At 41.5% G+C, this 822,040-nt stretch overlaps 2 protein-coding genes, 1 non-coding gene and 5 pseudogenes across 5 annotated transcripts; 2 read left to right on the top strand and 6 right to left on the bottom strand.

The window, feature by feature from the left end:
• Positions 1-20,602: 20,602 nt before the first annotated feature.
• GREM2 (gremlin 2, DAN family BMP antagonist) lies at positions 20,603-128,474 on the bottom strand. The gene is made up of 2 exons (XM_045983657.1): positions 128,008-128,474; positions 20,603-21,261 (listed from the first exon to the last, which is right to left on the bottom strand). The coding sequence occupies exons 1-2, from the start codon at positions 128,136-128,138 to the stop codon at positions 20,754-20,756; spliced, it is 639 nt and encodes a 212-aa protein (XP_045839613.1). The 5' UTR covers positions 128,139-128,474; the 3' UTR covers positions 20,603-20,753.
• A 134,735-nt stretch (positions 128,475-263,209) lies between these two features.
• On the top strand, positions 263,210-263,309 carry LOC123928569 (annotated as a pseudogene).
• A 3,506-nt stretch (positions 263,310-266,815) lies between these two features.
• On the bottom strand, positions 266,816-267,785 carry LOC123927635 (annotated as a pseudogene).
• Positions 267,786-277,187: 9,402 nt separating this feature from the next.
• On the bottom strand, positions 277,188-787,127 carry RGS7 (regulator of G protein signaling 7). 3 transcript variants are annotated; one of them, XM_045983123.1, is made up of 19 exons: positions 786,879-787,127; positions 785,762-785,890; positions 558,427-558,570; positions 553,970-554,066; positions 447,885-447,935; positions 396,400-396,506; positions 390,824-390,875; positions 361,017-361,081; positions 360,102-360,178; positions 359,914-359,995; positions 313,740-313,814; positions 306,115-306,213; positions 304,882-304,943; positions 303,779-303,889; positions 302,405-302,530; positions 297,582-297,768; positions 294,629-294,718; positions 292,281-292,361; positions 277,188-277,883 (listed from the first exon to the last, which is right to left on the bottom strand). In XM_045983123.1, the coding sequence occupies exons 2-18, from the start codon at positions 785,837-785,839 to the stop codon at positions 292,287-292,289; spliced, it is 1,578 nt and encodes a 525-aa protein (XP_045839079.1). In that variant the 5' UTR covers positions 785,840-785,890; positions 786,879-787,127; the 3' UTR covers positions 277,188-277,883; positions 292,281-292,286. The 3 variants fall into 3 exon arrangements, with proteins under 3 accessions (XP_045839079.1, XP_045839080.1, XP_045839081.1); XM_045983124.1 differs by lacking the exon at positions 292,281-292,361; XM_045983125.1 differs by lacking the exon at positions 558,427-558,570 and having other exon boundaries at positions 786,879-787,123.
• On the bottom strand, positions 285,293-285,457 carry LOC123928567. Its single transcript, XR_006815775.1, has one exon. It is a non-coding gene; the product is annotated as a U1 spliceosomal RNA (small nuclear RNA).
• LOC123928205 lies at positions 429,171-429,568 on the bottom strand (annotated as a pseudogene).
• LOC123928573 lies at positions 460,098-460,224 on the bottom strand (annotated as a pseudogene).
• LOC123928204 lies at positions 777,776-778,410 on the top strand (annotated as a pseudogene).
• Positions 787,128-822,040: the final 34,913 nt, after the last annotated feature.

Here is an 822,040-nt window from a genome sequence, read left to right as displayed (position 1 = left end):
GGTAGTGGTTAGGAACGTTTTTATGTGTGCCGGGTTTTTAAACACACTTCTTTCCTTCAGGATTGGAGGTGGGGTTGGGACTTGAGCCAACAGCGCTTCATCAGGGAGGAGTTGGACCGCTCAAATGTAGAGACAAATCTATATCAAATCTCCAAAAGCATCGGGCTCTCTGCTCAGCAGGGAGCCTGCTTCCTCCTCTCTCTCTGCCTGCTTCTCTACCTACTTGTGATCTCTGTCTGTCAAATAAATAAAATCTTTAAAAAAAAGTTTACATTTATGAAATCTTAAAAAAAAATAATAATAAATGTTTGGTATAATTTGCCTGTGAAGCTCTCTGGTCCTACACTTGTGTTTGCTGGGGATTCAGTTTCCTTGCTGGTAACTGGTCTGTTCAAATTTTCTATTCCTTTTTGTTTCAGTTTTGGTAGACTATATGTTCCTAGGAATTTATCCATTTCCTCTCAGTTGCCTAATTTGTTGGCAAGTAGTTTTCCATAATATTCTTTTACAATTGTTTGTGTTTCTATGTTGTTGGTTGTTATTCCTCTTCTTTTATTTGTAATTTTGTTTGAGTCCTTTCTCCCTTTCTCTCTCTCTCTCTTCCCTTTTGAAGATGATTCTGGCTAGAGATTTATCAATTTTGTTGATCTTTTCAAAGAACCAGCTCCTAGTTTCATTGATCTATTTTATTGTTGTTTTTTTATGTTTGTTTTGTTTTAGTTTGTACACCATTTATTTCTGCTTTGTTTTATTATTTCCTTCCTTCTGATCTGGAATTTTTTGTTGTTGTTGTTCTTTTTCTATCTCCTTTAGGTATAAGGTTAGATTGTTTGAGATTTTTCTAGTTTTTTGAGGTAGGTCTGTATTGCTATAAACTTCCCTCTTAAAACTATTTTGCTGCTTCCCAAAGGATTTGAGCCATTGTGTCTTCATTTTTATTTGTTTCCATGTACTCTTTTATTTTTCTCTTTGATTTCTTGGTTGACCTGTTCATCATTCAGTAGCATGTTATTTAATCTCTATGTATTTGTGGTCTTTCCAGATTTTTTTCTTGTGGTTGACCTCTAGTTTCATAGCATTGAGGTTAGAAAAAAATGCATGGTATTACTTCAATATTTTTTTACTCATTTGAGAGAGAGAGAGAAAGCACACAAAGTGAGAGAGAGAAGCATACTCCCCATTGAGTGGAGAGCCTGACATGGGGCTCTATGCTAGGAGCCTAAGATCATGACCTGAGCTGAAGGCAGACAATTAACCGACTGAGCCACCCAGGTGCCCTTGACTTTGATATTTTTTAGTTTGTTGGGGCTTGTTTTGTGTTTAATATGTGATCTATTCTGGAGAATGTTCATGTGCACTTGAAAAGGATATCTATTCTGCTGTTTTAGGATGGAGTGTTCTGATTACATCTGTTAAATCCATCTGCCCGGTGTGTCATTCAAAGCCACTATTTCCTTGTTGATTTTCTGTTTGGATGATGTATCCATCAATGTAAGTGGGGCGTTAAAGTCCCCTACTGATATTGTATTACTACTGATTAGTTCCTTTATGTTTGTTACTGTTTTATGTGTTTGGGTGTTTCCATGTTGGGAGCATATATATTTATAATTGTTATATCTTCTTGTTGGTTTTTCCCCTTTATGATTATGTAATGCCCTTATCTCTTTTTACAGACTTTGTTTTAAAGTCTATTTTGTCTGATGTAAGTATTGTTATTCTGGCTTTCTTTTGACTTCCATTTGCATGATATGTTTCTCTAGCCCCTCATTTTCAATCTGCAGTTGTCTTTAGGCCTAAAAAGAGTTTCTTGTAAGTAGCATATAGGTGGTCTTATTTTTTTGTTTTTTGGTTTTTTTCATCCACTCTGTTACAGCTTATAGCCTTACAGAGTCTCCTTTATATATAAGTATCTGTGTCTTCTTTTCTCTGGCAACCTTTAAAATTCTTTCCTTGTTACTATTTTTTTTCCCCAATTTTAATTTCTATGTGTCCTGGGGTGGACCTCCTTCGATTGTATTTGTTGGGGGCTCTCTGTGCCTCCTGAATCTGGATTCTGCTCCCCTCCCCAGATTTGGGGATTTTTCAGCTATTATTTCTTCAAATACCTTTTCTTTCCCCCTTTCTCTCTCTTCTCATTCTCAGATCCCTATAATTCAAATGCTAATTATGCTTGATTGAGTCACTGAGCTCTCTATTTTCATTATTTAGTATTTGTTTCTCGCCCATTCAGCTTAACCATTACTCCCCTCCAGGTCACTGATACATTCTTATAATCTACTATTTATTCCATCTATCATATTTTAAATTTCATTTATTGAGTTCTTCACCTCTGATATGTTACTTTTTTATCTCTTTATCAAGGGTTTCACTGATGTCCTCCAGCCTCTTCTGAAGTCCAGTGTGTATCTTTATAATCATTACTTTATATTCTCTATCAGGCATATTACTTATTTCTGTTTACTTAGATCTCCTATTGTGATTTTTGTCTTGTTCTTTCATTTGGGACATGTTTCTTTGTCTCCTTATTGTGTCTACCTTATTTTGTGTACCTCTGTTTCTGTGTGTTAGGAAAGTCAGCTGTGTCTTCTTTTTTTAAAAATAGTGGGTTGGCCAAAAGCTGGAGGAGGGGCAAGAAGGTAGAGGAGTAGGAGACCCTGTTTCAACCAGTCTCCTAAATTGAGCTAAATATCTACCAGAGCACTCTGAACACCCAAGAAATCAGATGTAAGATTATACACTTCTGGATCTCTACAAGGGCAGAGGATCATCCGTGGAGAGGTAAAGCAGAGTGGGGGTGCACAGACTGACATCAGAGGATAAACAGAATGGGGAGGGAGCTACCAGAAGTGACACATTGGAAAGGAATAACCCAATATGAAATGTCCTGTGCTTGGGGACCAGCGTTAACTTGGAGACAGGTTAAGAGCACTCAAAAAGAACAAAGGGACTTAAGGGGCAATTGTTGGGATCGAGCGGCCACAAGCATGGGCATAAGCCCACAGTCCTAGGACGGCCACAGTTGGCACCCACCCATGCCTGAGAGAGCCCTGCTGCAGTCAGCAGTCCCTGGGTCCACAGCCATGATAGCTGCCTCTACTGCCCGCACCACTGCCTGGGCTGAGCGCACCCCGTCTGTGCCTGAGAGAATCCTGCACAGGCTCCATTTGGTGGTCCCTGGATCTGCGACCATCTGCTGCCTCCACCGCTGCCAGGGCTGAGTGCACCTGGTGTGGGTGTGGACTCCACACAGTGGTCTTGGGAATGGCAGCCACCAGAATCAGGCTTGCCTGGACCAGTATCACTCGTGGTTTCAGTGGCATGGGGGTACAGAGACAAGCAGGGCCTCAGGCGGCCACTGAGACGGTGGTTGGGGGTGCTCACAGCCTGTGGGAGGTTGTGCTGTTCGACAGAGTTAGCAGAGGGGGAGTCTGTGTGTTCTGGACCATCCAGAGGAGAGCAGACTGAGGCTTTCCTCTGAGGTGGAGGTCTGGGTGTGGACAGTTTACTTTGCACTAACCCACCTAGAAAAGGCACAAAAAGCCATCAAAGAACAAAAAAACCTCCAGAGAACAAAAGCCTGAAAAGCGGTTTCCACAGAGCCCAGCCCCTTGATGGGGGCAGGGAGACTCAACCCAGGCAAGACTTGACTGAAAAACAATATGGCAGGCCTCTTCCCCAGAAGACAAGCCAAAAGAACAAGAGGACAACAACCACAGGGTTCCCAAACCTGTAAAACCCCCACATCAAAGGAAAACCATATATTAAACTCCTGGTATTGCCCCCAACCCTGTATATTTCATAGATACAACTTCTCTCTCTCTCTCTCTCTCTTTAAATTAGTTCTCATGATTCTTGTTCATTTTTTTTTTACCTACTTACCATTTCAACTGGATGTTTAATACAACATATTCCATAATAACTTTTTAACTTGAACTTTTCATACATATGCCTTTATTAAAATGTATATATAGGTATAAGCCTCAAGGTAGTCCTTCTTCCCTATTCAGTACTACACACACACACACACACACACACCAGTTTTAATTTCCCTATATCTCTGGAAAGTTGAGTCCTTTAACAAAGATAACAAGATACACCCAGGAAGAACTGAAATCACCTTCCTCACCAACATCAAGGGTTTGTAACCATCTTCCCGTCTTATTCTTTTGTCAGTGTTTCTGTGTGTTTGTTTTTGTATTTTATAAATCTTATTCTTGGGGTTCATTTTGACTGGGTTTTTCTTTTTCTTTTTCAGTCTTTTTGTTTGTTCATTTTTGTTTTTGTACTTTATAAATCTTACTTTGAGGGCCTTCTGGTTGTTGTTTTTTTTTCCTATTTTTTCTTTTTCTTTCTTTTTGGTGGTGACTTCCGATTGCTCTGAAATTTTCTAGGGTCCACCTTGCCTGGATCGTGGTTGATATATTCAGCGCTATATTCCCTCAACCACCTCTCACCAAAATGACTATAAGGAGGAACACCCAACAGAGGAAAAATTTAGAAACTGTGACCTCTGCCACAGAACTATTGGATATGGACATAAACATATGTCAGAAATGGAATTCAGGGTAACAATTATCCAGGCAATGGCTAGGATGGAGAAGAGAATTAGTGGCAACGTAGAATCTCTAAGGGTTGAAGTGAGAGCTGATGTGGCAGAAGTGAAAAATGCTATATCAATGAGATCCATTCTAATCTAAATACTCTAACAGCTAGGGTAAATGAGGCAGAAGACTGAATTAGTGACCTAGAAGACAAACGGATAGAAAAGAAGGATCAGGAGTTGGCCTCGAACAAACAGCTTAGAATCCATGAAAACAGAATTAGGGAAATAAATGACACCATGAAACATTCCAATGTCAGAATTATTGGGATCCCTGGGTGGGTAGAGAGAAAGAGAGGACTAGAAGATATAGTTGAACAAATCCTAGATGAGAATTTCCCTAATCTGGGAAATGGAACAAGTGTTCATGTCCTAGAGGCAAAGAGAACACACCCCAAGATCAAGGGTAGAAAGACCCCAAGACATGTAAATTCATGAATTGTAAATTCAGAAAAGATATCTTAAGGGCAGCTGGAGGAAGAGATTCCTTAGGTACAGAGAGAGGACCATCAGAATAAGCCAGACCTGTGCACAGAAACCTGGCAAGCCAGAAACGGCTGACAAGACATATTCAGGGCCCTAAATGAGAAGAATATGCAGCCAATAATGCTTTATCTGGCAAGGCTGACATTCAGAATGGATGGAGAGATAAAGAGCTTCCAAGACCGGGAAAGTCTAAAAGATTATGTGATCATGAAGCTGGTACTACAAGAAATATTAAGGGGGGGAGGGTTCTATAAAGGAAAAAAGACCCCAAGAGTGATACAGAACATAAATTTACGAGACAATCTATAGAAACAAGGACTTCACAGGCAACATGATGATAATAAAAACTTATCATTCAATAATCACTCCATCATGAACAGCCTAAATGCTCCCATAAAACGGCGCAGGGCTGCAGACTGGATAAAATGACAGGACCCATCCATATGCTGGCTACAAGAGACACAAATGGAACCTAAAGATACATCCAGACTGAAAGTGAGGGATGAAGAACCATCTTTTATGCCAATGGGCTGCAAAAGAAAACTGGGGTAGCAATTCTCAGATCAATTCTCAGATCAATTTTTAAGCTAAAAACTGTAGTCAAAGAAGGATACTACATCACTCTTAAAGGGTCTATCCACCAAGAAGATCTATTAATTTTAAATATTTATGCCCCCAGCATGGGAACAGCCAACTACACAAGCCAAATGTTAATTTAAAAAAAGAGTCATATTGATAAGAATACATTAACTGTAGGGGATCTTAACACGACACTCTCAGCAATATACAGATCATCTAAGCAGAAAATCAACAAAGAAACAAGAGTTTTGAATGACATATTGGACCAGATGGCCCTCATAGATATACACAGAACATTCCACCCTAAAACAACAGAATACTCATTCTTGTTGAGTGCATGTGGAACTTTCTCCACAATAGACCACATACTGGGTCACAAATCAGGGCTTAACTGATACCAAAAGACTGAGATTGTTTCCTGCATATTCTCAGACCACAGTGCTTTGAAACTAGAACTCAATCACAGGAAAAAAAACTGGAAGGAATTCAAACACTTGGAAGCTAAAGACCTTCCTGTTCAAGAATGTTTGGCTCGGGGCACCTGGGTGGCTCAGTGGGTTAAAGCCTCTGCCTTCGGCTCAGGTCATGATCCCAGAGTCCTGGGATCGAGCCCTGCATCAGGCTTTCTGCTCAGCAGGGATCCTGCTTCCTTCTCTCTCTCTTTCTCTCTCTCTCTGCCTGCCTCTTTGCCTACTTGTGATCTCTGCCTGCCAAATAAATAAATAAAATCCTTTAAAAAAAAAAAAAAAAGAATGTTTGGCTCAACCAGGAAATCAAAGAAGAGCTTAAACAATTCATGGAAACCAATGAGAATGAAGACACATCAGTCCAAAAACTATGGGATATGGCAAAAGCAGTCCCAAGGGAGAAATACATAGCTATCCAATCCTCACTCAAAAAAATTGAAAAATCCAGAATACACAAAACCTCTTTACACCTTAAAGAACAGGAGAATCAACAACAAGTTAAGCCAAACCCATGCACAAGAAGGGAAATAATTAAAATTAGAGAAGAGATCAATGAGTTAGAAACTAGAGATACAGTAGAACACATTAACAAAACTAGAAGTTCATTCTTTGAAAAGAGTTGATAAGATCAATAAACCACTGGTCAAACTAATCCAAAAGAAAAGAGAAAGGACCGAAATTAATAAAATGGTGAATGAAATTGAAAAGATCATGAAATACCAAGGAAATAGAAACAACCATCAGAAATTATTATCAACAGCTATATGCCAATAAGTTAAGCAACCTAGAAGAAATGGATGCATTCCTGGAAACCTATAAACTTCCAAGACTGAAACAGGAAGAAATGGACAACTGAACAGACCAATATCTAGTAACAAGTTTGAACCAGTGATCAAAAACCTCCCAAAACACAAGAGTCCAGGACCTGAAGGATTCCCTAGGGAATTTTACCAAACATTCAAAGAAGAAATATTACCTATTCTTCTGAAGGTGTTTCAAAAAAAAAAAAAAGAAGAAGAAACAGAAGGAAAACTTCCAGACTCTTTCTATGAAACTAGCATTACCTTGATCCCCAAACCAGGCAAAGACCCCATTAGAAAGAAGAATTTCAGACCAATATTCCTGATGAATATGGATGCCAACATTCTCAACAAGATCCTAGCTAATAGGATCCAACAGCATCTTAAAAAGATTACCGACCATGACCAGGTGGGATTTATCTCTGGGATGCAAAGGTGGTTCAACATTCACAAATCAATCAATGTGATAGAATATATTAATAAGAGAAGAGAGGAGAACCACATGGTCCTCTCAACTGATGCAGAAAAGACATTTGATGAGATACAGCATCCGCTAAATTAAAACTCTTTCAAGTATAGGGATAAAGGGAAATTCCTCAACTTCACAAAATTCATCTATGAAAAACCCATGGTAAATATCATCTTCAATGAGGAAAAGCTGCAGCCTTCTCTTTGAGATCAGGAACACGACTAGGATGCCCACTCTCGCCACTGCTGTTCAACATAGTATTAGAAGTCCTAGCAACCGCAATCAGACAACAAAAAGAAATTAAAAGTATTCAAATTGGCAAAGAAGAAGTCAAACTCTCTCTTTGCAGATGACATAATACTTTATGTGGAAAACCAAAAAGAATCCGCCCCCAAATTTCTAAAACTCATACAGTCATTCAACAACGTGGCAGGATACAAAATCAATGCACAGAATCAGTTGCTTTTCTATACACTAAAAATGTAACTTAGAAAGAGCAATTAGAGAATCAATTCCATTTGCAATAGCAGGAAAAACCACAAGATACAAGATAGGAATTAACCTAACCAAAGAGGTAAAGCGTCTATAGTCGAGGAACTACACAACACTCATGAAAGAAATTGAAGAAGACACAAAAAGATGGAAAAGCATTCCATGTTTATGGATCAGATGAATAAACATTGTGAAAATGTCTATGCTGCCCAGAGCAATCTGTAATTTCATTGTCATCCTGATCAAAATACCAGCGTCATTTTTTAAACTGCTGGAGCAAACAATCCTAAAATTTGTATGGAACCAGAAAAGACCCCAAATCGCTAAGAAATGTTGAGAAAGAAAAACAAAGCTGGGGGCATCACATTGCCTGATTTCAAGCTTTATTACAAAGCTGTGATCACCAAGACAGCATGGTACTGGCACAAAAAGAGACAAAAACATAGACCAATAGCACAGAGTAGAGAGCTCAGATATGGACCCTCAACTCCATTGTCAATTAATCTTTGACAAACGCAGGAAAAAATATCCAGTGGAAAAAAGATAGTCTCTTCAATAAATGGTGTTGGGAAAATTGGACAGCTATGTATAAAAGAATGAAACTTGACCATTCTCTTACACCATACACAAAGATAAACTCTAAATGGATGAAAGACCTCAATGTGAGACAGGAATCCATCAAAATCCTAGGGAAGAACATAGGCAGTAAGCTCTTTGACATTGACCACAGCAACTTCTTTTAAGACACATCTCCAAAGGCAAAGGAAACAAAAGTAAAAATGAACTTTTGGGACTTCATCAAGATAAAAGCTTCTGCACAGCAAAGGGAACAGTCAACAAAACAAAGAGGCAACCCAGGGAATGGGAGAAGATACTCACAAATGACACTACAGACAAAGGGCTGATATCCAAGATCTATAAAGAACTCCTCAAACTCAACACCCAAAAATCAGATAATCATGTCAATAAGTGGGCAGAAGACATGAACAGACACTTCTCCAAATAAGACATACAAATGGCTAGCAGACACATGAAAAAATGTTCATCATCACTAGCCATCAGGGAGATTCAAATCAAAACCACATTGAGATTACCACCTTACACCAGTTAGAAGGGTTAGAATAAGACAGGAAACAATAAATGTTGGAGAACTTGTGGAGAAAGGGGAACCCTCTTACACTGTTGGTGGGAATGCAAGTTGGTGCAGCCACTTTGGAAAACAGTGTGGAGATTGCTCAAAAAATTAAAAATAGAGCTACCCTATGCTCCTGTAATTGCACTACTGGGTATTTACCCCAAAGATACAGATGTAGTGAAATGAAGGGCCATCTGTACCCCAATGTTCACAGCAGCAATGGCCACAGTCACCAAACTGTGGAAGGAGCAGAGATGCCCTTCAGCAGACGAATGGATAAAGAAGATGTGGTACATATGTACTATGGAGTATTACTCAGCCATCAGAAAGGATGAATACCCAACTTTTGTATCAACATGGACGGGACTGGAGGAGATTATGCTGAGTGAAATAAGTCAAGGAAAAAAAATCAATTATCATTTGTTTTCATTTACTTGTGGAACTTAAGGAATAATATGGAGGATATTAGGAGAAGGAAAGAAAAAGTGAATTGGGGGGAATCAGAGGCGGAGACGAACCATGAGAGAATGTAGACACTGAGAAACAAATTGAGGGTTTTGGAGGGGAGGGGGGGCAGGGATGGGTGAGCCTGGTGGTGGGGATTAAGGAGGGCAGGGATTGCACGGAGCACTGGGTGTGGTGCATAAAGAATGAATCTTGGAACACTGCATCAAAAACTAATGATGTACTGTATGGTGACTAGCAGAACACAATAATAGACAGATAGATAGATAGATAAAATAAAATGAAAGTAGTGGCTTTACGAAGAAGAGGTCCTATAATGCCTGAAGTGTAGTGTTCCCAGTTCACCAGAACGTGGCCCTTCAGGGGACTCTCCTATGTGTGTTGCTTGCACCCTGCCATTGTGTCCAGGTAGCTTTTCCTTTCAGTCCAGAGGTCTGCACTGACTCTGCCTGCTGTGGGCTGTGCTTGCTCTCTGTGATGTTAATGAGACCCAGGCCGACTGGCTTGATCACTGCGGTGATTGCAGAAAGGCTTGGGGGTGGGACCGCATTATTAGAAAAAAATTTTAAAGTTTTTACTTAAATTCCAGTTAGTTAATATTAGTTTCAGGTGTCCCCAAGAGTGGTTCAACCCTTCCATACCACACCTGGTGCTCATCGCAAGTACACTCCTTAATCCCCATCACCTGCTTCGCCCTTTGCCCCACCAACCTCCCCCGCTGGAATCCATCAAATATTAGAAAATCTGCACGAAGCTGCTAGTCCTAGGCCAGATCCTCCGCAGCCGGGTGGGCGTGAATGGTAGTGGAAGCAGCTGGGGGCGCGCAGTGTCTGTGGGCGGGGCAGCTGGGCAGCACGTGTGCGTGGCATTAGCAAAAGTGCCCTGAGCCGTTAGTCCTTGGCTGGATCTCCTAAAGCACGGTGTCTGCGAGGGCATGGTGTGTGGAGGAGCCTGAGCAGGGGGCATGTGCAGCATTAAGAAAATCTGTGCTGAACCCAGGGCTGAGGCCAGCAGGCTTGGAGCCGGCAAGCCCTCAGGAAAATTCGTGGGCAGGGTACCCTGTTAGCTCTTAGGTAGCAAGTGCTGGGCGGCACCACCTCCTGCAGACCAGAGGGCTCCGTGTTTATGCCGGGGCGGGGGTGGGGTGGGGGCGCAGGGGAAGGATAATGGAAACTGCCAGCTCCTTTTTCCCTGGAGAAGTCCCCCACCACTCGCCAGAATCTGTATATCTCCCTCCCATGGTGCACACTGTCACTTCTGCGTTGCCTCTCCAAGGGCTATTGCCTCTTTATGGGCAGGGACTAGGCTGTCACTAGCCCTCCAGGCTCATCCCGGGCTGCTGAGTCAGCTGACTTCTAAAACTTCGGGCTCCAAGTCCTGCTGGTTATAGAAACTCTGGAATTTAGCCCCTCTGGATTTCAAGGCCAGACATTGTAGGGATTTGTTTTTCCTGTGTGGTCTCCCTGGTGCTTTCCCCTCTCTGCACCCACAGTGCCCTCCTCCTGCGGGCAGCTCCGGACCACCCTCTCTGCCCTTCCTAACCTCTCAGATGCGGCTTTTGTCTCCACATTTGGTTGTGCAGGGTGTTCTGCCAGTCTTTGGACAGCTCTCCAGTTTATTTAGTTGGAAGTGAGTATTATCTTGTTGTAAACATGGAATGAGGGGATCTTGGGGTCCCGTACTCTGCCGTCTGCCCAAGGGAGTCAACACGTATTTTTAACGTTATATGTATTATATACTGTTATATGTATTATATACTGTTTTCTTACAATAAAGCTAGAGAAAAGAAAATGTTATTAAGTAAATCATGAGAAAGAGAAAATACACCTCGCAGTACTGTCCTGTATTTATTAAGAAGTTCTCGGGGCACCTGGGTGGCTCAGTCAGTTAAGTGTCTGTCTTCCACTCAGGTCATGATCTCAGGGTCCTGGAATTGAGCCCCATGCTTGGCTCCCTGCTCAGCTTCTCCCTCTGCCTGCCACTCCCCCCTGCTTGTCTCTCTCTCCCTTTCTCTGACAAATAAATTAAAAAAAAAAAAAAAGTCCATGTCTAAGTGGGCCTGCACAGTTCAAACCTGTGTTGCTTTCAAGGGTCATCTGTATTTCCAAAGGTGACTTTGTCTTCTGTTCCCTTATTCTCTGTCTCTGTCTTTTGGAAGTCTCAACTGTTTTCATGAATTTACTCAAGGCTTTTTGCTTCTATCTTGTCACTCAATTCCAGTCCTATTTCTTCAAATGGGACAGTTTTATTAAGATTACTCCACTATCACTACAGACCTAACATCTCTGAAAACCCGTATCATCGCCGCACTTGCTTTGGGTTCTCCATCTGTAACACTAACACACTCCTCCTTAGTAACCAGTTCTGAAATATGTCATGTGTTTGTTTCTTCCTTTCAGATTCAATTCCGAATCTGGCTCTGTCTGCCCCTAATCCTCCATCTAAGTTCTTATAAGAGCCTCTCAGTTGTCCTGTCTGAATATAGATTCGGGTCCCTCCAGTCATCTTGCATCTTGATCCTTAATCAAATTTGTCAACATTTTCTATCTCCTATAAAATCAAATAGAACTTTCTTCATTCTCTTTCAAGGTTATCCACATTCTTTTCTGTGTTTCTCCCTCTTCCCGCTACCAACTCCCCACCCGCCCCCGACCCCGACCCCTGCCAACACACATCCGAAGGATCCACTCAGATACCCGTTAGGGCTGATGTACCCATTCCGTCTCACCCCACCTTTTGACCCCAGTGAAGTAATCATCTGCTATTGGCTCAAAACTCATCCCTTACTAAAAGTTATCCTTAGTGAAAGACAATGCATACTCTCTCCATGGGATGTCCTGAAGCCAGAGACTGGATGATGGGGGATCCAAACCCTTGTCCTCCAGGCTGCCCTTTGGGACAACTCCAAACCCAGCACCACAACTTGGCATTGAGGCCGATGAGGCCTGAACCGCAAGCAGATCGGTTTTTCTGCTGCCCAATCCTATTTCCTCACTTTCTTATAGGTCTGCGTTCTGAAATTACTCCCCAATAAGCCTTCTGCACAAAACAAGTTGTCTCAGAGCTTGGGAAACCAATCTAAGATAAGCTGTTCCAGGAGTGGCCCAGAAATTGTACCCTACAGCGCGATCTGGAGATGGGTCCCTTGCCCAATTGCCAAAGATGGCCCCCGGCCTGCTGTAGCACACACTGTCAGTGTTTTCCCCAGGAATAAACTGAGAAGGGATGTTGGTGAGGGGACTCCCGCCTGCTGCAATACTTTCAGTGCTTAAGAATTACAAAATACGGGGCGCCTGGGTGGCTCAGTGGGTTAAAGCCTCTGCCTTCGGCTCGGGTCATGGTCCCGGGGTCCTGGGATCGAGCCCCTGCGGGCTCTCTGCTTGGCAGGGAGCCTGCTTCCTCCTCTCTCTCTATGCCTGCCTCTCTCCCTACTTGTGATCTCTATCTGTCAAATAAATAAATAAAATCTTTAAAAAAAAAAAAAAGAATTACAAAATACACGGAGCAGCAAGATGGCGGAGCCGTTGGGGACGCAAATTTCCTGGGGTCCCAGGAGTTCAGTTAGGTAGTTATCAAACCATTCTGAACACCTACAAACGCAACAGGAGATCGAAGAGAAGAATAGCAGCAATTCTAGGACAGAAAACCGACCACTTTCTGGACGGTAGGACGTGCGGAGAGACGTGACTCCAAGGCAATATATGGGGAGATAGACCGTGGGGGGAGGGGCCGGCTCGCGGCAAGCGGTAGAGCAACAGGGCACAAAACTGCAACTTTTAGAAGTCTGCTCCACTGAGGGACGTCGCTCCAGGGGCTAAGCGGGGGTTGGAGCCCTCACTGAGAGAGTCTCAGGACCCGCGGGAGTCACAGAAATACCGGGGGTGTCTGAGCGCGGCAGAGCTCACAGGTATCCGGCGGGAAAGCCGGCTGCAGAGACCAAGCGAGGAGGGGCTCTCAGCTCAGGTTATCTTAAACCATGATCCATGGCACAGTCGGGCCATTACTCCTCGAGCAGGGACCCCTACGCGTGGCAGATCCGGGGAGACTTACCTTCCACATCCGGAAGAGCAGCACAGGAGCCCATGGCAGCAATCTGCTGGGTTTGGAGACTCCACACAGGCCGCGCACCAGAGATAGAAACGCTCGGTCACAGGCCAGGGGAGCTCGGAGCACGGCCAGAGACCAGGGAGAGGGGAGGGATTGATGGCTTTTCTCCGAGGTTGCACTGAGGGGTGGGTCTCCAGGTTCTCAGCTCCTCCAGCCGGAGACTGGGCGGCCGCCATTTTATTCCCGTCCTCCAAAGCGGTACGGAAAGCGCTCAGGGAACAAAAGCTCCGAGCGCGAACCGAGCGGATTGCTTAGCCCGGCCCGGGCAAAGGCAGTGCGGTTCCACCTCGGGCAAACACAATTGACTCCACCTCGGGCAAACACAATTGACGATCATGGCAACAGGCCCCTCCTGCAGAAGATCAGCAAGAACGTCCAGGCAAGACCAATTTTACTGATCAATGAGAACTGCAAAACTTCAGAGCTAAGGGAACACAGCACATGGAATTCATGGCTTTTCCCCCATGATTCTTTAGTCTTTCAAAGTTAAAATTTTTTAATTTTAATTTTTTCTTTCTCTATTTTTAAAATTTTTCCTCTTTCCTATTTGAACCTTTTTTAAACTATTTTATCTTTTCAATACCTTTTTAAAAATCTTTTTCAACTTTCATTGTTATGTCATATTCTATCCCTTCATTGTATTCAAACTTATTTCTTGTACACATACAAGTTTTTCCTTCTTCAAAATTTTGGGATACAGTTTCCTTCTAACAGACGAAAAAATACCCTAAATCTAGCATATGGCTTTGATCTAGTCTCCAGCCTAATCACATTCTCTCTCTCTTCTTTTTTTTTTGTTTTTCTCCTTTTTTCAACCAACTTCTTATCAATCCATTAAATTTTCATCTTTACAGTCATATTCCATCCCTCTATTGCGTTTACTCTTATTTGTGTGTGTGTGTGTGTGTGTGTGTGTGTGTGTGATTATTTTCTTTCTTTAAAATTTTGGGAGGCAGTTTTTTCTAACAGATGGAAATACATCCAAAATCAAGTGTGTGGCTCTGTTCTATTCATCAGTCTAATCATTCATATATATAGATATATTTTCCCCCTTTCTTCTACCCTTGGTTTTGGGTCTCTTCTGATTTGGTTACTGTATATTTTTCTAGGGTTATTCCTACCTTTTTAGTATTTTGCTCTCTCATTCATCTATTCTTCTCCGGATAAAATGACAAGGTGAAAAAACTCACCTCAAGGAAAAAAAAAAAAAAAAGAACAAGCGGCAGTACCGACTGCTGGGGACCTAACCAATAAGGACATTAGTGAGATGTCAGAACTAGAGTTCAGAATGACCACTATCAAGATGCTAGCTGGGCTCGAAACAAGAATAGAAGATACTACAGAACCCCTTTCTGGAAAAATAAGAGAACTAAAATCTAACCAAGTTGAAATCAAAAAAGCTATCAATGAGGTGCAATAAAACATGGAGGCTCTTACTGCTGGGATAAAGGAGGCAGGTCACTAATTCAGTCTTCTGCCTCTTGTTCCTTTTTTTTTTTTTTGAGGTGAGTTTTTCCCCCACTCGGGTTGTGCTGGGTTAGCTAAAGGATAAGATTAAAGCCACTGCAGGAGCCAGGTAAGTAAGTACGGTATTGTGTCCTGAAGGTGCTGGATCAAGGAGGGGGAGCAGGGTGTAGGTGTCACCATGGGAGCACTCCCCCATGATTCAGGATTTAACACTGTGGCAAATACCCCAGGGACGGTGATAAGGTACTGGCATGATTCTTAGAGTACCACACACACTGATCCACGTTTAATGAAAGCAAAATGTAAGAGCTTCTACGATAGATGGTGGAGGAAAGGATCCTCAGGCTCAGAGAAAAGGGCAGGCTAAAATGCATCCGCTGCGTAAAGCTAAAAAACTCACCAGCCAATGACAGTCCCAGGAGAGCCTATGTTCACCAAAGCAATGTTGCCTGTGCTTGTTTTGGGAGCAGCAACAGTACGAGCTCAGCTGTCTGGAGCCGAAGGCTAACAGTAGGAAGAGATTCTGTTAAAAAACTAGGCTCCCGGAGGAACCTGAGAATAGCAAGATCTCAAAATAATATTAGCCAGGGACCAGTGCTTAAATTTCAGGAGTATTGTGGGCACAATTGTTGCAAAGAGTTATGGGATTGGAGTGGCATCCACAGAGTCCCGACTGGGAGTCGATTCATAGAACATGGTGCTCCTGGATATGAGAGATGGGCTGCTAACAAGGATATTACTTAATTTATATAGTCAAAAGAAACCAATGACGGATTATCAGAGACAGAGGGCAATATCTCAGTAAGAATCACAATTCCTTGCTCAGTTTCCAGATCAGATTGGAACCCACTGACTAAAGGAGGGCCTGATTCTTTAGAAGTCAGGACCCTTTAATACCAGGGCCAATATATTCATTTGTTATTCTCTTGGTACTTTACCAGGGGAGTTAAGACTAGTTACTCAGGTAAATGTGCTATGTGGGAAAAGAGGAATCCTCAGAACTTTTGAAGATTGTTGAACATTGATTCTGAATTTACACAAATCCCTGGAGACGCAATAAACCAACACGGCTCCCTGTTAAAGGGAGAGGGTATAAGGGCCATCAGAATCCTCGCCAAAGTCTGGTTCTCAGAGGGCCCAGTAGTCTATTGGCTAATCCGCTTGTCTTACCCCTAATCTCCAAATGCATAATTGAAAGGGACACCCTTGGGAGTTTGAAGAACCCTCACAATGATTCCTTGGTTTCTTGAGTAAGAGCTATTGTAGTGAGGAGGTGCAAGTCGAAGTTTCTGAAACTTCCCACCCCAGAGAAAAGAGTGAATTTCCAAAGAGGATGGAGTAAACTAATGAAACTTTCAGAGAGTTGAATATTGTGATAGCTCCTACCATACCCCACGTATTTCATCAGGTCGGCTCCTGCAAAAATCAACTAGAACATGGCGGTGGCAAGAAGGAGCCCCAGCAGCAGCTGCTGTGCTCAGGGTATTTTTCGCTTATTTGGTTTTGGTTTCGTTTTGCTAGAACAGGTTACAATAGGCCCCAGCGCTTGATCTAGCAAATGTGTTTCTAGCCACACCTATGAGGAAGGAGAGGTGGATGCTATTGGCATTCCCATGGGATAAACAATGGTTCGTGATCTTGCCCTCAAGTCTACGCAAGTTTCTTACACCCTTTATCAAGATGTAATCTAAAGTAACCTGGATTTTATGGGCATTCTGTAAAATGTCATATTGATTGACCATATGATCAACAACATGTAATAGGACCAGATGAGAGATATGGGGCAAGTATTTGGAGGTCTTGGTTTATACATAATATAAACACCAAACTCTAAGCTTTATACATTATAAACCTTAGAGAATAAGGTTTATATGTTATAAACCTTAGAGAATACGTAGTAAATCTTACAAAGTTTCATAAGACTTTTGATTACAGCCTACTCCTCCCACTAAAGAGTTTATCAAACATAATAAGGCCCTAAAAGTTGAGGGGGGCAAGGGAGATCAGGTAGAAACCTCGAGATCCAAGGAATGACATTACAGCTATTTCCATGGCTTCCCCCACCCCAACTCCCCTTATGTATCCCAGACTGAGTAGTAGAGAAATCAGCAACCCAGAAATGCCAATGGATATAACCATCATCACCACAACAAAAACTAATTGGTTTCCCATTTTTCTCTTTTGGTAAATGGCTGGCAGTGTTTGAGAAGTAGTGGCAGTGAGATTGGGGGAAGAGGGTGGGAAGGGTGGTGGAGGTTAACAAGAATTCAAATTTTAACCTGACGATCAATAAGTTTTAGCTGTACTTGATGATTTGGTTATCTCCTGTGTAGAGCTAATCATCAGTGGTGATAGGTGATAGGTCAATCATCAAATGAGCTTTCCAGGAATCCATACATTATAAATTGTTCACTCAATAGCAAAAATTCATTTTCATTGACTTTATAACTTAAAAATCTATTGGCTGGGGAGCCTGTGTGGCCCCGGATCAGGCTCTCTCCTCAGCAGGGAGCCTGTTTCTTCTCTCTCTCTCTGCTTGTCTCTCTGCCTGCTTGTGATTTCTGTCTGTCCAATAAATAAATAAAATCTGAAAAAAAAATCTATTGGCCTACTTCAGAAACAAGTGAATTGAAATATCTTAACCTCATTTAAGTGGAATGTTCTGTCCCACTTAATAAACTAAGATAAATTATTTATTATTAAGTTAAATTTAATTCCTTTGAAGTCCATACAGTAAATCAACCATATACAATTTTATTATAGTGTTTATTGTTTTATTGGCAATTGAATTACTTGAATGGGCTATAAGTCAATTCATTGAAAAATAGAGACACTGTGAAACTGAAAAGCATTTAAATTAAGAAATGTTGAAGCACGTGAAAAGTGAATGTGAAAATGGGCCAAACTCAAGGCAAGTTCTGGCTTGTTGATGAGACAAGGGTGGTGCCCTGGCCCTTCCAAGGAAGATGAACTTGTATTTGCAGCAGTTTCTCAACCCTTCCTCATTCATTTTTTCTTATTCAAAGAACACAATGCGAAGAGCTCAAGATTTCTGTCTTCAGCTGCTGCGTACTCTCTAAGAGGCTTAGAAATGGCCCAAGACCAGGGTTGAGAACCATCCCCGTCACCTCTGCTCCTTGAATGCCTGATTCTGATTCTCTTTGAAGACGCCAGGCCCCAGAGAAGGCTGCATGTCGTAGGCTAAGCGTTGAACTCACCGTGATGGGACACAAGCCCTCTGAACACACAGTGCTCCCTTCACGGCCCACGGAAACAAATGCTGAATTCCATTTTTATCGCACATCACACCAGGATCACAAAGAATCCTAGAGTATCTTTATTTGTTCTATAATTTAATAGTACACCTATAAAATAATTACATTATACTTAGAGCTTTTCTTCATTTATAAACAAACCAAAAAAAAAAAAAAACCAATTAAATACAATTTGAGCCATTATAAGGTAAACTTTGTACATAGAAGAACCCCCAGAAGGAGCTTAACCTGCAGCATATCATATTGTTTCCATTGCTACACCCACAACTGGGTTCAAAGAGAGTGTACTCATGTGTGTATTCTGTGAGTTCATAGCTTAATCCTTCCTCTATCTGCGTGGGTAATGTGTTAATAAAATGACAGGGTTGGCTTTGCAGTCAGCCAGGGAAACCCATCCACTCCCAACCTCCTCTCCTCCACTGGCCTCCGTTTCAGTCGTGTGGACCTCCTTCCTTCACAGCTTTTCTGCCGCGTGTTCTGCACTGCATCTAACTTGAGGTTTTCCATTTCAGGCAAAAATAAATTCTCCACTTGGACATACTCTCTGCTCTTTCTTCCCATCCCAAAGTTCCAGCCGTCAAGGATTTCTGTTGAGTTCTGCCTCCTGATTGAGGGCTGTCTATCCCCCATTTCTAAAACCAATACCCCCTTTTACAACAGCATATTGTGCTTGGGTCTCATGGAGTTACGGGGTAGACAGAAATGAAACCTGCAGTTCAGGGGCAGGAAAGGGATTCAGGGACATGTTCCACCTCGCTCTCCAGGTGAATACCCCTAGACCCCCATCAGGAAGCCTCAGTTCCCCAAGCAGTTTGTAGAGGGTCTCACAAACCCAGAGGTGGGCCTTTCTGAGTGCCCTTGGCAGCAGCACGTGAGACTCGGTGCTCAGAAATGACCAATGAAAGGTTTTCAAAGTTTGCTGCTTCCCACCAATGGCATCTCATTCACATTCATCAGATTCCTCAAACCCTACTCACAGGGAAGACTCTGGGGCAGTTTAGCAAAGGGACTCAAGGTAAGTATAATTTTGCAAGAAAATAAATTATGTTAGCTTTCTTACACCAAGAGACCTCAACATATAATCCTCAACGATTCATTATAAACATGAAACGTAAGCTGTTTGATCGTCCTTAAAAAAAAAAAGTCCATTCTTTGAAAACGAAACTTCTGTAGGATCGCTTAACTAGATTTCTATATATTTTATCTTTTACTTCCTCCTACAGCACAAAGTGACCTGATTCCTTATATGTTTAAATAGTTCTCTCTTTTAGCAGGGAATATTTTTTGTTTCGTGTCAGGGCAGTAAAGTGTGCTTCTCATGGCACATACGACGATTAAACATCACAGGGCTTTTAAGCTCCCTGTGAAGACTCCCCAGTGAGTCCCCTCCCTACACCCATCCGTCCCAACCCACTTCCCACTTTGTGCTGCGATGACTGATTTAGTACCTTCAGTGAAACAGTTTTCACTGTAAGATCACAATGTGGGATCACCTGCCATCTCCCTGCCCAATGTCAGGCTAGGTCCTGGGCAGTGAACTGCTGACCGGGCATTATTCCTGAGCTCAGCCCCTGCCGAGCCTTACTCAGAACCGGGCTGCAAAGCCGGAGTCCGAACTCGTGAGACGATGCATGGATAGGTCTATGGCGCTTCTGCACAGCCCTTTACATTACAGGTCAGTTACGCAACCAGCGTTAATACGGAGACGGTGTGTGTCATAACATTCTAACTGCAGCGGTAACAGCGCGCACACCGGAGTTCATCCGAGTCCACGGGGGCGGGGGTGAGGAAGAAGAGGTGGCGTTGGCGCGTGGGGCAGAGGGCGGCCTGCTGTGAGCCAGGCCCCCGGGGAAGCCCATTTCGTGATCCCAGTGGCTCAAGTCGTCTTCTCGGGTAGCGGGCAGCGGGTTCGTCAGCAGAACCTCCCCTCCGCGCGCGGGGACCGGTCCGGGCCCGCATGGCAGCCGCGCGAGGGCAGCCCTCCCTTCACCGGGTGGACGGCTCCCCCGACCCCGCGGGACAGGCCCGAGCGCCGCATCCTTCCCTTCCGCGCGACGGCAGCTGGAGTGTGGGGGAGGCCGGGGTCAGCCAGGCTTTTCCACATGGTGGAAACATCAACGCAGACCGGCCGCGCGGCCCCCGAAAGGTCCTCTCCGGCCGCCGGCTGGCGCGCAGCGGGTTTGCAGCCGCGTCCCTCGGGCCCGGAGCGCAGCGCGTTGGGGCGCGCAGGGGGGCGCGCGGGGGTCCCGCGAGCGGCCGGACGCGGCGGCGACGCTCCACTTGGGAGCCGCGCGGGCAGCGCTGGGGCCACCGGGCAGCGCCACGCGGGCTCCGAGGACCGGGACGAAGGCGGCGGCGGCGCGGGGAGCGCGCGGGGAGGCGCGGGGAGCGCGCGGGGAGCCGCGGGGGCTTCACTGCTTGTCCGAGTCGCTCAGGTTCACGGACATGCAGCGGCACTGCTTCACCTTCTGGATCTTCTTGAGTCGGAAGGGAGGGTCCATGCCCGGGCACTCGAGCTCCACGAGGACGGAGGTGACGCGCTGCGGCTTGCAGAAGGCGCACGACTGGAAGGACTCCTCCTCCTTGCGGACGTGGCGCGGGATGTAGAAGGAGTTGCACTGGCCGTAGCAGAAGCGGTTGAGGACCGTGCGGCTGCGGCAGCCGTCCTCGCTCACCGTCTGCCGCAGCGGCTGCGTCTTGCACCAGTCACTCTTGAGGTACTTGCGCTCGGTGACCACCAGGGCCTCCTGGCTGGAGGCCAGCACCTCCTTCATCTGGTGCTGCCATCTCTCCGAGTGGTTGCTGCTGCCGTCCTTGTAGGGCGACGGGATGGCGCCCGCCGGCCGGTTCTTCCGCGCCTCGGCCGCCTTCACCAGCACGGCCACCAGGCACAAGGACAGGGAGAGCTTCCAGAACATCCTGCGAACGAGAGAAGAGTGAGAGGGGTTGGCTGGGCGGCGCTGGTTTCGTTAGAGGAGCTGCCGTCGGGCGCGGCGGCTGCAGGGGAGAGGGCCCGGACCCGCTCCGGACGGCGAAGGGGCGAGCAGAAAAGAACACGGAGCACTCACCCGGGCGGACTACTGAAGAATGACAAGGCAAAGGTCGCCAAGAAGAGCCCACGCCCGCTGGCCGCAGGGCCAGCCATAGTGACTGCGTTTCCCTGCATTTCCATTCAGTGGGTGACAAGTCCTGTCCCACACACATCACGTGTATTCCTCATGGGATCCTCAAAACACGTCTAAGTTGGCGGCTATTATACCTACATTGCAGGGAAACTGAGGCACGCAGACGTTAGGAACTGGCCCACAGCCGCACAACCGCTAGGGAACGTCCAGGAGTCACGCACCTGTCTCCGGAGCCACCAAAAGGAGACACGGATCCCATCAGGAGTATCGCAAAAAGAAAAGGCAAGCGGGGTGGGGTGTGGGTCACAAGTTTCTTTAAAATGAGTATTAACCTACGAATGGACACAGACTGGGGAAAGTAATATTTACACCTCGGGTCACTGTTAGGAATCGAAAAGTACATTGAACCTCTGCACAAAGATATTCAAGTTAATTCAAGAGAGTCATGACGTAGTGTCTTGTTGTGGAAACCACTTGCCAGCCGTGAATTAAGAACTCTCCAAGGCTCTTATTAAAACGGCCTTAGAGATCGCAATGGAAACCGCATGAATAGATTCTGCCTTCTGTGTATTAGGGCCTCATGACCCAAGTGTGCAGGATGGCAGCTCGAGGGGAGCTTCCTTAGAATCAGGTCTTGTAGGAAGCAAGCCAAGTCTGCCTGAAAGATGGACTTCTTTGAAGCTTAATGCAGTTTCCATTGCTATAGTTCCAGTAATCCCCTCCAGGGACAGCAATGCCCTCCTGCACCCCCCCCCCCCCCCAGCAAAGATGACCTCTATCTGCTGAGGACGGCAGCTCCTTTGTTATCTTTGTCCTCCTCGCCACCATATTCACGTTTATTCATCGCCTCCCTGGATATCTTACCACCTAGAGAACTGCGCGAGACTCTCATTCCTTTAACATGCACACACCAAAATGGCATGGAGAAATCATATATATACACACTATTATATAGTTCTATAATGCATACTACACATTTATATTTAGTTTTTATTTAATATTAAATGCATTTCTATTTCTATAATTTATATAAATATATAATTTATAATAATATAATTTATGTAAATAAATTTAATATTAAATATATTAACCCCCTTGAACTATTATCAATGTCTTACATGTTTCTGCTGATAATAATAGTTAGTATTTATCGGTGTTCAAAACCCATCCCTCTTACAGTTTCTTTTCATGTATAAACATATCAGTTCTATGAAATAGGTATTCATATTTCTCTCAGTTTATAGATTAGGAAACTGAGGCATGGAGAGGCTTCACAACTTACCAAGATCATATGTCCAGGATGTGAAATATTTGAATCCTGGCTCCAGGTGAGTGCAGCTGTACTATAGCTAAAAATGTTTGTGTTAAGGGGCACCTGGGTGGCTCAGTTGGTTAAATATCTGCCTTTGGCTCAGATCATGATTCCAGGGTCCTGGGATCGAGCCGTATGTCTGGGCTCCCTGCTCAGTGGGGAGCCTGCTTCTCCCTCACTCTGCCCCTGTTTGTGATCTCTCTCTCACACTCACTCACTCTCTCTCAAAATCTTAAAAAAAAAAAAGTTTTGTGTTAAAATATCTATGCTAAAATATTCCTATATGTCATTGTTGTTAATCTAAGTGTAAACCACAAGAAGCTTTTGGAAACCACACAGCAGAGAATTCCTTCATTTATCAAGTTTCGCTGAGTATTTATTCTGGAACAAACTCTGATAAGCCTTGAGAATTCCAAACCTCCCTCAGAGACAAAGAGAAAGTTCTTCCAGTGTCGGACGAGCCCTGACAAGATCTGCTCTCCCTGTTCTCATCCCATGGACCTCCTCAGCGACACTCTCCTACTTGCCCTGCTCCGGCAACCCTGCTCACCTTTCTGTTTCCAGAATGTATGTGGCACTTTTCTGCTCTAGGGCCTTACATTTGCCTTTCCCCTGATATTGCCATGGCCTTCTACCACCGTCTTCAAGTCTTTGCTCAGTTATCGCCACCTTGGTGAGGCCTTCATGGGTGACTTCATCACAGCCCTGCCATTCTCTGTCTCCTTCATCCCTGCTTTGTTTTCCTCCATGGCACTTAGCATCGGGTAAGAGAGTCCTGAAAGATCTTATGGATATTTGCATTGTCTGACTTCCCCAACTGGAATGTGAGGTCCAAGAAAGAAGGACCACCTGTTTAACCATACTGTACGTCCTGCACTCAGAACAGTGCCTGGTACAAAGTAGGTACTCAATAAATATGTGTGGAAGGACACACGAATACCATGCCTTTCGGCATGCAGATAATGGAGGCACAATGGGATAGGTTTGCCGGGCCAAGAACATCTGAACCACTGGGATGCTTTAGAATGTAGATTCCTCAGCGCCACCCCCAAAACAGCCCCAAATCAGCAGAGTCGAGGTGGAGTCTGAGATCTGTGTTTCAAAGAACTGCTTCCGGTGGCTTCCATGGGCCAGTGCCGCAGGGGATAGTGGGGACACAGGGAAAGAGCATCAGTTCCTCCTGGACAGGGAACAGGAGAGGCCCAGGAAGTAACAGCTAACTACTGTCTTAAACTCCAAATAGGATTCTTCTAGGCAGTGACACTGCCAAGAGGGCAGAGTTAGGTAAGTGTAAAGACAAGAGGCAAGAGAAGTAAAAATAAATAAATAAATAAATAAAATAAAAAATTTAAAAAATTTAAAATTAAAAAATTTTTTAAAAGTAAAAATTGAGAACAGAGGAGGGAAAAAGGGAAAGATTTTCTTTTGTAAAAGCAGTTTTGGGCAATACAATTACTGAAAATTTGAGGCCGAACTGTTAAAGAACCTTCCTCATGCCTCCTTAGTCCCACACACGAATTGTCACATGAAAATGGCCACGCTCCCAGCAGATTCATGGCAAGCACTGAGTATTGGACTCATTCAACTTACACAGCTTATTATACTTGCAGAATGATTTGTGATCTCAATAGTCTCTTAAAAAGAAAGTATGTTGGTTCCATTTTAATAATTTCTAAAATTATTAACATTCTGAAAAAACACAACCAAAAGTTTGCAAGTCCCAGCCAGGAAAGATTTACAGAGTCAGCCTGGTCCTCAACCCCCCTAGTTCCGGGAACAGCTTCACAGGCATCTTTGATAGGCTCAACGACGCATGCTTTCATTCAACAGGTCCTAGCTGTTGTCGGGGAGAACAGAATTAAAGCATGTTCTGATCAGTTTGGGGCAAAAACTCTCAGATTCACAGTATTAGATGTGATGATTAACAACATGCATTCTTTGAACGCTTTGAAACATTTTCACAACATCTGGCAATCACCCGGAGAAGTTATGCTTCCCAAGAACCTAGGAGTAAAGCAAACCTCCCATTTGTAAGAGCAGGAAAAGAGGCTGATGATATGGCTCGGTGACTGGGGCCAACTGGGGGTTTCCTTCCCTCCATCTCGTTTCTTTACTCCTTCACACAGAGCAACAGGAACGTTGCCAAGGATCTGGAATCTTGGTGTCAGGACAGGCAAGGAGGCAAGAGGTATTTTGCTGGAGTGACCATCATGCTTTTCACTCCAATCAAGGGCACCAAAGCAACTGAGTTTTTGCTCACAGCGCATCTCCTCTAGCCTGCATGTATGCGGGGGTCCTCAGGGGAGGAACAAGCATGCCTCTTTCTTCAGCTGGCTAACACGCTCTCGCGCACACTCATGTCAGGGGCCGCGCCACGCCCTGAATTTAGCCCCCAGAGTCTTGCTTTGCCTTGAATCACTTTGCTACTCTGAGAAATGGTTCGCACACAATTAACCTCTTAGGAGCGTTGCCATAATCGTTAGTACCACAGCACAAACATTGTTCATTTTATCCTCACATCTTGTGTTTGGCTTGTCTCAGAAGAAACTCGTAAATAATTCCTTTTGGTTTTATTAACTCTCCGTGGGGCCTGACAATGTTGTCAGTTTGCAAGGAGGGCCAGGACTGTAAATGCTGATCCCCGAGGCAGTGCGGGTTGGTCAAAGTGGGTTGGGTAGAGAGAGAGGAAGCAAAAGCACTTTCCTCTTAAGAAATGCCCTGGGGGGTGCCTGGGTGGCTCAGTGGTTTGGGCCGCTGCCTTCGGCTCCGGTGGTGGTCTCGGGGGTCCTGGGATCAAGTCCCGCATCGGGCTCTCTGCTTGGCAGGGAGCCTGCTTCCCTCTCACTCTCTCTGCCTGCCTCTCTGTCTACTTGTGATCTCTCTCTGTCAAATGAATAAATAAAATCTTTAAAAAAAAAAAATGCCCTGGGGCCTGGGCTTTCTTGGTGTCAGAACAAGGGCTGCACAGGCCGGGATAGTACAGAGGCTGCTAAAGGATCACTGGCCCTTTTCTAGAATATCAGCCTTTTCTAGATCGACAGGTTCTTGAGTCGTGATGCCTCCTCAGTTCTAGGAAAGGCTGCGGCAGCGCTGGATTCTCCCTGCCAAAAGGTCTAAGTGACAGAAGGCCAAGGGTTCAGCTAAGCTGATTCACTCACTCCCACTGCGACCCTGTGGGGTTTTAGAGGTCAGGTCCAGGCAGTGCCGGGCTGTGCGAGTGGCGAATGCGATGAGGCGCAAACATTTTCCGTGACCTAAGTAAGAATTCTGCACATCCTTGGCAGGTTGGAGGGAAGCGCCCAAGGCTGCACACGGGCAGGCACATCTGGGATAAACTTGCTCCCACGGCCCAAGGGAAAACAGAATCCGAGTCCAATAGCGAACTCCAAACAAAAGCCCCTTAACAGTGTTCGAATGCAATGATTATTTTTATGAATTTTACTACTAGAACCTCAACAGCCAAAGGTACTTCATCCGTGACATGGAGCCTTTGTTTGGGAGGCTGCGGCTGAGCTCTCCAGCGAGAGGTGCACGTTCCTTGGCTCGGGGAACACCTGCTTACTTTCAGCGACTGTCATCTGCGGCACACGATGGCCCGATGGGCTGATCCCAGCCCGCACCCTATTTCCGCAAATAAGGTTATACTGAACGCAGCCGCGCCTGTTTAGCTCCATTTTCTTCATGGCTGCTTTTGGGTTACAAAGTCAGAGTGAGTAGTGGGGACAGAGACACACCCCACGAAGTCAAAAATATTTACTGTGTGGCCTTTCACAGAAAAAGTTTGCCGAATCCTATTCCTAACTTTTCCTCTCCCATTCACTCATTGCTCTCCCTTTCCTTTCGTGCACTCGGGCTAGAAAAGTAGCTCTGCATTTTAAAATGTCTAACTATGAAGCATTTCAAACATAGAGCAAGCTAGAACACATAATGAACCTTAGCTGCCCACGACCAAGATTAAAACAATATTAATAGTTCCAATCTTTATTTTGCCATCTCCTTCAATTTTGAGAGAAATGAAACAATATAGGTAAAGTCAAAGTTTTGTTCTCCTATTCTGCTGTTGCTGAGATGACCAGTGTCCTGAAGTTGATTATATCATTCCTGCTAGTGCTTTTCCGTGTTTCCTGGTATGTGTTGTGTATGAGGGCACGTCTGTGTGCGTGCACGTGACCTTCACGTGTATACAGGACTACACTCATGTTGCACAACTTTTGTTTTATCGATTTTATTTTATTTTACTATATTGTGTTTTATTTATTTTATTTTTGGAGCACCTTTTAAAATCAACAACTGGTGTTTGAGATTTTATACATGTGGATGTTCTGAGAAGGATCTATTCACCTCCACTGCTGAATCTCAAAGCACAGTTTGTGCATTCGCCTCACTGGGGGACCGTGAGGTTGCTTCTACTCTGTCCCTCTTATCAACAGTGCCGTCCTGGACAGTTTTGTGTGTGTTTATGTATGTCTACCTGTTAGAGGTTTACTAGAGGAGACACGGGGAAGTGGAAATGCTGCGTTGCGGGTTATTACAACTAGAGCTTGACAAAGTTCTGTCGTTACCTTCCAAGTGCTTGCACCAGTATTCTGCCCCCAGAGTAATCTGTGAGTCCCTGCTGCTGCACACACTTGCTAACCCTTGGTGTTACCAGATTTATGATGTTTCGCCCATCTGGAAAGTCTGAAATGGCATCCTATTATTATTATTTTAATTTGCATCCTTCTGATTCCAAGTTAGTTTTTCACCAAGCTCAAATACTGTAGTTGTACACTGTAAGGGAGTGATTGCAACTTACTATAAGTGGAGAAATGAAAACATTAGGAAAGGATGGGGCGCCTGGATGGCTTGGTCATTAAGTGTCTACCTTCAGCTCAGCTCGTGGTCCCAGGGTCCTGGGATCGAGCCCCGCATTGGGCTCCCTGCTCGGCAGGGAGTCTCCTTCTCCCTCTCCCACTCCCCCTGCTTGTGTTCTCTGTCAAATAAATAAGTGAAATCTTTTAAAAAAAAAAAGAAAGAAAAAGAAAACATTAGGAAAGGAAAAACAAGTACTACCTATAAATCTTCTGAACGTCCTATGAGAAAATAGGCAGTGGCTTGCAGTTTCAAAGCAGAACGATCAGGGCATCCCACATGACTCAGAAGTTTGGAATCCAAATGGATTCGTTTACTTTTCCAAGTGACATTGTCTGAGTGGAACACTGACGATCATTTTGTTCCAGGAGAAGTTTAGTTTCCTCTGGAAAAATTATGTTTTTGAAAAAGGTTTTCAACCAAAGAAGAAATGATACCATCATTACTTACTTCGACTTCTGGATAGCAAGTGTATCATTTAGGAATTCGTAATCAGAGTTCTTAGTCTTTGAAACGATCGGGATAAACTCAGTCTGGGAAATGTCGCGTTGAGGTAAGATGGCAGCAAAGCGGTAAGTTGAGTAAGAAAACGGATGGAAAAGCTCTTTGAATGCTGTGAGCCTCTACACAAATGGTTGCTTTTCTCAAGACTGGAACCACTTGGGAACGAGTGAGAACATGGTTTCTGGGCCTGGAGCTGCCCATCTCGTGACCCTGTGTGACTCACTCCTAAGCTTCCCTGGTCCCCGTCCATAAAATGGTGTTAATAGTACTTGCCACTCCCATTCCATGTTGCTGCTATGAAGAATGTGGCACTGAGATCCAGTCATGGTCCAAGTACTCTCAGAGCGAAAAGAACCATGTGTTTTATTTGAAAGGAAGGAAGAAATTATGAGCGATCCGTTAAGGATTTTATAGCCAGTGGCATTGTTCTCTGCAGCCACGAGGCAGAACCTTTATTATGATGACGATGATGATTTTCAGATGAAGATTTTAGGCTGCGGCTCAAGGGACTAGTCATACTTCAGTGACTCTGCGCTTCTCTACCTTGTTCCTCAAGTCTTCTTCAGACAGTCTTGTGTGCTCAGGGTGAGCTTCTAAAACAAAAGGCTTCCCCTTCTCTGACAGCGGGGGTTGGATTGTCTGTCTGTGTATCCATAAAAATCAGAGGGGCCTGTCTAAAATGTGCGAGCAAAATCAAAAACATCTCGACCACACGTCCCATCAACAACCTCTACTTCAGGGGTGCCTGGGTGGCTCAGTGGGTTAAAGCCTCTGCCTTCGGCTCAGGTCATGATCTCAGGGTCCTGAGATCGAGCCCCGCAACAGGCTCTCTGCTCCGCGGGGAGCCTGCTTCCTCCTCTCTCTCTGCCTGCCTCTCTGCCTAGTTGTGATTTCTCTCTGTCAAATAAATAAAATATTAAAAAAAATTTAAAAAAAACAACCTCTACTTCAAACTACTTCATTTCACTTGTATGACAGTGGGAAGCAGTGGGACCTTACACGTAGGAAACCCCGACAAAACGGTGTACCCCCTTGCACTTCCTCTGGAATTGATGACACAAGTATTTTTATTCCTTTTCTTTAGTCTTTTGATGTCTTTCATGGATTTTTCTCTCTCTGGTTTCCTCTTAGAGGTTAATAAACCTATTTTCTCCTTCCTCACCTTCCCACTAAGAATTTCATCCATGCCAAGATCTTAGCCACCGGTTGCTATCTACTCATGACTCCCAAACTCTATACCCAGCTGCCTACCGAACATTCCCTGGATGCCTTATAGGCACCCCAAGTTTTCTAGGTCCCAAATCTTATCCTGTTTTTTCACTCAGCGCCTATTCTGAAAGGTACTGTCTCAGTGACGCAACGTTTATCCTTCTCCCCAGGCCAGAGAGCTGAGAGCGCAGGTCCTGGCCGATTTGCTACCTGAGAGCCAACGTCTTCATGCTTCTTGCTAACAGAAGCACAATGTCCAGGAACTGGAGTCCAGGTTCTTCATGGGCACTTCTACATACTGCGGAGTACGGAGTTGATAGGTCCTAGTCAGTGACTAACAAGATGTAAGAAATAACCTCCTGGGAGAGACTTTTACTCCCTGATTTAAAAAAAAAAAAAAAAAAAAAGACATGTCAGAAGAAGTTACTGTTCTGGTCTGGGTTGTGTTTGTGCAAGGATCTGGAGACTGAGGCTAGAGCAGCCCCCAGGAGGGTACAGAATGGGATGCGAGTCAAACCTTTGCAGCATAAAGCACAAAAGGGAAAGCCACCAGAATCTTGATCACACGGGGAAGCCACTGAACTGACCATCCCTACCGCTGCTCATCTCTGGACCTTGATGTTGTCCATTAAAAACTCATCAGTATTTGGGGCGCCTGGGTGGCTCAGTGGATTAAGCCGCTGCCTTCGGCTCAGGTCATGATCTCAGGGTCCTGGGATCTAGCCCCGCGTCGGGCTCTCTGCTCCACGGGGAGCCTGCTTCCTCCTCTCTCTCTGCCTGCCTCTCTGCCTACTTGTGACCTCTCTCTGTGTCAAATAAATAAATAAAATATTTAAAAAAAAAAAAAAAAAAAAAAAAAAAAAAAAAAAAAAAACCAGAAAGAAGAACTTGAAACTGGGTTAACTTGTCAGTAGCAATAATGCTTTTATGAAAGCCTTTCATCATCATGATTTAGTACATACCAAGCTATCAAAATCAGAAGTCAACATAACTACTAAAAGTGGAATGATTATTATTTTTTTTACAATCGAATAGATGCCTATGATTCAGTAGTAATACTTTTGCAGGTCATCATTCTCGTATTATTTCAAACTGTGTCCGCCTGTCTTTGCTCTTGCTGACATTTACCTGAAGATCATGTCTTCTGTCCATTTTTTCTTTTATCTTTTTTTAAAGATTTTATTTATTTATTTGACACAGAGAGAGAGATTACAAGCTGGCAGAGAGGCAGGCAAAGAGAAAGGGAAGCAGGCTTCTCTCAGAGTGGAGAGCCCCATGCAGGGCTTCATCCCAGGACCCTGAGACCATGACCTGAGCTGAAGGCAGAGGCTTAACCCACTGAGCCACCTGGGTGCCCATGTTTTTCTTTTAAAAGATTATCTATTTATCTATCGATCTATCTTAGAGAGAGAGCGCATGCGTGCATGAGCACAAACGGGGGAAGATGGGGGATGGGCAGAGGGGGAGGAGGAAGGAGAGGGTGAAAATCTCAAGCAGACTCCAGGCTGAGCTGGGAACCCAAGGTGGGCCTCCATCTCCCAGCCCTGAGATCACGACCTGAGCTGAAACCAAGAGTCGGGCCAACTGACTGAGCCACTCAGGCTCCCCTCCCCCTCTTGATCTTAACTTGACAGGTTTTGGGTTTGAAAGTCTTTTTTCTTTTTAAATACTTTTTAAATTTATTTTAGAATGAGAGAGAGTGCCTGCGAGTGCCCATGTCGGTGGAGGGGCAGAGGGGGAGGGGGGAGGGGAGGAAGTGAATCTCAAAAAATTTAAACTGACAAGATTTTCAAAACTTTAAGAGTTTGAGAAAGGACAGGGCGCTTGAGTGATGTAGTCCTTAAGGGTCCCTCTCGGTTTTGGCTCAGGTCATGGTATCAGAGTTGTCAGATTAAGCCCCTCCTTGGGCTCTGAGCTCAGCCTGGAGTCAGCGTGAGATTCTCTCCCTTTGTGTCCCCCTCCCCGTCTGCCCCTCCCCTTCCTCCCCGCTCAAGGCATGCGTGTCTGTGCCCACACTCTCTCTCTCTCAAATAAATAAATAAAATCCTTAAAAAAAAAAAAGCCTTTCAAACCCCAAAACCTGTTATAATGAGATAAATTCTATGGGAGAGAACTAGAGAGAGATACGAATTCAAGGAAAAGAATGATGTCACATTTCCTTTCAGTGTTTCTACATATTTTTTAAAAATGTCTAATAGTGGGCATAAAATATAGCTATGGTATTTGGCTATTATGGTATTTAGATTCTTCTGGAGACACGTGTTCTATGCACCTTCCTGGGGATGGGATACAAAGATGAGTAAGACATCGATTTCACGCCAGGAAAAAGATAAATGAACCTAAAGTGACATTAGCCTTGGAAGTAGGAGACTAGTCTGCTGTTGGAGTAATCCGTGAAAGAAACAATGGGGGGGGTATAACCAAGGGGCAATGGTAACAGAAGAGAAGGAAACATTTAAGTCCTTGAACTTGAACGTGTTGAAGGGGCTGAATGGACAGGTGGATGGGGGGGGGGGACTGGGAAACCTGTGTATCCGCCCTAGGCAACAGGAAGCTGGAGACCAGGCTGGCTTTCCCAGGATGGAGAACAGGAGAAGAAGAGCTGGCGGGAGGAGACAGGGCAGTCTCCACACACAGAAAATCTGTCTGGTACAAGGAGGGCCTCACAGGCTCCATCTGAAGGGATGTCGTTCTGTGGGGTGAGGAGATCAAGAGAAGACGTGGGCAGCAGCTGGAACTCAGGTACATAAGCTCTTCCAGGGATCGAGGAAAAGGAAACCTACAAGGGAGGCGGAGAGAGGGCTGAGATAGCCAGGCTGTGAGAGGTCGGATGGGGGAAGACACGCGTGTTCCGTGGATCGAGGGTCCCCCAGTCTTGGGGCAAGGAGTGTCAGAGACATAGCGGGGTGCAGGCAAGACTGCAGAGGGGGGAAAGTGAAGATAATACGTAATGGATTCTGACGTTCAGACCTTAGAATGTTGGTAAGCCGTCGTTATCTTGCCTTCCAAACAGTCAACAATCTACTCTGAGTGAAGTCAAAGGACCAACTGGAAAGGACAGGAAGTACTTTCTGAACCGCAACATCGGTGACCCAAGCGATTTCACCCCGAAAAGTGAGCAAAATGAAGCGAGGACCGAGCTGATGCCGGCTTGAAGTTCCTGATACTCCTTCCGAGATTTCTGTTGATTTTCACATTTAATCTTCTCCCCGGAACACGTAAGCTTCTAGTCCTCTTCAATGGAAAACTCCATCAGAGTAGAGATCAGTCTGTTTTAACGACTACCATGTTCCTGGAACTCAGCCCAGGTCCCAGCGTATAGAAAATGACCAACAAATATTTATTGAGTAAATGAACAAACGTCTACTATTTTAGAGAAATTACAGATGTCATAACTGCTGGTATTCGAACAGCCTGGATACAACTGATATTTGAGAAAAAGGAAAGCCTGAGAGATTAGGAACCAGTCCTTTGCCTTTTACTTGGGAAATAAAGTGACTGTAAGTGTACCATTCACGCAGGAAGTATTTACTGAATGCACATGTGCTCGTGATATGTTTGGTGTCCATCTGCTTTTATAACTCTCTGTTTAGATCTTTCCTTGGATCAGCCTAATTATAAATAACGTAAATAAAAAGGATCCTTACTGAACTTTCGAAGTCAGTCTGGGGCATGTTTCTCATTAACATCAAATAGACCCCGTCATACCTTCAGCCAACCTGATCAAATATTTTCTAGGATATAGTTTCCAAACACAAAGATGGGCACATTTTCCTATGGAGCAAGTTCTATTAACAATATCCACTATTTGTATTCAATACGAATTCACTATAGGACGACTTTTCTTTAATTAGTGGTCCTCAAACCTCATTACGAACGAGGCACACATGGGAACTTGTTAAAGTGTAGATCCCAGGACTACATACTGCAGGAGTTGTGATTCCCAAGATTTGGGCTGGAACCCGAGAAATGGCATGTATGAGAAGCATCCCATATTCTGAAAAACACAGCCGAAACTCTTTGTCTAAAATGAAATTATCTGCGCTCTGGTCCACGGCCCAGGGCCAACTTCATTAATTATATCCTCATTAATAAGGACCAGAGACTAATCCAGGAATACGCAGCAATCAGTGTTAAAGTTAATTGAAATTCAGAGCTAACATCTCTTCTTTCTGTGAGCAATTTCCCCGTGTTTAGCAGGGGACTTCTTTCATGGTTTGTGACAGGAAGATGTGAGGGAGATGATTTGCAAGTAATTGTGATGTATGTTTCCACTTAGAATGCCTTTCTTCTCAAGCCTGTGTGCCACGGCTTTGGCAAGCTCCGTGGACCTCAGTGCAGAGGGATCCCTGCACGGAGACGCCAGGGGAGAGGGTCTGCACCGGGGACTGGCCACTGCGACGCAGGTGCACTGGAGGTTGGCAGTCACGTAACACACGGAGGCCTGCAGCCCAGGGACCAACTCGTCTGATTCTCATGGCCTGCCGCCCCTTCCCTCCTTCCACTTCTCCATGAAGTCTGGGGCTCTCTCAGGCAACACACACGGACTGGGAGCTTCAAGGGCTGGAGAGAAGCCATAGCAGGTATCAGTTATGGAGAAAGGGGCCCTGCGGAGAAATCTGCATATTTAATACGAAGACAAGCCCAGGCGCTGGCCATGGCAGTGTGGGCGGCGAGGGAGAGGGATGCGCCCCTCAGAGCTGCCGTCAGTGCCCGAGGGGCGGCCGCGTGGCCGACACAAGCCTCGCCTGCCTGTTTCAGAGCAGGTGACGGTCCACGGGCAGCTGCGCCAAGGCCAAGTGTTCTTACCAAATATGTACATTTTTATTATTTGAGAGAGCCAGCCAGACAGAGAGAGAGCACAAGCAGGGGGAGCAACAGAGACAGAGGGAGAAGCTCCTCTGAGCAGGTCTCACCTCTCACCCCTGAGCAGGAACCCCGATGCGGGGCTCGATCCGAGGACCCTGAGACCATGACCTGAGCTGAAGGCAGATGCTTAACCCACTGAGCCACCCAGGCGCCCCCAAATGTGTACATTTTTAAAAAGATAACAACTAAAGCTTTTTAAAAAGTGACTGGTGTCAGGGCACCTGGGTGGCTCAAATGGTTAAGCATCTGCCTTCAGCTCAGGTCGTGATCCTGGGGTCCTGGGATGGAGTCCCGCATCGGGCCCCCAGGTCATGGGGGAGCCTGCTTCTTCCTCTCCCTCTCCCTCTGCCTCTTCCCCGCTTGTGCTCTCTCTCTCTCAAATGAATAAATATCTTTAAAAAATAAAAATAAATTTTTTATTTTTTAAAATTTTTTATTTTTTAAAAAGATTTTATTTATTTATTTGACAGGCAGAGAGTACAAGTAGGCAGAGAGGCAGGCAGAGAGAGAGAGAGGTGGAAGCAGGCTCCCTGCTGAGCAGAGAGCCTGATGCGGGGCTCGATCCCAGGACCCTGAGACCATGACCCAAGCCAAAGGCAGAGGCGTTAAGCCACTGAGCCACCCAGGCACCCCACTGTTTTTTTCTTTAACATGACTGGTTTCAAGAATACATAAATGCATAGAGACAGAGCACAGACTGGTGGTTTCCAGAGGCTGGAGTGGAGTGGGAAGGGGGAACTATTAATGAATGGGCACAAGATTTCCTTCGGGGGTAATGAAAATGTTTTGAAACTAGACTGAGCTTGTGTTTGCACAACTTTGTGAATGTACTGTCATTGAATTTTATACTTTGAAATGGTTAATTTTATGGTATGTGAATTTTCTCTTAAAAACAGCAGAGAAATTAACATAAAACTATTTTTTGAAAAAAATTCTGTTTATGGTTAAAATTGAAATCAGTAAGAATCAACCATTGTTCTCAAAAACAAATACAAAGAAGTATGTGGCTTGATTCATAGCACATTAAATGCTTTACCTCTCAGGACATATGCAATGAAAGTTCTGTGGTTGTTGTTCAAGGACATTATTGTGTAAACAGTGGCCATATGTATAACCCAAGTTAGCTGCTTTTCTTTTTAAGAACTTGATCTTTTTGTCTTTAAAATCTTAATTTCATTGGATCGCAAAAATTCTGTTTGCTATTTGTAGAAAATTTGGAGAATTCAGAAAACATTAAAGAGAAATATAAATAAGTTTCAACGACTATATAATCTTCTGACACATGTGGGTGTTCAATGAACTTAATTATTCTTCCATTTAGCCGCTGCCCCATTTCCAACTTTACAAGTAATACTGCTCTAAACGCCTCTGTTTGTGATGTTTGGAGCATCACACTGACTTAGCTTTCTAGAAGTGCCATTACTTTCCCCCAAAGAGACCTCTGGATTCCAAGATTTAATGGGTCTGAATATTTCCTTAGGGAATCAAGTGCCTTTGGTCCAGGGACAGATGGAAGAGATCGCTGCCGCAGGCCCTAATAAGGATGAGCCTGGAAACTGACAGTTCAGAACTCCCGACAAGCCAAAGAACCCGGAAGAGATAGGGGCAGAGCAGAAGCAGAATAATGACCTTTCGTTATTTGTCTGTCTTCTCATGTCAAGTGATTCTAAATAAAATAGAAAATTTTGGAGTTCCCATACACGGGAATAGTGAGAGACAAGCTTTATGTAGGCAGGCTGTCTTTAAATAAATACAGGAGAAGAATTTGCTGGTGAAGAATAAAGGAAACATGTGAGTAGAGCATCATATGAAACATCCACATGCGTGATCAATAAATATCAGGTAATAAAAGGAGGCTTGACATCAAACGGACAATATCCTTCTATATTAAAATAAATACAAAATATTTAAAAAATGATTTCTCTGAATAGCTCAACAGTAGGTTAGTAGAATAATTCCAGAAGTTATGGATAAAATTTCCTCCTATTTTCTTCCAGTTAGGGCACTTTTCCTCTTTTCACCATTAATGATGGATAAATTTTGATCTTAAAGTGTGGTTCCCTGATTAGTAACATCTGTGTCACCTGGGAGTGTTTTAGAACTTGCCCCTCACTTCCATCCCCAGACCTACTGAATCGGAAACTCTGGAGAGGAGATGGGATGTTTTGGGGTCCAACAGTCTGCATTTTAACAAGCCTTGGTGATGATTCTGGTTTTTTCTACATGGGCTTTCTGTTACAAAACTTACAGGTAGAGGGCATTCATGGTAAGGGTTTTTAATAATTGATGCAATTACTTCGCTCCTTGCTAATTACCGTACATTTCTTACTTCCCTGACACACTGATTTAAAAAGCAATGTTAGTTCTGTATATAAAAGGTGTCTTAATCATTCTTTATAAAGTTTTCATCTAAAATACTTAGTGAAAATAGTAAGATATTTCATCGAAAACTCACTGTTCATTTGTTGTTTCACAGTCCCACTTTTTCTGGAAGTTACATTTTAGTGAGTTACATTAGTGAGGAAGTTACATTTATTGAGGGTTACAGTTCATGAACCAGTAACTGTTACAAACCAGGATATTTCTGGATAGCAGGAGGTGTTATGGAGAAGAGAAGTCCAGGATGGTGGGAGATACAAAGGTTTGGCTGGGGTGTCATGAGTTGAGTGGGATTGGGCTGGGGTGACAAGAGTTGAGTGGTTAGTTAGGGAAGGCTCGTTAGATGGTTGTTTAGAAGGGAAGTTTGTTCTGAGGAGGACGTACAACCTGACACCTGTACCAAGAAGGAGTGACACTCTTCTTTCTGGAAAGAGGCAAGAGCTAGCATAGGAACAGCCAGGGCTGAGGACAACTTGTCATGTTCTTGCAAGAGAAAGGCCAGGGTGGTTACTGATTAGTGATCTGGAGGACGGTATCAAGACATCACGAAGAGGCAGGTGGGGACCAGATCGTATATGGTCTCGTGGGCTAAAATGAATATTTGGGCTTTACTGTATGTTCAGTGAGAAGCCAGCACAGGTTTTAAAGTAGCAAAGTGGTATGACCTAATTTCACGTCTTAAAAATCTAAGCTCTCTACTGCTCTGTGAAGAAAGGAGAGTATGTTGGTGAGAAAGCAAGCTGAAGACCATACAGGAGGCTATTGGGATAATCTAGATAAGAAACAACAATGGTGGAGAAGACAAGGAAATGGCTTTAAGACATGTTTCAAGGGGGGTGCCTGGGTGGTTCAGTGGGTTAAGCCTCTGCCTTTGGCTCAGGTCATGATCTTGGGGTCCTGGGATCGAGCCCCACATCGGGCTCTCTGCTCAGCAGGGAGCCTGTCTCTCTCCCCTCTATCTGCCTGTCTCTCTGCCTACTTGTGACCTCTGTCTGTCAAATAAATAAATAAAATCTTAAAAAAAAACATGTTTCAAGGATAAAAAACAACGTAACATACATTTGGTTAGATTTGAGCGTGAAGCTAAGTTTTCGAAATAAGAAAGACCAAGGGAAGAGAAGTTTTAGGACAGAAATCAAGGATTTGGTTTTGGCCATGTGAAGTGAGATGTCTATTAGATATCTAAGTGGAAAGGATCCGCTAAATTGTTAATATGAGTCTAAAGGTGACCGTGAGAGGTGACAGTGGGTGAAAGATGGTGTTTAAAGCGAGGGACACAGAAAAGTGTATTTAGGCAGGCGCCAGAGAAGACTGAGTGCCCAGCACAGCTCTGGGGCCCTCCTGCCTCACAAAGTTATGCAGAGAAGGAGGAACCAGCGAAGAAGAGAGATCTGGAGCAGCCAGAGGTGAATAAAGTAACTGAGGAGGAAACATCACACAAGCCAAGAGAAGATGTTTCAAGAAGGAGTGGTTAAGTCTTTGGAATGCTGCTAAGCTCAAGTAGGTGGAATTTCAGGAAAAAACCTCGTCCGTGGATTTGGTCCTAAGGAGGCCACCATCAACCGAATAAGAGCAATTTCAGTGGAGATGCTTTAAAAGGAAGCCACATTCAGCAGGAATGGGGTGAGAATGAGAGGTAAAGAAATAAAACAGTGACTAGAGGAATTTTGCTGTGCAGGAGCACATAGGAAGGAGATGGTGGCTGGAATGGGTGAGGGGGCAGATTGGGAGGTTCCAGAAATGTTAGGGATTATTTCAGGGTCTGCGATGTGCAGGGGTGCCACGAAACTTGTTCTTCATGGAAATAACGGACGACTCCAACAAATCTGATAAATCCTCAATATACATCATACTCTTGTAAGTCCAATCAGTTGGGTTTCAACTTTTTCTCCACTCACAGTTGTGTTCATTAAATGCTTTTTTATTAAAGGGACCTATCAGTCCAGTGTCTTTTTGCCTCACTTTCCCTCTCCATAATTTAAAATTAATTTCTGTTACTTCCACCCCTGTGATGAGGTCAAAAGGCAAGAGAATAAGATAATATCTCAGAAGTACTTTAAGTCTCTTGGAGGTACTCTATATCAGTAAGGCTTTTATTATTTTTCCTCATTTACTCATTTCCTTTCTCTCTCTGGGAGGGCACTTTCGAGATTATACGAGGTTGGGATTTACGAGTTAAACAACAGAAATACTTCACGACACAAGTACTAGCACTTAAAGAAAAAGGGATAGGGGTCATTGCATAATATTGTAAATTTTGGGACTAACAATTTTGTTTTGTGGGTTTTCTTCCTGAGGCTGTGTTCCAGAGAGGGCAATAAAGGGTAAAACTCATTAGTGCATCATTATCTTTTGTCTGAAGGAAACAATGTGTGGTTTCTGGGCAGCCCACTTGGTGTTTGCATTGGTCCTGGATGTATTTCAAACCAACTATATTGTTTGAACAATTCCCCCTCTTAAACATGAAAAAGACCACCACTAAACCACAGAGTTGATGCTAAATTACTAGGTGATGACTCTTCTGGCTCCCAAAGGTTTCTAGATCTCAGTCACTGAAATCATGGATCTTTCTTCTAATGAGAAAGATCTAAGCCTTTATGGTAGACCTCCCATGCAGTCTTCCCACTCCTGCCCCCAGTGAGCTCCATGGACTTCTGAGAAGTTTGGTTTAGAAGCAAGGTCATTGAGTTCTCTCCAACCCCAGTCTCTTAATAGCAATTCCTTGGAAACTGTGAAGTATTTCCAGGTCAAATCTGCAAATTAACTTTTATCAGCAATTGTATAATCAATCAATATGTTTGATAATGGAAATCCAATCTGCTTTCTCTTTATCAAAATGAGGCATGAAGCAGAGAGTGGTGATTTTATTTTACTCTGTTGTTTGCTAACTTCACTTATCTTCCTTGGGGATTTCATTAGACTTTATTTTTTATTTCTGTATTTTTAAATGGTGATATCAGAAGAGCATTTATGAAGAAACTGAAAAAATACATTTGGGGTCATCTGGGAAGAAATGTTTTTCATGGGAATTTCCATTAAATATAGCACCATATACTGTATCTCCAAAAGATTGTTGACTTGTTTGATTTATTATCAGTTGATTTGTTTTGCTTATTATTTGATTTGTCTCTTGTATTCTCATGTCTAGATTTAAACAATAATACTAAAAACAATTGCTTCGCTTCTGGCTTATATTGCTTTCCAATTATGCAAAAGTTTCAAGGGTTTTAATGTCAGAGAGCTAGAAAACCATAGGAACGGAAGAGTCATTGTATAGTGACTGAGCCTCAAATCCGTGCTTTAATTGTGGGTTTTTGTTCTTGCAATGATTAGTGTCCTGTATGATCCAGTGATGCGTACACAGGAAGGTGATGGCTAAGCAGTGATTGGCGTTGTCCTTGAACGAGACTGCCTGGGTTGCAACCCCGTGTCCAACAGTTTCCACTGGCAAAAACTGCAGCAAGTTTTGAACTCTCCTAGTACTGTGGTTTCCTCATTGATAACCAGATAAGAAAACTGAAACTCCATCATTATTAAGAGCCAGGATTCAAACTTATGCCTGACAAAAAAGTTCCTTGCTTTTCCCATATATATCCCAATTATTCAAAAATTAAAACTCCCTTACCTTTTTATAATTTAATAATGTGCCTTTCTCATTATCAGTTAAATATCCAAGAAAACAATAAGCTGATATTTAAAAATGGAAACAATCTATAGCGCCATTTTGAATTTCTTAGTAAATTTTGTACAAGGAGCCCCATATTTGTTATTTTCTCTAGGCGTTCACACACAGAGGCCCAGAATTCAGGGACTGTCTGCTCCAGGCCTCTCCTGGCCATCCTGGGTTTCTGAGGGGATAAGGCACATTTATCATCTGCTGGTGCCTATTCTTGTGCCCTCGGTTAACACTGGATAAAACTATTCTTTGTTCTTTGATTTCTCTTCAATTATGAATTTGTTGAAAAAGTTTTTAAAAATTGGAAATACCACATTATATCTAAGGAAATCCACTGTGCTCAAAGATAGGAGTCCTGTGACATAGGCCCACTATGGAAATCCTTACTTTTCAAAAACCCAAATCCTACCCAGCATCGCTCAAAGACATTTTAGAGATGCCAAGATAGGGAAGGTGGTACCTTATGAGGCAGCAAATTTTGTTATTTCTGTTCACTGTCATCAGTATATTTCTGTTCACTGTCACAGTCTTTTCTTTCAAATATTTTTAAAAGATTTTATTTATTTGAGAGAGAGAAAAAGAGAGAGAGGAAAGACACTGATCACAGAGGGAGAGGGAGAAGCAGCCTCCCCGCTGAGCAGAGAACCCAATGCTGTGCTCGATCCCAGGGCCCTGAGATCGTGACCTGAGCTGAAGGCAGACGCTTAGTGGACTGAGCCACCCAGGCGCCCCAACTTTCACAGTCTTAAGAACAAAATATCATCACTTCTGCAAACCATGCCTGTTAAATTCCTTTCGTGTAAGCCAAAGAGTTGGTCTTCCTGTATCTAAAGATAGCAGTTTTTCCCAATTAATTCAAGTTTTAAATGACCTGTTTGTGCTTTTCAAAGGAATATATATTCCTGGAAGGCAAAGGAGCAGTGAGATTCTGGTGCCGAAGTGAAAACTGCAGTTCTGAAATGTGATGTATGCAATTCTGCCATCAGTTAGAGGGACAGGACTAATTAACTCATGGTAAAAAAAATCAATAATTTCCTTGCTAAATGTACTTGCTTTTTCTCGAAAGGACGGAAAACAATTCTGAACAGAAAATATGTCCTTGTTAGTCTATATGATGTGGAGAGGAAGGTGTCCTTGCCTTTTTTCACCTTTTAACCCTTAATTCTTCTCACGTCTGAAGGTCAAAGTGGACTATTGAAGCCTAGGAGTTTCTGCATTTGCTGCTACATGAATTCATAAGAAAAGCCAACTCCATTTGAAAATTACGTTTTGATCAAAGAAGTATATCTCATTCAGAAACATCCACCTCCCCAAAAGAAATATCGTTGGAATGGCAATAAGTTTCACTCTGTTCCCACCCCCACATTTGTGCTTTCAGACCAAAGAGACTTTAGAGGGGAAAAAAACAAAACAAAACAAAACTACACGGATGGCTTGGCATGACTGGGCTCTAATTGGAAAACAAAACCTCTCAAAGTACATATTGTCTTTACACAAGGGCAGCACATTTTTATTTCTTGATTAATTTATTTCTTGAAAGAATGTCACTTATTCTAAAGACCAGTCAGTGTTCTTGTGGGTTTTCAGAATGCATTAGATTGCTGTTGTTGATGGTGTTTTGCTTTTTCAAGTTTTCTGAGTTTGGGGAGGAAGAAAGCTGACAGTTCGCTTCAAAGGGGAATAGTCTTGGTGGAAACTGAATTTAAGAAATTTACTCATTTTAAATGTATTAGGCTAAAAGCTTGTAATTATGTGAAAGATTGTTGCAATGTATTCTTTTAAAAAGGATATATTTTTTGGAAATTGAAGGATCACGCCTTAAGTCTTCCAAATGTACATTTCACATATTAGTTTACGGGAAAAACAGAGGTTAATGATGTGTATAACGTCATTTGCTCACACACTCACTGCCCTTAGACTGGCAATATAATTGTAATTGGTATTTTTTTCTCTCCTTGCCCATAACAATAGCTTTTTGCTAGTGTTGCTGTTTGGACTGATTCTTCTCTCATGACTCTCTTCTAGCCTTTTCATTTTTTTTCTTTTCCTCTCTTTTCTTAGTTATCATCTTTATTTTTTCACTTGCTTCTTTTTCCTGGTAACATGGTTTTTATGACCACCATTTCCAAAAATAAATAAATTGCTTAATTCTCATCGGTAAACCAGCCGATCATACTAAATTTCTATATTTATTTTTAGGCTCTAGTTTAAGACAAGCTGAGCATTAGCATATGTGGTATTCACATAAAACTTATTTTTAAAAAATCTGAAGCCATATTCATATTGACAGAGATGAAGTGTTCTTTCTTTCTTTACATTTTTATTTCTCTTGATCTCCTAAAGTTAATCCTTAGCGTTTGTCTAGTATGTTTTGGGAACAGAAGGACACCCTTCTTGTTCTCAATAATAGAACCAATATATGGAAATAAATTTAAGGCAAAAATGAAAAAGATTTAAAAATGCTATGAAAAGATCATCAGCGGGTACTCAGAAGGTAGTCTAGGGGTCCACAGGGACTCAGAAGTTGCCCTCTCACCTATAAAAGTCAGCTCAAACCCACCTACTTCAGAAAACATTTTTTGGTGTATATCCCAAGTTCATGGTTCTCCCTCTCTCCTTTTTTGGGGGAGGGTAGAGGAGCAACGTATCACTATTTCTGCATTTTCCCTTATGCTCCATTTTTCTACATTGTTCTTAAAGTCTTTGACTGTAGGCATCATGTCTGAAAATTGGAATGGGCCCGAGTGGTCTGTTGTCCATTCTTCAAACACAGGAACCCAAGCTCTTGACTCTGTTTTCACAAACAGTGACTGGGGGGAGATTCTGAGTGGAACGTAGACTCTGCTTCCAGAGAGACTGCTTCAAGGGACAGCTCGGAAACACATGTTTCATAGAGTGGTTTTTTTCCCATCTAGATTATAAATCATTGACAGCAGGAATTTTTTTTTCACATATATTTGTCTTTTTAAAGGTTTGGGTTTTTTTTTTTTGTATAATATTTTGTATTAGTGGGCAAAAAAAGTCTTTTTTTTTTTTTTTTGGCCAATTTGAACCAACAATCTGGTTCAGCATCCTGTCTTTCATATTCTTTAGAAAGCAGAAAAAGTAGACTAAAGTACCAAAATAAACTCCTAATATAACTATAGTTTGGGTAAACTATTTTTTTTATGATCCCATTAAATTCTACCCTTGAGTCCCTTACTCTCTTCTGGTTTCTCTCCTCTGAGTTACAAAGGCTTCATATTTTCCTGATTTTGTCTTGTGAGTTATGTTGGCAGCTTATAAACATCATTAGTATGCTCTTGCTTATCGTTTCTTATTTTTATAAATTTTAAATATGAAACAGGAAAAGATAGTAAGGATCCCAAAGGAAGTCCAAATGGCAGGATATTAACGAGATCCGTTAGGATATTATCTATTCACAGTGGAGAGCTTTCTTCAGTTCTCTCAGACTGTCCTTAAAATGGTCAACTCTTTCTACCCTTTATATATATATATATATATATATATATATATATATATATATTCCAATTTGTTATTAGAATATATATTATAGTATTATAATATATTATCTAATATAATATTAGAAAATATATAAATATACATTTATATATATATGTATGTGTGTGTGTATAAGTGAACATCTTTGCCAAGAAAAGCCATGAATATACTCTGGGCACTGTCCTACCTTGATCACAATGAATTTGGGTTCTGACATATTCAAGTCCTCGGTTGAAAGCTTTACCTTGATAAAGCAGCATTGGGAACAGTGGTAATTCAGTGGGAGGGTAGAGCTTTGATGGTTAACACAATCTTACCACCTTTCTGTCAACATCGAGTAGCGACATGGAGCAGGAATGACTAATAATGAAAATTTACAGTAGCTTTATGAAATGATCCCAGAGAAATTTTTAGAGGTCCTTTGACCTCTAAAGGCACTGTTGTCAGGAGTTCTAATCCAAAGGCACCTCAGCCCTATCGGTTCCCTTGTGTGGGTGTGTTTGTCCTGCCCTTGAGAAAACATTGACTTACACATTTGTAACTTCTAGTAATTTAGGTTACATTTCTTCTGGTGTTTGCTAAGACCAAAGCCTGTTTGGTCAGGTACAATACACTGTAACTTCATTCTCCTATTTTACTCTATTGTTTGAAGTCCCTTTCCAGGAAAGAACACTCCATCTAGGTGGAAACAATCAATATATATGTCCTTGAACTTTTCAAAAGGATAAGAGGCCGCAGGGAAAAACACCAAATGAGTCAAATCAAAGATTTTTCTTCACAAGCCCTACAGATTTTTTTTTTTAAGATTCAACAATGACTTTAAAAAAAAAAGCAGTACTATTTATATATTTTTGAATAAGGTACCTGATTCAACAATTATAAAACAGAATGCAATTAAAGAATGGAATACGTTCTATTCATCCCTGTCCTTAGCCTAATAGTCTTGTAATATAATCAGTTTCTGATCATTATTCTAGAACAGGGTTTCTCTTTCTTGGCACTACCAACATTTTATACTGGATCATTCTATGCTGGCGGAGGCTATCCTCTATACTGTAAGAGATCTAGCAGCACCCCTGGCTTCTACCCACGGGATATCATCAGCAGTTCTTCTCTGCCTCTCGGACATGACACCAAAAATGTCCCCCCAGTAGTCCCAAATGTTCTTTGGGGAGACTTCTAACAATACATCTAGGAAAAAAAAAAATCTCCATAACGGTAAATCTCCATAAAGAGAGTCCTTATAATTTGGGGAAGCCACACCAAAATTCATTAAATACATTATAAGAACTTATTTAACTAGTAATTTTTGATAATCCTTTAGATTTTTTTTTTCTGTATTATTTGCAGTTCAGTGCAGGGTGGCTATGAAAAAAAATCTCACACGTGGTTTTTTTCAATATATGTACTTTCACCTTTAATATAAATTCTTAGAAGTAAATTGCCGGGTCAAAGATTATGTGTGTTTGTAATTTTGATTGGTATTTTTAAAAAGCTCCTTTTAGAGGCCATATCGATTTCTATTCTTGGTAACACGATATTTTTGCCAACATAGCGTGTTATTAACATTTAGATTGTTGCCAGTCTCGTAGTTAAAAATGGTGTTTCGCTGTTCTTTTAGTCGTCATTCCCACATTGAGAGATTTTAAGTAGCTTTTCATTTATTTAAGATCTATTTCTATATCCCTTTTCTGAAGTATCTGTTCATATCCTTTCCTCATTTTCATTGATTTTTAGAAGTTCTTTATATCACATGGATATTTAGAAAGTGACTATGCGGGTATTTTGAACAAGCGAGGAATTATAGGTCGCACCATAAGTAGTGCTGGGACACCTGAAAAGTCCTCTGGGCAATACAGAGTCTAGCCAATGGCTCACATCATACCAGCGCAAGTTCCCATGGAGCAGAGATTTAACTAAAAGGTTACAGTATCAGAAGAAGCCATAGAAGCATGTTTTAATAATCTAGGTATAGAGAAGGTGTTCCCAAATATCACAAAACAAAAGAAAAAAAAAGCATGCTAGGTGAATTATGTTTCCTTTTTGATGACCTTTCGTCTGTACCCTTTTTTCCCACCATAATTTTCTGAACTCGTTCATATCAGCATATCACCGGGGCCTCGGCCCCTTGGGCACAAGCAGCAAGTGACCTCCTGATAACGTGCTGAAGCCGCACCGGCAGCGGCTCTGAGTCGCGCAGAGCCGGTGGGTTTTTGGACCAGGCGCACCTGGCTTTCACCTTGTGTTTCAGCTACGGGGACTCCGTACAACCTTGGGCAGTTCACACAGACGCTCTGAGTCTGTTTTCTTCGCTTTCGCATAACCTCAGCTGAAGCGAACGTGGTGAAGGCATGTGAAGCCGAGAGGGCGCAGGGGCCCAGTGACGGGGGCTCACTCCCCTCCTCTCCCTTCCCCCGTAACATCCAGTTCTGCACAAGCTTCCTCCCGTCTCCCACGTCCCCCCCAGCTGCACACAGTGGGCAGGAAATGTCATGATTTCTTAGCGCAAGACTTCTTAGCTGTACTCTGGGGCCGAGTCTCCGTTTTGAGACGAACTTACAGGTAGGACAGGTTTCCTCACCTTCTCTCTCGAGCCCCTCCTGGGAAGCCGTGGGCAGCGAGCCCCAAGTGTGTTTCTTAAGGCTCTCCTGGCTCTCAGCCTGGGGCTAAGAGGGACCTTTTGAGAGTGAAGGGCCAGGATACGACCCTATCTCTGAAGGCTATAATTTTCCTGTATTCATTTTCTCTTGCTCTTCAGCAAACTAGCACACATCGAGTGGCTTAAATCAACACAGATTTAGGACCCTACACTTTGGTAGAAGTCTGACACGGGCCTCAGCGGACTGAAATAAAGGTGAGTACAGGGCTGTGTTCCTTTCTGGAGGCTCTAGGAGGATTCTTGCCCTTTCGGGGTTCCAGAGGCTGCCCATATCCATCGACTCATGGTCTCCTTTCTCCATCTTAAAAGGCAACAAGGGTGCATCTCTTTGACCATTGTTGGTGCTCACATCTCCTCCGTCTCTCCACAACCAGGGAAGGTTCTGCTGTAACGACCCTTGTGTTTCCATTAGGTCCACCTAGATTATGCAGCATAATCTCCCCGTCTCGAGATCATGAACTCAACTGCCACTGCAAAGCCCCTTTTTCCATGGGAGGTAACCTATTCTCAGGTTCTGGAGATTAGGATGTAGACATCCTTAGGAGGACATCACTTGGTCTACTACGCCTGTATAACACGATTCCAGGATCTGGGTAGTGGGCAAATCATCCCCCGAGACAATTAAGGGTCCGATTTTTATAACTATGTCATCATGATCAATACACTGGCTGGGGGGGGGGGGTTGGGGGGATCCTTTTATCAGCATTAAGGCCCTTTGCACAACCAGTATGTGAGTTTCACATGCTGGTTTCTGTAGAAATCAAAGCAACGCAATCTCCTCTTTGCCTTCATCACTAATCCAGCAAGCATTTCAACCGTGTTCTCCCTGGCTCACTTGGCCATCCAGACGAGCAGTCCAAGAGGGCCCTGGGTGCAGCTGCTCCGCCCAGCATCCAGCCAAGGCCTGGATCAGGTTACTCTGGCCTTCTTCTCAAGCTTGGCTTTCTCCCAAGGAGTACTTTGATTTAAATATTCTATTACTGATCTACCAGGCACTCCCTGACCCCTGTCCATCTTTAAGGCAACTCCAAATCTCCATGCTTATGTGAACGTGTCTTTAAGAGCATCTACTGGACAGTCACACACTGTTCTTCCCTGGCTTCCCCTCCCCCCCCCCAAAAATCTGGGCTCTGATGCAAGTCTCCGAATATTGACACACAGCAGAAAAAGTGAATGTTGCCAGGTTGAAAACTGCATGTCTAAACTGCTTTTCTGGGCATAGGGAGGGATGGCCCAAGTGCACTGGCTGGAGAGAAACTTGAGCCCCGAGGATAGGGTCAGTTATCTTGTTACCTTTTAACCCTGTTAGCCGATGTTCCACTAGCTAAGCAGTCCTCGTGAAGAGCGATCGTCAAAGCCCAGGCAGTGAGATGGTGAGACGGTTTGAGAATTCCAGGGAGAGAAACAAGAAAGGGCACCGGTGAACAGGAAACAGGAATTAAGTCTACGTGGGGAGAGGGAACCTCTTCAATGTCACTCATCTGTATCCATGGCCTGTTGATTAATTTCGTTCTACTTCTGTTGTCATTTTCTTCTACTTGTCTCAGGAGCCCAAATAGGAAATGACATTAACTTCTACTAAAGAAACGGAAAGTTAATCTTGACAGGTTTAATAAGATGCATGTTTTTTTATCTTCATGTACCGTTCACTGTTTGTTACTTGAAATCACTTATAGTTCTGAGAGTCTTTTTTTAAAGATTTTTAATTAATTTATTTATTTGACAGAGAGAGAAAGAGATCACAAGCAGGCAGAGAGGCGGACAGAGGGGGAGGGGGAAGCAGGCTCCCCGCTGAGCAGAGAGTCCAAATGCAGGGCTCTATCCCAGGACCCTGAGACCGTTACCTGAGCTGAAGGCAGAGGCTTAACCCACTGAGCCACCCAGGTGCTCCAGAGAGTCTTTTTATAAGAGGCCTACCTAAAGGTGATCACAGCAGGTTTATATCATGAAAGAAGATTAGAATTAATTTTATTGTCTTTGCTTTTGGGCCAACTTCTTAAGGTATACTCAGATTTTGCAGAAAATACTTGTTTAGGTCAACCCACTAGAACTAGAGAGAAAAGAGATTTTATAAGGCCATTTCTGCTGTTGACAGTAGAAAGTGTTTTGGGTATGTGTGTTGGTAGGTTTGCATGAGCTGTTCAGAAGGGAGGAGAAATGAGAGGAAGGTGTCTCTAAACTGTCATTTATCTAGTGCTTACCGTAAATGGGAATAAATGTTTATAATCTCCCATCCGCACCACAGGCACCCACATGTGACACTGTTTTCCAGACTCACAAATTAAGGCTTTAATTACTTATCCAAGATGACACGGCCACATCTTAGTGGAGACAAACGTCAGATCGCAAAGTGTCTGAGCTCTAAGTCTCTGCTTATTCTACCATGCAATATGTAAAATTACTGAAATCACCCACGTTCTGCTTTCTTAGCAGAGGAATATGAAATTATAGAAAGAAAAATGCGTTAATGTGGAAATGTTCCAAAGTAATTTTCAGACAGATACAGACAACTTAGTTATACAAAAATGCACTTATTATAGATAATCTTTGATGTTGTGTGCCAAGGACTGAACATATATTTCATTTAGTCCTTACAGGGACCTTTAGAAGTACAGTAAGGTCACTCCTTACCCCTCTGTTATATTTGAGGAAACAGAGGCTCCTAGAAGTATGACTGTATTTAAATATTTATTTGAATATCAAATTTTGCTCAGAGGGATACAATTGCCTTTTAAATAATGAGATTTCCTATGGGATTTTGAAATTTCTGGGATTAGACCTACCATGTGACTCTAGAGAGGAAGGTACTCAATAACACTTGTTACGTTATCCATTCTTTTTTTTTTTTTTTTAAGATTTTATTTACTTGACAGAAGTAAACAGACAGAAGTGAGAGAGGGAACACAAGTAGGGGGAGTGGGAGAGGGAGAAGCAAAGAGCCCGAAGTGAGGCTTGATCCCACGACTCTGGGATCCTGACCTGAGCCGAAGGCAGACACTTAAGAACTGAGCCACCCAGGTGCCCCGTCATTAGTACATTCTAAGCCCCAAACGATCATGGTTCCCACTGGTCACTCACTTCTCCTTTATTTACCTGTCTCCAATCCCTAAAATTTCAGAAACATCACTAGCCATAAGGAGAAAGTTGCACCTGGACCGAAAGGGGAGTATGTTAGGAATGGTAAGAACAGCCTTCTTTGAATAAGCCTATGAGCCACAAAATAACTACATCAAGCTAATTAATTAATTAATACCAAGCCTATTCTCAGTATGCTCCGTGAACTTCCTTAGAGAAGTCTGACTTGAAAACACATCTCCCGGGCTCCCTCTGTGCACGTCCAAATGTTCTGTCTCCTCAGTTCCAACACTATCCAGGGCCTTGCCAGGGAAATGATAAACAGCCTGCCTGCTGGGATTTTATGACTTTCTAGCCTTAGAACAGCCCTTTATATCCAAGAAGAGCTTTACATTTAGCGTTGAGTTTTGCCAAAGCCACATCAAGGAGAATCATTTAACTTGAATTGTTTTCCATCTCTGACGCCTACATCCCAGTGAAAGGGCTCTTGGGACTTTCCTAAAGGGAGCATTTGAGGAATCCCTATATCAGCAGCCAAAGTTGCCCTAAGGTGTTTGAATTCAGTTTCCTTTATTATCTGACCACTGATGATGGCATGAAACTTTTGGCCTTAATTCCATAGGTATGGGAGGATGTTGGGGAATTTTTTTTCCCCCTGCTGGACTTTCTGGTGAGGGGAGGGGAGTCAAATGGAGGGTTCTTACAAAGTTGCGTCCCTGACACAGTACTTTATATTGTGCCATTTGATAGACTTCTCTATTTAAAAATTGCCCGTGACTATGGTTTTTTCTTACAAAGTTTAAGCTGGTGATTGTGTATTTACACCAAAGAATTTGGGAAATGACAAACAAGGCACAGACAATCAGAACCGGAATGAACATAGAAAAATCGACAACTCATCTAGCAAAACAGCAGATCTTCCCTTATTGCTGATCTCGCGGCCCAGCGTTAAAGAACTCTTTCATCTTGAAACGACTTCCCAGCCGACGAACCCAGACGGGCTTCAACCCTACAGCAAGCTAGTGTAAATATCTACCGGACATATCGATTACCTAAAATGATTAGTAATGAATATATCCGATGAATAGAAAACAAAATAAAACAAAAAGCCAGAAACAACTTAAATTTGCTCACAAATCGTATTCACTAAATTCCAGGATTATCAAAAAGTCCTACAAGTATTTTTAATGACTTAGAAAAGTGGTCGTTGAGCACACTAGTTGTATAAATTTCCCTCATCTCCTGGAGGGTAGATGCTGTGAGATCTACCTCCTAAGGGATGGTAGTGTACTATTCATTTCCCTTGGGTTGGGCTTTCCTCGTTCATTCGCACAGCCTGTAGGACGCTGATGATACTGTTGCTGCTTAGATAAAAACAATGTATTTAATAAGCAAAGAGCCCTGACATTTCCTACCCAAGGACATTCACAAGGTAATCTTAGGACACAGGTTATCCCTACCGGCTAGTTAATGTTTCAATTCCAAGATTCTGGTTTTAGATACTAGCTGACCACTTGAAAACCGTGCTGGCCCCCAGATTTCTCAAGAAAAGGTAGTAGCTCAATGTTTCCTAAAACACGAATCTCAGAACACTAGTTCCACGGAATAAGAGAGTTCTGTGACCAAATAAATTACGGTGACGAGGGTTAACATGGCTATAGAGCCTCCTTTTCTGAAAGACTTAAATGTGACTAACATGATATGTGAGTCTCTAAAAGAGAGTTATAGCGGCGGGATTTCCTGACTTGTCAGACAATGGAAACCGGAGAAGTAGCTCACTGGACTAGTGTTACAAGCCAGGGACATACTTGGGGACGTAAAGACAAGATGATTTCTAAGAGTTCTTCCCGCTCTAAATTCTCTGATAATCTTGGGTTCACACGAAAAACCAAGCTATTCTCCAGATATGTCTTATACACCTAGCTCTCTGCATTCCTTTCTAAAATATATGACTCCTTTACGATGGTAAGGATCAAAAGGATCATATGTGGCTTCCATGAGAAGAATGGTATTTTGAAATTGTAGTGCATAAAAAACATGCAGTTCAAGGGGAACTTTACACAGAGTTTGAAATAATGTTATCACTAACCGTTCTAACATGGAACAATCCCAAATGAAATCACCCTTTTAAAAAATGGGAAGATGAGTGGACACCAGGCAATGCAATGGTAAGTGCCACGGAGAGCAGCTGGTACCAAAAAGCCCAGAGGTCTTTCTGCAGTGGACAAGCATAAAGAACTCCAAGTTGAACGCTGTTCTTTCTGTCCTATTTTTTCCTTGAATATAAATTACAAAAACTGGGCCTCACACTTTGAAAGAATCATTCATTTTGTCTAGCAACCCAATGCTTGTGAACAATAGTACAAAGTGAACCAATAAACAGAATGGAAAAATACAATTCTTTCTAGAGTTAACTTCTGCTATTTTCCAGAAATTTCAGAGCAAAAATAGGCAATCCTACAAGCTTTGAAATGCAGACAGGTATCTAGAAGCCTGTGCTACTAAGGGCTTTATTTTATTCTATTGAGTTTTCGATCAGATTTGCTGACAAATAATTGGGATGACTGAATTTATCACCAAGAAGTTCATGGGATTAGGAAACTCCCTTAACCAGAAAGACGACTCATTTAGAAGCCCCCGTTTAGATTTCTGCAGGAGGAAGAAATGTTCCCAGCTACTCTTTCTGGCACAAAATGATATTTTTCTTGCATGTTCTCTCAATCTCCATTTATAGAAATTCTGTTTCTTTACCCTACCCTTCTGGTGTGCCTCAAACGAATGGACGATATAATTAAAAATTTGATGTTTCTGGGAGATAGCGTCACAGGGGAAGGCAACCTCGTTAAAGCCAGACAGAAGCGGTGAGATTAAACCTGTCAGATCTGCGTGCCAGCCCTGGGGAATGAGTCTGTCTCAACAGTCACTGGACTTTTAATCAGATTTGTATGTAACAGTATTTCATAATTTCCACAGAGCTCTTTCTTCTTTCTTTGAAGAAAAACCTCCCAAACAAAAGGAAGAAAGTAACAGGATAGTGTAGTTGGTTTGTAGCTATGTGGCAAGGGAGGTCAGTTCTCTGCTCATTTGGCACCTTCCTCCTTCCTGATGCGGACTCCGGAGTCTGCCAGGTGCTCTCACTGTTCCTTAAATCGAACAGTCATAGGATTTCATCAATCCCAGCAACTGGGCATAATAAGCATTGACATATGCTTTGGTTCTAGTCCTGGATCTTCACTCACTAGCCCCTAATAAGCTATAAGATCTATTAGATCTTACTCTTCTGAGCCCCTATTTCCTGTTATAGAAAGCGAGGGTTTTGAACCATTGGTCTTTATCGTCCCTTCCATTCCAAACATCTAAGTCTTGAACTTAATGGCGGTTCTCCAAAGTTAACCAAAGTTATACAGTTTATTTTCATGCTTACAACAAATTTTAATTAAAAGTCTAATAAATTTAGAAAGTAGAATTTAAGGCAACCTGTCGGACACAAGGTAGTAAAAATGGTAAGTGAGAGTTCCTAAGGGCCAGTCTACGTCAGGTAGTGTAATAACCATATCCTGCGTCAGGTAGTGTAATAACCATATCCTGAAAGTTATATGAACTGATCCTTGCCAGAACGCCATCATTACCATTTCACAGAGAAGGACTAACTCTTTGAGAGGTTAGGCGCCTCTCTAAATATGGCTAGCAAGCGACTATTCAAGGTGGAATTCAAACCTGTTTCTTTATCCTCCAAAGTCATGCTTAGAACCAATGTAATTTGCTGCCCCTGGCATTCTGCTTTGACGTGTACCCTGGTTCCCTCGTGCTTTTCAAGTTGTTGAACTTCTCTGAACTTCATCTGTATTGGCCCCTTCATTCCTTCAGCCAGCAGCCGTCAAGTGTTTATGTACCATAGGTCCGATGAGTGATATTATGATACAGAGGCGACTATGACATTAAACCTACCTCGGAAGAACTTGCAGGTTAATCACAGAGTCAGGCAAGAGAAGTGACACTTACAATATAATGTCACAGGTGCCATGAGGGATAGGAGACACGTGTGCATGGCACATGGAGAAAGGAGATCTGGGAGTAGAGACTGGGGAAATAACCAGTTCCTCGGAGAATAAGAAGTGGAAGGCACTTCAAGAACCAGTAGAAATGTGCTAGCTGAAAGGCATTCCAGCAAAGAGAATGGGTGAGTTCAGAAGCTTGTGAGGGCATCACATTTCCAGAGAACTGAGCGTAGGTCTCCATCAGTGGGGTAAAATGTGTATGATAAGTGCTGGGAGATGAATCTGAAAACTATGATTGAGAAGACCTTGGTGTCTCATGCTAACTATCCTGAAGACATTAGGGAGTCCCTCTAGAATCTCAAACATGATATATTAAGGTAATAGGGAAGTCCCTTTGGGAGCAGTGAAAAGTCACGAGTAAATTGGAGGGTGTTGGTGGCCCTGTGTAGGGGCGCGAAGAACGGACTGGAATCTCCTGCAGGATGTGCAGCCCCCTCCCTAAAACCGAAGGAATCAACTACTGGAATACAGAGAAGCAGCTGAATTTGGGTGATGTTTGGAGGTGGGGGAGCAGGATAGAAGGGATTTTGGTGGAGGAACAGGTATTGGAGGTTGAAGTGTGGCTATGTCTCCAAAGTTTCTGGTCGGTCTAACAAAATGGACAGTAGCTAGCTCTGTTTTGGGGAAAACTAGTCCACAGAAAGAGGAAAGACTTGAAGAGACAAAAATTCAGCCTACAGCATGACATTCTTGAGTTGCCTGCAAAGTTTCATTCAGGTAGATAAATGTTCCTATCCCAAGTCAAAAAAAACCCCCCAAAACCACGGTTCTACTCTTGGGTAATATATTTAAGAGAAGGACAGATTTGTAAACAAATCACACTGTCAAGTGTGTACTGGGCATAGGTATTAGTTAAACATAATTATAATATAATAAAACATAAATATAATAATAAAATTATAAAAGTATAATTTAAATTACTACGTGCAGGAATCGAGTAACGTATACTTTATGTTAATGCAAACATTACCCTCGTGACAATAGGAATATAAACATCTGGAACTGAATCCTTTTTATAGAGATGATAAATTATAACGAGATTGTGTAATTTGTCCAGCATTATGTTGTTGGTGAAAGTAGTGTAAGAGCTGATACTCAGATCAGGTTAGAGTTCATTTATCTGTTTATCTGTTTGTTTGTTTGTTTCTTAGCCACAATGCTTCTTTGAGTTCACAAAGAGGGAAGATTATAAAAAGGAGAGAGCATAAAAAGAACAAAGGGCAAAGAATGACGATTCTAAAGAACAGATGTGGGAAAGACCCACTGGTACTGGAGATTTTGGGTGAAAAGATAGAAGGCAAAGCTCAGTCAAGGCTTTGATGTAAACTAAGAGAAAGACGGTATCAGCGAGCAGGGAGTGATCTACCACGTTAGCTGTGGCCACGAGGAGTAAGATAAGGACCCAAGAGAGTCCTCTGAGTTGGGAACAGGTAGGATGTGAGTGACCTTTGTCAGAACAATTTTACGAGGGCAGGTGTCACAGAGACCAAACTGCACAAGGCTGGAGACTGACAAGGATATGAGAAATTGGCATCACAGTACAGACTAGTCTCTCTTATTTTTAGCTAAAACTGTTCTATAACATCATGTAAGTTTCAAGTGTACATCACTATGATCCAATATTTGCATGCACGGCAAAGTGATCACCGTGAAAGTCTAGTGACATCCATCACCATAAAACTGACCCCTTCATCCAGTGTCTGTCTTCCTCCATCTGACTTACCTCACCCAGCATAATACTTTCAAAGTACATCCATGTTGCAAATGACAAGATTTCATACTTTTTTTAGCTAAGTGGTAGTCCATTGTGTGCGTACTGGAAATAATACTGCAATAAACATAGGAATGCATATATCTTTTTGAATGAGCATTTCTGTATTCTTTGGATATATACCCAGAAGTGAAATGGCTAGATCACATGAGAGTTTTATTTTTGATTTTTTGAGGAATTTTCACATTGTTTTCCATAGTGCATTAACCAATGTATGTTCTCACCAACAGTGTGCAGGTTTTCCTTCTCTCCACACCCTCTTCAACACTTGTTATTTCTTGTCTTTTGATAATAGCAATTCTAACGGGTGTGGGGTGGTATCTTATCGTAGGCTTGATTTCATTTCCATAATTGGTGGTGTTGAGCATCTTTTCATGAGCCTGCTGGGCATCTGTATGTCTTTGGGAAAATGTCTATCCAGATCTTCTGCCCATTTTTAATTGCTTTGTTGTTGTTGTTGTTGTAGAGCGGTGTGAATTGTTCATAAATTTTGGATATTAATCCTTTGTCAGATATATGAGTCACAAAACACTTTTTCCATTCAATAGGTCACCCTTTTGTTTTAGTGATGGTTTTCTGCCACTGTGCAGAAGCTTTTTAGTTTGATGTAATCCTCGTTTACTTTTGTTGTTGTTACCCTTGTCTTTGCAGTCAGATCTATAAAAGTATGGTCAAGACCAAAGTCAAGGAGCTTACTACCTACGTTTTCTTCTAGAGTTTTATGGTTTCAGGTTTTACATTCAAGTCTTTAATCCTCTTTGAGTTAATTTTTGCGCATAGTGGAAGACACTGGTCTAGTTTCCTTCCTTTGCACGTGGCTGTCCACTTCCGCCACCACCTTTTATTGCGAGACTGTCCTTGGTATGTTCTCGGTTCCTTTGTCACAAAATAATTGTCCATATGCGTGTGGGTTTAACTCTGCTCTGTCATTTTTATTCCATTCATACGTGTCTATCTTTATGCCAATGTCATACTCTTTGGATTCCTATAGCTTTGCAGTATAGTTTGTGATCGAGGAGCATGATACTTCTGGCTCTGTTATTCTTTCTCGAGATTGCTTGGGTGAGTCAGGATCTTCTGTGGCTCCACACACATTTTAGAATTATTTGCTTTCGTTCTATGAAAAGTATCATTCCAATTTTGATAGGGATTTCATTAAATCTGTACACTTCTTTGGGTAGCATGGATATTTTAATGAGTTCTTCCAATCCCTGAGCATGGACTATCTTTCCATTTATTTGTGTCTTCTCCAATTGCCTTCATCAGTGTCATGGTTTTTGGTGTACAGACCTTTCCCTCCTTGATTAAATGTATTCCTAGGTATTTTATTCTTTGGATGTACTTTTTTTTTTTTTTAAAGATTTTTATTTATTTATTTGTCAGAGAGAGAGAGCAAGAGTGAGCACAGGCAGACAGAGTGGCAGACAGAGACAGAGAGAGAAGCAGGCTCCCTGCCGAGCACGGAGCCCGATGTGGGACTCGATCCCAGGACGCTGGGATCATGACCTGAGCCGAAGGCAGCCGCCTAACCAACTGAGCCACCCAGGCGTCCCCTCTTTGGATGTACTTTTAAATGAGACTGTTTCCTTAATTTCTCTTTCTGATAACTCATTCGTGTACAGAAATGCCACAGATTTCTGTATGTTAATTTTGCATGTGGCTACTTTGCTGAATTCATTAATTAGTTCTAACAGTTTTTTGGTGAAGTCTTTTGGGTTTTCTATATATTGAATCAAGTCGTCTGCAAATAGTGATGTTTCACTTCTTCCTTTCTGATGGGGATGTACTTTACTTCTTTTTCTTGCATAATGCTTTGGCTAGGATTTCCAACACTATGTTGAATAAAAGTGGTGAAAGTGGACATGTTTATCTTGTTCCTGATCTTAGAGAGAAAACGTTTACCTTTTTACCATTGAGTAGGATATTATTCATAGGTGTGTTACATATGGCTTTTCTTATTTACTAGCCATTGTTTTTGGATGGAATGTTTTATATACATCCTATGAAGTCCATCTGGGGTACTATGTCATTTAATGCTGATGTTTCTTTATTAATTTTCTGGCTGAGTGATTTACCCATCGATATAAATAGGCTGTTCAAGTACCTTACTATTATTGCATTGCTGTCACTTTCTCCCGTTACGTCCAATAAAGTTTGCTTTATATGTTTTGGTGCTCCTGTTGTTGGAAAATGTTATAACTTGTTGGGCTAACTCCTTTATCATTATATGACACCCTTCTTTGACTTTTACTAGTCTATTATATTTATAGTTTTTTTATTAGTCTTTGTTTTAAGGTCTATTTTGTCTGAGTGTATCTTCCCTAACTTTATATCTCATTTCCGTTTGCATGGGATTGTCTTTCACTTTCACTTTGAGTCTGTGTCCTTACTTCTGAAGTGAGTCTCCTATAGGCAGTATATAGAGGGGTCTTGTTTTTTTGTTTCTGTTGTTTTGTTTTTAATCCATTCAGCCACAGGCTAGGCTTTCATCACGGCAAGTTTACTGCAGTGGTGACAGGGAGACCTGGAATGGTTCCTCGCTAGGCTCATGAGTAAAGAGTGGATGTAACAAGACTTTTCAATATCAGAAACCAGTAAGGAGTAATATATTTTAGATCGTTCGCCAAAATAGCAAATAATATACTTCCTATAATTTGACATGTAGGGCTCTAAAGTAAATTGCTTGAAGACATTGGACCTTAAAGATTACAGATGGAGAATTTTTGAAGTGTATCTATACATAAGTAGAGATCAAGGAAGCCAATGACAACTGGGGATTGAATAGGAGTTCTTTTTAAAAGGGCTCTCTGGAAGATTATGACTTAGACCGTTAAGGAACTGAGGTGATTGTCAGTAGAAGGAATCACATGTGAAACTCCTCAAATGAAAATGTATTGACTTTAAAACAAAAACAAAGAGAAGAGAAGGAAAAGACCAGATCTCAGTTAGAGCGGTTAGACGAAAGGCAGCTCCGGACAGGTAATTTTTTATTTACTCATTTACTTATTTGGCTGGATTACAAGTGCATATATTTTTAAAGTTGAAAGGTAAAAAAGCCAGAAGCATGAGATTTAAGTCCTAATAGTCACAGCCAAATCTTCTAGTCAGAGACGATAATGAATCCTAGAGCAAGGTCTGTAATGCCATGAGAAGGAAGGGGCATTCAGCTACGTGCAGAGGTAGACGTGCGGACCTTGAATTGACCGAGAGGTAATTTGCCTTTGACGCCAGGAAAAATAAGTAATAATGGAAGCGTAAATTGGTGCATTGATACGAGGAAGGGTGAGAAGTTGATGCTTGTGCCTGACAATTAAATTTTCTCGGTCCAGGAGGGGGTAGTGATTTTTCCTAGTATGAAATTGAAAATACAGGTTTCAAGTATAAGAGAAAATTCCCGCTGGGTTTGTAGATCTGGAAGCCATCTGTACTTACGTGCCTGAGGATAAGATCCTTCAGGAGTGATGTGAGGTTTGAAAAGAGATAAATACTGAAGCTTGGAGAAAAAATTTGGATGAGCAGACGGTAACATTCCTTCAAGGAGGTGATAGAGAAGTTTGGAAGGAGGAGTCCACAGAATCCAAGGCAAGAGTACCAAAGGGCTGAGTACTGAGCAAAGTGTACTGGCATAGCATGTTAGAGTAGATACGATGAGAAGGTAAATTCCTAACAAAGCGGATAGTTTAGTTAAAACAATCTTAGTTATGCTGTGAGAGAGACTATAAGACAGATTTTTTTTTCTAGAAACTAGAACAGACCTTAGAAATTATAGCCTTCCTCTCCCCTTCCTTTCCTTGTCCTTCTTTCCTTCCTTTTCCCTTTTCTTCTTTATTCTTTTTTAGAGTTAAATTTTAAATGAAAGCTCTCTGAATATATTTTAAGTTGAGAACCCAAAAATGGGGTGGGGAAATGGAGGAAAGAAAGAGAATACTGGAAAATATGAGATGCGTTCTCTACGATGGAAGTAAGGAGAAAAGAATGGTGCCTTGTAGAGGGAGGTTAGGTTCTCAAGATGAGGAGATGTGTGTCTGGCGGCCTCTCCATTTTCTGAAGCTGTCTGCTACATGAACATGGCTGTGGACATGGGCTGAAAGCTTCAGCAGCATGGTAAATCCAGGAACCAGCACTGCAGGATGGGAAGAAGGGAGCTAATGTCCAAGGCAACAACAGAAAGCATTCAGTAACTTCTACAAAAAGTGAGGGTGTGTTACTCTATTATAAAAATGGAAAAGTATCAATGATATAAATTCTGCAAAATACCCATGATTTATGCAATAAATTCCATAATGTTCAATGGACCTTCGCATCAGACATTAAGCCCTGAAGTCACTGGCAGTCTGCACCTTCTCTCATAAGAAGGCTGAGAACTGCTTTATTAAAACTGAAGAAACATTAAACCTCAATAGATTTCATTTATTAAACAAAGAACTTAAAACTAATAAAAGTCAATAAATAGAGGAAAAAGTCGAAGTACGATTGTCTAGAAAGTAAAATGTCTTGGCTACACTGACCTTAAATTGAGTTACTCTTACTATCTATAAACTTATGCACAATGTTCGGGGGTTCAGGCTCCATGTGTCCCCCGATGGCAGGGTCTGCAGCTGTGTCTTGACTCTCTTGATAAAAAGAGACTTTTGTATCCTCTTGAGAATGCTTTTTTTTTTTTAGCTCTTTGATTTATTATTCCCCTAACAACATCAACCCATTAAATTGGAACATAATGTAACTTCTCTAGCTTCAGTAACCAGGGGAAAAGTTTACAAAAGTATGGAATCGTTGGATTATCCTTTCATCCACATCTGTATGAAGGATACATAAGGCCTTTTTAGAACAGAGTTTGGTAGTTACCATAACTCAATTAATATTACCTATTTATAAAATATTAAATGCAGTGAAATACGATGTGTCTGTGTCTCTCCCCAAAATGAATCTGAAGCTTGGCACACTGGTGAAAAATGCTTTGAAACGTCTCTCAAATGAACAATTTTTAGATATTACATTTTAGAAATGAAATAACAGTATTAGATAATTGGCAGCAAAGTCATTTTCCCAAGTACGGATGCCAAGCACATGGCAGACATCCATTATGGGTTGATATAGATCAAAAGGGGCTGAGACACCATCTCATGCTTATAGAATTTCAGAATTAGAGACATTTGGAAGGGAAAAGTTAGCATCATTTGCCATGTCAAAGCCAAGCCATGTGCACTGAGCTGCTTTTCCTCACCAGCCAGGCCCCAGTCATTTCCATCCTTATTTACCACCCCCTCTGGATTTCTTATAATAGCCGATGCATGCAGAACTTGTCAAAACCAAATGCCTCACTCCAGTTACAACAAAGGCTGACTTAGAAACTTCCTGTTGGTGACAAGTCTCTGTATTTGCCTGGCAAGCCGGACTTTTTTTTCCCTCTCTCCAGATGAGCGTGTATGAGTGAACCATCTAAAAGTACTTAGAAAAAAAATTTTTTTTGTCTACTGCTTCTAGAGAAGGAAGGAGCCAAACATCTCTCTCCTTTCCTGGACCCCCACCCAAAGCCCTGATTTTCTCCCGTGAGATCTTCCCACTTCCTCCGGTGACTTAGAACACCAGGCTCTTGAACAGAATGCATTTATGAATTAATACCTGGCTTCAAAACACTCTTGAGCCCTTCTGGGGCTTTGAAGGACCTTTTTGAAATAATGTATTCGTTCTCCCTGGAACACATGATTCCATATACACATGGTGAAGAAATGACCTGGAGCTCGCAGTCGGCTTTAGAAGGCGGCAGGAGGAAAAAGGCAATTGACTCGTCATGTGAAACTCCGTGTAACACAGATGGAGGGGAGATCTTAATGGCAGCGTCACTGTAAATTTTCCAGTAATCTGGATTTCTGAATTGCAAATACTGGAAACCGGTCCTGCCTTCCTGCTTCACACCGACAGCGACACTTTGCCTGCCCACATCAGAGATCCTGTGGCTTTGGATTCATTCTGTTGTTGATGCCTCCTCTTTTGTTTTCTCAAAATGTAAATATTTGTTCTGTCTGCATCCTAATTGCTAGTCTTGGGGTCTTATTGTGTGTGAGGCCTGCGGTGACTCAGGAGCCCTTGCTAAGGGCTGGGATTTCGTGTCTTCTGACATTAGCTCGGCACAGCTGTCTGTCCCCTCTTCCCTCCCCGCACTAAACGGCAGTTATGGCTCTCATTGAAAGCCAACATTATTTTATTCCTTTCTACAGAGAGGAAACCCAGAACCATTATTCTGTACACATACCAAACCACAGGAGCCTGGGTGAGGGTCTGTAATGACAGGGCCTCCTACACAGCACATTTGCAAGCTTTCTACTAATTACCTTCATTTTCTTTGTCTAGACGAACTTATTGCATTGAAGAGCTCCTTTTCTAAAGGGGTGGGGGCCGGGGTAAAAGGGACATCGTTAGTCCTTCAAGTCCTGCCAAGGAAAGAGGAGAGAAAAATAGGAATAGAACCAAGCAGGCCAATAAAGCAGAATGAGGAGATCAGCCCTTGAGTGGGCTGTTTTCGGGAGCACATGCTGGTTTGAAACTGATCCGGGAGGCTGTGATCTAGTGAGACCAGAATCTCTACCTTTAACAGCAGAAAACATAGCAAGCAATGCAGAAACCCCAAGAAGAAAGATGTTTCATAAGATGCTCACTAAGCAGGGAAAGGACACTTGTCCGTGTAGTCCCTACATCACCAACAATAATGAAAACTCTTCTGTTTTGTTCTGCTTTGGGGACATCTTCCTAACTTGTCTTTTCAGATCAGAAAAAAAAAGGGAGGGGGTTTGTGTGGAATAACAGGGCTTCTCTGGCTCATGCTTGCACTGAACACTAAGACAAGGGGAGTATCTCAGCTACAAGCCATTTTGAAAACTTTTTCCTTGGACAAAGGTGTTGGATCAACTCACATAAGAGCAGGCTGCATTTTCACTGTTCTTAAAAGCAAGAGATGAAAACAAAGGCTGATATTTACAGACTGTCAGGATCTAAGGCTAGGGAGAGGAGCACCAAAAGTCTCAGAGATTGCCACCGTGGACTCAAAGACCAGAGGGCAAGGCTGGCCTTTCCTGGGCTGCAGCTGCCCCTTTGGTTGCCAACAGGCCAAGGCTATGGGAACACTGGTCCTGGCTGGGAGCCCTAGGAGCTCCTTTCCTGTGGGACATTCTCTTTGGCCAAATTCTCAAGCCCCTGCTGGTTGACTCACTTCCTACCTCTCTTCTGTTGGGCACATTACATTTACTTCCATTTTCCATATTCGAAGACATACTGGTTTCCTGGGATATGATGATCGGTTTCATTTTACTGCCATCTTGGGTCTCAATTATGTTTCTCTTGATGGATCTACTTTTGAGTTCGGGTAAATTAACCTCAGTGGGCCAAAAATTCAGGATTTATTTTTTCTGTCTCTTCATAAATTGTGCATAATAAAGAAATTTTCCCAGATTAAATATTGGGGTTCTGTTTCTAAATCTGAGGGAACCATGGAGGCAAGGACTGTGGAGGTCCCAAAATGTTGTCTTGCGTCCCTGGCCCCAGGATGGGTAGAAGTAATCTGGACTGGGCAGGTCCACACTTGGACGTGACAGTGCTATGGCTATATCGTCATTACTCATTTATCTGTGTCGTTACTCTGAGCCCCATTTCTGGGAGAGAGAATTCTCTATTGATTAGATCAGTGTTTTGTTTTTTTGTTTTTTTGTTTTTTTGTTTTTTGTTTGTTTTTTTTTTTTTTAAAGATTTTATTTATTTATTTGACAGACAGAGATCACAAGTAGGCAGAAAGGCAGGCAGAGAGATAGAGGAAGGGAAGCAGGCTTTCCACTGAGCAGAGAGCCCGATGCGGGGCTCGATCCCAGGACGCTGGGATCATGACCTGAGCTGAAGGCAGAGGCTTTAACCCACTGAGCCACCCAGGGCCCCTAGATCAGTGTTTTTCAGCCAGGGCCTATCTGTCAATGTCTGGAGTCATTTTTGGTTGTCACTATGAGGGAGTGGAGTGTTACAGGAATCTAGGGGGTAGAGGTCAGGGATAAGACCAAACGTCCTGAAGTACTCAGGACAGTCTTCTGCAAGAAAGAATGATCTTGTCCCAGACGTCAACGGCATCAAGACTGTGAAATCATAAATTAGCTTGACAGTCTGCTACTCTATCACATCTCTACAGATGTGACGGCATTCAGAGCTATCTCTATTCCCTCGATGGCAACTGGTTCAGCATTTTACCTTCTTAGGAGCGGATACAACTCTTTGGATTTTTTTCACTCAGTCTGAAAAGAGCGGGAGTCATAGGAAGCTGCGGCAGAAGATTAAAGCCAAGCAAACCTGACAACAAGTCTTTGCTTGTGCTTTTTTTTTTTTTTTTTGTATTTTAATTTTTTTTTTCCCTTTTTATTTTTTTTTTTTCAGCGTAACAGTATTCATTCTTTTTGCACAACACCCAGTGCTCCATGCAAAACGTGCCCTCCCTATTACCCACCACCTGTTCCCCCAACCTCCCACCCCGACCCTTCAAAACCCTCAGGTTGTTTTTCAGAGTCCATAGTCTCTTATGGTTCGCCTCCCCTCCCCAATGTCCATAGCCCCCTCCCCCTCTCCCAATCCCACCTCCCCCCAGCAACCCCCAGTTTGTTTTGTGAGATTAAGAGTCATTTATGGTTTGTCTCCCTCCCAATCCCATCTTGTTTCATTTATTCTTCTCCTATCCCCCTACCCCCCCATGTTGCTTCTCCATGTCCTCATATCAGGGAGATCATATGATGTCCATCAACAGATGAATGGATCAAGAAGATGTGGTATATATACACAATGGAATACTATGCAGCCATCAAAAGAAATGAAATCTTGCCATTTGCGACGACGTGGATGGAACTAGAGCGTATTTGCTTGTGCTTCTGATATGAGACAAAGATGTCATTGTTTTTGTGCTTTGTGGATTTGTACATTGATTTTTTTTTCTAGTAAACTGAAGTTCTTGCAAAATTATTCACCATCTCTGAGGAAGAAAAAGCTCCTTCCATTTATACAAATATAATGGAGCTCCACCCCAAATTTGCCTTCTTTTTGAAGCCTTCCACTTTCTACACATTCTTGAGAGCTCATTAAAACATTAATTCCTCTATGAAGCATCCCTAGATGTCCTAGGCTGAATTTTTAAAATCGCTATATTTTGATTATTTGTCTGCAATTTTATCTCTGCCCAAGGTGGGGGCCAGGCTTGCTTCACGTAGATGACTCTACAACCCAGCAGAGTAAACAGAGAAAGTGCTCTATAAAATGTGTTAGATAACAGGTCCAGAAATTATCACTATTCCAAATACACCTTTAAAAAATATTTGGCATAAACACAAAAATGTCATCAAAGGTAACTTGCTCTAACTCTAAACCCACCTTGACATTGATCTTTCATAGAAATAACTAAGTAATTACGTTTCAAAAGGGGTTGATACATAGGTCCAGCACTATTTCTGAAATCTGATACATTAAGGGAAATACCATATAAAAGATGAGACTACTATAATTTATTTTTAAAAATTGTTTCCTGTTTTATTTCCATTGTAAACAGTGCTGTTATGCACATTGTTTGTACTGTATATGGCTTCTTCTTTTTTAAATTTTATTTTTTCAGTGTTCCAAGATTCTTTGTTTATGCACCACACCCCGTGCTCCATGCAATCCGTGCCCTCCTTAATCCCCACCGCCGGGCTCACCTATCCACCCTCCCCACGCCTCTAAAACCCACAGTTTGTTTCTCAGAGTCCACGACACTATTATAATTTAAAAAGCATATTATATGCTTTCTTATGGAAACAAGAGGAGAACTATGGTTTCTCATATATGCAAAATTCTCCAACTGTGACTCAAAGAACTCTTTGTATCAATTATGGCTATGTGTTTTCTATTATTACAAAACAAATGATTCCACTCCTATATTTAAAAGCATTTTCAAGTTCTTCTATACCCCTTCAAACACCTCTTTTACTTCATTTTATGATCTTTGTAATTTGCAATATGTGTTTTTGGTATCCTGAATGCTATACTCTCTTCCCTTTTCCTCTCTCAGCGGCCAGGGGTGTTTTATCTGTGATCTGTGTACGTGTTGTAAGGGACTGAACTATCAGATCTCCCTGGATCCTCTCACTCCTCCAGCCCCTGAAAGTTATACAACCCTCAAAGTTCAGAACTTAATATCACCCACGCCAACTCATTTCATGTAGAGTAGACTGGATATTACATGTCGCTAAAATATAAAACATCCAGAACATGAATGTTTTGCATAAAACTAAACCTAACACCTTTCATAGTTATTTAATTAGCCAAGTAATTTATTAATTAGTTACCATTTAAGACCAAATGAATGTTTAAAACAAAACTAACTCACAGCTCCCGACATCTACCCAATTTCTTCACCCTGGTCTCCAGTTTCTCCGGGAAGAATTTTTCACGTCGTCATTTGCCCACGTTATGTATGTCTCACGAGATCACTCACTGCCAGGTCTACAAGGCAGGGACATGTGCTCGCGCGATTACAAGATTGTAGCTCCTTAAGGGGAAGGTTATCACGTTTATCTTGCCTTCCCAGGTGCCTACCACGGGTTTTGCACATAACTCCCTAAATTCAGTGGCTGTCTGCGCTACAGAGAAGCTTAAAAACAATATTTCTACTTCTTGTGCTTCAAAGGTATGCTCCCTTTTCCAAGATTTGTAAAATGTACTGCAATGCGTTGACCCTGTCCATGGTATCTTTTGGGAAGGAGAGAGAGAAAAATGACATTTTCATATCATCGACAAAAGGAGTTGTCAACTCCTAAGTACTAATCCCCTGTCTTGTCTGCTTGATGTTTTTCAGGACCATTTTAGATGTCAGGAACACAAAAAAGTAACTTGTCTTCTGTGGACTTATAGTATAGTTTTGAAGGCAGACTGCGTACATACCTGTTAAAAAAATACATAGTGATATAGGATATCATGGAAAAATTGCTGCTGGAAGGAAAGAGAGCGTGCCACCAGGGCTCCGATGAGAAAGGAGACACTGAAGACGGAGGTGCCCATTGATGGCCTAATGGTGGAGGTGCAAATTGGTCCGACCTTAAGAAGAGAGGGATTTAAAGGGGAGGGGATGATGAAGGGTGTTCTTGGCAAGAAGTGTGAAGCTGGAATGTGTATGGCACGCTTACAACAGAGAGATGGGAGAGGAGTATTTTGATGTGCAAGAAGGTTAGGCACGTTGCTGGAGGCAAGGGAAACAAAAGCAAGAATGAACTATTGGGACTTCATCAAGATAAAAAGCTTCTGCCCCGTGAGGGAAACAGTCCATGAAACTAAAGGCAGCCTACAGAATGGGAGAAGAGGGGAACCTGGGTGGCTCAGCCATTAAGTGTCTGCCTTTGGCTTGGGTCATGATCTAGGGGTCCTGGGATTGAGCCCTGCATCAGGCTCCCTGCTCAGCGGGAAGCCTGCTTCTCCCTCTCCCACACCCGCCCCCCACTTGTGTTCCCTCTCGCTGTGTCTCTCTCTGTCAAATAAATAAATGAAATCTTAAAAAAAAAAAAAGAATGGGAGAAGATATTTGCAAATGACATATCAGATAAAGGGCTGGTATCCAAAATCCATAAAGAACTTATCAAACTCAACACCCAAAAAATAAATAATCCAGTTAAGAAATGGGCAGAAAACACGAACAAACACTTCTCCAAAGAAGACATCCAGATGGCTGGCAGACACATAAAAAGATGTTCCATGTCACTCATCATCAGGGAAATACAACTCAAAACCACAATGAGATACCACCTCACACCAGTCAGAATGGCTAAAATTAACAACACAGGAAAGGACAGATGTTGGCGAGGAAGCAGAGAAAGGGGAGCCCTCCTACACTGTTGGTGGGAATGCTAACTGGTGCAGCCACTCTGGAAAACAGTACGGAGTTTCCTCAAAAAGTTAAATAAAGAACTACTCCACAATCCAGCAATTGCACTGCTAGGTGTTAACCCCAAGGGATAAAAAAATACATGTTCAACGGGTATAGGCACCCCAATGTTTACAGCAGCATTATCAACAATAGCCAAAAATTATGGAAAGAGCCCAAACATCCATCGAGTGATGAATGGATAAAGATGATGTGGTACACACACACACACACACACACACACACACACACACACACACACACACAAACGGAACATTACTCAGCCATCAAAAAGAATGAAATCTTGCCACCTGCAACAACATGGATGGAACTAGAGGGTATTATGCTAAGCGAAATAAGTCAGTCAGAGAAAGACAATTATCATATGATCTCTCTGATATGAGGAATTTAGGAAACAAAACAGATGGTAAGGGGCAAAAAGAGAAGCAAACCGTAAGATTCTTAATGACAGAGAACAAACTGGGGCTTGACGGAGAGAGGTGGCGGGGGGGCTACGTGGGTGACAGGTGTTAAGGCCCTTGTTACGATGAGCACTGGAACCAATATTACACTGTATGTTAACCTAACTAGAATTTAAATAAAAATTTAGAAGAGGAAAAAAAAAGGTTAGGAAGGGGCCTCTGGACAGAACGGAGCATTCAGATTGAGAATGTCACAGGTGGGGGCACCTGGATGGCTCAGTTGGTTAAGCGTCTGCCTTTGGCTCAGGTTATGGTCCTGGGGTCCTGGGATCGAGCCCCACATCGGGCTCCCTGATCAGCGGGGAGCCTGCTTCTCCCTCCCCCTCGGCCTGCTGCTCTGCCTACTTGTGCTCTCCCTCTCTCTGTGTCAAATAAACAAATTTTTTAAAAATCTTGAAAAAAAAAAAAAGGACGTCGGACGTGAAACAAAGGAAGTTAGACTGGTCTTGATAACTGAAAAGCCCTTTAACTGAGTAGTGAGTGCATGAAGAGGTGTTTTCAGAGGATTAATACGGCACTTCAAGGAAAATTCTGGAAACAGAAGTCTTTGGGAGAAAATTATAATCATCTACTTATTATATTAAAAAACCACCAAGAAGAAGTCAAGCTCCAGCACAGTAAATGCTGACTGGCCAGTTACTGAATAAATGAGTTTACAGATGTAAGAATCACAAATATGTTATCTCATAAAGGGGAATGTTAAATCGTTGTAAAGGGAGAGAATAGGGTTTAGCGATAAATACTCGCTTTTTTAGAAAGGGAAGAGGATTATATATGGATTTTTGTTTATGTTTCTGTAAGAAACAGAAATAGGATTTAGGCTCTTCAATCTTATAAAGTACTCAAGATTTTCTTCTGAAACTTCCAAATCTTCCCCAATTGCTAGATTTAATTTCTCAGTCATAGTCTTTAGAACTTTGCATGGAGTTTTCTCAAAGCTCTTATACTCTGGTCTATATTGTATTAGTTTTCATATAAGATTCAAACGCTTTGTGAGGTGCCTGGCTCAGTTGGCTAAGCGTCTACTTTAGGCTCAGGTCATGATCTTAGGGTCTCGGTATCAAGCTCCATGTCAGGTTCCCTGCTCAGTGGGGGGTCTGCTTCTCCCTTTCCCTCTGCTGTTCCCCCTGCTTGACCATGTGAGCATGCAGGTGCTCTAACAAACAAATAAAATCTTCTAAAAAAATTCTTCAAAAGCTTTGGTCTTAGGTTGATAAGAAAATAATGTTTCCAATAACATATATATGAAGCATAAACTGGCTTTGCCAAAAAAATATAGAGAGATCTAGCTTAAGATATTGAGAGTCTAAAGTAATTGCAGACTTTTAGTAAGGGGCATCGGACTGATAGACAAAGGTAAAGAGTGAATTGAAGACTGACGATGTGGCAGAGGTGTCCTTTTAAATCATGAGAATGGATGAGATTCCAGAGAGAAAAGCAAAAAGGTTGTACAAAATGAATGTCCATGTTCAAGGAGGGAATGAAGAGAAGTAGGGAAGCCACTGACTTTCATTTGAAAGAAAACTTTCAAGGCAAAATAAAAACTAGGTACATGGGGGATCACAGAAACTAAGTGAGGAAAGTAATTTTAGAAGAAGGTGAGAGTAATCTAGGAGAGTGAGGACTGCAAGAAACACCTTTGGATTTGGTGCTTAAAAGGTCACTGGTAGCCACTGAGAAAAAGATCCAGGGGCACCTGGGTGGCTCAGTCTGTTAAGCGTCCAAGCACTCTGGGTTTGGGCTCAGGTCTTGATCTCCTGGGCTGTGGGAAGCAGCAATGCGTCCGGCTCCTCACTCAGCAGGGAGTCTGCTTGAACGATTCTCTCCCTCTGCCCCTCTTCTCTCTCTCTCTAGCTTTCAAAATAAATAAGTAAATCTTAAAAAAAGATCCAGTCAAGGTAGCAACCAAAGTTGGATCAGACTCGAGACGTAAAGAGAGCATGGAGGTAACATGTTAATTGCTGAGTCAAACTTGAGATAGACTACAATAGGGTTAAAAAAGAGGGGTGTGTACGCTTGCCTGTGTGCGTTAGGAGATCTGAGCAGATTTACAAGGTCCAGACTCAGTAGGGGGTAAAAGATGAAAGACGCAACAGGAAATGATGTACATGAGAGCATCAGAAAGCTCGGGAGGATATGGGGATTTATAGGACAGAGATGACTAAAATGGGGACTAGCCTTGTGAAAGAGGAGGTACAGCCTTTCTCGGAGAGAAGACGGAAGAGCAAGAGGTCCAGGAAGCTGTGAACATGTGCTTTGAGCCTGTGCGAAACATGCGGCTCAGAGTCATGCCGAAGTAGCAAGGAATAAAAAAGAAGGTACAGTTCCATTGACGGAAAGAAATGAGGCCATCAGAAGGGCAGAATTCTGAGAACAGCCTGTGGAAGCAAGATAAAACATGATTACGGGGCAAACTTAAATCACGAGGACCCCGTGAGCTTACAAATTAAAGTTATCAACTCATGGCACGATTCCCTGCTTTCTCCAGCAATGCTCCGAAGACTGAGTAAATGTGGGTGTAACTCAGGATGGGGGGCAGCAAAACCATGCGCCACAATGAGATGCAGTGTGGGAGGCTGGGGAGCACAAGGAAATGGAGTAAGGCCAAGTACAGCATTAACTCAAAAGCTAGAAAGGATCGCGTTCCGTTAAAAACGAAAGACGGAAAAGAACTTTATTAAATAATGTCAACACCCCAGTTTCTAATCTTTAATTTTCTTCCTTTATAATGGCATTTCCTTTTCCATATTTACATTGTAGATGGATCTGTTGGGTCACTCTGAAAAGGGTTTAATGATACTTTTGTTACATGGTAATGGTAATGGTTTTCATTGCATATTGCAGTATTTTGAATGATCGAAGGCAAATATTGTCCTGTCATATGCAATGAATGGTTTTCAAACATTCCCAGACTATGCTCTTTAAATTAAGTCTTTCATATATTTGGACATATTGCAATTACTATGGCAAGACCATGAAGGTCAATTAGAATGGAAACTTAGAATTTAAAAAGGAATACTGATTTTGGAAAAAAAAATTCTTCCAGGGTCAAAAGAACCTATTAAAAGTGTTCTATCATGGGCTAAATATTACAGAATGTCCCTTAATTTGATTTATTCTGTTGTATTCTGAAATCAGTCTGGTTTCTCATCTTCCCCATGCTTCCAGTGGAGCTGATCCAAGCACAGAGTCTTCTTTATCATTGGAAGAGATTTTGCCTTTGGAGCTCATCCACAAGGATGAAACACTGGTTCTTGGGAATGAAATGACTGTGGATCTGAACTGCCTGACAACTGAAAAAAATCTGGTTGATTTCCGTTGAGATCCGAGTTCAGTGAAGAATACGTATTTTGAGTTACTGGGGTTTGATTGTCATTAAACATTTTTTAAAAGATTTTATTTATTTGACAGAGAGAGAGAGAGATCACAGGTAGTCAGAGAGGTAGGCAGAGAGAGAGGAGGAAGCAGGCTCCCTGCTGAGCAGAGAGCCCAATGTGGGGCTCGATCCCAGGATCCTGAGACCATGACCTGAGCTGAAGGCAGAGGCTTAACCCACTGAGCCACCCAGGCGCCCCTAAACATTTTTTTTTAAGATTTTATTTATTTATTTGACAGACAGAGATCACAGGTAGGCAGAGAGGCAGGCAGAGAGAGAGGAAGGGAAGCAGGCTCCCTGCTGAGCAGAGAGCCCGATACGGGGCTCGATTCTAGGACCCTGGGATCATGACCTGAGCTGAAGGCAGAGGCTTTAACTCACTGAGCCACCCAGGCGCCCCTAAACATTTTTTAAAAATGATCAGTTGAATGAGGTGCAAAGTAGAAGCACAAATACGAATGAAAAAAACCCACACACAGAAATAAATATGCTTCTTTTCTTCCCTTTTCCCTCCTTGAATGCTGAGTTTGGGTTCGTTGAGGCTACTGAAGGCAAATATTTGTTGAGTTAATAGAAACAGGAGGAGGAATCCTAGGTTCTTAGAGCCAGAAGGGGTCCTACAGATTATGCCACCATTTCTTATGAATTTTGTAGTTCAGGAAAACCGGGACTACAAAAATAACATGACGGGTGTAGGTTTGCACACCTATCTAGTAAAGAAACCAGGACTACACGGCAGAACTTTTGGTTTGGTTCGTACTTTCCAGTACATCACGTTGCCTCTTCCAAGTTTCTCTTAACCCAACTAATTCAGTAACTGGACAAACTTCCATAGAAAGCACAGATTTTCCTTGTAGCGATAGCATTAGGATTCTAGGGTATTCGTACTATGGGACATCTAATTTTGTTTTCTGCCTTCAGCAATCAGCTGCATTTAAAGTACTCGACTAAAGGAATTTCTAGTAGTTATGTTTGAAATTGGTTTCAGTTTTTAGTAGCCTTCATTTTAAAAAAAGAAGACTAGTTTTCTAGAATATTAGGGTTACAAAAAAAATCGAGAGGAAGGTAGAGAGATTCCCTACACAAGCATGCCTTTCCCATTATCAACATCACTCATCAGAATGGCACATTTTTTTAAACCAAGGATGAACCAGATCAACACATCATAATTGCCCCAATTCCATAGTTTACCATAAGGTTCACTCTTGGCTTATAAATCATCTGGGTTTGGATAAATGTATAGTGGTCTGTCTCTATCATTATAATATCATAGAGAGCATTTTCTGTGCCCTAAAAATCCTCTGTGCTATGCCTATTTATGCCCCCCCATGGGCACCCACTGAGCTCTTCACTGTATTGTTTTGTGTTTGTCAGAATGTCGTATAGATGGAATCATATAGTATGTAGCCTTTTGGTTTCTTTCACTTCATAATGTGAATTAAGGTTCCTCCATGCCTTTTAATGGCCTGATAGCTCATTCCTTGTCCGTGCTGAGTAACACATAATACATCTGTATTATTATCTGTAGATATACCACGGTTTATCCACTCAACTATTGAAGGACATCTTGATTGCTTCCAAGTCTTGGCAATTATGAATCAAGCTCGTGTAAACATACTTGGGCAGGTTTTTGTGTGGATACAACTTTTCAGACCCTTTGGATAAATACCAAGGAGTGTGACTGCTGGATCATAAGGTATGTTATGTTTGGTAAGAACTGCTAAGCGGTGCCCCTTTGCATTCCGCCGGCCGTAAATGAGAGCTCCTTCTGCTCCGTAGCCTTGCTAGCCCTTGGTATCACCCGTGTTCTGGATGTGGGCCATTCTGATAGTTGTGTGCTCTCATTACTGTTTTCATTTGCATTTCCTTGATGGCATATGGTGTGGAGCATCTTTTCGTATGCTTATTTGCCATTTGTATATCTTCTTGGCAATAGTCTTTATTTAAAAAAAAATGTATTTCTCTATGTGGAAAGGCAGTTTCGGTGCAGCCTAAAGAGCCCCAGGACAGGCATCGGTAGATTTGGTCTCATCATGCACCTGCTGCGTACAAGCTGTGTGATGCAACACCCAGTCTTCCTAAACATCGTTTCATGGCTGTGAATGCAGAATGAGAAAGTTCTTCTATCCTACTTTGATGTAGGGATGAATCTTACATAAGATGCTGTATTTGAAAGTTCTTGAAAAATGCATATGTAAACTGATATAATATTAACTAAACATCCTTTCCTAATCATTAAGCTCTTCTCTTACGTAGTGTCCCATGAATATTGAGTCGTTGGTGACCACATTCTATATCCTGGGATTCTTAAGCTCATTTTTAAGCATTTCTCCTCTAACATTTGCATTTCACTACCTAAGTACCTGGAAAATATAAGAAAGAAATTCAGTGGTATTTCTGCAAGAGACTCTGAATGGGGACTTGTATATGGCAACCCAATTTCAGCATTCTGAGATGTCAAAGAATAGTAGAAGTCTATGGGAAATCACAGAGGCTTTGAAGTGTCTGTGTCGTGACCACCGAGCCAAGGAGACCCCTAATCAAAATCTTGTCATTGCGTTGGTGGGATAGTGGTGAGCATAGCTGCCTTCCAAAATCTTGTCATTTGTAACAATGTGCAGGGACTTTCAGGGAGTTATGCTAAGTGATAGGAAGGGGATGAGGGGTATGGAGTTGGAGGAATTTGGTAAGGTGGGCAAAAGGCACAGATTTCTAGTTATAAGATAATTAAGTTCTGGGGAGAAAATGTGCAACATGATGACTATAATTAATAATGTATATTTGAAAGTTTCTAAGAAAGTAGCTCTTAAAAGTTCTCATCACAAGGGGGCGCCTGGGTGGCTCAGCCGGTTACGCAGCTGCCTTAGGTTCAGGTCATGATCCCAGGGTCCCAGGGAGCTTGCTTCTCCCTCTCCCCTTCCCCACCCCGCTCACGCTCAAAAGAAAATTAAATAAAATAGTTTGAAAAAAAAAAGCTCATCACAAGGGAAAAAATTGTAACGAGTTGAGGTGATGAATGTTAACTAAACTTACTGTGGCAATGATTTTACAATATATGTATATAATAAATCATTACATTGCGCAACTTAAGGTTATACAATGTAAAAGTCAAGGTACTTTCCATCTTGACCATGATATGGCTTGAAAGGAGAATCCAGCCAGAGAGTGGAAGGCTAAACTATTTTTCAATTCTCTTGCAGTTGAGATGTATGCAGCTTTCAGGACTATAGGACAAATGACACATCCAATTTTTATTTGTCATTTCCTTATTCTCTAGAAGTTAGATTATACAATTTTCTTTTGATGTCTTCTCTAGGACTCTTGACATACCTTTGAACCTGTCAGACGTGCAAAAATCTCCTAAATTCAAGATGAAATATGGACATTGACACAATCTGGCAGGACTCCATTTTTAATTAGGCACAAGTTCCCAATTAGCAATCATAAACGAGCTCACACATTTTAAGCAGTTAACACTTCGTGTTTAATGTGGTGTGGGATCTCAGGATTGCCACCATTTATTTACACAATGAATTCTTTTGAGACCAACTGAAATGAAATGTATATGGAGAAGTGTAAAAAAAAAATGCCGTGCACGTGTCTGTAAATAATATGAAGCAGAATGCCTATTCCTCAATGGGTCACATCTGCATGCTTAATCTTTACAGAGTTTGATTTTCTTAATTCCCTTCCTAAATTTCCACGGAAAACACTCCACAGATTTATAGAGAATATGAATGTGCTTTAGAATACACTGACCTAGAAGAAAAAAAAGTGAAGAGAAAATCAAATTTCAGGTACAGGTGGATGAACTCTTATCTACAAGTGAATAATCAGCCCTGGCTGAAGGGCTTGCCAGTGTCCCATGAGTCTAGAAAGTCCCCAGTCTCTAGAGTTGCTTGAATCATCAACTCCAGACTTGGATGCTAAATGCATTCATGTCTTGTCTTCTTTTTTGCATCATTTCTTTCTTCTTGATCCTTGAAGGAAGCAGTGACCTACGATCTATCACTTTTCAGGTGTTTGGACCAGACTCTGGAGTCAGCACTTCTTCCTCAACTACCACTTATGACCCCAGAAGTAGATATTCTTTGCAGAAGCTAGGAATAGCTTCTAGAACAGAGGACTATCACTGCCTTGCATAAATGGGACTGCGATCCTCATGCCACTCTGCCTACAAATTCAGGAAAGCCACATAATACAATAAAATGGAGTTGTGAGTTGGAGATTTAAAAATTCATTTATTCCAATTCAAATTAAAAGGAGAAAAAGAGGGGCGCCTGGGTGGCTCAGTGGGTTAAAGCCTCCACCTTCAGCTCAGGTCATGATCCCAGGGTCCTGGGATGGAGCCCCGCATCGGGGTCTCTGCTCCGTGGGGAGCCTGCTTTCTCCTCTCTCTCTGCCTGCTTGTGATTTCTGTCTGTCAAATAAATAAATAAAATCTTTAAAAAAGGAGAAAAAGAAATGTGTTCACTTGAGTCTTACTTTGCAAATGAAGAAGGTAGAGAATTAAAAAAAAAAATTCCTCTAAAATGAAATCTTGCCATTTGCAATGACGTGGATGGAACTAGAGGGTATCATGCTTAGCGAAATAAGTCAATCAGAGAAAGACAACTATCATGTGATCTCCCTGATATGAGGAAGTTGAGAGGCAACATGGGGAGTTTGGGGGGTAGGAAAAGAATAAATGAACCAAGATGGGCTCGGGAGGGAGACAAACCATAAGGGACTCTTAATGTCACAAAACAAACTGAGGGTTGCCAGGGGGAGGGGTGTAGGGAGAGGGTGGTGGGGTTATGGGCATTCGGGAGGGTCTGTGCTAGAATGAGTGCTGTGAAGTGTGTAAACCTGGTGATTCCCAGACCTGTACCCCTGGGGCTAATAATACATTATATGTTTATAAAAAAGTTAAAAAATTTTAAAAATTTCCTCTAACCTGAGGCTTCAAAGACACTTGATACATGAGTTACAGAGTTAGAAGTAAATGCATAAATATGGGAACAATATACAGAAACATTATACATTAGGGAAGCTGTCTTTTAGGTGTTTTACTGTTTATCTCTTTGAAGTCACTATCTGAAATCCTCCTTTCTAAAAAGTAGAACTTATTGGACATCTAGAGTTGTACTCTGCAGAAATCCTTCTTGGGTCTTAAACTTATGATAAACAAACAAAAACCAAATCAACTCATGCATCCCTGTCTGATTCTGTTATCATCTTCCCTTCCCTTTTCCAAATAAAATGAGCCTGCCCATGTCCCTTTGGGTTAGATCATTTCCTTCCGCTAAGGGTATCTGTCTTGGTAACACGCTTAGTTAGACTTTTAAAAATAATTCTTTGGCAATTTAAAAAAAAAAAAACAAATAGAAAACAAACATGAGAATTTACTGAGTCTGGAAGAGCAGCAGGGATGATACAAAAGATTGAATGAATGTATAAAATAATGAATGAACATATTCAAAACATATTTATTGATCATCTATGTTCTAGGCATTGGAACTACTAAAAACAGCAAAGCATATATGGTTCATGGATTCACGGCACGCAGACAGTAGAGGACCAAATGCCAGGATAGGCAAAATGCTTCTCTACCCTGATTAGCCCATGGGCATTAAAGATAACTGCCTCTTTCTCCATCACGTAAACAATTCTCTTGCACTGTGCCTCTTATCTGAAGTAGATCATCTCTTGCCTCTTGTTATAATGATTTATAAACATGTTTTAGCCCTTCTCCACTTGATTTTTCTTTCACTTGATTTTAGGTCCTTTTTATAGCAGAAACTGGATCTTATTTGTCTTTGTATGTCTTACAATAATTATCAAAATGTATTACAAATAACCCCACAGGATATTCTTAAAAACGTAATGGGTTTTTTTCTGGGTCAGAAGAATGATCAAGAACAAGTAGAAGGCAGCATTCTTTCTTACCTTCTTTATTTTTTTCTTTTTCTTTTTTAAAAATGAAAATACTTAAGTTCTACTCTCTCAGCAAAGGTCAATTACGCAATACAGGGCTAGCAACTATAATCACCCCGGTATGTATTCAATCCTCAGACCTTATTCATCTAATCACAAAACCTTGCACCTTTTTACCAACCTCTTTCCATCCCCCCCCACCCCAGCTCCTGGCAACCACCATTCTACTCTTTCTATGGGCTCAACATTATTTTTAATATTATGTATTATTTGTCTTGGCCTCGCTTATTTCACCTAGCATAATGCCCTCCAGGTTCATCCAGATAGTTGCAAATAGCAGCATTTCCTTCTTTTTAAAGGTTGAATAATATTCCGCTCCATATACATACACCATATTTTCTTTGTCCACTCATCTGTTGACCAACATTTAGGCTGAGGTGATGATCTGATTTTTATCCTTCATTTGTTAATGTGGTGTATCACATATATGATTCATGATGGTGAACTACCCTTGCTTCCCAGGAGTAAAACCCACTTGCTCACGGTGTATGATCCTTTCAATGTACGGTTACATTTGGTTTGCTAAAGTTTTCTTGAGGATTCTTACATCTATGTGCATCAGGGATATTATCCTATGAATTTCTAGAAAAAGTATATATTTTTTTAAAGATTTTATTTATTTATTTATTTGACAGACAGAGATCACAGGTAGGCAGAGAGGCAGCCAGAGAGAGAGGAAGGGAAGCAGGCTCCCCACTGAGCAGAGAGCCAGATGCGGGGCTCGATCCCAGGACCCTGGGATCATGACCTGAGCCGAAAGCAGAGGCTTTAACCCACTGAGCCACCCAGGTGCCCCGAAAAAGTATATTTTTAATTTGGAAGTTTAAGCAGCTAAACTTAAAGTTCACACTTTATAAATCCCTAGTTAATTTGAAAAGAAAAGTAAGGGCTGTAGATAATCATTGAATAAGCTAAAGTTTTCATGCTCTATAATTTTCAGATACTACATAATTCTTGAGTCATACTTATTTAAATCTGACGGTCTTTTTGGTATAATCCTAAGAATTTTCAGACTTCAGCTTATGAAGACAGAAAAAAACTGGTAAATCCAAAAATGTTGCATTAGAGTCCTGAAATCTATTCCAGAATGGAACCCCCGGGGACACTGGCTACAGTGTGACAGGTTTTTTTTTCCATAGAGCCCACGTTATTTGGTTGCAGCAGTGAGAGCTCTTAACCACAGCCGAACTATCCAAGTAAGCACTAATTCCCATGAGTGAATGTGGACAAGGACAGACACATTTGCATGGGCAGAGCACCAGGGATTATTCAATTGTTAGAAAAATTGCCATTTTACATTGTCTACAGAAAACAGAACTGGTATTTAAGCTTCACAGCTGGCACACTGGAATTCCTGTATCATTCACACTTTTTTCTCATTCCCATCATTATAGCACATTTTCCATTTTGGAATTTGAGTTGGCATATCTTCTCCCCTTCCTCTCCCTTCTCACCATGAGTTACGCTAATGTTAAGAATCAATCACAGTGTAAGAATGATGACCACATAATCAGGAGGCCATATTTTATCATTTTGAATAACACAGACTTTGGGGCATATGGAATTGTATTCCAGTCCTGGATTTACTGCTTTGGTTCTACAACTATAATAATGGGTTGTGATAAGGACTGAGTACAGTTCATATGTGAAAGCATACCACACAGGACCTGCCACACAGTGCAAGCATTAGAAATACCTATTACTGGGGCACCTGGGTGGCTCAGTTGTTAAGGGTCTGCCTTCGGCTCAGGTCATGATCCCGGGGTCCTGGGATGGAGCCCCGCATCAGGCTCCCTGCTCCCTCTCCCACTCCCCTTGCTTGTGTTCACTCTCTTGCAGTCTCTCTCTCTCTCTGTCAAATAAATAAATAAAATCTTAAAAAAAAGAAATAGCTATAATTATTGGCAATGTGCAAATGAGTACAAGTTGGCTTCTAAAGTGTCATAAGTAATTTAATATTTTTTAAAAATAAAAATGATTAGGGTCAAGACAAATCAGAAACGAATGATATAAGACGAAACGGTAACAGTGTTTGATAGGACCTCCTTGTGTCTCCCAGGGTGGAAAAGAAAGCTGTACATACAACAGAATTGAGTGTGCACACCAGGGAGTGTTGACGTCACCCGTATTTTGGATGCAGATGATGTATTTAGGAGAAACTTATCAGCAGATCAAGAGATAAGTGTAAAATGGGCCTTCAATGATTTGAGTTTAAGATACTTGCACTGGGAAGATATTCCAAGTATGTTCTTCATTAAGCATTCACTCCACTATCCTTGGAGAATAGTATGATTTGAAACAGATGCAAAAACTGCAGTTAATTCATAATTCCCACAGAGCAGATAGATTTTAATTGCCAGGATATTTTAGTCAACTTTGATTTAATAGTCCTTGGTTTTTCCTGTCAAATTTATTTTTCTAAGATAGGACAAACATTAGCTTTATGACACTTCCTTGAAGTTTATAAGGGTTTCTAGCAGAATAGATCCTACAAGTGTTTTTTCAACAAATACTTGTTGCAAATGATGAGGGACTGACTTTACCTTTTTAAAGATTTTTATTTACTTGAGAGAGAGAGAGAGCATGAGCTGGGTGGGTGCAGAAGGAGAAGCAGGGTCCCCGCTGAGCAGGAAGCCCTATGCGGGGCTCCATCCCAGGACTCTAGGATCATGACCTGAGCCAAAGGCGGACGCTTAACCCACTGAGCCACCCAGGCACCCAAGGGATTGGCTGTAGTCATCGTTTGCTAACAAGCTCCATTTTTCTCTGTCATTGGAGTCTAATATATAAGAGGTTTTATGTAATATATTCATATAAGTCATGTTTGATGTTTGAAAATTGAATAAATCTTCAGTTGTTATAAATCAGATCAAAATTTTAAAAAATCTTTAAAATGTTTCTTTGCAAATGCTGGAATATGAAATCTCTTGACAATTTCTGGAAATTTTGCCAAACAATAAGCAATAAAAATCAAAGTGGGTCTTTATTTATTTAAAGACAGCAAGTTGAACATATACAAAAACGGCCCCCGCCTCCCAAAACAGCCACTTAAATGACAGGATATTAAGAAAGGGAGGAAGGTAGTAAATTAAAAAAGGAGACAGAAATCCAAATGGATGTAAATCCAAGTAGGAGAGCAGACAATAGCAACAAAGTTTCAGAGGCTGCAAGGGTAGGGTCTCTAAAGACCCCACGCCAGGGGCGCCTGGGTGGCTCAGTGGGTTAAAGCTCCTGCCTTCGGCTCAGGTCATGATCCCAGGATCCAGGGATCGAGCCCCACATCGGGCTCTCTGCTCAGCAAGGAGCCTGCTTCCTCTTCTCTCTCTGCCTGCCTCTCTGCCTACTTGTGATCTCTGTCTGTCAGATAAATAAATAAAATCTTAAAACAAAACAAAACAAAAAAGACCCTACGCCAGCAGGGAGGCGGTCAAAGAATCATTGAGTGCGCAAGAAGTCTCACAAGTAGGGCTGAGCTGGGGGCTCAAACCAGGTAAGTGGGTTAACAGTCTGGTTAGGAGAGAATCAGACTTCGGCCACGTTACTGTTCTTTGTAGGAGAGTGTCTTACTCCAGGGCGTGATTTACATTTATTTTCTGAACACACATGTGCACACGTACATTCACTCTTTGGAGATAGTCAAAGCAGAAGGTCTCTAGACTCTAGGATACCACTTGAAAATGAGGACGCTTGCTAAAAAGAGGGTGACTGAGTGAATGTTGGAATAGGGAGTCCTGAGACATCGTCCCAACTCAGCACCCAGAACTCTGGCCGTCAGGTTTATACCTCCCAGCCAGGATAGAAAAGCCTTCCCTGGGACATCTGTTAACCCAATGCAGGATTAAAAAAAAAAAAAAAAAAAGAAGAAGAAGACGACTTGATGATACTGCCTTTGGTATCGCCCCAAATAAAGAACTAAAGTAGATCCCTTGCGGTACATTTTACTATTAGCAAGTCTATTCAGCGTCCTGTACTGCTGATCAGTTTTTTAGTTCTTTAATTTTAAATTTGTACTACAAACTGCCAGGATGTCTGTCAACATCAGAGGAAAGACTCTAGTATTACAGAAAGCCCCAAATAAGCCAACCAATGAGCAAAAGCAATCAGAGGAAAGAAAGAACAATGTGGAGAGAAGAAATCTCAAAATCCTCAAGGCAACTATTGCACCTTTGGAAAAAAAAAGAAGACACCACCAAAAAAGGACTCCAGAGAATAAAAGAGAGCTCTTGGAAGCTAAGGAATTCCGAAGCAAAATAATTAATAATAATAAATAAACTGTAGCAAAAATGAAAAAAAAACCAATAAAAATGGGGACATGAAGTTCAGGAAATCTTTACAAATGACAAACAAAACAACAAAGGATGGAAAAGAAGAGAGAGATGTTAAAAAAAAAAATTAAAGAACCAGTCCAAGAAGACTTACCTGACTCAAAGGAACTTTAGAAAGAGTAAAAGGAGAAAATTATCAAGAAAATACTTGAAGAAAATGTTCAAGTGCAGAGGAATCCAGCAGTATCTACAACGAATGAAACCTACCTTCCCAAAGCACATTAAGAATTTTCAGATTCTTACTGAACAAGAAGGGACAAGGTAAAAATCCCCAGTTCTCCCAGAAAGGAAAACAAACAAACAAAAAACAAGAATAGTTTTTATATAAATAACCAAGGATGAAAATTGGACTGGACTTCTCAACAGCTATACTAAAAGCAGAGGATAATGGAACAGGGTTTTAAAATTCTGAGGGAAGACAATTATCATAGGATCTCTCTGATACGAAGAATTTGAGAGACAGAGTGGGGGGTGTGGGGGAAGGGAGGGAAAAAATGAAACAAGATGGAACCAGGGGAGAGAAAAACCCTAAGAGACTCTTAATCTCGGGAGACAAACTGAGGGCTGCTGGAGGGGAGGGGAGGGATGGGGTGGTTGGGTGACGGACACTGGGGAGGTCTGTGCTATGGTGAGTGCTGTGAATGGTGTAAGCCTGATGATTCACAGACCTGTACCCCTGAAGCAAATAATACATTTATGTTAATAAGAAAATAAAAAATAAAAAAATTAAATTCTGAAACAAAATGATTTTTCAAGCTGTAGTTCTCTTTCAAATTGATAAATCTATTTTTATTTACTCATTATCAGTTTACTAATACATGTAATTTCAGACACGCACATCCTGGGAAATTTGATCTTCCATGTCCTTTTTTTGGTGAAGTTACCAGAGGGTGCTTCACCAAATTAAGGAGAAAAGTAAAAAAGAGAAAGACATGGCATCGGAAACAGAGGCATTATTTGGCGAGCTGAGATGGTGAGAAAGATCCAGAGAGGGCCGCTGCACAGCCGGCCCCCACACAGCCCCCGGACTGGGGCAGGTCAGAAGGCGGACTCAGACACTACCTCAGGAAGAAGCTAACGCGATGAAAGTATCAACAGGAGATTATGCAACTACAGAGAGTGTGTGGCTGGAGAAGCGGTAAACAGAGAGACTATGAAAATAAAAACAATTATTAATGAAGGGAAAGTAAAAAAATATGCAGGAAAGGGAAATTAGTAAGAGTGTACTACACAGCTCCCCTGTGAATCGTGCGTCCTTGTTTATGATGGCATAAGGAGTTAAAATTTTTTTAAGTTTTTTTTTTAAAGATTTTATTTATTTATTTGACAGACAGAGATTACAAGTAGACAGAGAGGCAGGCAGAGAGAGAGAAAGGAAAGCAGGCTCCTTGCTGAGCAGAGAGACCGATGTCGGGCTCGATCCCAGGACCCTGAGACCATGACCTGAGCGGAAGGCAGAGGCTTTAACCCACTGAGCCACTCAGGTGCCCTAAGAAGTTAAAATTTTATCTAATCAGAACTGTAGTATTAGGAGGATGGGACTTGAGGAGTGTGTGTTTGTGTGTGTGTGCTCGCGTGTGTGTTTGGGAGGTGGTAGTGATGGGTTTGGTGGCATAAGGTGACAGAGGGTTCAAACCTCATCTTCCACAGTGGGGAGTCAGTACATACTGCTAACAGCTAAAAAATTTAGATCTCAAAATATAAGCATGTTTATATAGAGAAAGAGAAATAAATACCAAGAGGATTAGCCAGAAACATTGAAAATAATTTTCTTTTGGAAGCTGAAAATTTGCGGCTAGGTTAGCAGCTGAGGGGTTTCTGATTTCCTTATTAAGCTTTGTAGAAAAATATGCCTCCAAACTATGAAAATGTGACGTTGATGAAATAAAAAATAAACTCAAAAAGAAAAGAGCCTGAAAAGCATTTATAACATTCAAATTAAATAAATAAAACACTGACTATGGAAAGGAAATGCATAACATATAAAAAGAGACAGAAGTCCAGAAGTCTGATAGAGAACTATATTGATTTCTTTCTTCTACACTGATCTCTATTAATTGAACGAGTCTTCCCTGGACACTCCATGATGGGCTAGACAGCAATTCTTGAACTTGGTCTCTGAGCCTTTTTTACTCTTAAAAATATTATTGACGCTCATGAAGAGGTTTTGTTTCTGTGGGTTATACCTATCATATTAATCATATTAGAAATTAAAACAGAAAATTTAATTATTAATTTATTAACTCATTTATAAATACTGATCATAAATTCCCTATATGTTTTATGAAAAGGAACTATATTTTTTAAATAGAAGGAAGAATGGCATTCTTTTATATCTTTTGCAAATCTCTTTAACATCTGGCTTAACAGAAATCAGCTGGATTTTCCTATCTTCTTCTGCATTCAAGCTATTGTGTTGTTTTAGTTGAAGTGTGTGAAGAAAATCTGGCCTTACAAAGACATGTAATTAGGTAGCTTTTTAGATAATTATTGTGAAGGTTCTTTGGTAGTACACCAATACCTGACATGAAATTGTATCTTAAGGGTTAGTTGAAATGTGGAATTTAAGATGATATGAATGAGGGGCGCCTGGGTGTCTCAGTGGGTTAAAGCCTCTGCCTTTGGCTCAGGTCCTGGTCTCAGGGTCCTGGGATCGAGCCCCATATCGGGCTCTCTGCTGAGCAGGGAGCCTGCTTCCCCCTCTCTCTTCTCTCTGCCTCTCTGCCGACTTGTGATTTCTGTCTGTAAATAAATAAATAAAATCTTTAAAAAAAAAGATGATATGAATGAAATTCTTGAACTCTGTTACACTGAAACTCATTGGTCTACCATTCCCTTCAAATGGATCTTGTATTCAAGCATGATTTTATCAACATCACACACTGGCTTACTGAAATGCAAAGATCCTGAAAATGTTGACACGCTTATTATACAATATGAAAGAAACCAGCCATTTTATTACCACCCATCTCATCAAAAGTCTTTGACAAGCTGTCAAGCTACTGGCGGCAGATAAAATTTTTCAAAACTCAGGGCACCTGGGTGGCTCAGTCGGTTAAGCCTCTGCCTTTGGCTCTGGTCATGATCCCAGGGTCCAGGGATCGAGTCCGTCATCAGGCTCAGCAGGGAGCCTGCTTCTCCCTCTCTTCCCAGCTCCTTCTCTCTCTCTCTTTCTGCTATAAATAAATAAAATCTTAAAATTTTTTCTCCAAAATTCAAATATTTGCTTGAAGGCTCAGATTTTTTCACTGGCATTGAAACTGTCAGTTGCTTTCTTTGAAGTGACACCCTCGTTTTGTTCAGTTTTCCTACCCACACGTGTTGGAGTAATCTTGGTTTTCCCGATGTTGGGGTTTGATGGTACTCCATGGCGTTCAACTCCAACAGTCACACGAGTGCTCTGCCTTGAAACAGTCCTGGTATTTCACATGCAGCAGGCATATTTTTCGTGTGTGCTTCCCATTTGCCTCATACGGTATTAAAAAGACATCTCATCAAGGGTTGAGATTTAATAAGATTAGGAATTTTTACCACTGTGTTGAGAATGTCCTTAGGTGAAACTGGCCATCTTTCCTCCCCGTGATTGCACGGTCAAATACAACTACAGTACGGTCTGGAGACACAGCCCCGACTGGTGCCGAGACAGTAGAATTTTTAGCCACCACTGCTTTTTATGCCAAAATAATGTCATAATGGCCAGTGCCAATGTCAACACAGTTAAAAAGACCAATGATGTCTCAGTGTTATCGTGACCTTCTGGACTGCCAGAAACTGTCTTAGGGACTCCTTCTGGGCTAAATCATAAACTCCTGGAAAGTGGTGATTAATTCTTACTTATTCTTCTTTGTTTCTATAATAGGTGGCCAAAAAGTATGTTGATTGAATGAAGATAGTTAAACGAAACATTCATGTACAAAAACGGTGGGTAAATTAATGGGAGAACATGCCAAGAGATGGACCCTTACAAAACAAATGAAAACTTCTGAATGATATCACTGTATTTATTATTCTCCTTAAAACTTGGCCTCCACTCATCTCCCATCCCCCTACTGCTTCTCAGCGGGCACTATATTGGCCTAGAGAACACGCCACTCTACCGCCAAGCCTTGTATCCAAGACTTCCCCATCCAGCTAAAATCAATATATTTGTCTATAGTCCCTTATCTCTGATCCCTAATTAATCACTTAGCCTCTTTCAAATACGTGATAGTCCAGTTCCTCTGCAGGTAATATCCTTTCACTGTCTTCTAACTTCTCTCTGTTTTCCCTTGTCTTTCCTTTCTGGTTAAAATCCAAACATATTTATGATATATGTCCTGGTGACCTGACCCTAGTGATATATGTCATCCCTGGCCAATGATGTAGGTTATGTTTAGGTCACATGACTTAATTTTATAAGCAGACAGTCCATTGTTTGCTAGTTGACTCATATGTATGACTTATATCTCCCCAGGTCTCAAGCTCCTGGAGTATGGAAATCATCTCTTTCAAGATGAGACCAGGAAGGAAGGAGACAAGTTCCATGAGTGGCTTGTGAACCAATAATTACTCTATAATCTGTCATCATTTATTTCTCTTGCAGACTCCATAGTGTTTAATATGGTACAGGCTTACTGTAGGTCTTCAGTAAACACTTGTAGATTAACTGAATGCAGAAAGTAAGGGCTGCTATTTGGAAGAAAGATTACCCCCAAGGGAGTTAAAAGACTTGAAGGATTATATGTGGTAAAGCCAAGTGAAGATTGCAGATTCCAGTTTTCCAGTTGATTTCATTGCATTCTATTTGTCTACCATACCAGGCCCAGGCAAGAGTGGACATGGAAAATGCAGTTAAAAAGAGTAAGGCCTTTTGGTTCCATAAATAAATACCTTCACATTAAAGAGCTCTTGCAATAAAAATAATAAAATGAAATTTTCTCAGAATCAATCATTCTTATCCTAGCAATCCTATCCCATACTTGGATTTTACAAGGTTTTTACCGAATAAAGTAACAAGGTTTTTACTGAAAAAATTCCTTGAGACGCTTGCTGAAAACTGAGACCATTGTCATCAGTCACACAAAGTAGTGCTGCACTTAAAAAAAAAAAACACCTGCCATAGGAACTGTGAGCTGGAAATACTCACTGTATACTATTAATTGTCACATACTTGGATATCATTTACTGAGTCCTCCCACCAGGTCTTCAAAATAGCGATTATCAACCTCACTTAGAGAAAAGGTCCCTAATGCTTAGAAAGCATAAGAAACTTGACCAAAGTCACAGAATGTCAGGGTTGGGAACTGTCGTCTGAACCCAAAAGTCATGTTCTTTCTCTTCCATCCTATAAAAAGATCTGATTTTAATAAGGTGTCACCTGGCCTCACGAAACATTGATGAGGGAAATGGATTACGAGCTACTCTGTGAATATCAAATGCAATCCTACGCTGCTTCTTGCTAATTGAAAGATTCCCTACAGAAAGGGGAAAAACAACAACAACAACAACACATAAACTTGTTTGGATTCATGTGCGTTTGGGGTGCCCGCGGTTGTGTAGAGGGAGGTGATGCAATCATCTCTCTGCTCGTTGCTGACTCAGAGGAGGAGAGCGATGGTAAACATAAACAGATGGTCCCGGGGCCCCATTCCTTTTGTGAACTGCATGACCCCAGCTCACCAAATCCACAGCGGTGCCACGGACGCCTTCCTACGACAGTCATTTCACCTTGTCAGTCGAAGGAAATGACTGAAACTGAAAAATGACAGAGCTGCCGTAACCTTTAGAAGCAGCCCTGCCCCCGAGCCCCAGCCATCTTGTGCTCCCAGGGATTACGGGTCCGATGCTGACAGGTGGTGTCAGAAAGCAGGACTTAATCCTCCAGGGGGCTGCCTGGTGTCCGGTTTCGCCCTTCACTCTAGGTGTAATCCATGCCTTTAGTTTAATATTACTCTGTGGGAAAGACACCAAGAGACAGGGTCCTGGAGAAGGTCCCGGGATTTCCAATATCTCTAGGGGAAATTATTTATATCTGGTGCAGGGCTTTCCCTGCAGATTTTCCCGTGCAAACCTTTGTAGGACCCCAGAGTCCGTGGTGTGCATTTGTGTGCCCGTGCAGACACATACTTGTTTTGAACTTAACATCTCTTTACACACCCACCGCATATGCCCAAAAGTATGAAGTCTTGGGAGTGGAGAACACAATGCTCCCCGGGTTAGGTTCAGGGAGGACAGGCTCCTGCCTGCTTGGGGCTACACGGTCAAGGGGAAGAAACAAGGGAGCAAAAATGGCTGTAGGAATACGTTCTGCAATATAACGGCAGAACAAATTGATTTAGACAAGAACAAAATAGCGGAGGATGGAAAAAAATGTTCTGTGCCCAGCTATTAATCCAAGTATGGGATAGGATTGCTACCTTTTGTCTGAGTTTCCCAGGACGTTAGTCAAGGGGACGCATGTGAAACTGAGGCCGTTTCCATAGCGACTGCTAGCAGGACCAGGTGAACCTGGAATCCCACATCATTTTGCAAATGCCTGTGTTGGCCGGACCACATATCTACATGGCCTCACCTTCCCATCCCTTACATGCTTGTTTTCTTTAAGTTTCCTTCCGCTTCATGTGCCTGGTTAAAGTACAGGCACAGGCTAACTTGTTCCCAGTGGCCTTTGAACTTGCAGTGTTTAGGGATATAGTCAAGGCAAGGTCTGTATGAGTCCCCACTGTTGAGTTTTCTAAAATTACTCTGGAGGAAGGCAGAGGTGGGACAACTTTAAGCCCTATTACCGGTCTGTACTTCCTCCGTATCCTTCACCCTTCCCTCTGAGTTAGATCTGGGATAAGGCTAATGGAAGTGTAACCTCAGGATCCCGCAGAGACTAGCCATATTTTCACACGGTCATAAGGTTTTGTAACATTTGCAGAGGTAAGCTGTATTAGCTGTGGTTGTTAAATACCGAACCCCTCTCCACTTCAACCCGCCCTCTTCCGTACCTTGCTTTGTGTCAGGTAACACTCACATGGCCAGGGGCATATTTTGCATGTTTCATCTCTGGGAGAATCAGAGTTGAACACACATTCATTTGGGGTTTGGTAGGATATAGTTACGTGGTTCACAGTCACTCCTGCATGTGGGTGAATGAACTTCCAGTAATGGAAGACTTTTAGAACTAGTGCATGGATTTCCTTTTTGTCAGTTATATATTTATAATTTTGGATTTTTGTTCCATGAAGAAGTTTCTCAAATTAAGCTTTAAGCCCCACCAAACTTGGGTCTTCCCCTGACTTGATTTTATATGTCTCTTGGTGTTTGCCTTATGTTAACATTTTGTTCTACATGGATAGAGGATTCCCTGTTGTTCATTGTACGACTGAGGGATCCCAATTATACTTTTTAAAATTTAGTTCAGGACAAAAGTCTACTCAGAAGTTATGCACAGCCTCTATATCTCCTAATGCCAGACTATATTTACTTATGAAATGACAGTGTCAAATTACAATATAAATCACTAAAATTGAATGCACCTCCTATTACCCAAATTGACTACACTCTTCTTTCATTGTATTTTATAAATTTACGTGAGAAAGCTTGAGATATGAATAACATTTTACAGACGGTTCTGTGGGCTATATTTCTACCAATTACAATGAGTATCATCAATTAAAGTAATGTTTTAGGGAGGACATACCTTTTACATACCTCTTACATGTTGGGGTCAGTCATTTCAAATAAGTATACTAAGAAAGTTATTCCTATTTATTGTTTCCTCTGTAAACTTGATGTCACTAAATTATATTACATTTTAAGGAATAGTCATCCTTAACTCTGAACACTCAAGAAAGACTTTTTATAGGCAGTAGTTTACATCAAAGCCACAGATGGACACTAAATCATTTAATCTTTGAGATTTTGTGTTTTTCTTTGAAACCAGGGAACAATTTTTTCCTTTGATATTTCAGCATCAAACTTTAAATTATTAGTTAGAGATTCTGAGAAATATAAATACACATCGTCTAAAAGAAAATGCAGATTAGTTTTATAACAGGTTACAAATTAAATTGAGGACCTCTATTGCTGGCCAAGTTAGAAAAGAGGGGATTGAATTTATGCTCCTGCCTGAACCAACCAAACCCCAAAACCAAAACCAAACCAAAACAAAACAGACAAAATACTTGAAACTGTGATTTTCAAGACAACGAACCAAGAAAACAAAAGGCACTGATCCTTGAGAGATGGAAAACAAGCAAAGTGGGCCTTATGATTGTCTCAGCTTATTGCTTTGAGAGAGCTTCTGGGTGTTGCTGCAGGGAGAGGGACACAGGTGGAGCCCAGTGGATTTCCCGAGTTGAAGAAATAAAGCTAAAAGTCTGGGGAGGTCAAGGCAGCTAAAGTTCTCATAACTGAAACTATGAGAGCAGAGAGTGGCGCATGGAGAGAACTTCAGGTGTCTTCAGTGGGTCCTCTTCTAGAGTTCCGCTGAATACTGATCAGAGAATTCATGTAAAGCAACGACCCAGGGCCAGGAAAAGAATTATCCAAATGTATTACAGATCCAAAAGGATCAACCTGTTTCCATGTAACTTAACTGTTCTCCAGAACAAAACCCAAGGATATTTAAAGCACTATAGAATTATCCAGTCCCCAACAGGTAAAATTCACAGTGTATCGTATCCAGTCCAAGATTACTAGGAATGCTAAGAATTAGAACAATATAAACCACAATGAAGAGAAAAAGCAATCAATTGAAACCAACTAAGAATGGGCACAAATGATAAGATTAGCGGAGAAGTACATTAAAGAGCTATTATAGCTATATCTCATTATGTTCAGAAAGTTGAGACATGAAAAATACAAAAAAGACCTAAATCTACTTCTAGAAATGGAAACTACAATATCTGAGATTAAAAATACACTGAAAAAAATATACTGGATAAGGATTTTAATGAAAGATTATATATGGCAAAAGAAAAGATTAATGAACTCGAGGACATAGCAATAGAAACTATAGTTGACATTTGATTGACACAGGTGCTGACCCCCTCAACCTCACTTTTACATGCTAGGAGCAAACATTTGGAAATTGAAATTAAAAAATGATATCACAATAAGAAATATATGAAATATTTAGGAATAAAAATAACAAAAATTACACAAACATGTACCCTGAAAACTACAGAACCTTACTGACATAAATTAAAGAAGACTTGAGTAAATGGACATCTTATTTATGGGTTGAAATACTCAGTATTGTTAAGATGAGAACTATCCTTAAGTGGATCTACTGATTTAATTCAATTTCAATAAAATCCCAAGCAGGTCTTTTTTTTTTTTTTTTTGTAGATATTATAAAGTGGAGTCTAAAGTTCATGTGGAAATGAAAAGAACTTAAATAACCAAAACAATTCTAAAAAAAGAACAATGTTGGTATGTGAACACTTTCTGATTTCAAAACTTCTTATGAGATAGTGTGTTATTAGCATCAAGATAGACAAATTAATGAAAGAAAAAGAATAGATTGTCCAGAAATAGATTCACACATGATTTTTGACAAACATGTATAGGCAATTCAATAGAGAAAGGATAGATTATTTAGCAAGTGGAGTTGGGACAACTGAATATCGATATATGAAAAAATGAACTTTGACCTGTACTTTGCACTGTATGCAAAAAGTTACCTGAGGTAGATATAAATGTAAAACTTAAAATACAGACTTCTTTAAGAAAATATGGAAGGAAATCCTTGTGACTTTAGGTCAGGCAAAGACTTCTTAGATATGATACCCAAAGTACAATGTATTTTAAAAAAATGATAAATTGAATTTTGTCATCAAAATTTACAATGTCAGCTCTTTAAAATAAACTGTGAAAGAGGTTATTTAAAGAATGAAAAGAAAGCCACAGACTGGGAAACTATCTATCAGATAAGGGACTTATATCCAGACTGACTATATCCTGAAGTCTCAAAATTCATTAGTAAGAAAATAACCCAAAACATGAGCAAAGGGTTGAATCATCACTTCATCAGAGCACACGTAAAGATGCTTCACATCAGCGGTCATCAGGGAAATGCAAATTAAGGTCACATGACACTACTGTATACCTATTAAAATGCTAGAAAGGGTGACCATTTCAAATGTTAGGAACTGTAACTATTTCACTGTTGGTGCAAATGTAAAATGGTACCACCACTTTAGAAAACAATTTGGTAGTTAAAATAAAAAAGTTGGACCCGTACCTAGCATTTGATATAGTCACTCCATTGCTAGGCTTAAACCAAGGGAAAGGAAAGTATTCCTTTATCTAGACTTCCACAAACATGTCTGTAGTAGCTGTATTTGTAACAACTCAAACGTCCACGAACAAGCGAATGGATGAACTAATTGCGGGAAAGCCATACAATGGAATACTACACAGGAAAAAAAAAGGACCGAACTATTGATACACACAACACCATGGGTAAATATCAAAATATCATGAGTTAAAGAAGCTAGACATACTGACTGTATTTACAGAAAACTCTAGAAAATGTACTGGGTGGTAGAGGGATTCTGAAGGAGCTCAAGGAAACGTCTGAGTGTGTTGGATATGCTCACTGTCTTGATATAGGTCAAATCGTATGTTTTAACTAAGCATAGTTTATTGTATGACAATCATACCTTTCTAAGGCTTTTTTTAAAAGATTTTATTTATTTGAGAGAGAAAGATACAGCAGAGTGAGAAATAGCAGGAGTTGGCGGGGTGGCACAGGGAGAGGGAGAAGCCGACTCTCACTGAGCAGGAAGCCCGATGCGGGACTCCATCCCAGGACCCTGGGATCACGACCTGAGCTAAAGGCAGACACTTTGTGACTGAGCCACTCAGGCACCCCCTTACTAAAGCTTTTTATAAAAATGCAATTAAAAATGTGTGTTGGGCACCTGAGTAGCTCAGTCGGTTGAGCGTCTGCCTTTGGCTCAGATCATGATCTCAGGGTCCTGGGATGGAGTCCCATATCAGGCTTCCTGCTCAGCAGGAAGTCCACTTTGCCCTCTGACCTTCCCTCCTCTCATGTTATCTGTCTCTCTCTCTCTGTAATAAATAAACAAAATCTTAAAAAAAAATGTGTTTCAATATTGTATTGGCTGTCCTTTGCCTCCCACTGGCTTTCCGGTGGTCACGTGGACTTCCCATCCATTATGTTCTAACAATTTGGTTAGAAATCCTGTTTTCTTCCAGTACTTTCAGTTGTAGATGTACAGATGGAGGTGGTTATTTGATTTTCATAGGTGTTGAAATGCTTTCACTGGGAAGCTTGGTGTTGTTAGGTCTCTGATACTATCTTTTTAAAACTAAATTAATTAGGGTGGGAAGGTTTTGTGAACACCTTTCAGAAAGTTGAGGAAACTCCAGTAAAGGACAAATATGCTTCAGAAGGTCTGAGACACTTAATGTCTGCAAACGGCAATGCTCTACAGTCGGAATTGTGCTCTACCCTGGGGTCTGCTAAGTGTCATTGTGGAGAAGTTAATACAGTCCTGACAGTTCTGTTTTGTAGTTTCCCTTTTTCATTTACTAACACCAACGAAATCATTCCAAAAATGACAGTGCCAGGTAACCTAAGGAATCATGCTTTTGTAGGTCATGTCCCACATTTTTTTCTACATTCTTTTTGAGTACATTATTAAAATGTATGTAGATGTAATCATCTGCATGCAATACAATATTAAATTCCTTGTTTTCTTTTGATATTAGTCATCCCTGTTCTGAGCTTAGTGCTCCATACCCTGTGGGCATGCGATGAATGAAGCCTGACTCATGATTTAGGCAGGAAACAGTGGATGCAGGAAAGACCTGGGCTATCCAGGTTAAATATCTGCATATTACCAATTTTGATCATATAATATTTCAACATTTGGAACACTAAAATTGTTATTGATTTTGATATAGAACCAGTATGTCCATAAGAAACATTCATGTGTATGTATTTTTCTACTATTTTCCTGACTCTATTCTAACTGATGAAATTCTAACGATATTCAGCTTAACAAATGGCATTCCTTATGAGTGAGCAGAATTAACTAGTGGAAGGAACACAAGAAAAGGAATTCCATAAATCTGGCTTCTAGTCTAAAAGGTGTGTGGCCTTGAAGACGTTTCGTCACCTGTAGAATGAGAGCTGTTTGCATCCATGGATTTCCAAGAAGCCACCCACTGTTAAATACCTGATTAGGACAGATCTTTAGAGAAGAATTCAGGTCAGTTTCTTATCTGGAAAGATGGTAGTCCCTGCCCTGCAATGAACTTTTCAGGGGTGACACATGGGCCCTCAAGTTCCACTACCAATTCCTTCTCAGTTTTCAAACTGAGGAATTTGAACTATTGATTTTGTTTGAGGAGATACTGAAGCCAAATGCAAGTGTGGGTTCATCATCAACTCCCTCGTCCCCGAGACATTCTGACTGCCAGGACCAGGCACCCAGGTCAGTGTCGCCACTCAGAACTGGCTGATTCCTGGAGGGAGTCTAATTACACCCACAAGGCCCCATGAGAATTTTGGCACCTTTTGATCCAAGATGTAACTGATGCTGGACTAAATAAGCTTATTCTTCCCATTCTCTTGTCTTCCCTACTTTTCATTATGGCTGGAATATTCCAACAGATTTATTAGGAATTTTTAAAATTTTCCATTAAAAGAAGGTGTATTGCATTCTGGTGTACTCGGAAAAATCTTTTACATTGCACATACTTTGTGGAAGAATTTCAAACAGTAGCTAATGAGGAAATCGAGTTTGTTTCACTAGTGTGTTCCCCCGTCACTTTGGCTCTCTATAAAGTGAATATTAAGCACTCGAACACTAACGGAAGGCGCTGGCATTACCTGACAGATAAGACTTATCCCGACTTTTCTAAGCTTTATTTTTCTGCATTCTATATAATTAGACACACCACTGGAAACTCAAATTATTTTAAAGAGTAAAGTCTTCTCCAGTAGCTGACCATTGAGGTCCCTATGTCAACAAGGGAGAGACACTGCCAACATCAAGTCTATTTTATCCCCTGCTGGACTTTACCTTTGACTAATGGTTATGGAGAGTTAAAAGTCAGTTTTCTTACACTTGTGAGGTAGTCTCCCATAATTCTTATTTCATCTTTCTTGGTGGATTGGTGGTATGGGAAATCATCAGGTCAAAAATGTTGACTGAATAACCTAAATACTTCAGGCAAGCAAGTCAAGTCAGGTGACTTGTTGGATAATCACTGAATCGAGCATTTGGTTTACCCAGGTGTCTAGACTGGTAGCACACAGTGAGGCATACGGAGGGAAACGCTCTGAAAAAGGACTTCGGTTGTAATAACATGACTGACACTAATTGCCAACGTCCCTTACGGGCAAAATAAAATGATGTTTCTATTATTTGAGTCAGTCTTTAATCTTACATTAAAATTAGTCCCTAGTATTTGGAAGCAAACCTATCAAAATAGTGCTAATGTGTGGGCAGAGCAGGGATCAGCGTAAGGAAGTAAGGCACTTCCCTGAAATAAAAACTGAAGTAGGACCCAAAACCTCAGTAATTAAGAGAAATAACACTTTAAGAAAATGCTTAAGAAACAAAACCAAACACCAAATCCATAAAAAAAAATCCAAGATGAATAAAAACATCAAAATTTTAATAAAGATAGGATCAATGCTCGTTGGATTTTCCCCTTTTGGTTGGAGCTTAGTACATATGACTAAGAGGATCACTGCTGACACCATCTATGTTTAAAATGCTGATATTTTGTTCATCATGGATTTTGCACTAATTTTTATTTTTTAAGATACTGCATGAAAATATGATTTATCTCGACTACTTGGGTTTTTGGCACCCTCTTGCATGTTGTACCAGAGGTGTTCTCGTCTTGCTCTTGTCCCAGGCCCAGCTTTCTACTTTGATGCCCAAGATGAGAGACTGAAATTCCAAAGTCACATAGTCAGTAAGTGGTGAAGTCTGGATTCAGCATCAGGCCTCATCAGGCCTTCTGTTGAGAACTGTGCTTGAATACTTTTCAAAGCTGTCGTGTAGTCTAAGAGCTCCAGAGGAGCTAGAGCTCTGTTTCCGGGGTGGTAAATTCAGAGCTAAGGATCTCAGAGATGAGATTATAGTTTGATAGGGATCCAGGAATGAGTTAAGGGCTACTTATCTCAAATGGGAGGAATGTTTAACATTTTTGTTATTGTTGTTGGACAGGATTCAGTCCTCAAAAGTCAAAAAAGAGAACTGGTAAGGCAAAAAGGTATCATCTAAGGAGTAAGTTCTCAGAGAAGAACCTAGCACTGTATAGCCTAATGATGAAACAATAAACTCTCTCACATAGCACTAGGGCTTTTTCTACATTTCTTCACCCATGTACTTATGTGATGCATTCAAGAGCTCTGGGACACTGAGGTAAGCCCTTGGAGTAGGAAGGGGTGCTTTTCCTCCGAGAAGGTGTCAATGGATAAAAATAAGGGAAAATATTTACTTGCAGAAGACAAGAAGAATATCAGGTATTTGAAGGTAGAACTAGTAAAGTTAGAGTTGGTCCTGACAGCCAGCTTGGAAGTCTGTGAAGTAGGATACTGGAACTACTGGTGGGCAAGTGGGGGCAGGAAGAATGTGGAAGGCGAGGGCAAAGACAAGTGGACAGTTTTGGAGTACTCTTTGTGGTAAGTGTGGTAAGTGTTATTCTAATTTTTTTTTACAAAAAATAAGACCACAAGATTATACTCCAGTGGGAACAAAACTGAGATTACATGGTGGAAAAGAATATGAACCTAAGATTTACTTAATTGAAACTTGGTTTTCAATAACTTTTATTGGATATTTCCTAAAGGGTAACCCTTCTCTTACATTTGGTATGTTATAACATTTATATTATTAATATGTTGTTCATTCCAAATACCATCATAGAAAGACTATTTTTTAAAAAAAGCTTACACAGAAGGAGAATGTAAAACAACACCAGAATTTGGGTGATACATGCTATGTTGGGAAAAAAAGAGGAAAGAACAAAGTCACTCTTGTAAAATCATAGAGCATTTGTCAATGGCAAACCCTAAGATAGAGAGGCTGTCTGCCCAAAGAAAGAAGAAAAATTAATTGAATTCCTATGCATCCTATGGAAGTAATTTTTAAAAACATTTCTTCCAACTTCTCAAGGCAAACAGCCACACACCTTATAGAAATGAATTCTCTGGAGAAAACAGACAAGAAAGAAAGAAAGAAAACCTATGAGCTCAGTGATGTACACCAGTAATTCACCAAGGCAGCATGAAAGCTTAACTAGAAATTTGAATTCATAGATAACCCACTTTGATATACTGGGGCCCACAACAGAATTGACTATGTTCTTTCTGCACCTTGGGTTAGTTCCTCCAACCCCTTCCTCCCAAATGTAGTCTTTTATGAACCTTGTAAATGGATCTGCCTTCCCTTTCCCTTTATTTTATTTTATCTTATTTATTTACTTGACAGACAAAGAGAGAGAGATCACAAGTAGGCAGAGAGGCAGGGGGAAGCAGGCTCCCTGCTAAGCAGAGAGTCTGATGCAGAACTTGATCCCAGGACTCTGGGATCATGACCTGAGCCAAGGGCAGAGGCTTAACCCACCAAGCCAGCCAGACGCCCCTGCCTTCCCTTTCTTGACTGAGTTTCCTGCATTCATCTAGGGAACGTAATGCAGCCTTTGTGACAGCTGGTCACGTTACTAGCATTACCCCTCCATATTTCCTGTTCAGATTTTAAGGAAACCACAAAATCTGGAGAATCATAGCTTTGGTTTGGTTTGGTTTTGTTACAAAACTTCTCCTCCTTCTTCTTCTTCTTTTTTTTTTTTAAGAAACTGTGAAACCACACAACGAGTCCATAGTCCCAAAGGCTGCCAAGTATCCCTGGTTGACCTAGTTAGTACTGTAGTGGAAACGGGGGAGGGGTAAAAGTTAAAGAACACAACTCCAATTAAAATATTCAGAAGACTTTCAAACATTTTAAACTGAACTCTTTGGAGTAAAAACAACTAAATATTTGGATGTAATAGAGAATATATCAGAAATTACAACAATTTTTTCTTTAAATTTCAGATATCCCAATTGGAATTAAATTAAACTCAATGAATTGAGATTTATTAAGCTCTGCTAGTTCTTTTTATATTTGTTTGTAGTATTTAAAAAAACATGTAATCAATATTTCAGGAAACAATACATAAGAATTACTTGGTAGATTTTTTATTCTGTTTCTGATGTATATTTCTTAGTAACATGCTACATGTTTTTCCTCACTCAGTTTCAGTACTTATCTAATAAACAAATCAATAGATTCATATTTGAAAGATTTACACATAATTTCCAAATGAATTATTCTGTCTCTATTTAACGTAGGCGCCAAAGTGAGTCTTTGGTTTATAGTGGATCTTTCTTATTTTCCCTTCAGAGTCATGCAAAGCTGGATCTCTTCTTTAACTGAGCTTTAAAAACATTCCTGGCACTGTCAATATCAAAGTAAATAGAAGTTCCATTCCTCAGAACTAACATGGAATTGAGTGGGCCACAAAAGTGATGTTGTCGCAACTTATTTCAACAAAGAGAAGTTCTAAAATTAAAAACATGTTTCTTCTCTCATGTGTCATACAAGAAAAAAATGGAAATAAGGGAAATCTTAGTGTGTTCCTAATTTAGATTCCTCTTCTTTACTATAAACATAACTTTCTCCAACAATGACACACAAATATGTTGTCTTACTCTTGAGTATTGAAGGAATTTCTTTTTTCAATCTTGGTTCCCACCATTTGGACACTGCGTTAAAAAATAAAGTTTATGTATACGAGTGATGATGAGAGGTGGGTCTACTATTTACATGGATATTTCTTGAATATGGTTTTGGTCCTAAAACTAGAGCATCACGAAACATAGTTCTTTGAGAAATTAGAGTTTGGGATGTTAGCCTTAATACCAACTTTGTAGATATTTTGATCAATTCACAAACTATTAAATTACCTACTTAATAATATCTGCAATTTCTAAATAATAATCTTATGGCTACCTATGTGTATATTCTGCATAAAATATTTTGTAATTTTAGCTATTAGATTTATGGAAATTCACAATGAAAATGAATCAGGCACAGACTAAATCAATGTGAGCAAATCTACATTTTTAGAATAACTGAGCCAAGTAAACAACTTATTTTCTAAAGACCAAATAGCCAAGAATTCAAGGTCATCATTTCTTGAGAGCAAGTCAGGAATCTTTATATACATGTGCCATTAAATTCAAAGAGCAGGAAGCTGAAGGTGTGTGGTCTGAAGACTGTAGGTTGTTGGCTTATTTTTTTCTTTATGGCTTCTTTACTCTATGACCTTTGGCGAGGCAATTCTTTCTCTCCTAGTTTGCTCATCTAAACAATGGGTATAAAAGAACTTGCTTCTCTACTGCTTAGCCTTATAGAGGCTTTCCGAAAAACGCTCTGATTAGTACGTCTTATTTTGCAGTCAATTCTTTTCTCTTTATTTGTTTTCAACCTACCTCTGCCCAGGTTCTGAGACCTCAATTTCACTGATGGTAAAATAAATGAAATTGGAACTCTTAACAGATGTTACACCATAAATTCTTATGGGCTTCAGCCAAATGCATGGCAAACTTTTTGGCTGCTTATGAGGGTTAATAAGATTAACGTCTATGAAAGGATCTTGGGAAGAGATAGCAGGTTAAAACGATCCCACAAGTAATCCACATGCCAGAATCACAAGAGGCACACTGTATCTCATTGTTTCCCAAACTGTGATCTACTAAACACTTTTATTAGAATTACCTGTGAGTTTACTTAAAGGGCAGATAATAAGACTTTCTGGTAGATACTAATAAATCAGAAGTCCTAGGGCAGAGATTGGGAATCTGCATTCTTAAACAATCTCAAGACTGTGGGGGGAGGTGAATCTTATTTGAGAATTTTATATCTCAGACTTTCTTTATATGAAAGGGCATGGAGAACAAGCTTGAGCCATATGTCATAGCTGAAATCAGGATGGCTGCTGTCATTCACCATTACTGTTCTCAGCTTCTCCCTTCCCCTAGTGAGACAATTGGTTTATAATTCTCATTGAGATACCCAACTAAAGTCATTTGTAAGGGATGTAGGCAATTGATTATTCGGGTGATACAAAGCAGAATATAACAAAAAAACATATAGTGAGTCCCATAAAAAGGATTGGGATTGAAAAGGAAAAATCTTCACACTCAGGTAGGAATTCATCTGGTATTTGGCACTTTGGAAACTAGAAGATTCTTCTCCCTCCTGTTCAGATACTCATTGTCAGGTATTCCTCGAAAACCTCTGGGAAGGGAGATGAGTTTTCTAGGCCACAGCTGCCAGATTCCACGGGGCAGTAACACCCATACCCAATTCTCTCTGCCACTACTATCTGTGGAGAAACGTGGAGATCTGCAGAGAAGTCTGAAGGTTGTGGGAAAGCAATCAAGACCTTAAATCAACTTTGCGGTAGGATCCCGACTACCCCAGAATTGATTAATTTATTTTTAAATTTGTCGATTCTTTCAGCACGTATTTGAGGACAGAATGCACGGGAGAAGCACAGACGCAGAGTGAGAAGGCTCGGAGTGATACTAAGCAAAGCACTTCCCAAGTCTTACTCTGATCCTTCATGGGTCACAAGAGAACCATGACGATGTCTACTTTACAGACGTGAGGACAGAATGATAGCGGGGCGGGGGCGGGGGGAGGCACTTTGAAAACTCTAATGCCCGAGCAAGCATTCTTATTTCCATGTGCAAGATGCTGTGATAGAGGTTACAAGAAGGCAAGGATGTTGAAGACACGGTTTTTCAGAGTAAGCGCACTGTCAAAGGGTGTTAACAGCTACTTGAGCAGCCAGAGCGTGAGTGTCACGTGAGTGGAGGGCAGGGGAGTGAAGTGGGGAGAGACTTCGCCTGGGATCCCCCGGAGGGTTTCGTTGCAGTCATGACAGTGTATCGTGTGGGCTTCAAAGTGTGGATAGGATCTCAAATGACAAATAGAGGAGGGGGGCATTTCTGGAGAAGGGAAGGACATGGGGAATAATGTAGACCTTAGAGAGTACAAGATGTGCTTGGGAAATGGTACACTTTGCCCCCCCAAGTCCATCTCTACCTTGGGACCACACCCTTCCACGTGGCAGTAAGGGGAGCGGTTATAAAAGTGGAGTACTAGAGTCAACCAGACAGGCTTGCCGCCCTTCGTGAGACGCACAGGAATCTGAAGCCCCTGTGCCTCTAAAAACAGAGATTTCTCCCCCAGATGCTGAAATCAGGGCAACTTGAGAACAAGATAAAAAAGTTCACGTCATTGTTAATCTATTTCACAGTAATATGTGTACAGGGAAGGAGCATGAATAGATACATTAGACTTCTGTTAAATTTCTCCTCTTAGCCTATTAAAATAAAAAATGGTTTGAATTTTCACAAGCTTTCTCTTCATACCAATGATCAACTAATATTTTCACTTGTTGGCATGCTTAGCCAAGATACAAGCTCTTGTCTAAGTAAGTGATAACTCTCCTCGACAACAGGTTTATGGAGACACTTAACTTGTTAATTACTACTACATACATCATCTTCTACGCAAAATTTTATTGTAATATATTCAAGATATTGTTTACATTATATAAATTTTTGCATTTAAAAACCTGAAATGACCTGCTAGCTAAGAACATGAACTCTGGAGTCAGACAGACTGGGCTGGGAAACCAGTTCCGAGATTCAGTAGCTTTCTTCTTCTTTATTCTTTTTAAGATCTTATTTATTTATTCGACAGAGATCACAAGTAGGCAGAGAGGCAGTCAGAGAGAGAGAGGGGGGAAGCAGGCTCCCTGCTCAGCAGACAGCCCGAGGCAGGGCTCCATCCCAGGACCCTGAGACCATGACCCGAGCCAAACGCACAGGCTTAACCCACTGAGCCACCCAGGCGCCCCCCTGAGATTCAGGAGACTTTCTGATCTCAAGCCAGTTATCAACTTCTCTGTGTCAGTCACCATATGCAGAGTATAGCTACTAGTACCCGTTTTACACAGCTGCTGTAAAGACTAGCAAAGCCTGACAGGTAGTAAATTCTGAATTGCGGCTAATACTATTAAGTCCAAATATTTTAAGTCAAATTGACTCTTATCCAAAGGTTTAAAGAGGGTTTTATAGTCTCATAACAATGTTAATAAAAATATATTACATCAAATAACTTTTTAAATCCAGTTATAGAAATTGATAATTTATTTAATTTATATTTTTATTATTTACAAAATAAAAGCAATGTTTTATAATAAATAACACAGCACATATATAATATATATAACTATTATGCAATATAGACAGTATGAAAAGAGTGATATTATATATAATATAACAAAAATAAATGATATGAATATATGCCATATTACATTAGTTATATAATTACATTAACGGTATTATAAAAATAATATTCTTATAATAAATAATAATGCATAATTTATTTAAAAATAAATTTATTTTTCTCAATTGTATTCTTTAGAATTCAGGAAGCATTTTTTGGCATGAAATATTCTTTAGATAAAGAATTAAAGTTGGACTTGAACTTTCTTCTGCATATCAATTTACATATATAAATAGCTGCTTACTGAGTGTTTCGACTTCAAATTTTCAACACAAAGATTTCTGCTTTTAAGTTTTAAAGAGAGAGTAATTACAGAATATACGGGCCCAGCACGCTTCCGCTGCGCGACTCTGCTCCTTAGTAATTACAAAATATATGAACATATAATTCATTTTGATGGTTCTCCAAAATAAAGCATTTATATTAGTAATTTATATAAACTCTTCAGTAGATATCTCTCCGGAACCTGCAAGGAGATTCTGTAACACAGAGGTCCTCAAACTTCAGAATCACCAAAAGGCTCCTTAAAGGCCAGATTGCTGGGTTTCATCCCCAGTTCTCTGATTCAGGAGGAAAGGGGACAGGGTGAGAATTTGCCTTTCTAACACGTTTTCAGGTGATACTGATGATGCAGGTCAAAGAACCACATTTGGAAGACCACTGCTATAATTCATAAGACTTTAAAATGTTCGATTCTAATTGTCTAATATGAATAAAACTTTATTAAGAAATCTGTTACATAGGGGCACCTGGTTGGCTCAGTCCTTAAGCATCTGCCTTTGGCTCAGGTCATGACCCCAGGGTCCTGGGATGGAGCCCCCTATTGGGCTCCCTGCCAGGGAAGGGGTGGGGGAAGCCTGCTTCTCCCTCTCCCACTCCCCCTACTTGTCGTCCCTCTCTCACTGGGTCACTCTCTGTCAAATAAATAAGTAAAATCTTTTTAAAAAAGAGAAAGAAATCTTATGTATTTCTCTCTTCTTTGAACCAAGGATCAAATATTTGTGTGAGTTTTTTTTCTTTTGTCTTTTTTTTCTTTTTAGATTTTTTTTCTCTGAATATAGTTGACACACAATGTTACGTTAGTTTTACCTGCACAACATAGTGATTCAACTTCTCTATATATTATGACCTTGAATTCCAAAGGGTAAATAAACTCTAGGAAAATGTGTTTCTCAGAAAACTATTTCTGGATCCCATGACTGACTTTTTTCTCCCCCACTTTGGATATGCTCTACTAAGACCTCTAGCATTTTATTTCTCCTCCTCACCCACCATACTTTAATGATGACAATCTTCCTTTATGGAATTTTAGGATTTTGTTTTGTCTGGGTAAGTCCTAAAAAAAAATATTTCCTTGTATCTACCTGCACATTCCCTTGTCATCTATAATTACATTGAATCACCATTTAAAAACAATTTCTGGAATGTGACACTTCGGAAATAATCCTTAATGGCAGAAAATGTTGCATATCCAGCATAGTATGCATTAGTCTCGTGGAGGAAAAAGGGACAGACGAGAACGAGAGTACGTGCAGTCTGCGTAAACATCAGAAGTATCCAACAACAACAAAATAATGCAGACAATATTTAGGAAAAATAAACAGATGTGGCAAATAGTTAATGAGAAATTGCCAGTTTTGCTGTTTCGGCAAACACGGGTACCAGGAGATTTCCCTGCTTAGGCTGACACTGAATGTACCTGAGGCCAGTCGCCTTTTCTCGGGGCAAGTGCTTCCTTCAAACAGCGGGGTCTGAATTGCCTGCCATGATTTTGCTCGGATGGACAAATAACGCTGTACATCATTTCCAGTTTCTAAATCACCTTCTTCCATCCCCCTCTTCCTGCTTTCTTCCTTCATCCTGGTCCTGTGCCCTTGATTCTGCATCACATCTAGTTTTGAAGCTGACATCTCCAGAGACACAACTACTCCCTTTCCCTCCTGGTGCCTGAACAAGAGCGAGCCAGGAGTCCTGCGCGGTCTCTCCTTACTGCCTTCGTGTCTCTCCATCCCTCCTATTTTTGCAGTTTCATTTCCATTTGGGAAAAAGAACACGGTTTTGTGCAGAGAGCATGGCATTAAAATGAAGCTTTAGGCTCTAGTCCATCTACTACCTGCAAGACCTTCATCCACAAATTAGGCTCCTTATCGATGTGGGGGTCACTGCATTTGCTTGGTTTCATAAGATGGCCGTGAGGATCAAATTAGACTATCTAGGTAAAGGCCCTTTAAGCATAACCGACATGTCAGGGCCAGGACGAGGGTGAAGCCAGTGAGGTGCCCAGGTGCAAAGTTTAAGGAGGCGCTCACTCTTCGGGTCGTGCCAACGCAGGGTGTGAAGGTTGCCCTCAATCTCCAGCCTTAACTGCAACTCGGCTGTGACCAAAGGGTTAAAATCAGAGTGAATGAGTGACATTAAACAGATTTAATACTATTCTTTCTCCCAGGGGAGATGTACTTCACAGTTTGGGGATTACGGAAAAAGAAATAAAGTTCCTAGATGGTGAAACACCTCCTCAAAATTTTGCGATAGTTTTATGGCGACCTACTCTACCCAGGAATGAGGCTGGTCCTGGGTTTCAAGGACACTGACGTAAGACTACCAGTAGGGAGGAAGCCTGTACATTTAAAAAAAGAATTTGCATCGACTGAGCTCCTTCTCTGAACAATCTTTCCACTTGGGTCCTCAAAGAAAAGAATTTAGAAGAATTTTACTATATTTAATTCAGAACCCACATTAAAAACAAACAAGCAAAGTCCACACGTAATTAGAGCAGGAAGCTCTCTTTCAGCCTTATCCTCAAAACTGTAATGCTAGGGCACCTGGGTGGCTCAGTGGGTTAAGCCGCTGCCTTCGGCTCGGGTCATGATCTCAGGGTCCTGGGATCCAGTCCCGCATCGGGCTCTCTGCTCAGCAGGGAGCCTGCTTCCCTCTCTCTCTACCTGCCTCTCTGCCAACTTGTGATCTCTCTCTGCCAAATAAATAAATAAAATCTTTAAAAAAAAAACTGTAATGCTACACAAGCAGATTGAAGGAAAATTTCTCCCTGCCTCAACGGAACACTAAGACAAAGATTACTACATAGTGACAAAGCGAAATCATCTCAGGAGGATAGAGTTCCTTGCTCACTAATGATTATCATCTGCCAAGAACTAGCATGCTATTAATACTTGCAAAGTTCTCTGGACTAGAAATCCATTACTAGCAAAAGTACAAGTCCATTTTTATTCTAGGTAATTAATCTAATTTGACTTTCTCCTGATTGCTGCTTAGCAGAAAAGGATGCTGACTCCCTTCTCTGCAAAGAACAAGCAGATCTTTAGAACAAGCCGATCTTGAAGCATCATTCTCTCCCTTTATCATACCCTCTCTGTGTCCACTGAGTTCTCCAACTGCAGAAACTTGTCTAGGACGATGATTTTTTAGCAGAAAAGATACCCAGTGCCCGATGCCTGCTATGTAAGGAAAGAGGTGGGCCTGGGGAAAAGGGCTGAGGGGAAACCCATGAACCAGGCTCCCAGCCCCAAAGGAAAACAAAAAGTAAGCCCCACGCATTCATGTTGATTTTCCCAGAGAATACAGAATTGGGACCCATCAGCCTTCAACTTTCCTATGTTGCTTCCTTCAAAGAGAGAAGAAAAACCATTTATCTCGTGATAAATAAGATGGCTCTCAAAGAAGGAAGTTCTAAAGTACTGACTTCAGTGCTTTACCCGGTCTCTAAAGGTGTCTCAGGCGAAGAAGCTACATGTTTGAAAATGCCTTCCAGGTTCCAGTCGGCCCACTCTTCCCCTGAGAGTGAATTTAAACTGGAAAAATCAGAGACTGCAGGAAACTGCAGGAAGGGCTTAATACGACACATCAGTTACCACAGCAATCAGTGGAGAATTCTGGAAATATATGCGACGTATATTATAGATATTTCTGAATTACATGGATTTTACTCTCTGGTCTGATTATGCGATCTGACTTTTGGGTCTGATTTTTTTTTTTTTTTGTATTTTGAAATTAAGTTGCTCTAAACAATACATGTCAATTAAAGAAAAATAAGAGGGTAGAGATAAGTAGAATATAAAGTCACTGAGAAACCTCCCACCCAAACATAACCTCTGCTAAAATGAACACTTAATATGTATATATACATATATATGCATATATATGTTTATTTTTCTTCTAGACTTCTATGCATGTTTATAGCATATATATTATATATCTTTAAACTTGTGTTTTCATTTTTTGAGCATCTTTCCATGTAAATAAATAAGCTTTAATACACTATTCTTATTCACTGCATTATGTTACACTGTGCATCAATGAATGATTGACGGGTGCAGGGGTATTAATATCTCAGCTCTTTCACTTCAAGGTGAAGATGACTCTGAGGTTGTATTTTGCACTGTTTTCTGCGTGTTGTCCCACTGGATTTAGAACCATGTGCTCTCTGTGGTTGCTGGTTTAAAATGCATGCTTTATTGACTGCCTTGCCTTTCCTATCACTTCTTGTCACTCTCCTGTGTCCCTGCACTTTCCCATACACTACTCGCACTTGAATCCTTGGCTCAGGGTCTGCTTCTGGTATTACCCAAACTAAGACACCTGTTCCAGTCTCTTCACCAGCAGGAATACCGAAAGCACGGCCTCCGTGTTGCTGCAGAGGTAGGGTAGGAATTCATCCAGTCACGCAACGGGAACTCTCTTCCTACTTCACATCCGTATAACATTTGGTGCATTTACAGGAAAGCAGGGCGCTTAACACCATGTGTATTTTTCATATGGAAAAACTGTAGACTCTGAGGTTAAGCAAATATTGGACAAGGTCATGCAGCTAGTTAGAAGAGCCAATACCAGACCGGCTTGTTTTTTGTTCCTTTTAACTAGGAAATTGTATCTTTGCTAAGTAGCACGTATGTGTCAAAAGAGAGGCTGACTTGGGAAAAATATGAATTGCTTTTAGGGAGCCTAAACCTTGAGATATGGTCTATTCAGAGGATTTTTAAAGCAGAGTTATTTGCTCAATAACTCTTGTTTCATTCTTGATTCGAATCCCTACCTCCCATCCTCTTTACAACACTTCCTGTCACCCAAGCGGAACTGTCTCCACCAGGCACTCTACGGGATCACAAACTCACAAGGGCCATTTGGTCGAACCTTAGTAGGTTGGACTCATGGGGGAGAGCGACGTACATAAGTAGTTACAGTTCAAGGCCGTGAGGTAAGCACTAAGGGAGGTGGAAAGTCCTCTGGGAGGACAGAGGAAGGAAAGATACGTTCTGGCAGAGGGGAGCAGGGAAGGCTTGGTGGAACAGGTGGCCTTTAAGCTGGACCTGGAAGGATGGGCAGGATTTCAACAGGCGGATGTCAGGGTAGGGAGGGGTGAGGAGGAAGGAGCAGCATGAGCAAAGAAAAATGCAATATGGGTTCAGGGAATGTCGAGCGGATTGGGGTTACAGGCTCACAGAGCACATCGTCAGGGATGGAAGAGACGCGTTCAACGTTATATGGCGAAGATCTCTCCCCTCGATGCCCGGGAGTTACTGTCTTATCTGGTGAGCAGCAGCTCTGTTAGCAGGGAAGCGTCGTAATTCAATCTACAGTTCAAGAATATTTGTCTGAAGACACGGTTTATTGGACGCTATTAATTGTGTTGTACTCAGTCTTTTACTATAGAATAAAATTCACATAGAACAGTATCAGAGTCCTTTACTGTGACTCTGACACCATATAGTATCTGACCTTTGCCTGCTTTTCCACCTCAAATTGTGCCACTGACATTTGCACGCCAAGCTCAGAGCACATTGGCTTCTAGAAGTTCCTGGAAAACACCTGCTTCTGTTCGTCCCTGGCCCAGGGATTCTGCACGGCTGCTTTTCCCAGCTTCCGCATGACTGGTTTCCTCCCTCGCCCCCGCCCCGACTTTCACTGAGATGTAACTGACATAAGCCTTGTATGAACGTGAGGCATACAGAAGGGTCTGACTTAAATATGTTGTGAAACCGTTACCCCAGTAACATTAGTGAGCATCCATCATCTCATGTAGATACAACAGGAGGAAAAAAAGGAAAGAAAAATTTATATCCTTGTGATAACTCTTGGGATTTCTTGCTCTCTTCACAATTTTCCCACATATCATACAGCAGTGTTAGAAGTAGCCACCATTTTCTATGCCATATCCCCAGCACTTACTTGTCCCGCATCTGGAAGTTTGTACCTTCTGACCCCCTTCCTCCAATCCCCCACTGGCTTTTTTTTTTTTTTTTAAGATTTTATTTACTTATTTGACAGAGACAGAGATCGCAAGTACGCATAGAGGCAGGCAGAGAGAGACAGGGAGGTAGGCTCCCTGCTGAGCAGAGAATCCGATGTGGGACTCGATCCCAGGACCCTGAGATCATACCCTGAGATCATGACCTGAGCCGAAAGCAGAAGCTTTAACCCACTGAGCCACCCAGGTGCCCCCCACTGGCTTCTTCTTAACTGACGTTTTCTCCAAGAAATTCCCCTTGTCCACTCAATCTAAAACAACATTCATGCTATTTTCTACAGAGAAGCTGGCAAAATTATTTATGATTTATTTGTTTAATTTTTCACCCTCTGCCACTGTAATGGGCTCATGAAGGTATGGACCATGCAGTCATGGTCTTCAGGATATCGCCAGAGCATGGCAGAGTGACCAACATATACAAGAAGCGAAGGAAAGTTTGTTGAATGAATAAACTGAGTGAAGTAGGATTCCCGTTGTTAGAAAACTGGAAAGACATTCCATTGCTTAGAGACAGACCTAAATCAGGAGCTCAGCCTCTGATTATGGAGGTCTGTACCGAGGGCTACAGAACATGCTGGTTCAAGTGTGCAGAATATCTTACAACTTTGGCCGTCCTTACTCATGTTCGCCAAAGCATCGTTTCTAGGTGGAATTTCCTTCCAGTACATTTGTTCCTTCTTCCCCTCATTCCCCACCTCCAGCATTTTCTGGCCGTTGTCTCAACTAAGTGCTAGGCTTGGTAATTTTCCTAATGATCTGGAAATGGATTGCTTTTTGCAGATGGCCATGGATTGAGTTGCCCAAGACCCGGTCATAAGTCATGACTTGCTGAAAAGAAAGGGAGTTTTTTGAAGTGGAAGGGGCCTTTGGAGGTCATCCAGCAGCTTTTGAAACCACTCCAGCAGCCAAACTAGTAGGCCCAGTACCTTCCCTGGCAATCTAGTTTCCTGATTTACTACGAGGTATGGAGCTGTTTATGATACTTTTGATCGAAAATAAATGACTCTTAATTCTACCGTACGATGAAGTTCATATTTGAAATGTCTGAATAGGTTTTTCAGACCGTGGTTCTACAATTGGCTATAAAATTTTACAGTCTTGTTTCAAGGATATAAAAATCTGTGATTGGAGCCTCTACTCCAGGCTACAACTGGAAGAATTATAAACGCCGAGGCTACAGCTGTGAGACACTCCTTCCTGGCTTCGGAAGACAAAATGCATCAAACTAAAAAAATCAACGGATAAAGGTTGATAGGACTGATTTGAGACTACTTCTAAAATTAAATTTCACCTGGAAGGTGAGTAAAAGAATACTAATCAACACATCCTATGATTTCTCAGGTGAAATGCAATCAGAACTGTAAGACACTGTTCCTAAACCGAGTTCACGTGGAAAGAGATTATTAGTTTTCTAAGTATTTTAACTGTGCTAACGGACACCATGAGAGACCACGATACGGTGGCCTTGTGGGTATTTGGAAGGAAGCTCTATCCTTGTTCATCACGTGGAACGTCTTCCTCTCCAAACATACGAGTTCTTGCCATAGTTCCATGAACATAATACAACTCATTCTCACAACTTCGATGTCACAAGAGCCCAAAGAACACACTTATATGAACCGTCCAAGGTTGTGGTGAAGTCAGCATCCATGGTTCTAAATGGAAGTGACAAGCTTGTATTGCCTAGAGCTGTACTATTAAAATGGCTCCTCATTCCCTAAACACATCCAACACCTCTGAACACGGCCAAGGCCTGGAAACCCAGTCAGAATGACCTCTGGGTAACAAAAACGGGGGGTACAAAAGTCATGCACAAAATCGCCACCAGTTTTTAACAGGCCGTCCTCTACCTGTACCGTCTTCCCCACGAGCTTGGGTACTTCCATTTCATACTTAACCATCCTAAGTTCTGTTGTGTGGTTTGCTGTTGCTAATAAAGCAAATTCACCACGGTGAAGCGTAAGGAGTAAGAAACCATAGCATCGGGGTGTCTGTGTGGTTCAGTCGGTGAAGTGTTTGACGCTTGGTCTCAGCTCAGGTCATGATCTCGGGGTCCTAGGATCGAGCCCCATGCAGGGTTACGTGCTCAGTGGGGAGTCTGCTTCTCCTCTCCCGCTCCCTTTGCCCCTCCCCCACTCTATAGCTGCTTACTAAATATAAATAAATGCGGATCTTAATACAAAATGAGGGCCTAGAGGACAACAGACGTTCTCTGGGATGACAGCGGTTTTACAAAGGAGAGTTTCATCACCCGTCGTATGTCACATTGAATAGTGCAGGAAAATAAACGCCACTTTTTGGAAATATTTCCATCAGGAAAAAAATATTTAAACTCAAAAAAATGGCCATTAAACTGGTACATCTTAATTATTTTCAAAACTCACATAGATGGCTCTCCAACATTGGATGTCACCTGACAAATAGGGTTTCTTGAAGTCTTTCTATTCTTGATTTATTCCTTGATTTAATGCATAACAGGGAGTATATCAGAATTCTGAAATGTGACGGAAACTAATTTCTAGCAACAGCATTAGATTTGGAGTCAAGACAGTCGTTAAGCATCTGTCTTCAGCTCAGGTCATGATCCCCGGGTCCTGGGATCCAGCCCCGCATGGGGCTCCGTGCTCAGAGGGAAGCCTGCTTCTCCCTCTCCCACTCTCCCTGCATGTGTTCCCTCTCTCGCTGTGTCTCTCTCTGCCAAATAAATAAGTAAAATCTTAAAAAAAAAAAAAAAAGTTCTGGAGTCAATTGTCAAGTGAAAGGAAGAGCTTAGAGCAGAACGGGCACCCAGGTTGTGTACCCAGCTCTGGCCCTAACAGGGATCTTGATCCCAAAGCTTGTGCGCCTTCGAACTCCCGTCACCCTTAGGCCCTCTCCTCTTCTCCACTGCAGAGACAAGCACTTTGAAGACCCAGGTTCTGTCCCTGCCCTTTATACCTGGTGCTTTGGGGAGAAATTGACTCTCCCGGACCTTTGCCTGGAGGGTCTCCATCCCACTCCTTCGCATCCTGATGGGATTCTCCGTTTTCGTCAAGGCCCATCTCCAATGCTACCTCCTCCGTGACATTCTCCTCCTCGAATGGCCCCCATGCCTCACAGGAAGTGGTGGGAGCCTTCTTTGTGCCCCCGTGTCACCCGGCTCCTGTCTCCACTGTGACATGTCTCAGCGTCCTCCACAGGGAAGAAGCAAAGCTTGGTGGCCGGGAGCCCAGGCCTGACCCCTGCTTCCCCCAGCTGTGTGCGACAGACCTTGGACATGCCCTCCCCGCGGAGTCTCAGCGTCCCAACTGGAAAGCCCAGCATAAATACCACTCAGTTCATGGCACAGAGTGGGGATTATGTGAGATAACGAACAAAAAGTCCACCGCAGGTCATGTGGACAGTTCTCTGTGCACGTTGGTTAGCGCCGCTGCTGTTACCAACTCAAGTCGTGTACGAGTCTTTTTTCACTAGACTGTGAGGCTCGTCAGTGAATCCTTAATAGCGGCAAGCCCTGCCTTAGAACACGGAGGGTTCTTCGTGCTCGTCGATGAATGCATGTGATTGCTTTCAGCGTCTTATATGATTTCCCAGGACCGCGCTCTCCTGAAGGGGTTATGTCATGCGAGGAGCCAGACCACTGCTCTTCATGCCCTCATTTGCCCGGCGGTGGCCTGCCCTCTGCCTACTGTCCAGCAGGATTATTAATAGCACCCTCTGGGGAGTGTCTGGTTTAGACAATAAATTTTATGGCCACCCTAGTTTTGAGAGGTGTCTCATCAGTTTTATGGCCAGAAATTAAGCTCCTTGCTGTGCAAAACACAGCTACTTTCTTTTAAAGATTTTATTTATTTATTTGAGAGAGTGAGCGAGAGAGCACACGAGCAGGGGCAGAGGGAGAGGAAGAGGGAGAAGCAGACTCCCCTGCTGAGCAGGGATCCTGACATGGGGCTCAGTCTCGGGACCCCGGGATCATGACCTGAGCTGAAGGCAGACGCTGAACCGGCTGAGCCACCCAGAAGCCCCCACATGCGACTCTTGACATGGGGAGCAGTCGGTCAGTTGCTGTCTGGGGTTGAAGTCCTTCATACAGAGAAAATGTTCAGTAAAGAGCTGATAAAAGAATAAATGGATAAAAATTGGGACATTATTTTCCTTTTGGGGGGGGAATAAAATAGGGTAGAACTTTGGATATGAGTCTAGGAAGACAGCAATACTAGACTGAGAAATTTTTTCTGCCATTTAGGATTAGAGTTGGGATAACCCTACGTGAGTTGAACTTTAGAGAATTTAATAATAAACCGAAAACAAGATCTAAGAGCAAGATCCGGGAAAAACCCAAGTTAAGGGTGTGTGTGTTCTTTGGCCTCATATCTACTTGTGAATAGTATTTTCAGGGAATGCTACAGTGAAGTTAAAAAAGGAAAACCTAGTTCAGAGTTTTCTATTTGTTTGTTTGTTTGTTTAATACTAAGCAGTGCGGTTCCCTGACCTAGCCCTCAGAAAAACAGTGAAGTAGTTCCTTTCCTCATGAATCCTCAGGCTCCTTTTCTTAATTTATTTTGTCCTCTCAGTGTCGTGCCCTCAGACCCTCCCCGCGTACCCCTTTTCCTTCATCCCCCTCCCCCCGTGCACCTGTATACTGGCCTTGGCAACCCAGAGCTCTTTGGTCAATCTTCAAATACCCCAGCAGTGTTCTTCTTTCCAAGTCAGCTTCCCAACTGTGGAATGAAAGGTGTTATTTCCTATTAAGGGAATTTCAGGCACCAGAAAACGGGGGAAGGAAGGCAACCCGCGGGTGAGGAGCGCGTCCGGGAACACATCTGTAGGCAGCATACTCCTGACTTGACGGAAAGCAAGGGCCTTGGAGGCAGGCCGAGCTGGGTCTGAATTCTGGCTCTTTGCTATTGGCACTGGGGCTCTGGGTCTTCACGTGTATGAAAGGAATAATAACAAGACTTGACTGTAAGGTTGCCTTGAATATTGATAGGATTGTCTTTGTAAAATACCTAATAATATGTGAAGGTCAAAATCTTGCATGAGGGTTAGGAGTTAGAGCTTTGGAGGTAGATAGACCGGGGGCCTAACTTTCGCTCAAGGGGAAATAAACGTGACTCTCTGAGTTCTGGAGAACAGAGATAACAATGCTTTTCTCAGGACTGTTATTCGGGCTTAAATGCATGTAAAAAGACTGACTCCAGTTCTTGGAATATGGTAAGTCCTAAATGAGGTGTGGCCTTCTCTAGTAACAGTTATAATTAGATTATTCTACTATGGATGGGCTCACCGAATGGCAGAAATTATTTTTCTTGTCATTATTAGTGAATCATTGGCATTTCTGAATTCCTTTGGGACATGGATATCTTCCTTGTTTAAACATGAGGTGGAATCCTGAATCGAATGAATCATTTTATACAATATCTCTTATGTAACGGAAACCTAGTCAATGTTTGAAATCCATTATATTTTTCCAGGGGCAGCTAAGGAAATGCAAAACTACAGAGAAATGCCTTGACTTTTTTTGTCCCCCATTACTACTTACCACGGTCATTTGTGTGCACCCCCACCCCCGATAAAACAAGGTGACTGAATTCATGTTTAATGTCATCTGGGCTGTGGACAGCCATCTAGATCACTCCACGTAGGCGCCTGTTATGAAACAGGATTCTCGTTCAGCTGCCTCCAGTCACGTAGACGTACCCAAACTTATGCTCTGACTGAAAAACAAACATTTGGTTATCTCTTTGTGCGTACTTCGGGAGAGAGGGGGGAGAAAAAAGAAAAACGAAAAGGATCTGACCTTCTGATATTCACTTCTCCATCCTGCATCTGGCCTGCACACAAGTCAATAAAGGCTGGAAACGACAAGCCCGCTGTGCCATTCTTTGTCATGAGCTAAAACCCAGCCAACGCCAGATCGGAAAACAGAAACGAGGAGTGTTACTGCTCTACTGAGGCACACTGCCTTCTTCAGATCATATTTTTCCAAAGAGCTACACCTGAATGTGACTTGCTGGGATTCCAGTAATCCTTTTTTATGATCGTGGCTACGATCCTTTTGGAAAAAGCCAGGAATGAGACCACTGTCTCTGGTGTGCAGCAAAACCCAGAAGCCAGAGAGTTCCAAGTGCCCGGACGGAGGAGCCTCCTAAGCCACAGGCAGGCGAGCCAACAGGACCTTGTAGATGCCGCAGACGGTTTGCATTTTACTAGTCGTCCAAGGGGCCAGAAGAAGGTTGCACAGCACGTCTATTGTCCTATCACAAGGACGAAAACGAAAACAAAAAACCACAAAACCAAAACCAAGAAATGAAACCATGGAAGAGATGATGTGTGCGGGGCTGTGAACCACTTTGCGTAATGGGGTCACGGTCACGGTCCCCTGCAGTGTGATGTGTGCTTTACAGTCTCTACAAAGCAAAACTAGTGAGCCACGTTGCCACTGTTGCCGTTATTTGTTACCTGACTAGTGCTTGTCTCCCCTGCTGGACGGGGAGCTGCTGGAGGGCAGGACTGAATCTTTGTCCTTTATACTCCGAGAGCCTGCCACACTGTAAACACTCAGGAATGTGTGATTGTATATAAATCAGAACCTTGACAAAACAGGGCTAACCTGCTAAACGGATGGTCAATTTGTTAACATGATCTGTGACTTCTTTTTTATATTTAAACAGCTACAGGTCCTTACTTTCGAATCCACACGCTCTAAGTTACTCGTTTTTTTCACGCATTCCAAAGACATTTCCAACGCACCTACACCACAGGCCAGCTACCGAGGGGGTTTACACAGATGGGAAAAAAATCTTTTCCCCTCCTTTAATGAGATTATTGAGTCTGTGTCATGAGTCACAGCCTATATATTCAGAAGCTGCCCTAATAAATAGTTTTGGGTTTATTTGATAGTCTTGGCTGTCGCTTGAAACAGAAAATCAGTTCAACACCGCAGCAGTTAATATTGACCGAACGGCCCCAAACCTCAGTTGGCCAATGTTTTAATCATATGGAGACAATCTGAGTTTTACTGCCATCGAGAAACAACAGGAATATCGAATGCAGGAATTAGGAATGCATATCAGTTTTCACAGTGCAGTTTGGCAATTGTGAGAGCACACTTTCTTGTTGTCAGTCAAGGGGCTTTCTGGTAGCCAAACTATTGTTTTGGTGGGTGGTGAGTCTAACGACTTCACTGGCCTCTCTGCCTTTGATCTGTGGAGTTTCTGAAGTTGTGGGATTTTGCATGCTACACTGATAATCTGGGAAAACGTACCATCACTATAAAAGGAAATTTTCCTATTAGTCCAAGAATATTGTTTATAGCAAAACCACCTGACAGAAACATGTGGGTGCCTATCACCCTTAGGAAGACAGATATTTTTACAACTGAGGATTACTTGCTTCCCTTTGCACAAATCCACATGGTGCCTATTCAGACACAAGCCTTCAGCGATGTTGTCTCATTCAACCCCAAGAACAGAGTTCACGAGTTTTGCTCCAAATTTGGATAAAAAGAAGTTTCATAAAGACTTAGTTGTTTCATCTTCCCCAGCCCAATTACTTGAGGTCAATGGCACGTAAACTCAGCTGGAGTAGGGCAGCAGTCATGAATGAAGTAACCAGGGAGGACGCAGCTTTCCAGCCTCAGATATACCCTGCTTGGTCCGTGCCCGTCTTCCTGCTGCTTTCTCTCCAGGAGGAAAACACCTTCCTGGCTGCGTAAGGGACAGTACTTCTCCCACAGAGAGAAAAATCGATCTCTTGCTGACCCTCAGAGTCATTTGGGGCACCACGGGTAGGAACAGCCACACAGGAGGGAGGTGTCCATTATTTACTGGGCGACCTGTCCCAGGGGGCTGTCTGGTTCTGCGCATGTCTGTTTCCGAAATAAAAGGAGCGAGGAGGGACAAGGAGCACTGAGCCAAATGACCTGGCCGAGGAAGAGAAGAAAGTTTTCCCTCCAGAGAGCGCCCTTCCTCTGACAAACAGGAGGGGGAAAATTCTGGATGACTGTGACACCAGCTCTTTTCTTTTCCCAAATCCTGTCCAGGGGCTGCATTTGTTAGTTAAAGTCATTCTAAGTATGACCAAGTAAACCTGTCTCACTAGAGAAAACACTGGTTGCTGAGGATGTGGAAAAACCTGACTGCATAGATCACAAAAGAAGATCCATCCTTGGTCCAGACAGAGGGCAGGGAAAGTCATTGTTATTATTTTAATAAGCCGAAAAGCACTATGACACTTGGCGACCCGGGAAGGAGAACGCCAAGTGACTTTCCTCCTCTTACCACTTCATTCCGTTTTCCATTGGTTCATGATGTGATTTGAAGGCTCAGCGGGACTTCTTACAAATGACTGGGACTATTTCAACGGGCCTCAGCCCTGGGGAGTGCAAGCTCTAGGATTATCTGGTATTGCAGAGAGCAGGAGAAAAGTTCATCCAAATTAAACAACAGACTACACGGCATTTATACAAAATCCTTCTACTGTCCCCAAAGCAAAATGGTCTCTGCCCCTCTCGGGCACACATCCCGCAGCCTGCACCTTGGACCTTTGTGAAACCTCCTGCAGCACTTTGTGTACTGTTGATTTAGGCTTAGCGTCCTGGTGGAGGCCCACTGCGGGGCATGGTGTGGTAGGAAGAGGAATAGATTGGGAGACAGGGAACCTGGTTCCACTTCTAGTTCTACAAAATAACCAGTCAGCCGTCTTACAAGGCACACAGCTTTCTGAGCTATTAGTTCCTTCTGTGGAAAATGAGAAGATTAAATAAATTGCTAATTTGTATCTCTAAAACTCAACGAGTCAGAAGACAGGGATACAGAACACAGGTCATGGGCTGGAGAAACCAGACAGGAAATAACTCAAAGTGGCACGTGGCATGATTTGTCCAGGCCTTACTGGAAGCATCAAAAATCCTTCAATGGAAATAACTTCTCACTCCTCCAATGCCTTTGTCCTCTCGTTTGTCTGCCTCTTTACCAATTTTGTCCAGTTTTAATCTGGTGTCCTCATTATTGACACATATGTTTTATCTTCCCCGTTGGCTATAAGCTCCTTGAAAATACGATCCATCTTTTGATATTCTGCCATTTCCAGCTCTGGACCCGTAAATATTTGTCAAAAGAATCAATGGTTCCAGGGAGAGTGTTTAATGAACTCTTCTAAATAATTATTACATTTAAAAGATAAACTTCAGACTCAAATGTTTTACTTGTCTCAGTTCAAAAAATTGGATCCGAACTCCCAGTTCCAAGGCATTCCCATCAATGCACTGTACTTTTACTAAATATTCACAGATATCCACTCTGAAGACCTTTGCTTTTTTGCCCCTTACCCAGTAATATCAAAAAGCTGCCAAGAAAATATACAGACAGTAACAAGAACTGCTTTTTGTGCCTGGGATGAAACCGTTATTTCATATAATTCTTAAAACCATACTATGAGATTTTAGATGAGGATTACTGCTTCTAAGAAACAGTGCCCTCAGATAGGAACAGAGCCAGGTTTATCCGACTCCAAAGTTCACGCTTTAAACTAGAAGGGCACACTCCCTTTGTTGTAGTGACAAGGCACGGACTTGTATTTGGAGTTCTTGAGCTCTCAGAATGATGCTCACCGAGCCACTGAGCGGCTGTGTGAAGTTAGGAGATTTACTGAAGCTCAATAAACTTCAGTTCTTTGTCGGTAAAATGTGGACAGCAGTACTTACTGCAAAAAGTTTTTATAAAAACTCAGTGACGTACTGTATGCTCAAATACCTAAAATGCATAGTAGTTGCGTGGTGAGTCCTTACTGTCCCCTCCCAACTCTGCCTTCCAGCATAAGCCCGACCTTCCCAAAGTCTGTGACACCCCAGAAGAATGAGCTCCACGTGCAGGAAATACCTCGGCATCCCTGTGAAGGAGAACTTCTCTCCTCCTCGGTTTAACCAAGTCCCAACTAAAAAGCTTTATCCCCCCAAAAGATATCAGAGACCACCAAGGCCCCAGCCACCCCGAAAGGTCTTTGCTATCAGCATTTCCACTGAGTTGAATAGAAGAGAATTTGCTCATTTCGCCATGAACAGAATTCTTCTCTGAGGTTTTCACTTGGCTACTCAGTGGTCCAGAACTATGCTCTCCGTGAGCCCATCCCAAGATGATACTTATATCGAGTAAAATCAGAAGTATTCTTTCTCATACTTTCTTCCTTAATTTATTTTTTAAAAATGGGACCACTGGTTCTGCAACAACAGTGACCTCTATAGGGGCACCCACCAGTTCGTTCGCCAAACACGAAGTCTCTTGGATTGGAGACACCAAGATGCCAATGCATGGCCCCTGCGATATCTCACAGCGCAGGAGGGAAAGCCAGAAATGGAAAGACAGTTACAATCCAGCCTGGAGTTTTGTACCTAGGAACCCCAAGCGGTGAGTCTCTGACTTTTTCGGGCACTAGGCAGACCTGATCGGTAATGGTGGCCCTCAGCCACCCCATTCACAAGTACTTACTGATGTTTGAGACTAACCTAGAAACAAACACCAAGATATGAAGGACTCTTGTCTCTTTCTCCTTATAGAAGCCGGCTGGCTCAGACCCTTGCAAACCGAAATTGAGGAAAGCAATGGACTTTTGTCTCTTGGTCTCGACCACGTAGCCTCAGTGTTGGGTACGTTTTTTCCCCCATGGACTTCCTTTGGGTCTAGTGAAGCTCCTTTTCAGGATAATGTTTCTAAGGTCAGAAGTGTATACTCTCTTTTTTTAGAGAGAGAGAAAGAGAGAGAGTGAGCAGGGAGGGGCAGAGAGAAGGAGAAAGAGAATCGTAAGCAGGCTCCAAGCTCAGCTCACAGTCTGATGCAGGGCTGGCTCTCATGACCCTGAGATCGTCGCCTGAGTTGAAATTAAGTGTCAGACCCTCAACCAACTGAGCCACCCAGGCTCCCTCAGAAATGTATACTCTTAATAGGGCACTATGTATGTATACACACACACGTCTGTGTGTATATATATAAACATAAACATACACATATGTATATATAGTAACATATTTTTAAAAAGTGTGATATAGATTTATGTGGTCTTCCGTACATGTTAATAGTAAGATCTCGAAGTAGGTATCATAAGCACCATAATTTTGAAGTAGTGGTATGCGTAAGTGATATTTTGAAACATTTGTATCTACTGTGGTGTAGTATGAAAATACCTCTGATTCTACTGGTGACATGGCGATGGTTCTGCTAATGCCCCCGGGGAATGCTGCTCACGTTCAGAACCAAAGGGGATGGGAAATTTCGGTTTCAGGGCAGTAGAGACAAAGATGCCATTTTTTACCACCCAAATTCATAGACTCCCCTGAATTGTCATAGATTACCCCAGAATTGTCACAGACTAACCCCACAGAGAACTCACAGAGATTTTTAAAAATCTGCTTTTTGCAACCACACAGAGCAAATTGGTCCTCCTGAACTCTCCTGCTTCTCCTAAATTAAGCCTTCCAATTCAAACCCGACACTGTTTCCAGATACTTTGGTAACCTTATCACTTTCTCTGCATGAGCTAGAGTTTGTTAATTTCCAAATGAAAGCACAGCCGCCGGAAAGTTAGCAAGCATTCCAGTGTGTTATGACCAGCCCACACAACCCCAGAGGAAGGAAGGATAAACTTGGAGGGACACCTTGGCACCCTCTAATGATGAAGTGATCTCTCACTTGGGGAAGAAAAATGTGTCAAAATGGTTGATTAAGTATTTTAAAGTCAAAGCAGTAAGTTGTTTAAAAAGAGGATTAACTGACTTTTAATGACGGTTTGATTTTCCTACTGAAATGACCATTTTTTTTCCCATTTTATTTATTTTTTCAGCGTAACAGTATTCATTGTTTTTGCACAACACCCAGTGCTCCATGCAATACGTGCCCTCCCCATTACCCACCACCTGTTCCCCCAACCTCCCACCCCTGACCCTTCAAAACCCTCAGGTTGTTTCTGAAATGACCATTTTAAACACTAATGTGTTACACAAGGGATCAGTAACACAAAGGAAAAAGGAATAAAAGAAAGGTTTTTTTCTCCCAGATGAATGACTGAGTTTATCATTTGTTTAGCCTACACCGAATGTATGTATTTAAAGCCTTTAAAAAAAAAAGATGTTATTTATTTACTTGACAGAGATCACAAGTAGGCAGAGAGGCAGACAGAGAGAGAGGGAAGCAGGCCCCCTGCTGAGCAGAGAGCCGGATGCGGGGCTCGATCCCAGGACCCTGAGATCATGACCTGAGCTGAAGGCAGAGGCTTTAACCCACTGAGCCACCCAAAGCTTTTGAAGACTGCACCTTTTGGCAGATAAACAGGAGTCTCTGCTGCGAGCCATAAATTAGACATAGTGGGAGATCAGCAGAGGTAAAATTCATTAAGCATCAATTCTGTGCTGGGGAACCAAAAGATGAATAAGAAATGGCTTCTTTCCTCAAGGGAAATTTAAAATTTAGTGAAAGATGTAAACATATGACAAAAATAATTATACAAGGAAGACTAACGCCAGGCTATCTTGGAGGGGGAGAACCATCCAAAATGATACAAAGAAAAGAGTTGAGCTCTTACAATCAGTAGACTTAAACTGTCAAATGGTTTTGTTAACAAGACAAAATAATACCACAGATTTGCAAAGCCTCCTGTATTACCACACTCAGCAAACACCCTTATAGTTGCTAGAATATTCTTTGTCTTTCCTACTTATTTGAGCTCTTCATGATCATCCCCTGTAAGCCTGCACAACACCTTGCACACAGAATCCGCTCCACATACTATAAATAAGTGAATGAAGGTGCAACATACAATGGGAAAGGCCGGGGAGGAGGTGTGAATCCCAGTTCGCAGTTGGCTTGTCTGTGTTAATTGCTGAAAGCTCTTAATCCCCCTAAGCCTTAGTTATCTTACCTGTAAGGTGGGGATAATAACAAGAACACTAGGCTTTTGATAAAGCTTAGATGATACCTATAAAAGACTTGAAAAATAGTCATCCTTCAAGGAATGTCAGCTATCGTCACAGAGGGAAGCATGTAGAACTGATGTTTAGGGCTGGAAAGAAACACGATGATCCACTTCCATTTCTCTTTTTAAAGAGTGAGTATCATATGGTCTCACTTATTTGTGGAGCATAACAAAGAACACGGTGGACATGGGGAGATGGAGAGGAGAGGGAGTTGAGGGAAACTTGAAGGGGAGATGAACCCTGAGAGACTATGGACTCTGAAAAACAACCAGAGGGTTTTGAAGGGGCGGTGGGGTGGGAGGTTGAGGAACCAGGTGGTGGGTAATAGGGAGGGCATGTACTGCATGGAGCACTGGGTGTGGTGCCAAAACAATGAACACTGTCACGCTGAAAATAAAGAAATAAAAAAAAAAAAAAGAGTGAGCTCAAGAGATCGTAGGCTCGCCTTAAGGCCACACTTCCGATGTGAAAAACAGGAACAGGTGCAAACCTGGTCCTCTGATTTTCTAGCTTAGTAAGTTTTAATAATAACCAGATAACCCTCTTCTTGGTCAAAGGGGTCTTAACATCATTTGGCCTTCTGAAACACTGTGATGCCATTGTCTGTTTTCTCCAAAGTTTACATTCTCTGAATTCACAGAAGTGAGATATCTTAAGTACTTTTTCCATATTATTTGTCAAGTTGAAGTCTAGGAGACAGCTCTATATATCTGAAGCTACACATTTCTGTATTACTGCAAATATTTAATGAGGAACAATGAGGGGTGCTCTCTGCGGGCCAGAGGATGTGGCCCTGAGACATGAACATGTCCTCAGCAAAGGGGTTAAAAGAAACACAATCTATTTTTTCTCTCCAGTAGTGGGCTTGACGGTGACTATTTTTCATCTGTTTACCAAATAAGACATTCCTATGACCATAGACTTCAATCAACAGTCAGTCAAGATTATTTCTACATACATAGTTTCAATCATGTAGTGACGAGTTGGTGTTATAGAAAGATGTTTGCTTGCTGTTTACACATGTGTGAGGAACTGGCTGATCCAGGAATTAAGTGCAACAATGTATGTGGAAACAAAATGCAAAGGATCATCTAGCGATAATAACCAGATGATTTTGTTACTGTTGCTCCTGTTAACTGCTGTTCAAAGAAGCTCAAGAGCTACCTATTGAATGAATGCTTGCATAAATGGTTATGTTTTTAGCTTTCTAATGTCCTGGTTATAATCAATGCCTTAATAAAACTTGCAGAATAGGGCGCCTGGGTGGCTCAGTGGGTTAAAGCCTCTGCTTTCGGCTCAGGTCATGATCTCAGGGTCCTGGGATCGAGTCCCACATCGGGTTCTCTGCTCAGCAGGGAGCCTGCTTCCCTCTCTCTCTCTCTCTCTGCCTGCCTCTCTGTCTACTTGTGATCTCTCTCTGTCAAATAAATAAAATAATAAAAAAAATCTTTAAAAAAAATAAAAAAATAAAACTTGCAGAAGATAAATCCTCCGAGTTCATGTGATGATTAAATTATATATTATGCAGGAACGTATCTAGTATAATCTGGCATGTGTTCAGGACTCAACAAGTGTTAGATGAATCTTAATTTGTAAAATGATCAGTAAGGGAAAATTAAAGATAGGCTTGAAAACTGGATGAAATTTAGATTCCTAGAAAAAGCAGGTGGCAATGAAATCTCATTATAGACCTGCTGGGTTTTCATTAACTGTAAGTACAATATCACACATCTATCGACTTGCCTGAAACACTGCTACTATAATTAGAAAATATAATGCATTATACAGGGTGTGTGTTGTAATTGCATAAAAGCAGAGCGAGGTGGCGAGTTTCCCATCGGTGATAAGATTAGCCTCCTTCAGCTTTTAGAGTCCCACCTGCAGAACCAGGTGGAATAATTGTGAACGCAGACGGTATTTGTTCTAGGCAAAGTCAACTCAGCTTAGCATTTCACATGAGCTAGTCAAGTGTTCCCCTGCTCAGTGTGTTCTCTTTTTCTTCCCTCTCTCGATGTTTAAATAAATTACAGGAGTGGAGAATTTTAGCTCGGAACTGCTACTAATCCATACCACGAAAGTCATGTTTGTGAATATTTGTGCTCTTGGTGTCCTAGCCTTCAAAAACCCTCTTTTGGGAGAATTTTTTCATTAAGTCATGTATTTCCTTTGTCTCACATTCCCTTGCCCTCGTAATCCGGAAATGTTTTCTTACTGGAACAAACCCTCAGGTGTGTCTTCTCCTGAGGGTTACTGTATCCGCCCGCAGCCCATGATCTTACTTCCCCTGCTTTGCCTCTCAAACAGCTAAGTGCCTTTAAAGAGATTTCCCCTTCAGCCATGGGATTCCTTTATTGCAAAGTAATCTAGAAAAAAGAGATAGAATCCAGAGTTTCTCTGACTGAAGGAGCTGGGAAGGGCTATATCAAAAACTGAGAAACGGCAATGCAGCTTCTCAGCCTCCAGGATTTGCCTCTCCCTCCCTTGTTGCTGACGCCCCACTATTACCGCACTGTGCTGGGTTCTACGATGACCCTGGACAAATGTTCCCCCCTTTCCCCCAAGCTCCCACAGCAGCACTAGGGCACTGCGTCATTCCAGACAGTGCAAGGGAGTCCTGCAGAGGCTAATCTGGCTGAGAACAGGGGAGACACGCAGTGACCTCCCTTTCTTCCCAGACACCGAGACATCTCTACTTCGTCCTTGAAAAAACCTCCTGCTTTGATTCAAGGACACCACGCCTCCTAGCAGAGTACAGTGGCCCCAGAGAGAAGTGCTTTCAAGGCTGAGCCCTGCTGGGCAGAGCCTGAGGGTCCCAGGATTTGCTTTCCAGAAGCTTCAGCACTACCCTTTCTTGACACAGAGGTCATGGCTTCCCTTACTCTCGTGTGCCCATCCCCAGCCCAGGGTCCCTTCTGCCTCCTCTTCTCTCAGGAGAAACCTCAGCTTTTCACCAAGAATGCTTTTTTTTCTGGGCCTCCCTGACTTTGTTTTAAAGCCCCCCTCTGAGCTGCGTTCTAAACAGCCTTCATATTTAGCAGCAAGCTGTGTGTGGCATTTGACGGCACAAATCACGGCAAAAAGACAAGGGTGTTCCTGAAGCTAAAATCCCCAACCTAGCTAAATTAGGATGAAGCATGCAGGAATTCTCTCTGCCAGCTCCAGGTTGCCCACTTGAAGAGTGATTATTTCTCTCTTCTGTGCACATTTATAGTTTGTCCCTAGAATATGGCTGATCTGTGAAAGTAAGAACAGTGCGAGGCTTATTAGCCTTGGGTTTTTCAAAGGCTGGACCAGGTGTAGTAGGGATTAGGTCTGACCATCTTGGAGATTCTAAGATTCTAAGCAGTAGACGTAGAATTCTTATTTTTTTAGCACAAGTCTTAGACTCTGGAAAACACTAAAAAAAAAAAAAAAAGCTATTCTAGCTCTTCTGTTTTGAAACCAAATTCACTAAGATTCTAGAGACACTACTGACTGTCAATTTACAAAATGTATTCTTGTGGCCCTGAACCTGCCTTTGAGACATGCTTGAAACAATGACAAGGTGTACGGAGAAAGCAGCTCAGAAAAACTTCCCCTCGAGAACCAACTCAAAAAAACCCTATTCTCTCTCTTTTTTTCCCCTCTGTATTCTACTTCCCTTTCTCCCACCCATCTCCTGGCAGAGTAAAGATAAAGACCACTTGGACTGCTTCAAAGAATGAAGCCAATTCAAAGACAGAGAAGTCGAGTTCTCTCTTAAATAGGCGGCTTTCCTGATCTTGCTGGGCGGCTCCAACTCTGGAGGCAAAAGTAGAAACAAATCTTTCTTTCTTTTTTTTTTTTTAAAGATTTTATTTATTTATTTGACAGATAGAGATCACAAGTAGGGAGAGAGGCAGGCAGAGAGAGAGAGGAGGAGGAAGCAGGCTCCCTGCCAAGCAGAGAGCCTGATGCGGGGCTCCATCCCAGGACCCTGGGATCATGACCTGAGCGAAAGGCAGAGGCTTTAACCCACTGAGCCACCCAGGCGCCCCAGAAACAAATCTTTCTGAACGGTGTATCCCGTATTAAGTAAGGCTCTCGACTCTGCTTTTCAAAGGGAAGACGTGCCTACTGTTAGGGAGACAGGTTTAGCTATTTTGGAGATTCGAGAACCCCTGGTCAAGAGGAAATGTCACGTTTTCCAGTTTGCACACTGCCCTCTCCTGGTGAGTGTTAACAGCACATTTCATGTATTTATTTTCATCCCATACCTGGGTGCAAGGTCCGTGTGTACACATGAGAGTTTGTTTAAAATATTCAGGAAATCACACTGAAAGTTTATACTGGAAGCTAATTTGAGGAAATACACTCATTATGCCTTCGACTCTTGGGTTCCTATTTAAGGATGACAATCTTTATACATCTCCCCTCACACTCTCGGTGCTTTGACCCTCTCCCTGCTCATCACCCTCTTAAGGCCACGTGGCTCTGGGACTCTGCTCTGCACATCAGCGGTCCATGTGAGCTGGGTCCTACGGACGAGCTGGCCAGTCAAAGACATATCCCCACCCAGAAGTGGTGGCCGTGGGAAACACCTGTATTTAGACTAGGGGCATGAGGACCATACTTTAGCCTGACTTGGGCTCAAAATTCGTTCTACACATGATAAGGTCAGTGTGTCCAATTTAGAGAAAAGAGAACTCTGGGGTAGGAAGAGAAACAGCTAAGCAAACACAGGAGTAAATGGCACCAGAGGCTAAGTTTATAACTGTCTATTTCCCCTTCGAAACGATTTGTCTTATTTGCTGGCTCCCTGTGTGACTCGTTTTAAGCCCAATACCTGGCCCAGCCAGTTGCTCTAATTCACCACTTTCTCCTAAATACATAGTGGACCCTGATAGTGAGAAAGTGCTTGCAACCGGGCAGGACGTGGCTGGTATGATCTCTTGTGTGCCGGTGCCTCTGCAGCCTCTCGGTGTTTGTCCTTGACCTAGGCGGGCCAGTCCTCTCCATATCAATAAGAACTCTGCCCTGGACTGGGAGCCTAATTCCATTCCTTTGCTTTAGAAGAAGAGGACTAAGGAGGAGTTGTTTACTTTAAAGAGATTTCAAGGCAAGTACCTTGTTTAAACTTTCCCAAACTTGTAACTTGAGGGTATCTAAAGCTCTAGCTAGCTTTCCGAAAACACAGAGGGAATGAACTTTCGATTACTTCTCCCAGTGAAGAATGATAGCACGAAACAATGAGTAATCAAAGCACGGTTTACATTTACCTCTGAAAGCTCTTAGTGCAGACAAAGTGTGTGTGTAAGTATACATATTCAGCCTCCCATTTACACTGTCACTGCTGACAGGTCCAAAACTGCTCTCGAGCTTGGATGGCAAGAGGGAAACGGGCCTCCGTGTATTTCAGATATTATACTTATTGATTGAAAAATGTGTATAGTGATGCAAAACTACACCTTTAACTGCAAATAGAATTGAGTGAGGTCAATTAATTAGTGTTTACTGAAATAGGTAAATTCCTGACAATGTTTCCTTTGTGATGTAAAAAGAGAAGAATACTCATATAAAATCAAAATTCTCTCTGCAAAATAAAATACTCACTTGCCATGTCTCTTCTTTGACATGATTTCAATACCCCATTATGCCATTCGAACTTGGCATTGGGCAAAATTATGAACACTTTTCAAGACTCTGTGGTCGAGCTAAGCATGCATTTTCCTTAATGACAATTTGATTTAAAAAAAAAAAACAGGTCAGTGTAAATTCTCCATTGTGATATGTAAAACAAATACCTTTCTTATATCTTCCTTATCTACCTCAGGCAGGCACATGGCTTGGATCAGGGGCGCCCTACAATCCAGGCATGACAGAATGGGGAACTGTGAATTACCAGTGGAGGGTTTGAATATGTTCCACCAAGAATCCACTGAGAAGAGTAAGAGAACATACTGAAGTTCTCTTGCCCTGCACCTGCTGTAGGGCCATTCTCTCGTGGAACCAGAGTCCTTCACTGCAGGAAAAGCTCTTATTCGGGGATTCAGGGCGGCTCTATGCCAGCTGTTTCAGGATCGCCCAAAGCAAGACTAATCTTTTAACTCAGCCTTCATTCAACCCCCACTGGCTTTTCTGAGGCAAAGACTGAACTCATTAAGCAATGCTAATTTAATCACAAGTAATCCACAGGAAAAAAGAAAGTTATATAACCATCTTCAAAATCTGAAATCAAACACGGTTATATATATATATATATATTTTTTTTTTAATAAATTCATGTCTCAAAATAAAATGAATAAAGACAGGCCAGGACATGGCCAGGCATCTACGGATTTCAGCATCCAATACACTCAAGTCCCAGATGGGCATTTCCTCCCAAGATCCCAGCTACGACACGGTTCCCGTTCATGACTTTGAGTGTAGTGATCCGCGAGGTCTCGGAATCCTTCCCCCCGGAGTGTGCACAACACAGATGCACTTTCAACTCAGAAGACAATGCCCAAATAAATCAGTCCACAACCGGAGTCGCTGACCATGACACCGAGAAGCCCCGTCCTCCCCTCCCTCTCTCCCGCCACAGCGACGCGACCCCGCGCTGTTCCCACTCCCGAGCGCGGCCCACGCCCGCCGCGCTTTTAGGCTCAGAACCGTGCTCAGTCCGCGCGGGCTCCTGCTCCTCAGAGGAGGGTCCGACCTGCTGCGGCGGTGGGGACGGCTCGGAGCCCGCTTTCCAACAACCAGCCGGGGTCCGCCTCGCCGTGGTCTCAGCTACGACGGGGTCACCAGGAGCTGCCGGGGCAGCGTGACAGCGCCAGAGCCCGGCGCCGCTTTAGAGACGGGGACGCCCAGCAAGTTGGACGGCCCCTTCGCGGCCGCGGATAACCGAGTGGGTGGCCGGACCCCGCGCCCTCCGAACGCGCGTCAACCGCTGCACCCTCCGGGGGGACCCGGGACGCGCCCTCGCCGCTCTCGGCTGCGACCCGCCGAGGAAGCGGCGGCGCCAATGACTTTCGAGTGCCCCGCGGGGGCAGAAACGGGGAGCCGCGTCCGCGCCCCGGGGTCGCGACGTACCTGCAATGACGTGATGGAAGCCTCGTCCTCGGGGCCCTGTCGGGCGAGCCACTGAGCGCCCCGCGGGCTGCGCGCCTGCTCTGCGTCTGCCGCCTTCGGGGGCCGGCGGCCGGGCTCCCGCGGACGCGCATGCGGAGGCGCGCGGGGGCGCGCGCGGGCGGGGGCGGCGCGGGGCGCGCGGGGCTGCGGCGAGCGCCTGTGCACCGGCCGCGGCTCGGCTCTGCCTCGGCGCGGCGCTGCGCCCGGGTCTGAGCGCGGCCCGGGATTTCTATTGGCTCCGCGCGCCGCGCCCCCGCCCCCGCCGGGCTGCGCTCGGACCCGCAAACGTCGCGGCCGCACGCTCTGCCCTCGCTCGCGGGGTTTGTCCTCCGCTCGTTCCCGGCTGGGCGTGCAGCCCTGCGGTCGGCGGGAGCGTTGTTGCGAGCGGACTTCCAGCCCGAGCCGCCCTGCCTACGTGGGGGAACCCCCCATCCCCGGACCCGCAAAGCCCGCTCGCCCCGCTCAGGTCTGCCTCCTCCCTCTGTGGACGGGTTTGAATGTGAGGAATGTGCAAAGCCTGAGTGTGTGCGGACACACACGCGCGCGCACACACGCACGCACACATCAGGCTCCTTTTGTTTTGAATAACTGAGGCCAATGAAATTAAAGGCAAGCTGAGCCCAATACCCGAAGTGAGAGCTCCACTAATAAAATCTTGAATGAATTCAGTGGAAAACGCTCGCTGCTTGAGTTTGTTTTCTGCTCCAAATAGCGCTTTGGTCATTATCCCTGTTTTTGTTTATTGAATACAGAGGTTTCTAATGCAGATCAGACTTTGCTGCATCCAGTGAACACGGGCCGATGACGCCAGACCACTTCTTGGGCTGCGCGGGCTCCGTGTGTTTTATCGGAAGGCTCCGGGGACGCCTGCATGCTCCTGCATTTTGTTGTTGCTATTAAATTTTGGGGTCTTGTCTCCACTGATGGTCTGAAGACACTCACTTAGTGGGATTCACTGGCCAAAGAAAGCTGGTGAGACTCTGCTGAAAAAGTTACCGGGATTAAAAATTTCAGTCTGTGTAGGTCAAGAGTGATAAACGCTCACCTGAGAATGAGCCCCCCCCCCCATTTCTTTTCTGAGATCTGACAAGCTTGACTGGGGGAAGTTAAGCATAAAATAAAACTTCACTGTGTTTTCTAAAACAGACTCTCCCTTAGCGTCCATCACCCCTAAATCATTTTCACTTGTGCCTATTTAAATTTTAATGACGGTTCTTCTTGACGAGAAACATTGCTTCTGAAATCACTGAGCTGTATTTTGATTTTAGATTGGAAAATTCCCCCCCCCCCCCCCCCAATGTTATGCCTTCTGTCTACTCGTTTCGTATTTGATGTCCTGGTTTCAGCCCCGCTCGTAACACATTTTGTTGCAACCTCACAGGAAACAAAAATTAGTTTTTGGAATTCACTGTCACCAAACAAACTACCTCCTTGCTTTTCCTACTTGGACATGTTCCAAGAAGCCTTATTTTTTGGAATGGGCCAGCCTGAAACCAGCTGAAATTGACAAAAATACAAAACAAAAACAAAACCACATTTGGCCACATTGGTTTCTGCCAACAACAATCCAACTTCCAAATGGCGTCTCCTTATTACTTTTACAACTCGAATCCATTCCCTTTCTTCAAGTAAGCAGTTAAAAAATGACACTGGGGGGCACCTGGGTGGCTCAGTGGATTAAAGCCTCTGCCTTCGGCTCAGGTCATGATCCTAGGATCCTGGGATAGAGCCCTGCATCAGGCTCTCTGCTCAGCATGGAGCCTGCTTCCTCCTCTCTCTCTGCCTGCCTCTCTGCCTACTTGTGATCTCTGTCTGTCAAAAAATAAATAAAATATTTTTAAAAATGACACTGACATAAATCTTTGAATGTGTGAAGCTTATGTCTTCTAAAGGTCTCAATAGGCATAGAAAGAAAGGAGTCATAGGTAAGATTTTCCAGATTTTCCAGGTGGAGAAACAAAGTCAGAGAAGGATAAAGTTGCCTGTGTTATGAAGGTAGACAGCAGGCAGAGCTGGGAGATTGGATAACTGCTTTCCTTCTTACCTTTTTGAGATTACTATTCTATACAGAATATTCAATCCGAAGGGAAGTGCAGTGTTAATATAGCAGATTTGGATTCCCATGTGTCTTTGCATAGACAAGCTAACAGTTCTCGAAATCATCTGACCAACTTGGTAAATAGTTATTTTACACAGTATCCCAGGACAGATGATGGCATGTTCTAATAAGCTGCCAATAATTTGTACTTTCTTAGAGTTGCTTTTCCAAAACAAGAGAAGCGACTGATAAAATCAAGCAGGTTGTTATGTTTTCTGCTTGTTATTTGGGGAGATCACTGTTGCACGTTATATTCCTGAAAAGACCTTACAAATAAAATCATGGATCACTTAAAGTCACAGATAAATCTTATACTTTATTTTAGGTGATAATTCAAGCCTTCTTTCCTTCATTCATGGAAGCATATACCTCTTATACCCAATTAGTCATGCGACTTAGAGAAAATAAATTATTAGTATTTGTTTTTCTATGTTTTATTCTTTTGATCATTTTGCTACTTTTAAAAAGATTTTTTTCAAAGACATTTCTCAAATGCTGCAATTAAATTAGCTCTGATAAATAACATAGGTGGTGGTAATAAGAAAAACTCTGCATCTCAAGACACCACAGTAAAACTGCCCAGCATAGTAATGGCAGAACAATCCTATTTCGTTTTCCACTCATTCAGCCACATCAGGGTCACCTGTTTAGCTCGTATGGCGCCTTTTATGGGAGACATTCACAAGCTGGCATGTATCCAGAAGAGTCCCTAAGATAGCGGTTTTGAATATTGTCATTTATAGGAGATGATGAAGAGAATTGGGCAGTTTGTCTTGCAGAAGGGACTTGGGGTAAACATGGTAACAATTTGCAAATAATATATATGAAAGAGGGGGTATGTTTATCATTCATATATACTTTAAGTGTATTGTCATTTTCACAAGTATTTTCTGACTTGAATCTTTTAACAACCCAATGAGGAATATGAGGCCAAGAGTATTAGCCTGATTTTATAGATAAAGTCTGTATAGGAAAGTAGAGTAAAGTAACCTGATTTAGTTACGGCTATGCCACTAAAGGATAGGAAGACTTGAAATGCATGCCAAGCCCAGTGCTCTGGGGAGAAGTTAAAGGAGGTGAACAAAATTCAGAGTAGGGTAGGACTTTTCATAATTAGAGCATGCAAGCAAATGCAAGGATTTCCTGGCAAATCGATGATTTCCTAGTGACCAAAGTGGTCAAGAAAGGGCTCACAGTCATCTAAAGAGATTAGATGATCCCGGGTTTCTTCCAGTTTGACAGCATCTTTGGTTTTATTATGGAACTTCAAAATATTGTAAGAGAACTTATAATTTCACTAAATGATTCTCATGACATGTTATTAAGTTTAAAAAGTTATGATTATGATATAAATATATTTCTGGACTAAAGATGATTAGAGATGACCTTTTAACCTTTTATCCATATGATGACTATGCATCATTTGCAATAACAAAAAACTTTAAAAAACCATGCAGAAGAAGAATAAAAGAGTTTGCAATTTTTCTCTACTACTCAAAGATATGAGATTTCCACATAGCTAGTATGCTGAAGACTGATTGACTTTCTAATAAGATAAGCATCATACTCTCGATGTTTTCTATACCTATTTATCATTTTCTTTCCAACTTGTATTAGATGCCTTTTTAATGCTGATTTTTTTCTTGGTTATCTCATACTCATCTTAGTAGCTTTTTTCTAAACTATCAATTTATTGATAAATCTATAAGTGCTTGTTTAGTCCTTTCATAGTTACAGTCATTTTCCTTAGGTTATCACGACAGTTTAAATTTAACATTAAAGTGAATTTGATATATGAAATTTTTAATTCTTTGACTTAAATATATATTCTTCCCTCAGATTAAAATCTTCATTTTACAGAAAGGCCCAGACTCTACTGATTAATGTTGTATACATATATTGAAATCTCCAAATGGATTAATATTTAGGATTCACTGATATATAGGCATCTAAAACTTACCACCCACACATTGCTGCTGCTTACGTGTATGGAACAGCATTTCTCTCTCTTGTGTTACAGTATTCCCGCTCCAATGCACAAGAGTGATTTATAAGATTTATAAGAGTTTTTGTAGGAAAAAATATAGTCCCTCCTGGGTTGCAGAATAAACTCCTTGGGCATGAGAGTGCCATCTGTCATGTTTGTATCACCCCAGTGGAGCAGAGAGTACAACCCACAGAGGAGCTTGGGAAATTAACAAGAAAGGGAACCACCACATATTCAGCTCAAGGCCTCTATTTTCCCTTAAGACCCAGGGAGCAGGTGGCTGTGAGTTTTTTTGATTCATTAGTTCATGCTGATTAGATGTCAGCAAGGCCTCTGCGCTGTACTCTTAGTTCTGAGATATGGATGGAAAGAGGCAAAGAGGGCAGAATCAGGGTGAAGGGAAGATACACTAGCCTTTGACCTCAATGTGCTCATGACACAGCGAACAGAGGACATGGCTAAAATAAGATTTAGTAAAGACAAATGTAGTTGAGATAATGGCCAGGACAGCCTCCATCATGGTGCCTGCCGCCCCACAGCCCTTTCCCCAACCTCACAACCCGGGGCTAAGGAAGCCCTCCTAGATAGCTCCGTACACGAGTACAGAAGGGTCATACTCATGTTGCTCTGACTACAGGTATCAGACGAGACTAGGCTCAGAGGCAAACAGTCTGCCAGCCGTGCAGAGATAATGGTGGCTAGTTGCCAATCAGATTTCCTCTTTTGAAGGTCTTAAACTAAGGCTATATCTGGGTATCGATCTGTCTGATTATCTATCATCCATCTATAGCTATCCATCTATAGTTCGCAGTTGAGAGCAACGATATTATCTTCAAGAGTCTGAAAATCAGAGAAAGGAGAATATACTATGTATGATTATGCTGAAAATAATCGTTTGTGAAGTTTTGACTAAGAATGCAAGACAAGGGGGTGTCCCGTTCCTCTCTCTTTCTTAGCTTCCATGGGCTGTACCTCTATTTCCCTTGTTTCTGTGTGTGTTCTTATACGAAATCTCCCAATGCTCGAGGTAAATTTTGTGAATTTCTCCTCCTGGGAAAGGAGACTACAAGAAGAAAAAAACCCAGTGAAATATAGGGGCATCTCCCATAATCTGAAAAGTTAGATTAACCTCAGGCTAGTTTTTTTTTGTTTTGTTTTGTTTTTTTAAATTTTTTTTTATTTGACAGACAGAGATCACAAGTAGGCAGAGAGGCAGGCAGAGAGAGAGAGGAGGAAGCAGGCTCCCTGCCGAGCAGAGAGCCCGATGCGGGGCTCAATCCCAGGACCCTGAGATCATGACCTGAGCTGAAGGCAGAGGCTTTAACCCACTGAGCCACCCAGGCACCCCAACCTCAGGCTAGTTTTAAATGACAGACATTCTTGCACGATTGTTTGGCGTGTGGACTTCGATGTCAACAAAGGCTTTGAATGCTGAATCACTTACTGTTTGGGATTTCTGCTTTTCTTCTTGGGTTTTGGTTTTTGCATATATAAAATAAGGTTAAAATACCTATAATGTAGAGTTCTAGGACTATTAAAGTAGATTTGGCTTCAGAGAGATTATACAGTGCCTGGTCCAGAGAAAATACTTTTTTTTTTTTTCCAGAGAAAATACTTAATAAGATAAGGAATTCAGGCTGAATGGGGCAGACATTTCATATTCTGTGGATAGCAGGAGTTGTTGAAATTCACTAATCAATGTTTGGATGTGGAAGGGAGAATCTGTGCTATTCCACATGAATTGGGGGGAGGGTGTCCTCTCTAGGATTGGCTTTAACCCACACAGCATAGTCTACTGATCTGATTTTTAGAAATAATCCCAAGTCGTTCTGAGCTGTGCCTTATGAGAAGAGAATAAGCTGCCTATATCCATTTTAGCACAGAGTAAGGCAGTGTAATTATATGATGAGTTTCTCTATACTCCTTAAGCAGGGACTATGTCTCATTTAATTTGCTATATCCAGCACCCCACCACTGTGTCTGGTACATAGCTGGCCCTCAGTCAAAGTTAGTTGAATGACTTATTTTCTAACTACTCTTATGAGAAAGTTAACTGATGGATGGGTTAGCTTGTTAATGGAAAGATAACTTCTTTATATGGATTATGAACTGCCTTGGAATGTAATTCTAAAGAAGGGGTTCCAATCTGTTTTGTTCAATAGAAATACCATCTGAATTAAGTGGTTGACAGTGGTTGGTTGTATTATTGTTCAAAGTATTCCTTTCCCCACCCTACAGGACTTATCTTTAAGAGAGGATTATATATGCCCTCTCCTCCTGACTGAGGCTTGGCCATTTGGCTTACTCTGCACGCAAGTTACACGTGTACTTCCCAAACAAAGCAACAGTCACCATGCACGGCTCCCATCCCCCACTTGCTCTTGTTTCCTTCCAGGAGACCAGCAAGGTCCTTGGGCCTCTGAATCAGGATGGCATGAACATAAACAGTTTGAGACAGATATGAGGTTGAGAGATAAACCTTAGTTGTCATAAGCCACTGTAATTCTGTAGTCATTTCGTGACTGTCACACAACATAGCCTCGGCTGACTGATACTCTACAGTTTATTTATACATATACGATACAATTCAAGTCATTTTTCAGAGACCAGAATCCTTTTGCATAGATAAGATTCAGTATGCTTGTTAACAGATGTTTCCTCTTGTCTTACTTAAACTAGATATTATACTAATGTGAATGCTACGTTATGAAATTCCCATAAAGAAAAAACAACAAAAAAAAGTATCCGATGTTACACCTAGATCTCCTTTTAGTGTTCATTCTTTCTTCCTCCCAGTGCCATACACTTTCTGAATACAAGACTCATGTGAATCACTTGGTGGCTGTTGCTGAAGTTCAGTTCCTGACATGTGGCCACAGAAGACACGCTGGGTTGACAACTGTGGTCCTGGAATGAACATCGAGACCGACTGGCCCTCTGAATGTGTCTGGGCCACTCCCTTCCTTCTTCAGGGCCCCCTCCTAGGAAGGACAATAGCAAACGTGGGGCTGTAACCAGCCTTAATGACTTTCCACATTTTATAGGACTCAGTTTCCACATCTGTAAGATGGGAATGCTAAGACTTATCTCCCAACATTGTGTAAAAATGATCCACTATCTAAACAAGGTGTTGAATAATGGCACACACTTAACTGTGCACTTTCTTTCTTCTGAAGTAGTTTTCCACCTTGAGAATGCATGCCATTCCTTCTAGACTCAGCCTGATGCCAACCTTGTCCTTCACCTTCCTCTGTAGTGCATCAGGCATTCCTTTCCTTCTAAAATTCCCATCATAGAAAGTCTCTCTTTTTCTTGTTATTCTTAGCAAACATATTCAAGAGAAAGAATTCTGGACTCAGACATCCCAGGTTCAAGCCCTAGCTCCATCAGCGTCTCTCAATCTCTCTCTGACTCAGTTTCCTCATCTTGAAAGAGGGACATCCATAACCCTTCTTCATGGATGTATCCGACAGAGTTCTTGGTAGCGGACATACAAATAACATTTGTCAAATGAACAAAAGGTTGCTTATTCCATTGTGGTAAGAAACACTGCTTCTCCCCATCTTCTAGTATATTTTATCTAATAGATGTGTTGTCCAACTACTGCATAACAGCCATTGACCAATCATCTCAGAGCAATTTCTGGAGGAACAGGCAGAATTTAAATACTCTGAAGAGATTTTCTCTAGTTGTGCTTGTAATAGTAGAAAGTATTAATTTTTAATTAGTTTCTGTTAAGAATGGCAATATACAATACTATTATTTCTTAACCTCTGCTCTGGGTTATTTACAGAGTCGATTGATCATGCTCCCCTCTCCAGTCCAGAGCCCAAATTAATATAAAACAACCCCCAATGCTTCTTCTGTTCTCCCACATACACATTCCTGCTGTCTGAAAGGACCCAAAGCAAAAGTTCCTGATATATTTGGAAGGGAACAAAAGTTAGTACGGAAGAGCATTTGACCTCTGTCTTGTATTGATGTGAATCTTGGGCTCCCCTGCATGAACTTCCGAAAGTGACATATGTCCCTGTGGGATCAGTGACGGGGACAGCTGGCCGGCCTCAGAATGAGCTTGGCCCCATAAGGACTGCAGGTCTGTCCTGTTAGAAAAGCAAGGGCGAGAGGCTTCTCCCCAGCTGGTGCCTTTGGAGGGACTTTCTCATCAAGGGTGGTTATAGAGGCAGGGTCGAGAAGTCACAGATCTATGGGGATTTGGTTATAATAGGAGTGTGTTCTATTAGTCTTGAGAATTCAGAAATTCATGAATATTGAATAAATGCATGTGGCCACCATAGGAAAATATTGATTCAACTTCTGCACCCAAGTGTCATCCTATTAAGAGTTAATAAAGTGAACCAAATTGATTGGTAACATTGATCTCTAACTCGGGCAGCAGAATTAGACCTTGGGTAGGTAAAGAAATCAGGACCAGTAGACACACCCCATGTCCTGGCAAATAGGTCTGAAGTCAGAGTCTGTTCTTTGGTTTCATATTATCAAGAAGATTCTTTAATATTTATGTATGTGTGTATGTATGTATGTTTATACACATATGTATGCCTGTGTGTATTGGCAGTCCCCTATAGACAGGATGCAAGACAGGGTTGAACTTAGTGGGAGACACCAAAGCATTTATATGTATCACACTACAAACCTGAGCACCTTGGTCCTCTCCTCTCTTCTTTTTTTTTTTTTAAAGATTTTATTTATTTATTTGACAGAGAGAGAGATCACAAGTAGGCAGAGAGGCAGGCAGAGAGAGAGGCAGAGAGAGAGGAGGAAGCAGGCTCCCTGCGGAGCAGAGAGCCCGATGCGGGGCTCAATCCCAGGACCCTGAGATTATGACCTGAGCCGAAGGCAGCGGCTTAATCCACTGAGCCACCCAGGCGCTCTGCTCTCCTCTCTTCTTGAATGGCTGGTTACACTACTGAATAACTCCTTACCATGTCTTCTCTGGAATTGGGATAAATTAAGAGAAAGAACTAACATTTCTTAAGCGTCTGTTGAGACTTATGCACTTTCAATGGGTTAACTAATTTTTTTTTAAGATTTTATTTATTTATTTGACAGACAGAGATCACAAGCAGGCAGAGAGGCAGGCAGAGAGAGAGGAAGGGAAGCAGGCTCCCTGGCGAGCAGAGAGCCTGATGTGGGGCTCGATCCCAGGACCCTGGGATCATGACCTGAGCCGAAGGCAGAGGCTTTAACCCACTGAGCCACCCAGCGCCCTGGGTTAACTAATTTTTTTAAGATTTTTTTATTTATGGTAGAGAGAGAGAGAGAGAGAGAGCAGGGGGAGGGGCAGAGGGAAAGGGAGAGAGAGAGAGAGACTCTCAAGCAGACTCCTGGAGGAGTGCAGCGTTGGATGTGGGGCTCGATCCCACAACCTTGAGATCATGACTGAGCCAAAACCAAGAGTTGGGCACTTAACCTATTGAGCCACCCAGGGGCCCCGGGTTAACTCATTTAAACTTAACTATAATACTTTAAATTAGATATCATTTTTCTGATTTTTAAAGGTAAAGAAACAAGCGGTTTCCCTAGTCAGAAAACCGAAGATCTAGAGTATTATCTAGATCATACTGGGTGGCTCAGTTGGTTAAGTGCCTGCCTTTGGCTCTGGTCACGGTCCCAGGGTCCTGGGATCGAACCCCACATCCAGCTCCCTGCTCAGCTGGGAGCCTGCTTCTCCCTCTGCCTCTGTCTGATTCTCTGCCTACTTGTGCTTTCTCTCTTTCTGTCAAATAAATAAATAAAATCTGTTTTAAAAAGTAACTCATTCTTACTATAAAGCTCTTTATAGAAATGCACAGTGAAAGGAAAGCAAATCAGTCATAATTCGACCACTAACTTTTTAGTATTCTGTTTTCGGACTGCTCATTTTGTGCTCAGTTGAGATCATACTCTATATTCAACTTCCATATGGCTTTTCTTTTTAATATTATAACGGAGCATTTCAAATCTGAAACAAGATTATTTATAAATAATTTTGTGGTTACATGATATTCTGGATCACGGATGCATAATGGATATGTATGGATACATAATGAATATATAGAGATCCACATGGATACAAAAACCAACACTTCTTATCAGACATTTAAATTATTTCCAGAGATAAGCTATTATAAATAAACTATAAAAAGATTTTGTTATGTAGTGGTACCTGGGTGACTCAGTTGGTTAAGCGGCTGCCTTTGGCTCAGGTCATGATCCTGGTGTCCTGAGATCGAGCTCCATGTAGGGCTCCCTGTTCAGTGGGGAGTCTGCTTTTCACTTTCCCTCTGTTTCTCCTCCTGCTTATGCTTTCTTTCTTTCTCTCGCTCTCTCAAATAAATAAAATCTTTTAAAAATGTATTATGTGAAAGTATCTGTACATTCTAGGCATACATTTTGTACATTCAGCTTGTAAGTGACACTAATTTCCTCATGGTGACATCCTTAGTCACCCATTGACATGCTAAATTTGGAATTCCACGCATCAGCTAACGAATATTTCAAGCTCTTCATTTCTGGCAATATCTTCTTTAATGTAATATTTATTTGTTTGTGCACTTAGGTTTTGGTGATTAACATATCTCAGAGAGGATTCCAGACAGAGCCAAGCTTAACGTGAACCTCAAGGAATTCATATAAATCACATTCTAAGTCTGACTACCTCGGTCCTCTATAATCCTGAATGGTTCACCACTCTTCCTCTTCTCTGCCCGGAAAAGAAATGCCAGATATTTTCCAGGTTCCAGTGCATTTCTCTGTGAGCTTTCATTTGTCTCTATGACACCAAGTGTTTGTCAATCATTTTCATATTTTATATATTTATCCCGTTTATTTTATAAAAATTAATGAAATTATGGAAGGTAGAAAATGAAAGTTATTATGTATAGCCAAATTGACAAATTTTTATCCTCATTTGACCCTTACCATCCTTCAGTCCTTTAACAGTTAAGAAACATATGAAATATTGGAAATCCCTATAAAAGATAGTGCCTAAAAAGGGAAGTGAACTTTGGGATATTAGGATGATTTTTAGCAGTTTGATTATTGAAATTTCCCCTTAGAACTATTTATTAGTGTGTGGCCTGTGGATAGTCTGCGTCAGAATAACCTGAGGTACATTTCAAGAATGTAAATTCCTCTGCTCCCACCCGGAGTAAGGGTAGAAATGGAATTTCAATAAAGTCCTCAGGAGAATCTCAGCCACATTAAAATTGGAAAACAACTGCCTTCAAAACTTACTTTTCCACTGGTCAGCTTTCCCATGTTTGGCATTTGAGTAGGTTTTCAGAAACATGATAAATTCAAGGAATGTCTATAGTACATAATGCTGTTCAAGGCTACTCCTACACGTATCTAAAATTGTTTGAAAATTGCTTTCCACATCTGCTTTTCCATAATATGTGAAATTTCTAGTTCTTAATAACGGTAATTCATTTCTCCTCATTTGTCCAAGTTGAGATGTGTTGTTTATGGTTTCCTGTTTTTAATGATAGGACAATTAGATGTTTGTGTGTGTGTTTTAAATTTTCAATGCGTGTTTACCAGTTTATTCGCTTACAGTTGCCTCTTGCTTTTCACTCTTGCCATCCAGGAGATGCTGGAGCATGGGGGCCGAGTGTGAGCCTGGCTTCAGATGCACTGGCAGACACTCACCGAGGGGAGGACCGGGGGCAAGCCAGCCCAAGTTAGCTGTTATTTTCATCTGTACTGTAGGAGCCGGTGTTTATGATAACCATGTGCATTTGCTATTCTGTACACTGTTTATTTGCATGTGTTCTATTCCTTCAACTTTCCAGATCATAGTATATAGTTTTCTGAAGCTATGCAACAGCTCTTCAGGTAGTGATGGTATTACCCCTGCGTCATGCTTATCAGAAATGCTTCCACAATATATGGTTTCCCAATACACCTACCCGTGCTACTGCAGAAATACAGCCTACAAGTTCCAAAGTGTGTGTTGTTAATATAGCAATATATTTCTTTGTTATTTCTTTCATTATTTTGCAATATTTGAAACCTATTTCTCATCCAAGGATGAAGTCGAATTTGCCTGTATTTTCTTTTTCTTTTTAAGATTTTATTTATTTATTTGAAGAGAGAGAGATCACAAGTAGACAGAGAGGCAGGCAGAGAGTGGGGGGAGGGGAAGCAGGCCCCCTGCTGAGCAGAGAGTCTGATGTGGGGCTTGATCCCTGGACCCTGGGATCATGACCTGAGCTGAAGGCAGAGGCTTTAACCCACTGAGCCACCCAGGCGCCCAGGACATTTATTTATTTATTTATTTACATAATTTAAATTTTATTTTAAAGATTTTTATCTATTTATTTGACACAGAGAGAGAGATCACAAGTAGGCAGAGAGACAGGCAGAGAGAGAGGGTAAGCAGGCTCCCCGCCAAGCAGAGAGCCCGATGTGGGACTCAATCCCAGGATCCCAGGATCATGACCTGAGCCAAAGGCAGAGGCTTAATCCACTGAGCCACCCAGGTGCCCTGACTGTATTTTTTTTTTAATTTATGTTTGAATTGTAAAACTTAGCAGCTTAATAAGAGGAATTTATTAATATTGGTTAATTTTAAGTAATATTAAGTAAATTCAGTCTAATTTAGATGAAATGTATTTTATTACATAGTGTGAGATGACATTGTTGGGGAATTACTAATGCTTCTAATTTATATTAGACTAGATTTTTGTATATATGTTAGATTGTATACATGTGTTTATATATAGTTTATATTTTAAATAAATGATTTCCTCACTTCCCTGCTTTAATCACCCCTTCACGAACAAAATAATGGTTCTGATCCTATTGGCTATGGGGATTTTCACAGTAACGTAGATGCTAATCAACATATTTGGTTTTTTTCCTCCCGAGTGAAAGTTCTACTGTTTCCCCATTAAGTAAAGTGGGTGATTGGTACATGTAGATCTTTCTTATAGATATTATATTTGTTATTATATGTATATATACATGTTATTATATGTTATTTTATCTTGTTAATTACGGTAGGGAAACATTCTTTGGCAGGAAGGAAATATTTTGAAAATGTAGTTAGTGGTCACTCCTCTTTATGTTCATCCATGCTTTGGGGTAAGTTTGAGGAGAGAAAGAATTTATTCAATGCTCAGCTTTTGAATGTCAAAACAGACTTTCTGTCTTCAAAACGAGGACACTTTTGATTGTGAAAGGAAGCCCCATTCATTATACTGGGAAAAGAGGGTAGCTCTGGATTGTCCCCAGGCGCACGGAGAGACTCATAGTCACTCCAACCACGGATAATAGAGTTAGAATAATGTACACAAATGTAAGAGGAGGAAAAAAGTCCCCAGAGCTGGTGAAAGACAGAACAGTCTGAGGAAATGCAATGGACTTAGGAATTGTTCAGTGTCTCTTGGAAGGGATTCTGAGGAGATATCCCAACTCCCCCCTGGGGCTAAGTCTCATGAAGGCAGAGGGAACCTGTGAGGTCCTAGTTGTTATTCTCACGCAGTGCAAAGCTGACACGGCTTAGGTGGCTCAAGCAGGTTCATAGGACGGTGACCACACAGAGTGGCATGGGGAGCAGCCGAAGGAGAGAAGCACATGCACGGAGAGCCAGGGAACCTGGCAAACCCTCAGGGACACCAGCAGGATGAAGGAGCAGATGTTGGTGTGGACAGACACCTGGAGCGAGCAGGGAATCACTAGTTTCCAGAAAAGACAAGGGAAGGATGAATGACAGTTGAGGACCACGGAGCAAGGATGTGTGTGACAAGATCACAGTCTATATTTGGAAGATAATTCTGAGTTGTAGAGGGATGTGTAAGGGAGCGAGGCAGATGGCATCTCCCAGCATCCAGTTACTAATGCTGGAAATCCTCCAGCCGTCTTTGTTTTCCTCTCTGCCTCAGCCGAGCTTTCTGTACAGCTGATGACCAAGTCCTATTATGATCTTGAATCTCCTTGCTGGGTTCAGATCCTCTTTATATCTTTCATACACTTTTGAAAGGACATTTTTTTCCCTTGCCACTCCTCTCCCCCTTTTCGCTAGTTCTTAATTTTCTGGCAAGCCATGGATCCCTTTGAGAGTCTATTAAACTGTATAGAGCTGCACTGTCCAAGATGGCAGCCACATGAGACTGTGGAGCATTTGAACTGTGGCTTGTCCAAACTGAGATGTGCTGTAAGTGTAAGATACATACCTGGTTTCAGAGACTCTATATCAAAAAAAAGCATGTAAAATATATTTATTGATTATATGTTAAAACAATGATATTTTGGATAGATTGGTTTAGCAAATTAAACTTCTTAAAATTAATTTTACCTGCTCCTTTATTTTTTATGTGACTGCTAGAAAATTAAAATTACATGTGTAGCTCACATTACATTTTATTGGGCAGTCTCAATATAGACGCTTTCTTTAGAAAAATGCATATAATCACATACACAATTTAAATTCATATTTGGTTGTTGGCATCCATAACCTTATTGCAGCTTGGTAGAATCCAGGTAGAAAACCATGGATCCAGTCTAGTCTCTAGAACTCTCTCCGATGAAGCTTTCAAAAAAAGAAATATAAAAATGCCATGGCTATGGTTTAAAATTTTGAATGGATCTCTCATTGCCTACAAGCTGAGGTATGAATTTCTGTAATTTTATACACAGGTCTTCTTAATATTACCTAATTTACTTTCCAGTCCCCTTCTCTGACATATCCTGACCACACACACATCCTATCCTTCAGCTTTTCCAAACAAGTTGACCTTCTCCCAAACAGGTATGCATACAGTTTTGGCCCTTTTCTCAGCCTCTTCCCCTCAGCCTAAGTATTCTCTCCTTCCTAGTTTTCCCACCTAAATCCTCCTCATTCAACAAGGCCCCATTCAAGTATCGCTTCCTCTGTTAATCCTTTCCTGTCATCAAAGTTTGAGTTAGTTACTTCTGCAGAGTTAGTCTATCCCATTGCAGTGTCCTCACACCACTGTGATATCAGTTTACTTCATGTTGCTGTTACAGATACACATAAATGAGTGTATTACACAGAGATGTGTGTATCTGCCTTCTATACTGCAACATGAACTCTTTCAATCAATGTCCTCATATAGTCATTAATAGTGACAATACCTAACCACATAGTTTGGCTAAACACAAATGAAGAAGAAAGACACCAAGTGAAAGAGGAGGTTGACCACAAGATGAATATGAATTGGCCTCTTTCCAGTGCTTTGCCTATGGTGGGTACACCATGAAAGTTTGCAATGAAAGAAAAAGAAGAAAATGAATGAAAAAGAGAAAAGATAACACATTAGATTCCTGGATAAGTTAAGAAGGGCCCACACTATGTAAATGGAATTGTGGAAATAGAAAGAGGAGAAATAAAAGACATCTGTCTCATAAAATAGAAGAAATAAGAATAGAATAGAAGAAATAAAAGAAACAAGGGTCCAAAGAGCACCTTGAGCCCACATGACGGAAATGAACGATGATGGCATTACTGGAAAGGGCCAGAAGCTGGGAAGAGCAGGACTGACAGAGGGTTGAGGTAGAGCAGACAAATACATAGGTACTGAGTTCAGCTGGGTCTCAAGTGACAGCAGGGTATATTATGAAGAGGTTCCAGCAATTACAAAACACTTGACTCTAGAGTTTGGGTGACACTTGAAAATTATTGTCTTAAAAGTTGTACCCAAAGCCATGGGAAAAGATGTGATCAAGGGAGAGTATGTGTGGACAAAAAGAAGAGAATCAAGGCCAGAGTCCTGGGTGATAACACTGAAGGGTTGGAAGAAAGAAGTGATCTTCATGGAAATCCAGTGGTCAGCCAAGTTCTGCTCCTGTTCCTGCTGTTGTCACCACATCCCGCCCTCCGTGGAGCTGGCCCTAGAACTGCTTGCACAACCCTTGTCCCCATCAGCAGGAAGAGGGCATCTGCTCTACCTCAGCCTTCTGAGTCTCACAGGGATGCCTCTCAATCCTGAACAGAATTGTACCTGGAACTCTAGCTATGCTGGAGTCTAGAAACCATAGTTTTATCCTTTCATCCCTTTTGATGCTGAGTGGGGGAACGTAGATGAAGGAAATGGGTACCAAATGCCAATTAACCTTATCCAACATTTTGGGTTGAAGCAGCTACCTTTGATCCTTGGAAGAAGAGTTTTAGTAAAGAAGTAAGATCTTTCAGATCTTAGCAGATTGAACAGGTAAACAATGGAGTAAGAAGGAAGAGTGGCAGTAGAAGCAGATTGTCCTTTTGGAATGGTTACATTCTTTTCTTGCAGGTTCTAAAAAACCTCTCATTGGTTAGGAGCCTAGTGTCTGGACTTAAGTCCCAGCTCTATTGCTTACTCGTTTCAAAATTCTCAGCAAGTGCCCCAATCTTTAATTACCCATTTTCTCATTTGTACAATAAGGTAGTAGGAATACCCGCAGGATTCACTGTGAGGGTAAAATTATTTAATCCCTGCTGAGTGTTCACACCAGCACTGGGCACACGGCAACATACAGAGGCTCTGCTACTCTTAGTGGGCTCCACATCCTTTTGAGAAGGACCCCATGGCCACTGTAATACCAACTTCCTAATCTGTACAAAGTGTTACTTTAAGCTGTCAAGGCTACTATGATGAAGTAAACAGAATGGGTAGCTTAACCAACAGACCTTCATTTTATCACTGTTCTGGAGGCTGCAAATCCAAGAAGAAAGTGCCAGCAGGGCTGGTTTCTCCCAGAATGCCTCTCTCCTTGACTTACAAATGGCTGTCTTCTCCCTGTGTCTTCAAATGGGTTTTCCTCTGTGTGTCTCTGAGTCCTCATCTTCTCTTATAAAGAGGCCAGTAAGACTGGACTAGGGTCCACCCTAATGACTTCATTTTAGCTTTAAGTCTTAAAAGATCTTAAAATTAAATAGAGTTATATCCTGAGGTACTTGGGGTGTGGACTTCAACATATGAATTTTGGAGAGACAGTTCAGCCCAGAATAGGTACATCCGGCTGAAGAAAATATATTTTATCCTTCAGGGAGGAACATTTGGAAGCATGTTGAAGGATTAAATTAGACAAAATTTTTCATCAGAGAAAGAACTCAAAAACTCAGTTAGGAATTGATTTGCTTGAATTCACAGAGCTGTTAAGTGGCAATGAATTCTGTCAAGTTCTAACGCAGCGTTCTTCTGTATCTGACCCTCCTCTGTTCCTTAGCACCCTTCTTTATGGCCGAATGCTGCTTCACGCAGCAGAACAATTCCTATATGTTCTGGTATTTGGATATTGGGTTGAATGGTGCTCTTGTTTCATTAGGGTGGAAAGGCAGAGAATTAGGTGGTTTTACAATAGAGATAGAATAAAAGACAATATTCCTTTGGCTATTCGAGGTCTTTTCTGGTTCCATATAAATTTTAGGATTATTTGTTCCATTTCTTTGAAAAAAATGGATGGTATTTTGATAGGGATTGCATTAAATGTGTAGATTGCTTTAGGTAGCATAGACATTTTCACAATATTTATTCTTCCAATCCAGGAGCATGGAACATTTTTCCATTTTTTTGTGTCTTCCTCAATTTCTTTCATGAGTACTTTATAATTTTCTGTGTATAGATTCTTAGTCTCTTTGGTTAGGTTTATTCCTAGGTATCTTATAGTTTTGGGTACAATTGTGAATGGGATTGACTCCTTAATTTCTCTTTCTTCAGTCTTGTTGTTGGTGTACAGAAATGCAACTGATTTCTGTGCATTGATTTTATATCCTGACACTTTACTGAATTCCTGTACAAGTTCTAGCAGTTTTGGAGTGGAGTCTTTTGGGTTTTCCACATATAGTATCATATCATCTGCGAAGAGTGATAGTTTGACTTCTTCTTTACCAATTTGGATGCCTTTAACTTCTTTTTGTTGTCTGATTGCTGAGGCTAGGACTTCTAGTACTATGTTGAATAGCAGTGGTGATAATGGACATCCCTGCCGTGTTCCTGACCTTAATGGAAAAGCTTTCAGTTTTTCTCCATTGAGAATGATATTTGCGGTGGGTTTTTCATAGATGGCTTTGATAATATTGAGGTATGTGCCCTCTATCCCTACACTTTGAAGAGTTTTGATCAGGAAGGGATGCTGTACTTTGTCAAATGCTTTTTCAGCATCTATTGAGAGTATCATATGGTTCTTGTTCTTTCTTTTATTAATGTGTTCTATCACATTGATTGATTTGCGGATGTTGAACCAACCCTGCAGCCCTGGAATAAATCCCACTTGATCGTGGTGAATAATCCTTTTAATGTACTGTTGAATCCTATTGGCAAAGGAATATTGAAGAACAAAGCCAAAGTTGGTGGCATCACAATTCCGGACTTCAAGCTCTATTACAAAGCTGTCATCATCAAGACAGCATGGTACTGGCACAAAAACAGACACATAGATCAGTGGAACAGAATAGAGAGCCCAGAAATCGACCCTCAACTCTATGGTCAACTAATCTTCGACAAAGCAGGAAAGAATGTCCAATGGAAAAAAGACAGCCTCTTCAATAAATGGTGCTGGGAAAATTGGACAGCCACATGCAGAAAAATGAAATTGGACCACTTCCTTACACCACACATGAAAATAGACTCCAAATGGATGAAGGACCTCAATGTGAGAAAGGAATCCATCAAAATCCTTGAGGAGAATGCAGGCAGCAACCTCTTCGACCTCAGCCGCAGCAACATCTTCCTAGGAACAACGGCAAAGGCAAGGGAAGCAAGGGCAAAAATGAACTATTGGGATTTCATCAAGATCAAAAGCTTTTGCACAGCAAAGGAAACAGTTAACAAAACCAAAAGACAGCTGACAGAATGGGAGAAGATATTTGCAAACGACATATCAGATAAAGGGCTAGTATCCAAAATCTATAAGGAACTTAGCAAACTCAACACCCAAAGAACAAACAATCCAATCAAGAAATGGGCAGAGGACATGAACAGACATTTCTGCAAAGAAGACATCCAGATGGCCAACAGACACATGAAAAAGTGCTCCACGTCACTCGGCATCAGGGAAATACAAATCAAAACCACAATGAGATATCACCTCGCACCAGTCAGAATGGCTAAAATTAACAAGTCAGGAAATGACAGATGCTGGCGAGGATGTGGAGAAAGGGGAACCCTCCTCCACTGTTGGTGGGAATGCAAGCTGGTCCAACCACTCTGGAAAACAGCATGGACGTTCCTCAAAATGTTGAAAATAGAACTACCCTATGACCCAGCAATTGCACTACTGGGTATTTACCCTAAAGATACAAACATAGTGATCCGAAGGGGCACGTGTACCCGAATGTTTATAGCAGCAATGTCTACAATAGCCAGACTATGGAAAGAACCTAGATGTCCATCAACAGATGAATGGATAAAGAAGATGTGGTATATATACACAATGGAATACTATGCAGCCATCAAAAGAAATGAAATCTTGCCATTTGCGACGACGTGGATGGAACTAGAGCGTATCATGCTTAGTGAAATAAGTCAATCGGAGAAAGACAACTATCATATGATCTCCCTGATATGAGGACATGGAGAAGCAACATGGGGGGGTAGGGGGATAGGAGAAGAATAAATGAAACAAGATGGGATTGGGAGGGAGACAAACCATAAATGACTCTTAATCTCACAAAACAAACTGGGGGTTGCTGGGGGGAGGTGGGATTGGGAGAGGGGAAGCGGGCTATGGACATTGGGGAGGGGAGGCGAACCATAAGAGACTATGGACTCTGAAAAACAACCTGAGGGTTTTGAAGGGTCAGGGGTGGGAGGTTGGGGGAACAGGTGGTGGGTAATGGGGAGGGCACGTTTTGCATGGAGCACTGGGTGTTGTGCAAAAAGAATGAATACTGTTACGCTGAAAAAATAAATAAAATGGGAAGAAAAAAAAAAAAAGAATAAAAGACAAAAACACAAAGGGGTGGGGCTGTTCCAAGAAAACAACATACTACTGTGTGGTTACATGGAGTCTTTCACCAACTCCTTGTAAAACGTGGTACTGGAATCTTCTAGCTCAGACCCCATGGCTGCTATTATGTCAGTCTGGGCCACATATGTGTCTGACTGATGTGGTGAGTGTAGACATATGTGGCTTATTAATAAACTCTTTTTGCCTTGCCAATTGCCTAGAAGATGCCAGATTTCCCAACCACTCTACTTGCTGGACTCTCCATTATCAAGTCTGAAGTAGCCATAAACACAGCCATCTCTCCTCTACCCTTTAATGACTGGGGATCCTAAGATTATAATGTATTCACTCTGAGCAGGGGATCTATTCTAATCAGGGATTAAATTAAATGGTATATCACTTCTTTCATCATAGTCTCCTGTGAGGCAGTAGACTTTGGAGGCTAAGGAAATACATTTGATTTTGATCCTAGTTCTGTCTGTTCTTTAATGGCTTTGTAACTTGCTGCATATTAACTAATCTTCCTATCCCTATTTTCTTACCTGTAAAGAGGTGTTAGTAGTTTAGTAGCTGTGTCTTACTTGAAAGGTTATTTGTGAGGATTAAGTAAGAAAATGAAGATAACATAAGTTGTATAGTCTATGATATATAATAGGTACTCAGTAAATACTAAGTATTATTAATACTAGTTATATAGAATATATAGTAAGTTACAATTAATTTAATAAGTCTCAGAGGATGATGAAAATGCACATGGGAAAAACATGAGAAATAAGCTTTTAGCTTATATTAAGCAATGACTGTGTATTAAGTTTCCAACTTTTTATGTCACGTTTAAAATTATTTTTTAGAGATCTCATCTCTCGTAGCTCAATCCTATTATATGAATGTGTTTGATATTTCCCATTTTTGCCATTCTTCATCATTGTAAGGAAATTCTGTGATATGAAAACTATAGAGAATAATACAATGAAAAAGCAGGTACCTATAACCCAACACGACTTCACAAATTACAAAGCAGAGTTGAAGCCGACAGTAAGATTTTATACACAGTCCCCTAAACCTCTCTCTTTCTCTCCAGACCTTCAATCTAAAATCCTACCACTTTTTAAAAATTAACATATAATGTATTATTTGCTTCAGGGGTACAGGTCTACTGAATCATCAGTCTTACACAATTCACAACACTCACCATAGCACATACCCTCCCCAGTGTCTATCACCCAGACACCCTATCCCTCCCACCCCTCTGCCTTCCAGGAACCCTCAGTTTGTTTCCTGAGATTAAGAGTCTCTTATAGTTTGTCTCCTTCCCTGGTCCTATCTTGTTTCATTTTCCCCTCCCTTGCCCTCACGACCTCTACCCTGACTCTCAAATTCCTCATATCAGAGAGATCATATAATAATTGTTTTTCTCTAATTGACTTATTTCCTTTAGCATAATACCTTCTAGTTCCATCCATGTTGCTGCAAAAGGCAAGATTTAGTGGGGTTTTTGATGGCTGCATAGTATTCCATTGTATATATATACCACTTCTTCTTTATCCACTCATCTGTTGATGGACATCTAGGCTCTTTTCATAGTTTGGCTATTGTGGACATTGCTGCTATAAACATTTAGGTGCAGTATCCCTACAGATCACTACATTTGTATCTTAGGGTAAATACCCAGTAGCATGATTACTGGGTCATAGGGCAGCTCTATTTTCAACTTTTTGAGGAACCTCCATACTGTTTTCCAGAGTGGCTGCACCAACTTGCATGCTCACCAACAGTGGAGAAGGGTTCCCCTTTCTCTGCATTCTCACCAACATCTGTTGTTTCCTGACTGATTAATTGTAGCCATTCTGACTGGTGTGAGCTGGTATCTCACTGTGGTTTTGATTTGTAGTTCCCTGATGCTGAGTGATGCTGAGCACTTTTTCATGTGTCTGTTGGCCATTTGGATGTCCTCTTTGCAGAAATGTCTGTTTATGTCTTCTGCCCATTTCTTGATTGGGCTATATGTTTTTTGGGTATTGATTTGGTAAGTTCTTTATAGATTTTGGATCCAAGCCCTTTATCTGATATGTCATTTGCAAAGATCTTCAACCATTCTGTCAGTTGTCTTTTTTTTTTTTTAAACTGGTTTTTTTTGTTGTTGTTGTTGTTGGTTTTTTTTTTTTTTTGCTTTTTTTTACTGTTTCCTTGCTGTGCAAGGACTTTTGATCTTGATGAAGTCCCAATAGTTCATTTTTTACCCTTATTTCCCTTATCTTTGGTGATGTTTCTAGGAAGAAGTTGCTGCAAATGAGCTGCCTGTTATCTCCTTAAGGATTTTGGTGGATTCCTGTCTCACATTGAGGTCTTTCATCCATTTTCAATCTATTTTTGTGTGTGGTGTAAGGAAATGGTCCAGTTTCCTTCTTCTGCATGTGGCTGTCCAATTTTCCCAACACCATTTGTTGAAGAGACTGTCTTTTTTCCATTGGACATTCTTTCCTGCTTTGTCAAAGATTAGTTGACCATAGACTTGAGGGTCCATTTCTGCGCTCTGTATTCTGTTACATTGATCTATGTGTCTGTTTTTTTGCCAGTTCCATACTGTCTTGATGATTACAGCTTTGTAATAGAGCTTGAAGTCTGCAGTTGTGATGCTGCCAACTTTGGTTTTCTTTTTCAACATTCCTCTGGCTATTTGGAGTCTTTTCTGGTTCCATACAAATTTTAGGATTATTTATTCCATTTCTTTGAAAAGTTGGTAGTATTTTGATAGGGATTGCATTAAATGTGTAGATTGCTCTAGGTAGCATAGACATTTTCACCATATTTGTTCTTCCAATCCATTAGCATGGAATGTTTTTCCATCTCTTTGTGTCTTCCTCAATTTCTTTCATGAGTGTTTTATAGTTTTCTGAGTACAGATTCTTTGTCTCTTTGGTTAGATGTATTCCTAGGTATCTTATGGTTTTGAGTGCAATTGTAAACAGAATCGGCTCCTTAATTTCTCTTTCTTCTGCCTTGTTGTTGATGTATAGAAATGCAGCTGGTTTCTGTGCATTGATTTTATATCCTGACACTTTACTGAATTCCTGCTGAGTTCTAACAGTTTTGGAGTGGAGTGCTTTTGGTTTTCCACATAAAGTACCATATCATCTGCAAAGAGTGAGAGTTTGATTTCTTCTTTGGTGATTTGGATGCATTTTATTTCTTTTTGTTCTCTGATTGCTGAGGCTAGAACTTCTACTACGATGTTGGATAGCAGTGGTGATAATGGACAGTCCTACTGTGTTCCTGACTTTAGGGGAAAAGGTCTCAGTTTTTCCCCATTGAGAATGATATTCACTGTGGGTTTTTCATTGATGGGGCTCTGATGATCTGGTGGTATCTATCCTGTGAAGAGTTTTGATTAAGAAAGGATGCTGTACTTTGTCAAGTGCTTTTTTAGCATCTATTGAGAGTATCATACAGTTCTTTTTCTTTCTTCCTTTTTTTTTTTAAAGATTTTATTTATTTATTTGGCAGACAAAGATCACAAGTAGGCAGAGAGGCAGGCAGAGAGAGAGGAGGAAGAAGGCTCCCTGCTGAGCAGAGAGCCCGATGCAGGGCTTGATCCCAAGAACCTGGGATCATGACCTGAGCCGAAGGCAGAGGCTTTAAGCCACTGAGCCACCCAGGCACCCCCTTTTTCTTTCTTTTATTAATGTACTGTATCACCTTGATTGATTTGTGGTTGTTGAACCAAACTTGCAGCCCAGGAATACATCCCACTTGGTTGTGGTGAATAATCCTTTTAATGTACTGTTGGATCCTATTGGCTAATATTTTGGTGAGAATTTTTGCACCCATGTTCATCAGGGATATTGGTCTGTAATTCTCCTTTTTGATGTGATCTTTGTCTGGTTTTAGGATTAAGGTGATGTTGGCCTCATAAAATGAGTTTGGAAGTTTTCCTTCCATTTCTATTTTTTTGGAAGAGTTTCAGGAGAATAGGTATTAATTTTTCTTTAAATGTTTGGTAGAATTCCCTTGGGATGCTGTCTGGCCCTGGGCTCTTGTTTTTTTTTTGGAGATTTTTGATGACTACTTCAATCTCCTTACTGGGTATGGGTCTGTTGAGGTTTTCTGTTTCTTCCTGGTTCAGTTTTGGTAGTTTATATAATCTCTAGGAATGTATCCATTTCTTCCAGATTGTCAGATTTGCTAGGGTATAGTTGCTTATAATATGTTCTTATAATTGTCTGTATTTCTTTGGTGTTTGTTGTGATCTTTCCCCTTTCATTCATGATTTTGCTAATTTGGGTCCTTCCTCTTTTCTTTTTGATATGTCTGGCCAGGGGTTTATCAATCTTATTAATTCTTTCAAAGAACCAGCTCCTGGTTTTGCTGATCTGTTCTACTGTTCTTTTGGTTTCTATTTCATTGATTTCTGCTCTGATCTTTATTATTTCTCTTCTCCTGCTGCGTTTAGGCTTTCCTTGCTGTTCTTTCTCCAGCTCCTTTAGGAGTAGGGTTAGGTTGAGTACTTGAGGCCTTGTTTCTTGAGAAAGGCTTGTATTGCTATATACTTTCCTCTCGGGACCACCTTTGCTGTATCCTAAAGATTCTGAACGGTTGTCTTTTCATTTTCATTTCTTTCCACGAATTTTTAAAATTCTTATTTAATTTCCTGTTGACTCATTCATTCTTTAGAAGGATGCTCTTTAGTTTCCATGTATTTGGGTTCTTTCCAACTTTCCTCTTGTGGTTGAGTTTTAGTTTCAAAGCATTGTGGTCTGAAAAGATGCAGGGAATAATCCCAATATTTTGATAAGGGTTAAGACCTGATTAGTGATCCAGGACTGATCTATTCTGGAGAAGTTCCATGTGCACTAGAGAAGAATGTGTATTCTGTTGCTTTGGGATGGCATGTTCTGAATATATCTGTGATGTCCATTCTGGTCCAGTGTGTCATATAAAGCCTTTATTTCCTTGTTGATCTTTTGCTTAGATGATCTGTCCATTTCAGTGAGGGGGGTGTTAAAGTCTCCTACTGTTATTATGTTATTGTTGATGTGTTTCTTTGATTTTGTTATTAATTGGTTTACATAGCTGGCTGCTCCTGTGCTGGGGGCATAGATATTTAAAATTGTTAAATCTGGGCGCCTGGGTGGCTCAGTTGTTAAGCGTCTGCCTTCAGCTCAGGTCATGATCCCAGGGTCCTGGGATCGAGCCCTGAATTGGGCTCCCTGCTCAGCAGGGAGTCTGCTTCTCCCTTTCCCACTCCCCCTGCTTCTGTTCTCTCTCTTGCTGTGTCTTCTATCAAATAAATAAATAAAATATTTAAAAACAATAAAATTGTTAAATCTTCTTGCTGCACAGACCCTTTAAGTATGATATAGTGTCCTTCCTCATCTCTTATTGTAGTCTTTGGCTTAAAATCTAATTTGTCTGGTATAAGGATTGCCACTCTAGGTTTCTTTTGATGTCCATTAGCATGGTGAATGGTTTTCCATCTGCTCACTTTAAATCTGGAGGTGTGTTTTGGTCTGAAATGAGTTTCTTGCAGAGAGCATATTGATGGTTTTTTTTTTTAATATATCCATTTTGATACCCTGTGTCTTTTGATTGGGGCATTTAGACCATTTACATTCAGGCTAACTATTGAAAGAAATGAATTTGGTGCCATTGTATTACCTCTAAGATGACTGTTACTATATATTGTCTCTGTTTCTTTCTGGTCTGTTACTTTTACATTCTCTCTTTGCTTTGAAGACCCCTTTAAATATTTCCTGTAGGGCTGGTTTGGTGTTTGCAAATTCTTTTCATTTTTGTTTGTCCTGGAAGCTTTTTATCTCTCCTTCTATTTTCAATGACAGCCTAGTTGGGTAGAGTATTGTTGGCTTCATATTTTTCTCATTTAGTGCTCTGAGTATATCATGCTGGTCCTTTCTGGCCTGCCAGGTCTCTATGGATAGGCCTGCTGCTAATCTAATATTTCTACCATTGTATGTCACAAACCGCTTGTCCTGAGCTGCTTTCAGGATTTTCTCTTTGTCACTGAGACTTGTATGTTTTACTATTAGATGACAGGATGTTGACCTGTTTTTATTGATTTTGAGGGGGGTTCTTTGTGCCTCCCGGATTTTCAGGCTTTTTCCCTTCCCCAAATTGGGTAAGTTCTCTGCTATAAATTGCTCCAATGTATCTTCTGTCCCCCTCTCTCTTTCTTCTTCTTCTGGGATCCCAATTATTCTAATATTGTTTCATCTTATAGTATCACTTATCTCTTGAATTCTCATCTTGTGGTCTAGTAGTTGTTTATCTCTCTTTTTCTCAGTTTCTTTATTCTCCATCATTTGATTTTCTATATCACTAATTCTCTCCTCTGCCTTATTTATTCTATCAGCAAGAGCCTCCATTTTTTATTGTACCTCATTCATAGCTCTTTTGATTTCAACTTGGCTAGATTTTAGTTCTTTTATTTCTCCAGAAAGGGATTATCTAGTATCTTCTATGCTTTTTTCAACCCCAGCTAGCATCTTGATAATCATCATTCTGGACTCTAGTTCTGACATCTTACTAATGTCCATGCTGATTAGGTCCCTAGGTGTTGGTACCCTTCTTGCTCTTTTTTGTGAGGTGAGTTTTCCACCTCATCATTTTATCAGATGAGAATAAATGAATGAGAGAACAAAATACTAAAAGGGTAGTAATGACCCCAGTTGAGGTCATTGCTACTAACCAAATGAGAAGAGACCTAAAACTGGGGGGGAGACTAAAGGAGGGGAGTGTGTATGTATATATATATATATATATATATATATATATATATATATATATATATATATATATACTGGTGAATAGAACAGAGCCACACACTTGATTTTGGGTGTATTTTGGTCTGTTAGAAGAAACTGCCTCCCGAATTTTAACAAAAGAAAAACTTACGTATATACAAAAATAAGGGTAAACATGATGAAGGGATGGAATATGACTGTAAAGATGAAAATTCAAAAAGATCCTAAAAAAGGAATTGATAAGAAGTTGGTTGAAAAAAGAAAAAAAAGGGGAGAATGTGATCAGGCTGGAGACTAGAATGAAGCCATATGCTAGATTTAGGGTGTATTTTGATCCATTAGAAAAAACTGTATTCCAAAATTTAAAGAAAGAAAAACTTATATGTATATAAAAAATAAGGTTAAATACAATGAAGGGATAGAATATGAGTATAACAACGAAAATTAAAGAAGATTTTTTTAAAGGTATTGATAAGATAAAATAGTTAAAAAGTTAAACTAAGAAAGAGGAAAAATTTTTAAAAAAGAATAAGAAAAGAATAAAATTTAAAAAATTTAACTTTGAAAGACTAAAGGATCATGGAGAAAAAGGCATGAATTATATGTGCTATATTCCCATAGCTCATTGATCTGTGAAGTTGGTTTTGGCTGGATGTTCTTGCTGATCTTCTGGGGGAGGGGCCTGTTGCCCTGATTTGCAAAGGTCTTTGCCCAAGGTGGAACTGTACTGCCCTTGCCAGGGGCCGGGCTAAGCAATCTGCTCCGGTTCGCACGCGTGAAGCTTTTGTTCCCTGAGCGCTTTCCGTACCGCTTTGGAGGACGGGAATGAAGATGGCGGCCGCCCAGCTGCCGCCGGAGGAGCCGAGAGCTCGGGGCCGCACTCCTTAGTGCGCCTTCAGAGAAAAGCCATCAGTCCCTCCCGTCTCCCTGGTCTCCAGCCATGCTCCGAGCTCCCCTGGCTTGTGACCGAGCATTTCTGTCTCTGGCGAGCGGCCCCGTTTGGAGTCTCCAAACACAGCCTATTCCTGCCGCACTTCCACGCCGCTCTTCCGGAGATGGAAGGAGGAGTCTCCCGGGATCTGCGACTTGCGGGATTCCTGCTGAATAGTAGTGGCCCGACTGTGCCTCAGGTCACAGTTTATGGCAACCCCGAGCTGAGAGCCCCTCCTCGGCTCTGTCTCTAACCCCGGCTGCCCTGCTCTGATACACGGGGGCTCTGCCAACCTCAGACACACCCTGTCCTTCTATGGCCCCATGGGCCCTGAGACCACACTGTCCCCGCAAAGTCTCCACCCCCCCCCCACCCCCCCCCCACCCCCCCCCCCCCGCTTAGTCGGTGGAGTGACATCCCTCCACAGAGCAGACTTCGAAAAGTACTGATTTTGTGCTCCTCTGCTCTCTCACTTGCTGGTAAGTGGTTGACGGAGCCTCCCTTCCCCCTCGGTCTGTCTTCCCGTATATCACCTTGGATTCACTTCTCTGCACGTCCTACCTTCCAGAAAGTGGTCGCTTTTCTGTTCGTAGAATTGCTGCTGTTCTTCTCTGTGATCTCCTGCTGAGTTTGTAGGCGTTCGGGATGGTGTGAGAACTCTCTAGCTGAACTCTTGGGACGAGACAGATGAAGTTCAGGTCTCTTGCTCCTCCGCCATCTTGCTCCTGGGCCAAATCCTACCACTTTTATTCCACCTTCAAATGGGCAGATGTTCCCCCAAACCATAGTTCTATTTGATAGCTCGTGAAGGAAGAAGGATAGCAACATTTATAACTGGGCCCCAGACTCTGAGAAAACTGCTGCCACCGTATTTTTCTTATCCACTGTATTCGGAGTAATGATTTTTAAATTTTATACCCTACCTCATTAGTGTATCAAGCGAAATCAAGTTAGTTAGTTAGTGGTTTGTGACCAGCAGGATTAAAAATAATGAAATGGGATGAAATAGAAGAAAAGAGAAATGAGCAGAAAATTTCAAAGTACATGTAATAAGGACAAATTTTCTTATGTGAAGTTTTGTTTCAGATTTGCATATGATTGTGTACTTAGATGTGTATACACAATTGCTATGTGAATTATGTTTATGTATTATAAATATGGTTCAGAAAACTATTTCTTCCCATGAATTCTATGGAAAAATTCCTGGAAATGGCTGATAGGGGAGACTTGACGATGCTTCAGCAGACCTGCTATCCAGTCCTCAGCATCTGGGTGAGGAGGTAGCAAAGCAATGATAGCACATCAAGTCAGTGCTTCAAGACCAAAACTTCCATCTGGAAACTTGAGGCAGGAAATGTGTATCCTCAGCCCTTGTTTCCTGTGCAAACCATTCACTTTCCAAGGCTCTATGTAGGCAGGAGTACACCCTCCATCCCGAACACCAACACCTCTGAGAGCCAAGCTGGAGTCTACTCCTCCCTGTGTCCTCCATCCCCCTCACTACCCAGTGACTCTCAAAGTAACATGCATGAAGTCGGCTTTTCATGAAACGTTTGTGTTTTATGGGGACCTGGGATTTATATTGTTCAGATAGGGTCAGACATGCAGACACAGAAATGACTGTCATGAAGAAAGAAGTGTTTTAGACTCACAGATTCTAGAAGCAGGAGGCACAGCATGCCTTGCAGGGTGACATGGCAAAGCACTGAGGTCAGTCAGGGGGCAGAGAAAGTGGGGCAAGAACATGGGCCTTTACCGTATATTCAATGGGAAGGAATGGAGGGAACAAGCCAAGTAAGTTTAGGATTAGCTACTTGAATTATTTCAGTGGGATCTGGGGCCCAACAGCTATCCCTAGTTGTCTGGTATCTGGTCCTAGGGTGATTAGGGCAGGTGGATAGTAGCCCAGAGTGTGACAGCCCATGAAGGAGGTGGTTGGGTATAGGGGCTCTGGATTGCTGGTTTGCATATGGAAGACATACTCAAAGGTGAACTGTTTGCTATCTCTAGGAATTGGCTGGTCCTGGGAAGGTTAATCTCTCCAGCAGCGGCAAGCCCTCATGATGTCAAAGCACCAAAAATACAGAAAATAAAGAGATGGGATTAATGATTAATACAGTTTGAGAAATGAGGATAGACTATCTGAGTAATGCAGTTATTTTGTAGTGTTGTGTTGTGAGGCATAAAGCAGAATATGTCTATAATTTTACATTCTTCTCTCTCTCTCCCCTGTTTATATGGCTAATTAGGTGCTTGGTATATAATACCCATTCAAAAGTATTCGTTTTTTTCCTTTTGTATTTAAATAATTTTGAGTTAGTAGATACAAAGTAGTTTCTCTGTGTGAGTAGATTCATTAGAACGTAACTTTTCATCAAACCAAAAGTTTTATTAATGAATGTATCTACACATAAGGAATCTTATTTTTTGGCGTAATAAGGCAAAGAAAGAATGATAATAGTGGTTTATATTTGTTAAGGTTGCCAGGTAGAATATAGAATGCCCAGTTCAAGTTGAATTTCAGATAAACAATAGAAGTTTTTAGTATGTCTCAAATATTGCATGACATTTATAAAGAGATTATTGTTGCTACTTTATCTTACACTTTGTTTTCCTTTGGCTTGGCTAAGTTCAATACTTCAATGTGGTAGGCGACATGTCCTAAAAAACGGTCCCCCAAACTCCACACCCTAATCTCTGGAACTTGTGAGCACGAGTAACTTCCACTCCCGTGATTACATTACGATACATACAGTTCTATAGAACAGAGCTGACTTTAAGATGGAAACACTTTCCCAGGGCGGCGGGTGGGGGGGGGGGGGCTGATCTAAGAAAATAAGCCTCTATAAGCAGAGAGCTTTCCCTGGCTGACAGCAGAAGAGGAGGACAGAAAAGAAGGCAGAAGGACTCAGAGAGATTCAAAGTACGAGGACTCCACACTCCGTGCCTGACTCTGAAGGTGGAGGAGGGGCATGTGAATGTAATGAGTGTCCGCAGCTTAGAGGAGCTAAGCGGGGGAGGGTTGCAAGGACCTGAGTTCTGCCCAAATATGTATGCGTTTGGTAATGGATTTTTTCCTGGATCCTCCAGATAAGAACCCAGCCCAACCAATACCTTGATTTTGGCTTTGTGATGTCCTGCACGTCATCCCAGATGAGCCCATCTGGGCTTTGGATCTACAGAATGGTGAGCTTACACCAAGGGTATTTAGCTTCTAGTTTGTGGTACTCATGAAGCAGGAGAAAATGGATATACCTAGCATTTATATGCATTTTCTTTCCAAATACTTCACATACATTTTTTAAAGATTATTTATTTATTTGGAGAGAGAGAGTGAGTGAACAGGAGGAGGGTTAGAGGGAGGGGGAGAGAGAGAACCTTGCGCAAACTTCCCGCTGAGCCTGACATGGGGTTCAGTCTCACAACCCTGAGATCATGACTGGGGAGCTGAAATCAAGAGTCAGAGGCTTAACTGAGTGAGCCACCCAGGCACCTCTCTTCACATACATTTTTTTGGTCTTGATTTTCAAATATAAGAAAGACACAGGGTGAGTTTTATTTTAAATTTTCAGGTATATCCATTGGCATTCAGACAAATTAATCACTTGATTAAGGTCCCCTGGGTTTGCAGCTGCAAAGAGAAATCAGATTGTCAGGAAGTATTTGTTTTTTGTTTGTTTGTTTTTTAAGAAGTATTAAAATAAAACACTTGGGAAAATCTAGATTGTTTGTTTTTTACTTTCTTTATCTCTCCCTTAATTTTCCAGATGTGAAAGCCATCCTTTTGGGAAGGGTTTCTCTAGTTTGGTACCATGGTAGAGTTTTTAAAAGAAGTGAGCTTTAACAGGGGATTGAAAACTAAAGAAGGAGCCAGTTTGGGGACCTAGAGTAGAATAGTTAGAGAGGATGAAGGGTTTATGTACAAGATATCAAGAGAGTATTTCCAAAACTATCTGTCACTTTGTAGAGATAATCCAAGACCTGCTGTGTGTTCGACAGACCCCTAAGTATTAAGTTCAAAAGCAGCCTGCTCCATTTTATACTCCACATCTTAGCATGGCCAAGGAAGAGGATTAGAAGGCAGTGAGCTGCAGCTTATACTCTGGCCCATGGGGTTTTGAGAACATGATCCGTGTTTTCACGGAAAATGAAGACTGACAGTGTGGATACCTGCCCATTCTGGCCCAAGGACTTACATTGCTGAGAGATGGTGTGTCCTGAGCTACACCAGGAGTTTATCTCAAGGCCCACCCAGTCAACTCCTCAGAAGGAGATCCACACCATTTTCCTCACCCCAGCTTCTTCTGACGCTACAAGCATCATTACTTCCATGATCTGGAAGGTCAAGAGCCCCTGTTCCTTTGACCTAGTAGTTAAGGTCATAAGCCCTAGATGCAGATCAACTTGGGTTCAAATCCTAGATCTAGAATAAATTCTCTATGATTTGCACTAAGTTACTTAACTTCTTCAAGCCTCAATTTCCACATCCATAAAGTTGGAATAATAATAATCAAACTCATAGCATGTGCTAAGAATTAAATAACATATAAATGAGGATAGCATTATGCTTGGCATGTGTTATACATTTTTAATAATTACTACCTACTGACCTTACCAATATTATTTTTGTATTATAAGTAGCTGTTCATTTATGGTTGTCTCCTATGGGGTTATGAGCAAGTTTGGAAAACAGGGCCCATATCCCATTTCTATTAATTTCCCTGAGCATCTACCATGATGTCTGGCACATAATAGGTGCTCAATAAATGCTTGCTGACTGAATGGGTTGATGAATCAGCAATGGCTTTGAAGTGTCCCTGCTGGAAAATGTGTTTGGCTGCTTTTTTAAAAAATGGAAAGTATGCAGTGGATTTGGGGAAAAGCCAGAGGTTTTTCCTTACCAGGTCTGGGACAGCACATTGTCAGCATCCATGAACTTGGAAAGAGAGACTTGGATGGCATGCCTTCCAGATAGATCACAGTAAGCGACAGAGAACCAGCTAAGTTTCAGTGTTATACCCACGTACTTTTTTAATTGACCAGCCATGGCAATTCCCCTATCCAATGACTTTCCTTCTCTCTGTCCACAATGTGTTTCCCTAAATTTATCCCCACCATGAAAGAAAGAAAACTGCTCCCAAACTCGTGGCCATGTGGCCATGCCAGCATGGTGTTAGAGTTCATATTTTGCCTGAAGTGTTAGAGGCATGTAGATGCACTTGAACGACAAGAAAGCCAAAACGATTCCCAAAGGATTCCAGAAATTACTTTTGGAAGCACATTTAAAAAACTTACAAATGGATGTGTCTGGAGTAAGAAAAGCCTGCAAATGTGCATGTCCACCTCCAAAGTTAAAGTTTCTCTAACTCAGTCACGCACTTATGAGTTTGCCATTTCTAGGTGTTTGGTAAGATGCCTTAAACTATGTGTACTATCATATAACATGTCTATATTTAAGTACAATTTTCCCTCTAAAAACTTCCCCACATTTTTCCATGGAGATAATGCTGTTTTCCTAAATCCACAAGTACCCCTTATGAGGGGAGCAAGCTATATCACTGTTTTCAGAAAGGCAGTGTGTTTGTGTGCTTACGTACATGTGTGTATGCACACACGAGTGTGTGAGAGACGGAGAGGTAGTGTTTATGATGGAATAGTCAAAAGATTTCATTGATTTCCTTTCTCATTTCTGGAAGGTTTTCCTCTTTCGTAAGATAGGTTCATGTTGGAAAGATCCATTTGCTTCCTGAAAAAGCAATCCCGTATGGCTATAGGGGTATTTGCTCAATACATACTCACTGGGCACTCTGTGACTAGGACTCTGATAAGAATTCTGGGAAACGCAAACAACACAAAACAGAGCCCTGCCTGAACGAAGAGTCCGGTTGTGTACAATTATGCAAACTGCAAGCGAAAGCAGAGATGAAACCCATTATGGAGTTCAGCGGAATGATTGCTCTGGCTCCCATGAGCAGGACAGGCTTCGGAGGACGTGAAATTCGAACTCGGTCTTAAAGGACGAGGAGGATTTTGGTCAGTGGAATAGAAGAAATATGGGGGAAGAACTTTCCCAGAAGATAGATCAACAAGGAACAAAGAGAGCTGGCAAGCTCAGAGATGGCTCAGGGAGCATGCAGGCCTGTTCATCCAGAGGAGAGCTTTTATGATGGGAAGGAATAGGAAGAATATTTCCAGAGTGGACCTGGGTCACTAGAAAGGTCAAGAATGGCAGTTGGGTCAGGATTCATTCATTTGTAAGCAACTAAATATAAAATACATTAATAACTTAGAACTCTTCAGGAAAATAAACAAAAACAAACAAATGACAACCACAGAAAATCTCTAGGCTGCAGGAAAATAAGGTGTTGGAAAAACCCTGCGGCACTTCAAAAAACCAAGAGAAGACTACAGGGACCAGAAGGGTTACAACCGGCATGCCGGGGCTCTAGGACTCCAAACCCCCCACCCATTTGTTTCATTTTCTTCCCTTTGTTTGGTTGTTTTCTCTTCTGTTATGCAAATCTTTGCAGAATAGAGTTAAAAACAATGGCCCCTGTAAGCCCAATTACCCAATTACCCTATTCCTACCTCTATTATTGCTATTAGAGGCAAAGCTGCCTCTTCTCCAGCTCTAAATCAGGAAACCAAGTGACTGGGCTCTAATCCACTTGGCTTCAGTCACATGATAACCCTAGTCCAACCACGTAACAGTGGGAATGGGCATTATGACTGGACAAGCCTGTGTCACAGCTCACCTGTCATCCTATGAGAAATGAGCAAACTTTCTGGACAAACAAGTGCAGTAACAGCCACGATTTATTGCACCAGGCTGAGTTTTATTCTTTTTGAATTAATTCACTCATTCATGGATTCATTTCTTTGGTTTTCATCATATAGACAATGTAGAATCATCAAAGGTGTTTTATCTACTAAATAAGCCAGTTAGGGCATAGATGGTGTGATCTCCAGGATAGACCGGAATGAAGAAGAGAGGACTCCATGATTATCATACAAAAGGTGATGAAGCCAGACAAGGACAGGATCAAGGGAATGAAGAGGAAGGAAGTGACAAATTGGATAATTAAAAGGTAGATCATCATGAAAGAGATAAGAAGAGCTCAGTTGAAAATATGAGAAACACTGGTGTCAAAAATGGCTATTTACTGACCAGAGTAAGGGGGTCAATTATCTCAGTACTAATTGAAATTGGAAAGTCAGAATGAAAATTAGATTAGATAAAAAAATAATATTCCATAATAATAATATTCTGAAAATAATGGGTTTGAAGTAATAGTGAGTCATCTAAGTGATATTTCTTTTTTTCAGATTTATTATTTTTTTTATTATGTCATGTTAGTCACCCTACAGTGCATCATTAGTTTTGATTTAGTGTTTCTGATTCATTGAATCATGGGTGACATTTCACATAGTTACAAAGTGCTCAGGAGGGAAGTTGAGCTGAGCATTCACACTGGGATCATCTGAATAAAGAAAGATTCAGTTTGAAGTTATGGGAGGGGACCAAAATTCCAAGGGAAAGGATATGGAAAGAGCAGAATCAAGAAGGAATACAGAAGAATGAGGCATGAGGAAGAAATCTTTAACCAGCGATCATCCTTATTATGAATTGTATTGTGTCCCCCGAAAGAGATATTTTGAAGTCCTAACCCTGGGTACATACGAATGCAAGCTTATTTGGAAATGAGGTCTTTGCAGACGACATCAAGTTAACATGAAATGATGAGTGTGGACCCTCAATCCAATATGAGTGATATCCTTATAAGAAATGGGAAATTTGGAGACAGACATGGACACAGAGGGAATACAGCTACGTGAAGACAGAGAGAGGAGTTCTTGTGCCTCAAGCCCAGGAGTGCCTGGGACTACTAGTCTCCAGAAGAGATGAGGAAGCATCCTTCCTGAGAGGCTTCTGGGGAAGCATAACTCTGCTGACATCTTGATTTTGGAAGTCGTGAAAAAGGATACACAGATCCCGTTATGAAGAGTTTAGAACCCCGTCAGGTTTGGGACTGAGTTTCTTCTACTCCGAAAAGGAGTAGTCTTGTGTTGCAGATTCTTCTAGAGCTGAGCCATTAGGGAGATTCAGAAGACAGACGTTCTTAGGTTGGTAGGAAACATCTTGGGACTGCTGTGAGAACTTCTGTCTGAAACAAGGGCCCAGTGTTTGGGCCTTTGCATGACACCAATTTATTATATTCTGCTAATATTTTAAAATTTCCCTTAGGCCCATGAGTTCTCTGTGTTTGAAACTAGGGAATTAATGGAGTCAACTGGACCATCCCCTGGAAAGATTAACCCGGGTTCTTGTGAGAAGCCTGAACTGGGAAAACCTGCCAGCTGCATGGGGAACTAGTCCTCTGACATAAGGACCACACATATCTTCACTCTGCTTTCTGTGTTCATGAGATGATTCAATCGTTTTTTATTTTTTAATTTTTTTGTCAGTGAAGATTCAATGGATTGCTTAAGATTACTGGAGCCTTTCTCTGACCTCTAAGTGTGATCTCTGTACTGAGTTGTTTTAGGGTCCAAAGTATTATGTAGCAAGGAATGTTTTATAACAAATCCTTAAAAAATATGTCTATAAATATCCAGTACACTAATATGAAGGCAGTAAATGTTATTCTTGGTGGCCAGACTACCCATCCTGGCTCCCGTGCCAGGAACAGTCTCAGTCCTGCTTGGCCTACTGAGCTGGAGTTCATCACCCTCTGGATGGCCATGATTATGGGTTTTACTTGAGATGAGGCCAATGTCATGGTCAGATCAGAATGTTTCCTCCTGGATCTATGCATTTCCTTTAGGAATGAAGAAACGCTTCTACAGCTCAAGCCTTGGGAAACAAAATAGTCTCTTTGAAGTGTTTTCCTTCAGTTTTTGCTTCAGTAATTGTAGAATTGCCTAATAGAGAAGTGAAAGCTTTCTCCTGAGTTTTCTGCAGAAAGGACCTTTTGGTTACAGTCTGGAATGAAAAAGATTCTTCTTGTTTGGGATGTTTCCATTAAAGTGCCATTAAATATATTAGCTTTGTGACTTTGGGCTGGTCACTTCATTGCTCCAGGCAAGTGTCTCATCTGTAAAGTGAACACTAGGTAATTTCTGAGCAGGTTAATCATACAATTTACTTTCTACAGTGAATTATACCAGCCCTAGGAAAGAACTGGAGCTCTCCTGGGGAAACTAGAGTGTATGTTCATTCCTCTCTAAGGAGTTTTGAAGCTCTGTAACTATACAGTTCTCAGGTTCACTATCTGCACCCAAATCTAATTGCTAGGCTGGTCTTTATCGTATAATTTTCTTCTGGGCAGGTTATGTCCATTCTGCTTCAGAGAATAGAAAGCTTAACGGAAGTATTCATCTGTCACGTAAGTACAACAGATGTAAATGCTTGGACTTGGGATGCTGCTTTCTTATGCCTTATCTAAGCAAAACCCAACTCCAGACATATTCTTCCTGTCCGTGGATTGATAGCCAGGTCCGAAGTGAGAATGTTTTATTCCTATGGCCGGGGATCTGGGTAGCCATGACCCAGTTGTAATACTTTGCTGTTCTGAGAGTGATGTTAAAAACCATTGCAGTGAAGACCCTGTGCATATGTGATTATCTCCCATTTGTGGTGATAAGAACCATGATTCTTTCTATTGTATGCTTAGCCCTGGAGGAGGTAGCTAGAGCCTACAGGCACCAGGAACAGCCATCTTTTTATCATCTGCAGGCTGGAGGCCAGAGCTGCAATTTTCAATCCAGAACTAACCTACTTCACTTATTTATTAATTGATGCAGCATATGCCTAATGATTATAACTATGTATAGGACATTGTATAGAAGACCCAGCTTATGGTCTGGCAAACTGTTAATTACGCTACAGTACAATAATTGATGGAAAAGAAATCTCAACAGAACATTGAAAAACCACATACTTCGTGAGGTGGTTCTTACTTCTGTCCTTAATATGCCTTTCCCGTCTACATTATTTAAATTACGTCAACTTATTAAAGTGCAGGGATTTAGTTAACCCTCTTGTCATCCAGTTCCATTACCCTTTTCAGCCCAGAGGCATTAGGATGGATTAAGGATGAATTTCTTGTTAGTGGCATTGAAGACATCCACTGGAGCTGTCCTAATGTGGCACCGTATGTACACACATTCCCTCCTACTGGAAAGAGTCTCGGTTTCATCCATGTGTCTTCCTCTCTTCTCATTTCTCTCATTTATTTTCCTTCTCTGTTTTCTCGCACAGACACTTAGTCACCCATAGGGCGCTTCTGTGACACATACTTGCCCTCGCCTTATTCCCTCTCTCACACGCTCACTGTCCTGGGCACGGGTACATCTCTATCACTCATTCTGTTGAAGCCTCTTCCACACTGAGTTTCTCCCTCTTCAATACACATGCTCTCGTTTGTAATTTCCTACAGATGCTCTCGGTCCCCGGAGACACATTGGCTTTCCTTTGAGCGCACAGCCTTCCTGCGACAGCCTAGGTCTCATTCGCACACACCCACATCTGCAGGCACTCAGGCTTGGCCCCCAGCCCCTCCCACACCTCAGGCTTCTCCCTGGTGATCCGCGTAGGGACAGGAGGCAGGAAAGGCGGAGGAGATACCAGTAAGTCCTCTGCCCTCCACCCGCTTTTTCGTTAACTTTTTTCTTCCTTTCTGGTAAGCAGAGAGCAGACTTGCCGGTAGGATGGTATGGCTCTTTCCAAGCGTAGCTGTGGTGCCAATGGATGGTGTAAGAAGGCATTTGAGAAACCCTCAGAGCAATGTCATTAGAGGGGGAGGAAGGAAGCATCTCACAGTGCCCAGAGAGAAAAACCTGCCTCACTAAGCAGCTGTCCTTCTAAGAATTGTTTCCACAGGGAGTATTTCATTAGGCGAAGGCACTGTGTATCTACCAAAAATATTAGAATTCTAAGAGAGACAACACATAAAATAATCAGAAGTTATTATTGAATATTGGTATATATCAGGGATTGGCAAATATTCTGTGTACTAGAGGCCGGATAGTAAATATGTTTTGGGCTTTTAGGCTACAACTACTCAGCTGTACTATCCTAGAGTAAAGGTAGCCATAGATGATATCAGTGAATGTATATGGCTGTGTTCCAATAAAACTTTATTTATAAACACAGGCAGCGGGCCGGATTTGAACAATGGTTCCTAGTTGGTAGACTCCTGATCTATGTAAACAACACCATTTTAACTAAATATTTTTATTTTTCTCCCCCTGCCCCCCCCCCCCCGTTTTCTTACTATGTAATTTGAAAATGGCTGGATGAAATTTTCAGCATTTATTTAGAATTTAGAATTTACTCAGAAGATTTATTTAGAATTCAACATAATAAAAATCGTCTCTATTCTGTGAAAAATTCTTCTCTGGTGGCTTAGAGTCAGCTAAAAAGATAAGAGATCCTTTTCTAAACTAGTGACTGTATTACTCAATGAGAACAGATAAATAAACAATTGTTTCAAGTATAAGCCCCAGCCAGGTTTTTATCAGAATCAGGTTGCTGCTTCTTATGTATGTACCTCTCTGTAGGACGCTCCTGGTGTGTAGGCGGACACAGTACCATGGGGACGAGCGCTAGGACAGAGAAGCTGGCACGGTGGGAATGGGAAAGACCTCATTAGTAGGCATGTCTGGGAGGTTTACATCCCCACAAGTGACAGCGGGAAGGAGGGTGACATGAGGTACACAGGCTATCAGGATGGCGCTGCAAAGAAAGGGCAGCACCAAAAGCCAGGTCTGAGGAGCACCTCAGGTACTGCATGACCTCAATAATTTGTTGTCAGGCTAAGGTTTTTAACTTTTTCTCCCGCACTAAAATTTCATGTGAAAGTATCTTGTTGTTGAGCCAACCAGCTAGAAAGTGGATGCACATTTATTTGCATCATGCACTTTTCATTAGTTTCCTTCTGCTCTTGAAATGCTATTTAAATTGCAGTCACTTCTGAATAATAGAATACAGGGAAGATATGTGCGTGTTAACATGCATGTTTGCACCATATATTGTTCCATGAAAGAGAAAAGCAGATTCTGGTGACATCCTTATAGAAAAATCTCACATTTTTGTGTATGTGTGTATATATATGTGGACACTCATGCACATATATACATACTCTTGTCTAGAAAAAAGTTCATACAAATCTGCACAAATTTTCAACAGTGATTATTTCCAGGCAGCATGGTACTTCTAAAGTACTATACTTTCCCCTTATCCATTCTCCTCTTTCTTCATCTTTCTCTTTCTCTACATAAGCACATATTAGACTTATAATTCCAAAAGGGCAATGAGGACATTTTCATTTGGAATCTTTTTAAAAAGCTGAACATCATGACTTCAATTCTGGACAGAGGAGTCATTCATGTTTTGAGACTGGGTCGGAGAAGGCCTTCCTCTTATTTACCTTGCCAGGTGTTCTTGGTTCTTTCCATGTGGGTTGTTGGAGTAAAGTTACTTCCAGTTATGATCCAAGAATGTGTTTTATTGAGTGAAGGGATAACTTTGTCCTGGTAGTTCGCATTGTCTGTGGGTCAACTGTTGACCCACATTAAAGAAAAAACAAGATTTGAAAGCAGTATTCTTTGCAGTTTGGGGCAAACTTCTCTGAAACCCTATTTCCATATTTCTGTAAGAGAGTTAATAAAGCACATCTCACAAGTGTGTGAAGGTTGAGTGAAATATACAGAACACACCAAGCAGAGCCTGACATTTGATGGAGGCTTAAAAAATGCTGACTTCTTTTTCTTTCTCACATTTTCTTTCTCCTCCAGCAACAGATTTCCCAAATGAGAAGAGGAAGAACTGGGTTATGCTGCCATCTTTAATAAGTCCCATTGCATGTTCCTCCCCAAATCCCAAACCATTTGCTTTCTCTTTCATTCTCAGAGTGGGCAAATACCCAGACAGCAAGCAAATACTGGAGGGAGAAACAAATGGCAGTCCCATTTGTGCTACGAACAGCCAATATAATTTCACTTTAAACTCTAGAAACAACATTTGAAATAATCCAATTACTCTTGATAATATCATTAAAAAAAAGAACTTGATTCAGGCAGGCTTTATTGAAAACCAGAGATCTGGCTTGCTGAATGCGGTATCATTTCTCCTTATCCCCACTTCCCACTGACTCACCAATCCTTGCCCTGCCACCTAGTACCTAAAAGACCACCAAAATTTACATAACACCCAGTTTCTTCCTATTAATGGAGAGTTGTAATTTAAATGTGTGCATATTTCCTGATTTTCAGTGTTTTACACATCACTGCCTCAAGGCGTGAACTGGTATGTCATGCTTCCCTACCAGGAATGCCGGGGTTTAATTTTAGACAAAAGTATTAACACTGATTATGTTAAAGGGGAAACAGTGTCAGTACGCTCTGTAATCTTTTTTTAAATAATTTTTTTTTATTTTTTATTAACATATAATGTATTATAATCCCTAGGGGTACAGGTCTGTGAATCACCAGGTTTACACTTCACAGCACTCACCATAACACATACCTTTCCCAATGTCCATAACCCAACCCACCCCACCCCCGGCAACCCTCAGTTTGTTTTGTGAGATTAAGAGTCTCTTATGGTTTGTCTCCCTCCTGATCCCGTCTTGTTTCATTTATTCCTTTCCTACCCACCAACCCCCCCACGTTGCCTCTCAACTTCCTCAAATCAGGGAGATCGTATCACTGTCTTTCCTCTGATTGACTTATTTTGCTAAGCATAATACCCTCTAATTCCATCCACATTGTCGCAAATGGCAAGATTTCATTTCTTTTGATGGCTGCATAGTATTCCATTGTATATATACACCACATCTTCTTTATCCATTCATCTGTTGATGGATACCTAGGCTCTTTACATAGTTTGGCTAGTGTGGACTTTGCTGCAGTAAACATTTGGGTGCACGTGCCCCTTCAGATCACTGCATTTGTATCTTTAGGGTAAATACCCAGTAGTGTGATTACTGGGTCATAGTACCCTCTGTAATCTTGGGTCAGTCTCCCTCACTAGATACATGGATACATATCTTGCAATTTCTGCTTCCAATGTTTCATTCCAGCAGCATAAACAGATTCCAAATTCCTGAGTACACCATTCTGTCTCATGAATTCTGCTTTTGGCTCACGTCTGCTCCTTTAAAATGTATTTTCTTTCCCTACTAGCTAACTTCTATGTGTTCTTCAAGACATAATTCAAGTATAAAAATTCTATGAAGCTTTGCCAAACTCTCCTGGATAGATTGAGTCCCTCTTTTTGTGTGTGTTTTCATGTAACTTTTTCATTTCCCTCATCAACTTGAACTAAAACTATTTGTGTATCTACACTTCAAAAGTTTCTGTTAGCTTCTAGAGGGCAGATTCTTTGTTTTATTATGTCTCTGAAGTATTTCATAGAAAGACTGTAGATGTCTACTGATACTTACTGAATAAATGAATTAATTCATAGGTGTGTATTAATTTTCTGTTTCTTCATTACCTCAACATTCAGAGTCTTAAAATAACAGACATTTATTATCTCTAATAGTTTCTGGGAGTCAGGAATCTAGGAGTGACTTAGCTGGATGGGTCTAGCTCAGCATCTCTCATGAAGTTGCTGGGGCTGCAGTAACGGGGGGTTTGGGTAGGGCTGGGGCATCTACTTCTAAGCCCAACTCACATGGTTGTTGGCAGGACACCTTAGCTAACCTCCACGTGGGCATCTCCATAGGATTATTCATGACATGCCACCTGATTTTCCCCACAGTCAGTGATCTGAGAGAGAAAGAACAATCTAAATGAAGTCATGTTGTCTTCCATAACTTAATTTCAGAAGTGCCATAGCATTACTTTCTACTGGAAGCAATTCTACTGGACTCACAGATCAACCCTAGTTTAATGTGGAAGAAAGCTACACGAACGTCTGGGTATCAGAAGGCAGGGATCATTGGTCATCTTGGAGGATCGCTATAACAGGCAGCAATATCTTTCACATTCCTAAAATCCTCCTAAGTAGATATTTTCTCTTTTGCCTACTTATAGGTCATTTCTGAACATAGAAATCATTCAAAGAGTGATCAGACAGGGTCTGGGTAAAACATCTGTAATTTCCGGATACTATTTATTTTGTTATTAATGAGAGAGAGGTATTATCCTGGGAGAGAGACAAATTTTTCTTGATATTATTGATTCAACAGTCCTGATCAAATTCATTAGTCCACTAATAAGGTTTTTATTGATTCTAAAAGTTCACACTTGATATTTATGCATTTTCCCTCAATTTATAACACGGGGCATATAATCCAAGAATATTTTGAATGGCTGCATTTTTTTTTTTAAAGATTTTATTTATTTATTTGACAGACAGAGATCACAAGTAGGCAGAGAGGCAGGCAGAGAGAGAGAGGAAGGGAAGCAGGCTCCCTGCTGAGCAGAGAGCCCGATGTGGGGCTCGATCCCAGGACCTGAGATCATGACCCGAGCCGAAGGCAGAGGCTTAACCCACTGAGCCACCCAGGTGCCCCTTGAATGGCTGCATTTTAAGGATTAGGTTTAAGAAATTGAGTTGACTGTACCCCTGGGGCTAATTATATATGTTAATTAAAAAATTAAAAAATATATATCTTAAGGGGAAAAAAAGAAATTGAGTTGACTGTTATAAGCAGGAGCAGTACAAGGACTAGAAATAACAAAGGGGCACCTGGGTGGCTCACTTCTTAAGTTTCTCTCTTTGGCTCAGGTCATGATTCCAGCGTCCTGGGTTCAAGCCTGCCTTGGGCTCCCTGCTCAGCGGGATGCCTGCTTCTCCCTCTCCCTTCCCCCCTTCTTGTGTTCCCTCTCTTGCTGTCTCTCTTTCTGTCAAATAAATAAATAATCTTTAAAAAGAAACCAATTTCCCACTTATATACTCTTATTAACACCCAATTTTTTGTGGCATTCTTCACACTTGTCATTATCTTGCAATGTCTTTCTCTCTCTTTAGACAGACAGTATGCCATAGCAGTTAAGAGTCATATCTTCTGGGTTTACATTCCAGCTCTGCTATTTTGGCAGGTTACTTACCTTAAAAAATTAGTCTACAGAAAAACTGAACTGAAAACACAGAGTTACTGTATATTCCTTCTCCCTTTCATCGGTTTCTCCTATTCTTAACACCCTGCATTGGCGTGCTATTGGTTTTTTTTTGCAATTAATGATCCAATATTGGTGCATTATTATTAACTGAAGTCCATAGTTTAACTTGAGCTCATTCTTTGTGTTTTGTCCTCGTGTCATGTAACCACTATAGTACCATACAGAATAGTGTCGTTGTCCTAAAAAATCCCTGTGCTCCTCCCGTTCTTCCAGCCTGCTCCTCCATCCCCATGAGACCAATTAAAAAGAAAAATAAGAGACTGGACTTTACCTTTATTTGGTCTTTCTTTAATGTTCTCTCTTTAATTATATAGATCCTTATTTCTGACCTATATCACTTTCTCTTTGAAGCTTCTTTTAATGTTTATTGCAGAACAAGTCTACTGGCAACACATTTCCTCAATCTTTATTTGTCTAAGTCTTTTTTTTTTTTCCTTTTTTATCATTTTTGAAGGATAGCTTTCCTGGATATAGAATTCTAGATTTTTCTTTCAAGACTTTTTTTTTCCCTTGCAGTTTGAATATAATATCCTATGTGTAGATTCTTAGGTATTTCCCTTGTTTGGTATTCTCTGAGTTAGTTAGTTTGTGGTTTGATGTCATTAATACTGAGAAATTCTCTATGATTATTACACCAAACTTACCTCCATTTCTTTCTCTTTTTCTTCTCCTTCCAGCATTCCCATTATTCGCATGTAGTCTGTTGTAATTATATCATAGTTCTTGGGTATTCTGTTGCATTTTTTATTTAATTTTCTTAAAGATTTATTTGTTTTAGAGAGAGAACATGTGAACGAGAAGTCGGGGAGGAGGGATAGAGAGGAGGAAAGAATCTTAAGCAGATTCCCCATGAGCACAGAGCCTGACATGGGGCTCCATCTCCTTGCACCCCTGAAGACCTGAGCTGAAATCAAGAGTTTGATGCTTAACACTCTAAGCCATCCAGGAACCCTTGATTTTTGAAATACTACACTCCCAGGACCTATTTCTCTTGTACTCGGAAGTTTGTATCTTTTGTCACCTCACCCATTTGCTCACCCCACGACCCCCAATCTCTGGCAACCCCCGATCTGTGTTATCTATGAACTTGATTTTTTAAAGTCCACACATAAGTGAGATCATACAGTAGTTGGCTTTCTTGTCTGACTTATTTCAATTAACATAATGCCCTCAAGGTCAATTTATGATATCACAAATGGCAGAAATTCCTTCTTTTTTATGCCTGAATAATATTTCTTTGCATTTTCTTTATCCATTCACCTGTTGATGGATACTTAGATTGTTTATATGGTTCACTTATTTAGACAATTGCTTTACAACAGGCTATTTAAATATGCAGAAATGGAATTGCTGAAGCGTATGGTAATTGTACTTTTAATTTTGGGGAGAATCCCCAAACTGTTCTCCATGGTGGCCACACCAGTTTATAATCTCATCAACAGTGCACTATGGTTATCTTTTCTCCATATTCTACACATAACACTTGTTATTTCTTGCCTTTCAAAAAGAACCTTTTTAAAAAAATTTAATTCAACAGATTTTTTAAAAAAGATTTTATTTATTTATTTGACAGAGAGAGTGAGTGCAAGAGAGGGAACACAAACACAGAGAGTGGGAGAGGGAGAAGCAGGTTCTCGAAGAGCAGGGAGCCTGATGTGGGGCTTGATATCAGGACCTGGGATCATGACCTGAGCTGAAGACAGACACTTAACCATTGAGCCACACAGGCACCCCTTACATTTTATTTTATTTTATTTTTTCAGTGTTCCAAAATTCATTGTTTGTGCACCAGACCCAGTGCTCCATGCAATACATGCCCTTAATACCCATCACCAGGCTCACCCAATCCCCCCCCCACCCTCAGTTTGTTTCTCAGAGGCCATAGTCAGTCTCTCATGGTTTGTGTCCCCCTCCGATTTCCCCGCACTGAGTTCTCTTCATCTCTCAATGTCTTCCATGTTATTCCTTATGCTCCACAAGTAAGTGAAACCATATGATAATTGACTCTCTCTGCTTGACTTATTTCACTCAGCATAATTTCCACCAGTCCTATCCATGTTAATACAAAAGTTGGGTATTCATCCTTTCTGATGGAGGCATAATATTCCATTGTATATATGGACCACATCTTCTTTATCCATTCATCCATTGAAGGGCATCTTGGTTCTTTCCACAGCTTGGCGACTGTGGCCATTGCTGCTATGAACATTGGGGTACAAATGGCCCTTCTTTTCACTACATCTGTATCTTTGAGGTAAATACCCAGTAGTACCTTTTTGGTTAGGTTTATTACCAGGTATCTTATGGTTCTTGGTGCTACAGTAAATGGAATCGATTCTCTAATTTCCCTTTGTATATTTTCATTGTTAGTGTATAAGCAAATATCATCCTTAATGGGGAAAACCTGACAGCCTTCCCTTTGAGATCAGGAACACGCCAAGGATGTCCACTCTTGCCACTGTTGTTCAACATAGTACTAGAAGTCCTAGCAATAGCAATCAGACCACAAAAAGAAATAAAAGGTATTCAGATTGGCAAAGAAGAAGTCAAGCTCTCTCTTTGCAGATGGCACGATACTTTATATGGAAAACCCAAAGACTCCACCCCCCAACTACTAGAACTCATACAGCAATTCGCTAACATGTCAGGATATAAAAATAACCATTTTAACCAGTGTGAGGTGATATCTCATTGTAGTTTTGATTTGCATTTTCCTAATGAGTACTCGTGGTGGACATCTCCTCATGTACCTGTGGGCTATTTGGATACTTTTTTTTTTGGAAAAATATATATTCAGATGCTAACTTTTTAATTAGATTGTTTATTTGTTTCTATTGAGTTGTATGAGTTTATATAAATGATATGCTATTAACCCCTTATAGGCTTTATGATTGGTGAATATTTTCTCCCATTCAGTAAGTTGCCTTTTTATTGTATTGATAGTTTTTTTGTTATACAGAAGCTTTTTTAGTTTGATGTAGTCGTACTGGAGTAGGATCCAGTCCTACTTTTTTGTTTGTTTGTTTTTTTGTTTGTTTTTGATGCCTTTATTTTTGGTGTCAAAAAAACCCAGAAAGCATTGCCAAGACTGATATCAAGAAACTTATCTTTGTATTTTCTTTTATTCCTCTGTTCCTTCCTCTTTTTCTTCTCTTTGTGGTATTCCCATCTTGTGCATATTATACATTTTTAATTGTCCCCATATTTGTGGAGTATTCTCCCCCCCTTTTTTATCTTTGCAGTTTTGGGGTTTTTTGTTTGTTTGGTTGGTTGGTTGGTTTTGTTTTGTTGTTGTTGTTGTTTTGCCTCTCAACTTTGGAAGGTTGATATATTAATATATTTTTAAGATCACTTGTTCTTTTCTTGGCTATGCCCAGTCTCATCAGCCCATGAAGTACATTCCTTATCTTCGTTACAGGTTCGCCCCCAACCCCAACATGTCCCTTTGATTCTTTCTTAGAATTCCCATCATTCTGCTTACATTACACATCTGTTCTTACATGTCGTCCATCTTTTCTGTCAGTGTCCTTAGCATATTAATCATAGTTATTGTAAATTCCGGGCCTGATCATTCCAAACTTCGTGCCATGTCTGAGTTTGATTTTGAGGCTTGCTCTGTCTCTTCCAACTGTGTTTTTTGCTTTTAAGCATGCTTTGTAATTTTTTGTTGAAAGCTGGATATATTTGATCTGGTAAAAGGAACAGAGATGGATAAGCTTTTAGTATGAGGTCTTATGTGTTTCTGGCTAGGAGTTAATCTATGTAGCTCTGGTGTCAGAGGCTAAAATTTCTCCTGGTGTCATTGTTTTTGTCACCTCTGTTGGTTTTGGGTATTTCTATAGACTCTTTAAACAGGGTCTGAGGTGGGGCGCCTGGGTGGCTCAATGGGTTAAAGCCTCTACCTTTGGCTCAGGTCATGATCGCAGGATCCTGGGATTGAGCCCCACATTGGGATTTATGCTCAGCAGGGATCCTGCTTCCTCCTCTCTCTCTCTCTGCCTGCCTCTCTGTCTACTTATGATCTCTGTCTGTCAAATAAATAAAATCTTAAAAAAAAAACACACAGGGTCTGAGGCTTGCAGTAATTTTAGCTGGAATCCTCTGGTATTATCCTGAAGCCCCAGTGAGGTGATGGGGAAGGTGTGGGGGAGGGGAAATACTCTATGGTGCTACACTTAGGTCTCAATCTTTGAGTGTGTCTAAGCTGGCTGTTTCCCAACTCAGTTGGTCAGAGGAGACTGGATTTGGATTTTTCCATTTTTCCAGGTTGTTTAGGCTCTGGTAAGAGCTCCTGTTAGTTAGGATCTGGTAAAATAGTTTTCCTTGAGGGAAGCCTCGTTTTAAGGAAGAGAGAGAATTTGGGTCATATTTCAAAATGGCTTCTTTTCCCCTTCTCCTGCTGGAAGTAGGAGAGGATTTTTTTTTTTTTTCCAGATTTTCACTGTGAGAACTTGGTAGGGATCCTGGAGGTAGAACTCACCAAAGTGTGGAAGTCACGCACCCCGGTGGTTTCTTCCTCAAGTTAGTCTACACTGAGCATCCAACAACCCACCAATCAGAGTTGTAAGTGTTCAAGCAGATACTGGACTCAGCTGTGGAATTCTCCTGGGCTTCTGGTCTTCACGAATTGTGATTCTCTGTATCTATATGTTTGTTTCTCCAGTTTTCAGGGCAACAGTTTACCTCATTGCCTCAATTATCTGAAGAAGATAAGAAGAGCTCTTGAGGTTTAGCTTGTTCAACTTTTTCTTTTCTTTTTCCTAGTTAGGAAGACAGCAGAGATCACTTCCAAGCTCCTTACATATTGGAACTGAAATGCAATCCCAAATTACTTACTTTTTTGTGCTTTATTTTCTTCATTTATACAATGAGTATAGTTAAATCCGCCTTACAGGGTTGATGTGAGGTTTCCATGAGTCAAGGAGTATGTAGAGATGACAGAAGAGACTGGCATATGTGCACTGCACGGTTAGTAGTAGTATTAAAAGGCACAAAGTCAGGGACCAGGTCTGTCTTGTTCATTCTGCGCACCAGTGCCTAGCATAGGGTAGGCCATAAATATTTGTTGGCTAAATGGCCTTGAAGACTGACTAAAACTTTGGTAATCTCTAACATACCACATGTTCTCTTTGGCTTCTAGAAGCATAGGACTACGTTCATCTCTGTGGTCTTTTTACTCCAGATCACAAGCAAATGGGGCCGATGCTACATGTGAAGAGGGAGGGCGCTGTAGCTACTTCCCACATCCATTCACCGGAGATGAGGGCTGGCAGGTGACTAATGAGACTCACACTCTAGTACCATTCTATATTTTTCATTATTCCACAAGGCACAATACAGGTCTGAGTCAGCTGTTACCCACTGCGCAGGACGATGGCTTCCAGCACCAGCTCTGTATCCTTTTGGCCTCTTGAGTCCTTTTACCTTGCTGGGTCCTTTCCACCACCTGCTATGGGAACATCACATCCTTCTTACCTGAAAGTCCTGTCTGTCTAGGAAATTACGAACATGACAGGGAACACATTCAGAATTCCTTATCGAAATGGATTTCACTATGTCTATGTCAGTGAGAGCACTTTATTACGTAGGTAATGGGATATTCTCAACATTGCAGTACCAAGCAGATATTTTTGGCTTTACTCCATCTAGTGGTTAAAATCAGAAATATTTCATTTCCCTTCCCATTTTATCTTTGCTTTTGTTCTAATTTCTTTTAAAATTTATTTTCCTTAATCTTAGGTCGTCTAGTCTCCTCCAGACCTTCTGCCTTCTGTAAGTGCAGAATTGTCTGAGATTGTAGGTCTTGGTTTTACAATTTTTGGCCTTCTGTTAAGCAGAAGATATGAGGGGTGTCTCGGTGGCTCAGTCAGTTTAGCGTCTGACTCTTGGTTTCTGCTCAGGTTATGATCTCAGGGTCGTGAGATCCAACCCTGCATAGGTCTCTGTGTTCAGCGGGGAGCCTGTTGAAGATTCTCTCCCTCAGCCTGTCCAGTTATTCACATGCACTTTCCCTCTAAAATAAATAAATCTTAAAAAAAAAAAAAAGACATGAAGTGAGTGGATAAGCACAATTTATGCTTTTTTTTTTTTTAAAAAAAAGGTGGATTTTGGTTCCATCAGTTTCCCTTTAAAAACCCTGTCCATTAAGGTGAGTAGGAAAGGTAGGCTAGAAGAAAAAGAATTAGCATTTATTCATCATTTTATCCCATTCTCTTAATCCTATTGTTACTTATTCTAGAAAAAAGCAGAGATAGTTATAAAGTCTTACACACTTGAGGAAGATTTTATGCAGTAAAGTAGAGCAAAAAGAGGAAAAGGAAAGAGGTAAGAGCGTAACATGGAAGCTTAGAGAGAAAGGCACCCAGTGAAGACTGACATACTTAACATGAGGCCACAAATTGCGTATAGTGTGTCCAGTCGTGACTCCTGACAGGGAAGCCTGATTAGTCACTGATTTAATAATTACCATCGAATAAAATAAATCAAATACTCAGAAGAAGCACAACCATTCTTCACTCCTTTTTTAAAAAAGATTTCGTTGATTTTTAAAAAGATTTTTATCTATTTGAGAGAGAGAGAGAGTGGGAGAGAGAGCACGAGCAGGGGAAGGGGCAGAGGTGGAAGCAGGCTCCCCGCTGAGCAGGGAGTTGGATGGGGGCCTCTGGCCCGGGACCCTGGGGTCATGACCTGTGCTGAAGGCAAACGCTTAACTGACTGAGGCACCCGGATGCCCCAACACAAGCATTCTTAAGAGACTAGAAAGGAATATCTGCCCATATTATTCTAAAGCTCATCCAGGGTGCTATTGTGAATCACGCCTTCAACAACATTCTTTTTTTTTTTTTTTTAAAGATTTTATTTATTTATTTATTTATTTGACAGAGAGAGATCACAAGTAGACAGAGAGGCAGGCAGAGAGAGAGAGAGGGAAGCAGGCTCACTGCTGAGCAGAGAGCCCGATGCGGGACTCGATCCCAGGACCCTGAGATCATGACCTGAGCCGAAGGCAGCGGCTTAACCCACTGAGCCACCCAGGCACCCCCAACAACATTCTTTTTTTAAAAAATTTTTATTGTGTTATGTTAGTCACCATACAGTATATCATTAGTTTTTGATGTCGTGTTCCAAGATTCATTGTTTATGCACCACACCCTGTGCTCCGTGCAATCCGTGCCCTCCTTAATCCCCACCACCAGGCTCACCCAACCCCCCAGTTTGTTTCTCTGAGTCCACAGTCTCTTATGGTTCAACAACATTCTTAACATCAGTGCAATCATGGAGGCGTGTTTTATGGACACGTGTTCTGTGACATGTTTTATGACGTGCCTTGCTCAGTCTCCTCAGAGGTTATCACATGAAGATGAAATCCAACTCATGTGGCTTGACAGGAAGTCAGGGTGATAAGGTTCAGACTTACATTTTGTGGCTGGTTTGCTTCCACAAAAGGGTACATTTTAGAGCAACCAGAGAAATAACTGAGTATATAGTTTATCTATCTGAAAATGGTTTCTTCCCACAGTGGTTCCTAGATGTTGGGTGGCAGTGAACTGAGATCATCCATGCGGACCTCATGACTACAAACAATCGAGCGGTGTCTGCGGTCCTCTCTCCATGAGCACTTTCATGCGACCACCCCAGTTTAGACCTGCTGGCCCATGTCTCTTTGATTACCCTGGCTCTCACATGGGTGTCTCTGCCAACAACCTGTCTCACCTATCCCTCCAGACTAATCATTCAGAATTTGCCTCCATTCACCCCATTCCCTGTTTACAAGGCGTAAGCGGTTTCCTTATTGCTTGAATACTTAAAAACATAAATCGTATTATTTAAAACCTCTCAAACTCACCATTGCAAACTAACCCACCACATCTCCCTGCACCGATGTTTGGATCATCTGTAATTATGTGCTCAGGCTGAAAGCGTGTTTGCTTTGCAGTCTTGTTTGTGGTCTCTTCCATATACCGTCAAAATGTATCATTTTTCAATCTCGAATTTCAAGTACCAGCTTCTAGACCTTGCTTCTTCCTTCGTCCTGTGCATCCTCGTGTACTTTGTACCTCTGGTGGACCTCCTCTAAACGGAAGTTTGCCTCCCCTTTTTCTTTCAAGTGCACTTGGTCATGCTTACGGTGTTTCAGTCGCACTGGCTTCCCTGCAGTCTGCAGGATGCCATGCTCCTTTCTGCCTTTGGAGCCTCTGAAGCGCTCTCCTGATGGGACGTCCAGTCATCGACTCTCCTCACATGATAAGAGCTGTCTCAGTTCTCAAGATGTCCCTCTTAGGCCTTCCTTAATAAAGCTCATAAAGTGGGCGTCCTCCTTTCTTCTCCATTTTTACCTATATGACACATTTTCCAAGATGTCATTACAGCTGCATTTATTTGTGTGCCTGGAATGATCTGTCTCCCTTCACGAGATTGCGAACTGTCAAGGGTGGGCTTGTAATAAATCTCTGTTCATGAACGAGTAACATCGATCGTGCCTGCTGTTACAGCGAAATACTGTCCTTATTCGTTTTTATTGAGCGTCACAACTCCTCTGCGCCTGGCATGGTATGGAAAATAGAAGGTGACCGATAGGTAAAGATGTCTGTTGAAATCTGTTGAATGTGCGCCTTATTCTCCTTCATGGTCTGTAAGACTTCTGAGGGCAAGGATGGACTCCTATACAAAGCTACTTCTCAAAAAATGGTACACACGACAGTGTTTATTGTTTTTGTTGAAATAATGGAGAGAACATTGGATTATGAAAAATGTTTCATTTTTATGTCTTCCAGAAAACCAGTACATTGAAACTATGATTTTTTTTTGAGATTTTATTTATTTATTTGACAGAGAGAGAGAGACACTGAGAGCAGGAACACAAGCAGGGGGAGTGAGAGAAGGAGGAGCAGGCCGAGCAGGGAGCCCGATGCGGGGCCCGATCCCAGGACCTGAGGATCATGACCTGAGCCGAAGGCAGACGTTAACGACTGAGCCACCCAGGCTTCCTGAAACTATGATATTTTATGATAGATTACTACAGACCGTTGCTATACTCTCCACATGTAGTTAAAGAAACACATTATAATGCAAGTACAAGAATAAACATGTTTATATGACACTGTTCATTTCGGGGGCAATGCCTTCAGTTATAATGCCAGGCCACTCATCCTCATTTCTTTCTAAAAGGAACATTTTGCCATTTCTACTGCCTCTTTCCAGGGTTCAGAGAGTGTTATTTTCACTAGCTCTATCACTGCTACAAAGCACCATCTGCACAAAAAAAGGCATGGTTTGTCGCAGGGTCCAAATGTAAGCATAAGCATTAATTAGTGGACTGGTAAAGTGAGGTAGTGGGGAGAGTTTTAGCTTCAGCCTATGTCTGAAGTAGCTTTAAGCTGTGGCTTTACAGCAGACAAGTTTGACCCTAAGAAAATCACGGGTCTCTTTTCAGCCACAGTTTCTTTCTCCCTCTTGCTTAGGCTTGCATAAAAAGGGCTTCTTGTGTATTCCTTGACACACAGTAAGAGTTCTTTAAGTAGTATTGCCCTAATAATAAATAAACAGGAAAACTTTAAAATAGGAAAACAACCCCCCTTTTTTAGTCATTTTCCTAATGCTCAGAAACTAGTTGATTTATGTAGCTCAAAAACATTTCCATTTTCTGTATGTTGATTTCTTGCTGAAGACCTAGTTATTTTCTGGTTTGGAATTTTCCTCAAACTTTCTCTGGCAATACTCTCTAGGGTAATGGCTGCACTTGAAAGGAAACAGGGTATTAGACACATATATGAAGAGCTGTCAACACCTCGGTTACGTCAAGCGGAGTCCACTGTGAGCCCATCCATTGCACATGGAGTAATGGTTTATTGGCAAAATGAAAAATCCACTTCATTTAAAAAAATAGCTCTTTATGATGTGATGGATTACTCAGAATGGCCTGAAAATGTCAGATGTGTGGTCCCAGCTCCAGTCAAATGAAGTGAGTAATTTTCAGTCACTTGTCCAGCGGTCGAGCGAAGAAGAGAGTAAATATTTATAGGCTTATCCCAGGGTGCTGGCTAACAGGGCCTGGACTTCTTCTAGAGCAAATAAACAAGACTCCCCTACAGTATTTAAACTTGTCCACTCTTTCTCAGCCAACTTCTCTCTTGTCTCCTCACAGTGATTATACACCACTCATTTCCAACCACATTTTGATTGTCCTGGTGCTAAGTTATACCAAGTATTTTAGAGGGGACGAGAGCTGTTTTCCTTTTCTTCTGACCGCATGTTTAGATTGTATGAGCCATTGTGTTTAGCCCATCTTTTACTCCTTCGTTTGCTTATTCTATCTCAGTAGGTGACCACGATGTTTGCTTTTGCTCATTAAGCTTTTGAACATCACGCAAAGCGTCACAACGGAAAAGAATTAAAACAGCATGATGCGTAAACTTATCAAATAATTTCATCTGAAATCAAATGTCTAACTTTCAAGAGACTGGAAGTTGAGAGGCAACTGATTTTATGAGGTTCTAAAAACTTAGAGAGTTTAATACCCTGTTTAAGTATTTCATTGATGATGTTAGTAAAGTCCTATCTGTTGCAGGGATTCTTTTAACCGTGTGTCTTTTTTTTAAGCTTATATGTGAATCTTCATGACAAATCTTGCAATTTTACACCTGAGAGTGATCTTAGAATTTATCCATTTATTCTAAATGCCTCATTTTACAAATAAGGCAACTAATGCCCTGGGAGGTTAGTCAGGGACATGCCCTAGGACCCAGTGATTGTTAGTGACTTTGTGGTGTTTTCCCAAGATGAGCCTTCTAGCTTTCCTGATAACATTTTAATTATTTCATGAGCACTGTAGTATTTCAAAATAGAAAGGAAAAAAGGAACGCTGACTTTATAAAAATATTTTTTAAGCCCTTAAGATGGTCCTTAATCTTCTTTGGATCATAAACCCTTTTGAGAATCTGCAGAAAACTCTGGGCCTTCTCAATAGAAAAACTCACATAGACAGTAATTCACACCTGATTTCATGGAATTCATAGACTCCTAAAACCTTAATTTCAGATTCATTCATTTATTTATTAACAAAGATCTATCATAATGATGATGGTCTAATTATATTTCTATATTTGAATCAACTTAGACATTAAATGCCATTGGAAGTAGTGAGATAGTTACCTGTTAAATGATAGCTATCATTATGAGTAAGAGTAACATTAATACGCTTTGCAAAAAAACCTATTTTTGATTCATATGACCACAATGTCAGAAATAATCCAACTATTTCTCATCAATTTCAACTCACAAGTAAACAGGTTTTGTTCAACGTGATGGGGTGTTTTATAAACAAGAGATCCTAGAAGTTCCCTAACACACATCTAGGAAATACCAACAATAAATGCTATTGTCCCACACTCAGGAATGGAAAGGGAGCTATACACCATAGCAGTGTGTGTATCTGATATACAATGGCCAGATTATAAGGGGACTTCTTATGGGGTGGGAGGCTGGCCTGAATCTGACACAGTGGGGCGAGTTTTCATCTCTTCAAATTCATGCTACAGATCTCAGCCATCCATTGTCAGGGCAGCCTCAGGAAAGACATTCACACTTACTCACACTGGAAGACGTAAAGAGACAGCTTAGGTTAAAAGAATACTCTATTAGCAGCTTCTAACCCAGCCTCTCCTAACCAATGCCAAACAAGACAGAAAAACAAGCATGGGGAAGATAGGAATCTGGGTGGAATTTTAACATGACTAACTTAAGAAAGGCAGATTCCGGTGTTATTCTGCCAAACAGAGCAAGACTGCTGGCCTGAAATGAGGTCAAAAAACAGTTCGGTGCTTCCCTAACCGTTTACTGTAAACAAACATGGAGGTTTACTGGAAATACAGTAAAGCTGGAAAACCGTGTTTTACAAAGGTACTGCTCTTGAAGTCAGGTCTGTGCTCCACAGGGACTTTTCTGCACCCCTCAGAGGCCAACTCTGGAAATGAAGAGGCAGGAAGAAGGGAGAAGAGGCCGTCATGTGTTATTGCCCTAGAGGAGAACTCGTCCCAAGAGAAGCACAACAGCTTTATAAGCAATGCAGGAAACGTGGAAGAAAAGGTGGTCTGACGGGCCTATTTGCTGAGGATTATGTCATCGAGAGTGAAGTTTACTCTACAGCCACCAGACAGTGGGTTAGGAGACACAGTCTCAAGCTACCTTCCCTCCATAAATAAGAAATGTGGACTCAGCCGGAGTCAACATGGAAGAACAAGCAAGAATAATCTAGGCAGGTTGTTGGGTTTGAAAGAGTAAGGTCTTCTGTCATTCTAGGATAAAGTTAAAAAAGAAAAAAGGATGAATGTGATAAAATACTGCAGAAAAAGGGAACAGAACCATCAGCATCTTTCAAAAAAAATCTGAGTAAGAGCGGACTTCTGAACGTGATTTGTTCCAGCTCCAGAAAACAATGACTAGTTTGGCAAGAGATAGGAAGACAACCCGCACGTAACAGAGGCAGAAAATCATAAGGAGAGAGTGATTTGAAATAAACAAATGCTAGATAAGATTAAAAAGTAGAGTAGCTGAGAGAAAAGAGGTAAGAAACTATAGATCCAATACTGGATTATAATTCACACTGGAGAAATAAAGATAGAAATGAGACTCCCGAAAGTCAAGTCAATGATGTGGAGGACAACCTTTTCCCCTTCTAGGAGGCAGAGGAAAATAAAATGTCTGAAAATGATGAGAGAGAAGATGCCATGAAGCAGAGAACAGGGAGAGAACCTGGGATTTTGCATACTCCTGAGGAAAACACACACAAAAAAATTATAAGCAATATTCAAAAATATATTTGAAGAAAACATCTGACCTGATTGAAAACATATATATGGAGACTGAATGTTGATATATTTCTAGGAAAAAAATAAATGGTAAGAGAAACACACTAGACAAATTGAAGCATATTGTGTGGAAATAATAATGACCAAAAAATGACAAGTATTCAAGTAGAATAAAAAGTTCCCTTTGAAGAGTGCATGCATCAGAGTCATCTCTAACTTTTCCATGCTGTGGAGGGATTTATACATGTTTCATTAAAAGGGCTGGGATTCAGAATTTCGTTACAAACCAAACTGACTTTTATGTGGGAAGGTACCAGAAATACATTCTCAAGTATCTTACCAGTATATTTGAAGAATACTTGAAGATGAAAAAAAGTCAATGCAGAGAAATATATAGTTTAAAGGATTTTGAAGTACGTATTGAAAACAATGAAGTCTAAATGAGTACTGTATATTTAGATGCAAATCAAAATTATATCCCAAGTATTTTTGAAAGAACATGCCTTATTAAAATAATACTTAGATAATATTAAATAATATTAAAAATTAAAATATTAAAAATTAAAATAATTAAAAACCAATTTGCCTTCAGGATTGTTATGAATAGAATCTGTGGACAGTCTTTGTTGCAAAAGGAAACAGGAAGAAAGCATAGAAAAACCAAAATGTTAACTGTTAAATCACATGTATTCATGATATGGTATTGAGTGTAAGAAGCAAGGCACAAATCTAGACACGCACTAGGAACTCCATTTCATTTAAAAACTGTGTACTCACCTATATACCCAAATATAGACCCAGATACTTAAATGGTGAAATTACAGATTGTTTTTAGTTTCTTCATAGTTTTATGTATGTTTTCCCACAACAAACATGTATTACTTTTAGATCAGGAAAACAGAAAAAAGTGTTGAAGAAAATTAGTAAAAAGGAAATATTAAGGAATTGAGTGAGGTAAAGAAACAGGATCTTCAGCCTTGTTCTGGCTCTTCATTCTCAGACAGGAACCAGAAAATCACCTTCTATTTCACATTTTACCGTCTGTTGCAGTGTGTTTGAATCACAGATGCATGTATTAGTGGTCGATTTCTTCTGGATTCTTAGTTACAAATGGTTAAAAATTCACTTTCACAATATTATTCATTATTTTGTAACACAAAGTTTTTAAACCAGTTGATGATTTATTTAATGTGTTTAGTTGTTCCCAACAAACAAACAAACAACACTAAGCCTGTTTTATTGCATGATTTTTTTTTTCCATTATGTCCACTGCTTTAGGATTTCTGTGGGCCTCTGTTTTTTGTTTTAAATATCATGCTAAATATCATGCAAAAGCATTAGATTCTTTTGAGGAATATTGAGGCTATTGTCAGCAATAATCTTTCTCAGGGGTTCCATGGCCAATACACTTTGCCTTCAGATGGAGATTGCTGTGGTATTTGAGGTACCATTCAGTCTCTCCAATTCAAAGAACCTACTAGTGATAATGTGACTTTTCCCCCCACATAAACAGATCTGTGCTGATGGTGCATTGTGGTTTCATTGGCTTGTAGGCAACTCAGTATTTGCACTCACTGGAAACAACTGGCTGTTTCAAGATAAGTCAGGCAATTCTCAGACGCAATGTAAGCCATGAGAATATGCTCAGATTTCTGGTTTGCATTTTCCAGACCTGTGGGCTAAGGTTGGACTTGTGTTAACTAATTTCTGTGCATGTGGAATAACAATTTTCATTCCATTTTAAGAATAACTCTTCTCCTCAGATTTAAAAGTTAACAACACTAAAGGTTGTCTGACTGACTTTCCAATTCCTCTACTTTAAATTGTTTCTTAGAACTAATGTGTCTTGTACATTGAACTCACCATTCTCTAGTTATTGGGGGAAAAAAAGTGATAAAAACATCTGTGTTAACTTATCCATGGAATCTAAAAAACAAAAAACAAAAAAACCCAACAAAAAACAAGCTTGTAAAATCATAGAGTAGAATGGTTGTTACCCAGGGCTGGGGGCTATAGGAATTGACAAGATTTTGTTTAAGGGTACAAACTTACAACTAAGAGATAAATTAGTTCTGGAGAGCTAATGCACAACATAGTGATTATGCCTGATAATACTGTAGTATAAACTTCAAAGTTGCTAAGAGACCAAGTCATAATTTTTAACAAAAATAAATGATAAATGGGTGATATGGTAAAAGCATTAACCAACATATTGTACGCCCTGAACTTCCACGCTGTTATACGTCAACTGTATCTCGATTTTTAAAAATCTGTGAAAAAAGAATCTGTGTTAGTATTTGCATCTCTGGCCTCCATGCTGCCAAAGAATAACGAACGTCTTCTGTCTGCGACGAGAGAGAATGTTGAACTGTGTGTGGAGCTATCAGCCTTGCATGTACCCTCAGTCCCCTCATCCCACTTTCGAGCACGATAGCACGTTCACAGGATGCTGATTCCACTGCAGTCGGAAGGGAAGACGATGATAAATCCCTTAAAGGGAAGCCTTTATCTATCAGCATGTTAGTGTTGCCAGAATAATGCGTCATAACATATATCCCCACAAACAGTGTCTTCACAATCATAATAACTCATTCTCAAGCATGTGCTGGTGGGCTAGGGTGACTTTGCTGCTTGCGGCCGAGCTCATTCCTGTGGGCGGCTTGCATGTCTTGATCTAGGGGGACAAGTTCCGCTTTTTGCTGCAGGTCTGTGGGTTGACCGGGAAGCTCAGCTCCACAGGCTCCTCCTCCTCCTTGGAGCAGAAAGCCAACCAGGCAAGTTCTGTTGATGGTGTGGCAGAGGACGGAGGGGGTGCATCTAAAGCCTCTGCTTCCATCATGCCTTTTCACATCCCAACAGCCAGAGGAAGCCAAACGACCGGACGCAGGCCAGGTGGAAGGAAGCGCCCTTCTCCTAAAGTGCTGAGAAGCAGAGGAACTTTCTGAACAAGAATCAAATCTAACACACTGGTAGCTTCAAACGCTGGTTGGAAAAAACCTGCTTCTGGCCATGATGAAATAGCTTCAGGTGCACTAAGGTTCTCATTAGGAACCACTATAAAAGCCGGACACACTGCAAAAACAACCGCTTGAAGACATCAGAAAGCAACGAAGGCAGCCGGAACTTGGGAGGCCAAAACCCAGAGACAAGAGTGGCGCGGGGAACTGAGCACCACATCACCTTCTCTTTTTCCGTTCGGAACATGTGCCCATTTGCTGGAGTGCAGAAGAGGCCACATGGGTATGGGGCTTACAACGGTGTCCCTGGGCTGGAGAGCTAGAGAACAAAGACCCGTGCTTCTAAGGCATCCCCTACTTATGAAAATCAGATCACAGGGAGAAGAAAACAGGACTTCAGAGACTTGAGCCTGACATTCTATGTGAGATTTTTCATCGAGTTTTTTTACTCAACATGTAGCTAGGTGGGGCAAATAACTCTGCGAGGGTAAAGAGCCAGCGAGAGATTTTGTCTTGCAATGCTGCAAAAATAGAATTAGCAATCTAGGGTATGCTGTGGAGGAGGAGGCCAGGAAATAGCATCTTCAGTTGAGTGCTCTGGAAGAGAACTAGAAAATCCATACATCGTTGCAAATTAGGCAGTGCTTTCTAAGTGACGCACGGTTTGGAGATGACATCAGCATGGGAATTAGAATATTAGTAAATAAGAAAATATTTTGAAATGGATGACAATGAAAAATAACACATACCTTGTGGGATTCTGCTAAAGTATGACCTGGAGGGAGATATGAGGACATATGCTACAACAGAAAGAAAAAAAAATACTGAAAGGAATTGATCTAATCAAATCAGCTAGGGAAAAGATAGCAAGTTAAATCCAAAGAAAGAATAAGAAATGAAATAATAAAGAAAGTGGCAGATATCTGTGAAACTGCAAACATAATATAGAGAAAATCCGTAAATGCACAAGTTGGTGCTTTGTAAAACCTAAGACTGATAAACGACTAGGAAGATTGATATCATAAAAAAAGAAAACACAAATCACCAGCATAACCATTTCCCATAGATAATAAAGAAGTTTAGAAAAAGGATATAATGAGCAGCTTTTGCCCAAACTAGGTTATGGTCAAATGGACAAAATTCTTTAAATCTAAAGGACAACTTAGTAAAACCAAAATAAGAAAAATCAGGAATTCTGAAAAATGCAATGAATGAAATAATGAAAAAATTGAATCTGTGATCATAAACCTTCCCTCCCCCACATGCCTCTGCACACACACACACACACACACACACACACACACACACCCCCCAAAGCAAAACAAAACCCCAAACAAAAAACTCCAGGGTCAGAGATCCTTACTGGTAAATTCTTGTAACATTTAGGGAAGAGATAAGGGCAGTGCTTCAGAAACTCCTCCAGAACATAGAAAATGTGGGAACCCTTCCAAACTCACTTTCTGAGACCAGTATAACCTGACTACCAAAACCTGAAAGAGAAGTATCAGAAAGGAAAGAGAACATGTATAAAAATATCCTCCACAAAGTAGTAGTAAGTCTATTCTAGCGATGTGCCAACTGGTTGATAGATAATGACCACACTAGGTTGCTTTCAGGAGTGCAAAGTTGTTAGATATCCAGAAAATAATGTAACTCACCTCATTAATAGAATTAAGGAGGAAAAAATGACATCATCTCAATAGATTCAATAAAGCATTTGATAACATTTAATGTCTCTTATTAAACCTGGAATAAAACTGAAGATGAATGAAGTTTCTACATGTAAAATTATAAAATATTCATGAGAGAGATTTTAAAATTTAAAAAAAATTAAAAAAATTTTAAAATAGCAAAGTACATAGATAAATCATTCCATACTGCAAAAGTATAATTTGAGCCTAATTTGGTTTAGAAACCGAATGCAAGCTATGCAAGATTCCTGCACACATTTTTGCTTGTATGGCAAAATGACAAACTGACTTTAAATTTCATAGTAAAATGGAAATGGCAAAGAGAGTTAAGTCATTGTTGAAAGAAAAAAAAACCTACCACAAAGGACTTGTACCGAGAGATATCAAGAATGATTTTAAAGCTACAGTAATTAAAACAGTACGGTATTGGTAGAAGTATGAATAAGGAGATCAGTGTAAATGTAAAAAGATACCAGAAACAGATCTGCTTATATGAAGTCATTTAATTTACAGAAAGTGGGTCTGCAGTACTGTGGGGTTGTACCCAAAAAACTAAGCTGTTTGCAAGAATTATAGGAATTGTCTTTTGTCAATGAACACATCACTTTCTTTTGAAATCAAAACCTATCTGAAAAAGCAAAAAGCAGCTCCCAGCTCTGTTGTGGTTTTGAAAAACAACTGTAGGACACTGAGTGTTCTCGATGCAAAGCACTTGTGTATTCCGTAAATTAGACGAGGCAAGGAGGTTTCTCCCTAACGTACAAGGACATTCAGAGCTAAGATGATGCCCATTATTATTTGGGATGAAACAAAATGGCAAAAGTCTCCATTCTGCTAGCACAAATGCTTCAAATTCAGATCAAGGGCCTGGCACTTGGGCGATATATACCTCTTACAATAGACTGAAAATTTCACAACTTCCAATCTATTATAATTTTTAGCTAGTATGAGAAGAGAAGAGTGGGAAATACCCCAGTTGGCAGGCAGAACAGGAATCCGACTTAGTCTGAAGACTATGCTTTCTTGAATTTCCAGCCAAACAAAGCAAGGTTTTGGGTGTGTGTGTGTGTGTGTTTTGCAAGTCATATCAAATATCACCTCTCCAGACCTACCATCCTATCCCGTAACTAGCCTTTGTCTTTGGTTTTAACTCAACAAAGTGTCAAGGAAACAGATACAACTCTTTCAGTATTGGCTTTAACGCGAAATCTGTGTCCATAACAGGCCATTCGCACTTAAATTCCTACTATGTGGCTGTTCTGAATCTAGTCACCAACCTGCAAGTGGTAAATATTCAAACCCAGTTTCCTCTCTTGTGTCAAACAGCCCCATTCGACCAGGGTAAAGAAGGAGAGAAGGTAGGAACATCTCCCTGGTGTTTCCACTTGACATTGCTGTTTAGTTATTTAGGGTAAGGAAACTTGGAGTTAAAACCAAGGACAAAGGCTAATTTGAACTGCTGATGTTGAATTGGTTACACGGATTATTTTAGGGGATTTCTCTCTGCTTTTCATTAAAGAGCCTGCTCCACCAGGAGGAACTCTATTGATAAGAGAGATGAGCCTTCTACTATTTTGTATTTTCAAGGCTTTGGAGACTGGTGTCAGCCCAGACACATTAGCTCCCTGGAGCTCCAAAGTCAGATCCACTACCTTGCTGTACCAAGATTTTGAGTGATTTATGTGTTCTGGCTTTACATATCCTAACAGAAAAAATGAAAAGTGATGCTCGGTATTAAATCAGTTACAAACCAAGTGGTTCTTAAGGCTTCTGCTGCTTTGCCATGAAATTTGCATCTAGGAAACGAGATCTGTGCTCTAGAAAGCACATATGTTTCCTATTTGCCAAAGAAAGTTTCAGTACCTTTGCCTCCTGCTCACCCATTTCCCGTCTGTGATGTGCATCTCTTTTGCCCTGAACGACAGTCATTGCGCTCTGCCCTTTCAGATGATAATCTTAGAGTGGCTGGAATTCATTGGCTTCAGCAGGGCTCTTTCTTCCCCCTGCTTCTGGAATGTGACCAGACAACGAGACCACTCCTACTGCAAACTATGAGACAATATTATTTTAGAGTCTGGGAGACACAATTTCATGCCATGGAAGGTAACTATTGTCGGTAAAAGACACAAGACCAACGCAGTCATTCAGTGTCTTTCAAAGATCTTAACGACTGGAACAAAAGCCCCCAATAAGTAGAGAAGAAAAATGTCCCCAGGCTGAGGTGCCAGTTTGCACTGAAGAACATTCGCCTCTCTCGGAATGCCATCATCTTCTCTTGCTTTAGTTCCTAGTTTTTCTTAGAGGCAGGATGGGAAGGAATGATCCACCACTAATAAATCTGTGGAACCTGATGATGAACCTAACAGCTCATCAGTGTCTCTCACTCATAACCTTGACCGACCCTACATTCTCAAGCATTTGCAAAAGTTATTTAAGAAACTAGTTTGCTCAGCAGGAGATATTCGTCTATTATATATGCAAAAGAATTATATTGGCAGGGAAATTTCATGAATTGAATGCAAAATTACGTATAGGTGCATATGTTTCTATTTTTGGAGAGAGGTTGCATAGCTTTCTTCAGATTCCCGCGGCAATCCAATGCTCCCAAAAGATGAACAGCTACCGTACTTGGAATTGTTGCTTTCTGAAAACACACCCAGTCTCTGGGGTTTAGATCAAGTATTGAACTTCTGGATCCCTCTCACCTAAGCTACCGTCATTTCTCTGTACTTTCTAAATTATTCAGAGTAAAGGAATCATATTGTTCTGCATTTTGTGTTCTTTATTTTATTCTTGTCTATGACTGGATAACTTTCAGAAAAGTGGAAATCTATGTTTGGCTTTTCATCTCACTCTTGAAGGGCTAGCAGAACAGGGCCTGCCCACCCTGGCTGTTACAGGATTGTTGTTGTTGCCAATTATTATGTTTCTGGGATGCTTTTAACATATTCACTTTTTTCCTTTTCTCTCCCAAATATCCTTTTCTTTCTTAGCTCAGAGGAATTCATACAGTTACTTGTTCCTAGGAAATTTTATGCTGGTATATTCTAGAAAGCCCTTCTCTGCTTGTCTCTTTCCATTCTTAGACACGATGACAGTTTCCTGCTGAAGGGCTATCTTCCGTCCATAATTCACTTCAGTGAAAATGCCGAATGTATAGGGAATTTGCTCTCTCACACCAGAGAAGTACTGAGGAATTGCTGTGTCCTAAAGAAAAATGCAGTCACCTTCATCTGTCCCCAACTTTGCTTAGATCACAGACCACAAAGCTATCAGGGTAGGCTACAGCCTGGCAATATTCACCCAGTTCATTCTTGGTTCAAAGATATCAGCCTAGGCCCACGCATCGCTTTCCCACGAGATCTCTGGAGAGGGGACTGGTCAATAATGGCAAGGCCAGAGGGCAGTGGATGGGGACAAAAGCCAAAGTTAGAAAGTTAGGTTCCAAAATGTTTTTAAGACATTTTGAAAGAAAGGAAACGTATCTTGGTGACTTAAAATATTCAAAAATTTGTTAATAATTACACATTTTTGAATTGGCAAAGACTGATAGAATGAGTATGATTTCATAATTTGTGTACTAAGGTAGATGGAAATTGATCATTTAGCTAAGACTACTCCTTTTTTTTTTTAAGATTTTGTTTATTTATTTGACAGAGATCACAAATAGGCCGAGAGACAGGCAGAGAGAGAGGAGGAAGCAGGCTCCGTGCTGAGCAGAGAGCCCAGGACCCTGGGATCATGACCTGAGCGGAAGGCAGAGGCTTTAACCCACTGAGCCACCCAGGCACCCCGACTACTCATCTTCCTACTCAGTCAATGTTTACTGGGGGAGAAACCAGACTTAACCAAACGGCTCCTACTGCTAATGAGACAAAACTCAAAAGTTGCTTAATGAGAATGTTCTCTCCCAACTTTTGCTAAATCTACTAGTGATGGTGAACACCTTAACTTGGTTTCACTTGAAAATATATTTGAGTGTTTTCCTCAAAACTATCTTTTCTTTACTCTCAGTGTGGGGTCTATGGACACAGTCTTTGGAAATCCATAGGCTGGTTTTTGATAAAATGAATGCTTTGCTTCTGAGAACGGATGGTCGAGGGTAGCCAAGGCTAATTGCATACAAAAGTCTGAACTCACAGACAGTGGCCCACCCAGAAGCATGCATGGGTTACAAATGCCATTCAGTAAGGAAGTTATTTTTAATAATCTTGAACTCGGGGAGTTTAAGTGTTGGACCCATAATCCTCATTTCTTAAAGGGCTGATCTTGTGAAAGATTTAACGTTAGACAACCCAGCCTTGCAGTCTCTGGTCCCAACACCAAATATTCAGAATGAGTACATATTTATTGGTTATAAAAAAAATAAATTGGGCTCTCAGTGTTTTACAAAAAGCACAAAAGAAAAAATTTACTGTCTAGAGTTTAGTACAAAGGAGAAAGGATGCAAGTTATTTAATAATCCCAAAGGATACGAACAACCGTCTCACCTCCCACCCTGCGTTCCTGCTGGTCGCTTAGGATTCGAATCTGCACAAGTCCCCGAATGCCAGCATCACTGATTGTGCTCGGGGCTTACTGACTTCAGCATAGATAAATGGCCCTGTTAACGTCAAGGCAGTTTTGTTTGTCTGTCCGAAGAATATATATCTGTATTTTAAATTGCGTTATCCAGTTTATCCGTGGGATAAGGGATGTTTACCTTCAAGAATTCCTGGCTCCAGAGCTGAACTAAACAGGGCAAGTTTAAAGGCGGGAGCTCCGAGACGTGCATAGCCTTTTGACAGCTGTCTGCCAAGGCTGAGTTAGTAAAATCCAGGCTTATCTCTTGGCTTCTGGGCTGAGTGCAGTGGGATCTTGGGTCTTTCTGCTACCTGCATCTCCAGGGAGCTCTGGGCAAGGCTGGTGGTTGCAAAGACAGTAAAACAACGCTGCAGAGTGTTTTTTGGCATGAGATTAGTGTTCACAGATGCGGGTCCGAGGACCTGCTCAACAGCCTGTGGAGGCCAAGGAAGCTCTGCCACGGCAGTGGCTCGTCTTGCTAGGTTACCGCTCAGGTTGGCTCGAGTCCGTTTGAGTTGGTACAGAAAAGCCCAGGCTTTTCTTTCGTCATCTTGTTTGCAGTTTGCTGTGCTTCTGTGAAATGAGGTGTTTCTACCTTACCAAGAAGGGCAGAAGGTGGAGGCAGAATAGGAGAGGATGAACCCAGGGCTCTAGCAGATCGGCTCCTCCATTCCACCAGGCTCCTGCTGGCTTGGAACCCAGCTGCTGAGCAAGGCTGGAGAGGGCAGCAGCTGCCTGCTGCCCTCTACTGTGCTCAGTGCTGCCAGCAAGCCCCTGACCATGGATCACAATGAAGGAGGAAGGAGAACCAAAGGAAGCAAGGGATAGGAAGTGGGGGTGGGGGGTGGGGGAAATCCCCATGGTCAGGCGGCTCTGGATTCCTGCCACAAAAGCAGCCACCTTTTCCACTGCACATGAACCAGAGTAATCTTTCAGGACTTCGAACACGTTTCCTTTTCCCTAAAATGGCATTATTCCTTCCAGCTTATGACTATGGGGTAAGAAGGGAAATGTATATGCAAATAAATACAGCTTAGGTCCAGTAGAAAGCAAGGTGTCTTGTATTGTTGACAATAGAACCCACTGATTTTATTCACTCACCAGTGAAACAGGTAAAATGAAATTTTATCTGAATACATTGATGGTCTACTTAGTTCCTCATTGTGGAAACTGCCCTCCTTGACGTATGCCAAATCCAGTTTCCTAAATGTAATCTGCTGCTGGTCTCTGGAAAACATCGATCTTTCCTTTTCATGACCTGTTCATTTCTCTTTGTCCCATCTACAAAGTTTGGAAACTCAAAGCATTAGTATAAATATAATTGTGGCACCTGGGTGGCTCAGTTGATTAAGCACCTGCCTTCCAGCTCAGACCGTGATCTTGGAGTCCTGGGATCAGGTTCTCTGCTCAGTGGGGAGTCTGCTTCTCCCTCTCCCTCTGTCCCTTACTCAGTCTCGCTCACTCATTCTCTCTCTCCCAAATAAATAAATAAAATATTTTTTAAAAAATTGTAAGCATTAAGAATGGATCTGAACTTGGGCATTGACTTTCCAACTCTGAACTTATTTTCCCTTTCTGTTTATTTAGTTTCAATAATGATGAACTTGCTAAAGACTCATATAGAAAAATCTCAATTTGGCCCTCTTCAGTGTCAGGTTTCTCACTTCCTGGCACTGTTTCATGAGATACAAAATGGTTTTGTTCCATAAAGTTTATAGCATAAGCTATACAAATTCTATAGCAGAGACTACAAAGTAAGTTGAAGTGGATAACCAAGGTAACATTTGGATTTTGGGAAAGAATTATTTATATGAAAAAAAAAAAAAAAAAAAAAAAAAAAAGAATTATTTATATGACTTTTATGGTTGGGCTAACAGCCTATGGCTAATCATCCAGGATCCAGTACTGTACGTTCCTGAAGTGTCATCAATCTCTAAAGGACCGTACCATCTTCACGTGCCTAACTGATAGCGAGGAGGGTTTGTTTCATTCTCAGTCTTGTATAGGATGGTATGAGATATTTCTTTCCCTGCATGTTGCTAACACACATCTATCCTCTGAAAGTTTATTTGGTAGTTTGTCAGTATCAGATAACTTGAGAACAAGCCAACAGTAACTTGATGAACAAGTGATCCCTTTGTGAAATCTAATAAACCCTGTTATAAAGTGGAAACAAGAAAACCATGCTGTGATTGTCAGGGTCTTATGACGTGTGTACCTCCTGACATGGGCACGTGTATGAACCTCCTATCTAAGGTATATCTTTAAAGACAATCTTTTGAAAGTGGCCATTAAGCTTTTACTTATTTTAAAAGTCCCATTAAATGTTCTCGTCACAAACTAGAATGGCCATTGTGTGACATGATGGAGGTGTTGGCTAACACTACAGTGATGATAAGTGTATCAAATCAACTTGTTACACATCCTAAACTTATCCGATGTTATATGTCGATTCTATCTCAGTAACAGGGTGGGGGAGAGCATCAAACATCGTAACAAACAATGATATTACATTGATAGGTTTAGAATGATAAAACTAAAACAGTATTTACTTTCTCTGTGAATGGTTTACTTACCCCTGCCACCTCGTAGTGTAAACCATCTCATTCTTTCATGTGTTGATTGGACTCCATACAGACTTCTCCTGTGGAATTGTTGAACTTTTTGTTTATATATGTCTCTCACATACTAGACTGTAATTGTATGGAAGAGGAAGGCTGTGCTTTAATCACTATGGATTTCCAGGTCCTGTTGCCCTGCACTTGGTAGATGTTTAAGAAATATTCATCGAATAAATGAATTAATAGTTTCAGATCTCAAACTTATAGGCAGAAAAGGTTCAAACACTTGAACTGCGAAAGAGAAATCAAAGGTATGTGCCAAATTCTTGTAAAGAGTATTATGTGTCAAAGTTGGGCCCCAAAGCATTTACTGTTGTATTTTATCTTTTGCCTTAGAGTCACAGAATCTCTAAGTAAGAAAGGATAATGCGGTGCAATACGTTTATTTTGCAGAGAGGGGAAGAAGGATTATAAAGGTCAAAAGACTTAATCAAGATACACAAATGATTTATGTTTAGAATTAGCACTAAAATCTCTTCCTGCTCTGAGAATTTCATGTATTTTTCAGGTCGCCAGCTGTGTGTCTGCAATGTAATATGTATTAGGGCTCTGCCTTGCCTTATCCTTTAGTATGCATTTGTGAGAAAGGTGGAGACATGTGATCATTAAAACATATAGTTCTTATTAAATCAAGTGAGAAGTAATAAAATGGATTAGTATGTCATTCATTGGTATTTATGAAGACATACAATTAATACTGACAACTTACCTTTCTTGAGGCCTTACACATTACTGTGTGTCAAGCATTCTTCTAGGTGTTATGCATATATTAATTTATTAATGCTCTTAAAAACCACTCAGGTATACAAAGACCAGGCAACAGGGGTAGAACAACCACGTGCATTGGCTGGTACTTGATCTAGCAAATGGCAGAAGAAGATTTGAACTCATCCTTTCCCTGGAACCCAAGCAATTGACTTCTAGGACATATTCTTCTTTAAGTCAGACACGATCCTCAACATCAAAATAGGTACCTAAGAATGTGAACACAGCACTAGCCAACAAGTCCTAAAATTTAGATATTTGAGAAACCAGAAGAAGAAATAAATTGATAATATTCATTGGATTTCTAAAAGTGGCCATAAACCAGCAGGGAGCTATGTATGCTTTCTTACCTGTAAACTTTGTAGGGTGTAAGACCTATCACTTGACCCTCTCTTACGGGAAGCTCACTTTACCCTCCTTGATTTCTTCTTCCATTGCCCCATCCTTGGTGCTGAGTAAACATATTACTGGCTCCTGTCCGGAATGTGTGTGGAGTATGACTTTCACTAACTCTCAGTCATACCGATCACGTTCACCAATAAGGAACTCTGACACTTGGAGACAAGTGAGAGGAAACTTGACTACTCCATTTCTCTCTGGATGTCTCTGTTTATGAGTTTCTTTGCCCTTTATCCCTCTTCACAAATGCCAATATATCATGTTTATAAAGAGGTCTTCTTGGCAGGAGATCAATCAATCCCTATTATTAGGATTTTGATTTGGTGTTTAGTGAGTTTATCATCAATTGATTTATTGATGATAATAATTGAATATCAGTGATAATAATTGAACGAGTGTATTCAAATACATACCAGAATTGCTCTGTAATATCGCTGAAGCCCTGGTACATCTGTGCCATGAGGCTGCTTTGAAATATGTTCCTGAATTTTCCCATGAGAGGATTTCCATTTTTCCTTCATTTAAATTTGTCCACTGAAAATTAGAATTCCCATGAAAACTTGAAGTATATTACTGACACCATTTTGCATGACATCACTGCATCTGTGTTTAAATAGCAAAGCCATAATGTGGGAAAAGGGCATTATTTGTTTGCTTGTTCTTCTACTCCTTTCCTTCTATCCCTGAGTGGAATCCTGCCAACGCTAATGGGCTAAACTGACCATTGAAATGGATCTAAGAAATCAAGGCATCCCAAAGCAGGCAGTTTGCTGATAAGACTCAGTGTGACACTTGACAAAACAATCAGATGAATTTCATTTACACCTCTTATTTTGCATTTTATATTAAAACAGCACCTGTGATACAATGGAATGGCCATTTAAATCTTTTCTGGCTCTGCCACTAAGAGGCCATACGGCTTTGAATACATTACTCAGGTTGATTTTACATATTACTTTTTCTGTAAAACAAGGAGGTTGGCCATACCTGGTTTCTGAGGATTCTACTAGCTCTAAGGTTCTGTATCAAACAAAAGGGCTTACTTAATAAGGCACTCGAGGTGTTAAAGTGCTTTTTGAGAGTACAACTTTGTGTCAAACAAACCTGGGTTTAAGCCCAACTCCGCCACTTCCTAACCGTGATCTTGGGTAACTTACTTAGTATTTCTGAGCCACATATTCCTAATCCATGAAACAGTGAGCCAACTCTATTGCTGTGTGTATTCAATAAGGGAATGCACACAAAACCACTAACATAGGATATGACATAAAATCCATTCCAAATAAATTATTTTTCCTTTCCCACAAGCCCCAGGACAGATGATTTCTCTTAAAAATTCAGCCAATAATAGAGCCATGTCACATGTCAACCAAGAGTTAATATCATTAAATTTTATTCCCGTTAACTAGAAAATACATTCTCTCACGGTTAGTTATCTGTAGCTTTTGGTTAAGCAAGAAATTCCATGACACTGAAACCAAGGCATAATCGGCAGACAACCCAAAACTGCTGCTGATAATTAGCTTATCATGTTGATTAGCTTGGATGGAATTAGCTTTTTGATATTTTCTTATGAAAAATTTGAACAAATAGAGATGTTCAAATACTTGTGCAACGAACACTCCTGCAGCTGTCGTCTATACCGTATACTAATCATGTTCATGTATTTGTTCTATCACATTTCTACCTATCCATTTTTTCTCCATCCACCTGCTTGGTATTTATTGCTAAATTAAAGTAAATTACCTTCATTAAAATCCCGACAATAAAAATAAGAACGAGAAATATGCTTCTTCCTAGAACCAGACCAAAACAAATAGCAAAATTCCAAAACTCTTAAAAATAATGAGATGCTTCACATTCCGTAACATGAGTAAACTAAATTTTTTTACCCCTTTGACAGCTACAATATTTATTATAACTATTTTTGAAAGTGAGAATATTTAGAATAGTGGAACCAAAATACATTGTAAAATTAGAGTTTCGCCATCATAGCAGAAGACACATATGTGCCTTATTTTTTCTAACTTGGGAATAAAGCTAATTACTTACATATTCTGTATTCTATCAAAATTACCTCCAAAAGTATTGTTCTATGAACTGAAAATATCATCTTCCAAATGCCATATTTTGACACTTATTGCAACTCAAATATTGGATGAACAATATTTGGTTCTGAGAAAGGCAAACCTTTCTCTGCCAAGTTCAAATCCAAAGGAAACTTTCTGTTTAATTGTCTTATTATAACCCTTTGAAATGAGTGTCATTATTGAAAATCCCTATGGTCACTCTATTAAGACACATAGTTGACCATGGAGCTCTCCATTTATCAGTTGGTTACAGGGAAAAAACAGCTTTGAGGCATTGCGACATCCTCGTTAGGAGTCAAATATCCAAGGGTGTTTATAAGTTCGTTTAAACTGTTTCTGTGTGCACAGTGCTTCTGTACAATATTTCTAGGCAAGCTCTGCCCATCTCCCAGTGAAATCTTTTGGAATCTGAGCTCTTTCTCCAGGTAGTTTCCATTTCATAGAGTCTGTTCTTCTCTCCCTCATTGTGGCACCGCCGGGATGATTTCTTATTTCCTTCCTGCCTTGCTCCTCTAGACAAGCTCTATCACAGTAAAGAAGAGTCTCTGTTTTTCCAGAAAATGCTCATCCAATATTTCACCTTAAGAGTGCAGGGGAGAGATAGTCTGTTCTAGTAGAAATAACGAAGTTTCTTGTGTCTGTTACTCAAAGAATATTCACCAAGTGTCTGCAGTGAACAGCACTGTTCAAGGTACAAGGGTTACAGTGGAGTGAGTTGTATCCCTCCTCCTTAGGGAGCAAACTTTCATGTAAATGAGAAAGAAAAAAGAGTCTGGAAAATGGCTAAGATGATTTCTGGTCCCAGGGCAATGAAAACAAAAAGCTCTGTGATAGAGGGTAATGGAGGGAGCTTTTTAGGGTAGCAGGAAAGACCTTTCTGGGTAGCTAACATTGGAATTTTTAGCTGAATGATGAGAAAAACAGTTGTGGGCATATCTGGGAAAAGCACTTCTCAAGCAGTGGGGGAAGGGTATCTGGAGGCGAGTGGGCCTTCAGATGTTAAGGAGGGATCTAGCCCATGGAGTGGAGAGGTTGCCTTAGGCAGAAGCAGGGATCCCTACTCCACTGAGACAGGGAGACCCGTGTGGGCACAATAAGGGTGTATTGGCTGAAGGATGAGGGGCAGTCAACGTCTGATAGCGAGAGGAGCTGAAGTACTGGGGATTCTGGAAGAGAGAAGGAAGTGATTAGGGCAGCCTGGAAAGAGTGTATGACTTTGTGAAATGGTTCCTACTTGTGGTCTTAATTTTGAGAGGTATTCAGGTATCCTAGTTGTGTGACTTTTGTCAGACTCTTTCATTTACGCTGGGGTGGGGGATGGTATGGAGGAAATGGCAGACAAGTATGGCTACGGGAAAGAGGAGTAACAGAAGAAAGGGTGTTCGTGCGGGAGTGGTTATTGAGCTGGATCGCTGAAGCTAAGCTTGCTGAGGAGGGGAGGAAGAACATGTGTGGGTAATAAGTCACGGAAAATTGTAGAAAGAACGAACCAGAGGGCTTAGGGTGGGTGGAGGTTAGTTATAGGTGAGAACTCGAGTAAGTTAGCTGAAATGAGTAGAAAGCGATGTTCAGATATGAGATATTTAAAATGGAGATATTGTAGGTGGTCACAGTGATAATATTTCCAGTGACAGTATCTGTTACTGCTTATCTACACTGTGCCAGGAAAAGTAGTAGAACGCTCACAGTCATGAGTTCGTTCAAACTGGACAGCGGTTCTCGGAGTCCGGACCAGATAAGGGAACTGTAGACGTATGTGCACCGGTGGGGTGTCTATGCAGCCAGCTTACAGAAGAAACTGCAGAGCCAAACATTAGGCAACTCGTTCTAGTGACACAAAGGGAACGTGGCTGGGCCACGTTACAAAAAAATACTCACAATTGCGATGAGGCAATGTGAACGATGGGCCGGGGTGCAAGAGGGAGCAAAGATTATTAGAACAAAGGAGGGCACAGCGGGAAAAGCCAGGGCAGAAGAGAAATACATCACGTGTGTGGTCTGCAAAGACAAGAACTATGACGGGGATGGTAGCAGTGAAAGAAAGATGGTCACGGAGTAAAATTCATCAGTGCTGATGAGAGCTAGTAACCGAGAGGTTGACAGATGATAGCACAGAGAGGAGTGATGGATGGAAATTTCTTATTTCCTCCAGCGATATGGAGGCTTCGGAGAATGAAGGAGAGATGGTTTAGAGGCAGCCATGAAGACCAAGGAAAGCTAATGCACCTCCCGAGCCTGGTATTTGGGAGTGTGTGTCTCTTATTTTCTGCATTCTTGGTGGCCTGGCATCACTGACTGGGGGGAGATTGCCTCTCCCAGGGCCAGCCAGCTCTTACAGACCACGAACAACTTGCCTTTCACATGCAAATTAATGAACACGGAGCTTTGCTTCCATCTACCTTCAATCTGGCTTTTATATTCCAGGCCCATATACACCCAGCTCTGATCACCCCAGGTACCAGACAACTCAGGACAGACCCTACACCTCAGAGCCTGCTGTCAGTATTCAAACTAACCGATCCTAAAGCAATCCTGTCTCGCCTGTTCCTTCACATAAAAACCACAATAAAGGCTCTTGCCGTGTAATTTTCAGGCTTCCTTTCGCCTCCTGACCAACTTTCATGCTTCCCCATAGACCCCCCCACCGCCCATGGTGTGGTGTGCTCCCTCCTCTTGGGAACTGTGGGTAACTGTCTTCTCAACGGCCGTCATATCCTGATCTGTTGGCTGCACTATACTTAAATAGTAATAAAATCTGTAGTTTAAAGTAGTGTAGGAGGAAAAGCAGCTTCCTTTTGAAAGGAAGGTCATGGAGGAAGCAGGGAGCTCAGCTGAATTTGTTTAGTGCAAGAAAGTGCTGAGAAGAGTTTGAGTTCATAGAAGAAGAGCTGGAGGATATTGGGGGGTTCCACAGGGCACCAAGGAAAGCTTTGGGAAGCTGGAGAGAGTGGAAGATGGGACCAGATTAGGGAACTGTAGACGTATGTGAACTGGTGGGGTGTCTATGCAATGATAACGTAATCTGAGGCTCAGAATTCTGAGGCACCAAGGAGAAAAGCAGTGGCGGGGAGGGACTACGCTACTTGGATGGAGACAAGGAGATGGACCTTGTTCATGAGTTGTATCCTGAGTTTGAATCTCAGTTCCACCATGGACCAGGTGGTTGACTTTGGGCATGACGTTACACCTGAAACTAATGTAACATTCTGTGTCAACTACCCTCAAATAAAATAAACAAATAAAAACTCAGTTTTCGGGCGCCTGGGTGGCTCAGTGGGTTAAAGCCTCTGCCTTCAGCTCAGGTCATGATCTCAGGATCCTGGGTTCGAGCCCCGCATCGGGCTCTCTGCTCAGCGGGGAGCCTGCTTCCTCCTCTCTCTCTGCCTGCCTCTCTGCCTACTTGTGATCTCTCTCTGTCAAATAAATAAATAAATAAATAATCTTTTAAAAAAAACCCTCAGTTTTTATAGTATCCATATTGCACGTGTATAGTAAGGATGAGAGAAAATATATATAAAGTGACCAGCACAGGTTATATACCCCTACTCTCAATTAACCATGATTGTGATGATGGTAATGATGATGTGATTTTTGACACAATACTCTAAAATCATAATATCTACTTATGTCCTACCACATTTCTTGCCAGTATGTCCAACTTTGTGGAACCACACTGAGTTAAGAACCGGATGTGTAGCAGCCTTAGAATCTGTTCCAGGGGAAAAGCACAGTTGAGTTAAGCAGTAAGAGAGCAGGAATAGCAAATAAAGTTGATGTGAGAAGTCAGTATAGCTATTCTAAAGAGCAAGGGGCCAGACAAATCCATCTAAGAAAGGCTTAGTCCAGAATCAGACAGCAGTATCCCAAAGATAGAAAAAGTACATGGACATTAGGCACATGACTTCTGGTGTATCATGCCTGATGCTCTCATCTACAAAAAATGTTAAGAAAGAGCAACTCAAAGATGGGCAGCACTGAAAAGACGAGGTACACTCCAAGCTACTGTGGTCCTCCTTCTCTGTGTTCCCTTTGATGAGCCTTGAGGGGATACCAGCATAAGCCTCCAGCAGCCTTGTTCCATTTCCTCACACACATGTTCTATGTCATGCCGCCAGGTATAAGTGAAGGGAGAAATAGTTTTCCTTCAGGAAGTTGTTGATGTCATTGTTAATATTTCTTTAGCATTTTCAGTTATACAAACATTTCATCACCTATTACCTGGAGCATGATGCCAATAACTGTATAAGCAACAGTAACAGAGGCAGGAAGATAGTTGGATATAGAGGCAGAATACCATGGTTTGAATTCTGACTTGGCTACTTAGGAGATCGTGGGGCTGGGGAACATTCTTTAACCCCTCTGTGCTCCAATTCCCGTGACAGGCATTACCCTATACATCAACGTTTATTGCATGTATCGGCAGAAATAATGGACAAGAGGAAATCTATCCATTTCCTAGTACATGATGGTGTTTTAAAATGTTCATTACTTATGCATGCATATGTAGATGTTAAATACATATAATTTTGAGACATAAATTGTTGAATGTGAAAATACTCTGGTTATCATTGGTCACTGAAGCGCAATGATTTCTTTTTTTTTCCATTTTATTTATTTTTTTCAGTGTAACAGTATTCATTGTTTTTGCACAACGCCCAGTGCTCCATGCAAAACGTGCCCTCCCTATTACCCACCACCTGTTCCCCCAACCTCCCACCCCTGACCCTTCAAAACCCTCAGGTTGTTTTTCAGAGTCCATAGTCTCTTATGGTTCACCTCCCCTCCCCAATGTCCATAGCCCCCTCCCCCTCTCCCAATCCCACCTCCCCCCAGCAGCCCCCAGTTTGTTTTGTGAGATTAAGAGTCATTTATGGTTTGTCTCCCTCCCAATCCCATCTTGTTTCATTTATTCTTCTCCTATCCCCCTACCCCCCCATGTTGCTTCTCCATGTCCTCATATCAGGGAGATCATATGATAGTTGTCTTTCTCCGATTGACTTATTTCACTAAGCATGATACGCTCTAGTTCCATCCACGTCGTCGCAAATGGCAAGATTTCATTTCTTTTGATGGCTGCATAGTATTCCATTGTGTATATATACCACATCTTCTTTATCCATTCATCTGTTGATGGACATCTAGGTTCTTTCCATAGTTTGGCTATTGTAGACATTGCTGCTATAAACATTCGGGTACACGTGCCCCTTCGGATCACTATGTTTGTATCTTTAGGGTAAATACCCAGTAGTGCAATTGCTGGGTCATAGGGTAGTTCTATTTTCAACCTTTTGAGGAACCTCCATGCTGTTTTCCAGAGTGGTTGCACCAGCTTGCATTCCCACCAACAGTGGAGGAGGGTTCCCCTTTCTCCGCATCCTCGCCAGCATCTGTCATTTCCTGACTTGTTCATTTTAGCCATTCTGACTGGTGTGAGGTGATATCTCATTGTGGTTTTGATTTGTATTTCCCTGATGCCGAGTGACGTGGAGCACTTTTTCATGTGTCTGTTGGCCATCTGGATGTCTTCTTTGCAGAAATGTCTGTTCATGTCCTCTGCCCATTTCTTGATTGGATTGTTTGTTCTTTGGGTGTTGAGTTTGCTAAGTTCCTTATAGATTTTGGATACTAGCCCTTTATCTGATATGTCGTTTGCAAATATCTTCTCCCATTCTGTCAGTTGTCTTTTGGATTTGTTAACTGTTGGGATTTCATCAAGATCAAAAGCTTTTGCACAGCAAAGGAAGCACAATGATTTCTAAGCAGCCTTGCATGATGTCAGACTTGGTATTTTCTTTTCCAGTGGTACAGCTATCAGTTTATTTGAATATATAAAGTAACATAAAGCAGGAGTTAGAAAGGAGGGGGGGGAGTATTTACATGTACCAATAAAGTAAAAGTAAGCAAACAAATTAGTATGAAGGTGATAGAAACGGAGATCTAAAAACCCAGAGGTTACAGAGAGAAAGAAATACAGAAAAATCTGGATCCTGGGAAAATTCATGGGGGGGAAAAACCCTGGAATATTTATGGCAAAAAAAAAAAAAAAGAAGGAAAGAATCACATACAACAGAAAGGCAAGATCACAAAGAAGCCTGGCACCATGAGAGGAGAAAGCATGTCTAAGAGAAATGGAATAAAGCCAATGAAGATGAGACTCGTGAACAAAAACTGCTGGAGTAGAATAATTGGGTGAAATAAAAAACCAGTGAAAGCCAGTTCAGAATAAGGATAAGAAGTAAAAACAATTTTTTAAAATATTGTGTTCCTAACATGATAAAATGCCCTAAAACTGGGTATTAAAAGATTAAAAAAAAAACAAAAACAAAACTTAGCTGGTCAAATGTCTGTTTTAAAAGAACCCAAATGCACTTGAAGGCACTGGGATAAAAAGTAGGGCATAGAGTTGCCATCAGCAAACACTGTCATCATCTGATGTTTGACTCTCTTGAGGTCGAAGTTTCATCAATTTTTAAATATAGTTCGATAATTTGGATGTAATTAGGGTATTGTGAATCAGTTTAGATGAAGTTTGCATGTTCTTATTAAACATAGTTTAATGTTTATTTAAAGCCAATGATTTCAAAAGTCCTTGACTGCCCAGATGAGATGCCAGCACATTTTCCCTGTCTTGGTCTTTCCTAAGTTTACCCCTCTTTATAGACGCAAAGCTGGGATGGAGCCAAACATGTCAGATATTTGCATCTCTTTGCTCTCTCCATGACATATTTAATCACCAGTCTTAGATAAATCTCTAGATGAACTTATTTCAACTAAGATGTAGAGATGGATGGCTCATACAAAGGGCCATTCTTTGAAACTGTTTCTTACATGACATCAGAAAGCACTTCAATTAATGGTAGGTTCTTTCCAAGACCTTCATTCCAGACTCTTTGTAGCTCTTTACCTAATTCCCACTCATCTTTCAAGTCTAAGTTTAAATATCGTTTTATCCATGAGGGCTTTTCCAAACCCTTTCAGCTAAGTTAGGAGAGCCTGTTTCATGTTTCCCTGTCACTCATTCTGTGTGGAAGCCTCAACATCTAACACAACTTGACCACGGTTGGCCATTAATATGCATTAGTTTAATGTATGAGATGGTAAATGAGTGAGTTAAAAAATGAATAGAATTTGAAGAAAAGTTTGATAGTGGTATGAACCACAAGGAAAATTTTCCATGTTCTTTGAGTCAGTGGACCTGTCCAGCAGTGCTGTGAAGCTGTGAGGGCAGGCAATATTACGTCACTCTCACACATAGAGACTTGGTTGGAGACCACATGTTCATATGATCATAGACTTCCTACCTTTATAACAAGGAAAACATTCATCTTACAGAACACATGTTAGTTCAGTTGGACATATTATGGCTGTAAAGCTACATATTTGCAATTTCATTTGTCTTCCAACCCAAGCAAATGTCTTATCAGCTCCTCATAATTGGTTAATCCACTTTCTAAGTTCAGTTTGACATCTCGTATGTTGTCTTCCAATCAGCACACCAAAGGAAAGACCAAACTTTCAGAAATGCTGAAGAATCCTGAGGAAATTGTATATTAATAGAAAGGGTCTAGGTAAAAAAGACTTGGACAAAACCAGAGTTTATTCAGTGAAGCTTCTTTGAACGTGAATGGTGAAGAAAATTGAAGGGATGGACAACAGTCATTGTTACAAACCGGGCGGCCAATTCTATTACCCCCAAATCTTGGCAAATGTTGGAATTTTTGGTTACAGAAAATACTTATCTGGTGGAAATTATCTAATGGTTCCCTCTCTGCCTATGAAGCAAAGCTCCTTGTACCAGATACAAGATCTTATCCAGTCTCCCCAGAACTCAGTTTCCCCTTCTCATTGCCTATCCAAGCACCCTGCAGTGTTATCACACCACATCAACACAATAGGTACTTCTCCATTCTGGGTCTTTACAAGTAGTTCTCATTCTTCCTAGAAGTTCTTTCTTGCAACACTTGTTTTATTGGTCTGCTTAGATTGCCTTAAAATACCATAGTGGGTAGCTTAAAAACAGCTCTGGAAGTTCAAAATCAAGGTGCCATTAGAGTTGGTCTATGGTGAGGGTTTTCTTCTCAGCTTACAGAAGGCATCTTCAAGTGGTCTTTCCTCTGTCCCATTAGAAGAAAAAGAGATCTTCCTCTTCTTGTAAGAAAGCCAGTCCTATCAGATTAGATCTCCACCCTTTGACCTCATTTAATGTTATTTACACACCTATTTATACACCTAATGTCTATTACATTGAGGATTAAGGTTCCAATATGTGAATTTGGGGCCGGGGTTGAGAGCGAGTGGAAGAAGGACACGATTCCGTCCATAACACTTCTTCAGGGGAACTCTTACCCATCTTTTAAGATTCACACTGAATACTTAGGTGCTGAGATAATTCAGGATTATTGGAGAGGGGAAACTTTAAATTGACTTACAAAGGATGTGACACATTGTTCAGAGAGAAGGGAAGGCTCTTCAGAGGGATAATCAATAAGACAATGAGATAAGAATCAATAAATGTCATGAAGGAAAAGGGGTAAGACCAGCAGAAGAGTGAATGCTCAACTAAAGAGATAATTTGGATTAGTCACCAGACTTCTTAACAACAGAATGAAAGCGACTAAACCCACCGGGGAACGACATGCCCCAATCTTTCTTCCTCGGCACTTTGAATATTGGTTAGTAAAGTCTTGAGGAACCTGACAACACCAGAACTGACGGACATTGAGTGAGGAAAATTTTCACCTTATTCCTTGGAAACTCCTAACTTCCTAGGATGGGGGTAATTACTAATAATACTGAATAACCAAGCACATATAAATTTCTGGATTTAAATCTAAAGATGCTAGATTACCCCTTAGAAATACACAGGAAGAAATTTCAAGAACAGATGTGTATCATTTACACAGCTTCCTCCCCTCCCCTGACCAACTGCACAAAAATCCCACTTCATCCCCTATATGGATTCGAGAGTCCCAGTCAAGGTCATTCCCGTGGGTCGAAGGTCTTTGGTGAAAGCCTGAATGAGAGAGATTGGCATCTGGCAAGGATGCTGGCTACTATACATTGAGTAGCAAGTTCTCCATCCCTTACACTGAAATGAATTATGTTCACAGGATAGAAAAATCCCCGGAATGAACCAGCAAAGCAGTTTCTAGAAGAAAGAGGTTATTTGAAAGAAGGTTTTTTTCTTTTTTTGGAAAATTTTCTTTCCTTAGACACACACACACAGAGATCTTTTTTTAATGCTCTCTTGAATAAAATGAACACAAAGCAGAGATAACTTTTAAAAGGCAAAATATCCATTCTATTTCTTTCCAGACAGGCTTTTACTAAAAACATGGATCTTGAAGGCACCAGCCTTAGTTTTCTAAACTTCAGAATTTAAAATAAACAGCTATCAGTCTCCTTTCCTACTAAAGAAAGTTAAATAGCACATTCTTTCCATGAAGCCAGAAGCAACATAATGCAGAAATTTTACTGACAGTTTTAAAATGAATTACTGGATACAAAAATAACAGTAACAGTCTCGTAGCTTAGCGAACCAATCAGGTGTTTTGCATAATAAAAATGCAGGCATGGCCAAATCCAGATTTAAAAGAATAATATTTAGATGCTATTAGAATTTCCATTTCATCATGAAAATCCAGTACACTAGCTGTGGTCTTCAGCAACTGAAGCTTTTATCTCCCGCCGTTACTAGAGATCTATGCAGGGTCTTTAAGCTTTCGTGCTTAAAGCATTGCCCTTTTGTTCCATTCGAGAGACTTGCCTCCAACTTTTTTTCACTTCCACTCTTAATTGTATTAGCTGACACTGAACAATGGCTCCTTGCTTCATTTCCCCCAGCTTTACTGAGATATAATTGACATATAATACTGTGTAAATTTAAAGTATACAGTGTGTTGATTATTTTGAATTACATCAAATATGGATGGAAAGATTCTTTATACTGTGCTTTTATGCTGTTGAGTACCTTCACTCCCGCTCTCCAGCCTCCAGGCCATGGTCTTCCTCATATCCAGGATACACCTACCTGCACATTTTTTGCTCATGCCTCTCTCTGAACCACCAACGCTTGTAAGGCTCAGCATTGCTCTGCCTCTGCCCAGAAGCCCTCCCTGAGAAACAGAGCTGGTGCTAATGACTTCCTTCTCTTACTTCATTTGCAATTGCTTCTTGCCCTTTTCTCTTGTGTTTTACTCAGTGTCCATACTTTTTCCTCTCTTCAAGTCGTTTTGTGCTTACATGTTTGTCATTCTAGCTAGGGTTTTAAAAGCCTTATGGATTTCAAAATAATCCCCCTCCCCTTACCCAGTATTAAATACAGAATCTACATTCTCAATACCAATAGGTTGACTGACTCTGATTCAACGGAACCCTCCAAAGCCCTTATTATTATTTTTTAATTTAAATTCCATCAGCCAACATATAGTATGTCATTAGCTTCAGATGTAGTGTTCATGATTCATCAGTTGTGTATAACACCCAGTGCTCATCACATCACATGACCACCTTAATGCTCATCACCCAGTTATCCTAGCTCCCCACTTACATCCTCTCCGGCAAGCCTCAGTTTATTTCCCAGAGTCAAGAGTCTCTCATGGTTTCTTACCATTCAGTTTCCCCTCCTTTTCCCTATGATCCTCTGCACTATTTCTTATATTCCACACAGAGTGAAACCATATAATTGTTTTTCTCTGATTGACTTGTCTCACTTGGCATAATACCCTCCAGTTCCATCCACATCGATGTAAATGGTAAGTGTTCATCCTTTCTGATGGCTGAGTAATATTCCATTGTATATATAAACCGTATCTTCATCCATTCATCTGTTGAAGATAATTTCAGCTCCTTCCACAGTTTGGCTGTTGTGGACATTGCTTCTATGAACATTAGGGTGCAGGTGACCCCTTGTTTCACTACATCTGCATCTTTGGCGTAAATACCCAATAGTGCAATTGCTCTATTTTTAATATCTTAAGGTTTTCTAGAATGGCTGTACCAGCTTGCATGACCATGAGCAATGTAGGAAGATTCCCCTTTTTCCACATCCTTGCCAACATTTGCTTTTTCCTGTCTGTTAATTTTAGCCGTTCTAACTGATGTGAGGTAGTATCTCAATGTGGTTTTGATTTGTATTTCCTGATGACAAGTGATGTGGAGCACTTTTTCATGTGTCTGTAAGCCATTTGGATGTCTTCTTTGGAGAAATGTCTGTTCATGTCTTCTGCCCATTTCTTGACTTGATAATTTGTTTTTTGAGTGTTTAGTTTAATAAATTCTTTTTTTTTTTTAAGATTTTATTTATTTATTTGACAGACAGAGATCACAAGGAGGCAGGGAGGAAGGCAGAGAGAGAGGGGGAAGCAGGTTCCCTGCCAAGCAGAGAGCCCAATGTGGACTCGATCCCAGGATCCTGAGATCATGACCTGAGCCGAAGGCAGAGGCTTTAACTCACTGAGCTGCCCAGGCACCCCAGTTTAATAAATTCTTTATAGATCTTTGATATCAGCCCTTTATCTGATATGTCATTTTTAAATATCTTCTCATTCTGTAGGTTGCCTTTTAGTTCTGCCAATTCTTTCCTTTGCTGTGCAGAAGCTTTTTATCTTAATGAAGTCCCAATAGTTCATTTTGCTTTGTTTCCCTGGCCTTTGGATATGTGTCTAGCAAGAAGTTGTAGCAGCTGAGGACAAAGAGGTTGCTGCCTCTGTTTTCCTCTAGGATTTTGTTGGATTCCTGTCTTACATTTAGGTCTTTCATTAACTTTAAGTTTATCTTTGTGTGTGGTGTAAGAGAATGGTCCAGTCTCATTCTTCTGCATGTGGCTGTCTAATTTTCCCAGCACCATTTGTTGAAAAGACTGTCTTTTTTTCCATTGGATATTTTTTCCTTCTTTGTTGAAGATTAGTTGACCACAGAGTTGAGAGTTAGTTTCTGCGTTCTCTATTCTCCTCCGTTGATCTATGTGTCTGTTTTTGTGCCAGTCCCATGTTGTCTTGATGGTCACAGCTTTGTAATAGAGCTTGAAGTCAGGCACAGTGATGCCCCCAGTTTTGGTTTTCTTTTTCAACATTCTTCTGGTTATTCAGGGTCTTTTCTGGTTCCGTAGAAGTTTTAAGATTGTTTGTCCTAGCCCTGTGAAAAATTTTGATGGTCTTCTGATAGGGATTGCATTGAATATGTAGATTGCTCTGTGTAGCATAGACATTTTAACAATATTTATTCTTACAATCCATGAGTATGGAATGTTTTTCCATTTCTTCGTGTTTTCCTTAATTTCTTTCATAAGTACTCTGTAGTTTTTAGAGTACAGGTCTTTTACCTCTTTGGTTATGTTTATTCCTCGGTATCTTTATGGTTTTGGTGCTATTGTAAATGGGATTGATTCCTTACTTTCCCTTTCTTCTGTCTCACTGTTAGTGTATATAAATACAACTGATTTCTGTGCATTGATTTCGTATCCTGCCACCTTGCTGAATTGCTGTATGATTTCAAGCAATTTTGAGGTGGAGTCTTTTGGTTTTTCCACGCAAAGTATCATGTCGTCTATGAAGAATGAGAGTTTGACTTCTTTGCCAATTTGGATGTTTTTCTTTTTCTTTTTGTTGTCTGCTGAGGCTAAGACTTCTAGTACTCTGTTGAACAACAGTGGTGAGAGTGGTCATCTCTGTCGTGCTCCTGACCTTAGGGGAAAAGCTCTCAGTTTTCCCCATTGGGAATGATATTCACTGTGGGCTTTTTATAGATGGTTTTAATGGTATTGTGTTATGTTCCCTCTGTCCCTACACTCTGAAACATTTTAATCAAGAAAGGATGCTGTATTTTGTCAAATGTTCAAAACTCTTATTGTCCACTATTCTCAAACTTCACTGAGTAATAGCAAATAACAATACAAACTAATCTAATTTGCTCATCTCACTTTCCTTATCATTCTCTAAAACAAGTTTTAATAAGTCGAGTCAGTCTAAAAGAAGGCACAACGGTACACAATAGCAATACTGAAGAAGAGACAAAATCTCTGCATTCAATATCCCAGGGTAAATTAATTCATGATCGTTGAAATACAGCAACCAGTCTTAGTCTTTAGAATATTTTCCATGCTGCAGTATTTTGGAGTGGAGATCCCACCTGCCTCGGCTCTGAGGTGGTTCATACGATTACACACCCTCTACCCACCATTCTTCCTGCCATATTCCTCCTCTTGCTTTCTATCCTGTGTCCCACCGTCTCCAGCCTTCTGCTGCACGGCACTCTGCTACTTGTTTAGGGACTCTACGGCCAGCATTCTCTGGCCCATCAGGGCACTGAGGAATTACGGGAGTGACTTGCTCACACAGAGGGGAGGTACAGGGGCTTCCAAAGGACTGTTTTCACCCTGGGATTGAAGGAAAATCAAGCATGGTACCAACTGACAGTGGCTAAGCATCTCTGCACAGCCTCCTTTGATAATGTGGATGAAGGAGAATTCACTGGATCCAGATTTTCCAACCCATCTATGGGTAACGTAGATGACATAAGAAAGTTCTCTCAGCATCAGCTTGATTTGGTGGAGAGGCACAACATTATCTTATGTAGAGAGAGACCCTACTCTATTAACAAATTTCAGTGGCCTCCTTCAAATCACATCAGTCATTCTACCCCCTGGCAGTCTATACTGTTTCACTGGTGTGTCGTCACCAATGAAGTCATCATGATCGCCATGCTTCCCACTATGTTTCTGAATTCTTCTGGAGAACTGAAGGGTGCTTTCCTGCTCTTCCAAAACCCACAGTTGTAGACTCCTGTGCGGCTGCTGTTTAGCCACAGTATTCTCATTCCAGGCTTGCTTTGGCCAAATGCTGTCCAGATAATTTTCAGGTTAAATGAAAGGTAAGTGATGACTTACTCTTCATGCAATCTGCTACAGACTGAATGTTTGGATCCCCCAACATCATCTGTTGAAACCCAGTCCTCAGTATGATGGTATTTGGTGTGTGTGGTGGGGAGACACTTTGGGAAATGATGACAGTCATGAAGGCAGGACCCCCATGCATGAGATTAGTGCCCTTATAAAAGAGATTCCAGAAAGCTTCCTTCTCCTCTGCTATGTGAGGACATAGTGAGGCAACAACCAGGAAGCAGCTTTTCACCAGACACTGAATCTGCTGCAGCCTTAACCTTAGACATTTCAGGCTCCAGAATTATGAGAAATAAATTTCTGTTGTTTAAAGCCACCCAGGCTATAATATTCTGTTACAGGAGCCCAAATGGACTGAGATACAATATCATCCTGTCTCAATGTATATTATCCTTTTTTTCCTTTCCACTCGATGTTCTTTTGCTTAGGTATAATTTAAGTACAGTATTTATTTATTTCTTCAGTGATCTGTCGGTAGAGTTTACAGTAATCTCATCTGTTTCAATAATAGTGCCCTGTCTTAAGCTATGCATATCTCTACGGCAGGAAGGGATACTGTAACACGGCTTTGGAAACTGCGAAGAGCCGGGCACTGGGCTGATTGCTTCTGGCATGCGTCATTCCTTTAGTTTGCACTGAATGGGACCATGTTCCCTTTACTTACACGGTAGGGTCTGCTGTAAACCACCATAGACAGAAGTGTACCTGCTCCGTCCCTGGTGTAGGAGGAAGATGACGTGGTTGGGATGGTAGTACACGTTATCAAAGTGAAACTATCAACAACAACAGCCAAAACACAGCAGGAGATGATATCATCTCTCTGGAAATACCATGCCTCCTGAAATGGAAAAAGCATCTTCCCAGAGAAAAAGAAAAACCCTTTTAAGTCACTTAGGCTGCAAAAGTCCTCAGGGCACATTGTTTTCGTGAGACACAATAGGCTGCCAGAAGCTTTGAGCCCTCACTTTGTTCTACACTCCTCCCTGCCTTGAACAAAAGGCTGAAGGGGGACTGAACAGGGCAGCAGGACTCAGTTGCAGGAGGGCTGGGTACTTGAGGCCTCTGACTTCCTGTTTCAAGGTTAACAGAGAAACAGTTTCCCCCAAAGCCTTTCTAAGTAGAATTATTTAGGTCTTTTCTACCTCTCAACACATCTTTCCTCCCCCACTATCCTATTCACTCCTCTCTCTAAAGTTGGCTATAAAAGACTTTGCATCTTGGTTTAGGGTTGGAGTCACATCAATTCCAAACTCAGCAGGCAGGCTCCAAGCCTGTCTACTTCCAAGGGGAAGCTGTCAGAAGCAAGGCTGCTTTTGTGACGAAGACCAGCGCACTGGGGGAAGCCACATATTTCAGAACCGGAGGGGGATGTCACAGAGGCTGGCCCCTCTGTGACGGATGACAAGATGCCACAGGCTGTGAAACCACACGGAGCCGGTGGGAGCTGCTCCCTGCTGCTTGGGGATGGCACTGGGCACATTTTGGCTGGACTTCGGTTCTCTCCTTCTGTCGACACTGAAGCCGGTGATTAATGGTGGGATCCAGGGCTTTGAAAGTTATGCAAGTGCTCTGTGGTCTCCAGGGAAACTGGTGCCAATTCGATTAAACCCCTCACATTATATTGGGGGTCTACTAGGTGCTTGTAAGCAAGCGAGGTATGTGGGGGGAGGGGAGACACAAAAGAAGCAAATGATGTCATCTCTAACTTTCAGGGTTGCTGCACAGATTAGAGATAGTATTTTCAGATGGCACGGTACAAAGCAGGCACTCAGGAAAACAGCTTTGAGAATCTGAATGGCAATGCTGCTGCTTCACTCCGTCGATATGGGTGAAAATGAAAATGTTGTCGTGTGCTTTACCAAACGGGTAGGTAGAGAAAGGGAGAAAGGGGTAGGAAATCAGTTTACCTTCCAAAGCACGGGGAAAGGGGTATAATCACTCGTACCCTTAAAAAAGCCTAATTCTAGAGACCCTAATGGGCGGGCAGATAACGGGCAAGGGCGGGTGGAAGCATGACAGACTGTAGCCAATGAAGTAGCTGTGATCCTTGGTTTGAAGAGTAAACAGAAATGGCTTCCGGATTGTGTCCAAGTTATGTCCCTTCTCTGGGGCTCAGTCTCCTTGTCCGTGAAAGGAGAAATAACAGTGCCTTGTAGCATGCTGCCCGCCATGCTGCGCTCCGACAGTAACACAGCCCAGGGGTGAACTGGAAGGCAGAACCCCAGGCTTGTCGAAGAGAAATAGTGAGACCCTGTGTTCAAGAGCTCAGTAAACTGCCAGTTTGTGGACAATTGACATCATCTCTCTGGTCGTCAGGTTCCCCTTCTGGAAATACAAGATTAGCACGTTACTGTCCTTTCAGCTCCGGTGGACTGGGATCTTGGTGCTGATTTCATCTTGCATGGAATCCTCCCCACCACCCAGGTGTAGATGTGGAGTTCCGAGCAACATAATTGGAAATTGGAAATTGGAAATAATTAATTCAGACTTTCCCTCATTCCCTAACTTCAATGAGGAGTTAGCTCTGTTTTCTTGAGGAGAAGAAAAGGCTAGATTCTTTCTTAATCTCACATTCTGCTGTGTGACCAGGCACATATTATTATTATTCTTTGCTGTCTCTGCATATTATTAAATAGTTGCCAAATTCAACTTGGCATTTCAAAAAAAAAAAACTTTTGGAAATGCAGACTGCTTTGGGATGTAAGATTTTTATGCAAATATAAAACATTAATACATTTAAAAACTTAGAGTACTTTAGTCTCCAGGAGAGAAAGAAGTTTATTTTTAGTTACTCAATTCAGTGCTTACTTAATAAGTATTTAATAGCTATGAGGCAAATTATTTAACCCCTCCTTTTCTATATAAAACAAAGAAGCTAGGTACCTACTCTGAAGTAGACTTCTTGAGAACTTGGGGCAGGGGGGATGAGGATAGAATTAGGTTTTCTACCACCTAGTTGTGAGGAGTGGGCTTCCATTCGATGCCCCCAAAGTAAAACTAGCTAGGGAGGATGAGGTCCCTAAGATCTGTGATTTCACCTGTTACCACTGTAACTATACATGGGTTTCTTTTCTTCTCCTTCACCATCAATTTGATGGAATGGTTTTTTGCTCCAAGTTACCAAACTGAACCCCAGAAATGTTGTAGCAATTTGTCGTCCCAAAGGTAGGTGAACATGGAGTCCACAAACTTGAAGAAAACCAGTTCTTTTCCTTGGTGGGTGGAGGCATGGAGCAAAAAATAAAATGAGAGAAAACAGGAGACTTCTTGTTCCCCACCCCCTGGCTCCCAAATTGTGATGCTCATCACAAGTGCAAACTGCTGGACCGAGTGTGTGTGTGTGTGTGTGTGTGTGTGTGTGTAGCTAGGGGCAGCGAGTTATGCATAAACTCTGAAAATTGGGTTTGAGTTTCCCTAAGTCCCAATAAAAATGAACCTTGGGGGGGACCGTAATCAGAGACTGGTGTTCTCATGTAACATTTGACATTTTGCTTTTAAGTAATATTTATTAATATACTTGAATGCCTTGAAAATGATATATGTTCGTTATGGAAAGTTCAGATAAAAGAGAAATAAAGTACTGGGTAATCCCCAAGATCTTGAAGTAAGATTTGATGGACTTCTGATGTGATACTTACATGTATCTCAGATTACAGTTAGATAGTAGTTAAATGTAATGTGCATATCAATATATATTTAAATTTATGTTATATAAATATTATATAAATATAAAATATTTACCTTAACAAATTAAGTAACAAATTATGAACATCTATGTGGCTACCAAATATTCCGCAGTATCACAGTCATAAAATGTTTTCTGTTCAAGGAACATATAGTCAGTATTTTTTACTTTTTTGATCACAAGGTCTCTGCCCAACTGCTTAACTGCCATTGTGGAAAACAAATGGGTCCCAGACGATATGCAGATGAGTGAGCTTGGTTGCTTTCCAGGAAAACTTTATTTACAAGAACAGGCAGCATGCAGGGTTGGAACTTCTCCACTTAGAACAGCATTTTAAATGACAGCATACTTTATTCTGGGGATGTATGCAAATAAAAAGAAAATACTTAATCACCTGTTGTTGAGCACTGCGCTTTCCCAGCGTAGAGGTACTGTGTATTTTTGTACACAGATCTCTTCGTGTGTCTATAAAATTCTTTCTTGGGAAAGGAAGATTCTGGGTGAAGAGCCGTAGAAGAGCTTGTGACACATTTGAAAGAACGTACGGCAGTTCCTTATGCGAAGGGAGAAGAGCTGCGTGCACATCGAGGAGTGCCAGAGTTTAGAGCATTTTTCAGAGGAAAGAGGTGGACCAGGACTAGATTCCTAGAGCTCAAGAACGGAGATGGCCATGAAATTCGCCAGCTGTCGTCCTTGCTGCAAATAGTGATTTGTCTTGTTTGTTTGTTTCCTATACAGGAAGCTTGAAAATTTTATTTAACTAATCACCCATCCTTTTCATTGTTAATTTATGTTAAGAATTAAGAAAAATTTTCAGCCCTCCATGTTGAAAAATATTCTCTTGTATTTCCCTCAAATGTCTCTTTGATTTTCATTTTTCTATTAAAATCTTGAATGCACCTGCAATGGACTTTGTAGTTGGTGTTAAAGGTTGAACTTAACTCCTGTTTATTTCCTTCCTTCCTTCCTTCCTTCTTTCTCTCTCTCTCTCTAGCCTTCTTTCTTTTCTTTCTTTCGTTCTTCCGGCTTTCTCTCTTCTTCCTTGTTTCCTGCCTGCCTTCCTTTCTTCTATCTTTCCTTCTTTCTTTCCCTTTCCTTCCTTCTTTCTGAGAGGTAGCCAGAAAATACACATGAATTATTGGATAATCCATAGGTTTTCTACTGATTAGAAATGTTATCTTTGCCATTTAACACAGTATTAAACATACATGGGTTTGTTTCTGAGCAATCACTGCTTTCCCATTACTTTCCAACCTATCTCTGGATCACAGCAATCTTGAACACTGTTTTGATAATTATGGCTTTAATATGTAATATGTAATATATATGTAATATAATACCCATCTTTCTTTTTTAAAGTTGTCAATTATTCTTCCAGAGCTTTGGAAAAACTTTAAAAGACAATCAGAATTTTATAGCATTTCATCTCCTTTTATATGAGCATTTTCATTTTTTTTCCTCATTGCATTGTATAGTGCTTTCAGGAAAATGTTAAAGCAGCAAGATCAAAAATCTTTATATTCTAACTCATTTATTTAGATCAGCTCTATTAGTTTTGACATTTAATATGAGGTTGCCTATTATTTGATACACATATGACTTACCATATTAAGAAAATGTCCTTCTGTAAGTGGTTTATGAAGAGATATTCTTAAATTATAAATTGATGGGTTTTTATCAAAAGAATTTTTGCCATCTTTCAAAGTGAACATATGGTTTGTCTCCCTTAATTCACTGATATGATGAAAAATAGTAATACATTAACTAATATTGAACCATAATTGCTTTTTTTTTAAGATTTTATTTATTTATTTGACAGACAGATCGCAAGTAGGCAGAGAGGCAGGCAGAGAGAGAGAAAGAGAGAGGAGGAAGCAGGCTCCCTGCCGAGCAGAGAGCTGGATGTGGGACTCGATCCCAGGACCCTGAGATCATGACCTGAGTGAAAGGCAGAGGCTTAACCCAGTGAGCCACCCAGGCACCCCATCCCATCATTGCTTTTTTAAATTAAATTACACTGGCATAATTCTTTTATTTCAGTATTTAATTCAGATGTTTTCATCTATATTCATAAGTAATAACAATTCTTACAAATTGGAATAAAGTTAAAATGTCTCTTGCTCCTACTATACCTTAAATACACTTATAATATATAATATATATTTTGCACATTATATACATTATAATAATATACATTTATAATGTCCCTATTTCCATCATTTGAAATTCTATATATTTCTTTAAGAATGATAACATTAAATAAAATACTCAAGACAACTTTATTTCTCCTTATTAAGCTCTCCCAAATCAGTTACATTCTGGTACTTCTTGCTGAGTAAGCATTTGAAATAGAACTACTTTTCTTTTAATCTAAATACCTGAGCTATGTGTTATTATCTATATTTCACAAGTGGAAAAAAAAGGAATTATGACCTGTTTTTCCACAAATAGCTATTGTTGCTGACTTTTGCATCTAGGATTTTCCCATTCCACACCCACTTTCTCCTATCCCAAACCACCTAGACATTTCTGCTGGGTTTCCTTTCTGCCATATATAATTCAGACTCCCCCCCCCCCCCAACTTTTTATGTCTATTTTGGGTCTTCTTATTTCCCTTCTCTACACAGTAGTCTAGTGGTTGTCATTCAAACAATCATATCAAGCACTGCTTTCTGGATAGGGGACAAGGAGATAGTCATCTTGCTTTCAGAACACATATAGATGGATATCTACCCACACAATAATAACTAAATTATAAAGGTTTTCCACAGTCCTCCTCCTTTACCTGTCCCTGTTCTCCGAGACAGGAAGAGAAACTCTCAAGTACGAAGGATTCAATTCCTTCACCCCTCTCCTTGCTCATACTCTCCCCCACCCCACCACTCCAAAACCTTTCAGTATGACCCTCATTAATTGTTCTGACCTCACAACAGGCCTCATTTGTTCCCCAGAGTATTGCCTTAGATCTGTACGTCACTTTGATTACTCCCACATCTGGGATTCGTCACACGCCTGTGTTAACCATGACCATGTGCAGAATTACCCAGCAGGATTTAGGAGACACTCAGTCAGAAAAATCATCCCTACTAAGAACAACATCTGGAGAAAGTTAAAAGAAGATATTTTTCCATCGAGAGTCCTTTGGAAATATATTTATGATGTAGAGACAGGCAGACCCTAGCACATAGGCGGGAACGGATGCTACTTCTCCTCTCCTGAGGGATAAGGAAGAGCACTACTTCTTCAGAAGATTCCTGAATTAATTATGCACCATAAATGCAAATGCATGGCAAATTCACAAGTAAACAAGGGATTTTCTCATAAAGTCTTGTTTAGAACCAGGCGTCACCTCCAATAGAAATGTCTCCATGGACTTTTTTTGATACCATGTGTGTGAACAAATAAAGATTTTATAAAAGGGAGAGGGCGAGTGGGCCACATTTTCCTGAGCTGGATCATTGGACATCCCAACTATTTTCCAAAGCTTTGGGGTTGGCAAAAGCCAAAATTGGCTTCTCCAAGCATTTTTCCCTTAATTTTTAAATCCATGTGCATTAAGGGAAATTTAATCCGTATGTTTCTGATTCATTTACACTTAACTCATCAAAATATTGTTTTGTAAGAGTCATTTGGCCCTCGACAGGACTTCGGAGCCCTCTTAGCAGCACACAAATGCACACGAGAGTACCCACATGTATGTATTCTGGGTTCCTTAGAATCAAGAGTGGTTGCCTCTCCCTGAACCCACACCTAAACGGCTTTGTCTGGTATATCCTGGCCACTTCATTGTGTTTTAGGCTGCAGAAGTTTTGTCTTCTCCTCTTCTGAGTATTTTTGGTATCAAGCATTTCAGGAGTCTCTATTTCAGGGGTGGGCTGTATCCTGCTTCTGGATGGATGGCTCCCTTAAGGACCTAATGTTAGGCAGCTTAGACTTTCCTATGTTCCTTGAGCACATTAATTAATTAAAAGGTGCGTTACTTTTTAAAAAGTGGATTACAGTCGGTTTAGAGGACATTAGTGATAAAGGAAAGATAGACCTGAGCTCCTCCAAGGAGCCTGGGGTTGAGGAAAGCCCAGTAATGTACATAAAGCTGTAGGACTTGGGAAGGCTGTGCTAAGGTTTTGTTTTTATTTTCCCACTGCCTGGGCATAAAAGAATGATTTGCTGAAAGCTCCAAGTCATGGTGAACATTTCAGAAGAGTTCCTGATATTGAGTTGGAAACTATGAGAATGGATTTTTAAGAGAAGTAGTGAAACATGTAAAGCCACCCAACACTACATTTCACGCCAGTTAGATGAATTCCAGGACATCTGAGGCTTGTGAAACGCTCATCTGATACATACTTTAAATACAGCCCCATTCTCCTACATGGCGGATGGGAATCTGGAGTGGTAGCTAAGGAGGAAGACAAGGGTCCAACTGCTTTGCTACGTGGGGGAATGACCTCCATTTCTTCCCCCAAGGCAACCGCTAGGGATTTGGTGGGCTCAAGTGTCATGTTTTGCAAATCCAAACTGGAGAGAACAGGCTATTTGCAAAAATATGTCTCTTATCGGTGACAGCAGCTTTTACAAAGGGATCTGTCTTTCCTATTGTTAGCATGACGTCATTTGTTTCCCCTGACTTTTTCACAACTCATGTTTTTCTTCTCTCAGGGTAACGTCTGTTGTTTAACTGTGTTTTTCTAGTTTGCCAGCAGTAGTCCTTCTTCCTGAAGCTTCATCTTACTGTGGAAGGTTTTGTCAAACACTGAAGGATTTTGCTTTTTTGAATGTTTGGAAGTTTCCCTAAGTATTTATTTCCAAACGAAATTATGCTTGTTTAATTTTACTTAGAATTAAATACTATTTATATTTCTCTTCCAAAGCTTTGAAACAGAGTACTGCATAATGGATTTTATAAGAAGAATACATTTAATAGGCAATTAGATTAACTATCCAATCTGTTTCGGGGGGGGAAGAATCTGGTAATGGTTTGATTTCACCAAACTACTTTGTATATTTTTATTTTGTAAAAAAAAAAAAAATTCTGTTTCCTGAACCTTAAGTTCTTCAAGTTTTTTTTTTCCTCACTTAATTGAAACCACTATTTTCAAGGGAAATGAAATTAAAGAAAGATGGTATTTTCTCACTTGTGTCATGTGAACAGCACAGAGTCTCCATTGACATAATTTTACCCTTATTTTTGTGTGTGTGAATTTAAAAAAAAAAAGGAGCAATCCATAAATCCTACTTTCAGAGCAAAGACAGTAAAAATTTCAAAACACTTAAGCTTTGTTTCCGATCTCCCACTTTCACTCCTCCCCACACCTGGACAGTCAGTCTTCCTATTGCTACACATTGGTAGTCTTCAGGCAGTGTGGCTGGGCATCCTGAAACGACCATGTCTCACCAAATTTTCCACCGGCAAGTCTCCGCTTAGCCCAAGGAGACCAGTTCAAAAGGTCACACAAGGTGTTGTTTTCTCCCTTTTCAGAACAATTCACCTGTCTTCTAATCCCAAGTAGAACATCGGCCATCGTTTACTGAGAGCTCAGTGCGTGTCAGCACGCTATGTAGCTGTTAAGGTCAATGTTCACCCCCTAAAGGGCAAACAGTACAGGACTAAAAATAAAATTATTTGTATCTGGTTCTGTTTACCCTAAAAGATTGGGACCTCCTGAGATCAGGGATTGATATGCTATAATGTCTACCTACCCAGTGTTAGTCCAGTTGAACACCGACAAAACAGTTTTTTCAATAAAGCTTCAAGAGAGTATCCTTTCAAAGCGGGAAAATGTACTTAAGATCATGGCGGTTTCACTCAACTTCACACATCTGGAGTATGAAATCTATAACATTGAATCCATTGCTGTTTCATTCAAGAATTTGTTCCCTTTTTTGTGACTCAATTTTGTGATACTTAACTGAGCACCTACTAAGTGCCTAATAACTGTTTTAGGTCTTTGGAGAAACAACAAAAAAACAATATTTGACCTTGTGGGTCTTATATTCTATTTGAAAAAGTCAGAAAAAAACATAGTTAGACAATAACTGAATCCTATAGCAGGTGATACAGATCCTGTGGAAAGACATAAGACAGTATAAGAAGGGAAAGAAATGCAAGGGATGGAGGTCAGGGCTTGTTGTAGAGTGAATGAGGAGGATCTCACGGGCAGGGGATATTTGGGCAGAAGCACAAGGAGAGTAGAGAGGTTCTCCATGGTAATACAGGGCAAATGCTCCAGCAAAGAACACTGCAGTGCAACAGTCCTGAGGTGAGCACACATCTTCTGAGGAACAGGAAGGAGGGTGGGGAAGAGGGGGTGGGTAATGACCAGTGAGAGGGGGCTGTGACCAGAGATGAGATTAGAAAGGATGGAGTGGAACCATGGGGAGACTTTTAAGTGATGGGGCAGGAAGGTGGAGCATTCTGAACAGGGTGAAGCTGGCTCTGACTTACGTTTTGAAAGAAACATTCTGGAAGCTGTGTGGAGAAGCCTGAAGAGGAACAAGGAGAAAGGAAGGAGAACAAATAAGATGCTAATGCTGTAGGCCTGGGGAGAGGAGCTAATGACTTGCACTGGCTGTATTAGGGAGAAATGGCCAGATTTTTTTTTTTTTTTAAGGTTTTATTTCTTTATTTGACAGAGATCACAAGCAGGCAGAGAGGCCGGCAGAGAGAGGGGGAAAGCAGGCTCCCTGCTGAGCAGAGATCCCAATTCGGGGCTTGATCCCAGGACCCTGAGATCATGACCTGAGCCGAAGGCAGAGGCTTAACCCACTGAGCCACCCAGGCGCCCCGCAATGGCCAGATTCTAAGTACATTTTGCACTGTGAGCCAAGAGGGTTTGGAATTACAGAATACGGACTACAAGAGAAAGAGAGGAAGCAAAGAAGACTCTACACTTTGAGGCTTGGGAAACTTGAATGTTGGTATCTGTTGATGAGGTGAAGGAGATTTCAGGGGAAGGAGGCAGTCCAGGCTGGCGTGGGAACTGTGGAAGTCACACAAGACCAGGCCCAGATTTGGCCGACCCCACTGGTAAAGGTCTACTTTTAGATTTCAAGTTCTCATGACTCACCTAGATAGTGAAAAGAAAAAGTCCAAGGTGTCAGTGCCCAGTGACCCTTGTCCCCCACACCAAAACGATGAGACAAAACAAAAGGGGCTGGCCGATGGAAGTGTGAGTGTGGGGACAACTCTTTCCTCAGGCTAGATCTTGACAGAAGAAAGGTGGTTTTAGAGTTGATAGCTACTCTATTCTCAGGGTGAGTGGGCAGAAAGCTTCACTTCTCCCCAGAACCTGGGAGGCAATGAGCAACTGTGGCATGACAGCCACTCAGGGGACATGTGGCGGCGAGTCAGGGATGGCCTTGTAGCTGCAACTTCTAGGCCTCCCATTATCTTGTGTTCTTGGTCATCACAAGGCGTTCTGCCAAGACTTAGATTAACTGTGGTTTAAGACTTTGCCTACGTGGCCTCTCTGGATACATGTAAGGTCACCAGAGCCACATGTTGTAGGCCTTGCCCTACGGGAATCAAGAGTTTAGGTTTGGGATATGTTGGACATCCACATGGATGTTTGAGACTGGGGCTTGGGAGAGGGTGGGGGCAGGCTGCTGGAGCTTGGCCAGGAGAATATACATTCGGGTGTCACTGGAACATACAGTTTACATTAAAGCCAGGAAAGGATGAGATCACTTAGAAAGGAAAGGAAGAGATGAGATGAAGTCCAAGCTTACTCCCTGATTTGCATGTATTCAATTACATATTTATTTTCCTTACCAAGCACACAATACACTTAGGATTAAGACTTAAATGACCTCCACAATTTAAATGCTAAATAGCAAAAATAGGACTTAGAAAGAACTTACAAAAGGAACTAGAAAAACAAAACATGATGTAAAGAAACAAGTGTTTAGTCCCTTTGCAGAAAAGAAGGAAAGCTAGGTCGGAGAGCCAGCCATAGCGATAGCCATCTGCCGAGATCTGCCTGATCTCGGCTAGCCTGTACTGTCACTGTGAATGGGAAGAAAATACGGATTACACTACAGAGGAGCCTTTCACTTTATCTTACTTTCTTCAGGGTATTTTTTTTTTTTAAACATCTGGTCAGGACACAGGCCGGGGTCACAGGTGCACACCGCAAAAATAAAGGTATATCCCTGATACTCAGAATGAATGCAAAACAAACAAAAAACCCAAAAAACAAAAAAACAAAAACACCCCACACTTTAAAAAATGCCAAAGAAAACAAATGCATTCAGAGGCATAAATTGTATATTTCTACCCTCCCTCCTTAAAAAAACTTGTTATTAGGGTGACAACCTTTAGCCCGGGGGTGTGAGTCCTGCAAACCGCACCCCGCTCCCCCAGCTGGAAGTTACACCGTAATTGGAATGAAAAGCGCCTTCCCAGGTGTAACTCTGGGGAGCGAGCACAGAGTTTGGGATGGCGCGTGGCAAGCAACTGCTGACTTTTAACAGGCGAGGCCTGGGATTCTAACTACAATGCGGCCTGGCCTCCCTTTGGGCTTACAGTGCACCTGCATCTTATACATTATGCACCTGAGCGGCCTTCCTATTCTCGCGAGAATACCTCTTGCTGCACTCTTAAGAGCGGGCCTTGCTGTGATCTTCGCCCCCAGGGCCTCATGGGTAATTCTCAGTGCAAGGCCTCCCTGCCGGACACTTCCGGCTTCGTCAGCGCGTGGGACGCGTGTCTTGGGGTCGTGGCTGCTGCGGCTGCTAAAGCTGGCTGGTGGGATCCTCTCCGGCAGGCTGGCTCGCCCACAGGTGAGCTGACCGCACCTCCTGGCCTCCCAGAGGTGGGGAGAAGGTTTCTGTCCGTCCTCGTCCCAGGCTTGCCAGTTTCCCGCCCCGGCTCTTCTTTCTGTGGGAAAGAGATTGGAACGACCAGTGACAGGGGTCGGTGGGGACAGTGCCTCAGCTCCGCGGCTTCCGGGGCGCCCGCCCCAGACCCCTCCTGCCGCCACTGCCCACCTTCCCTCGTTATCACCCTCCTGCACCTGTTCCGGGTCCTGCGCGCGGAGCCTTGGGGGGGTCAGGCCGCCCCTGGAAGCCCCCCTCCAGCTCTTCAGCGGGGTCTGACTCCGAGAAGCGGTCTGGGAAGACCCTCTAAGTAGGTTCTGGGACATGTCAGGGAACAGAGGCGTCCTCCCGTAACTGAGCTACCCCTGGATTACCTCCCCCGTCTCTCGTCGTGACTCACACCGCAGCCTACAGACGAGCTGAAGGCCCCGAAACCTCTGAAATCTTTAAAATCTCGGAGGCGCCCGCTGGGCTTGGGTTCGAGCAATGTCTAGAGCGTTGTCCTTCTTGGAGCTGCACAGCATCGCCAGGGGCCGCCCAAAGGCTTCTGTAAGAGGGAAAGGACGGCGAGATCTTGCATATGGTTAACCTCCGTGCCTTGCTGGCGTTTGCTCTCCGGCCGGAGGATGAGGATGTGAAAGGAGTCAGGATTTCTGTGCTTGTCCTTTCTAGTCAAATGCAGTCTAGAGCCGGAAATTGTCATGTCCTGAAGGAAAAAAAAAGGGTAAAAAAAAATCTAATAGAATTCACACTGAATAGCATATAAATTAAGAACTTTAGGGACACCTGGGGGCTCAGTGGGTTAAGGCCTCTGCCTTGGGCTCGGGTCGTGATCTCGGGGTCCTGGGATCGAGCCCCACATCGGGCTCTCTGCTCAGCGGGGAGCCTGCCCCCTCCTCTCTCTCTGCCTGCCTCTCTGCCCACTTGTGATCTCTGTCAAATGAATAAATAAAATCTTAAAAAAACAAACAACACTTTATATCAAGGCAGAAGGGTATTTTTTTTCCCCTCCCTTTCAACTATTTTCAATTTATGGGTGGGTGACTCTGTAATACTTTACCAGTTCATAGAGGAAAAATTGCTCTTCCCTCCTCTGCCTGTTTTGGTGCGTTGGGTTATTATACTCCTGCTAGGAAGTAAAGGATTTAGGTAGAGATTTAGTTGTTATAAGAAGTCTGGCAACGTGGGGGTGCCTGGGTGGCTCAGTGGGTTAAGCCTCTAGCTTCGCTCAGGTCATGGTCTCAAGGCCCTGGGATCGAGCCCTGGGATCTCCGCTCTGCGGGGAGCCTGCTTCCCCCCCCCCCCCACTTGTGATCTCTGATCTTTAAAAAATGTTGGGCAACTCAGTAAGTCCCTTAGCATATCCGTTCTGTTCACTCTGAATATTGTAATGTCTCTTTTTCAAGGTTGCTAGGAAATCTGCAATGTTGGAAACCTTTACTATGAAACGCGTCACATGGTATCATTAGTTATTACTGAGATTATTAGTCACTAATACGTGACTAATGATCTTTATTATTATTATTACTGAGATTATTAGTCACTAACACGTACTGCCCCGTGCATATTCTCCTTTCTGTCCCTCTTTTCCCTGCGAAATGACTGCCTAGAACTTGCATCTTTGAGTCCGTCATCAGTTAAGTTGTTTGATTACAGGCGGGTAGAACACACTTCGGAATGATTTTCGTAAATTCCATTCTTCACCTTTGAACAAAGTCGCCTGATTCTTTCAGAACTGCACTCACAGTGGCCATACAACACTTCATCAGTGAACTTGAACGCATCTGTCGCCTTCAGCTCCCTGAGAAATACTAATCGGCCACCAGATGGCAGGCTTATTAAAGAGTTAAAATGTACCATTTTTTTTCCACCCCCAGGACTTAGAAACACTTCTTTTTTTTTTCTTCTTTTCCTCCTTTTAAAGAAATCTTCAGTGACTTTTACAACTCTTTAATGAGGGTCACGTTCCCAGTGGTTTAGAATGTTCCACTATGCTGACCAATCTTTTCTGAGTTTGCGGGTCTGATTCATGCCAGTATAATTTGTTCAGAATTAAAACGTGAAGGACAGACTCTACCACCATCTTTGCACTCCTGTAATGAAGCAGCTGACACATACGACCAGCCATGGACTCAGGTTAGGTTGAGGAATACACAGAATGGCAAAGTTCTAGGAAAATGAAATGGTGACGATAGACCAGGCTCCGAAAACGATCCGAAGACAGTGACAGAGGTCGCATCTAAAAGAAAACTGCTATTATGACTTTTTTTTTTTAAGTCACCAAGTTCTATGTTTTAGACATCCAGACTTGTGGGATCAAGGTGCCTTCTTTTCCCTTAATTGCACTGGGACCCTGAAGCTGGGCAGCGGACATGTGAGTTTAGAATCAAACTCGTTAAAGAACCAGCTTGGAGGATAACCTGTCTTTGCTCAACAACTTTAGTGCCTGGTTCAAAGAGGCATTTAAATGTTATCTGAATATAACGACGAAAATGCGCTGTAACAGAACTGAGGAAAGAGTAAAAGAAGAATGAATGACAAAGGAGAGACCTCTGGGGGCAAGAATAAGTTTGCCAAGGCACACAACTTTTTACAAATTATGTAGATTCTTAGGGTCTGGAAGTGCATAAACCAAGAAAACAAATTTGATAAGAAACTTATTCCTATTAATGCATTTTTCTTGCCTACCTATGTTTATAAGCTGTGAATTAAAATTGTTTGTGGACAGTCATGCCCAAACTTACAGTGGATTTCATAGCCCTGAACTAACCATTACACCACAAAACCCTACAAACACACTTCAGTGCACCTATAACATTGTCCCTTAAAAGGCAATATTCTGTCTTTGTATTTCACCCTAGTTCTCAAAACACCAGAAAGTAATCCTAGAAAATACTTTTCTGGAAAAAGTACTTTTCTAGAAAAGTATTTTCTAGGATTACTTTCTGGTGTTTCTGGTGTTCTGGTGAAGGAACCTTAGAGACTATCCATTCCAATTACTGATGTCTCAAGAAGGAAATACAGCCAGGAGTTAGTAAATTAAGGGCTCAAGACCCTACATCTAGTCAGCCCAGATTTTTGGAATTCATTTATATCTTATAGACATTTTGATTAGTCATGTAAGACAAGCATTCTTCAATATCTCACAAGGCAGACAGGAGAGCAAGGCTTCTCTGGTTTGATATACACAGTATCTCTTAATGATGGCAACTAAGGGAAACCTTATTATGAATCTTCAAAATTTGGAATCAGTTGGCAGATTGAGCTCCCCAGCCTAGCTCCCACTCAAAGTTTATTCCTTTACTGGTGACCTGGGGGAGCAAGGACAGGGTGGGTCGTAATTTTGTAGCTGGAGACCCCTTTCAAAGGGGCTCGAGTAAAATTTTGTAGGTTAGTGTAATGAACACAGGGTTTGGAATGCATGGCCTGAGATAAAGCCTACATGACTCGTTAATTAGCCTTGAGCTAATCCTCTGGTGCAGGAAAATCCATCGTTAAGTTCAAAACTGCCCAGTTAGACTTTGGGAGGAAGAAACCGACATGGGCCCAACTCATGCAGTGGAAAACATGGTAATGGATAATCCAAAGAATCATCTTCTGGATTTTTCCAGGACAGTGTCAAATCTGATGTAACAGAATATATTAAATGCATAACTCTAGGCAAAGTAATATTATACCTCTGTAAGGTTTCTTCTGTGTGTGGATTAGTTATTTTTTATTTATACCAGTCTTCCTTCCTAAGGAACTGAAAATGGCTTCTAGAAATACAGAACTACAAGTAAAATTAACTCTGTTAGTCAGCATGTCCTTATGTACTTGCATATAAACACATGGAAATGCTGGAAAAACTCCTTGGGGATTTTTTATTTCTAAAAATCTTCTCATTCTATGTCTAATCGTAGAAGAGCAAAAATGCACTTGAAAGCTCTGAGGAAGGGTGATTATTTTGGTGAAGAAAATCAGGAAGGGCTTCACTAATTTAATACTGTATGTTAACTAACTTGAATTCAAATAAAAACTTAAAAAGGGGGGGTGCTTTTGAGCTCGGTAGGCAGTAGTGTATACCCTGAGGCCTACCTCTCAACCCCAGATGGCGCCTGATGGAGAAGTCTGGGAGCTGCTCTGTTGGGATGCCAGGGCAATTCTTCTGGGTCCTGCTAAAATTCTTCCTTGAGGAAGCAATAATATCAAGATTCCTAGATGAGGTCATTCTTTTTTTTTTCCCTCTGCTTAATTCCATGCTTAATGATTTTTTTTTTTAATTTCTTTTCAGTGTAATAGATGAGGTCATTCTGATGTCGGCGATGTATGTGCAGAATGCTTCTCCTCCCCTCCTGGTGAGTCCTCCTCTCCTTCCCCTTCCTTCTCCTGCCTTCTTTTAGCTCATTTCCTTTTCACGTTTTGCTTTTTCTCCTTCTCTCCTCCCCACCCCCACCCCCATACTGGAGAAAGTATAAATGGATCAAAAGTCCTCAAACTAATTGTCCATTACTTCTTGAACTAATTCTCCTTGAGATCTGTTGAAATGCAAAGTGCGTCTGGCTCTACCACTCGCACCCTCTTCCCCAAATCTCTTTGTAGCAGGCGCTATGAGAGATGTGTTCTGGGTGGGTAAAAATCTCATTCCAGATGCCCTTCAGACTGAGGCCAAATACAAGTTCATTCCTTAGTTCTTTCTGGAAATGGTATGAAATTACACCGATTTTTATTTTTTGTACACTAAGCACCAGTTACTGAAAATCTAGAAGATTTCAATCATATTGCCAGGGTTGAGAAGTTTGATCGACATTTAACACCTTGAAGTGTTACGTTCCTCCACCTTACTGTGCACCATTTCCTGTGTGACCCTGCTATGTTCAGGACAGAGAGATTACTATCAGTGTCCCAGCCAGCTTTGACTTTCTTCTTCTTCTTCTTTTTTTTCTTTTCAGTGTTCCAGAATTCATTGTTTATGCCCCACACCCAGTGCTCCATGCAATATGTGCCCTCCTTAATACCCACCACCAGGCTCACCCAACCTCCTTCCCGCCTCCCCTCTAAAACCCTCAGTTTGTTTCTTAGAGTTCACAGTCTCTCATGGTTTGTCTCCCTCTCCAATTTCCCCCAACTCCCTTCTCTCCAGCTCCCCATGTCCTCCCTGTTATTCCTTATGCTCCACAAATAAGTGAAACCGTATGATAATTGACTCTCTCTGCTTGACTTATTTCACTCAGCATAATCTCCTCCAGTCCCGTCCATGTTGATGCAAAAGTTGGGTATTCATCCTTTCTGATGGAGGCATAATACTCCATAGTATATATGGACCATATCTTCCTTATCCATTCGTCCGTTGAAGGGCATCTTGGTTCTTTTCCACAGTTTGGCGACTGTGGCCATTGCTGCTATGAACATTGGGGTACAGATGGTCCTTCTTTTCACTACATTTATATCTTTGGGGTAAATACCCAGTAGCACAATTGCAGGGTCATAGGGAAGCTCTATTTTTAATTCTTTGGGGAATCTCCACACTGTTTTCCAAAGTGGCTGCACCAACTTGCATTCCCATCAACAGTATAGGAGGGTTCCCCTTTCTCCACATCCTCTCCAACACTTGTTGTTTACTGTCTTCTTAATTTTGGCCGTTCTAACTGGTGTAAGGTGGTATCTCAATGTGGTTTTGATTTGAATCTCCCTAATGGCCAGTGATGATGAACATTATTTCATGTGTCTGTTATTCATTTGTATGTCTTCACTGGAGAAGTGTCTGTTCATGTCTTCTGCCCATTTTTTGACATGATTATCTGTTTTTTGAGTGTTGAGTTTGAGGAGTTCTTTATAGATCCTGGATATCAGCCCTTTGTATTGTCATTTGCGAATGACTTCTCCCATTCCGTGGGTTGCCTCTTTGTTTTGTTGACTATTTCCTTTGCTGTGCAGAAGCTTTTGATCTTGATGAGATTCCAAAAATTCATTTTCACTTTTGTTTCTTTTGCCTTTGGAGGCATATCTTGAAAGAAGTTGCTGTGGCTGATGTCGGAGAGGTTACTGCCTATATTCTCCTCTAGGATTCTGATGGATTCCTGCCTCGCATTGAGGTCTTTTATCCATTTCGAGTTTACCTTTGTGTATGGTATAAGAGAATGGTCCAGTTTCATTCTTCTACACATAGCTGTCCAATGTTTCCAGCACCGTTTCAGCTTGGCAATTCTATTAATTGTTATTAATCTGGTAATTATTACCTTAGTTAACGCCATCACTTTAATTTAGTTTGGAATGGTTTTTTTTATGAACCCTATGAATATTGCACATTCAGATCTGCAACCTTATCTAATAAATAAACTCTAAATCAGGGCACATTGCAATTCGAAAAGAAACAACCTATAAGATATCCAATTATTAGCCTTGTTGATATAACTAGCATATGTAATTCCACCCAGTCTATACTACTTTCCTTAAAAACATTTTAATGGTGATTTCTTGCCTATGAATCTGAGCTACTTAAATACATTGCAACATTACACCAAGGTAACTATAGTCAAATTCCTTATGTAGAACATTGTCACTATTCATTTATATTTTTGCCATCTGTGTTGGTTCTTTATGTGTCAACTTGATTGGATGATGGAGTGCCCAGATATTTGGTCATTCTTCTGAGGGTTTCTGTGAGAGTGTTTGGGGATTAGCTTAACATTTAAATTAGCAGTTTGAGTAAATCATATCATCACTCCCTTAAGTGGCCTCACCAATTCATTGAAAGCCTACATAGAACTAAAAGGCTGACCATCCCTCCAAGTAAGAAAATTCTTTCCCACCTGAATGCCTTCAAACCGATGCACTGGGGTTTTTCTTGCTCTTCAACCCAAACTGAACCATTAGGTCTTCTGGGTGAAGACTTACTGACCCTACAGATCTTGGGACTTGTCAGCCTCCATGACTGCATGAATTAGTTCCTTGTAATAAAGCGATCTCTTTCTACATATCTATATCCATTTACCTCTCTATATATTTTACCTCTCTATCTACCATCTCTCTATCATCGCTCATCTAATCTCCTATTCATTCTGTTTCTCTAGAGAATTCTGACTATATACCTTCCCACATTTACTTTTCCTTCCTAAAAGCATTCCAGTATATTTTTTGGAAATTATTTCCCTAGTACCGCCTACATATTACATATGCCATTGTTCCCAGTGGGACTTCAGGTGCCTGCAGTCTTGATACTGATACTACCAGGATTGTAGGCACTTGTTTTTGTTTTTTTTTTTTCCTACTAGATAATTCTAAAGACAGCAGCACTGACAAGATTAATAATCATGCATACAGAGATCGTACTAAGTGTCAGGTACTGCTCTAATGGCATTATATGGGTTTTAATTCTTTTGATCACACAGCAGCTATTACATTCCTTTTATAGACACTGCAGGTGAGGCACAGAAAGTGAGATAGCAACTGCTTGAGCCAGAATTTGAGCCATAAACATTCTGACTCCTGAGACTAGGAAGGACCAGATAAGGAGCTTGGATTTTTACCCAGAAGGTAACTGGAAGTCAGTAAAGTTACTTTCCAGGAAAGTAATATAATCAGATGAGGTGCTTCTTGAAATCTCCCACCCATGTGCATCTGTCTATGTGGACTGGAGGAGCTGGCCCCAAAGTAAGAAGAGACGGAGGTGCCTTGACTGATTTGACTAGGGCTTCCTCTAGGTGACTCACTTGCTTTGGGAAATTTACCTGGTTATTTCCTCAAAATGCTAGTTCAATCATGTTCCAAAAAGATGTCTCCATTCACAGGTCCCCAAATTGCCACCCAGCAGTCTTACAACTTCTGTTCAAAGCATTAGAAACTTTCCTCCAGGATTGTGACAAGAGGGACAGAGGGTGGGAGATGGCTGGAGTCCTCTCATTACCTTGTGGGCCCAGGAGACATGACTGGTGTTCCCACTGCCCAGGCTACCAGGAATCCTCATTTCCAAGCCTGGTGCTCCAGCTTCCCATCATCTTGTTTGAGTGCCAAAAAGCTTCCCAAATTTCCTTGTTGGAGTGCCAAAAAAAAAAGCTTCCCAAATTTCCTTTTCCTGCAAGTTAGCTGTAGTAGGTTTCTGTTGCTTGCAAATGAAGAATCTAAACTGATGTTCTAAGTTATTTAAGATGTTTGGGGTTAAAAAAAAGATTTTAGGGCATTGGTTAAATATAACATAGTAAATTAGTTCATATCCTTTTTATACAAGTGACTAAGTGATTCATATACTGCTTTGTTTTCTTTGCCTTACACAGAAAAGTATTCTTAACAACAACCCTAACATTCAGCTGGCATAATAGGGAATATGCTCCCTCCTAAAATTCCTTTTCCAAATGTTCCAAAATTCCTGACTATTGAAATGAACAGAAATTTGATTTAATTGTTAAAGTATATTTAAATTGCATCTCTTCCCTCAGATTCAGCAGTAAAAATCTAAAAAGTCTATATCATATTGTGAAGAGATCTGCCATTAGTATGGACAAATAATTATTATAATATATGATCATAATGACGCCCATTCCCTAAAACATTTTCATCAAAGTATCCTGATATGTCTCAGCACTATTACATTGTAAAAAGGGACAGAAAGGATCCCTATCTTCTATTTTTTTCAATATTTTGTAGTACACTCTATTCTAACGTTTGAGTGGATGTGATTAAGATGTACTTTTAAAGATGAGACTATTCTAGCATAATGTTTTGCTGAGATACTTATGAGTGTTTAGGTCTTTTTGGTTAGAAGAGTGACAAGGAGAGTCTCATCTCATGGAAGGAAGTTCATCTCTTTCTGTCCCTTGCCTGCAAGTCACACACACAATTTTTGTAATAATGGATAAAGTGATAGAGACACAAATAAATGCATACTAATTCTTTGAAACATTATATATTTGCCTACTGTGGCAATTAAAAAATGTTAACTCATTTGATACTCATTGAATAACTCTGTGGACAAAGTAAGATAAATGTCATCATTATTTTCCCTGTGATAAAAATGAGGAAGCTCAGCTTCAAAGGTATTGATAATATACCTAGAATTTGTGAAATTTTCACTAGATATCCTGAATTAATTTCTCACAACAATACTTCAACTATGTATTTCCATTCTCCTCATTTAACAGATGGGAAAATTGAGTCTGTAGAAAATTGAATATTTGTCTAAAGTCCCACCGCTAATGAGGGTCAGGATTAGAGTGTGTCTCCCTTCTCACTCCAAACACTGGGCTCTAAACAATTTTCCTCTGTTGCCCAAGATGACACAGCTATCAAGCAGCAGACCCAAGGACTCTAAGACATACATTTCTCTGTATATTTTACTTCTCTGAAACTGGGATGTATCTTATAATCAACAGCATCCTGCAGTCACTGTCTCCTGTCTTAGCTGTCACTGCCTGGGTATGCTGTTCCTGGTGTAGGATTGGAATGCTTCAGCCAACAGTCTACTTAAAGACCATTTGAAGAAGGAGTAAGAGACTTGGTTGTTACCTGAAGAAGGTGTCCACTGACACCCTCTGGTAAGATCAAGAAAAGTCCAGTATCTATCCATTAAAGTAAACAAATACACCAATGCAAGAATCAAGAGCCCAGAAAGAAGACCAAGCCTATATAGTCAAACTAATATATGGTAAAGGAGCCAAGAATACTCCAGAGAAAAGACAGTTTCTTCAGTTAATGGAAATTGCATATTCACATGTAAAAAAATGAAAGTGGACCCCTTTCTTATAACACGCACGCGCACACACACATACACACACACACACTTATACACAGTGGAATATATTCAGCCATATATAGGAAGGAAATGCTATCATTTGCAATGACAAAAATGAAGCTCGAAGGTATTTTGCTATGTGAAATCAGTCAGAAGAAAGTCAAATACTATATTATTTCACTTAAAGCAAAAAAAAACACACACACAGAAAAAGGAATCAGGTATGTGGTTACCAGAGGCAAGGGCTGGAAGGCTGGGGGAATTGGAGGAAGGTGGTCAACAGGTACAAACCACCAGTTAGAAGATAAACCAGTACTGCAGATGTAATGTATGGCTGTAGCTAACACTGTTGTGTGGTAGATTTGAAAGTTGTTAATAGAGTAGATCCTAAAAGTCTAATCACAAGGAAAAAATCATTTTTCTTTCCTTTTTCTTTCTTTTTTTTCTTTTTCCCTTCCATTTCCTTCCTTCCTTCCTTCCTTCCTTCCTTCCTTCCTTCCTTCCTCCCTTCCTTCCTTCCCTTCTTTTTGTATCTGTATGAGATGATGGACATTACTCAAACTTACTGCAGTCATCATTTTACAAAATATGAAAGTCAAGTCCTTACGCTGTATGCCTTAAACTTACATAGTGCTGGATGTCAATTTTATGTCACTAAAAGTAGGGGGAAAGCCAGCACCCAAACGTACAGCATGGTGCCAGCACCCAGTGTTAGTGGTGCCGCCCTCTTCTAAGAAGTGCTGCACCGGCAGCCCTTGATGACGTGGGTGAAAATGCTTTGTGGATAGACAAGGACATCCATGACTCTGGTTCCTGAAGTAACCCTGGAGACCCAGATTCTGGATGAGGAGAAACTTTTGGGATCCTTTCACAATCTCTTTCTTACATATTTTCCTCTATGTATACAAAGAAATGATATATGACTAAATATTTGTCTAAATGAGTTCTAGAAAAGCTTTCAATACATTTAAAATAGAAATCCTTAGTTATACAGAAGCATACTGTTGTTTTGATTGGCAGTGTTTTTGGGCTTCCCCACGCTTTTATAGCGGTACTTACTAAAATTGTTCATTTTATAGTTGATGCATCCTTGATGTGATGAAATATGGCAGTATTCCAATGAGTCAATCAACTCTTCCCCATACCAAGCTGCTGGGCCCTATTTTTATGTCTTATATTTATATTTTCTTTGTCTTACAAGAAATCCAGGGATCAGAAAAAAAGATCGAGATTACTAAGTTAAACAAATGACTATTTCAAGTGTGTGTTTTTCTTTTTTCTTAGCATATTATGTATTAGTTGTTTCAGGAGTACAGGTCTGTGATTCATCAGTCTTACATAATTCGCAGCACTCACTGTACCACATACGCTCCCCAATGCCCATCACCCAGCGACCCCATCCCTCCCAGCCTCACCAGCAAACCTCAGTTTGTTTCCTGAGATTAAGAGTCTCTTATGGTTTGTCTCCCTCTCTGCTTTCATCTTATTTCATTTTTCCTCTCTTCCCCTATGATCCTCTGTCATGTTTCTCAAATTCCTCATATCAGTGAGATCATATGATAATTATCTTTCTCTGATTGACTTATTTTGATTAGCATAATACCCTCTAGTTCCATCCACATCGTTGCAAATGATAAGATTTTGGAGGGGGGTTGATGGCTGCATAGTATCCCACTGTATGTATATACCACATCTTCTTTATTCATTCATCTGTGGGTGGATATCTAGGCTCTTTCCATTGTTTTGTTATTGTAGACATTGCTGCTATAAACATTGGGGTGCATGTGCCCCTTCGGATCACTACCTTTGTATCTTAGGGGTAAATACCCAGTAGTGCAATTGCTGGGTTGTAGGGTAGCTATATTTTTTACTTTTTGAGGAACCTCCATATTGTTTTCCAGAAACATATTGTTTTCCAGAATAGCTGCACCAGCTTGCATTCCCACCAATAGTGGAGGAGGGTTCCCCTTTCTCTGCATCCTCACCAACATCTGTCGTTTCCTGACTGATTAATTTTAGCCATTCCAACTGGTGTGGGGTGGTATCCACTGTGGTTTTGATTTCTATTTCCCTGATGCCGAGTAAGGTTGAGCACTTAGTCATGTGTCTGTTGGCCATTTGGATGTCATCTTGACAGAAATGTCTGTTCTTGTCTTCTGCCCATTTCTCAATCGGATTACTTGTTTTTTGGGTGTTGATTTGGTAAGTTCTTTGTAGATTTTGGATCCTAGCCCTATATCTGATATGTTATTCGCAAAGATTTTCTTCCATTCTGTTGGTTGTCATTTGGTTTTGTTGATTGTTTCCTTTGCTGTGCAAGAACTTTTGATCTTGATGAAGTCCCAATAGTTCATTTTTGGCCTTGCTTCCCTTGCCTTTGGTTATGTTTCTAGGAAGAAGTTGCTGCAGCTGAGGTTGAAGACGTTGCTGCCTGGGTTTTCCTCAAGGATTTTGATGAATTCCTGTCATTGAAGTCATTCATCCATTTTGAGTCTATTGTTTGTGGTGTAAGGAAATGGTCCAGTTTCCTTCTTCTGGATGTGGCTGTCCAATTTTTGCAACACCATTCGTTGAAGAGACTGTTTTTTTTGTTTGTTTTTTTTCCCCCCCATTGGACATTCTTTCCTGCTTTGTCAAAGATTAGTTAACCATAGAGTTGAGGGTCTATTTCTGGGCTCTCTATTCTGTTCCATTGATCTATGTGTCTGTTTTTGTGCCAGTACCATACTGTCTTGATGATGACAGCTTTGTAATAGAGCTTGAAGTCTGGAATTGTGATGCCACCAGCTTTGGTTTTCTTTTTCAACATTCCTCTGGCTGTTCAGTGTCTTTTCTGGTTCCATATAAATTTTAGGATTATTTGTTCCATTTCTTTGAAAAAAATTGATGGTATGTTGGTAGGGATTGCATTAAATGTGTAGATTGCTCTAGGTAACATAGACATTTTCACCATATTTGTTCTTCCAGTTGATGCGCATGGGACATTTTTCTATTTCTTTGTGGCTTCCTCAGTTTCTTTCATGAGTAGTTTATAGTTTTCTGAGTACAGATTCTTTGCCTCTTTCATTAGGTTTATTCCTAGGCATCTTATGGTTTTGGGTGCAATTGTAGATGGGATTGACTCCTTAATTTCTCTTTCTTCTGCCTTGTTGTTGGTGTATAGAAATGCAACTGATTTCTGTGCAATTATTTTATATCCTGACACTTTACTGAATTCCTGTTGAGTTCTATTAGTTTTGGAGTGGAGTCTTTTGGGTTTTCCACATAAAGTATCATATCATCTGCAGAGAGTGAGAGTTTGATTTCTTCTTTGCTGATTCAGATGGCTTTTATTTATTTTTATTGTCTGATTGCTGAGGCTAGGACTTCTACTACTGTGTTGAATAGTAGTGGTGATAGTGGACATCCCTGCCATGTTCCTGACCTTAGAGTAAAATCTCTGTTTTTCCCCATTGAGAATGATATTCGCTATGGGTTTTTCATAGATGGCTTTGATGATATTGAGGTATGTACCCTCTATCCCTACACTGTGAAGGATTTTGATCAAGAAAGGATGCTGTACTTTGTCAAATGCCATTTCAGCATCTATTGAGAGTATCATATGGTTCTTTTTTTTTTTTTTAAAGATTTTATTTATTTATTTGACAGAGAGAGATCACAAGTAGGCAGAGAGGCAAGCAGAGAGAGTGAGAGGGAAGCAGGCTCCCTGCCGAGCAGAGAGCCCGATGCGGGACTCTATCCCAGGACCCCGAGATCATGACCCGAGCCGAAGGCAGCAGCCCAAACCACTGAGCCACCCAGGCGCCCCTATCATATGGTTCTTATTCTTTCTTTTATTAATGTATTGTACCACATTGATTGATTTGTGGATGTTGAACCAACCTTGCAGCCCTGGAATAAATCCCACTTGGTCGTGAGCTCAATCCTTTTAATGTGCTGTTGGAGCCTATTGGCTAGTATTTTGGAGAGAATTTTTGTGTCCAATTTCATCAGGGATATTGGTCTGTAATTCTCATTTTTAATGGGGCCTTTGTCTGGTTTTGGGATTAAGGTAATGCTGGCCTCATAAAATGAGTTTGGAAGTTTTCCTTCCATTTCTATTTTTTGGAACAGTTTCAGGAGAATAGGTATTAATTCATCTTTAAATGTTTGGTAGGATTCCCCTGGGAAGATGGTCTTTTGGTACTGGTTGAGACCTGATTTGTGACCCAGGATGTGATCTATTCTGGAGAATGTTCCAGATCTATTCTGGAGAATGCGCACTAGGAAAGAATGTGTATTCTGTTGCTTTGGGATGGAAGGTTCTGAATATATCTGTGATGCCCATCTGGTCCAGTGTGTCACTTAAAGTCTTTTATTTCCTTGTTGATTTTTGCTTAGATGACCTATCGTTTTCAGTGGGATGTTAAAGTCCCCTACTATTATTGCATTATTGTCAATGTGTTTCTTTGGTTTTGTTATTAATTGGTTTATATTATTGGCTACTCCCATGTTAGGGGCATAGATATTTAAAATTATTAGATCTTGTCAGACAGACCCTTTAAGTATGATACAGTGTTCTTCCTCATCTCTTATTATAATCATTGGCTTAAAATCTAATTTGTCTGATATAAGGATTGCCACCCCAGGTTTCTTTTGATGTCCATTAGCATGGTAAATTGTTTTCCATCCCCTCACTTTAAATCTGGATGTCTTTGGATATAAAATGGGTCTCTTGCAGACAACATATCAATGAGTCTTATTTTTTTTATCCGTTCTGATACCTGTGTCTTTTGATTGGGGCATTTAGCCCATTTACATTCAGGGTAACTATTGAGAAATATGAATTTAGTGCCATTGTATTGTCTGCAAGGTGACTGTTACTGTATGTTGTCTCTGTTCTTTTCTGGTCTTTTACTTTTAGGCTCTCTCTTTGCTTAGAGGACCCTTTCAATATTTCCTATAGGGCTGGGTTGGTGTTTGCAAATTCTTTTTATTTCTGTTTGTCCTGGAAGCTTTTTATCTCTCCTATTTTCAATGACAGCCTAACCTGGATAAAGTATTCTTGGCTGCCTATTTTTCGCATTTAGTTCTCTGACTATATCATGCCAGTCCTTTCTGGCCTGCTGGGTCTCTGTGGATTTGTCTGCTGCCAATCTTTCTACTGTTGTAGGTTAGAGACCTCTTGTCCTGAGCTGCTTTCAGGATTTTCTCTTTGTCTCTGAGACTTGTTTTAGTACTAGATGACGGGGTGTTGACCTGTTTTTATTGATTTTGAGGGGGTTCTTTGTGCTTCCTGGATTTTGATGCCCGTTTCCTTCCCCAAATTAGGGAAGTTCTGCGCTTTAATTTGCTTCAATATACCTTCTGCCCCCCTCTCTTTTTCTTCTGGGATATGAGTTATTCTAATATTTTTTCATCTTATGGTGTCACTTATCTCTCAAATTCTCCCCTCAAGATCCAGTAATTGTTTACCTCTCTTTTTATCAGTTTCTTTATTCTCCATCATTTGGTCTTCTATATCACTGATTCTCTCTTCTGCCTCATTTATCCTAGCAGTAAGAGCCTCCATTTTTTATTACACCTCATTAGTAGCTTTTAAAATTTCAACTTGGTTAGATTTTAGTTCTTTTACTTCTCCAGAAAGGGATTCTCTAGTATCTTCTGTGCTGTTTTCAAGCCCTGCTAGTATCTTTATAATTGTCATTCTGAACTCTAGTCCTGACAGCTTACTAATGACCATATTTATTTGGTCCCTAGCAGTTGGTACTGCCTCTTGGTCTTTTTTTGAGGTGAGTTTTTCTGCCTTGTCATTTTATCCAGATGAGAATAGATGAGAGAACAAAATACTAAAATGGTAACTAGCAATGACCCCAGAAAAATATACACTAAGCAAATCAGAAGAGACCTGAAACTGGTGAGCGAAGAAAGGAAAAAAAAATTATGATTAGGCTGGTGAATAGAACAGAGCCATACAGTTGGTTGTGGGTGTATTTTGTTCTGTTAGAAGACACTGCCTACAAAAATTTTAGAGAAAGAAAATATATATATATATATATAGATAAAGGTAAACATGAATGGATGGAATATGAGTATAAAGATGAAAAACTTTTTTTTTTCATTTAAATCTATAAAAAGATTTTTAAAAAGGAGTTGATAAGAGGTTGGTTGAAGAAAGTAAGAAAAAAAAAAAAAGGAGAGAATGTGATCAGGCTGGAGATGACTAGAAAAAAGCCATACGATAGATTTAGGGTATATTTTGGTCTGTTAGAAGAAACTGTATCCCAAAATTCTGAAAAAAGCAAAACTTATATGTATACAAAAAATAAGGTTAACTATAATGAAGGTTAGAATTTGACTGCAAAAATGAAAATTAAAAAAGATCTTTAAAAAGGTATAGATAGGATAAAATAGTTAAAATAGGAAAGAGGAAAAATTTTTAAAAATAGAAAAAGAAATAGTAAAAACTTAAAGAATTTAACTTTGAAAGACTAAAGAATCATGGGGGAAAAGCCATGAATTCTATATGCTCTATTCCCCTAGTGCTGGTGTTTTGCAGTTCTCATTCATCAGGGAACTTGGTCTTGGCTGGATGTTCTTGCTGATCTTCTGGGGGAGGCTCCTGTTGCCCTGATTCTCAGTTGTCTTTGCCTGGGGTGGAATTGCACCACCCTTGCCAGGGGCCAGGCTAAGCAATCTGCTCAGGTTCGCTCTGGGAGCTTTTGTGCCCTGAGCACTTTCTGTACCACTTTGTAGGACAGAAATGAAGATGGCAGCCACCCAGTCTCTGACTGGAGGATCCAAGGCCCCACTCCTCAGTGTGCCCTCAGAGAAAAGCAGTCAATCGCTCCTGTTTCCCTGGTCTCCTCCTGCACCCCAAGCTCACGCAGCCTGTGACCGGGCATTTCTGTCTCTGGTGCATGGTCCCATTTGGATCTGCAAACCCAGCAGATTCCTGCCCTGTGCTCCTGCGCCATTTCTCCTGAAGGAGGAAGGAGAGGGCCCCCCACCGGATCTGCCACTTGTGGGGTCCCTGCTCAAGGAGTAGTGGCCTGAATGTGCCTTGGATCATGGTTTATGGCAACCCTGAGCTGAGAGCTCACTTCTCGGCTCCGTCTCTGCAGCTGGCTTCTCCTCTCCAACACTTGGGAGCTCTGCCACACTCAGACACTCCAGGTCTTCCTGTCACCCCGAGGGTCCTGAGACCACACTGTCCTCGTGAGGGCTCCACCCCCTGCTTAACCTCTGGAGTGATGTCCCTCCATGGAGCAGACTTCTAAAAGTTCTGATTTTGTGCCCGGCTGCTCTCTTACTTGCCAGTAAGTAGCTGACAGAGGCTCCCTCCCCACATTGTCTATCTTCCCAAATAACACGTTGGATTTACTTCTCTGCATCCTACCTTCCGAAAAGTGGTCGCTTTTCTGTTCATAGAATTGCTGCTATTTTTCTCTTCAATCCGTTGAATCTGTAGCTGTTCAGAATGGTTTGATAACTATCTAGCTGAATTGCTGGGATGAGATGAAATAGGTCTCCTGGCCTCCACCATCTCTCTCCTCCTTCTCAAGAGGGTATTATGAACCCATGAACAAGTGATTTCAGATATTGGAAAGCAGATCAGAATTACTTACAACTTTCTTGCTTATTATCCAGAGCCAGATTTCAGGAAGTCTCAGTCTGGAAGACATGAGTATGGAGACATGCTCTCATTGGACCCAAGGAAGCCTTATACTTGAAATTGTGGTTCACTTAGGTCTTATGAAGTAAGGAGCACACCCATATACTCTGAATGATTTTTTTTTTTTTAAATATATTGTTGGACTTGGTTTGCTGGTATTGTATTGAGGATTTTTGCATCTATGTTCATTGAGATACTGGCTTGTAGTTCTCTCTCTTTTTCCCCCTGTGGTGTCTTTATCTGCTTTTCAGGGTAATTCTGGCCTCATAGAATGAATTCGGAAGTTTTTCTTCCTCTTCTATTTTTGGAATAGTTTGAGAAGAATAGCTATTAACCCTTTAAATATTTGGTAGAGTGCACTGTGAAACCACCTGGCCCTGGACTTCTGTTTGTGCGTTCTTTGAGTGTTGATGAAATTTCTTTGCCAGTTATCAGTCTGTTCAAGTTTTCTAGTTTTTCTGGTTTTGTTTTGGTATTTTACATGTTCCTAGCAATTTACTTATACATTTCTTCTAGATGTCCAATTTTTAGGCTATAGTTTTTCATAATATAGTTTTTCATAATTTCATAATATTCATAATAAAATTTCATAATATTCATAATAATATTTCATAATATTCATAACAATTTTATAATTGTTTTTATTTCTGTGGTATTGGCTGTTACTTTTCTCCTCTCAATTGTGATTGCATTTATTTGAGTCATTTTTCTTTTCTTTTATCTTGAGAAGTCTGCCTAGAGTTGTATCGATTTTATTGATTTTTCTAAACAACCAGCTCCTGTTTGCATTGATCTGTTCTATTGCTGGTTTGTTTTTGTTTTTTAGTTTCTATACCATTTATTTTGCTCTAATCTTTATTATTTCCTTCTTTCTGCTGGTTTGGGGTTTTGTCTGTTGTTCTTTTTCTCTCTCCCTTAGGTGTAAGGTCAGGTTGTTTATTTGAGATTTTTCTTGCTTCTTGGGGTAGACCTGTATTGCTACATATTTCCCTCTTAGGACCCCCTCTTAGGACCAAAGATTTTGGACCATTGTGTTTTCATTTTCATTTGTTCCCATGTACTTTTTAATTTCTTCTTTTATTTCCTAGTTGGCCTATTTATTGCCTAATAAGATGTTATTTAACCTCCATGTATTTGTGGCCTTTCCAGATTTTTTTTCTTGTGGTCAACTTCAGGCTTCATAGCATTGTGGTCTGAAAATATGCATGGTATGATCTCAGTCTTTTTGTACCCAGTTTGGGGTCTGATTTGTGACCCAGTATGTGATCTGTTCTGGAGAATGTTTTATGTGCACTTGAAAAGAATGTTTATTCTGCTGCTTTTGGATGAACTTTTCTGAATATAATTGTTAAGCCCAGTGTGTCATTCAAAGCCACTGTTTCCTTGTTGATTTTCTGCTTAATGAAGAGTCTGGTGAATGTAAGTGAGTTGTTAAAGTCCCCTAGTATTATTGTATTGTTATCAGTTATTTCCTTTATGTTTATTATTAGCTATTTTATGTATTTGGGAGCTCCATGTTGGGTGCATAAATATTTAGATTGTTAAATATCCTTGTTGGATTGTGTCCTTTATTGTGATATAAAGCCCTTCTTCATCTCCTCTTGCATTTTTTTGTTTTAAGGTATAGTTGGGCCAATATAAGTAAGTATTGCTTCTCCAGCTTTCATTAGACATCTATTTGCATGATAAATGTTTCTCCATCTCCTCACTTTCAATCTGCAGGTGTCTTTAGGTCTGAAATAAGTCTCTTATTGGCGGCATATAGATGGCTCTTGTTTTTTTTTTACCCATTCTGTCACCCTGTGTCTTTCAAGTGGAGCATTTATTCCATTTACATTCAAAATAATTATTGATAGATATGTATTTATTGCCATGACTTTGTTATAACATTGTTTCTGAAGATTTTCTCCAATCCTTTCTTGTCTTTCTCTTGGTGTCTGCTCATTTTCTTTAGTGATATATTTGGATTTCTTTCTCTTTATTCCCTTTATTCTTTGTATATTTGTTAATGGTTTTTGATTTCTGGTTACTATTAGTTTTGTACATAACATCTTGTGCATATAGCAGTCTATATTAAGTTGATGGTTAAGACATATTCTTTATTTAGATTTATTTATTTATTTTAGAGATAGCATGAGTGGGAAGGGCAGAGGAAGAGGGGAAAGAGAATCTCAAGTACACCCCACAGGAACATGGAGCTCAATGTGGGTCTCAGTCTAATGACCCTGAGATCATGACCTGAGCCAAAATCAAGTCAGATGTCCAAACAACTGACACCCAGGTGCCCCTCTGTTACTGGTTTGTTTGTTTTTTTTTAAGTCGTTAATTCATACCTCTGCCTCTTCCAGCCTGCTGTTCATAGCATCAAGCCTTTTTCTAATCTCATTTGTTGTACTCTTTATGTCTGGTTTCTTTTTATCTCTTTGTTAAGGGTCTTCTGCTATTTCTCATGATGTCTTCTGCTATTTTCTCAAATCCAGTGAGTATCCTTATAATCATTGCTTTAAATTCTTCTTCAGGAATGTTACATATACTTGTTTCATGGGGAGCTCTAGATGTGGCCTTGTCCAGTTCTTTCATTTGGGGTGCATTTCTCTGTCTTCTCTTTCTGTGCACATCTCTGTGCCTGTTTCTCTGTATTAGGAATATCAGCTGTATCTCTTGCTCTTTGAGGGTCACATGCGGAAGAGGTTCAGTGGTGCCCTGCTGTTTGGTGTCCTCTTATCCCCAGGGCCTGATGCTTCTGGGATTGTCTCCAATGTATGCTAAATGTGCTCTTCTCTTTTATCCTGGCTGCTTTATCATTCGGGCCAGTCACCAGCAGTGACTGTTGTGGGCGGTATTTGGTTCCTGGCCAGAATGTGGCATGTTTCAACTAAATGTGCTCTGGTCTGCTTGTGAAATGAGATCCTTCTCCACCACCACTGGGACTGAGGCGCCACAAAACTCCTGGGTCAAGAGATGTGATATTGGCAGGACTTTGGGTTGGTGTTCTGGGGGATGGGGGACTGAGGCAAGCCTGACTGGGAAGTACAATTCCACCAGATCCTGGGGAGGCAGATCTTGGCAAGGTAGGTAGTGAGTGTTTGTGCTGTGCTGGTTCCCACAGGTGGCCCGGTGCTTCTTTTGAGTGGTGGGGAAAGGAAATGGCACTGACCAGTTCCTTTGCTCCCAGAGGGGTCTCTCCATGGACACTGCCTCTCTGAGCCATGCTCTAAGATGAGTGCCCCAGGTACTCTTTAGATTGCTGTTTCCACACCGTATGTCTGCAGGTTGTTTGCCTGCTTTCTCTCCAAAAGCAGCACAATGCCCTCTAGTCTCCATCTGAATCAAACCTGCCCACCTTTAAAACTCTACGTTTTGAAACCCACTGTTGCCAGAAGTCTAGAAATTTGGCTCCTCTTATTTTTCAGGCCAGTTGCTGTGGGAATTATCTATCCCCAGTGTGCTAGTCTACCTCCTGCTCTTCTCCATGACCTGGGCTCCCTCCTTATCACAGCAGCCACAATCCATTTCTCTACCACATCACATCTCTGTACTTCCCACCTTTGATGTGGCCTCTTCTCTAACTTTAGTTCAGAGTTTGTTCTGTCAGACTTCAGGCCAATTTCCGGGGCATTTAGGATGGTTTGATGGTTACTTAGCTGTATTTGTGGGACTCATCCACCATCTCCTCCTCCTCTCGTCTACACAGTAGTTTTAGAAAACTAATAATTCTCTAAGACTGGTCTGCCATATTTACTATTCCAATGGGGCTGTAGGCGTAGGAAAAAAACAGCAAACACAAGAAAATCACCATGCCATTCCATCTTCTTAAAAGTGGATGGAATTCCTTTATGAAAGATGCCCTCCCTAAACCAGAAGGAAAGTAACATTCAAAGACAAGAATTTGAGACCAACAGAATTCTATACACACAGATCTTGTCAAAATAATCCTTTTCTTCCATCAACCTCTCCACATAGTTACTTCCTCCAGAATGACCTTTCTTTGTTTGACCTAATATAAAAGTAAGTGGTGCACCTTACTTTTTTGGGGGGGGGCACCTGGGTGGCTCAGTTGTTAAGAGTCTGCTTTTGACTCAGGTCATGATCCCAGGGTCCTGGAATGGAGCCTTGTCTCAGGCTTTCTGCTCAGGGTGGCGTCTGCTTTTCCCTCTCCCTCTGCCCCTGCCCCCCGCCCCCATATGCTCTCTCTCTCAAATAAATAAAATCTTTTTTTTTTTTTAAGTAAGTGGATTTTGCCATTTCTTTAGGTCTTTATTCCACATGAAGTCTCCTGTGTCATGTAAAACTTGGATTAAATAAATATCTATGCTTTTCTCTTGTTGATCTGTTTTATGTCAATTAAATATTAGGCCCAGGTGAAAAGATTATAAGAGAGTAAAGGTAAAAGTTTGCTTCCCTTAGAGCTCTTACTCCTGGAATGCCTCTTAGTTTACTGTATCTTATGCATTTCTTTTTGAACCACAAAATAAACATTATAATACCTATTGTCTCTCAACATTTATTATTTAATTACCTGTGTGTCTTAGATCATATTCATATAAATGAGTTCCCTCCTACTTAGATATCATTTATGCAACATCATTTATTAAATATACACCATGGGCAGCTATAGAGTTAACTCCTGTATGAGGGGACATGTCTGAATACAGTGAAGAATAGGTCTTTGGAGTCAGGTACACTCAAGTTCAAATCCCAGCTTCTAAAAATTGCTAGCTGTGAAGGTGGATTTACGAATTCGCTAGTAAAGCACAGATTCCCACTTCATGACTTCTCTTTTCATTCTCTTAACAGTCTCTTTTGAAGTGCGAAAGTTTTAAGTTTTGATGAAATCCAATTTATTAAGTTGTCATTTTATGGATCATGCATTTGGTGTCATATCTAAGAAATCTTTTCCTAACCCAAGGTCATGAAAAGTTCCCCCCCTTTTTTTTTTCTTTTAGAAGTTTTACTGTGTTAGTTTTATATTTAGGTCTGTGACCCATTTTGAGTCAATTTTTATGTGTAGATTGAAGTTCACATTATTTTGCATATAGATATCTAATTGTTCCATCAATGTTTATTGAAAAGGCCATGCTCTCTCTGCTGAATTACTTCTGTATCTTTGTCAAAAGTCAGTTGTCAATGTAGGTGAGTTTTTTTCCCCAACCCATGATCCTCCTTGATTTCCCTCAGTGATTTTTGAAGTTTGCAGTGTATAGACTTTTTTCGTATTTTATTAAGTTTATCCCTAAGAATTTCATATTTTTGGTGCAGTTGTAAACAGTATTTCTTTTCTTTTTTTTTTTAAAGATTTTATTTATTTATTTGACAGACAGAGATCATAGGTAGGCAGAGAGGCAGCCAGAGAGAGAGGAGGGGAAGCAGGCTCCCTGCTGAGCAGACAGCCCAACACGGGGCTCGATCCCAGGACCCTGGGACCATGACCTGGGCCGAAGGCAGAGGCTTTAACCCACTGAGCCACCCAGGTACCCCTGTAAACAGTATTTCTTTAGAGTTTCACTATCTGATTTTTTGTTGCTACTGTAGAAATGCAAATGATTTTTTACTATAATCCTGTGGATATATAATTCACACATCATAACATCCTTTCAAATGTATAATTTAGTGGATTTTAGTATATTCACAAATATTAATCACCACTACTCTTAAAACATTTTACCATACAGAAAAGAAACTCATTACCAATTACTCCCTGCATTTCCTCAGACTTTGGTAACCAGTAATCAAATTTCTGTCTCTATGGATTTGCTTACTTTGGTTTTTTCATCATCTCATTGATGAGATATCATTCTCATATTTCCCATTAATTCTTTAGACATGGTTTCTTTTAGTCAATGACCATATTTATAATAACTGATTTAAAGTCTTAGTAGAGTAAGTTCAATGTCTGGACATCTTCAAGGATAGTTTCTATCCGTTGCTGTCCCCTACCCCCATGTATGGATCATACTCTCCTTTCTGTATGCATGTCTTATAATTTTTTGATGAAAACTGGACATTTTATATAATGTAATGGGGCCGTTTTAGAAATCAGATTCTAAATCTACTTCTTCCCCTAAGTTATTGTTGTTTGTTCTCATCATCATTTTTGCTATTTATTTGTGATTTTTCTGGACTAGTTCTGTTAGGTCTGTATTTTTTGTCATGTGTATACACTTAAATCTTTGCTAAGTAGGTTTAGTGGTTACCTAAAATTGGAAAAATACATTAAATAAATTTCCAAGGATCTGCTGCAAGTCACTGTGTGTGTGTTGTGCATATTTCTAATCCTCTAGCAGGTGCTTTGCAGTTCTGCCTTAACTCTGCCTTCCTGCTTTCACAGAAGCTCAAAGTTAGTCAGAGGTGAGAGAGAAGAACTTTCTCAGGTTTTTCCTGGTCCTGTGTCCAGCTGTGCACCTGTGTATGACCTAGATTCCTAGGACCATGTCAAAAGTTTTTCAAAACTTCCCATAGACATCTCATTCCTCAGATCTTCTTTTCATGTTTTTTGGTCAGCAGCTGATAAACCCCAGTAGCATCATCACCTCAGGCAGCTGTGATGTTAAGCAGTTACCACTGATTGTTCTGGGCCAACACCCTAGTGACAGAGCTGTCCTCACAGAACAAGCTCTGAGTCGGGTCAAATAAAGAGAAGCCCTGAAAATAGAACCTTTCAGGGAGCTGCCATACAGATCCAAGAGTGACAAATCGTCTGGGGTAAGGCTTTTTGGAGAAGTTTAAACTTATTCTTTCCCATACACTGACTGAGGCTTCTGGGTTTTCACTGTAGTTGTGAGACTTTTGGTTTTCAAGATTACGATGGAGCTAGGGGAAGGGTGATGAAAATAGAACAAGACAAGACACCAAAACCTCATCATTCTTATCACAATTCAGCTGACTTTCTTGAATAAAGGCTCTTCCAAGTGTTGTAAGCCTTTAGTTAATTGCCAGAGTTGTGGGGAAAAATGGATTTAGTTATCTGGCTAGTGTTCTCATTATTCTTATGGAGGATCAGAATTTTTGTCTTTATAATTTTTGTCTTTATAATTTTTAATATTTTTATATTTTAAATAATTTTAATAATTATATATTATTTAATTATTTATTTATATAATATATTAATTATATAAATATATTTTATAATTTTATAATATATAAATATTTTATGTTATTATTAAAATTATTATTATATTATATTATTATTTATATTATTTTATATATTATTATATTATTCATCAAAACTTCAAAAGAACCTATGAGTTCTTTTGGTCAGCAGCTTGCTGGTCAAGCCAGCAAGCTTGAGGAGGGGGTAAGCTTCTCTGAGAACAGACAGGGCAGAGTAAGCCTGGTCTTTTTTTGTGGTACAGCTTGTATCAAGACATTGTTGATCGAGGAAAACATGACTCAGGGCTTTGGACATTGAAGTCATTTTATAAGCAGCAAACTGATGAAGTTCAATTTGTTTAGGCTCAGAACAGGCAGCAGTTCACATACATCATGCTATTTAATGGTTCTGATTTGGACAAGATTAAAAACTTGTTCTTCAAATAGGTATTGGGTGTTGATGATGGATATAGGAGAAAAATGAAGTCTGTCTCAATACAATATAGAAAGAATAAATGTTGTTCTCCACTATGGACCTTGTATGAGCAAGACCTGCCTAAGAAGGCCACAAGATTGAGACTTGCCAGTATGTATTCTCCCAATAAGCATCCCATCTTCTAGTCCGTGTTCAGTTTCTTTGGTTGTCTGGATATCCGATAGCTACAGTGAAAGCAGATAAATGTGTCCCATGTTTTCCTTCCTTATTTGCTGACCAGGATCTCCAGTTCATGGCTGGTTGGACATCATTGCATAGATGCTACTCAGACATACCAGCCACACGCAGTGTTGTAGTCTTTAGAGTTCAAGTCCATGCACAACAGCTCTGGGGCTTTACATCTTTGGGATATTGCTTCCTCACTCAGTAATCTTGGGAGCTCAGAGTTCAGGGCTTTAGGCTTCACATCTCAGGCAAAAACCACCCAGAACCTGAGAAGGCTGTAGATTACTCTCGGCTGACAGAACAGCCCTGAGACTAGTCTGCATTGGGATGCACCAAGCCCGTGAAGCCTATAAGCCGCTGTATTGGTTCCACAATTATTTTATCACTCATCTTTTACAGCAAGAACCCAAGAGCAAAATGGGTGTTAGACTGCACAAAGATTCACTGTATGAAGTACTTAAGTGCCTGTAAATGGAGTGAAGAAACTTCAGGCCACAATCTTCCCTTATCTCTCCTAGGTGAATTTGTTCCTCTATAGAGAGTACATTTTATAGATAATTGCCTCTATTCCCACCCCACAACCCCTTTGAAAATACCATGCTTTCTTCTTGTAACAGCTGATAAGTGATATTTATGAGTAATAAACAGTTCTGCCTTTTCATTGTTATAACTCATTTGAAATGCAATGTATTTGAGTACTTTAACATTCGTGCCCAAATTGATCTTCTTTAGTGAAAACATACGTCAGAAAAGAAGAGTCCAAAGTAAATGGAACTTTTTGGTAATTCAGACTTTTTATTTAGGGCAGAACTTAGAGACATTTTAATCTTTCAGGCATGAAAGAATTTGTAAATTATTTTAAACCAGTAAATTGTAGTAATTATGTATTTTTAACCTGAGCAACTTCACTTTTACTAGAATAGGGAAAGGGAATACATTTTGAAAGAAAAACAAGAAAACTCATCCACAGTACCACGAACTGGAATTAACCAGCATTAAGTTTTTGGCAGATTTACTTCTGTTTTTCTTTTCCCCCTTCGGGTTAAAAAAGGTTCTATATAACTTTTACATATAGTTACACATATGTATATAAACTATAACTATACATAAAGCACAAGTTATATACAGTCATTTCTTTGAAAATTAGAATATTACTCCCATTTAGAAGTAAATTTCCAGGGTGCCTGGGTGGCTCAGTCAGTTAAGTATTTGCCTTTAGCTCAGGTTCATGACCCTAGGATCCTGGGATGGAGTCCCACATCCGGCTCCCTGCGCAGTGGGGAGTCTGTTCCTCCCTCTCCTTCTGATCCTCCCCTCTGCTTATAGTCTCTCTCTCTCTCTCTCAAATAAATAAAATCTTTTAAAAAAAGGAGTAAACTTCCATCTTGTCCTTGATCTCTGTCATGATCCATATTGATTCAGTCTCCAAGTAGAGACAATTGCTTTATCAGAATGTTCCTATGCACTTGTATACACCACACACACACACACAGAAAGTGCTTTTTTCCCTATTATTTTTAAAATATAAAATTGTACACATTATTTAACAGCTTACTTTTTAAAAATATTTTTTAATTTATTATTTATTTGATAGATCACAAGTAGGCAGAGAGGCAGGCAGAGAGAGAGGAGGAAGCAGGCTCCCCACTGAGCAGAGCGCCCGATGCGGGACTCGATCCATGGACCCTGGGATCACAACCTGAGCTGAAGGCAGAGGCTTTAACCCACTGAGCCACCCAGGCACCCCTAACAGCTTACTTTTATATGCAACATTATTTTTGAGAATTCTCTATATTGGTAAATACGGTCATAATTCATTCTTATCACAACTGAATAATAACCCATGTCATTTCATTTTATTTCATTATTTCCCTATTGCATTGTGTGCTTGCTTTATTTTCTTTTCTATAATAAAGTCTGCGCAACACTCACCTTTGTCTCTGTCTCCTTATCCATATGTATTTCTTTAGCCCAGAGACCTGAACGTAGAATTGCTGAGAGATTGGTTATGTGCATTTCCATGTTTAGCAGATACAACTAAATTGCCTTCCAGAATGGTTGTAATGATTTTTACTCCCACCAGGGAAGTATTGGAGAATGTGTTTTTTTTTTCATTCTCTCTCTAATATTTCACACTGTTTGGTCTTTAAATATAGGCCTATCTGAAAGATGACAAGTGATTATCATTGATTTACACTTTCCTGATTACAATGGCTTTTTAAAAAAGATTTTATATATTAGAGAAAGAGAGAGAACAAGTGGAACAGGAGGAGCAGAGGGAGAGGGAGAAGCACACTCCCTTCTGAGCAGGGAGCCTGAAGTGGGGCTTATTCCCAGGACTCTGAGATCATGATCTGAGCCAAAGTCAGACGCTTAAAGGACTGAGCCACCTGATTACAGTGACTTTTGTCATCTTTTTTTTTTTTTTAAGATTTTATCTATTTGATAAAGGCACAGTGAGAGAGGGAACACAAGCAGGGGGAGTGAGAGAGGGAGAAGCAGGCTTCCCGCTGAGTAGGGAGCCCAATGTGGGGCTCGATCCCAGGACCCTGAGATCATGACCTGAGCCGAAGGCAGACACTTAACTGACTGAGCCACCCAGGCGCCCCTTTTGTCATCTTTTTATATCCCCATTGGCCATTTGGTTTCTGTGAATTGCCTGTTGATACATTTGCACAAGATTTTTGTTGTTTTCTTGGATTTGGGGAGTTCTCTTGGTATACAATCTTAAAAGTAACTATTATATGTGTTCTATTTCTATATTGTTTTGTCTTTGCATATGCAATTTCTGAATAAGTCGAAGTTTTAAATTCTAATATAGACACGTTTGCTAATGTTTTTGTTTTATTTTTCATATTCTGGGTTAATTTAATATTTTTCTAACCTAGGTCCTAAATTAGTCTTCTTTTTAATTCACTTGTTCAGTCTTATCTTTATATTTTTTATTTATCTGGACATTAGTTTGTATTTCATGATTTTATTTTTTCCATAGAGGTATGTTTCAGTAACATGTGTTTAATAGTCCACATCCCCCCACCCCCTGATCTCTGATGCTTCCCTATTGCACATGCCTATTTCTGTATGTGGGCTCTTTTTCTGTTGCTTTTATCTATTCTTCTAGGCCTAAGCTAATTTTGCTACTCTAAAATTACTGTAGCTTTTTAAAGGTTCTTGCTAAGTGGTAAAATAAGTGGGCTTACCATCTTCATTTTAATTTTTGTTCCATTTATTTTGCACATTTACCCTTCCATATAAATTTAGAGTCTATTTGAAATTTTCCACAAATAATTCTATTTAGTTTTGATTGAGCTTTCATTTCTTTCTTTTCTTTTTTATATTTTATTTTCTTTTATTTAAAATTAATTAATTGACATATAGTGCCTTATTAGTTTCAGAGGTGCAGTTTAGTGGTTCATCACTTGCATATAACACCCAGTGCTCTTTACATCAAGTGCCCTCCTTAATGCCCATAACCCAGTTACACCATCTCCCCACCCACTTCCCCTCCAGCAACCTTCTGTTTGTTTCCTATAGTTAAGAGTCTTTTATGGTTAGTCTCCCTTTCAATTTTCATCTTATTTTTCTCTCCCTTCCCTTTTGTTCATCTGTTCTGTTTCTGCAATTCCACACTTGAGTGAGATCATATAATTGGATAAAATATAAATATATAAATAATATATATATAAATATAAAAAATAATTGTTTTTCACTGATTGACTTATTTCACTTAGCATAATACCCTCTAGTTCTATCCACACCATTGCAAATGGTGAGATTTCTTTTCTTTTTTTTGATGGCACACATACACACGCAGACACACACAGACACACACACACACACCCCTCCTCTTCTTTATTCATTCCTCTGTCCATGGGCACCTGAGCTATTTCCATACTTTGGCTATTGTGGACATTGCTGCTATAAACCATGGGGTACAGGTGCCTCTTAGAATCACTGTGTTTATATCCTTGGACAAATACCTGGTAGTGCAATTGCTGGGTCATAGGGTAACCCTATTTTTAATTTTTTGAGGAACTTCCATGCTGTTTTCCAGAGTGGCTGCACCAGCTTGCATTCCCGCCAACAGTGTAGGAGGGTTTCCTTTTCTCTGCATCTATGCCAACATCTGTCGTTTCCTGACTTGTTAATTTTAACCTTTCTGACTGGTGTGAGATGGTCTCTCATTGTGGTTTTGAGTTGTATTTCCATGATTCCCAGTGATGTTCAGCTTTTTTTCATGTGTCTGTTAGCCATCTGTATGTCTTCTTTGGAGAATGTCTGTTGGTATTTTCTGCCCATTTCTTGACTGGATTTTTGTTTTTTGGGGGGAGTTGAGTTTGATAAGTTCTCTATAGATTTTGTCCTTTATCTGATAAAACCCTTGCAAATATTTTCTTCCATATTGTGGGTTGCTTTTAGTTTTGTTGATTGCTTCCTTTGTTGTGCAAAAGCTTTTTATTTTGATGAAGTCCCAATAGTTAATTTTTGCTTTTGTTTCCCTAGCCTTTAGAGACACGTTTTGCAAGAAGTTGCAGTGTCCTACATGGAAGAGGTTGCTGCCTGTGTTTTCCTCTAGGATTTTGGTGGATTCCTATATCACATTTAGGTCTTTCATCCATTTTGAGTTTATCTTTGTGTACGGTGTAAAACAACAACAACAACAACAACAAAAAACGGTCCAGTTTCATTCTTCTGCATGTGGCTGTTCCATTTTCCCAACATCATTTATTGAAGAGCCTGTCTTTTTTCCATTGGATATTCTTTCCTTCTTTGTTGAAGATTAGGTGACCATAGAGTTTTGGGTCAATTTCTGGGTTCTCTATTCTGTTCCATTGATCTGTGGGTCTGTTTTTGTACCAGTATCATGCTGTCTTGATGATGACAGCTTTGTAATAGAGCTTGAAGTCTGGACTTGTGATGCCGCAAGCTTTGGTTTTCTTTTTCAACATTCCTTTTGGGCCAGGGTCTTTTCTGGCTCCATAGAAATTCTAGGATTGTTTATTCCAGCTCTGTGAAAAATGCTGATGGTATTTTGGTAGGGCTTGCACTGAACGTGTAGACTGAGCTGGGCAGCATAGACATTTCCACAGTGTTTATTCTTCCAACCCATGAGCATGCAATATTTTCCCATTTCTTTGTGTTTTCCTCAATTTCTCTCCTAAGTATTCTATAGTTTTCAGAGTACAGATTGTTATCTCTTTGGTTATGTTTATTCCTAGGCATCTTATGGTTTTTGGCACAATTGTAAATGGGATTGATTCCCTGTTTTGTTTTGGTTTTTTAAAGATTTTATTTATTTATTTGATAGACAGAGATCACAGGTACGCAGAGAGGCAGGCAGAGAGAAAGGGAAGCAGGCTCCCTGCTGAGCAGAGAGCCGGATGCAGGGCTCGATCCCAGGACCTGAGATCATGACCTGAGCTGAAGGCAGAGGCTAACCCACTGAGCCACCCAGGCACCCCTGATTCCCTGGTTTTGCTGAACTCTGTGATCACCCAGCCTGTGACTGAGAGTTTTTCATCTCAGTCACACGACCCCGCTTTGAGTCTTCAAACTTCATGGACTCCTGTGGCATGGAGCCATGCCTAGGCTGTGGAGACAGGGAGTTCTTGCTGCCCTTCTGCCTTTTACAGACCCTGCATGGAGAGGGGTCATCCAATGCAGCAGTTTGCCTGTTATGGCAACACTGAGCAGAAAGCCAGTGCCTCGACTTACTGTTTGCAGCCAGCTTCCCTGCTCCGATGCTTGGGAACTCTGCCTCACTCAGGCACCCCTGTTCTTTTTGTGACCCCAGTGATCCTGCAGCCACACGGTTCCACCTGGGATTCTGCCTCCACTTCACCACCTGAGCACGTTTCGCCATCAGCATGATACTGGGAAGTCTCCCACTGGAGCAGACTTCGAACAGTTCCAGTTCTGTGCTCCACTGTTTTTAATACTCCCTGATAGCCTCCTTAAGCTGGCTCTCTCCCTCCTGCCCACAGTTTATCCTCCAAAATATTGCGCAGATTCATATCCTCACACCTCCTATCTTGCAAAAAATGGTCGCTTTTCTATTTATAGAATTGCAGCAATTCTTTTCTCGGATCTCTGGTTATTTGCAGGTGTTCAGAGTACTTTGAGAACTCTCTAGCTGAATTCCTGGGACCAGACGAAATTTAGGTCTTCTACTCCTCCGCCATCTTCCCTACTCCCCCCGCCATCAGCTATACATTTGCAAATATCCTCTCCCATTCTGTAGGTTGTCCTTTAATTTTGCTGATTGTTTCTTTTGCTGTGAAGCAGCTTTTTATTGTGATGAATTCCCAATAATTTATTTTTATTTGTGTTTCCCTTGCCTCGGGAGACATATCTAGTAAGAAGTTGCTATGAGTGATGTCAGAGGGGTTACTGCCTGTTCTCCCCTAGGATTTTAATGGTTTCATGTCTCAGATTTAGGATTTTAATTCATTTGGCTTTATTTTCTGTATGATGTAAGGATGTCTACCAGTTTCATCGTCTGCATGTTGTTGTCCAGTTTTTTTCAACCTTGTTTATTGAAGAGACACTCTTTTCCCCATTGGATATTTTTTCTTGGTTTATCAAAGATTAATTGACCATACAGTTGTGGGTTTATTTCGGAGTTTTCTATTCTGTTCTATTGCTCTATGTGCCTATTTTTATGCTAGTACTCCTTTGTAATAGAACTGGAAGTCCAGATCGTGATGCCTCCAGCTTTGCTCCCCCCCCACCCCCCGTCCCAGGTTGTTTGGCTATTTGGGATCTGTCGTAGCTCTGTAGAAATTTTAGGAAATGCTCTGTGAAAAAATGCTGTTGGTATTTTGATGAGGATTGCATTTAATATGTAGATAGCTTTCAGTAGTATAGATTTTTTTTTTAAAGATTTTATTTATTTATTTGACAGAGAGAGATCACAAGCAGGCAGAGAGGCAGGCAGAGAGAGAGGAGGAAGTAGGCTCCCTGCCGAGCAGAGAGCCCGATGTGGGACTCGATCCCTGGACCCTGAGATCATGACCTGAGCCGAAGGCAGTGGCTTAACCCACTGAGACACCCAGGCGCCCCAGTAGTATAGATATTTTAACAATATTTGTTCTTCGGATCCATGAGTGTGGGATGTTACCTTCAGTTTCTTTCAGCAGTGTTTTACAGTTTTTAGATTACATGTCTTTCACCTCTTTGGTTAGGTTTATTCCCAGGCATCTTCTTATTTTTGGTGTATTTGTAAATGGGATTGATTCCTTAATTTCTCTTTCTGCTGCTTCATTACTGGTGTCTAGAAATGCAACAGATTCCCTATGTTGATTTTTCGTATCCTGTGACTTTGCTGAATTCATGTACCAATTCTAGCAGTTTTTTGGTGGAGTTTTTTGGGTTTTATATATACAATATCATGTCATCTGCAAATAGTGAACGTTGCTCTTCTTTCTTACCAATTTGGATGCTTTTTATTTCTTCTTTTCTGATTGCTATGCCTAGGACTTCAGTACTATATTGAATAAAGTGGTGAAAGTGGACATCCCTGTCTTGTTCCTTACCATAGAGGAAAAGATCTCCATTCTTCTCCATTGAGGATGATATTAGCTGTGAGTTTTTCATATATGGCCTTTATTATGTTGTGGTATGTTCCCTCAATACCCACTTTGTTGAGGATTTGTTTTTATCATGAATGGATATTGTACTTTGTCAAATGGTTTTTCTATGTCTATTGAAATAATCATGGAGTCTTTATCCTTTCTTTTATTCATGTACTGTATCACTCACTTTATTATTTCTAGCTCTAGCTTTATTATTTCCTTCCTTCTGCTTGTTTTGGGTTTTGTTTGTTATTATTTTCTGGCCTATTTATATGTAAGGTTAGGTTGTTTATGTGAGATTTTTCTTGCTTTTTAAGGTAGGCCTGTATTCTATATATTTCCCTCTTAAGACCACTTTTGCTGCATCCCAAAGGTTTTGGGCTGTCGTGTTTTCATTTTCATTTGTTTCCATATTTTTAAATTTCTTCTTTGATTTCCTGGTTGATCCATTCATTGTTTAGGGGCATGTTGTTTAATCTCCATGTATTTGGGGTCTTTCCAATTTTTTCTTGTGGTTGACTTCAAGTTTCATAGTGTTGTGGTCAGAAAAGGTGCATGGTATGATCACAGTCTTTTTGTATTTGTTGAGGCCTGATTTGTGACCCAGTATGTGATCAATTCTGGAGATTGTCCCGTGTGGATTCGAAAAGTATGTTCTGCTGTTTTAGGATGAGCTGTTTGAATATAGCTGTTAAGTCCATGTGACCCAGTGTGCCATTCAAAGCCACTGTTTCCTTATTGATTTTCTGCATAGATGGTCTGTCCATTGATGTAAGTGGGATGTTAAAGTCCTCACAATTATTATATTATTATCAATTATTTCCTTTATGTTAGTTATTATTTTTTTTATACATTTGGGAGCTCTCATGTTGGTGCCTAAATATTTACAATTGTTAGATCTTCTTGTTGGATTGGCCTCTTTATTATGATATGGTGCTCTTCTTCATCTCTTATTACATTCTTTGTTTTAAAGTCTAATTTTTTTCAATACAACTATTGCTTCTCTGGCTTTCTTTTGACATCCATTTGCATGATAAATGTTTCCCACTTCTTCACTTTCAGTCTGTAGGTGTCTTCAGTCTGAAATTAGTCTCTTAGAGGCAGCATATAGATGGGTCTTATTTTTTGGTTTTTCTTTTAAAGATTTTATTTATTTAAGAGAGAGAGAGAGATCACAAGTAGATGGAGAGGCAGGCAGAGAGAGGGGGAAGCAGGCTCCCCGCTGAGCAGGGAACCCGATGCGGAACTCGATCCCAGGACCCTGAGATCATGACCTGAGCCGAAGGCAGAGGCTTTAACCCACTGAGCCACCCAGGTGCCCCGGGTCTTGTTTTTTTTTTTTACCCATTCTGTCACCCTGTGTCTTTTGAGTGGAACATTTAGTCCATTTACATTCAGAGTAATTTTTGATAGATACATACGTAGTGTCATTTTGTTACTTGCTTTACTGTTGTTCCTGGAGATTTTCTCTGATCCTCTCTTATCTTTGTCACTTTTGCTCTTTATTTTCCACTCAAAGAGTTCCCCTTAGTATTTTCTCCAGGGCAGCGTTAGTGGTCATAAACTTCTTTAGTTGTTGTCTGGGAAACTCTTCACCCTCGTTCTATTCTGAATGATAGCCTTGCTGGGTAGAGCATTCTTGGCTGCAGATTTTTTTCCATTCAGCACTTTGAATATATCATGCTACTGGCTTCTGGCCTGCCAAGTTTCTGTTGAGAAATCTGAGGTAGCCTTATGGGTCCTCTCTTGTAAGTTAAGGACTTCTTTTGTCTTACTGCTTTTAAGATTTTTTTCTTTATCAGTATATTTTGCAAATTTAATTACAATATATCTTGGTCTTGACCTGCTTTTTTGACTTTGATGGGAGTTCTTTGTGTCTTCTGTATCTTGATGTTTGTTTCCTTCCCAAGATTAAGGAAGTTTTCAGCTATTACTTCTTCAAATAAAATTTCTGCCCCCCCTTCTCTCCTTTTTTCTTCTGGTTCGCCTATAAAATGAATATGATTATGTTTAATGGAGTCACTGAGTTCCCTATTTTCATGTTCCATAATTCTTATTTTTCTCTTTTGTTCGGTTTCATTATTTTCTGGGTTTTTTTTTTTTGTCTTCTATATCCCTAATTCATTCCTCTGCTTTCTCTAGCCTGAAGTTTATTGCATCAAGCCTGTTTCCAATCTCAGTTATTGCATTCTTCATTTCTGACTCTTTCATTTTATCTCTATAGTAAAGGTTTCCCTGATGTCTTTCATTCTTTGTTTTTGAGCCCATAGAGTATCATTATGATTGTTGCTTTAAATTCTCCAACAGGCTTGTTGCTTATATTTGTTTTGCTTAGATCTCTGGCTATGGCCTTATCTTGTTCTTTCATTTGGGATGAATTCCTCTGTTTTGGCATTTTGTCTAAGTCTCTGCCTTTTTCTCTGTGGCCTGCTCCTGAGAGTAGCTTCATGAAGAAGCTTCAAGAAGAAGCGCCCATATAGTGTCTGGGACCAGGCGCCTCAGGGAGCGTCTCTGCTGTATGCTGCATGTGCCCTGCTGTTGTGTTTTGGCTGCCCTCGCCTTCAGGCCAGTTGTCTGTAGAGTCTCTCCTTGCCTGCAGTGGGCAGTGTTTTGACCTTGGTCAGAGTGTGGCAAGTTTTAACTAGGTGTGCTCTGGTCTGCTTGTTAAATGAGACCTGATACTACTTCTACTAGTAGCGAAATCCTGCAGAACTCTCTGGTCAGGAGACATAGTGTGGGGAGGGGTTTCTGGTGGTCTTCCGGGGGAGGGGCCCTCTGTGGCAGAACTGAGACCAGCTTTATTGGAAAGGGCAGTTCCATCTGCCTGTAGCAGTGTGGGGCTCCAAATAAGTCAGTTAGGCCGCCCATGCTGGTGCTGTACTGGTTCCCACAGGTGGTCCCATGCTTATGATGAGGTATGGGGGAGTGAAGTGCCACTGGCTGACTATTGGTTCCCGGGAGGGTCTCTCCCTGAATGCTACTTCCTGCGACATGCTCCGAGAAGAGCAGATGTTCTCCCCTGTGTGCCCCCGGTGCTCTTGTGATCACTGTTTCCAGACTCTGTCACCAGGTTCTTTGCCTGCCTCTCTCCAAGAACTCTCCTGGAGTCCAGACTGCTGACACTTAAACCTTTAGGCTTTAAACCTCCCTGTTTGCAAGAACTCACCAAATCCAGGCCCCACTTTCAAGCCAATGGCTATGGGGAAGCATTCTGTTTGTGCATTCCCCTGTGTACTCCCCTCTTTCTTTCTTTCTTTCTTTCTTTTTTTTTTTTTTTTAAAGATAGAAATCACGGGGCGCCTGGGTGGCTCAGTGGGTTAAGCCGCTGCCTTCGGCTCAGGTCATGATCTCAGGTCCTGGGATCGAGTCCCGCATCGGGCTCTCTGCTCGGCAGGGAGCCTGCTTCCCTCTCTCTCTCTCTGCCTGCCTCTCTATCTACCTGTGATCTCTCTCTGTCAAATAAATAAATAAAATTAAAAAAAAAAAAAGATAGAGATCACAAATAGAGAGGCAGGCAGAGAGAGAAGGGGAGGCAGGCTCCCTGCTGAGCAGAGAGCCTGATTCGGGGCTCGATCCCAGGACCTTGAGACCATGACCTGAGCTGAAGGCAGAGCTTTAACCCACTGAGCCAGCCAGGTGCCCCTCCCCTCTTTCTTGCCCATCTCCACAATCATGACTTCCTCTTCTCCATAGCAACCTGGATCTGTTTCTTCCCTAACCATACCTCTGCACTTCCTACCATCTTCAATGTGTCTTCTTTACCAGTTTTAGTTGTGGAGTTTGTTCTGTCGGTCTTCAAGTTGATTTCTGGGGTATTTAGGATGATTTGATAATTATCTAGTTGTGTTCATAGAACAAGGTAAGCTTAGGATCCTCCTACTCTACAGCTATCTTCTGTGTTTTCTATTTGATACAGTCTTTGTTTCCCTTCGCCATTCTTATTTCCAATTTGTAGGTCTAGTTTTCTTTGTTTCCCTTTGTTTTCCCTTGTGTTTTCATTTCTATATTTATATTCTATATTGTATAAATATAGTTAATAAAAATTTAAAGGGCATTCTCTAGCTGTATAGAAAGCTAATCTGTACTTCAATCATCTACACAAATAAAAATTGAAATATTTTATTTTCCTTAATCTCTCCCACTTTCATCTTCTAATTTTGCTTCCAAACTTGTAACTAAACATATTATTTTGTGTTTATTGTTTATAGAACATATGCATTTAGTATACTAATTTCTTTTTACTAATTTATTTGCTAACCATTCATTCTTCTATCCACATATATTACTTGTTTTTTTGTTTTTTTGTTTTTTTTGGTCTTTTGATAGAGTACATTCTTTGCTGGCTCTGTCAAATATTAAGGCAAACAGTCTAAAATATGACTTGTCATCGCTTCTCGGCCTTTTGGCTAAGATAAAGTGTAGTATCTGTTCTTATCAGTTTAATAAAATATGACTTGTCTGAAGTTTTTGGTAATTGACACCCTTGAATGGCTTCTTAGTTGGATATAGATTTCTTTTTTTTTTCTTGTCTATTTTAACATTTTAATTCCAGTGTAGTTAACATACAGTGTTATGTTAGTTTCATGTGTATAATAGAGAGATGCAGCAATTCCATACATTACTCCGCATTCATCATAAGTGTACTCCTTGTTCCCCATCGCCTCTATCACCCATCCTCCCGCCCACTTCCCTTATAGAAACAATTGGTATCTTCTCTATGGTTGAGTCTGTTTGTCTCTTTCTTCTTCATTCATTTGTTTTATTCCTTAAACTACACATATGAGTGAAATCTTATGATATTTGCCTTTCTTTGACTGACTGATTTCACTTAGCTTTACGCTCACTAGATCCATCCACGTTGTTGCAAAATGACAACATTTCATTCTTTTTGGTGGCTGAATAATATTCCATTGTATATGTGTATGTGCATATATACATGTATATATATGAGATATATATATGTATCTTCTTTATCATAACATATATTCTATATCCATTCATCCATTGATGAGCACTTAGGCTGCTTCCACAATTTGGCTATTGTAAGTACTGCAATAAACATAGGGGTGCATTATCTTTTCCAATTAGTGTTTTTGTATTCCTTGGGTAAATAGTAGTAGAAATATGGGATCATAGGATAGCTCTGTTAACTTTTGAGGAAACTATACTGTTTTCCACAGAAGTTGTATCACTTTGCATTCCCACTAACAGTACATGAAAGTTGTTTTTCTCCACATCGTTGTCAATACTTGTTGTCTTGTGTTTTATATTTTAGCTATTTTGACAGGTGTGAGGTGATACCTTGTTGTGATTTTGATTTGCATTCCATGATAAGTAATGTTGAACATCTTTTCATGTGTCTGTTGACCATCTGAATGTCTTCTTTGGAGAAAAGTCTTCATGTCTTTTGCCCATTTTTTAATTGAAAAAAAATTTTAAGATTTTATTTATTTGACAGAGATCACAAGTAGGCAGAGAGGCAGGTGGGGGGGGGGGGGGAAGCAGGCTCCCCGCTGAGCAGAGAGCCCGATGCAGGGCTCGATCCCAAGACCCTGGGATCATGACCCGAGCTGAAGGCAGAGGCTTTAATCCACTGAGCCACCCAGGCGCCCCTTGGAAAAAAAATTTTTTGGTGTTGAGTTGTATAAGTTCTTTATATATTTTTCACACTAACCCTTTATGTGGTATTTCATTTGCAACTATCTTTTCTCATTCTGTAGGTTGCCTTTTAGTTTTGCTGATTGTATCCTTTGCTGTGCAGAAGCTTTTTATTTTGATGTAGTTCCAATAGTTTATGTTGCTTTTGTTTCCTTTCCTTGAGGAGATGTATTTAAAAATGTTATTATGGTCAGTTGGGGCGCCTGGGTGGCTCAGTGGGTTAAAGCCACTGCCTTCAGCTCAGGTCATGATTCCAGGGTTCTGGGATCGAGCCCCACATTGGGCTCTCTGCTCACCAGGGAATCTGCTTCCCCGCCCCCCCCCCCGCTCTGCCTACTTGTGATCTCTGTCAAATAAATAAATAAAATATTCTTAAAAAAATTATTATGGTTGAAATCATAGAGATTACTGCCTGACCTCTCTGAGGATTTTATGGTTTCATGTCTCACATTTAGGTCTTTAATCCATTTTGAATTTTTTTTTATGGTATAAATAAGTGATGTATTTTCATTCTTTTGCATGTAGCTGTCCAATTTTCCCAGCACTGTTTGAGAGATTTTCTTTTTCCCATTGCATATCCTTGCCTCTTTTATGGAAGATTAATTGACCATAAAATCATGGGTTTATTTCTGGGCCTCTTTTCTGTTCTGTTGATCTATATGTCTGTTCTTGTTCCAGTACCGTACTGTTTTGATTACTACAGTTTTATAATGTAACTTCACTTCCAGGACTATGATTCCTCCTGTTTTGTTCTTCCTTTTCAAGACTGCTTTAGCTATTTGGGGTCTTCGTGGTTCCATAAAAAATTTAGGATTGTTTATTCTAGTTCTGTGAAAAATACTCTGGCATTCTGATAGGGAGTGCATTAAATGTGTAGATTGCTTTGGGTAATATAGAGATTTTGGACAACATTTGTTCTTTGGATCCATGAGCATAGGATGTCTTTCTGTTTCTTTCATCTTCAATATCTTTCATCAGTGTTTTACAGTTTTCAGAGTACAGGTTGTTCACCTCTTTGGTTATGTTTATTCCTTTGTATTTTGTTTTTGGTGGATTGTAAGTGGGATTCTTACTTTATCTTTTTGCTATTTCATTATTAGTATATAGAAATGTAACAGCTGTCTATATATTGGTTTCTATCCTGCAGCCTTATTAAGTTTATTTATCAATTTCTGTAGTTTTTTGTTGGAGTCTTTTGGGTTTTCTATATAGAGTATCATGCCATGTGCAAATAATGAAAATTTTACTTCTTCTTTACCATTTTGGATTCCTTTTATCTCTTTTTTGTTGTCTGATTTCTGTGGCTAGAAATTCTAGTGCTGTGTTAAAGAAAAGTGGTAAGTGAATTTCCTTCTCTTGTTCCTGACCTTAGGGGAAAAAGTCTTAGGTTTTCCCCATTGAGGATGATGTTCACTGTGGGTTTTTCATATATGGCTTTTATTATGTTGAGATATCCTCCCTCTAAATTTACTTTGTTGAATGTATTTTATCATGAATGACTTTTGTCAAATGCTTTTGTCAAATGCTTTTTCTGCATCTAATGAAATGATCATATGGTTTTATCCTTTTTTTTGTTGTTGATGTGATATATGACATTGATTGATATGTTAATATTGAAGTATCTTTGCATCCCAGCAACAAATCTCACTTGATCATGGCAAATATTTTAAAAAATATGTTAGATTTGGTTTGCTAATATTTTCTTGAGTATTTTTGCATCTATGTTCATCAGAGATAAGGGACTATTTCTTTTTTTGTGGTACCTTTGGTTCTGGTATCAAGGTAATGATAGCCTCAGATAATGTATTTGAAAGTTTGTTTTCTATTTTTTTGGAATAGTTTGAGAAGAATAGGTATTAACGCTTCTTAAATGTTTGGTAGAATTTACCCATGAAGCCGTCTTGCCTTGGACTTTTGTTTGTTGGGAGTTTTTGGGTACTGACTCAGTTTTACTGCTGGTAATAAGTCTGTTCAAGTTTTTTATTTTATTTTTCCTGCTTCAGTTTTGGTAGGTTCTGTCTTTCTAGGAATTTGTCCCTTTCTTCTAGGTTATTCAATTTGTTGGCATATCATTTTTCTTAATATTTTCTTATAATTCTTTGTGTTTCTGTTGTGTCAGTTTTTTCCTCTTTCATTTTTTGGGGTATCGTTTGCTTTATTGATGCTACATGACAAAGGCAGGCCCCCCAAGTCCCTACTCTTCTTCAGAGTGTCTGGGATGGGAACTGTGGTCAGCAGATTCTCAGTGTGTTGGGAGATGAGTTGGTGCAAGAGCTCCCCAAAAGCTGAGGGCCTTTCTCTCTTCTTCTTGCTGGGGCTGGTGGCCCAGGGCTCTTACTCCTTGGAAGCCATATGGACCATAATGTCCACCACTCAGTGCTGAAACCAGACTCACTGTCATACCAGGAAGTGAGCTTGACAAAGTTGTCATTGAGAGCAATGCCAGCTCCAGCATCAAAAGGTGGAAGAGTAGGTCTCACTGTTAAAGTCACAGGAGACAAACTGGTCCTCACTGTAGCCCAGGATACTTTGAAGGGGCCCTTTGATGTTTGCTTCACCATGTTCTTGATATTGTATTTGGCAGTTTTCTCCAGGTGGCAGGTCAGACCCACAACTGACACTTGGGTGACACACTAAAGGTCATGCCAGTGAGCCTTCTATTTAGCTCAGGGATGACCTTGCCTACAGCCTTGGCAGCACCAAAAGAAGCAAGGGTGGGCTGATGTTCTGGGCAGCCCCTTGGCCATCACACCGCAGTTTCTGAGAGAGACCATCCACTGTCTACTGGATGGCAGTGATGGCATGGACTTCGGTCATGCGTCCCCCCAAGATGCCAAAGTTGTTATGGACGAAGTTGGCTAGAGGGCTCGAGCAGCTAGTGATGCAGGAGGCATTGTTGGCAATCTAGTGGGAGCTGTCATACACCTCATGGTTCATGTCCATCACAAACATGGGGGTATCAGCAGAAGGGGTGATAATGATGATGACCCTCTTGACCCCACACTTCAAGTGAGCCCCAGCCTTCTCCATGGTGCTGAAGACCTCAGTGGACTCTAAACTGTACTCAGCACCAGCATCAACCCATTTGATGTCAGCGAGATCTCACTCTTGAAAGAGATGAGATTTCCATTGAGAGACGTTTCCCATTTTCAGCCTTTTCTGTGTTGTGGAATTTGCCATGGGTGGAATCATAGTGGAGTATGTAGACAATGTAGTTGAGGTCAATGAAAGGGTCATTGATGGCAGCATTATCCACTCTGCCAGAGTTGAAAGCAGCCCTTATGGGCCCAGTATGGGCAAACATGGTCATTTGATGCTCAACATGGCCACATACATTTCCTCTGACTTCAGCACTGTGTCTCCGGGATATGGCTGGCACTCACCAGAATATGTGGATGTCTGTCAAAAGCAGAGGAGCAGAGAGACTATCCTCTTTTTGCTTCTGATTTTGAGGTTTTTTTTTTTTTTTTAAATATGAATCTGCTTAAAGGTTTATCAGGTTTTTTTTTTTTTTTTATCTTTTCAAAGAACCAGCTAGAGATTCATTCATCTCCCCTACATTTTTTTTTTAACTTTCTATTTTGTTTTATCTCTGCTCCAATCTTTATTATTTCTTTCCTTCTGCTGGCTTTGCATTGTTCTTCTTTTTTAGTTCCTTTAGGTGTAAGGATAAGTTGTTTACTTGAAATTTTTCTTGTGTCATGAGGTAGGCTTGTATTACTATGTACTTCCCTCACAGAACAGATTTTGCTGCATCCCAAAGATTTTGGACTGTTGTATTTTCATTTTCATCTGTCTCCCTATATTTTTTTAATTTCCTCTTTGAATTTTTGGTTGACCCCTTCATTGCTTAGTAGAATGTTATTTAACCTCATGTATTTGTGATCTTTCTAGATTTTTTCTTGTGTTTGATTCCTAGTTTCATAGCATTGCAATTAGAAAAGATCCATGGTATGATTTCAACCTTCTTGAAATTGTTGAGGCTGGTTTCATGGCCTAATATGTGATCTATTCCAGAGGATGTTTTATGTGCATTTGAAAAGAATATGTATTTTGCTGTTTAGGGTGGATTGTTCTGAATATATCTGTTAGATCTATCTAGTCCAATGTGTCATTCTAAGCACTGTTACCTAGTTGATTTTCTGTTTAGATGATCTGTCCATTGATGAAGTGGAGTGTTCAAGTCCCCTACTATTATTGTATTATTACTGATTACATCATTCATGTTTGTTATTAACTGCTCTATGTGTTTGGGTGCTTTCATGTTGGGTGCATAAATATTTACAATGGTTAGATATTCCTGTTAGATTTTACCCTTTATAATAAATACTTTTATTTTTTAATTTCTTGTTAGATTTTTTGTTTTAAAGTCTATATTGTCCGATATAAGTATTGGTTCTCTGGCTTCTGACATCCATTTGCATAATAAATTTTCTCTACTCCCTTACTTCCAACCTGCAAGTGTCTTTAGGTGTACAATGGGTCTCTTATATGCATATAATGTGTCTGCTTTTTTAATTCATTCAGTAACCCTGTGTCTTTTTGATTAGAGAATTTAGTCCTATTACTTTCAAAGTAAACACACATACATTACATATTGATACATACTTATTGACATTTTGTTACCTGTTTTAGGACTGTCTTTGTAGTGCTTCTTTGTTTCTTTCTTCTCTTGCTCTCTTTCCCCCTGGTTTGCTGGCCTTTTTGATACACTTGGATTCTGTTCTTTTTATTTTTGGCATATCTCCTACTAGTTTTTTATTTTTGATTACGATTAGGTTTGTATATAACATCTTATGCATATAGCAGTCTATATTAAGCTGATGGTCACTTAAGTTTGAACCCATCCTTACTCTTCTCCCCTGCATGGTTTGGTATATTGTCATACTTCATTTTATTTTGTGAATCCCTTGACTGATTTTTATAGATATACTTAATTCTACTGTTTTTGTACTTCTTATTTTTCTTACTCCTGCTTATGGTCTTTCCACTCAAAGAATCCCCCTTTAACATTTCTTGAAGGGCTGGTTATTGATAGTGAACTCCTTTAACTTCTGTTTTCTCTGGTAAACTCTTTATCTCTCCTTCTATTCTGAATGATAACCTTGCTGGAAAGAGTATTCTTTTTTTTTTTTTTTAAAGATTTTATTTATTTATTTGACAGATAGAGATCACAAGTAGGGAGAGAGGCAGGCAGAGAGAGAGAGAGGAGGAAGCAGGCTCCCTGCCAAGCAGAGAGCCCTATGCGGGGCTCGATCCCAGGACCCTGGGATCATGACCTGAGCGAAAGGCAGAGGCTTTAACCCACTGAGCCACCCAGGCGCCCCTGGAAAGAGTATTCTTAGCTGCATTTTTTTTTTTTCCTTTTAGCACTTGGAATATATCATGTCACTCCCTCTTGGCCTTCAAGTTTCTTCTGTAAAAATCAGTCTATCAGGGTACCTGGGTGGCTTAGTTGGTTAAGCATCTCTCTTCAGCTCAGGTCATGATCCTGGGGTCCTGGGATCAAGCCCTGCATTGGGCTCTCTGCTCAGCAGGGAGCCTACTTCTCCCTCTCCCTCTGCCTGCCATTCTGCCTACTTGTGCGCGCTCTCTCTCTGTGTCAAATAAATAAATAAAATCTAAAAAAAAAAAAAAAATTCAGTTTATAGCCTTATGGAGTTTACCTTGTATGTAACTGTTTTGTTTTCTCATGCTGCTTTATAATTCTCTTTATCACTATTTTTGCCATTTCAGTTGCTATGGGTCTGGTGTGGACCCTCTTGATTTGATTTTGTTGGGGGATCTCTTTGTCTCATGGATATGGACTTCTGTTTTCTTTCCTAGATTTAGAAAGTTTTAAACTATTATTTCTTCAAATAAATTTTCTGCCCCCTTTTCTGTCTCTTCTTCTGGGATCCTTATAACATGAACATGATTATACTTTGGGCTGTTGCTAAGTTCCCTAAGACTATTACATTTTTTATTCTATTTTTTCCTCTCTCCCTTCAGTTTGTTTGTTTTCCATTATTTTGTCCTCTAGGTCATTGGTCCAGTTTTTCTGTTTCCTCTGGTCTATTTTTTATTCCATCTAGTATATTTTTTTAATTTCATTTATTGAGTTCTTCATCTTTCTTTCTTTTTTTTTTAATGTCTTCTTTCTTTGTTAAGGGTCTTACTGATGCCCTGAACTCTTTTCTCAAATCCAGTAAGTATATTTATGATCATTACTTTAAATTCTCTATCAGGCATATTACTTATCTCCATTTGGTGATGGAGATTGCTGTGATTTTGTTCTGTTCCTTCATTTGGAATATATTCCTCTGTCTCCTCATTTTATCTGACTCTGTCTGTTTCTATGTGTTGGGAAAGTATTATATCTGCTCTTGAAAGTAGCAGCTTTAGAAGGAAGGGTCTTATGGTGCCCTTCAGCACAGTATTCCTCGTTCACCAGAACCCGGCACCCCGGGACTGTCTCCTGTGTGCTGCATGGGCCCCGCTACTGCGGCTGAGCTGCTGTTGCCTTTAGTCCCGTGATCCGCAATGGCTCCTTTGCCTGCTGTGGGCAGGGTTTGGTCCCGGTGTTGTAGTGAGCCAGTCTGGGGCCTTCTTGGGCCTGAGTCAGCCCAGGTTTCTGCCGGAGATGGAGTAGCACCGAACGGCGGGGCACCCTCCCTTGTGTTTTCCCCTGAGAAGCTTTCTTCGTTCGGTCGGCCCGTACTCGGATCATCTGTGTGTCCCCAGCCCACTGCTTCAGCCGGAGTTGGAGTGGTTTGTGTGTTTATCTTCCCCTCTTCCCGGGCCATGAGTCACTTTGGAGTGGTCCTGGTCCCTGCGGGGGCTGCGTGCACATGGCCGGGCTTGTGGCACTGGTTTGAACGGGCTCCGGTCCAGCGCGTGTTGCAGGCAGGCCTGAAGGAGGCGGTGGGAGCGGGGTGGCTGGTGTTAGCGAAGTGTGGCAGGTCTGCCGGGGAGGGGACCCGGAGCTGAGGCCCGGCAGGAAGGGGCATGTCTTCCGGAGGACGGGAGGGTGGCGCAGCCGTGTCAGCGAGTTAGCTCGTGAGTGTGGACACTTTGTTGCTTCCCACAGGTGTTCCTGTGTTTAGGCTGGGGGCTGGGGAAAGGAAGGGCACCCCCAGCTCTTCCGTTCCTGCGGAGGGCTCCCAAAGCTCCTTGGCCCTCTATCACCGGCTCTGAGCTCAGTAAGGAAACACCTCCCATTGCCTCCGGCCGTGTTTTCAGACTGCTGCCTCTGAGCTCTCCCGTTGGGGATGCTGGGTGCGCTGTCGCTTGAAGTGCAGGGACTCGGGGTTCTTTCCCCCTTCTGGCTCTCCCGTTCTCGAGCCTGTTTATTTTTAAAGTTCAAGGGGTTAAAGCCTTAGTTAAAGCCTAAAGGCAGTTGTAAGAACTCATGAAATTAAGCCCCTCTGGTTTTCAGTGGGGATCCTCCATGCCTGGACGGGCTGGCGTGAGGGTCTGTTTCTTTGCCTTGTGCGCTCCAATGGCATTTCTCCTCCCCCGGAAAAGTCCTGCAGGTTCATTTATCTCCTCGCCACATCTCCACCCTCCCTGCTCTCTTCCATGTGGCTTCTTCTCTACATTTAGCTGTAGAGAGTCTGTTCTGCTAGTGTTCCGGTCATTTTCTCAGTTGTGTACAATGAGTTTTACCTTGTTGTATTCATGGAACGAGGTGAGCGCAGGGTCCTTCTACTCCACCGTCTTCCTCAGAAGTCAAGTTGAATATAGAATTTGAAAATCAGTTTCACTCTGCTGACTTCTGACATTCCACATTTCCAGAAATAAATGTAATGTCAACCAGAGTTCAGTTACTTTGCTTTCTGGCAAATTTTGCAGTAATTTTTTTTCTATTCTCTGTTAATATTATAAAGTGTCACTATGAAACTTCTGGCGTGTATTTATAAAAATAATCATGCCTCCTCTTTTCTCATGTTTACATATTTTATTGCTTTAAACATTTAAAACTACTTTTTGAGACAATCTTCAGATTGATCTTGTCTATCTCCTTTGGTGTAAATTCTCCCAATTTGCTGTGTCATTCACAACACTTATCCTTCTAAGCATTTTTTTGAGTGTAGTTTGCAAGCTCACATTCCACACATTTCTCCCGCATTTGCTTTCATAGAAAATCATCGTCTGTCTCATAGCTCCGGGCCAGGGTGCTCTTACGCTCAGGGAGTGCTCCTGCGTGCGTGACCCGTCTCCTGCCCTGCATGTGCTGGTGACGGGGCACTACCCTTCACATGTGCAGGAAGAGACTGGACAGCACGGCCGTTGGAAACGGCTTAGTTCTCTCGTAACCTTGGGAAATGTGCAAAGCTTTCCGAGTCTCTGTTCATGGCAGAGTGTGGGTCTGTAGCCGTGGGTGTGAGAGGTTCTGGCCACTCTCCCTGTACTCTCTGCTTGGGTCTGTGCCCAGCTCTCCAGTGCTGAGTGACTTGCGTCTCTGACATTCCCGATGTTCCCTTTGGCTATCATCTGGTAGGGAACTGTTTCCTTTCTCACTTTCACTAGCAACTGTGTTGTTGATTTTGAACATGTAAAAATCATTTCCATTTGGGCTGAGTGGAGGTTTTAGAATGTGTTTACCTTCATAAATATTAGATCTTAGCCAAGAGGAAGCCGAGACCCTTCCCAGTTAATCTTACGCTAGGGCCACTAAGGTTTACTATGAAAAAGAGGCAGAAAGTGGGCTTTTATGCCTGAACACTTGAAGAAGTTTGGGAAGGCCAAAGGCAGGAAGAGATTATGGCAAGGGGATGGAAACTGAGCACGGCACGTTGGAGTAGGAACCGTCAGGTGGTCGGCTCCGTTAGGTCTGCACCCCCAGAACTGCCAGCGCCTACAACTAGAATAGGAACCCCTGCGTGGAACGGACTTGGGTACCTTTGCTGTGTCGCCCCACAGAGTCAATTCAAGTCTCTTCTAGGTCCACCTTCCGTCTTGTGAACCGAGCTTCCTACAGGCTGTGTATCAGTCTCACCTGCCAGACGGTCCGTTGTCATAAACTTGGCCGGGACCAGCAGAGAGCTCACCCCAGCCTTGTGTCATGGAACCAAGAGGTCCCAGAGTCTTTAAGACCTCCCACGACAAAGCATTCAGTTTGCTCAGACTTAATACCCACTTCCTGTTTAGCTCATGAGACACTGGAAATCTGGTGTCTGGGGAAGGAGAAGATCCTCTCCTCATACTTAGGGGCCAAAGGTCATCCTGTATTGAGCAAGAGGGAGGTTTCACCCCCGCTACCTTATCGCTACCATCTGCCCTCCCCCGGCTCTAACTCACGTTGGCTTTGTTCCTACAGGTTTCCAGCACACACTCAGGTGAGCACCAGCTGTTCTCTAACAGGTCCGATTCCTTTTTTCCGGAGACGCAGTTTGCAGAATTCATTTGTTCAGGGTGCAGCCTCCTTGACTTAGCCAAGTTTCACTTTCTGGTCACTGTTTTGGTACCAATGCTTTATTGACTCCACAGGGTTGGTGACAAACCCGCCATCACACTCGACTTCTCTCCAGGCCTTTGCCCTGGTCTCCGGTCTCCCGAGTCACCACTTGGCTTTGGCCTTCTGAACTTCAAACCAAATGATTCCAGTCAAGGTAAGAGTGGTATTTGAACGTGTCTTATTTTTTAGAAAAATGACCTTTTGGAGGAAAATGGAGGAGATTAAGGTAGATATTATTTTTTGACTTCTTATCATGTACCTAATTCTGCATTTGGTAATTTAGACGCATTGTCTTCATCCTTCCAACCAGTACTGGAGTTGGATGTTACTAACCTTTAAAAAGATAATATATACACTCCAGTTTATTTGATTTTCAAACACGTTGAAATGATTGAAGTCTCATAACTTAATAAAGACATCAAGATTTATGAATCAGTTTATTAATCAAGAAGCACTCGTGTCTACCCAGCAACTGATGAGCTTTGTAATGATGAAGTTGCAAACGCATTACATTTCGGCTGTAGGGCACGGTGTTGCAGGGAGTACTGGGTGTGGTGCATAAACAATGAATGCTGGAACACTGAAAAGAAAGAAAAATAAAATGAAAAAAAAAAAAACAACTTCAGGTATTCAAGGACATACACAACAGTTTCTGTCTTAAACTGATAAATAATGATGTCTTATGTTTGAGATATCATTTGGCATTTTTCTAAAGGTGAATTTAGAGTTCAAAATTCTAGATAAAAAGAGACAAAAAATGGTTGCACACAACAATATATAGGATGCGTTTGTGTGAGACCAGACTTAGATCTCTCTGCATCCTTTACATTCACGAAATTCCTGTCTATTTTCTTAAGATGGCTTAGAAGATGGACAGGTTACCTCCTGTTGAAGTTTTAGAGCGTGTTAGAATATGCGAAGGGACGTAATGAGCAACAGTGAAGTCACCGGCTGCTTCCGTGTGCTCTTTCAGGTTTGTAATTAAGAACACACAAACCCTATGTGTGGAGACAGTCAGGGCATGGACCTGGACTAAAATTAGGCTAGTAGCCAAGACTTGCTTCCCACATAGACAAAAATCATTCACAAACCATCATCCGGCTATAAAGAGAAGTGAGCACTCAGCCAGCAGAATGAGGGGGACCCACGTGCAAGTCCTGAGTAGCGACCTCTGTTCACACACTTGTCGTCAAGAAAAGGGCGCCCTTTTCCCCTTCATGTATCGTCCTGGCGCCTGACGGGTGGAGTCGCCCACCGTACTTCGTCAGTCTTGCTCAAGCAGGAAATCCACTGTCAACCCACAGAAAACGCTGTGGACGCTGCAAAGGGAAGAATCGGGCCGATGCAATTTAGAGGATGAATTAAGTAGTTTTGCAATTGAGTGTGGAAACTCCGGGTCACCTTTTCAGTGGGTAGCTTTTTAAATTGCGGTAAGGTAGAAAAAGGCTCCTTAAAAAACCATTTTATTCATCAGAAACTTGAGAGCTTTTTCTCCTGTGCCTTATGGATCAAATTGTTCCAGAATGGGGTGGGAGACGGTTGCCACGTGCTTATTTGAGTGAACTGCACGGACTCCAACATTCTTCTATATGTTTCTAAGATACGCAGTTTTGTATCCTGAGCCTCGTCTAAACTATGTTAAATGGAGTCATTAGGCTATTTAAAGGTTTTATGCCCTTGAACTCAAACTGACTCACATGTTTACTGGGGCTCCTGACTTGGGGATACTTGCCTGGGTCTTTCTCTTTTCTGTCCTCTTGCTATTCTTAGATTTTTTATCTCTGTATAAATTTGTGATTTAGAAGTTTTTGCTTAAGGAATGACAATTTGTAAGAGAGAGCCTTCAAAATAGCCAGTCCTGTTTGTGCGGGGTTCATTGTCTACTCATCATATTCTTCTAGTGGGTCATTGTTCGCTTTCCAATGATGTTTCATTACGTATCAGTGAACCTGCGCAAGGCTGTCCTGAGTTAAGTGTTTCCAAGGGAGAACATCTATATGTCTAGATTTATTTACATATTCCTTTTCAAAAGTCATAGGGCATATAATTAAATCTTTTTTAAATCTCAAAGTAATTACAGCGTTCTGATTACTGTCCATATATAAATTTCTCCTCTCACGTCTCTCCCATTTTATGACAGTTCTATACACTGGCTCACAGACTCACAACTAATTTCTCACTGAGGTTGGTATTTTTTTTTCTCCAGAATTTAAATTTACCAATAGTAATTCATAATTACATTTAATTACAGTAACTACTTTTCTCTTTTTTAAGTATCCAGGGTCTGAGTGCCTGTGTGGATGCAAAAGTAAACAAGTCAAGCCCATCTCCCCACAGCGTGACCTTTGGTGCCTCTGACCCAACTCTTAAAGGGAGTCAAGTTTCTCATCTGTGGTCCATGGATGAGTTTCCGAGGATATTCTGTGAGCGCCCCAAGATTCACTGGAGAAGTTTCCTCTGTGAGAAGGTATATGGATTTTCGATTAAAGTTTATCACAAGAAGTTGTGTGGTATGGTGGACTGGTGCAGGAGAGTGGGGTCTGCGGTAGGACTGCCTGAAGCTGTCCACCAGCTCACTACATGGCTTTGTGACTTTGAATAGGTGACTGAACCTCTCTCTGCTTTAATATTCTCAAAACTGCAGAAATAATCTTACAGGACTCCTGTGAGGACGGAATGTGAGGATTTCGTAGGCAGGAACGGCCCGTACTACTGTGGCAGGTTCTTACTGAAGGTCACTAATTACCGTTGTGTTCGCAAAAGAATCAGTGACCAGCAAAGTGTTAAGAAGTCACTGACTTAGGGCACGTTAGAATTACACTTTAAAGAATTACACTTTAAATTCCAAAGTGTTAGAATTTAAATTTAAAGTGTTAGAATTACACTTTAAAGAAGAATACCAGTTCCCGAGTGGGGAAGTCACACTCACACCTAATTCTCATAGAAATATCCATTAGCAAAACCTAGAGATGCATATTCATAATGAGCTGAAAGGCCTGGGAAACAGCTCTGAAAACGTGGAAGGCCCATCTGTGTTGCTCTTGAACAGGAGAGAAAGCCTCGGCCTGGTCCAGGGTTAGTCCCCAGATGAAACACTCTCCGTCAGCTCCCGACTCCTGTGCCGTCTAAGCTTGCTTTGGAGCCTGAAATACACACACCAGTGACAGCTCAAAAGTCCAAGTGGACATCTGTGGATGCTTCCTTAGCGGCTTTTTGTTTTGTTTTGTTTTGTTTTTTGTCAGCACGCACAAGTCAAAAGTTACAAAACAACGAGATTCTGCATCTTTTAATGAAAGATAAAACAACAATATAAACATACACAAATTTACAGAGAGGGGATCAACTTTAATACATTTGGAGTAAAAGGTGTTTCTTATTTAAATATGGTATAAAAATAAATGCAAGAAACATTAACCGAGAATGTACAGACGACAGACAAAGACAGGAGCTTGTTTCTGACTGTGAACACATTGGTGAAATGAAACTTTCTTTGCTAATTTATTGTTTAATAAATGTGAAGCCGTATGTATACTTATTGACATATGTTTTTTCTTTTACAATTCTTCCAGTTTTTGACCGAGTGAATTTTCAGTGAACTGTGAGTCTAGCAGAAGCTTTAAGAGAAAGAGAAAGGGGGGAAAAAGGTTTACTTCACTTGAACTTGTTAAAAAGGAAAAGACACAGATCCAGCGGAGTACAAGGAGAAGGTAAGCAGACAACATTCTGAAATGGAGGCATCGAGATGGCAGAGTCGCGTGGGATGGCAATGCCTTAATGTACACAAAGAGAGAACAATTCAGGTCCTTTGCTCATGCAACATCTTGGTCTAATGTCCTCGGCTCCAGGTAATAACAAAGAGCTACAAAGTGTATGCAGTGACTCCAGTCTCTTCCATGCTACAAGGTGATCCTTTTAGTAAGACTGAACGAGGCTTGTTAACCTCTTTGACGTGAGAGATTTCCCCTGAGAAAAAATATAGAACACAGGAAAAAGAAACAGTATGATCACTGAAAACCTATGAGTAGCATTTATTTAAAGCAGCTGATTTTTGTGCACGGGTCAAAACAAAACCCTTTGGGTACATCTTAGCTCAAATTTCCTCCCTCCACCAACACATCAAACAAAATGACCTGCCCCTCCTTCCACCCCCCACCCCTCGACCCACTTCCTCCCCACTGCAAACAGACTGATGGGTTCACAGCACAGATTAGCAAATAATAAACATGTCCATAAACGTTTCATCAAGGCTTAGCAATGATGCAACACCTAGATTTGCAACTGGTTATAAACATGTTAAAACAAACCTTAGTAAACTGCTCTGAAAGGTAGCAATGTGAATGCATTCTCGTTCAATTGCTGGAATTGGTGTCACGTTTTTAAATATCTACATATGCAGAGGATATGATTTAATTAAAATTCATTTTTAAAGGTGTAATTGGTAGAAACTCAACACGGAGCCTGTCCCCCGTCCTATATGGTAATGGAGAAAAAGATGCCAACTGGACATCTACAGATAGCTCCCTACTTCAAACCAGACACCTCCCTGTCTTTCTCCACCTTGTTTCCTCCAACCTCAACCCCAACCCCATAAACATCCCATATATTCTGATTCCATATATTGTGTTAATACCTAGAGTTCATAACTCACTTTCCTGAAATCTTGAAAGCCCACACTGTCCCTGTTAATACCCGTACCCTAGAGAGAGAAAGTTTTACATTTCTGATCAGAGCTGCAGATTGTCGACCTGTGTTTCTGTTTCATCTCTCATATGTTCTAGTAATAAAAATAAGATGGGCCACTTACTTGAATGGAATTTGTCTTTTTCAGAGTATAAAATAAAAAGGTAAAGTCAAAAGATTTTTTGAGAAATATACGTTAGTAAGGAATTACTCATAACAATAGTCTTGATTTGCTACCTAATATGGGTCAGAGTTTGATAAAAGGCAGTGAGGTGTGGGGAGAGAAATTATCACTCATGGTCTTATTTTGGGAAAAGAGCATATGTTTAAGAAATGATCAATAATTTCAAAATCAAGCTCTCTTGACACACTTTACAGTGGCTGACAAGGACCTTGTGGCTGACATGAGCACAGCAATGGAAAATCAAGCACCATTTCTTTTAATTGGGGAAGAGAGTTCAAAACCTAGCATCTAACAACTAAGAGTAGAAGATGCCTTCCCACTGGCTATGCTTTAGTCACTTCTGGGAAGGAAAAAAAGAAAAGAAAAAGCAGTTTGTTACAAGACACCGGACTTTCCATTGTCTGTGGGCCTTAGGAACGAGGTATGTTTGCTCCTTCTTGCCGCCCCTTCTGTGCCTGTTTGCGCATCCATAGCATGGCGATAATCACAGAACCTACTTAAGAGCTTTTTCTGAAGAATAAGGAAACTAAATTGCTTAGAACTGTGCCTGGGACATTGTATGTACTAAGTTTGTTGGCTCTCGTTATATAATTACATTACTGTTTTTATTGTTAAATGCTTTCTCATTAGGACACTGACACCCAAAGTCTATTCTGACTCTAAAAGGGCATAAAGTTGCTAATGAATTGGAATCTAAAATTATACTGCTTTTCCATCCCAAACCTGGGCCATAGATTGCTTAAATAATGTTGGAATCTAAAAGCTACCTTTCTGTACTTGAAGAGCACACGATCGCCGACATTTACTACTGTATTCCTTTCCTGTGCTATTAGTATGTGTGTGCATGAGTTTATATATATTCTGAGGCTGAACAATGTATTTTTAAAAAGGGCTGTTTCTAATGCCGTATGTGGGATGGAGAAAATGCCATATTGCTTGAGGCATAAGAGTGAATGCTTATATGGCAGAGGAGGGAAAGATGCTAATGTAAATTGTTACTTTTAAAACTACAGATTCGTGTGATTTGTTAAAAACTACTGGGAAGAATGAAATAGTCAGATTGGAATAGAAAATCATTTGGAACTCTCTATATAATCATTTTTTATTTGGACTGTGAAAATTACTGTCATCTTTGAAATTTAACAAATATATTAATATGGCTCTCTTTCTACAGACTTTGGAAACATCCTTGAAGCTATGAGTACTTGGCCTGGTAGGAGTTTCAGTAAAAAGGAGGTGAGGGACAAGGTTAGCTTGACAGGCTGTTCACAGAATCCTCATTCATAGAAAACAGCAGAAGAACACAGGCTTACAGTCAACCTGGGGATTGGTGATAACAGGAAAACAGATAAACAGAAATGGGAAACAGTCACATGATGAGACACTTGGTGTGATATGGTCTTACCAAATACGTAATAAGGATATTTGTTATATGTACTGAGGCAAATTTGGGTACAACTAACAGTACAAATAATATTTATTTTTAACCAAATCCCGATACATGTGTTGTGTCATTTATACCCTTTCTTGTCAGATTCTAAAGAAAAAGGGTTACACTGGAGACAGCAATCCATAGAGAAAGACGAAGACAGGAACTCAAAACAAAAGTTCAGGATCCTATGAGATTTTGTAACAGTTAACGGGCAAAAAGCCAAAAAAACAACAAGCACATAATCCGCTTCAGGCCAAAAATACAGCTCAGATTTTGCTGGTGTCTAAGTGAATACAGAGGGCACCTACCGAATCTACAATATAGTCCTCACATGAAATCATAAACGAGCAGAGTTTTCCAGTCCCTCAGTGACACCTCAGTGACCCCTCGCCTCTCAAGTGCTCCAGAGGTGCTGTTACGGTGAGGAAAATGTCCGCCGCCTCTCCCCGCCAAAAGGTCAGAACGAGCCTCCTTCGTGTTTGCTCTTAGCTCTTCTGAGGTGACTACCAATAGTTAAAAATTTTACCTGATTTTTTTTTTAACCTTTCTGGCTCTTAAAGTGGTGACAGAAGTGGACAGTAAGAACGGTGAGTTGGTAGAAATGGACATGAAAGCCAGGCTCGTAGCTCCAGGCTGAGAGCCTGGGCACTAGGGAGATGGAGGCCAGTCTCCCTCTTCCGTTCTGGAAGACACGGATCCATAAAGAGAGAAGCCACACTTGCTTGGGTGACTAAGCCACTTGTTTTATCGCTGTTGCAAAAGCACACAGCAGTCTTTCCTGACCGACAGGACACCGAACAGACTGAGAAGAAGTGAAGGGATAGGCTGTTCAGAAGCCCGCCATGGAAGAGCTTAAAGAGAAAAGGAGGGGATTATCGGCTTCTTTTGGATTAGAAAAAAAAACAAGGTAACCTCTTGACTCTTGCTTTCTCCTGAATTCCAGCTTGTATGCTTCCTGCCCTTGCCTCCTGGTCTCTGTTATGTGTTGCTGTAGACTCAGAAGTACGTTCTGGAATGTTTTGTAGGCTCCGGAGGCCATAGTGAGGGACTGAGAAGAAAGTGCAAGCGTTGACATCGGAGCTTCTGTTGGTGCACGTGGCCGCGCCGTCTGCCCCGCCGCCCGGCCCCGCGGCTGCATGGTAAGAAGCTGCCGGCTCGGAGATAAGGCGATAGTGTTGGACTGGAGACCGGGTGTGCAGTGAGAGACAATGGACCTAAGGATACCGTGTTCCTTGACTCTTGTGTTGAAAAGTGCCCTGTTTCACTTACAAATACCATTGCCTTTGCCTGGATTCCTTCATGATCCTTCATAAAATCCTTCATAATCTGGCTTTCCTGGCCTTTCAAACTGCCTTTCGTCACCCCACAAAGTGGTCCTAGGGCGGGCCTTTGCACCCGACAGTCTATCAGCTGGGGTCCCCTCCCCGTGGTGTTCAGATTCCTGTTCAGATTCTGCCCACTTTTCAAAGATGACCTTCTTATCCAAGTTCTTTCTAGAGCCTTCTCACTGCCCCCTAAACTCCTCTGGGAAGTCCCTCTCTGGATTGTCTCGCCCATAGAATCAGAACTGGCACATTTACAAGCCATCTGACTCATCGCATCAGCTGGCTTGGCGAAACAACCAAAAGTTGTTAGACAACATTAACAAACATTACAGGCTCCCCCCGCTCCCCCCGCCTCCCCGGGACATACTCCAGTCCTTGTATGAATTGAGTTCCTGGGCTGATACTGTCTTTTTAAAAACAAGCTTCTAGAAACTAAGGTAATGAGACTCAAATGTCTTGGGTTAGCTTTTAACTTAATGGGGGAGAGACATAGCGGAGGGAGATGTGGGGAACACTGGGCACACCCTAAACACTGACTGACTGACAGAACCTGGGCCTGTTTAACTCCGACACTGGAAAGCTCTTCCCTGCTTGAAATGAAGCCAATTCTCCAGAGTAAACTTGCAGGTGAGTTTACTGAACATTGAAGAATTCTAACAAAATATGGAGAGTGTCCGTTCCTACAAAGTTAAAGATAAGCTCAAATCGTTGAGAAGAAGGAAGGAAGGAGGGAAAGAAGAAAGAAAGGACTCTGTAGCCAGTTTGGGGGCTGATATATATAATGTGGAGGACTAAAAAAACCTCTATTATTATGTACTAAAAAGAGAGGGTTTATGAACATATTTACATTTACGTATCTGTTACTAGCTTCCCGTTTGGATTGAGAAAGAATAATTAAAGCCTAATACTTTATTTCCTCAGTTTAAAATATTTTCCTAAAATAGTATATATCCATTAGAAAAATGAGGAAAACATAGAAAAATACAAAGGATAAATGTTACTTGAATATAGTTATTTACATACTAATATCTCATCATTCCTTTTTATAAAAATGTTTTAATTTTTTTAGAAAACTGAAATTATACTGTGCATAGTATTGGTTTATTATGAGTAACACATGTATTAAAGTGATTATATTTTGATTAATCAAGTTATTTTTTTCTAAAATGTTTTGTTCAAGTTCACTGCATTAGTGGATAAGGAGATCAATTTAGATAGATGCTACCAACACTAAGAAAAAAACTAAATATTATAGAAGAGCTTGCAATATACCAAAGTGCATCACACATAATAAGGGAATGTACTGTTTCTGAAATGTTACTTTAGTTACACACATTTAAACACACACAGTTTATATAGTAATACAATATATACACACACACAAACACACACATATGCGTTACTACGTCAGATGAGGTTGGCAATAAAAAAAAAAAAGAAAACCACTGCTCAAAAATCTAATTTTTAATAGCTGCATAAAACTCCATCAGGTAGATCTACCTTAATGTATTTAAGAAACTCTAATAATGTATAATTATTGGACATTAAGGTTGTGTTTTATATTTGGCAGTTACATGAGGCAGTGAATATTCTTGTATGCATGTAGGTTTTCTTAGTAATTCAGCTGCTAATAATTTAATCCTGATTGAAAATGTAAGAAGAATTATGAAACTTTTGACACATTCTTAAAGTTTTGTTCAAAAATACTGTTTAGCAATTCATATTCCTGTTAACAGTGTAGGAGTCCCTGATTTCCTTACCCCTTTTCTCACACTAGATGTTATATTAAAACTGACATATTTGGAGGTAAAGTTATTTTGTGACTTTTTAAATTATACTTGGCTATTAATGAAGATAGATTTTCTGTTAATTCATGTATTTATTGACTACTTGTATCCTTTTAAAACTGTTCAAACGCTTTGTCCATTTTTCTAAAGGCATATTGTTCTTCTAATTCTTCTGTGCTGTTCTCCGCAGGTCAACTAGGTTAGATCTTTGTCAGGTACATGATCGTGGGTGTACCAGACTGAGGACAGGGGCTGTAGCAGCGGTTCGGGGAGTGAGACGCGTAGTGGTCTTTCATGCTACCTCCGTGGCTGAGACAGAGAAGGGTCAAGTTCATAACTAAGCAGACTATCTTCAAGATGTGCTAGTCACTGGAGTAAATCTGTCTTCCTCTCTGTTTTTGTTTTGACGATTTTGAGAGCGAGCGAGCGAGGCAGAGCACACAAGCAGCGGGGAGTGGGAGAGAAGCAGGCTCCCTGCCGAGCGGGGCACGGGGCTCGATCTCAGGACCCTGGGGTCATAACCTGAGCCAAAGGCAGCCGCTTAACTGAGTGCGCCAGGCGCCTCTCCAAACCATTCTTGTGTGCAGAGGCTTAACAGAATGAACTATGCAGGTGCCCCTTCCTCTCTGTTCTTCATGGCATTTTAATCAATTATTCTCACCATTAAACTGATGTAGTTCTGATAAGATGTATGTATAAAGAAAATTTGTTAATCGTGGTTAAAAGGTTGGGTAACAAAGAAATGCTCTAAAAACTTATGTAAAGTTACAACTCACAAGATAGAGTTTACTGAAAAGAAGGCTAAAGAATCAAACTTAGATTAAAATAAACAAGCCAAAATTCTAGCAGCAAAAGACAAGATTGAAGTGATCTCTTCTGAAGTCACGAAAAAAAAAAGGGGGGGTTTTTTGGGGAGTTTAAGCCCCAAATTACTGTATTTAAAAAATTAATTTTTAAATTCCAGTATAATTCAGTGTTATATTAATCTCAGGTGTACAATAGAATGACTCAATAATTCTATACATTACTCAGAGCTCATCCTGACGAAGAAAACCCTTAAGCCCCTTCACCTACATCACCATCCCCCACCCATCTCCCCTCTCACAACCACCAGTTTATTGTCTATATTTAAGAGTCTGGATTTTTTTTTTTAGTTTTTTTTTTTTTTAAAAGATTTTATTTTATTTGACAGACAGAAATCACAAGTAGGCAGAGAGGCAGGCAGAGAGGCAGACAGAGAGAGAGGAGGAAGCAGGCTCCCCGCCGAGCAGAGAGCCCGATGTGGGACTTGATCCCAGGACCCTGAGATCATGACCTGAGCCGAAGGCAGTGGCTCAACCCACTGAGCCACCCAGGTGCCCCTTTTTTTTTCCTTCTAATAAGGGGAGCATTTATGTGTCCAGGTTCTATTCAGCTGGGAAATACAACCATGATGTACTTCCTTCCTTCAAAGGGTTTATAGTTTCATTTTTAATTTTTTCATTTTTGAAATTTAAATTCAATTAACATATAGTGTATTACTCGTTTCAGAGGGAGAGTACGGTGATTCCTGAGTCTTGTATAATACCCAGCGCTCATCACGTCACATGCCCTCCTGTGTCCGTCACCCAGTTTCCCCATCGAACTGGACACAGTTGCTGAGAGTGGGGGAGGGGGAGCAGAGGCAGTTTTCAGGCTGGTCTGTGAAAGTTACACGACATGTCCGTCCTTCCTATTTCCGTTCCTATTGGAAGACGGTATTCCCAGTGTCTGCTGGGAGGCTCACGTCTACAGTACTGTGTCCCGTCATGTTCTGGAGGAACTGCCGGCAGACTGGAGCGGATGGAGGAGAGCCACTACGATGATGGGAGAACAGGAGATTATCAAATACACTTTCCTGATGCAAGTCTCCCTCAGCTCTCATTTGGTAGCCATTTTTAAGGCATCTTCACTTTATTGCATCTTTTTTTTTTTTTTTTTCTTAACAGGGGAAAGCGTGGATGCAGTCGCCCACTACCACAAACGATGCAGCTGAGTTTTCCACATTTGGGGAAACCGCAGGGCTCATCTGCAGTGCAGGGGACAATGGATAAGCCTCGCGCTGGGAAAACCACCTTCATGATCACGTATCTCCCCTTCCAGGTAATCACACTTAGTGTTCATAGAAGTGTCTTTTCTTTTCATACTCGAATTTCAGCAGCTAATATACTTAAATTTTGTAATTAATATCAGTTCAGTTATGATCAACTGAACATGGGACAAGCACAGTTGACCCTTAACCATGTAATTCAGCTGGTGGTTGCAGGACGACGTGGGCCCAGCTGGAGAGGAGCCTCTCAGCTGTGACACTGTGCCCTTGGCCTCTATCAGTGGGGAGGGGAGAGCATCAGTTAGTCTAGGGCAGTGGTTTCAGAGTGTGGTCTCAAAGCCAGTAGGAACAGCATCACGTAAGAATTAGTTAAAAATAAAAAATTCTTGGATCCCACCAGAAAACTACTACTCAAACCTCATGAGTGTGAGGTCTAGGAATCTGTCTTACCAGGTGTTCCTGCCGCAGACAAACGTGAGAACCGCCGATCTCTGATAAGGAGAGGTCAGGTCGGAACACTTCCACCTAGGTCACAGTTCCTAAACATCACTGTCCTGATGTGCTTGTGACAAATGCAAATGGGGGGGAGCAAAAGAAGACAGGGGGAGAGAAAATGACTGACTCAGTTTATTTGGGATGAAGTCACGGAATCTGTGTTTTCTAAGTCCCTGGTGATTTTGAGATCTGGGGTATGGAGAGTTGAACCACGCAGAAAAATAATGAATTAGAGATTTTAACTAAAAGAAGTAAAAAGAACACTTGAGAAGAGTGGATGTAATCACATCTTCAAGTAATTCAGTAGCTGTCTAGATCTAGATCAATGTTTGTTTTATTCTGTCCGGTTCTGGAGATAGAACTAGGGTCAGTATATGGAAGTTACAGAAAAGTAGAGTATGCTGAAAATAAGAAATGAATTTCTACCACAGTGAAGTGGAGACAAACCTTAGAATATTCAGAATGGTCATTTTCTAGGTTGTGTTTCTACTAACGAAGTTGCGTTACAGTGAGACCTCCATGGACTTAGTGAGGTCCTTGATTTACATAAATGTCCCTCATAATGAAACCGGTCATCTTCTTCAGAGAAACCTCCATCATGGTAGGATTATGAACTAAGAGAAGGGACATTTTGATTTTATATCTGTACAGCTTGGAATTTACCTCAAGGAGAACTTTGTGCATATTTTTTCTGGTTGAGATCTGTAGGCTTTGTGGCTTGAGATTACAGATATCTTCATAGAGATCCGTGTTAAGAAATTCCTAGAGCATCTTAGGTAAATATAAACTGGTCACTGGATTTCCCCACCAGAGATCTTACCAGTAAACACTGAAGGATGAACCGTTTTCTCCTCTTTCTCCTTGTACGGACCTGAAGCTCCTCTCATTTATCATTTTGTTGTTGGCAAATATGGCCGTTCATCTTGTTTTACTGAAACTATTTGTGGTGATGGCTTAGAAAGCAATTTCAGGTTCCCTGCAGCACGATGTAGATCGACAGCTGTGAACTGTAGCCTATTTGGTTTGGCCAGCACAGCTTTATCGTCCCCTCGCAGCATCATTAGTTCCTAAACTGCCACTCAACTCTACAAGCTGTGGGCCGTAGTTTTTGGTCCGGGAGCATCCAGTGCAACCCCGGGGGTTTCTCAGCAGTGTTTTGAGGCTGCTGAGTAGGAGGGCCCCAGTGGGAGACTTCCCTGTTGCTGGTACATATGCCAGGGACAGAAGTTTCTTAACAGCATTTCCAAAAGCACTGTTGTAATGTACTGGAGGCCTTGGGTTTGCCCCAGTGGTTATCAGGGGCCAGCTTCCTGGGTAGCTGGAAAGCCCCTTGGAGGCGCTACGTAACAAGTTTACTACCCAGCAGTACTCATGTATCCAAGCACTACTGGATTCTTTTCTCCAACAACAAAACGATACAGTAATTAAACGCCTACTACGGGCCAGATCCTTTGCTCCTTATCTTAGAACCTTATCTTAGAATACATACATAATAGCCGCAGCCATTCCGACGTAGCCGCTACTGTGAGGGAGATCACAGTCCATAATAGAAAGTGACAAAAGTAACCCGTTTGGGGACGCCATCAATAGGTGCACCTAAACCGGCTCATTCTCAGAAGAGTTGACTCTCCAGTGCACAGAACTAACTCCCTACACGCTTCCCACTAGCTTGCTTCAGGTAAATCACACAGTTTCTCTTAAAGCAGCACAGCGGAGGCAGGGGAAAGTTAAGGTCCAGGCAAGAGACCTGCTCACTGGATAGTTGGGGCAACAAGCTCTGAAAGTGGACAAAGCTAGAGCCAGAAAGAGTTCTGAGGACCTGACAAATGCAGGTGGCGTTTGTTCTAAGCAGGGACTTCCATGAGGTCTCCAGGTGGAGGAGCATAGTACAAAAGAAGGTGACCAAGGAGGCACTTTGCATCCTGGATCCACACATGAGCCATTTTCATCTCTGCAGAAGGTATGGGTGGAGCAGGTTAGAGAACCTAGAGGCAGGAGGACGTGTTAGCAGGGTCAGCAGCTGCTGTGTGAATCCACACTTGATGCTAACAAGAGCCTGGCCCGTAAAATAGAAGAAATGTAGGCGGAAGAGGAGAACTTCTAGCACCAGTAAATCTACATTCATGTTAGAACATTTTGGGACCAAGTTTGCTGGAAGACTTAATAGCAGAAAAATGAACCTCAACCTGTCACAATTAGAAATTTTAAGAGTTATAGGGCAAGTTGGTAGCTCAGCTGGTTAAGCATCTCAGGTCATGGCTCAGGTCATGATCTTGAGGAAATGTCTCTTCATGTCTTCTGCCCATTTCTTAACTGGATTATTTATTTTGGGGGTATTGAGTTTGATAAGTTCTTTATAGATGTTGGATCCTACCCTATGACCCAGCAATTGCACTATGAAATATTTACCCAAAGGATACAAAAATACTGATTCAAAGGGGTACACGCATCCTGGTGTCTATAGCAGCATTATCAGTAACAGCAAAATTAAGAAAAGAGCCCATATATCCAGTGACTGATGACTGGATAAAGATGACAGACTATTACTCAGCCATCAAAAAGAATGGCGTCTTGCCATTTGCAATGACATGGATGGAGCTAGAGTGTACTACGCTAAGTGAGATAAGACAGAGGAAGACAAAAACCATATGCTTTCATTCATAGGTGGGATTTAAGAAACAAAACATGAACATAGGGGAAGGCAGAAAAGAGAGGGAAACAAACCGTAAGAGACTCTTAACCACAGAGAACAAACTGACAGCTGATGGAGGGGAGGCGGTGGGGGAAGGGCCAGACGGATGTTGGGTGTTAAGCACGGGTATTAAGGATGGGCACTGGGTGTTGTATGTAAGTGATGAATCACGAAATTCTACTTCTGCAACCAATATTACACTGTACATTAACTAGAATTTAAGTAAAATCTTGAAAAAAAATTTGTATTAAAAAAATAATTAGATGTCACTGAAAACATTTTAAAAGAACTAAGTATTTTTATCTTTCACGCTTTAACTCCAAGCAAGTTGTAGGATTTATAATTGTCCTTATCTATATGCATCCTAATTATAGAGTTAAATAAAGATTTCATCCCAAAAGATTAATTTCAGAGTCAGCTCAGTGCTTTTGCTAAAATTCTCTCACAGAGTTTCTGCAACTCCTGGAAACCCGTGGCCATCTCCAGAACACAACTTCCGAACGCAATGCACTAGCACCCCAGGGCAGTGGAGACAGGACACCGTCTGGTCATGATCAGATGGTCAGATCGTCTTTCCTGTTGATTCTTTTACAGACTCTGCAGACACTGGGCTTCATGAGCAAGAGTAAACTTTTTACCCAAAAGAGGTTTTATCAGGTGAGTTCCTGGGAGTTCAATATGAGCACTCTCTATTTCTCATTTCTCCTTCTCCAGCCCAGAGCCAGGCTGACTTCATTTCCCCTTCACACGAACCAAGGAGAGGAGCTGAGCAGTGCGGCTGGCAGGTTGGTTTATGGAATTTTGGTTGAAGGCGTGGATTCTCCATTCTCCTCCCATTTTCCCTCTTATTTTCTGTCTGTTCTCCTTGGGGTTTTGTGTGGCAGACAGACGTCATGAGACCAGTGGTTGAAGAAAGGGTGTCAGATTTGGTGATGGTGATAGAGGAAGAAAACAGCTGTTAGAATTAGTGCAGCCCATGAACTTTGTCAAAGAGAATGACATCAACTGAATAACATTCAAAGCCATGAGACAACGTAGTAAACCTTGAAAGACCTTGCCCTTAAGGCATTATCCAATGGCAAGGAAAACAAAGTAATAAAAAAGTAGATCACAGGAAATGAGATGTCTTGAGACAACAGGGCAAGGCGAAGATATCTTATGGGGTATGGGTTATCCTGCTCCCTCCAGTGTTGGGCATAATAAAGGGAAAATGTGGTCAGTAGAATAACGGATTTCAAGTCCGAACACTTTGTTTCCAGTCCTGGTTCTGACTCAGCAGCTGGTGATAGTGGCCGAGCGCCCTCCCCTCCCTATTCTTTCATTTGCTCGTTTGTGGAAGGCTGGGGACACCGGCTTAGCCACCTCCCAAGACTGTTGTGTGTGTAAAATAGCAACAACGAAACAAAACAAGCAGAAAGGAACGACTGTCTTTGGAACACGTAAAATGCCCTGCAACTGCTGTTCATTAGAATTATTCTGTGAGGTGCTGGCAAGAGCTGACTGGTCCCAGTAACCGCCAGAAGTTTCAGGGGAATCGGGAAGAACTGTCTAGCAAAGTATTTTTGACTCTCCTGTGCAATGAGACAGCGATGCCATTTTTATGAGGCAGGTTATGAAGAAAACTGTACTGGAACATGGGCATAAAGTGCTACAAGTAGACACTAATTGGAAATGGACTCAGAGGTGGGAGGATTTCTTTATCTTCTACCCATCGGAGGAGTAGTAAAGAACAAGGTGATCCGTGGAGAAAGAAAGAATTTGGGAACAAAATAAATTTGGGGTCAGTGTCCGCTCCTCTAATAGCTCTGTGATTCTGGGCAAAGTATGCACCTTCCCTGACTCATTTTCTCGCCTATAAATGTGGATAATAGTAGGAGTGTAATAGTGTTTAACTTGCGGGGTCGGATGATACGGACACAAAGTCCCAGTGTAGAGCCAAGGAACAGGAGTGCTTGCCATCTCACATTGCCCAGTTCCTCTCCCAGTCTACGTACTTGTTTGTATTTTCCCTATTCCATTTCTTTCTCGAATAGTCTGTCCTGTAGCCTCCGGGTATGTACCAGACCTACCAGCACCTAGCACTCCTTTAAAATGATTACCGAAACTCCACATTTCCTTCATTACGTCTGCCTGGTCATAATAAAATCGCTTATTCTTCATCTTGTGATAGAATCACTTTATTGACCCTGTAAAGATAGGATGTCTCATGTACCTGCTGACCCTAGAAGAAATCATAAACATGGAACAACAGAACCAAAGGAAAATAAGAAATGAGAACAGAAAGACTTAAAAGGAACTTTAAATAGAAACTACCATCCCAAGATTTACTGTTGTATAATATATTTTCATTTTTAAATATAGCCAATTTTCAGGATAGAGACTTAGTTCTCATGACTAATAAAATAAATATAATTGTATGCTATTGAGGAAATCGGAGAGCCTTTCAGATTTTCTTATTCCATTTTTTTAGAGTAGAAAGAAACAAAATACTCAATGAAAAATACTACTTTTTTGTTTTCCTGGATGGAAAAAGGTAACCCTGAACAGTTGTGTCTGAAGATTGTAACTTGTTAGTATGTTTGTGCGTATGTATGAATGTTACTCAACTTCCCCTTCTGCGGTAATTCCAGCCTCCTCTCGCCTTCTCCTTGAAAGGACGGTAGCCTTTCTCGTCCTAATGAAATCCTGCACGTCCAGTTAAATGTAACTTCCTTTGGGAATTCTGACATTACCTATGGGTGCTCACATCTCACCCAGCGCCAAGTAGAAATCGTTTATCTTTCTTCTGTGTGTCACAGCGTATCCTGTTTATATCACTGGGCTCTGGAGCAGTTAAGGTCTCTACCCTCTACATACTCCTGAGATGTAGCATGGTGTCTGGAATGTAGCGGTCATTTCCTCTATGAATTTGGACTGAAGGCAGTAGATGACTGAGCCTGTCTTCCCCTTAATTCCTACTTAAAGCTTGCAGCGTGTGACAATGTGGTACTATTTTAAGAGTTGGGGATGGTGTTGGAGGAAAGACCACCATTTTGCTTCCTTCCCTTCATCTTCCTTATGTTGTTATTATTTTTAATTAGATCACAGAAATTTCCATTCTAATCTTTAGAAAAAAATTCTGTCAGCATTGTGTTAGAAAAGGATGAATTTGGAACAATTCTTAAACATCGCACAGAGCACTGTGCAACAGCCTGCGTCTACTTTCTCCAGCAAAATCTTGAGGCTTTTTAAAAATACTGTTTTTATCTTCCCATGGTGACTTATGAGGCATGTTTAGGAAAATCTGATTTTAAAGGTCAGAGATCCCAATAGAGCCAGCCAAAATTTTGTGAAGTTTATAGAGTGATTAATTCCTGGAGTCCTTCATTTTCCAGCCCTTTAATCTGTGCAATCACATTGAATGTTCAAAGTATATACTGCTTTGTAAAGTCTCTCAAATACGCTGTGCCCAGTCCCAACCGGCAATTCATAAATAGAACCGATTAACATTCCCCACCACAAAGGTCCTTGAAGGAAACTAAGAACAAAAACAGCATCTTTGTTGAATCCAGTTTGCTTACATTTCAACACACATAACTCCACTTAACTGGCCGTCACAGCAAAAGCCACAACACACACACGCACAGCAGCACAGAGCTAACCACACAACTCAGCAGACAATGCAGACAAACTTGAGTATAAACCAAGAGTTCTCTACCTCTTTTCATAACAGGTTAGTGCTGGCCCTCAGTGTTGGTGTACAGTTTTTATGGCATGGGAAAATAGGGATGTTTCTGCCCTATAAAAATAAATGTGTTGAAGGCTTTAGTTTGAGCTTACACAACGTCAGAAAGTTCCAAAGGCACTGGCATGATACAAAAAAAAGTCCCACAAACAAATATATCACCAAAATATCACCAAAACACATGGCAAGATACTAAGAAAACAGTGGTCGGGAAGGTACTGGTTCCTAGATGATTTAGGCACCAGTTTTCAACACCTTCCTGAAACATAAAGCATGCTGGGGGGTCTTTGGTGAGGTCTATCTTGTCACCGACCACCATTTGTACCAACTCATTAGGTCATTTTCTCCCTGCAGAAGTAGAAAGCACAGAAAACCCTCATTGCTCTTTACCTTTTAAGCTTTAGGAAGGGCTAAGAGAGCACATAGAAATGCATGCACTATCTTTAAGAAAGGGATACATGGAATAAAAATACAAAAAAAGTAACAATTTCTTCATTTTATATGTCATAATATGCACTTCTTTCCAAACCTCAGTTTGATACATGTGGTTTTTTTCATGGGTGACAGCTTTGCTCTAGAAGGAGCCGGACAGAAAGATAAGCAGGAAGCACAAAGTTCTGAATTTGAATAAAGACAATACTTAACTCGTTACATCAAAGGATGCAGGGTGAGAGATGGGGTTAGAAATTGGGAAACTTTCTGAATTGGACAATGATTTGCAATTCCTCAAAAAGATAAAACTTACCACATTCTGTGCAAATTTCTCAAAAGATGTTCTGCGATCCATTGAGTGTTCCGACTTACATGAGTGGGAGGGATGGGGCAGAGGGAAATAGGGAATGTAAATAAAAAGAAAGCAAAGAAAACAGAGCAGAAAAAGGATGATGAAATGAGGCAACAGCAAATCCATGTTCTAAATCAAGGGACCAGGAAGGTAGGAGAGCTGCCAAGGAAGGACCCTAGACACAGGTCCCAGGCTCTGTTTTTGTTCGTACTTTTAACACCAAAGCTCTTCCTGTGCAAACAAAATGGTATGGTTTCAAGCAAAATAAAATGACACTAAATGAAGTAGCTACTTAAAGGCTTTACACTGACATGAGTAAATCCTACGTATTTGAAAATCTAGTGGGATAGTCTCCGAATGCCCTCCTAATTTTCTGTCAGGACTAGATTTCTGCTGATTACATGGATTCTGCAGAGCACTGCTGTCCGACAGAACTTTCTGAAAAGATGGGAACTTCGTTCTATGTTGTCCAGTATCCAGAAGTCTTAATCTGGGGCACTGAGCACTTGAAATATGGCTAGAATTTTATGTACCTGTAATCAAACTGAAATGTTAACAACCCCATGTGGCTAGCGGCAGCTGTCCTGGACACCGGCAAAGACAGAGTAACCGCTTCTTCGAACTGCGAAGCCCGTGGACTCTGAAGACTCCCGTTAGCCCAGATGGCAGTCATAAATCACACAAGATTACAATTCAGTCTCAAAATTTCAAGAAGTCATGGACTATTTTAACATCAAAAATAGTAATTTTTATATCCAGATTTTCCATACCCTGCTTTATTGTTTATGCTGGTTATAAACAATTGAATAATGAGGTCTGTCACAGCTCTTCCAAAATGTGCTTGGCTACCTTCTTAGGTGTGTAAAATTTATCTCAGGGACACTGAGTAACCCAGGATAAATAACAAAATATTCTGAAGCAAACATTACTACATTCTGACAACTATCATTGAAAAATAGGAATCTAGGGACGCCTGGGTGGTTAAGTCGGTTAAGCCACTGCCTTCGGCTCAGGTCATGATCCCAGGCTCCTGGGATTGAGTCTCACATTGTGCTCCTTGCTCGGTAGGGAGCCTGCTTCTCTCTCTGCCTCTGCCTGCTTGTGCATGTGTGTGCTTGCTCGCTCGCTGACAAATAAATAAATAAAATCTGAAAAATATGAGTCTATATTTAGTCATGGGGTATGTGGCCAAAAACACATGAGCTTACTGGAAAGAGAAAACCCTCAAGTTTTTGACCTAATGATGTTTTTCTTTCCATTAATGGAATTTTTATTTCCTTAAACTAGACGTACAGAAGACTAACATGAAACATGAAAACTTCTAAAAAACGTAAAGCATGAACGTCTGCAGAAACAAACAAAACAAAATAAGCAATCAACAAACAAAAAAAACCACCTTATAAAATGCGAAGGTTTGGGGAAGGTCTTAGAGTGTGTTCACTTACCATTTGTCCAAAACCCTGGGCTCAGCAGAAGGAACTACTCCACACAATTACAACTGAGAACCAGATCGAACAAGGTCACAAAGAACCAGTACCTTTTTCTTTGCCTGTAGAAGCTCTTGGTAGGCGCTGGATCTTATAAAACGTGGATATGAATCACTTTTCATCAATTTGTAAATGTGCTCCTAAAAAGAAAGAATGGTTGAATTGCTGCTTTAGTAGTTCTCAGGGGCGATCCAATACTGTGATAAGGATATACGCTGTGGTCCAAAGACAAGTCTGGAAGCAGCTAAAATGGACAATGCTGGTGAGAATACTTTGTGTTGAGAGAACATCTAAGTCTTCAAATTTATTATTTTATTCATGGATCAATATTTGAACTGGTTTGGGAGCTACAAGGAGGCAAATCACATCCAGTCCTTGAGAGAAATGGAATTCAGTTCATGGAGTGTCATGAAGTGATTTCAGATCAAGTGGTTGATTTATATAGTTCATTTGAGACTATAAATCTGCTATCTCTTAAAATTATTTCAGGCCAAAAGTGAATGATAGGAAGTCAAGATCGAGTGATCACCCTCAATGCCTCTGGCATCCACATGTACTTGGAGGACACAGACTACCCAGACGAATCATCTCTTCGGTGCAAATTATATGGAAAATTGTCACCCACATCCACTCTGGGGCAGAGCACAAGTCTGAGAATAAATTTTGTGATAGTGATTTAATCTCCCAATTTGTATGCTTTTTAAAAAAAGCTCCTTTAGTGACAGATTAGGTAAATATTTAACAATTTAATCCTAATCAGTCTGCTGTGTTCTAGCTTGACAATAAATACTGATAAACAAAGAAATCAAGAAAAAAATGTATTCATCCTGTTCACTGCGGGCCCAATCTAGGGCGATTCTGCTCTGGCCCACTGCGGCTCCGTGGAGCATCAGTACTCCTCTTTTTAGTCTCGTGAAATGCCAGGGAGAGTATCCTGGATGTCCCAGTCTCTCTTTGTTTGCAGAGAATATGTATCTTAAAAATGACTGTTTCCCTAGTCTCAACACACCTGCATACTTTGGAGTTACTCTCACTCAATATCGAGCCCAAGGCTCATCTCCATGAGGATGGTCACGTTAGGGACCCTATCAGAATTGGTGGTTAGAAAAGTGGGGGGATGTCTTACTTTGGAGTCAAGCACTGTGCGATTCAGATCTTACTGTGCTCAAGACCTGCCAGTTCCAAACATATAAATGCAGGCCAGTTTATTCATCTTTCTGAGTCTCAGTTTTCTAATCTACAAAAAATAAGGTTGTTGTAAGGATTAATGGGATGATCTTTGTCTGACAAGGAAGGGGTTTGGGTAGTAAGTGCTCGGATCTACTCGAATATATGCCAGGCACACTTCAGGTGCTCACCTATATTAGCTAATTTAATCCTCACCAAAAAAGTGTCTTTTCTTAAATAATGCCAGGAATCTCTTTTACTGCACATTTTTGAAGATGAGGTTAAAAACCCAGCAAAAACTGGTGTTAAATATCTGAACTGAACTGAAAAAAAAGCCCAGTGTCAGGTGGTAATATTTTCTATAGAAAGTTATGCCTTTTTATTCTATTGGAGACCTATTAAGAATATTTTTAATGCCACAGATAACAAAGAAATGCTCCTCTGCAGACTTTAGGAAGGTCATTCCAAACATTTTACACATGGTTGGCTCTAGAAAAATGCTTGATTTTGTCTTGAACCAAAAGAAAGATAAATCAGCGAGAAGTAAGCAACAAGGCTAGAATTTCCGTCCTGCTCTCTCATTGTCTCTGTAATTATTTCCACCTAGAAGGCCACGGCAGAGCCAGACAGAGTGGGTATCTGGTCAGCTGTTTCAGCCTGTGGTAGTTTTTCTATATGATGGTTCGTTTCTTGAAGCCAAAGCCAGGAGAAATGTACTTTCCACTGAGAATGCAAGTAAGGAAGGGCATGTGTGTATGTGTCTTACTCTTCATCTTCTGTATTTTATTTTTGCAACGTGGTTATCTGAAAATTAAGATGCTTTCCAGAACTAGTATGCTTCTCTGGAAGAGTCTTAAGTATGTGTGTTCCCACTTAAATGCCAATTTCAGCACATCAGTAGGAAAATAATATCCTATCATTTCAAGTTCATTTTTCTTCTTGAGCATAATTTTTTTTAGAAAAAGTGGAAATTCAGATTGTGTCCAAAGGGGCACTTATGTCCAGTTTGAAAAAAAAAACCACTAAGAAAATTAAGATCTTAATATAAACTTGTCTCAAGAAATTAGTATCTTAATATAAATTTCTTTTGGTCACAGATTAAAAAAGTTAACTTGGAAAATTCACTCATGCCTAAATCTATTATTTCACTGTATCATCAAAGACAAAACTGGCTTAGGTGTGACGTTAATTTAAGCTGCTTTAGTTTGGTTCTGACTAGTCCTAATAATGCATAACTTAGGATCTCCACATTGGAAGACCCTGAAGATTTCAAGTATGTTCTGCTGAGGGGGGGCCGTCATGAGAAAAGTGTTTTCTCACATACTGGGTGACAAAGTGGAAAATGAAGTGAAAGTTTCAAATATTTCAACTATTCCCCTTCAAGAAATTTTCATGTAAAAACTTTCAAATTGGTAAGACATCCCTGGGTTCTAGAAACTGGTTTTTTTTGTTTTTTTGTTTTTTTTTAAAGATTTTACTTATTTATTTTGACAGAGAGAGATCACAAGTAGGCAGAGAGGCAGGCAGAGAGAGAGGAAGGGAAGCAGGCTCCCTGTCGAGCAGAGAGCCTGATGCGGGACTCGATCCCAGGACCCTGAGATCATGACCTGAGCCGAAGGCAGCGGCCTAAACCACTGAGCCACCCAGGCGCCCCTAGAAACTGTTTGTTTTAATGTGTCTCTGTTTTAAGTCCACCGGGGTTATTTTAAGTCGTTACCTAAACTGAAAGCACTGAGCCTAGCTGCCACTGAAACGCAAACGCAGCCAAAGTAACTGCGGCGCCGACTTCCCAGAAGCTCGTTCGTGACTCCCTGTGAGGCCCACGCGTGTACCGACCTGAGCGTCCTCGAACGTGTACCGCCCGGGCTCCTTCACGTTCTGTGTGGTTTTGTCATAGCTCTTGGAATCCAAGTTAATGGCGCTGGGGGCTCCGGGAGCCAGAAATTCTTGCCATATTTCCTGCACTCGGGAAGGGACTTCTCGAATAGGCCTTTTCTTCAGGTCCTCCACTGCTAGCCAGAACCTGTGCAAAACGAGACACCAGACATTCCCTGTGACGCCGCACAAGCTGCAGGTCCTTGTCGCACTGACCGGTCAGACCATGCGCGATAGTGCAAGGAATGGGCTCCGTCTTTCCGCGGGCTTCCAAGAGACAGCCCTTCCTTCCATGAGTTATATTCAAACGTATCAAAGTTTTCCAGAGGAAACATGGAAAACAATCTCTCTCAAGTGTTTTTGGTTGAAAGCAGATCTCCCAGAGCCCTGATTCTTTACACTTTAATTTTTAGTAGAGCAAAACCGGGCTGCCAAAGAACCGTTTATCAGAAAGGGAGCGGAGTTTGCAGGGAATTAGAGCGAATGACACAGAGCATCTGCTTGGGGGATAAAGGAGGGGATTATGCTGGCGTCTTTCAATCTTTTGTCCATTTGGGCAATGAGGGTTAGTATGGAGAGGATTTTCTGCTCTACCTGGCAAGGGAATTACAGTGAAGCTTTACAGGAATTAAAAGAGGGCTGGACACAAGATCAGAAAAGGCCCTACATGGAGAAATCGGGGCAAGCAATTGATTTTAGGCTATTTGATTCAGAGCGTTACGGACTGGCAGAAGCAACCAGCTTTCACATGTCATTGTTTGAAAGGTTTAAATCTGCAGAGGCACTATAGCAATTCAGAAGCTCTGATAAAACAAATATACACTGACTTTCTTCCAAATACATTAATACATTTTATATACTTCTGCACAGAATATACATACTCTAAGGAAAGAACACCAGCACATATTTTGATGGGTAAGAGCAAATAGCAAAGCCTAATAATAAAGGGCCACATTGTATTAATGGGTTTCACTTCTTTACGTTTTGCTGTGTTACATGTTTTGGTTAGAACTAGAAATAATGTTGAAAAGATGACTATGTGTATCATTATAATTTGTTAAAATGAAAAAATACAAGAAAAAAGAACTACTCGGTCTATGTTATCCTCAACATGGACCACTGTCGCTCTAATGGCAGATGAAGTCGTGTATGAAATGGGCAGATGCCACAAAGACAGAGGTCGCGACAAGCTATAGAGTCTTAAGAGGTATATGACCAGCAGAACCTTCTTATCATTAACTTTTAACTTGGGCACTAACGAAAAGTCAGAAATAAGCAATAGGACGGTTGAACTAGTGTTAGAATAGCAAATATTACCCAATCTAGTGAGTTTCCAGTTTCTTGCGATCGTTCTCCTGTACCTGTACGTAACAGTGGATTTACTGTTATTTACCGCATGTATGTGACAGCAGACGTAGGGCCTTACACAGGAAGTGACCATCACTGCTTTCAGAAGGGAAGGCTCAAGGCCATTCATTTCCTCTAAAAACAGGAGGTCTGGACACTGTATAATTTAATAGGAATGCCATGTGCCATCTGAGGGAGCATAAATGATGTCATCAGTGCTCATTCCAGTTCATTCCAGCATGCTTTGAACACCCTGATCCAAAGAATTTTTCTGTCCTCGAAGAACAGAACCACTAGAGAAAAAGATACACCATTCAAATGGTGGCCTAATACGAGGAAGCCCCGGAGGGGCTCTCAAGGGACCACGCACATGACAGTGTGGGAGTGCGGAGCAAACAACCTCTGCTGGGCAAGCACTGGGCGGAGAAGGGAGTCACAGGGAAGTACAGAACAATTAGTACAGGGTTGAGGAGGTATCAGTCACAACATCTACTCTAACACGTAAGCGCAGGCACTGTTCTAAGTGGTTCAGCTCTCCTAACTCATGAAGTCCCTACAACTCCAGGGTCGGTGCCGTTGGTTTCCGCATTTTCAAGAAGAGGCAATGCAGGATGTGGAGATTAAGTCACGTAAGGTTGCCCACTGTGGGCATCGTAACTGCAATGAGTTTCATGGCTGGGGCCTGTCTCTTGGGTAATTCACAGCAGACAACATGCTCCTGACCACGCCCACAAGCGTCTCCCGAAGGCCTTCATTGTCTTATCCTCAGCCTCACTGTAGGCGCGGTAGTAAGTTAGCAGAATGGAAAGGCTCTGGTAAGCTCCCGACCCCTAATACACGCTAACTGGAATCGGAGGAAGTAAGTGTCTTAATGTCTTAGGGTCTTGAGTTCATCAGTAAAATGGGATGATAATGTCTATCTCATTAGGGTTCCATGAGATTAAATAAGATAAATTATGTAAAAGGCACTGACATATTTTTAGACACCCCACAACCAAACTCCCATTACTCTGTTTACTTAGAACGTAGGCTGTGCTGTGTGCTCTGCCTGAAAAAGGAATGAGCAAAATCACACCAATGGGCAGCAGAGGTTGTATGTGCGGAAGAAGCAGGCATCCAGCAGCAGTATTTCTTGACTTTTTTCTGTCTTACTACTTGGAGAAAGTGCTCACCTGAGTGTCTACACTGTGTAAACAGCAGGTGCTTACAGGCAGCTGCCCGATAGGATGCACTGAGACTTATTTAGGCTCAATTAGCCCTGCCGGCGAACCGGACTGTTCTGTTTCCCCTAATCTGTCACACCAGATGCCTAAGTGGAAGAAATGGGGCTCAGATTCGGGGAGCAATGGAACACAGCCCGTACTGGTTTACAGAAAGCCGAGGATGCCGATTACTAGCCCATCTGACTCCGACAAGCTGATTAGCTTTCCCCAGACATATTTTGCTTGTCTGGAAATGCGGCAAGAATGTTTACACTTCGTTTTTGTTGTGATGATTGGATGTGTGATGATCAGAAATGGTAAACACAAAATGTGGCACACTGACAGCAGTGGGGGGTATGATCAGAATAGGATGCACATGGAAAATATGTCGGATTTCCCGTATGAAATGACTTAGCTGGACAACTAGCATGGCGTAGGATTATTGATAAGAAGTGGTCAAGGCTTGAATGCAGAATTAGCAGTCAGTCAATCATCCTTGAAACAGAGCTCGCACATACTCATTCCTTTGCCCAAACTTCTTCCCTCTTCCTTTCAGTGGGTGGGGAGGGGGGAATTTGGGGCTGGTTATCTCTAGACATCCAGGTCGCAGCCTAAAGCCATTTTCCTTGGGATGCCTTTGCTGACTCAGCTCTGGGTTGACTATCCCTCTATGCTTCTCTGATCTAAATAACCAGCCGTTTGTGTTGTGATCTCTTTTCTTCTCTGTATCCACCACTAGGACCATTTTTATTTGCTTAGGTGATCCCGGTGAGGCTCATTCCTTGCTTATTTCCTCATCGGGACGCCAAGGATGTCAGCCTTATTTAAAATCTTAGAGAATTAGAGGAAATTCCACCTCCCCATCTTCTAAAAGGCTAAAAAATATTCTTTCTCTGCTCTGTTTTCTAATGCATTCTTACACTGAATAATTGATGACGTGGCCTCAGTGTAAAAAAGAATCCTTAGCAACTGTAGATCTTGTAAAAACCCTGTCAGGAAGGGTTCCCATAAACTTGGAAGAATAGGAAACTGCATCCCAACAATTCACAACAGGCACGCAAATATAACCACATTCCTCCAGGTTCCGACTGTGGTCATCTTGCTTAAACCACAGACCATCTGTCAAAGTTCTACATTATTTCTGAATGGTTTGGTATTGGGATCCGTTAAATCATCTGAAAAGAATGTGACAATGCCTGGAGCCGTAGTGTTCTGATGAAAAGAAATGAATGCTGGGACCATTCTGTAAATGAATTTCCCAGGACTGCATAAGTCCTGGGAAAGTCAATTAGGATATCACGTTTCAAAAGAATAATGAATGGGGGCACCTGGGTGGCTCAGTAGGTTAAAGCCTCTGCCTTCGGCTCAGGTCATGATCCTAGAGTCCTAGGATCGAGCCCCACATCGGGCTCTCTGCTCCGCAAGGAGCCTGCCTCCTCCTCTCTCTCTGCCTGCCTCTCTGCCTAGTTGTGATTTCTCTCTGTCAAATAAATAAAATAATAAAAAAAAAAAGAATAATGAATGAAAGAGTTCACGGACAAACATTTTTATGTAGTGGAAAGTTGTCACTCACGTCCATGATCGTAAGCAGGGCCACTAAAATCCACGGCAGTGTCTCACATCTAAAAATTCAATTTCCAGGTGCCTCTCAAGTTAGAAAAATTTCAAAAAATATGTAAGGATGATGTTCGCAGCAGGTGGGTGGAACGCACACCCCCTTTCCACTAACAGCTCAGTGTGGTGTGGCTACCAACCGCCCTGAGGCTGAATTTAAGCGTGCAAAGTGGATGGACTGGCTCATAGCTTTGGTCCAAGTTATTTTTAATTATATAGGCACCCAGATCTCTTTTCCGAGACCTTACTTAGGAAGCAATATGCAAAGAAGATCAATCCCGATGAATAAGGATGATTTAGCTGCATAAATGTTATCGGCCATTCCTCATTTTGCCAAACATTAGTCCAAGGATTCCACTTCTTTACAAACTCCATTTCAAATGCATCAAATTATATATTTAAAAGATCAAGAGATAGTGTAAAAATCAACCTTATAAGGGATTGATAATGCTGGACAGGCTTTTGCCTTTGTTAGGTTTTTCCCCTCCATCAAGAGGCAGCGATTCAATGGGTTCATATCATCGTCACATTGGTAAGAGAGTAACTGATCTATTCTGTGCAAAAGCAGGCATATTACAGTAAGTCTCTCTGACAGAATAAGATACAAACAATGTGTCTTACCTTAAATTTTCTGAGCTGAATTCTGACTCTAGAAATTTAAGGAACTGTTCCCTCCCAACGGGGTCTTTCAATGCTTCATCCATGCCAAACCCCCATCGCTTTACCCTCTGCTGGCTTGGTTCTTTGCTGTAGGAGGTAAAACAGAGCCAAATGTATTCATTGCCAATTCTGTATTTTGTGATTACATTTCCCCTCAGAATCATATATACCGGGGAAGTTCCCATCTTTAACATATCTTTCAGAAAAAAAAAAAAAAATCTGTGACTGATGGTTTTGCATGAAGTCACGTTGAGGTATATGTTAGGGATTAACAGTGATGTCTAATGCTTACTGAGCATTGGGTGCTAAGGGCTCTCGATGGATTCTCTCTTTTAGATTTTTTTCTGCAACTTTATGAGACAAGTACTGTTATGTTCTCTCTATGTAGATGAAGAAATCAAGGTACAAAGAGAGTTATAACTTGCCAATGTCTGACAGGTAAGAAGGGGCAATATTCTAGACATTCTGACCTCAAAGCTCATTTCTTAGCCACTATATAAAGCAGTCTCGAGGTGGTAGGCTGGACTGGGGGAAAATGCATTGGGAACCAAGAGGCCTCAATTCTGGTAATGAGTCTGCTGTTGATGAAACGTGTGACCTAATCCTAGCCGAGCCACAACATTCTGGAGCCCAGATCCCTCATCTATAAAGTCGAGAACTTATGCATGAAGAGTCTGTACTTGTCAAACATTTAAGAACACTGAACGGGGGTAAAAGAAAGAAAAGGTCCATAAACACAGTTTAGTAAAATACAACTAAGTACAGAATCCTCACTCTGTAAAGTGAGGGGCACTGTTCTCACGACTCTGTCAAGATCAGTGACCTGAGTCTTCCGCTCTCAGGAAGGACATCAGGAAGTCTTAAATTGTGCTTTGGTTTGCTTAAGAAGTCAGTCTCTTGTCAGATTCTCAGAGTGTTTGTGGTAAGTTTATTTTGTTTTAAAAGTGAGTTTATAAAGGCATACTTGTATCGGGCTTAAATAAGTATGGATTCAGCATTCATTCTGCTTGAATATGGGGCCTTTGTGGCCCTGTGGATTTTCAAAGAAGCTAAAAACAATGCACTAAATTTCAAGAACCAAAGATCTCAACTCTGACTAGTCTATTCTGAAACTCCCGTCCCTCTCATTTTGTGCCTGTCCTCCGGAAACGCAAATCTGAACACAAATGCAAGCATCTAAGGTTCAAAAACCATTACCTTGAACGAGAACTTTATATCATGGGCAAATAGAGACACAGAGTAAAACTGAACTTAAATTCTCAGCTACAGAATTCTTCCTATTTCAACCGAACCCTGAAATAAGTGTGAAATATTTGAAGAGAAAATGTCACATACCTCGCTTCGAGTTCCCAGAAAGTAGTATCGTCAGACAGCCATGGGTTCGAAGGGTCAGGTGGCACCAGAAATGGGTCATACTCTAAGTATTGTTCCGTGTAACTTAACAGACTAGAGAGGAAAAAACATTTTCATCTTCTTTAGTTTTTCTGGCTGCGGTTACACCGCAAAACACAGAATACAATACAAGAAGCCCAAACACAAAATAGCCCAAAACACAGAATACAATATAAGAAGGTCTGGCTGAGGGACTACTTGTTTATAGAGTAAAATCTAACAGCAATTTTTACGTTTCAGTAACTTACACGCATCAACTTATGGTGCGTCTTGGAAGGCAAACGTGGCTAAGGGTCCATGTCTACCCGTGCCTGATCCAAGTGAGGCAACATCCCTCCATTCAAATGAAGGGAAATGGAAGGCGTGGGCGTGTGAAAACCTGTGCTAAGAGCCAGTTCCAACTTTTGGTCAACCACTCCACCCACAGCTGAACTCATTTTAGCCAACTTGGAGAACGGGTTAAAAGGCAATTCTTGTCAAAAGTATTTACAGGAGTTAGGTAAAGGGGAAATCACTAACTTTAAAAAAAAAAATCTGTATTTCAGAAAAGAAAAAAGAAAAAGATGGAGAGGAGAGGAAGGAAGTTGGAGAGGTAGGATTTGGCAATGCTCCAAAGTAAAGAACATGCTTGCCATTAATAACAGATTTAAATGAAGAAAAGGAAAGTACGGAAAATCTGTGTTTAATTCAAATTCTGAAGTCATGCAGTCATCGAAAAGTGTGAACGTTAAGATGAATTTACAGAGAGGTTCTAAGTTGCCAAAAAGTAACTTGATAAATTGAAAGCTTCATTTCTCTCAGCAGGAGTGAAAAATTCAACTCCTTGGAATTATCTTCTGTATCTGATTCTGGCTGCGCAGGACTGGATTGCTAGGGATTGAAGATTGTAAAGATCATTCTGTCATTTAAACTATGACCGAAGAGGGCTTTGGAAGTTTTCTATGTGAAAAACGGAAAAACAAAGTAACATTTCCTACAGGACTCCATTTTTAGCTTATCTGTCACATGAAGTTTTTTTATTCATAGGGGCATCTTGGAATACTTACCTATCAGCAACTTTCGACATTTTTAACCGATGTCTATCTAACTGTATTTGCCAATATTTAATCTGAAAAGAATTAAGGAAGTGGTTAAATAAGTAGTGACATTCTCATGATTTGCAACTCTGAACTCTGACAGTCTGGGCAATTCTAAGTATTTATTCTAAGTAAATTTCAAAATCTGAAAAATCAAATGAGACAGCTCTGAAAATTAAAGTGTTTGAATAAAAACATAGCCAGCATCACTTCAGAACAGCAATGAATCTGAACATTGTACATGCTTTAACAAAATGTAAATTCGTTTTCAACATGTTCTAGAGATTGTAAACATTTATTCATAGTGAATAACCAAATCAGAATCACCCCCCCATGTTTAATTCAGAAAATAAACACATTTGTTATTTGTACTATAATTTCAAAGTAAATCCTACTTCCTAGTACTAGCCCAAGAAATCATCAATGATATGTGTTTTGGGAATAATTTTATCAGCATTTCAGGACAAACACGTGGACCTAATCACATACGGGAAACTTTGAAACTCTCTAAATTACTTCCCATTTGTGGCAATTATAAATATACTAGAAAAAGTATTGTTACACTATTGATAAACCATATCACAGTAAAATGTTAGGGGAAAAGAATCAAAGGGGGAAAAAGCCCCATGACCAAGTCAACCAAGAGATTTCACTATTATTTGATTAAGAGACACTGTGTTTGCTTTGAAATATTACGTGGAGCCAAAAGTATTGATCGATCAGTGAAACAAGACATGATGTGTATCCTAACTGTACACCAGCGTTAATGAGGGAGAACTTCGAGAGGCTTATGGAGAGCAGTACCGGAAGAACAAGAAAAACCACTCGTGAGGATCATGTCACATGACCGGATACATGAAACACGTGACTCAGCATCACCAGTTCTTGCCTTCTCATCCTTCCAGAAGAGCTCCAGAGTACAAAATAACTCTTGAGACGGAGACAACTAAACATCACTGCATGTCCTTTTTAAGAATTGGTTAGAGGACACAGGATTCGGGGAATTAGAGTGAGGAGATTTGGAAAGCATCTCCATATGCTGATACATTTCCAGGTGACTATGTATCTTCACATTAAGTGATTTCACTACCTTTTAACTGCAAACCTTCTCTGTGAAGCGCTCAACCATACAGATAACCTTTCACAGACCCCTGCCACTGACCATGTCGGCTTCACTGCAGGTCGTTGTATAGGCGGACCCACCTGTTGCTGTAGCTCATCTTCTGTTGGAGGTTTAGTTTCTGGTGTGGGGGTGTGGGTAGGGCTGTGACTTCTGATGTCATTTTGTAAACCATAGACAGACTGTAATAAGTGAAAAAGAAATATGTGAGGACAAAATACGATTTATAGTCACAGACTTTCTAAAAGGTAATTTTTGTATCATATATTCAGCAAGGTAAGTCAGAGCTTTGCTGCACATTTGATGAAGCTTCTTATTAAAATTCAAAGGCACCGCTATCATAAATATCATATGAATATAAAGTAGAAGCACAGCTCTTTGAAAAAATATGTGGTTAGATTAGTAACTCTGACAGAATAACTGCTCATATGGAAAGAACGTGGTAAGTCTGATGATAAGATCTGGGGGTGGACTGCGTACGAGGTCGGGGGAACAACGACACTATATAACATTTAGTAAGTATTGATTTCAGAATAAAATGGGGGTGGATATAGAATAGAATAAAAATTTAATAAGCCAAAAGAAAATGAAAATAAGTTGAGTTTTACAGAATGGAGTACTGAGGAGAGAGACTAGGTTAACCATTCCGTTGCTGAGTTAGTCTCTGCAGGCGTGATCAGAGACACCCCAGAGCGCTCCAACTTTCCCAGTTCGGCATGGGGCTGTCTACTTCTCCACTCTGGCCTTGCCATTTGGAGCCATTGGGTGCCTTTTGCAAACATCGGTGATCCCAAATTTTTCATTTTGGAATTCTTGATGCCCCAGGGCTTCTTTTGTATCGTCAAAAGGTCAAACCTACTGCTTGGGAATATTCTGTTTTGAGAAAGACCTAGTATGGGGGCGCCTGGGTGGCTCAGGAGGGTAAGCATCTGCCTTCGGCTCAGGTCGTGATCCCAGGTCCTGGGAATTGAGCCCGGAGCCCCGAGTCAGGCTCCCTGCTCAGTGGGGAATCTGCTCCTCCCTCTGCCCCTCCCCCTGCTCCTTCTCTCTCTCTCTCTCTCTCCCTCTCTCTACTAAATAAAATCTTAAAAAAAAAAAAAGACCTATTCTTAGTAAGTACTAATAAAGATCCAGAGACTTAAAGAGACAAAAAAAACTTCAATGTCACATGTCAACTCAAGGGAGAAGCCAAATAACTTTTTCTTTAATATAAAAGAATTACTATTTTAAAATAAAGGATTTAATATGAGTTATGGAGCACTGTTTCTTTAGACAGGAGGATGAAAGATAAGGCCATAATAAAATTTCATGAGGCCACAAAATTAAAGGTACCAGATAGGTTTGGAAGAAACTCTTGAAATCAGAAGAGGGCAGATCCGCATGTTCAGCCGAGCCGGTTTTCAGGCTCACCAACCTCACCAGTATCTCTAAGTTCACATGTGTTTTGTTCTGGACCTGTTTTCACTCAGACTCCATCTTCTCTTAATGGTCACCTGTTGGCTCTCTACCTGGACCCTCTGGATGGACTTGATTTCCCCTTTGGAACTCCCCATTACTTGGCTCTTAGGCTTTCTTCAGTAGATACTGGCTTGGCTTTACCTTACCTGAATCCGCCATTGTAGACTATCTTTGGTAAGTCTTTCAATCTGCCCTCTTTGACCTAGCCTCTGAGAACCTCTGAGGACTCAGGTTGTATCACTGGGCAACAATTTCAGCCCAACAAGCAGCAGATTTGCTGTGAATTAATTATTCATAGGACTGAAATGAATGGCTTAAGTTTTCTTTCTTTCATTTACTCATTCAACCTCTACTGAACACCTAGTATATCCTGGATATAATGCTGAGCATTAGGAATAGAGAAGTAAACAAAGACAGATATGTTTTCTCCTCCATTGGAACTCACAACTCAGTGGAGGGGAAACACGTTACACAAATAATCACACAAACAAACACACGACTAAAATGTGATAGGAGTTATGAAAGAAGATAATAATAGCAGCATAGGGCCTGAAGTACAGGAGTCTTAATTTCCCCCAAAGAAACAGAAAAGGCCTATGTGAACTACTAACAGTCATAGCTGAACTTTGAGCTCTGGAGTAACTGTTGAGGTTGATTTTTTTTTAAACTAGGCAAGTGAAAGAACACCAATTATTCAATAATCGTAGACAATCAATGTGGACATTTTCAGTGGTATTACATTAATTTTTGAAAACAAAAAGACTCTAAGGCTTGAACACTGCATTCTTGTTTATCTTCATTTAATTACTTAAAGTTCTTTTTTTTTTTTATTTTATTTATTTATTTGACAGAGAGAGATCACAAGTAGAGAGAGAGGTAGGCAGAGAGAGAGAGGGAAGCAGACTCCCTGCTGAGCAGAGAGCCCGATGCGGGACTCGATCCCAGGACCCCGAGATCATGACCCGAGCCGAAGGCAGCGGCTTAACCCACTGAGCCACCCAGGCGCCCTTACTTAAAGTTCTTAATAAGAATCTACACTCAAGCAAAAAATGCTTTTAACGTAAGAGCGCTGACTATTTTAAACGTAAATGTTTGGTTAGGATTAAAAATAATTAAAAAGACTGCCAGAAAAATACTGTACTTTATGGTGTCATGGAAGTAAACTGATCGAGAAGCTATCTTCTGTCCCCACATTTCTCAGATTATTTCGGTATGCATGCCTCACGCATGGGCTCAGGGAGTTCGAGGTAAGAACCGAATCCCTGGGAGGTGGTGTGGAAAGCAGCCCTCCAGCAGCCCTGCTCGGGGCTCTGAGGTTACTATGGCATTTCCTGTTTCAGACAGGTGAACATCAGGAGTTCCCTCTTCCATCCGTCATGGTGCCTTTCATTTTCTGGGGACCAGTGATGGCTTTTAACTTTGATTCCTGGCCACAGTGAAAATGGCCATGAATAATGAAGGTTTATGTACGCGGCTTATTTTAGGGACAGAGAAGGGAAGGAAATCGATCCTATCTTGGCAGACAAGTTCTGAGGATCACCGAAATGTAAAAGGTTTTGAATTTCTTTTTTTAGGAAAAGGAAATATATTAAAATGTTCGCCTAGCATGGGTGGAGTAGAGCCAGCAACAGGTAGGACGGGAGGGTAAGGGACATGACATTGTCTCAATGGGGAAAAGAAAATTAACCAACTGGGATCCATTTTGAGTTGTTAGCAGAGCTAATTACCAATCAAGATGCTCTGACGTAATGAGTACGTCCGTTTATTTAAGTTCAGGGTGCCTGACCCCGTTTTTCTCACATAGGGTACCATGCACAGGAACACTGGGTAAGTTATTCATAAAATGAAACAGGTGTGACTTTCTTCAAAACCTGGTCATCTGTCATTTCCCTTCACATTGTAGAAGTCTAAGGAAACGCTCTCCTACTTTCATCTCTGGCGGGCGGGGTGGGTAGGGGTCCTTTGAACCAGAAAGTAAAGAGTACCCAGGAAGCTTTTAAGCCTTTGTGGAGGGAAATCTCTGGGACCTTTCCAACAGGTGGTGGAGGGAGGGGATATTCTCTCTTCCTTCTGGATGGCTCAGCTTGACCAGAGAACGGATTGCGACCACATCCACTGCTGCGTGGAGGAAGCCGGTGCACAGAGAAAAGGGGGCCCAGGAGAGTGAGAGAACCCTGACGAGTCCGTGGGTCTGTCACTTCCGGGGCCGACTGTCCTGCCACCTCCCAAGGGTTGAGAATATTCCCTGATTTTCGCTATTTTGAGCAGAATGTTGCCTGCCACTTGACTGTACTTCTTACTTAAAACCCTTTTGTGCTACTCTAAGGTACAAGTCGTTTCTTCTGTTAAAATTAAACGTCCACATTATGCATATACAAGTGAGGAAATGCCAATTTTTTATGTATAAACAGTTTTAAGTATAAATAGCCACTGCATTAAAAGCAGGAAAACCAGACGTTTAGTCGTGAATTTCCTACCTGTTCCTCCAGAATGTGCCCATTAGCTATTACCTAAAATATGAAGTGTCTTAATGTCTAAATGAAAGTGACAGAAAAAAGAAAAGTCATGAGACAAGAAAGAGCTTACTTTTGTTTTGAAATATGGGTCCTGAAGTTACAGGAAGCAATCCAACGTCTGGGGTTAGTCATGTGCATACAAATATTTTTCTCATTTTCCTCAGGTTTTGTGTTGTCCTAGGGCCCCTCTTGCTATTGTCCTATCGAAGGGTCCATCCTGTGATGGTTAATTTTATGTGTCAAGCTGGCTGGGCCGCAGTGCTCAGATATTGCCTCAAACGTTATTCGGGATATTTCTTTGAGGATGTTTTTGAATGAGATTAAAATGTAAATCAGCAGACTCTGAATACAGCCAATGACCCTCCATAATGTGGGTGGGCCTCATTCAATCAGGTGAAAGCCTGGACAGAACACAAAGACTTCCTCCAGGCCAGAGGGAATTTTGTCAGCAGACGGCAATGCTTCCCTGGGGCCCCAGCCTGGCCAACCTCATCAGGTTTGGGCTTGGCAAACCTCTACAACTGCATGAGACAATTTCTTCAAATAAATCTCTCTCTCTCTCTCTCCCTCTCTCTGTCTCTGTCTTTCTCTCCTGCCCCCTCTGGGGAACCCCGACTGACACACCACCTGCCTGACCTATTATAATTAAAGTTTTAGAAAGACACTGAAGGAAATCTGGCACACAGCAGCCCTTAACATTTTGCCTAGATTAGGCTGATTTCTTTCTGGTGATGCTACATTATCATTCCTTCACAGAGACTTAAGGAAATACATTCCGCCTACTTCTTGTATTTTAGTAAAGACATTTAAAAAACTGACAGATCCTAAATACTTAAAAATATCTCAAATCTCTTCACATTTGATAAACATATTTGAAATTCAACAATTAAATATAGCATTCCAATCCCTGATTTTCTTTAGGTACATAGGATGGATTATTGCCTTAGGATGAAATATAATCACGAGAAATATTATTCCAGCTGACTGCCAAAGAAACGAACAGCGGCTCTCTTGCTAAGGCGAGCATCTGCTGGCAAAAATGAATGACGGTCCGGGAGTTCCACCTCCTTACCAGCGGAAGTTTAAGACAGAGAGTGGTCACACCACTAGGAGAATGAGCAAAGGACAGTCTGATTTGCTGTGGAGGGCAAAGACGGTTTTCAAGGACACAGGCTGGCCTCTGCCATTTTTGTCTAAGGCCTGCAATCCCACGGAACTCCCCGCTCCACAAGAACAGAACTGTGGAGACTTCAGGGGATGGCGGGACAGTCTGTTATTGTGCGCCAAGTACTCTTTGGTAATGAAATGGTGTGGTGACGTAGAATCCCAAATCATTCAAATTCGCTTGGTAACATGTTATGGGCTGAGCTGCATCCCCCTGAAACTCATGTTGGAATCCTAATCTCCACTGTGACTAGATATGGGGATGGAGTCTGTAAGGAGGTAGTCAAGGTTAAAGGAGGTCATTGGGTAGGACCCTAATCCTATGGAGCGGTGTCCTTACAAGAGGGACAGACGCCAGAGCTCTGTCTCTGCCACGTGAGGACACACGCTGCAAGAAGGCAGCCGTCCACAAGCCAGGAAGAGAGCTCTCACCAAAACCCCAACTTGATCTGGGACTTCCAGTCTCCAGAACTGTGAGTGAATAAATTCCCGTAATGTAAGCCACCAACGTTGTGGCATTTTGTTCCGGTCGCTTGAGCAGGCTAACAGGTGCCACTTCACACAATGACAGGGTTACAGGTGTAGAGACACCTGTCTGCTCGTTCAGTGTGCCCACTCCCATGAGACTCTGAGCTGTGGGAGCACGGTCAGGCCTGTCCTCCTGACCGTCGAGTATCTGAGAACCAGTACACACGTGGCGTAACACAGAGCCTTGTCGCATCTGGTGGGCTGGGTCATTCCAGTTATTAAGCAAATAGGAGTGAACAGAGCAGTCGTCCTAATTCTAAAGACAAGCCAGTATGGGACTTAGAGTCCCATGACCTTCTACGTAAAATAACATGATTTGTGAAGATTCTAGCAACTTCAACACTTCTGTCTCTGAGAAACTATATATATGTGTATCTATCTCTATATCTATATCTCCACAAGTTAAAAAAAAATCCGCATCCTCCACTTGCTGAAGACAAGGGCGCACGTGCGACCTGCTGTGGCGTTCTTCAGCACTTTTGGTTTTCTGGGCCTGCAGCACTACCATTACTGAATCCCAGGAAGTCAGACCACAGACAGACCACAGACAGAGCCCAGGGGTTCCATCCCAGCGGGGTTCCACCTTGCTAGGCCCGATGGTTGCCCACCATTAAGTGAGGGCTGAGGGGTGTGAGCCCACCATTGCCAACTAAAGCTTTTCAAGTTCTCAAAAAGCACGATGCTGTGTGTGGCCCTGGTGAGACATCCGCACCATGTACCATTAGGAACACGGTGGAAATGACGGCTTAGGTCCCATCTGTCATCCACATGCTTTCTCTTCCGAGTCAGAGCCCATCCCACTTGGTGTCTGTTGGGAAAGCTTGACACAAAGTGAGGTATTATGAAAAGTAATTCTTCAAAATTCGGAACCAGTCTGGGGGGCTGAAGGTGCTTTTTGGAGAGATGGTTACAGCTCTGAATGCTGTTCCTCAGCACGAAACCAGTCCCCAGTGCGCTGAGGCCGTGCTGTGCGTAGAGGATGGAAGGAACTGCGTGTGGCCACTCACGGGACAGCAGGGCCAACACGCCTGGTTTGGTCTGGCTTTGCCTCTTTCTCTCGGAGAGCCCCTGGGGGAAAAGCTTTGGAGCACCACACCTGAGTGGGTTTGGTGGCACTTTTCCTGTGGCTTCTTTATCCTGACATCAAAGACATGAAAAGAAAGCAAAGGTACTTGGATCATATGGGGCCTCTGAACATGATGTTTATATTTCTAGGGATGCAAGGAAAAAGACAACAAGAAATAAGACTATAAAAAAAATTTTTAGTGCCTACTGGAAAACCCTAATACTATATAAGGAAAAAAACCACAAAAAGGAAGGTCTTGAGCTTTGTGTAATGCTTTAATCCGTGGTACCAACTTTGCTCTGCATCCTCAGCCCAGAAATTCTTATTTTTCATGGGATGAATAAAAATGCTTTCTGTGTGTATGTGTTACTTTAAAAAATATGAAGTTACTACTGCTATATATTTTCAAGAGATTATTTAAAATGCCACTGAATTTGGGATAGCTTTTTGTTTGTCATGTATCCTCTCACATAACACACACCAAATGGACAGACAACAATTATCTTATGGTTGTGTTACAAAATTCCAGGGTTAAAAGGGGTTCCTCATGCAAACCCTATAGTTATATGTCTTTATCATGTCCTTTCTCTGCTCATAATTTTCTCTAAAAATGCCCTTCTCTCATCCATATCACTTTTTCTCAGATAATCTCCGTCCGTGTTTCCTCATCCTCTGGGCTCTGAAAGAGAAGCCTTTCTCCGCTGACGGTCCTTCCCTCCAATGGAGAGAAGACGTGCCCTCAGATCTCTGCCCCCATCACAGCGACCTGCGTGTGCATGATGGGAGGACTTCCTCAGGACAGACGGATGGGCAGAAGACCAGAGCTGGACTTCCCAGATTTTCTTCTAGCCAAGGAACAAGGAAAAGCAGGGAGATGCTAGAGATACTCCATGAAGTGGGCAAAAGGTTTTCATGACTGATGTCCTCCACACAGTACAACCCACACCAAGATCAGCACAGTACACGCGAGTATTACCTTCCGTGTTTTGTGTGGGTTTCTCATTCTCGATGACTTCTTAATGTCCACTTCGGTGGTATTTACACATCCAGGCTGGAAATGGAAAAAGAGAGAGAAAAAGGAATCTTTGAGGGTGACGTTTTTGATCCGTGCATTAAGACTTGCCGTCCACGTCCCGGGTAAGTCTTTCAGCACACCCAGTAAAAAAATTTATTATACTCTCACTCCTTGCATAAAAAGGACTTCAGATAACATTCTCGAATAACATCCAGAAAAACGGTGGAAAGAAATGCATGGGCTTTGCCCATGAAAGTGGGTGTTGACATTAGTAGTTGCTAAGCCGACAGACTCAGAGCAAAGGTGTCCACAGATTAAGCGGACGACAGCCCCGCTGGGAGCCACACACAGCCCTGCTCAGATGCCCTCTGTGTGAGGGGACACTGCTCCTGAAAGGCTGTTTGCTTCCCAAGTCGGGAAACGACCATCTGTTGACCCAGCTCAAATCCCAGAATGAATTTTTTTTTTACAATGATTCGTGAAATCAGGGTACTAGAAATATTAGTAATATAGATTAATATTAATAGTTAATAACAATATAATTAGTTAAGAGTTAATAATAATTAACAACGGTATTAATAATAATAGAATGGGAGTGTGGGCAGCCTGCTACTGGTTCTCTGACGACCTCAAGAGGATCATTTTGCCAGATTTATTGTTCTGTTGCACAGAAACAGAGAGCGGTAAAGCTTCCTTTTTATTTGGAGGAGGAGTGGGAAGGAGGAAGAAGAGAGAGCAAGGGTAGGTAGGGGTGAGGAGAAGGGGAGGAGAAAGAGCGGGAGGAGGGAGAGGAAGGGGAGAGAGACGATAAATCAGGAAAAAGAAGAAAGGAGTGTCAAGAATACAGGAGACCTTCTATCTAGAAAGGTCCTCAGATATCACTTAGTCTCTAGAAGTGACTGGAAGGAAGTGGTTAGATACAGACTGTGTTTTGCCAGCTCTCAAGTCCTGGTACTGGATATAGGGATCTCTGGTACTACTCTAAGGCATTGTGTTGTACGGCTCTGCTCAGTTTCTCTGTCTCCCCCACAGACAGCAAGATCATGAAAACGTCCGATGTACTCGAAAGTGACTCCAGAGAAACTGTGAATGTGGAAAAAGACTTCTCCATCCTGGGGATGTTGTGGGATGGGGAGGGGTTAAAAAGGCAGTGCTGGTGTGATTCCAGAAATAAGCTGTTCTCTACACTCACTGGCAGGCAAGGGGACTGCCTCTGTTATAATGAGGACATGGGGCATTTTCTTAAGTCACCCTGTCCTGACAGCGCAGCCACTGGGACAAAACTCTGCTATGACAGTGCGCGGGATTAGGAAGGAGGCAAGGAAAGCCTTTCCTCTTGATTTTTCTCCTTACATATGCTGCATATGAACTATATATACCACAAACACAGAAATACACACACACACACACAGTACTAAAATCTTAAATGAATGACAAATTTGGTTGCGCCTCCATAGGGAAACAGCTGGTTTAGCACCATGGTCTGCTTGGCCACATGGAGGAAGAGCACCCATGTGGGTGGGCTGTATGTACTGACACGGAGCCTCTCACTTTAGCTACCCCAGCATCAGACTGATGACGACCTGATATTCCAATCTGATTTTTCTAGGCTGGTTATGGCCTGAGTATTTTTTAAAAGACCCTGAGTGATTCTGACATGCAGCCAGGATTCACAACCATTGATCTAGATGTAGCAAAGTAATGTTTTGAAAATATTAAAGCAATATTAAAGTGTCTTCATTTCCTTTTAGATTTCCATTTCTGTGCAACCTTCCACCTGTAAGCCTTAGTCCACTAGGAAGGTGAAGCACTGAAATTCTTTAAGCTCCTACCGATTCATCAAGAGCCAAATGTGCTAAGACAGACCACAGAGATCTTCTTCTTTATGTTAAGGGGTAGGAATAATGAGGACGTGATATAGAGGAAAGGGAAGGCACGTCTTATCATGAGCTGGAGAAGAAGAGACCATTTATTATTTATTGAAAAATATTTATTTCCGCATCTAATTGCCAGACCTTGTGATAAATGGTGAAATACAAGGACAGATGTATAATCTAATGTAACAAGGATCCTAAAATGTGAATGAGCACCACGTGGGAGCACAGGACTGGAGAGAAGCTGGCATGGGCATTGCGCGACAGAACATTTCATACGTCCCTTATTATGGCCATCCCCTTGGTTCTCACCAACATGGCAGATAAATATATGTATTTTTAGTGTTTGAGCAAATTTGATCCCTATAAGAGCATGTGGTCTTTGGTTATTTTAAAAAGGCAGCCCTCCTTTTAAGGCATATATAACTGGTACCACTAGCTGGCACCAGACCCATGCAAAATGTGATGCCTAAGTTGGTTTTCTGCACCACTAAACACAGCTTCCCAATAAGATAAATAGCGTCGTCACTACCGAGTAAGCACTCAATAAAAATGTTCAAATATGTACTGCTGGCCAGGTACAACACGAAGTTCACGGTATCGTTCAATTTAAGGAATAATAATGAAGTAGTATTTACACTGGCCTGGAAAAGAACGGTAACTTAGGCTGAGCAATCCGAAGGTGTATTTATTGAACAGAATTTAGCTACGCTGTGACAGTACTACAACAGTACTTATTAAAACGTAGAATTTAATGCCTTGGAATCCATTCCTGAAGTAGCAAAAGGGTCACATTATTGAGAAATATTACTGCCGTAGCGTTCATGTCAGTGTCTTAATGAGTTGCAAAGCAGAGCTGAAATTCTGGTTTCATCACTGATTTCACTTAAAAGAATCTGAGTACCATTCAGTTCCCGTCATGGCAAAATGCCATTATTAGTTGTGGCAGAAGGCACACTGTTCTCGGGATAACAAGGGAGACTTAAGGACTCTTCAGTGAAGAGCAGCGTGAAGAGACAATCATGGAAAACCACTTTCTTTAATTCAGTCCCAGCAGCTGAAGTGAAATTGGGCAAAACCATGTCCTTGACAATAAATGGAGGTTTAAGAAAGAGGTGGCAAACAGAACTGGTAATAAGAGAGATCCATATTCCCAGAAATTAGGAAAAAAGATACGATTCTGGGGAAAAGTAAGGTTTTGAACACTGAATGTTGAAATATTTTGAATAATTACTGGCTCAAATGTGATTCAGTTACTGGGGAAGATTTGCCATTTTGTAACACAGAACAAGTTTAAAAAGTTCAATTTGTCATGTATTATACCACAGTGAAAACGATTCCTCACTCTTACATAAAGTGATTACAGATTCTAGAGTGTTCTACCTCAGGATATATTTTTTAAACATCGAATTGAAGCTTTTATTTCGGTTCTTGGGTCAGCAGGGCTTACTAAATGCTGTATGTGAAGGAAGTTGTTTAAGGTAACTACTCCAGAATTCCTTCCATTCATTCTCCTCTATAAAATTTACTCGTTTGCTTACTACTCAGTCTTATTTGTGGGACACAGGTTCTGGATGATATAGTCCCACTTAGGTGTAGGCTGTGAACAAATTCTGGGAGTTCACAGCGAGAATGAAGGCTCCGGCAGCAGAGGGGAGGGAAAATATGCCACCGTGACCTGGAGCCGTGGACAGTGGTCAGGTAGAAACTGCAGCTCAGGGTAATGAGCTAAGGTAAGTCTACCACGGTCACAGTAAGGTAAGCCTACAGAGAAGTAGAGGTCATAAGGGAAGTGACTTGATATGATTCATATTTTTAAATAAAAACTAACAAAAATTAACTCCAGACAGATCACAGACCTACATGTGAAATGCTAACCTATAACCCTCCCTAGAAGATAAGCATAGGTGAGAATCTAGGTGCCCCGAGTTTGGTGCCAGTTTTTACACTCAACAGCAAAAGCACAGTCCATGTGAGAAATCACTGGTAAGCCGGGCTTCACTAAAACAAAAAAATTCTGTTCCATGAAAGGTAAGCCAGACTGGGAAGCAACATTTGCAGAGGGTGCGTCCAATGAAGACAAGCATACAAATATACAAAAAACCTCTAAAAACTCAACAATTTGAAAATGAGCAACCCAATTAAAAAATGGGCAAAAGGTCTGAACAGACACCTCACTGAAGAAGACACACACATGGTAAACGAGTGTATGAAAAGATGGTTCACACCCTCTGTCATTAGAGAACTGCAAACTACGGCAAAGTTTAAATACCACTACCCACTTACTACAAGAGCCAGGATCCGGAGTCCTGAGAACATCCGATGCGGCAGAGCTGGAACTCTCATTCCTTGCTGGTGGGAATGCAAATTGGTATAGCCTTGTAGTGGAGACGCTAACAGGTTTTTTTTTTTCTTTTTTGTAATATAGATGCATGATTGAGTCTTTGATGAGCTAGCAAGAAACCTGTTCAAAGAGGCACCCATTTCAAAGACTGCTATCTCAAAGAAATGCCTCTTCAGCCACACCACTGCATCAAGAGGTGGGCTGCCTCCCACCTGTGGTTCCTCTGTTTTAGAGAGCTTGGTTGATCTCAACAACTGATCATCTTGGCTACTGGTTTTTATTTTTGCTCTTCCTCTTCCACTGCTTTAAATCCCTGCTCTTATGTTTTAAATTCACCAGTAAAGAGTGAGCCTATGAAGCCTTGGGTCCCCACCTGGACCCTAGTAAAAGCAGTACCCCAGGCCTGTGTCTTCTCCTCTCCCCTCTCCCTTCAACCTCATGAGGTGGCCCCAGATGTGCTATGTAATTAACAGGTTCTATAATTGGTAAACCTTTATTTCTTTTAAGTTTCCTGATAGCTGTTGTGGAAGGGCAACTTGCAGGAACAATAAGAACCATGGGTTGATCTGACCATGACACTGGTTATTGACAGGCTGAGACCAGCACAAACCCAGCCATTCTGGAAGCTATTTGGCAGTTTCTTACAAAACTAAACCTCCTTTCCACCTGATCCAACAATTGTGCTCCCTGGTGTTTATCCAGAAGAGCTCAAAAAGTCTGTCCTCACAAAAACCTGCACATGGATCTTCATTGCAGCGTTATTCAGAACTGCCAAAACTTGACATCAGGCAGTAGGTGAAAGGATAAACAAAGTGTGGTATGGAACACAATGGAATAGTGTTTGGAGTTAAAAAGAAATAAGAAGTTAAACCATGAAAAGACATGAAGGGATCTTAAATGCATATTCTGAAGTGGAAGAAGCCAGGATGAAAAGGCTACACTTTGGGATTCCAACTATAACATTCTGGCAAAGGCAAAACTATGGAGACAGTAAAAAGATCAGTGGTTTCCAGGGGTGAGAGAGAGGGATGGATGATTTAGGCAGAGCACAGAAAATTTTTAGGGCAGTGAAACTATTCCGCATGATACTATAATGGTGGATACATGTCATTATACATTTGTTTAAAGCCATAGAATGTTCAACACCAGGAGTGAACCCTAATGTAGACTGTGGCCTCCAGGCGACAATGATGGTGTCTGTGCAGGTTTATTGACTACAACCAGGGTACCACTGTGGTGAAAGATGCATTTTGAGGCTAGAATCAATAAAACTTGCTGATGGGCTGGATCAAGGAGCACAGTGAGGGAAAGAGAGTCAACGATGACTCCTAGTTACTGGCAACTGGACGAGGTGGTGCCATTTTATCGAGATGAGGAGAGAAACAAATGTGAACAAAGAGGGATATCAAGGATGGCTCCTGGATTGCATTTACATACAATTTGAGTATTTTTACTGATTTCTCCAACTAGAATAGAGCTCTTTATACAGTCAAGAGTCATGACTCAGAACATTTCAACATTAGTGCTTGTGCAATAATCTGGCCCATCCTTTTGTGTCTTTGACCTTTGGCATCACCACTGGCAATAAGAGCCTATCACTGAATGTGCAAAATTAATCTCTGATGCTCAGTCTCAGAGAGCCTGGCGGAGTGCCAGCCCACTGCTCAGAGCCCCTGCTCTGCTTCTTCAGACTCTTCTCCCGCGCATTCTACCAGACTCAACTCATCTCTTCTGTTGACATCTCATTCATGGGAAGGTGAGTAGTGACAAAATTTTGGGATTCCTGGACCATAAGCTTAATATTATTAAGCGCCTTAAAACTTTTGACTTTAACTCTTAACGTGTTTGTTGAATGTAGGCATGAACGTAAACTGTTCTCTGATGGCAATGGAAATTGTCCTACCATGGAAGTTAAGAGCTAAAAGGTAGGAAAACGGATCAGTTAACTGAACTGGTGAAGGCAGTTTTGTAGATATTACTGTTGTTAGTACTGGTGATTTAATGGCATGCTGTAACCAGTTTAGAGAATCAAATAAAATTTCCTAATAATATAAACAACTCACAGTAAGTTCAAAATGCTTATAATAATTGTTAACACAAATAACAGTGGGGCACATAGAAAATAACAAGTTCATGAAAATCAGTGGACATTGGAAGTGGCCTTGAATTCAATCGCTTGTAAGGCTCTGAAGTCATATATTCCCAAATGGAAAAGAGGCTTACTTCCCTCTCCAGGCAAGACACACAGAGAAAGGCTATCTGGACCACACACCTCAGCTCAGCAAGACCTCTATAAAGAAGATGATGATCTAACAATTGTGAATATCTATGCCCCCAATATGGGAGCACCCAATTACATAAGAAAACTATTAATCAAGATAAAGAGTCATATTGATATGAATACAATAATAGTAGGAGATCTTAATACGCCTCTCTCAGAAATAGACAGATCATCGAAGCAGAAAATTAATAAAGAAATAAGAGCATTGAATGAAACATTGGACCAGATGGACCTCATCAACGTATACAGAACATTCCACCCTAAAACAACAGAATACTCATTCTTCTCAAGTGCACATGGAACCTTCTCCAGAATAGACCACATACTGGGTCACAAAGCAGGACTCAACCGATACCAAAAGACTGACATTATTCCCTGCATATTCTCCGATCACAATGCTTTGAAACTGGAGCTCAATCACAAGGAAAAGTTCAGAAGGAACTCAAACACCTGGAAGCTAAAGACCACCTTGCTTAAGAATGCTTGGATCAACCAGGAGATCAAAGACGAACTTAAACAATTCATGGAAACCAATGAGAATGAAGACACCTCGGTCCAAAACCTATGGGATACAGCAAAGGTGGTTCTAAGGGGTAAATACATAGCCATCCAAGCCTCCCTCAAAAACATTGAAAAATCCAGAATACACCAGCTGTCTCTACACCTTAAAGAACTGGAGAATCAACAACAAATCAAACCAACTCCACATGCAAGAAGGGAAATAATCAAGATTAGAGCAGAGATCAATGAGGTAGAAATGAGAGATACAGTAGAACGTATCAATGAAACTAGAAGCTGGTTTTTTGAAAGAATCAATAAGATCGATAAACCATTGGCCACACTAATCAAAAGAAAAGAGAGAAAGCCCAAATTAATAAAATTATGAATGAAAAGGGAGAGATCACAACTAACACCAAGGAAATAGAAACAATCATCAGAAATTATTACCAACAGTTATATGCCAAAAAGCTAAGCAACCTAGATGAAATGGATGCATTCCTGGAAAGCTACAAACTCCCAAAATTGAACCAGGAAGAAATTGACAACCTGAATAGACCGATATCTAGTAACGAGATTGAAGCAGTGATCAAAAACCTCCCAAAAAACAACAGCCCAGGACCTGACGGATTCCCTGGGGAATTCTACCAAACTTTCAAAGAAGAAATAACACCAATTCTCCTGAAGCTGTTCCAAAAAATTAAAGCAGAAGGAAAACTTCCAGACTCTTTTTATGAAGCGAGCATTACCCTGATCCCCAAACCAGGCAAAGACCCTACCAAAAAGGAGAACTTCAGACCACTATCACTGATGAATATGGATGCAAAGATTCTCAACAAGATCCTAGCAAACAGGATCCAGCAGCACATTAAAAAGATTATCCACCATGACCAGGTGGGATTCATCCCTGGGTTACAAGGACAGTTCAACATTCGCAAATCAATCAGTGTGATAGAACACATCAATAAGAGAAGAGAGAAGAACCACATGGTCCTCTCAATTGATGCAGAAAAAGCATTTGACAAAATCCAGCATCCGTTCCTGATGAAAACGCTTCAAAGTATAGGGATAGAGGGAACATTCCTGAACTTCATAAAATCTATCTATGAAAGACCCACAGCAAATATCATCTTCAATGGGAAAAAGCTTGCAGCCTTCCCGTTGAGATCAGGAACACGACAAGGATGCCCACTCTCACCACTCTTGTTCAACATAGTATTAGAAGTTCTAGCAACGGCAATCAGACAACAAAGAGAAATAAAAGGTATCCAAATTGGCAAGGAAGAAGTCAAACTCTCTCTCTTCGCAGATGACATGATTCTTTATATGGAAAACCCCAAAGACTCCACCCCCAAACTACTAGAACTCATACAGCAATTCAGTAACGTGGCAGGATACAAAGTCAATGTACAGAAATCAGTGGCTTTCTTATACACTAACAATGAAAATACAGAAAGGGAAATTAGAGAATCGATTCATTTACTATAGCACCAAGAACCGTAAGATACCTGGGAATAAACCTAACCAAAGAGGTAAAGGACCTGTACTGGAGGAACTACAGAACACTCATGAAAGAAATTGAAGAAGACAAAAAAAGATGGAAGACCGTTTCATGCTCTTGGGTTGGAAGAATAAACATTGTTAAAATGTCTATACTGCCTAGAGCAATCTATACTTTTAATGCCATTCCGATCAAAATTCCACCGGAATTTTTCAAAGAGCTGGAGCAAATAATCCTAAAATTTGTATGGAATCAGAAACAGATTCTTAACAGAGAACTGATGGTTGTGTGAGGGGAAAAGGGAGGGGGCTAGGCTAAACACGAGGGCACTCGCCAGGCTCAACAGACCTGTCGCCCAACAAAAGAAAAGTTCAATTCATCCCTTTACTACATTTCACTAGTATATAAAAAAATCTATTTGATGGGCACAAGCTGGCCCTGATGTCATAAAATAGCCCAGTATGTGTTAGGAATTTACAAAGAAAGACTGAAAGGGTTTAAACAGAGATAGCCAGGCTTTTAGTCCCAAGGAAGGACTTTAGTCTAAGCCCCATGACAGGTAACAAAAAACTCCTCAGAGTCCTGTTTGTAAATTAAGGACAGTAATTACCCACCCTACAAAATCTCTGTGAAGAATCAGGGAGGGGTACGGAGCGTCAAGAGATTTTGTGCAAAGGCACTAACCAGCGTTCGGGTGGTTACTGACGGACATCTGCCAGCAGCGCTGCCCCTACGTTTTGGAGGGAGGACTCCACGTGGCATGGATTTTTACACGTGTCGGCTGAATGCTGTACATCCGAGCAGAGGCTCAGCTTGTACCGCCAAGTATCTGGCGCTTGCAGACAATGCCAGAAATCGATGAGCTTTGTGTCGGCTGACGACAATGTTCTTTTGATTCAGACCTGGTCCCTGATGCCCTGGTTGGTTCCATTATCAGAGCCCTGTGATTGGAAAACCTGTGGACCTTTTAAGCCTGTGTCCTGTGTCAGTGTGTTGAATGTCATCTGAAAGGGTGTATGCAGGAGAGGGGCAGAGCAGGTATTATTAATTCACTCGTAACAAACTATACCCATTGAGGTCTACTGCGTGCCTGGTCCTGGGCTGAACACAGTGGGGGACAAGCTAACAGGAGTGAGGACTCTGCCCTCTTATGGAGGAAGGATACCACTGCCTGCCTGCCTGCCCCTTCCCAGTAACAAAAGTCACTTGTATAATGTGCTTTCCTACTGCTCTTTAAAGTTTTATTTTGCTCACTATTGTAAGAGAGATGATCAACTCTCTTTTAAAAATGTAAAAATTAAAGTTGAAAAAATCTAACTTGTTTAAAGGTTAACATGGGTCATAAGATGCATTCTTTGAGTTAGGAATTACACCTTCACGTTCTTCCTCGGGAGATCTGCAAGGAAGTCGCTCGGCACAACTGGGAAATGTCTGTATGGTCAGCCTTCCGCCGCCGACCTAGAGCCCTGTGTCTCCACCTCTTACATAGAGGTGACTGGAGATGCTCCCATCAGCAATTGATGAGGGTCACCCATGGCAATGACAGGGATTTCACTTGTGCTAGTGTCTGACCTAGTTTACTCTCTTCCACCCAATGCTTGTCATCCTCCAAGATGGCGGGTGATGGCCCCTAGCAATCTCCTCCTCCCGGTGTTCACACCCCTGTGCAGTCCTCACACTGCACCACCACTGGTCCGTGTGACTGAGAGTCTATGGCAGACGTGATGATATGATACTTCTGAAATCTGGCTGCAAAGGAGTGCAGTTTCCAACTTGGGGCCCTCTTTCTCTCTTGGGGCGCCATGGGGAAGCTACGTCTTGAGTACACTTATGTAGAGGTCTTTGTGGTCGGGAACTGGAGCCTCTTCCCAACCACTGTGTGAGTAAAGTGGATTCTCCAATTGCTTCAGATGCCTGCCATCTTGGTCAACAGCCTGACTCCAACCTCATGGATGACCTTGACTCAGAACCACCAGGAAAGCAATCCCAGATTCCTGAACCTCAGAAGCTATGTAAAGTCACAAATGTGCATTGTTTTATGCTACCAAGTGGGGTAATTTGTTATGCAGCGGTACATTTACTCAAGCTTCAAATCTCAAATCCGGCTCTTTGGATTCCCAAAACCCTTTGGTGATTCCACTGGGCCAAAGTTATCTGCCAACTTTTCTTCACAACCTTACCCCTTGTGTTCTTGTCTCCCTTCAAGACCATGATGGCTGAAAGAACTTGAACCATCAATTGCTGAACAATGACTACGTGCTATGCACATATAAGCAACCTGCCTGCTTTATCTCAGTGCATTCTCAAGGGCCTTCGAGGCAAGTATTACCACCCACCTTCAACAAACGAGGAGCCTGACACTTGAAGGTGTTTAGTGAAATCACACATGTAGGCAGCAAGTTGGTATCTGAGCCAAGTGTTTTTCGGCAGTCATTCTCCTGATGCACTACATCAAACTGTGTGGATGTGCTGGCCCCCCGCTGGCACTCAGCATTTGAGACAGGGAGAACAGAAATGAAGAGGAGCCATGGTGTGTAGAGCTTTGCATACATAGTAGGAGGAGCAGGGATAGAAGTGAGAAGCACAACATTTCTCTGTGTCAAGCTTTATGTAATCCATCATTTACATTTAGCTCACAATCCTACATTGCTCTACTCCACCTCTCACTAGGAGAAGGAGAACTAACATAATCCCTTATCAGGATTTTCTCAATCATGGAAATCACACCAAAATTAGACCCATTGCCTTTCTATACAGTAGAGATTTTGTTACAGAAATCAAAAAGAAATGTAAGAAGAGCCAATCTCATTTTTGAATGCCCATGTCAGAATCCTAAATAGATAAACACAAAGAAAATCCAGTATCCCATGAAGGAAACGATGCATCATAACCAAGTGGGGCTTATTCTGGGATTTCAGGGACCCATTCATGTTGGGAACTCCTTTAGCAGAATCCACATGTTACTAACACATGTGAAGAGAAAACATGTAAAAAGCCTGAGAAGAAAATGCTTCAGTCATTCCTACTTAAAGCGAAAGAATGTTCTCGAGGGTTCCACAAGATCAAAAATATTTTCATAAAATGCTATGTTATTTGTCTTTTTCACTGGCAATCTCTCAAGAGCGCACAGTCGTTTCCCAGACGTTATTGGCATGTGATAAAACCACAGATTTCTGGGAAAGCAGACATGAAGATGCCGCTGTCTTCTACCGATTAATCTAAGGATTGAAATGATTTACAAAAGGGTAGGGCAATGCCATTCTTCTCACTAATTTGCCTTGAGTATATGCCATGTTTCATTAAAAGTGCTCATTACTTTGTTACATAATTGGTTTCTCATTGTCATTTAAAATAAATCAACATAAATATTTTTAAGAGATACCAGTTTTAATTTTAGTATAGTAACTACCAACAGATAAAACTCACGTAAACAAAAACTCTTTAGGGCCCACAAGAATTCTGAAGCGTGAAAATTCATCACACGACCTAAATGTTTGAAGATCACACCTCTATAAGATACCAGTTAACGGCCACTTCTTCACTATATACATAGTTGTTTTTTTTAAAATACAAAAGAAAAGTAAACACCATTTATAACAATAACTGAAAGAGAAAGAAACTTAAGAAATGTGTAAAAACTGCAGGAGGAAAATCTAAGGTGTCTGTGAAAGGCACAGAAGAAGTAGATATGAGCAAATGGAGTTGGTGGGATGACTCAGCTTCAGAAAGAAGCTAATTCTCCCCAGTTTGTTTAAATAAATTTAACAAATCCAATTAAAGTGCCAAAGTGTTTTTTTTTCTTCTGATGTTAGCTAGACGAATGGTTCCAAAGCTCTATGGAAAAATAACCAGGGAAAACTAACATGAAGGACAAGGAGCGAGGAGTGGAGTGGGGGTGACGGGAGCCGGCCAGCCTCATCACACGTGGCAACAGACTGAAATCAAAATGTGGTGCGGAAGGGGGGCTCCCTAGCCTGGACCATATCCCATGTTGGTACCTGCGTTATGGTCCATTTCCCCCACTCCCCTGCACCTGCTCTGTGCAGGGGGCGGGGGGGGGGGGGCACTCTCCACACCCAGTGACCACACCCCTTGTTTTCTTTTTTTTTTTTTAATTTCTTTTCAGCATAACCACACCCCTTGTTTTCTCACTCTGTCTTCACTTCACATTTTCCCAGTACAATTCTACTCTGTGGTGTGAGACATCCAGATATGTGTACCTCTTAAAAAAGGCTTATTTCTATTTTGCCTTAATAAAATTTGTTTCATTGAATAAGTTATACCTTTCCTTTTCTTTGGTTTCTTGTAAGCCCTTATCTTTTTAAAAAAATTATGTTTAGCCACTGTACAGTACATTGTTAGTTTCCAATGCAGTGTTCAATGATTCATCAGTTGCATATAACACCCAGTGCTCACTGCAACACGTGCCCTCCTCAGTACCCATACCCTTTACCCCATCTCCCCACCCACCTCCCCTCTGAAACCCTGTTTGTTTCCTGGGGGCTGCAGTCTCGTATGGTTCATCTCCCTCTCTGATTTCCGCCCTTCAGATTTCCCTCCCTTCCCCTAGGGGAGAAAGGGGACCCTCCTGCACTCTGGGTGGAAATGCAAGCTGGGACAGCCACTCTGGAAAACAGTATGGAGGTGCCTCAAGATGTTAAAAACAGAGCTACCCTAGGACCCAGCAATTGCACTCCTGGGTATCTACCCCAAAGATAGTGAAAAGAAGGGGAATTGGCACCCCAGTGTTCACAGCAATGATTGTGGAGGGAGCGGAGATGCCCTTCAACAGATGAATGGGTACAGAAGCCCTAGCTTATCTTAATTGCTTTCCCTTCTGGAACAGGCCCATGAACCTCAGGGCCTGGCTTCTTATGGGAACAATCTCATTCCCCCCACCCTACCCCCCAAAGGAGAACATGTCCTAGAGGAAAACAGGACAAAACTCAATCTCTCTTCAATGTCCACATCTGTAAAACGGCTAAAATGAATGTCAAACTAACAGAGTGGAGCGTAGTAGAATACGCCACCCCAAAATGTCTTCCTTTGGAATGTGGATGATTTTGAGCTGTGGACACTTGAAAAACAGCTTTCTCTGAACTCCCCTTACCAGCCTCAGGATAGATCTTCCCAAAGAATCTCAATTGTCATGAGTCCCCTCCGTGCGAGTTTCATCAACCTAGACCACCGGAGAGGACGCTAAGGTCCTCAGCACACCCAGATAAACGCAGTCACAGTCATACCTCTCAGCTATGCTTCCCAGAGAGTCCCTCCCCTAAAAAGCATTTACTCTCCCATAAGAAACCTCCAGCCCTTTCCTTTTCCCTATCAAGATGGTGAGAGTCAGTTATCATATGGTTTCACTTACTTGTGGAGCATAAGGAAGAACACGGAGGACATGGGGAGATGGAGAGGAGAAGGGAGCTGGGAGGAATCGGAGGGGGAGACGAACCATGAGAGACTGTGGACTCTGAGGAACAAACAGGGTTTTGGAGGGAGGGGGGTGGGGGGCTGGGTGAGCCTGGTGGTGGGGATTAAGGAGAGCACGGATTGCATGGAGCATTGGGTGTGGGGCATAAACGGTGAATTTTGGAACACTGAAAAAAAAATAAAATTTAAAAAAATGGTATTAAAGTCTGTATTCTAAGTTGCCTCAGGAAGTTATTCATTTTTCCTGGGTATCTTTCACATCTACATGAGGTATATATGTCACAAACTTCTGTTCTTCTTTTTTTCAGCCAGGCTTTTGTTATAGAGGTCCCAGCGGAGGACTCCGAAGGGTAGAGGAAAAGTGACTTCTGCTCCTGAGAAGAGTTATGTGAAGATTACATAGGAAGTGTGCAAGCAATCATGTTCCGGGCCAATACCAGCCGTATCCAGAGGTGCGAAGCGGTCGTGAGGAGCACCTCCTGTTCACTACTAGCTCCCCACGTACCCACTTGTGGGACCCTCTGAAGCTCCGGCATCCTTTGGCTGGGATTCCTCATCTGCTCACAGGAGAGCAAAGCATACCGCGGGGGTGGCTGTGAGCACTGGCTGAGTAATTCATTCATATCAAGTGCCCAGAACAGTGACCCGCCCCTGGTGAATGTTCTCTGGGCGCTATTTTCTACCCCCACCTTCCTACTCATCACTGGGAAACGGAGGTTTTGGTTCTCCCAGTGTTGCCGTGGGGACCCAAGAGTGCAGGATCTCATTCTCTTCCTTCATAATCAAAGGCCACTCAAGAACCAACTAAGATTTAAAAAAAAAATCATTGGGGCGCCTGGGTGGCTCAGTGGGTTAAAGCCTCTGCCTTTGGTTCGGGTCATGATCCCAGGGTCCTGGGATCGAGCCCCGCATCAGGCTCTCTGCTCAGCGGGGAGCCTGCTTCCTCCTCTCTCTCTGCCTGCCTCTCTGCCTACTTGTGATCTCTGTCTGTCAAATCAATAAATAAAATTTTTTTAAAAAAATCATTAATATCAACGTCACCTTTGTGTTTCTAAAGACTCTGTGAATCTCAGGGGCGGCTGGGAGTTTTTGTTGGTTTACATAAGTGCCACTTTTTCAGAACTTGAAATTTGATGAGAGGAAAGACCATTTTAGGTCACCGAGGTGACAAGTACTATTGTCCGCAGTTACCCTTGTTAGTGTGGTGAAATGTCAGGGATTAATGACGGTTGCTGAGGATAATCGCATAATCACGTGGGTCTTTCCTGGGCCGTTTTTAAGTATTTTAAAATGGAGAGATAAAATGCAGGATATCATACGAAGAAATAAGATAACATGCTACCTGCACGTTTTAAGAGGTTTCTAGACCCGGTTCTCTCAGAAAGAAAAAAATATGAAATATATTTTCTCCTGAAGAAAATATTGTCTGCTATAGAGAGCGTATCCACGTTGCAACCAAGTTGCAAGTCCTTCAAGTCGTAAACAAGGAAGAGTCTTACCAGAAACTACTGTAGTGGAATGGACACACCTTTTCCAGGGACTTTTCCCTCAAGATCACCAAATACGACATGAACATGAAATGATTACAACAAAAGTTGTATTATTTTTATCACGATAATACTCTCTCAAACACAAAACAGGAGGCAGATGCTTGGTCCAGATTAGCACACAAAAAAATACCAACATTCCCAATACTCGAGTTAACGAAGCCAATGGCAGAAATTGCTGGAGAATTTAACACCACTCCTCACAACAACAACAGCCTGCAAAATCGATTCCGTTTTCGATCCAGTAAGAAAAAGGAGCAGTCACTTAATGTACACCAAACTTCAAAAGCATGTTATCTATTTTAGAAATGGAAAATGTACGAAAAGCTATGCTGACTATGAAACATAGCTAAAAAAAATTGTAGTCGAGTTCTCTGTGGGAACGCGTCCAGCCTCCTTTCTGGAGTCACTCCAGAGAGATGTCCCGTCTCTGTCTCTGAGGCTGAGTGGAATCGAGACAGTCGAGATGACTGCTCTCCCATATGGGAAAATCACACCCTGGTCCTACTCGGTCCCCGTCATAGGCTAAAAGGGAATCAGGTATTGATTCCACACACAAAATCGTAGACTCTGGTCATGGAAACAAATGTGTAGTCAATGAGCAAGCTTCACTGTCCATGATATAAGACCAAAATGAAAACCTTCAGCCCTTCTTCCTCCCTCTTCACCCTCTGTCCCTCGTGAGCTTACTGTCACATGTAAAATCAGAACTGGTAACAAGCATTTTGTACCATCTCTTTTCTTTAAGTTGACCGCAACATGATGCTGTCCAATTCCTGTCTCATGTCCTTGAACCAGTGATGTTCCAGTCGCATCTTCTAGGGAGAAACACTGAATCGCTCGCGGGCTCAGAGACGATCCCAGCACTGACTCAAGAGAAACTTAACGAGTTGCAGCCCTGAACAGTTCAGAACTCGAGATCTCCCTGTCCTCTGATGCCATCCGCTGAACCACTGGAAGGATGAAAGAGTTCTTCTTCAGACAAAATCTGCCTCCTTTTATCCTAAGTGAAGCAGGAGAATGCTACTCCATTTTCCAGCGACAGCTGCTCAAACACTCGGAAACAGACGAACAAGCATCCAGATTCTGTGCCCTGAGCTTAGTTCCGCAGATCGTCTCACTCTCGCATCTCTCATCACACCTTCCTACCGCCCCCGTATCATCCCACTCGCCCTGCTCAGAGGATGGCCGGCTCGGCTAATGTCGCCCCAAGACGGTGGTGCCAGGGGCGGGATACCACCCTCCCAATGTGTCCTGACCACTTCAGAGTGTGCCAGAGGGGTGCCTTCCTTCATTGGGGCCATTATGGGTCAATTAAGAGGTTCTAAGATGATTTGAGCAAGAATAAATGTGACACATGCTCCTTGTAGAAAATTAAAATTACTTATGATACCAAATACCCCAGAATTATTACAAATCAACATCTGGCATAGTCTCATAATTGTTTCTCCAGGCAGCTCTTTTTTTTAGAAAAACAAACTTGGGATCATATTACACATAGTTATATATGCAGATAATTTCATTTCATATTTCACCATAGATTTTCTCCACATTTTAAAAATTCTTTGAATTTCTCCTCTTGAATATAGCAGTTTACCTTGTAGATGCATGTTATTTAACTACCCCCTATTGTTGAATATTTATGCTAGTTCAGATTTATAACTACCTTTATATACTTAACCACTCTAACCTCTTTGCACAGCTTTGAACAAGTTAATTTACTGCTGCAAAAGATTTTAACTTTTTATTCACACTGCTTGATCATTTTATTCACACTGCTTGATCATTCACACTGCTTGAATGCACTGTCAATGCACACATCTACCATAACATTTAGGAATAATTCTCTCCCTCCTGATCTTGGTAGGATTACACAGCATTAATTTGAACTTTTAAAAATAAAAGGGACTGTGGGAGGAGTCAAGATGGCGGAGAAGTAGCAGGCTCAGACGACAGCAGGTAGCAGGGGATCAGCTAGATGGCTTATCAAACCATTGCGAACACGAACAAAACCAACAGGAGATAGAAGAAGAGCAGCAATTCTAGCAACAGAAAATCGACCACTTTCTGAAAGGTAGGACCAGCGCCAGCAGAGAAGTGAATCCAAAGCGCCGGGAAAACAGACCGCGGGGGGAGGGGCCAGCTCCCGGCAAGCGGCGGAGCAACGGAGCGCAGACTCAGGACTTTTAAAAGTCTGCTCCACCGAGGGACATCGCTCCAGAAGCTAAATCGGGGTGAAGCCCACACGGGGTCAACGTGGCCCCAGGTCCCGCAGGGTCACAGGAGGATTGGGGGTGTCTGAGTGTCACAGAGCTTGCAGGTGTTAGAGCGGGAAAGCCGGCTACAGAGACAGAGCCGAGGAGTGAGCTCTCAGCTCGGGGTTACCTTGAACTGGTCGCAGGCTGGGTGAGCTCGCAGCGCGGCTGGAGACCAGGGAGACGGGAGTGATTGGGCGCTTTTCTCCGAGGGCGCACTGAGGAGTGGGGCCCCAAGCTCTCAGCTCCTCTGGGCTGGAGATTGGGCGGCCGCCATTTTCATTCCCAGCTTCCGGAACTCTACGGAAAGCGCTCAGGGAACAAAAGCTCCCGAAAGCGAACCCGCGCGGATTACTTAGCCTGGCGCCCGGTAAGGGCAGTGCAATTCCGCCTCGAGCAAAGACACGTGAGAATCACTACAACAGGCCCCTCCCCCCAGAAGATCAACAAGAAATCCAGCCAAGACCAAGTTCACTTACCAAGGAGAACAGCGGAATCCAAAGGAGGAGAAAGCAAAGCATGGATTCATGGCTTTCTCCCCATGATTATTTGGTCTCGCAGTTAATTTTTTTCTAAAATTTTATTTTTTGTTCTTCTGCTAAATTTTTTTAACTTTTACCCTTTCCTCTTTTAACGTTTTTTTAAACTAGTTTATCTTAATAATACTTTTCATAAAAAAATCTTTTTTGAAACTTCATTATTATGGTCATATTTTATCCTTCATTGTATCTAACTTTATTTTTTGTATACACATAGGGATTTTTCTTCTAAAAATTTGGGGTACATCTTCTTCTAATAGATCAAAACATACCCTAAGTCTAGCCCTGGGCTTGTTCTAGTCTCCAGCCCAAGCAAATTCTCTCCACTTTCTTTTTCTTTATTTTCCCAACCAACTTATTTTATAAACTCCTTTTTTAGAAATTAAAAAAAAATTCTTTTTCATCTTTATAGGCATATTCCATCCCTTCATTGTGTTTACCCTTATATATGCTTTTCATTCTTTAAAATTTTGGGAGGTAGTTTCTTCTAGAAGACCAAAATACTCCCAAAATTAAGTGGGTGACCCTGTTCTACTCAACAGTCTAATATATATATATTTTTTTTCTTTTTTATATTTTTTCTTTATCTGTTTTCTTTAAAAAAATTTTTTTCTGAACTTCTTTTTATCCCTTTTCTCTCTCCCATGATACAAGGTCTCTTCTGATTTGGTTAAAGCACATTTTCCTGGGGTCTTTGCCATCCTTTAAGTATTTTATTTGCTCCTTCATATATTCTTATCTGGACAAAATGACAAGGCGGAAAACTCACCACAAAAAAAAGAACAAGAGGCAGTACCGAAGGCTAGGGACCTAATCAATACAGACATTGGTAATATGTCAGACCTAGAGTTCAGAATGATGATTCTCAAGGTTCTAGCCGGGCTCAAAAAAGACATGGAAGATATTAGAGAAACCCTCTCCAGAGAGATAAAGGCACTCTCTGGGGAAATAAAAGAACTAAAATCTAACCAAGTTGAAATAAAAAAAGCTATTAATGAGGTACAATAAAAAATGGAGGCTCTTACTGCTAGGATAAATGAGGCAGAAGAAAGAATTAGTGATATAGAAGACCAAATGACAGAGAATAAAGAAGCTGAGCAAAAGAGAGACAAACAAATACTGGACCATGGAGGGAGAAGTCGAGAGATAAGTGACACCATAAGATGAAACAACATTAGAATAATTGGGATTCCAGAAGAAGAAGAAACAGAGAGGGGAGCAGAGGTGTATTGGAGAGAATTATTGTAGAGAATTTCCCTAATATGGCAAAGGGAACAAGCATCAAAATCCAGGAGATGCAGAGAACCCCCCTCAAAATCAATAAGAATAGGTCCACACCGCATCACCTAATAGTAAAATTTACAAGTCTTAGTGACAAAGAGAAAATCCTGAAAGCAGCCCGGGAAAAGAAGTCTGTAACATACAATGATAAAAGTATTAGATTGGCAGCAGACTTATCCACAGAGACCTGGCAGGCCAGAAAGAGCTGGCATGATATATTCAGAGCACTAAACGAGAAAAACATGCAGCTAAGAATACTATATCCAGCTAGGTTATCATTGAAAATAGAAGGAGAGATAAAAAGCTTCCAGGACAAACAAAAACTGAAAGAATTTGCAAACACCAAACCAGCTCTACAGGAAATATTGAAAGGGGCCCTCTAAGCAAAGAGAGACCCTAAAAGTAGTAGATCAGAAAAGAACAGAGACAATATACAGTAATAGTCACCTTACAGGCAATACAATGGCACTAAATTCATATCTCTCAATAGTTACCCTGAATGTAAATAGGCTAAATGCCCCAATCAAAAGACACAGGGTTTCAGAATGGATAAAAAAACAAAACCCATCAATATGCTGCCTACAAGAAACTCATTTCAGACCCAAAGACACCTCCAGATTTAAAGTGAGGGGGTGGAAAACAATTTACCTTGCTAATGGACATCAGAAGAAAGCTGTGGTGGCAATCCTTATATCAGATCAATTAGATTTTAAGCCAAAGACTACAGTAGGAGATGAGGAAGGACACTATATCATACGCAAAGGGTCTGTCCAACAAGAAGATCTAACAATTTTAAATATCTATGCCCCTAACATGGGAGCAGCCAACTATCTAAACCAATTAATAACAACAAGAAAAAAAAAAAAAGGACTAAAGAAAATTGGCATATCTTTCTCTTAATTTGCTTTTTTATGACTAGATTGGCTAAACATTTTCTTGTTTTCCATAGCCATTTATATTTTTTATGTGAATTGTCAGTTTAAGTCTTTTTTTTTTTTTTACTTTTTTTTTTTTTTTGGAGATAGTGAGAGAGCTGGGGGAAGGTTAGAGTGAGTCTCTCTTTTTTTAAGATTTTAATTATTTATTTGAGAGACAGAGATAGGGACAGAGAGCACAAGCTGGGAGGAGAGGGAGAAACAGGCTTCCCACTGAGCAAGGAGCCCCATGTGGGGATGGATCCCAGGACCATGAGATCATGACCTGAGCTGAAGGCAGTTGCTTAACCAACTGAGCTACCCAGGGACCCCTCCTTTTTTCTACTTTTTATGTGAAATCATAATATTTTTCTTTCTGTATTGTTATTTTATACATTATGAACACTAACATTTATTTACTATGCTTGTTCCAAATATTTCTCAAAGATTATTTATTCTTCTTTTAATTATGTTTTTAAACATAATAACTAATTCTTAAGTTAAATTTGTCACTTATCTTTGTGATTTCTTTTCTGTCTTTATGCACAAAAAATTTCCCCTAGCCTAACATTAGCTAAATGTAAATCTACTTTTGAACAGGATTTTTGCTCCTTTTTTCTTTTGGTTTCTTTTTTCTTTTTTTCTTCTTTCCTTTCTTTGTTTCTTTTTATTTCCTTTCCCAAAAGATAAGTCTTTCAAGAGAATTTTCAGTGTTTTGATGTGAATAATAAGGTGAAGAATTTTTTTTTCAACTACTTTAAGAGCATTTGTTGAATAATCGATCTTGCTCTCGTTATTTTGTGATATTTATCATATACCAGAGCTTAAATATACTTATGTTCCTTTCAGAGCAGTCTATTCTACCATTAGCATAGGTTTTATTTATTGCCTATTAAATACATAAATTTTTCCACTTTTATCCCCAGTCTTTTATTTTTTTTTAATTTTTAAAAGATTTTATTTATTTATTCGACAGAGAGATCACAAGTAGGCAGAGAGAGGGAGGGGAAGCAGGCTCCCTGCTGAGCAGAGAGCCCAATGTGGGGCTCGATCCCAGGACCCTGAGATCATGACCTGAGCCGAAGGCAGAGGCTTAACCCACTGAGCCACCCAAGCACCCTCTTTTTAAATTAAAAAAAAAAAATTTTTATTTATTTGTGAGAGAGAGAGAGCGCAAAGCAGGGGGAGTGGCAAGCAGAGGGAGAAGCAGTCCCCAGCTGAGCAGGAAGCCTGATGCAGGATTTGATCCCAGGACCCCTGGATCATAGCTTCCCCATATTTAATTGTTAATTTCATTTACATTTGGTCAACTGGAGAAGTTTCAAGTAATATGTTTTTTTCCCCCAAGAGCGTATGTGGGTCATATAGTAACACTATTCCACCTGTACCTGAGAATTTCTGTATTTCCGTTGTACATGAAGGACAAGTTGCCTACATATTATCTTTACTCCTTTAAATCACTTACATGTTGTTTCACTGTCTTGCACCATAAGCTAAATAGCCATTTTTTTCCTGTCTGGATAGTACACATAATACAATTTTTTTTTTTTTTGCATTTAGAGAATATAGCTACAATTTATTTTTTCTTTACAGAGCTATTGAAAACAAAATTTTTGTGTGAATAAATGGGCATATATATGCTCCCAGGAACTTCCAAGTGTAACAGGTTTTGAGAATGGAAATTGTAGCCAAGGCTCACTTCAGGTAAAGTGTTGGAAAAGTTCAAGTGGAAGGTCAAGAACCAGACAATCCTTAACCCTCCCACTCATAATGACACCCCTTCAGCCAACATCATAGTTAATGGTGGAACGTGAAGCCCTTTTCCCCTAAGAATGAAACAGGCACTAGTGTGTGCACTCACTGTTTCCATCAACACCGGACTGGAGGTACTGCGTACTGCGATGGAGAAGTCCTAAATCCCCTGCTAACTCTGAGGATCGATGGGCAGAAGGAATCCATCAGGAGTCACACCACAGGTGGGGAGGGTAGTACAAGAATGCTTCTGTAAGTCCAGCTCTGTCTCTGCTCAAGCTGGGAGGGAAGGGCTTTAAGGAGACTCCTGTGAGACTCTACTGTGCGTCTCCTATAGTGTTAGGGACACCACAGAGTGGAGATGGCACAACACTGAGGAAGCTAGAACGAGAGGCTGCTGAATCAGCCTGTGGCAACAAAAGAGAGAGCTGGTAGTTTTGCAAGTGAGTGTGCTTCTCGGGTTCAATGGGACAGAGAATCAAACAGGCTTCTAGACGGCCAGTTGTAGCCCAGAAAAGAGAGAGCTGGGTATGGGTCTTCTGAGGTGCCTATCCAAGAGGTTCTCCTGGCAGGATGAAGAGGCAGCGGAGAAAAGCAATACAGCAGACCCCCTTATCCACAGGGGATACGTTCCAAGACCCCCACTGGATGTCTGAAACTACCGATGGTACTGAAGCGTATATGTACTATGTTTTTTTCTATATGTGCACATTTATGATAAAGTTTAACTCATAAATTAGGCACAGTAAGAGATTAACAACAATAACTAATAATAAAATAGAACAATTATGACAATATAGTGTAATAGAAGGAATGTGAATGTGGTTGCTCCCTCCCTTAAACTATCTTACTATACTGCACTTACCGTTCTTCTTCGGATGATATGAGATGATAAAATGCCTACATGATGAGATGAAGTGAGGTCAACGATGTAGTCACTGGGACATAGTGTTAGGCTACCCCTGACCTTCTGACCATCGGTCAGAAGGAGCATCACCGGCTTCTGGACCTGCGGCTGACTATGGGTGAATGAAAGTGCATAAAGTCATAGGCGGGGACTACTGTAGATATTGCTAGAACCTTGGGGGATGAGGAAGAATGATGTAGCTAACCAGATTAGGGATCTCTTCTCCCTAATCAAAGACAGTTGCAAACAATAAATCCCCAGAGATAGGGGTGTGGCCAACCAAGGCTTACACAAGCTCCCACAAGAGAAAGGTGGTTTTGCTCATCTCCAAGCCAGAGGTTGTGAAAGCTAAGTCAACCTAGCAATCAGATCGGTTAGGAAGAGCGCTGCTCCCGGCATCTCCAGCTCCTCCCACTCCATCTCTGGATGTGTCGGAAAGCAGGGCTAGTGAGATGGGAAGCAGGAGCTGAGAGGCTAGATAGGAAAAGACAGGGGAAACTTACAATTGCCTCCTTCTCCCCCTCTAGGACCTAGGAAAAAGAAACCTCAACTTCAAATTAGAGGTGTAGTTTGATTATGTCTTACAAATGCATATTGATCAGAATTATGTTTGGGACTTAACTGTATAACTATAGGATGTTTCACCTAAGAGTGAACAGAAAAACCATGGGGTTTCTGATTGGATGCAGGAGAACTAACATGACAGGGTGTATTTAAGGGGAAAATGGAAACCTAAAATAAAGTTACTTTATGATCACTGGCATAAACCATACCCTTTTCACTCAGTATGTTTACATCAAGTCTACCCAGTATTTTGATAGGCTTTCATATGTAAGAAATAGATCTCTGTTCCCTTAAGTCTTTTTTTCCTTGGGGTAATCATAATTAACCAATGATTCCAGTCATTCCTGTACTTGACAGACATATTCATGGTCTCTTCATAGATCTCATCATTTTCATGATAATTATTGATGTAAGTCACCATCCCACTCACCCCAAGATAAGAATTTCTCAGTCACAGGGGCAGTATCTTATTCCTCTTTCTATCTTTAACCTATAGTGTGGTAAGCTTCCATTAATGTTGGTAGAAAGATATCAAATGAATGAGTCAGTTAAGGAAACAGTTAAGGAACAATTTAAGGAAAATTTTCTTCAGAGAAAATTTAAAAAATAATAATGCTTTTACTCTATTTCATTTTTCTTCGTGCCAATCAATTTTCATCTTGCCAATCAATTCTCCTATTAATAGGATCTTTAGAAAAATGCATTCCACAGAGGTAATGAGATCTCATGATGTACTTGTTTATTTAATGTGCACACTGAACACACGAACATGCCTGAAAATAGTGCAGGAATGTACGTATTACAGTAGTACAGCTAATTCTTAAAAAATGGAATTCTGAATTTTTCTCATTCTCTGAAAAATTATTTTGAATGTTACTATTCCCATCCCGGAGAAAGTAATGGCACTATATTCATGGCCTACAGAGTATTACCTTGGTCCCTCAAAGAGATATAAAAATGCCTGAAAGTCATTTTTGTGGGACTCTGCTTTTTACCACTCTGACTGTATATGTCAAAAATGTATCCACCATATCATGCAAATAAAACCAAGCACACTGAATACAACAGAAAACTAAAAAATAGACTTCCTCATATTCTATTTCACAGTTATGACTATACAGAGAACAAAGACACACAGCGAAAGAGCCAGCAGTTTTTCTGCAAGAATGGACCAGACATTATGTAGATAAAATTCATTTTTATATTCCATCATCATGTAACACTGGTGTGTCCTTACAATCAGGCATCTTGTTGGGCTGTTGCTCCTGTGACATGCCCTCTGTTTCACTTTAAAAATATGCTTTTACAGTAGGACCATTCTGTATGATGTCTACAAAAGACACCTTTTGAAACTAAAGATACATCCAGACTGAAAGTGAAGGGATGGAGAACCATCTTTCATGCACACGGGCCTCAAAAGAAAGCTGGGGTAGCAATTCTCATATCAGATAAACTTGATTTTAAGATAAAGACTGTAGTTAGATACACAGAAGGACACTACATCATTCTTAAAGGGTTTATCCACCAAGAAGATCTAACATTTGTAAATACTTATGTCCCCAACATGGGAGCAGCCAACTACACAAGTCAACTGTTAATCAAAATAAAGAGTCATGTGGATAAGAATGCACTAATTGTAGGGGATCTTAACATACAACTCTCAGCAACAGACAGATCATCTAAGCAGAAAACCAACAAAGAAACCAGAGCTTTGAATGACACATTGGACCAGATAGACCTCATAAATATATACAGAACATTCCACTCTAAAACATCAGAATTCTCGTTCTTCTCGAGCACACATGGAAATTTCTCCAGAATAGACCACACACTGGGTCACAAATCAGGTCTCAACTGATACCAAAAGATTGAGATTATTCCCTGCATATTCTCAGAACACAATGCTTTGAAACTGAACTCAACCACAAGAAAAAGTTCGGAATGAATTCAAATCTTGGAAGCTAAAGACCATCTTGCTCAAGAATGTCTGGATCAACCAGGAAATCCAAGAAGAACTTAAACAATTCATGGAAACCAATGAGAAGTCACATCAGTCCAAAACTATGGGATATGGCAAAGGCGGATCTAAGGAAGAAATATATAGCCATCTAAGTCTCACTCAAAAAAACCCTGAAAAATCCCAAACACACCAACTTTCTTTATACCTTAAAAAACTGGAAAATCAGGGGCACCTGGGTGGCTCAAGTGGGTTAAGCCTTGGCCTTGGGCTCAGGTCATGATCCCAGGGTCCTGGGATCGAGTCCCGCATCGGGCTCTCTGCTCAGCGGGGAGCCTGCTTCCTCCTCTCTCTCTCTCTGCCTGCCTCTCTGCCTACTTGTGATCTCTCTGTCAAATAAATAAATAAAATCTTTAAAAAAAACTGGAAAATCAACAACAAATTAAGCCAACTCCATCCACAAGAAGGAAAATAATTAAGATTAGAGCAGAGATCAATGAGTTAGAAACTAGAGATACAGTAGATCACATCAACGAAACTAGAAGCTGGTTCTTTGAAAGAATTAATAAGATCAATAAACCACTGGCCAAACTAATCAAAAAGAAAAGAGAGAAGACCCAAATTAATAAAATTATGAATGAAAGGGGAGAGATCATGACTAATACCAAGAAAATAAAAATAATCATCAGAAAATATCATCAGAAATAAGTTAAGCAACCTAGAAGAAATGGATGCATTCCTGGAAACCTATAAACTTCCAAGACTGAAACAGAAACTGACAATCTGAACAGACCAATATCTAGTAATGAGATTGAAGCAGTGATCAAAAACCTCCCAAAAAACCAGAGTCCAGGACCAGACAGAATCCCTGAGGAATTCTACCAAACATTTAAAGAAGAAATAATACCTATTCTCCTGAAGCTGTTTCAAAAAATAGAAACAGAAGGAAAACTTTCAGAGTCTTTCTATGAAGCCAGCATTACCTTGATCCCCAAACCAGGCAAAGACCCCATCAAAAAGGAGAATTTCAGAGCAATATCCCTGATGAATATGGATGCTAAGATTCTCAACAAGATCCTACTAACAGGATCCAACAGTACATTAAAAAGACTATCCGGGCGCCTGGGTGGCTCAGTGGGTTAAGCCGCTGCCTTCGGCTCAGGTCATGATCTCAGGGTCCTGGGATTGAGTCCCGCATCGGGCTCTCTGCTCAGCGGGGAGCCTGCTTCCCTCTCTTTCTCTCTCTCTCTCTGCCTGCCTCTCTGCCTACTTGTGATCTCTCTCTATCAAATAAATAAATAAAATCTTAAAAAAAAAAAAAGACTATCCACCATGACCAGGTGGGATGCAAGGATTTATCCTTGGGATGCAAGGTGGTTCAACATTCGCAAATCAATGTGATAGAATAAATCAAAAAGAAAGAGAGAAGAACCACATGGTCCTCTCAACTGCTGCAGAAAAAGCTTTTGACAAAATACAGCATCCTTTCCTGATTAAAACTCTCCAAATTATAGGGATAGACGGAACATTCCTCAATTTTATAAAATCTATCTATGAAAAACCCATAGCAAATACCATTCTCAATGGGGAGAAGATGACAGCCTCCCCTTTGAGATTAGGAACATTATAAGAATGCCCACTCTCACCACTGTTGTTCAACATAGTACCAGAAGTCCTAACAACAGCAATCAGACAACAAAAAGAAATAAAAGGTATTCAAATTGGCAATGAATAAAGTTAAACTCTTCCCAGATGATGTGATCCTTTATATGGAAAACCCAAAAGACTCCACCCCCAAATTACTAGAACTCATACAGCAATTGAGTAATGTGGCAGGATACAAAATCAGTGTAGAGAAATCAGTTACTTTCTTATACACTAACAATGAAACTATAGGAAGGGAAATTAGAGAATTGATTCCATTTACTATAGCACCAAGAACCATAAGATACCTTGGAATAAACCTAACCAAAGAGGTAAAGAATCTGTTCTTGAGGAACCACTGAACACTCACGAAAGAAACTGAAGAAGACACAAAAAGATGGAAAAACATTCCATGCTCATGGATCAGAAGAATAAATATTGTTAAAATGTCTACATTGCCTAGAGCAATCTATACTTTCAATGCCATCCTGATTAAAATACCAGCAGCATTTTTCAAAGTGTTGGAACAAAGAATCCTAAAATGTGTATGGAACCAGGAAAGACCCCAAATTCCTAAGGAAATGTTGAAAAAGAATAACAAAACTGGGGGCATCACATTGCTTGATTTCAAGCTTTATTACAAAGCTGTGATCATCAAGACAGCATGGTATTGGCACAAATACAAACACATAGACCAATGGAACAGAGTAGATAGCCCGGATGTGGACCCTCAACTCTATGGTCAACTAATCTTTGACAAAGCAGGAAAAACTATCCAGTGGAAAAAAGACAGTCTCTTCAATAAATGGTGCTGGGAAAATTGGACAGCTACGTATAGAAGAATAAAACTCGACCATTCTCTTACACCATACACAAAGATAAACTCGAAACGGATGAAGGACCTCAATGTGAGACAGGAATCCATCAAAATCCTAGAGGAAAACATAGGCAGTAACCTCTTTGACATCAGCCACAGCAACTTCTTTAAAACACCTCTCCAAAGGAAAAGGAAACAAAAGCAAAAATGAACTTTTGGGACTCCATTAAGATAAAAAGCTTCTGCACAGCAAAGGAAACAGTTAACAAAATAAAGAGGCAACCCATGGAATGGGAGAAGATATTCACTAATGATACTACAAAGGGCTGATATCCAAGATGTGTAAGGAACTCCTCAAACTCAACACCCAAAAAACAGATAATCATGTCAAAAAAATGGGCAGAAGACATGAAAAGACACTTCTCCAAAGAAGACATTCAAATGGAGAATGGACACATGAAAAAATGTTTATCATCACTAGCCATCAGGGAAATTCAAATCAAAACCACACTGAGATACCACCTTACACCAGTTAGAATGGCCAAAATTAACAAGACAATAAACAACGTGTGTTGGAGAGGATGTGGAGAAAGGGGAATCGTCTTACACTGTTGGTGGGAATGCAAGGTGATGCAGCCATTTTGGAGAACAGTGTGGAGATTCCTCAAGAAATTAAGAATAGAGCTACCCTATGACCCTGCAATTGCACGACTGGGTATTTACCCCAAAGACAAAGATGTAGTGAAAAGAAGGGCCATCTGTACCCCAATGTTCATAGCAGCAATGGCCACAATCGCCAGACTGTGGAAAGAGCCAGGATGCCCTTCAACGGACGAATGGATAAAGATGTGGTCCATATATACAATATAATACTACTTAGCCATCAGAAAGGAGGAATACCCAGCTTCTGTGTCGACATGGACGGGACTGGAAGAGATTATGCTGAGTGAAATAAGTCAAGCAGAGAAAGTCAATTTTGATATGGTTTCACTTACTTGTGTAGCATAAAGAATAACATGGAGGACACTAGGAGAGGGAAAGGAAAAGTGAATTAGGGAAAATCAGAGGGGGAGACGAACCATGAGACTGTGGACTCTGAGAAACAAACTGAGGGTTTTGGAGGGGAGGGGGTGGGGCGATGGGTGAGCCTGATGGCAGGTATTAAGGAGGGCACGGATTGCATGGAGCACTGGGTGTGGTACATAAACAATGAATTTTGAAACACTGAAAAAAGAAAAGAAAAAGAAATTTTGGAAGCAAGGTTTCTAAGATCTTGAGAGGCTAGCTATTGTTGGGAAAAGGTCATTTATTATTGTCTATTAAAACCTATATCATGAAAAAAGTAAGTAAAAGTGTTTTTATCTGAGCTTTTCTTTTTTTAAATTATAGACTTTTTCTCCCCCAGCTTTGAGTTTACAGAAAAATTGAGCAAAAGGTACAGAGATGTCTTACATGCTCTCTCGCCCACTACCACCTGGTTTCCCCCATTATTAACATTTTACATTAGTATGGTACTTTTATTACAATCGATGATGAGCCCATATTGATACATCATAGTTAACTAGAATCCGTAGCTGACATTAGGGTTTATACTTTGTGCTGTAATTTTTATGGGTTTTGAGAAGGGTATAACATGTACCCACCATTATGATATCCTCCAGGTTAGTTTCATCGCTCTCCAAATTTCCTGTGCTCCACCTACTCACCACTCCCGGCCTCTCCCTCAACCCCTAAAAACTACCCATATTTTCCCTAGCTGTACAGTTTTCTCATTTGCAGAATATTGCAGAGTTGGGATCTTACAGTACATTGCATTTTAGATTGGCTCCTTTCACTTAACACTACGCATATAAGGTTCAGCCATATCATTTTGTAGCTTGACAGCTCATTTCTTTTATTAATGAAAAACATTCCAATGTATGAACCACAGTTTCCTATTGAAGAACATCTTGGTTGTTTCCAAGCTTTCACAATTGTTAATAAAGCTTCTATAGGCATTCACGTGCAGGTTTTTTTGTGGACATGTTTTCAACTCATTTGGGCAAATACCAAGAGTGTGACTGCTATATCATTTGGTAAGAGCTTGTTCAGTTTTGTAGGAAACTGCAGAACTGTCTCCAAATTAGCTATACCAACACTTACTACTTCACCCCATTCTCAGGTTTGGATGGTTTCTGAAAAAAAGTCTGATGTAATTATTTTACTTGCTCTTCTAAAAGGGTAAGGAGTTTTCCCCCTCTGGCTTCTTTCAAGATTTCCCCTTTGTCTTGATTTTCTGCAGTTTGAATGCAATATATCTATGTTCAGGTTTTCTGGTATTTACTCTGTTTTGTGTTCTCTGAGCTTCCTGGCTCTATGGTTTGGCACTGACTTTTGGAAATTAAGTCATTGTTGCTTCAAACAGTCATTGTTTCAGTTCTTTCCTTTCTCTCTTCCTTCTCTTTCTGGCATTCTCACTACAAGTATAGTGTGTCTTTAATACTCCACAGTTCTTGGATATTCTGTTTTTTTTTCATTCTTTTTTTCCTCTTTACAATTTAGTTTTGGCATTTGCTATGGATACATTTTTGAAGCCCATTGATTTTTTTCTTTGGCCATATCAGTCTATTGATGAGCTCTATGAAAGCCATTCTTCACTTTTGTTATGGTATTTTTAACTTATTTTTTTATTTTTAGCATTTACTTTTAATTTTTTCTTTTTTTTAACCTTAACCATCATAAAAATTAATTTAGGGGCATCTGGGTGGCTCAGTGGGTTAAAGCCTCTGCCTTCAGCTCAGGTCATGATCCCAGGGTCCTGGGATCGAGCCCCGCATCGGGTTCTCTGCTCAGCAGGGAGACTGCTTCCCTTCCTCTCTATGCCTGCCTCTATGCCTACTTGTGATCGCTGTCTGTCAAATAAATACATAAAATCTTTAAAAAATTAATTTAAAATTTTTTCCTTTAAAATTTTTTTTATTATGTTAGTCACCCTACAGTACCTTGTTAGTTTTTGATGTAGTGTTCCATGATTGATTGTTTTTTTCTTAGTTTCCCTATCCCTGTTTATATCACATTTCAGCTCTTTCCAGGTGTCCACTTTTCCCATTAGAAGTCTTCGCTTATTCATCACATTTTTTTCAAATTGCCTGTCTGACTATTTCAACATCTTTGACCTATTTGAGTCTGATTCTAGTGTTTGATCTGTCTCTTCAAACTGCTTTTGTTGTTGTTGTTATTACTACTACTACTACTACTACTATCATTATTTTTACTATATCTGCAATTTTTTCTTGAAAGCCAGACAAGATGTACTGGTAAAAGGAATTGAGGTAAAGAGGCATTCAGTGTGTGGTTTATGCTTATGTGACTAGGGGTTAGGCTGTGTTTATTGTTCTCTGTTTCTGTAGTTATCAGAGACTAAAATGTTCTCTGAGGCGCTTGTTTTTTATCTTCCCTGTTGTCTTGGGAGACAACCTGTGCATCTTAAACAAGACCCGAGATGTTCAGTTTCTTTCCTTGTAATCCACTGTTGTCACTTAGGAGCCCTACTGAGGTGGTGGTTATGCCTGCGTGAGAAGAAGCATTCTACGGCGACGATTAGGTCTTGGTCTTTTAGGGGGCCCATGGCCCCTGGGCTGTGACACTTACACGGGCTTTCTCTTGGTAAGGTGGGAAGGCTTCCCTTCTCTCATGTTGGTTAGGTTTTTAACAACCTTGGTCGGTTTGGGTCTTTTGAAACAGTTCCTCTTGAAGGCAAGTCTTTTTATGAAGATGAGAATGTTCTAGGCATATTTAAAAATGGCTCCTTTTCCCTTTCCTCTGTGAGAAGCAGGAGGGGATTTTTCTCAGATCTAGTGGTGTGTGAATCTAGAAGATCTTCTGGAGGTAAAACTTACAGAAGTGTGGTGCCTGCTGCTAACACTGGGCTTCCCTGGAGTGGTCACTGCCAACCTTGTCTACACTGAGCCTCCAGCACGGTGTCAGATCAAGTTTTCTTACCCCAAACAGGTTCCTATAGAGTCTCCTGCTTCTGCGATTCTGTTCAGGTCAGTTGGCGATTTTTTTTTTTTTTAAGATTTTATTTATTTATTTGACAGAGATCACAAGCAGGCAGAGAGGCAGACAGAGAGAGGAACGGAAGCAGGCTCCCTGCTGAGCAGAGAGCCCTATGCGGGGCTCGATCCCAGGACCCTGGGATCATGACCTGAGCTGAAGGCAGAGGCTTAACCCACTGAGCCACCCAGGCGCCCCCAGTTGGTGATTTCTTGTAACCACTGGTCTGCCTCTCCAGTTTTGAGGACAGACACTGGTTTGCCCTGAGATAACATTCCCTGATAGGTCTAAGAACAATGGTTCATTTTCAGCTTTTTCTTATTATGAGAATGGAAGTATGGTTTTCAAGGTCTTTGTATGCTGGACTGAAAGTCTTGATTCTTTTTTCAAAATTACTGTTGTTTTTTTCTTACTATATATGTACATACCCATTAATGTCTGATTTTAATACTTTACCGTGGAACTGTCTGTCCATCCTTCTATCCAAGTTCATGCCTATCTATTACTTACTCCTCCACAACAACCAAATAACTGACCTTTGGGCGTAAGATGATAAGACAGTATGAAATAAATGGTAACAGTATGAAATAAATGGTTACAGTATTACCTTTTAAAAAAATCTTTGCAAGCTTGATGGTAGAAAATATAAGCATTTTTCATTATATTTTTATTTCTTTGACTTCTTCTCACTGATTTACAAGTTCTATATTTGTTAGAGGATTACTGTTTTGCTATATATACCATGGTATCATTTACCTTGTTTTCCTATTTTATTTGGTGGTGTGTATCACTTTTGAACCTAAACATTAAAGAAATTAAATTGCTGGTTTTGTGTGATAATTAAAAGTCTGAAAGAACTAAAGTTGAACCATGAATATAACATTAGTGAAAGTTATAAACTGAGTATCAGAATTACAGATGCGATGATGAAATTAGCCACATGGAAGATAACTTAACACTGGTCTACAATGAGTCCCCTTCCCCCCCGTAATGAGATATCATACGGTAATGCAGATAAATGACAACTACGCACAATAATATGAAAAAATCTCATACAAAGATGTCGAATGCAGAAGAGTGCAACTGACGTTTCCATTTATATAAAGATTACAAGGAGGCAAGCTGGCGGAGGGAGTAGACTGGAATGGTCACGAGGAGGGCTCTGGGTTGCTGGTAATATTCTGTCTTGTCTTTGCTTTGCTTTGTTATGTTTTGAATCTGGATGCTTGTTACATGGCTGGGTTCCATTTGTGAAAATTCATTGAGTACTTATGCTTTATGCAATTTTCTGTATGTATTTTATACTTTCCTAGAAGTTTAAAAGATACCTGTCCCTTTACCTTGCACTGGGTTTCCCTACCTCTTGCGCAACAAAGCGGTGGTGGTGTCTCCCACAGGATGTCTGCAGGAGTATTTGTGATTGTGGCCTTGTGCTTCACAGTTTGTGGCACAAATACCGTTCCTTGATAGCACTGTCTCCAAGTATCACTTTGGAGCTCCCCCTGGGCAACTGTGAATTTCCCAGTTTAGTGGGAGGGTGATATGTTATATATGCCCAACTCTATCTCACAATGGACACATCTGAATATGCCCAGACTTAAAATGGCCTATAGTTCCCTACATTACAGCTCTTTCGATTAGCTCTATAAGTCAGTGTTAATGAACTTGGTAGGGGGAATCCTTTCACAATGTATACATAAATCAAATCACCATGTTTACACTTTAAATATCTTATACTCTTATTTGTCAATTATACCTCAATAAAACTGAAGGAATGTAAAAGACAAATAAAACAAGACAAAAACAAAATCAGTTTAAAGGCCATCAGCTGGCTCACAGGAGGGCTGTGGGGGACAAGGACGGCTGTCTTTCATCCCTTGGACCCAGAACATCATCACTGCTTCATTCTGAAGAACCATCCGCTGGATTTCCTTTTTTTCCTCTAGGATGATTTTATTTCAAAAATCTTATTGTTCCTTTCTATTTATTGGATCTCAGTCAGAATCACTCAGACGTAACCAAATATGGAGCTTCTTATGCAAATCAATCACCTCCTCCTCCCAGACACCCTTGAATTGCATGTTTTAATAAATTTTTACACACACACACACACATACTTCATCAGACTACTTCATACTGACTTATTTGAAGAAAAAAAATGTATAGAGAGTTCAGGCACTCTTCCTGAATTATGGGACTATATGTAAGGAAGAAGAAAGATTAAGAAATCTTTCAAATTGATAAAGAATCCTCTTTGACCCTGTCACTTTCCACTGACAAACCGCTCCTGCATCTGGGCCACAATTACCCTTAACTTAATGAGTTTCAAAATTCATATGAGAACCCCAAAACATCCCTCAAACTTTGCCCTACATCTATAACTACTGGCATTCCCATCCGGATGTTATGTTGTCACATTCAGCCCTGAAACAAATTCTGTGTTCCAAATGTGCAACCATCCTTTAGAAAAATCCTTTGCAAACTTCATACTTCCGCAATTTCTCAATTCAAAATTTCACATTAAATTTTGCCCTAGAAAATGCAACATTTAAGCATTTAAGATATACTCTCTGCTCCTCAAGACCATGATCTGACAAATATTAAAACAAGTATTCTGAAGTAAGTATCAATGAAACCATTAAAAATGCTAATATCCAACTGGAAGTCAATGCCAGAGCAATCAGGCAAGAAAACTAAATAAAAGGCATCCACGTCAGAAAGAAAAAATTGTCTCTGTTTGCAAATGACATGATTATACATAAAAAATCCTAAAGAATCCACAGACACATACAAAAACCCTGTTAGACCTAACCAACAAATTCAATAATTTGCAGGATTCAGTTACAGGATAAAAGTTAAACATACACAAATCAGTACTGTTTCTACACACTAACAATGAATTATTTGAAAAAGGAATAAAGAAAACAATCCTATTTATAATAATATCAAACATAATAAAATCCTCAGGGAATAAATTTGAACTGAGGTAAAAGATCTATACACTGAGAACTATAAGACACTGATGAAAGAAATTGGAGAAGATAAAAATAAATGGAAAGATATTCTGTGCTCATGTCTTGGAAGAATTAATATTCTTAAAATGTCCATACTGTCTAAAGCTATCTGGAGTTTCAGTGCAATCCCTATCAATATCCCAAAGACGATTTTAAGAGAAATAGAAAAAACAATCCTAAAAAACATATGGAACCACAAAAGACCCCACGTAGCCAAAGCAATCTTGAGAAATAAGAACAAAGCTAGAGGCACCACACTTCCCAATTTCAAACGATATTACAAGGCTACAGTAATCAAGAGAGTACGGTGTGGATGTAAAACAAACTGAGGGTTGTTGGGGGTGGGTGGGTGAAAGGGATAATTGGGTGATGGGAGGGCACTTGGAGTAATGAGCACTGTAAAACAGCTTGTAAAACTAATAATACAGTATATGTTAATAAAAGCAACAAAAACCACAACAAAACCCAGACATACAGATCAATGGAATAAAATCAAGAGCAAGAAATAAACCCCATTCAGTCAGAATCAACTAATATTTGACAAGGGAGCCAAGAATACCCAAAGGAGAAAAGACAGTCCCCTCAATAAATGATACTGGGAAGATTAGATATTCACATGCCAAAGAATGAAACAAGGTCTGTATTGTACACCACTCACAAAAATGAACTTGAAATGGATTAAAACCTAAATATCAGACCCCAAATCATAAAACTCCTAGAAGCAAACATAGGGAAAAACTCCTTCCACGGGTCTTCCAATGATTTTTTTGGCTATGACACAAGCAATAAAAAAATCAACAAGTGGGATGTCATCAAACTAAAAAGCTTCTACACAGCAAAAGAAACATTCACCAGATGGAAAGACAATCTGTGGAATGGGAGAAAATATTTGCAGACCATATACTGGATATGAGTTAAAATCCAAAATATATAAGGAACTCATACAATTCAGTAACAAAGCAACAAACAACTCAATTTAAAAAAGGAAGAAGATCTGAATAGATGTTTTCTCAAAGAAGATATCCAATGGCTAACACATACGTGACAAGAAGCTCAACAGCACTAATCGTCTGGGAAATGCAAATTAAAGTCACAGTGACGTCTCACCTCACATCTCTTAGAATGTTTTTTATCAAAAAGACAAGAGAAACAGTACTAGAGAGGATGTAGAGAAAAAGTATCCCTTGTACACTGTTGGGGGGAATGTCATAGAGACACTATGGAAAACAGTATGGAGGCTCCTCATGAAATTAAAATAGAACTTCCATAGGACTCAGCAACTTCATCTCTGGGTGTACATCTAATGGGAAATAAATCACTATTCTGAAGAGATATCTCTATCCCCATGTTCATTGTAGCATTATTTATAATAGGAAGATATGGAAATAACCTAAGTGTTGATCAACAGATGAATGAATAAAGAAAATGTGGCAAGGGGCACCTGGGTGGCTCAGTGGTTAAACATTTGTCTTTGGCTCAGGTCATGATCCCGGAGTTCCAGGATTGAGCCCTGCATGGGGCTCCCTACTCAGCAGGGAGTCTGCCTCTCCCTCTCCCTCTACTCCTCCCCTGTTTGTGCTCATCTCTCTCTCTCTCTCTCACTCACTCTCTCTCAAATAAATAAATAAAATCTTTTTAAAAATGTGGCATATATTAAACACACACTGAAATATTATTCAGCCACAAAAAAGAAGGAAATCCTGACATTTGTCTCAACACGGATGAAACTTGAGGGCATTATGCAAAGTCAAATCAGATGGAGAAAGATTGTATGATTTTGCTTATATGTGAAACCTAAAAAAAACAGACTCATTGATACAGAGAACAGGTATGTGGTTGCCAGAGGCACGGAGTGCATGTATATAAAGGTAATGGGTAAAGGTAGTCAAAAGGTCTGAGGTTTCAGGGGTAGAATTTAGTGATTCATCATTTGCATAAAACACCCACTGTTCATAACATCAACTGTCCTCCTTAATGCCCTTCACCCAATTACCCCACTTCTCCACTCACCTCCCCTCCAGCAATGCTCACTTAGTCCCCTATATTTAAGAGTCCCTTATGGCTTGCCTCTCTGTCTGTTTTCACCTACTTTTATTTTTCCTTTTCTTCTCCTATGTTCATCCATTTTGTTCCTTAAATTCCATGCATGAATGAAATGATATGGTATGTCTTTATCTGACTTATTTCACCTGAAATAATACCCTCTAGTTCCAGCCGTGTTGTTGAAAATGTGAAGATTTCTTTTTGATGGCTGAGTAATATTCCTGTGTGTGTGTGTGTGTGTGTGTACACATCTTATTTATCCATTCATCTATTGATGGATAGCTGAGTTCTTTCCTTAGTTTGGCTATTGTGGACATTGCTGCTATAAACATTTGGTGCACATGCCCTTTTTGATCATTATGTTTGTATCCTTTGGCTAAATACCCCATAGTGCAGTCATTGGGTTATAGGGTATCTCTATTTTTAACTTTTTGAGAAAACTCCATACTGTTTTCTAGAGTGGCTGCACTAGTTTGCATTCCAAACAACAGTATGAAGGTTCCCCTTTCTTAGCATCCTCATGCCAACATTTATTGTTTTCTGAGTTGTTAATTTTAGCCATTCTGACTGCCGTGAGGTGGTATCTCATGTGTTTTTGATTTGTATTTCACTGATGTTGAGCACTTTTTCTTGTGTCTGTTAGCCATTTGGATGTCTTCTTTGCAGAATTATGTCTGCTGATGTCTTCTGCCCATTACTTCACTGGACTTTTTGGGGTTTTGGAGTGTTGAGTTTGATAATTTTTTACAGATTTTGGATACTTGCCCTTTATCTGTCATTTGCAAATATATTCTCTCATTCCATAGGTTGCTTTTTGGTTTTATTGATTGTTTCCTTTGCTGTGCAGAAGCTTTTTATCTTGATGACAATACTTCATCTTTTCTTTTGTTTCCCTTACCTTTGGAGTCTAGCAAAAAGTTGTTGTAGCCTAGGACAAAGAGGTTGTTACCTGTGTTCTCCTTTAGGATTTTGTTGGATTCCTGTCGTCTCACATTTAGGTCTTTCATCCATTTTGAGTTTCTTTGTGTGTGGTGTAAGAAAGTGATCCAGTTTCATTTTTCTGCATGTGGCTAATTTTCTAATTTTCCCAACACAATTGTTTTTAAGATTTTGTATATTTATTTGCCAGAGAGAGAGGGAGAGAGAGAGAGAGAGCATGAGCGCACAAGCAGGGGGAGGAGCTGGCAGAGGGAGAAGCTCCTCATCAAGGAGCCTGATGCAGGACTCGATTCCAGGACCCTGGGATCATGACCTGAGCCGAAGGCAGATGTTTAACTGACTGAGCTACCCAGGGGCCCCCAACACAATTTGTTGAAGAGTCTGTCTTTCTTCCATTGGATATTCCTTCCTGCTTTGTCAAGAATTAGTTGACCATAGAGTTGGGGGTCCATTTCTCTGTTCTGCCACATTGACCTATGCGTATGTTTTTGTGCCAGTACCATACTGCTTTTTAAAATTTGTATATCATTGATTTATGCTATAATATTTATTATTTCTCTTCTTCTGCTAGATTTAGGCCTTATTTGATGTTCTTTTCCCATCTCCTTTAGGTGTAACGCTAATTGTATATTTGAGAATTTTTTTGTTTCTTGAGGAAGGCATGTATTGCTGTATACTTCCCTCTTAGGACTGCCTTTGTTGCATCCCAAAGGTTTTGAACTGTCCTGTTTTCATTTTCAGTTGTTTCCATGTATTTTTAAAAAATTCTTCTTTAATTTCCTGGTTGACCCATTCATTCTTCAGTAGGATGTTCTTTCACCTCCTTTCACATTTTTTTTTCTTGTGATTGACTTCAAATTTCATAGCACTGGTGTCTGAAAATATGCATGGTATGATTTCAATCTTTTTGTACCAGCTGAGACCTGATTTATGACCCAGTATGTGATCTATTCTGGAGAATGTTCCATGTGCACTTGAAAAGAATGTGTAAATTCTGCTGCTTTAGGATGAAATGCTCTGAAGATATCTGTGAAGTCCATCTGGTCCAATGTGTCATTTGAAGTCCTTGTTTCCTTGTTGATCTGGTTAGATGATCTGTCTATTGCTGCAAGTGGGATGTTAAAGTCCCTTATTATTATTCTATTATTAGTAATGGATTTCTATTATTTTGTTATTAATTGGTTTATATATTTAGCTGCTCCCAAGGTAGGGGCATAAATATTTACAACTGTTAGATTTTCTTGTTAGATGGATCTTTTTATTATGATACAGTGTCCTTCATCTCTTATTACAGTTTTTGGTTTAAAATCTAGTTTGTCTGATATAAGGATGGCTATTCCAGCTTTCTTTTGATGTCCATTAGCATGATAATTTGTTCTCCACTCCTTCACTTTCAATCTGGAGGTGACTTTGAGTCTAAAATGAGTCTCTTGCAAGCAGCATATCAATTAGTCTTTTTTTTAAAAATCCATTCTGATGCCCTATCTCTTTCAACTGGAGCATTTAGTCCATTTACATTCGAAGTATCTTTTGAAAGACATGAATTTAGTGCTATCGTAAGATCTGTAAAACCACTGTTTCTGTAGACTGTCTCTGTTCCGTTCTGGTCTTTGTTACTTTTGGCCTGTCTCTTCACTCAAGAATGTAGGTTTCAGCTTGTAGGTTAAGGATGTCTTTTCCCAGCTGCTTTCAGGATTTTCTCTTTATCTTTGAAATTTTCAAGCTTCACTATCCTATGTCAAGGTGTTAACCTATTTTTATTGATTTTGAGGGGGTTCTCTGTGCCTCCTGGACTTAAATGCCCATTTCCTTCCCCTGAATAGGAAGGCTTTCAGCTATAATTTGGTTAAATAAACCTTCTGTCCCTCTCTCCCTGTCTTCATCTTCTAGGACTCCTATTATCCAGATATTATTTCGCTTTATGGAATTGCTGGGTTCTCTATGTCTTCCTTCATGATCTAGTAGTTTTCTTTCTTTCTTCTTTTCAGCTTCCTTATTCTCCATCGTTTTATCTTCTGTATCACTGATTCTCTTCTGCCACATTTTTCCTCATTTTTGTGGCTTCCACTTGGGACTACATCTTGGTAATAGCATTTTAAATTTCAGTCTGATTAGATTTTTGTTCTTTCATTGCTACAGTAAGGGATTCTCTAGTACCGTCTATGTTTTTTTCAAGCCCAGCTAGTATCTTTATAGTTTTTTAAAATTCTAGTTCAGACCTCTTATTTAATTGATCAAATCCTTGGCCATGAGTACTATCTCCTATTATTTCTTTTGGGGTGAATTACTCCATTTTGTCATTTTGGCAGAAAAGAAGAGAAAAAAACAACAATAACAACAATGACAAAAGAAAAAACCCAAAACAAACGACAAAAGATAAAGAAAAAGAAGCTAAATGAAAAACTAGATCCCAAAATAAGAAAGAAAAACTTCACATATATGTGTGTGTATATGTGTGTGTGTAAAATAAAATGAAAGGAAACTATATATGTGTGTGTGTGTATATATATACACACATATATAGTTTCCTTTCATTTTATTTTATTTTATTGTGTGTATATATATACACACACACACATACACAACTTAGGTAAAAAAAATTTTAAAAAGAGTTAGAAAAATTAAGAAAAATAACAACAAAAAAACCCTAAATGACTAAAAAACAAAAATACGAAGAATGGTATGTATTATTTTTCCCAAGAGCTGAAGCTTTGCAGCCCTCTATCATACCTAAACTTGGTACAGTGAGTTGTTTGTGCTAGTCTTCTGGGGGAGGGGCCTGTTGCGCTGTTTCTCAGGTGGACTTGCCCTATGGCAAAGGTGCTTCCTGGGGACAGAGACAGGGCTCAGTGCAAGCAGCGGCAGATTCCACTAGGTGGCGCTGTTTTACTCCCTGAAGGCTTTAGCTCTGCTGGGAGGGATGAATATGGTTGCGCCCCTCTCTCCAGCCCTGGGAGCTGACAATTTGCGCCCCTCAGTGTTCAGTGAGCCCTCACAGGAAAACAATCACTCACTCTTGTCTCCCCAGTTCCCATCAGAACTCTCTGTTCACCCGGCCTGTGACCAAGCGTTTAAATCTGAGGCACAGCAGAGTTCCAAGATTCCAAATTTTATGGACTCTTACCATGTGGACACATGCTCTTCCGTCTGGGGAGGGGGTGGGTCTTGCCACACTTCTGCCCTTTGCCGGCCCCTCCCAGGAAAGTGGCTGCATGACTGTGCAGTGGTTTGAAGTTTATGGTAACACAGAGCAGAAAGCTTACACCTAGACTCTGTTCTTAGCTGGCTTCCCCAATCCTACGCCTGGGAACTCTGATGCCCTCATTCTTCTTGTCCCCCAGGGATCCTGAGACCACAGTGTCACACCTGAGATTTCATCCTGCTTCCCCACCTGAGCACCTTTAAGCCAGAGACCTAGGGCACTGTAGCAGATTCCTAAGAGCTCCGATTTTGCTCTCCGCTGCTTACAATACTTGTGGTAGCCTCCTCCAGCAGGCTCCTTCCCCAACTTGGTATCTTTAGCTCTATCACCCTGGATTCAGTCTCTGCACCTCCTACCTCCCAAATGGTGGTCACTTTTCTAATTGAATACTTGCAGCATTCCTTTTCTCAGATCTGACTGATTTCTCAGGTGTTCAGAATGATTTGATAACTAGTTGTATTCAACGTCCAAGACACACCTAGGGTCCCCCTACTCCGCCATCTTAAATCTTCCCCTTTGAATCACTATTTTTACATGGATAAATACCCAGTACTGCGATTGCTGGGTTGTAGGGTGGCTCTATTTTTAACTTTTTGAGGAACCTCCATACTGATTTCCAGAGTGGCGGCACCAGCTTGCATTCCCAACAGTGTAAGAGTGTTTCCACTTTCTCCGCATCCTCACCAGCATCTGTCGTTTCCTGAGTTGTTCATTTTAGCCATTCTGACTGGTGTGAGGTGGTGTCTCATGTGTTTTTGATTTGTATTTCCCAGATCGTGAGTGATGATGAACCTTTTTTCATGTGTCTGTTAGCCATTTGTATGTCTTCTTTGGAGAAATGTCTATTATTGTCCTCTGCTCATTTCTTAACAACTGGATTTTTTATTTTTTGGGTGTTGAGTTTGAGAAGTTCTTTTCTTTTTAATTAATTATTTTTATTAACATATAATGTATTATTTGCCCCAGGGGGATAAGTTCTTTTTTTTAATTGTGATTTTTGTTTTCCAGGTGTTTCCACATTGGCCACCCAGAATCCAACATGGTGTAAACGAATAAGCCACATTCCAACTCTATATAGTTAAATTTCCAAAATATGGAGATATCTTTTTTGGGTCCTCTTAACCTTAAGGCTACTAACCTCTAATAATTTCATAATTTCCTTACTTCTTATTTTTGACTTCGCCCCTATTTACCTCAACTATAATTCAACCACACTTCTTTTTTTTAAGTATGGTTTCCAGAACTGAGCATAAAACTCTAAAATTGATCCTCAGCACTATGCAAGCATGACTTTTACTTCAACTAAGCTAGTCTCTAAAATTCTATCAATACAGACTGAAAGCACGAGCCCTTGAGGGGGTTCCATAAAAATACTGAAACATTAAATACACAGATTAACATAAATTCCAAATTACCCTGGACATGTACTACAATTTGATGTGTTTCTCCCACTGTCTTCTTGAGTAGTTAGATTTTGATAATTCTATCTGGAGTCCCTGACAACTGAAGAGTCCTTCTTGGTGTTAGTGACTTCGTTTATTTTTTTATTTTCCTGGAATAGACACTGGCATGCGCAGAGAAGCTAGATTTGCTTCCTAATGGTATTAAGTGCAATTGACTGATTACACTGTTAAGAGACCCAATGGTTTTTTAAAAAAGTAAACTCATATTATGTGTATTTTCTATATCTTCAAATGGATATATACCATACAAGGTAATACATAATATACAAGGTAATATAATATTTTAAATTAATTTTAAAAAGTATACCTTTAAAGACTCCCTACCACATTTCTAGCTGATGGCTTCCAACCTATTTTTGATTAAATAAATGCCAGAATAAAACCAGATGAAATTAAAGTAAACCAAACCACACAATGTAGCAGATCACCTTGAATGAATAAAAGTGTCATGAGGATTAACTGTTCCCTGTTATGTTTTTTTAACTGAAATGTTATTAGTAGGATTGTATGAGGAGAAGCAAAATGGAAAGAGTCAACAAATATGACTATTAAAATAACTCCATGTCTGGTTTTTGAAAACAATGATACTTTATATATTGATGAAGTCAAACGAATCTAGGAAAAAGTAATTTTATAACTTAAAAGCCTTTCAGTTAAATTGTGTTATCAATCTGTGAAATTTGAATAGAGGGTTATTTTTTTATTCTAACGGGAATATGGATCTCCAGATTTTAAGACTTAGAGCAGTCAGTTCATATTTTTATAATTTGTCTTCTCAAAACCAAAATAAAAATAAGGGTTCTTTGTGATCTCTTCCACATACTAATAATTTATATCAACTAGATTTATTTATACCTTTATAAAATTTTTAGATTATTCTTGAAACAGTATTTAGATTACAAAGATGATCTGAACTCAATATAGGAGATAGTACTTATTGTGGCCAACACTACCGGGGCGGGTCCTTCAGACTTCATCTTCTACAACACACCTGACCACCCTGTTCTCCATACGGCAGTGGGGCTCCCCTGGATCACACCTTTGTGGCCTAAGTGTTTGAAAGACAGCTTGAACCCTGGGCTCTTGAAAACAACAAAATGAATGAAAAAAGCATATTCAAAATCCATGAGTAAAATATACGAGTAAAGTAAACTGATAACAAGACACCTATAAACACAGCTGTATTACATGTGCCCTACCAGGAACCCTTTATCCCTTCTGTTAGCAGAATGGAGGCATCAGTGAGGGCATTGCTCTTGCTGCGGCTGCTTTCTTGAACTGGAGCCTGGAGCCACCCTCCTTCCCCATGGCTCCCTTCCTTTGGGACACAGACTAAGAGTAGGAGATAGTTGGTTCAGGCTTGGTTCCACCACTACTTGCTGGGTGGACATGGGTAAGTCATGCAAACCCAATGACCCTCTGTATTTTCCTCCAGGAAACAAATGAGCAGTCCTGTCTTAAAGTGTTTGTGACCATGTTCATAAAATGCTTCCACCGGAGGTGAGTTTTAGGATCAAGAGCTATGTTCTAATCAACACTGCATGCAGTAAAATATCGGCACGTACTGATATAGAATAAATGGCATTTTTGTAAGAGGTTGCACAGGCATGCTGTGTTTTAGGAGGTTCAGATATGGCTTTTGATGGAGAGTAGTTAGTCATCACGCAGGCAGATGACTACAGGACTGATACATTAAAAAGTTGGGGACACGGGGTTATCCCTCAGAGAGTTCAAAAGTTTCAGAGGTGGACAGAGAAGAGACCCTTTGAAGAGGAGAGTCAACACAATCAGATCATCCCGGTAAGCGAGGTGGTGAACATCAAGGAAGGCCATGTTGTTGTAATTCTCCCATTGCCGAAAACTCAGACCCAGATCCCAAGTTCCTAAAGAACAGCCTAAGTAAAACGGAAAGTGTAGAGGAGAGCAAACGTTCAGAAGTAAAAGACTGAGACCAACAGAGATCCCACAGATTCGTTTTCCCAACATTTGCACCTGCTACCATCAGGGCCTAGAAGTTGAATAAAGGGACATGGAGGCTTTGGCTTCAGGGTGGTTTCTCCCTCAGGGTGCTCCTTAGGAGAATTTTACGATTAGGAGCCTAGTGAACGGTGCAGCAGGGGACCCCTCTGGAGAGCACTCATATGGGCTCCTTGCTGCAGGGAGACACAGAGGACAGGAAACAGCAAAAACAACTGTGAACAGGTTCTGCCTCCAACAGGGGCACAGAGAGGGTCTGAGACCAGCTGAGTGACTCATAGGGCATGGAGCAGAGGAGAGGGTTGGGGTGGGGTCCATTTACATGCTCTGTGAGCTGGTACGTGTGCCACGGAATGAATGCAGGCAGTGCAGGGAAGTCAGGACGAGGGTTCTCTGAGGTTGCACCAAGGATGAAGGCCATCAAAGCTGAACAAGGCCGGAGATGGGCTACCAGATGTCCAGGGGCATAAAGTGGATAAACACAGGAACATAATGTATCGACAGATTTCTAGAGATTGCTTAAAATAAACAAACAAGGAAAAATCCTGCTTTGTATTCTTGCGACACTTATCCACATGACCTCATAATCCTTTTCACCATGAGCAACAAAACTTGAGCAGAATATTGAGCAGGGAAGCCAGTTCATTCTAAGTCTAATCTTTGGGGAATTCAAAGAGAGAAAATTTCAACATAGAATTTAACAACTGCATTGCTATCTGAAATTGAAACACACACATAGATAGACAGAAATCTTTGGAAAGCAGACCTATTCTGGTCTGATCCTGAAGGTAGCTGAGAGGAAAGTTCTTAAAATATTCTCATTGATCTTGATTTGCCTCATGCTGTGACCCTGATATTTATTCTGTATTGATGTAAATATTATTCTCTAATGTCCTGTCTGTATTGAAGAAACGTATAGAAGACAAACACATAATATCAAAATCAAAATATGTGAGATTAGACATGTTTTCTTATGATGCACATCAACAGTGTGGAATTCCTTGCACAAAGTTTTCCAGGATTAATCAAGGACATTCATTATTTGTTACTCGGAGTCGCACCGTTGACGTACGACTTCTTTGCTGCAGTCTTGTTTCTTTCAAGGGTATTAAAGCATCAGGTACCTCAAGCATCAGGTACCCCAAGAGCGATGCTGCGGTGGGGAAATGCTTAGCTTTATAAATGAAACATCACACTACTGGATTCCGGTTATGTGACACAAAAGGGGCCGTCTTTTCTTCATGAAATCACCAAGATTTGGGGCAGAGTGGTGGGGCTACTCTCACTTTTTCAGGCATCCTTCAGTATCCAAAGGCTCAGATTATGAACTGGAGAGAACATCGGCACGTTTGCTTACCACAGGTCTGTGGACGTCCCAGAACGCTCGCTCCTGGCTATCAAGGATCTTCCTTTCAATCTTGTCTCGCTTCTTGTCCACTCTGTCAACATCGTAACAGCGAATAAGAAGTCAGGTTAACTGTAGCACCTCTCTGGACAAAAGGCCACAACTTGAACAAATTTTCCAAAAGACTCACAAGGACTCACTTTGCTTGTGCTTCTGCTTGCATAAAAATGAACTCCCACTTGCGAGCAAAGGCTCTCTGGAGCCTGGCCAGGCTCTCCTGAAAAATAGACCACAAGTTAAGACGTCTTGGTGCTTGTCGTCACTACTCATTTCTCATTTATCAACTGCATAAATTTATCAAGAAAACAATCACAGAATTTCTGAAGAAGTAAGTGTACTCTGGTTCTCAATGGTTAAGTCATGGTCATGGAATGTAGCTCGTCTTCATATTAATGGTTCAGAGGAAAGACGGAAACCTATTGCAAATACTAATTTTATGAATCATTGTCTTTAGCGGCCACAAGTAAACATCTAAAATACTAAAATTTACTTTATAAAAAAAAAGTGCTCAAGACTCATCCATTGGGTTCTTCTGGGACCACTATAGTGAGGAACAGGAAAGCAATACATTTCTACTAATGATTCCGTCTGTCTATCCAGTTCCTGACAAGAATGTAAACCCCCAGTAGCCTACTACCGCTTCTAGTCAGTGCTTCAAAGCCAGTAAATCACAACACAGCAATTGTCTGAACAAATTACATCACATTAATGTTTTCTGGTTTGCAAAAACGATTTACTCCAAGGAAATATACTTTATTTCTCTAAATTTGGAGTCTTCACTATATAGAGGACACATCTAAGGTGTCACACTTGAGTTTCGCAAGACATGTTTCTCCCTTCTCCTGTGAGTCTGAGCATCTAGAAGTTCACCATCCCCAGAGTGAATGATGAGACAAAGCAAACAAGTCAGGGAGCTGAGCCATTCTGATGCCTGATCCTGGAAATCTCGTCCTTAAAATCCAGAGCGTAAAGTCAAAAGAATTGCCAGAAATGACTGTAGGCCTTATTCCTGTTCATTTTATGACTTTCTTTGCCAGAAAGTCCTTAGTACTTACAGCTTCATAGTCGGCCAATTCCAGCCTCGCCTTGTTTTGCATCGTTCTCTTGCAGAGGTAAACAGCTGAAAGGGGGAAAAAAATCAATCATTTTCTGCCTGCTTATAAGTGGAGGCACTCACTAAAAATAAAAATACAGCATTAGACGTCATCACATCTTGGTCTCTGTCACGTTTTCCAGTCATAATTTTCTCTCTCTATATATATATACGTATATATATATATATTCTTTCTTTATTTTTTTTTGACAAAAATAAGTAATCAGTAACATTTTTACTGAAAGTCAAGCATAGTGGTAATGATAAGAAAATGGATATGTTTAGAATGTTGGTAACTGTTTAGTTGTAGTAAATAAGGGAAAACATAAAGCCTCTTAAATAACACACCGAACAAGCTTAAACATCTAGATATTTAAGTAACACCACTGTGTTGAAAGGAATTGTATGACAGGGAATCATTGGCACATTCAATGATTTTCATATGCTTGTTTAACTGAAGGCTTCTTGGCATTTCCTTCGCTACATTTCACCATCATTGATTGTTTTGCTACTAGGAGAGACGAAACTATAACATCTTCCCTAACTATAATATGACTACCTTTTAGCTCCATTTTTCCAAGGACTCCGTATCTTTGCTGCCAGGGAAAGCCCACTTGGGCAATAGATTTATGGGATGGTTGCCAAGGGAGAGAGGAGACTGCCATTGAAAAATCACATTTCTTTAGTTCTTTTGGGATTATTAGCAACTCCTATGACAATATCAAGACATTCAGAGACCTCTGGTATAGTCCTGATCTCCAGGACACTTTTTGCAATTTTTCCAGAATATGTGATATTTGAGCCTCATGAAATTCACGATAAGCTATCTATTTTGGATGCTGAATGAATCTGCTAGATGAGGACAGTCAAATATCACTTTTTGTATGGTTAGTTCTGGGGGTATCTTTATAATTACCATCATTGTCCTAAGCTGTGCAGCTCTCAGTTTGTGAAATATCTTACACAGAAAATCCGAGATCTCTGCAAACACTGATGCTGTGTATTCAGTTTCTGTCCTGTAACGTTTCCTTTACGAAGGCCAAGGCCCAGGAGAAAGCCAACCATGGACCAATGCTAACATTACTACAGACGCTAAGAATCCAGGAGATGATCTGAGAACACGTCTTTCTACAATCATGGGAATTTTATTTTTCCACTAATATTAGTAATTTTCAAAATGCGAATTCTCAAAATGAGTAAAATGTAATATATATTGTCATGAAACCCTCTTTATAATTGTTTCAAGTTTACTGTGGGAGTGAACCCTTCCCCAGTTCCTGAATAAAAACTCAAGCAGCATCCACAGTCTTGCTTGTCAAGGTAATTCAGAGACCCAACTTGTAGAATTTCCCTCCCAAGGAATAGCCCAAAATCCAAGCCTGGTTTAAAGTCTTAAGGTCTCCCCCTTTCCCCCAGCTTCTGCGGGTGAGAGAAGCGGGACTGTCTTCTTTGTCCACCTTGTTCTTCTGTGTCCTCAGTGAGTGTTGATGACCAGGCTTTCTGACCTTCTAGGGCTGGAGTACAGGGAAGAGGGAGAGGAGGGGGGCTGCGGCCATTCTTGCTCGACGGATACCAGCGCAGTGACCTGGTGTTGCCATTCCCTGGTCTTGGCAGAGTTTTAGAGCTGATCACGTTTCTCACGTTCCTTCGTGGGATGCTTTGGAGAAACCGCGTCCCACCATTGCTGGAATCTGTCACCTGCAGCGCCCTTGTAGGGGCTGACTCTACCTCCGGCCTCTCTCTGCAGTGCATTTGCCTGTCCAGGCTGTTGACTAGGACAGGACTCTCCATCACATACGGCTTCTATGACACGAGAGAAATGCTCATGCACTCTTTGCCCTGAAAGGAGACCACAGAACACAGTCGCTTCACTTTCACTCCCCCACCCAGAACTACATAGCCTGCCTCTCGCCCCTTGTAATTCCAAGGGCCGGAGTTCATGATCCACCGCGTTCCCACAAGCAGATGACTCCTGTCAAGCACTCTCAGAAAGCCCTTGAAATCTTTCTCACGGGGCTCGAGATGAGGGGCGTCCCCACTCATTCTTCCCACTTGGCGCTGATGGGGCCAATGACTCCTGACATCCTCACAGCTACAAAATCGGTCTTTCAGCATCTTACCCTTTTATGCCCTCCATGGGAGCAGACAGAGCTAGGGTGACAGTTCGTGTGACAGTCTAGAACAGCACTTCCACATCTGGTCTGATCTGCTTAACACTTGGCTGGGTTTCCATTTTAACATCCTGCTACGGAAATCACTTTCCACTCATCGGAAGAGCAGATATGTTACAGAGCGACGGCAACCCATTCTGGCCATAGAGAAGTTTAATAGCACTGCAGGTGGGCAAACAAAACCAGTGAAGTCTTTCTGGAAAGGATTTCGACGACGAGTAATAAAGCCTTAAAACATTCACGGCCATGGTTCCAGTGCTTGCACTTCGGAGAATGTAACCCAAGGAAATAGCATGAAATGCAGATGTCAGCCTTCATGACGCAGAAGAGAGGAACACAGTGGGGCACGGGATTCACGGGTACTTGTTCAAGGAAACGTTGCATCGCCATTAAAAATGACGCACACAGATTGTTTTACTTCGAAGCTGAAGTACTTTAATTTTTAAAATCCTTATCCCTCATTATAAAAGTTCATATGATACGGAAAAAAATATTAGAGAAAAAAATCATTTCTAATCTCACTTCTGTCATTATTTAGCACATAGTCTGGGTTTTCCCCTTCTATATACATCTACAAATATACACACGAGTATCTGTATTTATGTCAAAACTTTATGTGCGTGTGTTTATTTAAAACAGTACTACCTACATTATCTTACGAGCTTTATCCTTTAATGTTGCGTTTGGCTAACGTCGTATCAGTAAGTGTTATTCTGTGACATCCTGAGAAATTATTTCATGATAATCCATTCATTATTGATTTAAATGAGTGCTTACTGTTGGATTTATATTGGATATAAGTCTTATACTTGGATTATATCCTTGGAACTTATACTTGGGTTATATCCTTCATCCTGAAATTATTTACTAGTACTTCTGCAGACACGTATGTATGGCTGTAGGTTTATTTTTCAGGTATTTGACAATTTCCCAAAGTGTCACTGCTGAATGAGGGGCTGTGCACATTTCAAGTCCTCTGACGTGTGTAATGAAATTCCATAGAGTTTAAGCATGAGTGTGTCTTGCTTAAACTCTGGAGAGAACATTTTCAGCAAAGCAATCAGGGTTATTCTGTTAAGACTTAAATCAGATTTCATTATATTCCAACTTCCCATTTTTCAACAACTTCCTATCTCAGCTCACTTCCCGTAATGACCAAAGGCCTTGTTTGCCCATGTCATTGTCCTTGGACCTTGCTGCCCAACTGCTCTCAAACGGTGGCCACGTCCCCTTCAGATCCATGATCTCAGCCACATCTCCCATCCCAACCCCACCCCCACGACCCTTTCCCACTATCCTCCTCTACACAACCTTCCACCTCCCAACATACCCCTCCCGTATCCGCTTATGCAGGCAGCTGATGAGCTCACTTTCGCCCCCTGCCACCTCACTGGAATGCCAGCTCCATGAGGCCAGACATTTTGGCTTGTGTCATTTGCCCATGTGTCCCCTTGCCTAGAACATACTTGGACACAGAAGAATTTGTTGAATAAAAACCAGACTAAATGTTTCCTGATGACTTAAGAGTCTTTTTTCTGCTGCAAATTAGGTATTCATGACTGTTAATTTTTCCTCTTTGAGAATTTGGCTTTTTCTTATTACACGGAAAGCCTATTTATACATTAGAGATGGACACTAATATCAGATATAAGTACATGCAGGAAATATACTTTCCCATGTTTTTGAGAAGTTTAATAAATGATATAGGCAATATTGAGTACACTTCAGCAAACACTGATTTAAATTATATGTTATTTAAATTATATATTTATATATACATATAGCATTCACAGTACATTTTCTGCAACCTGCTCGTCTTGCTCAACATGACATTACTGAGATCCACCCAGGCATTTTTCTATAGCTTATTTGTTAAGATTATTCTATCACTGCTCAGATTTTTGAAAAAACAGAGCTATTACCCATGTGGCCATACTTCTTATTTCTGGGTTCCCTCGGCATTGCTCACTCATTTTGTCTGAGGCCACTACACGGGTGAAGCTGACCTGGAGAATCCTGGCTCCGCTGTTGTAACTGTCGGCCATCGGCATAACAGTCCGGCGGGGACACTGCATTGCTTCCCCCGTGCCTCTCCTTTACTCTTAGTTCCAGGAGCAATCCTGAGCAGCTTTATGAAATTCTGGGTCAGAGACAAAACATCCAACAAGGCATAGGACTCTCTCTCTGAGAGCTGTGTTTAAGCCTAAGAAACCTTAATCCAAGATGGGGCAAGCCTTCCTCTGCCTTCCTAAGACTTACTCTTATCTCTAGCCCACATGGATCAATGAATCATTCATGGCTTTGGTCAGGACTTCATCCAATTCTGTAAAGCTGCCCTAATTTCTTGAGAAGAAAAATTGTAAGTCTGATATCACCATCTTCCTTTCATTTGGCTAAATTCTATTGATTCCAGAATACATCTTTTAAGTAAGTGGTATGTGGTACCACACTCCAATTTCCACACTGTCCTAATAATTCTTTCTATTCTAGTTTTTCTTTCTTTTCTTTTTAATCCATGCAGGGGCATGGGAGCGATTTTGGAAATTTTCCAGGAAATATGGTGTGCAAGTCAGTTCTTGCTTCTTACATCCATCCCAAGATGCAGAATATGTTTTGTGATTCTATCTATGCTGAAGGAACATACCCTTAAGACCTCAATGATTTTTGGATTTTTAATAACAAAAAACTTAAAAACATTATCCTTAATTTCACTCTAAAGGAACAGGATCTTCTTTCCTTTCTTATCTTCTTCAAGAACAGAATTCCCAAACTAATTCTTTGAAGGTATTTTAAATTTAATGTTAATACAGTCCTATAAAATCTAATACTCATTTAATGACTCAACCACTAGAAATGCATTTGTAGGAATGGAAGTTAAGGAATAACAATACTTTAAGGAATTTTATTTTTTTAATTTATAACTCAACAGCAACTCCAACATTAATTAACTGAAAGAGAAATTAAATCTTAACAGAAAATTAACTAGGGAACATACAATACAAATAATTTTAAAATTATTCAATTTTCTGATGTTTTTAAGATTTTGTTTATTTGAGACAGAGTGTGTGCATGAAAGAGAGCACAAATCAGGGAAGTAGGGGGAGGAGCAGAGGGAGAAGCAGACTCCCCGCTGAGCAGGAAACCTGACAAGAGGCTCCCTCCCAGGACCCTGGGAATCAAGACCTGAGCTGAAGGTAGACCCTTAACGGACTGAACCACCCAGGCGCCCCAAATTTTCTGATATATGTTAACAAAGATCATGTTATTATAAGTAGTAGAAGGAACTCCCTATTGTATAAGATCAAATACCTTGACTAAAGAAGATTAATCAAGATAAGAGAGCTCTACTACGCTAACTGAATGCCTGGACCATGAAAATCTTCAAATACCTGCCTTGAAGGTCTAGTATTGATAAGAATTCCTTTGGGATACCAGTGGAATAACAGCCCACTAACTATGAGTATGAAAAGAATTACAGCTGTGGACTTCCATCTCCTAAAGGAAAAGGAAGTGTCCTCTGATGGTTCCCCCATGCGGCCTGCTGCGCATGAATGTGCTTACACGTATTACCGTATCCAGAGCCTTAAATCAACTATCCCAGAAAAAAAAGGTATTGTCATCTTTATTGAATTGGCAGTAAAATCCTGAGAGCCGAAATCCCCTTCCGGAGCCATACAAAAAAATAACTAGGCAAAGCGGAGGGTTCTTGGGTTTGTGATCACACAGCAGAGACTCATCACACGTAAGATATAAAGGCAGTAGCAATGCGAGCCCCACATTAGCTCTCAGAGAGTGCTGAGAAGGGCGGAAGTCCTTTGCATCTGTTTCCTACTTGCATCCATTTTTCTTAATTTCTGAGAATGTTGCCCTTAAATGCAAGAACCATTACTGTCGCTGTGAACCTTATTTGAATCCCGTTCTCTGGGCATTCAACCACAAATTATATCACAGATTGTGTGCTCCAACCACTTAAGCTGCGAGACAAATGAAACAGAGCTGTTTAATTTATCTTTCTTTGTAAATATATCAATGGCTCCTAAAAGGTTTGATTGCTTTTCTAAGGCTCATGAGTTTTGGGCAATTTGTAATTCCTTACGTTGCTGTAGATATTTAATTCTCCCCAAATTTACTTTCTTTCTCTCTCTTAAAAATTAGAGCGAATCATCATTATTTGCTGATCCCATATCTGCAAATTTGCCTACTTGCTAAAATGTATTTGTAGCTCCCCAATCAACACTGGTGGTGTTTTTATGATCATCCACAGCCTTTCAGAATGGGAAAGCTAGAGTTGCCCGACATACACTTTCTCAGTTGAGGAGGACCGAGGCAATGCTCCACCTTCCTGTTCCAGCTAATTCTGTAAACGTGTTGTCTTTTTGATGGTCTATTCAGTGCCACTTTTTTTTTGCATATTTGAGTTTTTTCTTGGTGTTTTTGCTGTCTGAAACGAGTGCCAGGAATACTGCCACGGGGCTGTCTATGTTTCTAGATGCAAGAAGACTGTGATGTGCTTTTCGGAGACGATATGTATGTTGGATAAGCTCTGTTTGTGAATGACTCTGGATGCTGCTGGTGGTAAGGTCAATGTTTATGAATCAAAAAATATCTGAGCTAAAGTGTCTGTTGAAAGAAACACACATCCAACAAAGGTGTAGGTATTGATCAGTTGGCAAAAATGTTGTGAACAGAAACTTGCAGGAACTGAACACCGTACTTCCCATAGGAACAATGACTCAGCATTCCCTAATTATGTATTTGTGGCAACTTTATAAAACATACATGCCTCAAAGAATACGAATCAACTGCATGTATTTGTGTCTTATTCCCTCAGTTGGAGAGAAGTGAATAAAACAGATCTGTGATAACAAAGATACCTACAAAACTTTCCGAAGTTCTGCTAGTGATCTCAATAGTTAGTACTTGACTTCCCATTCTTTCTTATGCGGCACTATTAATTACCTCTGTTGTTTATAGCATTTAGTAGGGTTTTAAACCAATAATAAAGATATTTTTAAACAAAACATAATAAGAAATACCATAACTTAACTTTTACGCTATTTCTGAACCACTGGTGTAATAAAAATATTAGCTTTCATATAAATTTCCTATAATACTAGGTCAAGGTTTCTTAATTTCTCCTTCTCTTATTTAAATTTATCAAATGAAGCAGTAAGTTCACATTTTCCAAGAGTACATCAATAAATTATCCAGTAGGAGTTTAACCAAGCGAGTCACCCGGGCACCCTGGGAAGAACTAACATCTTGACAATATTAAATCTTCTTCTCCATGAACATGGACTATCTCTCCATTTTAAATAAATCAACAAACAAATAAATAATCCAGTAGGAATATGAAACCTAACAGATAATGGCAAAGTGCTGTGGGACTTATGAAACAGAGTAATCTATATTCACTGAATTGAGGTCAAAATAGTCATGAACAATAATTCTGGATATCTGAACTCGGATCCTCCCCCACTCCCTTTTCTTGGTTTGTTAGAGAAAAGGAAAAGAGATATAGGCAGTATGTTAGAAAATAATATTACAACCTATAAAAGGATGAGACTGACATCAGAAATTATCGGCAAAGTCACTCAGGACATTAGACTCATACTATGCCTATTGCCTAATTCCCTAATCATCAATATGGAAAGACAGATTCACAGATATTCTAGGAGAGGCCATGGGGTATAGAAGAAAGAGCAATGGTCCTTGAGTATTCAGATTTGGGATTCTGGCCGCCCTCACTTAACTGTGACTTTGGAAAAGTCACCTAACCTTTCCGAGGCTCCAACTGCTCACCTGTGTAATGAGTACAGAAATACTTGGTGCCTCTATTTCACCGGGCTGAGGTTAGGACTGTAGGACCTGATACTTTGGGCAGTCCTGTGTTAGGAAAGTAATGCAGGGAATTACTAGCTATAATGTCCTTTTTGTTCACCAGAGAAGTTTCTACCTAAAAGAAAATTAGAGGGTGCCTGGGCGTCTCAGTTGGTTGAGTGACTGCCTTAGGCTCAGGTCATGATCCTGGAGTCCCAGGATTGAGTCCCAGGATTGAGTCCTGCATCCGGTTCCCTGCTGTGCAGGGAGTCTGCTTCTCCCTTTGACGCGCCCCCATCTCATGCTCTCTCTCAAATAAATAAATAAAATCTTGGGGAAAAAAAAGAAAATTACAGAGTGCTTTTACACTGAAAAGTGAAATTTTCTTTCAAAAACCTTGCCTGGAATGGATTTTTATATAAAGTCATTGTTTGTTTGTTTGTTCCAAATGGGACAGTGCAGAGAGGGCCACTGAATTTTTTTAGTATCTCCCTTGTGAAGTGTCTTTTTCTGCAGTACTGCCACGAATTAGCACTGCCAAGAATTTTAAATAATGAACAGGAGGTTTGTATGTGTTATTATACCTGGAACACACCATCGAGTGACCTTGAAATTTTTTCCAAATTTTATGTTAATGTATACTTCAATTTTAAACATATGATTAGTTTTTTTTTCATAACAGGCAACTTGGTGCCATTAAATTCTATTTTTAATTTTTTAAAAAGATTTTATTTATTTATTTGACAGAGATCACAAGTAGGCAGAGAGGCAGGCAGAGAGAGAGGGGGAAGCAGGCTCCCCGCTGAGCATAGAGCCTGATGCAGGGCTTGATCCCAGGACCTTGAGATCATGACCTGAGCCAAAAGGCAGAGGCCCAACCCACTGAGCCACTCAGGTGCCCCTATATTTTTCATTTTTAATCTCATTTTTCACTCTACTTTTTCATTCTTTTCCTATTGTATCTTATCCTCTCAACACTGAAACTCCATATACAACTGAGTACGTGGTCAATATTTTCTGTTAATAGCTGCACCAGATTTCTGGGCCAGCAGGGGAAGAAAAAGATAGAAAACTATTTTTTTTAATTTATTTATTCAATTCTACAAACATTTGCAAGATGCCTGCTATGTTCCAGGCTCTGATCTAAGTGGTGAAGGTACAGCTGTGAACAAAACAAACAGACAAGGGTCCTATTCTCAATGAGCTTACATTCCAGAGAAATTCAAAAGGACAAGCGCTTGGAGCGGGCAAAGCCAGATGGGGGTCAGAAGCCTGGAGCTGGGTTTGCTGTAATACTGTCCTCCACCTGCAGGGGGCCACGTGGTACGAACGGCTCAGCCTCTGCTGGTAGACTGGAAGGGTGTTGGTTTTATAAAAATTTTAAGACTCTTAGGATGAGAGGGGTCTGTGCGGAGTAATTACATGAGGCTCCAAAGTATCTTCGGTTCCTGGAGAACAGAATATCTGCCTTTATGGGGAGTAAAAGGAAAAGTGGGACAGATGTGTAAGGATACTGGATGCCTTGTTCCTTCATTCAGCAAACGTTCACCGAGCACCTGCGGTGTGCCAGGCTTCTTCTGAGCCCTGAGGACACAGTGGATGAGCCCAGGGGACCCTCACGCCCTTAGCTTACAGTGAACTGGTCTAGAGTGTGACGGACAATGGACAGTATATAATAATGCTATAGCGATGCCCAATATTTACTGAATGCTTTCCATGTACCAGGAGCTATTCAAGTATTTTATGTAAGTTATGGTGTCCAAGTGACGCGACCGCAGCAACAAGCAGGTGCTATTCATTTTCCTCCTTTGTGGATGAGGCACTGAAGGCAGGATGAGACTAAGAAATTCTTGGTTGAGGCCAGAGTCAAAGTCAAGCAGTAGCCACTAAAGCAACTGGTTAATCACCCAGCTGTGACAAGCTGTGACAGATCCTGGGCGAAGCAGAGGGGTGTGGATGGGGCTGTTACTTTAGATCACAGGGATCACAAAGGACTCTCTGAAGTGAAAACTTTAGAGTTGCGACCTCAATTGGGAAAAGGAACCAGCTCCAGAAAGGTCTGGGGGTAGAGTGCACCCATCAGAGTCCAGCAAGGGGACTCTGGGCAGGACATGAGCAGGGTGTCCTCAAAGTAGAGGGTCAGAGCCTGGACAGGGTGGGAGGCAGTGAGGGTGGCTGCCGCCTAGGCTGGGGAGGCAGGAGGCTTGGCCAGGGCTGAGGTGTGGACTGTAGCGAAACGGGAACTACTGAACTGAGGGTTATAAGAGACAGAAATGGCAGTGATGTGCTTGCCACGCATGTTTAATAAGTTGCTCAAGCTCACATGAGGCAAAGGGATAGTAAATGAGGGAGTGGACAGCACGGTGCTTCATAATAGTAATACAATAGAAGAGCGTAATTTCCATCTTAATGATGGTTGAAATACATTATTTTTTTGTTAGAAAATAACACACCTGTTTCCTGTTACTTGTCTACATAGACAGCAATCTGATACGACTCATATAGTGATTTTGGAACTCGAACCCAGAACGTCTCTATAGGACAGAGAATCTCAAGATGGCCCTGGGTCGGTTTCATGGCGATCCCTCCCAGCATGCACTGGAGGTTGATGGCCGCTCAGAAAAGCAGCCGGTACGGGAGGAAAAGCTGATTCTTAAAAGCGGCATGGCTAACCTATTTGCAATTCCCGCTCCAAGTTTCCATCCATCTCTTGCTTCTTTACTCCTATTTGCCAAAAGAAAAACTGGTTTGAGAACTTGGCCCCCCTGCCTGCCGCCCTTGCACTCCCCTCCTCACTGCTGCATCCAGTAGCCTTAATAAAATGAAACCGTCTGCTTCCCGACACAGACCTACAATGACCTTTGAGGTTTTTTCTCTTCTTTTTAGGAGAAGATAATGATGATAGTAGTAAAAGCCTGAAAATAATAAAGATAATGAAGATGGAAATGCTAACAGTAATAGGCAACACTTACACTGTGCCAGGCACCATTTCAATCCTTCATAAATTATCCAAGTAATCCTTCAAGCAGCCTTATCGGGTGGGAGTGTTACCATTAAAACGGGCACAGAGAGCTAACTTTTTCAAGTACATACACGCTCCTCAGCAGGTGAATTGGAATGCGGACCCAGCTGTCTGGAAGGAACCATTCTATTTGGAGAAATAGTACAGGCTCTGAATCAAGGGTGTATCCTAAAACGTAAGGTAACTTGGAGAACAGAGCTCTCCATCTCCCAGCTGACATGAAGAGGCCTAGGGTGTCCGGGACAGGACAAGGTAAGAACAGGAGAGCAGCCTGGTCAAGGCAGATCAGGTTTAGGGCGACACAGAACTTTGTGAAACATCTGAGGCCCTGTTTCGTTAACTTCTATAAAGCTAACTTTGCCCTTTGATTTTACCTGTTTATTACATTTCTTTCCTTTCCTTTGCAACCTGTAATAGGCTCCTTCCACGGAACTTCCCCGGGGGCATCCTGATGAAATCATATTAGCAAAAGTGATCTGTGACGAGAGCAGCACTTGAGGTCTGCAAATGGTAAATGATTCTAATTAAGGTTATGAAGAAACGAAGTGAGCCAGGCTGCTCCACAAATGCAAGAAGAACACACCACAGGTACAAGTCAGGGCTCCGGCAGGTGAACACATGAGACATCATTCTCAAAATCAGTAAGTGAGGCCTCTTCCTAGGCAGGTGACAAAGTGTTCTCTCCTTTCAGAGTCAGATTCCTGACAAATGGGAATTTTAAAGATTTTATTTATTTTTTGACAGACAAAGATCACAAGTAGGCAGAGAGGCAGGCAGAGAGGGGGGGGGGGGGAAGCAGGCTCCCTGCTGAGCAGAGAGCCTAATGTGGGGCTTGATCCCAGGACCCTGAGATCATGACCTGAGCCGAAGGCAGAGGCTTCAACTCACTGAGCCACCCAGGCGCCCCTGGGAATTTTAATATATTTTTTCCTAACTTCATAAGATGGTTGTGAAAATTGAAGGCAATGATCAATGTAAAGGCCTTTTGAAAACTTATAAGGTATTATGCAAATGTAAGATTAAATGTATCTGTAGTGGAACCAATAATTAGCTTTTTAGTCAAGTCTGAGTAAAATTCTAAGTTTATCTCAGATTCAAAGGAACATATAATTTTTAGAAAAAAATTAAAATTTGACTTTATGACCTTGGCAATAATTCCATTTTAGATATTCAACAGGATACTTCAGTTTAGAACTGCTCTATAATGCCTACATTTAAACTATTACTCGTCAAACTATATTAAGAAGAATGATGTATTTTTTTTCCAAATGTAGGATGTAATGTTATATTAATTGAAATGTACTCATTTGTTTCATTCAATGGGCCAACTAAAGTTCTAGGCACCAGGATACAGAGATAAACAATTCAGTCAGTGTTCTCAGTCCCCTCAACCCTTATGTTAAACTGGGAGGAGACAAATATATAGGTAAACAATAATTATTCTTAATGTTTGCTATACATCTCATAAATAAGTGAATAATCCCCATTACTTCCCAAGCTAATTTAGTGTCTAGGTCACTTCTATGTATCTCCTGTTCATCCCCTTCGTGTCTGACAATAACGGTATGAGCTACAAAACACAGGTTTATTAAATATATATTAAATGCTATTATTTATAATATTATATGTATTGTATATAATATATAAACACTAAATATATTAAATATGTATATATTTTATTAGACAGAAACACAAAGCTCAGAATGGAAGAGTTCAGCTAATGTTCTCAGAGCTAGCAATGGCAAGAAGCAGGGATCAGCTCAAGACATTAGGACAAGAAGTTCCAAGAAGTACCCCAGAGACTTAGCAAGAATGGGGGAGTCTTATCATCTAGCAAGGTGCTGGCCGGAGTTGTGGTAGTTCGTGGTAAAAATCTACCACACTGCTTCCTTATTTAGTGTTCATATACATTTATTAGATCACAGTATGTATAATGTATCCTATAATTCTACGTAAATGGTTCCTAAGCATAGCTTGTATTTCTCTCATACACTTGGCTTCTATTCTCTTTTGAGGTTTTCATAATGATTATACGTCCATTTAGAATATGAAATCAAAACCAAGTATTTTAAATTGCCTTCATCATCTGACACATTTGGATAGACTTACGACATCTTCCAATTTTGTCCCTTAAAATCTCTCCTGATGTTCTAGGAGAAGGGCTATTTTACGCCCATCTAACTGTAATTTCAAGCCTCATAGGACAAGCATAAAAGTACTCATTGAAATTCAGAGATGGTCATTTCGAATGCTGCCAGTCAAAACTTTTGTTAAAATTGTGGCTGTTAATAATTTTACTTTGTGGGGTGCCTGGGTGGCTCAGTGGGTTAAGCCGCTGCCTTCGGCTCAGGTCATGATCTCGGAATCTTGGGATTGAGTCCCGCATCGGGTCTCTGCTCAGCAGGGAGCCTGCTTCCCTCTCTCTCTCTCTCTGCCTGCCTCTCTATCTACTTGTGATCTCTCTCTGTCAAATAAATAAAAATAAAATCTTTAAAAAAATAATAAAAAAATTTTTACTTTGTTTTCTTACCAACTTGAGCATAGATATTTGGCATCTTTAAAGCTAAATATAATGCATTGGACCACAGTGTAAATCCTAGGAATCGGAACTCTTCATTCCTTCAGTCACTCACTCACTGATTAATGTTTACTGAACATCTACTGATGCATATTGTCCTAGGCACAGGGGTACACAGTGAAAGAAGATTTTGTCTTGAACTTTCAAGGGACTCAAAATGCAGGGCAAGAGACAGCTGCCCGGCCCGTACGGCTGGACTGACCTCCCATCTGGGTGGAGCGGAGGGCAGTGTGTTTGCTGAGTCTTTAAGGAGCAGTTGTGTTAATCTAGCCATGAACTTCTCACCTGCTCAGTTTCTCTTGATTTTCTTCTCTTTTGCAGTATGGGAACAAATATATTATGACAGTTATACATAAAGAAATCCTTAAGGGAGGGCCGCGTGGGTGGCTCAGTGGGTTAAGCCTCTGCCTTTGGCTCAGGTCATGATCTCAGGGTCCTGGGATCGAGCCCTGCATCAGGCTCTCAGCTCAGCGGGGAGCTTGTTTCCCCTGACCGCTCTGCCTGCCTCTCTGCCTACTTGTGATCTCTGTCTGTCAAATAAATAAATAAAATCTTAAAAAAAAAAAAAAAGAAATCCTTAAGAAAAAAAAATCTGCTTCTAAGTAAAGCAACAGATGGATTTTTACATAGAGGAGCTCAATAGAACTCAATTTCCTTTCTTTTCCCTTATTTATTTAGTTTATGTTAAAATCTTCCATATTTCTTCCATAACAGAACTTGAAATAAAAAATTTAACTATGCTTTTCTGGGTGTTATTTTGGAGTAAGTCTTAGTATGCTTTTATCTGAAATTTGTCAGGCCCAGCCCTGCTCCAAAGCTGCCCTCCATTAAAATGTAGACTTTAAAGGCTTTTGCTCATGCACTCACCTCAGGGGTGGGGAAAAAAAAAAGCATTATTTTTAATTTGACTCTAAAATTTTTAACATAAATTTAAATATTCATGAATCATATAATTCTAAAATGTAGATATCCATACTTAAAAATATAACTGTTAAACCACTCTTCTAAATGTATCCAGTGGGCTCCAAATATCCCAGAAGATACATGGACAGGCTCTTCTGAGAGAGAATATTGGATTATTCTTTCTTCTTCTTGAAGTCATATGTTAATTACACTATCCTTATAGAACTGATCACCTGTTAGTCTTCTCTACAACACCACCATATTTATAATTAGTTGAAATTTTAAAATTTCCTATGATCATAAGGCTTCTATGAAAAAATTTTCCAATTCCATTTATCTTTATAAATATTATTAATCTATAATTTATGAAAATAACATAAATATATTGCAACATCTTCCAAATACTACTTTTAAAAAGTGAAACTTTATTGCCAAATGTTCCTTAATATAAAAGCTTTTTCTTTTTTTTTTTTTTTTAAAGCTTTTTCTTAATAGGAAAATTTTCATGACGCTTAGAAAGACTACATTAAAAAAAGGAGGAAACATAGTCTCTTAAATCTATGGTTCCTTCGAAACCTTGAGAAGTCTGTGAACACCTCCAGAGGAAAATGTAGCCCTCTGCTATTTTTTTAAAAAATTTTTTATTTATTTACTTGACAAACAGAGATCACAAGTAGGCAGAGAGAGAGAGAGGAGGGAGCAGTCTCCCTGCTAAGCAGAGACTGATGCAGGGCTCTATCCCAGGACCCTGGGATCATGACCTGAGTCGAAGGCAGACGCTTAACAACTAAGCCACCCGGGGGCCCCTTAAAGCATGTTTTTCTGCATTTTCTGCATGGTCCACGTGTAACAGCTCCTTTTTACTGCACAGACATACATCCACGAGGGAGGAGTGAGTATAAAACAAACCTTCTTTCTTCTGTAGTTCTGGAGTAAGTCTAAGAATTGAGAGTAACTTGAGTATTTTTATTGACTAACGTTTGTCACCTGTCGTTTTACGAAAGGATAACATTTGTTTCCTGTATGTCTTCCTACTTCTCTAAATTTCAGTTGCTCTCCAATTACCCAGAAAGATGAAGCAGTAGAAATCTAAATGTTAGAAAATCTGCTTTAAAGGAGGATATTCTTACTCTATTATAAGGTAAATTGTTCTTTCCCTAGGGGTTGGGCAAAGAAGGTGTAGAAAAGTTTATGTGTATTGCCTAGTACAGCATCTTTGTCCACAGTCAACCGTCCCAGGTGATATGTGATATTAGCCTTAGACTATAAAAAAATAATAAAGGCAGAGGGATATAAACCTATTTTTTAAAACACTGAGTGAAGTACAATTCAGATTCTTTCTAATTTCGGAGCATAAATCATATTATTTAAAATGCTTCATGCATTGTTAAATACACAAATCATCATAAATGATCCTAAATCATTCCGTGCACCTCCTATTGGAGAGCACCAGTAGCTAATACTTTTCCAGCTCAGAGGGCAGAAACATTAAAGACCACGAGGTGCTAAGATGATCCATATCACTATGGTTATGAACCTTGAAACTCAGAATGCACACCTGAAAATCAATTTCAAAGTTTCCAAGGAAACCAATGAAGCTATTTCTAGACAAGATGAATGTGATTTGCAAATCAAAATTCACTTAAGACTGGTGTCACGGCATTATGTCTTAATTGGTGCTTGCCACATTTTTTAAGAAAGCCAGGAAACAATCTTATATCCACGAACCCAGCAGTATGTGAGACAGCAGCCTTCGTTTTCTCCTCTATCTGTTTTGTTAACAGATTTCCAATATAATGGAGGATATGCAAAAGAGGCCTTCATCATGGACTATGATTTTGTAAAACCGTAGAAAAAAAAGATAGAATAAGGGCATCAAAAAGCCCAGAAATCTGTGGGGAGGCAAAAAAAAATGGGAAGAATGAAAACCACCGATTGTATACGCATTTATAACTGATGCTCTAGGAGGCATAAAAGGAGATTTAACTTTGAGATCCCATTTTACCGATGAGGAAACTGAAATTTAGAAAAGTGAAGTCACGGACATGAGGTCACAGCTTCTAAGTGCTGAGAGAGGATATGAGGCAGCGCGTCTGATTCCAGAACTCTGGGCCTTCGGGTGCTCCTGCAGAAAGAACGGCAAGTCAAGGGCAGTGTGTTTAGGGTCTCCGAGGACATTCCAAGCCCTGAACTGATGCGTGTCCTAACTAACACGGGTCAGAGAACGCTCATGCTGGAGGGGACAGTTCCCTTTTGGACCCTGCCCGTTCCCTCTCCTTGACCGCCGGCTGACGTGGATCAGAGACTGTCTCTCACCCGCCCTCGTTCCTGCCACGCAAGAGCCCAGTGCCTTGCACACCACCGAGTGCTCAGCGAGTACTGACCGAATTGCACTGACAGAGCGGACCATGTTGGGTGTGAGATAAAACCAACTGGTGAGAGGGGCACCTGGGTGGCTCAGTGGGTTAAAGCCTCTGCCTTCGGCTCAGGGCATGATCCCAGGGTCCTGGGATTGAGCCCCGCATCAGGCTCTCTGCTCAGCAGGGAGCCTGCTTCCTCCTCTCTCTCTGCCTACTTGTGATCTCTGTCAAATAAATAAATAAAATCTTAAAGAAAAACTAACTGGTGAGCATGTGGGCTGGGGCTTTGAGTTTTCCACTTCGAATTTCCCAGGGTCCATCGCACACCTGGCACCGCGCTGCTGCTTATCGTGTGACAGACGTCAGCAGGGGGTCCTCTGTGTCTGCGTTCACTACAGTGAGTGGCCCGAGGCACAAAGATGCTCCCCGGGGACCAGGATCTCTAAGCCAGTGTCTACACGGTTCACTCCAAGTTTGTGTTGGTCATTTTGGAAAGAGGTCGTGGAACTCTTCCCTTTGATACCTACTTGTGTTTCTGTGCGTCCGTGATTTGGACAAGACTTAACCTCCAATTACCCAGCGATTGCTACATAGTATCTGGCGATTCCCTTCCCAGAATTTACTCCTGACACGTTTTACTATCAGGGGATTTCAACAGGTGGTTTGGACAGAGAACTGGACGAGTCGCGCAGACAGAGGAATTCTCGGTCTTCCCTGGAAACTAAGCAGACGTATCGTTTTTCCTCCGCTTGCAAAATATACCTAAAAGAGAAGCCTGTTTTTTTTTTTAATTTTTTTTTTAAGATTTTATTTATTCATTTGACAGAGAGAGATTACAAGTAGGCAGAGAGGCAGGCAGAGAGAGAGGAAGGGAAGCAGGCTCCCTGCTGAGCAGAGAGCCCAATGCGGGGCTCGATCCCAGGATCCTGGGATCACGACCTGAGCCGAAGGCAGAGGCTTTAACCCACTGAGCCACCCAGGCGCCCCCGAGAAGCCTGTTTAAGAAGAGTTTGTAACAGCAACAGCAGCAAGAGTCTGTGAGCCTTGCCCTTTGCATCCCCCGCAGGGAAACGGTGGAGGACCGGCCCTGAAACCGGGCAAATACACAGTGACCTGCGAGGACAATGTGTTGTCACCTTTATTGTAACCGCTGGGAGCTGCCCAAGGCTTTACAAGGAAACCGGAAAGCAACAGCAGGAGTTGGGGCAGCCTTAGAAAATTACTTCTTGGCTTAAAGAGAGATTTCTTTAACAAGAACCTGATACCTCGGACTTAGCACGAAAGCACAGACCAGGTCAATCACAGAAAATTCAGCTTGCAGGAACGCGCTCTATTATGGTAGCAGAAACACAAAGGCAGGGCCCATTTGGCATATTTGGTGGCCTGAGTAAAGTTGCAACCACTGAAGGCTCTTCTTGAAAATCTCTACCGGTTGCTATGCGACACAGGGATTCAGCTCTCTTCCTACTTAACTCACTCCTCAGTGTGTTCTAAATTTGGCCAATAATGAGGGGCAAGACCTTGGCCTGGCGAGTCCTGCCACTCTCTGGAACTCATCTTGAGCAGAGAAGGATGGATTGGATCCTCTCTCAGGCTCCTGCCAGCTCCGACATTTTATGAAGAAGGAGGATGATTTGTGCCAATATTTGTATTCTGAAGATGCCACAAATGCTTCAGGTCTTTTTAATGAATAATGAGCTAGTTCTCATTGCTATATGGGGTAAATGGGTTGTTTTTAGGACACAGTTTGTTATTTTGTTTGTTTGTTTTGGCTAAACTAGTTCATGGTAACTACTTTATAAAGTAGATCATAATAGCAATACTATCCTTTATGACTACAGTAACTAAAATACAGTGTAACTTTTCTTTTTTATTGGGAGATGTATGAGAGTCCATCATCTCCACAAATTAGGAGATTACTGCAATTTGGCTGAATCAGTGAAGATTTTTAACTTTTTTCTAAATTTTGTGTTTTAAAATTTTAATTGTCCCAGAGCATCTGTAATTTTCAGAGACGAGTGACATTCCCGTGGGTTATAATGTTTTCTCTTTCTTTTTAGATGCACCTCTGATCGTGTTCCAGGGCACAATAATGATAAAATGATAGCTTTGGGGAAAACATGTTGGAACACTAACATGTAAATTACGTTCTTATGTTTATGGTGAAATATAAATAAAGTTTAAAATCATGCAAGCCTTATTAGAATTCAGCTTGGATGCACTCTTACTTTGTTTCTTTACCCTTTGATCAAGGTCTGCCAACTGAGTGTGCCAGGTTCCTCTCCCTTTCCACTCTAGGCCACTTCCAAAGCTACAGGGAAATCAAGGGGAAAATAACAACCGCAAGTTTTCCATGACACTGATGGCTGGAATTAGACACTCTCCAAAGGCCAGTGGACAAGGAGAACAAACAGAAGAGAAACAACCAACTTTGCTTCCTATTTCTCTCAGAAGTTGATTCAGAGACTGTCCCATGATAAAATAGTAAAGGAAAAAAATGAAATAAAAGCAGAAGCAAATAGACAGGAACAGCTTGCTCAGTAGTGATTTGTTCTTCCTTTTCCCTATAAAAAATCTGCTCTCTGGTTTCCAGTCTAGCACATCAGCAGCTTGGAAATTGTTATTCTCATCCATCCTCACAAAACTGAAAAGAGATGAACAGAGTCAAAACCAGCTGTTTCTCCCTACATCCACCAGGGAATGGAGACCAGAGGGGAAATCACTGCCCCCAGGCTGGAAGGACGGAGAATCACGACTCCCTGGAGCAGAAACCTCCCTGTGGGGTAGGAAAACTAAAACTAAGTGACTTACTGCTGGAGGCTCAAGTATGAACAAGCTGGAGCATTAGAAACTCCAGGGGACGGGGGGCAGTGTTGGGGGAATATCACCCATTTGTGAGTTTTACCACGCCAGCTTCGCACAGTGAGGATCTCAGAAAAATTCCCTCATGCTTCCAGCAAGAGGAGGGAAACAGAAACCATCTGAAAATACACCCAGAACATTTTCTTCTTCTTCTTCTTTTTTAAAATTTTATTTATTTATTTGACAGAGCAGGGGGAGCACAAGCACGGGGAGGGACAGGTAGAGGGAGAGGGGGAAGGAGGCTCCCCGCTGAGCAGGGAGCCTGATGCAGGGCTCGATCCCAGGACCCTGAGAGCATGACCTGAGCCGAAGGCAGAGGCTTAACCCACTGAGCCACCCAGACACCCACATTCTGTTCTTCTTTTGACAAAGCTTTCCTCAGGGGAGACCATACTACGGTATCTGATAAACTGGGGTTCTAGCAGAGTCTAAACCGCCTGGAGCAAGGGAATTACCGAAGAAAAGACCACCAGCCTCGAATTCGTTACTCTGCCAGATTCTCTTTCAAAAGTGAAGAAGAAATAGAGATTTTTCTGTGACAAATGAAAACTGAGGGAATTTGTTGTTAGTAGACCGGCCTGATAAGAAATGGTAACAGAAGTTCTTCAGAGAAAAGAAAAGTGATACAGGTTGAAACTCAGATCCCAAAAAGAAAGAAAGACTTCTGGAGAAGGAATCCATGATGGTAAAACAAAATATTTCATATTTCTTATTCTTAGTTATCTAAAAGATAATCATTTGTTCACAATAGCAATAGCAAGGGTCTAGTCAGTGACTAGAACTTACAACTGAGTGCAGGGAGTGACAGCAGAATGTGTAACTGGGACGAATAAGTGCGGGTGTTCTCTCACGAGGTGCTTGTATCATTCGTAAAGTGCATAGTGTTCTCTGCAAGTGGTCTTAGATTAGTTGTAAATGGATATTTAAAACCCTAGGGAAATTTTTAAACAATTAAAAAGTGTAACAGGGGCACCTGGGTGGCTCGGTCATTAAGTGTCTGCCTTTGGCTCAGGCCATGGTCCTGGGGTCCTGGGATGGGGCACTGCATTGGGCTCCCTACCTGGGAGGGTGGCAAGCCTGCTTCTTCCCCTCCCTCTGCCTGTCTTCTCCCCGTGCTGTGCTTTCTCTGTCAAATAAATAAATAAAATCTCTAAAAAAATAAAAAATAGTATAATTGATATACTAAGAGAGATGAGGAAAGGAATCATATAAAATGCCCAATTAAAGTCAGAGAAGGTAGAAAATGAATAGAAGCCAAAAAAAAGGATATAAATAGAAAATAGTTACAAATGGGACAGATATTAATCCAACTATATTAATAATCACTTTAATGTGAATGGTGTAAATATGCCAATCAAATGACGAGGACTCTGAAAGTACCTGAGGCAAAACTGAGATACTTCAGGGAGAAAAAGGCAAGTACTATTATGATTAAAGACTTCGACATGCATCTATCTCTAGTTGACAGCTCCAGGGGCCAAAAAATTAGTAAAGACAAGCTGAACAGAAGATCACCATCAATCAGCTGAATCTAATTGACATTTATACAATATTCCATCCAATAACAGAAGAACGTACAATCTTCTCAGGTTCCCATGGGATATGTCGCACCAAAATAGATCATGTTCTAGGTCACAAGGCGCATTATAATAAATAAAAAAAAAAAAGAAATCTTACAAAGCATGCTCTCAGACAACAATGAAATTAATCCAGAAATCAATAACAGAAAGATTGCTAGAAAGCCCTCAAATGCTTGCAATTAAACAACACACTGGTGGTGGGTATTATGGAGGGCACGTATTGCATGGAGCATTGGGTGTGGTATGTAAACAATGAATGCTGGAACACTGAAAAGAAAGAAAATAAAATGGGAAAAAAACATACTTATAAATAACATGTTGTCAAATGAATCTTGAAACATTAAAAAAAATTTTCACTAAAGACAATAAAAATATGAGTTAGCATAATCTTAAATGCAGTGAAAAGTGCACGTAGAGGGAAATTTGTAACACTGAATCCATATATTTAAGAAAAGATCCAAAACCAATAAACTGAACTTCCAATATAGGAAATGAAAAAAAAAAAAAGAAGAAGAAGAACAAATTAAATCCAGAGCAAGCAGAAGAAAAGAAATACTAAAAAATTACAGCAGAAATCAATGAACTCAAAAACAGGAAACCAATAAAGAAATTCAACAATACCGAAAGCTGGTTCTTTAAAGAGATCAATATTGATAAAGCTCTAGTCAAGCTAATGAAGAAAACAAAGAAGTCACAAATTACTAATGTAAGAAAAAAATGGCAATCACTACATGGACATTGGACATGTAGATACATAGACTTTGAAAAGATAGTAAAAGAACATTAAAAACAACTCTAGTCTATAAATTTGATAACTTACATAAAATATACCAATTTTTCAAAGACACAATATACCAAGAGTCACACAAGGAGAAAAAGACAATCTGACTAGGCTTATATCTATTAAATAAGTTGAATCAATAATTGATAACCTACCAGAACAGAAAGTACCAAGCTAAGATGTTTTCACCAACTCCCCACAATTTCTTCAGAAAATAGAGGCAAAAGGCGTCACTCCTAACATTCTGTAAGTTCAGTACTAGCCAATTAATGAAACCCATCACATCAATAGACTAACACATAAAAACTGTATAATCTTATCAACAAATGCCAACAAAGAATTTGACAAAATCTAGCACCCATTCACTAAACACACACACACACAGACACACACACACACACACACACACACACACACACACCCCAAAAGCTCTCAACAAACTAGGACTAGAAGGAAACTTCCTCAACTTAGTAAAGAACATCTACAAAAACCCTACAGCTAACATATAATACACACACACACACACACAAACACACACACAGAAATCAAATATATGGTACCATTGATATTAACATACAAATGTAAATAGTGTGCTAAAAAAAGAAATACTTAGGTAAGAATTTAACAAAATGGGTGCCAGATTTTTTTCCAGTAATATATCATTTATATATAAATGATAACATATCACTTGACTAATAATGCAAAATATTATTTTGACTTCCAGCTAATATAAAAATTATTTTTTATATTTATTTTATTTTTAGTGGAAAAATTTTAAAGCATAGTGACACACTATATTATTAGTTTCAAGTGTATGAAATAATGAATCAAGTTTAAACATTATGTTATATTCACCACAAGTGTGGTTACAATCTATCACCATACAACACTATTAGAATACCACAGACCACTTCCCTATGCTCTACCTTTTGTTCTCATGACTTATTCATTCTACAACTAGAAACATGTACCTCCCAGTGCTCAGCAATAAGAAAGAATGAGATCTTGCCATTTATGATAACACAGATGGACGTAGGGGCATTATGCGAAGTGAAACAAATGAGATAGAGTGAAATGCCAGACCTTTACTAAAAACAGTACACAATGCTGATGAAAAATACTGGAGAAAGAACTAAATATGGAGAGAGAACCCATGTTCATGGATAGGAAGGCTCAATATTGCCAAGATGTCAATTCTTCTCAGCTTGATCTGTAATCCCAGTCAAATCCCAGCAGGGTAGTTTTGTGGATAATGAAAGACTGATTCTTAAGTTTATATAAAAAGCAAAGATGCAGAATATATAACAATACTGAAGGATAAGTACCAGTTTGGGGGACTGATGATACCCAATTTCAGAACCCATTATAAAGTTACAGTTATCAATGCCCTATGACGTTGGTGAGGGAATAGACAATGTATCAGTGGAACAAAACAGAAAGACCAGAAATAGACCCACACGAATACAGCCAACTGCTATTTGACAAATGAGCAAAGGCAATTCAATGGAAGAAGGATAGTCTTTTCTATCCTATCTAAATGATGTTGGAACAGCTGGACATCCACTTGCAAAAGAAAATAAAAGTGAAACTCGATTCAGCCCTTACAACTTTCACAAGTTTTAACTCAAAATGAGTCATAAACCTAAATGCAAAAGACAAAACTATAAAACTCCTTAAAGAGAGCACAGGAGAGGGTGCCTGGGTGGCTCAGTGGATTAAGCCACTGCCTTCGGCTCAGGTCATGATCTCAGGGTCCTGGGATCGAGCCCCGCATCGGGCTCTCTGCTCTGCAGGGAGCCTGCTTCCTCCTCTCTCTCTGCCTGCCTCTCTGCCTACTTGTGATCTCTCTCTCTGTCAAATAAATAAATAAAATCTTAAAAAAAAGAGAGCACAGGAGAAAATCCAGGTGACCTTGGGTTTGGCGATGACTATTTAAGATAAAAACCAAAGCAAGTATATGAAAAAAAAATTAATAAGTTGGCCTTCATTACAATTTAAAACTGATTTGTAAAAGACACCACTCACAGAATGAAAACAGAAGCTGCAGACGAAGAGAAAATCTTTGCAAAACATATCTGATGAGGGGCTGGTATTCATAACACACTAAGAATTCTTAAAACTTCCAGTAAGAAAATAACAACCCAACTAAAAGGTCAGCAAAAATCTGGACAGTCATCTCAGCAAAAAAGATGGACACTTGGTACATATGCTTATGAAAAACTATTCAACATTGTATGTGACTGGGGAGTTTAAAATTACAACAATGAGACACCACATCTATGGGAATGGCTAAAATTCAAAATACTATAGCAATAAATACTGGCTAGGGGCTCTCATTCATTGCTGGTCAGCATGCAAAATGGTACAACCACTATGGAAATCTTTTTGACTCTATTTCATAAAGCTAAACATAATCTTACCATACAATCCAGTAATAACTCTCCCAAAGATTTCTCTGAATGAGTGAAAACTAATGCCCACACAAAAACTGAACACTAGTGTTTACAGTGACTTTATTCATAATTATCAAACGTGGAAGCAGCCAAGATGTTCTTGAGCTGGTAAACAGATAAACAAGTTGGTATAGTCATACAGTGGACTATTATTGCATGATTAAAGAGCAGTGAGCCATCCGATTATACACGGACAGGGAGGAATCAATGTACATTACTGAGTGTCAGAAGCAGTCTGAGAAGTCTGCCTACTGGATGATCTCTATTATATGACATTCTGGAAAAGAAAAAACTATGGATATGGGAAGACGCACAGTGGTTGCCTGCGGTTCAGGAAGGAAAATGGAGGGATGAGTAAGTAGAGCACAGGGAATTTTTAGGGTAGTCAAACTATTTTCTAGGACAGTTATGGTGTATACATGTGATTACATTTGTAATACATTTGTCAAAACTCCTAGAGTGTACGATACAGAGATTAAACGCTAACATAAACTATGGACGTTAGTTAATAATAATGCATCAATATGGGTTCATCAGTAGTAACAAATGCACCACTCTAATGTAAGGTATTAATACAGAAGCGTGTGAGTAGGCCTGAGGCGGTTTATGGGAGTGCACATTCTGTTTAATTATTTTATGCCACTCCAAACACTAGATGTTAAAAAAAAAAACTCTTCTCTAACAGCCAGTAACATCTGGCTTCAGAAATAGATATACCAGGATAGATTTGTAAAAAGTGAATGATAGAGACTTTGGGAGTTCTACGGAGGACTGTGAAGTAGAATTGTAGAGGCTCTTAAATTAAAGCTCTTGTAAAATAAACAACATATAAATTAAGTTCCCAAAAGATGAAGCTGAAGCACCTCCCTTTCCCCTCGACAATTTCATTAATGGGAATGGATTCATTGGAAAGCTTTGCAATGTTTTAGGTCAAAAACTAAACAATGCCTGCTTTAAGAAAAGTGAAGATCTCTCATTTTCACAGCATCCTGAATATTCAATATGCAATATTGAATATTCAATATACAATAATTTAAGGCACTGTTATTTTGCCAGTCACCCAACATTTAAGACACAGTTCTGAACCCATATATGCTATTTGGTTTTGCTTCTGCGTTGACTTCACAGTTCTTTTAAATTGGTTCGTTGTGTATTTGATCTCTCTGATTAATTATACATTCCTCCCCAAAACACAGAACTTTTGATACAGCAATCTTTCTATCAAAGGTAACCGAGCAACTTAAAAATCTGTCCCTGAAGGAAAAATTGCTATTTATATCGAAACTGCTGTGATCATTTTCATCAGCAAAGAATTAATTGCTGTGATTGGCCAACTAGAACACTTTCTTCTGCAGGCCTCTTATTGTTTCTATGAAAAGTGTATGAATTCTCAGTTTCTTTTTAATATTATTTCAGCATGGTTTTGAGAAGCGGCATTTAGTGTTGTCTAGTTCTTAATGGGGGGGAGATCCAAAAGTACTCTCTCTTCATCGGCCTGAAAATCTTCACATCATCCTGGAGGAAAGACAGATCTTTGGCTGGATATTTTCTGAGGCACAAATCATTGTCCTCCAGCCTAAAGCGAGGTTCTCAGTCATTTCCATTGTTAAAAGGTCTGTCTGCTACTGTCACATGTTGGTCTCAGTTGTATTACCCCTAGGATGACATGAGTGAGGTCCTTCCCTAGGGGGCAGAAGTGAAGGGAGTGCCAAAAAGACCCTTAGCAATCAGGAAAAAACAAAAACAAAAACTTAAATATAATATTAGAAGAATAAAAACTAGCGCAAACAAATCTTGAACAAAATACAGAAATACTAAACACGAAAGGCTCTAAGAGAGCTAGGACTGGTGGGTGAGTCATCCAACTAGAGTGAGCTCCTGTCTTTACTGGAAATCCCGATGACTTGGGGTTCTAGTCCTTTTTGAACACTGGAGACTCCGCCCTCAAAAGGGGACTGTCTGAAGGCACTGAACGTGTGCTCCTTTATGGGAACCTCAGGGTGCAATGTGTGTGCCTAGAGACGGCAGGAAAAATCCCGTCATGGCTTCTGTTTCAGTTCGCAACACTGCCGCTGTGTCTACTTCTCAGAACAGTTCTCCCGAGCTACTCCGTGCCTTGTCCTCCTGCCCTCACTGCGAGGCCTTTGTGCTGGGTCATTCTTTTTTTTTTTTTTTTTTTTTTTTTTTTTAAGATTTTATTTATTTATTTGACAGAGAGAGATCACAAGTAGGCAGAGAGGCAGGCAGAGAGAGAGGAGGAAGCAGGCTCCCCGCAGAGCAGAGAGCCCGACGCGGGACTCGATCCCAGAACCCTGAGATCATGACCCGAGCCGAAGGCAGCGGCTTAATCCACTGAGCCACCCAGGCGCCCCAAGTGCTGGGTCATTCTTGATGCAGGCCCGCTTGCGCAAGTCCATTCCTGACTCCATTTTAACTGTCTTGGACTGGAATGCTTTTCGTACTTGGGTGAAAAATACCAGAAAATCTCCCCTAACTTGATCTTCAGAGAACGGTGTTCCTGGCTATGCAGTCGTGCAGTCCACACTGCCTTGTCTTGGGCACAAACCGTGATCAATGTGTTCTATTTTCCTACTAGACCAAGGTGAGCATGGAAAAGTGTTTCTCCGTGGAAAGCGATCTGTAAGGGTTTATGTTCTACAGAACCTCCTTGCTAAGGTCAGCCTGGTGATGGAAACAGAGGCTGGGATCCTAATACAGGCAAAGAAAACATGCTTTAAGCTACGTGCTTTAAGCATGAAACTCCTGCCAGCCCCCCAGGTCATCTTAGAAAAGACAGTCTAAGTAACCACTGTGTTTTGGGCTCCACAGCCCGATGGCATCAATATCATCTTTGTAAAGGGGATCCCCATTTCCTACCAGTGTTCTTTAAACACGTGGTGGCAGGAGATTCAAAGCTGGGTCATTTGTCTTGCTGCTGTGACTTACGTGTGCCCAAGGAGAAAAATGAAAGAAGATGCAGCACCACTGCCTGCGAGAGTGGTACGGATCCGAGATCAGTATCACGTCCTTCCCGTCTTGTCCCCGTAATCGCCTACTGAACAGCTACTTTATTCTTCACTTGTATGTAATCCAAGCGACCTGGACACAAGCCAGTGTATGTTCATCAGGACCAAAAGACCCCCAAAAATAATAATTCAAGGCTACATCTACGGTTAGTTAACAAATTGCAGGACTCCAGCTTTGGGTATAAAACAGAACAGGATTCTCTCTCTGACATGGACACGGCAGGAGTTAATAGGAAACTGAATGACACTGATCACTGTGAGAGGACTGGCTCTGAGGGACGTTCTGGAACTGATCTGCTGTGTAGGCCACGCCATCTCCTCAGGCTTAGCGCTGGACCATCCATCTACTGTGAAATGAAACACGAGCTGTTATTGGGAATGCTAACATTTTTGTGGAAAACACGAAAGATGTGCAGAGGAAACATGGAGAAGAAGAATTTGCTTTTCTGCAAGGAGCAGAGGCAGTATAGGGGCCAGGCAACAACGACGAGGAGCACAAAACAGCTCCGATTCACTGAATATGAGAGAAGCAATTCCAGCTCCCATAGGCATGCTAATTTGGATTATTTAGACACCTGAAGGAAGTCAGTATTATTATTTCTGCTTGAAAAGTGAGCAGACTGGGTCTCGGAAATGGTACGGTCTCAGCCAAAGTCACACAATTGGCCTGAGGCTGTGAAAGCATTTGAGGTCAGATCTGTCTGGCCGGCCAGCATGTGGGTCTTTCTCTACGGCCTCCTTCTCAGCCGTCCACTGTTTCCTCCACTAGGATTCCATACTTTTTAGTGAGACAGCTCTCAGGCAATATCCCAGGTTGGGCAAAATCTCCACAAAGTTCTCCAGCTCAGACCCCATACACCAGCAGCTGTTTTTAGAAACACCTTCTTTCCCTTAAGGGCCACAGTTTTGAAGAACGTGTGCCATGAATGAATAAATCAGCATTCTCACTGCTGGACTCAACTATTCTATTAATTTATAAATATTCTGTTTTTTGGGTTGTTTTCCATGTTACTTTGAATCTTTGATTGGCACCTGATCAATCTTGGATGAATTATGAAATTCAAGTTTCTGAGATCACAAAAATGAAGGAGTACTCCATTGGTTTCAAGGATTTTTCTACAGTCTTCTTACAAACATGCCTGTTCAAGAGCAATGCTAAAGAAAGCCAGACCGCTACAAAGCTTCTCACTGCCCTTGCTCATGCCAGGCCTCTGCCTCAAATGTGTTCCCTACATTGTCTCCTGACAAATATCCCCTCCTCCTTTAAAATCCAATTTAAATGGCTCTCAGCTCTTCTGTGAAATCAGTCTGTGATGTCCGGAGTAAGGCCAGTCTCCCATGACCTTAAACTTGTACCTAATTTTGCACACGCCCCTGTTACAGTCACTCAGCACTCTACAGGAACTTCTTCTGTATCATCCTTTCCTCTCATCTAGCCTATGAGTTTCCCAACCATGTGGAGTCAGAGTCACCTTATTACTCCAGTACCTGCAAACAGCACTTGACATAGAAAAAAGTCCTCAATAAATATTCGCAGAAATGACATTTTAAAACCATTCGGTCTTACCCTTGAGGAAAATGTGCAAAGATAGGTACTTGTTAGGGGCCTACTTCCTTGAAAGGCTTAACTAAAATCATGGTTGTTGAAAGAAGTTCATTCTAATTTCACTAAACGTGATTTATTACAGTTAAGCTTCCTCTTGTATCTTTCCTTTTCCTTGCCTCTCCATGTTTAACATACCTTCTGCTTATAGAATCAGAGGGTGCCTGAAATAACAGTGGGAAACATGGAGCCCCAGAAAGTCAAGGGATTTACCACAAATCACAAAGCTAAGTGAGAGAGGAAAGTTGAACACTCTGAATTCTGAGCCCCCTTGTTACTCTTTCTCGCTGACCAAGGTGCTTTGGAAATAATAATAAAAACTTTCTAAGCTTGCTTATTGCTCTTTAACCTATTCAGAAGAAACTTTCTTTCTTTCTTTCTTTTTTTTTTTTTAATAATTTCATGGGGCACTAAACCCTGGAAATATTTGCCACCAAGTTTGTGTCTAACCCTTTGCAAACAAAGCCATCCAGAAATGTAATGTTAGAAATATTGGTCCCATACTGACAGGTCTGGTTTGCTTTTCTCAGTTACGAAACCATAAGATGTGAGCACGTGTTCATCTATATATAGTAGCTGTTATCATAAAATGAGGAGATACTTCACTGACCATAGTCCGTGTTTTCCGGCTCCCAACAATTTGACGGCCAAAAATAGGGTGTCTGTGGAATAAAAAGAAGTGGAACCCAGGTTAAACTCACACAAAATTGGTCGAGCTCTTGGTGTATGAGTTGTGTTCTTCTTCAGCAATTACCCAGGATGGTTTGCAGATAATGTACGTTTTGTAATCTGGGAAAAGCACCCAAAGAGGCCTCGTGTAAGGCTTTTCTTCCACATTTACTTTGCTGAGCAATTGTTCAGTCTCCAAATGTGTATAGTACCACGAGGTACTTAAAATTATGGTCATGCATTTGCTGCAATTTTATGTCAGGTGACATAAAGGTAAAAGGTCTGATTGCATCATTCAAAAACAAAATGTTAACCCGCAAAGATTAAAAGCAGACTATTAAATTCAGCAAGACTCAGGATGAAACATATTTAAATATCACAAATATTTCAAGTACTTCCTTATTGCCTTCAGAAGATCAATGCTCAACCACCAAAATTTTCCCTAAAATCTGGCAATCATTTGTCTGGCTTTATTAATTATATAAAGCAGCTCTCAACATTACCCAACTAGAGTTAAACAAATTTCCTGTCTTCTTTAAAAAAAAGTTCTCCATAAAAACAATTATTGCTTTAAATTCTTAAACTGCAGAAACCAGAGGTGACTTTTCAAAAACAAATTTTACTTGATTTTGTTTCAATTTTAATCAATTTTAGTTGATTAATGTGATTAATGATTGACAGAAATATCATTCTGTGAAATTCTAGAAACTGACCAGTAGAACTACAAAGAAATTGATCAGGAAAACCCAGTTATCATCAACATTTTGTATTTTCTCATAGGGGTTTTCTAGGCCCACAAGGTGGACACGCAAAGCTCCAGACCAGGAGAAAAATGGATGACCACCTGTCTACTTTTTCAAACCTTGATGATGACTGCAGAACTCAATGAAACAAGTCACTGCAGACATCAAACTTGTGGGCTTAATCATATTTATTAGTCACTTATATCAGCTACCTGTGTGTAATGAGCATAGCTGAAGAGATCTCTGAGTAACTGTTGGATAACTCTCCCACCGAAGAGGGATTCGCAAGGAGGGGGAAAGGATAATTGGGGAGAACCATTTGACTCTCTGAGGGGAAAGCTTTTTTTTTTTTTTTTTCTTAAAGATTTTATTTATTTGTCAGAGAGAGTACACACAAGCAGGCAGAGAGGCAGGCAGAGAGAGAGGAGGAAGAAGGCTCCCTGCCGAGCAAGGACCCCGATGCGGGACTCGATCCCGGGACCCCAGGATCATGACCTGAGCCGAAGGCAGTGGCTTAACCAACTGAGCCACCCAGGCGTCCCTGAGAGAAAGCTTTTTCAAACTGCTTGGGACTCCCCGGGATTTTGATTTACCCTCTACTCCTTCTTGGGAACTGCTGCAGGATAATGAAGAAATCTGCTGATGTTACACATGCGAACAAAATGACAAGGAGAATTTAGGTGAGGTGGGGAGAGTTGGACCACTGGACAAAGGAAGACATCAAGGATTTCTACGGCCCCATCTCCATGTGAATCAAGAACTTTGATGGTGACATTGGGTCAGGAGCTATGAGAACCACAGGGGACAAAGTAATTAAAGTCTTTTGGGCCACTAGTCTATGAGGTACTTTTCAAAAGCATTATTCCCTTTATTTTGTGAGAGGGTGTGTGTGTGTGTGTGTGTGTGTGTGTGTGTGTGTGTGTGTGTGTGTGTGTGTGTGTACACGTATCTAACTTTTAAAATATCTACTCTAGGGGCTCCCGGGTGGCTCAGTGGGTTAAAGCCTCTGCCTTCGGCTCAGGTCTTGATCCCAGGGTCCTGGGATTGAGCCCCAGAGCAGGGGAGCTTCCCCCTCTCTCTCTGCCTGCCTCTCTGCCTACTTGTGATCTCTATCAAATAAATAAATAAAATCTTAAAAAAAATATCTATTCTAGTCAGACTGGTCAGACACATACTTCTTTCTCAAAGCCACGAGGAATGTTCTTAGCTGCATTCTTACAATTTTTCTTTATTCTTCTATCATTTACTTTAGTGAGGACTTCCTGACTAAAAATAAAAGAATGAAGCTATTTTATGCTGTGATATTATGTGGAAATGCCATAAAACCAACATTCATAACAAATATTGCAAGATTTTTTCTAGGAAAAGTATTTTAATTTCTAGTAAAAAAGAATTTAAGTGGGGCACCTGGGTGGCTCAGCGGGTTGAAACCTCTGCCTTCAGCTTAGGTCATGATCCCAGGGTCCTGGGATCAAGCCCCACATCAGGCTCTCTGCTCAGTGGGAAGCCTGCTTCCCCCCTCTCTCTCTGCCTGCCTCTCTGCCTACTTGTGATCTCTCTCTGTCAAATAAATAAATTAAAAAAAAAAGAATTTAAGTAACAAATGCTTATTGTGTGTTGAAATTTAAAAATTTACTTTTTTATTTTCTAAAATTTTAAAACGATTTTATGTATTTATTTGAGAGAGAGAATGAGAGAGAGTGCACGAGGTGGGGAGGGCAGAGGGAAAAGCAGACTCCCCTTGCTGAGCAGGGAGCCCAACGTGGGACTCCATCCCAGAACTCCAGGATCATGACCTGAGCCGAGGGCAGTTGTTTAACTAACTGAGCCACCCAGGTGCCCTAAAAATTTACTTCTAAAGTTCAAGTAGACTCCAGGATGTTTTAATGTCTGAGTTTCTCTTTTCTTTTCACAATTGGCTTCTTTAGCTATGATAAAACTGATCTAGCCATAACTTAATAACATTTGCCCGTATGCTAATGTAATGAAAGTCATGAAGGGGCCTGGAGAATCATGTCAGATCTCAATTCCAGCTAGCGAAGAGAGGATAATTAGACAATTGCAAGTTTACAATAAATACAGAAATCACAAGATTAAAAATGTGCTGAGAAATTGAGACAAATTTACATACTGTGGCATATCAATGAGATTAAATGAAGAGTTCTGTTTGTCTCAAACTCATGCCCTGAAGCTTCTTCAGATTCCTAATGATGGTTAGCATCGCAGTCATTCACGGGAGGAACAGTAAACATGATAGTGCAAGCTTCCCATTTTAATTCATGGTTTTTAAAAATCCTCCCAGGGAGCTGAATTTCAGCTCAACGTAATAAAGAACTTTCTGCTGCTTGGAACCAACACAAAAATGGAAGTGGGCACCTTGGACAACAATAATGTGTTTTCCATTATTAGGGCTGTTCAAATATAAACTGATTAATGCCTTCACAGACAGGAAGGCAGGAATTCAATTATACCTGACTTTTCTGGAGTGTCCTTTGTTTGTGTTTTAAATCTCGGTTTTTAGATCTTATGTTTATTAGATTTACAAATATGGCATATTTAGGGCCTATTTCAAAAGTAAATAGGTCATTAAAAATATTTAACATTTAATATTTAACATTAATTAATGTAATTTGAAAACTATTTATCGTCTACCTACGCACACCGAAAGCTTGTTAAACTTCTGCCTATACCACTTGCACTCGTTCTCTTGTCTTGTTCTAAAGCTCTTTAAAAACAGTCTCTACTTTCTCCAGAGCACAGAGTGGCCCATTCCCAACCCTGTACGTTTTTGACCCGTGACCATGACTAAGCCATGTAAACTTTATCTGCCTACAGATTTCAGTCTGGGGACGACAAGAGCAGAGTTAAAGGTTGCAGATTAGGTTAACTCAAAACCTCATCGCAAACTTTGGGTCAATGTCTGAGCTAGTTTGCTTTAAGGAAAAAAAAATTCTTTTAAAGATTTTATTTATTTATTGGTCAGAGAGAGAGAGAGAGGACAAGCAGAGAGAATAGCAAGCAGAGGCAGAAGTAAGCTCCCTGCTGAGCAAGGAGCCTGATGAGGAACTTGATTCCAGGACCCTGGGATCATGACCTGAGCCAAAGGCAGAGGCTTAACTGACTGAGCCACCCAGGCGCCCCAAAGAACAATTTTAAATTAGCTAATTCTCCAGAGATAAACAGACTATATCCAATGCTTCTCTCATTGATATGTTCTTTTACACAGAGATGATTTTAGTGGTACCACTGATTGTTAAGATAGATAAATGCTGTTATTTTTGTAAAAAGAAAAGTCTTTTCATTCAGAGTTTGTGAGATTTTTATTAGATTTTTATTAGTCTCTATATGAAAAATTTTTCAAAGAAAGCAAGATTATATGGAAAATGTATGTAATCCTGCAGTAGCAGAAAAGTAACTACCTTAAAAAAATAAAAAAGTATTACAAATACATAAATATTTTACTTATCACTAATAATTTTTACTTATTAAAATTTCCCTTTGGGGGGGTGCCTGGGTGGCTCAGCGGGTTAAGCGACTGCCTTAGGCTCAGATCATGATCCTGGAATTCCAGGATCCAGTCCACACCAGGCTCCCTGCTCATCAGGGAGTCTGCTTCTCCCTCTGACCCTACCCCCTCTCATGCTCTCTCTCTCTCTCTCTCTCTCTCAAATAAATACATAAAATCTTAAAAAAAAAGAAAAGCTAACTTTAGGACCATAAGTTACTTTAACTTATTAATAAGCTACTTTAAGCTACCATTACTTTAACTGTATAAAGGATAATATTCCTTTATTTTAAAGCGTTTTAATATTAATTAATTTAACTAATTTCTGTTGCTTGAAAACTTAGGTTGGTATTGTGATTTCAAGAGAATGCTTTATCTCCTAGCTATCCAGTGCATAAAGGCCTGTGACTATTTCCCTTGGATAAAAAGTTCTTGAGGAAGTGGCAGAGAGTGTTCTAGGAAGACAAAGGTCTTTAAATGTTTTTAAAACAAATTCCCTGTTTGTTCTCTGTTTGTCCAACCAAGTTCTTTGGCAGCCAAGTTATTATTTTGTCATTTACTTAGACAGAGAATATCTAATAATATTTAGAACAAATGAGAAAGAATACTCCAATGTCTAAAAGCTTGACAATGGGGAGAATCCTCTAAAAATACCTAAAAGCTAGAGTCCGAACTCTGGCATTAAATGTGTCTTAATTTTATGGGCTAGAATCCACCAGCCCATTATTAATGAACTATATTGCCTGATGAAATGTAGAATTTACTTCAGGTAAGTCCTTATGACCTTCAGTGTCAGCTACGTGCTCAAGGACGCAAATCAGAGTCCACAACCACTTCTGAAAGCATACGAGCATCTGCCTCATCTGAAAATGACCTTGGACTGAAGGCCGTCTTCTATCAGGGACAGAGCTCCAGAGTGGAACCCGGTCAGCTATACTTCTCAGCTTCCTTCCCAGGGGCTAAGGCAGCTACCATGTGAAGAACTCTCCCATGTCCTGAATTCCAGCAAGCCACTCTCTGGATTTTTCTCAAGCTTTAATATAAAACATAACTTCAATCATCACATAATTTAGCTTGCACAAATCATCATAACCAAGCACGTTGTATCTTTCCCTGCTTATTGTTTTCTTATATTTAACACTAATTAGTTTCTAACTAGACTAAGTCGAATAAAATAAGTTATGTCTCCAAAATTTCTGTAAAAACAATCAGCAAACCGAATGCAGGCTTCTATTTTTAGCATCAAGGAATACTTTTCATTAAGCTTACCTGAAACCGATAAAAGGTGCCGTCATCTTTGAGCGTGAGGACGTGATCCGAGATTGGAAAGAAATAGCCATGGGCAGCCATTAATGTTCCCAAATGCAACGCCTCCACTGTTTCATGGAAACAAACAAAAATGTACACAAACAATTTTTTAAATGTTTGTGGGAGCATAGGATTTTATCTTGTTCCCTTTTGAGCACATTCTTGCATCCAAATTCTTGGTATCCTAAACAACTTGGCTTTGAATTTTTTCTTTTCCAGCTCTTTCACAGGGAGTACTAAGGTGGTTCTGGTTCCTAGGAGTAACTGTACAATGACCAGCCACACCCACGACGACCAGCATGTGAGAGCACACCACTATGGAAGGTGGACACTGGAAGGCTATTCTGAAATCACAGAATCTGACTCCTTCATTCTATGGAAGGGATATATTTTGCTAAATGTTAATAGTCTTCCACAAACAATTATATTTGGCATTTATATAACACTTTAAACTTTTATTTTTAAAAAGATTTTATTGATTTATTTGAGGGAGGGAGAGAGAGAGAGAGAGAAAGCACAAGCCAGAGGAGGAGGGAGAGGCAGGCTCTCCACTGAGCAGGGAGCCCGATGCGGGGCTGGATCCCAGGACCCTGCGATCATGACCTGAGCCGAAGGCAGACAGTTAACCGCCTGAGCTGCCCAAGTGCCCCTAGAACTTTACACTTTTTAAAGGTGTTCTCACTTGCATCACACCCCAGTCTACATAATGGATAATCCAATACTCTTGGCAATTTTTCTAATGGCAGGGATCATTATCACATGATGTCATCAGCAAAACTTAAGGCACCCCGAACCATTTATGCCACATTAAGTGAATGCTAAGCACCCATTTAAGCTGCTTCTCTAGCCTGTGATTGTCTGAATTGCTCTGGTTTCTACTACTCTCTAGTCAGTGCTCTCAATATGGACCATGCTGAGGTTTATTTGACAATGAGAAGACTACATTTTTCCAGAAGGCTGAGAAACAGTCAGCACATTACACTGTGATACTCATACTCCTTTTATAGCAGTCAACAATTTCTTCCCATAAAATGCTTAGTAAAATTCGGTCAAACAGAGTTCCTACTGCATTCATGTGGGGACAATATAAAGTATCCTAACTTAGATCCTGGAAACCATGCACCTATGCACAATCACTTTTCAGTTCATCAGAAAGTTAGATTTATGGATCTGTTTTGTATCTTTACATGCAGCTTACTTATGGATGTATTTCTGTTTCTTAGACAAGTAAATGGTTCTTTAACTTGAGAATTCTTTTGGTAGTTCCAGGAATGTGTGGATTTATCTGTTTTTCCAGCAAGCAATCCTGGAGAGCTTTGATATTCCAGCCAGGACGGAGTTCGTCACTGGATAGCTTGCTACAGTACCTTTCTCTATGCTCCACCCTCCCATGCTGATGTGGACTAAAAATAAATTTTATTTTTTAATTTTATTAAAAAAATAATTTTCTCTGCCATGAGGTACCATGGTGTCCCTTTTAATTATCATCCAGCATCTTGTAAACACTTTAATTGGTAACTCCTTCTACTTCTGGCCTCTCACTGTGTTGTTCTTGTCACTAAGAAGAACTGTCAATCAACCTCTTGGCCATGCCCTTGGAAGGCTGTTATTAAGGTTCCCAGCCGTCAACTTATCCACACTTCCGATTAAGTCCCTCCCTGCAAAGAATGTTCCTTTGCTACAAAGGAGCAATTTTTTCACCATATATATATAAATGATATATTTACCATTGATATATTTATAATTGATATTATGATATAATAAATATCATAATGATATATATCATTATATATATGATCATAATATCAATGATATTGATAAAATATCAATATCATCCAATATCCTGCATCCTTTTAGCTCAACATCAAGGCCTTCTCAAAGCCTGTGCTGCTTACAGTTACATCCCCCCACGTTCTGTGACTCTTGCTGAAACTCAGGAGCTACTGGGGTGTTGTAGGAAGAACAAAACCTTTGGAGACACTCGCGAGCCTTTGTTACTTAAACTCTCTGTGCCTCTGCCATTTATTAATAAAGACAGCAAAACCACCTTGCAGGGTTGGTATGAGAATGAAACGAGAGTCAGAGTGAAGAAGTTGGAATAGTATCCCAGGCACGGGAGACAGTCAGCAGAGGGCAGCTGTTAAGAGTCATTATTTACACATGAATTCTTATCACTTTCATCCAAAGGACTGTTAGGAAATCCGCTTGCACACATTGCCTCAAGTAGGCTGAGGGAGAGAAACTGGCAGTCCTAAATAGCGTCCTAACCAGCCACATGTGTGTGTGTGTGTGTGTGTGTGTGTGTGTGTGTGTGTGTGTATTATTTGTACCATTGAAATAGTGAGCGAATCTGTAAGAACTGCCGGCCCATAACAAGGAGCAGCTGCTCCCAGTCTCGCTCATGCTGCGTCCCTGGACGCTCCCATCAGGTGGCAGTAGTCAGAGCAACCTATGCCTTCTGTGGCAGAATCGCCAAGTCAGGTGGCCTGCCTGTCTCCTTACAGCCGGCTCTATTTGTGGCACTCCCCGCAGTCTGTGGCCTAGGAAAGTATTAGCAGCACTACTTTCCAGGAACGGAATGGAGTCATGGCCCATGAGAAAGTCTGCAGAGAACAGATCCAAGAAAGGAAGACGGAGATGCCCAGAAAGATAAATAGTAAAAGGCTTCTGAACTCTGATTACAGGAATGAGTGGGACTAAAACAAAATAAACAACAGAAACCAGTGTGTGGGGGGTGGGGTGCGTGGCTAAAGGGCTGATGAGGATTAGAAAAGCATAGTGAAGGGAAAATATAGGGAGGCTGCAGGGAAAAAACCAGAAGCGATTGAGTATAAGCATTAGATATTGATTCTGAGAGATCATACGTTACTAGAGGGCTGGTGCGTGCCCGCTGGTTCTCCCTCACGTAGCCCTACCGTACACGATCAGATCACAGAGGGTCACGTGCCTTGTCACAGGACCACCGGGAACGTGGATCTAGGACCGGAGAAATGCTTCCGAGCAATGTCAGGGTGGAGGGTCTGCTTTACTTCGAACTGCAAGTTCGGCACTTAGCACATCGACAGTAAAAGTAGCTATTGAACCAATATTTGCTGAATGAGTGAATACGTCAATTTATGAATCCACGACACAACAAAAATATGAAAAATGTTGTGCTGCATGAAACAAGACAAAACTAGTTATTCTGCGCTGTAATGACGAGCCGCTCGTTCAGCTCCTCCAAGATAAGGCAGATAGCTGTTCATAATCTTGTTCCAAGATACTTTCCTAAGCTCTGGAGGCGGGGTTGTGGTAGGTGCTTTCCTACAGGAAGAGGTAGCAGTGAGATGAATGGCAGACGCGCCACTGAGAGATCCTGGGGCAGGCATGGGGTCGTGTTCTCAAGGCTGAGCTGTTTACTGCTGGGGATAAAGACGGAGCTACACTTCCCCGTGGTTGCTCCGTTTCTGAATCCCGGCACAGCCTTAACCTAATAAGAATCCAGAGGACGGCTGACAGTCTTGGAACAAAGTGTTGAAAGAGTTTAATGAGTAATCCATCAAGATCGCCCTTCCCAATAACCACACACCAGATGGCTCCGCCACATCACGCTTCTCGGCAAAATAATCACTAATTAATCTTGTACATGTCTTATTCGCGTCACCCACACAGCTAAATAAAGTTCAATGACAAACCTACCCTAAAATCCCGTTTTACTTTTCTCTTCGACAGTCAAGCCATGAACAAACTGAGAAATAAAAATCCATCTCCAAACAACCGTTTCTCTGAGAACAGCCGAGGAGAGCTTTGTTAAGCCTGATGTATTCAGCACATTACTTTACCCCAAACCCTGGAGCGAGAGAATTATCAAAACCCTGAAAAGCAAAGAGAATTCTACATAACGTAATTTACTTTGAATCACAACTTGAGAGAGTTAATAGGATGAAAAGCATATTATAAAATAGGCTTGTGTTGTTCTGATGCTAAATTTCTATACTCAGTTCTATACTTACAACATATTTTCAAAACGCAATAATATTTATTATTGACCCTATCCTGAGGTCTAATTCTTGGCAGCCTCAGCCCCTCCCAAACACAGCCCATAATTTTGAAGTGACAGAAAAATGCCTCTGAGTCAAGAAAATAATAAAACAAAACTCACTAAATTTAATGTTTTTATTCCTATCACACATTATTTATTTTCTATCAGTTAGCGAATGGAATTGTTTTGTTATTAGCACACAGCATACTTGATGGGGTCAATATGATTCGTATGTGGAAATATTTTAGAAGGAAATCTGCTCAAAATAGAAAAAAATGACAGCTGATGACATTAGAGAGAGAAAAAGCTAAAAAGCAGACAGAGAGAGGTAAGTTACTGAACAGGAAAATAACAGGCATTCATCATGGTGGTCCTGTACCATGAAGATTTTGTTGAGTTTACTACCCTCTGTAGAAGAAGACAGGGAAGCGGTCACTTTAGAAATACTTCAGAATATTATAACTTGTTTTTAGAATTGGCGCTTGAAAAGGTGAGATGAGTCATGTGGAAAAATTAAACACGCAGCACATTTTATTCTCCAGGGCCAAAGCGAAGTAAACTCTTACTATAATTAGGAATTTCTGATGTAAGTCCATTTTCTCAGCAGTAAGAGCTAATGAAAGAAGTATCTGGGCTTTCATTTTTTTTTTTTTTTTTAAAGCACCATCTCCGCATAGAAAAATCAAGGGCTACTTGCTTTTTAGCAATCCTAATCAGTACATAGAAGTTATTAACACTGGCAATCCAGAATAGATAAGATAAAATAGGTTCTATTCGGAAGAAACAAAAACAGAAGCATAGTTTAGATCAATTTTGGAGAACACGCTACACGTCGTTAAGACACGTAAATAATGTTTCCAAACAAAGGAGCAGAGCTCAGAGGTGCAGAAGCCAGGCGGTGCAAGCCCGCATGCAGCCTGGGTTCAAATCCTGACTCCCTCACTTACTGGCTGTGTAACTCGGCAACAGACTTATACTCTCTGGGCCTTGGGGTACTCATCTGTAAAACGAGGATAAAAGAATAACCTTGAGTTATGATCAGTTAGTGGATCCTTAAACAAAAGGAGACTTTTTGGTGGCACTTGGTCTGGTTTAGTCCAGGGCTAAGGCGACAAGGAAACCGGGAGCTGGTGTTGACTGAAGCTCACAGGTCATGTACAACGCTCACAGTCCAACATCTTTAAAGTCCTCCAGGTGACCTGACTGGGGGTCTTTGGTGTGCAGATGATGAATGCACTCTGGAAAACACTTCCATTTTTTTCTTCCACAGCAAAAAACACTACCCCAAATCCCAAAGATTGGGTATCATAGCTATAGAGAAAGATTTCCAAATGTAATATATCCTGCACACTGGGTTTACGATCTAAAACCCGGCAATGCCGGATACCACTGGGAAAGCTCCCGGTTTAGAAGAGGACGCAGTGAGCTGAGAAGGCTGAGAAATAACCGTGACAGAGGAATCACAGGGACAAGCAGGGAGAAGACAGATGAATTCTTAGGGAAGCATATTTGCTCAGGACTCCAAAAAATCAACCCATTAAGGAAAAAACAACTGGCACCATCGTAAAACAGTTGCCCTTACTGGACACGCAGAGAACAGTCTAGATGTCTAAGATCAGCAGGTATGACTCCTTAAGAAATTATTTAAAAATGAAGAGCAAAGCTAAAACTTAAAAAGGAAAGAGAGAGAGATCTATGCAATATTGTTATGGAGAACTGGTTTAAAATCTATGTCATATAAGGCACCCAAGTGCCTCAGTCGGTTAAGCTTCCAACTCTTGATTTAGGCTCAGGGCATGATCCCAGGGTTGTGAGATCGAGCCCCAGGTCAGACTCTGTGCTCAGTATAGGGTCTGCTTGAGATTCTCCCTCTCCCTCTGCCCTCCTCTCTCTTTCTCGCTCTCAAATAAATAATAAAACCTTAAAAAAACTATGTTCCATAATAACTACATGATATCAGGATGTTCATTTCACAAGTAGTACATCCCTCCTATATATAACTGGAATTTCTATCACTGTACAAAATGCACTGCATCCTAACAAGACTGTTAGATTTACATGTGTGACTGGTGCATAGAATGGTATTCAGATGAGAGGAAGTCACTCTGAGTTCATCCAAGAATGGTGCAAGGAAATGGTAACAATCACAAGAGTCAAGGCAATAATAAATTATCGTGGAAAGCAACATTCCTTCCAAAATTCAGGATGCATTATGCCAAATTTCCACCAGTTAGCAGGCTGATTGATTTGGAAGGACCGTGGGGTGTCGACTTAACTTTAACAGCAGGGGGGTTTCCATAGCATATATTGCTTCAAATCAGCAACAGTACATGCTACTCAGCAAGCACACGTGTATTGAGAAGAAACGGGCTCAACTGTGGGTCATGGGCTTTGAATTCTCATCCCAGTTTAGTTCTGTGACTGCATATCTTGAGCAAGTCATCTTTTCTCTGGACTTTAGAGCCGGCATCCATAAATGCAGGGCCGGATCGCTAAACTTTTTCCAATTCTGATTCTATTTGGGCAACCAACTTGCAAACTGGAAGTCATGGCCGAAATATTGCCATCCTCATTTTGTCACATTGTGTCAAAGGGAAATTAGCTTTTCTTCCTTCTGCAGATAATCCTGCCATGTCCTTGGCCAATACTCCAAGAATGAAAAATGTACATTATAAAATATAATTCTCTATTTGAACTTCAGTTGCTTAAAACTCAATCCTCATGATGATCTAAGGCTGTTATGGTAAAGAATTTTGTGTGCACAGAGTAAATGTCATACTTACTCCAAATAAAGAGGAACTGGGTTGATGTGTGTGTTCTATTTATCCATTTTCTAAAGCTAGTTGTAAAAATGCAGGCATGAAATGGGAATAACCAGTAACTCACCCCACACAACAAAATGGTATGAATGAATTTGGCTTGAAAATCAAATGTTGCCCCTAAAGAATAAGCAACATAATTTCTCATAATACCTCTTAAAAAAGCATATCCTTTTTTAAAAATTACTATTCATTAATGTATTTAAACCATGATCAAGTAGAAGACTAATTTCAAAGCTATAGCCTTGATCATACAAACAGTCACAGTTATTTTGAAACAAAATCAGGTGTAATTTCCTTTAATATGTATTTTGCAGAACTGAATGCTTCCACTGGGGGAGAAATTTGGGACATCAGAATTCATGTCTGAAACTCTCTAGATCATCTTTATCACCCAGTGTCCTTTTTAATTTTATTTTATTAATAAAACGTGGGGCCAGAACTCACAACCCTGAGATTAAGACCTGAGTGGGGATCAAGGCTCTGACAGTCAACTGACTGAGCTACACAGGTGCCCCACCTGGTGTCTCTTTTAAAAATAAGAATCCCACTTGGCATAAACACATGTACTTATCAGTTCCATTTTCTTATGTCTGTGTCTATATGTTGGTTTATGTCTGTGTCAGAAACCAAACCTGAAAATAAGTAACTCTGAGAGTACTTGAATTCTAATGTACAATACATGTCAAGATCTAATCAATAAAGATGGTCCCTTGCAAGGAACAGAGTTTGGAAACCAAAGGGGGTAAATTTATTAAATGAGATGCATTCATTAAAATAATTGTTCTTCTTGCTATTCCAAAATGGCATCACTATCCATCAGTAATCTGATTTTAATTTCAAATACCACAAAAAATCATTAACTATTGCAGAGCAGTGAGAATAAGGCAGGTTCCAAAGCCAGAATGAAGAAATACAGATGAGCTGATTAAAGAATTAACAACCCTTCAGGAAAAAAAAAATCCCTATTTTCATACAGTAAGTTAGAATTTAAACAGCAGATGTTTTTAAAGGATTAAGATCAAATCTAAAAATATATGGTTTCATAAGTTTCTTCTAATAAAGCATGTAGACAGATCTACTGCCGGAATTCAAATCAAGAAATTCTAGATGCTGTAGAGACACGAATAATAAGAAATGGTTGAACCTCAGTGGGTTTGTAATCTTTGTGGACAACACTTCCGTACTTGCACCTGCTGGAGACAGCACGGCAGTTTACCGGGCAACAGTCAGAGGACGGGCTTTGAACAAGATTGCCTTATTAGAAATACTTTAGTTTTAGATATTTCAGATATTTGAATTTTAAAAATTTTCACTATCATCAACACCAAGGTGATAAACATTCTTATAACACAGTCATTGCATAAATTTCCAGCTCCACTTCTCCCCTGAGCTCCTATATTGTATTTCCAAGAGGCTGTGTGACATCTTCACTTGAATACTGAATAGACATCTTTTGCATTTATCATGGCAAAACGGACGGTTGACCTTCATCTCAGACCTGCTCTTCTTGTAGTCTTCCCCAGGTCAGGAGATATCAGTGATTGTCATTCAACTTCTCAAGCCAAAACACTTCAATTGTTTTTGATGTCTGTCTTTCCCTCACTTATCACATCCAGTCCAGGAGCACATTCTGATAATATTTCCTTGCAATTCCAGAATCTACGCCCCCTCGGCCATCACCAACCTAAGCTTGTATCTCATGGCTGAATCGCTGCGATAACATTCAGACTAATTTCCATTCATGCTCTGCACTTCACCACATTGATCATTTGAAACTGTAAATCCAACAATTCCACTTACAGGTCTTTATCTGAAGACACCACCACCAACAACAACAAAAACACATTCAAATAGATATATGCACTCCTACGTTCATACCAGCATTATTTACAATAGCAAGATAGGGAAGCAACCCGTGTCCATCCATAGACAAGTGGATAAAGAAGATGTGATCTTTCTTTCTCTCTCTCTCTCTCTCTCTCTCTCTCTCACACACACACACACACAATGGAATATTATTACTCGGCCACAAGAAAAGTAACAGGTCTTGCCATTTGTTATAACACGAGCGGACCCAGAGAATATTACACTACATGAAGTTAAGTCAGACAGACAAGGACAAATACCACACAATTTCGTTTATGTGTGGAGTCTAAAAAACAAAACAAATGGACAAACAAAATAGAAACAGACTCACAGATACAGAGAACAAAGTGATGGTGACCAGAAAGGAGGGGGTTGGTAAAGAGGATTAAGAAGTTCAATTTTCCAGCGGAGGAAGCAAGATGGGGGAGGAATCGCCGACTGAAATATCATCAGGTCCCAGGAGGTCAGCTAGATCGTTATCAAACCATTCCGAACACCTACAAACTCAACAGGAGAGAGAAGAGAAGAAGAGCAGCAATTCTAGAAACAGAAAATTGGCCACTTTCTGGAAGGCAGGATGTGCGGAGAAGTGACTCTGAAGTGACTCTGAAGTGACGGAAAGATAGACCGTGGGGGGAGGGGCCAGTGGTGGCACAACAGGGCACAACATCAGAACGTTTACAAGTCGGCTCCACTGAGAGACGTCGCTCCAGAGCCTAAGCGGGGGGTAGAGCCCTTGCGGGGACAGTGTGGTCTCAGGTCCTGCAGGGTCACCAAAAGACCAGGGGTGTCCGAGTGTGGCAGAGCCCCCAGGTATCGGAGCAGGGAGGCTGGCAGCAGAGACGGAGCCAAGGTGGGGGCTCTCAGCTCGGGGTTACCTTAAACCATGATCCGAGGCACTGTTGGGCCACAGCACTTCCAGCAGGGAACCCACAAGTGGCAGATCGGGAGAGACCCCCTCCTTCTTCCTCTAGGAGGAGCAGCGAGAGAAATCGGCTGGGTTTGGAGACTCCAAACAGGACCCCCGTGCCAGGGATAGAAACACTTGGTCACAGACCCTGTGAGCTTGGAGCGTGGCCGGAGACCAGGGAGTTGGGAGGGACTAATGGCTTTTCTCTGAGGTCGCACTGAGGAGTGGGACCCCGACTCTCAGCGGGACCCCGACTCTCAGGTCCTCCAGGGCAGGAGACTGGGCGGCCGCCATTTTCATTCCTTTTCTCCAAAGCGGTACGGAAAGCGCTCAGGGAACAAAAGCTCCGAGCTCAAACCGAGCAGATTGCTTAGCCCGGCCCCTGGCAAGGATGGTGCGTTCTGCCTCTGGCAAAGACAATTAAAAATCACGGCAACAGGCCCCTCCCCTAGGAGATCAGAAAGAACATCCAGCCAAGACCAAGTTTACTGACCAATGAGCTATGGGAAAGCAGCACACAGAATTCATGGATTTTTTCCCATGATCCTTTAGTCTTGCAAAGTTAAATTTTTTTAATTTTATTTTTTTCTTATATTTTTTAAACTTTTCCTCTTTCCTCTTTTAACAATACCTTTTTAAAAAAATCTTTTAAAATTTTCATTGCTATAGTCATCTTTTATCCCTTCATTGAATTTAACCTTATTTTTTGTATACATATAGGTTTTTTTTTTTTCTTTAAAATTTTGGGATACATTTCTTCTAATAGATCAAAATATACCCGAAATCTAGCACATGTTCTAGAGAGACATGGCTTCATAGCTTAGAGAGACTTTTTCTCTCCTTTTTTTCTTTTTTTAACCAACTTATCGATTCCTTTTAAAATTTTGGGAAGTACTGTCTTCTAAGACACCAGAATACACCCAAAATCAAGTGGGTGGTTCTGGCCTAGTCTAGTGTGTGTGTGTGTGTGTGTGTGTGTGTGTGTGTGTGTGTGTGTATTTTTTTTAAAGTTTTTTTTTATTTTAAAGATTTTATTTATTTGACAGACAGAGATCACAAGTAGGCAGAGAGGCAGGCAGAGAGAGAGGAAGGGAAGGAGGCTCCCTGCTGAGCGGAGAGCCCATGCGGGGCTTGATCCCAGAACCCTGGGATCATGACCTGAGCCGAAGGCAGAGGCTTTAACCCACTGAGCCACCCAGGTGCCCCATGTGTGTATTTTTTTTTTTAATTTTTAAATTTTTACTTTTCCCCCTTTCTCGCCCTCCCCACCCCCCAATTTTGGGTCTCTTCTGATTTGGTTAGCATATATTTTTCTGGGGTTTTTGCCACCCGTTTAGTACTTTATTCTCCCATTCATATATTCTTTTCTGGATGAAATGAAAAAACTTTTTTCATTTTCATTTCATAAAAATGAAAAACTCACCACACAAAAAAGAATAAGAGGCAATACCAATGGCTCGGGACCTAATCAATATGGAAATTGGTAATATGTCAAGAACTAGAGTTCAGAATGACAATTATCAAGGTTCTAGCTGGGCTCAAAAAAGGCATGGAAGATATTACAGAATCCCTGTCTGGAGAAATAAAAGCCCTTTCTGGAGAAATAAAAGAACTAAAATCTAACCAAGTTGAAATAGAAAAAGCTATTAATGAGGTCCAACAAATAATGGAGGCTCCTGCAAGATGCCCTTCAACAGATGAATGGATAAAGAGGATATGGTCCAAATATACAAAGGAATATTATGCCTCCATTAGAAAGGATAAATACTGAACTTTTTTTTATCAACATGGATGGGACTGGAAGAGATTATGCTGCATGAAATAAGTCAAGCAGAGAGATTCAATTATCATATGGTTTCCCTTATTTGTGGAGCATAAGGAATAACACGGAGGACATGGGGAGATGGAGAGAAGTGAGTTGGGAGAAATCAGAGGGGGAGACGAACCACGAGAGACTGTGAACTCTGAGAAACAAACTGTAGGTGGTTTTGTTTAGAATTGCACCCAAAACCGTAAGATACCTAGGAATACATCTAACCAAAGAGACAAAGAATCTTTACTCAGAAAACCATAAAGTACTCATGAAAAAAAGTGAGGAAGACACAAAGAAATGGAAAAACGTTCCATGCTCCTGGATTGGAAGAACAAATATTGTGAAAATGTCTATGCTACCTAAAGCAATCTACACATCTAATGCAATTCCTATCAAAATATCATCAATTTGTTTCAAAGAAACGGAACAAATAATCCTTAAATTTATATGGAACCAGAAAAAAACCCTAAATAGCCAGAGGAATGTTGAAAAAGAAAACCAAAGTTGGTGGCATCACAATTCCAGACTTCAAGCTCTATTACAAAGCTGGAATCATCAAGACACTATGGTACTGGTACAAAAACAGACACATAGATCAATGGAGCAGAATAGAGAGCCCAGAAATAGACCCTCAACCTTACGGTCAACAAATCTTTGACATAGCAGGAAAGAATGTCCAATGGAAAAAGACAGTCTCTTCAACAAATGGTGTTGGGAAAATTGGACAGCCACATGCAGAAAAATGAAACTGGACCATTTCCTTATACCACACACAAAAATAGACTCTAAATGGATGAAAGACCTCAATGTGAGATCGAATCAATCAAAATCCTTGAGGAGAACACAGGCAGTAATCTCTTCGAGCTCAGCCATAGCAACTTCTTCCTAGAAGCATCGCCAAAGGCAAGGGATGCAAGGGCAAAAATGAGCTATTGGGGAGGAGTCAAGATGGCAGAGGAGTAGCAGGCTGAGACGACATCAGGTAGGAGGAGATCAGCTAGATATCTTATCAAATCATTCCAAACACCTACAAATCCAATAGGAGACCAAAGAGAAAAAGAGCAACCATTCTAGAAACAGAAAATCGGCCACTTTCTGAAAGGTAGGACTGGCAGAGATGTGATTCCAAAGCGACGGGAAGATAGACCGCAGGGGGAGGGGCCAGGTCCCGGCAAGCAGTAGAGCAACAGAGCACAAAATCAGGACTTTAATAAAAGTCTGTTCCACTGAGGGACATTGCTCCAGAGGCTAAACCGGGGTGAAGCCCACACGGGGACAGCGTGGCCTCAGGTCCTGCGGGGTCACAGAAGGATGGGGGTGTCTGAGTGCTGCAGAGCTCGCAGGTGTTAGAGCAGGGAAGCCGGCTATAGAGACAGAGCCGAGGAGTGAGCTCTTAGCTCGGGGTTACCTTGAACCGTAATCTGTGGCACAGGCCGGTGTTCTGTGAGTGGGGTCACCACAAGATCCAGGGAGACTCTGACCTGGAAGAGCTCAGGGATCTGTGGGGTTCGGAGACTCCAGGCAGAGCTGTGTGCCAGAGACAGAGACGCATGGGCACAGGCTGGGTGAGCTCGGAGCGCCGCCAGAGGCCAGGGAGATGGGAGTGATTGAGCGCTTTTCTTCGAGGGCGCACTGAGGAGTGGGGCCTCGAGCTCTTGGCTCCTCTGGGTGGGAGACTGGGAGGCGGCCATTTTCATTCCCGTCCTCCGGAACTCTATGGAAAGCACTCAGGGAATAAAAGCTTCTGAAAACAAACCCAAAGGGATTGCTCAGCCCCGCCGCTGGTAAGGGTGGTACAATTCCGCCTGGAGTAAAAACACTTGAGAATCACTATGACAGGCACTTCCCCCAGAAGATCAACAAGAAATCCAGTCAAGACCAGCTTCACTTACCAAGAAGAAGAGCGGAATTCCAGAGGAGGAAGCAAAGCATAGAATTCATGACTTTCTCCCCATGAATCTTTAGTCTTGCAAAGTTAATTAATTAAAAAAAAACTTTTTTCTCCTGCTAATTTTTTTAAACTTTTACCCTTTCTTCTTTTAATGTTTTTTTAACTAGTTTATCTTAATACTTTAAAAAAAAACTTTTTTGAACCTTCATTATTATAGTCATATTTTATCCATTGTATCTACTTTATTTTTTATATACACATAGGGTTTTTTCTTCTAAAAAATTTGGGGTACAACTTCTTCTAATGGATCAAAATACAGCCTAAATCTAGCACCAGGCTTGATTTAATCTCCAGCCCAAGCAAATTCTCTCCACTTTCTTTTTCTTTTTTTTTTTTTTTAAGATTTTCTTTATTTATTTGACAGAGAGAGATCACAAGTAGACAGAGAGGCAGGCGAGAGAGAGAGAGAGAGGGAAGCAGGCTCTCCGCTGAGCAGAGAGCCCGATGCGGGACTAGATCCCAGGACCCTGAGATCATGACCTGAGCCGAAGGCAGTGGCTTAACCCACTGAGCCACCCAGGTGCCCTTTCTTTTTCTTTATTATCCCAACCAACTTACCTTACCAACTACTTTGTTAGAAATTAAAAAAAAAATTTTTTTCATCTTTATAGTCATATTCCATCCCTTCATTGTGTTTATCCTTATATATGTTTTTCATTCTTTGAAATTTTGGGAGGTGGTTTCTTCTAAGAGACCAAAATACTCCCTAAATTAAGTGGGTGACCCTGTTCTACTCAACAGTCCAATATATATATATATTTTTTTTTTCTTTTTTATATTTTTTCTTTATTTGTTTTCTTTTTAAATTTTTTTTTCTGAACTTCTTTTTACTCCCTTTCTCCCCCACTCCATGGTTTGGGGACTCTTCTGATTTGGTTAAAGCACATTTTCCTGGGGTCTTTGCAACCCTTTTAGTATTTCATTTGCTCCTTCATATACTCTTATCTGGACAAAATGACAAGGTGGAAAAACTCATCACAAAAAAAAAGAACAAGAGGCAGTACCAAAGGCTAGGGACCTAATCAATCCATTGGTAATATGTCAGATCTAGATTTCAGAATGATGATTCTCAAGGTTCTAGCCAGGCTCGAAAAAGGCATGGAAGATATTAGAGAAGCCTATATGGAGAAATAAAAGCCCTTTCTGGAGAAGTAAAAGAATTAAAATCTAACCAAGTTGAAATCAAAAAAGCTATTAATAAGGTGCAGTAAAAAATGGAGGCTCTTACTGCTAGGATAAATGAGACAGAAGAAAGAATTAGTGATAAAGAAGACCAAATGACAGAGAATAAAGAAGCTGAGCAAAAGAGAGACAAACAACTACTAGACCATGAGGGGAGAATTCGAGAGATAAGTGACACCAAAAGATGAAACAACATTAGAAAAATTGGGATTCCAGAAGAAGAAGAAAGAGAGAGGGGAGCAGAAGGTATATCGGAGAGAATTATTGTAGAGAATTTCCCTAAGATGGTAAAGGGAACAAGCATCAAAATCCAGGAGGTGCAGAGAACCCCCCTCAAAATCAATAAGAATAGGTCCACACTGCATCATCTAATAGTAAAATTTACAAGTCTTAGCGACAAAGAAAAAATCCTGAATGAAGCCTGGGACAAGAAGTCTGTAAAATACAATGGTAAAAATATTAGATTGGCAGCGGACTTATCCACAGAGACCTGGCAGGCCAGAAAGAACTGGCATGAAATATTCAGAGCACTAAACGAGAAAAACATGCAGCCAAGAATACTCTATCCAGCTAGGCTATCATTGAAAATGGAAGGAGAGATAAAAAGCTTCCAGGACAAACAAAAACTGAAAGAATTTGCAAACACCAAACCAGCTCTACAGGAAATAGTGAAAGTGGTCCTGTAAGCAAAGAGAGACCCTAAAAGTAGTAGATCAGAAAGGAACAGAAACAATATACAGTAACAGTCACCCAATAGGCAATACAATGGCACTAAATTCATATCTCTCAATAGTTACCCTGAATGTAAATGGGCTAAATGCCCCAATCAAAAGACATAGGGTTTCAGAATGGATAAAAAACCAAAATCCATCAATATGCTGCCTACAAGAAACTCATTTGAGACCCAAAGACACCTCCAAATTTAAAGTGAGGGGTGGAAAACAATGTACCATACTAATGAACATCAGAAGAAAGCTGGGGTGGCAATCCTTAGATCAGATCAGTTAGATTTTAAGCCAAAGACTATAATAAGAGATGAGGAAGGACACTATATCATACGCAAAGGGTCTGTCCAACAAGAAGATCTAACAATTTTAAATATCTATGCCCCTAACATGGGAGCAGCCAACAATCTAAACCAATTAATAACAAAATCAAAGAAACACATCGACAAAAATACAATAATAGTAGGGGACTTTAACATTCCCCTCACTGAATTGGACAGATCATCCAAGCCAAAGATCAACAAGGAAATAGAGGCCTTAAATGACACAATGGACCAGATGGACATCATAGATATATTCAGAACATTCCATCCCCAAACAAAAGAATACACATTCTTCTCTAGTGCACATGGAACATTCTCCAGAATAGATCACATTCTAGGTCATAAATCAGGTCTCAACTGGTATCAAAAGATTGGGATCATTCCCTGCATATTTTCAGACCACAATGCTCTGAAGCTAGAACTCAATCACAAGAGGAAATTTGGAAAGAACCCAAATACATGGAGACTAAACAGCATCCTTCTAAAGAATGAATGGGTCAACCAGGAAGTTAAAGAAGAATTGAAAAACTTCATGGTAACAAATGATAATGAAAACACAATGGTTCAAAACCTGTGGGACACAGTGAAGGCAGTCCTGAGAGGAAAATATATATAGTGATACAAGCCTTTCTCAAGAAGCAAGAAAAGTCTCAAATATACAACCTAACCCTACACCTATAGGAGCTGCAGAAAGAACAAGGAAAGCCTAAACCCAACAGAAGAAGAGAAATCATAAAGATCAGAGCAGAAATCAATGAAACAAAACAAAAACAAAAACAAAAACAAAAAACAAAACAAAAAATACAACCCTCCCCCCCCAAATCAAGGAAACTAGCAGCTGGTTCTTTGAAAGAATTAGTATTATTGATAAACCCCTGGCTAGACTTACCAAAAGAAAAAAGAAAGGACCCACATAAATAAAATCATGAATGAAAGAGGAGAGATCACAACCAACACCAAAGAAATACAAACAATTATAAGAACATATTATGAGCAAATCTATGCCAACAAATTTGACAATCTGAAAGAAATGGATGCATTCCAAGAGACATATGAACTACCAAAACTGAACCAGGAAGAAATAAAAAACCTGAACAGACCCATAAGCAGTAAGGAGATTGAAACAGTCATCAAAAATCTCCAAACAAATAAAAGCTCAGGGCCAGATGGCTTCCCAGGGGAATTCTACCAAACATTTAAAGAAGAATTAATTCCTATTCTCCTGAAACTGTTCCAAAAAATAGAAATGGAAGGAAAACTTCCAAACTCATTTTATGAGGCCAGCATCACCTTGATCCCAAAACCAGACAAGGATCCCATCAAAAAAGAAAATTACAGACCAATATCCTTGATGAAAACATTGGCAAAAATTCTCACCAAAATACTAGCCAATAGGATCCAACAGTACATTAAAAGGATTATTCACCACGACCAAGTGGGATTTATTCCTGGGCTGCAAGGTTGATTCAACATCCGAAAATCAATGTGATACAATACATTAATAAAAGAAAGAACAAGAACCATATGATACTCTCAATAGATTCTGAAAAAGCATTTGACAAAGTACAGCATCCTTTCCTGATCAAAACTCTTCAAAGTGTAGGGATAGAGGGCACATACCTCAATATTACCAAAGCCATCTATGAAAAACCCACCACAAATATCATTCTTAATGGAGAAAAACTGAAAGCTTTTCTTCTAAGGTCAGGAACATGGCAGGATGTCCATTATCACCAATGCTGTTCAACATAGTACTAAAAGTCCTAGCCTTACTAATCAGACAACAAAAAGAAATTAAAGGCATCCATATAGGCAAAGAAGAAGTCAAACTATCACTCTTTGCAGATGACATGATACTATATGTGGAAAACCCAAAAGACTCCACTCCAAATCTGCTAGAACTTGTACAGGAATTCAGTGAAGCGTCAGGATATAAAAATCAGTGCACAGAAACCAGCTGCATTTCTTTACACTGACAACAAGGTGGAAGAAAGAGAAATTAAGGAGTCAATCCCATTTACAATTGCACCCAAAAACCATAAGATACTTAGGAATAAACCTAACCAAAGAGACAAAGAATCTCTATTCAGAAAACTATAAAGTACTCATGAAAAAAATTGAGGAAGACACAAAGAAATGGAAAAATGTTCCATGCTCCTGTATTAGAAGAACAAATATTGTGAAAATGTCTATGCTACCTAAAGCAATCTACACATTTAATGCAATCCTTATTAAATACCATCCATTTTCTTCAAAGAAATGGAACAAATAATCCTAAAATTTATATGGAACCAGAAAAGACCTCAAATAGCCAAAGGAATATTGAAAAAGAAAGCCAAAGTTTGTGGCATCATAATTCCAGACTTCAAGCTCTATTACAAAGCTGTCATCATCACGACAGTATGGTACTGGCACAGAAACAGACACATAGATCAATGGAACAAAATAGAGAGCCTAGAAATATATCCTCAACTCTACGGTCAACTAATCTTTGACAAAGCAGGAAAGAATGTCCAATGGAAAAAAGACAGCCTCTTCAACAAATTGTGTTGGGAAAATTGGACAGCCACATGCAGAAAAATGAAATTGGACCACTTCCTTACACCACACAAGAAAATAGACTCAAAATGGATGAAGGACCTCCCTTTGAGAAAGGAATCCATCAAAATCCTTGAGGAGAACACAGGCAGCAACGTCTTGGACCTCAGCTGCAGCAACATCTTCCTAGGAACATCGGCAAAGACAAGGGAAGCACGGGCAAAAATGGGATTTCATCACGATCAAAAGCTTTTGCACAGCAAAGGAAACAGTGAACAAAACCAAAAGACAAATGACAGAACGGGAGAAGATATTTGCAAATGACATATCAGATAAAGGGCTAGTATCCAAAATCTATAAAGGGCTTAGCAAACTCAACACCCAAAGAACAAATAATCCAATCAAGAAACGGGCGGAGGACATGAACAGACATTTCTGCAAAGAAGACATCCAGATGGCCAATGGACACATGAAAAAGTGCTCCACATCACTGGGCATCAGGGAAATACAGATCAAAACCACAATGAGATACCACCTCACACTAGTCAGAATGCCTAAAACTAACAAGTCAGGAAATGACAGATGCTGGCGAGGATGCAGAGAAAAGAATCCCTCCTACACTGTTGGTGGGAATGCAAGCTGGTGTAACCACTCTAGAAAACAGAATGGAGGTCCTCAAAAAGTTGAAAATAGAGCCTTACAACCCAGCAATTGCACTACTGGGTATTTACCCTAAAGATACAAACACACTGATCCGAAGGGGCACATGCACCTGAAGGTTTATAGCAGCAATGTCCACAATAGCTAAACTATGGAAAGAACCTAGATGTCCATCAACAGATGAATGGATAAAGAAGATGTGGTATATATCTACAATGGAATACTATGCAGCCATCAAAAGAAATGAAATCTTGCCATTTGCAATGACATGGATGGAACTAGAGGGTATTATGCTTAGTGAAATAAGTCAATCGGAGAGAGAGAACTATCATATGATCTCCCTGATATGAGGAAGTGGAGATGTAACAGTGAGGGGTGGTTAGGGGGGTAGGAAAAGAATAAATGAAACAAGATGGGATCGGGAGGGAGACAAACCATAAGAGACTCTTAATGTCACAAAACAAACTGAGGGTTGCTGGGGGAGGGTATAGTGAGAGGGTGGTGGGGTTGTGGACATTGGGAAGGGTATGTGCTATGGTGAGTGCTGTGAAGTGTGCAGATCTGGTGATTCACAGTCCTGTACCCCTGGGGCTAATAATACATTATATGTTTTTAAAAATTTTTTTAAATTATTTTAAAAAATGAACTATTGGGACTTCATCAAGATAAAAAGCTTTTGCACAGCAAAGAAAACAGTGAACAAAACCAAAAGACAACAAACAGAACCAGAGAAGATATTTTCAAATGACATAACAGATAAAGGGCTAGTATCCAAAATCTAAAGAGAACGTCTCAAACTCAGCAACCCAAAGAACAAATAATCTGATCAAGAAATGGGCAGAAGACATGAACAGACATTTCTTCCAGGAAGATATCCAGATGGCCAACAGACACATAAAAAAAGTGCTCAACATCTCTGAGCATCAGAGAAATACAAATCAAAACCACAATGAGATACCACCTCACACCAGTCAGAATGCCTAAAATTAACAAGTTATGAAACAATAGATGTTGGAGAGGATACGGAGAAAGTGGACTCCTCCTCCACTGTTGGTGGGTATGCAAGCTGGTGCAGCCACTCTGGAAAACGGCATGGAGGTTCCTTAAAACGTTGAAAGCTACCCTATAACCCAGCAATCACACTCCTGGGTATTTGCCCTAAAGATACAAATGTAGTGATCTGAAGGGGCACGTGCACCCTAATGTTTATAGCAGCAATGTCCACAATAGCCAAACTATGGAAAGAACCTAGATTCCCAGTAACAGATGAACGGATAAAGAAGAAGTGGTGTATGTATATAAATATACACAATGGAATACTATGCAGCCATCAAAAGAAATGAAATCTTGCCATTTGCAACGACGTGGATGGAACTAGAGGGTATTATGCTGAGCGAAATAAGTCAGAGAAAGACAATTATCATATGATGTCTCTGATATGAGGAATTTGTGAGGCAGTGTATGGGGTTTGGGGGATAGGGAAGGGAAAAATGAAACAAGATGGGATTTGGAGGGAGACAAAAAAACAAACTGAGCGTTTCTGGGAGGTAGGGGAGGGTATGGAGAAGTTGGCTGGGTTATGGACCTTGGGGAGGGTATGTGCTATGGTGAGTGCTGTGAAATGTTAAGCTTGATGAATAGGTCTGTTCCCTTGGAGCAAATAATACATTATGTGTTAATAAAAATAATTTAAAAAAGAAGTTCAATCTTCCAGTTATAAAATGAATATAATACAGGGATATAGTATGCACCATAGAGAATACAGTCAATAATACTGTAACACCTTTTTTTGGTGACATATGGTAACCACTTACTGTGGTGATCATTTTCTAATGTATATAAATCCTGAATCACTGTATTATGCCCCTGAAACTAATACAATACTATATTGTTCATTATTCCTCAATAAAAAATGTAAATCAGATCATGGCATTCTTAACAATATCTTCCAATAAGTTGCATATTTCTTGGAATAGAGTTCAAATTCCTTGACTTGGTCTTAGAAAATCCTATGACATGGCCACCAGTTACTTCTCTGTCTTCCTCTTCTATTATCCACACCCTCACACATCCAGCTCTAGCATTCTCCTTGTTATACCTCAAACATATGAGGCACATGTATGCCATAAAGCTTTGCATTTCCTGTTTTCTCTGCCTGGAATGCCGCACTCTTCCTCCAGGGAGCCAACCTCCCACTTCATTCCTTCAGTCAGCGTAAAATAGGATTCACTCCCCACATATGCTTTTACTCCTTTGTCTTCTCTTCATAGCACTCTTCACCACTTATCATATGACACATTTATCCATTTATTATTAATCTTTTCCAATGAACATGTAAGCTCCACGTGAGTTGGAACTTTTTTTTTTCAGTTGTTTTTCATTTGTTTATTTACTTCTTTGGTTTTCTGTAATATTTTAATTTTCTGCAATATTACAAGCAACTAAAAAGTAGAACAAGAAAAATGGACACATGAATCCTGCATTATTTCATAGGACAAATTTTTAGAAATATTATAACGAAGTCAAAAGTTACGGATATTTTTAAAGCACTGCCATATGCTACAAACTTAATTTCTAAAAATGTATACAATTTAAATTCTCACCAGGAGGTTATAAATGTACTGGTATCCGTGTAAACTTGTGAACCGTTTCGCATTAGGATTTATTTCTTCACTCTTCGTTTGCTGGAGTAAATGGTGTCTGGCTCTAATCTGAATTAATTTGAGTTCTACTATGCATTGATTTTAGCTAAAATAAACACATTCAGAGTTACCAATGAAGCTTTGAGAAAGGCTGGGTTAGACTAGGCTAGGAAGGGTTTGAGACTTGTGGAAAGAGTGATGTCCTTCAATTCTCTCCAATTCTCCTGAAAATGCTCTCCTTTCTAAATCTTCATTTTTTATTTGTTCCTTACACTTAGCTCATATGATTAAATTATAGTCCCTTTTAATGTCCTTTAAATTTTTCTCTATTATTGATTCATACCAGGCTTTAGCAGTTTACTCCATGAGTCTTCATTTCCCCATCCATCTGTCCATCCATCCATCCATTGATCCATCCATCCATCCATCCATCCATCCATCCATCCATCCATCCATCTTACTATCTAACATACAGCTATTCATTTTCTTCTCCATTTCATTCCATGGATACAAAAGTGAACATAACATCTCTCTGTTTCTATCTTCAAAACTCAAAATGCAGTAAAATAATTATGCTTTAAAAAGCGAACAATGACTACTGGTTTCAGTTGGGTCATGATAAAGAGCTTAGGGGATATCACTCCTATCCTTACAACAAGGAAAAGCTGAACAAGCTGAAAATCAACTTTTCCTAGCAATCTAACAACTAAGGTTGCAGGCCAAACGTCCACCTGAAAATCTGCAGAGACAGGCTCAAAGGTACAGCCCAAATCTACTTACTTAGAGAATCAATTCATGTTTCCTTTCCCTTAGTGACAAACCTAACAAAATATATACAGGGTCTGTGTGGGAAAAAAATGAGAAAACAGTGAAAAAAGAAATCAAATAAATTTTTCAGATGGAGACATAGTTTATGTTCATGGACTGGAACACCCACTATTTTTAAGGTGCCACTTTGTTTCAATTTAATCTACAGATTCATTGCAATGCCAGTCAAAATACCAGCAACCAATTTTGTAGATACTGACAGAATGTAGAACATATTAGCTAACTGAACTTAAATAATAAAAAAAAGAATGATTCTAGAGTTCATATGGCAAGGCAAAAGACCCATAATAACCAACATAATACTAAAGAAGAAAAACAAAGTTGGAAGACTGACACCGCAGGACTTCAAGATTTACCTAAAGCCACATAGTAATCAAGATAGTACGGTATTGATCAGAATGGCATTAAAAGTATAGATTGCTCTAGGCAGTATAGACATCTTAGCAATGTTTATTCTTCCAATCCAAGAGCATGGAACAGTCTTCCATCTTTTTGTGTCTTCTTCAATTTCTTTCATGAGTGTTCTGTAGTTCCTCGAGTACAGGTCCTTTACTTCTTTGGTTAGGTTTATGCCCAGGTATCTTATGGTTCTTGGTGCTATAGTAAATGGAATCGATTCTCTAATTTCCCTTTCTGTATTTTCATTGTTAGTGTATAAGAAAGCCACTGATTTCTGTACATTGACTTTGTATCCTGCCACGTTACTGAATTGCTGTATGAGTTCTAGTAGTTTGGGGGTGGAGTCTTTGGGGTTTTCCATATAAAGAATCATGTCATCTGCGAAGAGAGAGAGTTTGACTTCTTCCTTGCCAATTTGGATACCTTTTATTTCTCTTTGTTGTCTGATTGCCGTTGCTAGAACTTCTAATACTATGTTGAACAAGAGTGGTGAGAGTGGGCATCCTTGTCGTGTTCCTGATCTCAACGGGAAGGCTGCAAGCTTTTTCCCATTGAGGATGATATTTGCTGTGGGTCTTTCATAGATAGATTTTATGAAGTTCAGGAATGTTCCCTCCATCCCTATACTTTGAAGCGTTTTCATCAGGAACGGATGCTGGATTTTGTCAAATGCTTTTTCTGCATCAATTGAGAGGACCATGTGGTTCTTCTCTCTTCTCCTATTGATTTGTTCTATCACATTGATTGATTTGCGAATGTTGAACCAACCTTGCAACCCAGGGATGAATCCCACCTGGTCATGGTGGATAATCTTTTTAATGTGCTGCTGTATCCTGCTTGCTAGGATCTTGTTGAGAATCTTTGCATCCATATTCATCAGTGATATTGGTCTGAAATTCTCCTTTTTGGTAGGGTCTTTGCCTGGTTTGGGGATCAGGGTAATGCTGGCTTCATAAAAAGAGTCTGGAAGTTTTCCTTCTGCTTCAATTTTTTGGAACAGCTTCAGGAGAATTGGGGTTATTTCTTCTTTGAAAGTTTGGTAGAATTCCCCAGGGAATCCGTCAGGTCCTGGGCTCTTGTTTTTTGGGAGGTTTTTGATCACTGCTTCAATCTCGTTACTAGATATCGGTCTATTGAAGATATTTGCAAATGACAGTACAGACAAAAGGTTGATATCCAGGATCTATAAAGAACTTCTCAAACTCAACACACACAAAACAGATAATCATATCAAAAAATGGGCAGAAGATATGAACAGGCACTTCTCCAACGAAGACATACAAATGGCTATCAGACACATGAAAAAATGTTCATCATCACTAGCCATCAGGGAGATTCAAATTAAAACCACATTTAGATACCACCTGACACCAGTTAGAATGGCCAAAATTAGCAAGACAGGAAACAACCTGTGTTGGAGAGGATGTGGAGAAAGGGGAACCCTCTTACACTGTTGGTGGGAATGCAAGTTAGTGCAGCCACTTTGGAAAACAGTGTGGAGACTCCTGAAGAAATTAAAAATAGAGCTTCCCTATGACCCTGCAATTGCACTGCTGGGTATTTACCCCAAAGATACAGATGTAGTGAAAAGAAGGGCCATCTTTACCCCAATGTTTATTGCAGCAATGGCCACGGTCGCCAAACTGTGGAAAGAACCAAGATGCCCTTCAACGGACGAATGGATAAGGAAGATGTGGTCCATATACACGATGGAGTATTATGCCTCCATCAGAAAGGATGAATACCCAACTTTTGTAGCAACATGGATGGGACTAGAAGAGATTATGCTGAGCGAAATAAGTCAAGCAGAGAGAGTCAAGTATCATATGGTCTCACTTATTTGTGGAGCATAACAAATAACATGGAGGACATGGGGAGATGGAGAGGAGAGGGAGTTGAGGGAAACTGGAAGGGGAGATGAACCATGAGAGACTATGGACTCTGAAAAACAACCAGAGGGTTTTGAAGGGGCGGGGGGGTGGGGGGTTGAGGAACCAGGTGGTGAGTAATAGGGAGGGCACGTACTGCACAGAGCACTGGGTGTGATGCCAAAACAATGAACACTGTTATGCTGTAAATAAACAACAACAACAAAAAAAGATAGTACGATATTGGTGAAAGAACAAATAGATGACCAGAACAGAACACAGAGCCCAGAAACAGACCCACATAAATACCAGCAGTTGATCTTAACAAAGGTACAAAGAGTATTTAATAGAAAAAAAGGGTAGCTTATTTTCCCAACATTATTTGTTGTTTTACATAACCAGTTGTTGTGTAAAAAAAAAAACAACCCAATGAACCTAGATCTTATCTCTGATGATGTAAAGCTCACTATGAAGTGCCCCCTTCTGCACTTCATACCATTCTTTGGAAAGAAGTTAGTAAATGTAGCCCAAACTTAAAGAGTAAGGAGTCATGTCTCACCTCATTTAGGGTAAAATACATACATAAACTATTTGGAATTTCTTGGCAGGAGAAGCTTTTTTATATCCCTTATTTATTTATTCAATCATTCATTTATATCAGTATATGGATATAGTTTTTTGTACTTGAAGATATAATCCAATGCTACTTAGTTTATTTTGTTGCAAAAACTGTTCCATCTCTGGCCACTGGGAACTCCTTCAGTTGGCTTGTGTGTCCCTTTGGCACCTGTCATTATTACATGTACCGTAAAATGCATATTACTAACTGAAAGAATCCAGTCTAGAAAGGCTATAGACTGTATGACTCCATTTATATGACATTCTAGAAAAGGCTAAATAGTAGAGATGTTAAATAGATTAATTGTTGTTGGATATGATGAAAATGACATTTTTATCTCTGGTTTTCCTCCCCCAAACCTAAAATCCTGGTCCAACCATCCAAAACAAAACAAACAAACAAAAAACAAAACATCAATTCAGGAACAGTTATAAGATGCCTGACCATTATTTAAAACTGTCAAGGTCATAAAAAGCAGGAGAGTTTGAGACACTTCCACAGTCTAGAGATGGTTACCAAGACATGACAAGTAAATGTAATGTGATAACTTGGATGGGATTCTGAGACACAAGAAGGATATTAGTTAAAAAGGCAAGAAAATCTGGATAAAGTGTAGACCAGTTAATCATGTGTCAATATTGGTTCAGTAGTTGTGACAAATGTATCGTACCAATGTAAGGCATCAATAACAAGGGAACAGAGACTAGAAGAAAGGGCAGACAGCAATCAATGGAATTTTATTCAATAATGTGGGAGAGTTTAAATTGTTTTCAAGCACTCCGAATAAAGGCAATAGAACAAGAGAGATGAAAGACACATCGGTCACCTCCCCAAAGGGCTTCTGGCCTGGCTGTCTTCTAATCTAAGTTCTACAGTATTGTCCTTTGATCTTCTAAAGAACAAACTCAAACCTCGTATTTGTTCTAAGGATCAAAGATAATGCCGTTAAAGTTATTTAACCCAGTATTTGCAACATAGCAGAAACAAACAAATGTGGCAATTATTTTGTTATTTTCCTACTTAAATCTATTCAAATGTTCCAACTTCTGCCCATCACCCAGCTGAGTCCTTAATGATGTCCTAGGGACAAGTTTTCCTCCCTCCTCTACATCCTGCCCAAGCCCTTCCTTTACATTAAGTTCACTCATTCTTGCAGTTAAACTAGATGACCTGGAGCAGGCTGGTTCTCTCCTCTGTGCTTTTTACTCAAGTATTTATTACATCTAGAAAAGCCTCTTTGCTTAGCCTCATCAGGTAAAATTCTACGCAATTCCCAAGGTCCACTCAAATAGAGCCTTCCCTTATGAAGGATTTCCTAACTCCCCCATGAGTGGGCTTTCCCTCCGAGGAGCTGCCAATGTCTGATATCTTTTCTTGTGACTGATTGTGTTCTGGTATTAGTCCTTCCTATTATTTAATAAAGATCCTGAAGGATAGGTACTCTGCTTATACTCCTTTTGTTTCCCTGGCCATACATTTTACACCTGCCACATGTGGAATGTATCATTTGTACTGAAAACAAAGCAAGGGAAAGTGAATTTAACTTTAAAAAATGATTATTTTTGGAGTATTTCTTTGATATACTTTTTAAATTTTTAAAAAAAGATTTTATTTATTTATTTGACAGAGAGAGAGCCATCACAAGCAGGCAGAGAGGCAGGCAGAGAGAGAGGAGGAAGCAGGCTGCCTGCTGAGCAGAGAGCCCGATGCAGGGCTTGATCCCAGGACCTGAGATCATGACCTGAGCTGAAGGCAGAGGCTTTAACCCACTGAGCCACCCAGGCGCCCCTATTTCTTTGATATTTATAATAAATGCCCACTTTGCTCTGATAATAGATATGATTAAAGCTTGCATTTCAGAGGTTGAAATATTGCTTTTAAAAGACTAAATTAAGAGTCAGTGTCTTGATTGAAGCCACATGTCTAATATTTGCTCTAAGAAAAAATAAGAAGAAAATATGTAATTTGTATGAAAGAATTTTAAATTTGTTATTGTGTATCTAAAAATCAGAGTGCTTAGAAACCTTGAGAATATATTAAATTTCAGAAACAATAAAGGACACAGAAACTTCAAATATTACTTTGTTTTTAATTAACACCTAGTGTGAGCACAAAAATTATTTCAACCTACCCGTCCATATTTTACATCCAAGTACATGTTTATATACGTTTGGAGTATAAAATGGCTAAAACTCTATTTATTTTTTTATTATTTTATTTACTTATTTGAGAGAGAGAGTGAGACTGAGAGACTGAGAGAGACCAAGTGGGCAGAGGGAGAGGGATAAGCAGACTCCCCACTGGGCAAGGCTCCCAAGACCCTGAGATCATGATCTGAGCTGAAGGCAGACACTTAACTGACTGAGTCACCCAGCCACCCCTCAATTTATTTTTCTTCCAGAAATCTTTGACCCCAACTTTTATGTTGTTGTTTTTTTTAATTTTTTAAAAAGATTTTTATTTATTTATTTGAGAGAGCGAGCATGAGTGGGGCGGGGCGGGCAGAGGCAGAGAGAGAAGCAGACTCCCTGCTGAGTGGGGAGCCCAATGTGGGGTTCTATCCCAGGACCTGGAGATCATGACTTGAGATGAAGGCAGATGCTTAACCAAGTGAGCCAACCAGGTGACCTACAATAGAACTTGGCACTTGCCCCATGACCTCAATTTTTAAAAATCAAGTAAAAAACTCGAGAGACTAATGGTATTTGAGGTGAGACTCCTGGAACTGGCAACCTTACCCATCCCTCCACCACTGACATACATGGGCCCAGTCCCTTAATTTTGCCCACGGAAAGGAAATGCTGCATTGCCGACAAATTCCGAATGTGAAAACTTTATAAAAGCAACTCAGCTTCAGACTTAACTATGCTAAATAATGCAAATATATTTTATTCACATGGAAAAAAATGTTAGTAAAAACTTTAGTCTAATTGCAAAAATGTCTGGCTGGAATGGTCTGTGAAGTGCAGTTATGAATAAAGATATGTTGAATGGTAGAATCCATTTTAATCCTATTAATTCTTTAGCATGTTCAGAATTTGAATTTGAGTATTAAAGTTCGAAGAGAAAAAGGCTATGAATAACAAATGGTTGCCTCTCGAAATTTTTATTTATTTTTTCCAGAAATTTGTATTTAAATAATTAATAATAGAACTAACTATTTGAAGTTAGTTTTTATTGATTAAAATGGTGGAAGTAGTAAAAATTTGTAAATTAAGGCATGTAAATGCAGCCAACTTTAGTAAGAACGTAACAAAGTTGCTAAAAAAATACTTGTAAGAATGATACTAAATTATCACCTAAATTAACAAGTATGCAATGGCAGGGAAACATACAGTATCAGAGAAATAAAAGCTTCATGGTAATATTTGTTTCCCTTTTTAATCCTCTCTGCGACTTCCTCCTTTCTTCAGATAATACAACATTAGTATGTGGGTACCAGGTTGGACATAGTAATGAACACCATCATTCTATCTGCCTTATATCAAAAGAATCTATTATAAATCATGAGTTCATTTTAGCTTTAAGTGGGCTCTTTAGAAATTTACTCTTATTAATGATATACCACCTCACACCAGTCAGAATGGCTAAAATCAAAAACAAAGCAAAACAAAAAAAAACAAGTGTTGGTGAGGATATGCAAAAAACCGAACTGTCTAGCACTGTGGGTAGGAATGCAAGCTGGGGCAGCCACTGTGGAAAACACTATGGGATTTCCTCAAAAAGTTAAATATAGAACTACCATACAATCCAACAATCACACTATTGGGTGTTTAATCCCCACATATGAAAACACTAATTTAAATTCATGAACCCATGTTTATAGAAGCATTATTTACAGTAGCCAAGATATGGAAGCAACCCAAGTGTCCATCAATACAGGAATGCATAAAGAAGAGGTGGTGTGTGTGTGTGTGTGTGTGTGTAATTCAGCCATGAAAAAGAATGAAATCTTCGACAAAGCAGGAAAAAATATACAGTGGAAAAAAGACAGTCTCTTCAATAAATGGTGCTGGGAAAATTGGACAGCGATATGTAGAAGAATGAAACTCGACCGTTCTCTTACACCATACACAAAGATAAACTCAAAATGGATAAAATACGTCAATGTGAGACAGGAATCCATCAGAATCCTAGAGGAGAACATAGGTAGTAATCTCTTTAATATCAGCCACAGCAACTTCTTTCAAGATATGTCTCCAAAAGCAAAGGAAACAAAAGCGAAAATGAACTTTTGGGACTTCATCAAGATCAAAAGCTTCAGCACAGCAAAGGAAACAGTCAGCAAAACAAAGAGCAACCCAAGGAATGTGAGAAGATATTTGCAATGACAGTACAGACAAAAGATTGATATCCAAGATCTATAAAGAACTTCTCAAACTCAACACACACAAAACAGATAATCATGTCAAAAAATGGGCAGAAGACATGAACAGACACTTCTCCAATGAAGACATACAAATGGCTAACAGACACATGAAAAAATGTTCATCATCACTAGCCATCAGGGAGATTCAAATTAAAACCACATTGAGATACCACCTTACACCAGTTAGAATGGCCAAAATTAGCAAGACAGGAAATAACGTGTGTTGGAGAGGATGTGAGAAAGGGGAACCCTCTTACACTGTTGGTGGGAATGCAAGTTGGTACAGCCACTTTGGAGAACAGTGTGGAGATTCCTTAAGAAATTAAAAATAGAGTTTCCCTATGACCCTGCAATTGCACTACTGGGTATTTACCCCAAAGATACAGATGTAGTGAAAAGAAGGGCCATCTTTACCCCAATGTTTATAGCAACAATGGCCACGGTCGCCAGACTGTGGAAAGAACCAAGATGCCCTTCAACGGACGAATGGATAAGGAAGATGTGGTACATATACACGATGGAGTATTATGCCTCCATCAGAAAGGATGAATACCCAACTTTTGTAGCAACAGGGACGGGAGTGGAAGAGATTATGCTGAGTGAAATAAGTTAAGCAGAGAGAGTCAAGTATCATATGGTTTCACTTATTTGTGGAGCATAACAAATAACATGGAGGACATAGGGAGATGGAGAGGAGAAGGGAGTTGAGGGAAACTGGAAGGAGAGGTGAACCATGAGAGACTATGGACTCTGAAAAACAACCAGAGGGTTTTGAAGGGGCGGGGGGTGGGAGTTTGGGGGAGGCAGGTGGTGGGTGTTATGGAGGGCACATATTGCATGGAGCACTGGGTGTGGTACATAAACAATGAATTCTGTTATGCTGAAATAATAATAATAATAAAAAAGAAAATGAAAATGGGAGAGAGAGAGAAACCAAGAAACAGACTCTGAACTATCGAGAACATACTGCTGGGGGATGGTGAAATAGTAATGGGGATTAAAGAGGACAATCATCAAGAACGGGGAACGCTTCTACACTGTTGGTGGGAATGCAAGCTGGTGCAGCCACTCTGGAAAACAGCTTGGAGGTTCCTCAAAAAGTTGAAAATAGAGCTATCCTATGTCCCAGCAATCGCACTACTGGGTATTTACCCTAAAGATACAAATGTAGGGATCCAAAGGGGCACATGCACCTGAATGTTTATAGCAGCAATGTCCACAATAGCTAAACTATGGAAAGAGCCTAGATGTCCATCAACAGATGAATAAATAAAGATGTTGTGTGTGTGTGAGTGTGTATGTGTGTGTATGTGTGTATCCATCAAAAACAGAAATCTTGCCATTTTCAATGATGTGGATGGAAATAGAGGGTATTATGCCAAACGAAATGAGTCAATCAGAGAAAGACAATTATCATATAATCTCACTGATATGAGGAATTTGAGAATCATAGGGGGAGGGAGGGAAAAATAAACAAGACGAAACCAGAGAGGAAGAGAAATCACAGGAGACTCTTAATCTCATGAAACAAACTGAGGGTTGCTGGGGGGTGGGAGGGATAGGGTGTCTGGGTGATGGACATGGGGAGGGTATGTGCTATGGTGAGTGCTGTGAATTGTGTAAGACTGATGAATCACAGACCCACACCCTTGAAATAAATAATACATTATATCCTAATAAATTTTAAAAAAAGAGTACACTCATCATGATGAGCACCAAGTAATGTATCGAATTGTTGAATCACCATATTGTACTCCTGAAACCAATATAACACTGTATGTTTAACTATACTGGAATTAAAATTGAAAATGTAATTTTAAAAAAGCCAATAGAGATGCACCTTGGTAAACAGTCAGAGGAAGGCCATCTCTTCTACACAGAAATCAAATTCTAATTTAAAGAGTGCAATATATATTTTTTTTTTTTTTGCTCACGTTTATTTTCACTTACTTTGAATAAAAACTGCTGTTCAAACAATTGAGGTGCGCAAATACAGCAGACACGGACCAGGAATCTGACAAGAGCTGTGCTACCCACTGGCATGCTCCAGCTAACTTTAAATTTAAAGTGTTCCTTGTGATGACAATATGGAGTAAAGTCGTTAGCATCCTGCGCTCTGTCTTCTGAACCTAAAGCTTTACCAATTCTGCTCTCTCAGAAAGGTTGCCAATGACTTCCTACTACAAAAGTGCTAGTTTCCCCTCACTCTCAGTCTTCTCTCTTTAACAAGCCACTCATGAAGCTCTCTTCCTGAAACCCTCTGTTTCATGCCCTCCACACTCCATCTACTTCGCTGTCTGTCCCACTAGCTCCCGAACTCCTCTCTGCCATTGTCCTCCTGAACTCTACGGCGAAGACATCTCCTGAAATCTGTCATTGCTATGGCTCCCACTTGCCTTTACTCTTTCTCTATGCTTTCATCTTTGGCAAGCTCATCTAACTTCAAAGCTTTGATTTCCAAATGTGTAGCTCATTCACTAGTTTACTCAGCACTTGGGGAACAGTACCAAAGAAAGGTACCAGCCATTTTCTTAAGAAGACTTTTCCTTAAGAGTCCATTTAATAGGCAAAATAGGCAAATCGATGGACACTCAACCACACCATGTAATAAGAATTTCAATGAGGTATACATGTAGTATTCTGGAAACACATTACAAAGACATCCAATCCAATCTTGGGAGGCCAGGAAAGTCTTCTGAAAGAGTTGATCTTTAACTTAAATCCTAAATAAAAGACAGGAGCTATGAAGCAAAGAGGAGGCAGCAAGCAAAGAAAATAGCACATGGAAATGCTTGTGATCAAGAGAATAGTGTCATTTAACAAACTGCCAGCAATCTGGTGGCTGCGAGGCACACTGTGGGGCAGGAAGTTCTGAGCTGAGCAGACTCAATGGCAAACACAGGTACATGGAAACAGGTTTCACATTCAAGCTAAATAGTTGGACTTTATCCTATGGGCAATGGGGGATCAATTAGAGTTATGAAATCTCCAAAGAGACATGCTCAGATGAAGTTGTAGAAAGGTTAATTTAGACACAGTGAAATGAATATATGGGTGTGGAAGGAAGAAGAAGTCTATGAGTTAGATGATTGTGGTTGTTCCCAGGGACATGAGACTGTGGTTGGAATAAGGTACAGAGATCTTTTTTTTTTTTTTCCTCATTGAGGCATTTTACTTGCACAAATGTATTGTATCCCTAGGAAAAGAATCCTAGGAGTCTCCCTCCAGTGTGCTTTTGTCTTTGCTTCTTAATGTTCCATGATGCCAGGCAAGGTTGTTAGTCCAATGAACCCAAACTAGCAAGACTGGACCAGACTGCTCTGCCATTTTTCTAGATCTTTGAGTTGCACCTTAAGTCTGGGGTTGATCACTCCACACTTGCTTAATCTGTCGGTGAGGTTCACAACAACCTTCGCAGCTCTACGGTCAGAGTGGATTTCAAATTCACCAAGGTAGCTAACCACGCTTCATCATCACAGTTAGAAACTGCACGATGACTTTGGAGCACAGTCTAGTAAGAACCTGGCATTTACCTCTCTTTTTGGCACTGTCAGTGACCTGGAGAGCATCTGCCAGGACATTCATGTGCACCATCATGGCATCAGGGTAAGAGGGCAGAGAGCAGTGGAGGGATATTGAGGAGGGGGAGTCTATACAGATTTGGGGATAAAATGAAGAGGTCAATTTTTCATTTGTTGAGTAAATAAAATGCCTGTTAAATATCCAAGTGAAAAATCTCTACAAGATAGTTGGATCTGTAGAGCAGAACACAGAAGGAATTGTAGATGCACATTCACAACAGAAGTGAATAAAATAAAGAAGCACATGGCCTGAAGGGAGCCAATAAATGAGAAAAACTATGATTGGGTCTCAAAAACCCTGACCATAAAGGGGGAAGTAGAGAAATCTATCAAGAATATGAAGTTGGAAGGTGAGAAAGTTTTAGTGCAAACCAGCGGGTGAAGTAATGGAAGATAAGAACTAGTGAAAATTGCTACAGGAGGTCAGATTAAGGGTTGAGAAATGATCCTGAATTTAGCAACAAGAAGAGTATCGCTGGCTACACTGAATAAAGTTTCAGATTACAAGTGGAGGACACAAGCAAGATTCCAGCGAACTGAAAGGAATTAAAGAGAGAGGGATTAGAGACCGAAAGCACAGCACAGTTTGTAAAACTAAGAGAGGAGAGTGCCTAGGGTGGACACTTATCAATACAGGAGTGTTTTATGGAAGAAGGGGATGGTCAGGATAGACGAGAGAACTAGGAAGGATGGAACAGGAACCCTGAGGTGGCATGAGAGGTCGGGATAATAAGCACAAGAAGCCTAAACCCAGATGGGAAAGAAGGCAAGAATTGTAGTGTAGACACCGGCATGTTTTTTGTGAGGCACAAAGAGTCAGAAAGCTGGCAGATTTCCTCTTTGATTTATATTTTCTCTAAGAAGTTATGGTCTGAGGATGCTGCTAAGGATGACAGAGAATTACTCACTCCCACCAAGTAGGTGCTATGAGTAGGAAAACACGACTGCCAGCAGACCTGAAGGCCCGAGTGGAGCTGGAAACTGTGGCAGTAATCTACAGCATTGAGTAACTTTTCCAGAACATGTGCACAGTGTCAGGTAGAGACAGGAACATAGTGAGATTGACCGGGGATTAGACCCTGTCTGTGGAGTAGCAGAAGGACAAGCTTAGAGAAAATTGGAGCAACTGTGAGTTGAAGTGGTGGACTGTTTTGCTGTTGGTATAATGATCCTTCAGATGTCTGTCTTGCCTGTGAGAGGGGCAGTATGGGTGTACTGATCATCGCGGCACCTCCAAGGCAGGGGCAAGCACATTTCGTGTGTAGGTAATGGTTAAATGCATCCTATTAAACACTCCTATCTGCAAGCCTTCTGCCTCTGGTTACTGTTTTATTATAGCATCACATCCCAGGGAGAAGCCCGGGCTTCCACTGTCCTCATTACTCACAGAATATAGGATTCCACAGAGGTCTTGTGTAAGATGATGGGAGATTTTTGCATTGTGTGTATGGTATAATCTAAGACATCACTACACTTCACCCCATTCTTTGTGTTTCAACGGTCTGCATCCCTATCAGTTTGTATCAATTTGGTTGTACCTTTTCCTGTGAGATGAAATGCCTAAAATGGATTGTTTTCTCAAATGTCTCCATTTCTAGTTACAGAGGTATTCCCAACCACATAGCTTTATTTAACTATTAATTAATTAATTTTTAATTAACATATAATGTATTATTTGCCTCAGGACTACAGGTTTATGAATCATCAGTCTTACACAATTCACAGCACTCACCATAGCACATACCCTTCCCAATGTCCACCACCCGGACACCCTATTCCTATACCCTTCACCCGCTGCAGCAACCCTCAGTTTGTTTCCTGAGATCAAGAGTCTCTTATGGTTTTTCTCCTTCCCTGGTCCCATCTTGTTTCATTTTTTCCTTCCCTACCCACCACACCCCCCAGTACTACCTCTCAAATTCCTCATATCAGAGAGATCGTATGATAATTTTCTTTCTCTGACTTATTTGGCTTAGCATAATACCCTGTAGTTCCATGCACATTGTTGGAAACGGCAAGATTTCATTTCTTTTGATGGCTGCATAGTATTCCATTATATATATATATAATGGAATCTTATATATCTTATATATATATATCTTCTTTATCCATTCATCTGTGTTTGGACATCTAGGCTCTTTCCATAGTTTGGCTATTGTGGACACAGCTGTTAATGGCAGCCATTGTAAGCTATATCCCCAGGATTTGCTTCAGTGAATGAATGGGTAATACGCATGAACGTTGGACAAAATCTGCAGGCAGGTGGACCATGGGCAGAGGCAGGAGAAGGAGCTGCATGAGTTCCTCCTTCCCAGCAATGCCAAGGAGGAGGGGACCCCAGCTGCCAGACACTCATATCCCACTCTTTGCTCTAATTTCTCTTGTAAAGGTCAGGATGGAACTGTTGGGGGTGTGGTTAAAGGTAAAGTAAGGCACAGGATGAAAAAGTCTTTTACACTTTTGATAATTTTTCTTTTTTTTAAAAAAGATTTTATTTATTTGACAGAGAGAAAGATCACAAGCAGACAGAGAGGCAGGCAGAGAGAGAGGGGGAAGCAGGCTCCCCGCCGAGCAGAGAGCTGGATGAGGGGCTTGATCCCAGGACCCTGAGATCATGACCCAAGCCGAAGGCAGAGGCTTAACCCACTGAGCCACCCAGGTGCCCCTGATAATTTCTTTCTATTTATCGGTGACCAAAAGCTTACCAGGCTACCATTCCCCATATGTAAATTAGGGCTATTTATCAGATTTGGAGGCCCACTGGGGAACTGGAAAATATTAATAAAATTTAGGGTTCACATTTATACAAAGGCAAGGTAATAGAAATTTACCTATTTGTAGAGGGACAAGATATTCTCCTTCCTTGATGACTGATCGTTGCTTACCAGATTGAGCAGAAAGGTCTCAAAAGAGCGATTCAGGGCTTCGCACACCCAACCACCCAACACCTTCATCTTTTTTTTTTTTTTTATTTGTTTATTTACAGCATAACAGTGTTCATTGTTTTGGCATCACACCCAGTGCTCCATGCAGTACGTGCCCTCCCTATTACCCACCACCTGGTTCCTCAACCTCCCCCCCCCACCCCCCTGCCGCCCCTTCATAACCCTCTGGTTGTTTTTCAGAGTCCATAGTCTCTCATGGTTCATCTCCCCTTCCAGTTTCCCTCAACTCCCTCTCCTCTCCATCTCCCCATGTCCTCCATGTTATTTGTTATGCTCCACAAATAAGTGAGACCATATGATACTTGACTCTCTCTGCTTGACTTCTTTCGCTCAGCATAATCTCTTCCAGTCCCGTCCATGTTGCTACAAAAGTTGGGTATTCGTCCTTTCTGATGGAGGCATAATACTCCATTGTGTATATGGACCACATCTTCCTTATCCATTCATCCGTTGAAGGGCATCTTGGTTCTTTCCACAGTTTGGCGACCGTAGCCATTGCTGCAATAAACATTCCAACACCTTCATCTTATCTCCTGCTATTGGCCAACACAGATGTGTCCTGCCAGAAAAGCCGACCTACTTTCTCTCCCTACAGTATAGGGAAAGAAATGTCGACAACAGCTACTTTTCTAAGCTGGAAGCAAGGGGTCCAACCTTGAATCACGTTAGAAAAGATAGGATATCTGCAGGGTATCAGGATGCTTTCCAATGACTTTTCAGTTATTGAAAAATTCTCAGGGGGAAAAAAAAATCAAAGCATAACCTAAAGCACTTATTTCACGTAATAGAAATCATTCCAGGCTACAGATAAATGTTCAAATGATAAATTTGTCTTTTTATGATTTTTATGAAGCTCTATTATCCTTGCTATGCCTTTGCTTAGGTTTTTCAGTGTGCTATAATATTTCAACCAATAAATCATGCTTTATTTTTAACAGGAGCTACTATTTGCTCATAAAACTCATTTTTTCCCCATGGAATAAAAGCAATCTCCTTAGGCTGTTTCAGAACTTTAGAGTTGTGGTGGGATAACATCTCTCCTTGACTTTAGAGAAAAATAGATTACTTGAAACCTATGGATTGATAACCCTGGGAAGTTTCACTTTCTACTCTATAACTAACACCTTGTCACGGAGGGTCATGGGAACCTACGGTTTTTCACTTCAAGGTAAACCTCCAACTACAGCGTGAACCATGAACACTGAAATATGAAAGATAAAAGATAAAGATGGCCTATTTAATATATTATTATTCTCTTTGTTAAAAATATTCAATTCCATAATATTTAAATGCCCAATATGTGCCAGGAACACGATCGATGCCAGAGACAGGACTAAGACAAAATGAAGACCTTGTACTCACAAAACTCACATTCTAGTGAATATGTGCCCCAGACTTTGCAAGACGTCCTGAAGTCAGACCATCATGTGATAATGGAGGGACGGTCATGCCTCCATCAGCGGGGCTGGTGTCATGATAACATGCCCTTGGAAGAGGTCAGTCCTCAAACATATCCTTAGAAGAGGTCAGTCCTCAGATTCCCTGGAGTCAGACATGAGAATTCAGAAACTGTGGCCAACAGTGGGATGAAGGAAAACGGTACCCTAGGAATCAATTAAGCCCAGACCCTGGGCCTAAATGTGCCTGTAAGATTTTCAGTGTTGGGGAGGTTGGCTACTGTCCCTAGATGTCAGGAGGGCAACAAGAAAAGAGTTTCTAAAGGACGTACAGACAGATCTGGACTGAGAAAGGGTAACGGTTACTCTCTGTGAATGTATTTTCCTTCTACTAACTGTGAGGCTCAAAAACACCTTGTGAGACATCAGTCTGGGAGATGGAAGTGCAAGTCCACGAAGAGGTACGGGCTTCCTGGCACCCAGGTGGAGTGGTGTCCTTGGTCGGGATCAAAGTGAAGGTATCAAAGAGTCCTCGTTCTGGAACACAGCAATCTCTAAAGGGCAAAGGAGGCTCTGGCAAGGACGTGGGCCCCACAAATAGGTGGGGGGAAGGAACATGAGATCCTGGTTCATGAGTGGCCCAGGAAAATGATCCAATATGGGGAGGGGAAGACACTGAGCAGGACTAGCTCCAATAACAAAGTCAGTGAGAGCTCACGCCTTCAAAGAAGACTGGAATTTAGCTGTGGCTATCTGAGTGCTTTTTAAGAATGCTTTTTATTCTCCTCCTTATGTTTCCCAGGGTTTATAATGTTTCTTTGTTTTTTTATAATTCAAAATGGTTTTAAGAAAAGCGGCTTCATTATAGGTACTACAGGTGACATCTGACCTCTACGCACATGAAAAGTCTGTGGAACAACATACCAAGCCGGTCTCAGGGAGCCCCTGAGGAAATAACAAAGGGAAACATGGCAGATCACTGAGTGAAGGTTGAGGCTTCAGCGCTAAAACTCTCAGAAGGAAAACAAACAAGCGTGTGTCCATCATTGCTTACAGAGAGGCCCCCAGTGACCCAGACTACAGATGTTTTCATGCATGAACCCCAGCGGAGGAAAAAAATCAAAGTGTCCCTAGCAGAGGAAAAAAAAATCAAAATGTCAGGTTTGCTGAAATAGCCAAGTCACCCTCAAGAGTCTGACAATCTGTCCCTCCTGCTTTCCGAGGCTCTTCCATAGAATCAAAGTGCTGGTGAGGTCTGATGGGTCCCCTCTGAAAACACTGGATTAAGTTAAAAGAGCAGTTATTTCTAGAAACAACAAAACCACAGCCCATGTGCATGCCTTACATGAAATGGAGTTAATCAGAATTCTACCCGGTATACACGATGCACACCAGTGGGTCTCGATGCCTAGGTCTTCGCAACCACAGTGGGAGGGAGCGATTCTGGATAGTCCCAGAGATACCAATCACTGGAATTATAACAGAACTGCATTTTAGTTTTATTAGACATAGAGCCTCTCTTGCTTACAGGGGGATTTTCATAAAAATCACATTATATGTTGCATTGAGTTTCTTAGACCCATTATTTTAAAAAGGTGTTGTTGTTGTTTTTTTTATTTACTGTGAGAGCAGTAATCTTCAAGAATGGTTTTGCAATCAAATGACAGTGAAGAGGCAGGCGCGTTCATGCCTTGGTAGGATCACGTTCTGGTCGCAAAGCTTCTGCGGGCTCCCTCTCGCGAGTTCGGTGCTGTTGCTGCGAACATTTCCTGCCATGCTTAGACATCACAATTGGAAAAAGTATGAGTAGGACAAATAGCCTTGTTCTCTGCTCAAATACAGAGAGGGAAACCCTAACTCATTGTTCAGCTGGGAAATAAAAAATACTGTTATCTTAATCAAAGATAAGAGGACCTGACTTTTCAAATAGCTCACAACTGTCCATGGCTCCCTCTGGATAATGGATATAATCACCCACATTTCCCTGTTCCTTTCTGAGTGGCTGGCCAATTCCTGATGAATTGACCTATTTCCAGTGATGTCCTAAGCTCCAGGCCTTACTACCTTTACCAAATCCTTTCTACTTTCCTTTTCTTCTTTATACTTTCTTTCTTTACTTCCTTCCTTTCTTCTAGGCAAAACTCCTACTTTTTTTTTTGTTTGTTTATTTACAGCATAACAGTGTTCATTGTTTTGGCATCACACCCAGTGCTCCATGCAGTACGTGCCCTCCCTATTACCCACCACCTGGTTCCTCAACCTCCCACCACCCCCCCCCCCGCCCCTTCAAAACCCTCTGGTTATGCTGAGCGAAATAAGTCAAGCAGAGAGAGTCAAGTATCGTATGGTCTCACTTATTTGTGGAGCATAACAAAGAACACGGAGGACATGGGGAGATGGAGAGGAGAGGGAGTTGAGGGAAACTGGAAGGGGAGATGAACCATGAGAGACTATGAACTCTGAAAAACTCCTACTTTTAAAAAAAATGTGTATGCTATATTTCTGGTGCAAAACAAAAAAATTCAAGTTGGCTTATAAAAGGAAAATGTGCAAACAAAAAGGCTAACAACATAGACAGCAAAGATCTAGAAAGAAGAAAACAAGAGAGATGTCAACCAGTTGCTAGAAGAATTAGACCAATGGGCAATTGAGCTTTTCCATTTGGCTTTTACTTTTTTTTTTTTTTCCTACCGCATAGGATAGAAATATCAATCTCTGCTGAGACATGAAATGTGCCTAAGTGAAGTTAAGAGCTACCTTAGGACCCAGCAATTTCACTACTGGGTATCTACCCCCAAAATACAAAAGTAGTGATCCAAAGGGGCACGTGCACCCAAATGTTTATAGCAGCAATGTCCACAATAGCTAAACTATGGAAAGAACCTAGATGTCCAACAATAGATGAATGGATAAAGATGATGTGGTATATACGTACAATGGAATACTATGCAGCCATCAAAAACTGAACTTTTGCCATTTGCAACAATGTGGATGGAACTAGAGGGTATTATGCTGAGCAAAATAAGTCACTCAGAGAAAGAAAATTATCATACGATCTCTCTGATATGAGGAATTTGAGAGGCAGGGCAGGGGGTCGTGGGAGGAAGGGAGGGAAAAATGAAACAAGATGGGACCAGGGAGGGAGACAAATCACAAGAAATTCTTAATCTCAGGAAACAAACTGAGGGTTGCTGGGGGTTGGTGGGTAGGGATGGGGTGTCTGGGTGATGGACACTGGGGAGGGTCTGTGCTATGGTGAGTGCTGTGAATGGTGTAAGACTGATGATATAAGACTGATATAATACATTATATGTTAATAAAAAAGTAATAAATCATATGTTAATAAATTATATGTTAATATAATAATATAATATAATAAATATAATATAATATATAATTATATGTTAATAAAAAAAAGTACATTGACGTCTGTCATCATTTTATTTGTTCAACTTTCACAAGCAAAAAGACAGCAATTCTAATTATATTCCCAGCTGTTTTCAGCACTTTCCTTAATTGTTGGCAACTCTAATAAGTGGCACATAAAAAGAATCTGCCAATCAGGTAAAATCGGGAAAGATGATGAAGCTCTGGAGCTGGCATTTACAGGTGCACGTGCGAGCCAGTACAAACCGAAAGAGGGACATGGCAGAGAGAGACAGCAGCTAGCGCATCTCTAACGAGCGCGTATGTTGGCATCGTGTCCAACATACATCAGGGCTGAATGGCGGCTCTATGTCTCAGCCCTACTCTAAGCCCTAGGGACCTCAGCTGTAAAGTGAAATTGATACTTCTCTGGATGTAAACGTGTTACTATTTTGAAATCAGTGTATCTGGATTAGAATACTGGTTCCTTCCTGGTAGCTTCACGGCCTGAGACTTAGTTTTCTGATAGGCTACCTGCTTCATGGAGTTTCTTTCCCTTTTTTCTGTAAGACTAAATAACACATATCAAGTTCTCACCATGGTGTTGGCTCACTGTTGGGGTTCAGTACACGTGAGCTCTCTCGTCTCCTTCAAATGAAAAGTGAACATCCAGCATGGTACCCGAAGGGAACCAATTAACCAATGGTAATGTATTATAGGTCTTTTTCATTGTTATTTGCAACCAAGTCGTGGAAGAGGAAATATGAAGGCAGCCAGAAGCCCAAGCAGAAGAGGCTTCCATTAGCAGGAAATGGCCTGGTGGTGGCTGAAACCATAGCAGACGTACCGGGAATAATGACTGCTATTCTGGTAAGGAAAACTTGTATTTGTGGACTTTATGAAGACTCCTCAGTGTATTTTGGGCTTTGAGTTTTAATTGTGTAGAGCAACTGTAGAGTTACATCGCCACATGATACGAGCAGTCTCATATTCCATTATGAAGTAGAGTATTAAAATGCAAATGCAAAACATACATCGACACATAAATGGATAAAGGGGGATGGTTCAATGATAAGTTAAATGAGACAGTTGGTCTCAACGGGCTGGATGTGAGTAGGCTTTAGTCGTTGGCACTGATTCCTCTGAATGCGAGACATGGAGCAAACACCTGCAGACGCCCTCACTTTCCACCTCGGTGGAGTGCTCTCAAGGGTCAGTGGTCACCACGGGAGATGCTCCTGATGATGTTAAATGTACAAGGTACCATAATTTTTTAAAGGTGGCTGCTAATGGAATATATGCAAAAAGGAATTACTGCTCAGCTAATAACACACTGAAATGAATACATAAAAAAACCCATAGCTCCTGCTCATCCCACGTGAAAATAATTAGGGCAGCCTGGCATACTCCTCATGTACATAACTATGAAGCTTTGGCTGCAGTAGCAGAGACATGGGTTGGGAGCAGGTGTCCAAGGATAGGAGGAATTTATTCATGTTTTCTTGAAGCATTATTTATAACAGAAAGTGCACATTTGAAAAGATGTTTGCTTCGGTAATACCCATTATCTCGAGCTAGATCAAAAGGATCCATCGTGAGAGGTGTGTGTGATGGCTCTGACCTATGATGTCTTGCATGTCATCACCACAATGTTAGACAATGTCTTAGAAACCCAGAAGGCTTTCCTGTAACGCATGGCTCACCAGCATCTGAACAATAAGTAACAAAGGAGTTGCTTTATTTCTTTCACAGCGAATGGACAATGGAATGCAGAATGGACAGTAAAATGAGTCTCAATTAGTTGCAAGAGTGTTTTAAATATTTCTGTCCTCCCTGCCAGCCAAGCAAGATTTTTGTTTGAAATACTATGAAGAGGATATAGAAGGGATGCCTTTTGACTTTGACTCTAATAGACACGCATTGGAATATGTAGACAATAGCTCTAATGAAGGGTATGCCCGGGAGGCAGTAGCTAAATACAACACCAAATCTACGAAAATCAATTACTTCAGTCCAAAAGACACAATGTAAAGGACCATGCAGCTGGGTGGATCCATGCGCCTCTCATAGTTGCCAACCACTTAAGGAAAAGCAGAATCTCAGCCTGAAATAATTGTGCCAAAGGAGAAGACACACGGGCTATAGATTGGGAGACCAAGGTTCTATTTCGTTGCACAGGTTTTTGAGTGATTTTGGACATTCGTGTTTTTCTCAGCTGACTTTCCAATTGTGAAATGCGTATGTCTGCATGACTACTTCAAGATTTGTTGGAGCAATGAAATAAGGTAATCTATTTAAAATGATTTGGAATAGCACGAAATACTTTGCAGATATCATTATCAAGGATAATGGGCGCATTCTACACTTTCTCAATTCTGATACATCCTCACGTTCCTTGGGCTGATTCCTCTGGCAAGCCAAGCAAAACCATGGGCGACGAAGGCTATTTGTAAGAGTTTATTATATTCACAGAGTTTATTATATTATTATATTATATTATATTATATTATATTCACAAACAGAATTTTGATCATTTTCTCTAGAGGACTTGTGGAGGGTTGGGAGGTAGATGACAGACTCTAATGGTAAACATAATGAGTCGATTTAATTAATTGAGGGACAATTAAGATATTCCATCCAGTTAAATGATATGTAAGCAAAACATCTGGTTGTTTTGTCTGAATCACAATTTTCCAGATATTTTTACAGTAGATAATACTTCAAGGGGAAGAAATTTTACAACTATTGAGCATTAAGCTTTTATTCTGGATAAATCCATATTTATTCTTAATCTTATTCTTCTATCTGCATTTTAAATCATTTCTTTCATGGGTGTGGTTTAGACAAATTTCTTTGTCTTGACTCTTCCCCAACTATTTAGAAGAACACACACTGAATCATCTTAATATCACTTCAATGGAGTCTCCTTCGTAAAAATCAAGGGAGTGTTGAGAACTGACCGATCTTGGTGCTTTAGTCAATGACTAGAGAAGATGTGTGTCCTCTGCCATTACGTTGTTTAGATTTGACTAAAGCAGTAAGACCAACATGTGAAATAAATGATAAAATTAAGCAACAAATTGAGTAGTAGCAAATGTAAATAATTCATGGTAAAGAAAAGCGATCGGGAGCTGAGTTATGGAGAGAAGTCCTCACAGAACAGTTTGCATTTGAAGGCTCGTATTAAAATCGCATGCATTTTAAAGAATTCAGTTTAGATAACCGTGCTTGCAAATGCTCACATTTTTAAAAGAATCTGGTCTATTTAAAAATAAAATCAAGATTTGGGCACACTTGAATGCTGACTCATTTAAGCTTCACAAGACATTATATTAAAAATATTTTGCTGATGAAGGAAAAAAAAAAAAAGGAGAGAGAGAGAGAGAGAGAGAGAGAAGTTACTGAGTTGCCCAATCTCCACAGCCAGTAAGTGCCTGAATCAAGATGTGAGCTCGAGTATGTCCGCAAAGCCCACGACTCAACGTCAATGCCAGGAAGCCTCTCAAGGAATACTGGGATCTCAAGGAGCGTGGGCGAACAGAGAAAGAGAAAGGTGAGGCGAGCAGGATACTACTCAGAGAACACAGAGATATTCATGCTCTTCAACTGTCCAGGAGTCATAGTGAGGCTCATTTCAAATCCTGGCACTCATCAGACTGAGGATCTCAAGGAACTCCCTTCCCCAGTCAGCAGTACTTCTAGAGCTTGGCAAGGGTAACTCTTCCCGGGAGAGGCAGCAGGGATCACAGATGAGCAGGGCGACGTCAAGAAGTTACTCATGTCCGTCCGGCATTTGGTAAAGGGTGCCAACCTTCACCGAAGCTTTGTCTTTTGATAAACCATCTCAAAGCATCGTCCATAATTAATGACATGATATTAGACACAAAGCGTACTAACCAATAAAAGATAAATAGGTCCTGGAGGATAAATTTTGCAAATGCCAAAAGCTAACAGTCCGTACCACAGAAAGGCAGATCTGAAAGACGGAAGAAATATAGATGTGGAAGATTTCTGCGGTCACCGCCCAAATTTGTTCACATGCCTCTCTGCACCTATACTCTTGGACAGCCCTTCCCTACAGTGGCTCTGAACTTGGCCACAGCACTTTCCTTGGCAGAGTAGAAGTTTGTGTTGTGCCTGGAACTCTGAAAACCACTCTAGTAAGAATCCAATCCATTCTAGTAAGAAGGCTGAGAGAATGAGACACACTGACAACCCACCAAGCACCAAATATCCCCCCAAATCCTAGATCGTCCAACCCAACCACCTGGCTACAATCCAGAAGAAAGCCCGGCAGAAATTAACAAAGCAAACTCCCAGAATCATGAGCTAAATAAAACAGCTCTTTATTTTAAGCCACCAAGTTGACACAGCAAAAGCTAATTGACATGGCAGAATACCATTTCAAGCAAGGAGAAAAAACAAGCGAAAGGTATTACATCCTTGTTTCCCACATAGAGACCTGGTAATCCAGAAGGATCATGCTGCGAAGACTGTGTGGTATATGTCCAGGCAGAAAGAGCTTGGGCTTCCTGAAAGAATTTCATGCCTCAGAATGCTGGGAGATCATCAGAATATTCTTATGTAACTAAGAGTAAGATGGAAAAAGCACCATAGGTCCTTGGGAAGCACAGCACACGTTCCCACTGTGAGGAAGAATCACTTCGTGGGCGCCCAGACTGACCTCGGCAGGAGCAAAGATTGTAAACAGACAGGAAGAGGCCCTGTCAAGGGGAACAAGAAAAACACAGAACCAGTGGAGTGGACCAACCGAAGACAATGGTGGTAGACATCATGCTTCCCAATGGGTGCCAATGTGGACAGAGATGCACCAAGGGCTAAATTCTTCCTCTCGCTCCCCTGCCCCTATCCAACAGTTGCTGTACATCAATTTTCCTCTCTACGATGTCAAAGTACTACTTTATTCCATCAGCTAGGCTCTAACTCTGAGACTAATGCAATTTATTCCGTGCTTTGTGTTTTCATACATATTCTATGTTCTCAGTAATAGAGTTGAAAGGTATTAAAAAATTAACTCTTTGCACTACAACAACATAAGCAAAGTTTTTAACAATTAAGTAATCATCAACAGCAACCAATCACACACAAAAAAACCAGAAACCTGCATTCAGCATTAAAAATTAGGGAAGGGGGAGTGCCTGGTGGTTCAAGTGGGTTAAGCCTCTGCCTTCAGCTCCGGTCATGATCTCAGGGTCCAGGGATGGAGCCCTTCATCGGGCTCTCTGCTCAGAGGGATCCTGCTTCCCCCGATCTCTCTGCCTGCCTGTCTGCCTACTTGTGATCTCTCTGTCAAATAAATAAAGTCTTTAAAAAAGATTAGGGAAGGATGCCAAAACGCACGCCCCCAAAGTCTAATGCTATTTATCTTTTGGACCAGATTGCAGAACGTCCTAGGAAAGCACTACAGTACTCGGCTGAGAAGACTTTGGAAGATGACTGCGGTGGGAAGGTCAGGACACAGAAGAGAAGGAAGCACACGACTTTGGAGGCTGTTCACTGGAGGCACCGAACAGCAGAGTCTCTCCACCACGTGCCGAGCACACAACATGGAGGTCTGGCGTGCGCCCAGCGTGCGAGCAGCTGGAAACCGACAAAGAAGACTGCAGGGTGAGAGTGTGGCGCACGGAAATGGTCCATCACCGTCAGAGACAGTGAGGCACCACGAAGAGGTCCTGGGGCGGGATCGCTCCCCGCTCCTCTCCTCCTCACTATGCTCCGTCTCCCTAAGAACGAGAGCTAACCTGCTAATGCAGACCGGTACCACCAGCCCTGCAGCTCCTGTGGCGAAGAAGGGGGAACCACGGCACTGAGTCATCTAAGACAGCCCAGCCACCCTGCCAACAGGCCGACATCCGTCCCGTGAGGGGTTCTTTATGTTTGAGGAGAAGAGGTGGGAAAGCAATTTGTAAAACAAACCCACGGACATTTCTAAGACATAAATGGCATGCAGTCAACGTAACGACAGTCTCTTCCACGTGCAATTAAAACAGTGAAAGTGAATGACACTGATGTCATGAAAGGAGGCATGAGAGATGACTCACGGGACAACAGGCTGCGATGAGAAGGGGCGTGCCAAAGGGCAGGTGGAAATACAGAACCGGAAAGAATGAAGAAAACTCGAAATGCGAACAACTTACTCTCCATGACCAGCAATAGAGAGCTGACTGGCCAGTGGAGGAAAAAAAAAAATGAATGCTATAATGTGCAAAGTGGATGAGTTTACCCAGAGGGAGAAGGCAGGGAAAGCGCTAAGACAAGCACAAAAAAGAAGAAAGTGATGAATGATAATTAGTTGTAAGACGGAATAAAACATCCAGGTGGTGGGTAACAGGGAGGGCACGTACTGCATGGAGCACTGGGTGTGATGCCAAAACAATGAACACTGTTATGCTGTAAATAAACAAATAAACGAATAAAAAAAAAACATCCTAGTAAATGCTGTTTCAGTAAACGCTGTTTCAAACGAATAAGCCAGAATAAATAAACAGGAGAGAGATTAGACATAATAACAAAAACAAATACAAAACCAACTATCCTTGTTAATGTTTTTGAGCAATTATTGTGTAATAAGTATAGTAATAAATGCTTGATTACTTTTTTTTTAGCAGTAGCTGCTTTATACACATTAATTCTTTAATTTTCAGGAAAGCGCTAATAGTGGGCATCATTATTATACGCATGTTAGATATGAAGAAATGAAATCAAAGTAATAGAATAAGAAAAATATTCAACTTAAGTAAACCTGAATCAACAGAGTTAATGATCTACCAGATCATACAGATAATACTAACCAACCAACCAACCAACCCCTAGCAATTGCGTACTTATGTTTTGAATTTCAAAGATAGGGAAGACATCACAGGGGAATCTAGACAGGGGAAAAAAGACACACATGCATACAGATATATACATACATATGAAAATTATATACATATACATTTTACATATATATGAAAAATTAGTTTTCAGATTTTGCCATAGTGATTGCATGAAAGCAATGAATTAATATCCACAGCGTTTTAAAGAAAAAAGTTTGTCTCACCTACATTTTATCTAGTTAAGCTGTCAACACACACACAGGCAACAGAAGTTAATGTCAGATACACAGGGGCTCGGGAATTGAACAAATACATACAATCCCGAGAAACTGCTGGAAGAAGTATTCCAGCCTCACGATAAATTAGTTAAAAATACTAACAAAAAGAGGGCACCTGGGTGGCTCAGTGGGTTAAGCTGCTGCCTTCTGCTCAGGTCATGATCTCAGGGTCCTGGGATCGAGTCCCGCATCGGGCTCTCTGCTCGGCAGGGAGCCTGCTTCCCTCTCTCTCTCTCTCTGCCTGCCTCTCTGCCTACTTGTGATCTCTCTCTGTCAAATAAATAAATAAATAAAAATCTTAAAAAAATACTAACAAAAATAATATTTGGTAAAGTAGTGCCATAGAAAACTAACATACATAAATCAGTAATAGTCATATGTACAAATAACCAGTTAGTAGATATAAGTGAAGAAAAGAACCTACATATAATAGTAACACAAAGTAAAATAACTAGGAACATGCTTAATAGGAAACATGCAAAACCTATATGCAGAAACTTTAAAACACTCCTGAAAGAAACCACAAAGCCACCTTGAACAAATGAAAAGACACAGGATATTCTTGGATAGAGGACGGACATCTGTAACTGGTCTGGGAAGACAGCAGGAGCAGGTTTAAGAGGGGAAAAATCAGGGTTTTACTTGGATGATGCTCAGACTAGCCCCTGAGAGAGGCCACATATGCACCAGATAGACGAGCACGGAACACCAGGAGAGCTCAGCACGAAAGCTACGAATTTGCAAGTCCCCCACATATGCCACTGAGCACCAGTGTGTATATGGAGAAAAGACAAGTACCTAGGACAGAGACTTGGACATTCCAACATTGATAGATCAGCTAGGAGCAGAGACCTGGCGCAGAAGTGGGTCTTGACAAGGAACAAAAGACATGAGTGTGATACCCTAGAAGCCAAAGACAAGTCAATCAGGGAGGGAATTTCTTCCCATGTTCCCAGTGCCTAGCCCATTGTAAGAATTCAGAAAATATGTGTTAAATGAAAAAAGGTATGAAGAAATCAATGAAGAAATAAGCTTCTAGAAAAAATATGGTGAAAATGGATCCAAGAGGAAGATGAAAGCAAAACTTTGGGATGAATCCCGCATGTGTACTACAGCGATATGAATGTACGTGAACATAACAAAAATGATCCTAAATCCTAATTAAAGGTCTAGATATAGCTTTACTTTAAAAGAATGATAGAACATGACAATTTGTCTAATAGTACCAAAATCTCTAGCAAAACATTCAGCCAGATGTGCACTGAATTACTATAATAGAAACGGAAAGGTATTAAGTACTCATTAACAAAATATTGAACACTCAGTGTGCAAATAATGTGGACTCATTGGTCTTGCAAAGACCCTGAAGACCACGCCACCTCATTCCCCTGTCCCCAGATGGGCCATCAGAACCTGCTCCTATCCCCAGGCATTGTGTCTTCTTCCAACTTGTCACAAAATCCTCCTTCAACAAATGACTGACATCTGGAACTTCCCATGACCCCTAGAGGTCTTCAAGCAAACACTTGACAACCACACAGAAGCCTGGCATGAGGCTTATTTCATTCTTTCTCATTTTAAAAATTTCAGAAAATGTATAGGGTTGAAATGAAGCCTGTTACTCTAAGCGCTGTCTGGTCTCTCTTTGTGAGCAGTTCCAAAATGCTATGACCAATTTCATACACACAGTCATCAGGTACTTTCATGATGTCAGTTATGTTCCTGACCATATTTCATCAGAATCATGCGGCCAGACGTGCATTTCTGTGTGCAGATCTGTTATATCTTTAGAATAGTCATCAAAGCCTCCCACTTTTCTCAAAATCTAGCTTCTTACTCTGCAGAGGTTGAGCTAGTTCATTCAAACCAACCAACTAACCAACCACGAGTCTTTCAGCCAGTTATAAATATGAATAAAGAACATGTACATTCTTTCCTGAATATGATCCATTTTACCTTTCCATATGCCTCCTAACAAAGCTTTACAACTTCCTTAAACTGCTGAGTGAGCAAATAAAATCAGTTTTTCATACAAGTTATAGCTAAAACAGTATCTCAGGTGCAAATTACAAACAATGCTTCTTACTAACTTATCACGTATCTTTTCCCTGCTTCCCAGACAATCATTAAAGAACACTTCTGGTCTTAACTCATGAGAAATACTCTTGAATCCACTTCACCCTCTGAGCAAGAGAATTTTTGGTAAAACAGTAGTTTCCTGGTTGTCCATGACTCTGACAATCTGTTTTCTTCTTCTTCTTCTTTTTTTTTTTTTTTTTTAAGCACTGGGGACTTTTGTCTGGTGCTCCCGTTTGTAAAGTGAGCCTGAGTTGAGACTAGAATGTAAATCTTGTTAAGACTGTGACTCCCGGCCCCAGGAATCATCTCCTCTTTTCACTTAGTAACAATATGATGCTGGCAACAGGTGCTTCACCTTGACTTGGTTTAATCCTTTTTAACCTGCTAGGAGAGGGATTCTAAGTGCTCATATACCAAATGAGCAGGGGGTAGGCAAAGGCATTTATGTGTCGAATTACAGCTACACTTTCCGATAATGTGGCTTTATAAAGTTAGCTCGGAATGACGAAAAATAAAACCTCTGCCATTCCATGTTAGTTCTCAACCATTCTAAGGTGGTAACCACCAGGGGCAAGAACGAAACCCGTGTTGAATTCTTTTCTAAGTGAAGCGATGGTTTGTTGTGTATTGTGGTTGGTGGACTGTCACTGTTCACTACCGTGTCATTCTCGGTCACTGTAATACCAGTTTTCATAAGCTTTTTGTTTGTTTCCTTCACATCTTCTCTAAACAAAGTACATCTTATTTTCACTTGAGGGATGTAAGTTGTTTGCTTCATGTGAAAGCTTTTATGTGACATTTTTAAAAAGTCATTAAATGCCTTCCATGTGTAGGAATTTGTTCTCGGCAATGTACAAGGGGGGCAGGTAGAAACTGTTCCCAAACTCTGGAAATTAGCCTGGCGAAGCAGAGCAGACATAATGCTCACCACAGTGCATGGCTCCATGACTCACATAAGAGCATTAACAAAAATCACGTAGGCATGATCGAAGGAATAAAAATTACAAATGACCTTGTTTTCAAACCTCATGCAAAAACAGAGTCAGGGAAAATTATAAATTAATGAGATTTACCTTTATGTGTTTTATGAAGGGAAATCTCATTACTTTATAATCACTGGCTCTATGTTATATCTGTAATTATTTATGAACACATAAATAGTTTACCCAGTCTATAATTGTCAATCTCCTGAATCAAATGTTATGAAATGGAACATTAAATGTGGGAAAAATTGTTAGAGGCTACTAAATAAATTTCAGTTACATTGTGTTGACTGCCATAACATTTGTATAAATACAAAAAGCATACTTTAAATATAACTGTCATCTTTAAGATTTGCTTGCTTGCCATATCAGCCCTAAGAAAAACATATTTCTTAAAACCACAAAGAAAATAATTCTATCAATGGGAAAATGATTTATTTACCTGGATCTTCTATAGTTAAGTTCTTTATTAACCACTGAACAATGTCTGACCCTAGAAAAAGAAAAAAGAAAAACACAAATATTTGTGAACATTTGTTTATACATGTTAACTTTAAGAACGCTCAACTTTTGGCACTCACATTAGTAGGAAAGTTTGTTTTACGTTTTTGCATATAGCTTTTTCTTATCAACGTATAGTTGACACACGAGGCTACCCGAGTTTCAGGTGTACGATATAGTGACTCAGCAAGTCCGCGTGTCACGAATTGGCTCCATCTGTTCCCATCTGACACTATGACAATACCACTGACTACATTCCCCACGCTATACCGTTCTTCTCCGTGACTTATTAATGGTGCAACTGGAAGTCTGTCTCTTCCCCTCCCCTTCAGCCATTTTGCCATCCCCCCCCCGCCCCCACCCGCTCTCTCCTCTGGCAATAATCACCAGTTTGTTCTCTGAATGTATTTCTCTGAGTCTGTTTCTGCTTTGTTTTAGGATTCCACATATTAGTGAAATCATACGCCATTTGTCTTCCTTTGTCTGACTTATTACGTCACTTCGTGTAATACCCCCGTGGAGGTCCATCCGTGTTGCAAATGTCAAGAGGCGCCCAGGTGTAAACTAGTAAACTATTGAGCACGAAATATTTAAACACAAAGGTTTAATGTGCCGGTAGTGGACAAAACGATTCATTCATCTGTTCACTGGGTGAATGCTTACTGAGTGCCCACTCTGTGTGAAGCAAAGTTCTTACGACGGGATAACCAATACTTTGTAAGATGGTCCTTTTATCTCCTCTCAAGCCAAACCAAATGTCTTCTTAGCTTTTGAAGACTCCTCTGTGTTTCAAGTCTCCGTGCCTTTACAGTACTATTCTCTTTGACCGAAATGTCTTAACCACTCTTTTCAAGACACTCAAGATTCGTTTCCACAACAGAACTTTCCTTGACCCTCATTTTTGTCCACTGAGTTTAAGCAAACTCCATTGAAAGTGAAATGTTATCTGTGTAGTCTTGTATGGTGGCACAGATAACACAATGTTGCAACTGTTTCTTTGAACAAAGTTCTTGAGTACCAAGTGGGGTGCCGTATTCATCTTTCTACATTTGGAACAAAGTAAGTGTTTGATAACGTGTGATGAAAAAAAAATGAGTAAATATAGGTTTTCACTTCATACAGAATTAGTGAAGCAGGGTCTGCAGAAAATACAATGTTTGAGCTAGATTTTGATATATGAAAAAGACAAAATGTAGTTATTGAAGGCCCATGTCAAAGTTAAAAGGGGGACAGTAGGCAGTGAGAACTATTGCATTCTTTCGATATACCACATGCTGGAGGGATATAGAATGTGACACTAATAAGAGTGTTCACAGTGTATTCAGAAGATCTTGAATTCCAGGCGAAAGAATTTAGATTTTAGATTTTTTTTCTATAAGTTGGACAGAGAAAGGGAGGCACGGTACGTTCTGCTGTGTTTTGTTTTAAACAGAAGAATGACCTTATCGAAACAAGTTCAAGGAATTCGATTGGCAATGCATATGGGAGTGCCTTGGGCCAGTCAGACAGAAAGCAGGGAAGCCAACATTTCTACTAGTTGAGATCCAGGATGGAAAGGAAAATTACTGAACCAGTTCCGTGTACAAGCGAATTAAAGAAAAATTCGAGGCTTGCTTCAGGACTTTGTGACTAATTAGGCATGGGGGTGGCCGGTGGGAGAAGAGGAAGAGAACTCAAGGTTTCCAGGGCAGGATGCATCGTGGATGGAAAGAATGGTGAAAATATGAGCAGAAATGGGAGAATCATGAAGAGGACTTGATTTACCCAAAATATTCTTATCTATTTAAATTCGGTTTTCAGCATCATCATTTTGACAAAAAACAGCCAAAAATACATACGAAAATAGTCTTGCATGCATAGTAAGCCTCATCAGGGCTGCATGAATGAAACTGTGTGTGACCTGAAATTCCACTTCCACCTCTCAGAACCTGGCTTCCGTTGTACCTGAGATGCAGCCCATGACTGACATTCACAGAGTCTACATAATTCTTGCTGCTTTTTGCAGAAAAGTTCAAAACTATCTCCAGAATAAACTTGGGGCACCTGGCCGGCTGTGTCAGTAGAGCACACAACTCTTGATCTTGGGGTGGTAAGTTTGAACTCCACGTTGGGTGTAAAGATTACTTTAAAAAAATCTTTTAAAAAATAAATAAATACAGAATAGAGCTTCCCTATGACCCTGCAATTGCACTACTGGGTATTTGCCTCAAAGATATAGATGTAGTGAAAAGGGCCATCTGTACCCCAATGTTTATTGCAACAATGGCCACGGTTGCCAAACTGTGGAAAGAACCAAGATGCCCTTCAACGGACGAATGGATAAGGAAGATGTGGTACATATACACGATGGAGTATTATGCCTCCATCAGAAAGGATGAATCCCCAACTTTTGTAGCAACATGAATGGGACGGGAAGAGATTATGCTGAGTGAAATAAGTCAAGCAGAGAGAGTCAAGTATCATATGGTTTCACTTATTTGTGGAGAATAACAAAGAACATGGAGGACATGGGGAGATGGAGAAGAGAAGGGAGTTGTGGGAAATTGGAAGGGGAGATGAACCATGAGAGACTATGGACGCTGAAAAACAACCAGAGGGTTTTGAAGGGGCAGGGGGTGGGTGGAAGGTGGAGGAACCAGGTGGTGGGTAATAGGGAGGGCACGTACTGCATGGAGCACTGGGTGTGGTGCAAAAACAATGAACACTGTTATGCTGAAAATAAACAAATAAAAAAAAACTCATTCAAAACCAAATAAATAAATAAATAAATAAGATATGTGTGCATTTTTTAAATGACTTCATGTGTTGAATCACTTGTATTCTTTTACAACGTTTACTTTCACAACTGCCATTGATTTCAACCCATGTATGAAGATGGCGTCACCTCGATCCTAAAGCAGCTCTAACGGAAGGCAGGGAGGGAGACCGCTCACAAGAACACAGAAATTTTTCAGTGTTATATTCAGCCTTATAACCTAATTTATCTTGAGCCATTGTCATCCCTATAAAAAATAGGAGGGGACTCAGTTTTTCAACTAGGTACGTATAGATACTTGACCCATGCAGAATTCCAGGTACCCAAATCTCACACACTATTTTCAGGTACCTTGCTCATTTTCCATATTTGAGCATCGACTTGGGGAACATATGTGAGCAGCCGCTGGAAATTTTCCATTCTTTTGAAGAGAGCCAAACACTGGTTCCAAGACTATAATTTTCTCTTAGTGTGAAAAATGATTTAAAAATGCTTTTAGGGAAAGTTTTTTTTAAGGTTTCTTCTTTTTTTCTGAGCAGAAAGAAATACAAAGAAGCTTAATTTGAAACTACATTTAACTCAGGAAACAGGAAACTTTCTTTCCTAGCCTAGATTTGAGTACTTCTGTTATGGTCATGTTCTTAGGTCAGCTCTGAAAGAGATGATTGAACCACTTGTGATATCACTTAGGAGATGTTCTTAGAGCGGTTTTATTGTTGTGTGGCCACCCCAATATACTTATGGTTTTAAGTTAGAACATTATGCATTACTTTATGGTTAAATATATAACCAAATCCACCATATTCGCCTGTTGTGCGTGTATGACAGCAAGACCTTAACTCTCAGAGAGAGGCAGACACAGAGAGAGGAAAAAATGTCAGCATCTGGACGGAACCAGAACACTGAAAGAAAATTGTGATATCACAGGCACACTGAGAATGACAATTCAAATTTAAAAGGGTGCCTTACAGACGGGAGGGGTGTAGGAAAGAAAGGCACATTTCTAGCAACATCCCAGCCTTTGTCTAATGAATAGATGAACAGAGTGGTGTGAAGGTACACATCCAGAGTATTTTAGATTTCCATCCATCTTTTTTTCTGAGGGCTTCACAGTAAAATGGAGAATTTTTTGTTGTCTTTTTTACTTTTTGGTGTTCTTTCTTTTCTTTAAAAAATGGCAATTGGGGCACCTGGGTGGCTCATTGGGTTAAAGCCTCTGCCTTCAGCTCAGGTCATGATCCCAGGGTTCTGGGATCGAGCCCCGCACCGGCTCTCTGCTCAGTGGGGCGCCTGCTTCCCCCTCTCTCTGCCTGCCTCTCTGCCTACTTGTGATCTCTGTCTGTCAAATAAATAAACAAAATCCTTAAAAAATGGCAAAAGGGCTCTTGAATCGCTACAATGTGAAGTTTGTTGAGAGACACAATCATATCTTAAACCCCAAGAAATCAAAGAAACACCTGTATGACTACAGCTACTGGGAACTTGAGCCCTGAGCAGTATCTACACTCTTGCTTTGAATTCTTAGAGGTTACTCTTGTAGCTCTCACAGTTACAAAATCATGTGCTCCCTCTCCTTAGCAGAAGTAGAGGCTTTATTATTGCGCAATCCCAGGAATCTGATTTGAACAATGAAAACCAGCAAAACAAACAGGCAAGGGATTTTGTCCCACACTGCTCATCGTTGCCCACGTGCTGTATTGTTTCTGACTTCCAAGATTTGCTGACGCTATTCCGTCCCCATCCCTTTTTCCTTCAGCCGATTCCAGCTCAGTCCATACAACTCAGGTCACACATTAACGACTGCAGGAAGCTATTCACCCCACCCCGCCCACAAGAGGCTGTCATTCATCTTTGGATCCCAAGCACCTGGCCCAGTGTCTGACGTGTAAAAGGTGATCAGTAAAACGTTAAAGGGATGTATGAATTGACAGCAAAGTTCCCTCTCCAGATCATTCTCGAAAAAGCTTTACAAAAAGACGGTATCCATCCTGCGAAGGATATTTGGCCAGCACACAATTTTCAGCGCCCATAATCACCTTTCGCGGTGATAATTTTCCCATGTCAATGCCATCCCTTACCCCCCACCCATGATGAAAGCAAACAGTGAACGACGTCTAGACCTCAGTATTATTTCTCATCCAAGCCTGAGTGCAAAGGGGCTCCCCCCCACTCTGCTGTGCTGCCAAGAGACACGGCTGAGCCAGACCCTGTCGTGAGCCCGCATCACTCCCACGGCAGCCGTGTTGGTTCTGCCGACGAGGACACACTCTGAGCTACAAGTGTCAGCCACAGTCACCGTCCCCTCAACTGCAGGGTCACAAAGAGGAAAAACGCGTGAAACTTTTGTACCTGTGACATCGGAAGACGTTGTAAGCCACCAGAATGTCACACTTTGGATGCGTATCCTTTACAAAAATAATCTCTTTTTGTAAGTTCCGCTAAAGCCATTAGCAAAAACTTTAGCTCTTAATCAGTGGAAGAGGCTGAAATGTTCCCGAGGCAAAGGCACTGACCTTTTGAATATTTCTCTTTCAGGAAAATAAATAGGCTTTTTGTGTTTTTTTTTTTTTTTTTTTTTTTTTTTGCTTGGGGCAGAGCTCCTGGGTTGTTTTTCTCAGCAGATCTTTAATTCAGGTCATGACAATTTATCTGGATTTTTAAACTTTGTTGTGTGAGTTCCATAAGCCATAAAAAGATTTCTTCAGACACAAAGCAAGCATTCTGGGGCCCCTTCAAAGCCTAACAAGCTGAAAGGAAAGGCAACAGAAATGGCAAACAGCAAAGATGACAATAATCCAAAGACACGAGGATATCGAGATGATCCTAAGGACGGCCGCCCACCCTCCCAGAACTCAAGATGATTACTGACCAAACAGAGCAGATTTTTCCCAAGTGGTGTTCTGAGCAACATCACCTGTCTTGTGTATGAGATGGTGTGGGGGCCTGTGGGAAACGCTGTGGAATTAGGCAAAGGAAGGGTGAAGTGGTTCCTTGTTGTGGCCTTTATTGAGATAAAGAACATTGTGAAAAATCAAGAGAATGATGAGTTTGCAATGTCTCCTCAGAACGGGGGATATTGGGATCCCTTTGAAGAACATCTTTAAATTTTTATATTTTTTTCGTTTCACAATTCTTTAGACTCACAAAAGATGAAATAAGTCAAGTGTTAAGTGTGCAAATATAAATTTTGCATTAGGTAATACACTGGAACTTACCAACCATAACTGAGTGACTGATTGATTGATCAATTAATTAAGCTGCTAGGCATAAAGAAGAGATTTGAGAACATTCTTGTTCCGAGAACATAAACCCCTTAGAAGTAGACAGAGGCCATGTCTAGCTGTTAATTTGTGTCTCTGAGGGACATAAGAGATGGAGAAAACATGTACGGATCGACAAAACTTTCCATTAGTGCAGTCGCAGCTGCGACAGGAAGTCAGAGTAAATTGACATTTACTGAGTTTTTCCTGCAGAATAGGGTATTTCACATACATTTCCTGTAAAAATCCCTACTTCAGATTTCAAAAGTAAATCTTCAGAAATGCAACAAATGAAAATGTCCAGAACCAAAATAGGAATGAACCATCCAAAATGCATATCCAAATACGCCTCTCTCCTAATGGAAGTTTGCAGTGACCTTCTCGGCACCTGGATAGAGTCTGAGGACTTGCATGGCATACGAGTTCCTTCCCAGCTTACCTCCTTTTTCTACCTCTCAGCCTCAGAGCCCACCCTTCCCTCTCCTGGATTTTATAACTCAAAGAGAATCAAGCTGAACTTCTTTAACCATACGTAGCATGATGCTTTTATAGACACTATATATTCCAGTTGGAACAACTTCCTCCATTCAAGACAACATCATATCCACTTCCTATGTTGGATACATAGTATCTACACCACTAGATTGTAAAATCCTCAAGGACTTGAGCACGGTACCCAACAGAGTCTCAAGAACTACAAGTCAGGATTTGACCTGCATTTCTCAAAGATCGAACTCGGAATATAGTGTTCCTTAACACTTCGTAATCTTCCTGAATTTTGAACTAGTTATTGGGATTCCTTAGTTATCATGGCTACTGAAACAAGCTTTATACTTTCAATGCTATAAAACTAAGAATCACTTGGTATCTTTGGATGAAGAATGTCTTGTAAAATAATCAGACTTCTAATAAACTGTTAAAATTAAAAATGTAAATATTGAACAGTACATTTTAAACTAGAAAGCCTCCATTTTGAAAAATGTGTCCTGTTGTTGACGATATTTATACTTAAACACATCTACTTTGCCACATTTGGTCAATGAAGTTAATACATTCAGAGTTGAAAAGTAATTACACTGAGGCCCACAACTACATTTTGGCAATTTCATATTTTATTTTTTTCAATCATTTAATGCTTTAACATTCGCTCTTTTTCTAATTTATATGAATTATCTACATTAATATATATATATTTATATATATATATTTCATTCTATCCACATCTGCATTGATCAGGATGTTTTGTATACTTTAAAAATTCTATTCCTAATGCTAGTGTATTTCCTTCTATACACTGATTTTTAAAATCAAGCAAGCAAAAGCATGATGCATCATTAAACTTTTTAAGATAGACTTTACGTTCTCGGGGCACCTGGGTGGCTCAGTCGTTAAGCGTCTGCCTTCAGCTCAGGTCATGATCCCAGCATCCTGGGATCAAGCCCCACATTGGGCTCCCTGCTCAGTTGGAAGCCTGCTTCTCCCTCTCATACTCCCTCTGCATGTGTTCCCTCTCTCGCTGTGTCTCTCTCTGTCCAATAAATAAAATCTTAAAAAAAAAAAAAGAATAGACTTTATGTTCTAGAGAATTTTAAGGTTCACATGATACTGAGCAGAAAGTGCAGAAATTTCCCATACACCTCCTGCTCTCACACAGGCATAGCCCTTCCTAGGATCAACGCCCCAGCCCTACATTTGTTACATTTGATGAACCTGCATCGACCCATCATTATTAACTAGTGTTCCCAGTTTATATAGCATTCACTCTCAGTGTTCCACATTCTGTGGGTTTCGACAAATTTATAAAAATGCGTATCTACCACATTGTATCATACAGAATAGACTTACCACCCTGAAAATCCTCCTCGTCTCACCGTCTCCGCTAACCTCTGTCAACTACTGATCTCTTTATTGTCTCCATGGTTTTGCGCTTTTCAGAATGTTATATAGTTGGAATCATGCAGTATGTAGACTTTACAGATTGACTTCTACAGTTAGTAATATGCATTTGAATTTCTTTCATGTCTTTTCATGGCTTGATAGCTCATTTCTCTCCTAGCACTGAATATTATTACATTGCTTGAGGGTGCCAAGAAACACAATGGAGAGAAGATAATCTCTTCCATGCTTGGAAAACTAGAGAGTCACATGCAAAAGAATGAAGTTAGACCCCTGTATTATACCATACATGAATATCAACTCAAAATGGTTTAAAGATTTGCATATATGACCTGAAACCATAAAAATCTTTTTAGAAAACATAGGAAAAAGCTTCCTCGACATTAGCCTTGGCAATAATTTTCTGTGTGTGATACCAAAAGCTCAGGCAATGAAAGCAAAAATAAGTAAGTGGAAATAGATCAAACTGAAAACCATCTGAACGGCAGAGAAAAGAATGAACAAAATGAACACACAATCTATTTCTTGGGAGAAAATATCTACAAACTATATATCTCATCATAAGGGCTTAATATCCAAAATATATAAGACTCTTTTATCTCAACAGAAAAAAAAGTTAACAACTAAACTAAAATATGGGCAAATGACCAGAACAGATAATTGTCTAAAGAAGACACACAGATGGTCAGCAAACATATGAAAAGGTTCTTGCCTAGAGTGGGCTCTCTGCTCAACAGGGAGTCTGCATTTCCCTCTCCTTCTGTGTACTTGTTCACTCTCTCTCTCTCTCTCTCAAATAAAATCTTTAAAAAATAAGAAGAAAAGTTTCTCAGTCATCAGAGAAATGCAAATCAGAACCACAATGAGATTATCACAACTGTTAGGGTGGCTGTTATAAAATGAATAAATAAAATATAACAAGGATGTGGAGAAAAGGGAACACTTGTACACTGCTGATGGGGATGTAAGTTGGTACAGATAATAGGGAAAACAGCATGGAGATTCCTCAAAAAATTAAAAATAAAACTACCATATGATCCAGCAATCCTTTTTCTGGTCATACAGCCAGAGGAAATAAAATCAGTACTGCAAAGAGATATTTTCCCTCCCACGTTCACTGCAGCATCACTCACAATAACCAAACCACGGAAACAACCCAAGTGTCTACTAATAGAGGAATAAAGAAGAGGTATGATAGTATTCAGCCTTAAAAAAAAAAAAAAAAGGAAGGAAATTCTGTTATTTGCAAGACACAGGAGAACATTATAATAAGTGAAATAAGCCAAACCTAAAGATACAAATAGTGTATGGCCTCACTTCCACGTGCAAGCTAAAAAAGCTGGAGTCAGGGGCGCCTGGGTGGCTCAGTGGGTTAAAGCCTCTGCCTTTCGCTCAGGTCATGGTCCCAGGGTCCTGGGATTGAGCCCCGCATCGGGCTCTCTCCTTGGCAGGGGGCCTGCTTCCTCCTCTCTCTCTCTCTCTGCCTGCCTCTCTCCCTACTTGTGATCTCTATCTGTCAAATAAATAAATAAAATCTTTAAAAAAAAAAAAAGCTGGAGTCATAAAAGCAGAGAACAGAAAGGTAGCTTCTAGGGACTAGAGGCTGGGAGGTGTGAGAATGGAAACAAATTGACCAAAGGGCACAAAGTTTCAGTTATACACTACAGATACATTCTGGAGAGCTAATATATAGTATGGCGACTATAGTTAATAGTTCTGTATTGTATACCCGAAATTTGATACAAGAGTATATCTGAAGTGTTCTCACAACATATAATGCTCACCATGTGAGGGGACAGATATGTTAACTAGCGTGATTATAATAATCATTTCACAATGTATATACATATCAAAAGATCACATTGGGGGCGCCTGGGTGGCTCAGTGGGTTAAACTTCCGCCTTCTGCTCAGGTCATGATCTCAGGGTCCTGGGATTGAGCCCCTCATCGGGCTCTCTGCTTGGCAGGGAGCCTGCTTCCCCCTCTCTCTGCCTGCCTCTCTGCCTGCTTGTGATCTCTGTCAAATAAATAAATAAAATCTTTAAAAAAAAAAGATCACATTGTACACCTTAAATATATACAATTTTTGTTTGACCTCAATAAAACCTAAGTGGAAGAGTAAATACAAGAACAGGGAAGAGAACTCTCCAATCTTCTTTCTGTCGTGTGAGGACACAAAAAGTGGGTAGTCGGTGGTCTGGAAGACGGCTCTTACCAGAACCCAACCACGCTGGCCCCCTGATCTTGATCTCCAGTCTCCAGAACTATGAAAAATAAATTTCTCCTGTTATAAGCTATCTAGTTTATGGTGACGAAGCCTGAGATACCTAAGATGAAGGACAAGTTCCAGGTTTGGCAACTATGACTAAAGTTGCTAAAAGTATCTATGTGCAAATTTTTGGGGATATAAGTTTACAACTCCTTTGAGTAAATACATCGGAATGCAATTGCGTGATTGTAGGGTATGTGCATGTTTAATTTTGTAAGAAATCACCAATCCATCTTCCAAAGTGGCTGTACCATTTGGCGTGGTATACAAATGGTATTTTTTCTCTCTGTTTCTGCCTCTCTCCGAGAGTTAAGGTCTTGCTGTCACACATGCACAGTAGGTGAGTATGGTGGACTTGGGTAGACATACCATTGCACCAGCAATGAATGAGACCTCCTATTGTTCCTCATCCTCGCCAGCACTTGGTATTATCACTGCTCTGAATTTTAGCTGTTCTAATGGGTGCATAGTGGTATCTTGTTTTAATTTATATTTTTTGATGACATATGACGTGGAATATCATGTCACATGCTTATTTGCCATTTGTATATCTTCCTTGGTGAAGTATCTGTTAAGGTCTTTGGCTCATTTTTTAATTAGGCTGTTTAAGGTTTAAGAGTTTTTTGTATATTTTGGATAACAGTACTTTGTTAGATGTGTCTTTCGCTACTATTTTCGTCTAGGCTATGGCATATCTTCTCATTCTCTTGACATTGTCTTTCACAGAAGTCTTTAATTTTAACAATGTCCAGCTTATCAATAATATCTTTAACAGATCATGGCAGTAGTGCTGTATCTCCAAAGTCCTTGCCATACCAAAGGTCATCTAGATTTTCTCCTGTGTATCTTCTAGAACTTTTATAGTTCTGCATTTTGCTTTTAAGTTCTGTGATCTATTTGGAGTTAACTTTTCTGAAGGGTGTAAGGTCTGTGTCTAGTTATTATTATTGTTATTTTTACTTTTATTATAATTTTAGCAGGTGGATATCCAGTTGTCCCAGCACTATTGTTAAAAGGATAATCTTTGTCTCATTGTACTGCCTTTGCCCCTTTGGCAAGGATCAGCTGACTACATATACATGGATCTGTTTCTGGGACCTCCGTTCTGTTCCACTGATCTATTTGTCTTTTCCTTCACCAATACCACACCGCCTTGGTTACTATACCTTTATAGTAAGTCTTGAAGTCAGTCGTCCAAATCCGTTCTCCTCTTTCAAAGTTATGTCAGCTATTTTGGGTCCTTCACCTCTCCATGCACGTTTTAGAATCAATTTGTTTATAGCCATGAACTAACTCACTGGGGTTCTGATTGGGATTCACTGAATCTATCGATCCAGTTGGGAAGAATGGATATCCCAGCAATACTGAATCTTCCTACGCATGAATGGGGAATCTCCCTTCATTTATTTAGTTCTTTTTTGATTTCTTCCATCAAGTATTAGTTTTCCTCCTACGGATATTCTACACACACTGTTTAGATTTATACCTAAGTTTTTCTTAACTAAGCTTCTAATTTCTAGGTATTTATAGATTCACAGTTTGAAGAAGTAATACAGAGAGATCTCATGTATCCTTTACACAACTTCCACCAAAAGATAACATGTTGCAAAACTCTATTACAACATCACAACCAGGACTGTGACACTGATACGAAGATACAGAACATCCCCATCACGACAAGTGTCCCTCACCATGCTCTTTTATAGTCACACTCAATTGCTATTGACCCCTGGCAACCATGAACCTATTCGCCCTTTCCACAACTTTAAGAGTATTTTTAAATGGAGTCATACAGTACACAATCTTTTGATGCCGACTTTTTCACTTACTCAGCGTGTTACTGGAGATTTGCCCAAGTTGTTGCAAATACCAATAGTTCATTCCTTTTTATTGCCGAGTATTAACACTGTGGTATGAGTGGACCAGTTTATTTAATCATTCACCCGTAGAAGGGCATATTTGTCAGTTTTGGGTATTATGGATAAAGATGCAGAAACTATAAACATTTCTGGGCAGATTTTTTGTGTAAGTTTTTTTCAATTAGCAATAATCGCGCCTCGGATAAACCTCATTGGCTACGATACTGCCACTGCGCAAAGCTGTGTGTAAGTTTTTTTATTTCTCTGGGATAAACACCTGCAAGTGCAATTTTTTTTTTTTAAAGAAATGACCAATTTTCCATAGTGTCTCCTTTCCACAGCCGTGCTGACAGTGGCAGTAGCTCACTGTCATTTTAATTTGCATCTCCTTGATGGCCAATGCTGCCGGCACGTTTTCATATGCTCATTTGATGTAGGTATATCATGTTTGGTGAAATGTCTCTTTCATGTCTTGGTTTATTTTCTATTTGGATTGGTTGGTTTCTTGAGCTGTTGATTTTTCAGAGTTCTTTACGTATTCTAGATACTAGAATCTTGGAGATACGACTTGCAAATATCTGCTTTCATTCTGTGGCTTGTCTTTTTACTATTTTTTAATTTTTTGAGGGATTTCCTTATTTATTTTAGAGAGGAGGGGAGGGGCGAAGGGAGAGAATCCTGAAACAGATACCCTGCTGAGCACAGAGCCTACCACAGGGCTCCATCCCCTGCCCATGAAACCAATAGTTGGACGCTTAACCAACAAAGCCACGCAGTCGCCCCTCTTCTCATCTTTTTAACAAGGTCTTTGGCAGAACAAAGATATTCAATTTTTATGACATCCAGTCTATCCAGTTTTCTTTTATACATAATGTTTTCAGTGTCAAATCTAAGAACTCTTTGCCACTAGAGACCCCCAAATTTCTTATTTCACTTACTAAATGTTTTTTGGTTTCAATTTTATATATTAAGTCCATGATTTATTTTGTGTTCATGTTTGCATAAACGTTGCATAAGACTTAGGTTGAGGTTCTCCTTTTTTTTTTTTAAGATTTTATTTATTTATTTGACAGACAGAGATCACAAGTAGGCAGAGAGGCAGGCAGAGAGAGAGAGAGAAGCAAGCTTCCTACCGAGCAGACAGCCCAACACGGGGCTCAATCCCAGGACCCTGAGGTCATGACCTGAGCCGAAAGCAGAGACTTAACCCACTGAGCCACCCAGGAACCACCCCCCTTTTTTAAATTGGCTTCTGAATGTCTAATTGTTCCATCATCAGTGTTTAAAAGTAGATCTCTCTTCAATTAAATTGCTTTTCTACCTGTGTCAAAAATCCATTGGGCTTATTGGTGTGGGTCTGTTTGTAGGTTCTCTAGTCTCTTTCATTGATCTCTAGGTTTCCCTTCACAAATACCAAACAGTACTGATTATTATAGTTATATGATAAGTCTGGATTATATAATACAAATACGTAATGAAGTTCTCTCAAATTATTCTTTTTCAAAAGTGTTTTAGTTATTCTATTTCCTTTGCTCTCCATATAAATTTTAGAATTCTCTTGCCTATATCTACAAAATAATCTTTTTAGGATTTGGATAGAAATTGTACTAAACTTTTATATCCATATGAGGAGAACTGATATCTTTACAAGGTTCTGTCTTCAAATCTATGAACATAGTATATCTCTCCATGTATTTATGTCTTCTTTTATTTCTTCTTTCAGTATTTTACAGTTTCAGAACACAAGTCCTGTACATATTTTATTAGATTCATAAGTAAGTATTTAATTTCTGAGTGCTTGTAAATGGTATTATATTTTTAATTCCAGCATCTACATGGTCTTTGTTAACATACAGAAATACAACTTTTGCTATTTATGGTATATCCTATAAACCTGTTAGATTCAATTTTTGGCTACAGGAGTTTTTGTAAATTCCTTGGGATATACTATGTAGAAAATTATATTATTTGCAAAATAGGGGAAGTTTTTTTTTTTTTAAAGCGATCTAATCTATTTATTTAACAGAGAGAGAGAGAGAGAGACAGAGACAGAGAGCGAGAGCGAGCGTACAAGCAAGGGGAACAGCTGGCAGAACAGGCAGAGGGAGAAGCCAAGCGAGGAGCCTGATGCAGGACTTGATCCCAGGACTCTAGGATCATGACCTGAGCTGAAGGCAACCATTTAACAGACTGTGCTACCCAGGAGTCCTGGTTTTATTCTTTTTTTTTTTTTTTAAATAATTAATTTATTTATTTTTATTTGCTTATTTACAGCATAACAGTGTTCATTGTTCTGGCATCACACCCAGTGCTCCATGCAGTACGTGCCCTCCCTATTACCCACCACCTGGTTCCTCAACCTCCCACCACACCCCACCCCCTCCCGCCGCCCCTTCATAACCCTCTGGTTGTTTTTCAGAGTCCACAGTCTCTCATGGTTCATCTCCCCTTCCAGTTTCCCTCAACTCCCTCTCCTCTCCATCTCCCCATGTCCTCCATGTTATTTGTTATGCTCCACAAATAAGTGAGACCATATGATACTTGACTCTCTCTGCTTGACTTCTTTCGCTCAGCATAATTTCTTCCAGTCCTGTCCATGTTGCTACAAAAGTTGGGTATTCGTCCTTTCTGATGGAGGCATAATACTCCATCGTGTATATGGACCACATCTTCCTTATCCATTCGTCCGTTGAAGGGTATCTTGGTTCTTTCCACAGTTTGGCGACCGCAGTCATTGCTGCAATAAACATTGGGGTAAAAATGGCCCTTCTTTTCACTACATCTGTATCTTTGGGGTAAATACCCAGCAGTGCAATTGCAGGGTCATAGGGAAGCTCTATTTTTAATTTCTTCAGGAATCTCCACACTGTTCTCCAAAGTGGCTGCACTAACTTGCATTCCCACCAACAGTGTAAGAGGGTTCCCCTTTTCCACATCCTCTCCAGCACACATTGTTTCCTGTCTTGCTAATTTTGGCCATTCTAACTGGTGTTAGGTGGTATCTCAATGTTGTTTTAATTTGAATCTCCCTGATGGCTAGTGATGATGAACATTTTTTCATGTGTCTGATAGCCATTTGTATGTCTTCGTTGGAGAAGTGTCTATTCATATCTTCTGCCCATTTTTTGATGTGATTATCTGTTTTGTGTGTGTTGAGTTTGAGAAGTTCTTTGTAGATCCTGGATATCAACCTTTTGTCTGTACTGTCATTTGCAAATATCTTCTCCCATTCCGTGGGTTGCCTCTTTGTTTTGTTGACTGTTTCCTTTGCTGTGCAGAAGCTTTTGATCTTGATGAAGTCCCAAAAGTTCATTTTTGCTTTTGTTTCCTTGGCCTTTGGAGACTTATCTTGAAAGAAGTTGCTGTGGCTGATATCGAAGAGGTCACTGCCTATGTTCTCCTCTAGGATTCTGATAGATTCCTGTCTCACGTTGAGGTCTTTTATCCATTTCGAGTTTATCTTTGTGAACGGTGTAAGAGAATGGTCGAGTTTCATTCTTCTACATATCGCTGTCCAGTTTTCCCAGCACCATTTATTGAAGAGACTGTCTTTTTTCCATTGAATATTTTTTCCTGTTTTGTCGAAGATTATTTGACCATAGAGTTGAGGGTCCATATCTGGGCTCTCCACTCTGTTCCACTGGTCTATGTGTCTGTTTTTATGCCAGTACCACGCTGTCTTGGTGATCACAGCTTTGTAGTAAAGCTTGAAATCGGGTAACGTGATGCCGCCAGTTTTGTTTTTGTTTTTCAACATTTCCTTAGCAATTCGGGGTCTCTTCTGACTCCATACAAAATATTCTTTTTTTATTATTTTCCTTTCTGATGTGTACATTTTTTATTTCACTTTCTTGTCTTATTGTCCTGTTTAGAACTTATAGCATTATGTTGTAAATCCTTACCTTATTCCTAATCTTCTGGGTACAGTATTCAGACTTTACCATTATGAAGAATGTAAGCTGTACTTTTGTTTTGTAAATGCTCTTTATCAAGGTGAGGGAGTTCTTTCTCTCTTCTATTCCTACTTTTAATTTTTTGCTATAAATGAGTGTTGACGTTTGTCTAAAAACCTTACTATATTGTTAATATAATTATGTGATTTTTTAAAGCCTATTATAATGGTGGATTACATTTATTAATTTTTGCTTATTTAACCAGTCTTCATGACTGAAATAAACCCAGTTTGTCATTACCTGTAATTATTTTTACATATTGCTAAAATTTTGCTAAGAATTACATCTATATTCATGAAATATTTATCTATAGTGTTCTTTTTGTATTTTATTTTCTTTTTCTGGTTTTGGCATCAAGGTGATACTATCTTCCTAAGATTAATGGGGAGGGTTTCCACCTCTTCAGTCTTCTGGAAGAGAGTATATAAAATCAACATTAATTCTTTCTTAAAATATTTGGTAGAATTCCCCAGTGAAGCCATATGGACCTGCAGATTTCCTTTTTAGAAATTTTTAAATTATGAATTAAATTTTCTTAATAGTTTTCAGTCTACTCAAATTACCTGTTTCATGTTGACTGAGTTATGATAGTTTGTGTTTTTTAAGGAATTGATCCATTCTCTGTAAGTTTTCAAATTATATGTACAGAGTGCTTTGTAGTATTCTTTAAACCTTTTTTTAAAAATTTATTTTATATTTTTTCAATGCTACTAAAGTTCCAAGTTTTTTTCAGTGTTCCATTGTTTATGCACCACACCCAGTGCTCCATGCAATTCGTGTCCTCCTTAATATCCACCACCCAGGGTCACCCAACCCCCACCCCCCTCCCCTCCAAAGCCTTCAGTTTGTTTCTCAAGTCCACAGTCTCTCATGGTTTGTCTTTTGACCTTTTGATTTCTGCAGGGTTTGTACTAATTTCCTGATTCATTCCTGAAAATGGTAATTTGTGTCTTCTCTCTTTTTTCTTTGTCATCTTTAATACAGATTTATTGAAGTAATCTTTAAACAAATAAACAAAAAACACAGCTCTTTGTTTCACTGATTTCCTTAAATTTTTTTCTGGATCCAATTTCATTGATTTATGCACTTATCCTCATTTCCTTCCTTCTACTTGCTTCGCGTTCATTTTACTCTTCTTTTTCTAGATTCTTGAGTTGAGAGTACAAATTACCAATCTGAAACATTTCCTCTTCTATAATGTATATATTTAGGTTATAAATTTCTCAGTGCTACATTAGTAATGTCCCACAAATTTTAGCAAAATTTTAGCACAAAATTTCATTTGGTTCAATGTATTTTTTAAATTTTCCTTGAGATGTTCGTGTTGACACATTGATTATGCAGAACATGTTTCATTTGAAACTATTCATCTATTTTCCTTTTAGCTTTCTATTTTTGATTTCTCATTTGATTCTATTATGGTTGGAGAACAGACTTTGTATAATTTCTATGCTTTTAAGATTATTCTGCTATATTATACTGCCCACAGTTTGGTCTGTTTGGTAATGTTTCATATGAGCCTGGTGAAAGTTTGTGCTTGCTGTTGTTGGTTGGAATATCCTATAAATGCCAATTATATCGAGTTGACTGATAGTGTTGTTCACACTATCTACATTTTTACATGTGGATAAGATTGGATAAGAAAATCCAAGGAGGATATTCTTCCTCCTTGATCTATCAATTACTGTTAAAAGAGTATCAAAGCTTTCAGTTGTCATAGTGGAGTTGTTTAATTTTTCATTCAGTTCTATCCATTTTGTCTCACTTATCTTAAACACTCATGTTTGATTAAACTCTTTATTCAATACCCCTCTTTACCTCTGTACTTTTCCTTGTGGTGAAGTCTGTTGTGTGAAATTATTATACCTACTCCAGGTTTCCTTCACTTAAACACTGCATGATATATCTTTCTCTTACTTCTAATTTTCAACCTGCCTGTATTATTACCTTTTGGGGGTCTCCCTCCCACTCTTGGACCTGCCTCAAAGCAAAGCATTCAAGAATCTACTCACTTGATCTTTAAAGAAAATTCATTTAGCACTCCTCCAGGCAACATGAAAGTAAGATAAGATAAACATTATTTCCGGGCACCTGGGTGGCTCAGTGGGTTAAGCCTCTGCCTTCGGCTCAGGTCATGATCTCAGGGTTCTGGGATCCAGCCCCGTATCAGGCTCTCTGCTTGGCAGGGAGCCTCCTTCCTCCTCTCTCTCTACCTGCCTCTCTGACTACTTGTGATCTCTCTCTGTCAAATAAATAAATACATTCTTTAAGAAAAAAAAAGAAAAACATTATTTCTATTCAGAAGAGGCCTACTTCTTAGTAAGAGGAAATAAAGGAGTAGGAAGTTGGACCATTCTGACCCTGAGCCTTTATTCTAATTCAGAGCCGGAAATCCTGAAGAATTCATATAACTTGTAGAGCTCTATTACACATTTACAGTCTCTACCTTTCTTATTGGTACTGAGTAATTCATTTATTTGTTCATTCCATGATCATGCATACATACTATGTAATAATGGGAACACTGACACCCTGGAAAGAAAAGGTAAAATGAATATGATGGTAACTCACAAAGAGTTAACCTAACTGTAACTGAGGCAAGGGAACAGATGGTATGTTACAATGTGGCAAAGTTGTGGTGGATCTAAGAACAGCCTTCTGCAGAGCCACTACGTGGGGTCCCTAACATGGATTGAGAGAGACTGTCGAGAGAAAGTACCATGGTTGGCTCCCATCCCATTCTTTATGGAGCTGTTCCAATCTTGCTCTGCTGGTTCAAATTTCTCTATGAGGTTGCTCAAAAATGAAAGCAAAATATGGAAGTTTAAGGTAACTAAAGTGTACAGCCCTATTTTTACTAAGGTATAATTTATACACACTGATGTTAAGTATAAAATCCGGTAAATTCTGACAAATGCACAAACCAGCTCAACTAAGTACAGGACATTAGCTTCATCATATTAACTTAAATACCCATATGGTTGCTTCCAGTCAAGATGGCCCCATGCGCTGGCAGAGAAAACTAGGATTCTCATTTCTAGCACCATATTCCCAGAACTTTACAAAACAAAATCTCACGGTATGTGCTTGCTTGTGTCTTGTTTCTTTTTGCTCAATAAACAGTTTTTGATAGTCATTGTATTATTGTATGCATCAGTGCTCCTTCTAAGTGCTGAGTTGTTTCCGCTGTTTGAATATATTACAGTTTGTGTATAGACCTTTGTGCTATTTCTGGTTTGTGGTCATTGTAAATAAAACTGCTGTAAACATTCATGTGCATGTCTTAATGGGGACATATGTTTTCATTTTCTTTTCTTTTATTTCTGTGAATACCTTCCATTGGCTTGACAAAACACAGAACGTATTTCTGAGCCCTAAAAGTCAGAAAGTGGGAATGAAAATGCCAGTAGTATGAGTGGGTCAAAAAAATCCCAATCTGATACTCAGGTGGCCTGAATTCTAACGTCCCATTGCCTCTCACTTCAATTAAAATACGGAGCTTAACAAATATTAACTCCATCAACTTACTGCCTTCAGTATGAATATGTCTGTTTTTAAATCTCTCCTCTCTTCTTTTCTCCCATTTTTTTGAGGAAGATCATTCTACTTTCCTGGAAGGAAAGGCAAGACCCTCCTTATCTTATTTTCCATCTCCCCAGGAACTTTACTGTACTTTACCCTCAAGTCTTTTTCATACTTAAAAAGAATAAAACTTCAGAGACAGCAGTGCGGTCCTCACACTCCAGCAAGTGAGAAGATATTGCACGAACAATTCTACAGTTAAATGCATAACTAAAGTGACAAATGTGAATGCAAAGTAAAAGGAACAAGGAAAGATGAAAACAAAGGATCCTGATTTACTTTGCAAGCTTGGGAGGCTTCTCTGAGCACCTGGATAGAAAGTGTTGCACTACGTATGGGGGGAATTACAGCTAAGGAAGGCTCTGGAACAGAGAGGGCAGAATCAGAATCAAAGTCCAAGGGATGCAATGTAGGCAGGAAGTGAAGCAAAACCCTTTTTTGAGATGGAAAGAAAAAGTACGACTAGAAAGTGAAGGTATTTTAAAAAGTGGAAATTGGTGTGTGTATGCCTCAACTTTTACTAAGAATGGGAAGCATAACAGTTATTTGAGGCAGCTGTGCGGAACACGTGGAATTTGAAGAAAGACGCGAAGAACTGGAAGTGCCTGTATGAGAACACGAGCAGGAGAGGCTGCTGGTGCAGGAGCAGTGCAGGGTCTGCTGAGAGGCTTGGCCGGGTGAGGGGGAAGCACAGGATCCGGGCTCTGGACACCCTCCCAACCCCCTCATCACTAACCCCATCATTCTTCCTTCTGCCACCACGTCGCCAACCCCCATCACTCCCCATCACCCTCCGCCACGCCAACCCCCATGACTCTCCATCACCCTGTACCCCGCCAACCCCATCACTCCCCATCACCCTACACCCTGCCAACCCCCATCACTCCCCATCACCTCCCACTGTGCCAACCCCCATCACTCCCCATCACCTCCCACTGTGCCAACCCCCATCACTCCCCATCACCCTATACCCTGCCAACCCCCAATACTCCCTACCACCCTCCACCCTGCCAACCCCCATCTCTCCATCAGCCTACACCCTGCCAACTCCCATCACTCAACTCCCATCACTCCCCATCACCCCCACCTTGCTAACCCTCCCATATCTCCCTCATCATCTCCAACCCTGCCAACCCCCATCACTCATCACCCCAACCTGCCACCCCTCCCGTTACTCCATCACCCCCAAACCTGCCAACCCTGTATCATTCTCCCTCCCCTATCCCCCTGACAAACCCCCATCACTCCTCCCTACCCAGACACACACACACACACACACACACACACACACACACACACACACACACAGCTCTCAGCTGTGCCGGCACAAATGCTCAGGGGCAGCAGGGGGTTTTCAAGGTGTATGTGGCACAAGGACAAGCCCTGGAGGTCATTCATCGGTTGAGGGACTGAGGGAAACTGCTATAAGAGGAAATTCAAAAGTTTTGAAGTGATAATAAAGTCAGGAAAATTATGTCATCTTCCCTGCCCAGAGCAAACACACAGATATGTGATGTATGGGCGAATGTCAGCCTTCACTGTACACACTGGCGAAGAATATGGCGTCCTTCAGGAAAGACCGAGTTTCTGTTAAGGCCAGGGATCTACAAGAATTTTCTATAAAGAGACTGAACTTGAAAGCAAGATTCCGTAACTGACATAAAACGGGAGCTTGTCTCCTCTTGAATGATAGAAAGTTTTCCCGAGGCCAGCACAGTGTGCATGAATCAGCCTGTTAACATCAGGTTCTGAAATGCAGATTCTGACTCAGTGAATCTAGGTTGGGCCTGAGACTCTGCATTTCTAACGAGTTCCCAGGTGGTGTTGCTGCTGCTGCCCTTGAACAGCAACGGTCTGGACTACCGGAGGAGTGTCAGTCGGTGCTGAGTGACATAATGGGGTTTCCATGCCGGAGCATCTAGGAAGAGAAGGAGCAAAAGGAACACAGCAGGTCCTCTGGGTCTCTATGGTGAAGCAGTCAGCCTGATCCAATTCCAAGACTGTTCAACAGCTTGGGAGATTACACTTCCGATCGGAGGTGCCGTCCCCAGACGCCTCCAGTCGTTACCGAGTTGAGAACAACGGGCAGCGTTAACCAGTCCTCCAAGGGTGGACTGATGTATGACAGTAGACCCAGAAATGGGACGTGGACTTCTCGGTCACCGTTATAACGGAGTAGGCACGTTGGAAGGCACCCTGTACATGGCTGGAACAGAGCCAGCAACGGGGCACAGGATGGAAGGCAGAAGGACTGGGTCACAGTAGAGCCCAAAACTGCAGAGTTCAGGAAACGCGACAGGCTGGAACTGTGCCCCCCTCACCGCCCCCGAGTTTCCATGTTGGAGTCCTAACCCCGAGTACCTCAGAGTGTGACCTGAGGTATTTAAAGAGGTAATTAAAGTTAAGTCAGGTCCTTAGGGTGGGCCCTAGCAACCAGTGGAAATGAGGCCACAGGCATACACAGAGGAAAACCGTGTGGAGATAAGGGGAAGGTGCCCATTGGTAAGTCATAGAGGACTTGCCTGAAGCCAACCCTGCTGATGCTCTGATCTCAGACACCTGGTTTCCAGAACCCTGAGACAACACACTCCGACTGTCACAGACAGCTAGTCTGTAATGGCAGGCCAAGCAACTGACAGAGCAGATGCGAAGGCATCTGGGTCAGGCCTCGCATAATGGTGCAGGAGGTTTGGTGTGGCTGTCTGGGCGGGAGGATCTGAGGGGACTTGGCTCGTGGCTCGGAGGCAGTTACCCATTGGTGTGCAATGATCTCTGACCACGCGCTTGTTGGAGAGCCAGAGCACTGGGGGTCCTCTAGAGACTCCCACTGGCAACAAAATACAAACATTTCCATGGACGTACGTGTTTAAGGTGAAAAAATGGGCAACTTATCTTTTTGTGTTTCTAATCTAAACACAGCAGGAGAAAGCCCCCAATGGATTAAGAGCCCTGCTTCATAATGATCTCTCTCTGACAAGTCCAACACCTAGAAAAGAACCACTGCTGACAATCTGTAAGATGCCAAGAAGAGAACTGTGTTTTAGAATAATCTGTTCTCTGTTCTCTCCTCCTTCCTAGAAGAGGAGACCCAAAGGTAGAAATTACATTGAAACCCATCGAGCAAAAGCTTAACTTGATTCCAGAAATGCATCCCCACATTGGTTAGCATTCATAAGACTGGCCCCTTTGTGGTTGTGACTTTAAGTCAACGTCCGTCTTTAGCCGATGGTCAGTCTCCTGCTGATCCTATCAGTGGGTCCCACCCGGGTACCCCAGCCTCTGGGATGCCGTAACAGGGAAAATGCACAGACTGGCTCCCAAGGAAGAGCGGGGAGTTCCACCCCATCTAGATCCTATGATCTCTCTTCCCACATCAGACTCCCCTCTCTTGACGTGGCTCTGAGGCCTAGAAAATCTATATAATGAGACAGTTTATATAAATTGTACAAGCAACAAAGAGATTGTTTTGGCTCTAACCAGAACTCTATGTGTTTAACTAAAACAGAGCACGTGACTCTAGTGATATGAAAGGAAGGTTTGTATGGTCTCAAGCAGAGAACAGCCTATAAAAGAGTATGTCCCTGGGAGAGTAAATTTTTGGGTTAGTCTAAGAAACAAGAAAGGATCTTTCCGGGCGCCTGGGTGGCTCAGTGGGTTAAAGCCTCTGTCTTCAGCTCAGGTCATGATCCCAGGGTCCTGGGATTGAGCCCCGCATCAAGCTCTCCGCTCAGCAGGGAGCCTGCTTCCCCCTCTTTCTGCCTGTCTCTCTGCCTATTTGTGATCTCTCTCTCTCTGCCAAATAAATAAAATCTTTAAAAAAAAAAAAAAAAAAGAAAGGATCTTTCCCCAGTCTTGGATGGCAGCATTTAGCAGACAGTACAGCTGACTGGCATGAAAGGACAGAACCCATCATTCCAGAATAGCTCAGACAGGTTTGTGGATCCAAAGGCAGAAAGTTGCATGTGCCCCTTCTTAGTTCCAGGCCAGGGGCCAGCCTCGTGGAACAGCTGACCGCGAAGTGGAACAGCCTCCGCGGGTAAACAACAGCCGCTGGCCTGTTTGCTCCTGAACGATCTGGGGGAGGTGAAAGACTGCCAGAAACTTTTTGAGAACTCTGGGTGCTAGGCATGGAGGCCAGATGAGAATTAAGAATTCTGTTGCTTACTGGGGTTTTGTCCAGTGTGGGATAAGGTAACCATGGGTGAGGGTGGCCAATTAAATCACCAGCGTGTGGTGGGAGGGGGAAGGGCGTGTCTTACACAGATCATATCCACACAGTAGACCACAGGCTGCACCCGTGCTGGTAACTGTGGGTGCGGCCAGGCTGGCTGGCAACACCCAAAGACACAGGAGGACAAAGAAGCTCAGGCAAGATCAGTGAGAGCCTGAGGGGGCAAACAAGGACAAGAAGCCTGTGAGAGGTTCAAGACCCCTCCTGCAAAGGCATGACGTCATGTAACCTAATTGTGCAGCCATAACACTAAGGGACTGGATGTAGGTAATGTCTCTATTGTTCTGCTTTAGAGTCAGGACTTCTTAAATCTATTAACAAGGGTCATTGCTGTTTGTTCTGTGAGAGTGGGGAGAGGCTCATTTATTGGACTGGATCAGAATGTCACCTAAGAAAAGGAAAAAAAAGGGGGGGGAAGGGACTTGGAAAGAGCCTTTACCCAAATGACAGTAAGTCTCCAGGGACGTGACAGTCTAAACAGGAAGTGATTCAGTTTTATATGATGGGCAAGATTAAGCCACAGTCCCGGTCTTTCCCTATCCGTCTTCCTGATCCTTTGTCTATGAATAGAAATAAGGTTCATGAGGAAGTTCAGGTCTGTTTCACAGAACTAAAAAGATGTATACTGTGTTCAACGTCCTTATGTGGGGGTGAATTTTAAAAAGCTGGACTAGGGATCTGAAAGGGAAGTTTCTTTCCATGTCATAGCTCAGAAGGCTTGCCCTACTGCCTCCTCCCTGCTGGTGAGAAAATCCAGCTCAATAACAAGCCTCTTCATCTGCAGAACTCTCCCACGCAGAGCCAAAGGAAATGACCCCTGACAACGGATTTAAGAAGCCGTTACCTTAAAACGGAACAACAGAGATGGTACCCACATCCAGTTCCTTAGTGTTACACGGCATGATTAAAACGTCTCTGCCGTAACATATTAGTAAAAGACATCATGGCAGAAGGGGACAAAGTAAGGCCATGTCGCTTCTGAGGGTCAGTATAGTAATGAGACCTGACAACGTAACTAACCTTGTTAAATCCCACTCTCTGTGAAATTCCAAGGACTGGGAGCTACTAAGAGGTTGTCCTTCTCCAACAAACCTCACTGGCGCTAACACGCAGGGCACTACCTCCCAGGGCGCTAACTTGAGGAATGATGCTGATGGTTTACTCCGGATAAAAGACTTTAAGACGCTGTTTTTAAAAAGGGCTTAGCTGTCAAATATCACATCCACACCCTGCATTTTCTCCTTCTTTTCATCATGAAATAATTTCTCCTTTCCTTCACAGTCCTTTGTGTTCTACATTTATTTAATCTGAAGTCTTAAAAAGCAAAAGCTGAGCAGCGTTACGGCACCTAACCCAGAAAATCAAACTGACTCCCTTCTGTGCCTGTTCTCTGTCTAGCCCGCCCCTCCGTGCCCGGGCGTGAGTCTGGCTGTCAGGCAGGCAGACTGTCTGGATAGTATCTATGTTTAGTCATCGGATTAGCCTTTCATGCGATGCTACCTAAAGATCAACCTTTAAACATTACCGGGTCACACAGCACTTACCAATTTTAAACCCACTGGACAAATGAACTCTTTATTACTTGTCTAGAGGTAGCAACAAAATTAAACTTTTCAGGTTCCCTCCAGTCATTCTGGCGGTGACCCGACAGAAATTCCCGGCTAACCTCGTAAGTACAGTCAGTTCCTACACAGAAAACCAGCTCAACTCACTTGTACATTCATTTTTTTTTAAGATTTTATTTATTTATTTGTCAGAGAGAGCGAGCGAGCGAGCACACAAGTAGGCAGAGAGTCAGGCAGAGAAGCAGGCTCCCTGCTGAGCAAGAAGCCTGATGCGGGGCTCCATCCCAGTTCCCTGGGATCATGACCTGAGCGGAAGGCAGCAGCTTAACTAACTGAGCCACCCAGGTGCCCCTATTTGCATATTCATCAAGATTCTTTGAACATATACTATGTTCCAGAAAGTATCATGATACTAAGATCCCTACAGTCATATGAAGGAAGGAGAATAAAGACAACATGAACGTTTTCATATGAGTGGTAGAAATAACTGTGGAACTCCTGTTGCCTCTGGTGATGAGAAAGGGCGTTTCAGGTGGCCTGATGGGTGACTAGGTTTTCCACCAGACGGAGATGAACCCAGCACATGGAGAAAAGCAGGTTCCACAGGTCCACTAGAGGCAAAAATTTTTAATGGAAATGCCGCATAGTTCAATTCGGATGGGATATAGTGTGAGATAAAACTTAAAAAGCTGCCAGATTTCAGAAGACTCCTTCATTCTTCTGTATGTTTTTTAGGGTTTTATTTCAGGAAATCTCTATACCCAGTGTGGGGCTCGAACTTAAAACCTTGAGATCAAGAGTCACACGCTATACCCACTGAGCCAGCCCTCTCCTGTATGTTTTCTTTTTTAAGGCTTTATTTATTTATTTGACAGACAGAGACCACAAGCAGGCGGAGAGAGAGGAGGAAGCAGGCTCCGTCTACCAGCTGAGCAGAGAGCCCAATGTGGGGCTCGATCCCAGGACCCTGAGACCACTACCTGAGCCAAAGGCAGAAGCTTTAACCCACTGAACCACCCAGGTGCCCCACTCCTGTATGCTTCTAATCACTGAATAGTGAGTTGAAAATTTCTCCCATGTTCTAAATTCATGATTAAATACAAACACCCATAGTTTCAAAAGCTTTGCATGTTTCATCTCCAAGCCCTTGCAGAAAGTCCAAGCCATCTTTCGGAAGCTGAGGGAAAGCCACAACTCTCAATGATACATTTTCATTTTACTTGAAATTTTAAGTTTCATTATGGTCATCTCCTAGGCTCATTGTTCTGCTATAGCTTAGAAGACAAAATAAACTGCAAGAATCATTCAATAAGACTTCCCATTCTGGGTTAAGATTTTCACCAATTTTTCTTGGCTGGTAAAGAGATAAACTGTATTCAATTTGCCTAATATTGTCTCTCACAATTAAAAAAATCTAATAATAAGGCACTAACCCATTGACATTTAAGGCCTGATTTCACAGAGATACTTAGAACCAAAGCATCTGCTTTGAGCTAAATTTGCTTCCCGAAAGGTTAAGCCTTGTAAATTGTGGATTAAACGATTTATCTTATACTGATTGACAATTACTGAAAAATGTCAACCTCCATTTTTTTTCATGTCAGTTTCCTCAAAATTTTGGTCGACCACTATTAGCTGAATTTATTTAAATAAATTAATTTAAGAAATGACATTAAATATTTGGGATAATTCCATTTAGATGTTTCATCTTTTTTTTTTTAATTATTTATTTGAGAGAGAGGAGGAGAGAGCAAGCGAGAGGGCACAAGCAGGGGAAGGGGTGGAGGGAGAAAGCAGTCTCCCTGCTGAGCAGGGAGTCAGACAAGGGGCCCCATTCCAGGACCCTGGGACCACGACCTGAGCAGAAGGCAGACCCTTAACCAACTGAGCCACCCAAACGCCCCCAGATACTTCTTTTTAAGAACAAATCTTTTTTTTCTTTCCAGTGATTAACACTAAGATAATAACTGTTACTAGAATTGAGTCAGATCAGAATAAGACATTGGCTTGTTCTCATTCTCCATTTCAGTTCTCTCTTCAAGTTGAAAAATGACCAAGTTCTGTCTTGTACTATAGTTAGAATACGCCCATATAGGTACAATCACAGAATTTTAAGACCATTATGTAATTTAGTCATGCTGTTTGCTCAGCCCACAAGGGGGTCTGAATTTAAATTTATTTATTTATTTTTTCAGCGTAACAGTATTCATTGTTTTTGCACAACACCCAGTGCTCCATGCAATACGTGCCCTCCCTATTACCCACCACCTGGTTCCCCCAACCAAGGGGGTCTGAATTTATTATTTCAATTATAAGGTCACCAGAAGAGTGCTCACCTGAAATTTATTAACCAGATGTTAGGCAGAACTAACTCAGAAGACTATGGAAGAGGTCATATGTCGGGTATTAGGCAGGATGGGATAACAGTGCATACGCGGAACGAGGACGAGTTGGTGCCCATGTCTTAGCAGAGCAGGCTTAAATTCCTCAACAAAAATGTTATGTGAAAACTCATAACACAAAAATGAATACAGATAAGGAAATTAAGTCTGGAAAGATTAAGTGACTTTGTAATGCATACCAATTTAGGGAGAGAATCCAGACTAGAAGGATTTCTTTCTCTTTGGGGCTATGCAGTATTTCTCTGAGTCTTTATGTTCTCAGTGGGTTTTTATAGACAACATATTGTTGGATCTAATTTTTAAAATCTAATCGGACAATCTCTGTCTTCACCTGCATTTTCATACTATTCATATTTAAAGTGTTTATTTGTATATTTGGATTAAAATCTACCATCCTGGTACCTATTTTCCTCTCATTGCCCTTATTCTTTGTTTCTCTTCCCTTTCACTGCCTTCTCTTCTTTTAATTGAGCATTTTATATGATTCTGTGTTATCCCTTCTCTTGGTGTATATAAATGATGCCTGTTTTTCATTTTTAGTGGTTGTCCTACACTAGACAATATACATTTTCAACAACCTAAATCCACTTCTTTTTTGAGAGGACAAAATAAGCTTTATTTAGGTCTTTCTTATCATACCAGAACTGTGGGAAACAAATTCTGAAGATGATGAAGAAAGACAACACGCTCGACCTTGGTGCTGAAGGCACACGGGGCTGTAGTGAAGAGCACAGACTCCAGTCCCGTCTCCCTGACTCACATCCACACTGCGTATCTTTCTCCGCCTTAGATTCCTCCCATGTCAAAATGGTACTGGAACAGCACCTGCTTGCTTGAGCTGTAATGAATAATGAGTAGATTTCTGTAAAGCTCTCATAGCAGTGCTTGGCGCGGTGTCAACACTGTTCATAGTTACACTGCTTTTTTTTTTTTTAAGATTTTATTTATTTACTTGAGAGAGCAAGAGCGAATGGGCAAGTGCGGCAGGGGGAAGCAGACTCCGCCTGAGCACTAAGTCCGACGGGGGACTCGATCGCAGGACCCTGAGATCATGACCTGAGTCGAAGGCGTTTAAGCGACTGAGGCACCCAGGCACCCCCCCACTACTTCTAATAACACAAACTTCATTATTTGGGCATATTTCTTGTGGGTCCTTATTTTTTTTTAACCTTCATACTTTCATGTATCGTAAAACTCAGCATTATAAAGCTTACAGTTTTCTAGTTTTAGCATGGTCACAGAGTTGGGCATCCATTCCCACAATTTTACTATATTTCAGTCACACCGACTAGAAACTCCACCCCATTATCCGTCAGTCTGAATCTATCCCCAACTCTCACCCTCAGCCTTAGAAAACGAACTGCCTCTCTGACTCTGCAGATCTGCTTATAAACGAAATCCTCTAGACCCACCTTCGATAACATGATCCTACTTCATTACAAGGGCAGGACCTTATCACCAAGAATTCCAAATCTGGCCTGACCCTTGTGACATTGCTGTCATCTAATCCACTTATCCATACGCCACAGCCACCCAACCGTATTGTTACTATTGTTTCAAAAAAAGGTCACAGTTTAGATGAATTAAGAATTAAAAAAGAAACAATTTTATTTTAATCTTCATTAATTTCTTTTCTGATGCCCCTGCTTTCTTTCCAGTGATGCTGCCTGTCTGTCACTAAAATAGGCCTTCTCCTAGACCACGGTAGAAATGACCACAAAGGTGGGGGCTTAAATTAAGAGGGATTTATTCTCTCCGAGTTCTGGAGGCCAGAAGTCCAAAATCAAGGTGTCGGCAGGGCCACGTTCCCTCTGAAGGCTCTGAGGGAAAATCTTTCCCTGCCTCTTCCAGCTTCTGGCAGTTCCGGGCACTCCTGGGGCCTGCTGCCTCGTTCCAGTCTCTGCCTCCATCTGCACCTGGCCTTCTCTTCCATGTCCTCTGCTTTCTTGTCTCTTGATAAGGGCACACTAGTCATTAAATTGATGGCCCTCCCAGTTAATGCAGGATGACCTCATCTCAAGATTCCCAGCTTCATTACATCGACAAAGACCCTTTTTCCAAATAAGTTCATATTCACAGGTCCTGGGGCTCATATTTGGGGAAATCAATCACTGGACCACTAAAAGGCATTAGCTAGCTACATTAGCTGTTGCTCTGGGCAAACCTATCAGTTCGGTTAAAGAATTAAAGTTCTATATAAAGTCCCCGGTTGCCCCAAAAGAACGGAGAGGGGTGTTTTTATTCTTTGTTCATTCCTATGGATTCTGTGATACAATCATCAGGGCCGGATCCTCAAAGAAACATGTATCAACCTACTGTTTTGTTTCTTTGGTGTTTTTTTTTTTTTTTTATTGTCTTGTTTCTTTTTCCCATAGAGTGGGTCACAATATTTTATCTTTAGAGGCAACTTTAGGTGATTCCTTTGAATAGAGAGGAAGCAAATAATCTGGGTCTTATGTTGCAAGTGGAAAATTAAGTCGGAAGGGTAATCCAGTTAGTGTTTACAGCTTAATTAGAAATGCTGATGGAAAGACCTGCAGTGTTGGTAGAGTCCCCTATTAGTGCTGTCAACAGACCTGCACCGCCTCATCTTCTCATTTTCTTTCTCGAATTTCAGTCTGGGCTCCAGAACCAAAGAAGTTCTATTTTGCGTGCGTCAGTAACAATGAGCAATCTGCACTTGGCTATCTTCGTCTGTAAAAACACAGCAGCTGCTGGGGGGCCCTCATTCTTACTGGGATAAGCAGGTTTGCTGTTCTCTTCCTCACTGGTTCTGCACTGTTGGGGAGGGGGCAGGATGAGGGAGTGGAGGGGGTAAGGGGTTGGACCGGGTGGGGGGACTGGTTGGGTGGAGTGGGAGGACTGGGTAAACTCGAGAACAAGGGAACAACAGCGTTCCATTTCTTTTTTTTTTTTTTAAATTAATTTATTTATTTTTATTTGCTTATTTACAGCATAACAGTGTTCATTGTTTTGGCATCACACCCAGTGCTCCATGCAGTACGTGCCCTCCCTATTACCCACCACCTGGTTCCTCAACCTCCCACCCCACCCCACCCCCTCCCGCCGCCCCTTCATAACCCTCTGGTTGTTTTTCAGAGTCCATAGTCTCTCATGGTTCATCTCCCCTTCCAGTTTCCCTCAACTCCCTCTCCTCTCCATCTCCCCATGTCCTCCATGTTATTTGTTATGCTCCACAAATAAGTGAGACCATATGATACTTGACTCTCTCTGCTTGACTTATTTCACTCAGCATCATCTCCTCCAGTCCCGTCCATGTTGCTACAAAAGTTGGGTATTCATCCTTTCTGATGGAGGCATAATACTCCATTGTGTATATGGACCACATCTTCCTTATCCATTCATCCGTTGAAGGGCATCTTGGTTCTTTCCACAGTTTGGCGACCGTAGCCATTGCTGCAATAAACATTGGGGTACAAATGGCCCTTCTTTTCACTACATCTGTATCTTTGGGGTAAATACCCAGCAGTGCAATTGCAGGGTCATAGGGAAGCTCTATTTTTAATTTCTTCAGAATCAATTCCATTTACTATAGCACCAAGAACCATAAGATACCTGGGCATAAACCTAACCAAAGAAGTAAAGGACCTGTACTCGAGGAACTACAGAACACTCATGAAAGAAACTGAAGAAGACACAAAAAGATGGAAGACTGTTCCATGCTCTTGGATTGGAAGAATAAACATTGTTAAAATGTCTATACTGCCTAGAGCAATCTATACTTTTAATGCCATTCCGATCAAAATTCCACCGATATTTTTCAAAGAGCTGGAGCAAATAATCCTAAAATTTGTATGGAGTCAGAAGAGACCCCGAATTGCTAAGGAAATGTTGAAAAACAAAAACAAAACTGGCGGCATCACGTTACCCGATTTCAAGCTTTACTACAAAGCTGTGATCACCAAGACAGCGTGGTACTGGCATAAAAACAGACACATAGACCAGTGGAACAGAGTGGAGAGCCCAGATATGGACCCTCAACTCTATGGTCAAATAATCTTCGACAAAACAGGAAAAAATATTCAATGGAAAAAAGACAGTCTCTTCAATAAATGGTGCTGGGAAAACTGGACAGCGATATGTAGAAGAATGAAACTCGACCATTCTCTTACACCGTTCACAAAGATAAACTCAAAATGGATAAAAGACCTCAACGTGAGACAGGAATCCCATCAGAATCCTAGAGGAGAACATAGGCAGTAACCTCTTCGATATCAGCCACAGCAACTTCTTTCAAGATAAGTCTCCAAAGGCCAAGGAAACAAAAGCAAAAATGAACTTTTGGGACTTCATCAAGATCAAAAGCTTCTGCACAGCAAAGGAAACAGTCAACAAAACAAAGAGGCAACCCATGGAATGGGAGAAGATATTTGCAAATGACAGTACAGACAAAAGGTTGATATCCAGGATCTACAAAGAACTTCTCAAACTCAACACACACAAAACAGATAATCATATCAAAAAATGGGCAGAAGATATGAATAGACACTTCTCCAACGAAGACATACAAATGGCTATCAGACACATGAAAAAATGTTCATCATCACTAGCCCTCAGGGAGATTCAAATTAAAACAACATTGAGATACCACCTAACACCAGTTAGAATGGCCAAAATTAGCAAGACAGGAAACAACGTGTGCTGGAGAGGATGTGGAGAAAGGGGAACCCTCTTACACTGTTGGTGGGAATGCAAGTTAGTGCAGCCACTTTGGAGAACAGCGTTCCATTTCTAAACAAGAAAGGTTGTTTCAAAATCCAGCGACTGTCTTAATTTCTGAGGCATGTAACTCACTTGTAAAACGTTTAGATACTCTCTTGGATATGATGCTTTGGCTTCCGTTCTGAGACTACACATAGCATTTGGACAGAAACACGCCTCTGATCGGTGCAGAGTGATGCCAAATTGCACATCCTACTGGAAGGAGGGATGCACGAGAACATTCATCCAATTTCAGGGTAAGAACTAGGTATTTGCTGACTCCGTGGCATTCGGACACTTTCAGGTTTTCTCTCTAAACTTTTGAACCTATACAGGAAAAAAAGGAAGTGGAGGGTAGACTACTCACTAGGATTGAGTGTTTTTGATCTCAGGGTCCTGGGATCGAGCCCCGCGTCGGGCTTTCTGCTCCGCGGGGAGCCTGCTTCCTCCTCTCTCTCTGACTGCCTCTCTGCCTACTTGTGATCTCTCTCTCTGTCAAATAAATAAATAAAATCTTAAAAAAAAATGTAGGAGGAAATATTCCTAGTAGATACGATAACATCACAGTTTTGCACCCTAAGAAAATCTATTTGTTTCCGTTCATCATGGATCACGTGGTGTCCCAACACCAAAGCCCTACTTTACTTTCAGTACACAACTATGTGCTCTGTTCAACCTGAGAAAAATGGTGGGAAAGGATAGTCTGAGGTAGGGGTGAGAACAGTCACCAGGAAGGTGGCCTGTGGCCTTGTGGGCTCTCGGTGGTAACTGTGGGCTCTCCTGTACTATTTATGGAAGCCATCGTAGGGCCTGTGCAGGGACCTATGACAACATTGGTTGCCATTTCTTGAGAACTGATTATACATAAAGCTTTTAATATTCAAGACCTCATGAATCTTCACAACAGCCCTATCAGGTAAATACTTTCAATCTCGTAAAGGGTTAAAAGGTCAAGTAACTTGCTGATGGCCTCACTAAGCCAGAATTTATGGCAGATTTGTTTGACTCCAAACCTCATCCTCTAAACCGCAGACGTGATACCGATCATGAACAATTAGTCATAATTTTTTTTAATTTTTAGCACATGTGGCATTGTTTTTAGTATTTTACATTGTTTTATCCATTTAATAAGTATAACAACTACAGGATATAGGTACTGACCAAGATGGCCAGGATATTTTCCTCGGCCTGACTAAAGTTAGACAGGCTTTATCCTGACCCTTAGCCCCGACCTCCCTATTCTTAGAGCATTTACCTTTGACAACATGTAATTCTAAATCCTTTCTCTGACCTTTGGGGGTATAAATATTTTTAGCAACTCTTGTCTACTTTACAATTTAGGATTGTCTTTCTCAAAGAGTGGGGAGCCATCCCATGAAATGTAATCATCAAGAAAAACTGCCCCCTCAAGTCCCAGTCTCTGGGAGAGGACAGGAGCCTGACCTTGGTGAAGTCTTGCTTCAAGTTGTACAACTATCTCCTGTCAGAAAAACACAAGAAAGATAACTTTCTCTTTGGATAAGTTCAATTGGCAAACACATATGAGCTATGAGCTTCCTCATCCAGCTCTTAAAAACTCTCCCAACTTTGTTTCAGGGGAATTGAGTTTGGATTGCTTTCTGGTTTCTCTCCCTATTGCGACAGCCTGAATGAAATTGTCCTTGCCTGTTTAAATTTGCCCAGTGCAATTTCTTTCTTTGATAGTGCTTTTGATCCCCATTTTAAGGATAAGAATCCTGAAGCACAAGATGAACTAATTCTCCCAAGATCACATGATTAGTAGAGCCAAGGCTAAGAACTCACAGTCTAGTTTTAGAGTCATGCCTGAATTGTTATACTCAAAGGGAAAAAGCATATTCATTATGGGGAAATCTGTGCCTTTACCTAATAGGTACTTGAAAACTGAAAGCCATGCCTATGAGGAGCAAGAAGGGAAGTATGACTCACGTCAAGTAGATTGGGTTTAGGTCAGGAGGCTCCTCTCAGTAACCTTGGAGCCTTAGATGCTCATAGGAACAGTCCCTGATGTTTGTGCCTGTCTGTCCTTCTGACTGAGTGGAGTACAAGGGCCCTGCTTACCCCCACCGGCTTTACCATTCTCTGGACCACCCAACCGGAAGCACAAACATCGTTGAGGGATGATGAGCTAGTGTGAGTGACATTCTTTCTGAGTGGTATCTCACCATATAACTTACTAAGGTCAAGAAAGAAATGTGAATTGGCCCATTTTAAAGATAATCACATCTAATCTACACATCATTTGATAGGTTTAAGGATGCCAAATGGAAGACTAAATTACGGAGTGCAAAGTCAAGTTCGGTCAAGAAACTAGCACACGAACATAGAGAACAAAGGAAACTGTGGAGACACATGTTTATTTATGCTCAAAAAGATCTTGTAGCTCATTGATTTGAAATGCTTATGTATTAATTTCAATTGAGGATAATTTAGGCAAGCTTTGTATTGTGCCCATATTAGAAAAGGAAATGTGCCACTTCCATCCCGTTATCAAGAACTAGAATAAGTCAAAGCAACCACTGATTGCAAATTAAAATGCTAATTTCTCCCCCATTTTAATTTTTGAGAAATTCCTACTGAGAGCTACTGATTTTAGAAACTTTCAAGTGCCTGAGACACTTTCATTCTATGGCGTCCCCAGGAGTTTGCCTCAAGGGTCAGTTGGTTTCAGACTCAACCAATTTAACAAATCTAAGTCTAAAATGCTCCCAGGAGGTCTGAAAGCCACCGTGGTGGAGAAAACACATTTCAACTCATGAAAGGCAAACTATTTTAGATTATGTAATGTGCTCTCAAATGCCAAAAGGAGCTGAGGAGACCAGCCTTTAAGGAAAGTAAAAATACACAACAGTTGACAATGATAGGCCAGTGGTAAGTATGCAACAGTAGTAACGGGACAGTGACATCCAAGCTTTATTGAATGCTTACTAAGTGCCTATGACTGGCTGAAAGGCCTTACACGTGTTAGGCATTTGAATCCTTACAACAGTCTTTCAGATGCTATCATTATTCCCTGCTACAGCCAAGAAAAGTAAAACAGAGAACTCAGTCATTTGTCCAAGGTCACAGCTAAACAGATGAGATATGAACCCAGGGGCTGATACTAGGTTCATTATCTTTTAACCGCTGGAGTGCCTACGGGAATTAGAACTGTGGCAGGGAGCACTTCATATTCTGCACCGCAGAAAATCACAAAGACCAGATTTGTGGGAGAGAGCACTGTCCTTTGCTTTTATCTGTGCCTGGAAAGCCGGAGAGGAAAAGCATGGGAAATTGGAAAAGCTTTTCTCTGAGTGGAGGGTATGACAAGTCATAGTAAGAGCATCACTATCACAAGGATCATTTCCAATGACTCCAGTTACCTAACGCAGCTACTCTAGGGGAAGACAGAACCGAACAGGCAGATGTCTACTGGATAATGAATGAAGTCAACAGTAGAAATATAATGGACAGTGCACCAACCTCCTAGGAGCAAGGGCAGACTGGTGTTCAAACAGAATCACAACAGGAAGACAAATCCCTCAGGTACAATACGTCTAAATTTTCCAGACTGTTGATTCAGCACAAAGAATGAACTGCACGTGGCGACGGAGGCAAGAGTTCTCATTGTAGCAGTCCGGGGTGGATACTGTTACCTCCTCAACGTAGTTTTTAACTTCTCCTAGCACTCAAACGATTCATAAATAATTCACTGGACAATGATTTGTTTAGTGTCTATTTCTACCATTTGAACATTAAGCCCCAGAGGGACAGCAACCGTGCTCCTGACAGGGATGCAGACAGGCAGAGTCAGGCTCGGACAGCACCTGCACACATTATAGTGAAAGCAGACAGATAACTGTAGCCGTGTATGAATGAAACTACTTCAGATATTAAATACCACGGAGAAAATCAAAAGGATACTCTGGGAGGAATCACGAGGTGAGGGGGGTAGAGTAATAATCTTCCATCTGGCCAAGAAATCACTTTATTGAATTTAAAGTGTCTACACGAAGTTGTTTGCTAGGGGAGAGTTTGGAATGCATGCTCAGTTTACAGAAACACATGCCATTACAATATGTGCATAGCCAGAATTTCAGTGTTGCAGTATTATACTTGTTAGACAGCTGGAGATGATGTGTAGTTAGAGAGATTGGAAATGGAGAGCCTAGAACACAGCTGGAGCCCCTGAACTCACTTCCATATTCGAGTTTGAGCCAGGAGACCGAAGATGACACACAGGGAAGCCACGAGGGCATGGCTTTGCAAAAGCCAGCCAGCCAAAGTGTTTCTGCCAAGAGATACTGCTTATGAGCCAGGCAAGATAAAAGCAAAGAAGCTGGAGACATGTGAGAACCAGACAGGTGCAGTCAGTGAGGGTTTGTTTTTCCTTCCCCTTTAAATAATCTTATATATTCATTTATTTGAGACAGAGTGTCAGCAGGGGCGGGGCAGAGGGAGTGAGAGAGGGAAATCTCAAGCAGACTCCGAGCTGAGCCCAAGGATGGGCTCAATTTCATGACCCTGAGATCATGACCTGAGCTGAAATCAAGAGTCTGATGCTTAACCGACTGAGCCACCAGGTGCCCCCAAGCCAGGTGAGTTTTGTTGAGGGTGCATATATCTTTGGATAGGGAGAAAAGCAGAGGACAAGAGACATGAAATAGGAAATAGGGTCCCTGGTAATATTCTTGTCTTTGAGGGGCTCACAATCTAGGAAGCAAGACAGGATGTACTCATGAGATAGACCTTAAAACAAACATCCAACTGTAGTCAAGTGCCATCAATGATCCAGAAGAGCCCAAGAGAATGACAAGCTGGGCAGCGAGGACAGCTTCCAAGGATACAAGACTTGATCCTTATTTTTAAGAAATTGGGAATTAGATGACAGAAAGGAGAAAGAATGTTCTGGGCAAGGTGTGTGACCAATGTGGGCAAGTAGGAAAAATCAGTTGATCTTTCTGGGTTGCAACAGAGATTTTTTTCCCCTCAAGAAAATGGAGGATGTGATTGAAGAAGCAGAGAGTAAGAGGACACCTTTCTTGAGGTAGCTCAGTAGGGTTCTAGGGCAAGGTTTTCGAAGTGGGGGAAAAAGCAGACACTAAAGGAAGATGTTCTGTAAGGTGGCACATATCTGACTGTTTTCTCACTGACACGACCCTTACCATGGGGGGATCAAAGAGTAGCAATCAGTAAAGTGGACTGCATCAGATTCTTTTAGCTTCAGGTACAGACACCAATACTTATTTTCAGTGCTGCTTTATGAAATTAAAAAAAAATAACGTATTTACATTCACTCATTTTAAACAAGGCCCCACTACACGATCTCATTTTGTTGTTTTTTTTTAAAGTCTAGCTTTTTAATAAGGAAAAAAAAAAGGCTGACAAGGGTCTTGTGATTGTAGTTTAAGACAATTTGGGTGGCAAGTCAAACATGCTAGAAATGAGTTCCCACGAATTTGCTACAGAACCTGTCACTGCCATTTGAGCAGAACATTCAGAGGACAATGGCATGTGAAAAATAAGAGATTTAATACTTCGAGCTTTCAGGATGAATGTTACAACATCTGAATGAGAATAAATGCCAGGATTATTCCATTACCTGGCATCCCCGGGTCTTATTTACCATCAGTTTTCCCAGCATGTTGGTCTTTTTATAGGTAAATTGAGTAATTCTCCCTAAAGTGCATAACATTCTCATACTGACAACTTGTCCCTAAACTCCCTGATTTTACAGCACTGATACACAAATATACCACCCAGAAACAGTGGTTTATGGGCACCAGGTCTGATGTAAGCCACAGCTGTCAAAGAGACTGCATTAACCTAACCTTATTTCATCTCTCTTTGGCGGAAGTCACCTTTTTCAATGAAATGGGCCGTGGCAATACGTGAAACGGAGAGATGCAAACAGGAGCCACCTCCACTATGCGAGTGAAGGTTCTAGAGCTTCCGCTGAAGGCGTTCCCCAACGATGCATGACTCAACAGTCAGCAGCCATGTTTATCCACGAGCATTCGAATCAACTAGTCTGCTGACCGTAAAGATGACTCTTCTTCGCTGACGGTTTATTTAAAGGAGCACACTGGGTGTCGTGCTTTACCTCCCGTTGTCAAGGCAATGACGGCACTGGGTGGACTGTGAGGCCTCCCAGTGGTTTCTATTTTCTTCTCCCTCACCACGGTCTTGAGTCAACAGGCGCAGCGGATCGTGGTAGAGACATGGGAATTTCTATTTTCCCCAGTGCACAGCTCTACATTTATTTCAAGTTGGTCTGGTTTTGTCATAACTCATGGAATTTTAAAAAATGTGTTGGGGCAGCTGGGTGGTTCGGTCAGTTAAGCATCTGAACCTAGATTTCAGCTCAGTTCATGATCTCAGGGTCGTGAGGTCATGGGCTCTGTGCTGAGCTGCTTAAGATTCTCTCTCTCCCTTTGCCCCCACCCATGAAAGTGCACACTCTCTCTCTCTCAAAAAAAAAAAAAAAAGAAAATGTATACCCCCCCCAGTAGATGGTTCTACCTCTTACCCTGCTATACAAATCCTAACCTACAGCCTCCTTGCTGTGCGTCTCTTTTCATCATTGGCCCACCATCGAGTCTACTGGTTCTGTGAGTACAAAAATCTCCAAACCTGATTCATTCTCACCTTCTCTGTGCTCACCCTAGTCTAAGCCACCATCATCTCTCCATGGGCCTCTTCATGGGTCTCCCGGCTTCCTCTCTCCCCCGTAAAGCCATTCTCCACATAACAGCTGAAGCGATCTTCTAAAATGCTCCTTTAGAAAATCTCCACATATTATCAAAGATAGGAACTGACAGTCCAAGATTGTGATTGGGGGATGGTGGGCTCAACTGGGCCAGCCCAAGTCACACCCCACCCCTCTGATGAATAAACACAGTGAGCCACTCCCCCCCCCCCCCAACCACCTCAAACCAACCGTATTGAGTGAATTCTCCTTAGAGAAAAGTGGGTGTGCTGGTATCAAAAGAAAGGGAAAGAAATGCTCCGTAGTCAAGGATAATGGATATGTATTATATGCTCATGATGGAATTCTCACTGGCTCAAAATAAAATGAGAAAAACAAATATGTTCTGCCCATTTTTTGATATGATTATCTGTTTTGTGTGTGTTGAGTTTGAGGAGTTCTTTATAGATCCTGGATATCAACCTTTTGTCTGTACTGTCATTTGCAAATATCTTCTCCCATTCCGTGGGTTGCCTTTTTGCTTTGTTGACTGTTTCTTTTGCTGTGCAGAAGCTTTTGATCTTGATGAAGTCCCAAAAGTTCATTTTCGAATATGACATATTGAAATTTTTAAAACATTTTTTGAGAGAGAGCGCACACATGGAGGGAGAGGCAGAAGGAGAGAGAACCTCAGGCAGGCTCCAGGTTCAATGTGGAACAGGGGCAGGGGGGCAGGGAGAGCTCAATCCCATGAACCTGAGATCATGACCTGAGCTAAAATCAAGAGTCAGATGCTTAACCAACTGAGCCACCCAGGCCCCCCTACCACATTGAAATTTTTGTAAAGCTAAATATAATCAATTTTTAAAATTTTCTGCTTTTTTACTGTTATAATTTTGGAGGGGAGTGAAAAAATGTCCTTCCTTCCAATAAATTACAGCAATAGCAGATCACAGTTTTCTTTTGATTTCTTATTTGGGAAAATAAGGTTAGCAACACTATGACAGTCCCTAGATATATTACTTAATTTTACTTGTTCATAATACCCAAAACTTTGGGAATCCTTAATTTAGAGCACACACTTCCAAAGTGCATTTTAAAGATTTTAATTATTTATTTATTTGATAGACAGAGATCATAAGTAGGCAGAGAGGCAGGCAGAGAGAAAGGGGGAAGCAGGCTCCCCACTGAGCAGGGAGCCTGATACGGGGCTCTATCCCAGGACCCTGGGATAATGACCCGAATGAAAGGCAGAGGCTTTAACCCACTGAGCCACTCAGGCACCCCCCAAAGTGAATTTTAAACTGCTATTGAGGTTGACTGCCAAAAAGGGATGAGAAGCTAGTTTATTGTCAAATATGCTCAGAAGTTCTGGGTTAAAAATATTATAAGAAAAAAAAAGTTATACTCCTACAGGACTTATCAGAACCTTAAACTAATGTACATTGTGAATCCCTCCCAAAAAAGATTCAGTGTATAGCATATCCCACCATGACCTCATGAAGAATCATCTTGAGAGATTTATCCTAGGAACTGCTGATCTAGAGACACATGAAACACTTCATCAAATATTTGATGTTTGCTGGTAAATATAAAGGCATCATTATACTTTTTATAAAAACAGGAAACAAACACTAGTGAAATTAAGATGTAAATTCTTAGTGACATATCACCCTTGATTACAACCTTAGTATTTTTTTAAAAATTTATTTATTTTCAGTGTAACAGTACTCATTGTTTTTGCACCATACCCAGTGCTCCATGCAATATGTGCCCTCTCTATCACCCTCCACCTGGTTCCCCAACTTCCCAACCCCCGCCCCTTCAAAACTCTCAGGTTGTTTTTCAGAGTCCATAGTCTCTCATGGTTCATCTCCCCTTCCAATTTCCCACAACTCCCTTCTCCTCTCCATCTCCCCATGTCCTCCATGTTCTTTGTTATGCTCCACAAATAAGTGAAACCATATGATACTTGACTCTCTCTGCTTGACTTATTTCGCACAGCATAATCTCTTCCAGTCCCGTCCATGTTGCTACAAAAGTTGGGTATTCATCCTTTCTGATGGAGGCAAAATACTCCATCATGTATATGTACCACATCTTCCTTATCCATTCGTCCGTTGAAGGGCATCTTGGTTCTTTCCACAGTTTGGCGACCATGGCCATTGCTGCAATAAACATTGGCGTACACATGGCTCTTCTTTTCACTACATCTGTATCTTTGGGGTAAATACCCAGTAGTGCAATTGCAGGGTCATAGGGAAGCTCTATTTTTAATTTCTTGAGGAATCTCCACACTGTTCTCCAAAGTGGTTGTACCAACTTGCATTCCCACCAAAAGTGTAAGAGGGTTCCCCTCTCTCCACAACCTCTCCAATACACGTTGTTTCCTGTCTTGCTAATTTTGGCCATTCTAACTGGTGTAAGGTGATATCTCAATGAGGTTTTAATTTGAATCTCCCTGATGGCTAGTGATTATAAGCATTTTTTCATGTGTCTGATAGCCATTTGTATGTCCTCATTGGAGAAGTGTCTGTTCATATCTTCTGCCCATTTTTTGATATGATTATCTGTTTTGTGTGTGTTGAGTTTGAGAAGTTCTTTATAGATCCTGGATATCAATCTTTTGTCTGTACTGTCATTTGCAAATATCTTCTCCCATTCCGTGGGTTGCCTGTTTGTTTTGTTGACTGTTTCCTTTGCTGTGCAGAAGCTTTTGATCTTGATGAAGTCCCAAAGTTCATTTTCGCTTTTGTTTCCTTTGCCTTTGGAGACATATCTTGAAAGAAGAAGTCAAACTCTCTCTCTTCGCAGATGACATGATTCTTTATATGGAAAACCCCAAAGACTCCACCCCCAAACTACTAGAACTCATACAGCAATTCAGTAACGTGGCAGGATACAAAGTCAATGTACAGAAATCAGTGGCTTTCTTATACACTAACAATGAAAATACAGAAAGGGAAATTAGAGAATCGATTCCATTTACTATAGCACCAAGAACCAAGATACCTGGGAATAAACCTAACAAAAGAGGTAAAGGATCTGTACTCAAGGAACTACAGAACACTCATGAAAGACACTGAAGAAGACAAAAAAAATGGAAGACCGTTCCATGCTCTTGGATCGGAAGAATAAACATTGTTAAAATGTCTATACTGCCTAGAGAAATCTATACTTTTAATGCCATTCCGATCAAAATTCCACCAGTATTTTTCAAAGAGCTGGAGCAAATAATCCTAAAATTTGTATGGAATCAGAAGAGACCCCGAATTGCTAAGGAAATGTTGAAAAACAAAAACAAAACTGGCAGCATCACGTTACCCGATTTCAAGCTTTACTACAAAGCTGTGATCACCAAGACAGCGTGGTAATGGCATAAAAACAGTCACATAGACCAGTGCAACAGAGTGGAGAGCCCAGATATGGACCCTCAACTCTATGGTCAAATAATCTTTGACAAAACAGGAAAAAATATACAATGGGAAAAAGACAGTCTCTTCAATAAATGGTGCTGGGAAAACTGGACAGCGATATGTAAAAGAATGAAACTCGACCATTCTCTTACACCATACACAAAGATAAACTTGAAATGGATAAAGGACCTCCACGTGAGACAGGAATCCATCAGAATCCTAGAGGAGAACATAGGCAGTAACCTCTTCGATATCAACCTTAGTATTTTCTTTAAATTCTATTTTATTTTTTCAGTGTTACAAGATTCATTGTTTATACACCATACCCAGTACTCCATGCAATACGTGCCCTCCTTAATACCCACTACCAGGTTAGTATTTTCAAAGTATTCTTTTCTTAGCTTGGTCTGCACACTTGTAAAAAACAAACAAAACCCTAATAATAATTCTCATTCACCGCCTTATATTCTCCCAAATGACTGAAATATAACATATGAATATAAATATAAGGTATGAATCTGAAACTATCTTTAGACCAAATTCTACTACCATTGCCAGAGTAGCTGCCATGTATCACCAGGCAGTGGTAGGCTGGAAAAAAAAAATCTCTTCAAGTATCAAGGACTGAATAAAGCAAGAGGCTTGGAAACTTGTGATGGAACAGGATGTTAGAAGCTATCATTCCCGTACCTGCAGATTAGAGCTAACAAGGTCAATTTAATGACAAAGAGTCATGAGACAGTTAGATAGCTCCTCTGCGGAAGGAAACAATAAATACTTTACAAAATACCAAGTAACATGCTTCTTGCTGTAAAGTTATGTCAGTTACCTAAGAGGACACAAGTAGTTCTTTAACTAGCACTAGGCTGTAGAAGTCTTATGTTGTGTCCTACCTGGAATGGCAAAAGGGGTTCTGATTGATTCATGCAGATGGAATTTCTTGAGGCCATGTGGAGAAGTGAGGGAGCCAATACATCAATGGAAGGAGACTGGGCAAGTGGCAAAGAATGCAAACCAGAGTAATGACAGATGTTAGGAAATATCTGTATCACTGATATAAATGATCGTATGAAGCAATGCTTGTTTAGCAAGGTAGGGACATCCATCCTGTTCCCTTCTAACCTTCCAGTGCTTCTTATGCTTTATATTAACAGATAGCTCAGGGTAGAATGGCTACTATTTTAAGAGAGAAAGCACTGAACATGATGGACTATTGGGAGGGAGAGGGGTTTTGCTGTGGACTCAGGATGCAAGTGTGGCTGTAGGTCTCCAGATACAGGGGAACTCATCCTCTCTCATTGGGGTCGTGTCTGGAGGCAGGGAATCAGAAGAGCAAGGCTAGGGCATAGCAGATAGGCAACGGGTAGTACATAGCTCAGCACTTGCTCTGAAATTGAATGATGGCATGTAAAGGGAACATCTAAGTTCACCTGTAGAATTTTCAGACCATATAGATCACTAAAATATGGAAGAAAGGAGGGAGGAAGAATTTCTCCAGGTATGTGCACAGTGCATTTACCTTAATCACTCCAACACAAAGGGATACTAAGATGACAACAACAACAATGACAACAACAACAATACTCCAAGATCATTCCAAAGAAGGATCCAGGGTAAGTCACCATTTCTGCGACGATCAGGAAAATTTTCAGAACTGGGTTACAGTGCAAAATACACTCAAAGTAATTATGTAGTATGCTTTCTCAATGACATCTCTCAGTGACTGAGAGTTCTAAGGATGTGCTAAATTTTCTTCTAGAAGTGACAGCCAAATCAACCCACATAATCACCAACACTACCATCACCATCATCGTCATCACCCTGGTCATCGTTGTAGCTAATGAGTATTATAGCATAGATAAATTACTTAATGTGCTTATCCTTATTCTTTTTTTTTAAATTTGTTTATTTACAGCATAACAGTGTTCATTGTTTTGGCATCACACCCAGTGCTCCATGCAGTACGTGCCCTCCCTATTACCCATCACCTGGTTCCTTAACCTCCCACCCCCCCCGCCCCTTCAAAACCTTCTGGTTGTTTTTCAGAGTCCATAGTCTCTCATGGTTCATCTCCCCTTCCAGTTTCCCTCAACTCCCTCTCCTCTCCATCTCCCCATGTCCTCCATGTTATTTGTTATGCTCCACAAATAAGTGAGACCATATGATACTTGACTCTCTCTGCTTGACTTATTTCGCTCAGCATAATTTCTTCCAGTCCCGTCCATGTTGCTACAAAAGTTGGGTATTCATCCTTTCTGATGGAGGCATAATACTCCATCGTGTATATGGACCACATCTTCCTTATCCATTCATCCGTTGAAGGGCATCTTGGTTCTTTCCACAGTTTGGCGACCGTGACCATTGCTGCAATACACATTGGGGTACAGATGGCCCTTCTTTTCACTACATCTGTATCTTTGGGGTAAATACCCAGCAGTGCAATTGCAGGGTCATAGGGAAGCTCTATTTTTAATTTCTTAAGGAATGTCCACACTGTTCTCCAAAGTGGCTGCACTAACTTGCATTCCCACCAACAGTGTAAGAGGGTTCCCCTTTCTCCACATCCTCTCCAAAACACGTTGTTTCCTGTCTTGCTAATTTTGGCCATTCTAACTGGTGTCAGGTGGTATCTCAATGTGGTTTTAATTTGAATCTCCCTGATGGCTAGTGATGATGAACATTTTTTCATGTGTCTGATAGCCATTTGTATGTCTTCGTTGGAGAAGTGTCTGTTCATATCTTCTGCCCATTTTTTGGTATGATTATCTGTTTTGTGTGTGTTGAGTTTGAGAAGTTCTTTATAGATCCTGGATATCAATCTTTTGTCTGTACTGTCATTTGCAAATTTCTTCTCCCATTCCGTGGGTTGCCTGTTTGTTTTGTTGACTGTTTCCTTTGCTGTGCAGAAGCTTTTGATCTTGATGAAGTCCCAAAAGTTCATTTTTGCTTTTGTTTCCTTGGCCTTTCGACCCAGCATCCGTTCCTGATGAAAACGCTTCAAAGTATAGGGATAGAGGGAACATTCCTGAACTTCATAAAATCTATCTATGAAAGACCCACAGCAAATATCATCCTCAATGGGAAAAAGCTTGCAGCCTTCCCGTTGAGATCAGGAACACGACAAGGATGCCCACTCTCACCACTCTTGTTCAACATAGTATTAGAAGTTCTAGCAACGGCAATCAGACAACAAAGAGAAATAAAAGGTATCCAAATTGGCAAGGAAGAAGTCAAACTCTCTCTCTTCGCAGATGACATGATTTTTTATATGGAAAACCCCAAAGACTCCACCCCCAAACTACTAGAACTCATACAGCAATTCAGTAACGTGGCAGGATACAAAGTCAATGTACAGAAATCAGTGGCTTTCTTATACACTAACAATGAAAATACAGAAAGGGAAATTAGAGAATTGATTCCATTTACTATAGCACCAAGAACCATAAGATACCTGGGAATAAACCTAACAAAAGAGGTAAAGGACCTGTACTCAAAGAACTACAGAACACTCATGAAAGAAATTGAAGAAGACAAAAAAAAAAGATGGAAGACTGTTCCATGATCTTGGATTGGAAGAATAAACATTGTTAAAATGTCTATACTGCCTAGAGCAATCTATACTTTTAATGCCATTCCGATCAAAATTCCACCGATATTTTTCAAAGAGCTGGAGCAAATAATCCTAAAATTTGTATGGAATCAGAAGAGACCCCGAATTGCTAAGGAAATGTTGAAAAACAAAAACAAAACTGGAAGCATCACGTTACCTGATTTCAAGCTTTACTACAAAGCTGTGATCACCAAGACAGTGTGGTACTGGCATAAAAACAGACACATAGACCAGTGGAACAGAGTGGAGAGCCCAGATATGGACCCTCAACTCTATGGTGAAATAATCTTCGATAAAACAGGAAAAAATATACAATGGAAAAAAGACAGTCTCTTCAATAAATGGTGCTGGGAAAACTGGACAGCGATATGTAGAAGAATGAAACTCGACCATTCTCTTACACCGTACACAAAGATAAACTCGAAATGGATAAAAGACCTCAACGTGAGACAGGAATCTATCAGAATCCTAGAGGAGAACATAGGCAGTGACCTCTTTGATATCAGCCACAGCAACTTCTTTCAAGATATGTCTCCAAAGGCTTATCCTTATTCTTAACCCTTTACAGGAATTAACTCTCAGTGTAAACTTCCTTCAAAATTTCAGCTGACATGCCATTTCCCTCCCTCCAGTGAGATTTTCTTTTCCTCTATAAACTCAATTTTTTAATGGAAAGGAACGTAATTCCACATTGTGATACAGATATGTTACTTAATGACTTTCTTAAAGAAGATACTTTGCCTGGTTCCACCCTATGCCTCTCAGGGAGCCCAGCTACTAGTAACTGCATACTAACCTTTATTTTGTAAGTAGACAAGATAAAAATATAATGCCTAAAGATTTAATATTTTTTAAGATTCGCTGTCATTTGAAGTCCAAACATGCCGTTAGCTATGTCCTTCGAATAGGTCAATTAATTACCTTTACTTACCTCTGTCAGACTGTGGATCCTCAAAATTCCCAGAAAATAAAGAACAAATTACAAATGAATCTTACTAGTTGTGAGAGCAAAGTATGAGCTTATGACTAGCGTGATAGGAGTCTAAGTACATACCACATTGAAAGGAAGACGGATTAATTGTGCTATTGGATATTTAAACCTCATATTCTCAACTTCCTACCTATTTCTCTTCATTAGTCATGCCACTGAAGGTATAAAGGGCACAGAAGGATCATCTAGAAAGCGGCTTGCACATCAAAAACCTGACTTATTCTAAAGCACGAACAAGGGTAGTGTACTTTTCATTCCAAAAATGTCTTTGTTCGGTTTGATCTGAGCAAACGACACGGCTTCCCGAAGAAGTTTTTAAATTAGGTGGTAAGTCATTTACTGCTCCGTTTTACCAATGTGCATAATTGGGAGAAGGGATCCAAGGATGTGCGTAAGTGCACCGTAGTAGAGATGAGCTATCACGTCTTCCTGGACACAGGACACACCCGACCAGCGTCCCCTGCACTTGTGGTCATGTGATTAAGAACTAGCCAGTGCATGCTGAGCAGAAATTTCCAGGCCTGGCTCATAAAAACTGCCCATGTATGAACCTTCAGGCATTTTTCAGTTTGAATCCATGAACAAACATGGTGATCACAGGAGCCACAAAGGTAAGCTGAAGAAAAGGACAAGAGAGAAGAAGCTTGAATGCCTGAATCAACCTGCAAAAAAGCCGAATGGGACAACTGTTTTGGGCTTTGTATGAATAAGAAAAATTTTTTTTATTATAACGAAGCAACTAATCCACTAAGATTTGAGGGTTCATCTCTTAGAGCTGCTAAACATAGAAGCTGGCATCTGGAAGTGAGATGTTACTATAATAGAAGCCTTCAACCGGCCTGGTCGTCACAGAGGACATGGCTAGGAAATATGTTTCCTAGTTCCTGAGGCTGGAAAGAGGGAAATCTGTGTTATTTGGGGACCATTTAAGTCCACTGTGTGCAGTGACATGAAGATCACCTAAAGGGTCTGGGGAGTCGATAAGGAAAGTTAGACTCACAGCTGTGTCTGTCACCACTGGCTCTCGCTGGCACATCTGTTCTCCTTCGGCATGTGGCTGGATTATGCCTCTCATCATCATTTCCCATTCATGGTGGTGGAAAACCAAGCGCCAGCCAAGGGGAATGAGTGCAGGGGTGTGTGCTGCCTTCTGGGTCTGCCCTCCCAAATGTCCTGGATGTGACCCTCCACCTGCTTTCCTTTCGTAGCGTGATGCACACAAGCCAGAGACCTTGAAGGCCACCTGGTGACCATGGCAGAGCCCTAAGGTGGGAGAATGCTGGCTACACGAACCACACTTGGAGGAGGGCTGCCTGCTGATCGCGGACACCTGCCTTGGATTATATGTGCAATAAACTTCTGTTGTATTAAGACACTAAGTTTAGAATTAGAGGTAGGGTTAGGGTGTGCTAAAAGAAAATTAAACATAAAACAATTTCAAGGCCCCAGGTGCTGCTTCTCCTATGTACTACCCTAAGTTGCACTATGGGTGATACACTAGGAAGGACAGAAATTAGCCACACTTCTTTCTTAGTCACACAACTATGAAGAATAACTCAGGTGGTCACAGCTTCTTGAGGCCACTCTTCTGGCCTTTCAGTGTCTGCTGTAGACCGAGTGTGTTCTTTAGAAAAGATCCAACAAAATCTCAATGTGTTAGAGTCATCAGAAACGTAAAGAGACCTCATCTGTGCCCAAGCCACCAGATGAACTTCCTTTTCCAAAGAGTCTTACTGATTTTGACAAATGTGTTCCTAAATATATTTGACATGCACAGACATGGGGAGTTCAATGAACAGATTTTTCTACTGAATGTCCTTTTCCCCCAGGGTTTTCTTGAGAGCAGCTTGACATGTGTAGATAATCATGGAAAAATATGGAGACTCACATTTTCACCTTTTTAAAAATGCTCTCCTACTCTCAGAAATTTTGCCTTGGCTGTTATAAATCTTGTTCTAAATAACCAACAGTCCATATTATACTTTCACAGGGACAAGTCTCTGCAACTCTCCTTTACTCAAGCTCCCATATTTACCCAACAGGTGTGTGTGTGCATGTGCATGTGTGTGTATAATTCAATTACATTTGCAGTTCAGAGGCGAATGTAGAAGACTGTGCTAAAATTCATGGATTCAAAGTTGAATTGTAAGACTCTCTGAAAATATGAAATAATGATTTATTATATATAATAATATATATACTGAAATATGAAAATAATAATTTTAATCTGATTTTTACCTTTTGAGAGGGGACTGAAAGAAAAAAATAGTAAACTATAAGCACTTTTGGAAAAATTGACAAGGAGCTTATTACTTCTACTACTTCAATTTTTTTGGTTTTATGAGTTCCTCTGGCATTACTGGGAATTAAGTTTAACTATAATGGTCTTTCATTAATGTCAAATTAATTCCAATCACTTCAAAATCCAGACTTTGGTGTTACGTACTCTGCTTTCTTATCACCTCATTTCTTACTGTATTAGCTGGATATGCTGAGACCTGGAAGAACTACCTGTAAAAGCTTATCTGACTTTATGTCCCTGGGTGATATGCCATCAATCTTTCTGTGAACAGTTAACATAGCAATGACCCCTACAATGGAGCTTTGCCCCCTATTTTGAAGTTAAGCCTCAAATGTTGGTATTTTCTGCAAAGTTCTCCCTCCAGTGGCAAAGGTGCTCCTATTATATTTGACCTCAAAACTCCACTTTCTCCAGTCCTCTCATGCAGATGTCATCTGCAGAAATGCAGCCACCAGGCATCAGACCCCAAACCAGTCTGATGTCACAGCTACAAACTCTCAATCACAAAGCAGGGCAAAGAGAAACTGGAGGTTCACCTTACCTACCACTCCTGGATTTGAGAGGCTCCCAGCACTCACACTCAGAAGCTCAGGACACTGACTGAGAACTCACTGCTGTCTTTGATAAAGGAGAAATGATATCCTTTGAGAACAGCAAGGTGTCCTACTAGATGTTGAACTTCCAGAGGAATGGAAGTTGGCCATATCTGTTGTATCCCTAGAATCTATCAAGTCCTGGGACATGGGGGGCTTTCTGAAAATGTCTGTGGGATGATGGAGTAAATACAGAATAAGTCAAGACATCCTTGACCAACCATTATGTCTAAGATATTACAATGCAACATCTGCAATTCCTAAATTAGCTACAATGATATGAATTCCCCACATAATGCAGAGACAGAAAATTCTTAGGAGGAAAAGGATGCTGCTCCAGTGTTTTCCAAGTGAATCCTGTCATGTGTGCGGGACAAGGTAAGTATAGACCCCCTGTTAAGTATAATCTCTGCGTTTGGTTTGTTTAGCAAATATGTACCACACTTGCCATAGAAAATTCAGGTAACATAAGAAGAGATTATAAAGAAGTACAAATCCCTAAGAGTCTACAACTCAGAAAACAAACAAACAAAACTCCCACCAACATTTGTGTAAACGTCTTTCCAGGTAAGTCTTTTTAGATACCATGTTTATGATTCCTATCATTTATTTTTATTTCTGTTCTTGCTATATTATTTGTACTTCCTCTTGTAAAATGAAGGGGATATGTGTCTTTTTTATTTCACTAGTGGTTACCTTTATAACTTTAAATAGTACATTTTTAACATTTTATTTTAATTCCAGCTGGTTGATAGTGTTATATTAGGTTCAGGTGTACAATATACTGATTCAACACTTCAGTGCCTCACCCAGTGCTCACAAGGGCAAGTGCACTCCTTAATCTCCAGCTCCTACTTAATCCATCCGCCCACCAATTCCACTCTGGTAACCGTCAGTATGCTCTCTACAGTTAAGAGTCTGTTTCTTGGTTTGTCTTTCTTTCTCTCTCTCGTCTCTTTGCTCATTCATTCTGTTTCTTAAGTGGTAGATAATAAAGTTCTTAATTTATTAAGTTCAAATATAAAGAAATACTTTTCTGAAAAAAATACAAAAGACTAAGAATAGTTTACTCATATTTCCTCTCATCTCCACTTCATTGTAGCGCACCCGAGATTTTATACCCTCGTACCTAGAGAAATTACCATTAATTATCGTATTAGAACGCTGCCTTCTTTTGTACAGTTGATATTTTTAATACACATTGTGAAAAATTATATGTTCAAATGATTTCAAATGCTTATTATTAGTCCGTTCATTCCACAAATGAGTTTTGGACATAGGGAGATGGAGAGGAGATGGGAGTTGAGGGAAATTGGAAGGGGAGGTGAACCATGAGAGACTATGGACTCTGAAAAACAATCTGAGGGTTTTGAAGGGGTGCGGGCATGGGAGGTTGGGGGAGCCAGGTGGTGGGTATTGTGGAGGGCACGTATTGCATGGAGCACTGGGAGTGGTGCATAAACAATGAACTCTGTTATGCTGAAAAGAAACAAAAAAAATTATTATCCACTTTCAGTCACTAAACTATACCTTCTAGTGTATTTCTTGAGTCTGAAATGCTCTGAACCTCTGAATTTTCGTACTTCTATTTTCTTTTTATATGGACAACAGCACAGCTGGTTATAATATAATTTAAATACACAATTTTACCTCAGATTTTGTCCATCTTGCTGTGTTGTCTTTTGTGATACAATGCTGCAGAGGAAAATGTCTGAATCGAAGGTAGTTTTTTCCTTTATAATTCCTTTTACATGGATTCGTATAGAAATATCTACAGATACTTACATTCCAACAACCGACCACAATTGTCTTTTTTCTTTTTCTAGCTTTATTGAGGTATAGTTGACAAATAAAATTGTATATATGAGCAATGTGATGATTTGATGTATGTGTACATTGTAAAATGGTTACCACCATCGAGTTACTTAACATTTCCACTACCTCACATAGGTATCATGTGTGTGAGAACACTTAAGATCTCCTTTCTTAGCATATGTCAAGTATACAATACAGTATTATCATTGTTGTTGTTGTTGTTGTTATTATTTGAGAGAGGGCGGAAAAGAGCAGAGGCGATATCATGACCCTATGATCATGACCTGAGCTGAAATCAAGAGTTGGATACTTAACCGGCTGAGCCACCCAGGTGCCCCTACAATACAGTATTGTTAACTATGGTCACCACACTGTACACCAGACCACTGGATCTCATTCACCTTATAACTGAAATTTGCTCCCACTGATCAGCATCTTCCCTTGTCACCTCCCCCAGCTCCTGGCAACCATTATTCTACTCTCTGTTCCTATGAGAATTCACATTTTCTCCCCTTAGATTCCACAAAAGTGGGATCGGAAATTATTCGTCTTTTTCTCTCTGGTTTTTTCACTTATCATTATGTCCTCCATTTCATCCACGATGTCACAAATGGCGGGAATTCCTTTAAGGTTGATTAACACGGCAGTGTGTGTGTGTGTACATTCCATTTCTTTCTATCCTATTTTCTTTTCCCCTGATGGACACTTAGGTTTCCACATCTTGGCTACTGTGAATAGCTCTCCAGTTAATACGGAGTGCAGATACCTCTCCAAGACCCTGATTTCATTCCCTTCATATATCTCCTTCATCATCTCCTTGGTTAAATTTATTTCTAAATATTTAATTGCTTTTACTATTATTGTAAATAGGATTATTTTCCCATTCAAACACTTTCATGTTAGTATATAGAATTGCAACTTATTTCTTTACATTGATTTTGTGTCCTATGACTTTACTGAATTACTTTATTGGTTCTAACAGTTTTTTGGTGGAGTCTTTTGGGTTTTCTATAAGTAGATACTGTCTTCTGTAGATGGAAAATTTTATTTCTTCCTTTATGATTTGGATGCCTTTTATTTCTTTTCTTTACCTAATTGCTCTGGCTATAACTTCCCATACTATGTGGAATAGAAGTGATAACAGTGAGCGTTCATGCTGTGTTCCTAATCATAGAGGAAAAGATTTCAGTTCTTCATCATTGAGTACGATGTTAGCTGTGGGCTTGTCATATTATGATGAGGCATATTCTTTCTATATATAACTTGTTGAAAAATTTTATCATGAAAGGATGTTGAATTCAGTAAAATGCTTTTTCTGCATCTATTATGATGATCATATGATATTAGTCTTTCATTCTGTTAATATGGTGTATCACAGTTATTGATTTTTGTATATTAAACCATGCTTGCAACACAAGGATAAATCTCACTTGAATATAGTGTATAATCCCTTTACTTGGTTGATATATGTGTTTTGCTAGTATTTTATTGAGGATTTATACATCTATGTTCATCAGGGGTATTGGTCTATAATTTCCTTTTCTTGTAGTATCCATGTCTGATTTTGATATCTGGGTAATGCTAGCCTCATAAAATAAATTAGGAAGTATTATCTCCTTTTCAATTTTTTGGAAGAGTTTGAGAAGGCTAGGTATTAATTCTTCAAATGTTGGTAGAAGTCATCAATGAAGCCATCTAATCCTGGACTTTTCTAATATGGGAGATTTTTTATTTAGGACTCAATTTCCTTACTTGTTATTATCTTATTTTGATTCTTTTTAATAAAAATATTGCTTTTTAATAAATATGCCTGAAACATCTTGACTTATTTTGATCTACAGATTTGGTACTGAATTTATTTCTGGTTTTTGTTGTTGTTGTTGTTGGTTGTTTGTTTTGGGTGGGGGTGGTTAATTTATTTCTAAAAATCACTTTTTTTGGTCTGATGGTATAACCATAATCTACAGGCTTGTTATTCATTTCTTGCCTCCATATCTATAATCTTTTGTCTAATTAAATTAGTTAACACAAGGTTAGTTTCCTAGACTGAATACTTGAAATATTAATAATTAATAAAATTAATTGCTTTAGCCTCTCCTTTTTTCCTCTATCCAGGCTGATTTCTTGGTCTGGGCTCTCCCTATTACTGACTCAGCTCTGCAGTGTTAATTCTTCACTTTGAATTTCTAATGAGTTTTTAATTTCTGCAATGGCAATTACTTTCTCTTCAGTTTCTTTCCCTAATATGGTTAGCGCCCTTTACACCTAATTCTCTTGTATAATCATGTCATCTTTGATCTCTTCATTCAGAACATTAGCTGATATGCTTTAAATCTTATTGAATTCCCTCAAGATATAAAATACTTTTCCAAAAATTTCTTCTAATTCTTTGTGTGTGCTTTCTCAAAATGTGTTCTTAAACAATCTCTTCCATGCCAGTCTCTGTTGTTCTACTTTTGGGACATTTTTACAGACACTTAATATAAGTAAGTTATAGTATGTCTAGGTGTATTTGAATAGTGAGGGTTATTCTATGCAAGCCTGGCTTTTGCCCCAAACAAAGATGGGTGGATTTTCCTTTAAACTCATCCTTGTTTCTCTGTACACTGTTTGGGAAATCTCTTTAGAATATGAGCTTGGAGGGCTAGAATTTGTGGTTTCTACTTTTTAAAACAAAACAAAACAAAAACAAAAACAAACAACCAAAAAATCCTTTCAAGAAGGAGTTTGTAAGGGAAGGGAGGGCCTGGGTAGTTATGGTCAGGAGATTGTCTTCTCTTTCCTCCACCCACTAGTCTGAATTCCCAGCAACAAGGACCAGCTCCACAAAGCTGGAAATGTGCCCTGGGATTTTGTAGAAAGTACCTCTGAGATTTTGACTTCTTTCTCTACTTAGGGCAGAGTGGCCGAACATTTTGTGGTGTCCTTGTGGCTTACAACTTAAGAATTTTCATAATCTCCAAACTATTTCATTTTCTGCTTGACATTTTGGGTAGAAACATTTGATCCCTAAAGATATGTCTCTTAGCTGGCCAAAAGAGACGAAGTGGTTAAATTTTTGGTGCCATTCAAGGGAAGGTGTTGAAAACTATCTTTAGTGGGAAGGAAGAATTTTGAATTAGTCCACATCTTCCTTGAAACTGCCCACACCTTGAATACTCCAGTCTCTCAAAATTAGAGAATACCGGTGACAGTGTATTCAGAATTCTTTTCTAAGACTCCCCTCGTACTGAGCGATCTCTCCAAAGAGGAACAGTCTCCCACGTGCTCGTCTTTTCATTTGATATCAATTATTCTGTAGTGATACTGAAAGTGTGCAGCATGCTGCTGAGAACTTTCTTTAAGATGAAGGTGCATTAAAGTATTTATATTATTCCTTTCTATTGTTTCAAAGCTTTGTAAGAGAGGGACACTCTGAACCTACATATAAAATTATCATTTTTTTTCTGAAAGTTTTTCTGACATTTGTTAATACTCAGAAAATGTTATAAATGAGAGGGAGACAACTGGGTATATCAAAAGAGGAGAAGTTTCATTGACGTCTGCTGAATGAACTGTTCCTAGATTCTCTCCCAAACCCCCGTGCTTGTTGGGCTCACTGCCTGCCTTTCCTCTCTGGAAGTGTCTCGTCTGATCCTGACTGTCCCTGCAAAGAGGTCTTTTCATAAATCCGTGTCATTCCTACAGATTGGGAGCCTAAAACCCACAGTGTTTCTTATGGAAAATTTCTTCCTTATCCTAACTCTGCCATGCTGCTGACAAACACCTAAACCGACAGGCTGACAGTTACCACCTGAGTACTCGGGACCAATTACCCATCAGGATTGTTAGTGCTACATTTAGCTCTCTTGTGCCATTTTGTGGGCTGGCCTAAAAAAATGAAATTCTATTAATGACCCATTATGGGGGAATGTATTTTTTCTAAAAGATGACAAAATAACTTATGAATGAAATCTACTAATAATTGGGCACTTGTCTGTATCATGCTGTTGTTTTGTGAGAATTCCTTTATCTCTTACAAGATGTAAGCCTTTTAAATAAGGGAAAAATACTTATCTTCCCTCACTTATTCCTACTTGCTTTGCAGGAATATCACTTCTCTAAAGAGTTGGGACTATAGGGTGCCTGCGTGGCTTGGTGGGTTAAGCCTCTGCCTTCGGCTCAGGTCATGATCTCAGGGTCCTGGGATCGAGCCCCGCATCGGGCTCTCTGCTCAGCAGGGAGCCTGCTTCCTCCTCTCTGCCTGCCTCTCTGCCTACCTGTGATCTCTCTCTGTCAAATAAACAAATAAAATCTTAAAAAAAAAAAAGAGTTGGGACTATTTTTTTTAAAAGGGTTTCATTTTTAGTAATAGTTTTTTGTTTTTTTTTTTTTTTTAACTTATCATGTTACTACCTCAACTTGTTCATTTAACAATAATTCTACCATTACAAGAAAAGTGAGGTCATGGGAGAGACCATGTAGCTGTTTCCAATCTCCAACAAGGGCTTGGCACACATTTCAGTGAATATTTAAAGTTCACTGTGCAATTTAAAGTTCAAGTGCAAGAAAATACTTAAAAAGCTTTGGGCTTTAAGAGGGAAAGATGTAAAAATGTTTTCCAAAAACAGTAATTATCAAGTAAAAACATAAGAATAAGACTTAGCTGAGAAGTCATTTCCTCCTAGAAACTTCCTGTGACCCTTTGGGTTACACCAACTCCCTTGGGCACCCAATGAATCCTGTGTATGATTCTGTCTTAGCACTCCCCACAGTCCTTGTGATCATCTACTCACACATGTCTTTCTCACTAAACTGTAACTCTCACTTACGGTCGGACAACACTCTACTGATCTCTGTACTCTCAGTGCCCAGGTGCGCGTGCGCGCGCGCTCTCTCTCTCTCTCTTTTTTAGGTTGTCTCTAAGCTCAATTTTATATCAAAGCCATCCTCTGGGTTTTATTTAGTAAACACGTGGCATGTAATTCTAAGATGCCAGGAGAAAGAAGCCATTAATGTTCACACTTTCCAGATAAGGAAACAGAGGCAGAGCACAGTCGAGTAACTTGCTCAGATCCTGCAGGTAGTAAGTGGCACACCCAGGTGCTCAGTGTAAAGATGAATTCTCCCTTGGAGGGTAACTCGGAGGGTCTATACCTTAAGTCTGTAGACAGAACGTTTTTATGCCACTCTAAAACCACTAGGCTTTCTTCTTCTTTGGCCTCCTTCTCAAAATAGGGATAAGCAGCAGCCAATAGTGTGGTTATAATTCACACACGTTTGGATTTTCTACCCCTAGATCCCCAAATGAGCTCAGAAGAAGCAGGAGGAAGATAAATGCTAGCATTCTTCCAGTGCTTTATTCTTCCAACAGCAACAAGTTTTCTGAGCAGCCAGCAGGCCCCAAGTCTCAGATTTGCCTAGAGGCAGAGGGCTACTGGGATTTAAAGCCTGTACTTATGGTCTTGACGACCTTTTCCTCAGAGCAAGAGGAGATGATACAGAGTGAACTCTGAGCTTTGCACTGTGGCCATATCCTCCCCACTCCCCAGGTTACCATCAGACAATGAAGGAGGTGATGGGGTTACTACAACAGGCTGTTCCTGGGAGACACAGTGCATTTCTGACTATGACTTTAGCTTGAGAACTTCCAAATGGCCTTGTTGAACGTTTCATAGACGTGCACTGGAATCTAAGACACTTTCATTCAACCTCCCTACCCTCCCTCCCTCTCTCCCTTTTCTCCTTCCTTCATTCTTTCCTTCTTCCCTTCCTTCCTCCCTCCCTCCCACTTTCTCTTCTCTTTCAGTTAGGGTCAGATTTGCCCCATGGCCTGAAAAACGTGCCTCTGTCACGATACAGTTCACATTTTTGTATTATATCCTTTATTATACCCCTTATGTATTTTGGACAGGAAGCTCTATATCCAATTGTCACCAACAGTGCTTAACCACTTAATAGAAGAAAAGAAGTGCTCTCTTAGGGACAAATTAACTCATTACACAAATATTCAAGCCATTAGAAACTATGCACCATTCAAATCTTCTCAAACAATTGTTTACAAGTCCCAATGGCTTGTGAATGGCCTGTAGAAACCATCATTGTTTGTGGGATTCACTACCAAGTCTCAGGAGAAAGAGTCTAGAAGGTATTCCCTTGACTCAGGACAAACTGTCCATATGATGTTCCCATGTCCCTGCTTTAGACCCATCTATGTTTATAACCCAGGACAGGGTCAGTAGTCTGGAAACCAGACTCAACTTCCTTCTGATGTGAGCCAAATGCAGCGCAGAAACAAAATATTAAAGTAAGTTCAATACCGACCCTTATAATCTCTAAAGAATTATTAAGGATTTTAAAAAAAAACCACTTTTAGAGAGTTTTCTTAAGGAGTAAATGAATCCACTTGCTTCCTAATTCCTCTGCCCCACCCTTCAGTTGACGTCTGCATCAATCTGAGGACAGATGGCCACCAGGAGGGCATGACCTCCCAGCCTCTTACCTACAGGTCACAGTGTCACTGTGATGTCACTGTTATTAATAATATCAGGTGGTATCCCCTTTTTACTCAAAGGCTCTAGAAGATCTTATATACGTGCGCTGCAAACTTGTTTCTGAATTTGCTAAATAATGCCAAATCATTTATAACATCTTGGATGCAGCTAGAAAGTCTGCTACTAAATTTATACCCCATTTCATGGGGGGAAAAATCACATCCATATCAAATAACATTTAGCAAATCTCTGCACCTGCGAAACTCTATACCTTTCATCAGAGTTATTTAACAACATCTATGAGGGGAGAGGGCACCTGCTCAAGTGGAAAGAGCGCACAACTGTTGTGGGTCAGGACATCTGAATTCCAGCATTCTGTCCGATACACCGTGAGTTTATCACCTGGGTGAGTCACTTACTTTCTGGGGTAACCAATCAATCAAGAAGCCTAGGGAGAGTAGTGCTGCTGTCCCTCTGAGGAAACGTCCCACGCTTCAAAGAGAATGGCCCATGCAAGGTTTTGTGCTTCTCTGTGTAAGGGCCTACTTAGCCAGAGGGAGCCATTTTGTTGTTTATATAGTAAACTAGATTGACCCCATGCAGTAAGCTTAGATTGACCCTGCCCCTCCCAGAGGAACTTACTTGCAAAGCCCAGATACAAGGGCGGGTCAGGCCAGGTGGAGACATCCAATCAGTGGGGTGCACATACTGTCTCCCTAGCTACCAAGGAGAGTGGGCCCCCGCATTTTGCCAGTTCTGACCAAGGTGACAGGCTAGTTCAAATATCTACTAGGGTGAATTCTAATTCAATTGGCCGCCTGTGTGTGACCTAGCATGACTGTGCAGTTTTCTCTGCATATTGTAATCTCATTGGCCACCTGTGTGTAGCCAGGCTCAACCACATGGCCTTTGCTCTATAAAAGCTAGTCTGTGAGGCAGGGAAGGTCGCCTCTTTGAAAGAGATGGTCCTGATGGGTCAGTTTGATTCTCGATGCTTGGTGCAAAATAAAGCTTTGCTTGACCTTCACTTTGTATCAGTCTTGTTCCTTTGACCATGGACCCAACACTCTGGTCTCTTCATCCCATTGTTCTAGGGTTACCATAGCAAAATGCCACAAACTGGTTGGCTTAAAGTCAGACAAGGGTATTGTCTTACCATTATGGGGGTTAGAAATCCAAAATGAACATGTCAGCAGGGCCATGCTGCCTCTGAAACATATAGGAGAATTCTTCCTTGACTCTCCCTAGCTTCTGGGGCTTTGCTGACAATCCTTGGCATTCCTTGGCTTATAGCTACAACACTTCAACACTGTGGTGTCCACTGCTCCTTCTGCGCCTGTGTCTCTTCTCTTCATATAAGAACACCAGGTATATTGGATTATGGCCCACCCCAGTGACCTCAGCTTAACTTGATCACATCAGCAAAGACCCACTTTCCAAATAAAGCCATAGTCACAAGAACGGGGGGTTAGATCTTTAACATACCTTTTTTGGGAAACACAACTGAACCTACAACATCCCTAAGATTGGAAAACTGGTCTCATTAAGTTAAATATATTTGAATGTGTTCCTCAAAATCTGATTTTTACGCCTTTTACAATGAACTGGTTGTAACTGATGGTATCCCATATACATATTTCTAGAATTCTGAGCTATCTTTGTAACTTCTCATTCATGACATAGATGCATTAGCAGCAATTTTTATTCCATTAGACATTCCTTTATCTTTGTAATACAACTAAAAATAGATACACTATCCAGGCAGCTCAAATCTCAAGAGACATTTTAGTCCTCGTGCTTCTATTAAAGTGTCTCCAATATCTTATTATACTGGGTGGCCAGGAACAAGGGCTTTTTCTCTCTTTAATCACAATTTACTGTGAACAGATTTTATAATGGCTTGCATCCCAATGTTGCAGAAGGCTTGAATTGACCATAAGTGAGAGGATGATCAGTTTGGTGCATCTGGCAAAGTGTTGGTAGACCAGTGGTAGCCAACAGTTTGTAATCTGTGACAACTATAATTTGTAACAATTTCTTCCTGTAAGAAATTGTTGGAGGGGAAGATGAAGCTTGGCCCAGTGAACTTAGACAGAAAGAAAGTTCTGGTCATACAATAGAGAGTTGTTGAATATCTCAGTAATTTCAATGCCTCTGTTTTGTCTCCAGGTCCTTGGGTCTGAAGTCTGAGATCTGTGGTAGTGGGGGCAGTTCACTTAGTATTGATCAAAAGAACTATTTTATGAACACTAAGAGACTCTCTGTAAGAAACTGAGGCACAGAAAGTATCCATTACTTGGGCATATCCAGAATTTCCCTCAGACCTGGGCAAGATGGGCCTGGCATCTGGTTTCATCTGGCTGTGGCCCATGTCTCTGGACTCCCATTGGGTGAAGGTCCCACACAACTAAGGGAATGGGTCACCTCATGTTTATGCTCTTAATTCTAGGCCATGCTTTTGGTAGACAGAAGTTCTCTGCCCAAACAGAGCTGATTCTACATCGATGGCCTTCCCAGGTCCAGGCCCCTAATTTTTCATCATGATGGCAGATGACTCATCAGTATACATACAGCAGGTTTGAAGGGTGGCCAGGGGTGGCTATTCATTGAAGAGGCGGTACGGATAGTGCTTAGATAAGCAGAATGGCAGTGCCTGGGTGGCTCACTTGGTTGAGCATCTGACTCTTGACTTTGGCTCAAGTCATAATCTCAGGGTTGGGAGATCGAGCCCTGAATCATGCTCTGTGTTCAGGACAGAGTCTGCTTAAGATTCTCTCGCTCTCTCTTTACCCCTCCCCACTTACTCGATCTCTCTAAAAAAGAAAAAAAAAAGATATGCAGAATGGAGCATCCATACATTTTTTAGGTAGAAAGAGAAGCAGAAGTAGGCATCAGGATAGTAAATGGCATTCCAACCAGCATGGAAATCTGAGGAGTGCAAAAAACACAAATACGAAATGCTTCCCAGTCGTTAAATGAAGATAGACTTGTCAAGATGGGAAGAACATGTATCACTGAACTTTTTTTTTTTTTTTTTGCTTGACTTATAACTCAATATTTAAGCCTAGAATTTGAGGGTACCTATTTGGGACCCTGCCCTGCAAATGTTAAGGGTGGGTCTAGGATTAGTTGAGGTCCTTTCTCTTCATTGTGTTCCATGGTGTCTCCTCATCCTCATGGTGCCTGCTGCTTATCATCACTTTTATTAGAAAATAATGGCTACTAATCATGTTCACATCTCTACCTAGCACTCCTCCGGCAGTGAGTATTATTATTGGAAGGTATTATTGGAAGAATGATTTTCATTTCCTTTTATCTTAACCAGATTCCATAATTTACACAAAACAATCGAATCACCATGGAGTTCCAGCTATTTCCCTTTTAACTGATGCTGGTTTTTTTTTTTTTAATGTTCAATTACCCAACATATAGTACAGCACGATTAGTTGTTGATGTAGTGTCCAGTGATTCATTAGTTGTGTATAGCACTCAGTGCCCATCACCATACGTGCCCTCCTTAATACCCATCCCCCAGTCACCCCATCCCCCCACTCCCTCCCTTCTGCAACCCTCAGTTTGTTTCTCAGAGTTCAGAGCAGCTCATGTTTTGTCTCCCTCTCTGATTTCTTTCCATTCAGTCTTCCCTCCCTTCCTCTGTGATCTTCCATGCTATTTCTCATGATATGAAACCATATAATAATTGTCTTTCTCTGCTTGACTTATTTCACTTAGCATAATCTCCAGTCCCAACCATGTCGATGCAAATGGTGGGTGTTAATCCTTTCTGATGGCTGAGTAATGTTCCATTGTGTGTGTGTGAATATATGTATGTATGTATATATATGTACATACATATATGTATGGTAGACAGAAGTCTACATATATATATGTACATATATATGCATATATATATTCATATATATATAGACCACATCTTTATCCATCTACCTGTTGAAGGACTAAAAGGCAATCCATGGAATGGGAGAAGATATTTGCAAATGACATTACAGATAAAGGGCTGGTATCCAAGATCTATAAAGAACTTCTCGAATCAACACCCAAAAAACAAAGAATCCGGTCAAGAAATGGGCAGAAAAGAACAGCCTCTTCTCCAAACACGATGTACACATGGCTAATGGACACATGAAAAAATGTTCAACATCTCTAACCATCATGGAAATACAAATCAAAACCACAATGAGATACCACCTTATAACCACTTAGAATGGCCAAAATTAAGGCAGGAAACAACAAATATTGCTGAGGATATGGAGAAAGGGGAACCCTCTTACACTGTTTTTGGGAATCCAAGCTAGTACAGACACGCTGGAAAACAATATGGAGGTTCTTCAAGAAGTTAAAAATAGAGCTATCCTACGACCCAGCAATTGCACTACTGGGCATTTACTCCAAAGATACAGATGTAGTCCAAAGAAGGGCCACATGCACCCCCATGTTCATAGAAGCAATGTCCATGAGAGCTTAACAGATGCTGTTCTGACTTTTTTTTTTAATATTTTCTTTTTTTTTTTAAGATTTTATTTATTTATTTGACACAGAGAGAGATCACAAGTAGGCAGAGAGGCAGGCAGAGAGAGAGGAGGAAGCAGGCTCCCTGCGGAGCAGAGAGCCGGATGTGGGGCTCGATCCCAGGACCCTGAGATCATGACCTGAGCTGCAGGCAGCGGCTTAATCCACTAAGTCACCCAGGCGCCCCTGTTCTGACTTTTCTGATAAGACCTGCCAGGACCATTCAGAGATGCACCCACTTCAAGAACCATGGGATGGGGACTTGCACAGAAGCCCCTGTCCTGGAGCATGCAGCCTCCAAGCTCCCCTCGCTACTACATTCACTGGAGCCTTGGCTTTAAATCTGAAGTGGTTGGGATCTTGAGGAAAACATGCCTCTCTCTCTCACTCTCTCTTTTTAATGAAAATATGCATGTTAAGAAAGACAAGACTTGGATTTATTATTTACTTATCTTTTTTTTTTTTAAGATTTTATTCATTTATTTGAAAGACAGAAATTACAAGTAGGCAGAGAGAGAGAGGAGGAAGCAGGCTCCCTGCTGAGCAGAGAGCCCGATGAGGGGCTCGATCCCAGGACCGTGGGATCATGTCCTGAGCCAAAGGCAGAGGCTTTAACCCACTGAGCCACCCAGGTGGCCCTATTATTTACTTATCTTATCAGGTTGTTTTCACTGAAACCTTTTACATAGTTTTCCCACTTTCCATTTTGCTAATACATAGGTTGCATTTTTTTATATCCATAATGCATTAAGATAAAAAAGTAAATGTTATTAATAAGATCCAAACTGATCTTGACTAGAATGATGCTCTTTAATGGTGAGGTGTTCTAAATATCCCCAGTCAATATTTACTAACATGTGGACAAATTTGGCATTGATAGAAAATATAGAAAAAAAGGAAATTCAGAATATTATTTTAAATTCAGAGTCTAGTAACCACTCTGACTTTAGAACATTGGAGAAAATACAGCAGACCTAAGAAATACACCATATACATGTATGGAAGCTTCTTTTTCCTCTATTACAAGCAACTTGGGTTTGTTTTGTAGAAGAAGTTTGGAATTAATCTAGCTACACCATGTTCAAATAAAGCTATTAGTCTTCAAGAACCAGGGTTTGAAATGATCATTATTCATGAGGAAACGTGGGCCCTCCACCAAAGGCTGTGGCACGGACCCATCAGCCACACCACAATGGGAGGAACCTGGAAAATGCTCGTGCCATGTGTCTGATGATTCATGTCCTGTTCAATCCCCCCAGTAAGTTACATGCTGTTGTCTTCATTTCATAAGTGAGGAAACCGAGATTCAGAAAGATTAATAATCTGCCTCAGTTTTAAGAAAAGTAGATAGTGACAGTCTATTCAGACCAGATAAGATTCCCAAGGCTCGTCTCTTCCATGGATGGAACTGCCTCAGACGGAGGATAACCCGCTCCCACAGAAAACACGGGTTATAGACACTCACGCTTATTTTCTTACAGGCCTGGAGACTAGAGGCCTGAAGTTGGTCTTATGGGGCTAAAATCAAATTGTTGGCAAGTCTGCTTTCCCTCCAGGGGTGTGGAAAAGAACTTCTTCCCTTGACTTTTCCAGCTTTTTATTTTTATTTCTTTTTTTAAAAGATTTTATTTATTTATTTGAGAGAGAGAGAGAGAGTGATCACAAGTAGGCAGAGAGGCAGGGAGAGTGAGAGGGGGTAGCAGTCTCCCTGCTGAGCAGAGAGCCCAAAACGGGGCTCCATCCCAGGACCCTGAGATCATGACCTGAGCTGAAGGCAGAGGCTTAACTCAACTGAGCCACCCAGGCACCCCTCTCTTCTAGCTTTTTGTGACTGCCTTAGCTCCTTGGCCCTTCCGACCTCATATCCAGTCTCTCCAGGGGCTTCTCTCCATCTCTCTTGCGTAAGGACCATTTTGATTTCACTGCCCCTGGGAACACTGATTTTGATTTTACTGTTCCTTGGGAACACTGCCAGCTCCCAACTCAAGGAGAGCTGATTAGCAGCCTTAATCCCCCTGCCATGGAACCCAGTGGATCACAGATCCTGGGGACTGGGACAGACAAGTTAGGGAGCCTAATTCTTTTTTTTTTTTTCTTTAAGATTTTATTTTTTTTTTAAGTAGTCCCTATACCCAACGTGGGGCTTGAACTCACAACCCTCAGATCAAGAGTTGCACTCTCCATCCACTGAGCCAGCCAGGCACCCCAGAAGCCCTGATTCTGCCAAGCCCTGGTGCACTGCTTCTTTTCCCGGTGAAACCAAATGCCAGTCTCTCTACCGCTCTCTCTCTGTGTCTCTCTTTCACCTTCTCCCCTCCTCTCCCTCTTGCTCACATGCTTCCCTAGACAACCAATTCAAACTGCTGGGCAGAGAGAGCGTAAAATACACATATAGGAACTAAATAGATTTTCCGAGTCTCCCAGGAAATCAGACTTTACCTGCCGAGTAACAGGTTAATGGCTAATGTATGTTGAGTATTGATGTCAAACACCTTTCTAAGCAATTTACATGTGTTATCTTACTCTCTCCTTCAGTCTCCTTATTCAGTAGGGACTGTTATTTCTCCTGGCTCCTTTCACATATGAGGACACTTGGGACAGATTACTAGACTGAGTACGGAGTGGAAAAGTCAGTCCTCAAACCGGCCTCTAGACGCCCACACTGAGCCCCTTGTGGCCATGCTGTTGGCCCACACTGTGTGGTTTCACTCTGATCTTACCCGTGAAACATCACTGAGCCTCCCCAGGGTTGTGTTCACCCTCCACAAACATATAATACACAGCAGGCATGGCCAGCTGGCCTAAATCAGTTCAGTGTTTCCCTGAGACCCTATTGTGTACCAGAGCCTGGATTAGATGCTGGGCACACAAATATGAGCAAGCAAATGTCCGTGTTCCTTATAACCTTCTAGTTTCCTAGGGAAGATGGAAATACTATGATATGTTAATTCAGTGTTTTAAGGGCTAGGACAGAGGTATGCAGAGAACATTCCAGAAGCCTAATGCAGAGGTTCTCTGCCAACATTGCTGAGGAGAAAAGGAATAGGGATTAAGGTTTCCAGATAAAGAAACACCCGATAGGGATCTTAATGCCTGAATACAAGGTTGAAGAAGGGAGGGGAGGTATTTCCACTGAGGGGTAACAGCAACACTGAGGCCCAGTGGCTTGGGAAGCATGCCCCACCCATGGAGCTGTATGTGAACCGTTGCCATACACACTTTCCAAACCCACATGTCTCAGAGCACCTTCTCTATTCAGATGAATGATGCAGTCACTCCTCCCCGATGCTTCATGTCAAGGTTGGAAACCATCTACTTTATTTCAAAATTGGCTGAGATGATTTACCTGAGGGAATCCCACAAGAAACCTGCCTTAATTCTTAGCAATTCCCAAGAAAAAGTATTAAAGAATGGCTGTCCCTTGAGACAAAGCAATTCTCTCCAGAGAAACGGTCTTAAAAACTTGAATTTTACTGCATAGTGTAGCTGCCCTTTTTTTTTTTTTTTGACACTACACTGATTTCGGAAAATGAGTAGAAGGAAACTGTGCAGCTGAGCTTACACAGCCTAATCATGTCATCTGTCTGCCAGAATAAGACAATTTTTCACCCTAATTCACACCATCCTCTGCTTGATTTGGAAGACACCTACATAAATTCCAGGTGTTTCAAACATGTATACTCTCTCTTCCTAAAGGCACAGGAACCTGGAAGCGACATCCATGATCAGAAAGCCACTGCACTGAAAACACTTCTTGACACATATTTAGACTTTCAGGAATAAAATGAAGATGATGTCATACAGCGAAGTAATTGCCCAGAACTCAGTGAAAATTGAGGCCAAATAAACTTTCTAACCAAAATAGCATCCCCTCCTTCTTGTTCTTAGACCTCCCTCCTCTCTTGGCCACAGAAAACAAAATTTCAACTACTACCTCAAATCCCTATAGCGAGGTTATGCGGGAAAGACACCCACCTTCCAGGGCAAGCAGACACCGGCTGGATATTCTCCATCATGACCTTGTATGTTTCTGCTTAATTTGCTTTAGTGATTACTGACCACACTGACCATAGAAGTTAGAGGATTTTCCTAGGGTTTTCCTAGGGGAGTAGGAAACTTATAAAGTTAATTTGGGCAATTTAAAAATGAAATTCCCATCATTATTTGTTGAAGAATATAACAAATACCAGTTTTAATACAATGTACCTTTTGGCCACCTATTATTTCTAGGTTGACTACAAATATATTTAAATCATTCTACCTTTGGAGATCCTACCTAGTAAGAAGGTGCGCACTGTTCACTATTGTCATCGTGAGTTTTTTTACACGTAAAATATATATGAAGCATCCCCTCCTCTATGCTCAGAAATGTTCTATGACCTATGGCTTCCCTGCTTAGCAAATGTGCATTGATTTAATGGGCCTAAGATGGAAATAAAAGTAGAAGAGGAGCCTTGGTCTCATTTGACTTATAATAAAATTAGGAAAAGAATCTATACAACAGGACTCATAATTGACCCCAGAACAACAGATACAACTACGTGCTCAAGTGTGATTTGGTTAGGACAGCTCAGCAAAGGAGGAGACCGCCTGCAGAAGAGTCAGAGGGAGGTACAGCGCAGGATAACCGTGTAAAAGGCAAAACCTCAAGCTCTCAAGGTGGCCGAGCTCCAGTGCTGCTCCTTCCCTCTCTCAGACTCCAAATGTTGGAGATCTCCAGGCTTCAGGCCTCATCATTCTCACTTCCATCTGCATTCAGGTTCCTAGGACACATACCAATGATTCCCAGCTAATGTCAACCTCCCCTTTGAGCACTTGATTTGAAAATCTGACCACCTACTATGCAGTTCAAATGTATAACATGCCCTAAGCAGAACTCTCAAACCTCTCAAATATTCCCAAATATCCCCCGGTACTTCCCCAGGATCCCACACATCCATTAAAGATGTCCAAGTCCGGCCAGCTACTTTGATCAAAACCTAAGAGTCATCCTTGACCCTTCTTTTCTTCTTTATTGTCCATATCCAGTTCATCAGTGCAATTCATCAGCATCAGATTCACCCACTTCTCACCGGACCACTGTCCCTGCCTTTGTGCAAGTCACCATTCTCTCTCTCTCAGCTGCTCTCCCTGCTCCCATTTCCGCAAGCCTGCTATCCAACAAGCAAAGTTATCTTTTCAAAAACTTAAATCAGCACTCCACTGAAAACATTCCAACTGACTTCCCATTACTAACCAAGTAAAATCCAAATTTTCTTACTATGCTCTACAAGACTCCACTCTAATAAATCATGAACAATTAATCCTATCAGTCTGGCACATTTTGACCCACGTTAAAAAAATTAGTGTAGACTAAAAAAATGGCAAGCATATCATATGTAGTAGGGTTAAATGGGTTTTTATTTTTTTTTAGTTTTATATATGTAGGCTATGTGTGTATTTGTTTACAATGCAAAACATATTTTTTAATTAATTAATTTATTTGGGGGGGGGTGGGATGATCCTGAGATTATGCCCTGAGCTGAAACGAAGAGTTGGGTGCTTGGGGCACATGGGTGGCTTAACAATCATGATCTCAGGGTTGTGCGATCAAATCCCACATCAGGCTCTGCACTGGGTGTGGAACCCACTGGAGATTTTCTCTCTCCCTTTCTCTCTGACCCTCCCTACATTCCTTCTCTATATCTTTCTCTCAAATAAATAAATCTTAAGGGGAAAAAAAAGAGTCAGGTGCTTAACTGACTGTGCTATCCAGGCATCCCTATAATATATATCTTTATATGAGTAGCATCTAAAAAAAACATGTTTGCAAGCCCCTGACCTACATGACCTGGCTCATGCCCACCTCTCCAGTCTTTTCCCACACTACATTCTATCTTGTTTCACTGCTTCCCCACTGACCTTCATTCTAGTCCTAAAACAAAGTCATCCTTGCCTCAGGACCTTTGCACAACTACTTCCTCTGCTTGCAATGATTTATCTTCAGATTTTTATATGGCTGGTTCTTTCTTATTATTCCCAATTCGAGAGTCAACCCTTAATAGGTGTCTTATCCAAAGTAAAACCTTCCTTTCTGATAGTCACATCACCCTATTTAAACCTCCTCATTTTATCCATTCCTTTGTTTGTTTGCATCAGTTTCCTCCTCTCTTTATCAGATTGTAAACCTCTATGAGTTCAGGGGTTAGTTACATTCATCTTTTTTTTTAAGATTTTTATTTATTTATTTGACAGACAGAGATCATAGGTAGGCAGAGAGGCAGGCAGAGAGAGGAAGGGAAGCAGGCTCCCAGCTGAGCAGAGAGCCCGATGTGGGGCTCGATCCCAGGACCCTGAGTTAATGACCTGAGCCGAAGGCAAAGGCTTTAACCCAGGTGCCCCTAATTACATTCATCTTATTTACCACTTTGCCTTCAGTGCAAAGACAGTGTTTATAATACAGAGAGTGCTCAGTAAGTATTTGTTGAACAGGAAAGGAAAGGAAAATGAAGACCAATTCTCCTCAACTGAGCCTTAGCAAGTGAGATTCATGGTCTCTCCTGGGCTTCTCAGGGCTCCACTGAGAGATGATGAAGCAGTGAGATTAGTATTCCAAACTCCTCCCTTTGGCTTTGTCTTCAGTCCAAGAGGCCATTCATTTCAGCACGTTAAACTGTTAATTATGGGGTCTGCCTTCTCCTTCCATTATGTAGAAAGGATAAATAGTTATTATTAAATAGTCATTTAATAGGCAGTGATTTCTTTCAGGGCACTCACTATTAAAATTGCACAAACACATACATAAATAAAGCTATTTATTTAAAACTAGGACAGACTGACTAAATGGATTCCATTTCTTTTTAGTCACTCTCATGCATACTACCTGCTTAAAATAAGGAGTCCTTTTTTGCTCTTTCTCACAACTCATTTCCTAGTTCATGCAAACACATGCACCACCGCTACGATCAAAATAACTCTTTATTCTAGTGATTTACTTCCAAGACGGTGACTTCTTCTCTGGCATTACTGATTTAGTTAATATTATTTTAGGCACTAAGTAGCTTTATAACTCATCGTAGAGAATTAGCCAAACTGATAATTTTATATAATACACATTGTATAAGCATTGTTTTCCCTAGATTTTCATTGAAAGTAGATGGAACGTGGTTCATTAAAAATTGATAGGAGCAGAAGACGAGAAGCCAATTATTTCATGCCCTGGTTCTAGCTCTCATCTTAACTAGCGGAAATGTTCGGATAAGTCACTTAAATTCCTTGATCCTCACTATTCTCATCTATAAAATAAGACACCAACTTAGGTTTAAAAAATCCTACTATTTATTGGGAGTTACTATACCCCAAGAGCTATTTTAAATCAATCTTTAGTTAACCCTCGCCCAAACCTTCTAAAGTGGGTTCATTAATCTTCCCATTTTCCATATGAGGAAAAGGAGGCAGACCGAGGAAATAACACAGATGGTTCCATGGTGGAGGTGGTTTGAAGCGGGGTAGTCTGACTCCAGAACCTACTCCCTTATTCTCCTCTGTTTCTACAGGATCTACAGTCTGGTCCATCTCTAGGAGCTACCCTGACAAGCTCTGAATCCTTGCATCGCATGTTAGCTCACTGTATACATGCTTCATTCATACAGCAGATTGCAAACTATTTTTTTTTTAATTTTATTTTATTCTCAGTGCTCCAAAATTCACTCTTTACACACCACACCCAGTGCTCCTAAATGGAGACACAACAGCCCTGTTTGAATAATCAAGGGCATTCGGCCTAGTACCTTCCATGTGGTAGGATTCAACAGTCACTTTAAAATTTGTCAGTGATGGAAGTATATTCAGGCTACAGTTTTGAGAAAAACTAGATTGAATCTAAGTCCTTTGTGAGAGTCTATGATCCAGGTGTTGAATTCTCTTCTTGGAGGTTCTGGCTTTTTCTGTCACCTGTTTTGGCCCTTCTACACTCTTCTACTTTATTCTCTACACATCAGACTCATAAAACGGAAATCTGTATTCCGATTATACTGTATTTAGTTGTTGTAACATGTTGGTCATATTCAAAACACCTAACTGCTAATAGTATAGACACCAACTAGTCAGAACAAATGCTAAGCTGTTAACAGTGAGAAACCGTTGTAAGCACCACTGGGAACGAGCCAGGTTGGGTGGCCCCATCCCTATCAGTCTGTGATGTTGTAGCTTGAGCATGTCAGTGTCAGCCTTTGGACCCTTAGCACCTACCTTGACATCCACTCAGCTACTGGTGAACAAATGAAAGAATTCAATCAGCAAGACGGTATTTTCAACCTGGCTTCTAGAACTAATTAGCAATCTAAGTTGGGGGAAAGGAGTAGTGTGGATTTAAGGAACAGTGATGTAACACTTTTTGGCTCAGTATTAGATCACACCTGCTGCTTTTGTAGCCCTAACACTGAATGCCACATTCCCATCCTATTGTCTCATTCTCCTGTCCCTGAGGGAAGTTCTTCCCCTCATCCCTCCTTCACTCCCCAGTTTCCTTCTTGAGAATCGCAGATGTCTCAAACCTCAAGACTCAGCTCACCAAAGCCTACTGACGGACTTAGTGCCCCTGTTCTCATTTGTCTATCAAGGTTCAGTTAAGTCCAGCTCTACAAATGTTTATTGACAAACTTTGGCATACAGTGAGGAACCAAAGAGCATGTGCTCGTTCCCTTTAAGGAATCACACTGTACATTGGTGGAAATGAATATGCAAATGAGTTGTTCAAGTAAAAAAGTATTCCCCAACAGGAAGAACAGGATGTCATAGTTAGGACATCAGTCTAGTGCAGCCCTACGGACACTGAGAAAACAAGTCAGACGAGTTAGTATAAAGGAAGACAAATAAGACCCAACAGACGCAGAGCTCCGGGGACTTCCTTACCGCATGTCACTATTTCATACTATTTTTTCTATTACACAAAGGATTACACAATAGTCTTATCCTCCCAATATGAAGGGTCTCTAAGAGTCTCAATCCATCTCTAGGAAGTGCTAAGATAGAGGCATAAATAGGAAGTTATGGGGCACACAAGAAGACAATCACACGAAGGCAGGAGAGGATAGGCTACAGAAGAGAAGACATTATAGAGGAAGTGCCGTGAAGGGTAAGTGTTGCGGGACAAGTGAGCCAGGTGAAGGCTGGAGGAGCTGGGAGACACAGGCAACCCCTTTGGTGAGATTCTTTCATTACGTTTAATCAGATCTTCAATACTTCCTGCTAGTCTAGACCATCATCCCTTATCTCTCTGTTATCTATTCAGTCTGCCATGTTGAACCTTTCCTCACTGCCTACTGCTGAGTCTCCACAACCTCCAAGGTTTAGGTAGCTTGCAAGCCCCATCCTTGGCTGTGTCCCAGCATTCATCCCACGGAGGCTGGTCTGCTCACAGTTTCTACTTTGCTATTCTGTCAATAATCACAGGCACTGGGGTGCCTGGTGGCTCAGTGGGTTAAAGCCTCTGCCTTCGGCTCAGGTCATTATCTCAGGTCCTGGGATCCAGGCCTGCATCGGGTTCTCTGCTCAGCAGGGAGTCTACTTCCCCCTCTCTCTGCCTGCCTCTCTGCCTACTTGTGATCTCTCTCTGTCAAATAAATAAATAAAATCTTTAAAGAAAATAAATAATCACCTGCACTTCTTTTCATCATTAAACAAATGTCAGCTTGCATCATCATGATCTTTCAAAACCTCATTTAAAATTCTCTTCCTTAAGGAGTCTTCCACAGTGGATGGAACATGCAGTTGAAGGCCTCCTTCCTTCTAATTTTTTTAAAGTTTTTTTGTTGTTGTTGTTTATTTAAGTAATCTCTACACCCAGTGTGGGGGCTTGAACTCATGACCCTGAGATCAAGAGTCACATTTCTTCCAACCGAGCAAGCCAGGCTCCCCAGGTGAAAAGTGATCGATGCATATTATTTAGAATTGTGTATTCATAAATATATATTCAAAGACAATAGGTATCTGTATGCCCAATGATAATTAGTGTCATTCAACCATGACTGTTAACTTCTCAGCTGAAGGTATTCAACCTTTCATTGCTTCGTTGGTCCCCGTCATCATCTCAAATGCCTGGTACAGTACCTACACAGTCTGGGCACAGTGGCTCAGTTTTCATCTAGCCTTACTCCGTCACAATTTCTCACCAACATTAGATGACTGGCAAAAATCTGACCAGAGTGAGCAGAGTAGGAAATTACTTCAATCTCTTGATGGAATTTAATAGTTTTGGAGAATTAGAGCATCTCATATGGGAACAATATCACAACAGATGACCTGAAACGGAAGTTATTTCCCCGAGAATCTGCAGTTCCTGAACCGTCTCCTGAGGCTGCTCATATGTTTTTCAGTTCTTTCTGAAAAGGAAAATAAACAAACGCAATCTACTTCTTCCTTCATCACTCTTTGCTCCCCTGTGAATACACGGGCGATATTTCATAACGTGTATTCCACAGACCACGGATCTTCTGAGACGTTCTAGAGAAAAGTCTTCTTTTTTAAAATAGCTTTGGGAAACACTGCCCTGGACAGCCCTGGTTTGGACATGCACGATGCATGTTTAAGTCTGCACTATCTCAGGGAATAGTCTAGTTTTACTTTGTCAAGCCCCTCATTTCACAAGGGTAAGTGAGAACAGATTTTCTCCCCCAACAATATCCCTGGAAACACTACTGCATGGCACACCAGATCGGGAAATGCTGTCTCTATTGTTCCCTCCACTGAATTCATAGGCTGACAGAGAGGTCCTGTGCAGCCTGAAGCATTTATTTTCACTTTATATAAAAGCATAAAGTAGCAAATATCTTGTTGTTGTCTATTGTATTCGAGCACAGAGCAGAGAGTTTTTCAATGCAAAGTGTTTACTTCTAGGACCTCATGGAGTTTCTCCCGACTTTAATAATTGTAGTGGTTACTGCTTGAATGCAAAAGAAGCAAAAATAAAACTAGAAATTCTAGGAAAGGAGAACGCCAGTACTGACCCAGCGTGCTGCACTCTGAGCAGACATTCCATTACGGGGTTGACGGTGAGCATAAAGGGGATGTCCAATCGCTATACACTCACTCGATATTCTCCTTTATACAAAGTCTTGTTTCTGGCTTGGATTAGGCCCCAGCCAACTGCTGGGAAGAGCCGCAGGCTCCTGCACACACATTCAGGGCAGAATGATAGGTTTGCAACATGGGAATCCCAGGGGACAGGTGATTTAGTTAACAGGCCTCAAAGCAACTATTTTAAACATGGGACATGTTCTCTCTAAAGGCACAGGATTTACTTGGCAGCCATTTAAAACAGTCTGTTTTCACCTGACGTTCTTCTCTTTTCTTTTTTTTTTTTTTTTAATTTATTTATTTGACAGAGACAGACACAGTGAGAGAGGGAATACAAACAGGGGGAGTGAGAGAGGGAGAAGCAGGCTTCCCCCCACGCAGGGAGCCTGATATGAGGCTTGATCCCATGACGCTGGGATCATGACCTGAGCGGAAGGCAGAGGCTTAACCCCTGAGCCACCCAGGTGCCCCTGACGTTCTTTTCTTTTGAGCGTCCTCTATTCCCAGGATCTGCTTAAAAGCAGAAAATACCTAGAGAATTAATGGAATTTCAACGTTATGAATTTACCAAGTTTCAGTAAAGGTGATTATTCATCTCACTGTAAATTACTGCCAATATTCAAAATAGAAAAAAACACTCACAGGAAATCATAGGTATAAAAACTCAATGTTGATCCACAACAACCTTCTGTTTTTCTGTCTGAGCACCCCGACTCAATTTAATATTCTTTTTCACTGAACTCATGGACTGAGTGTCTTCCTATTTTCCAACGTGGAGCAATTTCTTGCTATTATATATTATAATAAATTATATAAATAGCATATGTATGCAACCATCCACTTGGCAAGTAGTCTTGACAGTCAGGCACTGGCCTGGTTTTATAATACACTTGCAAATACTAATATATTGTACTAAATGAAATCACCATTTGCTTTTGGGACCCAAAAAGAATTTACCTATACTGAAGAATCTACGAGATCTTATCTCTTACACAGGACAACCAGTACTTGAAGGAAATCAGATAAGGGGCAGGGTGTGCGTTTTGTAGTTTAGCATTTTTCAAAGATTCTGTTTCGGAATCACTGGAAGTGTGTGTTTAAAATGTAGACTCATAGGCCCAAGCCAGACTATCTGGGCTCATGGCCCAGGAATCTGCATTTCCAACCAGTGCTCCTGGTGTTCTCTGTGCGACTAAAATGTCCTAGGAACCTCCTCAGAAGGCCTGATGGATGGGGCTCTGCACACACGCCCTTCAACAGGACGACCTCCACTCTCAAGTCTTTACTGGGGCTCCTGCGTGAAGGCTTCAAAAAACATAAAATGGATTTCAGTGCTAAAGTGTTTTTGAAAATCACTTCTTTTCAGTGTAACATCAGCAAAAGTCCCATCTATGAGACTATAACTTGACCCACCGTATTTTAAACATGGCACAGTGGAGTAAGCATGGATTTCAGAATCAGAAGGATACACGGCTACGACTCACTAGTTGTGTATGCTTGACAAGCTAACGCATCGGTCTTGGTTTTCTCATCTATAAAACTGGGACGATGGCAGGGAATGACAAGGGTGGTTCAGATTAAAAGACCGGCAGATAAATACTTGGCCAAGGAGTTGGTTTACACTGCGTGCTCTCCAAATTTTAAGCCTCACCCCTCCCCAATTTTGCCAGCTTTCATAAGAGTAGCCATAGAAAATTTCTTTTGAGGGGTTCTCTGAAATTCTGTTCTTGAAGACATTGGCCTTTATGCTCATGCAATATCCAGTGTTAAATTTCCTATAGAATGGGGTACTAGGATCGAGTTCCTTGTTTTGGTTAAACATTGTTTCTCTTTATCGTCAACAGGAATTATTTAGACCACCGCATCTTCCTTTACCTTAAGTTACCACAAAGTTCGGCTATAACATTAACACTTCTTACTCTCTCTAGATTGCTTATATTTATTTTTTAAATGTAGTTATTCAACTTTTTTTTTTTTTAGCCATTCAATAGATTTCTTGAGAGGGTGTATTGTCAAGCAAAAGAGCTTGGGTGTAAATAAACCTCATTTCTTGGCTGAGTGATATTGGATGAACCATTTCTTAGCCTCAAACTCCTAAAGTATTAAATTAGGCTGATAATAGTACCTCTATCTTAGAACTGTTGTGGGAATTAAATAAAACGAATCATATGTAGCACTTAGAATGCTATCTGGCAGTTTGTGATGCACTCTAACAATGCTATTAAGTAGTATTTTCCACACAAAGAGTAGTTGCTGAAGGTACATGGTAAAAGGGCATGTAAACCGCCCCAAAGCTTACATGAAAGTAAGTGTAATATAATGCGTATGTTATAAATGAGTAATCTAGTAAATTATATTCTCCTTTATCTCATGCAAGAAAACTCAACTACCACCTTGATATTGATCTTGGTATCACTGCTAGCTCTAACCCATCGCCCAAGGGGGCATTCCTCACTCAGCCTCCTGGAGACTGTCTACATGAGTGAATGGATGAGCAATCAGAAATATATACACATTGATCCCTGTCCCATTGATCTGTGTTATGAAGATCAGTAGACCTCTGAAGCATCTCGTCCATTCTAGGATGATCCCCACTCAAACAGATCACCCGGGAGAAAAGGAGGCACTTCCAGTCCTGGCTTTCTCTGTCTCCCTAGGATAAGAAATGCAGATGACGGAACTATGCTCACAGCACTCTTGTGGTTAAGTAGTTAGCTGAACAGCTCACTTTGTTTCCTTGTCTCTATTCACACACCAGGTTCGTTACCGTTAAAAATCTCCATGTGAGATCTTGATTCAATATTTTCATTTAGCAACACTGTGCTCTCAAACGCATAGTTCTTACAGCCTTCTAAGGACCCTCATCTCTTCAGAGGAGCCCAACTATCTACTTCTCTTCTCTTCCTCCTTAAATAGTAATCACCATTACATCTGAGGCCCACTTTAAAGATACTCATGGGAGCTTTTAAATTACAGCATTTGATTGACTTAGGAACAGGAACACCCTAACCGGAATTTATTTTATTGTGTGGACCATTACTGCAAGACTTCCTGGCAGTTAAGGTGAACTGAATGGCTTTTCTCTTACTTTTCTTATTGTGGGAGAAAATAAGATAGACTCTTTGGACAAAGTTGGTTGTTAAGGAGCCTCTGGGATCAGTGAAATAATCAATTTGTGGTGGAAAGAGAAGAAACATTTCCTTCCTGGATTAAATATGGTGGGTCCAACTCTGCACATCTTAGCATCAGAGGTTTGGGTTTTCCAAAGGGCTAAGCTGCTAACTGCTGCGTGAATGTGCTCTTTAGTGCTGTTAAGCCTTAATGCTCCCTCTTCCAGTGACATGCCACAGCAGTTAAATGACGCTAAAGGAATGATCTCTATGACGTATTGGGGCTTAGTTGCGTCCTCCTTTCTACTGTAACATTTTTGTGACACTGTATTATGATAATTGTGTATCTCTCTGTCCCCACTAGCTGGAAACTTTGTAAGTATCAGGATTGCACTTGATTTAAATCTGTATTCCCCGATCCCATTCTGGCATTCAGTAGACCCTCAATCCACTTTTGTTAAATAAGCAGAGACTGCATGATGACCACTGAAAATGACCTCTCCAGGGCTCTGAACACCTACACACCCAGTTAATGAATATTCATGAGAAAACTGAGAAATGAGAATTTCTTCTAAGAACAAGATAAGAAAATAGGTTAAGAATTAGAGATCATTATAATCAGAATAATAAAACAGTGCATTTTCTGTATGCTGCAAAGGTAACTGCTCCCACCTAAATGACCTAGACACAGTAGGATGGACACACTGAGCTGAGAAGATGGAATCGTGAGAGTGAAGCCTCACACTGAGGTTTTTAGAAAAGCAGCAGTATAGAAAGCAACATGCTTGACAGCAATTCGTGAGTTTTGTTGTTCTCTAGCAGCGCACAGCAGATTGAGGTTAACACACACACACACACACACACACACACACACACAGTTTGTCAATCTCATACTCTTTAAAGACCCATATGACAACCAAAGCTAAAGGAACATGGACACCGTGGACTTCCTTTGACTTGTCTTCCTTATTCTGCTCTATGAGAGCCAATAACCCACTGAGCATTAGCCAACCAGCCAGATGGTACAGTAATATATTACGCATATTCTTATCATAATTACTTTCACTCCCTTTTTGTGGATGAAGAAGCAGAAGTACTAACTTAAAAGCATTATCACCTGTAGTGGGTGCCTTGAAATACTGCCGGTTGCTGCAAAGATACTCTAGTACCTCGAGTAATAAGCAGGAACGGGAAAATCTGCTAATGCAAATTACCGGTAGAACCACTTCCATCTGGGCAAATCTTCCAAGTATTAAGAGTATTACATGAAAGGCCACCCTACTGAGGAAAATAAATTATACACTGACATGGGATCTCTTCGGGGAAGAGGAGAGAATGTAACACCTGTCCCATTCATTCCATTTTTCATATGTGGTTTTTTGGTACTACTGAAATGGTAAACCATCCGTGAGGCCATGGGTGAAAATGACATTCTGGGCTGTATGAAAATGCAAGAGAAACATACTTGGGTTGCTTGCTGGCTTATTTCTGAGATATGTGAATTTGTGCTAGCCCAAGGTACCCTCGATGTGGGTAGAGCTCCTGGATTGTCAGCACACTGAAATACCTTCTTCTCCTGTTCTTTACTTGGTCACTGCCATATACAGATAGGGGAATGGTTGCTACCCCAGAAAGTCTTTCCCACACCTGCTGCCCACACCCCTCCCAGTCCAGCAGTCGAATCTCACAGACACCCAGCTTCTGGCTGACCATCCGATGTCTGTGCAAGACCAATCATGCGGTATTCTGAGTCCTGCCCCACTGGTGTAAACGATACGTGTGTCTCCTCAAGAGCAAACAACTTCTTTACTTAAAAACTATATGAAAATCAGTTAAAATGTAATCACTGATATAGGGATGGATCTGGCAGAAAATAACAAGAAGTGATTCTGATGTAAAGTTATGGGTTTAGCATTACATATAAAATTATTTCACTGCATTTTTCCTAGGTAGACCTAGGGAAATAAGCTGAATCCAGAAATGGGCAAAATGCTCCAGAAGGTCAGTGACACAGTTAACTCAATAAAAAATAAAATGAAAAAGAAAAAAGTGACCTTGACAGACCCGGGCCAGGACCAGGATATTGGAAAATTACACTGTAATAAAAGTAGATGACAGGAAAAAAAAAAAAAGCAAATAGAATCTGTATTAGGAGCAACTCACGTATCATGAGCACCTTAAAACTCAGTGAGTATGTATGTATGTGTATTTATATTTACATATTTATGTGTAATATCCATACTTTACACACACACACACACACACAACACACATGATCATTTAATATTTATAACAACTTTATCAGAAAGGTATTCTTTCCTTCATTTTACTGATGAGTAAATTGAGTCCCAGATATACTATGTACTTTGCCCAGGGACACACGAGTTAGGGAGGTTTCTCTGAGGATCAGATGACCTCATCTGCCACAACACAGGGTCATCCAAAGAAGAATGACATTCTCTCCGCTCATGGGAAGATCACCAGCACACCTGCTCCCCGACCCCCAGATGAAGGGGCAATGGGCAGACCCTCTTCAGTGCCTTCTGAAGTCTGCCCACTGCCCCTTCACCTGGGAGGCAGCACAGCCGAACCGGCCACTGTAACAAAAGGTAAATTGATCAGTTGCTTATTGATAATCTGCAGTTTTATTGCAGACAGCCCAGTAATCCAAATAAACCTGTGGGCGTCTCCACAGCTTGGCAGCATTATAAGAGAGTCTCCAGCTAAGAAGTCATTAGAGTAGGGCAGACGAAATCAACTCATTTCTGATCTGACACTTCTAGAAGGTGGAGAATTCGAGGTCTTCCAGTGTTAGTCAAGCAACTGTCTTCAAACGCCTGTGCAAAGCTGCTTTTGAGTTTACCTTGACCTTGCAATGATCTCACAAAATGCTTTACCAAGCTGAGGAAACGCTGTTTTCCACACAGCTGTGAGTGGCATAAGATGATGCCTTCTCGGGCCTTAGTAAGGGCCAAGTCAAGCTTGCAAAGGACGCTCACTATGGGCTGAGCTGCCCACTGGGAAGCAGGCACAGGAACAAGCCCAGACGACAGAGAAGGTGACTTGGGAAAGGAGGGTATTTATATTAGGCACGGAATTTGGCAAGTCGCTGCAGGAAAATATTATGGGAACAACCCAGTGGGAGTCCATGTCTGTGGGACTGGCCCTTGAGGACAGTGGGAATGCTCTTTGGTTAGAGGAGAAAATGGGAGAGAATCCGTCATATCCACATAACTCAGAGGGAACAATGATGGGCATAAAAATTCCCACCCTTCTCAAGAACTCTGACAAGAGCTTTGGGTTTCTATGAGGTGCACTTCCTGTGAAAAATGAATAAAAAGAGCTCGATTGCCTTCCTCTTACTGATATTCATTTACTAAACATGTATTCTCGAGTCATCCTGGTGACAGGTGGCATTTCCTAGAAAAACCTGGTATTTATGGCGACTTTCAGTCTCCTATCTCTGTAGGAACTTCAGCTTAGTTTGTCGCTGGAGAAACATACTACCCTCTGCCATTCGAGTTTCCTACTTCCCTTTCCAGGCAGGGGGTGTTGGACTGGACCGATGACATCCTAGGTGATGGGCTTAGCTCGGAGCCAGCATGCCTGCCCAGATATTTTGAAAATCATCACAAATATGAAAAGATATCCATTCACCTTTCATACTATTAACTTAGTAGACCTTCGTGGTTTGTGTTAGGAACTGGCCCTAAAGAGAAGACTGGTTTACGAGGAAGACAGAACGTGGTTGAGTTCCTGAATTCCACACTTGCAGTTCTGCATTAGTTTGCTGGAGCATCAAGACAAAATATGACAGACCCAACAGCTTTCAACGACAGCGAAGTGGCCTCTCCTTCGGCCTCTCCCCTTGGTGCGGAGATGGCCCTCTTACTATGTCCTCACGTGAACTTTTCTCTGCATGCATCTGTCCCTACTCTCTCTCTCTGTGTCTCCTAATCTCTTTTGATAAAGATACCTATGTAAAACAGTGCCTTAGAGAATATGTATGAGATTAAGGATAAGTCCAACTGAGCAAACATACATTGGGCCTATGTTCAAGTCTTTTTTCCATATTCACTAGCAGTGTGCTTTTGGTCAAGACACTTTTGTCCTCTGGTTTTCAGTTATTTTGCTATAAAATGGCAAAAGAATCAGCTATGCTTCACTTTATGTGCTAAATTAATCTTTTCAAAGATTTTATTTAACAGAGTTAGACACAGTGAGAGAGGGAACACAATCAGGGGGAGTGGGAGAGGGAGAAACAGGCTTCCTTCCTGCAGGGCTCGATCCCAGGACCCTGGCATCATGACCCGAGCTGAAGGCAGACGCTTAATGACTGAACCACCCAGGCGCCCCATGCTAAACTAATTTTAAGGTATAATTTTAAGCTATGTATTTTAAGTATGCATGAAAGCATGCTGTGCCACTTAAATTTCCATATATTCCTAAACTTCCTTATCTGATTAAATGAACCAGACAGAGGCCAAAAAAAACCCCCCAAAAAACCAAAAAACAAAAACCAAAAAAACAATTAATAATCAAAGGTCCAATCAAGAAACCCGGGACAGATGTTGAAGTGTACATTCTCACTCTCACTCATCAAAGTCAGTTAATCCCATTCTGAAGGACGCCCGTCCTTAGAAGAAGGCAAATGAAGACAAAAGTAAAGAAGAGAGTAAGGATGGAAAGGAAAAGAGGGAGAAATGAGGAAGGAGGAAGGAAGGAAATGAGGGAGGGAGGGAAGGGGGAAGGAGGATAGGAGAGAAGGAGGGAGGGAGGAAGGAAGATCTTCAAATTAGAAATGAAGTGCTCAGGGGGCCTGGGTGGCTTCATCAATTAAGCATCCACCGGCTCAGGTCATCATCTCAGGGTCGTGGGATCGAGCCCCACGTCGGGTTCCCAGCTCAGCAGTGAGTCTGCTTCTCCCTCTTCCTTTGCCTTCTCCACCACTCATGCTCTCTCTCTCTTGCTCGCTCTTCTCCCCCCACAAATAAATAAATAAAATCTTAAAAGAAGAAATTTAAGTACTATATGATAGTTACTCTTAATTAGCATTTTCCAATTTCTGAAGAAATGATCATCACTTCCAGATGACACAAAAAGAGTGAAAGTTGAAATCACCAGTTTAAGACCTGGGTAGAACTCGAAGCTAGTATTTGTTACATTTTTGGAAGGCATCAAACAAACCCATGGGACATCTGAGAAGTTAAGCTGAAGAGAGGTAAACTAAAACTTTCCTTAAAATATCACAGCACCGGACACCCAGGCCTTGAGAAGCGACGAGCTAAGGGAACAGCGGGGCAGAGTGCCCAGGGACTGGCACGTGTCCACACAGACCCAGTAGCAAGGCTCCTTCAACAGCAGTCTGAACCTCGTCTAGCCAAATGCTCTCTGCCATTCTGCAGGAACATGGCAGGATGATGAGCTGTGCAGGGCTTCGACGCAGCTTTTCCCACAGCAGACTCTCCATCCCAAGAGAAGCTGCCACGGGATTGCTTTCTATCCACCCCTCTGGTTGCAGCGAGGCATGAAATTTTGCACATTGTCCTTCTCTGGGCAAGGCCACAGATCATAAAAGCACTTGGCTGCAGTGTGATATTGACTTCTCAACTATAGGAAGACTTGCCACCCATGGCCCGTGTCATCTGGTCCCCTGGGTTTGGTGGTGTTCTGGGGAACAGGGATGTCGGGAGCCGACACCATGCTAGCCTTGCTTTTGCTCTCTTTGTAGATAAATACTTTCTGCAAACACTTAGTCTTGCTGTCCTACTAGCCAGATCTATGGACATGAGAAAAGCCAAGTGGTTTTTTTGTTTGTTTTTTAAAGATTTTATCCATTTATTTGAGAGAGAGAGAGAGCATGAGAGAGGAGAAGGGCAGAGGGAGAAGCAGACTCCCCATGGAGCTGGGAGCCCGATGCGGGACTTGATCGAGGAACTCTGGGTCCATGACCCGATCCAAAGGCAGTTATTTAACCAACTGAGCCACCCAGGCACCCCAAGCCAAGTTTAAAATATGCCCAGGCTTCATTGTAATCAGGTGTGGTAAGAAAGGCGGAGACAGAAATGATGGCCAAGAAGGAAGACATTTTTACTCACAGTTCCCTGCAGCAGGGGAACTTCTATGCCACGTAGGGCCACACAGGGAAGCGCCAGGGTCAGTCAGGAGGCGGGGGGGGGGGGGGGAGTGCCTCATTGTCAGGTTCGGGGGAAGCGAAGGTAAAACGAGATCAGAAGAATCAGGATTGCCTGGTTTGGATAATTTCAGGAGGCTGAGGAATAGAGGCTGTCCTGAGTTTTCCAGCACCGGGCCATGGCGGGTAGTGGCCGGGGAGCGGCAAAGCTCTGGGACAGTCAGACAGAGCAAGGGGTGTGGGGTAAGGGTTTTGGATTGGCTGGTTTGCATAGCTCTGGGGGTGGCAGTGTCTCCTGGTAGAAAGGCCCCAAGATGTCAAAGTGTCAGAAAATACAGGAAATAAAAATATGGCTAACACACCATACTAGTAGCCGTCACCAAGCTATTGCTTAAGGACTGCTTGACTGCTCAACAATAGATAAATAAAAAAATTAGGGGTGCCTGGGTGGCTCAGTGGGTTAAAGCCTCAGCCTTCGCCTCAGGTCATGATCCCACTGTCCTGGGACCTAGCCCAGCATCGGGTTCTCTGCTCAGCAGGAAGCCTGCTTCCTTCTCTCTCTCTCTTTGCCTGCCTCTCTGCCTACTTGTGATCTCTGTCAAATAAATAAATAAAATCTTTAAAAAAAATTAAAAAGCATTGACTTGGCATCTCTGTATGTGGGAATACAGAAGTGAGTGAGATCTAGTCCTAATCTCAGGGAATTTGCAGACCAAAATTAACAAAATAGAAATGAACACTGGACACACAAAAAAATAGAAGGGGATGGTCATAAATATAAGAAGATGAAAGTAATTCTTAAAAATTTTAAGAAAAATGTAATGCATAAAAAAATGTTTTAGAAGCAGGAAAATGTATACAAAGCTTAAGTTGTCTTTGAATTATGTAAACCCAGAACTCTTTCTTTCAATTAAAACTATATTACCTATAAGTTAAAAGTTTAGAATAAAAGTGTAGAGTTTAAAATTATTGGGGATATACAGGTAAACAGGTATTAAATTCCATCATTTGCTCTCCTGATTAAAAAAGAGTATAAAAAGCCTTTTCACAGCAAAGGAAACAGTCAACAAAACTAAGAGGCAACTCATGGAATGGGAGAAGATATTTGGAGACGACATTACAGACAAAGGGCTGGTATCCAAGATCTATAAAGAAGTTCTCAAACTCAACACCCAAAAAAAGCAAAGAACTCAGTCAAGAAATGGGCAGAAGACATGAACAGACACTTATCCAAACAAGACATTCAAATGGCTAACTGACACATGAAAAAATGTTCAACATTAGTAGCCATCAGGGAAATACAAATCAAAACCACAATGAGATACCACCTTACACAAGTCAGAATGGCCAAAATTAATAGGACAGGAAACAACAAGTGTTGGCAAGGATACAGAGAAGGAACGCTTACACTGCTGGTGGGAATGTAAGCTGGTACAGACACTTGGAAAACAGTATGGAGGTTCCTCAAGACATTTAAAATAGAGCTACCTGCAACCCACAACTGCACGACTGGGTATTTACCCCAAAGATACAGATATAGTGAAAATAAGAGGTACATGCACCTCAATGTTCATAGAAGCAATGTCCACAATAGCCAAACTGTGGAAAGAGCCAAGATGCCCTTTATTGGATGAATGGATAAAGAAGATATGGTCCATATATACAATGCAATATTATGCCTGCATCGGAAAGAATGAATACCCAACTTTTGTATCAACATGGGTGGGACTGGAGGAGATTATGCTGAGTGAAATAAGTCAAGCAGAGAAAGATAATTATCATATGGTTTCACTCATATGTGGAACACAAGGAATAGCGTGGAGGACCACAGGGGAGGGGAAGGAAAACTGAATGGGAAGAAATCAGAGAGGGAGACAAACCATGAGAGGCTTTGGACTCCAGGAACAAAACTGAGGGTTACAGAGGGGAAAGGGGTCGGAGGATGGGGTGACCAGGGGATGGATATTAAGGACGGCACATGTGGTGAGGGGCACTGAGTGTTATACACAACTAATGAATTATTGAACACTACATCAAAAACCAATGATGTATTACCTGCTGGCTGACTGAACATAATAATAATAATTATTATTATTATTTATTTTTTAAAGAGCATATACTTCCCTTCCTAGCCAGTCCTAGAAATTCTTGTACCTGTGATTCCACAAGATGCGCACTGTTATCAACTCCAAAGAAATACTTGCTGAATTACTGAAGCTGAATCATTATCTTTCTCCAGGTGTGGGTATGTGAGAATCTGTCTTTCTGTATACTGTTATTCCTTTATATTTCCAAATAAATTCAGGACTGAAACCTACTAGTACAAGAAGGCCACTGCTCTAGGACCAGTAAATGTCTTCCGATGGGTGTCCCCTAAGATCCCAGCTAGGTAGCCTGCATATGATTGTCAGTGTTCAGGAAGCAGGCTGGGGAAGGGGGACCAAAGTCTAAGTTCAGTAGCACAGATTTCCATTTACGTGCCTTTTCTACCCCATCCCTCCTTACTGGACCTGATATTCTCGTATCAGAAGATTCCCTAAGTATGCATAAAATAAAACTCTGACTTCGCTGAAAGGTTGTGTAGGGCCCAGTTGCTCGAGATCCATTCTTCCAATGACTCCATCTTTATTCAGCCCTACTCCTTAACTAAGTCTTCCATGGCACAAGGTTCTGTGGGGGCACACTGGCTCATTTGCCACTGGCGTCCTCTGTTGGAAACTGGGTTACAGTTAAGTCTACTCTACTGAGAGTGGACACTTCTCTTCCATCACTTCCCTTATTCCAAAACCAGAAAAAAAAATTTTTGCATATGTCATCCATTTTTTCCTTTTCTCCTGCCTGTCCTCCTTGTCTTTGTGGATTAATGCCTTTTAAACGTTCCTTTATTGCCACTTTTGTGTGTTTGAGGAAGAGCAGAAGACGAATTCTACATGCCAATCTTCCAAGTATAATGAGAAAGTCCCAGTGCAGTCAGGTGGAGCATGCCTTCTTTTTTTTTTTTTTTTTTTTTTTTTTTGTTTATTTACAGCATAACAGTGTTCATTGTTCTGCCTTCTGATTTTTGGGTCACGCACGTGTTTCACAGTGTCTGACCCTAGGAGGTGCTCAGCGAGAACTCTCACTAAACAGGCAGCCGTGGAGGACAAATGTATACTTCCGACTACAAAGTCACATAGACCAGTTTGGCTTCATATATATTTTTCTGAGCACATATTCCATATTAGGACCACAGACTGGATATGAGGTCAAAAAACAACAACAAAAAAACCCATGACTCTTGCCTCCTGTGATCCATATAGTGGTGGAACCCCCTTGGAAAGTTTCAAAATTCCAAAGTCTGAAAAATTACAGCGTGAACAAGAGTGTACCTCACCCAGGCTCATTCCTAGGGTTGGTTTCTAGCATATGGGAGGAAGAGAGAGCTGCAGAAACCAGATTACAGTCAGACAGTTTAAAAGTTAATGGCCGATTCCTGATGGGATTGATTTTCCTTCGTAGACGCCATCTTGATTGTTTGAATCACTACACCTAGAAAATCGAGGGCAGCCGAAGACCCCAATGACAGAAGCAGATGATTAGCTGTCTTTATATCTTAGCTTGTTTTAATTTTAAGAGGGGGAAAAATGGTGCTTTATTTTGGTGTTTCAACCTAAAGGCGGAAAAATGCCACTTTAAAAGGAAATTTTCACCCAAAGGAAAAAAAAATACCCAAGTTTGGTGCCAGGTACAAAGAAGCTCTGGGAAACAGTTGAGATTTGAGGACAATTATGAGGAACGCATTATTCTAGGCTCATGACCAGAGCAGCAGGTTAAGCTAACTTAAGTAAGTGGGAATTTACCAGCTCGGTAGCTGAAAAGTTTCAGGAACCACTGGATCCAGGTGCTTAAAAGTTGTTTTCAGGAGCAAATGGCTCTGCTTTCTTCTGCACTAGCTTCCTTCCCAGACATTTTTTCTCTTTGAGGTTTACATCTGCCACTTTAGCAACACGTGGGAACAGAGAGTCTTTTCTAGCAAAAGCACCAGCCGCGAGTTTCCGATTTCCCGAGCCTGAGTCACGTTCACTCCCCTCACCCTTGATCCAAGGATGAGGCTGTCCTCCTTCACACCACTTGGACTGAGAGCGTGGTGAGGCAGTTACCCAGCGGAAATCCGAATCAGTGGTGCCAAGAAAAGAAGGGATGGCTTTTGAGCCATCAAATACGATAGCTACTAATTGCTGTAAGATAACACTGGCCGTGGAGTTTGGGCTGCGTCACCGTTTTCAAAAACTCCTTAAGTTCTTCAACAAGCCAGACCGCCTAGCACCGAGGGCTGGGTCTGAGTGCAGCTATTTTTGGATTGTTTACTGATCTTCACTGTATCAACCATTAACATCCCTCTCTTGCTAAATGGCCACCTGACCAGAAAGGTTAAGAGAAATATTCAGTGACCTCTAGAGAGAGGGTAGAATACTTATTTTTAGCTTTCTGGTATTTGATCATAAAATGCTTTCAGCCTGGAATGACTTCAATGAGATTTGTACATCTGAAGGCTGCCAAAAAGAGAAGGGGAAAAAGTCAAATATTAAAGGAAACCTTGCTCTCATCCAAAAGAGGAAGATGCCTTAAATTTCTAACGAAAATGTTAGTTCTATTTTTAACTTCCTTTTTAGGTTTCCTAAGGCTTAGGCTAAGAGGAGAAATAGGTCTGGCAGCAAAAAGCTTTAAAAACCAAAGGTTTTATACCCAGGGCTTGTTAACCCTATACTAACAAGTCCTTGATAAAGGGGAGGGGATGAGAAAGCAGGTTTTCCATGTGCAATCCGGTCCTCTTAACCTTGTACTGTCCATATATGGGTCCTAGAAAATTTCTGAAAGGGAATTTGTTCCGAGAGAGGAACGTCACTAAAAGCACATGATCTCACAAAGACAGATGTGTGGGCCATGAAAACTGTCCTTTTTGAAAAGAGCTACTAGATTAGTTTGTCACCTTAAGATAGCCACCTAAGGAGTGTTCAAGAGGCAAGTGATTCTTGGCATCAAATTTTTGTCAGGCTTCCTTGCAAACATTTTAAATCATCAGCACAACTCCTTTGAATGCATCTTCCAAGTCTTGGAATGGTACATCCATCACCAAACTCGGCTCCAGAGTCACTTGAAGTTGGCAGTTTTCCGTTTCAACTTACAGTGACTGAGCATGCAAAGCCATCCTGAGATTACAGGTCTCGTGGGGAGCCCACCTGGAGGACCCCAGAGGGCGATCTTTAGTGGCCATGATGTGTGGGACAGATGTTTCCATTTGATTCAGGTGTGATGCTCCTCAGACTAAGTCTCTCCTAGGACACTCTTCATTTGCTTCCGCATCTCTCTCCTCTTCGTTGATGAGTCTTTTGTTGACTGTCCCAGCCCCTCCTGACTGATGGCTCCCCTCCCCTCTGAACCCCAAGGGACAAACAATTCAGCCTTTAACAACATATCGTCTTACATTCCTCCCTCATTGTGTCAAGTGTGAAATTTTGTTCTCAGGGGGAATTTCTGTATGGCTGTGACAAGCATTTTCTGGTTTGATGCCTTATGGGGCAATCTCTGAGCAGATGACATGACCCTCCACCCACGGGTGTTCCCACTACATTTAGGTTTGGATGATTACTAAAGTTTAAATTCCCAGTAGTAGTATAAGGTGAGAATTATTTTGCTTATACCAACGATAATTAGACCAAAAATCACATTAAAGTGATCTCTCGGCTTAATTTAGTGTCTATTTAGTTTGAATCTTGAGTGTACAGTTTCTGTTTAAAGCAAGAACATCTTGTCCCTCATCTGTGCTACACTTAATGGCCAAGTGATTTTTATGTACATTCTAGTAATTCTTTGAACATTAGGTACTTTCACATGGGAATTCAGCACTCTGCAATAAACACGGGGGACAGTCTTGCTCAGTGAGGAACACCAATGCCACAAAAGAAAGGCTGTAGTTTTAGAAACTGTCATTTTTGCTCACAGAGTAAAATGTGACCTTGTATAAATCATTTCCCAATCTCCAGCCAAAGAGAGAGGTCACGCTCTAAGTCCACCCCACAGCACAGGCTAGAGACCAAATTAAAAGTCCAACCCCGTAACTTTCCTCTTCTGACTCTCCCTGGTTCCAACAAACCCTCTTAAATCAACTGCTCTCTTTTCTCAATAGAGTCCTTGGGTACAGAGGAGAAAAAGGGATTGGTATGGAAAAAATAACTTAGTACATAATTTTTTAAGAAGAAATTGAAAAATAAACAACTCCCCAAAATATTTCATTGTAACAAAATGTGGCAAAGGGCAGTTAGGACAAAAATCTTATATTTATACAGAAAGCACAGCTGTTTCCCTGGAAACAGGTGGAGCAGTTATGCAAATGATACAAGTTGGTAGAAAACTGACCCAGAGAATAAATGAAAGAGACAAAAGTGGCTAATGAGTATACGCATATGTTCCGTGGTGATCAGCGATAAGAACAAGTTTGCAATTGCGCTACTAGGTATCTACCCCAAAGACAGAGATGTAGTGAAAAGAAGGGGTATATGTACCCCAACGTTCATAGCAGCAATGGCCACAATAGCCAAACTGTGGAAGGAGCTGAGAAGCCCTCGAACAGATGAATGGATAAAGAAGGTGTGGTCCATATATACAATGGAGTATTACTCGGCCATCAGAAAGGATGAATACCCAATTTTTGCATCAACATGAATGGGACTGGAGGCGATTAAGTTACATGAAGTTACGTCAAGCAGAGAAAGACAATTATCATATGGTTTCACTTGTTTGTAAAACATAAGCGATAGCACAAAGGACCACAAGGGAAGGGAGGGAAATCCAAAGGGGGAGAAATCAGAGAGAGAGAGGAACCATGAGAGACTATGGACCCTGAGAAACCATCTGGGGGTTTCAGAGAAGAAGAGTGTGAGAGGAGGGGATAACAGGGTGATGGTTACTGAGGAGGGCACGTGCTGTAGTGAGCACTGGGTGTTATACATAACTAATGAATCACTGAACACTGCATCAAAAACTGATGTACTATACAGTGTACAGTGTACAAAAAAATGATGTACTGTACAGTGGCTAACTGAACATCATAATAATAATAAAGAACGAGAAGTCTGAAAACTGCATAATGTGATAATTGTGGTATCTGGAGGGAGGTGAGGGTCATGCTGCTGTGGAATGTGGATACTTTGTTCTTGTGTCTGCCTCTCCCTGGAGTGGGGGGGGGAGGAGGAGGGGAGGGCGAAGGGGGAAGGGCCCAGTGCTTCTGGTACAGTGAAGGGGCCCAGGGAAGTTTACACAGTTAGTCCTGCAGCCACCATTCTGTTCCTTTTTGTTCTATTCCTCTGCACCACACCACATTTCCTCGGCATGGGTCAGTCAGCATGTCGTTTTTCTCCTCCCTCACCGACTGCTCCTGTCTCCTAAGAGAATGCGGCACTTTCTCATCAAATAAAGCACCAGTGTCCTGAGGGGAGCAGACTGATACTTGCAGTCAAGTCTTGAAACCAAAAAAGAAAAGCCATTTGATTACTACTCATGTCAAATCTCTTACTGGACTGATTTCTCTATGAAGAAAGAGACATTTTCCAAGCTGAATGCAAAATGAAATAAGGGAGGATAAATAATTCAAATTATTTCAGGGAATCACATTGCGATATATATTATATATAATATTGAGCTACATGTTATATAATATATATTATATATAATAATATACATGATACATATTATAATGATATGTACAAATATAGACACATTATTAAATTAACCTAGATTCAAATGTCAGCTCTCCTGCTTACTAATGGTGTTACCTGGGGCAAGTTATTGACCTGCTCTTTTACTTACTTTTGTAAGGACACTGATATATAAAATAATACATCTAAAAAGTTAATATTGACTGAGTGCCAACTACATTGTAAGAACTCAATAAATGCTAGTAGTTGCTATGATAGTTGTTTTGACCCAAATGGATTCATATCCATATATGCCTCAGAACCAAAACTGTCATTTAGCGTACAGTGCTCCTCTCTGGCACAGGAGAAATGGGACTAAAATCCAGGTCTCTTTCCTACCAGTCTATATTCTTTCCACTATTCCAGACAGGCTCTGGAATATTTACATTTGAATATGGGAATGTCCATCGTTCTACAAACTCACTATAAACCCAATAATAACATTTAAATCGAGTGTGTTTTGGACCTTGGAGGAATTTGAAAATTGTGTTCAATTTCCTGATTCTCCATCTTGAAACCCATCTAAGGCAGTAATAGACAGCAGAGCTGAGCTGCCATCTTTCTAGGGCTCCCTGCTGAGATAGACACATGGTCCAGCGCCAGAGGCCAACAGAGCAAATGATTAGACTGAGTGCTCTTTCCAGTGCCCACGAATCAAGAAGTGAAATTTGTGAATGTACCTGAATGCCCAGGACATCCCCTGTCCTATGAGAAGTCATGACCATCTGCTGACTGTCTTCTAGGTACCAGGTGCTGAGTGCATGGAGGATACGGATTGAAAGGAGACATTATTCTTGTTCGCCAGATGCTTACAGCTTCTGGTAAGAACCCCATCTCTGCCCACTGAGGATAAAATGTCAGGTAAAATAAATTTCATGAAGAACAACACAGTGCTAGCAAAATCCGCAGGTATACGAATGATAAATGGCGGTTGGTGCAGGGATGGGGACGGGATGAGGGAGGATATGGATGAGACAGCTCTCTATCCTAGAATCCTGGGAGCGGAGAATCTAGAGCCATTCTCCATCTGTTCTGAGAGAGAGAGGGGGGGGGGAAGGGGAGAAACCAGATGGTGTCATCAGGATAAAAAGACGGCACAAAACAGTCAATGACAGCTGCACCTTGAACACGTACCGATTCGTTAGTTCACAAAATACACCCACACCAGCAACTCAGTCATCAGGATTTATTCACACTCGGGGATAATGAAGACTTCAGTTCATCCTAACTCGCCGTCTAACTCTAGGGTGAATTTGGTTCTCTCTCCAAAGAAAGCCGTGCTAATGGATTAATTCAAAGAAGTAAGCTCTTCTTTAATGGGTTTTTCTTTAGCAACCTATCATTTCCAGGGTTTTAGAAAATAACTCACCAAGGAACAAAATTAAGCTTTTCAGGTCTGTTGACTTAAAGAAAAGACGACATTTGTGAGAAATAATTTCCAGAGCAGATTACTATAAAATGAAAATTTAATACGTCTGCGTCTGTGAAATCTCCCGAGATAAATTTGTAAGACTGCCTGTGACTTTCACTATTTTATTCTTTCAGTAATTGTCCAGATGGCACAACCCACTGAGTGTTGACATTATAATAACACAGAGATTAGTGAAGAACGTAAAAATGTGATTTACTTAAGGAAGAACACCAACATCAGTACATAATAATCTATGATAAGATATGAAAAGAGCTACTCACAAAACTCTGTGTCCCAAGATTTCACTCTGATATACATAGTTATTTGTTGTGAGGAGTAAAAGATAGGACACAGTAAAGAATATTGAGTATTGATGTTATATGCAAACAATGAATCAGGGAACACTACATCAAAAGCTAATGATGTACTCTATGGTGACTAACATAACATCATTAAAAAAAAAGTATTGAGAGCTATAAGGCACCTTGAGAATGTGAAGAATGATTATTATTTGATGAAACTAACAGGACTTAAACTAATAGCTTTTAAGCACATACTTGGAAAATCTTGGATCAGAAGCTACAGAGCTTCCCAATATAGGTAATTCCTTGGTCTTGCAATAGCTCAGCTACCTAGCAGGGAAGGGAATTCCAAATCTAGGCCTAAACCAAGCTTCTAGAAGGGATACTAAAAATCATCATAATAAAATAACTATAATAATGTCTCCATTTATTATTGTTCATTTTCTACATATCACATGCGGAAATAATGAGTTTCCCAGTAACATCAACATCCAAAAAAAAAAAAAAAAAGGTTAAATAGCCCTTCTTTTTTTCTTGTTATCTCTTGGGCATGTACAATGCCTAGTTACCTAATCCTTTTCTAACTATTTTTAACACAGGACCAATAGCAAGTTCTATCTTGTAATTACTGAGGCCATACAAATTTTTCATATCTTTCATGTAAAAGGTGCCTTTTAAGGGACGCCCTTGTACTGACTCTTTTCAAACTCTGCTGTTGACTTTGGATGTTGGATTAATGGCGTGAAATGGTCCAAATTCTCAGAAGCTCATACTCATTTGGTTTTGAATGTGGGTAGCACAGTTTTCATCTTCTTCCAATTTCCTTCCCCTTTTTTTATATTAAGCACCTTAATCAAAACTGTATCTGGTCTCCTTCATCAAAGGAGCACAGTGGAGCAGTGACTTTAGGAGACCAGACTATTGGTGGCCCTCTGGTCCTTGCATGGATCTCAACTGTAGTACTGAGCCTGTCTTCCTAAAAAGACAGATTTTGTGTTACTTTTTAAAAGGGTATTACTTTCGGTGTGGCTAAAGCTTATCGGTATTGATAATTTTCATTCCTGGTGATAATGATATGATAATTCATATATCCTGGCATTCTCATCTTCAAATTTCTTTTTTGGCTCAAATTTTCACTTTTTAGTACAATTTGGCATCATCTGTAAATCTGAAGAATCTAGATGCCTATAAAGATAACATTTAAATGCTAAGATAAAATTCAGCACCAGCTGGGATTCTCCAGACCTCCAGAACATTGTTTGTTCATGACCATACTAAGTTTTCTTCCTTTTCTATTATCCCTTAACCAGGCCAAAATAGTCCCAACATTGCCATGCATAGTCTCTCTCTCTCTCTCTCTCTTTTTTTTTTTTTGGTAGAAATGTAGTGATAATTTTTGGAAACTCAAAATAAAGTATTTTGCTCTTTCATGACATCTTAAAAAAAGTTACAATATCAGTGAGGCTCAATATTTCCTGGTAGAATCTTGGTGACACGTTTGCCCATTCAGTCGGTACTTAACTAGGAATCCTGTCAGATTCCTAGGGAGGCACAGGAGAACTAGTGGTGCTCCTTAAGAATAGAAATCCAGTAATCTGTAGGCACAAGGGTATCTTTCCAGTAAATTACTCATTTTGGCCCACTGCTAATGATTTACTCTTGAGGTCTGTTCAGAATCTTAAGTAAAGAAATCCCTCTCCAGAGATGTATTTACATGCTGTTGGTCATACAGCAATAAAATGTTAGAAAGAGGTTCTTGTCTAGGGAGGACATCATAGGGAAAAGCTATGGTATTCTGAGTAAAAGATAAGGCAACAAAACTATTCTAGACAACCAACATGGCTGGCAGTCAGAGAGAAGTCTTCTGTGTGGACTTGGACAGACACACTTTTATATTCGGACAGAGTTTTCCTACCTGGAATGGAGTTATTTGGAGGACAAACTCAACTCCAATCACAATAATATTCACTTAAAATATAAAATAACAAAATCATATGTTCAGAAGGCCCTACAGGGAAGCAGGGAACCACTACCTTCCTGTTACCTGGAATGAGAAAGAGGTCCTGGTCCTAGTTGATACATCTATCCAAAAAGCTAAAGCCAAAATCAAAGCATTGGACATTCCTCAATTTGTAATGTTTCTTCTAGCATTCTGGTGAAAATAAGTAAAAGCTTGCATTTCATGTTGGTCGTATTAAATTGGTCCACTCATATTATAAAAGAAATCATTTCTCTACAAATATAGCAAAAGCCCAATAAAGGTCTAACCTTATCACTTCCCAGTAGTACGGAGTTTCCAGAAAAATAATTATCTAGAACCTATGCCAGAGAGTCCAAGTGGCTGAGATTAGATTCTTTACTATTTCTAATCACATATGGGTGCTATTTTATAATAAGGAATGAGTGACCACCAAGAGGGGGTGAAGAAGCTTTCACGGCAAAGATAATTTAAATGCCTTGCGGATGACGTGACAGCTCGGCCTCTCCTCTTGTTCCCCAGCTTGGCTGACTACATAGTTACTATGTGCTAGCGACTTCGTCACTTGATCAGAGAGGTGTGGCGAGAAGATGACAAAGAAAGGATGGGCTTCTTGCAAACGTTCATGTTCAGATTTGCAGATCTGGTTAACATTTCTTGTTTTCTCCAAGCACTTGTTGCTGTTGTTGTTTTTCAGAACAAAACTTTGAGAACTGCCAATATTTTTAGAGTACATTTTTCTTTTTTATTTACTGTGCATAAATTTCCCCTCTGCATTCTCCACTTTTCTTTGGGGGTATCATAAAAACAAGATATGACAAGTATAATTTCTGCCAACATACTTTAGAATTATTGTCAAAATCAATCTCTTTCTGAATTTCTGTATATCCCATGATAGCCATTCTAATGGGAGATTAAAAAAATATATATTTCACAGTAAGCTGTCAGTTTCAGAAGGGAGCACCTTAGACATTTAGAAGCATCTTAGAATTACCTAGCTAGCCTTACGGGCTCCACAGAAAAATATTTGAGATGACTCATCCTTACTGTCTTTAAAATGACTCTAAATATAAACAGGGTTGGGTTAAGTCATATAAATCATTTTGAAAGTTTCTCTCAAAAACATTTAGATGCAAAATAGGTACTTACTAAAACTTGCATTGGCCTAGTGCATATATGATCAAGCTTGCTCTTTTCTCTTCTTACCTCTGCAACTATCCACATGGGAAGTTTGAACCTGCACAGGCTGGGCCTCCATGACACTAGTAAATATGCATAGGACCCTTAGAGGAATAAAGGAAAAAAGGCAGGACATATTTAATTATTACATTTACAGGCAACTTGATCTTTTTACTTATTCATTTATTTTTGAGAGAGCATGCACGACTAGGGTGGGAGGATGCGGGAGAAAAGAGGAAGAGAGAGAATCTGAAACAGACTCCATGCTGAGTATAGAGTCCAACACGGGGCTTGATCTCACCACCCTGAGATCGTGACCTGAGCCCAAATCAAGAGTCAGATGCTCAGCTGACAGAGCCACCCAGATGCCCCAAAGGCAACTTGATGTTTAAGCACACATATACTACCCAGTTTCCATATACGTGACTAAGGCATCACAGAGAACTGTGTACATTATTAGATAATCAAATTAATAATAAAATATAAGTGGTTCCACATTCAGTGATTATAAAATATCACAGTTTCCATTTCTATGCAATTGGAGTGACTCAACATGTCACTTCCGTTGAGATCAAGCATGTCGAGTAGGGCAGAGATGGGGGAAAAAACAAAAAATGGTGAGAATGAACTCCAGAGAATTAAAATACTTTTCTGAGCCTTAAGGCTTGAGACCGACAGAATAATATTCAGTCTTGGAAAAGAAGGAAATCTTGACTTTTTGTCACAACAGGCATGGACCTGGAGAACATTATGCTAAGTGAGATAAGCCAGACACAAAAGAACAGATACGGGACGTCATGAATGTGAGGAGTCTAACCTGGCCAAACCAGACGCAGAGAGTAGAACAGGGCTTGTCAGGGACTGGGGAAAGGGGAAGTGGAGAGGTACTCATCAAAGGGTACAAAGTTTCAGTTACACAAGATGAGTAAATCCTGGAGATCACAGTTCCTAAACACAATAATACTGGGTACTTCAAAATCTGTTAAGAGGGTAGCTCTCATATTAAATGTTCTCATCACCCCCCAAATGAATAAATGGATAAATAAGACAGGAGGAAACTTTGGGGGGGGGTGATGGATATGTTTATGGCACAGATAGTGCTGATGGTTTCACTGGTTTATACTTATCTCCAAAGTCATCAAGTTGTCTACATTGAATATGTATAGCTTTCCAATGTTACTAATACCTACATACATAAAGCAGCTTAAAACGCAAAAAAGACCCGAGGCCAGCCAAAGCCACACAACATAAGGACTATTAGACAACCTTTCTGACCACAAACTTTGGTCTTGCCAATCGGTGGTGAGTCATTTATATGAGAACACATTAAAAGTGACCGATTCAGATGAGGGATGGAATTAAGTGGCAAAAGAAGGATAGCAACGAGATTCAACCCCATAATTATCAACATGCTTACGATGGAGAGCTTTCTCAAGCTAATAAAAGACAAAAGATAGAAATATACAAAATGTAGAAATGGCTGAGCAGAACTCCCTCTCATTTCTACCATATTCTCCTCCATACACAGTGCTTGATGATTTAGAATAGGCAGCAACATTTTTGGGTCCTGAGAATTTGTTCAGTAAGTTCAATCTTCAAATATGTTAAATAACCTGATTTCATGGGAATATTTTTATTTGATGGCTGCCAACAGGCAGTCCTGCAGACTTTTCTGATCTCAGTGGACTGCTTCATGGGCATAGTCCAATTCAGGTTTAATGAAAACCTACACCACTTAACAAAAAATTGAGAAGAGAATGCTGGTTTATTTCTTGCTACAGAAAATAACATTGGAAACCCAGTAATTTCACAGTTAACTGACTGAAGGAAATGCAGCTCATTGAATAGGCAAAGGCTTATTTATTTTATCACGATCTAGAATAATTGAAATCTAGATGGTGGTGGGTATTTCTAGAGATATGACCTGAGGTTTGGCCAAGTGTTGGTTTTAAGCTTATCTGTCATAAACACATTGATGGCCTCATCCCACAATCTTCCATGGTGCATAGATTATGACCCATTTTGAATAAAGCAGATTAACGGGGGAGTTTAGACTTCGTGTGCTGATTGATTCTCAAAGAAAACCACTGGAGTCTTTATCCCCTTAGAGTCAGATCTCCAGACATAGAATAGTGTGATGTCCAGTCACTTAAATGAGGACTTTATGGCTCACCTTGAACCCATCTCCCTTGCTGCCCCAAGTGAACTGAGGCAACAATCCTGCAGGCCAGGAATTAAAGAGCAAGCATATATGAGCCACATATTCTGTGCAGCCCTAAATGCTTCTGCTCCGCAGACGTCCATCTCTGGTCCTCTGATTTTCTCTTTCCACGCAAAACTCCAGAAGAGATCTCATCTACCCTGCTTCTCGCCAACAATCCACCCAGACTAGATCTCATCTACTTGTCGTATTACCAAATACCCACGAATTCCAGATATAGATATATCTTCAACAGCTGGACATTTCATGGGGTTGTTCTGTGAGGATCTGAAACTCAAGGTGTTCAAAACTTATCATCACTTCTCCATCACCTCCACGAAAATAGAGAGAAAGAAAATTCCTGGGTTTCCCAGTTCATCTGTAGAAGGTATCATTGTGCATTCATTGTCAGGTCTTAAATATGGGTGTCTTTGCGGGCAGTGGCTTCTGTATTAACCAATCTGGCCTCTCGCTAATCCCTCCCCCCACCAGCCCCCATCTTGAATCCTGGTACTGAACTAATGAAGTCCCTTCTAAGCCCTCACAATTTCTTATGCATCTGATTTTTTTTTTTTTCCCAATTCCACTGGCCCTGTGGTCAGGTTGTTTTAACCTTTGCTCCAGACCACAGCCCCAGCTCCCACCCTCGTCTCCCTTCTCTACAAACAGATATTTACTCCCTACATTTTCCCCGGAGAAACCACCATGAAAAAAATTCGGTGATCCCATTTCCCTGCTTAAAAATCACTAAATGCCCCTGATTCTTTACAGGATGAAGTTGGATCCCTCAAGATTCTTACTATTGCTTTCAGTTCTGATTTCTCCTCTGGACCCCACATACCTCCCCCTGGGTCAAGGTCACTGCAATCTGGGAAGTTCTCTGAGCTTACACGACCCTTCCACACCTTGAATTTCCGAACGACTGCTCCTCTTTGGTCTGGCTAACTCTGATTCATTCTTCACAATGAATCTCAGATGTCATCTTCTCCAAGAAATGCCTCTGACCACAAGCGCATGGGTTAGGCGTCACACAATCCTCAGCACTGGGCGCGTATCCTGTCGCAAAAATGATTTCACCTTGTTGTCTCCTCACTGGAGAGTGGCCTCCTCAAGGGCAGAAACAACGCCTTACGTCTCCGTATCTCCAGGCCTGGCAAAATGTCCGCAACACAAGAGGCTCCTGAGGCCTGTGTAATACGTGATTAATGAATAGAAATCAAAGGCCCTGAGATACGGCCAGCTCTAGAGACCCACCCCAAAACACCATGGAATTCGTGCCAGGTTCCTGTTCTTGTGATTTCTGTTATAAATCAAGATAATACCATTAGACTCCAGAGACAAAATTTTATACAACTGAGAGGCTAAAAACACTGAGAAAAGTTTTTTTTTTTTAAATCCAAATAATCCCCGTGTGCTGATGAAGCCACACAATAGTGTAACTCCCCTCACCATCCATATGAATGCAAATATTTCCTCTAAAATTATAATTATTAGTTACCCACTTAACAAATATTTAAAGAACATCTCCTACGTTAGATGTTCTTGTTTTATTAGACTCTAAAACTCTATTGTGAATCAACCAAAAAATCTACATAATAATATTTAATATTATTATTATTGATATTATATATTATTGATAATATTATTATTGCATATTATTAATATGCAAATAACATTCAATATTATAATAATGTATGTTCCAGAAATAAAGCACCAAAAAAAAAACAAACCCTATTTCAACATCTTGATCTTAAGCACCTGCAAAACTGTTGTCAGTTTTAAATCATTCAGATGTGCACGTAGCCACGGCAAATGGTTAATAGTAAATACTATCAAGATGGACCAAATGGCATGAAAAATGTAAAATTAATCATTTCCTCTTATACACAGGCTCGTGCTCCATCTGGATTTGGATCTATATTCTGCTTTGTGGCTGATGTGAGTGTCATAGTTTGCCTCACCGAAGATTTTCAGGCAAGAGATGAATAAACACTGTAAGTTACAGGATATGAATTCTAGGACAATAGTTACTCACAGGAATAAGGCTTATGAGATTCACTCAGAGAAAATCCTCAGCAAAAATCTACAAATATTATATTTTTAGCTTCATAGTTATTATTCCGATTTGAAGACACAATTGTATAAAAATTGCATGAGCACTTTTATGAGGCTTCTTTTGCAATAATATTTGAGCTTCATCTTTCATATTGTGATGGAGAGCTTCGGGTCAAAGGCAAGATGTAGCCCCAGCTGAACGGTGAGGATTCTGGGCAGAACAGCTCCTAAGTATACAGACGCTTCTCAGATACTTCTGGATTCTTATCTACCTTCAAAACATGACTCGAAGCAACTTACAGTATTAATCCCTCCCATTCTTTCTGTTTCACACACACAGATAGACCCCAGATGACAACAACAGTGATCTTTTATCTTTTGTCTTTTACAGACAAAAAAAAAAAACAATTTGAAGAAAAAAGAAAGTCATACATCAGTGAGGAGTCAAGTGAGAAAGTACCAATAAAATGTTCAATGTAGGGGTGCCTGGGTGGCTCAGTGGGTTAAAGCCTCTGCCTTCGGCTCAGGTCATGATCTCAGGGTCCTGGGATCAAGCCCCACATCGGGCTCTCTGCTCAGCAGGGAGCCTGCTTCCTCCTCTCTCTGTGCCTGCCTCTCTGCCTACTTGTGATCTCTTTCTGTCAAATAAATAAATAAAATCTTAAAAAAAAAAAGTTCAATTTAGCAAATGAGCTTCCTAGAAACTAGAGGAAATAGGAAAAGGAAAATATGGGTTACACATTTCTTACTGTTTTAAAAAATGGAGAAAGTCAGGTTTATCTTCAAAGACAAAATTTTCTGAATATTTATCATTTAACAAATATACAGGACATATGGGTCCTCTCCTAAGCAACTTAATGAACTTGATGTAAATATGCCCTTGATTTATATTTTGCAAAAGTTAATGAAGTAGTATGTAAATAATCATTTCTCTGCCTACTCTAAAGTCTTCTTCATCATTATACCCAAACCTCATAAAGATATTTCTTTTGGCAATTAAGGACATGTAATTAAGGTTCTTGGTTGAAGATCCAATTACAAAGTGAAGGCATTTAAGCAGTTTTGCTCCCACTTCTCCCTCAGTTTTAAAGATTCCATTTATTTATTTGACAGAGACACAGTGAGAGAGGGAACACAGAAGGGAGAGTGGGGAAGGGAGAAGCAGGCTTCCCGCAGAGTAGGGAGCCCAATGTGGGGCTCAATCCCACGACCCTAGGACCATGATCTGAGCCAAAGACAGACGGTTAACGACTGAGTCACCCAGGCGCCCCCCACAACTGACTTTTTTAACCGTTGTGAAGAGAACTCACCTGAGCTGATTGTACTTAGTTGAACCTTGAACACCAACACATAGACAATGTGTCTATTTCCCGCTAATATTAGAACATTAGCCCGCAAAACCCGGTAGCAGAGATAAAACAGTGGGTATTTGATCACTGTTTCACCCGAAATAAAAATCCTTAAGAAAAATAGTTACCGGGTCTCCGGACTAGAAGACGCCAATCCCATCTGTACCTAGATTTTCAGCTTGGAAATGCTGATTGCCTGGATACATTTCAGCCCTAGATACCCGCAGGGAGGGTTCGGAAACTTGCATTCCTAAGAACCTCCCCACGGAATCTGCTCCAGATGCAGGAAAAGTCTGAAACAGGAAAGGGAAGTGAAGAACAGAGCAAAACGAAAGGTAGAGGTTTTAAGGTGTGTGTGTGTGTGTATGTGTGTGTGTGTGTGTGCTGGGGTGCGGGAGGGGCTGTGCAGTCCCACCGGAAGTGTGTGAGGTCCCAGCACTGTGTCCCAGAAGGCTGGGACAAGGGCTGCAAAGCCACCGGACACCCAGGACTTTCTGCCTCATCTCCTCCTCTTATGTCCTCCTGTGGTCCACTGTTCTCAAGCGTCAGACAGGTCCGCTTCGCTTCTCTCCGCACCGGCCCATTATCCAGTGCCCAACTTTGCATCATCTCAGTGCCAGACACGCACACACGGAACTGAAGTTTGGGAGACACAATAGAAAGAATCCCGGGAAAGAGAACTGACAGGCCAGGCTCTGGTCGGCCCTTACCCCTGAGCTCAACCCCCTAAACAGGACGGGTCCGGCCGCACACCACCGTCAGAACCGCCTGTGCTACTCCTGCAGGTGAGAAAGCAATCTGGGGGAGAAACAGTGTGATCACTCCACCCAAAGTTATCTCCCACCCCACAGTTCAAGGATTAACATGGAGGATTCATTCAAAGACTTTCCCCCTGATCTTGGCACTACAGAAACCAGGAGGCCAAAATTAAAAGTTCTAAGACTTAAATAATTAAAAAAAAAAAAAAAAAAAAAAGGCTTGAATGTTTAGTTGGAGGAAATGCGTTTATCAGGACGGGATAAAGTAAAGAAATGAAAACCCAAAAGCTCAAATCACATCTATATTATCTGTGTCATAAGATTCTTTGATGGGATGGGGGTCTGGATCTCCGATGTCGTGAGAGGGTAGGACAGCATGATCACTTTCTCATCATAGCTGTTCTCACCAGAGGCAGGTGGGGGCCTTTCTTGGCCACCGTGACATATACGTCACACACAGGTCCTGCCAGGCGTCGCTGGACAGTGCCCATCCCTCCACAACCTGAGATGCTGAGCAGGTTCTTGGGTGGGGAGTAAAGGAACCATATTCTTCTTCCAAATCCCTTCTCCTTCCCCCAAGCAAAACAAACACAAGAGAAAGAAAACAAAAACAAAACAAAACAAAAAAACATTTAATGGACTGTGATAGGCTTGACTGAGGCCAGATTGCAGAAAATTTAAAAAAGAAAGAAAGAAAGAAACAAATAATAATAATCAGGGCCCTTGAAAGCCCTAGAAAGATTCACACAAGCAAGGTGGCCACTGCACCCAGTGCCCTGGGTAAAGCACGGGTGTGGACCCGGAGCCCCAGCCTGCCCTGGGACCCTACTCTTGCGCGCCAGTGTTCAAACGGAGGTTCTGATGTGGTGGGTTTGGGTGGGCTCACCAATTATGTTTCTAAGTAAATTTCCAGGTAAGGCTGGCGCTACTGGTCCCTGGGCCATGTTTGAGCACCCAGGCTTTAGGGAGCATCAGTGGGAGACCTGAGAGAACCGGATTCACAGTCCCAGAGACGCCCACCACCCTCCTCTCACACATGACGTCACTCATTCACCACTATCGGTTTCTGGTTCTGCTAAGGGTCAGGACATCCCCAGAGGCTTTACTTCTCTAGGAGGTCTGCAGTAGACCATAAGGCAAGCCTGGAGGGAGGAGGGAGAGGCAGACAGGCGGGAGAGCAAGCAGCAGGTGGCGAGGGGAACCAAAAGAACACGGGGTTCATCCCTCATCCCTGTAAGAAGTATCCGGGGAAGAAAATTACCATCAAAGACTAAAAAGTGCTAGTGAAGTAGACAGGGCTTCAGACATTATAATGCGGGGCTATCGCGACAAAGAGGTTGGTAAATACTAGACGTTAATACTATTATGTCAATTAAATCTGCAGCAAAACAGATCATCAAACCGGGAGGCAGAGCTCAGGAAAAGTCTCTAGGAAACACAGAATGATAATTAGAAACATGACATTAATATGAAAATGTCATTGATACTGTCCTTACGTAAGAACTACCTTGTTTCATGCCAATGAACGTGAAAACAAGCCCCCTGGTTCCTTCTCGATCTATACGTCCCATCTTACTTTTTAGTTAAGGTCTTAATTCTGTCTGTCGAACGTTCTTCCAGGAGGATGCTACATCGGAGCCGTATGAAATTTTATGGAACCGTAGGGGAATGGTAGAGTGAGGTATTTATTGCTCCTTGAAGAACTCAACCAAAAATTTTAGATTCACCGTGAAAACAGGTAACTCAAACCTGCAGCCCCATTTAATCTGAGGGCTAAACTTTTCTTGTGCGGCCATTTGTGTCTAAGGATCTCGTCATCAAACTCTCCTCAACTGCCGTGCCCTCACACAGGCCATGCACGGGGGACCTGGCCATAGTTCCTGGGGCGGAGGGCTGGGTAACTCTTATCTGGGTAACACTTATCTGCCTGGATTCTGACTGCATTTCAGTGCGCAACCTCTGCACGAGGGTACTGAAGGAGGTCAGTTCTCTCACTGGTCATCAAAGTATGAGTAATGTTCATGTTTGGGTTTAGTACAAAGTTAACTCTGTAAGTCACTGACTCCAAGGCACTTTTACGACCTTCTAGGGGATAAAGGACAGGATACAAAAATATAAGCCAAAGTAGAGCATAATAACTGCTATGAGTGAAGCAAATAACAAGGTTTTGTTTTTTGTTTTTGAGAGCACAGACAATGAAGACTTGGGATAGTTTTCTCCAAAGAGCTCTAAGAACTAGCTTCTAAAGAATGGACAGAATTTCATCTTGAAATGACCCAGAAGTCAGGAAGTGAGTCAGTGAGAAGGCAGGAGATGGTGTAAGGCCCCGGAAGCGAGATGACAAAGGCCATCATCAGAGGAGAGCAAGAAACTGGAAAAAAGTGGGCATGAAAGGCAGTGGCAGGAAACAGAGGATGTAATTTGTGAGACCACATGTCTCGTCTGGTCCCTGTTCTCTCTCCCCTTCATCAAAGAGCAACGCAGCCCCCAAACCCCAACAACGGGGCCTGCCTGTTTGTATTCTGGTCCCATTACCCTCTCACCAAGGCAGAGGGCCTGCTGACCATCAGTCTTCTTTCAACTCTTGTTCACGAGGAAGCACAATGGAACCCTTGGACAGGAACCCCCACGGAATCCTGGCTCAGGAACCCTACGGAACCCTGGCTCAGAAACCCCACGGAGCAAATCCTCCACGGGCTCAGCCCAGCATCCTTCCCCTGCTGACTCTCCGTGAAGGCTCTGGTCTGTCTGATTCTGCTGCTTCTCCGTGCCATGCTAGGCCAGGCCCTGCACGCCTAAGTCCCACAGCTTGGGCATCCCCGGTCTCCTGGAGCTGGAGCACAGATTTCTAACTTGCCACCACCATTTTCTCCAGTCACTTCCAATCAAACCGCGGGGATTCCCTATTTCTGCTAAGGACTCCTTAGTCTCACAGTCACCCAATTAAAAAACAAAACCAAACTCCACTGGATTATGTCCTCGTACAGGCTATATGCCAGTTATTTAACAGACGCTCCTGTTTCCCCCTATCCCTTCGCTCCCTGGATATCAGAATGTTGGCACCCAAACTCTTCTGACACGCACCCTGGATACCGTGGTGACAACAGCCCTCACTGAACACCATTTTGCTCTGAGCACCTTCATCATAACGTGCTCTGTGAGAGCGGGGAGACTCTCCATATTCTCGTATTTTCCATATTCTCGTATTCTCCACATACATCAGAACTAGGTTCTTGGGTTGACTTCAAAGACCCTCATCGTCTGACCGCAGACCATCTGTTCCAGCCTCTTTGCACATTTCTCTCTCTACACATCCTCACCCCGGTCACCCCGATGTGCACTCACAGCTGGAGGTCTTGAAGCTGACTGGACTCCTCACTTACCAAACTTCAGTTCACCCATCACAGCTGTTCAGGAATCCCTCCCTGACTGATGGCTTTCATCCTCTTAGGGCTTAAACATATGACCCTGAGATCAAGACCTGAGCTGAGACCCTGAGTCGGATACTTAACCCACTGAGCCACCCACGCACTCCTTGTCCTCCTCATTTTATACATAATCTACACCATGTTGCTTCATACATCTTTAAGATCAGCTTCTGTTATTTCCTATTTACTCATCACATCTTTGCCACTGACCCGGAGTGAAGTAAGGTCATGATTTTCACTTTTTTGTTTTGTTTTACTATAACTCCAAGGATCTCACATGATATGGAACACGGCATGGGTATTTCCTAAGAGTTACTGGACAAATGAGTCAGAGAGTTTCTACACCGAGTGGCAAGAATTGATTTTCAACAGTTATGCCGAAGGTGCTAGAGAAAAAAAGCAGTTCTGTGCTGAACGCACACTTACCAGAGAAGACGCTAGGTATCTTGGAAAGAAAGCTTTTGACGGTACGAATGGGAATTCCATTTTTTTCATCTTGCATGCGTGCTATGACGTCTTCCATCTAAATAACAATAATAAAATAATTAAAGCCTTTTAAAAGTTGAACTTTTTCAGAGAAATCAGTTCTCATAACAACATTAATACCAGTCTTGCCCAGCTAAGTGTAATGCTATATCTTTGCCTTTCTACACTTTGTCACGTTGATATTTTTAGTTTGGTTAAAAGATGATGGAGGAAACAATAAGAAAGGTGGCCATTTTAAGGTCCAATAAGCTACTAAAAGGGATTCTGTGCTTTGAATATTACCTCTCTCCTGGTTTCACATTCTTCGGGTATAAAGGTTGAGATAAAAGAGTGTTTATTTTTGAAGCTGTCAGAAACCACTGTCATAGCGAAATTCTCATTTCATTAATGTTATCTCTGTGGAACTCAGTGCAAAAGAAAACAGAAGCCTGAAAAGAGTCCGTGTGGATTTCCTCCTCCAGAAAGAGAGTTTCTGTAATTTGGTTCAATGTAAACTTCTTTAACCTGCTCATAAATGCAAGACCAATGGCCAGAAACTGCTGCTTCTCCCGCCTAGGCATTTACTGAAGTGTGACATGAAACACACACACACACACACACACACACACTCATGATAAAATGAATGTTAACACTCTTTCTGATCATTTCATGAATTCTGCTGTATCTGTTTATTTCCAGTTAGTACACTCTCTTTTGCTTTTGAAAACTTTCCACCGTTGTAACAAACTATACTTTACAAAGCCTAATGTGGAATTCAGATCTGAACACCATTCATTCCGATCACAATCCCTGTGTGTGTCTATGCTGTGGCACGCGTATGTCCACAAACACACAGAAGTCGTATTATGGAGCTCGACATCCATTCACTCATTTACTCATTCCACAAACAGATCATTTACTCATTCTGGATCACCGACTTGATCAGACTTCCCAGTAGGCATGGTGGATATGTAAGTGAATGTAATACAGCTGCTGTCCTCAAGAGAAGTCACAGTCCATATTGAAAACCATGGTACAATTTGAGTAAGGTTTGTAGTTGACCAATAATATTTTACCAATATCAACAACCTGTTTTTGGTAATTTTGCTAGGATTCTAGAAGATGTTTATGTTAGGGGAAACTATGCGAAGGGCATCTGGGAATTCTACAACTATTTTTGTATCTTTTCTGTAAGTTTAAAATTATCCCCCCCAAAATGTTAACAAAATCACAGTCTAAACTTTATATCGGTGAACTACCAAATTCCCATCAACACGGCGTCAGAATGTCTTTCAATGAAGAAATCTTACTTGCCTAGATAAGTATTTTTAGATGTATTAACATGAGAAATGGTTCACCAGAGACTGGAGATGTGGGGAGAACGGGTTCCTGAGTCAGTTCTGCATGGGACTCTGCTCCTCTTGTGACCACCGTGTTCACCTGGTTTGAGCAAGGTGAGCGACCTAAGGCCACCTCCTCACCTTTAAATGGTGACAATAATATTACAGGCAACTCCTTCAGTGTGTGTAGGGTAGGGCTGGGGCTGGGTGGGGGGGGGGGGTAAAGTGTTTTCAGGTTAAATGATACAACATATATAAAGCACCGTACATAGACAATAAACCTTGGACTTCAAATGTCTACAACCTGCCCCCCCCATTGCCTAGGGATGTTTATTCCCCATTCCTCACATTTTTTTGGGTATCGTTTGTTTTTATTTTATTTTTTGTATTTTATTTTGTATTTGTATTTTGTATTATTTTTGTATTTATTTATTTTTTCATGTAGAGGGAGGACCACTGTCTCACCCCCCTGCCACTTCCTGCGCCTCACACCTGCCATTCCAGGGAAATTGGGCCGACTTACCAGGTGCAAGGGTTGGGAATGAGAAATTGGTCATGGGCCCATCCCCCTTCAGTGGGGAAGCCACATCCCACTCTGCTGGTGGGAGAGGCCTGCCCTAGGGAGTGAGCACGAGGGATCAGGATTGAGTTTGGGGATTAGAGTTTTATGTGTGCAAACATTCTTCAAAAATAGCTTTATCATCACAGCAATGCAGGTGCTACTCTGACCCTTTCTGCCTTATGCTTTAATTGTGATTCTCAGCTGGTTTGTAATTCAGAAAAAGGAAGGTTTTTGTTGTTGTTGTTTTTGTTGTTTTGGGATTTGTTTGTTTTGTTTTTTGTTTTTTGTTTTCATTGGCCCTCCAAGGAGTCAAGTAGTAGCTAGATCTTTTCATGTAATAAACACACCTTGTCTAAGTACAGAAACATGAAAATAGTCATACTTTTCTGTTTGTTTTGTTACTGTTTGCCTTTCATTCACCTGACAGTGTCCAGGAATGAAGAAAAGGTACTTCGCCTTGTCTAGTGCTAGCTTGCGGACTCGTGCATTCCTCATTTAACAGTTTAAACCAGGTCAGATCAGACAGATGGGGAAACTCCTCTGATGCCCCTTAATACCGCCACAATCGCCTGTGATGTGGCAACAATCGCCTGTGATATTGGAACTCAACTGAAGTTCCTTGCTAGGAGTAGAGAGAGGTGTTTTCTCTGTAGTCACACCACGTCTCAGTTCACTGGATCACTGGATCCCAAAGGAACGAGATCAGGAATCTGGGAACTGAGAGTGAGCTCTGTGCTTGTAGTTGAAAAGTTTTAATCTTTCTGAGCCATAATTTCCATAACAGAAATAAAGTTAAACTCCATGTAAAAAGAGGATTTGTGTTCTAAACTGAAAGTGTGGTCACTAAAATGCAGTCAGGTGTTTTTATCTCTGTTTAGATATGATTTATCATCATGAACTTTACCGTGGCCTAGAATCAGCTAAGAACAAAACAACAAAACAAAACACAAAAGGGAAGACAAAGACAAGAATGATCTGGTTTCTAGAAGCTGAAATCAGTCCCAAAGGCCACATATAAAAACACACCCTTGGGGCACCTCCTGGGACAGTTAAGCATCCAACTCTTGGTTTTGGCTCAGGTCATGATCTCGTGGTCATGGCGATGAGCCCTGCTCTGGGCTCCACGCTCAGTGAGGAGTCTGCCTGGGACTCTTTCTCCCTCTCCTTCTGCCCCTTCTGCTTGTTCTCTCGCTCTCTCAGATAAATAGATCTGTAAAAAATATACCTACCTACCGACAAAAAACACATCCATCTTAGTGAATGTAGTTTCCTTCCACATTCAGCGGGAGTCTCTTTATGTTTATATTAAGCGTGGTTTGAACACACTAGATCTATGTGCTTTCCCAGTACTGGCAAGAGCAAATCGGGTAAGAAAGAGAATACTAAAAGCAGACAAACTAATAGAGCAAGCTGGACAGCAAGAGGGACAAGACGTTATGCAAAGTAACAGCACTAAGTACCAAAATTCTTTGGGACAATTTAAATTCAAGGACAAAGGACTCAGATACCGCAAAGGTCCCAGTGAAGATACTGACAGGCCCCACATCTATTGACTGATCAATCTGTTGTCTGTCATCTTTATCCGTGTGCCATTGAGTTGCAAAGGGTTAGGCTGTTTCCACTCTCTTAGCCCATTTCTAGGTGAGGACAATTTCAGCTTGGGATGACAGAACACTGAGCTCTGGCTGGGCATGGCTGGGCACTGAGGCTCTCTCTGAGTCTTACTTTCTTCCCTCTTCCAATAAGAAGTTAGACGCATGTGATTGGTAAGATTTCTTCTAGCTACAAAATTACTTAAGTCTGGAAATAATCATCAGTGTTTAGAACTGGTTAGGTCTCCTCACTGAAGTCAAAGAACCAGTTCCCTATCAGAGACAAAGAGATGAGCCTGTTAAATTGACCAGGACCTTTTAGAGATGGCTTCCCACTGTCAGCACCTTTTAATAGCAATGCAAATAGCAACATGATTAAGAACACACACTGAGGCCAGTCAGATGTAAGTCTGAATCCTGGCTGTGCTACCTGCGAACTGTACGAACGCATAAGATACTTTAAATGAGACTGTTTCCTCATCTGTCAAATGGAGATGATATCATTATATACCTTATCAGGGCTGAGGACTGAAGAAACAATGTTAATTAAATGTTTACCCATAATGCTACCATTATCATCATCATCTTTGTCCTCATCAACATAAGTTTCTTCCCTCATCACTGTACCAGGACGCCCCAAGTCCTTTTCCTTTCTTTGACAACCCAGCTGGCAAAGACAGCTGTGTTAAATGCCAAATATTTATTAGAAGCAACCAACTGTCCATCACGAAGTAGACAAGAGATACCCATGGACAAGCTCTCTCTCAGATTTCTTATAGAAGACTGGGTTTGTGTTGTCCCCCAAAAGATAAGGGATTGGATTAGAAGAAATGTCAGGAAGAATATTTTTGCATATAAACAAGGACTGTGTAAACTATGGAAAGATAATATTTAGAGGAAAGGGAGAAATGAGATTGCACTCACTTTTGACAAAGTGAAAATGTCTCTGCTGTCACAGAAGTTTAAAGGGTCGAAAAATCGAATTGAGATTGAGGACTCTGCAGAAGTCATCTTCTTCTCTATGCAAACTGGTCCTCTACGTGTGTTAAAGGGTAAAATAATTGTCTCCTGCAAAGTAGTTTTGAGACGATCAAAACCTGTTCAAAAACTTTTTTATACCTCAATTATAAAATCTTCACATTTAATTATTATCTTACAACTGCCTTTCTCCCTTAGATGTGAACTTCTTGAAAAAAGAAATCTCACCTTACTCAGTTTTGTGTTGCTAATATATAAAATGCCTGGCCCATAGGGAAGGTTCAAAAAAGGGTCAATGCATTGAACTTTTGTTTATAGCACATGTTAATTTTTCTGAGACACCATGCAAAAGTGCACGTTAAATTGTTAGAGATGCTTGAGATGTTGAAAATGGTTGTTTTTTGTGTATGTGTGTGTGTTTTGTTGTTTACCTTTTATCTAACATGCGTTGGAAAAAGTAGGCTGGGTCAGAAACACTGGGATGGAAGAGCTTAGTGGACAATAAACTAGAACATTATCATTTTTGTTCCATATCATGCAGGGATTCTTCAGCTGGTTTATGAGAGGAATTTCTTCTTCAAAACAGGAGGGAAAATCAGAGGCTGTTTGTGAGGCTGTCTTCCCGCTTGCGGATGCGAGATTCAAGTTCACTGTCGTGCATAAGCTCCTGAGATAAAAGGCGCTGTTGAACTCCCGCACAGGACTCTTTTCCCGGGAATTCATAATTAGCCTTTCCTTTGGAAGAGTTTAGATGTCATTTCAGTGTTTGTGATATATTTCAAATACCGCTCAGGTTAAACAATGCCCGCCCTCACACTCGGTGGAATGAAAGAGAAAGCGAATTACTCAGGTACATCTCGGAAGAGCATTACTAATTCCAAAGGGGCCTGCCAGACAGGGGACACCCACATACCGAAGAAAACAAAAATCTCTGCCTTGAAACCTTTCCAGTTTCATAACATTCTAAACAGTGATGGGAGTTTAATTAAATTTACTTGTGGTTATGTTTGCCAGAACTTGATCGTAATATCAGGATGACTGATTTCATTAAGCCAGTAGCTTTACGCAGAGACACCCTGACTGCAGGCGAAGGAGAAATGAATTAATCAAAAATCTCAAAGGAAGTTTTCCAACTTCTTTGTAATCCACCATTAAGCACGGGCATTTGGAAATATAAATGAGAGCCTGAATAGATATTGAACGTTTTTTTCCCTATGTGCACACACTGTGAAATTACGGTGTACTGCCATCATTTCATGTGCCGGCCATGAGAGGGAAGGAAGAGTCGAGTGGTTCTCAGATATCTTTGACAATCAGGTGGTGGCAGCTATTACATAATTTAAACCTGCCTATTAATTCTTTTTCCTTCAAGAAGCCTTGCTAAAGAAGACGATTTGCATTTCCAAATTCAGCGGTGACAGAGAGAAAGCAGAGTCAGCCTCTAACGAAGGTTAAATAAGAATAATGTGGTTACAATTTGCGACCCAGACTGTTTTCTGCTACAATAATTCAATTAAAGCTGCTTCTAATTGGGACGATTTTCCCTTATGTTACAGTTGATGGTTGTCAGTATCTCAAATCAGAATTACTTTTTTCCTGTGAAAAAGCAACCATTTTCAAGAATAATGATGACTTAAAAAATACACACATAAAATCCAGATAATGTAAATGTATCCTAGTTCATCTTGAATGTGGAGTTATTTTTTCAAAAGCAGTAACAAACGGGAAAAGGTAGAGATTTTATGCTTTTGTGATTTTACAGAAATAAAGATTTCTTTCTGTCTTTCTTTTTTGTTGTTGTTGTTTTGTTACTGTTGAAAGAGACCACCTACATAACAACAGAGAGCCAAAGACAGCAAGTGATACAGGGAAGAACCACAGGGCAGAGTTCCCAGAGTCTTCTGAAATAGGGACAGAGAGATGACTTCGAGCAGGCTCCACACCCAGTAAGAGCCTGAGGACACCACCGGGCTCCATCTCACAACCCGAGATCACGAGTTCAGCAGAAATCAAGAACTGGACACGTAGTAGACTGAGCCATCCAGGTGCCCCGAGAAAGGCTTTTTCTAGCTTATGCATGTTATTTTCCTTTGTTTTTAAATAAAGCAATTCTCTCATCAATGTCAAGGACTATAACCGCTCTTCTAAAGTAATCCATTAAATAAAAACTATGCTCATTTGATTCGTTAGGATTATTTGGTTACAAATGATAGCATTCTGACTTAAATCAATGAGTTGTAAGCCTTGTGGAATCCTTTGTGTAACTCAAAGATCAGAATGTGAGTGGGTCTCGGGCAGAGCTGACCTGCAGAACGCTCTCTCTGCCTTCCGTCGTCACCCCGCTTGTGTCTGCCTCACGTCTCTCCACCGACCAGAAGCTTCCCCTAGTTCTCCAGTGCACAGAGCAGGAAGCATGGTACCCCTCACTTGTGAGTTTTATAGTTTACAGTCCGGAATCCCAAGGAGAAATTATTTCTCCCTCTCATTCCCATAGCTGAATTTGGGGCCCAAACTATCCTCTAGAAAGTTGGGGGGTTGGCAGATAAAACAATCGCATTTACCAGTTTTATTCATTAGGATAAACCTACTGGAAGTCAGAGGAATAGAGCTGTAGAGTAGGAAAAAAATATAAGAGAAGACCAGGGGAGAGAGGGAGAGACCGACCTCCTGCACACTGAGAGAGAGCCAAAGACAAAAAGTGATGCAGGGAAGAACCATGGGGCAGACAAGCACATCCACAGTAGTTTTTACAGCTGTAATATTTGGCCAAGGTATTATTTGCCCATGAGGTCAAAAAATGCAAGAATATTAAATATCTATGACAGAGTAACTTAAGTTTTCAGAATTTTTTGGTTCCTCTGAGGTGTCAATTAAGTTCCAAAAGAGCCTTAATGACTACTTGCTCCTGCAGCCAGAGCTCAAGGAGGCGAGCTTCCAGAGCCTGGGAAAGGCTTCCTGAGAGAGGCAAGACGGGGCTGAGCCTAGAGGGCAGCCAGGATTAAGCGATGGCAAGAGAAGAAGTGCGCAGAACATTCGAATCCTGGGTCAGCTGCTTCACCCTGGCTTTCAGATGAAGATGCGCGGGACTCCTGCTGACAGTGATGACCTTTCCAGAACTCCTCCGCCGCCGCCCACATCCAGCTGTGTCCACCTCTCTGACACGAGTCCCAAATACATTTCCACGGTTGTCACCACTCGGCTCACGGGGAGCCTGCTTGGGATTCTCTCTCTAATGGACTCCTGTTTGCACCAAGCCTTAGTCCGCTCCCCTGACAGATGACCTCAGGAATGAGTTGTTCAGGTCACCCTGCCTCAAAAATTTTGACTGACCGGACAACCCCACGAACCCTCAGTAAGTTAAGTGACCCCTCAAGTTTCTCCACAGGAAGGCCCCAAACCACCATTCCAGCCTTGTAACTCCCCACTGTCCTCACGACACCTCACGCCGTCCACACGCCCGGCTGTGGCTCATTACCTCACCTCCCCCCTTCTTCTCCTTCTGCCAGCCACGTCCTTCCTTTTCCTACCTTGTCTGGGGAAATCTGGTCATTCTTCTAGGATAATTTCAACGTTGGCTTTCTTACCAAATCATTCCTAATCCCTTCCTCTGCCTCTCTCGTACCAGCTGAGTATAATCCTAGCTCCTTTGGAACTCACAGAGAACTTTATTGGAATTCTTTTTCAGTATTTCCTCCCACTTTACTTTGTATGACTTTAGCATAGGTTAATTCTGTACCTATTTATCATTCCTTTTAGAGTATAAATATTTTTTTAATTTTATTTATTTTATTTTTATTTATTTATTTATTATTTTATTTATTTATTTTATACTTTTTCAGTTTTCCAAGAGTCATTGTTTAGGTACCACACCCAGGGCTCCATGTAATCTGTGCTAGAGTATACATTTTTTTTTTAAGATTTTATTTATTTATTTGACAGAAAGAGAGATCACAAGTAGGCAGAGAGGCAGGCAGAGAGAGAGGAGGAAGCAGGCTCCCCGCGGAGCAGAGAGCCCGATGCGGGGCTCGATCCCAGGACCCTAAGATCATGACCTGAGCCGAAGGCAGCGGCTTAATCCACTGAGCCACCCAGGCACCCCTAGAGTATACATTTTTTTTTAATTTTTTTTTCTTTTTTACAGATTGAGAGAGAGAGAGAGAGAGAGATTACAAGTAGGCAGAGCAGCAGCCAGAGAGGGGAGGAAGCAGGCTCCCTGACAAGCAGAGAGCCCGATACGGGGCTCGATCCCAGGACCCTGAGATCATGACCTGAGCTGAAGGCAGAGGCTTAACCCACTGAGCCACCCAGGCGCCCCTAGAGTATACATTTTTGATGATGAGCCCCCACCGTGGCTATCTTGCCATCTGGGGCAGAGACCATAAGGAATTGGTGGCAGCGGTCCTCTTATGTTTCACGGTATATATTTCTGCACTACTTGTGTGCTTGTGTGTGTTTTCACCATGAGCACGTATTACCTTTGTCACTATTTTTTTTCATTAGAAATTTGGATTATTTGAGGATGCTCACTTTCATGGGATTAAAATCTTATACTGTAAGCTCTTCATTCACACATCTACCATCACACATTTTAGGTCAAATGTCCCCAGCTGCCTGTTATCATATACTATATTGTAAACATTCTGTGCAGTGACTGGCAGGCTTCAGTAACTCAACTGGTCTACCCAGAAATTCTCTCTTCTTTTCTTTCCTGTCTTTTAAATTCAGAGCTAATGGACTAAACTGTTTACATTCATTTTAAACTAGTCACACCTCATTATCACCCTAGTAGACAGAATCAATAGTCTAATCATTATCCCTTACTCAGGACACAGGAGAAATCCTGGTTCGTGGAAAGTCTTTCTTGATAACTTTCTCCATGATGCAGATACCTGATTTGGGATGAGCTCTTTTCCTATTTTAGCTTCTGGAATTAACTTGAAATTCCTCAACCTCTAGGGTTTGGCAGACTAGTCATTCTCTTAAAATAACTCAATGGTGAATACTTAGGAAGCAAATCATCTGAAGACAGCCGTTGGTTTGGGTGAGAAGAAAAAGGCAGAGAATTCAGAACATGCCCTCGATTTACTAATCCTCTGACATTTAGCAGGAAGGACCAACAAGAGACGCCACGGGGCTCTTGAATGAGCTTGCCATTTTAACACAGTCCCACTAATGGAAAGGGCCTCACAATACTGTCAAAGAGCACAACAACTCAACAACGCCTTTGGAATGTAAGAATTCCTCTACTCTGGTGTTTCAGTTCTTTCATTAAATCTTGGCTTCTCTCTATAGCCATGTTCACAAATCCATCCAAATCTTTCTGAAGCCATTTAAGTTCTGTGGCTCCTTGGGTAAGAAATTCTGTAACCAAATTACCTGCTACTTGAAGTCATAGCTCCTATTACTTAATATTTGCCTCACCCAAGTTTAAAAGATGTGACCTTGGGGAACCTGGGTGTCTCAGTGGGAGCATCTGACACGTGGTACCAGCACAGATCTTGATCCCAGGGTGGTGAGTTTGGGCCCCATGTTGGGCTCCATGCCCTGCGTGGAGCCTACTTCAAAAAATAAATAAGCAAAATAAAATAAAAGCTATGCCCTCATTATAAAATGAGGATTCCATGACTAAGACCTGGTTTATCGTATTCATGATACATAAATCAATAAATTCTCACCCTGTCTCATCCCCTTTCTGTGATAAGGAGGCCCGTCCTCTCACATAGCTCTGCACAGAGCTCCTCCCTTGGAATTGCCAGCCCTACCAATAATGAGAAACAAAGCCTGGTCCATTGTTGACCACTGGGCACCACAGACCCATTTCCAGGAGCCTACGAAATAAACTCTCCCTTCCTCCAAAACCTTCACACTTGGCACAACAGAAATACACGCTTATTCCTTCTCCCTCCTTCACTGAAAGCCAGAGATGAAGAACTTGTGTATCTCAGCCATCCACATAAAGTCACTGGGATCAGAGACATCGCTAGCAGCAGAAAGAACTCTCATCATGGTGTTTTGTGATTCGGAAGACGCCACATCTGCTGATGGCCTAGTACATGCCCGTGACTCTTGAAACACATCACAAAATTGCAGATTTCATGTTAAAACAAATGACGTTTCTATCATCGATTTCGCCCCCATCCTTTCTCTCTGCTAATGATTCTTTACCTCTCCTCAGACTTCCCTCGGGAGAAAGCCGCTCTGCACTGTTTTCTAGGCACCTATGTTTTCAGGGATCATTAATGTTAAAATCTATTATGGCTTAAGGACATTCATATCTACTGCTCAAAGAGGTGAATGATACATTTTTGAGCTCTTAGATAAAAATATTATGTCAAAATCATCAGTCATTGAAGTCTTCACTTGATTACAGAAAATCTGAATGGCTTCAAAAAGACTTCGATAAATATAAATTCATAAGAATTCATAAGAGTAACGGAGACAGGAATGGCTATGAAGGGAAGATGGAATTTAAGTCAGGAGACATTAGATTCATTTTAGTGGTTATTTTAAAACATCAATTATTTAGCTTATAATTCAGTTTCAACTTGGGAGTCATCTACAAACCATAAAATGTACTGAAGTCCACCCTTCCACGAATTCAATTAGCATCTAATATTTGTGAACCAAAAAGTGTCACTGATTGGGGGCACCTGGGTGGCTCAGTGGATTAAGCCGCTGCCTTCGGCTCAGGTCATGATCTCAGGGTCCTGGGATCGAGCCCCGCATCAGGCTCTCTGCTCCACACTTCCTCCTCTCTCTCTCTGCCTGCCTCTCTGCCTACTTGTGATCTCTCTGTCAAATAAATAAATAAAAAATCTTTAAAAAAAAAAGTGTCACTGATTGGAGATATTGAAGTTGAAATAGCAAGAAAGACAATAAAACCTAACTTTATTTTACTCCTTCCTTCTTCTTCTTAGCCTCTTTAAGGAGCTCTCCTACCGTAACACATCATACACATAACAATATGTTTGGTTAGGGGATAAGGCAGGTAACAGTGTAGAAATCAACCTAATAAAAGTAATCACAGTAATAGGGATACTGTGTTTCATCATTCCAAGAAAGAGATGACCACACAGTCATTATTCGTACTGTAACAATCTATAGAGATTTTCAGAGAAGGACCTGAAAGTTCTTCTTTCAAGGTCTCTCGTCATTACACAATTTACCTAAGGACACTTGGCATTATGTGGAACAATCCTGGGAACACTGGGATAGAACAGAGAAGGCAAGAAATCTGTATGATTAGTTTTTGTTTCTGTTTTTAATTTACTTACACATTTGTCAGAGAGAGAGAGACAGCGTGTGGGAATGAGTTGGGGGAGCAGCGACCAGAAAGAGAAGCAGGCTCCCTGCTGAGCAGGAAGTCCGATGCAGGACTTGATCCCAGAACCCTGGGATCATGACCTGAGCCAGAGGTAGCCGCTTAACCCACTGAGCCACCCCAGCGTCCCTGTATAATTCATTTGAACAGGTAAAACTCCAGAGTCCACCAAGGTTCTAGGGACAATAGAGAGTGCTGTGCAGTCCAGTCCAAATGTGAAACAATGAAACGAGGCAAAGTTAAAAACTCAGCTGGGGAACATACTAGTTCAGTCATCATGGGAAAGCCTCCCATCTTAAGCCTCTGTATCTTTAACCATTAAATGGAGACAATTCTGTTCATCTCTCATGTTCAATGAGGATGGAATGATATAGACATATATGATACATAGTTTCAAAAACTATCAAGTATGATTATGAATATCATCCTTAAGTCACTGAGCACATGTCCCCACATCTTCTTAAGTGAAGCTGAATTCTGATTTTAGAAAATCAAGCATTAATGAAAAGTACTTAAAATAACAAAGAGCTTGATCTCTGATCCATCTTAAACTCATTTTTGGTGTTTTTTAAAAAAATTTTTTGGTCCTTTCTGTCCCCTTAGCCTGCTTAGAGCTATGAATGTGCGGGAAGTTCTCAGGGCCCAGTCACCATCAGGGAGACTTCGGATACAGAAGAAAATCAAGAGGTTCGAGACCAGAAAGGAAGACGCAGTGAGTGAGGGAATATAAGAGACACATGATCTCGCAGCATTGATCATGGTGGGAAAACATGGCGAACTTTCCCAGTTACGGAGACCAGGCATCTGTGTTCACCCTGGAATGCACTGCTTTCCAACCTGGAACCCCCACGCAGCTCTTTGCCCACATGTCTGCCGGAAAACCTAGAATCTGAACAGTCTCGCCAGGGCCCAGGAGACAGGGGTGCGGGGTCCTTTCTAAGGATGAGGACAAGATGCCCATCCAGTGGTTTCAATGACGTGCAGGTTCAGCTGGGTTAGACGCTGCTTTCATAAAAATGCAGACGATACCAAATGACGTCATGCCCTAAGCAGCCTCCTTTCTCGACAGGGTTCTATAAGAGAATGAAGCCCTTCAGAAAAGAAGTGTTATTATCTCAGTTCTTTCAGGGTTGGCGGAGCACTAGCAGCATTCCAGATGCATAGGAGAGAGGTGAATTTATTGCATACAATGGCTCCCTCCGGCAAGGAGGGCTTAATATTCTCAGAAAATCCGGGTTGGGAGCGTTGCTCTGGGCAAGACCTGTCAGTGCATGGAGTCCACAAGCAACAGCCACAAACTGGGTCTAAATTCCACTGAGAAGAAGCACGAGGGCTTTGACTTAAGTGTAGGCAGAAGAGCTAAAAGCAGATATTTTCAGTGATGGGATACCAGGATACACTACTTAATCAGTGATGGGATACCAGGATACACTACTTAAGTAACCTACTTTATGGCAAGTTCTTTTGTAGCATGGAACCTCAGAGATGTCTCTGGGACAATTTTAGTGTAGGTTGGCCAGGAGTGATCAAAAGGATGGCCCGCAGTCACCGCCACCACATGCCGGTTCCCCGTTACCAGAAAGTAGCACCCCACAAAACCTCTCGTAAGCCAAAGTGGCTTCAAGGGAAGAAACCACTACCACTAGTTTATTAGGAAAGCCTTCTGGACATTTCCAGACCCCCCCAGAGTAAGCTCTCTTAGGCTTTTCTGAAATCTTAGGTCACATCTTGCCAAAAGATCCATAAAATAAATGGAGGTAAACACAGGCGGTCACACATACAATTCAAAGTTCCGGAGGCCCGATGTGCAGACACTGCGTGCAGTTCCCGGGGAAGGCACTAGGCGGCGCCACTCGCGCTGCCTCTGTAAGGGCTTGTGGCAAAACCACCCCACTTTTTGCCTTTTCTCGTAAAAGCGAAACTCATCTTCGGATTTATTTTGGTTAGTCAAAACAGGTACTAATGTAGGTCTTTCATAAAAGCGAAGTGGCATAAAATTTCTAAAATTGGTGATATCTGTATACGATTAGTGCTTGGGGTCCGGATTCCAGTCTGCTTAGTCTAAGAATGAATACCCTGCCTGTGACTCTCATTCAAAAACACTTTTTTTTTCCTAAAAAAGGGATCAGAACCTGAATGTATGGCAAAAGCACTTTAGGAGGACAAAAGCATAATCACGCCAGTGACGGTTTTTCTACTTCAGATGCACACACTAAAAATAAATGCGTGTATGTGGGTTTGGCTACTTGCCTCATGTTTCATGTTTTCAAGGTTTTTAAATCGGTTTTTGCTGCTGACGAGCTTGACCTTTTCCTCTGCCTGACATTCCTTGGTTTGCTTATTTCATAGATTGATTTTTAAAGTTCAGTTTCCTAGAATTCTTTCGAGACCGATGCATAAATTATAGAAAGGCAAAAGGGAAAGAACTTCCCCCTTTAACTGCACCCTTGCTGGTGCTGCCAAAGTCAAGGCACTATAAAGTTAAAGCGGACTTTTCTTTTTCAGATGCATTTAACAGGCATATTGATCTTCCCAACCCACCGAACAGTTAGTTCTTAAAAAGGGAAAACTCAGTGGGACTTTTCTGGTTTATCCTACGCATGGGCAAGGCTGGAGGTGGAGAGTTGGCAAAGTCGCCTCCTGGCTGGTCCATCCGTGAAAGAAAGTTCTCTGTACAGGGCTTACTGCCACCGTCCATTCATTCCCCCATACTCTCAAGAGAGCGATTGGGATGCATGGTGGATTCGTTTATACAAAGTCCCTAAGCAACCAGGTCTGGGCATAGACATGCAAATGGAGAACTTCCAGTCCAATAACTTTCTTTTATATCCTCCATGATTTTGTTTTCACCATACCAAGGAAATCGGAACTCCTGGTTGCCTTCTTCCTGACAACAGTTCTCAATAATTTCAAGAAAAAGTGGGGGAATAAAGGGGGGGGGGAGTTTGCCTTACTTTTCACTAGATAGCCTGTGTCTATTATCTTACAGTGAAAACATGGACTTCACAAGGTCACGGCCAACTCAGCAACTATGATTGCCTTGCTGTTGTCCCACAGCCCTAGCCAAAAATCTTAATCTGAAATCCTGATTGTATCTGACTGCTCGCAGGGGTACCTACACCACTCCAAAAATAGTTCAAATTATTATATGTATATGTGTCTAACATAATTATGGAATGTAATCATTTTTAAAAGATTTATTTCTTTCTATGAAAGACAGAGAGAGAGAGAGCCATGAGCAGGAGGGGGGCAGAGGGAGAGAGAGAATCTCAAGCAGACTCCTTGCTGAGCCCAAAGTCTGATATGGAGCTTGATCTCAGGACCCTGAGTCATGACCTGAGCTGAAATCAGGAGTCGAACGTTTAACTGACTGAGCTGCCCAGGTGCCCCAGAACATGATCATTTTTCATACTGGTTTGCAGGAACAGTGCTTACATCAACATCGTTTCCCTTCCAGATTCTATAAGGTGTACGAGGTTTACAGTTGTTAGGTCTCAGGGGTTTAACGTGCCCTGAAATATATGCAATTAATATGCAAAAAGCAACATTATAACAGTGTCTCACAGGCAAAAATGGTCTATTTTCTATAATCTGTAAAGTGCTTCCTTGCATATTAAACCCATGTATAACACCATGTACTACTAAAAACGAAGTCATATTCCTAGCGAAATGGAATAGGATTGACTGAAAGTGTATACAAGATTTATAATGTAATTATTCCTTTTTTTCATTCACATCTACTAACTTATTCAGTTCTAAATGCATTCCATTCCTTCCAGGGAATGTGGCTGAAGGGCAGATAGAAAATACGGAGGAAACGATAAATGTTAAATAAATGCCAAAAGCATCAATTCACCTAAAAGACTGGGAAAGATCTCCATGTCCTTTACGCACATCTAAACCCTTGCCAGGATGCACCTTTCGTTACATAGCACTTTTCTCCTTTCAGCCAACATTCCTCATTACGGCGCGTGGTATCACATGCTGTTGCACAGGTTGTCAAGGCAACAACAGAGCCATATGCCAAGCAGGGAAAAGAGAAATTAACCTTGGACAATTACCTAGCATTACAAAGAAGGAAGGTGAAAGATGGCGTAGTGCGATTATGCAACACGGTTGTATGACCAGAAGAAAGCGTCCTGTGAAGGAAGTCACAGGCGAGGGGCCATGAAGGGGACAGCTGTGATAAACCGGGAATCACAGCTACACAGGGAGAACAAGATCTTCCTCCACATTGCATGCATACAGAAATGGGCGTGCATCTTTTTGGAGGGTGGGTGTGTGTTAATGGGATGCTCGTGTTTTTCAAGCACAGGAGTGAAATAATAGGAAAAAATATATGCTGGTCTCTGCCCTGGGTTCCTGACATAGAGTTCCTAAATCCCTGGAATTTTCTGGGTGACGGAGAGTCTTTTGTTCTAATCAGGTGACTCTTGATGGGTTCCTCCTGGGTGGGGGCTGCGCTGGCCACCTGGAAGACCAAGCCATGATGAGAAGCTTAGAATTTTCAGGTCCACTTCCCATTCTCCAGGGGAGAGGGGCTGGGAATGGAGATAATGATCCACCACTCCAAAACCCCAGTTGCATGGGGTTCGGGCAGCTTCTAGGTTGGGGAACAAATCTACATGCCGGGATGACAGCCCATCTCAATCCAAGGGGACGGGTTTCTTCTGCTCTGAAGACACCTCCAAACCTTGCCCCACACTTCTCTTCACCTGGCTGTCCGTCTGTAACTTTTATCATAGCATAGTCATTACTATAAAATAAACCAGTAAATGGGTTTACTTGAGCTGTGTGAACTGTTCTAGCAAATAACTGCATCCAAGTCGGGGAAGGGTCCAGGACCAGAGGTTGTGAGTAACCCTGGGACCCACAACTTGGATGAACATCTAAGGTGGAGGCTCTCACAGGACTGAGCCCTTGACCTGTGAGGTCTGCACTAACTCCAGTTAATGTCACTATTGAATCGTAGGCCACTCAGAGGGTGTCTTACGTAACTGTTTGGTGTGGAAAAGTCCCCATACACCTGGATAGAAGTGCTGGGAATATGGCCGTCATTGAGGGTAAAGGAGAACCATTCCAGAGCAGAGACAGGTCTACATGGTGGTGATGACTTAAAAATGTGCCCTGTGACACACATGCACACACATACACGCTCTTCTATGCTTACACCATTTTCCACCTCACCCCTGCTACAATTTCAACGAAGCCTTGGGTTTCTGGTGGCCCGTCCTCGTCTCCATCTCAACATACACACTTTGTGGCATCTGATGCTTCTTCTCTTGCTACTGTTGCCACCGAGATGTTACTACCCCCCTCACAGGCAGCTACACACTGCTGATTACTCTCCCATTTCCAGCCACTGCTTCCTCCAATCATTTCCTTCTGGATAATCCTGCCAGATCAATTTTTCTGAAGCACAGGTCAAAGCCTGTGCCAGCGGGTTCACTGTATGTGCCCCTACCACTAAGCACACACCTAAAAATCTTCCACACCACCTAGGGAATTCAGTGTGAGTTAACATTTCTTTTATGTTTTGGGGTACTTGGGTGGCTCAGTCGGTTAAGCAGCTGAGCTTGGCTCAGGTCATGATCTCAGGGTCCTGGGATCAAGCCCCACATCGGGCTCCACACTCCGTGGGGAGTCCGCTTGAGATTCTCTCCCCCTACCCCTCTCCCACTCATGCTCTTTCTCTCTCAAATAAATAAATAAAATCATTAAAATTTCTATTGTGTTTTTTTATCTCCAAGTGTTTGGGATTTGACATACTGTCCATATACATGTGTTATAATTTAGTTTCTTAATTAACACCTTATTATTAGTATTTATTAATTGGTCACTATTAATTTTCTTAACTAGCCATTAAGAAAATAAATTAATTAAACAAGGAGGCCATTAGACCAGATACTAATACTTTTGCGGCTTATGTAAACCAACCAAAACATAAGCCGATCATTACCTCAGTGTTAAGGAACTGAAACCTGAGGGCAACCAGTCGTAGTCAGCTAACGACCCTTCCCAAGGAGGGCAAATGCTAAGGGCAGCCAATCACAAACAGCCAAGTAAGGAGGCTTGAATCTATAGCTGATCAGTTTCCTTTGTCTGATGCTGGACCTTGCCTACAGAAGTCCTTCCCCACTCCCATCTGCAGAGTGCTGCTAACGAGCCATGGCCTGGCGATGGCCTATTGGAATCAATTTCTGTTCAGATAACTCTTCAGACTTTTAACATGCCTCAGTTTACCTTTTCCTTTTTTTTTTTTTAAAGATTTCATTTATTTATTCATGAGACACAGAGAGAGAGAAACAGAGGCAGAGGGAGAAGCAGGTGCCCCAGGGAACAGAGAGCCCCACATGGGACTCAAACCCAAGACCCCCGGATCAGGACCCATGTCGAAGGCAGATGCTTAACCAGCTGAGCCACCCAGGCGTCCTGCCTCAGTTTTTCTTTTAACAACACATATGTGTGTATGTGCACACACAGCACACACACAACAATCTTTGTTTAGTCTTTTCATTGCTTCATTGTTTGATCGAATGTCTATTGAGCAAATGATAAGGACCTCAGTGGGGATTATAGCTAAGGGCACTCCAACAAGAAACATATATATTTAAGAATCACCTCATCGTGGACTACCATACCTTCTGGATTAAGCTTGAGTGCCCCGAGTCTCTAGAGCTTTTAATTAGGCTTGATCCAGGGAAGAGGAAAGGAGTATTTATCGTGCACAAAACAGAGGCCAGGTACCCCCCCCCACTACTTCATTCCATATCCATAACAACTACAAATTAGGGATAACTGAATATGATTAAATATCAGTTGGACAACTCCCCAATAATTATCTACCTGAAAAGATGGGCGTCCTTACACACGAAGCCTTACCAAGTCCCTGACCACGTGGAGATAACACATCCTCCATGACACGTCACATTGACACACGCTCAGTGGCTGTCCCTTGCAGACACTTATCAAGGTTACGTAATGGAATTTGTAAAAGAGGCAAATGCATTTAACATACATTCAATGATTATTTACAACTGAAATATTAGCTAGGATTGTAATCCAACTCCAAAAAAGCAGATTTTTAACAGATACCCTAAGTGGTAACTGTTTCCGAAGTATAAATATTCACCAGAGGTCAGATGAGCGGGCGAGGGGGGGACCGTCCTGCTCAGAATTTGCCACAAGTGGTATCGTCTCCAGCTACAGAAGAGAAAGAGGTTCAGCTGGGACCTGCCCAAGGATACACAGCTGCGCATCCACCTGCATGAGTGGACGAGACCACAGCGATGTCCGACTACTGACAGTGACCTCCCCCTTTGGCAAGTGTAAGCCCCAGGGACTGCCAGAGAGTCTGACCCCCTCCACTGAGAATCATCAATTTCTGCAGGTCTCCACCAGTCGGGAAAAGCTTGTGAGCTTTACTTTCTGTGGTTGGGATAAAGAAAACAACAGCTTTGGATTTTATTGTTTTAAAGGAAAAATAAAAATATGAATATATTTTTAAACCTGTATCTGGTACCTTAACATTTTGACACTGTCACGGATATCCAGCTTTGGGAACAAGGAGTGGAGAGGATGTGACCTTCGTGGTCCAGGAGAACCAGGTAGGACTCTCGGGTCTGTCACTTGTTGAATGATTCTAGGAAAGGACACTGGCTCAGTCGGTGAGGCATCCGACTCTTGATCTCAGCTCGGGCCGTGATCACAGGGTGGTGAGTTAAAGCTCCGTGCTGGGCTCCATGCTGGGCCGGGAGCCTACTTTAAACCAAAACAAGAGACTGGGCTCATGGACCATGCTTGATGCTTGGCTTCTGGCCTCCTACCCCTGTGGATGCTCTGGTACCAGATGTGACATTATTTAATGAGCAAGAGAGAGTACTTCGCCCACAAATACAGTAAAATTTGCACTCTACTTTTACATACACTCATAGGTAACATGATTTTTATTAACTCCTTTGTACAAATGTTGGAACCAAGGGAATGGCGAGTCAAGCAGCAGACTCAAGAACAGACTCAAGGTTACACATTGGTAAGGAACGGACCCTCCAGTGAAGACACACGTGCAAAAGAGGGCAATGAAGAATCTCTCAAAAAAAACTCTACACTGCCAAAAAAAAAAAAAAAAAAAAAAAAAGAAAAGAAAAATGAACATCATTTGTTCTTCAAATAAAATACAAATGTTTTTGGAAATTTCTCAGGGAAATTTGGGGAAAATGTGTCTACCATCCTGAACACCTTCCGTTGCATTGCACACAAGGACAGCAGTCCTCTGCCTTTCACCTGAGACCCTGAAATGCTCTCACTTCACGTGCCGGGGGCCTCACACATCTTGTGGGACCCAGACAGCAGGATGCTAGTGGTCTGGGCAGTGAACAGAGGATATCGGCAAATGGGGCTCAGAGCCGAGTTGCGTGTGGGGTACTGGGCGAAATAAAGTTTGGAAAGATGTCTCCAGGACGAGGTTTCCAGAGAACGTCCTTTTCTGACCTGCACCAAGATCCCTAAGAGAGCAGGCCGGCCGGCGGTGCTTCCGAAACAGCGGGGCTGCAGAGCTTCACTCTGCACCAGAATATCAAGGACGAATGCTCAGTAGAAGAAACTTGAGGAGCCCGAGGTATGCGTGGGTCTAGGTGACTGTAATGACAGAACTAAAGAAAAAGGAATCAAGCTCAAGCCCCGCAGGAAGCAGCAAAAACAAAACCGTCATTTGGAAGTTTGGAAACAAATCTCATGACTGGTGCAGCCGTACATCAAAAGTGACAGCTGCGGTCTGAATTTCCAACGTAAAAGTCTGGGGGAAGGAGTGCCGGGGGAGGTCGCAGCGGGTTACAGGTCCGACTCCTGGTTTCGGCTCAGGTCATGATCTCAAGATCACAGGATGGAGCCCCATGTGGACACCTGCGTCAGCTCTGAGCTCAGGACCGAGCCGGTCTGAGATTCCTTCACTGTCTGCTCCTCCCCCTGCTCGTGTTCTCGCTCTAAAACAAATAAATAAGTAAATAAATAAATGAACGAGTGAAATGAATGAATGAATGACCCGGGGGCAAAGTAAGTTGTTGAGAAGCTTCTAGAAGACCATACTACTCTAAATTTCTGGTCAGGATCCTTACAGCTTGGAGGTTTCGAGAAGAAAGACGAAGTGTCAGTCCCCCTGTGTTGGAATTGCGAACTCCTTGTATCAAGGTAATTCCCAAGCTCTGTCCCAAGACTCCTTCACCATGTCTCTGACACATCTCTTACGCCGTCGCGTTGGGAGAGCCTGTGCAAACACAGCTGGCACCACCGGTGGCCTTGTTCAGCAGGTGACCTTGTTCACGCTAAAATAATGCAACCATTGGCCCGTCTTCATCCAGTTGGCAAGACACACAAAGAGAGAGTGAAGTGACCGTGTGACCTTCAGCTAGCACTGGTCATCTGTTCAGCGTTCTTACTGGTCTTCACCGTCCGTACGCCCAGTGCACGTGAGGTGTTTAATAAATGACTGTCCAGTGAATGCATAAATGAAGAAAAGCTCCTGCTTGTGTGTGATCGGCTCCGTGCGGCTGCGGTCATGAGTGTCCACGACCCCTCCCCAAGGACGTTAAAAAAAAAATGGCGGCCTCCATCAGGCCTCTGATGACCTAGCATGGCCCGCCCTGCTGTGACCACTAGGCCTCCAATCTCTCTTAACACCCATGGCTCTGAGATCTTAGACCCAGTCTGACCCAGCAGCTCCCCGCTCCTTCCTGTTTCTCCATTTTCTTAAGGAGCTTTCAAGTTTGACTGACTCTATGTCGTCAGTGACTTTCGAAACCAGCTGCTCCTTTCTGTCAATGAAACGACTACCCGGCAGGTTCAGACCATCATGGATGGACTCAGCAGAGAGCATGCAACCCCCTTCCTTCTGCTCTGATAATCCCCCACTCCCTGGCAAGTGTACACCCCCTAAAAAACAATCCATCAAAGGCTTAGGGATAAGAGAACGTGGCTTTAGGTTTTGACACCAAACAGGCTTGATAATACTTTGCCCAAGAATGATGCCAATCTTCCCCCCAAGCTGTGACCATACGGGACTGAGTACCCCCCGCCTCCCCTCCACCCTCTGTCTCATCGGACGGGTGAGGCCTGCAGAAGTTTGGTTACATGAAGATGCAGAGCCTCGTTCAGAGACTAGAGACAGCCTCTCCCAAGACATCAGGCAGAAAATGCTTCTAGAGATCATCCCTACTTTTGGCATGGTCTTGCCTTCTTGTTTCATGAACCTTGGGCCAGATGTCAGCTGGGATTTTCTGTCCTTGAGTTCATGGACGATTGCTGTGACCCTCCAGTGGACAATCTGAGGAAGTCATAAAGCCACCCTGAGATGTCTGTGAATTCCCTTTCTGGCTCAGCTCTGTCCAAACCCAGGGTCACTACTCTGTGCCTGTATCATACTGAGCTCAAACTCAGCCTTACGTGGTCTCCACAAGAATGCGACTCACTCCAGTATCATGTGACAGCATCTTATATTTGAGGGAGTGACAGAGAGGCTATGTCCTACAGCGGTGTTCCAGCTTCTCTGTGTCCAGATACTCAGGGGCACACCTGCACATGCTGACCTTGGCCTCCCCTTCTTCTGCTCTCCTGAGAACAGCTTCCCCACACCCAGCTTCCAGCTTCAACCCTATGTGTGCTCAGTAAGGAATTTTCCCACCAAAGTCCTTCTGTATTTAAGAAAAGTTCTGCTAGCTGTTAAAGAATAAAACAATCTCCCTGGTTTTCCCAACTAAAATAATTTAGACACACGGTAGGTGCTTAGAATATGATAAGGGCACAGTTTGCTCTGGGTAGGGTCCTTTTCCCCATGACCTGGCATGGAAGCAGCCTGGGGCTGAGGGTACGTTTATAGTCCCATCTAATTTTTAAAGGACTAGGACAGGCAGATGTCGAATCCCCTCTACTACCTACATCTTACTCCTTCTTAGGAACCCAAAGTGCTTTCAGACACTCTTTCACTAATCCCGGCAGCTCCTAGGGGAGGGAACAAACGCCTTGTCTCCAGCATCCAGTGGAGCCCAGACATGTGAGTTAGGACTCCTGAGCTTGCCCACGGGGAGCACAGGCCAGAGCATCAGCTGGGACCCTGAGTTCTGGAAACCCAACTCCAGGGCTAGGAGGCGAGGCTGCCTCATGTTTTTCAAGTTTTGCTCCTTCTGCTCTCAGAAAAATGCTAAAAACTGAGCTTTCCCCATTTGTACTTACTGAGGTTGACAGTGTGGGGTTCGAACCACAGGTTCGAGAACAAGACTGTTGGGGTAGAAACCACAGCTCTGATAACTACTCTCGAGCTGCTGATCCTGGGTGAGGCAGCTGACATTTTAGCGTTTTAGTCTCAGCCTCCGAAAAATAGAAATGATAAATAATAGTATCCACCTTACAGGGCTATTATGAGCCTTAAATGAGTTTACACCCTCCTACTCCCAGCCCCCCATACACCTAATATAGAGCTTAGGAAAGAGTCTGGTGTGGAGAAACACCACAAAAGTGTTAGCTATAATTATTTCTTCTTTTCAAATTGTGCATTCTTTATTTAGTAACCCTGCATTGATTTTTTTGTCTGGGTGACAGCATTGTCTAACTATAGAAACCAACTTGCAGAATCCTGAGCAGATGATTAACTCCGATGTATTACCCTCCTATTATTTCCCTTTCCCCTTCCTTCCCTCTTTCTTTCCTTCTCTTCCCTTTCTTTCTCTTCTTTCTTCTTTCTCCTTCTTCCTTTTCCTTCTTTCTCTCTCTTCCTTCCTTCCTTCCTTCCTCCCATCCCTTTCTTTTCCTGTCTCTTCCCCCCGCCTTTCTCTGTCTTTCCTTCTTTCTTCCTTCCTTCCCTTCCTTCTAGAAATATCCCTGAGGTGCCTACTATGTGATAATGGCACAGTATAAGATTAGAGAGAGCACTAGAGATAAATTAGAAGGTGATTAGATTGAGGATCTTGTGATCTAATAAGTGTATACATGGAAATATATTGTCGAAGTGATATTATAGGAAGAACCCAGAAGAAGGGGGAGCTAATTCCACCTGAAACCATCAGAACAGTCTTCTCTGAGGAGGCACTAGACCTGAATCTTGAAGGATAGACAGGAATTTGCCAAACAAAGAATATTTGCAATATTTGGGGGTATCTTTCCAGATACTGATATTTTTTGGAAGCTCACATACGGTTTTAAAATACAACCGTATACCAGATCATAAAGCATGTCTCAACACATCTCAAGGATTGAAACCTTCCACAAAGCACCATTCTATTAAGCTATAAATCAATGACTAAAACACATAAAAATGCATATTAGATGGTCATTTATGAGGAATAATTTTCCAGGCTATTTTATCAATTACAAATACAAGTAAGTAGCTAAATCTCACAGGCTACACATGGCAGTACTGTTGAGTATCCAGGGGCTGTATTTAAATATAAAAGCGCAGTTTTCGAGATTGTTCTCTACAGATAACTTAACATATTTCACATATATATAAAGATACTATTTTTCAACTGAAAATAACAGCACTGAGGCTGAAGAGATTCGCAAGGGGAAATACAGAGGGATATATTATAAAAAAGTTCAAAAACGATTTCACAACACAAAAAATCTGGACTACGGAACACATGGGTCTATGTAAGTATATATATAAATAACTTGGAACTATTTCAAAAATATTTTGTAAAGCAGTTTCTCAGGAACCGATTATGTAAATGCTCTCTGGACATGAGAATAATCAGCAAAAAGGAAGCAGCTCTTCTGGGGAGTGAGCAGGGGATCTTATGTAAAGAGGATTTTTCAGCCTTAGACACAGCTCACTTTCCTCCCGTATGGATCTACTCTCTTGGGACTGGATAGAAGACGGATTAAATAATTTAAACAGGTTAATAATTAAACAAGTAAATAATGATATTGATGTTCCTACCCAGGAACATTAACAGAAGGAGAGCTACTATTTATACACCAATTAGCACCGGGGAGAAAGGGTAAACGTAACTGTAAAGAGTTTCTCAAAATTACACTTTACTAACATTTTGAAAAAGCACGTTCAAAACGGAGGCGAAAGAAAGAAGCTGGGGTCTTACCCTCAGTCTCTACCTTAAAGAACAGTCACATGAGCCACACGACTAACTTACAAATGCCATAAATGACCTTGTGCATTCAAGTGTACCTAGAAGTTATTGGCTACGAGAAACAAATGAGCAAATAAACAAAAAACCTAAACCTAAAATTCTTTAAAGGTTTTTTTTTTTTTAACTCCTGAGTTAGGGTGACCAGATTTCATTAACTCAGGGTCTTCCCATATTTCTGTTTATACCCTCTGTATGTGACCTTCCTCAGCAGAAGATGGCTACAGCGGCTGCACGCATCCTATTCTCACATACCATGGTCCAAAGACAGGGCGGGGGAAGTTCATCTTTTGTTTTTGCCTCCTTAAAGAGCTAAAAAGTTTTCCTAGCAACCCCGCCAAAAAAATCCCTTTAGGTCTGATCAGCCAGGTTTGGGCTCCATGGGCTTCCCAAGCCAATTACTGGCAAAGACAACAGACCATCAATGGACCAAAGACAATCAACACCCATAAAAGCAATGTTTCTTGAGCCCGAGTGTACAGCAAAGTTACGTGGAGAGCTTACGAAAACATATTTCCAAGTTCTTCCCAGAAAGCAGTGAGCCTTAAGGGATAAGGCTCTTGACTTTGCATTTCTAGCGAGCTTCCCGGTGGTGCTGTTCCTATTAAGCATGATTTGCACTGCCCGCTGGCATATGCGGACATGAAAGCCTAGATAAAATCGGGGGGCGGGGGGTAATGGTACCAAGGGGCAGGGGCAATGACTCAAGTAATCAAGTCAAGTTCATCTTAGATCTCTTAGTATTATTTTAAAGTTGTGTTTCAAGAATTACTATGTTAAATGAAATAGTGTCACAGAGGCGGAGTCTCCACACCTAACCTGATTGCCATTTCAACCCAGCCCAGAAAAGTTGTTTCATAAGCACCAATGGGGTAATCTGTCACATGGGCCTTCTCCTTTGCCCAGAGGAAGATGAGTTGATCTCCATGATAAGACCCTGTGCTCGTCCCCTCCGAAGGACAGTGACCCAGCCTGGAACAATCCTTTTTATTTTGCCCATAACTTTCCTTGCCCCACCCTCCTTCCTATGAAGACCTTCCATCTGGTACAACTCCGCAGAGCTCCCCTCTACTTGCTACATGGGCTGTTGCCTGACTCATGGATCATTTACGAAAAACAGATCTTCATATTTACTCAGTAGGATTTTGGTTTTTTCAACAACTGTTCTATCATATTAGTGACGTAACCATGTTTCTTCTGGGCAAGAATACAGTCAGGAAGTTACGACCACGGCTCACGAAGAATCTGCTTCATGGTTGTCTGAGTCATTGTAGATGTAGTGAACTTCTAGTAAGAATGACTATTGTCTGGCTGACTGTAAAAGGGTGGATAAAAGGAGCTAGAAGTTAAAATTTTTCCAGCCCAGCAAGCATCCACTTGGTAACCACTTTTACATCAAAGTCCAAAAGAATGGCCTTCACCAGATGTTCCTTTAATTTTCCAGGGATGAATCTGAGAGTTAATTATCCATTTTAAGTGATTAACAACAACAAAGAAAAAAAGCCACTAAGGTCTGTGCTGATGCTTTTAATTGTACTGTGGACCATTGTTGATTTGCATTTTTAAGAACTGGAATCATTTTGACATGCAAAATAAATTTTTAAAAAAATGCTGGAATGAATCTGCTATTCTGCTTGGCAACATCGTGCAAGTCATTAAGGAAACTCAGTTGTCTGTGTCTGTAAATATGAAAGGAGAAGACAAGAATAAATATTTCTTAGGAACCCTGAAATCTGTTTCTCTAACTAGGTGAAGAACTGCTAACAACAAACAATGGATTTTTGTTGCCAACCAGCAACTTGGCTAAACCACCAAAGACCTGAATTTTGCAAGTCACCCAGCTTCTCTGAGAGCTGGTTCGTAACCTGACCCACTGAGGGTTTAGACTAGGTATTTGCTTTGGTATCCCTTCCAGACATAATCTAGAGGTGAGACTCCTTTCTGTCCCATCCGTTTTGGAGACAGCTGTTAATAAGCAGTTACATGTGTAATAATATGAAAAAATATTTAATTGCGAAGTGAAAGAAAACAAGAGGTCATGGTAAATCTGCTCTGAAAGGTGAGTTGATTGTGACACAGTAGTATGGCGGTGATTTTAGAAAGTGGCATTAACTGAATTACAGAGTTATTTAACACTAGTTTAAAGAATGACATCTTTATATCAATGACATGAGTCACTTTTTTTAAAAAAACTGAACAAAATACATTTTTCTCCTTTAGACTTCACTCTCTGTTCCTTAAAAAATAAAGACACCTTTCCAGAATCATGCATGAGTCACACTGATTGTCAAATTATACTAAGCACTCACAGCGCACAGGGAAAGAAGCCAAACGGTTATTTGGAAATGTAAGGGAGTTTGAATCTCATTACATCCAGTCCTCACTTTTGGCCAAATGCAAGCAGTAAAAATGTACAGGCTGGACATGACATCCTATGTAATGTCACTATTTTTTTTTTTTTAAGTAAATAAAAAACCTTGGCTCCCTTTGCTAGCTGCCCCGTAATAAAATGCAGAGAAAATGGTTATTAGCCAGGCGGAGAATCAAAGACATTTTGTTAATGGTCTAGTTCATGACATCAACTTGAATCATATTACATAGCCCGTTAAAATAGATGGTGCTTAAAAATACTGCAAACTCAATGTGACATCATCAGGCATGCTAACCGGAAAATGTGTGATGGGTTGGATTTGGGGAAAGGAAAGAAAGAAGTAGCAGTCTGCGACGTGTCCCTCCTGAAGGACTGTCACCGTCTGCAAGCTAGGGATTCTGCTCCCTTCTTCATTAATGAGAAGCTCCCATGGACACAGTCTAAGCCTTTTTGAAGGCCTGAAGATGGTAGACGTGATTACACTCGCTCTCAGGTGCCACATACAGAAATAATTAAAGAGTAGAGAATCTAGGGAACTGACATTTTTTTCGGGCAGAAATGCAGAGCAATTTTGTTACAAGGTCACATGGACTCGATGAATGGGTCCCTCATCTCCACAGGCAGAATGGAGCCCAGAGAAATGGTCATTCACTAATGACTCAGTAATCATTGCGGAGAACCTCCCCTGCGCCGGGTCTGTGCTGTGGGGAGGTAGAAAGATCCCTGTCCTCATGGAGTTCCCAGCCTACTGGTTATTAACAAAACCACAACACCCGGCAAAGAGCAAAGTTTCAGGCAATGCTTGAAAAATGGGAAAAAATGATCACACCACTAAATAATTAAATACAAGCGCCAGATGGGCAGGACACTTGGAGCCCAGGTACAAATCTGTGAGAAGAGCTACTTGGGTTTTTTGAGGGAGGTACATTATTAGCCCCAAATTTCACAGAATACAAGCAATCTCAAAGTTAAAAATCGGTTTTATTGTTAAAGGTTTTAATAACTCAATTTAAAAGAATGGATTCTCCATAGAAAAAGCTCTTAAAAACAGTGAAATACTGTAATTATATTGTAATACATTGTAACAAGTTATAATACAAAATCAGATCGTGCTTATTTACATTAGTAAAGAGTAAAAAGTGATAAAAATTTAAAAATAAAGTAAAAAGAAAAATCAAAGAAAAATAAGCACCTTTTTTTACCTAAAATTGACTACAAATGGGAAAAAATGAGATTACCTATATTTCAAGTTGACAACCACACAGAACAAATAATTATTTCAAATAACTTTTGAATATAGCTGTTTGTCCAGTTTCAGTGATATACAAGTCTAAGGGCAAAAAAAAAAAAAGTCTAAAAACATACTCTACATTTTATTAGTGGGTTTATTGTTTGTAACAGTATCGATATTCTAATCTTCAGACCTTTTGGTGCATATCTTACAATCGACAAACTAAGCAGATGTGTTGATGTTAGCAACCATGATATTTACTCCAAGAGAAAGGAAATACAAATATGAAAGAAAAACAGCATGAAAAGACTAGAAAGGAAAGCGAGAAAAGAACAGAAAACAAAGCAAGAAAAGAACACTCATAATATTAGTTTTCTCCCATTGAATTTTTTTGGCAACTCTAAATTTAAATTGGAGAAAAATTAGTGCGAACTAAAAAATATGTACATATTTTCCTCCCACGTTCTTTCCACCGCAGAGTTTAGGAACACTGGCGCAGTAGCAGTGACGAAATTCAGCTCCCTGATCCTGGTTTCCGCATACATTTTCTGACAGCTCAAGAGCCGCTGGATTCCAAGTTTTCGGTCAGGACAAGGTGAACTTGGGACAGTTTCTCATACCAAAAACTAATCAAACAAAATCAAAGGACTCACATTAGCCTGAAAGAGCTTCCGTGATTTCCCAATAAGGGGGAGGGAGGGAAAGAGAGAGAGAAGCCAGGAAAGAAAGGGAAGCAATAAGAAGTCCACAAAACCATGTATGAAATGTACCTGCCAAGATCTAACCAGGCGTCTTACCCTACGCTACCCAATAGCACAGCCCCTAGCCACATGTAATTACTTCGATTTAAAGTAATTTAAGTTATATATTTTTAAAATTCTCTTCCCCAATCATCCTAAGATAACTCCTAGGATCTCTTCCCTCTTGACTGTGTTACGGTCATATGACCCCTCCCCTCCCCCACAAAAAAAGAAAAGAAAAAAATTGTGGATCTAATTAAAAGCCAATAATCAGTGACCTCAAGAGAGGGAGACTATCCATCTAATCACTTGAGTGTTTTAAAGTAGAGTTTTCTTCCAGCGCTTGAATGAGAAATGAGAAAGGAAGCGAGACACGTGAAGGTAAGGGGGCTTTCACCCGAGGATCGTGGCATGGGCTGTGGCATCGCGTGAGGGCAGAGGAGCAGGCCCAGGGCTGGGAACTCTGCTCAGCCTGGAGGGGCTGAGAGCCAGCACCCCCCGAGTCCAACCACGAGGACTTGAAGTCAGCCTACAGCCAGAATGAGCCTGGAAGCAAACTCTTATGCAGCGTCCTCAGATCAGAGTGCGGCCCTGTGATGCCACGACTGATCCTGAGAGACCATGAGCAAGAATCCTGCTGAGCCCACTGGACCGTGGACTTAGAGACCTCCGTGCTAAGAAAGGTGAGCTGCTTTGGTCCACTAAGACTGCGGTGAGGCAGCTCTGGGAAACTAGGATATGGGACGTTAAGGAATGTTGAACTGAGGCGGCATATGGATATTCACCCCCTTATTCCCATAACACTTCTGAATGTTGGAAATGTTCAAAACAAAGGTGAGCAAAAGTTGTGCTTCTTCCCTCTGAGTATAAATTGGAGAAAATGTAGATTAAATTAGAGGCTGGAAAGAGACACCCAGATGGCCAAAAGACACATGACTAAGTGCTCCACATCACTCGGCATCAGGGAAATCCAAATCAAAACCACAGTGAGAGACCACCTCACAGCAGTCAGAATGGCTAAAAGTAACCAGTCAGGAAACGACAGGTATTGGTGATGATGTGGAGAAAGGGGAACCCTCCTACACTGTGGGTGGGAATGCAAGCTGGTGCAGCCACTCTGGAAACCAGTATGGAGGCTCCTCAAAAAGTTGAAAATAGAGCTACCCTAGGACCCAGCAATCGCAATACTGGGTATTTACCCTAAAGATACAAATGTAGTGATCCAAAGGGGCACATGCACCTAAATGTTTGTAGCAGCAATGTCCACATAGCCAAACTATGGAAAGAACCTAGATGTCCATCAACAGATAAATGGATAAAGAAGATGTGGTTCACATATACAATGGAATACTATGCAGCCATCAAAAAAACCTATAATCTTGCCATTTACACCCACGTGGATGGAACTAGAGGGTATTACGCTGAGCGAAATAAGTCAATCAGAGACAATTATCATATGATCTCTCTGATATGAGGAATTTGAGAAACAAGATACAGAATCATAGGGGAAGGAACGGGAAAATGAAACAAGATGAAAACAGAGAGGGAGACAAATCTTAAGAGATTCTTGGTCTCAGGAAACAAACTGAGGGTTCCTGGAGGGGAGGGGGGTGGGAGGGATGAGGTGGCTGGGGGATGGAAACTGGGGAGGGTCTGTGCTATGGTGAGTGCTGTGAATTGTGTAAGAATAATGATTCACAGACCTGTACCCCTGAAGCAAATAATACATCATATGTTAATTTTTAAAAAATTAAGAAGAAATGGGGCACCTGGGTGGCTCAGCAGGTTAAAGCCTCTGCCTTCAACTCAGATCATGATCCCAGGGTCCTGGGATCAAGCCCCACATCAGGCTCTCTGCTCAGCAGGGATCCTGCTTCCTCCTGCTTCTCTGCCTACTTGTGATCTTTGTCTGTCAAATAAATAAATAAAATTTTTAAAAAATTAAAAATAAAAAAACTTAAAGAATTTTAAAAATTAAGAAAAATAAATTGGAGGCTGGAACTCTAGGTGGGACTTCTGGCCAATTCAAGGGTCCCACAGTAACAGAGCTGACCTTGATTTATGATCAGTTTCACTACTAAAGTCCATTTCCTGGTTCTGGATTCACCAATAATATCTACTTGGGAGCTCTGATAAATACTTCCTTTTCTTTTTTCTTACTAATGGAAACAAGAGTGGCAAAAGATGGAGTGTACGTGTGCTTGTATGTGTGTGTGTAGTGGGGGAGGCAGAGCTGTGTTACAGAAGCAGAAGAAAAAGGGTTATTTATTGCCTAAGAGGAATGAGAGAAGGAAGTGACAGGTGTCTGCATAGGTGTTCCAGAGTAAGGGCACACGGATACACTTCTAGGGAAGTTTGGAAGTTTGGCATATGCTGGCCTCTCCTTCTCCCACCCTCACTTCATCCGCACACCTACTCCTTAGAGAGACAACTCATCCTTAGGGCTCTACAGACTCTGAGGGGGAGACCATCCCTAACCTCCCCGGAGAGAGGAGTGGCTGGCAGAGACGAAGCACGTGCCCAGAGGAGGGAGAGACTCACCAGACCTGGTTTCACTCTATCCCCACCACTTCCTGGATGTCTCTCCCTTTTCCTGCCACAATTTTTGAGAGAATACTGGCACTGTCTTTTCCTAGCGGGGGAGGACACCTAAGCTCCAGGACTCCCAACTTTGGACAAGGCTCTTAGGAAGAGAAGCTGAGAAACCACCAGAAAGCAGACACACGATCCCATTGACCGATGCCCAGGAGTCGTTATGGGAGGTGCCCGGAAGCAGACTGATCCTTATAGTGTAAATGTGGACTCTGGTTATATAAGGATGCTCAGCACAAGTCTATTCCCCTGAATACTCCATACAAAATGTCCAGAGTGGACACCCCGTTCCTCTGCAATAGCCTATGAAATTCAGAAGCATCCTCCCCTAGAAATAAGGTCTCAGAAAACCAGGAAGAGGCAGCGAGGAGTCAGCAGTCTCCACCCAACGGGGACACAGTCATGGTACCCACCTGCGCGTGTCATTCTGCTTAGAATAAAATCATGTGCACTCATTGGTTTTCTCATGATAATGATGAAAGCTAATTTCTAAAGACATATTTTTAAAAATGTGAAAATTTACAGACTGCGGACAATAAAAGACAAAGAAAGAATGCTATGATCGTAATAATCAGTCTTCCTGAAGAGAAATAAAATGTGCCAAACAAGATACATCAGGTCTAGCCAACCTCTGCACTGCCCCCCCGCCCCGTTTCCAGTGATTGAGGGTTGATGGCGGAGGATGGATAAGGAAGTTTGGTTCAATGACAAAAATGTATTGACAGTTTGCCAAGGAGGACAGGTTCTAAAGGAAGTATGGTCCCTGAGGGCTCCGTTCAGAAATAAGCCTTCAGAAAGATTTTCTCTACCCTTACACTCTTCTCCCCCCATCTCTCGGAGGGATGTTCTTCAGGGTCCCACCAGCAAAGACTGCATTTTACTGGTGTTTCTTTTTACTGTTCTCTCTGACCTACTGTGAGTTCATCGAGGAGAGCAGTTAAGTTGCCTCGGTACTTTACATTTCTAGAGCTTAAGTCAGAGAGTGGCTGAGTCTCTGGTAAATAAATAACTTTAATGAATTACAGCTGAATTAAAAACACTATTTAATACGTGTATAATGTCACTGGCATCTCTACTGTGTTTCCTTTTATTATTGTTGTATGGAATATGAATATATTACAAGAAGTCTTTTTTATGACTTTGGGCTCCCAGATGTTATATTCACGATAAGGTCTAAAGATTCAGCTGCTATAACTTTCATCACAAGCTAACTCAGACTCTTGGATGGTTACTGGACCTTTCTGGCCCTACACTAGTTTCAGTGTGTGCTGGACCTGGCGTATACACCTGCTTGCAGGAGCTAATGGTTCAATTTTCAGAAATGGTGCAAGAAATTCTTAAACCACCAACAGCTTGAAAGTGGTTATGGCAGAAGTATTTCTCCTGTAGAAATTGGCAAAGGCTACAAATCAGGGCATTTTTTTTTTCTTCAGAGAGCTACCAGCATCCTGCTGTTCCCACAAGGTCACAAAGAAACGTGCTTATACACAACCCAAGAGGAACCTGAATGCTATCATTTGGAAAGACACTAAAAATCAACACAAGGCAGTTACAGAATACTAATAAAATAAAATACAACTAAGCCCTAAATTTAATATAATCAGGAGCCACATTTATAACGCAGATAATACATGATATGGGGGATCAAGAAGGGAAGTGTTACACAGTCAACCGAAACTATGAGGGAGACAATAGATAGGAGATGGGGACAGTGAGAGGGGAGACAATTAAGGATATGGAATGGGCCGAGCACAACGGGGCTGCTGGAGCAAGTAGAAATTTGGGTATTAAAAGTACTGCAGCATGGGGCACATGGATGGTTCAGTCTGTTCAGTGTCCACCTCTTGATCTCAGCTCAGGTCTTAATCTCAGAATCATGAGTTCAAGCCCTACTCTGGGTGTGGAGGCTACTTGAAAAAAAAAAAAAAAAGTACTCCACTGGGGGACCTGGCTGGCTCAGCTGCAAGACCATGCAACTCTTGATCTCAGGTTCATGAGTTTGAGTCTCATTTGACATGTAGAGATTAAAAAAAGAAATATATAAAATTTTTAAAAAGGATGATTTACTCCACTCCAAAATTGCTAGAACTCATACAGAATTCAGTAAACCATCAGGATATAAAATCAATGCACAGAAATGAGTTGTATTTCTGTACACCAACAACAAGACAGAAGAAAGAGAAATTAAGGAGTCAATCCCATTTACAACTGCACCCCAAACCATAAGATACCTAGGAATAAACCTAACCAAAGAGGAAAAGAATCTGTACTCAGAAAACTAGAAAGTACTTAAGAAAGAAACTAAAGAAGACACAAAGAAATGGAAAAATGTTCCAAGCTCATGGATTGGAAGAATAAATATTGTGAAAATGTCTATGCTACCTAAAGCAATCTACACATTTAATGAAATCCCTATCAAAATACCACCAATTTTTTTCAAAGAAATGGAACAAATAATCCTCAAATTTATATGGAACCAGAAAAGACCCTGAATAGCTAGAGGAATGTTGAAAAAGAAAGCCAAAGTTGGTGGCATCACAATTCCGGACTTCAAGCTCTATTACAAAGCTGTCATCATCAAGACACTACGGTACTGGCACAAAAACAGACACTTAGATCAATGGAACAGAATAGAGAGCCCAGAAATAGACCCTCAACTCTGTGGTCAACTAATCTCCGACAAAGCAAGAAAGAATGTCCAGTGGAAAAAAGACAGTTTCTTCAACAAATGGTGTTTGTAAAATTGGACAGCCACATGCAGGAGGAGGAAACTGGACCATTTCCTTACATCACACACAAAAATAGAGTCAAATGGATGAAAGACCTCATTGTGAGACAAGAATCCATCAAAATCCTTGAGGAGAACACAGGCAGCAACCTCTTCGACCTCAGCTGCAGCAACTTCTTCCTGGAAACATCACTAAAGGCAAGGGAAGCAAGGGCAAAAATGAACTATTGGGACTTCATCAAGATCAAAAGCTTTTGCACAGCAAAGGAAACAGTCAACAAAACCAAAAGACAGTCGACAGAATGGGAGAAGATATTTTCAAATGACATATCAGATAAAGGGCTAGTATCCAAAATCTATAAAGAATTTATCACATTCAACACCCAAAGAACAAATAAGCCAATCAATAAATGGGCAAAAGATGTGAACAAACATTTCTGCAAAGAAGACATCCAAATGGCCCACAGACCCATGAGAAAGTGCTCAACATCACTCAGCATCAGGGAAATACAAATCAAAACCACAATGAGATGCCACGTCACCCCAGCCAGAATGGCTAAAAATAACAAGTTAGGAAATGACGTTGGTGAGGATGTGGAGAAAGGGGAACCCTCCTGCGCTGTTAGTGGGAATGCAAGCTGGTGCAGCCACTCTGGAAAACAGCATGGAGGTTCCTCAAAAAGTTGAAAATAGAGCTACCCTATAACCCATCAATCGCAGTACTGGGTATTTGGCCTAAAGATAACAAATGTAGTGATCTGAAGGGGCACGTGCACCCCAATATTTATAGCAGCAATGTCCACAATGGCCAAACTATGGAAAGTGCCTAGATGTCCTTCAACAGATGAATGGATAAATAAGTGGCATATGTATGTATGTCCGTATGTGTACACACATACAGACATACACACAATGGAATACTATGCAGCCATCAAAAGAAATGAAACCTTGCCATTTGCAATGACATGGATGGAACTAGAGGGTATCATGCTGAGAGAAATAAGTCAATCAGATAAAGTCAATTATCATATGATCTCCCTGATATGAGGAATTTGAGAGGAAGGGTGGGGGGTTTGGGGGATAGGGGAGGAAAAAAATGAAACAAGATGGGATCGGGAAGGAGACAAACTATAAGAGACTTAATCTCAGGGAACAAACTGAGGGTTGCTGGGGGGAGGGGTATAGGGAGAGGGTGGTGGGGTTATGGACATGGGGGAGGGTATGTGCTATGGTAAGTGCTGTGAAGTGTGTAAGCCTAACGATTCACAGACGTGTACCCCTGGAGCAAATAATACATTATATGTTAATAAAAATAATAATAATTAAAAAGGATGATTTATTGCCTTGATAGAGCAACAGCAGAGTCACAGATGCTTAGCATTTGATAACATCACAGGCCGTGTGTCTTCTTTATTTCACATATCGTGCTTATATACCTCCCCCATTTAAAATGTCATCTCCAGAAAAAGAAAAAAAAGGAGTCATTTCCACTCTTTCCACTTACTGCTTGAAGTTCTCTTCACAATACGTCTTTTACATTTCTCTAAAACTTGGGAGGAGGGGTTATTTCCATTTCTCCTAAATAGCTTTGTGGGATTATTCTCAATATGCTTTTTAAAAAATCAAAAATCTCCATAATTGAGATTAGGGCCCAATCAATGCCCCTGACGTTAAGCAGAGTACCAACCCTGGCCTTCTCCTGTAATCACAATATAAGTCATCAATAACGCTCAATTGAGGACCAAAGAGAAAGGAAATAGCATTAAAGATTAAAAATGGTTCAAAATTCTGTCGCTATAGATTTATCTTTTCTGGACATTCAATATACATGGAATTGTACAGTATACGCCTCACTTTCTTCACTTAGCATAATGTCTTTAGCAGTAGATGGTTTCATTCCTTCCTTCCTTCCTACCTGCCTTTCTTCCTTCATTTTTTTCCAAGTAGCACCCAAATATATGAATGTATCACATTTTATCTGTTTACCAGTTCTGATGGACATGTGGGTTGTCTCCACCCTATTATCAATAATGCTGAAATCAACATTAATGTGCGATTCTTTGGATGGACATATATTTGATTTCTCTTGTGTAGAGACCAGGAGTGGAATTTCTGGGTCAGACAGTAAGCTTCTGTTTAGCGTTTTCAGACTATTTCCCAAACTGTTTCCCAGACTGGTTGCACCATTTTACATTCCCATCCGCATTTAAAGACGCCCATTTCTTGGCATCCTGGCCAATGTTTTCACTGTCTGTCTTTTTGATGACAATCACTGTACTGTGTGTGTAGCTGTATCTGATTGTGATTCTGATTTGCCTTTCTCTAATGGCCACTGACGGTCAGCATCTTTTCATGCGCTTACACCACACCTTCAGATAAAGTATTCATTTCCAAAGATATTCATGTGACTACTCTCAACTAATATTTTCTTGTCATTCTAAATCCCCTCCTTAGAAGAAACTCTACTTATCAAAGGAGTTTTTCTTCAACTGATATTTACACTCATGATCTTGGTGCTAGCCTGAGAAGATTCCATACAATAAACGTCTTGTTTCTGAGATGCCCCTGATGTGAACAACCCTGTGGAGAGACCTGCCGGATGTTCCTGATGGCCCTCCACATCTGCTCTGCTCTTTCTCGCCCCTCTCTGTGCTCTGGAGGCTGGCCTCTGGGCCAAGCTCCCTGGGACCCAGGCAAGGGAAATGTGCTCCCTGCCTGTGGGCTACAGTGGCTCCTGCCTTTCCCTTCCTAATGAACAGTCCTGACAGGCAGGCCCCTTGCTGTGGCTGGATGCTCTTGCCAGCTCCCACCAAGACCTCTGTACCTTTGCACCTTTAGCTCTAGCAGAGGGAAGGACTTTTTGCAGTGATTTTTCCCTATTCTTCTCCATTCCATGATGGTCGCTTAAACATGCTATCCTCTGGACAGAGCATCACTCATTCTCTTCAAATATTACCTTTCCTGTGGGTATTCTCCTTCCTGCTGGCATCCTGACTGACGCCCAGGGTAAGCAAAACTCCTTTTTTAAATGAAAGGCTAGCAACATAAATGCATACAAACAAAAGGTTAGTACTATCAATAATCTTACAGTAGTTGCTTAGCCACATCTGACAGTTACTCATTAGTGTCCATTCCTCTCTGATCTCACGGCATTTGGGGCTTCTCTTGAAGACTTGTCAGTCCCTGTCTTCCTTTGTAGTCACTCACAACAGAAGCCAATTCCACCATGTCTACCCTAAATGGCATGAAAATGGGAAAGACACACTTTGGTTTCCCTAAAGTCTCCTGAGCGTTTTTCTCTATCCCAAAGAAGCCTAAGTACTTAAGAGCCCATGTGCTTTTACAAGAGAAGCTCTCTACCCAGATGGACTATGGATTGTTGAAAACTTCTCTACCAATGAGGAGTGAGGGCATGAGAGGAAAAGAGCCCGAATCGAAACTCCCAGAAGGAGCTCCAAGCAGAGTCTAAAGGCAAAAGATCAAACCAATTAGATCTCTACAAAGGGGTTTGCTGACCTGAGGCAGAGCATCCCTACCAATTCTGGAAGTATTCAAGCAGGCTGTTTGACAAGGGTTCCCATTTCTGGTTCAAGGTTGGATTGGATAACCTTCAAAGTCTTCTGCCATTCTAAAATTCAAATTGCATGGTCTTATTCCCAGTTTAATTAGCACTTCTAATAGTGATATTAGATTGAAATTTGCATTTCCAACCTTGCATATTTTCTGATATTCTTCTCCATCCTGAGGAAAACAGAAGTTACAAGATTTTCCTCACTTAAGTTCTTCTTTAAAGGGAAAAGCCACAGTTTGAGAGGCTAAACTCTCCTTCTCGGTTGGATGAAGATAAGGAGGTAATCCTTATTGCTCTTTGTGGGCGGGGGAGGAAGCTGAGGAAGGAAGACAAGCGTGCTCTGGGCTGAAGCACTTCCAGGAGGTAGTAACCTCGGAGCAGAGTAGTCCTACAACAGCTGCCTCACCCTTACACAGTAAGATGTCAGCATCAGAAGAAATATGTGGAAAACCTGATTCTGTCACAATAGCTGACCTCTGACCATAAATACTCTAGGGACAAGAGTCCCAACATATACTATATGCCAAAGGAAGAAAACCAGAAATGACCTTCTTTTTCTCCAGAGGTCAGTCACTATCTTTCCCAAGAAGACAATGCCTCTTTTCCCTTTCTTTCTTTCTCTTTTTTTTTTTTTGTTTTTATTCCACCTTTTGCCCCATTAATAGCCAAGTTCTGTCATTCTACTTGCAGTATTTCATATTCAGAGCATCACCAGTATTGCCTACCACCACCTCCAGCCCACCACACAGAATGGTTAACACATACACATAGAGTCCGGCACCTCTAGAAAGAATTGCTAAAGACATGATCCTTGGTAACAGGATCCAGGCACATTAAAAGCATTGTCCATCACGACCAGGTGGGATTTATCCCCGGAACACAAGGGTGGTTCAACATGCAGAAGTCAATTGATGTGATATAACAAACTAACAGGAGAGAGAAGAACCATATGGTCCTCTCAATGGATGCAGAAAAAGCATCTGAGAAAATATAGTATCCCTTCCTGATTAAAACTCTTCAGAGCGTAGGGATAAAGGGAATAATCCTCAATTTCATAAAAGCCATCTATGAAAAGCACACAGTGAATATAATTCTCAAAGGGGAAAAGTTGAGAGCCTTTCTCTTAAGATCAGGAACATGATAAGGATGCCCACTCTCGCCACTGTTGTTCAACATAGTACTAGAAGTCCTAGCAACAGCAATCAGACAACAAAAAGAAATAAAAGGTAATCACATTGGAAAAGGAAGTCAAACTCTCTCTCTTTGCAGATGACATGATACTTTACGTGGAAACCCAAAAGACTCCACCCATAAATTACTAGAACTCATACAGCAATTCAATAATGTGGCAGGATACAAAATCAATGCACAGGAATCAGTTGCTTTCTTATACACTAACAATGTAACTAAAGAAGGAGAAATTAGAGAACCAATTCCATTTACAATAGCACAAAAGACCATGAGATACCTTGGAAAAAACCTACCCAAAGAGATGAAGGATCTATACTATAGAAACTATAAAACACTCATGAAAGAAATTAAAGATGACACAAAAAGATGGAAAAACATTCCATGTTCATGGATCAGAAGAATAAACAGTGCTAAAATGTCTATGCATCCCAGAGCAATCTATACTTTCAATGCCATCCCGATCAAAATACCAATGGAATTTTTCAAAGTCCCAGAACAAACGATCCTAAAATTTGTATGAAACCAGAAAAGACCCCAAATCGCCAAGGAAATGTTGAAAAAGAAAAACAAAGCAGGGGGCATCACGTTGCCTGATTTCAAGCTATATTACAAAGCTGTGATCACCAAGACAACATAGTACTAGCACAAACACAGACACATAGATCAATGGAACGGAGTAGAGAGCCCATATTTGGAGCCTCAACTCTATTGTCAAATAATCTTTGACAAAGCAGGAAAAAATATGCAATGGAAAAAGACAGTCTCTTCAATAAGTGGTGCTGGGAAAACTGGACACCTATATACAGAAGAATGAAACTTGACCATTCTCTTACCATACACAACGATAAACTCAAAATGGACTAAAAACCTCAATGTGAGACAGGAATCTACCAACTTCCTAGAGGAGAACACAGGCAGTAACCTCTTCAACACTGGCCACAGCAACTTCTTTCAAGACACGTCTCCAAAGACCAGGGAAACAAAAGTGAAAATGAACTTTTGCATTAAGATAAAAACTTCTGCACAGCAAAGGAAAACAGTCAACAAAACAAAGAGGCAACCTACAGGAATGGGAAAAGATATTTGAAAACAACACTACAGATCATGGGCTGGTATCCAAGATCTGTAAAGAACTTCTCAAAACCAACACCCAAAAACAAAGAATCGAGTCAAAAAATGGGCAGAAAACATGAACAGACACTTCTCCAAACAAGACATACAAATGAAAATATGAAATAAATGAAAATGAAAATGAAATAACAAACACATGAAAAAAATGTTCATCGTCATTAGCCATCAGGGAAATTCAAATCAAAACCACATTGAGATACCACCTTACACCAGTGAAAATGGCAAAAATTGAGAAGGAAGGAAAAAAACAAATGTTGGAGAGGATGTGGAGAAAGGGGAACCCTCTTACACTATTGGGATGAATGCAAGTTGGTACAGCCACATTGGGAAATAGTATGGAGGTTTCTCAAAAAGTAAAAACAGAGCTACTCTATGACCTTGCAATTGCACTACTGGGTCTTTACCCCAAAGATACAGATGTAGTGAAAAGAACGGCTATATGCACCCCAATGTTCACAGCAGCAATGTCCACTATAGCCAAACTATGGGAAGAGCTGAGACCCCCTTCAACAGATGAATGGATAAAGAAGGTGTGGTCCATATATACAATGGAGTATTATGCCTCCATCAGAAAGGATGAATACCCACCATTTGCATCAACATGGATGGGACTGGAGGAGATTATGCTGAGTGAAATAAGTCAAGCAGAGAAAGTCAATTATCATATGGTTTCACTTATTTGTGGAGCACAAAGAATAGCGTGGAGGACATTAGGAGAAGGAAGGGAAAAATGAAGGGGAGGAATCTGAGGAAGAGAGGAACCATGAGAGACTCTGGACTCCAGGAAACAAACTAAGGGTCTTGGGATGGGGGGTGAGGCAATGAGTTACCCAGTGATGGGTATTAAGCTATTAAGGAGGGCAGGGATTGCACAGAGCACTGGGTGTTATACACAAACAATGAATCATGGAACACAACATTAAAAACTAATGATATGGGACGCCTGGGTGGATCAGTTGGTTAAGCAGCTGCCTTTGGCTCAGGTCATGATCCCAGCATCCTGGGATCGAGTCCCACGTCTGGCTCCTTGCTCAGCGGGGAGCCTACTTTTCCCTCTGCCTCTGTCTGCCTGTGCTCACTCTCTCTGATAAATAAATAAATAAATTCTTTTTAAAAAAAAACCTAATGATATACTGTATGGTGACTAACAATATAATAAAAAAAATAAAGGAGAGAATATTGCTCTGAAAAAAAAAATAAAAAAATAAGATAAATTCCCTCAAATAAACTCTGTTTGGTACAAAAGAAATGCTTAGGAAACTTCAAAAGAAAGAAGAAAGGAAGGAAGGAAAATTAATTTCAATCCGTTGTAGGGAGAGACCACTGTTATCATTCACTATGATTAGAAAACCATAGCCTAGAAGTAGGATTATTTTCTCAGTTTTGAAGGAATATACTGGGTATAGGACCTTGGATAAATCATTCACCTTTCCATGTCTTGCTCTCCTGCCATCTATAAAACACAATGAATTTTCCCTTCTCCATATTTTATGATTACAGAAAACCAGAAAAAGTTTGGACAATGATAGACATAAATGAGCAGACAACAGTGCCAATACAAGTAAGTAAATCACCCCGTTTCAACATGTAATTTCTAGGCAAGAGGCCAGTAAGATACATCTTTAAATCACTTTGAGAGTCACTCCCAAAGCAACAGAATTCTGATATTTTTCCCTTTCTTGGCAGATTATCCCATCTAGATTAAGTACATACGTGTAAGAAGTCAAAATAATACCTATACGATAGGCTATTTCCATACTCCTCTTTACTTTTTCTCATTTGTCCATTCAATATATACCTATGGAGAGACTATTTTTCCCAAAAGTGTGCTGGGCCTGATAGGCTGTAACTGTGTCCATGCGTCTGAGGACAAGACAAGATGACTTCACCTATACGGTGATATCAAATACTCTATTACTTTCCTTCTGTTTAGTCAAATGGTAATGAATAGGTTCTACTGATAATCGGAGTCAGTGGAAGATAAAAACCCTTTTGTTTCCCTAGGTATACCTTAACTTCTCAGGGACTATGTCTCATTACTTTATTCCCAGCACTTGGCTGTGTGCCTAGCATGGGTATTAGGTGAACTATAAAAAATAATCAGAATGCTAACCAGCAACAGTATCTTCCCCATAGGTGGCTTGAGTCAGCTCACTTTACCTGATGTCTTCCTCACCTGCAGAATGATACAGATAGATAAGATTGGCGGTTCCCAACCAGTTGGGTCAGAACTAGAGCTAGTGTGGAAAGAGCTGAGACCCCCTTCAACGGACGAATGGATACAGAAGATATGGTCCATATATACAATGCAGTATTATGCCTCCATCAGAAAGGATGAATACCCAACTTTTGTATCAACATGGACGGGACTGGAGGAGATTATGTTGAAATAAGTCAAGCAGAGAAAGTCAATTATCATAAGGTTTCACTTACTTATGGAGCATAAGGAATAACACGGAGGACATTAGGAGAAGGAAAGGAAAAGTGAATTGGGGGAAATCGGAGGGGGAGGCGAAGCATGAGAGACTTTGGACTCTGAGGAACAAACTGAGGGTTTGGGAGGGGAGAGGGATGGGCAGTTGGGAGACCCTGGTGGTGGGTATTAAGGAGGGCACGTATTGCATGGAGCACTGGGTGTGGTGCATAAACAATGAAGCTTAGAACACTGTAAAAATAAAAATTAAAAAAAAAAAATAAAAGAACTAGAGCTACTGTAAAGACCCAAAAATCCAGATATATTCTAAGCCTTATGTAAAGACTGAATACATTTTGTCACACAGGTACACACATACATGTAATAACATAATAATAGAACAGTATCACATGTATGGAGATTTTTGTGCCTAAGAGAATGAGTAGCATTTAAAAGTATTATTGAAATAAATCTTTAAAAAACAAAAAAGATTTTGCATGGAGCACTGGGTGTTGTGCAAAAAGAATGAATACTGTTATGCTGAAAAAATTAATAAAAAGGGAAAAAAAAAAAACAAAAAAGAAGGGTGCCTCAGTGGCTCATTCAGTTAAGGTCTGACTCTAGATTTCAGCTCAGGTCATCATCTCAGGGTTGTGATACTGAGCCCTGCTTTGGGCTCTGTGCTCAGCAGGGAGTCTGCTTGATGATCCTCTCCCCACCTCCCTCAGTCCCTTGCCCCCGCCCCATGACTGCACTTGCACTCTCTCTCTCTCAAATTAAAAAAATAAAAGTATTATTGAATTTATAATAGCTTTTGGTCTTTATGAATATATACAACTTTTTAAGATTTTATTTTATCTTTATTCATGTTTTTAAGGTTGTCTTAAATTTAACTTTTAAGATGATTCTTTGAGTGTGTGTGATAAGAACACTTAATAAAAGACTTAGCAAATTTTTGAGTATACAATGAATTTTGTTAACTATGGGATCTATGCTGTTCAGTACATCTCTCTAGGACTTACTCATCTAGTATAACTGAAACTTTGTACCCTTAGACTAATACCTGCACCCTTCCACTTAAAATTCAAATTCCATTTAAAATGGAATTATTTCCGTCTCAGTTTTGTCTGAAGCATCACAGCCTTTCAAGATTTGGGGAAAAAAAATATGGTCAGAAAAAAAAATAATAATTATGACTGAGGTACACAGAGTTCAAAATGGCAGGTCTGGAGATTAAAATGGGGTTTATTTGGATAGGCTGTAGTATAAGCTCCATCCCATAGGGAATGCCGGGGAGTCTGCCCCTTACCTTCATTGGAAAGAAAAGACTGGAAAGCTGATATGTACCTCCTGGGTTCTGGACTGATGTCTTTCTGATTCAAACCTAAAAACCTACAAGAGGGATGATAGCTGACAAACAACTGTGGTGGTGCCCTAAAGGGCAGGGGTAGCAACCTGTGTCCCCAGAGTGTCAGAGCAAGGGAAGGTCTGAAGTAAGCCCCTTGAACCCTATCTGTGAAGACAGCCCAGATATGTGAGGAGGCCCCGCAGAAGGGAAGTGAAGGGTAACCCCTGGTCTTCAGAGTTAAAGGAAGGGATGGCCAACAATCCACCAGAGGAAAAACACTCAATTTGGTCAAGGACACTGATGACGGGAGATGCCAAGTGACCAGAGGGGATGGTGGACTAAGAGCCCTTTCAGGTATGAACTCCAGGTTGTCAACAGACTTGGGTTATACTTCTCACACAAAGACTCCATCTCCACTGGCTTGCTACCCTAGGGAGAAGATGCGCTATAATACAACACACTCATTAGAAGAAGTCGGGAAAAATCGAATGGAATCCCTCTCAAATTAATACCACAGAACTTTACCTCAGAGGGAGAGATCTACAGGTACTGTGCAACTCCTGTTGCAACTCTGCATTGACATCGACAGGAACTGTGCAGCTCTTGATGCTATACAATTGTCTACAAAAACTCTCCTCTACGGTGCGGTAGCTTTGTAAACTATGTCCATGGTGCATTCACTTTATCAATAAATCTATTCCAGAACATTCCATGCCCTTGCTTATTTGTTTTTATAACCTAATGTACGGTCCCATAAGTAGCATTCTCGTCAATTCCAGTGAGAAATCTACTGGGCGACTTGAGGGACAATGAGGAAGGAAGGTACCAGTATCTCCCGCTCACTGAGAGGCCAGCAGAGGGGATTTGGGGACAGGCCAAAGTCCTGAGGAAAAACGAAAACGAAGAGCTGGATCCCAAAGCCGCGTGTATTTGATGTTTCCCTTGGTGAGTTTAAATCTAACTTCGGAACAAATGAACTCCCCGCTTGGAGGAGCAAGAAGACGTCCTCTGACAATAATCCTACAATAAGTATTATTTAAGGGAAAGAGAGGCCCCAGGTCTTTTGGCATCACTTTTGAAAATGTTCTTATTCGTCGAAGACAGACCCCTGGTCCCCAAATAGACTCCTTCACGCTGTTCAGGAAAACTGAGAGCGTCATAAACTGCTGTTTTGTGGTCACTGAACGCAACTCCTTCATCCGACCTACCGGGCATTCTAGATTCCTTCAGCGGCGCCGTCGTGTGCTCCGGTCTCCTCCGCGTGGCCTCCAGACTGACACAGCCCCAGTGGTCGGCGCCGAGAGCTTCCCGCGCTCCACCACCCAGGAGGGCGCACGGGGGACCCCGGTGATGCGCGGGGCCGCGGGGCGAGCTCCGCCAGCGAGCTGCGCGGGAAGGACGGGCCACTCCCGCCGGCCGCTGTCGGCGGCGTCTACACCCCCCAGCCGCCCACCTCAGCACCGCCAGGCCTCCCGCCGACACGGACGACGCGGGCGGGCAGCGCCCCCCACCGCCCGGCGCGGGCTGGGAGCAGGAGGGAGGGAGAGAACTGCTCTCAGTCCCCGAGAACTCCGGCTTGTCGCGGTCCAGACCGGAAGCTGCTCCGGCCAGACGGGGTCTTACCGCCTGTCCTGACCGGTGTTGGCTGACCAGGTCGCCCGGGAAATCCGCTCGGCCCGCGAGTGGGCGCGTATTTTTATTTTGTGAAGATGTGTGGAATCTGAAAGATCCTGGAACTCAGGGTAACGGAGGTGACGTGTTCCCCTTTCAAGAGTCGCTCCGGAGACACGTCAGCCGCTAGCGAGCACCGTCGTGCGTTTCCACAAAACCCCAGATGGGTCCCGCGCGTTTGGAAGGTGGAAGGGAGGAGGTGGGTGACTCCGTCAGGCTGCGGAGGCCTGGCGGGGCAGAGGACGGTGTCGGAAGGGTCGCGGGCTGCGGGGGGGACAGGGCATTCCCGGGAGACCACTGGCTGCGGGCGAGCCGCACACACGTGGGCCCGGTCCCCTCCGAGATGGAGACGGAGCACCGAGTGTCTGCTCCAGCCTCGCGTTTCAACCTGCACCGCGCGGGCTGCTAAAGACGGTCACGCAGGTTACCTCACGCAGGTGAGGTCAGATGATTTGACGGAATGAATGAATGAATGAATCCATCAATCAGTCAGTCAAGGGGTTCCATTCACAAAGGCCTTACAGGGAAAACATGCTAAAGGGAAATATCCCGCTCTGCTCCCTCACGGGAAGTCTTCCCACGGAAGAGGCCCGCGGCCCAGCCAGCCCCGGCTAGCACTCTGCACCCGCACACCCGCACCTCCCGGGGTGGCCTTCGTCGGTAAGCGCGGTGGCAAGCTGATCTCCTCGCCCTTACTGCGCGGTGTCTCCCTTTGTCCAGCATCCGGGCAGGGAAGGGAGCTCTGCTTGTCGGCCCCTCACACCCAGGGGCTGAGCGGTCTTGTGGAGAGGCCCAGTGAGCTTGGAAGGAAGGAGGAGACCTGGTTTGGAAGCGAGGAGGGTGGGGAACATTCCAGGGTGCTGTGCTGTGGCACCAAGTCAAGGATGGGTATTCTGAGCTGCACGCGTTTTCAATCCTCTCCAGCGCTTCCGCATACATGAGAGAAATGTGTGATTTTCCAGATGGGTGGTGTAAGGACCGCACGCCCTCGTCTTGGGACACGAGAGTAACAGTGAAGAGCACAGACTCGGGCCCTGCCTTTGCGGGCAACACTGAAATGGGGGAAGACAGACAAAATCAAGTGACAGGTATAGAAAACATTTTTAGATACTAAGGAGTCCGGTGAGTAAAAATAAAGGAGGGCGAGAAGACAGAGAAATGGAGGTTGGCTCTCTTGGACAGGTGGTTGGGAACTCTGGTCTGTGAGGAGGGTGTTTGAGCACAGGCAGAAAGAGTGGGGGGAGAAAAATCTCAGACATGGGAAGAGCAGCTGTACACACCCTGAGGGAAAATGGGTCTGGCTTCCCGGGAGACCAACATGGCTTGAGAGGAAGAGATGGGTTGGGGATGGGGGTGCCCAAGACATAAGTGATAATAGGCTGACGGTGGCTGGAGGGACACCTTAAGAAAAGGCCAGTAAGAGCCGGGGCAGCACCCAGGGAGAGTGAGGTGATTAGAACATTCTAGAAAACTGGCCAGAGCCCATTAAAATATTTCAGGTATAAGATGATTAGAACCTAGCCCTAGGCAGATATTGCAGATGCCAAAATCTGAAAACTCATCCGAAGATAAAGTTGGCCAAGCTCGGGAACATATTGGATGACAAGGGCAAAGAGGAGAGAGGAATGACAGACAAGTCAGGGTCACTGACCTGATTTCACTGTCAGCGATGGCAGAGATGGGACATAAGGGCATCAAATAAACGATCACTCTGAAGGGAGATGTAGTCAACAATGACAGTAACTTACTAGAAAAAAAAACTGTCCAAACAGCTATATTACTTGAAAGACAGAAAAGGGAAAATCAAAATAAAGGCAAAAATGGAAAATTTATCCAACCTCAAGATAAGCTGCCAGAAGACAAATGCCATGCTTAAAAATGCCAACAAAATAAATACTTTTAACCAGTTAATATTGTAATACAACCTTGTTGATTATGCATCCCTAACAGTGAGGGAGATTTTGCACAGACTAATTTGTTACCTGGGGACAAGGCATCTTCCATCTTTTTCATGGCCCAATGAGAAATCAAGAAATTTGAGAACTGTCAGAAAGTCCTGAGATGCACATGGTCCAAAATGTGTGCTCCTTTAAGGAAAAATAATCCAAATCGCCTATGCTTCCTAGCTAATTAAAAAACCCAAACCCCTTTAAAATAAGGTTGTTTCAAATATATACTTTAAAGTAAAATTGTTTCCCCAGTGCCAAGATGAGATTTCCAGTAGCTTTCTAATTTAAAAAATATGAAAAAGACACACAGAGAGAGACTCTTAATCACACACCGAACACTGTGTTTCAGGGAGTGTGACTCTTCAGATCCAGTATTTAGGTATTGTCTGGCTTTTCGAAAAGGCCAAATGGATCACAGGATGAGTCAGAGCCCTCCTTTTGAGTTTCCTCCTCTTCTCTCTAAGCCTCAATTACTTCTTAGTCCTTCCTATATGACTAAATCAAAGCAACCACCATAGAAATCATCATTAATCCTTCCAGCAAATTATTTCAAGCGCTCTCCTCTATGCTAGGATCTATAATACTAGAATTCTTACATTTACACACATGTGCGTACACATACACACCCACACACGCTAGATTGACTGATACATAGATAGACAAGTGAGTAGATGGACACACAGATGGACAGATGGATCCTGGCACTGAAGGACTTGCAGCCTCGGTCTGAGACAGCAGATAAGCCTTCAGCTGTCAACCACGTCAGGGATCGCCCCGCTGCACAGAACTACCCCATGCAAGGTCATGTCCCTTCCCAGGTGGCTCAAAATCTAATGACACAATCAAGTGAGGGCATCAACACCTGCTCGCCTTGGCCCAATCTGGGACAACTCTGAAGATCATTCAGATTCCAGCTCTCCCCATGGGGGGGTCTCTGTCACTGGGCCTCCACTGTGGTCTGAAGTCTCCCTCTCCTGCCTCTTGCCTCCTTCTCTTCCCCTCCAGATGCTGGTCCCAAGAATACTTTGTAATCCTGAGCGTTTCATATCCCAGATTGTGACTACAGCCTGCTTCCTGCACGTGCATACATGTGTGTACACACATGTACATATATGTGAGCATACACGCATGTCTAAGAAATTTCTATCAAAGGGAAGTGTGCCATCTGTCACTCAGCTGTTAGGACAACCTGCATCCCTATGCCACTGGCGGCTCTTGACAAGGGAGAAAAAGAAGAAGAAAAAAAAAGGAACCGAAAAATAAGGGCTACCTTGTTCCTGTTGAAAACCCCTTTCTACCCCTTTCTATTGCTTCTACCTGACTCCAGGCCCCCTGGCTGCTCCGCTCCTGAAAAGTCGGAGGGTCAGTGACTCGGGACGTGAGGATCTGGAGCTGGGGGACTGCCGCACCGCCTTCCCTCCACAACTCCGAGTGTGTTCCTCGGTTTTCTCCATGTGGTAAACCACCTGCTGTAGAAAAGGGTAAGGAGCTGGTGTGAGAATCATTCCCACTAAGACTTAAGCAAAAACTGATCTCCAGGGAAGGGATGCTTCTCGCCCATGCAGCTTGGGAGTAATCCATCCGGCAGATCCAGATGGCCATTCTAGAGGCAGACACGATCGTCTCGGTCTGGACTCAGCTAATATTGGCCTGTGGGCCCAATCTGGCCTGCAACCTGTTTTTTGTAGGACTCACAAACTAAAAAAAAAAAAAAAAAAAAAAAAGTTTTCTGGGTTTTTCAATGGTTGAAAAGAAGAAAAAGCATAATGTTTCATGATACGTGAAAATTACATGAAATTCAAATTTCAATACCCATAAATAAAGTCTTAATGCGAACACAGCCATGCTTCTTCATTTACATAGTTTCTATGGCTGCGTTTGCCCTATAATAACAGAGGTGAGAAGTGAGAGATGTCCTATGGCTCACAGACGATACACATACACTATCTGGCGCTTTACAGAAAAGGTTCGCTGTCACCTGAGCTACAGGACTTGAGGTTCCATGGACAGAATATCCTCATCTCCTCATTGGTAAACACCTGAATCTGGGTCTTCGCGTAGACAGACTTGCTACCAACACACGTCTGTAAGTAACTAGCCTGTCACAGAACACCACTCACCTTCCCCAGAACGACACAATGATTTATAGACCCAATCCAGTCTCAGACGTAAAGGCTGTCTTTCTTCACATCTTTTTGCATCCAAATATCTGCATTAAGTATGGAGCTGGAAAAACAATATTTGCCAAAGAAGAGGGAGCCATTTTAACGTATGAGGTGTATGAATGGCTACATCTTCCAACAGTCAGGCAATAGGGAAACGTGCCAGCTATGATGACGCCTATCTTCGTATAAAGACTACTGGAGACCTGCCTCCCAAAGTAAGGTAGAAAATATTTTCCCCTAACAAAAATAAATAAATAAATAAAATTTTCCCTGGCCTTTTCTTAACATTTCCAAAATTTTAGTGTATCCCTGGGAGTCAATGGCTTTGGCACAATCATGCTTACTCTTCCAATGCCTGAAATTATGTAGCCAAAGGTATCAGGAGACTAAGAAATGAGATGTTTGATCCCAAGGCCACATTAAAGGTCAATTAAATACAAAAACGTCTGGGTTTCCTATAAGCCCGGCAAACCATACATATCAATTTGTTACAAATCTGCCCATGAAGCCATCTATCTGTCTCTCCCTCCGTCAATTCACTTACGCGGTGTTTCTCAAAGGAGCTTTTAGGAGCTTATGTTTATTCTCATTTTTCAAGGCATATTGAACTGTACAGAGTCAAAGTTCACAAAGGAATGATAAATATTTTTTATCTTCTGTACGTTTATGAACACATAATCCATTTTATAATGGATAATAACCCTGGGAGTTACAATGTTTTCTTTTCTGCTTATTTTAGCTTTAAGAACCTTTCATCATTTAATCTCACCTGACCTGTCCAACATTACATTCTATTACCCCCCAGATTCCACTCTATCTCATCCATGGGCCTCACTATACACCAAACTATTAAGCCTTCCCCTATTCACCATTTGTTTTCTTTTTCTTTTCTCCTTTAAGATTTATTTATTTGACAGAGAGTGGGACAGAAAGCACAAGCAGGGATAGCAGCAAAGGGAGAGGGAGGAGCAGGCTCCCCACTGAGCAGGGATCCCAGCACCGTGGGATCGTGACCTGAGCCGAAGGCAGACGCTTAACCTACTAAGCTATCCCGATGCCCCTCACCATACATTTTCATTAAACCTATGCCCTTTGTTCTTTCTCGCCAGAATCCCCTTCTCTCTTTCCTTATTGACAAACACCTAGTCATCCTTCTAGAATAATCCAAATGCAGGAACTTTCCAAATTCCTCAAGGAGAAATAAACATTACTTCTACGCATCCATTAATTTACATTTTATTGAAAAAAATATTGGGCATCTACTATACACTCACAAATGGACAAGAAAATGAGATATTTCTGCTTGATTAATAAGATCACTGAGGTACGAGTCAAGTGTTATGGGACCGAGAAAGAAGGTGACAGGAGAAAGACATGTAAGTCAGACCGGAAGTGCGCCAGTGTAGAAAACATCGTGAAGAGGATGCGAGGCTGAGTTAAGGACATGCAGGGATGAGGCATGGGAAGGGGGGGAAGGCAGTCTAAACCAACGGTGAGGTGAGAAACCAGGACACCTCTGGAAAAGGGGGAGTGAACATGGCAGGGAGAAGACATTTTCCCAGGGCCATTTTGACAGATTTTTGATAGAGCACTCAGGACTTAATGTTATCATTAAGTAATATGGACCAGAGACCCCTATTTTAACTCTTTCTTTTATGACCTGGCAGATGTAAAGTATCAACCTGGAAGCATTTGGGTGAGGCATTGCCCTGGAAGTGATTTGGGGGGAAAAAAACGTTCCATCATTTTTTTTTTAGCTACTTGTAAATTATCATTACCTTATCATCTTGGGATGCAGACTATGACTCAGCCCTCAAGACTGACAAAACACCTTCCTTCTGAGCAGACCAAAGAGCTCTGGGTAAGATTCTGACCCTCTTTATAAAATTCATGTCAGATGTTAAATGATAGACATTACTTTGTTCTTCTTCCAAGCGAGGGACAGCGAGTGACTCATCACCTGAATGGTCTGTGATTCAGGTGAAATGAGTAACAATCGTGCCATGGTAGATGTGTTTGAATTTAAAATAGACTGTTTTTCACTCCCATGCTCAAAAAATTCTGTGAGTTTTATGTATTGGCTCTTCATGTACACCATCAATATACCTAATAAAATGAGAGCTGTTTCATCACAGTAATGAATCAATTCAGAATTAAAATGGTGATTAGTTCATTTGGTATCTAAACTGTCTTGGAATGATGGAGGAGTGTATTATCTCGTTGCACCATTTCAGCTTATTCAGTCTTTTAAGTGAAATTTGATTTCTTTTTTTCCTGACCCCATGAAACCATCCAGACATTACTGCCTCCAGCAGAACAGGGCCTTACAAAGTAGAGTCAAACCACTGCCACGTGTTGGTGGTTTGAAGGGTCTAGGGTCGGCGATGGGATATGGAAGGAACAGAGAACAAACATGGTGGATCATCCATTTGGAACCTGGTTTGACATGAGTTAATGACACCCAAACAATCTGTGCACATGATGAAGAAATCTTCATAAAACACAGCACCCTCTTTCAGGAGGAGTTTCAAAATCGAGACTATAGCGCACCCTCTTTCAGGAGGACTATAGCCTTCCGAGGGTGTGTCTATAAATGCCGATGTGTCAGATTAACTGAAATACAATTTTTGATGGCACTCGGCTAAGAAAAGGGGCCAGAGCCATCCACGTACCTGTAAACAGCAGTCACAAGGCTCCTGAAAAGTCCGCACTGACACGGGGAGCTCACTGCATGGACGGAACCAAAATTCCCGTTCGGATGTGCCCAGCCCACTTTCACCTGAATGGAGTTTTTGACACACGATGAAGAGGTTTACACAAACCACACACACGGACCACAACAGTATTAATAGTAATAACTAACACTGAACTTAATGCTTATTTCAATATATGCCAGGAAATCTGCTTCACGTCATGTGTGTATCAACTCACGGATCATAACTATTCTATTAAGCAGGTATTATTATTATTCCCATTTTACAGATGAAAAACTGAAACGTAAAGTGGTCTGTCAAGGTCACACAGCAACTAAATACTGGAGCAGTTACTTGAATTAGGAGAATCTGAAGCTGCTTTTAAACCAGTTTCCAGTTCTGGTCATTGTTAGGTTCGTTAAAGCCTGTCTTAGTTTAGAATGCAGGCCTAGAGTCAGTATATTGGAAATGACAGTGTTAACACTCCAGAAACTTATAAAAGATGAGTTAGGTTGTCCTGGGGCTTACTACTATGGAAACCGTATGATCAGCAGAGACATGTGCAAAGCCTCCTCGCCTCATGGCCAGGAGAGCATAACCACTCCAGGCTTAGCACACTCAACAGGATGACAAAAGGGCTCAAACAGAGGAAGCCAGGGAAAGAAGGAGCCGGAAGCAAACCTTCAGAGTGACATTCCAACCCTTCCAGTGGAAAAAAAGGGTGATTTAGCTCAACCCTTTCCATACAAAGGCTAAAAGGGCTTTGCGGAGATAACTGGGTAACACCCTTCTTTTGAAACACAAGGTCACTCACAGCAACGGGCTTTCCACTGGTAATTCGACTTAAGTATTTTGTCTGTAAAGAGTATTTAAAGTGACTAGAAAACACAAGTTTGCAGCGTTCTCGGCAATTTCCACTGCAAATTAATAAATTCAGTTCTGCTTTAGGTCCAGTGTTAGAAGCTGGGATGCTATGCATTTAGCTGCTAGGGAAGGGCTGACTCTGGGTTGTTAGGCAAACAGGACTGAGTCCACAGGACCACGCCAGGCCCTGGAGCACAGTGGGCTGAACTCAGTGAAGTCCTGCTCAGTGACTGTTTGGGAACAGGACAAAGACATAGCCTGGGGACCCCAAGAATTTATCTCTTGCCTCCTATTCAAAATTCCTGAAGCCAGATCCAATCAAATGGCACCTTTTACTCCAACACATTAGACTAGTTGTCTTGAAGGTTAGTGATTTTCACCAACTATCTTCTTCTACCTCCTTCAGAGTTTTCTGAGGCTTACCACTCGAAATAAAACGTCATTTTGGTACAAGTAACACGCGGCCTGGTCAGCAGAAAATCAAAGGACACTGGCTCAGCTGGAAGTTCAATCACGGTGGCCAGTTCTAGTCGTAACAACCTTCCCGCACGCCGACCCCAGAGGCCAGGCCCAGGGAGAGGCAGAAGAATGAAAAGCACAGCAGGTCTTTTCACAACATGCTCCTAGGATCTCCTTACCAGACGGACAAGATCCCAGGGCCCGGTGCAGCCAGACCCCAGATGATACGCCCTTTTATTCCACACTGAATGAATTCACACTACTCTGAACGTGGAAAGCACAAATTAATGCCTGGTACTCCTCGTGGTTCAGGAGTCTGACTTTCAAGAAATGTTTGCCACGCTTCTGTGAAATTTTAAGGGTGGTCTCGAGTGGGTTGCAACAATCTGATGATAATGTGCATTTAATTCCTTCCTGCTCTTTATCACATTAATTCTAATCACTACCTTTTTATATAAGAGGCAAAAATACTTTGTTTTATAAAGGAAAAATAAACACACAGCAAAGACAACTGAAGCACCCTTGAGAGAACATGCTGGAAGAAAGTAGAAATACTGAATAGAACGGCAGAGAGGCAGAGAGAGAGCCAGAAGGGGCATCAGTGCCGGGTGTCTGGAGCACACGTGGTCACGAAATGAAACTCACACCAAGTCAAACGGCTGGCACAGACCATCACTTTAAGAACACCTTGAGGGCGCCTGAGAGGCTCAGTGGGTTAAGCCGCTGCCTTCAGCTCAGGTCATGATCTCAGGGTCCTGGGATCGAGTCCCACATTGGGCTCTCTGCTCCGCAGGGAGCCTGCTTCCCTCTCTCTTTCTCTCTGCCTGCCTCTCTGCCTGCTTGTGATCTCTCTCTCTCTCGCTGTCAAATAAATAAATAAAATCTTAAAAAAAAATTTTAAAAAACCCCTTAACACCAAGAATATATAAAATAAATTAAAAAAAAAAAAAGAACACCTTGAAATCCCTGGACACAGCAATTACACTGACTATCCAGCTTTAATTTAGGTGAAATGTTTGGTCGGTGGACCCCCACTCTGTTGTTCAAGATCACCTCATGTACAAAAATCTACCGACTTTAAATCTGAGACCCTCTCCTCTCTCGGCGCTGGTCCTGGTGTTTTGTTCTCTTTCCACCAGTAATCAACACAGATGATCGGGTGCGCATCCCTGAGAGGCAACAGAACATGCCTGTGGGCAGAGGTCACAAGCAGAAAGATGCATGAATGATATCACAAACTATATCCAGGCATTCCTCCCGGGGTTTCTGTGTCACATCCTACACAGAACAGAACTCGTGTCACGACCAGCCAGGCTATTACCCCGTTGCCTACCCCCAGGTTAAAATTCCCCATGGAAAGTAAACCAAGTGGTGGATGAAGAAAGGCTTGCAGGCCAGAGTTCGCAGGCCGTGTCAGCCAGGGTAAAACATATTGTTGGTGCTGGCATTGATGCTTTGTTTATTTCATCCTTTTTTATTATCCTTTGTGTCTGGTGACACCGAAAAACCAGTACTCTAAAATGAAATACTTTATCACACGCTTGACACCATGAAGAAAGGAAAAACCAGAATCGATAGCCTTATAATCTTACAGCTAGCCTCCAAGATAAGAAGAGTACAGACTAAATGTTTTTGACAAATGGAATAGTTAAATATAAAAAGAGGAGGAAAAAAAGAGAGAGAGAGAGAAGGAAAAACCCAGTGGAAATGTGCGCTTTGCTGGGAAGCATTCTGCATTTGTTTTTTGGTTTTGGGGTTTTCTTGTTTGTTTGTTTTTTATCTTCCTCACATCTATGGTTACCTCATCTAAGAAAGGACAAAACCCTCTGGATAGTTTTTTTTTTCCCTCTCTCTCTCTCTCTCTCGATTCTTTGCAATAACTAGCAGTATCTCCTATAATATTTTACACAAAACTCCATTACAGAGCTCCTGCCGTCCTAAGTATTTGCTTCAACACCCATCTCTCCCAGCCGACCTCGCGTGCTCTCTCTTTGCATCCGACTCCCGTTCCTAATACACAGCACGTGTTCACTAATGCTTGTTGTACAACACAACAGGTTGAAAATTCAGTTGTCTACAGGAGGGCCCAGCAAGTAAGATGACGGAAGGAAAGCCAGGTGTATGATGCGCTGTGGGGTAAATGTCACCATAAGGAGCCCTTGACCCACCTGACTGGGGCAGCTGCCATTGAGATCTGGCAGACTGTTGACAAGGACTTTGTATGTGTATGAAGATTTCCACAGTTACACATATTTCACAAGCGAAACAAAACACATCCACGGGGCAGATACCGCCTGTGGCCACCAGCTGTCACATGTTAATATGGACTTGGGATGGATAAATTCTGTTATGAAGGAAACCTCTTTTTTTCTCAGTAGTCTGAATTTAAGGAACTATTCTCAGAGTTCCCAAGAAAGTCTTAAATGACCTGAACACCACTGAAAAACTTCTAACTCACACAGCCGTCACCACAACCAGAGCTGTGGGCTCTGCCATTGACACGCAATGTCATGGCTCCAATTCCCATTCCTTTCAAATCTCAGCAGCCTCTGGATAAAAGAGTCCCTCCCTCTGTGTATGAACCTTGATCACATGATGGACTTATTTTGTTAAAGAGCTAGGAGACCTAGCTATTTGTTACAGCAGGAGATAGGTACTAAGTCTGTACACAACTTAATTGGGGGGCACAGAAGTCTCTCTGTTTAACCAGTACTCGTTCTGGGAGTTGAGTATGTTGGACGAGTAACATACACAGATGTACTTTTCTTAACCGACCAATTTAATAAGTCAGTCAACAAATACTTAGTGGTTGTGCCCTGGGTCAGGCGCTGGGCCAGGGCTTGAACACATAACGCTGAAAAAGACAAATCAAGTCCTAACCCTCAAACATTCCTACCCAAGAGCAGGTGTTCTCAAAGTTTGAGCCCCACCACACCCCTAGTCCAGAAGCATCAGTATGACCTGAGAAATTCACAGGAATGTAAGTGAATTCTCAGGCCCCACCTTAGGAACAGTGAGGGTGGAGTCCAGCAGTCCTTTTCACAAAGACTCTGGTGCGTCTGATGCAGGCTCATGTCTGAGAAGCAGCATCCTAGAGGGTTGTCGAAAGAATGAATGAGTGAAACAAAGCTAAATAAACAAAGCTAAATAAAAAGGAAAGTGTATTAGTTTCCCAGGGCTGTCATAACAAACTGCCCCCAAACTTTCTAGCTTAAAACAACCAAAATTAACTCTCTTATAGTTCCAGCGTCCAAAAACCTAAGACCAAGGTGCTGGCAGGGTCATGTTCCCGCCAAAGACTCTAGAGGAAAATGTTCCTTTGCCTATTCCCGTTCCTGGTGGCCTCTGACATTCCTTGACTTGTGACAACATAACTCCTTTCTTTTTTTTTAACAATGTTTTTTAAAGATTTTTATTTATTGGGCACCTGGGTGGCTCAGTTGGTTAAGCTACTGCCTTTGGCTCGGGTCATGATCCTGGAATCCTGGGATTGAGTCCCATATCCGGCTCCCTGCTCAGCGGGGAGTCTGCTTCTCCCTCTGACCTTCCCCCTCTAATGCTCTTTCTCATTCTCATAATTTTCATTATTCTCAAATAAATGAGTATCTTTTTTTAAAAAACATTTAAAAAATTTATTTTTCAGAGAGAGAGCACTAGTAGGGGGAGCAGCAGGCAGAGAGAAAAGCAGGGTCCCCACTAATCAGGAAGCCTGATGTGGGACTCAATCCTAGGACCCTGGGGTAATGACCTGAGCTGAAGGCAGAGGCTTAACCAACTGAGCCACCCAACTTTTCCCAACATTACTCATTTCTGCTTACATCTTCACATGGTCTTCTTCCTGGTTTGTCTCTTCATACCCTTTCGTCCATCTGTGAAGACACTATCCACTGAATTTGGGGCCGACCCTAAATTCACGATGATTCCATCTCAAGATACTTAACTAATTAAATCTGCAAAGACCCTATTTCCAAATAACATCTTATTCCAAGGTTTGGCTGGACATAAACCTGTTGGGAGGGAGTGGGCCCCACTCAACCCCCTACAGAAAGCAAATTTAACATCATCTATTGGATGAACATCATGAAGCAAACACAAAGCCAAAATGGAGAATTTAGAGAATAAAAATGGGGAATTTGTTTACATATAGTGGACAGAACCATCTTTCCTAACAGGTGACATCTGGACTTGAGAAGTGACGGGTGAGACTGAGTCAGTTGCTGAAGGAGAGAAGGAAGAACAAGACGATGAGGCAGGGAACACATGCCGAAGAGAAACAGCACGCGGCCATGAGCTGAGCAGATCCGCTGTCAGAGGTCAGCATATCCAAAGAACTAAGAGAAGCCCCAGTGGTTGGGCCCAGCGAGCAGAAAGAGATGGAAAGAGATGAGACCGAATCAGCTATTGCAGATCTCCAAGGGGCGGCTGGCTTCCAAAATCCTGGAGGCTGAGGACAAGGAAAAGCTGAAGCCATGATTTCCAAGGTCACCTTGTAGCTGATGTAGGCTGAGATGGGCACAGCCAGAGGTGCAGGATGTACAAACTTCCCAGACACTGCCTTTGGTTGAAGTTATTTACCGAAGGGACTGGTGTGAGTAAATAGTTCAGAAGCCTTCCAAGTTTTTGGAAGACGTACCACCAAATAAGCCCCACTCTCAGCCTGCAAAAACCTGTCAAAGTTCAGAATCCAAGAGAACCCTGGGCCCTAAAATGATCATCAACGGAACAGCCCCAGGAAGGGCATGAATGAGGTCATGGGCAATAATGCATGAAGAAAACCTTCTAAAGGGCTGAGTCCAGCGGCACAGACACGCTGGAGAGCTGAGTTCTCTCTGAGGGCAGGGCTGGGCCTGTGGGATAAGCTCAATCAGAAAAATGCTCAGCTACCAGGGAAGGAAATCCTTGCTGTTCCTGACCAGTCAGATGTGATGATTACAATGGGACAGGGCCTGGCCTATGTTCCCTATTCTCCTCTTCTACGAATAAAAGTTTTTATTAGGGTTTCCTATGCCATTAGTCCATTGTAGAAGAGGTGAGTTGCAGATCAAATAACGTCTTTTAGACCAAAACAAAGAAACAAACAGAAACCCACTGTCCAGAGCTGGGAGAGAACACAAGGATGGCCCAGATATTATCTCGGACTTCGGTTCAGATGTAGTAAGTGGTTGGGACTGTGGACTTTGCTCCTTTGCAGAGGGAGGGGTGTGTTATATGTGTGTTATAAAGAACACACACAAATATTTGGGTGGCCAGGGGCACGCTAAAGCAAAGGTTGTTGAATTTCCTTCATTACATGTTCTCCCCATCTTTCACTGTAACAAAGATATCAACGTCTAGCTGAGCACGTTGCCACCCAGGATAAGCATCAAACTGTCTAGTCTTCCTTGAGGTCAGGTGGGGCCCACTGCCTACGTTCTCACCAATATGATATAAATAAAAATGTTGCAGGACATCATCCAAGAACTATGCACACCAGTACAAGTTACACACTTTGAATCTCCTTTTGTTTTGTCCCTTCCTACATCCAACTATTATCTAAATGTTGCCTTGGGCAGAGAGAACCAGGGCCATACCCTAGGGTGGTATGGTGTGGGAGCTGGGGGAAGGGTGGGCAATTGAAAAATTCTTGCAACAGAGCCTTGGACTGCATGCTTCAAGACTTTTGTGGGAGAAATAAAATGTATTTGTCAATATGGGGTTTCTGTTATTTGCAGATAATGTAACAGTAACCAGTACAGAACTTCAACCATTATAAGGAGCTTAGATTTTACCCTCAATGCACTAGCAACCCATGAGAGTTTCAGGCATCGATTGCAACAGGACCTACTTTACATTATATGTCCAACTGTGCAAGGAATGATGGGAGACAGAGACAGGAGCACAGCCCATGTAGAAGACGGAGGACTGCACAAAGGTCGTGGGGTGAGGGGGGTACATTTGTGATATGTTTCAGACAAAAAATCCAGTACTGTTTGATGAGCTGGATGAGGAGACTGAAGGAAAAGATACAAAATACTGCCCATGACCCGTGAAATATACCAAAGATACGTATTCCAATCAAATTCACTGAAGGACAGAAATTTCTCTAGGAAAGGTGAATTTATATATTTACACATATATAAGCCCCTAGCAAATTAGGGTTTCCCCACCAGGACTCAGCTGCCCTGGAAGCTATTTTTCCATTGTTCCCACCGATTATACAATCACTTCTGTGCTGTCAAGATACTTGCTGGTTTTATCTTCTGTTTTCTGATCCTGCCAAGTTGTTAATTAAAAAAAAAAAAAAAAGGCACAGCTTATGTGGCAATCTAGAGTCTCGTGTCTTCCCTGCCATTGCTGATTTTGCTTTTGGATGAATTAACACATGGACTTTGACAAGGAGAAAGCAAAATATGAAGACTGAACTGGTAAAAGACAAAGATGTACTATATTCAGATTTGAAATAATGACATTCGCTCACAGAAAAAATAACATCTTAAAATCCAATCCTTCATAAGAAGAGGAGGGCAAAGAATAGGGTACAGTTATTGGAATCTCTACCTTTATCTATATAAAGTCCCCTCCTCTTGAGTGTGAGCTGAGCCTGCAACCTCCTCCTGGCCCACAGTACACGGCCAATGTGATGGAATGTCACCCCCATTACTGCGTTAGGCTGTGTCACAAAGGTTAAGGGATTTTGCCTCGTTGTTAAAGCCCCTCTTGAGTTCATCAGAAGGGAGATTATCCCGTATGGACCTGACCTTCTAAAAGCATCTAGAGGTCAGAGACTTGAAGCAGCAAATGTTCTCTCTCCATCGCTGAATTAGAAGAAGCAAACTGCATGCGTTCCACAGCATAAAGGAAGGGAGTGGTGCAAATGACCTGAGGGAGCTTGACGCAGATCCCTCCCTAGTGAAGCCTTCAGATAAGAACGCAGCCCAGAGGAGATCTTGCTTTCAGGCTTGTGAGCCCCTGGCCAGAGGAACCGGGTAAGCTGTTCCCAGACTCCTGGCCTTTTAACCCACAGACACTGAGAGATAATAAGTGGGTGTTGCTTTAAGTCGCTAGGAAATTTATGGTAATTTGTTTTGCAGCTACAGGAAACTATATATAGATGCAGAAATGTGTTATACATGTTCGTAAAAAATTGATACATAAAACCATATATACATATATATGTACATGCATATACTCCTTAATTCTATGCTCTTTAAAAAAATTCAAATTTTTTTTTTTTTTAGATTTTATTTACTTATTTGACAGAGAGAGACACAGTGGGAGAGAGAACACAAGCAGGGGGAAGTAGGAGAGGGAGAAACAGGCTTCCCATGGAGCAGAGAGCCCGATGTGGGCCTCAATCCCGGGACCCTGGGATCATGACCTGAGCCGAAGGCATACACTTAATCCAATGACCACCAAGTGCCTCTTAAGAATCTTTTTTACCCAAACGTGTGTGAATGTGACAATGCATGTATGTGTGTGTATGTGTGCTTCTTGGGCATTAGCTCAGCTAAGAATAAGTAGCCATAGCAATAAGGAATATACCCAACTCTCAGCTGGTTTCTTAGTGACATCCCTAATGAAATTCTGCAGTGATTGTTGGACAGTTACCATGTGACTCTCATTTCAGAAGGGCTCATCAGGGACGCCTGGGTGGCTCAGTGGGTTAGGCACCTGTCTTCGGCTCAGGTCATGATCCTGGGGTTGGGCCCTGCGTTGGGCTCCCCACTCTGTGGGGAGTCTTCTCCCTCTGCCCCTCCCCAACTCATGCTCCCCCTGCACCATGCTCTCTCTCAAATAAATAAAGAATCTTTAAAGAAAAGAAGGAAAGAAGGCTCATCAGCACGAGCTAACTGACACCCACAACAGCCGTATCCTCACATACAGTTTTCTGGAATTCCCCTGACAGGCCAATTCCTCATCACAATGAGCGTCAGGGGCCCTATTAATGCTTCAGCAACAACTCAGGCTTTGCTTTCAATTAATTTCCAGAGGTTTGAAATAATGAATAAATTTAATTTTCATTTATATTCCTTTCTCTCTCACCTCCCTCTTTTTGTAATCACATGGATAATGTCTTTCAAAAAATGTCCTTTGAAAAGTGAAGTGTTCATGAATCATCCCTGAATATTATAATCAGAAACAATCACCTTTTAATAGAGTTTAATTCTAGACAACCTTGCAACCAGCCTGAAAAGATGTCCTTATTTCTAGAAACATTTATTTTTTTAAGCTATTTATTTCTTTCTTTTCAGTAGGCCCTAGGCCCAGTGTGGGGCTTGAACTCATAACCCTGAGAGCAAGAGTCACAGGTTCCACCTGACAGAGCCAGCCAGGCGCCCCAAAACAGACATTTATTTTAAATACACTGGATATGTGAGGCGCGGTGGTGTGAGGTATAAAGTTTATGATTCCTGTGCCAGTCTACCACGCCACTGAGGAGAAGGCAGGCCGGCAGTGACAAATGAGGGCCAATATGCAACGTCATCAGAGTGGCTTGGCCGGTGCAGTGGGGAAGGTTCTCTCTTCCACTGGAGCACAGACACAGAACCACTCCAGTTCGGGGGCGGGGGAGGAATTACTCATTTTGCATTTTAGGTAAACCAATATGAGTCTTAATAGGCTTAGATTCCTATTTTCTCTGTTAAATCTGATCTCAACCAATCACGATTAGAAGCAATAATGTCATCTTTTTAAGATAGTGAGAAGTGACAGGTGATAGGAATTAGGCAAAGTCAGAAGGCTGGGGCCACTGGATACAGACGCCATCCCTTCTCTCGACTTTAATAATCAAGACAAAAATCACTGCTTTGCAGCCCACTTTGTACTAATAGCCATGAGTCATTAAAATGAGGTTAAATCATGCTCATTATGTTCTGTTTAATAAAAGAAAGAGACAGGTACTATATTTTAGAAATGTTTCCACCAAATTAGTTATTTTTAATGCTACCTAAATAGGTGAAAGCCTTGAAATTTCATTCATCAAACATGTCCTTTTCTCATAACATTGGCAAAATCCAATGTAACCACACTAAATAAAGCATCGCGTTACATTTGCATAGAGTGCTTAATGGTTTCCAAAGTTTTTTCTCATTTTCTCATTCTCATAATCCCATAAGTGAGAGGTAATTCCCCTTGTGCCGATGACTCATCTGAGATGCAGCCACTTAATCTTAGCGACGTCAACGACTCTGTTCTTTTAACTCCTGTGAATGTTTCCTTCATTTACCCACCTGTACATTCATTTGGCACGTATTTACTGAGCATTACGATGAGCCACGGTTCCATGAAATAAAATATAAGACAGTTTAAATATGAATGTAAATCTATAATCACGGTATGACATGATTCCAAAATACTCTGGAGGTTAGTTTAATAGTGCAAAGTGAATTCTAGAGGTTTTTAAATTACTTTATAAAACATATTGTAGAGCTACATGCGGAAATAGCTTGGGTGTTTTGAGAAATGGATTATTTCTATACCTAACCCACAAACGACGCAGGTAAATGAAATGGGAAGGATTCCAGCTTCCTCCATACGTTCATCAGAGTAATTAGTTAATTTAAAGAACTCTATATCAGGGTGCTGGGGTGGCTCAGTGGGTTAAAGCTGCTGCCTTTGGCTCAGGTCATGATTTCAAGGTCCTGGGATTGAGGCCAACATCGGGCTCTCTACTCAGCGGTGAGCCTGCTTCTCCCTCTCTCTCTCTGCCTGCCTCTCTGCCTACATGTGATCTCTCTCTCTGTCAAATAAATAAATAAAATCTTTTTTTAAAAAAAAGAACTTTGTATCATTTTGTTAATTACTCAGTTCAGTAGGTGAGAAAAACGCAGTCAAAGCTAATGCATCTGTAGACAAATGGGTTGACTACATGGTTGTTGTTTTGTTTTGTTTTGTTTTGCCCCCAATGGATTTCTTTTGAAATTACACAGACTTAGGGGGCATCTGGGTGGCTCAGGTCAGGATCCCAGGATTCTGGGACCCAGTCCTGTGTGGGGCTCCCTGCTGGGTGGGGCATCTGCTTCTCCCTCTTCTGCTCCCCTGCTTGTGTTCCCTCTCCCTTTCTCTAATAAATAAATAAAATACTTTTAAAAAATTGTGTAGATTTCATGCATGTGGTCTTCCTGAAATATCCCACTTAGCAACCCAGTAAAAAGTAGATTTAACAAGTGGTAAATTGTGGCATAGAAAGCTTTCTGAGCTTATTTCAGAAGAGCCCTTAGCAAACTAGGGTTTCGCCACCAGGACTCTACTGTCCTAGAAGCTGTTTTTCCACTGTCCCCAATGATCATACAATCGCTTCTGTGCTGTGAAGATACTTGCTGGTTTTATCTTCTGTTTTCTGATTCTGCCAAGTTATTAATTCAAAAGAAGAGCACAGCTTATGTGGCAACCTAGAGTCCAAGGTCTTTTCTGACATCGCTGATTATGCTTTTGAATGAATGAACACACTGACGATGGTAGGAGAAGGCAAAGAGAAAGATTAAAATGGTAAAATAAAAAGATGTATCACATTCAGATTTTAAATAATGGCAGTCACTCACAGAAAATATAATATCTTAAAATCCAATACTTGATGGGAAGAGGAGGCCCAAGAACAGGATACAGTTATTGTTATCTGTGTCTTTTTTTTTGAACTGACTAAAAACGAGGTACTACCCATAGTTTAATGATATACGGACAGCAAGTTGGACTCACATTAGATAGGATTAGTCAGGTTTTGAACTGACAACCCAAGGACACAGCAAATCTGCTTGTGTGTCAGAACTCAGCCTTGATTTTGATGTCAGCTAATTTACTGATGACTATGAAAACTTTTATCATTGTCATCTTCAAACCTTGAGAAATGAGTCATCTGTTTCTGTCAAATGGATAAGAACAAAATGAGCAGGGAAGGAAATTTTTTTTTCCATGTTCGTAGAGAATGCAAGAAACAGTAGAGTTATTTACCAGTAACTGTGCTATTATTTCTTGTTGTTATTGTTCTGTTTTTCCAGAATTCACAATATTCTCTTAAAGAACACAAAAGGGAGGCAACTTTAAGAATAATGTTACAGGGCACCTGGGTGGCTCAGCTGGTTAAGCGACTGCCTTTGGCTCAGGTCATGATCCTGGAGTTCCGGGATCAAGTCCTGCATCGGGATCCCTGCTCAGCTGGTGTCTGCTTCTCCCTCTGACCCTCTCCCCTCTCATGCTCTCTCTCTCACTCTCTCTTTCTCAAGTAAATAAATAAAATCTTTAAAAAAAAAAAAAAAAGGAATGTAACAACCAGAAATTCTTTCTGTCAAATTATTGCAATAAAATGGAGCCAAGGAATTTGCTTGGTATTACTATGTGGTCCTAGAAAGGGAGGCATAAATAGGCCATTGCAATTTTTTTCCTTTAGAGATTATTAGACCACCCTGGTATATTAAATTTAGCTTCTAAATTATATTCCTTATAATGAAGCATACATGAAGACTATTAATACCTTCATTTTTCCGATTAATAAGCTGAGGTTTTATGTCCCTTAGCAAAAACCACCATCCTACGGGGCAGATCCAGGATTTGAATCGCGGTGTGGACTATGCATTCGGGCCTTCCTGTAGCTCACTTCTTCAGTGAATTTTGATATTTCCATCACCGGACTCTTCCTTTCCTTTTCTGTACAAATAAATAACGAGGCCTGCCTCACCTACGTTACAGGGTTGCTATGAATATCAAGTATCATAATGTATCGAAATATGACTGAGGGGGGCGCCTGGGTGGCTCAGTGGGTTAAGCTGCTGCCTTCCCCTCAGGTTATGATCTCGGGGTCCTGGGATCAATTCCCGCATCGGCCTCTCTGCTCAGCAGGGAGCCTGCTTCCCTCTCTCTCTCTCTGCCTGCCTCTCTAGCTACTTGTGATCTCTCTCTGTCAAATAAATAAATAAAATCTTAAAAAAAAAAAAGAAATATGACTGAGGAATTTGACAGTCAGCAGTTTTTACCTCAGAGCATACAGGAAGTGTGGTTGATTAGTCAGGGAGAGAAAAGTGGGTATATGGCTTTAAGTTAGGTATTCAATGGTAATTTGAAATTGCACGATTTTTGCCCCCCCCCCCCCCACTGCTCTTCCATCAGCCAAGCTGGAGAATCCCCGTTTACAGTCATGGGCCACAGGGGTCCACGTTCCCATCCTTCCAGAACACACTCAGCCACAACACCGGCTCACATTTATCCTGGTGCGATGATGAGTTAGAACACACTGCTCATGTTTCTGAGTCAGTTTTAACCCAACGCCCACAGTATACAGAGAGTCGGACTCTGTAAGGGACAAATTATTCCCAAAGGCACTGACTTCACATGCAATAGGAATTCCAGCACTTGCCTGCTGAAGGGAAACCAAAGAAAAAATACAAACTTTAAAAAATATGTTTTCAACCCTTTTCCATGACTCCATGAAGCACTTGCCCACCATTTGTAGTGATCCTAAGAAATTAAAAAGATGGTATCCAAGTTCTAGAAAAAGCAGTGAGCTTGGGGCATTCCTCCAGGTACCATGTTGGGAAAACTGAAAATCTGACATGGAAGTGTCTCCTGGCTTTGGCCGTGTTCCAGAAAAGCAGTTTCTATGTGTTACAATCAGAGTGAGAAAGCAAGCGGCCACTTTAGGATAGCGAACCTTAGTTTTGCCCAAATTTACTTTGCAAAGTGGCCCCAACGTTTCTTTTATTCCCAATACCAGGTAAGACGTCGGTTTGTTCAAAGCCACAGAATCAGAATGAGCCATCAATGCTGATGAGAATGTAAGGCACTGCTTAGCACACCCAAGGGACACTTCTGTTTCTGAGATCGCTACTCAACCACTTTCGTTACCACTGGGCCAAGAGCTTTGTATGAAGTATTTTAATTAATCCATAAAGCACCGTTACGTGGGGCTGTCACTAATTCCCATTTTACACATCAGGAAAACAGCTAGGTGGTGGGCCGAAGCTAGAACTTTATTGCAATCTTGAACTCTTTTCACAAAGTAAGCGAAAAGGTCGTTACACGAGGGCAACTCCTTCCTTCTCCTCCATAGCTTTCTGGTCAACAGGAAGACCAGTCCTATCGGGTGGTTCTGTGGCCACCGAAGAACAAATTTTCAGCGTATTTGAAAGGGACCACGTTTCCTGTGTGTTTCTGGACTCTAATTTACAGAAAATATCAGAAGGCGGAGCGTGAGAAGAAGGCATTCTTGTCTCCTGTTACACGTCCGTGGCTTGTAAGATGCTCCGGCATCTTGATACCATCGCTGCAAGCAAGCAGCAGAAGAAAGGAGAGGGAGACGAGTTAGGCGTCACAGCGGAGACTCTCTGACCATCACCAGTGCGGCGGGGACTCATCTAGCTGAGTGAGTGTCGGATTCCTCACTCACTGCCCCTTGGGTGGCCTCGCAGACACCACGCGTGTGGAAGAGGTCCTCTCCAGAGAGAAGACCGGCTTTGGTTCAAGATGAGTGAGTTTTCACAGGCCTCAACGTGCTTGCCGTCTGAGAAGAAAAGTGGACGCTGCCGCAGTGGCAACATGCCAGCAGAGGGTGGTCAGTTCGGTAAGAGGGCAGTAGGGAAACGTGAGAATTCAGAGACAGGAGTGTGCCAAGCCGCGCGGTGGCAGGAATCCACGACAGAGGAGGCAGAGAGGCGTAAGCTGCCGGTGAATTTAAACGCGGAAAGATCAGATGCTTAAGAACGGCCGAATTTTATCTAGTGAGGGGGGGAGAGTTGGGGAGGATGAGAAAGAGGGCCCTGCAGGGGGAAAGAACAGCCATAAACAAGCCACGGAAATAGGGATTTTTATGTGTCCTTTTTAGTGACCCATTTAGCTAAGAGGCATAGTGGATACATAAAAACAACTAACATTTAAAGAACAGCAATCTTTGGGTGGCTGGATGGCTGAGTCAGTTAATTGTCTGCCTTCAGCTCAGGTCATGAGCCAGGGTCCTGGGATCGAGTCCTGCATCGGGCCCGCAAGTCATGGGGGTCCTGCTTCTCTCTCTGCCCCTCCCCCGACTCATGCATACACGCTTGCTCTTTCTTTCTTTCTCTTGCAAAAATAAATAAACATACCTTAAAAAAAAAAAAAGAACATATAAAGAATCATGTCATCTGCGAAGAGAGAGAGTTTGACTTCTTCCTTGCCAATCTGGATACCTTTTATTTCTCTTTGTTGTCTGATTGCCGTTGCTAGGACTTCTAATACTATGTTGAACAAGAGTGGTGAGAGTGGGCATCCTTGTCGTGTTCCTGATCTCAACGGGAAGGCTGCAAGCTTTTTCCCATTGAGGATGATATTTGCTGTGGGTCTTTCATAGATAGATTTTATGAAGTTCAGGAATGTTCCCTCTATCCCTATACTTTGAAGCGTTTTCATCAGGAACGGATGCTGGATTTTGTCAAATGCTTTTTCTGCATCAATTGAGAGGACCATGTGGTTCTTCTCTCTTCTCTTATTGATGTGTTCTATCACACTGATTGATTTGCGAATGTTGAACCAACCTTGCAACCCAGGGATGAATCCCACCTGGTCATGGTGGATAATCTTTTGAATGTGCTGCTGGATCCTGTTTGCTAGGATCTTGTTGAGAATCTTTGCATCCATATTCATCAGTGATATTGGTCTGAAATTCTCCTTTTTGATAGGGTCTTTGCCTGGTTTGGGGATCAGGGTAATGCTGGCTTCATAAAAAGAGTCTGGAAGTTTTCCTTCTGCTTCAATTTTTTGGAACAGCTTCAGGAGAATTGGTGTTATTTCTTCTTTGAAAGTTTGGTAGAATTCCCCAGGGAATCCGTCAGGTCCTGGGCTCTTGTTTTTTGGGAGGTTTTTGATCACTGCTTCAATCTCATTACTAGATATCGGTCTATTCAGGTTGTCAATTTCTTCCTGGTTCAATTTTGGGAGTTTGTAGCTTTCCAGGAATGCATCCATTTCATCTAGGTTGCTTAGCTTATTGGCATATAACTGTTGGTAATAGTTTCTGATGATTGTTTCTATTTCCTTGGTGTTAGTTTTGATCTCTCCCTTTTCATTCATAATTTTATTAATTTGGGCTTTCTCTCTTTTCTTTTGGATTAGTGTGGCCAGTGGTTTATCGATCTTATTGATTCTCTCAAAAAACCAGCTTCTAGTTTCATTGATACATTCTACTGTATCTCTCGTTTCTACCTCATTGATCTCTGCTCTAATCTTGATTATTTCCCTTCTTGCATGTGGAGTTGGTTTGATTTGTTGTTGATTCTCCAGTTCTTTAAGGTGTAGAGACAGCTGGTGTATTCTGGATTTTTCAATGTTTTTGAGGTAGGCTTGGATGGCTATGTATTTCCCCCTTAGAACCGCCTTTGCTGTATCCCATAGATTTTGGACCGAGGTGTCTTCATTCTCATTGGTTTCCATGAATTGTTTAAGTTCATCAAAAAATGGGCAGAAGATATGAACAGACACTTCTCCAACGAAGACATACAAATGGCTATCAGACACATGAAAAAATGTTCATCATCACTAGCCATCAGGGAGATTCAAATTAAAACAACATTGAGATACCACCTAACACCAGTTAGAATGGCCAAAATTAGCAAGACAGGAAACAACGTGTGCTGGAGAGGATGTGGAGAAAGGGGAACCCTCTTACACTGTTGGTGGGAATGCAAGTTAGTGCAGCCACTTTGGAGAACAGTGTGGAGATTCCTGAAGAAATTAAAAATAGAGCTTCCCTATGACCCTGCAATTGCACTGCTCGGTATTTACCCCAAAGATACAGATGTAGTGAAAAGAAGGGCCATCTGTACCCCAATGTTTATTGCAGCAATGGCTACGGTCGCCAAACTGTGGAAAGAACCAAGATGCCCTTCAACGGATGAATGGATAAGGAAGATGTGGTCCATATACACAATGGAGTATTATGCCTCCATCAGAAAGGACAAATACCCAACTTTTGTAGCAACATGGACGGGACTGGAAGAAATTATGCTGAGCGAAATAAGTCAAGCAGAGAGAGTCAAGTATCATATGGTCTCACTTATTTGTGGAGCATAACAAATACATGGAGGACATGGGGAGATGGAGAGGAGAGGGAGTTGAGGGAAACTGGAAGGGGAGATGAACCATAAGAGACTATGGACTCTGAAAAACAACCAGAGGGTTATGAAGGGGCGGCAGGAGTGGGGGGGGTGGGAGGTTGAGGAACCAGGTGGTGGGTAATAGGGAGGGCACGTACTGCATGGAGCACTGGGTGTGATGCCAAAACAATGAACACTGTTATGCTGTAAATAAGCAAATAAAAATAAATAAATAAATAAATAAATAAATAAAAAAGAACAACAATCCTTCACGTAATTACGTATAAATCACTTAAGATAATTCCTGGTGAAGGATTGTTGTTCTTTTTTTTTTTAAGGTATGTCTGTTTCCAAGCTCATGTCAAGGATGGAAGAAAAGAATGCTTAGTTATTTCTGAGTCAGTGCCTTTTGAGGGCTCATTTCACCCTCCCCCATCTCTGGACCAACATTAATGACCTAGAAGAGTCAGATCAACATTTCTAATTGGCTGAGGGCTCTAAACTCAGGAGGAGTACGTGAGATTTATGCTCAACCAATGGGGCAGGGAACAGGGGATTGAGGCTTGTAGTTTACACAAAGACACAAAAGGGCTGTGGGTAGTCGAAGCTCATACATTCCACAGTCTCCCCATTAAAGGATAGAGTGCACCTTGGATATGACTAACTCTACGACCAGTTTTATGAGGAAAACAGTCTCAACTCTGAAGCTGTATGACTTGAGGGAAACTGAGGAGAGTGAAGTCCTGTGATGGCAGGCTCCTCTGGTAGCCTCCTGCGCCATTTCCCTCCTCTGAGAAATACTGAGATTGGACAGAAGGCACTCTCCAGTGAAAAAAAACTCCATGCATCTCTACCTTTCCTGTTCTAAAATGGTGACGAGTAAAGCCAACAGGTCACTGACTCACCAAACTGAGGCACGGAGCTAAATGATCGACACACTCTGACTAGGACAAAACAGTGGATGGCAATATGGATGAGCACATCCTCTGAAGGAGCTTACATTCTAGTGAAGGGAGAAAGACACCTGTAACCATCAGGGAAGAGAAAATGAAAGGGTCTGTGAAAGAAAGAACATCTGATCCTGTTAAAAAGTAACTGAGAGGAAGCCTATTCCCAGAGCTGACCACCGACGGCCTGTCTGAGGAGGCAACATGTCGGCCTGGAGTGATAAGGAGTCAGCACACAGAGGGCCTGGCGAAGGCATCTGGTGCGGAGGGAAGAACACGTGCAATGGTCCTGAGGTGGGAACAATGCCATGTATTCACATCAGATGTTCGGAATCACAACAATAAACTTTTTTTTAAAGATTTCATTTATTTGAGAGAGAGAGAGAGAGCAAGTGGGAGGAAGGAGAGGGACAAGCAGACTCTGAGCTGAGTGCGGAGCCCAACATGGCGCTCCATCTCACCGCCCTGAGATCATGACCTGAGCTGAACTCAAGAGTCAGACTCTCAACCGACTAAGCCAGCGAGGTGCCCCAGAAGTAAACTTTTTATTCATCACCATTTTGACCATTACTTGTGCAACAGTTATATTTCCTGGTGTAAGACTGATATGTGCCCACGTGACTTCTATCTCGTCAGGGCTCACTAAAGGTGCCTGCTCCAGCTTAGCTCAGCCTGAAGACACACGCCAATTGCCTCCCAGCGCACTGCTTCCCTGGCTACATTTCCACTGAGCCATAAGCTCTATGAGGGTGGGAACATGCCTGATGTGTTCACAGACACAGTCTTAGAATTTAACACATGTCTAGGGCTTTGTAGATTCTCAAAAACTGGTTGATGAGGTGATGTATCCTCAGTCAATGTTATGAGTCATGGCAGCACCAAATACGGCCAAGTATAAGGCTACTGAGTGCTCCCATTTGACATACTAGGACAAGACAGCCATAAGGAAGCACAGTCTTATAGGCAGGCAAATCCCATTCTAGAACAAGGGCCTTTCATCATTGATAATCTCACCATGGATTAAATCTCCACAAACACATGATTCATTACCACACAGATTCAGATGGACAACATGTGACCCAGAGTTTCCCTCAATACAGTAATTACCAAAAGAAATTCTAATGATTTATATTCTATCTAAAAGGCATGGTACTCCAAGTCTCCTCCAAACTCCAGAAAAATAGGACATCACAGTGTGCTGACTCACGAGAATTAAGCTGCCAAGAGTTCCTTCTTTATATGGTATGTTATTAGTACAATTCAGTTTAGTGATAGGTTAACTAGCAAACATATATTAAATCGTACTCACATGATGCACTCTGATGGGCACCATGAAGGCTATAAAGAAATATAAGATACACAGATACATTTCCTGACCTTCGGGGGTCCTAACATCTAGTTGAGGAGATGTCTTTCATTATATAAGACGTTAAATAATAATCCAACATTACGATAATAGGGAAATAATAAAATGTTATGAGGTCACACATAATTCGCAGTCATCCCCCAATCACTGTGGTTCACATATAAGGTGAATAAGGTCTTTAGTAAAATTTTTGGTAAACACAGAAAGTGAAAAATAAACACAGTAACATAAAGTGTGTATACATGTTTTGTTCTCCCTTAAAATAACAATTAGTTCCAGAGCATCATCTAGGAGAAATCCTCCTCAATACCCATTTCTTGTTGCATGGCAACCACGAGGAACTGCAACGCCGCAAACAGACCTCCACAGAGAAGAGCTTGGGTGTGGTGCAATGTTTCCGAGCAGGGAAAAAGATTTCTAGCTCTGTAATCCCTCTTCTACTATAGGAACACCTCATCTGAGCAGGAGAGTGGGTTTGAAGTTGAAGCTCTGACTCTGCTACCAACTGAACGTGCATCCTTTCCAGGATCATTCCGAGGGGGGCACAGCGAGGCAGCAGCACCCTCCAGCTCTGAAGTCAGACACATCTGCCACTCGATTTTTGTGTAATCCCAAGCAAGTAGTTCGGCTTTTACAGAATCTACTTTTTTTCATCTGTAAATTGGGGAGAATAGTACCTCCGTAAACTGAAATGCTTATCACTGAGTGCCCCCAATCTGGGAAGGTTGCGTCGTGTGTGAGTCTAACCACGTCACATTCCAGAGGAGGTGAAACTCTGAAGACAGGAGAAAGCTAAGTGGTTTCCACAGGTTAGTGAGAGAGAAATGAATAGGCAGAGCACAGGAGATGATTTTAGGGCAGTGGAACTATTCCACATGATGCTGTAATTGTGGAGAAAAGTCATTATACATTTATTTAAATCCACAGAATGTAAACTCTAATGAAAACTATGGACTTCGAGTGACAGGGACAGGTCAACGGACATTCACTAACGGTGACAGCGGTACCCCGCTGGTGGAGAATGTAAATCCTATGGGAGGCTATGTATGTATGTACACAAACTAAAGTCTGTGTGAAACAGAGACTAGGACCCCTACCATAGAGTAACCATGAGACCCCGGATGCCAGGAACCAAACTGAGGGTTACAGAAGGGAGAGGGGTGGGGAGGGCATGGTGACTGGGTGATGAGCATTAAGGAGGGCAACTGATATATGCAACTGATGAATCACTGAACACTACATCAGAAACGAATGATGTGTTGTATGTTGGCTAACTGAACACAATATAAATAAATAAATAAATAAATAACTTGGTATATTTTGTTTTTAAAAAAAAAAAAGAATTAAATGAGATAAAACATGTAGAAGACTTAGCACAGAACCTGCCAGGTTAGCCCTTGTTCAAAAAATACCAGCTATTACCATGACCTTGTTTCTTAGCCTCCAGAAGAGCCAGAGCTGCTGACTAGAATGCAAAGTCAGAACCGCTAGAAGAAACCATACTACAGCGAAGAGACGTTATGGGAGAACACAGAAGAAGGACTCCAGGAAGCATAAGAATTCTGAAAGACTGTTGCATGGAGAATGTCCAGTGGGGACACGGAGCCCCATGTCTTAGCAGACCAGCAAGGATCAACACGTCACAGCCACACAGTCAAGGGCATTGTTAGGTAAGAAAAGCAGGGCTGGAGACTTTCTCTCTCCTCCAGTCACCTAATTTGGGGACCTTGACTGAAAGGTTACCCTGTCACCAGCCCCTGCGACAGGCTGGACTCTGTCATCTCCCGCCTGTTCCATGTCAGCACACAGGACCTGGACCTTTCTGGAGTGGCCCATTTTGTTGTAAAAAGCTAAGCAAGCCCCACAGAAATCCAAAAAACAATAAATCATCCTCCATTGGTCACAGGTATGACTGATGATCAGTTTATTCAACTCTAAAAATGGAAACAGTACGCATCTCACCAGGCAGTTGAGAGAATTGAATAAAATGATGCATATAGGACATTTAACACACACAACTCCCAGCATATAACAAGGGCTCCCTCCCTGTTAGTATGGACGGGAAAGCTTTCCAGACGACAGCTCACACTTCCAAGGTATCAGCACAGAGCTACGTTGGTTGCTCTCCTGACTCTGGTGTGGTTTCTCTGCTCTGGAAATTGAGTTTGCATTCCACTCCCCAGCCTTACTTTGCCAGGTCTTCTAAATGAGCTTCTTTGCAACAATGCACCTGGCCCATTTTGGTTCCCTTAAATGTCTCTCGAGAAAAGGAACAGCTAAGGGTAGGCATACATGCTCCGGATTCATTTGCTTTCATTTTGGTAATCCTCTGCTAGTACTAGGCTGGTCCCTTAGCTAAAACCTGAAGCCCAGACTCAGAAGTGAGTCTGCTGGCCACACCCTTCTCTTTAGTAGAGAGCACCCAAAGACCACTCGCCTTCCCGCTTGGACGTACAAGTGAACCATGTGATGGCTTCCCAGTCCTTGGACTTCACACATGTGCCTATTACACCGTCAATGACTGCGGGGTGATTTGAGTGTGTGCTGTCTGTCGTGGCTGGTTTCTACTATCCACACCTGCAAAAGGCTCGGCCCAGCCACCTTCACCCCATCTCAGCGGACAGACTAGGAGCTTTCAGGTCCAGCCCCTCCTTTTTCAATCACTAAATATGCGGTGTAGATACCCAAAGTACAGTGAACACGCTTCCTTTGTCACAGCTGTGACAACGCCTTGAATTGAGCCATCTCAGTCTGTGGGGAAGACAGGTGAGTCAGGCCTGCGGGCAGTGTGTCTACGCAGGGTACTGAAAAGTCTCCTGGCAGGGAAAATCACTCTCGAGGAAGGACCCAACCTGGGTCAAGCACAAAGCTAACCTGTCGAGAAGAGTGAGAAGAGAACTGATTCTACAAGTTTAAAGCTGTCCTCCAGTCCAGTCTTCTGATATATTCCTGTCTGAATTTTATTATTTTTAAGATTTTATTTATTTGTCAGAGACAGAGAGAGAGCATGAGCAGAGGAGTGGCAAGCCGAGGGAGAGGGAGAAGCAGATTCCCCACGGAGAAGAGCACCCAACGCGGGACTCAATCCCAGAACCCTGGGATCATGACCTGAGCCAAAGGCAGACGCTTAACCGACTAGGCCACCCAGGCGCCCCTCTGGTCTGAGCTTTACCAGGGAGTGGGAAGGAGAGATTATGTGTAGAAAAACATGTAAAGATATCAGAGAACTACATGCAAACCATGTGGAAAAGTGGAACATTAATGAAAGAGGAAGGTTCTTTCTACGTCTGTATGGTCTTCACATATAAAGGACATCAAAGAACTTGACATCCCATAGGCAACTTCAAACCAAAGCACATTTGTGACATCATTCAGGAAAGAGATAGCAGTAGCCAGAAGAAGTGGTAGTGTTGCTTCGTAAAAGCAGGTGGACAGAGCAAAGGATGATGGGAGTGAGGAGCTGTCCATCGGTATTGGCTACAAGTATGGCTAAGACACCTCCACGCAACTCTCCATCCAATCAACAGAGAAAGGGGAAAAGGGAAGAAATAACAGATGTCACCAAGTAACTGGCTAGATAATTTGTGCACTCAAAGATTATAAACAGCTCTCATGAATTAAACAGCAAAAAATTATACTGAATAAAATATTCTAAGGATCATGACTCCATAATTATTAAGTGAGGTCAACAGCCAAGAAAACATAAATTACCTAGCCACCCTGTTGAAGATAAAAGAAAATGACATTAACGTATCCATCCATTTGTTTAGAAACAATCCCTAAACACATAACCACATGTCAGGTTGCTATGACAAGCAATGGAGAAACAGATGGTTAAGTTATTCTTGGAAGGAAGTTCATAGATAGATCAAAAATAATAGGATTTCAGATGCCATGATAGAGATGTGATTGAAGAGATATGGAAGCCCAGATTAATAAACCAGGGGAAAAAGAGTTCACAGAAATTTGGCTGAGAAAGTAACCTATAATTTGGATATTTCCACATATAATAAAGGAGAAAGAAAAAAATTGTCCAGGTACATTTTTATAGGAGGTTGGGTTCTAAAGTAAGTACATGAGAAACAAGTCAATATAGTAAAATGTATCCTTGTATATAGATTCCTGAAATCCTTCATGAAGGACACATGGATTTGAGTCTAAAATCCTGTAGGATTTTTACCTTTAAAGTCTGATAACCACCAAGACAATCTAAAGGACAGAACAAAAGAAACTGTGCCTACATGATCTATGCATGAAGATAATTTTTTAAAAGATTTTATTTATTTATTTGACAGACAGAAATCACAAGTAGGCAGAGAGGCAGGCAGAGAGAGGGGGGGAAGCAGGCTCCCCACTGAGCAGAGAGCCTGATGCGGGGCTCGATCCCAGGACCCTGAGATCATGACCTGAGCCGAAGGCAGAGGCTTTAACCCACTGAGCCACCCAGGTGCCCCAAAGATAATTTTTCTAAAGATTGGTTTGAGAGAGCAAGAACGAGAGTATGCGAGCACCAACAGGGGGAGGGGCAGAAGGAGAGAGAGAAACCACAAGCAGACTTCCCACTGAGCTTGGAGCCCAGTAGGGGGCTCAATCCCAGGACCTGAGATCATGACCTGAGCCAAACCAAAAGTTGGCTGCTTAACAAACCTAGCCATCCAGCCGCCTCTACACATGAAGCTAAGTTTTAAAGTAACTTCCTTTTTTTAAAAAATATTTTATTTAGTTATTTGACAGAGAGAGAGATCACAAGTACTCAGAGAGGCAGGCAGCAAGAGAGGAGGAATCAGGCTCCCTGCCAAGCAGAGAGCCCGATGTGGGGCTCGATCCCAGGACCCTGAGATCATGACCTGAGCCAAAGGCAGAGGCTTTAACCCACTGAGCCACCCAGGTGCCCATATTTATTTCATATATTTATTTTTCATATATTTATTTATTCATTTGAGAAAGAGAAAGCACAAGCAGGAGGAGAGGCAGAGGAAGAGGGAGAAGCAGACTCCCTGCTGACCTGGGAGCCCGATATGGGACCTGATGCCAGGACTTGGAGACCATGACCTGAGCCAAAGGCAGATGCCTAACCATCTGAGACACCCCAGGTGCACCTTAAAGTAACTTCTTAAAGAGGAATCAATAGACAATTCTATTGTTTCTCCTCGTCTGTAGGATTTCCCATTTTAATAAGAATTAAATAAATAATTTTAATATGAAATCTCTATGATCCCTGAAAAACAGAGCTTCAAAATCCATGAAGCAAAAACCAATGGAACTGGAAGAAGACATTTAAAAATCCACAGTTGTGTTTGGGAGATTTCAACATAATACATAATTAAGAATACAGAAGACTTGATCAATGGTACCAACCAGTCTGACAAAAGCAACATCTCTAGGACGACAGAGGAGCCCACAGTCTTCCCAAGTGCATTTGGGGTATTACAAAGCGGAACCATATTCTGGACATAAAACAAACATAAATCATAAAAATTACAATCATACAAATTCTCTAACCATAATAAAATTAAACTAGAAATTAGTAACAGAAAGATAGCTGGAAGATCTGCCCCCTCGATGTTCTGACATTTATAAACATGCTTCTTAATGACCATGATTCTATAATGACCAACAACAATGAAAGTCAGAAGGAAACCTAGAAAATATTTTGAATTGAATGAAAATGAAAACCAATCATATTAAATATTGTGGGATATATCCACGACATTGCTTAGGGGGAAATACATACCATTTAACACTTAAATTAAGAAAAAAAATATCTGGGTTTCTATCTTAAAACCTGGGAAAAGAGCAAATTAAACCCAAAATAAAGAGAAGGAAGGAATTTGTTAAGAGGACAAATCAAGGGCGCCTGGGTGGCTCAGTGGTTTAAGTCGCTGCCTTCGGCTCAGGTCATGATCTCAGGGTCCTGGGATCGAGTCCCGCATCGGGCTCTCTGCTCCACAGGGAGCCTGCTTCCCTCTCATTCTCTCTCTGCCTGCCTCTCTACCTACTTGTGATCTCTCTCTGTCAAATAAATAAATAAAATCTTTAAAAAAAAAAAAAAAAGAGGACAAATCAATGGACTCAAAAGCAGAAAACCAATAGAGAAAATCAAAGTCTGGTTCTTTAAAAAAAAAAATTAGTAAAATCGACAAACTGTCTTGTCAGTTTGATCAAGGGAAAAATAAGAAATAAATCACCAATATCGGGGGTTGGGGGAGGGCCCATCACTATAGACCTTACAAATAGGATAAGGAATCTTTGCGTAGACTCCTTTCCTCATTTTTCCACTCTTGGGCAAATACCTAGAAGTAGGATCGCTGTACCATACAGGTAGTCATAATGAACTTTTTAAGCAAGTGACGCACTGTCTTCCAAAGTGTCTCTATAGTTTTCATTCTTGCCAGCAAAAAACATAAATTATAATTTCTGCACATTCTCATAACATTTGTCATTGCTGTTGTTTTGATTATAGACATTCTAGTGTGTGGACACTAGGTACCTCCTTGTGCATTAACTGTGTCTCCCTCATGACTGGTGACGTTAAACCTCCTTTCACAAAGATTCAATGTGAATACTCGTAGCAGTGTTATTTATGGGAGCCAAACTTTGGAAAGAACTTGAGTGTCCATTCACTGGTGATGATCAACAAAATGTGGTATAATTTTTTAAAGTTTTATTTATTTTTCTGTGTGTGAGAGCAAGCGCACAGGTGGGTAGGAGGGGCATACTGAGCATAGAGCCTGATGCAGGGCTCGATCCCAGGACCCTGAGATCATGACCTGACCAAAGGCAGTGGCTTAATCCATTGAGCCACCCAGGCACCCCAGTTGAGGCCCACTTCCATTATGTTAGGTGTTGCGGAGAATACTGACAAAAGGCCAACAAAAGACATGCCCTTGTGCTCAGGTGGCCCACAGCCCAGCTGAGAAGGCTGAGATAACACACCCAAAGAAAAAGAAATGGGCGGTGATGAGGTAGAACTCAGGTAAGATCAAGGAAATCAGTCAGCAAGTGGTTGTCTCCAATGTATTCATGGGTTTTGTTTTTCCTCTTAACAATTCATCCAATTATTATAGATTAATCAGGATTTTTATTCTGAGATAATCATAGATTCATATGTAGCTGTAAGAAATGATACCATGCACCCTTTACTCAGTTTCCCCCAATGGGAACATCTGCAAAACTATAGGACCATCAGGATATTAACATCGATCCCGTGAAGCCACAGAGCACTTCCTTCACTTCCATCCCCACCAGACTCCGCCTGTGGCTCTGTTACCTTCACACTCCCTTCCCCTCTCACCACACGCCCTCCTGAGCTCCTGGCAACCACTATCTATTCTCCACCTCTCTAGTGTGGGCATTTCAAGAATGTTACGTAAATGCAACCACGTAGCACGTCCTATCTTCACGGAGCATAACTCTGAAGGGTCGTTCGGGTTGCTGAGTAGTAGCCCGTGGTACGGGTGCGCCACAACCTGCTTAACCAACCACCCGCTGAAGGACGTCGGAAGGGTTTCCCATTTGGAGCTGTTAGGAATAAAGGTCCTATGATACCCGTGTGTAGATTTTGGTGTGAACCTATGGTATCGTTTCTCGGAGAAACGCCCAGCAGGACACTCGTTGCATGTTTAGTTTTTTAAAGTGCCAAATCTGTTTCCCAAAATGACGAGACCATTTTACATTACCACACGCTACTACAAGTCTTTCCATCCCTCCTCATTCCCACCAGCAACTGGTGTGGCCACTGTTCTTTTATTTTACCATCCTGACAGGTGAGGGGCAACGTCTCCCTGCCGTTTGGATCTATATTTCCCTACTGGATAACCATGTTGGACGTATTTTCATGGGCTTCTCTGCCACCTGTGTGTCTTTGGTAAAATGCTTCTTCATATCTTTGCTGATGTTCTAATAGTACTGTTTGCTTTTTTTTACTGTTGAGTTTTCTAAGTTCTATACATATATATTCCAGATAGTAGGCCTTTGCCAGATACGGGGTTTGTAATTGTTTTTTTCTAGTCTGGAGCTTGTCTTTTAACCCTCTTAGCAGGCCCTTTTGCAGAAAACATTTTCAAAGTGTTGAAGTCCAATTTATTGATTTTTTTTCTTTTATAAATCATGCCTCTGATATCAAGGCTTACACTTATTTGCATTGGCCTAGAAATTGACGCTTTTTTCCTCACTCTTAGAAAAGTTTTATACATCCACATCTTGTATTTAAGGTTTGTGACCCATTTGGAGTTAATATACTTGAGTTCTGTATAAGCTATGAGACTTCGGTTGAGACTCTCTTTTTTGGGGAGTGGGGGTCTATGGATATCCAAATGCTCCAGTCTTAATTACTGAAAAGACCATCTTTTCTTCATTGACTTGTTTTTAAAGCTTTGTCAAAAATCAACTGGTCATAATTTTATGGGTGTATTTCCAGTTCTTTACTCTGTTCCATTGATCTATGTGTGTATCCCACTGTTAACTCCACAGTCTTGATAATTAGCAATGTACCAAATCTTAAAATCGGGTAGACTGATTCTCCCACTTTGTTCTTCTTTTTCAAATTATTTTTAGCTATTCTAGTTCCTTTGAATTCCATATGAGTTTTAGACTAATGTTCTCTCTAGACCTATAAAAATCTTGCTGGAAGTATTTTTGGGAATTGTGTTAAATCTGTATGTCAGTTTAGAAAGATTAGATATCTTTACTATGTTGAGTCTTTCAACTCATAAAAGTACAATTAAAAATAAGTCATACTTTTATGGGTTAAATTGTGTCCCTCAAAAAGATACATTGAAATTTTAACACTGAAACCCATAAATATGATCTTTGCAGGAAATAGGGTCTTTGCAAATGTAATCATGACTTGTCTGGCACCTTCATAAACTAAGGAAAATTGGGGCACCTGGCTGGCTCAGTTGGTTAAGTGTCTGCCTTTGGTTCAGGTCATGATCCCAGGGTCCTGGGATTGAGCTTCACATCCCCGCATCAGGCTCTGCTCAGCAGGGAGTCTGCTCCCCCCACTTACACTAGCTCGCTCTCATTCCCTCTCTGAAATAAATAAAATCTTTTAAAAAGAAAGAAAGAAAATTTGGATATAGACACTCAGAGGTAAGAATGCCATGTGACACAGAGGCACAGATTGGAGTAATGAGTCTACAGGCAAAGAATGCCAAGGATTGTCACTAAGGACAAAGCTCAGAAAGGAACAAGAAGCAGGTTCTCCTACAGAACCTCCAGAAAGAAATCAACCCTACTGACATCTTGATTTTAGAATCTAGCTTCCAGAATTATGAGAGAATAAATTTGCCATCTTAGTAAGAAAAAAAAGAAGTATTTTTCTCCATTTATGTAGATTTTCTATGATTTCTTTCAGAGCACTGTGTAGTTTTCGGCATACAAGTCTTGTATGTTTTGTTATATTTATACCTAAATATTTACTTCTTTAAAATTTTGAATGACTGTAAGTGGTATTACCTCTTTAATTTTCATATCCATGTGTTTATTACTATGATAGAGAAATATGATAGGTTTTTGTATGTTTATCTTATACCCTGTTCCTTAACTGACCTCACTAATTGGTTTTAGGAATTGTTTTGTAGATTCATCAGGATTTTCTATGCAGTTATTGCATTTGCAAATAGTAGGAGTTTTGTTTCTTCCTTCCTAGTCTGTATGCCTCTGTTTTGTTTTGTTTGGGTTTCTTGTAGACATTTTTATCAGGTGAGAAAATTCCCCTCTATTATTTTAATGAGACTTTTTATCAAAATAATTATTGAATTTTTTTTTCCATTTTATTTATTTTTTCAGCGTAACAGTATTCATTGTTTTTGCACAACACCCAGTGCTCCATGCAAAACGTGCCCTCCCTATTACCCACCACCTGTTCCCCCAACCTCCCACCCCTGACCCTTCAAAACCCTCAGGTTGTTTTTCAGAGTCCATAGTCTCTTATGGATCGCCTCCCCTTCCAAATTTTTTTTTTTAATAAACATATAATGTATTTTTATCCCCAGGGGTACAGGTCTGTGAATCGCCAGGTTTACACACTTCACAGCACTCACGATAGCACATAATTTTTAAAATGTTTTTTCTAAATCCATTGATATGATGACCAGCTTTGTATTTTTGGAATAAACTCCACTTGATCATTGAGTATAATTTTTTATATATTACTGAATTTTACTTGCCGATATTTGATTAAGAATGTCTTCATCTGTACCCGTGCAGTATAGGGGTTTATGGTTTGTTGCTCTTATTGTCACTGAACAGTCTTTGTCTGGTTTGGGCATCAAGATGATACTAGCTTCATAAAATGAACTAGGAAGTATTGTTTTTACTCTGTTTTCTGGAAGAGGGTATACAGAATTGCTGTTAATTCTTCTTTAAGCCTTGGGATGAATTCTCTAGTGAAATCAGCGGGGCCTAGAAGACTTCGTTGGGAGGAGTTTTTAACTACAAATTTAAATCCCCTAATAGTTACAGTGCCGTTCGAATGGTCTATTCCACTGGGACAGCTGTGGTCATTTTTGTGACAAATTGGACCCTTTGCTGAATCTGTAGGTAAATTTGCTCCTACAGTGAGAAGGGATGCTCTCTCACCAACCAGAACGGTGATATAAATTCAGGCTCCCGACCTGGCCTTCTCTGTCCTCAGGCTGGAGAAGGTACTTGGCGACCTCGTTACAGCAGCTTCATAAGGTGGAAGCTTAGGTTTCCCACTTGGCCTCTACTGGCACGAGTAGTGGTGGGCCATGCTGTTTTCTGTGCTATTTGGCCGGAGTGGAGAGGTCAGTGTCTAAAAGGTTTCTGACGGGCAAGGCTGCCCTTTCCTGGTCCCTTGACTAGAGAGAGGAGGCATTTCTTACTGTTTTGGTTCAGTGTGGGATTTGTTTTGGTTTTGTATGGTCTGTGTCTGTGGACATTTCTGGGATGCCAGCTCTTCTGCTTTAAAAGCCCGCCACAATGGTGTCTCAGCAAAGACCCTAACTAGTCTGGTTATTTTCTCCACCTGTCAGAGTCTTTGTAGGGATGTTTTACACATAATTTTCAGACTTTTTAGCTGTACTGAGTGGGATGAATAGGGAAAAGCAAGCCTGTTCTACCTCCCAGAAACAGAAGCCATCCAGGACTGAGTTTTAAACAAACGGAAGAGATGAACTTAGGGTGCACTGAACAGGCTGACCAGAACATCAGTCTTTATCTGTGGAATGAACACTCTGCCCCTTGGTGGGCAGTCTGCTGTGCCTCATGAGGAGAGAGCTCAGGAGACGAAAGGAGAAGAGTAGAAAAGAGGAGAAAATGGAAGTTTCTGTATGTCATTCCTTACTTTCCTCCTGCCTCTTCCTCAAGGCAAGTGTAGGACCCCAAAATACCAAGAGTTCATGTAGATCCTGAGGCTGACTTCAGTCTCAATCTATCCACTAGAGATATTCTACCTACCTACCTATCTATCTTTGACATATATTTTAAGCACTTATTTTTTGGGTACTCTCGTGCTAAACACAACAGAGAAAAGTAAGGTATAAAAGCGTAGCCTCTCTCAGAATCCTTTCAAAACCTGCATACAAAAAAAAATACTATAATAACAGTAAAGTTCTAATGAACGACATAAAATGGACCACATTGCTAGGATAGTATTAAATATGTCATTTAAACATGGCACAAACGTCTGTACTGGGAACCATATGTTCTTCCTTTTCTATGGCTTCCTCGCTCCTTATAACCAACTCTAACACCAAAAGATCAGCTATCACTTCTTAAACCAATTCTGACTGAGGCTGGAAGGATATCAAGTGAGAAATAATCCATCCTTTTTAAGCCCATAATGAGACGGCTAATCCAAGAACACGGGCCTTCTAAGCTCCCCTCAGAACCTCATTCATCCCTCGCTGTGTTGTAGGATGGTCCTGTGGATCGGAGTCTCAAACTCACTCTACCACCCTCCTCGGTCAGCACAGGGGCTTGGCTCCTGCCATGTTTGGTCACGTCTCCTACAATGATATCTCCTAACATCCTGGATCATGAAAATTCGCTAGTGGGGTTTCCAACCACTGCTTTCTTTCTAGCGGTTACTGTCAATCATTTCATTGTAATGAAGCCAGTGACTTTCAGACAATGGGTAATCTAACAAACATTCAAAGATACAGTTTCTGTTCTTCAAAAATGAAGCGGACTTCTGCTTCTGACAATGGAAATCACTTTGCTTCTCACCAATTTTCTGCTGAAAATCACCATAAAAGATGAACAAAAAATATAAAACTGTATGTATGAAGTCATCAGTCATGGAGATAAAGAGAAGCTTCGAGGCCAAGAGTGTGAGAGAAGGGGAGTCAAGAGGTTTACCCCAAAGCAGCAGCTGAAAGGCTTAGAGATTGAATGAAATATTTAAAAGCCGTACAGGGAAAGGCAACAAGAACTTGAGTTCAGAGCCTTCCGGGGATGATTAGCCTTAGGTTTACCTAAGGCAGAGGATGTCATTAGGGACCCCAGGACGCTTCAGCCTAGGAGTGTTAACAGAAAACAGATCAGCCATCATAAGAACTTAAGAAAAGCTTTAGGTCAGCTCAACCCCTAAAAGGATTCAGGTGATTGGCATCTCACCAAGCTACTTGCCACAAGTAAATCTAACTCCTATGGGGAGAAAGAACATTCATGTAAGCCTCAAAATATCTTAAAAGTTTTCATCTACTGTATAAGACACTCAATAAAAAATAATCAGCATACTAAAAAGATCCAACCAAATAACAAGTGGGGGGAAAGAGAGAGTATGTCAAGACCCATGAGAAATCCAGTTATTGTCTTTGTCTGATAGGCAACTCAAAATAACTGTGATTAAAGGAATACATAAGTTGATAAAATCAAGCAGAGTTAAAAATGATGAGAACCAAGATAATGTAAATTCTAAAACTGAATTAAGAACTTTATAGATACATATGTAACAGATTATACAGAACTAAGGGGGAAAAATCAGTGAATGGAAGATGAGTGAGAAAAAGATATTAAGACCCAAAAAAGGAGAAAAAAAAGACAGGGAATGAAGAGTACGTAGCATCTGTAGGATATGCACAATAAAAAGATTAACATACATGTAATTAAAATCTCAGTAGGAGAATAGAAAGAAAAAGGGGCACAGGCAGTATCTGAAAAGATGGTTATCAAGAATTTTCAAAAACTGGGTGCCTGGGCGGCTCAGTGGGTTAAGCCTCTGCCTTCTGCTCGGGTCCTGATCCCAGGGTCCTGGGATTGAGCTGCACATCCGGCTCTCTGCTCAGCAGGGAGGCTGCTTCCTCCTCTCTCTCTCTCTCTGCCTGACTCTCTGCCTACTTGTGATCTCTGTCTGTCAAATAAACAAGATCTTTAAAAAGAAAAAAAAGAATTTTCAAAAACTGATCAAATACTGCAAGCTACTAATTTTAAAAAGTGCTGTGAGCCTTAAGAAGAACCAACACAGGGGCACCTGGGTGGCTCAGTGGGTTGGAGCCTCTGCCTTCCACTCAGGTCATGATCCCAGAGTCCTGGGATCGAGCCCCACATCGGGCTCTCTGCTCCGTGGGGAGCCTGCTTCCTCCTCTCTCTCTGCCTGCCTCTCTGCTTAGTTGTGATTTCTCTCTGTCAAATGAATAAAATATTAAAAAAAAAAAGAAGAAGAAGAACCAACACAAAGAAAACAACAAAGCTAGGAACCTTACAGGAAAATTTCTGAAGATCAAAGTCAAAGAGAAAGCCGTAAAATAAGATCTTTAATAAAAAGTGTATAACCTACAAGGGGCCTAGATCTACCTACTAGATCCACTGTACTACCTGCAAAAGTATATTACCTGCAAGGCAATATGGACAGTAAGACAGAGCTGAGAACTGACTTCTCAGCTGAAATAATAAAGTCAGAAGACAATGGAAAGATATTGTTTTTAAAATTTATTTAAATAAAATTAATTAACATATAGTGTATTATAAATTTCAGAGGTAGAGTTCAGGGATTCATCAGTTACATATAATACCCAGTGCTCTTTACATCCAGTGCTCTCCTTAATGTCCAACCCTCAGTTACCCCATCCCCCTCCCTACTCCCCTCCTATTTGTTTCCTGTGACTAGAGTCTCTTATGGTTTGTCTCCCTGTCTGATTTCATATTATTTTATTTTTCTCTCCTTCCCCTATGATCTTGTTTTATTTCTTCAATTCCACGTATGAGAAAAATCATGTAATGGTCTTTCTCTGATTGATTGATTTTGTTTAGCGTAAGACCCTCTAGTTCCATCCCCATTGTTGCAAATATTAAGATTTCATTTTTGATGGCTGAGTAATATTCCAGTGTATAAATATATCACATCTTGTTCATCTACAGATGAATGGATAGACAATGGAAAGATAGCCTGAAAGGATCAGGAGCTGCTGGGGAAAAGCTACTAAACGATAATAAAGGTTGAAAACATACTGCAAAAACGTATTGGAGGGGCCCTGGGTGGCTTAGTTGGTCTGCTTCTCCCTCTGACCTTCCGCCTTCTCATGCTCTCTCTTTCTCTCAAATAAATAAATATATATTTTTTAAAAAGGGTATTGGAAATGTATTTCAATACAATGACGAAATACGGATACTTTCACACAAATACAAAGAGAAAGCACCCAGCAGACACTAAAGAAAATAACAGAAGAAAAAGATTATATGAGCAGCCTGGCTATGCAAAAAGGAATAACAAGGAATGCGAATGATGAATATGCAAATAAATCCAACTGAATACTGACTATACAACATATATGGAGATTGTATACAACAAACAATAATACTTGTGTTAACAATCGTAATTGTGCTATTATGCCAAGAATATCTTGTGGACTGTTAAATATGTAGAAAATGACAATACATGAGAATATAAATTATTATGTAAGCAAACGGCATTAAAGTATATTCTAGCTCTTGCACTGAGTTGGTAATGGTAAAAAACAGTAATTTATATCAGACTTGTATTAGGCTTCAATATTTCCAGGATGCATTCTATTAACTAGGGTAACTAATACTATAATTGTAAAAGAATGTCTATCTAACCAGATAATATACAGGAGAAATGGTAAAGTAAATAATACTAAATTCACCTAAATGAATGTAAGAAAGGAAAAATATATCACAGAATAGGTAACTAGAAAATAAATAGTTTTAAACTAAATATATCAATAATAACATCAAATGTAATTGGACTATTCAATTAAAAATAAAAAAAAATTCAGGATGGAATTAAAAAAAAAAGAACAATCATATGCTGCTTATAAGAGACCCACCTTAAATAGCCGAATATACAAAGGTTGAAAGTCAAAATAGGATACATATACCATAAAAATATCCATCAAAGATATTTGATACATCAAAGATCAGTCTCAAGGTAAACTGTATGCAAAAAGAGCCATTATAGATAAGATGGCTTTTCATGAGAAAAGAGTCAATCTATAAGGAAGAGAAATGTTTAAAAATTTGTATACAGTTAATAAACAGCCTGGAAACATATAGAAGGAAACTGTCCGAAGTAAAGGAGATACACACAAATTCACAGTACAGAGATTTCAGTGCCTTTATCTCCATAGCTAATACACCAGGCAAACAGGAATAAGCAGTAAAGAGACAAAAGATAACAAAAAATGTGACTACAAATTTGATCCAGTTGACATTCATAGAACATTGCAATTAATAACTATATAATACATCCTTTCCAAGTATGCAATTTACCAAAATTAAACAAATAATGGGCCATATGTCATTTCAAAGCTTTGGAATTATAGAGCATATTTTCTGACCCCAGTGGAATTAAGTTAGAAGTGACTAAAAATATCACTAGAAAACACCACGGGCTTGGAAAATAGACTATACTTTTTGATAACTCATAAGCAAAGAAGTAATTATGGGGGGGTTAGGAAATAGTTTACATGAAACAATAAATTACTGCATCTCAATACTTGAAGGTTTTATGTGGCTCAGTGGGTTAAAGCCTCTGCCTTCGGGTCAGGTCATGATCCCAGGGTCCTGGGATCGAGCCCCTCGTCGGGCTCCCTGCTTGGCGGGGAGCCTCCTTCCCCCCCGCACCTCTCTGCCTGTCTCTGCCTACTTGTGATTTCTCTCTCTCTCTGTCAAATAAATAAATAAAATCTTTTAAAAAAATACAGGGATAACAAAACGTAGTTCTTCGAAAAGACTATTGTAACTGACAGCAACATTAATCATGAAAAAATAAAAGGAAAAAAATATCATCAACAATAAAGGAAAATCCCGTAAACAGTAAAAAGATAAGAAGGGGCTATTTTGAACCGCTGTAAGTCAATTTAGACAAAATGGACAAATTCCTAGAAAAATATAAGCTAACCAAAATGACCCCCCAAAACATAAAAATATGAATAAATGTATGACTTAAATAGTCTCTCTCTCCCCTTCCTCCCAACCTTCTCTTCCTTATTTCCTGTTTTTAATGTCTTTGCCTCATTCTCTCCAACTGTAAATGTATTCCCTACAAGGGAGGGAGGGAGAAGAAGGGCCAGGGCTATGGGAACTTTAGGCTTACATCATCTCGGCCAGTGAGGCTCCCAAAATGAGGGAAATTGTCTCTTGTGGCATCAGAATATAAAACCCCAGGGAGACAGGTGTTAAAGCTACACACATGTCACATTCCACTCCTAGAGCTGGGGTGAGGAGTGGGGTGGGGATAATTAGCGACCTCACAAGAACCAAACAGAATGACAGATGGCTAGTTCCGCAAAAGAAAACAGTATTGTTTCCAGAAGAAATGAGAAAGGAGGCTGAGAATGAAAACAACAGCAGATGTCTATTCTATTTCTCTTAATGATTCCCAGTCCTCAAGTAGTAACACTACACATCACTATGCTGTTTTTCACTGATATTAGTCCCTGTCAGAACTGGGTTCTGAACCTCAGTGGAGGAAAACCACGGCCATCACACAGAACAGGACAGAATTCAAGCTCTCTTTTTTTTTTTCTTTATCCATTCCTCTGTCAATGGACATCTGGGCTCTTTCCATTTTTTTTTTTTTTTAAGATTTTATTTATTTATTTGACAGACAGAGATCACAAGTAGGCAGAGAGACAGGCAGAGAGAGAGGAAGGGAAGCAGGCTCCCCACCGAGCAGAGAGCCCGATGCAGGGCTCGATCCCAGGACCCTGAGACCATGACCCAAGCCGAAAGCAGAGGCTTAACCCACTGAGCCACCCAGGTGCTTCGCTCTTTTCATATTTTGACTGTTGTGAACATTGCTGCTATAAACATTGGGGTGCACGTACCCATTTGAATCACTATTACTCAGCCATCAAAAAGAATGAAATCTTGCCATTCGCAACAAAGTGGATGGAACTACAGTGTATTAGGAAATACGTCAGAGAGAGACAAATACCATATGATTTCATTCCCATGTGGAATTTAAGAAAAAAAACTGATGAGAGGGAGGGAAAAATCAAATAAGATCAAAACAGAGAAGGAGGCAAACCATAAGAGACTCTTAACTCTAGGAAACAAACTGAGGGTTGCTGGAGGGGAGTTGGGGGGGGATGGGGTGACTGGGTGATGGGCATTAAGGAGGCACTTGGAGTAATGAGCACTGTGTGTGTGTGCAACTGATGAATCATTGCATTCCATCAATGAAACTAATAATACACTACATATTAATAAAATTGAATTTCAATTTAAAATGTTTTTAAAGGAAAAAAAAGAATTCAAGCTCTTGCTGTAAGACCTTAGGGGGGTCACGTAGCATTCAGTTCTTTCATTTTCAAAAGGTGGGTATCTCTTTGTTTGTATGAAGACTAAATATAAGTATATGACGTAAAAATCTTTAACATGGGTATTAAATGCTAGACTTTTAAAAAAAGATTTTATTTATTTATTTGATAAACAGCAAGAGAGAGAGAGAACACAAGCTGGAGGAGAGGGAGAGGGAGAAGCAGGCTCCCTGCTGAGCAAGGAGCCCCATGTGGGGCTTGATCCCAGAACCCTGTGATCATGATCTGTGCCAAAGGGCAGATGCTTAACAACTGAGCCACCCAGGCACCCCTAGATGAGTTTTATTAAGATTATTAGTAACAACTCCAAAGTGGCTGAAATTGATCTCAGGTACAAAGAGATTATTTGAAAAAGGTTATTATTGAAATAATAAAACTGAGGTTCATATTAATGCAACACTCAAATATCACCTTGCCTCTTCCATAAAATGTTCTTTCAGTCTCCTTCCTATGATGAAGAAAAATTTCTTATTGATGCATCTGAGCAGAAAAATACATACACCTTAAATGTAAAGTTCACTGGGTTTTCACAAACTACACACAGCTGTGCAACTAATATCCAGATCAAGTTCTTCCCATGACTTGATCATTTGGAAGATGTTTCAGACTGACAAACTCAGGTTGAAGTTAAGCAACCCGTATTCTAATGACTCTAATAAAAACGCACTGTTTGACTTCAGCCCTTCCTTACATCCTTTTTGGGATCATTTTCCTCATCTGCACTAAGAGCAACAAGGCTCCAGCTGTGTCATAGCACGGTTCTAGGACTACAGACCGACGACGCAGTGCCTCTTCCTACGTCTCCCTCTCCTTTGGTTTCCATGACACTGGCCCTACTTGAACTTTAGTCAATCACCCACCCTTTATTTGAACTTTATTCAATCATTGTGTAGTTTCTGCCCATCCTTTGGACTGCCCAAGATTCCAGCCTGATCTCAATGATCCTTACCTCACACATTCTCATTCAATTCTCTTTCTCTGATCAGTTTCATCTGATCATTTTAACTCTATGACTCTCAAGTGTAAACCCAAACCTTGACTTCTCTCCCCAACTCCAGTTCAAGATTTTCACCTGCCTGTTGGATATCTCCATTTCAAGTCCTGCTGATAAACCAAACTTGACCTATCAAAAAGAAGAATTCATCTTTCCTCCCGAACCTTTTCCCTCTTTCAAATTCTCTACTTTAATTACCATTTTGTGACCCCTGTAAGACATCTTGAAATGACCAACTTTCCCCAGGCTCACTTGCCAAGTCTCGTTCTTCCTACCACCATGTCATTTGAAATGAAATGCCTCTATCCCTCCCTTCTTCCCCCACTTCTCTAAACCAGTTTTCCCTCTCTGCCCACACTATTCCAAATGTTCCCTGACTGGTCTGCTAGTCGTCAATGTCATTGCTGCATCCCATCTCCCATTCTCTAATCAACTTATTTTCTTCAGGCAGGTCAGATCATGGCAGTCCTCTTCTTCAGCCACCTAACGTTACAGGCAGAAGAAGGACCAAATGCCTTCGCCTGACAGCCGGCCTCCTTTCCATGAAATAGCTTCATACCATTTGCATTTGATCCTATGGTATCTCCTGCACGTTAATAACGCCATGCTTTTGTCTCTAAAGTTCTGCCTCTACTCGTTAAGATGGTATGTATCCTTCAAGGCAAAGCAAGTATAATCCTCACAGAAGAAACCATTCCGTTTTCAAACCCAGAGCTTTAAAAAAATATGTACATTAGAACTTAAAATGTGTAATAGCTTTGTGTATACTTTGTGCTAGTCATTCTAACAGGTACTTCATATACTATAATTCATTTAATCTCCATAGCAACGCTGTATTTTACAGGTGATAAACATGGGCTCATTCAGTTTCAATGATTCACCCCCAGAACTTACTGGGGCAGACATACATAGGAGCCAGAGCCAAAATTCAGAACTCTGTGACTCCAAACTCCATTTTCTTTATACTCTACAGAATAATTTCTACAAGTAGTTGTCTATATACATCTCTCCTTGAGAAGAATGTAAGTTCTCAGATGGCTGAGAATGTGGAATATTTGGTTTAATCCTATCCTTCAACTCAGCAAACACACACACACACACACACACACACACACACACACACACCCTAGCTGGGTTTCTCCCATGACAATCTGACTCAGTGAATGTTGAGCAAATTAATGAATACATTATCAGGATCCACTCACAAAAATCTACTCAGTTTTGATGATAGATGCCAATGATAAAAGAGCTCTATTTGGTCATGGTTCTATGGAACTCACAAAGAGGACAACGAAAATAAAATAACATCAGTTGGCATAGTTATTAGTCTAGAAGTAGCTCATGTATAAGGCAAACATAATTTTAATGTCTTCCCTTTCCCTAAATAAGAAAATAGGTCTCTCTTTAGAATAATAAAGACAACTAATTTGAGCCATAGCACCAAAATACAAGGAATCTAGCAAAGAGAGGTGTCCATCCTGAAATTCTTTGTTCTAAACACCTACCATGTACTCTTGCTGCCTTTTATCTGTGTATTTTTCTCATTCAAACCCAAGCCATGTTTCCATTCTGCAATATTTTCCTCCCTCTAGAAGGCACCTGCAGTTTTAACCATGGTGACCGTCTACATGGACCTTAGTGCCTGCTTCTTTTCAAGCTGGGTTCTCCAGAGTTCTAATGATTACAAGAGCACTGACTGTCCCAAATAATATCCTTTCAACAAATTTCTTTCCATGTAAACCAATCAAAGTGATATTCTGCAGCTTGAAATCGAGAATCCTGCCTGATACCATCCCAATCTTCTGATTGACATACACAGGGCAATCACCCAACTGGTGGGCTAAATCCTACAACTCTATTTTTTTTCTGTTAAAATATAATAAATTCCAAAAAAAATTCCTTCTCTCCTTCATTCATTCATTCATGGAGGGCACATTTCTAAATAACCAAGATACAGTACTGGCAGGATAAAACTAGTCCTAACTCATGGAAATTACAAGTCCTTGGATAGCTCTGCTGTTGGCAACCAAAGGATGTAACACATATAGTCCACATGAAGTTCTGTTAATTGGAAACTGAACTGAACTTCCTAAAGGGTCAAACCTAAAAGGAGCTACTGTTACCCTTTTAAACAACCAACGATCTCAACATATAGACTAAATGTGTGTGTATATATATGTGTGCATATAAATACGTGTGTATATAAGTCTGTGTGTATGTAAAAGCGTGTATACATTTGTATATATGGAGCAGACAAACACATATATATATACGCATATATACATATGAGTATACACGTTAATGCAGAAGTTTGGGAGACCAGAGTTCAAGAAAAACTTTAGAGGGCAATGAATCTGGGACGGTAAGAATTTAGATATCCATGGAGGGAAAGGGATGGAGGCCCACAGGAGAAATACTCTTAGAACAGCTCAAAGATGGGGCCTTAAGAATCAGAGTCAACACACAATGAAAAAAAGTAACTGGTGAAACGAAATGGATCCCAGAAGAAGACAAAGTTGGAGAACAAGAAAGCCAAAGGGTTATGTTTGTCTGCCAAGCTCTGGTATATTGGTTTGGTTTGGTTTTTCTGGAATATTCTTTCTTTCCGATAGGCCATAGGGTTGGGTTGGGGTGGGTGAGATGTGATGAGCAAGTTCTTGAAATATATACCACATATCACCAATCTGAGGTGGGTACAGTATGATCTTCTTTGTGAATAAAGGAGAAATTCATCTAGCAAAATTTCAAATAAAAGTATCTATAGCATTCTTTTCCTTCCTACTTGAAAAGTGCATTAATTGTGGTGTCTGCCAATTTAAAATAGAAATGTTTAAAAACAAAAGAATCCAATTTAGAGAACTCTCTTTAAAAGTCAGTTAGATTTATCAACAGAAGAGAAAAGACTATTGTCTCAATTGTCTTTTTGTTGTTTTTTCTTCTTCCTATCCTCTAGAAAAAAAAAAAAGAACGAGTATGTTAATGGAAATGCTAATGGTAGAAATCTCTGGAGTTTTCACTAATGTTTTAAATTGGCTTTTTATAGAGCAACAATTACATGAGCTATAAAAAGAGACAATATACTATATCGTTAATGAAATACTGTTTGAGGGCTTTAAAATGTCTTACACTAAAAATTCGTATTTGAACGTCTTGCTATCAGAAATAATTGAGTTTAAAACAGTATCTACATTAATAACATACACACATAGGTACACAAAAGTAAAACTGTTTAAAACAAATGCATCTCTTTTTATCTGTGATCATGAAATCCAAGAATCAATAGTGGATTCATTCCAGTCCCTTAAATTCACTTTAGTCATTATTTTTGAATATTTTTGCTGGTTCATGAACTAATGAGCTAATGGAGAAAAAATAATTAGTATTATAGAATCTCCTATCGTGAATATTTTTCTGACCCCAACTTCCAGGAAACTCCTTAGAAAAGCATCGTAAGGCCCACCAGCAATTTGAGGTAAAGAGTCTTGATAATTCAGTCTGGATGGGACAGTGGAGGCAGGATCAAGATAGCTAACTTCCTACAGCTTCGAGTTGGATGCTCAAGTTGAAAATCCAGACAGTAATTTTTACATTTACGTTCCCATGTCTAACTCATTGGCAAATTCAGTTGACTCTATGCCCTCCAAATTATACCTCTTTCTTTCCGTTCTCCCAACAGCCCTGGTCTACACACCATTACTCAGGCATGAACTCATACGCCAGTTTCTTCATCATCTTCTACTGCCACTATTCCCTGCTTGCAATCTGCTTTCCACATGAGCCAAGAACGAACCTTTAAAACATCCAATTGCTCAATCAGTGAATATATATCAAGCATCTACCTATCCAGGCACTGGGAAAGGAGACAGACAAGGTCAGTATCTTTATGCAGCCCCACATCCCGCTGGAGGAGACAGAGAACAAGCCAGAAATCTCGGGCTGTGATAAGTGCTGGGAATGAAATTGAAAAAGTAAGAGCCAAAAGAGTTGTGACGAACTCATTCAAAAGGTTCATTAACTGAACCCACCAAAATGATCCAGTGAGGTGTTCAAGCAAAAGTGTTTTACGATTTTATATCTTATTCTGCTCTCTCCAACACAGACAGACGCAGTTAGTTGTCCATAAACCACACTCAAATGGGAGAGTCACTGAATTGCTACCACCGGGAAAAATCACAGCTCAACGCTCAAGATCAGAATACAGACTGATGCTTTTCTTTAACGTTTTGAGCAGGACCTGTCTTATCTTTGCCTTCTGCTTCTTCTGTAAAATTTAAAAAAAAAAAAGTGAGACTTCTGCATGCTGCTGAGGACATAACCCTTCTGGTTTGGCCCTTGCCCCACACCACACGTCTCTTGCCCATGCCTGAGCCAGCCCTGGCCATCAGAATGGGATTGCTGCAACAGCATCGGTGATGTTCATGGACCAGGGGACACTTGTAGAACCACACCAGGAGCCTGTTGGACAGGGCGATGTCCAGGAAGATGGACGAAGGGCGCGGATTCTGTCTGCCATGCTCTGTGTGTGTGTGTGTGTGTGTGTGTGTGTTTCCTGACAGATTGAATTTCCTTCCAACACCTGTCTCAGATTTGCCGCCTCAGTGACAATAGGCACCTCAATGAGCTGGTCTAATTATAATCCTCAGCCCTTCCCAGTTGGCCCCGTCCCTGTGCGGTCTGCTCTGCCATAACAAAGAGGAACACTGCCCGTGGAGAGTATACTGTACGTTCCCTATTCCACCCATCTGTCCCTCCCCAGCGCCGTGTCAAAATCAGAAACAAGACCCTGAAAACCTTTACAAAACTGCAATATATTTGTTCTTTTCCAATCAGCCTCTGCGATCTGGCAAAGGGAGGAAACCTTGAGAGACTTAAAAAACCTAATTAACAGAGGGATCTTCAGGAGGGGTAAGGGAATCCATGATTGTTTTAATAACCCCATTGTCAGGCTCCGAAAGGACTTGCCGTAGAAGTCACAGAGCCTCTGCCGGAAACCGGTGACCAGTTAGGCGGGATGCGAGCTGCTCTGAAGACAGAGACTCTGCCCTGCGCCAACACCGGGTCCCTGAACGCAGAACCCATTTCCTTCAGAACACGGGCTGGAGGATAATGAATTCCAGTGGCTCGTTCCTGGTTGAGCACCTATCCCCGAAGAAAACTAATTATTAAATCAGTGTCAGCCTGCAGTGATGTCTCTGGTGGCCCGCTGCCGGGTGCTGTGTGAGCCAAGGTCCGGTCTGACACTTTCAGCAGTGGCCTGACATCCTCAGGGCACAAAGATGACACACTTATCATCTGTGAAGCAACACGCAGCCTAGAGGAAAACAGCTTGAATGGGGTAAGAGCCTCTCGATCCAGATAACAGGTCATAACGGAATTTTAACACGATGGTATTTAGTAAACCCAAAATTTGTCTTAAAGGTAAAAACAAAAGCCGTACAAGACTAAACGGGGGAAGCATGACTGAACATCAGTACAATTAAGACGTGGAGTTGTCCCAACATGGACGGGACAGGAGGAGATGATGCTGAGTGAAAGACGTCAAGCAGAGAGAGTCGATTATCATATGGTTTCACTTACTTGTGGAGCATAAGGAATAACACGGAGGATATTAGGAGAAGGAGAGGAAAAGTGAATTGGGGGAAATTGGACGGAGAGACAAACCATGAAAGACTGTGGACTCCAAGGAACAAACTGAGGGTTTTGGAGGGGAGGGAGGTGGGAGGTTGGGTGAGCCTGGTGGTGGGGATTAAGGAGGGCACGGATTGCATGGAGCACTGGGTGTGGTGCATAAACAATGAATTCTGGAACACTGAAAAGAAATAAAATTTTTTAAAAAGACTTAGGAGTTGTAACAGACCACTGATAACAGTAATAATAGCAACCATGATAGTAAGAGAAGCTAATATTTACTGAGGGTTTACCATGTACCACGTCCTGTTCTGCTCACTTTAAAATGTATTATTAACTCATTCAATCTGTACAACACCCTCGAAGTAAAGTATTGGCATCCTCAGTCTATAGGTGAAGAAACTAAGGCACAAAAACATAAAGTGACTAAAAATTAATCCATAACATCATGTGATTGCCAAACACATTTGCTATCTTAGGTGCTGCTAAAGAACAGGGCCCAGAGCAAGAGATTAATGACATCGGACTGCACTTAAATTCCTGGATTCTGCTACAGGTTATGAGAGCAGCTATTTTGAAAGAAAAAAAAAATGAATGACCAAGAGTGGTGAACAGAAAGAGGAGAGAACACAAGAGCTTGTGGCAGTCCTCCAACCCAAGGGGCTGCCCTACACTTGGCTTGAGCTGGGGAGGTCAACCTCAGGAATCACAGTAACACTGTTTCCCAAATTACAAAGAACAAGGATGAGATGCGAAAGAGAATAAGCAGTTGCTCAACAGAAAGCTGTCTAGTGGGACCGCTGTGTAAGATGAGCATCACACCTCACTGACAATGTACAAGGCGTGGACAGCGGAGGACATGGGACCAAGTGGCTGCCAAGGATCGTTACTCTGTGATTCTAAAGCCATCAACTGTAGACACTATTTTGGTAGCACATCAACATAGGTAAATTCCAGGCTAAAGGTAAATTATGGTGACCAAACTAAAAGTCCTCAGAGAAAGCCTCTACCTGAACCTCTAAGTGTTTCAATTAAATTCAATGTTTATTGACTTTTATATGCCTGACTACCCAGAGGCAGGGATCGTGCCTTATTTATAAGCTTACAGCTTATTTTCGCCTGAATAGAAACAGCTATGCCAAAAGACTATCACCTATTGTTTTGAAACGAGCTACAGATATTTCAAGAGTACACAGACATTAAGCCAAAGTATAACCATCCGAATCTGAATTTGGCCACAGATTACCTTAACTTTATTTGCTTTCAACAATTTCTAAAGCCATTTTGCATTTGTTCTAAATTGCCGTTTATTTTCTTGTATAATCTGATTTGACTGATTTTGCCTTTCTGAAGTTCAGTTCAGGTATTTTTTTTTGTGTGTCTGAATTTAGCTTTTTGTTTTTGTTGGCTTGTTGTTTGTTGTTAGTTCCCTTACTTACTATTGTCATTTCCCCCTAAATTCTGGTTTTGTCATTTTCCTTCCATTTTTGTCAACCTCACTATAGCCCCATTTTGAATATGGTTCACCTCAGTTCACCCCTTCCTGGGGGTGAACAAACACCAAATTGTTTGTTCAACTTGGTTCAAAAAAATCACAATCACTCTTAGAATATTTTTCAACTCTTCAAATATCTTCTTTTAAAATCTTTTCACTTCTGGGCAGAGAGGTTAAATAACTTGCCAGAGGTCACACAATTAGAAAGTGATGGAGCTAGAATTTAAATTTCCAACCCTTCCAACCCTGTATATTAAGTCAAGAGGCTATCCATGATCCAGCATGAACTAAAAGGTGGCATAGTAGAGTATTAAGCAAAAAAATAGCTTAAAAATTATTTGGGAATCAGGCCATCGCATTCTTGAACCAGCAACTTCACTGTAAAGTTTAGCTGTCCCTGAACTTCAAATTAAAGACCCCATCACTTTAGCTCAAGAGCAAGAAACAAAAGCAGTGGGGACCAAACCCATTCACAGGTAGGTCTCCTTTATACTCGACCAGAGAAGAAATCAGAAAAGACTCTGCTGGGACACCTGGGTGGCTCAGTCAGTTAAGTGCTTGCCTTCAGCTCAGGTAATGATCTCAGGGTCCTGGGATGGAGCCCACATCGGGCTCCCTGCGCAGCGGGGAATCTGCTTCTCCTCCTCCCCCCACCGTTCTTGTGCTATCACTCTTTCCCTCTTTTGAAAGAAAGAGAGGGAGGGAGGGAGGGAGAAAGGATGGACAGAGGGACAAGACCCTGCAGCCAAGGCTTGTCCACCATATGGGTGGTAGTCATGGAAGTTGCTGAATAGAGGCTAAGTTCTTAGCTGCTGTACCAGTCCTATTTATGCAAAACATTCAAATCAATCTTCGTATGAAACTGTACCTAGAATAGTTTGAACTTTCCAAATGAAAGTATCATTATGTCCCACCAAACTTCAATGCAGGGAGGTAATGTAATGGGGTATGACAACGTCATAGAAGGAAATGTGAACCACGAGTTCAAAAAAAAAAAAAAAATCACACTTCTATCTCATTGCCTCAGTTTCTTAATCCAGAAAATAACTTCATTGTTCACAGGATTCTAATAATTCAATGTAATTGTGTTAGGTGAAAAGCATTCTGTGTACAGTGAGGAGTTATTTAAAAAAAAAAATCAACATCACTAAAGAACTCCTAGAAGGTAAGATAGGAGAAAATCTAGATGATCTTTGCTCTGGCAATGACATTTGAGATACAACACAATCCATGAACAAATGAAGTAATAAGTTGGATGTCATTAAAATTAAAATTTTCTACTCTGCGAAAATTAACGTCAAGAAAATGAGAAGACAAGCCCTACACTGAGAGAAAATATTTGCAAAAGAAACATCTGATAAAAGATTACTTTCAAAATATACAAAGAACTCTTAAAATTTAACAAGAAGAAAACAACCCAATTAAAAAAAAAAAAAATGGGCCAAAGACCTGAACAAACATCTCACCAAAGAAGACATGCAAATGGCAAATAAGCATGAGAAGAGGCCCCCCCCCATTATATGTCATCAGGGAAATGCAAAATAAAATAAGATACTACTACACGGCTATTAGAATGACCAAAATCCAGAAAACTGACACCAAATGTCGATAAGGATGTGAAGCCACTGGAACTCTCATTCATTGTTGGTAGGAACGCAAACTGGTAACAGCCACTTTGGAAGAATCTGGTGGTTTTGTTTTTTTTTTTACAAAATTAAGCACACTCTTCCAAAACAATCCAGTAGTCGTGCTCCTTGATACTACCTAAAGGAATTAAAAACTCACGTCCATACAAAACCCTGCACACTGATTCTGTAAAGCAGCACTATTCATGATTGCCAGAATGTGAAAGTAACCAAGATGCCCTTTGGCAAGTGAATGGATAGGTAAACGGTGGTCCCTCCAGAATATGGGATATTATTCAGTCATAAAAAGAAATGATCCATCAAGTCATGAAAAGGCATGGAAGAAACGTAAGTGCACATTATTAAGGGAAAGAAGCTGGTCTGAAAAGACTCCATGAGGTTTGATTACACTTCTATGACATTCTGGGAAAGGCAAAACTATGGGGACAGTAAAAAGGTCAGTGGTTGCCAGGGATGAAGAGGAGGGAAGGAAGAAATCTGGGCAGCACGGAGAATTTTCAGGCCAGTGAAACTACTCTGCATGATACCGTAATGCTGGACGGATATCACGATTCATTTGTCTAAATCCAAAAATACACAACACCAAAAGCAAACCCTGATGTAAACAATGGACTTTGGGGGCAACAAAGTGTCAATGTAGTGTCATTGGCTGTAACACATGCACCACTCTGGGGGGGCTGTTGATAACGGGGATGGCCGCGCACGTGTTAGCAGGGAGGGGGTATGTGGCCTACCGCTGCACCTCCCACTCCGTTTCACTATGCGTCTAAAGCTGCCCTAAAAACTAAAGTTTGTTGTCAAAGCAGTCTCATGACTAGCAGTTAACTCAGCCGATAATGATTATGGTTAACCGTGACTGCCACTTCTCTAACATGCCAGGTAGCAAATTTGCACCATGAGGAGGCAGGTGTATACAAAGACGACTTATTAATATTCCAACAACAAACCTGTAATACTTGCTTATGTGTCCCTTGGGGAAACCTCTATCACTCCTAAGTGTTCACAGCCAAGTCCCAGAGAGCACAGATGGCTTGCTGGCAGCTGACCCACTGAGTCACGCAGGTCTCAAGGCTTAGAAGGGCCCTGGTTTGGATTAATGCTCCGCCATCTCCGTCTTGAAATTCCTGTAAGTATTTGATCCAGGGGCCTCGCATCGTTACTCAGCACAAGCCCTGACACATCATGGAAGTGGGACCACCGCAGAACCCGAGGCCACCAGGGGAAGAGTTTGAGGAAAAGGCAGGTTCAGGGCAGGAAGCTCCTGGTTATCCGTGCGGGAAGGGGAGCTCAGGTGAGCTGACTGCAGTCCTGAGTCTACATCACAGGGACATCAGATTCAGCTCAGGTCATGATCTCAGGGTCCTGGGATCGAGTCCCACATCGGGCTCTCTGCTCAGCGGAGAGCCTGCTTCCCTTCCTTTCTTGTGATTTCTCTCTGTCAAATAAATAAAATCTTTAAAAAAAAAAAAAAAAAGATTCTCTCTCTCCCTCATCCTCTGCCCCGCCCCACTTCCGTCTCTCTAAAATAAAAAAATAAAAAAAAAATCGTTCATCACGGCCTCTCATTCCATTTGAAGAAATCAAGGCCTCCCTCCAGGGTCAGAGCACCTCACCTACGTTCCCCAGCTCCTCCATGGTGTGTCGCCTATGTTCCGGCTAATGAATGACCCGCCCTGAAACAGGCAGATGTGGCTGCAGGACTGGCCTTGGGTCCCAGGTCACGGGTGTCCCTTGTAATCAACACTCTGGTGGTCACTCTGTTCGGTGGGTCACAGCGACCACGTCCTTGGTAACTTGTCTTTTGGCAGAGCCCCTAAAACCAGTCACTGAGAAAAAGGGCTGATCCTTATATTAACTGTGTGTTACTGGGTTTTGTTCTATTTATCTCCAAGTACTAACAGCCTGCAGGTGAAATGCCCGAGAACACGCTTTGCACAAATGCTGTGGGCTCTGCGTGGATGCTGCTTATCTGGACACGTTTGGGCTGCTGCGTTATTTATCTGTTGAAACGTTTCTGAAGGACAAGGACTCGCCGATAGATAATCTTGTTTAGAAGCATGAGCGTGGGCATCGGACATGGAGACCTCATTACCAGCCATCAGTCTCACCGACGTGGCTGACCGCTGAACTGCCTTCTGCTCTAATCCTTCCCAATTTCATCACTTACAGATCGGACCGAATTCCAAGTTCAGATCAAGTTATCTGATTCAGGCTGTTGCCACTCATGTGAGGTTAAACCACCAAAGGCAGAAGGTGACAGTCTGTGTAAGAACCAGTCAATATCCAACCTCTCCAGTCCCACTCAGCATCGCTGCTGAAAATGCTGGTATTTCCTCTCTGTACTCCCATGCTAGTTGCTGCCACGGTGATTAGCGCATGCATTCTTAACCTGCTCGGTTACCTGGAATCAATATTACATCCCTTGACACTTAACATAAGGACCTGTCAACAGGGTGATTCCATTTACAGACCTCTCAGTCATTTAAAGTTCACTTGCCCATGTTATACACTCCGCAATACATTGTCGTTAAATTAGCTATTAAAATCGGTTGATTTTAAGTAATTTTAAAAAGAAACTAAAATAGTCTTTTATTTAGGTACCTATCAACCATGCACTTCGCTTTTCCATTTTTTGCTGTAGATGCATCTGGTGTCACTTCCTTCAAACTTGAAAAGTCACTTTTAGTGTTCGGCAGACCTGCAGAAACAAGTTGTTTCATTTACCTGAAAATGTCTTCGTCGTGCCTTAATTGTTATAACTTTTACAAATATGATCTTATTCAATGTATAATTCCAGGTTCACAAATTATTTTTTTTCCCAGCACTTGAAAGGTATCATCCCATTTCTGTCTGGTCTCTGTTTCCAAAGACATGTCAGTGTTCTCAAAGTTCTTATCATTTTTGTCCAGTCATGTTTCTTTTTCCTCTGGCTGACTTCAACATTTTCTTTTTACCTTGGGATTTGAGAAGATGGGCCTAGGTATGGTTTTTGTTTTATCCCTGACAGAGATTTTTGGACTAGTGGTTCACTGTTTTAGACCAAATTTGGAAAAATTTCAGCCAAACTTTCTTCACCAATTTTTTTCTTCGTTTTCTCTCTTCTGTCAGAGACTATACTTAAAAGCGTTAGACCATTTGATACGGTTCTTCAGATCACTGTGAATTTTTTAATTTTTGTGCCTCGTTTTAGATGATTTTGATTGCTTTGTCACCAAATACATTGCTTCTTCTGTCTAGTCTATTAATCTCATCCCATTTTTTTTTTAATTTCAGGCTTCATAGTTTTTAGTTCTTAGATTTCTATTTAATTTGTTGCTATGCATCTTTTTAATTTTTTCCTCAAATTCCCCATTTTTTATGATAACATCTATCTTTTCCAGTAGACTCTTTACATATTTATGATAAAGTACTTATCTGCTAATTATAGTATCAGTACGATTTGTGGGTCTGTTTCTATGAAAGTATTTTTTTTTTTCTCGACAAGGTCTAGTAGTTCTTGATTGTATACTGAAATTGGCAATGTTTTCATTTAACAGTTTAGAATCCGGCGTCTTCCTCTGAGAGGGCAGAGTGTTGTACTAGCAGGCAGTTAAATTACTGGTGACTCACTTTCACCAAGCTGAAATTTTATTCTATATTTCATGAAAATACACCTATTTTAGGTATACCCTGAGTCTTCAGGCAAATAGCTCAGCCTGGATAAATAATATTTATTCCCAAGGGCAGACCTTATAGGTTTTTCATGGAAAGCTGAAACAAGTTCATCAACATTCTCTAACTTGACAGGATTCAAAATTTAAACTCTGCCAGCAGCAGGAATCAGCTAAAATCCTTGCTAAGCTCTTTCTACTTCCAGCTGGTGTTTTTTTTCCCCCTGGGCTTTCCAGAGACTTCCCCAGGACACGTGCAGTTCAGGGGTCCAGCAAGGATTTGGGGAGAATTTAAATCATATTTTGCAGCTCCTCCTTCTCTCTCTCTCTTGCTGATATTACTTTCTTCAGCTTCCAGCCATTCTGGCCTTTCTAAACTCTTGTATTTATGACTCTTCAGGCTGGTAGGACTTGAACTTTCTGCCTCAGTTCAGGATTTGGAAAGGGTTCCTGAGGGGAAGACTTACAACTGTGACTTGACCAACGCAGTTCCCTTTTTTTAAGAGTTGGATGCCCTCAGTGTCTGTTTGCTTTTGATTGTTTTCCAGTGATGAGAAATAAATTAAAAAAAAAAAAGTTTCCCAGACTTGATAGTTGTAATCATCACAAGGGTTAGTTTTATACGAGCTTACTGACATTACCAAGACCAAAGTGTCTCCTCTGCCAAATTTTAACCGTGTGTCATGTTATGTTAAACAAAATGATTTTTAAATAAATAAAAATAAGGCCACATACCTCTTTCTACAAATAATAACAACATGTACTCGGTGCCCCATTTCTTTTATGAATTTTTAATGTATATTAACTTATCTAATTCTCAAGACATCCCTATGAGGTACATTCTATCACTGTAAGTTTACAAATAAGGAAACTAAGGCCCAGAAATGTTAGGTGGCTTATGTATTCACAAAGCTAATTACACAGCTGCATCAGGATGCATGATTTCAGTACCAGCCTCCTCCCTTCCCCAAGTGAGAAAACTGAGATGGCTTTGCATTTCTGTTGAGTGAACTGCCTCTCAGACTGGATTGTAAACTCCTTCATGGGAATACCTTAACCATGCCTTCTATTCACCAGGGCACATGAGCATGATCCTAACCACTGTTATATCTTCCATATCAGTCAGTTACTCTCCAATGCCTGAGCCTTTCATCTCTCATATGAATGAGGAAGATAATGCTCTTCTAAAATCCTAATGAAAGCACCTGCCAAAAACTGGTATTATTAAAATCCCTCACCTTTCAGCTCATCTACTTGCAAGAATAGATTGCAATATAATTTACAAATTTATAAATGAAGTAAAGCTAACAGAAGGAAAATGAAATTCATAAAATAACTGAACTTCAATTTTCTGAAGTACTTCAAGGAAAAGCATCAATGTTCACACATATTATAGACATAAGAATGTTGAACAGAGTATTAGAGAATTTTACCAACTAAAACTGGTACTGCCCCACATCATTTGAAGACTGGGGATCTCATGGAACGTTAAAGAGAAGACACATGACAAGCTTAATTCTGAAGACTGAAATCCTGTCAACACCAAACCTATCTGTGATGAGAGACATGCAGTCTTCTGGGGGAAGGTCCACTCGGCTGAGGGAGCTTGGTGGGTAGGCTATTTTTGCTGACAAGGGTGGGTTCTCCTTTCCCCAATAACATATTGTTTCCTCTATGGAACTTCTCCTCTACTCTCCATCTATGCTTTTGGATGTGTCCACCCCAAACCTTGCTCCAGCCACAATCTGAGCAATTGGCTTCCTGATCAAGGTACCTGATTTAGGAATGCGCTTGAGGCCCAAATAGATTGAAAGAGATACAATCCTGGGGATCTGAACAAAACAATTGGTAAGAGGAAGCTTTCTTTCACTGAGGTAGAGGGTAGAATGTAAACTCAGAAACAGTGGTGGCCATCCTGCCACCTCGTGGACAGAGTCTGCCTGAGAATGAAAATCAGTGCTTAGAAATGTAGGACAGATTCGGCTCAGGTCATGATCCCAGGGTTCTGGGATCGAGCCCCGCATTGGGCTCTCTGCTCAGCAGGGAGCCTGCTTCCTCCTCCCTCTCTGCCTGCCTCTCTGCCTACTTGTGATCTCTGTCTGTCAAATAAATAAACAAAATCTTTAAAAAAAAAAAAAAGAAAGAAATGTAGGACAGAGTCCTGGCAACTTTGTTTAAACCCGAATCCTACAGCTCTGGGAGATAGACCTGAACTTTCAGTTATCTGAACCTTCCAGTTGTCCTTGAGACACTTCTAGCTGAGTTGGTGTTATAAACAATTTGTGCCCCCCCCCCAATTCACAGCTGAAGCTGTAACCCCAATGTGGCTGTATTTGGAAATGAGGCCTCTGAAGAGAAATAAAAATGAAAATGAAATTATGTCCAAAATTGCCTCCATTTTTCAAAGTTGGTGTAGCTGAATGTCAAAGCCACCAGCTGGAATGATCCGGCCAATGGAAGAAGAAGGGGACTCTTTCTGTGTATCCTTGACTCTGACCCATTCACATGACAACGCACATTTTTATGTGCTCTACGTTATATCACAGGAAGCCTTTGACTCCCATGCCAAGAATACTGGCTAACCTCTAACCTGATTTGTAAATAAGAAATAAATTTCTACTTCAGAGCACCTGTCATCTATTTTTTTCACCTGATTTCTATACAGACTGCTTCATTTTGTCACACTTCATACTTGAAAAGACTTCATAATATAATATTATATATATGTGTGTATATATATATATATATATAGAGAGAGAGAGAGAGAGAGATTGATTGCTGGCAACAAAAGGAATTCTGAAAAGAAAAAACTTTTAGTCTGACGAGGGAATTCTTACTCCCAGTCACATCCACCTAGGGATTTTTTTTAAAAGACCAACTAAATTAAAATGTCTGGAGATAGGATCCAGACACAGAATGTTCTTAAAACTCCCCAGGTATTTCTGATATGTAGCCAGGGCTAAGTGCCTTTGAAAGTAGAATATATTCCTGAGAGAAAATTATTTTTCTTTATATGTTATTTTTCTTTCTCCCTCTCCCCTTTTTCTAAAGTAGAAAAAGGGGTAAGCACCTCTCAAATTTGGGCCAAAGAAAGAAAATACTGGAAGAGATGATCTAATTATGTATTGTCCCTTTCTCATGAACCATACTGATTTTTCAGAAGGACCATTCTCATTTTGGGACTGGTGGACTCTCCCTGTAGCTAACAGAGAGATTACTAATATCATTAATACTCTTAATATTCTTTACAAGTATATTAGGGAGTGAAGTTTTAATGAAAAAAGGAGAAATGGAGCACAGCTTTAAAAAATTTATACAAACATAACGTTCTACACCTCACTGAAAGACGAAGAAAGAGGAACTCATGCTGCATTAGTGAAAAGAGATAATATTTATTTTTCTATTTCTCAAATACAAAAGCAGCGCAGACTGGCTAGATGGTCACCCATTTCCTCTCTTCCTAAGCACACGCCTGAACGGGATTCTCCGGCCTCCCTGTCTTTGGTTGTAGTGACTCAGCTCCAGCCAGCAGGGAATGAACAGATAAAATAAATGCCACATCCAGGCCTGATGAATGAAAACTATTCTTGCAAGACTACGATGGTTATTTTTATGTGTTGACATAGCTGGGCCATGGTGCAAACATGATTCCCAAGGTTTCTGGGAGGGTGTTTGGGAAGAAAGTTACATTTAAACAGGTGCACACTGAGCAAAGCAGATTACCCCCCACAGTGTGGGGAGGCCTCACCCAATTGGTCAAAGGCTTGAACAGAACAAAAGAGAGGACTCCTCCGGGCAGGAGAGAATTCTGCAGCAGCCACTGGCCCTTCTCTGGGTCTCCACCTTGCCAGCCCACCCTGAAGATTTTAGATAGGACAGCTGTCCAAACTGTGGGACCCAAGTCCTTAAAATAAATCTCTCTCTCTCCCCATATATATATGTATATATTTATATATATACACATGCATACATGTACACATATATGTACATATAAACATGCACACATATGTATATGCACATGTATGTATGTGTGTGTGTACATATGTATATATTTGTGTGTGTGTGTGTGCACTCTATTGGTTCCACTTCTGCAGAGTCTTGACGCCTACCATGAGTTTTTAGGAAGAACACTAAAAATTAGAGGAGCGTAAAAACAGAATGGGAGGAGCTTGGTTTCCACACCAGAAGTCCTCCTGACAACTGGGAATGTCCACTGAACACGGGTGAGTGAGAAACCGTCATGGTGCTAAGCTCCCGAGATTTGTGGGTTTGTGTGTTACAGCTGTTAGCATTACTTACTTTAGCTAACGTCCTAGATGTTGAAGTAGAAAGTATTTAAGCTCCTCGATTCTCTTCAGCTTCTACAGCAGTGGTTCCCCAAGGTAGCTGCACATGAAAAAATCTTAAAGTTTTAAAAATACTGGTGCTTGGTCTTCACTCCCAGAAAGTATTCATTGTAACTGGTTTCTGAAATACGGCCTTGGCACTAGAATATCCTAATGCTTCCCAGGTGACCAGAAAACGCACAGAAGTTGGAGAACCACCGGTGCGCAGGATGACACAGACCAGACTTAGCAGTAACATGGACCGGAAGCCAAGAGGGTGAGAAGCTTGATATAAATGAGGACTGCGATGTGCTTGCCCCACATCCAAGTTCTTGAGCTCTATTCTCATTGTTGTTGTTATTAACGGTAACAAGAAGACATACCCGTGTGTCTCAACAAAAGAGCCTCACAGAAATTATGATTCCCATGTTCTGGATGAGAAAACCAAAGCTCACACTGAGAGGTGAGGGAGCTTGATCAGCTACAGCTGATCCAGGGATCTGGCTGAGCCCATGGTCCCTGCTCTGAAGCCGACGCTACAGTACCTCCCATTAACCTAAAGAAAACGTCCTGGTGAAGATAAGCAAGAATCTCACTGTGCAAAACACCAGATACCTGGAACACTATATTGTGTTCCCAGAACCGCAGTGGAAAGACGATAGTAAATTTGTGTTCAGAGAGATGCAGGCAGGTTGTTGGAGGGTCTGCAAGCAGGTCCCACAAGGAAGAGGTAAAAGAATATGGAAGACTTTGAGCAAAAGGGGCAAAATTAATTTGATGAGTAAAGAGAAAAAACTATTAGAAAAAGAAAACACGAGAAGGCCTTCAGATACTAGGGAAGCTATCATGTGAAAGATATTATTATGCTCATCACCAGACAAAATAAGCTTAATGCGCTTTTCTCCAGAGAGTTCAATCTCCAGATCATAAATGAGATGTTATGAAAAAGAAAGTTCTAGTTGATATAGAACATTTTCCGGGAGCGCCTGGGTGGCTCAGTCAGTTAAGCGTCCAACTCTTGATTTCAGCTCAGGCCATGATCTCAGGGTCATGAGATCGAGCCCTGCATTGGGCTCACACTCAGCGGGAAGTCCGCTTGAGATTCTCTCCCTCTAACCCTCCTCCTGCTCACACGTTCTCGTTCTCTCTACAATAAATAAATAAATCTCTAAAGAAAGAACACTTTCCAATAAGTAGTGCTGCTCTAGAAAGAACAAGCAAGGTTGCTATGAAAATTCCATGAGAAGTATGGGTGTGAACGCGTATACGATTCGGGGTATTTTTGCTTCTATTCTCACATTTGTAAGGTTCGATCCATTGCAGTGACCAAGGAGATACGAAAGGGAGGTTCGGCTCTAGAAAGGGATATGACAGAAGGTGACAAAGGCCCGTTCCAATCTGGAGAGTCTATCTTTCCACGTCTGGGGATCCCAAGAAAAGAGATTTTGTGAAATCCCTTCTCTAACAAATGCTGACCAGAACACACACACACACACACACACACACACACACACACACACACACTACATTTATACAGTCTATGGTTTCCAAAGCTGTTTACCTGCACATATGGTCTCTTTCTTCCATCACTAACATAAGAGGAGACTCACAGCAATACTTTGGCCAGTTGTAGCTAGATGGAGACCTAACACGAGGCTCCCTCTAGAATAATCTCTTCCTCTGAATGTAAATATCCACAGAACACGCCAGTGGATAAAACACTTCCAGAGACAAAGACCCAGATCTCTCCCCTCTGGCAGCTACCACGGTCGGAATCACTTCACTTTGGTTTCTGCGCTCACTTTGGTTTTGCCTCATCTTCTCTGGGGCAAGACTCCCCCGCAGTCTGGGAGCGTGTGCGGTGCTGGAACAGAGCACACACTCCGTGTGAAGGCAGCACAGTGTGCTTTCAACAGAAGTTTTTTTTGGAAATGACCTGGACCCCCAAAATGTATGTGGTCCAGCACCTGGAGCAGAGCGGAGAACTGAGGAAAATGTACGATTTGGGAAAAAATACGTTTTAGATAGGTTCCTGAATTCGGGGGAAAGTAAAAGAAGGGGCCTTAGGGTATGGAAATCATGCAGGCAATTCTGCAAAAAAAAGACACAGGTAGCAAATACGCCAACTGTCTTAAGGTGTGATACACCTCACTTCGTGGCTGACATCACGAGAACTTTTAACAAATCCTTAAATTCTGTGCTCGGCTTCCTCCTTCCTAAACAGGGCAGGACCCCTGAGGGCAGGGAGGACCGGCTCTCTCACGTTCAGCTTCTGTGCCCCCCGCACCTGGAACAGGGCATCTGCTCTGTAAAGAGGCTGGATGAATGAATGAATGAATGAACGAATGAATGAATGGATGGATGACGAATGAATGAATGAATGAACGAAGAGATGACGGCATGAGCAGGCTTTGGATGTGAAATGCTTGATGTGCCTTTTAGAGAAATATCCCAGGCCTCTGAGTGGCTGTGGCATTTCCACCGAGCTTCTCTGAGCATATGACTTATTTAGCACCTTAAAGTTCGTGTTGACAGAGAAGGTGAAAGCACACTTCTTGGAGCTCGGTTATTTCTGACTCGTTCGGTCCCGCTAACAGCAGTGCTAACAGTCCAGCCCCAGCCGGATACACACAGGCGCTGTATGCCAACTTCCCCGTTGCAGTTTCCATGTCGTGTCGGCTCTGTTTTGCTGCCACTGCGAAAAGAGTGCCATTTAGCGGTGGTTAGAGTCGGGGAAAATGGGTCCACTGGGCTAAACATGTCAAAACTCCTCCAGGGCGCGGACTTTTGCAACAGCCCTCCACGCTTCCGGCAGGAGCTAGGGGAAGTCTGCGGCTGGCCATGAGGGCACTGATTTGTCCACAAAGACGGCCCAGGGGCGAGATTTCACACCAAGAGCGATGGAAGAGAGACCACCCCGAGTGGCTCACAATCCCCTAACATGCTCATTTGCAGAAGAGGCTGAGAGTCGAGTGAAGAAAGCGAGAAGGAGGAAACACGGGGAACGGCAGGATTCCCAGCATCACGGTAGGCCAGCCGCTGTGGAGGGGCCGGAGAAGGCCGGTGGGCTGGTCAGTTGCAGGCCTGCTCCGGGAGGGGCAGGTGTCACGGAGGCCGGTGCTCACAGCGATCTCTCTTCTCAGCCTCCGAGACCGAGCGTGCTTCCCACTTCGCTCGCACAGCGAACCTTAGCTGCAAACTGTCGGTGGCCAGGCGGTGGAGGGGCCATGGGGCATAGAATGAATGGGTCGGGCCCCTGTGGGGCTTTATGAAAGCAGAGGTAGGACGTAATCAACAACGTATCATTCGCTTGCCTAAAAATCACTCTGCTACAGGGCACTCGTGACCCGTGTGACGAAGACCAAGGTGCCAGCAGTGTATGGCACAGGAAACGTGACCTGGGCACCTGTGCGGGGAGGTGGCATTTGCACCAAATCCTGAAAAAAAAGCAGGAACAGACTGGAGAAAGCCACCGTCACACTTGAAAGGGAAAGCAAATAATTATTTTTCAAAACTCTTTATGTTAGCAACTTATTCCGCATACAGTTTTGGATTTTTGTGTGCATTTTTTTTTTTTTTTTCATTCTAAGGTCCGAAAAGTTTTAGAAACCACACTGTAACAGCCAGTAGGTTCACATGCCTGGATGACAGCGGCGGAGACTGTCATCCTTTCATGTTACTTACACGGACCCTCAAAGGCACAAGGACGTGTGTGGCGTCTGCTTCCAGGAGGCAGCCCGGGATCTGTGTGCGGCGAAGACTGTGAAGTGACAACAGGAAGGGCTGCTCTGCGAGGAATTCCAAGGACGTTACAATGCACTGGGGTCAGCCAGGGAAACCTCTTCTAGGGAGGGATCTGGCATGGCAAAATAAGACCCACGCGCAGGGTATTTCCATGTTCACGTGTGCGGGGAGAATGAGGGCTGCGGGGATCGCAGGAGCCACCTGCCTGACTCCCCACGACTCAGAAGAAGGCTCACAGAAGGGACACAGACTGCTCCAGGGCCCAGCCAGTGTGGCAGCTAACAGCGCAGTCCCTGGGGTGCCACGACATCTGTCTCAGGGTAAAACCAGGTCTGTTAGAAACTTGTTGATAGAGGGAGAAGATCAAGTCTCTTAGGTAGCAGAGAACCGGTATGGAGCCTCAAAGTCCAGGACTGAGTTTTATTTGACTTCATTATACAAAGGGCCAGATTTCAGGGGTCAATGAAAGACGTTTGTCCCATTAAAGGTACAGGCAATTCTTGGCACTTTAACAATCAATAGTGATTTGATTAACCACGTACCCTGAGGGAATCTTCCACTTGGCTCGGAATTCTTTATTATCATTTCATTTAATGATTAAGCCAATTAGATCGCAGATTCATATACAGAATTATATAATCACAGCAATCAAAGGGTCATCTGAAGTTCATTTGAGGACTTTGAAACACAGAGAAGAGATGACTTGGATCAAGCTATATAGTGGACGGCAGATCCAGGAAAACAATTTATATTTCCTAAAGATTCCTAGAATCCAGAGATCTCCCCCAAAATATTAGACCAAGCAGGATACAGTCAAAAGATCACGTGTTTTATCAAAAAATGGGCAGAAGATATGAACAGACACTTCTCCAATGAAGACATACAAATGGCTATCAGACACATGAAAAAATGTTCATCATCACTAGCCATCAGGGAGATTCAAATTAAAGCAACATTGAGATACCACCTGACACAAGTTAGAATGGCCAAAATTAGCAAGACAGGAAACAACGTGTGTTGGAGAGGATGTGGAGAAAGGGGAACCCTCTTACACTGTTGGTGGGAATGCAAGTTAGTGCAGCCACTTTGGAGAACAGTGTGGAGACTTCTGAAGAAATTAAGAATAGAGCTTCCCTATGACCCTGCAATTGCACTGCTGGGTATTTACCCCAAAGATACAGATGTAGTGAAAATAGGGGCCATCTGTACCCCAATGTTTATTGCAGCAATGGCTACGGTCGCCAAACTGTGGAAAGAACCAAGATGCCCTTCAACGGATGAATGGATAAGGAAGATGTGGTCCATATACACAATGGAGTATTATGCCTCCATCAGAAAGGACGAATACCCAACTTTTGTAGCAACATGGACGGGACTGGAAGAAATTATGCTGAGCGAAATAAGTCAAGCAGAGAGAGTCAAGTATCATATGGTCTCACTTATTTGTGGAGCATAACAAATAACATGGAGGACATGGGGAGATGGAGAGGAGAGGGAGTTGAGGGAAACTGGAAAGGGAGATGAACCATGAGAGACTATGGACTCTGAAAAACAACCAGAGGGTTATGAAGGGGCGGCAGGGGGGTGGGGGGGGGAGGTTGAGGAACCAGGTGGTGGGTAATAGGGAGGGCACGTACTGCATGGAGCACTGGGTGTGATGCCAAAACAATGAACACTGTTATGCTGTAAATAAACAAATAAAAATAAATATTAAAAAAAAATTAAAAAAACAAAACACCAAAAAAAAAAAAAGATCACATGTTTAACAATCATATCTGAGCTTATTATAGCCTTACGTAATGCCTCAGTGTCCTTACATTTAATATGGGAAGAATCCAGAGAAAGGTCAAGAGTGGGAAAACCACTGTGATCTGAGTAAGACGCATGGTTTAACAGATTTCTACTAATGTTAATTTCCTGGTTCGGCTCATTTAGCTACGACAACATAAGACAGCGATATTAGGGGAAGCTGTGTGAGGGGTCAATGGGAACTTTCTATACTATTTTTGTAATTTCTTAAGACTAAAGTTGGATCTCGGGCACCTGGGTGGCTCAGTGGGTTAAGCTTCTGCCTTCGGCTCAGGTCACGGTCTCAGGGTCCTGGGATCGAGCCCCACATCAGGCTCTCTGCTCAGCGGGGAGCCTGCTTTCCCCTCTCTCTCTGTCTTTCTCTCTGCCTACTTGTGATCTCTCTCTCTCTCTCTGTTAAATAAAACAAGAGTAAAGTTGGATCTAAACGAAAAGTTAAAAAAAAAAAAGACAACCAATACCTACCCAGTGAGATTTTTTTAAGACAGTGTTTGGAAAATGTCATGGTTGGTAATTAGAAAACAGTCAAATACAAGTTCCCTTTGCTACCCTCATCCCAACCTGCTGATACTGACTCCTGGTTCAGGCCTCGCTCTCTGAGGCGCTGTTCTCGCAAAAAATAGCTTTAGTCAAGCACACTCCAGGCAGGACATTTCTGAGGAGATGAACTGAGGAAGCAGGCAATGGGAAATGGGAGACTTCCCACAGCAGTGAAACCTCGAAACCTCTTCCCGGACCTCTGATCACCTGGCAGCCACAAACCCTGCCCCAGGCAAGAGTCCCCACGCTTGCAGCTTCCACATCTCCTCGTCCCCATTGGAGGTCACACACCCGCCACCCCCCAGTCATCTGCTGCCCTCTGTCTGTGGCTGGGAGCTCGCGGAAACCGCTCTCCAACAGCCCTCCGAAGCTTACGGAGCCGCTCTAAATATTTGAAGAGACACAAGTGGGGTTGCACCAAAGATGGTCTAATAAAATATTTACAGTGCTTTTTTCTAGCCACTTCCGCCTTTTCCTCCTCCTCAGGGAAACATGCGTCTTATCGGTTTACATCAGAACTGAACCTGACTGCTCTGGGAGGCTGGCCATATCAGGACACGGAGACCGAAGGGGAAATTTCTGGGAAATTACCGAAATCATTTTAAAATAATTTTGCCAGCACAAATCTTCAAATCCTGGGAACATTCACAAAACTTGTCTATGAAGATAAAGATACTCAATGAACAGAATAGCAATGGGCTTGGCCTCCTACCTCAAAACCCCAGGGATTAATTGTTCTTAAACACACTGCTGTGGGTCTGTGACAGGAAAAGATAACCTCCCCAGCTCCGCTGAAGGACCGCTGCTCAACAGCCAGAATTCGGGTCACAGGATCATCAGCCTTTATCAGTTTACAACACCAATAACCCCCATCTGTCCATATTCAAGGTTCTTTCTGTCACATTCTCTAATATTAAGCTGATTTCCTCCCCAAAGTCCTTATCTTATCATTGTTGGAAATTTCTACTTGACGTGACTCCACATAGTGACAAAACCCATCTAATTTGGGAGCACACAAACTCACTTTTCTAGGAAAAAATTGCTGGGTGTGCCCTACAGCCCTGAACTATGGGCCCAAAGTTAACTCTTCCAGTTCTAGACTGAGTGAACGATGATACGGTACAAGGCCTGAGCACTTTCTGAGGTAAATCTCAGTGATAGTTAATAAAGCCACAGGGTCCAGGATGGCATCTTTTATTCTGATTCCTTGAAAATGGGTTGTCCTTGGGTTTAAATGGAAATCTCTGCCTTAGAATCATACCTACTAGAACTCACTGTTCTCCAACCGTACTCGATAAAATAGTTCATTATGCAAATGTTAACTATTCTTATTCATTTTTCACTTCTTTATATCTGGGGAGAAATCTTCTCTCTCTTCCACCTTTATCTCTTCCACGATTTTATTATTTACGAAGCTAGATCCCATCTTACTACCTCCCTGAGATGTCAGATGACTCCTAGAAGCTACAGTTCTTGATCTGCCCTACAGTCGCTTGATCAGGCGGCCCGGCTGCTGTCCCCAACTATCTCCCAGAGTTAGCAGGAAGCAAGACGAGATCCTACCACTGGAGTTCTAGAAAACCATTAAAAGGAAGACACCTCATAACGATAAAGATGTTATGGTAATAAATGAATTTTTCAGTAGAACTAAAGGGGGTACACTATTAACTTTCGATCAAATAGCCTGTTATGTCTTATGTCCTCAAAAGGGATAAACAAACAGATGCTCTTTTGCTTTGTAAAATGCAAGAATACTGGCATCCTCTTGCCCAGTCATACAATTTATTTTATGAGCAAATGACTAAAATTGAGGCCATTTCAGACCTGGTTTCATCAAAGATGACTTGAGAAAGCTCTAACCTAAGGGAAAGACACGAGTGCGGAGACTTTAAGGAATAGTGACTTCTAGATTAGTCACGAGGACATCGGGAAAGGGCACTGAATAGGAACATGTCGAAGTATGAATGATCAGAGGTAAAATTTGAAAAGATAAGGGAACAAGGATTTATTCAGCACTGAGTTGCTTCCCTACACCTACTTCTACTATGCCCGTCTCAACCAACTGAAGGCTCTGCTGTCCGTTCCCTGGAGCACAGACCCAACGTGGGGACAGCTGAGGGGCCTGTTTCCATTCTCAGATACCTGCCCCCAAGTGCACACCGCAGAACGCCCACACCAGTGTTCCTCCTGCTGCACCCCCTCCTGCCCACTGCTGCCCTGTGTCACTGTGGGTCCTCGCCTTCTCTCCTGCAGACTTACCTCCTTCAGGGGGTCATCCAAATCCACATTTCCGATCCTTGGGCATTTCCCAAGCTGCTGCTCACAGCAACAGTCGTGATCATGAATGCCAGTACTCAGATGGTGCTCTGTGCCAGGAGCTGTTCAAAGCCCATCGCGTGAGTAAACCCATTTAATCCTGACAAGTACTCTCTGAAGTATGTCTAATAATGTGCGCCTATTATCCCTACGTTACAAATAAGGAAAAACGGGCATGTGAGCCCCCTCCCATCTGGGTCCTTATCATTTCTTCCTGGCAAGGGCAGTGAAATCATCTTCAAACTCGCCCTCCACTAAATTGTCTAAATGATGAGCATACCCCAGGCCCTTGCCTGACTGCCCATCTCCAGCGTCTCCCTCCTATAGGTGTCGCCGAAGGGAGCCCGTCAAATCATCTGGGAGCATTTTCGGAAAAGAAGCGTCCAAGCCCACTCCAAACCAAGAGAATCAGAACCACCGTGGGGCACATGCTCTGAACACGTATACATTCAGAAGTCTTCCCAGGGTTTCTGATTTCTGTCTGATTCAGACCTAGACCAGTCTGATTCAGATCACTGTGTTCTGTTGTGAGAGCACTATGGAAGTACAGCCTACATACGGTAAAACTCACCTGTTTGTGTACAAGTCAATGATTTTTAGTACATTTACAAAGCTGGGCAACCCTAACCACAGTCCGTTTTTAGAAGATGTCTGTACCCCTAAAAGATCCCTTGTGTCAGTCTGCCGGGAAGCCTGCTTCCAAACCCCAGCACCAGGAATCATGTTGTCCCTCTAGACTTGCCAATCCTGGATATTTCAGATAAGTATCATCTATTAAGTCTGGCTTCTTACACTCAGCATCATGTTTCTGAGGTTCCTACATGTTGTAACTTTTATCAGTAGTCGGCTCCTTTTTATTGCTACTAAGTATCGTACTATAAGCATATCCCTCATTCTTTTTAGTCATTCCCCGTTTGGATTATTTTCATTTTGGCTACCATGAAGAAATCTACTTTGAGCATGTAAGTACATATTTCTGTGTGGATACATTTTTCTCAGTTTGCTCTGTTGAGCTGTATTTTAAGTTAATACGCAGGAAAGAACATCAAACTGTTTTCCACAGTGGTTGGATTATTTGACATTCCCGCTACTATGTCCTCTCCATCGCCTAGCCAACACGGTAAGGTCTGTCTTGTTGATGATAGCCACTCTAGTGGGGAGAAAAGGTATCCCGCTGTAGTTTTAATTTGTAATTCCCTAATGATAAATGATGGTGAACATCTTTTCATGTGCTTAATGGCTATTCTTATGATGCATTTTCCTTGGTGAAATGTCTATTCAGCTCTTTTTCCACTTTTTATTTTTTTAGAGATGGGGCAGGAGGGGGAGAGAGAATCTTAAGCAGCCTCCACGCCCAGTGCAGAGCCCAACACTGGGCTCAATCCCACAACCCTGAGATCAGGACCTCAGCCGAAATCAAGAGTCGGATGCTTAACTGACTGAGCCACCCAGGCACCCCTCTTTTCCCACTTTTTAAAAAAAAGATTTTATGCATTTGACAGAGATCACAAGTAGGCAGAAGCAGGCAGAGAAGCAGGCAGAGAGAGAAGGAAGCAGGCTCCCTGCAGAGCAGAGAGCCCAATGCGGGGCTCGATGCTAGGACCCCGCGATCATGACCTGAGCCAAAGGCAGAGGCTTTACCCCACTGAGCCACCCAGGTGCCCCTCTTTTCCCACTTTTTAAATGAACTGTCCTCTTACTGAGTTGTAAGACTTCTCTGTGTATCTTGAATACATGTCTTTACCAGATAGAGGACTGGCAAATGTGTTTTCCCAGGCTGTAGCTTGTCTTCTCAGTTTCTTAATGGTGTCTTCTCAAGAAGAAAAGTTTTTAATTTTGAAAAATCCAACATATTCATTTTTCTTTTGTGGATTGTGCTTTTGGTGTCACACCTAGGAACTCACTGTCTCACCCAAGATCCTAAAGGTTGTTTGCTATGTTCTCTTCTAGAAGTTTTATAATTTTAGCTCTATCTTCAGATTTGTGATCCATTTTACATTAACTTTGTGTATGATGGAAGGTAAGGATCTAAATTCACCATTTTCCATATGGACAGCTCACTGTTCCACTCCTGTTTGTCAAAAACAAAACAAAAACAACAAAAATGAAAAATAAACCAAAAAACCTATCCTAATCTTTTAGTCACCTTGGACACCTTTGTTGAAAACTGGGTGACCATATCCATAAAGATTTATTTTTGGATGTCTCATTTCTATTTCATTGATCTGTATGTGTATGCGTAAGCCAATGCCACACTAATAATGCAGGATCAGTCCTAAGCTCTGAATTGGGTAGTGTCAGTCCTCCAACTCTCTTCTTTCAGAATTGCTTTGGATATTCTGGGTCCTTTAACATTTCCATTTAAATTTTAGGATTAGCTCATCAACTTCTGGAAGGAAACAAGAAGAAAAAAGGAAGCTTGTGAAGACTTAGCTAAAGGGTGTGTTGAGCCTGCAGGTCAACTGAATGGTCATCTTGACTGTAACAGGTCTTCCAATCCATAAATGTGTAATTTCTTTTCACTTTATTTAGATCTTCTTTAATACCTCTCACTCGTGTTTTATAGTTTTTGGCAGACACATCTTGCACTTCTTTTGTTACAAATATTCCTAAATGTCTGGGGTTTTTGATGTTATTGTGAATGAAATCATGCTTTTATTTTCATTGCTCAATCTCCCAATGCTAGCATACAGAAACAGAATTACATTTGTAAACCACTGCTCTTTATAAAAATAAAATCTTGCAATCGTTGTACAGAATTCACATGATGGTATGAAAAGATTTCTATGCCACAGTCTCTGCCTGCTACTTAATTATCATTTTCACCACCCAGAGCTCACGGTGTTTGTTTCCTTATTTCCTAACCTTCGATGGTACCCTACACTCCTGTGATGTTTCTTACTTAAATTTCAATTATACCTCAGGTCTAGTTTATACATTACCTTATCCTAGGAACTTTCCTAATTTCTTTCTACCTGCTCTACCATTCACCTTGTGAAATCCATGTACACACACACACACACACACACACACACACACACACACACACAGGTGTTCTCATGTGCTCCTGAAATTCTAAAAATAAAGATCTGTTGTCGTTTTTTCTCTATTGCATTTAACTAAGTCCTTCAGTGTACATCTTGGGCAAGTAAGCTACCACGTGCACCAAAGTCCGCTAGCCATCCATCGATATTCACCTCCTTCCAAAGTAATAAAACTCCTAATGTCCGCTAGGCATGAAGACCGTGTCTCCCGGCAGTTGGATAAAGCAGTGTGACTTTCTGTGGTCAGTGAGCAGGGTCTCTGAGGCAACTTCCAGAGATCTGCCCTAAACATAGACAAAGCGCTATTTTTTTCTCTCTTTTTGCCTTCATTATGTCTTTCTCCTTCTTGCTACTTAGCATCACACCTGAGAGCTGTCCTAGGGCAGCCACCCTGACCATAAGGTGACCTTGGGAACAGAGACCAACACATAGCAAAGCGAGAACACGGGAAGAGCCTGGGTCTCCCTACACTACCCCGGACTGCCTCACCGTGGGTGTTCCATCAGGAAGACCTGCAGCTCGCCCTGAACTTAGCTGTTGTTTTCTGGGTGTCTGTCACCTCATGCCGAACTTAATGCAAACACGCACACCACACCTTACTGCACCCCCCGAACGGCTGTCGCAGCTACACACTGTAGGTGTTTTCAATGATATTTAGACATTTTCCAAAGTAGAAGCAAAAGTCGAGTGGGGGGGGGACCTTCATGAAACATCAACTTTGATTTCCCTGCTGCACCAGGGTACTAAAATCCTAATTTTTAGGTATGTGACCTTCAGAAACCTTCAGTTTTAAATGAAGCCAACAACCTAGTTCATGTAAAACTTCAGTTTTAAATCTAATTTCTATTCTAATTTATTGCTCATGATACTAATAAGCTGGGGTGCGGTTTTTCTTGGGTATAGGAAAAAAGAGCAAATGTATTCAATGACTCCAGGGATGTCCAAGAGACAGAAGGCCTGTAATTGAATATAATACTAGATCTCGCAAAATCAGAATGGTTAGCAAGAATAGCATACAAGCCGTTAAACCACTGGACGCCACAGACGAAAAGCGGAGGTTCAGAGAGGTGCTGTGACTAATTCCAGGTCACACAAACACTGAATGGCAGAGTTGATGTCACAACTCAGATCCTCTGATTTCCCGCTGTGTTCTTTGAATCGCTTAGGGTTCTTTTGGTTGTGAAGAGCAAACTGGCTCATGTAAGCAAATAGGAAAATAATTTTTCTTTAAATCTGGGAATTTACAAGATCAAAAACTTGGAACAGATAGGAACCAGGCAGTTCTAGGAGGTTTCCATGGCAATATCGGCTGCAGAGCTCAGGTTGATGTAGTCAATGGAATGAGTGGATAAACTCCAGCAATGTTTACTGTTCTTTCTTCATTCTGCTTGGGGAAGATACATACTTAATTTTTCAAATACTATATATATATATATAAATATATATATAGTATTATTTATATATATATTTATATATATTTCAAATACTATATATATATATATTTTACATGTATCTTAAATGTATACACATATCTTTTTCCCCTTCCTCTCTTCCTTCCTTGCTGACTGATCTGCTTCCCAGGATACTGACTGAGAATGCCAGGCATCCATTTCTCCTTTTCCCCTTAACTTGGTGTAGAGAAGTAAGACCTAAGGGAAGTCTCCTGAAGGTGCTACGGGAAGTGTTGCTCTCTGAGAGAGAGACAGAGACACGCAGCGACAGAGTGAGTTTTTTGGTTTCCTGGCTCCCTCTCACTTTCTGTTTGCACGCACTCCTCTGTGCCCTTGTGACGTCTCCAGTGTGGACTCAGGAGATGACAAAGTAGGGAAGAAAGCCAACCTAGTGAGCACAGGTGCGGGGAAAGCTGCAGAGGGCGCTGAGCCCTCTCCGCCGACCCCTGCCCTCCAGATCTCTTGCGGCGTGAGATCACCTATTTACGTTTGAAGCATGACAAGCCGCTCATCTCCTGCTTTCGGCCACGAAGCATCCCCACTGTCATGTCACTCAGGATTTTAAGTCCATGGACAAAGGGTCTGAGGGGCCCACCTTGGATTCAGGGCCTGCCTGTGAGCGGAAATGGGGCAGGGCCAGGAACGATGGAGTGGAAGGAGCCTCTGTGACCGTCGGTTTACCTGGGTGGAGCCCAGCACCGGAGTGTGCCTTCCCACTGACACGCTGCGAGGAAGGGAAGAAGGAAGCAGAACCCCAAATAAACGTCCCTAATAGATACATTCTCTAGCGCTGACATTTCAGATGTGTAACTGAATGCGGACCACCAGAAAGCCAACTACCTAGTTCATGATTGTACACTTAAAAACACTTGGGCACCACTTTGCCTTTTCATCTCAAATAAGTAAAAAGTGAAATGTACCCAGAAATATTATATTATACAATATGCAATTCTGCAAGTCAAGGTTTTTATTTTTCCATAGCATGTAGACTTAGCCATGAAACAAATTTACAGACGTCCACTGACCCAGTTGGATCTCCCACAGATGTTTTTATCTCTTGTTATGACCTTGTCATGTGACCCTAAGTAAGGACTTCTGTGCACCCATCCCATGTACAGCACAGTGTTTATTTTTCTTATTTTATACTTCTAGTTTATAAACACCTTGGTTAGAGACAGCGAAGACCTCCTATCTTATCAAATTGTTCACGGTATCTGCCACTAAGTCAAAAACAGTCACACTTGGGCAGAGCATAGTTCGAATCAACAGAACATGAACAATTTAAGACCAAGTAGATTCCAGGGGCGGGTCCAGCATGATCATCATGCCAGCGTTACATTCACTAAAGAAGCAATATGATTTGGGGCGCCTGGGTGGCTCAGTGGGTTAAAGCCTCTGCCTTCGGCTCAGGTCATAGTCCCAGGGTGCTGGGATTGAGCCCCGCATCGGGCTCTCTGCTCAGCAAGGAGCCTGCTTCATCCTCTCTCTCTGCCTGCTTCTCTGCCTACTTGAGATCTCTGTCTGTTAAATAAATAAAAAAATCTTAGAAAAAAAAAAAGAAGCAATATGATTTGGGTTTGAGTTTGAGGCTGACATGGGTTAAAACTTGAACACAGGGCTGAGCAGAGAACCTACAGGAAGAACATTCAAGAACTCAACATAAATTCTAGTTTCTAAAAAAATGCATCTTATTTTCAATATTTATAGATTCCAGGATCAAAACCCATGTCCTGTTAATGCTACAAAGAATAATTCCAGTTTCAAAAAAAAGAAAGAAAGAAAAGAAAAACTCTCTTTTCTTCCCCAAAGCTCTGCTTTGTTCACTTTAGTCTATTATGTAGCATTTTCCGTGGAGCGCAGGCCAAGGACAATGTACATCAAACACTTGTCAATGGTCTTTTGAGAGAGTGATTTAAGTACACAGATATGTGCTGGGTCAAACCTTACGGGATAAACCAGAAAAGAAAAGAAGAAAAAAGAGAAGAGAAGAGAAGGAAAGGAAAAGAAAAGAAAAAGGAAAGGAAAAGAAAAATGAAACGATGGGGGGAAGCTAACCAATAATCCAACTATTAAGGAAGGACAACAAAACTGAAACCTAGAGATCTTGGTCCCATTCTTAACACACTGACATTACTTCTGGGTCACAGAATTCATAATTCTGGGTCAGATTATTTAATTTAAAACTAATTTATATCCAGAGAGTATATTTTAGGAAAAAATATAAAATTTAGAGTGACTCCCAGATTATAATAAAAATGACACCTGCCAAGCAAGGGTCACCCAGTTCCGCCCGAGGGCCCTGGACCTCAGGGCACAGGACCACAGCTTAGTGCGTTTGAACACCCCAGCGATGGTGTTTCCTGAGGAACCCCCAGCAGAACCTCTGTTTCAGAATTTCGGCCTTAAGAAGCCGATTTTATATTCTTTTATTTGTCTCATATGAACCACAGCAACTGAGACCCCCCAAGCTGCCTCCAGAGGAAAGAATACACAAAGGATCAATTAAGAAAACTTTACTGAGAGACTCAAATATTTCCAAATGTTAAGAAATGCTCTCTTCCATATCCGGTGGATACGGAGAGATCCAGGAGAGGCTAGGGGGCCGTGACTAGTTAACCAGAGCAGCTCGACCTGTGTGGTACATATTGTTTCTAGGTATTTTCTCTGAGGAAAGAAAGCACAGGGTAAAGCCCCCAAACACAGTGTTCAAGAATCATCTGAGCCAGGAAAGATGTTAATGCACCTTTTTTACTGTGTTCTAGAATCTTCTGGGAAAGGAAGGTTTTTCTTGGGCTCCTCGGAGAATTCCAACTAGCCGGGGCAAGACCAGGTATATCAAGGGATTTGGAGATATCAGGACATCAACAGAATCTCCGTGTGAGCCTGAAACTCCATCTGCCAAGATGGTCCCTGGGGCTAAGCCTAGCAGCTGAGGGATCACTCACTTCCCCTGTTCTTTGTAACCGACCCTTCCCACCAGGGCCCCACATGCCCTCGGAGAAGACAAGACTGCAATACAGAAAATGTTGCGACAGAAATGAAGTGCGAAGTGCTGTGGGGGCAGGAGAGGGAACCACAAGGGGCCAGTCAACCTGGGTTTATCGTGTGTGTGTGTGTGTGTGTGTGTGTGTGTGTGTGTGTGTGTGTGTGTGTGAGAGAGAGAGAGAGAGAGAGAGAGAGAGAGAGAGAGAGAGTGTGTGTGTGTGTGTGTGTGTGTGTGTACGTGTGTGTTTCAAGTTCTGGGGAGAAGAAGGAAGAAAAGGAAGGCTACGACTTCCACCTGATGAAAATACAATTCACACAGGTATGTCCTTGTAAATATCCCATATTTTGCTTTCAACGTGCCGCTTAGGACCCCTACTTTGGAGCCAGTGGCTTCGCATCAGAACAGGCCCCCGTGACAGCTTTATTACCCACACACTTGCTCAAGAATTTTTTTTTTTTTTTAGATTTTATTTATTTGACAGATAGAGATCATAAATAGGGAGAGAGGCAGGCAGAGAGAGAGAGAGGAGGAAGCAGGCTTCCTGCCAAGCAGAGAGAGCGACGCGGGGCTCGATCCCAGGACCCTGGGATCATGACCTGAGCGAAAGGCAGAGGCTTTAACCCACTGAGCCACCCAGGCGCCCCGCTCAAGAATTTTAATAAATACTATTTTCCCTTAAGGCACCTTTACCAACACTCTCATTAACCCGCTACACTAAATCTATTGAACAATCCAGGAAGAAACGTGAGAAAAGAAAATTAAAAATTTTATAAAGTGGACATATGAATAATGTCTAGAAATATTAAAAGTAGAAAGATAAGGAGATAATGAAGCACTAATGAGTTTTTGAAATTTGTTATAAAACATTATTTAACCTGCTTTCCAGATTTAATGGGCAGCTAAGTCCCCCACAGTTCTTGGATCCCTCGTACTTTTAACCCTACTGTCACTCGATTGGCTCCCGCCATTAACCTCCCCTATTCCGATCGGGATGATGACAGGCAGAGGCAGGTGGGCCTCCTTGCCTCCACTGTGGATCCTATCCAGGTTGTCCTCCAACCCAGCCGGTGGAACGACCTTCGTGAATTATAAATGTGATGGCATCCTCCCTCCATCAGAAGCCCTTCAATGGCTTCTCCCAATAACCTTCAGGATAAGGGACACACATTTTACTCTGTTTTATGGCTCTCTATAACCTGACTCTTCTCTTGTTACTTGATCCACTTGTTACTTATGCTCCAGACAAAGGAACAACCTGTTAAACCCCAAATATGCCATGGTCTTCTGTGACTCCTCTCGCCAAGGATGGCCATGCCCCCGTACTTAATCTATTCTGATAGTTCTCAGTATCAACAAGGGAATTTGTAAGAAGTACAAAATATCAGGCTTCACCCAGGCCTTCTGAATCAGAATTCTGGACATGGGACCAGCAATCTGTCAATAGTTACTGCAGATCTGATACTCCCACCTGGCGTGCTTGTGTCTAAGAAGAGAACAAGTACTTAACTGCACAAAGAAGTAGCTTGTCCTCAACTACTACACTGTCTGCATTTTGCCTTCCACGTGGCTGAACTGAAAACCATCGGAGTCACTTGTCGAAGCTAAAACAGAACTGGTTTAAGGAGAGTAAATGGATAATGAGAGGCCCTATGGCTTGAGGAGTCCTATAAACATAGAAGCAGTGACTTTCAGGGTCTCAGGAGTCCTAGAAGGTCAAATCATCCAATCTCAGCATTTCACAGAAAATGAACATGAGGCCCCAAAAGGTGAGTGGGTCACCGGAGGTCAGACAGATGGTCAGGGGAAAGCTAAAACAAATGTGTTGTGGGAGGAAAAGGCTACAGAGCAAAACAGTTGAGTCGTCTAACGGCTACTGGCACAGGCCCAGAGAGAATGAAAAGCGTGACGTGTTGTTCCAAACCAGCCATTGATCTTACAGTTTGGACACCCTGTGGCCCGGTAAAAGTGATGTCCCAGTCAGGCTACGATTCCAGCCAGGGTCGGACTCAAGTCATGGCTAATGTGGTGGGGCGAGAGCTTGTGCCGTAAACGTGAGCACAAGTATTATACATGTGTGTGTCGTAGAAACATTACTTATAAGAAATCAGGGGCTAGGGACCCCTGGGTGGCTCAGTGGGTTAAGCCTCTGCCTTCGGCTCAGGTCATGATCTCAGGGTCCTGGGATCGAGCCCCTCATTGGGCTCTCTGCTCAGCGGGGAGCCTACTTCTCCCTCTCTCTCTGCCTGCCTCTCTGCCTACTTGTGATCTCTCTCTGTCAAATAAATAAAATCTTAAAAAAAAGGAAAGAAATCAGGGTCTATCAGAGTTAATCCATTGCAACTTCTAAGATGACAGTAACCATGTAAAAAAGTAGATGTCATAGAAACACGGGGGGGCCAAATGCGTTTTATTTATATACAGATATATATATAATTTGTATGTATACATATATAAATAAATATACACTGTGTGCATGCTGTATATATACTCAGTAGTACAGTGAGTATATATAAATAAAAATACTGGAGGGGCGCCTGGGTGGCTCAGTGGGCTAAGTCTCTGCCTTCGGCTCAGGTCATGATCTCGGGGTCCTGAGATCGAGTCCCACATCGGGCTCTCTGCTCAGCAGGGAGCCTGCTTCCCTCTCTCTCTCTGCCTGCCTCTCTGCCTACTTGTGACTCTGTCTGTCAAATAAATAAAAAATCTTAAAAAAAAAAACACTGAGTATGTATAAACACTCTGTCTATAAATATGTGCACTGAGATGTAAATAAATATATGTAAGAATGTACATAAATATTTACAAGTATAAATAAAGGCATAATATATATATAACTATGTATTGTATGTAGTTATGAATGATATATATGTAATTACATATCATTTTTGTTATATTGTATATTCCTCTGTGTGTGTATATACATACAGAGAGAGAGGATGGTTAGGAATTAGAGATATATAAGGATCATATATAACAACAAAACTAAAATGAAATTTTAACATTATATTAATTATAGTATTAAACATTGAACTATAATGCTTTAATAACATTACAATTTAAAATTATAACACACAAAAAAACAGACAAATGTTATTATTTGGAGGCGAATATCAGCATCAACAAACCACTGCCCCAATCCCTGAGCCATTTCTGCTGATGTTAAGCCCTCTTCTGGGGACTCACACGGGCCTCCTGGGCTTCAGAAGTGACATCAAAGTGCCTTTAGGTTCCTTCTGACAGATGCCAACATTTCCCCACCTTCATTACAGGTAGTTCATTTGCCCTCCTTAGGAGATGAGAGCTCATTAAGAGGACAGCCCTCAGCTAACCCTCCCAGCACCCGTAATCAGCTAGGGTGATCTGCTTGCTTCCCTCCAGATCCTCTGCAGGAAGGTTCCCTGCTTCTCTCCAGTGAGGGCGGAAGTGAGAGACTTATGGCCTCGGGAGAGACTTGTTCCCGCAACAGAGGAGAAACTTTCCTCCCACCTGATAATCCAAGTAAAGGGAACAGTCCTTCTCTGACACCTGGCAGCATGGCTGGCCTTCTGACTTTAAATAAGAGTTGCTTTATCTTTCTAGAAACACCAGTAGCACTGCTTAGCAAATAAATTTGGCTCAATATTTCTTGAAAATACATTTTTCAGAGTCATTTTCTAGTCTTACCTCAACATTCCACGGGCTAAACGCTGTAGAGCAAGGATAGTGCATAGCCTTTCAAAGGAGGCTGCTTTGATCTTCACCTCTCTGCCTGTGGACTAGCAACCAGATCTGCTCCACACTTAGAAAAATACTTTTGGGAGTGTGGTGATCTTGAAGAACTCTCTTCACCTTTCAGGCATGCAAGAGACATATACAATCTCTACACTCCCAACTTTACTACCAATGACTCAGACCCTGGAGTGAGTACACATGTCCATGCACACTAATAGATATCTACTATCCATGTTTCTATAAAGCCTATTTTGTCACAGGATTACCACCCAAGAAACAGCAACTAGGGTGAAACTGATCTACTTTCTTTCCTTAGACGTGTCAATACCTTCGTTCTTTGAAATTTCTTTCCTAAACATTTGCGATACTTTTTCCTGCTCTTTTCTTCACCTTTCTGCTCTTTGTTTACTCTTCTCCTACTCCTACTCCCCAAGCCAGTCTTGAGTTCTCTCTTTATCCTGGAGGAGGTGATTTCATCAGAAACCCATATCTAGCATTTGAACTAAAGAAAGTAGAGTTGATGAGTGCCACCTGAATCATGTCAGGCATTTCATTAAACATAGCTCCATCTTGACTCTCCTCTATTTTCATACCAGGGAGTCACCAAGAATCAAGAATCCTTCTCTCATCACATAAGACTTCACAGGCCATGGAAACAAGTCTAAATGTTACTCTAAATACAATAGGAAACCAGAGTTCAGTTTTAGCAACAAAGTTATATGATTTGCTTTTCACTTTAAAAAGAATGGCCTAGGAGAAGATATTTGCAAATGACATTACAGACACGGGCTGGTATCCAAGATCTATAAAGAACTTCTCAAACTCAACACCCAAAAAAACAAAAAATCCAGTCAAGAAATGGGCAGAAGACATGAACAGACACTTCTCCAAACAAGACACACAAATGGCTAACAGACACATGAAAAAGTGTTCAACATCACTAGCCATCTTAGACACAGAGAAATACTCTGTTGCACAAATCAAAAACACAATGAGATACCACCTTACACCAGTTAGAATGGCCAAAATTAACAAGAGGGGAAACAACAAGTGTTAGCAAGGTTGTGGAGAAAGGGGAACCTTCTTACACTGTTTGTGGGAATGCAAGTTGGTGCAGCTACTCTGGAAAACAGTATGGAGGTTCCTCAATATGTTAAAAATAGAGCTACCCTATGACTCAGTGATTGGTATTTACCCCAAAGATACAGATGTAGTAAAAACAAAGGGTACAGGCACCCAAATGTTCGTAGCAGCAATGTCCACAATAGCCAAACTGTAGAAGGAACCAAGATGCCCTTCAACAGATGAATGGATAAAGAAGATGTGGTTCATATATACAAAGGAATATTACTCAGCCATCAGAAAGGATGAATACCCATTTGCACTGACATGGATGGAACTGGGGGGGATCATGCTAAGTGACATAAGTCGAGCAGAGAAAGACAATAATCATATGGTTTCACTCATACATGGAAGATAAGAAATAGCATGGAGGACCACAGGAGAAGGGAGGGAAAACTGAATGGGAAGAAATCAGAGAGGGAGACAAACCATGAGAGATTCTGGACTCCAGAAAACAAACTGAGGACTACAGAAGGGAGGCGGGTGGGGGTCACAGGGTGATGGGTATTAAGAAGAGCACGTGATATGAAGAGCACTGGGTGTTATATACAACTAATGAATCACTGAACACTATACCAAAACTTAGGATGTACTATATGCTGACTACCTGGCTATAATAAAAATAAATAATTAAAAATTTAAAAAATTAACAAATATAATAGCCACATCAAAAAAATTTTTTAAGCAAAATATATTGTTAGATTATAAAAAATATTTCTTCATTTAAAAAAAAAATTTTAATTAAAAAAAAAATGAAAAAAGAATAGCCTGGCTTCTCGGAGGTACAAGAATGAAAGCAGAGAAACCAGGCAGAGGCCTCGTACAAAATCTCAGTGTCACTTGACTAGGGGGAGGGAAATAGAGGAATCTGGGGTATACTTTGTGTGGTGTCAACAAGGCCATACCTAATGGCTTGGAAGGAAGAAAGAATGAGGGCTGTGAGGAAATGGGATTAATCAAGGTGGATTCCTAGGTTTCTACTTGAGCAACTGAAGTGGAAAGGTTGCACTTGAATGAGATCAGTACAGAGGGACAGGAGAAATTTAGGGGAGGAAAGGCAATCAAGAGTTCTGTATTGGGCGTCTGGGTGGCTCAGTGGGTTAAAGCCTCTGCTTTCGGCTCAGGTCAAGGTCCCAGGGACCTGGGATCGAGCCCCGCACTGGACTCTCTGCTCGGTGAGGAGCCTGCTTCCTCCTCTCTCTCTGCCTAGCTCTCTGCCTACTTGTGATCTCTGTCTGTCAAATAAATAAAATATTTAAAAAAAAAAAAAGAGTTCTGTATTGACCTCATTATGTTCCAGGTGTCTACTAAAGAAGCAAATAAAAATGAACGAAAACACTCACCTCTTTCTAGTGGAAAGGCAAGACCCTGAAAGTGTCATGACGCTGGAGCCCCAGCAGAGAGACTGTCTATTACAAGAAGTAAACACTTGATTTTGCCTTGGAAGCAGCACATCTCGTTACTCAGAGAACTTTTTTTTCCCCCAGAAGGACCACGAGATATGCAAATGCCCAGCAAAAATTTTTCTGGATGCAAAGGTGTTAGAAGCCAAAAATAATAGAGCAGAGTGATATAAAAGAGCTCCTCTGTGGTGGGCAGTGTACCATGCCTGCAGATTTTTCTCTTTAGAACAAAATTCCTTTCCCAATTATGGACTTAGACTGGCCTAAGCAATTATATATTATTTTATTTAAAAATGTGTGCAAGTCTTTTGTGATAGGGTGTGGATAAGATTGAGTGGGCTACCTCAGAAGACATCAGGAATTAATATCCCCAAATTACCAGGAAATACATGTAGGCTGCAGAATCCACTTCAAAGTTAGACATGACTGTATGAAGAATAAAACTGGCTTCATGAAATTTACCTTTAATTTTCCACTTGTGCATTTCCAAACAATGACTTAGACACAGAGAAATATACTGTTTGACCATTGCAGTCCTAGCTTGACTGCATGCTTTTAACCCAGGGGCCAGACCATGTCCCTGAAGAGATGGAAGATGAAACTTCTTCTGAAGGAAATAAATATTTTCACTATCCATGTTCCAATGGAGAGATGCATTCCTGTACCAATACAGGACTTAGCAAGGTGCGTCTTAACTAGAAGGAATAAAAATAAGAAGAACAAAGCTTCTTCTTGCCCAGAGACTTGGAGGAGACACGGCTCTGGATTACAAGTGAACAATCCTTTAGAAGAAGGTAAACTGGCTTCTGGAAAATGCTCATAGGCTAGAATCTGAGGAATCTGTACATGTCAGCTTTAATGAGGGCTGCAACTAGTGGCCATCATAAGTTTCTCTCTTGGCTGTTTTTTCTTCAGTTATTCCTGAATGTACTGTAAATTTTGTAAAATTAAATGCCCATGCATGGAGGAAGCATCACAGGGGAGAGTAGCAGCAGCCCAAAGAGAGCCATTTCCAGGAAATGTGGGGGAGGGCATAGAAGAAAACAAGCAGTAGTCCCAGAGCAGCACCAAGATGGCGGCTAACTGAGGCACACGGCAGCAAGGAGGAATTGATTTAATAGGGACTATCCCCTCAGGACTATCAGAAACATATGGGAAGAGAACTTGGCAAAAAACTAGATTTTAGGATGGGAGGTTGGAGCCATTGTACATCTGGTCTTTCAAAGAGAATGTGTCCTCATTTTAGACAAAATGAGACATCCTTAGAACATTTGACTATATCCTTCTCAAGGCTGTAAGTTCTTTCAAAACATCAGAAAGGATGAATACCCAACTTTTTTATCAACATGGTCAGAACTGGAGGAGATTATGCTGAGTGAAATAAGTCAAGCAGAGAGAGTCAACTATTATGGTTTCACTTACTTGTGGAGCATAAGGAATAACATGGAGTTCATTGGGAGATGGTGAGGAGAAGTGAGTTGGGGAAAACGGAGGGGGAGATGAACCATGAGAGACTGTGGACTCTGAGAAACAAACTGAAGGTTTTGGAGGGGAGGGGCGTCAGGGGATGGGTGAGGCTGGTGGTGGGTATTAAAGAGGGCGCATATTGCATGGACCACTCGGTGTTATACATAAACAATGAATCTTGGAACAATGAAAAAATTAAATTAAAAAAATAAATTTTATAATTAGTAGAAATAAACATTATTGGTGAAACAAAAAAAAAACAAAAACAAAAAGAAAAACAAACAAACAAAAAAAAAACAAGAATGTACCAGATAAGAAAGGCTTGATAATTATATCTGAGTGAAAGGCTAAAGATATCTTTGAATTACACCTTTTTTTTTCAATTTTTATTTTTTAAAGATTTATATTTATTTGAGAGAGAGAGAGGGAGCATAGAGAGAACTAGTAAGGGGAGTGGCAAGGGAGCAGCAGAGGGAGAAGCAGACTCCCCGCTGAGCCAAGAGCCTGATGCAGGGCTAGATCCCAGCACCCTGGGATCATGACCTGAGCCAAAGGCAGAGGCTTCACCGACTGAGCCACTGAGGTATCCCTGAATTAAACCTTTTAATCCTAACACCTCAGTTTGTTTTAAAGCATCCCAACTCATACTTCTTGAATTGTATACCTAGAATTCAATTGTTATGAGTGTCATGAAATAACTTCTTTTAAATGAGCTTGATGTTGTAATAGCAGGAAGACAGGGATATTCTGTGCATAAATCATTTAGATGAAAGTGACAGCCACATGCCGCTGTTCTTTACCAGTAGTACCAGGGACAGCCAGCCAAGGAGGCCCAGAGACTAAGTCCCTGTAATAGATTTCTTAATACGATGCAATCCCGTAAGTGGTGTGTGTGTCCCTACCAGGAACAAGAATTAAAATGGATTTAGCTAGAATAACCTGGGACTCACTGAAGTTCTTTTCCCAATGGAAACAAAAACAAAATCAAAATCAAAAACAATAGTAGGACTAGTGATGCTAGATCTCTAACTACTCTTAGAAAATTTAATAAGAAAATATTTTAAAACCTTTGCTCTTGGGTTAAAATAAAAAAAGAATCAATGTCTTCTATCAGTAGATTTCTTGTATGGTTCAATATGCAGGCTTTTTGGATAAATTATCTACGTACATTGAAATGAATGTGTATTCTGCATCAGTTGGGTTATTACTGTGTGACTATCAATATGGTCAAGTTGATGAATGGTGACCAAGTCTTCTGTCTCTTCCCTGATTTTTCACCTATCTGTGCTGTCAGTCACTGAGAAAGCAATGTTAGAAAAGTCCAAGTAGATTTCTCCCTTTATATCTGACAATATTTCTTTTGTGTACATTGCAGTTATGTTATTAGATGCATAAACATTTAGAATTATTTATCAGGTATGGTAATATTCCTTATTTTGAAGTCTACTTCAATATTTACATAGCCAACCAAGCTTTCTTATGCTTGGTGTTTGCAAGGATATATATTTTTCCATCCATTTACTTTCAATTGGTGTGTGTATTTCTATTTAAAATATTTATCTATAGACACCATATGGTTGGATCTTGAGTTCTTTTTTCTTTGAATCTTGTGTTTCAATCTCCCATCTTGCTTTTTTATTTTTTAAGTCTTCCTTACCCTGACCTTTCTGCTTTATCCTTCATTTCTTGCTCATTTCCTGTATTATTTCAGGTTAAGTGTTATTTTTAAAAGTGTATTTCTATCTTCTTTACTATTGTTTTTGTCTCCAGCTTTATTAATATATAATTGACATACAACATTGTATAAGTTTAAGGTGTACAGCATGGTGATTTGACACACGCCTATACATAACTTGCAAAATGATTACCATAATAGGGTTAGTTAACATCTCCCATGACCTCAAATAATTACCCTTTTCTTGTGGTGAGAACACTTAACATCTATTCTCTTATCAACTTTCAAGTATATAATCAAGCATTGTTAACTATAACCACAATGCTGTAAGTTAGATCCCTTTTGACCAGATATCTGAACACTTTGACAAATATCTCCCCATAAAAATATGTATGTATATGTATACCACATCTTCTTTATTCATTCATCCATGGATGGACACTTATATTACTTCCTTATCTTAGCTATTGTAAATAATGCAGCAATGAGCATGAGAGCACAGACATCTCTTTGAGATCCTGATTTCCTTATATATAAGCAGAAGTGAGATTGCTCAATCATATGGCAGTTCTATTTTCAATTTTTTGAGAAACCTCCATACTCTTTTCCATAATGATCATCGCAATTTATATTCATTCCCACCAACAGGGATGTTTCTTCTTCTTCATATCCTCACCATCACTTCTTATATCTTATCTTTTTGATAACAGCCATTCTAAAATGAGTGAGGAAATATCTCATTTTCATTCACATTTCCTTCACGAGTAATGATGTGGTGCCTCTCTTCATATATGTGGCCATTTATTTATACATCTTCTTTGGGAAAATGTCTGTTCAGTTCCTCTGCCCACTGTTTTAGTTGGATTGCTTGTTGTTTTACTATTGAGTTGTAGGAGTTCCTTATATAGTTTGGATTTTACCTATTACCAGATACAGGGTCTGCAAATATATTCTCTCATTTCGTACATTGCCTTTTCATGTTGTGGATGTTTCCCTTTGCTATGTAGAAGCTATTTAGTTTCCTGTAGTTTCACTGTTTCTTTTTTTGTTTTAGTTGCTTGTGATTTTGGTGTCATATCCAAAAAACTACTGCCAAGATCAATGTCAAGTATCTTTATCCCAATTTTCTTCTAAGATTTTTATGATTTGGGGTGTTACATTTAAGTATTCAATCCATATGGAATTAATTTAGGTAAGTGGTACAAGTTAAGGACCTAGTTTCATATTTTGCATGTGAATATACATTTTTCTATATCATTTATTGAAGAGACTGTCTTCTCCCCACTGAATGTTCTTGAATTTATCAAATATTAGTTAACCATATACACATGAGTTTATTTCTGGGCTCTCAATTTTGTTCAATTGACCCATGTATTTGTTGTTGTCATTATTCTACTTTTTTGTAGTATACTGCTACTACTGATTTGTAGTATAGTTTGAAATTAGGTAGTATAATGTCTGTTTTGATCTTCTTTCTCAAGATCACTTTAACTGTTTGGGGTCTTGCAGTTCATACAAAATTTAAGGTTCCTTTTTTTTATTTCTGTAAAAAAATTCCACTGGAATCTTGACAGATATTTCATTAAGTCTATAGATGGGTTTGAATAGTGTGGACATTTTACAACATTAGTTTTCCTGATCCATGAACATGGGATAACTTTCTATTTGTTTCTGGGTTTTGGTTTGTTTTTGTGTTTGTTTGTTTCATTTTTAAAAATCAATATCTTGTTTTCAGTGTACAGATCTTTCAATTTCTTGATTAAATTTACTTTTTTATTGATTTTATTTATTTGAGAAAGAGAGACAGAGTATGAGCATGGGCAGGGCTGAGGGGGTGTAGGAACAGCAGGAGAGAGAGAAGCAGAATCCATGCTGAACAGTGAGCCTGAAGTGGGGCTCAATCCCAGGACCCTGGGATCATGACCTGAGCTTAAGGCAGACACTCACCTGACTGAGCCACTTGGGCGCCCCTTGATTAAATTTACTCTTAAGTATTCTATTTTTTTGATGCTATTATAAGTGAGATTGTTTCTTTAATTTTTCAGACATTTTACTGTAAGTAAATGGAATCAAATGACTTTTTATGTTCATCGAGTATCTTTCAACTTTACTGAATTTATTATTTCTAAAAGTTTTTTGGTGGAATCTTCAAGGTTTTCTATATATAAGATGTTATCATCTGCAGAGACAATTTTACCTCATCCTTCCTCATTTGTATGCCTTTTTTTCCCTTTTCCTGGCCTTATTGCTCTGGTGAGAGTAGGCATCCTTATCTTTTCCTGATCTTAGAGGAAAATCTGTCAATTTTTCACCACTGAGTATAAAGTTAGCTATGGGCTTGCCATTTACAGCCTCCATTATGTTGAGATATGTTTGTTTTGTATCCCATTTGTTGATTGTTTTTAATCATAAAAAGATGCTGTACTTTGTCAAATGCTTCTTCTGCATTTTAGATTGTCATATTTTTTTTAATCTTCCATCTTACTGATGTAGTGTATCACATATATTTGTCTTTGTTGAGCTACGCATCCCACGGATAGATGATGCTTCATCATGGTGTATGATCCTTTTAATATACTGTTGAACTCAGTTTGCTAATATTTTCTTGAAATTTTCTGCATATATATTCATCAGTGGTATTGGCCCGTAGTTTTCTTTTCTTGTGGTATTCTCATTTTTTTTGCTCTGGTATCACAGTAATGCTGGCCTCGTAAAATGAATTTGGGAATGTTTTTTCCTCTTCAATTTTTTGGAAGTGTTTGAGAAGGACTGGCTTTAATTCCTCTTTAAATATTTGGTAGAATCCATTAGTGAAGCCATCTGGTCCTGCATTTTTCTTTGTTGAGAGGTTTTTGATGACTGATTCAATCTCCTTACTCATTATTACTCTGTTCAGATTTTCTAATTCCTTCTGATTCAGTCTAGATAGGTTGTATGTTTCTGGTAATTTATCAATCTTTTACAGGTTATCCAAGCTGGTATATATTGGCCATAGTACTCTCTTTTAACACACTTTTTTTTCCTTTGGATTTGTGTGTTATCAATTATAACGTCTCCCTTTCATTCCTGACTTTCTTTGGGTCTTTCCTTTTTTCTTTCTTAGTTTAGCTAGAGGTTTGTCAGTTTTATTTATCTTTTCAGAAAACAAGTTCTTAGCTTTTACTTTTAAAAATAAAATTTTAAAACTACTAAAAATAAAATATATCTTAGTTTTAGGCCATTATTTTCTGGTCTCTTTCATTCAGTTCTGCTCTGATCTTTTTTCTATTGTTCCTTGTCCAAATATGGGCTTAGTTTGTTCTATTTTTTCTAGTTCCTTGTTGTATAAAGGTAGACTGTTTATTAAGCTTTTTTTTTTTAACAACCCTTCAACAACACAGGTTTCAACTGCACAAGTCCACTTAAATGTGCTTTTCTCAATAAATACATTAGAGTGTTGTCAATGTATTTTCTCTTCCTTATGATTTTCTTAATAATGTTTTCTTTTCTCTAGCTTACTTTATTATTATAAGAATACAGTAAATGATACCTCTTATATACAGAATATGTGTTAATCAACTATTGATGTTATTGCTAAGGCTTCTAGTCAAGAGTAGGCTATTAGTAGTTAAGTTTTAGGGGAGTCAAATGTTGTATGTATATTTTTGAGTGCAGGTGTGTATCACTGCCCCTAATTCCCATGTACTTCAGGATTGACTGTTCAGCCTTTTATCACTATAAACTTCTCTCTTAGAATTGCTGTCAGCAACAGGTGAATACAGGTTAGACATGTTGACTGGCCTAGATCACAGAGTAATTTGTTCATCTAGAAGAAACAAAGTTTCTGATGGCCAAGATATCTGTAATGAGCCAAATACTATCACACAGAAAGTACAGAAAAAGATAAAAATATAAAGAAAAATAACAGAACAAAGAATATTTCTGAAGCTCTGAGGGAAAGGAATATGTGGAGGCTAAAAAATAACCTATACTTTAGCAGTGTGGTGTTTGAAGAAAATAAATTAGAAAAATTTGTTGTATAGGTTTATTGTGGGAGGAATCACTGGATGTGGGGATGGTGACAAGTGAGCATTTGCTGTGTAATGTGGTAGTGTTAATATTTCTTTCTACCACAATTACGTTTGCCTATTACAGCTGTGGTTTAGCATAGGACATGCAAAAATATTCATAATGCCTTCTATAAAGTTTATATATATAACATTTAACATACTAAAAATCTATGTAAGGCCACTAGAATGTAGAAAGATTTTAATGTATTATTTCATGTGACACTCATAATAATCTTATTAAATAAATAAAACGTGCTCTGTTCTTATATCCATTTAATAAGTGAAAACCTCAATGTCCAAGAATGTGTGGCTTACCCATGGTTGCCCCAGTATAATAGGGCAATGCTGAAGTGTGAATCTAATCAGGTCTCATACACTGTATCCTACACCTAACTTTTAATCCAAAACAATTAAAGAGTTCTAGCATCTAATCCATACCTACGAACCTCAAATCACCAACAATTAAGAATTACTAGTTCCCTGTGAGTTCTGGGTAAGTAAGTTGTATTCTACTGTTGCCTGTTTATAATTTTGAGAATACTTTCATTCCTATTATCTTATCTATACTTATGAAAGGGGTTGAAAAGGCAAGCATTATTTTTATTTTAAAGGTAAAAAACAGAAACGAAATTCTAAATAACTTATTTAAAAGAATGCAGTGAGTATTAGAAAGGTAGGAGTAGAGATCTAGGACATCTGACCTCATCTCAGGATTGTTTACTCTGCAGTCTACAGCCTCAGAGAAAACTCTTCTGATCTCTTTTATGTTGGATACCAAATGCTTACACAGACATTTCATAATAAATGACAGCTGCACGAGGGCCTATGTTGACTTAATGTGAAGACTGCATCCCCCCAACAACCCCACACAGACAGAGCCCAAGCACTGAGAGGCTAGGAATTACTGACCACATGTGAGTAGTCTACTTCTAGACTCCTATTCTGTTCCATTGATCTGATCGTCTGTCTACACCAGCACACTGTTCTGCTTACTTACTAAGTCCTGAAATCAGTAGTATAAATTCTTCAACTTTGACCCCCTTTTCTCAGTAGTTTTAGCAATTCTAGGCCTTTTGCACTTTCATATAAATTTTAGAATCAGTATGTCACTATCTAAAAAAGCTTCCTGGGATTTTGATGGAGATTACATTAAATCTATAGATCTTTGTGGAGGAAATTAACTACTAATCATCTTGTGTCTTCCATTTTCTTGACACACAGTGTTATGTTAGTTTCAAGTGAACAATATAGTGATTCAACATTTCTATGCATTTGTTACTCAGAGCTTACCACAATAAGTATAGCTACCATCTGTCACTATACAAAGTTAGTGCAATATTATTGACTATATTCCCCGTGCTGTACTTTTCATCTCTATTACTTACTTATTTTATAACTGGAAGTCTGTACCTTTTAATCCCCTTTATCTATTTTGCCCATCTCCACACCCACCTCCCCACTGGCAACCACCAGTCTGTTCTCTGTGTTTAAGAGTCTGTTTTTTGTTTATATGATTTATTTGGGGGGGGAGGGGAGTTTCCACATGTAAGTGAAATCATACAGTATTTGTTTTTAATATCATATTTGTATTTGTCACTTAGCATAAGACCCTCTAGGTCCATCCATGTTGTCACAAATAGAAGGATCCTTTTTTATGACTGGGTAATATTCCACTGTATAATAATATAGTATCCTCTGAGCATATCCCTACCTTATGACCCATATATCCTTCCTAGGAATCCATCTAGGAAGCTCTTGGACAACACACCAGGAGACACATGAAAAGATGCTCCTAGTTCCACAGCTTTAAAGAGAAAGATACTACAAGTTTTTCATCATCAGAAAAGAGGATAAATAAATGGTTATGTATTGGTACATAAATAAACTATGGGCTATTATATGGCAGCTAACAGTGAATTGATTGTTAAACATAGTGGTGAATTTTTAAAAATTCATACAGTATAATTCTATTAATATTATACTAAGAGATCTGTAAAGCTGGTGACACACTGTTTCAGAATGCAAATATATGTGGTAAAATTGTATAGAAGAGCTACAGAATGATAAATACAAAATTTATGATAAGGGTAACATTAGTCTAAGGAGAAAGTGATGAATTTGGGCAAGCTTCAAAATTTTTGCCTTCGTTTTAATGGTGAGTTCATAGGTGTTTATTAATGTGTTATTCTATACAGTATACATATATTTCAAAGTATCCTTTTCTATTTCATATTGAATTAAAAAATCATTTTTCAAAGGAAAGAGCAAATAATTTTATTGGCTGGGGAAAGAAGAGTAAATTAATCTGACACCAGTGAAAAGGGACAAAACCACGGTTTCCTTCCCTTCAGGCTGCTGCAACACAATACCATAAACTGGGTGGCTTTTAAACAATGGAAATTTCCTTCTCACAGTTCTGGAGGCTAGACAGTCCAAGATTCGGGCATCAAAACGTCAGTGTCTGGTGAGATCTGCTTCCCAGTTCACAGGTGACTGTCTTCACACTGCATCTTTACAGGAGGAAGGGCTCTCCCAGAGGGAGAGAAAGATCCCAGAAAGCTTTCTGGGATCCCTTATTTAAGGCACAGATCCCATTTATGAGGGCTCCAACCTCATGAACCAATCGCCTCCCAAAAGCTCCATCTCCCAGCACCATGGCCATCACCATGAGGGCTCGGATTCAACACACAGGTCTGGGGAAAACATACTCAGTCTACAGACAGCAGTTACTGTTCTTTTCCTTTTAAAATTGTATCGCTGATTCTTTATTCACACCTATCTCCGTCTATATAAACAGCACTCCAAAGTCGTAAATAATAACTGGTGTCTCCCATGTAAACATTTTAATATTGTGGGGGCTTTTTTGACATCCCCCTCCTACAAAGTGACTAAAGCAGTTGAAAATGCGAGAGAAAATGTTGTTACGCTGTTTGGAGAAACGCGCCACTAGCCACATCCACACGTAACACGCTGGAAGTAAGAGACAAACAACAGACCCTCGTGTCAGTCTCCCAAGATTCCTCTCCTCAGAGACAGGGGAGAACTAAAAGCCAGAGGGGCTTGAAGAGTGGTCTGGGTCTGGCTTGGATCTCCAAGTTGTGGGGCTCTGATCTGCATAGTCTGATGTGACTGACACGCTCCCTTCTTGCTTCTTGAAGTCTCCCGGGTGGCTACAGATCTCTACAATTTGAGGACCCTTGGGGACAGTCTGATGGTAGGAGGGAGGCTTTAAACCCTATTTGAGAAGAAGAATGCAAATGAAAAATGGATCCTTAAGTGTGCAAGAAGCAAAGATGAAAATACAGTGTTCCGTGCGACACTCCACCAAAGGGCACCTGCACTAGATTTACCGTTTCATGATTTCAATCCCACCATTGTGCCAGCTGTATACATGGGCCAAAGCACAGGTTTCTGTCCTGCTGTGATTCTGATCTGGGGGCATGAGGTTGGGAATACTGTGAGGCATATGGATGCTGATAAGCTCCCCTGGGGTCTCCGATTCTGTGGCCCTCTCTCTTCTCCAGTATAAAACTAATGATTTAGAGGCTATGACTAGAAAAGGCACCTCTTCTTTCTTTCAGAGACACAGAAAAGGAGCAGTCAGAGAGACACCTAAGAAACTGCAATTCTAGGAACAAGGACGACAATGTCCCACCTTGGTTAACTGGTGGTTAAGAAATGAGAAGAGCACTGCAAAAAGGCCTTTGTTTTGATGGTTGGTGGCAAGAAATGAGAGCGTGAGCTGTACTGTTAAGGAGAAGAAGGACGGGGAGAAGCTCACGGATATAATAAGATCGTTTTATAACAATGAAATCCAAAGAGAGGGAGAAACTTTCTTGAGATATATCTTAGCCCATTCAGCCCACTATAACAGAACACCAGAACCTGGAGACCTCAACAACAGAAATTTATCCCTCACAGTCCTGGAGCCTGGGAAGTCCAAGATCGGGGAGCCAGCACAGTCAGGTTCTGAAGAAGACCTTCTTCCTGGTCTGAAGACAGCCTTCTTACTGTGCCCTCACATGGTGAGGAGAGACAGAGCACTCTAGACTGCTCATCCCCTCATAAGGGCACCAATCCCATCATGAGATCGCCATCCTCTTGCCCTCACTTGAACCCATTACTTCTCAAATGTTCCACATCCAAATACCAAATACCATTGCACTGGGAATTAGGACTCCAACATAGGAGGCTGGGACACAAAAGTTCAGTCCATAGGAAGCTTTGAGAATTTTGCTGTATAATTCTTATGAATTAGTTATAAGTTGCCAACAATTTTCAGTGTAATACTGACCCATCTCAGAATATTCTCAGAATAATGACTGAATAAATTGCAAACCAATAATGGTATACTAAAAAGTACACTGTCTGGCATTTTACCACCAGGAAAGTGCTAGAAACCATTTCTGATGGTCTCCAAGAAACATTCAGTATATTCCTGAGACTGATCCTAAAACTCACCAAGTGTGTGCTGAAACACCCCCAAACACAGCACCCTAGAATTCCAGAACAGGCAGACCATCCTCTCCAATTATCTCATCTTCATTCCTTTGAAAGACAAAACAAGTCTGCTTCGAGGAAGACAGAAGATGAGCTAACTTGCCCAGGTTCTCACTATTCTCAATAAGTACATAAGACCTTCCTCTGATCTCGTCAATGTAATTATTTTCCAACAACTCCTATTTTTCGACTCATCCAGATACTACGCGGAAACACGACCAGTCGAATCTCACTGGTTCTGAACCAGCTGTGCGAATTTTATGAAGTAAAAATAAATGTATTTTGAGTTCCTCTTGGGAATGAAAATATACCTCTACTGTTTCACTCCTGGAACCAGGTGTTACAGAGACTGGCATTAAAAACCTTCTACCATATCATCAATGGGTACACTTAAAAATGCCTAAATCTGGGGTGCCTGGGTGGCTCAGTGGGTTAAGCCTCTGCCTTCGGCTCAAGTCATGATCTCAGAGTCCTGGGATGGAGCCTCACATCAGGCTCTCTGCTCAGCGGGGAGCCTGCTTCCCTCCAACCCCTCTGCCTCTCTGCCTACTTGTGATCTCTCTCTCTGTCAAATAAATAAATATTTTTTTAAAGCCTAAATCTGTACATAGTGTTGTTCAAACTGAATGAAACAGAATTCTAGGAACTAACTGTCCATGGCAGAAAACACCAAATGAAAGTATTCAAAGGGTAGACTGAAAAAACGAGTGGGCACTGAACTTGAGGGAACTAAGATGATGATCATGTCTACATTTGAGCTGGGTGAGGGAGCCAAAGAAAAACTGCCAACAGCATGTAGGGGCACCACTGTCCACAAATGTCAGCAGAGGAGGCTCGATTCCTGGGGGGTCTGTGACGTGCTCCCTTCTTTAGACAGATGTGGAGAGGAATAGGTTCTGGATCTGAGTCTGACTCAAGGAAGGTGTTCCCTACCTTTCTGCACTTCCCTAAAACTCTCAAGTGGGTGTTCATGATGTAAACGTGCACAGCAGAACAGGACAAAGGTAATTCCATTAGTGAAAAAAAAAAAAAAAACAAAAACCAGAAGTTCTGACCTGGACTCCAAAACATTTTTATGACAATAATCTGTATTTCTTGAACTTTTGAGATGCTAGAGGTGGAGGAAAAATGGATTCAGAAGTCGCTGAACAACTGTAGAAACCAGAAAGAGGAGAGGAGAGGAACAACAGTACAAGTATATAGGGAGCAGGTAAGGTTTGAAGCTCTCTGATGACTTTTACCTGTTGGGAACCCCTGTTCTCACATTCTACAGCTGCACCCTACTCCCAGATTTAAAAAAAATCATTGCAGTAAGCCTAGACTATTAAATCATGCGGTTTCTGGAAGATGATTTAGTCAATTAGGGTGTCAAGAGTTTAAAATGTATGCACCTCTAGAGTGGCTGTGGGTGTTTGTAAAAATTTACATTAATCCGCCAGAGAGAGAGAAATGACTAAAAATGCTTTTATGTTCCGAACAAAATGTTTGTCCAATACCTGGGGTGCTTTCAGAAAGCCTTCCTGCCCAGAGAACTATCAAACCACGGCTACCCAAGGAAACACATCATGGCCAGTCATTAAGGACGAGGACCCGTGTAACTGTGAGGTACTCTTGCTGATCACGTACTTACAATTAGCGTCATTCTCTCGAAGGGCAGTTTGGAGCTGCTATAACAAACATACTGTAGACCGGGTGGCCTGACCAACAGAAGTGTCTTTCTCCCATTTATGGAGCCAGGAAGTCCAAGATCAAGGTGCAGGCACAGTTGGTGTCTAGTGGGAGCTCTTCCTGGTCTGCACGTAGGCGTCTCACATCAAGAGATACAGGAGAGCAAGAGCGAGCTCTCTGGTCTTTGCTTCCAAAGAATATGAATCCTAACCTTGGAGGCCGCACAGTCCCAAGCTCATGAGCGTGCCCTCAAAGCCCCATCTCCAAATACCATCACCCTGGAGGTGAGGATTTCCACATACGAATTCTGGGCAGACACAAACATTCAGACTACAGCAAGCACGTTCTCAAACTTCTTCAACAGACCGAAATCCCACCTGCTTTTAAACTGCTATTAGAATAGTATCTGTGCACACTACTGCTCTCAGACTGCTGTCTCCTGATTAAAAATTTGGAGCCCTTTACAAAAACATTAAACAACCAACATGGTGTCAGAATGCACAAATCTGGGAAATAAAAATCTACAATTTTTGAGGCTTCTCTGTACAGTTAGGCAACAGGGGGAAGGTACACGTTCCTATCTCCAAAATGCTTCCAATCTAATTGAAGGGAAAACACACTTCCCTCTGAGGAATTTAATTCTGTCCAAGTGGAAGTAAAACCTTTTTTTTTTTTTTAAGATTTTATTTTTAATTAATTTCCACACCCAATGTGGGGCTCAAACTCACAACCCAGAGATCAAAAGTCGCACGTTCTTTAATTAATTAATTAATTAAGCCAACAATTAGAATTACTCCCTCAACTTTTCCCCTCCTTTTGCTTCCTATCCCTCATTCTCGTACCAAGCTGCAGGAAGACAAGGAGAGGAAAGGAAAGCTAAGATCTTGGCTCACAGATAAGGAAGGAGAGGCATAGAGAATTAAAATGCCTGCCAAATTTCAGGCAGAAAGTGTTTACAAGGATTAGAACTCTCATTTACTCTACTAGATTAACCATTAGATAAGTCAGAAGAACCCATCACCTTTACTGTTACTGAAAATTAATAATCCATAACATCATGTAGGTAGAACTTAAATACTATATTAAAAAATTTTTTTAAGATTTATTTTTATTTTAGAAAGAGACAGTGAGGGGAGGGGAAGGATAAAGGGTGAGAGAGAGAACCTCAGATTCTCTACAAATTGCAAAGCCTGACTCGGGGCTCAATCTTACAACCCTGAGATTATGACCTGAGAGGAAATCAGGAGTCTGGATGCTTACCAACTGAGCCACCCAAGTGCCCCTTGAATAGCATATTTAAAGACAGAGAGCTGAAACTCCTAAAAATTCAGATCTCCTGAAAAACCTCAGATATAAGTTTTTAAAAGTCGATTAACTATCTAATGAGACTGTCTCTGGTGATTCTGATCTACATGGTTGGCAAGAGGTTTGCTCTTTTTTTTTCCATTTTATCCTATTCATTTTGATTTATGGAAGCTGGAAAGACTTCCTTTTCTTATAATAAGAGATGAGGAAGGACACTATATCCTACTCAAAGGGTATGTCCAACAAGAGGATCTAACAATTTTAAATATCTATGCCCCTACCGTGGGAGCAGCCAACTATATCAACCAATTAATAACAAAATCAAAGAAACACATCAATAATAATACAATAATAGTAGGGGACTTTAACACTCCCCTCACTGAAATGGACAGATCATCCAAGCAAAAGATCAACAAGGAAATAAAGGCCTTAAATGACACACTGGACCAGATGGACATCACAGATATATTCAGAACATTTCATCACAAAGCAACAGAATACACATTCTTCTCTAGTGCACATGGAACCTTCTCCAGAATAGATCACATCCTGGGTCACAAATCAGGTCTCAACAGGTATCAAAAGATTAGGATTATTCCCTGCATATTTTCAGACCACAATGCTCTGAAGCTAGAACTCAATCACAAGAGGAAAGCTGGAAAGAACCCAAATACATGGAGACTAAACAGCATCCTTCTAAAGAATGAATGGGTTAACCAGGAAATTAAAGAAGAATTGAAAAAATTCATGGAAACAAATGATAATGAAAACACAACAGTTCAAAATCTGTGGGACACAGCAAAGGCAGTCCTGAGAGGAAAATATATAGCGGTACAAGCCTTTCTCAAGAAACAAGAAAGGTCTCAAGTACACAACCTAACCCTACACGTAAAGGAGCTGGAGAAAGAACAAGAAAGAAACCCTAAACCCAGCAGGAGAAGAGAAATCATAAAGATCAGAGCAGAAATCAATGAAATAGAAACCAAAAAAACAATAGAAAAAATCAATGAAACTAGGAGCTGGTTCTTTGAAAGAATCAATAAGATTGATAAACCCCTGGCCAGACTCATCAAAAAGAAAAGAGAAAGGACCCAAATAAATAAAATCATGAATGAAAGAGGAGAGATCACAACTAACACCAAAGAAATACAGAGAATTATAAGAACATACTATGAGCAACTCTACGCCAACAAATTGGACAATCTGGAAGAAATGGATGCATTCCTAGAGACATAAACTACCACAACTGAACCAGGAAGAAATAGAAAACCTGAACAGGCCCATAACCAGTAAGGAGATTGAAACAATCATCAAAAATCTCCAAACAAACAAAAGCCCAGGGCCAGACGGCTTCCCAGGGGAATTCTACCAAACATTTAAAGAAGAACTAATTCCTATTCTCCTGAAACTGTTCCAAAAAATAGAAATGGAAGGAAAACTTCCAAACTCATTTTATGAGGCCAGCATCACCTTGATCCCAAAACCAGACAAGGATCCCACCAAAAAAGAGAACTACAGACCAATATCCTTGATGAACACAGACGCAAAAATTCTCGCCAAAATACTAGCCAATAGGATTCAACAGTACATTAAAAGGATTATTCACCACGATCAAGTGGGATTTATTCCAGGGCTGCAGGGTTGGTTCAACATCTGCAAATCAATCAATGTGATAGAACACATTAATAAAAGAAAGAACAAGAACCATATGATACTCTCAATAGATGCTGAAAAAGCATTTGACAAAGTACAGCATCCCTTCCTGATCAAAACTCTTCAAAGTGTGGGGATAGAGGGCACATACCTCAATATTATCAAAGCCATCTATGAAAAACCCACCGCAAATATCATTCTCAATGGAGAAAAACTGAAAGCTTTTCCGTTAAGGTCAGGAACACGGCAGGGATGTCCATTATCACCACTGCTATTCAACATAGTACTAGAAGTCCTAGCCTCAGCAATCAGACAACAGAAGTGGAATTAATTGGAGCACTCCGGTAATCTCAATGAGTGCCATTTCTCTTCTGAAAATGAGGGTAAAGCTTTAGACAAAAAGTAGATAAAACAGATTGACAGCAAATGTGGGTGGGAGAGAAATGAGAAATCTACCCTAAACTAAGGTTCTTGTATGTTTCAGATATAAGAAGCAAGAGAAGGATGTTAGTGGCAGAATTAATTTCACTGAACCTCTTAACTTAGAATGTTTAAAGCTTACGGTGACCTTTTCAAAGGCCATTAATTTACTTAAATATTTAGTGAGAGCTACAGTAGGCTTTCAGTATTCATGCATGCATGCCATGTCTTTTAAGGAACAGAATTAAGTAGATAAAATAAGGAAATAATAAATTGCGACATTCTTTCCCAGGTAGCCAGGTTCTTCTTAATCTATGTCTACACGAGCAAAGACGAAGGTCACACAAGTCAGACCACTTACAGTCCTAACATGCAACAGACAACGCTCAGGAGGTTCTAATTGAACTGACTCTGGCTAAAAACTGTGAACATCACTGAAGTCTGAATTTTAACAAGCAAAAACTCAGGGGGTGGGGAGCACTGCTCGAATGATCTATGGGAGGCGAGACACAAGGAAAGTCTCCTGTACCAATGGAACTATGCCTGGCAAAATGGTAACACACATTTCCCTAGCGCTATCCGAAAGGACCTCAAAGAAAAAAAACCATCAGTCTAAATCTACACCATCATTTTTTTATTTCCACATCTAAATAGAAATGATGATTCTTCTAGACTGTCAGCAATGCCAGGGGGACCCATGTTACAAGGCTGGAGTGCTCCTCCCTACCCCATTCCTCATTCCCCTTTGCAGGCTCTTGGTAATTCACATACTGTGCGGGGCAAGGGAAAGGGAAGGAGCGGTCTCTGAATGGGTCTCAAGCACCACAAGAGACTGTAGGAGATTGTGTGTGTCTATGATTAATGTCACATGGTTAGATCTGTTCCACTATTTAGGGTCGCTTTTTAGCTGGTAGGGACCTAGACATTCTATGGCATCTGGATAAAACTGCAAAGTGTCTTGGGGTGCCTGGGTGGCTCAGTGGGTTAAAGCCTCTGCCTTCGGCTCAGGGTCCTGGGATCGAGCCCCACATCGGGCTCTCTGCTCAGCAAAGAGCCTGCTTCCCCCTCTCTCTCTCTGCCTGCCTCTCTGCCTACTTGTGATCTCTGTCAAATAAATAATTAAAGAGGTTACTACCTATGTTCTCCTCTAGGATTCTGATGGATTCCATAGCAACTTCTTTCAAGATATGTCTCCAAAGGCAAAGGAAACAAAAGCGAAAACGAACTTTCGGGACTTCATCAAGATCAAAAGCTTCTGCACAGCAAAGGAAACAGTCAACAAAACAAAGAGGCAACCCTCGGAATGGGAGAAGATATTTGCAAATGACAGTACAGACAAAAGGTTGATATCCAGGATCTATAAAGAACTCCTCAAACTCAACACACACAAAACAGATAATCATATCAAAAAATGGGCAGAAGATATGAACAGACACTTCTCCAACGAAGACATACAAATGGCTATCAGACACATGAAAAAATGTTCATCATCACTAGCCATCAGGGAGATTCAAATTAAAACCACATTGAGATACCACCTTACACAAGTTAGAATGGCCAAAATTAGCAAGACAGGAAACAACGTGTGTTGGAGAGGATGTGGAGAAAGGGGAACCCTCTTACACTGTTGGTGGGAATGCAAGTTAGTGCAGCCACTTTGGAGAACAGTGTGGAGATTCCTCAAGAAATTAAAAATAGAGCTTCCCTATGACCCTGCAATTGCACTACTGGGTATTTACCCCAAAGATACAAATGTAGTGAAAAGAGGGGCCATCTGTACCCCAATGTTTATAGCAGCAATGGCCACGGTTGCCAAACTGTGGAAAGAACCAAGATGCCCTTCAACGGACAAATGGATAAGGAAGATGTGGTCCATATACACGATGGAGTATTATGCCTCCATCAGAAAGGATGAATACCCAACTTTTGTAGCAACATGGACGGGACTGGAAGAGATTATGCTGAGTGAAATAAATCAAGCAGAGAGAGTCAAGTATCATATGGTTTCACTTATTTGTGGAGCATAACAGATAACATGGAGGACATGAGGAGATGAAGAGGAGAAGGGAATTGAGGGAAATTGGAAGGGGAGGTGAACCATGAGAGACTATGGACTCTGAAAAACAACCTGAGGGTTTTGAAGGGTCAGGGGTGGGAGGTTGGGGGAGCCCAGTGGTGGGTATTAAGGAGGGCATGTATTTAAAAAAAAAAAAAAAAAGGAGGGCATGTATTGCATGGAGCACTGGGTATGGTGCAAAACAATACTGTTACACTGAAAAGAAATTAATTAATTAATTAATTAATTAAAATATTTTAAAAAGTTCTTTAAAAAAATGACAAAGTGTCTCACTGTCAGTGAAGCAAGTGAATATTTTATCTTAATAACCTCATACACAAAGGCAGTAATACCTTTCAACAAAAGGGCTGCCAGAAGTTCATGGACACTGTTGATAATCTCAGTAAGCCTCATGAGAGGGGCTGTTCTACCTGTCCTTAGTGAATAATCCCGTGGGAAGAGAGATTCCTATGTGAGCTTTAAAGCAAATCAGGGCTTAGCAAAATAGAAATGGAGCTTAACCTCTGAATCAAGAGTTCAAAATTGTGACCATTTTTTACATTATTACTCTTGTTGTAATAAATAAACCCAGTAATTGCTCTACTGGGTATTTACCCTAAAGACACAGATGTAGTAAAAAGAAGGGCCATCTGTACCCCAGTGTTCATAGCAGCAACGGCCACAGTCGCCAAACTGTGGAAAGAGCCAAGATGCCCTTCAATGGAGAAATGGATAAAGAAGATGTGGTCCATATACACTATGGAGTATGATGCCTCCATGAGAAAGGAGGAATACCCAACTTCTGTATCAACATGGATGGGACTGGAAGAGATTATGCTGAGTGAAATAAGTCGAGCAGATAAAGTCAATTATCATATGGTTTCACGTACTTGTGGAGCATAAGGAATAACATGGAGGACATGAGGGGCGCCTGGGTGGCTCAGTGGGTTAAGCCGCTGCCTTCGGCTCGGGTCATGATCTCGGGGTCCTGGGATCGAGTCCCGCGTCGGGCTCTCTGCTCAGCGGAGAGCCTGCTTCCCTTCCTCTCTCTCTGCCTGCCTCTCTTGTGATTTCTCTCTGTCAAATAAATAAATCTTAAAAAAAAAAAAAAAAAAAAACATGGAGGACATGAGGAGAAGGAAAGGAAAAGTGAATTGGGGGAAATCGGAGGGGGAGACGAACCATGAGAGACTGTGGACTCTGAGAAACAAACTGAGGGGGTGTGAGGCGTGGGGGGGTGGGTGAGCCTGGTGGTGGGGATTAAGGAGGGCACCAATTGCATGGAGCACTGGGTGTGGTGCATAAACAATGACTCGTAGAACACTGAAAAAATATAATTAAATTTAAAAAAAAGAAATCCAATATATCACAGTATTTCTCTCATTTACTTAAAATCCCAACATCTTGGGGTGCCTGGTGGCACCATCAGTTGAGGGTCTGGCTCAGCTTCAGCTCAGGTCAGGATCTCAGGGTCTTGGCACCCAGCCCCACATTGGGCTCTGCACTCAGAGCAGAATCTGCTTGAGATTCTCCCTCTGTCCCTCCCGCTCGTGCTTATGCGCATGCGCCCTCTCTCTCTAAAATAAAATTAAAAACCTCTAAAATAAAATACCAACATCTCACAATGAGCACACTTCTTGCAGGTCCTCCCGTCTGCTTCTAGCCAACAGCCCTGCATCTGGGAAGCAGGTAATGGAACGCGGGAAACATAGGGATGTCTGCGCTGGAAAGCAAGGCTCAGAGAAGAGAATGGGTGATACCAACGGGGCTGGTCCCAGGCGCTCCTCTTTCCTACTCTGTCCAAGAGCAAAACAAGCACCCCTGTCCACCTGCCAGTGTCTTTCAAATACGCAACAGATACAAGAGCCTAGGGTGATGTGAACGCGGCAGGTTGGACACTCCTGAGCCCGGGAGGCAGCTTCTGGAGGCAGGCTGGACGGTGCAGAAATGACTCAGTCCACTCCGTACTGAGCGGGTGTTTACAAGATACTTGGTACTGCCCAGAGGATGCACCCGAGAACGAGAGAGTCCCGGAACCCTGCCCACAGAGCGTACACTTCCCACCTTGCTGCAGATGCTGACACTGCCCAGTCTGGCAGTCTGGCCCAGAAAGGGGGAAACAGGCCCAGCTGGTCTAACACCCACAGAAAATTCTGCCGCAAGTCAGAGGTCACAGAATTTCATGTCAGGGACTCAAATAAATGCCACATCTATGGTTTTAAATGGGGGGGAGCAGGAAATCACTGTCCTTTCCAAATTATAATAAGTAATGGATAATCTTAAAATTGCTTACTAGCAGCCACCGTACAACACCCTGAATGTGGAGAGATCGTAAGAGTTTAATCTAAGCTACGGCATCATTTACTTAGCTATTACTATTTTAATTTGCACCTGAGTATTTTTTAATTTCCATAAACTTTATTTTAGACAAATAGCTTCTCCCAAGAACATGATTTTTTTTGAAAAAATATATGACACTGATTCTATTTATTGATGGAAAACTCTTAAAACTTTAGAGTCACTTTTTAAGAACATGTCTTTCTGATCCTAACTATGTGACTGTGCTCAGGGCACACATAGCCTTAGGTCCCTAAGTCATGAAATGAAGTCATCCCGGCAGACTTCTGGAGGTTTCCATCAAGCTACTGTATTTTATAACACAAAGGAAATCAATGCAGTGAATGTGGATTGACTTCCTCCCATGATGTTGCAGGACAGGGAAAGGCTAATGCAGTGAATGGGGCAGGATGACGCAGACCTAAACACACCAAGGGGGGAGATAAAGGACAGAGGTATTAAGGACCAGGATTATATGTGTCTTAATATCTGGGGAAAACCAGGAAGGCTCTGAATGGCCTAACCGTAAATTCCCTCCCCACTGTGCCGTCTACAGATAAGGTCACCTAGCGAAACAGCCCTCTTCTTCTAGGGGAACAGGCATCAATCCTGCTTATCTTTGAGTAGTAAGCTTCAGCTCCCTACCAGCCCATGGAATCATCCAAAAAGCCGATCATGTCCTCCCATAAGACCCAGCCACCCTGACTTCTTGTCACTTCAAAGGCTGCTTTCCATGGCTCCTGCTCGTTCTCTCTGTTCTCAAGTGCAAACTCCACGTGGCTCTGCTCATGCCATGTTCTCCTCCCCTGGGCTGTGAGTGTCTGTGTCTTTGATCTCATCCATCCAGTGTTGGGTGCCATGTGTTTGGGCCCTCCCATAACTCTGGGATGGGAATTTCTCCCTCACCAACAGGGGGCAAAGAGAAGAAAATCAAAACAGAGATGTTCATGTGCAAAGTTAAATCATACAGTCAATTCTGAGCATCCAGAAGGTGGTGGGGCACAGGACATCCAGGAAGGTAACAGAGGCCAGAAGATGTGGGGAGATTCTCAACAGGCAAGGAGACAACAGTCATGAGGGGTGCAGCCAGAGACAGTCTTATAAGATCAACGTCTCTCCTAATGCAGAGTCACAATTAGAGGGTAGGCATTGGGGACGGGGCTCCAAGAGGGCTGCACCAGCCCAAGGATGAACTTGGGCTAGTTATAGTACAAGGACTGAGGCCTAGAGAAGCACATGACAATGAATCAGTGGTATGCAGGAGATGGGCACTTAGCTCCAGAAAAAGCTAGAACTCTGATTACTCAGATTGCTCATGGGGTAAAACAGCAGCATTCATGTTACCTCAATCCCAAGTTACCCACGTAATACCCTAGAGCAAATGACGTTCACCTCCCTCTTCCTCCTCACTGCCTTTCAATGTACAAGACAGCCTGGTTTCCAGGAGCAGGGATGGAGCTGTTCTGCACGAGGAGCCCGTGGAGAGCTCAAGGAGAATCGTGAGCCACGAAAAACTCAGAATTCTCACTTGAGATCCTAGAGCGTCAGAGCGATACACCATTCTTCCTCCTGGCCCCACGGTAACCATGTTACTGTCTTGAGGATTAACACCAAACTCTCAAGACGGTTATTCACCTATTTGAAAACCTCTTTTGAGGCTTGTGTGCCCAGCTCTGGTTTCATGCCAGGTTTCTGTGATTTTCACATAATTGGAAGTGCCTTATTAAATCTGTCAGCTAAACCCCTAAGACTGGGGAGTTGGTTATTGTCAAGATCACACGCTGACTCCATTATCTGATTTTTGGAAGTGGCTTTTATCAGATTATCTTGGCTCCGTAATTGGCTAAATCTCTCCATTCCTTTTCCTTTAATTTAAAAATTCTATCCAGTCACTGTTGCACGCCCCTTCATTTCTTGAGCTTTCTCCAGAGTCACGCTCATTTCACTGCACGTTTTCTGTCTTCAGCATCCTCACTCGGGGCTTCTGCGTGATCTTATGTGTTCTTCCACATTATGGGGAACTGGGGCTCATATTTAAAACGTGCATTCATTTTATTGAACTAATACTTATTTGTGGCACACCGAACATCTTCTAACACAGGAGAGACACTTCACAGACATAATTAGAGACACCGTTTTATTTTCAGGAATGGAAGCATGCCTTCTGGATATAAAATGTGACAACAAAACCAAGACAAGTTCTCTTCTTCTTCTTGCTTTCCCTAAAACCTCCTCAGATCTTGGACCTGGGTTTGAACATAGGAGAACAGCCCCCCCTACCCCATTCAGACTCTTGCTCTCTCTATGTGCCATAATTCAGTCAAGTCTGAGCCAGCCTGAGCTAGAACCTATAGTCTACTAATCCAACAAATCAGGAAATCATTGTTTCCCTATTTCCCTGGAGACCTCTGTCTCATCTTCAGCTAGCCTATATGCTCACCAGCCCCTTGCACAGTGGTTCTGCATCTGTCCTCAGACATTACCTGAGGCTGGGACCTTGCTTCTAGAATCCAAAGTCTATCTCTGCTCCTCCTCTTTTCCAGTGTCTACTGGAAAACAAGGGTAGAAAGTAGGTTTGGGAAGTCCTACCTGTCTAGAAATGTCTTTACTCCTTCCTTCCCTAATGGAGGGTCTGACTGGCCAGAATTGAGGGTAGAGGACTGTGACCAGGCCATGCCACTGTCCAGGGATTCTTCCATGAGCTTCTAGAGGATCAGTGCTGCTAAGAAGCCTGACACCACTATTCCCAGCCCTTTGTTTGGACCTATTTTTCTCTGGTGCTCTGAAAATCTGCAATTGTTTGCCTGGATAATTCTGTTTGAATTTTTTGGTGTCTACTACTTGGCAGGTCTTTCTTTCTGAAGACTCATATTTCTTGGTTTGGGGAATTATTCTAACATCACTGTTTTCACTCCCCCCCCCCCCCACCTCCCCGCACTTATCTACGTTCTCTACAGGACTTCCAGTGGTGCTGGCAGACTCCCAGTTTTTGTTTTCTCTCCAATTGGCAATTTCCTTGCCTCTTATTTGTCTTTCTAAGAAAGTTCAACTTCTTTATTTGAGTCTTTTTTTTTTGTGCCACATATTTTTAATTTCAAGAAGTTCTTGCCTATCCTCTGATTTCTGTTTTTAGCATAGAATACATCGACTATTCTGTTACTTGAGGATATTATGAGATTTTTTTTGAAGTGTTCCTTTTTCTATACTTCATTTCTTGTGTTTATACTTTTTAAAATTTTAATTTCAGTTTATTTAGGTGTGTGCCTTCCCTTTCAGAGGCTTATTTAAAATGTCTGGTTCTGGAATACTTCTAAAATTCCTTCCTGCTGCTCATATTTAAAGCTAATATATATATGACCCGTTTGGAAACCTTTGCAAATGTTGGCGGTCTTGCCAGGCGGGGGTCCTCAATGTTGGACAAGTGGGCAGTGAGAAGCATTTTTAGTGGCATGTCCCCAAGTCCCTGTCTAGAGGCTTTTTCTTGTCTCTTGTAGGAAGAATCACCCAAGCTCCTGCCTTCTAGTTAGCATTTAGGAACAGAGTGGGGAGTGGAGCTGGGGTTCCACTGTTCAACATGCAGACTCCGGCTTAATTCTCTGATTCAGCACTCGCCCCCTCCTCACCCCAGGGCAGGCTTCTCACCCTTAGCTCTGGGGACACGGGGGCTAGAGAGTTCCTTGCTGCGGAGGCTGTCCTATGAACTATAGGACATTTGGCAGATCCCTGGCGTCTAACTATTAGATGCCAGAATCATCCCCAAGTTGTGACAACTAAAAATGTCTCCAGATAGTGCAGATATCCCCAGGGGAGGCGGGGGAAGGGTCCCTACTTGAGAACCATGGCCATGGTGTGTCTTGGCTCCCTGAGGCCAGAATTTCTCAAGTTGTAGGGTTCCAGGCTCCTACAGAAGCAAGGGTAGGGGTGGCTAAAGGAGAGAAAGTCGAGGTCTAAACACCACATATACAGATTTTCCTGTAATCTTGCCTCACGCTCTCTGTGATAACCAGAGTCTCTGACTGTGTGCTTTTCTGAGAATCTAGAGTGTTGCTTGATGACATCTGCAGGCATAAGTTAGTTTTCCCTCTCCAGGCTCCACTCCTCCAATCTCTTTACATATTCCAGAAATGTACCCTCTGGACACCTCTACTCACTCCTGACTCCTCTTTTCTTCACTGCTGACCTGTCTTTTACGTCTTTTACTAGCATTTACATGGACTTTTAGAATGGAGCCAAGATGAACCATGTGTTCAACGGTCCATGCTCAACTAGAAACCTGTACCAGTATTTTACACATTCGATTGTTTGTTTAGGTAAGTAGACAAGGAATTGCTTTTATCGTTATTCTGACTAAACATACGGAGTGACAATGACCACCCCTGCCGCTTTTCTCCCCTAACTGAAGTCAGCCATCTCATGTCCCCAAGGTTTCAATAGTTTAAGGAAAATGGAAGACTTGACAGAATCTTGGGCCTCTTTCATAAAAATCTGTTTTGTGGGGCGCCTGGGTGGTTCAGTTGGTTAAGCGTCTGCCTTCTGATCAGGTCATGATCCCTGGGTCCTGGGATCCAGTCCCACATGGGGCTCCCTGCTCAGGGGGAAGCGTGCCTTTCCCCCTCCCCACACCCCGTTCATGCTCTTTCACTACCTCTGTCAAGTAAATAAATAAAATATATTATTTAAAAAACTGGTTTTGTAACTAGCCTAAAAGCCTTAGCTGAACATGGCAGGAGGACTGCAGAGATGACATTCTAGCTCAATGCTGCATTTCATGGAAATGTGGGTAGATACCTTCTGGTGGACACAACGATTTCTGAGCATGCCAGCCAGTAAAAATAAACCCGGAAGACGACTGGGTTCAACCACACATTCCATTCCAGGAGGACCACAGGCAAGGCCTCCCGCCCAATCCCGTGTTTGTGTCACGACAGATTCCACTAGGCGGTAAGGGTGGCGATCCGTTCATCACAGCTTTTCCAAAGGTCTTTCCCTGGCTAATTGCCAAAAATGTAGCTTGTCTGTCCACAGGCTTCTGGTCAGATTTAGAAAGCAAGGAAAGGGGAAGGAAAAAAGATCAAATCAGAAAAATTGACGACAAAAGAGAAAACCTGAAGCTGAAAGAAACTGAAAAAGTGATTCCAATGACAAGAGGGAAATCTGCTACTCACTGAACCATCAATAGAGGTCCTTGATCTAGACGCACCAGAGGTCTCCCAAATTTGACCTGTCAGGTTTTCAAAACTTCATCTGTGGATTTTCCAGGGGAATTTTATGCTATTGCCGCAAGAATACAATGGCGAAAACTGCACTGTCCACCACCCATGCCGCTCAGGGCTGTGGACTCAAGACTGTGTGGCAAAATTAGGGCATTACGACGCTGAATGAAATACGGCTCATTCTTTCTGAATGTCAGGACTTCCGGCGGTGCATCTGTCAGCAAGTGAAATGAGCTGGGTAGCCCACAGGAGCAGAAATGCTCAGAGACCTTCAGCATCATGAAATCTTAGTGAATTCTCCCTTCCTCCAGAACTGGCTTAAGCCTCACCCTCTCCAGGAGGCCTATGGTGCCGGCCCTCCCTAACTCCGCGGGCTCCACTGAAGAATGTCTGTCCCTGCCTCCTTGACGACTCCCCCTAACCTCAGCTTTACGATGGTGTTCCCTCTCCGCAGGGGCCAATTCTCATTGAGCTTCTCCACTTTGGTGGGCAGGGTAGAGGAGGGCTGAGGACAGTCTATAGTGCAAGCAAGCTCATATCCTTGGCCTAAAGCACTGTATTTTAAATTAGACAAATGGGAAAAGAGAAATGCATTCTTTCCATCCATCTCTGGGTGCAGAAATAGCCCTCTCTTACTGAACTTGGGGGTTATTTCATTTTTTACAATACATATCCTACAAGGATAAAATTTGATCCTGAACCTACTTAAATTTCTTTTTTTTAAAGATTTTATTTATTTACTTCACAGAGAGAGACAAAGTGAGAGAGGGAACACAAGCACAGGGAGTGGAAGAGGGAGACACAGGTTTCCTGCTGAGCAGGGAGCATGATGTGGGGCCTGAACCCAGGATCCTGGGATTATGACCTGAGCTGAAGGCAGTCGCTTAACCAACTGAGCCACTCAGGCGCCCCTTAAACTTTTTAAAACTTTTTTAATGAACAAAATTTAAGCCATATTCCCATGGCTTACAAGAAAACTGAAGCAGTTTTCCATTCTGAAGGCCCTGGAAAGTGTACTCATAACTCAGAGATCGAGTCTCTTAGAGAAAACAAGGACCAATTAGAGCTCTGATGGGTCTGTTTTATTTTCCTTAGGTAAGTTATTTCCCTATGCCATGAAAAATACAGAAGATGTGACATTCAGAATGACTATGAAGTAACATTCATACAAACAAAACTCCCTGCCCAGACGCACAGCATCCCTTTGACTTCCCCTCGGCTCCTACTTTAAATATCATTGCAGTGGCTGAAACAGTCATCATCTCACTTCTGACCTACGTGGAAAAAAGAACCTGTGTGTTTTCCACTGGTAGGAATTAACCTAGCTAAAATGTCTCTTTTGTAATGAGAATTTAAAAGTCCAAAATTGTAAACATATTTCATAACCTGTGAAAGTATTGTGACCCTCACCCACAGATGACCTCAGAGCTTCCAGATGTCCTTGACTAGAGACCACTATACAATCTTGCCTGAATTAACATTTTTGTGTCTCAAAAGGGAGAATAAAAGGAATCAGATGAGAAAAGCTGTCGAGTGTTTCCCCCCTCCCAGTCTAAACTACTATCATCAAATGCATTCAGTCTCCCCAATGTCTTCCCATAGTGGGATCTGCGATGACCTACTCACTACTGTTGACCTCCACAAATTATTTCCTGTATCTTTCCCCTCATGGGCTTCCTGCTGACCTCAAACACCTCAAGTTTATTACCAAGTTAGGGCTTTTGCACTTGTCTCTTCACCTTTGAGTGCCCTTAACCATATTTCACTGTAGCTTATGATTTCTGTTCAAATTGTGCTAACTCCATATAGGCATTCCTTGAACATCCAATCTGGAAAAAAGTCCTTAATCCCATCCATATCCACTCTTCCTCTAGCTCTTTTTTCCAAAGTTGAAGTATTAAATCAATTTTGAAAAATTCTCAGCCACTCTTTCTTCAAATATTTCTTTGCTCTCTCCTTTTCTCTCCTTCTATAGGCTCAATTACCTATGATTAGATTATTTCATCTTTCTCCAGCTTCCAAGTAGACTGTTTTATTTTTTCACTCTATTTCACACTATGTTACCATTTGGATCATTTGTTTACCTCCTCATGTGGTCAAGTTTACTGAACCTTTCCTCTGTTGTGTATGCCAGCTATCAAGCTCACCAAATAAACCATTTATTTTTGATTTTGCAGTTTTCATTTCTAGCATAACCACTTGGTTCTCTTTTCTTTCTTTTCTTTTTAGTTTCTATGTCTCTGCTGATATTTCCTATATATGTTTATGTATGTCCACTTATCCACTGATCCTTTAACATATATTATCTCAGGGTTTTTAAAATTTTTTTGGTAACTTCAGCCTCTAATCCATCCCTTGGTCTACTTTTATTGACTATTTTGTCTCTTGACTGAGTTATAGTTCTTGTTTCTTTGCACACTTCATGAATTTTTTTTGTGGTTCAGACATGGGAGTATATTAGATAATATATATTAGTTAATATATATTATATTTGACATACAGATGACATAATATATGTCATATATTAGATATATTTATTAGAAACTAAAGTAAATAATAGTAATTTCAGAAAAGGATATACTCCTTCTGTCAGCACTGAGTTAGGCTAACCTATAGTTGAGATGGATCTGAGTTTAGTTTAGCTTTAGTTAGATTTGGTTACCTAAATCTAACTTACATGGCTTCAAAAGTTTAAAGACATGATCAGGACTTTCCCTTCAGCAAGACTGGGTCATTGGCAAGTCTCTGGAAATATCACTCCACTATACCACCCAGTCACCAGATTTTCAAGCTCTAAAAAAAATCTCAATCTACTTTTCAGCCCATCTTCTGGTTGTTTTTTGTTTGTGTGTTTGTTTTGGTTTGGTTTGGTTTGATTTTTTGTTTGTTTTGTTTTAGGTGGTTTGTTTCTGGTCTCTAGAGAGTTTTCTTCTTCCTCCAGTCCCACTCCTGGCTTTCTGTACTCCTCAAGACATCTCTCTTAGCACTGTTGTCCGACCCCTAGCCTCTAGAAGGCCTGCACAATACATTCTGTGAAGTCCCTGATTCATCTAGCAAGATGACTCTCAGCTTTCCTGCCCCCTTTCCCAGCCTTTGGGGGCCTCCTGTAGTATACCTGATGAAGCCCTATAATGCCTAAGAGAAATCTGTCTCATCTCTCCTGCCCTACCCCTAGCCTTCAACAGTCTTCTGCCTTGTATTTAAGCAAAGCTTCTCATACCTTAGGGGTAAATTAGTTCAGCAAACCTGTTCTGTACATTTCGTGAAGGTCCCTAGAAACCAGCTGGCAGGTAGATGCAGATATGCTGAAGCTCCTTGGGATTCTAATCCTTCATGTCAACTCACTTACAACTGTCCAACGCTGGGATGGTTTCTCTTTATCCTTTCATCTACGATAAAATTTTCCCCTCCTACTGATCCATCAGGAACAAATGTAACTGTGAGTCTCTTCTCTCATAGAAATGGCTTGTCACTTTCTGCACTGTTGTTAGTTAATTCTGCCTTTTTTGCATACTGAGCCCTGATGGGTTTGAAAGACTGTGATGCTGTAGAGTATCTGGCTTGGTGTCAAGACTAGAGAGAGAGTGACAGTCTCTCCTAACTTCCTACATCCGTCAGAAGTGCAGACACCATCATGTCTCTTTCATCTCTGTATTTTCAGCATCTGGACTGGTGCTGACACTTGATAGCCACTCAATCAAATTCTTGTTGAATGTGTAAAAAGAGAAGGGTGGTATTAATTAGACGGTAAATTGGTTTCATTAACTGAACAAAGATGAATTAAACTAAACTTGCCCTGAATTGTTTGAGGGGGTGAAGACTACACATATAACAGAACTGTTTAAGTCATTTAGGTAATACTGCCATTCTAAGGCAACTCTGTACTTGGAAGCAATGTTATTTATTAAGATTTTGTAACATGAATATATGTTGTTCAGATGAAGAAGGATCAATGTAATCTATGCAAATACAATGATGACATTAACTGAGAAAGGAAATGCAAACTATAATGTACTTAAATGGAAATACAGAAACTAAGTTAGAAAAAAGATTTCAATGGAAGGTTTGAACTGGTTTATTAACCATGACTTTTCCAGGTTTAAAATAAGTACAATTATATTATTAGTAAAACCTCATTATCTGCCCATGGAAATGCCCTATGGGTACATTCGGTATTTCCTCCTCATCCCATGATGGACTGTGGAAAATTGCAAGCCTAGGTTTGTCCCGGCTCAAATTAAGCTGAGAAATTATACTGAACTGTACTGTCCCTCTTCTGAGTACATGCTTCCAGATTATAGCACAACCAGAGCACTGAGAAAACATTTCCTTGCACAGGATGCGTTGACTCTTCAAATTAACTCTGGCAGAGTGGAGAGGCTCCTGTATTATCTGGAGGGCTACTTTGTTTTACTGACAGAAATGAGAAGCAAGGGTCAGTACAGTCAGTGTACTATGAGTATACTGAAGGCTAATACATAGCAAGCAAGGGCCAGCTCAGCAGAACAATTTTTTTTTTTAAAGATTTTATTTATTTATTTGACAGAGAGAGAGGTCACAAGTAGGCAGAGAGGCAGGCAGAGAGAGAGGAGGAAGCAGGCTCCCTGCAGAGCAGAGAGCCCGATGCGGGGCTCGATCCCAGGACCCTGAGACCATGACCTGAGCCGAAGGCAGCGGCTTAATCCACTGAGCCACCCAGGCGCCCCTCAGCAGAACAATTTTTAGACCTCCCCTAATATACCAACTGAATAAAGCCAGCTCACCTCCACTCAGCTCTAGTTGTGGGAGAAGAGTGGGTTATTAGGACCATATGTTAATAGCCACAGTCCAGCAATAATGATAAGGACTTCTAAGACATCCCTCAGTACCTACTAACTCAAATTATGAGCCAAGAAGTCTGTCTATTTTTCAGTCTCAGGAAAGGTAATATTTAATAGGAATGGTTCATGACATGAGTCACTTGCATCTCTAAAAATACATACTATAACACATCATTAACAGGATACTTGTTTAGACATCCTTAAACATGATCACCTGGGGAGTAGGCTGGCTTCCTGTCTATGCCCTATGGTAGTTTACAATATTGACTTGATTCTTTACAACCGTCCGTGGTAGGAAGAATTGCCAAACTTGAGAGCATCTTCTTCTCCCTTGAAGCAATGAAAATCAGCTGGTAGATATTTAGTAATGGTCCCAGATGGAAATGCAGAGTTAAGAGCAAGCAGGGCATTTATCCATAAAACATGTTGGGGAACTCCTTCCACAGATCCTACAGAGCCCTAGATGACTGTGAGGAGACAATGAAGCACGCACATTTCTAACCAGCCAGCTCAAGCCCGGCCGTTCCTTATGGCATTTCAGCTGGTACTTTTCACTCCCTTCTGCACCTTGTAGGAAATGAAATTGAATCAGTAAAATAAAGACCTATTTGTTTAGTAGAAGTACCGACACTTCCAATGGAGACTTAAGTCATTTGAAATTTTCAATGAATCTAGGTAGATGGCCGTTACACAGTCCTGCAGGTCATCACGATCAAACTGTGCTGCACTAATGGCTGAGGAACAGGGATGTGGTGGTGCAAGGGGGGGAATCCAGACAGATTGATCACCTCCCCCCATTTCAAGACTTATCTCTGTCATAAAACTCTTGTGTGGGTAGTAGGAACATAGGGGTTATTGAGATTTGCTCTGAAGAACTTGGAAATGACTGAAATGAGTGACTTTAAGATCAGCTCACAATGGATCAGAACACAGAAGACTCTGGGGACCTCAAAAATATTCTGGAAATAGTTTAGCCCAAACACAATTAACTTGGGGCAACTCCTGCCATTAGCACATTGAATTCTTGATAAAGCCTGAAAAATTGATATGATTCTTTCCACAGGCAAAGATACACCTTTCTGCCCATGAGGAAAAATCCAGTTCTTAAAGCAGAGTAAGGAATGGCTTGGAAGTGCTAATTTTATTTCCGATTCTCAATCCCCTATTTCATTTGGCTAAATGGAAGCAATGCACACAATTTGGTGCGATTTGCATACTCAAGCAACAATATGAATCTTAAGCAATCTCTTTTGTCGCTTCATTCTAGCTCAATGAATGTCCAGACAATCTGTGTTTTATTGAGCATCTTCTCTCATAAAAGTAGTCTGAAGAAAAGAGAAGAATTACAATGGTCTCTTTCTACCAAGTACCACAATTTGGTACTTGGCCTAGGAATACTTGCATCTTAAAATGGAAGACAGTGAAGAAAAGTGAAGAGTGGCTCTAACGGTGAACTTTCAGGCTCTAGTACAGAAGATATTTTGAATAAACAAGTCCATTCTTTTCAGTTCTTTACCTTAATAATTATTACGTGCATAACGTAAAAGAGTAAAAGGGGGGTTATCCCTCTTACCTCTGTCTTGTGACAATCTCTATTACCAGTTTTTAAAAGTATATCCTAAAATATGCATACAAGTAGCAATACACCTTTTTTTCCTTGAAATATATCTTGGAAGCAATTCTATATTATGACTATTAGAGTGGCTGTATTCCATTAATTACCATATAATCTTGCATTGTGTACATATACTATACTATAATATTGTAATTTATTTAAATAGTTCCCTACTGATTGACATTTAGGTTATTTGATTATTTTGCTATTTAAAAACAATTTGGAAGAAGAGTATACAGCATTGTTCCAATTTCTTCTACTTCTGCTCTAGATAATTTGTGGAAAGCTGTAAGGCTGGGCTCAGCTTTTTCATTTTGTTATGCCCAAAGAATTTTTTTTTCAATTTTGAAGTCAGTTAATTTACTAGGATATGTATCTATTTTGACTATTATGGTTAAACATCTCTTGGCACTTGAATCCTGGGTTCAAGATTTCTTTTGGTGATGGAAATTTTTCTTGAGTTGTATCTTCAGATTTTTTTCCATTTCATTATTTGATTCTCTTCCTCAAGAAAAGTAAATATGCATATGTTGATTTCACTTTGTCTTCCACATTGATCATTTTCTCAAATCATTTTACCCCTTTACTTAGATCATCTTCATTTTTTATTGCTTTTCTCGATGTTGTCACACTCATATTTGTAACTATATTCATGAAGCCACTTTTTGAGGTATGACTGACATGCAAAAAGCTGTACATATTTAATGTATACAATTTGTGAATTTAGAGATAAGTATACACTCATGAATCCATCACCAAATCTTTGCCGTAAACATACCCGTCACCTGAAAAAGTCTTCTACTGCCCTCTTCATTCTTTTTTTTTTTTTAAGATTTTATTTATTTATTTGACAGACAGAGATCACAAGTAGGCAGAGAGGCAGGCAGAGAGAGAGAGGAGGAAGCAGGCTGTCCACAGAGAGCCCGATGAGGGGCTCGATCCCAGAACCCTGGGATCATGACCTGAGCCGAAGGCAGAGGCTTTAGCCCACTGAGCCACCCAGGCGCCCCTGCCCTCTTCATTCTTTTCTAATCATAGAAACACTTGAGATCTTCCCTCTTAGCAAAATTTTAAGTATGCACTACAGTACTGACAACTATGGCCACTGTGCCATCCAACAGATCTCTAGGACTTAATCATCTTGTATAACCAAAATTTTGTACCCTTTGACAAACACCTCCCCATTTCTCCTACCATATTTTCAATAAGCTCTAAATTCCTTCAGGTTGGGGCGCCTGGGTGGCATCGTCATTAAGCATCTGCCTTGGGCTCAGGTCATGATCCCAGGGTTCTGGGATCCAGGCCCACATCGGGCTCCCTGCTGGGCTGTGGAAAGCCTGCTTCTCCCTCTCCCCCTCCCCTTCCTTGTATTCCCTCTCTCACTGTATCTCTGTCAAATAAATCAAATCTTAAAAAAAAAAAAGTCCTTCGTATTGCTGTTAAGCACTTTATATTTGACGACTTTATTTTTTTGTTTCACTTATTCCCTGAGCCAGACCCTTTCATGCTTCACTTTCTCCCACTGCCTCACCACATCTCCCGTGACCTCTTACCTATGTGATCTAAGATTTTATTTTCTGGAAGCTAGAGCTTTAAGAAAAACAAAAAACAAAACAAAAAACAAAACAAAACTTTACATACAAACGGGAGTCTGTTCAGGGAACATCTTTTAGGTGTACACTCTCCATCTGCCATTTGTCTTTGTTACATCTAATCTTTTCTGCGTTCCTTTTGTGTGAAACACATTCTCGGTTCTTCTTACCTCCTTCACCACCCCCCCCCCCCAAACTTAGCACGTGTCTCTGAACAATGTGAGTTCTCCTCGGACCAGGTCCTAGCAGGTTGTGGGACAAGTTCTCTGGGACACAGGGCTGGGTGAGGGGTCTTCCAGCAGCTGCCATCTGCTCAGAGGGCAGATGTTCTGTCACTCCCTCAGCTCACAACTGTGGCACATCTTTGTGATTTCCCATTCGTCCACGGCCAGCAATCCTTCCCCCAGCCCAGGCTATGCCCCTCGGTACTGCTATTCCCAACAGTGAGTGGTTGTCTTGCCCCTCGAGGTTGTGCTTCCTATGTTGAACGTCTGTGCTGTACCAGTTTTGTCTAGAATCCGGCATGTTGAGCATCCTGACTCAATGTCTCTGCACACCTCTCCTTGCCTCCTTGACTTGTGCACCCTTCCTCATACGCTGTGGCGTGGGGTGCCAGATGACTTCTAGTTCCACTGAAAATGGATCTAGTTTGCTGTTTCCAATCTCATTTTCTGAGGGGAAAAAAATGGCAGCTGCACTCTCTCTACTCCATCATAAAAGGAACCCACAACCTTCCCCTGGGGGCCTCCACAACATACATGCCTTCCCCACAGTGGGACACAATTAGTGCCTGCTCTCAGTGGCTCCTTCCCTAATGAAGACCATGGGAAATCATGGGCAACATGGAAGGCAGTGAGACCTCCAAACTTCCCTATAACATAACTGAGCACAGAAATACACAGGAGTACATGAGAAAGAATTAGGACAAAGACGTTACTTTCTTCAGTATCCAAGAAAGCTCCAAGAGCTCCATTTAGAACTGAGGAGGCAGAGCCCAGTTATGGTGCAAAATGGGTGGTGGTTCCTACTGATTTTCTTAGTATTTCTATATCTGTTCTTAGGGAAGGTAATGCCCAACGCATATGTGTAGGCACACTCTGTGCTGGGGTTAGAGGGAGAAAATGGCGTTTATCAAAGGTAATGACTAACCGAGCACTTAGCACCAACTTATTCACTTACCAAGTAAATGCTCATTTACTGAGCCCTTAGCTATGTAGCATGCTCTTAAGTCTTAGGTTATTTCGGGTATTAAAACTGTATCTTGAGATCACTGTAGACCGGCAGGCAGCAGTTGTAAGAAATAATACACAGAGACCCTGTGAATCCTATTCCATTAGGCAATGTCTCCCAATGGCAATACTTTGCAAAAGTAGAGTCCAGGATATCAACACTGGTACAAAACACAGAGTCCTTCCATTAGCATAAGGCTCTCTCGTGCTGACTTCCTTCTAGAATCATACATGCTCCCCTGGACTCCCCTTCTTCCACCACTCTGGGAAACCACTAATCAGTTATCCATTTCCCTAATTTTGTCATTTCAGGACTATTATATAAATGGGATTGTGCCATATGTAAACTTTCAGCATTGGGCCTTCTTCACTCCACATAACTTTCTAGAGACCCATTCAGGCTGCTGCACATACCCATGCCTGTCTTTTATGGCTGAGGAATATTTTATGGTATGACTTAGCCCAGTTCAACCATTCACCTGTTCAAGGACACTGACTTGGTTGCTCTCTTAGTATTTCATCCATGAGTCGCTTCCGTTCCTTCCAACAAACTTAATCCAGAAGGACTACCAGGAAGAATTCCACTGTATCAGGAAAGGAGGGGCACGGGTGACGGTGTTGGTCCCATCAGCAAGTCTGAATGCACAGACCGTCTGCTTGTTCAACCACAGACAGATTATACCAAAGCTGCCTCACCAGGAATCGGTCTGATGCAACCCCTGAGCTTCTTCCCTTTCTCTCCATCTGGCCCAAACTGGGATCTTCCCATTAGGTATCTGCGGCATCCTGAATAAAAGCCAGCCCCCTGCAGCTTTGCTGCTGCTAGCCTGATTACTGTAATTTTCCAGAAGTCTCTAGTTATGTCGCATCGCTCAAGGAAAGCAATATCACCGTGCTTCACCGTCCCACAAACATGCCGCCTGCAGGCCTCTTCGACTGCTTGGCAATCTCTACCACCCACCACAATCACCAAGGGGCATCTAGATCTCAGTGCCGAGTCCCTGCAGATTCCAACCCTCTGAACATACTTTTGTAAAAGGCTGCACGATACAAATCTCTGTATGTCATGATGAGCAAATAACCAGGCACGAGTGCTCAAGTGAAACCTAACTACAGTATTTTTTAAAGGCCTGTGGACCTAGGGGTGCCTGGGTGGCTCAGTGGGTTAAGTGTCTGCCTTCAGCTCAGGTCATGATCTTGGGGTCCTGGAATTGAGCCCCGCATCAGGCTCTCTGCTCAGGGGGAAACCTGCTTCCCCCCATCCCAGTCTGCCTCTCTGCCTACTTGTGATCTCTGTCTGTGAAATCAACAAATAAAATCTTAAAAAAAAAAAAAAAAGCCAGTGGACCCTAAAACACATAAGCATTACAAAATTAAATTGATCAATGCTGAGGCAAGTTGCAATGTGTCCAGGGGTCTTAGCACAAAAGGACCGCTCTCTGCCTATTAACGTAAAGGATTATGGTAGAGGTAAAATCCTCCTCTTGGGGCATAAAGGTTACACGGGGGTGAGGACACCAGGACAGTGTATGACATGCAAGTTCCTGGCTCTAGTTTTCCCAAGAAGTGTTCTGCCTCCCAGAATGATCCAAGGCAAAGGAAGGTCCTTCCAGTTACCGTTGCTTGTATGGATCCCTACTGCATGCACGCCTGTCACGTGACAGATGGACTTCTCCATAAACATTCCGTACAGTGTCAGGTGTCAGGTGCCTGCCCTGCTCTAAGGGAAATAACACGAGGCTTAGACATCTGTGGGGGTCACCTATTCTGACTAAAAAAAAAAAAATCAAGACATACGACACAGGACAGATCCATTCTGAAAGTGGAAGTCTTCCAGAAAATCAGGGCACCACGTCGTAGATCAATTAACATTTGATACAGACGCTTGTGAGAAAACTGAGGAGGGAGAGATAAAACAAGTTCCTGAGATCATGTGGCTACAAATGAGAAGATTCCAGGCTGGACTCCAGGTGAGTTCTGCTCCAAACTCATGTTCTTTCTCATGTACTAGTTCAGGCTCCTCCATCTCGGAGCGGGTGAGCAGACCGCAGGCCTTCGGTTTCTCTCTGACAAGGCTTTCTGGAGGACACGAGCATGATGACGGGCTCACTGGATCCTCACTACGGCTTCATCTGAATCTGCTGTGAATGTGCTGACGTACGTGGGGGACAGCGATGCAGAGGAAGGGAACCTTCCTTCTGATCTCCAGACACCTCAGATGGGAAGCTGTGTTGCTGCAGATGCCACGGTTGTCTGTCAGCCAGCAAAAGTAACAGAAGTCCAAAGGTCTAACCTCCATTTCCCATCTGAGGGCTCCTAATAACTGAAAAATCCTCCAGAAAAATCCATTTCTGGAACGTTCTAAAAATTATCTTTACTGAGCCCTGCCCAAAGCATCCAGTCCAGAAATTGAGTACCGGCCAGACAGGATTCCTCCCCGAACTCTAGAACTTCTGTTCTGTATTTGATCAGAGGGTCTGACCCCAGAAACCTCTCCATCTCCACCCTCCAGCTAGTCACCAGGAAATAAGACTTTCCTGAGCCCAAGAACCAACTACCACAAAGCTGCCTCCCCGTGACCGCATCCTTCTGATACTAGATGGCCAGCCAAAACCAAAGCGACCTGCCCGCTTGGTGACTTTATCAATCCATCCAGCTTCTGCAAATGCCCAGACCATTCTTCGTTGCTGCTGTTTTGGTTGTACAAGGTTTAATACACTAGGGAGGCTATGAGACCAGTATTGCCCACCAGTGAGGGGTCCTGGTCCCAGAGCAGCCCCCACATTCCAGGAAAATGCAAGTCACCTTTTCCATAAGATGCTTAGCACACAAGGCTCTCATGGTCTGATTCCTGCTTCTCTATCAAGCCTAAACATCCAACTGTCTTCTCCAGTCCATTCAAACCAATTGTAGGGCCCTAAACCCATGCCCCCTCCTTAACTTTGCACTCTCCTCGGCATAAAAGCTTCCCTCCTTCTGCCCTATGGACCTTGTCCATCTGGCAAATGCTTACTTAGCCCAGATGTGCAGTCGCTGGGAAATGCTTCCGGATCCACAAGCTTGAGGTAGCGGCCCGCCCACTGTGCTCCCCACTCCCAGCGGGAGCTCAGTAACAACTAATGAACTGACCGACCCTTCCCCACAATTCGAGTCTATGGAACTTGTGGCAGTTTCCTGGTTTAGTTATATACGTCATGATTCTAGAACGCAGTAGTTGTTAAGTAAGGGCTTAGTGAACGGAGCCCCCGACTCACGCACAGAGCAAACCAGTGTTTCTAGAGGGAGCCCACAGCGCGTTTAGAAAGCCCCTGCGTCCCGGAGCACTGATGCTACCTGCAAAAGCCTTATCACCTCGCGCTCTCAGGTGCCTTAGAGATCGGACAGACTCAGTCTGCCTTGCGGGGGGAAGGGGTGGGCAAGGCAGGGCAAGGAGGAGGGCAGCGTGGGGCATGAGTGTCTGCGGCTATCTCGTGAGAACTGGGGTCACGGGGGCGAGGTAGAGCCAAGGGACACTTCCCACCACACTGCGCGGTGCGCTCACACTGCATATGGACGGTCTTGCTGACATCCCCTGTTCTAGCTGAGCGGGAACTTCCCGCCGTGGGACTGCATATCACACTAGGGGAGAGGCCACTCGTGTCCACACAAAGGCTAAAGCAGCACTCCGCTTCCTACCTCTGCACCTGTATGTTCTCGCCTGTGGGACATGGAGAACACGTGCACACCTGCGGCCAGTCTCCTGAAACCTGGACGCCGGCTCAGAAAGCAGCCTCATACATCCAGGTGTGTGTAAACGGGCCGTCTGTAGTCTAGAACTGCCCAGGTCCTAGCGTCTCACCTAGAAGTGCTAGAGGCGAGATGGTCTGGAGGAAAAACAGCAACTGCTGATGGCAGATGGTGAGTCAGACGATTCCAAAATCAAATGGCATTCCGAAGAACGTGTGCAAACCTCCCTCGGACATGGTCCACCAGCCAACAGACTGAACGTTTAAGATACATGAATAACTTCTCTGACAAAAGCTTGCCAAAATACAGCACGGCCTTACAAAAGGAGCATGGTTTTGTGAGATCTAAGTCTCTCCCTCCTCTTCCCACCATCTTGGGTCCCACATAAGAACTGTTCGTTTCATCTTTTTCCTTATGCGAAGTAGAAAGGGAATTTGGGCCTGTTCTCATCCCAACTCAGGTGGCCTGATTGATTAAAAAAGAGAATGAACTCTTCTAGAATAAGAAATACTATAGCCAAGTGCATATTAGTTGAACACCTCAGCATAAATGTAGGAAGGAAGTGGTGTGGGAGCGTGGCAAGGAGTCTTTTCGGTTGGTTTGATCTTGAGTTGGAGACCAGCTTTTTCACTCTCCAGCTGTGTTAGTCTGGATAAAAACACAGAAACTCTCCCGCGCTCAGGTTTCTCAATTGCCAGCGGGGATGCCGGCAGACAACTCATGGCTTGGCTGGCTGGACTGCATCCTCGTCACTTAAAACACCCGCGTGTCACCGTGGCATTCAAACTTCAAAGGAGATGTGCACCCATGTATGTGATTAACCAAAATATAACGGCAGCATAATAGGGGACAAGGAAAACACCCTGCGTGTAACCCAGTGCAGAGTAAACACTCGTTTCACTTCCACCCACCCAAGCTCCTTGCCAGAGTCCTACCGAGAAAAAGACAAGGTAAGCCAGGGACTCCCATGTCCTTACAGAACTTAGACTGGTAAAAGAGAAAAAATGTGCACAAGTTATCCCAAATGGGAGATCCACTTTAAGAGCAGGATAATCTGAATGCTGCAAGAACACAAGGGAAGAAGGTGGTCGAAGCTCCCCGGAAATGAGGAACAGCTCCATGGAGAGGGCATTTTAAATGGGCCCCACTGAATTGGTAGGGATCCTCTTGAGGTGTGGTTTACAGTCCTTGATTAAGCCTCAAACGGACCTATAAATGGTAACACAGAAAGAGACTGAAGCTAAGACAGACGGCCCACTGCTGAAGAACGCTGGAGGAATTTCCACTGGTCACCAGCTTGGGGAGCTGAGCTGAGGACCAGCACTGAACAAAACACCGTTCACTGCCTCCATCAGGGCAGTGCTGCCAACATAAGGCAAGTTGGCCTGCTTCACTCTTCCCCTTCTGAACCACAGAATTCCCAATGTTTCCACCAAAGACCTAGGCGCTCTCCCTCTACTGTGCAACCACCAGAAGAAATTGTGTCCTTGCCTCTATTCTAACCAGACTATTCACTCCACAGCTTCTTACAGAAACCGCCCTCCCCAACACACACACACACACACACACAAAGGGACAATGTCAAGAGGATCAAGAAGGAAATGAACCACTCCTTGGAAAGGGGTATGGTCCTAAAAAGCAAAATGCATGACAGCCTGTGTAGGAATGTGGAGAAGAGCCCTGGCAGCAAGGGGACACTGAGGCTGTGGATTTTCATGTGATTCATCATTTAGTCCACCAGAGAGACAGAGAGTGGGGACAGAAGATCTCACTGATCCAACACACTGTACCGTGGGCCAGACACAGGGCCAGAAGCTGCTCACAGCACTGCAAGCCCAGACTGGGGTCTAATAAGACACAGGGGGATCCAAAGACAAGCCATCATCTACCTTGCTATAGCCAAATACTCTATATCAAATGATTCTCACCCCAAGGAAAATAAGGAGGCAACCAAGGGAGGGGAGAAAGGAAGGAAATAAATCATGTGTCTTAAAAAAGAAAAAAAAAGTAGTATGGGGTGATCACCCTAAAAATTCAGTAGAAAAACATCTCTCTTTAAAATTATTTACTACAGGGGCACCTTGGTGGCTCAGTGGGTTAAAGCCTCTGCCTTCGGCTCAGGTCATGATCTCAGGGTCCTGGGATCAAGCCCCGCATTGGGCTCTCTGCTCAGCAAGAAGCCTCAGCAAGAAGCTTCCCCCTCTTTCTCTGCCTGCTTGTGATCTCTGTCTGTCAAATAAATAAATAAAATCTCAAAATAAATAAATAAATAACTTACTGCAATAAAACAGAAGATCTTGAATGGATCACAGTATATCCCCATGACACAATATTTTGCAGACATCAGACAAGTGTTCTCAACATTTAATATAACTGAAAATGCTTACACTGTAACATGAAATGAAAAGAGCTGATGTGAAACTCGTATTTATAGTGTTTGCCGATATTACAAAGTTCTGCGTATGTGGTACGTGTATATCAAAATAAACTGGAATGATATAATAGTTCTTACATCCAAGTGATGTGATTATGCAAGAATCTTAGTTCCTTCCTAAGATCCTTCTATTGTCTTCCAAAATTTCTGTGAGGAGGTTATTTTCATGAGTTAAAATATGTTGTGTGTTAAGAAAATCAGGTAAGTTTAAAAAAGTAAAGAGAACACAGGTTGAGAGACAGAGTCTTCAAAGCAAAAGGGAAATGTCAGCAAGGACATCCCCAAGTCAACCAACTTGACCAACTCAACCAATTCAACCCAAGTCCTAAGCGTGGCCACAGGGCTGGTTGTGAGAGCCAGTAGTTGTGGTGAGGCAGGAAACAGGGACAGATGACAAAGGGCCTTGAACGCCACACTCAAGGACACAGCACATGTTTTAAAACATCAGGAAGGGCTGGGTCAAAGCTGAGTTTCTGGATATTACTCCATCGAGTAGCGTCCTGAATGAGTTAGAGGCGGGGAGCTATCCCAGTGTCTGGAAGTCACTGGACTGAGCGGTCTCAGTGGCAAACTTTTAAGATGTGGTAGATGTGAGCGCCAGTAAAAGACTGAACCAATGTTTCGATACAGGTGGCCTGGGATAGAGGATTGAAGGCGACCTCAAAGTCACGGCTCTGAGTGGCTAGTTAGAGCGCCATATTATTCACAGAAACTGAGGAATGAGTACAAGTGCATTTTGATCACCTGGAGTTTAAAGTGCCCCGAGGATCTGGAGAGAATTCTGAGTGGGAGTTAGAAATGTGAATTTGCAACTTGAGAGAGAAGCCTGGGCTGGTGACGTGGATTCGGGAATCATCTGTGTAGACATGAGAGATGGTCAGATAACAAGGAGATGAAAGGTAGGAGGAGAGGGCGGCTGAGAGAAGGGACACAGAGGAGTCAGAACAGAGGACAGCCGGGAAGACGAGAAGAAAAGTGGACACCAACAGAGCTGAAAAAGTGCCCCAGAGAAGGGATTCAGGATGCCACCTGGAGACTCGGCCTTCAAGGTAAATGCACGAAGTTCAGAGAGGCCGAGCCCTGAGGAACTGGGGTTGGACATGGTCAACAGGAGGTCAAGCTACCATTTTTAAGTAAAAAATAAAAGCTAAGGTTATCTTGCCTTCTGTAATTAGAATAGACAGGTCTCTCCAGAAATCGTCATGTTAAAAACACACTCAGAGGAGCTCCCGGGGGCTCAGTCAGTGAAGCGTCTGCCTTCAGCTCAGGTCATGGTCCTGGGTCCACACATGGGGGCTCCCTGCTCCATGAGGAGTCCGCTTCTCCCTCTCGCTGCCCCTCCCCCTCTGCGTGTGCTCCCTCTCTCTTCCAAATAAATAAATAAAATCTTTTTTTTTAATAATAAAATAAAATAAAAACACACCTGGAGCCCCGTACCCCGGGCATCCCATCACATCCGCCTCCTCCGAATGCACTGGTGTCCCTCAGCTCTGGAGCGCTGCCAGCGGGAGACCAGCACCACCGTGACCAACGGAAGCAGCTCCGCTCTGGCCTTTACCAAGCATATCCCAGCCCAGGGACTGCATGGAGATGAAGTTGTTCTTCCAGACGTGGCTGTGGGGGACTCAGCCTGATTGCAGGTGTCTGTGAGCACTGCCTGATTTAGGGCATTTTCTGTAATTACTAGAATGATGAGTTCTGTCAAGCGGTTAGGTAGCAGGCAGGTTAGGAAGCAATTCATTTCTAGCTTCCTGGACTAAAAATATATATTTATCAAGTCTAATTAGATTTGACTTAATCAGTTGTTTTTTTAGGTCACAATTTTAGCAATCATTTGTCGAACTGACTCCTTTCCTTAATATTAAAGAGGAAAATTTCACGGAAATATCCCTGCAAAAGCAAACCAGGGATGCCTGCGTGGCTCAGTGGGTTAAGCTGCTGCCTTCAGCTCAGGTCATGATCCCAGGGTCCTGGATCAAGTCCCGAATTGGGCTCCTTGCTCAGCAGGGAGCCTGCTTCTCCCTCTGCCTCTGCCTGCCTCTCTGCCTGCTTGTGTTCACTCGTGCGCTCGCTCTCTCGCTCTCTCTCTCTCTGACAAATAAATAAATAAATAAAATCTTAAAAAAAAAAAAAAAGGCAAACTGAATGGGTCTTGCTTATATCTCATCTTGCCCCCCAGGGCCAGCTTGGGATAAGGACAAAAATCAGCTGTTAGGTCTATTCTCTTTTTCACATAAATTGATTCTTGTTTTGTTTGTTTCTACATGCTGAAGTAGAAACACAGATAATCTTTGAACAACATGGGGGTTAAGGAGTGCCAGATGCCATACCGTCAAAAATGCACATGTGACTTTTGACTCCCCCAAAATTCAACTACCAGTAGACTACTGTCACCTAGAAGCCCTACTAATAACATAAACAGTTGTTAATACCTAGTTTATATGCATTCTTAAGGTAAGCTAAAGAAAATAAAACATTACTAAGAAAATCATCACAAATAAAAAAATGTACTTAGAGGCACATAGGTGGCTTAGTGGGTTAAGCCTCTGCCTTCGGCTCAGGTCATGATCTCAGGGTCCTGGGATCGAGACCCGCACCTGGCTCTCTGCTCGGCAGGGAACCTGCTTCCTCCTCTCTCTCTGCCTGCCTCTCTGCTTACTTGTGATCTCTCTGTCTGTCAAATAAATAAATAAAATCTTAAAAAAATACATGTATGAAACTGTGTTGTATTTAGAAAACAACAAAAAAAAAGGCACATATAAGTGGACCCACACAGTTAAAACCCATGTGATTCAAGGGTCAATTGTATTTAAAATTATTTGAATCCATGCTGCCTATTTTTGTTAATAACAGTACTAAAACAACAAACGAAACCTACTTGAGAAGCAGACCAGGGTAACTGAGTGTTGCAGATCCATGCAGTATGTTTCTTGCAATTACTAGAGATTCAGTAGAAATTTGCCACCAAAGAGCTCTGCTAAGTCCCAGCTGTCTGAACAGGACCTGGTGGCGGGCAAGGTCTCGAGTCCTCGACATACACAATGACAGACAGGACCACCGCTGAACAGAGACGTGGAAGAAGATTACCAATGATCAACTAGATGTTGAAACCACTGAGCCACCCAGGCGCCCCCTTTTTTTTTTAGATTAGAACTCTGTTTCCCAAATGTATATTCATTCCAACCTTCACAACTTCTGCTATAACTGTGACCCTCTTGTATGATTATTTTCTTAATTTTTCTTCAAATCAACACTTTTAGCTGAGCCTCCTTCGAAGTAATAACACAACTGGCCTTATAGTATAAAACAAGCAAGCACCCCCAAACAAAATGGAGTTTATCAAGTCACTGACATGCTCATACCTCTGAGAGTTCTGAATCTTTAAGATTTATTCTCGCACTTGAAAATATCACAGCACGTCATTCCAGGAGCATATATACGAGCCCCTTCTCAACGAGCCCCTTCCCCGTGAAGCTCACTCTCAGTGCGAAACCCTTCTGGAAAGGAAACCCAATTACAAATGACAGGGTGATATGCTATAATCAGAGAGCTTTTCAAGGCACAAGTCATATGAGAAAGAACAAATTCACCAGGGACTCGTTGGTAGTAAGGGCAAGGCAGTGAACGCGCAGATATGGTCCCTGCCCAACAGGTGTGAGAGCAAGACATAAAACCAAGCAGGAGGGGGGACCCAGATGGTCAGAGATGGCATACGGGACTTATAAGCGTGAAACCCCAGAGTCATGGTTTCTAGGCTTGAGATATCAAAGCTGACATTAAAGAGGAAACTACCAGTGTATCAGAACAACTACAAAGTTCTTTATTTCTTTCCTTGTGAGGTTACATCACTTTAACATGAAAGATGACTGTTACATAATTTCTATTTTTCTTCAAGTCCCTAGCCCTCTAGGATCCATCTAAAATTCCAATGTTAAACCATAAGAGACTCTTAATCCCAGGAAACAAACTGAGGGTTGCTGGGGGCGGGGGGGGTGTTGGGGTGGGTAAGGTTGTTGGGTTATGGACACTGGAGAGGATATATGCGATGGTGAGTGCCGTGAATTGTGTAAGCCTGATGATTCACAGACCTGTACGCTAGGGCAAATATTACATTATATGTTAATTTAAAAAAATAAAATTTAAAAAAATTAGAAGAAAATGAAATTCCAATGTTAAAACAGCACAATCTGTGTCTACACATATCCTTTCCCCTTTCTCAGGTCAGTACTGAATGAGACCCTAGACGCTGGGTACCTTCCAAACTGCCTTCAGTGGGGGTTAAGTGATTACGGGGGTCAGGCATGAGGAGAGCATAAGAATGGCCTTGGCTACTAACAAAGACTAGAAGAGGGAGGCCTTGTTTCGAACTCCCAATCTTCTACTAAACCCACATTCCTGTAGTCTTCTCCATCTCTCTTAATAAGAACTTTACATTTCCAGTGCTTGGGCGTAAAGACCCTCGGTCATCCTCGACTTGTTGTTTCCTTCACATCCCACATCCAATCTGTCACCACCTATGAGATCTACCTTCCAGATACTCCCAGAATCCTTCTCCCTCTCACCACCTCCGTGGCCAGCACTCTGATCCAAACCACCACCTACTCCTTCAGGGACTGCTGTAATCACCTCCTAACTGGGTCTCCCTGCTTCCAACTCTATCCCTTACCAGCTGGTTTCCAGACCCCAGCCAAAGTAAACACGTCCATACATAAATCAGATCATATCACTCCTCTCCTCAAAACTCCAGGTGATATCCATCTCCCTCAGAGGAAAAGTCAAAATGTGCCACATGGTCTCACATGGCCTGTCCTCCTCTTCTATATTTGACTTTATCCCCCTCTCCTCTCCCTATTGGCTCTTCCACTTCAGCCGCTCTGGTCTACTTGTTGTCTTCTGACCATCATGAGCATCCTTCCTCCCTTACACTTTTCCCTCTTGCTACTTTCTGTTTGGACAGTCTTCCCCGGATAGTGCCTTCTCACTTCCTTTACATCTTGACTCAAAATGTAGCTTCTCAGCAAAGTTCTCCCCTGGTCACCTGATTTAAAACTTCAATTTGTCCCCTAACGTGTCTGTCTTATTCATGGTCTTATCCCTTTAAAGTGTCAACCCCATGAAGAGAGTGGTTTTTGTATCTTTAGTTGACTGCTGTATCCCCAGAATCCAGATCATTGTCTGGCCCACATAATGTGCTCAATGGATGCCTTTGGAATTGATCTGTAGAAGGAGGGATGGAAGGACAGTGAATCCTCAGAAAAGTCACCTTTGCACCATCTTCGAACCACATTAAGGTGAGTGGATTAAATTCAGAGAGGATACGGGAATGCTCTACCAATGTAGGGAGAAGACGAGAATTGTTGCAGTCAGGTATAGGAATATATAATCAATCGGTTTTCTTCATCTCTAGAATGAATGTGGCTTTGATCATTCAGCACCACTGGGAGAAAAATCAGTAACAGATTTTGTGATTCTAAAAACTTCACTTTTGGATTTAGGAATCTCTTGGCAAATAAGAGTGACCCTGCCACTAAGACAATCACCGCCAGGTATAAACCCAATAATGTACTTGGCCAATACTGGCGAGAACCACAGGACAAAGGGTGAGCTGCTGTGAAGTCTGTAGCAGGAACATTGCTGAATTCTTGACATGAAAACAATTCCAGTACTAAACCAGAGATACCTTTTGACTTCAAAAATCCTCAAATCCCTAATTAACCTAAGCTTCAAAAACTGTTTGATTTAAGAAGTTACAGCATTTTAAAAGTGTCCTAATCCTGAAAGGTAAGCGTACAAGGTAATGAGAATCTTCTCTAGAGAAAACTGGCAAAAAAAGTGAAATCAAAGTGCCTTCAGGTGTCACCACTTCCATTTGAAGGTCTCCAGTGAAACAGTGAAGCAATTCTAATATATCATAAAATATAATTACTACTAGACCTTAATCACACACTGAAATAGGGGTGTGCTCTCACTATAAATGGAAAAGCAATATAGTAATACATTTTGAAAAAGTTCAATCAGAAAACCACCAAAATCAGGGGCATCTGGGTGTCTCATTCATTAAGCATCTGCCTTCGGCTCAGGTCACAATCCCAGGGTCCTGGAATCGAGTCCTGCATTGGGCTCCCTGCTCCGTGGGAAGCCTGCTTCTCCCTCTCCCACTCCCCTTCTTGTGCTCCCTCTTTCTCTCTCTCTCTCTCTCTGTCAAATACACAAATAAAATCTTTAAAAAAGAAAAGAAAGAAAACCACCAGAATCATTAAAAGGAACTTGAGCAGCACACAAAAATTTCCAAGCCAAGTCTTATTTACTTCCCACTGGATTCCCTACCCGTACAACAATTCATTGCTCATAAAGGAGAAGCAGGATGAACAGAGACCAATGAGATGAAGAAAAGGAATCACAAAGTAACTCAAAATTACTCAAATCCAAAGGATAAAGGAAAAAAATCTAACTCTTCATTAAGGGAAGACCAATGCAAAAGGGAAAATCACAGAAGAATTACTTAACTACTTAATTATTTCTTCAAACAAGAAGACGACCAATATCCCAAGCCAGCGCGAAGCAGCCTGGGTGGAGGCCTTGATGAGGAAGATTACATCATTTGAAATGGAAATAAGGGCCATTAATCCAAGTAGGGTTCACCTAATTGACATCTACTTGTTCTTTTGGTTCTGGCTCCAATGTTCCCACTTGGGAGAGACCTTCCCTATCTCACGCACCCAGCTTCAGGTTGTTCCACTCATTCCCCGATGGCGACATCTACTGCTCGGTTACAGCACCCAGCAGAGTCATCTGCACCCTCATATGTTATTAAAATGATGCTCATCCTAAGTGGAAACCAAGACTCAAATTTAGAGAAAATCCTGGAGCCTTCAGAGAATAGACCAGAAGCATCTGACAAAAAATTCTCCCCACATAAGGTTCATTCCTTTCTATGTAGGTCAAAGCTTAAGCAAAAACTTGGATGGTACCAGCAACAGGGAAACCATGTTAACCCACAGGAGAATATCAACAAAGGGGAAACTCTTTCAAAGTCTCCAGGACTCTCATCATCTCATCTTCCAAGGAGAACTACGGGGTCATGGAGAAAGAGTTCAGTGTTCATTGTTTTGATTCCCTCCATCATAGTTTGGTGACCTTGTGCTAATCTTCTAGAGAAGCAACACAAAAACAAATTTAGTTCCGGTCAACGAGCTGTGCCCAAGTCTGGGGGCACGTCTGCCGTCACATAACTCAGCGGACAAAGGACAAGAGGCAGCAAAACTGCGCCGACAGGAATGTCCAGAGCTGGAAGAGTGATCCCTGCAGGTAGCACGGCCTTTCTTATCCCGCTTTAATTTTAATTCTGTTGTGCACAAGTTGAAATAGAGGATCCGTCCCGAAGAGAGGATGGTACGAGCAAAGAGAAAGAACGGCAAATGAACCTGAGCTAATGCCACCCTGAAGACTCCGGAGTTTCCCTCTCTAACCCTGACACACAGAGGTCAGTTAACAGTCTCCATATTCCCCAGAAAGTCTGTGTTTCGATTATTCCGTTCGGTTACCACAATGACCATGCCACGGGTGTCATTTAGATTATAGGCAGACAAACATATTCAATTCAAAAAATACTATCATTGTTGCTGGAATGCCAAGGACTTAGAAGCAAATAAATGTTTGAAAGTGAGCTATGAAAAAGCCAACTATCTTGAGCAACTAACTCCAAAGACTTTTTTGGCAAGTCTCTTTTCTGAGAGCTTTGTACATAAATGCCATCACCAGCTTCGGCTACTATGGCAACTGGAATATTTCGGAAATGATTTGCAGTGAGTATCGCTACATATCCAGCATCTTCTGCAGGAAACAGAAAAGACGATGAGATCTAATCCACTCTAAATTTCAAAATACAGCTTCAATTTTCATTGCTGAAACCCCCTTATGCTCCTGTTTGCAAATCAACAGATAACGACCTGGTACACAGGTAACGACCTACACAATGCAAGGAACCTTTTATTCCTTAACTAGTCCCATGAAGGCATCTCCGTTTTATTGAGCCTTTCTCTTTTTCTGTTTTAATAGACCCTATTTTTTTAACCACAGTTTTAAGTTCACAGCAAAACTGAGCTGAAAATACAGAGTTCCCACATCCCTTCCCCCACAACACACACATACACACAGCCTGCCCCATTATCGACAACCCTCACCAAGATGGTACATTTGTTACAACTGGTAAACCTACAGCAGCATCACCCCAAAGCCCACTATTTCCATTAGGGGTTGACTCTTGATACCGTACATTCTATGGGTCCTAATGAATGTACAATGACCTGTGGGTGCCATTGCAGGGGCATATAGAGGGATTTCACCGTCCTAAGAATCCTCTGTGCGCCGCCTGCTGATCCTTCCACCCCGCTAACTCTGGGCAACCACTGAGCATTTTACAGTCTCCACTTTTGCTGGTTCCAGCATGTCCTATTGTTGGAATCATGCAGGATGTAGCCCCTTCAGCTTGTCTCCATCCACTTGGTAATGTGCATGGAAGGTTCTTCCATGGCTTTTCATAACTTGATAGCTCATTTCCTTTCCGTGCTGAATACTATTTCACCGTCTAGATATACCACAGTTCATCTGCTCATCCACCTACTGAAAGACGTTACGGCTGCCTCCAAGTTTCGCAAGGATGAACAGAGCTTCTGTATGTATCTTTGCACAAGTGTTTCTGCAGATGGAAGTTTTCAGGGCGTGTGGGTAAATAACGAGGAAAGTGTTAGTTGAACTGTATGGTAAGAGTGTGCTCAGTTTTGTCAGAAACCACCAAATTGTCTTCTCATTGACTTCACCATCCTGCATTCCCACCAGCAGGGAAAGAGCGTTCCTGTTGCTCCACATCCTTATCAGAATCTGGTGTTACCAGTGTTTTGGATTTGGGGCATCTTCCTAGATGTGTAGTGTTATCTCACTGGGGCATCCATTTGCATTCTCCTGAGGATGTATGATTTTTTTTTAAAAGATTTTATTTATTTATTTATTTGACAGCGAGAGAGAGAGATCACAAGTAGGCAGAGAGAAAGAGAGGGCAGCAGACTCCCTGACGAGCAGAGAGCAGAGAGCCCGATGTGGGACTTGATCCCAGGATCCTGAGATCACGACCTGAGCCGAAGGCAGCGGCTTAACCCACTGAGCCACCCAGGCGCCCAAGGATGTATGATTTTGAACATTGCTTCATATATTTATTTTCCCAAGCCATTCTTTTTAGTCATATCATACACCAAGGTCTGAGCGTCCCATTGAATACTGCGCAACAGAATGAAAGGAAGCCCTTCAGCGATCAGTTGGCTATGAGTTAAGCAAAGAACCAACCATGGTTCTCACATTCTACACTGCAGCACTCCTCTTCCTGGATGACTAAAAATAGCTAATCATGTTTGCTGGAGCAGAGAAAGCTGCACAGAAATAAAAGGTACTGCAAACACTGGGAAATTTCAATACGGCGTTTGGACCCATGAACCCTAACTACACATAGGACAAACTAGATCAAACAAGTTCCCCAGCTCTCTGCTTAAGCCACGACATAAAGGGAGTTCACTCAGAACTTCCAGCGTTTGCTGGAAGTCCAAAAAAATAAGATTTGTTCTTCCTTGAAATTCTTACACAGGGTTCCCCTGAACACTTATGGATAAGGATCAGAGGGCTGAAGGCTAACCTCTCCAAATGTACATGCAGGAAAAGTAGCATGGTAAGCCACCCAAGCACATGCTGCAGGATTGTGAGTGACTCCGGGGTGGGGGTGGCAACGTTCTGACGTAAGCAAGTATGCTAGAATCCAAAAGAGCCACCATCCTAACTCAAAACTAACCCCCTTAAAATAATGGCCAAGATGTTTTGAGAGATTCCTCAAGAAATTAAAAATAGAGCTTCCCTATGACCCTGCAATTGCACTGCTGGGTATTTACCCCAAAGATACAGATGTAGTGAAAAGAAGGGCCATCTGTACCTCAATGTTTATGGCAGCAATGGCCACGATCGCCAAACTGTGGAAAGAACCAAGATGCCCTTCAACGGACGAATAGATAAGGAAGATGTGGTCCATATACACTATGGAGTATTATGCCTCCATCAGAAAGGATGAATACCCAACTTTTGTAGCAACATGGATGGGACTAGAAGAGATTATGCTGAGTGAAATAAGTCAAGCAGAGAGAGTCAAGTATCATATGGTCTCACTTATTTGTGGAGCATAACAAATAACATGGAGGACATGGGGAGATGGGAGAGGAGAGGGAGTTGAGGGAAACTGGAAGGGGAGATGAACCATGAGAGACTATGGACTCTGAAAAACAACCAGAGGGTTTTGAAGGGGTGGGGGGGTTTGAAGGTTGAGGAACCAGGTGGTGGGTAATAGGGAGGGCACGTACTGCATGGAGCACTGGGTGTGGTGCAAAAACAATGAACACTGTTACGCTGAAAATAAACAAATTTTAAAAAAAAAGAAATTAAACCAATCAAACAGTCATTCTTTTTCCTCTTAAGGCTTATTGATTTTGTTTTTAAGATATTTATGATATTATCGTCTCTTAAAAGGTTTCTACCTCTGCCTTTTTGGTGTAGAAACATATTTACATTGCCTTTTTAGGAGAATTAAACACAATGCACTACTTTAATCAAGAGCAAAAAGCGTATCCAGCAGCTCCATCTTCCAAAAGCATACTTCAAATGTTGTAGTCAGTGTGGGTCATACATGAGAAGAGTCGAGCAAAGGGAAGAAAAATTCAGCGACATTCACGGATGTCACTTCCGTCCATTCATTCATTCCATTAATAGGGTAACCTCTGCATTCCAGGAACTGTTCTATCTACCTAACTGTGTGAAGTTCACATGGATTTAACTCTGCAAGTAATACCATATGACAAAAGGTGGTAAGTGCCACAGATCAGAAGGGCTGGGCTGGGGCTGGGGGTGGAATGGAGAATGATGTGGAGCCCCTATTAGGAAGGGGGCATCTAAACAAAGTCTTGAAGGAAGTGAGAGAGTGAGCTCTGTGGTCCTCTGGGGGGAAAGTATTCAGGGCTGAGACAGCACTCAGTCAAAGCCCCAAGGAGGGAGCAAGACCGGCAAAGAGGCCAACATGAGGAGAGCAGTGAAGGGAGAGGGTCAGGTGCAGGCCTTTTCAGACACAGGCAGGACTCAGGGTTCTACTCAGCTAGGAAGCCGCTGGAGGGCTTTCAGTTAGAAGAAATGATGTCCTTTTGAAAATCCCTTCAATTTTAGAAAACTTAAAACATATAGGAAGTAAGGAAAAATGTATACAGAACCCCACTGTAACTACAACTTCGTCTAAAATGCTGTTTCATTTATACTCCCTAACCCCACCCCAATCCCAGATCATTTTAAAAGAAGATGTGTCATTTCAACCATAAGCATTTCAGGAGGAATCGCTAAGATGCAGGCACCTGTTTTTTTTTGGTCAACACCATTGCGATATAAACATCACCTACAAGCACCAGTGTGTGAACATGTCCCGCTCAGGATCCCTGGCTTCATGCTTGCACACTTGAAACTGACCATGGGGTCGGGGGACAGGCACCCCAGGGAAATCCACAAACACTAAAATCTGGTGAAATATTTACCACCTCACCTCTGATGCATCCTTAAAAAGCTGAACAGTGCCTGGTGATAACATTATGTCCACTCAGTGGTCACAGTTCCTTAGTAAGCTTATAATTCCTTTAGTTTGTGTATTGCAAAGGGATCAAGAGAAGATCTATCCTTTGCAACCGTTCATATCTCTTAAGCCCCTGTTAATCTGTTGGGTCTCCCAATATCTTGCTTTTCTTGCTTGTTTTCATCTGGACTCAGTAAGAATGAGAACCTGGGCTGTTCGTCCTATAGAGTTTGCCACCATCTGGATTTTGTCGGTTGCAGGCCTGTGGTTCCACTTGCCGTGCTCCTCTGTCTCCTGTACCTCGGTAGTAAGAATGAGTTGCCTGCTCAGATGCGGGGTCCATTCTTTTAGACAGAACCTCCCAGGTAAAGGAAGAGTCCTTTCATCAGGAACAGCAGGAATGTGGGTTGTTTTCCTTTATGGCGGCGACAGCTTACTAATGATCACCTCAGGTTGATAATACTTTGCATTCTATCACTTTTCCTGCACTCCTTACTTGGGATACATTTATAAGAGGAATTTGCATTCATCAACCATTTGGTGAATTTACATTTTAATGGGATCACTGATTGTGGGGCACAGAAAAGACAAGTGTGGACATGATTTAGGTAAGGAGCCACCATCACAGCTGAGACCCAGGTGTAACCCTAGAAGTGTGAGAAGCTTCAGATTCTAGATCTTTCTGGAAGTACAGCCAATGAAAGTTCTCAGTGGGTTGGAACTGTGGTTTTTGGAGGTGCCTGATGGTTCAAAGTGTGTGACAGGAATTGCGAGTTCTGGGTATAAATGCCAAGCACTCAGCCAGAAGGGGAGGTAGGGGAGAACTGACCAACCATGTTTCCAATCGTAACAAAGCTTCCTAGCTATTGCTAATAAGCAGTTTGTTTAAAGATACAGCTGTTTACTTCTGAAAGACGGCAGTGAACACTACTAATAGTTATGGCACTGGCTTGAAAATAAAACATGAGGAAGACTGAGAAAATCATGTATTTGCAAATATGTGAGATTTGAGGAGGTTTTGGAAATGCAGTGTCAAAGATGTACATACTTAACTGCCCACTGTTGCCAACACTCATTATTACCTATATTTAGCTATGCTATGAATTAAAATACAAAGACTAATTGTAGTAATTACAGTCTGTTGGAATGTTATCGATCTATCAAAAAAATAATTGTTCCATTATCTAACACCAAATTTTACAATAAACCTCATCTGGTATATTATTTAAAGGTTCTAAGATGTTCAGACCTTCTGTATATGAGTGGTATAATTGCCTAATTTCTCCGGGGATAGTTCATGTTTTCTCTGGCAGTTTCTCTTGGGAGTTTTTAACTGGTTTCTCTAATTTCCTCTTCTAAGTTTTAATGAAATAATTTACAAATGTATATATTTTTTCCAGAACTTCTATTCCCACTGACTAGTTTCCTCAAACTTACTAATAATTTTTTTAAAACCCATAAACCAGAAAAACAAGCATTAATATAAAATTGGCGCTCAACCCCATGTCACCATCAACCTCAAGTTTCTAGATCAATTTCCATCTCAATGACCGCCATGTTCCCCTTGGCTCCAACATGGCCAAAGCCATCAGTGAGTGTGCCAGAAGCTTACAGGGCGCATGCTGGGACCCTTGCGGGAGACATGGTTCATGAGACATTTATAAAAGGAATAAAATGATCTGATAACTGGATGAGTCCCAAAGGTCTTCTGATAAACATCATGCTCAGAAAAATATACAGACCAGTAAAGTGGCATCATCTAACGTCACTGTAACTAAGCAGTGGAAATGAGGTTGGAAATGGTTTAGGGGTCTTGAAGCATGGAATTCAGATCAGAATAAAGAGAAGGTAGATTAATTTGTTTCCCGATTAACTACAAGAGCACAACACAGTCTCTCTCTCTCTCCCCTCTCTTTCCACATACACGCACACACACATACACACACACACACTTGGGAACCCAGCTTGGAACAGAAGAGGTTAACCGTCCAAAGAGATTTTGTATGACTGGTTGTCACAGTGTTTCCTTTCAAAGCGCACAAACAACAAGGTAATGAGATGATTTGTAAAGGAGAAAGGCTGCACAAATGAAATCAAAGCTCTTGGCAGGCAAATCAGTATTTGTTCACCTGTTGGGTGTGATTTGCTTGAATAGATTTTTATTGAAAGACTCTACTGTGCTTCCCACGATTTAGGTACTATTTTTTCAGCTTGGTTATAAGAGTGACCATAGAAAATGCTCTTGTGATCAAAACTCTTCAAAGTGTAGGGATAGAGGGCACATACCTCAATATTATCAAAGCCATCTATGAAAAACCCACCGCAAATATCATTCTCAATGGAGAAAAACTGAAAGCTTTTCCGTTAAGGTCAAGAACACGGCAGGGATGTCCATTATCACCACTGCTATTCAACATAGTACTAGAAGTCCTAGCCTCAGCAATCAGACAACAAAAAGAAATTAAAGGCATCCAAATTGGTAAAGAAGAAGTCAAACTATCACTCTTCGCAGATGATATGATACTATATGTGGAAAACCCAAAAGACTCCACTCCAAAACTGCTAGAACTTGTACAGGAATTCAGTAAAGTGTCAGGATATAAAATCAATGCACAGAAATCAGTTGCATTTCTGTACACCAACAATAAGACTGAAGAAAGAGAAATTAAGGAGTCAATCCCATTTACAATTGTACCCAAAACTATAAGATACCTAGGAATAAACCTAACCAAAGAGACTAAGAATCTATACACAGAAAATTATAAAGTACTCATGAAAGAAATTGAGGAAGACACAAAGAAATGGAAAAATGTTCCATGCTCCTGGATTGGAAGAATAAATATTGTGAAAATGTCTATGCTACCTAAAGCAATCTACACATTTAATGCAATCCCTATCAAAATACTATCCATTTTTTTCAAAGAAATGGAACAAATAATCCTAAAATTTATATGGAACCAGAAAAGACCTCGAACAGCCAAAGGAATATTGAAAAAGAAAGCCAAAGTGGGTGGCATCACAATTCCGGACTTCAAGCTCTATTACAAAGCTGTCATCATCAAGACAGCATGGTACTGGCACAAAAACAGACACATAGATCAGTGGAACAGAATAGAGAGCCCAGAAATCGACCCTCAACTCTATGGGCAACTAATCTTCAACAAAGCAGGAAAGAATGTCCAATGGAAAAAAGACAGCCTCTTCAATAAATGGTGCTGGGAAAATTGGACAGCCACATGCAGAAAAATGAAATTGGACCACTTCCTTACACCACACACGAAAATAGACTCCAAATGGATGAAGGACTTCAATGTGAGAAAGGAATCCATCAAAATCCTTGAGGAGAATGCAGGCAGCAACCTCTTCGACCTCAGCCGTAGCAACATCTTCCTAGGAACAACGGCAAAGGCAAGGGAAGCAAGGGCAAAAATGAACTATTGGGATTTCATCAAGATCAAAAGCTTTTGCACAGCAAAGGAAACAGTTAACAAAACCAAAAGACAACTGACAGAATGGGAGAAGATATTTGCAAACGACATATCAGATAAAGGGCTAGTATCCAAAATCTATAAGGAACTTAGCAAACTCAACACCCAAAGAACAAACAATCCAATCAAGAAATGGGCAGAGGACATGAACAGACATTTCTGCAAAGAAGACATCCAGATGGCCAACAGACACATGAAAAAGTGCTCCACGTCACTCGGCATCAGGGAAATACAAATCAAAACCACAATGAGATATCACCTCACACCAGTCAGAATGGCTAAAATTAACAAGTCAGGAAATGACAGATGCTGGAGAGGATGTGGAGAAAGGGGAACCCTCCTCCACTGTTGGTGGGAATGCAAGCTGGTGCAACCACTCTGGAAAACAGCATGGAGGTTCCTCAAAATGTTGAAAATAGAACTACCCTATGACCCAGCAATTGAACTACTGGGTATTTATCCTAAAGATACAAACATAGTGATCCGAAGGGGCACGTGTACCCGAATGTTTATAGCAGCAATGTCTACAATAGCCAAACTATGGAAAGAACCTAGATGTCCATCAACAGATGAATGGATAAAGAAGAGGTGGTATATATACACAATGGAATACTATGCAGCCATCAAAAGAAATGAAATCTTGCCATTTGCGACGACGTGGATGGAACTAGAGCGTATCATGCTTAGTGAAATAAGTCAATCGGAGAAAGACAACTATCATATGATCTCCCTGATATGAGGACATGGAGAAGCAACTTGGGGGGGTAGGGGGATAGGAGAAGAATAAATGAAACAAGATGGGATTGGGAGGGAGACAAACCATAAATGACTCTTAATCTCACAAAACAAACTGGGGGTTGCTGGGGGGAGGTGGGATTGGGAGAGGGGGAGGGCGCTATGGACATTGGGGAGGGTAAGTGCTATCATGAGTGCTGTGAAGTGTGTAAACCTGGCGATTCACAGACCTGTACCCCTGAGGATAAAAATACATTATATGTTTATTATAAAAAAAACAAAATTTGGAAGGGGAGGCGAACCATAAGAGACTATGGACTCTGAAAAACAACCTGAGGGTTTTGAAGGGTCAGGGGTGGGAGGCTGGGGGAACAGGTGGTGAGTAATGGGGAGGGCACGTTTTGCATGGAGCACTGGGTGTTGTGCAAAAAGAATGAATACTGTTACGCTGAAAAAATAAATAAAATGGAGAAAATGCTCTTGTTACTGTCCAATCTCTATTTGCAATTTATTGAATGAGTCATTTTTAGAGAGGATCCCGAGAAGATCCAAAATACCATGAGTGGGCCCTGAAAGCACATTCTCTCCACTCCATCCTCACGAATTTAAAAGTGGTTAAAGGCAAACTTCCTAAATTCACTGACCTATTAATAACGCCACGCTGAAGAAGATTCTAATGGAAATTCTGTGTAACCCAGTGACAAGGGAGAGAAATAATAAATGCATATTATATAAAAATAAACAGACTGTTTTGAGTGCATCAATTATCTTGGTACTTCCCATTGAGCACAGGCAGTGAATAGGCCTTTCAAATATAATCCTATTAACTCACCAAAGGATCTCTACAAACTGCGGAAAGAGCTTGAGTCATTCATGCAAACCACTCCAAGACCTAGGTGTCCTTTAGTAAAATGAAAATCTAGGTGAGAGGAGGTTAATGAGAAGGTGCTGGTCACTGATCACCCATCACAGGGCCGGCCTTTTGCTGGGCCCTATTCTGAGTTCCATGAAGACATAAATGTTTCTACAGCGGAACCGAAATCCCACAGGAACACAGGCCTTGTTTGCTTTGTGTCCCTGCCATGTCTCCCAGCACCCACCGTGTCTGACACAGCGGGTGTCCAGTCAATATTCTAGAATGAATGATGGAATGTCTTCCCAGAGCAGCGGCCCATCGAAAGCGGCACAGCGTTCCACGGGTGTCTTTGTCGAAGGTCGCATCTCCCCTTGGCCTCAGGGTGCAGACGCAGGAGGCAATAAGGGAAGGTGTTTGACGAACAGGTCAGCAGCTGACACTCAGCTCTTCACCTCACTCTAGCTGACTTCCCTTCTACGATGCGATGCTTATAATGCGCATTTGGACGCACAGATCCTTACGTAGGGGAAATGAGGAATAACTCCGGACGCACTGATCTTTATTCTTTGTCAAGGGCCGTTGCAGGCGGTGATGCCACTTAGAAGCAGCGCCCGCAGTTGCTAGGGAGATGAGGAGAACGGGGCAGGGAGCGCTCAGCGCTTTCTTTAGCCTGCAGCCCAGGGCACAGTGACCAGAATGGAGAAACGAGGCCAGCCTGGCCTGCCAATCAAAGCCCTTACAGTCCACTGAGGATGGAAGCAGCTGTGATTCCATTTCGCTATTTAAAATAGAATCGCCAAGGGTGCCTGGGTGGCTCAGTCCCTAAGCACCTGCTTTCAGCTGGGGTCATGATCCCGGGGTCCTGGGATCTGGACCCGTGTCAGGCTCCCTGCTCGGTGGGAAGCCTGCTTCTCCTTCTCCCACTCCCCCTGCTTGTGTTCCCTCTCTCGCTGTGTCTCTCTGTGTCAAATAAATAAATATAATCTTTAAAATAAAATCACCAAAATATTAGCTCAAAGTTCAGCTATATTGTCATAATTCAGTTCTGACGTGTCAATTGCTTAAAAGGAAAAAAAGGGGGGGGCAAGCACAAAGCAGCCTCATAATTTTACAAAGATGTGGATTAAGCACCTGGAGAAAGTACTCCACTTCAGACATTTGTCCGAAGAGGTGACAGCAGCCAGCCTGACAGAGGGACAAAGCAAACTCTTTAATCAGCTGGTCCGTTTCCTGAGAGACCCAAAAAAGGCTTATGTGAAGCGGCGTAGGTCTTTGTGAGAGCATGGGCAGGTCGGCTGCCGTTCTCCCAGGTTTCTTTCATGGCCTGGATGGAAGGCTCCTGAATCCAGTCGTGGCGCCGTGACCCTGGGCTGCTTTGCCTGGTTCGCTCCACAGGCCTGTTCACTGGTCCACACCACAAATACACATGGCGCCCCGTGTGCGGGTTCTCTGAGCTTAACACATTCAGAAAATTAGCACAAGAATGTCAGGGATTTATTAAGGGAAAGCAAACTAATACAGATTTATAAACAAAAATGTTTAGAATTATGTAAATTGCATAACTGGCCCTTAAAACACCTGGTGTCCTTTGTCCTCCCACCCTCCATCATCCTCTCTACACTGAGGACCACCATCGTCTGTGTCCAAGTGGAATCGACGAGTGCGTACCTGAGGAAACCAGCCCCAGAACTGCCCATTTTGTTTCTTTCGCTTCTGTTGCCAAAACCTCTCCTGGAGCATTCAAGGTGCGCAACACACAACAGAAAATGACAAGAATCAACAACTCGAGGAACAGAAATCATCCCATCACCTTGGTCACAGCTGCTGTAAAGAAAGTTTACTATCGGAAATTATCTCAGTGTCATGGCATCTGGCATTAAAACTGCAGGCACCTGATCTGTGCCACTGGATACAGAAAACGTAGACAAGACACTCCTCTTTTGAAGAATTACTAGAACGCTGTATGCGGCCAAGTCAGCACAATACCAAAGGTCTGAGGAACATGATGTTATCACGTTACACTTTACAGTGCATTTTCCTGTAAGGAGGCATGGAAAAGGATACAGATTGTGGCATTTACTTCTTTGGCATAAGAGACAAGGCAAAATGCAAATGTTAGAATCAATCTCACATCACAGCATCACACTTCACGTGGGACTCAGAAGAGCAAAGACTCACAGAACTGCCCGGCTGCCTCAGTGTGACTGTCCACCACACAGAGCTCATGTTCTCATTAACTCAGTTTGAACAAACCCATTTGTCACACTGGCCTAAGTATTCTTAAGAACTCTAGTGAGCTGGCTATAACATCACGGTCAATGCTACCCCCCAAAATATAACACCATTCCAGAGTAAGTAGAGAGAGACATCCAGCCCCAAAACACCATGGATCCGTCCTGGTGAGGAATCCCATTACAAGCTGATCAGGCAGAGTCCTGAGGCAGACAGCCCTGCTGCTCCCTGAGGTCTAGAATGTAGACCTTTCTACTTGTAGAAAAAGAATTAACATTCATTTTAAGGAGAACAAGAAACCGATGCCTTTCCTCACGGAAAAAGCCAAGAACCTGAGAAGTTGCCTCCTGATACCAAACCCATCTTCTCCTTTAGTCGAGTCAACCAACTCCCACCACATGTATTTCTCTTGGGAAACAATGCAAATTAAGCCTGGATGAAGAAGCAGGGTGAGTGAGTGAGTGAGAGAGAGAGAGAGAGAGAGTGTGTGTGTGTGTGTGTGTGTGTATTGAGAGAGAGAGAGAGAGAGAGACCTACAACAGGATGTGGGGAATATGTACTTTTTACCAATAGACCTCCCAGAAAGTCAAGAAGGTGACCAAAATCCAGGACAAAATCACGGCACCACGGAACTCCCAAGGGCCAGTGACTCCCATGAAGGGGAGCCTAGAGGAGCGACTGACGAGCACAGCATCCTCAGTGAGTCTTTCACCCCTTCCCTGCCCAATTCAGAAATGCTCTTTCCTACCTGGTCTGTTGTTAGCTGCGATTTTATTTTTTTAAGACTGTATTTATTTCTTTGTCAGAGAGATAGAGAGAACCAGCAAGGGGAGGGGCAGAGGAAGAAGCAGCCTCCCCGCTGAGCAAGGAGCCCCACACGGGACTCGATACCAGGACCCTGGGATCATGACCTGAGCCGCAGGCAGATGCTTAACCAGGTGAGCCACCCAGGCGCCCCATTAGCTGTAATTTTAAAATCCTTCATTTAACATTCTTGGGTTGCCTTTTTTAAACTCACTGCTCAATCAAAGGTGTTCATTGGCCCTCAGAAATCTTTTCCTCGCAGAGGGACATGGAAAACATATTTGCAAGATGGCGATCAAAGAAACAAGCAGGCATCCTCTCAGCTTGTTCCCATGGCGTTGGTGGGGCAGAAGAATGGTGGGTGGGCAGAGCTCGGGGCTGACTGTCACTCTAATTTCGGACAAAAATTAAGCACTCTTTCTCAACTTTTGACTCTTTATATATTAAATATGTCCCTCAAAGAACCACTATGAAGGGGTGGCTGGGTGGCTCAGTCAATAAGCGTCTGCCTTCAGCTCAGGTCATGGTCCCAGGGTCCTGAGATCGAGCCCCGCATCAGGCTCCCTGCTCGGCAGGAGGCTTGGTTCTCCCTCTCCCACTCCCTCTTCTTGGGTTCCCTCTCTTGCTGTGTCTGTTTGTCTAATAAAATAAACACCATCTTAAAAAAAAAAGAGCTATGAAAACAGTGAGCTGACAAATACGGAAGCTGCTTGTGGCAGAGCATAACAACCACAACATACCCGTACTACAGGTCGTTTGCTGGCCCCTTTGAAACCAGCTAGTTCTGCTAAAGCACACAGCTTAGGTATTCCTAAAACTCATGCACGACACAAAACTGCACAACAAAGAAAATCACAGCGCTTACAGGAGGCAAATACAGGTAAGGACACAACACTCGAGTGCCGCATCGGTGACACACGGAAAACAAAGATATGAACGTAACAAAATGGTAGCACGGGTCTTCACATGTTAATCGGTTAAGCAATGCATCCACACTCTATTATGGACAATACCTAGTCTCCATCTGGAAGAAGAGTGAACGTTGACTGGCTAAAGCAAGTGGGCAGGGGGCAAGGCAAAGTGACAATTGGGAGTTACTGCGAAGTGGGGGGAGAGGACTGACTGCAGCCGGGAAGGGAGACCACCAGACGGACAGGGATGTGGTCCATCACACAGGCCTGAGCCCTGAGGTCGTCAGTCGAGATTTGAAAAGTACATTTTATGAGTTTCTATAAGGCTCAGTTCAGCTGGGTGGTTTTCTTAATCCACTCACAAATGAATGCACGAGTAACTAACATGAAATCTGCAGGTTATGCAAACTACTCCCTAATGTAGCCATTGCCTTGGAATTGATTTGTGACTTCAAATGAGTGTTACAGCAGAACTGACTGTATTGTGGAATGTGTCCCCAAAATGGAAAATAGAACCACAAGATGGCTAACAGAAAATCAGCTGGTTCTCTCTGCCCCCAATGCTCAGGAGGAGAACACACAGCGGCAAAGCCACTGAGCATGGACAGCTCTGAGCTTCTCTCCTCCAGCGGGAAAGAGAGGAGCATTCAATAGTTTGAAAAATTAAAGGTTTCAAAAATGAACTTCACCCTGACCAGGACCACCATAAAATATTAACTTTGAGCCTCACATTGGAACCTTGACTACAGAACTCCAATCACGAGATTACTAACCACGGGAAGTGCTTCCTTTCTTTCTCTAGCCACTCGACAAATTTTCATTCCTCATCCTTGTTCATTAACTATTTATTGAGTACCTACTGTATGCCAGGCCCTATTGCAGGCACCAGGGATGCACCAGGGAACAAAACAGAGGAAGACGCTTCCTTCGTGGAGCTTATAGTCTAGTGAAAGAGATCAGGGACCATCGCATCATGCGGAGATTACAGCTAATGTTAGGATTGTCAATGCCATCAGGAGGAGTAAGGTACAAGTAATGGGAACCAAGAACGTCAGAGAAAGGAACGGGAAGACTATTATTACAACGGGGGTCAGGGAATCCGCACTGAGAAGCAGACAAGAAACACTGAAGTCGTATATAATATAAAATCCAGTAGTGACGGATGCGAGGAAGAACAGAGCAGGGGTGAAAACAGAGGACAGCAGGGAGGGCGAGCTCAGACAGAAGGCTCCGGAAGGCTGAGACTGACGCTGAGAGGAATCACGATTCTCACGAATATCTGGAGAAAGAATTTCCGACAGAAGCATAGCAGATGCAGGTCCCTTGAGGGAGATGAGCTTGGAGCATCCTAACTCCACCCAGACACAGCACCGATGCAGAAGAGAGCCAGGGCAGACCCTTGGAGGAGATCGGGTCAGAGCAAAGGTCAGGCCCAGGCCCCACAGGGCTCTGAGGCTCAAGAAGGCCCCACTGTGCACCGCAGGTTGAGCTCAGCATGGCACAAGCTAACTGAAGGGTTTACTAGACCATCTGGCTGTCCTACAGGGAATGACGGACGGTAGGTAGGAAGAGTGTGGACAAGGGAGGACAGTGATCGCCATGGAATGGTTTAATGTGGAGGGAGTCATGACGTATTTTAAAGGTAGAACCAGGGGAACTTGACGGACTGAACACAGGGTGAGAAAAGGAAAGAATCAAGAATAACTTTGAGGTTTTAATGTAAACCTTAACTGTCTGAGAGGCTGATGGTGGCAAGCACCGGTTGGGGCCGGCAGTGGAGGGGCACTAGAAATAAAGTACGACTTAGTAGTAGCCAAGATTCCACCGAAGAGAAGCCTCACATGGATTTCTTTACAATTAAATGGTGCTCGGGGCACCTGGGTGGCTCAAGTCAGTTAAGCATCTGCCTTGGGCTCAGTTCATGATCCTGGGGTCCTGGGATTGAGCCCTCTATCAGGCTCCCTGCTCAGGGGGGAAACTGCTTCTCCCCCTCCCCACCCTCCCCTCTGTGCTCTCTCTCGTTATCTCTCTCTCTCAAATAAATAAATAAAATGATTTTTTAATTAAAAATAAATAAATTTAACAGCGATCGATTTTACAATCCACTACCTTCTTTCATTTATTAGGGGAATTTTATGATTTGACTTTACGTACATTTTTTAAATAAGTAAAGTGGCCTTCTCAAGTTTTGAATTTCTCCTCTTGTTAACTGTCTGATGCCTGAAAATAGTTAAACCTTATTGCCTTAAAACTTCAGAACAGGAAAAAAAAATTCAAAAACGTAACAATTAGAAAAAAAAAATGTGTCAGTATTCAAGAATGAGTCACTTTCTCGTGGTACCAAAGCTTTTTTTTTTTTTTTTTTTTTAGATTTATTTATTTGACAGAGATTACAAGTAGGCAGAGAGGCAGGCAGAGAGAGAGAGAGGAGGAAGCAGGCTCCCAGCCAAGCAGAGAGCCCGATGCGGGGCTCGATCCCAGGACCCTGGGATCATGACCTGAGCTGAAGGCAGAGGCTTTAACCCACTGAGCCACCCAGGCGCCCCAGTACCAAAGCTTTGAATGCATCTTCTAACAGGATCTCTATTTGATAATTCAGCTAAAATACAGCTCCAACAATACAGACAATTCCCACATAATTACTCCTCCCTCTCCGGAGCTGTGGACTGTCCACACACAACCGGATGACCAGAAAAGACCCTGATAAAAGCAGCAAACTATTTAAGACCACCATCCCACAAGGGATGTAAACTCTCCTGAGAGCTGTGCTCATAAAAAACTCTAATTCTAAAATCCTTGCTGGCCTTGGACAAAATATGGAAGTGGAAAAAATTCACCTTTGATGTCTGACTCCCCGTTCTGAACTTCTTCACCAACAACATCCCTGCCTCTCTAATCAATGTAGCGATATGACAAATTCAAGCATACTATGACGTGAATGACTAATGAGAGATAATGTGTCACTTCTCTTAAGAATGTTAACATCCTAGACAGACTAGAAGCCTTATGTCCAAGAAACAGATTTCTAATCGTCAAGAAGAAAGAGGAGAAAGGACTTTTCCAACGTATCATGAATAGCCTCAAACTTGGAAGGTTAAGGGGTAGGTGGTGTTGCTGTTGGATTCTAGTCTGGCAATGCTGTGCTAACAAATGGTTAACTAGTCTGGCAACGCTGTGCTAACAAATGCTTAACTAGTCTGGTAATGTGCTAACGAATGGTTAACTAGTCTGGCAATGCTGTGCTAACAAATGGTTAACTAGTCTGGCAATGCTGTGTTAAGAAATGGTTAACTAGTCTGGCAATGCTGTGCTAACAAATAGTTAACTAGTCTGGCAACGCTGTGCTAACAAATGCTTAACTAGTCTGGTAATGTGCTAACGAATGGTTAACTAGTCTGGTAATGCTGTGCTAACAAATGGTTAATAATTAGCCCTCCAAAAGAAGTATGTGTATATCAACATAAAAATGTATGCTCAAAAAATAGAGAAGTTTATTATAAATTACACTGATATTAAGAATGTGCACCACACAATTTACCAAGAATGAAATAGACAATGCCTCTTTATTGTAAATTCTGTGTAGCCAATTGATATTCCCAAGATGCTTACACTGGTTTCCACCTGATTCTTGCATCCATAGCCAACCAACCATGGCTGCAATTCAACTAGGAGTTGGAAAATGGAGTTGTATCCCAATCAAGTTACTGTCTTAATTTTGCACATGGCATGAATGCTGGTTGTTCTTTTTGTTTATATTAACAAGTAAGACAAAAGTAAAACAATGAAGATGAATGTCCAAATCTTACTTCTTTATCGATGATGGGAGCCACTTTCTTTCATTGATTCAGTAACAATATTCAAATATCCAGAGAACAGCCCCCTTTTTTGGCTGCTTACAATGGAACAGCTATAGACACAAGGCACTTTTAAGTTTACATCTGCATTGCTAATGTTTTCTCCATCACTTTCTGAAGTCTAGACAGGGGAAAAAAACAATTAAGCAAGTGCTGATTTGTACTGTTTGCTGATTTCTGTAATGCAAATGTTCCCAAAGTGGTTGATTTCAAGCTTCCAATGTAGAATAGGGAACCCAGAGATGGGAAGGGAGGAGCAGTTTATTTACAAGATGTAAATAACCTTTGGAGCACAGATAGTAATAAAATGTGGGGAAACAACAAAGAATCGATGCATTCTGAGTATCCCTTACCTCCTTTTACCATAACTTACTGAATTATTATTGACAACCAACACAGTGACTTCCTGAGGACTTAACAATGGGTGACCAGCTCCAGGACAGGACTGGTCACCAGTAAACAACCCATTAGGATGACCTAGAGCCCAATGTAGGGTAAAGACCTGCCTCTTACTTTCTACTTTTGTCTCTTCTTGGGTATCTCAATGTGCCCAAGGGAGGCTGCTGTCAACTCTTCAGCTGAATCAAACCTAAATCCTGAGCCAAGCTTCTCACCCAGGAAGCCACCATACGGAGGACCACACGCCCACCCCACCATGAGTCTGATGATGGGTTTGGGGAGGAGAGACCATCAGAGGCTACCCACGTGCACAAGCATCCACCCTTTAGAAAACATCATGAAAGAAACATCTCAATGGTTGACATTATCCATGTACGTCCTTGGATTACCAAGGTTTCAGACTTCTGCTTCTTGGCCACTCCTCAGTTGCTGTTGTTGAATATATTTTTAGGCTCTGAACATATCTCACAAGGACAATAATATCATCATCGCCTCTGCCAAAGCAGAAGATAACATTTGGCAGTAAACACTGATTCATATGTGATCCCAGTTCTTCTGAGATTTATTTCCAAGGCCTCGTCTTCCCTGTAGAAACTATATCCCTTCTTGTGTATTCTACAGGATGACCCAATCTCCTGCCATTTTTCCTGATGCTACAGGAGACGCACTCCAACTTCTCCGGGAAAGCTAGAGCACAATGTTTACTCCTTGTAGAGTACATATGTCTCCGTCTCATAGACGTACTCCCTCACACCCTGGAACATACAGCCGAAGCATCACGTTCTGATAGGAAAGGGCCAACCAAGATGAAGTCAACATTGAAATCCAACCATCGAACACTAACAGAAGTAGCCAGTTTTCATAATAAAACTGAACAACAACACCAGACACATCTATAATATTTCACATTAAAAAATCAGACTTGGTTGGAACTATCAGGTGAATGGCCTCAAACAGCTCTCTTCTTTAAAAAAAATCACTTCTTATATTTGATGACATTTTAAACTGCCCTCAGGCGGATGCGTGCACTTGCCAGCATTTAAGTGCCTCCATCATGAGGACTTTCAGAATGGAAGGGTTATTTTATAAGTAGAAACAATCAACATTTATATTACTTTTTAATCATTTTAAAGCAACAACTATTTGGTTTTCAATTATCTGCTTCATTTATAAAATGCCACATAGGCTTAACCCTTTAAAAATGCATGGCATTTGACTTTTTTTAAACACAGAAGGTAGAAACAGATGATCAAATGAAAGGCACTGATCCATAAATCACTGCTCCAGCAAGACATCTGGGTCATCCGTGATTTTTCAAATGGTTCATCGGATTGCTAAAACGATTCAGTGAGGAAATAGAGCAACAACAAGAAATCAATGCACACAGGGCGGAACCCACAGGCACGTCTCATCTCCTAGAGATGGCAGTCTGGGTTCCTCTGGCAACTTTAACTTGGTTGACCAATAATTTTTTTTTAAAGATTTTATTTATTTAACAGAGAGATCACAACTAGGCAGAGAGGCAAGCAGAGAGAGAGAGAGAGGAGGAAGCAGGCTCCCCGCTGAGCAGAGAGCCCGATGTGGGACTCGATCCCAGGAACCTGAGACCACGACCTGAGCTGAAGGCAGAGGCTTAACCCACTGAGCCACCCAGGTGCCCCAACCGATAATTATTTAATATAAAAACCTAGTAGGTTGTCAATAAATGTTAACTTGTCCCTTTCTAAAATAAAAGCCACGTAATGGTGATTTATTTCTTGACTTTGATTTTTGCCATGTTCTACATCCATGAAATGCAGATACAAAGTACTGATACAAAAGAAAAAAATATATAGGAACACATCAAAGTATTACTGTTAATGATTTCTGCTACATGTTGACATTTTTAAGATCTGTAAAAAAATACACCAATTAGTGGGAGAGGTGTTTCCAGATGGAGGGATTATGGGTAGTGTCTTATCTGTGTTGTCTAAGTTTTCAAAATGATTATGTGTTACCTCTGACTTAGAGAAAGTTTTGTTATTTTTTAATTTTAATTTTTGATTCATAAAGATCATTTTATTATTCAGCAAGTATCTGTGACTATTCATTAGTTTATGAAAGTTTTATTTTTTAGATGTTTAGATCTTTTTTTTTTTTGAGAGAGAGAGAGAGGAGAGCATGGTGGGTGATGGGGGAGAGCAGGAGAGATACTCTTCAGCTGGCTCCACAGCCAGTGTGAAGCCCAATGCAGGCCTTGATCTCATGACCTTGAGACCCTGACCTGAGCTGAGATCAGCTGAGCTGACACTTCACCAACTTAGCCACGCAAGCACCCCAAGAAAGTTTTATTTTTAATAGAATAAATGAAAAGAGAACATAATCCTATCTCATTTCACTTGCTCAATATCTTTAAGAAAGTATTTTATGATTAATTTCTGCTTTAAAAAGTTTTAAATGTCCGAAAGAAGCGAACTACTCTCCCAGCCTTCTCCCAGCTGTGCCAAACTATCTGTAGCTTCCTAAAGCATCACACTGCCTCCGACTCCGGGCCTTTCTGGTTGTCGTGGTTCCCTATGGATGTTCTTCAAGCAACAAACTCCTAGTGTCCCTGCAAAGCTCAGTATCACCTTCTCTGGGAAGCCTTTTGGGCTCCCCAGTATGATATAAAAATTCATCCTTTATGCTTAACAGACAGCCTTCTATGCACTGGAGGGTGAACACTTAACCCCTGTACTAATTCCAGAAAGTGGGTAATTCCCAAGGGACTTAGCACGGAGCCTGCTGAATAAGGAGAGGAATGAAGAGCAATCAGCTGTGACGTTTCCATAATTTAAGCAAATGATTGACTTTTGTTCTTTCTCTCACTTAAGTGACTGCCTCTTTGACTAGAGCAATGAGACTAACTAGATGTTTTGACACCTTCAAAAGTTATTTATGTCGAGTTATTTGTGCTAACGCAATAATTTAATTACTAGTCTTTGTTCAGTAAATATTAATCGATGCTGCAGCAGGGTCCAGATTCTGTGTTAAGCACTGGGATATGGGGCAGAAAGACAGTGCCTGTCCTCTCCACAGAGGCAAGTGCGGACAGAAGTGGACATACAGTTAGACTCAAGGGGCACCCAAGCAGGCACTTTCGGTAGCAGCAGCCAAAAGGGATGGTGCGGGGCGTAGGGACAAGCCTTCTCTGTTCCAACAATGTATTAAATTAAAATGCAGCTGTGTTTACAATACAAAGCAAGATAAAGATTGGACTGGACAATTACCTGAGTAATATAATCAGTGTGAACACCCAATGTTCTGGAAGTTGAACAGACAACAGGAAATGGCAAACACTACAGCTATTAGCGCGGGCTCCCAGTGGAAGATCTGAAGACATGCTTACCGCCACTCCCTGCAAGAAATCTAGATCGAGAAGAGGGAATTTCATGAAGATTTTATAATATTTAAACCTCCTGTTAATTCATTATTGCCCAAATCTGAAATTGGAGGTGGGAGGAGTCAATTTCTCCCTAAATGGTACCACCACAGGAAGAAGTTCTTTTGGATCCAATTGTTGGAGAATAGCAGAGCTCACATTTGCCGTCTCCCCTTTAAACATTATTGTCCTTCCTGCCTCCCAAACAAAGTTGTCTCTGGATTAAAAACCTAAGCACGACTGGTCTTTTTGTCTCCACAGCTTGCCAGCAATTCACAGGGCACAGCTGGATTCGAACCCAACCTCTCTCGCACCTCAGCCAGCGACTATGCCTCCATGCCGTTCCACAAAATACAAAGCTGGGTGAATGCATGAGATTTACTTTCCAAAGACATAACGAAAAACACTCCACTAAAATCCAGAATCACAAGCCAGATTTTTAACTGCTTCAGTGCAAATTCTTGGAAACTGTTCTTCCCAAGACTGTGACGTCATACCCTGGAACCCTGTCATTGACACGTAACAACTGGAAGACAGGAGAAGTGGTTGCTTCCATTCCGAGAATTACCAACACATCATGTATTGACTACCAACCGTAAAGAACAAACCAGACCTAGAGTAACCGTAATCCTAAATAATCATCTGTAGTATATTCTGCCCACAGCAGCAGGATTAGACCTCGCAAAGCTCAAAACCATGTCCCTGATTCCAAGTGTAGAATTCTCGCTCATTATTTGTGGCATAAAGTCCAAGTCTCTGCTCTAGAATTCGAGCTCTCCAGGAGCTGACTCCAGTCTGCCTCCTTCACGGATTATCCGCGTCCCTTGCAAACCCAGCGCTTGATCCCGGAAAGATCCGCTGAGCATTCGGAACACGCTTGCCCCTCCCCATCTGTTCTCCTCCTCCCCCCCCCCCCGCCCAGCACTGTTGCTTCCTCCCAACTCCTCAGACCTAACTCAGCCGGAGCCCTCCTCTCTAGACCCTGCCGGATCCTGCCACCTGACCATGAGGTCTCCGTCCTCCACATGCTCACCTTTCTGGTTTATGTCGTTCTTCCCACCTCTGTCCCATCTTACCCATTTTTATAGACTTCCACAGCAGCTGGCACACAGTAGGTGTATAATCACAGAGCTACAAGCAAGTAACAGGATCACTTAAAATAATTGCTCCAAAGACATTCCAGAATTATTTCATTTCTCTACGTGATTGCACATATCCACCACCGTTATCTGATAGGCTCAGAGGTCATAAGATACTGGGGGCTGGGTTCTTCCTATAACCGACATCCTTACTGCACACAGATAACAGCCTGTCTGCCATTTATTTGTTGCTCATATAAAGAAAGATCATGAACAAGTCTGATGTTTGAATATCCTATGTGTAGAAATTCAGCTGAACTGGGAGTGTCCTCTTAGCCGCCTCCTTCAATGTAATTATCAGCCGCACGAGTTCCCCTTTACGGGTGAACTGTGAGTCTTGATGCTGAGCAATTCCTCAGACATTCTTTAAGTTCCAACCTCAGAAAATTCTAAGGCTTTCCTGGCTTAAGGGATAAATACCAACATAATTACTACTGAAGACGCTAATTTTGGAAATCCTATTAGATGGTACCTTAGTGATGTGTCAGCCCTATGTGGTCCTATCATCAATGGCCCTAACTTTTCTTAGCAAAATATTCTATAAAATGCAGGCTAAAGATATTATAATTCATGAATTCCCACCTGAGAGACAAATGAAAATAGAAGCACAGATACTGCACAGACCTTGAATTTTTATACGGCAGCCTTGGAATACTCTGAAGGACGGAAATCAATTTGGTCGGGCTGGGAAATAAAATGAGTTCTAAATTCTTCTGACAGTAAGAAACAGATACATAAATTTTATCAAGGTGGAAAACAAAGACCAAGGGATTCTGATTATTTGATTTAATCATTTAAATATCATTTTTATCTGCATACACTACAGATTCCCCCAACTGCTGTGATATTTTCACTTGGAAATAAAAGGGTTTTGTTTTGTTTTGTTTTGTTTTTTTAAGTGAAGCATCTGATTCTGTAATATAAAATTTCTTGTTACTGTGTTCCTGTAGACATATTAAGTGCTAATGAATAAATATACCACGTTCTGGCTAATACACAATGTTTTACTGATTTTTTTTAGATTTTATTTATTTATTTGTCAGAGGGGCGCCTGGGTGGCTCAGTGGATTGAGCCGCTGCCTTCGGCTCAGGTCATGGTCTCGGGGTCCTGAGATCGAGCCCCGCATCGGGCTCTCTGCTCCGCAGGGAGCCTGCTTCCTCCTCTCTCTCTGCCTACTTGTGATCTCTCTCTCTCTCTGTCAAATAAATAAATATTTATTTGTCAGAGAGAGAGAGAACAGTAGGCAGAGGGAGAAGCAGACTCCCCACTGAGCAGGAAGCCTGACTCGGGGCTCGATCCCTGGATTCCGGGATGATGACATGAGCCTAAGGCAGACACTTAACTGACTGAGCCACCCAGGAGGCCTACACAATGTTTTAAATACCAGTAGAAGTGGTAACAATTTCTTTCATTTAAATAGTGATGCATTTGCAAGACACACCATCTATCTCCCCTAAACCAAAGAGGTACCTGTCTGAGCTTCTGCTACCCAGCACCCTTGCGGAGGGGCAGGCCTAGGGGAGCAGGCTTAACGCCGTCCTCTCCTCCCCCCAGGTCCAAGGATAGGGTTAAAAAGTGAGCCCTCACTGGAGGACGGCCATTGCACAGACAAGGCCATGACAAACCGATGCCCAAATATTCAAAGATAAACTAGGCAATCAGATCCGAACTCAAAAATTCAGAGTTCCAGGGGTGCCTGGGTGGCTCAGTGGGTTAAGCCTCTGCCTTCGGCTCAGGTTCATGATCCCAGGGTCCTGGGAGCGAGCCCCACATCAGGCTCTCTGCTCAGCAGACAGCCTGCTTTCCCCCTCTCTCTGCCTGCCTCTCTGCCTACTTGTGATCTCTGTCTATCAAATAAATAAATAAAATCTTAAAAAAAAAATTCAGAGTTCCAAAATCAGGAGAGCGAGCCAGTGTGACTTAATGTTATAAGAAAGAAGAAAAGATGAAGACGTACAGGGTGAAGGCCAATCAGCAGGAAGGAAGACAAAGGAAGACATCAGCCATTGGCCTCTACCAATCAGGACCGGCTCCGAGAGCTGTCTGAGGTCCTGATTCTCTGAGCTGCTGATTCTAGGCAACCGGCCGGGTTCCAACTTCCCTCAAATATACCCCACACTCCAATAAAACAGTCATAATGTGCCCAAATAATTTAGACAGATTCTGGGACTCCATAACAGGAGAATTTAACCTATTCTTGATGGACTCTCCTAGCAAAATGATGGGCAAACAGTGCAATTTTTTGAAGCCCACGCTCCCTGATCCCCAAGCCGAGCTCTGCCATCTACTACCTGTGCAGCCCTCGGCAAACTATTCAATTTCTCCAAGCTTCAGACAGCTCGTGTGTAAAACAGGTACAATCACAGTGCCCAAAGGGTTATTACGAGCAACAGGTGAGATGGGGAGTGTGTGGCGGTCCACACAGACAGCCTTCAGTGTTGCTGATCACAGTTGTGATGAGGATAACGAGGATGAGTTGCTTTTGCACCCTCGTATAATGGCTCAACAGAGAAATAAACGAGCTTATTTTTGAACTCTCTAGCCACTTATCACCAGCTTGCCCACTTAAAATAGGTAACTATAACAGTTGATATTTTAAACACCGGGTGCCCTGATTGGAGACAATTTGGAATGGACAAGATCAGATACGTAAACAGAAACCCAGTACTGTTTTTTACTTATAACCTCAATTATGGTTGCCTATCACCGCCCACTGGTTCTAGAGCTCATATATAAGCCAGGCCCCTTTTTCCAATTTTCCTCTGCAAACAGTGTAACTCGCGCTCTCAGTGCCCACCTGGGGATTTTATGAGGGTCTCATCATTGAACCTCCTGCCTTCTCATGCATGCACCCTCTGCACTGTTTGAGAAGATCCTCTTAATTCATGGTCATCCCCAACTAAAAGCTCTTCTCTAGAGCACCACTGTGTGCTTAAGAAAGGCTAAACTGTGTTAAACTGATCATTACAACCCTTTGCAATCTGATCTCGGCTCCTGGCATCATTCCCTTCTGTTACCCACTAACTTTCATGGCCCTTTCTAATATGTTCATTCTCTCTGGCTATTTTTCTCTGCGTTGAGGCCTCTTCTAACTTATATGTCTAGGTGACAATCTGACCTATTTTGTAAGGCTCAGCTCACTGTTTTTTCTTTATGAAATACACCTTATTCCCTGTAGTAGAAATTAATATTTTTTCTATGGTAAAAGAGTAATGTGTATTTCTACTATAACACATTACAGTCTACTAGAAAGCTCTCATTGTATCTTTAAAAAAAGGCTACAGCTACATTTTAAAGGAAAAGGAATGAAAGAAAAGATTGTAAATTTTATCAACAAGATAAATGGTTCGAGAAAAATATTGGTAAACATCTTTGAAACTTCTACATCATACATTTTAATGTTCCCATGTCCCCATCAACAACCTGACTCTAAAGAGATTAAAAGAATTCTATTAACTAGGAGAAAACCATCATTTACACACCAAAGACTGTCTCTATTTCGGTGAGTCCAACCTCCCTAACACTACGTCATCTCTATTCACTACAGTGCCAGGCCTTCCTGCTGCCCCTGAGCACAACAGGTAGGACTGGAAGTCAGAGGCTCTCAGCCCTTTTCAAGTAATTCATAGTGAGTTATCCCTGGGATGCAAACTAGCAGAGGATCCTTGTACATACAAGTTCGCAGACGTCCTGGGGTACCAGTGGACATTTCTCCAGAGAAGAGATCCAGGTGGCATGCAGGTGCACAGAAGGGAGCTCAGCATCCCTGGATAGTAAGGAGGTGGTTAGGCCTATGGTGAGGTGTCCCTTCACACCTGGTGGAATGGCTGTCATCACTACGGGGATGGGAGATGGCACGAGCTGGCGGGGACATGGGGCAGGCCTTGTGCACAGCTGGTGGGAACGGGGGTTGGTGAACCCACTGTAGAGAACCACGTGGAGAAGTAGGGATGGGCTGCCATCTGGTCAAGGGGCTTCCTTCTGGACGTGTGTCTCAACGAAACAGAGTCCCTATCCCAAGAGGATGTCTGCAACCCCACGTTCACTGAAGGGCTGTTCATGGTGCCCAGGACATGGCGGCAGCCTGGGTCTCCACGGGCAGATGGGTGGGTGGAAAGGACACGGTGTGTGTGCGTAGGTGGTGGCATACTGTTCAGTCACAGAGGAAGGAACGTCCCACCACCTGCGATGACGTGGATGGAATTTGAGGGCACGTGGCCAGGGGAGGTGGGTCAGCCAGAGAAAGACAAACACTGTCTCATCTCTCTTAGGTATGGAATCCTAAAACCAGCCACAGAAACAGACATCAGATTTGCAGTTGCCAAGGCAGAGAGCAGGGGAAAGGGGCCTGGGCCAAGGCGGGAAAGAGGCACAAACCTCCAGTGCTAAAACAGGTGAGTCCTGGGATGTGGTGAACGAGAGGACCACAGCCAACAGGACTAGCATCTGTATGTGAAAGCTGCTAAGCCAGCGCATCTCAAAAGTCCTCAGAAACGTGTAACTGTGTGAGCCAACGGAAGTTAAGCCCGACTTCCTGTGATAATCATCTCACAACATAAACACAGAGCAGACCAGGCCGTTGTGTGCCTTAAGCTTACCCAGGGTTGTATGCCAATTATGTCTCAATAAAACCAGAAAGAAGAAGAGAAAAAACACACAGTAAGTACTTCTTTGCTGACTAAAGTCTCCAGCGGGACTCTCCACAGTTACGCGGGCGAAGCTGTACGTACGGGATTGCAATATGACCGCAGGCCAGCAAACGGGTTTTTACGTTGACAATGTGAGAGCTGGAAGGAGGGGAAAATGAAAGGAGCCGAACAGCTTCAAGGCGTCCTTCACGTGCGCGCAACATCCTCCCAGACACAGGTGCACACGCTGGAACCTGCTCCCAAACAAACCTGGTTTGACACTCACTTCGTTACTACCGGAAAGAAGCCACATATGCCTGTCGGCAAGAGGTTCTCTCTCCATTTGGGTCACTGGCAACCTTTACACAGAGACCACTGGGCCGACTCCAAGACATCATGCGCGGATTTCAGATCTGTGACTTGCTGTGCCGTGTCTCCTAACGTTGCCGGACGACATCTGCTCCCCAGCCGTCGCGATGTGTTTAAGTCACCCTCAAGCGCACACACACACACCCGGGGAGTGGGGGCTTGGCTATAGACTGATCAGGGGAAAATACAATTTTTCCTACTTCTCCAGGCAAACAGGATGACTTGGAACAACGACGACTTCTTCATTCTTTCCTTATGCCGTCCCGGGTACCCCCTACTCTGCAGGCCACCCTGTTAAATACACCGACGTCCGGGGCAATACGGATCTACCGGAGGAGCACAGGAATCCTTCTGCCGCCCCCTCCAGCAAAGTTCAGCTTCCCCCAGGCCTATGAGATTTCTCAGGAAAACCGCAGAACTGTTCAAAGCACTGGCGACCTCAGGTCTGCCTCCCTTCAGGATTCGCACCCAGAACCACTAGGAGCCTCATCCCCGGATTCACTGCTAGCTGGAAGAGACAGAGGGAAAGAAGACCCCCCCCCCCGACACGCTCCTCCTGGGACCCCCGCTGTGTCACCGCATCTAGTTCCAGGTGAGGAGCAAGGAAATGCCCTCAGCCTGGACGCTCCACGGAAGGTCCTGCAGAAGCCACAGACTGTCTTCTGGGCAGCTCTGGCCTCCTCCCCATTTGCACATCAGCACATGAAATGCACAGACCCCTCCACCATCCCCTTCCTTCCTTCGCTTCTGCATCAGAGTGTTTCTCCCGGGGTCTGTCGGAGGAAGCCGTCAAGGGGGCTTGACTGCAGTCTGACCCACGAGCGGGCTCCCGGGCCAGAGGCTCCTCACCTCCCCAAGCTCTTGGAGGGTATATTTCACTCTCTGTTCCCAAATGGGAGCCATTTTCAAGGGTGCATCCTGGAGAGAGCAATGTGGCATCCAGACCACCACTGAGGGTATCCGTGACTAAACCCCATTAAGACCACTAGAGAAACTTCCAGATTCTGGAGGGCGGAGGCAGGAACGTCCTCGGCTGGCGGCCACCCCAGCAAGCCTCCAGCCTCGTAGGTAAGTTCCCTGGCTTTAACCTCTGCCACCTGTCACCTGCAGCGGCTGCCTCCCCCTTCCCTGCCTTCCGTGTCCCGGGGCCAATTTTCAGATCCCAGCCAGGGACCCCGAGACTGCAAACCGACAGAAGCAGCTGGTCCGCCCACAAAATCTCTACCGAAGTTTTTTTATTTATCGCTTGTACTTCATCTTGTGCTTTTAAAAATGTATCTGAAGTTTATCTAAATTATTACTTGGATGTTTCATTTTTTAAATATATATGAGGCCAATGACAAAGATACACTAAAATTCAATGATCAGAAAATCCCAGAGAAACAAAAATAATGGAAAAAATAAGATCAGAATTAGATACAGTCAGTAATTATAATGCCTCTTTGTTATCTCTGACACCTCCTGTTCAAGGAAGTCCACAGATATGGCCTCCGAGCATCCTACTATTTGTGGGTAAATGCAACCGATTGTAGGACATACCATGTCATAAATGAACATCCATAAGACTTTGCCTGTCAGGGGTGCCTGGGTGGCTCAGTGGGTTAAGCCTCTGCCTTTGGCTCAGGTCTTGATCTCAGAGTCCTGGGATCGAGCCCTGCACATGGCTCTCTGCTCAACAGGGAGCCTGCTTGCCCCTCTCTCTCTGCCTCCCTCTCTGCCTACCTGTGATCTCTCTATCAAATAAATAAATAAAATCTTAAAAAAAAAAAAGATTTCACCTGCTTGGTGTGGGGATTTTCATATTACAGTAGTAAAGGAGATGAACCACACAGCCTGAAAAATAAAACCGCATTTCTATGGAATTCTTTATTCAATAATCCAGAACAGGCAAGAGGAAAACCCTATAGCATAAATTTTCAGAAGTGAACCATGTAGGTGGACATCGGTAATTACACGGTTCGGTCACGTGAGTCACTGTTACGACGACAGAACCGGCAGATTCAAGAGCTCGGTCCCCACAGCACGTCTATGACTGTGCCATTCCGTGGTCAGTGTGACAGGAATGAAGGTGGACAAGGAATGTTGTGCTGATCTCAGAACCCAGGAGGCAAGAAGTCAGACGTAACCAAGAGTAAATTTGCTTGCATGGGATTCGGTTTTGTGGCTACACTTTCATGGATACTTTTTTTTTTTTTTGACAGACAGAGATCACAAGTCGGCAGAGAGGCAGGCAGAGAGAGGGGGGAGCAGGCTCCCCACTGAGCAGAGAGCCTGATGTGGGGCTCGATCCCAGGATACTGGGATCATGACCTGAGCCAAAGACAGAGGCTTTAACCCACTGAGCCACCCAGGTGCCCCTTCACGGGTACTTTTAAAGTTCTTATTATCGAAATCCCTACAGGAAAAAAAATAAATAACTGTAATGAGAGATCTGAAACTTGATTATCATTTTCCCAATGAAATCATTATTCTTGTAACTAAGGTTTTGACAGGGAAAAGTTTCTCAGGGTACAACTCCCCCATTATATACTGTGAAGCTAAGTAACCATATTTTTCAAAGCAGAAAGAAGGGCATCTGGCTTAAAAAATACCTGAATTTGAAGGTTTGTTTGTTTAAAAGATTATAATTTGTGCATGTATGAAATTAATTTGATTCTCTATTTAATGACTCCTTTAAAAAGTTTTACGAAGTCACCATTGCCACAGAAAAATCTGGAATGCATATTTGGCTAAAGGTGGAACCACTTCCAAGCAGTTAAAAACAAAGAGCTGCCCTAGTTTTTCACAAAAATCTTCCCCTGTTAACATCCTGGACATGTGGTAGGTGGTTGTGCTCAGGTCTTGGCTCTGCCGCTAGCTAGCAACCTTGGACCAATCACTTAGCTTCTAGAAAGTTTCAGTTCTTCATAGTAAAATAAAAGTGCCCATCATCTCCTTGGCCCATCATCTCCTTAAAACGTTGTGTCTGAGTAGGCTTTGAAAGGACCACCATCACTCACCAACTCCAAGCCAGGGTACAGATGTTTAACTACGAAAAAACACAGGCCCTGGCAGGTTTTAAATCTGTAGGGTGAATTCCTATAGTCATCCTCTGATGGTTAGCACTTAAATATTTTTAAGATTTTATTTATTTGACAGAGAGAGAGAACAAGCAGGGGGAGCTGTAGAAGGAAAGGAAGAAGCAGGCTTTCCACCGAGACCCTGAGAGCATGACCTGAGCTGAAGGCAGAGCTTAACTGACTGAGACACCCAGGGGACCCAGCCCTTTAATTTTTAACACAGATCAGTTTAGCCTCACTGAATTTCAAACCTTTGCCTGCTCTCCCCTGTAACTTTCATACGCCACATAACCAACTTATATCACAACTACTTCTTCTCCAGCAAGCGTGTTCATGTTCTAGGCCGGGCTACTTTCTGGGATGCTTGCTTTAATACGTTATGCTGCCTTCTTGTAGCACTCAGTTTATTATATCTTGACCCTTTAAAGGAACATTGCAGAAAAGGCTATCTTACCTTTTCCTAACTACTCCAAAATAAATCTCGTAGTTGGGTGATTTATCTTATGGAAATACCCTGGAAACAATGTTGATGCTCAGGCAACTGGTCTACCAGGAATATAAAGATTTTTTTTTTCTTTCTCCAGAATACCTACACAGACTTACATCTAAAAATCAACAGTAAATGTGAACTCGAAGTCATTACCACTTACCTTCATAAACAATACTTTCCCTCATTTCCCTTACAGACAACATAAAGGGATGAAAAAATATCACTTTTTAACTACTTGGTATGCTTCCATTTAATTAAAAGCCTATCTATAAAATGCACTAGCAACCAGTCAACCTTCTTCATTGGCCAACTCTGGGGTTGTCATTTATCCCCTAATTTTCTCAGGGGTTTGAGGGCAACCTGTATCCACACCAAACCTTCCAAACCCAAGGTCCACTAGTTAGTTGCAAGTATAATCAATAGAGATCAAGGAATTACAGAATAATTTCCAAATTTACCTTGACAGGATCCAAGGACAATATCATTAGAAAAGAAACAAAAGCACATTTAAAAGGGAGGAACACATTCTGTTAACAAAGATCAAAAGGTTTGCAAATACACTCCGTTGCATAAGGGGTTAAATGTCTGAACGTCTGAAGACCCAGTTATGGCTGACTGAAGGTCTTCCCAGACAGAATGCCCATCACCAGTGGTGAAAGACCTGTCTCCTTCCAACATTATCCTACACAAAATAGTTCACAGGAGACTTGATGGTGGCGATTATGCTATGCAGAGCTAATCTTCCACACAGGGCTTGGTGCTGTCAGCAGACCATATGTTCCCTTTAACATTGTTCCATAATGAGCACGAGGTAGCTAAGAATCATCAATAACCACTTAAGGAGCAGTTCCCATGGGTCCGTAATTGCTGGACCATATGATTCTTCTGTCCTTGGAACTAGAATAAAAGAAGATGCTCATTAGCTCCAGGAACTCAAGTGAGGTCTTGCAAGACATCTGACAAAGCTGAAGATGAGACATAGATAGAAAGAGAGAGGGTGTCTTAAAATTAGACTTTACAGCTGTATACCAGAGAACATTGGTTAACAGGTCAAGGAAAAGTTGGTGGCAAGTCTCTAACTAAAGTGCGGCCTCATGGCTCTGTCCTCTGATGGGATCAGCTAGCCGGAAGGGTGATCACATCACAGATCAGAGAGGGAAAGGAAATGTGCCATGTAATCCAACACATCAAAAAAACCCAACCTTATGGAAAGCTTGGTGGCATTTCAGAAAACGTAATTCAACAGATCTAAACATCACACCTGAGTTTCTGTTTAAATAGTCAAATCACCGAAGCAGAACCTGAAGAGGGTCCAGTTACACAGCAGCTTCTCTGAAAAATGTCTAGAGTCTTCCTCTGATTGCAAGCTCAATATGATCTATGTGTAAGGGGGTCAACCAAACAAAAAGCTGTTGAAAACATTGATGCAAAAGAGAATTCTAATATCCAGGAAAGAGGAGGTGGACATTCCACTGTATTCTCTACTGGTCAAGCCATCCCTGTGGCTGAATTTTCTTATGGAAACTATATTTCGCCCCGGAATCTAGAGGCATATTCTTCCCCAACACAAAGAAAAACTAAACCTTGTATCTCTTGACACACAACCCATGTTTTCATTAACCCGTCATTTCATCTCTACTTAGTTTGGCTTTCCCATGATTCCCCTATTCAATTCTGTTCTTCTTTGGTGGGTTTTTCCTCCCGTTCTTCTGACCTATCTCCTCCAGCAGGTATCAAAAAACAAGTGACCTCTGGAATATACACAGTATTTTGTTGCCCACCTCAGAGCTTCTCTATCAAAAAGGAGAGTGTCTCAGTTGCTTAAATGTCCAGTGGCTCGATCAGTTAAACGTCCTACTCTTGACTTCATCTCAGGTCATGATCTCAGGGTTGCGGGATGGAGCCCAGCAGTGGTCGCACTCCGAGCTCAGCGGGGAGTCTGCTTAAAATTCTCTCTTCCTCTGCCTTTGCCCTTTCCCCCAGTTCATACACTAATAAATACATCAATCTTTAAAAAAAAAAAAAAAAAAGGAACGTCTAATCGAAGAAGGAAGGTATTATATTCAACCAAAGGGTCACTTATCCATTGTGCTTTTGTCCATTGAACTCTTAGTCATCACTAAGTTTCCAGAACCTCTTAGTTTCCTTTTGAGGGAGGAAGTATGTTCATGAGCCTTTACTGACAGTCTATTGAGTGTACTGCATTATAACACAATGGTTGAGAGAATGAACTTGACAGGGAAAATTTAAAAATCTGGTTTTGAATTCTGGCTTCCTCAGCAGGCAGCCTGGCCATGGCATGTTCCTTAAATTCTCAGATCTGTAACTGGTTTAAGGATTAAATTATACAGCATATATAAGGGGTTTAGCACAACGCCTCTCGCCTGGTAAAGAAAAACAGTGGAGCTATTATGTTGTAACTGATGTTCTTATTAGTGTCATTATTATTACTATTACTTATTCCCTTTTACATTCTAAGAGACTAAGTTTCAGACCCGGGATGTAGCAATCATTTCTGCTCTTTTCTTTCTGCACATTTTTTGCTATTCTCACCTAATCCAGAGTCTGACACGAGAGGATTAAATCAACAGCTGCTCGTGGGCAACTGTACGTACCAGCTAGCCGGAAGGGTGATCAGCAGTGTTTGACAAAGAAGCGAAATGAGCAACACTGCTTATATTCAGATATCCCAAGTCAGGGAGTCAGAAGGTAATTATTCATTCATCCACACACAGGAGAAAGACTGATGGTAACACAGAGATGAAAAATGATCCGCGTCCGAGAGAAACATCAATAAAATGCTGGGGAGTGCAGCAGACGGAGGCGGAGCTGTGCTGGCCCAGAAAGGTTAAAACCGTAATGGACTGAGAGTGCAATCTAGTTTCTAGAATCGTTCTGGGGTTACGTTCATGCTGGATCTCCCTCCCACCTGCCGCACCCTCAGCCTCCACTCCGGTCCTGACGTGCCTACGGGATTGACTTTAAAACATTTATTGCAGAAAATACCAAGTGGTTTTAAGCAGGAATCATATGAGACAGAGTCGTGAAAAGTGCACGCACGGGGCTGGCATTAAGTGAGGCCCCAGCCTGTTAGGGTTTCTCCAGGGGAGACCAACAGGTAGGGAAATGGATGTGCAGACCACAACACGTAGGACAGGGCTCAATGATACAGAGACATCCATCCTGGGAAAGAGAAGGCTTGGTCAGCCATAACTATTGTTTCTGTAGAGGCAGAGTGCCCTGTGTCAAAGAGGGTTTGGGTAGCCTATATAAACCTAGAAATGTAAATGAGAACCACAGGAAAGAGGGCTGGAAAAGTAGATTTTATGTTAATGGAAGGAACTAATTTCTAACAGTTTGCGGTATCCAACCATGGCTCTCTCCCGAGAAGGTGGACCCCTTTCTACTGATGGAGTCGTGCAGAGCGGAGCTGGGAGGAGTGAGGTAGACAACAGTCATGGTCCCTTCCCACTCTGCATAGCAAATGTCTAAGAGTTTTCTCCTTTCAGGGAAAACCTACTGGTGGAAATGGTCTTCAGACCTGCGGTGTGGGGTAGCTCTCCTCTTTGCGTATCTGTTAGCAAATGCAAAACAAATTTACTGGAGGCCTGACCTTCCTTGCAGAGTTGACTTGAAATGCCAATAAAATAAAGCCTCTGAATCCTCCCCACAAATTGACATGAACAGGACTCAGGGAAAAAAATCAGATTTCAACTTCTGAACCATACAGTCAGGTGTCTGACATTACAGGAATGCGAAAGGTGGCCCGTTTCCCCCACTGCCCTTTGTTTTCGGGGCCTCCTGCCTGGAACGGGGAGTTTCATTCCAAAATGGTAAGTGGCAATGTCTGGGACTATGCCCTCCTGTCTGCCTCAGCTCACTTCCCGCCTTGGAGGAAAGGATAACAAACACAAGGTTTTCTTTGGCTCTGACGGATCTTCCCCAGAGAGGAAATCCAGGAGTTATAGGTTAGAAAGACTCTCCAAAGCAGGTCAACAAAGAGGCAGACCTAGGAGCTCTTCAAAGGCTTCGACCCCTACACAACTCATCTGGCCTCTCGGCTCTCCATCATTTACTTCTCAAGGCCTGCCAGACTCCTGGTTTTAACAGAAAAAACACTCTGTTGGTGAGATGAGGTTACTGAGATGAGAGCAACTGCCCAAAGTCTGTGTCTTCACAGGTGAAAATCTGCCACACGAAATCTAGCAGTAACTGGACCTTTCCAGTCTTTACTTGGAGTCCATTAGAACAGATACACTCAGATATATTCAGAATAACATCTAGGGGCTAGGGGACAAGAAAAGACGTGGACCGGGAGAATGGGAACTACTTTGTCAATAAGGAAACCTGAGTGCCCACATCTATAATCTTGGTTAAGTCTGAGCCTGAGGTTTTCCATCTGCCCTACACGCAAAGGATAATAACTCCCAAAGGATACCAGTGAGGGCTTCAAAGAAATGGCATCTGTAAAAACACTTTGTAAGGTTTGAAATGTACCTAAATGTTAGGCTATGGCAATCTTTTACTATGCCTCATAATCATGATGTGACTCTTTAAATCTCAGTAATGAAGCAAGGATTGAAAAGAACACTATATATTTTCTTAATTTTGTGTACGAATATCAAAACTATCTGCACAGGTAATGTGATCTATTACAAAAATTATTAAAAGGCCACCTGGAGTTTTAGATTTCTTTATTAGTACAAAAATGTTTTTATTTTGTATCTTAGCTTTATGTTATCTACAAAAAGTAGTCAGATATTTCTCTGTTTTAAGTTCCTGTAAAAGCTCTACATAAATAGCAATTATAATATTGCGGGCTCATGAACCCTGCTGGGATGCGCGGTCTTTAAGCAAAACAAAAGCCATAACCACAAAGGAACTTGCTCAGAAATCTATTGGTGGACTAAGTCAGTGACACACATTATACACACACACACACACACACACATATATAAATAATATATATATTTTGGAAAGTGTTTTAATCCCTTCCAAAAAAAAAAGTACACCAGAGATCAAATGTTTATGTAGAATAAAAAGCAGATACAGTTTTGGAAAAGTATTTTGAACCCTTCAAAAGAAAAGGTAAACCAGAGATCAAATGTTTCTCTTGAATAAACAGAGGACAGATGAGAAAAAAAGCCTTTCTGAATTTTCGGCTTCCACACGGACATTATGAAGACAGCAGTGAACTAAAGAGTTAAAGACCTTTTCCCTTTAAAGAGTAATTCATGTTTCCACCAATTGCAAGGGCAGCGGTTAAAACGGCAGAATCCATCCTCAGTCACAAGGTTGGCGGGGGCATAAAGATCATTCTAGACCACATAATACTTCAAAAGTATCAATGACACTCTGACCACACACATGCCCGTGGTGCCCCTCTCTGGAGAGGAAAGTGCCTCTGGGCATGAGAGTCAAAAGCTCTTTTGTGTGTTACAGAGTAACCGGTGGGGAGGGGCAAAAGGACATCGCCCCACACAGCAAAAGTCACTCCATGGACACAGCTTTCCTTCCAGACTGTAGATTTTTTTTTTTAAAGGAGCATAAGAAAGTCCATGGATTTTGGTTTCCTTTGAACACTATTACCATTCTGTACTTTTTATAAAACAGGAAATTGCAATAAAAAAAGGACATGTCTTATCAAAGGGCCCTACCAGTACTTCTAGTTATAAAATCCCTTCAAGAATTGTCAGCTGTGGGGCGCCTGGGTGGCTCAGTGGGTTAAGCCTCTGCCTTAGGCCCAGGTCATGATCTCAGGGTCCTGGGATCGAGCCCCGCATCGGGCTCTCTGCTCAAGCGGGGAGCCTGCTCCCCCCCCCACGCCTGCCTCTGCCTACTTGTGCTCTATCAAATAATAAGTAAAATTTTAAAAAAAAGAATCGCACAGACCCTTTAATATATGCAGATACAAAAGAAAGCAAACATTTTCACAAGCGTTATTAAATTACGGCATAGTAGGAGTCATTAACAGTCAGCAGGCAGGGGCACTGGGCTCTGCCAGTCTCACATTCCAAATAATCAAAAAGGATATCCAGGGGCGATTAGTTTCCTACACATTGATTATTCCAATCTCCACACTAATAAGGAGCGCTAAATGACATAAAGTTAAAAAGCGCAGTGAGAAAGGGAAGACTGAGCCCACGTGCAGGGGGCAGGGGGATACAACCTTGGTAGATGAACTTCTCTTTCAGGTTACTGCAGGGGAGTGAGAAGTTTCACGCATCTTGAAACTTAGCACTGCCTGGAAATCACCCTTCCCTCCACTATCCCCTCCCACATGCGCAGAGTACGTACAGGTCTCACAAAACGAGGAATCAGGACCCGGACAGCCTGCCGAGCCACCAGCCCATGACGACAAGAAGAGACCAGGGACTCCCCATCAGGCCGGTGTACCTTCGACTCTGCGGGCGCGCACTCGGCTGCTTAATGCTCCCGGAACACGAGCGAATGTCGTTGCTCCTAATCCAACAAGTGACACAGCGAACTGCAAAACCTTCCTCGGTCTTGGTCTACAGAACCACCCGCCAGTGAAACGCTCCTCAGCGAATGCTGACTCCACTGCAAAACTTCTGACCACGGTCCTAACCCGTCCTCCCCTCGGCCATCCTTCATCTGTCACACACTTACCACTTAGCCACTAAGTCTGTAAGGCGGTGTGTTTGTTTCTGTGGGGACACACTGTGAAATCAGACCCGGATCCTGTTCTTAAACAGCTCAAGAGATCAAAAAAAAAAAAAAAAAAAAAAAAGGCACATAGACACACACACACACACAGACAGACACACACATACAAACACAGACACACATACACACACACAGAGAAACACACACATACAGACACACACACAGAAACACACACACACATACAGACACACACAGAAACACACACATACAGACAGAGACAGACACATACAGACACACAGAGAAACACACACATACAGACACACACATACAAACACAGAGACACACAGACACACAGAGACAGACACACACACAGACACACACACAGAGACACACACACACATACAGACACACACAGAAACACACACATACAGACAGAGACACACAGAGACAGACACAGACACACACACACACAGTGATGTTCCGGTAAGCGTTCAACGACAGTTAAGGAGGGAGAAAAGCAGGTGATGGGCATTAAGGAGGGCATGAGTCGGGAGGAGCGCTGGGTGTCACAGGCAACTAATGAATCGTTGAACACTGTGACAAAAACTCATGTACCATATACTGGCTAACCGAACTCAACCAAAAAATTCAAAAATTTGAAATAAATAAAAAGAAGGGGGAAAAGTGTGAAGGAGCTCTGACTTCCAGCGTTTGCTGATTCCCGCGCTGTCAGTCCTCCTACCGCACCTGATTCTGGTCTGCCAATGGGCCACGCTGAATGCAGAGCAGGGCAGAGATGCCCGAGCCAGCCGAAGCCTAGTCGGTGCACCACTGCGCAATTTACACGGATATTTATATTTGTGTAAATTTACACACACACACACACACACACACACAAACTAACCAAATACTTCATAGTTGTTATCTTAAAACAACGGGATTATGATTAACTTTATTTCTTTTTCGCACCTTTTTTAGCATCCCACCATTTTTATAGAGGTTTTTGTTTTTTTTTTAGTTTTAACTTTTTGCCCATCCTAATGGACAAATGACTGACATGGGCCTCTGTGTGTGTTTAAGGTCTATGGCATCTCAACTTTGCTGACGTCAATGATGACCACGATTACCTCAGTTAACATCCCCCATCTCACGTAGATACAAAAAATAAAGTGAATGAAAAAGAATAAAAGGAGTATTTTCTAGATCAGCACTAGCCCCCATATCCTCATCCCAGACCAGCTTTTCTAGGCAGTCCTGGGATTACTAGAACCATTTAAGGAGCGGGGAAAACAAACCATGTTAAAGGCCCATCAAATGAGCTTCCGAGCCCCACGTCCAGCAGGAGGGGAGCACGTCACAGAGCGTCTAACTTAGAGCACCAGGGGGGAGAGGCTTCACTCAGCCCTGCGCTCCCCGAGCCCCACCCTCACTGCCCGAAGACTCTAGAACCTGGAAAAGCCTTCCCCAGAGCATGCTCCCACCACACATGCTCCATCATTTCAAGCGTCCGGTCACCCAGGTCTGTCCACGGACGAAGGAGCGGGAGGTGGGAACACAAGGAGGAAGACGATCTCTAACTCAAGCACAGGGATCCCGGCAGGAATCCTCTTGGCTCTACCAACAACAGCGTCGGTGAGACGACACCTGTTCGTTCCGCGGTTAACCGTCCACGGCATTGGCACCCGCGGCCGTCCCTCGTTCAGCGTTCTTCCCACGCAGACGGACTCTGCTCTGGAGCCTGACAGCTCGCCTCATCCCAGAAACCCTTCTCTTCCTCCTTTTTCACTCGTGGCTGTATAAACCATGAAGCTTACCATCTTAAAAACCATTGGTAGGTATGACTATTTTTAACATCAAGAGCTAAAAAGTCTCGTGGAGGGAAAAAAAAAAAAAACCTGCCTGATTGCTGTGTGACATTTGAAGATGTGCAAAGCCCTTGTCGTCGATCATGGTCCCAACCATGCCCTGAAGTGTCCCGTTCCCAGCACCTCTGGATGTGATGGGAAGGGAGCTCAGAGAGTTTGCATGATTCCCGCAAGGCCACAGCAGGCAAGCCCGCTGCCTTCAGCACGCGCACGTCTGGTGCCCTGCTCCAGGCCAGGAGGGAATGGCCCTGACTTCATTTCCCATCCTGACCCCATCTTCTGTGTGGCCTGCGGCAGAATCCGCGCCTTCTCTGGGCCTCATTAACTCACCTGGAGAATGGGGGGGACAAAACCCACTTCACGGGGCTGTTACGAAACTCCAACAAAACCAAACTCAGAATATGGCAGGTTTGTAAGACATTTACGTGCCCTTTCCAGGCCACTCTAGGCCCCTGTTCGTTTGCTCTGCTTCCTGTCCTCGTACCAGCCTTACTCTGAATGCGTTCACTTGCTTCTCGCCCGACTGGACAGGCCCCCCCAGTCCTCGACGGCGAGGGCTTCAACGGTCCTCTGACGCGGCGTGGATTTCTGAGCAAGAATGAGCTCACACACCATTGGTAAATGGGGGAAGTGTCAGCCCAAACGGAAGCCTCACCGGGTTCTCAGCACACTCTATTTTGTGCTATCACAACACAGCGCCGGACCCAAAGCTCACGTGTGTGCGCACGCGTGCACACACACACACACAGGTGGGTGCGGCCAGCCTCGAGAGCCTGCAGCATTGCCCACGGGGCCTGCCCTTCCTCTGGCCCAACCTGGCCACACACGAGGTTCCAAAAGGGTTTGCTGCGCGTTTCTCTCAGATATTTGTACGAAACAAACAAGCAAAGACTAGAGAAGGAGCCAGACCATTTTGTGCAAAGCTTCTCCCTGCTCCCCTACTTGCAAATCCTGATGCTAATGTCCCCCTGTCCTTGTTTTCAGCATTTGGCAGACGTTTCTTCGCACACTCCTCCACCAGCTACCTTCTCCTTTACCTTTTCAAGGTAAAGTCTTGCCTGACCGCGTGATCCCTTTACTGGCAGGGAGGTGAGCAGGCTAGCAGGAAATCAAGAAATAGCAATGTAAACAGGTTACATTAAAAAATGAAAGGAAGGGGCGCCTGGGTGGCTCAGTGGGTTAAAGCCTCTGCCTTCGGCTCAGGTCATGGTCCCAAGGTCCTGGGATGGAGCCCCGCATCTGGCTTTCTGCTCAACAGGGAGCCTGCTTCCCCGCTTGTGATCTCTGTCTGTCAAATAAATAAATGAAATCTTAAAAAAAAGTAAAAATAAATAAAAATTAAAATTAAAAACTCACAAAGTAGGATGTACCATCATACTGAGGACTCAAGATGAATGAAAGATTAATTATCATGTCATTTACCTTTATCTTTCTTCAAAGTACCCTATCTGTGTATGAAGGAATTTAGATCTTAAAAGATATATTTTTCTGAGATGTACCTCAAAATAATCACCTCGGGGACAGTGTCCGTGGGGAAGTAGAAATGAAATAAGACTTAGCCATGGTTAATGACTGTTCTACTCTGTGATGGGCACATCAGGGCCCTTCTATTATTTTTTTCTGCTGCTGTATCTGTTTGAATTGTACCATAACTGAACATTTTAGGTAGTTTTTACTGTACTTTAACCATATGAAGCAATTTTTAACCAAATTATCAAGAGCCACTGAAGAGCAGCAAATTCTAAAACATGGGTAAGAAAGAACATTTCTCCAAGGGAAGTGCTCCCTAGATATTTCTGTTTCCGTTTATAGGGAAACCCAGTTCCTTTTCTTTGGGCTTTTTTAGGAATAGTTAAAATATATAGAATGTTTCCTACTCACCCAAGCGTTACATCCCCTGTTTATATACGTACGCCTCATAATAAGCTATTACCATCCCCATTTTACAGATGAGGAACCTGAGACTCAAAGAAGCAAACCTGATTCAAGCTCACAAGTATCATGTCAGTTTCTATCCAGGAGTCTGACTGCAAATCCTTGAGCTTAACAAACACCTTCCTCTAATTGCAAAAGTCTCTTTCGCTGGCTCAGGACGGCCTCATCAATCCCGAGTCACCAGAATGGGGATGCCTGAATGAGAACTCAGAAACACTGAGTTTTCGAAGGGGTAAGATCAATACTTTTGTCTCAGTCATCTCAGCAGAGCCCTGAGGATTTCCAGTAGGAGCTTAGCTCCATTCAGGTCATTTACTGAGTCCTCACAAAGCATCAGAGGCTGCACGACCTAGGGGCAGGGCTAGGCACTCAGAACTGCCACAAGAAGATACAGATCAACAGAAAAGTTGGTTTAGAAACCAGATGACCTAAAAAGAAGTAAATTTCCTTATCACCCACTTCTTCCCCTTTTATCACCAATCGCCCTAGAATGAGTTGCTTGACACGTCTTTGCTGCCATGAAATGAGCTTCGTGAGGGCTCAGACATTGTCTGCCTTGTCCACAACTGTGTCCCCAGGGCCCACCACGGGGATGAGACACGGCCTGGGCTCAAGCACACGGAGCGAGAGGATCTGAATTCTGAGTGGCATGACTGCTTGCTAATTTAATTGGAAGCAACACAGTGAAGAGGCAAGAGCAGGGTCTTCGGACCAAGCAGTCATTCATTTGTTCATTCACTCCTTCGTGCATTGGCACAGTCAATTTGGGACACCTGCTATGCACCCCTTTTGTGGGTGCTGGGAACGTGGCCGGGAATGACAGATGTCCCCAACGTCATGAAGCGCGCCACCTCTCCCGCTAACCCTGAGCCATCCTGGGAGTCAGCATGAGTCAGTCTCAGCGAGCTCAGGAGAAAAACAGGATACTAATAACCCACATGCAACATCATTTCAAGGAAGACGGGTGATATTTGTAAAGAACCGGACATAAGGTGAGCACGCTACAAATGGCAACTGTTCTGATTAACAATCAAAAGTCAAAACCAAATACTGAGTATAAGCCAGAGCAAGCGACACATGGCTTTAAATACCAAAGGAAATGCACCTAGAAAAGTTCAGTGACAGAAATGTTGGTATAATGTGTTCTTTCTATGTGGTATTTTTCTTCAAAACATTTAGGGATAGGTCATCTTAAATAGGGGGGGAAATCTCCCTCGATTTCTGTACGAGGGAAAAAGGAGCTGTTGAATCAGTTTGCCTGACATTCAGAAGCTTTGTGTGGTTAAGAAAGGTCATGTAGATTTATATTGTTTTTGACATCTTCCAGCAATGACCAAACAGGCGAAATCATGTCCATTGAGCTTCTATATGACCTACAGCCATGGGGACAGTTGGCAAGCCAGGGAAGACTTCTCAGGAGGCCTTTTGCAAAGTTCACTTTTTCAAGGAGCCTTGGTTAATTTCCACAGTTCCCAAAAAGCGTCCACAAGAATTATCTGTCAATCACTCTCAGGCATTTTCACTTATATTTCGATTCATCTTCTCGAAGATTCTGTGAAGCAGTGTGTCAATTCTAGGACAGAAATGAACCTCGGAGAAGGTGAGAAAGGTGTCCGAGGTGGCACGGCTCGTGAGGGGCAGCAAGGAATGCACACCCAGCCCTTCAGACCGGGACACCCTGCCCTCTCACTGCCACTTCCCCAAGGGCTTCTCAGCTTCCTTTCGACTTTCTGAGACACAGGAAAGAGAAGAGAGCTTAAAAAAAAAAAAGAAAGGATTCCTTATAACACAACTGTAATTTCTCAACAAGTATTCTGACCCCTTTAAATCCTTTTTACCTGGAAGCTTGGTTTTTTTTTTTCCTCGTTCTCGTTGGGAATAGGAATGGCCTTGATCCCTCTCTGAGATGCCACAAGATGGAGATCAGCGGAAATGCCTCTGACATCAGCAAATCCTCGAAGCACCTGCAAGTGCCCTTCCTAGGTGGTGTCTGCATGCTGTGGTCCTACACCCACTGTCCGCTCGCCTGAGGAGAGCCACCCTCTCCAGACACGGGACGTTTCCCCAGGATGAGAAAATAGATAAAATAAGTAGACAGCTGATGTCATTCTACCATCTCCTTATCAGGCCACATCTTCCTTCAAAACTTCACTTTTGTTTTATTCTCTTAAAAAAATCATTTGTTGGGCACCTGGGTGGCTCAGTGGGTTAAGCCTCTGCCTTTGACTCAGGCCATGATCTCAGGGTCCTGGGATCGAGTCCCACATCGGGCTCTCTGCTCAGCAGGGAGCCTGCTTCCTCCTCTCTCTCTCTCTCTCTCTCTGCCTGTCTCTCTGCCTACTTGGGATCTCTCTCTGTCAAATAAATAAAGTCTTTTAAAAAAATCATTTGTTGAGCCCTGCTTTGTGGCAAGCACTGGGTGCCAGCTGTCCGACTAGGTATAGCACAAGCATCTTCTTTTCTCTCTTCTTGCATTTGATGCTGTTTTCCCAAAGGTCAGATACAACAATCACTAGCCACTGGGGGTTATTAAAATTTAAATTGCTTAAAAGTAAGTACAATTTAAAATTCAGGTCCAGGATAGCCACATATCAAGTGTTCCGCTGCCCCCTGTGGCTGGTGGCTCTCCTGGTAGACGGTCCGCATACAGATATCTCCACGATGGGACAAAGTTCCATCGGACAGTGCTGCCACTGAGCTTCCTGGGTTGTGTTTTCATCCGCCTAGAATTTCCAGCCAGGATCCAATCAAGAACAGAGCTACTCCCAGAGTGGGGCCAACCAAGCTCCCGACCTTATCATTCCTGGGGCTCCAAAAGCTGGAGTACAGTGGAGGGAAAAGGAATCCAGGAATCCATCTCTTGCGAGTAGCCGGGTACGTTGTGATAACCCGAGGATGCCACGGAATAGCCAGGATTCTGATTCCTTACTCACACTGAATGACAAACACAAGGGCTTACTGCGTTTACTGAGAGAGAGAGAGAGAGAGAGAGAGAGCGAGAGCACGTGAATGTGAAGAACAGAGGTTCAGAGCTGCAGTGTTGCACTCAATCCAGACTTGGTCGTCTTAGAACTCTTTCTTTCCCATCACAGGTTACGTGGACTCGGCTCACAGGTCTGTGAAACCCGAAAACTGAGAGCTCCATGGTGTCCCAGCAGTTGTACCCAGCAGCTCCCTGGCCATCACCACGCCACAAAAGGAATTTTACTGAGTCAACCCAGAAGTGCTATGGGTGTCCCGCTGGTCACCATGAGAAAAAGAGAAAGGAGGAATATCAAGAGGCTCCTGAACATTCAAAGAAGGCAACAAAGGCCACCGGTCCGGAGACTAAGCTCTACTACGCAGAGCGACCCATGGGCTGAGGACAAACAAATGAAAAGACTACGGAGATGCATGACAAGCAGGGAGACTGGGGGGCTCAGTTGGTTATGCATGGCCTTGGCTCAGGTCATGATCCCAGTGTCCTGGGAGTCAGGCTCACCTGCTTCTCCCTCTTCCCGTCACCCTTGTGCTCTCACACTCTTTCTCTCTCTCTGTCAAGTAGATAAAATCTGGGGGTTAAAAAAAAAAGTGCATGAAAAGGGATGAAAAGGGAAACACCAAGCAAAAGGATGATGGGGGGGTGAGGGGGTTGGATGAAGGAAAGACCCCACATGGAGCAGCAGCCCCTGCTTATCTAGCGGACAGGGACGAACCGTCCCCAGCTGACGCACTGTCCAATACGATTAAACAAAAAGGAAGGGAAAAAATGGGAAAATGAGAGTTCCTTTGCCCAAAGTCCCTGCACAGGGAGAAACAGTTATGAAAACAGTTACTAAACCGTTATTAAAAGTTATTCAAACAGGAAAAAAAGAGAAGAAAGCATTGAAGAGGGTGACTACTAAAGTCTGCTTTTTTGGAGATGACTTTACGCGAAAACCACTGACCTAAGAAAGATTCATTAGGCCAGTGGGCTTTTGTGTCCAAAAGGCCCAGGTGATACATCCTGAATTGAAAGCCAGCTTCTGCCGCCGGCGCGTCGTGTAAAGGGGAACCCCTCATCCCCGCTACACACAACTTCGGGTGTTATTACCAAAGGTCCGTCCCTGAGGTGAACGTGAGTGAGCTGGGCCTTGTGACACAAGGAGGCAAGGTTATTCGAGGAAAGATGCCCAGGTTACCGGCAATCCTGAAGATGACGGAGGGCGGCATGCGGTCCTGCTGGTCTGACGCAGTCTGAGACAAGGAATTCCTTGAACTGCAGACCACACACCCAATCAGGAAAACCCCCATCATCGTGGTGATTCTGATGATCCCCAAAGAGCCTTACCTATCTGCAGCCATCAAGAGAACGATTCATCCTCTTGTTAAAAAAAAATGCAAAGAGGGGAGCCTGGGGGTTCAGAGGGTTAAGTGTTGGACTCTTTGGTTTGGGCTCAGGCCATGATCTCAGGGTCCTGAGATCGAGCCCCGCGGCGGGCTCCGTGCTCACTGCCGTGCTCAGTGCAGTCTGCCTGACATTCCTTCCCTCTGCCCCTTCCCCGACTCAATGGCCTGGGCACTCTCTCTAAAATAAATGAAAAAAAAAATCGTAAAATTTAAAATAGCCCCGTTTTACAAAAAAAAAAAATTAAAAATTAAAGAGAACGCCATCAAAAGACAGAGACCTGAGTTCAAGCTGTGTGACTGCAGACAAATTGTGTTACCCCCTCTAACCCACAACTGCATCATCTACAAAATGAAAAAGTAGACAGATTCTAAGTTCCCTTTCACTTCTGAAATTCCTGGAGCTGAAGGCTTTATTTAGTTCACTTAATATCCGAAGAACTGTACAGACTTCAGAGATACATAATTCTAAGAGCTTATTAAAAAGTAGAAGCTAGCCAAAAAAAAAAAAAAAGGAGAAGCTAGCTATGTAGGACTAAATAATTTCAGAAAGGACACTGTAAGCTTAATGAAAATGGTACTACCAAAGCATCCTACAGAACTGCCTCCTTAACTATCTGGAAGACATGAAAATATTTACCTCTTTCATTTTATTAAAAAATTAACAACATAGTGGTTCCCATGGCACATACAAGGTGTTTAATAATTTTAATTAGATCAACAGAATAATAATTACTATAACTTTTGTTACAGCATTGACTGATGATCTAATATATGTTAGGATCTCTATAAGCCATGTCCCCAGGTAACTCATTTTGTCATCAAACAGCTCTATGAAGGAAACCATCTTTGGCTTTCGTTGTTTTATAGATAAGGAAACTGAAGTGAAAGGAGTTAGTTGCTAACCCACGACCATACAGATAAACAATGGCAGATTCAAAACCAGGACCACACAACTGTAGTGCACAAGTTCCTTCCACTTAAACTGTTGACTCGCTCATCACCAGGAAGGACAAAAAAAGAGAAGGCTCCCAGACTTACTCTTAAGGAAACCAGCTAATGTCACAAAGCGGCCATTTCCCTCTATTTCCCTCTTCCCTTTTCAGAAGGCAGAACAGCAACTTCTCTCTCTGGATGGGTTCTTGAGCCAAAATATTCCAGCCTACACCAGGTGGCAATTTTAATGGGACTGGAGCCAAGTTCATGACCCTCTATCAGCGTTCCAATGTCCTGAGACCTTTGTTAATTGAATTAGACACAAGACAAAGGGAACTGAAAAGAGGGTAAGCTAAATTTTCATATTGCCTTGGGCAAACGGCAGAGAGAAGTGGGCCTTTTTTTCCCTAAGGAACCAGGTACCCACTTTATCATTTACGATTATTTTATAATTAGATTGGTGTTTTATAAGACAGAAGTCCCTGTCACCCTGACCTTCCAACGTCTCCTCTTCACTGCTACGAGAGGGGGATTGAGGGCCAAGTATCTGTGTTGCTTATTTCCCACGATTCCGTTTTTCAAGGACACTTAACATTTATAATGTCACCAAACTATCCACATCCAAAATATTTCCATATTCTCTGCAGTGAACACATTCCATCACCACACCACCTAAAAATACCCCGCTTTCCGTCACTCAGTAGAACCACAAAGGTTATTAGGAGGCAATAAAATCCCTAGACAGTTTCTCTTTCCTCCATCTGCACTCTCTTCTGATCAATTAGATTCGGGGAGGCTGGAGGTGGGAAATAAAGGAAATAAAATTCAGGCCACAAATCCTTATCTTAATCCCACAAAGAGCACCGGCAAGCACCAACTGGTGAGGGAAAAGCTCAACCGTGCAAGGCTTTCCTCCTCGGAACGCAAGTTAATTATTACCCAAAATCCATCATTGAAGTATTACTCATAAAATGTCTGCTTCTCAGCAAAAAATACCACAGATGCCGGCCCTATTCCATCTCAGGGCACATGTCAGTATTTATGTCACTGAGGGGAAAATAGGTCTGCATTTGATTCCCACAGATTAAGCTCTTATTTATAGTAGACAATCTCCCTTAGTCCAGAAAGGTGCTTTCAAATAATCTAATTTAGAGAAGACACTCCATTTTGGAATTTTTCAGCAATGGCAAGACATGTCTCCTGGTCCTGCCCCCCATCAGAGCCCCTAATCGAGAAATCTGAGGGCTTAAAGGCTCAGGCTTTTTTGTGATGATCTATTTGCAAACATCCCTGCCTTTTCTCCTGGGCCTTTCTCTTATCAGTTACAAACATTCTTCACCAGCACCCTAAACCCAGAAAGACCAAAGATAAGTAAGGTTCAAAAATGTCAATGGTTATTTTTTATAATGGAGTTCGGGGCACGGGTGGGGGGGGCATTGACACCCTTAAGACTGACCAGATTGGACAATCCTAAAGGGACAGAGGCACAGAGTTAATGTAGAAAATGTCAGCTAACTCCCACACACACCCCCAAGAGACTAGGAATGTCATTGGCTTGATTTCTTCCATGGAAGAAACAAGTCCCTCCCCTTTCCTTTGTGTACTCTCCTGGAGCAGATGGATTTCATAGTTTTCAAAGGCAAGGTCTAGGTCAAGCCAATCAGAATGGGTGATTGTCCTACTGGGGTGACGGTTCCCAATGCACCTTTCTGCAGGAAAGGCCGGTAGGCTCCCCTTGCCTTCAAGAACAGAGCAGTGGGGCCTTATAGACGGACGTTTTGCCACACCACGTGCACAGCAACACATCAGACCCCGTGGCACATATGCAACCAAGTTTAAAAGCATCCCTCCAAGGGACACGTGCATAACAGGCACCCAAACCAGACTGGAATCTGCTGTCTTCCCCAAACGGTGTCATTTTTCTCTTTTACAACTAAACAGAGCATCACCTCAGGGAAAAACGTAACTTCACGCTTTGGTCTGTTTTGAAAAGAAGAAATTAAAAGAAGCAACTGGAAGGAGCAAGGTACGTGGGAGATGAAGAGAGGAGTGGAGCACGGGACAGAGGAGAGGGCGGGCGGGCATGGGGCGGGGAGGGACGGGCACAGGTGGCGGACACGCAGGTTGGCTGTCCCCCAAAACACGTCCAACCCACTAAGGTAGCAAATGAGGAAAACATGTCGGTTTTCTTTTCCGGCAGTCGAACCATAATGGTTGCTCCAGTAGTATCGGAGATTATTGGTCATTTCGAGCGTTCTTGCTGGTGAGAAGCCAGCATTCCAGCCAATTTGAAATACGGGCCCCGAGATGTCCTAGATCTTTTGTTTTTCAAATGCAGGAATGTCAGCCGCTGGACAAAAAGTGATGTATACTGTCTAGTGGGCAGCATGCTGGCCAGACACCAAATTCGGAATGTGTCTCCCGGTACCCCCGGTTCCGGCTCAGCCATCGTCTCCAGCCACGGCCACGCCCCGAATGAGGACTCTGCCCAGAACAGAGCAAGAAGGCCAGTGACATTTGAACAAAACTGAGGTCTAAGCCATCACCTCTGCAAATGTTTCAAGAAGCTAGTCCAAAGCCGGGCAAGTTGGAGCTCAGCCGGTCTCTTCTTAAGGAGGTTGATCACTTCTAATTCCATGCTGGCTAAGACCTGCCTGAAAGAAGCCCAGAAAGCCCGAAAGCCCCGAAATTAAATGTGGATGAGCCTCCTATTTTATGAGCTTTTAAAGTGTTCTCAGCTACATAAAATGGCAGAAACGCTCTCACTCCAATCACGGGCTTTGGAAAGAAAACAGCATTAGGCGTTGAAAAATCGGTAAGGCATGTATTTTGTCCATATGGATTTTTAAAGCGTACTTACTACATCAAATGAAGCCTACAGAGACCCTACATTTTTAAAATTCTTTCAGTGAAGTGTAATTAACTTGCAAGATTATAATAGTTTCAGGTTCCAACATAGAGATACAACAATTTTACGTTGTTACTCAGGGCTCACCACACCAAGTGCCAACACCTTGTATCACCATACATTATTACAATATTATGGACTAAATTCCCTGTGCTATACTCTTCATCTCCCCTTGAAGTGTGTATCTCTTAATCCCTTTTATGTATTTCACCCATCTTTCCACCTGCGATCCCTCACGTTAAGCCAGAAAAGCTGCGCACAGTCACCCCAGTCTGACCTGCAGGTCCCAACCTTGACCGTGAGGCAGCGAAACCATTGCTCCCAGCTTGCACCATGGTGGCCCTCACTCTGCTTGGAGCATCGTCATCCTACACACGGTGCATTTTCCTGGAACTTCACTCCAGGATTCTCCACCAAAAAGAGACCCTTAGAAATTTCCATTGATTTGGAGGAGCTCCTATAATCCAAGCGAGGATAATCATTAAAGGAGAGACAGCTGAAAAACAGGAGAAGGGCCTGCGTCCCAGCGCTTTGCTGGGCATTCCACTTTGCAAAACATTCACCGAATGCCCTCTCTCACAGGAAGGTCACTACCACCTGTCCCTCATTCACGGAATGTTACTAGGCGGCATTCACAGCCTACCCAGACAAAATGACAACAGCAGGTGCGTATCCTCCAGGTGTGGAAGTTAGGAGACTCCGTACAGTAAACAAGAGGTGGCCTGCCGGGGAGGGGAATGGAGAGAAGGCTGTGAATGTGTCTAGCCCAGAACCTACTACTTCCAAGAACGGTGTGGCAACAGCGAAGCAGAGTAGAACCCCCACGAGCTGATGAAACATCCGTTTACCCACTCTTTGCCCTGCTAGTGCACAATGCACTGGGGTCATGGTGGAGAAGTTCTTTTCCAAACCGGTAATTGACTTCATGATGGAGACGTATTTGTAACATTGTGTGTCTTCCTTTAAGCAGGTGGAGCAGATGAAACACCCTCTTACCCTCCAGAAGTCCTACCCCCCTCCCAACTGCTCTGGCTGGGCTCGTCCCACTACGATTTGGCTGCCACTGAAAATATAGTAAATGTAAAGTCCACAGACCATAGAAGACACAAGAAACTGGTAAAAGTGTCACATGAAACCATGAGGTCGGACTCTACGTCTCCACACAGACATGGGCCACTTCGATGTTTCATTATATAAGTTATCTGCTACTTAGACATTATTCTGGATGTCATAAACACAAAACGTGTATGCTTAGAGAATAAAAGAATATACAGGCAATCCGCAGTTATGCAGTATGGGTACAAATCCCCGAACTGAGTTATTTTTTTTTTTCTAATAACGATTTTTCTGATAAATATTTTCTAAAAATAAATTGTGTCATGAATACGAAACAAAGAGCTAATAAAAGGTGGGCAAAATAGTAGCATAAGCAGTTCCAAGCTTAACCAACCAAATAATAATGTTTAAAAGAATGAAGCATCATAGTCCCTCCCTAAGTCACAGTCTGTTAACTTACCAGGAGCACTAGCAGCAATTCAGGACCACACAACAATTTACAAATAAATTAAAAATGAGCGATAAGAAGCTTGGATGCACTCTATAATCTAGTAACTATTTCTAAAGCTCCTAGCCTCATTTTTTCATCTATTCTCATAATAACTGACTAAATGAGATACATGGATTCATGTCATACCAAGTTGATTTCTAATCAAGATAAGCGTCAGGTGGCTGATCAACATAGCCTCATCTTCTCTAAAGAACCAGAAAAAGAACACAATGTTTGACTGAACAAAAGTAGCTAAACAGTGTAGTTTTACACCCAAAAGTCCAGCTCTCCACATGCAATTTACAGAACTGACAATTGCTACCCCTTATTATGTTAAAAGCATACCAAACAAAGAAAACATTGTAGCTTATTTAAAAACACACAACTGCCCTCTAAACAGCTCTTCCCAGAACAAACCCAACACAGAATGGGTGGCAAATATCCAGTTTTTTCAACTGATGTAGGAATACAATAGTAATAATTTAGGCTCAAGTGGATTATGTTCTTAATTTATCCAGCTGGGATGCTTTAAATCTAAAATAGGCAACTAATCTCCAGTTTTCATTTCCTATCATACTGCGTTGTCCCAGACACATAAAACAGTACTGTCTGTAAAGCAAGAGAAAAAAAAATGCTAACATTGTGTCAGGATGCCCATGAACCTTTAACGTGAAGGAATTTAACAATATTCCCTCCAACACATATTCACCACCACCTCTTCATGATTTCGGCCCACATCGCAGGAGAGTTTAGATTGAGAGCAGGTGAAGGCAGCATCCAGCTTTTCAGCTGTATTCATGAGAGAACATAAAGAAACTTCGCCAGGACTCCCATGGGCTCATGCTAATGGAACCTTTAACAATTTTCCTGATTCCAAGGTACGATTTCCTTTTTGTCACTGCTAACATAAACTAAAGAAATCATGCCCCATAAGCACTACAGATAATATGCTAAAGAAAAACAATCCCAGCATAAAAGGCAATAGAAACGACTGGTACAGAAGTTAAATCAAGAATACTGCTTCCTTCATTTTAGAAATATTGTTGTGACCAGAATGAAGTTACCTAAGCAACCATTCTAAAGCACACACAGTATTCAAATGTATCTGTATTATGGCGGCTCGGTGTCTAGAAGTTTGTTGCTGACAGCATTGTTATAAAATGTATAAAACTGTCAGATCAGTTTGTGGCGGGGGGGGGGGGGGCTCTAAATATAAAGGTTTAACGGTCATATGGCATTGAAATATTCATAAACAAAATCGTAAAAACAACCCATAGTAAAAAAAATAATTTAGGCTAAAAAAAAAAAAGAATTACTTAGTCTAAGTAAAATCTTTAAACCAACCATAGATTCATAGACACATTCACACTTGTTGCAGAACTGCAAAGTGGTCTTTTCATTCCTAACGTGTTATACATTTACATAATTCTTACAACCCAAAGGCTGAGGGGGAGTACATGAAAGAGCTTCTAAAAACTATTATGCATTGTATAAAAGCACATGTATCACAAAATATGTGGGATGCCCAAACTTCCTGATAATTCTGACTGCAGGTTAATCTACAGGAAATCAGTGGACAAAGGAGCGCGCAGAGGGTGGCTGGCCTCATTTACTTCATTGTGTCTCCTCCACACAGTGAGAACATCCGATTATCAAGTATGGTGTGCAGTACTTGGCAATTTGGGAAATCCACCAGGTGACAAAATTGATATACACTCTCCCCCCCCAATCCCGGGGTGGGGGGAGGGGGAGAATGGAGGAAGCCGAAAGTTTCCCTCTCTCCAAGAAAGTGAAGAAATTCTTACCTTTCTATACACCAACATGTTGGGGGATTCGTCTGCCACCCCGTTACTGGTCTGCCCGTAGTTATTCCCCTGGGCCATGTCACCCCACACTTGGTCTGCTCTCAGATACTGGAATTACTGGTGTGCGCGCTGCAAAGGGCCAGGGAGACCTCAGTCAGAGGCGAATGGTGTTGCTCAAGGCAGCGGGGGGGAGGGCGTTTGAATCCTGTTCATAACCCACAGCCCCCACCGCACATGGAGCACGCGTACATGACTTACACGTCCAGGCTGGCTGCAGGAAGTGGCATAGAAATAGATTAAAAAAAAAAAAAAACTGAATTACACCTACAGTACCCTCAGGGAGTTGTAAGAAATGACAATCATTTGGTTCAAATAAGCATTTGGCTATGGTTTTAACTGACTTCATCTCCTGGATACTCCTCTGAAAAGTATCTGACGCTTGCCTAAAAAGCCCACGGTTACCATTCCTGCGCTAGAGTTCTCCTGTCTCCCAGTACTTGCATCTGGATGATGTTCTCCCAGGAGGGCGGAAAGGCAGCCCCCCGTGGCAGCACACTCGCTCCCAGGTACCTGGCGACTTGGCCCGCGGGCCGCGCAGCACACAGGCCCATCCCCGCGGCATTCTCCCTTCGCCCCCCCCGGGTCTCCCACACAGAGCCCGAGGAGCTTCGCCCACTTCCACCTGCCCGCCCGCACTGCCCGCCACCGGCTCCCCTCCTCTTCCACTCCACTTGGGAAGTCAGGACGGAACCCTGCCCAGTCTTTGCCAGAAGGCACCAGAATCCGTCTCAGCCCAGGACCCGGCGGGAGTCCACCCTCCGGGCAATTACCTGGGCTACCGTGGGTCGCAGCCCGCCTGCAGGAACCTGAGAGCCACCAGCCCAAGAGCAGCAAACCGGGGAGCCCCCCCACCCCAGCTCCCGCCGCCCGGCTCTCCCGGCAGCACAAATGGCAGCAGTTTCAGCACCGCGGACCTGGGCGAGCGCGGCGCCCGCAGCCCGGCTGGGGCGCGGGGCTCCCGGGGCGGCCGCGCGGCGGGGCGCCGAGCGAGGGTGGGTGAGGGGCGCGGGGCGCGCGGGGCGGCGTCGCCTCCTCCCCAACCACCTCCCCTATTTACCTCCGCGGCCAAGGTCACGGCCCCGCGGCGTCTGCGCTCCGGGGCGGGCTGGGTGCCGGCGCTGTCAGCTGGCGGCGAGCGGAGCAGCGAGGCAGGGTAGCCTCATCACCCTCGGCGGATGCGGAACCGTGCGGCTCAGGCCACCGCCGCCGTGCACAGGCGGCCCCGGCAGCCCGCCGCTCGCGCCCGCTCCCCAGCCGCCCGGCCGGCCCGCTCCCTCCGCCGCCTCTGCTCCCGGGCGCGAGGACCCGCCGAGCGCGCGCGGGAGCCGAGACGCCGGCCCGTGCGCGCGACTGGGAGGCGGGAGGAGGGGCGGTCACGTGGGCCGGGCGGCCAGAGGTGCGGGCTCCCGGGCTCCGCGCTCCGCGCTCCGCGCTCGCCGCCCCGCCGGCCGCCCCCGCCGGCCGCTCTCGCGCCCCGGGCCCGGTGGGCGCACACCACGCGCGGCGGCCGGTGTCCGCGCCGCGGGCGGCCTGGGGACCCGAGCGGGGCGGCGAGCGGCCGCCGGAAGGGCAGGGCGGGCGGGCGGATGGAGGGACGGAGGGATGCAAGGAGCCCCGCGCCGCCGGCGCGCTTCATCACGTGCCCGCCGACTCCGCCGGCAGCGCGAGGGCAGCAGATGATTGATTATCGCTGCGCTTCAACGACGAGCGTGGAGAGACACGAGAAGTCCTGGGAGTGAAGGAAATGGCCAGGACAGATTGAGCCGCTCAGCCCGTAGCCTGCGGCTTTCACAGCTTCCTCCCAAGTTTGAGAGATGGGCACCGGCTCCGAGGCTGCGGGTGCCGCCGGAGACCTGCCACCTGTGCGACTGAAGGGCCGTCCCCAGCTGCGCGCGGCCGCCCGGGAAGGGAGGTGCTCCGAGGGCGCGCCTCTGCCCACCCTCGCAGGTTTCAGAGAGGACCTGGGGTGCTGATCCCCCGGAATTCTTCAAGTCCCTGTCACTAATTCCTCTCTGAGGATTAGAACGACAGCAAGAAGAAAAATCACTGCTGGCCCAATTATGGTCAAGAAACTTGCGTTTCTGGCTTTCAGGGCAGATTTGGGAAGCTATAAATATCTGAAGTTTTCTTTCCTCGGCGGGGCCAGGTGGGGGGAAAGACAGAAGATAATCCAGACAGCCCCTTCTTAATCCCTAGGTCCGAAGAGAATAGAAGTTACCCTGGTAGAAGGGGCGACTGTTCGGAGCAAACCATGGGGTCCACTGCGTTTCCCCAGTCCCACCCAGGCAGGCAGGTTTCACCCAAGAAGCAAAGAGTTATCTAACCTATTCTCTGTTCTAAATACTGCCAGGCAAACGTTACTATCCCGACCCCTTTACACACACCCTAGTCTGACCCATCTCCCAATCCTCTCCAGTTCCCAAAATTTCTGCATTGTGTGCTCTGGAAATTATGCTGTTTTTTTCATCAAAGTTGCCATTTTTTTAAAATTCTTCTCTACTATTTCCTTAATATTCTTGCTGTAGCCAGACCTACCTCTTCCCCTTCAGCCCCCTTCTCTTCCCCTCTGCTCAGTCTACTTCTGGGAAGTTGACATGGATGGAATTAATAAATCTGGAAAGAATAACTACGCATGCTCACTCAGCTTGACCATTGTTCCTCTTAAGGAAGACTTTCTCCTTTGCATCATAAGACAAAGTTTCTAACCCCGTTGGGGGCCATGCCCATGCTCATCACTGATGGATCTAGCAGATAAAATAGAGCCAACTTGGGGCGCCTGGGTGGCTCAATGGGTTAAAGCCTCTGCCTTCAGCTCAGGTCATGATCCCAGGGTCCTAGGATCGAGCCCCGCATCGGGCTCTCTGCTCCGCAGGGAGCCTGCTTCCTCCTCTCTCTCTGCCTGCCTCTCTGCCTACCTGTGATCTCTCTGTCAAATAAATAAAATATTTAAAAAAAATAGAGCCAACTGTATATATTTTATACACGGGGTGTAAAATACACCCCGGCTGCATAGGACCCCATCCATCTATCCACCCATCTCATATATATATATATGTATATCTATATCAACATAGACATGATCTTGCAGAAGATACCTATATGTAGATATAGCTAAGTATAAAATCTCCCTTGACATACTTTCCACTTATTCCTGCCCTGTTTTTTGGCTTCCTTTGGCACCAAGAACTTCTTTTTCTTTTATTTTGTCTTGAACCCATTTTATTCTGGCAACAACCTCCATGTTACTAAACCAATAGTGAATTCTCAATTATATTGAATGACTTTTCAGCAGAAGATTAAGTTGATCAGCTTCATGATAACAAGGATAGTGTCTGTTTAAGATTTTAAATATTTGAGGGGCACCTGGGTGGCTCAGTGGATTAAGCCGCTGCCTTCGGCTCGGGTCATGATCTCGGGGTCCTGGGATCGAGCCCCGCATCGGGCTCTCTGCTCTGCAGGGAGCCTGCTTAAGCACCTCCTCTCTCTCTGCCTGCTTCTCTGCCTACTTGTGATCTCTGCCTGTCAAATAAATAAATAAAAATCTTAAAAAAAAAGATTTTAAATATTTGAGAGAGAGCGAGAGAGAGAGCGTGCATGCATGAGCAGGGGAAGGAGCAGAGGGAGAAGCAGACTCCTTGCTGAGCAGGGAGCAGGACCAACCGATGAGGGCAGATCCCAGAACCCTGGGACCATGACATGAGCCAAAGACAGACGCTTAACCCACTGAGCCACCCAGAAGCCTGAGATATTGTCTGTTTAGCTCATGCCATGTAACCCAGGCATAGTAGTTTCTAGCCCACAGTAGATGCATGTTATCTAAATGAATCAATGTATCTAATGACAACAATCTGATAATTTTTATATTTAGTAATACATTGTTTGCATTATTATCTCATTTAACCCTCCTGCACCTGGCCGCGCCTGGCCGCCCAGCTTCCCCCATAAGATTCAACTTGCCGGTCCACTTGCCTAAGACCCCAAGTGGGGGGTTAGTAGCGTCTTTTCTCAGATCTTTCAATTCGTTGTTCTGGAAAATAACTTCGCCTGCTTCCCTCACAATTATGTAAGGTCTCAGTCCCACAACGCACCTCTTACTCCACTGTTTTCATAGTGCTTCTACTGCTCACACTGAGTGGTTGGCAGAGCGCGCATCCAAGTCTTCCGGTCCTTTTCACTATCCCCCAAGAAATCCAAGTTAGAGAGGCAAAAACCTTGAAACCAATGACACATGAGAATGCGAAACTGAACAATGGAAGTATGAAAGGGGTTGATGTTCCAACAAGCCTCCTCGAGGACTAGTAGGAGGTCTACATGGAAGGTGATGAGGGAAGGAGTTTCTAGTAAGGCACAGAGGCAAATTCTGAAGCCCACTGGGACAATTACTATAATAAAACTACCACTTCCTGAAGTCACACTATCTGTAAACACATTAAAATACTCTCACCATTTCTGACAAAATTCACCCCACAAGCAACGTAAGGAATCTGATGTTCAAGTTAGGAAATTTGACCAGGATTGCATACCTTCTAAATATCAGAGTCTGGATGCAAACACACGGCTGTGTGAAGCCAAACCCTTATGAAAACACTTGAAAAATGCCTCTAGCAACATAATGAGTTTTTGAAAATCTGAGGATCTCCCATAAAGACACCTGTCATTCTCTTGTCTGTCTCATCTCTCCTCTTACCTGTCTTCCTTCCACACACCTAATGCACACCTTTCTCTCTGGGCATTAATGACTCAAGGTGGTTAATGGTTACTTACGGTTGCAAAGCAAATATGGAGGAAGACTCAAGGACCAGCACAGTCCACTAATTCTTCTTTTGTTATTGTTAAGCCTCATCATTTGTGTAATTGTGCATTGGGACCAAAATTATGTCCATCAGCTTAATGTTCCCAGGACTCACATTTTTCCAGACATACCTGAGGGAATTAGACTAGATCTCTCAAAACCCATTTGGATCTTAGAACTTAAGATTTTAGTATGTTCTCCTTGGTACTTTCCTCCTACATAATGGCCCTTTATGTTGTAAACAGCAAACAGCATGGATATTGTGGGATACTTTTCTGTTCCTTTTCTTGCCCAAACCATGTAAATATGTGATCCTCAGCTATCTTCCTCCAAAATCATTTTTGTCCTTTTCCTTATGGACCCTATGTTTTGTGATACTTCTGCCAAACAAATTAAATTGTAAAATGTAATAATACACCTCTCTTTCCATGCCAGATGGAACTTCTAAAACGTAAAAGCCCTGTTACTTTGCTACGTAAATAGAATTCTACCCCAAATAATGATATTTAAAGCATCTGTTGTTATTTTGTTTGTTTCTTTGCAGCTTCAGCAGTCTTATCTTGGGGGAAAAAGTAGAATTTGATTTATATTTTTGAAATATTGGACATCATTGTACTAGTTTGTTAGGAGTATTGTAACAAAACATCACAGACTGAGAGGCTTAAACAACAGAAATGTATTATCTCATTGTTCTGGAGACTAAAGGTCCAAAAATAAAGGTGCAGACAGACTTGGTTCCTTCTGAGGCCTCTGAAGAAAAGAGTTGTTCTAGGCCATTGTTCTTGGCTTGTACATGGCTCTCTCTCCCTGTGTCCCTTCACAATGACTTCCGCGGATGCCTCTGTGTCCAAATTTCCCCTTTCTATAAAGACACCAGTCATACCGGATTTGGGGCCCATCCTACTGACCTCATTGTAACTTAATTACCTCTCTAAGGACCCTAACTCCAAACAAGGTCATACTGTGAGGTACAGGGGGTTAGAGATCCAAAATTATCCTTTTGGGGGATGACACCATATAACCCATAACAACGGTGTATATTTTTGCAAATTACTGGGGACGCCAGAATTTCTGAAGTATGAACTATCTCTTTCCCTCCTTTCATCCCTCCTTTCATTAATCAGATACTTGATTATTTGTTGTGCGTAAGAATGTGTTTTCATATATGTTATATAACATGTACACATGGAGAATATATAAAGAATGCAAGGAAATGTCATAGGTGAATTTTGCCCAAGGAAGTTTCCAGTCTAGTTCAGAGGATAAAATTTCTTTTTCTCACAATTCACACCCAGTCTAATCGACAAAACCAGTTGGCCCTACCTGCAAACTATGTCCAGAATTCTCACCACTTCCTCTGCTCCCAACCTGGTTTGAGCCTTGATTTAATCTCTCCTGGGTGAAAAGAAGGACCCAATTGCTTTCTCTGCCCCCATCATTTCCCATCTACATCTATGTTCAAGGTAGCAGCCAGTGATCTCTTTAAAATAAAGTTATGTCTCTTCTTCATGTAAAGTCCTCCAAAGATACCCCACGTCACTCAAAGCATCTTCAAAAGGCCTATGAGGTCCTTGTGATCTGACACCATGCTACCTCTTCTGACTCAGTGCATGCTAATCTCCTTCTTACTCACTCTGTTCCAGTCCCACTGCCCTCCCTGATTCTTTAAACATTCCAGGCATGCCACTGCCACAGGACATTTGCACTGGCTGTTCCTCCTGCCTGTAATGTTCTTCCCTCAGACAGCCTTCCCTTTCTTTCTTCAATTCTTGACTCAGATAGCACCCTCTCAGTGAAGCCTATTCTACATACCTTAATTAAGATTATGTACTCTCCTGGGTGAAGCCTGGATAGTTTCAATCAGTTAAGCATCTGGCTCTTGGTTTCAGCTCAGGTCATGATCTCAGGGTTATGAGATCGAGCCCCACGTCAGGTTGCATGCTCAGCCTGCTCAAGATTCTCTCTCTCTCTCTCTCTCTCTCTCTCCCCTCTGCTCCCACCCCTCAAACTTTCTATCTCTCCCTCTCTATGGGGAAAAAAAAAGATTATGTACTCTCCTTGCACTCCTCTTTCTCATTACTCTGTTTATTTGCTTTTAAGTGCGTCTATCACCTTCTACCATTTTGTACTATTCACTGATTGACTGTGTTTGTTGTCTGTCTTCCCTCAGAAGAGATTCAGTTCTGTGAGGTCAGGGATTTTTTCCTCTCCTATTCAATGCTGTATTCCCAGAGTCTAGAAGAGGATAGGTGTACAGTTGGCACCCAATAATTATTTGCTGATCTATTGTGAATAAATCCATAAACATTATTGTGTTGGGAGACTGGATGGACTAGAAGAATCCAGTCAACAGCTTTGAACAAAACTGAATTAGCATCAGGTGTCACTGTGGATCGAAATGAACCACCCTTCAAACCTGTTTCTTGTGTGTCATAAGGGGGAAGGATAATTTCTTTTCCCACCACACACCCACTTCACAGAGGAATGGTTGAGAATTAATTAAATGTTAATGTGGAAAAGGCATTTTGAATTTCTAGGAGAAAGCGCTTTATTAATTTGAGACTTTTATTACATGAAAGAATTGTGAGCGACACAGGGGCAAGCAGAAAGAGGAGAACAATGTTGAAGGGATAATACTGTTCACAACACTACACTGGCATTTTAAGGGATAATTAATTTGAGATTGATACAAGCAGAGTGAAAAAAAAGAAAAGTGGTTTGAGAACTCTTACCCCAAGGACAAGTTTAAAAAAAAAAAAAACCTTCTTCTCTATAGTCAACTCTCAATTATTTATAGCACAATATCCTCATTAATGAATTACTCTCCACTTTCACAATCCTTTTGTCCATTTTATGGCCATTTTCCTGCTAAGTAGAGCTCCCATAGCAATGGCAGAGGGCTGGCAAGGAAGAAGAGTCAAAACTAAAATGTGTCCTTATTGGGAGTTGGCTCCTTTCTCTTTTCTGTTGAAATGTTTAAACTCTGATCTAGATTACTTCCAGAACGACACCCTTTTTAAATGTTATACGTTTATTTTTCAAATAGGTGGAAAATTAGCTGAGCATATATTATGAGTGAGACACTGTGTAATGTTTGGAAAGAAACAGGGAGCATGTTGAGTTCAGCTCCTGCCCTTTCATTTCTGGAACGTGGAAGAGAACTAAAGACAGCATCAGCACATCTGAGCTGCAGCCCTGACTGCAATGTTTCACATCTAGGTCACACGGGGCAAGTGACTCGACCATCTCAAGCTCCAGTTTCCTTAACTATAAAACAAAACTTACATCATCTGCTTTCTCTTCCTCTACTGTGCAAATCTTTTTATTCCAGGACAAATGAAGTTATTTGGAAAGACAGTCTGTTAGTGATCATACTGACCACATCAGAACAGTAGTCTGGAAACAGACCATCACTTCTGCGGCTCAGACACCAGGGGTGGCTAGAGTTACAGTAATTGAAAAACAGTCCATCCAACAGGCAGCGGATGATATCCAGAACGTAGTAAAAACCCAAGTGACAGGGTCAGAACAGTGTAACAAGGGATCCAACTTAGCAGCCCTGCAGGATGGGTAAGCATGGCCAGAACAGGCTACATCTGGAGTCTCAGCAGGCAGCGGGGCTGGCATGTGGATGCCTGGGAGCAGGGCACCCCCAGCCAGAGGGGGGCCACTGGCGTTGTGACCCCAGAAGGAGGGGAAAACACAGAGCAACTCGTTTCCTATTGGGTTTCTAAACACTTAGCTAACAGTCTTCAAATTGGAAATGATAGAAGACATGATTAGAAAAATAAATAATAAATATGAAAGGGATAATCCTCAAATAATAAACAGAGAAACCAGACGTGGATGAAGTAAGCTTCCTTTCTCGAGGTTACACGGCTCAGCAGAATTAGATCCAGGGTTTCAAGCCAGTCTCAAACATGCCAAATCTCGCGTTATGTGATGTTGCTTCTAAGAAGCAACCAGGACTCAGGATAAGGGAAGAAGTACTAAAAGGGTACTCGATTGTTTTAAACAGTTTGCCTCACAGAGCAGTTCCAGTCATTTGCCCTCAGAGAATCTGGAAATGAAGTTCTCAGGAACTTCTGAAGTGTGGGTGGGAAGATGATAGCAAAATAGAGTCAACTTGCATCAAGGGAGAAAATGGGTAGCCAAATTACGTTGGTCCACAGACCTTGTCCATAGGAAAGCTTTATTCTAGAATTCAAGAAATGTGTGTTAAGTCCCTGTGATACCAGGCAGCATGTTAGTCTCTGGTGATGAACAGACCTTACCAAGCCAGAGGCCAGTAGAAGGGACCAATGGGTCAGTCCCTGTAGCACGTGGTATTCAGAACGTGTGCACACAAGGTGTTAGGAAAGCACAGAGATGAGAGTCAAGGACATTTTCTGAGTCTTTAAACCTGAGGGGAATCTTCCAGATGGACAAAGAGGAGGAACAGCACAGAAGCCCTTCAGGTGGGTGGAATAAAATGTACCAAATTACAGAAACACGAGTAAAGATGGATGGTTGAAGAACAGCATGAAGTTTGGTATGGCTGAGTAGTTTTTTTTTAATATTTTATTAATTTATTTGACAGAGAGAGAGAGTTAACAAGTAGGCAGAGAAGCAGGCAGAGAGAGGGGGAAGCAGGCTCCCCGCTAAGCAGAGAGCCCGATGTGGGGCTCGATCCCAGGATCCTGAGATCATGACCTGAGCCGAAGGCAGAGGCTTAACCCACTGAGCCACTCAGGTGCCCCCTGGTATGACTGGTTTTAAAGAGAGGGAGCGCCTTGGATGGAGATGAAGCCGGTCCGTACATTGGGGACAGACAGTGAAGAACCTCCAGCTCATCCTGAGAAGTCTGGGCTTTAAGAAATCAAACAGTGGATGAGTTTTGAAAGCTTAAAGAGATAAGTGGTGATCGCGAGGGCCAATGAGGGCCCGCCGAGCACATGTCATGCAGACCAGCTTCATGTCCTCCGCACGCATGGTCTCTAGACTGACAAATGAGGCTTACGGGACAACCATGTATGTTATTCCGCAAGGTGTGCGGCGGTTTCTTGTGGAATGGCTTCATAAATGTGATGGTAAAATCAGAGTTTAAATAACAGGCTAAATAAGATCAGCAGAAAGAGCACGGCTTAATTGCCCAGGACACACCTGAAAGGAGAACGTTCTCGGGAAGATTCTGAACTCTGACCTTATGATTCCCCTGTTCTAACTGGGCATGTGCACAGTGACCCTATTACAGGTATGAACAGCCCACTTGTCAAGTCTATAAATGGTACCGAGCTATGAGGAATAGCTAATACCCTGGGAAATGGCAGTAGGACCCAGAGAGATCAAGGCAGGCTGAAAAGATAGAGTGAACCACATAGAAGGGAAAATAGCAAGGAGAAATCGTAAGCCTCGAATCCAGATGGAAGAGAGCTGGCTTAGCACTAAATACAGGACGGAAAAGATGTGACCGAACATCAGTTAAAACGGGGGGGGGGGGGGGGCCTGGTTTCTGTTTGTTTTGGTTGTAGTTGAAAGCAAACTCAATATTGTTCAAAAAGAGCACACATCTGCCCCCAAAAAGCCACTCTGATGACTGGAAGAAAGAGACATTTTGTCAGTTTAAAAAAAAAAAAAAAGGCTTGGATGATTTGGGATAATTATCTGAAAACATTAAAGGACTCTTGGGTAGAAAAAGAATCAAACAGCCTTTCAAGCCCCAGAGGACAAGCTTCACTCTAATGGGCAACAGTCTCTGGCAGATAGTTTTCAGCTCGACACCAGGACGTACTTTCAACACTTGGTCGTCCTTAAGGAAGAGGTCAGTTCCACGTCCCTGGAGGCGTCTGAGGGGGTCTGGTTGACCCCGGTAAACCAGAGCTAGTTGTGGCATTGAGAACGCCAGTGTAGGTGACCTCCACGATGTCTGACCACAAGACGAGATGGCGTAGGAGGAAGTGGATTGAAAACTGAACACTACCATTTTCCCGGGAGGCTTTCAAGGGACTTTGACCTGAGACAAGAATGACATGAGATATTTAAAACGACGTGACCAAGAACACGGTGTCTCTTTGAGTTCATTTTGGGCTTCAGTGGTAGTCTGGGAAGACCTCATGGGGGAAAGGGGACTGACTTAGCTTTGAATGTTGGGTAGATGGAAAGGGGGTGCAGTGGCTATTTGCTCAAGGCGGCCCATGACAGACGCTGCCCACCCAGAAACAATTATTATCTATCTTCATTTGGTAGGTCTTGTTATCACATGGATGTCTTAAAGGCACCTGCCGGTCAGTGGTTTTCAGGTCCTCGGGAGATGCTGATTTTATCATGCTTAGGGCAAGAGGACACCTGCTCGCCCCAAGCCAAACCTCACTTGTAATTCCCTGAGTCTCCATCATCTTTGCTGATAAATATCACCCAGCACTTCCTACTAGGAAGTGCTTCCTGCTAGGAATTTAGAACTACTGAATTTCTCTAAACCTGTGTTAAGAAGAAGAAATAGCAAAAGGAGGGAAAGAAAAAAGGAATGGAAAGCCTTACTTAAATTACTTAATACACTCCTATAGTTGATAGAAAAACATTTAGGAACTTGACCCTAAGCTGGTTTCCTATGTCCATCAGCTCTGATTATATTAAGGAAGTGAATATTCTAAGAACAACGTTGTAATTGAAAGACTGTAAAGCAATCTAAGGTAAAGCGCTTGGCACCTGAATTAAGGTTCTCTGCATGCTGTGTGGTTTTCTCTAATAGTGATTAGCCACCTTCTCTGAAGCTTTCAAACCACTAGGAACAGGGTAGTGTCCTAAAAACTCCTTAAATATTAGGCCCTTCTCTTTCTTATCATGGGTTTTTCCGTGGATAATTGTATGAAAATCCGTATGATTTACCTTTGATCATTAGAGCTCATCCACTAGATGCTTAGAAAGCAAAGCTGTTTTTTCAAGGTTCCCAGTATAGACTGTGAGCACCTGGGAACCCAACCCTCCCTGAGCAGCAGGCCAAGGCACTGGGCCCATCTCTCTCAGTCCCCTCGAGCTTCCCAACACAGGTCCCTGAGCCTCCCAAATACCTCGGCTCTTAAACCCAGCATCTGTCTACTTCCTGATGGGCCAAAAGGTTTTGGGCTTTGTTTCTGTTCAAATGTTCGAGCTCTGCATCTTCAGAAAGAGGCAACCACTTGAGAGATGGGCAGGAGGATTGCCGGGATGAGGAGCCCTACCCGCCGCAAGGGTCCTCCCTCTCCTCCCAGACCCGTATGTGAAGGTACCCAATTCAAGAAGAGCATGCAAACACCCAATCCCCCATCGCAGAGAAGCGTAAGCTGTACTCAAAGACAGCTGACACACTCTGCCCGGACTGAAGCAAGAGCAGCGTGGCCAGGAGCCCCTGAGGAGAGCACCCACGGTTCTCCACCCTGCCACTGTGGGTGGAGGGAAGCTGAGAAGCCAGCGCAGGAAGTCCTGCCGGTTCCCCAACATCTGCCCCAGATACTCAGTCTTTTTCTGATCACTCAATCCTTTATTCATTAAGCATCTACCCTACGCCCGAGAAGTTTCTGAATGAATGTCACAGTGCCAGTAGGTGCAGAATTCTCTACACTGAAGTGCCCCAGAGGACGTCTCCTCCTGGCTCACCTTCTTTGCTGCCCCGATCCCCCTTCTGTCCTATGCTGGACTCTTCCAGTTCAATGGCTTTAATGCTGATAGGTTGATGACACCCTCATTTACATGGTCCATCCTGGTTCCTCCTCTCTCAGAGCTCCAAACTCATATTTCCAACTGTTTCCTGACATCTTCACTGGGACCTTTAATAGTCATTTCTATTAAAGAAGCTCAAGACAGAACTAGTTTCCAAACCTACACCCCAATTTTTCCTTTCCCAGAATTCCCCATGTGAGTAAGTAGGGCATTTTTTTCCCAGTTACACAAGAAAAAGCTAAGAATCGTTCAAGTAAATCATAATCCTTCTCTTCCTCACTTATAAGTCCCGTCAATAAGATCGAAATAAACATCTTGTCAAGATAGTTCAATTCTCCACTTTGCCTGCCACTTCCTCATTTAAGACATCACATCTCCTACCTAAACTACTTAAGTAGCCTCCTGACTAGTCTCAGCTTTAACGTTCTCCAGATAAGACCAGAGTGGTATATTTAAAATATGCAACCGGGGCGCCTGGGTGGCTCAGTGGGTTAAGGCCTCTGCCTTCGGCTCAGGTCATGATCCCAGGGTCCTGGGATCGGGCCCCACATCGGGCTGTCTGCTCCGCAGGGAGCCTGCTTCCTCCTCTCTGCCTGCCTCTCTGCCTAGTTGTGATTTCTCTCTGTCAAATAAATAAAATATTTAAAAAAATCTTAAAATATGCAACATATCATGGTGATGTTTTAGCAGCTTACATCCTTCAATAGCTTCTCAACTCCCTTAGAATAAAATCCAAACCTCTCACTCTGACCTACAAGACCTTAAGTAATCTTACCCTTCATGACTTCTCCAAGTTCATCTTACATTCATTCCCTTCTGCTCAAAACTCAAGAGGTGGGGTGCCTGGGTGGCTTGGTGGGTTAAAGCCTCTGCCTTCGGCTCAGGTCATGATCTCAGGGTCCTGGGATCGAGCCCCACATCGGGCTCTCTGCTCAGCAGGGAGCCTGCTTCCACCTCTCTCTCTGCCTGCCTCTCTGCCTACTTGTGATCTCTGTCTGTCAAATAAATAAAATTAAAAAAAAAAAAAACTCAAGAGGTGGTCATCTCTGTATCTTTTTTATCACAAATTGAAATGTCCCTTATTCTTTTTTTTTTTAAGATTTACTTATTTATCTTAGAAACAGATGGAGAGGGAAAGCACACATGAATGCAAGCTGGGGGAGGGGCGGAGGGAGAGAGAAACCACAAGCAGACTCCCTGCTGAGATGAACCTGGAGCCCCATGGGGGACTTGATTCCAAAATCCTGAGATCATGACCCTATAGCCGAAGTCAAGAGCCAGCCACTTAACCAAACGAGCTTCCCAGGTGCCTCTAAACTTCCCTTACTCTTGAAAGGCTTAAATATAGTAAAAGTTAAAAGCACCAAGTTTCTTAAGCATTATTTCTCATTGTGATCACTCTGATTAGTAAACCGAAGATTTGTGAATACTTTTCTACTAACTGCAGAGTTCTTCAGAACAAGGATAACAGGGGCAGCTTCATACCAGCACATTTGTGGGATTTGGCAGCGAGCAGAGAAACCCGTTTGAAGCATGATTTTTGTCCCACAGCAGATTTCCTAATCTATTTTCCTAATTCTTTAAGCTTATGAATAATTTATCAAACAGTCTGAACCTGCTGTAGAGACAATTTTCTTAAACCTCTACTCTTCGCCTTCAACTCTTCTATGACAAATCTCCCATTTCCCCCCCTTAGCGGAACCTCGGGCAGATCCAAAGCCTTGGTTTAAAACTCTATAATCACATGGAATTTAATACCCACTTCCTCGTTGATTTAGACCTGAGGGACCAGGAGTGATGGGATTGGGCTTCCCTTTTATAGCTCTCCTCTCCCTGCTCAGAGTCACTCTCCCTTCTCGTGTGCCAGGAACTGATGATGCTGTTGTCCTCTTTTAAGCAATTATTGTTCCTTCTCCTTCATGGCTGACTGTGTAGTGAGGGCTCAGATGGTGTCTCCTCTGTGGGATCCATGTTCAAGTGTTGTGGAAGGCCCTTCGGGAAGGGGCCTCTGACCTACAGAGTTCCTTGAGGAAGGAGATTCACTCTTGCCTGGTCTGACCGCGCCTCTGACCTACAGAGTTCCTTGAGGAAGGAGATTCACTCTTGCCTGGTCTGACCGCTTCTTACTCCCGTAAGTTCCCGCCTTGGTGATCTATTCCAGAACTGCTCAGTGGTGAGGCTCCCTTACTTGCTGCCTGTCCCTTTTGAGGGGTGTACCTGCGAGAAGGCTCTGTCCTGGCTACTTTGTTGTGTCTACCGTTCCGTGAGAAATCCACATACCTTTGACTATTCAAATTACAGGAATTCGACCTGTCAACTGCTACTCGACTTTCCACCTGCACTTCTCCAATTCTCTTTCCCCCTGAACCCACAGGCATGGAAGCATGCCACCATTTACTCTGCAACCATTCACCTGGAAGTAAGATGTCAGTTCCCCCTTCTTCCAAGCCCCCCAGACACCATGAGTGGTTCTCCTGGACCATCAATCATTTGGAGTTGGGGGTGGAAAACTCCCCAGAACTTCCCAAGTAGTTCAGTATTCTTTCTTTCTATCATCGGGGTCTAACTGACACACAACATCCTATTAGTCTTAGGTGCATGTCATAGCCATTCAATATTTTCAATATTCAAATTATTCAATGTTATTCAATATTCAAATTATTCAATATTCAAATATTCAATATTCAAAAATATTTCAGTATTTTTATACATTAAGAAATGATCCCTATGAGAAGTCTAGTTATCATCTATCACCACACAAAGTCGTCAAAATTATTGTTGACTGTATGCCCTACGCTGTACATCACATCCCCATGAGTTACTTGTTTTATAGCTTGACGTCTATAGGTCTTACTCGTCTTCACCTATTTCACCCACCCCCCCACCAACTGTTGGTGACCAACAGTTTTTCCTCCACGCCTATGGGTTTGTTTCTGTTTCATTTTTTTAGATTCCATAGTAAGTGAGATTATGTGGTATCAGTCTGACTTATTTCACTCGGCATAATACCATCCAGGTCCAACCATGTTGTCACAAATGGCAAGAGCTCGTTCTTTCTTATGGCTGAGTCATATATATATATATATAAACATATTATGCATGTGTGTGTGTGTGTGTGTGTGTGTATCACATTTTCTTTATCCATACATTAGTCGATGGACACTCAGGTTGCTTCCATACCTTGGCTGTTGTAAATAATGCTGCAATGAACACATGAGTGCATAGGTCTCTTCAAACTGATGTTTTTATTTTCTTTGCAAAATAGCCAAAAGTGGCATTGCTTGATCATATGGCATTTCTATTTTTAATCTTTTGAGGAATATCTTCATTGTTCTCCATAGTGGCTGCACCAATTCAGATCATTATCCACAGTGTATGAGGTTCACTTTTCTCCATATACCCACCACTATCTGTATTTTCTGTCTTTTTGATAATAGCCAATCTGACGAATGTGAGGTGATGTCTCATTGTCATTTTGATTTTCATGAAAAGATGCTCTTCACGTGGTCCGTTGGCTCTCTGTCTTCTTTGGAAAAATGTCTATTCAAGTCTTTTATCCACATTTGAATCTTTTTTGTATTTTTGATATTAAGTTGCATATGTTCTTTATATAGCATGGATGTTGTCTCTATGGGATGGATAATGTGCAAGTATCTTCTTCTATGCACTAGGTTGCCTTTTTAATTTGTCAGTGGTTTCCTTCATTGTGAAAGCTTTTTAGTTTGATGTAGTTCTATGTGTTTGTTTTAGCTTTTGTTGCCATTGCCTGAGACTGCTCCCTAAAAATATTGCTAAAACCAGTGTCAAAGAACTTCTAGCATTTTAATGGTTTCAGATCTTACATTCAAGTCTTTAATCTATTTTAAAGTAATTTTCTCTATAATATAAAATAGTAGTCCAGTTACATGCTATTGTATATAGCTGATGCATTTTCCCAATACCATTTATTGAAAAGACTGTCTTTTCCCCCACGGTATATTCTTGCCTCCCTTGTCATAGATTAATTGATCATATATGTGTGGCTTTATTTCTGGACTCCCTATTTTATTCCATTGATATTTGTGTCTGTTTTCATGCCAGTATGGTACTGTTTGGATTACTGGAGTTTTGTATTATATTTTGAGATCAGGGATTGTGATACCTACAGCTTTATTCTTTCTCAGAACTGCTTTGGCTATTTGAGCTCTTTTGTGGTTCCTACAAATCTTTGGATTCTTTGCTCTAGTTATGTGAAAGATGTCATTGGTGTTTTGGTAAGAATTACATGGAATCTTTAGATTGCTTTGGGTAGTAGCCATTTTAGAAATATTAGTTCTTATAATCACGAGCATGTGTATTTTTTCATTTTATTTTTCATCTTTAATTTCATCATTGTCCTCTAGTTTTTAGAGTACAGATCTTTAACCTCCTGGTTAAATATATTCCTGGGTACTTTATTCTTTTTATGCAATTATAAATGGGATTGTTTTCTTAATTGTTGTTTCTGATGGCTCATTAGTAACATATAAAAACTCAACCAATTTCTGTATGTTACTTTTGTATCATATATCAGATTTCGTTTATGAGTTCTAATAGTGGTTTGGTGGGGTCTTTAGGGTTTTTCATGTATAATACTACGTCATCTGCAAATTCTGATTGCTGGGAGATCAATACGGTAACACTGGCTCACTTAGCAGCACCTGGTACATACAAGAAACTGTATAAAGATTAATTCCTTTCTTTCCTCAATTTTTTGATAAAATAGCCTTAGCCACACCTGAAGAAAATCTGATCTTCTAAAACAAGTAAATTGAAAAGCTCTAGAGAACACAGTTAACTAGAAATGTCAAATGTCAGGGCTGCCTGTTAATACCAGCGCCATGAAAAGTCTTCCAAGTTTGGCAGCACTTCCAAACAGGGCAAAGATCACTTGCAGCCACATTTATAAAGATCTTTGAACTCCTTAGGAGAAAGATTAAATACAGGCAAAATTTCGTTCCTGTCTTTCTTCAGTGGAAATGTCATGCTTAACCACTTCAAACTCTGTAATGCGTTCTTATTTTTCTTTCCAGCCACATCCCCATGAGAGGTCGAAGTTGGTTTTTAGAAAAAAATGTGTCTGTCACCACAAATAATAATGAGATCCAATACAGGACAACTTAGAATAAAGAAGTGAAAGAGACTGGACAGATGGTGAACATTTGCCTCTCCTAGGAGCAGATTGGAGAAGAGACAGGAGTGGGCTCTCAGAGAAAATGTGCATAAAATGCATGGTCCTGGGATGCCTGGGTGGCTCAGTCTATTAAGCCTCTGCCTTCGGCTCAGGTCAGGATCCCAGAGTCCTGGGATCACGTCCCACATCGGACTCCTTGCTCAGCAGGGACCCTGCTTCTCCCTCTGCCTGACAGTCCCCCTGCTTGGGCACACACACTCTCTGTCTGTCTGATAATAAATAAATAAATAAAATCTTAAAAAAAAAATGCATCAGGCGCCTGGCTGGCTCAGTGGGTTAAAGCCTCTGCCTTCAGCTCAGGTGATGATCCCAGGGTCCTGGGATCGAGGCCCACATCGGGCTCTCTGCTCAGCGGGGAGCCTGTTTCCCCCCCTCTCTCTCTGCCTGCTTCTCTGACAACTCATAATCTCTCTCTCTCTCTCTCTCTCTGTCAAATAAATAAATAAATAAAAATCTTTTCTAAAAAATGCATGGTCATCTTACCTTGTTCAGGAGTTAAATTTAATTATGTTATAATGCCACTGTGTTATTCATTTCTCTAATGCATTATCAAGGACAGTCAGAGCCTTTTAGTGATCTAGAATTGATTAATGCTCATTGGCACTGAGCCAGGTCTGAGTGAATGAAAATGCACCCTTTCAGCACCCCCGGGGGATAGAATAAGAGGTCTTTATATCTGAAACCTGAACTTATAATCTCATTCAGAGAATAGTTGAGAGAACAATGAAACCACTGGCAAAAGCCATGATCATTTTGAGGGGTGTTGCTCCCTGTCTGTCCATCCTTGTGTGTTTCAGGTTGACACTCCGTTATCTGGCATTGGCACATCTGGGAGTTATCTGTTTCTCTAACCAAGATGTAGCTATTTGCCTAAGTTTTTTTCTTCCAAGGAGCATCATGAGGCTAAATTTAAGACCTATAAATTTAAGACCTACAAATTACAGAGAACTAGAAAGTAAAAAAGAAACCTAAATAATTACAAGCCCATAGGTAAGGGAAGAAGAGAGAAATACCATACAGAAAACTAAGGGGAAATTCCTTCAAAACAGAGAAAGGTCACTAGTATCTTTATAAACAAAAATAAAGACAATTATTTTCATTTCAAAAAAAAAAAAAAACAGAGAAAGGGCAAGAAGTCTATCAATTGCTTCCATGAAGAACAAATGAATGAAACAACCAAAGAAAAAAACTGATAGAAAAATATACAAGAAAAATAAATTGACTTGTCGTATGAGGTGACTTTCTTCCTAGTATGCGATGTCTGACAATTATGATGGAAGTTATTTTGGAACATTTTTCAATCTGTGGACATTATAATAAATATACTTTGTCTTCTTAGAGAAAGGAAAAAAGAACTCCTTTTTTTTTTCTTGTTAGTTGAAATGTGGGTCTTATTGTTTTAATCAGAAATATCCTCTACCATCAGAAAGGTACAGAGACAATATACAGTAACAGTCACCTTACAGACTAATAATGGCACTAAATTCATATCTCTAAATAGTTACCCTGAATGTTAATGGGCTAAATACCCCAATCAAAAGACACAGGGTATCAGAAAGGATAAAAAAACAAAACCCATCAGTATGTTGCCTACAAGAAACTCATTTTAGAGGCGAAGACACCTCCAGAATTAAAGTGAGGGGGTGGAAAACAATTTACCATGCTAATGGGCATCAGAAGAAAGCTGGGGTGGCAATCCTTATATCAGATCAATTAGATTTTAAGCCAAAGACTATAATAAGAGATGAGGAAGGACACTATATCCTACTCAAAGGGTCTGTCCAACAAGAAGATCTAACAATTTTAAATATCTATGCCCCTACCATGGGAGCAGCCAACTATATCAACCAATTAATAACAAAATCAAAGAAACACATCAATAATAATACAATAATAGTAGGGGACTTTAACACTCCCCTCACTGAAATGGACAGATCATCCAAGCAAAAGATCAACAAGGAAATAAAGGCATTACATGACACACTGGACCAGATGGACATCACAGATATATTCAGAACATTTCATCCCAAAGCAACAGAATACACATTCTTCTCTAGTGCACATGGAACCTTCTCCAGAATAGATCACATCCTGGGTCACAAATCAGGTCTCAACCAGTATCAAAAGATTAGGATCATTCCCTGCATATTTTCAGACCACAATGCTCTGAAGCTAGAACTCAATCACAAGAGGAAAGCTGGAAAGAACCCAAATACATGGAGACTAAACAGCATCCTTCTAAAGAATGAATGGGTCAACCAGGAAATTAAAGAAGAATTGAAAAAATTCATGGAAACAAATGATAATGAAAACACAACAGTTCAAAATCTGTGGGACGCAGCAAAGGCAGTCCTGAGAGGAAAATATATAGCGGTACAATCCTTTCTCAAGAAACAAGAAAGGTCTCAAGTACACAACCTAACCCTACACGTAAAGGAGCTGGAGAAAGAACAAGAAAGAAACCCTAAACCCAGCAGGAGAAGAGAAATCATAAAGATCAGAGCAGAAATCAATGAAATAGAAACCAAAAAAACAATAGAAAAAAAATCAATGAAACTAGGAGCTGGTTCTTTGAAAGAATCAATAAGATTGATAAACCCCTGGCTAGAATCATCAAAAAGAAAAGAGAAAGGACCCAAATAAATAAAATCATGAATGAAAGAGGAGAGATCACAACTAACACCAAAGAAATACAGACAATTATAAGAACATACTATGAGCAACTCTACACCAACAAATTGGACAATCTGGAAGAAATGGATGCATTCCTAGAGACATATAAACTACCACAACTGAACCAGGAAGAAATCATATACCTGAACAGGCCCATAACCAGTAAGGAGATTGAAACAGTCATCAAAAATCTCCAAACAAACAAAAGCCCAGGGCCAGACGGCTTCCCAGGGGAATTCTACCAAACATTTAAAGAAGAACTCATTCCTATTCTCCTGAAACTGTTCCAAAAAATAGACATGGAAGGAAAACTTCCAAACTCATTTTATGAGGCCAGCATCACCTTGATCCCAAAACCAGACAAGGATCCCACCAAAAAAGAGAACTACAGACCAATATCCTTGATGAACACAGACACAAAAATTCTCGCCAAAATACTAGCCAATAGGATTCAACAGTACATTAAAAGGATTATTCACCACGATCAAGTGGGATTTATTCCAGGGCTGCAGGGTTGGTTCAACATCCGCAAATCAATCAATGTGATACAACACATTAATAAAAGAAAGAACAAGAACCATATGATACTCTCAATAGATGCTGAAAAAGCATTTGACAAAGTACAGCATCCCTTCCTGATCAAAACTCTTCAAGTGTAGGGATAGAGGGCACATACCTCAATATTATCAAAGCCATCTATGAAAACCCCACCGCAAATATCATTCTCAATGGAGAAAAACTGAAAGCTTTTCCGCTAAGGTCAGGAACACGGCAGGGATGTCCATTATCACCACTGCTATTCAACATAGTACTAGAAGTCCTAGCCTCAGCAATCAGACAACAAAAAGAAATTAAAGACATCTAAATTGGTAAAGAAGAAGTCAAACTATCACTCTTCGCAGATGATATGATACTATATGTGGAAAACCCAAAAGACTCCACTCCAAAACTGCTAGAACTTGTACAGGAATTCAGTAAAGTGTCAGGATATAAAATCAATGCACAGAAATCAGTTGCATTTCTGTACACTAACAACAAGACAGAAGAAAGAGAAATTAAGGAGTCAATCCCATTTACAATTGTACCCAAAACTATAAGATACCTAGGAATAAACCTAACCAAAGAGGCTAAGAATCTATACACAGAAAATTATAAAGTACTCATGAAAGAAATTGAGGAAGACACAAAGAAATGGAAAAATGTTCCATGCTCCTGGATTGGAAGAATAAATATTGTGAAAATGTCCATGCTACCTAAAGCAATCTACACATTTAATGCAATCCCTATCAAAATACCATCCATTTTTTTCAAAGAAATGGAACAAATAATCCTAAAATTTATATGGAACCAGAAAAGACCTCGAATAGCCAAAGGAATATTGAAAAAGAAAGCCAAAGTGGGTGGCATCACAATTCCGGACTTCAAGCTCTATTACAAAGCTGTCATCATCAAGACAGCATGGTACTGGCACAAAAACAGACACATAGATCAGTGGAACAGAATAGAGAGCCCAGAAATAGACCCTCAACTCTATGGGCAACTAATCTTCGACAAAGCAGGAAAGAATGTCCAATGGAAAAAAGACAGCCTCTTCAATAAATGGTGCTGGGAAAATTGGACAGCCACATGCAGAAAAATGAAATTGGACCACTTCCTTACACCACACACGAAAATAGACTCCAAATGGATGAAGGACCTCAATGTGAGAAAGGAATCCATCAAAATCCTTGAGGAGAACGCAGGCAGCAACCTCTTCGACCTCAGCCGTAGCAACATCTTCCTAGGAACAATGGCAAAGGCAAGGGAAGCAAGGGCAAAAATGAACTATTGGGATTTCATCAAGATCAAAAGCTTTTGCACAGCAAAGGAAACAGTTCACAAAACCAAAAGACAACTGACAGAATGGGAGAAGATATTTGCAAACGACATATCAGATAAAGGGCTAGTATCCAAAATCTATAAGGAACTTAGCAAACTCAACACCCAAAGAACAAACAATCCAATCAAGAAATGGGCAGAGGACATGAACAGACATTTCTGCAAAGAAGACATCCAGATGGCCAACAGACACATGAAAAAGTGCTCCACGTCACTCGGCATCAGGGAAATACAAATCAAAACCACAATGAGATATCACCTCACACTAGTCAGAATGGCTAAAATTAACAAGTCAGGAAATGACGGATGCTGGCGAGGATGCGGAGAAAGGGGAACCCTCCTCCACTGTTGGTGGGAATGCAAGCTGGTGCAACCACTCTGGAAAACAGCATGGAGGTTCCTCAAAATGTTGAAAATAGAACTACCCTATGACCCAGCAATTGCACTACTGGGTATTTACCCTAAAGATACAAACATGGTGATCCGAAGGGGCACGTGTACCCGAATGTTTATAGCAGCAATGTCTACAATAACCAAACTATGGAAAGAATCTAGATGTCCATCAACAGATGAATGGATAAAGAAGATGTGGTATATATACACAATGGAATACTATGCAGCCATCAAAAGAAATGAAATCTTGCCATTTGCGACGACGTGGATGGAACTAGAGAGTATCATGCTTAGTGAAATAAGTCAATCGGAGAAAGACAACTATCATATGATCTCCCTGATATGAGGACATGGAGAAGCAACATGGGGGGTTAGGGGGATAGGAGAAGAATAAATGAAACAAGATGGGATTGGGAGGGAGACAAACCATAAATGACTCTTAATCTCACAAAACAAACTGGGGGTTGCTGGGGGGAGGTGGGATTGGGAGAGGGGGAGGTGGGATTGGGAGAGGGGGAGGGGGCTATGGACATTGGGGAGGGTATGGGCTATCGTGAGTGCTGTGAAGTATGTAAACCTGGCGATTCACAGACCTGTACCCCTGGGGATAAAAATACATTATATGTTTATTAAAAAAAAATTTTTTTGGAAGGGGAGGCGAACCATAAGAGACTATGGACTCTGAAAAACAACCTGAGCGTTTTGAAGGGTCAGGGGTGGGAGGTTGGGGGAACAGGTGGTGGGTAATAGGGAGGGCACGTTTTGCATGGAGCACTGGGTGTTGTGCAAAAACAATGAATACTGTTACGCTGAAAAAATAAATAAAATGGAAAAAAAAAAAGAAATATCCTCTACCATAATAGCAGTATACCTAATTCTTTTAAGGCGACATAGAGGAGGGCACATAGAAGTCAATATCCCAGTGTATCTCAGAAATTGCTCATCCCTCCAGTCTTATTTTCAAACATAATTTGAATGTTATAAGAACAGATCAAGAACTGACACCCAAAAAGAAATGAGTCAAAGATAGGAGCCTTCCAGTTCAGAAACATAAATGAAAGTGGGCTTAAGAATATGAAAAATATATCCTAACTAATTTATAAGATAAATGTAATTCAAACTATACTGAGAATAGATTTAATGCAAACCCTGCCAAAATCTTAGCCACTTTTTTTGGACAAATTTATGAGATAGTTCTAAACACTTATACCGAAATTCAAGGGGCCAAGATTATCCAAAATAATCTTAAAAAAAAAAAAAAAGAACAAAGTTGGAGGATTCACACTTCCTTGTTTCAAATCCACTACAGAGCTACAGAACTCAAGATAGTGTGTGCGACGGCATAAAAACAAGCACATAGGTCAAAGAAATAGAAGTGAATCCAAAAATAAAACCCATACCTTTATGGTCAATTGATTTTTTTCTTAAAGATTTTAAGTTAATTTCTACACCCAACATAAGATTTGAACTCACAACCCTGAGACCGAGAATTGCATGCTCCATCAACTGAGCTAACCAGCACCCCAGCCAGCTGGGGGTTTTTGTTTTATTTGCTTATCTTAATTGATCCAGTTTTTTATTGAAGTATAGTTGATGTATAATGTTATATTAGTTTCAGGTGTAAAACATAGTGATTCAGCAACTGCATATATTACAAAATGTTCACTGTGACAAGGGTATTACCATCTGTTGCCATACAACATTATTGTGATATTATTGACTATGTCCCTTATGCTATACTTTTCATACCCATGACCTATATTTTATAGCTGCAAGTTTGTACCTCTTAATCCTGTCACCTACTTCATCCATCCCCCACCTTTCTTCCAAAGGGAGTTTGTTCTCTACATTTAGCAATCTCTTTCTATTTTTGTTGTTGGTTGTTTCTTCACTTACTTTCTTTCTTAGATTTCACATATAAGTGAAATCATACAGCATTTATCTTTCTCTGATTTATTTCACTTAAAATAATACCCTCAAAGTCCACCTATACTTTTGTGACTGGCAAGATTTCGTTCTTTTTTGTGGCTGAGTAGTATTTTTATGGCTGGTTATACACATATCTTCTTTATCCATTTATCTATCAATGGACACTGAAGTTGCTTCAATATCTTAATTATAAATAATGCTGCAATAAACAGGGCACATATGTCTTTTCAAACTATTGCTTTTGTTTTCATTTGGTAAATATCCAAGAGTGGGGCTACTGAATCAAATAGTACCTCCATTTCTAATTTTGGGGGAACCCTCCATACTGTTTTCCAGAGTAGCTGTACCAGTTTACATTCCCACCAACAGTGCACAAGGGTTCTCCTTTATCCATATCTTTGCCAACACTTGTTTCTCACTTTTTTGATACAGCCATTCTGACAGGTGTGAGGTGGTATCTTGTTGTAGTTTTTGATTTGCATTTCCCTGATGGCTAGTGATGTTGAGCAGCTTTTCATGTGTCTGTTGTTACGACCAATTGATTTTTTGATAAGGATGCCAAGACCATTTAAAGAGGAAAGAATAGGGTGCCTGGATGGGTTGTTTAAGCATCTGCCTTCAGCTCAGGTCATTATCCTAGAGGCCTGGGATCAAGCTCCACATTGGGTTCCTTGCACAGTGGGGAGTCTGCTTCTCTCTCTCCCTCTACATTTCCTCCCTCCACCCCTGCTCAAGTTCTCATTCACTCTCTCTCAAATAAATAAATAAAATATTTTTTAAAAAAAAATTTAAGAGAAAGGAATAGCATCTCCAACAAATGGTGCTGTGACAACTAGAATCCACATGCAAAGAATAAGGGTGAATCTCTATATCACACCATTTATAAAAAATGACTCAATATGGATCACAAACCTCAATGTAATAACTCTAATCCTCTAAGAAAAACCTTAAGAGTAAATCTTCATGGCCTTGGGTTAGGGAATCATTTCCTAGATATAACACCAAAAGCAGAAGCAACAAAAGAAAAAATAAATTCTTTAAGCTTCACGAAAATTTATAACCTTTGTGCTTCAAAGAACACTTCAAGAAAGTGAAAAGACAACCCACAGAATGGGAAAAAATATTTTGATATTCTGTATCTGATAAGAAGTGGCTATCCCTAATATAGAAAGAGCACTTACAATTCAACAATAAAATAATTAATTAATTAATTAATTAAATAAAATAACTCAATTAAAATGTGGGCAAAAGGGGGCCTGGCTGATTCAGTTGATAGAACACGTGATTCTTGACCTCAGGGTCAAGAGTTCAAACCCCACATTAGGTGTGGGGTTTTTGGGGGGTTTTTTTGTTTGTTTTTTTTAAGATTTTTGCTAAAGGACCAATAAGTATGTGGAAAGATGCTAGGCATCATTAGCATTTAGAAAATGCAAATAAATACCACAAGGATATATAACTTCACATCCACTAGGATGCTGAAATTAAAAAGACAGCTTATAATGAATGCTTGTATAAATGAGGAGAATAGAAACTTCATACATTGCTAAGAGGTTGTCAAATTGGACTTTCACTTTGGAAAACAGCTTGGCAGCTCTTCATATTACTAAATACAGAATTAGCACACCGCCCAACAATTGCACACATAGGTATTTACTCAAGAGAAATGAAAAAAAAATATGTCTATATAAAAACTTGGACATAAATGTCCATATTAGCATTTTTCATAGTAGTGCAAAAGTAGAAACAACCCAAATGTCTGTCATCTAACAAAGAGATGAACAAATGTGGTATACCTGTATAATGGAAAATTACTCAGTGAAAAAGGAAATGAAGTACTAACAAGGCTCAATGGACAAACCTTGAAAATGGCATGTTAAGTATAAACACCCCACTGCCAGTGATCTGATTCCATTTCCAGGAAACACCCAGAACAGGCAAATCCATGGAGACAGGATGTAGATTAGTGGTTGCCAAGGCCTAGAAATGGGGAAACGAAGAACAACTGATAGGGTACAGCATTTCTTTTGGAGCCAATGAAAATATTCTAAATTACGTGATGCCGATGTCGGCACAATTCTGTGAATACGTTAAAGCCTGCTGAACTGCATACTTTAAAAGGGTGGATCTTATGGTAAATAAATGATATCCCCACATAGCCGTTGTTAGAACAAAACCAAACCACTACAAAACTACTGCATTTCCACTGATTGAAAACGATTCAAAAGCTCGGTGATGATGAGTTGGCAGACGTGTGCTGAAACAGGTCCCTTCACATATTGCTGGTGGAGATGCCTGTAAACACAGAGTCTGCAGAAGGGAAACTTTCAGTGCCTACCAAAATTAAATACCTGTCTTTGCGCCCAACCATCCAATTCCAAGAATTAATTTTGCATATGGAACTTGAACTTACACAAAGTGATGTATGTATGAGATTACCCATTGCAGTAATTTTTATAACAACAAAATGCTGTAAATAATCAAAATGTCCATCAATAGAGAACAGAATCATTAAATCATGGATGTCCATCAAAGGGAGACATAAAAAATGAAAAAAAAAAAGCTGTTGATGGACTGGTATTCCCAATCCCTCCAAGGTCTATCAAGTAAAATACAGGGTATATGATGTAAGCTTCTATTAGGTTAATAATCAGCATCATTAATCATTAAATATTCACTCCTACCACCCTGTGGGAGGAATCTGTTTCCCCATCCCATCAACGCTGTACTAGATCATACGACTTCTGTTAACCAATGGCACGTGCATGGAAACAAGAGTGACATTTGTAAGCAAAGGATTTAGAGGCATTGTATGTTTTTGCTAGGCTGCCTGGAGCTCCTGCCATCTGCCATGAGAAGAAGTGCAAATAGCTCTTGCAGCCTCAGCATGGGTCCCAGAATGAGAGACATGTGGAGCAGACCTGGCTCAAACCCAGCCAAGTCCAGCGAGTACCAGCAGAGCTACCTTCAAGCCATAGCTGACCCCAACACCCACAAGCAAAAGTTCCTTGCTGGAAGCCACTGACTTTTGGAGAGTCGTTTATTGTCACAGTAAGAGCTGCTATCAAAAAGGGAGTAAAAAGAATGTACGAAGTTTATTTCCTTACACAGCTACACAGGAATCTTATGACATGGGTTGACCCTGGGGAAGCGAATTGGGTGGCCAAGTGACAGGGTGGCATGGAGGATTTATTTCCACAGCACAGCAGTTCAGACATTTTAAATTTTGACCAAGGAAGGGAATGATACATTCAGAACATTACATTAAAAAATTGGTCATTGTCAGGGCACCTGGGTGGCTCAGTCGGTTGGGCCTCTGCCTTAGGCTCAGGTCGTGGTCTCAGGGTCCTGGGATCGAGTCCCGCATTGGGCTCCTTGCTCGGTGGGGAGCCTGCTTCTCCCTCTCTCTTTCTCCACCTGCCTCTCTGCCTACTTGTGATCTCTGTCGGATAAATAAAGTCTTTTTTTTTTTTAAATTGGTCATTGTCAGGAATTCTTCTGAATAAAATAGATTGTATCTATTTTATTAAAACAAAACAAAACCGCTACAAAACTACTGAGTTTCCACCAGATTGAAAAAGATTCTATATCAATGGAGTCACCCACAGCATAAGGGTGAATTATTCTAAGAAGCTAACATTAGATAAAGGAAAGAACAAGTGGCCAGTGTTAAGAAGTAGAGATTTATGTAGTTGCCTGAGGGCGGGTGGCAGTCCATGGGAGGTGGTGGGAAGCTGCTTTCTCTTTCGTTTCCAACCTCTCCACCAATGGCAAAATAGCCTCATATCTTTTGATAAGCCACTTAACTGCTTTGGGCCTAGTATCTGCATTTGTTAAATGAGTAGGAGTTTTCCAAGACCTCTGGCAGTAATCAGCCAGTTTTCTTTTTTTAATTCTATAGATGACAATGATTGAGAGAAAATCACCACAAGATTCATGTTAAATAACTTACACAGAGCAAAGTCAGCCTGCAAAAATGTAAAAATAGCTATCCTATTGTTTCGTTGTAGAAAGATAACTTCACCAACTGACTTTCATGAGATGAGACTATTAAGGTATTTTCCTTAAGAGTAGGAATGAGTGTGTCACATTTTTTTCTTCAAATTTATGATTGAAAAAGATCTCAAAAATCTTAACAAATTACCACAAAATTATCACCAAAATGGAGATTATGCATTTGATATACCATGTAACAGCTGATAGTGATTTCTATATATGCAGATTGTTTCTTTTTTTTTTTTAAGATTTTTCTTTATTTATTCGACAGACAGAGATCACAAATAGGCAGAGAGGCAGGCAGAGAGAGAGGGGGAAGCAGGCTCCCTGCTGTCCAGAAAGCCCGATGCGGGGCTCGATCCCAGGACCCTGAGATCATGACCCAAGCAGAAGGCAGGGGCCTAACCCACTGAGCCACCCAGGCGCCCCTGCAGATTGTTTCTAAGGAACTCAGCTTTAGACATTTAGCAACAATAAAAAGGTGAAAATCTACAAACAGCCCTGTGTCATGCTGAGTTTTCTTCACTCTCACATAGCTCTCTTATTTACTCATAGACTCCAATAACTCAAAAGCTGCAAATTCTTTTTTTCAAGGCAATAGTATCACAATTAGACATTAACCTCAAGCCAAGAACTGTTTCAGTCCCTTAGGACTACAATTTATTCTTATAAAAGAAGCCAGGCAAGAACGTTTTTATTGGTTAAATAGGTAGCAAGGGAATGGAAGAGAAGCAAGGGACAATAAATCCACTTATTTCTCTCTAGGGGAAGTGAGATTGGTTGGTGCACAGGGCAACAAACTAAAACCCATACCCCACCCTTGTGTGCAAACACAAACACAAACCTTCAAGACCAATGAATAGAACTAATCTTATGTACACTTAGAGAAATTTGAAGGACTAGAAATTCCATCATTTCAGAGTTTTTCCATTGCATTGCTTGCCATAAAGTGTCTTTATAAGATAAATACTCTTAGGAGGAGTTGCTTATGAAGAAACAGGAAGTCTTAGTAAGCTTTGTCACAGAAGGCTTCTCCAGTTTGAGTCTCGTCACTTCTCCAAAGTAATGTTCTACTGCTCCCTCCAAAATCCCAGAGTTCAGTAAGATCAGGTTATTAGGATTTACTACCTAATGCTTTACACATTATCTTTTGATACCTGCCCTATATCTAGTCCAAAGCAGTTCTATAAATATCAAACAACAGTTATTACCATATTTCATAAGTATATCATAATACTAGCAAAAATAATGGGGTATTATAGGTTTTACAGCCTAATGTTATTCATTTAGAGTGATAAATGTTTAAATTATTTTAATTCCATAACATTTTATCTATTTCATTGCATCTCACTCATGACAGTTTTCCCTGAATTTAGAAAGTGGGATCAGAGTCTTTTGTTTTTAAACCAACTATTTCAACGTTCATACTTAGTTGAGATATCTTCCTACATTCTAAGTAATCTCCACACCAAATACTCAAACTCATGACCAGGAGACCACAAGTCGGATGTTCTACTGACGGAGACAGACATATCTTCCTACATACTAAATTCTTGGGAAAAAGCAGAGGTCTTCTTGGAGAAACCTAGATCATCAATCTTTTCCCATTCAGGTAAAGGTAACTCAGACTTCTGTTACCAGGTAGGACAGAGCAACTTGCAACAGACCAATAATCTCTATGAAAATGACTAGAAAAAATTGTAAAAATTAAATATTTGTTTAACAGCATACTACAGTTGCCAAAGGAGAAAGGATCAAAGCAGCCGAGATTCTGGAGAGCAAAAACACTGCAGAAAGGTAAGCTAATGTTGAGCATTGAGTCTAAATGAAGGCCCCTATCAATTCTAGTTGTAAGCCAAGAGGCTGCTAATTTAAGCTTTTCCCTGGCAGGTGACCAGGCAGCTGGAAGACAGGAACCAGAAGACATTATGTAAGTCTTTATTTAAGTATTTAAATTTAATTTTTTAATTAATTTTATTAATTAAATTAAATTAATTTAAAGTATTTAAATTTAAGTATTTATTTAAGTATTTAAGCTTTTCCCTGGCAGGTGACCAGGCAGCTGGAAGACAGGAACCAGAAGACATTATGTAAGTCTCACAAACTGGAGAAATAATGTTGGAATTTTGTGAATCCAGTATTTCAGAGAGTAAGGCAGAGTGGAAACTCTGGTGAAGAGCCACTGGCCCCCTAGGAATTACCTATTTTTGAAACTGAATGTCTTGGGAGGCTGTAAACCTGAGCGGAAATCCCTTGAGAGTCAGAGAAATACTTCTACAGTCTCACTGGGATGTTGATACAGGAATGAGGTTTCAGAATCTGCTAGAGGGGAGGCCCCCAGTGAACATATCATGCTCTCGGAAGAAAGTACTGAAAATCTAGATTTGGTATGACCCAGAGGTAGACAGAACATTTTCAAAAATAAAACATAGGCTTGAGTCAGCACACTCCCTGAATGAAGTATTGTTGCAAGTCCCCTCTTTCTATGCCTAGCAGAAGAAAAGGAAAACACTCTCTGGAAAAATAGGAAGAGTGGCCAGTACAATGTTTATGTACAGTGTCTATATTTTAATTTTAAAAGATTTACTAAGCATGCCAAGACACAGGCACAAATTATTATAAGCCAACAGGAGGAATAAAACAATACACAGACCTAAAGGAAATCAAGATAGTAAGTTGACAATTAAGAATTTCAAGGAAACAGGGGCACCTGGGTGGCTCAACAGGTTGGGCCTCTGCCTTCAGTTCAGGTCATGATCCCAGGGTCCTGAGATTGAACCCTGCATCAGGCTCTCTGCTCTGTGGGGAGCCTGCTTCCCCCTCTCTCTCTGCCTGCCTCTCTGCCTACTTGTGATCTCTGTCAAATAAATAAATAAAATCCCTTTAAAAAAAGAATTTCAAGGAAACAATTAGCATATTCAAGAATAGAGAGGCAAAATGGAGAAAATAGAATAAAAGATGGAGACTTTTATCATAGGGTTGTAATTTATTTAAAACGTCAATCTTATAATGGAAACACATAATAACTAAAATTGAAAATAAAATGTGTATTTTAGCAGCAGTTTTGACATAGCAGAAGATAGGATTAGTGAACTAGAAGACATGTTAACAGAAAATAATCAAACAAGCACTGAGATTAAAAAATGAAGAGGAAATATAGAAGAGTGGCGGATATTATGAGCTACAGCGAAGAGCTGTAATGTTCAGATGAAAGAAGGGGAGTATAAGAATATTAGGGGAGAAAAAGGCATGAAAATTTTCCAGAATGAATCAAAGACGTTAACCCATGGATCAACTACCAGCCTAGATCTCTGCAGGCAGCAGAAGTAGCCTTCAAAAGTGAAAAAAAAAAAAAAAAAGCTTTCTCAGATAAACAATAATTGAGGAAATTTATCACCAGTAGTCCTGCCTTATGAGAAACGTTGGAAGTTCTTCAGAGAAAAGGAAAGTGCTATAGAAGAAACACTATAAACCATAAGCTAAATAAATCAAATGAGACGTAAGCACCTAGGGGCACCTGGGTGGCGCAGAGGGTTAAGCCTCTGCCTTTGGCTCAGGTCATGATCTCAGGGTTTTGGGATCAAGCCCTACATCTGGCTTTCTGCTCAGCAGGGAGCCTGCTTCTCTCTCTTTCTCTCTCTGCCTGCCTCTCTGCCTACTTGTGATCTCTGTCAAATAAATAATTAAAAAAAAAGACATAAGCACCTAATAGCAAGTCTGCTTTGCCTGCCAGGACAGTTGGAGGAATTTACAGTTATGAGATGCTCAGGTTAACCCACCCAAGTGACTCCATCCTGGGTCTCAGGGTCTACTGCTCCCTTGTGATGGCCCCGACTTTGACACAGGAAACTTGTCAAGCCTGTGTGGTCAGAATCCTTTGCAATTAAGCTACACTTAGGATCAGATCCCAGACCTGATACTTCAGCAGAGCACAGCCTGAGGCTGGAGATGACAGCACTCCCCTCAAAAGCTGACACAAAAGATCCCTAACACTTAACAGTATTTCTTTTTTGCAAGATCTTCACTGCTTTGAAAAATACTTACCTCCTACCACAACCCTTGTAATTATTCTTGCCTTTCTACCATCTGGCACAGCATTTACTGATCTCATTTCTTCCCCTTCCACCTATACCTTTTCCCAATTTAATGTACATGGAAGCTTTAGTATTTATGTTCTAATTGCCAGAGGGGTTTTAGCATCACACTTACTCCAACAACAGTCCTCAGATTGGTGGGGAAACCATCATCAAAACCCCATGCTGTGTATCTGCTTCCCAGAGGCACTCCTTGTACCAACTGTTATAGTCCAAGCTTCCTGGAAAACAGAGCCAAAGGCTAAGCTTACAAGCTAATGCTTTGTAATTGTAGGAAGTACAATTCAGCAAATTATGAATGAAGGGAAAAGAAAATGAGGGAAAACAAATATAGAGTGGTATGTGGCCAAGTTGCTAAGCCTCCAAGAACACACTGTTCTTTTGCTTGTTCATATGGGATGTCTCAAGGATATTGGAACTATTTTTCTGTGAAACAGTTGATCATAGGGAAGAAGGAAGAATATGGTATCTTCTGGTTCCCTTCATGTTTTGTCTCTTATTAGTCAAATTTTATCATATGAACATTAATTCTCCTGTACTCCCAGGTTATGAGAAGCTGTTGGGGAAGCCAGTCTCCAAGGATAGCATTTCATCTGAGTCCAGAAGTGGTGGGAGAAGCCAGCACCTAATGGGAGACGGGCCACTTTTGAAGACCAGAGCCCTAGTGGTTTCCACCATCCCGGGGACAATGGAGGCTGCCAGAGGCTGATCCCCTTCACGGGTGACTAGGACTCCCAGCAGTGTTGACAGTCTAAATGGCAGTAGTCTGAGTTTTCTCCATTAAGTAAGTGGCCAAGTGTTTGGGAAGCAAGAGAGGCCAAGCAAATCTGGGAAATGTAAAAATCGATACTAATATACATACCATTTAGACAACTATCTACTGAACATCTCCAAAGGAATGGAGATACAATTGGTGTGCCCAAAACTGAACTCAAGTTGTCTATTCTCCTGTTGCATTCCAGCCAAAGTGAATACCATCAATTGACTCACTTACCAAGACCCAAAACTAGATGTCATCTGTCCCAATGCCCTTTCCTGCAAATAAACCCCAATATTTAACTTCCACCTCCTGAAAATTATCTGTAAAGTATGATCTCTAGCTTCATTCAAGCGTGTTTTATTTCTTACCTGGAAAATTACAAATGTCTTAACTAGTCTCATTGTCTCCATTCTTGCTTCCAGCTACGCCATTCTCCAAATCAGAGTATGGGGAAAGGGTGAAAGTAGGGTAGGAATTAGGACACACACTCTGGAGTCAAACTAAGTTTCATTCTACTTCCTTCACTTATTGGCTGAGTGACTTTGGTCAAGTTAACTAACCTTCTTTCCTTCAGTTCTCTGAAGGTTTTTGGATTCAGCCATGGGCATATGAACAGGATGTCTAAAGTGAGGGAGGATGATCCATGTCTAGATCTATTCATGGGACAAAGTGTTTGAAGGGTAGGAATCGACGTTTATGTCATTTCAATTTTGCTGCCTTCTTGATGGGAAGATGTTGGTCATGGTCTTGTCTTGTGCAAGTTTAAGGAAGACCATGCATGTGGGCATGATCTACGCTGTAAAAAGTCCTCCATTTCATAGCCTTCAACATTTTTCAGGTGGCTGATGTGATTGTTTCTGAGAGTCAGGCTCTTTCTAGGGCTTAGACAGTGCTGACAAGGTCCATTGATGTGAAGAGTCAGGTGAATCCAAGGGCTTTGCAGTAACTTCTGATGCTCTCATTTGTGCTGTAAGGCCTGGCTTAGGAGGTGAAGAGATTGCAAGAACAAATGAAGAGTATTTTCAAAACTGAAGTAATTTTAGATTTCATTTTACTTAAGAGATTTGTCAGAGGAAACGCCATTTACAAAGATTTGTTGAAGGAGCTGAGTAACTGCCTTTGGGCTGGACACACCAGAGGTGAAGATGAAATGGACGGCACAGAGATTATGTGAGGGAAAAGCATGATTTAGGATCCTACACTGACAAACTTGAAGGGGATCCTAGGGACCACTGGCACCAAACGCCTCATTTTATAGATCACATTAGCCCAGAGAACAAGAACTTGGGGCCAGTGGTTCCCAGGTTAGCTCAGTTTCTATTACACCATATTATTCATTTCCTAGGGCTTCCATAAGACATCACACAAATTTGCTGGTTTAAGACCACAGAAATTTATTCTTGGTCAGTTCTGGAGCAGAGAAGTCTGAAATCAAAGTGTCTGCAGGGCCACACTTTTTCTCTGAAAACTTTAGAGGACAAACCTCCCTTGACTCTCCCAGTTTCTATTGCCTGTGGCCAGGTCAATCCAATATCTGCCGCTTTCTTCACATAGTCTTTCCTTCTGTGTGTGTCTCCATGTCTTCAACTCATCTTATGATATCTGTCATTGGATGTGAAGATGATTTCATCTTGAGATCCTTTTTCTTTTAAAGATTTTATTTATTTATTCATTTGACAGGCAGAGATCACAAGTAGACAGAGAGGCAGGTGGAGAGAGAGGAAGGGAAGTAGGCTCGTCGCTGAACAGAGAGCGTGATGTGGGGCTTGATCCCAGGACCCTGGGATCATGACCTGAGCCGAAGGCAGAGTCTTAACCCACTGAGCCACCCAGGCGCCCCTCATCTTCAGATCCTTAACTAATTGTATCTTCAAAGTTCCTATTTCCAAATAAGGTCACATTCTGAGGTTTTATACCCTTTTTGACAGGAGGACTATTCATGGATCTAAAGCGGGGGGGAGGTGTTGGATCCTCCAGCTCTCCCCAAAGCTTAGGCCATCTCCTCAGCTACAAATGGAGAGGGTAATTAATATTCTTCTCCCCACAAGGGCTGAGAGTTGCGGTGGGAATAAAGTGGGATAATCCACATGGGGCACTTAGCCCAGATTGGACAAATGGCTAGGGCTCAATAAATATTACTTGCCATTAATCAAAGCCATCACTGATGCTTTGGAAGGATTCACATAATACATAAAATAAGACTCAATGACTACGTGGAGAATGCCATCCAATAGCTAGCAAGTTATTCCCAACCAGGTCACTCATTCTTTGACTCTGTTTTGGGAAAGGCCCAACCCTGATGCTAATACTTCCAGTGGCACTTTTTTCGGTGGGCTCCTACCTGATCTCTCCGGCTCTTAGCACTTTCTTGTGCTGTCGACGAGGGCCAGATTGACATCTGAAGATTAAGCTCTAGGGGTGCCTGGGTGGTTCAGTGGGTTAAGCCTCTGCCTTCGGCTCAGGGCATGATCCCAGGGTCCTGGGATCGAGCCCCGCATCGGGCTCTCTGCTCTGCAGGGATCCTGCTTCCTCCTCTCTCTCTCTGCCTGCCTCTCTGCCTACTTGTGATTTCTCTCTGTCAAATAAAAAAAATTTAAAAAAAATAAATAAAAACCGTTGAAGATTAAGCTCTAGTATCTGGACTACAGCAGGGAGGAGCATAAACGTGCAAAAACTCTCAGGGTAAATGGATCCAGACCTTAGGCTTGAAAATCTGACTGCTCTTGGGAACCTCAGTCTCTGATTAAAGTGGCTAGGTCTTGCCGGAAAAGCATGCTCTAACCTCAGGAAACGGCCATCAGGATAGAAAGCTGGGATGGGG

This window comes from Meles meles, chromosome 17 (genome assembly GCF_922984935.1).
Source record: "Meles meles chromosome 17, mMelMel3.1 paternal haplotype, whole genome shotgun sequence".
Taxonomy (NCBI): Eukaryota; Metazoa; Chordata; class Mammalia; order Carnivora; family Mustelidae; genus Meles; species Meles meles.
Note: the sequence above shows the minus strand (reverse complement) of the source record. Positions and strands in the feature narration are given on the sequence as shown.

What these genes read in the sequence shown, in the direction of transcription:
- GREM2 (XM_045983657.1), bottom strand. Translation starts at nt 128,138, where the DNA reads ATGCGCGTCCGCGGGAGCCCGGCCGCCGGCCCCCGAAGGCGGCAGACG. An exon ending in CTTCCATCACGTCATTGCAG is followed by an intron (nt 21,262 to 128,007) that starts GTACGTCGCGAC and finishes TCTCGTTCGCAG; the next exon opens with GATGTTCTGGAAGCTCTCCC.
- RGS7 (XM_045983123.1), bottom strand. Translation starts at nt 785,839, where the DNA reads ATGGCCCAGGGGAATAACTACGGGCAGACCAGTAACGGGGTGGCAGAC. An exon ending in ACACGTTCGAGGACGCTCAG is followed by an intron (nt 294,719 to 297,581) that starts GTCGGTACACGC and finishes CTTTCTTTTTAG; the next exon opens with GAGCACATTTACAAATTGAT. An exon ending in TTCTACAGGCAAAGAAAAAG is followed by an intron (nt 292,362 to 294,628) that starts GTACTGGTTCTT and finishes TTATTTTTATAG; the next exon opens with GGCAGAAACATCCCTATTTT.